Genomic DNA, 1,059,704 nt, shown 5'->3' on the forward strand with positions numbered 1-1,059,704 from the left:
AAGCAAATTTCATTCGATCCGGCGAATGAAGTGTTAGTATATGGTCTCTAGTGATAATGCAAAAATTGGTCCACATCGGTCCATAATTATATATATCGCCCATAAAGGGTGATAGGTCAAAATTTGGTCAATATAAACTTGACGTATTTCTTTCAATTTTGTATTTAAAAAACCTGAACACCCCTCCTTTTGAAGGTGTGTGTGTGTAGAATGTTGCTCCTATTTTGATTTTGGAATTCACTCTTCAGTTGTCAAAATGCCGTCCAAGCAAAAAGAGCAGCGTATCAAAATTTTGCTCGCGCATCGCGAAAATCCGAGCTACTCGCACGCAAAGCTGACAAAATCGCTATAAGTTGCCAAATCAACCGTTACAAATGTAATTAAAGTTTGTGCAACGTTTGTCGACAGCCAAGAAGTCTGGATCGGGGGAAATCGAAAACCGGAAGCCGCTGAGACGACAAAGAGAGTTGCCGGTAGTTTCAAGCGAAACCCTAACCTCTCTCTCCGAGATGCCGCAAATAAGCTGGGTGTATCGTCTACAACCGTGCATCGAGCCAAAAAAACTAGCCGGACTATCGACTTACAAGAAGGTAGTGACTCCAAATCGCGATGATAAACAAAATACGACGGCCAAAGCGCGATCCCGGAGGCTGTACACGACGATGCTGACGAAGTTTGACTGCGTGGTAATGGACGACGAAACCTACGTCAAAGCCGACTACAAGCAGCTTCCGGGACAGTTTTATACGGCAAAAGGAAGGGGAAAGGTAGCAGATATTTTCAAGCACATAAAACTGTCAAAGTTCGCAAAGAAATATCTGGTTTGGCAAGCCATTTGTACCTGTGGCTTGAAAAGCAGCATTTTCATAGCTTCCGGGACTGAAGCTATGAAAATACGTGAAAGAGTGTTTGAATAAACGTCTGCTGCCTTTCCTGAAGAAACACGGTTGTTCCGTACTGTTTTGGCCGGATTTGGCATCTTGCCATTACGGTAAAAAGGCCATGGAGTGGTACGCCGCCAACAACGTGCAGGTGGTTCGCAAGGACAAGAACCCTCCCAACACTCCAGAGCTCCGCCCAATTGAGAAATACTGGGCTATTGTCAAGCGGAACCTAAAGAAGACCAAAAAACTGCTAAGGACGAGCAGCAGTTCAAGGCAAACTGGCTTTCTGCGGCGAAGAAGGTGGACAAGGTGGCTGTACAAAATCTGATGGCAGGTGTCAAGCGTGAGGCCCGGTAATTCGGATTTGGAAAAGCGAAAGCCTAACTGAATATTTTTCCTGAATTTTATACTAATTGAACTTGAAAATGAAATTTAATTTGATTTTTTAAATAAACGATTTCACCGATTTACATGCGTTTTCCCTTGACCAAATTTTGACCGTATCACCCTTTATAAACCGATCACCAGATTTGACCTCCGGAGCCTCTTGGAAGACCAATATTCATCTGATTCAGTTGAAATTTGCTATGTGGTGTTAATATATGGCCTCAAACACCAATTCAAAAATTGGTCGCAATCGGTCCATAATTATATAGAGCCCCCATATAAACCGAGCTCTTTCGGAGAAGCAAAATTCATCCGATCTGGTTGAAATTTGGTACGTGGTGGTAGTATATGATATCTAACAACCATGCCGAAAGTGGTCCATATCAGTCCATAATCATATATAGCCCCCTTGGAGGAGCAAATTTCATCCGAGTCAGTTGAAATTTTGGTACATTGTGCTAGTATATGGCCGTTAACAACCATGCCTAAATAGGTCCATATCGGTCTATAGTTATATATAACCCTCAGTAATGCTGGTGACATTTCTGAGGGTTTCAAAGCTTCTCTAAGTGGTTTCACTACAATGTGGAACGCCGTTCGGGCTCGGATATAAAAAAGGAGATCCCTTGTCATTGAGCTTAATATGGAATCGGGCAGCACTCAGTGATAAGAGAGAAGTTCACCAATGTGGTATCACAATGGACTGAATAGTCTAAGTGAGCCTAATACATCGGGCTGCCACCTAACCTAACCTATATATAACCCTCAAATAAATCGATCCCCAATCACACAAAATTTGGTCCATATAAAGTTCATAATTGTATATAGCACACATATAAGCGACCCCCATATTTCAATTCTGGCTCTCTACGTACCACGCAAAATTCCATATCGATTCGTAATTTTTGTAGACTTACCTATACATACTTTTTTTGTCTAATATATACCACGTATGGACTAACTAACAATTTAGAAAACGATGTTAAGAAGTTTTAAGATACCACAACCCAATTAATTCGATTGTGGATTACAGTCTTTCGTAGAAAATTCTACGCAATCCATGGAGGAGGGTACATAAGATTCGGCCTGGTCGAACTTACGGCCGTATATACTTGTTGAAATTACGAACACACATATTTTTTTTAAATGTATAGAGCCTAGATTTAAAGTCAGATACACTGAAAAAAGAGTAAACCCACCAGGACGAAAAATTTTATTTAATTTTAGAAAATTTAGATTATTAGTATTACAAACGCTGGCATCACGCCCATATCACAAAATTTTAAATTTATTAGACATAATTAACTTTTTTCATGTGGTTAAGAAAATTTTGTAGTTTGAAGAAAAAAATTGTAGTTAAAAATTGCAAGTGCCATACGAAGTTCAAGATGGGCGCATTTGTAGTAAAATTTACAAATTTAAAGAAATATTGAACTATTTTGTGAGAAATACGAATTTAGTATATCTTTATGCTCCATTTGTGTATAATTTTTTCCCCATTGTTTAATTCATCTAACTACACACAAAAAAAAATTTTCTGATTCAATCACGAAATTAATTGATCCAATTAATTTTTAATTGAAATGTCTTCAATCACAGAAATGGTAGTATCAATTAAAAAATTAATTGAAGGTCAATTAAAAAATAAATTGATTCAATTAAACAATTAATTGATACTATTAATTTTCGTGATTGATTTTTGTTTTAATTAAAAAAGTTGTTGATTCAATTAAATTTTTAATTTAATATTTTTTAAAACTCAATTAAAATTTTATTGGAAAATTTTTCGTGAAATTTTTTCTGTGTAACGCACGCAAAAAATTATTAGAGTGAAGGATACTTTCTCCAAACATAATAATTCCATGAACTAAAATAAAGTTAAGTTGGCTTTAGTGAAATTGAGAGTTCACTTTTTTTGAGTGTAAACAGAATATCTTCATTACGAAGAGGCCGCACTTTTGGCTCGGAATCAATATAAAAATCTTTAAGGTAAAATTATTTTATTTCGATTCAAGTACATGGCAAAAAGTTTATTTTCTCCCTAACAAAAGTTTAGAAAATAAACTATGGTTTTTGCTGAAAGGAAGTTGATTAGGAAACATTTAAAGACTTTTTGACTTTTGCTAAAAGTTGATTTTTTACAGGGTATAAAAAGAAACTCAAATCCAACTCTTTTGAATTTTCTGACTAATTAAATCTTCCTTCATATCTATCTCAGTTTTACAGGATTTAATTAGTACTGAGCACTTTTTCTACAATACAAACAGATATTCAATTTTCAAAATTTTACTTTCGACCAGACGGAGAATCATACCATGGACCACATACACACAAACAATTTTTTTCTGATTCAATCCAGAAATTAATTGATCCAAATAATCTTTTAATTGAAATGTCTTCAATTACAGAAATGATAGTAACAAATTAATTGATCCATTAAAAAAATTAATTGATACTATTAATATTTGTGATTGATTTTTGTTTCAATTAAAAATTTGTTGAAACAATTAAATTTTTAATTGCATATCAATTAATACTTTAATTAGAAAAATTTTCGTGAAATTTTTTTCTGTGTAGTTTGTAGGCAGACACATTATCAACTGGGCCATATAGCTCTTATTACTTTTTTTCTCTTTGCATGTAAACTTTTTTGAGTGTAGGTTACATGATAAGTCAAATCCGAATCTAGCTTTGGATTTATTGAAAAAGATTTTATTTTGCTTCGAAAAGCCATCTAAAACTGCTTCGATGTTCTAGAAATTAAACCAAGAAAAATGCGAAATAAAATTTTAGCCCAACCAAGTTTTCTTTTCTTGTTAAAGTTTTTTCTCCGTAAAGGCAAATACATATTCATATATGATACCCGTTTGTCCCCAAATGAATTTTTGACCAGCAACAAATATCTTTAACAACAAATGAAAACCTCCTTGGTCTAAAATTTTGTTTCCAATAAAGGAAATTAATTTGAAGTCATAAAAAATTTTTTTAATTATTTATTTATCAAATATAACAAAATTTATTAATTCACATCGAAAACACTGAATTCGTGTCACACCTTAAGAAGTGATGCATATTCAGTACAACGGCTGTTGAAATGCTGAACATCTGTCCTATGACAAGTCCATGTTGAATTCATCGCTTCTGAGCCAATTTTGCACCACTTCCGGATCTAAACAAAACAATTTCACTACTTTTTTGGCGACACTTTTTTTTGCTGGGTACTTTTTACCGCATGCTTCATACCACAGATCCCACATAAAGAAAATTTAAATTAAGCTAACGAAAAGTTTTCATTGATATAACGAAACATTTTCATTAAGCCAATGAAAATATTAATAAATGGTCCGGGACCTAACGTTGATTTAAAGAAAATTCGGGAAAGAAAAAACAATTTTGTTTGCTTCATTAGATTAATTTTAATGATACATTTCCTTAATGTAATGAATTTTTTCTACCAGAATGGGCTTTTGCATTTGTTAGACCATAATTTTTCCATTTTAAAGGGTGATACGGTCAAAATTTGGTCAAGGGAAAACGCGTGTAAATCGGTGAAATCGTTTATTTAAAAAAATTAAATTAAATTTCTTTTTCAAGTTCAATTAGCATAAAATTCAGGAAAAATATTCAGTTAGGCTTTCGCTTTTCCAAATCCGAATTGCCGGGCCTCACGCTTGACACCTGCCATCAGATTTTGTACAGCCACCTTGTCCACCTTCTTCGCCGCAGAAAGCCAGTTTGCCTTGAACTGCTGCTCGTCCTTAACAGTTTTTTGGTCTTCTTTAGGTTCCGCTTGACAATAGCCCAGTATTTCTCAATTGGGCGGAGCTCTGGCGTGTTGGGAGGGTTCTTGTCCTTGGGAACCACCTGCACGTTGTTGGCGGCGTACCACTCCATGGCCTTTTTACCGTAATGGCAAGATGCCAAATCCGGCCAAAACAGTACGGAACAACCGTACTGAAAGGCAGCAGACGTTTATTCAAACACTCTTTCACGTAAATTTCTTGGTTGACAGTCCCGGAAGCTATGAAAATAATGCTTTTCAAGCCACAGGTACAGATGGCTTGCCAAACCAGATATTTCTTTGCGAACTTTGACAGTTTTATGTGCTTGAAAATATCTGCTACCTTTCCCCCTCCTCTTGCCGTATAAAACTCTTGTCCCGGAAGCTGCTTGTAGTCGGCTTTGACGTAGGTTTCGTCGTCAGTATCGTCGTGTACAGCCTCCGGGATCGCGCTTTGGCCGTCGTATTTTGTTTATCATCGCGATTTGGAGTCACTACCTTCTTGTAAGTCGATAGTCCGGCTCGTTTTTTGGCTCGATGCACGGTTGTAGACGATACACCCAGCTTTTTTGCGGCATCTCGGAGAGAGAGGTTAGGGTTTCGCTTGAAACTAACGGCAACTCTCTTTGTCGTCTCAGCGGCTTCCGGTTTTCGATTTCCCCCCGATCCAGACTTCCTGGCTGTCGACAAACGTTCCCCAAACACTTTAATTACATTTGTAACGGTTGATTTGCCAGCTTTGCGTGCGAGTAGCTCGGATTTTCGCGATGCGCGAGCAAAATTTTGATACGCTGCTCTTCTTGCTTGGACGGCATTTTGCCAACTGAAGAGTGAATTCCAAAATCAAAATAGGAGCAACATTCTACACACACACACCTTCAAAATGAGGGGTGTTCAGGTTTTTTAAATGCAAAATTGAAAGAAATACGTCAAGTTTATATTGACCAAATTTTGACCGTATCACCCTTTATATTATATTTTATGGCGATATCTGATAAATCGACTCACAATATCTTGCTCAGTTGCATCTTGTCCGAAATATAAAGAATTTTGGCGAATATGACTATAATATGGTCTTTAAGTAACAAGACCATATACACTAAAAAATATATTTTCTTGATATTAAAGATTACTAACCTAAATTTTAGGATACGCAATTTACAAATATTAAGGACAAATTTCTTTAAAACAATGAAATTTTAATTAAAATATTTGCTTCAAAAAATTGTTTCATTAAATTTAGGACACAAATTTTGGAAAAAGAGATCTTTATCCCAAAATTTAATTTTATTGATCCTAGATTTAAAGCCAGATAGGGCGATAAAAAATGTTTTTATTTTAAAGAAGCCGTATCTTTGGTTCGGAATCAATACCACAATCCTTAGGTTAGGTTAGGTGGCAGCCCGATGTATCAGGCTCACTTAGACTATTCAGTCCATTGTGATACCACATTGGTGAACTTCTCTCATATCACTGAGTGCTGCCCGATTCCATGTTAAGCTCAATGACAAGGGACCTCCTTTTTTATAGCCGAGGCGTTCCACATTGCAGTGAAACCACTTAGAGAAGCTTTGAAACCCTCAGAAATGTCACCAGCATTACTGAGGTGGGATAGTCCACCGCTGAAAAACTTTTTGGTGTCCGGTCGAAGCAGGAATCGAACCATTGCACCACGGTGGATCCCACCACAATCCTTAGGGAATTGTTAAAATCTTTGGATCCAAGTAAACTTTTTTTAAGTGTACAATTTCGTATACAATTCAATTTTGTTTTCATATATCTCCTGTATATTCAGTAGGATTGGATGTCATTTTCCAACTATTATGCATATTTTTTCCTGTGTTATGTTACAAGTATCCATTTAAGAAATGCTCAATCGAACTTAGTGCCCATCTAGATTTGTTTTCCTTAACGTCTCTTTAAATGTATAATGGGAAATTATTTCTCCCTCATTAATATTCACAAAACATTTCACTCCGTATGGTGTAACTAACCAAAAACAACAACAACATCATCAACAGCATTCATGACAACAAGAAAATAATAATTATTTAACTTCAATGTTAATTTTGCAATTTATTTGTTGTAGACGTCTTATCTATGGGACCATGATTGATTACAATGTCTTTAAATGATCGGTAGCATGTAGGCTTCTTTGATGGACATAGTTGACAATGTAGTTCTTTAGTTTCACTGTATGTCTCACCCTGTTTCTAGTATCTCATAGGAGATACTAAAGAGGAAATCACCAAACTATGTACTTTTTTTTTATAACTTACAAAGTTGTATTGCTCTTTTTAAGATGTTGACTTGGCCAAAAACTCATTGCTGTTGAAATCATGGATTGTACTAAAATGTGTTATTAAGAGAAACTCAAATTCTAGAGTTTTTTGTTTTGTGTATACTCTGCAGCAACTAAATGCTCTCAGTTTTATGGTCTATTAAAGACCGGTTGAGAGAGAAAACTTGTTTAGTGTCTAATGAAAAATGCCGGCTTTTGGTTATTTTCTATTAAGATAAAATGTACTAAAAAGATAAAAATTGATTAGAGAAAAGAGAGAGTAGATAAATGAGGCAAAAAAGTGAGAGAGATAAAATCGTTTTTGAAAGAGTAAAGTCAATTTGATTTAATAAACTGTTCCTATAGAAATTACTAACAAGAAGACGATATAAATTAAATAAAATAATTTTTAGCATTTTTTAATAAATAAAAAATTTTAAATAAATATCGTTTTAATAAATTTTTAATAAAATTTATTATTATTATTATTAGTTTATTTAAAATCATAATAAATTATGACAATAAATACAAAAAAATGAAGGTACTAACAACTAAGGTTTTCGACCTTTTAATAAAATTTATAAATAAAAAAAAAACAAATAAAGGGTATATCTTTTTGTAATGTTTGCATTGTAAAAGGGATATGGTTATCGTTCTTTGGGATACCAATACTCATTAAAAACTTTGGACAAAGGGATCAACTGCGAGAATACTAATTTGACAGTAGCGAGAGCTATGGGTCAGTGCGTAATCTTGGTTAATTCTTCCCTTCGCTAAATGGGGTCTTTGTTCTTCAATTACCTTTCTTCTTCGTCGCATGTTCTCAGGCTGATATTGATTATTTCGACTGGTCTTCGGTGTCTACTGGTGGATCCATGTTTCGTCAACTATCAAGAGACTTCGAAGAAACTACCTCCAAAGGCGCTCAAACAATGTCAAGGATTGTTCTGAAATAGTTTCACGGTTGGTTGCTAAACGAGCAAACGCAGCAACCATTGCCTTGCTTCTGGATGTTCCAGTATATAAAATACGCGATTTTTATACCCTCCACCATAGGATGGGGTATATTAACTTTGTCATTCCGTTTGTAACACATCGAAATATTGCTCTAAGACCGTGGTGAAATTCTGGGTCGATCTAAGCATGTCCGTCTGTTAAAATCACGCTAAATTCCGAACGAAACAACGTTCGGAATTTAGCGTGAGCCTATTGGAGGAGCAAATTTCATCCAATCCGGCTAAAATTTGGTACATGCTGTTAGTATATGGTCTCCAGCAATCATGCAAAAATTGTTCCACATTGGTCCATAATTACATATATAGCCCCCATATAAAACGATCCCCCGAATTTGGCTTGCAGAGCCTCTAAGAGAAGCAAATTTCATTCGATGCGGCTGAAGTTTGGTACATGGTGTATGTATATGGTCTCTAACAACTCTGCAAAAATTGGTCCACATCGGTCAATAATTATATATAGCCCCCATATAAACCGATCCCCCGATTTGGTTTGCGGAGCCTCTAAGAGAAGCAAATTTCATCCGATCCGGCTGAAATTTGGTATATGGTGTTAGTATATGGTTTCCAACAACCATTGGCGGAGCTAGAAATTTTCTCTGGGGGGGGGCATAGCCCCCCTCAGACACCCTTCAAAATTTTGTCGAAATTTCCGAAGCGATAAATTACGCCTATTGATAAAACTATACATCCTCAATTTTATTGCGGTGTTAAAGGCAATATGCAGCAAAATCAATCAAAAACAAAAAAACTCAATCACAAAAATTAGTTGTATCAATTAATTTTTTAATTGGCTTTGATGATTGATACTATCATTTTTTTTGATTGAATACATTTCAATTAAAAACAAGTAAGTAAAGTCTAAAGTCGGGCGGAGCCGACTATATTATACCCTTCACCACTATGTAGACAAACATTTGTGTTACCATTTCAACTACTTAAAATTTGCTGGGAGCTATATAAAGGTTTGCATTTCCAGATACAAATACTTTTAATGGAAACAATTTTTTGTACTTCTACAAAAACTCTAGAATTAAAATTTAAATCGGCTAACGCCCTGGGATGATACACAATGTTAGTAAAAAATATGGGAAATATGAAGCGAGAGAAATTTTAATGCAATTGTACAAAAGAGATTTATGATTTTTCAGGCGATACATATGTATTCGAGATATAGGACAATTAGAGTAATATTTACAATTTTTGCTACTCAGCAGTGGCGATTTTACAAGGATATTGGTTAGATCTCGCCAAGATATGTGTAGGGCGACTGGAAATTTTGGCATTGCAGTGTGTAGGATATGGCTAAGATATGGGGAAATCATCACAGAATTTTGTGTAAACTGTGAGAATTTTGGCCATATTTGTATTCTCTGTGGAAACTATCCAGTCAATTGGAGGAAAATCCCATTGAAAATGGGTCTAAAATATGAAACAGTCGACCATATTTCCCCAACTCTGGTGTACGTATATGTGGGAGCTATATACAATCTGAACCAATTTTGACTAAATTTGACATGCATAGTTAGAATAATAATTCTGCTATCTATGCGAAATTTCACGTAAATGGGAGTATAACTTTGGGCCCCCTGGTCATATGAGTGCAAATCGGACGGGAGATATATATGGGAGCCATATCTAAATCTGAATCGATTTCAACCAAATTTGGCACAATTACCTATACTACTAAACGTACTCCTTGTGCGAAATTTGAAGCAAATCACGGCAAAACCCTGGATTTTGAGGCCATATAAGTTCAAATCGGACGAAAGATATATATGGGAGCTATATCTAAATTTGAACCGATTTCAATCAAGTGTACCAAGCATTGGTAGAATGCCAATTCTACCCTCTGTGCAAAATTTCATGAAGATCGGTAGTAAACTTTGGGCTCTGTGGTCATATGAGTCTAAATCGGACGAAAGATATATATGGTAGCTATATCTAAATCTGAACCGATTTGGCTGATATTTTGCAGGATTTGCGAGATTCATTAAATATTTGGATGTACGGTATTTCAAGAAAATCGGTTGATAAACACGCTAACTATGACCACATCGTAGATAATTATATATGGCAGCTATATCTAAATCTGAACCGATTTTTTCCAAAACCAATAGCAATTGTCTCTGTCTCAAGAAACGGCCCTATGCCAAATTTGAGGACGATCGGACTTAAATTGCGAGCTGTACTTTGTGCACAAAATTACATATACAGACAGACGGACGGACAGACAGACAGACAGACGGACATCGCTAAATCGACTCAGATTTTAATTCTTACCCGATCGGTATACTAAAAGATGGGTCTATGACCACTATTTCTTGGCGTTATATACAAATGCACAAACTTATTATACCCTGTACCATAGTAGTGGTGAAGGGTATAATTAATTAGATCAATTAATTTCATGGTTGAATACAAAAAATATTTTATTGTGTGTGGGAGCCGGTTCCACGACACCGCTATAAATAATCAAATAGCAACTTACCATTATTTAATATAACAAAAAATAAAAGCATTGCTTTAAGTATGTGTTTGAAAAATATTTTATTTAAAATGTGTGTTTTAAAACAGGACTAGAAATCATAAAGCAAAACATAAACTTAACATATTCATCGTGTATAAAAAATACTAAGAATAAAAAATTAAATAAAAGGCAAAAAATAAATTGAATATTATAAAACGTCTATCTTCGATTAGTTTTTAAAAATTCTCTGAGAACAGAATACAACGAAGCAACTGTCGAGAGCAGCGGTGCCAACTCTGTGGATTTTTCGTGATTTTGACGATTTTAGATGGTAAATTGGGCATGTGACGATTTTTGATTTTAATCAACGTAGTTATAAATTGACTATTTTTGAAAATGTGCGTCTCAAGTTTCCTTTTAGTGTTTTTATTACGTGTTTTTAGTTGTAATGTAAATATCAATACTAAAAAATATGCTTAACATACTCTCTCTGCCACAATCTTAATTGGATTAAACACATCGCAAAGCTTGAATTAAAATATAAAACAACTGTAGCTTTGATTATTCTGGGGGGGGCAAGAACTATTCTGGGGGGGCATAGCCCCCCCCAGCACCCCCCTAGCTACGCCAATGCCAACAACCATGCAAAAATTGGTCCACATCGGTCAATAATTATATGTAGCCCCCATATAAACCGATCCCCCGATGTGGTTTGCGGAGCCTCTAAGAGAAGCAAATTTGATCCGATCCGACTGAAATTTGGTACATGGTTTTATTATATGGTCTCTAACAACCATGCAAAAATTGGTTCACATCGGTCCATTGTTATATATAGCCCCATATAAACCGATCCCCAGATTTGACCTCCGAAACCTCATGGATGAGCAACATTCATCCGATTCGGTTGAAATTTGGTACGTGGTGTTAGTTTATGGTCTCTAACAATCATGCAAGAATTGGTCCATATTGGTCAATAATTATATGTAGATCCCCAGATTTGACCTCCGAAGCCCCTTGGAAGAACAAAATTCACCCGATCCGGTTGATATTTGGTACGTGATGTTAGTATATGGTCTCTAACAACCATGCAAAAATTGGTCCATATCGGTCTTAATTATATATAACCAACATATAAACCGATCCCCAGATTTGACCTCCGGAGCTCTTGGAGGAGCAAAATTCATCCGATCCGGTTGAAATTTGGTACGTGGTGAAATTTGGTATATTGCGCTAGTATATGGCTGCTAACAACCATACCAAAATTGGTCCATATCGGTCTATAGTTATATATAGCCGATCCCCAAAATGAGAGCTACTTCAAATTTCTGTAGAAATAAGATTTTGCCAAAATTTACTACAGTAATAAAATTTTGACTTAATTTTCTATAGAAATAAAGTTTTGAGCAAATTTTCTTTAGAAAAAATTTTTGGCAAAATTTTTTTATAGAAATAAAAGTTTGAGGAAATTTTCTATAGAAAAAAAATTTGACAAAATTTTCTATAGAATTACGATTTTGAGAAAATTTTCCTATAGAAATAAAATTTTGGCAAACCCAGCCAACTACACTCAAATCGATGATTTGACTTTGGCAAAGGAAAAGAAATATGCTTGCAAATTTGTTTAGGCATAGCCGACTGTCAAAAACCTTTGTTCTGGAAGTTCAAGTGTAGTTCATTTTGGGTTTTGTAAATTATCCGAATTTATTCTGATAATTGGTTGATAGTTTTGCTGCAAGTAGAGGATGCTGATGAGGAATGTGGCAATTGCGAAACAGCTGTCCATCCAACCGTCTTGCAGTCTATAGGGCTTTGCCAAAATAAATTTGACAAACATACTTTTCCTATGTTGGTTAAGCTACACTTGTTGTTTAGTCAATACTTGGTTTGAAGCTGAAATTAAAAACAGCAATAATTTTGAGAAAATTTTCTATAGAAATTAAATTTTGAGAAAACTTTCTACAGAAATAAAATTTTGAGAAAATTTTTTATAGAAATAAAATTTTGACTAATTTTTTTATAGAAATAAAATTTTGACAAAAATTTTTATAGAAATAAAATTTTAACAAAATTTTTTATAGAAATAAAATTTTGACAAAATTTTCTTATTGAAATAAAATTTTGGCAAAACTTTTTATAGAAATAAAATTTTGACAAAAATAAAAAAAATTTTGACAAAGTCTTCTTATAGAATTAAAATTTTGACAAAACTTTTTATAGAAATAAAATTTTAACAAAAATTTTTATAGAAATAAAAGTTTTTCAAAATTTTCTATAAATTCTTTATATTTCTGTAGAAATAAAATTTTATCAAAAATTTCTATAGTAATAAAAATTTGACAAACCCAGCCAACTGCACTCAAATCGATGATATGCTTGCACATTTGTTTAGGCATAGCCGACTATTAAAAACCTTTGTTCTGGAGGTTCAAGTGTAGTTCATTTTGGGTTTAATGAATTAACCGAATTTATTCTGATAATTGGTTGATAGTTTTGCTGCAAGTAGAGGATGCTGATGAGGAATGTGGCAATTGCGAAACAGCTATCCATCCAACCGTCTTGCAGTCTATAGGGCTTTGCCAAAATTAATTTGAAAAGCATACTTTTCCCCTGTTGGTTAAGCTACACTTGTAGTTAGTCAATACTTGGTTTTAAGCTAAAATCAAAAACAGCAATAATTTTGAGAAAATTTTCTATAGAAATAAAATGTTGAGAAAATTTTCTATAGGAATAAGATGTTGAGAAAATGTTTTATAGAAATAAAATTTTGATAAAATTTTCTATAGAAATAAAATTTTCCTATATAAATAAATTTTGACAAAATTTTCTATAGAAATAAAATTTTGACAAAATTTTCTATAAAAATAAAACTTTGACAAAATTTCCCTATAGAAATAAAATTTTGACAAAATTTCCCTATAGAAATAAAATTTTGACAAAATTTTCCTATAGAAATAAAATTTTGAAAAAAATTTTCTATAGGAATAACATTTGAGAAAATTTTCTACAGAAATAAAATTTCGAGAAAATTTTGCTATAGTAATAGAATTTTGACAAAATTTTCTATAGAAATAAAATGTTGACAAAATGTTGTGACAACATTTTCTGTAGAACTGAAATTTTGACAAAAAAAAAATTTATTGAAATAACATTTTAACAAACAATTTTATAGAAATAAAAGTTTTCCAAAATTTTCTATAACTTCTTCATAACTTTAAAAATTTTAGTTTTCGTATTAGATCATAATATCAATATCCATTGTTTGTAAGTTCTTCATTTTTGTAGAAGAAATGCAAGCTAAAATTCTTATAACATTTAAAATTCGACACATTTATAATTCAAGAAAGAGAGATCGGAATATATATTAAATAAACTTCTAAAATACAATAATAAAACATTTCATTCGAAGAATTTTTTCACACTCACACAAAAATTATCAAAAACTTCAAACTAAGATTTTTTAAATTTGGTAGTTTTTTGGTAAAATTTTCTTTAAATTTTGGTAGATTACTTTTCGGCACGAGTGGGCGTTATACGTAAAAGTGGTCCAATATGGCCCATTTGCAATACCATCTGACCTATATCAATAACAACTACTTATGCCAAGTTTCAAGTCGATAGCTTGTTTCGTTCAGAAGTTGGCGTGATTTCAACAGATGGGCTGACGGACATGCTTAGATCGACTCAGAATTTCACCACGACCCAGAATAATATACTTTATGGGGTCTTAGAGCAATATTTCGATGTGTTACAAACGGAATGACAAAGTTAATATACCCCCATCCTGGAGGTGGAAGATATAAAAATTAATTATATCTCATAAATTTTCTTGAATTTGTCGACAATTTTTTTCTCATTTTTGTGATATGGGGTTGATGTTAGTGTTTAGTTAAAATTTTCTAAAAATATTCGAAATTTTCTAAAACTAACCACCACGGAGACACCGTGGTGCAATGGTTAGCATGCCCGCCTTGCACACACAAGGTCGTGGGTTCGATTCCTGCTTCGACCGAACACCAAAAAGTTTTTCAGCGGTGAATTATCCCACCACAGTAATGCTGGTGACATTTCTGAGGGTTTCAAAGCTTCTCTAAGTGGTTTCACTGCAATGTGGAACGCCGTTCGGACTCGGCTATAAAAAGAAGGTCCCTTGTCATTGAGCTTAACATCGAATCGGGCAGCACTCAGTGATAAGAGAGAAGTTCACCAATGTGGTATCACAATGGACTGAATAGTCTAAATGAGCCCGATACTTCGGTCTGCCACCTAACCTAACCTAACCTATGGTGGAGGGTATAAAAATTAATTATATCTAATAAATTTTCTTGAATTTGTCGAAAAAATTTTTCTCATTTTTGTTATATTGGGTTGATGTCAGCGTTTATTTAGTTAAAATTTTATAAAAAATATTCAAAAATTTCTAAAATTAACCAAAATTTTTCTTGCTAGTGGGTTCACTGTTTTTTTCAGTGTATGATCACATGATGCTCTTAATGAATGTTAAATGATTGTTATAACTATTATAACAAAAAATGTCTTTTACATTATTTTTATATTTTTTTCGATTTCATTTAATTATTCCAGATTTTAATTAAAGCGTTGTGGTCGTATACATTTTATTCTTTGCAAATTATTAACTCCATTTATTGCTTAATGACTAAGAAAGTCTTTCGCTTAACCTCAATGCTTGCAATTTGCAAATAAATATTATTTATAATCTAGGTGTAACGGTACCACTAAATATTTATAGTTTTGCAATTTATCGCTCATGTCATTGTGGTTAAGCCATAGAAAAAACACGAGTACTTCCTTAAAGTTTGTTACTTAAGTCTTTTGTTTACTCTTAATTTGCATATTAATCTTTTCGATTCCCTTTCATCATATTATTGTCTTGCCACAAGACAACCAAGCAATTGATAGCAAAAATATACAGTAAATTGAATTTATAAACTCCATTGCTCTGCATTAAGACTACTCCCAGATTTAATATATATTCCGGAAAAAGATTTACAAAACCAGCAAATAAAAGAAAATGGATCACAAACAACAAAATAATGGAATGGAAATAAAATGAAAAATCTATAACATTTTATGAATACTACAAGGTAATAGACAAAATACTAAACTGATTAAAGGCTGGCTTTATGTTTAAGATTCGCCTAAGCATAAATTATAAATTCTATGGGCGGCACGCTTATGACCCTTAAGTTCAAAAACGTGGCACAAACACAAAGCTCTAGCTGAAAACAATCATATAGGAAAATGTTAGAAAAAAAAACAAGAAATCCATAATCTCGAATGTAAATGATAATAAAAATAAAGCCAAGCCCTATGCCATGGTTAATACCTCTAAAACCGTTGGAAATGAATGGCTAGGAAAATTTCTTTTTATTTTCAATTGGGAAGGGGGGCTTTATTATTGGCCCACAAAGGCCATACCATACAATAATAAATAAATTAACAAAATTAATCATTTGTTTATATTTGTCTGAAGCCATCACATTATTCATTTTTTTAAAACAAATATTTGTAAAATTTAACGCCTCATTTTAGCCATCCATTTGATTATGCATTGAACCATCAACCCATCCGTCTATTTGCTACTACTATTTTTTGGTATTTATTTGCTAAATAAATTATTTATTTATTTATTTTAAATTTAGTTAGTTAATTCATAGTGGCAGGTTTCAATTATTCGCCAATATGTCTCTTTGCATCGCTTAAAGGGAGTAATAATACATTTAGGTGTATTTTTTTATCCCTCCGAATATTATGGATTTGCAATGACTCTGTCATTCGAGTGAAAATACAACGAGGGAAAATGCAGGTCAACGTTTTTATATAAACGAAGTTTTCCAGAGATATTGAATTGAAGAAAACACTTTTTACCTTAAATTGTCTCTTAAAATAATACAACTGTGCTGAAAACCAAACCAATTCCATAGTGTTGGTTTCGGATATTATTTAATAAGTTATGTCCAATTTTAACTTGTTCTGAAATATCGTTGTTCAAAACTTCGGCTATCAGTTTCATTAGTTTTTATTATAACACGATTTTGATAATCAAATTGCTGTATGTATATGAATTATATGCCCTTAAGAATAATACAAAAAATCTAAAATATTACAAAATGATTTATTACAATTTTTGTTTTCTAACAGGTTTTACATATCTAACTCGTGATAGAAATCACTCCAAAATTTTATATTTACTTAAAATCAAATGGTTTGTAATAGTTCATTTTGTATATAGCACAATACAAAATGAAAATCATTAACATAAAAATAATTTTTCACAAATAAATGAATGGTTTAAGATTTTTAAATGTAACATATTTATTGACCTTGTCTGTCAGATGATCATAAACATTTTGAAAAAGCAGGTGATCTTGTTAACTTGAGACGAACTACCGTAAGAATCAAATTAATGACAAGGGCTAAAGAGTACACAGAAAAAATGAATCGTTGAACTGAATCTAAATTCTACTTATTTTTATTGGAAGTAATTATTTTGTTTTAATTTATTATTTTCGAAAATGTTCACATCCCAATGAAATCTTACTTCAATTCATTCAATTATTCAATGTAAACTAAAATAGAAGAAAATGTTCATAATATTCCCAAAAACGGCATAAATAATAGCATACACTTAGAGAAGAGTTTTCTTTTCCGACGAAACGAACTACTTTATACGAAAGGGGATTTGTTTTTGTTCCGGAGGAAATAATTTTCTCTTTGAATGTATAAGTAGATACTATACAAATGACTACGCCACCGGAATTAACATTGAATAATTTTGCATAAATTCGAGTTTAATTGAAAGGGGAAGAAATGGGAAATTTGTTTGTTTAAAATTTCGTTCCGGAGGAAAGTAATTTTTCGTCGGGTGTATAAGCAAATATTATACAATTGACTAAATAATATTTCAAGCCAAAAATTTCCAAATTCAAATCAACATATTGGATATTTAACAAAATCTTAATTAAAAAATCTTATTTTAAAAATAAACTTTATCAATTCCTTTACTAAACATATTTTGGTATTTATTCCGAGACAAAAAAGCAAAAAATGCATTTAATACTAAACCAACTTTTAAATTTACGTTTTGCGTACTTAATTTATTATATTCTATCAAACACGCCTTAAAATATAAATTCCAATTTTTTAATAAAAAGAGCCTTAAAATAGGGGGTTGAAAAATGTTCCTAGTATTCCTAGCTTCTAAGCTTATTAGTTTTGAAGAACTATTACTCCAACAAAATTTTCTTTTATGTAAAGACATCCATTTTAAAGTCAGCCCCCCTAATTCTAAGGACAAAAGGCCTTCAATGACAAGTTTATCAACTTTTAGTCAATTAAATTCATGTTGTACACAGAAAAATATTTCCAATTAAAAAATTGTTTGAAGTTGAAAAATTTTTCAATTATAACATTACTTGATACAATTAACTTTTTAATCAAGATAGAAGCATTAAATTAATTAAGTCAATGATTGGAAATTCTTACATTTTTAAATAAAAAATAATTGATACAATTAACTTTTTAATCAAACTAGGAAAACTAAGTCACTTCAAAAATATTTATGGATTTTTTTTTTAATTTTTAAATAAAAATTTATTTCAAACAATCAATTTTTTACTTAAACTAAAAACAAAAAGTCAGATAAGAAAGTAATTGAAAATAGTCACGTTTTTAATTCAAGAAATTGAGTTTTGCAATCAACATCAGTTAAATTTTTAATTGTATCAAATAAAAAATTAATTGAAATTTTCAAATCGAATCAATTAATTTTTTAATTAAATATTTTTATGCCCAATTAAAACTATGATTAATACTATCATTTTCGTGATTGAAGACATCTCAATTAAAAAATGAATTGGATCTATTAATTTCGTGATTGAATCATTATGTGTATTCTACGTAAAAATGGCATTAGTATTTTAATGACATGAAATCTTTGTGACTAGGACAATATTAATTCAGTTTGGAAAAATGAACAAGAGTTACTTTCTAGATTTTCGAGACGTGTTTAATACACAAATGTCAGATTTTTTACTGTTTAGTAAATTGGTAGAATTCTTGAAGTTTTGGTAGATTTTGCAAAATGTTCTTCTACAACTAGAAGGTACTTCAAATTTTAACAAAATTCTCTATAGAAATAAAATTTTGACAAAATTTTCTAACGAAATAAATTTTTGGCAAAATTTTCTGTAGAAATAAAATTTCGACAAAACTTTTTATAGAAATAAAATTTTGACAAAATCTTTTATAGAAATAAAATTTTGACAAAATATTCCATAAAAATAAAATGTTGACAAAATTTTCTATAGAAATAAAATTTTGACAAAATTTTGTATAGAAATAAAATTTTGATAAAATTTTCTATAGAAATAAAATTTTGATAACATTTTCTATAGATATAAAATTTTGACAAAATTTTCTTTAGAAATAAAATTTTCACAAAATTTTCTTTAGAAATAAAATTTTCACAAAATTTTCAATAGAAATAAAATTTTGACTAAATTTTCTAGAGAAATAACATTTTGACAAAATTTTCTATAGAAATACAATTTTGACAAAATTTTCTATAGAAATAAAATTTTGACAAAATTTTCTATAGAAATAACATTTTGACAAAATATTCTATAGAAATTTTGACAAAATATAATATAGAAATAAAATGTTGACAAAATATTCTATAAAAATAAAATTTTGACAAAATATTCTATAGAAATAAAATTTTGACAAAATATTCTATAGAAATAAAATTTTGACAAAATATTCTATAGAAGTAAAATTTTGACAAAATATTCCATAGAAATAAAATTTTAACAAAATATTCTATAGAAATAAAATTTTGAAAAAATTTTCCGTACAAATAAAATTTTGAAAAAAAATCTATTGAAATAACATTTTGAAAAAATTTTCTATAGAAATAAAATTTTGACAAAATCTTCTATAGAAATAAAATTTTGACAAAATTTTCTATAAAAATAAAATTTTGACAAAATTTTCAGTAGAGGTAAAAATTTTGACAAAATTTTCTATAGAAATAAGATTTTAACAAAATTTTCTATACTGAAAAAAGCATACTCGGTTCCAAAGATTTTGTCTTTACTTTAAAAAATTTGGTATTGATTCCGAGCCAAAGAAGGGGAGAATACAAGTAAGGATACTTTTAAGACACAATTCTCTTTTAAATTTAGGTTTTGTGTACTTGCTTCTAGGAAGCAAATTTTAATTTTTCGCTTTCTCAGCTTTTTTCTTCATATGCTATCAAAGACCTTTAAAAACGAGTTAACGGCAACTTTATTTTCCAAATTAAGACTCGACTTCCAGTAGCAATTATGCTATGTTTGAAGTAAAAAACTTCTTTAAAATAAAGTTTTGAAAAACATGTCCTATATTTGAACGATTTTTTGCTTTGTAGTCAAGATGCAAAAAGACAACAAATTTAAAGACAATTTCATTAAATTTAAAGAATTTTTCTGAATTATTAAAGTCAAGTTGACCTTAGCCTATAAATTTTTTCTTTCATGTTAAGATACCCAGTTTTAAGTCAAATCACTTAATTATAAGGACAATACGACTTCATTGAAAAGTTTATCGACTTTTGGACAAGGAAAATAACTTTATTTTAGAGAAATGCGTCTTCTATGCTAAGCAAAATTTGTATTCGTATTTTAAAGACATGAAATCTTTGACCTCACGACAATATTTTTTTCAGTGTAGAGAAGTAAATTTTTTTTATTTTTTATATGTTTTTCTATAAAGATCGTAGTATCAAAATCCATTATGATTGAGTTCTCCTTTTGTAGAAGTAGCAATTTTTCCTTGTTGGTGAAAACTAAAATCGTTATAACATTTAAAATTCAACACCTTTGCAATACAAAGGGTTTTTAGACAGTAAATTGTCGCTTATAGAAGAGATCAAGATATATGATATTGCAAATGAAATAAACTTCAAAAATAAAATAGTAAAACATTTCTTTCGGAAAAATTTTATATACTTTATATACTATTTTCATGACATTTATGGTTCGAAACGGATTAAATTCAAAATTCGACCTATACATAGAAAAGTTGCGTATTTTTATATATTTTCCTTTGGAAGTATTTTCCACGCCCTACAATATAAAATTCTCAAATTGTTTAACCATTACTTTGCTATTCATGATCATCTCAGATTAACTTTCTCAACACAAAAATATCTCTATTCCAATTAAATTCAAAGGTCAACCAACGAATTTATGTTTTGATTTTACTTTAACACCAAACACAATTCTTAAGACATAAAAGAAAAAAAATACATCAATTATTGCGTGATGACTTATCTAAAATCTATTCTTTAGATTCTTTATTTAAAAAAAAAAGTGAAATACGTTTGTTCTTTACAGTGTTTAGATCGTAAGTGATGTAGCTTCAATTTGCGGTTAGAAAAAAATGGCATACGCTTGTTTCCTAAGTCTTTTATTTGCCAGTACAAAAGGGAAATAGTCTTGCAAGTAAAACTGGTTATCGTTGATTGTTTTTTTTTTTCAAATAAGATGAAGTTTTAATTGCTGCTGTTTCTGATATTGATCTTATAGTGTTTTTATTTGTGTTGTTTTTTTTTCACTTCGTAACAATTTTAACCATAAACTTTAAATGATCACATTTTTTATTAATTGGTGCCATTCATCTGTGTGGTAGCGGTAATGATGATTCGGCGCGAAAGCAACTTCCTAAATAAGAAATTATTTTGACGCCAGACTCGAATAGAGCGATTAAAAAGAGAATGTAACCACATCCGCCTATACTACCACAACTTCGGTTGATAGGTTAGGTTAGGTGACAGCCCGATGTATCAGGCTCACTTAGACTATTCAGTCCGTTGTGATACCACAGTGGAGAACTTCTCTCTTATCATTGAGTGCTGCCCGATACCATGTTAAGCTCAACGACAAAGGACCTCCTTTTTATAGCCGAGTCCGAACGGCTTTCCACATTGCAGTGAAACCACTTAGAGAAGCTTTGAAACACTCAGAAATGTCACCAGCATTACTGAGGTGAGATAATCCACCGCTGAAAAATTTTTTGGTGTTCGGTCGAAGCAGCAATCGAACCCACAACCTTGTGTATGCAAAGCGGGCATGCTAACCATTGTACCACGGTGTACCACGGTGGGTGATAGTTTGTATATTATAGAAAAGTGTATCCGGTTCCAAAGATTTTGTAATTGTATTGGTATTAGCGACTTCACTCGAACTTAAGTCATAATTTACTTTCAAATTGAAGTTTTGCTTATTTATTATTTATTGATCCTTTCATCATGTAAAATAAAAATTCTGAAAAAACATATTAATCGTAACCGTAAATTCCAAATTCCAATTTGACTGCAAGTATAAATAATGTCTTTTTTTGTCGCAGTTTTAAAATAGTCATAATTTAATGATTTCCATACTCGCTTGATATAAAAATCTTAATGGATCTACAAATTTAGTGAAGTAGAATTACCAGAATAACCTATTGTTCAACATATTTCAAAAGTTTTTCATTTCGGGTGCGATTCGGATAACCAAAATGAAACGGATTCCTAAGAGTTTGTCCGAGACTGGTTCATGAGGACCTGTCTATGGAGTGCTCTACTAAAGTGCCGCAGGACATGGCCTTAGGAACGAGTCCAAGATGTGTCCTAAAGTGTAAATTTACCCCGTCAATGACAAACCCATGTTAAAGTTACCGGTCCCTTCCATACGTCTTGACCAGAACTAGGATTGGTCTATACACACCAGGGTCTAGTCCTGTACCGGTCCTGTGGTTAATCCATTTCCCATAGGGAAGAAACCCATTTTAAAGTCAAATAACATAACTTCTAAGACAAAACGTGGGAAAGTAAAAAACTTTGCATCAGAGCAATGCGTCTTTTGTTCCATTTAAAAATGGCATTAGAAACTCAAAGCTTATGCGAATATCTTTTTTAGTGTAGATTATATTCGTCTGATATTTTTTTAGTGTGAATTAATTTTTCTTACATAGGCTCGGCTAAGTAAAACTGGTCACATTGGGAATTTTGGTTTGTTCAAGCAGATATTCTAATACGAACTATATTATTCCGTACACTCAAACAAAAAAGTTTACTTGAATCCAAAGATTTTGACCTACCCAAAAGGATTTTAGTATTGATTCCGAGTCAAAGATGCGGCTTCTTTAATATAAAGACATTTCTTAGCGACGTATTTGGCCTTAAATCTAGGATCAATAAAATTAAAATTAGGATACATATCTCATTTATCTAATTTTGTTTCTCTTTTCGAATTATATTAATAAAGTTATTCATTCAAATCAAAAAAGTGTTTCTTTACTTTAAGGAAAATTTTAGTTTAAAGAAATGCGACCTTAGAGGAATGTGTGTCCTAAATTTAATGAAAAAAACATTTTGAAATAAAGATTCTAAACTTTATTTTAATTAAAATTTCATTATTTTAAAGAAATTTGTCCTTAATATTTTGTAAATTGCGCAATCTTTAATATCACGTAAATATTTTTTCAGTGTAGGTTACGCACTTAACGGTCCACCGTCATACATGAGAATATCATGTGATTAACCGGAAAATAGTTCATTTTGACCACACTCAATTATAATGGCAATTTCTTATGTCTCAGCCATTTCATTTATTCTTATTTATATTTTCAAAAAGCAAAACTAAAAACACAAATAGTTAAATTACCTCATGGCTTATTTTGCTAACAAGGAAAACATAAAGATAATATAATAAGTTATAAATAAATGTCTATAATTATTTAATTAAATACTTATTATATTGCCACGTTAACGATATAACAGTGTCAACTTTCGTTACCAATCACTTTTTTATAAGGAATAGCATGTGGGTGGTTGGATGGCTATGACAACTTGCATTTCTTTCCAGTGTTTATTTCATGCGAAAAAAATCGAACTTTTGCGGATGCATTAATGTCAAAACAATAAAACGCCTTAAAAAATGTGTCAGACACCCTCATATCTCAAAAAAATAAAATTAAACAAGTAAGATTTGCATAGTAAATATTACCATTTTTATTGTAAAGATACATGCTTTACAACGGCGCACTAGAGAAATATTACATGTGGGAATTATGAAATAATATAATTTAAAAAAAAATCAATAACGTTATAGAAAGAGTTTATACCTGTTTATACCCTACACCAGGGCACAAAGCGTAATATCAAATTGAAAACCTAGTACACACAAAAAAATAATTCTTACCTCCTAAACGAAATTTTAGACAAACAAATATCGTTTCCCAATCGTTTAAAACAAGTAAGGAAAATCTAAAGTCGGGCGGGGCCGACTATATTATACCCTGCACCACTGTCTAGATCCACATTTTCGATAGCATAACCAATGTGTTGGGTGCGATATATAAAGGTTTAAATATGTTCCAATATACATATATTTAAATCTGACCAGATCTGGAAAAATTTGTCAGAGTTCTACAAAATGTATAGACTTTAAGTTTAAGTCGTCTAATACCCTGGGGTCGAATACAATGTTAGTAAATAGGGGAAACATTTAAATGTGAATCAATAGGTCGCAGAAGTTGCTTCGAAACATATATGGGAACTATATCTAAATATGAACCGATTTCAACCAATATTGGCATGCATATCCAGAACCTTAATTCTACTTCCTGTGCAAAGTTTCAAGTAAATCGGGGTCTCTGTGGTTATATGAGTCTAAATCGGACGAAAGATATATATTTGAGGCAATATCTAATCTTAAACCAAGTTTAGGCAGCATAGTTAGAATGTTAATTGTACTGCCTGCACACAAAAAAAAATTTTTCTGATTCAATCTCGAAATTAATTGATCCAATTAATTTTTTAATTGAAATGTCTTCAATCACGAAAATGAAAATATCAATCAGAGTTTTAATTGGGTATAGAAAAAATTCTTGATTAAAAAATTAATTGATTTCATTACCAAATTTCAATTAATTTTTTAATTGATTCAATTAAAAATTTAATTGATGTTGATTGCAAAACTCAATTAATTTATTAATTAAAAAAGGTAACTATTTTCAATTACATTTTGAATTGGCTTAGAATTTTTATATGGATTAACAATTGATTGTTTGAAAAAAAAAAATTAATTAAAAATTTAAAAAAATGTTCATCACTTTTTTAACTGACTTAGTCTTCCGAATTTGATTTAAAAAATAAATGTATCAATTAATTTTTTAATTAAAAATTTTAAAATTTTCAATCATTGACTTAATTAACTTAATGTTTCTATCATGATTAAAAAGTTAATTGTATCAATTAATTTATTAATTGAAAAAATTTTCAACTTCAATTAACTTTTTAATTGCAAATATTTTGCTGATAATTTTTTCTGCGTGTGCAAAGTTTCAAGTAAATCAGAGTACAGCTTTGGCCTATGTGGTCATATTAGTGCAAATCGGGCCAAAGACATATATATGGGAGCTATATCTAAATCTGAATCGATTTCAATAAAATTTAGCACACTTGACTACACTACTATTTGTACTCCTAGTGCAAAATTTCAACTAAATTGGGTTACGATTCTGGCATCGGGGGCCATATATGTCCACATCGGGTTGTCATTTAAGCCAGCTTTTACAGATTTACTTTTACTTTAACGACTAAACTCGAAAACTAGCCCTCCTTTAATTACGAGTGACCCTTTTTGCGCCACTTTTTAAAAATTCTCAATGATAACGCTGGTCACAGTAAAAATATTTACCATTAAAATAGCCAAGAAACTTTGTTGGTATACAAAAAATGGAAAAAAGCTACGTTAATTGATATAAGACCACTCCCTCATGTACCTTTGTCCCTCTGAGATTATTCTTCTTCCCAGCAAAAAAAAAAGCTTCTAAAAAAATAGTCTGAATACCCAATTTGTGATCCGGAAGTAGTGCAAACTTGGATCATCTCCAATGAATTTTATATGGACTCGATATAGGACGGAAATACTCCATTTTTTAGATCACTTGCATTGCTTTAAGGCACAACTTCGCCTTGGAAGTTAATTTCGATGAAGCAATTTAAAAAACTGAAAAACAAAATTTTTTTCCAATTTCACTTTTTATTTTTATACCCTCCATCATAGGATGGGGGTATATTAACTTTGTCATTCCGTTTCTGGGTCGTGGTGAAATTCTGAGTCGATCTAAGCATGTCCGTCCGTCTGTTGAAATCACGCTAACTTCCGAAAGAAACAAGCTATCGACTTGAAACTTGGCACAAGTAGTTGTTAGCGATGTAGGTCTAATGGTATTGAAAATGGGCCATATCGGTCCACTTTTACGTATAGCCCCCATACAAAGGGACCCTCAGATTTGGCTTGTGGAGCCTCTAACAGAAGCATATTTCATCCGATCCGGCTGAAATTTGGTATATGGTGTTGGTATATGGTCTCTAACAACCATGCAAAAATTGGTCCACATCGGTCCATAATTATATGTAGCCCCCATATAAACCGATCCCCAGATTTGGCTTGCGGAGCCTAAAAAAGAAGCAAACTTCATCCGATCCGGCTGAAATTTGGTACATGGTGTTGGTATATGGTCTCTAACAAACGTGCAAAAATTGGTTCACATAGGTCCATAATTATATATAGCCCCCATATAAACCGATCCCCAGATTTGGCTTGCGGAGCCTCAAAGAGAAGAAGATTTCATCCGATCCGGCTGAAATTTGGTACATGATGTTGGTATATGGTCTCTAACAATCATGCTAAAATTGGTCCACATCGGTCCATAATTATATATAGCCCCCATATAAACCGATCCCCAGATTTGGCTTGCGGACCCTCAAAGAGAAGCAAATTTCATCCAATCCGGTTGTAATTTGGAACGTGGTGTTAGTATATGATCTTTAACAACCGTGCCAGAATTGGTCCATATCGGTCCATAATTATATATATAATATATATAAAACGTTCTCCAGATTTGACCTCCGGAGCCTCTTGGAGGAGCAAAATTCATCCGATCCGGTTCAAATTAGGAACGTGGTGTTAGTATATGGTCGTTAACAACCATACCAAAATTGGTCTAATCACACAAAAATTGGTCCATATCGGTTCATAATCATGGTTGCCACTAGAGCCAAAAATAATCTACCAAAATTTAATTCGATAGAAAATTTTGTCAAAATTTAATTCGATAGAAAATTTTGTCAAAATTTTATTTCTAGAGAAATTTTTTTTAAATTTTATTTGGTTCATAATAAAATTTTCATCATTGTAAAAATTTTATTTCTACAGAAAATGTTGTTCAAATTTTATTCGGTTTATAATCATGGTTGCCACTCGAGCCAAAAATAATCTACCAAGATTTTATTTCTATAGAAAATTTTGTGAAAATTTTATTTCTATAGAAAATTTTGTTAAAATTTTATTTCTGTAGAAAATTTTGTCAAAATTTTATGTCTACTTTGTCAAACTGAATTATATACGTATTGGATCGATCTTTCTTGATTTAATATATACCACGTATGGACTTGCTTACAATTTAGAAGATGGTGTTAGGAGGTTTTAAGATACCTTGCCATCGGCAAGCGTTACCGCAAATTAAGTAATTCGATTGTGGATGGCAGTGTTTAGAAGAAGTTTTTACGCAATCCATGATGGAGGGTACATAAGCTTCGGCCTGGCCGAACTTACGGCCGTATATACTTGTTATCAGTAGTTTTTGTTACACTTTCATTCTCTTATTATCTAATTTTTACAAATTGAAAAACTTCTTCGCTTTCACCGGGGGTCAAACCTAGGTCTGTTGGCACCATAACAGAAGGCTTTAGCACACTTGGTCACAACCGCCATTGAACACGACGCATCAAAACGTCTATTCAAATGTTTGTGATACCACGGCATGACATTCTAACTACTTCCTGAGATGTTCTTTATTATTATAAATGAAAAAAGAACGCTGGTTCAAATCCAAATCAAATATTTTTTTATGTTCTACATCGTTTTTATTGGGATATTTTCGGCATATAATTTTGTATAAAAAAAATAGAAAAATATTTCCATAAACAATCAACACAAAAAAATTAAAAATTATCGTAATTTGCAAAACCTTCTCAAAATAGCTTCCACGGAAGTGAAAAAGTCAAACGGCACAGGTTCAGATCCCAGCGAGGATGAAATTTAATTTTTTTATAATATTTTTTTTGTATTTGTTATACCCTCTACCATAGGATGGGGGGTATATTAACTTTGTCATTCCGTTTATAACACATCGAAATATTGCTCTAAGACCCCATAAAGTATATATATCTAAGCATGTCCGTCCGTCCGTCCGTCCGTCCGTCCGTCCGTCCGTCCGTCTGTTGACATCACGCTAACTTCCGAACGAAACAAGCTATCGACCCAGATTTGGTTGCGGAGCCTCATAGAGAAGCGTATTCCATCCTATCTGGCTGAAATTTGGTACATGGTGTTAGTATATGGTCTCTAACAACCATGCACAACTTGGTCTACATCGGTCCATAATTATATATATCCCCCATATAAACCGATCCCCAGATTTGGCTTGCGGAGCCTCTAAGAGAAGCAAATTTCATCCGATCCGGCTGAAAATTGGTACATGATGTTTGTATATGGTCCCTAACAACCATCCAAAAATTGGTCCACATCGGTCCATAATTATATATAGCCCCATATAAACCGATCCCCAGATTTAGCTTGCGGAACCTCTAAGAGAAGCAAATTTCATCCGATCCGGCTGAAAATTGGTACATGATGTTTATATATGGTCCCTAACAACCATCCAAAAATTGGTCCACATCGGTCCATAATTATATATAGCCCCATATAAACCGATCCCCAGATTTAGCTTGCGGAACCTCTAAGAGAAGCAAATTTCATCCGATCCGGCTGAAACTTGGTACATGGTATTGGTGTATGGTCTCTAACATCCATGCAAAAATTGGTCCACATCGGTTCATAATTATATATAGCCCCCATATAAACCGATCCCCAGATTTAGCTTGCGGAGCCTCAAAGAAAAGCAAATTTCATCCGATTCGGTTGAAACTTAGTACGTGGTGTTAGTATATGCTCTCTTATAGCCATGCAAAAATTGGTCCATATCGGTTCATAATTATATATAGCCCCCATATAAACCCATCCCCAGATTTGACCTCCGGAGCCTCTTGAAGGAGCAAAATTCATCCGATTCTGTTGATATTTGGTACATTGCGCTGGTATATGGCCGATAACAACCATGCCAAATTTGGTCGGTATCGATCTATAGTTTTATATATAACCCCCAGATAAACCGATCCCCAATCACAGAAAAATAACGATTGCCACTCGATCCAAAAATAATCTAACAAAATTTTATTGCCATAGAAAATTTTGTCAATTTTGTATATTTCTATAGAAAATTTTGTGAAAATTTTATTTCTATAGAAAATTTTGTCAACATTTTATTTCTTTGGGAAATTTTGTCAAAATATAATTTCTATAGAAAATTTTGTCAAAATTTTATTTCTATAGAAATTTATGAAGCACCTCTTAGTTGGAGAGGAATATTTTGCAAAGTCTTCCAAAACGTCAAGAATTCTACCAATCTACAAATAGTAAAAAAACTGCCATTTTTGGTAGATTCGTGTTCATAATTGTATATAAAGCGAGCCCCATATAAAGCGAGCCCCATATTTCAATTCTGACTTTATAATCACCGCACAAAAGTTCATATCGGTTCGTAATTTCTTTTCTCTATATACCGGTCAAGAACTTAATATATACGTATTTAATCGAACTTTCTTTTGTCTAATGTATAACTCGCATGGTCTAACTTGCAATTTAGAAGAAGATGTAAAAAGTTTTAAGATGCCTTGCATTGGCTAGAACCCAAGTAATTTAATTGTGGATGACCGTCTTTAGTAGAAGTTTCTACGCAATCCATGGTGGAGGGTACATACGATTAGGCCTGGCTGTATATACTTGTTTTTATTGATCTTCTATTTTTATACCCACCACCATAGAATGGTGACGGGGGTATAATAAGTTTGTCATTCCGTTTGTAACACATCGAAATATCGATTTCCGACTATATAAAGTATATATATTCTTGATCAGGGAGAAATTCTAAGACGATATAACGATGTCCGTCTATCCGTCTGTCTGTCTGTCTGTCTGTTGTAATCACGCTACAGTCTTCAATAATGAAGCAATCGTGCTGAAATTTTGCACAAACTCGTCTTTTGTCTGCAGGCAGGTCAAGTTCGAAGATGGGCTATATCGGTCCAGGTTTTGATATAGTCCCCATATAAACCGACCTCCCGATTTGGGGTCTTGGGCTTATAGAAATCGTAGTTTTTATCCAATTTGCATGAAATTTGAAATCTAGAGGTATTTTATGACCATAAAGAGGTGTGCCACAAATGGTGAGTATCGGTCCATGTTTTGGTATAGCCCCCATATAGACCGATCTCCCGATTTTACTTCTTGGGCTTATAGAAACCGCAGTTTTTATTCAATTTACCTGAAATTGGAAATCTAGAGGTATTGTAGGACCACAAATACGTGTGCCAAAAATTGTGAGTATCGGTCCATGTTTTGGTATGGTCCCCATATAAAACGACCTCCCGATTTGGGGTCTTGGGCTTATAGAAACCGTAGTTTTTATCCAATTTGTCTGAAATTGGAAATCTAGAGGTATTTTTGGACCATAAAGAGGTGTGCCGAAAATTGTGAGTATTGGTCCATATTTTAGTATAGCCCCCATATAGACCGATCTCCCGATTTAACTTCTTGGGTTTCTAGAACACGTAGTTTTTATCTGATTTGCCTGAAATTGTAAATATTCTGGTATTTTAGGCTCACAAAGACGTGTATCGGATTAAGTTTTTATCGGTCCATTTGGTAATGCCTCCATATAGACCGAATTCACTTCAAGACATTATTTTATAATTTTCTTGCACACTTACAAGAGATGTTAATGATTCCTCTAAAACTCAAACAAAAATGGTTCTTATAAATCCAGAATCTGATATAGTCCTCACAGGTGAAAATTTATCTTCGGGAAGTGTCCTCTAGTCCTCAAGCCCTCTTGAAATTTCAAAGGAAACCCTAATATTTGGTTCATGGTGGGGGGTATTTAAGATTCGGCCCGGCCGAACTTACTGCTGTATATACTTGTTTTTTTATTTAATTGTCCAAAACTAAAATTTTCACCTAAAATAGTCTAATTGCCCACTTGCTAATACTTGTCCAAAAGGACTGCAGCGGAAGTGGAAAAAAATTGATGGGGGATATCGGGATGCGCTTTAAAAGAAAGGTTTATGGAACACCTTCCAATTTTTTTGCTGGTTTAAAATAAATTTTTATGCAAAATTGTATTTGTTCAACAATTGTTTTTAAGAAATTAATAATTGCCTGTACTATTGTATTTATATTGGTATACTTAATATAATCAATTTTATCTAATTCAGACTGGAGAGTTTTAAATCGCTAATCCCCTCCAAAATCCACTTGGTACCCTATGTAGCACTTAGCAAACAAACACAAAAAATTTAAAACATATAGACAATAAAAACACAAGGTACCTGGATCTTATTCTATTTTTTTAGTGTCATCGTTTGTGTTTTTTATATTAAAAAAATCTTAACAACAAAGACAAAAAAAAACGATTATTAAAGTGAACATGTTGGTTCTTATATATTTTTGAACTTACTAACAAGAGTTAAATAAATATTTGACAGACTTCCTGGTTGAGTAAACAACATCTTAACATAAGATTACAAACATGAAAAAAATAATAAATAAAAAAACAGAAGAATAATCATTTAAGAGTAAAATCTTGAAACAGGAAGAAAGAAAGAAGTAGAAATAAATATGATAAAGCTATAAGAAAGAATTAAGAAAGTTAAATTATTATTTTTAGGAGAATTTGTGAAACCAAAAATATGATGTATTTGTTTAGTTTTAGAAAAATAATTTGTTTGTTGGATTTTATCTTTGATTATAAAATTATCCAAATTATATTATATGTTAGTTTTTTGTCAGAAATTGAAAACTCTTTTATATTTTAGTATTTCATACTGGTCCCCTTTATCAGTCTGAATAACTAAAATAAAATTTACAACAAATGTTTTTTCGTGTCCCAAATTAATGGGCGCAAAACTTTTCAAAATGATAAATGTTTTTTTTTAATAAGACACGTGCTCAAATTTTATCAGCAATAGTTTCAGAAAAAAATTAAAGTATTCAATTTAGACATCGTACCAAGGAAACCCCCAATCTCAAGGGTGGAGAATTTTGTTCAGTAATTTATTTTAATGATTGGTTCTTTGTCGATTTAATTTATAATCCAAGGCCATCAATTGTTTACTACCGTATTTAAACCTAATCATTATTAATTTTCATGTTAACAAGATCAAAATTAATTTTTTTTGCTTCGTTTTGTTTCTCTCTTTTTTTCATTTCAAACAGTCATACTGTGAAAATAATTGCTAGCAAAAAAACGCTGACCCCTTTATGTAGTTTCTGCAAAATAAAACGATTAATCAACATAAAACGTCTGATTAACAAAAATTTTATTAATTTTTTTCAGAATAAAAAAATTAAAAACCAAAAAAAAAATGCAAACAATAATAATGAAACGGGTGACAGGAAAATAAGCATCAACTAATTAGGGAAATCGAATTAAATATACGTTTTTTGGGGACGAAATCTAAGCCAGAAGGACGAGAGTACACCCAGAGAAGGAGTATGATCAGTTCATACTTGTTTCAAGAGCATACGATACTTAAAAAGCCAGAATTGAAATATAGGGGTCACTTATGTGGGGGTTATATACAATTATGAACTTGATATGGACCAATTTTTGTGTGATTGGGGATCGATTTATCTGAGGGCTGTATATAACTATAGACCGATATGGACGACCAGATACTAGCACAATGCACCAAATTTCAACTGACTCGGATGAAATTTGCTCCTCCAAGAGGCGCCAAAACCAAATCTCGGGATCGGTTTATATGGGGGCTATATATGATTGAGGACTGATATGGACCACTTTTGACATGGTTGTTAAATATCATATATTACCACCACGTACCAAATTTCAACCAGATCGAATGAATTTTGCTTCTCCAAAAGGCACCGGAGGTCAAATCTGGGAATCGATTTATATGGGGGCTACATATACTTATGGACCGATTTCGACCAATTTTTGCATGGGTGTTTGAGGCCATATATTAACACCACGTACCAAATTTCTACTGAATCAAATGAATTGTGCTCTTCCAAGAGGCTCCGGAGGTCAAATCTGGGATCGGTTTATATGGGGGCTACATATAATTATGGACCGATATGAACCAATTCATGCATGGTTGTTAGAGACAACATACTAACACCACGTACCAAATTTCAACCGAATCGGATGAATTTGGCCCTTCCACGAGGCTCCGGAGGTCAAATCTGGGGATATGGGGACTATATATAATTATGGGCCGCTGTGGACCCATTCCTGCATGGTTGTTAGAGACAATATACTAACACCATGTACCAAATTTCAGCCGGATCGAATGAAACTTGCTTCTCTTAGAGGCTCTGCCAGCCAAATCTGCGGATAGGTTTATATGGGGGCTATATATAATTATAGACCGATGTGGACCAATTTTTGCGTGGTTGTTAGATACCATATACTAACACCATGTATCAAATTTCAGCCGGATCGGAAGAAATTTGCTTCTCTTAGAGGATCCGCAAGCCAAATCTGAACCGATATGGCCCATTTGCAATACCATCCGACCTACATCAATAACAACTACTTGTGCCAAGTTTGAAGTCGATAGCTTGTTTCGTTCGAAAGTTAGCATGATTTCAACAGACTTACGGACATGCTTAGCAGAGAATGGCTGCGATCTCCGCAACCGACCAGTGCATTTAGTAAACACCAACATTTGCAATCTTGAAACACCAATTGGTAAAAAAGAATTCAACCACCAATATCCAATGCCTCCGACGATAGTCGGTGTTTGTTAGTATGAGTGTTGGTCTCTCGAAAACTCCGTAGTAAAGCAATCACACAAATTGGTTACCCATATCTCAACAGTTTGGTATTCTCTTATTTGGTACACTCTCAATTCTCTTGAGCCAATGCCAACTGCTAGTAATTGTTGCTGTTGTTTGCAATCACACTTAAGTGCCAACCTCGTTTTTTGTTTACCGAGCGTTGTTACGATGTCGATTGGTTTAAGATTGCAAGACACTGCATACGAACATTGTTATATACTATTGGTGTTTTTATTCCCCCCTTTAGTATCAATGTAAAAGATCGCATGGTAATTGGTGTCTTACTCACTGCCACCGACATTTTGTGGGTAAGATTGCAATACGAAAAAAAGCCACCGGTTGCAGTTCTCTGATGCTTAGATCGACTCAGAATTTCACCACGACCCAGAATACTTTATGTGGTCTTAGAGCAATATTTCAATGTGTTACAAACGGAATGACAATGTTAATATACCCCCCATCCTATGGTGGAGATGTTCGGTCGGAGTAGGGATTGAACCCACGACTCTTTGCATGTAAGGCAGACATGGTAACCATTTCTCCACGTGGCCAACAAATGTATGTTTCTGTTAAATAATGTTTTGTTTGCATCAGCTCGTGGGCGCCGCAAACTATGCTATATAAATATAACTTATAACGATAATTGTGTATTGATGACAATATTTAGCAGCTCCTTAGCCCAGTGGATAGTGTGTTGACTTACAAACTGCATGGTCCTCGGTTCGATTCTCCGCCCAGGCGAAAGGTAAAATTTAAGAAATTTATAAAATTGAAATATTTCTTCAACATTACTCGTATACCTGTGGTCACAACCCATAACGGCCTAAGTCTGTTTTTTCAATATTTTCAGTACAGGAGTTTAAAGTTTTGAATCTTCACGGAAAATCAGGAGAAGGTGGAAAACTTTGCTTCAGATTCCTAGAAGAGATACAAACATGAAAAATTAGAGCAAATAAATTTAGATACTCTGAATACGATGGTCCTAACTCGAGTTAGGCTATTAAGGGTTGTGACCACAGATATGTATTACAGAAAAAGGTGCTAAGGAAAAAAAAAAGGAAAAGAGGTGCTAAGAACTAAAAACTCTCGTGGAAGTGAAAAATATGTATGGGAGAAAATTCTTCCAAGCATATAATATTTTTGGGCTCAAACTGCTTCTAAACATATTATAGGTTTACGTAAAACAAACATAATAGGATTTCGGCAATATCCAATAATATATGTGCTTCCTGCAAAATATGTTTGGAACCTATGTTAGAGAAGCGATTTTTTGAGAGTGTATATCCCTTTTTCTGTACAAGGTATGTTTAACCATATTTTTCAAAAGAACGAAGCATCAGACATAGGGTATAAGATTTAGATGTTGGTATCACACACACGAGTCTGACTTTCATCTCATGACAGCTGACATCCAGACGCTGTTGTGTGCTCTAACTCCTTCTTTGATGATACCCTTATTTCACTCATAGAGCTTCGTAAACACAAAAAATTCTTCAATAGTTGTTTCGAACTTAACTCAGCTTCTGTATCGTCTATAAGCATAGCTAGGGGGAAACATCGAAGCCATTTTAGAGATTAGCCTCCTTCCCCCTCTCAAAATTTTTAATTTGGCCATTGAAATTTTTTCCAGATGGTTCTTAACCCTTCGCCCCAAAAAGGTTCATTATTGCACAGTAAAGTCTTCTATTGCTTTCGCCGCCCTGCTGCTATCACACTGCTTGCCTAATCCCAGTGCTGGTCGGTTGCGCAGATTCCATCATCATCTGTACATACACTTTCTTGTACTTATACAGCGTCCCTGCAATCGAAAGTAGTGACTGGTCTCGGTGTATGGGTCCTTCAGCTCCCTCCTTCGATAAATACGTGTAAGAATTTTTTCCAGTTGGTATCTATGCAGAATCGTTTTTCTGGCATCTAGAACGGTTTGGTTGTATTTCGTTTTTCAGTTTATTCTCCCATCTTAAGTGCGAAGACCTCAGATGTTGCCTTGTCACCGGTTATGCCAAGGCAACATTTCTGCATATGTTTGACTTTCTTTACTCCTATGCACACCACTCCATCGACGCATAAATTAGTATTTTCATACACACAAAAAAAATTTTTTCTGGTTCAATCACGAAATTAATTGATCCAATTAATTTTTTAATTGAAATGTCTTCAATCACAGAAATGATAGTATCAATTAAAAAATTAATTGAAGGTCAATTAAAAAATTAATTGATCCAATTAAAAAATTAATTGAAACTATTAATTTTTGTGATTGATTTTTGTTTCAATTAAAAAATTTGTTGAATCAATTAAATTTTTGATTGAATATTTTTTAAAACTCAATTAAAATTTTAACTGGAAAAATTGTCGTGAAATTTTTTTCTGTGTAATTACTCATTCCAATATCCAGTGTGACATGTTCAGTGGTTTAGGGGTCATTCTGCACCTAAAATTACTTCTCTTTAGTAATTTTATGCATTTTGCTAACACTCCGATGCATCTCACTCTCACCGTTTGTAACAGTATCTTTTCTGTTACATTTCGGGCAAAAATAGTAACCATTAAAGAGTATTATCGTATCATCTAATGATTCCATTTTATTTCTATATGTTTTCGGCTTTGGTATATTTACGCATCTGACAAAGAACGTCTCCCGTCGTATGTCGGACTCGATCGATATATATCGATAATACCGGCTAAAAACCCCCGACCCTTATTGCTCCTAGAGTTTTGCTCCACCTCGGTACCGTGTCCACATTACTTCGAGGTGAACCCCCATGTAGGTGCCTGACTTTTCCTTTACCGTGTCTGCGTCCAGACCGTAGCTTTCCTATGTGCCCATCTCCTTCCGTGGCAATTCCATCTCACTCCATAGTGCGTGTAGTCCTCATATTGTTAAGGTCAATCTTCTTCCTCCTCAATATGACTTCGCAATACTTCGCTAGTTCCGATCTCTCGGTGCCCCATCTATGCACCTGAAAAACGTGTGATGTGCATCATCGATGACATTCCCCTCTTCGTAGAGATTTAGATGTTGGTATCACACACACGAGTCTGACTTTCATCTCATGACAGCTGACATCCAGACGCTGTTGTGTGCTCTAACTCCTTCTTTGATGATACCCTTATTTCACTCATAGAGCTTCGTAAACACAAAAAATTCTTCAATAGTTGTTTCGAACTTAACTCAGCTTCTGTATCGTCTATAAGCATAGCTAGGGGGAAACATCGAAGCCATTTTAGAGATTAGCCTCCTTCCCCCTCTCAAAATTTTTAATTTGGCCATTGAAATTTTTTCCAGATGGTTCTTAACCCTTCGCCCCAAAAAGGTTCATTATTGCACAGTAAAGTCTTCTATTGCTTTCGCCGCCCTGCTGCTATCACACTGCTTGCCTAATCCCAGTGCTGGTCGGTTGCGCAGATTCCATCATCATCTGTACATACACTTTCTTGTACTTATACAGCGTCCCTGCAATCGAAAGTAGTGACTGGTCTCGGTGTATGGGTCCTTCAGCTCCCTCCTTCGATAAATACGTGTAAGAATTTTTTCCAGTTGGTATCTATGCAGAATCGTTTTTCTGGCATCTAGAACGGTTTGGTTGTATTTCGTTTTTCAGTTTATTCTCCCATCTTAAGTGCGAAGACCTCAGATGTTGCCTTGTCACCGGTTATGCCAAGGCAACATTTCTGCATATGTTTGACTTTCTTTACTCCTATGCACACCACTCCATCGACGCATAAATTAGTATTTTCATACACACAAAAAAAATTTTTTCTGGTTCAATCACGAAATTAATTGATCCAATTAATTTTTTAATTGAAATGTCTTCAATCACAGAAATGATAGTATCAATTAAAAAATTAATTGAAGGTCAATTAAAAAATTAATTGATCCAATTAAAAAATTAATTGAAACTATTAATTTTTGTGATTGATTTTTGTTTCAATTAAAAAATTTGTTGAATCAATTAAATTTTTGATTGAATATTTTTTAAAACTCAATTAAAATTTTAACTGGAAAAATTGTCGTGAAATTTTTTTCTGTGTAATTACTCATTCCAATATCCAGTGTGACATGTTCAGTGGTTTAGGGGTCATTCTGCACCTAAAATTACTTCTCTTTAGTAATTTTATGCATTTTGCTAACACTCCGATGCATCTCACTCTCACCGTTTGTAACAGTATCTTTTCTGTTACATTTCGGGCAAAAATAGTAACCATTAAAGAGTATTATCGTATCATCTAATGATTCCATTTTATTTCTATATGTTTTCGGCTTTGGTATATTTACGCATCTGACAAAGAACGTCTCCCGTCGTATGTCGGACTCGATCGATATATATCGATAATACCGGCTAAAAACCCCCGACCCTTATTGCTCCTAGAGTTTTGCTCCACCTCGGTACCGTGTCCACATTACTTCGAGGTGAACCCCCATGTAGGTGCCTGACTTTTCCTTTACCGTGTCTGCGTCCAGACCGTAGCTTTCCTATGTGCCCATCTCCTTCCGTGGCAATTCCATCTCACTCCATAGTGCGTGTAGTCCTCATATTGTTAAGGTCAATCTTCTTCCTCCTCAATATGACTTCGCAATACTTCGCTAGTTCCGATCTCTCGGTGCCCCATCTATGCACCTGAAAAACGTGTGATGTGCATCATCGATGACATTCCCCTCTTCGTAGAGATTTAGATGTTGGTATCACACACACGAGTCTGACTTTCATCTCATGACAGCTGACATCCAGACGCTGTTGTGTGCTCTAACTCCTTCTTTGATGATACCCTTATTTCACTCATAGAGCTTCGTAAACACAAAAAATTCTTCAATAGTTGTTTCGAACTTAACTCAGCTTCTGTATCGTCTATAAGCATAGCTATGGGGAAACATCGAAGCCATTTTAGAGATTAGCCTCCTTCCCCCTCTCAAAATTTTTAATTTGGCCATTGAAATTTTTTCCAGATGGTTCTTAACCCTTCGCCCCAAAAAGGTTCATTATTGCACAGTAAAGTCTTCTATTGCTTTCGCCGCCCTGCTGCTATCACACTGCTTGCCTAATCCCAGTGCTGGTCGGTTGCGCAGATTCCATCATCATCTGTACATACACTTTCTTGTACTTATACAGCGTCCCTGCAATCGAAAGTAGTGACTGGTCTCGGTGTCTGGGTCCTTCAGCTCCCTCCTTCGATAAATACGTGTAAGAATTTTTTCCAGTTGGTATCTATGCAGAATCGTTTTTCTGGCATCTAGAACGGTTTGGTTGTATTTCGTTTTTCAGTTTATTCTCCCATCTTAAGTGCGAAGACCTCAGATGTTGCCTTGTCACCGGTTATGCCAAGGCAACATTTCTGCATATGTTTGACTTTCTTTACTCCTATGCACACCACTCCATCGACGCATAAATTAGTATTTTCATACACACAAAAAAAATTTTTTCTGGTTCAATCACGAAATTAATTGATCCAATTAATTTTTTAATTGAAATGTCTTCAATCACAGAAATGATAGTATCAATTAAAAAATTAATTGAAGGTCAATTAAAAAATTAATTGATCCAATTAAAAAATTAATTGAAACTATTAATTTTTGTGATTGATTTTTGTTTCAATTAAAAAATTTGTTGAATCAATTAAATTTTTGATTGAATATTTTTTAAAACTCAATTAAAATTTTAACTGGAAAAATTGTCGTGAAATTTTTTTCTGTGTAATTACTCATTCCAATATCCAGTGTGACATGTTCAGTGGTTTAGGGGTCATTCTGCACCTAAAATTACTTCTCTTTAGTAATTTTATGCATTTTGCTAACACTCCGATGCATCTCACTCTCACCGTTTGTAACAGAATCTTTTCTGTTACATTTCGGGCAAAAATAGTAACCATTAAAGAGTATTATCGTATCATCTAATGATTCCATTTTATTTCTATATGTTTTCGGCTTTGGTATATTTACGCATCTGACAAAGAACGTCTCCCGTCGTATGTCGGACTCGATCGATATATATCGATAATACCGGCTAAAAACCCCCGACCCTTATTGCTCCTAGAGTTTTGCTCCACCTCGGTACCGTGTCCACATTACTTCGAGGTGAACCCCCATGTAGGTGCCTGACTTTTCCTTTACCGTGTCTGCGTCCAGACCGTAGCTTTCCTATGTGCCCATCTCCTTCCGTGGCAATTCCATCTCACTCCATAGTGCGTGTAGTCCTCATATTGTTAAGGTCAATCTTCTTCCTCCTCAATATGACTTCGCAATACTTCGCTAGTTCCGATCTCTCGGTGCCCCATCTATGCACCTGAAAAACGTGTGATGTGCATCATCGATGACATTCCCCTCTTCGTAGAGATTTAGATGTTGGTATCACACACACGAGTCTGACTTTCATCTCATGACAGCTGACATCCAGACGCTGTTGTGTGCTCTAACTCCTTCTTTGATGATACCCTTATTTCACTCATAGAGCTTCGTAAACACAAAAAATTCTTCAATAGTTGTTTCGAACTTAACTCAGCTTCTGTATCGTCTATAAGCATAGCTAGGGGGAAACATCGAAGCCATTTTAGAGATTAGCCTCCTTCCCCCTCTCAAAATTTTTAATTTGGCCATTGAAATTTTTTCCAGATGGTTCTTAACCCTTCGCCCCAAAAAGGTTCATTATTGCACAGTAAAGTCTTCTATTGCTTTCGCCGCCCTGCTGCTATCACACTGCTTGCCTAATCCCAGTGCTGGTCGGTTGCGCAGATTCCATCATCATCTGTACATACACTTTCTTGTACTTATACAGCGTCCCTGCAATCGAAAGTAGTGACTGGTCTCGGTGTCTGGGTCCTTCAGCTCCCTCCTTCGATAAATACGTGTAAGAATTTTTTCCAGTTGGTATCTATGCAGAATCGTTTTTCTGGCATCTAGAACGGTTTGGTTGTATTTCGTTTTTCAGTTTATTCTCCCATCTTAAGTGCGAAGACCTCAGATGTTGCCTTGTCACCGGTTATGCCAAGGCAACATTTCTGCATATGTTTGACTTTCTTTACTCCTATGCACACCACTCCATCGACGCATAAATTAGTATTTTCATACACACAAAAAAAATTTTTTCTGGTTCAATCACGAAATTAATTGATCCAATTAATTTTTTAATTGAAATGTCTTCAATCACAGAAATGATAGTATCAATTAAAAAATTAATTGAAGGTCAATTAAAAAATTAATTGATCCAATTAAAAAATTAATTGAAACTATTAATTTTTGTGATTGATTTTTGTTTCAATTAAAAAATTTGTTGAATCAATTAAATTTTTGATTGAATATTTTTTAAAACTCAATTAAAATTTTAACTGGAAAAATTGTCGTGAAATTTTTTTCTGTGTAATTACTCATTCCAATATCCAGTGTGACATGTTCAGTGGTTTAGGGGTCATTCTGCACCTAAAATTACTTCTCTTTAGTAATTTTATGCATTTTGCTAACACTCCGATGCATCTCACTCTCACCGTTTGTAACAGTATCTTTTCTGTTACATTTCGGGCAAAAATAGTAACCATTAAAGAGTATTATCGTATCATCTAATGATTCCATTTTATATCTATATGTTTTCGGCTTTGGTATATTTACGCATCTGACAAAGAACGTCTCCCGTCGTATGTCGGACTCGATCGATATATATCGATAATACCGGCTAAAAACCCCCGACCCTTATTGCTCCTAGAATTTTGCTCCACCTCGGTACCGTGTCCACATTACTTCGAGGTGAACCCCCATGTAGGTGCCTGACTTTTCCTTTACCGTGTCTGCGTCCAGACCGTAGCTTTCCTATGTGCCCATCTCCTTCCGTGGCAATTCCATCTCACTCCATAGTGCGTGTAGTCCTCATATTGTTAAGGTCAATCTTCTTCCTCCTCAATATGACTTCGCAATACTTCGCTAGTTCCGATCTCTCGGTGCCCCATCTATGCACCTGAAAAACGTGTGATGTGCATCATCGATGACATTCCCCTCTTCGTAGAGATTTAGATGTTGGTATCACACACACGAGTCTGACTTTCATCTCATGACAGCTGACATCCAGACGCTGTTGTGTGCTCTAACTCCTTCTTTGATGATACCCTTATTTCACTCATAGAGCTTCGTAAACACAAAAAATTCTTCAATAGTTGTTTCGAACTTAACTCAGCTTCTGTATCGTCTATAAGCATAGCTAGGGGGAAACATCGAAGCCATTTTAGAGATTAGCCTCCTTCCCCCTCTCAAAATTTTTAATTTGGCCATTGAAATTTTTTCCAGATGGTTCTTAACCCTTCGCCCCAAAAAGGTTCATTATTGCACAGTAAAGTCTTCTATTGCTTTCGCCGCCCTGCTGCTATCACACTGCTTGCCTAATCCCAGTGCTGGTCGGTTGCGCAGATTCCATCATCATCTGTACATACACTTTCTTGTACTTATACAGCGTCCCTGCAATCGAAAGTAGTGACTGGTCTCGGTGTCTGGGTCCTTCAGCTCCCTCCTTCGATAAATACGTGTAAGAATTTTTTCCAGTTGGTATCTATGCAGAATCGTTTTTCTGGCATCTAGAACGGTTTGGTTGTATTTCGTTTTTCAGTTTATTCTCCCATCTTAAGTGCGAAGACCTCAGATGTTGCCTTGTCACCGGTTATGCCAAGGCAACATTTCTGCATATGTTTGACTTTCTTTACTCCTATGCACACCACTCCATCGACGCATAAATTAGTATTTTCATACACACAAAAAAAATTTTTTCTGGTTCAATCACGAAATTAATTGATCCAATTAATTTTTTAATTGAAATGTCTTCAATCACAGAAATGATAGTATCAATTAAAAAATTAATTGAAGGTCAATTAAAAAATTAATTGATCCAATTAAAAAATTAATTGAAACTATTAATTTTTGTGATTGATTTTTGTTTCAATTAAAAAATTTGTTGAATCAATTAAATTTTTGATTGAATATTTTTTAAAACTCAATTAAAATTTTAACTGGAAAAATTGTCGTGAAATTTTTTTCTGTGTAATTACTCATTCCAATATCCAGTGTGACATGTTCAGTGGTTTAGGGGTCATTCTGCACCTAAAATTACTTCTCTTTAGTAATTTTATGCATTTTGCTAACACTCCGATGCATCTCACTCTCACCGTTTGTAACAGTATCTTTTCTGTTACATTTCGGGCAAAAATAGTAACCATTAAAGAGTATTATCGTATCATCTAATGATTCCATTTTATTTCTATATGTTTTCGGCTTTGGTATATTTACGCATCTGACAAAGAACGTCTCCCGTCGTATGTCGGACTCGATCGATATATATCGATAATACCGGCTAAAAACCCCCGACCCTTATTGCTCCTAGAGTTTTGCTCCACCTCGGTACCGTGTCCACATTACTTCGAGGTGAACCCCCATGTAGGTGCCTGACTTTTCCTTTACCGTGTCTGCGTCCAGACCGTAGCTTTCCTATGTGCCCATCTCCTTCCGTGGCAATTCCATCTCACTCCATAGTGCGTGTAGTCCTCATATTGTTAAGGTCAATCTTCTTCCTCCTCAATATGACTTCGCAATACTTCGCTAGTTCCGATCTCTCGGTGCCCCATCTATGCACCTGAAAAACGTGTGATGTGCATCATCGATGACATTCCCCTCTTCGTAGAGGCAATATGGACTATTTTTATACCCTCCACCATAGGATGGGGGTATATTAACTTTGTCATTCCGTTTGTAACACATCGAAATATTGCTCTAAGACCCCATAAAGTATATATATTCTGGGTCGTGGTGAAATTCTGAGTCGATCTAAGCATGTCCGTCCGTCCGTCCGTCTGTCCGGCTGTCCGTCCGTCTGTGGAAATCACGCTAACTTCCGAACGAAACTAGCTATCGACTTGAAACTTGGCACAAGTAGTTGTTATTGATGTAGGTCGGATGGTATTGAAAATGGGCCATATCGGCCCACGTTTACGTATAGCCCCCATATAAACCGATCCCCAAATTTGGCTTGCGGAGCCTTCCGGAGCAGCAAAATTCATCCGATCCGGTTGAAATTTGGTACGTTGTCTAAGTATACGGTCTCTAACAACCATGCAAAAATTGGTCCATATCGGTCCATAATTATATATAGCCCCCATATAAACCGATCCCCAGATTTGACCTCCGGAGCCTCTTGGAGGGGCAAAATTCATCCGATCCGGTTGAAATTTGGTACCTGATGTTAGTATACGGTCTCTAACAACCATGCAAAAATTGGTCCATATCGGTCCATAAATATATATAGCTCCCATATAAACCGATCCCCAGATTTGACCTCCGGAGCCTCTTGGAGGAGCAAACTTCATCCTACCCGATTGAAATTTGGTACGTGGTGTTAGTATATGGTCTCTAACAACCATGCAAAAACTGGTCCATATCGGTCCATAATTATATATAGCTCCCATATAAACCGATCCCCAGATTTGACCTCCGGAGCCTCTTGGAGGAGCAAAAGTCATCCGATGCGGTTGAAATTTGGTACATTTCGTTAGTATATGGCCTCTAACAGCCATGTAAAAATTGTCAAATTTTATTACTATAGAAAGTTTTGTCAAAATTTCATTTCTATAGAAAGTTTTGTAAAAAGTTTATTTCTATAACAATGTTTGTCAACATTTTATTTCCATAGAAAATTTTGTCAAAATTTTATTTCTATAAAAAATTTTGTAAAAAATTTATTTCCGTAGAAAATTTTGTCAACATTTTATTTCTATAGACAATTTTGTCAACATTTTATTTCTATACAACATTTTGTCAACATTTTATTTCTATAGAAAACTTTGTCAACATTTTATTTCTATAGAAAATTTTGTCAAAATTTTATTGCTATAGAAAATTTTGTCAACATTTTACTTCCATAGAAAATTTTGTCAACATTTTATTTCTATAGAAAATTTTGTCAAGTTTTTATTTCTATAGAAAATTTTGTCAAACTGAATTATATACGTATTTAATCGGCCTTTTTTTTTGTTTAATATATACCCCTTATGGACTAACTTACAATTTAGAAGACAGTGTTAAAAAGTTTTACGATACCTTGCCATCGGCAAGTGTTATCGCAACCCAAGTAATTCGATTGTGGATGACAGCCTTTAGTAGAAGTTCCTACGCAATCCATGGTGGAGGGTACACAAGATTCGGCCTGGCCGAACTTAAGGCCGTATATACTTGTTTTGCCCATCTTATGCAAATACATTCGGAAGTAATCGTGTCCAGACAGTTCACACCTCCGTGACTTCTGTTTGTCCACTTTTCTATATCGGCGATAAATCTTGCTGTCCACCTGCCGTATGTATCGCAATTCCAGCGATCTTGCCACTGTTGCATAGTCTCTCGTTTTATCTCCTCTAACGTGTTGGTGTCAAGTCTGTTCCCCATCTTTAGGTCAAGAATCATTTTCCTTTCCTTAGCTTGAAGGTCTATTGGGAACATGCCGGCTTTGATCAGTACTGCCGCAGCAGATACTGTGCGATATGCGGAGGTTACACACAAATCAGCCGTTCGCTGTACTGCCCGATGGACTCGCGCCCTATTCGCATGTCTCAGCGCGCTTGCCCATATCACGCTTCCGTAGAGCAGGAATACTATTACAGACTTCCATCAGGAGCTTTCGCTTTTTTTGGTTGGGAGCCGCCTAAATTCGCCATTAGTCTGCTGAGTTGTTGTGTGATCTGTGTTGCATTCCTAGCAGCATAGTCTATTTCTGTCGAAAACTTCAGCTTTGCATCCAATCGTATTCCTGGATATTTTATAGCGTCCCTTGTACGACGTTGTCTGCCTGCATGCAGATCAGCGTTGGTACGTGTCGCCGCGTGATTAGCAACAACTCTGTCTTGTGTATCGCAAGTTCTAGTCATGCGTCCCCAACCAGGACCTTGTCCGTATCATACCCTATGTGAGTTTTCTCTGCGCCTCCTTAGTGTTTCGCGCTTGTATCACCGCTGCTATATCATCAGCGTATTCGACCAAAAAAGTGTCCACTGGCATCTCAATTCTTAAGATCTCGCCGTAGCTAATATTCCATAAATCGAGGCTCAGGATTGATCCCTGGGCAGCGATGAGATTTCCACCCTGCTCAATCCGTCGTCGGTGTCATACATTATCAGCATGAGGTACCCCGGGATTTCAAAATTGTGCGCAAACGCCTGTAAGATGTCCGCCCATCTGAGACTATTAATGGCATTTTTTACGTTACAGGTAGAACGACAGGTCTGCTATGATGGCTGCCCCTCTGGATAACTACAGTCACTTGGTATGGAATTTAAAGAGGATTTGCTTTTCAACATCTCGGTAAGGTTTGTCAGAATAACACTTCCAGGAATTTCGGTTCTCCATCCTCATTTCCATTTGCCTGTATAACATAAGACTGCTGGACCATTATTTTATTTTATCAGTTATCCAGATTGTTGTTTCATTCCGGATGGAGGCATTTGACCCATCTTATGTGGGGACTCGTTTCCTTTGCCATAAGCAGGGGCTGGCCGAGCACATAGAGGAACACCGATACAGCATAATCTAAAACTAAATGAAAATCGTTATTTTTCTGTAATACGGCTATTTGGTGACTTAGAGAATTTCTGTCTCATCCTCTTGAATGAAAATTAGAAACATTCCCTTTCCTAAAATTTCTATAAACATAGTGTTTAGCACATTGTTAACAAACATCACAATTTTGGTAATATGACAAACGTGTCTCATTTTAAACTGCAAAAAAATTTCATAAATTTAAACAAAAATCTTTCCAAAAAACAAATATGATTAATTATGCACAAAATAGAATACAAGCATAGCACACATATTCTTAACACATAAAATATAACCTCTACCTTATTTTAACGAAAAAATAAGTATATACGGCCGTAAGTTCGGCCAGGCCGAAGCTTATGTACCCTCCACCATGGATTGCGTAGAAACTTCTTCAAAACACTGCCATCCACATTCGAATTACTTGGGTTGCGGTAACGCTGGCCGATGGCAAGGTTTCTTAAAACCTTCTAACACCGTCTTCTAAATTATAAGTTAGTGCATTCGTGGTATATATTAAACTAAAAAACGCCGATTAAATGCGTATATAATTCAGTTTGACAAAATTTTTTATTGAAATAAAATTTTGACAACATTTTCTATAGAAATAAAATTAAAAAAAAAAATAAATTTTCAATAGAAATAAAATTTTGACAATATTTTTTATAGAAATAAAATTTTGACAATATTTTTTATAGAAAGAAAATATTGGCAAAATTTTCTATAGAAATAATATTTTGACAAAATTTTCTATAGAAATAAAATTTTGACACTATTTTTTATAGAAATAAAATTTTGACAAAATTTTCTATAGAAATAAAATTTTGACAAATTTTTCTATAGTAATAAAATTTTAACAAAATTTTCTATAGAAATAAAATGTTGACAAAATTTTCTATAGAAATACAATTTTAGTAGATTATTTTTGGCCCGAGAGGCAACCATGATTATGAACTGATATGGACCAATTTTTGTGTGATTGGGGATCGGCTATATAACTATAGACCGATATGGACCAATTTTGACATGGTTGTTAGCGGCCATATACTATCAACACATTCCAAATTTCAACCGCATCGAATGAATTTTGCTGCTCCAAGATGCTTCGTAGGTAAAATCTGGGAATCGGTTTATATGGGAGCCATATATATAATTAAGGACCAATTGTAAATTGTAAGTTAGTGCACTCGTGGTATATTAAACTAAAAAACGCCGATTAAATATGTATATAATTCAGTTTGACAAAATTTTCTATAGAAATAAAATTTTGACAACATTTTCTATAGAAATAAAATTTTAACAAAATTGTCTATAGAAATAAAATTTCGACAAAATTTTTAATAGAAATAAAATTTTGGCAAAATTTTCTATAGAAATAAAATTTTTACAATATTTTTTATAGAATTTTGAATTTTGCTCTTCCAAAATGCTCCGGAGGTAAAATCTGAGAATCGGTTTTTATGGGGGCCATATATATAATTAAGGACCAATTGTAAATTGTAAGTTAATGCACTCGTGGTATATATTAAACTAAAAAACGCCGATTAAATACGTATATAATTCAGTTTGACAAAATTTTCTGTAGAAATAAAATTTTAACAAAATTGTCTATAGAAATAAAATTTTGACAAAAAATTTAATAGAAATAAAATTTTGAAAAAATTTTCTATAGAAATAAAAATTTGACAAAATTTTCTATAGAAATACAATTTTAGTAGATTATTTTTGGCTCGAGAGGCAACCATGATTATGAACTGATATGGACCATTTTTTGTGTGATGGGGAACGGCTATATATAACTATAGACCGATATGGACCAATTTTGGCATGGTTGCTAGCGGCCATATACTACCATCACATTCCAAATTTCAACCGCATCGAATGAATTTTGCTCCTCCAAGATTCTTCGGAGGTAAAATCTGGGAATCGGTTTATATGGGGGCTATATATAAATATTAACTGATATGGACCAATTTTTGCATGGTTGTTAGAGACCATATACTAACACCACGTACCAGATTTCAACCAGATCGGATGAATTTTACTCCTCCAAGAGGCTCTGGAGGTCAAATCTGGGGATCGGTTTATATGGGGGCTTTATATAATTATGGGCCGATATGGACCAATTTTTGCATGGTTATTAGATACCATATACTAACACCAAGTACCAAATTTAAAACAGATCGTATGAAATTTGCTTCTCTAAGAGGCTCCGCAAACCAAATCTGGGGGTCGGTTTATATGGGGGCTATACGTAAAAGTGGTCCAATATTGCCCATTTGCAATACCATCCGACCTACATCAATAACAACTACTTATACTAAGTTTCAAGTCGATAACTTGTTTCGTACGGAAGTTAGCGTAATTTCAACAGACGGATGGACGGGCATGCTTAGATCGACCCAGAATTTCACCACGACCCAAATATATATACTTTATGGGGTCTTAGAGCAATATTTCGATGTGTTACAAACGGAATGACAAAGTTAATATCCACCATCCTATGGTGGAGGGTATAAAACAACACAAACCCACGTCTAATAGAGGATTCTAGCATAACTGTGAATTTGTTAATGGATAAAATTAGTTATACTTATTTGGTTATAAACTGAAATTAAATACTTTACACTTAATTTAAAGAGCTTTCGCCACCCGAACCCAAAAGAAGAAAGTGACACAGAGGGAGGAAGAAAGAATAAAACCCCTATTTATCGATGAATATCCCATATCCGTTTGTTTGTTTCAAAATTTTATTTTCCCCATCTCATCTATTTTTTGCTTTGATACATATTTTCTTCCCCAGCTTAAGTAATAATTGACTTTAATTGTTTAAAATTGCCTTAGGTATCATTTCGTATCTTACTGTGCAAAATTGTTAACAAAATGTTCTTAATAAAAATACATAAATCTCTAAACTCCATTTGACATGAGTACAATAGACACTATAATGAGCATTGCGATTTGAAAGTCCATAGTGGTATGTGAAACTTAATATGACAGCCAGGCATCGAGGGGTAATGGGTAATATGAATAGAAAGCTACTGTAGACAATTATTAAAATTTCTTTACTATAAAAAAATCTATCCAATAAACCCTGAGCCTCTGTCTTGGGCTATAAATAATTTATTGGGCTGTATCAGGTTTGTGTCTTAAGTCTTTTGTTTCCATTAGCATAATATTAAACTACGTTAAATTAGATCCAACTAAATTAAATCAAATTAAAAATATATTAAATTACATTGAACTATGATCATTACAAAAACAATTATATATATTTTGGTGAATTATCTCTTGCCTCAAAGCACCCACACCAGCCACAAGACTATATTGTTTCAAATTACATTCCACACTTTATTAGTTGCAAAGCAAAATCATAACACTTAATAATATTTATTAAATCAACACAATTTACCAAATTTTTTGAAAAACTAAAAAACATATACACCAACTTCGCCTATTTCAACTCAATTAACATTTTATGTGGGAAGTTTGTTATTAAGTTGGCTTTTTATTTTATTTTTGTAGCATTTTTTGTGTGTCCCCACTACCTATTAAATCTCACACGACAGACCATGGAAGCTCCTAAATAAGCAGATCTAAAATGTTAAAATAAAACACACATACATACAAAAATTGTAACAATCAAATTAGCAACTAGTGTCAAAAATCAACTGCACCAACCGAGTCACAAACTCAAAAAACTAAAACATCAAATAGGTGTTGATGTTAATATAAAAATAATTGCATAGTTGTGTATTTTTTTGTTATGGAGTTTCTATGAAAACAATAAATTATTCATGGATATTTTTCAATTTTTTTATTTTTTAATTTTATACGTACAACACATCTAACAGCAATCTAACATTTTTGCATTAGTTTAAAATATTTAATGCTAAAGTCAATCTAAAGTCAAATTGTAGATTTAAAGCGAAAAATGGTATTAGACGTCTTGGCTCCAAAAATAAATGGCTTGCATGTGTGTGTAGTTGGCTTAAATTTTTCAATATATCCATAATTATTTCTCCAGAATTTTCTCTTTTTTATACCCACCACCATAGAATGGTGACGGGGGTATAATAAGTTTGTCATTCCGTTTGTAATACATCGAAAATTTCCGACTATATAAAGTATATATATTCTTGATCAGAAGAATCAGAGAAATTCTAAGACGATATAAGCATGTCCATCTGTCCGTCTGTCCGTCTGTCCGTCTGTCTGTCAGTTGTAATCACGCTACAGCCTTCAATAATGATGCTATCGTCCTGAAATTTGGCACAGATTCGTCTTTTGTTTGCAGGCAGGTCAAGTTCGAAGATGTGCTATATCGGTCCAAGTTATGATACAGTCCCCATATAAACCGACATCCCGATTTGGGGTCTTGGGCTTATAAAAACCGTACGTTTATCCAATTTGCCTGAAATTGGAAATCTAGAGGTATTTTAGTACCATCAAAAAGTGTACCGAAAATGGTGCCTATCGGTCCATGTTTTGGTATATCCCCCATATGAACCGATTTCCGATTTTGCTTCTTGGGCGTCTAGAAAGTGTATTTTCTATCCGCTTTGGCTGAAATTGAAAATCTAGATGTATTTTAAAACCACAAATTGGTGTGTCGAAAATGGGGGTATCGATCCATGTTTTGGTATAGCTCCCATATAGACCGATCTCCCGATTTTACTTCCTGGGCTTCTAGAATCCGTAGATTTTACCCAATTTGCCTGAAATTTGAAATCTACAGGTATTCTAGGAAACTAAAGAGATGTGCCGAAAATGGGGTGTATCTGTCCACGTTTTGATATAACCCCCTTATAGACCGATCTCCCGATTTTACTTCTTGGGCTTCTAGAATCCGTAGTTTTACTCCAATTTACATGAAATTTGAAATCTAGAGGTATTCTAGGACCCTAAAGACGTGTGCCGAAAATGGTGTGTACCGGTCCATGTTTAGATATATAGACCGATCTCCCGATTTTACTTCTTGGGCTTCTAGAATCCGTAGTTTTTGTCCAATTTGCCTGAAATTTGAAATCTAGAGGTATTCTAGGACCATAAAGACGTGTGTCGAAAATGTTGAGTACTGGTTCATGTTTTGATATAGAACCCATATACATCGATCTCCCGATTTTACTTCCTGGGGTTCTATAATCCGTAGTTTTTATCCAATTTGCCTGAAATTGGAAATGTAGAGGTATTCTAGGAAAATAAAGAGATGTGCCGAAAATGGTGATTATCGGTCCATGTTTTGATATAGCCCCCATATAGACCGATCTCCCGATTTTATTTCTTGGGCTTCTAGAATCCGTAGTTTTACGCAAAATAAAGAGATGTGCCAAAAATGGTGATTATCGGGCCATGTTTCGATAGAGCACCCATATAGACCGACATCCCGATTTTGCTTCTTGGGCTTCTAGAATCCGTACTTTTTATCCAATTTGCCTGAAATTGGAAATCTAGAGGTATTCTAGGACCATAAAAAGTGTGCCGAATATATTGTGTATCGGTACAGTTTTTGATATAGCCCCCTTATAAACCGGCCCTCCGATTTGGGGTCTAGATTCTAGAACTACACTTAGATGTGCTGAATACTGTGTGTATCCTTCCATGTTTTGGTATAGCCCCCTCAAATTGAAAATATACTTTATATATACACTCGTGGAAAAAATCATGCACGGCGTGCTCATTTCAAAACGATTCGTTCATGAAACTGAATCAACACACATGTGGTGTCGAACGGAAAACAGGCGGTGTCAATCTGACAACGATAAAATGACACCATACGTTGTCGAAATAACAACCAGCGTTCACGATGTGAAAACGTTATGGTTACGAATTTATAAACAAAATTAAAAAAAAGATTTCCGCTACCGTGACTCGAACCTATGTTTTCTGCACCATACGCGTTAACAGTCGCCTTAGCACATTGCACCACCGAGGGAGTTGCTATAATAACGTCTAACGATTATTTTAAGACGTTTCATGGCCAAAGAAAAACGAATGCCGTTCATGAAATCGTGAACGCCCGTGGACGAAATTGTGAATATTCCGTTTTGATTTTTTGTGAACGTTTCCGTTTCATTTTGTCACCGTCTGTTCACGACTATGGAACGTAATTTTTTCTATTAGTGTAAATACATTTTAGACCCATAACACAGTGTATATGATTTAGTTTTATCGGTCCATTTGGTAAGGCATCCAAATAAACCGATTTCATTTATTGAGGGTATAGAAGGGGCACTGATCATGAAAATTGCTTGAAACTGAATGCAAAATTTCCAGATTTTACTTCTCGTAATAATTTAAATAATTGGGATGAAAATCTACAGATTTTAAATTTCAAATCAAGGCGTTATTTCATCATTTTCTTACACACTTACAAGAGATGTTTATGATTCCTCTAAAACTCAAACAAACATGGTTCTTATAAATCCAAAATCTGATATAGTCTTCATAGGTAAAATCTTTAAATTTATCATTGGAAAGTGTACTAGTTGAACTGCTCTGCTTGGGAGAATATCTGTCATCAAATCCCCCTGAAATTTTCAAAGGAAACTATTATATTTGATTCATGGTGGTGGGTATTTAAGATTTGCTTTAAATTTCGCACAGGGAGTAGAATTAATATTCTAGTGATGTATGCCAAATTTGGTTGAAATCGGTTCAGATTTAGATATAGCTCCCATATACATTTATCATCCGATATGCACTCATATGACAACAGATGTCGAAGTTGTAATCCGATGTACGTGAAATTTTGCACAGGGAGTAGAAATAACATTGTAATTATTAACTAATATTAATTAATATTCTAGCTATGCATACCAAATTTGGTTGAAATTGGTTCAGATTTAGATATAGCTCCCATATATATGTTTTCCTGATTTCGGCAAAATTGGCCAAAATACCCAGATTTTCCTTGTAAAAACGTCACTGATAAATCGAAAACTTGTAAAAATGACCCCATTTTTCCTATACTTCTAATACATATCTATCGACCGATAAATCATAAATACACTTTTGCAAAGTTGCCAAAAAAATTGCTTCAGATTTAAATGATTCCCATATTTTTATACCCACCACCATAGAATGGTGATGGGGGTATAATAAGTTTGTCATTCCGTTTGTAACACATCGAAATATCGATTTCCGACTATATAAAGTATATATATTCTTGATCAGGGAGAAATTCTAAGACGATATAACGATGTCCGTCTGTCCGTCTGTCTGTCTGTCTGTCTGTCTGTCTGTCTGTCTGTCTGTCTGTCTGTCTGTCTGTCTGTCTGTCTGTTGTAATCACGCTACAGTCTTCAATAATGAAGCAATCGTGCTGAAATTTTGCACAAACTCGTCTTTTGTCTGCAGGCAGGTCAAGTTCGAAGATGGGCTACATCGGTCCAGGTTTTGATATAGTCCCCATATAAACCGACCTCCCGATTTGGGGTCTTGGGCTTATAGAAATCGTAGTTTTTATCCAATTTGCCTGAAATTTGAAATCTAGAGGTATTTTATGACCATAAAGAGGTGTGCCAAAAATGGTGAGTATCGGTCCATGTTTTGGTATAGCCCCCATATAGACCGATCTCCCGATTTTACTTCTTGGGCTTATAGAAACCGCAGTTTTTATTCAATTTACTTGAAATTGGAAATTTAGAGGTATTGTAGGACCACAAATACGTCTGCCGAAAATTGTGAGTATCGGTCCATATTTTGGTATAGCCCCCATATAGACCGATCTCCCGATTTTACTTCTTGGGCTTATAGAAACCGCAGTTTTTATTCAATTTACCTGAAATTGGAAATCTAGAGGTATTGTAGGACCACAAATACGTCTGCCGAAAATTGTGAGTATCGGTCCATATTTTGGTATAGCCCCCATATAGACCGATCTCCCGATTTTACTTCTTGGGCTTATAGAAACCGCAGTTTTTATTCAATTTACCTGAAATTGGAAATCTAGAGGTATTGTAGGACCACAAATACGTGTGCCAAAAATTGTGAGTATCGGCCTATGTTTTGGTATGGTCCCCATATAAAACGACCTCCCGATTTGGGGTCTTGGGCTTATAGAAACCGTAGTTTTTATCCAATTTGTCTGAAATTGGAAATCTAGAGGTATTGTAGGACCACAAATATGTGTGCCAAAAATAGTGAGTAGCGGTCCATATTTTGGTATAGCCCCCATATAGACCGATCTCCCGATTTTACTTCTTGGGCTTATAGAAACCGCAGTTTTTATTCAATTTACCTGAAATTGGAAATCTAGAGGTATTGTAGGACCACAAATACGTGTGCCAAAAATTGTGAGTATCGGCCTATGTTTTGGTATGGTCCCCATATAAAACGACCTCCCGATTTGGAGTCTTGGGCTTATAGAAATCGTAGTTTTTATCCAATTTGTCCAAAATTAGAAATCTAGAGGTATTTTAGGACCATAAAGAGGTGTGCCGAAAATGGTGAGTATCGGTCCATATTTTGGTATAGCCCCCATATAGACCGATTTCCCGATTTTACTTCTTGGGCTTCTAGAATACGTAGTTTATATACAATTTGCCTGAAATTGGAAATTTATAGGTATTTTAGGACTATAAAGAGGTGTGCCACAAATGGTGAGTATCGGTCCATGTTTTGGTATAACCCCCATATAGACCGATATCCCGATTTTACTTCTTGGGCTTCTAGAATCTGAAGATTTTATCCAATTTGCCTGAAATTGGAAATCTAGAGGTATTTTCGGGTCATAAAGAAGTGTGCCGAAAACGGTGAGTATCGGTCCATATTTTAGTATAGCCCCCATAAGAAAGATCTCCCGATTAACTCCTTGGGTTTGTAGAAACCGTAGTTTTTATCCGATTTGCCTGAAATTGTAAATATTCTGGTATTTTAGACTCACAAAAACGTGTATCGGATTAAGTTTCTATCGGTCCATTTGGTAATGCCTCCATATAAACCGACTTCACTTCTTGAGGATGTAGAAGGCGCACTGATCATGAAAATTGCTTGAAACTCAATGTAAAATTTCCAGATTTTACTTTTAAAGATTTAAGATTTCAAATCAAGACGTTATTTTATAATTTTCTTGCACACTTATTTTCTTGTTAATGATTCCTCTAAAACTCAAGCAAAAATGGTTCTTATAAATCCAGAATCTGATATAGTCCTCATAACTGAAATCTTTAAATTTATCTTCGGGAAGTATCCCCAAGTCCTCAAGCCCTCCTGAAATTTCAAAGGAAACCCTAATATTTGGTTCATGGTGGTGGGTATTTAAGGTTCGGCCCGGCCGAACTTACTGCTGTATATACTTGTTTTTACTAACATTTTGTTCCACCCCAAGGCATTAGCCGACTTAAATTTTAAGTCTACAGAAATCTAAAAAATTTTATCCAGATCGAGTCAGATTTAAATATATGTATATGGGAACATAAACTTTATATATAGCACCCAAAATATTTGATGGATTTGATATGGTATCGAAAATTTGGATCTAAAGTCGGCCCCGCCCGACTTTAAATTTCCTTACTTGTTAATATTATTCTACTATTAATTTAAATTTAGTTTAATTTAATTTAAAGGAATTCATTTTTGCAATGATGTGTTATTACCTCGAGAATCTTAAAATTCTTTTGGTTATGAAGAAATTAATTTTAGTTAATTATTATTTTTATTTATATATTTGCTCTTTACTTTGTTTTATAAAATTTAATTTCAATAAGATTAAAATTTTATTTTATTATTAATTCAAATTTATTTTAAAGCAATTCAGATTTTCTTTAATTTATTGCATGGTCATTTCATTACCTCAAGAATCATAAACATTTTGGTGCTAGTTTACATCAAGGGCCTTGTTCAATTCGTTACGAAAATACTATACTCCTCTTACAACTTTCAGCAAAACAAAAGACTTAAGAAACAAACTTTCGTACAAATGTCTATGGTCTCTTGTATACCAGAAATAATTAAATTCTTTCAATTACAATTTGTACATCACACACTTTTATTTATTTATTTTAGTTTTCTGAATACATTTCCTACAGTCATGTAAATAAACAAAAAGTAGATAGGACGATATACCATATGTTTAAAATTGTAAATATTCATCAACAACCATACAATGTACCCATCATGAACGATGTAAGAAATAAAACGTGACTTGACACTTTAAAGTGTCAAGTTGAAGGTTTATTTGCTTATTATAATTATTTGAGTGTTTTTTTCATATTTTTGCTAAATAAACATAAACGTAAAAATCCTAAACCTGCATTAAGATCTCCTAAAAACGTAACAAACAAACGGGTTCTTGTATGGCTCAATAAAAACGACAATAAAGCGACATAAAAATGTAATGGGATGTTAACAAAACTCTACCATATGAAAATCGAAAAAATATACACACAAAGAAATTTAATATATACTATAATATTTATAATTGTACTTTCAAAGTTTATTATTCAGATCAATTAATTCTTCCAAAAGCCAATTTTTCTCTGAACCAGAGGCCTAGGAGCTGCCCGTTTTTTATCTTCTGTTACGTATTTGTTTCTATCCTAATCAGAAATATGAGTTAATGGTGAGGCGTCGCTGTTTTGCAGCGAAAAATTGTCAGTTGCTGGGCATAAATATTAGGAAATGAGGAGGCCTCGCACGATACGTTTTAGGTTTATTAAAAATAAATCACCACACGCAGAAAATGAATATGATCACCTCAAACAAGAACAAAATGTTATTTTTGTATGGTGACCATGTAACTTGTTTGTCACTAAAATGTTATTTTCGCGTCAAATATAACCTGCTTGCCGAAATCAGATACATGATTTCCGAGATAACAATAACAATGCTGCGAAAACCATGTTACATGGTCACCACCCAAAAATAACATTTTGCTCTTAAAACATGTTTGAGGTGATCATATTCCTTCTCTGGGTGCAATTTTACAACAAATATTATTTTGTGAACTTAGTGCTAATCATCATCTTTGAAAACTTAGAAATTTTCTATATAATCTGAATATTTTCCTAAAAGTGTTTTAGGGTGTATAGTAAAAATGGCATTGTAGTCTCATATCTTTGGTACAAAGAAAAAAAAAGTAAACTGTTTTAAAGCAAGAGTGAACTACCACAAAGTGTCGTTAAAACCAGGGAAATTTAATGCCCTGGTGTACTTTTTAACAGCAATTTACGAAATTACACCCTCTCATAGAAGAAAAAATTAACAAAAATTAAAAAAATCATTGGCGGCAAATCATAGCCATTTAACCACATGGTAGTTCATTCACGAAAATTTTCTTTTGCGTTTGTTCATATTGTGTGCGGTCCTGGAATTTTATACCCATGTTTAATTCATAAAATGTTTGAGACATACTTAAAGAAAGGAAATTTTCATTGAGCTGTGGAATATTTCGCAAAAAATAATAAAATTTAACTACAAGCCCGTGTTGCCAGGTTGGGGGTCCCCCCCACAAATTTAGGGGCTTTTTCACGTTTAGGGGAATTTTAGGGGTAACATTTATTTGGGGGGTTTTTGGGGGTAAAAAATATCTTATATAGTGGAGCAAATCTCAACCAAATTTGGAACAATTCTGGCATGAATTATGAAAAATAAGTAAGGAAAGTCTACAGTCGGACGGGACCGACAATATTATACCCTGCACCACTTTGTAGATCAACATTTTCGATACCATATCAAATCCATCAAATGTGTTCTACAATATTTATAGACTTTAAATTTAAGTCGGCTAACGCCCTGGGGTGGAAAAAACATATGGGAAACATTTAAATCTGAACCAATTTTGGGGCAACTTCGCAAAAGTGTATTTGTGATTTATCGGTCGATAGATATGTCTTAGAAATAAAGGAAGATTTGAGTCACTTTTACAAGTTGTCGACTTAGCAGTGGCGATTTTATAAGGAAAATGTGGGTATTCTGGCCATTTTTGCTCAAATCGGAAAAACATATATTGGAAGCTATATCGAAATCTGAACCGGTTTGAACCAAATTTTGACATGCATACTAAGTATTTTAAATCTACTCCCTGTGCCAAATTTCACATAAATCGGACTGCTACTTTGACCTCTGCTGTCATATGACGGAAAATCGGGCGAAAGATATATATGGGAGCTATAACTAAATCTGAACCGATTTCAATAAAATTTAGCACACTTTACTACACTACTAATTGTACTCCTAGTGCAAAATTTTAATCAAATTGAGCTAAAACTCTGGCTTCTGGGGCCATACAAGTTCATATCAGGCGAAATATATATGGGAGCTATATCTTAATCTGAACCGATTTCAATCAAATTTGGCACACTTGACTATAGTACTGATTGTTCTCCTTGTGCAAAATTTCAAGTAAATTAGTGTGAAACTCTGGCTTCTGGGGCCATATAAGTACATATCGGGCGAAAGATATATATGGGAGCTATATCTAAATCTAAACCGATTTCAATCAAATTTTGCACACTTATCTATACGACCAAGCGTGATGTTTGTGCAAAATTTCAAGAAAATCAGGGTAAAACTTTGGCTTCTGGGTCCATATAAGTGCATATAGGGCGAAAGATATATATGGGAGCTATATCTAAATCTGAACCGATTTTTCCAAAATCAATAGGGTTCTATTCTGACCCGAAACAGAAACTTGTGCCAAATTTGAAGTCGGACTAAAACTGCGACCTAGACTTTGATCACAAAAATGTGTTCACAGACAGACGGACATGGCTAGATCGACTCAGGGACCCACCCTGAGCATTATTGCCAAAGACACCATGTGTCTATCTCGTGTCCTTCTGGGTGTTGCAAACATATGCACTAACTTATAATACACTGTTCCACAGTGTGGCGCAGGGTATAAAAAGATGCGGGAAGTCAACCCAAGTTCCTAAATATAAGCAAATATGAAAAAGCATTATTTTCGTTATCTTTTTTAAACGCTTCTGTTGAAAGGGCATTTTTAATATTTGACACAATTAAAAACAAATTAAAATCATATTTTAACTTAGCAGCTGAAAGCATTTTAAGAGTAAATTTTAAATTAAAGAGCAAATAACTCCGAATTTGTGATTCCTTCTAATAATTTTTGTTTACTCAAAAAAAAAACTTTTTTAGCGTTAAACGAAAATTTAATTTTTTGGAAGTTTTTGAAACTTCCAATTTATGGGTTTTTTTCTTAAGATTTGGGGAGAAGAATCAAAAATCAAATGGCAACCCTGCTACAAGCAAATAATTTTTTTACATTAAAAATAAGTCAAATTTAGCGTTAATTTTATCTACGGATTTTTTTTTTTGTTTTCGGTGTATATGCTGAGAATATTAAGAAATAAATATCATGTCAGCAAAGGGGTAAGCTACCACTTGAAGATGATTTACTGGCGGTTGTGTCTTAATGACAATTATTGTGATTAAAGGGGGTATTTTCAAGAGTGAATACTAAATGAAACTTCTTGGAAAGAAGGTGTGTAAATATGTCGCCAAATATAATTTATAAGGAAAAAACTTAAATAAGGTGGGGGAAATATAAGATTTATGATAGAAAAACATAAAATATCTATTGAGATAGGTTTCAAATGGTTTGCCACCGTTATTTTTTTTTTTTTTAATAGAGTCTTTTTATAAATTTCCATTGAAGTTTATAATTCAAGGTGAGCCAATAAATCATTTTATAAACGACTACACTTTTGTTTGGGTTTTGATTCAACCACAAGACCAGCTTAAAATCAAAACTATCAACAAATACTAATCTTTCCTATAGAAATATAAATAATCTAAAATGGCACCCACCCTCTGGTTTCGAGTCAACAAAAAAATATATTGCCAAAATAAATGACTTTAAATAAAAATAAAAAAATATCCAGCGGACAGTTAGAAATCAATATTAATTGTTATCATATTATGGTGAGCTAAAAACATCAGTTATTTGTCATGTAACAAAAAAACAAAACACAAACACACACAGACACAGATACACTCATAAATAAAAACTTTCAAAGATCACCGGCAACAGATCAAAATTTTCAAGCAATAATGCCTTATGTTTTCGAAGGAAGTCTGGAAAGGAAATTCTTGTTAATAGCGGATGTCAAATTATCGCCAGATCGGACATTTTTGTTTTCAGAAATATATGTACGAGTTAAAAAAACGGAAAATTAAAAATATCGGTTGATTCTGATTTTACATCGACTATTTTTTTCTTTGTATAGAGTTTTTTCTTGCATGGCTTTCGTCAAAAATTGATTTTATGAGTTTGAATAAGGCGATAAGTCGATTTTTGATAAACCACATCTAATTGCTCCGCCAATTCATATATTTAAGAAACGACAGGCTTAACGCCACTAATTGGTTGATAGTTTTGCTGCAAATAGAGGATGCTGATGAAGAATGTGGTAATTCCGAAACAGTTGGCCCATCCAACCATTTTGCAGTCTATAGAGCTTTGCACAAATTAATTTGACAAACATTCTTATCCTCTATTGGTTAAGCTACTCTTTTTAGCTGAAATAAAAAACAACAATAATGATTAAAGAATAAACAAAAAAAAATATTTCTTAAGAAAATTTTGTCAAAATTTTATTTCTATAGAAAATTTTGTCAAAATTTTATTCCCATAGAAAATTTGTCAAAATTTTATTCCTATAGAAAATTTTGTCAAAATTTTATTTCTATAGAAAATTTTGTCAAAATTTTATTTCTTAAGAAAATTTCGTCAAAATTTTATTTCTATAGAAAATTTTGTCAAAATTTTATTTCTATAGAAAATTTTGTCAAAATTTTATTTCTATAGAAAATTTTGTCAAAATTTTATTTCTATAGAAAATTTTGTCAAAATTTTATTTCTATAGAACATTTTGTCAAAACTTTATTTCTAAAGAAAATTTTGTCAAAATTTTATTTCTATAGAAAATTTTGTCAACATTTTATTTCTATAGAAAATTTTGTCAAAATTTTATTTCTATAGAAAATTTTGTCAAAATTTTATTTCTATAGGAAATTTTGTCAAAATTTTATTTTTATAGAAAATTTGTGAAATACCTCTTAGTTGGAGATGAATAATTTGCAAAATCTACCAAAACATCAAGGATTTTACCAATCTATCAAACAGCAAAAAATCTATTAATCCACTGTCCAATACTTTGGATCAAAAGAGTCACCCAACTGGGTAAGAAAGAATTCTCATGTACCATGTTAAAGCATCGGCTCTCTCTCTTCTCACCTCTCAATGGTTTAAGTGGACTACTATTCCACTGCCCAATGCTTTGGATTCTTCTAAGTTTGTCCCTTATGACTTCTTTTTGTTTCAAAAATTAAAAAAAAAAAAACAGGTAAGGAAAGTCTAAAGTCGGGCGGGGCCGACTATATTATACCCTGCACCACTTTGTAGATCTAAATTTTCGATACCATATCACATCCGTCAAATGTGTTGGGGGCTATATATAAAGGTTTGTCCCAAATACATACATATTTAAATATCACTCGATCTGGACAGAATTTGATAGACTTCTACAAAATATGTAGACTCAAAATTTAAGTCGGCTAATGCACTAGGGTGGAACACAATGTTGGTAAAAAACCAGTAAGGAAAGTCTAAAGTCGGGCGGGGCCGACTATATTATACCCTGCACCACTTTGTAGATCTAAATTTTCGATACAATATCACATCCGTCAAATGTGTTGGGGGCTATATATAAAGGTTTGTCCCAATTACATACATTTAAATATCACTCGATCTGGAAGAATTTGATAGACTTCTACAAAATCTATAGACTCAAAATTTGAGTCGGCTAATGCACTAGGGTGGAACACAATGTTAGTAAAAAAATATGGGAAACGTTTAAATCTGAAGCAATTTTAAGGAAACTTCGAAAAAGTTTATTTATGATTTATCGCTCGATATATATGTATTAGAAGTTTAGGAAAATTAGAGTCATTTTTACAACTTTTCGACTAAGCAGTGGCGATTTTACAAGGAAAATGTTGGTATTTTGACCGTTTTTGTCGAAATCAGAAAAACATATATATGGGAGCTATATATAAATCTGAACCGATTTCAAGCAAATTTGGCACGCATAGTTACAATGCTCATTATACTCCCTGTGCAAAATTTCAACTAAATCGGAGCAAGAAATTGGCCTCTGTGGTCATATGAGTGTAAATCGGGCGAAAGCTATATATGGGAGCTATATCTAAATCTGAACCGATTTCAACCAAATTTGGCACTCCCTGTGCAAAATTTCAACTAAATCGGCCTCTGTGCGCAAATGAGTGTAAATCGGGCGAAAGCTATATATGGGAGCTATATCTAAATCTGAACCGATTTGGCTGATATTCTGCAAGTTTTTCGAGACTCATAAAATATTCGGATGTACGGAATTTGAGGAAGATCGGTTGATATACACGCCAATTATGACCAGATCGGTGAAAAATATATATGGCAGCTATATCTAAATCTGGACCGATTTTTTCCAAAATCAATAGGGATCGTCTTTGAGCCGAAACAGGACCCTATACCAAATTTTAGGATAATCGGACTAAAACTGCGAGCTGTACTTTGCACACAAAAATACATCAACAGACAGACAGACAGACGGACAGACAGACAGACAGACAGACAGACGGAAATCGCTAAATCGACTCAGAATTTAACTCTAAGACGATCGGTATACTAAACGATGGGTCTCAGACTTTTCCTTCTTGGCGTTACATACAAATGCACAAACTTATTATACCCTGTACCACAGTAGTGGTGAAGGGACAGACAGACAGACGGACATCGCTAAATCGACTCAGAATTTAATTCTAAGCCGATCCGTATACTAAAAGGTTGGTCTATGATTACTCCTTCTTGGCGTTACATACAAATGCACAAACTTATTATACCCTGTACCACAGTATTGGTGAAGGGTATAAAATAGGAAAGAAGTCTAAAAATCGCAGGGCAAATTATTGTTCTTTTTTGTAGCCTACATACTTATCTTACATACTTAGCTTCGTATAGTTATATTAATATTTTATTCTGTTATAGAGATATCTTTTTAAACACTTAATTTCAGTTCCTTTGTAACACTCGGGTAGGTAAGGCTAATATTTCTAAGGTAAATCAAAAGACTTAAGAAATAAACTTAGTATGAACAGTTCACTTCTTAATTTTTAAATCAAACTCATGGATCCCGAGTCTTCTAAATCCTCTAGTGAAGTAATTAAAACGAGACTATATTTTATATAAATCCGATATATTATATAAATCCCCATAATATTTTTGTTCAGCAAGTACTTATCACACCTCCCTCATAAACCCTTTATTATTATTTTGGCTTCTCTCAAGTATTCCTTGGTTAGGGGTTCAATGCAATAGTTTTTGATTTTTAATAAACTGTAAATGAAAATTTGCCAAAAGTAATAAATCGATTTTAACAACTTGACACCAATAACAATGCAAAATCAACCAAGAAATTGGCTTGCCATAACGAAAGCAGTTAGTCAACCAGTTAACACGCCACCAACTACTCTGTTACAGTTAGGAAGAAACCAAACGAAAAAACTCTAAACAATCTATAACAAACTGATTGGTCAATTTAAGATTTATTAGCCAAAAGGGGCCACCTTAAAAATTCAACCACATGAATTTCAAATTATTTCAATTTTCCGATTTTGTCTGTCATTTCATTTTTGCTTCGCTTTGTGTTTAACTCCTTCATAACATTACTATTTCTCGTTTCATTTCTTTATTCCTAGGATTTTTTTTTTTGGTTTTTGTGGTCAAAGTTTACATGCCATGGCCCACAGCGGTCTATTTTCTTCTAAACTTATGGAACTTTTGACCACAAACAAAAGACAAGATAAAATTTCTGGAAAAATATAACAAACAAATAGAATTTGTTTTCATGCAACAAAAAAAATTTTTGTTTTTGCTATCCTCGTTACCTCTAAAAAGGGTGACTCACATGGTATGGACAATATGCCACTATATAATTCCAAATGGTTACCATCAAAATTTAGGTCAAATGTGATTTTCTTGTCTCGTTACAGAGTCCATTGGTATAGGAAATCTTTTCAAACAAATCAAAAGACTTAAGACATAAACACCCTAGCCATAAGACATTTTTTTAGTTTATATTTCATAAGTCATGCATAACATGCTTGCAGTTTTCCCAAACCCTCCAAAAAAACTGTATTTATGAAATGTGCCAATAAAAAACAAATGATTCAAGACACGAACTTCCTACACAATTATATAAAGATAAAAGAAATCGAATTAAAAGATTTTAAAAATGAGCTGTCAATAATGGTTACATTTGTTTTCAGATTCAATTTAATTAACTAAATGAAAACTGCATACTGAACAAATACAGTGAAACCTCTGAAAAGTGACACTCACGGTCGCCTAAATGTTGTCCACCTTTGAGAGGTGTCCAGGTATGTGAGGTTTAAGTTAATGTTTGAGAGATTTCATTGTATCTTAAATTGGAAAATTTTTACATTTTTTTATAATATTAAAGGATTTTCAGAAATATAATATACACTGAAAAAAAGCATTACGGCTTACGAAGATTTTGTCTTTACAATTTTGAGTTTGGAACAGATCCCGAACCAAAGAAGCGGAGAATTGAAGTAAGCATAGATTTAAGACACAATTCTCTTTCAAATTTTTTGTACTTGATTTGCGTACTTGATTCTAGAAAATACATTTTAATATATTCTTTAATTTTAACTTTTTTCTTCATGTACTATCAAAGTCCATTAAAAACGGGTTAACGATAAATTTTTATACCCTGCGCCACACTGTGGAACAGGGTATTATAAGTTAGTGCATATGTTTGCAATACCCAGAAGGAGACGAGATAGACACATGGTGTCTTTGGCAATAATGCTCAGGTTGGGCTCCTGAGTCGATATAGCCATGTCCGTCTGTCCGTGAACACATTTTTGTAATCAAAGTTTAGGTCGCAGTTTTAGTCCAATCGACTTCAAATTTGGCACAAGTATGTGTTTTGGCTCAGAATAGAACCCTATTGATTTTGGAAGAAATCGGTTCAGATTTAGATATAGCTCCCACATATATATTTCGCCCGATATGGACTTATATGGCCCCAGAAGCCAGAGTTTTAGCCTAATTTGCTTAAAATTTTGCAAAAGAAGAACAATTAGTACTATAGTGTGCAAAATTTTATTGAAATCGGTTCAGATTTAGATATAGCTCCCATATATATCTTTCGCCCGATATGGACTAATACGGTCCCAGAAGCCAGAGTTTTCCCCAATTTGGTTGAAATTTTGCACTAGGAGTACACTAAGTAGTGTAGTCAAGTGTGTCAAATTTTATTGAAATCGGTTTAGATTTAGATATAGCTCCCATATATAGCTTTCGCCCGATTTAAACTCATATGACCACAGAGGCCAATTTTTTGCTCCGATTTAATTGACATTTTACACAGGGAGTAGAATTAGCATTGTAGCTATGAGTGCCAAATTTGGTTGAAATCGGTTCAGATTTAGATATAGCTCCCATATATATGTTTTCCTGATTTCGACAAAAATGGTCGAAATACCAAAATTTTCCTTGTAAAATCGCCACTGCTTAGTCGAAAAATTTTAAAAATTACTCTAATTTTCCTAAACTTCTAATACATATATATCGAACGATAAATCATAAATAAACTTTTGCGAAGTTTCCTTAAAATTGCTTCAGATTTAAATGTTTCCCATATTTTTTTTACTAACATTGTGTTCCACCCTAGTGCATTAGTCGACTTAAATTTTGAGTCTATAGATTTTGTAGAAGTCTATCAAATTCTGTCCAGATCGAGTGATATTTAAATGTATCTATTTGGGACAAACCTTTATATATAGCCCCCAACACGTATGACGGATGTGATATGGTATCGAAAATTTAGATCTACAAAGTGGTGCAGGGTATAATATAGTCGGCCCGACTTTAGACTTTCCTTACTTGTTTTTTTTTCTAGAATCATGTACACAGAAAAAAAAGTGTCTTGTAAATTTAAGGACCATTTTGACTTCCACATAGTTCAACAAATTTACTGTAATATAGTTCATTTTTCGTAACCACAACGAAAATTAACTTGGCTAAAGCAAAACTTATAAAAATTCAGTAAATGTTTTTTAGTTCACTAACTACGAAATGGGAAGGATTTTTCCTTAAATAAATTTCCAACACAGTAGTTAATGCATCGTTGATTCTATTATAAAAATACATGGGCAATATAAAAATCTTACTACGAAATGTGGACAATTTACTAAGACAAAATTTTGTATGGAAAAAAAATTTTGTAGTAAAAATTAACTTAACGACATTACCGATTCGTACGATGACTACCTACAGACTATTTCCCTTTTTATTATATGTTGGAGTGTTTTTACTCACATTGAAAATTCTAGTTAAAATAGAATAAAAATTAGTTAATATAATCCTTGACAGGTGTATATAATTTTTATAGATTCCTCATAGATTTGGTATATATTTTACCTTAACTTATAGATAGAATTCCTACTAATCAATAAACGTGCTACTGGAAAATGTGAGTGCATCATGCGAGGGAGTTTTTAGAGACATTTTGTGTATATCTCGTATGATTGTTTGTGTTTGTTATTGCGTCATTTATGCTGTTGTTGGTTGTTTTGATTCTAGAGACAATGGAATGTTCCTTGTGTGTTGTTGGTATCTTTTGTGGTGAGAGTTGTTTTTTTGCAATAGCAAGATCAGAAAGGGAACGTGTGTGTGTGGAGTTGTTTTTCTTTACGACAGGTATGTATCCCTTATGACTATTTGTGTCTTTCAGTTTTATTGTTGCATTCAGTTATGTTGATGCATTTATGAAGTGCACACGTGGATTTAATTTTGCAAAATTGTACGTGCGGTATTGGTGTTTATTAATGAAAATACATTTATTTCGAAACATTTTAGAAACTGAGAAGTGAATGATGTGATGTTAGAGGAATCAAAAACGCTTTTTATTGATAAAAAACAAATAACAGATTAAGGAACTGTATATTTCTGTTAATATGTTAGTTTAAAATTAGTGCGGATTTTAAATTGATTTACATAAAAAATATACAACATGAGTGGTAATAGGATGATTTATATTTATTCTACATCTGGACCACAGGTTGAGAAGCAATCATTTTTTTGAATCTATATTTTTTATGTTACAGCAATTCCTACAGGTGAGTACTAAGTTCGAGTTTAGCCGCTAAAATTAAAAATAAATCACTAAGCAAAGTATAAAATTATACGTCTTCGATACAAATTTAAATATAACTTGATGGAGAATAGCCCAAATCAAGTTTTTTATAAAGATTATTTTTTATAATGGATTATTAAAGAAAACTTATCATGGAAATTGCAATTTTAGCCGCTAAACTCGAACTTAATATCCACCTTAAATACTAAATGCCATACTGACAAGTGGAAATTATGTCTAATTTTATAATATTTTTTATTTCAATTATATTCTGAGAATAATTTCAACAACGTCCCATTTGTCCATGGATATGATTCCAATAATGTACCTACTGGATGGATTTTTCAATGTGGTAAGTTTTTCTGTAAACGGTATTTTGTCCGTTTTTAATAAAACCAAAATTTCAATTTATTAAAAATTATTTTTTTCACTTGCAGGTAGACAGGTCTCGTAATGGTAATTTTTTGAATATTCTTACTGTTTAATACTAATTAAGCTGATATCCTTATTGGCTCTAGGAAATACTCTTGAAAACTGTAAGTTAAAGATCAATATGAACGATAGAATTAATTAATTAATAATATTTTTTTATATTTTGTATAACTTCAGATGCCTCTAAGCCAAATCCGCCCAACAAAAGTTAGCCAAAATCGATGAAATTGGACAATTCAATTGAATATAGCAACTTATGCCACATATATCTTTCATATGGATAGAAAACATGGACATTTAAATTAATTAGTTTAGTCCTAATAACATAGAATATTACTCTTTTGAAGAAGCAATTACTAACTACCGACAAGTAAATGCGTCCAACGTACTAATAAAAATATTTCCTTTATTGTATATCATAAGCCATAGTTTTGTGTAATATAATAATAATTCTTTGAAATAAAATACTGGTTGTTATAGAAAATTGACTTGTTTTGTACGAAAAATTTCTTAGTTGTATACAGGCTTTTTGTACTTTTGATTCCTCAATTTACTTTTCTCTACTTTTTTGAAAATTATACCGACAAACAGTTTATTTCAAACCAATTTCTGAATACATGTTTCCCAAAAAATTGTTAATTTTTCCGGATAGCAGGAATATTTTGAATGAGTTTAACTATATTCTTCCCACAGCATAGTAATAATGAACTAAAATACGATGTAATACATGAACTAATTTATAAGAAAATCATGAACTTATCTAGATGAAAAAAATCTTTGGCGCCAAATCATGGTCATTCTTACTATGGGTTAGTTCATTTTTCATAAAAAATAGTAAACTTTTTTTTCGGTGTACGCAAATCAAGTACAAAAAATTGTAAAGAAAATTGTGTCTTGAAGGTATCCTTACTTCAATTCTCCACTTCTTTGGCTCGGAATCAATACCAAAATCATTAGTGTAAAGTTTTTTTTTTGCAGTGGAGGTGTGGACTCATTTCTTTTTAAATATAACTGATCCATTTCACTTTCAAATAGCTGGAAGTATACAGGAAATATTTTTTAATAAATAGTGGCTGACTAAATATTTACTACATCATAATAGTTTTTGTCTTCTTTCTTCAATTAATTCAATAAAAACAAAACATCTCCAGTGGAAATACCTCCTATTCTTTGGCAAAGTTTACGTGAGAAAATTACTTTGAAGCAAAAAACAATTGCACTGTCAATTCCCCCAATAGCAATAGTTTGGTCTACTTTCATCAAATGTGAAAATGATCGCAAATAGATATCAAAGTTTCCAGGGTATGTCGGTATGTAAAACGGAACATGGTGAAAATACACCAAAGCACATATTTCCTTTTCTTGTTTTCTCATAATAAATAAGCTAAAAATTATATTAACAACTCCGTTTAACACTGCATGAACAATGAAATATTTCAAATCCTTGGCTTGCAACTTTCTTAAGTTGTTGTTGATTCCAGCACAATGTTTTGCTTTTGTTACTAGTCGATTGATATTGTGGGAAAAACGAAAAAGAAAGCAATTTTTATGGAAGAGATTTAATGTGTGTTTTAATTTTACTGATGATATTTGGAGAATTTGAAAAATTTTCCCCGAGATAAACAAAAAATTCTATTAAAACGTGGAGGGTTTGCGAATGGACTACTTAATTCAACACGAGGTTATTAACAATAAGCAAATAAAATAATAAATACCCTACACCGCAATCGATGTAAAAAAACTAATCGCTTACACGATGTATTGTGATGGCGTGGGTTGAGTGTCTTTAGCGGGATTTTGTTGATAGGATAGTTCTAGGGTAGGTATATTAATAGCCTGTAGGCTCACTGAGACTTTTCAGTCCATTGTGATGCCAAAGGTGATGAACTTCTCTCTTATCATTGCCCCTTTTTACATCGAAACAAGTACATACAGCAGTAAGTTCGGCAGGGCCGAATCTTAAATACCCACCACCATAAATCAAATATAATAGTTTCCTTTGAAAACTCTTCATCGTAGTGGGTTACTTGATAATATAAAGAATTTCAGGAGGGTTTGATGACAGATATTCTCCTAAGCATATCAGTTCGGAGATAAATTTAAAGATTCTACCTATGAAGACCAGATCAGATTCTAGATTCATAACAACCGTTTCTGTTTGAGTTTTAGAGGAATCATAAACATCTCGTATAAGTGTGCAAGACAATAATGAAATAACGCCTTGATTTGAAATCTAAAATCTGTCGATTTTTACCCCCATTGTTCAAATGATTAGAAGAAGCAAAATCCGAATATTTTACTTTCAATTTCAAACTATTTTCATAATCAGTGCGCCTTCTATACACTCAAGAAGTGAAATCTGTCTATATGAAGGTCTTAGCAAATGGACCGATAAAAACTAAATCCGTTACAATTTCGGGCAAATCAGATAAAAACTACAATTTATATAAGCCCAAGGAGTTAAATCGGAAGATAAGTCTATATTGTTGCTATGCCAAAAACATGCACCGCTACCCACCAATATCAGCACATTTAAATGTGGTTCTGAAAATCCTACAGAATCTACAACCCGAATCGAAGGGGGGCTTATATATACACAATATATTCGGGACACCTAAAAACCTCTATATATACAATTTCATGCAAAATGGATAAATACTACGGATTCCAGAAGCTCAAGAAGTAAAATCGGGAGATCGGTCTATATGCGGGCTATACCAACACATGGACCGATAGGCACCATTTTCACCACACATATTTGTGGCCCTAAAATACCTCTAGAACTCCAATCCCAGGCAAATCGGATTGAATCTACGATTTTTCGAAGCCCAAGAAGTAAAATCAGGAGATCGGTCTATATGGGAGAATTTTCGGCGCACATTTTTATGGTCCTAAAATACTTATTTATTTCCAATTTCCTAAAATACCTCTAGATTTCTAATTTCAGGCAAATTGGATAAAAACTACGGTTTCTAGAAGCCCAGGAATAAAATCGGGAAATCGGTCTATATGAGGCTACATCAAAACACGTCTATGGTCATAAACGCCATTTTCGGCACACGTTTTTTTGGTCCTGAAATACCTCTAGATTTCGAATTTCAGGCAAATTTGATAAAGAAGTAAAATGGGAGCTATCCCAAAAAATCCTATTACCAGGTATAAGTACAAGTATGCCTGCGCCAAATTGGTAACAACTTCCTCGTACATGTATCAGTAGTAATACTTTTACACGGTCATGACATTGGAGGAAAGTACTTCCGTTCAAGCATACCAGCAGTCGAAAAATAAGTACTTCTTCACAAGCATACCAACTCACCAAAAATGATAGTTTTACCATAAATATACTCAAAAAGTGCGAACTCATCCCTGTTGTTTGGTAATCCAACACACTCCACTCCACGCTCCACGGCATGGATCTATTCAATGATGTTATTTTATAATATATATTATGTAATATACAACTTTAGAAAACAAGGGTATATTTTATTGGCATTATCAATTAAAATTTTTTTTCTGAAATATAATTTTGCATTACTTTTCGCTACTATTAACGGTGCCCATTGTAGAGCCGAACCCGGACCTCAAGATATGATTTTGATTACCGGTATTAATAGAAAGAATCACTTTTTGCATACCCAGGTAATACTGCAAGTAGTAACTTTTTTATTATCGGTATTACTGAAAGAATCACTAGTGCTTACCCAGTTTTTGATGGGATATCAAAACATGGACCGATACTCACCATTTTCAGCACACATATTTATGATACTAAAATACTTCTAGATTTCAAATTTCAGGCAAATTGGATAAAAGCTACGGTTTCTATAAGCCCAAGACCCCAAAAAACCCATTTTCGAACTTGACCTGCCTGCAGACAAAAGAAGAGCTTGTGTAAAATTTCAGCACGATAGCTTCATGTAGCGCGATTACAACAAACAGACAGATGGCCAGACGGGCATGGTTATATCGTCTTATAATTTCTCCCTGATCAAGAATATATATACTTTATATAATCGGAAATCGATATTTCGATGTGTTACAAATATATTATACCCCCATCACCATTCAATTGTTATTGAATTTGAAACTATTTTCAATTAAATGATTTAATTAATATTTTTATGAAACAAAAATTATCAATCAATTACATTTTTAATAGGATCAATATAGTTTTCCATTGCAGTGAATTGCTTCAATCATGGAGACAATTCCAACAATTTCACCAAAACTATTTTTCAGTAATGCTCTAAGCATATTAAATAATTAATGTTTCAATATTGTAACCATGGTTGCCGCAGTTAGTAGACTTCTACCAAAAATGGTAGTTTTTACATTCCTCTTCTCAAATAAAAAGTAATTTCAATTTTCTACAAAAATAAAATTTTGACATAATTTTGTATAGAAATAAAATGTTTAAATAAAATAAAAATAAAATTTTGAGAAATTTGTCAAAAAAATTAAAATTTTTACAAAAATTTCCATAGAAATAAATTTTGACAAAATTATAAATAAAACAAATAAAAGTTTTACAACTATTTCTATAGAAATAAAATTTTGACAATTTTTTCTATAGAAATAAATTATTTACAAAATTTTCCCTAGAAATACAATTCTGAGAAAATTGTCTACAGAAATAAATTTTGAGATAATTGTCTATAAAAATAAAATTTTTACAATCTTGGTTTAGAAATAAAATATTGACAAAATTTTTTACAGAAATAAAATTTTAACAAAATTTTCTATAGAAATAAAATTTTCTATAGAAATAAAATTTTGACAAAATTTTCTATAGAAATAAAATTTTGACAAAATTTTCTATAGAAATAAAATTTGACACAATTTTCTATAAAAATAAAATTTTGACAAAATTTTCTAAACAAATAAAATTTTGAAAAAAATTTCTATAGAAATAAAATGTTCACAAAATTGTCTATAGAAATAATTTTGACAAATTTTTCTATAGAAATAAAATTTTAACAAAATTTTCTATATAAATAAAATTTTGACAAAATTTTCTATAGAAATAAAATTTTGACAATTTTCTATAGAAATTTATTTTAACATTATTCTCTATAGAAATAAAATTTTGACAAAATTTTCTATAGAAATAAAATTTTTACAAAATTTTCTATACAAAAAAAAATTTTGAAATAAAATTTTTACAAAATTTTCCATAGAAATAAATTTTGACAAATTTTTCTATAGAAATAAAATTTTTACAAAATTTTCTATAGAAATAAAATTTTGACAATTTTTTCTATAGAAATAAAATTTTGACAATTTTTCTATAGAAATAAAATATTTACAAAATTTTCCATAGAAATACAATTCTGAGAAAATTGTCCACAGAAATAAATTTTGAGATAATTGTCTATACAAATAAAATTTTTACAATCTTTTTTTTAGAAATAAAATTTTGACAAAATTTTCTATACAAAAAAAAAATTTTGAAATAAGATTTTTACAAAATTTTCCATAGAAATAAATTTTGACAAATTTTTCTATAGAAATAAAATTTTAACAAAATTTTCTATATAAATAAAATTTTGCCAACATTTTCTATAGAAATTTATTTTAACAAAATTTTCTATAGAAATAAAATTTTGACAATTTTCTATAGAAATTTATTTTAACAATATTTTCTATAGAAATAAAATTTTGACAAAATTTTCTATATACAAAAAAAAATTTTGAAATAAAATTTTCACAAAATTGTCTATAGAAATAATTTTGACAAATTGTTCTATAGAAATAAGATTTTGACAAAATTTTCTATAGAAATAAAATTTTGAGAAAATTGTCTACAGAAATAAAATTTTGAGAAAATTGTCTATAGAAACAAAATTTAGACAAAATTTTCTATAGAAATAAAATATTGACAAAATTTTCTATAGAAATAAAATTTTGACAAAATTTTCTATAGAAATAAAATTTTGACAAAATTTCCTATGGAAATAAAATTTTGACAAAATTTCTTATGGAAATAAAATTTTGACAAAATTTTCTATAGAAATAAAATTTTGACAAAATTTTCTATAGAAATAAAATTTTGATAAAATTTTCTATACAAAAAAAAAATTAACAAAATTTTCTATAGAAATAAAATTTTGACAAAATTGTCTATAGAAATAAAATTTTGAGAAAATTGTCTACAGAAATAAAATTTTGAGAAAATTGTCTATAGAAATAAAATTTAGACAAAATTTTCTAAAGAAATAAAATTTTGACAAAATGTTCTACAGAAATAAAATTTAGACAAAGTTTTCTATAGAAATAAAATTTTTACAAAATTTTCTATAGAAAAAAATATTTGAGAAAAAACATTTTCACAAAATTGCTTTAAAAATAAAATTGTGACAAAATTTTTATAGAAATCAAATTTTTAAAAGATACATCACACAAATTGTCGCTGAAGGAGGGTCATTCATTATTTCGAAGAAAAAAAATCTTATTCATACTAACCAAAAAAAATCATAAAAACTTAAAAATAAGACTTTTTAAATTTGGTAGATTCGTGGTAAAATTTGCTGCAAAGTTTGGTAGATTGTTTTTGGCAAGAGTGGCAACCGCGATTGTAACCCACTGACCTGGAGAGCCATCCATTTTTTTATCAATATATTTAAACCATTAATTATCTCAAAAAAAATATATATTGTGCTGTAAATCCATTGAAATATAGTAACAATTATCAATTGTTGAAATATCTTCATTTTCAACATTCATTCAGTCATTATGGATTGTGAAACAAACCCCAAAAAAAAAACAAATACTTCAATGAAACGCCTTAAACTCTCATTATTACATTACATGGCTAAGAGTAATAGAAAAATAAAATTAATTAAAAATTAATGTTTGTTTTTCTCTTCTAGTTTCTTTAAATAAAGCAATAAAGACCATTATCCAATGAAACGCACAAAAGATATGCCAGAGTTTATATTTTGCAACCAACATTACCAATTTGAAATGTAATTCATTGGGTTTTCAATTGTAGGCGTTGTTGGCGCTGATAGCAGTGATGATTGCAGCAATCTTAAAATAAATCTTTCCTAATTGAGGATGTCTTGAAATGCAATGCAATGATAGTTGTCTGCTTCTATGGCTATAATGACTATGGTGTCGTTGATGTCTAGTAGAAAACTGCCAGTAAAGCTTTAGATCCATTAGAGGTGACATTACATCTCATCAACAGCTCTAACGTTAATGTACTAAGAAACAAACATGACAATAAAAAACGTCACTATTTTAGTTGCGCCAACATCAGTTTCATTTCGAGATGAATTTTTTCTACTGTTTTTATTTCACAGCAAAAATTCCAAGTGAATTTCCTTAAAAGTCCACAAACAACTTAAATAGTTGCATTTTTGCAGTGGGTAAATTTAGTGGTCTCTTCTGTTTTTGGAGAAAAATGATGATGGTGCAATGCCAGACAGTGGGAGCTTCAAGAAAATGTAAATAAAATTAATTTCGAAAGTATATGACATAAAGGGATTTTCTTCTTGTCGAATTATCTAAAATTGATAAACTTTTCAATTTCGGACTCATCTTCAAGAAGAAATTATGCTATGTTTCATGTAAAAAACGTCTTTAGAAGAATGTGTTGAAAAACATATCCTACTTTTTAACGTTTTTTGCTTTCTAGTAAAAATAGCAGAAGACAACATTTTTAAAACGTTTTCATTACTTTTAAAGATTTTTTCAGAATCATTAAAGCCAAGTTGACTATATTCAAACAAAATTTTATTTCAGGTTAAGATATCAATTTTTAAGTCGAATCACTTAATTATAAAGGCAAAACGACTTGTTTGAAAAGTTAATCGAAAACTTTATCTCAAAGAAATTCATCTTATTTGCTAAGCAAAATTCGCATTCGTATTATAAGGACATGAAATCTGTTTTTCAGTACATAATGTGACACGCCGTTTGTACTCATCCTTCACCTTTGGACAAAACAAAGTTTGTTTTATTATAATCTTTTTTAGTCTATGTAAATTTAAATTAAATTTAATTTAGATTTTGATTGTGTCAAAATAGAACTTTAATTTTATTCATTTTAATTTAATGGAATTATATAAAATATATTAATTTTTAATTTTAATCATTGATTTGAAATGATAATGGATATATTCTTTGATGTAATAAACGATTCATTTTTTGATTCTTTTATTAGTTTTATTAGCAATTTGGCATACTTGTATAACCACGGTTGCCACAATTGGTAGAATTCTACCAAAATTGGTAGATTTTTTATTGTTTGGTAGAATTCTTGATGTCTTGGTAGATTTTGCAAAATATTCCTAAGAGGTACTTTACACAATTTTTGAGAAATTTTTCTATAGAAATACAATTTTAAGAAAATTTTCGATAGAAATAAAATCAAATTTTGAGAAAAATTTCTATAGAAATAAATTTTTTGCAAAATTTTCTATAGAAACCAAATTTTGAGAAAATTTTTGGTAAATTTTCTATAGAATACAATTTTAAGAAAATTTTATCTAGGAAAAAAATTTGGAGAAAATTTTCGATTAAAAAAATTTTAAGAAAATTTTCTATAGAAATTAAATTTAATTTTGAGAAAAATGTCTAAAGAAATAAAATTTTAGCAAAATTTTCTATAGAACTAAAATTTTTAAGAAACTTTTCGAAAGAAACAAAATTTTTAGAAAAATTTCTGTAGAAATAAAATTTTTAGAAACTTTTCTATAGAAACCAAATTTCGAGAAAATTTTCGGTAAATTTTCTATAGAATACAAATTTGAAAAAATTTTCGATTAAAAATAAATTTTAAGAAAATGTTCTATAGAAATAAAATTTAATTTTGAGAAGAATTTCTAAAGAAATAAAATTTTTAGAAAATTTTCTGTAGAAACAAATTTTGAGAAAATTTTTGTAAATTTTCTATAGAATACAATTTTGAGAAAATTTTCTATAGAAAAAAATTTGGAGAAATTTTTCGATTAAAAATAAATTTTAATTTTGAGAAAAATTTCTAAAGAAATAAAATTTTTGCAAAATTTTCTATAGAACTAAAATTTTTAAGAAACTTTTCGATAGAAACAAAATTTTTAGAAAAATTTATACAGAAATAAAATTTTTAGAAACTTTTCTATAGAAACTAAATTTTGAGAAAATTTTTGGTAAATTTTCTATAGAATACAATTTTGAGAAAATTTTCGATTAAAAATAAATTTTAAGAGAATTTTCTATAGAAATAAAATTTAATTTTGAGAAAAATTTCTATAGAAATTTTTTTTTTTGTAAAATTTTCTATAGAACTAAAATTTTTAAGAAACTTTTCGATAGAAACAAAATTTTGAGAAAAATTTCTATAGAAATAAAATTTTTGCAAAATTTTCTATAGAAACCAACTTTTGAGAAAATTTTCTATAGAATACAATTTTAAGAAAATTTTCTCTAGGAAAAAAATTTGGAGAAATTTTTCGATTAAAAAAATTTTAAGAAAATTTTCTAAGAAATTAAATTTAATTTTGAGAAAAATTTCTAAAGAAATAACATTTTTGCAAAATTTTTTATAGAACTAAAATTTTTAAGAAACTTTTCGATAGAAACAAAATTTTTAGAAAAATTCCTATAGACATACAATTTTTAGAAACTTTTCTATAGAAACCAAAGTTTGAGAACATTTTCGGTAAATTTTCTATAGAATACAATTTTGAGAAAAATTTTGAGAAAATTTTCGATTGAAAAAATTTTAAGAAAATTTTCTATAGAAATAAAATTTAATTTTGAGAAAAATTTATAAAGAAATAAAATTTTTGCAAAATTTTCTATAGAACTAAAATTCTTAGAAACTTTTCGATAGAAACAAAATTTTTAGAAAATTTTTCTAAAGAAATAAAATTTTTGTTAAATTTTTTTCATTTCATTTCATTTTATTAAGTACCTACACAACAAGATTAAAATCTTATAATTACAGTGCAGGATTATAAATGTTAAAACATCTCCGACTTATAGTAAGTATATACAATAATTAAATTTTAAAGATATAAGAAAAAATAAAAATTTAAATAAATAAAATAAAAATTAATATTAATATTAAAGAAAAAAATTATGAAAATTACTTTTAATATTCAAATCCATTGCATTCTTGATGACTGAAATTGTGAGTCAATATTATATCTACAAGCAAAATTTTAATATTAAATATTCTAATCGTGAAATAAATTTTGAATACTCTTCTTAAAAGATGATGCGTTGCTGATGCATTGTATATCGGGTGGTAGAATGTTCCAGAGACGTATCGTTCCAATAAAGAACTGCCATTCGGATACAAGACTTGTCCTTCTAAAGGGTATTATATTCCTATTCCTATCAGATCTGGTAAACCGAATTCTATCATAGAGATAGCTTTTCTATAGGAAAAAAATGTTGAGAAAATTTTCTATAGGAAAACAATTTTGAGAAAATTTTCTATAGGAAAAAAATTTTGAAAAAAAATGTCTATAGAAATAAAACTTTGACAAAATGTTCTATATAAATAAAATTTTGAGAAAATTTTCTATAAGAATAAAATTGTGAGTGAATTTTCTATAAAAATAAATTCTTGAGAAAATATTCTATAGAAATAAAATTTTGACAGAATTTTCCATAGAAATAAAATTTTGCAAAATAAGATTTTTTGTTTGGTAGTTTTTTGGTAAAATTTTCTCCAAATTTTGGTAGATTATTTTTGGCAACCGTGTGTATAACCCCACTGTGCAATGTCGTCGAAAATTTTGTGTAGCACTCAACAACTATAACTCCTTTTAATACTGTCATTTTCTATTATATATAATTGTATTATTTAGCAAGTATTACTAAAACTAATTTACATTAAATTAAAGTAGGCTGTTTACGAAATTCACACATTCGTCTTTGTACCCAGAGCAATGTGTGACACACAAACATATACTATTTAAACAGAGACTCCAATACATAGCTGGCGTCACTATGTGTTTACTTCTTAAGTCTTTCGTTTCGAGAGTATAGTTAGAGCACTAGCAAGGGAAAATTTATTATTTATTAATAAAGGATATAGGATAGCATATAAAATTATATCATAATTAAAATATTAAATAATATTTATGCGATTATCTTCACAACGCTAAAACCAAATACAGAGATACAATTTTGTAAAATTAAACTAAGACTATCAAATATTTTCTTTAAAGATAGATTATTTGTTATCATTATCTAAACTATGTTAATATCTCTAATCCTTAATTTATTTGCAATTGAGACAAATATCTTATAAAGTTTAATTTATTCGTCACATATAAAAATTCCGTTTTTAATTTTTATCGTGATACATATTTTTTAATTAAACTAAGACTATCAAATATTTCCTTTAACGGTAGGCCATTTGTTATCATTATCTCAACTATATTTGTTAACATCTCTAATCCTTAATTTATTTGCAATTGAGAACATTTTTATATAAGCTGCAAATATATTATAAAGTTTAATTTATTCGTCATAAATAAGAATTGTTTTTTTTTTTTTTGTATTTCTAATAAGAGTATCACTTCGACTGTGTAGCCATATATGATCTATACCACGATGTTTTGCCCTAATTAGTCTCTCGTACTCAACAGCCCACGGGAAGATGCTCAGCAAATTTGTTACAATAATTTAAATAATAAAAACGATAAATCAATCAAATAATATAGTTGCCTTAATTGTGAAAACTACCTTATACATATATTAAGTAAGATACGTCAAATAGATAATGTGAAGCATTTTGATTAGAAGCTTATTAGGTTAAAATTGCAAATACCATTTTTTTTTCGAATCGAATTTTATTTACGTCAAGGAAATAATTAAACAATGACAGCCACAAGCAAATTTGGTACATACGAATAATAATGGTTCTAAAGTTGGCACAGTCAATGAATGGTGCCATAAGTATTTAGTCTATCAAAAAAGAACAAACTTTTTGGAAAAGATATCAGGAAAAAAAGAACTACAGTTTTTTATAGGAAAAATTAACTAACGCGTGTGAAAACCGACCCTCAGATTTGACTTCCGGAACCACTTGAAAGTGCATTCGATCAGATCAGATTCATATCGGTCCATAATATATTGATTTCCGAAGTTTGTTGGAGGGGCAAATTTCATGCGCTTTTTAACAATAATGCAAAAAATTGATACATAATTTTATATACCCCCACATAAACCAACCTTCCAAAATTTTACTCCTACACTAAAAAAAAGTGAACCCTCCATGGCACTAAAGCCAATTTGATTCTATTTTAGTTCATGGAATTATTATTTTTTTGAGAAAGTTTCCTCAGCTTTAATAATGTTTTGTATACATTACTAAAAAAGCTAGAAATTATACACAAATGAAGCATAAAGATTTACTTAATTCGTGTCTCCCACAAAATAGTTCAGAATATCTTAAAATTTTTAAATTATATCAATTATGCGCCCATCATGAACTTCATATGGTACTAAAAACATTTTTGTAATTTTTAACTCCAATTTTTGTCCTTCAAACTCCGAATTCTCCTTTAAATTTGGGATTTGCCTATTTGATTCTGGGAAACAAATTCAAAATTATTAGGGTTTTCAGTTTTTTCTTCATGTTGAAATTGAAATTCAAACTCGACTTCAAGTAGAAATTATGCTATGTATCATGTAAAAGCCGTCTTTTAAATAAAGTATTGAAATACGTTTTTATACCCTCCACCATAGGATGGAGTATATTAACTTCGTCATTCCGTTCGTAACACATCGAAATATTGCTCTAAGATCCCATAAAGTATATATATTCTGGGTCGTGGTAAAATTCTGAGTCGATCTAAACAAGTCCGTCCGTCCGTCTGTTGAAATCACGCTAACTTCCGAACGAAACAAGCTGTCGACTTGAAACTTGCCACAAATAGTTGTTATTGATGTAGGCCGGATGGTATTGCAAATGGGCCATATCGGTCCACTTTTACGTATAGCCCCATATAAACGCAGCCCCCGATTTGGCTTGCGAATCCTCTAAGGGAAGCAAATTTCATCCGATCCGGCTGAAATTTAGTACATGGTGTTAGTATATGGTATCTAACAGCCATGCAAAAATTGGTCTACATCGGTCAATAATTATATATAGCCCCCATATAAACCGATCCCAAGATTTGGCTTGCGGAGACTCTAAGAGAAGCAAATCCATCCAATCTGGCTGAAATTTGGTACATGGTGTTAGCATATGATTTCTGACAATCATGCAAAAATTGGTCTACATCGGTCCAACATTATATATAGCCCCCATATAAACCGATCTCCATAGGCTTCCGGAGCCTCTAAGAGAAGCAAATTTCATCCGATCCGGCTGAAATTTGGTACATGGTACAAGTATATAGTCTCTAATAACTATGCAAAAATTGGTCCACGTCGGTCCATAATTATATATAGCTCCCACTAAACCGATCCCCAGATTTGGTTTGCGGAGCTCTAAGAGAAGCAAATTTCATCCGATCCGGCTGAAATTTGGTACATGGTGTTAGCATATGATTTCTAACAATCATGCATAAATTGGTCCACATCGGTCCATAATTATATATAGCCCCCATATAATCCAATCCCCAGATTTGACCTCCGGAGCTCCTTAGAAGAGCAAAATTCATCCGATTCGGTTGAAATTTGGTACGTGGTGTTAATATATGGTCTCAAACACCAATGCAAAAATTGGTCGAAATCGGTCCATAATTATATATAGCCCCCATATAATCCAATCCCCAGATTTGACCTCCGGAGCCCCTTGGAAGAGCAAAATTCATCCGATTCGGTAAAAATTTGGTACGTGATGTTAGTATATGGTATCCAACAACCATCCAGGAATTGGTTCATATCAGTCCATAATTATATATAGCCCCATAATTATATATAGAGGGGTGTCCGACGAAGATTATACTTCGCTGAGCCAGGGGGAAAGGAGGTCAGACGAAGATTATACTTCGCTGAACAAGGGGGAAAGAGAGGAGTGTCAGACGAAGATTATAGTTCGCTGAACAAGGGTGAAGGAGAAGGGTGTCAGACGAAGATTATACTTCGCTGAGCAATGGAGAAAGGAGAGGAGTTCAGACGAAGATTATACTTCGTTGAGCAAGGGGGGGAGAGAGTGGGTCAGACGAAGGATATACTTCGCTGAGCAAGGGGGAGAAGAAGGGTATCAGATTATACTTCGCTTAACAAGGAGTGGGAGGAGAGGGGTGTCAGACGAAGATTATACCTCGCTGATGGAGGGGGAAAGGAGAGTATCGCTGATGGCGGGGGTGGTGTCCGACGAAGATTATACTTCGCTGATGGCGGGGGTGGTGTCAGACAATGATTATACTTCGCTGGCTGTGCTGGGTGGGCGATCCTCTTCGAGGTTTGTGTTAATTTTAATTGAAGCTAAGATTTACTCCGCATTAACTAAAATTAGGTCTTACGTCTTTGGCGACCGCCAACCAACTGTCCCGTTCTGTTTCCCAGCTACTCCTTTTATAGGCGCAGCCGGTCGCCACGCACACGACCCAGGGATGATAAATGATGTTGACGGAAAAGTACTAAAAAATGATTTAAAATGTACTTTTCGAAGCGAAAAAGTGCTAAAATTACGTGATATCAAATTTACAGGCTATTAAAAAAAAATATTATTTTCTGAAAATAATATTTTTTGGAAAAAATTTTTTCTATAGAAAATTGTGTCAAAATTTCATTTCTGCAGAAAATTTTTTAAAGGTTTTATTTCCTCGAAAATTTTGTTAAAATTTTATTTCTATAGAAATTTCTGACAAAATTTTATTTCTACAGGAAATTTTATCAAAATTTTATTTCATAGGAAATTTTATCAAAATTTTATTTCTATAGAAAATTTTTTCAAAATTTTATTTCCATAGAAGATTTTGTAAAAATTTTATTCCTATAAAAAATTTTAACAAAATTTTATTTCCTTAGAAAATTTTATCAAAATTTTATTTCTATAGAAAATTTTATTCAAATTTTATTTCTATAAGAAATGTTGTCAAAATTTTATTTCCATACAAAATTTTGTCAAAAGTTTATTTCAATAGAAAATTTATGAAGAAGAATTCTACCAATCTACAATAAAGTAAAAAATTTACCATTTTTTGTAGAATTCTACCAACTGTGGCAAGCGGCTCAGGACCGGCTCTAAGGATTATTGCCAAAGACACCATGTGTTTATGTCGTCTCCTTGTGGGCGTTTCAAATATATACACTATCTTATAATACTCTGTTCCTCAGTGTGGCGGATCACTTTTCATTTCATTTGCGGACAAATGTGGTATAGACAATATTCCTCTCAAAAATGTTGAGATCCTGTAATAAAAACTAAAATATCCTCATTTTAGAATGTGTTTATTTCTTCTTTATGGCAACAGCGGACAAGCATTTAGGCAGTCAGCTGTTGCTATAAAGAGCTGACTGCCTAAATGCTTGCTGCTTTCCAAATCTCATAGATGGCACTATCCCATCTTTTTTCCGTTAATTTCAAACATCTAACTTCAAAAAAAATGTTATTGACTTTTCTTCTAATTTAAATAAGAGAAAACAATAATTAAATAGGATAACATACTTGGATCCAAAGATTTTGACCTTCCCTTAAGGATTTTGGTATTGATTCCGAGCCGCATCTTCTTTAAAATAAATACATTTTTTACGGACCTCCCTGGCTTTAAATCTAGGATCAATAAAATTAAAATTGGATACATATCTCATTCATCGAGTTTTTATTTTCTTTTTGCAATGTATTAATAAAGGTATTTATGTACAAACAAATTCCAATTTCAAAATCCAAATTATGCCATGTACTTCAAAGTAAAAACAGTTTTCTTAATGCTAAAAAAAAAACTTTAAACCAAAGATGCAAATCTTTAATATAAGTCTTAGCCTATATTTGAAGCGTTTTTATCTTAAATTTAAAAATTCAATATGTCAATTGAGTTAAAGACGATTTTTTTTAAATAAAAATGTTTTTCTTTATTTTAAGGAAAATTTGCCTTACTTCAAAGATCTACAACTTCAGCAGAGAGACGCAAAATTTCATGATTTGTGTCCTAAATTTAATCAAAAAAATTTTTGAAGTAATGATTATAAACTTTCTTTTAATTAAAATGTCATTGTTTTAAAGAATTATGTCCTTAGCATTGCGTAAATTTTGAGTCCTAAAATTTAAGTTGCATAATCTTCCATATTAGGTTAATATTTTGTTCAGTGTACATACATTATTCTTCACTAATATTATAAACAAAGTGATAATATTAGAAAGACAATAATGACTTTTGAGGATAAAAACGAGCTAGCGACTTTTGCCTTAAAAAACTTAAAAGCACTTCAAAAAATTTAACTATGTTACATAGAAATTTATTTTAATAAAATTTTTTATAACTCTCTTTTTTCATAGTTTTAATGGGTAATTTTATTTTTTTATCAAATAGGTTAAAAACAGATTAAGAATTAATAAAATGTTACAAATTATTAAAATTTTGTAAAAAAAGACTAAATACATTCTAGAAAAATTGCGAACTATTGAAAATATTTGAGATCAAACGTTTCACACTGAAAAGAATATTGTGGTGAGAGCCAAAGATTACATGTCCTTAAAATACGAATGCAAATTTTGCTTAGCTTAGAAGACGTATTTCTCTAATATAAAGTTTTTTTCCTTGTCCAAAAGTTGATCAACCTTTCAATAAAGTCATATTGTCCTTATGATTAAGGGATTTGACTTAAAAATGTGTATCATAACATGAAAGAAAAAATTTTTGGGCTAAGGTCAACTTGACTTTAATAATTCATAAAAATTCTTTAAAATTAATGAAATTTTCTTTAAATTTGTTGTCTTTTTGCATCTTGACTTCAAAGCACAAAATCGTCAAAAATAGGACATGATTTTCAACACTTTATTTTAAATACGTTTTTACATGAAACATAGCATAATTTCTACTGGAAGTCTGTCTGAATTTGGAAAATAAAGTTTTCGTTAACTCGTTTTTAAAGGACTTTGATAGCATATGAAGAAAAAAAGCTGAAAGAACGAAAAATTAAAATTTGCTTCCAAGAAGCAAGTACTCAAATCCCAAATTTAAAAGAGAATTGTGTCTTAAAAGTATCCTTACTTGTATTCTCCGCTTTTTTGGCTCGGAATCAATACCAAAATTGTTAAAATAAAGACAAAATTCGTTGTGTTTGTTGTTGTTGGTTTCTCTTCAATCATTATTGTTGTTTTTGATCTCAGCTTAAAACCATGACTAAAATACAAGTGTAGCTTAACCAACAGAACCGGGGAACCGGGCATGCTTTTGAGTGCAGACGAATGTTAGAATGGATTAAAAATTATAAAAATGATTCAATTCCCAAACATTTTCAATTAACTCCAAAAACACTGAATTCGAATCACACCTTAAGATGTGATACAAATTCAGTGCAACGGCTGTTGAAATGGTGGGCATCCGTTCTATGACAAGCCCATGTTAAATTCATCGCTTCTGCGCCAATTTTGCACCACTTCCGGATCCAAAAAGAAATACTTTTTTGGGGACGCCTTTTTTGCTGGGTCCAACAAAATTGTCTTCCATGTACCCATATTTACGACGAATCACTTAACCAAAAGAACAAAACGGCTTCATTGATAAGTTTATCGGCTTTTGGACAAGGAAAAAAAACTTTATATCAGAAAAATGAGTCCTCTTTGCTGAGCAAAACTCAAATTGGTATTTTCAAGGCATTGAATTTTTTTTCAGTATCTAACCTACTTTCTGCTTCACGCAGTTTTATACTTTCTTAACTTATTACTCTCTCTAATTATCTTTTTTTAGGATATATGAACATTGAAAAAATAATATCACGTAGACTTTACCACAAACTTGGCGATGATGAAGAGAAACATAAAGCAACCACATCCGCATAAGCAAACTTTGAGATCTCATAGATGCTTAAAATTATTTTTCTTTATATATTAACAATGTCTCAAAAATGCAAGTAAACCAAAAAATATGCCACTCTGAAAACATCTCTGATTTTATTTCAAAGGTGCAGCCGCAAATTCCACAAAAAACAGCTACACAAAGAATAGTAAACCACGAAACAAACCTCCAATCATGCAAACTTCAAGATTTAGGCCCTCCATGACAAAGGTGTCTGCTTCTATGACAGCATACATAAGTGTCACAATGACAACAAAAAAACATAATGTAATTGTTTTAAATGAAGTGCAGATTTGAAGACTAGACAAACGAAACTAAAATCAACAACATTAGCCAGACGATATATTTTCTGCAGAGTCTCTTTGATATCGTTTCTTAGGCATTTTCCGTGATATTTAATTGCTTAATATCTTTTGGTGGGGGTTCACAAGTACTTGGTTTTCCGAAGCACTATACAACTCAAAAAGACATCCATCAGCAAACCATGGGGAGGTGATGAGTACCAATTACAATAGTATCACGTTTAACGTTGACACCAAAAATGGCAATGAAAACAAAAACAAAAACAAAACGGTGATACCAACCACCATCCATCATAAAAACACTTAAATGTGGCTTTCTTGTTCGAAGACCATATTTTACCACCAAAAACAATAGAAACACTTCTGTAAAGGCAAATAACGGTACTTGGTATTGAAAGACAATTCAAGATGATTTTAAATAAGGTTTCAATTCATATTGTGACAAAATTTCATCATCTTCCATCTAGTTCAGCTCATCAAAAGGTATTTGCAGTTGTTATAGATTGCCTATGATACGATGTTCAATATCAATAAAACTAAAATAAAGAGAATCCAAATCAAAACCATCATCCCTGCTAGGGCATTAAATGTCAGGAAATTGATTTCGAAAATGATTGTGAAATACTATTATTGCTTGGCATTGTTATTAAAATGAATAAATATTTTCGAAAAATGTCAAAGAAGTCTTCTCGAGCCCTTCCAAAAAGTCATTAGTTCTGCAAAATAGGTCATTGCTCTGACTTTTTTAGTTTAAGAGAGTAATCGATACAATACGGGGGATAGCTATGTTTGTGTCTTAAGTCTTTTGTTTTAATAACCTCCAAATCAAAACTTCCATCCCTGTTAGGGCATTAAAGGTCATGAAATTGATATCGAAAATGAATTATTGTGAAATACTTTTATTGCTTTGCATTGTTTCTAAAACGAATAATAGTAATAATTTTAGAAAAATGTCAAAAAAGAAGTTTTCTCGAGCCCTACCATAAAGGCACTAGTCCTGCAAAATATGCCATTGGTCTGAATTTCTCTAGTTTAAGGAAGTAATCGATACAATACGGGGGATAGCTAAGTTTGTGTCTTAAGTCTATTGTTCTAATATCATCTAAAAACAATCAATCACATAAATCAACAAAACTATACACTTGTTTTTTTTTAACAACTTTCTTATTTCTCTAATAAAAAATTCTAAATAAAATAACCAAAAACCAATGTTTTCTAATCAATAAAATCTACCACACAAATCCGCCTAAAAAATTATGCCCACACAAAAATAATCAAAACATCTATGATTCCAATACGGACAGAAATTATAGCAAAACTATTTCATACAATCGATCATATACGATCGATAATTAATGAAAATAATACCGTCCATTAAATATGTATTATTATTTTTTTTTTGTTAGATTTACCATCATGACATCATTTCATTGATAATTGAAATCCCTTCTCCAAAAATTTTGCAAAAATAGAATGAAATCACACAATATTGTGCTGAATTCACAATTATTACTCAACTCTATGGGCTAAGCCTATTATTGAAATCTGTGCAAAAATTTTGCACGCCACAGAAAACAACCACAAAAAAAGAAAGAATTTAGACTTGTGGCAATCAGTATCACCTAAAATTGAGGTGAATAAACTCTTTTGAAGAATACAAAAGGTATTGTTGTTTCTTTTTATTTTTTTTTTTTGCGTAATTGCAAATTCTCAACCGCACCTTTATCTCATCACCGCAATTTTTTTAAGTCACAACTTTTGGTCCATCATCTCATAATATAATGACACAGCTCATAAACAGCATATTCTACAATACATTTGGAGCAATAACAAGCACAATTGGAAAGAATGATTTGAAGACATAGAAAAGGCAGTTGTGCTGTACGTATATGGTTGATACCGACTACATAGGCATATCCTGTCGTCGTTCTAAAAATATTTCAAGAAAATTTTACGAAAATTTAAGTTTGAATCATCTTGGTTTTGAAAATGTAAAATAGAGATTTGCCTTTTATATATCGGACAAGAATTAATCTTCGAAAATCGCTTTATTTTTGTTTTGTCAAAACATACACCGAAAAAAAACCGTAGGTTAACTAGTGATTTTTTATTGAAAACAAAAATTATCTGTAGTTAAATTTTATTATTTTTTTCGAACCAACTGTCGAAGCACTTTTGCCTCTCTAATTGAGGTATTCTAAACACATTAACCGCTTCATTAGTTGTCGAACAGTCGACTCCTCTTTACTTTCCGATTCATACGCGTAAATCCATGATTTACGCGTATGAATCTTTTGAAGCACCGCGATCATATTTTAGGAGCATTTCCTTGGACCAATCGACACGATCCGTTCTTTTGAGCAAATGTCAAATTGTGTGTGATCCAAAGCGAACAATTTTTTTGACGGTCAAATGTTGAATGTATGCTGGTTTAATAATGGCTAAGATTGTTTCAATCTCATGATAGGTCACATCTTGCAATATCAATTGAAGCACAGCATCAATGGTTTCCTGAACAACAACTGATTTTGGACGACCTTCACGAAATTCTTCTTGACATGAACTGCGACGACGGTTGCTACTCCTGCCAAAAATAATCTACCGAAATTTCAAGAAAATTTTATCACAAATCTGCTAAATTAAACAAAAAATCAAAAAATCATCACATTATGTTTTTCTATTAACACTTTTGTCAAAATTTTATTTCTGTAGAACATTTTTCAAAATTTTATTTCTATAGAAAATTTTGTCAACATTTTATTTCTATAGAAAACTTTGTCAAAATTTTATTTCTTTAGAGAATTTTGTCAAAATCGTATTTCTATAATTTTGTCAAAATTTTATTGCTATAGAAAATTTTGTCAAAATTTTATTTCTATAAAAAATTTTGTCAAAATTTTATTTCTATAGAAAATTTTGCCAAAATCTAATTTTTATAGAAAATGTTGTCAAAATTTTATTTCTCTAGGAAATTTTGTCAAACTGTTATTTCTATAGAAAATTTTGTCAAAATTTTATTTTTATAGAAAATTTTGACAAAATTTTATTTCTATAGACAATTTTGTCAAAATTTTATTTCTGTAAATAATTTTGTCAAAATATAATTTCTATAAAAAAATTTTCCAAAATTTTCCAAAATTTTCTCAAAATTTTATTTCTATAGAAAATTTTGCCAAAATCCAATTTGTATAGAAAATTTTGTCAAAAGTTTATTTCTCTAGGAAATTTTGTCAAAATTTAATTTCTCTAGGTAATTTTGTCAAAATTTTATTTCTCTAGGAAATTTTGTCAAAATTTTATTTCTGTAGGTAATTTTTTCAAAATTTTATTTCTATAGAAAATTTTGCCAAAATTTTATTTCTATAGAAAATTTTGCCAAAATTTTATTACTATAGAAAATTTTATCAAAATTTTATTTCTATAGAAAATTTTGTCAAAATTTTATTTCTATAAAAAATTTTGTCAAAATTGTATTTCTATAGAAAATTTTGTCAAAATTTTATTTCTATAGAAAATTTTCTCGAAATTATTTCACGATTAAATGCTATTTTTTTGGACGGGATGAATCTTTTAACAACGCAAATAGCACTCGTATATCACAACGTTCTGAGTACGTATAACTGCCCCCTAGGGTTCGTTCCAACGCCTGGTTGCTCAAAAACTAAAATCGAGGAATGGGTATATAATTTCAAATAAAATTTAAAGAATATCAGACAAAAAATCTTTGTCACATTATGTTGACACTTTTGTCAAAATTTTATTTCTGTAGAACATTTTGTCAAAATTTTATTTCTATAGAAAATTTTACCAAAATTTTATTACTACAGAAAATTTTTGTCAAAATTTTATTTCTATAGAAAATTTTGTCAAACTGTTATTTCTATAGAAAATTTTTGTCAAAATTTTATTTCTATAGAAAATTTTGTCAAAATTTTATTTCTATAAAAAATTTTGTCAAAATTTTATTTCTATAAAAATTTTTGTCAAAATTTTATTTCTATAGACAATTTTGTGAACATTTTATTTTTCTAGGCAATTTTGTCAAAATTTTATTTCTATAGAAATTTTTTGCCCAAATTTTATTTCTATAGAAAATTTTGTCAAAATTTAATTTCTATAGAACATTTTTGTCAAAGTTTTATGGTATTTCTATAGAAAATTTTCTCGAAATTATTTCACGATTAAATTCTATTTTTTGGACGGATGAATCTTTTAATCACACAACACAGACGGATGAATCTTTTAATAACACAAATAACACTCGTATATCACAACGTTCTGAGTACGTATAACTGCTCCCTAGGGTTTGTTCCAACGCATGGTTGCTCAAAAACTAAAATCGAGGAATGGGTATATAATTTCAAATAATATTTAAAGAACATCTAACAAAAAATCTTTGTCACATTATGTTTTTCTATTGACACTTTTGTCAAAATTTTATTTCTATAGAAAATGTTGTCAAAATTTTCTTTCTATAAAAAATTTGTCAAAATTTTATTTCTACAGAAAATTTTGTCAAAATTTTATTTCTATAGAAAATTTTTTTAAAATTTTATTTCTATAGAATATTTTGCCAAAATTTTATTTATATAGAAAATTTTGCCAAAATTTTATTTCTATATAAAATTTTGCCAAAATTTTATTTCTATAGAAAATTTTGCCAAAATTTTATATCTATAGAAAATTTTGCCAAAATTTTGTCAAAATGGTTGACCTTTTTATTTTATTTTTAAGCAATACTTATCATAGTTTCGGCTATAGGTCGATTAAAAACCATAAGATTGATGTTTTTATTTAAATTTTATTTCCAATATTTCGGTTGACTTCGTCAAAACCGTTTTCAAAGATTTATTCTGTTGTGCACAGCTTCACACTCTGTTTTACACTGTAAACTGTGTAAAATGTGGCGCTGGGGCAATTTTACAAATTCCAACATCATTTTTATTTTTCTTCAAAATATAAAATGTTTTAAGTCTACTGCATAATAAACCATCATTTTTTTAGATGTCAGTTTTTTTTCAGTATATCAGTATTATTATTCGGAAATCTTCCAAAGGCAATCTTTCCAGGTAATCTGCCGTAATATAAACCATCCTATTAATACCCTCTTTCCAGTCAGCATGTACAAAAGCCGTCTATCTCATCAAAAACTTCAACATTTTCTATTCCCTTGTCTGTCAGTTCTCTGGACAAATATTCTTTCTTACCATAGAACAACTTATCTATTCTTACTTACTTTATACTCACTGACAATACAACACCAAAAGCTCTCAACCAAATTAGATCATTAATAAAAATGAAATGAAAAGAACCCGCAAACAAACTCCTTAAATCTTTCTAAGAACATTGATGTGCTCACTCATTCTTCGATGATTGTGTCCGTCCATGGTTTTTAAGGAAGTGGCGCTGTTTTTGCATTACGATTTGTGGTCTATGATGTTAACGTTTATTCAACACATAATTAATTCATCATCTATTTCAAGACAAAGGTAAGTGGCCGCTGTTTTTATTTGATTTTCTGGTGTTTTTTCGTTTTGTTTTTTTCTTTATTATTATTTTTGGCCTCAGATTGCATTACACGTACACACATTAGCCTTTTGAGTAAAGCACAGCTCTAAAAAATTTATTTCTGTCCATTGAATAAATGACCAATGGCGGTACAGCTTTTTGATCTTCATCATCCAGGTTTTTGTTGAAAATTTTCTTTGGGGGAGTCTCATTTTGTTTTGTTTTGATGATTTTGATTTATGTAGCCCGATTAGAATAAAATAATAAATGCACAATCACGTAATGTTATGATTATTATCGCAATGTTTAGTTCAATTCTACAATACCCCATAAATTGATAATATTGACTTATCGTAATAATATGATCATTGGTGAACCTCAATAGTAAGCGGACTTAAAAGTGAAGGTTTTTGTTGAAAAGTAAAATTTATTGCGTTAAATGCAGTAGCCAGTCATTATAATGCATATTAATTGATTTTGTATTTATCGGGAATCTGCCATTAGACATAGCAATGAATAATAAAGTTTGTTTCTTAAGTCTTTCGTTTCCATTAAGTCTATATGAATATGAGAGTTATACAAGAAATGGTGATATAAGTTCATACACAATAAATAGTCTGAAAAAAACACTTTTGCAAACACGAAAATGTTCATCGGAGATGGACAATGGGAGAAGCTGTTATTTCTAAATGTACTCTAGTTAGTCAGACTGCCATTGCAATAAGGATTGATTTGAACTCAATCTTGTAAATTTGAGTTTTGATACTTGTAATTTTTTAATATTTGTTAGAAAAGGGAATCCACACCTTTTCACAAAAAAACAGGATCTTGGTTTCAATCACATTTGTATACCCTCCACCATAGGACGGAGGTATATTAACTTTGTCATTCCGTTTGTAACACATCGAAATATTGCTCCAAGACCACATAAAGTATATATATTCTGGGTCGTGGTGAAATTCTGAGTCGGTCTAAGCATGTCCGTCCGTCCGTCTGTTGAAATCACGAACGGAACAAGCTATCGACTTGAAACTTGGCACAAGTAGTTGTTATTGATGTAGGTCACATGGTATTGCATATGGGCCACATCGGTCCATAATTATATATAGCCCCCATATAAACCGATCCCCAGATTTGACTTGCGGAGCCTCTAAGAGAAGCAAATTTCATCCGATTCGGTTGAAATTTGGTAATTGGCGTAAGTATATGGTATCAAACAACCATGCCAGAATTGGTATATATCGGTCCCCCATATAAATCGATCCCCAGATTTGACCTCCGGAACCTGCTGGAGGAGCGAAATACATCCGATCCAGTTGAAATTTGGAACGTGGTGTTAGTATAAGGCCGCTAACAACCATGCCAAAATTGGTCCATATCGGTCTATAGTTATAAAGGGTGGTTAAATTGTAAGGGCCGATGTTGAATGTGAACCACACCTAAACGCCAAGTTTTTTTTTTCGAATTTTATTTGACATTTCTCTATTTCAGACTTACTCAATTTGAACCATGGAGAGATACACAATCCAACAACGTGTTAAGTGGTTCCAAGAAATGGCAACAGTGGATGATCAATTTTTGAAGAAAATCATCATCAGTGATGAGGCACATTTTCACCTCAGTGGATTCGTCAATAAACAGAATTACCGCATTTGGGCGAATGAGAATCCAAGAGTGATTGTCGAAAAACCAATGCACCCACAAAGAGTGACTGTTTTGTGCGGTTTATGGGCTGGCGGCATCATCGGGCCGCATTTTTTTCCAAAATGAGGCCGGTCAGGCAGTTAATGTGAATGGTGTTCGCTATCGTGAGATGATAACGAACTTTTCATGGCCCGAATTGGAAGATGTGGATGTGGACGATATGTGGTTTCAGCAGGACGGTGCCACTTGCCACACAGCTAACGAAACAATGGCTCTTTTGCGCAACAAATTCAATGGCCGTGTTATCTCACGTAATGGCGATGTCAATTGGCCGCCAAGATCATGTGATTTGACACCGTTGGACTTTTTTCTTTGGGGTTATTTGAAAGAAAAGGTGTACGTCGATAAGCCAGCAATAATTCAAGAGCTAAAGGATGAGATAATTCGACACATTAACGGCATAGAACCTCCATTATGCCTCAGCGTCATCGAAAATTTGGACCATCGGATGGAGGTGTGCCACCGAGGTCGCGGCGCCCATTTGGCCAATATTTTGTTCCATACATACTTGAGTAATATCAATATATCATAATAAAATAAAATTACAATAATTTCCTAAATAGTTTGTGTTTTATTCAAAATCAACATCGGTTCTTGAGATTTTAACCACCCTTTATATAGCCGATCCCCAATCACACAAAAATTGGTCTATATCGGTTCATAATCATGGTTGTCACTCGAACCAAAAATAATTTGCCAAAATATTATTTCTATAGAAACTTTTGTCAAAATTTTATTTCTATAGAAAATTTTGTCAACATTTTATTTCTGTAGAAAATTTTGTAAAAATTTTATTTCTATAGAAAATTTTGTCAACATTTTAATTCTATAGAAAATGTTGTCATCTTATTTCTATAGAAAATTTTGTCAACATCTTATTTCTATAGAAAATTTTGTCAAAATTTTTACTTCTATAGAAAATTTTGTCAAAATTTTACTTCTATACAAAATTTTTTCAAAATTTTTACTTCTATAGAAAATTTTGTCAACATTTTATTTCTATAGAAAATTTTGTCAACATCTTATTTCTATAAAAAATTTTGTCAACCTTTTATTTCTATAGAAAATTTTGTCAAAATTTTTACTTCTATAGAAAATTTTGTCAAAATTTTTACTTCTATAGAAAATTTTGTCAAAATTTTATTTCGATAGAAAATTTTGTCAAAATTTTATATCTATAGAAAATTTTGTCAAAATTTTTACTTCTATAAAAAATTTTGTCACAATTTTATTTCGATAGAAAATTTTGTCAAAATTTTATATCTATAGAAAATTTTGTCAAAATTTTATATCTATAGAAAATTTTACAAAATTTTATTTCTATAGAAAATTTTGTCAAAATATTATTTCTATAGAAAATTTTGTTAAAATTTAATTTCTATAGAAAATTTTATTAACATTTAATTTCTATAGAAAATGTTGTCAACATTTTATTTCTATAGAAAATTCTGTCAAACTGAATTATATACGTATTTAATCGGCCTTTTTTAGTTTAATATATACCACATATGGACTAACTTACAATTTAGAAGACGATGTTAAGAAGTTTTAAGATACCTTGCCATCGGCAAGTGTTACCGCAACCCAGGTAATTCGATTGTGGATAACAGTCTTTAGAGGGAGTTTCTACGCAATCCATGGTGGAAGGTACATATGTTAAGCTTCGACCTGGCCGAACTTACGGCCGTATATACTTGTTTAAATTAAATTTTATTTAATTAATTGCGTCTAACACAAAAATTATAATAAAAAAAAAAATAACGACGTCAATAAAAAGAATTTACTTAATTTATTTTTTATTTTAAATCAATCAATTTTTTGATTTATTAATGTTGCAAAATTACTTTAAATTAATTAACTATCTAATTAAAACGTTACTATTTGTATGTTAATGTATATGCCATGCCAATTTTTCTACTAATATTTTTTATAGATTTTATTAAATTAATGCAATAATCTCCTATTCAGTTGCATCAAACGCACAATTGCATAAATAATTTTTTGTGTGCATGCTTTAATATTACACAAATAGCTTTTGATTCATAAAATCATACGTTTTATTGTTTTCTTGAGATTTTACTTTTTGCTACAATTTTTTGCCTCCATCCCACATTTGTGTGTAGACATATGACGTATCATCATCATCTTAGATGAGAGTTAATTAATGCCACTGTTTGCCATATCATCCATTCGAATCTCATGGGAGTGCATAGACAATACAATTATGATGACTTTAACTTGACTTTTATGCCTTGAAATAATGCAGCTTTGTTTTAGTGTTACTTCATCTGATCGTCTGTTTTTTGTGTTTCTTATTTTATTGCCTAATAAGTTATTTAACAACACGTTTAAGTAATTACACTTTAGGAGGCTGTAAAAAATATAGCAAATAGCATAATAAAGTCATAACAAAAGGGTGATTCGTAATTTATAAAGCGATTAGCAAAGCTATGTTCCAATAGCCGTCAAAAGGTGATTTTGGGCCACATCTCTAGGCCAGGAATTCAAAATTCTTGTAAAAAAAATGGCGAAAATAATTGTGATAATATGAAGTCATCTGATAAGGCCCACATAATATAACTTGCTGAAGGTATGACCTTGTGGAAGAAATTCATGGTGTACAACCACGGTTGCCACTCGAGCCAAATGTAATCTACCACAAATTTATGAAAATTAAAAAAAAAAAAAAATTCAAACAAACAAATCTTATGTTGCAAAAGTTTAAGTAGAAAATTTTGTCAAAATTTAATTGCTATAGAAAATGTTGTCAACATTTTGTTTCTATAGAAAATGTTGTAAAAATTTTATTTCTATAGAAAGTTTTTTTCAAAATTTTATTTCAATAGAAAATTTTGTCAAAATTTTATTTCTATAGAAAATTTTGTCAAAATGTATTCCTATAGAAAATTTTGTCAAAATTTTATTTCTGTAGAAAATTTTGTCAAAATTTTATTTCTATGGAAAATTTTGTCAAAATTTTACTTCTATGGAAAATTTTGTGAAAAAATATTTTGTTTTTGAAAACTTTGTCAATTTTTTTTTTTTAGAAAATGTAAAAATTTTGTTTCTATACAAAGTTTTATCAGTATTTTATTTCTATAGGAAATTTTGTCAAAATTTTATTTCTATAGAAGATTTTGTCAAAATTTTATTTCAATAGAAAATTTTGTCAAAATTTTATTTCAATAGAAAATTTTGTCAAAATTTTATTTCTATAGAAGATTTTGTCAAAATTTTATTTCAATAGAAAATTTTGTCAAAATTTTATTTCTATAGAAAATGTTGTCAAATAAATCAATAAACGATTGTTTCTATGACCTCAAGCCGAACAAAATTAATAATCAGAAAAAATATTTTGTTTTTGAAAATGTGATCAATATTTGGTTTCTATAGAAACTTGCAGAACGAACAGCATCACACGAACTCACATACAAAATCCCAGAAGATGGTTAGTGGCACTAACCGAAATATTGGAAATAAATATTAAAACAAATCAATAAACGATTGTTTCTATCACCTCAAGCCGAACAAAATTAATAATCAGAAAAAATATTTTGTTTTTGAAAATGTTGTCAATATTTTGTTTCTATAGAAAATGTTGTAAACATTTTGTTTCTATAGAAAATGTTGTAAAAATTTTGTTTCTATACAAAGTTTTATCCATATTTTATTTCTATAGGAAATTTTGTCAATATTTTATTTCTATAGAAAATTTTGTCAATATTTTATTTCTATAGAAAATTTTGTCAAAATTTTATTTCTATAGACAATTTTGTCAAAATTTTTTTCTTTAATTTTTTATTTTCTACAAAGATTTAGTTAGACATAAGCCGACTAACATAAACTTTTTTGGGAAGGTTCAAGTGTAGTTCACTTTGGGTTTAGTGAATTACCCGAATTTATTCTGATAATTGGTTGATTGGTTTGCTGCAAGTAGAGTATGCTGATGAGGAATGTGGTAATTCCGAAGCGTACGTCCATCCAACCATCTTGCAGTCTATAGGGCTTTGCCCAAATAAATTTGACAAACATTATTTTCCTCTGTCGGTTAAACTACTCTTGTAGTTTAGTCAACGCAATGTTTTTAAACTGAGCTCAAACCAACAAATAAAAGTTCATTTCCATAGAAAATTTTGTCAATATTTTATATCTATAAGAAATTTTGTTAACATTTTATTTCTATAAGAAATTTTGTCAAAATTTAATTTCTATAGAAAATTTTATAAAAATTTTATTTCCATATAAAATTTTGTCAAAATTGTATTTCTATAGTAAATTTTGTCAAAATTTTAATTCTGTATACAACAGCAACCTTGTAGAGGCAGCCCGATATTTCAGGCTCGCATAGACTATGAGTGCTGCCCTATTCTATATTTAGCTCCATGACATATTTCTTGTCTTTAAGAACATTCATACGTGACAGTTTATATTTTTTAATAATTAATACAAATTATGATTTGCTTTCAAAATAAATATTTGAATTGCCATTTTAAGCATATACCATTTTTGGCATAGTATAACCATTTTAAGTCAAAAACCAATTTCATCTACATTAACCCTAATAAATAATGATGTGAACTACATCATATCAAGAAGAAACCTAGCTTAAAATCTTATAATTAGGAAGAAACAAATTAAATTTACAAAAAATACCGTTGATTGGCAATTCCATAGCGGGTAATAAGCCAGTTCAAAGGAATCCCGCTGTTACATTGTTCAAAACCAAAACCGTTGAGATTTCTTTAGAATTTCGCTAATGTATGTAGACAACTTGTCTTGAAAGTCTCGTATAGAAATGTTGAAAATCAATCTGAATGGGTCTGGCAGTAAATGGAAAGGGAATGAAGCTGACATAGACGTCAACTAAAGTCGGAGATTTAGTTGATGCCTTTTAGTTGAGAACTAAGGACGAATCTCACCAGTTGCCCAAATATTTGAGTAACTACACCTCACAACATAAATGGATAATGTCCGGCCACTACTAGTTGTGTATTGGGTTGGTCCTCATCACTCAAGAACCATCAAAGACTTCTTATAAGGCCAGTCGTACAACTGTCCCTATTGGTAGGATGAACCATTGAGTCATAAATTACCCTAAGATTCCTAAGATCCTAATGACACGCAATTAAAGACATAACATAACTATCACTTCCAAGTCGCCTACCCGAACGAATTTGAGAACCTCTGATTTCTGCAATATTGAAACATTGCCCAATAGAGAAATTTGCAAACAAGCAACAACAACTTATACATGATATATCTCGGTGGCGAGGAGAAATTGTCAATAAAGTACCTAATATCCTAAATGAGCTGATTAAAAAATTGGTATAAGTGCAACAAACTTTGAAACCTTCACAGAAAAAAAGTCAGTTGTAAAACTGATGCTAACATTAACTTATATATTTTACAAAAGTTTATTTCGTCTTAGTTTGTATTTAAAATTTTGTAAGAAATTTTCCCAACGATTTTTTTTTTTCAAGTACATCTCAAATATTTTATGAATTTAATACGGCAATGATCTGACACCATATTAACTTTGTCATTCCGTTTGTAACACATCGAAATATTGCTCTAAGACCCCATAAAGTATTGGGATCGTCCGTCTGTTGAAATCATGCGAAGTTCCGAACGAAATAAGCTATCAACTTGAAACTTGGAACAAGTAGTTTTTAGTGATGTAAGTCGGATGGTATTGCAAATGGGTCATATCGGACCACTCTTACGTACAGCCCCCATTTAAACCGACCTCCAGATTTGGCTTACGGACCGTCTTGAAGCATAAGCGTAGGAAGGCCTCTGGGGAGGGGGCTTAGACCCCCTCCAGAAAAATGTGAGCCACCCCCCCCCCCCCTCCCCGAATTTGAAAACCCATTTACGATTTTCCATTGTTTTTATACCCACCACCATAGGATGGGGTATATTAACTTTGTCATTCCGTTTGTAACACATCGAAATATTGCTCTAAGACCCCATAAAGTATATATATTCGGGGTCGTGGTGAAATTCTGAGTCGATCTGAGCATGTCCGTCCGTCCGTCTGTTGAAATCACGCTAACTTCCGAGCGAAACAAGCTATCGACTTGAAACTTGGCACAAGTAGTTGTTATCGATGTAGGTCGGATGGTATTGAAAATGGGCCATATCGGTCCACTTTTACGTATAGGCCCCATATAAACGGACCCCCAAATTTGGCTTGCGGAGCCTCTAAGAGAAGAAAATTTCATCCGATCCGGCTGAAATTTGGTACATAGTGTTAGTATATGATCTCTAACAACTATGTAAAAATTGGTCCACATCGGTCAATAATTACATATAGCCTCCATATAAATCGATCCCCAAATTTGACTTGAGGAGCCTCTATGAGAAGTAAATTTCAACCCATCCGGCTGAAATTTCGAACATGGTGCTAGTATATGGTCTCTAATGACCATGCAAAAATTGGTCCACATCGGTGCATAATTATATATAGCCCCCTTATAAACCGATCATCAGATTTGACCTCCGGAGCCTCTTGGAAGCCCAACATTCATCTGATTCAGTTGATATTTGGTACGTGGTGTTAGTATATGGCCTCAAACACCCATGCAAACATTGGTCGAAATCGGTCCATAATTATATATAGCCCCCATATAAACCGATCCCCAGATTTGACCTCCGGAGCCCCTTGGAAGAGCAAAATTCATCCGATTCGGTTGAAATTTGGTACATGAAGTTAGTGTATGGTATCCAACAACCATGCAGGAATTGGTTCATATCAGTCCATAATTATATATAGCCCCATATAAACCGATCCCGAGATTTGGTTTTGGAGCCTCTTGGAGAAGCAAAATTCATGCGATCTGGTTGAAATTTGGTACGTGGTGTTAGTATATGATATTTAACAACCATGCCAAAAGTGGTCCATATCAGTCCATAATCATATATTGATAGCCCCCATATAAACCGATCCCGAGATTTGGTTTTGGAGGCTCTCGGAGGAGCAAATTTCATCCGAGTCAGTTGAAATTTGGAACATTGTGCTAGTATATGGCCGTTAACAACCATGCCTAACTAGGTCCATATCGGTCTATAGTTATATATAGCCCTCAGATAAATCGATCCCCAATCATAAATTGGTCCATATCAAGTTCATAATTCTATATAGCCCCCGATATTTCAATTCTGTCTCTCTACGTACCGTGCAAAAGTCCATGTCGATTCGTAATTATTTGTAGACTTACCTACACATACCTTTTTTGTCTAATATATACCACGTATGGATTAACTCACAATTTAGGAAACGATTTAAGATACCACAACCCAAGTAATTCCATTGTGGATGGCAGTCTTTAGTAGAAGTTTCTACACAATCCATGGTGGACGGTACATAAGATTCGGCATGGCCGAACTTACGGCCATATATACTTGTTTTTATTTTGTTCACGTTTTTTTCATATATTTACTAAATTATTATTTCACACAAAATACTTCATGATTTCTTGCCAAAAATTGCAAAAAATTAATTATATCTAATTTGAATTTGTCGATAAATGTTTGCACATTTATGTAATATCGTCGTTTGTAATACAGTTTAGTTAAAATTTTTAAAATTAACCTAAATAAAATTCCTTCCTGGTGGGTTCACTGTTATTTTTTAGTGTAGACAATTCAATAATTAATATTTGCTCGTTTATACAAATATTTATCTCAGCCGTTACATACAATAGAAGGCTTCTCACATTGACTCTTAACATACACTGATTTTTATTTCCACGCATTGAAACACATTCATTCAAGCATTCACATGGTAATTATTCCATTTCAATTCCTTCTCTATTTATCAATTGTTATAAATCAAGTGAAACAATAGTAAATTATCCATTTAATAATAATAACTGAACAAAAACCCCAATAATTAAATTTCCATTTATTGTAGGCGTTTGAGGAAATTGCTAATTATTGTTTGTTCTTTTTTTTTCACATATTTATTTTTATGGCAGACACACATCACATCTTCGAAAAAGTTTTTTTGTTTGTTTTATTTTCTTTTGTAATATAGTCATATCATGTTAGATGATGTATTATCTGTGGGTACATTTATTAATTATTAATTAATAATGAATATACATATATGGTGTTAATATGTTAATATTTTTTCTAATACACTAATAGGCGTTTTGTAGAAGTTTATAGATTGAAAACAAAAATTAAAAAAAAAATACATTGTATATATACCAAATATGAGAATTGTTTTATTTCACTATATACCTTAATTAAATGTAATAGGGAGTTTCTGTCTTTTGTTTACATTTAACCTATTTAGGAGAACAATAATTTTTATTATCTAAGTTGTAAACCTTCAAAACATACACAGAAAACAAAACTATCTCAAATAAATGTTTGTTACAATTTTAATTGTGTTGTAAGTATATTCAAATTAAATTTTCATTAGTTCATTTAATTTTTATTCAGTCCAAAAATATTGGAGTGAAGGGTGTTGGCTTCAGTCCAGATTGACGAATTCTACGACTACTCACAATCACAATCCTCTGTACAAAATTTCATACAAATCTGATATGAATTGACAAATCGTACACTCAAAACAAAATTTACTTGGATCCAAAGATTTTCTCTTAAGGATTTTGGAATTGATTCCGAGCCAAAGATGCGGCTTCTTTAAAATAAAGAACTTTTCTTAGCGACCTATCTGGCCTTAAATTCAGGATCAATAAAATTAAAATTAGGATTCAGATCTCATTTATCTAATTTTCATTTTCTTTTCGCGGTATATTAATAAAGCTATTCATGTAGAAACAAATGCCAGTTTAAAAATCCAAATTATAGCGGATACCTCAAAGTAAACATGTTTCTTAATTCCAAAAAAAATTTAAACCGAAGATGCTAAATCCTCAAAATAAGTCTTAGCCTATATTTGAAGCTTTTTTATCTTTAATCTAAAGATTCAATATTTCAGTTAATTTAAGGACGATTTCTTTAAATGCAAAATGTGTTTTTTTATTTTAACGAAAATTTTCCTTTGCTCAAAAGACATGTGACTTTAACGGAGGGACGCAAATTTACAAAATTGGTGTCCTAAATTTAATGAAAAAAGTTTCAGAAGTAAAGATTATAAACTTTGTTTTAATAAAATAATGACATTTTAATTTAAAGAAATTTGTCCTTAATATTTTGTAAATTGCGTATCCTAAAATTTAGGTTGCATAACCTTTAATATCACGTAAATAGTTTTTTTCAGTGTAGATGCAAAAGTGCACAAATGGCTTCCAAATACCCCACCCCGAATGACTTCAAACTACCCCACAAGACGCAGATTTACAATAGACCCACCGACGATCCAAACTACCAAATTATGTTACCAGATTATCTTGGAGCAAAATTTGACACATAATACAGTCACAGTTACCACCGTTGGTAGAATTCTACCAAAAATGGTAGATTTTTTTACTGTTTGGTAGATTGTTAGAATTATTGATGTTTTGGTAGATTTTGCAAAATCTTCCCCTTCAAATAATTTTATAAATAAAATTTGGACGAGTTTTTGACGAAATTCACTATCGAAAAAAAGTTTTGAGAATATTTTCTATATAAAAAAAATTTGACAAAATTTTCTATAGAAATAAAAATTTGACAAAATTTACTATAGAAATAAAATTTTGACAAAATTTCTTATAGAAATACAATTTTTGGCAAAATGTTTAAAAAAATAAAATTTTGTTTATAGAAATAAAATTTTACAAAATTGTTCAAACAAATAAATTTTTGACAAATTATAATTTTGACAAAATCTATATATATAAAATTCAAATTATGTTTATTTGTTTGTTTGTTTGTTTGTTTATTTGTATGTTCCGGGTTGGCGCGAAAACGGCTGAACCGATTTACTTGAAACTTTCAGAGATCGTGGGGGGCACTCATGTGCTGAAAATAGCACATGAGTGCCCCCCATATGACATATGGTCGCGGAGGGGGACCTCCCCTTTGTCGGACTTTTTGAAAATTGGACCAAAGTTGACCGATTTGCTAGAAATTTTCATTGAAGGTTGGGTTTGGCATCTAGACAAAGATCCGCAACTTTATATTTCGATATTTGGTGGCGGAGGGGGACCTCCCCTTTGTTCGACTTTTTTTTAAAGTACTGTGAAAAAACTAAAATTCTCTAAATTATCTGAGATTTACAGAGAACATGCGGTGAGGTTATGGAATTAATATGGGGTACCTGATGGTTTCATATGTGGACGGGGAGGGGGACCTCCCCCTTGCCCTACTTTTTTAAACTTGGAACAAAATTATGCGATTTGCTTGAAATTGTCATTGAATGTTGGGGTTGGCATCTAGACAAAAATCAGCTACATTATTTTTCGATATTTGGTCGGGGAGGGGGACCACCCCTTTGCCCGACTTTTTTTTTTAAAGTACAGTGAAAACAAAACTAAACTCCCCCGACTGAAATTTTACGGAAAAATTAGTGAGGTTATGATATTTATATCAGGTTCCTAATTTTTTAATAAAAATAAAAGGACATAGGGAAACATCCGCTTCTCTTAAGTAACTACATACAGAGAAACAATTAAACTTTACCGAGTTACTTGAAATTTACAGAGGACTGGGGAGAGGTTACGATATTAATAGTTGATACCTGATTTTGTGATATTTGGACGGATGAGAGGCCGCCCCTTTAGGCTTATAATTTGCTTGACATTTTCTGGGACGTTTACAAAAGATACGCTACATCACTTTTCGATATTTAGTCGGGGAGGAGGTCCTCCTCTAAAACTGCAAAAAAAACAACAACAATTCATAAGTTTTCTTGAAATTTACATAGGCAGTGGGGGAAGGTTATGAACGAAGAGGCAACCTTCCTTGCCCCACACTTGAAGGAAAGTTTCAAGAATTTTCATTTTCAGTGCTATTCACTACGGTGTTTGTCGATATTGTATCGGGGAAAGTGACGTCCCTTTAAAACAATAGAGCAAAATTTAAACATCGCCGATCTACTTGAAATTTACAGGGAACGTGGGAGGAGGTGATTAAATTTATACATGATTTTTAAATTAGTATATGATTTTTCGATATCTGGTTGGGGAAGGGGAAAATTGAAATAAACTTTGTCGATTTACTTCGATAGAATTTATAGGGACCATTGAGTAGTTGCGAAATTAATATAGGGTACGTGATAGTCCGATATCAGGTCGGAGTGGAGCGAAGGTGGGGAGAGCGTTCCCTTTTGTCCGTTTTTTTTTTTATTAAATTGAAAGTAGAGGGTTGTCCGTAAATGGGAACTCGGTACATAATTTTATGATTTTTGCACAGGCTTCTGCCAGACTTCGTTTTAGTAAAGAACTTAAATTTACATGAAATGGGCAGCCAACGTAGAGGGTGCATCATTTTGCAACATTTTAGCAAATGTTAATGTGGTAAAATTTTTTACTATTTTTGTTTTTTTCCGATTTATTGGATGGGAAACAGTAATTCTTTGTATGTTATTATAATATAGTGCTTAATTTTCAGACATGTTGAGGAGAAGGATACCTTTCCTTGACAAACCACACTTAAATTTCATAAGAAATATAGAAGAAGGTACACCCTTTCCCGCCGTATTTGTACCTATAAACGAAAAACCAAGCAGTCCGATTGTTTAAAAGAATTCAAATCTTTTCGAATTTGTTTTCAGCACGAAGGATATAGTTGACTAAATTAACGTAAAATATTCTTCCAAATATGCTTCGGAAGGCGCAGCGAAGCGGGACGGGTTACGCTAGTTTTCTATAGAAATAACATGTTGACAAAATTTTCTATAGGAATAAAATTTTGACAAAATGTTGTATAGGAATAAAATTTTGAAAATATTTTCTATAGAAATAAAATTTTGACAAAAATTTCTATAGAACAAAATCTCGAAATAAAATTTTGAAAAAATTTTCTATAGAAATAAAATGTATACAAAATTTCTTATAGAAATAAAATTTTGCAAAAATATTCTATAGAAATAAAATTTTGACAAAATTTTCTATATAAATAAAATGTTAACAAAAATGTCTATAGAATTAAATTTTTTACAAAATTTTCTATAGAAATAAAATTTTTGACAAAATTTTCTATAGAAATAAAATTTTGGACAAAATTTTCTGTAGAAATAAAATTTTGGACAAAATTTTCTGTAGAAATACAAATTTGACAAGATTTCCTATACATATAAAATGTTGACAAAATGTTCTATAGAAATAAAATGTTGACAAAATTTTCTATAGAATTAAAAATTTTGACAAAATTTTCTATAGAATTAAAAATTTTGACAAAATTTTCTATAGAATTAAAAATTTTGACAAAATTTTCTATAGAATTAAAAATTTTGACAAAATTTTCTATAGAATTAAAAATTTTGACAAAGTTTTCTATAGAAATAAAATTTTTACAAAATTTTGTATGAAATAAAATTTTGACAAAATTTCTATAGAAATGAAATTTTGACAAAATTTTCTATAGAAATAAAATTTTGACAAACATGTCTATAGAATTAAAATTTTGACAAAATGTTCTATATAAATAAAATTTTTGACAAAATATTCTATAGAAACAAAATTTTTGACAAACTTTTCTGTAGAAATACAAATTTGACAAGATACAAATACAAATAAAATGTTGACAAAATTTTCTATAGAAATAAAATGTTGACAAAAATTTCTATAGAATTAAAAATGTTGACAAAATTTTCTATAGAACTAAAAATTTGTACAAAATTTTCTATAGAATTAAAAATTTTTCTATAGAAATGAAATTTTGACAAAATTTTCTATAGAAATAATATGTTGACAAAGTTTTCTATAGAAATGAAATTTTGACAAAATTTTCTATAGAAATAAAATGTTGACAAAATTTTCTATAGAAATAAAATGTTGACAAAATTTTCTAAAGAAATAAAATTTTTACAAAATTTTCTATAGAAATGAAATTTTGACAAAATTTTCTATAGAAATAAAATATTGATATAATTTTCTATAGAAATAAAATTTTGACAAAATTTTCTACAGAAATAAAATTTTGACAAAATTTTCTACAGAAATAAAATTTTGACAAAATTTTCTACAGAAATAAAATTTTGAAAAAATTTTCTATAGAAATAAAACTTTGACAATATTTTCTATAGAAAAAAAAATTCCATAGAAATAAAATTTTGTCAAACTTTTCCATACAAAAAAATTTGACAAAAATTTATATAGAAAAAAAATTTACAACATTTTCTATAGAAAAAAAAATTTGACAACATTTTCTGTAGAAATAAAATGTTGACAAAATTATCTACAGAAATTAAATGTTGACAAAATTTTCTGTAGAAATAAAATTTTGACAAAAATTTATATAGAATTAAAATGTTGACAACATTTTTTGTAGAAATAAAATTTTGACAAAATTTTCTACAGAAATTAAATTTTCTACAGAAATAAAATTTTCTACAGATATTAAATGTTGACAAAAATGTATATAGAATTAAAATGTTGACAAAATTTTTTATAGAAATAAAATTTTGACAAAATTTTCTATAGAATAAAAAATTTTGACAAAATGTTCCATAAAAATAAAATGTTGACAAAATTTTCTATAAAAATGAAATTTTGACAAAATTTTCTGTAGAAATAAAATTTTGACAAAAATTTATATAGAATTACAATTTTGACAAAATTTTCTATAGAAATAAAGTTTTGACAAAATTTTCTATAGAAATAAAATTTTAACAAAAATTTCTATAGGGTTCAAATTTTAACAAAATTTTCAAAAAATTCGAAAAAGACACCAAATTCTATTTTTCTACTGTATGTTTCTTGTAAATGGACTTCATACAAAAACTATAGCCGATACTTTTTCCGGTTCTTTTTTGTATTAATTCTCACACTTTGCAGGATATTATAGGCCAAATAGCGTTTATTTTCGTAAGGCCATTTGGTCACAATTCAACAATCAAGTTTTCAGAATAAGCTCATATATCTCTTGAAGTAATTGAGGCACACACAAAAAAATTTCACGAAAATTTTTCCAATTAAAATTTTAACTGAGTTTTAAAAAATATTCAATTAAAAATTTAATTGATTCAACAAATTTTTTAATTGAAACAAAAATCAATCACAAAAATAATAGTATCAATTAATTTTTTAATTGGATCAATTAACTTTTTAATTGGCCTTCAATTAATTTTTTAATTGATACTATAATTTCTGTGATTGAAGACATTTCAATTAAAAATTAATTGGATCAATTAATTTCGTGATTGAATCAGAAAAAAAAATTTTGTGTGTAGGTTTTCAAAGTGGCAATTTTTGTTCTACATGCTGTTAGTACAAGTAAAAACAGAAGAAAAATTAAAGCTTTTAACATTAGGTTTATTTCGGTAGCGAAAGGGTTAAAATGTTTGACAAAATTTTCTATAGAAATAAAAATTTGACAAAATTTCTTATACAAATAAAATGTTGACAAAATTTTCTATAGAAATAAAATTTGTCAAAATTTTCAATAGAAATAAAATTTTCAATAGAAATAAAATTTTGACAAAAGTTTGTATAGAATTAAAATTTTGACAAAATTTTCTATAGAAATAAAATTTTGAAAAAATTTTCTAAAGAAATAACATGTTGACAAAAGTTTCTACAGAAAAAATGTTTGAACAAATTTTATAAGTTTTTTCAAAGGGGTAGATTTTTGGTAAAATGTACATTTGGTACCTTATTTTCGGCACTATTGGCAACTACTTTGATGTGATATTTGACACAGGTATCACTGATAGTCAATTACTCCCAGCACTATATCCAATATCATTAAGCTCTATGTAAATAGTGAGGTTTTCAACAATAAGGCGTATTTATTGATACGATTTCGGTTACCATATAGCAGGCTCCAACCAATATTTGCATTATTTTAGTTATTTTAAAACAAACTAAAATAAAATATCGATTTCAATACAACGACGATGCTGAAAACTTTAATTGAAAAACAAATCTGTTAACTCCACACACAATATTTTATATGCAAAAACATGTCATTTCTCTTGTAAAACCTCATGAATTTATTACAAGAGTTTGTCCAATATATATTTTTACACATTTCTTGTCCAAGTCATAGTATGGGTATGTAAATCAAGTAATGCGTGGGTTCTTCTGTGACTTCTCAATATATCTAAATATTCAACATATAGTATGTGTTGTTACAAATTTGTATATACATATTTTTTTCTTTTTGTATAGATACATATATATTTAGCTTTTATAAGACAAACATTAATTTTGCACGGATGCACACATATCAAAAACTCAAATGGAATACAACCAATAAAATTTTAAGATATAAGATACCTATGATAAAATGAAACATGTCAATTTGTGTATGTGGCTTTATCAACGAAATGAAACGTAGATGGGCGTAGATTAATGAGAATTTAAGTGCTGCGCAACATTTTTAACTGAATGCGAATGAGTGATCACAATTAAGTGAAGAACAAAAAAAATGACTATAAAACCAAATGTGAAATTTTTAAAGGTGCAGACATATTTTCACATGACATCATTTAATCAAATCAAAACAGACTCAATGGAGCCACAGATGCCGAAATGATGATGAGAAGGTGAAGGCTATGATCGGTAAGGAAGTTAAAGAAATTAATTAAAAATAAAATTATTGAATATGAAGAGCTAATATAGAAATGAAAATCTCCTTTGTCTTGAAGTATTTTCTTTAAAACCAAATTAACTCGAATTCATGATAAAAGTCGCAATGATTGTGTCCAACCTCTTTTGTTTGTGTTAAAAGAAAATTCTTTTGCATGAAAGGAAAACTTCGTTTGTCTAAAATTTCTTTCGTCAGAAAATTGTTATAGCCCTTTTTCAAATTAAGTCTTGGGCATTCCTCTTTGTATTCATCTATCATGCTTCTTCAAGGCGTTGAATATTACTAACCTCCATCCAGCTTTATATATTTCTTCTTCTTTTTTTAAACCCTGAGTAGTTTCAAGTGAAGTTTGTGCAATGTGTCTTTAGTTTTGCAATAGTGTAGATTTTCTCTCTATCTCTCTATATATTTTCACCTCTCATATTTTTCACATGAAGTTTGTGTCCAAAGTCTTTCGTTTTGGAATATTGTAGATCCCTGACTGAGTTTTTTTATGTATGTATTTACCGCCGTACGGACATAATACGTCTTCTTTTATAGCACCTCCTAAATGTGCCTGATACTTCTAATACAATAAAATTGATGTACAAGGTAACTGACACAATGAGTTACCAAGGTCACACTTGTATATTTGTCAAACTTAAATGACAGCTACATATTGGTTTATTCTTAAATCAACAAGAAACATTTGCGTATAAGTTTATTTAAAATGAAAGTTACTTGAGATGGAGTTCAAACTTAATAAAATCATTTATTTATACACCCAGAAAAAAGTGCCTTCGAAACTAAAGGAAAAAAATTTCATCAATATAGTTTATCCATTTTATTTCCATTAAGGTAAATTTTTGTGAAAAATAATAAAATTTACTCGTTTCAGTAAAAAAATCCTAAACTGTAAGCAGTTAGGAATAGTTCATTAACTAGAATAAGGCATGGAATTTTACTCATACTATTTTCTTCGCTGGGTATAAGAATTTACTACTGAAAAAGAAAATTTTATTCACCGATAACAAAGCATTCGTAAAAATAAACAAAAACCGAACTAAAACCAAGTTTCTTCAAAATTAGTAAAATTTCTTATAAAATGATAATTGCGACTTCCTTTATAATAGAAAGTTTTTCATACATACGAACAACACTTGGCATAGAAAAATATTTTAGTTCATTCGTACTAAGAAGTATGCAATCCTTTCAAAACTTAAGGAAACACACTTGTTAGAATATAGGAAATTTTCCTAAATTTCTATTGTCTACCTGCAATCGATACCTGTCATCGTAATCGATGTGTTTGCGCGTGGGTGTAATCGATATATTTGCGCGTCGGTTGTTTTTTTAGTTGGAATCGCGTTGTTTTGGTATACGGAGAGATTGTTAAAAAATAATATGGTAAAATAATATAATAAATAACAAATAAAATATATAAAATATTTGTTATTTTAAATTAGTGAGAAAAATTTTCGTTTTTTTAAATAAATCTATCAATGTTCGTGATAGTGTATAAAGAAAGAAAACACCAGCAGAATAACAACCCTTTCATTTGTCTTCATTTTGGAATCTTCAATTATCAGGTAATATTCAGTGACGATAACCTTTTGCAACAAAAATGTTTTATGATTTTTTATATTTGTAGGTATTGAAATTGTAAAAGGAGGACAAAATCGTTAGGCAGCAACTTATTAAAAGTGAAAAGTACAAGAAGAAGAAAAAGTGCGTTTTACAGTTGATAATACACACGGAAATAGGAAATAGTGGAATAATAAACTAATATTACAAAGAGATTCGATTCTGTTGATTCTTAATAAATATATTCAATATATTAATAAAACATGTCTTTTATTGAAGATAAAATTGCTTATAGAAATAAATAAAATTGTATTTAAAAACGAAGGTAAGCAGTTCTAATTATGAAGTAAAAGTTTTACCACAAATGTGTAAGATTTGTCGAAATGAATGAAAAAATTTCAATAAAATCATTCCATATATGAATTCAAATTAGTTAAATTTTTTCCTTCTGTAGTATAGTGGTATATAAATATAGGAAAATGTTAACTAATATATGGAATGCATTATTCCTAATTTCTACGAAAATCACATCGTTCAAACAAATAAAAATGTCTTTGGCGCTATACGAAGTTCAACTTTCTTCACAATGAGTTCATTTTAACTTAAAGAAGGGGTCACTTTTTTCTGGGTGTATTTAGCCTGCTGTTTTAGCTGAGTTCAAACACCCCAAAGTCAACAATATATTTCTATAGCGTTACAAAACGTCAAGTAGAATAAACTGCGAAAAACGCCAGAAATAATTTGATGAGTTTAGGACTGATTTCAACAAAATCTTCAATGAGAGAAGAGTTTTCTTTTCTGAGAAACGACAAACCAAGTTTTCATTAAATGCTAAATAATTTCCTTTTAAAACAAATAGAAAAAAATAGATAAACTCGTTGCATCGCTTGTCATAAATTCGCGTTTAGCTTTTAAAGAATCTACTTTATAACAAAGGGAAATATCAATCCAAATGAAATTGATAATGACTTATGGGGAACAATTTTAGAATGCAAATATTTCAACAAGAATCGGCACCGTTTATACAAAATTTATACCAGTTTAAACAAAATTTTTAACTAAATTTAAAGAGTCGCGTGAACTGCAAAAGGTTAAAAACAATAATCGATTTGAGTGCAGTTAGCTGGGTTTATTTTGAGCGTGCTGCACTCGAATCGATGATTTGACGGTGGCAAAGGAAAAGAGATATGTTTGTACGAATTTATTTCGGCATAAGCCGGCTATCATGTAAAACCTTTTTTTCGGAAGGTTCAAGTGTGGTTCACTTTTGGGTTTAGTGAACTGCCTGAATTTATTCTGATAATTGGTTGATAGTTTTGCTGCAAGTAAAGGATGCTGATGAGCAATGTTGTAATTCTGAAACGTGCGCCCATCCAACCATCTTGCAGTCTATAGGGCTTTGCCCAAATAAATTTGACAAACATTCTTTTCCTCTGATGGTTAAGCTACACTTGTAACTTAGTCAATGCATGGTTTTAAGCTGCAATCAAAATCAACAACAATGATTAAAGGCAAAAAACCAACAATAACAAAACAAAACTAAACTAAATAAAATTTTGACAAAATTTTCTATAGAAATAAAATGTTGACAAAATTTTCTATATAGACAAAATTTTGACAAATTTTTCTATATAAAAAAAATGCCAAAACTGTTCTATAGAAATAAATTTTTGCAAGAATGTTCTATAGAAATAAAAATGTGCAAAAATTTTCTACAGATATAAAGTTTTGAGAAAGTTTTCTACCGAAATAAAATTTGGACGAAATTTTCTATAGAAATAAAATTTTGACGAAATTTTCTACAGAAATAAAATTTTGTATATAAGTAAAGTTTATAGCAATAAAATTTTGACAAAATTTTCATAGAAATAAACTTTTTACAAAATTTTCTATAGAAATAAAATTTTGACCAAAAATTCTACCGAAATAAAATTTTGACAACATTTTCTATAGAAATAAAATGTTGACAAAATTATCTATAGAAATATAGTTTAGACGAAATTTTTTATAGCAATAAAATTTTCTATAGAAATTAAATTTTAACAAAATTTTCTATAGAAATAAAATGTTGACAAAATTTTCTACAGAAATGAAATTTGACAAAATTTTCTATAGAAATAATATTTTAACAAAATTTTCTATAGAAATAAAATTTTGACAAAATTATCTATAGAAGTAAAATGTTAACAAAATTTTCTATAGAAATAAAATTTTGACAAAATTTTCTATAGAAATAACATTTTGACAAAATTTTCTACCGAAATAAAATTTTGACAACATTTTCTATAGAAATAAAATTATGACAACATTTTCTATAGAAATAAAGTTTAGACAAAATGTTTTATAGCAATAAAATTTTCTATAGAAAAAAAATTTAACAAAACTTTATATAGAAATAAAATGTTGACAAAATTTTCTATAGAAATAAAATGTTGACAAAATTTTCTATAGGAATAAAATTTTGACAAAATTATCTATAGAAATAAAATTTTACAAAATTTTCTATAGAAATAAAATTTTGACAAAATTTTCTATAGAAATAAAATGTTGACGCAATTTTCTACCAAAATAAAATTTTGACAAAATTGTCTATAGAAATAAAATTTTGACAAAATTTTCTATAGGAATAAAATTTTGACAAAATTTTCTATAGGAATAAAATTTTGACAAAATTTTCTATAGAAATACAATTTTGAGAAAATTTTCTACAGAAATAAAATTTTGCAAAAATTTTCTTTATAATAAAATTTAGATACAATTTTCCATAGAAATAAAATTTTGCAACAATTTTTCATAGAACTAGAATTTTGACAAAATTTTATATAGAAATAAAATTTTGACAAAATTTTCTATAGAAATAAAATTTTGAGAAAATTTTCTATAGAAATAAAATTTTGAGAAAATTTTCTATAGACATAAAATTTTGAGAAAAATTTCTATAGAAATAAATTTTGACGAAATTTTCTATAGAAATAAAGCTATAAAATTTTGACAAAATTATCTATAGAAATAAAATTTGACAAAATTTTCTATAGGAATAAAATTTGACAAAATTCTCTATAGAAATAAAATTTTGGCAAAATTTTCTATAGAAATAAAATTTTGACAAAATTTTCTATAGAAATAAAATTTTAACGAAATTTTCTACCGAAATAAAATTTTGACAAAATTTTCTATAGAAATAAAATCTTGACAAAATAAAATAAAAGAAATAAAATATTGACAAAATTATCTATAGACATAAAATTTGGACAAAATTTTCTATATAGAAAAAATTTTGACAATTTTCTCTACAAATAAGAAAGAATGCCAAAACTGTTCTATAGAAATAAATTTTTGCTAGAATGTTCTATAGAAATAAAAATGTGCAAAAATTTTCTACAGATATAGGATTTTGAGAAAGTTTTCTACCGAAATACAATTTTGACGAAATTTTCTATAGAAATAAAATTTTGACGAAATTTTCTACAGAAATAAAATTTTGACAAAATTTCGTATAGAAATAAAGTCTATAGCAATAAAATTTTGACAAAATTATCTATAGAAGTAAAATTTTAACAAAATTGTCTATAGAAGTAAAATTTTAACAAAATTTTCTATAGAAATAACATTTTGACAAAATTTTCTACCGAAATAAAATTTTGACAAAATTATGTATAGAAATAAAGTTTAGACGAAATTTTTTATAGCAATAAAATTTTCTATAGAAATAAAATTTTAACAAAATTTTCTATAGAAATAAAATGTTGACAAAATTTTCTATAGAAATGAAATTTGACAAAATTTTCTATAGCAATAAACTTTTGACAAAATTTTCTACCGAAATAAAATTTTGACAAAATTTTCTATAGAAATAAAATTTTGACAAAATTATCTATAGAAGTAAAATTTTAACAAAATTTTCTATAGAAGTAAAATTTTAACAAAATTTTCTATAGAAATAAAATTTGACAAAATTTTCTACCCAAATAAATTTTTGTCAAAATTTTCTATAGAAGTAAAATTTTGTCAACATTTTCTATAGAAATAAAAGTTTAGACGAAATGTTTTATAGCAATAAAATTTTCTATAGAAATATAATTTTAACAAAACTTTCTATAGAAATAAAATGTTGACAAAATTTTCTATAGAAATAAAATTTTGACAAAATTTTCTAAAGGAATAAAATTTTGACAAAATTATCTAAAGAAATAAAATTTTAGAAAATTTTCTATAGAAATAAAATTTTGACAAAATTTTCTATATAAATAAATTTTGACAAAATTATCTATAGAAATAAAATTTAGACAAAATTTTCTATAGAAATAAAATTTTGACAAAATTTTCTATAGAAATAAAATATCGTCATTTTTGGCGCAAAAATCGGAAAAGCGGCATTTGCTATTTGTGAGTAAAAAATCGTCAAAATGCCGATAAATCGCCAAAAATGGCAGCCCCTGTAATATGGTTTCGTGTAGTCACCCCTGCTTCACCCTAGATTAATTATTTCTCTTTCCCCTCTCATATTCTATTTATGGGGTTTGTGTCTTAAATCTTTCGTTTTACTACATTGTACTATATCTTTGCCTAATCACTGATATCGTTAAAAACAAATGTTTCATTTTACAAGACATATATTTTGTTCTGCAAGCAAATGCATATGACTTTCAATTTGAGGCCATAAATTTAATTTGTGTTAACGATTATTTAAAATTTTGTATTTTGCAATGCTTTCAAATTAATTTATTTTGTGACATAAACAAAACAGCAGTACTAGCCATATTAAGTACTGGCTTGTGTTTGTTTGTTTGTTTTATTCTTCTTACAGTTCTTTGTTTTAAAGTCAGCCATGTAGATCGTAAGAGACTTGTGAGTAATGGGTTTCCATGCTGAAGTTCTTTTCCTTTTTTGTCGTATAAATGTTAATGAAGTCCAATTTATTTGGCCATATCTTTGTACTTGTAATCTTTGCATGTTGCCTGTCTCCCACTTGCCTCCTTATCCAGTTAATTTGCTTAATTTGTTTATTGTGACCCAAGAAGCTTTTCGAATGTTACAATTCTTTTATTTAATTTCATAGTTTTTGATTGTCGCTGTAACGTATTTATTGTTTTACCTTGACTACTGTTGCTCCAGTTTCCTTAATTTGAAAAAAGTCACAATGTCAATGTATGTTTTAATTGTCATTGCTGTAATAATGAGTTTAACATAATAGCTCATTACATCAATGCTTACAAGTATATGTGTGAAGGGAAAATGTAGTAATATGTATAGATGTCTTCAAAATACAAATGCTATTAGAAGGTGTCATTAACCACAGAGATTAATTAAGGTTACGTGAACTATAAACATTTTAAGACCCATACAATAAAAAATCTGTTAATTCATATAGAAAACAAAACTATCAAAACAACATCCTTTACCATAGGAAGGTGGAATAGAGGTATAATAAATCTACGTCAATTTTATGTCAAAAAAAGACTTCTCCGTAATAGATTTCAAATAGATCGGATATGAATTTTGACCTATGTTTTATGAACAACAAATTTGTGGACCGACGAACGGACTCTCTTCTGAGGAAACGAATTTTGGTTTTTTTTCAAAAACCTTGAAATTTGTTCTTAGTAACTACATTTAAAGTTCACTTTAATCAAAATTTCAATATTATAAATTGGCTATAACCCCCAAAAACAAAATTCGACCTTTAAATCAATATTTCATATTCTTTCAAAAAACCCTCATAATTCATACAATCCAAAACAATGAATGGACAGTGCGTGTGAAATATCAATATAAAAATAAATATAAAATTGGCAATTATGGTAGTATTGAACGATTTCATTTTTTTATGAAAATTCATACAAAAATAACATAAATTACTATCGCCATTGCCAATAAATTACTATAATTTATGAAAAAAGAGAAGAAAAATGAAAACAGAAGTAGGGGAAGAAAAAAATATATTTAAAAAAAACACACAATAAAGAAAAATCGTAAACACAATTCAATGTCTGTACTGGCAGCTACCTCTTCACTCACCAAATAAAGGTCAAGACCAGTAGTCATGGAGTGCGTAAATTATGATTAATTTATTAGTTTCGATTTCTTCTGATTTCAATTTCAATTAGTTTGTCTGGATGGTTGATTTTTTTTTCATAACACCAAGCTGTGTTTTATTTTCAATTTCAAATTGTTAATAATTTTTTACCACCTTTTTGTGTTTCTATGGTTTTCTTTAATTTAATCGTAATTTTGCCATAATTTTGCAACTTTAATCAATTTTCGATAATTGTATGATTTAGTACGTGCGGAAAACTGAATACATTAGTTTAAAAATATAATAAAAAATAATAAGTATATACAGCAGTAAGTTGGGCCGGGCCGAATAAATCGATAAAATATTAGGGTTTCCTTTGAAATTTCAAGGGTGGTTTGATGACAGATATTCTCCCAAGCAGAGCAGTTCAATCAGTACACTTCCCGAAGATAAATTTAAGAATTTTACCTATGAAGACTATATCAGATTCTGGTTTTATAAGAACCTTTTTTGTTTGAGTTTTAGAGGAATCATAAACATCGCTTGTAAGTGTGCAAGAAAATTATGAAATAACGCCTTGATTTGAAATCTAAAATCTTTAGATTTTTACCCGCATTATTTAAATGATTACGAGAAGTAAAATCTGGAAATTTTACATTCAGTTTCAAGCATTTTTCATTATCAGTACACTTTCTGTACCCTCAAATAGTGAAGGCCTCACCAAATGGACTGATAAAAACTAAATCCTATACGCGTTTTTGTGGCTCTAAAATACCAGTATATTTACAATTTCAGGCAAATCGGATAAAAATTACGGTTTCTAGAAACCCAAGGAGTTAAATCGGGATATCAGTCTTATGGGGGCTAATCCACAAAAAGGATACGGATACACATAATATTCAGCACATCTAATTGTAGATCTAGAATATTGACCTCAAATCGTAGGGCCAGTTTATAAGAGGACTATATCAAAAACTGTACCGATACACAATATATTCGGCACACCTATTTACGGTCCTAAAAACTCTAGATTTCCAATTTCAGGCAAATTGGATAAAAACTTCGGTTTCTAGGAGCCTAAGAAATAAATCTAACAAGTAAGGAAAGTCTGAAGTCGGGCGGGGCCGACTATATTATACCCTGCACCACTTTGTAGATCTAAATTTTCGATACCATATCACATCCGTTAAATGTGTTGGGTGCTATATATAAAGGTTTGTCCCAAATACATACATTTAAATATCACTCGATTTGAACAGAATTTGATAGACTTTTACAAAATCTATAGACTCAAAATTTAAGTTGGCTAATGCACTAGGGTGGAACACAGTTTTAGTAAAAAAATATGAGAAACATTTAAATCTGAAGCAATTTTAAGGAAACTTCGCAAAACTTTATTTATGATTTATCGCTCGATATATATGTATTAGAAGTTTAGGAAAATTAGAGTCATTTTTACAACTTTTCGACTAAGCAGAGGCGATTTAACAAGGAAAATGTTGGTATTTTGAAACATATATATGGGAGCTATATTTAAATCTGAACCGATTTCAATCAAATTTGGCACACATGACTATATTACTAATTGTACTCCTAGTGCAAAATTTCAACCAAATTGGCCCAAAACTCTGGCTTCTGGGGCCATATAAGTCCATATCGGGCGAAAAATATATATGGAAGCTATATCTAAATCTGAACCGATTTCAATCAAATTTGGCACACATGACTATACTACCAATTGTAATCCTTGTGCAAAATTTCAAGCTAATCGGGATAAAACTCTGGCTTCTGGGTCCATATAAATGCATATCGGGCGAAAGATATATATCTATATCTAAATCTGAATCGATTTCAACCAAATTTGGCACGCATAGCTACAATGCTAAATCTACTTCCTGTGCAAAATTTCAACCAAATTGGATCAAAACTCTGGCTTTTAGGACCATATTAGTCCAAATCGGGCGAAAGATATATATGGGAACTATATCTAAATCTGAACCGATTTCAATCAAATTTTGCACACTTGACTATACTACTAATTGTACTCCTAGTGCAAAATTTCTACCAAATTCGGCCAAAAATCTGGCTTCTGGGGCCATATAAGTCCATATCGGTCGAAAGATATATATGGGAGCTATATCTAAATCTGAACCGATTTCAATCAAATTTTGCACACTTGACTATACGACTAAGTGTTATGTTTGTACAAAATTTCAAGCAAATCGGTATAAAACTCTGGCTGCTGGGTCCATATTAGTGCATATCGGGCGAAAGATATATATGGGAGCTATATCTAAATCTGAACCGATTTCTTCCAAAATCAAAAGGGTTCTATTCTGACCCAAATTAGGAACATGTGCCAAATTTGAAGGCGATTGGACTTAAATTGCGACCTAGACTTTGATCACAAAAATGATGAGCATTATTGCCAAAGACACCATGTGTCTATCTCGTCTCCTTCTGGGTGTTACAAACATATGCACTAACTGTTCCACAGTGTGGCGCAGGGTATAAAAATAAATTTTAAGGAAACTTCGCAAAAGTTTATTTATGATTTATCGCTCGATATATATGTATTAGAAGTTTAGGAAAATTAGTGTCATTTTTACGACTTTTCGACAAAGCAGTGGCGATTTTACAAGGAAAATGTTGGTAAATATTTTGGCCATTTTTGTCGAAATCAGAAAAACATATATATGGGAGCTATATCTAAATCTGAACCGATTTCAACCAAATTTGGCACGCATAGCTACAATGCTAATTCTTCTCCCTGTGCAAAATTTCAACTAAATCGGAGTTAAAAATTGGCCTCTGTGATCATATGAGTGTAAATCGGGTTATATATGAAGCAATTTTAAGGAAACTTCGCAAAAGTTTATTTATGATTTATCGCTCGATATATATGTATTAGAAATTTAGGAAAATTAGAGTCATTTTTACAACTTTTCGACTAAGCAGTGGCGATTTTACAAGGAAAATGTTGGTATTTTGGCCATTTTTGTCGAAATCAGAAAAACATATATATGGGAGCTATATCTAAATCTGAACCGATTTCAACCAAATTTGGCACGCATAGCTACAATGCAAATTCTTCTCCCTGTGCAAAATTGCAACTACATCGGAGTTAAAAATTGGCCTCTGCGGTCATATGAGTTTAAATCGGGCGAAAGCTATATATGGGAGATATATCTAAATCTGAACCGATTTCAACCAAATTTGGCACGCATACCTACAATGCTAATTCTACTCCTTGTGCAAAATTTCAACTAAATCGGAGCAAAAGATTGGCCACTGTCGTCATATGAGTGTAAATCGGGCGAACGATATATATGGGAGCAAACATATGCACTAACTTATAATACCCTGTTCCACAGTGTGGCGCAGGGTATAAAAAGGGGCTACATCAAACCATGGCCATTCTTGCACACCTCTTTACGGTCCTAAAATACCTCTAGATTTCCAATTTCAGGCAAATTGGACAAAAACTACTGATTCTAGAAACCCAACAACTAAAATAGGGAGATTGGTCTTTATGGGGGCTATACAAAAACATGGACGGATACTCACCATTTTCGCAACAACTCTTTATGGTTCTAAAATACTTCTAGATTTCCAATTTCAGGTAAATTGAATAAAAACTGCGGATTATAGAAGCCCAAGAAGTAAAATCGGGAGATCGGTCTATATGGGGGCTATACCAAACCATGGGCCGATACTCACCATTTTTGGCACACCTCTTTATGGTCCGAAAATACCTCTAGATTTCCAATTTCAGGCAAATTGGATAAACCTACGGTTTCTATAAGCCCAAGAAGTAAAATCGGGAGATCGGTCTTTTTTTGGGACACCTCTTGTGGTCCTAAAATACCTCTAGATTTCTAATATCATGCAAATTGGGTAAAAACTACGGTTTTTATAAGCCCAAAAAGAAAAATCTGGAGCTATATCGAAACATGGACCGATACTCACCATTTTCAGCACACATCTTTATGATCCTCAAATACTTCTAGATTTCAAATTTCACGTGTTGGTCACGTTCCTTTGACCAAAAACAACAACGTGTTGATGATTCTGAGCGGTGTTTGCAGCTGTTAACTCGTTTTTCCGTCGATATGTGACAATGGAATAAACTTGGCTCCATCACTACACTCCTGAGTCCAATCGACAGTCGGCTGAGTGGACAGCGACCGGTGAACCGTCTCCGAAGCGTGGAAAGACTCAAAAGTCCGCTGGCAAAGTAATGGCCTCTGTTTTTTGGGATGCGCATGGAATAATTTTTATCGATTATCTTGAGAAGGGAAAAACCATCAACAGTGACTATTATATGGCGTTATTGGAGCTTTTGAAGGTCGAAATCGCGGCAAAACGGCCCCATATGAAGAAGAAAAAAGTTTTGTTCCACCAAGACAACGCACTGTGCCACATGTCATTGAGAAAAATGGTAAAAATTCATGAATTGGGCTTCGAATTGCTTTCCACCCACCGTATTCTCCAGATCTGGCCCTCAGCGACTTTTTCTTGTTCTCAGACCTCAAAGGATGCTCGCAGGGAAAAAATTTGGCTGCAATGAATAGGTAATCGCCGAAACTGAGGCCTATTTTGAGGCAAAACCGAAGGAGTACTACCAAAATGGTATCAAAAAATTGGAAGGTCGTTATAATCGTTGTATCGCTCTTGAAGGGAACTATGTTGAATAATAAAAACGAATTTTTGACAAAAAAAATGTGTTTTTCTTTGTTAGACAGGGGACTTTTCAGCCAACCTGTTAGATGCTCAAAAACAAAGCGCATGTAAGGTATATGGTACCATATATGATAATAATTATCAATATCCGCTATATTTGAAAAGTCGCTTTGAAAAAATTTTAAATAAATCGGTTTAAAAATATTCAATGGAAACCCTTGATTTTAATCAAATCTGAAATATAAACCGATTTAGCCCACCTTAGGGAAATTGCTTACTTTTTTCAGGCTGTAAAGTACAAGAATATATTATAAAATATTTGGTTCTAAATTTGGTTTTATCCTATCCTATCACCTTCCATGTACCTATCATTGTAATTTGGGTACAACGATCAATTTTATTTCATGCATATAAAATACACCCACAAAAGGGTGGATTCACTTTGGGTTCAAACGTAGGTTTATTTTAGAAAAATTTTAACTAAAATAGTTTTATAATTGCAACATGTTACAAATATGTTGATACTTTTGTCAAATTGAGGAAAATTTATTAAAAGTAATAATTTGTTATACCCTGCGCCACACTGTGGAACAGGGTATTATAAGTTAGTGCATATGCGTGTAACACCCAGAAGGAGACTAGATAGACACATGGTGTCTTTGGCAATAATGCTCAGGGTGTGTCCCTGAGTCGATATAACCATGTCCGTCTGTCTATCCGTCCGTCCGTCCGTCCGTCTGTCTGTGAACATTTTTGTGATCAAAGTCTAGGTCGCAATTTAAGTCCAATCGCCTTCAAATTTGGCAAATGTTCCTAATTTGGGTCAGAATAGAACCCTATTGATTTTGGAAGAAATCGGTTCAGAATTAGATATTGCTCCCATATATATCTTTCGCCCGATATGCACTAATATGGACTCAGCAGCCAGAGTTTTATACCGATTTGTTTGCAATTTTGTACAAACATAACACTAAGTCGTATAGTCAGATGTGCGAAATTTGATTGAAATCGGTTCAGATTTAGATATAGCTCCCATATATATCTATCGCCCGATATGGACTTATATGGCCCCAGAAGCCAGATTTTTGGCCGAAATTGGTTGAAATTTTGCACTAGGAGTACAATTAGTAATATAGTCAAGTGTGCAAAATTTGATTGAAATCGGTTCAGATTCAGATATAGCTCCCATATATATCTTTCGCCCGATATGGACTAATATGGTCCTAAAAGCCAGAGTTTTGGCCCAATTTGGTTGAAATTTTGCACAGGGAGTAGATTTAGCATTGTAGCTATGTGTGCCAAATTTGGTAGAAATCGATTCAGATTTAGATATAGCTCCCATATATATCTTTCGCCCGATATGCACTTATATGGACCCAGAAGCCAGAGTTTTATGCCGATTAGCTTGAAATTTTGCACAAGGAGTACAATTGGTAGTATAGTCATGTGTGCCAAATTTGATTGAAATCGGTTCAGATTTAGATATAGCTTCCAAAGATATTTTTCGCCCGATATGGACTTATATGGCCCCAGAAGCCAGAGTTTTGGCCCCAATTTGGTTGAAATTTTGCACTAGGAGTACAATTAGTAATATAGTCATGTGTGCCAAATTTGATTGAAACCGGTTCAGATTTAGATATAGCTCCCATATATATGTTTTTCTGATTTCGACAAAAATGGTCAAAATACCAACATTTTCCTTGTTAAATCGCCACTGCTTAGTCGAAAAGTTGTAAAAATGACTCTAATTTTCCTAAACTTCTAATACATATATATCGAGCGATAAATCATAAATAAACTTTTGTGAAGTTTCCTTAAAATTGCTTCAGATTTAAATGTTTCCCATATTTTTTTTACTAAAATTGTGTTCCACCCTAGTGCATTAGCCAACTTAAATTTTGAGTCAATAGATTTTGTAAAAGTCTATCAAATTCTGTCCAGATCGAGTGATATTTAAAGCTATGTATTTGGGACAAACCTTTATATATAGCCCTCAACACATTTGACGGATGTGATATGGTATCGAAAATTTAGATCTACAAAGTGGTCGACCCCGCCCGACTTTAGACGTTCCTTACTTGTTTTCTTCTTTTGTTTAAGAAAATTTTGAAGGAAAAAATTGGATTTAACAATTGCTAAAATGTCTTTAGCGCTATACGAAATTCAAGACATTTACAAGTTTAGTAAAATTTACTCATCTGCTAGACTTATGAACTCAATTTAGGCAAACTACTCCCATTTTAGGAAAATATGAAGTAAAATTGTGTACTATATTAGTATACAACTTTTTTCTTATTTTTAGTTCACGTCATTAAACTAAGCAAAAATTATTATATTATATAAACATAAACATACAATTGAACAGAAACGATGGTTACAGAAATGTTAAATAAATTATATGTGTCGCATATATTCAAATGAAATTAAGTTAGCATTAGCGCACCCTTTTTTTGGGTGTATGAGTGTATGTGATTTGTATTTTCATTAAATCAAGGACTTTGATATATTTTCTCCGTACAGTAATAATTTAAATACCAGAATTCCCTTTATACTTAATTAAATATTCACAGCAATTTATCATAAACATCCAAACCTGAAAGACCCCCACAATTGAAAAAATCACAGTTATTATCAGTTTTATTTGTATGCAAATCTGCATACAATTATATCACTTAATTTCCATATAACCAAATTAAATAATAAAAAAAAGAATACGATAGAAATTGCAATCATAGTCATCATTTAAATGGCTTTAGGCCAATATAAAATCGAAACGTGTGCCAAATGACCGATATTCTGCCATTCACTTGCAAATGGCAATTATTTCAGCATTCTTTGCAACGAATGACCAGCAGACCAAAATATTCATGAATGTATTCCAAAAGTCTGCATCACGTGTGATGTATTTCGTATCAAATACTTGCATATATGAGAGGGTAAATTTTAAAAGGTTTTATATTTTGAGGCCTTGTCGAAAATAAATAACATATTCGATGAAGTAACATACTTTAACATTCTTATCAAAATAATATTGTTACTTTTGACATTTGCATTGGGAAAAACCACACAACTTTAAGGTGTATTTGTTAGCTAGCAAAGGGTTTATCTGCGAAAAAGTCGCATCCCTACAAACATCATAGGGATGATTCTAAATCTATCAGCATACAGATTTTGGGACGTAGAGGTAATATCACTGAAAAACAAACATGCCCCATTCCATAGATTTTGTCTTTACACTAGAGGTGTGCACGTGACACGAAATTGTCGAGACTCACGCGTGAGCCGTGATATACCCTCCACCATAGGATGGGGGATATATTAACTTCGTCATTCAGTTTGTAACACATCGAAATATTGCTCTAAGACCGCATAAAGTATATATATTCTGAGTCGAGGTGAAATTTTGAGTCGATCTAAGCATGTCCGTCCGTTCGTCTGTTGAAATCACGCTAACTTCCGAACGAAATAAGCTATCGACTTAAAACGTGGCACAAGTAGTTGTTATTGATGTAGGTCGGATGGTATTGGAAATGGGTCATATCGGTTCACTTTTACGTATAGCCCCCATATAAACCAATCCCCAGATTTGGCTTGCGGAGCCACTAAGAGAAGCAAATTTCATCCGATCCGGCTGAAATTTGGTACATGATGTTGGTATATGCAAATATTGGTCCACATCGGTCCATATTTATATATAGCCCCCATATAAACCAATCCCCAGATTTGGCTTGCGGAGCCTCTAAGAGAAGCAAATTTCATCCGATCCGGTTGAAATTCAGTACGTGGTGTTAGTATATGGTCTCTAACAACCATGCAAAAATTGGCCATCACGATTGCCATTCGAGCCAAAAATAATCTCCCAAAATTTTATATTTCTATAGAAAATTTTGTCAACATTTTATGTCTTTATGAAATTTTGTCGAAATATAATTTCTACACAAAATTTTGTCAAAATTTTATTTTTATAGAAAATTTTGTCAAAATATATTTTCTATACAAAATTTTGTCAAAAATTTTGTTTCTATAGAAAATTTTGTCAAAATTTTTTTTCTATAGAAAGTTTTGTCAGAATTTTATTTGCAGAAAATTTTGTAAAAATATTATTTCTATAGAAAATTTATGAAGCATTTCATAGTTGGAGAGGAATATTTTGCAAAATCTTCCAAAACATCATGAATTCTACCAATCTACCAAACGGTAGAAAATCTGCCATTTTTGGTAGACTCGAGTTCAGAATTGTATATAACCCCCATATAAAGCGACTCCCATATTTAAATTCTGGCTCTATAATTATCGCACAAAAGTTCATATCGGTTCGTAATTATTTCTTCCCTATATATACCGCCCAAGAACTGAATATATACGTATTTAATCGACCTTTCTATTGTCTACTATATATCCCGCATGAACTAACTTACAATTTAGAAGATGATGTTAAGAAGTTTTAAGATGCCTTGCCATCGGCCGCAACCCAAGTAATTTAATTGTGGATGACCGTCTTTAGTAGAAGTTTCTACGCAATCCATGGTAGATGGTACATAAGATTTGGCCTGGCCGAACTTACGGCCGTATATACTTGTTTTGTTTTTTTTTTTTAACTGTTTTCTACTAGTAAAAATTATGATAAGTTTCATGAAAAGAAAATCTTTGAAATAAAGTAATGAAAAATATCTCTTTTTTTAAGCGCTTTTAAGCGATTTCGGAAATATTAAAGGCAAATTGATCTTAGTAAAGCGAAATTTTCTTTCATTTTAGGAAATCCAATTTCAAATCAAAATACTTAACTATAAAGACGAAACGACTTCATTGAAAAGATTATCGACTTTTGGCCAAGAAAAAAACGTTATAAGCAAAATTCGCATTCGTATTTTAAGAACATGAAATCTTTGGCCTCACGACAGTATTGTTTTTTTCAGTGCTCAGGTATGGAATTGAATAGACAGTTTTGGAGATTTTTCAATTTTTCCCGGAAAGTTGGAATAATTTCAAACATTTTTTTTATTTCTTGATTCAAAGGCCTTTTACCAAATTCTCTTTTCCCCTTTGTTTTGCACTTTGATTGAATTTGTAAGTGGATCTTATAACACTTTATATTATTTTCTGTTAATTGATGTAATTTATGTTTATTGTCATGTTATGTTAAAAGATCTGAAAAAATACCTACATACGAAGGCAACAATGTGAATCTACCATTGATGAGATATACTCGTATCGAGACTGCAATAAAACATTATGGATTAGTTCTAAGAGAAGGTAACATTAAAATAAAAAATCCCCCATTGTATTCAAACAATGATTTAAAAACATAAGATATCTCCAAATGATTTATTTTATTGATATTTGAATAAGATATTCCAACAGTAGCAAGCGATTCCTTTATTTCCATATATATTTTTCTAGATTTGTCATTTCTATAATCAGGGTATCGATTATTTAATTAAATGTGGTAAACATTGTATTAGATGTGTGTGTGTGTGCAGCGTCTGTGGTTCTGTAAAAATACACAATAATGTGATATTTAAATAAAGGTTGTCTTGTCATCAGACACAAGCCATCTAGCCAACCATTTTGTGATTTCTAGGTGATCGAAACAAAAGATTTAAGACACAAACCCATGTGCCAAGTTAGAAATGTGATATTTACCCGCAAAACAACTGAAGATATACACACTACCATGATAACACTCCTCTTTTTTAGAACATTTAGACACATTTGACATATGAACATTGTTTTTTATTGACCTATATGTAAAATAAAATACATCATTTTCTATGGAGACAAATAAGAATTGAATTCTACAAAGCGTATGTTTTATTTGATCGGGTAGAGAGTTAAACAAAATCTATTAATTTCTGGTAGATATAAATCAATATTATATAGGATATTTATCTTTATGCACAGGGTTCAAGTTATTTGAGTGGCCTGGTTTTATTGTGTTTTCTTCTCTTTTAATTAATTAGAATTGATGTATCAATTTTTCTTTTGTTATCAAATATTATGTATGCTACATGTAGCGATTAATTTTAAAACATTCTTAATTCTAAATTTTATTGAAAATCTTATGATATATCCGTTTCGAAGTACTGGGAAGAATAATATATTTAAATCATTTTTAAATTATAGCAGCTTTCACTTCTCTTAAAATCGGTCCATATGACAGCAAGATAAAAAAATAAAAACGACAACAAATTCAACAGGACAAATTTTTTTACATTCCAACATGGATGGACGTCTGAAACACTCCTGTTGAAAATGTTATTGTTTCAAAGTTCGTTATCCATGGTGAATCCACCATGGATATAAGACTGCGACAATCTTGTATACTTTCGAAACTGGGCCACATAGCATGAAAAAATAATTATTGTCTTCAATCACAAATTATTAATTATTATCAATAGTAAGCCACCCCCAGACAAATTTTCTTAACTTCAAACTTATCTATAACAATTGAAAAAACTATAAGCACGTATACTTTTATTTATCACGCCAATTTTTTTTTTTTTTTCATTTAACATTTTGGAGTCAAAAATGTCAAAGCTGTGGGGGTTTCAAAATTCTAAAATCTCTCTCTAACACATTTCAACCACGGTTGCAACTCGATCCAAAAATTCTCTACAAAGATTTGGAGAATATTTTACTACCAAATAATCAAACATTATTTTGTAAAATTTTATTTCAATGGAAAATTTTGTCATTTTTTTTTTGTATGGAAAATTTTGTCAAAATGTTGTTTCTCTAGAAACTTTTGTCAAAATTTTATTTCTATAGAAAATTTTGTCAACATTTTATTTCTGTAGAAAATATTTACAAAATTTTATTTCTATCGCAAATTTTGTCAAAATTTTATTTCTGTAGAAAACTTTGTCAACATTTTATTTCTATAAAAAATTTTGTCAATATTTTATTTCAATAGAAACTTATATTTCTATAGAAAATTTTGTCAAAATTTTATTTCCATCGGAAATTTGGTCAAAATTTTACTTCCATGGAAAATTTTGCCAAAATTTTAATTTTATAGAAAATTTTGTCAAAACTTTATTTTTATAGAAAATTTTGTCAAAATTTTATTTCTATAAAAAATTCTGTCAAAATTTTATTCCTAATTTTTTTTTTAAATTTTATTTCTATAGAAAATTTTGTCAAAATTTTATTTTAATAGAAAATTTTATAAAAATTTTATTTTAATAGAAAATGTTATTTTTATAAAAAATTTTGTCAACATTTTATTTCTATAGAGAATTTTTTTGTTTCCATAGAACATTTTATTTCTTTATTTTATTATTTTGTCAAAATTTTATTCCCATAGAAACTTTTGTCAAAATTTTATTTCTATTGAAAATTTTGTTAAAATTTTATTTCTATCGCAAATTTTGTCAAAATTTTATTTCTGTAGAAAATGTTGACAAAATTTTATTTCTGTCGCAAATTTTGTCTAAATTTTATTTCTATAGAAAATTTTGTCAAAATTTTATTTCCATAGAAAATTTTGTCAAAATTGTATTTCTGTAGAAAATTTTGTCAAAATTTTATTTCTAAAGAAAATTTTGTCAAAATTTTATGTCCATAGAAAATTTTATTTCTATAGAAAATTTTGTCAAAATTTGATTTCCATAGAAAATTTTGTCAAAATTTTAATTTTATAGAAAATTTTGTCAAAATTTTAATTTTATAGAAAATTTTGTCAAAATTTTATTTTTATAGAAAATTTTAATTCTTAAAAAATATTTTTTTAAACTTTATTTCTACATAAAATTTTGTCAAAATTTTATTCTCATAGAAAATTTTGTCAAAATTTTATTTCCATAGAAAATTTTGTCAAAATTTTATTCCTATAGAAAATTTTGTAAAAATTTTATTCTAATAGAAAATGTAATTTTTACAAAAAATTTTATCAACATTTTATTTCTATAGAAACATTTTTTATTTCCATAGAACATTTTATTTTTTTCATTTTATTATTTTTTCAAAATTTTATTTCTATAAAAAATTTTGTCAAAATTTTATTCCCATAGAAACTTTTGTCAAAATTTTATTTCCATAGAAATTTTATTTCCATAGAGAATTTAGTCAAATTTTTATTTCTGTAGAATATTTTGTCAAAATTTTATTTCCATAGAAAAGTTTGTCAAAATTGTATTTCTATAGGAAATTTTTTTCAAAATTTTATTTCTATCGAAATTTTGTCAAAAGTTTATTTCTGTAGAAAATTTTTTAAAAATTTTATTTCCATAAAAAATTTTGTCAAAATTTTATTTCCATAGAACATTTTGTCAATATTTTATTTCTATAGAAAATTTTGTCAACATTTTATTGTCATAGAAAATATTGTCAAAATTTTATTTTCATAGAAAATTTTGTCAAAATTTTATTTCCATAGAAAATTTTGTCAAAATTTTATTTCCATAGAGAATTTTGTCAAAATTTTATTCCTATAGAAAATTTTGTAAAAATTTTATTCTAATAGAAAATGTAATTTTTACAAAAAATTTTATCAACATTTTATTTCTATAGAAACATTTTTTATTTCCATAGAACATTTTTTTTTTTCATTTTATTATTTTTTCAAAATTTTATTTCTATAGAAAATTTTGTCAAAATTTTATTCCCATAGAAACTTTTGTCAAAATTTTATTTCCATAGAAATTTTATTTCCATAGAGAATTTAGTCAAATTTTTATTTCTGTAGAATATTTTGTCAAAATTTTATTTCCATAGAAAAGTTTGTCAAAATTGTATTTCTATAGGAAATTTTTTTCAAAATTTTATTTCTATCGAAATTTTGTCAAAAGTTTATTTCTGTAGAAAATTTTTTAAAAATTTTATTTCCATAAAAAATTTTGTCAAAATTTTATTTCCATAGAAAATTTTGTCAATATTTTATTTCTATAGAAAATTTTGTCAACATTTTATTGTCATAGAAAATATTGTCAAAATTTTATTTTCATAGAAAATTTTGTCAAAATTTTATTTCCATAGAAAATTTTGTCAAAATTTTATTTCCATAGAGAATTTTGTCAAAATTTTATTTCCATAGAAAATTTTGCAAAAATTTTATTTCCATAGAAAAGTTTGTCAACATTTTATTTCCATAAACATTTTATTCCAATAAACAAGTGAGTAAAATAGAAAGTTGGGCGGGGCCAACAATAAATAAGGTTTTTATGGCCAAATTTGGGAAAATCGGGCGATACATATATATGGGAGCTATATCTAAATCTGAACCGATTTCGATGAAATTTAGCAGACTTAAAGGGTGATGAACAAGTTTACTATGTGCAAAATTTGATGACGATTGGTCTGTAAAAAAGCGCAACGTGACTCCATTTGTCGAAATCGGGCAATACATATATATGGGAGCTATATCTAAATTTTATCCGATTTCTTCCAAATTCAATAGCGTTCGTCCTTGTGCTCAAAAACACCCTGTATCAAATTTCATCCAAATCGGTTAATAATTGCGAGCAGAATCATGTGAACAACAAATACATGGACAGACGGACGGACAGACACCAAGCGCTAGATCGACTCAGGAGGTGATTCTGAGGCGATCGGTATATATTTTATGGGGTGTAAAATCAATATTTCTGGTAGGCACATTTTTGGCCGATCAAAGTTATTATACCCTGACCACTAGTTTTTATGAACACAACGACACATAATAGAAAAATACACTGTCAAACAGCAAAATAAACCATTACATTGTTATATTGATTAATTGTTATTATGATAAATTTGCTAAAGGTGGTTATTGCCAAAATTGTAAAAAATAATAATAAAATACAAAATCGAGTCATATATTCAAGGAGACTTTCAAGAAAACAAAATAATAGCTTCAAACATCGTACAAGAATTATTACATTTGTTCCAGCTTCTTTCTAGCAAGCAAACAGAAACTTGGAACGATGTTGTGAACAAAATATCTCCATCATCAGTGTTAATTAAGATGCGTGGGTTGAATGTGACTATCAGCAATATAGAGATTGCGATGTAGGATATGTTCTTTATACAAATCTGCGATATGAAACAATGAAGCTCAATCAGACAGTAAAATAGCCAGCAAGAGATTTATAAAATTTTAAAATATATGACAGTGTTGCTGCCAAACTTATAAGAAATATAAATTGAATTAAAATTAATTAAATTAATTTCAATTAAATTAAATTAATGTTATTTTAATTAATTTAAATTTAATTGAATGCTATTCAATTTCCATTAAATCATATTATGTACATTAACATATAACTTCTAAGAATTAAAATGAAATAAATTAAATTAAGTCAAATTACACTTAATTAAATTAATTTTAATCAAAAAATATTTGATTTATTGCCATATAACTTCTATCAAATTATATTATGGATATTAAAATAGTTCATAAGGTTTTATAAATACATATATTAACATAAATTAAATTTAATTAAAAAATATTTAATATAATTTAATTTCCATTAAAACAAACCACACAGTCTCACATAAGTTTACATACCCTTGAGGTTTTTTACCTTATAACTAAAGATGTTTCTTGTTGTTGTTTATAATCCAGACTACAAAAATCTTCTTGAAAATCGACAAATACTTTGTTTTTCAAATTAATTTACAAAAAGCATATATATGCATATTTTATTATATTTTATTAATTAAAGAAAATACAATTTCTTAAACCGTATGTAAACTTGTGTGAGACTGTGTATGTACATTAAAATCTATTGTATAAGATTTTATAATATATAAGATCGAAACCATTTAGTTTTAAAGTGGCTTTACCCCACTGTACCCTGCCACTAAGAAGAAGACTTCATAGAGTTATATTTTGTTAGCAAAAAATCTAGTTACCTTTAAAGGAAATATCTCATTAATCCAAGTAAGAAAATTTATTATTAATTTTTGGTCAAATCTTTGTTTTGGTTAATTTTTACGCCGGACAATTCGTTCAAATTGATATGTAAGGATGTACAAAAATTTCGATAAAAAAAAGTAGTTGATGCAAATTAAGCAAATTCATTAGCATAATTGTCAAGAATTTATGTTTTTACCAGATTTTAATCATGAAATATTGAAACATTTTCTATTATGCAGTTTGTATAATTTGGTTAAAAGATATTTATCAGGAAGCTTATTTATAATTACTGGCCATTTGTAGCACGTGTGGATGGACAGATCGAGGAATACATACACGACAATACATTGATATTTGAAAACTGTTTGCTAAAATTGATTTGCGTTTTTGCTCATTCAGTTTGGCAAATTTTGTGAAGGCGTTCAATTGATTTAAAGTTAATTTAGTTTTGTTTCTAACATGAGAATATAAATGGTTTAATATTACTAATAGATTAATTTAAAAATGTGTTAATTAAGCAGGTGCTAGTCAAGTAGATTATTGTTCATCACTATTTCTACACAGGAAAAAAACCTAAAACGTTTTATGAAAAACGAACTACTTTGTATGAAAATTGAACTAAATTGTAAATAGAGAAAAAAATCTGTCCATAAAGCTCGAAAAATAATTGTATAATTAGATATAATGCATTTGGACGTCAATTGCCTGTTTCGGTATCAGGCTAACATGAAATATAAAGAAAAAAATTGTTGGCCGTAATTCAATCTTACTATTTTTTGGAATCATACGAAAATTTTCTTGTGCTACAATTTACGTTGAACCAGTGTTATTGTTGTGCTACTTTAGCTGTAAATTTGACTCTTTATTTTAACGCTGTCACTTTAATACCATACTATTTACATTTTTGTCCCACTTTTTTCTCATGTTAAGCCACTTTTTAATTAATACCTTTTTTTGATCTCGTCCCCCGAGTATACACAGTTGATAGAATTTTTACCCAAAATGGTAGATTGTTTGCTGTTTGGTAGATTGGTAGAAATCTTGACGTTTTGGTAGAATTTGCAAAATATTCCTCCCCAATTAAAGGGTGATACGGTCAAAATTTGGTCAAGGGAAAACGCGTGTAAATCGTTGAAATCGTTTAGTTCAAAAATCAAATTAAATTTATTTTTCAAGTTCAATTAGTATAAAATTCAGGAAAAATATTCAGTTAGGCTTTCGCTTTTCCAAATCTGAATTGCCGGGCCTCACGCTTGACACCTGCCATCAGATTTTGTACAGCCACCTTGTCCACCTTCTTCGCCGCAGAAAGCCAGTTTGCCTTGAACTGCTGCTCGTCCTTAGCAGTTTTTTGGTCTTCTTTAGGTTCCGCTTGACAATAGCCCAGTATTTCTCAATTGGGCGGAGCTCTGTCGTGTTGGGAGGGTTCTTGTCCTTGGGAACCACCTGCACGTTGTTGGCGGCGTACCACTCCATGGCCTTTTTACCGTAATGGCAAGATGCCAAATCCGGCCAAAACAGTACGGAACAACCGTGTTTCTTCAGGAAAGGCAGCAGACGTTTATTCAAACACTCTTTCACGTAAATTTCTTGGTTGACAGTCCCGGAAGCTATGAAAATGCTGCTTTTCAAGCCACAGGTACAGATGGCTTGCCAAACCAGATATTTCTTTGCGAACTTTGACAGTTTTATGTGCTTGAAAATATCTGCTACCTTTCCCCTTCCTTTTGCCGTATAAAACTCCTGTCCCGGAAGCTGCTTGTAGTCGGCTTTGACGTAGGTTTCGTCGTCCATTACCACGCAGTCAAACTTCGTCAGCATCGTCGTGTACAGCCTCCGGGATCGCGCTTTGGCAGTCGTATTTTGTTTATCATCGCGATTTGGAGTCACTACCTTCTTGTAAGTCGATAGTCCGGCTCGTTTTTTGGCTCGATGCACAGTTGTTGACGATACACCCAGCTTATTTGCGGCATCTCGGAGGGAGAGGTTAGGGTTTCGCTTGAAACTACCGGCAACTCTCTTTGTCGTCTCAGCGGCTTCCGGTTTTCGATTTCCTCCCGATCCAGACTTCCTGGCTGTCGACAAACGTTCCCCAAACACTTTAATTATTACATACATTTTTGACAAAATTTTCTATAGAATTAAAATTTTGACAAAATTTTCTACAGAAATAAAATGTTGAAAAAATTTTTTTTAGAAATAAAATGGTGAAAAAATGTTGTATAGAAATAAAATTTTGATGAAATTTTCTATAGAAATAAAATGTTGACAAACTTTTCTATAGAAATAAAATTTTGACAAACTTTTCTATGGAAATAAAATTTTGACAAAATTTTCTATAGAAATAAAATTTTGACAAAATTTTCTATAGAAATAAAATTTTGACAAAATTTTCTATAGAAATAATATTTTAAGAAATTTTTCTGAAGAAATAAAATTTTGATAAAATTTTTTATAAAAATAAAATTTTAGAAAAATTTTCTATAGAAATGAAATTTTGACAAAATTTTCTATAGAGTCAATATCTTTAATAATTATACCCTAAACCACATAGTGGTCAGGGTATAATAAGTTTGATCGGCCAAAAAATGTGCCTACCAGAAATATTGATTTTGGGCCCCATAAAATACATACCGATCGACTCAGAATCACCTCCTGAGTCGATCTAGCGCTTGGTGTCCGTCCGTACGTCCGTCTGTCCATGTATTTGTTGTTCACAGGATTCCGGTCGCAATTATTAACCAATTTGGATGAAATTTGGTACAGGGTGTTTTTTTGGGGCACAAGGATGAACGCTATTGAATTTGGAAGAAATCGAATCAAATTTAGATATAGCTCCCATATATATGTATCGCCCGATTTCGACAAATGGAGTCACCTGCGCTTTTTTACAAACAAATTTTGCACATAGTAAACTTTTTCATCACTCTTTAAGTCTGCAAAATTTCATCGAAATCGGATCAAATTTAGATATAGTTCCCATATATTTTATGGCCGATTTTCCCAAATTTGGCCATTAAAACCTTATTTATTAAGCGATCTTACTCAAACTTGACTTACTCTAATCTTTTATGGTAGTGACAATATGTGCCAAAAATAATCTAAATCAGTTCAGATTTAGATATAGTTCCCATATATAGGTATCGACCGATTTTGCCAAATTTGGCCGTAAGACCCTTATTTATCAACCGATCGTAACCAAGGTTGGCTAAATGTAATCTTCTACAGCACTAACTGTATGTGCAAAATTTCATCGAAATCGGTGCAAATTTAGATATAGCTCCCATATATATGTATCGCCCGATTTTGAAAAATCCATAGGGGCCTCATTTATTAACTGATCGTACTCAAATTTTACACAAAGTGACCTTCTGTGGTATCAATCATAGCTGCAAAATATACAAATTGGTTCAGATTTAGATATAGGCCCCATATATATATGCATCGCTCGATTTTGTCATATTTGGCCATAATACTCTTATTTATTAACCTATGTTATTCAAATTTCAAATTTGGATGTACTAGCTGATCGTATTTAGACTTACATGTAGCTCTTACATAAATCTATTGCCCTATTTGCAGAAATTTGAATTTATTACCCACAACTAATTGACCGATTTCCTCTTTTTTAATAATGGACTCAATATTAGTGGCATACTAACTCTTTTGGTGCAAAATAAACTAATAGCTCCTAATATTAGACATTTCTGCTCAGATTGTGACAAGACACCCATAAACATGTACCCCCCTTTATGTTCTCCACAACCTATACCAATGATACCCCACAAATGCTTATGTTTACTAATTCAGTAGAGTTGGTTTACGGTATGATATAGTCGCTTTACTTACTTGTTTTAATATTATCAAAGTCTCCCTTTTATAGAAGTAGCAACTGTCTCTTGTTGATGCATACTAAAAATATTTAAAACTTCAACATATTTACAATTCAAGCGATATTTATAAACTGAAATAAATTGTCACAATTAGGAGTAATTCAAAAACAATAAATAAACTTCTAAATTAAAATAATAAAACATTTCTTGTGAAGAAACATCTTTTTTTCATAAAACCACAAAAATTTAATCAAACACTTATTTGGTAGGTTTTTGGTAAAATTTTCTTCAAATTTTGGTAGATTACACTCACGAATATTATCGGTGCTTTAACATCGTATCGAACTAATGCGTCCTATACTATAATTTGGAGCACTTTTTCGATCCAACCACAAGGGACAAGTGTGACCCCTGATAATATGCAAAGAAAAATTTCTGTGGTAGGTAAACCGGGTTCTCCAATAAACTGTTAAGGATTAATTTTTTATGAAATATAAATATAAAATGATTATTGTGTTTATTTAGATCTAATTTGAAAAATCGTGATATATAATTTAATTCATATTTTCTCTGCATAACAAAGTAAGCCACTTTTTGTGCCACCTTCTATTACAAATGACACTTTTTGTGCCACTTATTAGAAATTCTCAACGATAACGCTGCAATGAACTTTGCACACCCAAAGAAATTTGTTAGAGGAAAAGCCTGCTGAAACAGAAAAAATCAGTTGATAACCGCGAAAAATCACACTAACTTCCGAACGAAACAACCTATCGACTTGAAACTTGGCACAAGTAGTTGTTATTGATGTAGGTCGTATAGTATTGCAAATGGGCCATATCGGTTCACTTTTACGCATAGCCCCCATATAAACGGACCCCCAGATTTGGCTTGCGGAGCCTCTAAGAGAAGCCTATTTCATCCGATCTGGCTGAAATTTGGTACATGGTGTTGGTATATGGTCACTAGCAACCATGCAGAAATTGGTCCACATCGGTCCATAATTATATATAGCCCCCATATACACCGATCCCCAGATTTGACATCCGGATCCTCTTGGAGGAGCAAAATGCATCCGATCCAGTTGATATTTGGTACGTGGTGTAAGGATATGGTCTCTAACAACCATGCAAAAATTGGTTCATATCGGTCCATAATTATATACAGCTCCCATATAAACCGATCCCCAGATTTGACCTCTTGGAGGTGCGAAATTCATCCGATTCGGTTGAAATTTGGTACATTGCGCTAGTATATGGCCGCTAATAGCCATGCAAAAATTGGTCTATATCGGCCGATTGTTATATATAGCCGATGGCCAATCACACAAAAATTGGTCCATATCGCCAAAAATAATCTACCAAAATTTTAGTTCTATAGAAAAATTTGTTAAAATTTTATTTCTATAGAAAAATTTGTCAAAATTGTATTTCTATAGAAAATTTTGTCAAAATTTTATTTCTTTAGAAAATTTTGTCAAAATGTTATTTCTATAGAAATTTTTATCAATATTTTATTTCTATAGAAAATTTTGTCAAATTTTATTTCTATAGAAAATTTAGTCAAAATTTTACTTCTATAGAAAATTTTATCAAAATTTTATTTCTATAGAAAATGTTGTCAAAATTTTATTTCTATAAAATTTTGTCAAACTGAATTATATACGTATTTAATCGGCCTTTTTTGTTTAATATATACGCCGTATGGACTAACTTACAATTTAGAAGACGGTTTTAAAAAGTTTTAAGATACCTTGCCATCGGCTAGTGTTACCGCAACACAAGTAATTCGATTGTGGATGACAGTCTTTAGTAGAAGTTTCTACGCAATCCATGGTGTAGGGTACATAAGATTCGGTCTGGCCGAACTTACGGCCGTATATACTTGTTATACTTAAAATAATCGTCATAGGCAACCTATATATTTAACACTGTGGTGAAAGTACCTTAGATAACTTATGGTCAATATGGGGTATTTTTTAACGGAAAATGGAAGGAAGTTCTGGAGATCGATCTATAGGTGAGGACACTCTGATACACCATTTTAAGGATTAAAAGGAACGACAGACTACGTATTTTGTTGAACTCCAATTAAATATACACCTTCTGGACTCGCAAGAAGACATTTGACTTCGATATATCCCGTCATTAATGAATTATAAAACCTTTTAGGGAAACGTTGATACAATGTTCTATGAAGATCTAAAAGATGACTTTATATTCTTATATATTTAGCACAAATAAATTAATCTCATTAAAATATTTCATCTAAAACATTCTTAATTTCATAAATTTTCTCGTAATCTTATAATTTTATTATCCATTGATCTATTCCCCACGATTCCTAGGCACCCACTGCAAATAGTTACTTTGAGTTGCGGCTTCATATTCCTGGGCCAAACAATCGATTACATCCCGTGAATTATCCAATTCTGTGAGATCCTCTTTGAACATATCTTCACGACGGAATTGATCCAAAAATGCTCCACGTTTCCTTAATTTATCATACTGGGCCAATGCCCGATTGAATAGAGAAGTTATGCCCGTATGATTGGCCATCATAAGACCGGAAACTTTATGATTACTCTGTACATAAGGAGATGAACGAGATAAAGCCACTTGTATACTAGCCGGTCCCCATGGAATAAATTGAGCTAGTTTTCTTTCTCGAATACGTTGCAAAGATTTATGAACTTGTGTCGGATCAACTTCACCCTAAGAGAAAAAAAAATAAAAGACATAACACATTCATTTTAGAGATTTTTATAACAAAATCTACCTGTATTATATTTAAAATTGAAATATAACAATGATGATTAGTTTTATCAGGACCCGATGAAACCATCATATTTTTTGGCTGCAATAAACGACGCATAACATCCAATACCGTGGTTTTACGCACATTAACATTGGTCTATAAGAAAAAGTAAATATGAGAAATATTAGTCATAGGACCATTTCTTTCTGGCAGAGATCATAATTATTGTTACACATCTACTTACATCATTATCAGTTGTCAATGGAGTATAGCCCGTCATTAGAAAATGCAATTGGGGTGTTGGTATTAATGGTGCCGTCAAACCAATCAAATTATTATTCATATACGAAGGGTATCTTAATGTTGTCGTACTAACAGACATTATAGTTGATACCAATGTATTGATTTGTGTAAATGTGGGATTTTCGATATGTAAACGATCCGAAGCGATACGATTCAAAGCGGTATTATCCAAAACCACAACACAATCAGCACAATTGGTCAAACGTTTTAGAGTTAGCAAAGAATTGTAAGGCTGTACCACGACATCACTTATCTCGTCTTGATTGGGAAAAACACTATAGGTTTGCAAAAGTTTTTTGGGAAAACGATCTGAGAGCCTCTCAAGCATATAAGAACCCATCCCAGAACCAGTTCCACCGGCAATAGAATGACACAATACAAAGCCTTCCAAAGAATCGCTACCATCTGCTTCTCGATCTATAATATCAAACACTTCTTCTTGTAGCTTTTCACCTTGACTGAAACCGGAAGCCCAATTGTTACCAGCACCTCCTCCATGTTTGGAGAGATAGACATTTTCCGGATTATAAAGCTAAAAATGAAAAAAATTGAACTCAGTTCATGATGCCATATGAATTATTTTGCTTATACCTTGGCGTATGTGGAAGTCATGATTGTATGGATAACTCTGGGTTCTAAGTCGAGCAAAACAGCTCTTGGTATATAATGATTATCATCGGCTTGATAGAAAAACACATCTTTACGATCGAGACCATCCGTTGTGAATTCCTCTAACATACCAGTGGGTGAAATTCCATGTTCCAGACACAGACGTTTCCAAAATTCGAAACCAACTGCAACATTTAAAAGACAATATATATTTCTTCGGTATTTTGCATATTTGAATAAACATTACTTTGATTTCCGCATTGTCCCAACTGTAGAGTAATAATTTCACTAGGCATTTTGATGTAGTTTAAGTGCGTACATAATAATGTGACAAAGTGTAATGTAGTAAACACCAATTACCGTTAGAATTCGAACTTATCACATATGACTTTGAGGCAAACAATCTGGCATCACCTCCTCACCCAATAAACGCAAACGGCTGAGAAACGCTTAATTTAAACAAACGTTTGATGAATGTTTGAATTATGTTCAAAAGCTTGTTAAATTTAAACCTCAATTTTTGAGCAAAAAGAGTACGTTTAAAATTTGTTTAGTTGTTCCTGTAAACATTTACATTGTAGAGAATTCATGAAAATTTCTTGTACGATAGATTAATATTGATTATATATCTAATTTATCCCCTTATGTATGTATTATTCGTTTTTGTTTATCCCTGGACACCGGACATGGAAGACCGATACTGGAGTGTACTAAGTTCTTGCCTAAAACAGACAAGCGATATGTGGTGATCATCCAACCATCTCCGTTTTTAGGCAATTTAACAAGATCCATAAGAATAATGTAGCTAATATAGTTAATGATTATAAGACTAACCCAGTTTTTGGAGTCGGTCTATCATCCATATTACCTAAGAAGCATGACAGTCCCAGTTAAATTTCCCTTTTTATTAGAAATATGGCCTCGCTGTTTACAATGAAAATGATAATTAATATACACTAAATAACTTTTAAAGGAATTTAGTCTAACAAGGATTTTGCAAGTGTAAATTTATGGATAGCTGGTTGATGCTCATGACTCACCGCCCAAATAATTGAAACAAAGAAATACGTTGAATGTTCGCAGTTTAATTCGAGCGAAAGTTTTATTCTGTAGTTCGTTTAAAATTTGATATTTGTAACAGTCTTGGTAGAAAAAGTTATATTAAATATAAAAATTTGGGATAGTTGAATTGTAATAATAGAACGAACATTGTAAAATTTGGAAAAACACAAATATAAAATTTATATAAAATATAAAATTAACACCATATAATTACACTATTATTAAAAAGATCATTTAAAAAATTGTTAAAAAAATGTGCGAGCATTTACAAAATTGAAATTTTAAAGTATAAATAACATGCATTAATGTATACATATGACAATGTTTTAGCATTTTCCCAATACTTTTACTTGGTCAAATGTAATTTTACGTTCTTCTGCATAAGCTAAGAAATCTAAGCCATAGTGGAGAATCAACTTGGTCAATATCTCTACATCCGATTCGGCACGATGGAGATTTTTGCAGGGTATTTTAAAGATACGTTCGTATATATTGCCCAATTGGTATTTCCCTTTGGGAGGATATTTTGATTGTGGCTGGAATGGTTTTGAAAACAATTCTCTGCGCACGTTCAGACCGTTTGTACGTTTACTTGGATTTTTACAAGGCGTCGTTTCGCAATCACGTTTTCTCTTCGCAGACTTGGCCCGATGTGGAGTTGTTTCATTGATTTTTTGCCAATCAACTGCAGCATTCTCCTCCAAAGGATCACTTACAATGGATTTATCTAGCTCTCCATTCTTTGCTAGATATTCATCTTCTTCCTTTTGATCCAATTCTATCAAGGTTTTTGCAAGATTCGCTATTTCATTTTGCTTTTCGTCCATTTCGATGAAAGCTTTCAGAGAATCCACACAGAAAATTGTTGAAGGAACTGTCTGTTAATGAACAAAAACATTTTACTCATGTAATCCAAACGCTACCTATATACCAATACTTACCATTTTAATTTTGTCAAAGACATGTCGTATCACAGGATAGTCAAAATTCAAACCATTGTGAGCAACGAAACAAAGTGGTTTCTCAAGACGTTCTAAAAAAGCTAACAAACATTTGGCCGTATTTTCATCAAATGAGGATTCCTTACAGAGCATATCATTAGATAAACCTGGGAGAAAAAGATAACTCGATTAAATGCAGTTTATATTAAAGTGTTTAAAAAAGAGGTCTCATTTTGTGTGGTTAAGTCTCCGACAACAATCCATATCACACCTGTCGACTACCTGTTATTCGTTCCGATTCTGGATGGATCATCCTTTTTGGGTTAATCATCAATGTCAATTTATGCAAAACTCGCGGTAATTCTGGGGGGCACTGGGAAAAACTTGTAATCCCATCGATTCCGGTCTTTACAATTTCCTCCTTTGTCTTATCCTCTAAACATGATGCAGAAAATGCATAGATACTGAGTTCAGTAATTGAACAAGTATTGAACTGTTCCCAAGGGAGGCCATTAGTTTCTAAATCAACAACGACAATAGTTTTAATATTTATATTTATTTCACAACTATCGCCCATAGTATTAAATATGCCAAAAAATATTGTGTCATCGAAAGGCGTTTAGTATTAAGAGGCAGCGTTGTCATTGTGAAACTCAATCAATAGAGGTCTCTGCCAGCATTGATGCGTAGATAGACTGACAAAATTAAGGTTGAGTTACATAACATGCGTTAATGCATCCGTTGATTGAAGAGTTGAATTTGAAAGCAACAGTTTTGTTAGAGTGCTTCAACCTGAAAAATATCAACCCTTGCATTAACGCACGGACTAACGCATGATATGTACCTCAACCTTTAATGCAAAAAATGGGCATAGAAATTAAAATAGAGAGTACACCCACTCTGTGAAACAAATTTTATGTGGCTTCTTGACCATATATAATAAATATAAGATTCAAATAAATATATATTTTCGATCTTTGTTCAATTATTAATGCTCAATTTCATCAGATTCAAATGACACGTATGATTTAGAATGTACTTATCGCTACAAGTTGTAGAACGAGAGTTTTAAACAAGTTTCAAGTAAAATCTGGGAAATGTTAATTATCATTTGTCTATCAGTATTCTAATCGCTGGATGTTTTAACCCATTACCGCCCTCTTTCCCATATTAGGACACCCGCATAAAGTCAAACAATGTTGAATTACACACCATGCGTCAATCCGTGCGTTGATGGAAAGGTTGATTTTTTTCTGTTTGCGGCAGACTATTCGAGCTTTTGATTTCAAAGAGAAATTTCAACTTTTCAATAATCGAACGCATTGAACGCATGGTATGTAATTCTACCTTTAAGGCCGGTATGCACCTCTAGCGAAATTTTCGGTAGCAAAAATTTATTTAAGTCTGCAACAAAAAAACAGGACTGTGTACACAAATTTTAAACCAGCTAATCGCTTTTAAAAATTGTTAATATATGTTCCAAATATTCCTCAAATAAATTGTTTATTATTTACAGACCTTTTAAAACTTTTACGCACACAATGATTGTAATAAATTAAATGTTTGCCGCCAAAATATGCTTTTGACAACCCTGTTATTTTCATTAGAGGTGCGTACCAGCTTTCGAAATTGAACGCTACCAAAAATTTCGTTAGCATAAATAGCAATGCATTTCTAATGGGAATGAAATTTTTCGCTAGAGGTGCATACCGGCCTTTATACTGCATCTGATCTATAAACAAAATCACTTGGTCGCATTTGATAAACAAGTATCATATTCTATCATATTCCTGTTATTATTCGGATAAATACTTTCAATAGTTTTATATGTTTTATGTGATCTAAAATCTATAATTCTTCGCATATAATATCTCGATTGTGTGTAGATAAAACTGTTTATTGTAATAAAAAACAAGTATATACGGCCGCAAGTTCGGCCAGGCCGAATCTTATGTACCCACCACCATGGATTGCGTAGAAACTTCTACGAAAGACTGTCATCCACAATCGAATTACTTGGGTTGTGGTATCGTAAAACTTCTTAACATCGTTTTCTAAATTGTGATTTAGTCCATACATGGTATATATTAGACAAAAAAGTTATGTATAGTTAAGTCTACAAATAATTACGAATCGATATGGACTGTTTGTACGTAGAGAGCCAGAATTTAAATATGGGGGTCGCTTATATGGGGGCTATGTACAATTATGAACTTGATATGGATCAATTTTTGTGTGATTGGGGATCGATTTATCTGAGGGTCATATATAACTATAGACCGATATGGACCTAGTTAGGCATGGTTGTTAACGACCATATACTAGCACAATGTACCAAATTTCAACTCACTCGGATGAAATTTGTTCCTCCAAGAGATTCCAAAACCAAATCTCGGGATCGGTTTATATGGGGCTATGTTCGATTATGGACTGATATGGACCACTTTTGGCATGGTTGTTAAATATCATGTACTACCACCACGTACCAATTTTCAAGCAGATCGGATGAATTTTGCTTCTCCAAAAGGCACCGGAGGTCAAATCTGGGGATCGGTTTATATGGGAGCTATATATAATTATGGACTGATAGAAACCAACTCCTGCATGGTTGCTGGATACCATATACTAACATCACGTACCAAATTTCAACCGAATGGCAAGAATTTATATAGGGTTTATATGGGGCCTATATATAATTATGGACCGATATCGACCAATTTTTGCATGGGTGTTTGAGGCCATATATTAGCATCTCGTACCAAATTTCAACTGAATCAGATGAATTTTGGTCTTCTAAGATGCTCCGGAGGTCAAATCTGGTGATCGGTTTATATGGGGGCTATATATAATTATGGACCGATATGGACCAATGTTTGCATGGTTGTTAGAGACCATATACTAACACCATGTACCAAATTTCAGCCGGATCGGATGAAATTTGCTTCTCTTAGAGGCCACGCAAGCCAAATCGGGGGATCGGTTTATATGGGGGATATATATAATTATGGACCGATGTGGACCAATTTTTGCATGGTTGTTAGAGACCATATATTAACACCATGTACCAAATTTCAGCGGGATCGGATGAAATTTGCTTCTCTTAGAGCAATCGCAAGCCAAATATGGGGGTCCGTTTATATGGGGGCTATACGTAAAAGTAGACCGATATGGACCAATTTTTGCATGGTTGTTAGAGACCATATACTAACACCATGTACCAAATTTCAGCCGGATCGGATGAAATTTGCTTCTCTTAGAGCAATCGCAAGCCAAATTTGGGGGTCCGTTTATATGGGGGCTATACGTAAAAGTGGACCGATATGGCCCATTTGCAATACCATCCGACCTACATCAATAACAACTACTTGTGCCAAGTTTCAAGTCGATAGCTTGTTTCGTTCGGAAGTTAGCGTGATTTCAACAGACGGACGGACGGAAATGCTCAGATCGACTCAGAATTTCTCCACGACCCAGAATATATATACTTTATGGGGTCTTAGAGCAATATTTCGATGTGTTACAAACGGAATGACAAAGTTAATATACCCCCCATCCTATGGTGGTGGGTATAAAAATTGTACTATGGAGATTCTTGGATAATTTCATACTTAATCTGCCCAATTTTCCACCTGGACTCACCTTTTTCTACAGTGTCAATTTTTTATTCTTTTTTTTAATATTTTTATTTAGTCGTTACTGAGTTAATAAAACTCCACAAAATCAATTTATGTTCGGCAGTTTAATTTTGGGCGTTATTGGATTAATTGTAATACCTTTGCCAACATTCCTTTTGCAAGCGGTTGATTTCAAAACTTTTTAAAAGGTAGTGTTTATTATATGGCGCCAAACGAATGCGTCGAAAACTTCGCAATCTGGATTTGTTTGCAAACCGTCAATACTCGATTTTCAACTTTTCGATTATTGATTCTTAATCAAAAATCGATTTTCGATTATTTTTAACAATCAAAGTTCGAATATTCTATTTTTCATAATCGAATTTCATAGAAATGATTCTAATAAAGGGCACCTTATACGGTCGGATAAACCCTACGACAAAACACGTTGCGGCGACAAATCCGCTAGTATAAGGCCATGTTCGCGTGTTGCGGGGACGTGTTGGCATAAAATCAAAACAACTTTGATTTTTTCCGGTTGGGAGGCACAAATATTCACGTGTAAGGGGATGTTCGTCAAACATTAGCAAAAACAAATTTATTTTCATAATTAAAACAAGCATTTCTGCAATGAAATTAATGAGGGATCGCTAATTCAGCTTGGAATTTTTATTGTTTCTTCCATTTTTACTGAAAAAATGGCTTTAAACCTAACTTTTCGTCCATCTTCATTGTTTGTGTCTATGCTTCTTCTTATTTCTTCATGTTGTTATCATAATTGTTCGTGCAGTGTGAGGGTAAAACTTGAACGAACACACAACAAATAGACAAACCTCTGTCGTAGTGTTTATCCGACCGTCTAAGGTCCGCTTAAGAAATATTCGGTTTTATGAAATCTATTTGTCTTTTTGTGAGTGTTGTCAACAATAGTTGGTAATGCGCTTTACAGACTATCAGTTTTTCCGGACGACAGTGCTCGTGTCGAACATATCCCATATATTGTGCACATTATACGTTAAGTCCGAAGGCATAATCGATACTGCTGCATGTTTATGGGATCGATAACACATTTACCGATTATTTAGTCATCGCCGACAAGTCGTATCGATCCGACACACTGTAAGATTCTTTACAAACACCGACATTCCGTCCGGAATAACTGATAGTCTGTAAAGCGCATAAGAAATGCCAAAAATTTGTGTTTCAGTCAAACTTGTTGTTATTATTTTTTTTAGTATATTTTTAAAATGTTCAAGGAAATTGAAAACACAAAATATTCATTTCCACCAATATGATACTTTATTTAATCAAATCAGAATTTTTGTTCTTAGTGGTGATAGAATTCTATAAATAAAAATTAAGAAATATGTGCTCGTTTCCTTACAACTAAGTACATTTCAATTTAATTGAAACCAATGAATAAAACATTAAAATCTATTTTTGATAGTTAAAATTAAAAATTAGTTGAAAGTCTAAAATCGACTTTGCGATAATTTTTATGTTAATAATCGATTTCGACTTTTTTTAGATTTCATGCCAAAATTCGAATATTCGGGTTTCGATTTCTAGATCCCTAGCATCTAATTTTTGGTCAATATAAGCAAAAATTAGCCGCAAAAACAACAACAACTGTAAATTGTTTTTAAAATTTTGTTGTAAGTAAGATTCCGCGGATTCTAAAAACAATTCTATTCCCCAGAAAGTGTACAAATTAAAGTTGTAGAAACCGTATAGTAGTTGTAAGGACAATGCCGAGCGAAATAATAACGTTGCAATTAGGCCAATGTGGAAACCAAAGTAAGTTTGTATTTATAGATTTTATTGGTTGATCACATCCCAAAAATTGGGAGGGGTTTATATATTAGATAAATTTGATTTGATTTATTTGCCTTTTAGTTGGTTTTGAGTTCTGGAAAAGGCTGTGTTTAGAACATGGAATATCCCCCAATGGCGTGTTAGAAGACTTTGCCACAGATGGCGTGGACCGCAAGGATGTGTTTTTCTATCAAGCTGACGACGATCATTACATCCCTCGAGCTGTGCTGCTTGATTTGGAGCCAAGAGTCATACACACAATTATGAGTTCTCCATACGCCAAGGTAGGTCAATTTCAATACCCTTTATTTTTTGCTATTTTGTGTTCTCAATGAATTGCTCATTTCTTTAGCTCTACAATCCAGAAAATGTATATCTCTCTAAGCATGGTGGTGGAGCTGGCAACAATTGGGCTTCTGGCTATAGTCAAGGAGAAAAGTTACAGGAGGAAGTTTTCGATATTATTGATCGCGAAGCAGATGGCAGCGATTCTTTGGAAGGCTTTGTATTGTGCCACTCTATTGCCGGTGGAACCGGTTCTGGAATGGGATCTTATATTATGGAGCGTTTATCCGATCGTTTTCCCAAAAAACTTATACAAACATATAGTGTATTTCCCAATCAAGATGAAATTAGCGATGTTGTAGTTCAGCCCTATAATTCCCTTTTGACTTTGCGACGCCTAACAAGTTGTGCCGATTGTGTTGTCGTTCTTGATAACACAGCATTGAATCGTATTGCCACAGATCGTTTACACATACAAAATCCCAGCTTCTCCCAAATAAATACTCTAGTGTCGACTATTATGTCAGTGAGCACCACAACACTTCGATATCCGTCATATATGAATAACAATTTGATTGGTTTAACGGCTCCTCTAATTCCAACACCCCAGCTCCATTTTTTGATGACGGGCTATACACCACTGACAACAGATAGCGATGTAAGGACAATTAGTAATTTATTGTATAATGAAAACAAATAGACCTTGAGTTATGAGATTATTTAGAGGTGGAAATGAAAACATTTTGGCTTTGAGGTCTACTTGTTTTTTTCCATAATGTTTGGAAAATAGCAGCATGCCACAAAAAAACCTATACTCAATCTATTAAATGTATTTTTAGCAAACAGTCAATGTCCGCAAAACCACTGTCCTCGATGTAATGCGTCGCCTTCTGCAGCCAAAAAATATGATGGTATCGACTGGACCTGATAAGACCAACCATCACTGCTACATATCAATTTTAAATATCATACAGGTTTATTTTCTAATTTAACAAACAAAATAGGATTTTTAAATGTATTTTTATTCTAGGGTGAAGTGGATCCTACACAAGTTCATAAATCTTTACAGCGTATTCGAGAAAGAAAACTAGCTCAATTCATTCCATGGGGTCCAGCTAGTATTCAGGTAGCTTTATCCCGTTCCTCGCCCTATGTCCAGAGCAGCCATCGTGTGTCTGGTCTTATGTTGGCCAACCATACCAGTATTTGTTCCTTATTCGAACGCGCCTTAGGGCAATATGATAAACTTAAGAAACGTGGTGCCTTCCTGGATCAATTTCGTCGGGAAGACATATTTAAAGATGATCTATCTGAGCTGGACGATTCTCGTGATGTTGTTGATTGTTTGGTGCAAGAATATGAAGCCGCCACACAGCCAAATTATTTAAATTGGTCTGCTAAAAAGGGCCAAGAAGACTAATTTTTTAACAAGTTTTAACATTTTTTTTTCAACTTTTTGTTTTTACCAGTGACGAAAAATTTAATTTATGCCATATTTTTTAAATTGATATTTGCAACACGATTTTTTAATTTATAATTTCTTTGTGTACGCATTGTACACAATTTTCATTGTATTAATGTTGTATGTTTATAAAAACTTCGTTTATATTTATGTTTATATATGCATGTAATGTATCAAATAACATCTATAGAAAAACAATATATTGCACAAATGGTTACAATAAAAAAGTTTGTTGGAAACATAAAATATTCTTTTATTAATTATACGCTTCCACAAATTGTTTTTTTTTTATAGCATCTTTGTTTCCGATTGTGCAAAACAAGAAATATATTTGGATTAATTGGTCTACCTTCTGCTAACCATAATTCATATAAACAAACTTTCTGCTCGTTAATGATTCGGTATCTTTCTAACTGAAAGTTTTAATATATATCACTTTTCCAGAAATTGTTTTTTTAACCACTAGAGGTTCGCCAAATTCTAAGGTGATGTCAATTTTGCTGACCACTTGGTGTGTGTGTCTGTGTAGGTCATTGCCGTGATAGCCAAATGAGAAGATGCAGAACTAACCGCCTACTGGAAAATGCAGAACTAACCGCCTAACAGGTTGGCTGATAAGTCCCCGGTCTAACAAAGAAAAACACATTTTTTTTGTCAAAATTCGTTTTTATTATTCAACATAGTTCCCTTCAAGAGCGATACAACGATTATAACGACCTTCCAATTTTTTGATACCATTTTGGTAGTACTCCTTCGGTTTTGCCTCAAAATAGGCCTCAGTTTCGGCGATCACCTCTTCATTGCAGCCAAATTTTTTTCCTGCGAGCATCCTTTTGAGGTCTGAGAACAAGAAAAAGTCGCTGGGGGCCAGATCTGGAGAATACGGTGGGTGGGGAAGCAATTCGAAGCCCAATTCATGAATTTTTTCCATCGTTCTCAATGACTTGTGGCACGATGCGTTGTCTTGGTGGAACAACACTTTTTTGTTCTTCATATGGGGCCTTTTTGCCACGATTTCGACCTTCAAACGCTCCAATAACGCCATATAATAGTCACTGTTGATGGTTTCTCCCTTCTCAAGATAATCGATAAAAATTATTCCATGCGCATCCCAAAAAACAGAGGCCATTACTTTGCCAGCGGACTTTTGAGTCTTTCTACGCTTCGGAGACGGTTCACCGGTCGCTGTCCACTCAGCCGACTGTCGATTGGACTCAGGAGTGTAGTGATGGAGCCATGTTTCATCCATTGTCACATATCGACAGAAAAACTCGGGTGTATTACGAGTTAACAGCTGCAAACAACGCTCAGAATCATCAACACGTTGTTGTTTTTGGTCAAATGTGAGCTCGCGCGGCACCCATTTTGCACAGAGCTGCCGCATATCCAAATATTGACGAATGATATGACCAACACGTTCCTTTGATATCTTTAAGGCCTCTGCTATCTCGATCAACTTCATTCTAGGGTCATTCAAAATCATTTTGTGGATTTTTTCCATGTTTTCTTCGGTAACCACCAGTTTCGGGCGTCCACTGCGTTCACCGTCCTCCGTGCTCATTTCTCCACGCTTGAATTTTGCATACCATTCAATTATTGTTGATTTCCCTGGGGCAGAGTCCGGAAACTCATTTTCAAGCCAAGTTTTTGCTTCCACCGTATTTTTCCCCTTCAGAAAACAGTATTTTATCAAAACACGAAATTCCTTTTTTTCCATTTTTTTCACAGTAGCAAAAGTTGCTTCACAAAAGACGCTCTATCTCACAAACTAATTGACTTACGCGCTTTACAGTTATTCCGGACGGAATGTCGGTGTTTGTAAAGAATTTTACAATATGTCGGATCGACACGACTTGTCGGCGATGACTAAATAATCGGAGAATGTGTTATCGATCCCATAAACATGCAACAGTATCGATTATGCCTTCGGACTTGACTTATAATGTGCACATTATATGGGATATGTTCGACACGAGCACTGTCGTCCAGAATAACTGATAGTCTGTAATAGCCCCTTTCACATTAGGCTCGAAATCCACTTTTTTAGTACCGAAATCTAGTTAGAAATCTCAGGTGTTCACATTAGGAAAAAAGTGGATTTCGTAGTTTTAACAGCTGAATATGTCAAATAAAAAACAATCGTATTTTTTTAAATGTAAATTAAAATGGACAGACAAAAGTATTTATCATGGAAGCTATCTATAATAAATAGCAAGCATGAGAAAAATAAAGACAAAATAAAGGCAATTATAAACAGGCGGAAGAGAGGCAAGTTGGCTGCTTGGGTGGCTCAGTTCCATATAAGTTTATTCATGTTGACCCTAAGTGGCACCAAAAAATTGTACATCCATGTAAGTTAAGTGTTGTGTTTCAACTGTTCTATAATAATCAACATAAAAGTTTTTAGCCAAGAACAAGCACTTTCTGGGAGATCGACGTTCCCAATATGACAGAAACGGTGTTTAAAGAAACCTTCAGGATGTCGCGTGAATCTTTTCTTCTATTGTGTAAATTTCTCAGAGGAATGGCTAGAACAGACAGTAGCTTCCGAAAATGGATACCACTCGAAAAAAGAGTGGCAATAGCGTTGTATGCACTTAAATCCTCTGCAGAATATCTGGCTATATCCCAGTTATTCGGAGTGGGAAAATCCACTGTTTGCTCTATCTTAATGGATTTTTGCGATGGAGTTTGGAAGGAAATGGCTCCAATATATTTAAGTTCAGATTTTGCTACGACAGACAATATTCAAAAATGCATACATGGGTTTGAGCAGTACGGACTTCCACAATGTTTTGGAGCGATAGGTTGGTTTATTAATTAAATATTACTCTAGTTATATTTCGGAAATCAATGTCTTTATTTCTTATAGATGGATGCCATATTGAGGTACATCCGCCTAAGAGTGAAGCTGTAGATTACTTCAACTACAAAGGATGGTACACAACAGATTTTATTAGCTTTTGTTAATCACAGGTATGAAAGAAAAGTACGCCTTAGTAAAACGTTAGATGAAACATGTTCTATAATTATAGATACCGCTTCACATATATTAACGTCGGAGCTCGTGGACGTTGTAATGACTCTTCCCTATTTGAAAAGAGCAATTTGTTCCGTATTCTTCAGGATGGGCGATTAAAACAAAATTCTTCACTGATAAACGGCAAACTTATACCAACTTTTATAATTGGAGATTCGTCCTTTAAACTTTCTGAGTTTTTAATGAAACAGTACCCATTTTCAACTGAAGCATCACCTTCAGAGAAGTGTTTCAACTACTGTCTTTCTAAGTGTCGTAGGGTTGTTGAAAACGCCTTTGGACACCTTAAAGCTCGTTTTAGGCGTATTGTAAAGGCGTAGACAACAATATAGCAAATGTTAAAAAATTGTAAAGGCAGCATGAGTTTTACACAATTTTTTAATTGATAGGAATGATAAAATCTACGAAATTTGGTTACGATTTTGATATCGAGGGAAGAGAAATGAGAATTGTCTTATTAAAAAGCAACACTAATACTTTATATAGTAATGTCCTTAAAAGTAAGCATTTTGTAATAACAAAAGCAATATCTAGAAATAATCAATAAATTTCGAAAATTTTAACCGTTTGTAATTTATTACTTAGCTTTGAGGCAAGTCAACAACTAAGGTCTCAAATAGATATTTTTAATTTGCTTAAAATATTAATAATTTGCTCACTTTCGTAACATCGTGTCCCAACAACTAATTATAAAAGAAAAACATAAAAAGTTAAAAAAAGGAAAATTGTATTTTTAAACATAATGAAAAAAAAAACAATTATTTAAAATGGACATGTGTTTTGAAAAAATACATTAATTGGTATGTGAAAGTAAGAACAAGGATATTTTGTATATGTTATGGACCCATATTTCTTAAAATTTCGTTCCGTTCTCGTTCAATTTCATTTTTTCTCTTTCCAATTGTTACTTCTATTGATGTTAGTTGTTGTTGTAACAGTTTTTAATGTAGTTTCATCCATTTTGTTCTATGCTTGTGTAGTTCAGCTGGTAGCCAGATCAAGGAACTCTGCGAAAAGGATGGGGTGTGTCCAGAGTGATCAGGTAGTGAGACGGGTAGGCTTAGCTGGGCAAGCAAAAAGGTGACGAGTGTCATGTGGCCCTTGATTACATATGGGACACACGTCAGCTACGCTGCTATCAATCACTGATAAGTATGAATTGAGGCGGCTGCACTTGTCTGATCTTAGTTGGGCCAAAACTACCCTTGTCTGCCGTGGGAGGTCTCTCTCCTCCGGTACTATTGGTTGGACCGTTTGTAATTACAAATCAATTTTTTTGCCAGTGCCACCGCCAACATTTTTGAAGTCCTATCCAGAGAAATCACAAATATGATTTTTTTGGTGCCGTTCTTAAGATGAAATGAAAGTACCACATGCGTTGAACTTTGTTGTATGCATTGGGAATTCACAAACAAAATTCCACTTTATACATATGTTTTTCCCCGTTTATTACCAGTTGTCTGTCCACATATTGATATAAAAAAACACACACACGTTCCATGGATAATCCCAAATTGATATTTCTATATTTTGTTTGTTTGATTTTTTTTTGTTATTAAGCATTTATCTTAAAAATTCCAATTTGGAATTTATTTTTTCTTTTTAATAATTTTATAAATAAATTGTTTTTATTTTATATAATTATATATAGTTGTTATTTATGTCGAAATTCCTAAACATAACTTAAAATATACTTTATACAGTAACTTGTAAGAATTGTGGCTTATGCAATTTTATGGGTATGAGTGTATATATATATATAAAAGACAAAGTAAAGTAATAAAAACAAAATGAAATCTATCTTATACATCTGTATACATACATATATATGCAAGTAAAAAATTAATCCATATAAACAGATGAGAGTGTATGTGAGAAAGGGTGAAGTGAGCTTATTCAATTCTAAACAAAACTAAAACCTTTAATTACATTTTGAGGATGCATTGAAAACTAAGTAAACATTCTATTTTTCGATCTCTTTTTCATTTCTTTTTTTGTTTTCAGACGATATAACATTTCATAGACACTACCAATGTATTTGTTTTATTATTTATTGGCTAGCAATTGTAGTATTAAATGTTTGCTTTCTTCTTGTATTCTCATATTAGAGAATAAGCATAATTACATACAAATTATTTTCTATGTATTTTATATGTAAGTGAATACAATAAATATGTATATGATTATAATAATAGTCCTAAAAAATTCCTGGCAAAAACAAAATGTTTGAATGTATGAGAAATTCTTTCCAAAAAAAATCTTAAAAGATTTGCCAAATTGTATCTTCCATAGTTAATGTAATGTATGCTGGTATTTTGTTTTTGTAAATGTCTAGTCTTCTTTATGTTTTGGTAAGTATTATGTTTGAGATGATGATGATGATGATGGTGGTGGTGGCGGTCTTCGATCAGCATTGTTCGTCGATGGAATAGGTGGACCCGAAGGACCAATATTTCCGCTGCCAGTTCCGGGTGGCGGTCCACCACCTCCCCGTCTATAGGAATCGGAAGGATATTCACGTGACCAATCGGCTGAATGATTATAACGAGGATCGCCGCCTCGGCCCGCTCCACTATATCCGCCATGTGGGCCTCCTCCCATACCTGGTGGTACACCCCCATTGGGAGGCATGAAATAATTAGGAGGCATATAATGATTTCCATAACCATGAGGTGGTGGGTGTGATGGTGGGTATCTGTGAAATATATGAAGGAGAAAATTACAAAACAAATAAAAAAGGGTATTTGTTTCAGACTTTGGACTTTAAGTTGTTCAGGAACCCACAAAAAGTATAACAAACATTTTGTATATATTTGGGGCATTGGGCCATTCCGACCAAAAGGACAGACTTTGTTTTTTCGACAATATATACATATCAAGCACAAGAATCGAATCGTCGGCCGATATTGCTTTTTCCCATTTTCTAATTTTACACAGTACGCGAATATTCCCACTTCCAAGCGTGGCAAGAACAAAAATATCATTCAGATATTTTTCTGAAATTTTGACAATAGCCTCTTAAGAAATTATACTACTTTTAACGACATTAAAGCATGTTTTAGAAAAATTATATATTTGGTAGCAAACACAACTCTAATTTCTAATGTATTTTTTTTCATCCAAGCTAAAGCATGCTTTTGGATAAATCGAGGCTAAAAATAGCAAATAGTGACCGCTAACATTTTTTCAACAGTTTTTTTCTGCCTTCATAAATTGATAATGATTCTTGTAATCATTATAGTTTTTCTTACGATTTTCCGCCACACTTGTACTCGATATTCCAAAGCATGGCGTTCAACACCATTTGTTTAAATGGTTTGGAGTCCCAAATCCTCTGTTCAATGACTATTTAATTTCCATTTTTTTTTTCATTTGTTTATAATTTTAACCCGGAGCAACTGCAGTTTATGGGCCCCTCACCGAATTACTTAAAATTAATATATGTTGTGTCATTCGGTGAGCTGATTCCAACAAAGTGACCCATACCCGGGGGAAGTACCCGGGCCTTGAGATATAGCCCTCCAAAGAGTCAATAAAAACTTGATATATCTCTTTTGGTTTTTGTGCAATCTGGGCAAACTTGGTATTATATGAAAGCTTATTCAACTTTTATACGCAACAAATATTTTTTTAATATTTAATTTAGTTTGGGAGATATAAATAAAAAAAGAAAATTTTTACCCTAATTTTTTGTTATTTTCGTTCGTGGAGGAGAGTAGACGGCCTTCGGCCGGGGTTTAATACTTTCTCCTATGGACAGAGTCCAAAGTGGGCTAACGCAGGCCCAAGGGGGGAAATGTAGCCGGCCGGACAGAGTCCAAAGTGGGCTAACGTGGACCCAAGGGGGGAGACTAGCCGGCCTTCGGCCGGGGTTTACGACTTTCTCCTATGGACAGAGTCCAAAGTGGGCTAACGCAAACACAAGGGGAGAAAATATTTCAGTAATAATACATTTTTTTTTGTACTCAGAATAAAAACTCCATAACTTTGCTAAAAGTGGACTTATAAAGACACATCAATCGAAAGGCCAGAATATAGGCTTTCAATCTATGTGTAAAAATGTTAGGGTATAATCGAAGACTTTTCGAGATATAACGAAGTGCATTAAATAAGCTTTCATATGATACCAAGTTTGTCTAGATTGGACAAAAAAACAAAAGAGATATATCAAGTTTTTATTGACCCTTTGGAGGGCTAAATCTCAAGACCCGGGGGAAGTATGGGTCACTTTGTTGGAATCAGCTCACCGAATGACACAACATATATTAATTTTAAGCAATTCGGTGAGGGGCCCATAAACTGCAGTTGAGCCAATTGAACACAAAACTCGTCTCCGACAAATTTAACTGCAACAAAAAGCGACTATATTGACGACGAAGAACGTCAGAGGAATACAGATCATCGTTAATAACAAACGATAGCAAAATATATCAACAAACAGAATACCAAATAGTGACGAACAAGAAAAGCGAAGGCGACTTTAGGAAAGAAAGTTTATATTTCCTAACAATTATATCCCGGCAACAAAAATAACCTTACCTCATTCACTTTATTTATTGAACAATACAGTAGTAAGCCTTCGAGGCCAATGAATATAGGTAAAAATGTAAGCTATATATTCCTTTCATATACATGTAGATTAATAACTATAGCAAAGAATCCTACCTTCTTTTGTCAAATCGTCTATCCCTGTCGCGGTCCTTGTGATCTCGATGATATCCACCTCCTTGGCGATTGTTGTAGCTGTCATACCTATCACGTTTATTGTAATCATTATTCCCTCCACCGCTGTATCTAAAATGATAAAGAAATTGACTAATTATAAAAACAAACAAAGCACAAATAAACAATCCATCGTACCGGTCTCTATTATGACCCCAACGATCACTGCCCCCACAGTTGTTATCCACATATGGTGACGAGGTGTTACCCGGTGGTATGCGTGAATTACTGGGATGCATTCGATTATTTGGCGTGGACGGTGAATTCATCGACCCACGACGGTCACCATTGCCACTGCCACGACTTGTGTTCAGGCCATCGTGGCTATTGCCGCTACCATAATAGTCATCTCGATGACGATTTTTACGATCTTCTCGATTTCTGTAAAACAAAATCAAATTCAAATTATAAGCTCGTCAACTGCGTCGCCCAACTTGATCAATTACCTTGCCGATTCATCCGTACTGATCCTTTTAAATGATAACGATTTTGTATCACCACCTCCCATACTGCTAGCACCACTCTCATTGTCTTCACGCTTGCGTTTCATTGGTGAGTTATTTAAGCCTCCTGCGGACTGCGGCCTTTTTATGGCACCACCCGGCGAATTTTGAGGTTTATTAGCATTCCCGATTTTTGTAAATCTATCAGACTTTGGTTTGTCCTTCGATTTGTCATTCTCATTTTCGTCTTCTTTTTCCTTTTCTCTTTCTTTCTTTTTCTTTTTCATGAGGGGCTTATTTTTCTCTTCTTTACCATTTGACGTAAGAGAGTCATCCTTAGGCCGTTTCTTAGGTGATACGGATGTTGATTTTTCTTTGTCGGTGGCAGGTATGTTTTTCTTTGAATTTCCCTCGGAAGTCTTTAAAGTGTGCTTATACATTTTAAAAAGCTTTTTAGCATCGAATTCTGTAAAGCAAACACATAACAATAAAATATTTGAATGAAGGTTAGGAAACTGAAAATGTTACCTGTAAATTTTGAAACAAAATACCACAGATTCGAACGCCACTCTTTCTTTTCAGAATCTTTGCTGTACGCTTCCAAACAAACATCAATTTGTTTGCCTATTGACAGCAGACATTCTCGTGTGGTTTTAATTTGCTCCTGACTTGAGAGACTGGTATCGGGACGATCTAAGGCCTTCAGGGCCTTCTTAACTGGCCGCATTTTCTCTTTACATTCATTGAAAATGTTCGGGTCTAAATCACCCAAAACCTCCAAGGATCTTGGCTCATTGTTTGCCGTGAAATGCATTGGTTTGTTCGTCGAATCACTATTGGCAGCTTTTTTCGATTTTGCGGAGGATTTCGGTGTTCCGTCCTTCTCTTTGGTAGATGTTTTACTCTTTTTCTTGGTGGTGGTGGAGGTCGAAGTATTTGAGGCATCCACATCATTCGAGATTGTCTCATCTGGTGTCTCTACTAAAGATTTATTCGAACTTTCTTTTCTTTCCTTGCGCGGCTTCTTTTCAACTGGGGCACTGCTCTCACCACATACTTGCGACGATTCATCTCCTTCCGAAATATTTCGAGATTTTCCTTCGATTGTAGCATTTTGTGCCGATGCAACTCCTCCGGCAGCCGGTGCTTTAGGTTCTTTTTGTTTTCTCGGCTTTTTCTTCTTCTTAGTATCAGTGTCCTTTTTGGACTCCAGATTTTTCTTTATAATCTTTAAGAGATATTCTGCTCTTGATTGTAAATGCTTCGCCTGTGGCTTTCGGGCATCGTTATGCAAAATTTTTTCTGTTAGGTTTAGACTAGGATCCATTTTCATTTGTTCCCATGAACCAATTCCGTATTGGTAAATTCCACACAACAACTTTGAGTCTTCATTCACACTCCACTCGACATCGAAATTGGCAGGTCTGGTCTTTAGGTCTAACGACCAGGCAAGTCTCTCATTAACTGTGGCGGGTATAACACTATTTAACGGTTTTAATTCCTCTTCGCATGTAATTAATGTTTTGGCATTAAAGGATACACCACCCAATTTTACCGAATATGTGGCACGAGTTCGCCTTTGCTTGGCAGTTGCTGTCTCATCTGCTGCGGCACCATTATCATTTGTGGCCTTTTTAGCCGCAGCCGCGGGAGGTATATCATCTTTGTGTTCCTCCAAAAATTGAACACATCGATCGTGCAACATTTGGCCAATTCGTTTCAATTCTGCTAAAGGTTTCTCCTGAAGTTCGGCATCGCAGGCAATAGCTTCTAGGCGTTCAAGTGGCGCAGGGAACTTTTTGTATGATCTTATAAAGCGTCTTATCTCGGTATCGTTAAAGCCAACAATCTTCTCTTTCACGACGGGCCTACCACGTTTCTTTGATTTGCCTTCGGCATCATTACTGCCGTCAGAGCCACCATCGTAGTCGGAATCGTTACTATCATCATCTTGACCTTTTTTGCCCTTTTTATCCTGTTGATTTGCGGCGGTTTTTCGTCTTGGCGGCAGATACAAATCTTCCATCTCCTTAGATTTCTCTTCGTTTTCAACAACCTTACGAAAATCTTCAGGTATAATATCATCCCAATCTTTTGTGTCATCCTCATCGCCTGCCTGATTATTGGAATCATTGTCCTTTGTGGCAGTATCTGGTTCCTCTTCGAAAGCTGCAATACTTGCAACTTTAAACGCAGATAGCAAATCATCTCCTGGCATTTCGGGATCTTCATTACGAGTTTCAGCTCTTCTTAATATCTCATCGATATCACACACTAACTCCTCGTCATTTTCCTGTTCGTCTTTGAACAATTCTTCGGCACCAAATTTAAGAATTGCCGAGAGATCATCCTTGTTAAATGGAGTATTATTGGAAGATCCAGAACTCCCCCTATCTAAGACCGTGCGACCCGTTGTATCCATACGTTGTATCACCAAATGATCTAGGACCATTTTCTGCTTGGCTCTTTCAACAATTTGTTCCTCCACCGATCGCGCTGTCACTAAGCGATATATATTAACTTGATTCTTTTGGCCAATACGATGGGCTCTAGCTTGAGCTTGTAAATCGTTCTGAGGATTCCAGTCAGAATCGAAAATAATAACCGTATCGGCTGTGGCCAAGTTAATGCCCAAACCACCGGCTCGGGTTGATAGTAAAAAGCAAAAATCTTGCGAACCCTCTGCATTGAAATGGTCCAAAGCCTGCCGTCTAATTTCACCCTTGATACTGCCATCTAACCGTTGAAAGGAAAAATGTCTTTTTTGTAAATAGTCAGCTAATATATCCAACATGCGGACCATTTGAGAAAATATTAGTACCCTATGGCCAGTTTCCTTGAGACGACATAGCAATTTATCCAAGAGTACCAATTTGCCAGAACCTTTCAATAGTGTCTGCAGAGCTTCATCTTGCGCCATACCCATCAGTTCGAATTCGGATGGCCGTATCAGAGCGGCGTGATTGCAACATTTCTTCAGTTCTATCACAATATTCAAAAATGTCGACGTTGAACCCTTTTTGCCCTTGCGCAATGCATCGAAATTTTTTGTTAATATCCATTTGTAGTATTGTTTCTGTAGCGATGTCATTTCAACACGCAATATCTGTTCAACCTTGGCCGGAAGGGATTTTTCAACGTCCTTCTTCACACGTCTCAATATATACGGCTCCAGTTGTTGATGCAATTTCGTATAGCCTTTGTCAGCCGCATTGCCATGTTCCAATTCAAAATCTTCCCATGTAACAAATTTTTCGGGCATTATGAAATGCAATAGGGCCCAAAGTTCTTTGAGCGAATTTTGTAGTGGTGTTCCCGTTATTAATAATCTGTGATTGGTTTCAAACTCTTTGAGCGATTTATAAAGAAGAGAATCATCATTTTTCAAACGATGAGCCTCGTCAACAAGCAATGCTGACCATTGCAAGGTACCCAGGAATAATTTGTCCTACCAAAAATTAATTAAAAAAAAAAATAATCAATATACAAATATGTTAGTGTTTATTTGAAATGTTCTGTAGAATATATTTTTGCAATAAAAATCAGAGATAAAAATTGCTCTCTGAAGTAAATTGCAAAAGATAAGATATTTTGACTGTTTTTAGACTGGAAGTAACTCTTGGGAAATACGTAGGCTTGCATAAGTTTTTTTTAAATAAAAATGCTCATTGCATGTAGTATATTCACGGCAAAAAATAAAGTCGCTTATCAAATTAAATCAAATTTATGAATTTTTAGTGAGATTTGTGTTTCGAGTTAATGTCTTTGTTTCGTACACGTAAATATTGGTTTCCTCTGAGTAACAGTGTGGGTGAGTAACAACTCACTTTCCTAAGCAACATTTTTCTAAATGAAAAAAGTACAGTCACCGACAAAAAAATAAAGTCGCTTATTAAATTATATCAAATTTATGAATTTTTAGTGAGATTTGTGTTTCGAGTCAAACTCAAGTTAACTTTGTTTCGTATACGTAAATAAGAGTTTTCGCAGAGTATCAGCGATCTCGCGATAAACTCACTTTCCTACGCTACAATTTTTACAAGGACACATACCAAGGAAAATTATGGCTAACAACAATATTTTGTTTTTTAATTTCTCCTTCAACTTACCTTCAGAACAATCTCGTATGTTGTGAGAATGCAATTAAACTTCAGTCTTTTCGAACCGTCAAATGTCCACTCATACTGACGTATCATTTCACGTGACTTAACATCACCCAAATAGGTCACGACATTCATGTCTGGTGCCCAGAGATCAAATTCTCGCTGCCACGCAGTCATTGTTGATAATGGCACCACACACAAAAACGGACCATACAGATGATGTACTTTAAATAAGGAATACAAGAAACATATGGTTTGTATAGTTTTGCCCAGACCCATCTCATCGGCCAATATCACGGAATTTTCTTTACACCAGGAATGAAGCATCCAATTAAGACCATCCATTTGATAGTCGCGCAGCATTAGACCTTCGCTAAGGTAGTCTGGTTGATTTTTTATTTTGTAAAATTTTGGACGATATTTTAAGACTTTACAATGTCGTGAGGGCGTACATTTGGAGGTTTCACGTTCATCAAAGTGTTCGATACAACGTTTCCATTTACGCATTACTAATGCTCCATCCTCCCATGTAGCCTCAGCATAGGGTAAAGATTGCCATTTACATAGGTATTCCACTAGTCCTTCTGGCTTATGATTACGCGCTATAATTCGATCTACATTGTTGTATGATTTAATCAAATCATTTTGCAATTCTTTTTGGCATTCATAGTAGTCGATGTCCTCAGGGCCCGCGTAACGCATCCAAAGCATTTGTTCCTGTTCTTTTTTAATAAAATTATCCAACTTTTTCATGCCCTTGACTTTTTGTTCTTTTAAAGTGGCCTCAGACTCCCATGTATTATGGATATAAGACCAGCCCTTCCATTTGATCAGGTATTGTACCTCTGTATTTTCCAAATCATTTTCATCAACACCTTCATTGGGATCACAGCCACTTTCTTCAATTGCATATATTGTAGTTTGATTACCAGTGCAGCCTTTTTTGCCCTGACGCTTGTATAAAATTCGTTCAATTGTCTCGCATTTTTCATCCTCTTCGGCTGCCAGCGCCGCTGCCTCGGCTTGGCTTTCATCATATTCGACTTCAAGGAGATCATCCGAATCGGTTTTATCAGTGTCTTCTTTATAGCTAACAGCTGCAGCCGCTCGACGCGTACCAAATCTAATAAAACAAAAATGCAGAAAACCAAAAAAAGAACCTTATGTCTTAGAAAAATTTCAGTTCCACAAAATAGACGAAATATTTTATTTTATTGATATTCATTTTGTCATACGCATTAGAAAAGTATATTACAAATAAAATTAATTTGTTTTTTTTTATTTTTCAATAGTTTGGGCAACATTTTATTTGTGATTTTGCATAATTTATTCAAATTTTTCCACTTACCTTTTACTATCTTCCCCACTGTCATCTGTTGTTGCATTTGACTTCTTATTCTTTTTTTGAGATTTATTTTGCTTAGAAGGAGGTTTCCGTCTAGTAGGTGGTGTTGAATCATCGCTGTCCTCATCGCTTTCATCACTTTCTTCGGAATTCCAACTGAAATATACATAGAAAAAAGATCCCATCAGCCACATTTAAAATAATTTACTATGAAGAATTGTATTTACTTTTGACTTCTTTTTTTCTTTTTTACTGGTTTCTTTGCTTTTTCCGCCGCAGGTTGAGGCTTGCGTGCTTGGCGGGCAGACCTCTTGGGTTGATAATCTTCTTCGGTATCCTCCTGCATGCGATATGATTAACAATAATCGACTAAAGCTAAACAAAAGAGCTTATGTATACACTTACGCTACTACTGCTGCTTGACTCCGTGGGGGAATGATCCGAAGAATTTGAAGATTTTGCTGATTCAGCTGAATCGGAAGCTTCTTGTTCATCACTGTTCTGTTGATCTTTTAATGCTTCAGCCGCTGTGGTCGGCGGCGTCGTCGTCGTCTCCTCTGCGACCATGGGTTGGCTTGTTTGTGTTTCTTCATTATCACTGTTGGAATCGTCCGAGTCGTTTGAGTCATTGGAATCATCTTCATCATTCGTCGTATGTGAGGTATTGTTTTCCGTTGTGGCAGATGTAATTGATGTTCCTGTGGTATTATTGGTGGTGTTATGTGATCTATGCTCCTTTTTTTGATTGCCATCACCTTCCTCTTTGCTATCGTCATGTTGAGATGCCTTTTCACCATCATCTTCATCATTTGATGAGTTGGAATCGGAGTTACTTCCGCTTTCGCTGCCGCTATCATTATCGTCTGTATAACCATTTGTATTTGTCTTTGTATCTTCTTGTGCTTCAATGGCTGAGGGTGGAAGTCCAGCTTCTGCAAATTGTTTTTGTTTCTCTTCTTCAAGACGATAATTTGATTCTTGTTGTTGGCTGTGATGTCCATCGCGGGCGTTATCATCCTCCTCGTCTCGATCTGGTGGTTCAGGCGATGAGCGTCCTCCACCACTCGAGTTTGATGATGATGATGAACTGTCTGAATCGGAGTCGGACTCTGACGAACTACCGCTACCACTTCCAGAGCCATCATTGTGTGAATTTTCACGATGTTCGTCGTTATCTTCCGATTCTATACTATTTAAGGATTCATTGTGTTCCTATATAGGATTAAAGTAATAAAGCCGGAAGTGGGTTATTTTAAGATTACAAGATTTTTTTTTTTATTGAAAAACATCTCAACAAAGGTGAAACCGGTGTACGACACTAGTGAAATCAATAAAACAATACTATGACTGCCTGAGTGAGAAATCGTCGTATAACTTTGACCAGAGCTTCCAAACCCCATTTGCTTTACGCCCCCAAAAACTTAATCGATTTCACATTATTAAGTACATCTGCACTTCGTGGTACGGATGTCCTCCATGCCATTTTGGATTGATTGTCATTGTATATTTGCAATAGAAGTATGGCATGGAGCTATATGTCAACTTCTGTTATACATCCACACTCTTTACACGAGTTAAAGGCCTGTCTTCTTCAACATGAGCTTAAACTCCTGCATTTTGTACAATATACCAATCCGACCCATATAATGCGGTGTATAAAATTCACAATGGACCCAATAAAATATTAAGTCATTAGTAGGTCATTTGAACCACTTTATAGGTTTGCCCCAAAATGTTAAGCTATCTTTCGTTTTGAGTGGGGACAAGGACGATGTATTTCCAGCGCCATTTATTGAGTATTGGTCCTAATGTCCAATATAACATTTCCATTGATAAAATTAGGTCTAGGTTAAGTTTGCCATTCAGCATTCTATATTCCGTTTAGGTTAGGTTGCAGCCTTTATTTCGGAACATTCAGTCCATTGTGATACCACATTAGTCAATGTCTATTGGGTATAGACATTTCCTGTTTTTATTACTTATCAACCTGTTTGTATGCACCCAATAAAATATTGTCATTAGTCGGTCATTTGAACCACTTTATAGGTCTGCCCCAAAATGTTAAGCTATCTTTCGTTTTGAGTGGGGACAAGGACGATGTATTTCCAGCGCCATTTATTGAGTATTGGTCCTAATGTCCAATATAACATTTCCATTGATAAAATTAGGTCTAGGTTAAGTTTGCCATTCAGCATTCTATATTCCGTTTAGGTTAGGTTGCAGCCTTTATTTCGGGACATTCAGTCCATTGTGATACCACATTAGTTAATGTCTATTGGTCATTTGAACCACTTTATTGGTCTGCCCCAAAATGTTAAACTATCTCTCGTTTTGAGTGAGGCCAAGGACGATGTATTTCCAGCGCCATTTATTGAGTATTGGTCCTAATGTCCAATATAACATTTCCATTGATAAAATTAGGTCTAGGTTAAGTTTGCCATTCAGCATTCTATATTCCGTTTAGGTTAGGTTGCAGCCTTTATTTCGGGACATTCAGTCCATTGTGATACCACATTAGTCAATGTCTATTGGATATAGACATTTCTGGCTGGGGGTATATGTAGAATCTGGAAAATTTCATCCGCATTGCAGTACCCTGCTACCTCGTTAAGAGATTTGCGGCAGTCTACGACCAGCATTTCCCCAGATTATAGATTATTCTTCAGCGCTAACGACAAAAAAATTAAAACAAAGTTAAAGTTGATTGAAGCAACTGCTCACCTATATCTTTGAGATAATTGCGACAGTCTTTGATCGGCATTATAGCTTATTGTTCAAGGACAACGAAAAACACATTTAAAATATCATATAAAGCAAAATTTTATATTTCAATCCCAAAAGATTGAAAATGTGTATATCCATGAAACATATATACAAAAATCCATAAAGAAAATTCTATAAATTTTGTAAAAATAGCAATGAAATTCAACTAAAATCCAGTAATGTAATCAATATATGCATTAAATTCCAAAGAAAATATGTCTTTTTCTAAAGATATCGGTATAGTTTGACATGGGTTTCAAAATACCTTTTATATGTGATCCAAAACAAGGTATTATCCAGGGTAAGAAAATCCGATTCCGACAAGTCTTTCTTTACCAATCTTTTAAATTTTGATTTTGTTCTTAAAACATAGACCCGTTTTCAAAAACAAACTTAAAAAATCTCCAGGCTGAATGTATAGAAGTATATACATTCCAAAATATCCTTAATAGTTCATTTTTTTTAAAGAAAATTACCTAAATCATACAAAATTTTGCCAAATCTATCAAGAAATTTGTCTAAAATGTAAATAAAATATTTAAACAATGTATATTTTTTAAAATTTAAAAATATTTCAAAGTAGAACTAGCCAAATTATTCAAAAATATATGGGATTTGTTATGAAAATCCTATAAAATTTAAAAAAATATCAAGAAATTCTATAAAAATCCAATAAAAACCTCTTTTGCAAAATTTTTCAAAAGGAAAGTGATTACGTAACGAACAATTTTTTTTTGAAAATTATGCTTTTTTAACAAAAAGGACGACCGTTTTTTGGCAATTTTTCATAGATTTGGATAGAAACGAACCAAAATATTGCATTTTAAGTTAAAATTACTAAAATGGGTCCCTAATGGATTTTCCAAATTTTTACATTTTCTGAATCCTATATTCGTCTAGAATTGAAATCCATCAAGAAAATAGTGAAACAATTGAGTTTTGATCAAAAAATTTGCGAATTTCTGAAAGCGTCTCTTAATAATACACTTAGTGTAGTTTTCCCCATAGAAGTCTCATTTGAGACTCCAAATTTTCAAACAAAATTTCAGCCACACCCATTAATCGGAACACTTGAAAATTATTAGAATTTGTAAAACAAACTTCACTTTATTGAATTTTATAAAAATATTCAAAATATTTACATTTTTAAGCGCGAAAATTTACAAAATTAAATTCACTACTACTTATAATTTCACTCACCTGGCTCATGATATTCTATACTCCGCATAGGCTTAATTATTATAGCAGACATTAAATATCAACTTTATTTGCAACAAAATTACGGATTTTTGCCAAAATTTGCACTTTTTCAATTTATTTTCATGGGTATTGAAGATTTTTTTTCTCCACGCAGCACACAAAATTTTCACGTCGTCTTCGCTTTCCATTCACAAGTCATTTGTCGAAAATCGCCATTTTGTTTTCAACAGCATTGCCAGTTTCAACTTTTCATTAATTTGGGGGTCACAGCTATGTCGGGTTTTCGAACATTACGCTCATATATGGAATTATCGCCGAATATCTTACTTGCACACACACTTGCTCAAAATTGGGAATTCAATTACTTTGATCTTAGCACCACCGTTTCGTACAATAGTTATCAGCATCGAACATCGAATAGTTATATTGTTCTGTTAAATTTGTTTTTCTTTAGCCTCTTGCCAATATTCCACATATTTTACTATTTAATTTCGGCAGCCTCTTTCACACGACTTTCAACTTTGCAGCCATTTTGTTGGATTGTGCCAGGGGACTGCCAACATCAATGTGCATATATTGAACGATACGAAAATGGCAATGACGTAATGTTATATAGATATAAGGGTGTTATCACTATAAAACTATGCACCAAACTTCTTTTTGTAAAATATGTCCATAGAGGTAAATACAAGAGAAGAAAAGCTGTTGAATTGATACTATCGCCTTTTTTATCCCTTTTTTATATATAGGGTTTGCAAAGAAAATTAATAAATGTTTTTTTCTTTTTTTGAATGAATTAGAAGCCTCTCAATATGTTTTGGATTTGGAAATACTTTTGAGACTCACCATTTTGCCAAATTTTTTTATAACTTATGCGCCGTTCAAATTATAAGGTTATACGAACGACAGTGATCGTGTCACGTGTAACGCCATATCAATTTGATAGTGAATCCCATCTTCTTCTTTGAATGAATTAGAAGCCTCTCAATATGTTTTGGATTTGGAAATACTTTTGAGACTCACCATTTTGCCAAATTTTTTCATAACTTATGCGCCGTTCAGATTATAAGGTTATACGAACGACAGTGATCGTGTCGAACAACGTGTTGTGTCGCAGCGTTTATCCGACCGTATAAGTTCCCCTTTACAATGTGTCCGAACGCTAAGAATTGTCGGAGTTAAATAAATTATCGATTATAACTTCGAGCATAACTTATAATGTGGCCAATATCTGGGATATGTGCGACACGACCAACAAACACAAGGATGAGCATTTTTCATAGGTAACGCCATATCAATTTGATAGTGACATTAAATCAAATGGCCTTGCAAATTGCTTGCTTTCAACAAATTTTCCAATAGGTTTGAAGCATTAAAATGAGATTTTGTTTGAAAAGTTGTTGCTAATATGTTGAGAAATTGTTGCTAACGTGTTGAAGTCTATTGTTGAGGGTAATGTCTGTTTTTTGTTGATAACGATTTTCTCGACATTTTCTCAATTTAAATTCTAATCTAAGTCTTTGAAAAAATGTTTGTAAGCGTATTGAATATAAGCATTTCTCAATGGGCTTTTTAGCATGAGCTGTCGTCCGGATAAATTTACAATGTGGACGGCGCAATATAAAGGTTATTTAACGCCATAATGTGAACGCCATATTAGGTATTTCATATAAACACAGATGAACAATAGTTTGACATATTTGTAATGTCTTATTATGACAGCTGTTCTCCTTTCTCCTTGTAAATAAAAATAACAATAATATCCACACTGTTAATTAAATAAGGCATTGATAGATTTGGTGAAAAATTGCTTTCAATATTTGGTTAATTACTACAATTCTGCAAACATGGCTAGCTCAATGTGGTAATGAAAATATCGCCATGCATTTTACAAGTTCGAGGCTATATATATAACTCAGATATAAAATCAAAGGTCTCTCATCTACGGCTGCCTTGAATAAATTTCATGATGTCTTTGAGCAAGGAAATAGCGGTAGTTAAATTACCGCAATCTCGTAGCGTTTGGGCCATAACTATAGCATCCTTTCTTCTTTGCTTTATCTTTTACTATTTTTATGGGGGTTTTCTAACCTTTGGCTTAATTAGTTTTGTCCTTTTGGGTAAGTAAAATCGAACATATAAAGTATGGGCCCACTTCAGGTATGCATCAATCTTTTCTAGGTATTTTTTACTATGCCCAGGACGTATTACTCTATCACCCAGATCTACCAGCAAACTCACGAATTTACATCCCCATTCCAACAATGCACAATCTACCTCATGAGACGGTAAGCATACGTACACCGGATAAAGTTACTTTACACGCATTCTGGGTAAGGCAACCGGAGGAACGTTCCAAGAATGTGCCAACGTTTGTATACCTTCATGGAAATGCGGGCAATATGGGTCATCGTATGCAAAATGTATGGGGAATATTTTACACTCTAAATTGTAATATTCTAATGGTGGAGTATAGGGGCTATGGGTTATCGACAGGCGCACCTAGTGAGCGTGGCCTTGTTACAGATGCTAGGGCAGCCATTGATTATTTATATACCCGCGACGATTTGGATCACACGCAAATTGTGGTTTTTGGTCGATCACTGGGAGGAGCGGTTGCAATAGATGTGGCTGCAGACACCATATACAGTCAACAAATAATGTGTACAATTGTCGAGAATACGTTTAGTAGTATACCGGAAATGGCAGTTGAATTAGTTCACCCTTCAGTTAAATACGTACCTCATATTTTATACAAGAATAAGGTAAATTCATTTATTGATTCGAAAAAAATATATATATTGATAGTTTTTTATTCTTTGAAGTTTGATTCGATTTCGAAAATATCGAAATGCTCAGTGCCATTTTTGTTTGTCAGCGGATTAAGTGATAATTTAGTACCACCACGTATGATGCGTGCCCTATACACCGCTTGTGGAAGTGATAGGAAACGAATTTTGGAATTCGTTGGGGGTTCTCACAACGATACATGGATTGTTGATGGGTAAGTAAAATGATCATTTGAAAGTTTCTTCTGAAAACTAAAATTTGGATAATATCTAAAGCAAAGCAGATAGTTAACAGTTATTACCTATAGTAGTTCTTAATTGTTGTATTATTTAAAGTATACATTTTAAGTTTTCAAATATAAGAGAAAATATCCTATGAATGTAACTAATTGTAGTACTTTGAAGAAATACAAAAATAATTTTCTACTTTTCAGTTACTATCAAGGACTAAAAACATTTCTAAACGAATGCCAAAATATTGTTCCACCCTTGGAGAAGCCACCAGAAAAAAGCAATGTTTGGAATGAGATACAGGATGTATAAATTCATCTAGGTTCTCTATCTTTTTTTTTATTATTTTTCCTTTACTTTATTTTTATATGTATTTTTATTATTAATTCGCTACATCCCTTTTTTTAAATTTCATTGAAAACTATTGCATTTTAAAAAGATTTTCATTGATCTTTGTAAGATAAGTTGTTTTTAATGATAATATTATATGATTATTATGATATACCATTTAAATTTTAAACTATAGAATTCAATTAAAGCAAAACCAAAAATGAAATCAATCATAAGAAAAATATTTACATATTAACGTGATAGGTTATATCCTCGAAATTCTTTTTCTTCCTATGCAATTAAATAACATCTAATATACAACTCTACATACTATATAACCAACCATTATTGTTCTAAAATGCACTATAAAGCTTCATTTGTTTCGACTGCCAAACGTTATTGTAATGACTCATAGAAACAATTCTATTGTAAAAATGAAAATAAAAAACTTTTTAACCAATGTTTGAGAGGCTGTGGGAAAAGCAGTTCTATTTAAACGACAGCTTTAAACGAATGTATATAGCTACGAATACATTTAAATATATAGGAGTATTGTTATTATTCGTTTTAATAAATTAGCATAGTAATTAAATCCTCTAAAAGCAATTATTACATAATTAATAAATCAAAATGTTATGATATTTCACTTGATACTTTTTTTCTTTGTTTACATATTTTTTTTATCAATTTTCGTGAAGCTCCTTTAGAGCAAGTTAAACTAACAAACTTCTAAACCATATTACCTGTAAAACTGCTGTATCAATGATTGGACTGTATAAATTATTAGGATCTCCGCACGTGTAAAAAGATTAAGCAAGAATGCAAATAAACAAAGAAAAAAAGCAATTCAATGGTTTTTGTTGTCAATTTAGTGGTTTGTTTACAGGTACAGTGACAATTTACAAACTATTTTCGCGCAAGCATTGAAATAAAAGGAAATCGACAACAACAAAATTTTAAACGTTGCTGTATTGGTGGTGTTTTTATAGTAATATTCGAAACAAGCTATATTGAGCAAATACAGATAAATTGCACAAATAAATTTTTTTTTGTCAAAATTCGTTTTTATTATTCAACATAGTTCCCTTCAAGAGCGATACAACGATTATAACGACCTTCCAATTTTTTGATACCATTTTGGTACTACTCCTTTGGTTTTGGCTCAAAATAAGCCTCAGTTTCGGCGATCACCTCTTCATTGCAGCCAAATTTTTTCCATGCGAGCATCCTTTTGAGGTCTGAGAACAAGAAAAAGTCGCTGGGGCCAGATCTGGAGAATACGGTGGGTGGGAAAGCAATTCGAAGCTCAATTCATGAATTTTTGCCATCGTTCTCAATGACTTGTGGCACGGTGCGTTGTCTTGGTGGAACAACACTTTTTTGTTCTTCATATGGGGCCGTTTTGCCGCGATTTCGACATTCAAACGCTCCAATAACGCCATATAATAGTCCCTGTTGATGGTTTCTCCCTTCTCAAGATAATCGATAAAAATTATTCCATGTGCATCCCAAAAAACAGAGGCCATTACTTTGCCAGCGGACTTTTGAGTCTTTCCACGCTTCGGAGACGGTTCACCGGTCGCTGTCCACTCAGCCGACTGTCGATTGGACTCAGGAGTGTAGTGATAGAGCCATGTTTCATCCATTGTCACATATCGACGGAAAAATTCGGGTGTATTACGAGTTAACAGCTGCAAACACCGCTCAGAATCATCAACACGTTGTTGTTTTTGGTCAAATGTGAGCTCGCGCGGCACCCATTTTGCACAGAGCTTTCGCATATCCAAATATTTATGAATGATATGACCAACACGTTCCTTTGATATCTTTAAGGCCTCTGTTATCTCGATCAACTTCATTTTACGGTCATTCAAAATCATTTTGTGGATTTTTTTTTTTGATGTTTTCATCGGTAACCACCTCTTTCGGGCGTCCACTGCGTTCACCGTCATCCGTGCTCATTTCACCACGCTTGCATTTTGCATACCAATCAATTATTGTTGATTTCACTGGGGCAGAGTCCGGAAACTCATTATCAAGCCAAGTTTTTGCTTCCACCGTATTTTTTCCCTTCAGAAAACAGTATTTTATCAAAACACGAAATTCCTTTTTTTCCATTTTTTCACAATAACAAAACTTGCTTCACAAAAGACGCTCTATCTCACAAATTAATTGACTCACAGACGTGAAATTTTGACACGAATCATTTGAAGGTTGGTACTATATAAAAATAATATGCATTTAATACTAGCGACGCCATCTATGTGTCAGACCGGGGACTTATCAGCCAACCTGTTAAAATTTTGATCGCTTGACCAATAAGACATTTTCAATGGTGACGACATCGTTTCCTGGTCCTGGTAAAGCAACAATCAACTTTTATATAACCTTTGGGTATACGAATAAATCTTATTTATTAATATACATATTAGAATGATATATTTACATAAAAAAATTATCTCAATACATTAATCTATAATGAAATTATAAAACATAAGTTACATGTAGGTTTTAGATTCTACAAATTCCACTACTCAAAATCACTATCTTTGCTGTCATCAGCCTCAGTGAGTTCTTCGTCGTCTGATATTATTCGAGATTTTTTATGTTTTTTACCATTTACCTCTTGCAACGATTCTGCTTCCCTTTTAAAAGATTCCGAAGATTCATCAACGCATGTTTTTGCTTCACCTTGTGAACGATGATGGAATACAAAGGATATACATTTACTTGTACGCCATGCTTCGGCCAAATGACTATCGGGTAAACCTCTATTATTTGAACAATGATACCACTGTGAAAGATGTGAAGTACAATCGCTGTTTTCTGGCGGCGCTTGAGTTTGTATATTATTAACACATCGCTTACATTTTAGTCTGAAATATTTTATAGATATTAGACATGATTAGAAATCCTGTTAAGAAAACTTAATGCGTGTTTGCCATTACTTTTTATGTGTGTCAGATACAATGTCTGGATCGTAACTGAAAAGATCCTTTAGGTCATCCCTTGTAAAGTGTTTTTCTTCACATTCATTATTGTCAATAATGGTACTCGATAAAGATTTCTTATGGGTTTGTCGTTGCAGAATTTTCTCTTCTATTGATCCAGTCTACGATGACATATTAAATATATTTAAAAAATTTGTATTAAGTATAAGTGAAATGAAAAAAAAACTGTTCCTCACCGCCACTAATCTATAAATGAAGCAGGGTTTCTTTTGACCATCTCTCCATATACGAGCCATAGCCTGCTCGTCATTTGCCGGATTCCAATCAGGATCGAACATGAATAAGCGATTAGCTCCAATCAAATTTAAACCACAACCTCCAGCCTTTGAACTCAGCATAAACAGGAAACAATCTACACCAGGATCATTAAACCGGTCAACAACTTTGCTACGTTTCTTAATTGTCATTGTACCATCCAAACGAACAAATGGATATTTTCTGCAAATGACACCAATTAGCAAAATTATACATTCATAAATTATGTAAATATGTAATACCTTTTCCTAGCCAATTGTTCAAATAAGTCCAATGTTTGTGTATAATTCGATATGAGCACAACTTTGTCATCACTATTCGTTCGTATTGTAGCCAACATAATATCCAATAACATAAATTTCCCACTCAATTCTGGATTAATTTCTCTAAAATGGAAGAATTGTCATTCTGATTGTTCCACAAAAAGATTTATATATCTTTACTTTGTATTATGATTAGCTGGAAAAATTGTATGTGCATTTTCGAAACCATTTTCACGAGCCAAAACTTTATCGTATATCAAATCTGGGTGACTACATAATTTTTTCAAGTTAGTTATATCGGCCAAGGCAGTCAGCGAAGGTGTTTTTTCATTGCAATCTATAAGAACATAATAATTCACTACCATTCTTACATTTATAGCCATTGTCAACGACGCTTTTGGCGACTAACAAATTTTTTCGTCGAAATGCTGATTTCCATTACATTACTTTTTGTTTTAATTTGTAGAAAATATAAAAATTATTCAAATTTTTGTTTATGGAAGCTTTGTAATTTATGTGTTGAAAAATTTTGACCTTCGTCGCAAGCAACATCGACTTAGAGTATAGTAAAAATTTAACCTACCTTGCAAGTTCTTCCTAACCTTGTCCGATTTTAAGAAATTACAATACAAGGACACTTGTAACGGAGTCATCTTTGCACATATCACCATTTCAAATTTGACCGGCAAATACTTTGTTAATATTTGATTGGTGCGCCTGATAATGCATTGATTTACTATGGCTATTAATTCCTGGGTTTTCTCTACGGCCCTCTGTCTCTCCTTATCGCTGGAATCAGCATTCTGGCCGCGCAATATTGCGTTTTCATAATTTCGCTTAAACTCCGCTGCAGTTCCCAACATTTCCGGATTAACAAAATTAACCAAACTAAAATACTCAGTGAGATCATTTTGAATTGGCGTTCCAGAGAGTAAAACACGACGCTTTGTTTTCAAACCCATAAGAGCCTGGTAAGTTAGATTATCACTGTTTTTTAAACGATGACCCTCATCACAGATAACCATTCCGATTTCATTTCGACACAAAATATCAGCATAGATACGAAATGACTCATAACTTATAACCAAAACAGGTGTACCACTTCGTTGACTAGTGTTGTAGGCAAATTGTTCCAAAGACCTGATATTGTCTTCTTTAGATCCGCCTTCCATAGGTAGGCAATGTAAACGCCCATGTAACCATTTATGAAATTCTTTTTCCCAATTTTTCACCAAGGAGGAGGGACAAACTATTATTACTTTCGATATGGCTGGTTTGCATTCGGGACTTTGACGCAACAATGTCCATGTTAGGGTAACACATTGTAGTGTTTTACCCAAACCCATTTCGTCGGCCATAATGCACCCATTAAAAGGTCCCCTCTTTCCTTCAACGCATTCGTACATAAAAGTTACTCCTTCTCGCTGATGAGGTCTTAGGATGTTGCTTAATACGGGATCGACAACAACATGTACCAATATTTTGGTTGGATCCAAAATTGCTCGTTCGTGTTCTGTATATGATGGAGGTGTATAGAGAACCAAAGCATTGCATGCAAAAGGGTCATGTAAAGCCTTTCGCACCGAAGATCTACGAAGGCCTAAACTGCGGTTGCTGTTATATTCCGGCACATAATCTGCAATAGGTACTTTGAATGGCTGTGACAAAACTTTTGCGATTAATTGTTCATATTCCGATTGTGGTAGAGATACAATTTGTGATTGCCTCGGAGAAAATGGGAACCTTTGGATTTGAACCTTTTGTTGTTCACTTGTTCGTTTGCGTTTGTTTATAAATGGTGTGGTGAAATTTTGATTGCTTTTTGTTGGTTGCCTTTGGCTAGGTGCTAGGCTTCGCCGCTGCAAAAAAATTTAGTTAATAGTTTTGTTCAATAAAATTCTGAGATTAAACTTGCCATTATTTTTTAAAATATCCCGCTTTACAACTTTACGAAGTAAACAAACCTTCGTGAGTTTGCGACGACCAATTTTCGATAACAAAAATATGGTTGCAATCACAGGGTAACCCAGAGATGAGAAACCTACAAAAGTCCTCTTGACTATACATTTAGGAACTTTTCTATTTACAAGCATTTTCATATCCCATATATTGTGCACATTATAAGTTAAGTCCGAAGGCATAATCGATACTGCTGCATGTATATGGGATCGATAACACATTTACCAATTATTTAGCCATCGCCGACAATTCGTATCGATTGGCCACACTGTAAGATTCTTTACAAACACAGACATTCCGTCCGGATAACTTATAATCTGGACGGCGCATAATACATAACTTGTAGTCTGGACGACGCATATGTGCATTGGAATACGATTTATTATTATTATTATATGTTTAGTGTTACCACCGAATACGATTCATGTTAATGTTTTGATGGATTGCAATGATAAATCAGCTTACTCCATGTCACTACCTTATAGCAAGGGTACCCTGTCTTTAGATGATGAGAGAGAGAGAGAACTTCCTCTTGACATTCTATTTACTGTCATTCGGAAATGGCCATCGTCGACTTCTATGCAAAAAAGAATAGAAATTGTGCGAGTAAGAAAATTAATCACTCTATGTGTAAATAAACGTTTGCTAAAATAGTTAATACGGTAATATTTCAAAAATTTTACAAAATTATTGAATTCGTGAAGGTTTCATTAAGCTAATATTGTGTAAAAATTACATAGCAAAATCCAACCCACCGAGCCAGAGAGAATCGAGATTAGCCAGTTAGAAACTGACACATTTCTTGACAAAAAAAGAAACAATGGTGTTCTGGCCATAAAACAAAAATATGAATGCAAACGGGAAGAGTGGCAAAGAATTGTTTTAATTTATAGATAACAAAGCATAACATCTGACGTGTATAGTGCAACAATCAAAGCAATGAAGCAAATTTTCCGACATTTGCTGATGTGTAAATGTATCCGAAAAAGTGTCATAAATTATAATTTGCCTTAGCATCATTCACCGTTGATCTTATTCTTCGATACGTTTATTTTGGTTGCCTCTAAGTTTTCATGAAACAGTAGTAGATCGACAACATCATCATAACTAAAGTGTAGTAGAACCATATATGAAAAATGAGTAAATTTAAGAAAAAACAAACGAAGACCTAACAAAAACAAAACTGCTTGATGTGGTGACCGAAAATGTTAACGAACCACGGCAAGATATAACAGGTTCGAAAGTGAAGGTCAATAAAACAAAAACGCCGTCTACAAAAAATAGAAGGAAATTAAGAATTAATTAATTTAGCAAAAAACGAAGACTGTTGCTACACCAGATGATAAAAGTTTAACTTTCTCCCTGTAACAAAAATGCCAAAAATCCAGAGGACTTGTCAAAACTTCCCACAGATACTAAGTGGACAAATAACTAACATATCAGCATTAAGTAAGATAAAAAATATGACCTTCTCATTATGGCTAATACTGGCTATATGCCTATCTGCTGTATTGGTGAAATGCGATTCCATTCCTACACAGAATATGTCTAACAAGGAGCGTGAAGCTTTAAGGTAATCTTATAGCACAAACATTTGAATAGTTCTGTGCAATTTCCAATTTTGTTTTCTTTGCTTTGCACCCTGTAGGGAGGAAGCTCGAGATATGTTTTATCATGCATATCATGCTTACATGGATAATGCTTATCCAGCTGATGAATTAATGCCATTATCATGTAAGGGAAGATATCGAGGAGTGACACCATCGCGAGGAGATATGGACGATATATTGGGAAAGTAAGTATATATGGAAAATAAATGTATTAAACATTGAAAAGCGCAAACGAAGACAAAATCAGGTCTACCAATTACCTATAATGACACATTAGAGGAGTATTTGGAACCTACAAATTAGGTGATCTCGAATAGTAACAAATTTGAATAGTATAAGAGCGACAACTACTAATGTTTTAATTAGATTTATTTGATTAAGTTTTATTCGCATATTCGAGCTAAAATAAGTTAAGTTAAGCGAATTGATTTTACACAAACCGATGTTTATCGTTGTCAGCATATAAAGCAAAAGTTTTTAGTCTTCTACAAAAGCTTATAAGGAATCAATATTGGCTGCTATATGAATAATAAAGCAAGCACTCATTATGATACATAATAATATACACAAAATAATAATATATACAAAACAATAATATATACAAAAACCCCAGTTTACCTTCATAATAAATTACATCTCAAAAGTACGAGTAGACGTTTTATATATCGTTGCAAGCCGTGTTCACCTTTTGCTCTTTGAATGGCAATTTTTTACTAATACGAAACGTCTTTGGAGCTCTATTCCTCTATTTCTGTTATTCAACACAGATGACTTCAATAAAGCATTACTTAATTCATTTTGGAATTTGATTTTCTTTACAATTTGAATGCAATTAATCATCATATTTATTTTAATATTTATTCTTTTTCATTGTAAATTTTTAATCAATTTATTAATATTTCATATTTTTGTTTTTCTTTAAAATTGTGAGGCAATAAATAAAAAAATCGCCAGGTTCCACAAAAAACAAGTAAGGAAAGTCTAAAGTCGGGCGGGGCCGACTATATTATACCCTGCACCACTTTGTAGATCTAAATTTTCGATATCATATCACATCCGTCAAATGTGTTGGGGGCTATGTATAAAGGTTTGTCCCAAATACATACATTTAAATATCACTCGATCTGGACAGAATTTGATAGACTTCTACAAAATCTATAGACTCAAAATTTAACTCCGCTAATGCACTAGGGTGGAACACAATGGTACTAAAAAATATGGGAAACATTTAAATCTGAAGCAATTTTAAGGAAACTTCGCAAAACTTTATTTATGATTTATCGCTCGATATATATGTAATAGAAGTTTAGGAAAATTAGAGTCATTTTTACAACGTTTCGACTAAGCAGTGGCGATTTTACAAGGAAAATGTTGGTATTTTGACCATTTTCGTCAAATTTGAAGGCGATTGGACTTATATTGCGACCTAGACTTTGATCACAAAAATGTGTTCACAGACAGACGGACGGACGGACGGACAGACGGACATGGTTATATCGACTCAGGGAACCACCCTGAGCATTATTGCCAAAGACACCATATGTCTACCTCTGGCTGTTACAAACATATGCACTAACTTATAATACCCTGTTCCACAGTGTGGCACAGGGTATAAAAATCAATAAATTAGCAAAGAACCAAACAATAAAAATGAGAAAACATGGTGTAATGATTATCTTTTATGCCTTGTATTATGAAGGTCAATTCCCAGTTCCAGATTGTTCCACAACTTTGATGACATTTCTGGGTATTTCAGCATTATTAAACTTTTCCAAAAGGGTCGTCCAACATTGTGGCTTATGCCATTTGATAAATACATAAATAAACTGGAATCGGGCAGTATTTATAAAATTTACTTTTGTATAAAAAATGTCATTGGTGAAAGCTATATAAGAAATTAGTTAATCTTATTGACATTTATTGAGCTAAGTAGTCTAGTATAACAACCCTTTTTTCAATAATTCATCTTAAAAAAAAACATTACACCCATTCAATTTTAATTTCTTCCTCACCTTTGTACTTTTTATATACGAATACGAACATGTCTACTTCATGAAAAATATAAAAAGAAATTTAGTGTTGCACTAGCCAAATATTTGGCAAAAGACATAGATATATTATTTATCCCTTAAAATTTTAGTATTCACACATGTATACTAAATCTTCTTAGTGTAGTATAGGTGGTCTTGATGTGGCCATAAGATCCATAAGATGAAGAATTGAAATCTAATCACAAAAATATTGCATATAAAATCACTTTGTTGGTTTGTGGTTTTGATAAAAGTGGGTATACGACAGCAATAAATAAAACAAAAACTGAAAGAGATCCATAAAAAAATTCAATAATAAAGCAATTGTTTTAATAATAGGCATTTTAGTTGAATTTTCGAATGAAAAATGTCTGTGTTGAACTTATTGAAATGTATGAAAATGGCTGCTTCCCAGCTGACATCTGGCATATCTGTTTTCGATTTAAGAGTTGTTCCCCTCCTTAAAAGTAGCAATAATATACACAGAAAAAAGTATCACCAATATTTTTCCAATTAAAATTTTAATTGAATTTTAACAAATATTCAATTACAAATTTAATTAGATCTAATTTTACAATTATTAATCGAGCTTTATGGACAGATTTAGATTAATTAGTTCAAACAATTTTTCAATTGAAACAAAAATCAATCACAAAAATTAATTGTATCAATTATTTTTTAATTGACTTTGGTGATTGATGTTATCATTTCTGTGATTGAAGACATTTCAATTAAAAAATAATTGCCAGTGTTGCCAGTATTTTTCTGCTTCTTGTTTCCGAATTAGGACGCTTTCGTCACCAAAAATCCCCAATTTAAAGTAAAGTTCCTCTCAAAAATCCCCAATACATTTTTGACAAATTTTTATAAAAAAAAAAAACTAAATAAAGAAATGAATTGAAAATAGGAATTGGGACACCATGTATTTATGAACAAAAATGTACTTCTAAAAACTTACGGTGAACCATCACCGTAATTTTCATATTTATGGTATATATTGTGCAAATCAGTGATGAACACTGACGAGGGGCCAATATTTAGACGCGAGTCCTCTATAAACGATTTTACAATTATAGACAAATATCTCAGCCACGCTGAGTAAAGTTATAAACGATCCCCCAAAATAAAATCCTGTGTCCGTTTTTAGCCTAAATGCTCCAGTTGCATGCCGTGGATTAAAGTGGAGCAAATTTTTTTTGTTAGTAGTGTTGATGACCTGAATGATGGATTTGTAAGTAACCAGTTAAATGTCGTGGGGGATTTTGGATCGTTTTTAACATCTTCACTTGGTGAAGCGGGATTTTCATTCAACTGTGTTACTATTGACGATGTCATCTGTGCTTTTTCGTCCGTTAAGTCTAATGCTTCTGGAAACGATGGATTTCCACTCAAATTCTACAAAATAGTAATACCACATATCGCCGACCACTTCCTTCATTTAGTCAATACCATTATCATGACTTATAAGTTCCCTCGTGAGTGGAAAACGGCAAGAGTGTGTCCGATTAAGAAAAAGTCAAGTCCGAATTGTCATGAGTATAGGCCGATAGCGCTAATGCCTGTTTTATCTAAGGTATTCGAATATATTTTGAAAAAGCAACTTAATGATTATCTAGAATTTAATAAGTTACTTTCTGATTGTCAATGTGGCTTCAGAAGTCATAGAAGCACAACAATGTTACTGCTTGGCCTAACTGATGCTATAAGGGGGAGTTTCACGCATGATAAAGTATGCGTTTTACTTTCATTAGACTTAGAAAAGGCCTTCGATCGCGTAGATCATTTCATATTGGTAAAAAAGCTTCACCAATACTTCGGCTTCGGCTTTAGTGCCTGCAAACTTATTGCTTCATACCTTACAGGTAGAAAGCAATATGTGCAGATCAATGGAGAAAGATCTAATATTTTGTCGGTAAGGAGTGGAGTCCCACAAGGCTCAATTCTTGGGCCTATGCTTTTCATACTTTTTCTTAATGATTTATTTGCGAATCTTGATATGTTTTGCTCCACTTTTTCGTACGCCGATGATGTTCAGTTGCTTTTTCGGGGGGATGTTAATAATTTAGATGTCTTACAAGCTAAGATTGATTTTGTAACTAATAGTTTATACAGTTGGATGTGTCTCAATAATCTTTCCGTCAATGGTTCTAAGACAAAAGCATTAATTTTTTCATCTCATCCTGATATTGGACTAACTCTTTCTTATAATGGGTGTGATATTGAAGTCGTCCACCATTTAAAATGTTTGGGGGTTACCATTGACGATAGACTTTCATTTGATCTACATATAGACAATGTTATTAGTCAAACGAATTTGACTCTACGCCAATTGTACAACTCTGATTTGATGCTGCCTTTTTCATTCAAAAAGAGACTTGTACATGCTTTGGCAATGCCCAATATACTATACGGCATTGAGGTTTTTTGTGGCACAAATGCTGGTAACATAAGGAAAGTTAAACTAGCAATTCATAGAATAGTCCGTTATCTACATTCATTGCGTCGATATGACCACATATCTCCTCATGTCCAGGATTTCCTGGGGTGCCCATTTTCGAGTTTTATTGACTTCAGATCACTTGTTCTTTTCCACAAAATTTTCAGTGCTCAGTCACCTCGATTTCTCGTGGACTTATTTTCATTTGGCCGATCGCGGCGAAATCAGATTGTTGTACCTCTTGCCAGAGGTCATATGGACAAGTCATTTCAGGCTAGAATCGCCAGATCTTATAACTGTCTCCCTACTAATTTAAAGGACTTCTCGATTTCTGATTCGACATATCGTAAAAGATTACTCGATCATCTTGGATCACCTGCATGAAGCTTATCCAAACTCGAGTTAGTAGTGCTGCTTTGTTGTGTTTGTTTGAGTAAATAATATTTTCTTATTTTGTCTTTTTTCAATCATAATGGGAACTAAAAATGTTTTGTCATATTTCATTTTTTTTTATATTTTTTTTATCATATTATTAATTATAATTGTCATATTATTAATTAATCTATTTTATACCTTATATATGTAATTATACTTTTTATATACTCGCATATATTTTCACATTGTCATAACTTCAATTATACTTTAGTCACGGTTAGTAGTCCATTGTAATTTACATAAATTGGCCGCCATGTGGCTTCAAATTACATAATGAAAATAAAATAAAATAAATAAATTGTTGTGCTTCTTTTTTAATAATCTTGTAGAAACAAAAATAATTTAATGCAAACCATTATTGTAAACCAGATTTATTACACTGAACCGATTTCGAAAAAATCCCCACAGAAATCCCCAAATTTATGGAAATTTCCCACCAAATCCTTAAGTCCCCAACTCAGATACTACCATGATAATATATCCCCATTTTGGGGAAAATCCCCAATACTGGCAACACTATTAATTGCATCAATTAATTTCGTGATTGAAGACAAAAAATTTTTTTTGTATGATCACACACACATAATGTATTTATTACAGAATAAATTAGAAATAAAAAATGTACTCGATTAAAAAGTTAATGCATTTGCCGGAAGAACTTTCAATTATTTTTCTAATTGGTTCAATTAAAAAATTAATTGTTTTTTTTTTTTTGAAAAATGCAATTAATTTTGTTATTCAACTTTATCACAATGGACCGAATAGTCTAAGTGAGCCTGAAAATAAATCGGGCTACAACTTTAACCTAGTTACTTTATTTATTTATAAATATTTTTTATTTAGATAATATCATTTTCTTGTTATTTTATAAGAGTTTGTACATTTCTACTAACTATTATAATTATGGTTAGATTTTCTTTAAATTTGAGTCAAACCAAATAAAATTGTCAATTATTTTTTTAATTGGAAATATTTTTATTTAATTAAAATTTTAAATCGAATAATTAATATATTAATTCAAAATGTAAAACAATTGATTTTTTCCTAATTTACCTTATTTTTAGTTTGGTAAAAAAAATCAATTGTACCTCTTAATTTCGTAATTGATTACATTATCAATTTCAATTAACTTTTTAATTGCAACTATTTTAGTGAACTTTTTTTCAGTGCCCATGTTCTAATAAAATAAGTTATTAAATTATCTTTTTAACGTTTTTTTATTCTTCAGTTTTTCAATGACTTTAGTCGATTCCTTGGATACGTTGGTCCTCCTAGGTAAATTTGCTAAATTATCATCTTACTGAAGATTTTTTTAAATTTTGAAATATTAATTATTCTAGGTGACTTTGCTGAATTTGAACATGGCGTCAAATTGGTTATACGCGATGTCCAATTCGACAGCGATATAATTGTGTCTGTTTTCGAGACTAATATTCGTATGATGGGCGGCCTATTATCGGCTCATATTCTAGCTGAATATATACGAAAAAATGCCCAAGTAATGCCCTGGTATAAGGGTGAACTATTGGAAATGGCCAGAGATTTGGGTTATAGGCTGTTACCTGCATTTAATACATCAACAGGTATACCACATGCTCGGGTAAATTTACGCTATGGTATGAAAGATGAATTATTGAAAAAATCTAGAGAGACTTGTACAGCATGTGCCGGGACAATTTTATTGGAATTCGCCGCCTTATCAAGATTAACGGGTAAGAAGAAGAGACAAATGTAATAAATTATAGGAAAATTGAAGAGAATCGTGTGATTTCTTTCAGGCGATCCCGTATTTGAAGCTCGTGCTCATGCCGCTATGGATGCCTTGTGGAAATTACGTCACCGAGGGTCCGATTTGATGGGTACTGTTTTAAATGTCCATTCTGGCGATTGGGTGCGTCGTGATTCCGGTGTCGGTGCTGGTATTGATTCCTACTATGAATATCTCTTTAAATCCTATGTTCTATTGGGCGATGATAAATATCTAGCTCGTTTCAATCGCCACTATAATGCAGTAATGAAATATGTAAGCGAGGGACCCATGCTATTGGATGTTCTTATGCATCGTCCTCATGCAAAATCACGAAATTTTATGGATGCTTTACTTGCATTTTGGCCCGGACTTCAAGTCTTATCGGGCGACTTAAAACCAGCGGTACAAACTCACGAAATGCTTTATCAAGTTATGCAAATGCATACCTTTATTCCAGAAGCATTTACCATTGACTTCCAAATACATTGGGGCCAACATCATCTACGTCCAGAATTTATTGAATCAACATACTTTTTATATCGAGCCACTGGTGATCATCATTATTTACAAGTTGGCAAAAAAGCTTTGAAAGCATTACAACAGTATGCCAAGGTCCCTTGTGGTTATGCGGCTGTGAATGATGTGCGCACTGGAAAACATGAAGATCGCATGGATTCTTTTGTACTTTCGGAGACATTTAAATATCTTTATTTATTGTTTACAGAACCACAAGATTTGATTTTGAATATAGATGAGTTTGTGTTCACTACTGAAGCTCATTTACTGCCTCTATCATTAGCCCAATTGGGTAACTCAACATATAGTAAGTGGTCGTGTGTCGGGATTATTTATATCAAGTGATTCACACTCGCCTTTTTTAGACTTCCGTCAATCAGAAGAGCATAATGTATTGGATTTTATGCGCACTTGTCCCTCATCGAATAAGCTTTTTCCTGAGAAAGTACGCAAGCCTTTACGCAACTTCATTACCGGCTCGTGTCCGAGGACTCCTACAACCAAAAGATTACGAGCCTTGGACTTTCAAGCAAGTAATGCAGATCATTTACGAGCTGTATACGACATGGGTATCACAATGGTTTCATTAGGTGATGGAAAGGTGCGACTGTTTCATAGTTTTTATAATGTGAGTTATCGTTTTCTTAATTTCTTAACTCTATTCTATGCTTTATGGATGTTGTTCTGTTGTCTTAGTTTCAGTTTTTCATTATTTTCTTATGTGTAGTAGAGTTTGTAATTTATTAGGCATACGAGTTATTTATTTCCTTATTTCTTTGTTATTTTAGGCTAAATCTCCTGAGGAGGGTGAAATGGGTTTGCAATTTATGCAAGAAATGTTGGAATTGACAAAACTACAATCCTTAAATCAACTGGCGCAACTACAGGTAAATTTATGAGCTATAATTTTAGATTTTCATGAACGAAATTATTCCATAATTTATGTGCAAAATATTTAAAATATTTTTTAGTGTTTCTAATACTTAAAGCTATTAATCCACAGAAAATTTACTTACCAATATTGACGAAGCAATATTACATACTTGAAATTTGTTTAACTGCCTGTTCGTGGAATTTTCGTTCGCCTCGAGACTAACGATTCGTCAAAAATCCCATATTGATATCAAGAAAACCGGAGTCTGTGGAATCCTAATTGTTTCGGTGTTCGATAATAAATCATAAGTTATGAGTAAAGTAATGATAAATTTCAGGATTTTCTAGCAAATGTATATAAAGTTAGTTTAGTTTCAGTCTAGACGAATGATTCGTCTCGAGTCGATTTTGTGTTTCATGAACAGGCAGTAAGTTTCCATTGAATATTTTATAAATTTTATGAAGGTTGTTTCCATTGAAGTATTGTTTGGAATTGATGATAAATCAAACACAAGATGCCTTTTTCGTTTATTGAAATTATTTGTATTTGGCAATATAATGTTTATGATTATGGAAGAAATTTCCTAATTCCTTTTAAGTTTATGCTGTCAAAATTCCATTAAAATGCTATCATTCCAGGCCGTTGCATATTCTGTTGATGACAAAGGTAACGAGTGGACAGCATTAATGGCAGGTCCATCACATTTCAGTCCTGAACTTACAGAAGTCGAATTTGTCGAAAGTGAAATTGTACTTGCCGAACCAATAAAAGCTTGTGATGATCAACTTATAAACGCAGAAAAAGTGCGTAATAAAATACTTGTAGCTGAACGGGGCGATTGTACGTTCGTTAGCAAAGCTCGTTTGGCTCAAAAATCCGGCGCATTAGCTTTAATCGTCTGTGATAATGTACCCGGATCTTCCGGTGAGACACAGCCCATGTTTGCAATGTCTGGTGATGGTATCAATGATGTTACCATACCAGTTGTATTTATGTACTCACAAGAGTTTGCCAAACTATCGACTGTGATGCAACGTAAACCCAATTTAACAGTTCGTATTATGCAAATGCTTGAGTTTAAACGATGGCAATTATCTAAAGAGGCAAAAACGAATGAGACCGAAACCGAAACGACATCTTCCTCTACATCGACAAAGCCGGCGACGAAAGCCAAACCGGAAAAAGAATTGTAGTGATAACTTTAGAATTGTTATTTTCAATAAAACAGAATTACACTCCTATTTTATACAACAATATATACACATACGCATATTTAAGGATATATTGCCTATTTCTTTTTTTTGTTTCACTTTGTAAAATAATAGCATGGACACATTGTTCCAGTTTTTTTTATATAGGATCATAAATATTGGAAAATGTTTCCATTCATTATATTTATAGCAAATTAAATTTGTATACTTTCAGTTTGACCAAAGGTGGGGCCTAAACCCCTCCGTTTTCTATATATAAACCTATTTAATTTTAATATCTTGAAAATAATGACATTTCCATATTTCAGATTCAGTTTCCAGGGATTTAATTAAAAATATGGTTACGACCATATCAAATAATACATAAAATCTTTCAAAATTGCCTTATATTGTTATGTGTTTACGGTGACGATATTTTTTTCTTGTTATTAGTTCCATCTTGATTTTCACTAGACATACATATTCAAAGTAGAAAGTATACATTTTACATCTACCTAGTTAATTTTGTTTTATGATACACTTTGTAAAAATTCCATATTTTCAATAATTAAATCCCTATATTTACACATTGAAAGGCTTCCCTGTTTCTTTGCGTTCAAGATTTTACATTGAGTACTGCAATTAGGTTAGTACTGCATTTTGTTGTACAGACTTGTAATTTCAAAATAACGGGGATGTCTTAATAAATGAAGCAAAAAAAAAAAATAAAATTGATTGAATTTAATGTATACTATAAATAGTCTGTAAATTAACATTTTAAAGGCATAGAACTGTTAGATAAATAATTTTAGGCTTATTGAAGAATACAAACGTTTTCAATAAAACGAAAAAGTAAATAAAAAAATCTTTATAAAGCATATACATATTTGTCGTTATTTGTTGAAGCGGAAGGAACTGTATGTATGCGCATTTTCGGAATGTTTCGCTGCATGTACTACGAAATACATCCATGCGTCTTGTGTTCGGGAACACTGCAAGCGTGAAATGTTGAAAAAATGAAAAAGCAACCATAGATCGAGAAAGATATATGGTTAGGTTAGGTTAAAGTGGCAGACCGATTAAGTTTCAGGCTCACTTAGACTATTCAGTCCATTGTGATACCACATTTAACTAAAAGTACCTATTACATATGAGCACTTTTTTATGACTTTTTTACTGATTTAGTTTTCACTTTAGTGAAAATTAGCGGCTAAACTCGAACTTAATACCCACCTTTACACAAAATGCAGGACACTCACACAAGGGGTGTTTAATTGATTCCATTTCCTTCACATCATGACAGCTCATACAATAGTCATTATACTTCGCACCACCCACAAGGTCGTGGGTTCGATTCCTGCTACGACCGAACACCAAAAAGTTTTTCAGCGGTGGATTATCCCACCTCAGTAATGCTGGTGACATTTCTGAGGGTTTCGAAGCTTCTCTAAGTGGTTTCACTGCAATGTGGAACGCCGTTCGGACTCGGCTATAAAAAGGAGGTCCCTTGTCATTGAGCTTAACATGGAATCGGGCAGCACTCAGTGATAAGAGAGAAGTTCACCAATGTGGTATCACAATGGACTGAATAGTCTAAGTGAGCCTGATACATCGGGCTGCCACCTAACCTAACCTAACCTAACCTACTTCGCACCAACAGTTTTTGCAAATTCGCCTATCAGGCAGCGACCCGTTATAACAGATATCAGAAGTGATTTCTGACGTCTTGAGAACACTAGCATATCTAGTGTGCGGTTCAAGTTTAAATGGGGCCATATTTGCTTGGTGTCGTTACAACCCTTGCAATTCTCCCATCGAACATTTGCTATCATGACAGCCTTCTCACGCAGTAAGAGCTTACAAGTAGCCAAAGACATACCAACAGATTCTAGTTCCCCTGGAATATGTAAGGTAGTTCCTAGCCTTGCTAACTCATCTGCTTCGAGAAAGATATATACTACTCAAGTCCATTCACAGTGCTGTAGTTTGTCTGCACAACATAGATGGCACTTTTTCGTCTTCAAATGAGTGATTTTTAATTTGTCTTTAATTTTGTTTTTTTTATACCCTGCGCCACACTGTGGAACAGGGTATTATAAGTTAGTGCATATGTTTGCAACACCCAGAAGGAGACGAGATAGACACATCTTGAGTCGATATAGCGATGTCCGTCTGTCCGTGAACACATTTTTGTAATCAAAGTCTAGGTCGCAGTGTAGGTTTAGTCCAATCGACTTCAAATTTGGCACAAGTATGTGTTTTGGCTTAAAATAGATCCCTATTGATTTTGGAAGAAATCGGTTCAGATTTAGATATAGCTCCCATATATATATTTCGCCCGATATGGACTTATATGGCCCAGAAGCCAAAGTTTTACCCTAATTTGCTTAAAATGTTACACAAGAAGAACAATTAGTACTATAGTCAAGTGTGTCAAATTTTATTGAAATCGGTTCAGATTTAGATATAGCTCCTATATATATCTTTCGCCCGATATGGACTAATACGGTCCCAGAAGCCAGAGTTTTAACCCAATTTAGTTGAAATTTTGCACAGGGAGCAGAATTAGCATTGTAGCTATGCGTTCCAAATTTGGTTGAAATCGGTTCAGATTTAGATATAGCTCCCATATATAGCTTTCGGCCGATTTACACTCATATGACCACAGAGGCCAATTTTTTGCTCCGATTTAGTTGAAATTTTGCACATGGAGTAGAATTAGCATTATAGCTATGCGTGCCGAATTTGGTTGAAATCGGTTCAGATTTAGATATATCTCCCATATATAGCTTTTGCCCGATTTTCAACCATATGACCACAGAGGCAAATTTTTAACTCCGATTTAGTTGAAATTTTGCACAGGGAGTAGAATTAGCATTGTAGCTATGCGTGCAAAATTTGGTTGAAATCGATTTAGATATAGCTCCCATATATATGTTTTTCTGATTTTGACAAAAATGGTAAAAATACCAACATTTTCCTTGTAAAATCGGCTCTGCTTAGTCGAAAAGTTGTAAAAATTACTCTAATTTTCATAAACTTCTAATACATATATATCGAGCGATAAATCATAAATAAACTTTTGCGAAGTTTCCTTAACATTGCTTCAGATTTAAATGTTTCCATATTTATACCCTGCGCCATACTGTGGAACAGGGTATTTTACTAAAATTGTGTTCCACCCTAGTGCATTAGCCGACTTAAATTTTGAGTCTATAGATTTTGTAGAAGTCTATCAAATTCTTCCAGATCGAGTGATATTTAAATGTATGTATTTGGGACAAACCTTTATATATAGCCCCCAACACATTTGACGGATGTTATATGGTATCGAAAATTTAGATCTACAAAGTGGTGCAGAGTATAATATAGTCGGCCCCGCCCGACTTTAGACATTCCTTACTTGTTTTCATTTGTTCTTTTGATAAAACACAAAATTTTGTAAGAGAATATAAAATGATGTTTATTTGCGAGGCTACGGAAAAGCGACAGACGTCAAAAAGCGAGGGCCAAAGCGAAGGCGGCAATAAGAATAAGGGTGCATGTTTTTATACCCACCACCATAGAATGGTGATGGGGGTATAATAAGTTTGTTATTCTGTCTGTAACACGCCGAAATATCGATTTCCGACTATATAAAGTATATATATTCTTGTTCAGGGAGAAATTGTAAGACGATATAAGCATGTCCGTCTGGCCGTCTGTTGGGATCACGCTACAGTCTTCAATAATGGCGCTATCGTCCTGAAATTTGGCACAGATTCATATTTTGTCTGCACGCAGGCCAAGTTCGAAGATGGGCTATATCGATCAAGGTTTTGATATGGCTCCCATATAAACCGATCCCCCGATTTGGGGTCTTGGGCTTCTAGAAACCTTAGTTTTTATTCGATTTGCCTAAAATTGGAAATCTAGAGGTATCACAAATAGGTGTGCAGAAAGTGGTGTTAATCGGTCCATGTTTTGGAATAGCCCCCTTATAGACCGATCTCCCGATTTTATCCGATTTGTCTGAAATTTGAAATCCAGAGGTATTTTAGGACCACAAATAGGTGTGTCGAAAATAGTGTGTATCGGTCCATGTTTTGGTATGCCGATCTCCCGATTTTACTTCTTGGGCTTCTAGAAACCGTACTTTTTATCCGATTTGTCTGAAATTGGAAATCTAGAGATATTTTAGGACCACAAAAAAAGGTGTCGCTAATGGTGTGTATCGGTTCATCTTTTGGTATAGCTCCCTGTCAATATTGGCGAGTAACGTACTTTGTCGTGAATTGAGTTGTAAACACTGTAATATATCAACTGTCAACTGAAGTAATGGAAGTGATCATTTGTAAGAGTAATCATTAATGTTCTCAGAAGCAGATTGTGTCTTGAGTTGGAAGGAGTGTGTTAACCGACTAAGTAAATATTCTATTTTTGTTTAAGAAATAAATGTAATGTATTTGTATTTAAAAGAGAATAAACCAAGCCTAAAGTACTTGCCGTCCACTTGTTTTTTCTTGTCGGAAAACAACTCGAAGGTGACACTCCCTTATGGACCTATCTCCTGATTTTACTTCTTGGGCTTCTAGAAACAGTAGTTTTTATTCGATTTGATTAAAATTGGAAATCTAGAGGTATTTTAGGACACAAATAGGTGTGCCGAAAATGGTGTTAATCGGTCCATGTTTTGGAATAGTCCCCTTATAGACCAATCTCCCGATTTTACTTCTTGGGTTTCTAGAAATCGTAGTTTTTATCAGATTTGTTTGAAATTGGAAATCTAGAGGTATTTTAGAACCACAGATAGGTGTATTGAAAATTGTGTGTATCAGTCCATGTTTTGGTATAGCCCCCATATAGACCGATCTCCCGATTTGCCGGAAATTCAAACTTTAGAGTTATTTTCGGTCCGTAAATAGGTGGAGCGAATATAGTGTGGACCTGTCCATGTTTTGGCTTATTAGAGCCAATTTCCATACTAATTAAAAATTTTCAAATTTTCAAATTCGCTGATGCAACTAAGGCTTGGATGGACATTATGGATCACGCAAACCAAGAATAGTTTAAAGTTGCGAATGAGAGATGTAAACCTACACACAAAGAAATTTGTTAGTAGGGACAGCAGAAAAGTCTGCTAAAACAGCAAAAAGTCTGCTGAAAAAGGGACAGCAGTCACTGTTTGCTGAAATAGCAATCATTTCCTGCTATTTTTTAAGCTCGATTACACTAAAACATGTTTTATTTTGGCTAAAACAAATAAAATTGTCAACTTAGGAGCTATCCTAACATAATTAAAATAATATTTTGTGAATATCTATAGTATTTGTCAAAAAAATCTGAATATTTATCGAATTGAGGCATAACAGCAAACAAAATGTTTGCTGATCGTATTTAGGAGCTTGTAAGTATATTACAGGGCAAAAATATACCAAAAACTACTTTTGGTTCTTAAATATGCTTTGGGGAAAAATTTATAACCAAAATTTTTTATAAATTGTTGTTCATTAGGCCCCGAAGTAAAAAATTTAACAGCAGACATCGACTGCTGTTTTTAGCAGACTTTTTTCTATGAGTGTAGTAGAGTTTTGAATAAATATAATATAAAGCATTTGTTTATCCCTTTTATCGGGGAGACGAAATTAAATTAAATTAAAAAATATTCACAATTTCTTTAATTCAATATTAGGTTTTTTACATAAGGTTTAGGACTTTTGCGACATATGTATTATGCCGTCTTAAACGTATGTCGCAAAAGTCACAGTTTGCGACAGGCAAACCCTGTTGAATAGTCTGAATGAACCTCAAATAATAGGCTATCGCTACACCCAGCATAAACCTGAATATAGCAGAATTGTCAAAATACTGTTAAAAATAAAATTATAGGCTTGTTTTTACAATTTTTATTGCATGTATCGTTCAATACAATTCCTATAAATATTTACTAATAACTTTATTTGCTTAATTTTTTGCCTTAACGCTGTGTAAGTGTAAGTCCAAAGAAGAACAAAAACGAAAATGAATCCTGGACAAAACACTCCAACTAAAGTGTCAATACCTCTTTAATTGGTTTTGATGGAATTCTATTTATTTCAAATATTTAACAAATGTAGAAGTTCTTGTATTAAATGAATTATTTTATTTCATAATGTCGATAGAAAATGACAAAGTTTGCTGCTAACATAGCAAATAAGTTTGCTAATTCAGCAGTATTTGTTTGCTATTTTAGCAGTAAACAAGTATATACGGCAGTAAGTTCGGCCAGGCCGAAGCTTATGTACCTTCCACCATGGATATCGTAGAAACTTCTGAAGACTGTCATCCACAATCTAATTACTTGGGTTGCGGTAACTTTTGCCGATGACAAGGCATCTTAAAACTTCCTAATATCGTAATATATACCACGTAGTCCATACGTGGTATATATTAAACTTAAAATGGCCGATTAAATACGTATATAATTAAGTTTGACAAAATTTTCTATAGAAATAAAATTTTGACAACATTTTCTATAGAAGTAAAATTTGGACAAAATTTTCTATAGAAATAAGATTTTAACAAAATTGTCTATAGAAATAACATTTTGACAAAATTTTCTATTGAAATAAAATTTTTACAAAATTTTCAAAAGATTTAAAATTTTGACAACATTCTCTATAGAATTAAAATTTTGACAACATTGTCTACAGAAATAAAATTTTGCCAAAATTTTCTATAGAAATAAAATTTGACAAAATTTTCTATAGGAATAAAATTTCGACAAAATTTTCTATAGAAATAAAATTTTGACAAAATTTTTTATAGAAATAAAATTTTGCTAGATTATTTTTGCTCGAGTGGCATGACTATGAACTGATATGGACCAATTTTTGTGTGATTGGGGATCGGCTATATATAACTAAAGACCGATATGGACCAATTTTGGCATGGTCATTAGCGTTCATATATTAACACCACATTGCAAATTTCATCCGGTTCGGATGAATTTTGCTCATCCAAGTGGCTCCGGAGTTCAAATCTGGGTATCAGTTTATATAGGGGCTATATATAATTATGGACTGATATGGACCAATTTTTGAATGGTTCTTAGAGACTATATATTAATACCATGTACCAAATTTCAGCCGGATCGGATGAAATTTGCTTCTCTTAGAGGATCCGCAAACCAAATCTGGGAATCGGTTTATATGGGGGCTATATGTAATTATGAACCGATATGGACCAATTGTTGCATGGTTGTTAGAGACCATATACTAACACCACGTACCAAATTTCAACCGGATCGGATGAATTTTGCTCCTCTAAGAGGCTCCGGAGTTCAAATCTGGGGATCGGTTTATATGGGGGCTATAATAATTATGGACCGATATGGACTAATTTTTGCGTGGTTGTTAGATACCATATGCTAATACCATGTACCAAATTTCAGCAGGATCGGATGAATTTTGCTCCTCTAAGAGGCTCCGGAGTTCAAATCTGGCGATCGGTTTATATGGGGGCTATACGTAAAAGTGGACCGATATGGACCAATTTTTGCACGGTTGTTAGAGACGATATACTTACACCATGTATCAAATTTCAGCCTGATCGGATGAAATTTGCTTCTTTTAGAGCAATCGCAAGCCAAATTTGGGGGTCCGTTTATATGGGGGCTATACGTAAAAGTAGACCGATATGAACCAATTTTTGCATTGTTGTTAGAGACCATATATTAACACCATGTACCAAATTTCAGCCGGATCGGATGAAATTTGCTGATGAAATTTGAAAACTGCTGTTTTAGCAAACATTTCTGCTGTTATAATAACAAAATTTTTTGGGTGTTTGATTATATGTTTCGTTAAAGGAATCATGTAGGCATTTATTTTATTTCGGGGTTGCCATAAAGTGTTACAAAATACCTCTGTTGACTCGTAAGTCGTAACCGTGGACACAAAATATTTTATACAACAATCATTTTTATTCATATTATAAAAACATACATGTATATATAGTTCACAACCTTTTTTCAACTTTCATATATGGATAATTTACTAACTTCAACGATATTGTGCCCTTTACAACTATATCTGAAGGCTTGACATTTGTAAGAACGCGGAAATTAAGAAATATTTTTGCCAAGATTATTTTTATATGCAACATGGCATATCGAAGCCCTATGCACATTCGGAGACCTTTGGTAAATGGTACGAAAGCGAAAGAATGATGCTTCTTATCCGAACCAAAGTGAAGGTCAGGATTAAAATATTTTGCCTTGGGCCCCCAAAATTTTTCATTTCGCTGCATATTAAAGATATCGAGAAGAAGTTGTGTGCCTTTTGGCACCAACAGTCCATCACGCAAATAGAAGTCCTCTGAAGCACTTCTTATAACAGCCGGAACAGTTGGATAAAGTCGCAGCGCCTCATTGATAACCATCTCGGTATATACCATTTGATCAAGTTCTTCTTTCGTAATATCATCGAGGAATAATTCGTCACCGTGTTTGGGAAATATATTGATTAGCTCATTAAATAATTTTTCCTGAAATTCAGGATACAAAGCAAGACAGAGGCACACGAAATAAACTGTTGTTGAAATTGTTTCAAATGACTGTAAGATATTTAAAATAATTTATGTGATCAAGAAATAACGTCACAATACTTACTCCTGCTATTATAGTATGAGTTTCTTCAACGATATCCTGGAAAGAGAGTTTACCATTTTCAAAATGATTTCTGACACATTCTATAAATATCTTCGATTTAGACTTCTGTATCTCATAATCATTGGAAACATTAGAGTTGATATCCGCTTGAGAATTTGATGGCTTACTATTTTGCACAGGTATTTGTCCGGGCAATAGGGCCTGTTTTAAATTCTATAATTGGAAAAGAGACATTTGGATCAGAATTTGTGTTATCAGCTATATATATTTTTAATTATTGTCAACAAGTTTGTCGAAGATCATTTATTATTAAAGGTTAGCACTAAGTTCGAGATTAGCCGCTAATGCTTAGTACTAAGTTCGTTTCTTCGAAAAACCCAGGGATGGTATCTTATTTATGCGAAATAATATACCTTCCTATTTTTTCGTGCTCAAAACAAAGATTTCGCATTTATTCCGCGCTAACGTTTTTTATATGGAGTATAACAGTTTTTCGTGCGAAAACGTGATCTTCGTACTAGGCTTAAAATAAAAATAAATATGTAAAATAGTATAAAAGTATACCTCTTTGAAACAAAATTTAATAAAGCTTGATGCGCTTTACAGACTATCAGTTATTCCGGACGACAATGCTCGTGTCGAACATATCCCATATATTGTGCACATTATACGTTAAGTCCGAAGGCATAATCGATACTGCTGCATGTTTATGGGATCGATAACACATTTACCGATTATTTAGTCATCGCCGACAAGTCGTATCGATCCGACACACTGTAAGATTCTTTACAAACACCGACATTCCGTCCGGAATAACTGATAGTCTGTAAAGCGCATGATGGGGAATTGCCCAAAACCACTTTTTATGAAGTTTATATTCTTTAAAATGAATTATTACAGAAAAGTAATTGTTTAGATTTCTAAACATGCACTATCTGCGATATGTGTAGTTAGGATATATAGGGTTTGTGGCATAATAAAATGAAAATGGATTACATGTATAGCTGTAGGTGATAACTCAGCAATGTGGTGCAAATGCGTGGCTATAAATATTATTAAGGGCTTCATGTTCTTATCTTTATTTTTTAAGAATATTTTTATTGTAGCTAGTTTAAGATTTAGTATATAAGGATGAATATTTTTTAGAATAAATTAGTGACTTACAACCACTCAATCGTGTAAGGAGTATTATTAATTTCTTTACAGTAATCGTGAAAAAATGACGATTTTAGCCGCTAAACTCGAACTTAAAGGGTGATACGGTCAAAATTTGGTCAATATAAACTTGACGTATTTCTTTCAATTTTGCATTTAAAAAACCTGTACACCCCTCATTTTGAAGGTGTGTGTGTAGAATGTTACTCCTATTTTGATTTTGGAATTCATTCTTCAGTTGTCAAAATGCCGTCCAAGCAAGAAGAACAGCGTATCAAAATTTTGCTCGCGCATCGCGAAAATCCGAGCTACTCGCACGCAAAGCTGGCAAAATCGCTAAAAGTTGCCAAATCAACCGTTACAAATGTAATTAAAGTGTTTGGGGAACGTTTGTCGACAGCCAGGAAGTCTGCATCGGGGGGAAATCGAAAACCGGAAGCCGCTGAGACGACAAAGAGAGTTGCCGGTAGTTTCAAGGGAAACCCTAACCTCTCTCTCCGAGATGCCGCAAATAAGTTGGGTGTATCGTCTACAACCGTGCATCGAGCCAAAAAACGAGCCGGACTATCGACTTACAAGAAGGTAGTGACTCCAAAGCGCGATCCCGGAGGCTGTACACGACGATGCTGACGAAGTTTGACTGCGTGGTAATGGACGACGAAACCTACGTCAAAGCCGACTACAAGCAGCTTCCGGGACAGGAGTTTTATACGGCAAAATGAAGGGGAAAGGTAGCAGATATTTTCAAGCATATAAAACTGTCAAAGTTCGCAAAGAAATATCTGGTTTGGCAAGCCATCTGTACGAATTTATGAATATTTTACGAAACATTCTGCGTTAAAGTTTCTTCATAAAGGGCGGTACTATGTTCATTCTTGCGAAAAAATTATAGAAACCATTATTTCGCACATAGAGAGCGTTGTTTATTTAGGTAACAGGGAGCGATATTGAATTAAGTTGGTGGTTGGTTGGTGGTTGCTGCTTGCTATTACAAAATTAACATTTTATTATTCCTTGGGCAATTGATTTGCTGATCCTTTGACCCTTTGTATATTTTCGGAACAAAAATATAATCCGTGTTTGCGTCATAAACCCACACAAATAGTTTTAATAAATAAATTTCTTAATTCACATTGCAAATGGCGCCATGCTATAAACGTCAGTTTTTTAACTCGAAACTCGAAAAAAGTACCGAAAATGGAAAAAATTTCACTATTTTTTCGCATTTTTTGGTTTTGTATGGAGTTTCAACGCGAAAACCGAACAGAGTACCGTCCTTAACGAAGAAGTTGCATTGAAGTTGTAAAATTTCCGTGAATTTAAAAAAGGATTCGCGCGCGCGAATTCTTTTTTAAATTCATCACATTCAGTTTGTCCTCAAGTTCTTGCATCTTTCGTTTTATTAACTTGATTTAAAAAATTAACACAGTTATACTGACATGTCGTTTGTAACCTTCGTAAATATTAATAAGAGAAAGAGAGACTGTATGCCAAATTGGCTTCCATAATAGTGGTTTGCCAAAATATCTTTTCCGGCAAACTTTCGCACATTCAGTATTCACTCATATGTTCTGATTTGGCAAATAGTGCTATGAGTTCTTGGGGGCTTTGTGGAGCGTTTTGCACCATTTTCTCCTTAATTTTCTAATAGACCACGAGATCTGCACTGTCTTTCTAGTTACGGCATTTTGAATTAAATAGCGTACGTATTTAGTTAACCAAAATTGGGGATCATTTCGGACATTTTTTGATTTGTATTCCAACATTCATTTTCCCCATAAAATATTGGGCGTTTTGACCGCCTATTTTTTGGGACATATGACCGCGATGAGGGAGGACATAAAGCCCAAACTAAAATTGGGCGATGTGACCGCCCCATCGGAGGTCATAACGCCCAAAAATCATAATTGTATTCTGTTTTTGCAGATTTAGTTTTGATTTTAGCGGCTAAAGTCGATACCCACCTTTAAAGTTGGGTATTAAGTTCGCATTATCTCTTTAACATAAAATAGTAATTTTTTCACAGTTACTTCTCTTTAGTAACGTTAATGGGAAAAAATGACTATGTTTAAGTTAAAGTTAATTAGATTTGATTTACTCGATTTTGGATTAATAGTACTTTTTTTTATATACTACTTTGTATACTACTTTGTATACTACTTTGTAGTACATCTAAGACTAAACTAAATTGATTAATGCTTTTCCTTTATTTTCGAACCTTTTTTTTCTAAGTGCAAAAAAAATAATATATTCTTAAAACATCGTCAATTTAAAAATTTTGTTTGAATGCGAAATATATATATTTCCTTACATTGCCAACAAACTCGTTAATAGTATTTATGTTTTTTTCCATCCTTTTGTAATCCGTGGTTAACGAAAATAACACATCTGGATGCTTCCATGGTTTCAGTATTCTATCAATTATTCTATCAAGAAATCTGAAAAATACAAATATGATAAGAAATTACACTTAACGAAACTTTTATTAGCAGACTTCAGAAAAATATGCCAAATGCCCAAAAGTCTGCTGAGAAAGGGAAAACAGTCCCCGTTTGCTAACCTTTAACTGTCCACGTGGTGGTAAAATTTACCCCCTTGCCAGTGTTGCCAGGTTAGGGGTTTCCCCCCAAATTGTGGGGGTTTTTGCACGTTTAGGGGGATTTTTAGAGGTAAAATTTATTTAGGGGGATGTTTGGGGGTAAAAAAATATCTTAGAGTCATAAAGTGGAGCAATTTTCAACCAAATTTGGAACAATTCCGACATGAAATTGGGGGAGAAAGATGCAGGAAATCAACCCAAGTTCCTAAATATAAGCAAGTAAGCTTTACCATTATTTTCATTATCCTTTTCAATTGCTTCTTTTTAATTTTTTAATATTTGACACAATTAAAAAAAATGGTATTTTAACTTAGCAGCTGAAAGCATTTTTAGAGTCAAATTTTCATTCAATTATGGGTCTTAGGGAGCCACCGTGGTGCAATGGTTCAGCGCTGGATTATCCCACCTCATTAATGTTAGCGACATTTCTGAGTGTTTCAAAACTTCTCTAAGTGGTTTCACTACAATGTGAACGCCGTTCGGACTCGGCTATAAAAAAGAGGTCCCTTGTCATTGAGCTTAACATGGATTTGGGCAGCACTCAGTGATAAGAGAGAAGTTCACCATTTTGGTATCACAATGGACTGAATAGTCTAAGTGAGCCTGATACATCGGGCTGCCACCTAACCTACACTGAAAAAACAGTGAACCCACCAGGAAGAAAAGATTTAGTTATTTTTAGAAATTTTTTAATATTTTTAGAAAATTTTAACTAAACAAATTCAAGAAAATTTATTAGACATAATTAGTGACATGATGGGCACATTTGTAATAAAATTTACAAATTTAAAGAAATAATTAACTATTTTGTGAGAAATACGAATTTAGTAAAACTTTTTACTTAATTTGTGTATAATTTTTTTCCCATTTTTTAGTTAATTTAACTAACGTACGCAAAAAATTATTAGAGAAAAGGAAATTTTCTCCAAACATAATAATTCCATGAACTAAAATAATGTTAAATTGGCTTTAGTGAAATAGAGAGTTAACTTTTTTTTGACGACAAACGATTTAAAATTTTAATAATGTGTATATTTACTGAATTTCGTTTAGTTTTTTACTTTGTAAACCGATTTTTTTAAATTAATTTGATTTAAAATATTTATACATTAAATTATTTTGTTTTACCTACTTTTTAAATTGATATCGTATTATTATATATTTTTATTCAATTAAATTTTTAAAATGTATCACTACAGGATTTTTTTCACGAAATTTTTTACATTCTTAAATTCTTGGGGGTTTTTGAAAAAACTCTAGACCAATTTAGGGGTTTTTTTTCTTAAGATTTGGGGGGAAGATTCAAAAATCACCTGGCAACACTGCCCCTCGCACGCATGTTTACTTGTATTACAAGATGTGTGAAATAAAGTGCATGATAATTTTTAAAAGTACATATAATGTTTCGAAATATTGTTTTATTTTTGTTAAATACAATGTGTTCTAATCAACAAGTGTAATAACGATACAAAAAATTATTTTTTTTTTATAGAAAAAATATTTATATAAAAAAGTATATACAGCAGTAAGTTTGGCCGTGCCGAATCTTAAATATCCACCACCATAAATTAAATATTATAGTTTCCTTTGAAATGTCAGGGGGGTTTGATACAGATATTCTCCCAAACAGAGCATTTCAACTATTACACTTCCGGAAGATAAATTTAAAGATTTTACCTATGAAGTCTATATCAGATTCTGGATTTACATGCAAAGAAAAAAAAAACGTTTGGAAAACGTGTACCGAAAACTTTTTTCTTTGGTTAGAGGTTTTTGAATTTCTTCGAAAATTTTAAACTTTTATCACCACAAAAATTCATTTGTTACAAAATTTTTATTTTTTTCAATAAAAAAATATTTTTGAACCAACAACACAGTCCATTTCGTTTATATCAAGCACTGTTTTTTCTGACTTTAAGTCTTTAATAAGATACATTTTACATTTTCATAGTAAAAATGTAATAAAATAGTATATAATGTTGAACGCCTTTTCGGAACATATCTAGAATATATGTAAAAAATCTTTTTGGTGTTCGGTCGAAGCTGGGATCGAACCCAGGACCCTTCGTACAGAAGGTCGGACATTGCTAGATAGACTCAGAATTTCACAATGACCCTGAATATATATACTTTAGGGGGTCTGAGATCAATATTTTGATGTGTTATAATCGGAATGACAAAGTTAGTATACCCCCCTCATCCTATGGCTGAGGACATAAAAATGAGAGGGGGAATTCCCCTTTGTCTTTGTTTTTTTTTTCTAGTAAAAGCTAAATTTCTACGATTTCGAAATATACTTTAGGGGGTCTGAGATCAATATTTTGTTATAAACGGAATGACAAAGTTAGTATACCCCCTATGGCTGAGGGCATAAAAATGAGAGGGGGAACTCCCCTTTGTTTTTGACTTTTTTCAGCAAAAGCTTAATTTTTTACGATTTACTTGATATTTACAGAGGGCATGGTGGCAGGTTAATTATTACGGGGTACCTAGTTTGTTTTATATGTGGTCGGGGGGAGGGACCACGTATTCTCGCTACTTCATGCAACATTTTTGCCATAAACATATTTTTTCTCACCAAACATATCATACTTGTCGAAATCAAAAACATAATTTATGAGGAAATTATGTTTCTGATAGCGACACATATGTTACATGTTCCCTGTGAAAATGTGACATTGAAACATGTTCGGCACGATCATACTCGTTGTCTGTGTGTATTCTTTAGATAAGTTAATTTCTAAGTACACCCAAAGAAAAAATAATTTACTTCGGAACGAAATTTTAGACAAATTCAAACAATTGTCACTGATCTTTTTTTATTTGCTTTTAAAGAAAACTTTTTAGCGTAAAAAGAAAACTTTTCCAAATTTCCTTTCCTCTTCTTCTTTCAATGTTCTACAAAAAAAAAGAATATAGGTCCATAATATCCCAGCAAAAAAAGCGTCGCCAACAAAGTAATGAAAATTTTCTTTTTGGTCCGGAAGTGGTGCAAAATTGACGCAGAAGCGATGAACTTAACATGGGCTTGTCATAGGACGGAAGTCCTCCATTTCAACGGCCGTTGTACTGAATTTGCATCACTTCTTTAGGTGTGATCCGAATTCAATGTTTTGGATGTAAATTAAAAAATTCTGTAATATTTTGTCAAATAAATAATTTTTATAATTTTTAATGGATTCTAACGCTTGTCGGAAACGTTTCACCTCAAATATTTCCAAAAATGCACAATTTTTTCAGATTGGATTTAGCACTTTTTTCGGCAAAATTTAAATGATTTGTACCATTTTATGAATTCTTACTCTGTTTTTAACCTATTTGAAACAAACAAATTAAATTTACCCATTAAAACTATGAAAAAATCAGGTCATAGAAATTGAATTAAAAGAACTTCCTGGGTAATTAAAATAAAGAACATCATTGGGAGTGCATCTTCTCGAAGTGCTTTTAAAGTTGTGACTTTAGAAGAATTTCCACATTTTTTGCTGGGATGTGTAGTAATGTCATTGTGAATAACCGTCCAATCCATGGTTGTGGGTACCTAAGAATCGGCCCGGCTGACCTTTTGCCGTATACACATAGAGAAGGAATATGATCACCTTAAACATGTTTCAAGAGCAAAATGTTATTTTTGGACGGAGAACATGTAACATGTTTGTGGCAACATAATGTGTCTGATTTCGGCAACCATGTACATTTTTGGCTAGAAAATAAAAGTTTTGCGACAAATATGTTCCATGTTCTCCGTCTAATAAAAACATTTTACCAATTAATGAATTATTGATAGAAACGAGCTCGAGGTCTGTGGTTTTTAATTTATTTTTTATTCAATATTTATTAAGTTAAGCCCGGTATGCACCTCTAGCGAAATTTTCGGTAGCAAAAATTTATTTAAGTCTACAACAAAAAAACAGGGCTGTGTACACAAATTTTAAACCAGCTAATCGCTTTTAAAAATTGTTAATATATGTTCCAAATATTCCTCAAATAAATTGTTTATTATTTACAGACCTTTTAAAACTTTTACGCACACAATGATTGTAATAAATTAAATGTTTGCTGCCAAAATATGCTTTTGACAGCCCTGTTATTTTCATTAGAGGTGCGTACCAGCTTACGAAATTGAACGCTACCGAAAATTTCGTTAGCATAAATAGCAATGCATTTCTTATGGGAATGAAATTTTTCGCTAGAGGTGCATACCGGCCTTTAGTATGACAACAGACGCTGTGTCGTTACACGGATGAAAAAGACTGTTTTTCATATGTTTGGCTATAAACATTATATGTTTGGAACACAAATTTTTAAACACAATATTTTTGAGTGCAAGCATATAATGTTCATAAACTAGCATAACATGTTTGGGACATATATGTTAATATGTTAGAACATATTATGTTTGGGACATAAAATGTTTGTAAATATAATATGCTTGGATGCAAACATATATTAATTTAGAAATAGTCTATAAACATATATGTGTTTAGTAGCTTGGAGCGCTATTTAACAGGGAGCGATATTGAATTAAGTTGGTGGTTGTTGCTTGTTATTACAAAATTTACATTTTATTTTTCCTTGGGCAATTGATCAGCTACTTCTTTGATCTTTACAAACTGTGTGGTCCGCTGTTCGAATCCCCGTCCGGCAAAAGGTAAAATTAAAATAAAAAAAAATTGAATAATTTCTTCTACAATGTTTGTATTACAGAAAAAGGTGCTAAGAACTAAAAAATGTCTTGGAAGTGAGAAAGATGTGGGGGAATATACAATTAGGCAGAAACAAAATTTTGAGTATTCAGGTCGAAAACCTATGTTGTTAGCACCTATATTACCTGTTTATTTTCATAATTCACTATGATTGTAAATATATAAATAAATAAATAAATAAAATTTTGAGCACAATATTGTTTGGGAGAATTTTTTTAAGCATATAATATTTTTGGGTGCAAAATGCTTCCAAACATATTATATGTTCACAAAATAACATATTGTTTTTTGGAAGACAACATTATTGAATTTGGATGCAAAAATACAAAATGTTTGGAACTTAGACTACCCAAACATATATTGTTTAGACCAAATGCTTTCAAACATAAAAAATGCTTTCAAACATATTATATATTGGTAGAGATCAAACATATAAATGTTTTGGCAATACCCAAGAATGTATATGCTTGAAGCAAAATATGTTTGAGAGTATATGTTACAGAAGCGATTTTTTGTGAGCGTGTAGATTCTACTCAATAGTGGGTGTACTATTTTTGTTGTTTTCAAAAATTTTCCCGAAGAAGTCTTTCAATGACCCCGAGCTCGTTTCTATCCATAATTCATTAATTGGAAAAATCAAATACAGGTCGAATACAATAAAAACAAGTTTGTAACATAATAACATTTTACTCTTGAAATATGTTTGATGTCATCATATTCCTTCTCTGCGTGTATATGTACTTGTTAAAGCTGACTGGGGCGGTGTAAAATTGCAATTTGTATACATTTATAATTGTATGAGCATATTGAATGGTATTTCACACAAGACTCTTACAACACATAATAAATTTACATCTGGTTATTTATGGTAAATAGTAGTTAGGACTGCTTTACCTTTTGAAGTTGTTATTTTAATAAAATATAGGCAGAACTACTATATGAATTACAAAAATAATGAAATATACATAAATAACGGAAATGGGAATATATTTACTCAGTATAAGCATCGGTTATTTCATCGTCTTCAAAATCCATTTTATGTCCCATTGTTGTCTCTGTGTATAGATTTGGATAAAAATAAAATAAAAAAAAATATAACATTTTCGAATATATGTATAAAAACTGTTTGCTTCCCCAAATACAGTTTGCAATTTTTTTCTTTCTTTATGAAATTTGCACTTGAAATGGTTTATGATCCAATTACAAAGATTATAAAATTTTGAAAAAACTAGGATCAGGTTTAGATAGAGAGTCGACATTGTTGGCTAAACGGAGAGAGCTTTGTATTGTTTTTTTTATACTCAAAAAAGCTTTGGCACCAATTTTTTTCTGTTTTATCTGCCACTAATTACATACAGTGTTGTCAGTTTAGGGGATTTTCCCCAAAACTGGGAATTTTTTTCTCGTGGTTGGGGATATTTTTTCACTTTGAGGATCTGGGGATTTGGCTGGGGATAACGTCATGATTTGGGAACTTTTCTGGGGATAATTCCACTTTCAATCACAATCACAGTACTAAATTTGTTATAGAAAGTGTACAAGCGAAGTACAATAACATTTATGAGCTTTGGTAGATTTTGCAAAATATTCCTCTCCAACTAAAAGGTACTTCACAAATTTTCTATAGAAATACCATTTTGACAAAATTTTCTATATAAACAACATTTTGATATTAGCTATAAAAATAAAATTTTTAAAAATTTTTTATAGAAATAAAATTTTGACAATATTTGCTATAGAAATACAATTTTGGCACGAAGTACAATAACGCTTATGGGCTTTGGTAGATTTTGCAAAATATTCCTGTCCAACTAAGAGGTACTTCACAAACTTTCTATAGAAATAACATTTTGATAAAATTTTCTATATAAACAAAATTTTAGCATTAGCTATAAAAATAAAATTTTTATAGAAGTAAAATTTTGACAACATTTTTATGTAAATAAAATTTTGACATAATTTCCTGTAGAAGTGAAATTTTGACAAAAGTTTTTATAGAAATAAAATTTTGACAAAATTTTTTAAACTAATAAAATTTTGAAAACAAATACAGAAATAGAATTTTGACAACATTTGCTATAGAAATAAAATTTTGACAAAATTGTTTATAGAAATGTAATTTTGACAACAGTTGCTGCTATAGAAATAATATTGACAACAATTTCGATAGAAGTAAAATGTTGACAAAATTTTCTATGGAAATAAAATTTTAAGAAAATTTCTATAAAACTAAAATTTTGAGAAAATTGTCTAAATAAATACAATTTTGACAAAATTTTGACAAAATATTCTATAAAGGTACAATTTCCTATAGAATTAAAATTTTGACAACATTTTCTATGGTATTAAATTTTTGACAAAACTTTCTATAGAAATAAATTTTTGAGAAAATTTTCTATGGAATTAAAATTTTGACAAAATTTTCTATAGAAATAAATTTTTGAGAAAATTTTCTAAAGAAATAAAATTTTGACAAAAATTCCTATAGAATTTTTATTACAAAACACACTTCGATTGCAACAATTGACCAGCTAACAGACTTGCCGGGAGCCACCGTGGTGCAATGGTTAGCATGCCCGTCTTGCATACACAACGTCGTGGGTTCGATTCCTGCTACGACCGAACACCACAATGGACTGAATAGTCTAAGTGAGCCTGATTCATCGGGCTGCCAGCGGTGGATTATCCCACCTCAGTAACGCTGGTGACACTTCTGAGGGTTTCAAAGCTTCTCTAAGTGGTTTCACTGCAATGTGGAACGCCGTTCGGACTCGGCTATAAAAAGGAGGTCCCTTGTCATTGAGCTTAACATGGAATCGGGCAGCACTCAATGATAAGAGAGAAGTTCACCACTGTGGTATCACAATGGAGTGAATAGTCTAAGTGAACCTGATACATCGGGCTGCCACATAACCTAACCTAACCTAACAGACTTGCTGAAGTCCTTACCGATTAAAGAATTCGATATTGTAAGATTGTTTTTATTTTTCATAGAATAAAATGTACACACATACGAGGGCGGTTCGGAAACTTCTTAGCCTATCAATTAAAGAGAATAGTTAGTTTATCAAAAATATTTTTATTTTTCAATATGATCTCCTGAAACTTCAATACACTTAGTCCAACGCTTTTCTAGCAATTCTATCCCTTGATTAAAATAGTTTTCCTCAAGGTCTTCAAAATAGTGGTTTACAACTGTAATTGCATCTTCATTTGAGGTAAAACGCTTGCCAGCAAGGAATTTTTTTTAGATTTGGGAACAAGTAAAAGTCACTGGGAGCTAAATCAGGAGAATAAGGTTGGTGGTGGTCATGCAACTCGTACTTATTTCGCTTAAAACGATCCAAACAAGCTTGAGAAATGTTCATTCTTATGCGTTTTTGATCGACTGTTAACAAATGCGGCACCCATCTTGCACAAAGCTTTTTCATCTGTAGTTCTTCATGCAAAATTAAATGGACTCGATCATTTGAGATGTCAATGATATTAGCAATTTCACGAACTTTTATTCGTCGATCATTTAATAGCATATCATGCACTTTGGCTACAATTTCTGTTGTTGTTGCCGTCCACAGCGTGGTTTATCTTCAATGCTTGTACGACCCGTTTAAATTCAGCAACCCAATTTACTGTTGCATATGAAGGAGCACTTTTACCTAACACATTCACCATATCATTATGAATTTCTTGTCCCGATAAACCTTTTTTATGTAAATATTTAATGACAGCACGCATTTCTAATTTTTCCACTGTAAAGGTGAGTATTAAAGGGTGATACGGTCAAAATTTGGTCAAGGGAAAACGCGTGTAAATCGGTGAAATCGTTTATTTAAAAAATCAAATTAAATTTCTTTTTCAAGTTCAATTAGTATAAAATTCAGGAAAAATATTCAGTTAGGCTTTCGCTTTTCCAAATCCGAATTGCCGGGCCTCACGCTTGATAACTGCCATCAGATTTTGTACAGCCACCTTGTCCACCTTCTTCGCCGCAGAAAGCCAGTTTGCCTTGAACTGCTGCTCGTCCTTAGCAGTTTTTTTGGTCTTCTTTAGGTTCCGCTTGACAATAGCCCAGTATTTCTCAATTGGGCGGAGCTCTGGCGTGTTGGGAGGGTTCTTGTCCTTGGGAACCACCTGCACGTTGTTGGCGGCGTACCACTCCATAGCCTTTTTACCGTAATAGCAAGATGCCAAATCCGGCCAAAACAGTACGGAACAACCGTGTTTCTTCAGGAAAGGCAGCAGACGTTTATTCAAACACTCTTTCACGTAAATTTCTTGGTTGACAGTCCCGGAAGCTATGAAAATGCTGCTTTTCAAGCCACAGGTACAGATGGCTTGCCAAACCAGATATTTCTTTGCGAACTTTGACAGTTTTATGTGCTTGAAAATATCTGCTACCTTTCCCCTTCCTTTTGCCGTATAGAACTCCTGTCCCGGAAGCTGCTTGTAGTCGGCTTTGACGTAGGTTTCGTCGTCCATTACCACGCAGTCAAACTTCGTCAGCATCGTCGTGTACAGCCTCCGAGATGGCTCTTTGGCCGTCGTATTTTGTTTATCATCGCGATTTGGAGTCACTACCTTCTTGTAAGTCGATAGTCCGGCTCGTTTTTTGGCTCGATGCACGGTTGTAGACGATACACCCATCTTATTTGCGGCATCTCGGAGAGAGAGGTTAGGGTTTCGCTTGAAACTACCTGCAACTCTCTTTGTCGTCTCAGCGGCTTCCGGTTTTCGATTTCCCCCCGACCCAGACTTCCTGGCTGTCGACAAACGTTCCCCAAACACTTTAATTACATTTGTAACGGTTGATTTGGCAACTTTTAGCGATTTTGCCAGCTTTGCGTGCGAGTAGCTCGGATTTTCGCGATGCGCGGGCAAAATTTTGATACGCTGCTCTTCTTGCTTGGACGGCATTTTGACAACTGAAGAATGAATTCCAAAATCAAAATAGGAGCAACATTCTACACACACACACCTTCAAAATGAGGGGTGTTCAGGTTTTTTAAATGCAAAATTGAAAGAAATACGTCAAGTTTATATTGACCAAATTTTGACCGTATCATCCTTTAAGTTCGAGTTTAGCCGCTAAAATCACTAAAGTGAAAACTAAATCAGTAAGAACAAGTATATACAGCAGTAAGTTCGGCCGGGCCGAATCTTAAATACCCACCACCATGAACCAAATATTAGGGTTTCCTTTGAAATTTCAGGAGGGCTTGAGGACTTGAGGACACAACCCGAAGATAAATTTAAAGATTTCACCTATGAGGACTATATCAGATTCTGGATTTATAAGAACCATTTTTGTTTGAGGTTTAGAGGAATCATGAACATCTCTTGTAAGTGTGCAAGAAAATTATAAAATAACGTCTTGATTTGAAATCTTAAATCTGTAGAAGTGAAATCTGGAAATTTTACATTGAGTTTCAAGCAATTTTCATGATCAGTGCGCCTTCTACACCCTCAAGAAGTGAAGTCGGTCTATATGGAGGCATTACCATATGGATCGATAAAAGCTTAATCCGATACACGTTTTTGTGAGCCTAAAATACCAGAATATTTACAATTTCAGGCAAATCAGATAAAAACTACGGTTTCTAGAAACCCAAGGAGTTAAATCGGGAGATCGTTCTTATGGGGGCTATACTAAAATATGGACCGATACTCACCGTTTTCGGCACACCTCTTTATGACCCGAAAATACCTCTAGATTTCCAATTTCAGGTAAATAGGATAAAAACTTCGGATTCTAGAAGCCCAAGAAGTAAAATCTTGAAATCGGTCTATATGGGGGCTATACCAAAATATGGACCGATACTCACAATTTTTGGCACACGTATTTGTGTTCCTACAATACCTCTAGATTTCCAATTTCAGACAAATTGGATAAAAACTACGGTTTCTATAAGCCCAAGACCCCAAATCGGGAGGTCGTTTTATATGGGGACCATACCAAAACATGGACCGATACTCACAATTTTTGGCACATGTATTTGTGGTCCTACAATACCTCTAGATTTCCAATTTCAGGTAAATTGAATAAAAACTTCGGTTTCTATAAGCCCAAGAAGTAAAATGGGGAGATCGGTCTATATGGGGGCTATACCAAAACATGGACCGATAATCACCATTTTCGGCACACCTCTTTATGGTCATAAAATACCTCTAGGTTTCAAATTTCAGGCAAATTGGATAAAAACTACGATTTCTATAAGCCCAAGACCCCAAATCGGGAGGTCGGTTTATATGGGGACTATATCAAAACCTGGACCGATATAGCCCATCTTCGAACTTGACCTGCCTGCAGACAAAATACGAGTTTGTGCAAAATTTCAGTACGATTGCTTCATTATTGAAGACTGTAGCGTGATTACAACAGACAGACAGACGGACAGACGGACATCGTTATATCGTCTTAGAATTTCTCCCTGATCAAGAATATATATACATTATATAGTCGCAAATCGATATTTCGATGTGTTACAAACGGAATGACAAACTTATTATACCCCCGTCACCATTCTATGGTGGTGGGTAGAAAAATGCATGAAATTATACGTATTTGTTGCAAATTTTATTATAACTTGATGGGGAAAAACCCAAAGCAAATGTTCACAAAGTTTGTATTCCTTAAAATGGATTATTAAAGAAAAGTAATCGTGAAAAAATGACGTTTTTAGCGGCTAAACTCGAACTTAATACCCACCTTAAGACCGAAACAAAATTTAACATGTGTTCATAACAGAGATGGAAGTTTCCAAAACACTTAACTTTTTTCTGTTTATACCGCGTTTTTTGTGGTAGGCTAAGAAGTTTCCGAACTGCAATCGTACAATAATTATATGAATTTTTCTTTGGGGATTTTCCATGGGGAAAAATATTTCAGTTGTGGATTTTTTGGGGAAATAATTTCAAGATTTTGGGGATCTCTCTCAAAAAAATATTGATATACTCGTATCGATATTCCAAGTTTTAAAATCTTTATCTTGATTTTGGAGAATGCTATAAATAGTTTATTATTAATTTACTAAATAATGAATTTGTAATTGGAAGCATAAACCAAACGTTACAAATTTTTACTTACGGCATGCTGCCCCTAATACACATCTTTTTATGATTTCATAGAGGTCGTTAGTTTCCCCATTAATTTCTGACAATTTTTTTACCAATACACTGGATTGAATGTTAAATGTTGGAATAAAAGATTCAATAACCTTACGACCAAAAGCTGGAGCTAAGAGAGCTCTGCGTTCATTCCATTTTGGTGCTTATGAGAAAAAATAAATAAAATTGATTAATATTTATTATAACAATAAATTTGATTGGTTATACTTACATTTTGAAGTAAAAAGACCAGTGCCAATTGCAGATTGCAAGAATTTATATACATTGCCTTTATTTACACAATAGGGGTTTTGTAATACTTTTTCCATAGTTTCCGGATCACTGACATAAATCAAGCATTCAGTACCAAGCCATATTACAAAAGGTGTTTTGTATTTCAATGAATATTGTTCCAAAGTTTTCAAAAATGCTAAAAATTAAAAAAAAATAATTATTTATTACCCGTGTACAAATTGATGAATCTAATTCGATAGCAGAGAAGGAATATGCTTTGCTTTTTCACGGGAAACATGTAACATGTTTGTCGAAACCATGTTATTTTCTCGGAAATTATATATCTGATTGTGGAAAGCATGTTATGTTTGTCGAGAAAAAAAATATTTTTGCGACAAAAATTTTACATAGTCGCCGTGAAAAAGTAACATGGTGCCCTTGAAACATGTTTGAGGTGATCATATTCCTTCTCTGGGTGTATGATTAGATCTCAAAATTGACTCCTTTCGATGTAGAAATAATTATATATAATTCCATTCTTACCGACATCTAACACCAGATCTAAGACATTAGATCTAGGCCAATATTGAGATCTGATAACATCTCATTTCATAGTAATTAGATATGATTGGCTTAACTTATTATTTTTTTTTTTGGTGTAGTTGAAATGTCTAAATCTCTGTACAAAATTGCAAGTAAAAATTTTACTTTATTAAAAATTGTTTCCATTTCTTATTTATTATCCCTAAAAATACCCCCCAAACGTGAAAAACCCCCTAAATCCTGGCTACATGTAAATGGGAGCTGTATCTAAAACTAAATAGGGGACGAGTCTGATAAAAAAAAACACAAATGAGTCAGACTAAAACTTCGACCAAGACTATTTCTACAAAAATGTGTCTACAGACGGACCTTGCTAAGTAAACGGTCATGAATATATTTTCCAAGGACACAATGTGTCTACCTCGTCTCCTTTTTGGGTCTTGTAAACACATATACTAGCTTATAAAGGGTGATTTGTTAAGAGCTTGATAACTTTTTTTAAAAAAAAAAACGCATAAAATTTGCAAAATCTCATCGGTTCTTTATTTGAAACGTTAGATTGGTCCATGACATTTACTTTTTGAAGATAATTTCATTTAAATGTTGACCGCGGCTGCGTCTTAGGTGGTCCATTCGGAAAGTCCAATTTTGGGCAACTTTTTCGAGCATTTCGGCCGGAATAGCCCGAATTTCTTCGGAAATGTTGTCTTCCAAAGCTGGAATAGTTGCTGGCTTATTTCTGTAGACTTTAGACTTGACGTAGCCCCACAAAAAATAGTCTAAAGGCGTCAAATCGCATGATCTTGGTGGCCAACTTACCGGTCCATTTCTTGAGATGAATTGTTCTCCGAAGTTTTCCCTCAAAATGGCCATAGAATCGCGAGCTGTGTGGCATGTAGCGCCATCTTGTTGAAACCACATGTCAACCAAGTTCAGTTCTTCCATTTTTGGCAACAAAAAGTTTGTTAGCATCGAACGATAGCGATCGCCATTCACCGTAACGTTGCGTCCAACAGCATCTTTGAAAAAATACGGTCCAATGATTCCACCAGCGTACAAACCACACCAAACAGTGCATTTTTCGGGATGCATGGGCAGTTCTTGAACGGCTTCTGGTTGCTCTTCACTCCAAATGCGGCAATTTTGCTTATTTACGTAGCCATTCAACCAGAAATGAGCCTAATCGCTGAACAAAATTTGTCGATAAAAAAGCGGATTTTCTGCCAACTTTTCTAGGGCCCATTCACTGAAAATTCGACGTTGTGGCTCGTTAGTAAGTCTATTCATGATGAAATGTCAAAGCATACTGAGCATCTTTCTCTTTGACACCATGTCTGAAATCCCACGTGATCTGTCAAATACTAATGCATGAAAATCCTAACCTCAAAAGAATCACCCTTTAATACCCTGTTAAACAGAGTGGTGTAGGACATAAAAAGTTTATGACCAATAAATGGCTTCATACACCTTTAAATTCAATTATTAATTTTATTCTAAATTTATTGCATACTTACTTGCTGCATTCATTACACGGTGCCCAACACCGATAAGTGGTAATCCCAAAGGACCTGGTAACTTTAAATACAACTTGTAAAATGTACGTCTGGACCATAACCAGTATATCCAGAACACTAAACTTAATGTTAGTAAAATCACAGATGTGAATGCCATTATGATGTGTACCTGAAATGAATATTATCTATTTAAATAAAAGTATGTATTTAAAAAATTTAAATATCAATCGCTATTAAAGAAAATGTTTTATAAATTCATACACGTCGCGAGAACCATGCTATTCATAATAGAAAAAATGTTTGCTAAATCAAATTTTGACAAAATTTTCTATAGAAATAAAATTTTGACAAAATTTTCTATAGAAATAAAATATTGACAAAATTTTCTTTCTTTTGACAAAATTTTTTATAGAAATAAAATTTTGACAAATTTTTCTATAGAAATAAAATTTTGACAAAATTTTCTATAGAAATAAAATTTTGACAAAATTTTCTATAGAAATACAATTTTGAAAAAATTTTCTACAGAAGTAAAATGTTGTATAGAAATGAAGTTTTGACAAAATTTTCAATAGAAATAAAATTTTTACAAAATTTTCTATAGAAATAAATTTTTTACAAAATTTTCTATAGCTATCAAATTTTGACAAAATTTTCTATAGAAGTAAAATTTTGACAAAATTTTCTATAGAAATAAAATCTTGATAAAATTTTCTATAGAAATAAAATTTTGACAAAATTTTCTATAGAAATAAAATATTGACAAAATTTTCTTTGGAAATAAAATTTTGACAAAATTTTCTATAGAAATAAAATTTTGACAAATTTTTCTATAGAAATAAAATATTGACAAAATTTTCTTTGGAAATAAAATTTTGACAAAATTTTCTATAGAAATAAAATTTTGACAATAATATTTGGACAAAATTTCCTATAGAAATAAAATATTGACAAAATTTTCTTTGGAAATAAAATTTTGACAAAATTTTCTATAGAAATAAAATTTTGACAAATTTTTCTATAAAAATAAAATTTTGACAACATTTGCTATAGAAAAAAGTTTGGCAAAATTTTCTATAGAAATAAAATGTTGACAAAATTTTCTATAAAAATAAAATTTTGACAAATTTTCCAATATATGTAATCCATGCTAGAGGGTAAATAAAATTTAACCTGGCCGAACTTTCGGTCGTATATACTTACTTATTTTATTTTACAGTTACCTGACGTGTGTTTTAGTAGTTTTCATGAGGCCGCGATGTAAGTACAAATATAAGCAAGGAATTGTTTAAAAAGAAATTACTTTTGTGTTGTTTTTTCTCAAATCTCCTTTTTTATAATGATCATAATATGTTAGATTGTGAATATGTTATTTTAATTGAAAAAAAAATATATATTTTCTTTTAGATCTTAACATTTTAGATCGTCATCATTTTCTTTTAACTCACACAATATTCTTTTCATCAATATCATAACATTTTAAGGTGGGTGCTATATTCGGTTTTCGAGTTGAAAATTACATTATTTTTGCGATAACATTTATTGAAAAAAAATTATAAATTATGTTATAAATTATAAATGAAAACAAACATATCCCTATAATGTCTTGCGTAAATTCAGAGGAACAAGAAACTGTGCATTAATTGAGTCAATTTACCTGCTTTATATTGAACTATTTTAATAAAGTAGCAGCGAAAATTTCAACTCGAAAAGCGAATATAGTACTTACCTTTAGATTAGAACAATGTTATTTTTTTAGCACTATGTTCACAGGGTGAACATGGTTTCGGTGAAAATGTTACATGCCCCCCAAAAAAAAACTTCAATCATATTTTTTCGCTCTTCGAATATGATCGTGACCATAACATTTTTTTTTATATATTCCCAGCAAAAACTCTCATTACCCTGTAAGCTTGTAGGTAAGCCCATTTGAAAATTAAAAATTAATAACCACTTATTAATTGACATCGCTCCGGATTACATTCTTCTTCCCAGGCATACCTTGGGCCATGAAATAAGTAGTGCTTTTAAAGCATATAATCACCTAATATATAATCACTTATTAGTAAATATACCAAAGATTGCAAATCTAGAAAATATTGACTTCTCTAGCCGATTACAATGGATCAAAATATGGCAAGTAATGCTGTAATATGAACACTACTTGAATAGAAACGTATATTGCAGAAATAAACAAATATGTAATAAATCATCTAAATAAGATTACACGCAAAATTATTTCACACTTAAAATAGAAATAAAAGTGGGTTGTTTAAGGGAGTTGGATTCGTGTTATACATTATAATAAACCTAATATATCACATTAGGTTCGAAATTTACTAAAGGTGGATTTTAACTGCCTTCTTTATAAGGCAAATGGCAGTTGAAATCTAGTTAAAGTCGATTTTGAAAGTGTAATGGGAATGAGGTATAATAAAGCATTTATTTAAAACATAATATGGTAATGTCATTAATTTAAAACACAATTATTATGAGATATTCATGAAGAATATTCCTTAACTTTTTGAGTTTTTTAAGTAAATGCTCAATTATTTGAATAATTATACCTAATGATACCATCATTAACATTAACAGCCAAATGCATTAAATGTTGAGAATAACAACTCGAAAATTACCAATAAGTATTTATTATTGTCATTACAAGTTAGTCATTATAAATCATCGCAATGTAATGCAATGTGTAATGACAGCTTTACTCCTGGTAATGCAAATTCTAATGAGATTTGGTTACCTAGTTTTCGTTAGTTATTAAGTAATTTTCTATTAATTTTTACAAATTTGAATTTGACTGAATAGCCAAAACACCGAGACCGATGGAATATGTACTACGAGTACGTGTCTCGTTAGCGCAATACGAAGTTAAATATTTTCACTGGTTAGTTAAAACTAACTCATTTACTTTACTCTGAGTGGGAACTGGAATCAGTGTTGCCAGTATTGGGGATTTTTCCCCAATTTGACGATATTTTTTCGTGAATGGGGACGAAATTTCTGAGTTGGGGATTTGGTTTGGAATGTGCTTAGATTTAATGAGTTAGGTGTATTGTTTGATTTCAGGCTTGACTTTGGTCCCCATATTGAGGGATGTGTCAATAAGGCAACTGGTGTTTTTTGGGTTTCATTAAGAGATGGTCTAAGGAATTTGTTGATCCTTATCTTACGAATAGGCTCTTTACGACTCTGGTTAGACCGATATTAGAGTATGCGTGTGCTATCTGGTCACCGAGTTATCGTTGTTCTATTGATCGTATTGAATCTGTACAGAAGCAGTTTCTTATTTTTGCTTTGAGGGGGCTTGACTGGAATAATTTATACGATTTGCCTCCATATTCTAGTCGTCTTATGTTAATTGATCTTCCATCTCTTGAACGTAGACGGTTTATGTACGGTATTGTGTTGTATTCTTAAAGACTGAATTTTGCAGACATAACTGTGAATTATTTAATACCCTTAATGTTTTGTGTAAAAACATTAATTTGGTCTATTCATTGATTTCTTTAACCGATCCGATTCCTGCCATCAAGGAAATTATTCTCAATTTTAACAACAAAGTTTCTGATCCAAGGGGAGTTGCCTTCTAAATTTCCAGATGTATTATAATTTTTTTTTTGATTCTGCTCATCCAATGGTGGCTTGTCATAGGATGGATGTCCACTATTTTATATGCCGTTGCACTGAATTTGCACCACTTCTTAAGGTGTGATACGAATTCAGTGTTTCGGATATAATTAAAAAAAAAATTGCAATAATTTGTCTAATAAATAATTTTTATAATTTTTAATGATTTTAAAGCATATTTTCAAAAATTGGCAATTTTTCTAAAATGGATTTAGCATTTTTTTCTAAAAAATGTTAATAATTTGTACCATTTTATTAATTCTTACTTGGCTTTTAACCTATGTGAAACAAAAAAAAGTGAAAATTTCCTTTCAAAAATATGAAAAAAGCGAGTTACAAAAAATTGAATTAAAAGAACTTCCTGAGTAGTTAAAATAAAGAACATCTTTGGGAGAACATTTTTCTATAGGCACAACTTTAAAAGCACTTCCAATTTTTTTTGGCTGGGTATTAAACCTTATTGAGTACCGCGGAGCCCTTACTGACTCGAGTAACTAGCTTGGGAGTCCTTTCTGACTCGCTGTGGTCCTTACTGACCTATAGGGTCCCTTAGGGCCCACTTGGAATATTGAATTATATTTAATTGAATTGAAAAGATACATTTTGTAATGGCCGCGTAAATAAATAAATTCCATAAATTTGGTGGGGATTTTTTGAAATTTTTATAAAAGAAGTTCAGTGGTTCGTAAACATTTAAAAAATAAAACTGTGCTGTTCTTTATTACATGGTATACGAAAGTGTTAAAATTGAGCATTAGATCTAGAAACGGACACAGTATTTTATTTCGGGGGCCCAAGCAGGGCTGTGGAGTCGAGCCTATTTTGCTCGACTCCGACTCCAGCATTTTTCATCAGCGCGACTCCGACTCCGAGGTCGACTCCGGGTAATATAACTAAATCCCATTTTAATACCACTAATTTGTAGTTCTATTGTGGAAGTACCGTAAGTGGATCGATATAAAGTTTCGTATTTATTTATGTGTGCAAGAAAAGGACTTAATTTCACATTAGATGTCAATTGAACTCTATACTTCAAATTTAGGGCAATGTTTAATAAATAAAATAATGATTTAAATACCCATCATAATATGAGAAGATACCAAGAGTATATGTATTTGTGGATTAAAATTATTGATACTATCTCAAATCCTTTAAATTTGTTGCGAGCTATATAAAGGTTTATATTCCCGTATGCATGGATTTGAATATGAATCGATTTAGACAAAATTGTATATACTTCTACAAAATCTAACTTGGAATTAACATGAATCTTAAAATTTAAATCTAACGTTATGGGACATAACACAATTTTAACAAAAAATAAAAATGCAAGGAAAGTCTAAATTCGGGCGGGCCGATTATAATATACTCTGCACAACTTTGTATTTAGATCTACATTTTGATAAAATCTCAAATCAGACTTCTACAAAACTCGGGCAATATTTGGGAAATATTTACAATTGTTTAGACAATTTCGCAAAAATGCATTTATGATACATTCATTGAAAAATTTGAAAATTTGAGTCATTTCTACAAGTTTTCGACTTAGCAGCAATTTTTCCAAAATTGTATGCTCACTGAATACAATTTTGGAAAAATTTTTGTCTAGTAAATAAAATTTTGCAAAATTTTATATAGAAATAAAATTTTGGAGAATTTTCTACAGAAACAAAATTTTGACTAAATTTTCTATAGAAATAAAATTTTGGCAAAATTTTCTATAGAAATAAAATTTTGGCAAAATTTTCTATAGAAATCAAATTATTTATGACCAAATATATAGAAATAAAATTTTGAATAAAAATTTTATAGAAATAAAATTTGGCAAATTTTTTTATAGAAATAAAAGTTTGAAAAAATTATCAATAGAAATACAATTACAAAAAAAAAAATTGTGTAGCAAACAAAATTTTGCAAAATTTTCTATAGAAATAAAATTTTGCAAAATATTCTATAGAAACAAAATTTGAAAATTTGAGTCATTTCTACAAGTTTTCGACTTAGCAGCAATTTTTCCAAAATTGTATGCTCACTGAATACAATTTTGGAAAAATTTTTGTCTAGTAAATAAAATTTTGCAAAATTTTACATAGAAATAAAATTTTTGGAAAATTTTCTACAGAAACAAAATTTTGACTAAATTTTCTATAGAAATAAAATTTTGGCAAAATTTTCTATAGAAATAAAATTTTGGCAAAATTTTCTATAGAAATCAAATTATTTATTACCAAATATATAGAAATAAAATTTTGAATAAAAATTTTATAGAAATAAAATTTGGCAAAATTTTTTATAGAAATAATAGTTTGAAAAAATTATCAATAGAAATACAATTACAAAAAAAAATGTGTAGCAAACAAAATTTTGCAAAATTTTCTATAGAAATAAAATTTTGCAAAATATTCTATAGAAACAAAATTTTGACTAAATTTTCTATAGAAATAAAATTTTGCAAAATATTCTATAGAAACAAAATTTTGACTAAATTTTCTATAGAAATAAAATTTTGACTAAATTTTATGTAGAAAAAATATTTCTATAGTAATAACATTTTGAATACATTTTTTATAGCAGTGAGTATCAGTGAGCATCAGTAAGCAAAACAAATTGAGAAAATTTGCTATATAAATAAAATTTGACAATTTTTTCTTATAGAAATAAAATTTTGAAAAAATTATCAATAAAAATACAATTTTAGAAAAAATTTTGTGTAGTAAATAAAATTCTGCAAAATATTCTGCAGAAACAAAAAAATATTCTACAGAAAAATGACTAAATTTTCTATAGAAATAAAATTTTGACAAAATTTTCTATAGAAATAAAATGTTGACCAAATTTTCTAATAAAAAAATCTATTACTATAAAGTTTTGTCAAAATTTTCTATAGAAATAAAATTTTGACTTAAATTTTTATAGAAATAAAATTATCAATAGAAATAAAATTTTGAAAAAATGTTTGTGTAACAAACAAAATTTTGCAAAATTTTCTATAGAAATAAAATTTTGCACAATATTCTATAGAAACAAAAATTTTGACTAAATTTTCTATAGAAAAAAATATTTCTCTAGTAATAAAATTTTGAATAAATTTTTTATAGAAATAAAATTTTCACAAAATTTGCTATAGAAATAAAATTTTGACAAATCTTTTTATAGAAATAACATTTTGACAAAATTTTCTATAAAAAAAAACAACTTTGAAAAAATTTTCTGTCAATATTCCACATATGTATATGGCCTTAAAATAAAATTAAAATAAAAATAATATCGATTGTTCGAAATATTTCAAATAAATTGATATGGGTATTAAAATGGATCCATCCAGCCCATCTGCTAGTCTAACATTCTAGGAAACATAAAAAGATAGCCGTAATTGGAAGTTGATTTTCATTTACAATCATGCTGTACATTGATCGAATGAATAACGCAATGGAAACTAATTTGCGTAAAAACTTGCTTAGTTACAAAAATGTGAAGTGTTTTAAAAAATTTAGTTGGAGTCGGAGTCGAGCAAAATTTTTACGACTCCGACTCCGACTCCGGCTCCACAACCCTGGGCCCAAGTTTCTTTTTTTAATTTTACTCAGTTTAGCTAAGATATTTTTCTACAAATGCAAAATCATTTCAGACTCGTTGCCCCGTAATCAGTGTTCATCACCGATTTGGCCAATATATTCGATAAATACAAAAATAATGAACACAATTCACCTTAATATTGATCTACCACCACCACCGTTGTCACTCGAGCCAAAAATAATCTACGAAAATTATGAGAAATTTTTACCAAAAAATTTTATTTCTATAGAAATGTCTAAATTTTATTTCTATATAGTAAATTTTGTCTAAATTTTATTTCTCTATAGAAAATTTGATCAACATTTTATTTCATTAGAAAATTCTTTAAAAAAATTTTATTTCTATAGAAAATTTATGAAGTACTTCTTTGCAAAATTTATTTATTTATTTAAGTCTATGGAAATACAACATTACTTATACACTACGTATAACTAAAAATATATTAGATCCAGAATATTAACAAATTTGGAAAATTTATCAAATATATCAATATCCTCATTGGATACGAAAACATCAAAAATTCTGCCAATCAACAACAATAAAAAATCTATCATATCTGGTAGAATTTTACCAACTGTGGTTACCGTGTCTACCACCCCATTTTAGAAGTAAATTTTCGTTCATAAATACAAGGTGACCGAACTCCCATTCTCATATCTCCAGGATTTTGAAGACGATCACCGGTCTCTTAGTGTAGAGGTTCGAAATCTTGATCATATTGCAGCTACAAGCTGATTTGACAAAATTTTATTTATTTGTTATTAAATTATTACTGATTTTCTACAGCAGAGCAAACTTCTTTTTCTTTTTTTTTCAAAAAAAAACTTGTCAAAAATATATTGTGGATTTTTGGGAGGAATTTAAATTTAAAAACCTCTTTTTGGTAAAAAATACTTTGGGCAAAATTTTAAAATCTATAAATTTCACTAGACCACGAGGTACAAAAATATAACAGCAGACACTGATTGTTGTTTTTAGTAGATTTTTTCTATGAGTCTATGCACTTTCGTCTGTGTTTGCCAAAATATTGTTCATTATTCACACTTATTTTTTTTACGAAAAATTAAATTAACAATAATCATATTTAACAGTTGATAGTCGTGTGTTTTAATTTTAATTATACAATTCAATTACCAACACTTGAACTTAGATTTTTTAATGCTTCCGAATGTTTTGAGCCAACGTCTAAACACAACAGAACGTTTTTTCCGTTTAAAGTTCTTCGTTAAACTGATCAACGAATGTTTTAAAAAAGCTATAAATGTACGCTCTGTAAAGGAACTTTGAACACTTTAATTACACTGTTAAAAAAATATGTTTTTCATATGTTCCGATATAAACAAAATGTGTTTCGGGCACAATTTTGAAACACAATATATTTAAGTGCAAACATGTAATGTTCCTAAACTAACACTAAATGTTTGGGACCTCTATGTTAATATGTTAGAATATATTATGTTTGGGGCATGAATGTTTCATAAAAATCATATGTGTGAATGCAAACATATATAAATTTACAAATTTCGACTAAACATACATATGTTGTGATATTTTATTCAAAGCGACAGAGAGAGTATAGAGAAAGAAATAGAGATGGAAACCGGGAGAGTTGACGAAAGATATCAACATAACACAGCGAAAGAATCAAAAGGCAACAATTTCTGTGAAACCGCTTGTATGTTGTTTCGGAAAACTGTTTTATGATCAGGCCAAAAATTTGATATGCTTAAGTCTACACGCAGAGAAGGAATATGATCACCTCAAACCATTAGCGTAGCTAGACAATATTCCTAGGGGGGGCTATAGCCCCCTAGCTAAAATTTATAGACTGAACTTATAGGTTCAATTAATGTTTTATTTCATAAAATTGAATAAAAAATTAGGCATCAAAATAACTCGACAAACAATTTATAATAAAGCAACTAAAAGTAGTTCCACACTTTTCCCAGCAAAAAAATTGTGAGTTGTTCTAAAGGAACAACTTTAAAAGTACTTCCAAAAATGTCCTCAATTATTTTAACTACACAGGAAGTTTTTTTACTTAATTTTTTTTTTCATATTTTAATGTGTAATTTTTTGTTTTCTTTTTTTCAAATAGTTTAAAAAAAGAGTAAGAATAAATAAATTGGTACAAATTATTCAAATTTTGCCACAAAACTGCTAAATCCATTATAGAAAAATCGATCATTTTGGAAATTATTCCAGGAAAAACGTTTCAAACAAGCGTCAGAATGCATTAAAAATCATAAAAACAATATAAAAATTATTTATTTGTGAAAAATTTTTTTAATTCACATTCAAAACACTGAATTCGGATCTCACCTTAAGAAGTGATGCAAATTCATTGCAACGGCTGTTAAAACGGTGGACATTTGTCCTATGACAAGCTCATATTACATTCATTGCTTCTCCGCCAATTTTGCACCACTTCTAGACCCAAAAAGAACATTTTCACTACTTTTTTGGCAACGCTTTTGCGCAGCATTATTAAGATATTAATTTATGAAAGAATAGTTTTAATATCAATTACTATTTTTTTTAATTAAATTGACTAAACTAAATCAATCATAAGTTCAACCACAGCTTTATTTCATAAATATCTGACTTCAAACATTGCCATAGGCAACTGCTACCACAACCCAAGTAATTCGATTGTTCATGAAAGTCTTTAGCGGAAATTTGTGCGATTGTATATACTTGTTTAATTTTTATAAAAATTAAAAAAACTATTGACATTTATTGAAAAATGGAAAATCATAAATAGAGTTTCAAATTCTGGGGGGGGCTAAAATTTTTCTGGGTGGGGTCTAAGCCCCCTCCCCAGAGGCCTTCCTACGCTTATGCCTCAAACATGTTTCAAGAGCAAAATGTTATTTTTGTATGGTGACCATGTAACATGTATGTCACTAAAATGTTATTTTCTCGTCAAATATAACCTGCTTGCCGAAATAAGATACATGATTTCAGAAAAAATAACATGGTTGCGAAAACCATGTTACATGGTCACCACCCAAAAATAACATTTTGCTCTTAAAACATGTTTGAGGTGATCATATTCCTTCTCTGGGTGTAAATATTATTTAATTTGAATTAAGAGAATAGACATTCGGAACCAAGAGAATAGACATTTGAAAAACAAACCGCATATGTTTTCGCCTTGAGAGCAGCATTTTATGTATGTGTGGACATGTGTTTTGTTTATCATTTTGGCATTATGGGCACAATTTTTTCTTGGTTCGTTAAAAGAAATCAGGGGTCTTCATAAAAATAACGAAAGGGCACTATACTCTTTTTAGAGTTGGGACAGTAAAATGAAATAAGGAGGAAATAGTGAAAAATTACACAGTAAAATGTATAAAAACAAAGGTTAGTTCCTCCTTATTAATATGTAGTCCACGAGGAGTTGACGGACACCTTCAAATATAAAAGCGGGCATTAACCCTCTAACATTGAAAATGTAATCAGCTGGCAAAAAAATTGGCGCATTAGAGGGTTATGTTCGGGTTTCGCAGCTAAAACAATTTAAAAAGTTTATTTTCTTTAAAATGAATTATTAAAGAAAAATAAAAGGCATTTTAGAACGATGGTGTTAAATGCCAATAAAAAACTGTTCACGCCTAAATAAATTTATGTTTATATTATAAAATTATTTATGTATGTTTATACTCGACTCCACGTTCTTCTTTTGTTATACCTCATTCACATTACGCTTCCAAAAACCACTTTAACTAGATTTCAACTGTCATTTGCTTTATGAAAAATGGATTTCAAATCTAATTTTAGTAGATTTCGAGACTAATGTGAATGGGGTATTAGAGTTTTTGAATTCCTTTCAACATTTTTTGTTACAAAATTGTTATTTTTGCAATAAAAAAATAATATTTTATCTAAAAATCAGTCAATTTCATTTATATCAAGCACTGTTACTGACTATAAATCTTTAATAACCCACATTTCGAAGTTTCATTATAAAAATTTAATATAGTATAAATATAAATGTGTAAATTAAAAACAAAAACAAGTATATACAGCAGTAAGTTCGGCCGGGCCGAACCTTAAATACCCACCACCATGAACCAAATATTAGGGTTTCCTTTGAAATTTCAGGAGGGCTTGAGGACTTGGGGATACTTCCCGAAGATAAATTTAAAGATTTCAGTTATGAGGACTATATCAGATTCTGGATTTATAAGAACCATTTTTGCTTGAGTTTTAGAGGAATCATTAACAAGAAAATAAGTGTGCAAGAAAATTATAAAATAACGTCTTGATTTGAAATCTTAAATCTTTAAAAGTAAAATCTGGAAATTTTACATTGAGTTTCAAGCAATTTTCATGATCAGTGCGCCTTCTACATCCTCAAGAAGTGAAGTCGGTTTATATGGAGGCAATACCAAATGGACCGATAGAAACTTAATCCGATACACGTTTTTGTGAGTCTAATATACCAGAATATTTACAATTTCAGGCAAATCGGATAAAAACTACGGTTTCTACAAACCCAAGGAGTTAATCGGGAGATCTTTCTTATGGGGGCTATACTAAAATATGGACCGATACTCACCGTTTTCGGCACACTTCTTTATGACCCGAAAATACCTCTAGATTTCCAATTTCAGGCAAATTGGATAAAATCTTCAGATTCTAGAAGCCCAAGAAGTAAAATCGGGATATCGGTCTATATGGGGGTTATACCAAAACATGGACCGATACTCACCATTTGTGGCACACCTCTTTATAGTCCTAAAATACCTATAAATTTCCAATTTCAGGCAAATTGTATATAAACTACGTATTCTAGAAGCCCAAGAAGTAAAATCGGGAAATCGGTCTATATGGGGGCTATACCAAAATATGGACCGATACTCACCATTTTCGGCACACCTCTTTATGGTCCTAAAATACCTCTAGATTTCTAATTTTGGACAAATTGGATAAAAACTACGATTTCTATAAGCCCAAGACTCCAAATCGGGAGGTCGTTTTATATGGGGACCATACCAAAACATAGGCCGATACTCACAATTTTTGGCACACGTATTTGTGGTCCTACAATACCTCTAGATTTCCAATTTCAGGTAAATTGAATAAAAACTGCGGTTTCTATAAGCCAAAGAAGTAAAATCGGGAGATCGGTCTATATGGGGGCTATACCAAAATATGGACCGCTACTCACTATTTTTGGCACACATATTTGTGGTCCTACAATACCTCTAGATTTCCAATTTCAGACAAATTGGATAAAAACTACGGTTTCTATAAGCCCAAGACCCCAAATCGGGAGGTCGTTTTATATGGGGACCATACCAAAACATAGGCCGATACTCACAATTTTTGGCACACGTATTTGTGGTCCTACAATACCTCTAGATTTCCAATTTCAGGTAAATTGAATAAAAACTGCGGTTTCTATAAGCCCAAGAAGTAAAATCGGAGATCGGTCTATATGGGGGCTATACCAAAATATGGACCGATACTCACAATTTTCGGCAGACGTATTTGTGGTCCTACAATACCTCTAGATTTCCAATTTCAGGTAAATTGAATAAAAACTGCGGTTTCTATAAGCCCAAGAAGTAAAATCGGGAGATCGGTCTATATGGGGGCTATACCAAAATATGGACCGATACTCACAATTTTCGGCAGACGTATTTGTGGTCCTACAATACCTCTAAATTTCCAATTTCAAGTAAATTGAATAAAAACTGCGGTTTCTATAAGCCCAAGAAGTAAAATCGGGAGATCGGTCTATATGGGGGCTATACCAAAACATGGACCGATACTCACCATTTTTGGCACACCTCTTTATGGTCATAAAATACCTCTAGATTTCAAATTTCAGGCAAATTGGATAAAAACTACGATTTCTATAAGCCCAAGACCCCAAATCGGGAGGTCGGTTTATATGGGGACTATATCAAAACCTGGACCGATGTAGCCCATCTTCGAACTTGACCTGCCTGCAGACAAAAGACGAGTTTGTGCAAAATTTCAGCACGATTGCTTCATTATTGAAGACTGTAGCGTGATTACAACAGACAGACAGACAGACAGACAGACAGACAGACAGACAGACGGACAGACGGACATCGTTATATCGTCTTAGAATTTCTCCCTGATCAAGAATATATATACTTTATATAGTCGGAAATCGATATTTCGATGTGTTACAAACGGAATGACAAACTTATTATACCCCCATCACCATTCTATGGTGGTGGGTATAAAAAAAGTGTTCGGTCGGAGTAGGGATTGAACCCACGACCCTTTCCATGCAAGGCAGACATGCTAACCACTGCTCCACGTGGCAAACAAATGTATGTTTCTGTTATGTTATGTTTGAATGGGCAAGTGGGCGCTGCAAACTATGCTATATAAATGTAACTTATAACGATAATTATCTACTGGTGACTATAACAGCTACGTAGCCCAGTGGATAGTGTGTTGGCTTACAAACTGTATGGTCCTCGGTTCGATTCTCCGTGCAAGCGAAAGGTAAAATTTAAAAAATTTATAAAAGTGAATAATTTCTTCAACATTATTTGTATTACAGAAAAAGGTAGCAAGAACTAAAATATTTCGTGGAAGTGAAAATTACGAGTTTGTTAGGGAATGAGCACAATCATCTTTGGGAAAATTTCTTCCAAGCATATAATATTTTTGCGCTCAAAATGCTTCCAAACATGTAATATGTTCACATAAAACAAACATATTAATGTTTCGGCAGTATCCAATAATATATGTGCTTCCTGCAAAATATGTTTGGAACATATGTTAAAGAAGCGATTTTTTTTTGAGGGTGTAGATTTTTATTAATACACATTATGTCACTACTGTGGGTTTGAGGTCTGTCAAACCCACAGTAGTGGGTCTGTCTGTGCATTTGTATGTACTGCCAAAAAGGAGCAGTCGGTTTACAATTTTGTTAGCTATCGTAGCATTAACGGAGCTAATTGAAAATGGGGGTAAGTTGATTTAACGATATTCGTCTGTGTGTTCATGTATTTTGGTATTTCAAGTACACTCAGAGAGGGAATATGATCATCCAAAACATGTTTCAAGAGCAACATGCTATTTTTGGATGGGAAACATAGATTTTGTTTTCTCGCCAAACATAAAATGCTTGCTTGCGAAGTCGAAGCAGACATTGATGAACATCGTATACAGAAGTTTCTACTACCTCTAACCAGGTCATAAGCGTAGGAAGGCCTCTGGGGAGGGGGCTTAGACCCCCCCCAGAAAAAATTTAGCCCCCCCAGAATTTGAAAACCTATTTTTTTTTATAAAAATTATGTAAAATTATTTTTATAAAAATAATTTTACATTTTTATAAAAATTAAACAGTATATACAACCTCACAAAGTTCCGCAAAAGACTTTCATGCACAATCGAATTACTTGGGTTGTGGTAGCAATTGCCGATGGCAATGTTTGAAGTCTGATATTTATGAAATAGAGCTGTGATTGAACTTATGGTTTAGTTGAATAACTAACAGCTTGTTTCTATACGTCGAACGAGTTCAACCGATCGACTGAAATGCATAGAAACAGCTGTTTTTATACCCTAAACCACATAGTGGCCAGGGTATAATAAGTTTGATCGGCCAAAAAATGTGCCTACCAGAAATATTGATTTTAGACCCTATAAAATATATACCGATCGACTCAGAATCACCTCCTGAGTCGATCTAGCGCTTGGTGTCCGTCCGTCCGTCCGTCTGTCCATGTATTTGTTGTTCACAGGATTCCGGTCGCAATTATTAACCGATTTTGATGAAATTTGGTACAGGGAGTTTTTTGGGCACAAGGACGAACGCTTTTGAATTTGGAAGAAATCGGATCAAATTTAAATATAGCTCCCATATATATGTATCGCCCGATTTCGACAAATGGGGTCACGTTGCGCGTTTTTTCAAACGGATCGTCACCAAATTTGGCAAAAGGATATCTTTTCCGTCGCCCTTCAAGTCTGCAAAATTTCATCCAAATCGGTTCAGATTTAGATATAGCTCTCATATATATGTATCGCCCGATTTTCCCAAATTTGGTCACAAAACCTTTATTTATCAACCGATCTTACTCAAAGTTGGCTAAATATAATCTTCTATAGCACTAATTATATGTGCAAAAAATCATAGAAATCGGTTCACATTTAGCTATAGCTCCCATATATATGTACCGCCCGATTTTTCTTAATTTGGCCAAAAACCCTTATTTATCAACCGATCTTACCCAAATTTGGCTAAATGTAGTCTTCTATAGCACTAACTATATGTGCAAAAAATCATCGAAATCGGTTCAGATTTAGATATAGCTCCCATATATATGTATAGCCCGATTTTCGCAAATTTGGCCATAGAACCCTTATCTATTAACCGATCTTACTAAAAGTTGGCCAGATCCAGTCCTCTATAGTACTAACTATATGTGCAAAATTTCATTGAAATCGGTTCAAATTTAGATATAGCTCCCATATATGTATCGCTCGATTTTGAAAAATTCGCAATGTTACTCATATTTCAAATTTTGATGTACTAGCCGATCGCACTTATACGTACTTGTAGCTCTTACATAAGAATATTGCTCGATTTTTACACATTTGTATTTATTACCCACACTAATTTAACGATTTTCTCTTTTTTAATAATGGGCTCAATATTAGTGGCATACTAACTCCGTAGGCGCAATATCAACACAGCCAGTGTTGCTAGAAGTAGGGGAAATTCCCTATATGTAGGGTTTTTCTAATATTTAGCGTCTTGTAGGGACGTAGGGCCACAATGTAGGACATTTTTACTCAACACAATTTGTAATAATTTGTACATTTTGGTGGCTCTAGAGGAGGAAATTAGAAGCCGGCAGGGCTTGATCTTTAACAATTTGTGGTAAACTTTATTCCTGTAGAAAATTTTGTCAACATTTTATTTTTATAGAACATTTTGTCAAAATTGTATTTCTATAGAAATTTTTTTTCAAAATATTATTTCTATAAAAAATTTTCTCAAAATTTTATTTCTGTGGAATTTTTTCTCAAAATTTTAATTCTATAGAATTTATTGTCAAAATTTTATTTCTATAGAAAAATTTCTCACAAAAATTTGTTTATAGAAACTTTTTCCAAAATTTTATTTTTATAGAGAGTTAACAAAAAAGATTACTAATTTGGGTAGAATTCTACCAACTGTGGCAACCGTGGTGGTAATACAAATTTATATTCTAAGTTATATACGTTGCATATTCATGTTTTAAGATAATAAAGTACTTAGAACCATTTTTGTTTTGTAAAATTTTTTAAATTTAACGAAAAATATAGTAGGGAAAATTGTTTGGGAATGTATGGGAAAGTAGGGAACTTTTTTTGTCCTTGTAGAGTAAACCGAACATTTTCCCTGGCAACATTGACTATTAGCTATAGTCAGATTGACACAAAGCATCCATAGACATGTACCCCTTAATTTTCTTAAATATGCAACTGCGGTTTATCTCCCAGACCTATATGTTACCCCACAAATGCTTATGATTACTAATTCTGTAATGGTGGTTTAGGGTATGATATAGTCGGCCCCGCCCGACTTTCTACTTTACTTACTTGTTTGGTTATAAATTCAGCTGTTTGTTTCCATTTTAGTCGATCCACAGAGCTCATTCGACATACAGAAACAGGCTGTAAAGCTCCTTTATTATATTGTTTAGTCTGGTTTAATTAAAAAATATTAATTGGTATTAAAACTTTTCTTTCATAAATTAATATCTTTATAATGCTGCAAAAAAAGAGTCGCCAAAAAAGTGAAAATGTTCTTTTTGGATGAGGAAGTGGTGCAAAATTGGCGGAGAAGCGATGAATGGAATAGGAACTCGTCATAGAACGAATGTCCACCGTTTCAACAGCCGTTGCAATAAATTTGCATCACTTCTTACGGTGTGATCCGAATTCAGAGTTTTGAATGTGAATTAAAAAATTGTGTGATATTTTCCCAAATAAATAATTTTTATTTATTCGTTTTTTTTTTTTTTTTTGATTTTTGGTCGACCTTTTGTTAGAATTATATAAATATTTATAAAGACCTCGAGCTTCAAGAAACATTAATTTATAATAATTTTTATATTTTTTTATGATTTTTAATGCATTTTAACGCTTGTTTGAATATTTTCAAAAATTATCGATTTTTCTATAATGGATTTAGCATTTTTGTGGCAAAATTTGAATAATTTTTACCATTTTATTTATTCTTACTCTTTTTTTAAACTACTTGAAAAAAGAAAACAAAAATTACGCATTAAAATATGAAAAAACTGAAGTAAAAAACTTCCTGTGTAGTTAATATAATTAACTTCTTTGTGAGGACATTTTTGGAAGTGCTTTTAAAGTTGTGCCTTTAAAACAAATCCCAATTTTTTTGCTGGGAAAAGTGTGGAACTACTTTTAGTTGCTTTATTATGTATTATTTTGATGTCTATTTTTGTATTCTTTTTTATGAAATAAAACAATAATTGAACCTATAATTTCAGTCTATAAATTTTTAGCTAGGGGGGCTATAGCCCCCCCCCCTAGGAAAATTGTCTAGCCACGCTAATGAACCAGGTATGGAAAATGCAGTAGTAAATTTTTCAATACCTTTTGTCAGTACCGCAGTACCCCCGCGAATGATTTAATATCTTTTGTGTAGACATTTTTGAGCCGATGTCAGATGTATCGTACAATAGTTTTGACAAAATATTTTAATATTTTGAAAAAGTCTTTAACAAACTTATTTGCTAATAGTCTTTTACAAATTTGGCAAAACAGACAAGTTCATTCGGGTGGAAAATCTCGATTTTGTAAAAGCCATATTCAAAAACACGTTTTTTTTTTTTGAATTTGAAGAATGTTTTTGTCGAAAAAAGCATGTGTTTCTATATTACGCTTCCACCCGAACACTTTCAAGATAATTTTTTTGTCAAAATTTTATTTTACTTTTTGTTAACATTTTATTTCTATAGAAAATTTTGATAGCAAATTGTATCAAAATTTTATTCCTATAGAAAATTTTGTCAACATTTTATTTTTATAGAAAATTTTGTCAAAATTTTATTTCTATAGAAAATTTTGTCAAAATTTTATTTCTATAGAAAGTTTTGTCAACATTTTATTTCTATAGAAAATTTTGTCAAAATTTTATTTCTATAGAAAATGTTGTCAAAATTTTATTTCTTTAGAAAATTTTGTCAAAAGTTTATTTCTATAGAAAATTTTGTCAAAGTTTTATTTCTTTAGAAAATTTTGTCAAAATTTTATTTCTATAGAAAATTTTGACAAAATTTTATTTCTATAGAAAATTTTGTCAAAATTTTATTTCTATAGAAAATTTTGCCAACATTGTATTTCTATAGAAAATTTTGTCAAAATTTTATTTCTATAGAAAATTTTGACAATATTTTATTTCTATAGAAAATTTTGTCAAAATTTTATTTCTATAGAAATTTTTTTCAAAATTTTATTTCTATAGAAAATTTTTTCAAAATTTTATTTCTATGGAACATTTTGGCAAAATTTTATTTTTTCAAAAGTGAATTTTTATTTATCTACAGAAAATTTATGAGGTGCAACTGTAGCTACCGTGATTACAATACGGTAGTCTTTGTAAGCGGATAAAAAACTTAAAAAAAAATTTAAAATTGAGGATTTGATAAAGAAAAATTTTATTTTTTTTTAATTCGGTTCCTTTAGACTGAATTTGACAATAATGTTCCAATGGAATTTTTGCTGAAATTTAGTGAAAAGTACTTTTTCGCTCGAAAAAAAAACCAATTTTTTGTACTTTCTTAAAAATTGTATTTCCCATCGCTGCCTCAAACCTCACCAAATCTGAATCAAGGGCTGTTGCAGAGTCACCCAGATCTGTGAAGAGGAAATTCTTGATGACTCAATAGAAGCTGCTGATGTGACGGTGGTTGAAAATGTGCATGCTTCTACGGTTCCTCCAGATAATTCTTCAACATTGTAAGGCTGCTTGTGCTGCCTCCTGATGAAAAGGAAAGTAGATTTGGTTCTTATTAAAGATCAAAATTTGTAAATTAAGAAGTCCGGGTTTGAGATATTTGCAGTATATTCGCAAGGATGTAAATCGAGCCTGTAAATCATTCCTTCTTAAGACCCTGGAGAGGCTGATAGATATTGAACGACAACTAGCTCGAAGGTCAGGCCTACTGAGACTGCATTGCATGAAGTAGTCAGATTTATTGAAAGTTCACTATCTGTCAATGAATACGAAATTGTGACTTTCCTAGACATAGAAGGGACATTCAATAACATCCATCCGAGTTCTCTAAATGTTGATCCAGGGATACTTAGGCTGTTAGACTGACTTCTAATGAAGAGACGTATATTAGGGTGTGAACAGAGACACACCCTTTAGATTACTGGCGGACCTGGAAAATTTTGACTTAATCAATCTGCTAATGTTTTTGGCACAATCAGGTTGGTTCAACAGAGGGAATAAATCGGGTGGGTTCAACGGTAAAAAAAACTAGAAGTGCCTATATGTAATAGATACTTGTAGTTAATGTGGTATCACATTGGACTGAATAGTCTAAGTGAACCTATGAACCAATAAATCGGGCTCCCACTTTGACCTAGACTAGGGTGTATAGAAATCCTTGATGTTAGCTTGCAGGAAATTATAGATGAAAATAAAAAAGTACTCAGTTAAGAAATATATTTTTGGAAATTATATTCTATATTTTTCTCTATGCTTTTCGTCGACGAAAAAGTTATTTTCCGAAAGATCATAATATTCTAGACGATTTAATTAACCCTCTAATGCCCAAGCCTTCATTTAATAAGAAAGCTTTTAGTAAAACACACCTTAAGACAACAAAAATGGGCAAAATAAAAAGAAAACTTATTTGAAACTATTCAAGAGGCTTTGATTTTTGATTTGATGCTGAATTTTACGGTATAAATTTTTCTTGCTTAGTTCTCTTGCTTTTGTGTCGTTAACATTGAAAATTTAATCAGCTGGCAAAAAAAATTGGGGCATTAGAGGGTTAAGGAAGACACCCACCAAAAACTAGGTAACTACAACTCATTACAATTTGCATTACCAGCAGTAAAACTCACATTACACGTTGCATTACATTGCGATGAATTATAATGACTAACTTATAATGACAATAATAAATACTTCTCAGTAATTTGTGATGATTATTCTCAAAATGTAATGCAAATGGCCGATAATGGCTTAATAAAATGGAATAAATTATGGCATAATTAACTATAAACATCAACAGAATTGAGCATTTACTAAAAAAATTAAAAAAAGGTAATGTAACGTTGATTCTGAAGATTTGTCCATGCATTTCATAATAATGGTGATTTAAATGAATGTAGGTAGTAATCAAGAATTTAACTCACTAGTTGTTTTAGTAAGTTTTCTAGTTTAATAATGGAATTAATTTGCGTTTAATGTTGCAATTCATTCTGAGTTATATATACATAATGCCGTTATAAACGGCATTATGCATTGTATTCTTATTATTATTTTCATAAGGTTTAACATACACTGAAAGAAAATATTGTGAGGCCAAAGTTTTTTTTTTGCGAGTTTTGCTTAGCATAGAATACGCATAACGTTATTTGCCTTGTCCAGGAGTGGATAAACTTACAGTTCATTCGACTTAAAAATGGGTATAATAACATGAGAAATAATTTTGCTGAAAAAAATCCGAAAGATTCAAATTCGTCTCCTAGTATCTCTTCAATTCTCCGTTTCTTTGGCTCGTAATCAATACCAAATTAATTAGTGTAAAGACAAAATCCTTGGAACCGGAAAAGCTTTTTTCAGCGTAGAGAACTACGTTTTATATTATTCAAAAACTATCCTTGTATGTAGGTTAGGTTAGGTTAGGTTAGGTTAGGTGGCAGCCCGATGTATCAGGCTCACTTAGACTATTCAGTCCATTGTGATACCACATTGGTGAACTTCTCTCTTATCACTGAGTGCTGCCCGATTCCATGTTAAGCTAATGACAAGGAACCTCCTTTTTATAGCCGAGTCCGAACGGCGTTTCACATTGCAGTGAAACCACTTAGAGAAGCTTTGAAACCCTCAGAAATGTCACCAGCATTACTGAGGTGGGATAATCCACCGCTGAAAAACTTTTTGGTGTTCGGTCGAAGCAGGAATCGAACCCACGACCTTGTGTATGCAAGGCGGGCATGCTAACCATTGCACCACGGTGTCTCCCTAATCCTAATCCTTGTATGTACATATGTGTATACAATGTTAATTTAATTTAATTTACTTTTTAAGTTCCTATTCAAGTAGTGTCCATCTTACATCATTGATCAATTAGAATTGGTGAGAGAAGTATTTATTTTCGAGATTTGGTTACCTGAGGAAATAAGTAGTTCTTTTACAAACTACAAACAACTGATTACATATTAGGTGATCATATGCTATTTATACACTACTTATTTCATGCCCGAATGTATGCCTGAGGTGAAGTACTTTCCTCCTAGGACATGTGCATGTAAATGTAATCCGAAGCGATGCTAATTAATAAGTGGTTATTAATTTTTAAATAGGCTTACCTACAAGATTACCGGGTAATGAGAGTTTTTGCTGGGCATATATTCTTAAAGGCCATAACATTTTAGATTGTAACATGATTACTTTAAACTGGAAGAAAAGCATTTTTGTCGATGACCATAATATATTAGATTGCAACCACGGTCTTTTAATTCGTACAAAATACTTTTCATCATGATATGATAATTCTGTCCACTGAGCGAACAGGGTCGCGTACAAGGCTGCCACAAATAAGCACCAATCCTATTATTTTGCTATTCAAATATGATCGTGAAAACCATGTTTCTTCTCAGCGTAGGTTGGGTGTATTCTAATAATATATCAATAATGATGCTTAATTGGTTATGTAATTATTAATTAATTCTTATAAGTAGTAATGCAATAATTTAATTTCAGGGGAAAATATTTGAACATCACTAAGAGAAAAATAAAACAAATTGAAATTTTATTGATTTTAGCATACCTAATAGTTTGTATTCTACACAGAAAAAACAAAAAATAAACTGGAAGAAGGAACTAACATACCTTGTGCGAAAATTGCACTAAATTGTACTCCAGAGTTTGAGATTTTAACAAAGCGTTGTAAAACAAACGGGAAAGTTGAATGTCCTGGTGTACTTTTTAACTGCAATTCACGAATTTACAACCTTTCATAAAGGGTGATATGGTCAAAATTTGGTCAATATAAACTTGACGCATTTCTTTCAATTTTGCATTTAAAAAACTTGAACACCCCTCATTTTGAAGGTGTGTGTATGTAGAATGTTGCTCCTATTTTGATTTTGGAATTCACTCTTCAGTTGTAAAAATGCCGTCCAAGCAAGAAGAGCAGCGTATCAAAATTTTGCTGGCGCATCGCGAAAATCCGAGCTACTCGCACGCAAAGCTGGCAAAATCGCTAAAAGTTGCCAAATCAACCGTTACAAATGTAATTAAAGTGTTCGGGGAACGTTTGTCGACAGCCAGGAAGTCTGGATCGGGGGGAAATCGAAAACCGGAAGCCGCTGAGACGACAAAGAGAGTTGCCGGTAGTTTCAAGCGAAACCCTAACCTCTCTGCCGCAAATAAGCTGGGTGTATCGTCTACAACCGTGCATCGAGCCAAAAAACGAGCCGGACTATCGACTTACAAGAAGGTAGTGACTCCAAATCACGATGATAAACAAAATACGACGGCCAAAGCGCGATCCCGGAGGCTGTACACGACGATGCTGACGAAGTTTGACTGCGTGGTAATGGACGACGAAACCTACGTCAAAGCCGACTACAAGCAGCTTCTGGGACAGGAGTTTTATACGGCAAAAGGAAGGGGAAAGGTAGCAGATATTTTCAAGCACATAAAACTGTCAAAGTTCGCAAGGAAATATCTGGTTTGGCAAGCCATATGTACCTGTGGCTTGAAAAGCAGCATTTTCATAGCTTCCGGGACTGTCAACCAAGAAATTTACGTGAAAGAGTGTTTGAATTAACGTCTGCTGCCTTTCCTGAAGAAACACGGTTGTTCCGTAGCTTCCAGGACTGTCAACCAAGAAATTTACGTGAAAGAGTGTTTGAATAAACGTCTGCTGCCTTTCCTGAAGAAACACGGTTGTTCCGTACTGTTTTGGCCGGATTTGGCATCTTGCCGTTGCGGTAAAAAGACCATGGAGTGGTACGCCGCCAACAACGTGCAGGTGGTTCCCAAGGACAAGAACCCTCCCAACACGCCAGAGCTCCGCCCAATTGAGAAATACTGGGCTATTGTCAAGCGGAACCTAAAGAAGACCAAAAAAACTGCTAAGGACGAGCAGCAATTCAAGGCAAACTGGCTTTCTGCGGCGAAGAAGGTGGACAAGGTGGCTGTACAAAATCTGATGGCAGGTGTCAAGCGTGAGGCCCGGCAATTCGGATTTGGAAAAGCGAAAGCCTAACTGAATATTTTTCCTGAATTTTATACTAATTGAACTTGAAAAAGAAATTTTAATTTTTTAAAAAAACGATTTCACCGATTTACACGCGTTTTCCCTTGACCAAATTTTTACCGTATCACCCTTTAGAAGAACAAGTGTATACGGCCGTAAGTTCGGCCAGGATTGCGTCGAAACTTCTACGAAAGACTGGCATCCACAATCGAATTACTTGGGTTGTGGTAATACTTACCAATGGCAAGGTATCTTAAAAATTCTTCACATCGTCTTCTAAATTGTAAGTTAGTCCATACGTGGTATATATTAGACAAAAAAGATATATATACAGTGGTGTGCAGAAATGAGTACATAATTAATTTTTTTTCAATTCTAAACGAATAAAAAAAACTGCAATAAAGAAACTCAAAATAATTTCATTTTTCCTTTATACCTTCTTCAATTCTAAATAAACAACAAAATCTCAAAACAAAAAGAAAAGAATTCAGAGAGATAAATAAACATAACAAAACAAACTCGCATGTGCTCAATTTTTTTGATGTACTGATCATAAAACCAAAATATACCGTTAGTTTTGTATTTTTGTCTTTCTTTATGAATCAGTAATAGTAAGAGTTAAAGCTTTATTCGAAGTGTACTGCAATAATATCAAGTAAAAATTAAAATGAAAAAGTTATCGCACGATGTGGATGACAATATAGTTTCCTTAACTAATAATGGGTCTTCATCGCGGAAAATAGCCAAGGAACTAAATATAAGTCAGTCTGTGGTTATTCGCGACCAAAAAAGACGAAATACTACTCCCAAAGAGCAAACCAATGGCAACCGAAAACTGTTGACCGAAGCGGACGCTCGCCTGATGATGGCAGAAATGAGGCAGAACAAGTCCGTAAAGCCGAAAAATATTACTGTTGCCAAAAATAAGCAAGTTAGTGAATGGACAGCAAGACTAGCGCTCCACAACATTGGTTATGTTTCAGCTGTACAAAAAAAAAAATAAACTTGCATTGTCCGAAAAGAATCAAAAGGCGCGAATGAAGTTTGCAAGAGAGCATAAAAATTGGACGACAGATGACTGGAAACGTGTTATCTGGTCAGATGAATCAAAATTTAACTGTTTCCAATCGGACGGTAAACAATATTGCTGGCGTCGTCCTGGTCATACCATTCAACGCCACCATGTTAAGCAAACTGTGAAGCATGATGGTGGAAGCATCATGATTTGGGACTGCTTCACTTGGTGGCACATTGGCTATCGCAGAAAATTGATGGTATAATGAAGAAGGAAGACTTTACAGACTCATCTTCCCGAGTTTGTTGACAAGAGTGCCTATCCTGAAGATGAAGTCGTATTTCCGAAGCATAGTGCAAAAATTGTGACAACAAGTAAGGAAAGTCTAAAGTCGGGCGGGGCCGACTATATTATACCCTTCACCACTTTGTAAGTCCACCTTTTCGATACCATATCAAATCCGTCCAATGTGTTGGATGCTATATGCACCCATACACATATATGATCTGTATATCTGACCAGATCTGGAACACAATGTTAGTAAAAAATATAGGAAACATTTAAATATGAACCAATTTTGAGGCAACTTCGCAAAAGTGTATTTATGATTTATCGGTCGGTAGATGTGTAATAGAGTAATAGGAAAATTTGAGTCATTTTGATTTTTCGACTTAGCAGTGGCGATTTGATAAGGAAAATGTGGGTATTTCGGCCAGTTTTGCCTACACGCAAAAAAATAATTCTTTCCTCCCAAACGAAATTTTAGACAAACAAAGTTCGTTTCTCATTTGCTTTTCGCTGTAAGGAAGTGTATTTGGAAGAAAAGTATATACTTTTTGTGATAAACGTTTATTTTTTTTCCAGGATGTAAAAACAATTTCATAAAGACTAGCTCAACAAAAAAACATTATTTTCTTGCTAATTGCATTGTCCCTCACATCTTTCTCACATCCACGAGGATTTTTTAGCTCTTAACACCTTTTCCTGTAATACCAACAATGTAGAAGAAATTATACGATTTTATAAATTTTTAAAATTTTTTTACCTTTCGCCTGGACGGAGAATCGAACCGCGGACCATGCACATTGTAAGCCAACACACTAACCACTGAGCTATGTACCTGTTATGGTCATCAATAGATAAATATCCATATAAGTTATATTTATATAGCATAGCTTGCGGCGCCCACGAACCGAATAAACAAAGTTTATTTAACGGAAACAAACATTTAGTTTGGCACCGTGGAGCAGTGGTTGCTACGTCCGACTCTCATGCCAAGGGTCGTGGGTTCGATCCCTGCTTCGACCAAAGTTTTTTTTGTTTTTTTTTTTTACATATATTCCAGATATGTTCGGAAGATTCCGACAAAATGTTCAACATTACATTGTACTGTATTAATTTTTGAACTGTAAAACGTGTCTTATTAAAGACCTAAAGTCAGAAAAGAAAAGTGTTTGATGTAAACGAAATGGACTGTGTTGTTGTTTCAAAAATAACTTTTTTTATTGAAAAAATAAAAATTTTGTAACAAACGAATTTTTTTGGTGATAAAAGTTTAAAATTTTCGAAGCAATTCAAAAAACTCTAACAAAAGAAAAACGTTTTCGGTACACGTTTTTCAAACGTTTTTTTTTCTTTGCGTGTAAATAGGAAAAACATATATATGGAATCTATATCGAAATCTGAAGCGATTTCAATCAAATATCACATGCGTAGTTACTACGTTGAATCTACTCCTTGTGCAAAATTTCACGTAAATCGGTTTACAACTTTGAGCTCTGTGGTCATATGACGGAAAATCGGGCGAATGATATATATGGGAGCTATATCTAAATCTGAACCGACTTCAACTAAATTTGGCACAATTAACGATACTATAAAACGTACTCCTTGTGCAAAATTTCAAGCAAATCAGGGCAAAACTCTGGCTTTTGGGGCCATATAAGTCAAAATCGGGCGAAAGATATATATGGGAGCTATATCTACATCTGAACCGATTTCAACTAAATTTAGCACAATTAACGAGACTATTAAACGTACTCGTTGTGCAAAATTTGAAGCAAATCAGGGCAAAACTCTGGCTTTTGGGGCCATATAAGTCCAAATCGGACGAAAGATATATATGGGAGCTATATATAAATCTGAACCGATTTAGCTGATATTTTGCAGATTTCACGGGACTGACAAAACATTCAAATGTACGAAATTTGGAGAACATCGGTTCTTAAATAATTGAATTATGATCAAATCGGTGATAAATTTATATGGCAGCTATATCTAAATCTGAACCGATTTTTTTCCAAAATCAATAGCGATTGTCTTCGACCCGAAGAAAGACGTTATGCCAAATTTGAGGACGATCGGACTTAAACTGCGACCTGTACTTTGTGCACAAAATTACATATACAGACAGACGGACGGACAGACAGACAGACGGACATCGCTAAATCGACTCAGAATTTAATTCTAAGCCGATCGGTATACTAAAAGATGGGTCTATGACAATTATTTCTTGACGTTACATACAAATGCACAAACTTATTATACCCTGTACCACAGTAGTGGTGAAGGGTATAAAAATGACTTAGGGACTGATGTGCACCAATTTTGGCATGATTGTTAAAGACCATATACTAACACCACGTCCCAAATTTCAACCGGATCGGATGAATTTTGGTTCGCCAAAGGCTCCGGAGCTCAAATCTGGGGACTATATATAATGTGCATGGTTGTTTGAGACCATAGACTAACACGACGTACCAAATTTCAACCTGATCGGATGAATTTTGCTCCTTTGAGACTCCGGAGGTCAAATCTGGGGGTCGGTTTATGTGGGGGCTATACGTACACTGAAAAAAAGCATGCACGGTTCTAAAGATTTTGTCTTTGCTTTAAAAATGTTGGTATTGATTTCGAGCCAAAGAAGCGGAGAATAGAAGTAAGGACACTTTTAAGACACAATTCTCTTTTAAATTTGGATTTTGTGTACTTGCTTCTGGGAGGCAAATTTTAATTTTTCGCTTTTTCAGCTTTTTTTCTTCATACTCTATCAAGGACCTTTAAAAACGAGTTAACGGCAACTTTATTTTCCAAACTAAGACTCGACTTCCAGTAGAAATTATGCTGTGTTTCAAGTAAAAAACGTCTTTAAAATAAAGTGTTGAAAAACATGTCCTACATTTGAACGATTTTTTACTTTGTAGTCAAGATGCAAAAAGACAACAAATTTAAAGACAATTTCATTAAATTTAAAGAATTTTGCTGAATTATTAAAGTCAAGTTGACCTTAGCCCAAACATTTTTTCTTTCATGTTATGATACCCATTTATAAGTGAAATCAAATAATTATAAGGACAATACGACTTCATTGAAAAGTTTATCGACTTTTGGACTAGGAAAAATACTTTATATTAGAGAAATGCGTCTTCTATGCTAAGCAAAATTTGCATTCGTGTTTTAAAGACATGAAATATTTGACATCACGATAATATTTTTTTCAGTGTGGAATCGGGCAGCACTCAGTGATAAGAGAGAAGTTCACCAATGTGGTACCACAATGGACTGAATAGTCTAAGTGAGCCTGATACATCGAGCAGCCACCTAACCTAACCTAACAACGGACTTTTTCTGTGTAGAAAGCAAAGAGTTTCAAAACTATGCATGTAAAATTGTCTTTCAGATACAAGGTATTTAATCCTAGGGTGAATTATTTGATGTTTTCTGGGAGTAGTAAATTTCTAAATGTTATATTAAAACTTTTGTATGACAATTCTTGTTAAATACATATCTTCCTATGTTAGGTTAGGTTAGGTTAGGTTAGGTTAGGTGGCAGCCCGATGTATCTTCCTATGTTATTGTATGCTATTTTCAATATTGAGGTATCGAAGAAATCATAATTGGAAAATATTTCACATCCGTAAAAGTGTGTAACCATAGCGATAGGTGAAATTTTAAGCTTATCGACAACAATGTTCTATTTTCTTATTATCAAGTAGTTTCACTCAAAACGAAGTTTACTTGGATCCAAAGATTTTAACCTTTCTTTAAGGATTTTGGTATTGATTCCGAGCCAAAGATGCGACTTTTTTAAAATAAAGACATTTTTCAGCGACCTATCCCGCTTTAAATTTAGAGTCAATAAAATGGAAATTATAATATAGAACTAATTTATCGAATTTTCATTCTCTTTCGCGATATATTTTTAAAGCTATTCACGTAGTAAAAAATGTTTTCTTAAATCCAAAAAAAAACTTTAAACCAAAGACGCTAAATCCTCAAAATAAGTCTTAGCCTATATTTGAAGCGTCTTTATCTTAACAGGTTGGCTGATAAATCCCCGGGCTAACAAAGAAAACCCATTTTTTGTCAAAATTCGTTTTTATTATTCAACATAGTTCTCTCCAAGTTCCAATTTTTATACCCTTCACCACTACTGTGGTACAGGGTATAATAAGTTTGTGCATTTGTATGTAACGCCAAGAAATAGTGGTCATAGACGCGTCTTTTAGTATACCGATCGGCTTAGAATTAAATTCTGAGTCGATTTAGCGATGTCCGTCTGTCTGTCTGTCTGTCCGTCCGTCTGTCTGTATATGTAATTTTGTGCACAAAGTACAGCTCGCAATTTAAGTCCGATCGTCCTCAAATTTGGCATAGGGCCGTTTCTTGGGACAGAGACAATCGCTATTGGTTTTGGAAAAAATCGGTTCAGATTTAGATATAGCTGCCATATATATTTATCCCCGATGTGGTCATAGTTAGCGTGTTTATCAACCGATTTTCTTGAAATACCGTACATACAAATATTTTATGAATCTAGAAAATCTTGAAAAATATCAGCCAAATCGGTTCAGATTTAGATATAGCTCCCATATATATCTTTCGTCCGATTTAGACTCATATGACCACAGAGGCCAAAGTTTACTACCGATCGTCGTGAAATTTTGCACAGAGGGTAGAATTGATATTCTACCAATGCTTGATAAATTTGATTTAAATCGGTTCAAATTTAGATATAGCTCCCATATATATCTTTCGTCCGATTTGAACTTATATGGCCACAAAAGCCAGAGTTTTGCCGTGATTTGCTTCAAATTTTGCACAAGGGGTACGTTTAATAGTATCGTTAAGTGTGTCAAATTTTGTTAAAATCGGTTCAGATTTAGATATAGCTCACATATATATCTTTCGCCCGATTTGGATTTATATGGTCTCAAAAGCCAGAGTTTTGCCCTGACTTACTTCAAATTTTCCACAAGCGGTACTTTTAACGATACTATTGTATGTGCCAAATATGGTCAAAATCGATTCAGATTTAGATATAGCTCCCATATATATATTTCGTCCGATTTGAACTTATATGGCCTCAAAATCCAGGGTTTTGCCGTGATTTGCTTCAAATTTCGCACAAGGAGTACGTTTAGTAGTATAGGTAATTGTGGAAAATTTGGCTGAAATCGGTTCAGATTTAGATATGGCTCCCATATATATCTCCCGTCCGATTTGCACTCATATGACCAGGGGGGCCAACGTTATACTCCCATTTACGTGAAATTTCGCATAGATAGCAGAATTATTATTCTACCCAGCAAAAACTCTCATTACCCGGTAATCTTGTAGGTAAGCCTATTTAAAAATTAATAACCACTTATTAATTGGCATCGCTTCGGATTACATTTACATACGCATGTCCTAGGAGGGAAGTACTTCTTTCCAGGCATACTTTCGGCCATAAAATAAGTAGTGCATTTAAAGCATATAATCACCTAATATGTAATGACTTATTCGTAGATACACCAAAGCTTGCAAAATAGCCACTTATTGTCTCAGGCAAACAAATCTCGAAAATATTGATTTCTATCGCCGATTACAATGGATCAAAATATGGCGAGTGGTGCTGTAATAGGAGAACTACTTGAATAGAAACGAATATTGTATAAATAAACAAAAATTCTAATAAATAATCTAAATAAGATTACACGCAAATTAATTTCACACTTAAAATAGAAATAAATGTAGGTTGTTTAAGGTAGTTGGATTCGTGAATTACGATACAATATATCCAATAGCCAATTCACATAAAGTTCGAAATCTACTAAAATTGGATTTAAGTCTCTTTTTTATAAGGCAAATGGCATTTGAAATTTAGTTTAAGCGCATTTTGGAAGTGTAATGTGAATGAGGTATAAGAAAGCATTTATTTAAAACATAATATGATAATGTCATTAAACACAATTATTATGAAATATTTGTGATAAAAATTTCTTAACGGAAAAATCTTCAGAATTACCGTTACATTACATATTCTTTTTGATTTTTTATGTAAGTGCTCGATTATGTGAATAATTATATTAACTACAACTGCCTACAAATTTGAGAATAACAATTCGAAAATTACCGAGAAGTATTTATTTTTGTCATTACAAGTTAGTCATTATAACTCGCCGCAATGTAATGCAACGTGTAATGACAGCTTTACTCCTGGTAATGTCAATTGCAATGAGATGTGGTTACCTAGTTTTTGCTGGGTAACTATGCATGTCAAATTAAGTCAAAATCGATTCAGATTACATATAGCTCTCATATATACTTACACCAGAGTTGGGAAAATATGGTAGTCTGTTTCATATTTTAGACCCATTTTTAATGGGATTTTCCTCCAATTGACTGGCTACTTTCCACAGAGAATACAAATATGGCCAAAATTCTCACACTTTACACAAAATTCTGTGATGATTTCCCCATATCTTAGCCATATCCTACACACTGCAATGCCAAAATTTCCACAGAACGGATGAGTTTTAAATAAGGCTCCACGTCGTCCGACTAGACCAAATAATATATCACAACCCACACTTGACCACATATCTTGGCGAGATCTAACCAATATCCTTGTAAAATCGCCACTGCTGAGTAATATTACTCTAATTGTAAATATTACTCTAATTGTCCTATATCTCGAATACATATGTATCGCCTGAAAAATCATAAATCTCTTTTGTACAATTGCATTAAAATATCTCTCGCTTCATATTTCCCATATTTTTAACTAACATTGTGTTTCATCCCAGGGCGTTAGCCGATTTAAATTTTAATTCTAGAGTTTTTGTAGAAGTACAAAAAATTATTTCCATTAAAAGTATTTGTATCTGGATGTGCAAACTTTTATATAGCTCCCAGCAAATTTTAAGTAGTTGAGATGGTAACACAAACGTTTGTCTACATAGTGGTGAAGGGTATAATATAGTCGGCTCCGCCCGACTTTAGACTTTACTTACTTGTTTTTACTAACATTGTGTTTCATCCCAGGACGTTAGCCGATTTAAATTTTAATTCTTGAGTTTTTGTAGAAGTACAAAAAATTATTTCCATTAAAACTATTTGTATCTGGATGTGCAAACTTTTATATAGCTCCCAGCAAATTTTAAGTAGTTGAGATGGTAACACAAACGTTTGTCTACATAGTGGTGAAGGGTATAATATAGTCGGCTCCGCCCGACTTTAGACTTTACTTACTTGTTATACCCTCCACCATAGGATGGGGGTATATTAACTTTGTCATTCCGTTTGTAACACATCGAAATATTGCTCTAAGACCCCATAAAGTATATATATTCTGGGTCGTGGTGAAATTCTGAGTCGATCTAAGCATGTCCGTCCGTCCGTCTGTCCGTCCGTCTGTGGAAATCACGCTAACTTCCGAACGAAACAAGCTATCGACTTGAAACTTGGCACAAGTAGTTGTTATTGATGTAGGTCGGATGGTATTGAAAATCGGCCATATCGGACCACGTTTACGTATAGCCCCCATATAAACCGATCCCCAAATTTGGCTTGGGGAGCCTCCCGGAGCAGCAAAATTCATCCGATCCGGTTGAAATTTGGTACCTGATGTTAGTATACGGCCTCTAACAACCATGCAAAAATTGGTCCATATCGGTCCATAATTATATATAGCTCCCATATAAACCGATCCCCAGATTTGACCTCCGGAGCCTCTTGGAGGAGCAAAATTCATCCGATCCGGTTGAAATTTAGTACGTGGTCTTAGTATACGGTCTCTAATACCCATGCAAAAATTGGTCCATGTCGGTCCATAATTATATATAGCCCCCATATAAACCGATCCCCAGATTTGACCTCCGGAGCCTCTTGGAAGGGAAAAATTCATCCGATCCGGTTGAAATGTGGTACCTGATGTTAGTATACGGTCTCTAACAACCATGCAAAAATTGGTCCATATCGGTCCATAATTATATATAGCCCCCATATAAACCGATCCCCAGATTTGACCTCCGGAGCCTCTTGGAGGGGCAAAATTCATCCGATCCTGTTGAAATTTGGTACCTGATGTTAGTATACGGCCTCTAACAACCATGCAAAAATTGGTCCATATCGGTTCATAATTATATATAGCTCCCATATAAACCGATCCCCAGATTTGAACTCCCGAGCCTCTTGGAGGAGCAAAATTCATCCGATCCAGTTGAAATTTGGTACATGGTGTTAGTATATGGTATCTAACAACCATGCAAAAATTGGTCCATATCGGTCCATAAATTTATATAGCAAAAGTCATCCGATGCGGTTGAAATTTGGTACTTTTTGTCAATATATGGCCTCTAACAGCCATGTAAAAATTGGTCAATATCGGTCTTTAGTTATATATAGCCGATGACTTATTACACAAAAATTGGTCCATATCGCCAAAAATAATCTACCAAAACTTTATTTCCATAAAAAATTTTGTCAAATTTTATTACTATAGAAAGTTGTGTCAAAATTTCATTTCTATAGAAAGTTTTGTCAAAATTTTATCTCCATAGAAAGTTTTGACAAAATTTTATTTTTATAGAAAATTTTGTAAAAAATTTATTTCTGTAGAAAATTTTGTCAACATTTTATTTCTATACAAAATTTTGTCAACATTTTACTTCCATAGAAAATTTTGTCAACATTTTATTTCTATAGAAAATTTTGTCAAGTTTTTATTTCTATAGAAAATTTTGTCAAAATTTTATTTCTATAGAAAATTTTGTCAAGTTTTCATTTCTATAGAAAATTTTGTCAAACTATATTATATACGTATTTAATCGGCCTTTTTTTGTTTAATATATACCCCGTATGGTCTAACTTACAATTTAGAAGACAGTGTTAAAAAGTTTTACGATACCTTGCCATCGGCAAGTGTTATCGCAACCCAAGTAATTCGATTGTGGATGACAGCCTTTAGTAGAAGTTCCTACGCAATCCATGGTGGAGGGTACATAAGATTCGGCCTGGAACTTACGGCCGTATATACTTACGAACTTACGGCCGTATATACTTGTTTTTACTAACATTGTGTTTCATCCCAGGACGTTAGCCGATTTAAATTTTAATTCTTGAGTTTTTGTAGAAGTACAAAAAATTATTTCCATTAAAACTATTTGTATCTGGATGTGCAAACTTTTATATAGCTCCCAGCAAATTTTAAGTGAGTTGAGATAATATAGTCGACTCTGCCCGACTTTAGACTTTACTTACTTGTTTGATACCATTTTGGTAGTACTCCTTCGGTTTTGCCTCAAAATAGGCCTCAGTTTCGGCGATCACCTCTTCATTGCAGCCAAAATTTTTCCCTGCGAGCACCCTTATGAGGTCTGAGAACAAGAAAAAGTCGCTGGGGGCCAGATCTGGTGAATACGCGGGGTGGGGAAGCAATTCGAAGCCCACGGTGTGTTGTCTTGGTGGAGCAACACTTTTTTCTTCTTCATATGGGGCCGTTTTGCCGCGATTTCGACCTTCAAACGCTCCAATAACGCCATATAATAGTCACTGTTGGTGGTTTTTCCCTTCTCAAGATAATCGATAAAAATTATTCCATGCGCATCCCAAAAAACAGAGGCCATTACTTTGCCAGCGGACTTTTGAGTCTTTCCACGCTTCGGAGACGGTTCACCGGTCGCTGTCCACTCAGCCGACTGTCGATTGGACTCAGGAGTGTAGCGATGGAGCCATCTTTCATCCATTGTCACATATCGACGGAAAAACTCGGGTGTATTACTAGTTAACAGCTGCAAACACCGCTCAGAATCACCAACACGTTGTTGTTTTTGGTCAAATGTGAGCTCGCGCGGCACCCATTTTGCACATAGCTTCCACATATCCAAATAGTGATGAATGATATGACCAACAAGTTCCTTTGATATCTTTAAGGCCTCTGCTATCTCGATCAACTTCATTTTACGGTCATTCAAAATCATTTTGTGGATTTTTTTGATGTTTTAGTCGGTAACCACCTCTTTCGGGCGTCCACTGCATTCACCGTCCTCCGTGCTCATTTCACCACGCTTGAATTTTGCATACCAATCAATTACTGAGTCCGGAAACTCATTATCAAGCCAAGTTTTTGCTTCCACCGTATTTTTTCCCTTCAGAAAACAGTATTTTATCAAAACACGAAATTCCTTTTTTCCATAACAAAATTTGCTTCACAAAAGATGCTCTATCTCACAAACTAATTGACTTACAGACGTCAAATTTTGACACGAATAATTTGAAGGTTGGTACTATATAAAAATAATATGCATTTAATACTAGCGAAGCCATCTATGTGTCAGACCGGGGACTTATCAGCCAACCTGTTAAATCTAAAGATTAAATATTTCAGTTATGCATGCAAACTTTTGTTGAAATATGTTCAGATTTATATATAGCTTCCATATATATCTTTCCCCCGATTTACACTAATATGACCACTGCGGTTTAAGTTGTAATCCGATTTACGTGTCCGCATTAGCCGACTTAAATTTAAAGTCTACAAATTGTGTAGAAATCTAACAAATTTTATTCAGATCGAGTTGAAGGCTACACCGAGGTTTTAATGGGTGTTGACATAATCAACAGCATCGATGGCGCTATAAGCAATTACACGGAAATAAATTATTGGTACCAAATCTTTGATTAATAAATCACACTTTAGTTCATTTATACTATTTGTGAGGTGTGTACTAAAATTTTTTTTGCATCAGATAGCATTCAACTTATTTGTATTGTCATTGAAACTTATACCCACGTTTAGTTTATAAAAGTTTACTGGGTTATGGAAATTTTCTTAAAATAAAATTTAAAATGAAATAAAATAAAATAAATGTTTTGAATTAAAAATTAGTAAATTTTATTTTTCTGTGTATACTAATAAATGCACCTTAATGACTTCTCATTACACTTATTTAGTAATTACCATTTAGAATCACATAATGAATATATTATAATAAAATTCCAAAGAACTTGTTTTATAATGACAAAAAATACCATATTATTATAAAAAATCACCAATCAACCGGTTAATAGGCAAGAAGTCATAGTGTAACATAGTGCACGTTTTGAATAAAAAAGCTCTTGCTCTTACACGAAGATATTAGGGGAAAAAATACATTTTTGGAGCTTGTTTTTTACTTTCTAGTAAGAGTAAAACAAAAAACCAATAAAATTTCCATACATAGGGAAACATTTCACTTCAACAAATTTTTATGAAATTAAAATAAAGATAAATTTGCATTAGAAATGTTCGTTGATTTTTGTAGGATAGACATATATTTATTTTTGCAATTCGAAATCTGAAATATGTACATGTTAATTTTCAATATTGAGGTATTGAAGAAATCATAATTGGAAAAGATTTCACATCCGTAAAAGTGTGTAAATATAACCATAGCGATAGCGAAATATTTTTGCCGCGACGACAATACAATAAGCTTGTCGACAACAATGTCCTATTTTCTTGTTACCAAGTAGTTTTGATGATGAATATAGCACCCTGCGCCACACTGTGGAACAGGGTATTATAAGTTAGTGCATATGTTTGTCACACCCAGAAGAAGACGAGATAGACACATGGTGTCTTTGGCAATATTGGTCAGGATCGGTCCCTGAGTCGATATAGCCATGTCCGCCTATCCGTCCGTCTGTCTGTGAACACATTTTTGTAATCAAAACCCTATTGATCGGTTCACATTTAGATATAGCTCCCATATATATCTTTCGCCCGATATGCACTTATAACATATGGTCCCAAAAGCAAGTGTTTTATCCGAATTTGGTTAAAATTTTGCACAACAAGTACAATTAGTACACCCGGAAAAAGTTCTTTCGAATATAAAGGAAAAAATGTTCATCAATTTAGTTTAGCCATTTTATTTCCATTAAGTTAAATTTTTGTGTGAAATAATAAAATTTACTTGATTCAGTAAAAAACAAGTAAGGAAAGTCTAAAGTCGGGCGGGGCCGACTATATTATACCCTGCACCACTTTGTAGATCTAAATTTTCGATACCATATCACATCCGTTGGGTGCTATATATAAAGGTTTGTCCCAAATACATACATTTAAATATCACTCGATCTGGACAGAATTTGATAGACTTCTACAAAATCTATAGACTCAAAATTTAAGTCGCCTAATGTACTAGGGTGTAACACAATGTTAGTAAAAAAATATGGGAAACAATTTTAAGGAAACTTTGCAAAAGTTTATTTATGATTTATCGCTCGATATATATGTATTAGAAGTTTAGGAAAATTAGAGTCATTTTTACAACTTTTCGACTAAGCAGTGGCGATTTTACAAGGAAAATGTTGGTATTTTGACCATTTTTGTCGAAATCAGAAAAACATATATATGGGAGCTATATCTAAATCTGAACCGATTTCAACCAAATTGGGCACGCATAGCTACAATGCTAATTCTACTCCCTGTGCAAAATTTCAACTAAATGGGAGTAACAAATTGGCCTTTGTGGTCATATGAGTGTAAATCGGGCGAAAGCTATATATGGGAGCTATATATAAATCTGAACCGATGTCAATCAAATTTGGCACGCATAGCAACAATGCTAAATCTAATCCCTGTGAAAAATTTCAACCAAATTGGGCAAAAACTTTGGCTATTAGAACCATATTAGTCCATATCGGGCGAAAGATATATATGGGAGCTATATCTAAATCTGAACCGATTCCAATCAAATTTTGCACACTTGTCTATACTACTAATTGTACTCTTAGTGCAAAATTTCAACCCAATTCGGCCAAAAATCTTTTGGGGCCATATTAGTGCATATCGGGCGAAAGATATATATGGGAGCTATATCTAAATCTGAACCGATTTCTTCCAAAATCAATAGGGTTCTATTCTGACCCAAATTAGGAACATGTGCAATTGGACTTAAATTGCGACCTAGACTTTGATCACAAAAATGTGTTCACAGACAGACGGACGGACGGACAGACGGACATGGCTATATCGACTCAGGGACCCACCCTAAGCATTATTGCCAAAGACACCATGTGTCTATCTCGTCTCCTTCTGGGTGTTACAAACATATGCACTAACTTATAATACCCTGTTCCACAGTGTGGCGCAGGGTATAAAAATCCTAAACTGAAAGCAGTTAGGAATAGTTCATTAACTAGAATAAGGCATGGAATTTTACTAGTACTGATTTCTTCGCGGGTTATTAACTTTGTCATTCCGTTTGTAACACATCGAAATATTGCTCTAAGACCCCATAAAGTGTATATATTCTGGGTCGTGGTGAAATTCTGAGTCGATCTGAGCATGTCCGTCCATCCGTCTGTTGAAATCACGCTAACTTCCGAACGAAACAAGCTATCGACTTGAAACTTGGCACAAGTAGTTGTTATTGATGTAGGTCGGATGGTATTGCAAATGGACCATATCGGTCTACTTTTACGTATAGCCCCCATATAAACGGACCACCAAATTTTGCTTGCCGATCCTCTAAGAGAAGCAAATTTCATCCGATCCGGCTGAAATTTTAATTATATATAGCCCCCATATAAACCGATCCCCCAATTTGGCTTTCGGAGCCTCTAAGAGAAGCAAGTTTCATCCGATCCTTCTGAAATTTTGTACATGGTGTTAGTATATGGTCTCTAACAACCGTGCAAAAATTGGTCCACATCGGTCCATAATTATATATAGCCCCCATATAAACCGATCCTCCGATTTGGCTTTCGGAGCCTCTAAGAGAAGCAAATTTCATCCGATCCGGCTGAAATTTGGTACATGGTGTTAGTATATCGTCTCTAAAAACCATACAAAATTGATCCATATCGGTCTATAATTATATATAGCCCCCATATAAACCGATCCCAGATTTGACCTCCGGAGCCCCTTGGAAGAGTACAATTCATCCGATTCGGTTGAAATTTGGTACGTTATGTTAGTATACAAAATAACATAAAGTACCAACAAATTTCATCCGAGTCAGTTGTAATTTGGTACATTGTGCTAGTATATGGCCTTTAACAACCATGCCTAACTAGGTCCATATCGGTCTATACACGCTCACAAAAAATCGCTTCTGTAACATATACTCCCAAACATATTTTGCTTCAAGCATATACATTTTTGGGTATTGCCCAAACATTTATATGTTTGATCTCTTCCAATATATAATATGTTTGAAAGCATATTGGTCTAAACAATATATGTTTGGGTAGTCTAAGTTCCAAACATTTTGTATTTTTGCATCCAAATTCAATAATGTTGTCTTCCAAAAAACAATATGTTATTATGTGAACATATAATATGTTTGGAAGCATTTTGCACCCAAAAATATTATATATGCTTAAAAAAAATTCTCCCAAACAATATTGTGCTCAAAATTTTATTTATTTATATATTTACAATCATAATGAATTATGAAAATAAACAGGTAATATAGGTGCTAACAACATAGGTTTATTTATTTATTTATATATTTACAATCATAATGAATTATGAAAATAAACAGGTAATATAGGTGCTAACAACATAGGTTTTCGACCTGAATGCTCAAAATTTCCACGAGATTTTTTAGTTCTTAGCACCTTTTTCTGTAATACAAACATTGTAGAAGAAATTATTCAATTGTATGATTTTTTTTATTTTAATTTTACCTTTTGCCGGACGGGGATTCGAACAGCGGACCACACAGTTTGTAAGGATCAAAGAAGTAGCTGATCAATTGCCCAAGGAAAATAAAATGTTAATTTTGTAATAACAAGCAACAACCACCAACTTAATTCAATATCGCTCCCTGTTAAATAGCGCTCCAAGCTACTAAACACATATATGTTTATAGGCTATTTCTAAATTAATATATGTTTACATCCAAGCATATTATATTTACAAACATTTTATGTCCCAAACATAATATGTTCTAACATATTAACATATATGTCCCAAACATGTTATGCTAGTTTATGAACATTATATGCTTGCACTCAAAAATATTGTGTTTAAAAATTTGTGTTCCAAACATATAATGTTTATAGCCAAACATATGAAAAACAGTCTTTTTCATCCGTGTAGTTATATATAGAGCCCTCAGATAAATCGATCCCCAATCACACAAAAATTGGTCCATATCAAGTTCATAATTGTATATAGCCCCCATATAAGCGACCCCCATATTTCAATTCTGGCTCCCTACGTACCGTGCAAAAGTCCATATCGATTCGTAATTATTTGTAGACTTACCTATACATACCTTTTTTGTCTAATACACGTATGGACTAACTCACAATTAAGATACCACAACCCAAATAATTCGATTGTGGATGACAGTCTTTCGTAGAAGTTTCTACGTAATCCATGGTGGAGGGTACATAAGATTCGGCCTGGCCGAACTTACGGTCATATATACTTGTTATTTCCTAACATTGTCTTCTAAATTGTATGTTAGTTTCTTTATTATAAGGTGAATTAAAAAATGTTGTGATAGAATGGATTTAGCATTTTTGCAGCAAAATTTGAAATTTTTTTTACCATTTTATAAACTTTTACTCTTTTTTAAATTATTAAAAAAAATACCCATTAAAAATACGAAAAAAATGGGTTATAAAAAATTGAATTAAAACAACTTCCTGCGAAGCTAAAATAATTAACTTCTTTGTGAAGACATTTTTGGAAGTGCCAATTTTTCTCTGGGAAAAAGTGCGGAACTACTTTTAGTTGCTTTTTGTCTAGTTATGTTGAAGTCTGATTTTTTATTCATTTTTATAAAATAAAACATTAATTTAACCTCTAACTTCAGTCAATTAATTTTTAGCTAGGGGGGGGGGGCTATAGCCCTCCTAGGAAAATTTTCTAGCTACGCTAATGGATTTCAACAGACGGACGGACGGACATGCTTAGATTGACTCAGAATTTCACCACGACCCAGAATATATATTCTTTATGGGGTCTTAGAGCAATATTTCGATGTGTTACAAACGGAATGACAAAGTTAATATACCCCCCATCCTATGGTGGAATCCTGGACAACAATCCAACTCAACTTCCAATACTTCAATAGAATTCAATTTATTTCACACATTTAATAAATGTAGAATTTATAGTATTAAATGATTTACGAGTTTCATTTCAACATATCGTTAAAAAACGACAAATTTTGTTGCTGGGACCACAAACATTTGTAGTTGTTATAGTAGTAAAAATGTTAGCTATTTCAACTAACGCAGTTTGCTACTTTAGCATCAATGTTGGTCAAAAACTTTTTGCTAATTCAGCAGCATTTGTTGTAAAAAATGTTTGCTGTTTCAACTAACGAATGTTTGCTGAAACAACTATATGTTACTGCCACCGTGGTGCAATGGTTAGCATGCCCGCCTTGCATACACAAGGTCGTGGGTTCGATTCCTGCTTCGAACGAACACCAAAAGTTTTTCAGCGGTGGATTATCCTACCACAGTAATGCTGGTGACATTTCTGAGGGTTACAAAGCTTCTCTAAGTAGTTTCACCGCAATGTGGATCGCCGTTCGGATTCGGCTATAAAAAGGAGGTCCCTTGTCATTAAGCTTAACATAGAATCGGGCAGCACTCAGTGATAAGAGAGAAGTTCACCAATGTGGTATCACAATGGACTGAATAGTCTAAGTGAGCCTGATACATCGGACTGCCATCTATCCTAACCTAACCTAACCTAACCTACTGCTGTCCCTTTTTCAGCAAACAAAAACTGCTGTTATATCAAAAATTTTTGCTATTATGAGTAACAAAATTTTTTGGGTGTAAATCAGCAGTATTTGTTTGCTATTTTAGCAGTAAAAAATGTTTGCTGTTTCAACAAACGAATGTTTGCTGAAACAACTACATGCTATTGCTTTTCATTTTTCAGCAAACAAAAACTACTGTTTTACACTGAAAAAACAGTGAACCCACCAGGAAGAAAACTTTCGGTTAATTTTAGAAAATTTTGAATATTTGTAGAAAATTTTAACTAAACAGTATTACAAACGTTGGCATCACGCCGATATCATAAAAATAAGTAAATATTTTTCGACAAATTCAAGAAAATTTATTAGACATAACTAAGTTTTTTCACTTGTTAAAGAAAATTTTGTAGTTTGAAGGTAAAACTTGGAGTTCAAAATTGCAAGAATGTCTTTAGTGACATACGAAGTTCATGGTGGACGCCTTTTTGGTAAAATTTACAAATTTAAAGAAATTCTGAACTATTTTGTGGAAGACACGAATTTAGTTAATCTTTATGCTTCATTTGAGTATAGTTTTTTCCTCGGTTTTAGTTAATTTAACTAACGTAAACAAAAAATTATTAGAGTAAAGGAAACTTTCTCCAAACATAATAATTTCATGAACTAAAATAAAGTTAAATTGGCTTTAGTGAAATAGAGAGTTCACTTTTTTTTGAGTGTAGCAAACATTCCTGCTGTTATGAATAACAAAAATGTTTGGGTGTATGGTTATATCCCAATAAACACAGGATGAGCGTTTTTCAAATGCAACAACTTTTCAGTTTGAGGGTAAATATAATTTTCAACATAAATTCAACTTGACTTGAAAGAGCTCATCTTCAATACATCTTCAAATTGTTTGCGAATTACTTCCAATTCGCCAAAATGTTGATGAAATCTTTGAAGAGGTGTTGAAGATAATATGAGAAAACTTTGACAAAACACTACCCTAAAATGCAACGAAAAACCCATGTGGTTTTCAATACTTATTTGTGCAACGAAGTTCGTGGTCAATTGGAAGAAATAAAAAAATTGGAAAATTTTAGAGAAATAACTGAATTTACTCCAAATTGTTTATAATAATAGGTAAGTGAAAATAAAAAATGATATAAAACTTTAAGGAAGTCACTAAATGTATATGTCTTTGTAGAAAACTAAAACTATGGATTCTACGTTCTTGAAAACATTAAAAAGCTGACTGCTTCAAATAGTTTATAATAAGTGGTAAGTCTATATGGAAAATTAAATCAACACTTTAGAGAAGTCACTAAATCACTAAATTTAAATCTCTTTGCAGAAAACTAATATCTTTGGATGTTACATTCTTGCTAACGTTAAGAAGCTGACAAATGAAAAATTAGTGACATTTCAAAGTGGAACCAATTAAAATTGTTAAAAACAACAAATTGTTAAAATCAATAACTTCTGGATGAAAATATGCATCACATCGTCAGTTTAATTTACATCCTATTATCAGTTTAAAATGGATATTTTGTGAATTCCTTCTGCTGGAAATCTATTCTAACACGCGGTCCAGCACGTTCTAATTTCAAATTGCCCCCATATTAATAAATTTTAATGCTGTTTTATGACACCAACAGGAAGGAAATCGAATTATCAATGTGATAGTGTTTACAAATAATGTTTACGATATTTAAAGTTTTGTTCTTATTTGTTGATATATTTAATAAGATTATTGGTATTGTAGTGTATTATGTAGTGTAGTGTATTATTATATATTTTATTTTGACAAAAATTAATAAATTATACAAAATTCATAGAATTTTGGTTTTGACTTTCAATTTGAAGTGAGAATATTATTCATACAAATTTTTGTTGAAAAGTATTTGCAACGATGTTAATTTTTAATTTGACTCGCATCGAAAATTGTTTGAGAAATTATTGAGGAGCGATGTATTTCAATTGGAGGATAACACTTGAGAAATTATTGCTAATGTGTTGAATTTTACTGTTGAGGGTAATGTCTGTTTTTTGTTGAGAATGCGATTTTCTCAACAATTTCTCAAATTGAATATTACACTAATCCTTTGAAAAAATGTTTGAGAAATTGTTGAAATTAAGCATTTTTCAAACGTTTGTGTTTATTGGGATGTTTCGTTAAAGGAATCATGTAGGCATTTATTTTATTTCGGGGTCGTCATAAAGTGTTACAAAATACCTCTGTTGACTCGTAAGTCGTAACCGTGGACACAAAACACAAAATATTTTATACAACAATCATTTTTATTTATTTTATAAAAACATACATATATATACATATATATTTCATAAACTTTTTCAACTTTGATATATGGATAATATACTAACTTCAACGATATTGTGCCCTTTTCAGCTATATCTAAAGGCTTGACATTTGTAAGAACGCGGAAATTACGAAATATTTTTGGCCAAGATTATTTTAATATGCAACATGGCATATCAAAGCCCTATGCACATATGAAGCCTTTAGTAAATGGTACGGAAGTGAAAGGATGATGTTGCTTAACCGAAACAAAGTGAAGTTCGGGATTAACCCTCTAATGCCCCAATTTTTTGCCAGCTGATTAAATTTTCAATGTTAACGACACGAAAGCAAGAGAACTAAGCAAGAAAAAATTATGCGGTAAAATTCAGCATATGCTTCAAAGCCTCTTGAATAGCTTCAAATAAGTTTTCTTTTTATTTTGCCCATTTTTGTTGTCTTAAGGTGTGTTTTACTAAAAGCTTCCTTATTATATGAAGCCCGCCTAAAGGCGGGCTTGGGCATTAGAAGGTTAAAAGAGTTTGCTTTGGCGCCCCAGACTTGTTCATTTTGCTGGACATTGAAGATTTTCATGTAACCTAACGAAACATTTTCTAAGGAAGCAATTATATTTTTTGATTCATGGTGATGAGTATTTAAGATTCGCCCCTGCCGAACTTAAGTGCGTATATACTTGTTTTAACTTAAAGAAGGGATCTAACACCCTGCTGAAAACGGAGCAGTGGAGAATACAAAGTACCATATTTTATATAACGATCATTATTATTTAAATTATATATGTAATATTTCACAACCTTTTTTCAAATTTCATATAGGGATAATTTACTAACTTTAAGGATATTGTGCCCTTCTCAATAATATCTGAAGGCTTTGCACTTGTAAGAATTCGAAAATTACGAAATATTTTCGCCACAATTATTTTCATATGCAACATGGCATATCGAAGCCCTATGCACATTCGAAGACCTTTGGTAAATGGTACGAAAGCGAAAGAATGATGCTTCTTATCCGAACCAAAGTGAAGGTCAGGATTATAATATTTTGCCTTGGGCCCCCAAAATTGTTCATTTCGCTGCATATTTAAAATATCGAGAAGAAATTGTGTGCCTTTTGGCACCAACAGTCCATCACGCAAATAGAAGTCCGCTGAAGCACTTCTTAAAACAACCGGAACAGTTGGATAAAGACGCAGCGCCTCATTGATAACCATCTCGGTATATACCATTTGATCAAGTTGTTCATTCGTTATATCATCGAGGAATAATGCCTCACCGTTTTTGGGAAATATATTGATTAGCTCATTAAATAATTTTTCCTGAAATTCAGGATACAAAGCAAGACAGAGGCACACAAAATAAACTGTTGTTGAAATTGTATCAAATGACTGTAAGATATTTAAAATTATTTATGTAATCAAGAAATAACGTCACAATACTTACTCCTGCTATTATAGTATGTGTTTCTTCAAAGATATCCTTGAAAGAGAGTTTACCACTTTCAAAATGATTTCGGACACATTCTATAAATATCTTTGATTTAGACTTCGTTATCTCATAATCATTGGAAACATTTGAGTTGTTATCCGCTTGAGAATTTGATGGCTTACTATTTTGCACAGGTATTTGTCCGGGCAATAGGGCCTTTTTTAAATTCTATAATTGGAAAAGAGACATTTAGATCAGTATTTGTGTTATCAATTATATATATTTTTAATTATTGTCAACAAGTTTGTCGAAGATCATTTATTATTAAAGGTTAGCACTAAGTTCGCGATCAGCCGCTAATGCTTAGTACTAAGTTCGTTTCTGCGAAAACCCCTTGGATGGTTCCTTAGTTATGCGAAATAATATACCTTCCTATTTTTTCGTGCGAATAATCCAGGGTTGTATAAATATGTGCTTTAAAATGCTCAAAACAAAGATTTCGCATTTATTCCGCGCTAACGTTTTTTGTATGGAGTATAACAGATTTTCGGGCGAAAACGTGATCTTAGTACTAGGCTTAAAATAAACAAGTAAGGAAAGTCTAAAATCGGGCGGGCCGACTATATTATACCCTGCACCACTTTGTATCTAAATTTTCGATACCATATCACAACCGTCAAATGTGTTGGGTGCTATATATAATGGTTTGTCCCAAATATATACATTTGAATACCACTCGATCTGGACAGAATTTGATAGACTTCTATAAAATCGATAAACTCATAATTTAAGTCGGATAATGCACTAGGGTGGAACACAATGTTAGTAAAAAAATATGGAAGACATTTAAATCTGAAGCAATTTTAAGGAAACTTCGCAAAATTTTATTTATGATTTATCGCTCGATATATATGTATTAGAAGTTTAGGAAAATTAGAGTCATTTTTACAACTTTTCGACTAAGCAGTGGCGATTTAACAAGGAAAATGTTGGTATTTTGACCATTTTTGTCGAAATCAGAAAAACATATATATGGGAGCTATATCTAAATCTGAACCGATGTCAACCAAATTTGGCACGCATAGCTACAATGCTAATTCTACTCCCTGTGCAAAATTTCAATTAAATCGGAGTAAAAGATTGGCCTCTGTGGTCATATGAGTGTAAATCGGGCGAAAGCTATATATGGGAGATATATCCAAATCTGAACCGATTTCAACCAAATTTGGCACGCATAGTTACAATGCTAATTCTATTCCCTATGCAAAATTTCAACTAAATCGGAGCAAAAAATTGGCCTCTGTGGTCATATGAGTGTAAATCGGGCGAAAGATATATATTGGAGATGTATCTAAATCTGAACCGATTTCAACCAAATTTGGCACGCATAGCTACAATTCTAATACTACTCCCTGTGCAAAATTTCAACTAAATCGGAGCAAAAAATTGGTCACTGTGGGCAAATGAGTGTAAATCGGGCGAAAGCTATATATGGGAGCTATATCTAAATCTGAACCGATTTGGCTGATATTTTGCAAATTTTTCGAGACTCATAAAATATTCGGATGTACGGAATTTTAGGAAGATCGGTTGATATACACGCCAATTATGACCAGATCGGTGAAAAATATATATGGCAGCTATATCTAAATCTGAACCGATTTTTTCCAAAATCAATAGGGATCGTCTTTGAGCCGAAACTGGACCCTATACCAAATCGGACTAAAACTGCGAGCTGTACTTTGCACACAAAAATACACCAACAGCAGACAGACAGACAGACAGACGGACAGACGGACATCGCTAAATCGACTCAGAATTTAATTCTAAGCCGATCCGTATCCTAAAAGATTGGTCTATGATTACTCCTTCTTGGCGTTACATGCACAAACTTTTTATACCCTGCACCACAGTAATGGTGAAGGGTATAAAAACTATAAAAAAAATAATAAAATTATATCTTCTTGTTGCAAGTTTGATTATAATTTGATGGAGAATGACATTTTTGGATTTATAATTGCCATTTACGAAATGCACCTTTCTCGAAAAACAAAAATGAACTAAAAAAAATAAAGAAAAAATCTTAGGACCCAGATCATTCCCATTTTAATCACGCTGTAATCCATTCTTACTATTTTTGAGAAGTGTACGAAAAACTTCTTCTGTTTTAGCTCCATTTGAACTAATTTGTATGTCATTGAAATTTTACTGCCATTTAGTTCATAAATTTTTTGAGACATACTTGGAATAAAGAAAAAATCGTTGGGCTGGGTAAAATTTCTTACAAAATTTTTAAAATAAACTAAAACAAACTAAAATTTTTGCAATAAATATTAGTTCATTTTAGCTTCAGTTTTACAACAGACTTTTTTTCTGTGTATGTATTTTAAACAAAAATTTTATCTTAAAGTTAGGTATTAAGTTCGCATTATCTCCCTAAAATAGCCATTTTTCACGCTTACTTCTCTTTAGTAACGTAAATGGAAAAAATGACTATGTTTAAGTTAATGTTAATTTGATTTACTCGATTTTGGATTAATAGTACTCATTTGAAAAACAAACTAAAATTTTTGCAATAAATATTAGTTCATTTTAGCTTCAGTTTTACAACAGACTTTTTTTCTGTGTATGTATTTTAAACAAAAATTTTATCTTAAAGTTAGGTATTAAGTGCGCATTATCTCCCTAAAATAGCCATTTTTTCACGGTTACTTCTCTTTAGTAACTTTAACAGAAAAAAATGACTATGTTTAAGTTAAAGTTAATTTGATTTACTCGATTTTGGATTAATAGTACTCATTTGTATACTACTTTGTAGTACATCTCAGACTAAGATAAATTGATTAATGTTTTTCCTTTATTTTCGAAATCCCCTTTTTCTAAGTGTAAAAAATGTTATATATTCTTAAAACATCGTCAATATAAAAATTATATTTCCTTACATTGCCAATAAAGTCGTTCATAGTATTAATGTTTTTTTGCAGCCTTTTGTAATCCGTGGTTAATGAAAATAACACATCTGGATGCTTCCATGGTTTCAGTATTCTATCAAATATTCTATCAAGAAATCTGAAAAATACAAATATGATAAGAAATTACACTTAAAGACTAAAACTTTTATTAGGACACCTCAGAAAAATATGCTAGATGCCCAAAAATCTGCTGAGAAAGGTAAAGCAGTCCCCGTTTGCTAACTGTCCATGTGGTGGTAAAATTTACCCCCTCGCACGCATGTTTACTTGTATTATAAGACGTGTGAAATAAAGTGCATGATAATTTTCGAAATATTGTTTTATTTTTGTTAAATACAATGTGTTCTAATCAACAAATGTAATAATGATAAAAAAAAATTGTGTTTTTTATAGGAAATATATTTATATAACAAGTATAGACGGCCGTAAGTTCGGCCACGCCGAATCTTATCTACCCTCCACCATGTATTGCGTAGAAACTTCTACGAAAGACTGTCATCCACAATCGAATTACTTGGGTTGTGGTATCTTAAAACTTCTTAACATCGTTTTCTAAATTGCGAGTTAGTCCATAGTATGTACCACGTATGGACTCCATACGTGGTACATATTAGACAAAATAGTTATGTATAGGTAAGTCTACAAATAATTACGAATCGACATGGAAATTGAAATATGGGGGCCGCTTATATGGGTACTATATAGAATTATGAACTTGATATGGACCAATTTTTGTGTGATTGGGGATCGATTTATCTGAGGGATATATATAACTATAGACCGATATGGACCTAGTTAGGCATGGTTGTTAACGGCCATATAACAGGTTGGCTGATAAGCCCCGGTTTGACACATAGATGGCGTCGCTAGTATTAAATGCATATTATTGATTGGTATGCAAAATTCAAGCGTGGTGAAATGAGCACGGAGGACGGTGAACGCAGTGGACGCCCGAAAGAGGTGGTTACCGACGAAAACATCAAAAAAAAAAATCCACAAAATGATTTTGAATGACCGTAAAATGAAGTTGATCGAGATAGCAGAGGCCTTAAAGATATCAAAGGAATGTGTTGGTCATCAATATTTGGATATGCGAATGCTCTGTGCAAAATGGGTGCCGCTCGAGCTCACATTTGACCAAAAACAACAACGTGTTGATGATTCTGAGCGGTGTTTGCAGCTATTACCTCGTGATACACCCGAGTTTTTCCGTCGATATGTGACAATGGATGAAACATGGCTCCATCACTACACTCCTGATTCCAATCGACAGTCGGCTGAGTGGACAGCGACCGGTGAACCGTCTCCGAAGCGTGGAAAGACTCAAAAGTCCGCTGGCAAAGTAATGGCCTCTGTTTTTTGGGATGCGCATGGAATAATTTTTATCGATTATCTTGGGAAGGGAAAACCCATCAAGAGTGACTATTATATGGCGTAATTGGAGCGTTTGAAGGTCGAAATCGCGGCAAAACGGCCCCATATGAAGAAGAAAAAAGTGTTGTTCCACCAAGACAACGCACCGTGCCACAAGTCATTGAGAACGATGGCAAAATTCATGAATTGGGCTTCGAATTGCTTCCCCACCCAGCGTATTCTCCAGATCTGGCCCCCAGCGACTTTTTCTTGTTCTCAGACCTCAAAAGGATGCTCGCAGGGAAAAATTTGGCTGCAATGAAAAGGTGATCGCCTATTTGAGGCAAAACCGAAGGAGTACTACCAAAATGGTATCAAAACATTGGAAGGTCGTTATAATCGTTGTATCGCTCTTGAAAGAAACTATGTTGAATAATAAAAACGAATTTTGACAAAAAAAATTTTGTGTTTTTCTTTGTTAGACCGGGGACTTATCAGCCAACCTGTTACTAGCACAATGTACCACATTTCAACTCGGATGAAATTTGCTCCTCCAAGAGGCTTCAAAACCAAATCTCGGGATCGGTTTATATTTGGGGGCTATATATGATTATGGACTGATATGGACCACTTTTGGCATGGTTGTTAAATATCATATACTACCACCACGTATCAACTACAACCAGATTCGGATGAATTTTGCTTCTCCAAAAGGCACAGGAGGTCAAATCTGGGGAACGGTTTATATGGGGGCTATATATAATTATGGACCGATGTGGACCAATTTTTGCATGGTCATTAGAGACCATATACCAACACCATATACCAAATTTCAGTCGGATCGGACGAAATTTGCTTCTCTTAGAGGCTCCGCAAGCCAAATCGGGGGATCGGTTTATAAGGGGCTATATATAATTATGGACCCATGTGGATCAATTTTTGCATGGTTGTTAGAGACCATATACTAACACCATGTACCAAATTTCAGCCGGATCGGATGAAATTTGCTTCTCTTAGAGGCTCCGTAAGCCAAATCGGGGGAACGGTCTATATGGGGGCTATATGTAATTATGGACCGATGTGGACCAGTTTTGCATGGTTGTTAGAGACCATATACTAACACCATGTACCAAATTTCAGCCGGATCGGATGCTTCTCTTAGAGCAATCACAAGCCAAATTTGGGGGTCCGTTTATATGGGAGCTATAAGTAAAAGTGGACCGATATGGCCCATTTGCAATACCATCCGACCTACATCAATAACAACTACTTGTGCCAAGTTTCAAGTCGATAGCTTGTTTCGTTCGGAAGTTAGCGTGATTTCAACAGACGGACGGACGGACATGCTCAGATCGACTCAGAATTTCACCACGACCCTTTATGGGGTCTTAGAGCAATATTTCGATGTGTTACAAACGGAATGACAAAGTTAATATACCCCCATCCTATGGTGGAGGGTATAAAAAAGTGGGTCAATTTTATCCCACGTCCCAAAGTTCACAAAAAATTTTCATATCACCAGTTAAAGGCTAAAATAACAAACTTTACCCATTAGTTTACCTACACTGAAAGAAGAGTTTGCTTTTCTGAGGAACGAAATTTTAGACAAACGAAGATTTCTTTTGACGCTAAACAACTTTCTTTAGAAGCAAATTAAGCAGATTAGAGACCATTGTTACAACGTTTGTCATGAATTCGGGTTTATTTGCTCCTATGGTGGTGGGCATAAAAAGGGAAGGGGAACTCCTCTGTGTCAAGTAAAAGCTAAATTTCTACGATTTACTTGAAATTTACAGAGGACGTGGTGGCAGATTATGAAATTATTATGAGGTACCTAGTTTGTTTTATATCTACAAAGTTTGTTTTATAATCACAATTTTTTTTTTAAACGATTCACCAATTGTCGCTGATCTTTTTTATTTGCTTTTAAAGAAAATTTTTTAGCCTTAAAAGAAAACTTTGTATAAATTTCCTTTCCACAGAAAAGAAAACTCTTCTTTCAATGTACTACAAAAAAAAAGAATATAGGTCCATAATATGCGAAGTAATATCATTGTGAACAACCGTCTAATCCATGGTTGTGGGTACCTAAGAATCGGCCCGTCCGTCCTTTTGCCATATACAATAAATGTTTTGCGACAAATATGTTCCATGTTCTCCGTCTAATAAAAACATTTTACCAATTAGTGAATTATTGATAGAAACGAGATCGAGGTCTGTGGTTTTTAATTTATTTTTTATTCAATATTTACTAAGTTAGTATGACAACAGACGCTGTGTCGTTAGGTTCTACTCAATAGTGGGTGTAATATTTTTGTTGTTTTCAAAAATTTTCCCGATGAAGTCTTTCAATGAAAAGACGAAATATTGAATAAAAAACAAAATTAAAAACCACAGACCTCGAGCTCGTTTCTATGATTAACCCTTTAATGCCCAAGCCCGCCTTTAGGCTTAAATAAGGGTTAAATAAGGAAGCTTTTAGTAAAACACGCCTTAAGACAACAAAAATGGGCAAAATAAAGAGAAAACTTATTTGAAACTATTCAAGAGGCTTTGCAGCATATGCTGAATTTTACCGTATAAATTTTTCTTGCTTAGTTCTCTTGCTTTTGTGTCGTTAACATTGAAAATTTTATCAGCTGGCAAAAAAATTGGGGCATTAGAGGGTTAATTGGAAAAATCACATACAGGTCGAATACAATAAAAACAAGTTTGTAACGTAATAACATTTTACTCTTGAAATATGTTTGATGTCATCATATTCCTTCTCTGCGTGTATATGTACACTGAAAAAACAGTGAACCCACCAGGAAGAAAAATTTCGGTTAATTTTAGAAAATTTTGAATATTTTCAGAAAATTTTAACTAAACAGTATAACAAACGCTGGCATCACGCCGAAGTCACAAAAAAAGTTAATATTTTTCGACAAATTCAAGAAAATTTATTAGACATAATTAAGTTTTTTCACTTGTTAAAGAAAATTTTGTAGTTTGAAGGAAAAAATTGGAGTTCAAAATTGCAAGAATGTCTTTAGTGACATACGAAGTTCATGATGAACGCATTTGTAGTAAAATTTACAACTTTAAAGAAATATTGAACTATTTTATGGAAGATATGTATTTAGTTAATCTTTATCCTTCATTTGTGTATATTTTTTCCTCGGTTTTAGTTAATTTAACTAACGTACACAAAAAATTATTAGAGTAGAGGAAACTTTCTCCAAACATAACAATTCCATGAACTAAACGAAAGGTAAATTGGCTTTAGTAAAATAGAGAGTTCACTTTTTTTTGAGTGTACTTGTTAAAGCTGACTGGGGCGGTGTAAAATTGCAATTTGTAGACATTTAAAATTGCATGAGCATGTTGAATGGTATTTCACACAAGACTCTTACAACACATAATAAATTTACAACTGGTTATTTATGGTAAATAGTAGTTAGAGACTGCTTTACCTTTCGAAGTCGATAAAAATTGTTATTTTAATAAAATATAGGCAGAACTATATGAATTACAAAAATAATGAAATATATATAAATAACGGAAATGGGAATATATTTACTCAGTATAAGCATCGATTATTTTATCGTCTTCAAAATCCATTTTATGTCCCATTGTTGTCTCTGTGTATAGATTTGGATAAAAATAAACGAATTTATTACATTTTTAAATATATGTATAAAAACTGTTTGCTTCCCAAAATACAAAATACAGTTTGCAATTTTTTTTCTTTCTTTATGAAATTTGAATTTGAAATGGTTTATGATCCAATTACAAAGATTATACAGTTTTGAAAAACTAGGATCAGATTTAGATAGAGAGTCGACATTGTTGGCTAAAAGGAGAGAGCTTTGTTATGTTTTTTATCTATATTTTGTTTTTATTTATACTCAAAATACAAAAAGCGAAAATAGCAAAATACCCTAGCTTTGGCACCCATGTTTTTCTGCATTATCTGCCACTATTTACATACAGTGTTGTCAGGTTAGGGGATTGTTCCCCAAACTGAGGATTTTTTCTAGTGGTTGGGGATTCCGTTTGTAACACATCGAAATATTGCTCTAAGACCCCATAAAGTATATATATTCTGGGTCGTGGTGAAATTCTGAGTCGATCTAAGCATGTCCGTCCGTCCGTCTGTTGAAATCACGCTAACTTCCGAACGAAACAAGCTATCGACTTGAAACTTGGCACAAGTAGTTGTTATCGATGTAGGTCGGATGGTATTGAAAATGGGCCATATCGGTCCACAACTACTTGTGCCAAGTTTCAAGTCGATAGCTTGTTTCGTTCGGAAGTTAGCGTGATTTCAACAGACGGACGGACGGACATGCTCAGATCGACTCAGAATTTCACCACGACCCAGAATATATATACTTTATGGGGTCTTAGAGCAATATTTCGATGTGTTACAAACGGAGTGACAAAGTTAATATACCCCCATCCTATGGTGGAGGGTATAATAATTATATGAATTTTTCTTTGCGGATTTTCCATGGGGAAAAATATTTCAGTTAGGAATTTTTTGGGGAAATAATTTCGAAATTTTGGGGATCTCTCTCAAAAAAATATTGATATAATCGTATCGATATTCCAAGTTTTAAAATCTTTATCTTGAGAATGCTATAAGTAGTTTATTATTAATTTACTAAATAATGAATTTGTAATTGGAAGCATAAACCAAACGTTACAAATTTTTACTTACGACATGCTGCCCCTAATACACATCTTTTTATGATTTCATAGAGGTCGTTAGTTTCCCCATTAATTTCTGATAATTTGTTTACCAATACACTGGATTGAATGTTAAATGTTGGAATAAATGATTCAATAACCTTACGACCAAAAGCTGGAGCTAAGAGAGCTCTGCGTTCATTCCATTTTGGTGCTTGTGAGAAAAAAAAATTAATTGATTAATATTTATTATAACAATAAATTTAATTGGTTATACTTACATTTTGAAGTAAAAAGACCAGTGCCAATTGCAGATTGCAAGAATTTATATACATTGCCTTTATTTGTACAACAGGGGTTTTGTAATACTTTTTCCATAGTTTCCGGATCATTGACATAAATCAAGCATTCAGTACCAAACCACATTACAAAAGGTGTTTTGTATTTCAATGAATATTGTTCCAAAGTTTTTAAAAATGCTGAAAATTAAAAAATATATATTATTTACCCGTGTAAAAATTGATGAATCTAATTAGATACATACACGCAGAGAAGGAATATGATCACCCCAACCATGTTTCAAGAGCATAATGTTGCTTTTTCACGGGAAACGTGTAACATGTTTGTCGAAACCAGCGTTGCCAATTTAGCTTTTTTCCCGCTAGATTTGGCTTTTTTGAAGACGTTTAGCGGGGAAAAAAATGCATTTAGCTTTTTTTCTGGCTTTTTTTCATGACCCTTTTAGCTATTTTTGGCTTTTTTTTATTTTCGACATGTTCCTATTGAAATATGGATAAAACTTCGTTTTTATCTAAGTTTTGCGGCCAGAATAAGGTTTTCCGCATATTTCAAAGCTCAATTGAAGCCTTAATAATTATTCCAGCCATTATGCGGGCATTTTTGCAGCAAATACACCTTGATGTAAAGTTTTTTCCTCGTATTCATAAAAGTTATCGTAAACTTTAAATCTACTATTACCATACAAATGCCTTATGTAAACTGTCAGTAAATTATTGGGAATAATAGCATTTGACTCGTTTATCCTTTTTATGTTATTTTAATACGTATTCTAAAGTTATTATGATATTACTAAATTAAAATAGTGGATGAGAATTGCTTTGTACACTGAAAAAATATTGTCATGAGGCCAAAGATTTCATGTCTTTGAAATACGAACGCGAATTTTGGTTATAATAGCATTTGTGAATTTCTCTTATATGTTATAAACTGTTTTCCTTGTCCAAAAGCCGATAAAATCGTTTTGTCCTTATAGTTAAGTGATTCAACTTAAAAATGGGTATCTTTTCATGAAAGAAGGCTAGGGTCAATTCTAAAAAATTCTTAAAATTAATTAAATAGTCTTTAAATTTGTGGAGTTTTTGTATCTTGACCACAAACCAAATAGCGTTCAAAAATAGAAGAGGTTTTTCAACATTTTATTTTAAAAACGTATACACAGAATAATTTCTACTTAAAGTCGAGTCTGAATTTGGAAATTTAAGTTGTCGTTAGCACATTTTTAAAGCACTGTGATAGCTCATGAAGAAAAAGCTGAAAAAACGAATAAATTCAAATTTGACTCTGAATCAATACCAAAATCATTAGTGTAAAAAATCTTTGGAACAGAACATAGAAATAATTAAGGAAATAAAGTTTTGAATGTGGTATTATTTTTTTAACATCAAAAAAATGCAATAAAAAATTCGTAGTGATAGGATCAAAACAAATCTGCTATTTATTAATGGAATGGATTTACATTTACGAAAATTGGACAATAGGTTTGTATGGGAAATTTTCGAATAAAAGTTATTCAGTATAAACTTGCAAGACAGTTAGAATGGGTTTTATTCTCTTGGGTAATATTAGGTGAAGTGTACACGATCACGAATTTATCATTAATTCAGTTAAAACGAAATATATTGATATTTTCTAATGCAGTTCTATGCGACATTGGACTTGTTGACGATTAACCAGCTGATAATTGCAAGTTTACCGGGAAAAAAGTTTTTTACTAGGAAATATAAATGAAGGACTTGTGATAGTAATCAAAATGTATCGAGTATGCAAACAGAGCTAATATGACATAGATTTTCTTACAGTCTCACAGAAATGGAAATAAAATGAATACAATTAAAATAATATGCATTTTAAGTGAAATAAAGCCTTTAAGTTTGTTAAATTTCAATCAAAAATGTGACTTTTGATACAAAAAAATTTAGCTTTTTTTCTAGCTATTTTTTTTTTTTTAATTTTTTAGCTTTTTTTGGCTAGTTTTTTGGACAAATCTAGCGGTTTTTGGTGAAACAATTCTGGCAACGCTGGTCGAAACCATGTTATTTTCTCGGAAATTATATATCTGACTGTGGAAAGCATGTTATGTTTTGCGACAAAAATGTTCCATAGTCGCCGTGAAAATGTAACATGGTACCCTTGAAACAGGTTTGAGGTGATATATTCCTTCTCTGGGTGTATGATTAGATCTCAAAATTGACTTCTTACCGACATCTAACTCCAGATCTAAGACATTAAGCCAATTCTAGGCCAATATTGAGATCTGATCAGATCTCATTTCATAGTAATTAGATATGATTGGCTTAACTTATTTTTATGGTGTAGTTAAAATGAACAAAATTGCAAGTAAAAATTTTACTTTATTAAAAATTATTTCCATTTCTTATTTATTAACCCTAAAAATACCTCCCAAACGTGAAAAACCCCCTAAATCCTGGCTACATGTAAATGGGAGCTGTATCTAAAACTAACGACGAGTCTGACAAAAACACAAATGAGTCTGACTAAATCTTCGACCAAGACTTTTTCTACATAAATGTGTCTACAGACGGACCTTGCTAAGTAAACGGTCATGAATATATTTTCCAAGGACACAATGTGTTTATCTCGTTTCCTTATTGGGTGTTGCAAATACATGTACACGCAAAAAAATAATTCTTTCCTCCCAAACGAAATTTTAGACAAACAAAGTTCGCTTCTCATTTGTTTTTCGTTGAAAGGAAGTGTATTTGGAAGAAAAGTATATACTTTTTGTGATAAACGTTTATTCTTTTCCAGGATGTAAAAACAATTTCATAAAGACTAACTCAAAAAAAATTTTTTTCTGGCTAATTGCATTTTCCCTCACATCTTTCTCACTTCCACGAAGTTTTTTAGTTCTTAGCACCTTTTTCTGTAATACAAACAATGTAGAAGAAATTATACGATTTTATAAATTTTAAAATTTTTTTTACCTTTCGCCTGGACGGAGAATCGAACCGCGGACCATGCAATTTGACTGAGCTATGTAGCCGTTATTGTCATCAATAGCAAATTATGCATATAAGTTATATTTATATAGCATAGCTTGCGGCGCCCACGAGCCGATTAAACAAAGTTTATTTAACAGAAAAATACATTTAGTTGGGCACCGTGGAGCAGTGGTTGCTACGTCCGACTTGCATGCCAAGGGTCGTGGGTTCGATCCCTGGTTCGACCAATGTTTTTTTTTTGTTTTTTTTTTTTACATATATTCCAGATATGGTCGGAAGATTCCGAAAAAATGTTCAACATTACAATCTACTATATTAAATTTTTACTATGAACTGTAAAATGTGTCTTATTAAAGACCTAAAGTCAGAAAAGAACAGTGTTTGATATAAACGAAATGGACTGTGTTGTTGGTTCAAAAATACCTTTTTTTAATGAAAAAATAAAAATTTTGTAACAAACGAATTTTTTTGGTGATAAATGTGTATACTTTTCGAAGCAATTCAAAAAACTCTAACAAAGGAAAAACGTTTTTGGTACACGTTTTCCAAACGTTTTTTTTTTCTTTGTGTGTACTAACTTATAATGCCCTGTTACACAGAGTGATGTAGGACATAAAAAGTTTATGACCAATAAATGGCTTCATACACCTTTAAATTCAATTATTAATTTTATTATAAATTTAGTGTATACTTACTTGCTGCATTCATTACACGGTGCCCAATACCGATAAGTGGAAATCCCAAAGGACCTGGTAACTTTGAATACAACTTGTAAAATGTACGTCTGGACCATAACCAGTATATCCAGAACACTAAACCTAATGTTACCAAAATCACAGATGTGAATGCCATTATGATGTGTACCTGAAATGAATATTATGTATTTAAATATAAGTATGTATTTAAGAAATGTAAATATCAATCACTCTTAAAGAAATGCTTTACAAATTCATATAAACTCACGTCGATAGAACCATGTTATTCATAATAGCAAAAACTGTTGCGAAATCAAATTTTGACAAAATTTTCTATAGAAAGAAAAATTTTGACAAAATTTTCTATAGAAAGAAAAATTTTGACAAAATTTTCTATAGAAAGAAAAATTTTGACAAAATTTTCCTAAGAAATAAAATTTTGACAAAATTGTCCTAAGAAATAAAATTTTGACAAAATTTTCTATAAAAATAAAATTTTTACAAGATTTTCTATAAAAATAAACTTTTTACAAGATTTTATATATTTGTTATACATGCTATATGGTAAATGAGATTTAACCTGGTCGAACTTTCGGCCGTATATAGGAATTATTTAAAAAAGAAATTACTTTTTATACCCTTCACCACTACTGTGGTACAGGGTATAATAAGTTTGTGCATTTGTATGTAACGCCAAGAAGGAGTAATCATAGACCAACCTTTTAGTATACGGATCGGCTTAGAATTAAATTCTTTTAGTATACGAATCGGCTTAGAATTAAATTCGTCTGTCTGTTGATGAATTTTTGTGTGAAAAGTACAGTTCGCAGTATTAGTCCGATTGCCCTAAAATTTGGTATAGGGTCCTGTTTCGACTCAAAGACGATCCCTATTGATTTTGGAAAAATCGGTTCAGATTTAGATATAGCTGCCATATATATTTTTCACCGATCTGGTCATAATTGGCGTGTATATCAACCGATCTTCCTCAAATTCCGTACATCCGAATATTTTATGGGTCTCGAAAAACTTGCAAAATATCAGCCAAATCGGTTCAGATTTAGATATAGCTCCCATATATAGTTTTCGCCCGATTTACACTCATTTGCCCACAGAGGCCAATTTTTTGCTCCGATTTAGTTGAAATTTTGCATAGGGAGTAGAATTAGCCTTGTAACTATGCGTGCCAAATTTGGTTGAAATCGGTTCAGATTTGGATATATCTCCCATATATAGCTTTCGCCCGATTTACACTCATATGACCACAGAGGCCAATTTTTAACTCCGGTTTAGTTGAAATTTTGCGCAGGGAGTAGAATTAGCATTGTAGCCATGCGTGCCAAATTGGGTTGAAATCGGTTCAGATTTAGATATAACTCCCATATATATGTTTTTCTGATTTCGACAAAAATGGTCAAAATACCAACATTTGCCTTGTAAAATCGCCACTGCTTAGTCCAAAAGTTGGAAATGACTCTAATTTTCCTAAACTTCTAATAAATATATATCGAGCGATAAATCATAAATAAACTTTTGCGAAGTTTCCTTAAAATTGCTTCAGATTTAAATGTTTCCCATATTTTTTTACTAACATTGTGTTCCACCCTAATGCACTAGCCGACTTAAATTTTGAGTCTATAGATTTGTAGAAGTCTATCAAATTCTATCCAGATCGAGTGATATTTAAATGTATGTATTTGGGACAAACCTTTATATATAGCCCCAACACATTTGATGGATGTGATATGGTATCGAAAATTTAGATCTACAAAGTGGTGCAGGGTATAATATAGTCGGCCCCGCCCGACTTTAGACTTTCCTTACTTGTTTTTTTTTTTCTCAAATCTCCTTTTTTTTATAAAGATCATAACATGTTAAATTGTGAATGTGAAAAAAATATTTTCTTTTAGATCATAACATTTTAGATCGTGATCATTTTCTATTCAATCATCCTCATCGCTACCACAGACTCGTAAGTAATACTACATCAATCGCCAACTGTGATTGGGGAAGCGTATCAGAAAGTACAAAATGTACATGAAGGTATTTTGCCATCACTATTTGTTACAAAAGCCATTTTATATTCTGTGAAACGCCAAGCGCAACTAGCTAATTATAATTTATTTAAATAAAAACGAAAATGAAGTGCTGAAAACATTGTTATTACGCTTAAAATTGTAAAAGGTATATTGGTGAGCATTTTTCGAATTTCGTAATGGAGTAAAGTGATAGTTTTTCACATATTTTTTCAGATACGCTGCCTCCATCGAGAAACAAACTGGCTGATAGACGCTGCAACATGTAACTTGCTGCTTGTAACTCAACATCATTCTTTTATTAATGCAAAAAAAATATGTTAAATGTGAAGTGATAGCGGTATAAATGTTATATTTAAAAGAATTTGTCAATGCTTAATCAAAAAAATAAACCTCGAAACAATCGTGTTTTACTTGACCATTGTGGTATTCTTTTACAACTATCTTAAAATGCACTTTTTCTAATAGTTTGAAGGGGCTCTTGTTGACGTCGTTTTAAATTAACTAAAAAGGCCCCTAATAATTGCACTTATTCGATGCCTTTTTGTAGTGACTTGGCGTGATACAACTTTTCAATAGTGACGGCGCTTTTCCGACGTATTTTGGATATCGTATTCGACTGTTTTCTACGTGTTGGGGATTCTCAGAAGCGCCATCAAATTAAAAAAATGTTGCACTGAAAAAAATATTGTCGTGGGGTCAAAGATTTCATGTCTTTAAAATACGAATACAAATTTTGCTTAGCATAGAAGACGCATTTCTCTAAAATAAAGATATTTTCCTTCTCCAAAAGTCGATAAACTTTTCAATGAAGTCGTATTGTCCTTATAATTAAGTGATATGACTTAAAAATGGGTATCTTAACATGAAAGAAAAAATTTATAGGCTAAGGTCAACTTGACTTTAATAATTCAGAAAAATTCTTTAAATTTAATGAAATTGTCTTTAAATTTGTTGTCTTTTTGCATCTTGACTACAAAGCAAAAAATCGTTCAAATACAGGACATGTTTTTCAAAACTTTATTTTAAAGAAGTTTTTTACTTCAAATATAGCATAATTTCTACTGGAAGTCGAGTCTTAATTTGGAAAATAAAGTTGCCGTTAACTCGTTTTTAAAGGACTTTGACAGCATATGAAAACAAAAGCTGAGAAAGCGAAAAATTAAAATTTGCTTCCTAGAAGCAAGAACACAAAACCTAAATTTAAAAGAGAATTGTGTCTTAAAAGTATCCTTACTTATATTCACCGCTTCTTTGGCTCGGAATCAATACCAAATTTTTTAAAGTAAAGACAAAATCTTTGGAACCGAGTATGCTTTTTTTTCAGTGTGGCAGGGATAATTTTAAAATGTCTTGCCGAAATTTAGAGGAACAAGAAACTGCGCATTAATTGAGTTAATTTATCTGCTTTATATTGAACCGTTTTAATAAAGTAGCAGCGAAAATTTCAACTCGTAAAGCGAACATAGTACTTACTTTTAGATTAGAACCATGGTGAAAATGTTACATCCAACATATAGTCCCCATATAAACCGACCACCCGATTTGGGGTCGTGGGCTTATAGAAATCGTAGTTTTTATCAAATTTGCCTGGAATTTGAAATCTGGAGGTATTTTATGACCATAAAGAGGTGTGCCAAAAATGGTGAGTATCGGTCCAGGTTTTGGTATAGCCCCCATATAGACCGATCTCCCGATTTTACTTCTTGGGCTTATAGAAACCGCAGTTTTTTCCAATTTAACTTAAATTGGAAATCTAGAGGTATTGTAGGACCACAAATACGTGTGCCAAAAATTGTGAGTATCGGTTCATATTTTGGTATAGCCCCCATATAGACCTATCTCCCGATTTTACTTCTTGGGCTTATAGAAACCGCAGTTTTTTTTTCAATTTACCTTAATTTGGAAATAGCGATGTACTTTAGAACCGTAAAGAGGTGTGCCAAAAATGGTAAGCATCGGTCTATGTTTTGGTATGGTCTCCATATAAACCGACCTCCCGATTTTGGGTCTTGGGCTTATAGAAACCGTAGTTTTTATCCAATTTGCCTGAAATTTAAAATCTAGAGGTACTTGAGGACCATCAAAAGGTGTGCCGAAAATGGTGCGTATCGTTCCATGTTTTGGTATAGCGCCCATATAGATCTCCCGATTTTACATCTTGGGTTTATAGAATCCGTAGTTTATATATAATTTGCCTGAAATTGGAAATTTATAGGTATTTTAGGACCATAAAGAGGTGTGCCACAAATGGTGAGCATCGGTCCATGTTTTGGTATGTCCCCTATATAGACTGATATCCCGATTTTACTTCTTGGGCTTCTAGAATCTGAAGTTTTTATCCAATTTGCCTGAAATTGGAAATCTAGAGGTATTTTCGGGCCATAAAGAGGTGTGCCGAAAACGGTGAGTATCGGTCCATATTTTAGTATAGCCCCCATAAGAACGATCTCCCGATTTAACTCCTTGGGTTCCTAGAAACCGTAGTTTTTATCCGATTTGCCTGAAATCGGATTAAGTTTTTATCGGTCCATTTGGTAATGCCTCCATATAGACCGACTTCACTTCTTGAGGGTATAGAAGGCGCACTGATCATGAAAATTGATTGAAACTCATTGTAAAATTTCCAGATTTTACTTCTCGGGTGAAAATCTACAGATTTAAGATTTCAAATCAAGACGTTATTTTATAATTTTCTTTCACAGTTACAAGAGATGTTAAAACTCAAACAAAAATGGTTCTTATAAATCCAGAATCTGATAGTCCTCATAGGTAAAATCATTGAATTTATCTTCGGGAAGTGTCCTCAAGTCCTCAAGCACTCCTGAAATTTCAAAGGAAATCTAATATTTGGTATGGCCCCTATATAGACTGATATCCCGATTTTACTTCTTGGGCTTCTAGAATCTGAAGTTTTTATCCAATTTGCCTGAAATTGGAAATCTAGAGGTATTTTCGGGCCATAAAGAGGTGTGCCGAAAACGGTGAGTATCGGTCCATATTTTAGTATAGCCCCCATAAGAACGATCTCCCGATTTAACTCCTTGGGTTTCTAGAAACCGTAGTTTTTATCCGATTTGCCTGAAATCGGATTAAGTTTTTATCGGTCCATTTGGTAATGCCTCCATATAGACCGACTTCACTTCTTGAGGGTGTAGAAGGCGCACTGATCATGAAAATTGATTGAAACTCAATGTAAAATTTCCAGATTTTACTTCTCGGGTGAAAATCTACAGATTTAAGATTCCAAATCAAGACGTTATTTTATAATTTTCTTTCACAGTTACAAGAGATGTTAAAACTCAAACAAAAATGGTTCTTATAAATCCAGAATCTGATAGTCCTCATAGGTAAGATCATTAAATTTATCTTCGGGAAGTGTCCTCAAGTCCTCAAGCACTCCTGAAATTTCAAAGGAAATCTAATATTTGGTTCATGGTGGTGGGTATTTAAGATTCGGCCAGACCGAACTTACTGCTGTATATAATTATTTAATATATTATTGTAATTTTCTTTTAATTTTTACTTTGAATAGTCAAATTTGAATTTGACTGAATGGTCAAAACAAATGACTAACCGATGGAAAAATGTACTACGAGTACGTGCCTCTTTAGCGCTATACACTGGTTAGTTAAAGCTAACTCACTCACTTTTCTCTGAATGGGGCAGGAATATACAAAACAAAAACTGTGTTTGGTTTAAAAAAAAAATACTTTGGCCAAAATTTTTAAATCTATAAATTTCACTAGATCAAGAGGTACAAAAATATAACAGTAGACATTGATTGTTGTTTTTAGTAGATTTTTTTCTATGAGCATATGCACTTTCGTCTGTGTTTGCCAAAATATCGTTCATTATTCACACTTATCATGGACCGCTTTTAATACATTCCCTTTCCGTGATTTTTTTTACGAAAAATTAAAGGAACAATAATCATATTTAGCTCGCGTATTTTAATTTTAATTATACAATTCAATTACCAACAATTGAATTTAGATTTTTTCAATGCAGCCGAATGTTTTGAGCCAACTTCTAAACACAACAGAACGTTTTTTCCGTTTAAAGTTCTTCGTTAAACTGATCAATGAATGTTTAAAAAAAAGCTATAAATTTACGGCGTATGAAGCAACTTTGAACACTTTAGATTTTCTTCGACCTTATTAATACACATTATGTCACTACTGTGGTACAGGGTTTGATAAGTCTGTGCATTTGTATGTAATGCTTAGTACTAAGTTCGTTTCTGCGAAAAACGAATATCTTCATCTATCTCCGTAAATAGGGTTTCAAACCCAGGGATGTTAACTTATTTATTCGAAATAATATGCCTGCCTATTTTTTCGTGCGAAAAATCCAGGGTTGTATAAATATGTGTTTGAAAATACTCAAAACAAATATTTCGCATTTATTCCGCGCTAACGTTTTTTGTATGGAGTATAACAGTTTTTCGCGCGAAAATGTGATCTTAGTACTAGGCTTAACGCCAAAAAAGAGCAGCCGGTTTAAAATTTTGTTACCTAATGCTTAGTACTAAGTTCGTTTCTGCGAAAAACGAATATCTTCATTTATCTCCGTAAATAGAGTCTCAAACCCAGGGATGTTAACTTATTTATGCGAAATAATATACCTGCCTATTTTTTCGTGCGAAAACGTGATCTTAGTACTAGGCTTAACGTAGCATTAACTGAGTTTTTTGAAAAGGTGGTAAGTTGATTTAACGATATTCGTCTGTGTGTTCATGTATTTTGGTATTTCAAGTACACTCAGAGGGGGAATATGATAACCTAAAACATCTTTCAAGAGCAAAATATTATTTGTGGATGGGAAGCATAGAACATTTTTACCGCAAAAATTTTGTTTTCTCACGAAACATAAAATGGTTGCTTGCGAAGTCGAAGCAGACATTGATGAACATCGTATACGGAAGTTTCTACTAACTCAAACCGGGTATGGAAAATGCAGTAACAGGTTGGCTGATAAGTTCCCGGTCTAACAAAGAAAAACACATTTTTTTGTCAAAATTCGTTTTTATTATTCAACATAGTTCCCTTCAAGAGCGATACAACGATTATAATGACCTTCCAATTTCGGTAGTACTCCTTCGGTTTTGCCTTAAAATAGGCCTCAGTTTCGGCGATCACCTCTTCATTGCAGACAAAATGTTTCCCTGCGAGCATCCTTTTGAGGTCTGAGAACAAGAAAAAGTCGCTGGGGGCCAGATCTAGAGAATACGCTGGGTGGGGAAGCAATTCGAAGCCCAATTCATGAATTTTGCCATCGTTCTCAATGACTTGTGGCACGGTGCGTTGTCTTGATGGAACAACACTTTTGTCTTCTTCATATGGGGCTGTTTTGCCGCGATTTCGACCTTCAAACGCTCCAATAACGCCATATAATAGTCACTGTGGATGGGTTTTCCCTTCTCAAGATAATCCATAAAAATTATTCCATGCGCATCCCAAAAAACACAGGCCATTACTTTGCCAGCGGACTTTTGAGTCTTTCCACGCTTCGGAGACGGTTCACGGGTCGCTGTACACTCAGCCGACTGTCGATTGGACTCAGGAGTGTAGTGATGGAGCCATGTTTCATCCATTGTCACATATCGACGGAAAAACTCGGGTGTATTACGAGTTAACAGCTGCAAACACCGCTCAGAATCATCAACACGTTGTTGTTTTTGGTCAAATGTGAGCTCGCGCGGCACCCATTTTGCACAGAGCTTCCGCATATCCAAATATTGATGAATGATATGACCAACACGTTCCTTTAAGGCCTCTACTATCTCGATCAACTTCATTTTACGGTCATTCAAAATCATTTTGTGGATTTTTTTTTGATGTTTTCGTCGGTAACCACCTCTTTCGGGCATCCACTGCGTTCAGCGTCCTCCGTGCTCATTTCACCACGCTTGAATTTTGCATAGCAATCAATTATTGTTGATTTCCCTGGGGCAGAGTCCGAAAACTCATTATCAAGCATTATCAAGTTTTTGCTTCCACCGTATTTTTTCCCTTCAGAAAACAGTATTTTATCAAAACACGAAATTCCTTTTTTTCCATTTTTTTCACAATAACAAAAGTTGCTTCACAAAAGACGCTCTATCTCACAAACTAATTGACTTACAGACGTCAAATTTTGACACGAATCATTTGAAGGTTGCTACTATATAAAAATAATATGCATAATATGCATACCAGCGACGCCATCTATGTGTCAGGCCGGGAACTTATCAGCCAACCGCTACTATAGTAAATTTTTCAATACTTTTTTCACTATCGTAGTACCTCCGCGAACGATTTAATATCTTTTGTGTAGACATTTTGGAGCCACGTCAGATTTATGGTACAATAGTTTTGACAAAATATTTAAATATTTTGAAAAAGTCTTTAACAAACTTACTTGCTAATAGTCTTTAACAAATTTGACAAAACAGTCAAGTTCATTCGGGTAAAGGGTGATACGGTCAAAATTTGGTCAAGGGAAAACGCGTGTAAATCGGTGAAATCGTTTATTTAAAAAATCAAATTAAATTTCTTTTTCAAGTTCAATTAGTATAAAATTCAGGAAAAATATTCAGTTAGGCTTTCGCTTTTCCAAATCCGAATTGCCGGGCCTCACGCTTGACACCTGCCATCAGATTTTGTACAGCCACCTTGTCCACCTTCTTCGCCGCAGAAAGCCAGTTTGCCTTGAACTGCTGCTCGTCCTTAGCAGTTTTTTTTGGCCTTCTTTAAGTTCCGCTTGACAATAGCCCAGTATTTCTCAATTGGGCGTGTTTGGAGGGTTCTTGTCCTTGAAAAGATGATTTACATTGGGAAAAAGATGATTAAATTTGGAAGAGGAACATTTCCAAATGTTTTCTCCATAAGGAGTTAGAATAAAGGGCCCAAAATTGAGTTACCTCTCCCAGCCAGATCTATACTAAAGGCTGTGGAAAGGTTCATTCGCCCGAACCGAAACATGTACAGTCCAGGCGTGTATAGATTTGTATCTGGCGTTTTCTTTTCAATGGCTCTATTAACCATGTTCCTTAATCTATATCTGTCCATAAAGCTCGAAAAATAATTGTATAATTAGATATAATGCATTTGGACGTCAATAGCCTGTTTCGGTATCAGGCTAACATGAAATATAATTTTGTCAAAATTTTATTTTTTCAAAAATGAATTTGTATTTATCTTCAAAAAATTTATGAGGTACCATGAAGTAAAACTGTAGCTACTGTGATTACAATACTACGACAATCTTTGTAAGCGGATTAAAAAAAAAAAACTTAAAAAACTATATTTAAAATTGACAAACAAAATTTTATTTTCATGAAAATTCAGTCTAAAGGAGCTGTTGACAATAATCTTCCAATGGATTTTTTGTTGAAATTTAGTAAAAAGTACTTTTTTGCAAATGCAAATGCACATAACATTATTTGGAAGAATAGGAAAGTCGCTAATAGAGTTTGTTTTGGTGGTCTACGGAGTTAAGCAGCATGAGGAAATCCTGCAAGAAGCTCTTTACGAGGACAAAGTCCACCAGAGATCCGGAGGATTGGGATGCTTACAAGATGAATCTGAGAGGATATAAGCGAGAACTGAGCGCTCAGCCCAACTCATGTAATGATTACTGTAGCAGTATTGAAAATACATTCGAGGCTTCCAGACTACCCTGGGCGTGGACATACATTTTGCCAGCGGCCATTTCCTATCGAGAAAATTGTAGAATAAATTGAATTCTAAATAGGTTCTAAAGTTTGGGTCTCTCAAATGTCCCGGACCTGATGAATTACTACGGTGTAATTACACAGAAAAACAAAGTCTGTTGGAAGCCACCGTGGCGCAATGGTTAGCATGTCCGCCTTGCATACACAAGGTCGTGGGTTCGATTCCTGCTTCGACCGAACACCAAAAAGTTTTTCAGCGGTGGATTATCCCACCTCAGTAATGCTGGTGACATTTCTGAGGGTTTCAAAGCTTCTCTAAGTGGTTTCACTGCCATGTGGAACGCCGTTCGGACTCGGCTATAAAAAGGAGGTCCCTTGTTATACCCTCCACCATAGGATGGGGGTATATTAACTTTGTCATTCCGTTTGTAACACATCGAAATATTGCTCTAAGACCCCATAAAGTATATGTATATATTCTGGGTCGTGGTGAAATTCTGAGTCGATCTGAGCATGTCCGTCCGTCCGTCTGTTGAAATCACGCTAACTTCCGAACGAAACAAGCTATCGACTTGAAACTTGGCACAAGTAGTTGATATTGATGTAGGTCGGATGGTATTGCAAATGGGCCATATCGGTCCACTTTTACGTATAGCCCCCATATAAACGGACCCCCAAAATTGGCTTGCGATTGCTCTAAGAGAAGCAAATTTCATCCGATCCGGCTGAAATTTGGTACATGGTGTTAGTATATGGTCTCTAACAACCATGCAAAAATTGGTCCATATCGGTCCACTTTTACGTATAGCCCCCATATAAACGGACCCCCAAATTTGGCTTGCGATCGCTCTAAGAGAAGCAAATTTCATCCGATCCGGCTAAAATTTGGTATATGGTGTTGGTATATGGTCTCTAACAACCGTGCAAAAATTGGTCCACATCGGTCCATAATTATATATAGCCCCCATATAAACCGATCCCCCGATTTGGCTTGCGGAGCCTCTAAGAAACGAAAATTTCATCCGATCAGGCTGAAATTTGGTACATGGTGTTGGTATATGTTCTCTAATGACCATGCAAAAATTGGTCCATATCGGTCCATAATTATATATAGCCCCCATATAAATCGATTCCCAGATTTGTCCTCCGGAGCCTCTTGGAGGAGCAAAATTCATCCGATCCGGTTGAAATTTGGAACATGGTGTTAGAATGTCATCTCTAACAAACACGCAAGAATTGGTCCATATCGGTCCATAATTATATATAGCCCCATATAAACCGTTCCCCAGATTTGACCTCCGGAGCCCCTTGGAGGAGCAAAATTCATCCGATCCGGTTGAAATTTGCAACGTGATGTTAGTATAAGGCCGCTAATATCCATGCCAAAATTGGTCCATATCGGTCTATAGTTATATATAGCCGATCCCCAATCACACAAAAATTGGTCCACATCGGTTCATATTCATGGTTGCCACTCGAGCCAAAAATAATATACCAAAATTTTATTTTTATGGAAAACATTTTCATTGTTATATCTATAGAAAATTTTGTCAAAATTTTATTTCTATAGAAAATTTTGTAAAAATTTTATTTCTATAGAAAATTTTGTAAAAATTTTATTTCTATAGAAAATTTTGTAAAAATTTTATTTCTATAGAAAATGTTGTCAAAATTTTATTTCTATAGAAACTTTAAACTTAATTATATACGTATTTAATCGGCCTTTTTTAGTTTGAAATATACTACGTATGGACTACCTCGTAATTTAGAAGACGGTGTTAGGAAGTTTTAAGATACCTTGCCATCGGCAAGTGTTACCGCAACCCAAGTAATTCGATTGTGGATGACAGTCTTCAGTAGAAGTTTCTACGCAATCCATGGTGGAGGGTACATAAGCTGCGGCCTGGCCGAACTTACGGCCGTATATACTTCTCATTGAGCTTAACATAGAATCGGGCAGCACTCCGTTATAAGAGAGAAGTTCACCAATATGGTATAACAATGGACTGAATAGTCTAAGTGAGCCTGAAACATCGGGCTGCCACCTAACCTAACCTAAAACTGATGCTGAAATGAGCTAATATTTTAATTTATTTTTAAAATTTTGTAAGATATTTTCCCCAGCTCAACGATTTTTTCTTTATTCCAAGTATGTCTCAAAAATTTTATGAACTAAATGGCAGTATAATTTCAATGACATACAAATTAGTTAAATTCTAACTAAAACAGAAGAAGTTTTTCGTACACTTCTCAAACAATAGTAAGAATGAACTACAGCGTGGTTAAAATGGGAATGATCTGGCGCCTAGGATTTTTCTTAATTTTTAGTTCATTTTTGCTTTTCGAGAAAGATACATTTCGAAAGAATATTTTTGTTAATTTAGTGAATCTCAAAATCTGGAATACAATATAGTTCAATTTTCGCAAGAAATTGTTAATTTTTTCCATAATGTAGTTTACATTTTTTTCTGTGTATAATCAGTGATTGGCAGAATTATACCGTGGTTGTCGGCAATATATAAAGGCTGTATCAAGTTAACATATTTCCAGGGAAGTGGAGGAAAACAAAGATCGTTTTAACACCTAAAGGTGTGTACACCGAAAAAAAGTGAACTGTTTGATAGGAAGAATGAACTACCACGCACGAAAATTGAACTAAATTTTACTCCACATTTTGAGATTTCCACAAAGCGTTGTTAAAACCACGAAATTTTAATGCCCTGCTATAACTGCAGTTCAAGAAATTACATCATCTCATAGAAGAAAAAATTAACTAAAAGTAAAGAAGAAAATCATTGGCGCCAAATCATGACCATTTTAACCATACAGTAGTTCATTCTTACTATTTTTGGGAATCGTACGAACATTTTCATTTGTTTTAGTTCATATTGAACTTATGTGTACGGTCATTGAACTTTATACTCACGTTTAGTTCATAAAATTTTTGAGACATACTTAAAAAAAGTAAGATTTTATTAAGACGTGGAAAATTTCTATAAAAATAATAAAATTTAACTACAAGCAAATAAGTTAAATTTAGCGTTAGTTTAACTACGGAATTTATTTTTCTGTGTACTATGTTGGGTTTTCGAGTTGAAATCACTTTATTTTTGCGATTACTTTTCCAAAATTAATCAAAATTATAAATGAAAACAGACATATTCCTGTAAAGTCTTGCCGAAATCTAGAGGAGTTATTCTATCTGCTTTATAATGAACTGTTTCAATAAAGTAACCGTGAAAATTTCAACGCAAAAAGCCAACTTAAAGCGGGAAAATCATTTCACTCGAGTGCGAAGGATTTCATTCCTTCTTAAGATCCTGGAGAGACTGATAGACATTTAACGACAACATGCTTACTCGAAGGTCAGGACTACTGAGACCGCGTTGCATGAACTAGTCAGATTTATTTAAAGTTCACTATCTTTCAATGAATACGCAATTGTGACTTTCCTAGCTAGACATAGAGTTCTCTGAATGTTGATCCAGGGATACTTAGGCTGTTAGACTGACTTCTAAGGATGAGACGTATAGTAGCCACACTCTAAAGTGTGTGAACAGAGGCACACCCTTTAGATTACGGGCGGACCTGGAAAATTTTAACTTAATCAGTCTGCTAATGTTTTTGGCACAAACAGGTTGGTTCAACAGAAGGAATTATTCGGGTGGGTTCGTCGTTAAAAAAAAACTAGAAGTGCCAATATGTAATATATACTTTTAGTTAATGTGGTATCACAATGGATTGAATATTCTAAGTGAGCCTGAAATAAATCGGGCTGCCACTGGAAATTATTTTCTATATTTTTCTCTATGCTTTTCGTCGACGAAAAAATTATTTTGTGAAAGATCATATAGGTTGAGTTACATATCATACGTTAATCCGTGCGCTGATGGAAGGGTTGATATATTTCAGCTTGAAGTACTGTTGCTTTCAAAGAGAAAATTCAAATCTTCAATCAACGGACGCATTAACGCATGGTATGTAACTCAACCTTAATATTCTAAACGATTTAATTAATGGCGTTTTCGATTCGCAAAAAATATGTTGCCTTGGTGTTACACTACTTTTTCCCTAATTGACATTTCGGCCAAATGATAGTGTAATTCTAAAGTTATTATTAATTTATAATATTGTGAGGTATAAAGTATCCAAAATATATGACCGTGTCCTTGATATCTTTCAATCAATTTCGAGAATGTTGCACCTTTTTTCCCAATCGAAATCGTCATAAGAAAGACATATATTCTTAATGGAAGAAAAACATTTTTGTCGATTACCATAATATATTAGATTGCGACAACGTTCTTTTAATTCGTACAAAATTCTTTTCATCAAGATATGATAACTCTGTCCACTGAGCGAACAGGGTCGCGTTAATAATGGTACAAGGCTGCCACAAATAAGCACCAATCCTATTATTTTGCTCTTCAAATACAGTGAAATCTCTCTTCAGCGGACACTGAAGGGACCATCGAAATGTGTCCGCCCTAGGGGGGTGTCCTTTCAAGAGACAACTGCAAAAATTAAATCAGTGCAGACTATTTCATAATGCGACTGTTGATTAAATGATTATGTTAGAATAAAAAACAAAGAATTCAAAAGTTTTATTCATTAACAGAAAAAATAAAAAAATCATGTAAAGAAATAATATTTAACAATGTTTTTAGAATACATATTTTATTTCAATAAATATTCATTCATTGTCGTGTGTTGGTTTTAACAATAACATCTTGAAAATGTAATTCAAGTGATGAGCGTATATTCATAGCCTCAATATCTCCTTTGTATTCGACAAACGCTTTAAGATCTCGTGTCTTATCCATAGATGTTGCTTCTTATTTCTTGAAGATCTATTGGTTCACATTCCTCTGCAGAGTCGTCGGAAATTTCTTGCATCTCTGCAATTGTCTCGGTCAATGAATCCAGTTGATCCAATGCTGATCTTTCAATAACTAAATCCTCGTCAATTTGGTAAAAATCATTTAAGTTGTTTTTTTCTCTATTGTACACTTCAAGCACATCTACTTTTTGTTTTAGTGTCAAAATAGACCTCTTTTTATCCATTTTCAATGTCTAGTTCGCACGAATGTATACTAACGAATGACAAATGCAATTTAAAATGTTGTTAATGCGTTTGTGGCTATATTATTTGGGGAATTCCATAAATCGCTTAAGCGAAAAACGAACTAGATGTCCGCACAATAGATTTTTTTTTGTCAAATACCTCTCAGCGTCCGTTCAAGGGAGCAGGTGTCCATACAATAGATTTTTTTTTTGTCAAATAGCTGTCCGCGTCCGTTCAAGAGAGCGTCCGCTCAAGGGAGAGTAGCTGCAATGTATTTCTTATGGAACGCTGCCGGGACCTAGCTACTGTGTCCGTCCAAAGGGGGTGCCCGCTCAAGGAAGGTGTCCGTTATGGGAGATTTCACTGTATGATCGTGAAAACCATGTTTCTTCTCCGCATAGGGTAGGGTGTATTCTAATAGTATATCGATAATGATGCTTAATTTGTTATGTAGTTATTAATTAATTCTTATAGCAGTAATGCAATAATTTAATTTCAGGGGAAATATCTGAACAGAAAAATAAAACAAGTTGAATATTTAATAATTTTATCATTCCTAATACACAGAAAAAAAATAAACTGGAAGAACGAAATGGTTGTTAGAGACCATATACCAACATCATCTACCAAATTTCAGCCGGATCGTATGAAATTTGCTTCTCTTTGAGGCTTCGCAAGCCAAATCTGGGGATCGGTTTATATGGGGCCTATATATAGTTATGGACCGATATGGACCAATTTTTGCATGGTTGTTGAAGACCATTTGCCAACACCATGTACCAAATTTCAACCGGATCGGATTTATATATAGCTCTCGTATATACCTTTCACCCGATTTAACAGGTTGGCTGATAAGTCCCTGGTCTGACACACAGATGACGTCGCTAGTATTAAATGCATATTATTTTTATATAGTACCAATATTCAAATGTTTCGTGTCAAAATTTGACGTAAGTCAATTAGTTTGTGAGATAGAGCGTCTTTTGTGAAGCAACTTTTGTTATTGTGAAAAATATGGTATACCCAAAGAAACTTGTTAGTAGGGACAGCAGAAAAGTCTGCTAAAACAGCAGAAAGTCTGCTGAAAAAGGGACAGCAGTAACTGTTTGCTGAAATAGCAAATATTTCCTGCTTAACAGCAAACAAAATGTTTGCTGATCGTATTTAGGATCTTGTAAGTATATTACAGTGCAAAAATATACCAAAAACTACTTTTGGTTCTTAAATATGCTTTGAGGAAAAATTTATGACCTAAAAATTTTAGAATTTGTTGTTCATTAGGTCCTGAAGTACAAAAATATAACAGCAGACATCGACTGCTGTTTTTAGCAGACTTTTTTCTATGCGTGTAAAAAAGAAATTTCGTGTTTTGATAAAATACTGTTTTCTGAAGGGGAAAAATACGGTGGAAGCAAAAACTTGGCTTGATAATGAGTTTCCGGACTCTGCCCCAGGGAAATTCAACAATAATTGATTGGTATGCCAAATTCAAGCGTGGTGAAATGAGCACGGAGGACGGTGAACGCAGTGGACGCCCGAAAGAGGTGGTTACCGAGGAAAACATAAAAAAAATCCACAAAATGATTTTGAATGATCGTAAAATGAAGTTGATCGAGATAGAAGAGGCCTTAAAGATATCAAAGGAACGTGTTGGTCGTATCATTCATCACTATTTGGATATGCAGAAGCTATGTGCAAAATGGGTGCTGCGCGAGCTCACATTTGACCAAAAACAACAACGTGTTGATGATTCTGAGCGGTGTTTGCAGCTGTTAACCGTAATACACCCGAGCTTTTCCGCCGATATGTGACAATGGATGAAACATGGCTCCATCACTACACTCCTGAGTCCAATCGACAGTCGGCTGAATGAACAGCGACCGGTAAAGCGTCTCCGAAGCGTGGAAAGACTCAAAAGTCCGCTGGCAAAGTAATGGCCTCTGTTCTTTGGGATGCGCATGGAATAATTTTTATCGATTATCTTGAGAAGGGAAAAACCATCAACAGTGACAATTATATGAGGTTATTGGAGCGCTTGAAGGTCGAAATCGCGGCAAAACGGCCCCATATGAAGAAGAAAAAAGTGTTGTTCCACCAAGACAACGCACCGTGCCACAAGCCATTGAGAACGATGGCAAAAATTCATGAATTGGCCTTCGAATTCCCCACCTACCGTATTCTTCAGACCTGGCCCCCAGCGACTTTTTCTTGTTCTCAGACCTCAAAAGGATGCTCGCAGGGGAAAAATTTGGCTGCAATGAAGAGGTGATCACCGAAACTGAGGCCTATTTTGAGGCAAAACTGAAGGAGTACTACCAAAATGGTATCAAAAAATTTAAAGGTCGTTATAATCGTTGTATCGCTCTTGAAGGGAACTATGTTGAATAATAAAAACGAATTTTGACAAAAAAATGTGTTTTTCTTTGTTAGACCGGGGACTTATCAGCCAACCAGTTACACTAATATGACCACCGAAGTCTAAGTTGTAATCCGATTTACGTGTCGGCATTAGCCCACATAAATTTAAAGTCTAGAAATTTTGTAGAAAATTTTGTCCAGATCGCGACCGATTTAAAAAGATGCATATGGGAACAATAACCTTTATATATAGCTCCCAACACATTTGGCGGATTTGATATGGTATCGAAAATGTGGTTCTACAAAATGGTGCAGGGTATAATACAGTAGGCCCCGCCTGTCTTTAGACTTCCCTTACTCCCATCATAGAATGGTGATGGGGGTACAAAAAGTTTGTCATTCCGTTTGTAATGCATCGAAATATCGATTTCCGACTGTATAAAGTATACATATATTCTTAATCAGGCAGAAATTGTAAGACGATATAAGCATATGTCCAACTGTCTGTCTGTTGTAATCACGCTACAGTCTTCAATAATTACGCTATCGTCCTGAAATGTGGCACAGATCCGTCTTTTGTCTGCACCAAGTTCAAAGATGGGCTATATCGGTCCAGGTTTTGATATAGCTCCCACATAAACCGATCCACCGATTTTACTTCTTGGGCTTCTAGAAACCGAAACTTCTAGAATCAGCTTCGAGTTGGAGGCTATACCGAGGTTTTAATGGGTGTTGACATAATCAATAGCATCGATGCCGCTATAAACAATTAGACGGAAATAAATTATTGGCACCAAATCGTTACCAAATCTTTGATTAATAAATCACACTTTAGTTCATTTCTACTATTTGTGAGGTGTGTACGAAAGTTTTCTTTTGCATCAGATAGCATTGGACTTATTTGTATTGTCATTGAACCGTATACCCACGTTTAGTTCATAAAAGTTTACTAGGCTATGGAAATTTTCTTAAAATAAAATTTCAAATGAAATAAAATAAAATAAATGTTTTGAATTAAAAATTTCTAAATTTTATTTTTCTGTGTATGATAATTAATAACTTCTCATTACACTTATTAAGTAATTATCATTTAGAATCACATAATCAATACGAGTATGTAATAATAAAATTCCAATAACTTGATTTATAATGAGAAAAAATTACCATATTATTATAAACAAGCATCAATCAATCGTTAATAGACAAGTAGACATAGTGTAACATAGTGCACGTTTTGAATAAAAAAGCTCTTATACGAAGATATTACACCCAAAAAAAAGTGATCCCACCGTGGAAGAAAATTTAGCTTTACTTTAGAAAATTGTAACTAAAATAGTTTTCTAATTGCAACATGTTACAAATAAGTTAATACTTTTTGTCAAATTGAAGAAAATTTATTAAAAATAATTATTTTTTTTTCTCATGTTTAAGAAAATTTCATATGTTGAAAGAAAAAATTGGATTTAAAAATTGTTACAGTGTCTTTAGCGCTATACGAAGTTCATGACAGGTACAAATTTAGTAAAATTTACTCAGAGACTTATGAATTCAATTTAACCAAACTTCTGCCATTTTAGGAAAATATGAACTATTTTATTTTTTAGTAAAATTGTGCACTATATTTGTATACAACTTTTTTCTTATTTTTAGTTCACGTCATTAAAGTTAGCAAGAAATTATTTAAATAAGGAACATTTACTCATATTGTGCAAAATTTAACTAAAATCAACTAATCTTCATGAACTAAAATAAAGTTCAGTTGAAAATTGTTAAAATGTCTTTAGCGCTATACGAAGTTCATGACAGGTACACATTTAGTAAAATTTACTCATTTGAGAGACTTATAAACTCAATTTAAGCAAACTTCTGCCATTTTAGCAAAAAATTATTCAAATAAAATTTAACTAAAATCAACTAATCTTCATGAACTAAAATAAAGTTCAGTTGGCATTAGAGCCCCCTTTTTTCTTGGTGTAGGGAATCAAAATACATTTTTGGAGCTTGTTTGTTACTTTCTAGTAAGAGTAAAACTAAAAACCAATAACATTTCCATACATAAGGAAACATTTCACTTCAACTAATTTTCATGAAATTTAAAATAAAGATAAATTTGCATTAGAAATGTTCGTTGATTTTTTCGAAATCTGAAATATGTGTTGATTTAAATTTTTATATCCTGCGCCACACTGTGGAACAGGGTATTTAAGTTAGTGCATATGTTTGCAACATCCACACGGATGAAAAATACTGTTTTTCATATGTTTGGCTATAAACATTATATGTTTGGAACACAAATTTTTGAACACAATATTTTTGAGTGCAAGCATATAATGTTCATAAACTAGCATAACATATTTGGGACATATATGTTAATATGTTAGAACATATTATGTTTGGGACATAAATTGTTTGTAAATATAATATGCTTGGATGCAAACATATATTAATTTAGAAATAGCCTATAAACATATATGTGTTTAGTAGCTTGGAGCGCTATTTAACAGGGAGCGATATTGAATTAAGTTGGTGGTTGTTTCTTGTTATTACAAAATTAACATTTTATATTTCCTTGGGCAATTGATCAGCTACTTCTTTGATCCTTACAAACTGTGTGGTCCGCTGTTCGAATCCCCGTCCGGCAAAAGGTAAAATTAAAATAAAAAAAATTGAATAATTTCTTCTACAGTGTTTGTATTACAGAAAAAGGTGCTAAGAACTAAAAAATGTCGTGGAAGTGAGAAAGATGTGGGGGAATATACAATTAGGCAGAAACAAAATTTTGAGCATTCAGGTCGAAAACCTATGTTGTTAGCACCTATATTACCTGTTTATTTTCATAATTCATTATGATTGTAAATATATAAATAAATAAAATTTTGAGCACAATATTGTTTGGGAGAATTTTTTTAAGCATATAATATTTTTGGGTGCAAAATGCTTCCAAACATATTATATGTTCACAAAATAAAATATTGTTTTTTGGAAGACAACATTATTGAATTTGGATGCAAAAATACAAAATGTTTGGAACTTAAACTACCCAAACATATATTGTTTAGACCAGGGATCCGGAGCGGGAGCGGAGCGGGAGCGGCATTTCTAAAATCCGGAGCGGAGCGGGAGCGGAGCGGTTTCCAAATGAAAAACTGCTCCGCTCCGAATAAAATATTACTTGAATGAAATGGGTAACTTTGAAATTACACTGTGTAGGTAATTTCAAATATAGCTAGTACTTAGCGTAGTGTGAGTAAACGTTTAAAATGTACGATATGTATTTTTGTACGTACGTACATTGGGGAAAACACAACGTGTTTTTTTAATAATTGTTTTCAAAAACAGCAAATGTCAAAATATATCTCTACACTGAAAAAAATATTGTCGAGAGGTCAAAGATTTCATGTCTTTAAAATACGAATGCAAATTTTGCTTAGCATAGAAGACGCATTTCTCTACTATAAAGTTTTTTTCCTTGACCAAAAGTCGATAAACTTTTCAATGAAGTCGTATTGTCCTTATAATTAAGTGATTTGATTTAAAAATGGATATCATAACATGAAAGAAAAAATGTTTGGGCTAAGGTCAACTTGACTTTAATAATTTAGAAAAATCTTTAAATTTCATGAAATTGTCTTTAAATTTGTTGTCTTTTTGCATCTTAACTGCAAAGCAAAAAATAGTTCAAATATAGGACATGTTTTTCAACACTTTATTTTAAAGACGTTTTTTACTTGAAACACAGCATAATTTCTACTAGAAGTCGAGTCTTAATTTGGAAAATAAAGTCGTCGTTAACTTGTTTTTAAAGGACTTTGATAGCATATGAAGAAAAAAAGCTGAAAAAGCGAAAAATTAAAATTTGCTTCCTAGAAGCAAGTACACCAAACTTGATTTTAAAAGAAATTGTGCCTTAAAAGTATCCTTATTTGTATTCTCCGCTTCTTTGGCTCGGAATCAATACCAAATTGTTTAAAGTAAAGACAAAATCTTTGGAACCGGGTATGCTTTTTTTCAGTGTAGTATGTGTTGTAAAAGTAACAACAGTACTTTCGATCAATTTCATCCCCTATTACTACAAAGATGTTTGTAATGAACGTCAAATAAATGCAATTAAACGATCTTATTTATATTTAATTTTTTAGTTTTCTACACTGAAAAAAATATTGTCGTGAAGTCAAAGATTTCATGTCCTTAGAATAAGAATGCAAATTTTGCTTAAAATGGAAGACGCATTTCTCTAAAATAAAGTTTTTTTCCTTGTCCAAAAGTTTTGAATGAAGTTGTAATGTCCTTATAATTAAGTGATTTTACTTAAAAATGTGTATCATAACATGAAAGATAAAATTTTTGAGGTAAGGTCAACGTGACTTTAATAATTAAGAAAAATTCTTTTTTTTTCAGTGTAAGGACATTCATATTTGCTTTACTATTGTACTATATCCTAGCATTCTCTTATTTCTGATATTAGTTCTCGAAAATTTAATTAAAATTATGGATAGTTTCAATTTTGGTTGAAAAATGTGCGAATATACATTTATTTTAATTTTTTTCTCACATTGAAAAATAATGACTTGATTTGTATTATTTCTTAAAAACGCTGTTCGAAAATGTATTTTTACAATAAAGGGAAAAAAGCGAAATTAGGTAACACTAGATCTGAGTAAGAATATTCGTAGGTATACCACGGACTGATTTCGATGGAGGTTGTTGCAAACATAAACATAAACATACACACACACATTACAAATATAACAAAACCTCTTCCCTACGTCTCCCAGTGGAGGAATCGAGAAGGACCTTACAAATTCAGGCATGTTAAATGCCTTAAATTGGAAGGAGTTGTGTTTGTGAAGTACAGACGCGTTCCTTGTTTTGTGTTTTTAAATTTGTGAAATTGTGAAAAGTTAAACTTACAGCATGGTTGTTAAAGTTATGCAGCAGGATATTTGCCTTGGGCTCTCTTTTAAAATATAGTTTTAAAATTGTTTGCATTGCTATTTAATTATAATTACAATGCATTTTCAATGCCTTTCTAAGTCAATCGCTCGTTTTATAAAATCCCACGTACAAATATAAGTAAACAAGCATCTAACATAATTGGATTGCCTTCAATTTCCCAAAAAGGGCCTTTATTTTTCTATAATTTCTTGAATTTAAATTCTTCCAGAGCTCAACAACAAATGTGGCGAAAGAAGTCCTGACTTAAAAATTTGTATATTTTTTCTTTAATTTTATATTAATTATCTATTTATTTATCTATCTTTGAACTCGAAACTTCTTATTGTAACAATAAATCTGAATTAAAACAATAACTATGTCTAATAATGATAAAGTCATTCTTTTGAGAACGTATAGGGAAGACCGCCCTGTACTACAGAACACCTTCTTGACGTAGCGCTGCAACATGCCTGTAATAAGAAGGAGCGAAGGTGTGGTTTTATTTTCAGTAATTATGTAGGAATTCTTATATACACCCCTGTAGAACTCCTTCTGTTTAGAGGGCTGGTGAACGCCCTTTTATGTAAGCTACAAAGAAGGCCTTGCCCTCCATTCTCACCCTATGTTAAATGGAAAGGAAGGTGTAATGTCCTAAGCAGGCCTCTGTAATGTCTAGACAGGCCTGGAAAAAGGCCTTCCAAGCACATGAACTACGCCGCTGGGCTGTTGCAAAACAAAAAAAAAACTTTCGGAGAGTAGTTACTTCTACTCTGTGTATAGACTTTCAATTCCAATCAGCGTTGCCGTTTTGGTCCGATCGGACTAAAATTGGTCCAAAAGATTTCTAATTTTTAAATTTGGTCCGATGGCCGGACCAAACAGAATTTGGTCCATTTTGGTCCATTTTCATAAATTTGGTTTCTATCACATATTAAATAGTAGATGGTGCACCGCAAAGAATATTGTCGGGAGGCCAAATATTTCACATGCTTAAAATACGAATACGAATTTGGCTTAGAATAGAAGACGTATTTCTCTGAAATAAAGTTTTTTCCTTGTCTAAAAGTCTCTAAACTTTTCAATGAAGTCTGTTTGTCCTTATAGCTAAGTGATTCGACATAAAAATGTGTATCCTAACATGAATGAAAATTTCGTTTTAATGAAGTCAAAATGGATTTAATATTTCTGAAAAAATCTTCAAAATTAATAAAATGTTTCAACACATTGTTTTAAAGTCATTATACCCTAAACCACATAGTGGTTAGGGTTTAATAAGTTTGATCTGCCAAAAAATGTGCCTACCAGAAATATTGATTTTAGACCCCATAAAATATATACCGAACGACTCAGAATCACCTCTTGAGTCGATCTAGCGCAGGATTCCGGTCGCAATTATTAACCGATTTTGATGAAGTTTGGTACAGGGAGTTTTTTTGGGCACAAGGACGAAAGCTATTGAATTTGGAATAAATCGGATCAAATTTAGATATAGCTCCCATATATATGTATTGCCCGATTTCGACAAATGGGGTCACGTTGCACTGTTTTACTAACCGATCGTCGTCAAATTTAGCACAAAATAATCTTCTGTATCACCCTTTAAGTCTGAAAATTTCATCGAAATCGGTTCAGATTTAGATATAGGTCCTATATATTAGGTCATAAAACCCTTAGGACATAAAACCCTTATTTATCAACCGATCTTACTCAAAGTTGGCTAAATGTAATCTTCTACAGCACTAACTATATGTGCAATAAATCATCGAAATCGGTTCAGATTTAGCTATAGCTCCCATATATGTACCGCCCGATTTTTCTAAATAAAATAAAACTCAATTGAACAAATAATACAATGTTTGTACTATAATTTTCTCGAAGAGGAGCGGAGCGATTTTTTTTTTCTCGGAGCGGAGCGTGGAGCGGTGCGGTTTTTTTTTTTCTCCGGAGCGGGAGCGGAGCGGAGCGAAAAAAATGGACCGCTCCGGATCCCTGGTTTAGACCAATATGCTTTCAAACATATTATATATTGGAAGAGATCAAACATATAAATGTTTGGTCAATACCCAAAAATGTATATGCTTGAAGCAAAATATGTTTGGGAGTATATGTTACAGAAGCGATTTTTTATGAGGGTGCAGAAGGAGACGAGATAGACACATGGTGTCTTTGGCAATATAGCTCAGGATCGGTCCCTTAATCGATATAGCCATTTCCGTCTATCCGTCCATCCGTCTGTCTGTGAACACATTTTTGTAATCAAAACCCTATTGATGTTGGAAGATCGGCTACAACAATCGCCAATTGTGATGGGGAAAGCGTATCAAAAAGTACGGAATGGACATGAAAATATTTTTCCATCACTATTGTTAAAAAAGCCATTTTATATTTTGTGAAATACCAAGCGCAACTAGCTTATTCCCTGCCAACATTTTGAATTTGACGGCGTTTCTGAGAATTCCCACTACGTCGAAAACAGTTGAATACGCACCCCCACAAAAAATCGCTTCTGTAACATATACTCCCAAACATATTTTGCTTCAAGCATATACATTTTTGGGTATTGCCCAAACATTTATATGTTTGATCTCTACCAATATATAATATGTTTGAAAGCATATTGGTCTAAACAATATATGTTTGGGTAGTCTAAGTTCCAAACATTTTGTATTTTTGCATCCAAATTCAATAATGTTGTCTTCCAAAAAACAATATGTTATTATGTGACCATATAATATGTTTGGAAGCATTTTGCACCCAAAAATATTATATGGTTAAAAAAAAATTTCCCAAACAATATTGTGCTCAAAATTTTATTTATTTATTTATATATTTACAATCATAATGAATTATGAAAATAAACAGGTAACATAGGTGCTAACAACATAGGTTTTCGACCTGAATGCTCAAAATTTGTATATTCCCCGACATCTTTCTCACTTCCACGAGATTTTTTAGTTCTTAGCACCTTTTTCTGTAATACAAACATTGTAAAAGAAATTATTCAATTTTATGATTTTTTTTATTTTAATTTTACCTTTTGCCGGGCGGGGATTCGAACAGCGGACCACACAGTTTGTAAGGATCAAAGAAGTAGCTGATCAATTGCCCAAGGAAAAATAAAATGTTAATTTTGTAATAACAAGCAACAACCACCAACTTAATTCAATATCGCTCCCTATTAAATAGCGCTCCAAGCTACTAAACAGATATATGTTTATAGGCTATTTCTAAATTAATATATGTTTGCATCCAAGCATATTATATTTACAAACATTTTATGTCCCAAACATAATATGTTCTAACATATTAACATATATGTCCCAAACATGTTATGCTAGTTTATGAGCATTATATGCTTGCACTCAAAAATATTGTGTTTAAATATTTGTGTTCCAAACATATAATGTTTATAGCCAAACATATGAAAAACAGTCTTTTTCATCCGTGCGATATCCAAAACTCCGCGCAAAAGCGCCGTCACTATTGAGAAGTTGTACCACGCCAAGTTACTACAAAAAGTATCGCACGAGTCCAATTATTAGGTGCCTGTTTAGATAAATTTAGAACGACGCCAATAAGAGCCCCTTCAAACTATCAGAAAAAGTACATTTTAAGATAGTTATAAAAGAATCATTGTGGTCAAGTAAAACGCGATTGTTTAGATGTTTATCAATTTGATTAAACATTTATAAATACTAGAGGTCTGCACAATTCCATTTGTAAATGCAGAGTACACGTGTACTTGCTAGATGAGTACATCTATTTGAGAGAGTCGCAAAAAAATGGGTACACATTTTAATGAACACCGAAAGCCAGGAGTAACTTCTTGTCGCTACTCTGATGTCATCACTACCAACAAACACATATTCCTCTTTCTCTCTTATTGAAGTGTACTCAGAGTGATCACGTCGAGTATGTTGCGAGAACAAAACTTCATAGAGTACACCATGTACCACGTGCAGTTTCAGAAATACAAGAAAACAGTTACTCTCCATAATATATGTTTTCGGATTGATATAAAGAACGGCAAACGTTAAGGTAAGTGTGTGACATATATAAATATATGAAATATGTGACATACATACATATCTATGATTAATAATAATGGAAAGTTTTGCTTCACACATAACTGAGAAATACATGTGGTACCACGTGAAGTGAAGAGAATCCATGTTCTACTTTTTCTCAAGTACTTACATTTTTATTGTTCCTTTTTTTCGGAACACATATTGTTTCGGATAAGTACTTGGTGGTATTTGACAAGCAAGTGTTCTCTTCACTTCACTACTTGCGCTCTGAGAGAAAGACAGTGTATGTACTATATTCGACAGCGAATTGCATACATGTAGTGAAAAGTTATTCGATGCAGACCTCTAATAAATACTTATAAATATAACATTTATACGACTATCACATCACATTTAATATAACTTTTTGCATTAATAAAAGAATGATGTTGAGTTATATCCCAGCAAAAAAAGCATAGCCAAAAAAGTAATGAAAATGTTCTTTTTGGATCCGGAAGTGGTGCAAAATTGACGAAGAAGCGATGAATTTAACATGGGCTTGTCATAGGACGGAAGTCCTCCATTTCAACAGCCATTGCTCTGAATTTGCATCACTTGTTTAGGTGTGGTACGAATTCAATGTTTTGGATGTAAATTAAAAAATTTTGTGATATTTTGTCAAATAAATAATTTTTATAATTTTTTATAATTTTTAATGGAATCTAGCGCTTGTCGGAAACGATTGACCTCAAATATTTTCAAAAATGCACAATTTTTTCAGATTGGATTTAGCATTTTTTTCGACGAAATTTAAATGATTTGTACCATTTTATTAATTCGTACTCTGTTTTTAACCTGTTTGTAACAAAAAAAGTTAAAATTACCCATTAAAAGTATGAAAAAACCAAGTTATAAAAAATTTAATTAAAAGAACTCCCTGGATAGTTAAAATAAAGAACATCATTGGGAGTGCATCTTCTGGAAGTGCTTTTAAAGTAGTGCCTTTGGAAGAACTTCCTATTTTTTAGCTGGGATGTAGCAAGTTACATGTTGCAGCGTCTATCTGCCAGTTTTTTTTATTCTCGATGGAGGCAGTGAGTATGGAATAAAATCTGAAAAACTATCACTTTATTCCATTTGGAATTTTTATTTATTTAAATAAAAACAAGTAAGGAAAGTCTAAAGTCGGGCGGGGCCGACTATATTATACCCTGCACCACTTTGTAGATCTAAATTTTCGATACCATATCACATCCGTCAAATGTGTTGGGTGCTATATACAAGGATTTGTCCCAAATACATACATTTAAATATCATTCGATTTGGACAGAATTTGATAGACTTTTACAAAATCTATAGACTCAAAATTTAAGTTGGCTAATGCACTAGGGTGGCACACAATTTTAGTAAAAAAAATATGGGAAACATTTAAATCTGAAGCAATTTTAAGGAAACTTCGCAAAAGTTTATTTATGATTTATCGCTCGATATATATGTATTACAAGTTTAGGAAAATTAGAGTCAGTTTTACAACTTTTCGACTAAGCAGTGGCGATTTTACAAGGAAAATGTTGGTATTTTGACCAGTTTTGTCGAAATCAGAAAAACATATATATGGGAGCTATATCTAAATCTGAACCGATTTCAACCAAATTTGGCAGGCATAGCTACAATGCTAATTCTACTCCATGTGCAAAATTTCAACTAAATCGGAGCAAAAAATTGGCCTCTGTGGTCATATGAGTGTAAATCGGGCGAAAGCTATATATGGGAGCTATACATAAACCTGAACCGATTTCAATCAAATTTGGCACGCATAGCTAGAATGCCAAATCTACTCCCTGTGCAAAATTTCAACCAAATTGGGTCAAAAATCTAGCTTTTAGGACCATATTAGTCCATATCGGGCGAAAGATATATATGGGAGCTATATCTAAATCTGAACCGATTTCAATCAAATTTTGCACACTTGACTATACTACTAATTGTACTCCTAGTGCAAAATTTCAACCAAATTCGGCCAAAAATCTGGCTTCTGGGGCCATGTAAGTCCATATCGGGCGAAAGATATATATGGGAGCTATATCTAAATCTGAACCGATTTCAATTAAATTTTGCACACTTGACTATACGACTAAGTGTTATGTTAATACAAAATTTCAAGCAAATCGGTATAAAACTCTGGCTGCTGGGTTCATATTAGTGCATATCGGGCGAAAGATATATATGGGAGCTATATCTAAATCTGAATCGATTTCTTCCAAAATCAATAGGGATCTATTCTGAGCCAAAACACATACTTGTGCCAAATTTGAAGTCGATTGGACTAAAACTGCGACCTAGACTTTGATTACAAAAATGTGTTCACGGACAGACGGACAGACGGACATCGCTATATCGACTCAGGAACCCACCCTGAGCATTTTTGCCAAAGACACCATGTGTCTATCTCGTCTCCTTCTGGGTGTTGCAAACATATGCACTAACTTATAATACCCTGTTCCACAGTGTGGAGCAGGGTATAATAAAAATTAAATAATTAAGTGCTGAGAACTTTCAAATGGAATAAAGTGATAGTTATACCCTGCGCCACACTGTGGAACAGGGTATTATAAGTTAGTGCATATGTTTGGAACACCCAGAAGGAGACGAGATAGACACATGGTGTCTTTCGCAAAAATGCTCAGGGTGGGCTCCTGAGTCGATATAACCATGTCCGTCTGTCCGTGAACACATTTTTGTAATCAAAGTCTAGGTCTCAGTTTTATTCCAATCGACTTCAAATTTGGCACAAGTATGTGTTTTGGCTCAGAATAGAACCCTATTGATTTTGGAAGAAATCGGTTCAGATTTAGATATAGCTCCCATATACATATTTCGCCCGATATGGACTTATATGGCCCCAGAAGCCAGAGTTTCACTCTAATTTGCTTAAAATTTTGCACAAGAAGAATAATTAGTACTATAGTCAAGTGTGCCAAATTTTATTGAAATCGGTTCAGATTTAGATATAGCTCCCATATATATCTTTCGCCCGATATGGACTAATACGGTCCCAGAAGCCAGAGTTTTACCCTAATTTGGTTGAATTTTTGCACTAGGAGTACAATTAGTAGTGTAGTCAAGTGTGCCAAATATTATTGAAATCGGTTCAGATTTAGATATAGCTCCCATATATTTCGTTCGCCCGAATTACACTCATATGACGACAGTGGCCATTCTTTTATTCCGATTTAATTGAAATTTTGCACAGGGAGTAGAATTAGCATTGTAGCTACGCGTGCCAAAGTTGGTTGAAATCGGTTCAGATTTAGATATATCTCCCATATAAAGCTTTCGCCCGATTTACACTCATAACAGGCTGGCTGATAAGTCCCCGGTCGCACACATAGATGGCGTCGCTAGTATTAAATGCATATTATTTTTATATAGTGCCAACCTTCAAATGATTCGTGTCTAAATTTGATGTCTGTAAGTCAATTAGTTTGTGAGATAGAGCGTCTTTTGTGAAGCAACTTTTGTTATTGTGAAAAAATGGAAAAAAAGGAATTTCGTGTTTTGATAAAATACTGTTTTCTGAAGGGAAAAAATACGGTGGAAGCAAAAACTTGGCTTGATAATGAGTTTCCGGACTCTGCCCCAGGGAAATCAACAATAATTGATTTATATGCAAAATTCAAGCGTGGTGAAATGAGCACGGAGAACGGTGAACGCAGTGGACGCCCGAAAGTGGTGGTTACCGACGAAAATATCAAAAAAAAAAACACAAAATGATTTTGAATGACCGTAAAATGAAGTTGATCGAGATAGTAGAGGCCTTAAAGATATCAAAGAAACGCGTTGGTCATATCACCAAGACAACGCACCGTGCCACAAGTCATTGAGAACGATGGCAAATATTCATGAATTGGCCTTCGAATTGCTTCCCCACCCACCGTATTCTCCAGATCTGACCCCAGCGACTTTTTCTTGTTCTCAGACCTCAAAAGGATGCTCGCAGGGAAAAAATTTGGCTGCAATAAAGAGGTGATCGCCGAAACTGAGGCCTATTTTGAGGCAAAACCGAAGGCTGATGTAAGAGAACAACATAATATATATTGTTAGTTGTCCAGAGCCGTTAAGGACTAAAAGAAAACAGAGTACTCGTTTATCCAGGACATCTCCAAAAATATGCAACACTGTCATCAGCTGTTTAAAAACAATCACAGAAAAGAAGTGAAATCTTGCATTTTGTAATGTATGAAATGCTCCAATTAGTAATAAATATTTACTACTGCGATTATTTATGACACTGTATCACTTTGAATTTCATGTTTTTCGATAAAATAGTCACAATAAATTGCTATTGTGAATCGAAGAAGTGTCACTTTATCCAAATACAATCTGGCAACATCGGCGCGACTTGCACTGATGAGATGTTCTGGATAGAACACCAGTGCAACAATGTTCTGGATAGCTCATACAAATGTTGCATCCAGTGCTAAAAGAAAACAGCCCTTATCTTAAAATTCACTTTTTCTAATAATTTGAAGGCGCTCTTATTGGCGTCGTTTTAAATGTATCTAAAAAGACATCTAATAATTGCACTCATTCGATACTTTTTTGTAGTAACTTGGCGTGGTACAACTTCTCAATAGTGACGACACTTTTGCGACGAGTTTTGGATATCGTAAGTTAAGTCCGAAGGCATAATCGATACTACTGCATGTTTATGGGATCGATAACACATTTACCGATTATTTAGTCATCGATTATTTAGTCATATTTAGTATCGATACGACACACTGTAAGATTCTTTACAAACACCGACATTCCATCCGGAATAACTGATAGTCTGTAAAGCGCATAATCTGCACGACGCATTAGCAGTGACGAAGAAAGAATTCATTGAAAATCAGCGCCATCTATCTATCTATAACCAACATTAATGATGACGAACATGTTCGGCTACCGATTTGTTGGTGGGTATAAGTGGCCTTTCATTACTTTGACATTTCGATGACGTACAATTTTCCTGCTATGAACAAGTGAATTGTACAAATTATTTTTTCCTCTATTAATAAAGTGCATTAAATTAAAAGAAAATAAATTGCAATTGAGAGAAAAGTGATAAAGAACAATAATGCCTTTGAAACTAGATATTAAACGTCGTTTAACGTCGCGTTCGGATCGTGTAAAGTGTGTCGACATACATCCAACCGAGCCATGGATGTTGTGTGCCCTATACAATGGCCACGTACACATCATGAATTATGAAAACCAACAATTGGTTAAAGATTTTGAAGTATGCGATGTGCCTGTGCGCTCTGGAAGATTTGTGGCAAGAAAGAATTGGCTAATCACTGGTTCCGATGATATGCAGATACGCGTTTTTAATTACAACACACTTGAAAAGGTTCATTCATTTGAAGCCCACTCGGACTACATCCGGTGTATTGCAGTACACCCAACACAGCCGCTAATATTGACGAGTAGCGGTGAGTACAATAATACAATACGAAAAGATAAACAAATAAATGAGTATAGTAATACTGAAGGAGGGACCATAGTTGTGATGATGGATATTTGTTGAAGTATAGACTGATAAGCGGTTGATGTTTTTTTCATCATGTTTTTAGTTGATAAAATCTATGTGTCTTGATGATGAAGATAGCTAGGGTGATAACTATTAGAATGTTTTTTTTTACTTTATTCTAGAATGAATTAAAAAATTTATTGTGTGGCAATGATAATTTTTCAACGAATTTGTATAATTAAATATTTCTCTTAGCAGCCAATGCTACTTTTCTGTTTTTATCATACATTTACTGTATGATTAATATAAACAATAAATAAATAAATAATAAATATATCTAAATGTATATTCATGTGCGAATTTACCTATTTCAATTCATTCCGTATTATCGTGTTACTTATAATCCATATTTTTATCTATGTGTTCTCTTTGGCCATAATTGCATGTGCTCCGAAATTTGTTTCTCATATTTGTAAAAAAATCACACCTATTACTATTTCAAATATTCTTCCTATTTTATCTCCTTCGATTACATTACAGTAAATATTAATTTGAATTTCCAATAGAAATCTCGACATTCCGGCCTAGTAGAATTGAATTTAAAACCGCCCATACTAAAATGTAGAGCTGTCTTCATTTGCATAATTGCTCGTTAAAAAAGTCGTCATGAAACGGTTCGCTGGAACTAAAATTAATTAATTTTTTTTTGCAGCAATGCCCTAATCTTGGCCATGAGCTTATTTGTTAATTAATATCGAACCCTGAAATAACTGTGAATCCGTAGGGCAATTCTTCCACTTTTGTGGTAGTGAGTTGAATAGAGCACGATTACCCGAGGGACACTTTTTGTCGCATGATGCATGATAATAACAGCCCCTTTAGAATTGAGCCGAATGAACAATCCTGAACAATCTTAGATGTGCCAAATTGAAAGGTTTGCCACAGAAAGTTTTATTCTCACAAAAATATGGTCAGCATGTGGAACTGGAAAACAAGATGCACCAAGAAGATGCAATTTTTTGTTTTCTAGGGGCTTGTTATTTAGCGAGGTCATCTCATAATTATTTCTTCCTAATGCCAGCCCTTTAGAATTGAGCCGACTGTCGTGAACAATCTTAGATGTGCCAAATTGAAGGGTTTGCCACAGAAAGTTTTATTTTCACAAATATATGTTCAGCATGTGGAACTGGAAAACAAGATGCTCCAAGAAGATGCATTTTTTTGTTTTCTAGGGGCTTCTTCTTAGCGAGGTCATCTCATAATTATTTCTTCCTAATGTACAAGATGCATGTGGTTGTAATAGTGTGTAGCGTTTATAGTCAATTTAATTGTTACAGTACACAGAAACAATTGCACGAAAATTTTTTCCCATTAAAGTCTTGAGTTTTAAAAAATATTTAATTAAAAATTTAGTGATTCAACAATTTTTTTAATTCAAACAAAAATAAATCACAAAAATTAATAGTATCAATTAAATTTTTAATTGACACTATCATTTCTGTGATTGAAGGAAGACATTTCAATTACTTTCATTTCATTTGTTTTTATTTATTTAATCGAGCCCAGTAGGGCCATATATGATTAACAATTAACAATTAATTTCGTGTTTATAGACAAAACATATATTTTGTGCGTATAGATTTGCTAAATTTTGTCCAGATCAAGCAACTATGTAAGATGGAATGAATTAGTTGGTTGGTTGGTTTAAGAGGACAAGTCCTTGATTACAGATAGAGCACGCACCAACTTTGCTGCTAATACGAGACATGAGGATGATCCATCCAAAGGAGTACTGGACTCCAGTCATAGTTTTGATATCAGCGTGTTGACAGTTACTGCTGTGTTAATATCTTACCACAGAAAGGATTTCGTTTACCACTTGAAAATTGTCCAGGGTAGTGCTACAGAGGCAACTGTAGGAGTTTAGAGGACAGCGTTACAGGTTCTGTATAGTTTACCACCCAACAATTAACCTATAAGTAGTGGTTTCTATGACTGCTCCGTCGTCCGCCCTCATAATTAAGGACTCAACGTAAATCCTCATTGTTACATTTGGCTTTTCATTTATAGTGTTCTATATCTATACACATATTTTGAAACCTGAATATCCTTCAATATTCCAAATAATCATATTTTTATATTTCTTTTAGATGACATGCTTATCAAGCTATGGAACTGGGAGAAAATGTGGGCATGTCAACGTGTCTTTGAAGGTCATACCCATTATGTGATGCAAATCGTATTCAATCCCAAAGATAACAATACATTTGCTTCAGCATCGTTGGATCGTACCGTTAAAGTTTGGCAATTGGGATCAAATTTTGCTAATTTTACCCTGGAAGGTCATGAGAAAGGTGTCAATTGTGTTGACTATTATCATGGTGGCGATAAACCCTATCTAATTTCTGGTGCCGACGATCGTTTTGTAAAAATCTGGGACTATCAAAATAAGACATGTGTACAAACATTGGAGGGACACGCTCAAAACATATCGGCTGTATGTTTCCATCCCGAATTACCAATAGTATTGACTGGTTCAGAAGATGGTACTGTACGTATATGGCATTCGGGTACTTACCGCTTGGAGACCTGTCTGAATTATGGTTATGAACGTGTATGGACAATTGCTTGTATGCGTGGCACAAATAATGTAGCCTTGGGTTATGATGAAGGTTCAATAATAATTAAAGTTGGCAGAGAGGAACCGGCCATGTCTATGGATGTTATTGGAAGCAAAATAATTTGGGCTAAGCATTCAGAAATGCAACAGGTAAGCATCGTATTATTCTCTTTCGAATAAATCTAAATATATTGTATTATATACGTTTTAGGTGAATTTAAAAGCTTTGGCAGATGGCACAGAAATCAAGGATGGTGAGCGTTTACCCGTTGCGGTAAAAGATATGGGAGCTTGTGAAATTTATCCACAAACAATAGCACATAATCCCAACGGTCGTTTTGTTGTCGTATGTGGAGATGGAGAGTATATAATCTATACTTCCATGGCTTTGCGTAATAAAGCTTTTGGTTCGGCACAAGAATTTGTCTGGGCTTTGGAGAGCAATGAATATGCTATTCGAGAAAGCAGTGGAACCGTTCGGTTGTTCCGCAACTTCAAAGAACGAAAGAGCTTTACTCCAGAATACGGGGCGGAAAGCATCTACGGAGGGTATTTATTTGGTGTTAAGACTTCATCAGGCTTAGCCCTGTACGATTGGGAATCATTGACACTCGTGCGCCGTATTGAAGTACAGCCTAGACATGTATTCTGGAATGAGGCCGGTACTTTAGTGTGCCTGGCCACCGAAGAATCGTTTTTCATATTATCCGTTGACACAGGAGCAATAGTTACTGCATTGGAGACAAAACAGGATTTAGAAGATGATGGCATTGAGAGTGCATTTGATGTTTTGGGTAAGTGTATTTGACCAAATTTTATGAATTTTTTTTACCATGTAATTTTGCTTCTATTTAGGTGAAATTAACGAAATTGTCAAAACTGGACTTTGGGTCGGCGATTGCTTTATTTATACCAATTCCGTAAACCGAATAAACTACTATGTGGGCGGTGAAATTGTTACAATATCCCACTTGGATCGAACTATGTATTTGTTGGGATACGTTCCCAAAGACAATCGCCTTTATTTGGGTGATAAGGAACTAAATGTTATATCTTTCCAATTGCAACTTTCCGTTTTGGAATATCAAACAGCTGTAATGCGTCGTGATTTCGAGCGAGCAGATTTGGTTCTTCCAACTATCCCCAAAGAACATCGTACACGTGTAGCTCATTTCTTAGAAAAGCAGGGTTTCAAATCCCAAGCTTTGCAAGTATCAACCGATCCAGATCATAAATTCGATTTAGCCCTACAAATTGGAGAGTTAGATATTGCCGTAAAACTGGCCCGTGAAGCAGAGAACCCCCAAAAGTGGTCTCAATTGGCTGATGTGGCCTCGAGAAAGAATAATATGGCTTTAGTTAAGGAGTGCATGCAGAAGGCCAATGACTTCAGCGGTTTATTACTTTTGGCTACTGCTTCCGGCGATGAAAAAATGCTACAGGACTTGGGAGAGAATGGATCAGCACAAGGAAGACATAATATTGCTTTCTTGTCGGCATTTTTACGCTCAGACGTTGAACGTTGCCTTGAAATATTGATAGAAACAAATCGCTTGCCAGAAGCGGCTTTCTTTGCCCGCACATACATTCCCAGTCAAATGTCACGTATTGTGGAACTTTGGCGTGAAGAATTGACCAAATTCAATGAGAAAGCTGGTCAATCATTGGCTGACCCAGCCAAATACGAAAATCTCTTTCCCGGTTTAGGCGATGCCTTGCAAGTCGAAGAATTCTTAAAACAAAAAGAAAAACAAAAGATGCCAGCTCATGCTGCATCATCTTTGCCGCTAAATATTGATCGCAACCCTTTGGAAGAAATGCATTTGGCTCAACAGAAAGGCATCTATGAGAGTAATGCCAAAGTAGGAGTTCAGGATTACAAGAAAAGCGATGATTATCCAGTATCATCGGTTTCAGGTGTAAGTGCTATCAAGAGTGCTCCAACAACGTCCTCTGCATTGCCTTCTTCAACAACAGTGCCACCTTCAACAGAAGACGATGATGATGATTTGGACTTAGAAATAGAAGGTATAACATTGGATGATAATATCGACACAACAGATGTTAATTTAGACGATGACTTCTTAAGTGATGATTAATTTTTATTTTCCCATAATAATGAAATTTCCACTCCCCCTCCATTTCCTATTTTGTCAAATAATAAGGTCTAGGACCATATTCACAGTATATATTTGTGTACGTTTACATTCTATTTTCTGGAAAACCCATCTCTTTCTGTACTATCGAACTGTTACTAAGAGACATCATATAATGTAGAGCAACACATCTCCTTTACATAGTTATTACATTTTTTAATAAGGGAGTCATGTATATTGCAAACATTCTCTAATATGTTATATTCTTCAACCATGCGAAACTATTACTATAAACGAGAAATATGTAATTATTATTTTATTATAATAAATATGTCATTAAGCAAGTATTTGGTTAAATTAATGGACAACGAAGGTGGGATTTTAGTATTGCTGACTTGATTTAATTTATTACAAAATACTTGAGATACTAAAGAAAACTGTATTATCGGCATGCAAAAAATAATAGTACTACCGACAAAATATCGTTCACAGCGTCAATGTCTACCGTATCTGTGCTATTAGAAACTTCGAAAATTTCCATGCAATGTTGTTATCGTTATTTTTTCTTTTTGCTATTGTCACGCAAACGAAATTTCTGCTGGAGGTGCAAACTGGGATATAGAGATGCATACCGGGCTTCATATTGTAAACGTTCGACAAGATCTCCTAAATGTATTTTCGGTAGCAAAAACAACATGGTATTTCTTCAATCCTACGGCGGCGGGTTCTATGTACCGGATTGACCCGATTAGCCTAAATCATCGGCCAGCAGCTGCCATATCAGTGTATTGCATGCTAAAAATGCACATATTTCTTAGGGCCGGTATGTACCGCGAAATGTCCGCTAACCATAAGAAATGCATTGTATTTTTTGTTACTGAAAATTTCGTAAGGCGTTGTTATCGATTCTTCATATTTTGCTCCCATAAGAAATATATGGCAAAACTGTGTTATTGGAATGCAATAGGAATTTTCGCAAGAGCAGCATTTCGGACTTTAAATCAGTATTTACCTCTAACGAAATTTTTGCTACCCATAAAAATGCATTGTAATTTTTGCTACCGAAAATTTCATGAGCCATTGTTATCGATTGTTTACATTTTGCTCCCATAGAAATATATGGCAAAACTGTGTTATTGGCATACAAATGAAATTTCCGATAGTTTTGCCATGTATTAAAAATATTAAATCAAATGAGAGAATTATCTCCGTATTTTTCGTAAGACTTTCTTGCAAAGTACTTTAAATTCGCAATTCTTCTCGAAAAATACATACTCCGAGGAGGCAATTTAAATGTATCCATAAGTTTTGTTCAGTGTCACGATCGGACTTAAACTGCGAGCTTACTTTGCACACAAAAATACATGAAAAGACAGACAGACGGATATTTATATCTGCGGCCCTATATCATTGGAACTACAGAATCATTTGGAACCGGAGTAAGGAACTAGAGAATCCTCTTGAACCCAAGAATTCTCTTGAAAATTGTGTCAATTTTAATATTACGTTTGAAAAATGTTTGAAAAATTGTTGAAATTTAGCATTTTTCGAATGTTTGCTTTGAGAACTATCTGTATATAGTTAACGCAGTCGGCCGCGTTCTCTTAACGTTAATCGCTGGGCAACGATAGGGATGCCCATAGACCTTATAATACATAGATGAGCCATGGGTGTCAAACTATATTTGACAGTTCCGAAGATTAAGAATAAACGAGAATTAAATTAAAGAGAATAGTGGATCATCTATGTATTATAAGGTCTATGGGGATGCCAGACATGCTCTTTTAAAGATCACATGTGCTCTTTTTTACAAAATGTGCTCTTAAAACAAGATAGGCTAAAAGAGCACGCAAAAGTGCTCTATTTTTAGTTAAGTACTCTTTTTGTGCTCTTTTTATGCATCACAACAAATATTACTCCAACGCGATTCAATGAATGGTAAAAGTAAACTGAACATACGTAAATGTCACACTACGAGATTTTCCTACGCCGTCATTTTCTAATTAAATAGTGTTTTACTTTATATATCAGAGTCGAAGAAGAGCACGTCGATGTTGCTTCTTCACTTCGTACTCTGTTCTAAATGTAAACAAACTCTTTCAATAACATTTTTCACAAAAACTCCAAAAAATGACTTACAAAGTATTGTAAGAAAATTAGCTTGAGTTGAAAGTGGGTTATTTTATGTTTATATTATGAACCTTTTTGTTATGTTTAAATGAATTATCTTTCAATAAATTGGAATTAAATGTTTTTATTTTATTTGAAAAATGTGCTCTTTTTTTCGTATGTGCTCTTTTTATAAGCTGAATGTGCTCTTTTTGCCTCTTCAAAATCTGGCATCCCTAGGCAACGAATACATATTTTTTCGTGTGTGTGCCCTGTTTATTTGAAGATAAAACTTTTTAAAAGGTAGTGTTTATAAGATACCGCCAAATCATAGCGATCTAGGCGACGAAAACGTTGCAGTCTGGATTTTTTTGCAACGCCGTCAATAAATGTTAACAATCTTTGCTTGCATCTTAACGAACATAGTCATTCTTGCGAAAAATTTTTATGGAAACCATTATTTCGCACATAGAAAGCGGCGTTTTTTTAGGTAGCTTGGAGCGCTATTTTACAGGGAGCGATATTGGATTAAGTTGGTGGTGTTGCTTGTTTTTACAAAATAACATTTTATTTTTCCTTGGGCAATTGATCTGCTATTCCTTCCCTGCCAGCATTTCAAAGTTCCATTTCATCGTCATCGTTACTACAGACTCGTAAATGTCACTTCAACCATCATGAAAAGGTACATCAAAAAGTACATGAAAGTATTTTGCCATCCCTACTACGATTTTATTTTTTGTGAAACGCCAAGCGCAACCAGCTTGTTATATTTTAATTAAATAAAAACGAAAATAAAGTTCTGAAAACATAGATTATACGCTTAAAATTGCGAAAGGTATATTGGTGAAAAATTTTTGATTTTCCAAATGGAATAAAGTGATTGTTTTTCAGATATTTTACAGACATGCTGCTTCCATCAAATAAAAACACTAGTTGATAGACGCTGCAACATGTAACTCGCTACTTGTAACTCAACATCATCATTAATGCTAAAAATTATTTAAAATGTAATGTGATAGTGGTATAAATGTTATATTTTTAAGAATTTGTAAATGTTTACACAAATTAATAAATATCTAAACAAACGTGTTTTACTCGACCACAATGATTCTTTTACAACTATCTTAAAATGCACTTTTTCTGATTGTTTGGAGGGTCCCTTATTGGCGTCGTTCTAAATTGATCTATAAAGGCACCTCATAATTGCACTCATGCGAAACCTTTTTGTAGTAACTTTTGCGTGGTACAACTTCTCAATAGTGACGGCGCTTTTCCGACGAGTTTTTGATATCGTATACGATTGTTTTCGACGTGGTGGAGATTCTCAGAAGTGTCGTCAAATTCCAAAAATGTTGGCAGGGTTTGATCCTTTGTATAGTTTCGGAACAAAAATATGGTCCGTGTTTGATTTATAAACCCGCACAAATAGTTTTTAATAAATAAATTATTTCTTAATTCACATTGCAAATGGCGCCGTGCTATAAACGTCAGTTTTTCAACACGAAAAAACAAAGTATCACAAATGGAAAAAATTTCGCAAATTTTTCGCATTTTTTGGTTTTGTATGGAGTTTCAACGCGAAAACCGAACAGAGTACCGGCCTTTAAACGGCATCAATTTTTACGATGCCGGTCCCGATATATGTCCTGAGGGCATATGATCGTCAAAGGGAGGGGGTTGTATGGCGGGTATGCAGGGGGCTTTGGAACAAATCTACTTTAGCACAAGTTGTTAAAAATAAACAAATTTTTTTTTGAGTGTAGGAGAAGGTATTTCAAATCGAATATGTAATGTAAAAAATTTGACGTAAAAGCCTAGTTTTCGAGATATCGACATTTGAAAATCGGTATTTTCCTTTATATTTTTCCCCTGCCAGCATTTCAAAGTTCCATTTCATCCTCATCGCTACCACAGACTCGTAAATGTCACCAGAACCATCGCGAACTGTGATGGGGGAAGCATATCAAAAAGTACAAAATGTACATGAAAGTATTTTGCCATCACTACTGTTAGAAGAGCCATTTTATTTTTTGTGAAACACCAAGCGCAACCAGCTTGTTATATTTTATTTAAAAAAAAAAACGAAAATAAAGTTCTGAAAACATAGATATTACGCTTAAAATTGTGAAAGGTATATGGTGAACAATTTTCGACTTCGAATAGAATAAAGTGATCGTTTTTCAAATATTTTTCCAGGCACGCTGTCTCCATCGAAAATAAACAAACTGGCTGATAGACGCTGCAATATGTAACTTGCTACTTAAAACTCAACATAATTCTTTTATTAAGGCCGGTATGCACCTCTAGCGAAATTTTCGGTAGCAAATATTTATTTAAGTCTACAACAAAAAAAAACAGGGCTGTGTACACAAATTTTAAACCAGCTAATCGCTTTTAAAAATTGTTAATATATGTTCCAAATATTCCTCAAATAAATTGTTTATTATTTACAGACCTTTTAAAACTTTTACGCACACAATGATTGTAATAAATTAGATGTTTGCTGCCAAAATATGATTTTGACAACCCTGCTATTTTCATTAGAGGTGCGTACCAGCTTACGAAATTGAACGCTACCGAAAATTTCGTTAGCATAAATAGCAATGCATTTCTTATGGGAATGAAATTTTTCGCTAGAGGTGCATACCGGCCTTTAATGCAAAAAATTATGTTAAATGTGATGAGATAAACCGAAAAATTTTATATTTATAATAACCCTGCCAACATTTTTTGAATTTGGGGGCGCTTCTGAGAATCCCCAGTACGTCGAAAACAATCATATACGATATCAAAAACTCGTCGGAAAAGCGCCGTCACTATTGAGAAGTTGTACCACGCCAAGTTACTACAAAAAGGTTTCGCATGAGTGCAATTATTAGGTGCCTTTATAGATCAATTTAGAACGACGCCAATAAGAGACCCTCCAAACAATCAGAAAAAGCACATTTTAAGATAGTGGTAAAAGAATCATTGTGGTCGAGTAAAACACGTTTGTTTAGATATTTAATAATTTGATTAATTATTTACAAATTCTTAAAAATATAACATTTATACCACTATCACATTTAACATAATTTTTTGCATTAATGATGAGGTAGAGTTACAAGTAGCGAGTTACATGTTGCAGCGTCTATCAGCCAGTGTTTTTATTCGATGGAGGCAGCGTGTCTGTAAAATATTTGAAAAACAATCACTTTATTCCATTTGGAAAATCAAAAATTGTTCACCAATATACCTTTCACAATTTTAAGCGTAAAATCTATGTTTTCAGAACTTTATTTTCGTTTTTATTTAAATAAAATATAACAAGCTGGTTGCGCTTGGCGTTTCACAAAAAATAAAATGGCTTTTGTAAAAGTAGTGATGGCAAAATATATGTATGAAGTACATTTTGTACTTTATGATATGCTGCCCCCCATCACAGTAGGATGGTTGTAGTGACATTTACGAGTCTGTGGTAGCGATGAAGATGAAATGGAACTTTGAAATGCTGGCAGGGAAATTATAAATGTTTAATCAAATCAATAAACATCTACACAATCGTGTTTTACTTGACCACAATGATTCTTCTGCAATTACCTTAAAATGCACTTTTTCTGATAGTTTGCAGGGGTTCTTATTGGCGTCCTTCGAAATTGATTTAAATAGACACCTAATAATTGCACTGATGAGAAACTTTTTCGTAGTAACTTGGCGTGGTACAACTTCTCAATAGTGACGGCGCTTTTCCGACGAGTTTTTGATGTCGTATATGATTGTTTTCGACGTAGTGGGGATTCTCAGAAGCGCCCCCAAATTCAAAAAATGTTGGCATTTTCGCTGGCCAAAAATTGGGCCAATCGGACCACTTGTACTAAAGTAGATTTAAGCCAATAATACAAATGAAGAAATATTTATTCGTTTCCTTACATCTAGGTACATTTCTTTGATAAGGTGAGTATTAAGTTCGAGTTTAGCCGCTAAAATCGCTAAAGTGAAAACTAAATCAGTAAGAAAAATTCATGAAATTATACGTATTTGTTGCAAATTTTATTATAACTTGATGGGGAAAAGCCCAAAGCAAATTTTCACAAAGTTAAAATGGATTATTAAAGAAAAGTAATCGTGAAAAAATGAAGTTTTTAGCTGCTAAACTCGAACTTAATACCCACCATAAACTAGAACTTAATACCCACCTATAAACAAAATTAAAAATCAGTTGAAAATCTAAAATCGACTGCGATTAAATTTAGGTTAATAATCGATTTCGATTCATGCCAAAATTCGAATAATCGATTTTCGATTTATAGATCCCTATACATATTTATTCACAGCTTCACAGCCTTCACAGCTAAACATTAATAATTTTGTTAAACATATCTTTATTCATTATATTCACTAAATTTGTGGTCATATTTTGTTTTTCCATAATTTTTGTGGCCACCACAGTTGATAAATCCCGTACTATCTGCATTTTATATGGTATTTGCACCTCTGTGTCACCCTGTTATTTCGGTGTTTGTTGTAATTTAAAAAGTTACCTACGTCGGTATCTTCACGCAAGTCAACGAATACATACATATTTATTCGTGTGTGCAGTTTATTTGTGCCCTGTTTATTTGAAGATAAATTTTATTAAATATAAGGTTTATTTTTAAATAAATATCGCTCTAAATCACCGTCACTTATCGGAGGTAAGTAATTCGTATATATTTTATAACTGTGCCATAGGTTATATAAAAGTATTTGCTGTATGCATTCACACCTGCTTTTATTGATTTTTTTCCGGGAGTATGACATTTTTAATTAATATATGACATTTTTCTTTGCCTTCTTCTATTTATCAGAGGCTTATATTTCTTAAAATTGAAGTGTTAACACAACAAATGGCATCTGCACCAACTAGCACCGAACCACAAGCCGGGTTTGCTCCCCGTAAAAATCCTGCCCCTGTGATGAATGGGCAAGGACAGGACACGGCGACTATATCTATGCCCACAAATCCGACTATTCTTCAGCGTCCCAAAGTTAAAAAAGAAAAAATTACTGATTTGACGGCTGCAACCAGTAAATTGGCCGTAGATGAGACTCTTAAATTGGTAGGTACATAAAATTGGTTAATTATGTATGTATGTATATTATAAGGGTTGTGAAAAGGGGGTGGACATATTACTTTTCAATTGAAGATGTTTGATTGTGATTTTTGTATATGTATGTTAGGATCGATTTTTGCATTGGCTTACGTTTAATTTAATGCTAGAGAGTTTAAAACTTAAATTTGATATATATTTGAATTTACAAAATCAAATTTTCGTTTCGGTATCATATCGATTCCTTACCAGGTATAATTTGGTACTAATTTAAGGAATATATATCTATATCAATTGAGGCATATTATGAATATTGTTCTTAGATCCTCCTTTAAGAAAGTTGTTGACTACCACAATATCTGTCTATATTACAATGCAGTTAATTGGTCCATACCACTTCCTCTACGAGTTGATTTCACGTTTTATTGTCCACCAATGACTGTTAACATAATCATTCATATAAAATATTGGAGTGGTAGTGCATATGTATCTGACGTGAAATTTTGTCTATACAAATCCCATGTCCTAACGCCTTAATATATCTTTGGGGATTGAATTCGTATAATATCGTTTAGAAAAGCTTAAAAAAGGTAAACATTTTAAAAGCCAATAACCACTGTATTACGCCATGGTTTTCCAAAACGTTTCAACAGTTTACACACAGTTGAGATGTTTTAGTTTGATAGTTACCATGGAAACTAGAAATTTCCATTTACTTGTTTTCGTTATGCTTTTATTCAGTCTGATTGTTTCAAAATACTGATCAGTTATGATGCACATTCGAGACTGTTGTTGTACGAAGTAAGGTATGTTAGGTTATGTGGCTGCCCGATGTATCAGGCTCACTTAGACTATTCAGTCCATTGTGATACCACAGTGGTGAACTTCTCTCTTATCACTGAGTGCTGCCCGATTCCATGCTAAGCACAATGACAAGGGACCTCCTTTTTATAGCCGAGTCCGAACGGAAATGTCACCAGCATTACTGAGGTGGGATAATCCACCGCTGAAAAATTTTTTGGTGTTCGGTCGTAGCAGGAATCGAACCCACGATTGATATTATGGCTCATATATATGTGAGACTATATTACTCATTATTTATTATGATGTTAGGGAAAGGCAAAAAATGTCCAAAATAATTGGGAAGACAGTTGTTTCGGATTTCCACATCCTCATCAGTTCCCTTTATTGGACGATCAAGAAAAATAGTAGAAACGTTTTTGCTTTCCAATTAACACTACTCCAATTAATTCTTTATCAATTAATTCTTTAAACAAACATTTAAAATTTTTTCATGTTCCTGGTTTGATTAAAAAAATAAAAATTTATTATATCAATTTTTTATTTGAAAAAGTTTTCAGCTTCAGTCAACTTTTAAATAGAATGATGATATTTTTTATTTTTTAAATCGCTTCAATCACGAAAATGATAGTATCAGGGCCTCTGCCGAACCGAAACCCTTTACTATGGTGAGAAAAAATGCTAGTGTGTAGTTTTCTTTGACAAATAGTTTTCTTTAGCAAATAAAACATTTTTTACTTGTTTTAAGATAATCAAAATATGCCAAGCGGTAAGTGTTAGGTTTTTATACCCACCACCATAGAATGGTGACGGGGGTATAATAAGTTTGTCATTCCGTTTGTAACACATCGAAATATATAAAGTATTCTTGATCAGGGAGAAATTCTAAGACGATATAACGATGTCCGTCTGTCTGTCTGGCTGTCTGTCTGTCTGTTGTAATCACGCTACAGTCTTCAATAATGAAGCAATCGTGCTGAAATTTTGCACAAACTCGTCTTTTGTCTGCAGGCAGGTCAAGTTCGATGGGCTATATCGGTCCACGTTTTGATATAGTCCCCATATAAACCGACTTCCGGATTTGGGGTCTTGGGCTAATAGAAATCGTAGTTTTTATCCAATTTGCCTGAAATTTGAAATCTAGAGGTATTTTCGGACCATAAAGAGGTGTACCAAAAATGGTGAGTATAGGTCTATGTTTTGGTATAGCCCCCATATAGACCGATCTCCCGATTTTACTTATTGGGCTTATAGAAACTGCAGTTTTTATTCAATTTACCTGAAATTGGAAATCTAGAGGTATTGTAGGACCACAAATACGTGTGCCAAAAATTGTGAGTATCGGTCCATGTTTTGGTATGGTCCTCATATAAAACGACCTCCCGATTTGGGGTCTTGGGCTTATAGAAACCGTAGTTTTTATCCAATTTGTCTGAAATTGGAAATCTAAAGATATTTTGGTACCATAAAGAGGTGTGCCGAAAATGGTGAGTATCGGTCCATATTTTGGTATAGCCCCCATATAGACCGATTTCCCGATTTTACTTCTTGGTTTCTAGAATTCGAAGTTTTTATCCTATTTGCCTGAAATTGTTAGTTAGTAGTCCGTTGTAATTTATATAAATTGGCCGCTAAGTGGCTTCAAATTATATGATGAAAATAAAATAAGAAAAAAATAAAATTGGAAATCTAGAGGTATTTTCGGGTCATAAAGAGGTGTGCCGAAAACGGTGAGTATCGGTCCATATTTTAGTATGGGTTTCTAGAAACCGCAGTTTTTATCTGATTTGCCTGAAATTGTAAATATTCTGGTATTTTAGGCTCACAAAAACGTGTATCGGATTAAGTTCTTATCGGTCCATTTGGTAATGCCTCCATATAGACCGACTTCACTTCTTGAGGGTGTAGAAGGCGCACTGATCATGAAAATTGATTGAAACTCAATGTAAAATTTCCAGATTTTACTTCTACAGATTTAAGATTTCAAATCAAGACGTTATTTTATAATTTTCTTGTGCACATACAAGATATGTTAATGATTCCTCTAAAACTCAAACAAAAATGGTTCTTATAAATCCAGAATCTGATATAGTCCTCATAGGTGAAATCTTTAAATTTATCTTCGGGAAGTGTCCTCAAGTTCTCAAGCCCTCCGGAAATTTCAAAGGAAACCCTAATATTTGGTTCGTGGTGGTGGGTATTTAAGATTCGGCCCGGCCGAACTTACTGCTGTATATACTTGTTTTTAATGAATTTTCCTACGATCATAGTCGATTTTGTTTTTTATTTGTTGTAAGATAATCAAAATACGCCCATCGGTAGGTATTAGGTTTTTTTATTAATGAATTTTCCTACGATCATAGTCGAATTTGTTTTTTATTTGTTTTAAGATATTTAAAATATGCCAAGCGGTAGGATTTAGGTTTTTTTATGAATTTTCCTACGATAATCATAGTTGAATTTTTCTTTGGATTATAGCTAAAATTTTATGATTCTAGTATGTATACTAAAATTAATTATTTCCGAATAAATCAATACTTTTATTTAGAACTTTTTCATAATTTATCAATTATTTAAATCTTTTTTCAACTTAGTTTATTTCCGATTTGGTTAAAAAGTTAATTGTATCAATTAAATTTATAATTGATTACATTTTTAACTTCAATGAAATTTTTAATTGGAACTATTTTGGTGATATTGTTTTCTGTGATAGTATCCCTTTAACATGCAAGATTTCACAAAAATCAATTCAGATTTAGGTATAACTCCCATATAAATGGGAGGCATGAGTCTTCTACAATAAATATTTTCACAAATATAAGAATAATCTACGATATATATGATATATGATTCTGCCTTGCAGAAACAATGTTTTTGTAAGACGCATATATAGGGTATATTAAGTTTATTCTCAGATCTTTATTTTTACTTAAAAAATATTATTTACTGTAAATAATGGCAATTTTCTTTATACTTAATTTCAGACTGATGCCAATGGCATTGCAATGAAGACTCCAGTTTCATTGTTACAAGAACTTTTGAGTCGTCGTGGTATAACTCCCAGTTATGAATTAGTTCAAATTGAAGGTGCTATCCATGAGCCCACCTTCCGCTATCGTGTTTCATTCAATGACAAAGAAATTCCATTTACGGCCATGGGAGCTGGTCGTTCCAAAAAAGAAGCAAAACACTCAGCTGCAAGGGCTTTGATTGATAAACTGACGGGTGTACAATTACCCGAAACACAAAGCACTAATACAACTTCGGTTAGTGCAGCAGGAGTTGATAGTAATGCTAATGCTACTGGAGGTGGAGAGTGAGTATTATTTTTTTTAAGGGAATATTGAACAATTCGTTTGTATACACAATAATGATAAACATTATTTATTCATTTGTAATTCCAGTGCGGCCGACAAAATTGTTGGTAATCCTATTGGCTGGCTCCAAGAAATGTGTATGTCCCGCCGCTGGCCACCACCAAATTACGAGACTGAAACCGAAGTTGGTTTACCACATGAGCGTCTATTTACCATTGCTTGTACCATATTGAATTTCCGTGAAGTTGGCAAAGGTAAAAGTAAGAAAATTGCTAAACGCACAGCAGCCCATAAGATGTGGACACGTTTGCAAGAAACCCCACTGGATAATAATCAATTAATTGAATCCATGGGCACTGACTTGGCGGGTGATGTAAGTACCTTATTTTACATTTTAATAATGAATTTTTGCATATTGCAAAGTTTAAAGTACAACGTCGTGGGTTTTTTTTGTTTATGTCGTCATACGGTAATTATTGGTTGTAGACATGGGGATGTTTTTTTTTTCGTTGGTAGGTGGTACACATACTATTTGTACGTGTCTAATATGTCGTTCCGCTATGAAAAAGGCATTTTTAGCCGCTCCATAATATTTTTCCAAGCTCATTTCCAATTTATTAATTTATTATTTACCTATAATTTGTATAATTGTAATTTTCAATACATTCAAAATTAGAAAGACTCATGCTGATACCCGTTAATTTTATTTCTTCTTACAGAAGGCCAATTATTATGGCGATTTGAAAGATATTACTGTACCAACCATTACCAGTCAGCATAGTGCTAAAGTTTCCCAATTTCATAAGACACTTAAAAATTCTACGGGTAAAAAGCTTCATAAATTGCAGGTGAGAATAATACAAATTTGTTTATTGATCAATTAAAACAAATTATTTAAATGTAAATGTATATAAATTGGGATGAATTTTGGAATATTAGAATTACAATTGAAATAATTTGGTATTAGTAGGGGGTTTTAATTAACTGCAGTATTTCTGGTGTGATAGAATATACAATTTAACACATTCAATGTGAAATATGAAGTAAGATTTTGCTTTCTTTTAACAATTCTATTTGAAAAAATAATTATTCATAATCTTTGTAATCATAAAATAGAATATTCGAAAGTATCGATTACATTAAAATGGTCACCGAGTATGTGTATACTATCATGGAAAGAACTCTGCTAATATAGTAGCAAACATCGAGTGCTGTTTCAGTAGACGTATAACTGCAATTTTAACTGTTTTTATGCAGTAATAGCAACAGTAGACGTAGACTGTTTCAGTAGACGAATTAGCGCAATTTTAACAGCTTTATGATGTAATAGCAACAGATTTTTAATTTTGTATTAGCGGACTGTACCTTGCTAAAAATAATTGCTGTGGCAAACTAAATAAAATATAGATATTCGTTTTGTATTGTATCTTCGTTTCGTTGGATCGTATTCATTTTTTGTCTTCTCTTATGGATTGTATCTAAGGCAGGTTTTTAAATTTTGTTCACAAATTAATTTATATTTTCTAGATCTACCAAAATTATTATTTTTCACAATTCAATTAACTGTTAGAAATTGCAAAGTTCAACATTTAATGGATTTGCCAAAATTTTCAACATCTCTACATGGGTTTAATTGTTATCGTTATCGGACGGATTTTGTATCTTATTTTATAATTGTTTACTTGTACTACTTGATAGATGACTTTTTTTTTAATATGTTGCATACAATTACCATTCATTTATAATGTCTTAAAGACATATGTTATTGATTAAAATGAATAAAAACAATTGAAATATAAAATTTATATACTATTTAATGTATCATTCACCCGGTATGTACCGCCAACGAAATCTCAACTTTTTATAATTTAAGCTACAGATTGACATGCATTTGGAATGATTTTAAGGGTATAAGTTTAATTAAATTGTATAAGAACAATTCAAAGTGAAAAACAAAATATTTAAGGAATCATTTACTTGAAATAAAATGAGCCAAAAATGTAGTCGAATTTTTAAATAATGATTTTCAAATAAATAAACTCACAAAATTAGTTCGATTTTTTCAATAAATAAGGACATATGTAAATGAAATTATTAAATTGAATAAGAACAATTGAAAGTGAAAACTAAAATATTTAAGGAATCATTTACTTGAGATACACATTTTAATAAGCTAAAAATGTAGTCGAAATTTTCAGCTAATTTTTAAATAATAATTTTCAAATAAATAAACTCACGGTCATTTTCATGTATCTCCGTTAGACTTTAAATCCCAGTTAACAAAAAGTAAAATCGAAATATCTTCTCTCCGGTTAACTTTAACTGAAAAATTTTTTGCAATTAATTTCCATGATGAAAGACATGTCAATAGTACCGTTTAAAAGTTCGTTTGCTAACGTAGCACTAACGGAGCTTTCTGAAAATGGGGATCACAAAATTGGTTCGATTTTTTCAATAAATTAATCATAAACTCATAGAAAACAAAGTTTACTAGAACAGCCGTCAATGAAACATTTTCTTTTATATTTTTCTACTTCTGGGCCTAGCGAACAACAAATTATAGGTAATGTAATGAGAACCAAAGAGTCGAACTTTAAAATTTTTTGATGTGTAAAGAGAAACCTCCCTTCCACCTTTGAGAGAGTGTGAATATAGCAACGTCCATTTTTTGAGAGGTGTCCAGTTTTTTTGCAAAATTTAAAATTTTTTAAATCGAATTTTATGAGGGTTTTGAGAAAATGTTTACGGTTCGAAAACAAGTATTAAAAAAAGAAAATACATAGTGAAATATTATAGGCTTTAATCTGAATTGTTGCCTTTTCTTTTTTGCCTTCAAACTATGGCGCTTAAAACAAATTCGAAAATTCGATTTTGCAATATTTTCAAAATTTTAAAATTTAAAATTTGAAAATTTTTTCACTTTTTTAAATTTTTAAAAAATCAAATTTTGCGGTTATTGAAAAGCCCAATATTAAGTTACGACTTTCGAAAAAAAGTAGTAGTAAAAGTATTAAAACAGAAGAACAATAGTTATTTATTTCAGCCTTAATTCTCAATAGTTTGGCTCTGCTTGATATTTTCTTTGAAGTAGAAACTATACCATTACTAATATGGAACAATAGAAGCTTTAACTATGGATTCAAATTATTAAGATTCACTACAAAAATCTTCATAGTCGAAAAAATCCTCTTGATTCTGGCACACGAAAGGCATAAGAGTTATTATTGGGTGGGTTCGATTCCTGCTTCGACCAAACACCAAAAAGTTTTTCAGCGGTGGATTATCCCACCTCAGTAATGCTGGTGACATTTCTGAGAGTTCCAAAACTTCTCTAAGTGGTTTCACTGCAATGTGGAACGCCGTTCGGACTCGGCTATAAAAAGGAGGTCCCTTGTCATTGAGCTTAACATGGAATCGGGCAGCACTCAGTGATAAGAGAGAAGTTCACCAATGTGGTATCACAATGGACAGAATAGTCTAAGTGAGCCTGATACTAAACTAACCTATTATTGAGAAGCCTCTATATCCTCAATGCGTTCAAGCAGGGTGATTGGACCTTACTTTTTCGAAAAGGAAGTTGGATCAACAGTTACTAGAGTGATCCAAAAAACCGGGTCGGATTTTCTCGGTTTTGAAAAACCGGACTTTTTCCAAAGCCGGAGGACGGCATTTTTTGAAACAAAAAACCGACATAACCTGATTGCACTGTCACAAAAAATTCAACCAAAATATTTTTTGGAGAATGTTTTAAAAGTTGGACAAAATTTTTGTCTTTTAAATTTAGAAGTAGTTTCTTTGCAGTTTTTTTTTCAAATACCCAGATGTATTTGCCAATATTATTTGACAATAAATTGGCAATTTTGCAATGAAAATATATAAACCAAAAGCCGCTTGAAGTTGACGGGAAAACTCAAATCAGTTTTTTAATTGATTTAATTAATTGAATCAATTTAGTTAAACTTCAATCCAATTTCCAATTAATTATTAATTTCCAATTTAATTAAAAAATGTTAATTGGAATAAAAACATTGTATCAATTATTTTTTTAATTAAAAATTTTAAAAAAAAATCAATCATTCAATCACAAAAAATTCAACCAAAATATTTTTTGGAGAATTTTTTGGACACAATTTTTGTAATTAAATTTTAGGTTGTACCGGAAGTAGTTTCATTGCAGTTTTTTTTAATGCAAATATTATTTGACAATAAATTGGCAATTTTGCAATGAAAATATAAAATCCAAAAGCCGGTTGATGTTGACGGGAAAACTCAATCAGTTTTTTAATTGATTTAATTAATTGAGTCATTTTGGTTAAACTTCAATCCAATTTCCAATTAAATTGTTAATTGGAATAAAAACATTGTATCAATTATTGTTTTAATTAAAAATTTAAAAAAAAATTTCAATCATCCAATCACAAAAAATTCAACCAAAATATTTTTTGGAGAATTTTTTAAAAGTTGGACACAATTTTTGTAATTAAATTTTAGGTTGTACCGGGAGTAGTTTCATTGCAGTTTTTAAAAATACCCAGATACCAATATTATTGGCAATTTTGCAATGAAAATATAAAAACCAAAAGCCGGTTGATGTTGACGGGAAAACTCAGTTTTTTAATTGATTCAATTAATTATTTAGTTAAACTTCAATCCAATTAAAACTTTTTAATTAAATTTTTAATTGGAATATGTTAAAAACATTGTATCAATTATTTTTTTTAATTAAAAATTTAAAACAATTTTCAATCATTGATCTTATTGACTTACGGCCATTTTCATGTAGCTCCGTTAGGCTTTAACTGCCAATTAAAAGAAAGTAAATTGCAAATATCTTTCCTTCGGTTAACTTTAACTGAAAAAAATTCAGTATATGAAATATATAGGCATGATGACATATAGGTCCATAGAACGGTTTAAAAGTTCGTTAGCTAATGTAGTACTAACGGAGGTTCATGAAAATGGGGTTTAATGTTTCCAGTTTGATTAAAAAGTTAATTGTATCAATTAATTTTTTAATTGAAAAAGTTTTCAGTTGGAAGTATTTTGGTGATTTTATGTCTGCCGGGATAATGTTATTACTTAGTTCAGAATCCATAATGCAAACTATGAGCATTATTTATTTTTTTATTAAATAGATTACAACAAGAATTTTTTCTGACAAATATATTAATATATTATTGTTGTTTTTGTTTTTTGTTTTAATGAGAATAAGAACTTGAATTTATTTATAATTTTCTCCTCTTTTTTTTACAGAAAACATGCCTTAAGAATCCCAAAATTGAGTATGTTAAACTTTTGCAAGAAATCGCAAATGAAAATCAATTCGAAGTCACCTATGTTGACATTGAAGAAAAGACATTTACGGAACAATTTCAATGTTTGGTGCAACTTTCTACATTACCAGTTGGTGTATGTCATGGCTCGGGTCCAACACCAGCTGATGCTCAGAAAATGGCAGCTCTCAATGCTTTGGAATATTTGAAAATTATGACAAAAAAATGAATGTCATAAACTGACAAAGTGAAGTTAAAGGGGTGGCAAACATATTAAATTTCCCCCTAACTTTTAATCTGTATTGCAGCTGTCGACTCAAAAGAAAAATCCCATTTGACAAGATTTCACAAAAAAAATCGGAAAATATGGTTTTGTTTTTTATGTTTAAATAATTATTTTTGATATTTTTACATTTTTTATTATTGACGCATCATAATTACAACATAATTTGTTTTCATAAAAATTATCGTCTTTATGTCTCCTTGGTGGAAACTAGTTTTGTAATTACATGTGGTGGAGGCTAAGCATATTATGAACATTATACATTTCGTAGTTCTCATTTCATTTTCATTTTTTGGATATTGCTGCCAACAGCTGCATGCATTGAATCAAATAAAAATTAAAAATAAAAAAATATATATTATTCAACTAAATACATAAATAACTAATATATAAAATATGCATTTTGCAATTATCTACTTCTATTCAAGAAAACGCAAAAAAATATAAAGAAATACAATAATAAAATGCTTAACCAAAAAAACAAAACAAAAAAAACGAAAAACAAGGCACTAAGATAAAACAAAACTTATAAAATGCAAACAAAACAAATATTAACGTAGAGCGTCGTGGAGATATCATTCCAAAGGCAAAGAAATTATGGAAAATTTATATTTTAACTTATAGTTATTTATGTAACTAGTTTAATCATAAAAAAGTATTTACATATTCCCTATGACAAGTTGGAAAGCAAGAATAAACCATAAATAATGTAAAGTAAAGAGATAATCTATCACAGAATCATGAAAAACAAAACCCAAATTTTCCAAAAATTGAAACAGGAAGAAGAATATGACAAAATGGGCAAAGCAACAAAATGGCCCAAATATAGTTTTTCAAAACAAAAGCAAAACATGCAAATAACGCCACAACGTACGCACGTACTTTACAGTTTAAAACCTTTAGTTGCTGCAAACTATAGGAATTTAAACACCTTACAAGCTATACTTTGCATGGACCTAATGAATGATAAATTTTCCACAAATAATGAAACAACAAAACAAAACAAAAATGAAGGGCATATAAAAACTAAATTTGATGCATATAATACTACAAACAAATTATCATTTGTAATGAAAGAAAATATTTCAGTTTATTGTTTTCTCATATTATTTATACACATATATAAAACATTTAAAAACAAGTATTATTACAAAAATAATAAATATTTCGGAAAATTCTTACATTATTTTAGTGCAAAGTGTAGAGGTTGTACATTTCAAAATATGCTAATAAAAAATGTATGAATGTATACATAAATTATTCCTTAAATATTACTTCTGGTTAAGGTTTCATTTTGGTATTACAAATAGTCTGTCTGAACCTTGGGAAACATTGATATTAAATAATGATCTTTGATTAGAAAATTTGAAAGTCAATAGTAACTGAATCGAAACCTTAACAATTGGTGTGTATCTAATTAAATAAATGAATTTAAATATTTATAATTCGTATTATTGTAATTTTGTTTTTGGAAGTTAATTTAATAATGTATTAAAAACCCAATAGCAAACCAAAACACCTCTTACAACATTTCATATACTTAATTTTTCATTTTTCTTTTTTTTATCGAATTTCATTACATTTTAGAAAACACAAGAATATATCCATAATTTAAATAAATTTCCATAAAACAAATCAGTACATACGCATACTAAAATATTTGTACTATTATTAAATTAATTAATAATATTTAAAATTTTCACTTTTAACAAAGAAAAATAAAAATTTGATGTGCAAAATATTTTTATGTTTGTTTTATTCATTAGAAATATTTATTTGAATTTAGTAACACAACTATATGTTACTAACAAAAGGTCAAGGTAAAGTTAGAAATTTTATACCCCTCTAACTACTTAAGAATTAATTCCAACAAATTGTGGTATCACAATGAACTGAATTGTCTAAGTAAACCTTAAAATATTATATCCATAGTTCTTTGTAGTCGTAGTAAAGGTCTTAAAGAAAAATAATGAAATATTTACTTGAATGGAACTTAAATTATTTTAGCATCTTAAAATGTTCATAGATTATAGACTTTTAGTTTATTTTATTTTCCATGCTATAAACAATTTTTACTTTAAAGGTGGGTATTAAGTTCGAGTTTAGCGGCTAAAATCGTTTTTTTACACTCATAGAAAAAAGTCTGCTAAAAACAGCAGTCGATGTCTGCTGTTATATTTTTGTACTTCAGGGCGTAATGAACAACAATTTATAAAATTTTTAGGTTATAAAATTTTCCCCAAAGCCTATTTAAGAACCAAAAGTAGTTTTTGGTATATTTTTGCACTGTAATATACTTACAAGCTCCTAAATACGATCAGCAAACATTTTGTTTGCTGTTATGCCTCAATTCGATAAATATTCAGATTTTTGGTCAAATACTATAGATATTCATAAAATATTGTGTTAATTATGTAAGGAGAGCTCCTAAGTTGACATTTTTATTTGTTTTAGCCAAAATAAAACATGTTTTAGTGTAATAGAGCTTAAAAAATAGCAGGAAATGTTTGCTGTTTCAGCAAACAGTGACTGCTGTCCCTTTTTCAGCAGAGTTTCTGCTGTTTTAGCAGACTTTTCTGCTGTCCCTACTAACAAATTTCTTTGGGTGTACTGGTGATTTAGTTTTCACTTTAGCGGCTAAACTCGAACTTAATACTTATCGTGATTTTTCACGAGTACTGTTCTTTAATACTCCATTTTAAAGAATATATTAAAATTTGCATCAAAGTGGTATAATTTTATACTTTTTTGTACTGATTTATTGTTGATTTTAAGGCCGATGCTATGTTCGGTTTACGAGTTCAAAATCACTTTATTTTCGGGATTACTTTTTCACAAACAATCAAAATTATAAATTAAAATAAATATATTCCTGTTAACTCTTGATCAAATCTAGATGTAAAAAAAGACAATGCGTTAAAGTTACATTTTCACCTTTTTATCGAATTATTTTAATAATGTAACCGCGGAAATTTCAACTCAAAAGCGAATATAGTACCGCTTTTTGGGGGCTGAACTCGAACTTAGTACGCACTTTATACGCCTTGCAGAATATAAGTTTATCCAGACGACAGTGGTCATGTCGAACATATCCCATATATTGGGCGCATTCCCTGCCAACATTTTTTGAGTTTGACGGCGCTTCTGAGAATCCCCACTACGTCGAAAACAGTCGTATACGATATCCAAAACTCCTCGCAAAAGCGCCGTCACTATTGAGAAGTTGTACCACGCCAAGTTACTACAAAAAAGAATCGCTTGAGTGCAATTATTAGGTGCCTTTTTAGATAAATTTAGAACGACGCCAATAAGAGCCCCTTAAAACTATCAGAAAAAGTGCATTTTAAGATAAGGTGGGTACTATGTTCGGTTTTCGAGTTGAAAACCACTTTATTTTCGCGATTACTGTTCCTTAAATAATCGAAATTATAAATGAAAACAAACTTATTCCTGTAAAGTATTGTCGATATCTAGACAAGAAACATCGCATCAATTGAGTTAATTTATCTGCTTTATATTGGACTGTTTTAATAAAGTAACCACGAAAATTTCAATGCGAAAAGCGAACATAGTACTTACCTATAGTTGTAAAAGAACCATTGTGGTCAGGTAAAACACGGTTGTTTAAATGTTTATTAATTTGATTAAACATTTATAAATTCTTATAAATATAACATTTATACGACTATCACATCACATTAAATATAATTTTTTGCATTAATAAAAGAATCCCTGCCAACATTGTTTGAATTTGATGGCGCTTCGGAGAATCCCCACCACGTCGAAAACAATCGTATACGACATCCAAAACTCGTCGGAAAAGCTCCGTCACTATTGAGAAGTTGTACCACGACAAATTACTACAAAAAAGTGTCGCATAAAGGCAATTATTAGGTGCCTTTTCTAATAAATTTAGAACGACGGCAATAAGAGCCCCTTCAAACAATCCGAAACAGTGAATTTTAAGATATTTGTAAAAGAATTATTGTGGTCAATTAAAACAGGATTGTTTAGATGTTTATTAATTTGATTAAACATTTATAAATATAACATTTATACCACACAACACATTTAATATTATTTTTTCATTAGTAATAGAATGATGTTGATTTACAAGTGGCAAGTTACATCCCTGCCAGCATTTCAAAGTTCCATTTCATCCTCATCGCTACCACAGACTCGTAAATGTCACCACAACCATCGCGAACTGTGATGGGGGAAGCATATCAAAAAGTACAAAATGTACATGAAAGTATTTTGCCATCACTACTGTTAGAAGAGCCATTTTATTTTTTGTGAAACGCCAAGCGCAACCAGCTTGTTATATTTTATTTAAATAAAAACGAAAATAAAGTTCTGAAAACATAGATATTACGCTTAAAATTGTGAAAGGTATATGGTGAACAATTTTCGACTTTCCAAATAGAATAAAATGATCGTTTTTCAAATATTTTTCCAAATTCAAATATTTCTCCATCGAAAATAAACAAACTGGCTGATAGACGCTGCAATATGTAACTTGCTACTTAAAACTCAACATCATTCTTTTATTAATGCAAAAAAATATGTTAAATGTGATGAGATAAACCGAAAAATTCTATATTTATAAGAAATTATAAATGTTTAATAAAATCAATAAACATCTACACAATCGTGTTTTACTTGACCACAATGATTCTTCTACAATTACCTTAAAATGCACTTTTTCTGATAGTTTGCAGGGGTTCTTATTGGCGTCCTTCGAAATTGATCTAAATAGGCACCTAATAATTGCACTGATGAGAAACTTTTTCGTAGTAACTTGGCGTGGTACAACTTCTCAATAGTGACGGCGCTTTTCCGACGAGTTTTTGATGTCGTATATGATTGTTTTCGACGTAGTGGTGATTTTCGGAAGCGCCCCCAAATTCAAAAAATGTTGGCAGGGATGTTGCAGCGTCTATCAGCCAGTGTTTTTATTCTCGATGGAGGCAGCGTGTCTGTAAAATATCTGAAAAGCAATCACTTTATTCCATTTAGAAAGTCAAAAATTGTTCACTTATACCTTTCACAATTTTAAGCGAAATAACTATGTTTTCAGTACTTCATTATCGTTTTTATTTAAATAAATTATAATAAGCTAAAATGGCTCTTGGAACAATAGTGATGGCAAAATACTTTCATGTACATTTCATAGTTTTTGATACGCTTCCCCCATCACAGTTGGCGATTGTTGTAGTGTCACGAGTCTGTGGTAGCGATAAGGATGAAACGGAACTTCGAAATGCTGGCAGGGTTATAAGTAATTCCTAAGGCATAATTTATGAGATCGATAACACATTTACCGATTATTTAGACATCAACGAATTGTCGTATCGATTGGACACACTGTAAGATTCTTTACAACCACCGACATTCCGTCCGGAAAAATTTATAGTCTGAAAGACGCATTAGGGCCGGTATGCATACTTAATGCGCTTTACAGACTATCATTTATTCCTGACGGAATATCGGTGTTACAGTGTGTCGGATCGATACGACTTGTCGGCGATGATGGGATATGTTCGACACGAGCATTGTCGTCCGGAATAACTGATAGTCTTATGGGTAGCGTGATGCGCTTTGCAGATTATCAGTTATTCCGGACGACAGTGCTCGTGTCGAACATATCCCATATATTATGTACATTATCAGTTAAGTCCGAAGGCATAATCGATATTGCTGCATGTTTATGGGATCGATAACACATTTACCTATTATTTAGTCATCGCCGACAAGTCGTATCGATCCGACACACTGTAAGATTCTTTACAAACACCAACCTTCCGTCCGGAATAACTGATACTCTGTAAAGCGCATCACGCTACCCATAACAAATTGCTGTATTTGCTAACGAAATTTCCGTGAAGCATTGTTATCGATTGTTTATATTTTGTTCCCATAAGAAATACATTGCAAAACTGTGTTATTGGCAGACAAACGAAATTTCCACTAGAGGTGCATAGCGGGCTTTACGCGACAAATCATGTTCTTGAGCGTTAAGGCCAGTATTAAGTTGGCATTATCGCGCTAAATTGGCCATTTTTACTTTTTGGCCGGTTACTTTTCTTAATTCATTCATTTCACCCAAAATAAACATGTTCAATTTTTGCTCTGGATTATTCCCCATCAAATTATAATAAAATTTGCAACAAGAAGACAAAATTTTATTCTGTTTTTGCAGATTAAATTTTGATTTTACCTTAATACAAACAAAATCATAAAATGGGTGTTGTCATAACAGCCATAACAGATTTTGATATCCACAGAACGATCTTATCGACAAATAACCGTTGCTTTGTTCGTTCGACTGCAACCCTGTCAAACCGCGTCCATTTTTTCCCAAATTCCCTCTTAATTCTTTGTTTACACAAACACACATACATAACAATACACGCTATCATTTGAATACGTTTCTGACATTTCTTTTTAACGACAAATGATCATTCTTCGTCGTCGTGTTGCCGTCGTTGAGAGTGAATTTTTAACAGTAAATTTTCTAGATTAACTCTTGTTGTACAAAACGAATTACAGTTAGTTCTAGCAATAAATTGCCATAAAATAAAAAAGAAATAATACAAGAAAATTACAAAAAAGTGTTTATAATTATAAAAATTACGAAAACTACCATAAAAAATGTTAACGGAGGTAGAAATAAAAGAAGAACCACTGGATGAAAATGAAATTCAACAGGAAATGTTCAACAAGCGTGAAGGAGAAGTGAGTTTGCCGAAACAGCAGCAGCATTTGCAAATTAATGTGAAAAGTAAGTGCGTAGATAAAGCAACGGATAAATTAACTGGACTTTTGTCAAATAAATTTTGGTGTGTAAAAAATTCTTAAAAATTTTTTGTATGATGATCAACGCACGGCTCATTGAATATGACGGTAATATTTATCAATTTTTTTTTCTCTTACGAGGAGCGTCTGCCTCGGCGTAATTAGTTAATAAAGAAGGAAGAAGAAGCATATGTGTGGAGGTAGTTAATTCTATCTTTTTGTTTTTGTATTCTTGCTCGAATTTTAGTGGTTGATCGTGCTAATGTGTTTGTTGTTGAGTATGTTGTATTTTGCCTCTTCGCCCATTTGTTTTGTTTTTCGTTTGCTTCATTCCCCTTATTCTTTTATCCACAGTTTGTAAAACAGAGCAATTCAAACTACATGTTGAAGAATTTAAAACTGTAAGAGGATTATTGCCGTTATATTTGAATGTGACTTGAAATGAAAATATCTTACTTACCAATGATTTTAAAACTTTTTGTTGATGTAAAAACTAAAACAGTATTCGTAGTAAAAATAAAAAGTTTAAAAACTCAAAAAAGTGTTAATTATGGTTTCTTTTTGGGATTATATTTTTGTATTTTATTTGTAATCAAGTGATAAGAACGTAGTCTATACACTCTATGCACTCAAATAAATTTGTTAACATAGTACAAAAATGTCTTTTGTCTTTAGGTCAGTATTACGTTGGCATTATAGCGCTAAATTGGTCAGTTTTTCACGGTTACTTTTTGTTAATAATTCATTTCACAGAAAATAAACATTTTCAATTGTTGCATTAGATAATCCCATAAATTGATAATAATATTTTTCAAGATATAATTTTATTCGGTTCTCGGAGATTTATTTTTGATTTTAGCGACTAAATTCGTACTTATTATCCACATTTAGATGTAAGTGATATTACATTTATTGGGATGCTGATAGTAATGGTTTGTAGTCCTTGAGGGTATTGATTGATTATTATTACATAAATTACAAAATGTGTTAAAAAAGCAGTCTGCTGAAAACGAAAGCAGTAAAGTTTTTGCTAATGTTATCTGATATTTTTTGGACCCGTTTTCCCTAACCCATACTTATCGACTCGAAAATTTGTAAAAGTTGTTATGTATGTTAGTCGTATGGCATTGGAAATAGGCTGTATTAGCAAAAATCGTAGAAAATTATAAGAGCAGAATGACAAAATGATGCTTTCTTTTACTACTTTTTGATCAGGTTTAATTTGACAGGTGTTTCGTTCGGTTTTCCAGCACACAAAGAAATGCGCAACGCTCGCTGTATTACACAAACAAAATTATAACCGTTCGCGTTATATTTTTATTCGTACAAAATGTTTCTTGTCACTGATAAGTAACAAATCGATAAATTAGTCATATATCACATAAACAGCTGCAGTACCGGTTATGTTGTCGAAAATATATTTTGGTGTGGCCAACATATGGGATTTTTCTCGGAAAGTTGGATAGCAATATCATAAACCAAGAAATGTATAGACGTCTCAAATATATTCACAGCACTGTAGTTTGTCTGCACACTTTGTGTGGCACTTTTTCTTCTGCATATGAGTAATTTTTAATTTGTTTACTTTCCTTTGTTCTTTTGACAAAGCACCAAATTTTGTAATAGAATATAAAATTATGTACATTTACACCTGTTTTAATGAAAATTGACTGATTTGTACGGTAATTCTTGTTCTCTAAAAAGAGTTTGAGTCACTTGACTACGCAATTGAGTCCGATGACTGCGGACTGCAAATAAACAAAGCCATTGTGAATGGACTTCAGACGTCTATACATTTCTATGGCAATATCAAACGATCACTCTAGCACGAAATCTACTTAAAGTGGATTTAGGTTGAAATTTCCACTCATTTCAGTACATTTGGAATGGAGAAACGTCAGATGGCTCGAAGTGGATTTCAACAAAATCTCATTAAAAATGTACTTACTGCCTTTTCCAATTGTAGTTTTAGAACTAAAACCTCGCTTTTCGCCAAAGCTGTGGTGATTTTCATTGTAGCTGCATTTGAACGATAAATTTCTACTCGAATTAATTTTCACAATCTGGCAATACTATACATTTGTCAAATGCAAATAGACAAAGCCATTGTGAATGGACTTCAGACGTCTATACCCTGCCAAAACTTTTTGAATTTGACGGTACTTCTGAGAATCCCTACCACGTCGAAAACTCGTCGGAAAAGCGCCGTCACTATTGAGAAGTTGTACCACGCCAAGTTACTACAAAAAAGTGTCGCATGAGTGCATGAGGTGCCTTTTTAGATAAATTTAGAACGATGCCAATAAGAGCCACTTCAAGCAATCAGAAAAAGTGCATTTTAAGATAGTTGTAAAACAATCATTGTGGTCAAGTAAAACACGATTTTTTAGATGTTTATTAATTTGATTAAACATTTATAAATTCTTATAAATATAACATTTATACCACTATCACAGCACATTTAACATAATTTTTTGCATTAATAATAGAATGATGTTGAGTTACATGTTGCAGCAGGATACATTTCTATGGCAATATGAAACGATCACTCTATGAACGAAGTCTACTCAAAGTGGATTTCGGTTGCAATTTCCACTGATTTCAGAATATTTGGAATGAATAAACGTCAGCTGGATCGAAGTGGGTTTCAACATTTTGTCCCGACTACTTTTCTCTAAAGGTGTGTACTAAGTTCGAGTTTAGTCACTAAAATGAAAATTAAGTCAGTAAAAAAAGGTATAAAATTATACATATTTATTGCAAATTTTATTATAACTTAAGGTGGGTACTATGTTCGGTTTTCGAGTTGAAAACCACTTTATTTTCGTGATTACTTTTCCTTATATAATCAAAATTATAAATGAAAATAAACATATTCCTGTAAAGTCTCGCCGAAATCTTTAGGAAAAATAAACTGCGCGTTAAGTGAGTTAATTTTTCTGATTCATATTGAACTGTTTCAATAAAGTAAATTTTATATAATAAAATTTGCAACAAGTATGTATAATTGTATGCCTTTTTTACTGATTTAGTTTTCACTTTAGTGAAAAAATAAAGATTTTAGCGACCAAACTCGAACTTAAAACCCACCTTTAGAATTAAAACCTCAATTTTCGCCAAATCTGTGGTCATTTTCATTGTAGCTACATTCGAAAGATAAATTTCTACTCAGATTAATTTTCACAATCTGGCAATACTATGCATTTGTCAACTGCTTGTCAATAACGCAACCGTTATATTTGCATTTTCAGATGATTCTAACAACTCGAACGGTGGACATTTCCACATTGTTGAAGAAAGAGACCAAGTTATTACTGTAAGTGCCGCCGACATGAAGACCAATGATGAGCTTCAATTCATTGAAAAGTTGCAAACAACCAAGGTACATAAATTGATATAATATTTTGAGATAATTTACTAGAAAACATATACATATTCTTTACAGGATCCGTCTTTGCTGTCCAACATTGTGGGAACATGTCCCAAATGCTTGAAAAAATTCTCCAATATCACGATGTTTACGGAGCATACCAGACGTAATCATTGCGTATCGAAACGAAAATGTCCTGCATGCCCCTTAACTTTTATCGATACGCCATCCTTGCAAAAACATCTGAATATGCATCGTGATAATTTATTCTTTTGTTCCCGCAATTGTGGCGAGAATTTTAAAAATCTTCCTCTATGTGAACAACATGAACGACGGGTTCATAAGTTGGTATGTATGGTTTAGATATTGTTACAGATCAATCAATTTGAAGTGAGAGAGTTTGCTAATGACATGCCGACAAAGTGGTCCACAACAAATGCCGACAAAGTGGTCCACAACAAATTGAAAAAAAAAAAAACAAAAATGGTCTTCGATTCCAGCTGCGAATGCTGACCAGCAACTATGAAACGAGGAACTGGTTTGGGATAGGGTTCAGAAAATTCCTCTAAGCATAATCCATAATTGAGGCGTTGGTTCATTGAAACGACAACTGTAAGAAACTGTGTAGTTTCTGCGATACCACAAGTGGAGAAGTTTTCTCTTATCAATGATTTAGAAGCAGATGTTTTCTTGCTACTACAAAAATATGTGAAAAATACAATTGCGTTGGGATAAGTTAATCTATGTCTGTTGTTAAGGATTATAATGAGAACCAGTAAGAGGACTTTTAGTTAAGAAGTGGATTTTCAATTTTGTATCACTGAACGAAAGGCTAAGGCGATTTTATGTTCAGAAGCCACCGTGGTGCAATGGTTAGCATGCCCGCCTTGCATACACAGAGGGTCGTGGGTTCAAACCCAGTTTCGACCAAACACCAAAAAGTTTTTCAGCGGTGGATTATCCCACCTCAGTAATGCTAGTGACATTTCTGAGTGTTTCAAAGCTTCTCAAAGTAGTTTCACTGCAATGTGGAACCACGTTCGGACTCGGTTCTTTGTCATTGAGCTTAACATAGAATCGGGCAGCACTAGTGATAAGAGAGAAGTTCACCACTGTGGTATCACAATGGACTGAATAGTCTAAGTGAGCCTGAGATATCGGTTTCGACCAAACACCAAAAAGTTTTTCAGCGGTGGATTATCCCACCTCAGTAATGCTAGTGACATTTCTGAGTGTTTCAAAGCTTCTCAAAGTAGTTTCACTGCAATGTGGAACGCCTTTCGGACTCGGTTCTTTGTCATTGAGCTTAACATAGAATCGGGCAGCTCTCCGTGATAAGAGAGAAGTTCACCACTGTGGTATCACAATGGACTGAATAGTCTAAGTGAGCCTGAGATATCGGGCTGCGACTATACCTAACCTAACTTAACCATGTTCAGACAATTAGAAGGGAGATGTCAATGCTATAGCGTAGAAAAGTTTTAAAAAACCAATGTATCACCATGGAGTAGGTAACAGACAGCAAAAAAATGTCCCCATTTCCCTAATTTCAATCGAAGGCTTTCATTCGTATTTCAAACGGTATAAATTTGATTTTGATACTTCTATTTCGAAAGGCAATTCACTTTATATTTTGTTGCCGAATAGGATTCGAACGTACACAATATGTCTCGAAAAAGTAAAAATATTTTTAAAATGTTTGGAAGTCATTGGAAGTATTCTAATATAAACGAAATAAACTTTCGTATAACTGCTTTTCATTCGAATGGGGTTTTGAACGATTTACATGACATTTGTTTTTGAAGAAACTGGGATAGATCGTTTTTGAGTTCGATTGTTTACAGATATTTTATGTGATGTAGATTTATATACCGCACCCATTGTCATCATTTTTGTATTAATTAATTTTTGTTGCTGTTTTTTGTCACGTTTTCCCATTAGCAAAATCCACCAAAAATTCGCTATAAACATTTCTGTTCATATTGTCGTGAGGGATTCAAAACAGAATTGCAATTGCATGTTCATTGGTTGCAACAGAGTATGGGATGTGGAAAGCTAATGCAAGAGGTAGTTGCTTTACTTTTCTACACAGCCTCCATCGAATCAAACAATAATAATTCGTCATCTGAGAACAAGAATGAGGATAATACTTTAGGTGCCATTAAACGTCCAATACCATCGACATTGCCTGTAACAAAATTAAGATTAAAATCAAATTTACCACCTTTGCATGCTAGCAAAAGGCCAATTGAGCCCGTAGCAAATGATATGGATATTAATCAGAAACGATCTAAAATCATGGATAATATAAAAGAAAAAATATCAATGCCTGAACAAATGCTTTTTAATGTCAACACCGATATACAAATTAAAGAAGAACCAGTAGACGAGGAAGATGTTATAAATACTACACCCTTGGTTCCGGAGGTTATTATAAAGACTGAAGAGGAAAATCAAAAATTAATTGAACCCAAAGAAGAAATGGAAACACCAACGTCTGACAAGCCAATAGAAATGAAATCGTTATTAATAAATGATAACAAAGAATTGAATCCTGAATTACAAGGAAAGATAATACCTATGATATTACAAAAAAATACTGGTAAACAGATGAAGATACAACCACCGCCCTTACAGATGATTGCCAATTGTAACAATAATTCCATTGTGACTAATAATAATGTGAAAATATTTCCTTCGAACAAACTCGAGAAATCGAACAATAGTAATATTGTGTCCAATATTATTCCGGTCCATAACATTTCCAATCAAGGTAATACAACAATAGTCTAAAAAATATAACAAATTTAAAATTTGTCCGTTTGGCTCCAACACCTGCAACCAATACCATTTTGCCACCAAATATACAAGTAATTCCCGTACAGCAACAACCACAGCCACAACAATCGCAAATGGGCTTTAAAGTTATACCAGCTCCCAAGATGTCATTACAAATAATAAAATTGGTTCCCTCCACTAATGGACAAATGATGACATTACCAAATACTCAACTGGGACAGCAACCTCAAATAATAACAAATTTTAACAACAATAATAATATACAACAACCTATGAATATTCTTAAATTGCAAAATTTTCCAACAATAATTGGGCAACCGGTTATAACGCTGCCATCTCCAAATATGCCTGCATCACTAGATCAGACTCCCAATTTACAAAATACTAGCGGTGCAAATCACAGCTCAGTGGCCCAGCCTGCCATTGTCGCCGAACAAAAACAGACTTTTTCCTTTACTTTAGATTCATCATCATTGTCGAACAATGAGTTTACAAAAATTCAAACTGAGGCATTGCAAACTGCTGAAAAACATCGTATCCAATATATATCGAAGAAAAATTTAATAGCCATAGAAAGTTTGCCAGAGAAAAAACAATTGATCGATACAATGAAACAACAAATTGCCAAAGTTGCTGTAGCCTCATCATCTGATACTAGTTTGGAAGAGACGGGAAAAGAAGCTGATTCCACACAAGAACAAGCAGTTCCACTTTTGAAAATTACAAAGGATGTTACCAGCACATTGACAACGCCAGATAGTCCACCCACATTGTATTTACCCATAATGACTTCCGTCGATGTGGAATTAGTTGAATTACGTTTTAAATATCCCAACTTTGTATATAAATGGATTTGTCCATATTGCCTGAAAGACTATGATATAAAGCGTTGCCTCAAGAGTCATTTGATGAAGTCACACAATCTAACCAACCGTGATATGGAAAAAATCAATGTTCAGGCTAAAGCATTTATCAATGAGGGTAAGTACCGTACAAATGTAAGCCAATTATATATATAGAGTAATAATCAATTTAGAAGGTAATATTGATAATATCGAAATACCTGGGGTAAAGTCAGATATCTAAAGAAAATCTAGAGCCGCTCTTTTTGACTTTAAGTATTTGTCAAAATTTAAGGAGAATTGATTTGCAAAGGTGATTTCTTCAATAAAGCATTACATATTTTGTCCATATGTCTGTTGTAATCACGCTCTTGCCTTCAATAATCTCATAAATATAAATTAAAAATACCTCAAGCTCGTTTTTATCAACAATTTTTAATTGGAAAAATTAAATTTTTATTGTAAATAGGGACTAGCTTTAATTCATTGTTATTTTACTTGCAGATGTTAAAATTGATCCTTCAACGACAGCACCAAAAACAGAGTCAACATCTATGGAAACAATTAAAACATCGCCGCCTACTCTCCAAGCAGATAATTCCTCTTCTAACTCATCGTTGGATTCGGTTAAAATGTCAGCTCTGAAGAATGTAAATCATCGTTATGTTTGTGATAAATGCGGACGAAAATGTTCCTCGAAAACCATGTTAAATGATCATATATCGGCAAATTGTAGCCGTGAGCCACAATATCCATGTAGTGAATGTCCAAAAAAGTTCTATTCTTCCAGTACGTTACAGTGTCATATGACTATACATACAGGTGAGCTCAAGATTTATGGAAATCATTGATTTGTATAATATTTTTTGTCGTTTTTTAACAGGTGAATTGCCACACAAATGTAACTATTGTGACAAACGTTTTCGAACTAGGGGCCAAGTGACAGTCCATCACCGTATTCATACGGGCGAAAAACCATTTGTTTGTCAAGTAAGTAAGAAGAAGAAGATCAAAAAGATAGGAAATATGTATATGTTAAGTATTAAGACAAAGACTCAAAGTAGGTGTTACGAGATGTGAAAACAAACAATTATTTTTTTCCAATTGGCCATAGTGGAAATATTTCTCTCGATCAGTAACTCCAACACATTTTTGTAGGCCACATATTGGAAGCCCAAAAACATTTCTCTCGAGGAGAAATTCCTACATTTTTTTGTAGGTCACGTTGATAATCATAAACACATTATGCAATATCCGTTTTTATCATCAGAAAATTTTATTAAGAATGATGAAAAAATCGAAAAATTTTTGTGGTTTTTATACTGCATTTATAGAAAATTTCTATAGTAATTTTTGCAAAATTTTATTTCTAACAAATTATTGCATAATATTATTTCTATAGAAAATTTTTGCAAAATTTTATTTTTACAGAAAAATTTTCCAAAATTTTTCCAAAATTTTATTTTATAGAAAATTTAAAAGTTTATTTCTATAGAAAATTTTTGCAAATTTAAATTTCTATAGAAAATTTTTGCACATTTAAATTTCTATAGAAGATTTTTGCAAAATTTTATTTATATAGAAAATTTTGTCAAATTTTTATTTCCATAAAATTTTATAAAATTTGCAAAATTTTATTTCTAGAAAATTTTGTCAAAATTTTATTTCTAGAAAATTTTGCCAACATTTTATTTCTGTAAAACTTTTATTTTTATACAAAATTTTATTTCTATAGAAAATTTTGTCAAAATTGTATTATTTTTTAAAACTCAATTAAGGCTCTAATTGGAAAATTTTTCGTGAACTTTTTTTGTGTATAGAAAATTTTGTTAACATTTTATTTCTATAGAAATTTTTGTCAAAGTTTTATTTCTCTAGAAAATTTGGTCAAAATTTTATTTCTATTGAAAATTTTGTCAAAATTTTATTTCTATAGAAAATTTTTGTAAAAATTGTATTTCTATAGAAAATGTGAAAACTTTATTTCTATAGAAAATTTTTTTAAAAATTGTATTTCTATAGAAAATGTGAAAACTTTATTTCTATAGAAAATTTTTGTAAAAATTGTATTTATATAGAAAATGTTGTCAAAATTTTATTTATATAGAAAATTTTGTCAAAATTTTATAGAAATAAAATTTTGTTAAAATTTTATTTCTATAGAAAATTTTGTCAAAAATTTTTTCCTATAGAAAATTTTGTCAAATTTTATTTCTATAGAAAAATTTGTAAAATTTTTTTGTCTACAGAAAATTTTGCCAAAATTTTATTTCTATAGAAAATTTTGTCAAAATTTCATTTCTATAGAAAAAATTGTCAAATACCAATTGATAAATGATAGTATCAATTAAAAAATTAATTGAAAGTCATTTAAAAAATTAATTGATCCATTTAAAAAATTAATTAATACTATTAATTAATTGATACTATTAATTAATTAATTAATAATTACTATTAATTAATACTATTATTAATTTTTGTTTCAATTAAAAAAATTGTTGAATCAATTAAGTTTTTAATTGATTATTTTTTAAAACTCAAGGCTTTAATTGGAAAATTTTTCGTCAAATTTTTTTCTGTGTATAGAAAATTTTGTTAAAATTTTATTTCTATAGAAAATTTTGTCAAATTTTTTGTCTATAGAAAATTTTGCCAAAATTTTATTTCTATAGAAAATTTTGTCAAAATTTTATTTCTATAGAAAATTTTATTTCTATAGAAAAATTTGTCAAATACCAACTGTGGCAATCGTGGTGTTTGCAAAATTTTATTTCCATAGAAAATTTTTGCAAAATTTTATTTCTATAGAGAATTTTGTCAACATTTTGTTTCTTTATAAAAATGTTTCAAAATTTTATTTTTATAAAATTTTGTCAAAATTTTATTTCTGTAGAAATTTTGTCAAAATTTTATTTCTATAGAAAATTTTGTCAAAATTTTATTTCTATAGAAAATTTTGTCAAAATTTTATTTCTATAGAAAATTTTGTCAAAATTTTATTTCTACACACAAAAAATTTTTTCTGATTCAATCACGAAATTAATTGTTCCACTTAATTTTTTTATTGGAATGTCTTCAATCACAGAAATGATAGTATCAATTAAAAAATTAGTTGAAAGTCAATTAAAAAAATTATTTTTTATTTCTATAGAAAATGTTGTCAACATTTTTTTCTGTAGAAAATTTTCTCAAAACTTTATTTCTATAGAAAATTTTTGTAAAAATTGTATTTCTATAGAAAATTTTTGTAAAAATTGTATTCCTATAGAAAATGTTGTCAAAATTTTATTTCTATATAAAATTTTGTCAAATTTTTTGTCTACAGAAAATTTTGCCAAAGATTTATTTCTATAGAAAATTTTGTCAAAATTTCATTTCTATAGAAAAATTTGTCAAATACCAACTGTGGCAACCGTAGTTTTTGCAAAATTTTATTTCCATAGAAAATTTTTGCAAAATTTTATTTCTTTATAAAAATGTTTCAAAATTTTATTTCAATAAAATTTTATTTCTGTAGAAATTTTGTCAACATGTTATTTCTGTAAAAATTTTATTTTTATACAAAATTTTATTTCTATAGAAAATTTTGTCCAAATTTTATTTCTATAGAAAATTTTGTCAAAATTTTATTTCTACACAAAAAAAAAATTTTCTGATTCAATCACAAAATTAATTATTCCAATTGATAAAGGATAGTATCAATTTAAAAGTTAATTGAAAGTCAATTAAGGAATTAATTAACAGTCAATTAAAAAATTAATTGATCCAATTAAAAAATTAATTGATACTATTAATTTTTGTTTCAATTAAAAAATTTGTTGAATCAATTAAATTTTTAATTGATTATTTTTTAAAACTCAATTAAGGCTTCAATTGGAAAATTTTTCGTAAAATTTTTTTCTGTGTATAGAAAATTTTGTTATAATTTTATTTCTATAAAAAATTTTGTCAACATTTTTTCTATAGAAAATGTCAAAATTTTATTTCTATAGAAAATTTTCTCAAAACTTTACTTCATAGAAAATTTTTGTAAAATTTGTATTTCTATAGAAAATGTTGTCAAGATTTTATTTGTATAGAAAATTTTGTCAAAATTTTATAGAAATAAAATGTTGTTAAAATTTTATTTCTACAGAAAATTTTGTCAAAAATGTTTTTCTATAGAAAATTTTTGTCCAAATAGAAAATTTTGTCAAAATTTTATTTCTATAAAAATTTTTGTCAAAATTTTATTTCTATAGAATATTTTGCCAACATTTTATTTCTATAGAAGATTTTGTCAAATACCAACTGCGGCAACAGTGATTCCATGACAATAGAAAGTTATCGTTTCCCATAAATCGTAGGAAAATCCATTCGAAAGTAAAGAAATCACTCGAATTCTAAACCATTTGGGTGCTTCTATTAATGAAAGTTCTTTTCGTTTGACTGCGTATAAATTGATTTGCAATTTTTTGGACTGAGAATTCATTCAAAAAGTGTTTACTTTTTTCTTGGCACATTTTGTATACTTTCGACTTCTACTCGATTTTAAAATATGCAGTGTCTTGTTTCTTTCATTTGTATTACAAATGAAAACTTTTGTATGAGATATGCGAAAAGGGCAGAAGTAATTAAAAAAGTCCCTTGTTCCATCTAGCCTGAAACAGTAGCTGTTTTCAATATACAGGATTTTTAGCAGCATGTTTGTTATTGAAAATTGTAGGAGTTCTGAAATGTACAAAAAAATGTCTTCTGAAAATGAGCAGTAGGTGTTATTCACTGCTTGTTTTTATGAGTGCAGTCGGTGAAATAGTCGACTATTACTTCTCTACTAGTGTATCGTAATTTGTAAATATATTAAAATTATATAGTTTTTATATTAATATATATTTTTTTTTAATTTATATATATCTCTATGTTTCTTTATTACAGGTGTGTTCTCAACGTTTCACCCATCGTGAGACTTTGATTGCTCATTTGTCACGCCATCTTGGAATGAAACGTTACAGATGTTATGGTTGTGATAAACATTTCTCATGCATCAGTGCTTTGAAAACTCACAGAGAAATTCGTCCAGATACATGTGGCAAAGTGAAATTTAATCCTAGAGCTATAGGACCACGTGTACGAGTAGTTCGTGGTAATGTGATTTTTGAAGCTCAACCAGAAATAAATCCTTATTTGCGTTCGGAGGATCCTGCCAATGTTCTAGCCGATTTACAAAATCAACCGGAGAGTGTAAAATAACATACATTACTTGCTACAATTAGTTTATCTAAGACTATTTTATTTTATTATTTCAATTTCTCTTTATAAGAAATTAGGAATTCAAAAATGTTTGCTTTTTGTATATTTTTGGTTATTTTATTTTCAATAGAATGTTTCCACTATTTTCATTTAATTTGTTATGATGTGATGATATTTCCTATTTGGCATGTATCTCCACCGTATGTAAATATAGTTTTTATAACCTCTTTGATGTTAACAATTGTTTCATAGTAATGTACAGTATTACATTAAATTTGAAGAAAAGAAATAATTTTTACTGTTGTTATAACAGGTGGTCATCATCTTAACAGCAAGAAAATGCATTAAGTAGAAAATAGTTCCACTTTTATTTCTAGCTTGCCATAATTTGACTTCTTTGTATAATATTTCTGATACCACTTTCTTTTTTGTATGTTTTAATTTGATGCTAAATAGTCTTGCATTTGAGATGATGACATATTTTTACCAATGTTGATTTTTATAAAACATTAAAATATCTAAATTTTAATGGTCTGTTTTATTTGTTTAATTGGATAGAGGTAAGATAATGTTAAAAATAAAACAAGTAAGGAAAGTCTAAAGTCGGGCGGGGCCGACTATATTATACCCTTCACCACTTTGTAAGTCTATATTTTCAATACCATATCAAATCCGTCCAATGTGTTGGATGGTATATGAATCCATACACATATATTCTGTATATCTGAGCAGATCTGTACAAAGTTCTGCAATACTTATAGATTTTACATTCAGACAGCTAATGCGCTGAGGTGGAACACAATGTTAGTAAAAATAATAGATTGGCCTCGGGGGCCATAGGAGTGTAGATCGGCAGAAAGATATGTATGGATGCTATATGTAAATCTGAACCGATTTTAACAAAATTTGTCGCACATAACAGTATCATTAAACGTAACCCTTGTGCAAAATTTTAAGCAACTCACGGCAAAACTCTTGTTTTTGGGGCCATATAAGTGCCAATCGGGCGAAAGATATATATGGGAGCTATATTTAAATCTGAACCGATTTCAACCAAATTTGGTACACTTACCTATGCTATTAAACATACTTCTTGCGCAAAATTTGAAGTAAGTCAGGGCAAAACTCTGGCTTTTGAGGCCATATAAGTGCAAATCGGACGAAATGTATATATGGCAGCTATATCTAAATCTGAACCGTTTTCAATCAAATTTACCAACCTTGGGAGAATGTAAATTCTATTCTCTGTGCAAAATTTAACGAAAATTGGTAGTAAACTTTGGGCTCTGTGGTCATATGAGTGTAAATCGGGTAAAATATATATATGGGAGCTATAGCTAAATCTGAACCGATTTGGCTGATATTTTGCAAGTTTTTCGAGACTCATAAAATATTCGGATGTACGGAATTTGAGGAAGATCGGTTGATATACACGCCAATTATGACCAGATAGGTGAAAAATATATATGGCAGCTATATCTAAATATGAACCGATTTTTTTCCAAAATCAATAGGGATCGTCTTTGAGCCGAGACAGGAGCCTATACCAAATTTTAGGACAATCGGACTAAAACTGCGAGCTGTACTTTGCCCACAAAAATAGATCAACAGACAGACGGACATCGCTAAATCGACTCAGAATTTAATTCTACCACAGTAGTGGTGAAGGGTATAAATATGGGAAACATTTAAATCTGAAGGAATTTTAAGCAAACTTCGCAAAAGTTTATTTATGATTTATCCCTCGATATATAACAGGTTGGCTTATAAGTCCCCGGTCTAACAAAGAAAAATACATGTTTTTGTCAAAATTCGTTTTTATTATTCAATATAGTTCCCTTCAAGAGCGATACAACGATTACAAGGACATTCCAATTTTTTGATACCATTTTGGTAGTACTCCTTCGGTTTTGCCTCAAAATAGGCCTCAGTTTCGGCGATCACCTCTTCATTGCAGGCAAATTTTTTCCCTGCCAGCATCCTTTTGAGGTCTGAGAACAAGAAAAAGTCGCTGGGGCCAGATCTGGAGAATACGGTGGGTGGGGAAGCAATTCGAAGTCCAATTCATGAATTTTTGCCATCGTTCTCAATGACTTGTGGCACGGTGGGTTGTCTTGGTGGAACAACACTTTTTTCTTCTTCATATGGGGCCGTTTTGCCTCGATTTCGACCTTCAAACGCTCCAATAACGCCATATAATAGTCACTGTTGATGGTTTTCCCTTCTCAAGATAATCGATAAAAATTATTCCATGCGCATCCAAAAAACAGAGGCTATTACTTTTCCAGCGGACTTTTGAGTCTTTCCATGCTTCGGAGACGGTTCACCGCAAAGATAATAAAAGAGGAAGATGGGAGATTGGCTTGCGTCATACCAAATGTTGCATTTACCAGATTAGTTTAATACATGTTTGTAATCTTTTAGTTGTTTTTCGTTTTTATTTTTTAAATGCAAAATTTAATTTTCTTAATGAAACAATGTTAAATTTTAGGCAACAACAAAAAAAAATTACATTTTCCCTTTTATGGAAATTTATTTCGTGCTCTTAATTTCTTTTTATTTGCATTTTAATGCTATGTCAATACTTGTCGTATACGCGTTTGGTTCGAGTATTAAACTAATGTGGTAAATGGTTTGATGTGCTCAGTAGCCAATCTCCCATCTTCCTCTTTTATTATCTTTGCACAAAAGACGCTCTATCTGACAAACTAGTTGACTTACAGACGTCAAATGTTGACACGAATCATTTGAAGGTTGGTACTATATAAAAATAATATGGATTTAATACTAGCGACGCCATCTATGTGTCAGACCGGGGACTTATCAGCCAACCTGTTAACTCAACATCATTCTATTATTAATGCAAAAAATTATTATTTATGATAGTGGTATAAATCTTATATTTATAAGAATTTATAAATGTTTAATCAAATTAATAAACATCTAAACAATCGAGTTTTACTTGACCACAATGATTATTTTACAACTATCTTACAATGCACACTGAAAAAAATATTTACGTGACATTAAAGATTATGCAACATAAATTTTAGGATACGAAATTTACAAAATATGAAGGACAAATTTCTTTTAAATAATCAAATTTTAATTAAAATAAAGTTTATAATCTTTGCTTCAAAATTTTTTTCATTAAATTTAGGACACAAATTTTGTAAATTTGCGTCCCTCCGTTAAAGTCCCATGTCTTTGAACTAAGGCTAATTTTCCTTAAAGTAAAGAAACACATGTTTTATTTAATTAAATCGTTCTTAAATTAACTGAAATATTGAAACTTTCGATTTAAGATAAAAACGCTTCAAATATAGGCTAAGACTTATTTTTAGCGAATTTGTTTTAATTTTTTTTATACCCTCCACCATAGGATGAGGGGTATATTAACTTTGTCATTCCGTTTGTAAAACATCGAAATATTGCTCTAAGACCCCATAAAGTATATATATTCTGGGTCGTGGTGAAATTCTGAGTCGATCTAAGCATGTCCGTCCGTCCGTCCGTCTGTTGAAATCACACTAACTTCCGAACGAAACAAGCTATCGACTTGAAACTTGGTACAAGTAGTTGTTATTGATGTAGGTCGGATGGTGTTGCAAATGGGCCATATCGGTCCACTTTTACGTATAGCCCCCATATAAACGGACCCCCAAATTTGGCTTGCAGACCCTCTAAGAGAAGCAAATTTCATCCGAACCGGCTGAAATTTGGTACATGGTATTAATATATGGTCTCTAACAACCATGCAAAAATTGGTCCACATCGGTCCATAATTATATATAGCCCCCATATAAACCGATCCCCCGATTTGGCTTTCGGAGCCTCTAAGAGAAGCAAATTTCATCCGATCCGGCTGAAATTTGGTACATTGTGTTAGTATATGGTCTTTAACAACCATGCAAAAATTGGTCCACATCGGTCCATAATTATATATAGCCCCCATATAAACCGATTCCCAGATTTGGCTTGCGGAGCCTCTAAGAGAAGCAAATTTCATCCTATCCGGCTGAAATTTGGTACATGGTGTTAATATATGGTCTCTAATGACCATGCAAAAATTGGTCCACATCGGTGCATAATTATATATAGCTCCATATAAACCGATCGCCAGATTTGACCTCCGGAGCCTCTTGGACGACCAAAATTCATCTGATTCAGTTGATATTTGGAACGTGGTGTTAATATATGGCCTCAAACACCCATGCAAAAATTGGTCGAAATCGGTCCATAATTATGTATAGCCCCCATATAAACCGATCCCCAGATTTGACCTCCGGAGCCCCTTGGAAGAGCAAAATTCATCGGATTCGGTTGAAATTTGGTACGTGATGTTAGTATATGGTATCCAACAACCATGCATGAATTGTTTCATATCAGTCCATAATTATATATAGCCCCCCATATAAACCGATCCCCGGATTTGACCTCGGGTGCCTTGTGGAGAAGCAAAATTCATCCGATCCGAACAACCATGCCAAAAGTGGTCCATATCAGTCCATAATCATATATAGCCCCCATATAAACCGATCTCGAGATTTGGTTTTGGAGCCTCTTGGAGGAGTAAATTTCCCCCGAGTCCGTTGAAATTTGGTACATTGTGCTAGTATATGGCCGTTAACAACCATGCCTAACTAGGTCCATATCGGTCTATAGTTATATATAGTCCTCAGATAAATCGATCCCCAATCACATACAAATTGGTCCATATCAAGTTCATAATTGTATATAGCCCCCATATAAGCGACCCCCATATTTCAATTCTGGCTCCCTACGTACCGTGCAAAAGTCCATATCGATTCGTAATTATTTGTAGACTTACATACCTTTTTGTCTAATATATACCACGTGTGGACTAACTTACAATTTAGAAAACGATGTTAAGAAGTTTTAAAATACCACAACCCAAGTAATTCGATTGTGTATAACAGTCTTTCGTAGAAGTTTCTTCGCAATCCATGGTGGAGGATACATAAGATTCGGCCTGGCCGAACTTACGGCCGTTTATACTTGTTTTTTGGAATTAAGAAAACATTTTTTATTTGAAGTATCCGTTATAATTTGGATTTTTAAACTGGCATTTGCCCAGCAAAAACTCCTATTACCAGGTACCCAGCAAAAACTGGGTAAGCACTAGTGATTCTTTCAGTAATACCGGTAATCAAAAAGTTACTACTTGCAGTATTACCTGGGATTTAAAAATAATAACTTACCTGTTTATGCTAAAAGTGATTATTGTTATTAATACCGGTAATCAAAATCATATCTTGAGGTCCGGGTTCGGCTCTACAGTGGGCACCGTTAATAGTAGCGATAAGTAATGCCAAATTACATTTCAGAAAAAATTGTCAATAAAATATACCTTTGTTTTCTAAAGTTGTATGGTACATAATTTATATTACAAAATAACATCACTGAATAGATCCATGCCGTGGAGCGTGGTATAGTGCGTTGGATTACAATACAACAGGGGTGCGTTCACACTTTTTGGATATCTTTATGGTAAAGATATTATTTTTGGAGAGCTGGTATGCTTGCGAAGAAGTACTTATTTTTCGACTGCTGGTATGTTTGCACGGAAGTACTTTCCTTCAATGTCATGCACGTGTAAAAGTATTACTACTGATATATGTACGAGGAAGTTGTTACCAACGCAGGCATACTTGTACTCATACCTGGTAATAGGAGTTTTTGCTGGGTATGAGTACAAGTATGCCTGCGTCAAATTGGTAACAACTTCCACGTACATATATCAGTAGTAATACATACATCAGTAGTAATACTTTTACACGTGCATGACATTGAAGGAAAGTACTTCCGTGCAAGCATACCAGCAGTCGAAAAATAAGTACTTCTTCGCAAGCATACCAGCTCTCCAAAAATAATATCTTTACCATAAAGATACTCAAAAAGTGTGAACGCACCCCTGTTGTATTGTAATCCAACGCACTATACCACGCTCCCCGGCATGGATCTATTCAGTGATGTTATTTTGTAATATAAATTATGTACCATACAACTTTAGAAAACAAAGGTATATTTTATTGGCAATTTTTTCTGAAATGTAATTTGGCATTACTTATCGCTACTATTAACGGTGCCCACTGTAGAGCCGAACCCGGACCTCAAGATATGATTTTGATTACCGGTATCAATAGAAATAATCACTTTTTGCCTAAACAGGTAAGATATGTTTTTTAAATCCCAGGTAATACTTCAAGTAGCAACTTTTTGATTACCGGTATTACTGAAAGAATCACTAGTGCTTACCCAGTTTTTGCTGGGTGTTAGTACGAGAATAGTTTATTAATATACCGAGAAAAAAGAGAATAAAAATTCGATAATTAAGATCTATACCCTAATTTTAATTTTATTGATCCTAGATTTAAAGCCAGATATGTCGCTAAAAAATTTCTTTATTTTAAAGAAGTCGCATCTTTGGCTCGGAATCAATACCAAAATCCTTAAGGGAAGGCCAAAATCTTTGGATCCAACTAAACTTTTTTTTGAGTGCACCTTTTCTGATTGTTTGGAGGGGCTCTTATTGGCGTCGTTCTAAATTTATTAAAAAATAATAATTGCACTCATGCGATACTTTTTTGTAGTAACTTGGCGTGGTACAACTTCTCAATAGTGACAGCGCTTTTCCGACGAGTTTTGGATGTCGTATATGCTTGTTTTCGACGTGGTGGGGATTCTCAGAAGCGCCGTCAAATTCAAAAAATGTTGGCAATATGGAAGCTATCTAAATCTGAACCGATTTCCACCAAATTTTGCACACTTGACTGTACTACTACACCCTCACAAAAAATCGCTTCTGTAACATATACTCCCAAACATATTTTGCTTCAAGCATATACATTTTTGGGTATTGCCCAAACATTTATATGTTTGATCTCTACCAATATATAATATGTTTGAAAGCATATTGGTCTAAACAATATATGTTTGGGTAGTCAATTTCCAAACATTTTGTATTTTTGCATCCAAATTCAATAATGTTGTCTTCCAAAAAACAATATGTTATTATGTGACCATATAATATGTTTGGAAGCATTTTGCACCCAAAAATATTATATGCTTAAAAAAATTCTCCCGAACAATATTGGGCTCAAAATTTTATTTATTTATTTATATATTTACAATCATAATGAATTATGAAAATAAACAGGTAATATAGGTGCTAACAACATAGGTTTTCGACCTGAATGCTCAAAATTTTGTTTCTGCCTAATTGTATATTCCCCGACATCTTTCTCACTTCCACGAGATTTTTTAGTTCTTAGCACCTTTTTCTGTAATACAAACATTGTAGAAGAAATTATTCAATTTTATGATTTTTTTTATTTTAATTTTACCTTTTGCCGGGCGGGGATTCGAACAGCGGACCACACAGTTTGTAAGGATCAAAGAAGTAGCTGATCAATTGCCCAAGGAAAAATAAAATGTTAAGTTTGTAATAACAAGCAACAACCACCAACTTAATTCAATATCGCTCCCTGTTAAATAGCGCTCCAAGCTACTAAACACATATATGTTTATAGGCTATTTCTAAATTAATATATGTTTGCATCCAAGCATATTATATTTACAAACATTTATGTCCCAAACATAATATGTTCTAACATATTAACATATATGTCCCAAACATGTTATGCTAGTTTATGAACATTATATGCTTGCACTCAAAAATATTGTGTTTAAAAATTTGTGTTCCAAACATATAATGTTTATAGCCAAACATATGAAAAACAGTCTTTTTCATCCGTGTAATTAGACTCCTCGTGCAAAATTTCAAGCAAATCTAAGCAAAACTTTGGCAAAATTTCCAAAAATAAAGCGATTTGGAACCACTGTGCGGCGAGGTGGACTTCAGGAATAAGGATGAATATTTACAATTTCAGCAAACAGTGACAGTTATCCATTTTCCAGCGAGTTTTTTGCTGTGTTAACAGGCTTATCTTTGGGTACATAATGTTAATTACATTTCCATTTTATTATTATTATAGTCTTTTATATTAAAACACAATTAACTTTTTTTGAAATTAATCTTTATTATATATTTCAATATTATTTTGTTGATGTTATTACTTTAGTTAAATATGCTTAGATAATATTAATTGCATTTCATATTTTTTGTTTGTTTGTTTGTTGTTTCTTTCTAAAATAATAAGGAATAGTTGTAATTGTAGTTATAATTTAGATTATTTTCGAAAGTTTCCATTTACTTTGGTATAGCTTTAAAGTTAAACATTTTTAACGTATTTGTTCATTTGGTATTATGTGCCACCACATATAAAAAAATGTCATAGTATATATATATATTGAGGAAATTTTCAAAAAGAAATTTCAAATACAGTGAACATAAAATAAAATATGTGTTAATTAGTTTTGTTTTTATAAACAATAAACATAGAACACAAAAAAAAACATCACAATAAATTCGATTTAAAAAATGTTAGAATTTTGTTAAATACTTGATGTTTTTATTTAAAGAATACTTTGTAGGAAGTATAAATTTATTAAATAAATATATATTTTTAATAATCAATAAATACATATATATTAATTAGTATACCTATAGTATTGGAAAGTTAATGAATACAAATATTAGAAACATTACATAATTTATTTTTATTTTAATGATAGGGCTTAGATTTTTCTGAAATCGGTATAAACAAAAATGTTATAATGTAAAAAAAAAAATAATGTCGGAAATTGTATATTTTTCTTTTGGATAGTTTGGACTCAAAGAATTTGTATTTAGCAATAGCAAACAACCTGCTAAAACAGATGTGGACTGTAACAAAGACAATAAACTCTACACTCATAGAAAAAAGTCTGCTAATAATATAACAGCAGTCTATGCCAGCTGTTATATATTTTTGTACTTCAGGGCCTAATGAACAACAATTTATAAAATTTTTAGATTATAAAATTTTCCCCAAAGCATATTTAAGAACCAAAAGTAGTTTTTGGTATATTTTTGCTCTGTAATATACTTACAAGCTCCTAAACACGATCAGCAAACATTTTGTTTGCTGTTATGCCTCAATTCGATAAATATTCAGATTTTTTAGGTCAAATACTATAAATATTCATAAAATTTGACATTTTTGCAAAAATAAAACATGTTTTAGTGTAATCGAGCTTAAAAATATCAGGAAATATTTGCTATTTCAGCAAACAGTGACTGCTGTCCCTTTTTCAGCAGACTTTCTGCTGTTTTAGCAGACTTTTCTGCTGTCCCTACTAACAAATTTCTTTGGGTGTAGGAAGATAGGAAATTGGCTTGCGTCATACCAAATGTTGCATTTACCATGTTAGTTCCATACATGTTTGTAAGTTTTTTTTATTAGTATTTTCGTTTTTATTTTTTAAATGAAAAACTTAATTTTCTTTATGAAACAATGTTAAATTTTAGGCAACAACAACAAAAAAAATACATTTTCCCCTTTATGGAAATTTATTTCGTGCACCTTATTTCTTTTTAATTTGCATTTTAATGCTATATCAATACTTGTCGTATACGCGTTTGGTTCGAGTATGAAACTAACACCGTAAATGGTTTGATCAAAGACAATAAACTCTAGGAAGATGGGAAATTGGCTACTGAGGAGATCAAACCATTTACGGTGTTAGTTTCATACTCGAACCAAACGCGTATACGACAAGTATTGACATAGCATTAAAATGCAAATAAACAGAAATTAAGTGCACGAAATAAATTTCCATAAAGGGGAAAATGTATTTTTTTTTTTGGTTGTTGCCTAAATTTAACATTGTTTCATAAAGAAAATTAAGTTTTTCATTTAAAAAATAAAAACGAAAATACAAATAAAAAATTACAAACATGTATGGAACTAACATGGTAAATGCAACATTTGGTATGACGCAAGCAAATTTCCTATCTTCCTAGAGTTTATTGTCTTTGGGTTTGATCTCCTCAGTAGCCAATTTCCCATCTTCCTAGAGTTTATTGTCTTTGGACTGTATTTCCCAATATTTGTTCCTGTTTAGCCGTGTGGCAACTAAAGAAAATAAAAGAGGAAGATGGGATATTGGCTACTGAGCACATCAAACCATTTACCACATTAGTTTAATACTCGAACCAAACGCGTATACGACAAGTATTGACATAGCATTAAAATGCAAATAAAAAGAAATTAAGAGCACAAAATAAATTTCCATAAAGGGGAAAATGTATTTTTTTTGTTGTTGCCTAAAATTTAACATTGTTTCATTAAGAAAATTAAATTTTGAATTTAAAAAATAAAAACGAAAAACAACTAAAAGATTACAAACATGTATTAAACTAATCTAGTAAATGCAACATTTGGTATGACGCAAGCCAATCTCACATCTTCCTCTTTTATTATCTTTGGTGGCAACTTCTATTTCTGCCAAATCAGAGAGAATAAAAACACAAGAGAACGAAACTGAAAAAAAGCATGTCCGGTTCCAAAAACTCTCTGGTAGTGCCAGAGAGAATAAAAACACTAGAGGACGAAAATTTCTCTTCTACAAAAACAAAAAATGTCAACCGTATAGATGTCGCACAATGCATGCAGCTTTGGTATTACCGACGTTGCGGTCGAAGCGCTGTTTTGATAAATTCTTTGTAAAGGCATCGGCAGTTATAATTTCAAATTGTCTGCCAAAAAATTTAATAGAATGAAAAGATTTATATAAAATAGCATTTTTTACTACAAAGTGGGTGCTAAATCCTAATGTCCTTACGTTTCGTAAAGCCGACAGAGAACTGAACTGGGTGACGCCGACGCAAACTGTATGATATTTGAGAGAAGCGCCGACAAAAACTGCATGATATTAGAGAAATTTTCGTCATGACTGCCCCCTATTGGCGCAGTTTCGCTTCACAGTTTCGTCCTCTTGTCTTTTTATTCTCTCTGATAGTGCATAATTTAAAGTTGCCAAATGTTTTAAAAAAGTATTCCAACAAAATTGGGCAATTTTCTGACAACATAGGTAAAAGTTTTTTTTTTTTTGGGAAAAAAGCGATTTCCAGGAAAACAATCATAAGCTAACAAACTTTTCGGGCCATAATCCAAATGTCTAAATATTTCATAATTTCTAAAAAAAAATATTAATAATAATATTAAAAATAAAACATGAACGGTATAAACCATAAATTTGTATCTTTATTATCGGATTGGATTTATTTTGTATGCATCTCAAAATGTTTTCAATATTTTGAAAAACATTTTTTGATATATTAAAACAATTTTTATTATTGGCTTTGATCAGATTTCTTTATAATTAAAATGAAGCCCTTTCTTGTTTTTAGTATGTATATATGTATAATTTTATATATAACATATTTTATTTTTTTTTTTATATTTTATGTTCTTCTTTTTTTTTTGTAATTTTTTGTTTGGGAAGTAGGAAATTTGAAAATTATTTTTTTTTGTAGTTGCTGCTGTTGTTGTTTTGCAATATAATTGTTTCACATATGCCAGATTGTTTTTATATATGTAAATTTGCAATTTTCTTCTTTGTAATTTGTAAGTTTTTCTTCTCGTTAGTAGTGCTTATTGTAATCTTTTTGGTTTGGATTTTATAAATCGTAAATATTTTTTTTGCTTAATATATTTGCTTGATGTTCTGGTTCTTTCTGCTATTTTTATGTTATCGTCTTTAATGTTTTTTTTTTGTTTTCTACAAACTTTGCCAGGTTTTGTTGATAATTTGTTTTCATTTATTTTTTTCTCAATTGGTTTATGTAAAAAAGTAACAAATGTTTTTCTTTTCAATTATACTTCTAGCTGTATAAATTTGCTATTGTTTTTATTTTATAATTTATTTATTTACACAATACTATTTTCTTTAGTTTGTAAATAATTATTGCCATTTGCTGTTGACGCATGATATATGGTTTTTGTTTTTTCAATACTAAACTAAAATAAATAAATACTAACTAAAAGTAAAAAGTGGGATTTTTCTTATATTTCTATTTTATCGTTGTTTAATTTATATATGCGATAGATTTTTTGTTTTTTCAATATATATATATATTCAGTTTCGATAATGAACAATTTTATAAAAATATTGGTGTGAATTTGAATAGTTTGTATTCCAATAGCACGATTCATATTAAATATGTTCACAGAAAAAAATTTCCCGAAAATGTTTCCAAATATTCAAATGTTTTAAAAATATTCAATTCAAAATTTAATTGATTCAATAAATTTTTTAATTTAAACAAAAATCAATCACAAAAATTAATAGTACCAATTAATTTTTTAATCGAATCAATTAATTAATTGACTTTCAATTAATTGATACTATCATTTCTGTGTTTGAAGACATTTCAATTAAACAATAATTGGACCAATTAATTTCGTAATTTAATCAGAAATTTTTTTTGTGTGTAGACAGAAAAAAAAATCCCGAAAACTTTTCCAATTAAATGTGTAATTGAGTTTTAAAAAATATTTAATTAAAAATTTTATTGATTCAGCAAATGTTTTAATTGAAATAATCAATCACAAAAATTAATGTTTATCATTTAGTTAGATCAATTAATTTTTTAATTGACTTTCAATTAATTTTTTAATTCATACTATCATTTCAATTAAAAATTAATTGGATCAACAAATTTCATGATTGAAGACAAACAATATTTTTTTGTGTGTACTAGAGAATAAAGCCGACCCATTTTAGAGGCGGATAACACACAAACCACCGGCGTCAGCTTGAGTACTAAGCCGGCGTAAATATGTCTACTAGGTGACCGTTTTTTATTGAGCACGTTTTCGCACGAAAAACTGTGGTAATCTATATAAAAAACGTTTGCGCGGACTAACTGCGAAATATTTGTTTTGAGCTTTTTCGAACATATATTGAGGAAACTCTGAAATTTTCGTACTGGAAAATAGACTAGCATATTATTTCGCAACATCCCTGTTTTTGGGATTCTATTCACGTTAGGGTTGCCATCGCCCCAAACTTGGTCAAAAAAATTGTTAATTGTTAAATTTGGACCAAATGGAATTTGGTTAGGTTAAAGTGGCAGCCCGATTAAGATTCAGGCTCACTTAGACTATTCAGTCCATTGTGATATGGAATTTGGTTGATTTTGAAATAAAATTTTGACAAAATCTTCTGTAGAAAAAAATTTTGACAAAATTTACTATAGAAATAAGATTTTGCCAAAACTTTGTACAGAAATAAACTTTACAAAAATGTTATACAGATACAAAATTATGCAAAAATTAGGAAGAAACATTTGTAAAAAATTTATATAGAAATAAAAGTTTCACAAATTTTCTATAGAAATAAAATTTTGGCTAAATTTTCTATAGAAATAAAATTTTGGCTAAAGTTTCTATAGAACTAAAATTTTGACAAATTTTCCTTATGAAATGAAATTTTGACAAAATTTTCTATAGAAATGAAATTTTTACAAGATTTTCAAATGAACAAAAAAATTTAATAAAATATTCTACAGAAATGAAATTTTGTTAAAATTTTCTATAGAAATTAAATTTTGACAAAATTTTCTATAGAAATAAAATATTGACAAAATTTTCTATAGAAATTAAATTTTGACAAAATTTTCTATCGAAGTAAATTTTTGGCAAAATTTTAACTTTTAAATTATATTAATTTAATTTGGAAAAATGGTCCGCTGGTACGAATTTTGGTCCAATTTTGGAAAAATGTTGGTCCAAAATAAAAATTCATTGTGGCAACGCTGATTCACGGTGACAAATGCTAATATTCGTTTTTTCACAGACACGAATTTAGTACTGGGCTTTATCCATTAAAAAAAATCATAGTAATATTATCCGAACTGATATGAAATTTACACTTATAGAAAAACATCTGCTTATAACAGCTGTCAGTGTTTGCAGATATATTTTGTAATAAAAAAACTCATAAATGTATTAGGTGTTACCCAAAGTATTTTCAAGAGCCCCAAAAAGGTTTTTTGTATATTCCTATATGGTATATGCGATCAGCAGACATATTTTTAATAACATACATATATTTAAAAAATTATTTTATTTTTATACCCTCCACCATAGGAAGGGGGTATATTAACTTAGTCATTCCGTTTGTAACACATCGAAATATTGCTCTAAGACCCCATAAAGTATATATATTGAGGGTCGTGGTGAAATTCTGAGTCGATCTAAGCATGTCCGTCCGTCCGTCTGTCCATCCGTTTGTGGAAATCACGCTAACTTCCGAACGAAACGAGCTATCGACTTGAAACTTGGCACAAGTAGTTGTTATTGATTTAAGTCGGATTGTATTGGGCCATATCGGACCACGTATGCGTATAGCCCCCATATACACCGATCCCCAGATTTGACCTCCGGAGCCTCTCGGAAGAGCAAATTTCATCCGATCCCGTTGAAATTTGGTGCGTGGTGTACTTATATGGTCTCTAACAAGCATGGACTGATCCCCAGATTTGACCTCCAGAGCCCCTTGGACCAGCAAAATTCATCCAATTCGGTTGAATTTTGGTACGTGGTGTTAGTATATGGTCTATAACAACCATGCAAAAATTGGTCCATATCGGTCCATAATTATATATAGTCCCCCATATAAACAGATCGCCAGATTATACCTCCGGTGCCTCTTGGAGGAGCAGAATTCATCCGATCCGGTTGAAATTTGGTACGTAGTGTTAGTATATGGTCTCTAACAACCATACAAAAATTGGTCCATATCGGTCCATAATTATATATAGCCCCCATATAAACCGATCGCCAGATTTGACCTCTGAAGCCCCTTGGACCAGCAAAATTCATCCGATCCGGTTGAAATTTGGTGCGTGGTATTAGTATATGGTCTCTAACAACCATGCAAAAATTGTTCCATATGGGTCCATAATTATATATAGCCCCCATATAAACCGATCGCCAGATTTGACCACCGGAGCCTCTTGGAAGAGCAAAATTCATCCGATCAAGTTGAAATTCGGTACGTGGTGTTAGTATATGGTCTCTAACAACCATGCAAAAATTGGTCCATATCGGTTCATAATTATAAATAGCCCCATATGAACTGATCCTCAGATTTGACCTCTGAAGCCGCTTGGACCAGCAAAATTCATCCAATCCGGTTGAAATTTGGTACATGGTGTTAGTATATGGCCTCTAACAACCATACAAAAATTGGTCCATATCGGTCCATAATTATATATAGCCCCCCATATAAACCGATCCCCAGATTTGACCTCCAGAGCCTCTTGGAAGAGAAAAATTCATCCCATCCGGTTGAAATTCGGTACGTGGTGTAAGCATATGGTCTCTAATAACCATGCAAAAATTGGTCCGTATCGGTCCCTAATTATATATAGACCCCATATAAACCGATCCCCAGATTTTAAGTCCTCTTGCAAGAGCAAAATTCATCCGATTCGGTTGAAATTTGATACATTGCGCTAATATATGGCCGCTAACAACCATGTCAAAATTGGTCCATATCGGTCTATAGTTATATATAGCCGATCCCCAATTACACAAAAATTGGTCCATATCGTCAAAAATAAACTACCAACATTTTATTTTTATAGAAAATTTTGTCAAAATTTTATTTCTACGGAAAATTTTGTTTCAATAGAAAAATTGTCAAAATTTTATTTTTTATAGAAAATTTTGTTAAAATTTTATTTCTATAGAAAATTTTGTCAAACTGAATTATATACGTATTTAATCGGCCTTTTTTGTTTAATAATATACCTATATAAACCTTTTTTGTCTAATATATACCATTTATGGACTAACTTGCAATTTAGAAGACGGTGTTAAGAAGTTTTAAGATACCTTGCCATCGGCAAGTGTTACCGCAACCCAAGTTATTCGATTGTGGACGATAATCTTTTGTAGAAATTTCTACGCAATTCATGGTGTAGGGTACATAAGATTCGCCTTGCCGTATGTACTTGTTTTTTCTGGGATGTAATAAAACCATTGAAATGTGACAATGGATGAAGCGTAGATCCATTATCGGCAGCGTTGCCACAATGAATTTTTATTGTGGACCAATATTTTTCCGAAATTGGACCAAAACTCGTACCAGCGGACCATTTTTCCAAATTAAAATAATATGATTTAATAGTTAAATTTTTCCAAAATTTTACTTTTTTATTTCTATATCTTTCTATAGAAATTTTTATCAAAATTTTATTTCTATAGAAAATTTTGTCAAAATGTTGTTTCTAAAAAAAAAATTGTCAAAATTTTATTTCTATAGAAAATTTTGTCAACATTTTATTTTTATATCAAATTTTTATTTCTATTTCTTTCTATGGAAAATTTTGTCAAAATTTTATTTCTATAGAAAATTTTGTCAAAATGTTGTTTCTATAAAAAATTTTGTCAAAATTTTATTTCTGTAGAAAATTTTGTCAACATTTTATTTTTAAAGAAAATTTTGTCAAAATTCTATTTCTATAGAAAAAGTTGTTAAAATTTTATTTTTATAGAAAATTTCGGGAAAATTTTATTTCTGTAGAAAATTTTGTCAAAATTTTATTTCTAAAGAAATTTTTGAAAATTTTGTTAAAATTTTATTTCTATAGAAAATTTTGTCAAGATTTTATTTCTATAGAAAATTTTGACAAAATTTTATTTCTATAGAAAATTTTGACAAAATTTTATTTCTATAGAAAATTTTGACAATTTTTTTTTTTGTCTGTAGAAAAGTTGACAAAATTTTATTTCTATAGAAAATTTTGTCACAATTTTATTTCTATACAAAGTTTTGTTAAAATTTTAGTTTTATTGAAAATTTTGTTAAAATTTTATTTTTATAGAAAATTTTTTTAAAATTTTATTTTTATAGAAAATTTTGTTAAAATTTTATTTTTATAGAAAATTTTGTCAAAATTTTATGTCTATAGAAAATTTGGTCAAAATAGTATTTCTATAGAAAATTATCGCACAATTTTATTTCTAAATAAAATTTTTACAAAATTTTCTTCTTGTAAAAAATTCTTGAATAATTTTGTATCTATACAAAATTTAAATAAAGTTTATTTCTGTACAAAATGTTGGCAACATTTTATTTCTGTACAAAATTTTGGCACAATTTTATTTCTACAGAAAATTTTGTCAAAATTTTATTTCTGTAGAAAATTTGTAAATAAAATTAACGATTTGACGAAAATGGACCAAAATCAACCAAATTTCATTTGGTCCGACCATCGGACAAAATTTAAAAATTAATAATTTTTTGGACCAATTTTGGTCCGATCGGACCAAAATGGCAACCCTGATTATCAGCCTATTATGGGTTGTTTACACTCTCTCTCTTTCACTCTCTCATAAGAAACATATGGTAAAATTGCATTTAACAGAAAATTTCGCGATAGCCCGAACCTATTATTAATAAAACCGAACCCAGACCTATTATTAATAAAATAATAGGTCTGTTTTTGATAATGTGATGTTTCCTCGATTCCCAATAGCTATTTATTGTGATTAATATGTCGATTAACATGGAATTAAATTATCATAGCAGCCCTCGCAAAAATTGAGAGATCTAATTTGATACGATTAGATATGAGTAGATCCGAAAAATGGTATGATCTAATCATATCTAATTACTATGGAAATGGATCGGATCAGATCCCATTATTGGCCTCATTGTTGGTCTTAGATATAAATAATTATTTCTATCCCTATATATAATTGGATCTGATGTTAGATCTGGTCATATATGCAATTATATACATTTATATCTAATTTTATTTCATCATATGGATATATATAATGGGGTCAATGTTAAGATCTAATCATATCTGATTAGATCCCCCAATTTTTTACACGGCAGTAAATGTTTATTACCATCCAGAGTAAAAATTGAGAGATCTAATTTAATACGATTAGATATGAGTAGATCGGAAAAATGGTAAGATATATTCATATCTAATTACTATGGAAATAGGTCTGATCATATCTAATTGCTATGGAATTAGATCTGAACAAATCACAATATTGGCCTAGATCTAATTTCTTAGATATAATTATAAAGTTGGATCTAAAGTTAGGTCTCGTCATATATGGAATTATATATGATTTTATCTAATTTAGACTCATCATATCTGGGAAAATTTGATTAGATAGCCCCCCATATAAACCGATCGCTAGATTTGACCTTGGGAGCCTCTTGGAAGAGCAAAATTCATCCGATCCGGTGAGATCTAATCGTATCTAATTAGATTCCCCAATTTTTACATGGGATGTATTAAAAATGTTAGATTTCACTTATTTTCTGTGATTGTTTCTGATATTATATGAACGGCGTATTAGGTGAATATTTCGATTATGGAGGGAAAATCCTAAATGAATATAAAAACTCGTTTTATCGACATAGCAAAATATATTATCTTGGTAATAATTGACCAAATTAAAAAAAAGTATTAATACATATTCATTAAAATTATATCGACTAATATTTTGGTTGAACATTTTTATCTATGGAAAATTATATTAAAAATTATTTAAAAAATAAATATAACAAAATATTTCTTAAAAAAAACGTGCAATATTTTATGTTTATATAATTTTGGTGTTTTCATCTATTGTTCATTATTGAAAACTGTAAACTTATTTTCTTGGGATTATTGCTATTTTAAAATTAAAAAAAATCATATAAAATATATTTGTATTTAATTAAATATTTTTGTAATATTTGTCATAAAAATTAAACGTTGTTTTGCATTTTTAACAATTCTATTATTCATTATAAACTTTGTATTTGGTTTTTTGTATGTAAATTACGATATATTATATAATATATTAGATTTTTATATTTTTCAAACTCTTACAGGCTAAAAGCGTATTTAATTACCTTACTTTATATATCTATATACTGTCGTTTGTTATAAAGTAAAATTTCCAATAATTCTGTTGTTGTTTTTGTTTATGACAAAAAATATGTTTACTATGACTATTGTGATTTCTTAAAAAAAAAAAAAAAACAAAAAAAAACAATGTAATCTTATTAACTACTTTTTCTGTTTGAAGATAGGTGGGAAATAAAATCTGATGTTTAGTGTATTTTATTTATATAAAATTCTAAATTAATTAAATAAATATAATTAAAAATATTTTTTATTTAATAATTGCTTTTTACTATAATTTTATTTAGTTTTTTTTTACGGTTGTAAAATTTTATTATAATCTGTGTAAAAAAATAAATAAATCAAAATTGATAAATTAGTCTACATTTATTGTTAACTATGAATTTATTCATATTACATTTCACATGATGTTTTGTGAAATATTTCGATTTATGATTTAATGCTTATTAGTAAACAAATCAAAAATTGAAAAAAAAATCTAATCAATTGTCAGTTAAAAAATATATGTATGTGTAAAAACGGACGCAATTTTGCATATATGTATGTATGTTTAATAATGAAATATAAATAATATTTTTTGTATTTATTTTCTAAGCTACGTGCTAAAGCTGTTTGATACATCATAAAAACTGTGATGAAGATGTGTGTGTATATACTATAATGTGTATAGACATGGCAGTTAAAATGTTTACATAACATAAAGAAATAGAATTAAAAAAAAAATAATAAAATACAACTTTTACCGTTTAATTGCCTTTCGAGTGTTTGTTGTGGGCGAAACTAAACAAGCACTTAATGAAATCTGGCAACTTTGCATTTCTTTTACCATTGCTAGGAATTTTATGATAAATTCTGATGAGGAAGGTGTTGTGTTGACCTGCAAAAGAGCTTGATCATATAAGCATATTCAAAAAACAAGGGACTACTCTTAGAGATGTTATTAGAACCTACCTTGTTTTAGCTTGAGAAAGGATAAGGTACACACAAAAAATTTTTTTTGACTGATTCAATCATGAAATTAAGTGATCCAATTAATTTTTTATTTGAAATGTCTGCAATCACAGAAATGATAGTATCAATTAATAAATTAATTGACAGTCAAAAATTAATTGATCCAATTAAAAAATTAATTGATACTATTAATTTCTGTGATTGATTTTTATTTCAATTAAAAAAATTGTTTCAATTAAATTTTTAATTGAATATTTTTAAAAACTCAATTAACATTTTAATTGGAAAAATTTTCTTTAAATTTTTTTCTGTGTAGGCGCATACCATAAAATGACATTTTTTTTTGCTTGATTCTTGATTGAGCTCAAAGGTATTAATTAAAAAAAAAAACTCAAAATTGCCGGTATCCAGTGTTGCCAGTATAGGGGATTTTCCCCAAAACGGCGATATTGTTTGTAGATGAGCACAAAATTTATGAGTTGGGTTCTTGGGAATTGGTGGGGAATTTCCAGAAATTTGTGGGGATTACCCCCAAAACGGGAATATTGTTTGTAGATGAGCACAAAATTTATGAGTTGGTTTCTTGGGGATTTTTGTGGGGAATTTCAAAAATTTGGGGATTTTTATGGGGAATTTCCAGAAATCTCTTTATCAGTACAATAAATGAAGTTATTACGGATTTTCTACAGCAGAGCCTATTTCTTTACGTCTTTTCAAAAAAATTGACAAAAACTTGTTGGGGATTTTTGTGGGGAATTTTAATTTAAATCTTTTCTTCTATATTCTTAAAAAAGGACTTGAAGAATTACAGCGAATCTTCAAAATACCACCAAGCGTTAATTTACAATTTACTCTGCTTGGCTAAGATTTTTTTTACTATTTTCAAATTATTTTGTAAATATTCTGGTCGAAGAATTTTTAATTATTATTTTTAATTTATTACAGAGCCTATTTCTTTACGTCTTTCCAAAAAATTGATAAAAACTTTTTGGGGATTGTTGTGTGGAATTTTAATTTAATTTGGGAATTTTTGGGGACAAACGCGTCCCAATTTGTCGGCAAGAGCCAGGAAATTACTGATAATACTGCCTGTTTTTTTACTATAAAACGTCGGCTTTATTTACATACATCTTAGAAATTCTTGGTAATCAAACCGTCCTTTTTGGCAAGACGAACAATGCAATCGTCGGATTCACCCATATGACGGATTTCACCACAAATAGCATAAGTCTTGGAGCCATCGGTCATGCGACCAGTTTCTGGACATCGACATCGACAATTTATCCACAAATTTCGACTTTCACTTATTGAAGTTGAGGCTTCGATTAAATAAAGACATTGAACGTAGGCCCCTTCTATGTCTAGCTTAAAGTTCAAAAATAAAATTAGAATACAGATTTATTTAATCAAATTTGCATTCTCTTTTTGAGATAAACTAACAATTTAAAATAAAAAAAATAAATTAAAATAATAAACCAAAGATGCTCAAAATAAGTCTTAGCTTAAATTTGAAGCTTTTTTATCTTTAAGGCTGACATGCACCCTTACAGATTTTCTGCAGCAGAACATATTTCTTTACCTCTTTTAAAAGAATTGTCAAAAATTAGTTGAAGATTTTTATGGGGAATTTTAATTTAATTTGGGAATTTTTGGGGACAAAAGCGTCTCATTTTGTGGACAAGAGCCAGGATAATACTGATAACACTCCCTGTATCCCAAGATTTCGACTATCACTTATTGAAGTTGAGGCTTCCATTAAATAAAGACATTGAACGTAGGCCCCTTCTATGTCTAGCTTTAAGTTCAAAAATAAAATTAGAATACAGATTTATTTAATCGAATTTGCATTCTCTTTTTGCGATAAACTGACAATTAAAAAAAAAATAAATTAAAATAATAAACCAAAAATGATCAAAATAAGTCTTAGCTTAAATTTGAAGCTTTTTTATCTTTAAGGCCGACATGCACCATTACAGATTTTCTACAGCAGAACCCATTTCTTTACGTCTTTTCAAAAAAAAAAAAAAAAAAAAAAATTGACAAAAACTTGTTGGGGATTTTTGTGTGGAATTTTAATTTAATTTGTGAATTTTTGGGAACGAAATTGTGGACAAAAGCCAGGCAAATACTGATAACACTGCTTGTATCCCAAGATTTCGACTTTCACTTATTGAAATTGAGACTTCCATTAAATAAAGACATTGAACGTAGGCCTCTTCTAGGTCTAGCTTAAAGTTCAAAAATAAAATTAGAATACAGATTTATTTAATCGAATTTGCATAAAAAAATAAATAAATAAATTTAATTTAAAATAAAAAAATAAATAAAATAAAATAAAAAAATAAATAAATAAATTAAAATAATAAACCAAAGATGCTCAAAATAAGTCTTAGCTTAAATTTTAAGATTTTTTATCTTTAAGGTCGACATGCACCCTTACAGATTTTCTACAGCAGAACCTATTTCTTTACATCTTTTCAAAAAGAATTATCAAAAATTTGTTGGAAAATTTTGTGGGGAATTTTAATTTAATTTGGGGATTTTTGGGGATAAAAGCGTCCCATTTTGTGGACAAGAGCCAGGATAATACTGATAACACTCCCTGTATCCCAAGATTTCGACTTGCACTTATTGAAGTTGAGGCTTCCATAAAATAAAGATATTGAACGTAGGCCCCTTCTATGTCTAGCTTAAAGTTCAAAAATAAAATTAGAATACAGATTTATTTAATCGAATTTGCATTCTCTTTTAGCGATAAACTAACAATTTAAATTAAAAAAATAAATAAATAAATTAAAATAATAAACCAAAGATGCTCAAAATAAGTCTTAGCTTAAATTTGAAGCTTTTTTATCTTTAAGGTCGACATGCACCCTTACAGATTTTCTACAGCAGAACCTATTTCTTTACCTCTTTTCAAAAATAATTGTCAAAAATTTGTTGGAAATTTTTGTGGGGAATTTTAATTTCATTTGGGAATTTTTGGGGACAAAAGCGTATCATTCTGTGGACAAAAGCCAGGCAAATACTGATAACACTCCCTGTATCCCAAGATTTCGACTTGCACTTATTGAAGTTGAGGCTACCATAAAATAAAGATATTGAACGTAGGCCCCTTCTATGTCTAGCTTAAAGTTGAAAAATAAAATTAGAATACAGATTTATTTTATGGAATTTACATTCTCTTTTTGCGATAAACTGACAATAAAAAAAAATAAATAAATAAAAATAATAAATCAAAAATGATCAAAATAAGTCTTAGCTTAAATTTGAAGCTTTTTTATCTTTAAGGCCGACATGCACCATTACAGATTTTCTACAGCAGAACCCATTTCTTTACTTCTTTAAAAAAAAAATTGACAAAAACTTGTTGGGGATTTTTGTGTGGAATTTTAATTTAATTTGGGAATTTTTGGGAATTTTTGGGAACGAAATTGTGGACAAAAGCCAGGCAAATACTGATAACACTGCTTGTATCCCAAGATTTCGACTTTCACTTATTGAAATTGAGACTTCCATTAAATAAAGACATTGAACGTAGGCCTCTTCTAGGTCTAGCTTAAAGTTCAAAAATAAAATTAGAATACAGATTTATTTAATCGAATTTGCATTCTCTTTTTGCGATAAACTAACAATTTAAAATAAAAAAATAAATAAATAAATTAAAATAATAAACCAAAGATGCTCAAAATAAGTCTTAGCTTAAATTTGAAGCTTTTTTATCTTTAAGGTCGACATGCACCCTTACAGATTTTCTACAGGAGAACCTATTTCTTTACCTCTTTTCAAAAATAATTGTCAAAAATTTGTTGGAAATTTTTGTGGGGAATTTTAATTTCATTTGGGAATTTTTGGGGACAAAAGCGTCCAATTTTGTGGACAAGAGCAAGGATAATACTGATAACACTCTCTGTATCCCAAGATTTCGGCATGCACTTACTGAAGTTGAGGCTTCCATAAAATAAAGTCATTGAACGTAGGCCCCTTCAAAAATAAAATTAGAATACAGATTTATTTTATGGAATTTACATTCTCTTTTTGCGATAAACTAACAATTTAAAATAAAAAAAAAATTAAAATAATAAACCAAAAATGATCAAAATTAGTCTTAGCTTAAATTTGAAGCTTTTTTATCTTTAAGGCCGACATGCACCCCTACAGATTTTCTGCAGCAGAACCGATTTCTTTATCTCTTTTAAAAAAGAATTGTCAAAAATTTGTTGGGTATTTTTGTAGGAAATTTTAATTTCATTTGGGAATTTTTGGGGACAAAAGCGTCCAATTTTGTGGACAAGAGCAAGGATAATACTGATAACACTCCCTGTATCCCAAGATTTCGGCATGCACTTACTGAAGTTGAGGCTTCCATAAAATAAAGTCATGGAACGTAGGCCCCTTCTATGTCTAGCTTAAAGTTCAAAAATAAAATTAGAATACAGATTTATTTTATCGAATTTGCATTCTCTTTTTGCGATAACAATTTAAATGCAAACAAAAAAATCAAAAAAAAAAACCAAAGGTGCTCAAAATAAGTCATAGCTTAAATTTGAAGCTTTTTTATCTTTAAGGCCGACATGCGCCTTAAAAAATTTTTTGAAGGGTGCCTGTTTCACCACACTATGTTAAAACAATGAAAAAGTGATGACCACAATTTATGAAATTACACCCTCTCAGAGAAATAAAAAATAAACCAAAAGAAAAGATCATTGGCACCAATTTATGACCATTTTTACCATACGGTTTATCATTCTAACTATTCGTATGAAATCGTAAGAAATGTTCTTCTGAAAATGTGCTTCCTATGTGTAGGGTCATTTAACCCTCTAATGCTCATTTAATAAGAAAGCTTTTAGTAAAACACACCTTAAGACAACAAAAATGGGCAAAATAAAAAGAAAACTTATTTGAAACAATTTGAGAGGCTTTGCAGCATATGCTGAATTTTACCGTATAAATTTTTCTTGCTTAGTTCTCTTGCTTTTGTGTCGTTAACATTGAAAATTTATTCAGCTGGCAAAAAAATTGGGGCATTAGAGGGTTAACTGTATACCCACGTTTAGTTCATAAAATTATTGAGACATACATTTTTGTGGAAATTTACGAAAAAAATAATATTTACAAACAAATATTTTTTTTTCAATAAAAGTAAGTTAAATTTAGCATTGGCTTAACTATAGACTTTTTTTCTATGTACACTGCTTGGTGGAGAATATCGGATAAATAATAAAATTTTACAAACAAATAATTTTTTTCTAATAAAAATAAGTTAAATATAGCATTAGCTAAAATTATTTTTTTTGTGTACACAAAAAAAAAAATTCTGATTCAATCACGAAATTAATTGATGCAAATAATTTTTTAATTGGAATGTCTTCAATCACAGAAATGATAGTATTAATTAAAAAATTAAATGATCCAATTAAAATATTAATTGATACTATTAATTTGTGTGATTGATTTTAATTTCAATTAAAGAAATTTTTGATTCAATTAATTAATTAATTGAATATTTATTAAAACTCAATTAAGATTTTAATTGGAAAAATTTTCGTGACAATTTTTTTTTTCTTGGGTACATTGCAAAAATATATTGTTGGCATGTACCAGGGATTTTCGCAAGAGCTTCATACACGGCTTAAATTCAAAATTTCAATGTCTCTGTTAATTAGAAGACCATGTATTTAAATTAAAATGTTTTTCTTTTCCTTTTAAATTTTCCTTACTTCAAAAACATATGACTTTAAAGGACAGATTCAAATTAAAGAATTTGGTTTTCTAAATTAAATGGGGAAAAATTAAAGCAAACATAATGAAATTTCTTTTAATTAAAATGTATTTAATTTGTTAATATTGTGTAAATTGCAATTGGAATTTTTATATTTATCATTGCAATTGATTCAATCTCTTAAATTTAATGTACTTCTTCCTTAATATCATGCATTTTCAATAAAATAATTTGAATTTGAGAGATTGGGTAGATTTTTATTAATTGTTTTCTAAATAATAAAATTCAGTTGCCACAATGAATTTTTATTTTGGACCAACATTTTTCTAAAATTGGACCAAAATTCGTACCAGCGGACCATTTTTCCAAATTAAATTAATATAATCTAAAAGTTAAAATTTTTCCGAAATTTTACTGCGATAGCAAATTTTGTCAAATTTTTATTTGGATAGAAAATTTTGTTAAAATTCCATTTCTTTAGGAAATTTTTGTCAAAATTCCATTTCTATAGAAAATTTTGCCAAAATTTTATTTCTATAGAAAATTTAGCCAAAATTTTATTTCTATTATTATTTCTATAGAAAAATTGTACAAAGTTTTTGCATAATTTTTTATCTATACAAATTTTTTTTAAATTTATTTCTGTACAAAATTTTGGAAAAATTTTATTTCTATAGAAAATTTTGTTAAAATTTTATTTCTACAGAAAATTGTGTCAAAATTTTATTTGTATAGAAAATTTTCTCAAAAATTTAAAAAATTTTGAAAAATCTCCGATTTGGCGAAAATGGACCAATATCAATCAAATTCCATTTGGTCCGTCCATCGGACCAAATTTAAAATTTAATAATTTTTTGGACCAATTTTGGTCCCTTTGGTCCCTGCCTGTAAACTAATATTGACCTTATATGTTATGAACGATTATGAAAATTTTAGGAAATGCTAATTACGAAATATAAACGACTAATTTCTTTAAAATAAAGAAATTTTAATTTGAAAAAAAAAAATTCATAATCGTAGCTTTAATTTTTTCCATAGATTTAAGACAAGATTCTTCGAAATTTGCATCCCTTCATTGAAGTCCTATGTTTTTAAAGTAACGCAAATTTTACTTAAAATAAAGAAAAACATTGATTTAAAGATATAATTTTTAAAATAACTGAGAAGCGAATAATTGGTTAAAGATAAAAAAGCCTAATATATAGACTAAGACTTATTTTGAGGACTTTGAATTTTTTAAATTAAATTTTAATCCTTGCTTTGAGAATTATTTTGTTTAATTTAATTTATTATTATAAAAAATCAATAAAAAATAATTCTAAAATTTATTAAAATTTTTAAAATTTATTAGTAAGGTATTTTTATATGAGTCTAATAAAATATCCAGATTTTTTCCTACATTTGGCATAAAATTTTACATTGTAAATGCAAAAAAGCGAAAACACTGAAAATAGCCAATGTAAGCAGGTAAACCGGTCCACCGGGTTTGATCACTTTACATGCAAGCGAAGTTACTGTTTAAAGCCCGGATTACAGCTCTAATGAAATTTAAAGGTTTTAGTAGATTTTGCATTACATTCCTCTTCAAATAAGAGGCACTTCGAATTTTAAGAAAATTTTGAGAAAATTTTCTATAGAAATACAATTTTGACAAATTTTTCAATAGAAATACAATTTTGAGAAAATTTTCTATGGAAATAAAAATTTGACAAAATTTTCAATAAAAATAATATTTTGACAAAATTTTCTATAGAAATAACACTTTGACAAAATTTTCTATAAAAATAACATTTTGACAAAATTTTCAATAAAAATAAAAGTTTGACAAAATATTCTATAGAAATAAAATGTTGACAAAATTTTCAATAGAAATAACATTTTGACAAAATTTTCTATAGAAATAAAATTTTGACAAAATTTCCAATAGAAATAAAAAGTTGACAAAATTTTCTATAGAAATAACATTTTGACAAAATTTTCTATAGAAATAAAATTTTGACAAAATTTCCAATAGAAATAAAAGTTTGACAAAAGAAATAAAATTTTGACAAAATGTTCTATAGAAATAAAATTTTGACAAAATTTCCAATAGAAATAAAAGTTTGACAAAATATTCTATAGAAATAAAATTTTGAGAAAATATTCTATAGAAATAAAATTTTGAGAAAATATTCTATAGAAATAAAGTTAAAAAAAATGTCTATAAAATTAAAATTTTGACAAAATTTTCTATAGAAATAAAATTTTAACAAAATTTCCAATAGAAATAAAAAGTTGACAAAATTTTCTATAGAAATAAAATTTTGACAAAATTTTCTATAGAAATAAAATGTTGACAAAATTTTCAATCGAAATAATATTTTGACAAAATTTTCTATAAAAATAAAATTTTGACAAAATTTCCAATAGAAATAAAAAGTTGGCAAAATTTTCTATAGAAATAAAATGTTGAAAACATTTTCAATAGAAATACAATTTTGACAATATTTTCCATAGAAATAATATTTTAACAAAATTTCCTATAGAAATAAAAAGTTGACAAAATTTTCTATAGAAATAAAATGTTGACAAAAGAAATAAAATTTGACAAAATTTTATATAGAAATAAAATTTTGACAAAAGAAATAAAATTTTGGCAAAATATTCAATAAAAATAACATTTTGACAAAATTTTCAATAGAAATAAAAGTTTGAGAAAATTTTCAATAAAAATAGAATTTTGACAAAATTTTCTATAGAAATAGAATGTTGACAAAATTTCAATAGCAATAAAATTTTGACAAAAGAAATAAAATTTTGACAAAATTTTCTATAGAAATAAAATTTTGACAAAATTTCCAATAGAAATAAAAGTTTGACCAAATATTCTATAGAAATACAATTTTGAGAAAATATTCTATAGAAATAAAATTTTGAGAATATATTCTATAGAAATAAAGTTAAAAAAAAAATGTCTATAAAAATAATATTTTAACAACATTTTCGATAGAAAACAATAAAAAAAATGTTGACAAAATTTTCTATAGAAATAAAATTTTGGGAAAATTTTCTATTGAAATAAAATTTTGACAAAATTTCCAAAAGAAATGAAAAGTTGACAAAATTTTCTTTAGAAACAAAATTTTGACAAAATGTTTTATAAAAATAACATTTTGACAAAATTTTTTATAAAAATAACATTTTGACAAAATTTTCTATAAAAATAAAATTTTGACAAAATTTCCAATAGAAATAAAAATTTGGCAAAATTTTCTATAGAAATAAAATGTTGAAAAAATTTTCAATAGAAATAAAATTTTGACAAAATTTCCAATAGAAATAAAAAGTTGACAATATTTTCTATAGAAATAACATTTTGACAAAATTTTCTATAGAAATAAAATTTTGACAAAATTTTCAATAGAAATAACATTTTGACAAAAGAAATAAAATTTTGACAAAATTTTCTATAGAAATAAAATTTTGACAAAATTTCCAATAGAAATAAAAGTTTGACAAAATATTCTATAGAAATAAAATTTTGAGAAAATATTCTATAGAAATAAAATTTTGAGAAAATATTCTATAGAAATAAAGTTAAAAAAAATGTCTATAAAATTAAAATTTTGACAAAATTTTCTATAGAAATAAAATTTTGACAAAATTTCCAATAGAAATAAAAAGTTGACAAAATTTTCTATAGAAATAAAATTTTGACAAAATTTTCTATAGAAATAAAATGTTGACAAAATTTTCAATCGAAATAATATTTTGACAAAATTTTCTATAAAAATAAAATTTTGACAAAATTTCCAATAGAAATAAAAAGTTGGCAAAATTTTCTATAGAAATAAAATGTTGAAAACATTTTCAATAGAAATACAATTTTGACAATATTTTCCATAGAAATAATATTTTAACAAAATTTCCTATAGAAATAAAAAGTTGACAAAATTTTCTATAGAAATAAAATGTTGACAAAAGAAATAAAATTTGACAAAATTTTATATAGAAATAAAATTTTGACAAAAGAAATAAAATTTTGGCAAAATATTCAATAAAAATAACATTTTGACAAAATTTTCAATAGAAATAAAAGTTTGAGAAAATTTTCAATAAAAATAGAATTTTGACAAAATTTTCTATAGAAATAGAATGTTGACAAAATTTCAATAGCAATAAAATTTTGACAAAAGAAATAAAATTTTGACAAAATTTTCTATAGAAATAAAATTTTGACAAAATTTCCAATAGAAATAAAAGTTTGACCAAATATTCTATAGAAATACAATTTTGAGAAAATATTCTATAGAAATAAAATTTTGAGAATATATTCTATAGAAATAAAGTTAAAAAAAAAATGTCTATAAAAATAATATTTTAACAACATTTTCGATAGAAAACAATAAAAAAAATGTTGACAAAATTTTCTATAGAAATAAAATTTTGGGAAAATTTTCTATTGAAATAAAATTTTGACAAAATTTCCAAAAGAAATGAAAAGTTGACAAAATTTTCTTTAGAAACAAAATTTTGACAAAATGTTTTATAAAAATAACATTTTGACAAAATTTTTTATAAAAATAACATTTTGACAAAATTTTTTATAAAAATAACATTTTGACAAAATTTTCTATAGAAATAATATTGTGACAAACTTTTCTATAGAAATAAAATGTTGACAAAATTTTCAATAGAAATAAAATTTTAACAAAATTTTCAATAGAACTAATATTTTGACAAACTTTTCTATAGAAATAAAAGTTTGAGAAAATATTCTATAAAAATAAAAGTTTGGGAAAATTTTCTTTTTAATTTTTTATTTTTTAATTTGGTAGATTTGTGGTAAATTTTTTTTTTCAAATTTTGTTAGAATATTTTTGGCACGTGCGGCAACCGTGGTACAAATATGGAAATCTTCGTATACCGTGCTCACCTAATAAAAATTAAATACAAGCAGGTACCGACAAAAACGTTTGGTGGCTTTGTTCTTAAAAAAGGTCCACTTATAAGCAGACTAAAATATTGGTGTCGATAATTTTATTAAATTTAAAATATTTATAATTAGGAAAATATAAATGACTCGTCACTAAATATATATTTTGATCTTAAAGACAATCGCTTATTAAAATATTGTGATTTAACAAGTAATCAACATTGTTGCCATAGGTTTAATTGATTCAAAAAAATTTTTAATTGAAATAAAAATCAATCACACAAATTAGTGGCATCAATTATTTTTTTAATTGGATCAATTAGTTATTTAATTGACTGTCAATTAATTTTTTAATTGATACTATAATTTCTGTGATTGAAGACATTTTAATTAAAAAATTAATTGGATCAATTAATTTCGTGATTGAATCAGAATTTTTTTTGTGTATATAAAAAAACAAAAACAAGATTATACTTTATTTTTTTATTTTTGTTTATTTTATTTTATTTATATGAATATAAAATTACTAACCTGTTTACCTTCATCATTTCGTTCATTCCAACCCCGACTAATCAGAATGTATAATTTTAAAAACTATTCTGTTGCCAAATTTCAGTTTCTTTTTTGTTTGGGAGGGAAATTTATTATGAAAATGAGAATGAGAATAGAGTTCTTATACATTTTTTTATTAGCTTTAGAAAACACCAATTGATAAAGAAAAAACCTTTATTGACATTTTAAAGGGGAATAGCCTAGTTCAGAGGGTGGAAAAAATAGAAGAATGTACGAAATGAGTAAAATAAAATTGAATGCGATTGTTTTGTTTTTGGTTTGTATATATCATTAAATTTTTATTAATATTATAATTGTTTTTTTTTGGTATTAAATGTTTTTTAATTTTATATTTTTTTATATATGAACTTGGACTAATTTATCAACAATTTCTTATGCAATTTTTCAACGGTTTAAAACTCTAAAACTCCATAACAATTTTTTTATTAATTATACTTATAAGTTTCATCTTTCAGTTTTTGTTTTATATATATATTTTTATTTTAGATATATAAGTTTTTTTCTTGTTGTTGTTTTTGTTCTAAATTTTTCTTGTTGTTTCTACTTAAAGCATTACCATTTTTTGTTGTTTTATTCTCTTTATTTTCATTCCTTATAGTTGGTATTTTGTTTTAATAGTAATAATAATAATAACATTTTGAAAAAAACAAAACAAAAAAAAAGGTATAGTTTTTGTTGGTTTAAAAATGGGTTGGTTTAAAAATGAAAAACATAATATGTTAACAATTTTATTCACTGTCCTTAATAATAATAAATATATATGTATACGAATTTTTAGTTTAGGTTCTTTTTGTTTTTTGGTTGTTGTTATAAATATTAACAGGAAAAATTATGTTTTGTAACTTATTTTTGTTGTTTGTTTGTTGATGTTTTGTTAATATTAAATAGTTGTTGTTAAGGTATTAATTTTCAGAAGATTTTAGAGGAGCAAAAAGGATATGTTTTAAAAATGTGTGAGTTTTTCTTTTGTTTTTTTCTTTTTTGGTTTAGTTTGTTGTTCTTGTTATATAGTAGTATATATGTAAATTGTTCAATGATTTATACTTATTTTTTTAAAAATAGGGTTTTGTTTTTGGTTGTAGTTTAGATTTAGTATGGGTTTTATTATTATAATTATTAGGTTAATGTTAAGTATGTGTGTGAACATTTTTGTTTTTGTTTTTTTTTTTTTTTAATTGTTTAGCTTTGTTCTTGTATTTGTTATTGGAAGATAATGCCTTGATGTTTGTTTTTTAGTTTTTGATTTAATGATTATTAATTAAAAATATAAGAAGACTTGAACACTTTTTTATATAGCAAGGAAGTCAAGTAATTGCTAATATGAAATTTTTGTATACGAAGATAAGAAAAAAAACACAGTATTAAGATTTTGCAGAACTTAATTGTACATTTCATAATTTTTAAGAATGGCCAGCGCAGAAAACATTTGTACATCAAAGAGAGCAAGGACAATTTTAATAGTTAAAAAAAGTATTAACCTTTAAATGATTATTACTGTTCATTACTTGGGATTAGTTGAACTTTTTTTATTAAAAAAAAAACCAGTGAGACTAATGCCTGGAGTACCTTATAATTTTGAAGTTTTAATGGAATTATAGAAATATCTAAATTTTTATTAATGATTTATATTTTAAAAAAGAAACTCTTAAATACCGTCCACACATAAATATTTTTGAATCCATTAATCTAATTAGATTACAAGAAATTACTATAAAAAAGAATTGGCATCAGATCAATTCACTTGTGGTCGAAATGGCAGGAAAAGTATAGAAGAAATGTTATGGGTAATTATGGCGCACAAATTCACAACTATGGCATATACAGATTAATTCGAAAGAAAAGTGAAATGAAGTGGAATTTTATAAGAAATTAACTTTAAGTCAAATAGTAAAGCAAAATGACCACTGAATCTCGGATATATAGGGAAACGAGGATTCTAGAGAGAGAGAGAGAGGGAGAGTTAAAAAGCGCCAATAAAATGTTATTATCAAGTTTCCGAGTTCCCAATCAATTCAAAAGATTAATCAAATGTTTTGCTTTTCAACAAATATTCTGACAACATGAAATCAGTAATAAATAGTAAATATGATACCTACCTATACGATCACGTATAGGTATCACGGTTGCCAGTCGTGCCAAACATAATATACCAAAATTTGAAAAAAAATTGAAGAAAAATCTACCAAATTTAAAAAAATTAGAAATTTATTTCTATGCAAAATTTTGTCAAAATTTTATTTCTATAGAAAATCTTGTCAAAATTTTATTTCTATAGAAAATTTTGTCCACATTTTATTTCTATATTCTATAAATTTTGAAAAAAATTTATTTCTATAGAAAATTTTGTCACTATTTTATTTCTACAGAAAAATTATGAAGTACCTCTTAGTTTATTTAATTTTATGTCTATAGAAAAATTTTATTCCTATAGTCAATTTTGTGAAAATTGTATGTCTAAAATTTGTCCACATTTTATTTCTATATTTTGAAAAAAAAATTATTTCTATAGAAAATTTTGACAAAATTTTATTTCTATAGAAAATTTTGTCAAAAATTTATTTCTATAGACAATTTTGTTAAAATTTTATTTCTATAGAAAATTTTGTCAAAATTGCATTTCTATAGAAAATTTTGTCAAATTTTATTTCTATAGAAAATTTTGTCAAAATTTTATTTCTATAGAAAATTTTGTCAAAATTTAATTTTTATAGAAAAATTTGTCAAAATTGTATTTCTATAGAAAATTTTGCCCACATTTTATTTTTATAAAAAAATTTGTCAAAATTTTATTTTTATAGGAAATTTTGTCAAAATTTTATTTCTATAGAAAAATTTGTGAAAATTTTATTTCTGTAGGAAATTTTGTGAACATTTTATTTCTGTAGGGAATTTTGTCAACACTTTATTTCAGTAGAAAATTTTGTCAAAATTGTATATCTATAGAAAATTTTGTCAAAATTTTATTTCTATAGAAAATTTCGTCCGCATTTTATTTATATAGAAAATTTTGTCAAAATTTTATTTCTATGGGAAAAGTTGTCAAAATTTTATTTCTGTAGGAAATTTTGTGAACATATTGTTTGTGTAGCGAATTTTGTCAACATTTTATTTCAGTAGAAAATTTTGTTAAAATTGTATTTCTATAGAAAATTTTGTCAACATTTTATTTCTATAGAAAATTTCGTCCACATTTTATTTCTATAAAAAATTTTGAAAAAAAAATATTTCTATAGAAAATTTTGTCAAAATTGTATTTCTATGGGAAATGTTGTCAAAATTTTATTTCTATAGAAAATTTTATGAAATTTTTATTTCTATAGAACATGTTATCACAATTTTAGTTGTATAGAAAATTTTGTCAAAATTTTATTTCTATAGAAAATTTTGTCAAAATTTTATTCTTATAGAAAAATTTGTCAAATCTTTATTTATATAGAAAATTTGTTCAAAATTTTATTTATATAGAAAATTTTGTCAAAATTACTTTTCTGTAGGAAATTTGGTCAAAATTGTATTTCTATAGAAAATTTTGTCAAAATTGTATTTCTATAGAAAATTTTATTTCTATAGAAAATTTTATGAAAATTTTATTTCTATAGAAAATTTTGTCAAAATTTTATTTTTATAGAAAATTTTGTCACTATTTTATTTCTACAGAAAAATTATGAAGTACCTCTTAGTTTATTTAATTTCATGTCTATAGAAAAATTTTATTCCTATAGACAATTTTGTGAAAATTGTATGTCTATAGAAAATTTGGTCAAATTTTTATTTATATAGAAAATGTTGTCAAAATTTATTTCTACAGAAAAATTACGAAGTACATCTTACTTTGTTTAATTTTATGTCTATAGAAAATTTTAGTTTATGAAATAATTAGTTATGAAAATAATTTTGTCAAAATTTTATTTCTATAGAAAATTGTGTCAATATTTTATTTCTATAGAAAATTTTTTCAAAATTTTATTTCTATAGAACATTTTGTCATAATTTTATTTCTATAGAAAGTTTTGTCAAAATTTTATTTCTATAGAAAATTGGGTCAATATTTTATTTCTATAGACAATTTTGTCAACATTTTATTTTTTATAGAAAATTTTTCCCACATTTTATTTTTATAAAAAAATTTGTCAAAATTTTATTTTTATAGGAAATTTTGTCAAAATTTTATTTTTATAGAAAATTTTGTGAAAATTTTATTTCTGTAGGAAATTTTGTGAACATTTTATTTCTGTAGGGAATTTTGTCAACACTTTATTTCAGTAGAAAATTTTGTCAAAATTGTATATCTATAGAAAATTTTGTCAACATTTTATTTCTATAGAAAATTTCGTCCGCATTTTATTTATATAGAAAATTTTGTCAAAATTTTATTTCTATGGGAAAAGTTGTCAAAATTTTATTTCTGTAGGAAATTTTGTGAACATATTGTTTGTGTAGCGAATTTTGTCAACATTTTATTTCAGTAGAAAATTTTGTTAAAATTGTATTTCTATAGAAAATTTTGTCAACATTTTATTTCTATAGAAAATTTCGTCCACATTTTATTTCTATAAAAAATTTTGAAAAAAAAATATTTCTATAGAAAATTTTGTCAAAATTGTATTTCTATGGGAAATGTTGTCAAAATTTTATTTCTATAGAAAATTTTATGAAATTTTTATTTCTATAGAACATGTTATCACAATTTTAGTTGTATAGAAAATTTTGTCAAAATTTTATTTCTATAGAAAATTTTGTCAAAATTTTATTCTTATAGAAAAATTTGTCAAATCTTTATTTATATAGAAAATTTGTTCAAAATTTTATTTATATAGAAAATTTTGTCAAAATTACTTTTCTGTAGGAAATTTGGTCAAAATTGTATTTCTATAGAAAATTTTGTCAAAATTGTATTTCTATAGAAAATTTTATTTCTATAGAAAATTTTATGAAAATTTTATTTCTATAGAAAATTTTGTCAAAATTTTATTTTTATAGAAAATTTTGTCACTATTTTATTTCTACAGAAAAATTATGAAGTACCTCTTAGTTTATTTAATTTCATGTCTATAGAAAAATTTTATTCCTATAGACAATTTTGTGAAAATTGTATGTCTATAGAAAATTTGGTCAAATTTTTATTTATATAGAAAATGTTGTCAAAATTTATTTCTACAGAAAAATTACGAAGTACATCTTACTTTGTTTAATTTTATGTCTATAGAAAATTTTAGTTTATGAAATAATTAGTTATGAAAATAATTTTGTCAAAATTTTATTTCTATAGAAAATTGTGTCAATATTTTATTTCTATAGAAAATTTTTTCAAAATTTTATTTCTATAGAACATTTTGTCATAATTTTATTTCTATAGAAAGTTTTGTCAAAATTTTATTTCTATAGAAAATTGGGTCAATATTTTATTTCTATAGACAATTTTGTCAACATTTTATTTTTTATAGAAAATTTTGTCAAAATTTTATTTCTATAGAAAACTTTGTCAATATTTTATTTCTACAGAAAAATTATGAAGTTTATTTAATTTTATGTTTATAGAAAATTTTTTCAAAATTTTGTTCCTATGGACAATTTTGTGAAAATTTAATGTCTATAGAAAATTTTATGCCTATATACAATTTAGTAAAAATTTTATGTCTATAAAAAATTTGGTCAAATTTTTATTTATATACAAAATGTTGTCAAAATTTATTTCTACAGAAAAAATTTGAATACCTCTTAGTTTATTTAATTTTATGTCTATAGAAACTTTTGTCAAAATTTTATTTCTATAGAAAATTTTGTCAAAATTTTATTACTATAGAACATCTTATAAACATTTTATTTCTATAGAAAATTTTGTCAAAATTTTATTTCTATAGAAAATTTTGTCAAAATTTTATTTCTATAGAAAATTGTGTCAATATTTTATTTCTATACAAAATTTTGTCAAAATTTTATTTCTATAGAAAATGTTGTCAAAATTTTATTTGTATAGAAAATTTTGTCAAACTTTTATTTCTATACAAAATTTTGTCATATAGACAATTTTGTGAAAATTTTATGTCTATAGAAAATTTGGTGAAAATTAAATTTTTTATAGAAAATTTTGTCAAAATTTTCTTTCTATAGAAAATTTTGTCAATATTTTATTTCTACAGAAAAATTATGAAGTTTATTTAATTTTACGTTTATAGAAAATTTTGTCAAATTTTTATTCCTATGGACAATTTTGTAAAAATTTAATGTCTATAGAAAATTTTGTAAAAATTTTATGCCTATATACAATTTTGTGAAAATTTTATGTCTATAAAAAATTTGGTCAAATTTTTATTTATATAGAAAATGTTGTCAACATTTATTTCTACAGAAAAATTATGAAGTACCTCTTAGTTTATTTAATTTTATGTCTATAGAAACTTTTGTCAACATTTTATTTCTATAGAAAATTTTATCAAAATTTTATTTCTATAGAAAATTTTGTCAAAATTTTATTTCTATAGAAAATTTTGTCAAAATTTTATATCTATAGAAAATTTTGTCAAAATTTTATATCTATAGAAAATTTTGTCAAAATTTTATATCTATAGAAAATTTTGCCAAAATTTTATATCTATAGAAAATTTTTTAAAAATTTTATTTCTATAGAAAATTTTTATCAAAATTTTATATCTATAGAAAATTTTGTAAAAATTTTATTTCTATAGAAAATTTTGTCAAAATCTTATTTCTATAGAAATTTTATTTCTATACAAAATTTTGTCGAAATTTTTTTTCTATAGAAATTTTTTTCAAACTTTTATTTCCATACAAATTTTTGTCAAAATGTTATTCCTATAGAAATTTTTCTAAAATTTTAGTTCTATAGAAAATTTTGTCAAAATCTTATTTCTATAGAAAATTTTGTCGAAATTTTATTTCTATAGAATTTTTTTTCAAAATTTTATTTCCATATAAATTTTTGTCAAAATTTTATTTCTATAGAAAATTTTCTAAAAATTTTAGTTCTATAGAAAATTTTGTTAAAATTTTATATCTATAGAAAATTTTCCAAAAATTTTAGTTCTATAGAAAATTTTGCCAAATTTTTATATCTACTTTTTCATATTCACTGCAATGGTATATAGCCAGCAACTCTTTTTTGTAAAATTTTAAATAGTCTTTTTATTCCTTTCTAAATATTGATGAGGTATCAATAATTTTTGATTTGTTTCTTCCCTCACAATAATATAACATTTTATATATACGTAAACATCTTGCCTTGTATTCAAAGACGAATATAAATGAATTATATTGGAAAAGTGTTTAGTCTTAAAAAAAATAAATGAATATAATAAATATAAAATATGCATATTTTTGAAATTTTTTTATGGTTATAGATAGATAGAAATAAATAAAATATACATTTTGTTTTGATTGAGGAATTTCAATAAAATGCAAATATATATATGAAAATGGTAAATATATTCAGTTTTTCTTTTTTTTTCTCAATATGTTTATGAAATTTTGTATATAGTTTGAAAAAAAATTTTGGAATTTTAGTTAGATCTTAAGTAATAATAATACGTATGTATGTTTTTTAGTTTAAAAGAATTTTATGTATGAGTGTATGTGTAGATGTTTTTATTTATTTTTTAATTTTTGTTTAATGCTTTAGTATATAGTTAGTTTAATAGGTTTGTTTTTTTTTTTTTGATGATGTTTTGTGATTTCAGTTGTTGTATGTGTGATTATTTGAAATTGATTTGATTTATATGTGTATTTAATTTATGATTGATTTATTAATTAGTTTTATTATGTAAATTTATTATTGCTTTCATATAATTCATGTGTAGGGTGTGTGTTTGTTAAATCGTATTATATTGAAGTTATTTGGTTAATTATTATGTCTCCTATATGTATTAGTTTTTTCGTTTTATAATTGGTAAATGCCTATGTTCTTCAATGTGGTTGTTAGAAATTTGTCTATTATATTAATTAATTTTCTTTTGATGCGAAAAAAATATATCTACCTCAAATGTTTCCATATAGTGAAATTTCAAAATCGTATGAAAATGTTTAAAATTTTTAAAGATTTGTTTATCCATTACGAAAAAACTAGAGGTAGACATATAAAAGATATTTTTTTTACCAATATTATTTGGCGAAAGTATTAAACAAAAATAAAATAATTTTTCTATTTGGTTTGTATTGAGTTGAGTAAAGCTTTAGGTTTTCTATATTTTCTCTTCTGTTGAAATTCAATGGCCTATTAATTCAATTTGGTATTAAAGAGTTTTTTTTTTAATTTACTTTGATGTCTTTGGATTTTGTTTTCTTTGTTTGAAACTTAGAATACTAATATATGTATAAGAATATATATATATACGTTTATATATAAGAGCAGAAATATATAGAGAGATAGAGAGAAGAAAGGGTATAATAGTATAGATTCTTTTCAAAAATAACAATGCAACTTAAATTCTAAAATATAATATATATTTTTTTTAGATAAAGCCTTTTTGGTTTTTATTACTTTGTGTTGGTTTTTATAAAAGGATATTTTTTTTTGTTTTAAATAACAAGATATCAATAAATAATAATTTACAATATGAAAAGAAAGCAGTATATATTTAATAGTCAGGGAAAATGTCTATGGATATAGGAAAAAAATCACTAGACTAATGTTATTAAAATTCCAATATTTAAAATCTGTTTAGCCGAGTAAAAATAGAGAGATCTAATTTGATACGATTAGATATGAGTAGATCCGAAAGTGGGTAAGATCTAATCATATCTAATTACTATGGAATTACATCTGATCAGATCTCAATATTGGCCTAGATCTAATGCATTAGATATGAATAGATCTATCCCTGTATATAGTTGGATCTAAAGTTAGATCTCGTCATATGTGAAATTATATATAATTATATCTAATTCTGTCTCATTAGATCTAATCATATCTAATTAGATCCCCCAATTTTTACACGGGGAGTAAAAATAGAGAGATCTAATGTGATACGATTAGATATGAATAGATCCGAAAAATGGTAAGATCTAATCATATCTAATTACTATGGAATTAGATCTGATCAGATCTCAATATTGGCCTAGATCTAATGTATTAGATATGATTATATCTATCCCTGTATATAGTTGGATCTAAAGTTAGATCTCGTCATATGTGAAATTATATATAATTATATCTAATTCTGTCTTATTATATCAAGGTGAATCTGCTTAGATCTAAAGTGGCCAATTTTGAGATCTAATCATATCTAATTAGATCCCCCAATTTTTACACGGGGAGTAAAAATAGAGATATCTAATTTGATACGATTAGATATGGGTAGATCCGAAAAATGGTAAGATCTAATCATAGCTAATTACTATGGAATTAGATCTGATCAGATCTCAATATTGGCCTAGATCTAATGTCTTAGATATGAATATATCTATCCCTATATATAATTGGATCTGGTGTTAGATCTCGCCATATATAGAATTATATATAATTACATCTAATTTCATCATATCTGGGTAAATCTGTTTAGATCTAAAGTGGCCAATTTCAAGATCTAATCATATCTAATTAGATCTCCCAATTTTTACACGGGTAGTATATAGGGAACAAGATATATCTAATTTTTATGGGAAACTATGGTGCACACATTTTCACCAATGGCATTTATTGCAAAAGACGGATATTAAGAATCTTTGTTGACTAGCAGATTTTTAAGATCAATTCGAAAGAAACATATAGTGAATGGCAATTTAATGAGCAATTAAATTCAAATCAAATAATAAAGCAGAATAGAAGCCGAACCCATATATATAATGAATTCTTTAAATAATCTTATTTTTTTCAGAATGCCAGAGGTTTCGGAAATCGTTTCTCATAATTCACAAAATATATTGCACTCACAATCAATATTTACATATTTCAAAAGATACTTTTTCAAGAAACTCTGTACAAGGTTTCAGTGTTGCCAATCAATTAATGTGATTAAATTATGATAAAAACTTGTAATTCAATTCAATTATTTTCTAAATTATGCATTGGACTATAGATAATGCATAATTGACAAAATGTGTTTGCACACATTAAATAAATTAACATATTAGGAAAGTTGAGAATTTTCAGGGAATGGTATTCATATTCTCTAGGCTCTAAGTTAATTCAAATTTTTAACTGAAAAAATTTTTGAATGGTTCAGATACCTCAAGCCCATGTGCTCTGTTTAACTCTCTTTATAAAACTGTATTATAAAATTGAGTTTTTGTTTATTGTAGAAATAATTAAATGTTAGGAATTAGTTATTATTCATTATTAAAAAAAGAAACAAAAATAAAACAAATTTAAAAAATTGATGCACACATTGAAATGATTACAATCGTAAAAAAGACCTAATTAGAGAATATTGATTTTACGATATCATATCTCTTTATCAATTCATAGATAAATAATTAAGAACATTCTAAACCACATCTAAAAATTACAATACCAATGAGTTAGAATAGAACTATGTTTTCTTTAACTAATCTGCACACATGGGATTAAAGGACACAAGTGTTTTAAAGAACTCTTCATATAATTTTTCTTGTATAGGATTATTCGATATCAATTTCTATGAATGGTATACATAAAAACTATAAAATTATAGTTTAAATTGCTGCACACATTGAAATGATTACAATCGTAAAAAAGACCTAATTAGAGAATATTGATTTCATGGTATCATATCTCTATATCAATTCATATGAATAATTAAGTACATTTTGAAATAAAAAACAATAACAATGTGTTTCATAGAACTATTTTTTTTTCAACTAATCTGCACACATGGGATTAAAGGACACAAGTGTTTTAAAGAACTCTTCATATAATTTTTCTTGTATCGGATTATTCGATATCAATTTCTATGAATGGTATACATAAAAACTATAAAATTATAGTTTATGTACAAAATTATGTGGTATTACTTCATATAATAGATATGTGAAATAAAATATTTGAGAAAACTTTAAATATTTAATTTTTAATTTTATGCCATGTGTAATTTATCTTAAATCCTTTTATTGTGACATTTTCATTAAAATGGTTTTATATAACAAAATTCTAAAAAAAAAATCTTAAAAAAATATTTGTTTGAAAAGTACATAGAATTTATTCTGTGGTACACACCCAATTAATAGATTTTTCTCAGCGACAATAACATATAGAAAAGTTTTCTTTTGTTTTTTTCTATTTGTATGGTTCCCTATCAATTAGTGATTTAGCACAAATTTATTTTTAAAAAATCGATTTTTCCTTTATATCAAGATTTTTCCCCAAATATAAATTGGGGAAAATGTGCTCTGTTTAACTCCCTTTATAAAACTGTATTATAAAATTGAATTTTTGTTTATTGTAGAAATAATTAAAAGTTAGGAATTAGTTATTATTCATTATTAAAAAAAAAAAATAAAACAAATATTCAAAAATTGCTGCACACATTGTAATGATTACAATCGTAAAAAACACCTAATTAGAGAATATTGATTTCAAGGTATCATATCTCTATATCAATTCATATGAATAATTAAAAACGTTTTGAAATATCTAAAAATTACAATACCAATGAACTGGAATATAACTATTTTTTCTTCAACTAATCTGCACACATGGGATTAAAAGACACAAGTGTATTAAATAACCCTTCATATAATTTTTCTTGTATCGGATTATTCGATATCAATTACTATGAATGGTATACATAAAAACTATAAAATTATAGTTTATATACAAAATTATGTGGAAGTATTTGAAAAATCTTTAAATATTTAATTTTTAATTTAATGCCATGTGTAATTTATCTTAAATCCTTTTATTATGACATTTTCATTAAAATGGTTTTATATACAAAATTAAAAAAAAAAAATCTTAAAAAAATATTTGTGTGAAAAGTACATAGAATTTATTCTGTGGTGCACACACCCAATTAATAGATTTTTCTCAGCGACAATAACATATAGAAAAATTTTGTTTTATTTTTTTTCTATTTGTATGGTTCCCTATCAATTAGTGATTTAGCACAAATTTATTTTTAAAAAATCTATTTTTCCTTTATATCAAGAATTTTCCCCAAATATAAATTGAAAATAATTCATAACAAAAAATAAAAAAAAAAAAATACTGTAATAATCAATTCTGATCAATATTGCAATTATTCATAAACAAAAAAAATATTAACTACCTACATACTTTCTGAAAAAAAAAACATTTATAGAGTTAAAGAGTTCAGAGAAAATATTGAAAACTAAACAATTATGATATTAAGAAAACTCAAATTATCATGTATATTTCTATGCTAAAAACATAAATCGATGATAAATAAAACATAAATAACAAAAAGCTTTCAACAATTCAAACATTTAGTTGTGGTATAAAAAATGAAATTAAAATAAAAAATAATTGTAACAAATAATTTATTTTATATATATATAAATATTTCTTTTTATTTTCTTTAAATGAGCACTTTAGCGTTGTAAATAACGCATGTTTCCGATTTTTTTTTAAATTTGGTTTAATAATATTTATTTATATATATCATTAAATAATTTATTTTATCTAAATATTTTTGTTTTGTTTGTTCATGTTGTTGCTAAAGTACAATACATTCTTTCCGATTGTTTGTGTTGGTTGTTGTTTTTTGTATTTTCTTTCCTCATTTTTTTCATTTATATATATAGTGTTATTATTATTATTATTTAACTAAGATTTAATATTTGTAGTTTGTTTTTTTTTTTTTAATAAATTTCCTTAATAAACTTACTTAAAAATTATTAACAATTTCTTAATTTCTTGTTTTGGTTTTATTTTGCTTATATATGTTGTGTTTTTTTTTGTTTTGTTTAGTTTGTATATAAAGTTGTTGTTTTGTTTTTGTTTTCATTTATGGGTTTTACCATCTTTTTCCTAATTTTTTCCCCATATTGTTTTGTTGTTATAGTATTTCTCCTGGTTGATGTTGTTGTTTTGAATTCTTGTTGTTGTTGTTGTTGTTGTCTTAGAACATTTTACACTGGACACGTTATAACATCGTATTCGAACATTAACGAAACTGCAACAAAAACAAAATATAACAAAAACATTGTAAAACCTAAACCTTTGTTCATGCGCCAACGGAAGCAGGCAATTGACATAACGACAAAGAGCAACATCATAAACAATATCGTTATGGAGCAAACCATGCCGACGGAGTTCACCTCGACAGGAGCATCATAGATGATACCATAGAGTAGCCATGGAATAGGTAAACTGTAAAGACACAAGAAAATTTACTTGATTTAATTTTATATACAAACGAAAATATTGGGGAGACAGAAAAAAATGTGTCTTAATAACGGAAACCTTAGTGGAAATAAGGCAAATAAGAATGGCAAGGCATCTTAAAACTTCTTAACATCATCTTCTAAATAGTAAGTTAGTCCATGCGGGATATATAGTAGACAAGAGAAAGGTCGATTAAATACGTATATATTCAGTTCTTGACCGGTATATATAGGGAAGAAATAATTACGAACTGATATGACCTCCAAGAGGCTCCGGAGGTCAAATCTGGGGATCGCTTTATATGGGGGCTATATAAAGGGTGATTCTTTTGAGGTTAGGATTTTCATGCATTAGTATTTGACAGATCACGTGGGATTTCAGACATGGTGTCAAAGAGAAAGATGCTCAGTATGCTTTGACATTTCATCATGAATAGACTTACTAACGAGCAACGCTTGCAAATCATTGAATTTTATTACCAAAATCAGTGTTCGGTTCGAAATGTGTTTCGCGCTTTACGTCCGATTTATGGTCTACATAATCGACCAAGTGAGCAAACAATTAATGCGATTGTGACCAAGTTTCGCACTCAGTTTACTTTATTGGACATTAAACCAACCACACGAATGCGTACAGTGCGTACAGAAGAGAATATTGCGTCTGTTTCTGAGAGTGTTGCTGAAGACCATGAAATGTCGATTCGTCGCCGTTCGCAGCAATTGGGTTTGTGTTATTCGACCACATGGAAGATTTTACGCAAAGATCTTGGTGTAAAACCGTATAAAATACAGCTCGTGCAAGAACTGAAGCCGAACGATCTGCCACAACGTCGAATTTTCAGTGAATGGGCCCTAGAAAAGTTGGCAGAAAATCCGCTTTTTTATCGACAAATTTTGTTCAGCGATGAGGCTCATTTCTGGTTGAATGGCTACGTAAATAAGCAAAATTGCCGCATTTGGAGTGAAGAGCAACCAGAAGCCGTTCAAGAACTGCCCATGCATCCCGAAAAATGCACTGTTTGGTGTGGTTTGTACGCTGGTGGAATCATTGGACCGTATTTTTTCAAAGATGCTGTTGGACGCAACGTTACGGTGAATGGCGATCGCTATCGTTCGATGCTAACAAACTTTTTGTTGCCAAAAATGGAAGAACTGAACTTGGTTGACATGTGGTTTCAACAAGATGGCGCTACATGCCACACAGCTCGCGATTCTATGGCCATTTTGAGGGAAAACTTCGGAGAACAATTCATCTCAAGAAATGGACCGGTAAGTTGGCCACCAAGATCATGCGATTTGACGCCTTTATACTATTTTTTGTGGGGCTACGTCAAGTCTAAAGTCTACAGAAATAAGCCAGCAACTATTCCAGCTTTGGAAGACAACATTTCCGAAGAAATTCGGGCTATTCCGGCCGAAATGCTCGAAAAAGTTGCCCAAAATTGGACTTTCCGAATGGACCACCTAAGACGCAGCCGCGGTCAACATTTAAATGAAATTATCTTCAAAAAGTAAATGTCATGGACCAATCTAACGTTTCAAATAAAGAACCGATGAGATTTTGCAAATTTTATGCGTTTTTTTTTTAAAAAAAGTTATCAAGCTCTTAACAAATCACCCTTTATAATTATGGACCAATTTTTGCATGGTTATTAGAGACCATATACCAACACCATGTACCAAATTTCAGCCAGATCGGATGAAATATGCTTCTCTTAGAGGCTCTGTAAGCCAAATCTGGGGGTCCGTAAAAGTGAACCGATATGGCCCATTTCCAATACCATCCGACCTACATCAATAACAAGTACTTGTGCCAAGTTTCAAGTCTATAGGTTGTTTCGTTCGGAAGTTAGCGTGATTTCAACAGACGGACACGCTTAGATCGACTCAGAATTTCACCACGACCCAGGATAAATATACTTTATGGGGTCTTAGAGCAATATTTCGATGTGTTACAAATGGAATGACAAAGTTAATATACCCCCATCCTATGGTGGAGGGTATAAAAACTTGTAATTTGTGTTCAGATTAACCTTTTGCGACTGTACTAACTTTATATATGGCTGTCATCTTATTCTGTAAAAACAGAAATACACCGTATTGTCTAGGGAACATAAGAGAGATATATGACTGGTGTGCTAAAAAAAAAAAAATTGGCGACAGAAAGCGGTTGCCACTCGAGCCAAAAATAATTTACCAATTTTTTTAGAAAATTTTACCAAAAAATGATGGCAAAATTTTATTTCTATAGATTTTTTTTAATTTTATTTGTTATAGAAACTTTTGTAAAAATTTTATTTTTATAGAAACTTTTGTAAAAATTTTATTTCAATAGAAAATTTTGTCAATATTTTATTTACTTATTTTTCTATAGAAAGAAAATTTTGTCAAGATTTTATATCTACAGACAATATTGTCAAAGTTTTATTTCTATAGAACATTTGTCAAAATTTCATTTCTATAGACAATTTTGTGAAAGTTTTTTTTAATAGAAAATTTTGTCAAAATTTTATTTCTATAGACAATTTTGTCAAAATTTTATTTCTATGGACTATTTTATCAAAACTTTATATCAAATCTGTCAAAATTTTATTTCTACAGAAAATTTTGTCAAATTTTTTTTCTATAGCATATATTGTCAAAATTTTATTTCTATAGAATATTTTGTCAAAATTTTGTTTCTATAGAAAATTTTGTCACAATTTTTTTCCAATAGGACATTTTCTCACAATTTTATTTCTATAGAAAATTTTGTCAAAATTTTATTTCTATGGAATATTTTGTCAAACTTTTAATTCTGTAGAATATTTTGTCAAAATTTTAATTCTATGGAAAATGTTGTCAATTTTTTTTCTGTAGGAAAATTTCTCACAATTTTCTATGGACAATATTTTGTCAAAATTTTATTTCTATAGAATATTTTGTTAAAATTTTATTTCTATAGACAAGTTTGTCAAAATTTTATTTCTATAGACTATTTTGCCAAAATTTTATTTCTATAGAAAATTTTGTCAAAATTTTATTTCTATAGAATATTTTGTCAAACTTTTAATTCTGTAGAATATTTTGTCAAAATTTTAATTCTGTAGAATATTTTGTCAAAATTTTAATTCTATGGAAAATGTTGTCAATTTTTTTTTTGTAGGAAATTTTCTCACAATTTTCTATGGACAATTTTGTCAAAATTTTATTACTATAGAATATTTTGTTAAAATTTTATTTGTAGAGACAATTTTTGTCAAAATTTTATTTCTATAGACTAGTTTGCCAAAATTTTATTTCTATAGAAAATTTTGTCAAAATTTTATTTCTGTAGAATATTTTGTCAAACTTTTAATTCTGTAGAATATTTTGTCAAAATTTTAATTCTATGGAAAATGTTGTCAATTTTTTTTTGTTGGAAATTTTCTCACAATTTTCTATGGACAATTTTGTCAAAATTTTATTACTATAGAATATTTTGTTAAAATTTTATTTGTAGAGACAATTTTTGTCAAAATTTTATTTCTATAGACTAGTTTGCCAAAATTTTATTTCTATAGAAAATATTGTCAAAATTTTATTTCTATAGAATATTTTGTCAAACTTTTAATTCTGTAGAATATTTTGTCAAAATTTTAATTCTATGGAAAATGTTGTAAATTTTTTTTGTAGGAAACACAATTTTCTATGGACAATTTTGTCAAAATTTTATTGCTATAGAATATTTTGTTAAAATTTTATTTGTAGAGACAATTTTTGTCAAAATTTTATTTCTATAGACTATTTTGCCAAAATTTTATTTCTATAGAAAATTTTGTCAAAATTTTATTTCTATAGAAAATTTTGTCAAAATTTTATTTCTATAGAAAATTTTGTCAAATTTTTTTTTTCTATAGCATATTTTGTCAAAATTTTATTTCTATAGAAAATTTTGTCACAATTTTTTTCCAATAGGAAATTTTCTCACAATTTTATTTCTATAGAAAATTTTGTCAAAATTTTATTTCTGTAGAAAATTTAGTCAAAATTTTATTTCTATAGAATATTTTGTCAAAATTTTAATTCTATGGCAAATGTTGTCAATTTTTTTTGTAGGAAATTTTCTCACAATTTTCTATGGACAATTTTGTCAAAATTTTATTACTAAAGAATATTTTGTTGAAATTTTATTTGTAGAGACAATTTTTGTCAAAATTTTATTTCTATAGACTATTTTGCCAAAATTTTATTTCTATAGAAAATGTTGTCAAAATTTTATTTCTATTGAATATTTTGTCAAACTTTTAATTCTGTAGAATATTTTGTCAAACTTTTAATTCTATGGAAAATGTTGTCAATTTTGTTTTTGTAGGAAATTTTCTCATAATTTTCTATGGACAATTTTGTCCAAATTTTATTACTATAGAATATTTTGTCAAAATTTTATTTCTATAGACAATTTTGTCAAAATTTTATTTCTATAGACAATTTTGTCAAAATTTTATTTCTATAGAATATTTTGTCAAAATTTTATTTGTAGAGACAATTTTTGCCGGCCCGCTTCGCTGCACCTTCCGAAGCATATTTGTAGGAACATTTTGCGTTAACTTAGTCAACCATATCCTTCGTGCTGAAAACAAATTCGAAAATATGGCGGATATGCATATGTAAAACGGTTCGTCTTAACAAATGTCGGGAGAGAGGGTGTACCCTTTTCTACAAATTTTTTAAATAATGTTCTGTATTCAAGTAGTTGGACAATCTTCTATATTTCTTGTGAATTTTAAGTGTGGTTTGCCCAGGAAAGTTATCCTTCTCATCAACATATCTGAAAATTAAGCACTATATTATAATAACATACAAAGAATTACCCATCCAATAAATCGGAAAAAGCAAAAGTGGTAAAAAATCTTACCACATTAACATTTGCTAAAATGTTGGAAAATGATGCACCCTCTACGTTGGCTGCCAATTTCATGTAAATTTAAGTTCGTTACTAAAAATAAGTCTGGCAGAAGCCTGTGCAAAAATCATAAAATTATGTACCGAGTTCCCATTTACGGACAACCCTCTACTTTCAATTTAAGAAAAAAACGGACAAAGGGGAACCCTCTCCCCACCTTCGCTCCACTCCGACCTGATATCGGACTATCAAGTACCCTATATTAATTTCACAACTACTCAATGGTCCCTATAAATTCTATCGAAGTAACTCGACAAAGTTTATTTCAATTTTCCCCTTCCCCAACCAGATATCGAAAAATCATATACTAATTTAAAAATCATGTATAAATTTAATCACCTCCTCCCACGTTCCCTGTAAATTTCAAATAGATTGGCGATGTTTAAATTTTGCTCTATTGTTTTAAAGGGACGTCACTTTCCCCGATACAATATCGACAAACACCGTAGTGAATAGCACCCCTAACCTTCCCTGAAAATTCTTGAAACTTTCCTTCAAGTGTGGGGCAAGGAAGGTTGCCTCTTCGTTCATAACCTTCCCCCACTGCCTATGTAAATTTCAAGAAAACGTAAGAATTCTTTTTTTTTTGTAGTTTTAGAGGAGGACCTCCTCCCCGACTAAATATCGAAAAGTGATGTAGCGTATCTTTTGTAAACGTCCCAGAAAATGTCAAGCAAATTATAAGCCTAAAGGGTGCGGCCTCTCTTCCGTCCAAATATCACAAAATTAGGTATCAACTATTAATATCGTAACCTCTCCCCAGTCCTCTGTAAATTTCAAGTAACTCGGTAAAAGTTTAATTGTTTCTCTGTATGTACTTAAGAGAAGCGGATGTCTCCCTATGCCCTTTTATTTTTATTAAAAAATCGAGAACCTGATATAAATTTCATAACCCATTTTTTCCGTAAAATTTCAGTCAGGGGAGTTTAGTTTTGTTTTTACTGTACTTTAAAAAAAAAAGTCGGACAAAGGGGTGGTCCCCCTCCCCGACCAAATATCGAAAAATAATGTAGCGGATTTTTGTCTAGATGCCAACCCCAACATTCAATGAAAATTTCAAGCAAATCGCATAATTTTGTTCCAAGTTTCAAAAAGTAGGGCAAGGGGGAGGTCCTTCTCCCCGTCCACATATGAAATCATCAGATACCCCATATTAATAAAATAACCTCACCGCATGTTCTCTGTAAATCTCAGATCATTTAGAGAATTTTAGTTTTTTGACTGTACTTTAAAAAAAGTCGAACAAAGGGGAGGTCCCCATCCGCCACCAAATATCGAAATATAAAGTAGCGGATCTTCGTCTAGATGCCAACCCCAAACTTCAATGAAAATTTCAAGCAAATCCGTCAACATTGGTCCAAATTTCAAAAAGTCCGCGACCAGGTGTCAAAAAATGAGGTACCCTATTTTCACCACATGAACGCCCCTACGATCTCTGAAAGTTTCAAGTAAATCGGTTCAGCCGTTTCGGAGCCAACTCGGAACATACAAACAAACAATCAAACAAACAAATAAACAACACACAAAAAATTTTCACGAAAAATTTTCCAATTAAAATTTTAATTGAATTTTAAAAAATATTCAATTAAAAATTAAATTGATTCAACAAATTTTTTAATTGAAACAAAAATCAATCACAAAAATAATAGTATCAATTAATTTTTTAATTGGATCAATTAACTTTTTAATTGACCTTCAATTAATTTTTTAATTGATACTAGCATTTCTGTGATTGAAGACATTTCAATTAGAAATTAATTGGATCAATTAATTTCGTGATTTAATCAGAAAAAAATTTTTTTGTGTGAAACATAGATTGAATTTTATATATACAGATTTTGTCAAAATCTTATTTCTATAGTATATTTTGTCAAAATTTTATTTCTATAGAATATTTTGTCAAATTTTTATATCTATAGACCATTATATCAAAATTTTTGTTTCTATAGACTATTTTGTCAACATTTTATTTGAAATTTGTCAAATTTTTATTTCTATAGAAAATTTCGTCAAAATTTTATTTCTATAGAAAATATTGTCAAATTTTATTTCTGTAGACAATTTCGTCAAAATTTTATTTCTATTGACAATTTTGTCAAAATTTTATTTATATATAAAATTTCGTCCAAATTTTATTTCTATTGACAATTTTGTCAAAATTTTATTTATATATAAAATTTGCGAAATACCTCTTAGTTGGAGAGGAATATTTTGCGAAATCTATCAAACCATAAAGAATTCTACCAATCTACCAAACAGTAAATCAATCTACCATTTTTGGTAGAATTTTAGCATTTGTGGCAACCGTGGTGACAATATATTAAGATTTTCAGATTTTAATAACTAAGGCGTATAAGCGTTCTCGAAAAATATTAAATATACGCTACAATGGACAATTTTTAAAATTAATATTACACATACGCATAGTGGCTCCAAATATTGGAGCTTATAACAAGAAAATCATTCCTCAATGCTCGCAATAATTTATTTATATGTAGTCAAAAATTTATATCTATAAAAAATTTAATCAAAATTTTATTTCTGTAGACAATTTTGTCAAAATATTATATCTATAGCAAATTGTGTCAAAATTGTATTTATTTATTTTGTCAAAATTTATATACGATTTTGTCCAAATTGTATTTCTATAGAAAATTCATAATTTTATTTATGTTACAAATTCTGATAGATACTTTAATTTCTGTGATTGAAGACATTTCATTTAAAAATTAATTGGACAAATTAATTTCGTGATTGAAGACAAAAACTATTTTTATGTATATAAATTTCAATTAAACAACTTGTCTTCTCTCTGTCCAAAAACTTAAATAACTTCTTTACTTTACTGTATGTAAAGTAATATAAAATACTAGCGTAACCCGGCCCGCTTCGCTGCGCCTTCCGAAGCGTATTTGTAGGAATATTTTGCGTTAAGTTAGTCAACCATATCCTTCGTGCTGAAAACAAATTCGTGCTTTTTCGTTTATAGATACAAATACGACGGATATGCATATGTAGAACGGTTCGTCTTAAAAAATGTCGGGGAGAGGGTTTACCCTTTCCTCCAAATTTTTTAAATAATGTTCTATATTCAAGTAGTTGGACAATCTTCTATATTTCTTGTAAATTTTAAGTGTGGTTTGTCAAGGAAAGGTATCCTTCTTCTCAACATATCTGAAAATTGAGCACTACATTATAATAACATATAAAGAATTACTGTTTCCCATCCAATAAATCGGAAAAAGCAAAAATAGTACAAAATTTTACCACATTAATATTTGCTAAAATGTTGGAAAATGATGCACCCTCTACGTTGGCTGCCAATTTCATGTAAATTTAAGTTCTTTACTAAAAAGAAGTCATGCAGAAGCCTGTGCATAAAATATGTCATAAAATTATGTATCGAGTTCCCATTTACAGAAAACCCTCTACTTTCAATTTAAGAAAAAAAAAAAAACGGACAAAAAGGAACCCTCTCCCCACCTTCGCTCTACTCCGACCTGATATCGAACTAGCACGTACCCTATATTAATTTCACAAACTATTCAATGGTCCCTATAAATTCTATCGAAGTAAATCGACAAAGTTTATTTCAATTTTCCCCTTCCCCAACCAGATATCGAAAAATCATATACCTACTAATCATCAATCATGTATACATTTAATCACCTCCTCTTACGTTCCCTGTAAATTTCAAGTAGATCGGCGATGTTTAAAATTTGCTCTATTGTTTTAAAGGGACGTCACTTTCCCCGATACAATATCGACAAACACCGTAGTGAATAGCACCCCTAACCTTCCCTGAAAATTCTTGAAAATTTCCTTCAAGTGTGGGGCAAGGAAGGTTGCCTCTTCGTTCATAACCTTCCCCCACTGCTTTTGTTAATTTCAAGAAAACTTAAGAATTTTTTTTTTGTAGCTTTAGAGGAGGACCTCCTCCCCGACCAAATATCGAAAAGTGATGTAGCGTATCTTTTGTAACCGTCCCAGAAAATGTAAAGCAAATTATAAGCCTAAAGGGGCGACCTCTCTTCCATTCAAATATCACAAAATCAGGTATCAACTATTAATATCGTAACCTCTCCCCAGTCCTCTGTAAATTTCAAGTAACTCGGTAAAGTTTAATTGTTTCTCTGTACTTAAGAGAAGCGGATGTCTCCCTATGCCCTTTTATTTTTATTAAAAAATCAGGAACCTGATATAAATTTCATAACCTCACCCATTTGTTCCGTAAAATTTCAGTCGGGGGAGTTTAGTTTTGTTTTCACTGTACTTTAAAAAAAGTCGGGCAAAGGGGTGGCGCCCCTCCCCGACCAAATATCGAAAAATAATGTAGCAGATTTTTGTCTAGATGCCAACCCCAACATTCTATGAAAATTTCAAGCAAATCGCATAATTTTCTTCCTTTTCAAAAAGTGTGGCAAGGGGGGGAACCTCCCCCGTCCACATATGAAATCATCAGGTACCCCATATTAATTCCATAACCTCACCGCATGTTCTCTGTAAATCTCAGATAATTTAGAGAATTTTAGTTTTTTCACTGTACTTTAAAAAAAGTCGAACAAAGGGGAGGTCCCCCTCCACCACCAAATATCGAAATATAAAGTAGCGGATCTTTGTCTAGATGCCAACCCCAACCTTCAATGAAAATTTCAAGCAAATCGGTCAACTTTGGTCCAATTTTCAAAAAGTCCGCCAAAGGGGAGGTCCCCCTCCGCGACCAGGTGTCAAAAAATGAGGTACCCTATTTTCACCACATGAACGCCCCCTACGATCTCTGAAAGTTTCAAGTAAATCGGATCAGCCGTTTCGGAGCCAACTCGGTACATACAAACAAACAAATAAACAAACATAGATTGAATTTTATATATATAGATAAATAAATAGTAATATAATTTATTTTTTTTTCTTTAGATTTTTATAACGTTCATATATAGAAAAACATTGTAGTCCTTCTATTTCTTCTGGTAATTACTTAGTGACGGAGTGTATATTTTAATTCGTTGATTGTCAAGAGTGAAATATTCACATTTCTTTAACCTTACTTTAGTAGTTTGACATTGAAATATATACACAAAAGAATCTCTTTACAATAAATTATATATGCATAAGATTAAAATGTACATAAAACATACGATACCATAGAAATGGCAGGACCTTTTTCCCTATTTGAAAAGATTGTTTTTTTTTTTCAAAAGAATGCGTGAAAAGCTTTTGTACAAAATGTCAAACCTTGCTCTTAGTTATCGGTTTTTGTTACGACTTCTCTCATATCACTTAGTGTATGAGCTTTTCAAAGTCAAGTTGAATAGGTTAGAGAAATTTAAGTTATATGCCTTCAGTTTAATGTCCATTCCTTATTTTGAAAGTACACTAAGTTGAAATGTAATCGGGAAATCTATTAGCTGAAGGAAATCTATTAGATGAAGATAGATTTTATAAAAATTTTGTTTGGATTGAACTAACAATTTGAGTATAAAAATTCATCAATTCATCGATATAAAAATCGATAAAAAAACCATATAATCTGCAACAAATTGTGAATTCGACAACATGCAACATGTTGATGCAACATATGTAATTGTAATTGACTATTACATTTCATTATTATTTGTACAAATCCACCAACAATTTTATAGCTTTTAAATCGTACTGATTATTATCGATAACCTTGGGCGTTAAGAGGAAAATCAAATACAATACCAAGTGAGTCGTTTGTTTGTTTGCTACCGAAGGGATGAAAAGGCTGAGAGGAATGGTGGGGAACAAAAGGGCAACGGAAAAAGAAGACCAGCCATATGGAAAAAACGAACAACAGAAAAATTATCCCTTTAATTGTTGTTTGTTTGTTATTCGCATGCTTAGCCATAAAACAATTGAGGTGAAGGTCGATGTCAGATTAAAAAAAAAACACACACACACCCATACAACAAAACAAAACCTTAAGTAAAGAGAATACCAACTCAATGCAAAACACGGTGTGGGTGGCGGCAAAATAGAATCATATGCAAATGCATTGACTGTTTATAGTTTAAGTCTGGCCTGCAAGGCAAATGACACCCACTATTCTCTTAAGTTTTGCTCTCTCTCTCTAGGCAGACACTATCGTCCAATAAAGCAACCCTACCCCCATACTCATTATTATACTTTAGGACAAATTAAAGTGAACTTTTTTTTTGTTTACAAAAAATTTCTATATGCGTGCTTTCTTTCTATCATTTTTTTGTTTTTCTGTATACATACGTAATATATACATGTATATAGAAGAAATTGTTGTATAGGTTTCAGATTGTATAGAATGGGTTTGTTGAGTGTCTGACAGAATGAATGATAGAGTGTTTGACTCTAAGGACTAACTAGCTGACAATGATAGCAACAAATGTATATGGTGGGCCCCAAGCAAAAGTCATAGTAAATGTCAACTTGAACTAGAAACTACATGGTTTACGAGCTCTAGTTATCATCAACTATCTTTTGTATACATCCTTCCGTCATCTTATATTTTGTTCCGTTTGTTGCAGAATCTTACCTTGAGAGTCTAATAAAGTACACTGAGGAAATTATTAATATACTATTACACAAAATTGTAATAAAAAAAATTTGGGAAAAGAGCCTCCTCCAAGAGGCTCCGGAGGTCAAATCTAGGGATCGGTTTATATGGGGTCTATATATAATTATCGACCGATATAGACCAATAAAGGGTGGTTAAATTATAAGGGCCGATGTTGAATGTGAACAACACCTAAACGCCAAGTTTTTTTCCGAATTTTATTTGACATTTCTCTATTTCAGACTTACTCAATTTGAACCATGGACGTCGTGAATGGGCAGAATGGTTCCAAGAAATGGCAACAGTGGAACAATATTTTGTTCCATACATAATTGGGTAATACCAATATATCATAATAAAATAAAATTACAATAATTTCCCAAATAGTTTGTGTTTTATTCAAAATCAACATCGGCCCTTCAAATTTTAACCACCCTTTATTTGTAAGGTTAGTAGGTTAGGTTAAGTTAGGTGGCAGCCCGATGTATCAGGCTCACTTAGACTATTCAGTCCATTGTGATACCACTTTGGTGAACTTCTCTCTTATCACTGAGTGCTGCCCGATTCCATGTTAAGCTCAATGACAAGGGACCTCCTTTTTATAGCAGAGTCCGAACGGCGTTCCACATTGCAGTGAAACCACTTCGAGAAGCTTTGAAACCCTCAGAAATGTCACCAGCATTACTGAGGTGGGATAATCCACCGCTGATAAACTTTTTGGTTTTCGGTCGAAGCAGGAATCGAACCCACAACCTTGTGTATGCAAGGCGGGCATGCTAACTATTGCACCACGGTGGCTCCCGTATGGTTAGTAGATACCATATATTAACAGCGCTTACCAAATTTTAACCGGATCGGATAAATTTTGCTCCTCCAAGAGGCTCCGGAGGTCAAGTCTGGGGATCGTTTTATATGGGGGCTATACGCAAAAGTGAACCGATATGGCCCATTTGCAGTATCATCCAACCTACATCAATAAGAACTACTTATGCCAAGTTTCAACAGTTTCAACGTGACGGACTGACGTGGCTAGATCGAGTCAGAATTTCACCACGACCCAGAATATATATACTTCATGGGGTCTTAGCGCATGTGTTTCAAACGGAATGACAAAATTAATATACCCCCCATCCTATGGTGGAGGGTATAAAAATGCTTGTTTATATTACAACTTTCGAAAAATCGCCAACATGTGAGTATAACTACGTTACTTTGAAAAATCGTTAATACGTTAAAAGGTAACAGTTGAGGGCAACATTTAAAAAAATGTCAACTCATAACTACATTGCCTAAAATCGTCGTCAAATCGTCACATACCAAATTTGCCATTAAAAATCGTCCAAATAACGAAAAATCTGAGTCAGAGTTGGCTCCGCTGCATACAGTTGACTGTGACTTCTATCGGGCTCATACGCGTAAATCCACGATTTGTCATCTATCACGATGTCATAGACGTGTTTCAAAGCAACGCGATCGTATGTTTGGAGCATTTCTATCGATCAATCGACACGAGCCTAGTTTTAAGCGAAAATAAAAATTTTTTGACGGTCAAATGTTCATTCAATATTGAATGGCCACTAATGCCTACGATTATCTCAATCTCTCTCCCAATCTCAGTTAGCGCACAGCATCAATGGTTTCCGGAACAACAACTAATTTTTGATGACCTTCACTAAATTCGTCTTGGAGTGAACAACGACCTCGTTTGAATTCACCATACCACCGATGACTACTAACCCTTGGCGGAGCTTCATCGCAAAAAATTCAATTAATTTCATCGATGCATCGCACGAAAATGTTCACGATTTATTTCCATTTTTTTGTGTGAGACGAATGTTTTAATTTGTTGTAAACAAATAAAAAATAGCGCTTATATGTCAAAACGTTCTGAGTACGTAAACGTGGGCAAACCTAGTGTGAAGATAGCAACACTAGGTTTGCCCAATCTCGAAATATTAAAAACGACCGTCGTACCACAGTTTTCAAATATTTGTGCCACTTTTTGTTGTGTTGTATCCGTACATGTTGATATCTTTCGTCAGCTTTTCCTATTTTTGCCGTCTTTAGCTGTGTCCCTTTACTCTTTCTCATTCTCTTTCTCCCTCTCTTTCTCCCACCGACGCTTCTAACCATAGTTATGTTTACACCTAATTTCTAAGCTAACAAATGTTTGCAAACACTTTATATTTTGACAAAATTTCCTCTAGAAATAAAATTTTGATAAAATGTTCTGTAGAAAAAAATTGATACAATTTTGAGTGATAAAATTTTGACAAATTTTTGCATAGAAATAAAATTTTGACAAAATTTTCTATCGAAATAAAATGTTGACAAAATTTTCTATAAAAATAAAATTTTAACGAAATTTTCTATAGAAATAAAATTTTGACAAAATTTTCCATATATATAAAATTTTGATAAAAATGACTATAGAAATAAAATGTTGACAACATTTTCTAATGAAATAAAATTGTGAGAACATTTCTATAGAAATAAAACTGTGAAATAAAATAAAATATATTAATTTTCTTTTTGTTCGACCTTTATCAATTTATAATGAAATGATTAATCAAGCTCGAGGTTTTTGTGTTTTTATTTATTTATTTATTTGTCGATATTTCGCCTTAATCTGTAAGGCATTTGCAAGACGACATTAACAATATGGACAAACAACACAATCAAAACTTAAAGTTTATTTATCAACCTCTTCGGTCTCCGTTTGTTTTGTCACGCGAAATATCGACAAATAAATAAATAAAAACAAATAAAAACACAAAGACCTCGAGCTTGATTAATCATTTCGTTATAAAATAAGATAAATAAAATTTTTGTAGAAATAAAATTTGGCAACTTTTTTTGTAGAAATAAAATTTTGCCAACATTTTTGTAGAAATAAAATTTGACGAGATTTTCTGTAGAAATAAAATTTTGACAAATTTTTCTATAGAAATAAAATTGTGAGAAAATTTTCATAGAAATAAAATTGTGAGAAAATTTCTATCGAAATGAAATTGTGAGAAAATTTCTATAGAAATAAAATTTTGACAAGATTTTCTATGGAAATAAAATTTTGACAAAATTTTCTATAGAAATAAAATTTTGACAAATTTTTCTATAGAAATAAAATTTTTGACAAAATTTTCCGTAGAAATAAAATTGTGAGAAAATTTCTATAGAAATAAAATTTTGACAAAATTGTTTTATAGAAATAAAATTTTGACAAAATTTTCTATAGACATAAAATTTCGACAAAATTTTCTACAAAAATAATAATTTTCTATAGAAATAAAAATTTTGACAAAATTTTCTGTAGAATTAAAATTTTGACAAAAGTTCTATAGAAATAAAATTTTGACCAATTTTTCTATAGAAATAAAATTGTGAGAAAATTTCAATAGAAATAAAATTGTGAGAATATTTCTATAGAAATAAAATTGTGAGAAAATTTCAATAGAAATAAACAAAATTTTTTATAGAAATAAAATTTTGACAAAATTTTCTATAGAAATAAAATTTTGACAAAATTTTCTGTAGAAATTAAATTTTGATAAATATGTCTATAGAAATAAAATGTTGACAAAATTTTCTATAGAAATAAAATAGAATTAAAAAATTTTAAGTAGAAATAATTTTATTCTAAGAAGAAATAAAATTTTGACAAATTTTTCTATAGAAATAAAATCTTGACAAAATTTTCCATAGAAATCAAATTGTGAGAACATTTCTACTGAAATAAAATTTTGACAAAATTTTCTATAGAAATAAAATTTTGAAAGAACAATTTTATAGAAATAAAATTTTAACAAAATTTCCTCTAGAAATAAAATTTTGACAAATTTTTCTATAGAAATAAAATTGTGAGAAAATTTCTGTAGAAATAAAATTGTGAGAAAATTTCTATAGGAATAAAATTGTGAGAAAATTTCTATAGAAAAATTTTCTATAAAAATAAAATTGTGGGACATTTTCTATGGAATTAAAATTTTGACAAAATTTTCTATAGAAATAAAATGTTGACAACATTTTTTATAGAAATAAAATTTTCTATTGAAATAAAATTTTGACAAAATATTTTATGAAAATAAAATTGTGAGAAAATTTCTATAGAAATAAAGTTTTGACAAAATTTTCTATAGAAATAAAATTTTGACAAAATTTTCTTTAGCAATAATATTTTGACATAATTTTTTTATAGAAATAACAATTTTGACAAAATTGTCTATAGATATAAAATTTTGACAAATGTTGACAAAATTTTCTATAGAAATAAAATTTTGACAAAATTTTCTATAGAATTAAAATTTTGACAAAATTTTCTAGAGAAATAAAATTGTGACAAAATTTTCTAGAGAAATAAAAATTTGACAATTTTTTTTTGGAAAAAAAATTGTGAGAAAATTTCTATAAAAATTAAATTTTGACAAAATTTTCAATATGAATAAAATTTTGACAACATTTTCCATAGAAATATAATTTTGACACAATTTTCTATAGAAATAAAATTTTGAGATAGTTTTTTAAATAGAAATATTTTTTTGTTGTATGAAATAAAAACAAACTTTTGTCAAAATTTTATATAGAAATAAAATATTGAGAAAATTTTCTATAGAATTAAAATTTTGACAAAATTGTCTAGAGAAATAAAATTTTGACAAAATTTTCTAGAGAATTAAAATTTTGACAAAATTTACTATCGAAATAAAATTGTGACAGAAGTTTCTAGAAAAATAAAACTTTGATAATTTTTTTTGAGAAATAAAATTGTGAGAAAATTTCTATGAAAATTAGATTTTGACAAAATTTTCTATATGAATAAAATTTTGACAACATTTTCCATAGAAATAAAATTGTGACAAAATTTTCTATAGAAATAAAATTTTGAGAAATGTTCTATAGAAATAAAATTTTGACAAAATTTTCTATAGAAATAAAATTTTGACAAAATTTTCTATAGATATAAAATTTTGACAATATTTTCTATTGAAGAAAAATTTTTTAAATAAGATTTTTTCTTATTTGGCAGGTTTTTTGGTAAAAGTTTCTCCAAAGTTTGATAGATTGTTCTTGGTACTAACAACGAAAAAATTGGTCAATATTGCTTCATAATTATATAGCCCCCATATAAACCGAACCCCTTATTTAACTTCTGGGTTTCTAATTACCGCACAAAAATTGGTTGGTAAAGGTTCATAATTATTTATAGAGTCCTCTATATATACCGGTCAAGAACTCAATTTTATAGGTATTTAATCCCCCTTTTTTTGTCTAACCACAAACCAAAATTCGATTGTGGATTAGTAGAAGTTTCTCCGCAATTCATGGTGGGGGTACATAAGATTCGAACTTACGGCCGTATATACACAGAAACAAATTGCACGAAAATTTTTCCAATTAAAGTCTTAATTGAGTTTTAAAAAATATTCAATTTAATTTATTCAATTTTTTAATTGAAACAAAAATCAATCGCAATAATTAATAGTATCAATTCATTTTTTAATTGCATCAGTTAATTTTTTAATTGATACTATCATTTCTGAGATTGAAGACATTTCAATTAAAAATTATTTGGATCAATTAATTTCATGATTGAAAGCAAAAAATATATTTTTTTGTGTGTGCTTGTTTTTATGTATAACATACTTTACTTTTAATTTTTTTGTAGTATACTTTTAAGGTCTAAGATTATTAAATATAAAAAAAATTCTACTCTTCTATATTCTATTGAAAATATATCTAGAGCCTATATATACCATAAAAGGAAATTCAGACAAGGTTGGATTGTCGAGATTTTAGCTTAAACCCTATTTTTCAAAAGTATAGCATATCTTAAGGCATAATTTATCCATAACAAATAATATATACAAAATCGTAAACTTTGTTATTTCCATAGCATATTTTCGAACGATGGGGTTAGTAAGAAAAAAATGAAACAAAACGCAATAGCAGAATTTCTTAGTTATGTGAAAGAATGCTTTCCATCCATTATTATCTCAAATTTTCCACAGACGTGAGTGAAGAGTTATGGCTTAGAAGAAAAAACTTTTAAGAGTTTTATCTACGCAAATCCTTAGATAATTTCATACCTTCAGAGTAGAGAAAAAGCAAAATTTATGCATTAGAGTTTAAGGAATTTTTCAAAGCTGGATTTTTTGTTAACGGTGGAGGAAGCGTTGGCATCCAAATGACATTGAAACTTTTTTCGATGAATGCAGGAGAAAACCACACAGATGTTCTGTTTATATTCAAAGCTTTTCACTCGTACTTAGTGGAATTTGGAAAGAAAAGAAAACCCCATGAAATTTGACTAGCAACAAAAAAAACTTTACGAAAAAAAAGTTTTAAATTCATTCAAATTCTCATACAAATAATCCCCAATGCAAACTCATTCACATGGTGAAATATATTCTTAAAGCTTTGTCTGTGTGATTAGACAAGAACTTTAGAATTGTGGTTTTTGTACATTTGTAGGTGAAAGTTTATCCCCGTTGAAAGGTTAAAGTTGATTACCTGAATTAAAGGAGTCTGATGTCTGCGAAATGCTTTGGAATTTCATATTTAATTAAAATATGCATTGTAAGATATTTTCTCTCCCTCCACTCAAAGTGAAAAAGAGAAGTGATAATTTTGAACTAGTGAATTCATAGGTCTTTTGCTGTAGACATAGACGGTATTTTTAATCTGCCTATAACCTTTTTTATAGAAAATATTTTTAAGCTGGCGACAATTTTTCTGTTTCTTGTCCCCAAAACTCCCCAATTTAAATTTAAATTCATCACAAAAATCCCCAATACATTTATGACAAGCTAAAAAAAGAAAAAAAAAATAAAGCAAAAGACTCTGCTGTAGAAAATCAGTAATAATTTAAAAATTAAAATTTTGTCAAATCCAGCAAGCTGCAATAAGATCAAGATTTCGAACCACAACACCAAGAGACTGGTGATCGTCTCCCAAATTCTGGAGATATGAAAATGGGAGTTCGGTCATAAATGAACGAAAATTTACTTCTAAATATTCAAGTAGCAAAATTGGGTGGTAGACACATTGCCAAAGTTGGTAGAATTCTACCACAAATGGTAGAATTTTTATTGAAGAAATAAAATGTTGACAAAATTTTCTATAGAAATAAAATTTTGACAAAATTTTCTATAGAAATAAAATTTTGGCAAAATTTTCTATAGAAATAAAATTTTGCAAAATTTTCTATAGAAATAAAATGTTGGCAAAATTTTCTATAGAAATAAAATTTTGACAAAATTTTCTATAGAAATAAAATTTTAGCAAAATTTTCTAGAGAAATAAAATTTTGGCAAAATTTTCTATGGAAATAAAATTTTGACAAAATTTTCTATAGAAATAAAATTTTGACAAAATATTCTATAGAAATAAAATTTTGTCGAAATTTTCTATAGAAATAAAATTTTGGCAAAATTTTCTATAGAAATAAAATTTTGATAAAATTTTCTATAGAAATATAATTTTGATAAAATTTTCTATAGAAATAAAATTTTGGCAAAATTTTCTATAGAAATAAAATTTTGGCAAAATTTTCTATGGAAATAAAATTTTGACAAAATTTTCTATAGAAATAAGATTATGACAACATTTTCTATAGAAATAAAATTTTGACAGAATTTTCTATAGAAATAAATTTTGACAAAATTTTCTATAGAAATAAACTTTTGGCAAAATTTTCTAGAGAAATTAAATTTTCTACAGAAGTAAAATTTTGACAAAATTTACTATAAACATAAAATTTTGATAAAATGTTCTATAGAAATAAAATTTTGGCAAATTTTCTATAGAAATAAAATTTTTGACAAAATTTTTTATAGAAATAAAATTTTGACAAAATTTTCAATAGCAATAAAATTTTCACTAAATTTTCTACGGAAATAAAATTTTGACAAAATTTTCTATAGAAATAAAATTTTGACACAATTTACTATAAAAATAAAATTTTGACAAAATTTTCTATAGAAATACAATTTTGACAAAATTTTCTATAGAAATAAAATTTTGACAAAATTTTCTATAGAAATAAAATTTTGATAAAATGTTCTATAGAAATAAAATTTTGATAAAATTTTCTAAAGATATAAAATTTTGATAAAATTTGCTATAGAAATAAAATTTTGATAAAATTTGCTATAGAAATAAAATTTTGACAGAATTTTCTATAGAAATAAAATTTTGACAAAATTTTCGAGAGAAATAAAATTTTGATAAAAATTTCTATAGAAATAAAATTTTGGCAAAATTTTCTATAGAAATAAAATTTTGATAAAAATTTCTATAGAAATAAAATTTTGGCAAAATTTTCTATAGAAATAAAATTTTGCAAAATTTTCTATAGAAATAAAATGTTGCAAAATTTTCTATAGAAATAAAATTTTGACAAAATGTTCTATAGAAATAAAATTTTGCAAAATTTTCTATAGAAATAAAATTTTGACAAAATTTTCTAGAGAAATAAAATTTTGGCAAAATTTTCTATGGAAATAAAATTTTGACAAAATTTTCTATAGAAATAAAATTTTGGCAAAATTTTCTATGGAAATAAAATTTTGTCAAAATTTTCTATAGAAATAAAATTTTGACAAAATATTCTATAGAAATAAAATTTTGATAAAATTTTCTATAGAAATATAATTTTGATAAAATTTTCTATAGAAATAAAATTTTGGCAAAATTTTCTATAGAAATAAAATTTTGGCAAAATTTTCTATGGAAATAAAATTTTGACAAAATTTTCTATAGAAATAAAATTTTGACAAAATATTCTATAGAAATAAAATTTTGTCCAAATTTTCTATAGAAATAAAATTTTGACAAAATTTTCTATAGAAATAAAATTTTGGCATAATTTTCTATAGAAATAAAATTTTGGCAAAATTTTCTATGGAAATAAAATTTTGGCAAAATTTTCTATAGAAATAAAATTTTGACAAAATGTTCTATAGAAATAAAATTTTGACAAAATGTTCTATAGAAATAACATTTTGACAAAATTTTCTATAGATATAAAATTTTGACAAAATTTACTATAAAAATAAAATTTTGATATAATTTTCTATAGAAATAAAATCTTGACAAAATTTTCTATAGAAATAAAGTTTTGATAAATTTTCTATAGAAATAAAATTTTGATAAAATTTTCTAAAGAAATAAAATTTTGACAAAATTTTTTATAGAAATAATAATAAAATTTTTGCGAAAATTTTCTATAGAAATAAAATTTTGACAAAATTTTCTATAGAAATAAAGTTTTGACAAATTTTCTAAGAAATAAAATTTTAACAAAATTTTCTATAGAAATAAAATTTTTACAAAATTTTTTATAGAAATAAAATGTTGACAGAATTTTCTATAGAAATAAAATTATGACACAATTTACTATAAAAATAAAATTTTGATAAAACTTTCTATAGAAATAACATTTTAACAAAATTTTCTATAGAAATAAAGTTTTGATAAATTTTCTACAGAAATAAAATTTTGATAAAATTTTCTAAGGAAATAAAATTTTGACAAAATTTTTTATAGAAATAAAATTTTGACAGAATTTTCTATAGAAATAAAATTTTGACACAATTTACTATAAAAATAAAATTTTGACACAATTTACTATAAAAATAAAATTTTTATAAAATTTTCTATAGAAATAAAATTTTAACAAAATTTTCTATAGAAATAAAATTTTGACAAAATTTTCTATATAAAGAAAATTTTGACAAAATTTTCTATAGAAATAAATTTATGACAAACTTTTCTATAGAAATAAAATTTTGACAAAATTTTCTATAGAAATAAAATTTTGATAAAATTTTCTAAAGAAATAAAATTTTGACAAAATTTTTTATAGAAATAAAATTTTGACAGAATTTTCTATAGAAATAAAATTTTGACACAATTTACTATAAAAATAAAATTTTGACACAATTTACTATAAAAATAAAATTTTTATAAAATTTTCAATAGAAATAAAATTTTAACAAAATTTTCTATAGAAATAAAATTTATGACAAACTTTTCTATAGAAATAAAATTTTGACAAAATTTTCTATAGAAATAAAATTTTGACAAAATTTTCTATAGAAATAAAATTTTGACAAAATTTTTTATAGGAATAAAATTTTGACAGAATTTTCTATAGAAATAAAATTTTGACAAAATTTTCTTAGAGATAAAATTTTGACAAAATTTTCTGTAGAAATAAAATTTTGGCAAAATTTTCCATAGAAATAAAATTTTGATAAAATTTTCTATAGAAATAAAATTTTAACAAAATTTTCTATAGAAATAAAATTTTGGCAAAATTTTCTATAGAAATAAAATTTTGACAAAATTTTCTATAGAAATAAAATTTTGACAAAATTTTCTATAGAGATAAAATTTTGACAAAATTTTCTGTAGAAATGAAATTTTGGCAAAATTTTCTATAGAAATAAAATTTTGATAAAATTTCCTATAGAAATACAATTTTTACAAAATTTTCTGCAGAAATAAAGTTTTGACAAAATTTCCTATAGATATAACATTTAGTAACGCTGGTGACATTTCTGAGGGTTTCAAAGCTTCTCTAAGTGGTTTCACTGCAATGTGGAACGCCGTTCGGACTCGGCTATAAAAAGGAGGTCCCTTGTCATTGAGCTTAACATGGAATCGGGCAGCACTCAGTGATAAGAGAGAAGGCCACCAATGTGGTATCACAATGGACTGAATAGTCTAAGTGAGCCTGATACATCGGGCTGCCACCTAACCTATAGGAAATTTTGTCAAAATTTTACTTCTATAGAAAAATTTATCAATATGTTCAATTGTTAATCCCATAGGAAATTTTGTCAAAATTTTATTTCTATAGGAAATTTTGTCAAAATTTTATTTCTATAGAAAATTTTATCAAAATTTTATTTCTATAGATAATTTTGTCCAATTTTTTTCTATAGGAAATTTTGTCAAAATTTTATTTCTATAGGAAATTTTGTCAAAGTTTTATTTCTATAGGAAATTTTGTCTAAATATTATATCTATAGAACATTTTTTGAAAATTTTATTTCTATAGGAAATTTTGTCAAAGTTTTATTTCTATAGAAAATTTTGTCAAATATCTATTTTTATAGAAAATTTTGTCAAAATATTATTTCTATAGAAAATTTTGTCAAAATGTTGTCCAATTTTTATTCCATAGGAAATTTTGTCAACAATTTATTTCTATAGAAAATTTTGTTAAAATTTTATTTCCATAGAAAATGTTTTCAAAATTTTATTTCTATAGGAAATTTTGTCAAAATTTTATTTCTATAGGAAATTTTGTCAAAATTTTCTTTTTGTAGGAAATTTTGTCAACAATTTATTTCTATAGGAAATTTTGTTAAAATTTTATTTCCATAGAAAATGTTGTACAATTCTTATTCCATAGGAAATTTTGACAAAATTTTATTTCAATAGGAAATTTTGTCAAAACTTTATCTCTATAGAAAATTTTGTCAAAATATTATTTCTATAGAAAACCCTCAGAAATGTCACCAGCGTTACTTAATGTTATTTCTATAGGAAATTTTGTCAAAACTTTATTTCTGCAGAAAATTTTGTAAAAATTGCATTTCTATAGGAAATTTTGTCAAAGTTTTATTTCTATAGTAAATTTTGTCAAATATTTATTTTTATAGGAAATTTTGTCAAAATTTTACTTCTATAGAAAAATTTATCAATATGTCCAATTTTTATTCCATAAGAAATTTTGTCAAAATTTTATTTCTATAGAAAATTTTATCAACAATTTATTTCTATAGATAATTTTGTCCAATTTTTTTTTCTATAGGAAATTTTGTCAAAATTTTTTTTCTATAGGAAATTTTGTCAAAATGTTATTTCTATAGAAAATTTTGTCTAAATATTATATCTATAGAACATTTTTTGAAAATTTTATTTCTATAGGAAATTTTGTCAAAGTTTTATTTCTATAGAAAATTTTGTCAAATATTTATTTTTATAGAAAATTTTGTCAAAATATTATTTCTATAGAAATTTTGTCAAAATGTTGTCCAATTTTTATTCCATAGGAAATTTTGTCAACAATTTATTTCTATAGAAAATTTTGTTAAAATTTTATTTCCATAGAAAATGTTGTCAAAATTTTATTTCTATAGGAAATTTTGTCAAAATGTTATTTCTATAGGAAATTTTGTCCAATTTTTATTCCATACGAAATTTTGTCAAAATTTGATTTCTATAGGAAATTTTGTCAACATTTTATTTCTATAGGAAATTTTGTCAAAAATTTATTTCTATAGGAAATTTTGTCAACATTTTATTTCTATAGGAAATTTTGTTAAAATATTATTTCTATAGAAAATTTTTTCAAACTTTTATTTCTATAGAACATTTTGTCCAATTTTTATTCCATACGAAATTTTGTCAAAATTTGATTTCTATAGGAAATTTTGTTAAAATTTTATTTCTGTAGAAAATTTTGTCAAAATATTATTACTATAGAAAATTTTTTCAAACTTTTATTTCTATAGAAAATTTTGTCCAATTTTTATTCCATAGGAAATTTTGTCAAAATTGAATTCTATAGGAAATTTTGTCAACATTTGATTTCTATAGGAAATTTTGTTAAGATTTTATTTCTATAGGAAATTTTGTCAAAAATTTATTTCTATAGAAAATTTTGTCAAAAATTTATTTCTATGGAAATTTTGTCAAAATTTAATTGCAATAGAAAATTTTTTAAAAATTTTATTTCTATAGTAAATTTTGTCCAATTTTTGTTCCATAGGAAAAATTTTGTTTCTATAGAAAATTTTGTCAACAATTTTTTTCTATAGGAAATTTTGTTTAAATTTCATTTCCATAGAATTTCGTAGGAAATTTTGTCAAAATTTTATTTCTATAGGAAATTTTGTCAAAATTTTATTTCTATAGAAAATTTTGTCAAAATATTATTTCTATAGAAAATTGTGTCAAAATATTATTTTTATAGAAATTTTTTTGAAAATTTTATTTCTACAGGAAATTTTGTCAAATATTTATTTTTATAGAAAATTTTGTCAAAATATTATTCCTATAGATTTTTTTTTGAAAATTTTATTTCTATAGAAAATTTGTCCAATTTTTATTCCAAGGGATATTTTTGTCAAAATTTCATTTCTATAGAAAATTTTGTCAAAATATTATTCCTATAGATTTTTTTTTGAAAATTTTATTTCTATAAAAAATTTTGTCCAATTTTTATTCCATGGGATATTTTTGTCAAGATTTTATTTCTATAGGAAAAAATTAATTCAGTGTGGCGGAAAAAAAAAATCACATTTCACGTTTCACATTTGCGGACTAATGTGGTATAGACAGTATTCCTCTCAAAAATATTGAGATCCTGTAATAAAAACTAAAATATCCTAATTTTGGTATATGTTTATTTCTTCAATGTCTGCTAGTTACAATTTTTAGAGTTGAGTTCATATCAGGACGGTAAAGCTTTTTCCACAGAATTAGAGTAATTGTGACGAAAATGTACCAAATGGCTCGTGGTCGTGCCACGGTGCTTCTAGCAGTTGAAATGTACCAAAAAAAAAATGCACAAAAGTGTCAACATTATCAACACTGTGGTGGGGACTGGATAAGGCGAACAGAAACAAAGTTGCACTCGACTGTCTGCAAAAATGTCAAAAATATGCGATTGCAAAATAACCAAAGTTAAAAATATTCCAACCTGAACAGTTTCTATAAAAAGTCAAAACAGAAGGCAAAAATTTTCGCTACGAAAATTTATCAGAAACTCAAAATTTTCTAGATGCGTAATGGCTAACTTGTCTATAATAAAATCTTTTATTTTGTATCCTTTATTTTATTTTTATTTTATTTGTAAGAAAAGAATTATGACAAGCTCCACAAATTTTATACAAGAATAATTTTAACGAAAGCTTTAATTTTTTTTTAAGAAAAAATTTTATTGCAATATTTATTGCATAGCTTTGAATTTCCTATAGAAAATATTTATCGCATTCTCAAAAAATTCTATATGAGGAAACTTTGCGATAAAGTTCTAAGAATGACTTTAAAAGTTTTTATAGCAAGCTCGACAGTTTTTATAAAGATAATTCTCCCATCTTCGTAAGTTCAAAACTTGTATCGCCAGCTCAAATTTTTCGGCCTCATTCCACAAATTTTTACAAGAAAAAAATATGTTTCTACAAGAAAGTTTTTTTTCGCATGCTTTAAATTGAATTAAAAAAAAATTCTATGCTGTATTTCCTCCCTCTTTCTTTCTCTCTCTCACTCTCAGAATATTTCTTCTTGTACATTTAATTCGCTTATAATATCTTTCAAGAGTTTTTGAAAATTTCCATGAGGTTTGAGTTGGCCCACATTGATTGTCATAAGCCACGTGTAATGTTGAGTTTCCTGGAAAACTTGAAATTGCCAAAATTCGTTTCACAAGCGTTAATGACATTTTAATGTTCTAACTTTAAAGCATTGGCGTTCAAGCCATCCGAGTGGAAATAGTAAGTAGGCTATAATTTCCTGCAAAACATGGAGGGAAGTGTTTTTATTTTTTTTTTATTTTGTCGCTTATCACCGCAAAGAATTTTAAAGTTTGGATAAATTGTTGAAAAATAAAACACATTTTGAAGGTTTTTTTTCTGGGCAAACGTGATTCAGCAAGACTGATTTTAAGATGAGGTTTTTTTTATTTGTATGAATTCATTTATACACCATGACTTAAAAAGTTTTCTTTTGAATAGATTGGCTATTGCCTGGGTTGCCCAAGGAGCCTTATAAAATTCTTCGATCTATATTTTGAATAAGATGTTCTATATAAAACGAACGACAAAGATGTATTCAGTTCGTTTTATTTATTGTAAAATTCAGCCTAGCTGAATAAGGTTCTCTTTATAAATCCACCGTTTTCATTCAGCAAAGAAACAATAAATAAATTTTTCCCTTTTTGGTAAGGTATCTATAGGAAAACAAGTATATACAGCAGTAAGTTCGGTCGAGCTGAATCTTAAATACCCAACACCATGAATCAAATATAATTGTTGCCTAATATATGGAATTTCAGGGGTTTGATAACAAATATTCTCCCAAGCAAATCAGTTCAACCAGTACGCTTGCCGAAGATAAATTTAAAGATTCTACCTATGAAGACTTGATCAAATTCTGGATTTATAAGAACCAATTTTGTTAGAGTTTTAGAGAAATCATAAACACATCGTGTAAATAGCACCTTGATTTTTAATCCTAAATCTTTTGATTTTTACCGTCATTATTTAAATGATTACGAGAAGTAAAATCTGGAAATTTTACTTTCAGTTTTAATTTTCATGATCAGTGCGCCTGTTTTAACTGAAAGAAGAGTTTTTTCTTTATCTGAGAAACGAAATTTTAGACAAGCAAAGTCTCCTTTTGGCAAAAATTTTAGAGACAATCGTTGTATCGCTTATCAAAAATTCGGATTAATTTGCTCTAAACGAAAATACTTTATGCGAAAGGGGAATTTCGTTTGTCTAAAATTTCATTCCGGAGGAAAATATTTTTTCTTTGGATTTACCCTCAGGAAGTGAAATCGGTCAAATGGATCGGTAAACATAAATGGGATACTGCACTGAAAAAACAGTGAACCCACCAGGAAGAAAATATTTAGTTATTTTTATACCCTCCACCATAGGATGGGGGTATATTAACTTTGTCATTCCGTTTGTAACACATCGAAATATTGCTCTAAGACCCCATAAAGTATATATATTCTGGGTCGTGGTGAAATTCTGAGTCGATCTAAGCATGTCCGTCCGTCTGTCCGTCTGTCCGTCCGTCTGTGGAAATCACGCTAACTTCCGAACGAAACTAGCTATCGACTTGAAACTTGGCACAAGTAGTTGTTATTGATGTAGGTCGGATGGTATTGAAAATGGGCCATATCGGCCCACGTTTACGTATAGCCCCCATATAAACCGATCCCCAAATTTGGCTTGCGGAGCCTTCCGGAGCAGCAAATCCGATCCGGTTGAAATTTGGTACGTGGTCTAAGTATACGGTCTCTAACAACCATGCAAAAATTGGTCCATATCGGTCCATAATTATATATAGCCCCCATATAAACCGATCCCCAGATTTGACCTCCGGAGCCTCTTGGAGGGGCAAAATTCATCCGATCCGGTTGAAATTTGGTACCTGATGTTAGTATACGGTCTCTAACAACCATGCAAAAATTGGTCCATATCGGTCCATAAATATATATAGCTCCCATATAAACCGATCCCCAGATTTGACCTCCGGAACCTCTTGGAGGAACAAACTTCATCCTACCCGATTGAAATTTGGTACGTGCTGTTAGTATATGGTCTCTAACAACCATGCAAAAACTGGTCCATATCGGTCCATAATTATATATAGCTCCCATATAAACCGATCCCCAGATTTGACCTCCGGAGCCTCTTGGAGGGGCAAAATTCATCCGATCCGTTTGAAATTGGGTACCTGATGTTAGTATACGGTCTCTAACAAGCATGAAAAAATTGGTCCATATCGGTCCATAATTATATATAGCTCCCATATAAACCGATCCCCAGATTTGAACTCTGGAGCCTCTTGGATGAGCAAAATTCATCCGATCCAATTGAAATTTAGTGCGTGGTGTTAGTATATGGTCTCTAACAACCATGCAAAAATTGGTCCATATCGGTCCATAATTATATATAGCTCCCATATAAACAGATCGCCAGATTTGACCTCCGGAGCCTCTTGAAGGAGCAAAAGTCATCCGATGCGGTTGAAATTTGGTACATTTCGTTAGTATATGGCCTCTAACAGCCATGTAAAAATTGTCAAATTTTATTACTATAGAAAGTTTTGTCAAAATTTCATTTCTATAGAAAGTTTTGTAAAAAGTTTATTTCTATAGCAATGTTTGTCAACATTTTATTTCCATAGAAAATTTTGTCAAAATTTTATTTCTATAGAAAATTTTGTAAAAAATTTATTTCTGTAGAAAATTTTGTCAACATTTTATTTCTATAGACAATTTTTTCAACATTTTATTTCTATAGAACATTTTGTCAACATTTTATTTCTATAGAAAATTTTATCAACATTTTATTTCTATCAAAAATTTTGTCAAAATTTTATTGCTATAGAAAATTTTGTCAACATTTTACTTCCATAGAAAATTTTGTCAACATTTTATTTCTATAGAAAATTTTGTCAAGTTTTTATTTCTATAGAAAATTTTGTCAAAATTTTATTTCTATAGAAAATTTTGTCAAACTGAATTATATACGTATTTAATCGGCCTTTTTTTTTGTTTAATATATACCCCTTATGGACTAACTTACAATTTAGAAGACAGTGTTAAAAAGTTTTACGATACCTTGCCATCGGCAAGTGTTATCGCAACCCAAGTAATTCGATTGTGGATGACAGCCTTTAGTAGAAGTTCCTACGCAATCCATGGTGGAGGGTACATAAGATTCGGCCTGTCCGAATTTACGGCCGTATATACTTGTTAGAAATTTTTTAATATTTTTAGAAAATTTTAACTAAACAGTATTACAAACGCTGACATCGCGCCGATATCATAAAAATAAGTAAATATTTTTCGACAAATTCAAGAAAAATTATTAGACATAATTAATTTTTTTCACTTGTTAAAGAAAATTTTGTAGTTTGAAAGAAAAACATGGAGTTCAAAATTGCAAGAATACGAAGTTCATGATGGGCACATTTGTAATAAAATTTACAAATTTAAAGGAATAATAAACTATTTTGTGGGAAATGCGAATTTAGTAAAACTTTTTACTTCATTTGTGTATAATTTTTTCCCGTTCTTTAGTTCATTTAACTAACGTACGCAAAAAATTAGTAGAGTAAAGAAAACTTTCTCCATATATAATAATTCCATGAACTAAAATAAAGTTAAATTGGCTTTAGTGAAATAGAGAGTTCTCTTTTTTTTGAGTGTGATTTTTGAAGGTCTAAAATACCAGACGAAAACATGGGTCGTCACCAAAGGCCTGTACAAGCCTATTCGAAGTAATCAATGTTCTAGTGAATGCAATACACTCCACGAATACTGCGAATACTTCGATTAATGAATAGAACAGAAACACTGTAAAGTGATTATGGGTCAAGCCAGTGTTGCCAGGTTAGGGGTTTTCCTTCCAAATTTAGGGGGTTTTTTCACGATTAGGGGGATTTTTAGGGGTAAAATTTATTTGCGGGGTTTTTTGGGGGTAAAAAATTATTTCAGACCTTATAAAGTGGAGCAATTCTCAAGCAAATTCGGAACAATTCTAGCATGAGTTATGAGAAAAGAGATGCGGAAAGTCAACAAGAAGATTCTAAATACAAACAAGTATCCAATAGCATTAATTTCGTTATCTTTTTTAAACTCTTCTGTTGAAAGGGCATTTTTAATATTTGACAAAATTAAAAACAATCGTATTTTAACTTAGCAGCTGAAAGCTTTTTAAGAGTAAGCCCGCTTTTTAAATTGATATACATATTGTATTATTACATCCATAGAAAAAATAATTTCCTCAGGGATGAAATTTTAAACAAACGAAAATCTCTTTTGTTTTAAAGTATAGCAAATTTTATTTTTTATTTACTTCAAACGAAAAAAATTGAGCATCAAAAGAAAACTTAGTTTTTCTAAAATTTCGTTTCTCAGGACTCAGAACTCTTCTTTCAGGATATATATTTGTGTTAAATTTAATTTGTAAAGATAACGAAATTAATGTTATTGGATACTTGTTTGTATTTAGAATCTTCTTGTTGACTTTCCGCATCTCTTTTCTCATAACTCATGCTAGAATTGTTCAGAATTTGCTTCAGAATTGCTCCACTTTATAAGGTCTGAAATAATTTTTTACCCCCAAAAATCCCACCAAATAAATTTTACCCCTAAAAATCCCCCTAAACGTGAAAAAACCCCTAAATTTGGGGGGGAAACCCCTAAGCAGGCAACACTGGTGTGTAGCATACTCTTATAGTTGAGAGAACGAAATAACTTCATCTACACAGCTATGGAAATTATAAAACGAATGGAATTGGAATTCCGATTACATTCGAATACTTCAGAACATTGTTTGGTGCTTGCTTTATTGGGTTCTATTTGTTTTGGTTCACAATGTGCAAGGTTTATTTTTTACTCGTTTGAGAAATGGACAGTGAAGTTACTACTCGAATTGTGCGGCGTGTGCTTGAAGTATTTGCTTGTGCATTCGTTGCAGAGGTTTTGTCGACCCATACCATATTCGTCTGAACTAATTGTGGTCAGCTGGATTCTAGAAGTCCTAGAAATAAATTCGGAAGGTATATATATATGGGACTATACCAAAATATGGACCGATACGGACCATTTTCGACACACGTCTTCATGGCCCAAAGATACCTCTAGATTTCTAATTTCAGGCTAATTGGATAAAAACTACAGATTCTAGAAGCCCAAGAAGTAAATTCGGGAGATCGGTCTATATGGGGGCTATACCAAAATATGGACCGATACGGACCATTTTCGACACACCTCTTCATGGTCCAAAGATACCTCTAGATTTCTAATTTCAGGCAAATTGAATAAAAACTACAGATTCTAGAAGCCCAAGAAGTAAATTCGGGAGATCGGTCTATATGGGGGCTATACCAAAACATGGACCAATACTCCTCAATTTCGGCACACCTATTTGTGGTCATAGAATACAACTAGATTTCAAATTTCATGCAAATCGGATGGTAAATACAGTTTATAGAAACAAGCTATCGACTTGAAACCTGGCACGAGTAGTTGTTATTGATGTAGGTCGGATGGTATTGCAAATGGGCCATATTGGTTCACATTTACGTATAGCCCCCATATAAACGGACCCCCAGATTTGGCTTGTGGAGTCTCTCAGAGAATCATATTTCATCCGATCCGGCTGAAATTTGGTACATGGTGTTAGTATATGGTATCTAACAACCATGCAAACATTGGTCCACATCGTTCCTTAATTATATATAGCCCCAATATAAACCGATCACCCAGATTTGGCTTGTGGAGCCTCAAAGAGAAGCAAATTTCATCCGATCCGTCTGAAATTTGGTACATGGTCTCTAGGTTAGGTTAGGTGGCAGCCCGGTGTATCAGGCTCACTTAGACTATTCAGTCCATTGTGATACCACATTGGTGAACTTCTCTCTTATCACTGAGTGCTGCCCAATTCCATGTTAAGCTCAATGACAATGGACATCCTTTTTATAGCCGAGTCCGAACGGCGTTCCACATTGTAGTGAAACCACTTAGAGAAGCTTTGAAACCCTCAGAAATGTCACCAGCATTACTGAGGTGGGATAATCCACCGCTGAAAAACTTTTTGGTGTTCGGTCGAAGCAGGAATCGAACCCACGACCTTGTGTATACAAGGCGGGCATGCTAACCATTGCACCACGGCGGCACCCATGGTCTCTAACAACTATGCAAAAATTGGTCCACATCGGTCCATAGTTATATATATAAACCGATTCCCAGATTTGCCTTGCGGAGCCTCTAAGAGACGCAACTTTCATCCGATCCGGTTGAAATTTGGTACGTGGTGTTGGTGTATAGTCTTCAACAACCATGCAAAAATTGGTTCACATCGGTTTATAATTATATATAGCCCCTATATAAACCGATCACCATCTGATTTGGCTTGCGGAGGCTCTAAGAGAACCAAATTTCATCCGATCCGGTTGAAATTTGGTGCGTGGTGTTAGTATATGGTCTCTAACAACCATGCCATAATTGGTATATATCGGTCCATAATTATATATAGCCCCCATATAAACCGATACCCAGATTTGGCTTGCGGATCCTCTAAGAGAAGCAAATTTCATCCGATCCAGCTGAAATTTGGTACATGGTTTTAGTATATGGTCTTTAATAACCATGCCAGAATTGGTCCATATCGGTCCATTATTATATATAGCCCTTATATAAACTGATCCGGTTGAAATTTGGGACATTTCGCTAGTATATGGTCGATAACAACCATGTCAAAATTGGTCCGTATCGATCTAAATCAGCCCCCAAATAAACCGATCTCCAATCACAGAAAACTCATGATTGGCACACGGGCCAAAAAAAAAACTACCAAAAATTTTATTGCCGCAGAAAATTTTGTCAAAATTTTATTTCTATAAAAAATTTTGTCAACATTTTATTTCTTTAGGAAATTTTGTCAAAATATAATTTCTATTCAAAATGTTGTCAAAAATTTATTTCTATAGAAAAATTTAAAGTTTTTGTTTTACTTGGTCTGATAGACATTTTATATTAATTGGATTGATGGAAGATTTCTAAGCTGAATAAAAATTAAAATTTTTTTAACTTAGACTAAAAGTTACAAGCTGAGTTATGATTTTCGGTAACCGTAACCGCGTAACTGCGGTAACCGTAAATTGACTTGGCTGAATAGTTTTCCAATCGGCACCAATTAAATTTTTGATTGAATCAATTCAAAAATTAATTGATTTTTGCAATCAACATCAATTAAATTTTTAATGAATCATTTAACAAGTCAATTAATTTTTTTAATGAAATATTTATTTTTGCTCAATTAAATCGGCGATTCATACTCTCATTTTTGTGATTGAAGATATTTCAATTAAAAACAATAATTGCATCAAATAAATTCGTGATTGAATCAACAAAAAAATATTTTAATTGAAATGTCTTCAAAACGAAAATGATAATATCAATCAAAGTTTTAATTGGGCATTAACAAAGTTTCACTCATATTTATACCCTGGGAGCCACCGTGGTGCAATGGTTAGCATGCCCGCCTTGCATACACAAGGTCGTGGATTCGACTCCTGCTTCGACCGAACACCAAAAATTTTTCAGCGGTGGATTATCCTACCTCAGTAATGCTGGTGACATTTCTGAGGGTTACAAAGCTTCTCTAAGTGGTTTCACTGCAATGTGGAACGCCGCACAGTGTGTCCTTCCCATACATTCGACGGCCAAAAATAGAAGGAGTTGTACGAGAGTAATGAAATTTGGCACGAGTTCCTAATATAATAGAATTAAGAAAATTTCAAAGTATCGACAAAATCGGTTCAGATTTAGATATAGCTCCCATATATATCTTTCGTCCGATATGCACTTATACGGCCCTAGAAGGTAGAGTTTTACCCCAATTTGGTTGAAATTTTGCACTAGGAGTACAATTAGTAGCATAGTCTAGTGTGCCAAATTTTATTGAAATCGGTTCAGATTTAGATATAGCTCCCATATATATCTTTCGTCCGATATGAACTTATACGGCCCTAGAAGCCAGAGTTTTACCCCAATTTGGTTGAAATTTTGCACTAGGAGTACAATGAGTAGCATAGTCTAGTGTGCCAAATTTTATTGAAATCGGTTCAGATTTAGATATAGCTCCTATATATATCTTTCGTCCGATATGAACTTATACGGCCCTAGAAGCCAGAGTTTTACCCCAATTTGGTTGAAATTTTGCACTAGGAGTACAATGAGTAGCATAGTCTAGTGTGCCAAATTTTATTGAAATCGGTTCAGATTTAGATATAGCTCCCATATATATCTTTCGTCCGATATGAACTTATACGGCCCTAGAAGCCAGAGTTTTACCCCAATTTGGTTGAAATTTTGCACTAGGAGTACAATGAGTAGCATAGTCTAGTGTGCCAAATTTTATTGAAATCGGTTCAGATTTAGATATTGCTCCCGTATATATCTTTCCCATACAAATAATATTTCAAAAATGCCATATCTTCTGTAAATTTATAACTAGAATGTTTATTTTTCGCAAAAATGCATACAGCATCTATTAAATGCTGTTTTGAAAATATGAAGAAAATCAGCCCACTGTAACACCCGTCCCCCGTACAACCCCCATACAAAAATTGTACAGTTCACTCTATTTAATTTATTAACAACATTTTCACATCTTCGTGATAATCTAATTTTTTAAGCTTCAATTTCGTTCTTAATGAATTGATATATGGGTCGGAGGATATCAACAAATGATGCATTACGTCTTCGTTAGTAGAACAGCGCCCAGTCTTGCGCGAGTTATATAGCCTATAACGTTTATAGTCTTTATTCCTCGCTTCCTGCTTCATTATGGTATGTAAAAATTTATTTAAAAAAAAATAATAACTGATATATATAGCGTTATATTTTCTAATTTTGCAAAAATAAAATGCACATCAACATAGGTTCTATTTTTAGAATGACTGCAGGACTGCTACAATTTTAAAAGATTCTACACATTGCGTGTAATAATAAGTGACGTTATTATTCATTCAATCCCAACGTCTTTAATAGCTCAGTGGATAGAGTTGGCGGCTGGTGTGCGAACATCTGGAGTTCGAGCCCAACTCATGCTCAAGTTTTCATTATGGTATGTAAAAATTTATTTAAAAAAAAAATAATAACTGATATGATTTTAATTTCAGTGTACGAGCACTTTATACACAATTATCTTACAAATATACTATTTATAGTAATAGACATGCACACAGGCAAAACAACAACAAGCTGTAACGAAAGAAAGAGTGCGCAGTTGTTGATGCACTCGTAAAATAACGCATAACTCATATTTTTTACTGTAATTTTTTGGTTTTCCATTGTTTTTTTGGCCGCGGGCAAATATGGGCACAATTTTTTTTGAATCTGTTAGCTGAGACCCTCAGCTTTAATTTGGTATAGGACTCCATGTTTCGCACTGCTTCGCACACAACTAAAAGTTTAACGGAAAATCATAAATGTTTATTTTTTGGCCCAAAATAAAAAAAAAAAAATAATTTGTTGTTTTTTTGTTTAATTTTTATTTTTTTTTTAACTTACATAATGCTTGATGCCTATTTAAAGTGAAAAAAATTTCTATAAGGTACACCCGGTGTATAGTTTATAAGTAACAATGTTTTAAATATGACATAGAAAACTAACCTATTTGAGACTTGTTCACATATGTCAACTTTGCGCTGCTCGGGACAGAAAACCAATGGAGATATTTGCATAAAATTTTACACACATGACCTTTGTAATATAGTTTAACCAACTGTGCAAAAATCATCAAAATCGGAGAGCAGGTCCAAAATGATTTATTGCCGCAGCGGACACAGTGTGCGCCGTTCGGACTCGGCTATAAAAAGGAGGTCCCTTATCATTGAGCTTAACATAGAATGGGGCAGCACTCAGTGATAAGAGAGAAGTTCACCAATGTGGTATAACAATGGACTGAATAGTCTAAGTGAGCCTCATACATCGGGCTGCCACCTAAACTAACCTAACCTACCCCTGCGCCACACTGTGGACCAGGGTATTATATGTTAGTGCATATGTTTGCAATACCCAGAAGGAGACGAGATAGACATAGGAAGTCTTTGACAATATTGCTCAAGGCCGGCCCCTGAGTCGATGTAGCCATGTACATCTGTCCGTCCGTCCGTCTGTCTGTAAAGACATTTTTGTGATCAAAGTCTGGGTCGCAATTTAAGTCCAATCGACTTCAAATTTGGCACATGTTTTGGGTCAGTATAAACCGATTTCTTCTAAAATCAATAGGGTTCAATATTGATTTTAGCAGAAATCGGTTCAGTTTTAGATATAGCTCCCATATGTTATATATCTTTCGCCCGATATCTACTAATATGGCCCTAGAAGTAAAAATTTCATCCTGATTTTAAATTTTGCACAAGGAGTGCAAGTGATAGTGTCCCAAAGTTTGCCGAATTTGCTTGAAATAGATTCAGATTTAGATATAGCTTCCATATATATCTTTCCCCCGATATGCACTAATATGGCCCCAGAAGCCAGGGTTCAGATTTAGATATAGCTCCCATATATATAAATTTTTCTGATTTCGCAAAATTGGCCAAAATACCCACATTTTCCTTGTAAAACGCCACTGCTAAGCCGAAAACTTGTAAACATGACTCCAATTTTCCTATAATTCTAATATATATCTATCCATCGAGAGATCATAAGTACACTTTTGCAAAGTTGCCTACAAATTGCTTCAGATTTAAATGTTGCCCATATTTTTATACCCTAAACCACATAGTGGTCAGGGTATAATAAGTTTGATCGGCCAAACAATGTGCCTACCAGAAATATTGATTTTAGACCCCATAAAATATATACCGATCGACTCAGAATCACCTGAGTCTCCTGAGTCGATCTAGCGCTTGGTGTCCGTCCGTCCGTCCGTCCGTCTGTCCATGTATTTGTTGTTCACAGGATTCCGGTCGCAATTATTAACCGATTTGGATGAAATTTGGTACAGGGTGTTTTTTGGGCACAAGGACGAACGCTATTGAATTTGGAAGAAATCGGATCAAATTTAGATATAGCTCCCATATATATGTATCGTCCGATTTCGACATATGGAGTCACGTTGCGCTTTTTTACACACCGATTGTCATAAAATTTTGCACATAGTAAACTTTTTCATCACCCTTTAAGTCTGCAAAATTTTATCGAAATCGGTTCAGATTTAGATATAGCTCCCATATATATGTATCGCCCGATTTCCACAAATTTGGCCATAAAAACCTTATGTTATGTTATGTTATGTTATGTTTTCTAATTCAGTAGGGGTGGTTTAGGGTATGATATAGTCGGCCCCGCCCGACGTTCTACTTTACTCACTTGTTTTTTAATTAAAAACGAAACTTTATTAATTGACTTTGTGATTAACAAATTCATTGTATCAATTATTTTTTTTTATTAAAAAATAAAAAAATCTATAATTTTTTTAACTGACTTAGTTTTCCGAGTTTGATTAGGAAGTAAATTTTGTCATTTAATTATTTAATTAAAAATGTTCAATCATTGACCTAATTGATTTAATATTTCTAGTTTGATTAAGAAGTTACTTGTATCAATTAATTTTTTAATTGAAAAAGGTTCCAGATTCAATTCACTTTTCAATTGGAAATATTTTGGTGATTTTTTTTCTGTGTATCTTGGTTGATCTTTATTTCGCCCTAGCTGAATAAGGTTATTTGAAAGACCTATTGCTTGCTTATTGAGTTGAGGTTTTATATACACCAATATTTATTCAATTGAAAACGGCTATTCAGCTAGACGTTAATTTGCTGAATTACAAGTATACTTTATATTTTGATTGCATTTTTTTCTTTCTTAATTATATTCTTTAGTTTACTTACCCGACAGTAACATCGAATATATTACTACCCACAGAACTGGAAACAGCCATATCACCAAAACCTTTACGTGCTACAATAACTGAAGTTATCAGATCAGGTATAGAGGTACCTGCCGCCAAGAAAGTCAGACCCATGACCTATATATAAATTATAAAAAAGTTCAATTATAATAAATTTTTCTTATAAGAATATTAAGCGAAGAGCAAATAATAGATCATACCTCAGGTGGTATACGAGCCGTATCACCGGCCACATTGGCCCACCATACCATCAGATATGAGAAGGCCGCTATCCACAGTATGGAGCCAATGAATGTTATAGGGAATAACTTTTTGCCTTTGGGTGTACGTGTATCGGGCAATGTCAGCCACATTGGTATCAATAATGGAGCTACCAAAATATATGTTAAACGTTTACGGGCAGTATCGGGCCATGACATATTCAAAGGTTCGGGCTCATCTTCGATCTCTTGGGTTTGCTATAAAATGTGTGAAGGAAATTAGGCGCGAATAAGAAAAACAATAAAATAATTTCGATTAGCATACTTTTGGGAGCAAACCCCTAAAGGGTAAAAGGTTTTTTTTTTTTTAAGAAAATTGTATAAAGGATTTTGAAAAATAAAGATTTTAAATACTTTACAAAAGGGTAACAAATTTCATTTGTTATCAATATTGGGAATATTTAGAAATTTGGTTTCTTTTTTTTTTTGTTAAATTTCTTTTTAAATTATTCTTATTTTCTTTTGTACATAACTTTTATTATTAGCTTTGTTTTAGATATGTATATATATAAATATATTATATATACTATATATATATTTTTTTTTAATTTATTCATTTAAATGCTTTAATGTAAGGTGAGAGCTATGATAAAAAAAAAAAATTTGAGAAAAAAAATGTGCATCAAATGTTGAAAATGACAAGAAAATAAAATGATCAAATGAGTTTTTTTTTGAAAATGCTAAGAATGCAGATAAATAAAGAAAAAAAATTTAAAGCATATTTTGAGGCTAAAAATTAAAACTAAATATTTTTTTAAATTCTATATTAATTACAATAAATAAAAATACAAACACATACAACTAACTAAGTTTACTAACATGCATAAATTTTCCCAGGTGAAATTTGAATTTTTTATTTTCTAAATTTATGTGGAATTTTCCATTTCTAGATAAACTTTAATTTAATGCCTTATATTCTTTGATTTCCTTAATTTCCCTATTTGTTAGGTTTTATTTTATGTTACCATTTATATGACGTTGTAGTTTTGCTTTCTATAAAAATCACAACGAATGCTATTTGGGGCATTGGGGCACAAGTTGTCGTTTTATTTCCTTTTGGTTTTTTTTTGTATGGTCAAGACCACTACCCAATTTTTACCGCAAATATTTTTCCGCTTGATTTTGCTGCCTCAGGATTTGTGTGTGTGTGTGTTTTTTTGTAACCATTGGACAGGGAGTGGTAAATTTTTAAAAACTATTTTCGTAGGGGTTTTTTTCGCTTCACTAAACATTAGGAATATTGATGAGTTTCTTTATGGCCGAAAATTGATCACGTTGCCATAAACAAGGTCTGACATTTGTTTTTTTTTTGTATTTTTTTGGTTTCATTTTGCCAGTTTTTTTTTCTTGTTCTAGTTTAGGCCTAACCTTAATATGGTGGTATACTATGTAATATAACTATTAGGGTTTATCACTGCTTTCTGCCATCATACATTAATGTTAGGTGGATATGGATTTTTTTTCATTCGTGACATGATTCGCATCACTTGCCTGTTTACAAGCCCTTAGGATTATTCGTGATTTATATTCATCATTTAACAAGAATATAGATTAAAAAGAACCCAATTTGTATTCCACAAATACTATGTGTGCGAGTCCATGATTTATTTTCGAAAATAGCGAAAATGAAAATTCTGATGTTAATATCACAATATTAAAATAATAATATTAAAATAAAAGTAAAATAAAAATAAAATGAATTTTATTCAGCTGACTAAGGATTTCCGAAGGTTCACAATAATACTAGCCTGATTTAAAGGAATGAATTTAATGTAATAGAAACCTGAATACAGGTTTCTATTACAAAAAATGTAAAAAAAAAAACAAGTAAGGAAAGTCTAAAGTCGGGCGGGGCCGACCACTTTGTAGATCTAAATTTCCGATACCATATCACATCCGTCCAATGTGTTGGGGGCTATATATAAAGGTTTGTCCCAAATACATACGTTTAAATATCATTCGATTTGGACAGAATTTGATAGACTTTTACAAAATCTATAGACTCAAAATTTAAGTTGGCTAATGCACTAGTGTGGAACACAATTTTAGTAAAAAAAAATATGGGAAACATTTAAATCTGAAGCAATTTTAAGGAAACTTCGCAAAAGTTTATTTATGATTTATCGCTCGATATATATGTATTAGAAGTTTAGGAAAATTAGAGTCATTTTACAACTTTTCGACTAAGCAGTGGCGATTTAACAAGGAAAATATTGGTATTTTGACCAGTTTTGTCGAAATCAGAAAAACATATATATGGGTGCAATATCTAAATCTGAACCGATTTCAATCAAATTTGTCACACATGACTATATTACTAATTGTACTCCTAGTGCAAAATTTCACCCAAATTGGTCCAAAACTCTGGCTTCTGGGGCCATATAAGTCCATATCGGGCGAAAAATATATATGGAAGCTATATCTAAATCTGAATCGATTTCAATCAAATTTGGCACACATGACTATACTACCAATTGTACTCCTTGTGCAAAATTTCAAGCTAATCGGGATAAAACTCTGGCTTCTGGGTCCATATAAGTGCATATCGGGCGAAAGATATATATGGGATCTATATCTAAATCTGAATCGATTTCAACCAAATTTGGCACGCATAGCTACAATGCTAAATCTACTCCCTGTGCAAAATTTCACCCAAATTGGGCCAAAACTCAGGCTTCTGGGGCCATATAAGTCAATATCGGGCGAAAAATATATATGGAAGCTATATCTAAATCTGAACCGATTTCAATCAAATTTGGCACACATAACTATACTACTAATTGTACTCCTTGTGCAAAATTTGAAGCTAATCGGGATAAAACTCTGGCTTCTGGGTTCATATAAGTGCATGTCTGGCGAAAGATATATATGGGAGCTATATCTAAATCTGAATCGATTTCAACCAAATTTGGCACGCATAGCTACAATGCTAAATCTACTCCCTGTGCAAAATTTTGATCAAATTGGGCCAAAACTCTGGCTTCTGGGGCCATATAAGTCCATATCGGGCGAAAGCTATATATGGGAGATATATCTAAATCTTAACCGATTTCAACCAAATTTGGCACACTTGACTATACTACTAGTTGTACTCCTAGTGCAAAATTTCACCCAAATTGGGCCAAAACTATGGCTTCTGGGGCCATATAAGTCAATATCGGGCGAAAAATATATATGGAAGCTATATCTAAATCTGAACCGATTGCAATCAAATTTGGCACACATTACTATACTACCAATTGTACTCCTTGTGCAGAATTTCAAGCTAATCGGGATAAAACTCTGGCTTCTGGGTCCATATAAGTGCATATCGGGCGAAAGATATATATGGGATCTATATCTAAATCTGAACCGATTTCAATCAAATTTGGCAAACATGACTATATTACTAATTGTACTCCTAGTGCAAATTTTCAACCAAATTGGACCAAAACTCTGGCTTCTGGGGCCATATAAGTCCATATCGGGCGAAAGCTATATATGGGAGATATATCTAAATCTTAACCGATTTCAACCAAATTTGGCACACTTGACTATACTACTAGTTGTACTCCTAGTGCAAAATTTCAATCAAATTGGGCCAAACCTCTGGCTTCTAGGACCATATTAGTCCATATCGGGCGAAAGATATATATGGGAGCTATATCTAAATCTGAACCGATTTCAATCAAATTTGGCACACATGACTATACTACTAATTGTACTCCTTGTGCAAAATTTGAAGCTAATCGGGATAAAACTCTGGCTTCTGGGTTCATATAAGTGCATGTCTGGCGAAAGATATATATGGGAGCTATATCTAAATCTGAATCGATTTCAACCAAATTTGGCACGCATAGCTACAATGCTAAATCTACTCCCTGTGCAAAATTTCAACCAAATTGGGCCGAAACTCTGGCTTCTGGGGTCATATAAGTCCATATCGGGCGAAACATATATATGGGAGCTATATCTAAATCTGAACCGATTTCAATCAAATTTGGCACACATGACTATATTACTAATTGTACTCCTAGTGCAAATTTTCAACCAAATTGGGCCAAAACTCTGGCTTTTAGGACCATATTAGTCCATATCGGGCGAAAGATATATATGGGAGCTATATCGAAATATGAACCGATTTCAATCAAATTTTGTACACTTAACTATACTACTAATTGTACTCCTAGTGCAAAATTTCAACCAAATTCGGCCAAAAATCTGGCTTCTGGGGCCATATAAGTCCATATCGGGCGAAAGATATATATGGAAGCTATATCTAAATCTGAACCGATTTCACACTTGACTATACGACTAAGTGTTATGTTTGTACAAAATTTCAAGCAAATCGGTATAAAACTCTGGCTGCTGGGTCCATATTAGTGCATATCGGGCGAATGATATATACGGGAGCTATATCTAAATCTGAAGCGATTTCTTCCAAAACCAATAGGGTTCTATTCTGACCCAAATTAGGAACATGTGCCAAATTTGAAGGCGATTGGACTTAAATTGAGACCTAGACTTTGATCACAAAAATGTGTTCACAGACAGACGGACGGATGGACGGATGGACGGACAGACGGACAGACGGACAGACGGACAGACGGACAGACGGACAGACGGACATGGTTATATCGACTCAGGGACCCACCCTGAGCATTATTGCCAAAGACACCATGTGTCTATCTCGTCTCTTTCTGGGTGTTACAAACATATGCACTAACGTATAATACCCTGTTCCACAGTGTGGCGCAGGGTATAAATATAAATTCAGCAAAGATGAGAAGGTTTGTCTGCAAGAAGACTATAGATTGACATGACAAACAGGTATTCAGCAAAGCTGAATACGGGTTTTTGTGGGAAGACTAAAATTTCATATTAGCTGAATTAGGTAGTAATGGGTAAAAAAACATATTCAGCAAAGCTGAATACGGATTTCTGTTACGAAAAATGTCAAAAAAATTGGTCATCCCATTTGTAAGAGAGACATAAACTCAGAATATGTTTTTCTGTAGGAAACCCAAATTTTAGCATGGATAAATTTTTTTTATCCAAAATATCCATCTATACATAAATTCAGCAAATATGAATAGGTTTTGCCACAGGGAAATTATAAAAATTTTGTTATCCCAATTGCTGAAAGGGCTGACTTTAACATAAATTGAGTACTGACATGTCTGTAGAAATATGCATTAATTAGAAAAACAGAAAACTTCAGCAAAGCTGAATAAGACTAATTTTGTAGGAAGACTAAAATCTAGCAATGAAAACTTAAATATTAATGGGCATTCGAAAAATTCAGCAAAGCTGACAATGATTTCAATAGAAATACCATACAACATATCATTCACATCGATTATAAAAAGCTTAGGTATATTTTAGAAAAAATATAAATTCAGCAGAGATGAGAAGGTTTGTCTGCAAGACAAACAGGTATTCAGCAAAGCTAAATACGGTTTCTTTGTAGGAAGACTAAAATTTCATATTAGCTGAATTAGGTAGTAATGGGTAAAAAACATATTCAGCAAAGCTGAATACGGATTTCTGTTACGAAAAAATGCAAAAAAATGGTCATCCCATTTGCAAGAGGGACATAAACTCAGAAAATATCCATCTATCCATAAATTCAGCAAATATGAAATTATAAAAAAAAATGTTATCCCAATTGCTGAAAGAGCTGACATTAACATAAATTCAGTTCAGACATGTCTGTAGAAATATATGCATTAATTAGAAAAACGGAAAAATTCAGCAAAGCTGAATAAGACTAATTCTCTAGGAAGACTAAAATCTAGCAATGAAAATTTAAATATTAATGAGCAAGAGAAAAATTCAGCAAAGCTGACAATGATTTCAATAGAAATACCATACAACATATCATTCACACCGATTATAAAAAGCTTTGGTAAAGAAATTGGTCATCCCATTTGTAAGAGAGACATAAATTCAGAATATGTTTTTCTGTAGGAAAACCGAATTTTGGCAAGGATAAATTTTCTATCCAAAATATCCATCTATCCATAATTTCAGCAAAGATGAATAAGTTTTGCAATAGGGAATTTATAAAAAGTTTGTTATCCCAATTGCTGAAAGAGCTGATTTTAATATAAATTCAGTTCAAACATGTCTGTAGAAATAGGCATTAATTAGAAAAACAGAAAAATTCAGCAAACCTGAATAAAACTTCTAAAGGATTTTATAAAATTATATGTAATTCTGGTTTATTTTCTTTGATTTTTTTTGGTTCTGCTAATTTTTTAATTGAAAAACTTTAACTCGGCCAGAACTATAAATTAATAAAAAATTATTTAGCCTAGTTGAATAGTTAAGTTTGCACACGTATAAATAATGGCTGAATAAGGCTGATTGGGAATTAAAGGAATTTTTCTATAATCAAATGAAATCTCTGAATATATACCTTTTCGAAAGTAAACATTTATTCAGCTAACCTAAATTATATATCCCATGCTAAAATTTTAAGTGACCCATTGAGAATTCCTTACGAAAACTCAACTTGTATTTGAATAAAACCGTTATTCGAATAAGCGGAATAGGATATTCCATAGAAATATTTTAGGTCTGATAATCTGAACAGTGATTTTTGTAGGAAATCTTTAATTCAGTCTGGCTGAATAATATTTTTGTCGGTTGATGTTTTTTCTTCTTTTTTTTGAGAAAATACAATAAAGGTAGACTAATTAATTTTTCAAATCCTGGTGAAGAATTCTGTAGGTGAGCTTTATATATAATTCAGCTAACCTGAAATAGGTGGGTAAGGGCACGAATATTTTCATTTAAGTAGAAGGAATAAGATTTCCCATATAAAAATTTAAATTTAATTTAAAGCTAAATTTAGTCAGAATAAGGCTGTCTACGTGCAGATAAAGGATTTGATTACCTTCTAGAGCGAAATGCTTCTGTTTTGGATGGGAATATGTAATATTAGGTTAAAGGTTAAAGTGGCAGCCCGATTAAGATTCAGGCTCACTTAGACTATTCAGTCCATTGTGATAATATGTAATATTACTAATCCATTTATTTTTTTAATTAAAATAAAATTCCATTGGATTTATTAACTTTGTAATTAGAATTAAACCATATTTTGTTATTTTCGTATAATAAAATGTCACATATGAATAAGATATTTTTTAATTGGAAAAAATTGGAATAAAGAATTTTTTTTTTGATATGGAACCTTTCATTCAGCATAGCACAAAAAGCGGTTTTATAAAAATACTTCTATTCAGCATAGCTGGGTAAGGATTTGGTTTAAGAAAAAATAGCATATATCTAAAACACAAATATTTGATTTTTATATGTACACACATGTAGAAAAAAATACATATTTATCTGCAACAAATTACACATAAATAAAGTTCTTTTTCAACTGTTCAAATATTTACAATTTCTGATAACCATTTTTACGGTTCTTGTTTAAATTGCTAGTTATTGGCAAAATATTTTTTTGTGTGTATATAAGAAATGTGATGAACATTTGTAACCGCCCTTTTCTAATCATGTTATGGTTGTCTGCATGGGAATTCATTAAGTTTTAATTTCTTGTCAAAACTTGGGAGTTCCTTCCGTACAGGGGTTGTCACAATAGCATGAACCCAATCAGCCCACTAAGCAGAGAGGTTGCAAGACTCACATGTGAATCATGACAATGTCATTGATGATTAAAATTTCCATTAACATTGTGGTGGCTTAAGAAGATTATCTTAACATTTTCTTTAAGATAATATCAGATGGTGTACACCAAAAACAAAAAAAAAACAGTAAGGAAAGTCTAAAGTCGGGCGGGGCCGACTATTTTATACCCTGCACCACTTTGTAGATCTAAATTTTCGATACCATATCACATCCGTCAAATGTGTTGGGGGCTATATATAAAGGTTTGTCCCAAATACATAAATTTAAATATCACTCGATCTGGAAGAATTTGATAGACTTCTACAAAATCTATAGACTCAAAATTTAAGTCGGCTAATGCACTAGGGTGGAACACAATGTTAGTAAAAAACCAGTAAGGAAAGTCTAAAGTCGGGCGGGGCCGACTATATTATACCCTGCACCACTTTGTAGATCTAAATTTTCGATACCATATCACATCCGTCAAATGTGTTGGCGGCTATATATAAAGGTTTGTCCCAAATACATACATTTAAATATCACTCGATCTGGAAGAATTTGATAGACTTCTACAAAATCTATAGACTCAAAATTTAAGTCGGATAATGCACTAGGGTGGAACACAATGTTAGTAAAAAAAAAAATATGGGAAACGTTTAAATCTGAAGCAATTTTAAGGAAACTTCGAAAAAGTTTATTTATGATTTATCGCTCGATATATATGTATTAGAAATTTAAGAAAATTAGAGTCATTTTTACAACTTTTCGACTAAGCAGTAGCGATTTTATAAGGAAAATGTTGGTATTTTGACCATTTTTGTCGAAATCAGAAAAACATACATATGGGAGCTATATCTAAATCTGAACCGATTTCAACCAAATTTGGCACGCATAGCTACAATGCTAATTCTACTCTCTGTGCGAAATTTCAACTAAATCGGAGTTAAAAATTGGCCTCTGTGGTCATATGAGTGTAAATCGGGCGAAAGCTTTATATGGGAGATATATCCAAATCTGAACCGATTTCAAGCAAATTTGGCACGCATAGTTACAACGCTAATTCTACTCTCTATGCAAAATTTCAACTAAATCGGAGCAAAAAATTGGCCTCTGTGGGCAAATGAGTGTGAATCGGGCGAAAGCTATATATGGGAGCTATATCGAAATCTGAACCGATTTTGCTGATATTTTGCAAGTTTTTCGAGACTCATAAAATATTCGGATGTACGGAATTTGAGGAAGATCGGTTGATATACACGCCAATTATGACCAGATCGGTGAAAAATATATATGGCAGCTATATCTAAATCTGAACCGATTTTTTCCAAAATCAATAGGGATCGTCTTTGAGCCGAAACAGGACCCTATACCAAATTTTAGGGCAATCGGACTAAAACTGCGAGCTGTACTTTGCACACAAAAATACATCAACAGACAGACAGACGGACAGACAGACGGACAGACAGACGGACAGACAGACGGACAGACAGACAGACAGACAGACGGACATCGCTAAATCGACTCAGAATTTAATTCTAAGCCGATCCGTATACTAAAAGGTTGGTCTATAATTACTCCTTCTTGGCGTTACATACAAATGCACAAACTTATTATACCCTGTACCACAGTAGTGGTGAAGGGTATAAAAATATTGACAAAATTTTCTATAGAAATACAATCTTGACAAAATTTTCTATAGAAATACAATTTTGACAAAATTTTCTATAGAAATAAAATGTTGACATAATTTTCTATAGGAATACATTTTTGACAAAATTTCCTGTAGAAATAAAATTTGGACAAAATTTTCTGTAGAAATAACATTTTGTTAAAATTTTCTATAGGAATAAAATTTTGACAAAATTTTCTATAGAAATAAAATTGTAAAAAAATTTTCTATGGAAATAAAATTTTGACTAATTTTTCTATAGATACAAAATTTTACAAAAGTTTCTATAGAATTAAAATTTTGTTAAAATTTTCTATAGAAATGCAATTTTGACAAAATTTTCTATAGAAATAAAATTTTGACAAAATTTTCTATAGAAATAAAATTTTGACAAAATTTTCTATAGAAATAAAATTTTCACAAATCTGAAGTGTTTTAACAACATTTTCTTTAGAAATAAAATTGTAGCAATATTTTCTATCGAAATAAATTTTTAAAAAAATTTCTATAGAAATACAATTTTGACAAAATTTTCTACAGAAATACAATTTTGACAACATTTTCTATGGAAATAAAATTTTGACATAATTTTCTATAAAAATAAAATTTTGACAAAATTTTCTATAGAAATAAAATTTGAACTAACGTTTCTATAGAAATAAAATTTGGAAAAAATTTTCTATAGATACAAAATTTTGACAGAATTTTCTATGGAAATAACATTTTGTTAAAATTTTCTATATAAATAAAATTTTGACAAAATTTTCTTAGAAATAAAAATTTGACAAAATTTTCTATAAAAAAAATTTTTGACAAAATTTTCAATAGAAATAAAATTTTGACATAATTTTCTATAGAAATAAAATATTGGCAAAATTTTCTATAAAAATAAAATTTTGACAAAATTTACTATAGAAATAAAATGTTGACAAAATTTTCTATAGAAATAAAATTGTAACAAAATTTTCTATAGAAATAAAATATTGACAAAATTTTCTATATACATAAAATTTTGAAAAAATGTTCTATAGAAATAAAATTAAAGCAAAATTTCCTATAGATATAAAATTTTGACAAAATTTTCTATAGAAATACAATTTTGACAACATTTTCTATAGAAATACAATTTTGTTCAAATTTTCTATAGAAATAAAATTTTGACAAAATTTTCTATAGAAATAAAACTGTGACAAAATTTTTTATAGAAATAAAATTTTGAGAAAATTGTCTATAGAAATAAAATTTTGACCACATTTTCTATAGAAATAAAATTTTGACAACATTTTCTATAGATATAAAATTTTTACAAAATTTTCTATAGAAATAAAATTTTGACAAAATTTTCTATAGAAATAAAATGTTGACAAAATTTTCTATAGTAATAAAATTTTGACAAAACTTTCTATAGAAATAACATTTTGACAAAATTATCTATATAAATAAAATTTTGTTAAAATTTTCTATAAAAATAAAATTTTGACAAAATTTTCTATAGAAATAAAATTTTTACAAAATTTTCTATAGAAATAAAATTTTGGCAAAATTTTCTGTAGAAATAAAATTTTGGCAAATTTTTCTATAGAAATACAAGTTTGACAAAATTTTCTATAGAAATAAAATTTTGTTAAAAGTTTCTATATAAATAAAATTTTGACAAAATTTTCAATAGAAATAAAAGTTTGACAAAAATTTCTATAGAAATAAATTTTTGACAACATTTTCTTTAGAAATAAAATTTTAGCAATATTTTCTATAAAAATAACATTTTGACAAAATTTTCTATAGAAATAAAATGTTGGCAAAATTTTCTATAGTAATAAAATTTTGACAAAACTTTCTATAGAAATAACATTTTGACAAAATTATCTATATAAATAAAATTTTGTTAAAATTTTCTAAGGAAATAAAATTTTGACAAAATTTTCTATAGAAATAAAATGTTGACAAAATTCCCTATAGAAATAAAATTTTTACAATATTGTAAATAGACATAAAATCTTCACAATATTTTCTATAGAAATAAAATTTTGACAAAATTTTCTATACGAAAATCTATACCATTAAATTCAGCCTAGCTGAATAAGGTTTCTCATGGAAAAATCATTCATTTAGCAAAACAAAAAGTTTCCTATAGGAACGCTGTAAAGCACCCAGGCTGCAGAGAAATTTTTATTCAGCAGGATGTACGGAGATGGTCCGATAAGTTCTTAGTCCCAACTCTTGATTCAAGAGCATTCAACAGGAGTGTGGTACATTTGTATATTTGTTTTTGCAGTGTGTGGAAATGTTCGTAAAGTCTCCCCTTTAGTGGAATTATTTTCTAGGCTACATACCTGAAACCACTCATTTCCAATTCTTTGCAAACTTTGCTGTAGAAAATCAATGATTGCTTGGTATAAGGGATTCTGTGAGATTTAACATATTGTCATTCTTATTTGGTTTTCGATTAGAAATATTTTTTGGATTGTATACAAAATTTTGAATTTCCTTTAAATTTAAGTCATATATATATTTTTTTTTTGAGTGTATTACGTATTTGTGGTGGGATTTCCGAAATATGTTTTCAAAACCTTAAATGCTCCTAACACACATGTGCATCATTTCTGGATTGTATTCTAAAAGCTTTTCATGATCCCCTCTTAATGATGACATACCATAGCGTTGACTGACATTCCATTTTTTGTGAATAATTTATGAAGAAAAGAATTTTCGTTTATATCAGCACAGGGGATTTGTCAATTGAATAGAATTGTGATGAGAAAACATTACATTTATGGATGAATACCCATCATATTTTTTTTGTACACAGAATGGATGACAGGGAGCTTGACATGGTTATATTTGGTTTAGTTTCATATGTTTCCTCACCATAGGTACAAAAACAAAAAAAAAAAAACAAGAAAATGGTTTTGAAGAAAATTTATCGTAAAAGATTTATGAAATACTGAAATGATAATGAAGTGCTTATAACTCATTTAGATTAAAGGGGTAAGGGTAAAAATTATAAAGTAGTTTTAATAAATAATTAATAATTCTGAAAGTCTCCTCTATTAAAGTTTTTATAAAGCCAGGTATCCCACAAGCTTTTTTTAAGTTTTATTGCTGAATAAGTGTTTTAATCGCTCAAATTAATTTTTGTTTTACAAAAACATATTCGTTCGTTTACTAAAATAAAGGGATTATATATCCACCATTAAATAAATTTTCCCTTTAAAGAAAAGACAGATAAAGAAAATCAAAGATACTCTCATTTAGGCTCGATGAAAAACGTTGTCAACAATGGCGAATTAGAATTTTCTTAGTGGGACTTTATTCAGAAGATGAGATTAAGGTCCTAGTATATCTAAGTAAAATTTTTCCAGAGGAAAATCATATTCATCAATGATGAATAAAGATTTGCCCAAGAATACATGAATCAATTTAAGGGTTTCTTTAAAAGGGGCCTATTAAGCTGAGCTGCATTAAAATTTTTAACAAGAAACATTTTTATACCCTCCATCATAGGATGGGGGTATATTAACTTTGTCATTCCGTTTGTAACACATCGAAATATTGTTCTAAGACCCCATAAAGTATATATATTCTGGGTCTTGGTGAAATTCTGAGTCGATCTAAGCATGTCCGTCCGTCTGTGGAAATCACGCTAACTTCCAAACGAAACAAGCTATCGATTTGAAACTTGGTAAAAGCAGTTGCTATTGATGTAGGTCGGATGGTATATAGCCGATCCCCAATCACACAAAAATTGGTCCATATTGCCAAAAAAAAAATCTACCAACATTTTATTCCTATAGAAAATTTTGTCAACATTTTATATCACTAGAAAATTTTGTCAAAATTTTATTTCTATAGAAAATTTTGTCAACATTTTATTTCTTTAGAAAATTTTGTCCAAATTTTATTTCTATAGAACATTGTGTCAAAATTTTATTTCTATAGAAACTTTTGTCAAAATTTTATTTCTATAGAAAATTTTGCCAAATTTTATTTCTATAGAAAATTTTGTCAAAACTTTATTTCTATACAAAATTGTGTAAAAATTTTGTTTCTATAGAAAATTTTGTCAACATTTTATTTTCATAGAAAATTTTGTCCAAATTTTATTTCTATAGAAACTTTTGTGAAAATTTTATTTCTATAGAAAATTTTGTCAACATTTTATTTCTGTAGAAAATTTTGTCAAAATTTTATTTCTATAGAAATTTTTTGCAAAATTTTATTTCTATAGAAAATGTTTCAAAATTTTATTTCTATAGAAAATTTTGTCAAAATTTTATTTCTATAGAAAATTTTGTCAAAATTTCATTTCTATAGAAAATTTTGTAAAAATTTTATTTCTATAGAAAATTTTGCCAAAATTTTATTTCTATAGAAAATTTTGTTAACATTTTATTTCTATGGAAATTTTTGTCAAAATTGTATTTCAATAGAAAATTTTGTCAAAATTTTATTTCTATAGAAAATTTTGTCAAAATTTTATTTCTATAGAAAATGTTTCAAAATTTTATTTCTATAGAAAATTGTGTCAAAATTTTATTTCTATAGAAATTTTTTTCAACATTTTATTTTTATAGAAATTTTTTTCAATATTTTATTTCTGTAGAAAATTTTTCAAAATTTTATTTCTATAGAAAATTTTGTCAAAATTTTATTTCTATAGAAAATGTTGCCAAAATTTTATTTCTATAGAAAATTTTTCAAAATTTTATTTCCATAGAAAATTTTGTCAAAATTTCATTTATATAGAAAATCTTTCAAACTTGTATTTCTATAGAAAATTTTTCAAAATGTTATTTCTATAGAAAATTTTGTTAAAATTTTATTTCAGTAGAAAATTTTGTCAAAATTTTATTTCTAAAGAAAATTTTGTTAAAATTTTATTTCTATAGAAAATTTTATCAAAATTTTATTTCTATAGAAAATTTTGTCAAAATTTTATTTCTATAGAAAATTGTGTCAAAATTTTATTTCCATAGAAAATTTTGTCAAAATTTTATTTCTATAGAAAATTTTTCAAAATTTTATTTCTATAGAAAATTTTGTCAAAATTTTATTTCTATAGAATATTTTTCAAAATTTTATTTCTGTAGAAAATTTTTCAAAATTTTATTTCTATAAAAAATTTTTCAAAACTTTATTTCTATAGAAAATTTTTCAAAATTTTATTTCTATAGAAAATTTTTCAAAATTTTATTTCTATAGAAAATTTTTCAAAATTTTATTTCTATAGAAAATTTTGTCAATATTTAATTTTCAAAATTTTATTTCTATAGAAATTTTTCCAAAATATTTTATTTCTATAGAAAATTTTGTCAAAATTGTATTTCTATAGAAAATTTTGTTAAAATTTTATTTCAGTAGAAAATTTTATCAAAATTTTATTTCTATAGAAAATTTTGTTAACATTTTATTTCTATAGAAAATTTTGTTAAAATTTTATTTCTATGGAAAATTTTGTCAAAATTTTATTTCTATAGAAAATTTTATCAAAATTTTATTTCCATAGAAAATTTTGTCAAAATTTTATTTCTATAGAAAATTTTGTCAACATTTTATTTCTATAGAACATTTTGTCAAAATTTTATTTCTATAGAAAATTTTTCAAAATTTTATTTCTATAGAAAATTTTGTCAAAATTTTATTTCTATAGAATATTTTCTTAATTCGATTGTGGATGACAGTCTGTACGCAATTCATGGTGGAGGATACATAAGATTCGGCCTGGCCGCACTTACAGCCATATACACTTCTTCTCTCTAACGGAATCAAGGATTTTTTTTTTATAAAATCACATTCAAACAATTAAAGAACTATATTCAGCTAAGCTGAATTAAAGTTTTAAGACAGAAAAAACGGTTTTCTGAAGAAGATCCTATTCAATAATACAAATTTCCCTTATAGTACACGCTCAAAAAAAAATCGCTTCTGTAACATATACTCCAAACACATTTTGCTTCAAGCATATATATATTTTCAGGATTTGTCCAAACAAAATATTGTTTGTATTGTTCAAACATATTATGTTTCACCTTAGGGCATACACTGGTAGAAAACAATTTTAATGAAATTTTCTTTGTGTGGATATATTTTTAAGGCGTCAATTGGTTACTTTCATTATTCTCTACGAGTAGGTCTCTCTTTCTAAACACATATATTTTTATAGGCTATATCTACATTAATATATGTTTGAATCTAAACATATTATATTTACAAACATTTTATGTCCCAAACATAATATGTTCTAACATATTAACATATATGTCCCAAACATGTTATGCTAGTTTATGAACATTATATGCTTGCACTTAAAAATATTGTGTTAAAAAAATTTGAGTTCCAAACATATAATTTTTACACCCAAACATAAAAAAACACTCTTTTTCGTACGTGTACATTATTCAAGTAACCTCCATTTCTGATTTCCTTTAAAAGAGTCCCATTAGGCATGGCTTAATTAAAGTTTTTGGCCTGGTTTAGTTTTTTTTTTATAAATAAATATTTTCATATATAGTTATTTTGATGTTTCTAGAAAATTTACTTTAAACAAATGGACTTTAAGGGATATATCCTCTGCTCTTCTTTATTTATAATGTCAACAAAAATATACCGGATAAACCTTTTGTCCATCTTGAACATCATTTGTTATTGTCCAACAATAAAATATTTTTAAAAGCTAAATTACTATTTACATATTTCTTTCCTTTTGTAGCTCTCGGCATTTATGTCTATTTGGCCACATTTTTATTTTATTTTATTTGTTTTTTGTTATTGGAGTGGAATTTTTTCACTCTACCCATTCATGGGATATACTCGGTGTCCTTTTGTTATGTATTTTACTTAATTTTTACATTTTTACATTTTCCATTCACATTTAAACGTACACTTGGGAATGTGGGTAGAAATATTTGCTTATATTTTTCTTCCGAATATCAATTTTGGTATATGGAATTTATTTTAATTTATGATGGATTTTATGCAGAAGAAAATAGAACTTACAAAAAAAACTATGGGAGCTATACCTAAATCTCGATCACCTCAGGGGCGGACCCTCTGCGGTCATATGAGTGTAAATCGGGCAAAAGATATATATGGGAGCTATACCTAAATATGAACCTTACAATGGTGAAGTTTTATCTGGAGGATCAGTAGAACCATCAAGATTTTCAACAACCATCACATCAGCCGTTTCGATCGAGTCATCAAGAATATCCCATTCACAGATCTCGCTGACTCTCGCAATAATCCTCGATTTAACTTTGGTGAGCTTTGAGGTAGTATAAATCTCCTCTCGCATACGGTGTCCAGCCATGTCTGCATTTTTGGTATCTCCCTCGATTTCGCGATCAACGATCAACTCAGGGGCCGACTCTCTGCGGTCATATGAGTGTAAATCGGGCGCAAGATATATATATGGGAGATATACCTAACTCTGAACCTTACAATGGTGAAGTTTTATCTGGAGAATCAGTAGAACCATCAAGATTTTCAACAACCGCCACCGTGGTGCAATGGTTAGCATGCCCACCTTGCATACACAAGGTAGTGGGTTCGATTCCTGCTTCGACCGAACACCAAAAAAGTTTTTCAGCGGTGGATTATCCCACCTCAGTAATGCTGGTGACATTTCTGAGGGTTTCAAAGCTTCTCTAAGTGGTTTCATTGCAATGTGGAACGCCGTTCGGACTCGGCTATAAAAAGGAGGTTCCTTGTCATTGAGCTTAAAATGGCATCGGGCAGCACTCAGTGATAAGAGAGATGTTCGCCAATGTGGTATCACAATGGACTGAATAGTTTAAGTGAGCCTGATACATTGGGCTGCCACATAACCTAACCTAACCTAACCTAACCTAACCTATAGTCTCTAACAACCATGCAAAAATTGGTTCACATCGGTCCATAATTATATATAGCCCCCATATAAACCGATCCCCCGATTTGGCTTGCGGAGCCTCTAAGAGAAGCAAATTTCATCCGATCCGGCTAAAATTTGGTACATGGTGTTTGTATATAGTCTCTAACAACCATGCAAAAATTGGTCCACATCGGTCCATAATTATATATAGCCCCCATATAAACCGATACCCCGATTTGGCTTGCAGAGCCTCTAAGAGAAACAAATTTCATCCGATCCGGCTGAAATTTGGTACATGGTGTTTGTATATAGTCTCTATCAACCATGCAAAAATTGGTCCATATCGGTCCATAATTATATATAGCCCCCATATAAACCGATCACCAGATTTGACCTCCGGAGCCTCTAAGAGAAGCAAACTTCATCCGATCCGATTGAAATTTGGTACGTGGTGTTAGTATATGGTCTCTAATGACCATGCAAAAATTGGTCCATATCGGTCCATAATTATATATAGGCCCCATATAAACCGATCACCAGATTTGACCTCCGGAGCCTCTTGGAAGACCAAAATTCATCTGATTCAGTTGAAATTTGGTACGTGATGTTAATATATGGCCTCAAACACCCATGCAAAAATTGGTCGATATCGGTCCATAATTATATATAGGCCCCATATAAACCGATCCCCAGATTTGACCTCCGGAGCACCTTGGAAGAGCAAAATTCTTCCCATTCGGTTGAAATTTGGTACGTGATGTTAGTATATGATATCCAACAACCATGCAGGAATTGGTTCCTATCAGTCCATAATTATATATAGCTCCCATATAAACCGATCACCAGATTTGACCTCCGGTGCCGTTTGGAGAAGCAAAATTCATATGATCTGGTTGAAATTTGGTACGTGGTGGTAGTATATGATATTTAACAACCATGCCAAAAGTGGTCCATATCAGTCCATAATCATTTATAGCCCCCATATAAACCGATCCCGAGATTTGGTTTTGGAGGAGCAAATTTCATCCGAGTGAGTTGAAATTTGTGGATGACAGTCTTTCGTAAAAGTTTCTACGCAATCCATGGTGGAGGGTACATAAGATTCGCCCTAGCCGAACTTACGGCCCTATATACTTGTTTTTCTTAAGATTTGGGGCAAAGAATCAAAAATCGCCTGGCAACACTGGAGTGGCGTCAAATCCCACGATGGCCTTTCCATAAATCGCCTCAACGACACCAAGATTTACCTCTGTGCGCTTTCTTCACATTCTTAGGGATCCAAAAGAGTGCCGTCTGGTGGTCTCAGATGGACGATTATGTGCACTATAAAATTCACGAAGTGCTCTATAGACATTTTTAATTGATCACTGTTTTTGAAAATAAATGTCCACGATTTGGAAGAGGTGTTTCGGGAGTTAAATTATTGATGATGATTTGACAAACAATACTGATTAGAGACGTCACTTTAAACTGTCAAAACAGAGTGATTCATAAAAAAACTCATAAAGAACAGCTTTAATAATTTTTGTCATTACAAATTTTAGTTTTTCCTAAAGACCCACCCTAATATCTCTGTCTTTGTGAAGCAATCTATTTTTACCCATTTTTCTTTACTTCACATATCCAAAGGATTAATGTTGGCTGTGATTGATATTGTCTCTCTAGAATTGCTACATGTCCATATGTGTTGGAATTGGTGTCCACTTAATACATTCTATCCTTCCACGAAAGAAAATTGAAATTGTATATGTGTGTGCATGTGTGCTTAATGAAAACAAATAGTTTTATTTACTTTTGACCAAGGATAACCAACTGTGAAGACCAACTTTCCATTTTCCCAATTGTCACGAATTTTATGTGGTATCTGTGGCCAAGAAGCGAAGTAGGTGAAAGTGGGGGAACAATGAATCAGTTCATTTAATTTAAAGGAAACTCGTGCTTAATCAATCGTGTCCTTTTGAACAATTAATTCACACTTGATTTATTCGAAAGCCCTTGATTTTCATGGATGGTGTCGGGAAAAAAAGCTTATAAGGGTTATTGCATTAATATTTTAATTGAATTTAGGAATACTGTTGCAAAGGAAGAGATTGATTAAAACATTGAAACGCGCTGAACATTCACACAGATTAGGTTTCGTAGAGAGCCACCGTGGTACAATGGTTAGCATGCCCGCCTTGCATATACAAGGTCGTGGGTTCGATTCCTGCTTCGACCGAACACCATAAAGGTTTTCAGTGGTGGATTATTCCACCTCAGTAATGCTGGTGACATTTATGAGGGTTTCAAAGCTTCTCTAAGTGGTTTCTCTGCAATGTGGAACGTCCGAACGGCGTTCCGGTTATAAAAAGGAGGTCCCTTGTCATTGAGCTTAATATGGAATCGGGCAGCACTCAGTGTTAAGAGAGAAGTTCACCAATGTGGTATCACAATGGACTGAATAGTTTATGTGAGCCTGATACATCGGGCTGCCACTTAACCTAACATACCGACCTAAAGCGTGCTGGCTAGGATTCGCAGTATTAAAGTGGCTCTGCACTAATTTCTTAGGAGTCTGGCTTGATTCGACATCTTGTATAAAAGAGTTCTTATTAGTTTCATTATCATCATTATGCCGTAGTACGGCATTAAACTTGGTGGTTGCGGCATTTAGAATATTTCAGAATTGATTGCCTCGGCATCTAGTTTGCTTTCGCACAAAATGCTTTGCTATTTACTTTGCTTCCGCAGTTTCTTCAGTAACAACCTTTTTCCTGCTCAAATTTTTTTCGAGATTGGGCTTATTTCTACTCTATTTGTTTCAACATCTGACCTACTTCCGCACTATGTCCTTCGATATGTTATTTGGTTCCGTATGGTTGATTCGGTAGTTTGTTAGTTGCCGCACATGTTGCTCCCGCACTCAGCTTGCTTAGGCACTATTTGCTCCTGAACCCAACATTATCCTACATAATTTGCTTCGGTATTTAGCTTGTTTTCGCACCCCTTTATTCTCTCAGATCAGCTCACGTACCGACCTAAAGCGCATTGGCTAGCATTTGCATCCATTTAATGCAACGTCCAAGTGAACAACGCATAATCAATAATCCTGAATTATTCGGTGTTGTTTACTCCGCACTAGTTTATACGGAATATCTTCCTTCTCCTTCGCCTATATGCAAAGCCATCTAGCTTCTTTCAGCAGTAGGTTAGGTTAGGTTACGTTAGGTGGCAGCCCGATCTATCAGGCTCACTTAGACTATTCAGTCCATTGTGATACCACATTGGTGAACTTCTCTCTTATAACTGAGTGCTGCCCGATTCCATGTTAAGCTAAATGACAAGGTACCTCCTTTTTATAGACGAGTCCGAACGGCGTTCCACATTGCAGTGAAACCACTTAGAGAAGCTTTGAAACCCTCAGAAATGTCACCAGCATTACTGAGGTGGGATAATCCACCGCTGAAAAACTTTTTGGTGTTCGGTCGAAGCAGGAATCGAACCCACGACCTTGTATATGCAAGGCGGGGATGCTAACCATTGCACCACGGTGGCTCCCAAAAAAATGCCAACAACACGCGGTGTTCCCAAGCGGTCCCCCATCTAAGTACTAACCGCGCCCGACGCTGCTTAATTTCGGTGATCGGACGAGAACCGATGTACTCAGCGTGGTATGGTCGTTCTTTCAGCATTAGGTGCTACGGAATTGACATTGCTTCTCCTCTAGTGACTGCGGCAACTAGGTTGCTTCTCCAGTTTTGTCGTACCTAGATTGGTTTTGCAATAACTGCTTCGGGATTAAGCTTGTTTCCACACTTGATTCTACACTAACCCCCATTTTCATGGAGCTCCTTTAGTGCTACATTAGCTAACGAACCTTTAAACCGCTCTATGAACATATATGTCATCTTCCCTATATATTCCATATGTCAGTTAGGAACTTAACTGTTGAAAATTTTTCAGTTAAAGTTAACGGGAAAGAAGATATTTGAAATTTAATTTCTGTTAACAGGCAGTTAAAGCCCAGCGGAGCTACATGAAAATGGCCGTAAAGCACATTTGTTAACAATCTTATCCGTTTAAAGTGCCGACCGAATGACGCCGATTTATTTGGTGTTGTTAACACCGCACTGTTTTTTTTCGGAATCTGGCTTGCTTCGGCATTGATCTTACTTTTCCACTAACTAGATTGACTTCCTTAAGCATTAGAAGCTACGGAATTGAAATTGGTTTCCCCCCAAAATGCCGGATTTACGTTGCTTCCGACAATTAACTTCGTCATTTAAAGGGTGATACGGTCAATATAAACTTGACGTATTTCTTTCAATTTTGCATTTAAAAAAAACTGAACACCCCTCATTTTGAAGGTGTGTGTGTGTATAATGTTGCTCCTATTTTGACTTTGGAATTCACTCTTCAGTTGTCAAAAATGCCGTCCAAGCAAGAAGAGCAGCTTATCAAAATTTTGCTCGCGCATCGCGAAAACGACGAAACCTACGTCAAAGCCGACTACAAGCAGCTTCCGGGACAGGAGTTTTATACGGCAAAAGGAAGGGGAAAGGTAGCAGATATGTTCAAGCACATAAAACTGTCAAAGTTCGCAAAGAAATATCTGGTTTGGCAAGCCATCTGTACCTGTGGCTTGAAAAGCAGCATTTTCATAGCTTCCGGGACTGTCAACCAAGAAATTTACGTGAAAGAGTGTTTGAATAAACGTCTGCTGCCTTTCCTGAAGAAACACGGTTGTTCCGTACTGTTTTGGCCGGATTTGGCATCTTGCCATTACGGTAAAAAAGTGATGGAGTGGTACGCCGCCAACAACGTGCAGGTGGTTCCCAAGGACAAGAACCCTCCCAACACGCCAGAGCTCCGCCCAATTGAGAAATACTGGGCTATTGTCAAGCGGAACCTAAAGAAGACCAAAAAACTGCTAAGGACGAGCAGCAGTTCAAGGCAAACTGGCTTTCTGCGGCGAAGAAGGTGGACAAGGTGGCTGTACAAAATCTGATGGCAGGTGTCAAGCGTGAGGCCCGGAAATTTGGATTTGGAAAAGCGAAAGCCTAACTGAATATTTTTCCTGAATTTTATACTAATTGAACTTGAAAAAGAAATTTAATTTGATTTTTAAATAAACGATTTCACCGATTTACACGCGTTTTCCCTCGACCAAATTTTGACCGTATCACCCTTTACTTTGCCTTCCCACTTTCCCAGCTTGATTTTGCTCTAATTCCTTTGGGATTGAGCTTGTTTCCGTACAATTTGTGTGGACAATTAATTGGCTTCCGAGCTATTATCTTCTATATTTTATTTCTTTCCGAATTATTGCTTCGGTGTTTTGTTAGCTATCGTACTTCTAGCTTTAGCATCTAGTTTGTTTCCGATCAATTAGCTTTTTAGATTCCTTCCGCACTTTCATTGGCTCCGAGTTAACCTCAGCACTAATTGCTCGGGATTCAGCTTTCTTCCGTTATAAAGCGCACGGGTCCATCTGAATTTTTGTTTCGGCATCTAGTTTGCTTCCCCACAATTTGTTTCCACACTTTTTTTTGGCACCAAGTTTACCTCCGCCCTAATTCCTTCGGATTCAGCCTTCTTCCCCTCTAAAACGCATGGGCCAGAAGATTGCTTCGTCCATAGTGGCTACGGCATCTAGGGTCCATCTGCGTTTGTTGCTTCGCACTTTCTTCGGCACCTAGTTTACCTCTGCAATAATTGCTTTCTTCACTTTTAAAGCACACGGGTCCATCTGAATTTTTGTTTCGGCATCTAGTTTGCTTCCCCACAATTTGTTTCCACACTTTTTTTTGGCACCAAGTTTACCTCCGCCCTAATTCCTTCGGATTCAGCCTTCTTCCCCTCTAAAACGCATGGGCCAGAAGATTGCTTCGTCCATAGTGGCTACGGCATCTAGGGTCCATCTGCGTTTGTTGCTTCGCACTTTCTTCGGCACCTAGTTTACCTCTGCAATAATTGCTTTCTTCACTTTTAAAGCACACGGGCCAGAAGGTTTCATACTTCCTAGTCGTTCCGGCATTTCGGGTATATCTTTGCTTAAGCATGGTCCAGAAGATTGCATCCACCGGTGGCTCCGGCATCTAGGGTTCATCTGAGTTTGTTGCTTCGCCATTTAGTTCGTTTCCGCATTTTATTCGGCACCTAGTTTAACTCCGCACTAATTGCTGTCTTCAGTTTTAAAGCACACGGGCCAGAAGGTTGCCTCCTTTCTAGTCGCTCCGGCATTTCGGGTGCATCTTTGATTCAGCATCTAGTTTGCTTTCGTACAATGTGCTTCGCCATTTAGTTTGCTTCCGCACTTTTTTTCAACACTATATGCCTTAATATTGAGCTTGCTTCCGCAATAGTTTTTTCACCTACTAGCTTGTTTGCGCAGTATTTGCTTGCTTTCGCCCTATTTTCTTCGAGAATTAGCTTTCTTCCATGCTATTTTCATTGGCTTTAAGTTTACTTTCCTCCATCTAAGGTCTCATTACTTACCCATGTACCGTCTTGAAAACGCACCTATAACCATCCGCACAGTCCTTTGCTGTGCGGATGCTTATAGGTGCCAATATTATCGAATGCCAATTGATTGGACTTTCTTTATTACTCTCTGGTTTCTTCAGAATCTAACTTGCTTTGTTAATGAACTTTCTTCCGCACTACTTGCGTCGGTATCTAACTTTTTTCAGGCGTCTGACGAGTCGATCTATTATATAATGCCGAATTAAAAATATCGAAAAGTTGCTCCGCGCTAATAGCTTCGGCATCTAACTTCCTACAGCATTAGGCGCTTCCATATTATGTGCTTCCGCTCTACTTGCGTCGGCCTCTAACTTCCTTCAGTCGGACGAGACGACCGATTGAGTACCGCCGAGTCAGTACTCACGAATATATGGTGTTGTTTACTCCGCACTAGTTGCTTCGGCACTTAGCTTATGTGATCTCGCTCTACTCGCGTCGGCATCTAACTTCATTCAGACGTCTGACGAGACGATCTATTAGGTAATGTCGAGTCAATAATCCCGAATAGTTGGTGTTGTTTATCCCACACTAATTGCTTCTGCATCTAACTTCTTTCAGCATTAGGTGCTTCAACATTATGTGCTTCCGCTCTACTTGCGTCCGCATCTAACTTCCTTCAGAAGTCGGACGAGACGACCGATTGAGTACTGTCGAGTCAATACTCACGAATAGATGGTGTTGTTTACTCCGCACTAGTTGCTTCGGCATCTAACTTATGTGCAAACACATGTTGCTGTCTGTACTGTAAATCAGATGTGTCCATAACAGGTAGAATTTTAGATATTGGGTGAATAGCTCAAACATCCTTGATCTAAATTATTGTTTTTCCATGTGTGTTATACTTTGTTTATAATATGTTCCTTATTTAGAGTTTAGTGCATGAAATTTCTAGAGTTCCTAATGGTGGAAGAGCTGCTAGAGACGGAAGCAGCAAGAATTTCCGGAGATAGTTACACGATTGCAAAACGGAACGGCGATCGATCACAAACCTAAATTTGCTACGTTAAACGACTTTTTGGGTGATAAAGTCTTGCTAAGAGTTTGTGGTCTACTACCGTTTTCGTCGCTGGCGTTCAACCAAAAACACCCAGTATTACTTAACAAGTCAAATTTAGCAGATAAGCAACATCAAACAAGCACATTTAGCTTCTCTTCATGACGGTATCAGAGTGGTGGAGCACACGCTGAAAAGGAATTATTGGATTGTTGGAATGAGAAATAGCAACGCGTGAATCGGTGTTGTACCAAATGCATACGATATAGACAAGACACTCTAACACAGATGATGAGAAATTTCCCCGATTATAGGGTTAACGTATCTGCACCGTTTACACATCGTGGTGTGGACTATGGGGGACCGATACTGATGAAGTGCTCAAACGGAAGAGGTCACAAGTCGTACAAAGGTTACATTGCAGTGTTCGTTTGGATGGCAACAAAAGCAGTACATTTGGAGGCGGTAAGCAGTCTGACGTCTGAAGCTTTTCTCGCTGCTTTAAAACGCATGTTTTCTAGAAGAAGTAGAAGTAGCCATATTTATTCAGACAATGACACAAGTTTTGTTGGAGCTGTTAAGAATCTAGATAAAGAGTTCAAAGACGCCATAGAAGAGAATAGTACGCTGGCTCCGATGCTAGGTTAGGTTAGGTGGCAGCCCGATGTATCAGGCTCACTTAGACTATTCAGTCCATTGTGATACCACATTGGAGAACTTCTCTCTTATCACTGAGTGCTGCCCGATTCCAGCTCAATGACAAGGGACCTCCTTTTTATAGCCGAGTCCGAACGGCGTTCCACATTGTAGTGAAACCACTTAGAGAAGCTTTGAAACCCTCAGAAATGTCACCAGCATTACTGAAGGGGGGATAATCCACCGCTGAAAAACTTTTTGGTGTTCGGTCAAAGCAGGAATCGAACCCACGACCTTGTGAATATGCAAGGCGGGCATGCTAACCATTAGTGCCACAGTGGCTCCGATGCTAGCGACAGAGGAAATGCAGTGGCATTTCATTCCCCCGGCAAGTCCTCATTTCGGAGCAATATGGGAGGCAGCGGTGAAGTCGATGAAGCATCATCTTCGAAGAGTAATTGTGAAACATTTGAGACAATGGCCACCCTGTTGTACCAGATCGAAGCTGTACTAAATTCGAGACCACTGTATAATATGGATGAAAGTACTGATGACATCGAAGTATTGACCTCTTTTATTCAACCGCACTAACTTCTTTCAGAATTCTAATGAGACGACATATTTTGTAACGCCGAGTCAGTAATTACGAATAGTTGGTGTCGTGTAACAGGTTGGCTGATAAGTCCCCGGTCTGACACATAGATGGCGTCGCTAGTAGTAAATGCATATTATTTTTATATAGTACCAACCTTCAAATGATTCGTGTCAAAATTTGACGTCTCTAAGTCAATTAGTTTTTGAGATAGAGCGTCTTTTGTGAAGCAACTTTTGTTATTGTGAAAAAAATGGAAAAAAATGAGTTTTGATAAAATACTGTTTTCTGAAGGGAAAAAATACGGTGGAAGCAAAAACTTAGCTTGATAATGAGTTTCCGGACTCTGCCCCAGGGAAATCAACAATAATTGATTGGTATGCAAAATTCAAGCGTGGTGAAATGAGCACGGAGGACGGTGAACTCAGTGGACGCCCGAAAGAGGTGGTTACCGACGAAAACATCAAAAAAATCCACAAAATGATTTTGAATGACCGTAAAATGAAGTTGATCGAGATAGAAGAGGCCTTAAAGATATCAAAGGAACGTGTTGGTAATATCATTCATCAATATTTGGATATGCGGAAGCTCTGTGCACAATGGGTGCCACGCGAGCCCACATTTGACAAAAAACAACAATGTGTTGATGATTCTGAGCGCTGTTTGCAGCTGTTAACTCGTAATACACCCGAGTTTTTCCGTCGATATGTGACAATAGATGAAACATTGCTCCATCACTACACTCCTGAGTCCAATCGACAGTCGGCTGAGTGGACAGCGACCGGTGAACCGTCTCCGAAGCGTGGAAAGACTCAAAAGTCCGCTGGCAAAGTAATGGCCTCTGCTTTTTGGGATGCACATGGAATAACTTTTATCGATTATCTTGAGAAGGGAAAAACCATCAACAGTGACTATTATATGGCGTTATTGGAGCGTTTGAAGGTCGAAATCGAGGCAAAACGGTCCCATATGAAGAAGAAAAAAGTGTTGTTCCACCAAGACAACGCACTGTGCCACAAGTCATTGAGAACGATGGCAAAAATTCATGAATTGGGCTTCGAATTGCTTCCCCACCCACCGTATTCTCCAGATCTGGCCCCCAGTGACTTTTTCTTGTTCTCAGACCTCAAAAGGATGCTCGCAGGGAAAAATTTTGGTTGCAATGAAGAGGTGATCGCCGAAACTGAGGCGTATTTTGAGGCAAAACCGAAGGAGTACTACGAAAATGGTATCAAAAAATTGGAAGTTCGTTAAAATCGTTGTATCGCTCTTGAAGGGAACTATGTTGAATAATAAAAACGAATTTTGACAAAAAAATGTGTTTTTCTTTGTTAGACCGGGGACTTATCAGCCAACCTGTTATTATTGTGTGATATTAGTACAATTATCAGTGTTGAGTTTTTAAATTTAGGGTTCTGTTTTATCTCACCCGGTTACAAAACTCCCGTTGCAATTTGTAAAAGTTTTTTCACCATGTGAATACTTAGTGTTTCCAAAGTATGTAGCAGTGGTACTAATAAAATAAATTTAATAAAGTATACTTATAGGAGTTTATAGACCAAAAAACTATTGCATACTTTTAGGATTTTTGGTTTCAATATAAATTGTTGGAAACAAGAATTTAGTTGCTTTCAGCTCTCATCATTAAATTAGGAGAAAATTGTATACATATATAGAATGCAATTTATTATACTTAGGCAGGGAAATTAAGCACATGTCTCTTCAGATGTGTCCCTCTAGCACATTCTCCACAAACAATTTTTTCCTCCTTCCTAGGGGGTTGTGAAACATATTGACATTGACTAAAATATTACCTTCGGTGGTAGTAAGCTCTAAATGGAGGCTATCCAATGAAGTGTGTCTTCTGTTCTGTGGTTCGGTTGTTTTTTTTTTTGGCAAACTATTTCAATCCAGTTTGGACAAACTATTATATGAATGGAATGGGGTTATTGTGGTAGCCAAAGATTGTGGAAAATTTATGGCATTTGTTGTTAGGCATTCTGGTGTCACTGTTTTATTGGTAGTAATTTTTGGCACATTTTCGACAAGATTTAGGTCATTTATTATATAGGAATCTTTGTTGGCCTAGCACAGAGACACATCTTTGTTTTTTTTTTTCTATTTTAAGTAAGAAATATGGGTTTGTTGAAATTGAATTGAATACTTTGGAATAACAGAAGGCTAAGGGAATTGGGAAAATATGTGTAGAAAATTTAATTTATTGATTGCTACATAGACTTCTTTTTGGCAATTGTCAATAGATTTTGTTTCCGAAAGAGATTCTTATTGTCTTTGAATGTCTATTTGAAGATATCGTTTAATTTGGGATAGAGAATAGTACAGATATGTATTGCAACCAAGGTTAGGTTAGGTATAGTGGCAGCCCGATATTTCAGGCTCACTTCTCTCTTATCCCTGAGTGCTGATAAGAGAGAAGTTCAACACTGTGGTATCACAATGGACTGAATATTGCAACCAATCATCAGTTTGTTATCATATGTTATCTAATACGCACACCTGGCAGCTGATATATTTAATCAAGTGACAGTTGATTTTATTGTTTACAAGACAACAAAAGCACTTTGATCTATTGCATTTATATTTGGCTGGAAGGATTTAGCCACTTCAATTACGTTTCCAATTTGAGCGAATTGACAGGATTTATTGCTGCGGCGTTGCTCCAATTGAAAGTTGCCAGTTACCGAATTTGGGTTTCTTTGAGGAGAAGCCATTAAAAATTGAACGGTTTTGAACCAATAATGGAGGTTCCTGAATCCACTTCTACTTTACAATGGCAAACAAAATCACCGGATCTCAATTCGTTGGACTTTCGCGTTGGGGAAATTTTGGAGAGTAACGTTGACACGTACAACTGCCAAAGTGTCTATTATCTCAAGACTATGCTTTGTTGGTAATGAGTAAAAATGCCACAGAGTCACTATATTGCCGGGTGTAATGGCTTTGTGCGCAAGGTTGACATAGTTGGTAGAATTCTACCAACCATGGTCGATTTTTTTATCGTTTGGTAAATTGGTAGAGTTCTAGATGTTTTGGTAGATTTCGTAAAACATTCCTCACCAACTGAGAGCTACTTCAATTTTCTATACAAATAAAATTTTGACAACATTTTCTATAGAAATAAAATTTTAACAAAATTTTCTATAGAAATTCAATTTTGATAAATTTTTTTATTAAAATGTTTACAAAATTGTCTATAGAAATGAAATTTTCACAAAATTTTTTTTATAGAAATGAAATTTTGACAAAATTTTCTATAGAAATAAAATTTTGACAAAATTTTCTATAGAAACGAAACTTTGACAAAATTTTCTATAGAAATGAAATTTTGACAAAATTTTCTATAGAAATGAAATTTTGACAAAATTTTCTATAGAAATTAAATTTTGACAAAATTTTTTATAGTACTAACATATTGAAAAAAAAAAATCTATAGAAATAAAATTTTTACAAAATTTTCTATAGTACTAAAATTTTGACAAAATTTTCTATAGTACTAAAGCATTGACAAAACCTTCTATAAAAATAAAATTTCGACAAAATTTTCTATAGAAATACAACTTTGACAAAATTTTCCATAAAAAAAATATTTTAACAAAATTTTCTATAGAAGTACAATTTTGACAAAATTTTTTATATAAATAAAATTTTGACAAAATTTTCTATAGTACTAAAATTTTGACAAAATTTTCGATAGAAATACAATTTTGGCAAAATTTTCTATGGAAATACAATTTTGAAAAAATTTTCTATATCACTAACATTTTGACAAAATTTTCTATAGAAATAAAATTTTGTAAAAATTTTCTATAGAAATAATATGTCGACAAAACTTTCTATAAAAATAAAATTTTGACATAATTTTCTATTGAAATAAAATTTTGACAAAATTTTCTATAGAAATACAATTTCGACAAAATTTTTTATAAAAATACAATTTTGACAAAATTTTCAATGGAAATAAAATTTTTAACAAAATTTTCTATAGTACAAAAATTTTGACAAAATTTTCTATAGAAATAAAATTTTGACAGAATTTGCTACAGAAATGAAACTTTGACAAAATTTTCTATAGAATTAAAATTTTGACAAAATTTTAATTCTATAGAAATAAAATTTTGACAAAATTTTCTATAGAAATAAAATGTTGACAAAACTTTCTTTAGAAATAAAATTTTGACATAAGTTTCTATTGAAATAAAATTTGGACACAATTTTGACAAAATTTTCTATAGAAATAAAATGTTGACAAAATTTTCTGTAGCACTAAAATGTTGACAAAACTTTCTATAGAAATAACATTTTTGACAAAATTTTCTATTGGAATAAAATGTTGACAAAATTTTTATAGAAATAAAATTTTAACAAAAAATTCTATAGAACTAAATTTTGACAAAATGTTTATAGAAATGAAATTGTGATAAAATTTTCTATAGTACAAAAATTTTGACAAAATTTTCTATAGAAATACAATGTTGACAAAATTTTCTATAGAAATAAAATTTTGACAAAATTTTCTATAGAAATTAAATTTTTGCAAATTTTTCTATAGAAATTAAATTTTGACAAAATTTTTTATAGTACTAACATTTTTACAAAATTTTCTATAGTACTAAAATTTTGACAAAATTTTCTATAGTACTAAAACATGGACAAAACCTTCTAGAAAAATAAAATTTCGACAAAATTTTCTATAGAAATACAACTTTGACAAAATTTTCTATAGAAAAAAATTTTAACAAAATTTTCTATAGAAGAACAATTTTGACAAAATTTTTTATATAAATAAAATTTTGACAAAATTTTCTATAGTACTAAAATTTTGACAAAATTTTCTATAGAAATAACATTTTTACAAAATTTTCTATAGTACTAAAATTTTGACAAAATTTTCTATAGTACTAAAACATGGACAAAACCTTCTAGAAAAATAAAATTTCGACAAAATTTTTGACAAAATTTTGACAAAATTTTTTATATAAATAAAATTTTGACAAAATTTTCTATAGTACTAAAATTTTGACAAAATTTTCGATAGAAATACAATTTTGGCAAAATTTTCTATTGAAAAAATTTTCGATATCACTAACATTTTGACAAAATTTTCTATAGAAATAAAATTTTGTAAAAATTTTCTATAGAAATAATATGTCGTCAAAACTTTCTATAGAAATAAAATTTTGACATAATTTTCTATTGAAATAAAATTTTGACAAAATTTTCTATAGAAATACAATTTCGACAAAATTTTTTATAAAAAAATTTTCGATATCACTAACATTTTGACAAAACTTTCTATAGTAAAGGGTGATTTGTTAAGAGCTTGATAACTTTTTTTTTTTAAAAAAACGCATAAAATTTGCAAAATCTCATCGGTTCTTTATTTGAAACGTTAGATTGGTCCATGACATTTACTTTTTGAAGATAATTTCATTTAAATGTTGACCGCGGCTGCGTCTTAGGTGGTCCATTCGGAAAGTCCAATTTTGGGCAACTTTTTCGAGCATTTCGGCCGGAATAGCTCGAATTTCTTCGGAAATGTTGTCTTCCAAAGCTGGAATAGTTGCTGGCTTATTTCTGTAGACTTTAGACTTGACGTAGCCCCACAAAAAATAGTCTAAAGGCGTCAAATCGCATGATCTTGGTGGCCAACTTACCGGTCCATTTCTTGAGATGAATTGTTCTCCGAAGTTTTTCCTCAAAATGGCCATAGAATTGCGAGCTGTGTGGCATGTAGCGCCATCTTGTTGAAACCACATGTCAACCAAGTTCAGTTCTTCCATTTTTGGCAACAAAAAGTTTGTTAGCATCGAACGATAGCGATCGCCATTCACCGTAACGTTGCGTCCAACAGCATCTTTGAAAAAATACGGTCCAATGATTCCACCAGCGTACAAACCACACCAAACAGTGCATTTTTTGGGATGCATGGGCAGTTCTTGAACGGCTTCTGGTTGCTCTTCACTCCAAATGCGGCAATTTTGCTTATTTACGTAGCCATTCAACCAGAAATGAGCCTCATCGCTGAACAAAATTTGTCGATAAAAAAGCGGATTTTCTGCCACTGATTTTGGTAATAAAATTCAATGATTTGCAAGCGTTGCTCGTTAGTAAGTCTATTCATGATGAAATGTCAAAGCATACTGAGCATCTTTCTCTTTGACACCATGTCTGAAATCCCACGTGATCTGTCAAATACTAATGCATGAAAATCCTAACCTCAAAAGAATCACCCTTTACTAAAATTTAAAAAAAAATATAGAAATACAATTTTGACAAAATTTTCAATGGAAATAAAATTTTTAACAAAATTTTCTATAGTACAAACATTTTGACAAAATTTTCTATAGAAATAAAATTTTGACAGAATTTGCTACAGAAATGAAACTTTGGCAAAATTTTCTATAGAATTAAAATTTTGACAAAATTTTAATTCTATAGAAATAAAATTTTGACAAAATTTTCTATAGAAATAAAATGTTGACAAAACTTTCTGTAACACTAAAATGTTGACAAAGAAAATTTTGACATAAGTTTCTATTGAAATAAAATTTGGACAAAATTTTGACAAAATTTTCTATAGAAATAAAATGTTTACAAAATTTTCTGTAGCACTAAAATGTTGACAAAACTTTCAATAGAAATAAAATTTTTGACAAAATTTTTATAGAAATAAAATTTTAACAAAAAATTCTATAGAAATAAGATTTTGACAAAATGTTTATAGAAATGAAATTGTGACAAAATTTTCTATAGTACAAAAATTTTGACAAAATTTTCTATGGAAATACAATGTTGACAAAATTTTCTATAGAAATACAATTTCAACAAAATTTTTTATAAAAATAAAATTTTGACAAAACTTTTATAGAAATGAAATTTTGATAAAATTTTTCTGTAGTTCTAAAATTTTGACAAAACTTTCGATAGAAATACAATTTCGACAAATTTTTTTTTTAAATAAATTTTGACAAAAATTTCTATGGAATAAAATTTTGACAAAATTTTTATAGAAATGAAATTTTGTTGTTGTTTTTTTTTATTTCAGCTTAAAACCATACATTGACTAAACTACAAGAGTAGCTTAACCAACAGAGGAAAAGAATGTTTGTCAAATTTATTTGGGCAAAGCCCTATAGACTGCAAGATGGTTGGATGGACGCACGTTTCGGAATTACCACATTCCTCATCAGCATCCTCTACTTGCAGCAAAACTATCAACCAATTATCAGAATAAATTCAGGCAGTTTATTAAACCCAACAAAAACCACACTTGAACCCTCCGAAAAAAGGTTTTACATTGATAGCCGGCTTATGCCGAAATAAACTCGAAACAAACATATCTCTTTTCCTATGCCACTGTCAAATCATCGATTTGAATTCACATGGCTGGGTTTATTTTGAGCGTGCCTCCTCTTCTTTTTCCATTTGTTTTGTTTTGTTATTGTTGGTTTTGTTCTTTAAGCATTGTTGTTGTTTTTTTTTATTTCAGCTTAAAACCATACATTGACTAAACTACAAGAGTAGCTTAACCAACAGAGGAAAAGAATGTTTGTCAAATTTATTTGGGCAAAGCCCTATAGACTGCAAGATGGTTGGATGGACGCACGTTTCGGAATTACCACATTCCTCATCAGCATCCTCTACTTGCAGCAAAACTATCAACCAATTATCAGAATAAATTCAGGCAGTTTATTAAACCCAACAAAAACCACACTTGAACCCCACACTTGTTGGGTTTAATAAACTGCCTGAATTTATTCTGATAATTGGTTGATAGTTTTGCTGCAAGTAGAGGATGCTGATGAGGAATGTGGTAATTCCGAAACGTGCGTCCATCCAACCATCTTGCAGTCTATAGGGCTTTGCCCAAATAAATTTGACAAACATTCTTTTCCTCTGTTGGTTAAGCTACTCTTGTAGTTTAGTCAATGTATGGTTTTAAGCTGAAATAAAAAAAAAACAACAACAATGCTTAAAGAACAAAACCAACAATAACAAAACAAAACAAATGGAAAAAGAAGAGGAGGCACGCTCAAAATAAACCCAGCCATGTGAATTCAAATCGATGATTTGACAGTGGCATAGGAAAAGAGATATGTTTGTTTCGAGTTTATTTCGGCATAAGCCGGCTATCAATGTAAAACCTTTTTTCGGAGGGTTCAAGTGTGGTTTTTGTTGGGTTTAATAAACTGCCTGAATTTATTCTGATAATTGGTTGATAGTTTTGCTGCAAGTAGAGGATGCTGATGAGGAATGTGGTAATTCCGAAACGTGCGTCCATCCAACCATCTTGCAGTCTATAGGGCTTTGCCCAAATAAATTTGACAAACATTCTTTTCCTCTGTTGGTTAAGCTACTCTTGTAGTTTAGTCAATGTATGGTTTTAAGCTGAAATAAAAAAAACAACAACAATGCTTAAAGAACAAAACCAACAATAACAAAACAAAACAAATGAAATGAAATTTTGACAAAATTTTCTATAGAAATAAAATTTTGACAAAATTTTTTATAGAAATAAAATGTTGACAAAATTTTCTATAGGAATAACGTTTTGACAAAATTTTCTACAGAAATACAATTTTGACAAAATTTTTTATCAAAATAAAATGTTGACAAAATTTTCTGTAGTACTAAAATTTTGACAAAACTTTCTATAGTACTAAAATTTTGACAAAATTTTTTTATAGAAATACAATTTTGACAAAATTTTTTATAGAAAAAAATTTTAACAAAATTTTCTCTAGAAATACAATTTCGACAAAATTTTTTATAAAAATCAAATTTTGACAAAACTTTTATAGAAATGAAATGTTGACAAAATTTTCTATAGAAATAAAATTTGGTACATATTTTCTATAGAAATGAAATGTACACAAATTTTTCTGTAGTTCTAAAATTTTGACAAAATTTTCTATAGAAAAAAATTTTGTAAAAATTTTCTATAGAAATAAAATGTTGACAAAATTTTCTGTAGTACTAAAATTTTGACAAAACTTTCTATAGAAATAAAATTTTGACAACATTTTCTATTGAAATAAAATTTTAAAAAAATTTTCTATAGAAATACAATTGTAGTTTAGTCAATGCATGGCTTTAAGCTGAGATCAAAAACAACAATAACGATTGAAGAGAAGCCAATAATAACAAACAAAACGAATGAAGATAGAGGAAGCACGCTCAAAAACAAACCCAGCCAAATACATTCAAATCGATGATTTGAGTTTGGCAAAGGAAAAGAGATATGCTGGCAAATTTGTTTAGGCAGTAGCCGACTATCAAACCCTTTTTCGGGAGGTTCAAGTGTAGTTCACTTTGGGTTGAGTGATTTACCCGAATTTATTCTGATAATTGGTTGATAGTTTTGCTGCAAGTAGAGGATGCTGATGAGGAATGTTGTAATTCCGAAACAGCTGTACATCCAACCTTCTTGCAGTCTATAGGGCTTTGCCCAAATAAATTTGAGAAGCATACTTTTTCTCTGTTGGTTAAGCTACACTTGTAGTTTAGTCAATGCATGGCTTTAAGCTGAGATCAAAAACAACAAATACAATTTCGACAAAATTTTTTATAAAAATTAAAATTTTGATAAAATTTTCTGTAGTACTAAAATTTTGACACAAATTTCTATAGAAATAAAATGTTGACAAAATTTTCTATAGAAATAAAACTTTGACAGAATTTGCTATAGAAACGAAACTTTGGCAAAATTTTCTATAGAAATACAATTTTGACAAAATTTTCTATAGAAATACAATTTTGACAAAATTTTTTATAAAATTAAAATGTTTACAAAATTTTCTGTAGTACTAAAATTTTGGCAAAACTTTCTATAGAAATACAGTTTGAATAATTTTTTTTATAAAAATAAAATGTTGACAAAATTTTCTATAGAAATAGAATTTTGACAAATTTTTTTTTTAAATAAAATTTTGACAAAATTTTCTATAGTACTAAAATTTTGACAAAATTTTCTATAGAAATAAAATTGTCTTGACTCAATTAAATTGGAAAACAGTTTGTTAATATTCCGACATATAGCCCGAATAATTCTGGAAATTTTCTATAAATAGAATAAATTATCGAAAAATATATATGTTTTATACATTTCCATGTAGTCCCCTATTTTATGAATTTGCTAATTCTATATTTATATTATATATACACCAAAAAAAAAAAATCACAAAAAATTTTCCAAACCTTAATTGAGTTTTAAAAAATATTCAATTAAAAATTTAATTGATTCAACAAATTTTTTAATTGAAACAAAAATCAATCACACAAATTAATAGTATTAATTAATTTGTGCAAACGGATCAATTAATTTTTTAATTGTTTGTCAATTAATTTGTAATTAATACTATCATTTCTGTGATTGAAGACATTTCAATAAAAAAATTAATTGGATCAATTAATTTCGTGATTGAATCAGAAAAAAAATGTTTTTGTGTGTAGTGAATAATTTTCTAAAAATTGTTTTGTTTTAAATTTTTGTCGATTAATTGATAGCCGCATTATATCAATTTTTTCCACATCGTTTCTTATTTAGAATATTTTTTATTAATATTTTGGTTATAGTTTTCTGAAATTTTTATACTAAAATAGGATTGAATAATTTATGCATATTTCTTTTAGAATGTTAGAATGTTTCATTCAATTCCATTGCGTTCCTATGTTGCTATATATCGGAAATATGCTATAATAGTAATTTTAATATAATTTTGTAACCCCATAAAAGAAACAAATATATATTTCATAATATTCCATAGCGTTCCCCTTTTAGTTTTATATATATGTTTCATAATATTCCATCGCGTACCCCTTTTAATTTTATCGATGTATAAAATTCAATAAAAACTTTGTATGAATATTTTTTAATGCGAAAAAAATATTTTATATCTTACCTGTTTTTGTTTTATATTATTCGATATCTTTATATTATTTTCATAGAATTAAATTTCACCTGGGAATTATTTATTAAACTAAGCATGCATTTATATTCTATGTACATATTTTGCTTTTAATTTTCAATTAACAAATTATAACAACATTTAAAGCCACGGCAATTACTTAGTTTTGTTTTTATGCCAATCAAATTACAAATCACAGATTTAATGCTAAAACACCATGGAAAAAATAATTCTAAAAAAGTAAGAAGAGAAATAAGTGGGATTTGTGTATGTATGTATAAAATGGCTTGTCAGTAAAAAAAATTTAAAATATATATTTAAACAGGGTTTGAAAAAAAAAACATATAAAAAATACAAGAGTATGGTATTAAGGGCTCAAATAAATCAGGTAAAAGGTTTAGCTTAAGCAAAAATGTTCAGCTAAGTTTTTGTTCTAAACATATGTTAAAATTATAATTTTAAATATTTAAATATAATAAATTTAAAAAATTATAATTCAAAATATAATATTTCATTTTCTATACAAAAAAAATATTTTTGGAGAAGTACATAGTAATTCGCTAAATCGATCTTTAAAAGGCTTTGAATTTGCTTAAATAAATGGAAAAAAATAAAAATAATATTTTTTTTGGGGAAAATTTGCAAAAACCAAAAAATTATTTAGGGAATAGAAAAAAATTTTCTTGCTGTTTTCTATTAGTTACGTTTTAATAAAAGCAGCCAAAAAGAATATTATATAAATATAATAATGGCGAAATTAAATTACGCAAAAAAATTATAGCCATAAAGTAATATACGATTTAAAAATAAATTAAAGTAATAAAGTAAATAGAAAATGTGAAACTAACTTTGATGCTAAATTTTCGCGTTTGAATTTTGACCCTTTGATCTATCCAGCTCGCACGACGACCACTTAACGATGGCTTTAAATTTGTTAATTTTTTTTTTAGAAAAATTAAACAAATTGTTTTGGTTTTGGTTTACGTTTGGTTTCATTCATTTCAGAGAAGTTGTGGTATTATTTTCAATGTGTAGAAGAAGAAAAATATTTGAATATTTTTATATTAAAATTATTAAAAAATAGTTTTTTTAGCAATAATATATTTTTTTAAACTGTCTTAAATATTATTTACTTTATATTGTTACTTAAAAAGTTTTTAATAAAAAAATTATATATTTTTTTTAAATAATTCAAAATAAAAAAAAATGGTTATTCAGTAAAATTTATATCAGACAATAGAATTGTGTAGGAAAGATAGATAGAGAACGAGAGTTTTTTTATAGAAAGACAAGAGATAGTTAGCAAAAGAGGGCGGGAGGAGTAAGGATATTGAAAGAAAAAGATTTTCAATTTTGGAAGAGTTATTGACCATATTAATTTAAGATTTTCTTTAGCGGGGGAGAAGAATAAATTTTTTGCCAGATTTTTTGTTTTTTGGTTTCAATTCAATTAGTCAGCGTAGATTTAGGCCCAACTCGGAAGCGTATTAAAAACTCCAGAATTAATATATAAAAAATATTTCATTGTCAAATTATAAAAGCGTTAAAAAAAACGAATATTTTAATTAAAACTTTTAATAAAATTTAGTGTTTGCTTTGTCAGTATTAACTAATAAAAATATTTATTCTAAATTACCTTTGCAAAAAAAAATTAACAATCAACAACATTAACTACTTGAAACAAAAAGCATTTGGTTTCGTTTTGTTTTTTTTCTTCAATAAAAGTGTTTAAAGCTTTCAATTAAATTTATATTTTTTTTTTTGAAATGTTTGATTTGCTTGTCAGACATACAAACATATACACACATACGCATTGAAAACTATTTATTTTAAAGTAAAAATTTATTTGCAAAATATTATGTTTTTTGTTTTATGGAATTTTTAAAGAAAATGATGCTTATATGATTGAGATTGAGTAGAACGATGATATTTGCGTTTGTGAGTGAAATAGATTTGTTGGATGTATTCATAAAATTGTATAAGAATATTTTGAGGCCTAAATGATGGACATTTTAAATCATTAAATTTAATAAATTAATAAATTTAATAAACCTTAATATAAAACCCATGTAATGTATTTTCTATAATATCCGATATATATGAATTTTGCAAAACAAAAACACGATTTGGATTGGTAAAAAATATGTTGTATATTTAATACCTTACCGCCATATATCGAAAATTTTTGTTCAAATTGAAAATCCAGTACAGCCTACCCAAAATGTGTACGTATAATTGACATGGTGTCAGCCATCGCAAGTACGGTTGCCACAGTTGGTAGAATTCTACCAAAAATTTTATATTTTTTACTTTTTGGTAGATTGGTAAAATTCTTTTCGTGTTGGTAGATTTTGCAAAACATACCTCTCCAACAAAGTGATACTTCAATTTTCTATAGAAATAAAATTTCGAAAAATTTTTCTATAGAAATAAAATCTTGACAAAATTTTCTATAGAAATAAAATTTAGAAAAAATTTTCTATAGAAATAAAATTTTGACAAAATTTTCAAAAGAAATAAAATGTTGACAAAATTTTCTATAGAAAAAAACTTTTGAAAAAATTTTCAATAGAAATAAAATTTTGACAAAATTTTCTATAGAAATAAAATTTTGACAAAATTTTCTATAGAAATAAAATTTTGACAAAATTTTCTATAGAAATAAAATTTTGACAAAACTTTCTATAAAATTAGAATTTCGAAAAAATTTTTTATAGAATGAAAATTTGACAAAATTTTCTATAGAAATAAAATTTTGACAAAATTTTCTATAGAAATAAAAATTTCTATAGAAATAAAATTTGGAAAAAATTTTCTATAGAAATAAAATTTTTACAAAATTTTCTATAGACATAAAATTCTGACAAAATTTTCTATAGAAATAAAATTTTGACAAAATTTTCTATAGAATAAAATTTCGAAAAAAATTTTCTATAGCAACAAAATTGTGAAAAAATTTCTATAGAAATAAAATTTTTACAAAACTTTCTATAGAAATAAAATTTTGACAAAATTTTCTATAGAAATAAAATTTTGGCAAAATTTTCTATAGAAATAAAATTTTAACAAAATTTTCAATAGAAATACAATTTTTACAAAATTATCTATAGAAATAAAATTTTGACAAAATTTTCTATAGAAATAAAATTGCGACAACATTTTCTATAGAAATAAAATTTTGTCAACATTTTCTATAGAAATAAAATTTTGACAAATTTTTCCTTAGAAATAAAATTTTGACAAAATTTTTTATAGAAATAAAAGTTTAACAAAATTTTCTATGGAAATAAAAATTTGACAAAATTTTATATAGCAATAAAAATTCTATAACAAAATTTTCTATAGAAATAAAATTTTGACAAAATTTTTTATGGCAATAAAAATTCTATAACAACATTTACTATAGCAATTAAATTGTGAAAAAACAACGAAAAGAATGTTCTATAGAAATAAAATTTTGACAAAATTTTCTATAGAAATAAAATTTTGACAAAATTTTCTATAGAAATAAAATTTCGAAAAAATTTTCTATAGAATGAAAATTTGACAAAATTTTCTATAGAAATAAAATTTTGACAAAATTTTCTATAGAAATAAAATTTGGAAAAAATTTTCTATAGAAATAAAATTTTTACAAAATCTTCTATAGACATAAAATTCTGACAAAATTTTCTATAGAAATAAAATTTTGACAAAAATTTTCTATAGAATAAAATTTCGAAAAAAATTTTCTATAGCAACAAAATTGTGAAAAAATTTCTATAGAAATAAAATTTTTACAAAACTTTCTATAGAAATGAAATTTTGAGAAAATTTTCTATAGAAATAAAATTTTGACAAAATTTTCTATAGAAATAAAATTTTAACAAAATTTTGAATAGAAATACAATTTTTACAAAATTGTCTATAGGAATAAAATTTTGACAAAATTTTCTATAGAAATAAAATTTTGACAAAATTTTCTATAGAAATAAAATTTTGACAAAATTTTCTATAGAAATAACATTTTGACAAATTTTTCCTTAGAAATAAAATTTTGACAAAATTTTTTATAGAAATAAAAGTTTAACAAAATTTTCTATGGAAATAAAAATTTGACAAAATTTTATATACCAATAAAAATTCTATAACAAAATTTTCTATAGAAATAAAATTTTGACAAAATTTTTTATGGCAATAAAAATTCTATAACAAAATTTGCTATAGCAATTAAATTGTGAAAAAAAATTTTCTATAGAAATACAATTTTGACAAAATTTTCTACAGAAGTAAATTTTCGAGAAGAATGTTCTATAGAAATAAAATTTTGACAAAATTATCTATAGAAATAAAATTTTGACAAAATTTTCTATAGAAATACAATTTTGACAAAATTTCCTACAGAAATAAAATTTCGCAAAAATATTTCTATAGCAATAAAAATTATATAACAAAATTTTCTATAGAAATAAAATTTTAACAAAATTTTCTATAGCAATAAAAATTCTATAACAAAATTTTCTATAGCAACAAAATTGTGAAAAAAAATCTATAGAAATACAATTTTGTCAAAATTTTCTACAGAAATAAAATTGCGAAAACATTTTCTATAGCAATAAAAATTCTATAACAAAATTTTCTATAGAAATAAAATTTTGACAAAATTTTTTATAGCAATAAAAATTCTTTAACAAAATTTTCTATAGCAATAAAATTGTGAAAAAATTTTCTTTAGAAATACAATTTTGACAAAATTTTCTATAGAAAAAAATTTTCCTTAGAAATAAAAATTTGAAAAAATTTTCTATAGAAATAAAATTTTCTATAGAAATAAAATTTGGAAAAAATTTTCTATAGAAATAAAATTTTTACAAAATTTTCTATAGACATAAAATTTTGACAAAATTTTCTATAGAAATAAAATTTTGACAAAATTTTCTATAGAAAAATTTCGAAAAAAATTTTCTATAGCAATAAAATTGTGAAAAAATTTCTATAGAAATAAAATTATTACAAAATTTTCTATAGAAATAAAATTTTGACAAAATTTTCTATAGAAATAAAATTTTGACAAAATTTCCTATAGAAATAAAATTTTAACAAAATTTTCAATAGAAATAAAATTTGGAAAAAATTTTCTATAGAAATAAAATTTTGACAAAATTTTCTATAGAAATAAAATTTTGACAAATTTTTCCTTAGAAATAAAATTTTGACAAAATTTTTTATAGAAATAAAAGTTTAACAAAATATTCTATGGAAATAAAAACTTGACAAAATTTTATATAGCAATAAAAATTCTATAACAAAATTTTCTATAGAAATAAAATTTTGACAAAATTTTCTGTAGAAACAAAATTTTGACAAAATTTTCTATAGAAATTAAATTTTGACAAAATTTTCTATAGAAATGAAATTTTGAATTTTGCCATGAGCAAGTGCTTCCACAACCCAACTAATTGACTGTCTTTAGTAAAACTTTCTACGCCATCCATGGTGGAGGATACAAAAGATTAGGCCTGGCCGAATTTACGGCTTATATAATTTTTTTTTTATACTCTCCACCATTCCTCATTCCGTTTGTACTCTCCACCATTTGTCATTCCGTTTGTATTACATCGAAATATTCCTCTAAAACCCCATAAAGCATATATATTCTGGGTCGTGGTGAAATTCTGAGGGATCTACCCACGTCCTTCCGTCTGTTGAAATCACGCTAACTTCTGAACGAAATAAGCTATCGTCTTGAAACTTAGCACAAGTAGTTGTTATTGTCGTAGGTCGCAAGGTGTTGCAAATGGGCCATATCGGATCACTGTTACGTATAGCCCCCATATAAACCGAACCCCAGATTTGGCTTGCTGAGCCTCTTGGAGGAGCAAATTTTATCCGATCCGCTTGAAATTTGGTACGTAATGTCAATATATGGCCTATAACTACCATGAAAACATTGGTCCATATCGGTCCGTAATTATATATAGGTTAGGTTAGGTTAGGTTAGGTGGCAGCCCGATGTATCAGGCTCACTTAGACTATTCAGTCCATTGTGATACCACATTGGTGAACTTCTCTCTTATCACTGAGTGCTGCCCGATTCCATGTTAAGCTCAATGTGACAAGGGACCTCCTTTTTATAGCCGAGTCCGAACGGCGTTCCACATTGTAGTGAAACCACTTAGAGAAGCTCAGAAATGTCACCAGCATTACTGAGGTGGGATAAAGCACCGCTGAAAAACTTTTTGGTGTTCGGTCGAATGTTCGGTGGGGGAATCGAACCCACAAGGTCGTGGGTTCGATTCCCCCATATATACCATTCCTCAGATTTGGAGGTGCAAATTTTATCTGATCCGGTTGAAATTTGGAACGTGATGTCAACATAAGGTCCTTAACAGCCGTGCAAACAATGCTGCATATCGGTCCATAATTATATATAGCCTCCATCTATAGAACATTTTGTCAACATTTTATACAAAATTTTGTCAAAATTTTTTTCTATATAAAATTTTGTAAAAATTTTATTTCTATAGAAAATTTTGTCAAAATTTTATTTCTATAGAAAATGTTGTCAAAATTTTATTCTCTACCGTTCCTACTCCGAATTCAATTTTAGATTATTTCATATTTCATAATGGATTATTTCATATTTCATAACCAAGCTGTGGTTAAAACATTAATACAGAATCAATTCCATTTTGTTCCCCTCTAAACATACAAGTTTTTATACAATTTTATGAATATTACAACATTAATTATTTCATAAATTTTATAAATGTTTTTACTTTCTTTAAGATATCAGTTAGATGACAATAAAATTAAGATTTTTAATATTTTCCAATGAAAAAAATCAACTGTTAAGTAAATTTAAATTTATTAAAGTTTGTATACTTTTGATTTTAACTCAACAAAACAGTTCGAGAGAAAAAGAGATAGAGAGCAATAGTAGACAAAGCAAATAATATACCAATTTTTACAAAATTTAAAAACATGTTATAAAATTAAAAAGAGAGCTGAATAAGAAGAAACTTGAATAAACAATCGTTCCGAATTAGGTCTATAAAAATTTTGCTTTTTTTGTTTTGATTTACGCATCTAATGAAGAATACAGATTATAGAGAAGATAGAAGATAAATAGATAAAAATAAAATTCAAAGGAAAAACAGGTGATATGGATGGTCGTGGTTGTGGTGGTAGTGGTGGGATGTTCGTTCGGTGTGAAAAAAACATTTCGAAATTGAAATAAGTGTTCACAGACAGGATGATAGTTGTGGAGTGGGGTGGAGTGAGAAGATATGATAGTAGTGAATATAGAAGTATACGATTCAAATAGCCTATATATTATTTTTTTCTTTAAATATATCTTTGAAAAACACTTAATAACGTATAATAAGAAATTAAAAAAAATGCCTTTGACAAAAACATAGAATTTTCATGGAAAATGGTTTTTATTGTCGACAAAACAAATTCTTAGAAAATATAGTCACACATAATCGTTGCATTTGAAAAAATAAAAATATTTTAGAAATAAAGTAAATGACAAGAAACGCAAATTACACTCATATATCTAAATTAAAGTTAACGATTTTTCATTCACAAGAACTCGATCACACTTATACACACATATAAGAGGGAAGAAGATAATTAAGATGAAAATTAAACAATAAATAATAAAATAAAATTTAAAAGACCCGATTTTTTGTATATAGCCCAAGGCTTTGGTCTCCTGTTGATTTTAATATGAATAAATACATTTTATTTGTTAGCTTCAATGTTTCATTAAATTTCATTTCGTTCCTTCCAATAACTGCACTTTCTGCCATCAAATGTGATATTTAATGTTTTATTTTATTATACTTTTTGCCAAGGTTTATATCATGATCTTCATATATTATTTCAATATGTTTCAATTCCAAAATATTCCACAAAAAAAAGATTATAACTTTGCATTTACTATAGAAATATATTATTATCAAATAAATAATTAATAATGAAAATAAATACTGTTTCAATTCCATTACGTTCCCCTGTTTGATTAACTAAGCGTAATTTTTATATGCAAATGTATCCTCTCATCGAAGGGAGCCACCGTGGTGCAATGGTTAGCACGCCCGCCTTGCATACACAAGGTCGTGGGTTCGATTCCTGCTTCGACCGAACACCAAAAAGTATTTCAGCGGTGTATTATCCCACCTCAGTAATGCTGGTGACATTTCTGAGTGTTTCAAAAAGCTACTCTAAGTGGTTTCACTGCAATGTGGAACGCCGTTCGGACTCGGCTATAAAAAGGAGGTCCCTTGTCATTGAGCTTAACATGGAATCGGGCAGCACTCAGTGATAAGAGAGAAGTTCACCACTACTGTGGTATCACAATGGAGCCTGATACATCGGGATGCCACCTAACCTATTCTCTCATCGAATATTTGGAATTTTTGAAATCAACCTCGCATTTTAAATCAATTCATGCTTAATTATGCAAATAGTCAATAAATATCGTTGTCCACATGCCACAATCACAAAAAAAACGATGTCAATATGCAAATAACAATTAAAGCAATTGCATTTACAAGCTGCAGTGGTTTTTGATAAAACGTAAAGTTTTCTGGTGAATGTTTGTTTGACACTACCATTCTAAATAATGAGAGGCTGTGGTTAGAGTTATCTATGGGGAAACACTAAATGCAGATATTTCAAGGTAATTTTTGTTGGTTTTGATGTTGGTCAGAAATTTTTAAAATTCTCTTTAAATATAGATTGGCATTTATCATACGCAGATTCAAAAAACAGAAATGGAAAGAAAACCACAAAAAAAGAGCTAAGAAATATATATGGGGGGTTATATCAAAACCTGAACATTTCTAAATAGAAGGATTCAAAAAGTCCATATCATTAAATAAATCAGGAAGAGAAGACTTTCTATGAAGATACAAGCGAATTAGTGCTACAGATATGACACTATTCTCCCCTTGTCTGGTATTGCAAAATAAGACATAGGCATAGGGATTGTAAACAGAATCAAAAGTCTATTTTCGATATTTTCAAAATTTTGAAAATTCGAATTTTTGAGTTTGAAACTTCTTGAGAAATTGGAAAAAAACAATTTTTTGTTAGCCCGTTAGCCCAATGATTAGGGATATTTTTCTGATCCGCGTTTTACATTACTATGAAAGCACTTATAGGAGCCTTGAACACGGTTGCCACTCGTGCCTCAAATAATCTTCTACAATTTAAAGAAAATTTTACCAAAAATCTACCACCTAAAAAACTCTTTTAAGGTTGTTGATGAAAATTTTGTGGTTAGTATAAAAACGTGTATTTATAGTAAATTTTTGTTAAAATTATATTTCTATTGAAAATTTTATCAAAACTTTATTTCTATAGAAATTTTGGGAAAATTTTATTTCTCTAGAAAATTTTTTCAACATTTTATTTCTATAGAAAATTTTATCAAAATTTTATTTCTATAAAAAATTTTGTCAAAATTTTATTTCTATAGAAAATTTTGACAAATTTTTATTCCTATAGAAAATTTTGTCGAAATTTTATTTCTATAGAAAATTTTATCAAAATTTTGTAAAAAATTTATTTCTATAGAAAATTTTTTCAAAATTTTATTTCTATAGAAAATGTTGACAAATTTTTATTTCTACAGAAAATTTTGTCAAAATATTATTTCTGTAGAAAATGTTGTCAATATTTTAGTTCTATAGAAAAATTTGTCCAAATTTTATTTATACAGAAAATTTTGTTAAAATTTTAGTTCTATAGCAAAATTTTGTCAAAATTTTATTTCTATAGAAAATTTTGTCAAAATTTTATTTCTATAGAAAATTTTGTTCAAATTTTATTTCTATAGAAAATTTTGTTCAAATTTTATTTCTATAGAAAATTTTGTGAAAGTTTTATTTCTATAGAAAATTTTGTGAAAGTTTTATTTCTATAGAAGTTTTGTCCAAATTTTATTTCTATAGGAAATTTTGTCAAAATTTTATTTCTATAGAAAATTTTGTCAAAATTTTATTTCTATAGAAAATTTTGTCAAAATTTTATTTCTATAGAAAATTTTATCAAAATTTTATTTCTATAGAAAATTTTGTCTAAATTTTATTTCTATAGAAAATTTTGTCAACATTTTATTTCTATAGAAAATATTGTCAAAATTTTATTTCCATGGGAAATTTTGTCAAAATTTTATTTCTATAGAAAATTTTGTCAACATTTTATTTCTATAGAAAATTTTGTCAAAATTTTATTTCTGCAGATAATTTTGTTAAAAGTTTATTTCTATGGAAAATTTTGTGAAAGTTTTATTTCTATAGAAAATTTTGTCAAAATTTTATTTCTAAAGAAAATTTTGCCAAAATTTTATTTCTATAGAAAATTTTATTTCTATAGAAAATTTTGTCAAAATTTTATTTCTCTAGAAAATTTTATTTCTATAGAAAATTTTGTCAAAATGTTATTTCTATATTTATTTCTAAATTTTATTTCTATATAAAATATTGTCAAAATTTTATTTCAGTAGAAAATTTTGTTAAAAGTTTATTTCTATGGAAAATTTTGTGAAAATTTTATTGCTATGGAAAATTTTGTCAAGTTTATTTCTTTTGAAAATTTGTCAAAATTTTATTTCTATAGAAAATTTTGTCAAAATTTTATTTCTATAGAAAATTTTGTCAAAATGTTATTTCTATAGTAAATTTTGTCAAAATTTTATTTCTATAGAAAATTTTGTCAAAATTTTATTTCTGTAGAAAATTTTGTTAACAATTTTTTTTGCTATGGAAAATTTTGTGAAAGTTTTATTTGTATAGAAAATTTTGTCAAAATTTTATTTTTATAGAAAATTTTGTCAACATTTTATTTCTATAGGAAATTTTGTCAAAATTTTATTTCTATAGAAAATTTTGTCCAAATTTTATTTCTATAGAAATATTTGACAAAATTTTATTTCTATGGAAAATTTTGTCAACATTTTATTTGTATAGAAAATTTTGTCAAAATTTTATTTCAGTAGAAAATTTTGTTAAAAGTTTATTTCTATGGAAAATTTTGTGAAAATTTTATTGCTATGGAAAATTTTGTCAAGGTTTATTTCTATTGAAAGTTTGTCAAAATTTTATTTGTATAGAAAATTTTGTCAAAATTTTATATCTATAGAATATTTTGTCAAAATTTTATATCTATAGAAAATTTTGCCAAAATTTTATTGCTGTAGAAAATTTAAGTTCCACTTAGTTAGAGAGGAATGTTTTGCCAAATCTACCAAAACCAAAAGAATTCTACCAATCTACCAAACAGTAAAAAAAATATACAATTTTTGGTGACACCATGTCTCTTTTTGTCAAAATTTTATTTCTATAGAAAATTTTGTCAAAATTTTTGTTCTATAGAAAACTTTGTCGAAATTTTAGTTCTGTAGAAAATTTGGTCAACATTTTATTACTATTTTTCAAAATGTTATTCTATAGAAAATTTTGTCAAAATTTTATTCTATAGAAAATTTTTGTCAAAATCTTATTTCTATAGAAAATTTTGTCAAAATTTTATTTCTATAGAAAATTGTATCAAAATTTTATTTCTATAGAAAATTTGGCAAAATTTTATTTCTGTAGAAAATTTTATTTCTATTTATTTCTACAGAAAATTTTGTAAAAAATTTTATTTCTATAGAAAATTTTGTCAACATTTTATATCTATGGAAAAATTTGTCAAGGTTTGTTTCTATAGAAAATTGTGTCAAAATTTCCAATTTATAAAAAATTGAATTAAAAGAACTTCCTGGGTAGTTACAATAACGAACATCATTGGGAGTGCATCTTCTGGAAGTATGCAAGGCGGCTTCAGGAAATAAGCTTCCAAGAAATAAGGCCCAATATCTATATGAAATAATGGCCCAACACTATATATGGGGGATGTTTTATTTCGTAATACAGAGCTTTCAAGCGAAGCTATGAATCGCCTGAAAGTATGCAAATATAAACAATTTTAGTAGTAAGAAAACTTTGTTCTACTCTAAAATATCATTTTGAAGAAATAATATTTAACAAAAAAGGGGATAACTTTTAATTGAGATCTCATTGCAAAGAAATATGTGAAACCCGATGTAATTGGGTTTAATTCGTTTTTTTTCTATGCGAAAACAGTGACTCTTTTTGTGCTACTTTTTTATAGCAAATGAGCCACTTTTTACTATTACATATACAAATTCTTAACATCAAGGATTCTTAGCTCCTATATCAATGTCAAATTTAATTGTTGTGAAATCATTAAAGTATCACCTTTTACTGGGAATGACACTTTTCGTGCAACTTTTAAGGCAATAGTGATTGACTCTTATTTTATTCTGAAATTTATTTTTGGCTATTTTTATATTGGACTGCTATCAATGCAGGCTGGTGTTTTCGTCCACAAATAATATGAAATCCCATTTAATTGGATTTAATTCGTAATTTTCCTATGCGAAAAAAATTTCACTTTTTGTGCTACTTTTTGAAAGCAAGTGAACCACTTTTTACTTTTTCATTTAAAAATTCTTAACATCAAGAATTCTTAACTCCAATTTCAATCCCAAATTTACTGATTGTCAAATCTTTGGAGTATTGAAGATATCTTGGGGCAGGACGAGGGTGTCACCTATTACTGGGAATGACATTTTTCGTGCAACTTTTAAGAAATTCTCAAGGGCAATTGTGATTGGCTCCTATTTTACTCTAAAATTTAGATCTCCTTAAAAACATATGAAATCCCATGTAATTGGGTTTAATTCATTATTTTTCTATACGGGAGATTGACACTTTTTGTGCAATTTTTTTTTAAAGCAAGTTTGCCACTTTTTATTCAGATCTCCTTAAAAACATATGAAATCCCATGTAATTGGGTTTAATTCATTATTTTTCTATACGGGAGATTGACACTTTTTGTGCTACTTTTTTAATACAAGTTTGGCACTTTTTACTGTGTGCCATTTTTTAATGGAATAAAACCTTTTGTGCAACATTTAAGATATTCTTAACGTTAAGGATTCTTAGCTCATATTAAAATCCCAAATTTAATGTTTGTCAAATCAGTATTGACGATTTCTTAAGGCAGGACGAGGGTGTTACCTTTTACTGGGAATGACACTTTTCGTGCAACTTTTAAAAAATCCTCAAGGGCAATGGTGATTGGCTCCTATTTTACTCTAAAATTCAGATCTCCTTCAAAAAATATATGAAATCCTATGTAATTGGGTTTAATTCATTATTTTTCTATACGAAAAATTTCCACTTTTTGTGCTATTTTTTTAAGCAATTTTGGCACTTTTTATTTGGAATAACATTTTTTTGTGCAATATTTAAGAAATTCTTAACGGGTATTGTGCATGTTCACCTTTTTTATTTAATATTTAACATATAACATTTCTTGTGAATGGATGTCATTGAAAAAAGAGATAATATATTTCCGGATCAATTCTGAACGAGTGAGTTTCCTCTATACTCTGCACTATACCCATTTTATGTATTTTTCTTCTTTCTACATTTTTTTTGTTGTTAATATTCAGTAAGAGTTTTTTCCTTGGCTTTATTTAAATGATGTGGAAATCATATTAAAATCAACAGCAACGACCATCAGAGACCAGGACAAAGCTTTTAATGGTGAACAAGAAAGAAAAAAAAACCGTATCCATCATCGGTGATGGTAGGTGGGTGGACCCAAAAATCATCATATAAATAAAATATAGTATAAAAAAGAAAAAAACAAAAAAGAAAAAATAGGCCATATAAAAATTAACACTCATTCTGAAACACAAATGTATCAACACAAAAAAGGACAATGTTATATATTATGGATATAGGAGGATAGAATGGGGGAAAGTTTTTTTGTTTGTTTTTGTCATCCAAAGGCTCTGAAAACACACACACAGAAATTTCACACATACATTCCGGAAATATACTTTTGCTTCAATTTGAATTCAACTTTAATACGAACAGGAGGACATTATGCTTTTGACGATGTCTTCGGTGTGTTTTTTTTTGTCTTAATGATGGGGGATATTTTAATGAAAAAATTAAAATTAATGTTACGCCTTTGTTATATTCTTTGTTTTGTTTTCAATTTTTTGTTTTTTTTTTTTGTTTTCATGTACGAGTATATTTGACATAATGAGTAAATGAAATTAATGAATGTGAGAAAGAGGTAAAGAAAAATGGTTTCATTGAAAAAATATTTTTTTGTAGAAGGCTTGTATAATTTCTAGCAATTTTATTCGGAAATATGCAAATTAATAATTAATCTTAATTAAGAAGTATAGTATTTGTCTTAAGGGCTTTAAATTTTAATGGGTTTATATTTTTTCGTAAATGATATTGAAATTTTAATTTGATATTTTAGCAGATTTTATAGCCTCAACCAAAGGTTTTAAATATACTAACTTTGTCATTCCGTTTGTAATACATCGAACTGTATGAAATTCCGCCATTTTACAAAAAGCCAATAGAGAACGTTGAGGGGAAAACATATCTTCATTGCCGTAACTATGAGAGGAGTTTTGCTCCCTCAGCACTATTTAAGCAAAAAAGCTTATTGACCGAATTTTCGGAAAAAAATCTTTTTTTTTTTTCTAACAAGTAATATTTCAGAGGTCGAGCCATAAAAGGCTGATGTAAAGTAGAGGAAATTCATCACATTCGGATGAAGTTCACTACTGTGGTTTCACAATTGACTGAATAGTCTAAGTGAGCCTGATACATCGGGCTGCTACCTAACCTATCACCTTCGGCATCACAATGGATTGAGTAGTTAAACTGAGACTGAGATAACGGGTCCATGGTGAAAAAACCCTGTTTGTTTGTCATGTGCAACCCAACACAAAAAATCCACACAACAAAGCACTTATCCCAGGCGAAAGTACTCGATGAGAGGAGAGAAATAATTTCTGGATTTTTTTTATGAACCTCTTGGTTTTTTTCTCTAAATTCGATTTAGAGCACTCTTAAGTAAGTTTCATCTATTTCTCACATGACCATAGTTCCAAAAATGCCCCGATCGCCAGGATCGGTTTATATGGTCCATTCTTCAGTCAAATTTTCTTGTTTAACTTTCCCAATTTATATCATTGGAATTTTGTGCATTTTGAGTTAGGAAAAATTTGAAGATGTTCCATATCAACCCTGTATCGTTTCAGGCCAATGTTCCGATTTTATTTCGATTTATTTCAAAATTTTATTTCTATAGAAATTTTTGTCAATTTTTTTATAGCAAATTTTGTCAAAATTTTATTTCTTTGGAAAATTTTGACAAAACTTTATTTTTATAAAGCATTTTGTCCAAATTTTATTTTTATAGAAAATTTTGTCAAATTTTATTTCTATGGACAATTTTGTCAACATTTTATTTCTATAGCAAATTTTGTCAAAATTTTATATCTATAGCAATTTTGTCCAAATTTTATGCCTATAGAAAATTTTGTCAAAATTTTATCGCTATGGAAACTTTTGTCAAAATTGTATTTCTATAGAAAATTTTGTCAAGATTTTATTCCTCTAGAATATTTTGTCAAAATTGGATTTCTGTAGACTATTTTCTCAAAATTGAATTTCTATAGAAAATTTTGTCAAAATTTTATTTCTATAGAAAATTTTGTCAAAATTTTATTACTACAGAAAATTTTATTTCTCTAGAAAATTTTGTCAAAATTTTATTTCTATAGATAATTTGTCAAAATTTTATTTCCATAGAAAATTTTCTCAAAACTTCATTTTCGTAGAAAATTTTGTCAAAATGTTATTTCCATAGAAAATTTTGTCAAATTTTTATTTCTATAGAAAATTTTATCAAAATTTTATTTTTATAGAAAATTTTTCAAAAATTTTATTTCTATAAAAAATTTTGTCAAAATTTTCTATTTCTATAGAAAAATTTTGAAGTACCTCTTACTTTATTTAATTTTATGTCTATAGAAACTTTTGGCACAATTTTAATTCTATAGAAAATTTTGTCAAAATGTTATTTCTATAGAAAATTTTTTCAAAATTATATTTGTATAAAAATTTTAGCCAAAATTTTATTTCTATAGAAAATTTTGTCAAAATTTTATTTCTATAGAAAATTTTGTCAAAATTTTATTTCTATAGAAAATTTATTCAAAATCTTATTTCTATATAAAATTTTATTTCTATAGAAAATTTTGTCAAAATTTTATTTCTAGAGAAAATTTTGTCAAAATTGTATTTCTATAGAAAATTTTGTCAAAATGTTATTTCTATAGAAAATTTTGTCAAAATTTTATTTCAGTAGAAAATTTTGTCAACATTTTATTTCTATAGAAAATTTTGTCAAAATTTTATTTCTATAGAAAATTTTGTAAAAATTTTACTTCTATAGAAAATTTTGTCACAATATTATTGCTATAGAAAATTTTGTCACAATTTTTATTTCTATAGAAAATTTTGTCCAAACTTTATTTCTGTAGACAATTTTGTCCATATTTTATTTCTATCGAAAATTTTGGGTAATTTTTATTTGGTATAGAAATTTTTCTCAAAATTTTATTTCTATAGAAAATTTTGTCAAAACTTTATTTCTGTAGAAAATTTTGTCAAAATTTTATTTCTATAGAAAATTTTGTTAAAATTTTATTTGGTATAGAAAATTTTGTCAAAATTTTATTTGGTATAGAAAATTTTGTCACAATTTTATTTCTATAGAAAATTTTGTCAAAATTTTATTTCTATAGAAAATTTTGTCAAAATTTTATTTCTATAGAAAATTTTGTCAAAATTTTATTTCTATAGAAAATTTTGTCAAAATTTTATTTCTATAGAAAATTTTGTCCATAGTTTATTTCTGTAGACAATTTTGTCCATATTTTATTTCTATAGAAAATTTTGGGTAATTTTTATTTTGTATAGAAATTTTTCTCAAAATTTTATTTCTATAGAAAATTTTGTCAAAACTTTATTTCTGTAGAAAATTTTGTCAAAATTTTATTTCTATATAAAATTTTGTCCAAAATTTATTTCTATAGAAAAGTTTGTGTAATTTTTATTTGGTATAGAAAATTTTGTCAAAAATTTTTTTTGGTATAGAAATTTTTCTCAAAATTTTATTTCTATAGAAACTTTTGTAAAAATTTTATTTCTATAGAAAATGTTATCAAAATTTTATTCCTCTAGAAATATTTGACACAATTTTATTTCTATAGAAATTTTGGTTAAAATTTTATAGGAAAATTTGTAGAAAATTTTCTCAAAATTTTATTTCTATGGAAAATTTTGTCAACATTTTATTTCTATAGAAAATTTGTCAAAATTTTATTTCTATTGAGAATTTTGTCTAAATTTTGTTTCTATAGAAAATTTTGTCAAAATTTTATTTCTATAGAAAATTTTGTCAAAAAATTTTTTTTTGAAAATATTGTCATGATTTTATTTATAAAGAATTTTTTGTCAAAATTTTATTTTTATAAAAAGTTTTGTCAAAATTTTATTTCTATAGGAAATTTTCTCAAAATTTTATTTCTATAGAAAATTTTCTCAAAATGTTATTTCTATAGAAAATTTTATTTCTATTGACGATTACGTCAAAATTTAATTTCTATAAAAAAATGTCACAATTTTATACCTATAGAACATTTTGTCAACATTTTATTTTTACAGAATATTTTTTCAAAATGTAATTTCCATAGAAAATTTTGTCAAAATTTTATTTCTATAAAAAATTTTGTCAAAGTTTTATTTCTATAGAAAAAATTGTCAAAACTTTATTTCTATAGAAATTTTTGTCACAATTTTATTTCTATAGAAAATTTGTCAAATTTTATTTTCATAGAAAATTTTGTCAAAATTTTATTTCAATAGAAAATTTTGTCAAAATTTTAATTTTATAGAAAATTTGATCAAAATTTTATTTTTATAGAAAATTTTGTCAACATTTTATTTCTATAGAAAATTTTGTCAAAATTTTATTTCTATACATAATTTTGTCAAAATTTTATTTCTATAGAAAATTTTGCCAACATTTTATTCCTATAGAAAATTTTGTCAAAATTTTATTTCTATAGAAAATTTTGTCATAATTTTATTTCTATAGAAAATTTTGTTCAAATTTTATTTCTATAGAAAATTTTGTCCAATTTTTATTTCTATAGAAAATGTTGTGAATATTTTATTTCTATAGATTTTTTTTTTAAATTTTATTATTTCTATAGAAAATTTTATCAAAAAATTTATTTCTATAGAAAATCTTGTCAAAATTTTCTCAAAATTTTATTTCTATAGAAAATTGTGTCAAAATTTGATTTCTATAGAAAGTTTTGTAAATTTTTTTTATAGTGTATCACATTTCCATAGTCTTTAGTAAGATCTGATAGGATGAGATGACTCAATTTGGGTCTTATATGTTAGGTTAGGTTAGGTGGCAGCCCGATGTATCAGGTTCATTTATACTATTCAGTCCATTGTGATGCCACATTGGTGAACTTCTCTCTTGTCACTGAGTGCTGCTCAATTCCATGTTAAGCTCAATGACAAGGGATCTACTTTTTATAGCCGAGTCTTAACGGCGTTCCACATTGCAGTGAAACCACTTAGAGAAGCTTTGAAACCCTCAAAAATGTCACCAGCATTACTGAGGTGGGATGCAAGATAGTTGGATGGACCCACGTTTCGGTTTCATATTCCTCATCAGCACCCTCTACTTGCAACAAAACCAATTATCAGAATAAATTCGGGTATTTCATTAAACCCAAAGTGAACCACACTCGAACCTGCCGAAAAAAGGTTTGTACAAAGATTTATTTAGGCAGAGGCCATCTGTCATAAACCTTCCTTTTTAAGGTTCGAGTGTGGTTCACTTTGGGTTTATTGAACTACCCGAATTTATTCTGATAATTATTCTGATTATAATTATTCTCTACTTGCCGCAAAAATATCTACCAATAATCGGGTAGTTCACTAAACCCAAAGTGAACCACACTCGAACCTTCCGAAAAAAGGTTTGAACAAAGATTTATTTAGGCGGAGGCCAACTATCATAAACTTTTTTTCGGAAGGTTCGAGTGTGGTTCTCTTTGGGTTTATAGAACTACCCGAATTTATTCTGATAATTGGTTGATAGTCTTGCCGCAAGTACAGGATGCTGATGAGGAATGTGCAGTCTATAGGGGTTTGCCCAAATAATTTTGGCAAACATTCTTTTCCTCTGTTGGTTAAGCTACTCTTGTAGTTTAGTCAACGCAATGGTTTTAAAGCTGAGATCAAAACAAGAAATATGATTGAAGTACAAACCAACAATAAAAAACAAAAAGGAAAAAAAATTATTTCTATATTACATTTTGTCAAAATTTTATTTCTATAGAAAATTTGGTCTGAATTTTATTTCCATAGAATTTTTTTTTAAGGTTTATTTCCAAAAAAAATTTTGTCAAAATTTTATTTCTATGTAAAATTTGTCAAGACTTTCATTTTATAGAAAATTTTGTCAAAATTTTATTTCATCATGAATTCTATCAATCTACCAAACAGTAAAAAATCTACCAATTTGGGTAGAATTCTACCAACTGTAGCAACCTCAATTGTGCAGCGAGGAAACGAGGAAATTTTTAATTGTCTTAATATTTTATTCTTATTTATTTGCAATGTTTATTTCATTGACAGGTCTCTGAATTTTGAATTGGATTTTTAACATCATTTGCCATTTCCTTATTTTTCAATGAAATCATTTTTGTTGAATTTTATTGCAGAAAAAATAACAATTGTTGTGAGTGATTCTGAATGAAAATTGAATTTGAAAAAAAAAAAAATTAATGACGTTATGATAAAATAAAAAAAACATCTGAATGCATTGATATTGTGTGACATTGGTTGAAATTTCGAAAAAAAAAACTTAGATCTTCAATGATACCAATTTAATTTCTGAACTTAATTCAAATCTTAAGGCTTAGAAGCATATGTTAAGGAGTAATATTTTAATAGATAAAAATTCAGAATTTTGTATATCGAATAAAATCCTGAGTTTCATTGGATACCACCATCATAGTATAGTGAAGGTGAAATCTTAGTTTGTTTAAATACAAAATGGTCCAATTTGTAAAACTTGGTTGTTGGCAAATTTTATATCACTAAGTGCGAGATTTATTCTTTCTCCGAAATTACAGAGCCTGCTTCAAGGGTTGTAAAGTCCCAAAATGTAATTGAATTTTAAAAATTACCAATATCCCGGTTTCATTTGTTATTAAAATAAATCCCTGATTTTGTTGTCTGCCTTAACATATGCTTCAGTTTCTTTTTATATATCCCTTAGAACTTATCCCTAATGGTATACTATATTTTAAGTATTTTTTTGAAAAATTGAAATCTTTCGTACTTACCGAATCTAGAGTTGTATCTATATTGCCATTTGGACGATCGGCTAGAGTGGTCTCCTTTAGGTTGATTTTCACATGATTGGCAGCCGATGTGGTGGCACCGCCCCTTTGCGGTTTAGTGGCATCCAGCAGCACCTTGAGGGAGGCGATGGCGTGTAATTGGGTTGCCTTTTCGTCCACCTTGCCTGGAACATCATCTTTGTCATTTTCATGGTTGTGTTTGTTTGATCAAGGATTTGGTTTTGGATTTTTTTTTTTAGTTTCAGTGTTTAATGGCATTTCATTTTTTTTTGACAAATTACGATACATTTTTCGGGCAAAATGTTATATTTGAGAGAATATTTTCAAAATTTAATTTTTGATTATTTAAGAAAAAACAAATATAATGGACATTGAGCAAAAGTTTTTGTTTTTCATATTAAAATTATTTTGACACACACACAAAACAAGAGAGACATTCGTTTTTGATTTTAATTGGAATTGGAATTTATTATCAAAAAAAGATATCAAATATTTTTAATTTTTTTATTAGATTTCATATGATTTTGTTTTGATTTTGGCAAACGGAAAAATCCACATTTGTTGTTTGGTTTTTTGAGATTTCAATATTTTTTTTTATATGTATATAAAATCATATATTTAAAAAATAGAAGAAGAAAAAAAGAAAAAAGAATTTTCTTTCGATTAAAAATCGAATCAATGTATTTCTTTGGTTTTGTTTTATTTTAGGGGGGGGATTTTTTGTTTTAGATTTTTAGTTTTATTTTTAAGATTTAAGTTATGGCAAACCAAAAGGAAAAAAAATCAATACATTTAAGAGATAATTAATTAAATGTTACTTATAAATATTAAATATATATATTTTTTTAAATATTTGAAAAATATAAATAATTTTTGTGTGTTTACCATCATTCAGTTATGAAGACAGATTTAGAGAAAAATTTAGAAAAAACAGGGAATTTTTAGAAAACTATAAAGCAGAAGAGAGAAAGGAAAAGAAATATAAAATCTAGAAAGGGGATTTCATGGATATTTTAAAGAAAAGCAAACTTGAAAGCTTTTTAGATTTTAGTAGCATTAGAAGTTTTTGAAAAAGAGAGAAAAAGAATCTGGTAACTAATTATTTAGCTTTCATAGGACTTATCATGGGACTATATTGGAATAAATTCTCAAAAATAATTTTAGGCTGGGTTAAGAGTTTCAATGGGTCAAACTATCTAGGATTTTCGAAGGGTAGACAGCCAAAATTTCTATAGATATATTAAATGGTTTGCTATAATTTATATTCTCTACATTTTTAATATCAGATCAATAATAAATAAAAGCTATATATATAAAGAAGCATAGTTATGATTTCATTATAATCGTAGTAAGTGAAATAGAAATTTGGTAGCAAAATTCGTCTTTTGTCGATGGCTTGTTTTTTGAGAGATCTACTAAATCTAATAAATATAAATAAAAGACACTACTTTAATAAAAAAAAAAGATTTCACTACATATATTTACCACGCCACGGCCAAACAGATATAGACTTGGAGATATTTGTATTTTTGATATGATTTGAATTGAATTGGATTAGAGTTGGTTTTTAAATTTTTTCATATTTTTTTGTTTGGAAGTGTTTTTGATTGTTGTTGCTTGTTGGTATAACACAGAGAGATAGTGAAAGTGGGATATAGAATGAGACAGAGTACGAGGAATAGCTGTAGAATATTATGTTGTAAAAGCTGTTTCTATTATTGCTTTTTTTCTTTGGTATTTTATATAGACTACTTTGAAGCTTTTATTTCGAAAAAATGTATTGCCTATTTTTAGGGGGAGTTGTGGGCTAAGTGATGGTACATTGGTGGATTTCTGTACAGCACATTTTTTACACTATTCCTACTCCTTAGTCTCTACATAGTATATAGTCAGTATATGTTATATCTTAAAAACCATTAAGACATATGGGTTATGCCTGAAGTGTTATCTATTTTACAGATCTAATGATATTAAGGAAATAGGGGAAGACAGGGTATAATGGGTAACTATGGTACATAGTGTTTTTAAAGCTGCTTTTAATTCCATTTTAGATATTTATTTTGAAGCATATTTTGCAGCGTGTTTTTTTCTTTTGGAAATCTATTGCCTATTTTTGGGGTTAGCTAAGACTAAGATGAATTAGCTCTAAGCTATAAGTTTGAAAGCTAAATCTTATTTTCCAACACATTTTTTACAATTTTACATAAACATTAGCCATTAGCGTATATGAATGTGGGGGAATTTCAAAAAGGACCTGTTTCAGTTGGTAGTATAATTATCTATTACTTTTATAAGATTTTATATTTCCTAGTGGACTACATTAATCAGAAAACAAATAGATGCCATCAATTTTGACATAAATCTAAAGCTTTGTTGGTGAGTAAACTCGTAAATACGCTCACGATTGAGAATTGCTATACACGAGCAACCAGCGTTGCCATAATGAATTTTTATTTGGACCAACATTTTTCCAAAATTCAGCGAACGAATTCGAAATTCGTACCAGCGAACCATTTTTTCAAATTAAATTATCATATAATTTAAAAGTAAATTTTTTTCAAAATTTTTACTTCCATAGAAAATTTTGTCAAACTTTTATTTCTATTCAAAATGTTTATTTCTATAGAAAATTTTGTCATAATTTTATTCTTAAATTTTGTCAAAATTTTATTTCTATAGAAAATTTTGACAACATTTTATTTCTATAGAAAATTTTCAAAGAATTTTATTTGTATAGAAAATTTTCACAAAATTTTATTTCTATACAAACATTTTCACAACATTTTATTTCAATAGAAATTTTTGTCAAAATTTTATTTCTATAAAAAACATTTTCACAAAATTTTATTTCTATAGAAAATTTTCCCATTTTTTTTTCTGTGAAGATTTTGTCAAAATTTTATTTCTATAGAATTTTTTTGTCAAAATTTTATTTCTATACATAATTTTGTTTCTATAGAAATTTTTGTCAAAATTTTATTTCTATAAAAAATTTTCACAAAATTTTATTTCTATAGAATTTTTGTCAAAATTTTATTTCTATAAAAAACATTTTCACAAAATATTATTTCTATAGAAAATTTTCACAATTTTTTTTCTATAGAAGATTTTGTCCAAATTTTATTTCTATAGAATTTTTTGTCAAAATTTTGTTTCTATAGAAAATTTTCACAAAAATTTATTTTTATAGAAGATTTTGTCAAAATTTTATTTCTATAGAAAATTTTGACAACATTTTATTTCTATAGAAAATTTTGACAACATTTTATTTCTATAGAAAATTTTCAAAGAATTTTATTTGTATAGAAAATTTTCACAAAATTTTATTTCTATACAAACATTTTCACAACATTTTATTTCAATAGAAATTTTTGTCAAAATTTTATTTCTATAAAAAACATTTTCACAAAATTTTATTTCTATAGAAAATTTTCCCATTTTTTTTCTGTGAAGATTTTGTCAAAATTTTATTTCTATAGAATTTTTTTGTCAAAATTTTATTTCTATGCATAATTTTGTCAAAATTTTGTTTCTATAGAAATTTTTGTCAAAATTTTATTTCTATAAAAAATTTTCACAAAATTTTATTTCTATAGAATTTTTGTCAAAATTTTATTTCTATAAAAAACATTTTCACAAAATATTATTTCTATAGAAAATTTTCACAATTTTTTTTCTATAGAAGATTTTGTCCAAATTTTATTTCTATAGAATTTTTTGTCAAAATTTTGTTTCTATAGAAATTTTTGTAAAATTTTATTTCTATAGAAAATTTTCACAAAAATTTATTTTTATAGAAGATTTTGTCAAAATTTTATTTCTATAGAAAATTTTGACAACATTTTATTTCTATAGAAAATTTTCAAAGAATTTTATTTGTATAGAAAATTTTCACAAAATTTTATTTCTATACAAACATTTTCACAACATTTTATTTCAATAGAAATTTTTGTCAAAATTTTATTTCTATAAAAAACATTTTCACAAAATTTTATTTCTATAGAAAATTTTCCCATTTTTTTCTGTGAAGATTTTGTCAAAATTTTATTTCTATAGAATTTTTTTGTCAAAATTTTATTTCTACACATAATTTTGTCAAAATTTTATTTCTATAAAAAAATTTTCACAAAATTTTATTTCTATAGAATTTTTGTCAAAATTTTATTTCTATAAAAAACATTTTCACAAAATATTATTTCTATAGAAAATTTTCACAATTTTTTTTCTATAGAAGATTTTGTCCAAATTTTATTTCTATAGAATTTTTTTGTCAAAATTTTGTTTCTATAGAAATTTTTGTAAAATTTTATTTCTATAGAAAATTTTCACAAAAATTTATTTTTATAGAAGGTTTTGTCAAAATTTTATTTCTATAGAAAAATTTCACAAAATTTTATTTCTATAGATGATTTTGTTAAACTTTATTTCTATAGAAAATGTTGCCAAAACTTTATTTCTATAGAATTTTTTGTCCAAATTTTATTTCTATAGAAAATTTTTTCAAAATTTCATTTCTATAGAGAATTTTATCAAAATTTTATTTCTGTAGAAAATTTTGTCGAAATTTTATTTCTATAGATAATTTTGTCAAAGTTTCATTTTTATAGAGAATTTTATCAAAATCTCATTTCTTTAGGAAATTCTGTCAAAAATTCATTTCTATAGAAAATTTTCCCAAAATTTTATTTCTATAGAAAATTTTTACAAAATTTTATTTCTAAAGAAGATTTTGTCAAAATTTTATTTCTATAGAAAATTTTTACAACATTATATAGAGAATTTTATCAAAATTTCATTTCTTAGGAAATTCTATACAAACATTTTCACAACATTTTATTTCTATAGAAATTTTTGTCAAAATTTTATTTCTTTAAAAAAAATTTTCACAAAATATTATTTCTATAGAAAATTTTCACAATTTTTTTTCTATAGAAGATTTTGTCCAAATTTTATTTCTATAGAATTTTTTTGTCAAAATTTTGTTTCTATAGAAATTTTTGTAAAATTTTATTTCTATAGAAAATTTTCACAAAATTTTATTTTTATAGAAGATTTTGTCAAAATTTTATTTCTATAGAAAAATGTCACAAAATTTTATTTCTATAGATGATTTTGTCAAAACTTTATTTCTATAGAAAATGTTGCCAAAACTTTATTTCTATAGAATTTTTTGTCCAAATTTTATTTCTATAGAAATTTTTGTCAAAATTTTATTTCTATAGAAAATTTTGTTAAAATTCTATTTCTATAGAAAATTTTCACAAACTTTTATTATTTTAGAAAATTTTTACAAAAGTTTATTTGTATCGAAAATTTTTACAAAATTTTATTTCTATAGAAAATGGTGTCAAAACTTTATTTGTATAGAAATATTTTCACAAAATTTTATTTCTATATAAGATTTTGTCAAAATTTTATTTCTAAAGAAAATTTTTACAAAATTTTATTTCTATAGAAAATTTTATCAAAATTTCATTTCTTTAGGAAATTCTGTCAAAATTTCATTTCTATAGAAAATTTTCACAAAATTTTATTTCTATAGGAAATTTTTACAAAATTTTATTTCTATAGAAGATTTTGTCAAAATTTTATTTCTATAGAAACTTTTATCAAAATTTCATTTCTAAGGAAATTCAGTCAAAATTTCGTTTCTATAGAAAATTTAGGCAAAATTTTATTTCTGTAAAAAATTTAGCCAAAATTTTATTTCTATAGAAATTTTTTCCGTATTTTTTTTCTATAGAAAATTTGTCAAACTTTTATTTCTATAGACAGTTATGGCAAAATTTCTATATAAAATTTTTTATATAAAATTTTCTTCCTGGTTTTTTCTATTTTTGCATAATTTTGTATCAATACAATTTTTTTTAGTTTATTTCTGCACAAAATTTTGGCAAAGTTCTATTACTATAGAAAATTTTGTTTGTACAGAAAATATTGTCAACATTTTGTTTTATAGAAAATATTGAAAAAAAATGATGGATTTGACGAAAATGGACCAAAATCAACCAAATTCCATTTGGTCCGATCATCGGACGAAATTTGAAAATTAATATTTTTTTGACCAATTTTGGTCCGATCAGACCAAAATGACAATTCTGCGAGCAACGTATGTGGAAAGAGCTATTATTTGTGACCACGGGAGAGAGAGAGAAAGATAGGGAGCCCGGTAATGCAATGGTTGGTATTCCTATGCCCTTGTTTTTATTTTTAAATTTTGTCAAAATTAATTTCTATAGAAAATTTTGTCAAAATTTTGTTTCTATAGAAATTTTTGTCAACATTTTTTTTCTATAAAAAATGTTCACAAAATTGTATTTCTGTAGAAAAATGTTCACAAAATTTTATTTATATAGAAGATTTTGTCAATATTTTATTTATGTAGAAAATGTTGTCAAAACTTTATTTCTCTAGAATTTTTTGTCAAAATTTTATTTCTATAGAAAATTTTGTCAAAATTTTGTTTCTATAGAAATTTTTGACAAAATTGTATTTCTATATAAAAAATTCACAAAATTTTATTTCTATAGAAAAATTTTCACAAAATTTTATTTCTACAGAAGATTTTGTCAATATTTTATTTCTATAGAAAATTTGGTCAAAATTTCATTTCTATAGAAAATTTTGTCAAAATTTCATTTCTTTAGGAAATTCTGTGAAAATTTCATTTCTATAGAGAAATTTATCAAAATCTCATTTCTATAGAAAATGTAGCCAAAATTTTATTTCTATAAAAAGTGTAGACAAAATTTCATTTCTGTAGAAAATTTTTTCAGTATTTTATTTCGTTAGAAAATTTGTCAAACTTTTATTTCTATAGACAGTTATGGCAAAATTTCTGTATAAAATTGTTACAAAATTTTCTTCCTATTTTTTCATATTTTTGCATAATTTTGTATCAATGCAATTTTTTTAAAGTTTTTTTCTGTACAAAATTTTGGCAAAGTTTTATTACTATACAAAATTTTGTTTGTTTATTCCTATAGAAAAGATTGAAAAAATGATCGATTTGACGAAAATAGACCAAAATCAACCAAATTCCATTTGGTCCGATCATCGGACGAAATTTGAAAATTAATATTTTTTTGGACAAATTTTGGTCCGATCGGACCAAAATGGCAACCCTGCGAGCAACGTATGTGGTTAGAGCTATTACTTGTGATGACGAGAGAGAGAGACAAAGGGAGAGAGAGAAAGATATGGAGCCTAGTAGTGCAATGCGTGGTATTCCCTTGGTGTTGGCTATACACGGAGAACTTTTGAAAAAAAAAATTGTAAAACTGTACTATAAGCATTTATTACAGTTATCAAAACCGGTGGAGAGGTTAATCTTTTTACACCGATTGTTAGTTTTGACGAAAACCTCTTTTGGGGTGGACCGGTTGAAGCAGTGTCGAAAAAACCCTAAATCCGGTATTTTGTGATTTTATTGTATAATTGCCAGTTTAATGGCAAATATAGGCATCAAAAAAGTTTTGGTGTGGGTTTTGTCGAAAACCCCTTTTGCGCTGGACCGGGGTGTCGAAAAAAAAACAGAAATATGGGGTTTTGTGATTTCAATGTAAAATTGCCAATTTAATGGCAAATATAGGCATTTAGAACCATTTTGGTGTTGGTTTTGTCAGAAAGGCCTTTTGCGGTGAACTGGTAGAAGCGGTGTCGGAAAACCCTTAAATCCGGTATTTTGTGATTTCAATGTAAAGTTGCCAATTTAAAGGCAAATGTAGGCATTTACAACCGTGTTGGTGTTGGTTTTGTTGAAAATCCAATTTGCGGTGAACCGGTAGAAGCGGTGTCGAAAAAAACACAGAAATATGTTGTTTTTTTTTGTGATTTCAATATAAAAATGCCAATTTAATGGAAAATATAGGCATTCCGAAACGTTTTGGTGTTGGTTTTGTTGAAAATTCCATTTGCAGTGAACCGGTAGAAGTGGCGTCGAAAAAACCCTAAATCAATGTAAAATTTCCAATTTAATGCCAAATATTGGCATTTAGAACCGTTTTGGTGTTGGCTTTGTCGAAAATCCTATTTGCGGTGGACCGTTAAAAGCGGTGTCGAAAAAAGCCAGAAATAAGGGTTTTGATGATTTCAATGTAAAATTGCCAATTTAATGGCAGATATAGGCATTGCGAAACGTTTTGGTGTTGGTTTTATCGAAAATCAATTTGCGGTGAACCGGTAGAAGCGGTGTCGAAAAAGCCAGAAATAAGGGTTTGGATGATTTCAATGTAAAATTCTCAATTTAATGGCAGATACAGGCACTCATAAACGTTTTGGTGTTGGTTTTGTCGAAAATCCCATTTGCGGTGGACCGGTAGAAGCGGTGTCGAAAAAGCCAGAAATAAGGGTTTTGATGATTTCAATGTAAAATTGTCAATTTAATGGCAGATACAGGCACACAGAAACGTTTTGGTGTTGGTTTTGTCGAAAATCCCACTTGCGGTGGACCGGTAGAAGCGGTGTTGAAAAAGCCAGAAATAAGGGTTTTGATGATTTCAATGTAAAATTGCCAATTTAATGACAGATACAGGCACACAGAAACGTTTTGGTGTTTGTTTTGTCGAAAATCCCACTTGCGGTGGACCGGTGTCGAAAATGCCAGAAATTCGGTTTTTGCGATTTCAATGTAAAATTGTACATTTAATGGCAAATATAGGCACTCAGAAACGTTTTGGTGTTGAGTTTGTCGAAAATCCCATTTGCGATGGACCGGTAGAAGCGGTGTCGAAAAAGTCAGAAATCCGGTCTTTTGCGATTTCAATGTAAATTTGCCAATTTAATAGCAAATATAGGGCGTTAGAACTGGGTATAGCAATAAAATGATAAAAAAACGACATTTCCATACCATTTGCTATTAATATATTGAAAAATCGTCTTTTCCAATATAACAATTTTTTACGATATATGGGAAAGTCTGTTAAACCGGTTGTAGGTGTTTTGATAACTCTAGCATTGAGTTTAACGGGACGCACTCTTTGATGAGAGAAAGTGGGATGGTGCCACTTTTTTATTTTTAAGGACACTGTTTGTAATACTTTTTGTAAGTTGAGATTTGTGATATTTGTTCTTGATTAAGGTAATTTTTTGTGAAGTCAAATATGTCTTACTGGAGATAGAAGATTGTGTTTTTTTTATGTAAAAGAAGAAGAATTGACATAATTCTATTCTGTAAATAATAGCAAAGTTTACATATAGTACTGAAACAGGTCAATTGCAGTTTTACAAGGATATTTCAAGGAGCGGGGTAGTGGTTGTGACATATACTAAATCTGATAAGGGGGTGTTTGTCTATGCTAAGAAAACATCTAAAAAGCTTTTCTGGTGCTTTTGTTTATATTTTGTAAAAGCTCATGATTTAGTTTGTGATCTCTAAAGCTGGTCTATTTCAGGGGTAATGGGACTTAAAGGACATAAAAAGGATTTTATTTTATTTATTTAAAATCCTTTAGAGGGTTAACTTTTAAATTTTTCGCTCTGAACTTTTAGTCCTAGATAAAGCTTTTTTTCTACATTTGTTTTCCTAAAGACTTTACACTTTCTTCAAATGATTTTTTTTTATTTTTTTTATAGATATTTAATAACAAAACAAAAATATTTCTTTTTAATGCTAAACATGTCATTTTAAGCATAAACACAACAGGACATCACAGAACAGCATGAAATAAAAAATGTAAATAAATTAACCTAAACAATTTATTGAACATAAAAATATATTGTATGTATTTATAATATAACACTGCCAACATGCCACTCAAGAAGAAGAATCATTTAACAAAACATATTCCACTACATATATATGTTCAAGTAATTTTTATATTTTTTATACATTTTATATTTACAAAATATGTATATGTATTTATATAATAGTAGAAATATGAATACATTTTATTTTTAAATACAAATAATTTCCCAATATATTGTTACATTATTTAAATTCCAATATATTATATATTAAAAAAAATATATGGAATTCAAACATTTTACCTACAGTAGGAAATCTATTTTGCTTTTAATAATATTATTACAGTGAAACCTCTCCAACATAGACATTCTGAAAACCGAATGCTTCTCAAAGTGTGCAATTTTCGTGAGACATTTGCTATATTATCACATTATAAGTAACCTTTCGTAAGTGGACACTTCCCAAATAGGGGCAAAATTTAAGTGACCTTTAGTCTCAATTTTTGTGAGGTTTCGCTGTATTTACCTAACCATTACATAACACCTTGAGTTTAAACTCAAGTCGAGTAAACTTTCAAAGACGATGTCGAAATGAAATAAGCAGTAAAAACCACACATTATATAAATGCTTGTATTCTAATATTTTTCCAATATAAAACAAATCCAGAAAAATTCCCGTTATACTAGTGACCTTCTCAAATATCTTAGAGATATGTCACAAAGAATTAAATACACTGAAAAAAACAATTGTTTACGTTTAGGGTGCACAATTTACACAATAGTAATGACAATTTTTTTAATACTGAAGTTTTAATTGAAACGAAGTTTATAATCTTTGTTTACATTTTTTTTTAGAAATTTACGTTAAAGTGATATATTTTTGAACTAAGGAAAATTTTCTTTAAAGAAAAACATTCTCGATTTAAAGAAATCGTCCTTAATTTGAGTATTTTGTCAAATTTTTTTTCTATAGAAAATTGTATAAAAATTTTATTCCTAAGAAAATTTTGTCAGAATTTAATTTTTATAGAAAATGTTGTCAAAATTTTATTTCTATAGAAAATTTTCTCAAAATTTTATTTCTGTAGAAAACTTTGTCAAAAATTTTTTTTTGTATAGAAAATTTTGTCAAAATTTTATTTCTATAGAAAATTTTGTCTAAATTTTATTTTTGTAGGAAATTAACATACATAATACACAATAGTAATGACAATTTTTTTTAATACTGAAGTTTTAATTGAAACGAATTTTATAATCTTTATTTAAAAATTTTTTAGAAATTTACATTAAAATGATATATTTTTGAACTAAGGAAAATTTTCCTTAATCAAAAACATTCTCGATTTAAAAAAAATCGTCCTTAATTTGAGTATTTTGTCAAAGTTTTATTTTTATAGAAAATTGTGTAAAAATTTTATTTTTAGGAAAATCTTGTCATAATTTTATTTCTGTAAAAATTTTATCAAAATTTTATTTCTATAGTAAATTTTCTGAAAATTTTATTTCTACAGAAAATTTTGTCCAAATTTTATTTCTATAGAAAATTTTGTCAAAATTTTATTTCTATTGAAAAATAAAAATGAAGTTTTAATTAAAATGTTTATGATATTTATATATTATTTATTTGCTTCAACAATTTTTTTTATTAAATTTAGGATACAAATTTTAGAAATTTGCGACCTGTCGTTAAAGTTGTATATTTTTGAACTCAGGCAAAATTTCCTTAAAGTAAAGAAATTAGATTTAAGGAAATCGTCCTTAAATTAGCTGAAATGTTTAATCGTTAGATTTAAAATTTTTCTCAAAATTTTATTTCTATACAGAATTTTGTTATAATTTTATTTCTATAGCGAATTTTGTCAAAATTTTATTTCTACAGAAAATTTTGTCAAAATTTTATTAGATAATTTTATCAAAAGTTTATTTCTATAGGAAATTTTGTCAAAATTTTATGTTTATAGAAAATTTTGTCAACATTTTATTCCTATAGAGAATTTTGTCAATTGTTTTGTATAGAAAATTTTGTCCAAATTTTATTTCTAAAAAAATTTTGTCAAAATTTTATTTCTATAGAAAATTAACTGAAAATTTTATTTCTATTGAAAATTTTCTCAAAATTTTATTTCTATAGATAATTTTGTCAAAATTTTATTTCTAAAGAAATTTTTGTCAAAGTTTTATTTCTATAGAAAATTTTGTCAAATTTTTATTTCTAAAGAAAATTTTGTCAAAATTTTATTTCTATAGAAAATTAACTGAAAATTTTATTTCTATTGAAAATGTTCTCAAAATTTTATTTCTATAGATAATTTTGTCAAAATTTTATTTCTACAGAAAATTTTCTCAAACTTTTTTTCTATAGAAAATTTTCTCAAAATTTAATTTCTGCAGAAAGTTTTCACAAAATTTTATTTCTATAGAAAATTTTGTCAAAATTTTATTTCTCTAGAAAATTTTCTCAAAATTTTATTTCTATAGAAAATTTTCTCAAAATTTTATTTCTATAGAAAATTTTGTCAAAAATTTATTTCTATAGATAATTTCGTAAAAAATTTATTTCTGTAGAAAATTTTGTCAACATTTTATTTCTAAAGAAAATTTTGTCAAAATTTTATTTCTATAGAAAATTTTGTCAAAATTTTATTTCTATAAAAAATTTTGTCAAAATTTTATTTCTATAGAAAATTTTGCAAAATTTCATTTCTATATAAAATTTTGTCAACATTTTATTTCTATGGAAAATTATCTGAAAATTTTATTTCTATAGATTTTTTTGCAAAATTTTATTTCTATACATAATTTTGTCAAAAATAATGAAGTTTTAATTAACAACACACATTTTAAAATTTGCGACCCGTCGTTAAAGTTTTATATCTTTGAACTCAGGCAAAATTTCCTTAAAGTAAAAAAAAAAATTGATTTAAAGAAATCGCCCTTAAATTAGCTGAAATGTTTAATCTGTAGATTTAAAATTTGTCTCAAAATTTTATTTCTATAGAAAATTTTCTCAAAATTTTATTTCTAAGAAAATGTTTTCAAACTTTTATATCTATAGAAAATTTTGTCAACATTTTATTTCTATAGAAAATTTTGTCAAAGTTTTATTTCTATAGAACATTTTGTCAAAATTTTATTTGTATAGAAAATTTTGTAAAAATTTTATTTCTACAGAAAATTTTATCAATATTTTATTTCTATAGAAAATTTTGTCAACATTTTATTTCTATAGAGAATTTTGTCAATTTTTTTTGTTTAGAAAATTAACTGAAAATTTTATTTCGTTAGAAAATTATCTCAAAATTTTATTTCTATAGATAATTTTGTCAAAATTTTATTTCTATAGAAAATTTTGTCAAAATTTTATTTCTAAAGAAAATTTTGTCAAATTTTTATTTCTATAGAAAATTTTGTCAAAATGTTATTTCTATATAAAATTTTGTGAAAATTTTTTCAAAATTTTATTTCTTAGATAATTTTGTCAAAATTTTATTTCTATAAAATAATGAAGTTTTAATTAAAAGAAAGTTTATAATATTTGCTTCAACAATTTTTTTATTAAATGTAGGACACACAATTTAAAATTTGCGACCTGTCGTTAAAGTTGTATATCTTTCACCTAAGGCAAAATTTCCTTCAAGTAAAAAAAATCGATTTAAGGAAATCGTCCTTAAATTAGCTGAAATGTTTAATCTTTAGATTTAAAATTTTTCTCAAAATTTTATTCGATAGAAAATTTTATCAAAATTTTATTTCTATAGAATATTTTGTCAAAATTTTACTTCTATAGAAAATGTTGTCAAAATTTTATTTCTATAGAAAATTTTGCCAAAATTTTATTTCTATAGAAAATTTTGTCAACATTTTATTTCTATAGATAATTTTGTCAAAATTTTTTTTCTATAGAAAATTTTGTTAAAATTTTATTTCTATAGAAAATTGTGTCAAAATTTTATTTCCATAGAAAATTTTGGCAATAAAATAATGAAGTTTTAATTAAAAGAAAAGGTTTATATTTGATTTAACAATTTTTTTATTAAATTTAGGACACACATTTTAGATATTTGCGACCCGTCGTTAAAGTTGTATATCTTTGAACTAAGGCAATATTTCCTTAAAGTAAAAAAATGCGATTTAAGGAAATCGCTGAAATATTTAATCTTTAGATTTAAAACTTTTCTCAAAATTTTATTTCTATAGAAAAAATTTGTTAAAAATTTTATTTCCATAGAAAATTTTGTCGAAATTTTATTTCTATAGAAAATTTTGTCAAAATTATATTTTTGTAGAAAATTTTGTCAAAATTTTATTTCTATGGAAAATTATCTGAAAATTTTATTTCTAAAGAATTTTTTTCAAAGTTTTATTTCTATAGATAATTTTGTTAAAAATGTTACTTCCATAGAAAATTTTGTCGAAATTTCATTTCTATAGAAAATTTTGTTAAAATTTTATTTTTGTAGAAAATTTTGTCAAAATTTTTATTTCTATAGAAAATTTTGTCAAAATTTTATTTCTGTAAAAAATTTTTGTCAAAATTTTATTTCTATAGAAAATTTTGTCAAAATTTTATTTCTATAGAAAATTGATGGTGTATTTTGCAAAATCTACTAAAACTTCAAGCCAAACAGTAAAAAAATGAATTTCCAGGTTAGCAATTATTTTTCTTGGATTTCATAATAAATTACTCCTCGAAATTGATAACTCAGTGGATTAACCTTATTTATAAATATTACAAAATTAGCTTTGCATACTTTTCGGCGGTTTAATTTAAAAAACTATGATATTTTATTTCTTTAGAAAAAAAATATTTTATTTCTTTCAAAAAAGAAAAAAATTTCTATAAAAAATTGATGGAGTGGTATATTTTGAAAAATCTACTAAAATATCAGGAATGCTAGTAATCTACTAAACAGTAATAGTAGAATTCTTCCAAGTGTAGCAACGGTGCTCACAATATCATTTACGGAGTCTGATGTTAGTGTACAGAAAAGAATAATGAATTTCCGGGTTAGCATTTAGTTTTCTTGCATTTCATAAAAAAAAATTACTCCTCGAAATAGATAACCCAGTGGATTAACCTGATTTATATACTTTAGAAAATTTTCTTTGCATACTTTTCGGCGGTGTCTGTTAAAAAGACAATTATATGAAGAGGGAAAAGTCAACATTGTTCACTTCTGAGAGGTATGATTATTCAAAGAGTCCATGTTTGAGAGATTTCATTGTCGTTCAATATTTTTTATATTTCTTAATTCATTCACCATATTTCCTAATTAATTCAACATTGACCCAAGTTTTACTTTTCTATCGTTTACTCGTTTTAAATTTTTAGGTGTTAAAATACTATAATTTTTATTTTAAGAAATTTGGTTTTTGTAGCATAATTTTAGGCGAGATAGTATTCCAATATGCATTAAAATGTTTATTAAACCCCTATTATATTCTCTGTTTCACTTTTCCCTTTCATAAAAATTTCCACCTTTTTTGATTCCCTTCCACTAAACTATTTCAACTTCAAATTTCAATCCCTAATTAATTTTACCAACATTCTTTACTTTTAATCTTTAGCATACCCTCGTGCTTAATTAATTGTCCAAGTAAACTTTCTATCAGAATTACATCTGTTTTGCCCAGTTCCTTTGAATTCAACTTCAAATTTATTTCAATGAAATAAAAAACCAAATGCATTGATTTCATTTCCAAGTGGAGATTTGTTGGATTTTTCTATGGTAGGTAACGACATGACCTTTTTGGTATGGATATCAAAAGCAGCATTGGATAAAATTGAAAACTATTCTTATAAATTGGCAATGGAATCAATATTATGCGCCAATATCACCATCAAGTTCAGTTATTAAAAATACATTTATACCATTGCCCTTGGTTGCTCTTAGTTAAGCAACATGCTGTCCCGAGTAAAACAAAATTTTATTCAATGATACTTGAAAATGCATTTGTTACTTTTGAATTTGAGCCAAATTACCAAGAAGATTTATTTCAAAGTATTTGATGAAGATAATAAGAAAATGTTTGCAAAAGTTTATTTTTATTATTTTCATGGAAATTAGCTCGTCAGTAGGGATTTGAGAGGTTTGATATTTTTTCCTATTTAATTAGAAGATATTAATGTAACGTATAAAATTATTCCCAAAATAAATCTATTTGTGGTAAATTGCCCTCGGAATTTTATTAACTTTTTTTGAATAAATTACATTAAATTCCCTTAAATGAATGCCTAAAAGGAGTTCAAATATTTCTATTGGAACATTAGAAAAGTATATCAAGCCAACAGTAAGAGTATCTGCTTGTTCACAAAAGGTCATGGTTTCAATTCCGATTGAAATTCCCTTGACATTGCCAAAAACTGAAAATTGTTTATTTAAAACTTTTAAAATTTTTAAGGCATACTTCTAGGAGGGTAAATAAATATGTACTATTACTATTGGCAAAACTATTTGCAAATCGTGGGAGCTGAAAATGTGTGGGTGGCACACTCGAAAAAAATGGCAAAAATGGTGGCAAAACGTCTAAGTTATATGGATACCTGCTTGTACACAAATGCACATGGTTTCTATTAAGAAATCGAAAAAACCTTTAAACTTAATTTAATTACGATTAAATTCTCATGGAGCTGCCAAAAAAACGAATAGTTTTTATTTAAAAATTAAAAATTAAAAAAAAAAAAAAAACAAGTACATACGGCCGTAAGTTCGGCCAGTCCGAAGCTTATGTACCCTCCACCATGGATTGCGTAGAAAGTTCTACTGAAGACTGTCATCCACAATCGAATTACTTGGGTTGCGTTAACACTTGCCGATGGCAAGGTATCTTAAAACTTCCTACCACCGTAATATATACCACATAGCCCATACGTGGTATATATTAAACTAAACAAGTATATACGGCCGTAAGTTCGGCCAGGCCGAAGCTTATGTACCCTCCATCATGGATTGCGTAGAAACTTTTTCTAAACACTGCCATCCACAATCGAATTACTTAAGTTGCGGTAACGCTTGCCGATGGCAAGGTATCTTAAAACCTCCTAACACCATCTTCTAAATTGTATGTAAGTCCATACGTGGTATATATTAAATCAAAAAAGATCGATCCAATACGGTCCAATTCAGTTTGACAAAGTAGACATAAAATTTTGACAAAATTTTCTACAGAAATAAAATTTTAACAAAATTTTCTATAGAAATAAAATTTTCTATAGAAATAAAAATTTTGACAAAATTTTCTATAGAAAGAAAATTTTGATAAAAATTTCTACAGAAATAAAATTTTAACAAAATTTTCTATAGGAATAGACTTTTGACAAAATATTCTATAGAAATAAAATCTTGGTAGATTATTTTTGGCTCGAGTGGCAACCATGATTATGAACCGAATAAAATTTGAACAAAATTTTCTATAGAAATAAAATTTTGACAATGATGAAAATTTTATTGTGAACCGAATAAAATTTTAACAAAATTTTCTCTAGAAATAAAATTTTGACAAAATTTTCTATAGAAATAAAATTTTGGTAGATTAATTTTGGCTCTAATGGCAACCATGGTTATGAACCGATATGGACCAATTTTTGAGTGATTGGACCAATTGTTGTATGGTTGTTAGCGACCATATACTAACACCACGTTCCTAATTTGAACCGGATCGGATGAATTTTGCTCCTCCAAGAGGCTCCGGAGGTCAAATCTGGAGAACGTTTTATATGGGGGCTATATATAATTATGGACCGATATGGACCAATTCTGGCACGGTTGTTAAAGATCATATACTAACACCATGTTCAAAATTACAACCGGATTGGGTGAAATTTGCTTCTCTTGGAGACTTCGCAAGCCAAATCTGGGGATCGGCTTATATGGGGGCTATATATAATTATGAACCGATGTGGACCAATTTTTGCATGGATATTAGAGACCATATAACAATACCAAGTACCAAATTTCAGCCGGATCGGATGCAATTTGCTTCTCTTTGGGGCTTCGCAAGCCAAATCTGGAGATCGGTTTATATGGGGTCCATATATAATTATGGACCGATGTGGACCAATTTTTGCATGGTTATTAGAGACCATATACCAACATCATGTACCAAATTTCAGCCGGATCGGATGAAATATGCTTCTCTTAGAGGCTCCACAAGCCAAATCTGGGGATCGGTTTATATGGGGGCTATATATAATTATGGACCGATGTGGACCAATTTTTGCACGATTGTTAGAGACCATCTACCAACACCATGTACCAAATTTCAGCCGGATCGGATGAAATATGCTTCTCTTAGAGGCTCCACAAGCCAAATCTGGGGATCGGTTTATATGGGGGCTATATATAATTATGGACCGATGTGGACCAATTTTTGCGTGGTTGTTAGAGACCATATACCAACACCATATACCAAATTTCAGCCGGATCGGATGAAATATGCTTCTGTTAGAGGCTCCAAAAGCCAAATCTAAGGGTCCCTTTATATGGGGGCTATACGTAAAAGTGGACCGATATGGCCCATTTTCAACACCATCCGACCTACATCGATAACAACTACTTGTGCCAAGTTTCAAGTCGATAGCTTGTTTCGTTCGGAAGTTAGCGTGATTTCAACAGACGGACGGACGGACGGACGGACATGCTTAGATCGACTCAGAATTTCACCACGACCCAGAATATATATACTTTATGGGGTCTTAGAGCAATATTTCGATGTGTTACAAACGGAATGACAAAGTTAATATACCCCCATCCTATGATGGAGGGTATAAAAAGGCCGATTAAATAACATACGTATATAATTAAGTTTGACAAAATTTTCTATAGAAATAAAATTTTGACAAAAGTTTCTATACAAATACAATTTTGACTAAATAAAATTTTGATAACATTTTCTATAGAAGTAAAATTTGGAAAAAAATTTCTATAGAAATAAAAGTTTAACAAATTTTTCTATAGAAATAAAATTTTGACAAAATTTTCTATAGAAATAACATTTTGGCAAAATTTTCTATAGAAATAAAGTTTTGACAACATTTTCTATAGAAATAATATTTTGACAAAATTTTCTATAGAAATAAAATGTTGGTAAATTATTTTTGGCTCGAGTAGCAACCATGATTATGAACCGATATGGACCAATTTTTGTGTTATTGGGGATCGGCTAAAAATATAACTATAGACCCATATGAACCAATTTTGGCATGGTTATTAGCGGCCATATACTAACACCACGTGGCAAATTTCAACCGGATCGGATGAATTTTGCTCCTCCAAGAGGCTCTGGATCAAATCTGGGGAACGGTTTATATGGGCACTATATATAATTATGGACCGATATGGACCAATTTTGGCATGGTTGTTAGAGACCATATAACACCATGTACCAAATTTCAACCGCATCGGATGAATTTTGCTCCTGCAAGAGGTTCTGGAGGTCAAATTTGGGGATCGATTTATATGGGGGCTATATATAATTATGGACCGAGAGGGACCAATTCGTGCGCGGTTGTTAGAGACCATATACTAACACCACGTACCAAATTTCAACCGGATCGGATGAATTTTGCTCCTGCAAGAGGCTCCGGAGGTCTAATCTGAGGATCGGTTTATATGGGGGCTATATATAATTATGGACCGATATGGATCAATTCTTGCATGGTTGTTAGAGACCATATAAAGGGTGATACGTTCAAAATTTGGTCAATATAAACTTACGTATTTCTTTCAATTTTGCATTTAAAAAACCTGAACACCCCTCATTTGGAAGGTGTGTGTGTGTGTGTAGAATGTTGCTCCTATTTTGATTTTGAAATTCACTCTTCAGTTGTCAAAATGCCGTCCTAGCAAGAAGAGCAGCGTATCAAAATTTTGCTCGCGCATCGCGAAAATCCGAGCTACTCGCACGCAAAGCTGGCAAAATCGCTAAAAGTTGCCAAATCAACCGTTACAAATGTAATTAAAGTGTTTGGGGAACGTTTGTCAACAGCCAGGAAGTCTGGATCGGGGGTAAATCGAAAACCGGAAGCCGCTGAGACGACAAAGAGAGTTGCCGGTAGTTTCAAGCGAAACCCTAACCTCTCTCTCCGAGATGCCGCAAATAAGCTGGGTGTATCGTCTACAACCGTGCATCGAGCCAAAAAACGAGCCGGACTATCGACTTACAAGAAGGTAGTGACTCCAAATCGCGATGATAAACAATATACGAAGGCAAAAGCTCGATTTATTTGAAAGAGTGTTTGAATAAACGTCTGCTGCCTTTCCGTACTGTTTTGGCCGGATTTGGCATCTTGCCATTACGGTAAAAAGGCCATGGAGTGGTACGCCGCCAACAACGTGGAGGTGGTTCCCAAAGGCAAGAACCCTCCCAACACGCCAGAGCTCCGCCCAATTGAGAAATACTGGGCTATTGTCAAGCGGAACCTAAAGAAGACCAAAAAACTGCTAAGGACGAGCAGCAGTTCAAGGCAAACTGGCTTTCTGCGGCGAAGAAGGTGGACAAGGTGGCTGTACAAAATCTGATGGCAGGTGTGAAGCGTGAGGCCCGGCAATTCGGATTTTGAAAAGCGAAAGTCTAACTGAATATTTTTCCTGAATTTTATACTAATTGAACTTGAAAAAGAAATTTAATTTGATTTTTTAAATAAACGATTTCACCAATTTACACGCGTTTTCCCTTGACCAAATTTTGACCGTATTACCCTTTATATACCACATAGCCCATACGTGGTATATATTAAACTAAAAAAGGCCGATTAAATAACATACGTATATATTAAAGTTTGACAAAATTTTCTATTTCCATATACTAACACCACGTACCAAATTTCAACCGGATCGGATGAATTTTGCTCCTCCAAGAGGATCCGGAAGTCAAATTTGGGGATCGATTTATATGGGGGCTATATATAATTATGGACCCATAGGGACCAATTCTTGCGTGTTTGTTAGAGACTATATACTAACACCACGTTTCAAATTTCAACCGCATCGGATGAATTTTGCTCCTCCAAGAGGCTCCGGAAGACAAATCTGGGGATCGGTTTATATGGGGGCTATATATAATTATAGACCGATATGGACTAATTCTTGCATGGTTGTTAGAGACCCTATACTAACACCACGTACCAAATTTCAACCGGATCGGATGAAGTTTGCTCCTCTGAGAGGCTCCGGAGGTCAAATCTGGAGATCGGTTTATAGGGGGGTTATATATAATTATGGACCGATATGGACCAATTTTTGCATGGTTTTTAGAGACCATATAGTTACACCATGTACCAAATGTCAGCCGGATCGGATGAAATATGCTACTCTTATAGGCTCCGCAAGCCAAATCTGGGGGTCCGTTTATATGGGGACTATACGTTAAAGTGAACCGATATGGCCCATTTGCAATACCATCCGACCTACATCAATAATAAGTATTTGTGCCAAGTTTCAAGCCGACAGCTTGTTTCTTTCTCAAGTTAGCGTGATTTCAACAGACGGACGGACGGACATACTTAGATCGACTCAGAATTTCACCACGACCCAGAATATATATACTTTATGAGGTCTTAGAGCAATATTTCGATGTGTTACAAACGGAGTGACAAAGTTAATATACCCACCATCCTATGGTGGATGGTATAAAAATAAAGTATACTTCAAGGAGGGTAAATAAAATATATGATATTACTAGTTGCTATGGATACCTGGATATGGAACGCGGAAAAGCCTCTAAGCTTAATATAATTACGATTAAGTTCTCATGAAGCTGACAAAAAACGGATATTTTTTATTTAAAAATTAAAAAAAATAAGACATACTTCAAGGAGGGCAAATAAAATATTTGCGATTACTAGTTACAAAACTACTTCAAAATGTATAATTTTTAATTTTAATAAAATAACAAAAATCCGTTTATTTTGAAAATTTATTTATAAAAACCTGTGTACACAAATGCTCATGGTTTCTATTAGGAACTGGAAAAAAACCTTTAAACTTAATTTCATTACGATTAAATTCTCATGGAGCTGCCAAAAAAAAAACGAATATTTTTTATTTAAAAATTACAAAAAAAATTAAGACGTACTTCAAGGAGGGTAAATAAAATATTTGCTATAACTAGTTGCAAAACTACTTCAAAATGTATAATTTGTAATTTTAATAAAATAACAAAAATCCTCTTATTGTGAAATTTTATTTATAAAAACCTGTGAAATTATTTCCACTGTTTTAATTCCCAGCCAATGTACGATATTATTTACATTTTCCTTCTTATTCTTGGGATCTTACAAAATAAAGCATATCATTGGGCGTATTCCATGCTATTACAACCATTTGCGTAATGTTGTAAATACTATGTAATCATAGAAGCTATTAATTTTCTCCAAACATTTTGCTTTGCATCACTTGTAATAAATTATGTTGGCAAAGACAGTCATACATCAGCATGACTAATAACAAAGAGGATTTGGAATTAATAAATGTCATCATTTAGGGTTTTAGATGGATTTTTAATGCTATGAAAGTAACCTATTATACAAAAATAATTGGGGGAACAAATTAGAAATTTGTGAGAAATAAGCTCATCAAATATAATTACAAGTAGTACTAAATATATTTTATGCAGCATATTTTTAGGATGATATAATTTTTGGTATTTATTTTAAGAACTTTTGCCATATTCATATTTTATCAAGCATATTTTTGGGATTAACCCATAAAAAAAGTTATGTAATTTTAGTTTATTTGTTTCAAAACTATACAAAATATGATTTCTTTTCATAAACTTCTATTTAGTGTCCCATTATGATTTGTCTTTATTGTTTTCCATATTGCCTAAATGTATGCTATACATTTCATATATCAATATAATGAGTTTTACTAATAGAATTAATTTTAATAGAAACGAATACGAATATATGAAATTAATTGTTTTTGTTAATAGAATAACATTTCGAATGGAAACAGTACATGGTACATCGAAAAAAATATCACCAAATTTTTCCAATTAAATTTTTAATTGAATTAAAAAAAAAACACAAGTAAGGAAAGTCTAAAGTCGATCTAAATTTTCGATACCATATCACATCCGTCAAATGTGTTGGGGCCTATATATAAAGGTTTGTCCCACATACATACATTTAAATATCACTCGATCTGGACAGAATTTGATAGACTTCTACAAAATCTATTGACTCAAAATTTAAGTCGGCTAATGCACTAGGGTGGAACACAATGTTAGTAAAAAAATATGGGAAACATTTAAATCTGAAGAAATTTTAAGGAAACTTCGCAAAAGTTTATTTATGATTTATCGCTCGATATATATGTATTAGAAGTTTAGAAAAATAGAGTCATTTTCCATAAAAAAAGTTATGCAATTTTAGTTTATTTGTTTCAAAACTATACAAAATATGATTTCTTTTCATAAACTTTTATTAGTGTCCCATTATGATTTGTCTTTATTGTTTTCCATATGGCCTAAATGTATGCTATACATTTCATTTATCAATATAATGAGTTTTACTAATAGAATTAATTTTAATAGAAACGAATACGAATATATGAAATTAATTATTTTTTTTTTTTAATAGAAAAACATTTCGAATGGAAAGGATAATAAAAGTGTCTTTGTAAATATTTATATGTATACAGTAAAAAATTCGCCAAAATTTTTCCAATTAAATTTTTAATTGAATTAAAAAACAAATCGACTCAGAATTTAATTCTAAGACGACCGGTATACTAAATGATGGGTCTCAGACTTTTCCTTCTTTGCGTTACATACAAATGCACAAACTTATTATACCCTGTACCACAATAGTGGTGAAGGGTATAAAAAAAAAAAACAAGTATATACGGCAGTAAGTTCGGCCAGGCCGAATCTTATGTACCCTCCACCATGGATTGAGTAGAAGCTTCTACTAAAGCCTGTAATCCACAATAAAATTACTTGTGTTGTGGTAATACCAATCGATGGCAAGGTATCTTAAACCTTCTAAACATCATCTTCTATATTGTAAGTTAGTCCATATGGGTATATTAGACAAAACAAGTATATACGGCCGTAAGTTCGGCCAAGCCGAATCTTATGTACCCTCCACCATGGATTGCGTTGAAACTTCTACGAAAGACTGTCACTGAATCAGATGAATTTTGGTCTTCCAAGAGGCTCCGGAGGTAAAATCTGGTGATCGGTTTATATGGGGACTATATATAATTATGGGCCGATGTGGACCAATTTTTGCATGGTCTTTAGAGACCATATACTAACACCATGTACCAAATTTCAGCCGGATCGGATGAAATTTGCTTCTCTTAGAGGCTCCGCAAACCAAATCGGGCGATCGGTTTATATGGGGGCTATATATATTTATTGGCCGATGTGGACCAATTTTTGCACAGTTGTTAGATACCATATACTTAGGTTAGTTTAAGTTATGTGGCAGCCCGATGTATCAGGCTCACTTAGACTATTCAGTCCATTGTGATACCACAGTGGTGAACTTCTCTCTTATCACTGAGTGCTGCCTGATTCCATGTTAAGCTCAATGACAAGGGACCTCCTTTTTATAGCCGAGTCCGAACTGCGTTCCACATTCCAGTGAAACCACTTAGAGAAGCTTTGAAACCCTCAGAAATGTCACCAGCATTACTGAGGTGGGATAATCCGCTGAAAAACTTTTTGGTGTTCGGTCGTAGCAGGAATCGAACCCACGACCTTGTGTATGCAAGGCGGGCATGCTAAGCATTGCACTACGGTGGCTCCCCGTATACTTACATCATGTACCAAATTTCAGCCGGATCGGATGAAATTTGCTTCTCTTAGAGGCTCCGCAAGCCAAATCGGGGGATCGTTTTATATGGGGCCTATATATAATTGTGGACCGATGTGGACCAATTTTTGCATGTTTGTTAAAGACCATATACTAACACCATTTACCAAATTTCAGCCGGATCGGATGAAATTAGCTTCTCTTAGATGCTCCGCAAGCCAAATCTGGGGATCGGTTTATATGGGGGTTATATATTATTATGGACCGATGCGGACCAATTTTTGCATAGTTGTGAGAGACCATATACTTACACCATGTGCCAAATTTCAGCAGGATCGGATGAAATTTGCTTCTCTTAGAGGATCCGCAAGCCAAATCTGGGGATCGGTTTATATGGGGCTATAAATAATTATGGACCGATGTGGACCAATTTTTGCATGTTTGTTAAAGACCATATACCAACATCATGTACCAAATTTCAGTCGCATCGGATGAAATGTGCTTCTCTTAGAGGCTCCGCAAACTAAATCTGGGGATCGGTTTATATGGGGGCTATATATAATTATGGACCGATATGGACCAATTTTGGCATGGATGTTAGAGGCCCTATATAAACACCACGCACCGAATTTCAACCGGATCGTAGTTGCTCCTTCAAGAGGTTCCGGAGGTCAAATCTGGGGATCGGTTTATATGGGGGCTATATATAATTATGGACCGATTTGGACCAATTTGTGCATGGTTGATGGAGACTATACACTTAGACCACGTACCAAATTTCAACCGGATCGGATGAAATTTGCTCCTTCAAGAGGATGCGTAAGCAAAATCTGGGGATCGGTTTATATGGGGACTATATCTTATAATGGACCTATATGGACCAATTTTTGCATGTTTATTAGAGACCATACACTTACACCACGTACCAAATTTCAGCCGAATCGGATGAAATTTACTCCTCCAAGAGGCTCCGGTGGTCAAATCTATGGATCGGTTTATATGGGGGCTATATATAATTATGGACCGATATGGACCAATTTTGGAATGGATGTTAATGGACCTATATAAACACCACGTACCGAATTTCAACCAGATCGGAGTAGCTCCTTCAAGAGGTTCCGGAGGTCAAATCTGGGGATCGGTTTATATGGGGGCTATATATAATTATGGACCGATTTGGATCAAGTTTTAATAAAAATCTACAATTAAATTGAATTGATTCAATAATTTTTTTTATAGTGAAACGAAAGTAAATCAGACAAAAAACACACGAAAATGTTTCCAATTAAAGTCTAACTGAGTTATAGAAATTATTCAATTAAAAATTTAATTGAATTTTTTTAAATATTTCTAGTTTCAATTAAAAAATCAAAATCACTAGTTTCAATTAATTTTGTAATTGGATCAACTATTTTTTTAATTGGTCTTCTAACTGATTTTCAATTAATTTTTTAATTGATACTATAATTTCTGTGATTGAATACATTTCAAATAAAAACTTAATTGGATCAATTAATTTCGTGATTGAAACAGAAAAAAAAGTTTGTGTGCGCAAAATAAATTGCATTAATTAATTTTTTAATTGGATCAATTAAATGGTTAATTGTCTTTGGTGATTGATACTATCACTTCCGTGATGGAAGAAATTTCAATAAAAACTAATTGGATCCTTTAATTTAGTGATATAAGTCAAGAAATATTTTTTTTTGTGTATATGAGTATTCATGTAAACCTCATCTCCTGGTCTTTGACACAAAAAAACAGGAATTGAATAAATATATAATAGTGGCATATATAAAATATATCACAACATAACAAAGACCACAAGTGGTCTCTTTCCAGTGATGATGCTAAAGCAATGGTAATGGGTCAAACAAATAGGAAGCTATTCTACATTTATATCTAGGTTAAGTCATTCTTATGAAAATAGAAAGACAGAGAGAGGGGGAGAGCGATATTGAACCATACAAACATCGATTGCACATTAATATTGCCATTACAAAGACCATGACTAAAGGTAATAAATTCTATGATTATGACCCAAAAATTACCCTCAAGGAGAAAATAAAATATCGTAATATTCCCCATTACCATTATGGCGTATGACACATAAATTAATGCCTACTTTTAGGCAAATATATATTAACTGTTTTTCTAAAGTACATATTATCAGCACGTTGTAATATAGCGTTATGCTATAGATTTTCATAAAAACCTTAATTGGCATTTCAAAATTTTTATCTTTTAGGATAGACCAGACAGATATACAATAACACAAAAAAATATTCTTTATAACTTAATTTGCCATAGATATCGATTAAAATTTAATGTCTCCAATAGGGATAAATAACATGATTTTGGGAATGAAATTTGTCAGTGGGAATAAATGGAGCTAATTGCTTGCCATTCAATTTTTAATGGTATCATGGTCTAGGTCAGAAAAAACAACATTTTTTTATGGAAATATAATCGACCAATAGTTAAAAATAAGAAAAACAATTTAAATTGAATTATAGCAATGTTGAAGTTTTGGGAGTTCACTGTCATAGTGTTCACCAGAATAGGAAGCTTACGCTGAATTGCTTTATGGAAATTTTGTGTACACATTTCATTTTAAATTTAAATAATAATTTCCTTTGGAATGTGCAAATGTTTTTTTCAATAAAGTTCCGTTACATAAAGGAGAGGAAGAAAATCGGTAAGCTTTAATATTAAAAAACGTTGCATACATATAGGAAAAATCTACATGCTTATGCATGTAGATTTTGATGAAAAACTGGAGCCTACTTATAGGCTGAAATTTCATTTCATTTTATTTAATTCATCCTATGGATATTTAAAAATCCTTACAGACTATGGCTTACATCTAAAAATATATTAAATTTAATTTCATTAGAAAACAAGTGAGTAAAGTAGAAAGTCGGGCGTTGCCGACTATATCATAACCACCCCTGCTGAATTAGTTAACTTTGTTTGTGGGGTATGAGTGGTATAGGATTGGGAGATAACCCACATTTCCATTAAGGGCTACGTAGTTATGGGAGTTTTATCACAATCTGAACAGAAATGTCTGATATTAGAAGCTATAGTTGATTCTGAACCTACAGAATTTCGTTTTTGAGACAAGCAAAATTTGTTTGGCTTAAATTGCTGTTCAAAGCAGTTTCGAGAGACCAAATTAATATCTTCTTAAAGCTTTTAAATGTTGATTAAAAAAATGATACCTACTTATAGGCTGAAATTTTCGAAGCCTATTAGAGCTTTAATCAGCAATTTGTTTAAGTCAAAGTTCGATGAAATATTTTATGGAATATAAACTTCAAAAACGCTTTTATCAAAAGAGTTGTTTATAATTTTTTAAACACAAAGTGGAGTCTACTTATAGGCTGAAATTTTGAAAATCTATCCTAATTTTTACAATTTCGTATTTGATTTAAATAATAATTTATTTCGAAACCCACACTGCAAATTCTTTTTCAACAATGTTTCGTCACACAAAAAAATCTGTACGCATTTACATTAAAAAAATTGCATACGTGTAGGCTTATTTTTTAAAAATTTTATACTTTATTCTGTTTGCCTCAAATTTCGTTTTTGAGACAAGCAAAATTTATTTCCATAAATTGCTGTTCAAAACAGTTCCAAGAGACAAAAAAATATTCTTGAAGCTTTTAAATTTTGATGAAAAAAATGGTGCCTACTTATAGGCTGAAAAATTCGAGCTTTAATCAGCAGTTTGTTTAAGTCACAGTTCGATGAAATATTTTATGGAATATAAACTTAAAAACCTCTTTTATCAAAATAGTTGTTTATAATTTTTAAAACTCGAGGTGGCTTAAATTTGGTTTCGGAAAAAATTGCCTATATCTGGGATGAGCTTCATAAAGCTATATATGAAAGTATATAGCATAGTTTGATATAATACATTTTAGTTTTAGCGTTGTGTGTGGAAAAAAAATTACAAAATTGTATTGCCTTTCTTTAGTCTTACACATACACAGATAAAAATCATTGAATTTTACTTAATTTTATTGCAAAAAAAAAATATTTTTTGTAGTTAAATTTTATTATTTTTTTCTTTAAAAATCTTCTTTAAATCTTCCTACGAATATTGTTTGGAAGATTAACTTCAAAAACGCTTTTATCAAAAGAGTTATTTCTCATTTTTTACACTCAAAGTGGAGCCTACTTATAGGCTGAAATTTAGAAAATCTATCCTAATTTTTATCAATTTCATATTTGTTTTAAATAATAATTTGTTTTGCAATACAAACTGAAAATTCTTTTTCAACAATGTTTCGTCACACAAAAAAATCTGTACGAATTTACATTAAAAAAAATTGCATACGTGTAGGCTTATTTTTTACAAACTTTGTACTTTATTCTGTTTGCCTAAAATTTCGTTTTTGAGACAAGCAAAAATTTGTTTGCTTAAATTGCTGTTCAAAACAGTTTCGAGAGACAAAAAATATCTTCTTAAAGCTTTTAAATTTTGTTGAAAAAAATGGTGCCTACTTATAGGCTTAAATTTTCGAGTTTTAATCAGCAGTTTGTGTAAGTCACAGTTCGATGAAATTTTTTATGGACTATAAACTTCAAAACCTCTTTTATCAAAATAGTTGTTTATCATTTTTTAAACTAGAGGTGGCTTAAATTTTGTTTTGGAAAAAAAATCCCAATAACTGGGATGAGCTTCATAAAGCTATATATGAAATAGATATTATAATTTGATATAATAAATTTTATTTTTAGCATTGTTTGTGGAAAAAAAAATTTAGAAAATTTTATTGCCTTTCTTTAGTCTTACACATACACAGAAAAAAATCATTGAATTTTATTTAATTTTATTGCAAAAAAAAAATTATTTGTTTGTAGTTAAATTTTATTATTTGTTTCCTAAAAATTTTCTTTAAATCTTAATATGCATATTGTTTGGAAGATCAACTTCAAAAACGCTTTTATCAAAAGAGTTATTTATCATATTTGACACTCAAAGTGGAGCCCACTTATAGGCTGAAATTTTCGCAATCTTTCCTAATTTTTATCAATTTCATATTTATTTTAAATAATAATTTATTTTGCAATACAAACTGAAAAATATTTTTCAACAATGTTTCGGTACACAAAAAAAAAAAAAAATTCTGTACACATTTATATTAAGAAAGTTGCATACTTGTAGGCTTATTTTTTTTAAAACTTTATACTTTATTCTGTTTGCCTCAAATTTCGTTTTTGAGACAAGCTAAATTTATTTGCTTAAATTGCGGTTCCGACAGTTTTGAGAGACAAAATAAATATTTTCTTAATGCTTTTAAATTTTGATGCAAAACATGGTGCCTACTTATAGGCTGAAATTTTCCAAAACCTATTAGAGCTTTAATCTGTAATTTGTTTAAGTCACAGTTCGATAAAATTTTGTATGGAATACAAACTTCAAAACCTCTTTTATCAAAAGAGTTGTTTATATTTTTTTTTAACTCGAGGTGGCTTAAATTTGGTTTCGGAAAAAAATTGCCTATATCTGGGAAGAGCTTCATAAATCTATTTATGAAAGTAGATATCATAGTTTGATATAATAAATTTTATTTTTAGTGTTATTTGTGGAGAAAAAAATTACAAAATTTTATTGCCTTTCTTAAGCCTTACACATATACAGAAAAAAGTCACTAAATTGTACTTATTTTTATTGCAAAAAATTATTTGTTTGTAGTTAAATATTATTATTTTTGTCCTAAAAATCTTCTTTAAGTCTTCCTATGAATATTGTTTGGAAGATCAACTTTAAAAACGCTTTTATCAAAAGAGTTGTATAATTTTTTTTTAACTCAAAGTGGAGCCTACTTATAGGCTGAAATTTCGAAAATCTATCCTAATTTTTACCAATTTCGTATTTGATTTAAATAATAATTTATTTTGGAATCCAAACAGCAAATTCGTTTTCAAAGATGTTTCGTCACACCAAAAAAAATCTGTACGAATTTACATTAAAAAAAATTGCATACGTGTAGGCTTATTTTTTAAGAACTTTGTACTTTATTCTGTTTGCCTAAAATTTCGTTTTTGAGACAAGCAAAAATTTGTTTGCTTAAATTGCTGTTCAAAACAGTTTCGAGAGACAAAAAATATCTTCTTAAAGCTTTTAAATTTTGATGAAAAAATGGTGTCTACTTATAGGCTTAAATTTTCGAGTTTTAATCAGCAGTTTGTGTAAGTCACAGTTCGATGAAATTTTTTATGGAATATAAACTTCAAAACCTCTTTTATCAAAATAGTTGTTTATAATTTTTAAAAAGAAAAAAATTACAAAATTGTATTGCCTTTCTTTAGTCTTACACATACACAGATAAAAATCATTGAATTTTACTTAATTTTATTGCAAAAAAAATATTTTTTTGGAGTTAAATTTTATTATTTTTTCCTAAAAATCTTCTTTAAATCTTCCAATGCATATTGTTGGGAAGATCAACTTCAAAAAGGCTTTTATCAAAAGAGTTATTTATCATTTTTGACACTCAAAGTGGAGCCTACTTATAGGCTGAAATTTTCGCAATCTATCCTAATTTTTATCAATTTCATATTTGATATAAATAATAATTCATTTGCAATACAAACTACAAATTCTTTTTCAACAATGTTTCGTCATAAAAAAAAATTCTGTACGTAATTACATTAAAAAAGTTGCATACTTGAAGGCTTAATTTTTTTAAAGTACTTTCTACTATATTCTGTATGCCTATTATTTCGGTTTTGAGGCACGCAAATTTTTTTGGCTGAAATTGCTGTTTAAAACAGTTTCGAGAATCAAAATAAATATCGTCTTAAAGCTTTTAAATTTTGATGAAAAACATGGTGCCTACTTATAGGCTGAAATTTTCCAAATCTATTAGAGCTTTAATCATCAGTTTGTTTAAGTCACAGTTCGATGAAATATTTTATGGAGGATAAACTTTTATGGAGGATGCCTCGTTCTTGAGGCACGCAAATATTTTTTGCTTAAATTGCTATTTAAAACAGTTTCGAGAATCAAAATAAATATCTTCTTAAAGCTTTTAAATTTTGATGAAAAACATGGTGCCTACTTATAGGCTGACATTTTCGAAACCTATTAGAGCTTTAATCAGCAGTTTGTTTAAGTCACAGTTCGATGAAATATTTTATGGAGGATACATTTCAAAACCTCTTTTATCAAAAGATTGGCTTAAATTTTGTTTTGGAACAAAATTCCCTATATCTGGGATGAGCTTTATAAAGCTATTTATGAAAGTAGATACCATAGTTTCATATAATAAAACTTATTTTTCGTAGAGAAAAAAAATTTAGAAAATTTTATTGCCTACCTTGTCTTACAAAATTTTAAATTTTACTTAATTTTATTACAAAAAAAAATATATGTTTGTAGTTAATTTTTTTTTTATTTTTTTTCTCTAAAAATCATCTATAAATTATTTGTTTGTAGTTAAATTTTATTATTTTTGTTCTCTAAAAATCTTCTATAAATCTTTCCATTGTTGAATTTACTTTCATCGTTAATATTTTTTGCAAATATAACTGAAATTTTATGTTTTCACTTACAACTAACGTTGAATGGATTTTTATGAAAATAAAATATTTACAAAATAACTCCTACGAAAATCATATAATCCATATAACTTAAAAAAAATATCAAAAATAAATATAAAATTGTATTGTCTAAAAAAATATATATTCAACAATTTTTCATTCCGTTGGACTATTAAAAACACACTATGGTATGTGTTTTGATTTTAAATGTATTGCCTACTTTCAGGATGATTAGTATTTATTTGAAGGGGGTATATTTGGAATCAATTCAATCGAATATATATTTCATTACAAAATATTTTAGATTGCTATGCCCTAAATTATTTTTTTCTTATGTATTACATTTCTTGATATTTTTCTGGGGGAGTAAAAAGACAAAAAGAAATCAATGTTGTCGTTTTTTTTGTTTGTATTTTATTTTCTAAAAAGAATTTCTTACGAATGTAATCAGTAAAAGGGTCTCATAAATACCACATCAACGTCAACATCTTATAGCTGGATTTTGTTTTTGTTTTGTAGCCCTACCGCTTCATAAGAAGGCATTTTCGTCATCATCAGCATCATTGGCTTGTAACTGCTGGGTTCTAAGCCATTTTTATGGCATTTATTACATTTCTCTTCTCCTTATCAACAGTTACTTGTATCTGTGGCTTAAGTCATAAAATCTATAAAATATTCCATTCAATGTCTTTGGAGGAATGATGATGACGATTATTTTGTTTTTATTAAAAAAACGAAACACACAGAAGAAAATTAGGTTTGGGGGCGAAAGTTACTCATAAATAAGGTGATAGGAAGATTTTGCGTTGAAGATATTTATTTATTTGTATAAAGTATTTCATTAAAATATTTATATATTTATTCTTTTGTTTTATATAAATATTTTTAGTTACTTGAGAGAATATAGGTAAATATAAGAGAATCTTTGGAAGAGGCTAATAATCAATTGAAATCTTTTTTTCCTTTTTCCCTATGAAGCCTAGAAATAGGCTATGATAATTTTTCATTGCTTTACAATTTTCTCTCTTTCACTCTCGTTCTAATATTCATTTGTAGTGTTTACATTTAACAGTAAATTATTGCCTTATACATTTTTTGTTTTTGCAAAATAGTTTAGTATTGCCATTGAAATTGCTCTCAAGATATTAGTGTCATTATTTGTGAATGAAGAAGAGGAAGAAGAAAATTTCATATTCGATTCGATGACAATAGCAAAAGCCTTTTTTTCTGCCCCCTCATCTGTGACCAACGTTAATTTCCTTTTCTTATCATTCATGCTAAAAGTTCAAGAAGGCATCAATTGATGCCTGATTGTGGGTGGTCCAATTTTCATCTTTGGTCTGCCTGGTTATTTATTGCGTGTGACCGACCAAATGGAAAATACTATTTGTATCCTGGGAGTCGTAAACACAAATGCTTTTCTATTTCATGATACCACAAGAAGTGGCCCATAACTACAAGTAGTTGGAGAATTTCACAAATACATGTCCCGAGAACTGGAGAAACATTTGGAAAGAACGTGCCCATGAATGAAGAAGCTATTGTGGAAATTGCTTGGCACAAATAATCCATTTGTGTATTCTCTCCTTTGTATCTCTCGTTCTGGCACTAAAAACTATATATATTTCATATACACGCTATTTCTGGTAATAATTTTAAATTATAAAGGAAATTGGTTTTCTCAACAACACTGGTAAAATGCCGTAATGCCTTAACCACACATACATATATGGGCTATGACTAAGGGAAAATATTTGTTTTGTGCCTTTATTTGAAAATTATCTCTTTGAGAAAAAAAAAAACACAATTAAAATTTTCTATTTTGTTTTAAAAATCTTCTTGATCTTTGGGGGATAATTTTTGTTTTGCATTAATTTTAACGCGAATTCATTTGGAAACATTATCATAATATATGACTTACTTTATAAAGTTTTTTACTGGTAGTATACTTTTAGGCTGAAATCACGAATTTAGGTTAAGCTCCTAAAAAGGAGTAGAGAAAAATGTTTACAGCTAAAAGCTATAAGAAATATCTTAATTGTATAAGCGTTAATAAATTAAGTGAAAATATATATGTAAGAGAATCCTTACTCCTCCGATTAGAATGAGAACATTAGAAATTACATTACAGAGAAAAATGACTTGAGCAACTTAATTAAGAGATTCAGTTTAGTGATAATCTATAAAATATTTACTTTGTGAAATACAAATATTGCATAGAAAAAAAACGAAATAAAATAATTTTATTTGAAAGATTTATATGATGGTAAGGGACTATTGCCTACTTTTAGGCTATGTCGTTTAATACGCTATAGTAGTTTAAGATTCTATATGCCCAATTATAAATATTTATACCCTGCGCCACACTGTGGAACAGGGTATTATAAGTTAGTGCATATGTTTGCAACACCCAGAAGGAGACGAGATAGACACATGGTGTCTTTGGCAAAAATGCTCAGGGTGGGCTCTTATATAGCGTCCGTCTGTCCGTGAACACATTTTTATAATCAAAGTCTAGGTCGCACTTTAAGTCCAATCGACTTCAAATTTGGCACAAGTATGTGTTTTGGCTCAGAATAGATCCCTATTGATTTTGGAAGAAATCGGTTCAGATTTAGATATAGCTCACATATATATATTTCGCCAGATATGGACTTATATGGCCCCAGAAGCCAGAGTTTTACCCTAATTTGCCTAAAGTTTTAAACAAGATGAACAATTAGTACTATAGTCAAGTGTGCAAATTTTATTGAAATCGGTTCAGATTTAGATATAGCTCCCATATATATCTATCGCCCGATATGGACTAATACGGTCCCAGAAGCCAGAGTTTTACCCCAATTTTGTTGAAATTTTGCACTAGGAGTACAATTAGTAGTGTAGTCAAGTGTGCCAAATTTTATTGAAATCGGTTCAGTTTTAGATATAGCTCCCATATATATCGTTCGCCCGATTTACACTCATATGACCACAGTGGCCTATCTTTTACTCCGATTTAATTGAAATTTTGTACAGGGAGTAGAGTTAGCATTGTAGCTATGCGTGTCAAATTTGGTTGAAATCGGTTCAGATTTATATATAGCTCCCATATATAGCTTTCGCTCGATTTACACATATATGACCACAGAGGCCAATTTTTTGCTCCGATTTAGTTGAAATTTTGCACAGGGAGTAAAATTAGCATTGTAACTATGCGTGCAAAATTTGATTGAAATCGGTTCAGATTTAGATATATCTCCCACATATAGCTTTCGACCGGTTTACACTCATATGACCACAGAGACCAATGTTTAACTTGGATTTAGTTGAAATTTTGCACAGGGAGTAAAATTAGCAATGTTGCTATGAGTGCCAAATTTGGTTGAAATCGGTTCAAATTTAGATATAGCTCCCATATATATGTTTTTCTGATTTTGACAAAAATGGTCAAAATACCAACATTTTCCTTGTAAAATCGCCACTGCTTAGTCGAAAAGTTGTAAAAATGACTCTAATTTTCCTAAACTTCTAATACATATATATCGAGCGATAAATCATAATTAAACTTTTGCGAAGTTTCCTTAAAATTGCTTCAGATTTAAATGTTTTCCATATTTTTTTCTACTAACATTGTGCTCCACCCTAGTGCATTAGCCGACTTAAATTTTGAGTCTATAGATTTTGTAGAAGTGTATCAAATTCTGTCCAGATCGAGTGATATTTTAATGTATGTATTTGAGACAAACCTTTATATATAGCGCCCAAGACATTTGACGGATGTGATATGGTATCGAAAATTTAGATCTACAAAGTGGTGCAGGGTATAATATGGTCGGCCCCGCCCGACTTTAGACTTAGACTTGTTACTTTTTCAAATAGAAATATTTCATACTAAACCAGGGATAAAATAAATTATTTTGTATTTATGGCATTTGAAATATTTATATGTTGATAAGGAACTATTGCCTACTTTTAGGCTATGTCTTTTAATACGTTATAGTAGTTTAAGATTTTCTATAATTATGGCTTTCATTCAAAGTGGCTTGGTAGAAATTTACAAAACATGACGATGAAGGTGCAGGGTTCGAAATGTTATTAGCCTGATACTGGAGGCTCACTTTGTAGTCCTTAAAATTATTTTTTTTCATTTAGAACTAATTAATAAGTAACCTAATATGGCTAATAAATTCAATTTCTAGTCATCAATTAGAGAGAATAATTTTGCTTCTTGTAAATGCTTGTCACCAATTTCTCATTCAATAAACTTTTAACTTAATATAGAATTTCTAATGGTTCCTAATGGCTTGCTGTTGGAAATTTTCAATAACTTTATAATGGTTCGAACATATTTTAGGCTACAAGACACAGAGAAATAAGTTTTCATTTATGCTAAACACTCTCCACCAACCAAATAGCTACGTTAGGCAGATGCACAGTGGTACTAATCATAAATGGGAAAAAATTGTCTAATCAGGTTTTTGGTGAGAAGGAGAAATATATCCCGCTCTATAAATGAAGACGCTGACACAAACAGGCAGCATTTGTGCCACTTAATAATTTAAAAAATCGATCAAAATCGAATTTGAATTGAACGAGGAATATGATATATCCCAATTTATATTTGAAGTTTCGTCATAAACTGGGAAGTTATGACACTGAAAAAAAAACTTTATATTATAGCAAAAGCCTAAAAACGACTTATTATAATTAGGCCGCCAAATTAATTTTTCTAAATTTGAAAAAAAGTTGGACGGCCGAAAGAATAAAGTAGTTAACTTATAAAGTTCTATATTTGTGCGCCCTCTGCTTTTCTCATATTAGAGTACTACATTTTTAATACTCTTATATGAGTTTATTAAAAATTTGCACACTTTTAGGCGGACCTTTATAGCGCCTAAAAGTATGCAAAGAAAGTGTTATACGAGATTACTCCGCTCAACTATCAATGGGAGGGTAATTGAAGTGTCTCATTATATACACGAGGCATTTTGTCAAATATTAAGTTGTGTAACACCTTCATATCATAATGCTTTCAAATATACCACCTGAAAGTATGCAATGATTTTTTTCTACTAAACTGGACTACTCCGCTGGATAATATATGTAGGATAATTGAGATCTAGGTTAACACAAAATAATTTCTCAAATCCATTTCTCAAAATGTTATAAATATGACATTTTTATGCCACTTTTTAAATATAAATGTGCCACCTTTTATTGCAAATCATTGTTGCTCTATTTTATAGAAAATTTGGATTAGTAATAAATTTCCTGCCGTAATAAATATCAAAAAGTATCACAAAAACTATTATTCGTAATAAAAAAAGCGCCAAAAAAGGCATAACAAGTGTTAATATTTCTTATAAAGAAAAAATTTCACCGATTTGGCTGACTCAAATATTCATGTAATGCTATTACTGGGTTTAACATTAAAGACACTTAACATCTTTCGCAGTTACTTCAAGCTTTTTTAAGCATTGACTCTTTTCAATTTCTTTCTTTATATTTTTATTTTCAATTTTGAATGCAATAGTTTTCAAAAACTCGAACTAGTTTTGTGAGCAGCTTTTCCTCAAACCATAGTGTTATCAAGAGGACAATTGTGACGCCTGAAAATATGCTAATAAAATTTTCTGTAGTATGTCATGAACCTTGAAATTACAAGGATTGATTTTCGATGAATTGGAGATAAAATAATTGTTGATCTTGTTTACTCGAAAGAATTTATAATTCTTTCATAATTTAATAAAAAAAATGTTGAAATTTAATGTGCCACTTTTTTTAACTAGTGTGCCACCTTTTATTGCAAGAGATAATTTTTGTGTAACTCTTTAGAAATTCTCAACGGCAATGCTGGACTATAATTTTGAGCAGTGTTATCAAGAGGACTATTGTGACGCCTGAAAATATGCTAATAAAATTTTCTTTAGTAGGAAAGGGTTCTCCCATGAACCTTGAAATTCAAGGATGGATTTTGTATGTATTGGAGATAAAATAATTGTTGATCTTGTTTACTTGAACGAATTTATAACTCGTTCATAACTTAATAAAAAAGTTGAAGTTAATTTAATTCCTATTTTTATTGTATAAAAATTGTGCCGCTTTATTTAATTAGTGTGCCACCTTTTAGTGCAAGTGACAATTTTTATGTAACTCTTTAGAAATTCTCAACGGAAACCCTGAACGATAATTTTGAGCAATTTTTTCAAACCATAGTGTTACAAAGAGGACTATTGTGACGCCTGACAATATGCTAAGAAAATTTTCTGTAGTAGGTACTAGGGGGTTCTCCCATGAACCTTGAAATTACAAGGATTGATTTTCGATGAATTGGAGATAAAATAATTGTTGATCATGTTTACTCGAACGAATTTATAATTCGTTCATAATTTAATAAAAAAAAAACGTTGAATGTTAATTCAATTCCTATTTTTCTTGTATAAAAAATGTGCCACTTTTTTAAGTAGTGAGTTACTTTTTATTGCAAGTGATAATTTTTGTGTCACTTTTTAGAAATTCTCAACGGCAACGCTGAATTATAATTTTGAGCAGTGTTATCAAAAGGACTATTGTGACGCCTGAAAATATACTAATAAAATTTTCTGTAGTATGTCATAGGGGATTCTCCCATGAACCTTGAAGTTACAAGTATTGATTTTCGATGAATTGGAGATAAAATAATTGTTGATCATGTTTACTCGAACGAATTTGAAAAAAACACGCGACTTCATAATTTTATAAAAAGTTAATTTTTTGTATAAAACAATGTGTCACTTTTTTAATTAGTTATTTTATTGTAAGTGATAATTTTTGTGTCACTTTTTAGAAATAGTCAACGGTAAAGCTGACTTCCAAAATGCCATTTCGTTACCCGATGATTTGCTATTGCAATGACAAAATTTTAGAAAAAATCTGGATATATAAAAGGAACCCCTGACATCATTTTAACAATTTTAGAATTAATTCGTGTCTACAAACTGAGAACTTGTTGTTAGAATACTGGCAACACAATTAGAGATTCTTATTGGAAGCACTGTCCACTAAGAATAAAGTATCCACACAAACTTTTTGTTTCCAATGCTAGCTATGGAGCTCATGTTTACGCCTCCCACTCTCCTCCCCATATTCCCTATATTTATAGATATTTTAGAGCTTTTAGAAAAAAAACTTAATGGTATAAGCCCTCATACTCCCTTGACACTTATTACAAAAAAAAAACCTTTGAAAGAGAAAGATACGATAAAAACATTGATGAAATTATTATGTCACAGCTAATAATCATTAAAGATTTTAGAGACAAATATAAGTTGCCTAGGTATAGTGAAGAATTCAATCTTTAAGAATTTTTCAAATGTGCTTGTTTTTCAAAGAAAATATATAGGAACAATTTATTAGAGATATTACAGATGAATTAAATTGGAATATCCTAAGTTACTTTATGTGTAGTTTGTATTTTGTCGCTTAAATCATACTGCCCCCCCAAAAGTATGCAACAATTTTCGTAAATTTAAAAGTATGCACCTAATGCACATTAGTCCATATCGGGCGAAAGATATATATGGAAGCTATATCTAAATCTGAACCGATTTCAATCAAATTTGGCACATTTGACTTATTGTACTTCTTGTGCAAAATTTTAAGCCAATTAGGGAAAAACTCTGGCTTCTGGGGTCATATAAGCCAATATCGGGCGAAATATATATATGGGAGCTATATCTAAATCTTAACCGATTTCTTCCAAAATTCAATAGGGTTCTAATCAGAGCCAAAACACATACTTGAGCCAAATTTGATAGTCGATTGGACTAAAACTGCGACCTAGACTTTGATTACAAAAATGTGTTCACGGACAGACGGACATGGTTATATCGACTCAGGAGCCCACCCTGAACATTTTTGCCAATGACACCATGTGTCTATCTCGTCTCCTTCTGGGTGTTGCAAACATATGCACTAACTTATAATACCCTGTTCCACAGTGTGGCGCAGGGTATAAAAAGGTTTGATAGTCGCTACTGCCTAAACAAATTTGCAAGCATATCCCTTTTCCTTTGCCAAACTCAAATCATCGATTTGAATGTAGTTGGCTGGGTTTGTTTTTGAGCGTGCTTCCTCTATCTTCATTCGTTTTGTTTGTTGGTTATAGTTGGTTTATTTTCTATAGAAATAAAATCTTCTCTTGGAATAAAATATTGAAAAAAATGCTATAGAAATAAAATTTTGCACAATTTCGTATAGAAATAAAAGTTTGCAAAATTTTTCTACAGAAATAAAATTTTTCAAAATTTTTCTATAGAAATAAAATTTTTCAAAATTTTTTGCAAAATTTTATTTCTATAATTTTGCAAAAATTTTCTATAGAAATAAAATTTTGCAAAAATTATCTATAGAAATAACATTGTTTAAAAATGTTGTATAAAATTTTTTTTCTATAGAAATAAAATTTCCGAAAATTTTCTATAGTAATAAAATTTTGCAAAAATTTCATATACAAACAAAATTTTGCAAAAAAATTCTATAGAAATAAAATTTTGCCAACACTTCGTATTGAAATGAAATTTTTCAGAATTTTTCTATATAAACAAAATTTTGCAAAAATTTTCTATAGAAAGAAAGTTTTGACTAAATATAGAAATAACATTTTGTAAAAATTTTCTATAGAAATAAAATTTTGCAAACATTTTCTATAGAATTAAAATTTTTCAAAAATTTTCCTTAGAAATAAAATGTTGGCTCAATTTTATTTTAATTATTTTAATTTGACAAACATTTTATGGAAAACTGCATAATGAGATTTTTTATTTGATAAAATTTTCTTCAAATTTTGCAAGATTATTTGTTTGGCTCGAGTAGTAACCGTGAATATCATACCTCTTCCCAAAAGTATGCAATTTCGTATTGAAATAAAAATTTTCAGAATTTTTCTATATAAACAAAATTTTGCAAAAATTTTCTATAGCAATAAAATTTTGATTAAATATAGAAATAACATTTTGTAAAAATTTTCTATAGAAATAAAATTTTGCAAACATTTTCTCTAGAATTAAAATTTTGCATCAATTTGCTATATAAATAAAATTTTGCAAATATTTTATATACAAACAAAATTTTGCAAAAAATTTCTATAGAAATAAAATTTTGCAAACATTTCGTATTGAAATAAAATTGTTCTATAGAAATTTTTCTATAGAATTTTCTATAGAAATAAAGTTTTGACTAAATATAGAAATAAAATTTTGCAAAAATTTCCTATAGAAATAAAATTTTACAAACATTTTCTCTAGAAATAAAATTTTACAAACATTTTCTCTAGAAATAAAATTTTGCAAAGATTTTCTCTAGAAATAAAATATTGGCTAAAGTTTATTTAATTTTTTTTTTAATTTGACAAACATTTTATGGGAAACTGCATAATGAGATTTTTTATTTGATAAAATTTTCTTCAAATTTTGGAAGATTATTTGTTTGGCTCGAGTAGTAACCGTGAATATCATACCTCTTCCCAAAAGTATGCTATTTCGTATTGAAATAAAAATTTTCAGAATTTTTCTATATAAACAAAATTTTGCAAAAATTTTCTATAGCAATAAAATTTTGATTAAATATAGAAATAACATTTTGTAAAAATTTTCTATAGAAATAAAATTTTGCAAACATTTTCTCTAGAATTAAAATTTTGCAAAAATTTTCTCTAGAAATTTTATTTTAATTTTTTTTATTTGACAAAAAACTTGATGGGAAAACTGCAAAATTAAATTGTTTATTTGATGAAATTTTCTTAAAATTTTGGAAGTTTATTTTTTTTTTGGCTCGAGTAGTAACCGTGAATATCATACCTCTTCCCAAAAGTATGCAATTTCGTATTGAAATAAAAATTTTGAGAATTTTTCTATATTAACAAAATTTTGCACAAATTTTCTATAGAAATAAAGTTTTGACTAAATATAGAAATACAATTTTACAAAAAATCCTATAGAAATAAAATTTTGCAAACATTTTCTCTAGAATTAAAATTTTGCAAAAATTTCTCTAGAAATAAAATGTTGGTTAAATTTTATTTATTTTTTTTAATTTGACAAAAATTTGATGGAAAACTGCAAAATGAGATTTTTTATTTGATAAATCTTCCTCCAAATTTGGAAGATTATTTTTTTGGCTCGAGTAGTAACCGTGAATATCATACCTCTCCCCAAAAGTATGCAATTTCGTATTGAAATAAAAATTTTCAGAATTTTTATATATTAACAAAATTTTGCACAAATTTTCTATAGAAATAAAGTTTTGACTAAATATAGAAATACAATTTTACAAAAAATCCTATAGAAATAAAGTTTTGCAAAAATTTTCTATATAGAAATTAAATTTTCCAAAGATTTTCTCTAGAAATAAAATGTTGGTTAAATTTTATTTTATTTTTTTTAATTTGACAAAAATTTGATGGAAAACTGCAAAATGCGATTTTTTATTTGATAAAACTTCCTCCAAATTTGGAAGATTATTTTTTTGTTGGTTAAATTTTATTTTATTTTTTTTAATTTGACAAAAATTTGATGGAAAACTGCAAAATGAGATTTTTTATTTGATAAAACTTCCTCCAAATTTGGAAGATTATTTTTTTGGCTCGAGTAGTAACCGTGATTATCATACCTCTTCCCGAAAGGTATGCAACAGATATTCTTTTAAATTTAAATTTTCGTTATTTTAAAGTTAGAGAATATTTATTTCCTATCAATAAATAATACTCAAGAGCTATAAAGTTGAATACGAGAAACTATTTTTTTGGAACTCTCTTATGTAAGATTGATAATTTCCAGTAGAAAATTTTTAATGTGGTTACGAAACAATTGATGTTGTTTTCTTTTAAATTGAATACCATATTACTACAATAAACAAATTATTAGATATTATAGATGAAGGTTGTCACAACCAGTCTTAATGTTAGTTTTTATATATATTTTTTAGTAAATTCATGTTTTTCAAAGCAATTACTGTGATTTATCAAACACCTCCCAAAAGTATGCAACACTACTTCTTTGTAATTAAATGTAGCATGGTTTCCCAAAGCATGTTAATTTAATTACTCAATTTTGATTTTGAAAACTGTTTTATATACATATATCCGTTAACAAGTCACATTATCTTTAAGCCATTTCTTTCCCCTCCAGAAATTATAAAACTTTGCTTTGTTTGCTAATTCCCTGGGGGGAATTATTCATGCGGTTGTGAAATAGTTATTGTTATTATCTTTCTTTCTTAAATTGTATACAATATACTATTTTTTTTTATAATCTTTTTGTTTATCCAAGTCCATTGTTTACATTTGAAAGAGAGCAAAAAAAAAAACGAGAAGTAGAAATGAATTGTATATAAAAAGCAAAGAATTTCCGTAGCTTTCTTTATGTGAGTAGCTGTTGTTTCCACCACTCCTCTTTCTAACATCAACGCTTGAAGAACAAATAATGGTCATTGTATAAATTATATGATCATAAAATGCAGGCATTCGGAATATACAATAGAATATAAACGCCTGAAAGTAGACTTATAGGGAAGTATACATACACACACTGCCATACTTTTGCAGTGAAATATGGGTCTGGGGTTGCTTAGTAAGGATGGTGGGGAGGGGGGTAATCATCAAACGAAAGTATAGCTGTAGAAATGTAGGCTTGAAACAATTTTTGTGCCTCCGTCTAAAACACGCATCATAAGGGACATTGAAGACTAATCAATAAAATTGCTTATTTAGCCTGAAAATATGCACTAATTGACATCATTTGTTCTCTCTATTGAGTGTATACATGTGCTCTATAGCACTTTACTGTAAGTGCGAACATTTGTGTGTCATCATCGATATGACTACCAGCAGCCCTATAGGTGTACAAGAGACACAAAGCATTTAGGATGTTTGCTCAAGAAACCCAATGAGGATTTTAAAGGAGACCGGTAAAGGAGACCACCGATGCAAGGAACATATATTGATTAGTCTACTGATTAAATGATGATAGAACAGCCGAGAAACCAATGACATTGTTAGACAAATTTATGCGATCCTATGGCAAATTGTTGTTTCCTGAATATATATACATGACCTGCCTATATATGTATGCCTAATGATATGCTTTAGATAAAATATCATGCTATTATGTAAAGACAATGACAAAGAGTATTGACAGCTGTTTGAAATCCGACCGTAGAGATAAAATATGGATGGCAATCTTTCTCTCTTTTGTGTTAGCATCAACTTTATTTAGATTCGCAAGCAAAGAGATTGTCTGCTAGATAATATTCTTTGAATTTATGCCACCATCTCTTTACCATCTGTTTCCTAGGAATTTTCGTCTTAAAATTAATTTTCTTCTTTGTTGTTGTAGAAGAAAATTGGAAATGTTTTCCAATTTAGTTTGTCTCTGTATGTTGTTTAGCATCTCAATTTGGCATCTCAATTTTGTGCTAATAGTAGAAATAGTCGTCTTTCTTTTCTCTTTAGCCAATCACTGGGTAAAGCCTTTGATAAATTATTTGCATACTTTTTGGGGTAGATGTTAAGTTTAAAATAGGCGATGGATGGATGTATTTGCAAATGACATTGCAAGCAAATATTTAATCAAATTCGTTCGACAAAGTTTTTGGCATAGCAATGACACAATTGTCAACTATCACAGGGAGTTCGATTATTTGGCAGAAAGAGGTTTTGTTAAATTTGTGTTGCCTATTTTTAGGTGGATGACTTTTGTAAGAAGTCTGGGTTTATGGTATTAGGTTTTAGAGGTGTCAACATTTTGAGATAAGTCAATTTTCTCTAAATATAACTCGTTTAACATTAATTACTATAAAAATGAAAAAATTAGAAATGTTGGTTACTTTTAGAAAATTTAAGATTATTTTTAGAAAATATCACAATATCACAGAAATAAGTAAATATTTTTTGACAAATTCAAAACAATGTATTAGACATAATCAAATTTTTTCACTTGTTAAAGAAAATTTTCTAGTTTGAAGGGAAATATTGGAGTTCAAAATTTCAAGAATGTCTTTAGGGCCATACGAAGTTCAAGAATTCCGCATTTGTAAAAAAAAAAAATAAAAATGTAAGGAAAAAAATTAACTATTTTGTGAGAGGTACGACTTTAGTAAATCTGCATGTGTATAATTTTTTTCCCTTTTTTATTCATAACCCCCTAAAAGTATGCAAAGAAAAAAAATATATACTGAGTTGAATTAATTAAATTTTAAGAATGATTTTCAACTAAATGGAGGTAACATTATTGTTATTTGAAAAACAAACAACATAATTTTCTATAGTACACTCAAAAAATGTTTTCATGTAAGGAAAAAAATTAACTATTTTGTCAGAGATACGACTTCAGTAAATCTTTATGTGTATAATTTTTTACGTTTTTAATTCATAACCCCCTAAAAGTATGCAAAGAAAAAAAATCTATACTGAGTTGAATTAATTAAATTTTAAGAATGATTTTCAACTAAATGGAGGCAAAATTATTGTTATTTGAAAAACAAACAACTTAATTTTCTATAGTACACTCAAAAAAATGTTTTCATGGATCCAAAAATTTTGCCCGTTCCTTAAGGATTTTGGTATTGAATCCGAGCCAAAGATGTGGCTTTTTTAAAATAAAGACATTTTTTGCGACCTATTAATCTAGGATTAATAAAATTTTAATTAGGATACAGTTCTCATTTATCGAATTTTCATTTTCTTTTGCCAAAAATTTTCCGTAGAAATAAAATTTGCAAAAATATTCAATAGAAATAAAAATTTTGCAAAAATTTTCTATAGAAATAAAATTTTGCAAAAGTTGTTCTATGATAAATAAAATTTTGACTTAATTTAATTTAATGTTTTTTTTTAACCACAAAAATTTGATGATATATAAATGATTATCATACTCCTTCCTAAAAGTATGCAACAGTTTTTCTATTAAATTTAAATTTTGTTAACCCGTATTCTCCCGAGTTATAAAATAATCATCCGATTATAATAATGTTTGATTCACAGCATGTATAGGCTACCTTAGTATATATATGAAAAAAAAAATTGTCATATCGGGTTCAGGTTTCCGGAAAATGGGTGTCGTCATATGACGACGCTATGATAATAAGTTTTTTTTTTTATTTTTTTTTCTGTCCAGCGATAACGGTACACTGGTGTATTGAGCATGCCAATGTTTCTGTCGTCATATGACGACGCTATGAGAATATGGGTTAAATTTAAAGAATATTTATTTCTTATCAATAAGAACTATAAAGTTGAATACTAAAGTTAAATTTTCATTATCTTTTAGAGATATATTAATAAAGCTATTCACGCACACACAACTGCCAGTTTAAAAAACCAAATTATAACAAATACTACAAAGTAATTCTTAATTCCATAAAAAAACCTTTAAGCCAAATATGCTAAATCTTCAAAATAAATATTAGCCTATATTTTAAGCGTTTTTGCCATAAATTTAAAGATTAGATATTTCAGTAAAATTAGGCACGATTTTTTTTTAAATCAAAGACATACACTTTAAAGAAGGAATGGAAATTTCCAAAATTTTTGTCCTAAATTTATTTCAAAAAAATGGTTTGAAGCTATGATTACAATCTTTATTTTAATTTAAATGTTATTATTTTTAAGAAATTTGTCCTTAATAAATCGTAAAATTTAATTTGTGTAATCTTTAAAATCACGTAAATATTTTTTCAGTATAGATGAAATGGGGCGGGTGACAGATTTTGTGCCACTTTTTAGAATTTTTTCGATAACTGAACGAGGATGCGGGTGATCTTCCCGTTGTCCTAATTTATAATAAATAAATCATTTGTAATTTTAAGGTATGATAAAAGGTCGCTCTCTGACAAAAATCCAGGAAATTCTTTGATTTAATTGAAATGTATTTTGTCAAAATTTTATTTTTATAGAAAATTTTGTCAAAACTTTATTTATATGGAATATTTTGTCAACATTTTATTTCTATACCAAATTTTATTTCAATAGAAAATTTTGTCGAAATTTTATTTTTATAGGAAATTTTGTCAAAATTTTATTTCGATAGAAAATTTTGTCAAAATTTTATTCCAGTAAACAATTTTGTCAAAATTTTATTTTTATAAAAACTTTTGTCAAAATTTTATTTCTATAGAAAGTATTCTCAAAATTTTATTTCTATAAAACATTTCCTCAAAATTTTATTTCTATAGAAATTGTTCTCAAAATTTTATTTTTATAGAAAATTTTGTCAAAATTGTATTTCTATAGAAATTTTTCTCAAAAATTTTTCTCAAAATTTTATTTCTATAGAAAATTTTTGTCAAAATTGTGCTTCTATAGAAAAATTTGTCAACATTTTATTTCTATAGAAAATTTTGTCAACATTTTATTCCTATAAACAATTTTGTCAAAATTTTATTTTTATAAAAACTTTTGTCAATATTTTATTTCTATAGAAAGTTTTCTCAAGATTTTACTTCTATAGAAAATTTCCTCAAAACTTTATTTCTATAGAAAATTTTGTCAAAATTTTATCTCTAAAGAAAATTTTGTCAATTTTTTTTTCTAGAGAAAATTTTGTGAAAATTTTATTTCTTTAGAACATTCAAAATTTAATTTCTACAAAAATTTTGTAAAAATTTTATTTCTACAACAAATTTGTCAAAATTTTTTCCCTTTAGAAAATTTTGTCAAAATCTTACTTCTTTAGAAAATATTGTCAAAATTTAATCTCTATAGAAAATTTTATAAAAATTTTATTTTGACAAAATTTTATTTCTATTGAAAATTTTGTCAAAATTTAATTTCTATAGAAAATGTTGTCAAAAAATTTTTTTTAGAGAATTAATTTAATTTCTATAGAAAATTTGGTCAAAAATTTATTTCTATAGAAAATTTTGTCAACATTTTATTTCTATATGAAATTTTGTCAAAACTTTATTCCTATAGAAAATTTTGCAAAATTTTATTTCTACAAAAAATTTTGTCAAAATCCTACTTCTTTAGAAAATATTGTCAAAATTTTATTTCTATAGAAAATTTTCTCAAAATTTTATTTCTATAGAATATTTTGTCAACATTTTATCTCTATAGAAAATTTTCTTAAAATTTTATTTCTATAGAAAATGTTGTCAAAATTGTATTTCTATAAAAAAATTTCTCAGAATTTTATTTCTATAGAAAATTTTATGAAGATTTTATTTCTATAGAAAATTTGTCAAATTTTTTCTTCTATCGAAAAATTTGTCAACATTTTATGTTTCTATAGAACATTTTGTCAAAATTAAATTTCTACAAAAATTTTGTCAAAATTTTACTTCTACAAAAAATTTTGTGTAAATTTTTTCCCCATAGAAAATTTTGTCAAAATCTTACTTCTTTAGAAAATATTGTCAAAATTTTATTTCTATAGAAAATTTTCTCAAAATTTTATTTCTATAGAACATTTTGTCAACATTTTATCTCTATAGAAAATTTTCTCAAAATTTTATTTTTATAGAAAATGTTGTCAAAATTGTATTTCTATAAAAAAATTCTCAGAATTTTATTTCTATAGAAAATTTTATCAAGATTTTATTTCTATAGAAAATTTGTCAAATTTTTTCTTCTATAGAAAATTTTGTCAAAATTTTATGTTTCTATAGAACATTTTGTCAAAATTTAATTTCTACAAAAATTTTTCAAAATTTTACTTCTACAAAAAATTTTGTGAAAATTTTTTCCCCATAGAAAATTTTGTCAAAATCTTATTTCTTTAGAAAATATTGTCAAAATTTTATTTCTATAGAAAATTTTCTCAAAATTTTATTTCTATAGACAATTTTCTCAAAATTTTATTCCTATAGAATACTTTGTCAAAATTTCACTCCTGTAAACAATTTTGTCAAAATTTGATTTCTATAGAAAATTTTGTCAAAATTTTATTTCTATAGAAAATTTCGGCATTATTTTATTTTTATAGAATTTTTTTTTAATTTTTATTTCTATCGAAAATTTTTTTAAAATTTTTATTTCTATGGAAAATTTTGTCAAAATTTTATTTCTATAGTAAATTTTTTCTAAATTTTATTTCTATAGAAAATTTTATCAAAATTTTATTTCTATAGAACATTTTGACAAAATTTTATTTCTATTGAAAATTTTGTCTAAATTTAATTTCTATAGAAAATTTTGTCAAAATTTTATTTCTATAGAAAATGGTGTCAAAATTTTATTACTATAGAAAATTTTGTCAAAATTGTATTTCTATAGAAAATGTTGTCAAAATTGTATATCTATAGAAAATTTTTTCAAAATTTTAATTCTACAGAACGAAAACTATTGTAGGGTTTTTTTTGGAAATGTAGGGGCAAGTAGGGAACTTTTTTGTTCTTGTATGGCAAACCGTGGCAACACGGGTTTGAAATCGGTTCAGATTTATATATAGCTCCTATATATATCTTTCTCCCGATTTAAGCTCAAATGACCACCGTGGGTCAAAATTGCACTCCAATCTACTTGAAATTTTCCACAGAGAGTAGAATAAGCGTTTTAGCATTTTGGGCGAAATTTGGAAAATGTCGGCTCCGATTCAGACAAAGCCTCCATATATATGATTTTTCCGTAAATAGCTTTATTATGATTTCTGGGTATCATAATAAAGCTATTTATAAATTCTAAGCTAATTTTAATTTTATTGATATCGCTAAGAATTTTCTTTAGTTTAAAGATGCCGCATCTTTGGCTCGGAATAAATCCCAAAATCCTTAAGGCAAGGTCAAAACTTTGGATCTAAGTATTTTTTTTTGCGTGTATGGAAACATAAAACTTTATATATAGCCTTTAAAGCACCCAACAAATTTGAAGTATTTGAGATGGTACTGAGAATGTATACTGAAAAAAATATTGACCTAATATGGAACAATATACAGCCTAAATTTTAGGAATCGAAATTTAAGCAATGTTAAGGACAAATTTCTTTAAAATAATAACGTTTTAATAAAAACAAAGTTTACAATGTTTATAACAAAAAAAATCTTTAAATTTAGGACATCAAGTAAGGAACTTGTTTTAAAATTTGATATTGAATTTTTTTTATTAAATGTCAATTTACCAAATGTTAATTTCCCCGATGGCAAAATAAAATCTATATTATAATTTTATTTGTATTCCTATCCAATTGTATATTTTTATTCGCACATTAATTAATTTGTCTATATTAAGCTGCTTGGCTACATGTATAGTCTACTTTAAGGCTTGATTTTTTTGTGTCCTTCAAACCAATTAAAAATGTAAACACCATATAACATATCTTTCACATTTTACCTCCTTTTATTGTTTCTCCTTAATTTCAAGAATTTTTAATGATATGGTATACACAACAATTGCTACAGTGTTATTAAGTAAATAACAATTAAATGAAATGTTTCACCAAACAACAGCACCTGTCTTTGCAGAAAGACCTGTAAGGTACAAGAATATCCAGCCAGACCGAATCTTATGAACCCTCCACAATGAATTGGGTAGAAACTTCTACCAAAGACTGTCATCCACAATCGAATTACTTGGGCTGCGGTAACACTTGCCGGTGGCAAGGTATCTTAAAACTTCTTAACACCGTCTTCTAAATTGCAAGTTATTCCATACGGGGTATATATTAAACACAAAACCAGGCCGATTAAATACGTATATAATTCAGTTTGACAAAATTTTCTATAGAAATAAAAATTTTGACAAAATTTTCTATAGAAATAAAATTTTGACAAAATTTTCTATAGAAATAAAATTTTGGTAGATTATTTTTGGCTTAAGTGGCAACCATGATTATGAACCGATATGGACCAAATTTTGTGTGATTGGGGATCGGCTATATATAACTATAGACCGATATGGACCATTTTTGGCATGGTTACTAGCGCAATGTACCAAATTTCAACCAAATGGGACGAATTTTGCTCCTCCAAGATGCTCCGGAGGTCAAATTTGGGGATCGGTTTATATGGGGGCTATATATAGTTATGGATCGATATGGACCAAATTTGGCATGGTTATTAGAGACCATATACTAACACCACGTACCAAGTTTTAACAGGATCGGATGAAATTTGCTCCTCCAAGATGCTCCGGAGTTCAAATCTGGGTATCGACTTATATGGGTGCTATATATAATTATGGACCAATTTTTGCATGGTTGTTAGAGACCATATACTAACATCACATATCAACTTTCAACCGGAGCCTCTTCCAAGAGGCTACGGAGGTAAAATCTGGGGGTCTGTTTATATGGGGGTTATATATACCCAGCAAAAAAATTTGGAAGTTCTTCTAAAGGCACAGCTTTAAAAGCACTTCCAAAAATGTCCTCCCGAAGATGTTCTCTATTTTAACGACGCAGGAAGTTCATTTGAGTCAATTTTGTTTCACACTGTGGAACAGGGTATTATAAGTTAGTGCATATGTTTGTAACACCCAGAAGGAGACGAGATAGACACAGGGTGTCTTTGGCAATAATGCTCAGGATGGTTCCCTGTGTCGATATAACCATGTCCGTCTGTCCGTCCGTTCGTCCGTCGGTCTGTGAACACATTTTTGTGATCAAAGTCTAGGTCGCAATTTAAGTCCAATCGCCTTCAAATTTGGCACATGTTCCTAATTTGGGTTAGAATAGAACCCTATTGATTTTGGAAGAAATCGGTTCAGATTTAGATATAGCTCCCATATATATCTTTCGCCCGATATGCACTAATATGGACCCAGCAGCCAGAGTTTTATACCGATTTGCTTGAAATTTTGTACAAACATAACACTTAGTCGTATAGTCAAGTATGCAAAATTTGATTGAAATCGGTTCAGATTTAGATATAGCTCCCATATATATCTTTCGCCCGATATGGACTAATATGGTCCTAAAAGCCAGAGTTTTGGCCCAATTTGGTTGAAATTTTGCACAGGGAGTAGCTTTAGCATGGTAGCTATGCGTGCCAAATTTAGTTGAAATCGATTCAGATTTAGATATAGCTCCCATATATATCTTTCGACCGACATGCACTTATATGGACCCAGAAGCCAGAGTTTTATCCCGATTAGCTTGAAATTTTGTAGAAACATAACACTTAGTCGTATAGACAAGTATGCAAAATGTGATTGAAATCGGTTCAGATTTAGATATAGCTCCCATATATATCTTTCGCCCGATATGGGCTTATATGGCCCAAGAAGCCAGATTTTTGGCCGAATTTGGTTGAAATTTTGCACTAGGAGTACAATTAGTAGTATAGTCAAGTGTGCCAAATTTGGTTGAAATCGAATCAGATTTAGATATAGCTCCCATATATATTTTTCGCCCGATATGGACTAATATGGTCTTAAAAGCCAGAGTTTTGGCCCAATTTGTTTGAAATTTTGCACAGGGAGTAGATTTAGCATTATAGCTATGCGTGCCAAATTTGGTTGAAATCGATTCAGATTTAGATATAGCTCCCATATATATCTTTCGCCCGATATGGACTAATATGGTCCTAAAAGCCAGAGTTTTGGCCCAATTTGGTTGAAATTTTGCACAGGGAGTAGATTTAGCATTGTAGCTATGCGTGCCAAATTTTATTGAAATCGGTTCAGATTTAGATATAGCTCCCATATATATGTTTTTCTGATTTCGACAAATATGGTCAAAATACCAACATTTTCCTTGTAAAATCGCCACTGCTTAGTCGAAAAGTTATAAAAATCGCTCTAATTTTCCTAAACTTCTAATACATATATATCGAGCGATAAATCATAAATAAACTTTTGCGAAGTTTCCTTAAAATTGCTTCAGATCGGCCCCGCCCGACTTTAGACTTTCCTTACTTGTTTATAACTCGCTTTTTTCATATTTTTAATGGGAAATTTAAAATTTTATTGTTTCAAATAAGTTAAAAACACATTAAGAATTAATAAAATAGTGCAAATTATTTAAATTTTGCCGAAAAAAATGTTAAATCCTTTCTAGGAAAATTGCGAATTTTTGAAAATATTTGATGTCAAACGTTCCAGACACGCGATATAATGGAGTAAAAATGTTAAAAAATTTTAAAAATTATTTATTCGTCAAAATATCACAAAATTTCCTAATTCACATGCAAAACACTGGATTTGCATCACACCTTAAGAAGTGATGCAAATTCAGTGCTATGGCTGTAGAAATGGTGGACATCCGTTCTATGACAAGCCCGTGTTAAATTCTGCGTCAATGTTGCACCACTTCCGGATCCAACACCGAAATTTTCACCACTTTTTTGGCGACGATTTTTTGCTGGGTAATTATGGACCGATATGAACCATTTTTTCATGGTTATTAGATACTATGTTATATACTAACACCACGTACAAAATGTCAACTGGATCGGATGAAATTTACTTCTGTAAAGGGCTCCGCAAGCCAAGTCTGAGCGTCGGTTTATATGGGGGCTATACGTAAAAGTGGTCCAATATGGCGCATTTGCAATACCATCCGATCTACATCAATAACAACTACTTATGCCAAGTTTCTAATCCATATCTTGTTTTGTTCGGAAGTTAGCGCGATTTCAACAGACGGACGGACTTTCTTAGATCGACTCAGAATTTCACCACAACCCAGAATATATATACTTTATAGGGTCTTTGAACAATATTTCGATGTGTTACAAACGGAATGACAAAGTTAATATACCCCCCATCCTATGGTGGAGCGTATAAAAATACAGTGTAATGTGGGTTTATAACAGTGGGCATTAAAAAAAAATAGCAAAATACCATGCCTTTTTGATTGGTTTTTGTGAGGGAAATTAGTTTCGTATAATTAAAAAAAAAAATAATGATTAAAATCCCAATTTGACAACCATGCCAGACAATAATAAAAAAAACTTGGTGGTTTTTATTCTGACTGTCTTAATCTATTATTTACTGTATTTTGACATAAAAAAAATCAATATTTTTAAAGCACGATATATGCGAGTCCTTAAATGAGTAAATGCCATAATTACATGTTACTCATAACGATGTGTTTCAAAGTTGTTTGTGTACATAAACAAGAGCGTCAGAAAGAGACCGAGGGAGTGAAGTATGCGTGGGTAAATAATACAATATGGTAATTAATTTATGTCACTGTAAGTGTTGACGTTTCCGCATATCCTGTGGCAGTATTGTATTCAAAATATTACCCAAGGCATTGTCTCTGCTTATGTTGCTGTTCTCGGTTTTTTAGTTTACTTTTAATTTTATTTATGAAATTTTCTTTTATTTTCCTTGTTAAACACACATTAAATGCTTTATTAGTGAGTATTATAAAAAAAAACAACAATTTGTTTAAATTGTCTCCAGACCAAAATTAATCCTTTGGCATACAAACATTTTTAGTACATACGTGGCCTACACATACATATGGTTTTTGCCTTTGCGTGTAAATACCAAATTATTTTCACTGCTCTCCACGGCCTAGTGAAAGTTTTTCACCTTTGTCACAGTGAATAGTATTTGTGCAAAGCAATGAGTATGTGTTTTTGGATAAGTCAGATACTAAATATAAGACTTTCTTTCAAATATATCTGTGGTCACAACCCTTAACAGCCTAACTCGAGTTAGGAGTTATTAGCACCATCGTATTCAGCGTATCTAAATTTATTTGCTCTAAATTTTTCATGTTTGTATCTCTTCTAGGAATCTGTAGTAAAGTTTTCCAAAAAAAGCACCTTCTCCTGATTTTCAGTGAAGATTCAAAACTTTAAATTCCTGTACTGAAAATATTGAAAAACAGACTTAGGCTGTTATGGATTGTGACCACAGATATATTACAAAATAATTTCCAAGCAAAAATAATTTTTGAATTCAATCACTTAACTTTACTTAACAATAATAGAAACTGCTTCAATCATGTAATAATTTAATTGCGCCAGCAATTTTTTTCTTAAACTTCTCGTCTGCTATGTGGAAATTATTATATTGATTGTCCCTTCAGTAAATGAGCTATACTTCGATTATCGATAGATGCTGAATCGAGAAGTGAAAGCTAAAAGAAAATTTTCCTAAAAAATTGTGGAAAACCCCCTATTATTAATAGCCCAGCAAAAAAAGCGACGCCAAAAAAGTAGTGTAAATACTCGTTTTGGTTCGGAAGTTGTGCAAATTTGGAGCAGAAGCGATGAATTTAACATGGGCTTGTCATAGGACGGATGTCCACCATTTAAACAGTCGTTGCGCCGAATACGCGTCAGTTCTTTAGATGTGATCCGAATTCAGTATATTGGACTTGAATTAAAAAAATTTGTAATATTTTGCAAAATAAATATTTTTTGTAATTTTTTAATGATTTTTAATGCATTTTAACGTTCTTGTCTGAATCGTTTGACCTCAAATATTTTCAAAAATTCGCAAATTTTCTGGACTAAGCAAATTCGAGGCAACACTTGGTACTCTTAGGTATAGAATCTTATATATGTAGAGGGTTTCCCTCCCAGCAAAAAAATTTGAAAGTAGTTCCAAAGGCACAACTTTTAAAGCACTTCCCAAAAAGTCCTCCCAAAGATGTTTTTCGTCAAAAAAAAATGCTAAATTTGTTTTTCGACAAAAAAAAAATTTAATAATTTGTACCATTTTATTAATTCGTAATCTGTTTTTAACCTATTCGAGAACTTTTAATTAATCATTAAAAATATGAAAAAACCGAGTTATAAAAAATTGAATTTAACAAAAAAAAACTTCCTGTGTAGTTAAAATAATGAACATCTTTGGGAGGGCATTTTTGCTTTAAAAGTTGTGCCTTCGGAACAACTTCCAAATTTTTTTGCTGGGAGGGAAACCCTATAGATATATAAGATTCTATACCTAAGAGTACCAAGTGTTGCCTCGAATTTGCTTAGATCCTTGTAGAGTAAGGCAAGTGTAGTGTAATTTTGAAATATTTCCCTTCATTAAAAGTTTTTCATTAGATTTTGTGTAAAAGTTTCTTTTTTTTGGCGACCATAAAACTCACTAACAAACTGGCTTGGGTGAGGTTCCAGGGGGGAAAACTCTATCGAAAGGAATAAATTTCGTAACATATGGTCACTTGCCAACAGAAATTACAAGAACGGCATAGCCTTAAGGACTTACTAACATTTCTACTCGTAAAATGTCATCTCACGCTACAGTCATTATAGACAAACGCCATGGCGCGACAATGTTGTTATACATCTAGCACGGAATGGCATAGTGATTGGAAAAGAAAAAATAAAAATGAAACCAAAAATAAAATAAGATGAATCAAAATAAAATGAAATAAAATAAAATTAAATGAAATAAAATAAAATTAAATAAAATAAAATAAAACAAATTAACATAAGATGAAATAATATAAAATTAAATGACATAAAATAAAATAAAACAGATAATATTGAATAAAATAAAAAGAAATAAGAAATTAAAATAAATAAAATACAATAAAAAAGATAATATTAAAAAGAATAAAATAAAATGAAATAAAAAATTAAAGTAAATTAAAATAATAACATAAAATAAAATAAGATAAAATGAAATAAAATAAAATAAAATAAAAAAAATAATAAAATAAAATAAAAAAAAAATAAAAAAAATAATAAAATAAAATAAAATAAAATAAAATAAAATGAAATAAAATAAAATGAAATACAATAAATTAACATAAAATGAAATAAAATAACATAAAATGAAATAATATAAAATGAAATGAAATAAAATAAAATGGAATAAAAAATTAAAGTAAGTTAAAATAATAAAATAAAAAAAAAGATTAAATGAAATAAAATAAAACAAATTAAATTAAATAAAAAAAATGAAATGAAATCAAAGAAATTAAATAAATGTAAAAAAGCAAAAAAAAATAAAATAAAATAAAATAAAATAAAATAAAATGTAATAAAATAAAAGTTTTTATAGAAAAACGCAGTGGAGCAACAATGTTGTTATACATCTACCATTAAATGGTACAGTGATTGGCAAAGAAAACATAAAACTAAAAATATTATAAAATAGAATAAAAAAATAAAATAAAATAAAATAGAAGAAAAGAAAAGAAAATAAATAAGTTTAAAATTCAGTAAAGTAAATTAAAGTAAAATAAAACAAAATGAAAAAAAAAAAATAAAATAAAAGAAAATAAAAGTCTTTAATGATAAACGTCGTGTCTGTTGTTATACATCTACCAACTAAGGACACAGTGATTGGAAAAGAAAAAATAAAACTCGCAATAACATAATTAAAAAATAAAATAAATAAAATAAAATAAAATAAAATAAAATGACATAAACTAAAATGACATAAAATAAAATGACATAAAAAAATAAAAATGAAATAAAATAAAATAAAATAAAATAAAGTAAAATAAAACAAGTATATACGAGTACAGGCTGTTCATTAAACCCAACAATGTACCACACTGGAACCTTCCGAAAAAAGGTTTTACATGATAGCCGGCTTATGCCGAAATAAAACCTTTTTTCGGAAGGTAAGTAAAATAAAACAAAATGAAAAAAAAATAAAATAAAAGAAAATAAAATAAAAGTCTTTAATGATAAACGTCGTGTCTGTTGTTATACATCTACCAACTAAGGACACAGTGATTGGAAAAGAAAAAATAAAACTCGCAATAACATAATTAAAAAATAAAATAAATAAAATATAATAAAATAAAATAAAATAAAATAAAATAAAATAAAATAAAATAAAATAAAACAAGTATATACGAGTACAGGCTGTTCATTAAACCCAACAATGTACCACACTGGAACCTTCCGAAAAAAGGTTTTACATGATAGCCGGCTTATGCCGAAATAAAACCTTTTTTCGGAAGGTTCCAGTGTGGTTCATTGTTGGCTTTAATGAACTGCCTGAATTTATTCTCCGAATTGGTTGATAGTTTTGCTGCAAGTAGAGGATGCTGATGAGGAATGTGGTAATTCCGAAACGTGCGTCCATCCAACCATCTTGCAGTCTATAGGGTTTTGCCCAAATAAATTTGACAAACATTCTTTTCCTCTGTTGGTTAAGCTACACTTGTAGTTTAGTCAATGTATGGTTTTAAGCTGAAATCAAAAAACAACAACAATAAAATAAAATAAATTAAAAGAAAATAAAATAAAAACAAAATAAAAACAAGTATATATGGCCGTAAGTTCGACCAGGCCGAATCTTATGTACCCTCCACCATGGATAGTGTAGAAAGTTCTACGAAATACTGTCATCCACAATCGAATTTCTTGGGTTGTGGTATCTTAAAACTTCTTAACATCGTATTCTAAATTGTGAGTTAGTCCATACGTGGTATATATTAAACAAAAAAGTTATGTATAGTTAAGTCTACAAATAATTACGAATCGATATGGACTTTTGCACGGTACGTAGGCAGCCAGAATTGAAATATGGGGGTCGCTTATATGGGGGCTATACACAATTATGAACTTGATATGGACCAATTTTTGTGTGATTGGGGATCGATTTATCTGAGGGCTATATATAACTATAGACCGATATGGACCTAGTTAGGCATAGTTGTTAACGGCCATATACTATCACAATGTACCAAATTTCAATTGACTCGGATGAAATTTGCTCCTCCAAGAGGCTCCAAAACCAAATCTCGGGATCGGAACTGATGTGGACCACTTTTGGCATGGTTGTTAAATATCATATACTACCACCACGTACCAAATTTCAACCTGATCGGATGAATTTTGCTTCTCCAAAAGGCACCGGAGGATAAATCTGGGGATCGGTTTATATGGGGGTTATATATAATTATGGACTGATATGAACCAATTCCTGCATGGTTGTTGGATACCATATACTAATATCACGTACCAAATTTCAACCGAATCGGACGAATTTTGCTCTTCCAAGGGCTCCGGAGGACAAATCTGGGGATCGGTTTATCTGGGGGCTATATATAATTATGGACTGATATGAACCAATTCCTGCATGGTTGTTGGATACCATATACTAATATCACGTACCAAATTTCAACCGAATCGGACGAATTTTGCTCTTCCAAGGGCTCCGGAGGACAAATCTGGGGATCGGTTTATCTGGGGGCTATATATAATTATGCACCGATGTGGACAAATTTTTGCATAGTTGTTAGAGACCATATACTAACACCATGTACCAAATTTCAGCCGGATCGGATGAAATTTTCTTCTTTTAGAGGCTCCGCATGCCAAATCTGGGGATCGGTTTATATGGGGGCTATATATAATTATCCGCCGATGAGGACCAATTTTTGTATGGTTGTTAAAGGCCATATACTAACACCATGTACCAAATTTCAGCCAGATCGGATAAAATTTGCTTCTCTTAGAGGTTCCGCAAACCAAATCGGGGGATCGGTTTATATGGGGGCTATATATAATTATGCACCGATGTGGACACTTTTTGCATGGTCATTAGATACCATATACTAACACCATGTACCAAATTTCAACCGGATTGGATGAAATTTGCTACTCTTTGAGGCTCCGCAAGCCAAATCTGGGGATCGGTTTATATGGGGGCTATATATATAATTACAAACCGATGTGGACCAATTTTTGCATGGCTGTTAGCAGGGCAGTGGAGCCGGAGTCGGAGTCTGAAAATTTTGATGGAGTCGGAGTCGTAAAAATTTTGCTCGACTCCGACTCCGGCTAAACCAAATTTTTTAAAACACTTCATATTTTTGTAACTAAGCAAGTTTTTACGCAAATTAGTTTTCATTGCGTTATTCATTCGATCAATGTACAGCATGATTGTAAATGAAAATCAACTTCCAATTACGGCTATCTTTTGACGTTTCCTAGAATGTTGGACTAGCGAATGGGCTGGATCGATCCATTTTAATAACCGAAATTATTTTTTTTTTAATTTTATTTTAAGGCCATATACGTATGTGGAATATTGGCAGAAAATTTTTTCAAAGTTGTTTTTTTATAGAAAATTTTGTCAAAATGTTATTTCTATAAAAAGTTTTGTCAAAATTTTATTTCTATAGCAAATTTTGTCAAAATTTTATTTCTATAAAAAATTTATTCAAAATTTTATTACTATAGAAATATTTTTTTCTATAGAAAATTTAGTCAAAATTTTATTTCTATAGAAAATTGAGTCAAATTTTTGTTTCTATAGAATATTTTGCAAAATTTTATTTCTATAGGAAATTTTGCAAAAGTTTGTTTGTTACACAATTTTTTTTTTTAATTTTATTTCTATTGATATTTTATTTCTATAAACATTTAAGTCAAAATTGTATTTCTATAGAAAATTTTGCCAAAATTTTATAGTAATAGGGGATCGGTTTATATGGGGGCTATATATAATTATCCGCCGATGAGGACCAATTTTTGTATGGTTGTTAAAGGCCATATACTAACACCATGTACCAAATTTCAGCCAGATCGGATAAAATTTGCTTCTCTTAGAGGTTCCGCAAACCAAATCGGGGGATCGGTTTATATGGGGGCTATATATAATTATGCACCGATGTGGACACTTTTTGCATGGTCATTAGATACCATATACTAACACCATGTACCAAATTTCAACCGGATTGGATGAAATTTGCTACTCTTTGAGGCTCCGCAAGCCAAATCTGGGGATCGGTTTATATGGGGGCTATATATATAATTACAAACCGATGTGGACCAATTTTTGCATGGCTGTTAGCAGGGCAGTGGAGCCGGAGTCGGAGTCTGAAAATTTTGATGGAGTCGGAGTCGTAAAAATTTTGCTCGACTCCGACTCCGGCTAAACCAAATTTTTTAAAACACTTCATATTTTTGTAACTAAGCAAGTTTTTACGCAAATTAGTTTTCATTGCGTTATTCATTCGATCAATGTACAGCATGATTGTAAATGAAAATCAACTTCCAATTACGGCTATCTTTTGACGTTTCCTAGAATGTTGGACTAGCGAATGGGCTGGATCGATCCATTTTAATAACCGAAATTATTTTTTTTTTAATTTTATTTTAAGGCCATATACGTATGTGGAATATTGGCAGAAAATTTTTTCAAAGTTGTTTTTTTATAGAAAATTTTGTCAAAATGTTATTTCTATAAAAAGTTTTGTCAAAATTTTATTTCTATAGCAAATTTTGTCAAAATTTTATTTCTATAAAAAATTTATTCAAAATTTTATTACTATAGAAATATTTTTTTCTATAGAAAATTTAGTCAAAATTTTATTTCTATAGAAAATTGAGTCAAATTTTTGTTTCTATAGAATATTTTGCAAAATTTTATTTCTATAGGAAATTTTGCAAAAGTTTGTTTGTTACACAATTTTTTTTTTTTAATTTTATTTCTATTGATATTTTATTTCTATAAACATTTAAGTCAAAATTGTATTTCTATAGAAAATTTTGCCAAAATTTTATAGTAATAGGGGATCGGTTTATATGGGGGCTATATATAATTATCCGCCGATGAGGACCAATTTTTGTATGGTTGTTAAAGGCCATATACTAACACCATGTACCAAATTTCAGCCAGATCGGATAAAATTTGCTTCTCTTAGAGGTTCCGCAAACCAAATCGGGGGATCGGTTTATATGGGGGCTATATATAATTATGCACCGATGTGGACACTTTTTGCATGGTCATTAGATACCATATACTAACACCATGTACCAAATTTCAACCGGATTGGATGAAATTTGCTACTCTTTGAGGCTCCGCAAGCCAAATCTGGGGATCGGTTTATATGGGGGCTATATATATAATTACAAACCGATGTGGACCAATTTTTGCATGGCTGTTAGCAGGGCAGTGGAGCCGGAGTCGGAGTCTGAAAATTTTGATGGAGTCGGAGTCGTAAAAATTTTGCTCGACTCCGACTCCGGCTAAACCAAATTTTTTAAAACACTTCATATTTTTGTAACTAAGCAAGTTTTTACGCAAATTAGTTTTCATTGCGTTATTCATTCGATCAATGTACAGCATGATTGTAAATGAAAATCAACTTCCAATTACGGCTATCTTTTGACGTTTCCTAGAATGTTGGACTAGCGAATGGGCTGGATCGATCCATTTTAATAACCGAAATTATTTTTTTTTTAATTTTATTTTAAGGCCATATACGTATGTGGAATATTGGCAGAAAATTTTTTCAAAGTTGTTTTTTTATAGAAAATTTTGTCAAAATGTTATTTCTATAAAAAGTTTTGTCAAAATTTTATTTCTATAGCAAATTTTGTCAAAATTTTATTTCTATAAAAAATTTATTCAAAATTTTATTACTATAGAAATATTTTTTTCTATAGAAAATTTAGTCAAAATTTTATTTCTATAGAAAATTGAGTCAAATTTTTGTTTCTATAGAATATTTTGCAAAATTTTATTTCTATAGGAAATTTTGCAAAAGTTTGTTTGTTACACAATTTTTTTTTTTTAATTTTATTTCTATTGATATTTTATTTCTATAAACATTTAAGTCAAAATTGTATTTCTATAGAAAATTTTGCCAAAATTTTATAGTAATAGATTTTTTATTAGAAAATTTGGTCAAAATTTTATAGTAATAAATTTTTTTATTAGAAATTTTTGTCAAAATTTAATTTCTATAGAAAATTTAGTCAAAATTTTTTTTCAGTAGAATATTTTACAGAATTTTATTTACTACACAAACATTTTTCTAAAATTGTATTTTTATTGATAATTTTTTCAAAATTTTATTTCTATAAGAAAAAATTGGCAAATTTTATTTCTATAGCAAATTTTCTCAAATTTTTTTTCTTACTGAGGCTCACTGCTATAAAAAATGTATTCGAAATTTTTTTTTATAGAAAATTTATTATTGTTTCTATAGAAAATTTAGTCAACATTTTTTTTCTATAGAATATGTTATTTTGCAAAATTTTATTTCTATAGAAAATTTTGCAAAATTTTGTTTGCTACACATTTTTTTTTATAATTGTATTTCTATTGATAACTTTTTCAAACTTTTATTTCTATACAAATTTTTGCCAAATTTTATTTCTATAAAAATTTTATTCAAAATTTTATTTCTAGATATTTGATCAAAATTTGATTTCTATAACAAATTTTGCCAAAATTTTATTTCTATAGAAAATTTAGTCAAAATTTTGTTTCTGTAGAAAATTTTGCAAAATTTTATTTACTAGACAAAAATTTTTCCAAAATTGTATGCTCACTGCTAAGTCGAAACTTGTAGAAATGACTCAAATTTTCAAATTTTTTAATGAATGAATCATAAATGCATTTTTGCGAAATTGTCTAAACAAATATAAATATTTCCCAAATATTGCCCGAGATTTTGTAGAAGTCTGATTTGAGATTTTATCAAAATGTAGATCTAAATACAAAGTTGTGCAGAGTATATTATAATCGGCCCGCCCGACTTTTGACTTTCCTTTCATTTTTATTTTTTGCTAAAATTGTGTTACGTCCCATAGCGTTAGATTTAAATTTAAAGTACATAGATTTTGTAGAAGTATATACAATTTCGTCTAAATCGATTCAGATTCAAATTCATGCATATGGGAATATAAACCTTTATATAGCTCGAAACAAATTTAAAGGATTTGAGATAGTACCAATAATTTTGGTCCACAAATACATATACTGTTGGTATCTTCCCATATTATGATGGGTATTTATAGCATTATTTTATTTATTAAACATTGCTCTAAATTTGAAACATAGAGTTTAATTGGCATCTAATGTGAAATTAAGACCTTTTTTTGCACCCATAAATAAATACGATACTTTATATCGATCCACTTACGGTACCACCACAATAGAACTACAAATTAGTGGAATTAAAATGAGATTTAGTTATATTACCCGGAGTCGACTCCGGGTAATATAACTATGTTATACCCCCCATCCTATGGTGGAGGGTGTAAAAAATTAAAATGAAATATAATAAAATAAAATAAATGAAAAATGGAGATTACATTTCTAGAACGCTCCTTTGTTTTTTTTATATTAAAAACTTAACGGGCTCCATATGTAAAGAAGACAAATCTAAATTTGTTTCAAATTTGCTAAATTAATGAAAATCAAAAAGGCCTGCCCAAAAGTATGCAACGAAATGTAACAATGAATATTATTTCCCATTTATTTGCTTTCGATTGTTTTCGATTGCAATTGATTGATATTGAAACCCCATTCTCATCATCCTCATCTGGTTATCCTCTGTGAGCATGTGACTCATGAATTTTAATATTAGTTCTTTGGTTGGATTAATCACCTTGTGTCTGAGTAAGGAACCAAACTAAAAAGTTCAGAAACCTTCATATACATCCTTATACATAAACACCATGAGGCTTTAGGACATCAAGTCCGAAATCACAAAAAACCAGTATATGTTGGTTTAACTAAGGCTCCCTGATATCATGTGAATCCATGACATTTGGAAGTTATCACAATGTTTTACTGGATTCCATAAAAAAAATCGTTCATTTTTTCTTTCTGCTTAATATTCCCCCAGTCGATGGTCGATGGTGGGTAGCATTTGATCGAGATGGAAGGACATCAACATATTGTGCCATATTCGTGTTGTTGTTGCATAGTACAAAATGTTTTATAGTGTTTTTAATATAAAATTCCTATACATTGTTCTCTTCTTGGTAACCATATCCGGGTGCTTTAACGGTCCTGTGCTGTAAGAGCCAGGTGAATATGGATGGGGATGGGTTTTGCTTTAGTAGGGAAGTGTAAAAACCATCTGCGGCCTGTAGGTGTTGCAAATGTGTTAGTGCTTTCTTGCTTTTATGTTTTTGCACAAACTGTCACATTAGAGAAATTTATTGGTCTGTCATGTTTACGAGAATGCCACCGAATCATAGTGACACACATAAGACCATACTCCAACAATGCAATGTAATAGAGAAGCTGTAACAATCGCCCAAAGCCCTGAGGCATTGGCCCACCGTATGCATTGGCCATAATCCTGACTGACAAAGAGAACTCAGTAAAGTGTTACTTTCACATTAATTGATGGGCTTATATCACTTTCGTTGACATTAACCGAATGGGACTTGTTTGGTATTGTGCTCATCTTTCAGATTTGATTTCTCTCTGTTGTTTTCTTTTTTTGTAGTTGAGGACAATCAGTCCAAAGGGCATTGCTTTCAAACTGTATGTATTCACCGTCATTCAAAGAAACTATGAAATTTTTTCATAAGGAAATATACTTTTATCTCTTTTATGTTTATGACAACAAAAAAAGGAGAAAAAAAAAACACAAACCCTACAAAAAGGTATAAAACATAAAATTTTAAGAGGGTGTAGCAAACCAGATCATTAAGTTTTCATGATAAGACCCATTTGGAAAGACAAAATACTTGTCTGCATAAAGAGTTTTTGGGTATAAATTGACAATAGAACTCTATTCAGAGCCATGAGCAAATTAATTGTATGTCTTTCACATTAAATAGGAATGAAGATTCAAGTACCAGTACCGCTTTTGAACTGAAACTTTATAATATATATGTATAGAAATAAAATTTTGACAACATTTGCTATAGAAATAAAATTTTGAGAAAATTGTCTATAGAAATAAAATTTTGACAAAATTTTTTATAGAAAAAAATTTTGACAAAATTTTCTATAGAAATAAAATTTTGACAAAATTTTCTGTAGATATACAATTTTGACCAAATTTTCTATAGAAATAAAATTTTGACAAAATTTTCTATAGAAATAAAGCTTTGACAAAATTTTCTATACAAATTAAATTTTGACAAAATTTTCTATAGAAATAAAATTTTGACAAAATTTTCTACAGAAATAAAATTTTGACAAAATTTTCGATAGAAATAAACTTTTTAACAAAATTTTCTTTAGAAATAAAATTTTGCAAAATTTTCTATAGAAATAAAATTTTGACAAATTTTTCTATAGAAATAAAGTTTTGACAAAATTTTCTATAGAAATAAAATTTTGACAAAATTTTCTATAAAAATAATATTTTGACAAAATTTTCTATAGAAATAAAATTTTGACAAAATTAAAAATAAATTTTTTACAAAATTTTCTATAGAAATAAAATTTTGACTCAATTTTCTATAAAAATAAAATTTTAACAAAATTTTCTATAGAAATAAATTTTGACAAAATTTTCTATATACATAAAATTTTCACAAAATTTTCTATAGAAATACAATCTTGACAAAATTTTCTATAGAAATTAAATGTTGACAAAATTAAAAATAAATTTTTTACAAAATTTTCTATAGAAATAAAATTTTGACTCAATTTTCTATAAAAATAATATTTTGACAAAATTTTCTATAGAAATAAATTTTGACAAAATTTTCTATAGAAATAAAATTTTGACAAATTTTTCTATAGAAATAAAGTTTTGACAAAATTTTCTATGAAGAATAAAAATTTTTGACAATATTTTCTATAGAAATAAAGCTTTGCCAAATTTTCTATAGAAATAAAATTTTCACAAAATTTTCTATACAAATTAAATTTTGACAAAATTTTCTATAGAAATAAAATTTCGACAAAATTTTCTATAGAAATAAAAATTTGACAAAATTTTCTATAGAAATAAAATTTTGACAAAATTTTCTATAGAAATAAAATTTTGACAAAATTTTCTATAGAAATAAAATTTTGACAAAATTTTCTATAGAAATAAAATTTTGACAAAATTTTCGATAGAAATAAAATTTTCTATAGAAATAAAATGTTGACATAATTAAAAATAAATTTTTTACAAAAATATGCTATAGAAATTAAATTTTGACTAAATTTTATATAGAAATAAAATTTTGACAAATTTTTCTATAGAAATAAAATTTTGACAAAATTTTCTATAGAAATAAAATTTTGACAAAATTTTCTTTAGAAATAAAATTTTGCAAAATTTTCTATAGAAATAAAATTTTGACAAATTTTTCTATGAAGAATAAAAATTTTTGACAATATTTTCTATAGAAATAAAGCTTTGCCAAATTTTCTATAGAAATAAAATTTTCACAAAATTTTCTATACAAATTAAATTTTGACAAAATTTTCCATACAAATTAAATTTTGACAAAATTTTCTATAGGAAAAAAATTTCGACAAAATTTTCTATAGAAATAAAAATTTGACAAAATTTTCTATAGAAATAAAATTTTGACAAAATTTTCTATAGAAATGAAATTTTGACAAAATTTTCTGTAGAAATTAAAATTTGACAAAATCTTCTATAGAAATAAAATTTTGACAAAATTTTTTTCAGAAATAAAATTTTGTCAAAATTTTCTATAGAAATAAAATTTTGACAAAATTTTCTATAGAAATAAAATTTTGACAAAATTTTCTATAGAAATAAAATTTTGACAAAATTGTCTATAGAAATAAAGTTTTGACAAAGTGTCTATAGAAATACAATTTTGACAAAATTTTCTATAGAAATAAAATTTTGACAAAATTTTCTATAGAAATAAAATTTTGACAAAAGTTTCTATAGAAATAAAATTTTGACAAAAGTTTCTATAGAAATAAAATTTTGACAAAATTGTCTATAGAAATAAAATTTTGACAAAATTTTCTATAGAAATAAAATTTTGACTAAATTTTCTATAAAAATAAAATTTTTACAAAATTTTCTATAGAAATAAAGCTTTGAAAAAATTTTTTACACAAATAAAATTTTGACAAAATTATTTATTGAACCAAAATTTTGACACAATTTTCTACAAAAATAAAATTTTGAAAAAATTTTCTATGGAAATGAAATTTTGACAAAATTTTCTATAGAAATACAATTTTGGTAGATTATTTTTGGCGATGTGAACCAAATTTTGTGTGATTTGGTATGGTTGTTAGCGGCCATATACTAGCGCAATGTACCACATTTCAACCGAATCGGATGAATTTTACTCCTCCAAAAGGTTCAGGAAGTCAAATGGACCAATTTTTGCATGGTGTTGCACTGAAAAAACTATTGTTGTGAGGCCAAAGATTTCGTGTCCTTAAAATATGAATGCAAATTTAGCTTAGCATGGAAGACGCATTTCTCTAATATAAGGTTTTTTCCTTGTTCCAAAGCCGATAAACTTTTCAATGAAGTCGTATTGTCCTTATAATTAAGTGATTTTATTTCAAAATCGGTATCATAACATGAAAGAAACATTTTTTGCGGTAAAGTCAACTTGACTTTAATAATTCGGAAAAATTCTTTAAAATTAATGAAATTGTCTTTAAATTTGTTGTCATTTTACATCTTGACTACAAGGCAAAAAATCGTTCAAAAATAGGACATGTTTTTCAACACTTTATTTTAAAGAATTTTTTAATTGAAACATAGCATAATTTCTAGTGGAAGTCGAGTCTGAATTTAGAAAATAAAGTTGTCGTTAACTCGTTCTTAAAGGACTTTGATAGCTTGTGCAGAAAAAAGCTGAAGAATCGAAAAATTACAATTTGCTTCCTAGAAGCAAATACACAAAACCCAAATTTAAAAGAAAATTGTGTCTTAAAAGTAGCCTTACTTGAATTCTCCGCTTCTTTGACTCGGAATCAATATCAAAGTTGTTTAAATAAAGACAAAATCTTTAGAACCGGGCATGCTTTTTTTGAGTGTAAAGACCATGTACTAACACCACGTACCAAATTTCATCCGGGGCGGGTGAATTTTGCTCCACCAATGGTTTTATATGGGGACCATATATAATTTTTGTATGATTGTTAAAGACCATAAAGGGTGATACGGTCAAAATTTGGTCAATATAAACTTGACGTATTTCTTTCAATTTGCATTTAAAAAACCTGAACACCCCTCATTTTGAAGGTGTGTGTGTGTGTAGAATGTTGCTCCTATTTTGATTTTGGAATTCATTCTTCAGCTGTCTAAGCAAGAAGAGCAGCGTATCAAAATTTTGCTCGCGCATCGCGAAAATCCGAGCTACTCGCACGCAAAGCTGGCAAAATCGTTAAAAGTTGCCAAATGAACCGTTACAAATGTAATTAAAGTGTTTGGGGAACGTTTGTCGACAGCCAGGAAGTCAGGATCGGGGGGAAATCGAAAACGGAAGCCGCTGAGACGACAAAGAGAGTTGCCGGTAGTTTCAAGCGAAACCCTAACCTCTCTCTCCGAGATGCCGCAAATAAGCTGGGTGTATCGTCTACAACCATGCATCGAGCTAAAAAACGAGCCGGACTATCGACTTACAAGAAGGTAGTGACTCCAAATCGTGATGATAAACAGAATACGACGGCCAAAGCGCGATCCCGGAGGCTGTACACGACGATGCTGACGAAGTTTGACTGCGTGGTAATGGACGACGAAACCTACGTCAAAGCCGACTACAAGCAGCTTCCGGGACAAGGAAGGGGAAAGGTAGCAGATATTTTCAAGCACATAAAACTGTCAAAGTTCGCAAAGAAATATCTGGTTTGGCAAGCCATCTTTACCTGTGGCTTGAAAAGCAGCATTTTCATAGCTTCCGGGACTGTCAACCAAGACATTTACGTGAAAGAGTGTTTGAATAAACGTCTGCTGCCTTTCCTGAAGAAACACGGTTGTTCCGTACTGTTTTGGCCGGATTTGGCATCTTGCCATTACGGTAAAAAGGCCATGGACTGGTACGCCGCCAACAACGTGCAGGTGGTTCCCAAGGACAAGAACCCTCCCAACACGCCAGAGCTCCGCCCAATTGAGAAATACTGGGCTATTGTCAAGCGGAACCTAAAGAAGACCAAAAAACTGCTAAGGACGAGCAGCAGTTCAAGGCAAACTGGCTTTCTGCGGCGAAGAAGGTGGACAAGGTGGCTGTACAAAATCTGATGGCAGGTGTCAAGCGTGAGGCCCGGCATTTCGGATTTGGAAAAGCGAAAGCCTAACTGAATATTTTTCCTGAATTTTATACTAATTGAACTTGAAAAAGAAATTTAATTTGATTTTTTAAATAAACGAGTTCACCGATTTACACGCGTTTTCCCCTGACCAAATTTTGACCGTATCACCCTTTATACTAACATCACGTACCAAATTTCAACGGGATCGAATGAAATTTGCTTTTGTAAGAGGCTCCGCAAGCCAAATCTGGGGTGTCGGTTTATATGGGGGCTATATATAAAAGTGGTCCAATATGGCCCATTCGCAATACCATCCGACCTACACCAAGTCCAAGTTTCAAGTCCATAGTTTGTTTCGTTCGAAAGATAGTGTAATTTCAACAGACGAACGGACCGACATGCTTAGATCGACTCAGAATTTCACTACGACCCAGAATATATATACTTTATACATAAAACAATATTTCGATGTGTTCCAAACGGAATGATAAAGTTAAATATACCCCTATCCTATGGTGGAGGGTACACACAAAAATTTTTTTTCTGATTCAATCACGAAATTAATTGATCCAATTAATTTTTTAATTGAAATGTCTTCAATCACGAAAATGATAGTATCAATCACAGTTTTAATTGGGCATAGAAAAAATTCTTGATTAAAAAATTAATTGATTTCATTACAAAATTTCAATTAATTTTTTAATTGATTCAATTAAAAATTTAATTGATATTGATTGCAAAACTCAATTAATTTAGTAATTAAAAAAAGGTAACTATTTTCAATTACATTCTGAATTGGCTTAGAAATTTTATTTGGATTAACAATTGATTGTTTGAAAAAAATTTTAATTAAAAATTTAAAAAAAAATGTTCATCACTTTTTTAATTGACTTAGTATTCCGAATTTGATTAAAAGTTAATTGTATCAATTAACTTTTTAATTAAAAATTTTAAAATTTTCAATCATTGGCTTAATTAACTTAATGTTTCTATCTTCATTAAAAAGTTAATTGTACCAATTAATTTATTAATTGAACAAAATTTCAACTTCAGTTAACTTTTTAATTGGAAATATTTTGGTGATATTTTTTTCTGTGTATAAAAGAGGAGGAAATTTTTAATACAAAAACCTATTTCCTATAGTTGTTGCATACTTTCAGGGAGTTCTATATTTTTTTTAAATAAACAGAATAAATATTTTTCTTAAGATTTTTTTTACGATTTTTTCTTTTTTCAATTATTGGTATACAGTTTTTAAACTGAAACTTTATAATATATATACTAGGAGGAGTTAAAAATCTCCCAAAGCCCATTTCTATACTTGTTGCATACTTTCAGGTCGTTGTATACTTTTTTTTTTTTTTTTAAATAAACGGAGTAAATATTTTTCTTAAGATTTTTTTTACGATTTATTTTAAAATTTTTAGTATGCAACGTTTTATGACTAGTGCTTTCGAAGCCCATAAAATTGCTTATGCTATGGTCACACTGGGCAAATATTTGACAGAAAACGAAAAAGAATCCGTCGCCATAGCCCAACCAAGCCATATTGAGCTCATATTGGATATAACATCACGTTATCTTTCCAAAACTCGTTAGAAAATTGTTCTGTACAAATGTTTGACAAAATATTTGCCTATTGTGACCATAGTCTTACCTTTGGGGTTCATAATTACTCTCAGTATTTCAGAAAGTCACCTTAATATAAATGCTTATAGGTTTAATTTTTTTTTAAACATTTTTACGCATCATTCGTTCTTATATGCATTTCAAAATTTCTCTACGTTTTTATCCATTTTATATTTTATGTGAATACATAGGGCTTTATATTAAACTAAAAAGTCCTTTTCGTAATGGTTTTACTAATGACATTAAAATGACTTTTTTTTTTGTTGGCCCTACTTATAATTTTTTTGTCTCTTGAATGGATATTATAGAATATTTTGGTTGAATCATTTAAAGCTCTTGTTTTTCTCTTTAAACTTTTCACAATCACATCGATCCGCCCATGACAATATAAAAACATTTCATTCACTATTTGTGTTTAAATTCAGTGATTGTATCTGTTTGCTTCTGCGGAAAATGGGGGACAATGCCATAATCAATGCCAAACCACAAGTTTGACAAAATAGTATTGATGTCCTTCTTGTTCTTCAACAACGACCATATCCCAATCCACAGTGTCATCCTAGGACAAGGATAACAATTTTCTCTTGAATGACGAGCAGTAGAATAACAATGTTGTCATTTAAAGATTTCCTTGATTGTCTTCTTCGGTTAGTTCTTTATCCCAAGCCACCCTCTCACTATCCTCTGAGATTATGTTTTTTTTTCCTTGAGCTTTACCATTAAAGACGAACGAATAACGAAGATTTACAGAAAATGATAATGGATCTTTTGGGGATTTACACAAAATTTTAAATGGTTTTACTACTTTGTGGTTGGTTCTTGTTTTATTTCCTTTTCTTTTTGTCTGTGTGTGTGTGTGAGAGGAGCGTGAGGGAAATATGTTAACTAATTGCCTGCGTAAGCATTTTGATGCTAAAGCAAAATGCTTTAAATTTTGACATTTAATTTAAAAGAGATAAAAATTATCTTCTTAGTGGGCTCATAACCTTTTTAATAAGTAGATAAATATGACTAGATTTATTTATGAAATAGGCAAACAAATTTATTTGTATAGACATTTAAGGGAGAAAAACAGCAGAATATTTTTTATAGATATGCTAGGGTTTTCCAAATAAAAAAATACACCCTAGAAGTATGCTTAAAATTAAAAAAAAAAAAAACAAAAACGATTTTGAATTTAATATTTGGTTCAAATATTCCAACATTTATTTATGAAACTGGTAAATAAATTTTATTGAGTAGAGGGTGATAAACAATAGTATATCTTTATAGACCCAGCGTAGCCAAAAATGAAATGAAAACGTTCTTTTTGGATCCGGCGGTGGCGCAAATTTGGCACAGAAGCCATGAATTTAATATAGGTGTCCTAAATTTAATATTTGTTTTGAAGCAAAGATTATACATTTTATTTTAATTAAAATTTCATTATTTTAAAAAATTTGTCCAATACCTCCAGATCTCAATCAGTTGTGCTTTTGCGCCTAAGACAATTTAGAAAGTAAGGTTCACTGAAAAAACAGTGAACCCATCAGGAAAGATAACTTTCGATTAATTTTAGAAAATTTGGAACTTTTTTAGAAAATTTTAACTAAACGGTATTACAAGCGCTGGCATCACTCCGATATGGCAAAAATAAGTAAATATTTTTCGACAAATTCAAGAAAATTTATCAGACATAACTAAATTTTTTCAGCAGTTAAAGAAAATTTTGTAGTTTTAAGAGAAATCTTGGAGTTCAAAATTGCAAGAATGTCTTTAGTGACATACGAAGTTCATGATGGACACATTTTTGGTAAAATTTACAAATTTAAAAAAATAATGAACTATTTTGTAAGAAATACGAAATTAGGAAATCTTTATGCTTTATTCGTGTATAACTTTTTCCCATTTTTTAGTTCATTTAACTAACATACGCAAAAAAATAAAGTTAATATGGCTTTAGTGAAATAGAGAGTTCACTTTTTTTTGAGTGTTGGCTCTACAAATACATTTTACCCATTCACCAGAAATGGGCCAAAATACCGCAGAACCACTTTCTAGTAGCCTGCGATATAGCCATCGCAAATATTTCTATTTTCAATAGAAATAAAATTTTGAGTAAGTTTCCTATAGAAAGAAAATTTTGACAAAATTTTCCATAGACATAAATATATTGACAAAATTTTCAATACAAATATATTTTTGAGAATACTTTCTACAGGAATTACATTTTCAGAACACTTTCTATAGAAATACAATATTGAGAACATTTTTTTGTAGAAATAAAATTTTGAGAAAATTTTCTATAGGAATAAAAGTTTCAGAACACTTTCTATAGAAATAAAATTTCGAGAAAATTTTCTATAGGAATAAAAATTTCAGAACACTCTCTATAGAAATACAATTTTGAGAAAATTTTCTGAACAAATAATATAGGAATAAAATTTTCAGAACAGTTTCTATAGAAATACAATTTTGAGAAAATTTTTTTTTGTAGAAATAAAATTTTGAGAAAATTTTCTATAGCTATAAAAATTTCAGAACACTTTCTATAGAAATAAAATTTTGAGAAAATTTTCTATAGAAATAACATTTTAAGAAAATTTTTCATAGGAATACAATTTTGAGAAAATTTTCTGTAGAAATAATGTAGGAATAAAATTTTCAGAACACTTTCTATAGAAATACAATTTTGAGAATATTTTGTAGAAATAAAATTTTAATAAAATTTCGAGAAAATTTTCTATAGGAATAAAAATTTCAGAACACTCTCTATAGATATACAATTTTGAGAAAATTTTCTGAACAAATAATATAGGAATAAAATTTTCAGAACAGTTTCTATAGAAATACAATTTTGAGAACATTTTTTTGTAGAAATAAAATTTTGAGAAAAGTTTCTATAGCTATACAAATTTCAGAACACTTTCTATAGAAATAAAATTTTGAGAAAATTTTCTATAGAAATAACATTTTAAGAAAATTTTTCATAGGAATACAATTTTGAGAAAATTTTCTGTAGAAATAATGTAGGAATAAAATTTTCAGAACACTTTCTATAGAAATACAATTTTGAGAATATTTTGTAGAAATAAAATTTTGAGAAAATTTCCTATAGGAATAAAAACTTCAGAACACTCTCTATAGAAATGAAATTTTGAGAAAATTTTCTATAGAAATAACATTTTATGAAAATTTTCTATAGAAATAAAATTTTGAGAACATTTTCTGTAGAAATAATATAGGAATAACATTTTCAGAACAATTTCAATAGAAATAAAATTTTGAGAACATTTTTTTTTGTAGAAATAAAATTTTGAGAAAATTTTCTATAGGAATAAAAATTTCAAAACACTTTCTATAGAAATAAAATTTTGAGAAAATTTTCTCTAGAAATAACATTTTTAGAAAATTTTCTGTAGAAATAATATAGGAATAAAATTTTCAGAACACTTTATATAGAAATAAAATTTTGAGAACATTGTTTTGTAGAAATAAAATTTTGAGAAAATTTTCTCTAGAAATAACATTTTAAGAAAATTTTCTATAGAAATACAATTTTGAGAAAATTTTCTGTAGAAATAATATAGGAATACAATTTTCAGAACACTTTCTATAGATAAACAATTTTGAGAACATTTTTTTGTAGAAATAAAATTTTGAGAAAATGTTCTATAGGAATAAGAATTTCAGAACACTTCCTATAGAAATAAAATTTTGAGAAAATTTTCTATAGAAATAAAATTTTGAGAAAATTTTCTATAGAAATAAAATTTTGAGAAAATTTTCTATAGAAATGAAATTTTGAGAAAATTTTCTGTAGAAATAAAATTTTGAGAAAAATTTCTATAGAAGTAAAATTTTGAGAAAATTATCTATATAAATAAAATATTGGATAAAAATTCTATAGAAACCAAATTTTGAAAACATTTTCTACAGAAATAAAATATTGAGAATTTTCTATAGAAATAAAGTTTTCTCTAAAAATAACATTTTGAGCAAATTTTTTATAGAAGTACAATTTTATAAACATTTTCTATAGAAATAAAATGTTCTACAAATACAAAATTTTTAGAAAAATCTCTATACAAAAAAAATTTTGCGAAAATTTTCTTTAGACACTAGATATAGAATTTTCTATAGAAATAAAATTTTGAGAATTTTTTTTGTGGAAATAAAATTTTGAGAAATTTTTCTATAGGAATAATAATTTCAGAACACTTCCTATAGAAATAAAATTTTGAGAAAATTTTCTATAGAAATAAAATTTTGAGAAAATTTTCTATAGAAATAGAATTTTGAAAAAAAATTTCTATTGAAATAAAATTTTGAAAAAATTTTCTATATAAATAAAATGTTGAGAAATTTTTCTTTAAAAATAAAATTTTGAGTATTTTTTTTTTTTGTAGAAATAACATTTTGACAAAATTTTCTATAGGAATAAAATTTTCAGAACACTATCTAAAGAAATAAAAATTTGGGAAATTTTCTATAGAAATAAAATTTTAGGAAATTTTTTCCATAAAAATGAAATTGTTGAGAAAATTTTCCATTAAAATAAAATTTTAAGAAAATTTTATATAGAAATAAAATTTTGACAAAATGTTCTATAGAAATAAAATTTTGAGAACATTTTCTAAAAAAAAACTTGGAGCAAAATTTCTATAGAAAAAAACAAAAAAAAAAATTGAAAAGAAAATTTTTATAGAAATAAATTTTGAGAAAACTTTCTATAGAAGTAAGATTTTGACAAAATTTTCTATAGGATTAAAATTTACAGAACACTTTCCATAGAAATAAAAATTTGAGAAATTTTCCATAGAAATGAAATTGTTGAGAAAATTTTCCATAAAAATAAAATTTTAAGAAAATTTTCTACAGAAATAAAATTTTTACTAAATGTTCTATAGAAATAAAGTGTTGAGAACATTTTCTAAAAAAAAAATTTGGAGAAAAATTTCTATAGAAATAAAATTTTGAGAAAATTTTCTATAAAATTAAATAAATTAAATTTAAATTAAATACCGTTAAAAATTTAAATTTTGTGTTGAGATCATACTATCAAAGTCCATTGTGAGAAAGTGCTCTCTTTTTCTAGACGTGGTAACTATTCCTTGTTGGTGCACGTTAAAATCGTTATAACATTTAAAATTTGACACATTTACAAATCAAATGTAATATTTTTTTTTGGTTAATATGAAAAAATATTAACCACAAAAATTTGGCAAAAACTTAAAAATAACAAACATTCTTTTCCTCTGTTGGTTAAGCTACACTTGTAGTTTAGTGAATGCATGGTTTTAAGCTGAAATCAAAAACAACAACAATGATTACAAAAAAAAATTTTTTATTTTGTTAGATTTTTGGTACATTTTTCTATAGAAATAAAATTTTAAGAAAATTGACTATAAAAATAAAATTTTGAGAACATTTTCTATAGAAATAAAATTTTGAGAAAATTTTCTATAGAAATAAAATGTTGAGGAAATTTTCTGTAGAAATACAATTTTGAGAACATTTTCTATAGAAATAGAATTTTGAAAAAATTTTCTAAAGAGGTAAAATTTTAAGAAAAATTTCTAGAGAAATAAAATTTTGAGAAAATTTTCTAGAGATGTAAAAATTTTGATGTTTTGACGTAAACATTTTTATGGTTAATATGAAATATTAATTGAAATTTGATCAAAAACCTTCAAAATGAAATTTTTTAAATTTGGTAGATTTTTGGTAAAATTTTCTTCAAATTTTGGTAGATTATTTTTGGCACGAATGGCAATCATGCACACGACCGACATAAATTGGGTTGCCATTTACTTTCTTTTGAGATGTGTTTATATTCGTTACCAAATGTAACATTAATAATTGACAACACTGATCACTAAAGTTTTAAGTACGGCATTTTCTTTACTAATACAAGCTGACAATTGTATAATAATACTACAAAATAGTCCATCATTGGTTGAAAGAGTCGAGAAGTCGAAGAAGATATGGTTTATGGTGAGAAAAGTTCACACCACTTGGTGTTGGTTCTTCATACTACAAACGCAACCAATGTATGTTCGTGATTGTCACTGTCATTTCCGTTTCCGTTTCAATATTAATAAACAAAGAAACAAACAAAAACAAGCACACTGTCACATTCTCTAGTACACTAGGACACGCACATTGTACAATATGTTAAAAATATGATTGTTTTTGCAATTTTCAACCATTCTCGTTAGAACTGATAGTCCTTGTATGATTGTATGGTTTTGTGGACCTTGTGAATGAATCTGTTTCCATCCTACATTCTTTTGACTTTCACCATCCGCTTTATGTCATATTTGCTCTTCTTGTATGGCCAACGGAATTATGTTGCAAAGGCCAAAAAGCTCCCTTCCAGTGGGTCGAGTATTGAAAGTAGTAACGTTTTTCTATGGCATAGATATCATATCATGGAAATGTGTGTGTGTGTGTGGCACATGTAAAGGACACTTGGTCCCTAGAGGAAATAAATTGGACAAGTTTTTGCAACACATTGAGATAAAGACCAAGTAGTGGACCAAGCCAATGCACTGAGTTATGGTTAATCAAGATGATGACCATGTTAACCAATACCAAACCATACCAAAAGCCAGCACGTAGAATCTGCCCAAACAGAACCAAAGCTATTAAATTCCACCCTGCCACATTAAGGCATGTAAATGAATATTCACCATTCAGTGGTTCAGTGGTAAACTCATCATCATATGTATCAAATGGTAATGTCTCTTACTCCCCTGCCTCCATTTTCTCTTCAGAGGCCCGAGAGCTATATTTACATTACTCTGAGATAAAAGCAATTTGTGTTAGTAGTAGGCGTGTGGGCTAGTTATTTTTTCATTATACCATATCTCTCAACTTAACTGTTTATCGAGAGGGTAAGATTGTGAGACTGGGAGAGAGAGAAAACGATTACATTGTTGGTACTTAACTTTTGCATGGATATGGACATAATGATGTAACAGTGTAAGTGTTAACATTTTGGGGCTATTCTTCCTGCATGAGCATAAGGGCTATTGCTATGAGGGAATGAGTGTGTGTATATGAGCAAACATGTTTAACACGTGTGTTTTCTTTGGCAGGATGTTACAGTACTGGACATTTCCGTTCTTTTTTTTTGTCCCCATATACCAGGAAACAACATAAACAGAATCTGTTTGTTGTTTTGCGGCTTGTCCTTTTGGTCGTATGTAGACCAACATTATGGGGCGTGGGTAGAGGATATACAATGGCTTTATTTCTGTGTGACCATTGTTAATTTTAATATGGAAAATAAATAAATTTTATAAAAGAGTTTTTTTTATTTGTACACATTTTGATCGTGTTACGGTTTCAAAGGAATTTGATTCAAATTTTCTAAAAATAAAATTTTCTTTATTTTATTTTTCAGTTATGGTTTCAGAGGTATTTGATTCAAATTTTACAAAACTAAAATTTCCTCTGTTATATTTTTCAGAAAAAATTCGAATTTAAATTTAATTTAAAATTTATTTAATACGAAAGATAATCTTTATAAAAGAGTTTTTTGTTTTAATTTGTAAAGATTTTGATCGTGTTCCGGTTTCAGAGGTATTTGAATCAAATTTTACAAAACTAAAATTTTCTCTTTAATATTTTTCAGAAAAAAATGAAGTTTAAATTTAATTTAAAATTTACTTAATATGGAAAATAAATAAATTTTATAAAAGGTATTTTTTTTTGGTTTAAATCATATAAAAAATTTTCACAAACATTTTTCCAATTAAAGACTTAATTGAGGTTAAAAAAATATTTTATTAAAAATTTAATTGATTCAACAATTTTTTTAATTGAAATAAAAATCAATCAGAAAAATGAATAATATCAATTAATTTTTTAATTAGATCAATTAATTTTTTAATCGACTCTCAATTAATATTTTTATTGTAACTATCATTTCTGTAATTGAAGACGTTTCAATTAAAAATTAATAGTATCAATTAATTTCGTAATTGAAGACAAAAAATATTTTTATGAGTGTTTGTAAACATTTTGATCATGTTATGGTTTCAGAAGTAGTTGATTCAACTATTATAAAAAGCAAATTTTCTGTTTTGAATTCAAATTTAAAATATACCTGAAGTCATCAACTCGTAACAACAGATTATACCCACCAAAAAAAGAAAGTGGAAGTTGTTCCACAAACACTTCATTTTAAGTGCATCCTGCACTCACAAAAAAAGTTAACTTGGATCCAAAGACTTTGACCCTTCCCTTCCCTTAAGGATTTTGGTATTGATTCCGAGCAAAAGATGCGGCTTAAAAAGAAATTTTTTAACAACCTATCGGATTTTAAATCTTGGATCTATAAAATTAAAATTAGGATACAGATCTCATTTATCGAATTTGAATTCTCTTTTCGCGGTATATTAGTAAACCTATTCACGTAGAAACAAATGTGTGAATAGCTGTTTACCTGTTACTTCTTAGTAAACCATGTTTTCTTAATTCAAAAAAACTTTAAACCAAAGATGCTAAATCCTCAAAATAAGTCTTAATCTATATTTGAAGCGTTTATATCTTAAATGTAAAAATTCACCATTTCAGTTCATTTAAGGACGATTTCTTATAATCAAAAATGTGTTTCTTTACTTTAAGGAAAATTTGCCTTAGTTCAAACACATGTGATTTTTACGGAGTGATGCAAATATACAAAACTTGTGTCCTAGAATGATTGAAAAAAATTTGAGGCAAAGATAATAAACTTTATTTTGATTAAAATTTCATTATTTTAAAGAAATTAAGCTTTGGAAACTGCTCTATTTGGGCGCTTTAAGAGCAAATTTAAATTTTGGATTATTCAAGGGAGCAAAAGGAATAGAGGACAACGTTGCCACTCGAGCCAACAATAATCTACCAAAATATTATTTCTATAAAGATTTTTGTCCAAATTTAATTTCCATAAAAAATGTTCTCAAAATAATATTTCTATAGAAAATTTTCTCAAAATTTTAATTTTATAGAAAACTTTGTCAAAATTTTATTTCTATATAAAATATTGTCAAAATTTTATTTCCATAGAAAATTTGGTCAAAATTTTATTTCTATAGAAAATTTTATCAAAATTTTATTTTTATGGAAAATTTTGTCAAAAGTTTATTTAAATAGAATTTTTTTAAAAATTTTATTTCTATAGAAAATTTTATCAAAATTTTATTTCAATAGAAAATTTTGTCAAAATTTTATTTCTGTAGAAAATTTTGTCAAAATTTTATTTCTGTAGTAAATTTGGTCAAAATTTTATTTCTATCAAAAATTTTATCAAAATTTTATTTCAATAGAAAATTTTGTCAAAATTTTATTTCTGTAGAAAATTTGGTCAAAATTTTATTTCTATAGAAAATTTGGTCAATATTTTACTTCTATAGAAAATTTTATGAAAAATTTTATTTTAATAGAAATTTTGCCAAAATTGTATTTCTATAGAAAATTGTGTCAAAATTTTATTTCTATAGAAAATTGTGTCGAAATTTTATTTCAATAGAAAATTTGGTCAAAATTTTATTTCAATAGAAAATTGTGTCAAATTTTTATTTCTATAGAAAATTGTGTCAACATTTTATTTCAATAGAAAATTGTGTAAAATATTTTATTTATTTAGAAAAATTTGTCAAAAAGTGATTTCTAAGAAAAGTTTTTCAATTTTTTTTTTTGAAAAATTTTATTTTTATAGAAAATTTGTTCAAAATTTTATTTCTATAGAAAATTTTCTCAAAATTTTATTTCTATAGAAAATTTTGGCAAAATTTTATTTCTATAGAAAATTGTGTCAAAATTTTATTTCTATAGAAAATTGTGTCAAAATTTTATTTCTATAGAAAATTTGGTCAAAGTTTTATTTCAATAGAAAATTTTGTCAAAATTTTATTTTTATAGAAAGTTTGGTCAAAATTTTATTTCTATAGAAATTTTTCTCAAAATTTTATTTCTATAGAAAATTTTGTCAAAATTTTATTTCTATAGAAAATTTCGGCAAAATTTTATTTCTATAGAAAATTGTGTCAAATTTTTATTTCTATAGAAAATTGTGTCAACATTTTATTTCAATAGAAAATTGTGTAAAATATTTTATTTATTTAGAAAAATTTGTCAAAAAGTGATTTCTAAGAAAAGTTTTTCAAAATTTTTTTTCTATAAAAATTTTTGTCAAAATTTTATTACTATCGAAAATTTTGTCAAAATTTTACTTTAATAATCAATTTTATTAAAATTTTATTTCTAAGAAAATTTTGTCAAAATTTTATTTCTATAGAAAATTTTGTCAAAATTTTATTTTTATAGAAATTTTGTCAAAATTTCTTTTCTATAGAAGTTTTTTCAAAATTTTATTTCAAAAGAAAATTTTGTAAAAAATTTTATTTCTATAGAAAATTTCTTCAATTTTTTTTTTACATTTTATCAAAATTTTATTTCAATAGAAAATTTTGTAAAAAATTGTATTTTTATAGAGAATTTCTTCAAAATTTTATTTCTATTGAAAATTTTGTCAAAATTTTATTTCTATAGAAAATTTTATCAAAATTTTATTTCAATAGAAAATTTTGTCAAAATTTTATTTCTGTAGAAAGTTTTGTAAAAATTTTATTTTTATAAAAAATTTGGTCAAAATTTTATTTCTATAGAAAATTTTGTCAAAATTGTATTTCAAGAAATTTTTATCAAAATTTTATTTCTATAGAAAATTTGGTCAACATTTTATATCTATAGAAAATTTTGTAAAAATTTTATTCGTATAGAACATTTTGTCAACATTTTACTTCTATAGAAAATTTTGTCAAAATTTTACTTCTATAGAAAATTTTGTCAAAATTTTACTTCTATAGAAAATTTTATCAAAATTTTATTTCAATAGAAAATTTTGTCAAAATTTTATTTCTATAGACAAATTTGTCAAAATTTTATTTATATCGAAAATTTCGTCAAAATTTTATTGCTATAGGAAATTTCGTCAAAATTTTATTTCAATAGAAAATTTTGTCAAAATTTTATTTCTATAGAAAATTTCTGTCAAAATTTTATTTCTATAGGAAATTTTGTCCACATTTTATTTCTATAGAACGTTTTGTCAAAATTTTATTTCTATAGAAAATTTTGTTAAAATTTTAGTTTTATAGGAAATTTTGTTAACATTTTATTTCTATAGAACATTTTGTCAATTTTTTTTATTTTATACTATTGTAATGTTTTTTCAATAAGTGATAAAAGTCTCTCCACTACGCTATCGGGTAGGGAGCCACCGTGGTGCAATGGTTAGCATGCCCGCCTTGCATACACAAGGTCGTGGGTTCGATTCCTGCTGCGACCGAACACCAAAAAGTTTTTCAGCGGTGGATTATCCCACCTCAGTAATGCTGGTGATATTTCTGAGGGTTTCAAAGCTTCTCTAAGTGGTTTCACTGCAATGTGGAACGCCGTTCTGACTCGGCCATAAAAAGGAGGTCCCTTGTCATTGAGCTTAACATGGAATCGGGCAGCACTCAGTGATAAGAGAGAAGTTCACCAATGTGGCAATGCACTGAATAGTCTACGTGAGCCTGATACATCGGGCTGCCACCTAACCTACCCTACGCTATCGAGATCAGTGAGGGTGTTTTGAAGATTGCCAGTGAAATTAAAATAAAATCTTATGTCAAATGGGCTTTATGTCGAAGCATATTCTAAGGAAAGTATTTGACTATGTTATCCTCAGAAAATAAAATGTAGACCCAAAAAGACTTTTAACTTTAACACACATCTTGGAATTAGATGTCGATGCTTCGATTCAATTTTTGTTTTGCAAGGCGAATGTCAAAAAAGTATATTCTCGGGGTGTACCGATTCGATTTTTTTTGTCGAAATTTTATGAAATTTGAAGATTTGAATTAGATAATGCCGGTTAATATCGTTGTTTTTTCAAAGCCTATTTTTAGGCAAATTAGAAAATAAAAGCATAATCCAAGAGCTGGTAGGCCTTTTAAATCTCCAATTCGATTTTTTTCTATACATTGACCTTTCCATGACATTCTTTAGAATTTCCAAGGATTGAAGGACAGAATTAGAAATCTGTTTTACTTTTATTATATTTCCTTTTGGAAGGGAAACCCATAAAATGTTACACATAACACCAGTCTTAGCCTTAAGGGGGCCATTGTGGGTGGGTAAAAGAAAAAGTTTATTTAATTTCCGAGAATTTTATGATATCTAAGAAAAAGGAGCAAAAAACCTGTAAAGTCTTTTTGTTTTCATTTTAAGAGCGGAGAAAATATGTTTCGTTTTTTTCGCATTTAAATTTATGTCATAAAATGTGACCTAAAAGTTCTTGATGTTTTTTGCACTTAACTTAAAATGGCCTTCACCAAGGCGGAAAACATTAGACAGTGTTATGCACAAATTATGGCGAATCATAAATATTTTGTTCTTCGTTTTTGTTTTTGTCTTGATTGCCAAAACAACAACGGCTTCTTGGCCAGTTTCTATGGTCTTATATTTTTTGTTTTACGTTTATACCACTTAAAAACAAAAAATACGAAGCTCAAAGATTTTTCAACCTCGAAATATTGGAATTTTTGGTAGTAGAAAACTTCTCACTTTTGAAATTGCCTCAACATCTGCCATTATCGCGAAGTACAGCCATGGAACTGTACGCTATGAACTGTAAGTCATAAGATATAAAAAAAATCTACATGGTTTTGGACAGTGGGCTCGATGAAAGAAACAAACAAATGCTCAAAAATCATAACGTGTTATTTATTAAGAATATTTAATCACTAGAAAAATATTTAATAACTAGAAATAGCTCTAGCAAATATTCCCGATATCAAAGACTGCGTTCATATTCTATTTTAATTTGAATTCAAATCCGAAGCTTGAGCTTCTCCACAATCAAATTTATTTTTATGTGTGTGCCTAAAAGTATGCAAATATTTCAATAGACATTTTGGTATGTAAACAGTAATTCTTGTTTTTGATAATTGTAAATATTTTGTATCATATTTTTCCCCCCGATTAGGGTTCATTTTCATACGGTACTTTAATTCAAAAATGAAACCCCAATTTCATTTTTGAGTCAATTTTTTCTTACTCAGATGTGACAAATTTAATTTCTGCGTTAGACCTTCATATTTTTTCCCCCCCGATTAAGGTTTATTTTCACACGGTCCTTCAATTCAAAAATTAAACCCTAATTTAATTTTTGAGTCAATTTTCATGCTTCACTTTCATTTGGTTGGGGCTCATTTTCACAGTGGCTCATATTCATTATACAGCATAGTCCCACTTTCGGGTCCCCGTTTCATTTTGCATTTGGGGCTCATCTTCATACCGCCACATACAACAAACAATTTAACAAAAATTAAACCCTAATTTAATTTTTGAGTCAATTTTCATGCTTCAATTTCATTTGGTTGGGGCTCATTTTCACAGTGGCTCATATTCATTATACAGCATAGTCCCACTTTCGGGTCTCCGTTTCATTTTGCATTTGGGGCTCATCTTCATACCGCCACATACAACAAACAGTTTAACAAAAATTAGTTTATTTTGTACTCAGAGAAATAAATGTTTTTTTCTCATCTGATGGGGTTAATTTTCACAATGTGAAAATAAGCTCTAATTATATTTGTCGTCGATTTCAGTTAATTTTTTTGCGTCTCAATTTCTTGGGGGCTCATATTCATTACGGAGCGACGCCCCACATTTGGAACCCTCTTTCATTTGTTTGTGTTTGGGCGTCATTTTCCTGGGGCCTATTTTCATACCACCAATTGTTAGATCCTACTCTTCAATCAGTTTTCACATAATTATATTGGGGCTTTTGAAAAATGAATAGGCAGCATGTAACATTGTGCAATTAAAGTATAATTTTGAAACATGTATGGAAAGTCTAAGTCGGGCGGCCGAGAATATTTTACCCAGCACCACTTTGTTGATGTACATTTTCTATATCATTTTAAATTCTTGAACTTTATTGGGAAGCTATTTCGTAAAAACCTCAATGGGATCATATTCTTACCAAAAACACATATTTGAAGATGATTGGACTAAAACTGAGGCCTAAACCTTGATCACAAAAATATGTGGAGAAAGACCGACAGATGGACAGACGGACATGGCTAGATCGACACAGGGGCAGACAACGAACAGAAAATACCAAAAGTGTAAAGAAATTTTGTTGATGACAATAAATATTTATGATTTATTGGCGCATAAATTTAAGTCGAGATGAGTCGATATATTCGGCAGCAATGTTCATTGGTAAACATTTTGATAAAATTTTCTATAGAAATAAAATTTTGACAAAATTTTGTATTGAAATAAAATTTTGAAAAAAATGTCCATAGAAATAAAATTTTGAAACCATTTTCCATAGAAATAAAATTTTGAAAAAATTTTCCATAGAAATAAAATTTCGAAAAAATTTTCCATTGAAATAAAATTTTAAAAACATTTGACAAAATTTTTAATATCAAAAAAGTTTGACAAAAATTTTTATAGAAATAAAACTTTGTCAAAATTTTATTTCTATAGAAAATTTTATATTGAAATAAAATTTTGAAAAAAATTGCATAGATATAAAATTTTGACAAAATTTTATATAGAAATAAAATTTGCACAAACTTTTATATTGAAATAAAATTTAAAAAAAATTTTCCAAAGAACTAAAATTCTGACAAAATTTTCTACATCAAAAAAGTTTAACAAAATATTTTATAGAAATAAAATTTTCACAGGATTTTCTATAGAAATAAATTGTTTAACAAAATTTTCTATAGAAATAAAATTTGGACACAATTTTATATTGAAATAAAATTTTGAAAAATGTTTCAATAGAAATAAAATTTTGACAAAATTTTCCATATCAAAAAATTTCGAAAATTTTCTATAGAAATAAAATTCTGACAGGATTTTCTATAGAAATAAATTGTTTGACAAAATTTTCTATAGATATAAAATTTGAACATAATTTTCTATAGAAAACAAATTTTGACAAAATTTCCCTACGGGAAATAGATCAACCCCAGGACCGGTACAGGGTTAGTCCCGGTACAAGGTTAGTGTATGGACCAGTCACAGTTCTGGTCCAAGCGTATGGAATGAACCGGTCACTTTAACCGCTCACTTTAAGGTTTGTCATTGGTTGGGAAAATTTACACTTTAGAACACGACTTGGACTCATCCCAAAGGACACGTCCTGGAACAACTTAGTAGGACTACCCCATAGACAACTGCTCATGAAACAGTCTGGAACAAACTTTTAGGACCCTGTTTCCATCCGTATCGCATCAGAAAGGAATATGTTGAACAATAAATAATTCTGATAGTTGTATCGTGTGGATTCAAAAAGATTTTAATACCAAGTGAGTATAAAAATCAATAAATTATATGACAATTAAAAATGCTGATAAACTAGAGCACTAGTGCCAGTCCTTTAATGGGTCCATTAGTGGCAATTTGCATTAATTTCCCGTAGGGTTTCTATAAAAAATCAAAATTTTCTCTCGTAATACAATTTTGACAAAATTTTCTACAGAAATAAAATCTTAACGCAAATTTCTATGGGAATAAAATTTTAACAACAGTTTCTATAGAAATAAAATTGTTGAAAAATTTTTATATGCATAAAACTTTTACAAAATTTTCTATAGAAATAGAATTTTGACAAAGTTTTTTAAGAAATAAAATTTTGTCAAAATTTTCTATAGAAATAAAATTTTGTCAAAATTTTCAATAGAAATAAAATTTTGACAAAATTTTCTACAGAAATAAAATTTCGAAAAAAATTTCTATAGAAATAAAATTTTAACTAAATTTTTTAAAGAAATAAAATTTTGACAAATTTTTTTATACAAATTAAATTTTTAAAAGATTTTCTATAGAAATAAATTTTTTGATAACATTTTCTATAGAAATAATAAAATTTCGACAAAATTTTCTGTAGAAATAATATTTCGACAAAATTTTCTATAGAAATAAAAGTTTGACAAAATATTCCACAGGAATAAAATTTTGAAAAAAATTTTCTATCAAAATTAACTTTTCTATGGAATTTAATGAATTTGACAAAATTTTCTATAGAAATGAAATTTTTAAAAAAATTCTATAGAAATAAATTTTTTTGATAATATTGACAAAATTTTCTTTGGAATACAATTTTAACAAAATTTTCTTTGGAAATAAAATTTTGACAAAATTTTCCAAAGAAATAAATTTTTGGCAAAATTTTCTATATCAAAAAAGTTTGACAAAATTTTCTATAAAAATAAAATTTTGACAAAATTTTCTATACAAATAAAATTTTGACAAATTTTTCTATGGAAATAAAATTTTGACAAAATTTTCTATAGAACTAAAATTCTGACAAATTTTTCTATCGTAATAAAATTTTGACAAAATTGTCTAAGAAACAAAATGTTGACAAAATTTTCTTTAGAAATAGAGTTTCGATAAAATAAAATTTTTTACTTGCTAGTTTTTTGGTGAAATCTTTTCCAAATTGTAGTAGATTATTCATGGCTCGAGTGGCGCATTTCTATAACCAACAATTATCGATTTTAAACCACTGTGTAACATATGTTAATTCCATATCACTGAGAAGCGTCTGGTGTTATAAGGTATATAAGAGCTCCCCGTAACCAAATTTAAGCCTTTAATCTGGTTATGGCTTAAAACAATAACACACAGTTTGTAGTTTTTCATTTGGAAATGTTGGCTTACGAAATTTCATCTTTGTATGACTACCATGAAGGTCTTGTTCTCATCGCTATATTCTTTTCTGGGCATATTTCTTCATAATAGGCCTTTTTGTTAGTTCTTTACCATAGTTTCAAGTAGGCTGAAAATTTATGGTACTTTGTACTCGTATATGCTTCCACACCTACAAAGTTTTGTATAAAGTCGTTTTATGTTAAATATGAGAAATTAAAAGTTCATCCAAAATTTCTGGCAATTAGCACTTGGTAGTTGTTTATAAGAAGGATACATACATACTTTGTTCCTAATTAAAAACGAAATTAATGTGAACTTGAAGATTTTTAATGAAGTTAAAGAGATAGGAGTAAGAACGGAAATACTTAAGCATGACATTTATAGTAAATTGAACTTAGTTGTGTCAGAGATAATGTTCTTCTCGAAAAATGTCTTAATCTTGGAGCCTTAATTAGAGTAAAAAGCGATTAGGGAATGGCCTAATTCTGGCGGGTATTAGCTGATTTAATTCTAAGTCTAGAGATTTTGTAGAAGTCTAATTTTTTTTCAAATCGATTCAGATTTAAATATAGGTATATGGGGCCAAAAATCTTTACATATGGCACCCAAAAAATGTTAAAGGTTTGAAATGGTTTTGAAAATATAGCTCTACAAAGTGGTGCAGGTCGACTTTAGACCTTCCTTAATTGTTATTTTTTATATTAAAGAAGTATTTACTTTTCTAGGACAAGCATACATGCAGAGGTATGTTTGCTTGTCCCTCCTCCCCAAGGAGGAGTTCTATCAACTCTTCTTTGGAACGTTGCTATAAAAAACCTTCTGGTTTCCCTAGAAAAAAATTCCCTAGAAAAAAAGTGGTGGCAAAATCACGGTTGTCATTCGAGCCAAAAATAGTGTACCAAAATTTGAAGAAAAATAAACTTATTTTGTCAAAATTTTTATTTCTATAGAAAATTTTGTCAAAATTTCATTCCTGTAGAAAATTTTGTCAAAATTTTATTTCTATAGGATTTTTTTTTCAAAATTTTTATTTCTGTAGAAAATTTTGTCAAAATTTCATTTCTATAGAAAATTTTGTCAAAATTTTATTCCTATAGAAAATTTTGTCAAAGTTTTTATTTCTGTAGAAAGTTTGGTCAAAATTTTATTTCTATAGCAAATTTTGTCAAAATTTTATTTCTATAGAAAATTTCGTTAAAATTTTATTTCTATAGAAAATTTTGTCAAAATTTTATTTCTATAGAAAATTTTGTCAAAATTTTATTTCTATGGAAAATTTTGTCAAAATTTTATTTCTATAGAAAATTTTCTCAAAATTTTATTTCTATAGAAAATTTTGTCAAAATTTTAATTCTATAGAAAATTTTGTCAAAATTTTAATTCTATAGAAAATTTTGTCAAAATTTTTATTTCTATAGAAAATTTTGTGAAATTTTTATTTCTATAGAAAATTTTGTCAACATTTTTATTTCTATGGAAAATTTTGTCAACATTTTGATTTCTATAGAAAATCTTGTCAAAATTTTTGTTTCTATAGAAAATTTTCTCAAAACTTTTATTTCTATAGGATTTTTTTTTTCAAAATTTTTATTTCTGTAGAAAATTTTGTCAAAATTTCATTTCTATAGAAATTTTGTCGAAATTCTATTTCTATAAAAATTTTTGTCAAAATTTAATTTCTTTGGAAAATTTTGTCAAATTTTTATTTCTATAGAAAATTTTGTCAAAATTATTTCTAAGAAAATTTTGTCAAAATTTCATGTCTACAGAAAATTTTCTCAAAATTTTTATTTCTATAGAAAATTTTGACAAAATTATATTTCTATAGATAATTTTGTCAAAATTCTATTTCTATAGATAATTTTGTAAAAATTTTATATCTATAGTTCTATAGAAAATTTTGTCAAAATTTTTATTCCTATAGAAAATTTTTCCAAAATTTTATTTCTATAGAAAATTTTCTCTTAATTTTATTTCTATAGAAAATTTTCTCAAAATTTTTATTTTTATAGAAAATTTTCTCAAAATTTTTATTTCAATAGAAAATTTTGTTAAAATTTTTATTTCTGTAGAAAATTTTGTTTCTATAGAAAATTTTATAAAATTTTTTATTTCTATAGAAAAATTTGCAAAATTTTAATCCTATAGAAAGTTTTGTCAAAATTTTTATTTCTGTAGAAAATTTTGTAAAATTTTTATTTCTATGGAAAATTTTATCAAAATTTTTATTTCTATAGGAAATTTTGTCAAATTTTTATTTCTATAGAAAAGTTTAACAAAACTTTATTTCTATAAAAAATTTTATCAAATTTTTATTTTTATAGAAAATTTTATCAAATTTTTATTTCTATAGAAAATTTTCTCAAAATTTTATTTCTATAGAAAATTTTGTCATACTGGCGGGTATTAGCTGATTTAATTCTAAGTCTAGAGATTTTGTAGAAGTCTAATTTTTTTTCAAATCGATTCAGATTTAAATATAGGTATATGGGGCCAAAAATCTTTACATATGGCACCCAAAAAATGTTAAAGGTTTGAAATGGTTTTGAAAATATAGCTCTACAAAGTGGTGCAGGTCGACTTTAGACCTTCCTTAATTGTTATTTTTTATATTAAAGAAGTATTTCCTTTCCTAGGACAAGCATACATGCAAAGGTATGTTTGTTTGTCCCTCCTCCCCAAGGAGGAGTTCTATACACTCTTCTTTGGAACGTTGCTATAAACAAGCTTCTAGTTTTCCTAGAAAAAAATTCCCTAGAAAAAACGTGGTGGCAAAATCACGGTTGTCATTCGAGCCAAAAATAGGGTACCAAAATTTGAAGAAAAATAAACTTATTTTGTCAAAATTTTTATTTCTATAGAAAATTTTGTCAAAATTTCATTCCTATAGAAAATTTTGTCAAAATTTTATTTCTATAAAAAATTTTGTCAAAATTCTATTTCTATAGGAAATTTTGTCAAAATTTTATTTCTATAGAAAATCTTGTCAAATTTTTATTTCTATAGAACATTTTTTCAAAATTTTTATTTTTATAGAAAAATTTCTCAAAATTTTTATTGCTATAGGAAATTTTGTAAAAACTTTTATTTCTATAGAAAATTTTGTCAAAATTTTATTTCTATAGAAAATTTTCTCAAAATTTTTATTTCTATAGAAAATTTTGTCAAAATTTAATCTCTATAGAAAATTTTGTGAAATTTTTATTTCTATAGAAAGTTTTGTCAGAATTTTATTTCTATAGAAAATTTCGTCAAAATTTTATTTCTGTAGAAAATTTTGATAAAATTTTTGTTCTATAGACAATTTTCTCAAAATTTTATTTCTATAGAAAATTTTGTCAAAATTTTATTTCTATAGGAAATTTTGTAAAATTTTATTTCTATATAAAATTTTGACAAAATTTTTATTCTATAAACAATTTTGTCAAAATTTTATTTCTTTCAAAAATTTTGTCACAATTTTGTTTCTATAGAAAATTTTGTCAAATTTTTATTTCTATAGAAAATTTCGTCAAAATTTTATTTCTGTAGAAAATTTTGTCAAAATTTTATTTCTATAGAAAATTTTGTCAAAATTTGTATTTCTATAGAAAATTTTGTAAAAATATTTATTTCTATAGAAAATTTTCTCAAAATTTTTATTTCTATAGAAAATTTTGTCAAAATTTGATTTCTACAGAAAATGTTGTCAAAATTTTATTTCTATAGAAAATTTTGTCAAAATTTTAATACTATAGGAAATTTTGTCAAACTTTTATTTCTATAGAAAATTTTGACAAAATTTTATTTCTATAGAAAATTTTCTCAAAATTTTATTTCTTTAAAAAGTTTTCTCAAAATTTTACTTCTATAGAAAATTTTCTCACAATTTTTATTTCTATAGAAAATTTTGTCAAAATTTTTATTTTTATAGAAAATTTTGTCAAAGTTTTTATTTCTATAGAAAATTTTATCAAAATTTGATTTCTATAGAAAATTTTGTAAATTTTATTTCTATAAAAAATTTTGTCAAAATTCTATTTCTATAGGAAATTTTGTCAAAATTTTATTTCTATAGAAAATTGTGTCAAATTTTTATTTCTATAGAAAATTTTCTCAAACTTTTTATTTTTATAGAAAATTTTCTCAAAATTTTTATTGCTATAGGAAATTTCTTTAACATTTTTATTGCTATTGAAAATTTTGTCAAAATTATATCCCTATAGAAAATTTTGTCAAAACTTTTATTTCTATAGAAAATTTTGTCAAACTTTTATTTCTATAGAAAATTTTCTCAAAATTTTTATTCCTATAGAAAATTTTGTCAAAATTTTTATTTCTATAGTAAATTTTGTAAAAATTTAATTTCTATAGAAAATTTTGTGAAATTTTTATTTCTATAGAAAGTTTTTATCAGAATTTTATTTCTATAGAAAATTTCGTCAAAATTTTATTTCTGTAGAAAATTTTGATAAAATTTTTGTTCTATAGACAATTTTCTCAAAATTTTATTTCTATAGAAAATTTTGTCAAAATTTTATTTCTATGGAAAATTTTGTCAAAATTTTATTTCTATAGAAAATTTTATTTCTATAGAAAATTTTGACAAAATTTTTATTCTATAAACAATTTTGTCAAAATTTTATTTCTATAGAAAATGTTGTCAAAATTGTATTCCTATAAAAAGTTTTGTCAAAATTTTTGTTTCTATAGAAAATTTTATCAAAATTTTATTTCTATAGAAAATTTTCTCAAAATTTTTATTTCTAAAGAAAATTTTGTCAAAATTTCATTTCTATAGAAAATTTTATCAAAACTTTATTTCTATAGAAAATTTTTTCAAAATTTTATTTCTATAGAAAATTTTGTCAAAATTTTATTTCTATAGAAAATTTTGTCAAAATTTCATTTCTATAGTAAATTTTGTCAAATTTTTATTTCTATAGGAAATTTTTTGAAAAATTTTTATTTCTATAGAATTTTTGTCAAAATTTTATTTCTATAGAAAATTTTGTCACAATTATATTCCTATAGAAAATTTTGTTAAAATTTTTATTTCTATAGAAAATTTGGTCAACATTTTTAGGTCTATAGAAAATTTGGTCAACATTTTTATGTCTATAAAAATTTTCGCAAAATGTTTATTTTATAAGAAAAAAATCTTATTTCTATAGGAAATTTTGTAAAAATTTTATTTCTATAGAAAATGTTGTCAAAATTTTATTCCTATAGAAAGTTTTGTCAAAATTATATTTCTATAGAAAATTTTATCAAAACTTTATTTCTATAGAACATTTTTTCAAAATTTTATTTCTATAGAAAATTTTTTCAAAATTTTATTCCTATAGAAAGTTTTGTCAAAATTTTTGTTTCTATAGAAAATTTTCTCAAAGTTTTTATTTCTAAAGAAAATTTTGTCAAAATTTCATTTCTATAGAAAATTTTATCAAAACTTTATTTCTATAGAAAATTTTTTCAAAATTTTATTTCTATAGAAAATTTTGTCAAAATTATATTTCTATAGAAAATTTTGTCAAATTTTTATTTCTATATAAAATTTTGTCAAAATTTTATTTCTATAGAAAATTTTGTCAAATTTTATTTCTATAGAAAATTTTGTCAAAATTTTATTTCTATAGAAAATTTTTTCAAATTTATATTTCTATAGAAAATTTTTTCAAATTTATATTTCTATAGAAAATTTTGTCAAAATTTTATTTCTATAGAAAATTTCTGTCAAAATTTTATTTCTATAGAAAATTTTGTCAAAATTTTATTTCTATAGAAAATTTTGTTAAAATTTTATTTCTATAGAAAATTTTTTCAAAATTTTATTTCTATAGAAAATTTCTGTCAACATTTTATTTCTATAGAAAATTTCTGTCAAAATTTTATTTCTATAGAAAATTTTGTCAAAATATTATTTCTATATAAAATTTTGTCAATATTTTATTTCTATAGAAAATTTGTTCAAATTTTATTTCTATAGAACATTTTGTCAAATTGTTTTATTTCTATAGAAAATTCTGAAGCAGCTCTTAGTTTGGGAAGATTATTTTGCAAAATCCACCAAAACATTAAGAATGCTACCAATATACCAAAGAGTAAATAATCTACCCTTGTATCAAAATGCACTGAATAGTCTAAAAGAGCCTCAATCAAATTGAGCTGTCACTTTAACCTAACCTAAACCTAACTTTGCCTTATTTCAAGATTACAAGTTTGTATGTCACTAAACTCTGATTATATAAAGAATATTTGAATTTGAAGAGCAAGAATGTGTGAATTACACTGCCTTTTTTATGTGTATGATATTTTATTTATTAATTTTTTTTAATCATTTCAACACGCCTTTAATTTTGAAATATCCTAGATTATTATTATACAAATTTTGTTTTAATGTAATTTTTATATAAATAAATTCAACAATAAATATCAAAAAGCAAATTCATAATTTAACTCCAAACTGTCAACATAACAACACAAATATTATTTATTGTATAAATATATTATAAATATTATTATTATTTGTATATATATTTTGTATGTATATGTATGCATTATTTATTTTGTAGAATATTTTTACAAACATAAAGCAATCATTTCCAATAATTCCAATTAAAACAAAAAAATAAATTATTAAACCAAAGTTATTTTAATTTAATTTAGTAAATATTTCTTTTGTATTTAAGAAAAACAATCTGAGTTTAGAGTGATATTATTGTTAGCATTGGAGAAAATCAAATTTTATCTTGGGCTTTCTTCCAAGTAAAGCCTTGTAGATTATTTTAAGTAATGTAATCGGTTATTGATAGAGTGACTAACATCTGCTAATATTAAAATTCCTCATAAAGTTTAGGATTACAAAGACGAATTTTAAAGGTTCCAATTTTTAAAAAATTATTGAAAATTCGTTTTTTTATCAATTTTTGAAAAAAAATCAAAAATTCAGTTTTTCAAAAATTCGAAAACTCGAAAAGTGACTTTTCAAATTTTTAAAAAATTCTACAGCTCGAAATTTCGATTTTGTTTTAGAATTTAAGAAACTCGATAAGTCAACTTTTCCAAAATTAAAAAAACAAACTCGAAAATTCAATTCTTTCAAATTTTTAAAAATGTCGAACATTTAAAGACTAGAAAAATGGACTATTCTAAATTGTAAAAAAATTGAAAAAACAATTCGAAATGTTTTAGAATTTAACAAACTCGATAAGTGAACTTTTCCAAAAATTAAAAATAAACTCGTAAAGTCATTTTTTTGTAATTTTTATATATTCGAATATGTCGAAAAGTTCAAAAGTCGACATTTCCAAATTTCAAAAGTATAAAAGTTTTTGAATTTAATAAACTCGTTAAGTCAACTTTTCCAAAATTAAAAAAAACTCGAAAATTCATTTCTTTCAAATTTTTAAAAATGTCGAATATTTAAAACTCGAAAAATGGACTTTTCTAAATTGTAAAAAATTCGAAAACTCGAAAAGTGGGTTTTCAAAATTTTAAAAAATTCTACAACTTGAAATTTCGATTTTGTTTTCGAATTTAACAAACTCGATAAGTGAACTTTTCCAAAAATTAAGAAAAACTCGTGAAGTCAATTTTTTTAAATTTTTAGATATTCGAATATTTCGAAAAGTTCAAAAGTCGACAATTTCAAAAAGTATAAAAGTTTTAGAGTTTAACAAACTTTTCCAAAATTAAAAAAAAATCGAAAAATCAATTCTTTCAAATTTTTAAAAATGTCGAACATTTGAAGACTAGAAAAATGGACTCTTCTAAATTGTAAAAAAATTTGAAAACTCGAAAAGTGGGTTTTCAAAATTTTAAAAAAATCTACAACTCGAAATGTTTTAGAATTTAACAAACTCAAAAAGTGAACTTTTCCGAAAATTAAGAAAAAAACTCCTAAAGTCAATTTTTTAAAATTTTTTAGATATTCGAATATGTTGAAAAGTTCAAAAGTCGAAATTTCCAAATTCAAAAAATATAAACGTTTTAGAATTTAATAAACTCGTTAAGTCAACTTTTCCAAAATTAAAAAAAACTCGAAAATTCATTTCTTTCAAATTTTTAAAAATGTCGAATATTTAAAGACTCGAAAAATGGACTTTTCTAAATTGTAAAAAATTCGAAAACTCGAAAAGTGGGGTTTCAAAATTTTAAAAAATTCTACAATCCGAAATGTTTTAGAAACTTAAAAAAACTTAAAAAACAACTCGTAAAGTCAATTTTTTTAATATTCGAAAATATGGAAATGTTCATAAGTCGACATTTCCAAATTTGAAAAAGTCCAAAAGTAGATTTTTTGATATAATTAGTACGATCGAAAGGTTTTCAGAATTCTCCAATTTTTTAAAAAGTAGAAATCGTGAAAAGTAGTTTTTTCCAAAATTCTAAGTTTTTAAAAAATTTAAAAGAAAATCGAATAATCAAAAAATGGCTATTCAAAATTTAAAAAATTCTAAATAAATTCTGAATATCGATTTTTTTAGGATTTAACAAACTCGAGAGGTCGATTTCTCCAAAATGTTACAAAAAGTCGTAAAGTAAAATTTTTCAATTTTTCGAATTTTCAAAAATTCGAAACATCAAAAAGATCAAAAGTCGACGTTTGCAAATTTCAAAAAGTGTAAAAGTCGATTTGTTTGATTTTGGAATAATTTGCACGATGGAAAAATTTAAATTTAACAAACTCAAGAGGTCGACTTCGCCAAAATGTTTAAGAAAAAACTCGAAAAGTCAAATTTTTAAATTTTTCGAATTTTCAAAAATTCGAAACCTCGAAAAGATCAAAAGTCGACGTTTCCAAATTTCAAAAAGTGTAAAAGTCGATTTTTGGAGATTTTGGAATAATTTGCACGATCGAAAAATTTAAAGGTTCCAATTAAAAAAAAAAATCTCGAAAAGTCGGCTTTTCCAATTTTTGAAAAAGACAAAATCGCGAAAAATCTATTTTTCATAACTCTAAGACACAAAAAGTAGACTTGTCCAAATTAAAAAAAAAAACTAAAACACGAAATCTTGCATTTTTAAGAATTTAACAAACTCGAGAAGTCGACTTTTCCGAACTTAAAAAAAAATCGAAAAGTCAACGTTTCCAATTTTTAAAAAATTTGAAAACTCGAAAAGTAAAAAAAAAAATCAAAGAGTCAATATTTTTCAAATATTCTAAAATTCGGGTATTCCAAACTTTAAAAAACAAAATTGGATTTATCTTCCATTTTATGATAGCGATACTATGTTTCATGAGAACCGAATGGATTATCGTCATATTTGTTTATTCTATATACCGATAGCCTCTAGTTGCTCTTGCCCGTATAAATAAGTTTACCGTAATTTGTAATTATTATAAATTAATTAATAAATAAATAATAAATAATTGTTTATTCTGATTACAATCCCGAGGTCGCAAAATCGTTTTTTTTTTTTCTGATTACAATCACCATTTGTGATTTTATTTAAAATGAAAAATTCCAAAATTCGATTTCTCCAAATTTAAAAAAAAATCGAAATATCGACTATTCGAAAGTTGAATAAGTCACAAAGTCGTTTTTGTTATTGTTGTTGTGATTACAATCCCTATTTGTGATTTTTGTTTTGTGACAGGGATACTCTGTTTCATGAGGGCTCAATTGATTATCGCCAGAGCAATATCAAGGTCTATTCAAATGGAGAAATTTACCGCCCGAAAGTATGCAACACCATTTTTCCATTGCGTTTTAAGAGCACTATACCAAGGAGTGGTCTTCTATGAAGTGGAAGTAAAATAAATGTTATATTCCATAAGATATAAAAAAACAAGAACAAATCCAAATTCATTGAATTCCCACTTTTCTTAACATGCTGTGTAACCGTTTATTGCTTGTTTTTTTTTTTTTGAATTTTCAACAATAACGCTGATTCGAGTAAAATAATATTTATGGGCCTAAAGATATGGAACAATAGGTACTAATAGGAACATTTGGAATGTAGACAAACAGGATTCTATTATGAGCTGATATGGGGTCAGCTTCAGAATACCTGTAACGTGTTTTTTAGAAGGAAGCGGCAAATTTCGCCGTCTGGTAGTCCTTAATGAAATTTTTAAACAATAACCGATTAACACTAGAGCTCAGTTGGTCACATAGACTTTGGGCTGAAAACAATCCATAGTGGTTACAAAATTCGCATTTTAATATCTATATGTTTTTCTTAAATACAAAAGAAAATAATTTTTAAATAAATAATTTTAAATTGAAATCAAAAAAATTGTGTAAATAAATTGTTATATAGTATTTTTTTTATATACAGGGTGATTTATATACGAAAGGTAATCATAAGTTATTTTTTTATTAACATCTTGGTTTGGAGTTTGTTTTTTTTTCTGTAGAATTATTAAAGTCTTTTGCTTGAATTAAATTTTGTTTATTGTTTTTGGGTAAATTAAAAACAAAATCAATTATTTATAAAAACAGGTATAGTATTTTTTTATTTTTTTTTTTTGGGTTTGATTTTAAATTTCAACGTTAAAAATTTAATTCTCAAATCAAAAAAGGAACGCACGTACAAACACTGAAACTACTAAGAGATAGAATTTTGATAGGTAGTTTGGTTTTTTTAATTATATATAAATATGATATTATTTATAGATAGATCAATAGAAAGAGAGATAGGGTTTCATTTTTGGTTTGTATTTATATAAAGGCAAGGGTGGAGTTTGTTGTTTCTTGGTGGTTGGTTATGGGTGTAGGATCTTTTGAAGGGAAGGTGTGTTTTTTTATTAGTTTACTTTCCTTGGGATAGTTAGATTAGATTTACAATAATCATTTGGATTAGATTATGAGTAGATTTTTGATTTATACAAAGAAATAAGTGTGTTTTGAAATTTTTTTACACATTGCGGTGTTTGGAGTTTTTTTTTTTTGGTGAAATTCAGAGCAATAGTTACAGAGTTAGTTGTGAAAAAAGCTTCAATTTGAATTTTTCGTATTAACATAGTGATGACACAAAGTGATGATCACTGCTAAATGGGTGTATCCAGTGAAATAGAAGTGTTATTGAGAGATTTTTTTTTTGAATACAAGTTTTGTGAGGTCTAAAAATGAAGAGCGCTTGAAAGCATAGTGAGCCAAGTGCCTTATAAATGAAAGAGTTGTATGAAAGATTTTGGGTTAGTAATTGATATTTTGTCTTTCGCGTTTTTTTGTCAATAATTTTCATTAGGTATAAAGCAGATCCATGCATTTTTGTATGCAATTTTTGTGTGTTTTGTTTTTTAATTTGTTTCAAAATTTCAAAAAAATTTTTTTGATCATTGAAAAGAGCTTAGAAATTTTGTGTGCTATTTTATTTTTAAGCTTGTAGTAAGGAAACCTTTTTTAGTTGTTAGTTTTTTAGTTTAGTATATATTTTTTTTGTATAATAGGAAAAAACAATCAAAAAGCGTTTGATAATCTAGGTTAGTCATTTGGATTGTAACACAAACATTGTGTCACTTTAATGGCCACTAAATGCCATACTGTTTAAATTTTTAAGTCGCATTTTAGTTATTGTGTCATTTTTGTTGAAACATTATGGTATACAAAAGGAAAAAAAGACCACAAGTCGGCAAAATTTTCTAAATAAATAATATTTTGACTTTTTTTTGTAGAAATAAAATTTTGCAAAAATGTTCTATAGAAATAAAATTTCGAAAAAAAATTTTTATAGAAATAAAATTTTGACAAGATTTTCTATAGAAATAAAAATTTGACAAAATTGTCTATAGAAATAAAATTTTCTATTGAAATAAAATTTTGGTAAAATTTTCTATAGAAATAGAATATTGACCAAAATTTTAATAGAAATATAATTTGGACAAAATTTTCAATCGAAATAAAATTTCGAAAAAAAAAATTTTTTATAGAAATAACATTTTGACAAGATTTTTTATAGAAATAAAAATTTGACAAAATTTTCTATAGAAATAAAATTTTCTATTTAAAAAAAATTTTGGTAAAATTTTCTATAGAAATAGAATATTGACCAAAATTTTAATAGAAATATAATTTTGACAAAATTTTTGATAGAAATAAAATTTTGACAAAATTGTCGATGGAAATAAAATTTTGACAAAATTTTCTATAGAAATAAAATTTTGACAAAATTGTCCACTAAAATTAAATTTAGCAAAAATTTTATATAGCAATAAAATTGCGAAAAAATTTTCTATATAAATAAAATTTCGGAAAAATTTTCTATATAAATAAAATTTTGACAAAATTATCTATATAAATAAAATTTTGACTAAATTTTCTATAGAAATACAATTTTGGCAAAATTTTCTTTAGAAATTAAATTTTGAAAAATTTTTCTATAGAAATAAAATTATGACAAAAATTTAAATAGAAATAGAATTTTGACAAAATTTTCTTTCGAAATAGAATTTTGACAAAATTTTCTTTCGAAATTAAATTTTGACAAAATTTTCTATCGGAATAAAATTTTGACAAACTATTCTATAGAAATAAAATTTTGACAAAATTTTCTATAGAATTAAAACTTTGACAAAATTTTTTACAGAAATAAAATTTGACAAAATGTTGTATAGAAATAAATGTTTGACCAAATCTTCTATAGAAATAAAATTTTGCAAAAATTTTCTATAGAAATAAAATTTTGACAAAATTTTCTATAGAATTAAAATTTTGACAAAATTTTCTAAAAATTTCTATAAGCATAAAACTTTGACAAAATTTTCAATAGAAATAAAATTTTGACAAAATTTTCTATAGAAATAAAATATTGACAAAATTTTCGGTAGAAATAAAATTTTGACAAGATTTTCTATATTAATAAAATGTTGTCAAACTTTAATTTCTAAAGAAAATTTTCTTTAGAAATTATATTTTGACAAAATTTTCTATAGAAATAAAGGTTTGATAAAATTTTCTATAGAAATACATTTTTGATAAAATTTTCTATAGAAATAGAATTTTGACAAATGTGCTACTAAAGTGATACAACGGTAACTCTGTCTAGGCGAGGAAATACATTACATATCAATTTGACAAACTTTCCTATAGAAATAAAAACTTGACTAAATTTTCTATAGAAATAAAATTTTCTATAGAAATAAAATTTTGGTAAAATTTTCTATAGAAATAGAATATTGACCAAAATTTTAATAGAAGTATAATTTTGACAAAATTTTCGATAGAAATAAAATTTTGACAAAATTGTCGATGGAAATAAAATTTGTCGATTGACAAAATTTTCGATAAAAAAAAATTTGACAAATTTTTCTATAGAAATAAAATTTTTATGGACATAAAATTTTGACAAAATTGTCCACAGAAATAAAATTTTACAAAAATTTTATATAGCAATAAAATTTCGAAAAAAGTTTTCTATATAAGTAAAATTTTGACAAAATGTTCTATACAAATAAAATTTTGACAGAAATTAAATTTTACAAAAATTTTATATAGCAATAAAATTTCGAAAAAAGTTTTCTATATAAATAAAATGTTGACAAAATTTTCTATACAAATAAAATTTTGACAAAATTTTCTATAGAAATAAAATTTCGGCAAAATTTTTCTATAGATATAAAATTTTGAAAAAATTTTCTATAGAAATAAAATGTTGACAAAATTTCCTATAGAATTAAAATTTTGAAAAAAAAAATTCTATAAGCATAAAACTTTGATAACATTTTCTACAGAAATAAAATTTGACAAAATGTTGTATAGAAATAAATTTTTGACCAAATTTTCTATAGAAATAAAATTTTGGCAAAATTTTCTTTAGAAATTAAATTTTGAAAATTTTTTCTATAGAAATAAAATTTTGACAAAATTTTCTATAGAATTAAACATTTGACAAAAAATTAAATAGTAATAGAATTTTGACAAATTTTTCTATCGGAATAAAATTTTTTTAAAATTTTCTATAGGAATAAAATTTTGAAAAAATTTTCTTTAGAAATTAAATATTGACAAAATTTTCTTAAGAAATTAAATTTTGAAAATTTTTTCTATAGAAATAAAATTTTGACAAAATTTTCTATAGAATTAAACATTTGACAAAAAATTAAATAGTAATAGAATTTTGACAAATTTTTCTATCGGAATAAAATTTTTTTAAAATTTTCTATAGGAATAAAATTTTGAAAAAATTTTCTTTAGAAATTAAATTTTGACATAATTTTCTATAGAAAAAAATGTTTGATAAAATTTTCTATAGAAATAAATTTTTCCATTCGTTTTGTTTTGTTATTGTTGGTTTTGTTCTTTAAGTATTGTTGTTGTTTTTTATTGCAGCTTAAAAACCATACATTGACTAAACTACAAGTGTAGCTTAACCAACAGAGGAAAAGAAATAAATTTTTGATAAAATTTTCTATAGAAATAGAATTTTGATAAATTTGCTACAACGGTAACTCTGGTTAGGCGAGGAAATACATTACATATTAAAATAATGTAAAGCGTATGGAAATTAGTGACACAATGAAAAATTATTGCAAAATATCAACATTTCACAAAAGTGGTACAAGTAAACCGAGAAACTATTTTACATATTCCAGGGGGACTCGAAATAAAATTTGGACAAAATTTTCTATAAGAATAAAATTTTGAACAAATTTTTATAGCAAAAAAAGAAATCTATAGAAATAAAATTTTGACAAAATTTTCTATAGAATTAAAATTTTGAAAAAATTTTCTATAAGCATAAAACTTTGACAAAATTTTCTACAGAAATAAAATTTGACAAAATTTTTTATAGAAATAAAATTTTGACCAAATTTTCAATAGAAATAAAAAATTGACAAAATTTTTTGTAGAAATAAAATATTGACAAAATTTTCTGTAGAAATAAAATTTTGACAAAATTTTCTATAGGAATAAAATTTTGACAAAATTTTCTTTAGAAATTAAATTTTGCAAAAATTGTCTATAGAAATAATATTTTGACAAAATTTTCTTTAGAAATTAAATTTTGACAAAATTTTCTATAGAAATAAATTTTTGATAAAATTTTCTATAGAAATAAATTTTTGATAAAATTTTCTATAGAAATAGAATTTTGACAAATTTGCTACTAAAGCGATACAACGGTAACTCTGGTTAGGCGAGGAAATACATTACATATTAAAATAATGTAAAGAGTATGGAATTTAGTGACACAATGAAAAATTATTGCAAAATATCAACATTTGAAAAAAGTGGTACAAGTGAGCCGAGAAACTATGTTACATATTCCAGCGGATCTCGAATCTATTGGTATGAACCTATACGTAATAGGTGGTTTTAGTTTATGTGGTATCGCAATCACGGTTGCCACAGTTGGTAGAATTCTATCCAAAATGCTTGATTTTTTACTGTTTGGCAGATTGGTAGAATTCTTGATGGTTTGGTGGAATTTTCCAAATATTCCTATCCAACTAAGAGTTACTTCAATGTCCTAAAGAACTAAAAAGGTTGACACAATTTTCAATAGAAATAAAATTTTGATAAAGTTTTCTATAGAAATTTAATTTTGACAAAATAGAAATAAAAGTTTGACAAAATTTTTTATATAAATAAAATTTTGACAAAAATTTAAATAGAAATAGAATTTTGACAAAATTTTCTTTCGAAATTAAAATTTGACAAAATTTTCCATAGTAATAAAATTTAGACAAAATTTTCTATGAAGATAAAATTTTGACAAAATTTTGTATAGAAAAAAAATTATGGAAAAATTTTGACAAAATTTTCTTTAGAAATTAAATTTTGACAAAATTTTCTATTGAAACAAAGTTTTGATAACATTTTTGATAGAAAGAAAATTTTGACAACATTTTCTATAGAATAAAATTTTGACAAAATTTTCTTTCGAAATTAAATTTTGACAAAATTTTCTATCGGAGTAACATTTTGACAAAATATTCTATGGAAATAAAATTTTGCAAAAATTTTCTATGGAAATAAAATTTTGACAAAATTTTCTATAGAAATAAAATTTGAAAAATTTTTCTATAGAATTAAAATTTTGAAAAAATTTTCGATAAAAATAAAATTTTGACAAAATTTTCTATAGAAATAAAATTTCGAAAAAAATCTATATAAATAAAATTTCGATAAAATTTCTACATAAATAAAATATTGACAACATTTTCTATAGAAATAAAATGCGTGAAGATAAATTTGTAAGTTGTAAATACCTAAGAGACAAACCAGAGTGATTTAGCCGCGCACCGAATGGGTTAATTGAGTTATGCTACGGCGACCACAAAAGGGTTATATATATTTTGACTACTTTTGACCAATAATAAATTATTTAAGCGACTTGATACCATAACAAGGGCCCAGGAGCGCACTTTCAGAAAATAAGGTCACATAGATTAAAAACTCAATAACGATAGAGATATTGTAGAAAAAAATCCGCACTAATGGATTCTAGATTTTTATAATACCGGGTCACTGTGCAATCCTGCCCAAGATATTTTCGTATCAGGAGAAAGGGCGTAACGTGTACTTTTGGGTAATATGGTCGTAATATTATATATAAAAATTAAATTTCGACAAAATTTTCTATAGAAATAAAATTTTGACAAAATTTTCTATAGAAATAAAATATTGACAAAATTTTCTGTAGAAATAAAATTTTGACAACATTTTCTAGAGAAATAAAATGTTGACTAAATTTTCTATAAGCATACAATTTTAATACAATTTTTGCTATAGAAAAAAATGTTGACACAATTTCCTATCCGGATACATTTTTGGCAAAAATTTCTATAGAAATAAAATTTTGACAAAATTTTCTATATAAATAGAATTATGACAAAATTTTCTATAGATATAAAATTTTGCAAAATTTTTATATAGAAATACAATTTTGACGAAATTTTCTGTAGAAATAAAATTTTGACAAAATTTTCTATATAAATAAAATTTTCACAAAATTTTCTATATAAATAAAATTTTCACAAAATTTTCTATAGATATTAAATTTTGACAAAATTTTCCATATAAATACAATTTTCACAACATTTTTTTATAGAAATAAGATTTTGTATAGAAATAAAATTTTGACAAAATTTCTATAGAAATAAAATTTTAACAAAATTTGTTATAGAAATAAAATTTTGACAAAAATTGTATATACAGAAATAAAATTTTGACAAAAATTTATATACTGAAATGAAATTTTGACAAAAATTTCTACAGAAATAAAATTTTGACAAAAATTTCTTTAAAAATAAAATTTTGACAAAATTTTCAATAGAAATAACATTTTTATAAAATTTTCTATAAAAATAAAATTTTGACAACATTTTCTATAGAAATAAAATTTTGACAAAATTTTCTATAAAAATAAAATTTTGACAAAATTTTCTATAGAAATATAATTTTGACAAAATTTGTATAGAAATAAAACTTTAACAAAATTTTCTATAAAATTAAAATTTTGACAAAATTTTCTATAGATGTAATATTTGCTAAATTTTCTACAGATATAAAATATTGCAAAAATTTTCTATAGAAATACAATTTGGACAAACTTTTCTATAGAAATAAAATTTTGACAAAATTTTCTATAGATATTAAATTATGTCAAAATTTTCCATATAAATGCAATTTTCACAACATTTTTTTGTAGAAATAAGATTTTGTATAGAAATAAAATTTTGACAAAATTTTGTATTGAACTAAAATTTTGACAAAATTTTCTATAGAAATAAAATTTTGACAAAATTTTCTATAGAAATAAGATTTTGACAAAATTTTGTATACTGAAATAAAATTTTGACAAAAATTTCTATAAAAATAAAATTTTGACAAAATTTTCAATAGAAATAAAATTTTGACAAAAATTTCTATAAAAATAAAATTTTCAATAGAAATAAAATTTTGACAGAAATTTCTATAAAAATAAAATTTTGACAAAATTGTCAATAGAAATAACACTTTTATAAAATTTTCTATAGAAATAAAATTTTGATAAAATATTCTATAAAAATAAAATTTTGACAAAATTTTCTCTAGAAATATAATTTTGACAAAATTTGTATAGAAATAAAACTTTAACAGAATTTTCTATAAAAATAAAATTTTGATAAAATTTTCTATAAAAATAAAATTTTGAAAAAATTTACTATAGAAATAAAACTTTGACAAAATTTTCTATAGATATACAATTTTGCAAAATTTTTCTATAGAACTACAATTTTGACAAAATTTTCTATAGAAATAAAATTTTGATAAAATTTTCTATATAAATAAAATTTTGACAAAATTTCTATAGATATTAAATTTTGGCAAAATTTTCCATATAAATACAATTTTTACATAATTTTTTTATAGAAATAAGATTTTGTATAGAAATAAAATTTTGACAAAATTTTCTATAGAAATAAAATTTTGACAAAATTTTCTATAGAAATAAAATTTTGAAAAAATTTTCTATAGAAATATAATTTTGACAAAATTTGTATAGAAATAAAACTGTGACAAAATTTTCTATAAAAATAAAATTTTGATAAAATTTTCTATAAAAATAAAATTTTGACAAAATTTTCCCAAACCTAACTTAATCAATTATAGTGCCCATTTAAATCGATTTTACGATGTACTTTGCTATGATTTAAAAGTCACCGTTTTTTAATAAGTTACCGACGGTCTTTGTGGGTCAATGACTTGGTAATGAAAGATCTTATTAACAAGTGAAGGGCTAGTCTCGCATTATGAGGTTTTATTAAAAAAAATTGTAATGACTCAATATATTATAGTGATTTTAGTCTTTTTTGAGTTTAAAGCTTTAAACTTTTTGAATGTTTTTTCCTTTGTGAACTAACAACCCTTAAAGTTTCCTTTTTGGTATTAGTTATAGCTTTATTTTGTTAATCACCCTATATATAAAATATAATTTTTTTGTTTTTTTTTTCGATCTTTTTTTTTGTTTTACAAAATTGAACACATTTAACAAGCAATTGTGTATAATTAGTGTTTAACTTATATATCAACTAACCAATTGTTGTTAATATTTTTGCAACGAACTCAAACTCAAAATAAAGCAAATTATAACATTTACACTAAAAGCTTCATTTAAATTTTGTATAAAGTCAAATTAATTCGATTGTAAGCATGAATTTTTATATTCGATTTGTTTTTTTTTTGTTTTGAGGTAGAAAAAGCTTAAACAAAGTTAATTTTTTGGGGTTTAGTTTTGTTTTGAAAAGCATTTAGAATAGGAGAAAAAGCTCTTTTCTTTGTTTTATTTGATTGCTAATTATATTTTAAAAAAATTACGGAATAAGATATATGAAAATTTTATATTTTCAATTGTTTTGGTTTTGAAAACAATATATGAGTTTTTGGAGTGGAATAGGATCAATTGGGGTGAGTGAGAGACTGAAGGGTTTATGGTTGAGAAAATCAAAAAAATCATAGGAGATAGTATAATAAGGAGAGAGAGGAGAGTAGAGGAGAGATTTCTTGAGTCACAAAGGTTAAGGTAGAAAATGACTTAAAATGTTTATTGGAAATGAGTTTGAGAAAGATAATGTATTGGATTGTGAATGGTGTATATGTGTGTTTGTGTAGGTGTGTCTGTGTTTTGTGAGAGGGATAGTGCAACATTAGTATGGAAACATCATGAACTCACCATCATGTAGCGGATCTATTGTGTGAATCATAAGCTGCAATAGGCCATGACGAAATTTTGCACCAGTCTGTGTAGTATTTGCATTTCCACCACTGCTATTACCTGTAGTGCCAGCACCACTACTCGAACCAGGAGGACCTGAACGAGTCTCCGATGCAGCTCTCGATGTCACCGAACCACCAGGCTGTGTGGCCATTGAGGTTTCCGAAGAATTGGCGGCATTGCCCTTTTTTAAGGGGAGACACATAGGGATAAAGAAAAAGACGGAGAGAGAGCGAGAGAGAGAGACAAAAATAGAGAGAGAGGGGAAAACGTAAAAAATGAAACACATATATGAATGTAAAAAATTATGAATATGAATTAGACATACGCACAAAGGGAGTACAACACATAACATTAATACACACACACACACACGCACACATAGACAGAGACAAATATATAAAATGAGCATGAAGCGGAGTTTTAGTGATATCGTTAAACATGAGTTTTACACAGACACAAAATGTTAGAGGATTATAAAGAGAAGGGATAAAGAGAAGAGAAGAAAGAGATGTAGGCAAAAAAGAAGAGAGAAAAAAATAGATTTTGTTATTAAATATTTAGTTCTTATTTTTTAATGATTATTCGATATTATTTGATAAGAACAAGAAACAGAAATTTTACTAAAGAAATATATTTAAAAGAATATCAAGTTTATAAAAATTTCACAAAAAAAATATGTATTTTTTTTAACAAAAATTGGACATTTTGTATATGATTTTTATAATTAAATTTAATTAATTTCATACAAAAAAAAACATAGGTTGACGAAAGTGGTGATCAGAGATTGAAGATCATTGGCGGACTTTGACGGAGTTTGAGTTAAAAATTGGAAATTTTGTATATGATTTTTATAATTAAATTCAATTGATTTTATAAAAAAAAATAGTTTGACGAAAGTGGTGATCAGAGGTTGAAGGGCATTGGCGGACTTTGACGGAGTTTGAGTTAAAAATTTTTATAAGGAATCTATAAAAGCCGAATATTATCAGTAAAACCTGTGAGTTTAATACGTTAAAACAGGTACACATATCAATTCCATCGTTTTTGGACTTTTTGTTTTAACCGATTTTCTATTATTTATGCTTTTGATGGAAATGAGTTAGATCTATTTCTATAGGTTGTATTATCACCCGATTTTTCTAAAATTTTTGAAATATATTTTTTTGTATGGTCCTAATGAAGGTATCCCACCAACTTTTTTTTTTCTAAGTTATACGAAAAATGATTCACAGAATAATTTTCGTATGTAATTTTCCTAAGAAATCAATGGTTAGCATGCCCGCCTTGCATACACAAGGTCGTGGGTGCAATTCCTGCTTCTACCGAACACCAAAAAGTTTTTCAGCGTTGAATCATGCCACCTCAGTAATGGTGGTGACATTTGTGAGGGTTTCATAGCTTCTCTAAGTTGTTGCAATACAATGTGGAAAGCCGATCCGACTCGGCTATAAAAAGGAGGTCCCTTGTAATTGAACTTAACATGGAAAAGAAAGACCTCTAGGGCAAAAAAATCTGTTGTGTTTTACTTTAAATGAAGAAAGAACGTAAAAATTGGAAAGCCTTTATTTTTAATATAGTAGGCTTTCCGACTTTTACAAAGTGAGTTTACAAAAATATTTTAGTTCAATTTTTCATTTAATTTCACTTGGTTGGCCGAGGAGGGCAGGGGATATTTCTACGCTCGACATTTTTAAAGTATCGCCCAAAATGGAATAATTGTGTTCGGGAAGGGGTCCTATCATATCTTCAAATATATGAAGAGGAACAAGTATATACGGCCTTAAGTCTGGCCAGGCCGAATCTTATGTACCCTCCACCATGGATTGCACAGAAACATTAAATTCTGTCATCCACAATCGAAATAAAATTTTGACAAAATTTTCTAGAGAAATAAAATTTTGACGAAATTTTCTAGAGAAATAAAATTTTGACAAAATTTTCTAGAGAAATAAAATTTTGACAAAATTTTCTAGAGAAATAAAATTTTGACAAAATTTTCTATAGAAATAAAATTTTGACAAAATTTTCTATAGAAATAAAATTTTTTATAGAAATAAAATTTTGACAAAATGTTCTATAGAAAAAAAATTTTGACAAAATGTTCTATAGAAATAAAATTTTGTATAGTAATAACATACAATTTTGACAAAATTTTCTATAGCAATAAAATTTTGGTAGATTATTTTTGGGGATCGGCTATATATAACTATAGACCGATATGTACCAATTTTGGCATGGTTGTTAGCGGCCATATAGTACCAAAATTCAACCGGTGAACTTTGCTCTTCCAATGGGCCACGGATGTCAAATCTGGGGATCGGTTTATATGGGGGTTATATATAATTATTGACCGATGTGGACCAATTTTTGTACTTGTTAGAGACCATATACTAACAGCCGAATCGGATGAAATTTGCTTCTCTTAGAGGCTCCGCAACAAAATCGGTTTATATGGGGGCTATATACAATTATGGACTGATGTGAACCACTTTTGGCATGGTTGTTAAATATCATATACTACCACCACGTACCAAATTTCAACCTGATCGGATGAATTTTGCTTCTCCAAAAGGCACCGGAGGTGAAATCCGGGGATCGGTTTATATGGGGTTATATATAATTATGGACTGATATGAACCAATTCCTGCATGGTTGTTGGATACCATATACTAAAACCACGTACCAAATTTCAACCGGATCGGGTAAACTTTGCTCTTGCAAGGGACTACGGAGGTCAAATCTGGTGATCGGTTTATATGGGGGCTATATATAATTATGGACTGATGTGGACCAATTTTTGCATGGTTATTAGATACCATATACTAACACCATGAACCAAATTTCAGTCGGATCGGATGAAACTTGCTTCTCTTAGAGGCTCCGCAACAAAATCGGGGGTTCGGTTTATATGGGGGCTATATACAATTATGGACTGATGTGAACCAATTTTTGCATGGTTATTATACGTCATATACTAACACCATGTACCAAATTGCTGCCGAATGGGATGAAATTTGCTTCTCTTAGAGGCTCCGCAAGCCAAATCTAGGGATCGGTTTATATGGGGGCTATATATAATTATGGGCCGATGTGAACCAATTTTTGCATGATTATTGGAGACCATATACTAACACCATGTACCAAATTTCAACCAGATCGTATGAATTTTGCTCCTCCAAGAGGCTCCGCAAGCCAAATCTGAGCGGCGGTTTATATGGGCGCTATACGTAAAAGTGGTCCGATATGGCCCATCCGACCTACATCAATAACCATCCGACCAATCAACAACCATTGCACCACGGTGGCTCCCGTATGGTTAGTAGAGACTAGAGGTCTGCATCGAATAACTTTTGACTGCATGTTTGCAATTCGCTGTCGAATATAGTACATACACTGTCTTTCTCTCAGAGCGCAAGTAGTGAAGGGAAGAGAACACTGGCTTGTCAAATACCACCAAGTACGTATCCGAAACAATATGTGGTCAGAAAAAAAGGAACAATAACAAGTATATACGGCCGTAAGTTCGGCCAGGCCGAATCTTATGTACCCTCCACCATGGATACCGGTGGCAAGGTATCCAGCATTGAAATATGGGGGTCGCTTATATGGGGCTATATACAATTATGAACTTGATATGGACCAATTTTTGTGTGACTGGGGATCGATTTATCTGAGGGCCATATATAACTATAGACCGATATGGACCTAGTTAGGCATGGTTGTTAACGACCATATACTAGCACAATGTATCAAATTTCAACTCACTCGGATGAAATTTGCTCCTCCAAAAGGCTCCAAAACCAAATCTCGGGATCGGTTTATATGGGGCTATGTATGATTATGGACTGATATGGACCACTTTTGGCATGGTTGTTAAATATCATATACTACCACCACGTACCAAATTTCAAGCAGATCGGATGAATTTTGCTTCTCCAAAAGGCATCGGAGGTCAAATCTGGGGATCGGCTTATATGGGAGCTATATATAATTATGGACTGATATGAACCAATTCCTGCATGGTTGTTGGATACCATATATTAACACCACGTACCAAATTTCAACCGAATCGGATGAAGTTTGCTCTTCCTAGGGGCTCCGGAGGTCAAATCTGGGGATCGATTCATATGGGGCCTATATATAATTATGGACCGATATCGACCAATTTTTGCATGGGAGTTTGAGGCCATATATTAACACCACGTACCAAATTTCAACTGAATCAGATGAATTTTGGTCTTCCAAGAGGCTCCGGAGGTCACATCTGGTGATCGGTTTATATGGGGGCTATATATAATTATTGACCGATGTGGACCAATTTTTGCATGGTTGTTAGAGACCATATACTAACACCATGTACCAAATTTCAGCCGGATCGGATGAAATTTGCTTCTCTTAGAGGCCTCGCAAGCCAAATCGGGGGATCGGTTTATATGGGGCCTATATATAATTATGGACCGATGTGGACCAATTTTTGCATGGTTGTTAGAGACCATATAGTAACACCATGTACCAAATTTGAGCCGGATCGGATGAAATTTGCTTCTCTTAGAGGTCTCGCAAGCCAAATCGGGGGATCGGCTTATATGGGGGCTATATATAATTATGGACCGATGTGGACCAATTTTTGCATGGTTGTTAGAGACCATATACTAACACCATGTACCAAATGTCAGCCGGATCGGATGAAATTTGCTTCTCTTAGAGGCCTCGCAAGCCAAATTTGGGGGTCCGTTTATATGGGGGCTATACGTAAAAGTGGACCGATATGGCCCATTTACAATACCATCCGACCTACATCAATAACAACTACTTGTGCCAAGTTTCAAGTCGATAGCTTGTTTCGTTCGGAAGTTAGCGTGATTTCAACAGACGGACGGACGGACGGACGGACGGACGGACATGCTCAGATCGACTCAGAATTTCACCACGACCCAGAATATATATACTTTATGGGGTCTTAGAGCAATATTTCGATGTGTTACAAACGGAATGACAAAGTTAATATACCCCCATCCTATGGTGGAGGGTATAAAAAATATATATATATTATTGAAACCTGATAATCATTAATGATCACCACAACGACCACTATTAAAAATGGGAAGCAACAATTTTCCATTTCTTTTTGTTATAAAAAATACTATTTTTTTTGTTCAAAAATATCATAAATTTTTATAAACTTGTTTCTTAGGAAACAATGAAAATTGTGTATTTGTGACTGTTAGTTAAGTGGCATTGCTATGTATTTTTTTGGCAATCCAAAATTAAAGCTTATAATCAGCCAAGCATTTTTTATTTAAATTTTTTTATAGTATACTTTTAGGCCAATACACAGTTTTCATTTTTTCCCCAATACCCTTAAGCATATTTAAATTTAAATTAAATATTACATTCGCCAATTATATTTATTAAAATGAAAAATTATTATTGTATTTTTATAAACCAAAATAATTAAAAACTTAATAAATCGATAATAATATTAAATAATAAAATATATTTACACAAAAAAAAAAAACAATATTCGAAAAAAAAAAAACTTAAATTGAATTGAGTTTGTTTTTTTGAAAGCTTTGCAGATTTGTTGTAGTAGTTTTCAGTGAGTGAACAAATAAAGCATTACATTTTGTTTTGGTTTTCTTTTTTGGAATGGGATTTTTTTTGTTGGTTTTTTTCTCGTTTAGAAGTGGTTGCAAAAATTTATTTGTAATTATGCCAAACTAGAAAACTATGCACACTGCTTGATCATTTTGCAAAGAAAAATATTTTTGTTTTTTTTTTGTGAGTATTTGTCTTTCACACAAACAAAATCGGTAACACAAAAGCATTGAGAGTGGAACTAGTTGGTGATAGTTGTATGAAAGCTTTTCCATGGTGATTGTTATGAAACCCCCAGAAACTCAGGCATATACATATAACTTTTTGCATTTCGTTTTTTCATTGAAAAATGGAAAGAACCACCACAAACCACATAACATAGAAAAAAAGGAATATGAAATATTGGGAAAGGGGGCAGGGAGAATACAAAAGACAACAAAACTTAAAAACAAAAAAACATTTCAAATAAATTCACATTTAAATTCAATTTAAAATAAAAAAAAAAAATAAAATACATTTTCTTTACAACCAAAGAAAATTATAAAAAAAAACACACATACACACATAAAAAAGCCTTTTAGAAATAACTAAAAATGGAAATATGTTTTTAGGAAAATTATAATAAACTAAAAACAATACACGTAAATATATATATTTTTTTGTTGATAGTATATATAGAGAAAATAGTTTTCATAAAAATATTTTTGTTTCTTGTTAAGATAAAAGTTTTTTTTTTTTAATATAAAAGCGCAGTGGGAAGTTTTTGTTGTATTTTTGTTTTAAAAGATTTCATTTCTTTCATTTCATCTATTTAACATTTTTGTTTTGTTTGGTATTTTGTTTATTTTTTAGGGTAGAAAATCCAAGAAAATGAAAACAAAAAAAAAATAAATAAATTTTATTTTCCTTAGGGGAGAAAAAACAAGGAAAGTTGGAAAAAACAAGAAAAATAAAAACCAACAAGCAAAATAAAATATTTCATGGTTTTTTTTTTACTAAAGATTAAAAATAAGGAAAATCTTAAATTATTTCACAATGATATTGTAAAGAAAACCAAATAGTCTCATAAAACCATACAAGCTCTAGTGAAAAATATATAGCTAGCGAGCGTACAAACGTACTTTTGCCTTCAAGCTTTTCTGTAAAGAAGAGAATTCCAGTTGTTTAGTTAGGAAAAAAGCTTTATAAATAAAGATTTTTTTTAACAGAACTTAAAGAAGCCTTTATTTTATATATTTGTATTTAAATTATAAATATAAGAACGTATTAAATATATGATTTTTTTTTAAATTTAATATTATATGAAAATGCTTTCTAGTAATTACTTTATTTATATATTACTATACATTTTTTTATTTGACATTTGTTAAAATTTATGAAATGAAAGCTATTTTATGTATGTGTTTGCAGGTGAAATGAAAAATTTTAATGATCCATATTTGGTTTTTTTTTATTTTAGAATGAATGAAATCGGGGAACGGTATACTTAAAAAGAAAAAAATATTTTTTGTTTTTAATCATGAAATTATTTGAACCAATTTGTCTTCAATTACAGAAATGTTAGTATCAATTACATAAGTTAATTAACAAAAAAAAAATTATACTAATAATGTTTTTGATTGAATTTTGTTTCAAATAAAAAAATTTTTTTGAACCAATAATATTTTTTCTGTGTTTAAACTTATGAAATGAAAACTATTTTATGTATGTGTTTGCAGGTGAAATGAAAAATTTTGGTACTGAAAAAATTATAATTTTTTTTGGTTCTTGATGTTAGAATGAATGAATTCGAGGAATGGTAAGCTTGCCCAGAAAAAATATTTTTTTTTTGTTTTCAATCATGAAATTATTTGATCCAACTAATTTTTAATGGAAATATATACAATTATAGAAATGATACTATCAATTACATAAGTCAATTAAAAAATTAATTTATATCATTAATTTTTGTGATTGAGATTTGTTTCAATTAGAAAATATGTTGAACCCATTAAATTTTCAATTGAATATATTTTTTTTAAAATTCAATTAAAATTTTAAAAAATTGGAAAAATTTGATGATATTTTTTTTGTGTACATAAAAGCGAAATTTTATTAACTTTTATCAAATATAACACAAATATATATAAGAATGTATAATTTAGATGAAATGAAAACTATATTTAGAGAGATTATTACAAAAATTATATAATTATGTATTTTTAGTAATTATTAAATAAAAAAATTAAAAAAGAAATACACAATTATATTAAATCTTCTTATAGAACTGTCTTTATTTTATATTTTTTTTTTAATTATATATGTAAGAACGTATTAGATATAAGTTTTTGTTTTTAAATTTTATATTATAAAAAAATGCTTTCTAGTAATTACTTTATTTATGTTACTATAAAAATTTGTTTTTTATATTTGTTTAAATTTATGAAATGAAAACTATTTTATGTATGTGTTTGCATGTGAAATGAAAAATTTTTATGGTACTTAATAGAGCTTTTGATTTTAAAATGAATGAAATCGAGGAACGATTGTAATAATTTCTATATATTTTTTATTTTACTTTATTTTATTAAATAATTTAAAACCATAATAAATTATGATATTAAATGAGAAGGGTACTAACAATAAAGGTTTTCGACCTACATTTTCTATTTAATCTTAATTATAAATTTTTTTATAAGTTTTTTATTAAAAGTTTTTCTGTTTTTTTTCGAGCTTGAGAAAAAACACAAAAACTTTTTTTTCAAAATGAAATACAAAAAAAATAATAATTTCTATATATTTATATTTTTTATTTAATCTTAATTATAAATTTTTATATAATTTTTTTATAATTAAAGTTTTTCTGTTTTTCGAGCTTGAGAACAAACACAAAAACTTTTATTTGAAAATATAGATCGAAAAATACCAAACAACATATATTTTTTATATATCATAAAAGTAAGTAAAATTAAAGCGAAATTTTACTAGCTTTTATGAAATATAAAAAAAAAATATGTTGTTTGGTATTTTTACGATCTTTATTTTCAAATAAAAGTTTTTCTGTTTTTTCTCAAGCTCGAAAAAACAGAAAAACTTTTAATACAAAAATATATAAAAATTTATAATTAAGACTAAATTAAAAATTTATAGAAATTATTACAAAAAAATTTATTATTAAATATTTTTAGTAAATATCAAACTAAAATGTAAAAAAGAAATACACGATTATATGAAACTTTCTTATATATACTGCCTTTATTTTATATATTTATTCAAATTATAAATTTTTTTAATTTTAATTTTATATTATATGAAAATGCTTTCTAGAAATTACTTTATTTAAATTATTATGTTTTCTTTTATATTTCTTTAAATTTATGAAATGAAAGCTATTTTATACATTTGTTTGCATATGAAATGAAAAATTTTTATGATACTTATTTGGGTTTTTGATTTTAAAATGAATGAAATCGAGGAACGATTGTAATAATTTCTATATATTTTTTATTTAATCTTAATTATAAATTTTTATATAATTTTTTTATTAAAAGTTTTTCTGTTTTTTCGAGCTAGAGAAAAAACACAAAAACTTTTATTTGAAAATAAAGATCGAAAAAACACCAAACAACATATTTTTTTTTATATTTCATAAAAGTTAGTAAAATTTCGCTTTAATTTACTTAAGCTTAAATTAAAGCGAAATTTTACTAACTTTTATGAAATATAAAAAATGATGTTGTTTAGTATTTTTTGATCTTTATTTTCAAATAAAAGTTTTTTCTCAAGCTTGAAAAAATAGAAAAACTTTTAATAAAAAAATTATATAAAAATTTATAATTAAGATTAAATAAAAAATATATAGAAATTATTACAAAAAATATATAATTATGGATTTTTAGTAAATATTAAACTAAAAGTTAAAAAGAAATACACGATTATATGAAAACTTTTTATAGAACTGCCTTTATTTTATATATTTATTTAAATTATAAATGTAAGAATGTAATTTTATTTAATTTTATATTATATGAAAATGCTTTATAGTAATTATTTTATTTAAGTTACTATATGTTTTTTATTTTTGTTAAAATGTATGAAATGAAAGCTATTTTATATATGTATTTGCATGTGAAATTAAAAATATATTTATTTGGGTTTTTGATTTTAGGATGAATGAAATCTAGGAATGATATTCTAATATAAGCGAAATTTTATAAACTTTTATATAATATTAAAAAAATTCAGATTAAATTATAAATGTATACAAAAATATATATTATTATGTATTATAAGTAATTCTTTAACCAAAAGTTAAAAAAGAAATACACGATTATATTAAACCCCTTTTTTTATAGAACTGAGTATTGTTATTATTGAGAATTTTTTTTTGAAGGGTAGCCCAAAATTGGGCATTGGCAATAAAATATTGCAAACTTATTTAGAAAAAAATATAATTGATTTATTGTTTGATTTTTTTATCAAAACTAAAACTCTATTACCTAAATTATAGAAATCAATTAAATTTTTAAAATAAAATTAAAAAAAAATAAAGTTTTTAATTGACCTGACTGATTCATTTTTAAATACTTTTAATTAAGAATTGATTGGATGAATCTACAGTGAAAGATAAGTTTTCTTTTCGGAGGAAGAAACTTTTAGCAATATTATATGTTGATGGTACAAAATGTTTGTTTTTTGTTTTTGACGGCCATTCTTATGTATCTCCGTTAGAGTTTAACTCCCAGTTAACAGAAAGTAAAATCGAAATATCTTCTCCCCGGTTAACTTTAAATGAAAATTTTTAGCAGTTAAGTTCCTAACTGGCATATGGAATATATAGACATTATGGCAGACATGTCCATAGTACGGTTTAAAAGTTCGTTAGCTAACGTAGCACTAACGGAGCTTCCTGAAAATGGGGGTGAAAGTAATAACAAAGATTAGACGACTGTTAGGTTAGGTTAGGTGGCAGCCCAATCTATCAGGCTCACTTAGACTATTCAGTCCATTGTGATACCACATTGGTGAACTTCTCTCTTATCACTGAGTGCTGCCCGATTCCATGTTAAGCTCAATGACAAGGGACCTCCTTTTTATAGCCGAGTCCGAACGGCGTTCCACATTGCAGTGAAACCACTTAGAGAAGCTTTGAAACCCTCAGAAATGTCACCAGCATTACTGAGGAGGGATAATCCACCGCTGAAAAACTTTGTTGGTGTTCGGAAGAAGCAGGAATCGAACGCACGACCTTGTTGCAAGGCGGGCATGCCAACCATTGCACCACCGTGGCTCCCAAGACGACTGTTTCAACGCATATCATAAATTTGCTCTTGAGGAAAATACTTTAAACGAAAATACCTAAAACGAAGTTTGTTTGTCAAAACTTTCGATCCAGAGGAAAGTATTTCTACCCTGTGCCATATTGTGGTAAAGGGTGTTTTAAGTTAAAGTGGCAGCCCGATTAAGTTTCAGGCTCACTTAGACTATTCGGTCCATTTTAAGTTAGTGCAAATGTTTGCAAAATTTAGAAGGAGGCGATCACGTGTCTATGATGTCTTTGGCAAAAATGGCCAGGGGCGGCTTCAGACCACAGTTGCCACTCGTGCCAAAAACAATCTACCAAAATTTAAAAAAATAAATTACCACAATCTACCACATTAAAAAAATCATTTTTACACATTTGTTTAAAGTAGAAAAAAAAAACTTATTATACAATTATTTTTCGAGCTTTATGGACAGATATAGATTAAGGAACATGGTTAATAGAGCCATTGAAAAGAAAATTAATTGTTTAATTAGATATAATGCATTTGGACGTCAATTGCCTGTTTTCGGTATCAGGCTAACAAGAAATATAAGTAGAAAAAAAAAATTTTTTTCTTCCAATAAATGAATGATCGCTTGACAATTTTGTAAATGTGTCGAATTTTTGTATATTTTAACGATTTTAGCTTGCACCAACAAGGTTACTTCTACAAAAAGGGACTACTTACACGTAAAGGACTTTGATGGTAATAAAAAATACGAAAATTAAATTTTTTTAAAGATAAAGAATTATCAAAAAATTTCCTCAAAAATTTAATTTTTATGAAATACTTCTCAAAAATTTATTTCTATATATAATTTTGTCAACATTTTATTTCTATAGAAAATTTTATCAAAATTTTACTTTTATGAAAATTTTGTCAAAATTTTATTTCTATGAAAATTTTGTTTCTATAAAAAATTTAAGGTGGAGAAAAATTGCAAAATTTACCAAAACACCAAATTTTGTCAAAATTTAGTTTCTATGTAAAATTTTGCCAAATTTTTATTTTTATTTCTATTTTAAAATAGAAATAAAAATTTTAAGAAATTTTTACAACAATCTACCAAATTAAAAAAATCTTATTTAAACGTTTGTGGTAAGTATGAAACAAAAAGTTTCTTCCAATAAATGAATAATCCCTTGACAATTTTGTAAATGTGTCGAATTTTTATACCCTTCACCACTACTGTGGTACAGGGTATAATAAGTTTGTGCATTTGTATGTAACGCCAAGAAGGAGTAATCATAGACCAACCTTTTAGTATACGGATCGGCTTAGAATTAAATTCTGAGTCGATTTAGCGATGTCCGTCTGTTGATGTATTTTTGTGTGCAAAGTACAGCTCGCAGTTTTAGTCCGATTGTCCTAAAATTTGGTATAGGGTCCTGTTTCGGCTCAAAGACGATCCCTATTGATTTTGGAAAAAATCGGTTTAGATTTAGATATAGCTGCTATATATATTTTTCACCGATCTGGTCATAATTGGCGTGTATATCAACCGATCTTCCTCAAATTCCGTACATCCGAATATTTTACGAGTCTCGAAAAACTTGCAAAATATCAGCAAAATCGGTTCAGATTTAGATATAGCTCCCATATATAGCTTTCGCCCGATTTACACTCATTTGCCCACAGAGGCCAATTTTTTGCTCCGATTTAGTTGAAATTTTGCATAGGGAGTAGAATTAGCGTTGTAACTATGCGTGCCAAATTTGCTTGAAATCGGTTCAGATTTGGATATATCTCCCATATAAAGCTTTCGCCCGATTTACACTCATATGACCACAGAGGCCAATTTTTAACTCCGATTTAGTTGAAATTTTGCACAGGGAGTAGAATTAGCATTGTAGCTATGCGTGCTAAATTTAATTGAAATCGGTTCAGATTTAGATATAGCTCCCATATATATGTTTTTCTGATTTCGACAAAAATGGTCATAATACCAACATTTTCCTTGTAAAATCGCCACTGCTTAGTCGAAAAGTTGTAAAAATGACTCTAATTTTCCTAAACTTCTAAAACATATATATCGAGCGATAAATCATAAATAAACTTTTTCGAAGTTTCCTTAAAATTGCTTCAGATTTAAACGTTTCCCATTTTTTTTACTAACATTGTGTTCCACCCTAGTGCATTAGCCGAATTAAATTTTGAGTCTATAGATTTTGTAGAAGTCTATCAAATTCTTCCAGATCGAGTGATATTTAAATGTATGTATTTGGGACAAACCTTTATATATAGCCCCCAACACATTTGACGGATGTGATATGGGATCGAAAATTTAGATCTACAAAGTGGTGCAGGGTATAATATAGTCGGCCCCGCCCGACTTTAGACTTTCCTTACTGGTTATATATTTTAACGATTTTAGCTTGCACCAACAAGGCAACTTCTACAAAAAGGGGACTACTTATACATTAAGGACTTTAATAATACGAAAATTAAAATTTGTAATCATACAGAATTATAAAAAATTTCCTCAAAATTTTAATCCTATAGAACATTTTCTCAAAATTTTATTTCTTAAGAAAAAATTGTCAATATTTTTGCTATAGAAAATTTTGTCACATTTTTTTTTATAGAAAATTTTGTCAATTTTTTTTTATAGAAAATTTTGTCGAAATTGTATCTCTATGAAAATTTTCTCAAAATTTTACATTTTCTCAAAATTTTATTTCTATGTAAAATTTTGTCAAAATTTTATTTCTATGAAAATGTTGTCAAAATTTTATTTCTATAGAAAAACTTCTCAAAATTTTATTTCTATGGAATTTTTTTCAAAATTTTATTTCTATAGAAAAATTAGTCACAATTTTATTTCTATAGGAAATTTTGTGAATTTTTTCTTTCTATGAAAATGTTGTCAAAATTTTATATCTATGTAAAATTTTTTCAAAATTTTATTTCAATAAAAAAATTTTCTCAAAATTTTATTTCTATAAAAATTTTATCAAAATTTTATTTCTATAGAAAATTTTATCAATTTTTGTTTTCTATAGAACATTTTATCAAAATTTTATTTCTATAGAAAAACTTCTCAAAATTTTATTTCTATGAAAATTATATATAAAATTTTGTCAAAATTTTATTTCTATAGAAAATTTTGTCAAAATTTTATTTCTATAGAAAATTTTGTCAAAATTTTATTTCTATAGAAAAATATGTAAGTTTTATTGCTATAGAAAATTTTGTCAAAATTTTATTTCTATAGAAATTTTTCTTCATTTTTTTTTCTATAGAAAATTTTCTTAAAATTTTTTTTTCTAGAGAAAATTTTGTCAAAATTTTATTTCTATGAAAATTTTGTCAAAATTTTGTTTCTATAGAAAAATTTACCAAAATTTTATTTCTATAGAAAATTGAAGTTGGAGAAAAATATTTTGCAAAATCTACCAAAACATAAAGAATTCTACCAATCTACCAAACAGTAAAAAATATACCATTTTTGGTAGAATGTTAATAACTGTTGCAATCGTGCTCCAGAGTCGATCTATTTCTTTCTAAAAATTTTCTCAATTTTTTTTCTATAGAAAATTTTCTCCAAATTTTTTTTCTAGAGAAAATTTTGTCAAAATTTTATTTCTATGAAAATTTTGTCAAAATGTTGTTTCTATAGACAAATTTATCGAAATATCATTTCTATAGAAAATTGAATTTGGAGATAAATGTTTTGCAAAATCTACCAAAACATCAAGAATTCTACCAATCTATCAAACAGTAAAAAATATACCAATTTTGGTAGAATGTTATAAACTGTGGCAATTGAGCTCCAGAGTCGATCTAGCCATCCGTCTGTCAGTCCGTCTGTCTGTTAACACATTTTTGTGGTTAAAGTCTAGGTCACAGTTTTAGTTTGATCGACTTCAAATTTAGTACAAGTATGTATCTTGAATCAGAATAGAACCCAAGTGATTTTGGAGGAAATCGGTTCAGATTTAGATATAGCTCAAGTGTGCTAAATTTTATTAAAATCGGTTCATATTTAGATATAGCTCCCATGTATATCCTTCGCCCCCTATGAACTTATATGTCCCCAAAAGCCAAAGTTTTAGCTCAATTTGGTTGAAATTTTACACAAGGAATACAATTAGTAGTGTAGTCAATTGTGATAAATATTATTGAAATCGGTTCAGATTTAGATATAGCTCCCATATATATCTTTTGCCCGATTTACACTCATATAACATAGAGACCAAAGCTTTACCCCGATTTACTTGAAACTTTGCAAAGGGAGTAGAATTAAAGTTCTCGATATACATGCCTATTTTGGTTGAAATCGGTTCAGATTTAGATATAGCTCCTATATATACCTTTCGCCCGATTTACCCTCATATGACCACAGAGGTTAAATTTGTACTCCGATCTACGTGAAATTTTGCCCAGGGAGTAGAATTAATATTGGATCTATGCATGTCAAATTTGGTTGAAATCGGTTCAGATTTAGATATAGCTGCCATATATATATGTTTTTTTCGGTTTGGGCAAAAATGGCTAAAATACCCACGTATTCCTTATAAAATCACCACTGCTAAGACGAAAACTTGTAAGAATGACTTAAATTTTCCTATGTTTCTAATATATCCCAACAAATAAAATTTGGAAGTTCTTCTAAAGGCACAACTTTAAAAGCACTACCAAAAATATCCTCCCAAAGATGTTCTTTATTGTAACTGCACAGGAAGTTCATTTGAATCAAGTTTCTATAACTCGCGTTTTTCATATTTTTAATGGGACATTTAAAATTTTATTATTTCAAATAGGCTAAAAACAGATTATGAATTAATAAAATAGTGCAAATTATTTAAATTTTGCAAAAAAAAAAAATGCTAGATCCTTTCTAGAAAAATTGGGAATTTTTGAAAATACTGATGCCAAACGTTCCAGGCAAGTTTTGTAGCGCATTAAAAATCATAAACAATTTTCAAAATTATTTATTCGTCAAAATATCACAAAATTTATTAATTCATATCCAAAACACTGGATCCGCATCACACCTTAAGAAGTGATGCACATTCAGTGCAACGGTTATTGAATTAGTGGACATCCGTCCTATGGCAAGCCTATGGTAAATTCATCACTTCTGCGTCAATTTTGCACCACTTCCGGATCCAAAAAAAATATGTTCACTACTTTTTTGGCGACGCTTTTTTTTTGCCAAGTTGCCTAAACTTAGCTTAAGATTTATATGTTTTCCATATTTTTCACTAACATTGTGTTCGATCCCAAGGGCATTAAACGGCTTAAATTTTAAGTATATAGATTTTGTGGAAATCTAATAAATTTTATTACGACCGGATCAGCTTTAAATAAATGTATATGGAAACACAATTCTTTATATAAAGGGTGATTTGTTAAGAGCTTGATAACTTTTTAAAAAAAAAAAAAACGCATAAAATTTGCAAAATCTCATCGGTTCTTTATTTGAAGCGTTAGATTGGTCCATGACATTTACTTTTTGAAGATAATTTCATTTAAATGTTGACCGCGGCTGCGTCTTAGGTGGTCCATTCGGAAAGTCCAATTTTGGGCAACTTTTTCGAGCATTTCGGCCGGAATAGCCCGAATTTCTTCGGAAATGTTGTCTTCCAAAGCTGGAATAGTTGCTGGCTTATTTCTGTAGACTTTAGACTTGACGTAGCCCCACAAAAAATAGTCTAAAGGCGTCAAATCGCATGATCTTGGTGGCCAACTTACCGGTCCATTTCTTGAGATGAATTGTTCTCCGAAGTTTTCCCTCAAAATGGCCATTGAATCGCGAGCTGTGTTTCATGTAGCGCCATCTTGTTGAAACCACATGTCAACCAAGTTCAGTTCTTTCATTTTTGGCAACAAAAAGTTTGTTAGCATCGAACGATAGCGATCGCCATTCACCGTAACGTTGCGTCCAACAGCATCTTTGAAAAAATACGGTCCAATGATTCCACCAGCGTACAAACCACACCAAACAGTGCATTTTTCGGGATGCATGGGCAGTTCTTGAACGGCTTCTGGTTGCTCTTCACTCCAAATGCGGCAATTTTGCTTATTTACGTAGCCATTCAACCAGAAATGAGCCTCATCGCTGAACAAAATTTGTCGATAAAAAAGCGGATTTTCTGCCAACTTTTCTAGGGCCCATTCACTGAAAATTCGACGTTGTGGCTCGTTAGTAAGTCTATTCATGATGAAATGTCAAAGCATACTGAGCATCTTTCTCTTTGACACCATGTCTGAAATCCCACGTGATCTGTCAAATACTAATGCATGAAAATCCTAACCTCAAAAGAATCACCCTTTATATAGAACCCAACGATCTACAAAGTGGTGCAGGGTATATTAAAGTCGATGCCACCCGACTTTAAAATTTCATTACTTGGTTTTCTTTGGATCCATTTAGTGATTGAGACAAAACCAAAAAATATTACCAAATTAATATTTCCAAATTAAACAGAAATATATTACAAATTACTGTAATCATTTAATTTCGTGATTAAGCCCTAAAATTTATTATTAAGGTCACAATTTACATCCTCATAAATCTGAGGAATTGCTTAAGTAGCCTTTTGATATCAAATAGCCTTTGGAAATGCTACAAATTATATTATTCTGCTAAAATATATGCTCATAGAATTCAAATAATATTAAAAAAAAAATCGGAAAAATTATGGATCTCCCAGGAATATGATTTCTTTTAATTTTGTTTGTTGAATATGCATCTCTATCTATTTTAATAATATTTTGATGATGTTGTACTACAATAATCACATTGAAGTTCCCACAAAACGCAAACTCTATAAAATCACTTTTGGGAAATATGCAATAGAACAGAAAACTAATGACAAGGGACAGACCAATTGCATTGTATGCAATAAATTTTTATGTAATTCAATATCACCAAACAATGTTAACTGTTTAGAAAGCCAATTAGTTTCACTTTACAAAAATAAGGAAAATTCGACAAATACTATTACCTTACTGGAATCAACACAAACTCACATATACATACATACAAACTCACACAGAGAGCCAATCTACTATATAGCAAGGGAAGAGCAAATAAAAATTTGAACATAAATCAATAGGTTTGACCAAGAGGATATATTAGGCAAATAGAAAGTTTAGTTTGTTTTTAAAAGGCTGAAAAACAAACAACAAAATATATATATATGAAAATTTTTCTTAAAAACTAAAAGTTTGATTTTACAAGGAATTTAAAGAAAAATGTTTAAATTTAAATCGTTTAAGTGTTCAAAATATAAAATTTCTCTTGAGTAATAATTAAGAGAGCCATTAAATAAAACTGTTTTTAACTTAATTGTAGACATATGAACTTTTGGTTAGTTTTTTTTTTTCATTTATTCCCAATTCCATGTTAAAATATAAACAACTATGCTAGGTAGTATAAAAGTCAATGCTTTTGAAACTTTATGACGCCCTAAGGTAGGCAACAGAAAAAATTCTTATGACATGCAATATGTCACAGTTTGTCATAATATTTCCATGCAGTTATATGAACTTTGTGTTTGCATTTAAGACCTCAAGCAATACACACTACATTATGCGAGGGCGTGTGTGTGTGCTTTTGTGTGGCTTTGTGTGTACATGACCGAATGTAAGCTTGATTGTATATTGAACTCAATCAATTGATGGAAACTCATGAGCCATGTCGAACATTCAGAGTAATTGTTGTAACCAAAAAAAAAAAAAAAAAAATACAAGTCGTTAGGCTATATACATATAACGACTGTCATTTATCATATGAAGTTGTCTTTTTATACCCTGCGCCACACTGTGGAACAGGGTATTATAAGTTAATGCATATGTTTGCAACACCCAGAAGGAGACGAGATAGACACATGGTGTCTTTGGCAAAAATGCTCAGAGTGGGCTCCTGAGTCGATATAACCATGTCCGTCTGTCCGTCCGTCCGTCTGTCTGTGAACACATTTTTGTGATCAAAGTCTAGGTCGCAAGTCCAATCGCCTTCAAATTTGGCACATGTTACTAATTTGGGTCAGAATAGAACCCTATTGATTTTGGAAGAAATCGGTTCAGATTTAGATATAGCTCCCATATATATCTTTCGCCCGATATGCACCTATATGGACCCAGCAGCCAGAGTTTTATACCGATATGCTCGAAATTTTGTACAAACATAACACTTAGTCGTATAGTCAAGTGTGCAAAATTTGATTGAAATCGGTTCATATTTAGATATAGCTCCCATATATATATCTTTCGCCCGATATGGACTTATATGGCCCCAGAAGCCAGAGTTTTATAGCGATTTTCTTGAAATTTTGTACAAACATAACACTCAGTCATATAGTCAAGTATGCAAAATTTGATTGAAATCGGTTCAGATTTAGATATAGCTCCCATATATATCTTTCGCCCGATATGGACTAATATGGTCCTAAAAGCCAGAGTTTTGGCCCAATTTGGTTGAAATTTTGCAAAGGCAGTAGATTTAGCGTTGTAGCTATGCGTGCCAAATTTAGTTGAAATCGATTCAGATTTAGATATAGCTCCCATATATATCTTTCGCCCGATATGCACTTATATGCACCCAGAAGCCAGAGTTTTATCCCGATGAGCTTGAAATTTTGCAGAAGGAGCACAATTGGTAGTATAGTCATGTGTGCCAAATTTGATTGCAATCGGTTCAGATTTAGATATAGCTTCCATATATATTTGTCGCCCGATATGGACTTATATGGCCCCAGAAGCCAGAGTTTTGGCCCAATTTGGTTGAAATTCGGCACTAGAAGTACAATTAGAAATATAGTCATGCGTGCCAAATTTGGTTGGAATCGATTCTGATTTAGATATAGCTCCCATATATATCGTTCGCCCGATTTACACTCATATGAACACAGTGGCCAATCTTTTACTCCGATTTAATTGAAATTTTGCACAGAGAGTAGAATTAGCATTGTAGCTATGCGTGCCAATTTTGGTTGAAATCGGTTCAGATTTAGATATAGCTCCCATATATAGCTTTCGCCCGATTTACACTCATATGACCACAGAGGCCAATTTTTAGCTCCGATTTAGTTGAAATTTTGCACAGGGAGTAGAATTAGCATTGTAGCTATGCGTGCCAAATGTGGTTGAAATCCGTTCAGGTTTAGATATACACCCTCAAAAAAAATCGCTTCTCTAACATATGTTCCAAACATATTTTGCAGGAAGCACATATATTATTGGATACTGCTGAAACATTAATATGTTTGTTTTATGTGAACATATTATATGTTTGGAAGCATTTTGAGCCCAAAAATATTATATGCTTGGAAGAATTTTCCCCAAAGAAGATTGTGCTCATTCCCTAACATAATTTTCACTTCCACGAAATTTTTAGTTCTTGGTACCTTTGTCTGTAATACAAATAATGTTGAAGAAATTATTCAATTTTAAATTTTTAAAATTTTACCTTTCGCCCGGACGGAGAATCGAACCGAGAACCATACAGTTTGTAAGCCTACACACTATCCACTGGGCTACGTAGCTGTTATAGTCACCAGTAGACAATTATTATAAAAGTTACATTTTTTATAGCATAGTTTGCAGCGCCCACGAGCACATGAAAACATAACATTATTTAAAATAAACATACATTTGTTGGCCACGTGGAGCAGTGGTTAGCTTGTCTGCCTTGCATGCAAAGGGTCGTGGGTTCAATTCCTGCTCCGACCGAACCAATCTTTTTTTTTTTGTAATTTAGACATTTATACTAAAGGGTGATTCTTTTGAGGTTAGGATTTTCATGCATTAGTATTTGACAGATCACGTGGGATTTCAGACATGGTGTCAAAGAGAAAGATGCTCAGTATGCTTTGACATTTCATCATGAATAGACGAACGATCTGCCACAACGTCGAATTTTCAGTGAATGGGCCCTAGAAAAGTTGGCAGAAAATCCGCTTGTTTATCGACAAATTTTGTTCAGCGATGAGGCTCATTTCTGGTTGAATGGCTACGTAAATAAGCAAAATTGCCGCATTTGGAGTGAAGAGCAACCAGAAGCCGTTCAAGAACTGCCCATGCATCCCGAAAAATGCACTGTTTGGTGTGGTTTGTACGCTGGTGGAATCATTGGACCGTATTTTTTCAAAGATGCTGTTGGACGCAACGTTACGGTGAATGGCGATCGCTATCGTTCGATGCTAACAAACTTTTTGTTGCCAAAAATGGAAGAACTGAACTTGGTTGACATGTGGTTTCAACAAGATGGCGCTACATGCCACACAGCTCGCGATTCTATGGCCATTTTGAGGGAAAACTTCGGAGAACAATTCATCTCAAGAAATGGACCGGTAAGTTGGCCACCAAGATCATGCGATTTGACGCCTTTAGACTATTTTTTGTGGGGCTACGTCAAGTCTAAAGTCTACAGAAATAAGCCAGCAACTATTCCAGCTTTGGAAGACAACATTTCCGAAGAAATTCGGGCTATTCCGGCCGAAATGCTCGAAAAAGTTGCCCAAAATTGGACTTTCCGAATGGACCACCTAAGACGCAGCCGCGGTCAACATTTAAATGAAATTATCTTCAAAAAGTAAATGTCATGGACCAATCTAACGTTTCAAATAAAGAACCGATGAGATTTTGCAAATTTTATGCGTTTTTTTTTAAAAAAAAGTTATCAAGCTCTTAACAAATCACCCTTTACATATATATCGAGCGATAAATCATAAATAAACTTTTGCGAAGCTTCCTTAAAATTGCTTCAGATTTAAATGTTTCCCATATTTTTTTTTACTAATATTGTGTTCCACCCTAGTGCATTAGCCGACTTAAATTTTGAGTCTATTTAATTTGGGACAAACCTTTATATATAGCCCCCAACACATTTAACGGATGTGATATTGTATCGAAAATTTAGATCTACAAAGTGGTGCAGGGTATAATATAGTCGGTCCCGCCCGACTTTACATTTTTCTTACTTGTTTTGTACGAACATTGTGTTTCACCACAGGGCATTAGCCGGCACACAGACATGGATATATCGGTTCTATTCTGAGCCAAAACACATACTTGTGCCAAATTTGAAGTCGATTGGACTAAAACTTCGATCTAGACTTTGATTACAAAAATGACTATATCGAGTCAGGAGCCCAGTCTGAGCATTTTTGCCAAAGACACTATATGTCCATCTCGTCTCCTTCTGGGTTTTGCCAAAATATGCACTAACTTAGAATAGCCTGTTCCACAGGGTAGCGCAGGGTATAAAAATTAAAAAAAAAAATAGTAAAATGCGAAATATCAATTTTTCCAATTTTCCAAAAAACTGGAAAGGCCGATAGGTCGTGTTCATTTAAAAAGGTCACAAAATCACTTTTTCTGATTTTTTAGAAAAGTTGGAAGGTCGAAAAATCAATTTTTACAATCGCTACTTGAAAAGCGATGGCTAATGATTCCAAATAACACCTCTTATGGAAAAACCTTTTAAAAAATCTATAGGACATTAGTCTATTGTTACATCTGTATTCAGTTTCTACAATATCCTTTGGCTCACACCAAACCTTTAAAAAAGTCACGAACACATTTTTTTTTGCTAACTCCATTACTAAGTAGTTGGAATTTCGAGTGGAACGTTTTCAATTACATTCATATAAAATCGTATATCTAACATTCATTTCTATGGTTCTATTTCTATCTAACATTCATTTCTATTGTTTCTTCTTGCAGGGAATATATTTGCTAGTATAACAAGGATTTCAAACTAAATGGAATTTTTCAAGTCACATAGTTGGAAAAATAAAGATGTACGTACACTTAATTCGTTAAATTTGAGGATTCGTAATAAATAAGAAAATATGGTGGTCAAATAAATTACAAAGTGGTATGTTTGTTTGGGAGAAGTTAAGTTTTGTGAAAAGAAGATGGAGAATTTTAAGAAAACGGAACGTATGGTTCATTACTAGGCGTAGTTTTTATGTATTTAAAATTAATTTGAATTCTGTTTTTCCAAATATTGACCCCTATATAGAATATCCGATATTTGTTATAAGAGAAAAAATCGATATTCTTAATTTCGCATAAATCGGAATAAAATTGATACCTTCAATTAACTGGGAAAAAGTGTGCACCTTTGTGACATTATTTTCTAAATATACGAAATCAAAGGAAATATGTAATTTTCTTCAAAGATTTTAATGAAGTAGACATTTTTACGATGTTTTAATAATACAATATTTCTATACTTTCCACCATAGGATATGCTCCCATCCTAACATACATCGAAATATTGGTTTGAAACCAGGGTTGCCATACGTGCCAAAAAAACTACCAAAATTTGAAAAAAAAAATTGTACCAAAAATCAACTAAATTAAAAAAAAAATTATTGAAGTTGCTGATCAAATTTTTGTGGTTAGTATAGAAAAATGTTGTTTTATTCGAAAGAAATGTTTCAAATTGAATTTATAGAAAATTTTGTTAGAATTTATTTTTTCTGTAGAAAATTTTGTCAAAATTTTATTTCTATAGAAAATGTTGTCAAAATTTAATTTCTTTAGAAATAAAACTTTTAATTTCTTTTTCTGTAGAAAATTTTGTTAGAATTTTTTATTTCTATAGAAGATTTTGTCAAAATTTTATTTCAATAGAAAATATATGAAATTGTATTTCTATATAGAGCTTGCAAAATTTTATTTCAGTAGGCAATTTGTCAAAATTTTATTTCTTTTGAATGTTTTTTTAAGAATTTTATTTCTATAGAAAATTTTGTTAGAATTTATTTTTTCTATAGTAAATTTTGTCAAAATTTTATTTCTATAGGAAACAACATTTTATTTCTATAGAAAATGTTGTCAAAATTTTATTTCTATGGAAAATTTTGTTAAAATTTTATTTCAATAGAAAAAATATAAAATTGTTTTTCTATAGAGAGCTTTGCAAAATTTTATTTCAATAGGAAATTTGTCAAAATTTTATTTCTTTAGAATGTTTTTTTAAGAATCTTATTTCTATAGAAAATTTTGTCAAAATTTTATTTCTATAGAAAATGTTGTCAAAATTTTATTTCAATAGAAAATGTTGTCAAAATTTTATTTCTATGGAAAATTTTGTCAAAATTTTATTTCAATAGAAAAAATAGAAAATTGTATTTCTATAGAGAGCTTTGCAAAATTTTATTTCTATAGGAAATTTGTCAAAATTTTATTTCTTTAGAATGTTTTTTTTAAGAATTTTATTTCTCTAGAAAATTTTGTCATAATTTTATTTCTATAGAAAATGTTGTCAAAATTTTATGTCTATAGAAAATATTGTCAAAATTTTATTTCTATAATGTTTTATTTCCAAAATGTTGTCAAAATTTTATTTCTATAGAGACCTTTGCTAAAAAATGTTATTTCTATAGGAAATTTGCCAAAATGTTCTTTTCATAGCAAATTTTGTCAAAATTTTATTTCTATAGAAAATGTATTGCTAAATTTTATTTCTATAGAAAACTTTGCCAAAGTTTTATTTCTATAGAAAACTTTGTCAAAATTTTATTTCTTAAGAAAATTTTGTAAAATTTGTTTTTTCCATACACAATTTTGTCAAAATTTTATTTCTATAGAAAATTTTGTCAAAATGTGTTTTCTATAGAAAATGTTGTCAAAATTTTATTTCTATAAAATGTTGTCAAAATTTTAGTTTTTTTAGAAAATTTTGTAAAAATTTTATTTCTGTAGAAAATTTTGTAAAAATTTTATTTCTGTAGAAAATTTTGTCAAAATTTTATTTCTATAGAAAATTTTTTCAAAATTTTATTTCTATTTTCTATAGGAAATTTGTGAAAATTTTATTTCTATAGAAAATTTTGTCAAAATTTTATTTCTATAAAATATTGTCAAAATTTTAGTTTTTTAGAAAATTTTTTCAAAATTTTATTTCTTAAGAAAATTTTGTCAAAATTTCATTTCTTACGAAAATTTTGTAAATTTTTTTTCTACACACAATTTTGTCAAGATTTTATTTTTATAGAAAATTTTTGCAAAATTTAATTTCTATAGAAAATTTTGTCAAAATTTTATTTTTTTAGAAAATTTTGTAAAAATTTTATTTCTATAGAAAATTTTGTCAAAATTTTATTTCTATAGAAAATATTGTCAAAATTTTATTTCTATAGAAAATTTTTGCAAAATTTTATTTCTATAGAAAATATTGTCTACATGTTATTTCTATAGAAAATTTTGTCAAAATTGTTTTCTATAAAAAATTTTGTCATAATTTTATTTCTTGAAAAAATTTTGTAAAAATTGTATTTCTATCGAAATTTTTGTCAAAATTTTATTTCTTAAGAAAATTTTGTAAATTTTTTTCTACACACAACTTTGTCAAGATTTTATTTTTATAGAAAATTTTGTCAAAATTTTATTTCTATTGAAAACTTTGTAAATTTTTTTTTTCTATACACAATTTTGTCAAAATTGTATTTCTATAGAAAATTTTGTCATAATTGTGTATAGAAAAAAAAAATTGTATACATTTTTTTATACACAATTTTGTCAAAATTTTATTGCTTAAGTAAATTTTTTAAAAATTTTATTTCTATAGAAAATTTTGTCAAAATTTTATTTCTATAGAAAACTTTGTCATAATTGTGTATAGAAAAAAAAATTGTATACATTTTTTTATACACAATTTTGTCAAAATTTTATTGCTTAAGTAAATTTTTTAAAAATTTTATTTCTATAGAAAATTTTGTAAAAATTTTATTTCTATTGAAAACTTTGTAAATTTTTTTTTTCTATACACAATTTTGTCAAAATTGTATTTCTATAGAAAATTTTGTCAAAATTGTATTTCTTAAGAAAATTTTGTCAAAATTGTATTTCTATAGAAATTTTTGTCAAAATTGTATTTCTTAAGAAAATTTTGTAAAAATTTTATTTCTTAAGAAAATTTTGTCAAAATTGTATTTCTATAGAAAATTTTGTCAAAATGTTATTTCTTACGAAAATTTTGTCAAAATTTTATTTTTATAGAAAGTTTTTGCAAAATTTAATTTCTATAGAAAATTTTGTCAAAATTTTATTTTTTTTAGAAAATTTTGTAAAAATTTTATTTCTATAGAAAACTTTGTCAAAATTTTATTTTTTTAGAAAATTTTGTAAAAATTTTGAGACCCCATAGTATATATACCAGTATTTTCTTCCGAGACTGTCTGGCTTTGTCTGTCTGTTGAACTCACTCTAACTTCCGAATGAAACACGCTATCAATTTCGAACTTGGCACAAGTAGTTGTTATTGATGTAGGTCGAATAGTATTGCAAATGGGCCATATCGGACCACTTTTATGTATAGCCTCCATATAGTGCTAATATAAAATTAATTAATATAGCATACTTTATGGCATCGAAATAAAATTGTTCATTATATTTTGCTTAATACTATAATATTTCATTATGGCTTTTTAATTACCAATTAATCACACATTTAACAATTTATTTATTTATTAAGTCTATGGATTAAAATCCTTACAGACTAGCAGAATTAAAAGTAAATTAAATCTAAAGTAGAGTTTAACTTATTTAAGGACCTTACAAAGTCCAAATTATGCAAGCTACTCAATTTATTAAACTCTTTAAGTGCTCTCAAGATTGGTTCATGGCTTCAACACGATCAGTTTATACTTTGTAGATTGGATTCCAAATCAAACCAAACCAAAGCAGTATATAGAGGCTTTCTGGTGTTCGGATTAAAAAACTCTTTGCTATTACACCTAAATCAAGTTTTCTATCCACCTTTTCCAAAATTAGACTATCTATAGAATAATAAAAGCTTAAAATGGATGATCTTTTAGAAAAAGTTAAATGGACACATTTTGATATATTGAGGGGTAAATGGTTCAATTTACACCAATTCAAAATTCTATTTAAAACAGATTGAAATAAAAGTGAATCATGCTGATTTGTAATACTAGAAAAAAATTTCGTATCATCAGCATATAATAGAAAATTGGAGAAAGAGCAACACATTGAAATGTCATTCAGAAAAAGTACAAAGAGCAGAGGATCCAAAATACTACCTTGAGGCACTCCGGAAGTAGCTGAATACGCATAGGACTTGGTATCATTATTCATCAATTTTCCAACTTGGATAATAAAATTTTGTGAAAAAAGTTGCCCTTTAATGTGGGTATTAAATTCGAGTTTAGCCGCTAGAAAACAAATCAGTATAAAAATATGCCTTTTTGTTGCAAATTTTATTAAAATTTAAATTGAAGTAGAAAATTTTCCGTGTTATTTTTTAATGTATCATATTTTTTCCATAAATTTCTTTTAAATATTTTTCTATAAAATATTCCTGAACGATAATGTTAAATCTACTAAATTGCCTATGGTATGTATATATAAATGTACATTTAAATTGTCATAGAATTATTAGAATATACCCCCACATATTTTAATGGCACTTTTAGCTTGGGGGGAGTTTACTATTTTAGCCTTCAAATAGCAATTGACCACCCTCACATGCATACTCCACACGACCATTAAAAGCTTCAATGCTCTCCACCACAAACAAACTCACCAATTTAATAGATCTATGAGAACTTGGTGTGTATGTCTCCAAGTGTGTTTGCTTAGAAAACACTGAGCGAGAGCAAGCTGTTGGATATTTGGCTAAAGTATGTATCTGTGTGAGGGAGAGATATGTGGAGAGTGCTATTCTCGCTATTCAGAGTGGTATATAAACAAACATATCAACTCAGTTTGAATACACAACAAACGCAAAATGTCACACCCACTCTCATTTACAAATAAACTTCAATTGCTTCTCGTCCTCCTCCTCATTCACCTTTCAACTGTATTCGGTCAATATACCAGCTAGTTTTCCCCACACACACACATTATTGTAAGCTTTAGTGTTTGGTCATTCATACAATCTTGTACAAATGACGACTGTGTGATTTAGAACTCAGGATGACTACACATTTTACCTTGCATTAATAGTGAATTAAACGAATACAAATATCCTCTTTTACTCACTTTATATGAGGGTGATTGTCGAGGTCAGATATTTTGAAATGACCACGAATTTATGCACAGTGGTTTCATTTACTTTTAATAATTTAGAATTGTTGTAGACAAGACAAAATGAATGGTAATGTTAGTGATTACCTCGTCCTTCTCATTCGACTTATACTCAGTACTCACACAGAAGGCAAAAAAAAAAAACATGACCGGTTTCAAAGATTGTGACTTTACACAAATGATTTTGATATTGATTCCGTGCCAAAGAAATGGAGAATTGAAGTAAGGATACAGTTTTAGAAACAGTTGTCTTTTAGATTTGAGTTTGGGGTACTAGATTCTGGAAAACAAAATTTTATATATTCGTTTTTTTAGTTTTTCCAAAGTTGTTATGACAACTTAAAGTTTCAATTTCAAACTACACAAAAAAAAAATTTTCCAATTAAAATTTTAATTGAATTTTAAAAAATATTCAATTAAAAATTTAATTGATTCAACAAATTTTTTAATTGAAACAAAAATCAATCACAAAAATAATAGTATCAATTAATTTTTGGTTTTTGGATCAATTAACTTTTTAATTGACCTTCAATTAATTTTTTAATTGATACTATCATTTCTGTGATTGGAGACATTTCAAGTAAAAATTAATTGGATCAAATCATTTCGTGATTGAATCAGAATTTTTTTTTGTGTGTACTTAAAAAAGAGTAAAACAATCTTGTATGTTTAATTAATTGATCCAATTAATTTTTAATTAATTTTTAATTGAAATGTCTTCAATCACAGAAATAATAGTATCAACTAAAAAAATAATTGAAGGTCAATTAAAAAGTTAATTGATCCAATTAAAAAATTAATTGATGCTATTATTTTTGTGATTGATTTTTGTTTCAATTTAATAATTTGTTGAATCAATTAAATTTTTATTTGAATATTTTTTAAAACTCAATTAAAATTTTAATTGGAAAAATTTTCGTGAAATTTTTTTGTGTGTAGTATGAGATAAGGTTTTCACATTAAAAAATTCGAATTTTTGGGTATTTGGGTGGAATTTTGTATTTTCTATGGGTGATCATGAATTAAGGTCCTTTTCGCTCTAGGACCACGGTTACCACTTGGGCTAAAAATAATCTAACAAAATTTGGAAACAAACTTGCCAAAAAAGTACCAAATAAAAGAAATCTTATTTCGTTAAAATTTTATATCCATAGAAAGTGTTGTCAAAATTTTATTTCTTAAGAAAATTTTGTCAAAATTTTATTTGTTAAGAAAATTTTGTCAAAATTTTATTTCTGTAGAAAATTTTGTCAAAATTTTATTCCTATAGAAAATTTTGTCAAAATTTGATTCCTATTTTTGATATCAAATTCGTTACAAAATTTTGGGAAATTTTTATTTCTTTAGGAAATTTTGTCAAAATTTTATTATTTCTATAGACATTTTGTCAAAATTTTATTTCTTTAGAAAATTTTGTCACAATTTTATTATTTCTATAGATATTTTGTCAAAATTTTATTTCTTTGGAAAATATTGTCAAAACTTTTATGTCTAAAGGGTGATACGGTCAAAATTTGGTCAATATAAACTTGACGTATTTCATTCAATTTTGCATTTAAACACCCCTCATTTTGAAGGTGTGTGTGTAGAATGTTGCTCCTATTTTGATTTTGGAATTCACTCTTCAGTTGTCAAAATGCCGTCCAAGCAAGAAGAGCAGCGTATCAAAATTTTGCTCGCGCATCGCGAAAATCCGAGCTACTCGCACGCAAAGCTGGCAAAATCGCTAAAAGTTGCCAAATCAACCGTTACAAATGTAATTAAAGTGTTTGGGGAACGTTTGTCGACAGCCAAGAAGTCTGGTTCGGGGGGAAATCGAAAACCGGAAGCCGCTGAGACGACAAAGAGAGTTGCCGGTAGTTTCGAGCGAAACCCTAACCTCTCTCTCCGAGATGCCGCAAATAAGCTGGACTATCGACTTACAAGAAGGTAGTGACGAGCCGGACTATCGACTTACAGGAAGGTAGTAACTCCAAATCGCGATGATAAACAAAATACGACGGCTAAAGCGCTATCCCGGAGGATGTACACGACGATGCTGACGAAGTTTGACTGCGTGGTAATGGACGACGAAACCTACGTCAAAGCCGACTACAAGCAGCTTCCGGGACAGAAGTTTTATTCGGCAAAAGGAAGGGGAAAGGTAGCAGATATTTTCAAGCACATAAAACTGTCAAAGTTCGCAAAGAAATATCTGGTTTGGCAAGCCATCTGTACCTGTGGCTTGAAAAGCAGCATTTTCATAGCTTCCGGGACTGTCAACCAAGAAATTTACGTGAAAGAGTGTTTGAATAAACGTCTGCTGCCTTTCCTGAAGAAACACGGTTGTTCCGTACTGTTTTGGCCGGATTTGTCATCTAGCCATTACGGTAAAAAGGCCATGGAGTGGTACGCCGCCAACAACGTGCAGGTGGTTCCCAAGGACAAGAACCCTCCCAACACGCCAGAGCTCCGCCCAATTGAGAAATACTGGGCTATTGTCAAGCGGAACCTAAAGAAGACCAAAAAACTGCTAAGGACGAGCAGCAGTTCAAGGCAAACTGGCTTTCTGCGGCGAAGAAGGTGGACAATGTGGCTGTACAAAATCTGATGACAGGTGTCAAGCGTGAGGCCCGGCAATTCGGATTTGGAAAAGCGAAAGCCTAACTGAATATTTTTTCTGAATTTTATACTAATTGAACTTGAAAAAGAAATTTAATTTGATTTTTTTAATAAACGATTTCACCGATTTACACGCGTTTTCCCTTGACCAAATTTTGACCGTATCACCCTTTATAGAAAATTTTGTCACAATTTTATTTCTATAGAAAATTTTGTCACAATTTTATTTCTATAGTAAATTTTGTCGAAATTTTACTTCTATAGAAAATTTTGTCGAAATTTTATTTCTTTAGAAAATTTTGAGAAAATTTTATTTCTTTGGAAAATTTTTATTTCTTTGGAAAATATTAGTAAAATTTTATGTCTATAGAAAATTTTGGGAAAATTTTATTCCTATAGAAAATTTTCTCAAAATTTTATTCCGATAGAAAATTTTGTCGATATTTTACTTCTACAGACAATTTTGTCGAAATTTTATTTCTTTAGAAAATTTTGAGAAAATTTTATTTCTTTGGAAAATTTTTATTTCTGTAGAAAATATTGTCAAATTTTTATTTCTTTGGAAAATATTGTCAACATTTTATTTCTATAGAAAATATTGAAAAAATTATTTATTTTAATTTCTGTAGTACATTTGTTTAAAATTTTATTCCTATAGAAAATTCTGTCAAAATTTAATTTCTTTAGAAAATTTTTGGGAAATTTTTGTTTCGTTAGAAAATATTGTCAAAACTGTATTCCTATAGAAAATTTTGTCAAAATTTTATTTCTTTAGAAAACTTTGGGAAATTTTTGTTTCTATAGAAAATTTTGGGAAATTTTTATTTCTTTAGAAAATTTTGGGAAATTTTTTATTTGTTTAGAAAATTTTATCAATTTTTTTATTTCTTAAGAAAATTTTGTCAAAATTTTATTTCTTAAGAAAATTTTTTCAAATTTTTTTTTATTGTTGTTGTTTTTGATTTCAGCTTGAAACCATGCATTGACTAAACTACAAGTGTAGCTTAACCAACAGAGGAAAAGAATGTTTGTCAAATTTATTTGGGCATAGCCCTATAAACTGCAAGATGGTTGGATGGACGCACGTTTCGGAATTACCACATTCCTCATCAGCATCCTATACTTGTAGCAAAACTATCAACTAATTATCAGAATAAATTCAGCAGTTCACTAAACCCCAAAGTACGACCGAACACCAAAAAGTTTTTCAGCGGTGGATTATCCCACCTCAGTAATGCTGGCGACATTCTGAGGGTATCAAAGCTTCTCTAAGTGGTTTCACTGCAATGTGGAAAGCCGTTCGGACTCGGCTATAAAAAGGAGGTCCCTTGTCATTGAGCTTAACATGGAATCGGGCAGCACTCAGTGATAAGAGAGAAGTTCACCAATGTGGTATCACAATGGACTGAATAGTCTAAGTGACCCCGAGACATCGGGCTGCCACCTAACCTAACCTAACTAACCTAACCTAAACCCCAAAGTAAACCACACTTGAACCTTCCGAAAAAAGGTTTTATATGATAGCCGGCTTATGCCGAAATAAATTCTTGTTAAAATTTTAATTATATAGAAAATATTGGGAAAATTTTATTTCTTAGAAAATTTTGTCAGTTAGTCTCTTTAGAACATTTTGTCAAATTTTTATTTCTATAGACAATATTATCTAATTTTTTTCTGAAGAAAATTTTGTCAAAATTTTATTTCTATAGAAAATTTTGTCAAAATGTTAATTCTATAGAAGATTTTGTCAATTTTTTTCTTTCTCTGGAATCTGTTGTCAAAATTTTATTTTTTAGAAATTTTTAGAAAATTTTATTTTTTATAAAATTTTGGGAAAATTTTATTTCTTTTGAAAATATAGTCACACTTTTATTTCTTTAGAAAATTTTGGTAAATTTTTATTTCTTTAGAAAATATTGTAAAATTTTATTTTCTATAGAAAATTTTTAGAAATTTTTATTTCTTTAGAAAATTTTGTCAAAATTTTATTTCTATAGAACATTTTGTTAAAATTTTATTTCTTTAGAAAATTTTGTCAAAATTTAATTTCTTTAAACAATTTTGTCAAATTTTTATTTCTATAGAAATTTTTGCGAAATTCTTTTTCTATAGAAAATTTTGTCAAAATTTAATTTCTTTAGAAAATTTTGGGAAAATTTTATTTCTTTAGTAAATAGTGTCAACATTTTATTTCTATAGCAAATTTTGGAAACATATTATTTCTCTGAAAATCTACCATAGTTGGTAGAATTCTACCACCTATGGTAACAGTGTCGAGGACGCAAGTTTAGGAGATATGACCAAAATAAATTTTTCATATAAAAATTTTGAATTTTTTAGGATTTGGGTGGAATTTTGGATTTTCTATCGTTATTTTTATTTTTATTTCTATCGTTATTTTTATTTTTATTTCTTAGAAAATTTTGTCAGTTAGTCTCTTCAGAACATTTTGTCAAATTTTTATTTCTATAGACAATATTATCTAATTTTTTTCTGAAGAAAATTTTGTCAAAATTTTATTTCTATAGAAAATTTTGTCAAAATGTTAATTCTATAGAAGATTTTGTAAATTTTTTTCTTTCTCTGGAATCTGTTGTCAAAATTTTATTTTTTAGAAATTTTTAGAAAATTTTATTTTTTATAAAATTTTGGGAAAATTTTATTTCTTTTGAAAATATAGTCACACTTTTATTTCTTTAGAAAATTTTGGTAAATTTTTATTTCTTTAGAAAATATTGTAAAATTTTATTTTCTATAGAAAATTTTTAGAAATTTTTATTTCTTTAGAAAATTTTGTCAAAATTTTATTTCTATAGAACATTTTGTTAAAATTTTATTTCTTTAGAAAATTTTGTCAAAATTTAATTTCTTTAAACAATTTTGTCAAATTTTTATTTCTATAGAAATTTTTGCGAAATTATTGTTCTATAGAAAATTTTGTCAAAATTTAATTTCTTTAGAAAATTTTGGGAAAATTTTATTTCTTTAGAAAATATTGTCAACATTTTATTTCTATAGCAAATTTTGGAAACATATTATTTCTCTGAAAATCTACCATAGTTGGTAGATTTCTACCACCTATGGTAACCGTGTCTAGGACGCGAGTTTAGGAGATATGACCAAAATAAATTTTTCATATAAAAATTTTGAATTTTTCAGGATTTAGGTGGAATTTTGGATTTTTTATCGTTAGTAATGAATTAAGGTCCTTTTCACTCTAGAACGCACATAGTTTAAGAGATATGAGAAAAATAGAATTTGGATATAAAAAATTCAATTTTTTCAGTATTTGTGTGGGATTTTGGATTTTCTAGGGGTGGTTACCTATTAAGGTCCTTTTCGGTCAAGAACGCAAATTTAGGAGATATGAACAAAAGAGATTTTTCATATAATTTTGGAATTTTGGATTTTTACGCAAAGTTTAGGAAATTTGTTTTTGATATAAAAATTTTGAATTTTTCAGGATTTCGGTGGAATTTTGGATTTTCTATGGGTAGTTACGTAGAACGCACATAGTTTAAGAGATATTAGCAAAATAAAATTTGGACATACAAATTTTGAATTTTTCAGGATTTGGGTGGAATTTTGGATTTTCTAGGGGTGGTTACGTATTAAGGTCATTTTCGGTCTAGGACGCATAGTTTAGGAGATATGAACAAAAGAAATTTTTCATATAATTTTGGAATTTTGGATTTTTACGCAAAGTTTAGGAAATTTGTTTTTGATATAAAAATTTCGAGTTTTTCGGAATTTGGGTGGAATTTTGGATTTTCTATGGGTAATTACGAATTAAGGTCCCTTTCACTTTAGAACGCACATAGTTTAAGAGATATGAGCAAAATAAAATTTGGATATAAAAATTTTGAATTTTTCAGGATTTGGGTGGAATTTTGGATTTTCTAGGGGTGGTTACCTATTAAGGTCCTTTTCGGTCAAGAACGCAAGTTTAGGAAATATGAAATAAAGAGATTTTTCATATAATTTTGGAATTTTAGATTTTTACGCAAAGTTTAGGAAATTTGTTTTTGATATAAAAATTTTGAATTTTTCAGGATTTCGGTGGAATTTTGGATTTTCTATGGGTACTTACGAATTGAGGTCCTTTTCGCTCTAGAACTCACATAGTTTAAGAGATATGAGCAAAATAAAATTTGGATATAAAAATTTTGAATTTTTCAGGATTTGCGTGGAATTTTGGATTTTCTAGGGGTGGTTTAAGAGAGATGAGCAAAATAAAATTTGGATATAAAAATTTAAAATTTTTCAGGATTTGGGTGGAATTTTGGATTTTCTAGGGGTGGTTACCTATTAAGGTCCTTTTCGGTCAAGAACGCAAATTTAGGAGATATGAACAAAATAGATTTTTCATAGAATTTTTTCAGGATTTGTGTGGAATTTTGGATTTTCTAGGGGTGGTTACGTATTAAGGTCATTTTCGGTCTAGGACGCATAGTTTAGGAAATATCAGTAAAAGAAGTTTTTCATATAAAAATTTCAAATTTTTCATGATTTAGGTGGATTTTTTGGATTTTCTAGGGGTGATGAGAATGACACCTTGTGAATCCTAGACAGCGGTCGTTCTCGAATCAACTTGGCCAGATTTTGTTTACTGTTTCAGGAGACGAAACAGAAAGTATCTTGCCCTATGTCAAACACTCTTTTCCTTCTTATGGAAATGTTTCTCATACCACAGTTCTTTACCGTGATACTGGCATTGTTGTATACCCAAAAAGTGGACGAAAATCCGATATTGATGGTATGAAAACATTTAATTATTTCCCATCAATACAAAATATACTGTAATGTCCAAATGCACTCTCATTCATTTTATTAGAATAAATAAATGCAAAAGTTTTCTGTTCAACATTAATGTTCATTGTCAAGTCTCACAAGGTCCTTTAGTGGTGGCTATGACGTCGTACTAATGACTGTTTGTGTGGTTCATGGAAGTGCCACATCGTAGATATTGTAATTACGGATAATAGACAATCGATATATTTGCCTTGATTATAGTATGATGTGAATATATGTGTGTGTGTGTGTATGCACACACCTATACAATTTCCCATAAATGTCACCAAAAACCATTTTCCCTTAGGGGCCATTTAAATTTGGGTGGTTTTCCCCGCTTGCATGGAGGCCAGTCAGCAACCATTAAATCAAGAAAATGTTTGAAGGTTTGGGATTTCCCCAAAATCAAGGTTAGAACAATCAATTTATATTGAAGCATTACAATGCAATGGAAATTCATCGATATTCTCAGAATTTCAAGGTTATTTTGTAAAGAAAAAGAGGCTAAAGTTCATTGTCTGTATTACGAACGAGTTCATTTCAATAGGGATGATAGGTAAATTGGTAGTTTTTGATTTTGTATCTATTTTAAAATATTCAGTTATTTAAGTACAAGTAAATTTATATTACTGGAGGTCTGATGACAACATTAGATCCCTACTCCTCCACCTATTATTAATAATTAAATATTCCATAATCATAATTTATAAAATCTTAATTAATAAATATATATATTATGGTTTTATGGCAAAATGTGGATACTATAAATTATTCAGCGAACTAAAAAATGCCTTTATTTAAATATATTTAAAAAGTTGGAAAATTGTTTAATGTATGATTAATTGGTAATAAGAAAAAGCCCATAAGGAAATATTGTTGTATTACCTGTTTAAATTGCACCTGAGAAAAATATTATGGACAATTTTATTGTGGTGCCATAAAGTATGCCATATTAATTAATTTTATATAAGGTTAAAAAAATGAGGATTTTTAGTTTCACCAAACAAGTTGAAAAAAAGAAAATTATATTGTGATGCCATAACGTATGCTACATTAATTAATTTTAACTTAGCACGGTTTAAGAAATGAGAATTTTAGTTCTCACTAAATAAAGTGAAAATAATTTACTATGAACATAAAAAAAACGATTTTTCTGATAGTTGCTAAAATAAATATTGAGTTTGTCTAAGAGTTACAGAGGAACGTAGAGCTCACTATAAAATAAAAAGAAATCTATGGAATATTTTTTCGAGACACTTAGGATAGCTTATATTCAGCAAAGTGGCAGCCTGTTTTTCCAGGCTCACTTAGACTTTTCAATTCATTGTCATACGAGAAATTCTCTGTTATCATAGTGTGCTTTCCAGATTTCAAAATTAGCTCAATGAAAAAGGAGAAAGCCTAAAAATATGTTATATTTCATAATTTTAGTGACGTTTAGTCAATATTTTATTTCAATAGAAAATTTTTCTAAACATTTTAATTCTTAAGAAAATTTTTGCCAATAGTTTATTCCGAAAATTTTGTGAAAAATTTATTTATATAGAAAATTTTGCGAAAATTAAATTTCTATAGAAAATTTTGTCAAAATTTTATTTCTATAGAAAATTTTGTCAAAATTTTATTTCTATAGAAAATTTTGTCAACATTTCATTTCCATAAAAAATTTTGACAAAATTTGATTTTTTAAGAAACTTTTGTCAAATTTCTATTTCTACAAATTATTTTTTCAAATTTTTATTTCTATAGAAAAATTTGTCACATTTTTTTAAGAAAATTTTGTAAATTTTTATGGACAATTTTCTTATAATTTTATTTCTATTGAAAATATTTTATTTCTATAGAAAATGTTAGCAAAATTTTATTTCTGTAGAAAATTTTGTTAAAATTTTATTTCTATAAAAAATTTTGCCAAATTTTATTTCTATACAAAATTTAGTGAAACTTTTATTTTTTAGAAAATTTTGTGAAAATTAAATTTCTATAGAAAATTTTGTCAACATTTTATTTCCACAAAAAGTTTTGTCAACATTTTATTTCCATAATATTTTTTTTTTAAATTTTATTTCTATAGAAAATTTTGCGAAAATTTTATTTCTTAAGAAACTTTTGTCAAATTTCTACAAAATATTTTTTCAAAATTTTATTTCTATAGAAAATTTTGCCAAACTTTTGTTTCTTAGAAAGTTGTGTCAAAATTTAATTTCTACAGAAAAATTTGTCAAATTTTTATTTTTATATAAAATTTTGTCCAATTTTTATTTCCATAGAAAAATTTGAAAAAATTGTATTTCTTAAGAAATGTTTGTCAAATTTCTATTTCTATAGAATATTTGTTTTTTTTCAAAATTTTATTTCTATAGAAAATTTTGTCAAAATTTTATTTCTATAGAAAATTTTGCCAAATTTTATTTCCATACAAAATTTTGAGAAAATTTTATTTCTATAGAAAATCTTGTGAAAATTAAATTTTTATAGAAAAGTTTGTGAAAATTAAATTTCTATAGAAAATATTGTCAACATTTTATTTCCATAAAAAATGTTGGCAAAATTTTATTTCTATAGAAAATTATGTAAAATTTTACTTCCATAGAAAATATTGCCAACATTTTTTAAAATTTTATTTCTATAGAAAATTTTGCCAAACTTTTATTTCTAAGAAAATTTTGTCAAAAATTAATTTCTACTGAAAATTTTGTCAAACTCAAAAAATTTTTTTCTGATTCAATCACGAAATTAATTGATCCAAGTAATTTTTAATTGAAATGTCTTCAATCACAGAAATGATAGTATCAATTAAAAAATTATTTGAAGGTCAATTAAAAAGTTAATTGATCCAATTAAAAAATTAATTGATACTATTATTTTTGTGATTGATTTCAATTAAAAAATTTGTTGAATCAATTAAATTTTTAATTGAATATTATTTAAAACTCAATTTTCGTGAAATATTTTGTGTGCATTTTTATTTTTATAGAAAATTTTGTCAATTTTTCATTCCAATAGAAAAATTTGACAAAATTTTATTTCTTAAGAAACGTTTGTCAAATTTCTATTTCTAAGAAATATTTTTTCAAAATTTTATTTCTATAGAAAAATTTGTCAAAGCTTTATTTCTACGAAAATTTTTTAGATTTTTTTATGGACAATTTTGTTATAATTTTATTTCTATAGAAAATATTTTATTCCTATAGAAATTTTTTCAAAATTATATTTCTATGGAAAATGTTGGCAAAATTTTATTTTTATAGAAAATTTTGTCAACATTTTATTTCTATAGAAAATTTTGTTAAAATTTTATTTCTATGGAAAATTTTGTCAATATAATTTCTATAGAAAATTTTGTGAAATTTTATTTCAATAGAAAATTTTGTGAAAACTAAATTTCTATACAAAATATTTTTAACATTTTATTTCCATAAAAAATTTTGGCAAAATTTAATTGTACAGAAATTTTTGTAAAATTTTATTTCCACAGAAAATTTTGCCAACATTTTTTTAAATTTTATTTCTATAGAAAATTTTTCCAAACTTTCTAAGAAAATTTTGTCAAAAAATAATTTCTACAGAAAATTTTGTCAAATTTTTATTTTTATAGAAAATTTTGTCAAATTTTCATTTCCATAGAAAATTTTGACAAAATTGTATTTCTTAAGAAACGTTTGTCGATTTCTATTTCTAATAAATATTTTTTGAAAAATTTATTTCTATAGAAAAATTTGTCAAAGCTTTATTTCTAAGAAAATTTTGTTGATTTTTATGGACAATTTTGTTATAATTTTATTTCGATAGAAAATATTTTATTCCTATAGAAATTTTTTCAAAATTTTATTTCTATAGAAAATGTTGGCAAAATTTTATTTCTGTAGAAAATTTTGTTAAAATTTTATTTCTATGGAAAATTTTGTCAAAATTTTATTTCTATACAAAATGTTGTCAAAATTTTATTTTTATAGACAATTTTGTCAAAATTTTATTTCTATAGAAAATTTTGTCAATATATAATTTCTATAGAACATTTTGTCAAAATTTTATTTCTATAGACAATTTTGTCAATATTTTATTTCGATACAAAATTTTTCATATTTTTATTTGTATAGAAACTGTTGGCAAAATTTTATTTCCATAGAAAATGTTGTCAACATTTTATTTCTATAGAAAATTGTGTCAAAATTGTATTTCTATAGAAAATTTTGTCAAAAATGTAATTCTATACAAAATTTTGTAAAAATTTTATATTTATGGAAAATTTTGTCAGAAATTTAATTCTATAGAAAATTTTGTAAAAATTTTATATTTATGGAAAATTTTGTCAGAAATTTATTTCTATAGAAAATAATGTAAAAATTTTATTTTTACGGAAAATGTTGCCAATTTTTTCATGGAAAAGTTTGTCAAAATTTTATTTCTATAGAAAAATTTATGAAAATTTTATTCCTATAAAAAATGTTGCCAACATTTTTTTCCATAGAAAATGTTGTAAACATTTCATTTCTATAGAAAATTTTGTCATATTTTTATTTGTATAGAAAAATTTGTTAATATTTTATTTATATACAAAATTTTGTCATATTTTTATTTGTATAGGAAAATTTGTCAAAATTGTATTCCTATAGAAAATGTTGCCAACAGTTTGTTTCCATAGAAAATTGTGATTTCATTTCTATAGAAAATTTTGTCAACATTTTATTTCTATAGAAAATTTTGTCAATATTTTATTTCGATACAAAATTTTTCATATTTTTATTTGTATAGAAACTGTTGGCAAAATTTTATTTCCATAGAAAATTTTGTTAACATTTTTTTCTATAGAAAATTTTGTCAAAATTTTATTTCTATAGAAAATTTTGTCAATATTTTTTTTCTATAGAAAATGTTGTCAAGAATTTAAGTATATAGAAAATATTGTCAAAATTTTATTTGTATAGAAAAATTTGTCAAAATTTTATTTCTATATAAGAATTTGTCAAAATTTTATTCCTATAGAAAATTCTGTCAAAATTTTATATGTATAGAAATTTTTTTCAATATTTCATTTCTATAGAAAATTTTGTCAAAATTTTATTTGTATGGAGAATTTTTTCAATATTTAATTTCTATAGAAAATTTTGATAAAATTTTACTTCCGTAGAAAATTTTGTTAAAATTTTATTTCTATAGGAAATTTTATTTCCATAGAAAATTTTGTCATAATTTTATTTCTATAGAAAAATGTTCTCAAAATTTTATTTGTATTTGTCAAAATTTTAGCTGGAGGGATTTATTTTGCAGAATCTACCAAGGCATCAAGAATTCTGCCAACTACCACATAGTAAGAGATTTACCAATTTTGGCAGAATTCTACTAACTGTAGACTCTCTAGTTAAAAAATCAAATTGATCCATTTATAGTGCAATAACTACATGTGTAGCCTAAAAAATATGCATTATAGTTATAACAATAATCCTTTTTTGGTTTCAGCCCCAATGCCCTTTAATGTTATAGGTATGAAAAGTACAAATTTTTTCTTGCAATGATACTTTTGTGTCATTTTTCGTTTCTGCCATACTTTTGACATTTTCGTGTCTCATTTTTAATTATTTGTATATTCTTCTTCCATTTTTGTGTAGATTTTGATAGAATTTGTTTAGTTTTCTACCCTATTGTTTAGTTGTTATAATTTTTGACAATTTTAGAGTTTAAGTAATAAAGGGTGATTTGGTCAATATAAATATGACGTATTTCTTTCAATTTTGCATTTAAAAAACCTTAACACCCCTCATTTTGAAGGTGTGTGTGTGTAGAATGTTGCTCCTATTTTGATTTTGGAATTCACTCTTCAGTTGTCACAATGCCGTCCAAGCAAGAAGAGCAGCGTATCAAAATTTTGCTCGCGCATTGCCAAAATCCGAGCTACTCGCACGCAAAGCTGGCAAAATCGCTAAAAGTTGCCAAATCAACCGTTACAAATGTAATTAAAGTGTTTGGGGAATCGTCTACAACCGTGCATCGAGCCAAAAAACGAGCCGGACTATAGACTTACAATAAGGTAGTGACTCCAAATCGCGATGATAAACAAAATACGACGGCTAAAGCGCGATCCCGGAGGCTGTACACGACGATGCTGACGAAGTTTGACTGCGTGGTAATGGACGACGAAACCTACGTTAAAGCCGACTACAAGCAGCTTCCGGGACAGGAGTTTTATACGGCAAAAGGAAGGGGAAAGGTAGCAGATATTTTCAAGCACATAAAACTGTCAAAGTTCGCAAAGAAATATCTGGTTTGACAAGCCATCTGTACCTGTGGCTTGAAAAGCAGCATTTTCATAGCTTCCGGGACTGTCAACCAAGAAATTTACGTGAAAGAGTGTTTGATTAAACGTCTGCTGCCTTTCCTGAAGAAACACGGTTGTTCCGTACTGTTATGGCCGGATTTGGCATCTTGCCATTACGGTAAAAAGGCCATGGAGTGGTACGCCGCCAACAACGTGCCGGTGGTTCCCAAGGACAAGAACCCTCCCAAAACGCCAGAGCTCCGCCCAATTGAGAAATACTGGGCTATTGTCAAGCGGAACCTAAAAGAAGACCAAAAAAACTGCTAAGGACGAGCAGCAGTTCAAGGCAAACTGGCTTTCTGCGGCGAAGAAAGTGGACAAGGTGGCTGTACAAAATCTGATCGCAGGTGTCAAACGTGAGGCCTGGCAATTCGGATTTGGAAAAGCGAAAGCCTAACTGAATATTTTTCCTGAATTTTATACTAATTGAACTTGAAAAAGAAATTTAATTTGATTTTTTAAATAAACGATTTCACCGATTTACACGCGTTTTCCCTTGACCAAATTTTGACCGTATCACCCTTTATAGCTCCCTAAAAGTATGCTACAGTTTCTTCATAGCATTAAATTAAATTAATGTTTGGACATTTGTGTTAGTTTTTTTCTCTCAATTATATGTTTTATATAATTTGTCACAATTGTTATTGTAATTATAGATATGTTTGTTGAGTCTGTTTTTTCATAAATGATGCTGTTAAATTTTAACAAACAATTCTTAAGATTATGTAATAGAGCTCCCTAAAAGTATGTCAGATTTTCTTCAAAGTATGAAACTAAATGAATGTTGGCACATTTGTATTAGTTTGTTCTCAATTATATTCTTTTCTCAATTATAAATGTCTGCATACAGGTCAATTAAAACCTGTGAAATATAGCCCATCTTCGAGGCTATATTTCACAGGGATTTTTTGAGGATCTTGGAGATCTACTTTAATCCAATTTTTATTAAAATTCGATATCTAATAAGCTTTTAAAAAAAATTATTCGTTATTTAATAGAGGTCTCCTGCATACCGATTGTACTTATTGACCATGAAAAATATCCATGTCGTCATATGATTTGCATGAAATTCTACAATCAGGGTTTGTATAGGTTTTACCTCTTAACGAGGACCACTGCGAATGAATATAATATAATTTTATTTGTCCAAATAATTTTCATCAACATTCCATTAGGTAGATAGGAGGAAATTCTCTCATATGAATGAGTGCAGCCTGCTCACATTTAATCCCAATGATGAAGAGCCTCCCTCTAATTGTCCAGTTGGAACATAAACGAGAAATTTGAAACTTTTATCAACATTTGTGATTATGCCTAAAAGTATGCATATGTAAATTTTTAACACACAATAATTTCTCATATTACTATAGAACTTTCACAAAAATAATTTTGCTGACGTGTCCATTTTAGTGTAGTTTCACATTTAACGAGAAAAATCTCACAATGGCAAATTTGTGGTATCTTACATAGGACCCATTAGACCGAAAAAAACAACTTTTTAATTCACTTTTTTTTATCAATAAGAGATCTACACAAAAGTTTTTAATGAACATAATTTAAGTTTGCCCATATAACAATTTTATAAACTAAAAGTTTGTTATAGTAGTTATATAAATATAACGTAAATAAATTTAATATATATAGGAATATGACTAATGAGGACTGTTTTCAAAGGGAACAACAAAAAATAATTTTGTTTAGTCAATCAATTAAATCTCTAAATCGATTTTTACGATTTCTCGTGATATGCACTTAAAATATATGCGAATGCCCATGAATATTTTAGCTAAAGCATGAAATTTCCAGCTGAATTAAAATTTAACAACAACAAAAAAATGCAAAAAAACTATATTTTAATGGAATATAAAATTGACTGTCAATATTTGTATATTCATTTGCCAACAGCTTTGCCATGGAAAAAAATGATGTGCAAACAGTTAAAGCTTTTAGCACTGACTGGTTGAGTGATTTCAATTTATTTTCAACAGCATTCAATTTTCCTTGTTTCATAATTTGAATGCATCAGTAGAGAAATATTTTTCACAAAAATCATATAGGAAATGAAAAAAATAAGAGCATATTTTAGGGGGCTGTTTAAAATCTGTGTGTGTGGTTTTTTTAATAAAATCTGGTTCTTTTATTTCAAAGCATTTTAATAGTGGTATTAAGACTTTATCTAATTTTGCCTATAATATGGTGGAAAAATTTTTAGTAACCTTCCAAATATGTTCCCTCTTTTCCTTTTCCGTTTTGTTTTTAAAGCTAAAACGCTAAGACATTTCTACATCGTTATTTGAAAATTATGAATTCATGAACTTTGTTAGTAACCAAAAAAAAATACATATTTTATGGAGCTGTTTTTTTAACAAAAATCTAGTTCTTCTATACATATTTTTGTTAATGTGTCTTTGAATTATGATTTCGAAACTGAAGTTTTAGTTTTAAAGATCGATAAAATTTATTCAATTTTTGGTGTATAATAATTTTTGCCTGTAATATTTCGTTATTTTTTTATTATTTTCCCAGTTTTCGAGGCTAAAATGCAAGAAATCCCAGCAAAAACTCTCATTATCCGGTAATCTTGTAGGTAAGCCTATTTAAAAATTAATAACCACTTATTAATTGGCATCGCTTCGGATTACATTTACATACGCATGTCCTAGGAGGAAAGTACTTCTCCCCAGGCATACTTTCGGCCATAAAATAAGTAGTGCTTTTAAAGTGGATTTTAAGTCTCTTTTTTATAAGGCAAATGGCATTTGAAATTTATTTTAAGCGCATTTTGGAAGTGTAATGTCAATGAGGTATAAGAAAGCATTTATTTAAAGCATAATATGATAATGTCATTAAACACAATTATTATGAAATATTTGTGATAAAAAATTCGTAACGGAAAAATCTTCAGAATTACAGTTACATTACATATTCTTTTTGATTTTTTATGTAAGTGCTTGATTATGTGAATAATTATATTAACTACAACTGCCTAAAAATTTGAGAATAACAATTCGAAAATTACCGAGAAGTATTTATTTTTGTCATTACAAGTTAGTCATTATAACTCGCCGCAATGTAATGCAACGTGTAATGACAGCTTTACTCTTGGTAATGTCAATTGTAATGAGATGTGGTTACCTAGTTTTTGCTGGGATGTTTACAGCATTACGACAGAGTTGCCACAGTTGTTAGAATTCTACAAAAAAATAGTAGATTTATTAATGTTTGGAAGATTGTTAGAATTGTTTATATTTTGCTAGATTTTGGCAAATATTCCCCTCCAACTAAGAGCTACTTCACAAGTTTTCTATAGAAATAAAATTTTCATAAAATTTTCTATAGAAATAAAATTTTCACAAAATTTTCTATAAAAATAAAATTTTGACACCATATTCTATAGAAATAATATTTTGACAACATTTTCTATAGAAATAAAATTTTGACATAATATTCTGTAGAAATAAAATTTTGACAAAATATTCTATAGAAAAGAAAATTTGACAAAATTTTCTATAAAAATAAAATTTTGACACCATATTCTATAGAAATAATATTTTGACAAAATCTTCTATAGGAATAAAATTTTGACAACATTTTCTACAGAAATAAAAATTTGAAAAAAAAATTATAAAAATAAAATGTTGACTAAATTTTCCATAAACATAAAATATTGACAACATATTGTATAGAAATATAAATTAATAAAATTTCCTATAGAAATAAATTTTTGGAAAAATATTCTATAGAAATACAATTTTGACACAATTTTCTATAGAAATAAAATTTTGACAAAATTCTCTATAGAAATAAAATTTTGACAAAATTCTCTATAGAAACACAATTTTGACAACATTTTCTTCAGAATCAAAATTTTTACAACATTTTTATAGAAAAAAATTTGAAAGATTTTTGTATAGAAATAAAACTTTGACAAAATATTCTATAGAAATGAAACACGAACTCGCGTTAGTTATTTTCAATAAATTATATCTCAAATAATATTTGTGATTTGTGAACATTAAATTTAATTTAATTTTTGTATTTTATGTAGATACAAAATCCCAAAAGATGGTTAGTGGCACTAACCGAAATATTGGAAATAAACAAATCAATAATAGATTGTTTCTATGACCTCAAGCCGAACAAAATTAATAATCAGAATAAACATAAAATAGGTCAACAACACTCAAAAATACGTAGAAATGAAATTTTGACAAAATTCTCTATAGAAATAAAATTTTAACACAATTTTCTATAGAAAAGAAATAAAATTTTTACAAAATTTTCTATAGAAAAGAAATAAAATTTTTACAAAATTTTCTATAAAGATAAAATGTAGACAACATTTTTTCTATAGAAATAAAATTTTGACAACATTTTCTACAGAAATAAAATTTTGACACCAAATTCTTTAGAAATAAAATTTTGACAAAATATTTTTAGAAATAAAATTTTGAAAAATTTTTGAAAAAATATTCTATAGAATTGAAATTTTGATAAAATCTACTATAGAAATAAAATTTTGACAAAATTGTCTATAGAAATAAAATTTTGGCAAAATTTTATATTGATATAAAAATTTTACAGCATGTTGAAATGGAAATAAAATTTTTGGCGAAATATTCTAAAGAAATTAAATTTTGACTATAAAAATAAAATTGTGAAATAATTTTCTATAGAAAAAATTTTTTGACAAAATATTTTGAATTTTGAGAAAATTTTCTATGCAAATAAAATTTTAAGAAAATTTTTTATACAAATAAAATTTTTAGAAAATTTTCTATAAAAATAAAATTTTGAGAAAATTTTCTATAAAAATACATTTGGGACAAAATTTTTCTATAAAAATACAATGTTCACGAAATCTTTTATAGAAACAAAATTTTGATCAAATTTGCTGTAGGCACACAATTTTGACAAAATATTCTGTTGAAATAAAATTTTGACAACATTTTCTATAAAAGTGAAATGTTGACCAAATTTTGTGTAGAAATAAAATTCTGACAACATTTTCAATTGAAATAACGTTTTGACAGAATTTTGTATATAAAGAAAATTTTGACAAAATTTTCTATAAAAATAAGAAAGTGGACAAAATTTTTGTAGAAATAAAATTTTGACAAAATTTTCTACAGAAATAAAATTTTGACAAAATTTTCTATTGAAATAAAAATTTTACAACATGTTGAAATGGAAATAAAATTTTGACAAAGTCTTTTATAGAAATAAAATTTTGACAAAATTTTCTATAGAAATAAAATTTTGACCAAATATCCAGAGAAATAAGATTTCAAGAATCTTTTTTATAAAAATAAAATTGTGAAATTATTTTCTATAGAAATAAAATATGCACACAATTTTTCTATAGAAATAAATTTGTGACAAAATTTTCTATGGAAATAAAATTGGGACAAAATTTTCTAAAGAGATAAAATTTGAACAAATTTTTTCTATAGACATACATTGTTCACGAAATCTTCTATAGGAGCAAAATTTTGATCAAATTTTCCATAGGCATACTATTTTGACAAAATATTCTGTTGAAATAAAATTTTGACAACATTTTCTATAGAAATACAATTTTGACAAGATTTTCTATTGAAATAAAAATTTCACAACATAATGAAATGGAAATAAAATGTTGACCAAATTTTGTGTAGAAATAAAATTCTGACAACATTTTCAATTGAAATAACGTTTTGACAGAATTTTGTATATAAAGAAAATTTTGACAAAATTTTCTATAAAAATAAAAAGTGGACAAAATTTTCTGTAGAAATAACATTTTGACAAAATTTCCTATAGAAATACAATTTTGACAAAATTTTCCGTAGAAATAAAATTTTGACAAAATTTTTTACAGAAATAAAATTTTGACAAAATTTTCTATTGAAATAAAAATTTCACAACATATTGAAATGGAAATAAAATTTTGACAGAGTTTTCTATAGAAATACACTTTTGACAAAATTTTCTATAGAAATAAAATTTTTGGCAAAATTTTCTACAGAAATAAAATTTTGACAAAAGTTTCAATAGAAATAACGTTTTTACAGAATTTGGTATATAAAGAAAATTTTTACAACATTTTCTATAAAAATAAGAAAGTGGACAAAATTTTTGTAGAAATAAAATTTTGACAAAATTTTCTACAGAAATAAAATTTTGACAAAATTTTCTATTGAAATAAAAATTTTACAACATGTTGAAATGGAAATAACATTTTGACAAAGTCTTTTATAGAAATAAAATTTTGACAAAATTTTCTATAGAAACAAAATTTTGACAAAATATTCCATAGAAATAAGATTTCAAGAATCTTTTCTATAAAAATAAAATTATGAAATTATTTTCTATAGAAATAAAATATGAACACAATTTTTCTATAGAAATAAATTTGTGACAAAATTTTCTATGGAAATAAAATTGGGACAAAATTTTCTAAAATTTGAACAAATTTTTTCTATAGAAATACATTGTTCACGAAAACTTCTATAGGAGCAAAATTTTGATCAAATTTTCCATAGGCATACTGTTTTGACAAAATATTCTGTTGAAATAAAATTTTGACAACATTTTCTATAGAAATAAAATTTTGACAAAATTTTCTATTGAAATAAAAATTTCACAACATATTGAAATGGAAATAAAATGTTGACCAAATTTTGTGTAGAAATAAAATTCTGACAACATTTTCAATTGAAATAACGTTTTGACAGAATTTTGTTTATAAAGAAAATTTTGACAAAATTTTCTATAAAAATAAAAAGTGGACAAAATTTTCTGTAGAAATAACATTTTGACAAAATTTCCTATAGAAATACAATTTTAACAAAATTTTCCGTAGAAATAAAAGTTTGACAAAATTTTCTACAGAAATAAAATTTTGACAAAATTTTCTATTGAAATAAAAATTTCACAACATATTGAAATGGAAATAAAATTTTGACAAAGTTTTCTATAGAAATAAAATTTTGGCAAAATTTTCTACAGAAATAAAATTTTGACAAAATTTTCTACAGAAATGAACTTTTGACAAAATTTTCTATAGAAATGAAATTTTGACAAAATCCTCTATAGAAATAAAATTTTGACACAAGTGTTTTTCCCGGGAATTGCTGGGAATGTGCTATTTTTTCGCTCCCGCTTTCCCGGGAATGAAGTGCGTGAATTCTCGGGAAATTTTCTTTACAATATTTTATCTATAATAGAGAGTTCTGTATGACAGTTGAAATCTAGTGTAAGTGAATTTTGGAAGTGTAATGTGAACGACTATGGTACCGAGTAGTTGTAGTTGCCTTGTAGGATATATAAAGTCGTGGTTTCTAGCCCAGATTCTAACGGGCTCCCAATTGTTAGAAAGAAGATTGCACTTCCTAATTTATAATTGTCATATTTCTGTAAACCGACATTCCGATAGATGTGTAGACTGAGTAAAGCTTTAAAAACAACGGGACATTTTACCTATGTAACCCACGTTTGCAATTGTATAATTTCAAAATTTCATAATTATTGCAAGAATATTTTATGAAATATGAAAATTCCAACCTTTATTAAAATAGTTAGGTTAGGTTAGGTTAGGTGGCAGCCCGATGTATCAGGCTCACTTAGAATATTCAGTCCATTGTGATGCCACATAAAGTAACTAAAATAGTTACTTTAATTTCAAATTTATACATCATATACATTAGGCTCGAAATTGATTACAAGTGGGTTTTAAATCTCTTATTTATAAGGCAAATGACAGCTGAAATCTAGTTTAAGTGGATTTTGGTAGTGTCATCGGAATGAGGTATTACATCATAGTGTTTCCCTGTTTGGAATATTGGCCGATAATAAGAAATAAGTTTCTTTCATCTCCAAATAGTTTTTTTAATGTATCGAAAAATCCCACTTTATTAATAGTATTATTCCAAAAACTATACCGAAACAGACTGTTACTGTAAAAATTTTTGTATTACAAAATTTTTCGTATTTTAGTATGACTTATGGCTGATGTAAGAGATCAACACAATATATATTGTTAGTTGTCCAGACAGCGCCTTATAGCCGAAGCTTTAGGCGATTTCTAATTTAGTCAAATGTCTAAATGTACGCACATCAAAGCAGGTTTCCCTTTGACCGGGATCCCGGGAAATTCGAAAAAAATTCTCGGGAATGGAAAAATTCGGGGAAAAAGAAAACCCTATATAGAAATAAATTGCTGAGAAAATTTTCTATAGAACTGAAATTTTGACAAAAAATTTATAGAAATAAAATGTTGACAAAATTTTCCATTAAAATATTTTTGACAACATTTTCTATAAAAGTAAAATGTTGACAAAATTTTCTATAGAAATAATATTTTGACAAAATTTTTAAAAAGAAATAAAATTTTGACAAAATTTTTAAAAAGAAATAAAATGTTGACAAAATTTTTAAAAAGAAATAAAATGTTGTCAAAATTTTCTATAGAAATAAAATGTTGACAAAATTTTTGTAAAGAAATAAACAAAATTTTCTATAGAAATTAAATGTTGAGAAAATTTGCTATAGAACTGAAATTTTGACAAAAATTTCTTTAGAAATAAAATGTTGACAAAATTTTCCATTAAAAATTTTTGACAACATTTTCTACACTGAAAAAAATAATGTCGTGAGGTCAAAGATTTCATGTCTTTAAAATACGAATACAAATTTTGCTTAGCATAGAAGACGCATTTCTCTAAAATAAAGTTATTTTCCTTGTCCAAAAGTCGATAAACTTTTCAATAAAGTCGTATTGTCCTTATAATTAAGTGATTTGACTTAAAAATGGGTATCTTAACATGAAAGAAAACATTTATAGGCTAAGGTCAACTTGACTTTAATAATTCAGAAAAATTCTTTAAATTTAATGAAATTGTCTTTAAATTTGTTGTCTTTTTGCATCTTGACTACAAAGCAAAAAATCGTTCAAATATAGGACATGTTTTTCAAAACTTTATTTTAAAGAAGTTTTTTACTTCAAACATAGCATAATTTCTACTGGAAGTCGAGACCTAATTTGGGAAATAAAGTTGCCGTTAACTCGTTTTTAAAGGACTTTGATAGCATATGAAGAAAAAAGCTGAGAAAGCGAAAAATCAAAATTTGCTTCCTAGAAGCAAGTACACATAACCTAAATTTAAAAGAGAATTGTGTCTTAAAAGTATCCTTACTTGTATTCTCCGCTTCTTTGGCTCGGAATCAATACCAAATTTTTTAAAGTAAAGACAAAATCTTTGGAACCGAGTATGCTTTTTTTTCAGTGTATGGAAGTAAAATGTTGACAAAATTTTCTATAGAAATAAAATGTTGACAAAATTTTCTATAGAAATAAAATTTTGACAAAATTTTCTATAGAAATAAAATGTTTTTATATATGTTAAAATGGAATCCTCATAAAGTATGCTGCATTTTGTATGTTTCATTTTCCAATCGCATAATAAATGGTAGGTATTATTAAATATCCCGAATCTATGATGTGGGAGTAAAAAATATTTTTGCACATATATTTAAATCTTAAAGTTTTATTCCAAATTTATTGTTTCGCAACATAATAAAATGTAATTTTCTTTAAAAAGTTCTTAAAAATTTTGTAACTTTGAAAAATATTTTCTAAGAATATTTTCTGAAATTTATCAAAATTAAATTAAAAAAAAATGATTTTAGGGTCTATGTATTTTGTACTGAATTTTAAATTTTACAATTTTAAGTTATATTATAGACTATTAAATTGGAAATTGAAAATGTATATAAAATAACTTTCTCCTTAAGGTATGCAATATTCTAGAGACGTCTTAAAATACTAAATTTGACCGGGATCCCGGGAAATTCGAAAAAAATTCCCGCTTTACCGGGAATGGAAAAATTCGGGGAAAAAGAAAATCCTATATAGAAATAAATTGCTGAGAAAACTTTCTATAGAACTGAAATTTTGACAAGAAATTTATAGAAATAAAATGTTGACAAAATTTTCCATTAAAATATTTTTGACAACATTTTTTATAAAAGTAAAATGTTAACAAAATTTTCTATAGAAATAATATTTTGACAAAATTTTTAAAAAGAAATAAAATTTTGACAAAATTTTTAAAAAGAAATAAAATGTTGACAAAATTTTTAAAAAGAAATAAAATGTTGTCAAAATATTCTATAGAAATTAAATGTTGAGAAAATTTGCTATAGAACTGAAATTTTGACAAAATTTTCTATAGAAATAAAATGTTGACAAAATTTTCCATTAAAAATTTTTGACAACATTTTCTATGGAAGTAAAATGTTGACAAAATTTTCTATAGAAATAAAATGTTGACAAAATTTTCTATAGAAATAAAATTTTGACAAAATTTTCTATAGAAATAAAATGTTTTTATAAATGCTAAAATGGAATCCCCATAAAGTATGCTGCATTTTGTATGTTTCATTTTCCAATCGCATAATAAATGGTTGGTATTATTAAATATCCCGAATCTATGATGTGGGAGTAAAAAATATTTTTGCACATATATTTAAATCTTAAAGTTTTATTCCAAATTTATTGTTTCGCAACATAATAAAATGTAATTTTCTTTAAAAAGTTCTTACAAATTTTGTAACTTTGAAAAATATTTTCTAAGAATATTTTCTGAAATTTATCAAAATTAAATTAAAAAAAAATGATTTTAGGGTCCATGTATTTTGTACTGAATTTTAAATTTTACAATTTTAAGTTATATTATAGACTATTAAATTGGAAATTGAAAATGTATATAAAATAACTTTCTCCTTAAGGTATGCAATATTCTAGAGACGTCTTAAAATACTAAATTGAGTAGGTCCTCAGTTTCCAAACTGAAAACTTTTTAACAAACTTCATAAATGCATTATGAAAATTTACTTTTTGGTTTTACGTTTGTTTTATGCGCTATCGCCATAAAATTTGCAGTATACTGCATTAACGCTGCATAAACCCTATGGAATAGTAGACAAATTTAATACTTTTTCGTTCTTCAAACAATATAATGTCAATTAGTGAACTTTATGGCCTATAGACATCATCTCAAAGTTTGTTTAACTTTTTCTTAGTTTCCATGGGAAAAACAAAAGTATCAAAGTTCCACACAAGTCCACGGAGAAAAAAATTCTCTGGTCCATAGGAAAATTTTCTATATAAAGTAAACAGTTTTTCGTAGGTCTAACATAGAGACTCTTCTATGTCGCCACCTTATATTTTTTTGCCTTAAAAATGCATCCTTCTGCTGCTCTTCTTAAGGGTTAAGAGCATATATATTTTTCACCATTTGTTTGATTTTTTGATGACGACAATGTATAGGCCTACTACCCTTGTCTACCTATTGCTACTATTTTGTGAATTTTCATTGAATAGGACGGGGATATTTATAGAGGTATATAAACAAACGGTCATATTTGGTCTCTTTTGGCTCATAGTAGCCTTAAGCATAATTCACTTTGATTCGTTGGCGGAAATATGTAGGCATACTTTTAGGAGCACAAAAATACAACATACAAAAACTTTTGAATACTAGGGAGAAAAAAATTATATGAATGAAGGAAATACTACCTGATTGCAAAGGCCCAGATTATTCAACATTTCAGCTTGCATTTTTCTTGCTCGCCATGACATTCAAGGTAAACACAATTTTACGTCTGACTGAATTTTTCATACTTAACGAAAGTCCTACGTTTTCCTTTTAGATGCTTCAACAAGAGAAGAACAAAAAATGAATGCCTTCATCCGCATCAGCATCCTTTTATACTAGAGTGTTGGATGAGTTTTTTTTAGGTTGACGTTTTTTTTTTGTATGATTTCGAATGCATTTGATTTTGCTATCCTCCTTTAGATGGGTTTCTATACAAACCTTGTATATGCACACACATTTACTGGCTAAAATTTTGTTTTTCTTTTTTTTTACTTTGTTGTTGTTGTTGTATAACGAGCAGATATTGTCATAAATATCCTTGACTTATCATTTTAGTGTTATTTATTCAAGATGCTTGAGAAAGAAAACAACAAGAAGGACATTGAAAGTAAAGCTTAGAAGCCATGAAAGTTATAAACTCTGAAATATTTTAAATTGTAATTTTATTAATGTCTTCAAATAAGTGCCAAATATTTCAGATTAAATCAGCTTATCTGGTATAGAAAATAGAAATTATATGCAGTATAATGCATATTTTTAGGAGTTTTTTTTTTTGAAAACTTCCATGATTTTTATACCCTCCACCATTGGATGGGGGTATATTAACTTTGTCATTCCATTTGTAACACATCGAAATATTGATCCAAGACCCCATAAAGTATATATATTATGGGTCGTGGTGAAATTCTGAGTCGATCTCAGCATGTCCGTCCGTCCGTCCGTCTGTTGAAATCACGCTAACTTCCGAACGAAACAAGCTATCGACTTGAAACTTGGCACAAGTAGTTGTTATTGATGTAGGTAAGATGGTATTGCAAATGGGTCATATCGGTCCACTTTTACGTATAGCCCCCATATAAACAGACCCCCAAATTTGGCTTGCGATTGCTCTAAGAGAAGCAAATTTCATCCGATCCGGCTGAAATTTGGTACATGGTGTTAGTATATGGCCTCTAACAACCATGCAAAAATTGGTCCACATCGGTCCATAATTATATATAGCACCCATATAAACCGATCCCCCGATTTGGTTGCGTGGCCTCTAAGAGAAGCAAATTTCATCCGATCCGGCTGAAATTTGGTACATGGTGTTTGTATTTGGTGTCTAACAACCACGCAAAAATTGGTCCACATCGGTTCATAATTATATATAGCCCCCATATAAACCGATCCCCCGATTTGGCTTGCGGAGCCTGTAAGAGAAGCAAATTTCATCCGATCCGGCTGAAATTTGGTACATGGTGTAAGTATATGATCTCTAATGACCATGCAAAAATTGGTACACATTGGTCCATAATTATATATAGCCCCCATATAAACCGATCCACGATTTGACCTCCGGAACCCCTAGGAAGAGCAAACTTCATCCGATTCGGTTGAAATTTGGTACGTGATTTTAGTATATGGTATCCAACAACCATGGAGGAATTGGTTCATATCAGTCCATAATTATATATAGCCCCCATATAAACCGATCCCCCGATTTGACCTCTGGTGCCTTTTGGAGAAGCAAAATTCATCCGATCTGGTTGAAATTTGGTACGTGGTGGTAGTATATGATATTTAACAACCATGCCAAAAGTGATCCATATCAGTCCATAATCATATATAGCCCCCATATAAACCGATCCCGAGATTTGGTTTTGGAGCCTCTTGGAGGAGCAAATTTCATCCGAGTGAGTTGAAATTTGGTACATTGTGCTAGTATATGGCCGTTAACAACCATACCTAACTAGGTCCATATCGGTCTATAGTTATATATAGCCCACAGATAAATCAATCACACAAAAATTATTTGTAGACTTACCTATACATAACTTTTTTGTCTAATATATATACCACGAATGGACTAACTCACAATTTAGAAAACGATGTTAAGAAGTTTTAAGATACCACAACCCAAGTAATTCGATTGTGGATGACAGTCTTTCGTAGAAGTTTCTACACAATCCATGGTGGAGGGTACATAAGATTCGGCCTGGCCGAACTTACGGCCGTATATACTTGTTTTTTGTTAAAACCAATATAATTTTCTATTCTCATACATTTTAAAGATTTTAAAAAATAAAGGCATTTTTAATTATCTCTATTGTTATAGGTCACTATAGGTAGTGGAAAATCATTGTTTCAAAAATTTCTAGTATCTTTTCAAAACTTATGGCAAGTGGTTAGTTCCAAATGTAGCCAAGACTTTGTTGTCTTTTTTCCTTTGCATAGTTTCCTAGTCATGCCTGCAGTAGGTCTAAAAACATAAAATAAATTGGATTTTGTTTTTCGGCATAAAGAGTTGGATATAGTCAGCCTTCTTGCTTAGCATTATTATTTTTTGTGTTTTCCTTAATTCCAACTTTACTCGAGGCAAAAAGTTAGAAAATTTCCTTAAGGTAAATTGCTGTTCATATTTATTTAATATGAAATGGTTAAGGATTTTGTATATCTTTTGTGTAGTTTAGAAAAATATATACAAACAAAATATGTTCTGGCTAAAGATATAATAGTTTCAATGTGTTGCCTTTTGCCTTCTTCTTATAGGTATTAAAAAATGTTCCAGTTTTTTGTTGTAGATATGAAGATAAGAGGATTTTTTTATGGCAATATGCAATAGAAAAATTAAATTAAAATCATATTTGGTACTAAAAAAAAAACGGGCATAAAGAACAATATGTAATCTCAAAAAATGTTGCCTACTTTAAGGCCCATAAAATGATTATATTCAAATGATATACTATTAAGTTAAAGTTTTTTTTTTGATGATTATAAGAAAATATCATATTTTTTGTAAATGTTATTTATAATGTTAAAGTATATTTTTATTTGAAAAATTTCATTTGATTATTAGATGAAAATTACCTATTTATTACAGTAACAAGATCCTACTGTTAAGTCTTTTTTTCTGATTATTATAAAAAATATCCTATTTTATTTTAAACGTTATTTAACGTGTTAAAATGTATTTTTTTGTGAAAAATTCAATTTGATTATTAAAACGAATTTCCTATAGAAGGTGTTTAAGTTTGTAGATTAATGTAAACTAGAATGTTATTCGAATATTGTTTTTCATAGTTGAAAGTGATTATTAACATCTATCTATTTCAATCGGTTACAACCTTGTAATAAAACGTCATATTTTAATGACAAGCTTGTATTGTCAAGAGTCAAACGCCCCCACCTTTCTCCATATTGGCTTTTTTACTCGTTTTCGATCTCTCGCATAGAAAATTTCTATAGAATAAATTTTATTTCTATAGAAAATTTTGTCAACATTTTATTTCTATAGAATTTTTTTTTTCAAAATTTTATTTCTATAGAAAATTTTGTCAAAATTGTATCTATAAAAAATTTTGTCAAAAATTTATTTCTATAATTTTGTCAAAATTTTATTTCTATAGAATATTTTGTCAACATTTTTAGCTAGAGAAAATTTTGTCAAAATGTTATTTCTAGAGAAAATTTTGTCAACATTTTATTTCTATAAAAACTTTTATCAAAATTGTATTTCTATAGAAAATTTTGTCAAAATTTTATTTCTATAGAAAATTTTGTCAAAATTTCCTTTCTAGAGAAAATTTTGTCAAAATTTTACTTCTATAGAAAATTTTGTCAAAATTTTATTTCGATAGAAAATGTTGGCAACATTTTATTTCTATAGAAAATTTTATCAAAATTTTATTCCTGGAGATGATTTTTTCAAAATATTTTTCCTACAGAAACTTTTGTCAAAAGTAGTGAAAATTTCGTCAACATTTTATTCCTAGAGAAAAGTTTGTCAAATTTTTATTCGCGGAGATAAGATTGTCAACAATTTTTTCCTAGCGAATATTTTGTCAAAATTTTATTTCTATAATTTTGTCAAAATTTTATTTCTATAGAAAATTTTGTCAACATTTTTAGCTAGAGAAAATTTTGTCAAAATGTTATTTCTAGAGAAAATTTTGTCAACATTTTATTTCTATAAAAACTTTTATCAAAATTGTATTTCTATAGAAAATTTTGTCAAAATTTAATTTCTATAGAAAATTTTGTCAAAATTTTATTTCTATAGAAAATTTTGTCAAAATTTCCTTTCTAGAGAAAATTTTGTCAAAATTTTACTTCTATAGAAAATTTTGTCAAAATTTTATTTCGATAGAAAATGTTGGCAACATTTTATTTCTATAGAAAATTTTATCAAAATTTTATTCCTGGAGATAATTTTTTCAAAATTCTTTTCCTAGAGAAACTTTTGTCAAAAGTAGTGAAAATTTCGTCAAAATTTTATTCCTAGAGAAAAGTTTGTCAAATTTTTATTCGTGGAGATAAGATTGTCAACAATTTTTTCCTAGCGAATATTTTGTCAAAATTTTATTTCTATAATTTTGTCAAAATTTTATTTCTATAGAAAATTTTGTCAACATTTTTAGCTAGAGAAAATTTTGTCAAAATTTTATTACTAGAGAAAATTTTGTCAACATTTTATTTCTATAAAAACTTTTATCAAATTTGTATTTCTATAGAAAATTTTGTCAAAATTTTATTTCTATAGAAAATTTTGTCAAAATTTCCTTTCTAGAGAAATTTTGTCAAAATTTTACTTCTATAGAAGATTTTGTCAAAATTTTATTCCTGAAGATAATTTTTCAATATTTTTTATCTAGAGAAAATTTTGTCAAAATTTTATTTCTATAGAAAATGTTGGCAACATTTTATTTCTATAGAAAATTTTATCAAAATTTTATTCCTGGAGATAATTTTTTCAACATTTTTTTCCTAGAGAAAATTTTGTCAAAAGTAGTGAAAATTTCGTCAAAATTTTATTCCTAGAGAAAAGTTTGTCAAATTTTTATTCGAGGAGATAAGATTGTCAACATTTTTTTCCTAGTTAATATTTTGTAAAAATTTTATTTTTATAGATTTTTTCCGTTTTTTGTTTTCTAGAAAAAAATTTTGTTAAAATTTTATTTCTATAGAAAATATTATCAAAATTTTATTTCTATAACAAATTTTGTCAAAATGTTATTTCTATAATTTTGTCAAAATTTTATTTCTACAGAAAATTTTGTCAAAATTTTATTTCTAGAGAAAATTTTGTCAATATTTTATTTCTATAAAAACTTTTATCAAAATTGTATTTCTATAGAAAATTTTGTCAAAATTTTATTTCTATAGAAAATGTTGTCAAAATTTCCTTTCTAGAGAAAATTTTGTCAAAATTTTACTTCTATAGAAAATTTTGTCAAAATTTTATTCCTGGAGATAATTTTTCAACATTTTTTATCTAGAGAAAATTTTGTCAAAATTTTATTTCTATAGAAAATTTTGGCAACATTTTATTTTTATAGAAAATTTTATCAAAATGTTATTCCTTGTTGTTGTTTTTTTGATTTCAGTTTAAAACCATACATTGACTAAACTACAAGTGTAGCTTAACCAACAGCGGAAAAGAATGTTTGTCAAATTTATTTGGGCAAAGCCCTATAGACTGCAAGATGGTTGGATGTTCAAATTTTATTCCTGGAGATAATTTTTCAACATTTTTTTCCTAGAGAAAATTTTGTCAAAAATAGTGAAAATTTCGTCAAAATTTTATTCCTAGAGAAATTTTTATTCGTGGAGATAAGATTGTCAACATTTTTTTCCTAGCGAATATTTTGTCAAAATTTTATTTTTATGGAATTTTTTTCGTTTTTTGTTTTCTAGAGAAATTTATGTTAACATTTTATTTCTATAGAAAATATTGTCAAAATTTTATTTCCGTAGAAAATTTTGTCAAAATTGTATTTCTGTAGAAAATTTTGTCAAAATTTAATTCTTGTCAAAATTTTATTTGTATAGAAAATTTTGTTAAATTTTATTTCTATAGAAAATATTGTCAAAATTTTACTTTTATAGAAAATTTTGTCAAAATGTTATTTCTATAGAAAATGTTGTCAAAATTTTATTTCTATAGAAAAAATTGTCCAAATTTCCTTTCTAGGGAAAATTTTGGCAAAATGTTATTCCTCTAGAATTTTTATTTCTATAGAAAATTTTGTCAACAATTGTCAAAATTTTATTTCTATAGAAAATTTTGTTAAAATTCTATTCCTAATTTTGTCGACATTTTATATCGTCAAAATTGTATTCCTGAAGACAATTTTTATCAAAATTTTATTTCGATAAAAAATATTGTAAAAATTTTAGTTCTATAGAAAATGTTGACAAAATTTTTTTCCTAAAGATAAAATTTTCAAAATTTTTTTACCTAGATACAATTTTGTCAAAATTTTATTTCTATAGAAAAGTTTGTCAAAATTTCCTTTGTAGGGAAAATTTTGGCAAAATGTTATTCCTCTAGAATTTTTATTTCTGGAGAAAATTTTGTCAACAATTGTCATAATTTTATTTCTATAGAAAATTTGGTTAAAATTCTATTTCTAATTTTGTCGACATTTTATTTCGTCAAATTTGTATTCCTGAAGACAATTTTTATCAAAATTATATTTCGATAAAAAATATTGTAAAAATTTTAGTTCTATAGAAAATTTTCTCAAAATTGTATTCCTAGAGATAACATTTTAAACATTTTTTTTTTACCTAGATACAATTTTGTCAAAGTTTTATTTCTATAGAAAATGTTGTCAAAATTTTATTTCTATAGAAAATTTTGTTAAAATTTAAAAGAAATTATCTCTTAGGTGGAGTTGAAAATGTGTACCCACTTAAAGCGTGACAATTTAGTGCCACCTTTTAGTTTGGCTCTAAATTTCTTATATTTAAAACTTTTGTGCCAACTTTTTATCATCTTGTGCCAATATTTAATTAATTCGTTTTTGGTGCAATAGCTTTTATAAATTTTTATATCTATAAAAGTTCCGATACCATCGGTGTCTTAACATAAAAGTGAACTTGTGTCCAATGCTATAATTTTGATCAGTTTTCCCTTCTCATACCATAGTGTTTGCTACGAGACAATTGTGTCGCCTAAAAATATGCAAAGAAAAGTTTTGTATAATAGGAAAATCGGCTTCTCCTCCTAATGAATAAATTTTGATTACTGGGGATTGATTTTTAATGAAACGCGGATACAATTTTACGTCCAAAAACTTTTATAATAATATAAAAATAAAAATTAATTCGTACTTTTTCTTTATAGAAAAAGTTCCAAATTTCTTCAATTTGTGTGCCACTTTTTGTACCATTCGTTAGAAATTCTCAACAGTATTGTTGTTTATGTGACGTTTTTTTATAATATTAAAATTGATTTCTCACAAGTCGGTACCTTCAAAATGTGGACAAAATTTAGGCCACCGTGGTTCTTCACTTCGAAAAACTTCCACTGTATAGTCATTTATTTTTTCGCACAAATCATTGCCTACCTTAAGGCTACTTTTGCAAAAACCCATTGCCTGCCGTAAAACTCCTTTTAAATTTTTGACGAACGTACATCTAGTCACAAAAACTTAAAAACACCGAAAACTTCTAACTCCAAAAGCCATCGAATAAACTTTCCATGTGGAATAATATAAGCTATTCCAAGCAACACCACAAACCCAACAATGCCACCAATGATGTTGACTATGCTAGTGGGATTCTGCTTCTGCAGATAATAATGATAATGCAGAGAATGGATTTTGGTAGTGTTGCTAAATCATGGCTGGCTTTAGGTAAGGCTAGTATAAATAGAATGGAAAGAAGATATAACCTTGTTTCGCAACTTTTCTATGGTATTCCCCCATGTATTCTACATTGTCTTTCCCTTTTTGGCTCTCAGCAAACGTTGCCACAACGATATTTTATTTTACTACTAAAATTTGTTTCCAGAATTTAACCTAAATTCCTTAACTTATATAAATTTTTCAATTTCAAATAAAAAATTAAATTTTATAAATTAATTTTTGGCTGTACTGTAATTTTGAGCAAATTGTTAACAAGCGGATGATTATAACGCATCGCTAAGTGGAGATAAAATGAATGTTGGCATAATTCAAAAATCATTTCATTTGTGTGGTGATGCTGCCACTAATTTTAAAATAGTGTCATAAAAGTCCCTTGGAAACAAGTGGCATATAGTTTTTTTTTTTTTGGTTAATTTAAACATGTAACGTACATATATATACTTGATCAGGGAGAAATTCTAAGACGATATAACCATGTCCATCTGTCTGGCTGTCTGTCCGTCTGTTGTAATCACGCTACAGTCTTCAATAATGAAGCAATCGCGCTGAAACTTTGCACAAGTAAACCGACCTCCCGATTTGTGGTCTTGAGCTTATAGAAACCGTAGTTTTTATCCAATTCTCCTGAAATTGGTATTTTAGGACCATAGAGAAGTGTGCAAAAAATCGTGAGTATCGGTCCATATTTTGGTATAGCCCCCATATACACCGATCTGCCGATTTTATTTCTTGGGCTTATAGAAACCGAAGTTTTTATCCAATTTGCCTGCAATTAAAAACCTAGAGGTACTATAGAACCACAAAGAGCTGTGCCGAAAATGGTGAGTATCGCTCCATGTTTTGATATAGCCCCAATATAGACCGATCTCCAGATTTTACTTCTTGGGCTTATAGAAACCGTAGCTTTTATCCACTTTGCCTGAAATTGGAACTCTAAAGGTATTGTAGGACCATAAAGAGGCTAGCCGAAAATCGTGAATATCGGTAGTTGTTATCCAATTTGCATCAAATTGAAAATCTAGAAGTATTTTATGACAATAAAAAGGTGAGCCGAAAATGGTGAGTATCGGTCCATGTTTTGGTATAACCCCCATATAGCCCGATATCCCGATTTTACTTTTTGATAATAATATTTGATTCATGGTGGTGGATATTTAAGATTCGGCCCGGCCGAACTTACTGCTGTATATACTTCATAGAAAGTTTTGCCAAAATTCTATTTGTTTAGAAATTTTATTTCTTTAGCAACTTTAATTTATTTTTAAATAAAATTTTGTCAAAACTTTATTTCTTAAGAAAATTTTGTCAAAATTTTATTTCAAAAGAAAATTTTGTCACAATTTTATTTATAAAATTTATTAATAGAAAATTTTGTTAAAATTTTATTTCTATAGAAAATTTTGTTAAAATTTTATTTCTATAGAAAATTTTGTCAAAATTTTATTTCTATAGAAAATTGTGTCAAAATTTTATTTCTATAGAAAATCTTGTCAAAACTTTATTTCTATAAAAAATTTTGTCAAAACTTTATTTCTATAGAAAATTTTGTCAAAACTTTATTTCAATAGAACATTTTATAAAAATTCTATTTCTATAGATAATTTTGTCAAAATTTTATTTCTATAGAAAATTTTATCAAACTTTTATTTCTATGCAATTTTGTCAATATTTTATTTTTATAGAAAATTTTGTCGAAATTTTATTTCTATAGGAAATTTTGTCAATATTTTATTTCTATAAGAAATTTGGGAGCCACCGTGGTGCAATGATTAGCATGCCCGCCTTGCAGGCACAAGGTCGTGGGTTCGATTCCTGCTACGACCGAACACCAAAAAGTTTTTCAGCGGTGGATTATCCCACCTCAGTAATGCTGGTGACATTTCTGAGGGTTTCAAAGCTTCTCTAAGTGATTTCACTGGAATGTGGAACGCCGTTCGGACTCGGCTATAAAAAGGAGGTCCCTTGTCATTGAGCTTAACATGGAATCGGGCAGCACTCAGTGATAAGAGAGAAGTTCACCACTGTGGTATCACAATGGACTGAATAGTCTAAGTGAGCCTGATACATCGAGCTGCCACATAACCTAACCTAACCTTCTATAAGAAATTTTTATCAAAATTTTATTTCTATAGAAAATTTTGTGAAAACTTTATTTCTATAGAAAATTTTATAAGAATTTTATTTCTATAGAAAATTTTGTCAAAATTTTATTTCTATAGAAAATTTTATCAAAACTTTGTTTTTATAGAAAATGTTGTGAAAACTTTATTTCTATAGAACATTTTATAAAAAGTCTATTTCTATAGAAAATTTTGTCAAAATTTTATCTCTATAGAAAATTTTGTCGAAATTTTATTTCTATAGGACATTTAGTCAATATTTTATTTCTATAAGAAATTTTGTAAAAATTTTATTTCTATAGAAAATTTTGTCAAAATTTTACTTCTGTAGAACATTTTGTCAACATTTTAGTTCTATAGAAAATTTTGTCAAAATTTTTTTGTCGAAATTTTATTTCTATAGGAAATTTTGTCAAAATTTTATTTCTAAAGAAAATTTTGTGAAAACTTTATTTTTATAGAAAATTTTATAAAAATTTAATTTCTATAGAAAATTTTGTCAAAACTTTGTTTCTATAGAAAATGTTGTGAAAAATTTATTTCTATAGAACATTTTATAAAAAGTCTATTTCTATAGAAAATTTTGTCAAAACTTTATTTCTATAGAAAATTTTATAAAAATTCTATTTCTATAGAAAATTTTTGTAAAAATTTTATCTCTATAGAAAATTTTGTCGAAATTTTATTTCTATAGGAAATTTAGTCAATATTTTATTTCTATAAGAAATTTTGAAAAATTTTATTTCTATAGAAAATTTTTTCAAAATTTTATTTCTATAGAAAATTTTGTCAATATTTTATTTCTATAGAAAATTTTGTCAAAATTTTATATCTATAGAAAATTTTGTCAATATTTTATTTTTATAGAAAATTTTGTCGACATTTTATTTCTATAGGAAATTTTGTCAATATTTTATTTCTATAAGAAATTTTGTCAAAATTTTATTTTTATAGGAAATTTTATAAAAATTTTATTTCTATAGAAAATTTTATAAAAATTTTATTTCTATAGAAAATTTTATCAAAATTTTATTTCTATAGGAAATTTTGTCAATATTTTATTTTTATAGAAAATTTTGTCGAAATTTTATTTCTATAGGAAATATTGTCAATATTTTATTTCTATAAGAAATTTGGGAGCCACCGTGGTGCAATGGTTAGCATGCCCGCCTTGCATACACAAGGTCGTGGGTTCGATTCCTGCTACGACCGAACACCAAAAAGTTTTTCAGCGGTGGATTATCCCAACTCAGTAATGCTGGTGACATTTCTGAGGGTTTCAAAGCTTCTCCAAGTGGTTTCACTGGAATGTGGAACGCCGTTCGGACTCGGCTATAAAAAGGAGGTCCCTTGTCATTGAGCTTAACATGGAATCGGGCAGCACTCAGTGATAAGAGAGAAGTTCACCACTGTGGTATCACAATGGACTGAATAGTCTAAGTGAGCCTGATACATCGAGCTGCCACATAACCTAACCTAACCTTCTATAAGAAATTTTTATCAAAATTTTATTTCTATAGAAAATTTTGTGAAAACTTTATTTCTATAGAAAATTTTGTCAAAATTTTATTTCTATAGAAAATTTTGTCAAAACTTTGTTTTTATAGCAAATGTTGTGAAAACTTTATTTCTATAGAACATTTTATAAAAAGTCTATTTCTATAGAAAATTTTGTCAAAATTTTATCTCTATAGAAAATTTTGTCGAAATTTTATTTCTATAGAAAATTTTGTCAACATTCTAGTTCTATAGAAAATTTTGTCAAAATTTTATTTCTATAGAAAATTTTGTCAATGTTTTATTTTTATAGAAAATTTTGTCGAAATTTTATTTCTATAGGAAATTTTGTCAATATTTTATTTCATTAAGAAATTTTGTAAAAATTTTATTTCTATAGAAAATTTTGTCAAAATTTTACTTCTATAGAAAATTTTGTCAACATTCTAGTTCTATAGAAAATTTTGTCAAAATTTTATTTCTATAGAAAATTTTGTCAATATTTTATTTTTATAGAAAATTTTGTCGAAATTTTATTTCTCTAGGAAATTTTGTCAATATTTTATTTCTATAAGAAATTTTGTCACAATTTTATTTCTAAAGAAAATTTTGTCAAAACTTTGTTTCTATAGAAAATGTTGTGAAAAATTTATTTTTATAGAACATTTTATAAAAAGTCTATTTCTATAGAAAATTTTGTCAAAACTTTATTTCTATAGAAAATTTTATAAAAATTCTATTTCTATAGAAAATTTTTGTCAAAATTTTATCTCTATAGAAAATTTTGTCGAAATTTTATTTCTATAGGAAATTTAGTCAATATTTTATTTCTAAAAGAAATTTTGTAAAAATTTTATTTCTATAGAAAATTTTTTCAAAATTTTATTTCTATAGAAAATTTTGTCAATATTTTATTTCTATAGAAAATTTTGTCAAAATTTTATATCTATAGAAAATTTTGTCAATATTTTATTTCTATAAGAAATTTTGTCAAAATTTTATTTTTATAGGAAATTTTATAAAAATTTTATTTCTATAGAAAATTTTGTCAAAATTTTATTTCAATAGAAAATTTTGTCAAAACTTTGTTTCTATAGAAAATGTTGTGAAAACTTTATTTCTATAGAACATTTTATAAAAAGTCTATTTCTATAGAAAATTTTGTCAAGACTTTATATCTATAGAAAATTTTATAAACATTCTATTTCTACAGAAAATTTTGTCAAAATTTTATCTCTAAATAAAATTTTGTCGAAATTTTATTTCTATAGGAAATTTAGTCAATATTTTATTTCTATAAGAAATTTTGTAAAAATTTTATTTTTATAGAAAATTTTATAAAAAATCTATTTCTACAGAAAATTTTGTCAAAATTTTATTTCTATAGAAAATTTTGGCGAAATTTTATCTCTATAGAAAATTTTATAAAAATTCTAATTCAATAGAAAATTTTGTCAAAATTTTATTTCTATAGGAAATGTGGTCAATATTTTATTTCTATACGAAATTTTCTCAAAATTTTATTTCTATAAGAAATTTTCTCAAAATTTTATTTCCATAGAAAATTTTGTCAAAATTTTATTTCTATAAAAAATTTTGTCAACATTTTATTTCTATAGAAAATTTTGACAAAATTTTATTTCTATTGAAAATAAACCCAGCCAACTGAATTCAAATCGATGATTTGACAGTGGCATAGGAAAAGAGATATGTTTGTTTTGAATTTATTTCGGCATAAGCCGGCTATCGTACAAAATCTTTTTTCGGAATGTTCAAGTGTGGTTCATTGTTGGGTTTAATGAACTGCCTGAATTTATTCTGATAATTGGTTGATAGTTTTGCTGCAAGTAGAAGATGCTGATGAGGAATGTGGTAATTCCGAAACGTGCGTCCATCCAACCATCTTGCAGTCTATAGGGCTTTGCCCAAATAAATTTGACAAACATTCTTTTCCTCTGTTGGTTAAGTTACACTTGTAGTTTAGTCAATGTATGGTTTTAAGCTGCAATAAAAAACAACAACAAATTTTATTTCTATAGAAAATTTTGTCGAAATTTTATTTCTATAGGAAATTTTGTCAATATTTTATTTCTATAAGAAATTTTGTCAAAATTTTATTTCTATAGAAAATTTATATTGAAAATTTTGTGAAAACTTTATTTCTATAGAAAATTTTATAGAAATTCTATTTCTATAGAAAATTTTGTCAAAATTTTTTTTCTATTGAAAATTTTTTTTTCTATAGAAAATTTTGTCAATATTTTATTTCTATAAGAAATTTTGTCAAAATTTTTATTCTATAGAAAATTTTGTCAAAATTTTATTTCTATAGAAAATGTTGTCAAAATTGTATTTCTATAGAAAATTTTTTTTTAAATATTATTTCTATAGAAAATTTTGTCAAAAATTTTCAAAATTTTATTCCTATAGAAACATTTTGTCAAAATTTTATTCTATACAAAATTTTTTCAAAATTTTATTCTATACAAAATTTTTTCATTTTTTTTTTGTCGAATTTAAATGTAATTTCATTCCTTTTTTAGTTATACAAATGCGTGCCACTTTTTCAAAATACTTTGCCATCTTTTATTGCGAGGGAAATTTTTTGTCTCTTTTTGGAAATTCTTAACGGTAACTTATTTTAAACTAGTGTCCCAAAAGTCGCTTAAAAAGAAGTGGCAAATTTCAAAATTGGCACAGTTTCCAATGTGCCACTTAGATGGTAATTAAACGAATATATCTCAGAATTTATTTCGGCATAAGCCGGCTATCATGCAAAACCTTTTTTCGGAAGGTTGAAGTCTGGTTCATTGTTGGGTTTAATGAACTGCCTGAATTTATTCTGATAACTGGTTGATAGTTTTGACATCAAGGCCTAGATCGACTCAGGTAGTGATTCTGAGTCGATCGGTATATATTTATGGTAGGCACATTTTTTTGGAAATCAAAATTATTATACCCTGACAACTAAGTTCTTTAGATTATAAAACAAAAATCGTTTGAACCTACATGGCAACGCTGCTCCCAGTTAAGCCAGTTTGCGGTTTCTTTTGTTAGATTTTCAACTTTAACGAAGAGGTCAAACCAAACTGAAAGGGGACTTTTGGGATATAAAGACCTTATATGTATGCGTTTTGTGTAGCCTTTGTAAACTGTCTAAAACTTTTGAAAAAAATTTTGACCAAATTGTTGGTGTTGTTGTTTCTGGCACAAAACATGTTTACTTGTAGTCCTTGTATAAATTGTCATAACACATATGTATGGACTTCCAAAAGATAATTTTAATTAAAAACAACAAAAATTATCATTATATAAGAAATGAATGAATAAATGTGTATTAGCATTCGTATGTTAATCACCAGAAAGGTCTGTGTCTTTGTGTCAGTACTAGCATTCGCATTCACCAGTAAGGTCAATGGTGATTCTAAAATATCAGAGTTCGAAATACAAACAAACAAAAAATATGGGCTTTTGTTCTTGTCTTCAATTAATCCAAGTAATAAAAGAGGACAAAATGATTCATTATCGTTTCTATGAAGACAAGAGTTAGCGATCACTGTGGTTTTGGTGAGAAAATGTTTTCAAATTATATAATTAAATATTTTTAAATTTATAAATTTTGTATTTATTTCCAAGTTATTGGTAATTTTTCCCTTGTGTATTCAGCATAGACAGCATATACTTTTGTTTGAAATTACTTTTTCATATAATAAAGATCTTTTCCTAACAGAACATTGAGCAATGGGATGCAATCAAGGTTAAGCTATTTTCAAGAGCATACTTGTAGGCTGATTAATAAAGCCGTATATTTACTATGAATTATCTTATATACACAAAAAAAAATCTTTCTGACTCTATCAAGAATTTAATTAAACCAATTAATTTTTTATTGAAATGTCTTCAATCACAGAAATGATAGTATCAATTAAAAAATTGATTGTAAGTAAATTAAAAAATTAATTGATACTATTAATTTGTGTTTCAATTAAAAAGAAATCTTGAATCAATTAAATTTTTAATTGAATATTTTTTAAAAATCAAATAAGACTTTAATTGAAAATATGTTCTTGATTTTTTTTCTGTGTACAGTTAAAGTTATGTTTGTAATTAACTTATAATATGGTGGCAAATACAACTGACCCTCTTAGAATAATTAATTTCAAATCATTTTCTTTCGATTATTGTTTTAAACAAGAACGAGAGGCAGTGTAATTAAAATGAAAAAAAAAAAAAACATTTTGAAGAGCATATTTTTAGGCTGATTAATAAAAAACCTATAAGGCAGCAAAAAATCAGTATATTTTCCAATAGATTTTGATATGTTTTTTGATATGTATACTTTTTATATAAATCCGACAGCCTTACCCTTAACCATTTCCCAAAAAGTGGCACACAAAATAATCGCTGGCACTCTATTGTTAACAAAAGTGTCATATATTTTTTATTTTGCAAAAAATGTGAACTAACCGAATTTTTATAGTTTTTTCCTTTACATTTTGAAGTCTCTCCATTCAAATTAGAAACCAAAAATTTGTGAAATATCTGGTAAACCATTTTCTTTGCATATCTTCAGGCATCAAAATTGTCCATTTGATAACGTTATGGTATGAGATGGAAGAAGGGTTCAAAATTCTAGTACTGGACATATACATTTGATTTTATAGTTATATCAAGTTCATGTTTCACGCAGGGGTAAATAACTTAAATTTAAGACTATAAATATTGTAAAAGTCGTACAAATTTTTGGCCAGATTTAAATTTGTGTATATGAGAACATAAACCTCTATATGTAACACCCAGAAATTGAAACTTTTCTCAAAATTTTATTTCTGTAGAAAATTTTGTCAAAATATTATTTCTATAGGAAATTTTGTCAATTTTTTTTTTCTATAGAATTTTTTTTTTCTCAGACAATTTTTCTACAGACAATTTTGTCAATTTTTTTTTCTATAGAAATTTTTTTTCATAGACAATTTTTCTACAGACAATTTTGTCAAAATTTTATTTCTATAGAAAATTTTGTCAAAATTTATTTCTACAGAAACTTTTGTCAAAAATTTATTTCTATAGAAAATTTTGTCAACATTTTATTTCTAATGAAAATTTAGTCAACAAAATTTTTTCTACAGAAAATTTAGTCAAATTTTTACTTCTATCGAAAATTTTGTCTACATTTGATTTCTATAGAAAATTTTTTTCATAGACAATTTTTTTATAGCCATTTTTTCAAAATTTTATTTCTATAGAAAATTTTGTCAAAATTTACTTCTACAGATTATGTCAACAACATTTTGTCTACAGAAAATTTTGTCAAAATTTTATTTCTATAGAAAATTTTGTCAACAACATTTTGTCTACCGAAAATTTTGTCAAATTTTATTTCAATAGAAAATTTTGTCAAAATTTTATTTCAGTAGAAAATTTTGTCAACAACTTTTTGTCTACAGAAAATTTTGTCAAATTTTATTTCAATTTGTCAAAATTTTATTTCTATAGAAAATTTTGTCAACATTTTATTTCTAATGAAAATGTTGTAAAAACTTTATTTTTAAAAGAAATTTTTTCAAAATTGTATTTCTATAGAAAAATTTTTTGATAGACAATTTTTCTATAGAGAATTTTGTCAACATTTTGTTTCTATAGAAAACTTTGTCAAAATTATATTTCTATAGAAAATTTTGTCAACATTTTATTTCTAATGAAAATTTTGTCAAAATTTTTTTTCTATGTAAATTTTGTCAAAAATTTATTTCTAAAGAAAATTTTGTCAACATTTTATTTCTAAAGAAAATTTTGTCAAAATTTTATTTTGTTAGGAGATTTTGTCAAAATTTTATTTCTATAGAAAATTGTTTCAAAATTTTATTTCTATATAAAATTCTGTCAACATTTTATTTCTATAGAAATTTTGTCAACATTTTAGTTCTGAAGAAAATTTTGTCAAAAATTTATTTCTAAAGAAAATTTTGTCAACATTTTAGTTCTGAAGAAAATTTTGTCAAAATTTTATTTCTATAGAAAATTTAGTCAACAACAGTTTGTCTACAGAAAAATTTGTCAAAATTTTATTTCGTTAGAAAATTTTGTCAAAAATTTATTTCTATAGAAAATTTTATCAAATATTATTTCAATATAAAATTTTGTCAAAATTTTATTTCTATAGAAAATTTTGTCAAAATTTTATTTCTATAGAAAATTTTGTCAACAACAGTTTGACTACAGAAAATGTTGTCAAAATTTTATTTCGTTAGCAAATTTTGTCAAAACTTTATTTCTATAGAGAATTTGGTCAAAATTTTATTTCCATATAAAATTTTGTCAAAATTTTATTTCTAAAGAAAATTTTGTCAACAACATTTTGTCTACAGATAATTTTGTCAAATTTTATTTCACTATAAAATTTTGTCAACATTTTATTTCTAATGAAAATGTTGTAAAAACTTTATTTCTAAAGGACATTTTGTCAAAATTTCTATAGAAAATTTTTTTCATAGACAATTTTTCTATAGACAATTTTGTCAACATTTTATTTCTAAAGAAAATTTTGTCAAAATTATATATCTATAGAAAATTTTGTCAACATTTTATTTCTAATGAAAATTTTGTCAAAAATTTATTTCTAAAGAAAATTTTGTCAACATTTTATTTCTAAAGAAAATTTTGTCAAAATTTTATTTCTATAGAAAATTTTGTCAAAATTTTATTTCTATAGAAAATTTTGTTCAAGTTTTATTTCTATAGAAAAATTTTTTCATAGACAATTTTTCTATAGACAATTTTGTCAAAATTTTATTTCTATAGAATTTTTTTTTTTATTTCTATAGAAAATTTTGTCAAAATTTTATTTCTACGAGTATAGAACATTTTGTCAAAATTTTATTTGTATAGAATTTAAAATGATGCATACCACTGTGTGGATGATATCATCTCATCTTGTTGTTTTCTCTTATAAAACTTTTACGATTTTTCCTAAATAGTCATACTAAGGATTTATTAGAACATTTAAAACAAAGAAATAAATTTCTGATTGTTTAAAGTTTTCACAAATCATCAACTATAGAATCAGTTAATTTCGAAGTTTCTTAAGGAGGACAACGCATATCGCTTGATAATCCGAATCTTTACAATACTCGCAGCACCACAATTATTCATAGACAAAATCCTAACGATTTTGGAAATCTCTCCGGAAAATGTTTATGCAAACCTGTTGCCTTTTTTTACTCTTCACCATCTATTGGCTTTGCTTGGTGCCTTTTATTTTCTGCCTTATCATACGGCATGAATATTTAAAACCACAAAATGTTGATCAATTTATCATACAATATGGTGGAATATTTTTAATACTCTCTGTGGTTTATATTATTTTGAGACGTTTACTGCAAAATTGCTATACAAAATATGAGATAAGACGTCGCCTGAAGAAGATTTCTGTACAACAGAAATTGCAGCGCTTGGAACGCGGAGAATTAGTTGAACGAGCTTATGGAACATTAGAGTGGTTGGATAGAATTCAGAATTTGGAACATTTAGTTGATGTTAATTTCAAAGAAATGCAACAAATGAAATCACAATTGAGTTTATCAAAGGGAAGAGATTAATTAAAAAAGTGGTATTCAATATAATATGTTTAAAATATAAATAATATATATTTATTACTATAATTTTTGCTACAATAATTGTTTGTTTGTGCTACTACTACTGTTGCCACAGTTTGTAGAATTCTATCAAAAATGATAGATTTTTTACTGTTCAGTAGAGGGGTAGAATTATTAATGTTTTGATAGATTTTGCAAAATATTCCCAACTAAGGGCACTTTTTACAAAATTTTTCGTAGAAATAAAATTTTGACAAAATTTTCTATAGAAATAAAATTTTGACAAAATTTTCTATGGAAATAAAATTTGGACAAAATTTTCTATAGGAATAAAATTTGGACAAAATTTTCCATGGAAATGAAATTTTGACAAAATTCTGTATAGAAATAAAATGTTGACAAAATTTTGTATAGAAATAAAGTTTGGAGAAAATTTTCTATAGAAATAAAATTTTGACAAATTTTCTATAGAAATAAAATTTGGACAAAATTTTATAAAGAAATAAAATTTTTATAAAATTTTATATAGAAATAAAATGTTGACAAAATTTTCTATAGAAATACAATTGTGACAAAAATCTCGATAGAAATGAATTGTTGACAAAATTTTCTATAGAAATAGAACTTTGACAAATTTTTCTATAGAAACAAAATTTTGACAAAATGTTCTATCAAAATAAATTTTGTTTCTGTAGAAGTAAAATATTGACAAAATGTTCTATAGAAATAAACTTTTGCAAAAATTTTCCATAGAAATAAAATTTTGACAAAATTTTCTATAGTAAGAAAATGTTGACAAAATTTTCTATAGAAATAAAGTGTTAGCAAATTTTTCTATAGTAATAAAATTTTGAAAAATTTTTTTAGAAATAAAATTTGGACAAAATTTGCCATCGAAATAAAATTTTCGTTAGAAATAAAATTCTAAAGAAATAAAATTTCGACAAAATTTTCTATAGAAATAAAATGTAGACAAAATTTTCTATAGAAATAAAATTTTGAAAAATTTTCGTAAGAAATAACGTCTTGACATAATTTATTATAAAAATAAATTTTTCAAATTTTTTTTAGAAATAAAATTTTCACAAATTTTTTTTAGAAATAAAATTTTGACAAAAATTTTTTTAGAAATAAAATTTTGACAAAATTTTCCATAGAAATAAAACTTTGACAAAATTTTCTTTTGAAATAAATTTTGACAAAATTTCCCATATAAATTAGAATTTTCTATAGAAATAAAATTTTAACAAAATTTTCTATAAAAATAAAATTTTTACAAAATTTTCCATAGAAATAAAATTTTTACAAAAATTTCTATTGAAATAAAATTTCGGCAAAGTTTTGACGAAATTTTCTATAGAAATAATATTTTCACAAAATTTTCTATAGAAAAAAATGTTGACAAAATTTTCTATAGAAATAAAATTTTGACAAAATGTTCTATCAAAATAAATTTTGTTTCTGTGGAAGTAAAATATTGACAAAATTTTCTATAGAAATAAAACTTTTGCAAAAATTTTCTATAGAAATAAAATTTTGACAAAATTTTCTATAGAGAGAAAATGTTGACAAAATTTTCTATAGAAATAAAATGTTGGCAAATTTTTCTATAGTAATAAAATTTTGAAAAATTTTTTTAGAAATAAAATTTGGACAAAACTTGCCATCGAAATAAAATTTTCGTTAGAAATAAAATTTTGAAAAAATTTTCCATAGAAATATCATTTTGGAAAATTTTCCATAGAAATAAAATTTTGACAAAATTTTCTAAAGAAATAAAATTTCGACAAAATTTTCTGTAGAAATAAAATGTTTACAAAATTTTCTATAGAAATAACATTTTGAAAAATTTTCGTTAGAAATAACGTCTTGACATAATTTATTATAAAAAAAAAATTGTGAAAATTTTTTTTCTAGAAATAAAATTTTGACAAATTTTTTTTAGAAATAAAATTTTGACAAAATTTTCCATCGAAATAAAATTTTCTATAGAAATAAAATTTTTTACTAAATATTCTATAGAAATACAATTTGGAAAAAAATTTTCTATAGAAATAAAATTTTGACAAAATTTTCCATCGAAATAAAATTTTCTTTAGAAATAAAATTTTGACAAAATTTTCCATAGAAATAACATTTTGACAAAATTTTCTTTAGAAATAAATTTTGACAAAATTTTCCATAGAAATTAAGATTTTCTATAGAAAAACAATTCTCGACAGAAATGAAATGTTGACTAAATTTTCTGTAGAAAAAAATTTTGACAAAATTTTCTATGGAAATAAGATTTTGACAAAATGTTCTGTAGAAATAACATTTTGTCAAAATTTTCTATTTTGGCAAATTTATCTAAACATATAAAATTTTGAAAAAAAAATCGGTAGAAAAATATTTGTTTTCGTTAAAAATATTTTTTTGACAAAATTTTTTATAGAAATAAATTTTGACAAAATTTATTTCTATAGACATAGAAATAAAATTAAAAAAAAAAAATCTATAAAAATAAAATTTTAACAAAATTTTCTACAGAAATAAAATTTTTCCAAAATTTTCCATAAAATTCTGACAAAATTTTATATTGGAATAAATTTTTGACAACATTTTCTAAAGAAATAAAATTTTGACGAGATTTGTTTTTCGAAATAAAATTTTAACAAAATTTTCTGTAGAAATATAATTTTGACAAAATTTTCTATAGAAATAAAATTTTGACAAAAATGTCTATAGAAATGAAATTTTGATAAAAAATTCTATTGAAATAAAATTTTGAAAAATATATTTTTTTTTTGTTTGGTTGTTTTTTGGTACAATTTTCTCCAAATTTTTGTAAGTTATTTTTGGCTCGAGTGGCAACCGCGGCTTCTGAAAGTTGTCCTCGTTACAGAGGTGTCCAGTTTTCAGAATGTCCAAGTTTTAGGGTTTTCACTGTAAAATATTTGTGTTTGTCTCATTTCAATGATTTATTCATCTATAAATATCGCCAATGGAAACCACAATCAGAATCTTATATCTTTATCTAAATTTACTGCAAAAACATCCCTCCATAAAGTGATATCAGTCGTGTTGTTAAAATCCAACGCATAGGATTATAGAATATTCCTAAGAAATCAATGTGACTTCAAAAAACCAAAAAAAAAAAAACGAAGAAAAAACGGAAACTAGCCAAATTTTCGATATTCTCATGAGCCAATTCTTCATCCGAAATGATTAAAAAAATTGTACAAATTTTCATATTTTGTGCCTATTGGCTTTGTTTGGTACCGTCGTTGGTGTATTTTCTGTGGCAACAAAATATTTTGCGTCCAAATGCCGCTATGGAATATTTTACCCATTATACAGTGCTCTTATTTGTATTGATCCTTGTCTACTGGTTGATTCATCATATTTTCGATACTTGTTATTTGAAACATGAAATTCGTAAAAAGGTACGAAAAATTACCATCAAAAGGCAATTAGATCGTTTGGAAAAAGGTGAACTTTCTTTGGAAGAAGCTCAAAATTTCAAAACTTTCACAAGGCCGAAATCGCCGCAGGGTAAAAGAAAACACGGTGAACAACCACCAAATAAACATGGTAGTGGTAAGAGATCAGCTCCTGGTACACCCACAGGATCGCTGACACGTAATAAAGGACGTTTACATGCTGTCGCCGAAATGGATACACCTCAAGGTAGCCGTCAGGGGACACCAAGAAGAGAGAGAAAATTATTGAAACCTCATCCGCCAATAGCACCACCTCCATATCAAGAAAGTGTCAATAGTGATGGTGAATGTACTCTACCCTAGGATGAGTAATTACTCAGCGAATAAACAATGTAGAAATTAAGACGAAAATATTAAAATTAATATCCATTGAATGCGTGGCATAAAAGTAGAAAAGAAATAAAAAGGCACTGGTTTAGAAGTTGAACCAAAATATTTGGGCTTTATTTAATCAATTATTGTTCGTCAAACAATATTTACCTTCGTAGAAGCGAGAGAGTCTCAAAAGAGAATGTCAAAAAGCTTGGATGCCGAAAGGCGGGGGTTGATGACATTTGACGTTAGAAAATGTCCTTATTTTCGTACCGAAAGGCAGAGAAGGTGTAGACAAATCCTAACGGCGGGATTACACTTAAAAACGATTATATGATTGAACCAAACTAATAAAACGGCATTTGAACTTAAACATTGCCGCCCGCCTTGCAACATCCAGCCATGTTGCAAAATTTAAGAATAAGTTAAATAATATTTACATATTCAATAAGGAAATAGTGAAAGTATACAGAATGTACATTTCAGTTAACAAAAATGAGCATTTTATTTTAGTTCAATTCTTTTTTTTCTCTTGTTATGGTTTCCAATTCATGTTTCATTTTTTCCAAAACATATTATTATTTACAAATGTGCTCGTTAAGCACGCGATCGTAAATGGACTCGTCAAGCCCGATCGTTGTTATTAAAATTTTAAAAAATTTGACTCGGAAGGGCCGGGTGTCGAGGACTCGTAAAGTCAGAAGGCAGTTGAAGACTACCTTACACCCAAGTGTGATATGGGGTGGCGAAGCCACAAACAATTCTCCTGGAGGAACCCCAGAAGCCGTCGTCAAAGGTTTTTTATTGGTTGCTGTTGCAACATTGTCGGCCAGAATGGCAGAATCAGTAGTCGTACTGATGGTATGTTCATCGGCAAGGGGTGCGATGCTAGAATTAATCTCCCGTTCCTCATCCAACATGGGGACGTCGTCCTCAGACTCTGGAAGGGTAGCAGCCATCTTTGCTATGTTTTCTATCTATGAAAATATAGAAAGATTTCGGAACGGAAAACCAAATTAACATAATGGTCAGGGTGACCAGAACCCGTAGGTCGCCTTACAACTTGTAGTCCGATCTATTGCGATTCGAACGCGGCCATCAACCCAAAGATTTTTCACGTAACAAAAACTAGGGAGGACGCGAGCATAACGCGACAGATAGACCTATGTTAACTCCCTAAAAGACAAGGATGTAATCCATTTGAACAAACGACGACCGTTAGTACCCGGATGAACATCGCGAAGACGACATAATTTCCACGTAGTGGGGAGTAATAGTTCTCGTCGAGAATGTCGTGGACAAATCAAAGGTAGCATGTAAAGTTACCGCTTTCGTAAAAAGCAGACAGTTTTGTAAATATAACCGTGGGTTATCATCAAGGCGTGACCTGTAAAGCATTCCACATAATCCCATTGTTAAAACCAGTAGTGGTAAAATAGCGTCGCGCTCTATGTGAGAAGACAGCTCAGAATTATGGTGTATATTGCCCCTTGAACCAGACGCATTACTCAAATTATGGTACCCCGTCAATACGTCGTCAACGTACATGCACTTCCGTAGGACTTGTACATAAAGAGGAAACCCATTCTCCGTGTCGTCAGCCAAATTCAAAAGTTGTCCAAGTCACTGTCTGTAACTAAAAGTTCCGGATAATATTTTGCAGAGAATATCTTAACTGTATTCAATGCAGAAATGTCTAGGACGGGTCAACATATATATGGCGATACATCAGTGTGATATCGCAATTGTACACAAATTTATACAACTTCCACCTCAAAACGAGGAGAAACAAGTCTGATTGTTGAGTCGGACCGACGTGTAAAAATGTCATTCAAGGCAGTGAAAACCAATCGAAGTCAAATTGTCTTTTTATCGGTGGATGACCGGCGATAAGGCAGATAACACATTTTCATTTGTAGGCGTAACCTAAACTGGCCTCATATGGTATAACTGTATATACCCGCGGACAAAGTCGTGGTGAATCGTCTTAATTCATGGTTTTCACAAGAGGGATGCCTAATTTCGAAGAAATTGTGTCAGCCAGGCCGTCCTTGGTTTCCGATTTGTCCGAAGAAATAAGTTTCAAGAGGAAGAGTATCTTCACTCAGAATACCGTCGGGATGTCGTTTTATAATTTTCCTCGCAAAACTTATCTAAATCAGATAAGAGAGGACGTCGGGGAAGCTCTTCTAGTTCCCAAAGTGCGGTGAAGTGTCTCGTGAAGACCATTTTCCTTGGAGAGGTCCACAGTAGTCGTGTAGACAGAAATATTCGAAGAAGGGATAGGACCCGTGACAACCCAGCCGAAGACTGTGTTTTGCGCTAGTAATGATCCCAAAATATTCGTTCTCGTACCGTCCAACAAAATTTTCGGATAAAGATCCGCGCCCAACAGAAGGTCAACAGGACGACAAACAAATAAATTGGGGTCAGCCAAACGTAGATTTGGCATGCTAGACACAATGTCACGATTTAGAGAAAAAGATGGCAGGTTGCCGGAAATGTTCGGAAGAACGTACGCTGTAGTCTCCAGTAGGAGCGACTCGTCTAGTGGGGTACCAATGCAAAGTGAACAAAGTTCTCTCGACGTGATCGAAACACTTTGATTCACACCAGAAATTGTAGCCGAAGTCGAAGACGTACTCAGTCCAAGTCGGTTCCGCAATCCTTCCGTAATAAAGGATGATTCCGAAGCGGGATCTATTAAGGCCCTAGCAGGATACGTGATACCCTGGTGAACGATATTCACCATTGCAGTCCCTAATAATACATTTCCAGTACGTGAAGTATGGAATACCTATCTACTCGACGACCCAGAAACAATGCCAGTCGACGTAGAAGGTTGATCGGCATCCGGTGATGCCACTTCGGTATTTCGCGTAGCCGGTGCGGAAACGACCGGAGTAGTCCTAGGGCTATTCGACATATCACTATGCAAAAGAGTGTGGTGTCTTCTACCACATCTACCGCAATCATATGCGCTGGGACAATCATTTGTCACATGTCTGCGTGACAGACAATTCATACAACACTGATGGCGCTTAATCACATTCATCCTCTCAGGAACTGAAAGATTATGAAACCTAGAGCATGTTCTGAGGTGATGCTGTCGTCGACAGAGAACGCATAATCTGTCAGGAGAGGACTGGGAGGAACGAGGCGTACTTGTTGGGGAACGAGGTGCTTTCGCCTTCGTGAAATGCGAACGAACTCTTTTGTTGGCCGGAGGCCTGGCGTCAATGTCGCGGATATCCCGAAGACATGTCAATGTCTGGATTCTTTCCGTGAGAAAGAAGTCCAAATCTGACCAAGAAGACAAAGCAGACTTTTCCTTAATACTCTGTTCCCAAAGTGTGACAGTACATTTCGGCAATCTTTGAAGGCATAAAAAGACGAGGATGGGATCCCAATCGTCAGTAGCCACATCGTAGATGGACATTGTCGAAATGCATGTCGAGATACCACGTTGTAACTTCTTCAGTCCTGAACTGGTCTCAGACTCCAAGACTGGCAAATCAAATAATAATTTGAGTTGGTGGTTCACCAAGAGGCGGGTATTATCATAAGTACCCTTTAGCGCCTTCCACGCAAGAGCGAAGCTTCTATGCGTGAGCGGAAATTTCGAAACCACATCGCGAGCTTCACCACTGGTTTTCTTGAGTAAATGACACAATTTTTCAATATCGCTAAGTCGGCTATTGTTAATATATACCGCTGTGAAGAAATCTCTAAATGTTGGCCAATTGAGAAAATCGCCGTCAAAAACATCTATATCACAAGGCGGTAGATTGAGACTATGGGAGGAACTATTGTCTCCCCTAGAGCTAACGGAAGAACTGTGTGAGTCATCGGACCTATGAGAAACATTCAAAAGAGATGTTTGGTCCTCCAACCGAGGCGATTTAGCAGAATGCTTAGATGGTGCACGTAGTGCATCCAATTTACCTTGAATAGACTCCATGACATTCAAGTAACAATTATAAGCCACATCATATTTGCCGTCAGCAGCAGCGGCTGCCTCGGTGGCGTTGCTCTGTGTGGAAACAAAGTCAAGACATTCGTCGAATAAGCCCTTAACCTTTTCCCACAATGACTTAGCCTCGGAACCATGACATTCTAGTCTATAGGCGGTGAGATCATTGTCTCGCAAACTGTGAAACTTCGCTTCAAATCGGACTATTGCGTCAGTTGCTCTTGTGAAGGCAGTAAGTGGTGTAGTAGTCATTATGAAAAAGTACTGGAAAATTTAAAGGGCGAAAAAATTGACACGTGATGTCCAAAACTCTTGAAAAGAGTATAAATCGGTTCAAAAAGCTACTTCGATTTGTCGTCGAACAAATGAAAACGCAGTTATTCCTCTCAGTGTATGCGAAAGTTGTATCGTCAACACACAATATTTTTCGCAGTGTACCGAAAGTACTAAAAATGTGAGTAAGGTAACGTGATTACCACAACAACACAAAAAATGAGATCAGAAAATTTCTCACAGTGTACGGAGTACAACCAATTTTTTACAGTGTATCGTCGATACACCAATTTCCTCACAGTGTATTGGAAATACCAGCTAAAATTAGCTCTGCAAGGTAAATTATAAGTATTTCAACTTTTTGTAAAAATTGGCGAAAAATTTCTCCAAGTGTATGAAAACACGTAAAGTTTCTTCCGGTGTATCGTAAATACACGAAACCCTTTTTCGCGTGGCGAAATATATGCAAAATCTTTATTTGGAAAATATTACAATATTCTTCCAGTGTACCCTGTGTTCCAAAAGATTTTTGCAAGTGTATCGTGAATACAAAAAATATTTTCAGTGTATCGTAGAATACAAAGAATAATTTTTGCGTGGCGAATTATCGAAAAAATTGAAAACTTTATATATTACGAGAGAGTTTCTCTCAGTGTATATATTATCCAAAATTTCTCCCAGTGTACGTAGATACACAAAATTTGTGCAAGTGTATCGTGAATATCACTTGCCAAATGGAAAAATTACAAGACAATGAAAAGTCGTGAACTTTAAATTGTAAAATGTCAACTTGACCGATTGTAGGGTGCACGGACTGTAAGATGCACACTACGAAACAGTAAGGTCCAACAACAACAATAATATAAAAAATAAAAAAGTTTCGTGGAAACTCAAATATGTCAGTATTACGATAATATAATATATAATAAATACTGTTATTTTATTGTTTATATCGACCGACCGTAGGGTACACTACCACGTAACACGAACGATAATAGTAAACGAGCGATATCCGTAGGAATCAACAATATATACTTTTCTCAATTGAACTTGCAAAAAATTATTTTTTAATTTCGCGCCGTAAGCGACCCACGCTAATAAACCAACGTGTATGCCGTTCGAACGTATGTTGGATGTAACACCTGTGTGCGTACGTGTGTATAGCAAGTTGAACGGCAACTGTATAACACTTTACTATTGATGCCTATTGGCAAACCAATGCTTACAACCAATGCAATTGTTTTTGTTTTTTCTATGCAGATCGAAGATCAAAAAACCAAAAGAAAAACACAACAATGTATACGCAAACAAATGACAAAATACAGCGAAAATTAAATGCAACTTTGACGTTGAATATTTGGATGAAAACAAAGTGGAATTAAACGCACTTTTCAACACTTTAATGAGAATGTAACCGGGTATTAAAGACCGACGGATAATTTAATTTTGTTCTCGTAGAGATTTAATGTACAACCGATATAAAATACGAGTTGTAAAGCGACCGTAGGCGAGTGTTTATTTCTGTTTTTATTTATATTCACAGCGAAGGATATGCTCACTTTTTAATTATCACTGAAAGTACATACCTTGGTTGTTGATAATATAATTATATTTATGTGCAATAAATTGAAAATGCCTCGTAGAGGATGGTGATCGTCGATCGTTTGTTGTTGTTGTTGATTGGCGTAGCCTTTGCCTTCGAAGAAGAAATAAAAAACACCGAATTAATACTTTCCAATAATTATTCGGCTCGAATGGACCAATGAATGCGTGGCATAAAAGTAGAAAAGAAATAAAAAGGCACTGGTTTAGAAGTTGAACCAAAATATTTGGGCTTTATTTAATCAATTATTGTTCGTCAAACAATATTTACCTTCGTAGAAGCGAGAGAGTCTCAAAAGAGAATGTCAAAAAGCTTGGATGCCGAAAGGCGGGGGTTGATGACATTTGACGTTAGAAAATGTCCTTATTTTCGTACCGAAAGGCAGAGAAGGTGTAGACAAATCCTAACGGCGGGATTACACTTAAAAACGATTATATGATTGAACCAAACTAATAAAACGGCATTTGAACTTAAACATCCATATTGTTTTTTAGTACAATAAAAAATAAATCTAAAAAAAATAAACACACACATTTTCAAAGCGTTTATAGTAAATATAAGAGAAAAGGCTTGTTCGACGAGTCTTCGACCAAATCAAACTACGAATACTGAAACTTAACCTAATTAAATATTGGCTTGTATATATTAGTAAGTTGATGGGTTGTCGATTACCCTATTTTACCTCCCACCAATTTGAAAGTCTTCACTTTGTTCCGATTTATTGGACTATTGTGGATAGACACCGATAGATGTAACAACAGTTTAAAACAGTCTAACAGCTGTAATATGATTTTATTTTAGGCAGAGAGAGAGAGAGAGAGAAAGTGATCCACCAATTATTCAATGCTCAAGTGAACACAGAACTTAAAGTTTTTAGGTTTTTTTTTTGTCATCAACTTGATCGCTACGATTTCGGACCATATTTCAAACTCTAGGAATTCAGTTAACATATCAAATATTGTGTATTAAGTCTGAAATTCAACAACTGAGATTTTAGTCTACTTTTCAACCATGGAAATATAGGCATACTCGTCAGTGCGAATTCGGTGAGCAGTTCGACCACTGCAACTTCCGTTACCTGTTTCAGAAGTGAGGCTTCTGTATATTTATATTTTAAGTTATTCCAAAGAATTCCATCAACCACTAGAAATAAAGATTGACAAAATTTTCTATAGAAATAAAATTTTGACAAAACTTTTGATAGAAATAAAAAATTGACAAAATTTTCTATAGAAATCAAATTTCGACACAATTTGCTATAGCAAAAAGTTTTGACAAAATTTTCGTTGGATATAAAATACTGACAAAATTTTTTATAGAAATAAAATTTTGACAAAATTTTCTATAGAAGTAAAAAATTGACTAAATTTTCTATCGAAATAAAATTTTGACTAAATTTTCTATAGAAATAAAATGTAGACAAAATTTTCTATAGAAATAACATTTTGGCAAAATTTTCTATTGAAATAAAATTTTAACAAAATTTTCTATAGAAATAAAATTTTTGACAAAATTTTCTATACAAATAAAATTTTGACTAAATTTTCTATAGAAATAAAATTTTGACAAGAATTTCTTACTATAGAAAATTTTTAAAGAAATAAAATTTTGACAAAATTTTCTATAGAAACAAAATTTTCTTAAAGCATTGTTGTTGTTTTTTGATTTCAACTTAAAACCATGCATTGACTAAACTACAAGTGTAGCTTAACCAACAGAGGAAAAGAATGTTTGAAAATTTATTTTGGCAAAGTCCTATAGACTGAAAGATGGTTGGATGGACGCACGTTTCGGAATTACCACATTCCTCATCAGCATCCTCTACTTGCAGCAAAACTATCAACCAATTATCAGAATAAAGAAAGGCAGTTCATTAAACCCAAAGGTAACATTCCTCACCAGCGTCCTCTACTTGCAGCAAAATTATCAACAAATTATCAGACCCAACAATGAATCACACTTTAAATTTCTATAGAAATTAAATTTTGACAACATTTTCTATAGAAATGGCAAAGGAAAAGAGATATGCTGGCAAATTTGTTTAGGCAGTAGCCGACTATCAAACCCTTTTTCGGGAGGTTCAAGTGTAGTTCACGTTGGGTTGAGTGAATTACCCGAATTTATTCTGATAATTGGTTGATAGTTTTGCTGCAAGTAGAGGATGCTGATGAGGAATGTGGTAATTCCGAAACAGCTGTACATCCAACCATCTTGCAGTCTATAGGGCTTTGCCCAAATAAATTTGACAAGCATACTTTTCCTCTGTTGGTTAAGCTACACTTGTAGTTTAGTCAATGCATGGCTTTAAGCTGAGATCAAAAAACAAAAAAACAACAATAACGAAATGAAATTTTGACAAAATTTTCTATAGAAATAAAATTTAGAGAAAATTTTCCATAGAAATAAAGATTGACAAAATGTTCTAAGAAATTAAATTTTGACTATTAAGAAATTAAATTTTGGCTATTCCTATAGTAAGGAATAAAATTTTGACAAAATTTTTTCTAGAAATAAAAATTTGACAACATTTTTTAAAGAAATAAAATTTTGACACAATTTTCTATAAAAAAAAAAGTTTGGACAAAATTTTCTATAGAAAACAAATTGTGACAAAATTTTCTACAGAAATAAAATTTTGACAAAATTTTCTACAGAAATAAAATTTTGACAAAATTTTCTATTGAAATAAAATTTCACAAAATTTTCTATAGAAATAAAATTTTGACACAATTTACTATAGAAATAAAATTTTGACAAAATTTTTTCTAGCAATAAAAATTTGACAACATTTTTTAAAGAAATAAAATTTTGGCACAATTTTCTATAAAAAAAAGTTTTGACAAAATTTTCTATAGAAATCAAATTTTGACAAAATTTTCTACAGAAATAAAATTTTGACAAAATTTTCTATAGAAATAAAATTTCACAAAATTTTCTATAGAAATAAAATTTTGACACAATTTGTTATAGAAATAAATATTTGACAAAATTTTCTATAGAAAAAAAAATTCACAAAATTTTCTATAGAAATAAAATTTTGACACAATTTGTTATAGAAATAAATATTTGACAAATTTTTCTATAGAAATAAAATTTTGACTAAAGTTTCTATAGAAATAAAGATTGACAAAATTTTCTATAGAAATAAAATTTTGACAAAATCTTCTATAGAAATAAAATTTTTGACACAATTTTCTATAGAAATAAAATTTTGATAAAATTTTCTATAGAAATAAAATTTTTGACAAAATTTTCTATAGAAATAAAATTTTGACTAAATTTTCTATAGAAATAAAATGTTGACACAATTGAATTGAAATAAAATTTTGACAAAATTTTCTATAGAAATAAAATTTCTTACTATAGAAATTTTCCATAGAAATAAAATTTTGACTAAATTTTCTATAGAAATTAAATTTTGACAAGATTTGCTATAGAAATTTTGATACAATTTGCTATAGAAATAAAATGTTGACAAAATTTTCTATAGAAATAAAATGTTGATAAAATTTTCTATAGAAATAAAGATTGACAAAATTTTCTATAGAAATAAAATTTTGACAAGATTTTCCATAGCAATAAAATTTTGACAAGATTCTCTATAGAAATAAATTTTTGACATAATCTTATATAGAAATAAAATTTTGACAAGAATTTCGTACTATAGAAATTTTTATAGAAATAAAATTTTGACAAATTTTTCTATAGAAATAAAATTTTGACAAATCTTTTCTAGAAACAAAAATTTGACAAAATTGTCTATAGATATTAAATTTTGACACAATTAAAAAATGTTTAACAAAATTTTCTATAGAAATCAAATTTTGACAAAATTTTCTACAGAAATAAAATTTTGACAAATTTTTCTATAGAAATAAAATTTTGGAAAATTTTTCTATAGAAATGAAATTTTGACTAAATTTTCTATAGAAATCAAATTTTGACACAATTTGCTATAAAAATAAAATGTTGACACAATTTGTTATAGAAATAAATATTTGACAAAATTTTCTATAGAACTAAAATTTCACAAAATTTTCCATAGAAATAAAATTTTGACACAATTTGTTATAGAAATAAATATTTGACAAAATTTTCTATAGAAATAAAATTTTGACTAAAGTTTCTATAGAAATAAAATTTTGGCTAAATTTCCTATAGACATAAAATTTGGACAAAATTTTCTATAGAAATAAAATTTTTTTAGAAATAAAATTTTGACACAATTTGTTAAGAAATAAATATTTGACAAAATTTTCTATAGAAATAAAATTTTGACTAAAGTTTCTATAGAAATAAAATTTTGGCTAATTTTCCTATAGACATAAAATTTGGACAAAATTTTCTATAGAAATAAAATTTTTGACACAATTTTTTATAGAAATAAAATTTTGATAAAATTTTCTATAGAAATAAAATTTTGACTAAATTTTCTATAGAAATAAAATGTTGACACAATTGAATTGAAATAAAATTTTGACAAAATGTTCTATAGAAATAAAATTTCTTACTATAGAAATTTTCCCTAGAAATAAAATTTTGACTAAATTTTCTATCGAAATAACATTTTGACAAAATTTTCTACAGAAATAAAATTTTGACAAATTTTTCTATAGAAATAAAATGTTGGCAAATTTTTCTATAGAAATGAAATTTTGATTAAATTTTCTATAGAAATAAAATTTTGACAACCTTTTAGAAAATTTTTCAAAATAAAATTTTTGGATAAATTTTTCTCCGAAACTTGGGAGATTATTTTGGGCTCGAGTGACAACCGTGTTTGCAGTTAAAACATTGAGTCATTTGTATAGGATTCCGACACTCAACGTTTCATCAACAGTAATTTCACCAAGGAGACTTCGTTTTGAAGTTCATCTTTTGAAGTCATGTGTCTGCAATTAAATCCCTCAGACTTCGGTTTATAGTCGACCACTGAGCCTTTGGTCAACAGTTGAATACATGCGATTTTTCGTTAACAATTCAGCATTAAAATCACTAGCAGATATTGATCGCCCCTCAGATTTTACCGAGACTTTGGTTTTCACTAAAACTAATGTCTCTATTTCCACCAAGGAGACGTCGATTTAAGGTTCAACTCGCAGCTGAGGATTCTGTCGACACTTGTATAACTGAGACTTTGATTCACAAATCAGCATTCCACTGATATTGGTGGCCCCCTCCGATGTGAGCGGTTTAATTATGGAGACTTTAGTTTTGAGTTTGACTTCAACTTGAAGTGCAGTCATAGACACTTTAGTTCAACTACTGAGATTTCAGATAGTGATATTTAGACTACAAATCCTACCTAAGACTTCAGACTGCAAACTACTGAGACTTCAGACTGCAATTCAATTTCTGAAACTTAGATCAATCACTGAAACTTTAGTCTAGAGTTTAAATACTGGAATATAGTTTCTGTTGGATCTTTGAAGATGATTAGACCGCAGTTCAATTTCTGAAATTTGAATCTCCGATTCAAGGTTAAATTTACTGTGTTTTATATGCTCAATCACTGAATCTTTAGTCTAGAGTTTAAATACTGGAATATAGTTTCTGTTGGATCTTTGAAGATGATTATCCGAATCGTGTAAATATAAGAAAATAAGTACACACAAAAATATGGTTTGTCTTCAATCACGAAATTAATTGATCCAATTAATTTTTAATTGAAATGTCTTCAATCACAGAAATGATAATATCAGTTAAAAAATTAATGGAAAGTCTTTTATTCGACTTGATACAATTAAAATTTTAATTTATACTATTATTTTTTTTTTCAATAAAAAAAATTTGTTGAATCAATTAAATTTTTAGTTGAATATTGTTTAAAACTCAATTAAGACTTTAAATGGAAAATTTTTCGTAAATTTTTTTTCAGTGTATGCTAATGACCATTGTGAGCATAACATGTTTTTTTTTTTGTTGCAATGGCAATAATAAATAAGATTTGTTAGTTTTTTTTCTCATGTAGGGTAATGTGGGCTCGTTTCTCATGTAGAGTGATGTGGGCTCGTTTTTTCCTCTTTCATTTGTCAACTATTTGTGTCATTATTCATATGATTTTTTTTTATACACATTTATATTACATTCCTTAGATTTTTTATTTAAATAAATAAACCGCAATGATGACAATTTATCTTAGATTTTTAATTTCATTAAACACTATGCCCATGAAATAGACATTAGTTGTGTTTCTATCATCCTAATCTAAAGATGGTATATTTTTGAATTTTAATTAAAGCACTAGCTCATATTGTGATCTATATAAAACAGAAAGATCAAAAAAAAATGATTAAGAAAATTATACAATTTTTCATATTTTGCGGATATTGGCTTTGCCTAGTACCATCACTGGTGTATTTCCTATGGGCACACAATATTGTACATCCAAATGAGGCCATGGACTATTTTGCCCATTATACATTTTTATTCTTTATATTCATCTTGGTCTACTGTCTAATTAATTATATATTCGAAGAATATTATATTAGATATAAAATTCGAAATAAAGTTCGACAAATTTCTATACGAAATAAATTGGCCATGTTGGAGAATGGTGAAATTACAGTTGATGAAGCTATGGATTTTAATAGTTTAAAAAGAATTGAATCACAAAAAACCAAGAGAAAATGTAGTAATAGATCACTTCAAGGTACTCATTTACCCAGACGCAAATCAAAAACGGATAATGATCTAAAAACTCAAAGCCTGACGAGAAATTCACAAAGAACTCCAAAACGGGATAGAAAGTTATTGAAGCACCATGAATTGATTTCTCCACCACCATATTTGGAGATTGTGGAGAATGAACGAAAATGTACTTCTCCAAAAGAAGAGAAAGAATAATTTATTTAATTCTTAAATATTCTCAAGAAAAATAGTGATTCCATTACATTCTTTTACGTTTTATTCTATTAATTGAAAAATCAAATCTGCAGTTTGTTAGTAATGATGACAAAAATTTGAATTTTTGAATTTTATAAAAAATAAAATAATTTAATATTTTCCAAACAAGCGTACGAGTTTTACGAGCCGCTCACTGTATTTACCAAAAAAAAAAAGTAAGTATGCATTGGTCAGCTCCACCGAATACTAGAATAATCATCTATTTCCTTGGATTAATTTTAATGAAAACAGATTTTTTTTGAGGCTAAATATTTCTTCTCTGAGTATCTTTTTCTTTGTTCCTTCTTTAGTATAATGGGAAATTGAATTTGTATCGTATAAATTTTATATATACCCATAGCTAATATTCTGGCATATTTACACGCAGTACCATAAACGATTTAATTGGCCTTTCAAATAAAACTATAAACAAAAAATTACAATTACAAGTGAACCTATAAGTCAAGGACAAATGTTGAATGATTGTGGCAGCAAGAGTCATAAAAACCTTTCATTAGCATTAAATATAATGGTTAGCACTTAATATTACTTCGTTTTGAATAAACTCTGAATAAATAACATGAATAGGAAACGGAAGCAATATAAAGTAGGAAAGCATATGAGACATTCCATGAACAATGGAAGGAAAGTTAATGTTAATCTACAATCAAAGTTCACACACATTAAATTTAAAAAAAAAAACAAAACAAAATATTCTTGTTACGAAAATTTCATAAAAAAATATTCCAGCTATGAAAATACATTTCCTAAGAAATTAGATACTGTAAACAAATATTTATTTTTATGTGAATATTTTGTCACAATTTTATATCTATAAAACAAATTTTGTCAAAATTTTATTTCTATAGAAAATTCTGTCAAAATTTTATTTCTATAGAAAATTTTGTCAAAATTTTATTTCTATAGAAAATTTTGTCAAAATTTTATTTCTATAGAAAATTTTGTCAAAATTTTATTTCCATAGAAAATTTTGTCAAAACCTTTTTTCTATACAAATTGTTCAAAATTTTAATTTTATAGAAAATTTTGTTAAAATTTTATTACTGTAAAAAATTTTATCAACATTTTATTTCTATAGAAAATCTTGTCAACATTTTATTTCTATAGCAAATTTTGTCAAAATTTTATTTCTATAGAATCTTTTAATTTTGATAGAAAATTTTGTCAAAATTTTTATTTCTATAGATGATTTTATGAAAGTTTTATTCCTATAGACTATTTTATCAACATTTTATTTCTATAGAAAATTTTGTCAAAACCTTTTTTCTATACAAATTGTTCAAAATTTTAATTTTATAGAAAATTTTGTTAAAATTTTATTACTGTCAAAAATTTTATCAACATTTTATTTCTATAGAAAATCTTGTCAACATTTTATTTCTATAGCAAATTTTGTCAAATTTTTATTTCTATAGAATGTTTTAATTTCGATAGAAAATTTTGTCAAAATTTTTATTTCTATAGACTATTTTATGAAAGTTTTATCCCTTACGACTATTTTATCAACATTTTATTTCTATAGAAAATTTTGTCAAAGCCTTTTTTCTATAGAAATTGTTCAAAATTTTATTTTTATAGAAAATTTTTTTAAAATTTTATTCCTGTAAAAAAAAAATTATCAACATTTTATTTCTATAGAAAATCTTGTCAATAGCAAATTTTGTCAAAATTTTATTTCTATAGAAAGTTTTATTTCGATAGAAAATTTTGTCAAAATTTTATTTCTATAGATGATTTTATGAAAGTTTTATTCCTACAGAATATTTTGTCAAAATTTTATTTCTATAGAAAATTTTGTCAAAGCCGTTTTTCTATAGAAATTTTTCAAAATTTTATTTCTATAGAAAATTTTGTTAAAATTTTATTACTATAAAAAATTTTATCAAAATTTTATTTCTATAGAAAATCTTGTCAACATTTTATTTCTATTGCCAATCTTGTCAAAATTTTATTGCTATAGAAAGTTTTATTTCGATAGAAAATTTTGTCAAAATTTTTATTTCATACCTGATTTTATGAAAGTTTTATTCCTATAGAATATTTTATCAAAATTTTATTTCTATAGAAAATTTTGTCAAAACCCTTTTTCTATAAAAATTGTTCAAAATTTTATTTTTATAGGAAATTTTGTTAAAATTTTATTACTGTAAAAAATTTTATCAAAATTTTATTTCTATAGAAAATCTGGTCAACATTTTATTTCTATAGTAAATCTTGTCAAAATTTTATTTCTATAGAAAGTTTTATTTCGATAGAAAATTTTGTAAACATTTTTATACCCTGCGCCACACTGTGGAACAGAGTATTATAAGTTAGTGCATATGTTTGCAACACCCAGAAAGAGACGAGATAGACACATGGTGTCTTTGGCAAAAATGCTCAGGGTGGGCTCTTGAGTCGATATAGCCATGTCCGTCTGTCCGTGAACACATTTTTGTAATCAAAGTCTAGGTCGCAGTTTTAGTACAATCGACTTCAAATTTGGGATTAGCATTGTAGCTATGCGTGCCAAATTTGGTTGAAATCGGTTCAGATTTAGATATAGCTCCCATATATAGCTTTTGCCAAATTTGGTTGAAATCGGTTCAGATTTAGATATAGCTCCCATATATAGCTTTCGTCCGATTTACACTCATATGACCACAGAGGCCAATTTTTAACTCCGATTTAGTTGAAATTTTGCACAGGGAGTAGAATTAGCATTGTTGCTACGCGTGCCAAATTAAAATCGGTTCAGATTTAGATATAGCTCCCATATATGTATTTTTCTGATTTCGACAAAAATGGTCAAAATACCAACATTTTCCTTGTAAAATCGCCACTGCTTAGTCGAAAAGTTGTAAAAATGACTCTAATTTTCCTAAACTTCTAATACATATATATCGAGCGATAAATCATAAATAAACTTTTGCGAAGTTTCCTTAAAATTGCTTCAGATTTAAATGTTTCCCTTATTATTTTTTATTAACATTGTGTTCCACCCTAGTGCATTAGCCGACTTAAATTTTGAGTCTATAGATTTTGTAGAAGTCTATCAAATTCTGTCCACATCGAGTGATATTTAAATGTATGTATTTTGGATAAACCTTTATATATAGCCCCCAACACATTTGACGGATGTGATATGGTATCGAAAATTTAGATCTACAAAGTGGTGAAGGGTATAATATAGTCGGCCCCGCCCGACTTTAGACTTTCCTTATTGATATTTCTATAGATGATTTTATAAAGTTTATTTTATTTCTATAGAAAATTTTGTTAACATGTTATTTCCGTAGAATTTTTTTTTCAAAATTTTATTTTTTTAGAAAATTTTGTCAAAATTTTATTTCTTTAGAAAATCTTGTTAAAATTTTATTTCTATAAACAATTTTGTCAAAATCTTTTTTCTCTAGAAATTTTTGTCAAAATTTTATTTCTATAGAAAATGTTGTCAACATTTAATTTCTATGGAAAATTTTGTCAAAATTTTATTTCCAAAGAAAAAATTGTCAAAATTTTATTTCTATAGAAAATTTTGTCAAAATCTTATTTCTATACAAAATTTTGTTAAGGTTTTATCTCTATAGAAAATTTTGTCAAAATTTTATTTCCATACAAAATTTTGTCAAAGTTTTATCTCTATAGAAAATGTTGTCAAAATTATATTTCTAAGAAAATTTTGTCAAAATTTTATTTCTAAGAAAATTTTGCCAAAACTTTATTTATGTAGAAAGTTTTGTCAAAAGTTTATCTCTATAGAAAATTTCGTCAAAATTTTGTTTGCATAGAAAATTTTGTCAAAATTTTATTTCTATAAGAAATTTTGTCAAAATTTTATTTCTATAGGAAATTTTGTCAACATTTTATTTCTATAGGAAATTTTGTCAAACGCTTATCTCTAAGGAAAATTTTGTCAAAATTTTATTTCTATAGAGAAATTTGTCAATTTTTTTTTCTAAAGAAAATTTTTTCAAAAGTTTATTTCTATAGAAATTTTGGTCAAAGTTTTATTTCTATAGAAAATTTTGTCATATTTTTTTTCATATTTCTATATGGAATTTTGGCAAAATTTCACTTTCTATAGCAAAAAATTTTCAAATTTTTATTTCTGTAGAAAATTTTGTCAAAATTTTATTTCTATAAAAAGAAATTTTGTAAAATTTTATTTCTATAGAAAATTTTGTCAACATTTTATTTCTATAGAAACTTTTCTCAAAATTGTATTTCTATAGGAAACTTTGTCAAATATTTTTCTATAGAAAGTTTTGTCAACATTGTATTTCAATAGAATATTTTGTAAAAAATATATTGCTATACAAAATGTTGTCAACATTTTATTTCTGTAGGAAATTTGTTCAAAATTTTATTTCGATAGAAAATTTTGTCAAAATTTTATTTCTATAGAAAATATTGTCAAAATCTTATTTCTATAGAAAATTTTTGTAAAAATCTTATTTCTATAGAATATTTTGTCAAAATTTTATTTCTATAGAAAATTTTGTAAACTTTTTATTTCTATTGATGATTTTATCAAAGTTTTACTCCTAGAGAAAATTTTGTTACAATGTTATTTCTATAGAAAATGTCAAAATTTTTTTTTCTATAGAAAGAAATTTTGTCAAAATTTCATTTCTATAGAATTTTTTTCCAAAATTTTATATAGAAATAAAGTTTTGGCAAAATTTCGTTCCATTGAAAAAATTTAATGCTACAGAAATTTTATGAAAATTTTATTTCTATAAAAAATTTTGTCAAAATTTTTTTCTATAGAATTTTTTATCGAAATATTATTTCTATAGAAAACTTTGTCAATAGTTTATTTCTATAGAAAGAAATGTTGTCAAAATTGTAGTTCTATAGAAGATTTTGTCCAAATTTTATTTCTATTGGATTTTTTTCAAAATTTTATTGCTATAGAAAATTTGGCAAAATTTTAGTTATATAGAAAATTTTGTAAATATTTTATTTCTACAGATTTCTTAGTTGGAGAGGAATAATTTTGGAAAATCAATCAAAACATCAAGTAGATACCAATCTTCCAAACAGTAATCTACCATTTTGGGTAGAATTCTACAAACTTTGGCAACCGTGATGATAGTACATCGAAGAACGCCATTGAAAGTCGCTCTCTCTTTTCTGTCTCCTCTTTCATGTTGAATTGGAATTAACCATATACAATAACTTGAATTGTATACTTCAATGAACATGAATATACACACACACACTCTAAATAACATGGTCATGCACACATATATTTTGTTTTCTGCTCTCCCCCATTTAAATAGGAGTCCTACAACAAAAGCACATAACATTGGTAAGCCAATGTATGAATAATTTGTCGTTGAAAAACTATTTGTAAAGAGTTTGAGGGAAAAACGGAAATATAAAAGAAAACTTAAAGAATCAAGGATGTTAAGGGAAACCCTGATGAAACCCTTCATTAACACCATAACCATTTTTGTATGTTTGAACTTTAATGGAATACAATTTCAAGCAAATAAAATAACACCTGACCTTCATCTTTTCCATTACATTGGGGATGATTGTGATGATGTAGGTGGTGTAGCCACCCACTCCTCCATTGCCTTCAAGGATTCTGCTTAAGATGCCTTGACATTAAAATCGAAAGTACTCACGCATTATTGCATGCATTTGTAACGTAGAAATCAATGCGCAAGCGTTTGAAAATTCATGCATAGTCAAGCGCATATTTACTTTCTTCACATTCAAAGAGTTTGCTGTGAAGGTGATGTGGGGGTCGCTATTGGTGATACGATTAAATGATTTGAACTTCGAAAAAAATCTTTTGTATTTAAAATATGGAAAAAATCTTTTGTATTTAAAATATAGTACTATAAATTTTCAATCTTTTAAGTATTGTATTAAGGATTGAGTCAAATGAAGAGTTGTCATTTTTGTCTATGTTGCCAGAAAGAGGGGAAAAAAGCTACAAATGGACAAGAATTCTATTGCTCAGCGTTTTACAATCTTTCCAGAAAATATCAAATAACTATTGATTTTTAAGTCTTTGTCGGTGTCTAGAGTTCAACCTATGAACTTCTGTCCGTGAGACAAATACCAAAATTTGGATGCTATTTTACAAAAATACTAGCAAACAACAATTTTATTTTGCAAACTTTTATTTCCTTCTATAGATTTTTTTTCAACATTTTTGTGCTATTGAAAATTTTTTCACAGTTTTTTTGCTATAGAAAATTTTTTGAAACTTTTATTTCTATAGAAAATTTTGTACATATATTTATTCTATACAAGATTTTGTCAAAATTTTAAGTCTATAGAAAATTTTGTTTCTATAGAAGATTTTGTCAAAATTGTATACCTATAGAAAACGTTGTCAAACTTTTATGTCTACAGAAAATTTTATCAAAATTTATTTCTATAGAAAATGTTGTGAAAATTTTAATTTTATAGAAAATTTTGTCAAAATTTTATTTCTATAGAAAATTTTGCCAAACCTTTATTTCTATAGAAAATTTTATCAATTTTTTTTATTTCTATAGAAAATTTTGGCCATATATTATTTCTATACAAAATTTTAGGTTTATAGAAAATTTTGTTTCTATAGAGAATTTTGTCAAAATTTTATGCCTATAGAAAATGTTTGGAAATTTTGTGAAAATTTAATTTCTATAGAAATTTGGTCAAACCATATATTTCTATAGAAGGTTTAACCAAAATTTTATTTCTATAGACAATTTTATCAACATTTGATTTTTATAGAAAATTTTGTCAAAATGTTAATTCTGTAGAAAATTTTTGAAAATTTTTTGAAAATTATATATCTTTAGGAAACTTTGCCCAAATTTGACTTCTATAGGAAATTTTTTTGTAAGGCATTTTTGTAAAATTTTATATCTATTTTCTATTGTGCAAATATTTTTATTTCTTTAGAAAATTTTGTTAAAATTATATTTCTATAGAAAATTTTATCAAAATTTTATTTTTTTTGGAAATCTTGTAAAAATTTTATTTCTATATAAAATCTGTCAAAATTTTATTTCCATAGAAAATTTTGTTTCTATAAAAATTTTGCCAAAATGTCTTTTCTATAACAATTTAATCAAAATTGTATTTCTATAGAAAATTTTACATAAATTTTATTTCTATAGAAAATTTTGTCATAATTTTATTTCTATAAACAATTTTGTCTAAATTGTATTTCTATAGAAAATTTTTCAAAATTTTATTTCTATAGGTAATTTTGTACAAATCTTGTTTCTATAAAAAATCTGTCAATTTTCTTTTATAGAAAATTTCATCAAAATTTTATTTCTGTAGAAAGTTTTAATAAAATTTTATCTCTATAGAACATTTTGTCAAAATATAATTTCTGTAGAAATTTTGGAAAAATTGTATTTTTATAGAAAATTTTGCCGAATCGTGATTTCTATAGGAAATTTTCTGAATATTTTACTTGCAATATTATTTCTAAAATTTTCCCACTATTATTTCTATGGACAATGTTGTCCATATATTATTTCTGTAGAAAATTTTATCAAAATTTTATTTCTATTGAAAATTTTGTTAAAGTTTTATTTCAATAGAATATTTTATAAACATTTTATTTCTATTAAAATGTTGTCAAAATATTTTTTCTATAGAAAATTTTGTCAAAATTTTATTTCTATAGAACGTTTTATCAAAATTTTATTTCTATAGAAAATGTTGTCCAAATATTAATTCTATACAAAGTTTTGTAAGTGAAAAATATTTGGACAATTTTCTGGAAATTTTATTTCTATAGAACATTTTATCATAATTTTATTTCTATAGAAAATCTTGTCCAAATATTAATTCTATAGAAAGTTTTGTCTGTAAAAAATATTTGGAAAATTTTGTGAAAATTTTATTTCTGTAAGGAATTATATTTCTATAGAAAATTTTGGCAAAATTTTATTTCTATACAAAATTTTGTCAAAATTTTATTTTTGTAGAAAATTTTGTGAAAAATTTATTTCTATAGGAAATTTTGTCGAAATTTGATTTCTATAGAAAATTTAATCAAAATTTTATTTCTATAGAAAATTTTGTCCAAATATTATTTCTATAGAAAATTTTGTCAAAATTTTATTTCTATAGTTATTTTATCAAAATAGAAAATTTTGACTACATTTTATTTCTGTATAAAATTTTTGAAAATTTTATTTCTATATAAAATCTGTCAAAATTGTATTTCAATACAAAATTTTGTTAACAGTTAAGTCTATAGAAAATTTTGTCAAAATTATATTTCAATAGAAAATGTTATCAAAATTGTATTTCTATAGAAAAATTTTGTCAAATTTTTATTTTTTGGAAATTTTGTGAAAATGTTTTTTCTATAGGAAATTTATCAAACTTTTATTTCTATAGAAAATGTTGCCCAAATATTATTTCTCTAGAAAACTTTGACAACATTTCATTTCTATAGAATATTTTACCAAAACTTTTTGTCTATAAAAATTTTTGTCAAAATTTTAATTCTATTGAATTTTTTGTCAAAATTTTGTTTCTATAGAAAATTTTGTCAAAATTTTATTTCTATAGAAAATTTTGTCAAAATTTTATTGTTTGGAAATTTTGTCAAAATTTTATTGTTTGGAAATTTTTTCAAAATGTTATTGTTTGGAAATTTTGTGAAAATTTTATTTCTATAGGAAATTTGTCAAAATATCTACCATTTTTGGTAGATTTCTACCTACTGTGGCAATCGTGGTTGCATCCCAATGTGTCACAATTTAGAGGCTTTTCATTGTCATAATTTTATGTCGTCTGGCCTTTCTTGCATCTTGCATTTGCATCCATTTGCTTAAACTAATTCCAACATTTTTTTTGTTTGATTTTTAAATAATTCAAATTTACATTAATACTGTGGAGTTATCGCGACTAAAATACATTTCAACATTATTATTTATTTCTTTCAAATGTAAACCAAATATAAAAATGAACCTCTCAATGCACTGAATTCTTTAGCATGAAATAGGCGTTATCACAATTACAAATTTAGCGTCAAGGGTAAATACAACAAAATCGGATAATTGTAGTTTATATCAGACGGGGGTAGAGGGGTATATATATATGGTAACCGCATCACATCGTCATATAAAATAAATGTGTGCACAATACCACAGCCAAAGCTTGGGCAAATGCAAAGAATTTCTTTGGTTTTTTCCTTATCCAAATTAGTTTTGATACATTTGGCATTTGAGAAACACTTAAAAAGTAGCATAAAATTATATGGAGAATCTCTAGAAGAAAACAATTAAAATTAATTGCGTCATCAGTAGTAAATCGTAAACGAAATGGCTCGCTTCTCTGGCTACCAATTGACACAATTTTTGGTCTTTTGTTTATTTTGGTTTTGTCTATTTCCCTTTGTATGGTTTGTCCTGCATCCGGATTTGTTTGCCAGTAACATTTATTTGACAGTGCTCTTTGCCCTTGTGTTATTGACAATTTATTATATGATATATCGTCTTATTAAATGTTGCTGCTATAAAGAGCCACGTGAACAGAAACCAAAAAATAAATCTCAAAATAAAAAAGATCGTGGAAAACGGAATGGTGCTAATGAAACAGCAGAGGGTATTGAAAATAGAGTATATTGTCCTACTACCTATGATATATCCAACAGTAGTACTCCTAATCTTGGACGTAGTATTTCCGAATTACCATCGCTTGCTGAACCAAGATCTTCAAAAATTCCCGATATTGCTTTGTATGAAAGAGTTCCTCTGTATCCGAAACTAAAACAGCCAGAGGATGAATTGATACCAAAGGATAGTGAAGCACCAACATGTCCAAATGTACGTTTTGTTACAAGTTGTTCACTATACTATGATGGAAAAGGTCGTTTTTATGATTACAAAGTGTAAAATTAAATCTAAAAATGTGATTCCATGGCGGTTTTGGGAGAGAATTTTTGTGCTGTTTTGCCAGCAGAAATAATGGAGACTTCGAAACAAGTTCAAGGTTATTGTGGTGGTCTTATTGACTTTACTAGTGATAAGAATAGCTAAGAAAATTAATTCATAAATATTTTCAGAAGAATTTGATTTTATTTTCGAAATTAATAAATTACATTTTAAATAAAATAATTTAATATAGATATGAAAGGAATTTTTGTTTATATTAATCTGGAAATGCAGTGGTAAGTAAAAGCTAAAAAATTTCAACCAAGAGTTAAACGCAATAAAAATACATGGAGGAGGGAATGCACACATAGAAAGGATTGCATTTTTAGAGAAGAATATATCCATGTGTAATATACGGTGTTAACTGGTGTTTGTTATCAATTCTCCCTATAGAGAATTTTCCCTTATTAAAAAAACTGTATAAATAAATAAACTGTCAAAATAAATTCGTTGTATTCCACTTTTTTCCCTAATAAAAGGCGCACACATGAAGCTACGTATTATCTCGGGTTAGTATGGGATAACCCAATAGCCTATTAATTAAAAGTTTTTTAAAATCAATTTTCTTTTCTTTGCAGGTTTCAGTTGATCATACAAGATTTGATGAAATAAATAAACTGAATAAATAAATTCGTTGTATTCCCCTTTTTCCATAATAAAAAGCGCACACATGAAGCAACGTATTATCTCGAGTTAGTATGCGATAACTCAATAGCCTATTGATTACATTTTTTTTTACAATCAATTTTCTTTTTTTACAGGTTTCAGTTGATCATACAAGATTTGATTCGTAAACTTGCCTCAGATAAAAAGATGCACACATGTAAGAATTTTTTATCTAATGCAAGTATTTAGTGACACAAACGACTACTTTGAGGCTTTTTTTTAATATCAATTTTACAATATTTTATATAGTGGGAAAATATAATAGTCTTCCAAAAATAAATTTTTGGTTAGTTAAATTTGCAGTACAGCGGTAAGTAATAATAATTATACAATTTCAACCCAGAGCTAAGCGTATTAATCATAAATGCAATACAAACACATGAAGGAAGGAGTGCACACATGAAAAGGATTCAACCTTTAGAGAAGGATACATCCATATGACGTATATGGTGGTAACAGTTTTTTCTTACCAGTTCGCCCCATAGAGAATTTTCGCTTATTAACCAAAAAAAATGTATAAATAAATTCGTTTTATTTCCCTTTTTCCCTAACAATAGGACGCACACATGAAGCTAACTATTATCTTAGGTTAGTATAAAATAACTCAGTAGTCTTTTAGTTAAAAGTTTTTTATAATCAATTTTCTTTTCTTTACAGGTCTCAGTTGATCATACAAGATTTGCTTCTCATCTAAACCTACTCCAAATTATTAGATAAAAAGATGCACACATGTATAAATCTTTTATCTTATGCAAGTATTCAGTAACACAAAAAACTACTTGGTGGACATTTTTCAATATCAATTTTAAAAAGTTTTTAATTCATCATATAATGGAATAACATAATAGCCTTTCTAGATAAGGTTTGGTTAGCTATACTAGCAGCCTAATATTTCACGTTCACGAAGATTATTCAGTTCATTGTGATATCACAGGTGGTGATTTTCTCTCTCGAATATTGAGTGTTGCTCGATTCTATGTTAAGCTTATTGCGTCTCATCAAAAACTACCACAAATTATTTGATAAAAGATGCACACATGAAAGAAACATTTATCGTATGAAAGTATTCAGTAATACTAAACACTGCTGGGTGTAAATTTTTAAATATCAATTTTTCTATAGATTTTATTTGATCACACAAGGAAATAACATGAAGCCAAAGATTTCATGTCCTTAAAATATGAATGCGAATTTTTCTTAGCATTGAAGACACATTTCACGAATATAAACTGTTTACCTTGTTCAAAAGTCTATAAACTCTTCAATGAAGTCGTTTTGTTCTTAGAGTTAAGTAACTTGACTTTAAAATGGGTATATTTACATGAAAGAAGATGTTGGTTCGGAATCAATACCAATAGCCTTAGTGTAAAGACAAAATCTTTGGAAGCGGGCAATTTTTGTTTTCAGTGTAGGTTAGATATATTGGCAATCTGATGACGTAGACTATCAGTTCATTGTGATATCACAGGTGGTGATTTTTCTCTCTACATTAATGAGTACTGCTCAATTCTATGTTAAGCTCATTGTCCTTTGTCAACGAGGTTCTTCTTATGGCCGAGAGGAAAAGTTTTGATACACTTAGAAATGTTACCATAGGAGATAAAACTCCACTTAAAAATGTTTGTTAATCGGTCGAAACTGGGATGGAAGTCAAGACCCTTTGTATTCAAGGCAGCTATGTCAGTCATTGCACCGCGGTAGCATACTCATTGAAATTTCAAAATTAAAACTACCACTAATGCTCTTATAGTCATTGCACATTTTTGTTTACTGAAATAGGCAATATGAAAAATGTTCACTTAGTGACAGTTTTTTAATATCAATTTTGGTTTCTTTACAGATTTCCATTTATCATACAATGCGAGATAGGTAAAATTACTTTTCACCTAAATCTATGTATAATGCTCCAATAAATGTGCGAAAAGGTAAGTAATTTTTTTCATATGAATGTATAGGGTAGTGGTAACTGTCACTGAGTACTGGCTTCTCTTATAATAGGTACACATATGAAATATAATTTTATTTTATTTAACTGTAGAATAACAGAATAACCAACTATTATCCGATTCTCGGATAATGGATGCACACACAAAAAAGCCTTTTGTCTTGGTCAAGTTTGAAGTAACAGAATTGCCTACTAGCAATAGCTTTTCTAAATCACTTCTTTTTCAAAAATTAGTAATCAACTTTTTATACCCGATTCTCGGATAATGGATGCACTCACAAAAAAGCCTTTTGTCTTGGTCAAGTATGAAGTAACAGAATTGCCTACTAGCAATAGCTTTTCTATATCAGTTCTTTTTTCCTTTCATGTTTCAATTTATCATATAATGTGCGATCTGTAAACATAAAATCTTTTTCAAAAATTAATTATTAACTTTTTATGCCCGATTCTAGGATAATGGATGCATACATAAAAAAGCCTTTTGTCTTGGTCAAGTATGAAGTAACAGAATTGCCTACTAGCAATAGCTTTTCTATATCAGTTCTTTTTTCCTTTCAGGTTCCAATTCATTATATAATGTGTGATCTGTAAACATAAAATCTTTTTCAAAAATTAATTATCAAAAAAAAAAAGGAAAAATCAATCTATCAACCCGATTCTTGGTTAATGGATGCACACACCAAAAAGCCTTTTGTCTTGGGCAAGTATCGATTAACAGAATTGTCTACTAGCAATAACTTTTCTATATCAGTTCTTTTTTCCTTTCAGGTTCCAATTCATCATATAATATGTGATCTGTAAACATAAAATCTTTTTCAAAAATTAATTATCAACGTTTTATACCCGATTCTCGGATAATGGATGCACACACAAAAAAAGCTTTTTGTCTTGGTCAAGTATGAAGTAACAGAATTGCCTACAAGGTATAATTTTTCTATATCAGTTCTTTTTTCCTTTCAGGTTCCAATTCATCATATAATGTGTGATCTGTAAACATAAAATCTTTTTCAAAAATTAATTATCAAAAAAAAAGGAAAAATCAATCTATCAACCCGATTCTTGGATAATGGATGCACACACCTAAAAGCCGTTTGCCTTGGTCAAGTATGGATTAACAGAATTGCCTACTTGCAATAAATTTTCTATATCAGTTCTTTTTTTTTTCAGGTTCCAATTTATCATATAATGTGTGATCTGTAAACATTAAATCTTTTTCAAAAATTTATTATAAAACAAAAACAAAAAAATCAATCTATCAATCCGATTCTTGAATAATGGATGCACACACAAAAAAGCCTTTTGTCTTGGTCAAGTATGAAGTAACAGAATTGCCTACCAGCAATAGGTTTTCTATATCAGTTCCTTTTTCCTTTCAGGTTCCAATTGATCATATAATGTGTGATCTGTAAACATAAAATCTTTTTCAAAAATTCATTATAAAAAAAAAACAAACAAATCAATCTATCAACCCGATTCTTGGTTAGTGGATGCACACACCAAAAAGCCTTTTGTCTTGGTCAAGTATCGATTAACAGAATTTGCTACTAGCAATAGGTTTTCTATATCAGTTCCTTTTCCCTTTCAGGTTCCAATTGATCATATAATGTGTGATCTGTAAACATAAAATCTTTTTCAAAAAATTTTTTATAAAAAACAAAAAAAATTTAATTTAATTTATCAATTCTTACAATTTATCAATTGCACTAACTAAAGAAGCTACTTAGTGATAGGTCTTTTAATATAGATTTCGTATCCATCCTTTTGATGATACAACGCTAAATTTTTTTTAGAAACTGCCTTCAATGATCCGATAATATATGCACACATGAAATAATCTTTTGTCTTGTTCAAGTGTGGAGTAAGAGAATAGCCTGCTTAGCTACAGATTTTTGATATCAATTCCGTACTCCTTTCAGGTGCAAATTCATTACTGATATTAAGACTTAGCTTTGAGATGTTCGTGAGAAATATTTGGGACAAATTAAAGGATGGAGTCTTAAGGTATTGAGATATCAAGTGAAATTTATGATTGCTATTGCACTGAAAAAAAGGATACCCGGTTCCAAAGATTTTGTTTTTACTTTAAAAATGTTGGTATTGTTCTTACACAATTCTCTTTTAAATTTGGGTTTTGTGTACTTGCTTCTAGAAAGCAAGTTTAAATTTTTCGTTTTTTAAATTTTTTTTCTTCATAAGCTATCAAAGTCCTTTAGAAGCGAGTTAATGACAACTTTATTTTCCAAATTCAGGCTCGACTTCCAGTAGAAATTATGCTATGTTTCAAGTTAGAAACGTCTTTAAAGTAAAGTGTTGAAAAACATGTTCTGTATTTGAACGATTTTTTGCTCTGTAGCCAAGATGCAAAAAGACAACAAATTTAAAGACAATTTTATTAGTTTTAAAGAATTTTCCTGAAATATTAAATTCAAGTTGACCTTAGCCCAAAAATTTTTTCTTTCATGTTATGATACCCATTTTTAAGTCAAATCACTTAATTATAAAGACAATACGACTTAATTGAAAAGTTTATCGACTTTTGAACAAGGAAAAAAACTTTATGCTAGAGAAATGCATCTTCTATGCTAAGCAAAATTTGCATTCGTATTTTAAAGGCATGAAAACTTTGACCTCACAACAATATTTTTTTCAGTGTGGTTTTCATTCGTTTTATACTTTAAAATTTGGCAATTGGGTTAAAACTCATAGAAAAGAACCTTTCTAGTACCAGGATATGAGATGCTCGGATGCTATAAAAAATCTAGTATTTGAGGCTGATCTCTCTCTGTTTAAAATAAAATAGAAAAAAATAAATTAAAATTAAAATAGAAATAGAAATCCTATATTTAAAAAAAGAAATTAAATTTTTTTTCAAAGCCATTTTTCAATTTTATCTAAGTTTTTGGCAAATGTCCTTAAATTGACCTTTTTTATGCAAAAAAACAAAAACTCTCTCTTAAAGCATTTCCCATTTTTCTGTTAGGCATAAAACCAGCCTCCCCTCCCCTTCACTTAAAGTGTCATAAACATAGTCCATATTCTTTCTTTATGTAATGTTGTTTGTCGTTTTTTTTTTCATTTCATTTCATAAAAATATGACACCCAAGTGTTCTCTTAACATATTTATATTCTGGTGACAAAACCACCAAAACCACAGGAGTAGCATTGAAAACCTTTTGTGATGTCATAAATTCAAATAAGAACTTTTTTTACCCGTTTTACCCAGTGGGGTGTTTATATGTGCGTTGGTGTTTTTTTTTGTTCTTTTGCAAACATTAATATGTCATTTATAAATAAAACATTAAGCATCCATAAATATGAGAAAGAGAGCAAAGATAAATAAAGCATTATCATGCCTTAAAGTAGGCAATAAAATCATTAATAAAATAAATTGTTAGAGAAACAGTGTTGTCATATATATTATTTTATATAATAAACTATGTTATCTAAAATACATATAGCAAATGGTAGGGCGAAATTTTAAATAGTATTACAAAATATTTTATTGGTGAAAAAAGAGACACATTTAATTTTTTTTTTAATATAAAAAGGTTCATTGGTTTATATTGCAAAAAAAAAATGAATTATTGGAATTGACATTATCTTTTTGGTCTATTATTATTCTATTGAAGTTTGTATTTTATTTTGCTAAGACTAATACCTTCGCTCACATCATTTTGCTTGAATTTTGTATGTAATGAAAAAGTGATTTTTCTATTCTGTTTACAAGAATTAAATTTAAAATTGTTTCATACTTTCAGGCGCAATTATTTAGTATGTCGTTTGGCAAAACACTGATACAGCTCATGAAATCGCGGCTTTTATTTGCGGATCTAATCATAGCACCAATCATATGTGATATCTCTATACAAAGAGACTAGTTAGAAAGTGGCATAAATTGGCTAGTATGTGACAATTTTTTTTAACTCAACAAAGAAGTGATACGAAATATTTCGTTATTTCCTCTGGGAAAAAAATCCTAGTCAATAGACAATATACGAGTATATGTAATTTTACTTTTATAGCAAAAAATATTTTTTTCTTTAATCACAAAATATAATAGAGCTAATAGTTTTCAGCTAAAATTTCTCCAATAACCGAAATGATAATAGTCAGTCGCCAATGTTAATTATAAAATTAAATGATTCAATTAAAAAATTAATTAACACAATTAAAAAATTAATTGACACAATTAATTTTTGTGCTTGATTTTTAAAAATTAAAATTGAATCAATTGAATTTTGTTTTTTTTTTCTTTTTATTAAAAATAAATTTTTATTGGAAATATTTTGGTGATATATTTTTTTGTGTAAAACCTGAAAACTAATTCTATCCATACTCTTATTCAATGTGTTTTTTTTTGGGAATTTTAACTAGAACTCTGCAATATATACTGTGGCAATATAAAATCTTAGTTGAATCAATTAAATTTTTAATTAAAATATTAAATTAAATTAAAGTAAAATTGTAAAAGGAAAAATTTTGGTGATATTTCAATCACGAAATATAATCGACTCATTAGGTTTTAACTAAAATTTCTCCAATAACCGAAATGATTGTAGTCAGTCGCCAATGTCAATTATAAAATTAATTGATTTAATTAAAATTTACTTAATTAAATTAAAAAATTTATTAACACAATTAATTCTTATGCTTGTTTTTTTTTATACCCTCCACCATAGGATGGGCGGTATATTAACTTTGTCATTCCGTTTGTAACACATCGAAATATTGCTCTAAGACCCCATAAAATATATATATTCTGGGTCGTGATGCATTTCTGAGTCGATCAAGCTATCGACTTGAAACTTGGCACAAGTAGTTGTTATTGATGTAGGTAGGATGGTATTGCAAATGGGCCCTATCGGTCCACTTTTACGTATAGCCCCCATATAAACGGACCCCCAAATTTGGCTTGCGATTGCTCTAAGAGAAGAAAATTTTATCCGATCCGGCTGAAATTTGGTACATGGTGTTAGTATATGGTCTCTAACAACCATGAAAAAATTGGTCCACATCGGTCAATAATTATATATAGCCCCCATATAAACCGATCTCCCGATTTGGCTTGCGGAGCCTCTAAGAGAAGCAAATTTCATCCGATCCGGTTGAAATTGTTTACATGGTGTTAGTATATCTCTAACAACCATGCAAAAATTGGTCCACATCGGTCCATAATTATATATAGCCCCCATATAACCCGATTTTGCTTGCGGAGGCTCTAAGAGAAGCAAATTTCATCCGATCCGGCTGAAATTTGGTACATGGTGTAAGTATATAGTCTCTAATGACAATGCAAAAATTGGTCCACATCAGTCCATAATTATATATACATATATAATTATATATATATATATATATGACGCCCGGAGCCTCTTGGAAGACCAAAATTCATCTGATTCAGTTGAAATTTGGTACATGGTGTTAATATATGGCCTCAAACACCCATGCAAAAATTGATCGAAATCGGTCAATAATTATATATAGGCCCCATATAAACCGATCCCCAGATTTGGCTTCCGGAGCCCCTTGGAAGAGCAAAATTCATCCGATTCGGTTGAAATTTGGTACGTGATGTTAGTATATGGTATCCAACAACCATGCAGGAATTGGTTCATATCAGTCCATAATTATATATAGCCCCCATATAAACCGATCCCCAGATTTGATCTCCGGTGCCTTTTGGAGAAGCAAAATTCATCCGATCTGGTTGAAATTTGGTACGTGATGGTAGTATATGATATTTAACAGCCATGCCAAAAGTGGTCCATATCAGTCCATAATCATATATAGCCCCCATATAAACCGATCCCGAGATTTGGTTTTGGAGGCTCTTGGAGGAGCAAATTTCATCCGAGTCAGTTCGTACATTGTGCTAGTATGTGGCCGTTAACAACCATGCCTAATTAGGTCCATATCGGTCTATAGTCATATATAGCCCTCAGATAAATCGATCTCCAATCACACAAAAATTGGTCCAAATCAAGTTAATAATTGTATATAGCCTCCATATAAGCGACCCATATATTTCAATTCTGGCTCTCTACCACGTATGAGAAGTTTTAAGATACCACAACCCAAGTAGTTCGATTGTGGATGACAGTTTTTAGTACAAGTTTCTATGCAATCCATGGTGGAGGGAACATAAGATTCGGCCTGGCCGAACTTACGGCCGTAAATACTTGTTTTAGTTAAAATTGAATCAAATGATTTTTTTTATTTAATTTAAAATAATCCTTTTTAAATTAAAAATGAAATTTTTGTGATATGTTTTTCTGTGTAAAATTAGAATATTCACAAAATTTCATTTTTTTAGGATTTGGGTTGATTTTTAAATTTTTGGAGGGTGGTCACGAATTAGTGTCCTTTACGCTTAGTTTAGGTGATATGGCCATAAGAAGTTTTTCATATAAAAATTTAAATTTTTTAGGATATGGATGGATTTTTCAATTTTTCGAGGGTGGTCACGAATTATCGTCCTTTTCGCTCTAGGACGCATATTTAAGGAGATATGGCCAAAACAAGTTTTTCATATAAAAATTTCAATTTTTTTAGGATTTGGGTGGATTTTCCAATTTTTTGAGGGTGGTCACGAATTATCGTCCTTTCCGCTCTCGGCCGCATATTTAAGGAGATATGGCCAAAACAAGTTTTTCATATAAGAATTTAAATTTTTTTTTAGGATTTGGGTGAATTTTTCAATTTTTTGATGATGGTCACGAATTATCGTCCTTTTCGCTCTAGAAAGCATATTTAAGAAGCTTTGGCAAAAAAAAAGTTTTTCATATAAACATTTAAATTTTTAGGATTTGGATGGATTTTTCAATATTTTTGAGGGTGGTCACGAATTATAGTCCTTTTCGCTCTAGGACGCATATTTAAGGAGATATGGCCAAAAGAATTTTTTCATATTAAAATTGTAATTTTTTGTAGGATTTGTGTGGATTTTTCAATTTTCGAGGGTGGTCACGAATTATCGTCCTTTTCGCTCTAGAAAGCATATTTAAGGAGCTTTGGCCAAGACAAGTTTTTCATATAAAAATTTAAATTTTTTTAGGATTTGGATGGATTTTTCAATTTTTTGAGGGTGGTCACGAATTATCGTCCTTTTCGCTCTAGGACTCATATTTAAGGAGATATGGCCAAAACAAGTTTTTCATATAAAAATTTAAATTTTTTTAGGATTTGGGTGGATTTTCCAATTTTTTGAGGGTGGTCACAAATTATCGTACTTTTCGCTCTAGAAAGCATATTTAAGGAGCTTTGGCAAAAAAAAGTTTTTCATATAAACATTTAAATTTTTAGGATTTGGATGGATTTTTAAAATTTTTGAGGGTGGTCACGAATTATCGTCCTTTCCGCTCTAGGACGCATATTTAAGGAGATATGGCCAAAACAAGTTTTTCATATAAGAATTTCAATTTTTTTTTAGTATTTGGGTGGATTTTTCAATTTTTTGAGGGTGGTCACGAATTATCGTCGTTTCCGCTCTAAGAGCATATTTAAGGAGATATGGCCAAAACAAGTTTTTCATATAAGAATTTAATTTTTTTTTTTAGGATTTGGGTGAATTTTTCAATTTTTTGAGGATGGTCACGAATTATCATCCTTTTCGCTCTAGAAAGCATATTTAAGGAGCTTTGGCAAAACAAGCTTTTCATATAAAAATTTAATTTTTTTTTTATGATTTGGCTGGATTTTTAAATTTTTGAGGGAGGTCACGAATTATCGTCCTTTGCGCTCTAGAACGCATATTTAAGAAGCTTTGGCCAAAACAAGTTTTTCATATAAAAACTTTAATTTTTTTTACGATTTGGGTGGATTTTTCAATATTTTTGAGGGTGGTCACGAATTATAGTCCTTTGCGCTCTAGAACGCATATTTAAGAAGCTTTGGCCAAAACAAGTTTTTCATATAAAAACTTTAATTTTTTTTTAGGATTTGGGTGGATTTTTCAATATTTTTGAGGGTGGTCACGAATTATAGTCCTTTTCGCTCTAGGACGCATATTTAATGAGATATGGCCAAAACAAGTTTTTCATATTAAAATTTTAATTTTTTTTAGGATATGGGTGGATTTTTAAATTTTTTGAGGGTGGTCACGAATTATAGTCCTTTTCGCTCTAGGACGCATATTTAAGGAGATATGGCCATAAGAAGTTTTTCATATAAAAATTTAAATTTTATTTATAATTTGGATGGATTTTTAAATTTTTGGAGGGTGGTCAAGAATTATCGTCCTTTTCGCTCTAGAAAGCATATTTAAGGAGCTTTGGCCAAGACAAGTTTTTCATATAAAAATTTAAATTTTTTTAGGATTTGGATGGATTTTTCAATTTTTTGAGGGTGGTCACGAATTATCGCCCTTTTCGCTCTAGGACTCATATTTAAGGAGATATGGCCAAAACAAGTTTTTCATATAAAAATTTAATTTTTTTTTAGAATTTGAGTGGATTTTTCAATTTTTGGAGGGTGATCACAATTTTAATCTAGAGCTCTGGAATGTATACTTTGGCAAAATAAAATCTTAGTTGAATCAATAAAATTTGTTTATTTTAAAATTAAAGTAAAATTTTAATGGAAACAATTTTTGTGATATTTTTGTTTGTATATAATTTGAAAAATAATTCTATCAATAATCTTATCCAATGTAATTTTTTCTGGGCTCTAAAACGAATGTATACTTTGGCAAGGACGAAGATTTTTAGAAACATTTTTTAATATTTTATAATCTTTTTAAAATTTAATTAAATTGAAAAAATAAAAAAAAACTGTCGTTTTTGTTAATAGCTTATGTTTTCAGTTAATTCTTGTGATTGTTTTTTTTTTTTAGTATGCTCTATTTTGCTTTATTTTAATCATTTTTGTAATTGACCTTTCTAAAAATATACATTATTCTCCTAAGTCCTAGAAGTAGGCGCCATTTTTCTTCATTTATTAAATCGCACATAACTTTTTTGTGTAAGCATGTGAGGCTTAATTTTGTGGTCTTGCTTTGTGTGAATTGTTTTAACAGCAATTATTTTTAAACAAAATTAAAAGACCACAAAAAATGCTGCCTAATAACTTAAATGTCACACATCCAAAACTTTTTCATCATATTTTAGATATTCCACCATATACACATACAGTCAAACCACTTAGAACTGATCAACCATGGTCGCCTAAATTATGTCCACATTTGGGAGATGTCCAGTTAAGTGGTGTTAATTGTAATCTGCAGGTATAGCAAATGTCTCATGAATATTGTCCACTTTTGAGTGGTGTTCTCATTTCAGAATTTCATAGCATGAGAAGTTTCACTGTACATACAAATGAAAAGGAATTTGTTTTAGTCGAATATATTGTCCTAAAAGTATGCACCATTTTTTGCTGTTTACATTCACGTTGTTCTCAAAAGTCTGGTTTTGATTTGTCCGGCATGTAGTATATGTTGAGACATACCTACTTGTACATATATAGAGCGTAAATATGGGTTCCTCTTTATGTATATTCCAGGAGTTCTTCGGTTTATTTCGTTTGTGTGTGTGTGTGTGGGAAAATGTATAGGAGGATAAATACAAACTAGAGCAAGGCAACCACTGAATTTTAATGGCTTTTATATGGTATTTTATTGTCATACTTGAAAAAATGCCAAAATTGTTAAACTTCTATGATGTGAGGGAATTCGTTTGTATGTTGTTAAGGATTCTACAAAACTGTTCTCCTCTTAATCATGTTTTGTTTTTTTCATGCTAAGATATTATTTGCCTTCCAAAAAAAAATGGTATTTTCATAGAAAATATGAGAGTATGTTGTCCATTTCAGGGGTTTTTAATTCGATGAAATATTATAAATAAAATATTTCTTAAAATATTTATATTGTACGCTCAAGGAATATTGTTAGCTTTAATCTTATTAAAAATCTTCATAGCGACGATATTATTCTTATGACTCAGATTGTATCTTGCAGTACTCAGAAAAACCGACTTAGAAATACTGAATTTTGGCCATTTATCTATGTTTTAAATGTTCATTTAATAGAGATCGACAATGGTATTGATCCCATAGTAAATCAGGTTCCCCCATGAACTGTTGAAAATTTTGAAAAAAGTGTTCCACTTTTCAAAAGAGTGTGCCATTTTTTTTATTGCAAGTGAAACCTTTTGTACCACATACAATCGACCTAATGTGTCCGATATTATAATTTTGAGCAGTTTTTCTTCTCAAACCATGGAGTTACAATTGTTGCGCCTGAAAATATGCAAAAAAAAATATGTTCTAACTAAATCGGGGTTTCCCATTAACTGTTAACTTCAACGATTGATTTTTCGATGAAGTGGAGATAAAAATAATTGGTGGCTTTATTTGGATCTTATTTGGAAAAATGTGTGCCATTTTTTTAATGCCAGTGAAACTTTTTTTACCACTTTATAGAATATCACAATAAAATTGTGGATGTGAGTGGTACCTTAACCTACAATTGAACTAATGTGTCCGATATTATACTTTGTAGCAATTTTTCCTTCTCAAGCCGTAGTTGTAAAATTGTAAAGCCTGAAAATATGCAAAAAAATATGTACTAACTAAATCGGGTTTTACCAATAACTGTTAACTTCAGCTATTCATTTTTTCGATGAAGTGTGCCACTTTTTGGGCCACTTTTCAAAGGAGTGTGCCATTTTTTTTTATTGCAAGTGAAACCTTTTGTACCACATACAATCGACCTAATGTGTCCGATATTATAATTTTGAGCAGTTTTTCTTCTCAAACCATGGAGTTACAATTGTTGCGCCTGAAAATATGCAAAAAAAATATGTTCTAACTAAATCGGGGTTTCCCATTAACTGTTAACTTCAACGATTGATTTTTCGATGAAGTGGAGATAAAAATAATTGTTGGCTTTATTTAGATCTTATTTGGAAAAATGTGTGCCACTTTTCAAAAGAGTGTGCCATTTTTTTAATGCCAGTGAAACTTTTTTTTACCACTTTGTAGAATATCACAATAAAATTGTGGATGTGATTGGTACCTTTACCTACAATTGAACTAATGTGTCCGATATTATACTTTTTAGCAATTTTTCCTTCTCAAACCATAGTGTTAAAATTGTAGAGCCTGAAAATATGCAAAAAACAAATGTACTAACTAAATCGGGTTTTGCCAATGACTGTTAACTTCATCGATTCATTTTTCGATCAAGTGTGCCACTTTTTGGGCCACTTTTCAAAGGAGTGTGCTATTTATACCCTTCACCACTACTGTGGTACAGGGTATAATAAGTTTGTGCATTTGTATGTAACGCCAAGAAGGAAAAGTCTGAGACCCATCGTTTAGTATACCGATCGTCTTAGAATTGAATTCTGAGTCGATTTAGCGATGTCCGTCTGTCTGTCTGTCTGTCTGTCTGTCCGCCTGTCAGTCTGTCTGTTGATGTATTTTTGTGTGCAAAGTACAGCTCGCAAAGTACAGCCTGTTTCGGCTCAAAGACGATCCCTATTGATTTTGGAAAAAAATCGGTTCAGATTTAGATATAGCTGTCATATATATTTCTCACCGATTTGGTCATAATTGGCGTGTATATCAACCGATCTTCCTCAAATTCCGTACATCCGAATATTTTATGGGTCTAAAAAAACTTGCAAAATATCAACCAAATCGGTTCAGATTTAGATATAGCTCCCATATATAGCTTTCGCCCGATTTACACTCATTTGCCCACAGAGGCCAATTTTTAACTCCGATTTAGTTGAAATTTTGCACAGCGAGTAGAATTAGCATTGTAACTATGCTTGCCAAATTTGGTTGAAATCGGATCAGATTTGGATATATCTCCCATATATAGCTTTCGCCCGATTTACACTCATATGACCACAGGGGCCAATTTTTAACTCCGATTTAGTTGAAATTTTGCACAGGGAGTAGAAGTAGCATTGTAACTATGCGTGCCAAATTTGGTTGAAATCGGTTCAGATTTGGATATATCTCAAATATATAGCTTTCGCCCGATTTACACTCATATGACCACAGAGGCCAATTTTTAACTCTGATTTAGTTGAAATTTTGCACAGGGAGTAGAATTAGCATTGTAGCTACGCGTGCCAAATTTGGTTGAAATCGGTTCAGATTTAGATATATCTCCCATATATAGCTTTCGCCCGATTTACACTCATATGACCACAGAGGTCAATTTTTAACTCCGATTTAGTTGAAATTTTGCACAGAGAGTAGAATTAGCATTGTTGCTATGTGTGCCAAATTTGGTTGAAATCGGTTCAGATTTAGATATAGCTCCCAAATATATGTTTTTCTGATTTCGACCAACATTTTCCTTGTAAAATCGCCAATGCTTAGTCGAGAAGTTGTAGAAATGACTCTAATTTTCCTAAACTTGTAATATATATATATATATATATATATATATATATATATATATATATATATATATATATATATATATATATATATATATATATATATATATATATATATATATATATATATATATATATATATATATATATATATATATATATACGTATATATATATATATATATATATATATATATATATATATATATATATATATATATATATATATATATATATATATATATATATATATATATATATATATATATATATATATATATATATATCGAGCGATAAATCATCAATAAACTTTTGCGAAGTTTCCTTAAAATTGCTTCCGATTTAAATGTTTCCCATATTTTTTTTTTACTAAAATTGTGTTCCACCCTAGTGCATTAGCCAACTTAAATTTTGAGTCTATAGATTTTGTAGAAGTCTATCAAACTCTGTCCAAATCGAGTGATATTTAAATGTATGTATTTGGGACAAACCTTTATATATAGCCCCCAACACATTTGACGGATGTGATATGGTATCGAAAATTTAGATCTACAAAGTGGTGCAGGGTATAATATAGTCGGCCCCGCCCGACTTTAGACTTTCCTTACTTGTTTTTTATTGCAAGTGACACCATCTGTGCAATATCTGTGCAATTTTTTTGAAAATTTCAATCAAGTTGCGGATGTGATTGGTGCCTTAAGTTACAGTCGAACTAAAAATATATTTTTGGCCAAATTGTAACGCCTGAGAATATGCAAAGAAATTTGTTTGCACTACGTTAACCGGGTTCTCCTAAAAACAGTTTATGTAAAAGATTGATTTCTCCACAAAAAAGAGAGATAAAATAATTGTTGGCTTTAGTTAGATCTAATTTGGAAAAAAGTGTGCCACTTTTCAAAAGAGTGTGTCATTTTTTGATGCAAGTGAAACTTTTTTGCCACTTTTTAGAAAATTTCAATAAAATTGTGGATTTGATTGGTGCCTTAAACTACAATCGAACTAATGTGTCCAATACTGTAACACTGAGCAATTTTTCCTTCTCAATTGTGGCGCCTGAAAATATGCAAACAAATTTATTTTATAACTAAATCGGGTTTTCCCATTAACTGTTGACTGCAACGATTTATTTTTCGATGAAGTGGAGATAAAATAATTGTTGGGTTTATTTAGATCTAATTTGAAAAAAATTGTGCCACTTTTGTGTCACTTTTCAAAGGAGTGTGCCATTTTTTTATTGCAAGTGACACTGTTTATGACACTCTTTCGAAAACTTCAATAACATTGCGAATGTGATTGGTGCCTTAACTTACAGTCGAACTAATAATATAATTTTGAGCAAATTTTCCTTCTCGAACCATACACACAATTGTTAATTCGATGCAATTTTGGCGCCTGAAAATATGCAAACAATTTCTATAGTAAGTAAATCGGGTTTTCCCATAAACTATTCACTTCAACGATTGACTTTCGATGCAGTTGGAGATAAAATGATGTTTGGGAGCCACCGTGATACAATGGTTAATATGCCCGCCTTTCATATAAAGGTTCTTGGGTTCAAATTCTGTTTCGACCGAACATCCGAAAGTTTTTCAGTGGTGTCCTATCCTCGGTCAGTAACGATGGTGACATTTCTGCGTGTCTCAAAGCTTCTCTAAGAGGTTTCTCCGCACCGTATCACAATGGACTGAACAGTCTAAGTGAGTCTGAAATAAAGGGCTGCCGCTATACCTAAGCCAAATTAACACGGTTTGGTTTATTTAGATCAAATTTGAAAAAGTGTGATACTTTTCAAAATCATCATTTATTGCCACTTTTATTTGTGCCACTTTTTATAAACTCTCAATCTGGCGGTTGCCACAGTTGATTGAAATTCTACTAAAAATGGTAGAATTTTTGCTGTTTGGTACATTGGTAGAATTTTTAATATTTTGGTAGATTTCGCAAAATATTCATCTTCATAAATTTTGTATAGAAATAAAATTTTGACAAAAGTTTCTATAGAAATACAATTTCGACAAAATTTTCTATAGAAATACAATTTTGACAAAATTTTCATAGAAATAAAATTTGGACAAAATTTTCTATAAAAATAAAATTTTGACAAAATTTTCTATAGAAATAAAATTTTGACAAAATTTTCTATAGAAATAAAATTTGGACAAAATTTTCTATAAAAATTAAATTTTGACAAATTTTTCCATTTTTTATAGAAATAAAGTATTGACAAAATTTTCTATAGAAATAAAATTTGGACAAAATTTTAATTTTCTATAGAAATAAAATTTTGACAAAATTTTCTATAGAAACAAAAATTTTGACAAAATTTTCTATAGAAATACAATTTTGACAAAATTTTCTATAAAAATTAAATTTTGACAAAATTTTCTATAGAAACAAAAAATTTTGACAAAATTTTCTATAAAAATACAATTTTGACAAAATTTTCTATAGAAACAAAATTATGACAAAATTTTCTATAGAAATAAAAAATTTGACAAAGTTTTCTATAAAAATTAAATTTTGACAAAATTTTCTATAGAAACAAAAATGTTTACAACATTTTCTATAAAAATAAAATTTTGACAAAAGTTTCTATAGAAATATAATTTCGACAAAATTTTCTACAGAAATACAATTTTGACAAAATTTTCATAGAAATAAAATTTGGACAAAATTTTCTATAAAAATAAAATTTTGACAAAGTTTTCATAGAAATAAAATGTTGACAAAATTTTCTATAGAAATAAAATTTGGACAAAATTTTCTATAAAAATTAAATTTTGACAAATTTTTCCATTTTTTATAGAAATAAAGTATTGACAAAATTTTCTATAGAAATAAAATTTACTATAGAAATAAAATTTTTACAAAATTTTCTATAGAAGCAAAAATTTTGACAAAATTTTCTATAGAAACAAGAATTTTGACAAAATTTTCTATAGAAATATAGTTTTGACAAAATTTTCAATAGAAATAAAATTTTGACAAAATTTTCTATGGAAATAAAATTTTGACAAACTTTCCTATAAAAATACAATTTTGACAAAATTTTCTATAGAAACAAAATTATGACAAAATTTTCTAACGAAATAAAAAATTTGACAAAGTTTTCTATAAAAATTAAATTTTGACAAAATTTTCTATAGAAACAAAAATGTTTACAACATTTTCTATAAAAATAAAATTTTGACATAAATTTCTATAGAAATAAATTGTAGACAAAATTTTCTATAGAAATACAATTTTGACAAAATTTTCATAGAAATAAAATTTGGACAAAATTTTCTATAAAAATAAAATTTTGACAAAATTTTCATAGAAATAAAATGTTGACAAAATTTTCTATAGAAATAAAATTTGGACAAAATTTTCTATAAAAATTAAATTTTGACAAATTTTTCCATTTTTTATAGAAATAAAGTATTGACAAAATTTTCTATAGAAATAAAATTTTGACAAAATTTTAATTTTCTATAGAAATAAAATTTTGACAAAATTTTAATTTTCTATAGAAATAAAATTTTGACAAAATATTCTATAGAAACAAAAATTTTGACAAAATTTTCTATAGAAACAAGAATTTTGACAAAATTTTCTATAGAAATAAAGTTTTGACAAAATTTTCAATAGAAATAAAATTTTGACAAAATTTTCTATAGAAATAAAATTTTGACAGACTTTCCTATAAAAATACAATTTTGACAAAATTTTTTATAGAAACAAAATTATGACAAAATTTTCTAAAGAAATAAAAAATTTGACAAAGTTTTCTATAAAAATTAAATTTTGACAAAATTTTCTATAGAAACAAAAATGTTTACAACATTTTCTATAAAAATAAAATTTTGACATAAATTTCTATAGAAATAAATTGTAGACAAAATTTTCTATAGAAATAAAATCTGGACAAAATTTTCTATAGACATACAATTTTGACAAAATTTTCTATAGAAAAAAATTTTTACAAAATTTTACAAAATACAATTTTGACAAAATTTTCTATAGAAATAAAATTTTGACAAAATTTTCTATAGAAATAAAAATTTTGACATAATTTTCTATAAAAATTAGTTTTGACAACATTTTCTATAGACATAAAATATTGACAAAATTTTCCATTTTTTATAGAAATAAAATTTTGACAAAATTATAAATAGAAATAAAATTATCTATAGAAATAAAATTTTGACAAAATTTTCTATGAAAATAAAATTTTGGCAAAATTTTCTATAGAAATAAAATTTTGACAGAATTTTCTATAGAAATAAAATTTTGACAACATTTTCTATAAAAATTAAAATTTGACAAAATATTCTATAGAAATAAAATCTTGACAAAAGTTTCCAATCAAATACAATTTTGACAAAGTTTTCTATAGAAATAAAATTTTGAGACAATTTTCTATAGAAATAAAATTTTGATACAATTTTCTATAGAAATAAAATTTTGACAAAATTTTCTATAGAAACAAAAATTTTGACAAAATTTTCTATAAAAATAATATTTTGACAAAATTGTTTATAGAATTTAATATTTGCAAAATAATTTTTGTTTGTTTTTGCCAAATGTTGGTAGTATATATTTGGCTCGAGTGGCAACCGGTCGCTTAGAAAAATATATCATCAATTTTTTTTTAATTTTATTTGATTTTGAAATTTTGTTTTAAATAAAAACAAAAATCAGTCACACAAATTATATCAATTAAATTTTTTCATTTAATAAATTAATTTTTTATTGATTTATTAACATTTGTGGTTGATACTGTCATTGATTGAAATTCGATCAATTATTTTCGTGATTGATGGTAAAAAACATTCTGTACAGTCCAAAGGAAAGAGAAGTCAATAAAAAATTTAAATTTCTTAAAAAATTTTATTTAGAATTTTGTTTCAGTAAATTGTTATCTTGGAAGTCATGCCCACTCGAACAAAATTGACCTTCTTGGAATGGGAGATTTAAAACAGCTCGATACCAAAATATTTTAATTCGACCTATGTATGCCAGAGTTTTGAAACATTTTCAATTGTAATTTTATTTTGTAATAGTTTTCTAGCTAGCGTTTGAAATAAAAATTTTCGATTTTTATATTACTCTTCATATATTTTTATGATAATCCAGAGGTGAAATTGTTATAGAAAATCTTCCTAATTATCTACACCTTTTCTTAAGAATATCTTTTTTGTTTATGTGTTTATTGTACCACTGTAATTACATAGTAAGTGAAATATTTTTATAAATTAATAGTCTATGTCAAATACTTGCAAAATACTCCAAATATATGATTTATGATATATAAAACAATAAGTTTACCTATAAATCAATGATTTATATACAATATAATATATTATATTGCATACTTTTAGGATATTTCTCTTATATACACAAATTTCTAGAATATCTGTAAAAAAAAAAATAAAAAAATAAAGATATTGTGCAAGTAACATAAATCCTCAAACAAATACTAATGAAATACATACAAGCTGTTAGCAAATTATATTAAAAGAATGTGTCACAAATGATAAATTTATGGTCACAGTAGGAAAAACACCAAACCATCAACTATTTTGGGTATTAATGAAAAATTCCTTAGATATCACCTCGCTCGAATGTCAAGAAAAGTTGACATGGACATTAATAAGACCCTGACCAAAATAAGGGTCTACATAATTGTCAGCTAACCCACACACACAGGGAGACACGCATATATACACAGAAAATTTCCATAGATAATTTACAAAAAGCCACAATCTCTTGAATATAAATATTTTTTTCTTGTAGTAATTCTTGGTGTTATAATTTGTCATTGTTAGGTTTTTTTGTGACCATTAGATGATTTTGGGTCATTTTAAGTTTGCTTATTAAAGCCATGATTAATTTTGTGGCTGTTATTTCTTTTTTGTGGTATTTCTAAATTTCTAGAGAGTATTTTTTATATTGGCAAATGAATTTCAATAGATTTGAGTCTGATTTGAAGAAGCAAAGAAAAGGGAGAAGAAGAAAGAAATACTTGCTCAACGGCATTTGCCTTATTAAAAATTTTCTCAGGTAATTTAAAGTGATTTTTTTATGTTCGCTTATTAAATCCATTATTAATTTTTTGGTTATGGATCTGCTTTTATTTAAATTTTCATATCTAAATTGCCAAAATTTATTTTTATACCCTTCACCACCACTGCGGTACAGGGTATAATAAGTTTGTGCATTTGTATGTAACGCCAAGAAGGAAAAGTCAGAGACCCATCTTTTAGGTGGGGAACCCCCTCCTTCGCTTCTCCATGACCAGATATCGTAAATTCACGTACCCTATATTCATTTCACAAACTACCCAACTTCATTATTGCCATTTCCCAACCAGGCATTGAAGAATCATGTACCCTGTATAAATTTAATAATTTTCTCCCAATTTCAAGTAAATCCGGGAAGGTTAGATTTTGTTCTATTGTTATACCCTCCACCATGGGATGGGGGTATATTAACTTTGTCATTCCGTTTGTAACACATCGAAATATTGCTCTAACACCCCATAAAGTATATATATTCTGGGTCGTGGTGAAATTCTAAGTCGATGTAAGCATGTCCGTCCGTCCGTCCGTCTGTTGAAATCACGAACGAAACAAGCTATCGACTTGAAACTTGGCACAAAGAGTTGTTATTGATGTAGGTCGGATGGTATTGAAAATGGGTCATATCGGTCCACTTTTACTTATAGCCCCCATATAAAGGGACCCTCAGATTTGGCTTGCGGAGCCTCAAAGAGAAGCAAATTTGATCCGATCCGGCTGAAATTTGGTACATGATGTTGGTATATGGTCTCTAACAACCATGCAAAAATTGGTCCACATCGGTCAATAATTATATATAACCCCCATATAAACCGATTCCCAGATTTGGCTTGTGGAGCCTTAACAGAAGCATATTTCAACCGATCTGGCTGAAATTTTGTACATGATGTTGGTATATGGTCTCTAACAATCATGCAAAAATTGGTCCACATCGGACCATAATTATATATAGCCCCCATATAAACCGATCCCCAGATTTGGCTTGCGAAGTCTCCAAGAGAAGCAAATTTCATCCAATCCGGTTGTAATTTGGAACATGGTGTTAGTATATGATCTTTAACAACCATGCCAGAATTGGTCCATATCGGTCCATAATTATATATAGCCCCCATATAAAAAGTTCTCCAGATTTGACCTCCGGAGCCTCTTGGAGGAGCAAAATTCATCCGATCCGGTTCAAATTTGGTGTTAGTATCTGGCCGCTAACAACCATACCACTCGAGCCAAAAATAATCTACCAAAATTTTATTTCTATAGAAAATTTTGTCAAAATTTTATTTCTATAGAAAATTCTGTCAATATTTTATTTCTATAGAAAATTTTGTTAACATTTTATTCGGTTCATAATCAAATTTTCATCATTGTCAAAATTTTATTTATATAGAAAAATTTGTTCAAATTTTATTCGGTTCATAATTATGGTTGCCACTCGAGCCAAAAATAATCTACCAAGATTTTATTTCTATAGAAAATTTTGTCAAAATTGTATTTCTATAGAACATTTTGTTACAATTTTATTTCTGTAGAAATTTTTGTCAAATTTTTTTTCTATTGTAAATTTTGTCAAAATTTTTATTTTTATAGAAAATTTTGTGAACATTTTATTTCTATAGAAAATTTTGTTAAAATTTTATTTTTGTAGAAAATTTTTTCAAAATTGTATGTCTATTTTGTCAAACTGAATTACATACGTATTTGATCGATCTGTTTTGATTTAATATATACAACGTATGGACTTACATACAATTTAGAAGATGGTGTTAGGAGGTTTTAAGATACCTTGCCATCGGCAAGCGTTACCGCAACTTAAGTAATTCGATTGTGGATGGCAGTGTTTTGAAGAAGTTTCTACACAATCCATGGTGGAGGATATATAAGCTTCGGCCTGGCCGAACTTACGGCCGTATATACTTGTTTTTTTTTTTTTTTTTTGAATGCACTTCACTTTCTCTGCAAATTCCAAGAAAATCTGTAAACTTTCCTTCATGTTTCATCGTGAGTGACAAGGAGAAGGTTCCCGTCCAAATACCCAAAAATCAAGTACACCATATTGATTTCATAATCTTCCCCTACGGCCTTTGTAAATTTCAAGTAACCTTGAGGATTCTAGTTTTTTTCCACTTTAGAGGAGGTCTCCCTCCCTGTCCCAATATCGAAAAATCATATAGCATATATTGTGAAGACGTACCAGTAAATCTCAAGCAAATTATAAGCCCAATTTTTAAACAGCAGGGCAAGGGGGTGGCCCCTCTTCCCATCCGAATATCACAAAATCTACCCCACATCCACTGTAGATTTCAAGTAAATTGGAAAAGTTTAATTGTTTCACGGTATGTACTTGAGGAGAAATGAAGTCTCCCTGTGCCCTTTTATTTTTTTAATATTAAAAAATCATATACCTCACATAAATTTCATAATCTCCTCTAAGTTCTCCGTAAAATCTCAGTAAGTCGACAAATTTTAGTTTTTTCACTGTCCTTAAAACAAAAATTCGGACAAAGGGGGGACCCCTCTCCACGACTAAATATCGAAAAATAAAGTAGCAGTTCTTTGCCTAGACGCCCCCTTCATCCTTCCCTGAAAATTTCAAAGAAATCGGATAGTTTTGTTCCAATTTTCAAAAAGTCGGGCAATGGGACTTTTTGATATTTGGACCCCCTTCCGATCCAAATATTAAAAAATCAGCTACCCCATAATAAATGCATAACCTCACGTTGTGTTCTCTGTAAATCTCAAGTAAATCAGAGAATTTTTGTTTTTACTTTAAACAAAAATCGTTTAAAGGAGTGGTCCACCTCCGCGACCAAATATCGAAAAATAAAGTAGCGGGTCCCCTAAACTTCCTTGGAATTTTCACCCAAATCGTAGAACTTTGGCCCAATTTTGACAAAGCTGGGCAAAGGGGATGTCCCCCTCCCCCACCAGATATCAAAAATGAGGTACCCTATTTGCAGCACATGATTACCCTCTACGTTCTCCGAACATTTTTCATGTGAAAAAAATAAAATTATTTTATAACAAAAGCAACTGCGATGAATTTTTGTGCACTGTATGTAAAAAAAAATTTTCCCGCTTTTCCGTTGAAACTTTTGTTGAATTTTCTTTGCTATAAACCTCACAGAGCCCGAGACATTTCCAACGATTGCAAAACCGTGGAAATCGGTTCGTGCGTTCTGGAGTTGCATCAGAGATGGCGCGGTATATAAAAAAAGATTTTCTCGCTTTTCCGTTGATACGGAACCCGAGGCCTTTCCAACGAATGCAAACCCGTGGAAATCGGTTCGTGGAAATCTGTTCGTGTGTTCAGTTTTTTTTTTAATAAAGTTACTTTTGTTTTTGATTTTTTATTTACTTAAAAATTTTAGTTTAGTGATATTTATGTTAATATTGATATATTGATTTTTTTTAAATAAATAAAAAAATATTCCATTTATGGTAAAATAAAAAATTTTTGAAGTTTATTTAGTGCAGTTTATTTTTTGAGGATTTATTTATTTATGTTAATAATATTTCAAATGAAATGTATCATGGAATTTATGTTCAATAAAGAAAAAAAAATATTTTACTATTAAACAAAACTATTTGCTAAAAAAAAATTAAAAATTAATTTATTTTATTTTAATTTTATTAATTTTATTTAATTTATTTTAATTTTATTAAAAACTTTTTATTAAAATTTATGTTATTTTTAAAGTTACCAAATCTATCTCAAACATGGCTTTTTCATATAGTTATTTTTGTTTTTGATTTTTTATATTTACTTAAATTAGATAGACAGTGCTATTTATGTTAATATTTGAATTTATTTTACCATAAAAGTAATCAATTCTTTCGGTTTTTTATTTCAAAAATTCTTTAGGTTTAATTTGTTTTATTGCATTTAGCTTAAGGGTAGTTTCATTTATTTATGCAGATATTTAAAATTTTATTTTACTATTAAAATAAGAAAATTGTTTTTTGTTTATTTATTAAACCAAAATTAAATTAATTTTTTATATTTAGTTTAGTTTAGTTTTATTTTTGTTAATATTTAAAAATTTTTTTACAATTAAAGAACCCAATCTTTTTTAATTTTTTTATTTATTAGAAAAATTTAATTAATTAATTTTAATTAAATTTTTTATATATAATTTATTTAATATTGATGTTTTTATAATATTTAAATTTTATTTTATAATTAAAGTCCCAAAACTATATGCCGAAAATAGCTTTAAATGTACTTTAGTTTAATTTTATTTTGGTTAAAATTTTAATTTATTTTAATTTAAATTAACCAAAATGTTTAATTAGTGCTTATTTATGTTTAAATTAATTTGGTTTGGTTAAATTTATATATGCTACTATTTAAATTTATACTTCCAAATTTACAATTTTGTCTTTTTGTTTTTTTTTTTTATTTATTACATAAAAATAAAATAAATTATTTTAGTTTATTTTTATTTTTATGAATATTCTAATTTATTTTACTATTAAAATATTTAATTTATTTTTATTAAAGTAAATTAAGTTGCCCAGCACAAAACTTGAAAGTTCTTTCCAAGTCTTGACCTTTAATGTACTTCTAATGAATCCCCCAGCAGAGATGCGTCTGTATTTCATTTCCCAAGAAGTTCGTTTGAGGTGATATATAAAAACGCAATAGTTTTAAGCTATTTAATTTACCTTGATTTCATATAATAATTAAACTGTTTTTATTTTTTTTTTAATTTAATTACACAACAACAAAAAATTTGGGAATTTTTTCAAGTCATTATTTTCCAAAGTTTTTGTGACTTCACCATTGAAAATTTCTGTCAGCAACAAACAAACTCAAAGTTTACCGAATCATTTATTCCTCTCACTGATGACACAACAAAAAGATTACTCCCCTTAAATACTCTTAAGGACTATGATATATAACTGCATTTTAAAATCTTTTAACGTTATATAGAATTTCCTTTTTGTCAACAAAATGCATGAAAGAAACCCCAAAACTACTGCAATGCCATATTTCACAAAATAACCGAAGTCCTTGCAAAAAGGATAACAGTCACGCTTTACTATATTACTCGTTATACGAAAAGATTCTTTGGGAATAATGCATGGGAATACAAGAGAATCATACATAAAGCATGACCAAACTATCCAACCATGCAAAAAAAAAGAAACGCAAAGCGCATACACAAAAGTATAGCAGGATGGCAAAATGAAAGAATACAGGAATTATGGTAGCAGTTTCAAGATGTGGGGAAACGACAGCAGGCCAAAAGGCGGACAGTTTCCTTTTCCGGTTAGAAAAATTGGCCCGAAAACCAAACTGTATCACGTACCATCAGCAGCCGCAATACGTGTGTGTGAATATACTACGAACAAAATGATGTTCTATAAAAGTCAGCGTATGAGAGAAATATATAAGAGGGTATTTATTGAATATTTTACCGCTGATTATTATGATAATATGATACACAGAATTAAAAAATATATAAAAATATGGATATTTGAATCGCACTAAAACAAAAAAAAAAAATCTAGAAAATTTTGTCAAAATTTTATTTCTATAGAAAATTTTGTCAAAATTTTATTTCTATAGAAAATTTTGTCAAAATTTCATTTCTATAGAAAATTTCGTCAAAATTTTATTTCCATAGAAAATTTTGTCAAAATTTTATTTCTATAGAAAATTTTGTCAAAATTGTATTTCTATAGACAATTTTTGTCAAAATTTTAGTTCTATAGAAAATTTTGTCAAAATTTTATTTCTAAGGAAAATTTTGTCAAAATTTTATTTCTATAGAAAATTTTGTCAAAATTTTATTTCTATAGAAAATTTTGTTAAAATTTTATTTCTACAGACAATTCTTGTCAAAATTTTATTTTTATAGGAAATTTTGTCAAAATTTTATTGTAATAGAATTTTTTTTGAAAGTTTAATTTCTATAGAAAAAAATTATCAAAATTTTAATTCTATAGAAATTTTTTCAAAATGATATTTCTATTATTTCTATATTTTTATTATTTTGTCAAAATTTTATTTCTATAGAAGATTTTGTCAAAAATTTAGTTCAAATTTATTTCTAGCCTATTTTGTCAAAATTTTATTTCTATAGAAAATTTTGTCAACATTTTATTTCCATAGAAAATTTTGTCAAAATTTTAGTACTATATAAAGTTTTTTTTTGTCAAAATTTCTTTTCTACAGAAAATTTTGACAAAATTTTTTTCTATAGAAAATTTTGACAAAATTTCACTCTATAGAAATAAAATTTTGTCAAAATTTTATTTCTCTAGAAATTTTTGTCAAAATTTTATTTCTTTAAAAAATTTGTCAAAATTTTATTTCTCTAGAAATTTTTGTCAAAATTTTATTTCTTTAAAAAATTTGTCAAAATTTTATTTCTATAGAAAATTTTGTCGAAATTTTATTTCTATAGAAAATTTTGTCAAAATATTATTTCTATAGCAAATATTATCAAAATTTTATTTCTATAGAAAATTTTTGTCAATATTTTATTTCTAAAGAAATTTTTTGTCAAAATTTTATTTTTATAGGAAATTTTGTCAAAATTTTATTTCTATAGAAAATTTTGTCAAAATTTTATTTCTATAGAAAATTTTGTCCAAATTTTATTTCTATAGACAATTATTGTCAAAATTTTATTTTGATAGGAAATTTTCTCAATTTTATTGCAATAGAATTTTTTTTGAAGTTTAATTTCTATAGAAAAAATTTATCAAAATGTTAATTCTATATAATTTTTTTCAAAATGATATTTCTATTATTTCTATATTTTTATTATTTTGTCAAAATTTTATTTCTATAGAAAATTTTGTCAAAACTTTATTTCAATAGAAAATTTTGTCAACATTTGATTTCTATAGAAAATTTTGTCAACATTTTATTTCCATAGAAAATTTTGTCAAAATTTTACTACTATATAAAGTTTTTTTTGTCAAAATTTCTTTTATTTCTATAGATTTTTTTTTTAAATTATATTTCTATAGAAAATTTTGCCAAAATTTTATTTCTATAGGGAAAATTTATCAAAATTTTATTTCTATAGAAAATTTTGTCAACATTTTTTATAGAAGTTTTTTAAAAATTTTATTTCTGTAGAAATTTTTGTCAAAATTTTATTACTATAGAAAGTTTTTTTTGTCAAATTTTATTTTCTATAGAAAATTTTGTCAAAATTTTATTTCTATAGTAAATTTTGACAAAATTTCACTCTAGAAAATTTTGACAAAATTTTATTTCTTTAAAAAATTTGTCAAAATTTTATTTCTATATAATATTTTGTCGAAATTTTATTTCTATAGAAAATTTTGTCAAAATGTTATTTCTATAGAAAATTTTGTCAAAATGTTATTTCTATAGAAAATTTTGTCGAAATTATATTTCTATAGAAAATTTTGTCAAAATTTTATTTCTATAGGAAAAATTGATCAAAATTTTATTTCTATAGAAAATTTTGTCAAAATTTTATTTCTATAGAAAATTTTGTCAACATTTTATTTTTATAGAATTTTTTTCAAAATTTTATTTCTGTAGAAATTTTTGTCAAAATTTTATTACTATAGAAAGTTTTTTTTTCAAATTTTCTTTTCTATAGAAAATTTTGTCAAAATTTTATTTCTATAGTAAATTTTATCAAAATTTTATCTGTATAGAAAATTTTGTCGAAATTTTATTTCTATAGAAAATTTTGTCAAAATTTTATTTCTATAGAAAATTTTGTCAAAATTTTATTTCTATAGTAAATTTTATCAAAATTTTATTTCTATAGAAAATTTTGTCCAAATTTTATTTCTATAGAAAATTTTGTCAACATATTATTTCTATAGATTTTTTTTTTTTAGAAATTTTTGTCAAAATTTTATTACTATAGAAAGTTTTTTTTTGTCAAATTTTCTTTTCTATAGAAAATTTTGTCAAAATTTTATTTCTATAGTAAATTTTATCAAAATTTTATCTGTATAGAAATTTTGTCGAAATTTTATTTCTATAGAAAATTTTGTCAAAATTTTATTTCTATAGAAAATTTTGTCAAAATTTTATTTCTATAGTAAATTTTATCAAAATTTTATTTCTATAGAAAATTTTGTCCAAATTTTATTTCTATAGAAAATTTTGTCAACATATTATTTCTATAGAAAATTATTGTCAAAATTTTATTTTTATAAAAAAATTTGTCAAAATTTATTTTTTATTGGAAATTTTGTCAAAATTTTATTTCAATAGAAAATTTTATCAAAATTTTATTTCTATAGGAAAAATTTATCAAAATTTTATTTCTATAGGAAATTTTGTCCTCATTTTATATCTATAGAAAATATTTTATAGAAATTTTATCACAATTATATTTCTGTGAAAATTTTTATCAAAATTTTATTTTTTTTTTCAAAATTTTATTTCTATAGTTTTTTTTTCAAAATTTTATTTCTATAGAACTTTTTTTTTCAAAATTTTATTTGTGTAGAAAATTTTACCAAAATTTTATTTCTATAGAAAATTTTGTCAAAATTGTATTTCTATAGAAAATGTTGTCAACATTTTATTTTTATAGAAATTTTGTCAACATTTTATTTTTATAGAAATTTTGTCAAAATTTTATTTCTGTAAAAAATTTTTGCAACATTTTATTTTTATAGAAGTTTTGTCAAAATTTTATTACTGTAGAAAGTTTTTTTTTTTCAAAATTGTATTTCAATAGAAAATTTTGACAAAATTTTACTCTACAGAAAGAAAATTTTGACAAAATTGTAAATTTTGTCAAAATTATTTTGCTATGAAAATTTGTCAAAATTTAATTTCTATAGAAAATTTTGTCAAAACTTTATTTATATAGAAAATTTTGACAAATTTTCATTTCTATAGTTTTATAGCCAAAGTTTTATTTTTATAAAATTTTTTTCAAAATTTTATTTCAATAAAAAATAGTTTTGAAAATTTTATTTGTATATCAAATTTTTATTTCTATAGCACATTTTGTCATACTTTATTTCAATAGAAATTTTTGTCATTTTTTTTTTTGTTCCCATAGGAAATTTCTTCAGAAGTTTGTTTCTGTAGAGAATTTTGTAGAAATTTTTTGTCCTATAAAATATTTTCTCAAAATTTTGTTTCTATTGAAAATTTCGTCGAAATCTTGTTTCTATTGATAATTTCTTCAAAGTTTAGGTTTTGTCGAAAATTGCCTCAAAATGTAGGTTTGTTTCGAAAACTTCCGCAAAATTTAGTTTCTCAAAAAATTTTCGTCCAAATTTGGTTTCTAGAGAAAATTTTTATAGAAATTTCCCAAAAATGTTGTTTCTCTAGAAAAGTTTTTAAAACATACGGCCATCAAATATCATTGCATGGCATTCAATGCCCAGTAAATCAGCACATACTGGACGGCAACATACTGGAGAGAAGTTCACCAATGTGGTATCACAATGGACTGAATAGTCTAAGTGAGCCTGATACATCGGGCTGCCACCTAACCTAACCTACTGGAGTGGTGTAGTTGGAAGGTGAAAATGTTTTCTACTGTATTTCTTTTTTTTTTGGATATGTTGGATTTGTTCAAGCTCTTTCTTTGCAATTAAAGAATGACTTACCAACATAGTCTAACAATTGAGATCAGTAGATCGTCCTATAAAGGGAACTGATGAGGATGTGGAAATCCGACACAGCTGTCTTCCCAACCATTTTGGACAACATTTTCACGTTTCAATACACCATAAAATTGACCAGTAATGATAGGCTAATAAAAACGCCATTATATCATTACATGTACTACGGTACACTATGTGTACTTCGTACAGACAATCAGTCTAAATGCGCATCACAGATGATAATTGCATTTAACTTTTGCTTCTTCAGAAAATTTCCTCAAAATTTTATTCCTATAAAAATTTTTCTCAAAATTTTGTTTTTATAGAAAATTTGTTCAATAATTTCCAAAGTTGGTCTTGCATCCTTATAGGTAAAAATTTCCCTGATACTAATTGATATGCTGATCGCATGAAAATGTTGAAGTTGACTTGCAAGTACGAACTTTTAGTATGAACTTTAACTGCAATTGCATAGCTGTGTTTACTATTCGATCCCACTTCTTCGCCACATAAGTGCTTTCGAAAATAGAGACAATGTTTTTTTACAATCGTTCGCATTGTTTCCGGGCTATTTTTATTTGTGTATGATAATATACCATAAACCTGTACCATTGTGTTTGGTAAATTGAGTAAATAATGTCCTCATAAAGAATAAGAAATTGGATTTATATGGAAGAGCAAGGAAAGGAAGGAAACAAAAAGAGAAATAAGTCTACATGTATACGATTCATGACACATTTAAGTCTCTTTAAAAAAATGAACTAATAGCAACAGAAATTATGTGGAAACATGAAATGCTTCAGCATGATAAAAATACAAATACTGGAGCTTCTTGGAAAGACAAACCTTCACGAAAAAAAATTCTTGGTAAAACCAAGTACGATGCAATGACATGAAAAAATAATCCTTAAGTATATTTAAATGAATAACGAGGAATAAGAAACTGCATAACAGTTGGGCTTGTACAGCGTTGCGTATAATTTATATGAAGTAAGTACCAATAAATATTACGTATACGCCATTGCTTACCAAAGAAAGTGATATTATTGAAGGAATTTGCAAATGAACATGATTTCTACGAAATCTTATTTTATAATTGAGGAAATCATTATTGGACCGATATGCATTTTTAGAAACAAAAAGAGGATGTGAAGAGTAATAATTTGGTAATAAATTTAACCAAAAAATTACCAAACACAAAGTTTTATTTTGTCAAAATTTTATTCATATAGAAAATTTTGTCAAAATTTTATTCATATAAAAAATTTTGTCAAAATTTTATTCATACAGAAAATTTTGTCAAAATTTTATTCATATAGAAAATAAATTGGTAACAATTTAATTTCGATAGAAAGTTTTATCAAAATTTTATTTCTATTTTGTCAAAATTTTATTTTTATAGAAAATTTTCTCAAAATTTTATTTCTATCTAAAGTTTTGTAAAAATGTTATTTCTATAGAAAATGTTGTCAAAATATTATTTCTATAGGAAATTTTGTCAAAATTTTATTTCTATAGACAATTTTGTCAAAAGTGTATTTCTATAGAAAATTTTGTCAAAATTTTATTTCTATAGACAATTTTGTCATAAGTGTATTTCTTTAGAAAATTTTCTAAAAAATTTAATTCTATAGAAAATTGTTGTCAAAATTTAATTTCTATAGAAAATTTTGTCAAAATTTTATTTCTATAGAAAATTTTGTCAACATTTTATTTCTATAGAAAATGTTGTCAAAAGTTTATTTTTATAGAAAATTTTCTCAAAATTTTATTCCTATAGAAAATTGTTGTCAAAATTTTATTTCTATAGAAAATGCTGTCAAAATTTTATTTCTATAGAAAATTTTGTCAAAATTGTATTTCTATAGAAAATTTTTTCAAAATTTTATCTCTATAGACAAGTTTGTCAAAATATTATTTCTATAGAAAATTTTGTCAAAATTTTATTTCTATAGACAAGTTTGTCAAAAGTGTATTTCTATAGAAAATTTTGTCAAAATTTTTTTTATTTAGAAATTTTTCTCAAAATGTAATTTCTATCTAAAGTTTTGTCAAACTTTTATTTCTATAGAAAATGTTGACAAAATTTTACTTCTATAGAAAATTTTGTCAAAATTGTATTTCTATAGAAAATTTTTTCAAAATTTTATTCCAATAGAAAATTTTTTCAAAATTTTACTTCTATAGACAAGTTTGTCAACCTTTTATTTCTATAGAAAATTTTGTCAAAAGTGTATTTCTATAGAAAATTTTGTTAATTTTTTTTTTTATTTAGAAATTTCTGTCAAAACTTTATTTCTATGAAAAATTTTTTAGAAATTTTATTTCTATAGAAAATTTTGTCAAAATTGTATTTCTATAGAAAATTTTGTCAAAATTTTAGTTCTTTTGAACGGATTGTCGAAAATGTATTTCTATATAAAAAAAATTGGTAACAATTTAATTTCTATAGAAAGTTTTATCAAAATTTTGTTGCTTTAAAAAATTTTGTCACAAAATATCAAACAAATTTAAAACAGCATTACCATCAATAGCCACATCCCATCTCTAAACTATTATCCACAAAATAATATAATCACTTCCACAGAACAAAATAATATTTTTGTGAGCAAATGGCCAACGTATTGAAATACCGAGCCATTGGTTGTGAATACATTATGGGATGGAAATGAAGCGAGGAGCTTGTTCATGCAATACTGCCAGTACCACGGTAACTAGTAATGGTACGAGAAACAAAAGATTCATTTACATTTTAATGCTGGAGGACTCTAACGATAGCCACATATAAATCAATCATAATATTACACTTGAATTCCATCCATAGTTGCCACTGTTGGTAGAATCCTACCAAGAATGATAGATTTTTTTCCTGTTTGGTAGATTGGTAGAATTCTGGATATTTTGGTAGATTTCGAGAAACATTCCTCTCCATCTAAGAGGTATTTTAATTCTCTATAGAAATAAAATTTTGGAAAAATTTTCTATAGAATTTTAACAGAAGTTTCTATAGAAATAAATTTTTGACAAAATTTTCTATACAAATAAAATTTTGACAATAGTTTGCTATATAAATAAAATTTTGTCAAGATTTTCTATCGAAATAAAATTTTGATAAAATCTTCTAAAGAAACAAAATTTTGACAAAATTTTCTAAAGAAATAAAATTTTGAAAATGAAATTTTTACAATATTTTCTATAGAAATAAAATTATGACAAAAATTTTTATGGAAATAAAATTTTGAAATTTTTTGTAAGAATAAAATGTTGAAAAAATGTTCTATGAAAATATAATTTTGATAAATTTTTTTATGGAAATAAAAATTTAACAACATTTTTTATGGAAATAAAATAATTAAAATAATTTACAAAATTCTCTATAAATTTTTGACTACATTTTCTTTATAAATTTTGACAACATTTTCTATAGAAGTAAAATTTTGCCAAAAATAAATTTTACCAAATTTTCTATAGAAATAAAATTTTCTATAAAATTGAATTTTTTTTAATTTTCTGTAGAAATAAATATTTGACAAGATTTTCTGTAGAAATAAAATTATTAAAAAATTGTCTATGAAAATAAAATTTTGACAATATTTTCGACAAAAGTAAAATTTTGAAAAAATTTTGACAGAAACAAAATTTTGACAAAATTTTTCGTAGAAATAAAAATTTGACCAAAATTTTTCATAGATATACAATTTTAACAAAACTTTCTACATAAATAACATTTTGACAAAATTTTCTATATAAATAACGTTTTGACAAAATTTTCTATAGCAATGAAAAAAATTTGACAACATTTTCCATACCAATAAATTTTGACAACATTTTCTATAGAAATAAAATTCTCTTTATAAAATTGTTCTATAGAAATTATTTTTTTTTTTAATTTTCTGTAAAAATAACATTTTGACAAAATTTCCTATAGAAATAAAATTTTCTTTAGAATTTTTTTTTTATAGAAATTAATTTTTTTTTTAATTTTATATGGAAATAAAATTTTAACAAAATTTTCTGTAGAAATACAATTTTTAAAAAATTGTCTGTGAAAATAAAATTTTGACAATATTTTCTACAGAAGTAAAATTTTGATAGAAACAAAGTTTTGACAAAATTTTTCATAGACATAAAATTTTAACAAAACTTTCTATATAAATAACATTATGACAAAATTTTCTATTGAAATAAAATTTTGACAAAATTTTCTATTGCAATAAAATTAAAAAAAAAAAATTCTATAGAAATTTTGACAAAATTTTGTATAGAAATAAAATTTTGCCAAAATTTTCTATAGCAATGAAAAAATTTTGACAAAATTTTCCATACAAATAAATTTTGACAAAATTTTCTATAAAAATAAAATTTTCTTTAGAAAATTTTTCTATAGAAATTAATTTTTTTTTTAATTTTCTGTAGAAATAACATTTTGGCAAAATTTTCTATAGAAATAAAATTTTTAAAAAAATGTCTATGAAAATAAAATTTTGACAATACAGAAGTAAAATTTTGAAAAAAATTTTAATAGAAACAAAATTTTGACAAAATTTTTCACAGAAATAAAATTTTGACCAAAATTTTTCATAAACATTAAATTTTAACAAAACTTTCTATATAAATAACATTTTGACAAAATTTTCTATAGAAATAAAGTTTTGACAAAATTTTCTATAGAAATAAATTTTTGACAAAATTTTCTATAGAAATTTTGACAAAATTTTCTATAGAAATAAATTTTTGACAAAATTTTCTATACATATCAAATATTGACAAAATTTTCTATAGCAATGACAAAATATTGACAAAGTTTTCCATACAAATAAAATGTGATAAAATTTTTTCTTTAGAAAATTTTTCTATAGAAATTAATTTTTTTTTAATTTTCTGTAGAAATAACATTTTGACAAAATTTTCTATTGCAATAAAATTTTGACAAAATTTTCTATACAAATCAAATATTGACAAAATTTTCTATAGCAATAAAATTTTAACAAAATTTTCTATAGTAATACAACTTTGACAATATTTTCAATAGAAATAAAATGTTGGCAAAATTTTTGTATGGAAATAAAGTTTTGACAAAAATGTTTATGGAAATAGAATCTCCATTTGTTTTGTTTTGTTATTGTTGGTTTTGTTCTTTAAGCATTGTTGTTGTTTTTTTATTGCAGCTTAAAACCATACATTGACTAAACTAACAGAGGAAAAGAATGTTTGTCAAATTTATTTGGGCAAAGCCCTATAGACTGCAAGATGGTTGGATGGACGCACGTGTCGGAATTACCACATTCCTCATCAGCATCCTCTACTTGCAGCAAAACTATCAACCAATTATCAGAATAAATTCAGGCAGTTTATTAAACCCAACAAAAACCACACTTGAACCCTCCGAAAAAAGGTTTTACATTGATTGCCGGCTTATGCCGAAATAAATTCGAAACAAACATATCTCTTTTCCTATGCCACTGTCAAATCATCGATTTGAATTCACATGGCTGGGTTTATTTTGAGCGTGCCTCCTCTTCTTGTCTTGACAAAAATTTTTATGGAAATAAAATCATAAAAATAATTGACAATATTCTATAAATGAATTTTTGTCAAAATTTTCTATGGAAATAAAGTTTTGACAAAATATGCAATAGAAAAAAAATTTTGACAAAATTTTGTATACAAATCAAATATTGACAAAATTTTCTATTGCAATAAAATTTTAACCAAATTATCTATAGAAATACAACTTTGACAATATTTTCTAATAATTTGAAATAAAATTTTGGCAAAATTTTTGTATGGAAATAGAATTTTGACAAAATTTTTTATGGAAATAGAATTTTGACAAAAATTTTTATGGATATAAAATCATAAATATAATTGACAAAATTCTCTTAATGAATTGTTTTTGTTTTAAATTTATATAGAAATAAAAGTTTGACAATATCTTCAGTAGAAATAAACTTTTGATACCATTGTCTATAGAAATAAAATTTTGACAAAAAATTCTATAGAAATAAAATTTTGACACAATTTTCTATAGAAATAAAATTTTGACAAAATTTTCTATAGAAATAAAATTTTGAAACAAAATTTTTTATCGAAATAAAATTTTGACAAAATTTTCAATCAAAATTAAAATGTTAATAAAATTTTCTATAGAAATAAAATTTTGATAAAATTTTCTAAAGAAATAAAATTTTTTATGGAAATAAAGTTATGACAAAATTTTCTATATAAATAAAATTTTACAAAATTTTACCTCTGTTGGTTAAGCTACTGTTGTAGTTTAGACAACGCATGGTTTTATGCTAAAATCAACTGTTATATTTATGGTAAAAGTTTCTTCAAATGTTGGTAGATTATGTTTGGTACAATTGACAACCCTGATTCCGTTACATATAATTTGTTGTCTGCATGCAATAGATCAAAATGCCTTAGCAAGCGTGTGAAATGAATAGTCAGTGGTATAGGTTAGGATAGGTTAGGTGGCAGCCCAATGTATCAGGCTCACTTAGACCATTGTGATACCACATTGGCGAACTTCTCTCTTATCACTGAGTGCTACCCGATTCAATTGCAGTGAAACCACTTAGAGAAGCTTTGTAACCCTCAGAAATGTCACCAGCATTACTGAGGTAGGATAATCCACCGCTGAAAAACTTTTGGTGTTCGGTCGAGGCATGAATCGAACCCACGACCTTGTGTATGCAAGGCGGGCATGCTAACCATTGCACCACGGTGGCTCCCTAGTCAGTGGTATAAATCGGTCAGATGTCAGTTTAGATAAAATATATTACGAAAATATATTTGCCACCCTTTAATTTCGATCCCAGATAAGTAGAAAACAAATCATTGATCATTGATATGTTGCTATCAATTAAGGAAGAGCAAAACATTTTAAGTTTTTTCCTTAAAGCAAGTAAATAATTTTCTATGGAAATTAATAGAGAGAAGTTTTATTTATAATAAACAAGATGGGTTAAAGTTACCAAATCCTCATACCACATCATTCTCCCACATTCTTTAGTTTAATAAGAGAGAAGAGTGACAATAACTGAGAAGAGTGACAAGAGCAACCCACAAACACACACATACACAATTAAATAAACCCATAACGATGACAAAACTATGGAAAAGTTAGAAAACAAAAGAGGCAAGAACGAGCTATTTGAATCTTATTAAACTATTTTAAATAGTTTGCTATGGCCTTGTAGAAGAAAATATATTTACCCTTACCCAACTCAGTATATATGTAATTTCTTATTAAGAAAAAATATACAATTGTCACAAAAGAAAAGAAATGCATTGTATGTATGACAGAGTTTGAGTATGTGAGAGAAGGAGAGAGACAGACAGAGACACAATGAATTATTTCCCTCCCCGTAGTATTTTGCAATTTTCTCAAGATTTCTATCAAAGTCATAAAATGTTAAGTTGAAAATTTGTCATATTTTGTGAGACAAATAAAACTTAAATATCTCAAATATGACTAATGAAGGTGTTATGAATAAAGTGAATATGTTTTTGAAGAGCTGCGTTAGTATATAACGAACTAGTAAGGAACCAAAATGGTAGAGTTTTTACTGTTTGGTAGATTAGTAGAATTCTCGCTTTTTTTGATAGATTTCATTCCTCTCCATCTACGAGGTACTCTCATTATCTATAGTAATAAAATTTTGACAAAATTTTCTAGAGAAATAAAATTTTGACAAAATTTTCTATAGAACTAAAAATTTGACAAAATTTTCTATAGAAATAAAATTTTGACAAAATTTTCTATAGAAATAAAATTTTGACAAAATTTTCTATGGAAATATAATTTTGACGAAATTTTCTATAGAAATGAAATTTTGACGAAATTTTCTACAGAAATGAAATTTTGACAAAATTTTCTATAGAAATATAATATTGAAAACATTTTCTATAGAAATAAAATTTTGACAAAATTTTCTATAGAAATAAAATTTTGACAAAATTTTCTATGGAAATAAAATTTTGACAAAATTTTCTATAGAAATGAAATTTTGACGAAATTTTCTACAGAAATGAAATTTTGACAAAATTTTCTATAGAAATATAATATTGAAAACATTTTCTATAGAAATAAAATTTTGAAAAAATTTTCTAGAGAAATAAAATTTTGACAAAATTTTCTAGAGAAATAAAATTTTGAAAAAATTTTCTAGAGAAATAAAATTTTGACAAAATTTTCTAGAGAAATAAAATTTTGACAAAATTTTCTAGAGAAATAAAATTTTGACAAAATTTTCTAGAGAAATAAAATTTTGACAAAATTTTCTATAGAAATAAAATTTTGACAAAATTTTCTATAGAAATAAACTTTTGACAAAATTTTCCAGAGAAATAAAATTTTGACAAAATTTTCTAGAGAAATAAAATTTTGACAAAATTTTCTAGAGAAATAAAATTTTGACAAAATTTTCTAGAGAAATAAAATTTTGACAAAATTTTCTAGAGAAATAAAATTTTGACAAAATTTTCTATAGAAATAAAACTTTGACAAAATTTTCAATAGAAATAAAATTTTGACAAAATTTTCTATGGAAATAAAATTTTGACAAAATTTTTTATAGAAATGAAATTTGACAAAATTTTCTATACAAATAAAATTTTGACACAATTTTCTATAGAAATAAACTTTTGACAAAAATTTCTATAGAAATAAAATTTTGAAAAAATTTTCTATAGAAATGAAATTTTCACAAAATTTTCTATAGAAATAAAATTTTGCCGAAATATTCTATTTTTCCAAATTTTGTAGAAGTCGTAGTCGTAAAATACCTACTTTAAATTCTCTCTTACTAATTCATATCTTCATGGATTAAATTTATATGTCCTGTATATGTCAGGGTTGCTGATTTTTGTTGGGATGTTTTTGTGTGTATTCTCTTTTTCACATTTTGTATTTAATTAGACCAAATAATTGCATGTTCTGTTCAGTTAATTTTGTTTTATTACGGAATGTTTTTCTTTTTCCCTTTTTGTTTTCCAAAGTACATCCTTCTCTTTTGAAAGTTCTTTTTGGCTTTCCACTTAAGCACTTGTATTGTTTTTAGTTTGCATTTTTATCTAATTATTGTAATTATCATATTGTAGTTGTAGTTTTATTTTGAGTGAATGTGCGGAAACACTAAAATCTGCATGAAAAAGTTTTAGCAAAACGAAAAGAAAAAAACTGAAAATTTTCTACAAACTATTTCAATTTCTTTTAAATGAAAAAGTTGTATAATGTATTTAAGAAAAAAAAAACAAATTGTTTTTCTTTTTGCTTATCTATGGGCTATAATTAAAATTGGTTTTGTGTTAGGACCACGGCTGCCACTCGAACCAAAAATAATCTATCAAAATATGGAGAATTTTTTACCAAACACAAAATCTTATCTTGCAAAGTTTCATTTCTGTAGAAAATATTGCAAAAATGTCATTTCTATAGAAAATTTTTTTAATAATTTTATTTCTATAGAAAATTTTTTCAAAATTTTATTTCTATAGAAAATTTTAATTCTATCGAAAATATTGTCAAAATTTCATTTCTATTGAAAATTTTTTTAATAAATTTATTTCTATAGAAAATTTTGTCAAAATTTTATTTCTATTGAAACTTTTGTCAATATTTTATTTCTTCAGAAAATTTTGTCAAAATTTTATTTATATAGAAAATTTTACCCAAATTTTTTTTTACTAAATTTTTTAATAATTTCATTTCTATAAAAAATTTTTTCAAAATTTTATTTCTATTGAAAATTTTGTGAAAATTTCATTTCTATAGAAAATTTTATCAAAATTTTATTTCTATAAAAAAATTTATCAAAATTTTATTTCAATAGAAAATAGAAATTTTGTCAAAATTTCTTTTCTATAGAAAATTTATGAAGTACCTCTTAGTTGGAGACTAATATTTTGCAAAATCAACCAAAACAACAAGAATTCTACCAATTTACCAAAAAGTAAAAAATTTCATGGTCTTGATCATGACTCATTATCTTTTGCATGCAAGACGAACATGGACTAAGGCAGTAATTTCATATCCTACAATAAATGGTAGAGAAAAAAATCGGGAGACATATCGAACACTGAATCCATATGGGATGTCTTTGAGACATGACCTACGAGACATTTCGAATAATTGCCTTTTTAAATAAGCTTATTTAAAAAGCTTAATTGCGAACAATTAGCTGTCAATGGAACAAATAAACGTAACTGTAATTTCAAATTTGACAGATATATCAGTGGTCACACTCCAAAGAAGTTGCATTGTTATATCGGTCCGATATAGTCCATCGACGGACTAGACTCAGTGCAGATAAAATACAATTTAGTGCGAGTGATTAAAAAATACTCATACCAATGAGTATTTCTGAATAAAACATACTCATAGCAATAAGTATTTATGATTAAAAAATACTCACACCAATGAGTATTTATGATTAAAAATACTCACACCAATGAGTATTTATGAATAAAAAAATAACCATACAAATGAGTATTTATGAATAAACAAGTATATACGGCCGTAAGTTCGGCCAGGCCGAATCTTATGTACCCTCCACCATGGATTGCGTAGGAACTTCTACTAAAGGCTGTCATCCACAATCGAATTACTTGGGTTGCGATAACACTTGCCGATGGCAAGGTATCGTAAAACTTTTTAACACTGTCTTCTAAATTGTAAGTTAGCCCATACGGGGTATATATTAAACAAAAAAAGGCCGATTAAATACGTATATAATCTAGTTTGACAAAATTTTCTATAGAAATAAAATTTTGACAAAATTTTCTATAGAAATGAAACCTTGACAAAATTTTCTATAGAAATAAAATTTTGACAACATTTTCTATAGAAATAAAAATTTGACAAAATTTTCTATAGAAATAAAAACTTGACAAAATTTTCTATAGAAATAAAATGTTGACAAAATTTTCTATGGATGTAAAATGTTGACAAAATTTTCTATAGCAATACAATTTTGACAAAAATTTTTATAGAAATAAAATGTTGACAAAATTTTGTATAGAAATAAAATTTTGACAAAATTTTGTATAGAAATAAAATGTTGACAAAATTTTCTACAGAAATAAATTTTTTACAAAAAACATTTCTATAGAAATAAACTTTTGACAAAACTTTCTATAGAAATGAAATTTTAACAAAACTTTCTATAGTAATAAAATTTGACAAAATTTTCTATGGAAATAAAGTTTTGGTAGATTATTTTTGGCGATATGGACCAATTTTTGTGTAATAAGTCATCGGCTATATAGTTATATAGCCGATGACTTATGGACCAATTTTTACATGGCTGTTAGAGGCCATATATTGACAAAATGTACCAAATTTCAACCGTATCGGATGACTTTTGCTCCTCCAAGAGGTTCCGGACGTTAAATCTGGGGACGGCTTATATGGGAACTATATATAATTATGGACCGATATGGACCAATTTTTGCATGGTTGTTAGAGACCATATACTAACACCATGTACCAAATTTCAACTGGATCGGATGAATTTTGCCCCTCCAAGAGGCTCCGGAGGTCAAATCTGGGGATCGGTTTATATGGGGGCTATATATAATTATGGACCGATATGGACCAATTTTTGCATGGTTGTTAAAAACCGTATACTAAGACCACGTACTAAATTTCAACCGAATCGGATGAATTTTGCTCCTCCAAGAGGCTCCGGTGGTCAAATCTGGGGATCGGTTTATATGGGAGCTATATATAATTATGGACCGATATGGACCAATTTTTGCATGGTTGTTAGAGGCCGTATACTAACATCAGGTACCAAATTTCAACCGGATCGGATGAATTTTGCCCCTCCAAAAGTCTCCGGAGGTCAAATCTGGGGATCGGTTTATATGGGGGCTATATATAATTATGGACCGATATGGACCAATTTTTGCATGGTTGTTAGAGACTATATACTAACATCAGATACCAAATTTCAATCGGATCGGATGAATTTTGCCCCTCCAAGAGGCTCCGGAGGTCAAATCTGGGGATCGGTTTATATGGGGGCTATATATAATTATGGACCGATGTTTACCAATTCTTGCATGGTTGTTAGAGACCATATACTAAGACCACGTACCAAATTTCAACCGGATCGGATGAATTTTGCTGCTCCGGGAGGTTCCCCAAGCCAAATTTGGGGATCGGTTTATATGGGGGCTATACGTAAACGTGGTCCGATATGGCCCATTTTCAATACCATCCGACCTACATCAATAACAACTACTTGTGCCAAGTTTCAAGTCGATAGCTTGTTTCGTTCGGAAGTTAGCGTGATTTCCACAGACGGACGGACAGCCGGACAGACGGACAGACGGACGGACGGACAGACGGACAGACGGACGGACGGACGGACATGCTTAGATCGACTCAGAATTTCACCACGACCCAGAATATATATACTTTATGGGGTCTTAGAGCAATATTTCGATGTGTTACAAACGGAATGACAAAGTTAATATACCCCCATCCTATGGTGGAGGGTATAAAAATACTCATAGCAATTTATGATTAAAAAATACTCACACTAGTAAGTGTTTTTTTATAGGTCCATAATCACTCTTACGAATTAGTATTTTTAATTCGTAAATACTTGTGAATAATAGGAATATGGTGGTCATATGAGCATTTATGGGATCACCACGCTTGTTTTTAAGATGGTCTAATTTACAGCACAACATTTTTGCCATTTGTATAAGTAATTTTCAACTTTTGTGTATTTTTTGAGTCACAAACATTGTAATCAAAAATAATTTTTCCATCATACAGAAATAAAACTCTAATGGAATTAAATGTTTATCATATGAGTATTTATGTGTCATAAATACTCATAAAAATGAAGTTTTTTTTAATGTCATGTCACGAGTATCTAAATATGAGTCATAAACAAATACTCACATTAATGAGTATTTTTTATTTGTAAATACTCATACAAATGAGTATTATTAAGTTATAATTACCCCTGAGTACTAATATAATGATTGTGTTTAAATATGTTCTGGTTTAACATTTATGATTCGCAAAGTTATTTAAAGTTTGACAGATATGAAATGGTCCAATATAATCCATCTACGGACTACGGAATTTCATTTGTTAAGATGTACGGATACTCGTATCAACGAGTATTTAAAAACTACTTATACCAATGAGTATTTACGAATAAAAAATACTCACACTAGTAAGTATTTTTGTTTTGTTCCATAATCTATCATACAAATAAGAAGTTTTAAGTCGTAAATATCTCTGAGTAATAGAAATGTGGTGGTCACATGAGTATTTATGTGACTGATGTGTTGAAGATGGTCTGGTTTATCTTTCCTTTTCAGATACGAATTTCTAATTCGCACAACACAACATTTTCGACATTTGTATAAGTAATTTGCAACTTGTCAGTATTTCTGGAGCCACAAATATTGTGATCGAAACCAGTTTTTATTTCATACAGAAGTAAAAGTCTATTCGACTTAAATATGAGAACGTATGAGCCATCAATATTCATACCAATGAGTGTTTTAACTCATAAATGAGTATGTCATGGTTATTACCGAGTATCCATGAGTCATCAATACTCATACCAATGAGTATTTTTGTTTTTCTGTACTGTAATGAGAATACCAAAGTCGACTCTTCAATTTTTAAATTTTAATAAGTCGACTGGTTGGCTTTTTGTAGAAGTTGACTTTTTCCAAATGTAAGAAAATTAACTTATCGAGGTTTCGGCTATTTTAATTTTGGAAAAGTCGGCTTGTGACCACGGTTGCCACAATGGGTAGAATTTACCAAAAATGAAAGATTTTTTACTGTTTGTTAGATTGGTAGAATTCTTGATGTTTTTGTATATTTTGCAGAATAATCCTCTGCAACTAAAAGGTACTTTATAAATAAATGAAATTTTGACAGCATTTTTCTATAGAAATAACATTTTGACAAAATTTTCAATAGAAATAAAATTTTGACAAAATTTTCTATAGAAATAAAATGTTGGCAAAATTTTCTATAGAATAAAAATTTTTACAAAATTTTCTATAGAAATAAAATTTTTCAAAATTTTCTATAGAAATAAAATTTTTCAAAATTTTCAATAGAAATAAAATTTTACAAAATTTTCACTAGAAATAAAATTTTGACAAAATTTTTGTAGAAATACAATTATGACAAAATTTTCTATAAAAACCAAATTTTGACAAAATTTCCTATAGAAATAAAATTTTTACAAAATTTTCTATAGAAAGAAAATTTTAACAAAATTTTTTATAGAAATAATGTTTTGTCAAAATTTTTTATAGAAATACAATTTTGACAAAATTTTCTATAAAAATAGTATTTTTAACAAAATTTTCTATAGAAATAAAATTTTGACAAAATTTTCTATATAAAAAAAATTGACAAAATTTTCCGTAGAAATAAAATTTTGAAACAAAATTTTCAATAGAAATAATATTTTGAAAAAATTTTCTATGGAAATAAAATTTTAACAAAATTTTCTATGGAAATAACATTTAGACAAAATGTTCTATAGAAATAAAATGTTGGCAAAATTTTCTATAGAAATAAAATTTTTACAAAATTTTTTATAGAATTAAAATTTTCACATAATTTTCTATAGAAATAAAATGTTGGCAAAATTTTCTATAGAAATAAAAATCTGACAAAATTTTCTATAGATATAAAAATTTGACCGAATTTTCTATAGAAATAACATTTATGACAAAATTTTCTATAGAAATAGTTTTTACAAAATGCTCGATAGAAATAAAATGTTGTCAAATAAATAGAAATACTATTTTGTCAAATAAATAGAAATACTATTTTGTCAAAAAAAAGAAATAAAATTTTTACAAAATCTTCTACAGAAATAAAATTTTGACAAAATATTCTATGGAAATAAAATTTTGACAAAATATTCTATGGAAATAAAATTTTGACAAAATTTTCTATAGAAATAAATGGTGGCAAAATTTTCTATAGAATAACAATTTTGACAAAATTATATATAGAAATAACATTTTTGACAAAATTTTCTATACAAATAAAATTTTACAAAATTTTCAATAGAAATAAATTTTACAAAATGTGAATAGAAATAAAATTTTGACAAAATTTTCTATAAAAATAAAATTTTGACAAAATTTTCTATAGAAATAAAAATTTGACAAAATTTTCTATAGAAATAAAGTTTTGACAAAATTTTCTATAGAAATAAAATTTTGACAAAATTTTCTATAGAAATAAAATTTTGACAAAATTTTCTATAGAAATAAAATTTTCTATAGAAATAAAATTTTGACAAAATGTTATATAGAAATAAAATTTTGACAAAATTTTCTATAGAAATAAAATTTTAACAAAATCTTCTATAGAAATAAAATTTAGACAGATTTTTTTATAGAAATAAAATTTGACATAATTTTCTATAGAAATAAAATGGTTGACCAAATTTTCTACAGAAATAAAATTTTGACAAAATTTTCTACATAAATAAAATTTTGACAAAATATTCTTTAGAATAAAATGTTGCAAAATATTTTTTTTCGAAATTTTGTATTAAAGCTTCTTAAAATTTTGGTAGATTATTTTTGGCTCAAATAGCAACTGTGCTTGATACTCTTTACCAAAATGTGCTTTTGAAGTTATGACATTTCACTCTGTGATTTGTAACTTTCTCATTTTATTTCAAAAGCGATTTTTCGATTTCTGCGTAGATGTTGGTCGGTTAGGAGGATTAGCCAAAAATAAAATTAGATTGGTCGATTTTATATATAAAAAATGTATTAGTCGAGTTTGAGGCGACTTCGACATCTCTTGAAATATAGTCGATTTCAATTTTTGTTGTCCTAATTCCCAATAAAATATTTAAGGATTAAATGTATCAAAAAAATGCATTATTAAATTAAACAATTGGCTTATTGGATTATTCCTCCAACAAGATTATTCCTCTAACAAAACAAGCTTTAGGAATAAGTGTCCTAGAAACACCACCCATTTGCGTTTATCCCAAAACTGGATTATTTTTATTATTTTTGTTTATACTAGAAATATATTTTTATTATTTATTATTATGATCAAATTAAAATCCATATCTAATCCCTTATCCCAATATTGAAAAACTAATTATTTTAATGTTATAAAAAATTCGTGTTTGTTTTTTCTCTAAAGAAAATCTATGGCAGTACTTGATAAAACTTAATTGAGAGAAATGGGGGAAAAAAAACAATTTTAATATAATAAAGAGAGTATAATAACACTAAAATAAATGGCATATGAATATTTAAATACGTTCTTTAAGTTTTTTACGAATCGAAAAAAATGGCAAATAAAAATAGACAATTTGTTTTACATTTAAACACTAAAACATGCATTTGGCAAGAAGTGCAGTTTGTTAAAAAATAGAACTCAAAAAATTTGATATAAATCAAAAATTAATAGAAAGTAATTTTAAAAATATTAGAAAATAAAAACAAATTAAACAAAATTAAAATCATATAAAACCCAATTGTAATGGCCAAATATTTAATGAAAATTTTAAAAAATAAATTTAACTAAAACAAATCTTTTCCTCTTTTTAATGAAAAATGTTATAACATCATTTTACTAAATTTTATATTTTTTTAAAAGGAAAAGTTTTTATTATTATATTTTTAAAATTTAATAATATTTTGCCTTTAAATTAATAATTAACCAAAGAAAAAGTGACAACGGTTTTTTTCGTACTATGAACAAAATACAGCATCATTCAAGTGATGTTTTTTTTTGTTGTTTTGCTTCAATTCAATAAATTGTTGTTGTTTTATGTTTTTAATTCTAAATTCAAATTTTTGAATTGGATTTTTGTTTGCAATTTGTTTATTTTTTTTTGCTTGCTTGCTCATTTTAATCAAAAAAACTTCCCAACTACTTACTGCTGGCATAAGCTGATCTGTACTTCTGACGCGAGTCACCTTATTTTTCGTTATCAGCTTCTTTACACAGGATTCCACTTGAACGTTCCATTTCATGAAGCCCACATAGGCAATGTAAATGCTAAACAGGATAAGCGCCTCCCACCACCAGATGCGGTTGTCGCGAAAAAAGTAAATCAGCACCAGCAAACTTACACTGTAGAATGTGCAATCGCGAAACAGGGGCCACCAGGTTAGCGATAACACTGTTCGCGAAAACAGCGCACACATACCGATGACGAAGAGTATGTTGAAGACAGCCGAGCCGACAATTGTACCGATACCAACATCGTCGAAGGACACAAAAACGCCAATAACGCTGGTGAATAATTCAGGCGCACTACCGCCGGCCGCCATAAATGTGGCACCGGCCACATCATCGGTAATGCCAAGTTTTTCGATGATCACATCCAGGGAAGGCACAAAGAATTCATCGCAAACGATGGCCAAGGCTACGAACATGTATATCACACCGATAATATGGCATATAACGGCACCATTCTCCAGTTGTTCTTTGGTGAAGAGATCCGTGGGGAAGAGCGGTGTTTTTATTGTTTCGTTCTTGTGGGTTCCTGCAAAGAGAAGAGAGAAAAAATGAATTTTGTGGTTAATAAAAATATAAACTACAAAAATGAAAATTAAAAAGAATTATTTTTTTGTTAATAATTAAGAATTTTTTTTCTTAAGCATATTTGGGAGTTTTCCTTCCTTTTAAAAATTAAAAAAAAAAATGAAGACTGACAAAAATTCTGGCTTACATTTTGTGGGATTTACTTACTGTGTATAAAACACAGCAAGGACAAATAAAATATTAGACATTTCCAAAAAAAAAAAATATTTGAAAAAAGTACCGACTTAGATTTTGCTAGAAAATATCGCCTAATATTATTGAAAACATCTCTACGTATACGTAGAGAAGGAATATGATCACCTCAAACATGTTTCAAGAGCAAAATGTTATTTTTGTATGGTGGCCAGTAGGCGGATGAATATGTAGTCAAGGGCAGCGTTGTCACAATAAATTTTTATTTTGGTCCAACATTTTTCCAAAATTGGACCAAAATTTTATTTCTATAGAAAATTTTGTCACAATTTTATTTCTATAGAAAATTTTGTCAAAATTTTATTTCTGTGGAAAATGTTGTCAAATTTTATTCCTAAAGAAAATTTTGCCAAAATTTTATTTCTATAGAAAATTTTGTCCAAATTGTACTTCTATAGAAAATTTTGTCAAAATTTTATTTCTATAGAAAATTTTGTTAAAATGTTATTTCTATAGAAAATTTTTTCAAAATTTTATTTCTATAGAAAAGTTTGTCAAAATTTTATTTCTATAGGAAATTTTTGCTAAAATTTTACTTCTATAGAAAATGTTGTCAAAATTTTATTTCCATAGAAAATTGTGTCAAAACTTTATTTCTATAGAAAATTTTGTTAAAATTTTATTTCTATAGAAAATTTTGTCAAATTTTTATTTCTATAGAAAATTTTTTCAAAATTTTATTTCTGTAGAAAATTTTGTCAAATTTTATTTCTAAAGAAAATTTTGTCAAAATTTTATTTCCATAGAAAATTTTGTCAAAATTTTATTTCTATAGAAAATTTTGTCAACATTTTATTTTTATAGAAAATTTTGTCAAATTTTACTTCTATAGAAAATTTTGTTAAAATTTTATTTCTAAAGAAAATTGTGTCAAAATTTTATTTCTATAGAAAATTTTGTCAAATTTTATTTCTATAGAAAATTGTGTCAACATTTTATTTTTATAGAAAATTTTGTCAAATTTTATTTCTATGGAAAATTTTGTCAAATTTTATTTCCATAGAAAATTTTGTCAAAATTGTATTTCCATAGAAAATTTTGTCAACATTTTATTTCTATAGAAAATTTTGTCAACATTTTATTTTTATAGAAAATTTTGTCAAATTTTATTTCTATAGAAAATTTTGTTAAAATTTTATTTCTATAGAAAATTTTGTCAAAATTTTATTTCTATAGAAAATTTTGTTAAAATTTTATTTCTATAGAAAATTTTGTCAAAATTTTATTTCTATTGAAAATTTTTTTAAAATTTTATTTCTGTAGAAAATTTTGTCAAATTTTATTTCTAAAGAAAATTTTGTCAACATTTTATTTCCATAGAAAATGTTGTCAACATTTTATTTCTCTAGAAAATTTTGTCAACATTTTCTTTTTATAGAAAATTTTGTCAAATTTTATTTCTATAGAAAATTTTGTCAAATTTTATTTCTATAGAAAATTGTGTCAACATTTTATTTTTATAGAAAATTGTGTCAAAATTTTATTTCTATGGAAAATTTTGTCAAATTTTATTTCCATAGAAAATTTTGTCAAAATTGTATTTCCATAGAAAATTTTGTCAACATTTTATTTCTATAGAAAATTTTGTCAACATTTTATTTTTATAGAAAATTTTGTCAAATTTTATTTCTATAGAAAATTTTGTTAAAATTTTATTTCTATAGAAAATTTTGTCAAAATTTTATTTCTATAGAAAATTTTGTTAAAATTTTATTTCTATAGAAAATTTTGTCAAAATTTTATTTCTATTGAAAATTTTTTTAAAATTTTATTTCTGTAGAAAATTTTGTCAAATTTTATTTCTAAAGAAAATTTTGTCAACATTTTATTTCCATAGAAAATGTTGTCAACATTTTATTTCTCTAGAAAATTTTGTCAACATTTTCTTTTTATAGAAAATTTTGTCAAATTTTATTTCTATAGAAAATTTTGTCGAAAATGTTATTTCTAAAGAACATTTTCTGAAAAATGTCATTTCTATTGAAAATTTTGTCAACATTTTATTTTTATAGAAATTTTTGTCAAAAATTTTATTTCTATCGAAAATTTTGTTAAAATTTTATTTCTATAAAAAATTTTGTCAAAAATGTTATTTCTATATAAAATTTTATCGAAAATGTTATTTCTAAAGACCATTTTGTGAAAAATGTCATTTTTATAGAAAATTTTGTCAACATTTTATTTTTATAGAAAATTTTGTCAAAATTTTATTTCTATAGAAAATTTTTGCTAAAATTTTATTTCTATAGAAAATTTTGTCAATTTTTTTTTGTACAGAAAAATTTTCAAAATTTTATTTCTATAGAAAATTTTGTCAAAATTTTATTTCCATAGAAAATTGTGTCAAAATTTTATTTCCATAGAAAATTTTGTTACAATTTTATTTCCATAGAAAATTTTGTCAAGAATGTTATTTCTGTAGAAACTTTTGTCAAAATTTTATTTCTATAGAAAATGTTGTCAATTTTTTTTTGTACAGAAAAATTTTCAAAATTTTATTTGTATCGAAAATTTTGTCAAAATTTTATTTCCATAGAAAATTGTGTCAAAATTTTATTTCCATAGAAAATTTTGTTAAAATTTTATTTCTATAGAAAATTTTGTCAAAACTGTTATTTCTTTAGAACATTTTGTCAAAAATGTTATTTCTATAGAAAATTTTGTCAAACATGTTCTTTCTATCGAAAATTTCGTCAAAAATGTTATTTCTATAGAAGATTTTGTCATAAATGTTATTTCTGCAGAAAATTTTGTCAACATTTTATTTTTATAGAAAAAAATTTACTTCTATAGAAAATTTTGTCAAAATTTTATTTTTATACAAAATTTTATTTCCATAGAAAATGTTGTTAACACCTTGGTGAAATGGTTATCACGCCCGTCTAGCATACACAAGGTCGTGGGTTCGATTCCTGCTTCGATCCCACCTCAGTAATGCTGGTGACATTTCTGAGGGTTTCAAAGCTTCTCTAAGTAGTTTCACTGCAATGTGGAACGCCGTTCGGACTCGGCTATAAAAAGGAGGTCCCTTGTCATTGAGCTTCACATGGAATCGGGCAGCACTCACTGATAAGAGAGAAGTTCACCAATGTGGTATCACAATGGACTGAATAGTCTAAGTGAGCCTGATACATCGGGCTGCCACCTAACCTAACCTAACCTAACATTTTATTTCCATAGAAAATTTTGTCAAAAATGTTATTTCTATAGAAAATTTTGTCAAAATTTTATTTCTATAGAAGATTTTGTCAATATTTTATTTTTTTAGAAAAGTTTCTCAAAATTTTACTTCTATAGAAAATTTTGTCAAAATTTTATTTCTATAGAAAATTTCATTTCCATAGAAAATTTTGTTAAAATTTTATTTCCATAGAAAATTTTGTCAAAAATGTTATTTCTATAGAAAATTTTGTCAAAATTTTATTTCTATAGAAAATTTTGTCAATATTTTATTTTTATAGAAAAGTTTCTCAAAATTTTACTTCTACACGGATGAAAAAGACTGTTTTTCATATGTTTGGCTATAAACATTATATGTTTGGAACACAATATTTTTGAGTGCAAGCATATAATATTCATAAACTAGCATAACATGTTTGGGACATATATGTTAATATGTTAGAACATATTATGTTTGGGACATAAAATTTTTGTAAATATAATATGCTTGGATGCAAACATATATTTATTTAGAAATAGCCTATAAACATATATGTGTTTAGTAGCTTGGAGCGCTATTTAACAGGGAGCGATATTGAATTAAGTTGGTGGTTGTTGCTTGTTATTACAAAATTAACATTTTATTTTCCCTTGGGCAATTGATCAGCTACTTCTTTGATCCTTACAAACTGTGTGGTCCGCTGTTCGAATCCCCGTCCGGCAAAAGGTAAAATTAAAATAAAAAAAAATCATAAAATTGAATAATTTCTTCTACAATGTTTGTATTACAGAAAAAGGTGCTAAGAACTAAAAAATCTCGTGGAAGTGAGAAAGATGTGAGGGAATATACAATTAGGCAGAAACAAAATTTTGAGCATTCAGGTCGAAAACCTATGTTGTTAGCACCTATATTACCTGTTTATTTTCATAACTCATTACGATTGTAAATATATAAATAAATAAAATTTTGAGCACAATATTGTTTGGGAGATTTTTTTTAAGCATATAATATTTTTGGGTGCAAAATGCTTCCAAACATATTATATGTTCACATAATAACATATTGTTTTTTGGAAGACAACATTATTGAATTTGGATGCAAAAATACAAAATGTTTGGAACTTAGACTATCCAAACATATATTGTTTAGACCAATATGCTTTCAAACATATTATATATTGGAAGAGATCAAACATATAAATGTTTGGGCAATACCCAAAAATGTATATGCTTGAAGCAAAATATGTTTGGGAGTATATGTTACAGAAGCGATTTTTTGTGAGGGTGTATAGAAAATTTTGTCAAAATTTTATTTCTATAGAAAATTTCATTTCCATAGAAAATTTTGTCAAATTTCTATTTTATAGAAAATGTTAAAATTTTATTTCTATAGAAAATTTAGTCGAAATTCTAAAAAAAATCAAAATTCTTTTTAAAGAAAATGTTGTTAAAATTTTATTTCTATAGAAAATTATCGCAACATTTTACTTATATATAAAATTTTTAAAAATGTTTCTTCCTATACAAAATTTTTGCATGTCTAATAAATTTTTCTTAAGTTTACTTCTGTACAAAATTTTGACAAAATTTTATTTCAATAGAAAGTTTTGTTAAAATTTTATTTCCATAGAAATTATTGTCCAAATTTTATTTCTGCAGAAAATTTTGTCAAAATTTTATTCTTGTAGAAAATTAAAAAAAAAACCGATTTGACAAAAAAAAATGGACCAAAATCAACCAAATTCCATGGACCAAAATCAACCATCGGACCAAATTAAAAATGAATAATTTTTTTAGTATATTCAAAACTAAAATTAGAATATTTCTAGCAATGACAAAAATTATGACATAATTTTTTTGTAATCACTCAATTATCAAATAATATCCAGTATTCTGGAGTGACGTTATCAACATAAAAATTTCAGTTACAAATTGACTGAATGAAATTCAAATTTCATTATTCATCAACCTCGAACTATCTCAGAACAATAATAAATTGCTGTTTCATAGAACTTTTGTTTTTATTTCGCTTTTAAAAATATGACTAATATGTTTTATCCCTGGATAACATTATAATATTCTCAAACGAATGCATGTGATTTATTTCGAACAGAAAAAAAAAAACAGAACCATACAGTATAAAAAGAAAATCAAAAGATAAAAACGCATGTCGAACAGATAAGATGTATAGTGTTGAGGTTTTGTGGTATTAGAAATTAGCAGTAAATTATTTTTATTTTTCTAACTTAAGGAAAATAATTAGAAACAGAACAATACTTGTGTTAAATTTGAAGTCGATTGAACTAAAATTGCGACCTAGACTTTGATTACAAAAATGTAATCACAGACAGACGGACGGACGGACATATCTAGATGGAGTCAGGGGCCGGCCTCGAGCAATATTGCCAAAGAGACCAAATGTCTATCTCGTCTCTTTCTGGATGTTGTACACGCAAAGAAAAAAAAACGTTTTTCTTTTGTTAGAGTTTTTTGAATTGCTTCGAAAATTTTAAACTTTTATCACCAAAAAAAATCGTTTGTTACACAATTTTTATCTGTTCAATAAAAAAAGTTATTTTTGAAACAACAACACAGTCCATTTCGTTTATATCAAACACTGTTCTTTTCTGACTTTAGGTCTTTAATAACACACATTTTACATTTCAAAATTTAATATACTACAATGTAATGTTGAACATTTTTTTCGGAATCTTCCGAACATATCTGGAATATATGTAAAAAAAAAAAAACTTTGGTCGAAGCAGGGATCGAACCCACGATCCTTGGCATGCAAGTCGGACGTAGCAACCACTGCTCCACGGTGCCAAACTAAATGTTTGTTTCTGTTAAATAAACTTTGTTTATTCGGTTCGTGGGCGCCGCAAGCTATGCTATATAAATATAACTTATATGGATATTTATCTATTGATGACCATAACAGGTACATAGCTCAGTGGTTAGTGTGTTGGCTTACAAAGTGCATGGTCCGCGGTTCGATTCTCCGTCCAGGCGAAAGGTAAAAAAATTTTAAAAATTTATAAAATCGTATAATTTCTTCTACATTGTTGGTATTACAGGAAAAGATGTTAAGAACTAAAAAACCTCGTGGATATGAGAAAGATGTGAGGGAAAATGCAATTAGCAAGAAAACAATGTTTTTTTTTTGAGTTTGTCTTTATGGAATTGGTTTTACATCCTGGAAAAGAATAAACGTTTATCACAAAATGTATATACTTTTCTTCCAAATACACTTCCTTACAGCGAAAAGCAAATGAGAAACGAACTTTGTTTGTCTAAAATTTCGTTTGGGAGGAAAGAATTATTTTTTTGCGTGTAAATATATGAACTAACTTATAATACCCTGTTCCACAGTGTGACGCAGGTCAATAGTTTTTTAACTGACTTCTTCTGAGTTTGATTAAAATGTTACATATAAAAAATCATTTTTTAATTAATAATTTAAACGTTATCAATCATTGGCCTAATTGACTTAATGTTTCTAGTTTGATAAAAAACAGTAATTGTATCAATTAATTTTTAAATTAAAAATTAAAAAATTGTCAATCAATTGCTAATTGGATCAATGGATTAATGTTTCGAGTTTTATCAATCGATTTAATTTTTTAAATGAAATAATTTTCAATTTCAAATAACTTTTTAATTAGAAATATTTTTTTCTGTGTATGTAATTTTAAATTTAATAAATATAAATCATGATAATAAATAAAACTATTAAACCCTCATAAATTTTAATTTATTATAAATTAAACTAAGTTCCAAGGTGTGGAACTTAGTTCACATTTTATTTTATTTTATTTGTTTTTTTTTTATAGATTTATTATTTGTTGGTAAACAAATATACATCTTTTTGGAAACTTTAAACAAAAATTTACAACTGATTAAATGTCATATAAACACATCAAAATATGTTTGCCCACAATGTGGGTGAAAACTGATAAGGTCAACAACAAAATCAGTGTTTGCCTAATTATGGAAATAATAACATGCGTTATCAGCGTTTTTGCACTAATTTATTTATATTTAAATATTTTTGTTTGTTTTTACATATGATATAGTCCCATGACTAATCGTCAGCAAATAATGTGTTGCAAATCGGTGATGTTTTAAAAACAAACCGGTTAACCTTTGTTGTTTTTGTTTTTTGTTGCTTTCGAAAATGAGAGTCATTCACTTCACAGATATGTGAGTCATAAGCCAGTGTTAGTTAGACAAGTGAGGGTTAATGAGACCCAACACAATGTTTTTGGGTAGCATTGAACTTCAAAATTCAATGGCAACTCTAATAGAAATATCTCAGTGCATTGGATAAATATGTGTGTGTGTGTGTGTGTGTGTGCATGTTTGTTTATCCATAAAGAGAAAACCAGAGGTTTTAATATTCAAGTCACCAATGTAGAAGAGGAAGAGTTATTTATTGCTATAAAAGGTGTTAAGAACTCTTAAGCTATGCGAGTATGTAGCAAGAGAATCTTTGATTGGCAAATGTTAAATTTTCAATATAATTTTGTAAAATCGAACAAAGGTAAAAAAAACAAGTAAGTAAAGTCTAAAGTCGGGCGGGGCCGACTATATTATACCCTTCACTATGTAGTACCAAAATTTGTGTTACCATCTCAACTACTTCACATTTGCAGGAAGCTATAAAAAGGAGACAATTTTTTACTTCTACAAAATCTCTAGAATTAAAATTTAAATCGGCTAACGCTATCCAGTTAATTGGAGGAAACTTCCATTGAAAATTGGTCTAAAATGTGTAACAGTCTACCATATTTCCCCCACTCTGTAGCACGTATATATGGGAGCTATATATAATTTGAACCGATTTTGACTAAATTTGATATGTATAGTTAGAATAATAATTCTGCTATCTATGCGAAATTTCACGTAAATGGGAGTATAACTTTGGCCCCCGTGGCCATATGAGTGCAAATCGGACGGAAGATATATATGGGAGCCATATCTAAATCTGAACCGATTTCAACCAAATTTGGCACAATTACCGATATTACTAAACGTACTCCTTGTGCGAAATTTGAAGCAAATCACGGCAAAACTCTGGCTTTTGAAGCCATATAAGCCAAAATCGGACGAAAGATATATAGGGGAGCTATATCTAAATCTGAACCGATTTCAACTAAATTTGGCACAATTAACGATACTATTAAACGTACTCGTTGTGCAAAATTTGAAGCAAATCAGGGCAAAACTCTCGCTTTTGGGGCCATATAAGTCAAAATCGGACGAAAGATATATATGGGAGCTATATCTAAATCTGAATCGATTTTGAACATATTTGGCACATATAATAGTATCGTTAAAAGTACCGCTTGTGCACAATTTGAAGTAAGTAAGGAATAAAAATTTTGACAAAAATTTCTATAGAAATAAAATTTGAACAAAATTTTCTATAGAAATAAAATTTTGACAAAATTTTCTATAGAAATAAAATTTTGACAAAATTTTCTATAGAAATAAAATTTTGACAAAATTTTCTATAGAAATAAAATTTTGACAAAATTTTCTATATAAATAAATAGAAATAAATAAAGATATGGACCAATTTTTGTGTGATAGGATTTTGCTCCTCCAAGAGGCTCCGGAGGTCAAATCTGGAGAACGTTTTATATGGGGGCTATATATAATTATGGACCGATAATGGCACGGTTGTTAAAGATCATATACTAACACCATGTTCCAAATTACAACCGGATCGGATGCAATTTGCTTCTCTTTGAGGCTTCGCAAGCCAAATCTGGAGATCGGTTTATATGGGGTCTATATATAATTATGGACCGACGTGGACCAATTTTTGCATGGTTGTTAGAGACCATATACCAACATCATGTACCAAAATTCAGCCGGATCGGATGGAATTTGCTTCTCTTTGAGGCTCCTCAAGCCAAATCTGGGGATCGGTTTATATGGGGGCTATATATAATTATGGACCGATGTGGACCAATTTTTGCATGATTCTTAGATACCATATACCAACATCATGTACCAAATTTCAGCCGGATCGGATGAAATTTGCTTCTCTTAGAGGCTCCGCAAGCCAAATCTGGGGATCGGTTTATATGGGGGCTATATATAATTATGGACCGATGTGGACCAATTTTTGCATGGTTGCTAGAGACCATATACCAACATCATATACCAAATTTCAGCCGGATCGGATGAAATATGCTTCTGTTAGAGGCTCCACAAGCCAAATATGAGGGTCCCTTTATATGGGGGCTATACGTAAAAGTGGACCGATATGGCCCATTTTCAATACCATCCGACCTACATCGATAGCAACTACTTGTGCCAAGTTTCAAGTCGAGAGCTTGTTTCGTTCGGAAGTTAGCGTGATTTCAACAGACGGACGGACGGACATGCTTAGATCGACTCAGAATTTCACCACGATCCAGAATATATATACTTTATGGGGTCTTAGAGCAATATTTCGATGTGTTACAAACGGAATTACAAAGTTAATATACCCCCATCCTATGATGGAGGGTAAAAGAAAAACAATATTTAAATACCTTGACTTTTAAAAACTATTTCGTAGAATTGTACAATGGTAAAAATTATAGTAATGTTTGTTGTTGCTATTTTTTTTTTAATTTTCAAATATTTTACATTATGATTAAGAATATTACCGCACACCATTCGTTTGTAAAGTTGAGTTAAAGGTACGTGTTAAAAATTTAAATTTAATATTTGTTAAGTTTTGGGTGTACCAATAATTATGGAAGCTCTGCGTAACGTGACATTCATGTTGATATCGTATAAAACACTAGCATACAATTGTTATACTCTAAAATAATTCGATAAAAATATATTTTATTTTTTTTATATCTTCCGTCCAATACTGAAAAACTATTTATCTATGAGGGACTATGCAACCTAAATTTTAAAACATGTAATATATTAAAAAAAATTGTATACTCTAAACCATATTGTACACAGAAAAAAATTTTACGAAATGTTTTCCAATTGAAATCTTAATTGAGTAATAAAAAATGAAATGAAATTAATTGATCCAATTAATTTTTTAATTGAAATATCTTCAATCACAGAAATAATAGTATCAATTAAAAATTTTATTGAAAAATTTTTAAAATTTTTAATTGAAACAAAAATCAATCACAACAATTAATAGTATCGAATAAGTTTTTAATTGACTTTCAATTAATTTTTAAATTGATACTGTTAAAATTCAGGGGGAGAATCGGAACGAAAGCTGCAAAATGCTTGGTGGTTAGGAGTTGCTTTGACCGATGTCTTGAGGGGAAGTGGACTGTAGTTGGTCGAAGACGGCGAAGATCTTCAATGAAAAAAAGAGAGGATCAATGCTGGAAACCCTTGCCGGCATAATATCTCACGCAAAGATATTATGGGCAAATAAGTAGGAAATAAAAGAGAGTGAGAGTTAGGTAAATAAGTGGGAAATAAAAGAGAATGAGAGTTAGGTTTTATGTTTGGTTTATTGGGATGATTTGTGTGCTCACCTAAGTAAGTCTTTGAAGTAAGTGTCAGTTAAAAGTTCATGTACCATCCACGAAACATCTTATAAATAATTTAATAATTCACAATAGAGAACAGTGTTTTTACAACTATAAAATTCATGATAATTATTCAATTCAGTATCGTACAAAATATCTACAGCAAATAGTTTTTAAGTCTAAACTATTGTGTTAAGACAGATACTATTATTTCCGTGATTGAAGATATTTCAATTAAAAAATTTATTGGATCAATTAATTTCATGATTGAATCTGGGTTTTTTTATTTGGATCTTGGATCTGCAAAAAGAAATACTGAATTTAGACCCCATAAAATATATTCGGATAGACTAAGCCCTTGGTTTCCGTCTGTCCGTCTTGTATATTATCAATCTTCTTTGGTATTTATCAATAGCATATGGTATATCAGGGAGCAGAATTTAGGTAGCTCCCATAACTATGTGTCTCCAAATTACAAAAAAAAAATTGAACAATATGCGAATTTTTTAACCGATATTGTTCAAGTTTATGAAGGGAACACCTCTTGGATTTGAAAAATACCAGGCAATATGTATTTTAATTTCTTAATAGAATAAAGAATTGCCAAGCAAGGAGTCAGATCAGCTTCTTTTCCAACGATATTTTAATAAAACCCCCCAAAATGCTTAGGTTTATTATATAAGTAGGGGGTGATTTAGGGTAGAGTCTACTTTATTCACTTGTTTTAATTTTAAAATTAATTTTATTTAATTTATATTTAGTTGTAGTTTAAATTTAATTTGTATTACATTTACAGTTTTAATCAACTTTTTAATTGAAAATATTTTGGTCATATTTTTTGTTGTGTTATTTTATTTGGTTAACTGATTTTTGTTTAACGTTTAACGAACAGATAGAAAAAATTAAATTTTTACTTAAAAAAATTTCACATAAATTTAAAATTTTAATTGAAAAATTTGGTGATAGTTTTGTGTTAAAAATAATTTTAAAAAGTTGTAAAGTTAATAATTTTTATGATTGTGTTTTATTAAAATTTTAAAAATACTTTTTTCATCTTTATTTTGATGGTTCATGTTTTTCAATTTAGAAAAATCGATTGATATTATAAAAAAGTAAAAATTTAATTTAAATATAAGTTTTGATTTATTTTTTTTATTTGGGTATTTGATTTTTGTTATGTTTTACGAACAAATAGAATCAATTAAACTTGTATTTTAAAGAATTTCACATAAATTAAAAATTTCAATTGAAAAATTTGGTGATATTTTTGTTTCAAAAATAATTTAAAACATTTTAAAATAAATATAAAACAAGTATATACGGCCGTAAGTTCGGGTAGGCCGAATCTTATGTACCCTCCACCATGGATGGCGTAGAAACTTCTACGAAAGACTGTCATCCACAAATTTCAACTCACTCGGATGAAATTTGCTCCTCCAAGAGGCTCCAAAACCAAATCTCGGGATCGGTTTATATGGGGGCTATAAATGATTATGGACTGATATGGACCACTTTTGGCATGGTTGTTAAATATCATATACTACCACCACGTACCAAATTTCAACCAGATCAGATGAATTTTGCTTCTCCAAAAGGCACCGGAGGTCAAATCTGGCGATCGGTTTATATGGGAGCTATATATAAATATGGACTAATAAGAACCAATTCCTGCATGGTTGTTGGATACTATATACTACCATCACGTACCAAATTTCAACCGAATGGGAGGAATTTTGCTCTTCCAAGATGCTCCGGAGGTCAAATCTGGGGATCGGTTTATATGGGGCCTACATATAATTATGGACCGATTTCGACCAATTTTTGCATAGGTATTTGAGGACATATATTAACATCACGTACCAAATTTCAACTGAATCAGATGAATTTTGGTCTTCCAAGAGGCTCCGGAGGTCAAATCTGGTGATCGGTTTATATGGGGGCTATATATAATTATGGACCGATATGCACCAATTTTTTCATGGTCATTAGAGAGCATATACTAACATCATGTACCAAATTTCAGCCGGATCGGATGAAATTTGTTTCTCTTAGAGGCTCTGCAAACCAAATCTGGTGATCGGTTTATATGGGGGCTATATATAATTATGGACCGATGTGGACCAATTTTTGCATGGCTATTAGAGACTATATACTAACACCATGTACCAAATTTCAGCCGGATCGGAAAAATTTTGCTTCTCTTAGAGGCTCTGCAAGCCAAATCGGGGGATCGGTTTATATGGGGGCTATATATAATTATGGACCGATATGGACCAATTTTTGCATGGTTGTTAGAGACCATATACTAACACCATGTACCAAATTTCAGCCGGATCGGATGAAATTTGCTTCTCTTAGAGGCTCTGCAAGCCAAATCGGGGGATCGGTTTATATGGGGGCTATATATAATTATGAACCGATGTGGACCAATTTTTGCATGGTTGTTAGAGACCATATACTTACACCATGTACTAAATTTCAGCCGGATCGGATGAAATTTGCTTCTCTTAGAGGCTCTGCAAGCCAAATCGGGGGATCGGTTTATATGGGGGCTATATATAATTATGAACCGATGTGGACCAATTTTTGCATGGTTGTTAGAGAGCATATACTTACACCACGTACTAAATTTCAACTGAATCAGATGAATTTTGGTCTTCCAAGAGGCTCCGGAGGTCAAATCTGGTGATCGGTTTATATGGGGGCTATATATAATTATGGACCGATGTGGACCAATTTTGGCATGGTTGTTAGAGACCATATACTAACACCATGTACCAAATTTCAGCCGGATCGGATGAAATTTGCTTCTCTTAGAGGCTCTGCAAGCCAAATCGGGGGATCGGTTTATATGGGGGCTATATATAATTATTGACCGATGTGGACCAATTTTTGCATGGTTGTTAGAGACCACATACTAACACCATGTACCAAATTTCAGCCGGATCGGATGAAATTTGCTTCTCTTAGAGGCCTCGCAAGCCAAATTTGGGGGTCCGTTTATATGGGGACTATACGTAAAAGTGGACCGATATTGGCCGATTTGCAATACCATCCGACCTACATCAATAACAACTACTTGTGCCAAGTTTCATGTTGAAAGCTTGTTTCGTTCGGAAGTTAGCGTGATTTCAACAGACGGACGGACGGACGGACATGCTCAGATCGACTCAGAATTTCACCACGTCCCAGAATATATATACTTTAGATCAATATTTCGATGTGTTACAAACGGAATGACAATGTTAATATACCCCCCATCCTATGGTGGAAGGTATAAAAATTTATAATTTTTGTACTTTTTGGTCTTCTAGAATCCGTAAATTTTACCCAATTTGCCTCAAATCGTAAATCTAAAGGTATTCTAGGACCATGAAGAGGTGTGCCGAAAATGGGGTGTATCGGTCCATGTTTTGATATATCCCCCGTATAGACCGATATCCCGATTTTACTTCTTGGGCTTCTAGAATCCGTAATTTTAATCCAATTTACATGAAATTTGAAATCTAGAGGTACTCTGGGACCCTAAAGACGTGTGCCCAAAATGGTGAGTACCGGTCCATGTTTTGATATAGCCACCATATAGACCGATCTTCCGATTTTATTTCGTGGTCTTCTAGAATCCGTGAATTTTACCCAATTTGCCTCAAATCGTAAATCTAGAGGTATTCTTGGACCATAAAGAGGTGTGCCGAAAATGGTGAGTATCGGTCCATGTTTTGATATAGACCCCTTATATAGCTCGATCTTCTGATTTTACTTCTTGGGCTTCTAGAATACGTAGTTTTTATCCAATTTGCCTGAAATTGGAAATCTAGAGGCAATCTATGGCCATAAAGAGGTGTGCCGAAAATGGTGAGTATCGGTTTTTGGCATAGCCCCCATTAGACCGATCTCCCGATTTAACTCCTAAGGTTTCTACAAATTGTAATTTGTATCCGATGTGCCACAAATTGAAAATACACTGGCATTTTAGACCCACACAAAAGCGTATATGATTTAATTTTTATCAGTCCATTTGGTAAGGCCTCCATATAGAACAATTCCAGATCTTGAGGCTACAGGTCAAGAAAATTGCGGGAAACTGAATGTAAAGTTTGCAGATTTTACTTCTCGTACTCATTTAAATAATTGAGGTAAAAATTTACAGATTTTAGATTTCAAATCAAGGCGTTATTTCATTTCGTTATTTCAAAGTAACTAGTATATTTGATTCAAATACCCACCATGAGTATTTAAGATTCGGCCCGGCCGAACTTACTGCTCTATATACTTATTTCATTTTATATATGTAGCTTTAATTTAATTATTATTAATTTTAATTTATTTTATATAAAAAAAAATTCAATTTAATTTTCTTTATTTAACGGGATTTGAAGTTTAATTAATTAATTTATATTTTAGTTAATTCATATAATTTATCTTGTTATTATATTTTATGTATATAAATTTTTATATTTAATCAAAATAAATTTTCATATATTGTTTGGTTTATTTATCATGTAATAGAATTCAACTTATTTGTATTTCATTTTATATAAAAAAAATCAATTTAATTTTCTTTATTTAACGTGATTTGAAGTTTAACTAATTAATTTATATTTTATTTAATTCATATAATTTATTTTGTTATTATATTATATATATATATATATATATATATATATATATATATATATATATATATATATATATATATATATATATATATATATATATATATATATATACACAGTCTCACATAAGTTTACATACCCTTGAGGTTTTTACCTTATAACTAAACATGTTTCTTGTTGTTGTTTATAGTCCAGACTAAAAACATCTTCTTGAAAATGGACAAATACTTTGTTTTTCAAATTAATTTACAAAATCTAAAGCATATATATGCATATTTTATTATATTTTAATAATTAAAGAAAATACAATTTCTTAAACCGTATGTAAACTTGTGTAAGACTGTGTATATATATATATATATATATATATATATATATATATATATATATATATATATATATATATATATATATATATATATATATATATATATATATATATATATATATATATATATATATATATATATATATATATATATATATATATATATATATATATATATATATATATATATATATATATATATATATATATATATATATGTAATATAATTCAACTTATTTGTATTTTTAAATACAAACAAATCGTAGTTTTTCTTGTGAGTCTTTGCTTTTATTTTGTCCATTACTAACTAGCTGACTGGTATCTTTTTCTTTATCACCAATCTCCCAAGTAAAAGTAAATGTTTACTCATTCGTCATTTTTATGAATAGAGAAACAAATGAATTGGAATCAAAACAAAACGAAAAATGTCATAAATTCTTAAAACAAAAAACAAAAAATAATAAAAATAAAGCAAATAGTAACTCAAACTCAGTCATACACTCTGCTAAGTACAACAACGGGTACGCAAGTATATCCATAATCACCCATCATATAAATGTCCGTCCAAGCTTCAAAATATGACTAAGACAATATAACTCCCGCAACAGAATGATGACAACGTTTTGTGGGGGTAAAGACAAGCGTATGAATGTCGGCGCATAATAAACGAAGATTTTATATGAAAGCAATATTTTTTTTTGTTTTTGCATGAAACAAAAATTCCATGACTTTAAAATCAGTTGCAAAATAAACGCGTTCGAGAATAAACGGTTGAAATAATTATGTTAAAAAGAGAGAAAAAATAAAGAAATATTAAAAAAAACATTTGACAAATACTTGAAAAATTAATAAATATTAAAAAAAATTGTGCCATAAATATATTGTATTCCTAAAACTGTTTAAAAGCCATAACAACAACAAAAATATATATCTTTGGGTCTCTGATATATTGTGAAAATAATAATAAATTTGTGCCATATCAATTTCACAAAAAAACCTTTAATCTCAAATTATTACTATGTCTTTGTCTTCGGCTCCAGCTGTTACCATGTATCCCGAAGAACCCCAAATTTTTACTTCCACATTTTCAATAAAATTAAAACCCTCAACGGGCCACTGTATAAAAATCAATGAAAATACAATTTTCGAATGGCATACAAATGTTCTAACTCCACCTAATAGTCCTTCTGCCACACAACAGTCTGCCAGTGAAGATGAAATGATTAAAAAACTGAGTCATGCTGAGCATCAACAAGCGGCAAAACCCAGCATACCTGCCTTCACCTACAACGAAGAGGATGATCTGAAAACCAGCCTAGATAAATTCATGTCCTGCGAGCGATATCACAGTCAACATCAAAAGATGTATCAACAGGGTACCCAATTGTAGAACAAAATCCACAACAAGAAGACTAATCACAAGCGAAATTAATTTTAAATAAATTTAATTCAAATGAAATTTTACAATATTATTTTGTTTTTTTTTTTTTTTTTTTTTTTGGAAAACGTATTTTTTTCGAAGGGCAAGCCGAGATACATATTACCATGATGTCCATAATACTGGGTTATTTTTCGTTTTGAAGGAAAATATTTTATAGATAATGTTTTTTAATAAATAATTAATTAGTCGGGTGGTGTTTAAGTCTTAAAGGTACACAGAAAAAATATTTTGAGACCTTTAATCACAAAATTATTCAATTATAAAATATTTTTAGGCCTTTAATCACAAAATGATTCAATTATTATTGAATCAATTACTCTTTTTATTTCTTAATTAAAATTTCAAAAACGATCATCAGAAAAAAAGGAGCTACAGAAATAAAATTTTGACAACATTTCAATAGCAATATAATTTGGACAATATTTTCTCTAGAAATAAAAATTTTGAGAAAATTTTCTATAGATTAAATTTTGAGAAATCGTTCTATAGAAATAAAATTTTCTATAGAAATAAAATTTTGATAAAATCTTATAGAGAAATTAAATTTTGACAAAATTTTCTATAGAAATAAAATTTTGACAAAATTTTCTATAGAAATAAAATTTTGACAAAATTTTCTATACAAAAAAATTTGACAAAATTTTATATAGAAATAAAATTTTGACAAAATTTTATGGAGAAATTAAATGTAGACAAAATTTTCTATAGCAATAAAATTTTGACAACATTTTCTATAGAAATAAAAATTTTGAGAAAATTTTCTTTAGAAATAAAATTTTGAGAAAATGTTCTATGGAATTAAATTTTGAGAAATCGTTCTATAGAAATAAAATTTTGACAAAATTTTCTATAGAAATAAAATTTTGACAAAATTTTCTATAGAAATAAAATTTTGACAAAATTTTCTATAGAAATAAAATTTTGACAAAATTTTCTATAGAAATAAAATATTGACAAAATTTTATAGAGAAATTAAATGTAGACAAAATTTTCTATAGAAATAAAATTTTGAGATAATTTTCTATAGAAACAAAATTTGGACAAAATTATTCAATTATTATTGAATCAATTAATTTTTTAATTGAGCTTACAAAAGCGATCTTCAGAAAAAGAGAAGCCATTTACAATACTATTTTAAAAAAATTAAAAATGTAGGAAAAGCAAAATAAAAATATAAAATTATAATATTATTAAAATATATTAACAAATGTAATAATATAAGAAATTTCAAATTTAAGTAAAATTTGCTTATCGAAAAGGAGCTTCAGAAATAAAATTTTAACAACATTTTCAATAGCAGTAAAATTTTGGCAACATTTTCTATAGAAATAAAATTTTGACAAAATTTTCTATAGAAATAAAATTTTGACAAAATTTTCTATAGAAATAAAATTTTGACAAAATTTTCTATAGAAATAAAATTTTGACAAAATTTTCTATAGAAATAAAATATTGACAAAATTTTATTGCTATTGAAAATGTTGTCAAAATTTTATTTCTGTAGCTCCTTTTCGATAAGCAAATTTTACTTAAATTTGAAATTTATTATATTATTACTTTTGTTAATATATTTTAATAATATTATAATTTTATATTTTTATTTTGCTTTTCCTACATAAAATAAAAATTTTGAGAAAATTTTCTTTAGAAATAAAAATTTTGAGAAAATGTTCTATGGAATTAAATTTTGAGAAATCGTTCTATAGAAATTTTATTTCTATAGAAAATTTTGACAAAATAAATAAAATAAATAAAATTTTGACAAAATTTCCTATAGAAATAAAATTTTGATAAAATTTTCTATAGAAATAAAATATTGACAAAATTTTATAGAGAAATTAAATGTTGACAAAATTTTCTATAGAAATAAAATTTTGAGATAATTTTCTATAGAAACAAAATTTGGACAAAATTATTCAATTATTATTGAATCAATTAATTTTTTAATTGAGCTTACAAAAGCGATCTTCAGAAAAAGAGAAGCCATTTACAATACTATTTAAAAAAAATTAAAAATGTATGAAAAGCAAAATAAAAATATAAAATTATAATATTATTAAAATATATTAACAAAAGTAATAATATAAGAAATTTCAAATTTAAGTAAAATTTGGTTACAAACTAAATTTCAATAAATTTCAAATTTAATTAAAATTTAGTTAAACAATTAAAAAAGAAATACTTTATTCTTCATTGTTAGGAGATTTTTTTTTTAATTTTATTAAAAAATAAAGAAAAAATTATTCACAACAAAACAAATATTTTTTTATAAAAAAAAAACACATAAACTCAATTTTCTTTTAATTTAAAAAATATTTGTTTAACTTTTTTTAACTTTATTTGGATGCTTGGTGTTTTTTGTTTAGCAACCATATTGAATCAATAACAATTTTAATATAAAAATTTCCACATACATTTTAAAATTTAATTAATTTTTTTTTGATATTTTTGTGTTTAAAAAAATATTTTCAAAATTTTTAAAGAAAATTATTATTCAAATTATCTCATGCAAACATTGTCTACACCGTTAGCTTGAAATGGAAAAAACCCCATGAAAATATACAGTGCCTAACCCCCTATTTTATAATTAAGTATATTTAAACAACAGTATCTGTTATTTTTTTTAATAATAAACAAATAATTTATATGTATATGAACAGCACAATATCAAATGAAAATAAAAGCAAAAGTATTTCTTTATGTCTGTAAGAATGCGATAACCAATACACTGAGGGGCATTTCAATTTGACACAATGATTAATTTCTCTGTGATTGCTTTAAATATAAAAACAAAACGAAAGAAGGTAGAATTATTTGTAGAGCATTATCGGGCACAAATTTAAGCAAATATTTCATCATGTATTTATATTTAATGTAAACATCCGCTCGTAACGACTTCCGTGTAATATTGACAAAGTGTTTAAATATTTAAACATTAAATTTGACCAAATAGGTGCGGATTTCAAATGTCATATTTTAAAGCTATTATTGTATAAGCATTGTGATATATGATTCATAATAGCGGGAACTGTAGTTAATCTGAAATCAATTAAATGTCAATAAGATCTATAGAAATAAAATTTTGAAAAAAATTTCTACAGAAATAAAATTTTGATAAATTTTTCTATAGAAATAAAAATTATGACAACATTTTCTATAGAAATAAAAAAATTAAGAAAATTTTCTATAGAAATAAAATTTTCACAAAATTTTCCACAGCAACAAAATGTTGATAGGATTTTCCACAGCAAAAAAATTTTGACAACATTTTCTATAGAAATAAAATTTTGATAAATTTTTCTATAGAAAATTTTTCTAAAATTTTTTTTCTATAGAAATAAAAATGTTGACAAAATTTTCTATAGAAATAAAATTTTGAGAAAATTTTCTATAGAAGCAAAATTTTGTCAAAATTTTCTATAGAAATAACATTTTGACAAAATTTTCCATAGAAGTAAAAATTATGACAAAATTTCCTATAGAAATAAAAATTTGAGAAAATTTTCTATAGAAACAAAATTTTAATAAAATTTTTAATAAAAATAAAATTTAGACAAACATTTTTATAGAATTAAAATTTGACAAAATTTTCAATAGAAATAAATTTTTGACAAAATTTTCTACAGAAATAATTTTTTTTCAAAATTTTCTATAGAAATAAAATTTTGACAACAAAAAAAAAAATGACAAAATTTTCTATAGAAATAAAATTTTGAGAAAATTTTCTATACAAACAAAATTTTGACAAAATTTTCTATAAGAATAAAATTTAGACTAAAATTTTTATAGAATTAAAATTTGACAAAATTTTCTATAGAAATAATTTTTTGACAAAATTTTCTATACAAATAAAATTTCGAGAAAATTTTCTATAGAAATAAAATTTTGACAAAATTTTCTAAAAAAGCAAAATTTTTACAAAATTTTCTATAAGAATAAAATTTAGACTAAAATTTTTATAGAATTAAAATTTTGACAAAATTTTCTGTAGAAATAAAATTTTGACAAAATTTTCCATAGCAAAAAAAAAGTTGACAAAATTTTCAATAGAAATAAAATTTTGAGATCTATAGAAATAAAATTTTGAAAAAAATTTCTACAGAAATAAAATTTTGATAAATTTTTCTATAGAAATAAAAATTATGACAACATTTTCTATAGAAATAAAAAAATTAAGAAAATTTTCTATAGAAATAAAATTTTGACAAAATTTTCCACAGCAACAAAATGTTGATAGGATTTTCCACAGCAAAAAAATTTTGACAGAATAAAATTTTGACAACATTTTCTATAGAAATAAAATTTTGATAAATTTTTCTAAAATTTTTTTTTCTACAGAAATAAAAATGTTGACAAAATTTTCTATAGAAATAAAATTTTGAGAAAATTTTCTATAGAAGCAAAATTTTGTCAAAATTTTCTATAGAAATAAAATTTTGAGAAAATTTTCTATAGAAACAAAATTTTAATAAAATTTTCTATAACAATAAAATTTAGACAAAATTTTTTATAGAATTAAAATTTGACAAAATTTTCTATAGAAATAAATTTTTGACAAAATTTTCTATAAAAAATAAAATTTTGTCAAAATTTTTTATAGAAATAAAATTTTGACAACAAAAAAAAGTTGACAAAATTTTCTATAGAAATAAAATGTTGAGAAAATTTTCTATACAAACAAAATTTTGACAAAATTTTCTATAAGAATAAAATTTAGACTAAAATTTTTATAGAATTAAAATTTGACAAAATTTTCTATAGAAATAAATTTTTGACAAAATTTTCTATACAAATAAAATTTTGAGAAAATTTTCTATAGAAATAAAATTTTGACAAAATTTCCTACAGAAATAAAATTTTGAGAAAGTTTTCTATAAAAAAAAAATTAAAAAATTTCCTATAGAAATAAAATTTTGACAAAATTTTCTATAGAAATACAATTTCAACAAAATTTTCTATGGGAATAAAATTTTGACAAAATTTCTGTAAACATAAAATTTGACAAAATTTTCCATAGAAATAAAGTTTTGTCAATATTCTCTATAGAAATAAAATTTTAACAAAATTATCTATAGAAATAAAATTATGACAGAATTTTGTATAGAAGTTAAATGTTGACAAAATATTCTATAGAAATAAAAATTTTACATAATATTCTTTTGACAAAATTTCCTATAGAAATAAAATATTGACAAAAATTTCTATAGAAATACTATTTCAAAAAAATTTTCTATGGGAATACAATTTTGACAAAATTTTCTGTAGAAATAAAATTTGATAAAATTTTCTATAGAAATAAATTTTGACAAAATTTTCTATGGAAATAAATTTATGACAAGATTTCAATGGAAATAAAATATTAACAAAATTATCTATAAAAATAAAATTACGACAAAATTTTGTATGGAAATAAAATGTTGACAAAATATTCTATAGAAATAAAAATTTTACATAATGTTCTATTAAAATAAAATTTTGACAAAATTTCCTATAGAAATAAAGTATTGACATAATTTTCTATTGAAATAAAATTTTGACAAAATTTTTCCATAGCAAAAAAATTTTCTATAGAAATAAAATTTTGACAAAATTTTTCATGAAAATAAAATTTTGACAAAATTTTCTATAGAGATAAAATTATGGAAAAATTTTCCATAGAAATAAAATTTTGACAAAATTTTCTATACAAATAAAATTTTGTCAAAATTTTCTATAGAAACAAAATTTTGACAAACTTTTCTATAGAAATAAATTTTTAACAAAATTTTTCATGAAAATAAAATTTTGACAAAATTTTCTATACAAATAAAATTTTGACAAATTTTCTATGGAAATAAAATTTTGACAAAATTTTCTATAGAAATTCGTTGTACTAATTGTACTAATTTTCTCAAAATTTTGGTAGATTGTTTTGCGTTCGAGTGGCAACATTGCTTGCGTATCCTCGTGAAAGAGCAAATTACAATTGAAATTTGGCCCTATAACTATCATGCTAAAACTGGTTCATATGTTCTCATTATTATTTACAGACTTATGACAAGGTATATTTTTAACTGTTACCACACCCCAAGTAATTCGATGGTAGTTTAGGTTTGGTATAGTGGCAGCCTGATATTTCGGGCTCACTTATACTGTTCAGTCCATTGTGATACCACAGTGGTGCACTTCTCTCTTATCACTGATTGTTGCCCGATTCCATGTTTACCTCAACGACAAGAGACCTCCTTTTTTATAGCCGAGTTCGAACGGCGTTTTACATTGTAGTGAAACCACTTAAGGAAGCTTTGAAACACACTTCACTAACATTACTGAGACGAGATAATCTACCGCAACAAAAAAATTGGTGTTCGGTCCAAGTAGGGATTGAACTCCTGACATTTTGGAAGCAAGGCGGGAATTCTAACCATGGCACCACAGTGGCTCGATTGTAGATGACAATCCTTGTTTGAACTTCCATGGTGGAGGATACATAAGACTCGGCCTGGTCGATAAATGGGGTTAGATTGCGCTCCTTTACTAACTGATCGACGTCAAATTTGGCAGAACGTAATCTAGTTCGTCACCCTTCAATTTCATCAAAATCGGTTCAGATTTAGATATAGCTCCCGTATAGTATGTATCGATCGATATTCCTAAATGTGGTCATAATAGTCTTATTATACCCTCCACCATAGGATGGGGGTATATTAACTTTGTCATTCCGTTTGTAACACATCGAAATATTGCTCTAAGACCCCATAAAGTATATATATTCTGGGTCGTGGTGAAATTCAGAGTTGATCTGAGCATGTCCGTCCGTCTGTTGAAATCACGCTAACTTCCGAACGAAACAAGCTATCGACTTGAAACTTGGCACAAGTAGTTGTTATTGATGTAGGTCGGATGGTATTGCAAATTGGCCATATCGGTCCACTTTTACGTATAGCCCCCATATAAACGGACCCCCAAATTTGGCTTGCCGATCCCTAAGAAAAGCAAATTTCATCCGATTCGGCTGAAATTTGGTACATGGTGTTAGTATATGGTCTCTAATGACAATGCAAAAATTGGTCCACATCGGTCAATAATTATATATAGCCCTCATATAAACCGATCACCAGATTTGACCTCCGGAGCCTCTTGGAAGACCAAAATTCATCTGATTCAGTTGATATTTGGTACGTGGTGTTAATATATGGCCTCAAACAACAATGCAAAAAATTGGTCCGCATCGGTCCATAATTATATATAGCCCCCATATAAACCGATCCCCAGATTTGGTTTGCGGAGCCTTTAAGAGAAGCAAATTTCATCCGATCCGGCGGAAATTTGGTATATGGTGTTAGTATATGGTCTCTAATGACCATGCAAAAATTGGTCGAAATCGGTTAATAATTATATATAGACCCCATATAAACCCATCCCCGATTTGGCTTGCGGAGCTTCCAAGAGAAGCAAATTTCATCCGATCCGGCTGAAATTTGGTATATGGTGTTAGTATATGGTCTCTAATGACAATGCAAAAATTGGTCCACATCGGTCCATAAGTATATATAGCCCTCATATAAACCGATCACCAGATTTGACCTCCGGAGAATCTTGGAAGACCAAAATTCATCTGATTCAGTTGATATTTGGAACGTGGTGTTAATATATGGCCTCAAACAACCATGCAAAAAATTGGTCCACATCGGTCCATAATTATTTATTTGAAATTTGGTACGTAGTGTTAATATATGGCCTCAAACTCACACGCAAAAATTGGTCGAAATCGGTCAATAATTATATATAAATCCATCCCCAGATTTGACCTCAGGAGCCCCTTGGAAGAGCAAAATTCATCCGATACGGTTGAAATTTGGTACGTAATGTTAGCATATGGTATCCACCAACCATGCAGGAATTGGTTCATAGCAGTCCATAATTATATATAGCCCCCATATAAACCGATCCCCAGATTTGACCTCCGGAGCCCCTTGGAGGAGCAAATTCATCCGATGGCCGATAACAACAATGCCAAAATTGGTCCGTATCGATCTATGGTTATATATAGCCCCCATATAAACCGATGCCCAATCACAGAAAAATCACGAGTGCCACTCGAGCCAAAAATAATCTACCAAAATTTTATTTCTATAGAAAATGTTGTCAAAATTTTATATTTCTATAGAGAATTTTGTCTGAATTTAATTTTTTTCTATAGAAAATTTTGTCAAAATTTTATACTTCTATAGACAATTTTGTCAGAATTTTATTTCTTTAGGAAATTTAGTCAAAATATAATTTGTATAGAAAATTTTGTCAGATTTTTATTTCTGTAGAAAATTTTGTCAAAGCGTTATTTCTATCGACAATTTATGAAGCACCTCTTAGTTGGAGAGGAATATTTTGCAAAATCTTCTAAAATATCAAGAATTCTACCAATCTACCAAAAAGTAAAAAAAAAATCTGTCATGTTTGGTAGACTCGTGTTTATAATTGTATATAGCCCCCATATAAAGCGACCCCCCATATTTCAATTCTGGCTCTATAATTACCGCATAAAAGTTGATATCGGTTCGTAATTATGTTTTTGCTATATATACCGGTCAAGACACGCAGAGAAGGAATATGATCACCTCAAACATGTTTCAAGAGCAAAATGTTATTTTTGTATGGTGACCATGTAACATGTTTGTCACTAAAATATTATTTTCTCGTCAAATAAAACCTGCTTGCCGAAATCAGATACATGATTTCCGAGAAAATAACATGGTTGCGAAAACCATGGTACATGGTCACCACCCAAAAATAACATTTTGCTCTTAAAACATGTTTGAGGTGATCATATTCCTTCTCTGGGTGGAACTGAATATATACGTATTTAATCAACCTTTCTTTTGTCTAACATATATCCCGCATGGACTAACTTACAATTTAGAAAATTATCTTAAGAAGCTTTAAGATGCCTTGACATCGGCCGCAACCCAAGTAATTCAATTGTGGATGACTGTCTTTAGTAGAAGTTTCTACGCAATCCATGGTGGAGGGTACATAAGATTCGGCCTCCCCGAATTTATGGCCGTATATACTTGTTGTTACTAACATTGTGCTCAGCCCAGGGCATTAGCCAATTTAATTTTCAAGTGTAAAGATTTTCTTGGAAGTATAAAATATTTTGTGCAAATCAGTTTGGATTTAATGTATGTATATGGGAAAATAAACATTTATATATGCATCCAACACATTTGAAGGATTTGATATGGTATCGAAAATTTGGATCTACAAAGTAATGCAGGGTATAATATAATCGGCCCCGCCCAACTTTAGACTTTCCTTACTTGTTGTTTTTTTTTTTTTTTTTTTTTGTAATCTGGAGTATTATTCTTTACAATTCTATAACATTCATATACTCGATTTTTTATATGTATATTCCACATATCATATGGCTAGATTCAAAGGTAAAGTGTGTTAACACAATTCTCCCTTTTGGCAAAATCCTCTCATTATAGGCACCTGTGGATGTTGCCTTGGTTGAATAATAAATGTAAAAGAAATTCACTAATGAAACCCTTAGGCAAAGAACATTTTTCAAAGCAACCAACCAACCCACTATTCTGGATAAGCTTCACGATAAGTATTGGTTTGAAATATATATGAGGGAAATATTACCATTTTTTACCTTTATTAGAAAAAAAGGGTTTGCATTTTTTTGCTCTTTGCAAAATCACTTACTAACAAGTGGATAACACACTCACACGCATATTCTAGTATTCGAGGCTTATGCATGGCCACTCGAGCACTTTAATGTATTGGTTGGTATTCCCCATACCACCTACTTCTACACATTCTCGCATCCACATGAATAGAGCATTTTCAGGGTTTCACCTTCTCCCTCTCTCTGTCACACACATACACTTTACTCTCTTTAACTTTCTCTGGTGTTTAGAGTTGGTTTGCTAACATTGTTATAACACACATTTATGAAGCTTGTTAAGATAAATGACAGGAAAATAAGTTTTTGGTTTAGACCACTATAGGTAGAAAGGTAGAAATACGAAACAACTAACAATCAATGTGGTGTGGTTTACCTCCCCCATTTCGTCTTTATCTTCACCCAGCCTGGAGAGTAACGAAGTGAAAGTGACCTTAGCAAAATTTATACTACTCATATCCTTCAGTACCCAATTTTCTTTAATCACACCAAGCCCGTCTCTCCACCACCCCCACTATTTCTAGCTATTTGGACTCTCCATGTAAAACAGCAATGTCTGTGCATAAATAATGTGCGTAAGGAAAACCCCGGAAAACTAGAGAAACAGGAAATCGTGTGAAAATGAATTTATAACCTTCTGGTGGTACTTTTAGAATTTCTTGTAAATATGAGTGGATAAAATTGTATTAAAATATGGAGAACTAACCCAACTGTATTACAAATTGGGGGAGGTGAGAAAATTGTGATTATTTTGCACAAATTGAATATGCAAGAGAATGTGTGTGCTTGGTGAATAGTAGGAAAATATGAAAGGATTTCACATAGGGATGGAGTGGGGGGGGAATTTTTTGTTCAATTCCTTAACGAATGAGCGAAAATGCGTAGTAAGAAGTAAAATACGTATCCATATGGGAAAAATGCTGCATTGAAAATGAATAGAAAAATTCGTTAGCAAATATGCGTTAGTAGAAAATTTTGGGTTATAACCAGAATTAACCTCTAAACTGTGAATATTAGAATATTAGAAAAATTACAGAAATTACAAAATGCCTGGTACACTCAAAAGAATTGAAAATTGAAACCATCAGTAAAGAAAATGTATGTTAATTTTAACTTTAATTTAAATTTATAAAAATAAGCCGATATGCCAAAAATAATCTAACAACTTTTCGACAAATTCAAAAAACAAAAAAACAAGTATAAACGGCCGTAAGTTCGGCCAGGCCGAATATTATGTTCCCTCCGCCATGGATTGCGTAGAAACTTCTACTAAAGACTGTCATCCACAATCGAATTACTTGGGTTGTGGTATCTTAAATCGTTTTCTAAATTGTAAATTAGTCCATACGTGGTATATATTAGACAAAAAGGTATGTGTAGGTAAGTCTACAAATAATTACAAATCGATATGGACTTTTGCACGATACGTAGGGAGCCAGAATTGAAATATGGGGGTCGCTTATATGGGGGCTATATACAATTATTGATATGGACCAATTTTTGTGTGATTGGGGATCGATTTATCTGAGGGCTATATATAACTATAGACCGATACGGACCTAGTTAGGCATGGTTGTTAACGGTCATATACTAGCACAATGTACCAAATTTCAACTGACTCGGATGAAATATGCTCCTCCAAGAGGCTCCAAAACCAAATCTTGGGATCGGTTTATATGGGGGCTATATATGATTATGGACTGATATGGACCACTTTTGGCATGGTTGTTAAATACCATATACTACCACCACGTACAAAATTTCAACCAGATCGGATGAATTTTGCTTCTCCAAAAGGCACCGGAGGTCAAATCTGGGGATCGGTTTATATGGGTGCTATATATAATTATGGACTGATATGAACCAATTCCTGCATGGTTGTTGGATACCATATACCAAATTTCAACCGAATCGGATGAATTTTGCTCTTCCAAGGGGCTCCGGAGGTCAAATCTGGGGATCGGTTTATATGGGGGCTATATATAATTATGGACCGATGTGGACCAATTTTTGCATGGAAGTTTGAGGCCATATATTAACACCACGTACCAAATTTTAACTGAATCAGGTGAATTTTGGTCTTCCAAGAGGCTCCGGAGGACAAATCTGGTGATCGGTTTATATGGGGGCTATATATAATTATGAACCGATGTGGACCAATTTTTGTATGGTTGTTAGTGACCATATACTAACACCATATACCAAATTTTAGCCGGATCGGATGAAATTTGCTTCTCTTAGAGGCCTCGCAAGCCAAATCGGGGGATCGGTTTATATGGGGGCTATATATAATTATGGACCGATGTGGACCAATTTTTGCATGGTTGTTAGAGACCATATACTAATACCATGCACCAAATTTCAGCCGGATCGGATGAAATTTGCTTCTCTTAGAGGCCTCGCAGCCAAATTTGAGGGTCCGTTTATATGGGGGCTATACGTAAAAGTGGACCGAAATTGCCCATTTGCAATACCATCCGACTTACATCAATAACAACTACTTGTGCCAAGTTTCAAGTCGATAGCTTGTTTCGTTCGGAAGTTAGCGTGATTTCAACAGACGGACGGACGGACGGACATGCTCAGATCGACTCAGAATTTCACCACGACCCATAATATATATACTTTATGGGGTCTTAGAGCAATATTTCGATGTGTTACAAACGGAATGACAAAGTTAATATACCCCCCCATCCCATGGTGGAGGGTATAAAAATATTAGACATGTTCTGGTTGTAGGAGCAATAGCACTCTTTTTCACTTTATTGCTTAAAAATAATTTTTACTTGTTAAATAATAATATTTCAAATTGAGTTACCGTAGACCTTAGAGCCACCGTTGTGCAATGGTTAGCATGCCCGCCTTGCATACACAAGGTCGTGGTTCGATTTCTGTTCGACCGAACACCAAAAAAGTTTTCCAGCGGTGGATTATCCCGACTCAGTAATGCTGGTGACATTTCTAAGGGTTTCAAGTCTTCTGTAAGTGGTTTCACTGAGAGGTTCAACGCCGTTCGGACTCGGCTATAAAAAGGAGGTCACTTGTCATTGAGCTTAACATGGAATCGGACAGCACTCTGTGATAAGAGAGAAGTTCACCAATGTGGTATCACAATGGACTGAAGAGTCTAAGTGAGCCTGATACATCGGGCTGCCACATAACCTAACCTGACCTAACCTACCTTAGACTTTCTATGCTGATATATAGAAAATGAAAAATCTGAATATTTGTCATTCGAAGATTTTTTATTTGAAAGGGTGGTCAGAGAGTATTAAGAAAACAAAAAATTTCCGCCTGACTGCCACCTACTGTCGCAGTTTCGCTTGACAATTTCGTTCTCTTGTTTTCTTAATACTCTCTGAGGTAGTTGTAAACAGTGTTGCCATTATTTTTCTGGCTCTTGTCCCCACATTATGACAATTTCATACCCAAAAATCCCCATTTCAAATTTAAATTCCTCACAAAAATCCCCAATACATTTTTGATAATTTTTTTATAAAGAAAAACAAAATGGCTCTGCTGTAGAAAATTTGTAATAATTTAAAAATTAAAAATTTTGTCAAACCAGCTTGTAAGCTTCAATAAGATCTAAATTTCGAACCCCAACACCAAGAGACCGGTGATAGTCTTCCAAATGCTTGAAATATGGAAATTGGAGTTCGGTCACCATCTATTTATGAACGAAAATTTACTTCTATTATATTCAAATATCAAATGAATTATCTTCATTATTTCTGTATTTATCGGATATATTGTCAAAATCAGTGAATGAACACAGATTACAGAAGCAACGAGTCTGAAATGATTTTGCAATTGCAGAAAAATATCTTAGCAAACTGGGTAAAATTAAAAAAAAAACGAGTTTGGCCTCCCGAAGTAAAATCCTGTGGCGGTGTTTAGTTCAAATGCTCCAATTACACCCTTTCGTATGTCGTGGAATCAAGAGCAGCATAGTTTTCATTTTGAAAATGTTGACGAACCTCTGGACTTTTCTTGTAACAATGTAGAAAATTGATGTTAATTTATTATGCTAAACGGATTTCGAAACAATCCCCACAAAAATCACCAAATTTATGGAAGTGCCCCACCATACCCCAAGTCCCCAACTCAGGAATGTCGTCCCCATTCACGAAATAGTATCCCCCATTTGGGGGGAAATCCCCAATACTGACAACACTGGCTGCAAAATAAAATATTAAATACCTTAAAACATTACCTGTGCAAAAATTCAAAACAACTGGAGTGAAATTTTGACTTCGGAGGTCATACGAGCTCAATCGCGCGAAAAATATATATGGGACCTCTATCTAAATCTGAACCGATTTCAACCAAATTTTGCACACATAGTAAAAATATTATTTCTACTCCCTATTCAAAATTAAGTCGGAGTCGTAAGTCGGAGTAAAACTTTGGCCTCTGTGGTCATATGAATGTAAACCGGGCGAATGGTATATATGGGAGCTATATCTAAATCTGAATCGATTTTTACCAAATTTGGCACGCATAGTAAGAATATTAATTCTACTCCCTGTGCAAAATTTCACGTGAATCAGTGTAAAACTTTTGCCTCTGGGGTCATATGAGTGTAAATCGGGCAAAAGACATATATGGGAGCTATATATAAATCTGAACCGATTTCTTCCAAAATCAATAGGATTATATTCTGATCCAAAACACATACTTGTGCTAAATGTGACCTAGACTTTGATCCCAAAAATGTGTTCACAGACAGACGGACATGGCTAGACCCTCTCAGGCCACGGTTGCCAATCGAGACAAAAATAATCTATCAAAATTTGGAGACAATTTTACCAAATAACTACCAAACAAAAAAATATATATTGTGCAAAATTTTAATTCTATAGAAAATTTTGTCAAAATTTCTATAACAATTTTTTGCAAAATTTTATTGCTATTGAAAATTTTTGCAAAATTTTATTGCTCTAGAAAATGTTTGTAAAATTGTATTGCTATAGAAACTTATTGCAAAATTTTATTTCTATAGAAAATTTTTGCAAAATTTTATTTCTATAGAAAATGTTTGCAAAATTTTATTTCTATCGAAAATTTTTGAAAAATTTTGTTTCTACAGAAAATTTTTGAAAAATTTTGTTTCTACAGAAAATTTTTGGAAAAATTTAAGTACTTTTGTAAAATTTTATTGCTATAGAAAATTTTTGCAAAATTGTATTTCTATAGAAAATTTTTGCAAAATTGTATTTCTATAGAAAATTTTTGCAAAATTTTATTTCTATGGAAAATTTTTGGAAAAATTTAAATTCTATAGAAAATTTTTGGAAAAATTAAGTTCTGTAGAAGATTTTTGCAAAATTGTATTGCTATAGAAAATTTTTGCATTAATTTAAGTTTTATAGATTTTTTTTGAAAAATTTTATTTCTATAGAAAATTTTGATAAAATTTTATTTCTATAGATAATTTTGTCAATATTTGATTTTTTTAGATAATTTTTGCAAAATGTTATTTCTATAGAAAATTTTTGCATAAATTTAAGTTCTAAAGATTTTTTTTTGCAAAAATTTATTTCTATAGAAAATGTTTGCAAAATTTTAATTCTATAGCAAATTTTGACAAAATTTCATTTCTATGGAAAATTTTTGCAAAATTTTATTTCTATAGAAAATTTTGACAAAATTTCATTTCTATAGAAAATTTTTGCAAAATTTTATTTCTAGAGAAAATTTTGACAAAATTTCATTTTTATAGAAAATTTTTGGAAAAATTTAAGTTCTATAGAAAATTTTATTTCTATAGAAAATTTATGCAAAATTTCATTTCTATAGAAAATTTTTGGAAAATTGTATTTCTATAAAAAATGTTGTCAAAATTTTATTTCTATAGAAAATTGTGACAAAATTTCATTTCTATAAAAATTTTTGTATTTCTATAGAAAATTTTTGCAAAATTGTATGTCTATAGAAAATTTTGCCAAAAGTTTATATCTATAGAAAATTTTTGCAAAATTTAATTTCTATAGAAAATTATTGCAAAATTTTATTTCTTTGGAAAACTTTTCAAAATTTTATTTCTAAACAATTTTTTTTTTTCAAAATTTTATTTCTATAGAAAATTTTTGCAAAATTTTATTTCTATAGAAAACTTTTGTAAATTTTATTTCTTTAGAAAAGTTATGCCAAATTTCATTTCTATAGAAAATTTTTGCAAAATTTTATTTCTATAGAAAATTTTGTCAAAATTTTATTTCTATAGAAAATTTTTGCAAAATTTTATTTCTATAGAAAATTTTTGCAAATTGGTATGTCTATAGAAAATTTTGCCAAAATTTTATATCTATAGAAAATTTTTGCAACATTTAATGTCTATAGAAAATTATTGCCAAATTGTATTTCTATAAAAAATTTTTGTAAAATTTTATTTCTATAAAAATTTTTTTCAAAATTTTATTTCTATAGAAATTTTTTTCAAAATTTGATTTTTATCGATAATTTTAGCAAAATTGTATTTCTATAGAAAATTTTTGTAAAATTTTATTTCTATAGAAAATTTTTGAAAAATTTTATTTGTATAAAAAAATTTTTGTAAAATTTTATTTCTATAGAAAAATTTTGGAAAATTGTATTTCTATAGAAAATTTTTGCAAAATTGTATTTCTATAGAAAAGTTTTGCAAAATTGTATTTCTATAGAAAATTTTTGCAAAATTGTATTTCTATAGAAAATTTTGTCAAAATTTTATTTCTATAGATAATTTTGTCAATATTTGATTTTTATTGATAATTTCTGCAAAATGTTATTTCTATAGAAAATTTTTGCAAAATTTTATTTCTATAGAAAATTTTTGAAAGATTGTATTTCTATAGAAAATTTTTGCATTAATTTAAGTTCAAAATTTTTTTTTCAAAATTTTATTTCTACAGAAAATGTTAGCAAAATTTTAATTCTATAGAAAATGTTTGCAAAATTTTAATTCTATAGAAAATTTTGACAAAATTTCATTTCTATAGAAAATGTTTGTAAATTTTATTTCTATAGAAAATTTTTGAAAAATTTAATTTCTTTAGAAAATTTATGAAAAATTTCATTTCTATAGAAAATTTTTGAAAAATTGTATTTCTATAAAAAATTTTTGCAAAATTTTATTTCTACAGAAAAGTTTTCCAAAATTTTATTTCTATAGAAAATTATTGCAAAAATTTATTTCGTAATTTTATTTCTATAAAAAATTTTGTCAGAATTTTATTTCTAAATAAAATGTTGTCAGAATTTTATTCTATAGAAAATTTTGTCAAAATTTTAATTCTTTAGAAAATTTTGGCAACATTTTTTTCTATAGAGAATTTTTGCAAAATTTTATATATATAGATTTTTTTTCAAAATTTTATTTCTACAGAATATTTTTGCAAATTTTATTTCTATAGAAAAATTTTGCAAAATTTTATATCCATAAAAAATTTTTGCAAAAACTTTATTTCTATAGAAAAATATTGGAAAATTGTGTTTCTATAGAAAATTTTTGCAAAATTTTAATTCTATAGAAAAATTATTGCAAAATTGCCCTGAGCATTATTGCCAAAAACACTGTCTATCTGTTCTCTTTCTGGGTGTTGCAAGCATATGTACTAACTTATAATACCCTGTTCCACAGTGTGGCACAGGTTATAAAAAGAACCAAAAACCAATCATTTTAGAAATTTCGTTACCCTTTTTCTCAAAAAACACAATCCCAACTACTCCCTTATATTTCAAAACTTGAAATATATTGGCATGCAAAGCTTAGTTGAAAAAAAAAACTACACTCCCATTCTCTCATATACATCAATGTCTATTTTCTTCTTTCAATTTTCATTTTTTTCTTATTTTTTTTTTTTTTTTGAAGAAGAAGAAGGATAAATGGAAAAAGTTCAGGAAGTTGAAAACTTATAACCATAGACGGAAATGAAATGTTACGGAAATTGTGCAGTGGTTTTGCTTACTTCAAAGTGTTTGAGAACACGAATCCTATGACAGCTCCCCAGAACGCAAGAGAATGATGAGGTTACCATCATGGCAATGATGGAAGTAAAGTAAAATTCTCCAACCAATCCAAGTTCTGCAAACAAGAATGTGATAGATGAACTGGAAGTATTTGAAAGTAATTTAAAACTGAAAGGGGAGAATTTGGATCATTGAGTAGGTCAAAAATTTGCATAAAAAGAAAATAATTCAGTTGAGGCCGAAGTTGTCAAGTTTTTCATTTTTTGTTTTCTATCGGTGGCATGTGGAAGCAATTTTTTTATCCAATACTTGATTAAAGGGTAGAGACGTTAAGGTATTTGACAAATTTTCAAAAGATAAAAAATAAAAATACAAAATTTTTGTATTTGCAAGACGTATGCGACTTTTTTTTAAAGGTATAGTTAAAATATTTATTTGTACACTCAACAAAAAAAAAGATAACTTGTATCCAAAGATGTTGACCTTTCCTTAAAGATTTTGGTACTTTGGTCTATAAATATTTGATTTTTTTTATTTCATCCAAAAATTCAATATCTCAGTTAGTTTAAAAAATATTTCTTGAAATCGAAATCGTTTTTTTTTTCTTTAAGGAAAATTTGCATATAGACATATGCCCATATACAAAACAATTTATTGAGACTTTATGGAAGGAATTTATACGGGGAAATATTTTAAAAATTCCATGAATAGTAGCCTAAATTTATTGCAACACACTTGTCTTAAATAAGATTAAATTTTCAGTCCCTTCACCACTACTGTGGTACAGGTTATAATAAGTTTGTGCATTCGCATCCCAGCAAAAAAAGTGTCTCCAAAACAAAAAAATAGTGAAAATTTTCAAAAAAAAAAAAAAAACAAGTAAGGAAAGTCTAAAGTCGGGCGGGGCCGACTATATTATACCCTGCACCACTTTATAGATCCAAATTTTCGATACAATATCACATCCGTCAAATGTGTTGGGGGCTATATATATAAAGGTTTGTCCCAAATACATACATTTAAATATCACTCGATCTGGACAGAATTTGATAGACTTCTACAAAATCTACAGACTCAAAATTTAAGTCGGCTAATGCACTAGGGTGGAACACAATGTTAGTAAAACAAAATATGGGAAACATTTAAATCTGAAGCAATTTTAAGGAAACTTCGCAAAAGTTTATTTATGATTTATCGCTCGATATATATGTATTAGAAGTTTAGGAAAATTATATTCATTTTTACAACTTTTCGACTAAGCAGTGGCAATTTTACAAGGAAAATGTTGGTATTTTGACCATTTTTGTCGATATCAGAAAAACATATATATGGGAGATATATCTAAATCTGAACCGATTTCAACCAAATTTGGCTCGCATAGCAACAATGCTAATTCTACTCCCTGTGCAAAATTTCAACTAAATCGGAGCAAAAAATTGGCCTCTGTGGTCATATGAGTGTAAATCGGGCGAAAGCTATATATGGGAGCTATATCTAAATCTGAACCGATTTCAACCAAATTAGGCACGCATAGCTACAATGCTAATTCTACTCCCTGTGCAAAATTTAAACTAAATCGGAGTTAAAAATTTGCCTCTGTGGTCATATGAGTGTAAATCGGGCGAAAGCTATATATGGGAGCTTTATCTAAATCTGAACCGATTTCAACCAAATTTGGCACGCATATCCACAATGCTAATTCTACTCCCTATGCAAAATTTCAACTAAATCGGAGCAAAAAAATGGCCTCTGAGGTCATATGAGTGTAAATCGGGCGAAAGCTATATATGGGAGATATATCTAAATCTGAACCGATTTCAACCAAATTTGGCACGCATAGCTACAATGCTAATTCTACTCCCAGTGCAAAATTTCAACTAAACCGGAACTAAAGATTGGCCTCTGTGGTCATATGAGTGTAAATCGGGCGAACGATATATATGGGAGCTATATCTAAATCTGAACCGATTTCAATAAAATTTTGCACACTTGACTACACTGCTAATTCTACTCTCTGTGCAAAATTTCAACCTAATTGAGGTAAAACTCTGGCTTCTGGGACCGTATTAGTGCATATCGGGCGAAAGATATATACGGGAGCTATATCTAAATTTGAATCGATTTCAATGAAATTTGGCACACTTGACTATAGTACTAATTGTTCATCTTGTGCAAAATTTTAAGCCAATTAGGGTAAAAATCTGGCTTCTGGGGCCATATAAGTCCATATCGGGCGAAATATATATATGGGAGCTATATCTAAATCTGAACCGATTTCTTCCAAAACCAATAGGGATCTATTCTGAGCAAAAACACATACTTGTGCCAAATTTGAAGTCGATTGGACTAAAACTGCGACCTAGACTTTGATTACAAAATGTGTTCACGGACAGACGGACATGGCTATATCGACTCAGGAGCCCACCCTGACCATTTTTGCCAAAGACACCATGTGTCTATCTCGTCTCCTTCTGGGTGTTGCAAACATATGCACTAACTTATAATACCCTGTTCCACAGCGTGGAGCAGGGTATAAAAATAGTGAAATGAAATTGGCACAGAAGCGATGACTTTAACATGGGCTTGTCATAGGACGGATGGCCATCATTTCAATAGCCGTTGTACTGAATTTGTATCGTTTCTTAAGATGTGAGCCGAATTCAGTGTTTCGGATGTGAACTAAAAAATTTTGTGATATTTTGCCAAACATTTGTATACCCTTAGTTTGAATAATTATCATCTATTTAATACAAAAAAAAAGATCGAATAAAATCTAATAAATTAAAATATTTTTAATTTAAACTAAATTTAAATGCATTTTGAATATTTAAAATAACGAATTTTCTAAATTAACATCATAAAATATCTTAATTTAATTTTAATTTTATTTTAATTTTAGTTTTAATTATTATTTTATTTTTAATTTTATATTATTTAATGTTATTTTAATTTAATTTTAAAGTTATTTTAATTTATTTTGTTTTAATTTAATTTTATTTTAATTTTAATTTTAATTTTAATTTTAATTTTAATTTTAATTTTAATTTTAATTTTAATTTTAATTTTAATTTTAATTTTAATTTTAATTTTAATTTTAATTTTAATTTTAATTTTAATTTTAATTTTAATTTTAATTTTAATTTTAATTTTATTTTATTTTAATTTAATTTTAATTATACCCTGCGCCATATGTTTGCAACACCCAGAAGGAGACGAGATAGACACATGGTGTCTTTGGCAGTATTGCTCAGAGTCGACCCCTGAGTCGATCTAGCCATGTCCGTCTGTCTGTCTATGAACACATTAATTGTAATTATACCCTGCGCCACACTGTGGAAGAGGGTATTATAAGTCAGTGCATATGTTTGCAACGCCCAGAAGGAGACGAGATAAACATATGGTGTCTTTGGCAATATTGCTCAGGGTCGACCCCTGAGTCGATCTAGCCATGTCCGTCCGTCCGTCTGTCTGTGAACACATTTGTGTAATCAAAGTCTATGTCGCAATTTTAGTCCAATCAACTTCAAATTTGGCACAAGTATGTATTTTGGATCAGAATAGAACTCTATTGATTTTGGAAGAAATCGGTTCAGTTTTAGATATAGCTGCCCCATTATATATCTTTCGCCCAAAATCTACTAATATGGCCCCAGAAGCCAGAATTTAAGTCTGATTTATTTTAAATTTTGCACAACGAGTGCAATTGACAGTTTTGTGAAGTGTGCCAAATTTGGTTGAAATCGGTTCAGATTTCGATATAGCTTCCATATATATCTTTCGGCCGATATGGACTTATATGGCCCCAAAAGCCAAAGTTTTACCCCAAATTGGTTGAAATTTCCCACAAAGAGAATAATTAGTAGTATAGTTAAGTGTGCCAAATTTGATTGAAAACTTTTCAGAATTCTATATAACTCCTATATATATCTTTCGTCCGATTTAGACTCATATAACCACAGATACCAAAGTTTTACGCCGATTTACTTGAAACTTTGCAGTGGGAGTAGAATAAAGGTTCTGGATATGCATGCCAAATTTGGTTGAAATCAGTTTAGATTTAGATATAGTTCCTATAAATATCTTTCGGCCGATATAGAGTTATATGGCCCCATAAGCCAGATTTTTACCCTAATTTGATTGAAATTTTGCACCAGAAGTACAGTTAGTAATGTAGTCAAGTGTACTAAATTTTATTGAAATCGCTTCAGATTTCGATATAGCTCCCATATATATCTTTCGCTCGATATGGGCTTATATGGCCCCAGAAGCCACACTTTTACCCCAAATTGGTTGAAATTTCGCACAAAGAGAACAATTAGTAGTATAGTCAAGTGTGCCAAATTTGATTGAAATCGGTTCAGATTTAGATAGAGCTCCCATATATATCTTTCGTCCGATTTAGACTCATATAACCACAGAGACCAAAGTTTTACCCCGATTTACTTGAAACTTTGCACAGGGAGTAGAATTAAGGTTCTGGATATACATGCCAATTTTGATTGAAATCGGTTCAGATTTAGATATAGTTCCCATATATATCTTTCGCGCGATTTTCCATCATATGACCACAGAGGTCAAAGTTGTAGTCCGATTTACGTGAAATTTTGCACAGGTAGAGGAATTAACATACCCAGCAAAAAAATTTTGAAGTTCTTCTCAAGGCACGACTTTAAAAGAACTTCGAAAAATGCTCTCCCAAAAATGTTCTTTATTTTAACTGCACAGGAAGTTCATTTGAGTCAATTTTTTTATAACATATTAAGAATTAAAAAATGATACAAATGATTTAAATTTAGCCGAAAAAAAATGTTAAATCTTTTCTAGAAAAATTGCGAATTTTTTCATGACAAACATTCCAGACAAGCGTTACAATGCATTAAAAATCATAAAAAAATAAAATTACTTATTTGTCAAAATATCACAAAAATTCTTTATTGGCATCGAAAAACACTGAATTCACCTCACACCTTAAGAAGTGAAGCAATTTCAGTGAAACGGCTGTTGAAATGTTGGACATCCGCCCTATGACAAGCCCATGTTAAATTCATCGCTTCTGCGTCAATTTGGCATCACTTCCGGATCCAAAAAGAACCTTTTCACTACTTTTTTGGCGACGCTTTTTTTGCTGGGTAGTTTCTACGCATGTCAAATTTGGTTGAAATCGGTTCAGATTTTGATATAGCTTCCATATATATGTTTTTTTCCGATTTGGGCAAAAATGGTCAAAATACCAAAATACCAAAATTCCTTCATTTTCCTTATAAAATCGCTAAGTCGAAAACTTGTAAAAATTACTCCAATTTGTCTATACTTCTAATACTTATCTATCGACCGATAAATCATAAATTTAGGCACGAAGTTGCCTAGAAATTGGTTCAGTTCTAAATGTTTCCCATATTTTTTACTAACATTAAATATAAAATCTATAAATTTTGTTGAACTCCGAAACAAAAATATCCCCACCTAAAATAATCAATATAAGTGGTGGAGGAAGCAAAATCGTGTAACAATATTTTAATGACAATTTAAGTGTGATTTTCTTTTTCATCACCACCACCCACATTGGTATCCCTAAAATGTATGGACCACCTAAAACTATACCCAAAAAAAAAAAATTCACCAACTAAAAATAACGAGGAAAAACATTTTCTCTGTAACAATCACTTGTTTTTCTTTACACAACTTTCAAGAAAAGAAAACTTACAATGTTTTCATTGGAAAATCGTCACCTTTATCAAAAACCTAAAATCTGATACCAGCTATTATAACAATATTCTACCATGTCAGAGTATATACGTTATATCCACCAACCAACCAGCCTAATTATGTGCTATAAATCTCACATACAAAGTGCAAACTTTACCGTAAGCCAGTGTGAAGAATACAGGAGAGAAACAATAGCAACAACAACAACAACGAAAATAAAAGAAAACCGTCTCTAGAATGGAGTAAAGTTTTTTTCCCTCCATGCAACTTTGACCCTCTAGTCCTTGATTAAGCTTAAGCAGCAAATAATATATATCAGGTAATAAATCACAATAAAATATAAGTGCAAAGACGTTGATAATGACAAGCCCAGAGGAGGACTACAAAAGAGAAATGAAGATAAAAAAATCAAGAAGAAGAAACTTAAAAGGGAAACAACAGAAAAAATACATACACAGTCACATGTATACACACACACACACCTTTCCACAAAACAGAATTAAATTCTCTATGAAGGTGTCAGTAAACCGGAAACATCAGAACTTGATAAACTAACATGACAAACCAACGAACTAAGCAGCTGGTAGAAAATTAACTAAGAGCACTAGCAACGAAACAAAAAAAAAAAAAACAATAATAAAAAATCCATAGCATGTTTATAGGCTGTTAAAGAAAGTTCGTGAGCTGGATAGAAGCAAATGTTTTATTTATTAAATGAAATACAAAATCATACAAATAGAAGCATACATACAGGGGCGCTGGTAAACCTATACATAGACTGCTCGGGGGACTTTTCCCATTTTCCTCTAATACACAGACGCACACACACACACAAAGGCAAAATAGTTGGAAAATACCAATCTCTAAAGTTATTACAATGGAAAGGTAAAATCTTCTATACAACTACATCAGATGTTAGGTATGGCAGCTCTCTTTTGAAAGAAAAATATTTGTGTGTGGTTTAGGCAAATGGATAAAAAAGGTGCCATGATTGTTTGCAGCCATAGTGTCTAATATCAATTTCAAATATTTGCTAATCAAAATAAATTTAATTAAAATCCTTTTGTGACTAGGGTGTTTTGGCTGAACAATTAAAGTTTTGTAGGGTAGACTACAAAAACAAAACTATAATTGAAAAAGTAAGTAAGTAAAAAGATATTCCAATTAAAAAGTTGATTGAAGTTGAAAAATGTTCCAATGTTAATAAATTAATTGATACAATTAACTTTTCAATCAAACTCGCAAGACTAAGTCAGTTAAAAAAAATTATTTCAAATAATCAATCTTTTAATAAAATTAAAAACACTAAGTCAGTTAAGAAAGTACTTGAAAATAGTTACGTTTTTAATTAAATTAATTAAAAAAGTTTTTTGGAAATTCTATGGAAACAAAATTTTTATCAAAATTTTATTTCTATAGTAAATTTTGTCAAATTTTGTATTTCTATAGTAAGTTTTGTGACTAGGGGGTTTTGTCTGAACAATTAAAGTTTTGTAGGGTAAACTACAAAAACAAAACTATAATTATAAAAGTAAGTAAGTAAAAAATATTCCAATTAAAAAGTTGATTGAAGTTGAAAAATGTTCCAATGTTAATAAATTAATTGATACAATTAACTTTTCAACCAAACTCGCAAGACTAAGTCAGTTAAAAAAAAAATATTTCAAATAATCAATCTTTTAATAAAATTAAAAACTCTAACGGCCATTTTCTTGTAGCTCCGTTAGGCTTTAACTGCCAGTTAATAGAAATTAAATTGCAAATATCTTCTCTCCGGTTAACTTTAACTGAAAATTTTTCAGCAGTTAAATTTCTAACTGGCATGTGGAATATATACGCAAGATGACAGATATATCCATGGTACGGTTTAAAAGATCGTTAACTAACGGAGCACTAACGGAGTTTCATGAAAATGGGGGTAAGTCAGTTAAGAAAGTACTTGAAAATAGTTACGTTTTTAATTAAATTAATTAAAAAAGTTTTTTGGAAGTTCTATGGAAACAAAATTTTTATCAAAATTTTATTTCTATAGAAAATTTTGTCAACATTTTATTTCTAAAGAAAATTTTGTCAAAATTTTATTTCTATAGTAAATTTTGTCAAAATTTTATTTCTAAAGAAAATTTTGTCAACATTTTATTTCTATAGAAAATTTTGTATAAATGTTATTTCTATTGAAAATTTTGTTCAGATTTTATGTCTATAGAAAATTTTGTCAGAATTGACTACGATTGAAAATTTTGCCAACATTTTATTTCTGTAAAAAATTTTGTCAAAATGTTGTTTCTACAGAAAATTTTCTCAAATTTTTATTTCTAGCTAAAAATTTTATAAAAATTTTATTTCTGTAGAAAATTTTTTTCCATAGAAAATTTTGTCAAAATTTTATTTCTATAGAAAATTTTGTGTAAATTTTTTATCTATAGAAAGTTTTGTCAAAAATTTATTTCTAAAAACAAATTTTGTAAAAATTTTATTTCTAAAGAATTTTATTTCTATACGATTGAAAATTTTGCCAAAATTTTATTCCTGTAGAAAATTTTGTCAAAATGTTGTTTCTACAGAAAATTTTCTCAAATTTTTATTTCTAGATAAAAATTTTATAAAAATTTTATTTCTGTAGAAAATTGTTTTTCTATAGCAAATTTTGTCAAAATTTTATTTCTATAGAAAATTTTGTCAAAATTTTATTTCTATAGAAAATTTTGTGAAAATTTTTTATCTATAGAAAGTTTTGTCAAAATTTTATTTCTAAAAAAAAATTGTAACAATTTTATTTCTATAGAAAATTTTGTTCAAATTTTATTTCTATAGAAAATTTTCTCAAAATTTTCTTTATATAGAAAATTTTGTCCAAATTTTATTTCTAAAGAAAATTTTGTCAACATTTTATTTCTATAGAAAATTTTGTCAAAATTTTATTTCTATTAAATTTTTTTTTCAGATTTTATGTCTTTAGAAAATTTTGTCAGAATTTATTTCGATTGAAAATTTTGCCAAAATTTTGTCAAAATGTTGTTTCTACAGAAAATTTTATTTCTAGATAAAAATTTTATAAAAATTTTATTTTTGTAGAAAATTTTATTTCTATAGAAAATTTTGTCAAAATTGTATTTCTATAGAAAGTTTTGTCAAAATTTTATTTCTATAGAAAATGTTGTCAAAATTTTATTTCTACAGAAAATTTTGTCAAAATTTTAATTCTATAGAAAATTTTGTCAAAATTTTATTTCTATAGAAATTTTTGTAAAAATTTTATTGCTATAAGAAATTTTGTCAAAAATTTATTTCTATAGAATATTTTCTCAAAATTTTATTTCTATAAAAATTTTGTCAAAATTTTATTCTATAGAAAATTTTGTCAAAATTTTATTTCTATGGAAAATTTTGTCAAAATTTTATTCCTATAGAAAATTGTTGTCAAAATTTTATTTCTATAAAAAATTTTGTCAAAATTTTATTTCTATAGAAAATTTTGTCAAAATTTTATTTCTATAGAAAATTTTGTCAAAAGTTTATTTCTATAGAAAATGTTGTCAAAATTTTATTTCTAAAGAAAATTTTGTCAAAATTTTATTTCTATAAAAATTTTGTCAAAATTTTATTTCCATAGAAATTTTTTTTCAAAATTTTATTTCTATATAAATTTTTTTTCAAAATTTTATTTCTACAGAAAATGTTGTCAACATTTTATTTCTAAAGAAAATTTTCTCTATCGAAAATTGTTTTCAAAATTTTATTTTTTAAAAAAATATTCTCAAGGTTTTATTTCTATTAAAATTTTTGTTAAAATTTTATTTTCATAGAAAATTTTGTCAAAATTTTATTTCTATAGAAAATTTTATCAAAATTTTATTTCTATAGAAAATTTTGTAAAAATTTTATATCTAAAGAAAATGTTCTCAAAATTTTATATCTATAGAAAATTTTGTCAAAATTTTATTTCTATAGAAAATTTTGTCAAAAGTTTATTTCTATAGAAAATTTAGTCAAAATTTTGTTTTTTTAAGAAAATTTTGTCAAAATTTTATTTCTATAGAAAATTTTGTCAATATTTTATTTCTATAGCAAATTTTGTCAAAATTTTATTTCTATAGCAAATTTTGTCAAAATTTTATTTCTATAGAAAATTTTGTCAAAAGTTTATTTCTATAGAAAATGTTGTCAAAATTTTATTTCTAAAGAAAATTTTGTCACAATTTTATTTCTATAGAAAATTTTGTCAAAATTTTATTTCTATAGAAAATTTTGTCGAAATTTTATTTCTAAAGAAAATTTTGTTTCTATAGAAACTTTTATCAAAATATATAGCATAGCATAAGATTAACATAAATTTATCCCTAAACAAGTAGGGAAAGTCTAAAGTTCGGCGGGACCGACTATATTATACCCTGCCCCACATTGTAGATCCACATTTTTCGATACCAAATCAAATTCGTCAAATGTGTTGTGTGCTGTATATAAAGTTTTATGTTCCCATATACATACACAGAAAAATTTCTCGAAAAATGTTCCAATTAAAATTTTAATTGAGTCTAAAAAAAAATTCAATTAAATTTTTAATTGATTCAGCAAATTTTTTAATTGAAACAAAAATCAGACACACAAATTAATGTTATCAATTAATTTTTTAATTGATCCAATTAATCTTTTAATTGATATTCAATTTATTTTTTAATTGATACTATCATTTCTGTAATTGAAGACATTTCAATTAAAAAATTAATTGGTTCAATCAATTTCGTGATTGAATCAGATTTTTTGTACATTTAAATCTGAACTTGACAATATATTTACGGCTTCTTAGTGGGCAAAGATATTTAAGACCCCTTAGAAAATCTATTGACTTAAAATTTTAGTTGGTCAATGTCGTGGGGTGGAACACAATGTTAGTCAAAAACAAGTAAGGAAAGTCTAAAGTCGGGCGGGGCCGACTATATTATACCCTGCACCACTTTGTAGATCTAAATTTTCGATACCATATCACATCCGTCAATGTGTTGGTGGCTATATATAAATGTTTGTCCTAAATACATACATTTAAATATCACTCGATTTGGACAGAATTTGATAGACTTTTACAACATCTATAGACTCAAAATTTAAGTCGGCTAATGCACTAGGGTGGAACACAATGTTAGTAAAAAAATATGGGAAACATTTAAATCTGAAGCAATTTTAAGGAAACTTCGCAAAAGTTTTTTTATGATTTATCGCTCGATATATATGTATTAGAAGTTTAGGAAAATTAGATTCATTTTTACAACTTTTCGACTAAGCAATGGCGATTTTACAAGAAAAATTTTGGTATTTTGACCATTTTTGTCGAAATCAGAAAAACATATATATGGGAGCTATATCTAAATCTGAACCGATGTCAACCAAATTTGGCACGCACAGCTACAATGCTAATTCTACTCCCTGTGCAAAATTTCAACTAAATCGGAGCAAAAAATTGGTCTCTGTGGTCATATGAGTGTAAATCGGGCGAAAGCTATATATGTGAGCTATATATAAATCTGAACCGTTTTGAATCAAATTTGGCACACATAGCTACAATGCTAAATCTACTCTCTGTGCAAAATTTCAACCAAATTGGGCCAAGACTCTGGCTATTAGAACCATATTAGTCCATATCGGGCGAAAGATATATATGGGAGCTATATCTAAATCTGACCCGATTTCAATCAAATTTTGCACACTTAACTGAACTACTAATTGTACTCCTAGTGCAAAATTTCAAACATATTGGGCCAAAACTCTGACTTCTAGGACCATATTAGTCCATATCGGGCGAAAGATATATATGGGAGCTATATCTAAATCTAAATCTAAATCTGAAACCAAATTTGGCACGCATAGCTACAACGCTAAATCTACTCCCTGTGCAAAATTTCAACCAAATTGGGCCAAAAATCTGGCTTCTCGGGCCATTTAAGTCCATATCGTTCGAAAGATATATGGGAGCTATATCTAAATCTGAACCGATTTCAATCAAATTTTGCACACTTGACTATCCCCATAGAAAAATAATTACAAATTTTATTTATATATAAAAGTTTGTCAAAATTTTATTTATATATAAAATTTTGTCAAAATTTTATTTCTTAAGAAAATTCTTTCTACATTTTATTTCTATAAAAAAATGTTTCAAAATTTTATTTCTATAGAAAATTATGTCAATATTTTATTTATATAGAAAATTTTGTCAAAATTTTATTTCTATAGAAAATTTTGTCAAAATTTTATTTCTATAGAAAATTTTGTCAAGATTTTATTTCTATAGAAAATTTTATTTCTATGGAAATTTTTGTAAAAATTTTATTTATATAAAAAATGTTGTCAAAATTTTATTTGTGTAGAAAATTTTGTCAAAATTTTATTTTGATAGAAAATTTTGTCAAAATTTTATTTCGATAGAAAATTTTGTCAAAATTTGCCAAAATTTTATATCTATAGAAAAATTTGCCACAATTTTATATCTATAGAAAAATTTGCCAAAATTTTATATCTATAGAAAATTTTGTCAAAATTTTATTTCTAAAGAAAATATTGTCAGTATTTAACTTCTAGAGAATATTTTGTTAAAATTTAATTTAAGATAATATTACCATAGATAATTTTGTCCAAATTTTTATTTCCATAGAAAAATTTGTCCAAGTTATTATATTATATTTTATTTTATTATATTATATTTTTTTAGAAAATGTTGTCAACATTTTTATTTCTATAAAAAATTTTGTCAATTTTTTTTTTAAGAAAATTTTCTCAAAATTTTATTGTATAGAAAATTTTGTCAAAGTCTTAGTTCTATAGAAAATTTTGTCAAAATTTAATTTCTATAAAAAATCTTGTCCAAATTTTATTTCTATAGAAAGAAATTTTGTTGAAATTTTATTTCAATAAAAAATGTAGTTAAAATTTTACTCCTATAGAAAATTTCATCAATTTTTTTTTCTATGGAAAATTTTGTCAAAATTTTATTTCTATAGCAAATCATGTCAAAATTTTATTTCTATAGAAAATTTGGTTAAAAAATAATTTGTATAGAAAATTTTGTAAAAATTTTATTTCTACAGACAATTTTGTACAAATTTTCTTTCCATAGACAATTTTGCCAAAATTTTAGTTCTATAGAAAATTTTATCAAAATTTAATTTCTATAGAAAATTTTATCAAAATTTAATTTCTATAGAAAATTTTATCAAAATTTAATTTCTATAGAAAATTTTATCAAAATATAATTTCTATAGAAAATTTTGTCCAAATCTTATTTCTATAGAAGATTTTTATCAAAAACTTTTTTCTACAGAAGTTTTTGTCAAAATTTTATTTCTATTTATTTGCGAACCTCCGTTTATTTTGGCCGGTTCGAACTTACGGCCGTATTTACTTGTTTTTGACATGTATTGAAAATTTTGTCAAAATTTTATTGTTTAGAAAATATTGTCAAAGTCTTATTTCTATAGAAAATTTTGTGAAAATTTTATTTATGTAGAAAATTTTGTCAAGATTTTATTTCTATAAAAAAAATTTTTCTTTCTAAAAATTTTTTTTCTAAAAAATTTTTTTTTCTAAAAAATTTTTTTTTCTATAGAAAGAAATATTGTTTAAATTTTATTTCAATAAAATATTTAGTTAAAATTTTACTCCTATAGAAAATTTTACCAATTTTTTTTTCTACTGAAAATTTTGTCAAAATTTTATTTCTATAGAAAATCATGACAAAATTTTATTTCTCTAGCAAATTTGGCTAAAAAATAATTTGTATAGAAAATTTTGTCAACATTTTATTTCTATAGAAAATTTTGTCAAAATTTTATTTCTACACACAATTTTGTACAAATTTCCGTCAGTCTTTCTTGATAGGCCAAAATTTAATTTCTATAGAAATTTTTATCAAAATTTAATTTCTATGGAAAAGTTTGTCCAATCTTTATTTCTATAGAAGATTTTTGTCAAAATCTTTTTTCTACAGGAGTTTTTTGTCTTTTTTACTCCGAACCTCTTTTTATTTCCGAACCTCCTTTTATTTTGGTCGAACTTTTGGCCTTATTTACTTGTTTTTGACATGTATTGACCTTTTGTTTTGTTTTGTGGAAAATCTAGCGGATTTTATTGATACAATTCTGTTAAATATATAATAACACCCCTTATTGTGTTTCAGCTATAGAAATTTTATGCCGTAGAGTAGGCTTTGGAAATTTTTAATAAACTCTCCGCTTATGTGGTGTGTAAATTGATTTAACTTTTTGTTGATATATTTGCTTTACTGTAAAGCATTAAGCAAATTGTTAATGGTATTAACACCTATAGAAGCTTTTCACAATTGCTTTCCCCTTCAATTTGTTCACATATGCCATGGGAAAAATGCATAAAAAAGCCTAATCGAATAATACATTTGTCCATGCAAGAATTAATTGGCAAAAACTTTTATTCGTACAAATATTGCGTTTGTTGGTTTACTCTCAATTTGTTGGCAGTCTTTCTTGATTGGTTAGTTTGTTGTGTTCTAGTTAGTTTTTATGTGTGTGTGTGTTTTTTATACTCTTGGTCGTTTAGGGTTTTTTTCGATTTATTTAAATGCAAGGGCATACTTTTAGGAGGTATATTATTTAACACCCAAGCTTTGAAAACACAAACAACAAATTTTTCCTGAATTTGCTGAATGCACAACAATTGGTTTTGCATAAAATACAAAAAGAGGTAACAATATATTTTTTTATTTTAATTTATAAAATGTTGAGATTAATATTTAATTTTCAACTCGAGGGAATTTTAAAATGTTTAAACAAATTTCAGTTAATTAAATATGGGTATTTAATTATATTTTCTGGTGATATTACATACTAAGTAACACGGAGACGAGATAGACACATGGAGTCTTTGGTAATAATGCTCAGAATCCTTGACTCAATCAAGTCATGTCTGTCAATGTGTTTCTGAACTCACCAGCCTTAGTTTGTTAATGGAATTTTGTATGCCTCTGCAAATGCAATTGTTTTGTTCCATTTAATTTATTCAAAATCGGCTCAAAATTAAACAAAGCCTCCATAAGTATGCTTTTCTGATTTGGGTCTAATATGATCACATTATCTACATTGTAAAATCGCCACTGCTAAGTGGAAAATTTTTAAAAATTACGCAAATTTTCCAATGTCTATAAATCATAAATTCACTTTTGCTAAATTTTTGAAAAAGTCGAAAAATCACCTTTTCCAAAAGCCAAAAGTAGACTTTTTCAATTGTTAATAAAAACAAAAAGTCATCTCCTTGATTTTCATTGCATTTTATTTTTTAGAAAATTTTGTCAAAATTTTATTTCTATAGAAAATTTTGTCAAAATTTTATTTCTTAACAAATTTTGTCAAAATTTTATTTCTATAGAAAATTTTGTCAAAATTTTTTTTCTTGACAACTTTTGTCAAAATTTAATTTCTTAACAAATTTTGTCAAAACTTTATTTCTATAAACAATTTTGTCATCTTTTTATAGAAAATTTTGTCAAAATTTTAGTTCTATTGAAAATTTTGTTCAGATTTTATTTCTATAGAAAATTTTGTCAAAATTTTATTTCATAGAAAATTTTGTCAAAATTGTATTTCTATAGAAAATTTTATCAAAATTTTATTTCTATAGAAAATTGTGTCAAAATTTTATTTCTACAGAAAATTTTGTCAAAATTTTATTTCTATAGAAAATGTTATTTCTTAGAAAATTTTGTCAAAATTTTATTTCTTAAAAAATTTTCTCAAAATTTTATTTCTTAAAAATTTTGTCAAAATTTTATTTCTTAGAAAATTTTGTCAAAATTTCATTTCTATAGAAAATTTTGTCAAAATATTATTTCTTAGAAAATTTTGTCAAAATTTTATTTCTATAGAAAATTTTGTCAAAATTTTATTTCTTAAAAATTTTTGTCAAAATTTAATTTCTTAGAACATTTTGTCAAAATTTAATTTCTTAGAAAAATTTGTAAAAACTTTATTTCTATAAATATTTTGTAATTTTTTTTTATACAAAATTTTGTCAAAATTTTATTTCTATAGAAAACTTTGTTAAAATTTTATTTCTGTAGATAGTTCTGTGAAAATTTTATTTCTGTAGAAAATTTTGTCAAAATTTTATTTCGATAGAAAATTTTGTAAAAGTTTTATTTCTATAGAAAATTTTGTCAAAATGTATAGCATATCATAGTATTGACATAAATTCACCCTTAAAAAATGGAAACAATTATTCAAAATTGTTGGAATTAATCTGACATTTTTAAACTTCTATAAGCAAGACTCTGAATATATATTTTGTTCATCACTAAACGGCCTTTCTCATATAAGTATATTAACCTATTTACCCCCATATGCCCATTTCATAACAAAGTACCATTTAATACCAAATAAATTAATTTTATTGGCTACTTGACCAAAATCTCGTGGGTCTTTTGGGATATCCTTAACACCATCAATCACCGAAAATGCCCAATCAGTTAAAGCCATCACATGGCATTACATAAAACTACCACTACTGCGAGATTTCAGTTTTGATATACCCTGCACTTTTGGCCAAAAAGTTTTTGCGGCTTTTTCATTTTACATTAAAAGCCATAGGTAATCTCAGGCATTTAATGGAAACAGGTCATTAAAAGGTGGCATTGGAAGAGGGAAATAAAATTTTGACAAAATTTTTTAAGAAATAAAATTTTGACAAAATTTTTTAAGAAATAAAATTTTGACAAAATTTTCTAAGAAATAACATTTGCTATAGAAATAAAATTTTGACACAATTTTCTATAGAAATAAAATTTTGATAAAATTTTCTATAGAAATACAATTTTGACAAAATTTTCTAAGAAATAAATTTTGACAAAATTTTCTATAGAAATAAAATCTGAACAAAATTTTCAATAGAACTAAAATTTTGACAAAATTTTCTATAAAAAAATGACAAAATTGTTTATAGAAATAAAGTTTTGACAAAATTTTTTAAGAAATTAAATTTTGACAAAAGTTTTCAAGAAAAAAAATTTTGACAAAATTTTCTATAGAAATAAAATTTTGACAAAATTTTCTATAGAAATAAAATTTTGACAAAATTTTTTAAGAAATAAAATTTTGACAAAATTTTCTATAGAAATAAAATTTTGACAAAATTTTCTAAAAAATAAAATTTTGACAGAATTATCTACAGAAATAAAATTTTAACAAAGTTTTCTATAGAAATAAAATTTTGACAAAGTTTTCTATAGAAATAAAATTTTGACAAAATTTTCTATAGAGCTAAAATTTTGACAAAGTTTTCTATAGAAAAAAAAAATTTGCTGACAAAATTTTCTATAGAAATAAAATTTTGACAAAATTTTCTAAGAATTAAAATGTTGACAAAATTTTTTAAGAAAAAAAAACTTTGACAAAATCTTCTATAGAAATAATATTTTCTATAGAACTAAAATTTTGAAAAAGTTTTCTATAGAAAAAAACAATGTTTGACAAAATTTTCTATAGAAATAAAATTTTGACAAAATTTTCTAAGAATTAAAATGTTGACAAAAATTTTTTAAGAAAAAAAATTTTGACAACATCTTCTATAGAAATAATATTTTGACAAAATTTTCTATAGAAATAAAATTTTGACAAAATTTTTTAAAAAGTAAAATTTTGACAAAATTTTCTATAGAAATAAAATTTTGACAAAATTTTCTATAGAAATAAAATTATGACACAATTTTCTATAGAAATACAATTTTGATAAAATTGTCTACAGATTTACTTAAAATTTTGTACAAGGAGTGCAATTGATAGTGTCGTAAAGTGTGCCGAATTTGGTTGAAATCGGTTTAGATTTAGATATAGCTCCCATATATATCCTTCGCCAAATTAAGACTCATATAACCTCAGAGGCCAAAGTTGTACTCTGATTTACGTGAAACTTTGCATAGGGAGTAGACTTAACATTCTCAATATACATGTCAACTTTGGTTGAAAATGCTTCAGATTTAGATATAGCTCCAATATATATCGTTCCGCCGATTTTCACTCATATGACCATAGAGGACAAAGTTGTTATCCGATTTACGTGAAATTTTGCACAGAGAGTAGAATTAATATCGTTACTATGCATGTCAAGTCGTTTCAGAGTTATGTTAGATATAGCTCCCATACATATTTATACCCTGTGCCACACTGTAATTTCAATTAATTTTACATTATTTAATTTTATTTTAATGTTATTTTAATTTATTTTGATTTAATTTTATTTTATTTTAATTTAATTTTAATTATACCCTGCGCCATATGTTTGCAACACCCAGAAGGAGACGAGATAGATATATGGTGTCTTTGACAATATTGTTCAAGGCCGGCCCCTGAGTCGATCTAGCCATGGCCGTGTGTCCGTCCGTCTGTCTGTCTATGAACACATTAATTGTAATTATACCCTGCGCCACACAGTGGAACAGTGTATTATAAGTTAGTGCATATGTTTGCAAACACCCAGAAGGGGACGGGATAGACACATGGTGTCTTTGGCAAAAATGCTCAGGGTAGACTCCTGAGTCGATATAGCCGTCCGTCCGTCTGTCGGTGAACACATTTTTGTGATCAAAGTCTAGGTCGCAGTTTTAGTCCAATCAACTTCAAATTTGGCACCCTATTGATTTTGGATGAAATCGGTTCAGATTTAGATATAGCTCCCATATATAGCTTTCGCCCGATTTACACTCATATGACCACAGTGGCCAATCATTTACTCCGATTTACTTGAAATTCTGCAGGGGAAGTAGAATTAGAATTCTGACTGTCCGTACCACATTTGGTTGAAATCGGTTAAGATTTAGATATAGTTCCCATATATAGCTTTCGCCCGATTTACACTCATATGAACATAGAGACCAATTTTCTACTCCGATTTAGTTGAAAATTTGCACAGGGAGTAGAATTAGCTTTGTTGCTATGCGTGCCAAATTTGGTTGAAATCGGTTAAGATTTAGATTTCGACAAATATGGTAAAATTACCAATATTTTCCTTGTAAAATCGCCAAGTTGTAAAAATGACTCCAATATTTGTATACTTCTAATACATATCTATCGACCGATAAATCATAAATACACTTTTGCAAAGTTGCCTCAAAATTGGTTCATATTTAAAGGTTTCTCATTATACCCACCACCATAGAATTGTGACGGGGGTATAATAAGTTTGTCATTCAGTTTGTAACACATCGAAATATCGATTTCCGTCTATATAAAGTATATATATGTTCTTGATCAGGGAGAAATTCTAAGACGATATAAGAATGCCCGTCTGTCTGTCTGTTGTAATCACGCGTTAGCCTTCAATAATGGCGCTATCGTCCTGAAATTTGGCACACATTCGTCTTTTGTTTGCAGGCAGGTCAAGTTCGAAGATGGGCTAAAGGTTGATACGGTCAAAATTTGGTCAATATAAACTTGACGTATTTCTTTCAATTTTGCATTTAAAAAACCTGAACACCCCTCATTTTGAAGGTGTGTGTGTAGAATGTTGCTCCTATTTTGATGTTGGAATTCACTCTTCAGTTGTCAAAATTCCGTCCAGGCAAGAAGAGCAGCATATCAAAATTTTGCTCGCGCATCGCGAAAATCCGAGCTACTCGCACGCAAAGCTGGCAAAATCGCTAAAAGTTGCCAAATCAACCGTTACAAATGTAATTAAAGTGTTTGGGGAACGTTTGTCGACAGCCAGGAAGTCTGGATCGGGGGGAAATCGAAAACCGGAAGCCGCTGAGACGACAAAGAGAGTTGCCGGTAGTTTCAAGCGAAACCCTAACCACTCTCACCGAGATGCCGCAAATAAGCTGGGTGTATGGTCTACAACCGTGCATCGAGCCAAAAAACGAGCCGGACTATCGACTTACAAGAAGGTAGTGACTCCAAATCGCGATGATAAACTAAATACGACGACCAAAGCGCGATCCCGACGATGATGACGAAGTTTGACTGCGTGGTAATGGACGACGAAACCTACGTCAAAGCCGACTACAAGCAGCTTCCGGGACAGGAGTTTTATACGGCAAAAGGAAGGGGAAAGGTAGCAGATATTTTCAAGCACATAAAACTGTCAAAGTTCGCAAAGAAATATCTGGTTTGGCAAGCCATATGTACCTGTGGCTTGAAAAGCAGCATTTTCATAGCTTCCGGGACTGTCAACCAAGAAATTTACGTGAAAGAGTGTTTGAATAAACGTCTACTGCCTTTCCTGAAGAAACACGGTTGTTCCGTACTGTTTTGGCCGGATTTGGCATCTTGCCATTACGGTAAAAAGGCCAGTGAGTGGTACGCCGCCAACAACGTGCAGGTGGTTCCCAAGGACAAGAACCCTCCCAACACGCCAGAGCTCCGCCTAATTGAGAAATACTGGGCTATTGTCAAGCGGAACCTAAAGAGGACCAAAAAAACGAGCAGCAGTTCAAAGCAAACTGGCTTTCTGCGGCGAAGAAGGTGGACAAGGTGGCTGTACAAACTCTGATGGCAGGTGTCAAGCATGAGGCCCGGCAATTTGGATTTGGAAAAGCGAAAGCCTAACTGAATATTTTTCCTGAATTTTATACTAATTGAACTTGAAAAAGAAATTTTGATTTTTTAAATTTTTGATTTTTTAAATAAACGATTTCATCGATTTACACGCGTTTTCCCTTTTCCCAAATTTTGACCGTATCACCCTTTATATCGGTCCACGTTTTGATTTACTCCCCATATAAACCGACCTCCCGATTTGGGGTCTTGGGCTTATAAAAACTGTAGTTTTTATCCAATTTGCCTGAAATTATAAATCTAGAGGTATTTTAGGACCATCAAAAAGTGTACCGAAAATGATGCCTATCGGTCCATGTTTTTGTATAGCCCCCATATGAACCGATTTCCGGATTTTGCTTCTTGGGCGTTTAGAAAGTGTATTTGCTATCCGATTTGCCTGAAATTGGAAATCTAGAGGTATTCTAGAACCATAATGGGAATAAAATTTTGACAAAATTTTCTTCAGAAATTAAATTTTGACAAACTTTTCTATAGAAATAAATTTTTTACAAAATTTTCTATAGAATTAATCTTTTCGAGAAATAAAATTTTTACAAACTTGTTTATAGTTTTTTTTTTTTTTTTTTTGCAAAATCTTCTATTGAAATAAAACTTTGACAAAATTTTCTATAGAAATTAAATTTTGAACAAATTTTTTAAAGAAATAAAATATGGACAAAATTTTTTACATAAATAAAATTTGGACAAAATTTTCTATAGAAATTAAATTTTGGCAAAATATTTTATAGAAATAAAATTTTGATAAAATTTTCTATAGAAATTAAATTTTGACAAAATGTTCTATAGAAATTAAATTTTGACAAAATTTTTTACATAAATATTATAATTAAATTTTGGCAAAATATTTTATAGAAATAAAATTTTGATAAAATTTTCTATAGAAATAAAATTTTGACAAAATTTTCTATAGAAATAAAGTTTTGACAAAATTTTCTATAGAAATAAAATTTTGACAAAATTTTCTGTAAAAATAAAATTTTAATCAAAGTTTTATAGAAATAAAATTTTGACAAAATTTTCTATAGAAATAAAATTTAGACAAAATTTTCTTTAGAAATAAATTTTTTACAAATTTTAGTTTTAATTTTGCCGCCTTTGTACCACTTTTAAACTAATTCTATTTTACTTCATTTTATTTATTATAATGGCAAATTTTATTAAACCAAATATGTATTGTTTTGCTACCGAAACGACACATATCCTTCTTTCCTTCTTTGTTTTGTATTAAATAAATAATAAAATTTTCATAATAAATGGAATTTTTCTTTCAAGAATAAGCTATACGTTTATATTGAATAATTGCCGATAAATAAAATAAATGTTTTTTATATTTAACACATGGTTTCTCTCAAATATTTGTATATCTATTAATCAATTGTTGAATTGATTGGAGATACGACGATACTGAATCCCTTTAAAGACAAAAAAAACCAAATAAACACTTCAACGATACCCTTCCCATTATCGGGTTTTCGTTTTGCACGGTGCAGTGTTCAATCTCTAAAGATGGCTATGATTAATAACAGGCTCAATAAAAACAGAACGACTCCAAGATAAAGTGGATCATATTTTATTTTTATTGCTCATTACAAACGTATAAAAACAAAGAGGATGTACTACACTGTTGAAATAAATAACATTTTATTGACATATATAAGAGAAGGGATAACAGAGTGTGTGTGTGTGCTATAGAATTAAACATTCGATGACACAATACTCATTTGGAAAAAATATGAAAAACAATATCGTTTTAATCTTGCAAATACACTTGGCAATGTTTTTCCTTAGTTATTTATAATTTCACCTTTTTTGTTGGAGAAGATGAAATCATATAAAAGAAATTCTTTGACGTATATGGACCATGTGACGTATGAATAATATTAATATTTAAATTCTTAGAAGTTATCAATAAATTGATAAAATGAAATTTAGTTTAGAGTTTTGTGAGAAAATTTTCCAAATGTCTGTTATTTATAAAATGCAGATTTTCCAAATTTATTATAAATTGCGATCGAATTATAGAAACCATTTAATTAATTTTATATTTGTTTCATGTATTCATATAGGTTTTGGGTTATATTTAGTTCATAGCGAAACAAATATGTATGAATCTATAAGAGTAAATTTCAATCAAATATTTATTTATTTATTTATTAATTATTTTTTTTTTTTTTTTTTTTTTGAAAAAGAATAAATCAATGGTTTTATTTCTTGGGACCATGTAGCGTATGAATGATATTAATATAGAATTATTTTTAAAAGACCCAATTAAATTATCATTCTTTGGTTAAATCTCACCCTATTTGATGTCATATTATGTTCAAAGCAAGTTCGCATATCAGCTAATCTATAGTAGTAAAATTCTCTTTCTATTATTTAATTAATTATTATTGACATACTAACACAAGAAGATCAGTTCAAATGATATGATCCGAGCATTTCAAGCTCTTACTGCATGAGAAGGCTGATATGGTGGCAAATGTTCGATGGGAGAATTGCAAGGTTTGTAATGACACCAAGCAAATATGACCCCGTTTAAACTTAAACCGCACACAAGATATGCTAGTGTTCTCGAGACGCCAGATATCACTCCTGATATCTGCTATAATGGGTCGCTGCCTGATAGGAAATTTTGCAAAAACTATTGGCGTGAAGTATAATGACTATTGTATGAGCTGTCATGATGCGGAGGAAAAGGAATCAATTAAACACCTCTTGTGTGAGTGTCCTGCATTTTTCGAAAGGCGTAAGCAAATTTTAGGGACATATAGCTTTAGATTACTGGCGGGCCAGGAAAACGTTAACTTAAGCAGTCTGCTAATGTTTTTGGAACAATCTGGTTGGTTCAACAAAAGAAAATAATAGAGAATGTTGAATGGTTAAACTAGAGATGCCCATATCGATGGCCTCATTCCAGAGTACGCTATGTCGACTGAGCATGTTTTGATGGAGTTCGTTGTTTTTTATTCGGATTGATGTGAATTGGATCCTGTCAAAATTTGGAATTTTATGGACCCTTCTATCAAAAGTTATGGTTAATATTGTACTTAGCCTGTGATTAAAAATTTAAAAAATGTCCAATCAAAAAAGGGCAAAAAGCTTTGTTCGGTCTAAGTCATTTTTAACCATGTTCTATTATCACTATTTTAAGTTCATACATGCTAAAAAAAAATTTATAAAAAATAGGATCTACAGACCGAAAATAAGGGAATTTCTATCTTAAACGGGTTTTGAGAAATTAAAAAAAAACAAAACTTTGAACTTGTTTCCTGTAAAATTCACATTTTAGACTTAGCGTACTTTGGAATGTAGACATCGATATGTAATAGGTACTTTTAGTTAATGTGGTATCACAATGGACTGAATAGTCTAAGTGAGCCTGAAACTTAATCGGGCTGCCGCTTTAACATAACCTAAAGTTTAGATGTGTGGAGACAAATTCTGTAGAATAAGTACGAAAAGTAAAATGTTAAAATTTTACTTTTAGTTTAGAGCAATTCGAATGACGAGTGCATCTTCTACCCTCGATTACCACAGTTGGTAGAATCCTACCAAAAATTACAAATTTTTACTTTTCGGTAGATTGGTAGAATTCCTCTTGTTCTGGTAGATTTTGCACAATATTCCCAACTAAGAGGTACTTTACGAATTCGCCAACTATTCCTCTTCAACTAAGATTTACTTCACAAATTTTCTATACACTGAAAAAAATATTGACCTTATATGGAATATTATGCAACTTAAGTTTTAGGAATCGAAATTTACCCAAAGTTAAGGACAAAATTCTTTAAAATAATGACATTTTAATTAAATGAAAGTTTATAATCCTTGCTTCAAAATTTTTTTTCATTAAATTTAGGACAAAAATCTTGTAATTTTCCGTCTCTCTGCTGAAGTTGAAGATCTTTGAAGTAAGGCAAATTTTCCTTAAAATAAAGAAAAACATTTTTAATGTAAAGAAATCGTATAAAATCGCACCTTTGGTTTAAAGTTTTTTTTTTAACCATAAAAAAATTGTTTTTACTTTGAAGTACCTGTCATAATTTGGATTTTAAATTGGAATTTGTTTGTACATAAATACTTTTATTAATATATCGCAAAAAGAGGATAAACATTCGATGAATGAGATCTATATCTAATTTTAATTTTATTTGTCCTAGATTTAAAGTCAGGGAGGTCCGTCAAAGATGTCTTTATTTTAAAGAAGCCGCATCTTTGGCTCGGAATCAATACCAAAATCCTTAAGGGAAGGTCAAAATCTTTGGATCCAAGTAAACTTTTTTTTGAGTGTAGGAATAAAATTTTGACAACATATTCTACAGAAAATGTTGCAAAAATTTCCTATAGAAATAAAATTTTGGAAAAAAACATTCTACGAGTATAGAAACAAATTTTGACAAATTATCCTATGAAAACTAAATTTTGACAGCATGTTCTATAGAACAAAATTTCGACAAAATTTCTTATAGACATAAAATTTTGACAAAATTTTCTGTAGAAATAAAAGTTTGACAAAATTTCTATAAAAATAAAAAATTTAACAAAATATTCTATAGGAATAAAATTTTGACAAAATTTTCTATTGAAATAAAATTTTGACAAAATTTTCTATAGAAATTAAATTTTGATGAAATTTTCTATAGAAATTAAATCTTGGCAAAATCTTCTATAGAAATTAAATTTTGACGAAATTTTCTATAGTAAATAAAGTAAATGCCACACCTTTTAATTTGTTGTGCCACTTTTGTAGCACTTTTAAACGAATTCCCTTTATTCTGTAGTATTTCTTAAAAAATTTCATCTCTAGCTCTGTTAATATTACCGATATAATGGGTGCTTAAATAAGGGGACTAAAATATTTTATATATTATGGAAATAATTTTTTTTTTTTTTGAAATAAAATTTTGACAAAATATCCTATAGAAAAAAATACAATTGTGACAAAATTTTCTACAGATATAAAATTTTGACAATCTTTTTTATAGATATAAAATTTTGAGAAAATTTTCAATAGAAATAAAATTTTAACAAAATTTTCTATAGAAGGAAATTTTGACAAAATTTTCTATAGAAAAAAATTTGAAAAAAAAATTCTAAATTTTTTTTTGACAAAGTTTTTTATAGAAATATAATTTTGACAAAAATTTCTATTGAAACAAAATGTTGATAAAAATGTCTATAAAAAGAAATTTTGACAAAATAATATAGAAAACAATTTTGACAAAAATTTCTATTGAAATAAAATGTTGACAAAAATTTCTCTTGAAAAAAATTCTTTAACATTTTTTTTTACAAATTTTTCCGTAGAAATACAATTTTGACAAACTTTTCACAGAAATAAATTTTTGACAAAATTTCCTATAGAAATAAAGATTGACAAAATCTATATGTATAAAATTCAATTTATGTTTGTTTATTTGTTTGTTTGTTTGTTTGTATGTACCGAGTTGGCTCCGAAACGGCTGAACCGATTTACTTGAAACTTTCAGAGATCGTAGGGGGCGTTCATGTGGTGAAAATAGAGTACCTCATTTTTTGACACCTGGTCGCGGAGGGGGACCTCCCCTTTGTCGGACTTTTTGAAAATTGGACCAAAGTTGACCGATTTGGTTGAAATTTTCGTTGAAGATTGGGGTTGGCATCTAGACAAAGATCCGCTACTTTTTATTTCGATAGTTGGTGGCGGAGGGGGGCCTCTCCTTTGTTCGACTTTTTTTAAAGTACAGTGAAAAAACTAAAATTCTCTAAATTATCTGAGATTTACAGAGAACATGTGGTGAGGTTATAGAATTAATATGGGGTACCCGATGATTTCATATGTGGATGGGGAGGGGGACCTCCCCCTTGCCCTACTTTTTGAAACTTGGAACAAAATTATGCGATTTGAAATTTTCATTGAATATTGGGGTTGGCATCTAGACAAAAATCCGCTACATTATTTTTCGATATTTGGTCGGGGAGGGGGCCACCCCTTTGCCCGACTTTTTTTTAAAGTACAGTGAAAACAAAACTAAACTCCCCCGACTGAAATTTTACGGAAAAATGAGTGAGGTTATGATATTTATATCAGGTTCCTACTTTTTTAATAAAAATAAAATGTCATAGGGAGACATCGGCTTCTCTTAAGTAACTACATACAGAGAAACAATTAAACTTTACCGAGTTACTTGAAATTTACAGAGGACTGGGGAGAGGTTACGATATTAATAGTTGATACCTGATTTTGTGATCTTTAGACGGAAGAGAGGCCGCCCCTTTAGGCTTATAATTTGCTTGACATTTTCTGGGACGTTTACAAAAGATACGCTACATCACTTTTCGATATTTGGTCGAGGAGTAGGTCCTCCTCTAAAATTGCAAAAAAAAAAGAAAAATTCTTAAGTTTTCTTGAAATTTACAAAGGCAGTGGAGGAAGGTTATGAACGAAGGGAAGTTTCAAGAATTTTCAGGGAAGGTTAGGGGTGCTATTCACTACGGTGTTTGTCGATATTGTATCGGGGAAAGTGACGTCCCTTTAAAACAATAAGCAAAATTTAAACATCTCCGATCTACTTGAAATTTACAGGGAACGTGGGAAGAGGTGATTAAATGTATACATGATTTTTAAATTAGTATATGATTTTTCGATATCTGCTTGGAGAAGGGGAAAATTGAAATAAACTTTGTCGATTTACTTCGATTGAATTTATAGGGACCATTAAGTAGTTATGAAATTATGCTAATATATTGTACCTTTTGTCCGTTTTTTTTTTTCTTAAATTGAAAGTAGAGGGTTGTCCGTAAATGGGAATTTTATGATTTTTGCACTGGCTTCTGCCAGTCTTCTTTTTAGTAAAGAACTTAAATTTACATGAAATTGGCAGAGGGTGCATCATTTTCCAACATTTTAGCAAATGTTAATGTGGTAAAATTGTTTACTACTTCTGCTTTTTCCGATTTATTAGATGGGAAACAGTAATTCTTTGTATGTTATTATAATATAGTGCTTAATTTTCAGATATGTTGAGGAGAAGGATACCTTTCATTGACATACCACACTTAAAATTCACAAGAAATGTAGAAGTTTGTCCACCTACTTGAATACAGAAAATTTTTTAAGACGAACCATTTTACATATGCATATCCGCCGTATTTGCCGTATAAACGAAAGAGCAAGTAGTCCGATTTGTTTGAAAGAATTCAAATCTTTTCGAATTTGTTTTCAGCACGAAGAATATGGTTGACTAAGTTAACGCAAAATGTTCCTACAAATACGCTTCGGAAGGCGCATCGAAGCGGGCCGGGTTACGCTAATTATGTATAGAAATAAAATTTTGAGAAAATTTTCTATAGAAATAAAATTTTGACAACATTTTCTACAGAAATAAAATTGTGAAAAAAATTTTTATTGATAGAAAATTTTGACAAAATTTTCTATAAAAATAAAATTTTGACACAATTTACTATAGAAATAAAATTTTGACAAAATTTTCTATTGAAATAAAATTTTGACAAAAATTTCTATGGAAAGAAATTTTAAAAAAAATTTTCTATTGAAAAAAAAATATTCTATAAAATTTTGTTTGACAAATTTTTCCTTAGAAATAAAATTTTGAAAAATTTTCCCATAGAAATAAAATTATGCTAAAATTTCCTATAGAAATAAAGATTTGACAAACTTTCCTATAGAAATAAAATTTTGAAAAATAAGTGTTTTTGTTTGATAGTTCTTGTGTAACATTTTCTCCAAATTGTGGTAGATTATTTGTGGCTCAAGTAGCAACCGTTTTCCACCCCCTCAAGAAAGGATATAGGTCCATATGGAGGCTTTACCGAAAAGTGGTTTAAAATACCTCTAAATTTTCAATTTCAGGCAAGTCGGATAAGAACTACGGTTTCTAGAAGCCCAAGACCTCAAATCGAGTGGTCGGTTTATGTGGGGGCTATATCAGAATCTCGACCGCTATAGCCCATCTTCGAACTGGAGCTGTCTGCAAACAAAAAACGAATCTGTGCCAAATGATAACGCCATTGGAAGATGCTGCGTGATTACCACAGACAGACGGACATTGTTATATAGTCTTAGAGTTTCTGCCTGATCAAGAATATGTATATACTTTATATAATCGGAAATCGATATTTCAATATGTTACGAACAGAATGAAAAATTTCCCATTACCATTCTATGGTTGTTGGTATAAATCGATGTCTCCATTCCAAAGTACGCTAAGTCTAAAAAGTGTATTTTACAAGTTCAAAGTTTTTTTTGGAATTTCTCAAAAACCGTATAAGATATAAATTCACTCAAATCATGTTTATTGTAAATTGTTTTATTATGTACGAATTCAAAATAGTGATAATAGAACATGGTTAGACCGAACAAGGCTTTTTGCCCTTTCTGGATTGGAAATTTTTAAAACTTTAGTCACAGGCTACGTACAATATTAACCATAACTTTTGATAGAAGTGTCCAATAAATTCGAACTTTTGACAGGATGCAATTCACATCAATACGAATAAAAAGCAACGAACTCCATAAAAAATGCTAAGTCGACTTAGCGTACTCTGGAATGAGGGCATCGAAATATGAACAGAAAATTAATTTTCAAAAATGTTCTTTATAAATTATTTATTCTAGTAAACACTTATTATTCATGTATGTTTGAACAAATGTCAATTTATTTTAATCAAAAAGAAAAAAAAAATAAATAAACATAATCGCTGAAAATCCCCCAACATATTCTTATAATTTATTTTTAAGTAAAACATTGCATACTTTTAGGATCAATATTTCAATTGATAAAAATTTACATATACCACCCCATGCACACGTTTCATCTACATTCGTTATTGCTTTTGGCATTTGTAGTTGTTGTTGTTTTTGTTGATGTTGTCTTTATTTTCCTGATACACTTCATATTAATTTATTGCAAATAATATAATTTCCTAAAGTTTTTTCACGCTCCATTATTTGCAAAAATTAGAAATACCATCGCTCGACATGAAACGATGATGATACGCTAAATGTTTTCCTTACAACAACAGCTAAACGAAGGACACACAAACAATTATTAATGGAAGTCAAGTAGATCGTAAATAAAGCTATATAAAATACGAAACAACAGCAACAACACCAACAATATACCAAAACCATCTATGTGTATATCTATCTACCTACAGTCTTGATGGAGAGCCCTTTACCACCTTTATCCCATGTAACATTAATGGTAATCGTGAGTAGGGAATTCTGTTGGGTGTGAGTATGAACATACTCACCAACATAGGCATAGCTGTATTTACGTATATGTCAATGCAAACACTTTTAAGAGGAGTTTAGGTTTGAAAGAGAGAGGGAGAGAGAGCGATAGAGCTTGGGTAAGAGATTCAAGTACATACACAAATTTTAGTTAAGGAAACAATTGGTTTTGTAATTTTTATTGTACCCTGCACTACAATATTGGAATATACACTGAAAAAAATATTTGCGTGATATTAAATATAACGCAAAATTTTATTTCTACAGAAAATTTTGTCAAAATTTTATTCCTATAGAAAATTTTGTCAAAAATTTTATTTCTATAGAAAATTTTGTCAAAATTTTATTTCCACAGAAAATTTTGTCAAAATTTTATTTCTATAGAACATTCTTTCAAAATTTTTTTTTCTATAGAAAATCTTGTCAAAATTTTATTTCTATAGAAAATTTTGTCAACATTTTATTTATTATAATTTTTTTTCAAAATTGTATTTTTATAGAAAATTTTGAGTGATAGAGCTTGGGTAAGAGATTCAAGTACATACACAAATTTTAGTTATGGAAGCAATTGGTTTTGTAATTTTTATTGTACCCTGCACTACAATATTGGAATATACACTGAAAAAAATATTTTCGTGATATTAAATATAACGCAAAATTTTATTTCTATAGAACATTTTGTCAAAATTTTATTTGTATAGAAAAAAAATTTTGACAACATTTTCTATAGAAATAAATTTTGTCAAAATTTTATTTCTTTAGACAATTGTGTAAAATTTAAGTTCCACAGAAAACTTTGCCAAGAGTTTATTTCTATAGAAAATGTTGTCAAAGTTTTATTTCTATAGAAAATTTTGTTAACATTTTATTTCTATAGAAAATTTTGTCAAAATTTTATTTCAATAGAAAATTTTGTCAAATTTTATTTCTAAAGAAAATTTTCTCAAAATTTTATTTCCATAGAAAATTTTGTCAACATTGTATTTCTATAGATAACTTTGTAAAAATTGTGTTTCTATAGAAAATTTTGTCAAAATTTTATTTCTATAGAAAATTTTTTAAAAACTTTATTTCTATAGAAAAATTTGTCAAAATTTTATTTCTATGGAAAATTTTGTCAAAATTTTATTTCTATAGAAAACTTTGTAAAAATTGTGTTTCTATAGCAAATTTTGTCAAAATTTTGTTTCTATAGACAATTTTGTCACAATTTTATTTCTATAGACAATTTTATCTATAGAAAATTTTCTCAAAATTTTATTTCTATGGAAAATTTTGTAAAAATTTTATTTCTATAGAAAATTTTGTCTACTCTTGTAGTTTAGTCAATGTATGGTTTTAAGCTGAAATCAAAAACAACAACAATGCTTAAAGAACAAAACCAACAATAACAAAACAAAACAAATGGAAAAAGAAGAGGAGGCACGCTCAAAATAAACCCAGCCATGTGAATTCAAATCGATGATTTGACTGTGGCATAGGAAAAGAGATATGTTTGTTTCGAATTTATTTCGGCATAAGCCGGCTATCAATGTAAAACCTTTTTTCGGAGGGTTCAAGTGTGGTTTTTGTTGGGTTTAATAAACTGCCTGAATTTATTCTGATAATTGGTTGATAGTTTTGCTGCAAGTAGAGGATGCTGATGAGGAATGTGGTAATTCCGAAACGTGCGTCCATCCAACCATCTTGCAGTCTATAGGGCTTTGCCCAAATAAATTTGACAAACATTCGTTTCCTCTGTTGGTTAAGCTACTCTTGTAGTTTAGTCAATGTATGGTTTTAAGCTGAAATAAAAAACAACAAAATTTTATTTCTATACAAAATATTGTTAACATTTGATTTCTATAGAAAATGTTGTCAAAATTTTATTGCTATGGAAAATTTTGTCAAAATTTTATTTCTATAGACAATTTTGTCAAAATTTTATTTCTATAGAAAATTTTTTCAAAATTTTATTTCTATAGACAATTTTGTCACAATTTTATTTCTATAGACAATTTTGTCACAAATTTATTTCTATAAACAATTTTGTCAAAATTTTATTTCTATAGACAATTTTATCACAATTTTGTCTAAGTTTTATTGCTTTGGAAAATTTTGTCAAAATTTTATTTCTATAGAAAATTTTGTCAAAATTTTATTTCTATAGAAAATTTTTTCAAAATTTTATTTCTATAGAAAATTTTGTCAAAACTTTATTTCTATGGAAAATTTTGTCAAAATTGTGTTTCTATAGAAAATTTAGTAAAAATTGTGTTTCTATAGAAAATTTTGTCAGAATTGTGTTTCTATAGAAAATTTTGTCAAAATTTTATTTCTATAGAAAATTTTTTCAAAATTGTGTTTCTATAGAAAATGTTGTCAATTTTATTTCTATAGACAATTTTGTCACAATTTTATTTGTATTGACAATTTTGTCAAAATTTTATTTGTATTGAAAATTTTGTCAAAATTTTATTTCTATAGAAAATTTTGTAAAAATTTTATTTCTATGGAATATTTTGTCAAAATTTTATTTCTATACAAAATTTTGTTAAAATTTTGTTTCTATAGAAAATTTTGTCAACATTTTATTTCTATAGAAAATGTTGTCAAAATTGTGTTTCTATTGAAAATTTTGTCAAAATTTAATTTCTATAGAAAACTTTGTCAAAATTCTATTTCCATAGAAAATTTTGTCAAATTTTTATTTCTATAGAAATGTTCGTCACAATTTTATTTCTATAGATAATTTTCTTAAAATTTTGTTTATATAGAAAATTTTTGTCAAAATATTATATCTATAGAAAATTTTGTCAAAATTTTATTTCTATAGAAAATTTTCTCAAAATTTTATTTCTATACAAAATTTTCTCAAAATTTTATTTCTATAGCAAATTTTGTCAAAATTTTTTTCTATAGAAAATTTTATCAAAAAAATTTTTTTTATAGAAAATTTTATCAAAATTTTATTTCTATGGAAAATTTTGTCAAAATTTTATTTCTATAGAAAATTTTGTCAAAATTTTATTTCTATAGACAATTTTGTCACAATTTTTTTCTATAGAAAATATTGTCACAATTTTATTTCTATAGAAAATTTTGTCAAAATTTTATTTCTCAATATTTCAGAAATATTTTGCAAAATCTACCAAAACATCAAGAATTCTGGTAATCTACCAAACAGTAAAAAATATGCCAGCTTTGGTAGAAATCTACGTACTGTGGCAATCGAGCCTACGGAGCCTCTTAGGTTAGGTTAGGTGGCAGCCCGATGCATCAGTCCATTGTGATACTACATTGGTGAACTTCTCTCTTATCACTGAGTGCTTCCCGATTCCATGTTAAGCTCAAGGACAAGGACCCTCCTTTTTATAGCCGAGTCCGATCGGCGTTTCACATTGCAGTGAAACCACTTGGAGAACTTTGAAACCCTCAGAAATATCACCAGCATTACTGAGGTAGGATAATCCACTTTTTGGTGTCCGGTCGAAGCAGGAATCGAACCCACGACCTTGTGTATGCAAGGCGGGCATGATAACCAGCGGTGGCTCCGTAACCTCTTGGGGGAGCAAATTTCTTTTAATCCTGCTAAATTTTGGTACTAATAACGTAAAACTGAGCCCATAGTGAGATATTGGGAACGGTTTGTATTGGGGCTATAATATATAATTAAAAACCATTGCCAATATCTCACTACTGGCTCTCTAATTACTGCCCAAATATTGGTTCATATCGGTTTGTAATTATTTATAGACTTTCCTATATATATATTGGTTAAGAAATGAATTATCTACGTATTTAATCTGCCTTTTTGGTCTAACATAGACACCATATGGATTACAGCCTTCTACGTAATCCATGCACGCAAAGAAAAAAAAACGTTTGGAAAACGTGTACCGAAAACGTTTTTCTTTTGTTAGAGTTTTTTGAATTGCTTCGAAAATTTTAAACTTTTATCACCAAAAAAATTCGTTTGTTACAAAATTTTTATTTTTTTCAATAAAAAAGTTAGTTTTGAAATAACGACACAGTCCATTTCGTTTATATCAAACACTGTTCTTTTCTGACTTTAGGTCTTTAATAAGACACATTCAAAATTTAATATAGTTCAAAATTTAATATAGTACAATGTAATGTTGAACATTTTTTCGGAATCTTCCGAATATATGTAAAAAAAAAAACAAAAGCAAAAAAAAAAAACTTTGGCCGAAGCAGGGATCGAACCCACGACCCTTGGCATGAGAGTCGGACGTAGCTACCACTACTCCACGGTGCCAAACTAAATGTTTGTTTCTGTTAAATAAACTTTGTTTATTCGGTTCGTGGGCGCCGCAAGCTATGCTATATAAATATAACTTATATGGATATTTATCTATTGATGACCATAACAGGTACATAGCTCAGTGGTTAGTGTTTTGGCTTACAATGTGCATGGTCCGCGGTTCGATTCTCCGTCCAGGCGAAAGGTAAAAAAATTTTAAAAATTTATAAAATCGTATAATTTCTTCTACATTGTTGTTATTACAGGTGTTAAGAACTAAAAATCCTCGTGGATGTGAGAAAGATGTGAGGGACAATGCAATTAGCAAGAAAATAATGTGTTTTTTTGAGCTAGTCTTTATGAAATTGTTTTTACATCCTGGAAAAGAATAAACGTTTATCAGAAAAAGTATATACTTTTCTTCCAAATACACTTCCTTACAGCGAAAAGCAAATGAGAAACGAACTTTGTTTGTCTAAAATTTCGTTTGGGAGGAAAGAATTATTTTTTTGCGTGTGGTGGAGAGTACATAAGATTCGGCTTGGCTGGATTATGAGGCCGTATATGCTAGTTTTACTCTAATACCGAAACATAAAAGGTAAACCTTGTACCAGTGAAAATCTAAGAGAATCTAAAGATATCCGTCTGTAGGTCTTACAAATATTTTTGATCTACAGTTTTTAATAATGGAATGAACGTGGCACACCTTTAAAGACCAAAAATGAGTAGAAAATATATTCCCAAGCATCTCAAATAGCTAGGCCTTTTAAAACTAATTGCCGATCATTATATTTTATCATACTAGGCATTTATTCTATATATCCTGAAACTTATATCATTTGTTTCGGGTTTTTTTTATGCAGAAATATTGTGATCAGCCATAAAGTATGGTATAAAGTACAAGTAATCACAAAGAAAACTATGTTCCCTTAACCAAGTAAATGAAAATAAATGCCAGAATATTTATGGCCACCTAAAAACCAATATATCGATGAGATAAAATACAAACAAAAAACATCTTCTATATATTTCTCATATAGCATAAACTCCACATTAATGAGAAACAAGAAATACATTGACAAAATATCATATTGAATTATATTCAGTATATCCTGACCATCATCGACAACAACAGACATACTTCTTGTCTACCACCTTGCTAGGCGTAGTCCCACCCAAAAATAACGGAGAAGGGCAAAAGAAATTTTCCTACAACATAACACAAAGTAATATCACCAATTCTATTTGCATATTTTTAGGGGCGTCGATAAGAACCATGGTATGAAGTGGGAGAGAGCGTATTAAATGTATACGTCAATGTACATAAAATAAAAAACAAACAATGACACCAATTTCTCCTTCCCTATTACAAACAGAAGAAAATGACAGCGAAATTTATAGAACCTCCTCTCTTTCATTTCCCCGCATCACAGCATCATAATATTTTGAAGAAAAGGGACATGCAAATGATCTAAGATATTTTCTTTTCTGTGAAAGCAAAAGAAAACTTTGTTATTACAGATACAATGACATGTAAAATATGCACGTGCGTTTTATAGCTGTATGACAAAAAAAAGTTTGTAGCTGTTACCAAAAATATGAGGAATTTCAACAAAAGACTTTTCGCAAAAAAAGCGACAAAAATCGTTATCTCAGCATAAATCGGCATCACCACCTACATTCATATTGAAGGAGAAGAAAGCACAAAAAACACCAATGACATCATTTAAATGTAACACGATTCCTTAACGCTTGCTTAACAGCACATGTACCTCTAAACAAACAAAAAAAAAAAAACGCACAACCCAGCAACGATAGCCTAAATGAAGCGCTTCCTGATGATGACACTGACGATGAACAACAATACAAAAAAACAAAGGATGCTACAACAAATGAGGATTATCCTCATCATTTGACATCAGTTGCTTCTGACACATAACCGATATCTGCCAAAAGAATGCAATCATCATTGCCATCGTCAGTCATCAGCATTAACGGCGTCACTAAAGTTGATGTCATTGTCTTCAGGTTTAGATTTAGATAACTCGACAACCAACGGCATTGTGAAGCCTAGTGATATTATTTAATTTACAAGAGTATCAGGATGTATCTCATGGCTGTATTAAGAGAAACTCATTTACCCGAACCAAGTGTTGCATATATTTCGGAGGTTTAATACCAAAAAAGGATGTATTACATATTTTTAGGATGACATACTTTAAACAAAAAGCAGTTGTTTTGGGAAATTATTTAATATACAGACGTATCTGTAAAATCATGGGTGTATGAAAGAAAGTTTATATACCAAGTGATGCATACTTTTCGGAGTTTTATTTAAAGGAGCACAATAATGTAGAACTTGCTATTTCTCAAAAAAAAAAAAAAAACAAAAATTGGAGAAAATTGTACGAAAAAACTATCAGCAAAAAAAATCATATTTTATTTCTATAGAAAAATTTTTCAAATTTTTATTTCTATAGACAATTTTGTCAAAATTGTACTTCTATAGACAATTTTGTCAAAACTTTATTTCTATAGAAAATTTTATCAAAATTTTATTTCTATAGAAAATTTTGTCAAAATTTTATTTCAATAGAAAATTTTATCAAAATTTAATTTCTATAGAAAAAATTGTCAAAATTTTTTTTCTAGTGAAAAATTTTTCAAAATTTTATTTCTATGGAAAATTTTATCGAAATTTTATTTCTATTGAAAATTTGAACCAAATTATATTTCTATACAAAATTTTGTCAAAATTTTATTTCTATAGGAAATTTTGTAAAAATTGTATTTCTATAGAAAATTTTGTAAAAATTTTATTTCTACAGAAACTTTTGTCAAAATATTATTTCTATAGAACATTTTATCAAAATGTTATTTCTACAGAAAATTTTATAAAAAATTTTATTTCCCTAATTTTATTTTTAATTTTCATTTCGATTGCAAATTTTATCATAATTTTATTTCCATAGATAATTTTGTCAAAATTTCATTTCTATAGAAAATTTTGTCAAAATTTTATTTATTTTTATTGAAAATTTGATCAAAATGTTATTTCTATAAAAAAAAAGTTTTGTCTTTATTTTAGTTCAATAGAAAATTTTATCAAAATTTTATTTTTATTGAAAATTTGATCAAAATTTTATTTCTGTAAAAAAATTTTGTCAAAATTTTATTTCTGTAAAACATTTTGTCAAAATTGTATTTCTATAGAAAATTTTTTCAAAATTTTATTTATTTTTATTGAAAATTTGATCAAAATTTTATTTCTATAAAAAAAAAGTTTTGTCTTTATTTTAGTTCAATAGAAAATTTTATCAAAATTTTACTTTTACTGAAAATTTGATCAAAATTTTATTTCTATAAAAAAATTTTGTCAAAATTCTATTTCTGTAAAACATTTTGTCAAAATTGTATTTCTATAGAAAATTTTGTCAAAAGTTTATTTCTATGGAAAATTTTGTAAAAATTTTATTTCTATAGAAAATGTTGTTACAATTTTATTTCTATAGAAAATTTTGTCAAAATTTTAGTTCTTTAGAAAAATTTGAAAAAATTTTATTTTTTAGAAAATTTTATAAATTTTGTCAAAATTTTATTTCTATACAGAATTTTATCAACAATTCTATTTTTATAGAAAATTTTGTCAAAATTTTATTTATTTTTATTGAAAATTTGATCAAAATTTTATTGCTATAAAAAAAAAAGTTTTGTCTTTATTTTAGTTCAATAGAAAATTTTATCAAAATTTTATTTTTATTGTTTGTTTATGATTTGATCAAAATTTTATTTCTACAAAAAAATTTTGTCAAAATTTTATTTCTGTAAAACACTTTGTCAAAATTGTATTTCTATACAAAATTTTGTCAAAATGTTATTGCTTTAGAAAATTTTGTCAACATTTTATTTCTATAGAAAATTTTGTCAGGAGTTTATTTTTAAAGAAAATTTTGTCAAAATTTTATTTCTACAAAATTATTTTTAAAAATTTAATTTCTATAGAAAATTTTATCCAAATTTTATTTCTATAGAAAATTTTGTCAAAATTTTATTATTATTTATTAATAGATTTTTCAAGTGTTGTAACAAAATTATTCAATATACACTATTTGTAATCTATAGTTGGTGTAGCAGAAAAATTTTAATATTTATTAGTACATACATTTTATAGTGCATATATTTAATACAAATGTAAAAGTGGCTAGCTATTTAACTAAATTCATTTACGATTATCCTTCTATATATGAGAATTTTAAATACCAATATAGGCTTATGTAATTCGTGCCGTTTAATATTTGCCGTACTTCAAATTTATTTAATATGCTTTTTGCAAAGTGTATTATTCTTGAATCTCGATACATAGGACAGACACCAATAAAGTGTAATGTGTTTTCCGATTCAGCTAGATTACATACCGTACAAATACCATCACTGTTATTCCTAAAACTCCTCGCGTATAGATCTAGAAGACCCCCTCTAACTCTTATAATTAAACCAATATTATTGTAAGCCTCTCAATAACCTCCTTCGAGAACATGCATACCGGTTGGACAGTTATATTGAATATAGTCGCACAAATTATTCCATTCTCCTTCCCAGTACTTGGCATATCCCAAGACTTGTCCTGCATAAAACATCTACAGATCTACAGCAAAATTTTATTTCTAAAGAGAATTTTATCAACATTTCTATTTCTATAAAAAAATTTGTCAAACTTTTATTTCTATAAAAATGTTGATAAAATTTTACTTCTATAGAAAATTTTGTGAAAATTTTATTTCTATAGTAAATTTTGTCAAACTTTTATTTCTATAGAAAATTATGTCAAAATTTTCGATAGAAAGTTCTGTCAAAATTTTCGATAGAAAGTTTTGTCAAAATTTTATTTCTGCAGAAAATTTTGTCAAAATTGTATTTCTATAGAAAATTTTATCAAAATTTTATTTCTATAGAAAATTTTGTAAAAATGTTATTTCTACAGAAAATTTTGTCAAAATTTAATTTCTATAGGAAATTTTGTGAAAATTTTATTTCTACAGAAAATTTTGTCAAAATATTATTTCTATAGAATATTTTATCAAAATGTTATTTCTACAGAAAATTTAGTAAACATTTTATTTCCATAATTTTATTTTTAATTTTCATTTCCATTGCAAATTTTATCAAAATTTTATATCTATAGAAAATTTTGTCAAAATTTTATTTCTATAGAAAATTTTGTCAAAATTTTATTTCTACAGAAAATTTTGTCAAAATTGTACTTCTGTAGAAAATTTTATTAACATTTCTATTTATATAGAAACTTTTGTCAAAATTTTATTTCTATAGAAAATTTTTTCAAAATTTTATTTCTACAAATTTTTTTTCAAAATTTTATTTCTATAGAGAATTTTATAAGCATTTCTATTTCTATAGAAAATTTTGGCAAAATTTTATTTCTATGGAAAATTTTGTCAAAATTTTATTTCTATGGAAAATTTTGTCAAAATTTTATTTCTATGGAAAATTTTGTCAAAATTTTATTTCTATAGAAAATTTTGCTAAAATTCTATTTCCATAGATATGTTTGTCAAAATTTCATATCTACAGAGAATTTTGTCAAAATTTTATTTCTATAGGAAAATTTTTAAAATGTTTTTTTTTTATAAAAAATTTTGTCAAAATTTTATTTCTATAAACAATTTTGCCAAAGTGTTATTTCTGTAGAAAATTTTGTCAAAATATAATTTCTATAGGAAATTTTGTAAAAATTTTATTTCTATAGAAAATTTTGTCAAAAATTTACTTCTATAGAAAAAAGCACTTGCTATAATTTCTCAAAAACTAATTAAAAAAGATCTTTTTTTTTTGGAAATGATGTCATTATTAATTGTATCACAAGAATCATGGATGTATTATAATAGCAAAGGTATATTTTTTTCTATTTTAACCAAATGTAATCAATTTTTTACGATTTTTAAAATGTTTTACATTTTATCGTTATAAAAATTTAGTCTCCTATACATTGTTTGCCATTCAGTATATTATATGCCTTTAGGAAAAAATTAGATCTTCAAAAAAATTTACATTTTCATACAACTGTAAGTGGAATATTGGTTTGAAAAAATTAAATTATATAAAGGGTGATTTGTTAAGAGCTTGATAACTTTTTTTTTAAAAAAAAACGCATAAAATTTGCAAAATCTCATCGGTTCTTTATTTGAAACGTTAGATTGGTCCATGACATTTACTTTTTGAAGATAATTTCATTTAAATGTTGACCGCGGCTGCGTCTTAGGTGGTCCATTCGGAAAGTCCAATTTTGGGCAACTTTTTCGAGCATTTCGGCCGGAATAGCCCGAATTTCTTCGGAAATGTTGTCTTCCAAAGCTGGAATAGTTGCTGGCTTATTTCTGTAGACTTTAGACTTGACGTAGCCCCACAAAAAATAGTCTAAAGGCGTCAAATCGCATGATCTTGGTGGCCAACTTACCGGTCCATTTCTTGAGATGAATTGTTCTCCGAAGTTTTCCCTCAAAATGGCCATAGAATCGCGAGCTGTGTGGCATGTAGCGCCATCTTGTTGAAACCACATGTCAACCAAGTTCAGTTCTTCCATTTTTGGCAACAAAAAGTTTGTTAGCATCGAACGATAGCGATCGCCATTCACCGTAACGTTGCGTCCAACAGCATCTTTGAAAAAATACGGTCCAATGATTCCACCAGCGTACAAACCACACCAAACAGTGCATTTTTCGGGATGCATGGGCAGTTCTTGAACGGCTTCTGGTTGCTCTTCACTCCAAATGCGGCAATTTTGCTTATTTACGTAGCCATTCAACCAGAAATGAGCCTCATCGCTGAACAAAATTTGTCGATAAAAAAGCGGATTTTCTGCCAACTTTTCTAGGGCCCATTCACTGAAAATTCGACGTTGTGGCTCGTTAGTAAGTCTATTCATGATGAAATGTCAAAGCATACTGAGCATCTTTCTCTTTGACACCATGTCTGAAATCCCACGTGATCTGTCAAATACTAATGCATGAAAATCCTAACCTCAAAAGAATCACCCTTTATATGGTAAAAAAGATTTAATTCCAGACTCTGGCCAAAATTTTATGATTTTTTTTAAAATTTTTTTTTTGTTTACTTAAAACGTTTACTTAAAACATTTGCGACGACATGATATTATTTAAGGATTTCTACTTAATATTTGATAATCTTTATTTCTAACAAACTATTGTACAAATAAATTTTAGTTTAATTCTAAAAACAATAATATTCTTACTTACTCATTGCTTAATTATATTAGTTATAAACACACTTAATTAAAATACGTATATTTACCTAGAAAGAGAAAAATACAAAAACATATATTAGCAAATGTATAAAAGGCTGTTTATGTCTAGTTCATTAAACATTTATTTTATTTCAGTAGAAATTATTTAGGTATTGTACTGTCAAAAATTTTTAAGACTCATATAAAAAAATTTAAAAACTCATATACAGTGAAACCTCTCATATACAGTGACAACCGTGGGTGTTCACGGTTGTCAAAATTTTATTTCTGTAAAAAAATTATCAAAATTTTATTTCTATAGAAAATGTTGTCAAAATTTTATTTTCTAATTAGGTGAATTTTTTCCATATTTTTATTATTAATTTTTATGTCAATAGAAATTTTTGTCAAAATTTTTTTTTTCTATAGAAAATTTTGTCAAATTTTTATTAAAAACAAAATTTGCCAAATTTTTGTTTCTATAGAAAATTTTGTCAAAATATTAGTTCTTTAATTTTTTTCTATAGAAAGTGTTGTCAAAATTTTATTTCTATAGAAAATGTTAACAGAATTTTACTTTTTTAAGAAAATTTTGTCCACATTTAATTTCAATAGAAAATTTAGTCAAAATTTTATTTCTATAGACAATTTTGTTAAAAATTTTGGTTTTATAGACAATTTTGTCAAAATTTTATTTCTGTAGAAAATTGTGTCAAAATTTTATTTCCATAGAAAATTTCTCAAAATTTTATTTCTTTACAAAGTTTTCTCAAACTTTTATTTCTATAGAAAAATCTTTTTATATTTTATTTCTATAGAAAATTTTGTAAAAATTGTATTTTATTTCTACAGAAAGTTTTGTCAAAATTTTATTTCTATAGAAAATTTTGTCAACATTTTATTTCTATGGAAAATTTTGTCAAAATTTTATTTCGATAGAACATTTTGTCAAAATTTTATTTCTTTAGACAATTTTGTCAAAATTTTATTTCTTTAGACAATTTTGGCAAAATTTTGGTTTTATAGAAAATTTTGTCAAAATTTTATTTCTGTAGAAAATTGTGTCAAAATTTTCTTTCTATATAAACTGTTCTCAACTTTTTATTTCTATAGAAAATTTTTTTAATATTTTATTTCTATAGAAAATTGTGGCAAAATTTTATTTCTATAGAAAATTTTGTCAAAGTTTTATTTCTATAGAAAATTTTGTCATAATTTTATTTCTATAGAAAATTTTGTAATAAGTTTATTTCTATAGAAAGTTTTGACATCATTTTTTTCTATAGAACATTTTGTCAAAATTTTATTTCTAACGAAAATTATGTTAAAATTTTATTTCTATAGAAATTTTTGTCAAAATTTTATTTCTATAAAAAATTTTCTCAAAATTTTATTTCTATAGAAAATTTTCTCAAAATTTTATTTCTATACAAATTTTTGTCAAACTTTTAATTCTTAATATTTTATTTCTATATATATTTGTCCACATTTAATTTCAATAGAAAATTTAGTCAAAATGTTATTGCTTTAGACAATTCTGTCAAAAATATCGGTTTTATAGAAAATTTTGTCAAAATTTTATTTCTGTAGAAAATTGTGTCAAAATTTTATTTCTATACAAATTTTTGTCAACTTTTTATTTCTATAGAATTTTTTTTTTACATTTTATTTCTATAGAAAATTTTGTAAAAATTTTATTTTATTTCTATAGAAAGTTTTGTCAAAATTTTATTTCTATAGAAAATTTTATTTCTATAGAAAATTTTATTTCGATACAACATTTTGTCAAAATTTTATTTCTATAGAAAATTTTGTCATAATTTTATTTCTAGGGAAATTATGTCAAAATTTTATTTCTATAGAAATTTTGTCAAAATTTTATTTCTATAGAAAATTTTCTCAAAATTTTATTTCTATAGAAAATTTTCTCAAAATTTTATTTCTAACGAAAATTATATCAAAATTTTATTTCTATAGAAATTTGTCATAATTTTTTTTCTATAGAAAATTTTCTCAAAATTTTATTTCTGTACAAATTGTTGTTAAACTTTTATTTCTTAATATTTTAATTCTATAGAAAATTTTGTCAAGATTTTATTTCCATGGAAAAAAATGTCAAAATTTTATTTCTATAGACAATTATGTCAAAATTTTATTTTCTATAGAAAATTTTCTCAACTTTTTTTTCGATACAAATTTTTGTCAAACTTTTATTTCTATATAATTTTTTTTTAATATTTTATTTCTATAGAAAATTTAATGTTTTTTTTATTTCTAATGAAAGTTTTGTCAACATTTTAGTTCGATAGAAAGTTTTGTCAAATTTTATTTCTATAGACAATTATGTCAAAATTTTATTTCTAAAGAAAATTTTGTCAAAATTTTATTGCTACAAAAAATTTTTGTCAAAATTTTATTTCTATAGAGAATTTTATCAACATTTCTATTTCTATAGAAAATTTTGTCAAAATTTTATTTCTAGTGAAAAATTTGCTGAAATTGTAGTTCTTTAAAAAATCCTATAGAAAATTTTGTCCTAGTTTTCCTTTGAAAGGTAGACAAGCCTTTGGAAAATCCGCCATTCCACTGGACCTCTTACATCTGCTAGGACAATATGTTAGCAACAAAACGCACTTTTTCACATAAAAATGTGACATGATATTTTTTTAATACTGAGTATAAGTTTTAGAAAATATTCTACATTCTCAACTATTAACACCATGTAACAATTATTGGGACCAAAATAGCCATGTGGGGGTTACAACCTCAATGGGCCTTGGATGATGGGATAACGTTGTAGTGGACAATTAGTTAAACCTCATAAATGTTTATATGTTGGTGGACTAGAAAGGCCTACAACAAGCTATTTACCAACATAGGAAAATAAATTTTCCGTAACCATACTACGATACTATTCATTCACACACAAACTAACTTAAACCTCTAAAATAACAAAACACTAAGATCTCCTTACATTTCCCACCAACAAAAAGAAAATATTTATGAAGGTATACTATTCCAGGGTGGTTGTTGGTTGGGTTTTTAATGGCTGAAAAAGACTTATACAGCTTCCGTTTATATGGCTCCAACAAACTTCTCCGACTCTTTGAAGAACATAAGGATACATTGGCCTTAAACAAGCCCATGGGGTTATATTCTTAAAGCTCCATGGCTAATGTTATTTCATGGTATTGTTTTACCCCATAATTTTGTAATTAGAGCATTTTTGCCTAAAAATAGGCAATAGTTAGTTGGGTATGGCCTATTTGCTTGACTCGCCTACCAAGGTAGGTGTTGGCGTTTCACATAGTGTCTGCTTTGGATTATTGTGGGAAAAATATTAAAGAATGTTGCTATGTGTGTGTGTGTGTGTGCGTCTGTAGGTATACACTTATGGGCCCAAGGCATTTTGTAGGAGTATTGTTATTGTGTACTTTTATGATTATGGTGTTTGTAAGCAAGGATTTTGCTTTGCTTGCTAATATCTACTGCTCCGTAATGCCTACAGGCCTATATAAAATGTAACGAACCAAATGTTTATATTCATTTAAAATAAATGTTTCTATTTTGTATACTCTCCATCCCTCTCTCCCTCTATTTCTTTTTGTTTCTGTTTTCAGTCCACAGGCTTAAAAATGTGTTGCCTATTTTTAGGCGAAGTTTTAATTAGAACTTCTCCTGTATTCAAGCCTAATATCCAACACCGGGAGGTTGTTGTTCTGTCATGAAAAGTAACATAGAAAGGACATTAAATATAGAAATTACTTTTATTACACAAGGGGATTTAGTTTTGAGAAATGCTGATGAGCTGAACACAACGAACACAACCAAGTAACCAGCAGCAGTCATCATTTCCCACTAAGCAACGTAGTTAATTGAAAGGTATATACTAAGGTTATAGCCATTATAAACAGATGTTTTTTTTGTACCTCATTTTAGTGATTTGAAATGTGATTTATAGCCTAAGATTGTAACGTGGGATAATTGCATCATCAAGTGAATGAAAACATCAATACAAGGCTCCTTCGCCCACTTAATTCAGGATATGAGTACGTTTTTAATGCAAAGTTGGTATTTAATGTATGCCTTAATTACGAAACAAACTTTGGGTTTAATGAAAGGACCTTGCAGAATATAAGGTATGAGGAACATAAGATATGATGACTTTAAGATTAAAATCGTATTTCTATATATATTTTTTTGAGAAAAAAAAGAAGAACCGGTGACCCACAAAAAACCTTCCCCAAAATAGGAAAATTCTAGAAGATTATTGGGTTACGAATATATTTCTTTCCAAATTTTATTTCTATAGAAAATTTAGTCAAAAGTTTATTTCTATAGAAAATTTTGTCAACATTTGTTTCCTATAGAAAATTTTGTCAACATTTTATTTGTATAGAAAATTTTGTCAACATTTTATTTCTATGGACAATTTTGTCAACATTTTATTTCTATATAAAATTTTGTAACAATTTTATTTCTATAGAAAATTTTATCAACATTTTGCTTCAATAGAAAAATTTATTAAAATTCTACTTCTATAGAAATGTTGTCAAAATTTTATTCCTACATAAAATATTGTCAAAATTTTATTTCTGTACCAAAACTTTTCAACATTTTATATCTATATCTATTTTATATCTATAAAAACTTTATTCCTATAGAAATATTGTCAAATTTTTTTCTATAGAAAATTTAGTCAAAATTTTATTTCTATAGAAAAAATTTTCAAACTTTTATTTCTATAGAAAATTCTGCTGAAATATTATTTCTGTAGAAATCTTGCCAAATTTTGTTCCTACATAAAATTTTGTCAACATTTTATTTCTATACCAAAACTTTTCAACATTTTATATCTATAGAACATTTTGTCGAAATGTTATACCAAGTTTTGTCAAAACTGTATTCCTATAGAAATTTTGTCAACTTTTTTTCTATAGAAAATTTATTCAAAATTTTATTTCTATAGAAGATTTTGTCAAAATTTTATTTGTATAGAAAATTTTGTAAAAAAAATTATATCTATAGAAAATTTTGTCCAAATTTTATATCTATAGCAAGTTTTTTTTTTAAACTTTAATCCTATTGAAATTTTGTCAAAATTTTTTTCTATAGAAAATTTAGTCAAAATTTTATTTGTATAGAAGATTTTGTCAAAATTTTATTTGTATAGAAAATTTAGCCAAAATTTTATTTTTATAGAAGATTTTGTCAAAATTTTATTTGTATAGAAAATATTGTCCAAATTTTATATCTATAGAAAGTTTTGTCAAAATTTTATAGCTATAGAAAATTTTGTCAAAATTTTATACCTATAGAAAATTTTGTCAAAATTTTATACCTATAGAAAATTTTATTTATATAGATTTTTGCCAACATTTTATTTCCAACCAAAAAAATTTCTAGAATTTTTTTCTATAGAAAATGTTGTCAAAATTTTATTTCTATAGAAAATTTTGTCAAAATTTTATTTCTATAGAAAATTTTGTCAAAATTTTATTTCTATAGAAAATTTTGTCAAAATTTTATTTCTATAGAAAATTTTGTCAAAATTTTATTTCTATAGAAAATTTTGTCAAAATTTTATTTCTATAGAAAATGTTGTCAATATTTTATTTCTATAGAAAATTTTGTCAAAATCTTATTTCTATAGAAAATTTTGTCAAAATCTTATTTCTATAGAAAATTTTGTTAAAATTGTATTTTTATAGAAATTTTTGTCACAATTCTATTTCTATAGAAAATTTTGTCAACATTTTATTTCTATAGAAAATTTTGTCAAAATTTTATTTCTATAGAAAATTTTGTCAAAATTTTATTTCTATAGAAAATTTTGTCAAATTTTTATTTTTATAGAAAATTTTGTCAAAATCTTATTTCTATAGAAAATTTTGTCAAAATTTTATTACTACAGAAAATTTTGTCACAATTCTATTTCTATAGAAAATTTTGTCAGCATTTTATTTCTATAGAAAATTTTGTCAAATTTTTTTTTTCTACAGAAAATTTTGTCAAAATTTTCTTTCTATAGAAAACTCGTTCAAATTTTATTTTATATAGAAAACTTTGTCAAAATTTTATTTCTATAGCAAATTTTGTCAAAATTTTATTTCTATAGAAAGTTTTGTCACAATTCTATTTCTATAGAAAATTTTGTCAACATTTTATTTCTATAGAAAATTTTGTCAAATTTTTTTTCTACAGAAAATTTTGTCAAAATTTTATATCTAAAGAAAATTTTTTTAAAATTGTATATCTATAGAAATTTTTGCTGAAATTGTATTTATATAGAAATTTTACATTTTATTTCCAACAAAAAAAAATTGCTAGAATTTTATTTCTATTAAAAATTTTGTCAATTTTTTTCCTATAGCAAAGTTTGTAAATCTTTTATTTCTATAGAAATTTTTTTAATATATTTCTATAGAAAACTTTGTCAAAATTTTGTTTCTATAGAAAATTTTTTCAATTTTTTTTTCTATAGAAAATTCGATCAAACTTTTATTTTATATAGAAAACTTTGTCAAAATTTTATTTCTATAGACAATTTTGTCAAAATTTTATTTTTATAGAAAATTTTATTAAAATTTTATTTCTCTAGAAAGTTTCTGCATTTCAATAGAAAATTTTGTCAACATTTTATTTCTATAGAAAATTTTGTCAATTTTTTTTTCAATAGAAAATTTTGTCAACATTTTATTTTTATAGAAAATTTTGTCAATTTTTTTTTTTACAGAAAACTTTGTCAACATTTTATTTCTATTAAAATTTTTGTTAAAATTTAATTTCTATAGAAAATTTAGTTTAAAGTTAATTTCTATAGAAAATTTTGTCAAAATTTCATTTCAATAGAAAAATTTGTTCAAATTTTACTTTCCTAAAAATTTTGTCAAAATTGTATTCCTGCAAAAAATTTTGTCAAAATTTTATTTCTATATCAAAACTTTTCAACATTTTATATCTATAGAACATTTTGTCAAAATTTTATATCTATAGCAAGTTTTGTTAAAACTTTAATCCTATAGAAATTTTGTCAATTTTTTTTTTATAAAAAATTTTGTCAACATTTTATTTGTATAGAAGATTTTGTGAAAATTTTATATCTATAGAAAATTTTGTCAAAATTATATATGTATAGAAAATTTTGCAAATTTTTTATTTATATAAAAGTTTGTCAACTTTTTATTTCCAACAAAAAAAAATTGCAAAAATTTTATTTCTATAGAAAACGTGGTCAATTTTTTTCCTATAGCAAAGTTTATAAAGCTTTTATTTCTATAGAAATTTTTGTCAAAATTTATTTCTATAGAAAATTTTGTCAAAATTTTCTATCTATAGAAAATTTCATTAAAATTCTATTTCTCTAGAAAGTTTCTGAATTTTTTTATAGGAAATATTGTCAAAATGTTATTGTTATAGGAAATTTTGTCAAAATTTTATTTCTTTAGAAAATTTTGACACGATTATATTTCTATAGACAATTTGCCAAAATTTTTTTAATCTCTAGAAAATTTTATCAAAAATTTATTTCTGTAGAAAATTTTAAAAAAATTTTATTTCTACGATATAGAAAATTTTATCAAAATTTTATTTCTACGATATAGAAAATTTTATCAAAATTTTATTTCTTTAGGAAATTTTATCAAAATTTTATTTCTTAGAAAATTTTATCAAAAATTTATTTCTATAAAAAAATTGTCATCAGCAAAAAATGTCAGCTTATTATACCTTTTGCAAGTTTTGTTAAAATTTTATTTCTATAGAAAATTTTGTCAAAAATTCATTTTATAGAAAATTTTGTTACAATTTTACTTCTATAGAAAATTGTGTTAAAATTTTATTTCTATAGAAAGTTTTATCAAAATTTTATTGCTTTAGAAAATTTTGTCCAACTTTTGTTTCTATAGAATATTTTGTCAAAATTTTATTTCTATAGAAAAATTTGTTTAAATTGTATTTCTACAGAAAATTTTGCCAAAATTTTATTTCTACAGAAAATTTTGCCAAAATTTTATTTGTATAGAAAATTTTGCTGAAATTTTATTTTTATAGAAAATGTTGTCAATTTTGTGAGAAGGATATCTTTCGAAACCTACCAAACCATCAACTCCAATTCCATCAATCTACCAAACCGTAATATCCATCAACAAAGCCATCACACGTTGCACGAAAGTGGCATCCCCATATGTTGGTTCATTCCCGACGAAGTTCCATTTTGAGATGATCGACACTTTTTATACCCACCACCATAAAATGGTGACGGGGGTATAATAAGTTTGTCATTCCGTTTGTAACACATCGAAATATCGATTTCCGACTTATAAAGTATATATATTCTTGATCAGGGAGAAATTCCTATACGATATAAGAATGTCCGTCTGTCCGTCTGTCTGTCTGTTGTAATCACATTACAGCCTTCAATAATAGGGCTATCGTCCTGAAATTTGGCACATATTCGTCTTTTGTTTGCAGGCAGGTCAAGTTCGAAGATGGGCTATATCGGACCAAGTTTTGATAAAGGGTGATACGGTCAAAATTTGGTCAATATAAACTTGACGTATTTCTTTCAATTTTGCATTTAAAAAACCTGAACACCCCTCATTTTGAAGGTGTGTGTGTGTAGAATGTTGCTCCTATTTTGATTTTGGAATTCACTCTTCAGTTGTCAAAATGCCGTCCAAGCAAGAAGAGCAGCGTATCAAAACTTTGCTCGCGCATCGCGAAAATCCGAGCTACTCGCACGCAAAGCTGGCAAAATCGCTAAAAGTTGCCAAATCAACCGTTACAAATGTAATTAAAGTGTTTGGGGAACGTTTATCGACAGCCAGGAAGTCTGGATCGGGGGGAAATCGAAAACCGGAAGCCGCTGAGACGACAAAGAGAGTTGCCGGTAATTTCAAGCGAAACCCTAACCTCTCTCTCCGAGATGCCGCAAATAAGCTGGGTGCATCGAGCCAAACCGTGCATCGAGCCAAAAAACGAGCCGGACTATCGACTTACAAGAAGGTAGTGACTCCAAATCGCGATAATAAACAAAATACGACGGCCAAAGCGCGATCCCGGAGGCGGTACACGACGATGCTAACGAAGTTTGACTTCGTGGTAATGGACGACGAAACCTACGTCAAAGCCGACTACAAGCAGCTTCCGGGACAGGAGTTTTATACGGCAAAAGGAAGGGCAAAGGTAGCAGATATTTTCAAGCACATAAAACTGTCAAAGTTCGCAAAGAAATATCTGGTTTGGCAAGCCATCTGTACCTGTGGCTTGAAAAGCAGCATTTTCATAGCTTCCGGGACTGTCAACCGAGAAATTTACGTGAAAGAGTGTTTGAATAAACGTCTGCTGCCTTTCCTGAAGAAACACGGTTGTTCCGTACTGTTTTGGCCGGATTTGGCATCTTGCCATTACGGTAAAAAGGCCATGGGGTGGTACGCCACCAACAACGTGCAGGTGGTTCCCAAGGACAAGCCGACAACCCGATTTGGGTCCTGGGCTTATAAAAATTGTAGTTTTTATCCAATTTGCCTGAAATTCGAAATCTTGAGGTATTCTAGGACCATAAAGGTGTACCGAAAATGGTGCCTATCGGTCCATGTTGTGGTATAGCCCCCATATGGACCGATTTCTAGATTTTGCTTCTTGGGCGTCTAGAAAGCGTATTTTCTATCCGATTTGCATGAAATTAGAAATCTAGAGGTATCTTTGGACCATAAAAAGGTGTGCCGAAAATGATGCCTATCGGTCCATGTTTTGGTATAGATCAGTCTATAGATCTCTTTTATTTCTTGGTCTTCTAGAATCCGTAATTTTTACCCAATTTGCCTCACATCGGTAATCTAGAGGTATGCCGAAAATGGTGAGTATCGGTCGATGTTTTTATATAGCCCCCATATAGACCGATCTCCCGATTTTACTTCTTGGGCTTCTAGAATCTGTAGTTGTTATCCAATTTGCCTGAAATTGGAAATCTAGAGGTATTCTAGGACCCTAAAGACGTGTGCCGAAAATGTTGAGTACCGGTCCATGTTTTGATATAAACCGATGTCCCGATTTTACTTCTTGGGCTTCTAGAATCCTTAGCTTTTTCCCAATTTGCCTGAAATTGGAAATCTAGAAATATTCTAGGACCTTAAGGAGGTTGCCGAAAATGGTGACTATCGGAGCATGTTTTGATATAGCCCCCCATATAGACAGATCACCCGATTTTACTTCTTGGGCTTCTAGAATCCGTAGTTTTTATCCAATTTGCCTGAAATTGGAAATCTAGAGGTATTCTAGGACCATAAAGACGTGTGTCGAAAATGGTGAGTATAGGTCCATGTTTTGATATAGCCCCCATATAAATCGATCTCCCGATTTTACTTCTTCGGCGTCTAGAAAATGTATTTTCTATCCGATTTGCCTGAAATTGGAAATCTAGAGGTATTCTAGGACCATAAAGGGGTGAGTCGAAAATGGTGAGTACCGGTCCATGTTTTGATATAGCCCCCATATAGACAGATCACCCGATTTTACTTCTTGGGCTTCTAGAATCCGTAGTTTTTATCCAATTTGCCTGAAATTGGAAATCTAGAGGTATTCTAGGACCATAAAGACGTGTGTCGAAAATGGTGAGTATAGGTCCATGTTTTGATATAGCCCGCGTATAGACCGATCTCCAGATTTACTTCTTGAGCTTCTAGAATCCAGATTTACTTCTTGAGCATTATCCAATTTGCCTGAAATTGGAAATCTAGAGGTATTCTAGGACCATAAAGAGTGTGCCGAAAATGGGGTGTATCGGTCGATGTTTTGATATAGCCCCCATATAGACCGATCTCCCGATTTTACTTCTTGGGCTTCTAGAATCCGTAGTGTTTATCCAATTTGCTTGAAATTTGAAATCTAGAGGTATTCTTGGACCATAAAGACGTGTGTCGAAAATGTTGAGTACCGGTCCATGTTTTGATATAGCCTCCTTATAGACCGATCTCCAGATTTACTTCTTGGGCTTCTAGAATCCGTAGTTTTTATCCAATTTGCCTGAAATTGGAAATCTAGAGGTATTCTAGGACCATAAAGAGGTGTGCCGAAAATGGTGAGTATCAGTCCATGTTTTGATATAGCCCCCATATAGACCGATCTCCCGATTTTACTTCTTCGGCTTCTAGAATCAGTAGTGTTTATCCAATTTGCTTGAAATTTGAAATCTAGAGGTATTCTTGGACCATAAAGACGTGTGTCGGAAATGTTGAGTATCGGTCCATGTTTTGATATAGCCCGCTTATAGACCGATCTCCAGATTTACTTCTTGGGCTTCTAGAATCCGTAGTTTTTATCCAATTTGCCTGAAATTGGAAATCTAGAGGTATTCTAGGACCATAAAGAAGTGTGCCGAAAATGGGGTGTATCGGTCCATGTTTTGATATAGCCCACATATAGACCGATCTCCCGATTTTAATTCTTGGGCTTCTAGAATCCGTAGTGTTTATCCAATTGGCTTGACATTTGAAATCTAGAGGTATTCTTGGACCATAAAGACGTGTGTCGAAAATGTTGAGTATCGGTCCATGTTTTGATATAGTCCGCGTATAGACCGATCTCCCGATTTTACTTCTTGGGCTTCTAGAATCCGTAGTTTTTATCCAATTTGCCTGAAATTGGAAATCTAGAGGTATTCTTGGACCATAAAGAGGTATGCCGAATATATTGTGTATCGGTAAAGTTTTTGATATAGCCCCCTTATAAACCGACCCTCCGATTTGGGGTCTAGATTCTAGAACTACAAGTAAATGTGCTGAATACTGTGTGTATCCTTCCATGTTTTGGTATAGCCCCCATTACACCGAATTCCCGATTTAACTCCTAGGGTTTCTAGAAATTGTAGTTTTTATCCGATTTGCCACAAATTGTAAATATACTGGTATTTTAGAACCGCAACAAAGAGTATATGATTTAGTTTTATCGGTCCATTTGGTAAGGCCTCCATATAGACCGATTTCACTTATTGAGGGTATAGAAGGCGCACTGATCATGAAAATTGCTTGACACTGAATGCAAAATTTCCAGCTTTTACTTCTCGTAGTCATTTAAATAATTGGGATGAACATCCACAGATTATAGATTTCAAATCAAGGTGTTATTTCATCATTTTCTAAAAAGAGATGTTTATGATTCCTCTAAAACTCAAACAAAAAATGGTTCTTATAAATTCAGAATCTGATCCAGTCTTCATAGGTAAAATCTTTACATTTATCTGTGGGAAGCGTACTGGTTGAACTGATCTGCTTGGGAAAATATCTGTCATCAAACCCAACTGAAATTTTCAAAGGAAACTATTATATTTGATTCATTTATTTAAGATTCGGCCCGGCCGAACTTACTGCTGTATATACTAGTTGGTTATCTCTCTGGCTGATCTCTTTTGCAAGCATTGGAATGGCTTCTCATCGACCATTATAAAAACGTAATGATTCCATAAACTAAAATAGAATTAAAATCGCTTTAGTGATATATAGGCCCTTGGTGTAAAAATTCTGCCCTCAGAATTTTTGGACGTGCCCATGGTCTAAAAATTTTGCCCTCAGAATTTTTAGAGAAAACGTGTGAACGGTTTGATTGTCATTAAATGACCCATTTCCATAATTCATCTTCTTTCTTCATTTCTCCATTTATCATTTTGCGTTAGCTTGAGTCTATGTATGAGTTATTTTTAATTAAACGCAAAATGTGTAGCCTATCTTAAGGCTTGCATGAGATCAACATAATTATTGTCACAATAACCAACGTCTAAGTCTCTTTCTATGGCATGTGTCTAATTGTTTGTGGGCAAAGCAAAAGTAGAAGACACACAAGAAGAGAGCCTGAGCATATACTTATAATAATTTTATATTTTTATAAATTCTTGTTATGAAACGTGCTGACACACTCTCTTCTATGTGGTGTGATTTTAAGCCTTGTTTCTCTATGTATGTGTCATATAAGTTTATGTATATATGTGTATTTATTTTTTTTTTCGTTTTTGTTTTAAAGAAAAATCTCTTGTATAAAAATAAACTGTTATGACAATTTTTTTTTCTCATACTTTGTATTGTCTTTTAACCATAAAATTGAAGATTTAAAATATACACACGTACACATACACATAAGCAACATAATCCTGATGGAAAATATGCTCATCTTAAAGTACCTGTGAATATGGATTTAAGGAGGATTATGCCTGTTACCTACATTCATTTGTATATATTCCCTAGGCTTACAAAGCTTCAAAGCCTTCATTTTCATTTAAGACGAATGAAATGAAAAATAAGAAATAAAATGTGGGTCGTCAAGTGAAAGTAGGTATGCGTACGTGTATCTGTTTGGTTAACCACCAATGAAGAGGTTTATAATGGTGATGGTGCTGGTACTGGGGTCTTTGAGTGGTGCTAAGAGATTTGTAAAATTAAATTGATTAACTATACTAATGGGAATAGTTAAGAGTTGTCAACATTTAGTGCATAATTTTAGGCGCAATATTTCTAATAATTTAGTGCACTAAAACAAGTTTATTTGGTCTTGAAAGATTTTGACATTCCCTTAAGGAAACCGGTATTGATTCTTAGGCAATGATGTGCGTGTTTTTAAATAAAGGCTTTTTTAAAATAATTTACGAATGCTATATAGTTTTAAATCTAGGCGGCATACAATTAAAAGTAGTTTACAGACAATTAAATTGATTAACTATACTAATGGGAATAGTTAAGAGTTGTCAACATTTAGTGCATAATTTTAGGCGCAATATTAAAATTTGTTATACTACAACAAATTTACTTGGATTTGAAAGATTTTGACCTTCCCTTAAGGAAATCGGTATTAGTTCTTAGACAAGGCGTCCTTAAAATAATTTTAGAAACCTATCTAGCTTTAAATCTAGGCGCCATAAAATCAAAATTAGGTTACAGATCTCATTTATAGAATTAGTTTTATATTTTTTGTCATATTTTAATAAGGCTATTAACATACCAATAAATATTAAATTTTAAAAATCCAATCTATAACAGACACTTCTCAATATATTTTTTTTTTAATTTCATGAAAGCTTTAAATCAAAGAGAAATTTTCAATATAAGTCGCAGTCTATTTTTAATCCAAAGTTTCAATATCTCATTTAATTTGAAGATTATTTCGTTAAATCAAAAAGAGTTATCGTCAAGAATCAAAAGTCTTGATATCGTAACAATGTCGATTTGTTTCCATAACTTATATATTTTACTTTGTATTTGTGTTTGCAACAACTAAATGTAATTATATTTCTTCAACTAAATAATATCCTTTGAGAAAGTTGGAAATAAACCAACGAAACGTCAGGATGAAAAAATTAACTAAAACTTGTATTTTAATTGTTTAAAAAGAAGACCAAAAAAGCCAACGAAAAACCAAATATAAAAAGATTATAAAAATTGGTCAAAAGACAAAACAAATCTCAAAATGGAAAATATTTGTTTACTTCAAAGCCATACGAATTTAACTGAGGGAAGCAACAAACTTCAAAGTTCTTGTTTTAAATTTAATGAAATAAAAAAAAAATCTTCAACCAAAGGAACAAAAACACATACTTTAATTTTTTTATTTTATTTATTTATTTTTTTTTTTCCTATGTAACTAAGCCTTACAAAGGCCTTATACAGTTACTTAAAACAACATACTTGTGCCAAATTAGAAGTCGATTGGACTAAAATTGTGATCTAGAGAGTGATTACAAAAATGTGTTCACAGACAGAGGGACATGGCTAGATCGACTCAGGGACACGTTTAGTAGACTTGTAGAATTCTTGATGTTTAAGTAGATTTTGCCAAATATTTCTCTCCAACTAAGAGGTATCCCACAAATTTTCCACAGAAATAAATTTTTGAGAAAATTTTCTATAGAAATAAAATGTTGAAAAATTTTGTATAGTATTAAACTATTGACAAAATTTTCTATAGAAACAACATTTTGACAAAATTTTCTATAGAAATGAAATTTTGAAAAAAAAAAATTATAGAAATAAAATTTTACAAAATTTTTTATAGCAAAAAATTTTCTATAGAAATAAAATTTAAAAAAAAATTCTATAGAAATACAATTTTGACAAAATTTTCAATTGAAATAAATTTTTGACAAATTTTTCTATAGAAATAAAATTTTGACAAATTTTTCTATAGAAATAAAATTTTGACAAAATTTTCTATAAAAATAAAATTGGGACAATATTTTCTATAGAAATAAAATTGGGACACAATTTTCTATAAAAATAAAATTTTGACAAAAATTTTCAACAAAAATAAAATCTTGACAAAATTTTCAGTAGAAATACAATTTTGACAATATATTTTATTGATATAAAATTTTGACAAAATTTTCTATAGAAATAAAATATTGGCAAAATTTTCCATAGAAAAAAATTTTAAGAAAATTTTCAAAAGAAATAAAATTTTGAGAAAAATATCTTCAGAAATAAAATTTTGAGAAAGTTTTCTATAGAAATAAAATTTTGACAAAATTTTTTATAGAAATAGAATTTTCCAAAATTTTCTATAGAAATAAAATTTTGACAAAATTTTTTATAGAAAAATTTGACAAAATTTTTTATAGCAAAAATTTAAAAAACAAAATCTATAGAAATACAATTAAAAAAAATTCTATAGAAATAAAATTTTGATAAAATTTTCTATAGATATAAAATATTGACAAAATTATCCATGGAAATAGAATTTCAGCAAAATTTTCTATAGAAATAAAATTTTGAGAAAATTTTCAATAGAAATAAAATTTTGAGAAAAATATCTATATAAATAAAATTTTGAGAAATTTTTCTATAGAAGTAAAATTTTGACAAAAATTTTCTAAAAAAAAATAAAATTTTGACAAAATTTTCTATAGAAATAAAATATTGGCGAAATTTTCCATAAAAATAAAATTTTGAAAAAAATTTACTATAGAAATAAAATTTTGAGAAAATTTTCAATAGAAACAAAATGTTGAGAAAAATATATATAGAAATAAAATTTTGAGAAAATTTTCTATAGAAATACAATTTTGACAATATGTTTTATTGATATATAATTTTGACTAAATTTCCTATAGAAATAGAATTTTGACAAAATTTTCCACAGAAATAAAATATTCCAAAATTTTCTATAGAAATAAAATTTTGACAAAATTTTTTATAGAAATAAAATTTGACAAAAATTTTTATAGCAAAAAATTAAAAAAAAAAAAATTTATAGAAATAAAATTTAAAAAAAAATCTATAGATATCAAATTTTTCTATAGAAATAGAATTTTGATAAAATTTTCTATAGACATAAAATTATGACAGCATTTTCTATAGAAATAAAGTTTTGACAAAATTTTCTACAGAAATAATATTTTGGCAAAATTTTTTATAGAAATAAAATGTTGACAAAATTTTTTATAAAAAAAATTTTAAAAAATTTCCTATAGAAATAAAATTTTGACAAAATTCTCTGTAGATATGAAAATTTGACAAACATATATATGGAACTAGAATTTCAGCAAAATTTTCTATAGAAATAAAATTTTGACAACATTTTTTATAGCAAAAAAATTTTGACAAAATATTCCAGAAATAGAATTTTGACAAAATTTTCCAGAAATAGAATTTTGACAAAATTTTCTCTAGAAATAAAATTTTGAGAAAATTTTCTATAGAAATACAATTTTGACAATATGTTTTATTGATATAAAATTTTGACAAAATTTTCTATAGAAATAGAATTTTGATAAAATTTTCTATAGAAATAAAATTTTGACAGCATTTTCTATAGAAATAAAATTTTGAGAAAATGTTCTATAGAAATAAAATTTTGACCATATTTCCTAAAGAAATAAAATTTTGACAAAATTCTCTATAGAAATAAATTTTTGACAAAAACCTTTCCTATAGAAATGAAATTTGACAAAATTTTCTACAGAAATAACATTTTGGCAAAAATTTACCATAGAAATAAAATTCTGAAAAAAATTTTCTATAGAAATAAAATTCTGACAAAAACTTTTTCTATAGAAATAAAATTTAGAGAAAATGTTCTATAGAAATAAAATTTTGACCAAATTTCCTATAGAAATGAAATTTGGAGAAAATTTTTTATAGAAATAAAATTTTGACAAAATTTTCTATAGAAATAAAATTTTGACAAAATTTTCTATAGAAATAAAATTTTGACAAAAACCTTTCCTATAGAAATGAAATTTGACAAAATTTTCTACAGAAATAACATTATGGAAAAAATTTACCATAGAAATAAAATTCTGACATAAATTTTCTATAGAAATAAAATTCTGACAAAAACCTTTCCTATAGAAATGAAATTTGACAAAATTTTCTACAGAAATAACATTTTGGCAAAAATTTATCATAGAAATAAAATTCTGAAAAAAAAATTTCTATAGAAATATAATTCTGACAAAATCTTTTTATATAGAAATAAAATTTTGAGAAAATGTTTTTAGAAATAAAATTTTGACAAAATTTCCTATAGAATCGAAATTTTCAGAAAATTTTCTATAGAAAAAAAATTTTGACAAAATTTTCTATAGAAATAAAATTTTGGCAAAGTTTTCTATAGAAATAAAATTTTGACAAAATTTTCTACAGAAATAACATTTTGGCAAAAATTTACCATAGAAATAAAATTCTGAAAAAAATTTTCTATAGAAATAAAACTCTGACAACAACTTTTTCTATAGAAATAACATTTTGACAAAATTTTCTACAGAAATAACATTTTGACAAAAATTTTCTATACAAATAAAATTTTGACAAAATTTTTTTAAATTTTCTATAGAAATAATATTTAAAAAATTTTCTATAGAAATCAAATTTTGACAAAATTTCCTAATGAAATGAAATTTTGGTTGTTCGACGGAAAGTCTTCTTTGGCGACCTAACTATTTTGACGGTAATAAGAAGAATTGAAAAAATTTCGTGTCGACCAAAAAAAACTATATCTTGAGTTAATGCCAACGAAATTGATTTATGAAATCAAATTACCGAAAATGGACAAAATAAAGATAACAAAAATCTCCCACTCCCTCTTCCCCTACTATATACTGGAAACACCTTCAAAAGGCATTGTTAAAAAGCCATTATTCTTTGATATATTGTTACACTCGATAGAGCAATTTTCATATATAGTTAGGTTAGTTCTTATGAGCAATCAAACGATGAATATATGGAAAACTTTCCAAAAGAATTATGATCTCATACTATAGCACAAAAAAAACGAAATATCCAAGAAAAACAGTAGAAACCATATCGGGTGAAACAAACTTATAAACCACTACCACAAAACTTCAATATTTGTATGAGAGAGTGTGTGTGGGTGTGTATTTGTGTACACATTATTTTATGTGAAATAAAAAGCAAACTTTACGCAAGTATTGTTTTCTAATACTAGGTTTTGTGGTTTCTCTGAAAGACTTTCTAGGAGCAAAGTAAAAGAAAACTAAAAGCATACTTTTTGGCGCATAACTGCTCGACGACGACGACGACAACGACAACGAGGAGACATAGCTAAAGTTTATGGCGACGCAAATTCTATGAAAACTTTTCAAAATAAATATTAAGTAAACAATAAGTTAACCCGGAGTTGGATATTAAAAACAGAAAAATGTTGGTCAATATGTTACATGAGCTGCATAGTGGAATGATATCAAGAAAATATTTTTTATCTTAATAAAATTGTGGTTGTTTCAAATTATTAATATTGGGTATCGAGAATTCTAATCTTGTTTATTCTATTTCTGTAAGAAATAACTAAATTAAAACAAAAATTAAAAACCCGTTTCTTGAATTCTGCTAACCATGAAGATGTTGCTATTCTACGGCAACGAATTACCAAAAAACTTTTTTTTTGAACAATTTTATTTCTATTGAAAATTTTATTTCTATTGAAATTTTGTGAAAATTTCATTTCTATTGAAATTTTGTGAAAATTTCATTTCTATAGAAATTTTTTTCAATTTTTTTGTTTCTATAGAAAAATTTGTCATAATTTTATTTCTACAGAAAATTTTGTGAAAATTTTGTCAAAATTGTTTTTCTATAAAAAATTTGCCAGAATTTTATTTCTACACAAAATTTTGTCAAAATATTTCTATAGAAAATTTTGTCTAAAATTTTTGCTTAAATTTTATTTTTATAGAAAATTTTGTAATTTTTTTTTCTACAGAAAATTTTGTCAAATTTTTTTTCTTTGGAAAATTTGGTCAAAATTTTATTTCTACAGAAAATTTTGTCAAAATGTTATTTCTACAGAAAATTTTGTCAAAATTTTATTTCTACAGAAAATTTTGCCAGAATTTTATTTCTACAGAAAATTTTGTCAAAATATTATTCATATTGCCAATTTCCTCAACAAGTTATTTCTATAGAACATTTTGCCAAAATTTTATTTCCATAGAAAATTTTGTCAAAATTTTTTTTTCTATAGAAAATTTTGCTTAAATTTTGTTTCTATAGAAAATTTCGTCAAAATTTTATTCTGCTTACCATGAAGATGTTTCTAATTCACGGCAACGAATTACCAAAAAAAAATCTTTTTTTGAACAATTTTATTTCTATTGAAAATTTTATTTCTATTGAAATTTTTGTGAAAATTTCATTTCTATAGAAAAATTTTTCAATTTTTTTTTGTTTCTGTAGAAAATTTTATAAAAACTTTATTTGTATAGAAAATTTTGTCAAAATTTTGTTTCTATAGAAAATTTTGTCAAAATTTTATTTCTATAGAAAATTTTGTCAAAATTTTATTTCTATAGAAAATTTTGTCAAAATTTTATTTCTATAGAAAATTTTGTCAAAATTTTATTTCTATAGAAAATTTTGTCAAAATTTTATTTCTATATAAAATTTTGTCAAAATTTTAGTTCTATGCAAAATTTTATTTCTATGGAAAATTATGTCAAAATTTTATTTCTGTAGAAAATTTTGTCAAAAATTTATTTCTATAGAAAATTTTGTCAAAATTTTATTTCTGCAGAAAATTTTGTCAAAATTTTATTTCAATTATTTCTCTATTGAAAATTTTGTGAAAATTTCATTTCTATAGAAAATTTTTTCAATTTTTTTTTGTTTCTATAGAAAAATTTATCATAATTTTATTTCTATAATAAAAATTTTACTTCTACATAAAATTTTGTCAAAATTTTTTTTCTATAGAAAATTTTGTCAAGATTTTATTTCTGTAGAAAATTTTGTCAAAATTTTATTTCTATAGAAAATTTTGTCAAAATTTTATTTCTATGAAAAATTTTGTCAAAATTTTATTTCTGTAGAAACTTTTGCTGCAATTTGATTTATATAGAAAATTTTATCAAAATTTGTATGGAAAATTTTGTCAAAATATTATTCATATAGAAATATCATACACATGTTATTTCTATAGAAAATTTTGTCTAAAATTTTTGCTTGAATATTATTTTTATAGAAAATTTTGTTAATTTTTTTTATAGAAAATTTTGTCAACATTTTATTCTTAGAGAAAATGTTGTCAAAATTTTATTTCTATAGAAAATTTTATCAATATTTTATTTTTATAGAAAGTCTTATCAACATTTTATTCCTAGAAATAATTTTTATCAAAATATTATTCCTAGGGATAATTTTTTCAAATTTTTTTTCCTAGAGAAAATTTGGTCAAAAATAGTAAAAATTTTGTCAAATTTGTATTCCTAGATAAAAGTTTGTCAAAATTTTATTCCTGGAGATAATTTTATCAGCATTTTTTCTCCTACAGAATATTTTTTCAAAATTTTATTTCTATAGAAAATTTTGTCAAAATTTTATTTCTATAGAAAATTTTGTCAAAATTTTTTTTCTATAGAAAATTTTGTCAAAATTTTATCAATATAGACAATTTTGTCAAAATTTTATTTATATAAAAAATTTTGTTAAATTTTATTTCTATAAAAAATATTGTCAAAATTTTATTTCTATAGAAAATTGTGTCAAATTTTATTTCTATAGAAAATTTTGTCAAAATTTCATGCTTAGAGAAAATATTTTTATATTTTATTTGTATAGAAAATTTTGTCAATTTTTTTTTCTATAGAAGTTTTTATCAAAATTTTATTTCTATAGAAAAATTTCATAGAAAATGTTGTCAAAATTGTTTTTCTATAGAAAATTTTGTCAAAATTTTATTAAAATTTTATTTCTATGTAATTTTATTTCTACAAACAATTTTGTCAAAAATTTATTTCTATAGAAAATTTTGTCAAAATTTTATTTCTTTAGAAAATTTTGTTGCGAATTTATTTCTATAGCAAATTTTGTCAAAATTTTATTTCAATAGAAAATTTGTCAAAATTGTTTTTCTATAGAAAATTTGCAAGAATTTTATTTCTACAGAAAATTTTGTCAAAATATTATTTATATTGCCAATTTCCTCAATATGTTATTTCTATAGAAAATTTTGCCAACATTTGATTTCCATTGAAGATTTTATAAACATTTTATTTCTATAGAAAATTTTGCTTAAATTTTATTTCTATTGACAATTTCGTCAAAATTTTATTTCTGTAGAAAAGTTTGTCATAATATTAATAAAAAATGTTGTCAAAATTTTTTTCGGTAGAAGATTTTATAACATATAGAAAATTTTGCTGAAATTTTGCTTCTATAGTAGATTTTGTCAAAATTTTATTTCTATAGAAAATTTTGCTGAAATTTTATTTTATAGACAATTTTCTAAACATTCTATTTCTATAGAAAATTTTGCTGGAATTTTATTTCTATTGAAAATTTGGTCAAAATTTTATTTCTATAGAAAATGTTGTCAAAATTTTATTTCTCTGGAAAATTTTCTCAACATTTTATTTCTATAGAAAATTTTATCAAAATTTTATTTCTATAGAAAATTTTACCTAAATTTTATGTCTATGGAAAATTTTGTCAAAATTTTATTTCTATAGAAAATTTTATCAAAATTGTATTTCTATAATTTACAGAAATATAATTTTGTCAATTTTTTTTTCTACAGAAAATTTTGTCAAAATTTTTTTTTCTATAGAAGTTTTTTTCAAATTTTTATTTTTATAGAAAAAGTTGTCCAAATTTTATTTCTATAGAAAATTTTGGAAAAATTTTATTTCTATAAAAATCGAATTCTTTATTCTGACTACAATTTCAAATCGATAGAATTTTTCTTCTTTCGTTTAGTCATCGAAAAAAAATTTGCTCTGGACTCCATACTTTTTCATTTGCTTCAGCAGTATTCGGAAGAGTTTTAAACTATCATATTTGAATAAAGATTAATAAAGCTCATTACTTTTACTATTACTTAGTGTGACGTTTGTTATAGCAATTATCAACGGCAACGCTGGTTGTAAGTCCTGCAGATAAAAATACTGCATACTTTTTGGCATATTTAATATTGTATTGCGAATGAGTTTATAGACACCTTTATTGAAATGGATGTCATTTGGGCATTTTTATTTATTAGAAATTTTGCCACTTTTAATGCTACTATTTTATTGAAGAAGAGCGATCGTTTAAAACGAATGCTAATTTGGTCATAATTTAGAAGTTGCCATTAGCAACAATGGTTAAAAATCCTATAAAATTTTTCTTTTAGACATATAAATTATGCATATTTTTGAGGCATTTATTTTTTTGTTGATTGCGAATGTAATGATTTTCAAAATGCTTAATAATAATCAGTGGGTTGAATGCCACATTTGTGTGTGTTTCAAACTTTATGAAAATATTTAAAAATGTTGCATACTTTTGGGAATATCCAATTGAGTACTCGATAAAGTGAGTTTTCATTAAATTTCTCAAACGAATTTCTGTCACTCATAATGCCTATTAATATAATCAAATATCATACAACAGTTAACTTTCTTCCCCCACCCTCGTCCTTCAGTCGTTTATATTTTGTTTTACAGATTTCCGCTTTTGCCAACTATTCGTTTTGAAATATAAGCTAAAGGTCAAAGTTGATTTGAGTAGGTATTAAAACGAAAATATAGCTGAGTATTTGTGCGTACATATATGTATGTATAAGAAACAGAGACAGAGAGGAAAAATGCAGGGACTGAGAGAATAAGAGAGGAAGAGCGAAAAGAGAGTGAAAGAAGAAATGAAGAGATATGAAATTGAAAACTCAGAATATATGTCAATGTTATGCGCTAAGAACCAATGAAATCTACAACAACAAAAATATAAAACGAAACGGAAAAGGAAGTGAAATAGAAAACAAAAAAAAATCCATCCATGTAGCAAAATAATAGAAAACGATGTGTATGCAATCAGAGGATAGGAAACTAAATGGAACAGATATTTATCAAAATATCAACTGAAGCTTTTACAAAAATTTATTTTTGCACAGACATTGATGGTATTCAAAGGACTCCAAAGAATTCCCACATAACGGCCATCAAATGGAAGTTAAAAACCGTTTCATACCACATAAATGCCAAGCTCTTTGCCATACCATAGAGGAAGTACTAACCACAAACTAGAGTAATACAGAGAAGAGTGCCAAAGCAGAGGGGAGGAAGAAGCAAGCAGACAATAATACCCCTTGAAAGGAAATGGAATAAAAAATAAATGGAACTCTGTATCAGAGCTCAGTCAAGCGGAAATATCATTAGTCACTAGCAACAAACGCCCGAGTGACTTGTCAGAAGAAATGTTACAAGACCAGCGAAAAGACAAAACCCAGCCTCACTTATCCCTAGTAGAAATTCAAACCATTCTTCTAGCATTCATCCATCCATTATGGACAAAAAAAAAACACACCACAAAATATAAATGGCCAGACCTTGAAATGTATCTTTTATTTTCAAAATAAAATAAATTGCAAATGTTAGTGTCTGTTTTGTTTTCATATTTCGGACCCTGCCATAATAAAACGACCCAAAATGACATTTTAAGCTGTCTATTAAACACAATTTGAATCCCATCCACGGTTGCCACAGTTGGTAGAATTATACCAAAAAATTGTTTACTGTTTTGTAGATTGGTATAAGTCTTTATGTTTTGGTAGATTTTGCAAAGAAGAGAAAGAAGAGAAATTTTCTAAAGAAATAAAATTTTGACAAAATTTTCTATAGATATAAAATTTTGACAAAATTGTCTATGGTAACAAAATTTTGACAAAATTTTCTATGGAAATAAAATTAGGACAAAATTTTCTATGGAAATAAAATTTTAACAAAATTTTCTATAGAAATAAAATTTTGACAACAATTTCTATAGAAATAAAATTTTGGCAAAATTTTCTATAGAAATAAAATTTTGACAAAATTTTCTATAGAAATAAAATTTTGACAAAATATTCAATAGAAATAAAATTTTGACAAAATTTTCTATAGAAATAAAATTTTGTCAGAATTTTATTTATAGAAATAAAATGTTGATAAAATTTTCTATAAAAATAAAATTTTGACAACATTTTTATATATAAATAAAATTTTGACTAAATTTTCTCTAGAACTAAAATTTTGACAAAATTTTCTATAGAAATAAAATTTTGACAAAATTTTCTATAGAAATAAAATTTTGGCAAATTTTTTTATAGATATAAACTTTTGATAAAATTTTCTATAGAAATAAAATTTTGATAAAATTTTCTATAGAAACAAAATTTTGATAAAATTTTCTATAGAAATAAACTTTTTACAAAATTTTCTATAGAAATAATTTTTTGACAAAATTTTCTATGGAAATAAAATTTGGACAAAATTTTCAAAAGAAATAAAATTTTAACAAAATTGCCTATAGAAATAAAATTTTGACAAAATTTTCAATAGAAATAAAATTTTGACAAAATTTTCTATAGAAATAAAATTTTGCCAGAATTTTATTTATAGAAATACAATTTTGATAAAATTTTCTATAAAAATAAAATTTTGACAAAATTTTTCTTTATAAATAAAATTTTGACTAAATTTTCTATAGAAATAAAATTTTGACAAAATTTTCTATAGAAATAAAATTTTGACAAAATTTTCTATAGAAATAAAATTTTGGCAAATTTTTTTATAGATATAAACTTTTGATAAAATTTTCTATAGAAATAAAATTTTGATAAAATTTTCTATAGAAACAAAATCTTGATAAAATTTTCTATAGAAATAAATTTTTGACAAAATTTTCTATAGAAATAACATTTTCACAAAAATCTCTATATATATAAACTTTTTGACAAAATTGTCCATGGAAATGAATATTTGACAAAATTTTCTAAAGAAATAAAATTTTGACAATATTTTCTATTGAAACAAAATTTTGACAAAATTTTCTATTGAAATAAAATATTGACAAAATTTTCTATAGAATTAAAATTTTGACAACAATTTCTATAGAAATAAAATTTTGACAAAAATATTTCTATAGAATTAAAATTTTGACAACAATTTCTATAGAAATAAAATTTTGACAAATTTTTCTAGAGAAATAAAATGTTGAAAAAATTTTCTATGGAAATAAAATTTTGACAAAATTTTCTATAGAAATAAAATTTTTACAAAATTTTCTATAGAAATAAAATTTTGACAAAATTTTCTATAGAAATAAAATTTTTACAAAATTTTCTATAGAAATAAAATTTTGACAAAATTTTCTATAGAAATAAAGTTTTGATTAAATTGTCTATAGGAATAAAATTTTGACAAAGTTTTCTATAGAAACAAAATTTTGACAAAATCTTCTATGGAAATAAAATTTGGACAAAATTTTCTATGCAAAAGAGAAAATTAAAAAAAAAAATTCTATAGAAATAAAATTTTGACATAATTTTCTATAGAAATAAAATGTTGACAAAATTTTCTATAGAAATAAAATTTTACCAAAATTTTATACAGAAATAAAGTTTTGACAACATTTTCTATGAAAATAAAATTTTGAGAAAATTTTCTAGGAAATCAAATTTTGACAAAATTTTCTATTGAAATAAAATGTTGACAAAATTTTCTATAGAAAAACAAATTTGACAAATTTTCCTATAGAAATAAAATTTTGACAAAAATTTCTATAGAAATAAAATTTTTACACAATTTTCTATAGAAATAAAATTTTGACAAAATTTTTTATAGATATAAACTTTTGATAAAATTTTCTATAGGAATAAAATGTTGACAAAATTTTCTATAGAAATAAAATTTTGAAAAAATTTTTCTATATAAATAAAATTTTGACAAAATATTCAATAGAAATAAAATTTTGACAAAATTTTCTATAGAAATAAAATTTTGTCAGAATTTTATTTATAGAAATAAAATGTTGATAAAATTTTCTATAAAAATAAAATTTTGACAACATTTTTATATATAAATAAAATTTTGACTAAATTTTCTCTAGAACTAAAATTTTGACAAAATTTTCTATAGAAATAAAATTTTGACAAAATTTTCTATAGAAATAAAATTTTGGCAAATTTTTTTATAGATATAAACTTTTGATAAAATTTTCTATAGAAATAAAATTTTGATAAAATTTTCTATAGAAACAAAATTTTGATAAAATTTTCTATAGAAATAAACTTTTTACAAAATTTTCTATAGAAATAATTTTTTGACAAAATTTTCTATGGAAATAAAATTTGGACAAAATTTTCAAAAGAAATAAAATTTTAACAAAATTGCCTATAGAAATAAAATTTTGACAAAATTTTCAATAGAAATAAAATTTTGACAAAATTTTCTATAGAAATAAAATTTTGCCAGAATTTTATTTATAGAAATACAATTTTGATAAAATTTTCTATAAAAATAAAATTTTGACAAAATTTTTCTTTATAAATAAAATTTTGACTAAATTTTCTATAGAAATAAAATTTTGACAAAATTTTCTATAGAAATAAAATTTTGACAAAATTTTCTATAGAAATAAAATTTTGGCAAATTTTTTTATAGATATAAACTTTTGATAAAATTTTCTATAGAAATAAAATTTTGATAAAATTTTCTATAGAAACAAAATCTTGATAAAATTTTCTATAGAAATAAATTTTTGACAAAATTTTCTATAGAAATAACATTTTCACAAAAATCTCTATATATATAAACTTTTTGACAAAATTGTCCATGGAAATGAATATTTGACAAAATTTTCTAAAGAAATAAAATTTTGACAATATTTTCTATTGAAACAAAATTTTGACAAAATTTTCTATTGAAATAAAATATTGACAAAATTTTCTATAGAATTAAAATTTTGACAACAATTTCTATAGAAATAAAATTTTGACAAAAATATTTCTATAGAATTAAAATTTTGACAACAATTTCTATAGAAATAAAATTTTGACAAATTTTTCTAGAGAAATAAAATGTTGAAAAAATTTTCTATGGAAATAAAATTTTGACAAAATTTTCTATAGAAATAAAATTTTTACAAAATTTTCTATAGAAATAAAATTTTGACAAAATTTTCTATAGAAATAAAATTTTTACAAAATTTTCTATAGAAATAAAATTTTGACAAAATTTTCTATAGAAATAAAGTTTTGATTAAATTGTCTATAGGAATAAAATTTTGACAAAGTTTTCTATAGAAACAAAATTTTGACAAAATCTTCTATGGAAATAAAATTTGGACAAAATTTTCTATGCAAAAGAGAAAATTAAAAAAAAAAATTCTATAGAAATAAAATTTTGACATAATTTTCTATAGAAATAAAATGTTGACAAAATTTTCTATAGAAATAAAATTTTACCAAAATTTTATACAGAAATAAAGTTTTGACAACATTTTCTATGAAAATAAAATTTTGAGAAAATTTTCTAGGAAATCAAATTTTGACAAAATTTTCTATTGAAATAAAATGTTGACAAAATTTTCTATAGAAAAACAAATTTGACAAATTTTCCTATAGAAATAAAATTTTGACAAAAATTTCTATAGAAATAAAATTTTTACACAATTTTCTATAGAAATAAAATTTTGACAAAATTTTTTATAGATATAAACTTTTGATAAAATTTTCTATAGGAATAAAATGTTGACAAAATTTTCTATAGAAATAAAATTTTGAAAAAATTTTTCTATATAAATAAAATTTTGACTAAATTTTCTATAAAACTAATATTTTGACAAAATTTTCTATAGAAATAAAATTTTGACAAAATTTTCTATAGAAATAAAATTTTGGCAAATTTTTTTATAGATATAAACTTTTGATAAAATTTTCTATAGAAATAAACATTTTAGAAAATTTTCTATAGAAATAAAAATTTTACAAAATTTTCTATAGAAATAAATTTTTGACAAAATTTTCTATAGAAATAACATTTTGACAAAATTTTCTAAAGAAATAAAATTTTGACAATATTTTCTATTGAAATAAAATGTTGAAAAAAATTTCTAGGAAATCAAATTTTGACAAAATTTTCTATTGAAATAAAATTTTGACAAAATTTTCTATGGAAATAAAATTTTGACAAAATTTTCTAGGAAATCAAATTTTGACAAAATTTTCTATTGAAATAAAATTTTACCAAAATTTTATACAGAAATAAAATTTTGACAACAATTTCTATAGAAATAAAATTTTGACAAATTTTTCTATAGAAATAAAATTTTGACAAATTTTTTTAGAGAAATAAAATGTTGACAAAATTTTCTATGGAAATAAAATTTTGACAAAATTTTCTGTAGAAAAAAATTTGACAATATTTTCTGTAGAAATAAAGTTTTGATAAAATTTTCTATAAGAATAAAATGTTGACAAAATTTTTCATAGAATTAAAATTTTGACAAAATTGTCTATAGAAATAAAATATGGACAAAATTTTCTATGCAAAAAAAATTGACAAATTTTTCTATAGAAATAAAATATTGACAACAATTTCTATAGAAATAAAATTTTGACAAAGTTTTCTATAGAAATAAAATTTTGAAAAAATCTTCTATGGAAATAAAATTTGACAAAATTTTCTATGGAAAAACAAATTAAACAAAATTTTCTATAGAAATAAAATTTTGACAACAATTTCTGTAGAAATAAAATTTTACCAAAATTTTATACAGAAATAAAATTTTGACAAAATTTTCTATGAAAATGAAATTTTGACAAAATTTTCTAGGAAATAAAATTTTGACAAAATTTTCTATTGAAATAAAATATTGACAAAATTTTCTATAGATATAAACTTTTTTCTATAGATATAAACTTTTGACAAAATTTTCTATAGATATAAAATTTTGACAAAATTTTCTATAGAAATTGAATTTTGACAACATTTTCTATAGATATAAAATTTTGACAAAATAGAAATTAAATTTTGAAAAAATTTTCTATAGAAATAATATTATGACAAAATTTTGTATAGAAATAAAATTTGATAACATTTTCGATAGAAATAAAATTTTGACAAAAGTTTCTATGTAACTAACATTTTGACAAATTTTCTATTGAAAAAATCTTTTGACAAAATTTTCTATAGAAATAAAATTTTGACAAAATTTTAGATAGCAATAAAATTTTGCAAAATAAGATTTTTTGTTTGGTAAAATTTGCCCCCAATTTTGTTAGATTATTTTTAGCTCGAGTGGCAACCATAATCCCATTCACTAAGGCACTTTTCATGTTCTAGTGGCAAAATTTTAATTTTGGTTTGTAATTAATATTCTGTAATTACTGCCATGACACATACACACACACAATTTTCGTATACTATATCAAAATACAATGCTGGTTTTGGTTTCGTTTGGTCACATTATGTCCTATATCTTTATACGGGAAACTTTGGATTGTTTTTGTTTGTGGGGAATTTCAATCGACGTTTTGTGTAATTAAGTTTTTATCGTTTACAATCTCAACATAAATGTGTATGATGGCCATGGTATAGACGTGAACAATTTGCGTTTATTTATTTTTTTTTTTGTATAATAGCGGAGCCTAAAAGTATACCACAAAATCTATGTTTGGCGTTTTTTTGTCATTAGCCTCCCAAAAGTATGCAATATGAATTTTAATGAAGCTAAGAAATTTACACTGAATTGTTACAGGGCATATAAGTGAACGAATGATACAACAAAACCAAAAAGAAATTATGTTAAATATCCAAGAGATAAGATATATGATATGGTTGGATATCCAAAGGGGAAATTTTAATTTAAAACAGAAATTATTAGAGATAAGAAATTATTATAAATAATACATACTTTCTGAGTTTAAATCTGTTTTTTTTTATGTTGTCATAAATATTTCACTTAATTAAATGTTACATGAATTTAAGGCATCTTACACAGTTTAATGCTAAAATTTTAAAACTCAAAAAAGTGAACTCTATATGTCACTTAAGCCAATTAATTTATATTTTATTTAATGGAATAATTACGTTGTGAAAATGTTTTCCTGTCTTTTATAATGCTTTGCGTATGTTTGTTAAATTATATAAAAAAGGGGAAAAATTATGCACAAATGAAATATAAATATTTACTAAATTAATGTCTTCCACTAAATAGTTCAAATATTCTTAAAATGTGTAAATTTTACCAGTAATGAACCCATCATAAACTTCGTATGTCACTAAAGGCATTTTTGGAATTTTTAGCTCCAATTTTTTTCTCATACTATGCATTTTTTTTACAAGTGAAAAAAAAAGTTATTATGTCTAGTAAATTTACTTGAATTTGTAGAAAAAAGATATTCTTTATTTTAACTACACACGAATTTCTTTTAATCTATGTTTGCACTAATTTCGGATCACAAATTTGGGGACCGAACCATTTTTTTCGATGCTCTTGTTTTGCTGCGTAATAACAAGCCACGGTCAAAATTTGTTTTCTACATTTATGGTAAATCCCAAAAGTATGCTTTAAAATTCTATTTTTTAAACTTACTTTGAAAAAAGTAGTTTTGAGCCATCATCAAATAGAAAAATTTAATTTATTTTTATCATTTGAGTTTGCATACTATTCGATTATTTCTATATCTGTAGCAAATCCTAAAAAATATGCTAAAACATTTTAATATTTAGATTATAACATTCTAGACAAAATAATTTATGAAATAATTAATAAAAATAAGTCTGTAATAAATTTAAATTACTTGTCTTGAGAAAGGAATATTCCAAAGCCCAATTTATTTTATGGTCAATTATGTTATGGTTAATTCAAAAAAGTATACTTCAGAATTTTGATATTTAAAAAACTACTTAGAAAAAAGGTATTTTAGGCAAAATGACATACAAAAAATTTGCTTTATTTGTATCATTTGATTCTGCATACACATTGTTTATAGCAAACCCTGAAATTATGCATCAAAATTTTAATATCTTCGTTATGACATTCTAGATTACATAAATTATGACGATAACTAATAATAAACTTGCAATAAATTTAAATTATTGATCTTGATATAGAAATACGCCATAGTTCCAATTATTTTTTCTATGTTTATGGTAAATCGCGAAAGTGTACTTCAGAATTTTGATATTTTTGATGTAATATTTAGAAACCTACTTAGAAAACAGTATTTCTAAAGCCAAATGATATAAAAACTTTCCTTTATTTGTATTATTTTATTTTGCATATTGCGATCTTTTCTACGTTTGTAGATGGCCCTAAAAGTATGCTTCAAATATGTTTGTTATGACATTCTAGATAACATAATTTATGAATTTATTATAACTATTAACAAAAGTGAAAAAAATTTAAATTATTGGTCTTGAGATAGAAATATTCCATGGTCCAAATTATTCTTTTATTATATATAATGAATCCTAAAAGCATGTTTCAAAGTTTTAATACTTTGAAATCTACTTAGAAAAACAAGAAAAAAAAACATCTGAAGCAAACTCAAATACAAAAATTTAATTCATTTGTATCAATTGATTTTGGATATTTCATTATTTCTATACTTATTAATCTAAAAATATGCTACAAATTTTTAATATTTACATTATGACATTCTAGACAAAAAAATTTATTAAATAATTAATAATAACAATAAATAAATTAATAATTAATAATAACAAGTAATAAATTTAAATTATTTGTCTGGTGAAAGAAATATTCTACGTTTATGGTAAATCCCAAAAGTATACTATATCTATAGTGAACCCTAAAAGTATGCTTCAAAAATTTAATATGTACCTTACGAAATTATAGATAACACAGTTTATGACACTGAATAATAACAAGCCTAAAATAAACTTAAATTATTGATCTTGAGTTAGGCATACTCCATGGTTCATATTATTTTTATTTTCTACATTTATGGTAAATCCTAAAAGTATACTTTAGAATTTTGATTTTTAAAAAACTACTTAGAAAAAAGGTTATTTTAAAGCCAACTGAATTACAAAAAATTTGCTTTATTTGTCTCATTTGATTTTGCATCCACATTATTTCTATATTTATTGCAAACCCTAAAAGCATGCTTCAAAATTTAAATATTTTCGTTGACATTCTAATGACATAAATTATGATAACTAATAACAAGATTACAATAAATTTAAATTATTGATCTTGAGATAGGAATACTCCATGGTCCAAATTATTATACCCTCCACCATAGGATGGGGGTATATTAACTTTGTCATTCTGTTTGTAACACATCGAAATATTGCTCTAAGACCATATAAAGTATATATATTCTGCGTCGTGGTAAAATTCTGAGTTGATCTAAGCATGTCCGTCCGTCCGCTAGACAGTTGATATCACGCTAACTTCCGAATGAAACAAGCTATCGACTTGAAACTTGGCACAAGTAGTTGTTATTGATGTAGGTCGTGAACATGTTACATGGTCACCATACAAAAATAACATTTTGCCCTTGAAACATGTTTGAGGTGATCATATTCCTTCTCTGCGTGTGCAAATGGGCCATATCGGACTTTGGCTTGTGGATCCTCTTGGAGGAGCAAAATTCATCCGATCCGGTTGAAATTTGGTACATGGTGTTAGTAGTCTCTAACAACCATTAAAAAATTAGTCCATATCGGTTCATAATTATATATAGCTCCCATATAAACCGATCCCCAGATTTGGTTTGCGGAGCCTCTACGAGAAGCAAATTTCACCCAATCCGGCCGAAATTTTGTACATGGTTTTAGTATAAGGTCTCTAACAACTATGCAAAAATTGGTCCACATCGGTCCATAATTATATATAGCCAACATATAAACCGATCCCCCGATTTTACCTCCGGAGCCCCATGAATGAGCAAAATTCATCCGATTCGGTTGAATTTTGGTACGTCGTGTTGGGATATCTTCTCTAACAACCATTCAAAAATTGGTCCATATCTGTCCATAATTATATGTAGCCCCCATTTAAACCAATCCCCAGATTTGACCCCCGGAGCTGTTGGAGGAGAAAAATTCATCCGACCCGATTGAAATTTGGTACGTGGTTAAATTTGGTACATTGCGCTAGTATATGGCCGATAACAACCATGCCAAAATTAGACCATATCGGTCTATAGTTATACATAGCCGATCCCCAAAAATGATCTACCAAATTTTATTTCTACAGAAAATTTTGTCAAAATTTTATTACTATACAAAATTTTGTCAAGATTTTATTTATATAGAAAATATTGTCAAAATTTTATTTCTATAGAAAATTGTGTCAAAAATTTTTTTCTGTAGAAACTTTTGTCAAAATTTTATTTCTATACGAAAATTTGTCGAAATTTTATTACTATAGAAAATTTTATCAAAATTAAGTGCTCTAGAAAGTTTTATCAAAATTTATTTCTATAGAAAATTTTGTCAAAATTGTATTTCTATAGAAAATTTTATCAAAATTTTATTTCGATAGAAAATTTTGTCAAAATTGTATTTGTATAAAAATTTTATTTCTATAGAAAATTTTGTCAAAATTTTATTTCTATAGAAGATTTTCTCAAACTGAATTATATACGTATTTAATCGGCCTTTTTGTTTTTGTTTTATATATACCCCGTATGGACTAACTTACAATTGAGTAGACGGTGTTAATAAGTTTTAAGATACCTTGCCATCGGGAAGTGTTACCTCAACCCAAGTAATTCGATTGTGGATGATGGTCTTTAGTACAAGTTTCTATGCAATCCATGGTGAAGGGTACATAAGATTCGGCCTGGCCGAACTTACGGCCGTATATACTTGTTTTTTATTTACGTTTATGGTAAATCCCAAAAGTATACTTCAAAATTTTGATTTTTGGAAAACTACTTAGAAAAAAAGTTGTGATGTTTAGAAAACTACTTAGAAAAAATTATTTTAAAGCATACACATTGTTTTTATATTTATAGCAAACCCTAACAGTATGCTTCAAAACTTAATATTTTTGTTAAGACATTCAGATGACATAAATTATGATAACTAATAATAAACTTGAAATAAATTTAAATTATTGATCTTGAGATAGGAATACTCCATGGTCCAAATTAATTTGTTTTTTTACGTTTATGATAAATCCCAAAATTATGCTTCAAAATATTGATATTTTGAAAACTACTTAGAAAAAAAAAGTTATTTTAAAGCATAATGAAATACAAAAAATTTGTATCATTTGATTTTGCATACACATTGTTTCTATATTTATAGCAAACCCTAAAAGTATGCTTCTAAATTTTAATATGTACGTTATGACATTCAGTTGACATATACAGTCGACTCCGCTTTAGCGCAATGCGCTTTACTGAAAAACCTCGGATAACTGAAATCGATCGCATTCCCCAGTTGTTTTTTCTGTCCATTGGATTTAAATTACTCCGCTTTAGTGAAACTCCGCTTAACTGAAAAAATCGGATTTCTGAAAAGTTTTTTGTGTTCAAATGAGTTTCGTCACATTAGTATGACTTCGCTTTACTGAAAATGCCACATTCTCGCTATTGAGAGAGAGTACATTTTCTTCTCCGTATTGAGAACGCTTTATTTCAAGTGAAGATGGCACTTTCAAAACAGTTTAAATCACTCTGTAAATAAAATCAACTGAAAGGTAAAATTGTAGATGGCACACACACGGAATCAAACACCTTGTTTTTATTATTTTATGTACATAGCATTGGTCATAAGTTCGGTTAACTGAAATTGAGTGGATTTTTTTCCAGTTATACGGAGTCCGCTTTACTGAAACTTTTTCAGTTATCCGAAGTTCGCATTACTGGAAGTTTTTTTCAGTTATCCGTAGTCCGCTTTAGCAAAAACTTCGGATAACTGAAATTAAATGGCTGCATTTTTAACGTTTCAGTAAAGCGGAGTCGACTGTATTATGATAACTAATAATAAGCTTGCATTAATTTTAAATTATTGCTGTTGAGATAGGAATACTCCATGGTCCAAATTAATTTGTTTTTTACGTTTATGATAAATCCCAAAATTATGCTTCAAAATGTTGATATTTAGAAAACTACTTAGAAAAAAAGTTATTTTAAAGAATAATGAAATACAAAAAATTTGCTTTATTTGTATCATTTGATTTTGCATACACATTGTTTCTATATTTATAGCAAACCCCAAAAGTATGTTTCAAAATTTTAATATGTACGTTATGACATTCAGATGGAATAAATTATGATAACTAATAATAAGCTTGCATTAATTTTAAATTATATCTCTTGAGATAGGAATACGTCATGGTCCCAATTAGTTTTTCTATGTTTATGGTAAATCCCAAAATTATGCTTCAAAATTTTGATATTTAGAAAACTACTTAGAAAAAAGTTATTTTAAAGCATAATGAAATACAAAAAAATTATATCATTTGATTTTGCATACACATTGTTTCTATATTTATAGCAAACCTTAAAAGTATGCTTCAAAATTTTAATATGTACGTTGTGACATTCAGTTGACTTATATCATTAATTTGTTTTTTACGTTTATGGTAAATCCCAAAATTATGCTTCAAAAATAGCTTTTAAAGTTCAGAAATTACTTTAAAAAAATGATTAGATATTATTGTTATATCTATAGAGAAAGTTTTATTTAATTTCTTTTGCTTTTTAATTTTAGTCTTTTATTTATCTAATTATTATTTATCTACCAAACAAAAATGCAACAAATTATTATAAAATTTTACCAACAAATGGTGCAATGATATGAATCACGTCATCGCCAAGGCATTAGCTAAAAGGTAATGCATTTTTGTTTTTGTTGTTTTTTCTTTTTTTGTTTTTTGTATACTGGCCTTCCTACGTTTCATAACAAGAAATTGACAACCTTCATTTTGCATCAATTTGAAGCAAGTGTATATGCATTTGTTATATTCTCGTCAGTTTTCTGTGTTTTTTTTTTGTTTTGTTGCTTTTGTTTTACCAACAGTGTCTACTTTTAAGCTGATGTCATTGTTAAGACTACAACCACAAATTAGTTATATCCGCAAGTGAAAAAGAATTGCAATTTTAAGAAGCATTTTGCTAACGAAGCTTAAGAATGAGATAACAAAATAAAAATGGGAAGGTCAATTAAACTAAATGGGTGAAAAAAAACTAAGCACGGGTATACACAAAATATATTTATAGAGACGTAAAAATTGTTAAGCAAACCGTATTGCATAGTTTCAGGCTACATCAGCAATTTTTTAGAGAGACATAATATGGTATTTTGCTATTTTTTTGTACTAAAATACTATGCGACCAGGGTTATTATTTTTTTTTGTCATAAAATGAAGTTTCCAGCAGCCTCAGAATCTTTGACTAGCTTGATTTAGATTTTTCTCTCAATGTGTTGGTCTTCTTATTGTAGATTGACAAAAGTGTTGCATAGTTTTAGGCCTTATAAGCAATTTCTTCAAATTTCATTGGGCATAACGAAATGTTTACCATCAACAACTAATAGAGGGAGACGGGGTATTATAACTATCATATACCTAAAAATGTTATTTTCAAGCAATATATCTGAGTTTTACTCTAAAATACTACGTGGCCAGAAATATATTATCATAAAATGGGTCTTTCGGCAGACTCAGAATCTTTGCCTAGGTTGATTTCGATTTTTCTCCCAGTGTGTTTGTCCACTTATTGTAGATGGACAAAAGTGTTGCATAGTTTTAGGCCTTTTTAGTGATTTAACAATGCATACTTTTAGGCAACTTTAAAATATTCTATGCGGCGACTTTACAAGTCAGTACAACTTACATGGCACTAGCGTTCTTGAGTAAAATCAAAAGTCATCCTAGACATGAAGAATTCGTAACCCTGGAGTGCTGAATATTGCATGGATTTTTCTTTAAATAGACAAAATTATTGCATACTTTTGGGCAAAATTAAAATTTTATATTGAATTTTTTTTTTTTTAATAACACAAAATTAATATTCGTTATCAAATATGAATTTCTCAAATGGCAATTCTGGTGAAAATTTGGTCCAACAGACTCAGAATCTTTGCCTATCTTGATTTCGATTTTCGTCTCAGTGTGTTCGTCCACTTATTATACACACAAAAAAATTTCACGAAAATTTTTCCAATTAAAATTTTAATTGAGTTTTAAAAAATATTCAATTAAAAATTTAATTGATTCAACAAGTTTTTTTAATTGAGTCAGTCACAAAAATAATAGTATCAATAAATTTTAGAATTGGATCAATTAACTTTTTAATTGACCTTCAATTAATTTTTTAATTGATACTATCATTTCTGTGATTGAAGACATTTCAATTAAAAATTAATTGGATCAATTAATTTTGTGATTGAATCAGAAAAATTTTTTATGTGTGTAGATGGGCAAAAGTGTTGCATAGTTTTAGGCCAATTTAGTGATTTAACAATGCATACTTTTAGGCAACTTTAAAATATTCTATGCGGCGACTTTCATATATTTTTTTTATTATTTTAGGAAATTTCAAGGCTGAAATTTAAATTAAAACAAGACCCCTCCCCAAATACCCTCAACTCTATGTCCTACCATTGGATGAAAATTTATCATAAATATTTCGAAAATTTCTCTACAAAATTTAAAATCCCCATGCAAGTTCCCGAAATGTTTATTATATCAAAGTATGCACAACAATGACATCATTTGCTGCATTTTAGATATATTTTAGCAAACTTTTGCTAAAACGAACTTTTCAAAAAGCAACACACCAAAATGTATGCCAAAAATTTATCCTCCTTCATTCGTATGTGAGTGTGTGTTTATGTGAATTTTTTTCTTCTTCCTTCAACCAAATACTTAGAAAAAAATGCCAGAAACGAAAAGAAAACAACAGCAGTACTTAGAACGTGCTCCTAGAAATGTATGCCAACGAGTTGCACCACACAGAAGTCTAAAATCAAATAAAGCACGAAAAGAATTAAAAGTTTTTTTCTTTTGCTTTCACGAAAGCAAAACCTAGCAAACATGGCATAAGAGTTCTTGAGTAAAATCAAACATCATCATAGACGTGGAAAACGTGTAACCCTGGAGTGCTGAACATTGGATGGGTTTTTTCTTTAAATAGAAAAAATATTGCATACTTTTAGGCAGATTTAAAACTAGATTTTCTAGAAAATGACATAAAATGTATATTCTTGTGGCCATATGCAAATCAATTTATTGACAGTTTATCGAATGAATTTATATGGTAAAAGTAGGACTGAATTTATCTATAACTTTTTTGCATAACGAATATCGAAAATAACAATTCTAGCAAAAATTTTGTTCGAAAAAGTTTTTTCTTAAAAAATGGCAGACATTTGATAATTTTAAGAAAAAACACATTAATCGCCACAAACCAAGCACAAGTCAGTACAACTTTCAATTTTTCGGTATTCGAAAATGGCAATTTGAACCTCTTTCACGAAAGCAAAACCTAACAAACATGACATAAGCGTCCTTGTGTAAAATCAAACGCCATCGTAGACATGAAGAATGCGTAACCCTATAGCATGGAATTTTCTTTAAGTAGAAAAAATATTGCATACTTTTGGGCAAAATTAAAATTTTATACAGATTTTGTTTTTTTTTTTTTATTTTTGAAAATACTACAAATGGCAATAGTGGCGAAAATTTGGTGGGAATAGTTTTTTTCCAAATATCATTTGATAATTTCAAGAAAAAACAAGTATATACAGCACTAAGTATATACAGCACTAATATTAGGGTTTCCTTTGAAATTTCAGGAGGGCTTGAGGACTTGAGGACACTTTCCGAAGATAAATTTAAAGATTTCACCTATGAGGACTATATCAAATTCTGGATTTATAAGAACCATTTTTGTTTGAGTTTTAGAGGAATCATTAATATCTCTTGTAAGTGTGCAAGAAAATTATAAAATAACCTCTTGATTTGAAATCTTAAATTTGTAGAAATAAAATCTGGAAATTTTACATTGAGTTTCAAGCAATTTTCATGATCAGTGCGCCTTCTACACCGTCACGAAGTGAAGTCGATCTATATGGAGGCATTACCAAATGGACCGATAAAAACTTAATCCGATACACGTTTTTGTGAGCCTAAAATACCAGAATATTTACAATTTCAGACAAATCAGATAAAAACTACGGTTTCTAGAAACCCAAGGAGTTAAATCGGGAGATCGTTCTTATGAGGGCTATACTAAAATATGGACCGATACTCACTGTTTTCGGCACACCTCTTTATGACCCGAAAAACCTCTAGATTTCCAATTTTAGGCAAATAGGATAAAAACTTCGGATTCTAGAAGCCCAAGAAGTAAAATCGAGAAATCAGTCTATATGGGGGCTATACCAAAATATGGACCGATACTCACCATTTTCGGCACACCTCTTTATGGTCCTAAAATACCTCTAGATTTCCACTTTCAGACAAATTGGATAAAAACTACGGTTTCTATAAGCCCAAGACCCCAAATCGGGAGGTCGTTTTATATGGGGACCATACCAAAACATGGACCGATACTCACAATTTTTGGCACACGTATTTGTAATCCTACAATACCTCTAGATTTCCACTTTCAGGTAAATTGAATAAAAACTGCGGTTTCTATAAGCCCAAGAAGTAAAATTGGGAGATCGGTCTATATGGGGGCTATACCAAAACATGGACCGATATTCACCATTTTTGGCACACCACTTTATGGTCATAATATACCTCTAGATTTCAAATTTGAGGCAAGTTGGATAAAAACTGCGGTTTCTATAAGCCCAAGAAGTAAAATTGGGAGATCGGTCTATATGGGGGCTATACCAAAACATGGACCGATATTCACCATTTTTGGCACACCACTTTATGGTCATAAAATACCTCTAGATTTCAAATTTGAGGCAAGTTGGATAAAAACTACGGTTTCTATAAGCCAAAGACCTCAAATCGGGAGGTCGGTTTATATGGGGACTATATCAAAACCTGGACCGATATAGCCCATCTTCGAACTTGACCTGCCTGCAGACAAAAGACGAGTTTGTGCAAAATTTCAGCGCGATTGCTTCATTATTGAAGACTGTAGCGTGATTACAACAGACGGACATCGTTATATCGTCTTAAAATTTCTCCCTGATCATAAATATATATACCTTATATAGTCGGAAATCGATATTTCGATGTGTTACAAACAGAATGACAAACTTATTATACCACCGTCACCATTCTATGCAGGCAGTAAAAAGAGAGTACTTAAGCATCATCATAAACATTAGGATTATGATGAATTTCGCAAATGATAGTTTTGGCGAAAATTTGTTTCCAAAAAGTTTTTTTCAAAATATCTCAGTCATTTGATAATTTTAGGAAAAAATATAGCACAACTTTAAAATTTTCGCATTCCGAGAATTTTGGATTTTTTTACCCTAAAGGCTAGCTTTTGGAAATGCAAAACTATTGCATAATTTTGGGAGAAAACAAAAATATAATTTTTTGGATACTTATTAAATCAATCTTAAGACTATAATTCACTATCGGAAGTTCTTTAAATATGCACATATATTGCATGCCCTTTGGAGTTTTAATTCATTTCTTACATGAATTTTTAAAATAATTGATTTGAATATGAAAGAAGATTGTATGAATGAAGAATTGAAAAAATGTTCTATAAAAATAAAATTTTGACAACATTTTCTAAAGAAATAAAATTTTGTATAGAAATAAAATGACACAATTTTCTATAGAATTAAAAATTTGACCAAATGTTCTATTGAATAAAACCTTGACGTATTTTTGTATAGAAAAAAATTGACAAAATTTTCTATAGAAAAACAAAATTAGAGAAAATTTTCTCTTGGAATAAAATTTTGACAAAATTCTCTATGGAAATAAAATTTTTACAAAATGTTCTATAGAAATAACATGCTGACAAAATTTTCTATAAAAATAAAGTTTTTACAAAATTTTCTATAGAAATTAGCATACCCGCCTTGCACACACAAGGTCGTGGGTTCGATTCCTGCTTCGACCGAACACCAAAAAGTTTTTCAGCGGTGGATTATCCCACCTCAGTAATGCTGGTGACATTTCTGAGGGTTTCAAAGCTTCTCTAAGTGGTTTCACTGCAATGTGGAACACCGCTCGGACTCGGCTATAAAAATGAGGTCCCTTGTCATTGAGATTAACATCGAATCGGGCAGCACTCAGTGATAAGAGAGAAGTTCACCAATGTGGTATCACAATGGACTGAATAGTCTAAGTGAGCCTGATACTTCGGGCTGCCACCTAACATAACCATTATTGTTGTTTTTGATTTCAGCTTAGAACCATACATTGACTAAACTACAAGTGTAGCTTAACCAACAGAGGAAAACTATGCTTGTCAATGGCAAAATTTTCATAGAAAAAAAATTTTGACAAAATTTTCTATAGAAAAAAAATTTACAAAATTCTCTATAGAAATAAAATTTTGGCAAAATTTTCTGTAGAAATAAAATTTTGACAATATTTTCTATAGAAATAAAATTTTGGCAAAATTTCTTATAGAAATAAAATTTTGACAAAATTTTCTATAGAAATAAAATTTTGACAAAATTTTCTATAGAAATAAAATTTTGACAAAATTTTGTATAGAAATAAAATTTTGAAAAAAAAATCTATAGAAATAAAATCTTAACAAAATTTTCTATAGAAATAAAATTTTCAGAACATTTCTATAGAAATAAAATTTTGACAAAATTCTACAGAAATAAAATTTGACAAAATTCTACAGAAATAAAATTTTGACAAAATTCTACAGAAATAAAATTTTGACAAAATTTTCTATAGAAATAAAATTTTGAAAAAAAGAATCTATAGAAATAAAATCTTAACAAAATTTTCTATAGAAATAAAATTTTCAGAACATTTCTATAGAAACAAACAAACAAAAGAAATGTTCTATAAAAAAATAAATAAATACAATTTTGACAACATATTAAATAGAAATATACTTTTGACAACATATTCTATAGAAATGAAATTTTGACAAAATTTTCTATTGAAATAAATTTTGACAAAATTTTTCATTGAAATAAATTTTTAACAAAATTAGAAAATTTTGATTTTATTCGATTTATTATTAATCAAGCTTGAGATCGTTCCTAAGTTGGATTAATTATTTTCTATTTTGACAAAATTTTATAAAAAAATAAAATTTTGACAAAATCTTCTATAAAAATAAAGGTTTGACAAATTATTCTTTAAAATAAAAACCAAATAAAGACCAAATTTTCTATAGAATAAAATTTTCTATCGAAATAAAATTTTATTTATTTCTTAGCTGATAGCTTAGGTTAGGTTAGTTTAGGTGGCAGCCCGATGTATCAGGCTCACTTAGACTATTCAGTCCATTGTAATACCACATTGGTGAACTTCTCTCTTATCACTGAGTGCTGCCCGATTCCATGTTAAGCTCAATGACAAGGGACCTCCTTTTTATAGCCGAGTCCGAACGGCGTTCCACATTGCAGTGATACCACTTAGAGAAGCTTTGAAACCCTCAGAAATGTCACCAGCATTACTGAGGTGGGATAATCCACCGCTGAAAAACTTTTTGGTGTTCGGTCAAAGCAGGAATCGAACCCACGACGGGCATGCTAACCATTGTACCACGGTGGCTCTCTACGAAACCTAATCTGTGTGAATGTTCAGCGTTTTTCAATGTTTTAATCACTCTCTTCCTTTGCAACAGTATTCCTAAGTAGCTAATGCTAGATTTTTCTCTATTATTCTTATATTTACTATAAGTTTAAGAAATAAATAAATCAATAAATAAATAGAAAATTTCTTCAAAGTTTTATGCTAAAGAACATTTTGTCAACCTTTTTTTTCTAGAGAAAATTTTATCAAAATTTTATTTCTATAGAAATATTATTTTTCTATAGAAATAAAATTTTTTCTATTGATATAAAATTTTGAAAAAATTTCCTATACAAATAAAATTTTGAAAAAATTTCCTATAGAAATAAAATGTTCACAGAATTTTTTTACATAAATTATATAGAAACTAAAATTTTAACAAAATTTTTTATAAATTCAATATAAAACATTTCTATCGTTTTGTACTAACCACAAAAATTTTGACAAAAATCTCTATAGAAATAAAATTTTTACAAAATTTTCTATAGCATTAAAGTTTTTACAAAATATGCTATAGAAATAAAATTTTGACGAAATTTTCTAAAGAAATAAAATTTTATTCTGATTATTAATTTTGTTCGGCTTGAGGTCATAGAAACAATCGATTATTGATGTGTTTTAATATTTATTGCCAATATACCGGTTAGTGCCACTAACCATCTTCTGCGATTTTGTATCTACATAAAATACAAAAATTAAATTACATTTAATGTTCACAAAAATTACAATATTATTTTAAGATATAATTTATTGAAAATAACTAACTTGAGTTCGTGTGCTGCTGTTCGTTTCGCAAGTCACCGTACACTAGGTTAGGTTAGGTTATGTGGCAGCCCGATGTATCAGGCTCACTTAGACTATTCAGTCCATTGTGATATCACAGTGGTGAACTTCTCTCTTATCACTGAGTGCTGCCCGCTTCCATGTTAAGCTCAATGACAAGGGACCTCCTTTTTATAGCCGAGTCCGAACGGCGTTCCACATTCCAGTGAAACCACTTAGAGAAGCTTTGAAACCCTCAGAAATGTCACCAGCATTACTGAGGTGGGATAATCCACCGCTGAAAAACTTTTTGGTGTTCGGTCGTAGCAGGAATCGAACCCACGACCTTGTGTATGCAAGGCGGGCATGATAACCATTGTACCACGGTGGCTCCCTAAGCTTTCTTTGTGTCGATGCTTGTTGATGATATGTCATTTTTATGATATTATTTTGACAAAATTTTCTATAGAAATAAAATTTTTAAAACATTTTGTATAGAATAAAACCGTAACTATAGAAACAAAATGTTGACAAAATTTTCTATAGAAATAATATTTAGACAAAATTTTCTATAGAATAAAATTTTCTATAGAAATCAATTTTTTTCTATTGATATAAAATTTTGAAAAAATTTCCTACAGGAATACAATTTTGAAAAAAATTTCCTATAGAAATAAAATTTTCACAGAATTTTCTATAGAAATAAATTTTTCATAGAATTTTCTAGAAACTAAAATTGAATTTATAAATGTTTTTATAAATTCAATATAAAACATTGCTTTCGTTTTGTTCTAACCACAAAAAATTTGCTCAATAGCAAAATTTGATTTTAAGTGTAGAGAATTTGTAAAAGTCGAAAAGTTTTAATTTCCAAATCGGTTCAGATTTAAATACGAGTATATGGTAGCATAGAACTTTAGATATTGCATTCAAAAAATTTGAGATGGTATCGAAATTGTAAACCTACAGAGTGGTATAGAGTTTAATATAGTTGGGCCCGCCAGACTTTAGACTTTACTTACTTGTTTTTCTTACATTTTCATTTAAAAAACAACGATTGTAGAAACACAAAATTGGTCTATTAACATGACTACCGAAGACATAGGCTTCAATTTTCTTGCAGCTTCCCTTTTTAAGATTTGGCCCGTTGAGATTGTAAGTCTATGTCAAATGCACTTTACAAACTCAAACATCTTGAAAATCATTTCGTAGTGTCTGTGTAAATGCGGTTAACATCCATACACACACACACAAACAAATACATATTTTTTGTGTTCAAATGCTATGTCCACTTAGACATGCCTCGAATGTCAGTAATCTGTTTTTATTTATATTTGAAAACGGTTAAATTAAATCCAAACATAAAGAAAGGGGTGCAGTGGGTTTTGTAAAAGTATACACACTATCTAATATCCTAAAGACAACCACACCCCCATCCCTCGCCCAAAAAGCCAGTCCTGAGGAGCTAAAGAAATATATTAACTGAAAATGGAAAGATGGAAATAGGACAGAAAAAAACACACACACACCAAAAAATTAAGATTTATGTGTATTTTAGGTTTGGCGCAAACAAAATAATAACGTCATCATTGCCACTAAAATTTGGTCATCGGATTATTGTGTGCGAGAATGAGCGCCAGCAAGAGAAAAGACCGCCAGTCTGGCAGCCTGGCAGCCAATTCCATGGAAACCAGAACTCGTTTTTATGAGGTATTTATTAAACCAAGGAGGGATTTAATATAGCCAAAAACTTTAAGATGATCTAGGGAGGAGTAATAAATTATTAAGTTTCCTTTTTTGACAAGGGCAAAATGAGGGAAATATTGTTTATGAGGTTCTTTCTATGGGGGTTTTCGGTTGTTTTTTTTTCCTTTATGGCTTCATGTTTTTTTTTTGTGTATATATGTGATTAAGTTTTTTTTTGCTTGTTTGTATTCTTTATGACCATGTGGTTTTTTTCTAAAAGAGGAAAGGAATAAATCCTAGTTTTCTAATTAATATAATCTAAAAATACACAGAAACAAATTTAGTAAAAGTTTTTATTTTTGTTTGTTTTTTCTTTAGGACTCTAAAAAACTGTGTGGAAATAAACTTCAATTATAGATTAAAATTTGTTTATATATTTGGTCAACAATTAAATATATAATTATTCATTAAACATAGTGATAAGGAAAACCTAAAGTCGGGCGGGGCCTATATTATACCCTGAACCATACTGTAAATCTATATTTTCGATACCATCTCAAATCTTTCAAGCTTGATGGGTTTTATATTATGCTCCCACAAAGGTTAGGTTAGGTTAGGTGGCAGCCCGATGTATCAGGCTCACTTAGACTATTCAGTCCATTGTGATACCACATTGGTGAACATCTCTCTTATCACTGAGTGCTACCCGATTTCATGTTAAGCTCAATGACAAGGGACCTCCTTTTTATAGTCGAGTCCGAACGGCGTTCCACATTGTGTTGAAACCACTTAGAGAAGCTTTGAAACCCTCAGAAATGTCACCAGCATTACTGAGGTGGGATAATCCACCGCTGAAAAACTTTTTGGTGTTCGGTCGAAGCAGGAATCGAACCCACGACCTTGGGTATGCAAGGCGGGCATGCTAACCAATGCACCACGGTGGCTCCCAACAACAATAATACAATTTTATTTCTATAGAACATTTTGTCAAAATTTTACTTCTATAGAAAATTTTGTCAATATTGTATTCTTATAAAAAAAATTGTAAAACTTTTTTGTATAGAAAAGTTTGCAAAATTTTATTTCTATAGAAAATTTTGTAAAAGTTCTATTTCTATAGAAAATTTTGTCAAATCAAATTATGTTAAAAAAACAATTCTATAGAAAATTTTGTCAAAATTTCATTTCTAACGAAAATTTTTTCAAAATTTTATTTATAGATGATGAAGATTTTTTTAGCAATGTATTTCTATAGGAAATTTTGTCAAGATTTTATTTCTATAGAAAATTTGGTTAAAATTTTATTTCTACAGAATTTTTTTTTTAAATTATATTTTTATAGAAAATTTTTTCAGAATTATATTTCTTTAGAAAAATTTTTCAAAATTTTATTTGTATAGAACATTTTTTCAAAATTTTATTTGTATAGACAATTTTGTCAAATTTGATATCTACAGAAAATTTTGTCAAAATTTTATATCTAACGAAAATTTTTTAAAAACTTTACTTATATAGAAGATTTTGTCAACATTTTATTTCTATAAAAAAATGTTGTCAAAATTTTATTTCTATAAAAAACTTTTGTCAAAATTTTATTTTTGTAAAAAAATGTTGTCAAAATTTTATTTCTGTAAAAAAATGTTGTTAAAAATTTTATTTCTGTAGAATATTTTTTCAAAATTTTACTTCTTTAGAATTTTTTTTTAAATTTTATTTCTATAGAAAATTTTGTCAATATAATATTCTTATAAAAAATTTTTTAATTTTTTTTATTTTATTTATATAGAAGATTTTTTTAACATTTTATTTCTATAGGAAATTTTGTCACAATTTTATTACTATAAAACATTTTGTCAACATTTTATTTCTATAGAAAAGTTTGTCAATATTGTATTCTTATAAAAAATGTTGTAAATTTTGTTTTTCTATAGAAAATTTTGCCAAAACTTTAATTCTATATAAAATTTCGTCAAAATTTCATTTCAAACGAAATTTTTCCAAAATTTTATTTATATAGATGATGAAGATTTTTTAAACAATTTATTTCTATAGGAAATTTTGTCAAAATTTTATTGGTATTGAAAATTTGGTTAAAATTTTATTTCTAAAGAAAAGTTTCAAAATTTCAAAATTATATTCCTATAAATATTTTTTCAGAATTATATTTGTATGGAAAATTTTGTCAACATTTTATTTCTATAGAAAATTTTGTCAATATTATATTCTTATAAAAAATTTTTAATTTTTTTTTTTTTATTTATATAAAAGATTTTGTCAACATTTTATTTCTATAGGAAATTTTGTCCAAATTTCATTTCTAAAAAAAAATTTTGTAAAACTTTTACTTCTTTAGAAATTTTTGTCAAAATATTACTTTTATAGAAAATGTTGTCAAAATTTTACTTCCATAGAAAATTTTGTCAAAATTTTATTTCTATAGAAGATTTTTTCAACATTTCATTTCTAGAGGAAACTTGGCAAAATTTTATTTCTATAAAAAACTTTTGTCAAAATTTTATTTCTATAAAAAAAGTTTGTCAAAATTTTATTTCTGTAGAATATTTTTTCAAAACTTTACTTCTTTAGAAATTTTTTTTTTAAATTTTATTTCTATCAAAAACTTTGTAATTTTTTTATTTTATTTATATAGACATTTTATTTCTATAGTTAATTTTGTCAAAATTTTATTTCTATAAAGAATTTTGTCAACATTTTATTTCTATAGAAAATTTTGTCAATATTGCATTCTTATAAAAGAAATTTGTAATTTTGTTTTGCTATAGAAAATTTTGCCAAAATTTTGTTTCTATAGAAAATTTTGTCAATATTGTATTCTTGTAAAAAATTTTGTAAATTTTTTTTCTATAAAAAATTTTGCCAAAACTTTATTTTTATAGAAAATTTTGTCAACATTTTCACAGTTTTATTTATATAGGTGACGAAGATTTTTTAAACAATTTATTTCTATAGGAAATTTTGTCAAAATTTTATTTCTATTGAAAATTTGGTTAACATTTTTTTCTAAAGAAAAGTTTTTCAGAATTATATTTCTATAGAAAATTTTTTTTCAGAATTATATATGTATAGAAAATTTTGTCAAGATTTTATATCTATAGACCAATTTGTCAAACTTTTATATCTATAGAAAATTTGGTCAAAATTTTATATCTAACGAATATTTTTTTCAAAATTTTATTTATATAGAAGATTTTGTCAACATTTTATTTCTATAAGAAATTTTGTCAAAATTTTATTTCTATAGAAAATTTTGTTAAATTTTTATTTCCATACAAAATTTTGTCAAAATTTTAATTATATAGAAGATCTTGTCAATATTTTATTTTTTATAAAAAATTTTGTCAAAGTTTTATTTCTATAAAAAAAAGGTTAGTCAAAATATTTTTCTTAGAACATTTTTTCAAAATTTTACTTCTTTACAACATTTTTTTAAATTTTTTTCTATAAATTTTTTTTTTCAAGATTTTATTACTGCAGAAAATATAATAGAAAAAGACAACTTTGTCAAAATTTTATTTCTATAGAAAATTTTGTCAATATTGTATCGACTTTTCCAAATTTTGTATAATTCGAAAAGTGAAGATTTTGATTCTGAGTACCATCCCTAAAGCAGTGTGGCCACGGTTGCCACAGTTGTTAGAATTCCATTACAAATGGTAGATTTGTTGCTGTTTGTGGGATTGATAGAATTCTTGATTTTTGATTTTGTAACATATTCCTCTTCAACTAAGTGGTATTTAATTTTCTACATTAATACAATTCTGATCAAATTTTCTACAGAAATAAAATTTTGACAAAATTTTCCATAGAATTAAAATTTTGACCAAATTTTCTATAGAAATTAAATTTTGACCAAATTTTCTATAGAAATAAAATTTTGACAAAATTTTCCATGGAAGTAAAATTTTGACCAAATTTTCTATAGAAATAAAATTTGCACAAAATTTTCTCTAGAAATAAAATTTTGTCAAAATGTTCTATAGAAATAAAATTTTGACAAAATTTTGTCAAAATTTTCTATAGAAATAAAATTTTGACAAAATTTTCTATATAAAATAAAATTTTGACAAAATATTCCATTGAAATAATTTTTTTTAAATTTTCTATAGAAAAAAACCGAATTTTTTGTGGAAAGAAAATTTAGGCCACATTTTTTACGGAAGAAATTTTCAATAGGAATAAAATTTTAGCAAAATTTTCCAAAATTTTGTCAAAATTTCCTATAGAAATAAAATTTTGACAAAATTTTCTATATAAAATAATTTTTTTTATATAAAATAATATTTTTTTTTATATAAAATATATTTTTATTTTTTATACAATTTTATATAAAATATATTTTTAAATAAAAAAATTTTTTTTTAAATTTTCTATAGAAAAAAAAACCGTATTTTTTGTAGAAAGAAAATTTAGGCCACATTTTTTCAATAGGAAACAAAAATTAACAAAATTTTCCATAGAAATAAAATTTTTACAAAATTTTCTATACAAATAAAATTTTGACCTAATTTTTCTATTGAAATAAAATTTTAACCAAATTTTCCATAGAAATAAAATGTTTACACAATTTTCTATACAAATAAAATTTTAACCAAATCTTCTGTAGAAATAAAATTTGGACCAAATTTTCTATAGAAATAAAATTTTGACCAAATTTTTCTATCTAAATAAAATTTTAACAAAATTTTCTATAGAAATAAAATTTTGAAAAAATTTTCCCCAGAAATAAATTGTTGACAAAATTTTCCATAGAAATAAAATTTTGACAAAATTTTCCATAGAAATAAAATTTTGACAAAATTTTCCATAGAAATAAAATGTTGACAAAATTTTCTATAAAAATAAAATTTTTTATAGAAATACAATTTTGACTAAATTTTCTATAAAATAAACTTTTGACAAAATTTTCTATAGAAATGAAATTTAGACTAAATTTTTTATAAAAAAGGTAATTTTGGCAAAATTTCCTGTTCAAATAAAATTTTGACAAAATAAAATTTCGACAAAATTTTCGATAGAAATAAAATTTTGACCAAAGTTCCTATAGAAATAAAATTAAGAAAAAATGTATATAGAAATAAAATTGTGGTATTTTTTCTAAGAATGTTGACCAGGAATAAAATTTTAATAAAAATAAAATGTTTACTATACATAATTATGAAAACTTATCAAATATCGATGACCTGAAAATATTCTTTTTTTTAATTATTCGATCTTTACAAAACTACACAGAAAAAAATTTTACGAAAATTTTTCCAGTTAAAATTTTAATTGAATTTTAAAAAAATATTCAATTAAAAGTTGAACTGGTTTAGCAAATTTTATAATTGAAACACAAATCAATCACACAAATAAATAGTATCAATTAATTTTTTAATTGGATCAATTAATTTTTTAATTGATACTATCATTTCTGTGACATTTCAAGACATTTCAATTAAAAAATTAATTGGATCAATTAATTTCGTGATTGAATCAGAAAAAAAATGTTTTTTGTGTGTACGGAATTAGACATTGGAATTTATAATATGATTTCGCGAATAAAATTATTAAGCCTTTGGTTTGGTATTTGAAACGTATAGTCATATATATTTGTATATATTCAAATGGGAAAATTTTTATAAAAATAAATGATTTAGATATGCGCCTACCCATAGGCAACAATTTTCGCAAACTTTTAAAGAGTACCAATTTTAAATGTACCATATAGATTAGGTTAGGTTAGGTGGTAGCCCGATGTATCAGGCTCACTTAGACTATTCAGTCCATTGTGATACCACATTGGTGAAATGTAACATACCATATATCATTGTGGCTTATTATATGAATTTTGAACATAGAAATCGTAACCTAGGCAAACATAAATATATAAATCAAAACATAGTTTTAAGCGAATATACATATATCCAAGCTTATACTTCAGTTTTCACTTAAAAACCTAAAACGTACTTTGGAATTTTACACATCCATATATACATATTAGAAGGACAAAATGACCTCATCTAGTTTTCTTATTCCTTCTACGAGAGAAAATTGAATTGTTGGACATTCGAATGCAAACACAATGACCAAGAATAAAGAATAAACAGTGAATGGCTTGAGATTTTGTGAGAAAATCAAATAAAAACCAAAAGTTTATGGATTGTTTTTTTATGACAAACAAAAACGAAAAGATTACCTCACACAATAGTCGCCAGTGCTTACGTGGCTGGAGAAATGGGTAAGGATGGCAAAAAAAAAATCAAATTTTAAAACTACAAGGTCCTGAAATAAACTTAAAAAAAATTAAACAAATAAAAGTTTCATTGTCCATTTAAAAGTGGACACAATTTCCTCAAATGTTTTAATATAAACCCCCTCCCCATGCACCCAATGGTATACTATAGCTTTTAATTCAATTTTTTATACAACTTTTTATTACAATTGGTCATTGCAATGACCATGTACGAATATGAAAATAGGCAGAAATTTTTGGATTGTTCTCTGATTTTTAAACATTTTCATAAAATATGTTTTTATTGTCATAACATTTCAATCAGCACAATGACAATGTACCATTAAAAACATAAAATTTTGTTTGTGATTGCATAGGAGTATAACATCAAGAATCTAAATAAAATTTTCCTTTTTTGTTTAGAAAAAGAAACTAAAACGCAAAATTGAATGCATACTTTTAGTCTGAATTTGGTACAATAAAGTTATATTACCTTTAATTTGAAATGTTTTAAGTCACAATTTTCCACAACTTTCAAATTTTCGAAAATCGAAAATGGCAATTCTAATTTCTTGGACATCGTAAATTCTTCTTGGAAATAAGAAGATTATTCCGTACCATCACATAGTGATATTTTTAAAATGGAAGCAAACTTTTAGGCTGAATTTCGTATACAAAAAGAGTTCCTTTTACTTTTGAATGTTTTCAGTTCTAAGAACTGAATGAATTAATGAATGATATTACTAATAGATGAGCTTCCTAAATATTAATAGATGAGCTTTTTAAATATTGTCAGTCGTTGTTTCTTCTAAGAAACATTTTATGTCTATAGAAATTTTGTCACAATTTTATTTCTATAGAAAATTTTGTCAAAATTGTATTTCTATAGAAATTTTGTCGAAATTTTATTTCTATAGAAAATTTTGTCAAAATTTTATTTCTATAGGAAATTTTGTCAACATTTTATTTCTTTAGAAAATTTTGTCAAAAATTTATTTCAATAGGAAATTTTGTCAAAATTTTATTTCTATAGAAAATTTTGTCAAAATTTAATTTCTATAGAAAATTTTGTCAAAATTTTATTTCTACAGAAAATGTTGTCAACTTTTTATTTCTATAAAAAAATTTGTCTACATATTTTTTCTTTAGCAAATTTTACCAATATATTAGAAATAGAAAATTTTGTCTAAAAATTTTCTTTAAATAGAAAATATTCTCTAAAATTTATTTCTATAGAAAATTTTGTCAAAATTTTAATTTTACAAAAAATTTTGTCAAAATTTTCTTTGTATAGAAAATTTTGCCAACATTTATTTCTTTAGAAAATTTTATTTAATTCGACAAAACTCTCTAAAATGTATTTCTATAATAGAAATAGAAAATTTTGTCAAAATTTTACTTCTATAGAAATTGTTGTAAAAACTTTGTTTCTACACAAAAGTTTGTCAATACGTTATTTCTTTACAAAATTTTGTAAAAAATTTAATTCTATAGAAAATTTTGTAAATATAATAGAAACAGAAAATTTTGTCAAAATTTTATTTCTATAGAAAATTTTGTCAAAAATTTATTTCAATAGCAAATTTTGTCAAAATTTTATTTCTATAGAAAATTTTGTCAAAATTTTATTTCTATAGAAAATTTTGTCAAAAGTTTATTTCTACAGAAAATGTTGTCAACTTTTTATTTCTATAGAAAAATTTGTCAACATATTTTTTCTTTAGCAAATTTTACCAATATATTAGAAATAGAAAATTTTGTCTAAAAATTTTCTTTAAATAGAAAATATTCTCTAAAATTTATTTCTATAGAAAATTTTGTCAAAATTTTAATTTTACAGAAAATTTTGTCAAAATTTTCTTTGTATAGAAAATTTTGCCAACATTTTATTTCTTTAGAAAATTTTATTTAATTCGACAAAACTCTCTAAAATGTATTTCTATAATAGAAATAGAAAATTTTGTCAAAATTTTACTTCTATAGAAATTGTTGTAAAAACTTTGTTTCTACACAAAAGTTTGTCAATACGTTATTTCTTTACAAAATTTTGTAAAAAATTTAATTCTATAGAAAATTTTGTAAATATAATAGAAACAGAAAATTTTGTCAAAATTTTATTTCTATAGAAAATTTTGTCAAAAATTTATTTCAATAGCAAATTTTGTCAAAATTTTATTTCTATAGAAAATTTTGTCAAAATTTTATTTCTATAGAAAATTTTGTCAAAATTTTATTTCTACAGAAAATGTTGTCAACTTTTTATTTCTATAGAAAAATTTGTCAACATATTTTTTCTTTAGAAAATTTTACCAATATATTAGAAATAGAAAATTTTGTCTAAAAATTTTCTTTAAATAGAAAATATTCTCTTAAATTTATTTCTATAGAAAATTTTGTCAAAATTTTAATTTTACAGAAAATGTTGTCAAAATTTTATTTCTATAGAAAATTTTGGAAATACAATAGAAATAGAAAATTTTGTCAAAATTTTACTTTTATAGAAAATTTAGTCAAAAGTTTACTTCTATAGAAAATTTTCTCAAAATTTTATTTATATAGAAATCTTTGTGAAAATTTTACTTCTATAGAAAATTATGTTAAAATTTTATTTCTATAGAAAATGTTGTCAACATTTTATTTCTATAGAAAATTTTGTAAACATATTTTTTCATTAGAAAATTTTACCAATATATTAGAAATAGAAAATTTTGTCTAAAAATTTTATTTAAGTAGAAAATATTCTCTAAAATGTATTTCTATAGAAAATTTTGTCAAAATTTTATTTCTATATAAAGTTTTGTAAATATAATAAAAATAGAAAATCTTGTCAAAATTTTACTTTTATAGAAAATTTATTCAAAATTTTACTTTTATAGAAAATTTTCTCAAAATTTTATTTATATAGAAAAGTTTGTAAACATTTTACTTCTATAGAAAATTCTGTAAAAATTTTAGTCCTATAGAAAATTTTATTTCCATGAAAATATTTTATTTCTATAGAAAATGTTGTCAAAATTTTATTTCTATAGAAAATTTTGTCAAAATTTTAATTCTACAGAAAATGTTGTCAAAATTTTATTTCTATAGAAAATTTTGTAAATATAAAAGAAATAGAAAATTTTGTCAAAATTTTACTTCTATAGAAAATTTTCTCAAAATTTTATTTATATAGAAATACTAGCGTAACCCGGCCCGCTTCGCTGCGCCTTCCGAAGCGTATTTGGAGGAACATTTTGCGTCAACTTAGTCAACTATATCCTTCGTGCTGAAAACAAATTCGAAAAGATTTCAATTCTTTTAAACAAAACGGACTACTTGATTTTTCGTTTATAGGTACAAATACGGCGGGAGAGGGTGTGCCCTTTCCTCCAAATTTTTTTAATAATGTTCTGTATTCAAGTAGTTGGACAATCTTGTATATTTCTTGTGAATTTTAAGTGTGGTTTGTCAAGGAAAGGTATCCTTCTCCTCAACATATCTGAAAATTAAGCACTCTATTATATCTTACAAAGAATTACTGTGTCCCATCCAATAAATCGGAAAAAGCAAAAGTAGTAAAAAATTTTACCACATTAACATTTGCTAAAATGTTGGAAAATGATGCACCCTATATGTTGGCTGCCAATTTCATGTAAATTTAAGTTCTTTACTAAAAAGAAGTTTGGCAGAAGCCTGTGCAAAAATCATAAAAGTATGTACCGAGTTCCCATTTACGGACAACCCTCTACTTTCAACTTAAGAAAAAAAAAAAAAAACGCACAAAAGGGAACCCACTCTTTACTAAAAAGAAGTCTGGCAGAAGCCTGTGCAAAAATCAAAAATTACGTACCGAGTTCCCATTTTCGGACAACCCTCTACTTTCAATTTAAGAAAAAAAAAAACGGACAAAAGGGAACCCTCCACCCACCTTCGCTCCACTCCGACCTGATATCGGACTATCACGTACCCTATATTAATTTCGCATCTACTCAATGGTTCCTATAAATTCTATCGAAGTAAATCGACAAAGTTTATTTCAATTTTCCCCTTCCCTAACCAGATATCGAAAAATCATATACTAATTTAAAAATCATGTATAAATTTAATCACCTCCTCCCACGTTCCCTGTAAATTTCAAGTAAATCGGCGATGTTTAAATTTTGCTCTATTGTTTTAAAGGGACGTCACTTTCCCCGATACAATATCGACAAACACCGTAGTGAATAGCACCCCTAACCTTCCCTGAAAATTCTTGAAACTTTCCTTCAAGTGTGGGGCAAGGAAGGTTGCCTCTTCGTTCATAACCTTCCCCCACTGCTTTTGTAAATTTCAAGAAAACTTAAATTTTTTTTTGCAGTTTTAGAGGAGGGCCTCCTCCCCGACCAAATGTCGAAAAGCGTATCTTTTGTAAACGTCCCAGAAAATGTCAAGCAAATTATAAGCCTAAAGGGGCGGCCTCTCTTCCGTCCAAATATCACAAAATCAGGTATCAACTATTACGGTTGACGGAGGTTACGATCTCTCCAAAGTGTTCTGTAAATTTCAAGTAACTCGGTAAAGTTTAATTGTTTCTCTGCATGTACTTAAGAGAAGCGGATGTCTCCCTATGCCCTTTTATTTTTATTAAAAAATCAGGAACCTGATATAAATTTCATAACCTCACCCATTTTTTCCGTAAAATTTCAGTCGGGGGAGTTTAGTTTTGTTTTCACTGTACTTTAAAAAAAAAGTCGGGCAAAGGGGTGGTCCCCCTCCCCGACCAAATATCGAAAAATAATGTAGCGGATTTTTGTCTAGATGCCAACCCCAACATTCAATGAAAATTTCAAGCAAATCGCATAATTTTGTTCCAAGTTTCAAAAAGTAGGGCAAGGGGGAGGTCCTCCTCCCCATCCACATATGAAATCATCGCGTACCCCATATTAATTCCATAACCTCATCACATGTTCTCTGTAAATCTCAGATAATTTAGAGAATTTTAGTTTTTTCACTGTACTTTAAAAAAAGTCAAACAAAGGGGAGGCCCCCCTCCGCCACCAAATATCGAAATATAAAGTAGCGGATCTTTGTCTAGATGCCAACCCCAACCTTCAATGAAAATTTCAAGGAAATCGGTCAACTTTGGTCCAAATTTCTAAAAGTCCGACAAAGGGGAGGTCCCCCTCCGCGACCAGGTGTCAAAAAATGAGGTACCCTATTTTCACCACATGAACGCCCCCTACGATCTCTGAAAGTTTCAAGTAAATCGGTTCAGCCGTTTCGTAGCCAACTCGGACCACACAAACAAACAAAAAGTCGCTTAAGGGGAGGTACCCCCTCCCGATCAAATTTCGAAAAAAAAATTGCGAATCTTTGTCTAGGGATCACCCCCTACTATCCCTGAAAACTTCGTGCAAATCGGTCAAGTTTGGTTTAATTTTCAAAAAGTCGGACAAAGGGGAGGTTCCTCTCCGCGACCATATGTCAAAAAATGAGGTACCCTATTTTCAGCACATGAGTGCCCCCCACGATCTCTGAAAGTTTCAAGTAAATCGGTTCAGCCGTTTTCGCGCCAACCCGGAACATACAAATAAACAAACAAACAAACAAATAAACAAACATAATTTGAATTTTATATATATATAGATTTGTAAAAATTTTACTTCATGGAAATAAAATTTTTAGAACATTTTATTTCCATGAAAATTTTGTCAATATTTTTTTCTATAGCAAAATTTTATTTCTATAGCAAATTTTGTCAAAACTTTATTTCTTTACAAAATTTTGTAAAAATTTTAATTCCATAGAAAATTTTGGAAATATAATAGAAACAGAAAATTTTGTCAAAAATTTATTTCTATAGAAATTATTGTCCACGTTTTAGTTCTATAGAAAATTTTATCAATATAATAGGAATATAAAATTTTGTCAAAATTTTATATCTATAGAAAATTTTGTCAAAATTTTATTTCTATAGAAAATGTTGTCAACATTTTATTTCTATAGAAAATTTTGTCAACATATTTTTCCATTAGAAAATTTTACCAATATATTAGAAATAGAAAATTTTGACTAAAAATGTTATTTAAGTAGAAAATATTCTCTAAAATGTATTTCTATAGAAAATTTTGTCAAAATTTTATTTCTATGTAAAGTTTTGTAAATATAATAAAAATAGAAAATTTTGTCAAAATTTTACTTTTATAGAAAATTTTGTCAAAATTTTACTTTTATAGAAAATTTTCTCAAAATTTTATTTATATAGAAAAGTTTGTAAACATTTTACTTCTATAGAAAATTCTGTAAAAATTTTAGTTCTATAGAGAATTTTATTTCCATCAAAATATTTTATTTCTATAGAAAATGTTGTCAAAATTTTATTTCTATAGAAAATTTTGTCAAAATGTCATTTCTATAGAAAATGTTGTCAACATTTTATTTCTGTAGAAATTTTACCAATATATTAGAAATAGAAAATTTTGTCTAAAAATTTTAGTTAAATAGAAAATCTTCTCTAAAATTTATTTCTATAGAAAATTTTGTCAAAATTTTAATTCTACAGAAAATTTTGTCAAAATTTTATTTCTATAGAAAATTTTGTAAATATAATAGAAATAGAAAATTTTGTCAAAATTTTACTTTTATAGAAAATTTATTCAAAATTTTACTTCTATAGAAAATTTTCTCAAAATTTTATTTATATAGAAAAGTTGGTAAAAATTTTACTTCTATAGAAAATTCTGTAAAAATTTTATTTCTATAGAAAATTTTATTTCCATGAAAATTTTGTCAATATTTTATTTCTATAGAAAATGTTGTCAAAATTTTATTTCTTTACAAAATTTTGTAAAAATGTTGATTCTATAGAAAATTTTGTAAATATAATAGAAACAGAAAATTTTGTCAAAATTTAATTTCTATAGAAAATTGTATCAAAGAAAATTTTGTCAAAATTGTATTTCCATAGAAAATTTTGTCAAAATTGTATTTCTATAGAAAATTTTGTCAAAATTTTATTTCTATAGAAAATTTTGTCAAAATTTTATTTCTATAGAAAATTTTGTCAAAATTTAATTTATATAGAAAATTTTGTCAAAATTTTATTTGTATAGAAAATTTTGTCAAAATTTTATTTCTATAGAGAATTTTGTCAAAATTTTATTCGTATAGAGAAATTTGTCAAAATTGTATTTCTATCGAAAAATTTGTCAAATTTTTTTTCTAAGGAAAATTTGTGAAGTTCCTCTTAGTTGGAGAGAAACTTCCTACGAAAATTCGTATTTTTTAAGCTCTAGGACCAGAGAATTTCAAAAGGGATGAGAAAAGTGCACCCCTGAAAAATATTTATCAATTTTATGCATTGATATCTTCAAATAGCCTTTTGCTATATTTGCAAGTAAAAAAAATTATGCAAAAAAGGAAAACACTCTAGAGCAAGTAATCTTTTCGGGAATGTGAATGGAATGTTGCTCTAAAGAGACGATCCCATAATGAAAGGACCTATTTTAGTCACTCTTCGCTAAAACAATATTGTTGTGAGACCAAAGACTTCATGTCTTTAAAATACGATTCCGTATTTTGCTAAGCATAACAGACGCATTTCCCTGATACAATGTTTTATTCCTTGTCTAAAAGTCGATAGACTTTTCAATGAAGTCGGTTTGCCCTTATAGTTAAGTGATTCGACTTTAAATTGGGTATCCTAAAATTAAAGAAAGTTTTCTTTGACTAAAGACAATTTGGCTTTAATAATTCTGAAAAAAATCATCAAAATTATTAAGATTGTTTTTAAAGTTTTTGTCTCTTTTTGCAAAAAAACGTTTAAAAATAGTATTTTCATTTGTCCTTACTTCAATTTTCCACCGAGACTGCGTGTGTATGTATGGAGCCCACGCAAACGGGATACCATAAGCTTGACTTGGGGATCGGATCTTCTTCGCCATATAGAAAAGTCATTTTTTGACGATTTGTGGGATCGTCGGTTCCTCTTCGTCCAATGACAAAATATTTATATGGGAGCAACAACAGAGGATATGTCTCAACACGCAGGGAAGGGACATGACTACCCCAAACTTGTCTAACGAGCAAAATGTTATTCTTGAACGGACAAAAATGTCGCAGTTTATTTTTTAAAGACATAAAATTTTGAGAAAAATTTGCTATAGAAATAAAATTTTAGCAACATTTTCTATAAATATACCATTTTGAAAAAAATTCTTGTAGAAATAAAACATTGACAAAATTTCCTATGTAAATAAAATTTTGAGAGAATTTTTTATAGAAAAAAACTTTTGAGAAAATTTTGACAAAACTTTCTATAGAAATATAATTTTTACCAAATTTTCTATAGAAAAAAATTTTAAGAAATTTTCTATAGAAATAAAATTTTGGCAAAATTTTTTATAGATATAATATTTTGACAAAATTTTCTATACATATATCATTTTGACAAAATTTGTTATAGAAATAAATTTTTGACATAATTTCCTATACAAATAAAATTTTGAGAAAATTTTCTATAGAAATAAAATTATTAGAAAATTTTCCATAGAAACAAAATTTTGACAAAATTTTCTATAGGATTAAAATTTTGAAAGAAAAATTGAGAAATTTTCTGTGGAAATAAAATTGTGACAACATTTTCTATGGAAATAAAATTTTGACAAAGTTTCCTATAGAAATAAAATTATGAGAAAATTTTCTATAGAGACAAAATTTTCTTAGAAATAAAAATTTGACAAAATTTCCTATAGAAATAAAAATTTGAGAAAATTTTTTATAGAAATAAAATTTTGACCAAATTTTCTATAGATGTAAAATTTAGAGAAAATTTCTATAGAAATGAAATTTTGCGCCAATTTTCTATAGAAATAAATTGTTGTATCATTCATTCAGTCAAAGAATCAGTCAGAATCAGTCAAAAATCGTAGGTTGGGTTTTTTTAAATTTTGCCAAAGCGAAAATCTACCTTTTATCGAAGGCCATGTTTTCGAATATTAATAAAATCGATAAATCGACTTTTTCAAATTTTGAAACGTCGACAACTCGAGTTTTTTATTTCTACTATCATTTAACGACAAAAATCGAAATGTTGTCATAAAATCGAAGAAAGGATGTGTCGAAAATCGCAATTGCAAAATTCGAATTTTAAATAATTACAGAAGTCAAAAATTGACTTTTTAAACATTTTTAAAAATTGAAAACTGAAATTGCCCAAAATTTTTGATATAGTCCAGAGTCGCCATTTAAACATTTTGATAAAGTTGAAAATCGACTTTTACAAAAGTTGTCTACTCGAAAACGGACTTTTAGAAATTTTTAAAAATCGAAAAGTCGAACTTTCCAATTTTGAAAATCGACTTTTGCTAATGTCCTTTTATCGAAAGCCAACATTTGAAATTCGAATTTTAAATAATTACTGAAGTCAAAAATTGTTTTTCTATACATTTTTAAAAGTTGAAATATGAAATTGCCCAAAACTTGATAAAGTCGAAAGGCGACATTTCGAAATTTTGATAAAGTTGATAAAGTAGAACATCGACTTTTACAAAAGTGGTATAGTCGAAACTGACTTTTTTATAAATCGAAAAGTCAAACTTTCCAATTTTGAATATCGACTTTTGCTAATGTCCTTTTATCGAAAGAAAACATTTCTAATATTGATAATGTCGAAAAATCAACTTTTCCAACTTTTTAAATGTCGACAAATTTTTAACAACAAAACTCGAAATGTTCACATTAAATCGAGGTAGGAAAGGGTCGAAAATCGCAATTGTAAAATTCGAATTTTAAATAATTACAGAAGTAAAAAAATGTCCTTTTAAACATTTTTAAAAGTTGAAATATGAAATTCTCCAAAACTTGATAAAGTCGAAAGGCGACATTTCGAAATTTTGATCAAGTAGAAAAAGTAGAACATCGACTTTTACAAAAGTTGTATAGTCGAAACTGACTTTTTTATAAATCGAAAAGTCGAACTTTCCAATTTTGAAAATCGACTTTTGCTAATGTCCTTATATCGAAAGCCAACATTTCTAAGATTGATAAAGTCGAAAAATCAACTTTGTTAAATTTTTAAATGTCGACAAATTTTTGACGACAAAACTCGAAATGTCCACATTAAATCGAGGTAGGAATATGTCGAAAATCGCAATTGTAAAATTCGAATTTTAAATAATTACAGAAGTAACAACTTGTCTTTTTAAACATTTTTAAAAGTTCAAAATTGAAATTGTTCAAAACTTGATAAAGTCGAAAGGCGACATTTCGAAATTTTGATAAAGTAGAAAAAGTAGAACATCGACTTTTACAAACTTGTGTAGTCGAATTTTAAAAATTTTTAAAATTCGAAAAGTCAAACTTCCAATTTTGAAAATCGCCTTTAGAAAAAGTTGAAAGTCGTGGTTTCGAAATTTTAAAAAAGCTAAAATCCACCTTTTATCGAAAGCTAACTTTTCACATTCGATTTTTTGATTTCGACTAACTTTTAACGATAATAATCGAAAAGTCCACATTAAATTGAGGTAGGAAAGTGTCGAAAATCGCAATTGTAAAACTCGAATTTTAAATAATTACAGAAGTAAAAAATTGTCTTTTTAAACATTTTTAAAAGTTTAAAATTGAAATTGTTCAAAACATGATAAAGTCGAAAGGCGACATTTTGATAAAGTTGAACATCGACTTTTACAAATGTCGTGTAGTCGAATTTTTAAAATTTTTAAAAATCTTTCCAATTAATGAATTGTTGATTGAAACGAGCTCGAAGTCTGTATTTTTTAATTTATTTTTTTATTCAATATTTCGTCTTTTCATTGAAAGACTTCATCGAAAAAATTATTGAAAACAACAAAAATATTACACCCACTATTGAGTAGAACCTAACGACACAGCGTCTGTTGTCATACATCGAAAAGTCAAACTCGAATCGAAAAGTCAAACTTCCAATTTTGAAAATCGCCTTTAAAAAAAGTTGAAAGTCGGGGTTTCGAAATTTTAAAAAAGCTAAAATCCACCTTTTATCGAAAGCTAACTTTTCACATTCGACTTTTCGATTTAGACTAACTTTTAACGATAATAATCGAAAAGTCCACATTAAATTGAGACGTCAAAAATTGACTTTTTAATAATTTTTAAAATTTGAAAACTCAAATTGTCCAAATCTTTAATAAAGTCAAAAGTCGACATTTGATAAATTTTGATAAAGCTGAACATCGACTTTCTCAAAATTTGTATAGTCGAAAATTGTCTTTTTAAATTGAGACATCAAAAATTTACTTTTTAATAATTTTTAAAATTTGAAAACTCAAATTGTCCAAATCTTTAATAAAGTCAAAAGTCGACATTTGATAAATTGTGATAAAGCTGAACATCGACTTTCTCAAAATTTGTATAGTCGAAAATCGTCTTTTTAAAATTTTTAAAAATCGAAAAGTAAATTTATTCAATTATGAAAATCGACTTTAGCAAAAGTCGGAAATAGGTAAGTCGTCTTTTGATCGAAAATAAATTTTCAAAATATTGGTAAAGTCGTAAAATTCACTTTTTCAAATTTTGAAATGTCGATAAAACGACTTTTTCGACTAGAATTTCATCCTTAAACTTAAACATAATTTTGTTTAGCTTTAATTTATAACGACATTTCGAAATTTTGATAAAGCTGAAAATTGAACATGGATTTTTAAAAATCGACGATTTCGATTGGAGACGTCAAAAATTGACTAGTAAACATGGAAAAGTGAAATTATTCAAAACATTGATAAATTCAAAAATCGACATTTCCATATTTTGATAATATTGAAAAGTTGAAAATCGACTTTTTGAAATTTTCAGCTTTTAATAAAGTCAAAAATTTACTTTAGCAAAAAACGAGTTTTACAAATTTTGATAAGGCAAAATTTGACTTTTTGTTGAAAGTCCACTTTTCAAATATTGATAAAATCGAAAAAAAAAATCAAATATTCTAAATTTTTATATAACGAAAAAATAATTTTTTGGTACCTGTTGTCTCATCCTTAAACACAGAAAAAAAATTCACGAGAATTTTCCCAATTAAATTCTTAATTGAATTTTAAAAAATATTCAATTAAAAATTTAATTCAACAATTTTTTTAATTGAAAAAAAAATCAATCACAAAAATTAATTAATTAAAATTAATTAATTTTTTATTAAAATTAATTAATTTTTAAATTGACTTTCAATTAATAATTTAATTAATACTATCATTTCTATGATTGAAGACGCTTCAATTAATTTCGTGATTGAATCAGAAAAAAAAAATTTGTGTGAATGTTAACATAAATTTGTTTTTCGCTTTCACTTACCATTTCCCTCTTTCTCATAAGAGCCACGATCCATATCTTCCTCATCGTCGCCTTCTTCCTCAACTATATTCATATTTTGTTTTTCATCATCGAAAAGTTGCTCCTCGGAATCGGTTAGATATTCGGTTTCATCCTCTTTCGATGTTTGCGATGATACACCCGGATAGGAGGGTGGTGTCAATACCATACCCTCAACCTCATCAATATGGACATTATCGGCCCCAGCAGCATATACCACATTGGGTTTATGATGATGTTGTTCCTGTTGCTGCTGCTGTTGTTGTTGTTGATGTAATTGTGTTGCCGATTTTGGTTTGGCAGCCGATACCATATGATGATCATTAGAGGGTATTATCAAGAGAATCGAAACAAATAGAAATGCATAGAGGAGACGCATGCTAATTAAATTTGAACTAATCGATGTGGATAACGATATAGAGGAAAACAAAGACGAAGAAGATAGCCATGATGAGGACGCCGATGACAATGAAGATGAAGAGGATTTTGTTCTCCAGGGTTTTCCAGATTTCTGGCTTGCCACCAATTTATGGGAGTTTTCTTGAAAATTTCGTTTATTTGCTGACGACGACGATGATGACGACGCTGATGTTAATAACCATGAAAATAATGGTAATTCTAGTTTTTCTTTTGGTATTTTATTTACAAAAGTAATGAGGCTTAGAAACGATAACAACAATGTTAACAAAAGATTTCTTAATTGTTTAGCAACAATGTTGAGATACACAAATGTTGCTGGCACATATGATCGAGCTGCTGCCAAGGTCATTTCTTCCGTCTGCCGATCACTAAAATATGCTGACACAGTTTCGTTGTCCTCCTCGGTAGCCTCTGTAGACCTTAGACGGCCTCTTCGACGACGACTATTAAAATCTAAGGATTCCTTTATGGGTTTGAATATCGCCTTAATATTGGACTTCCCCTGGGGATCTTGCTGTTGCCCAAAGGGGAAATAATGCATAGGCAAGGGCAACATTTTATTTGTTGGCATTTCTTGTTTTTGCCCTGGCTCGATATCATTTAAGAGAGAAGGATTGTTTCGTTTAAAGATTTGTGCCTTCATTTTTTCTAATAGAGTTGGGAAATCGGTTTTCACATTAGCCTCATTTTGGGCCTTGACAAGTGCCGCCGCCTTAATGGTTGAAAAGCCCTGTGGTGTGGTTTGTGCATTTGGCCCATACCCTTGGCAAAAGGGTAAAATTTTCCTCGCTAAAGCTGCAAATGCTGGTAGCATTTTTTCATCAACTATTTTAGCCACATAATTGCTTTGTGATTGTTGACGTTGATGGTGATGATGACGACGATGGTGATGGCCTAGTATATCCTTTTTAATACCTTTAGGGCTATTTTCATAAGGGCTTAATGTTATCCTTTGAAAATCGTGCAGGTTTTGTGATATCTGATTAGGGGTTTTAAAGATTTCATTGTGTTTTTCCAAAGAAATATCTAAGTTTTTTGCTAATATTTGCGGTTTTATTGGCTGGAAACATGTTGCCTTAGGTTGCTGCAACATTGGACCCCAAGAATTAGGATGAGAGCAAAGAAAATGTCTCCTTTATTACAATTTTGTGCAATTTTTTTATTTTTGAATTTTTTCGAAAAGCTTTATTTTTGGGGGATATTCGGGGTTTTGCTTAATGTTGAGGTTTTTCTGTTTTTGATTTATTTACAATTTTAGTATTTTTTTTTTCTTTAATTACTTATTTTTTTTTTTGGTAATCAAAAACCGTTTGTTATCGTTGTCGTTGCTTGGTAAGGTAATTTTTTTTAAGTATTTTCTAAAGGATATTATTTTGGGGGAAATTTGTTTGTTTTTTTTTGTTTCTTTTAGGCTTAAGAATATTTTTTTTTCTTTTGTTTTAAATGTAGTTGATAATATTTGTTTATATTATTTTTTGCTATACTTTGACGATTATAAAGGTGCTTGTATTTCTTTTTTATTATAATAATTAATAGTGGAGACTAAGAATAAGTTAAGCTTTCCGGCTTTATTTAAAGATAACAAGATAATGGTTTCTGCTATTTTTTTTTAAAGAAGACTTTTTTTGTTTGTTAAACTAGAATTTCCATATTTTTTTAAATTTTTTTAATTTTGTTTAACACTGAAATTGTTTTGCCCGAAATTTTTTTATATTTTTGTGGTATATATATATTTTTTTTCTTGTATACATAGAAGTTTTAAATTTATTTATTTTTTAATTTTAAATTGCCATAACAATTTTTGTTGTTGTTTTGATATTTCTTAATTTATCACATATTTTTTTTGGGGTAAAGCCTATTGTTTGCCTTGTTTGTATTTTTTCTTTTCTTTTCTTTGGGGTTTCTTTTCCCATAAGCTTTGGCTATACCTCCCGTATTGTAAAATGCCATGTATATCTAGGTATATAAGGTTAGCGTTTCATGCGTAATTGTGTAGGCGCTTATTTTCCTCACTAAAACAGAAACAGAAATTATTTTTTTTACATTTTCTTTTCGTGGAGAAGATGAGGGCCGTTTTGGTGGAGAAGGGAAAAAGTTTTTTATATCAACCGCCACTTTACATTTTCTGGGGGAAAATGTATTAGATAAACACTCCAAATAATATATAAAACCGCCTTGATAAATAATATTTTTGCTTTGAAACAATTTTTAACACTAAAGCCTAAAAGTAGGCTTGAAAATTTTGGTTAAAGAATTTTTTTAATAGGGTTTTCAATGATTTTTTAACACTGAAGCCTTAAATTAGGCTTGAAAATTTTGGTTAAACAATTTTTTTAAAGGTTTTTTTCTTAATGACCACTTTACTTTTTTTTATTTATCTATGCCTTTAGCCTTTGGCAAAGGCTAAAATTTGAGGTTTTTCCATAACACTTTTCGATTTTTATATTTTTTCCAAAAATTTTTTCTTCCTTTACTCTCTATTAACTAAAAAAAAACACAAAAGGAAAATTGTTTTTTTTCAACTCCTTGGCCGCTTTGGCAGTCTGCAGCAGTATTTTTTTGGTTCATATACACAGGTTCGTTTGTATGTATTTTCAATTTTTTGTAATTTTCGAGTTCAGCAGCCAGCGATGTTGTGTTCCATTCGCGTATTCTTAACGTTATGATAACTCGTTTATTTTTCTAGTTTTCGTTAAGCTATTTTGCACATTGTTATAGCATGTCTTCTAGGCGCACACGCTTTTTTTTGGGGGGGTGCAAACGAAACCCAAAAAGAAACAAACACACACCGTACCGACGACTCGTTTCTTGTTGTTTTTTTGTTTCATTTAATCATAATAGCATAGAATGAGTGTAATAAGCTTTTGTAAAATACGGTAGAGAGAGAGCATGAGAGATCATTTGTTTTGTTAAGAGACTAAACTTAGGTATAAGCTTTCGTTGTGTTTGCTATTTGCTTTGACCATCGTTGAAGGCGGGCTGGAATTTTGTTGGCGTTTTGTATTTGTCTCTGGCTGTGTGTGTGCGTTCTCAGCACTCAGTAGTGGTGGTATTTGAGTGCTGAAAATGAGTACTTTGCTCTAGCACTCCTGCCGTAAGGTCTCTGCAAAGAGAAAGATATAAACAAATTCTTATAAAATTGAGTTTTTAAAGGAAATTAAGAGATAAATATAAAATTAAAAAATTTTTGTAAATAACAAAAATTTAAAATTTAGAAAAAATGTGCTAAGAGATTTATGGTAATTGCGTTCAAATAGATTCACAATTAATTTTTATTGGCAATATTATTTATTTATTATTAAAAAAAATGAAAAATATCGCAGATTTTAAGCCTTGGCTTATGCTATTGAAAATTATCAATAAGGTAAATAACTGGCAAAAATGTCAGATTCCCTTTGTGATTATAAAAGAGACCCCCTTAATTCACACATACATTTTTTCTGATTTAATTACGAAATTAGTTGGACCAATTTTTTTTTTTTTATTGTCTTCAATTACGAAAAGTATAGTATCAATCACAGTTTCAATTGGAAATTAAAAAAAAAATCATTAACAAATTTAAATAAAATTTTTATTTGATTTAATTGAAAATTTAATTGATCTCAAATAATTTGTTCATTAAAAATGTAACTATTTTCAATTACTTTCCTAACTGACTTAGTTTTTTTAGTTTGATTAAAAAATTGAATTTTTAGTTAAAAATAAAAAAAAACTACCGCCACATTTTTTTTAATTGAAATACATATTTGAAATAAATTTTTAGTTAAAAATTAAAAAAAAAATCATCACTACAAAAAACTTTGTCTCTGCAGAAAATTGTATCAAAATTTTATTACTATAGAAAATTTTGTCAAAATTTTATTTCCAAATAAAAAAAAATTTGTTAAAAGTTTATTTTTATAGAAAATGTTGTCAAAATTTAATTTCTATAGAAAATTTTGTAAAAATTTTATTTCTTTAGAAAATTTTGTCAAACTTTCATTACTATAGAAGATTTTTTCAATATTTTATTTCTATAGAAAATTTTGTCAAAATTTTATTTCTATAGAAAATTTTGTCAAAATTTTATTTCTATAGAAAATTTTGTCAAAATTTTAATTCAGTAGAAAATTTTGTCAAACTTTCATTACTATAGAAGATTTTTTCAATATTTTATTTCTATAGAAAATTTTGTCAAAATTTTATTTCTATAGAAAATTTTGTCAAAATTTTAATTCAGTAGAAAATTTTGTCAAACTTTCATTACTATAGAAGATTTTGTCAATATTTTATTTCTATAGCAAATTTTTTTTAAATTTTATTTTTATAGAAAATTTTGTCAAAATTTTATTTCTATAGAAAATTTTGTCAAAATTTCATTTCTAATAAATTTTTTTTTCAAAATTTTATTTCTAGCGAAAATTTTGTCGAAGATTTATTTCTAATGAAAATTTTTTCAACATTTTATTTCTATAGAACATTTTGTCAAAATTTTATTTCTATACACAGAAAAAATATCACCAAAATATTCCCAATTAAAAAGTTGATTGAAGTTGAAAAATTCTTCAATTAAAAAATTAATTGATACTATTAACCTTTTAATCAAACTAGACACATTAAGTCAATGATTGGAATTTTTAAATTTTCAATTAACAAATTAATTGGTACAATTAACATTTTAATCAAAATCGGTAGAGTAAGACAGTTAAACAATTATGGGAGTTTTTTTTTAATTCTTCATTATTTTTTTTTTTTTTTTTGTAACTATAAATTATGGAATCAAACTAAAAAGGATTAGAATTGGTTATAGAAATTGGTTGTAGCAATTAAAAATAGTGTCGTTTTTAATTAAAAATTAATTGAATTTGGCAATCAACATCAATTAAAAATTTAATTGAATCAATTAAAAAATTAATTGAAATTTGCTAATGAAATCAATGCATTTTTAATAAAGTATTTTTTTATGCTCAATTAAAACAGTGATTGATACTATCAATTTCGTGATTGAAAACATTTCAATTACAAAATTAATTGGATCAATTAATTTTGTGATTGAATCTGAAACAAAATTTTTTGTGTGTAGAACATTTTGTCAAAATGTTATTTCTATAAAAAAAATTTTTGTCAAATTTTTATTTCTATAGAAAATTTTGTCAAATCGGGGGAAAGATATATATGTGTATAGCACACACATCTAAATCTGAACCAATTTAAACCAAAATTGGAATGCATATCCAGAACGTTATTTCTACGCCCTGTACAATTTAAAGCAAATCAGGGAACAACTCTAGCTTCTGGGCCCATATTAGTTCATATCTGGCGAAAGATATATATGGGTACTATATCTAAATCTTAACCGATTTCAATCAAAACCGGCACACTTTACGACACCATCAATTGCACTTCTTGTGCAAAATTTAAAGCAAATTAGGGTAAACCTCTGGCTTCTGGGCCCATATAAGTGCATATCGGGCGAAAGATTTATATGGTAGCTATATCTAAATATGAACCGATTTCTTCCAAAATCAATGGGGTTCTATTTTGAACTAATACAGACACTGCAACCTAGACATTGATCACAAAAATGATTTCACAGACAGACAATCGGACGGACGGACATGGCTAGATCGACTCAGGAACCCACCCTGAACATTATTGTCAACGACACCCTGTATCTATCTCGTCTCCTTCTGGGTGTTGCAAATATATGTACTAACTTATAATACCCTGTTCCACAGTGTGGGGCAGGGTATAAAAATTGCGAAATTTAATACTAAAATTGCACAACTGCATGGGGTTAAGGCGAATTTCTAGGACAACATCAGGGCAGCAACCGCTAGCTACAGAACCGTTGGTCGAATTCCCTATACAAGGCTCATTTTCTTAGCAGAAGAAAATGGAATAGAAGACTCCAGATGAAGGAAATTTAATAAGTGAGTTGAGAAATTCAAAACCGAGCGTATGTTTACAGCAATTCAAGCAGCATTGCCTTTGTGGCACTTAAGTGATAAATTTGCCTATACCATATGCAATATTTTTATTTTTTGTGCCACCTTTTTTGTTAGATTGTGTCATTTTTTCTTTAATTCCTTTTATGCTGTAATAGTTTTTGCAGAGTTTAATCCTTTGACTACCGATGCCCACTTTTATTTTGCTGTTACTATTTTTTCTGACACTTTTTTACAATTTATTGCGAATGGCACCTTTTGTGCCACTTTTTAAAAATTTCACAATAGTAAGGCTGATCTCAAACAATCTCTGTGAAAGACATGTCGATCACCGGCAAAATGTCTAACCGAAATTCATTAGAAGACTGATTATTTGGCCATTTAATCTGTAGACAATAAGTGCATCATGACATTCAGGGAACCCATACCTGTCATAATATGTGCAACTGAGATAAAATATAAACAAATTGCACAATTTTAGTAATTCTTACTGTGTTTTTAAACTTTTTTAAAACAAAAAAACAAGTATATACAGCCGTAAGTTCGGCCTGGCCGAATCTTATGTACCCTCCACCAAGGATTGCATAGAAACTTCTACTAAAGACTGTCATCCACAACCGAATTACTTGAGGTATCTTAAAACTTCCTAACACCGTCTTCTTAATTGTTAGTAAGTCAATACGTGGTATATATTAAACGAAAAAAGGCAGATTAAATACGTTTTTAATTCAGTTCGACAAAATGTTCTATAGAAATAAAATTTTGACAAAATTTTCTACAGAAATATAATTTTGACAAAGTTTTCTATAGAAATAAACTTTTGACAAAAATTTTTTATAGAAATAAAATTTTAACAAAATCTTCTATAGAAATAAAACTTTGACAAACTTTTCTGTAAAAATAAAATTTTGGTAGATTATTTTTAGCTCGAGTGGCAACCATGATTATGAACCGATATGGACAAAAAATTTCTTAAAAAATAAATTTTTAACATTGTCTATAGAAATTTTGACAAAATTTTCTATGCAAATTAAATTTTGCAAAATTTTCTATAGAAATAAAATGTTGACAGAATTTTCTGTAAAAATAAAATTTTGGTATGGTTCTTAGCGGCCCTATACTAACACCACGTAACATACTAAGTTTCAACCGGATCGGATGAATTGCGCTCCTTCAAGAGGCTCCGGAATAATTATAGACCGATATGGACAAATTCCTGCATGGTTGTTAGGGACCACCACGTACCAAATTTCAACCGAATCGGATGAATTTTGCTCATCCATGAGGCTCCGGAGGTCAAATCTGGGGACCGGTTTATATGGGGGCTATATATAATTATGGACCGATGTGAACCACTTCTTGCGTGGTTGTTAGAGACCATATACTAACACCATGTACCAAATTTCAGCCGGATCGGATGAAATTTGCTTCTCTTAGAGGCTCCACAAGCCAAATCGGGGGATCGGTTTATATGGGGGCTATATATAATTATGGACCGATGTGAACCACTTCTTGCGTGGTTGTTAGAGACCATATACTAACACCATGTACCAAATTTCAAGCGGATCGGATGAAATTTGCTTCTCTTATAGCAATCGCAAGCCAAATCGGGGATCGGTTTATATGGGGGCTATACGTAAAAGTGGACCGATATGGACCAATTTTTGCATGGTTGTTAGAGACCATATACTAACACCATGTACCAAATTTCGGATGAAATTTGCTTCTCTTATAGCAATCGCAAACCAAATTTAGGGGTCCGTTTATATGGGGGCTATACGTAAAAGTGGACCGATATGGACCAATTTTTGCATGGTTGTTAGAGACCATATACTAACGCCATGTACAAAATTTCAGCCGGATCGGATGAAATTTGCTTCTCTTAGAGCAATCGCAAACCAAATTTGGGGGTCTGTTTATATGGGGGCTATACGTAAAAGTGGACCGATATGACCCATTTGCAATACCGTCCGACCTACATCAATAACAACTACTTGTACCAAGTTTCAAGTCGATAGCTTGTTTCGTTCGGAAGTTAGCGTGATTTCAACAGACGGACGGACGGACATGCTCAGATCGACTCAGAATTTCTCCACGACCCAGAATATATATACTTTATGGGGTCTTAGAGCAATATTTCGATGTGTTACAAACGGAATGACAAAGTTAATATACCCCCATCCTATGGTGGAGGGTATAAAAAAACATGTTATAAAAATTTGAATTAAAAGAATTTCCTGTGTAGTTAAAATATACAACATCTTGGGGAGGACATTTTTGCAAGTGCTTTTAAAGTTCTGCCATTAGAGCAACATCCAATGTTTTTTTGCTGGGAAGGAATAAGTATCAAATTATTGGATGTAAATTAGACAATTATTATGACTCTCAATATTTAGATTTTACATTGGAATATTTCACACCAATTCTCTGAGTATATTTTGAGTTAAAATTTCTTTTTATCTCAGCATTAGCTTTAAAACCAATCCACACTCCACAATGAATGAGAAAGAATTGTATGAATGAATAAATTTTGGGAAATTTCACTACTATAAAACAACATACTCATTTCTTCAACTACAGCCCAACTCTCTCTTTTATTCTTACGCTCAATGAAACTCGCATTGTCACCTCTCTATGGCTGGATGTGTTCTCATTCCCAGAAAAAGCTATTTGTTTGCTACTTTACTTATTTTCCATTTGCCACACAGCTGATTTTTGTGTGACACACACACACTCACAGACATCATTACCACTGCGACTCCCAAAAGTATGCTTTGGAAAAGTGCACAAATTAAGCAACCAACTACAAAATATATGCCGCATACAATGGCACATGATTTGTAGAAATCTCCCATTTATATTAACACACTCTCTTTCTCTCTCTCATTCTGCTTGCTTCTCACTCTCATTTTTTTGAGAGGAGGACGGGAAATAGACTCCCTACTGCTAGAAAACATTGTAATATTTGACACTACTAACACCGATACCCAGTTTTACCACATCCTTATTTGCTCCACTTTTATTTTTATACTCTTTTGTGTATGTGTGCGTGTGCATGGTGTGTATATAGTTCATGTGTGTGTGTGTTGTTTTTTTTTTGTGTTTTTGGTTTCGTTCACATACTTTCGTTAATATTTGCAGCCGTCAACAAAGTTGGAGTGCTTCTCTGTGTAAATTCGTAGTAAAGTCTACGAATAATTTTGCTGTTTGTGTGTAGCTGTGTGGGATTTGTTATTTTTTCTTGGGTATTATTTGGATGTTGGTACGTGTGTGTATGAGGGGTTTTATTTTTGTGGAATAAAACATGTTGTTGAGCTTTAACTATTTTCACATTTCATTTAAGCTTGTATTCTTATCTCCGTCTTCAATAAATATTCTGGCATCATAACACCATTTACTCAGAATACTCTCTTGCTATGATGGCTGCCCCACACACAAACACACCGGGGGTGTCCTATGAACACATCACAAAAAAACAACACCACGGTGGCATCGCTGGCAAATAAAAGTGAACATTAAAAGATTGAACAAGTAAGGATGGTCTAAAGTCGGGCGGGGACGACTATAATATACTCTGCATAACTTTGTAGCTCTACAATTTCAAAATCATCTTCGAAATTCTTCAAATTTGTTGGAAGTTATACAATAAAATGTTAACTAAACTTTCTATAGAAATAAAATTTTGACAAAATTTTATATAGAAATAAAATTTTAATAAAAATTATTTATAGAAATAATTCTATGGAAATAAAATTTTGACATAGAGTTTTTTTTATAAAAATCACATCGCAGCGAAAAGTTCTTCTAAAAGCACAACTTTAAAAGCACTTCCAAACATGTCCTTTCTTTAGTTATTGTTGGTTTATTCTTCAATCATTTTATTGTTTTTGATTTCAGCTTAAAACCATGAATTGACTAAACTACAAGTGTAGCTTAACCAACAGAGGAAAAGATTGGTTGTCAAATTTATTTAGAAGGTTCAAGTGTGGTTCACTTTTGGGTTTGGGCCTGCATTTATTCTGATAATTGGTTGATAGTTTTGCTGCAAGTAGAGGATACTAATGAGGAATGTAGTAATTCCGAAACAAGCGTCCATCCAACCATCTTGCAGTATATATAGGCTTTGCCCAAATAAATTTGACAAACATTATTTTCCTCTGTTGATTAAGCTACACTTGTAGTTTAGTCAATTCATGGTTTTAAGCTGAAATCAAAAAACAACAAAATGATTGAAGAATAAACCAACAATAACAAAACAAAACGAAACGAAAAATCGTTTATATAAAGAAATTTTCCATTGAAATAACATTTTGACGAAATTTTCCATAGAAATAAAATTTTGACGAAATTTTTCATAGAAATAAAATTTTGTTGTTGTTTTTTATTTCAGCTTAAAACCATACATTGACTAAACTACAAGAGTAGCTTAACCAACAGAGGAAAAGAATGTTTGTCAAATTTATTTGGGCAAAGCCCTATAGACTGCAAGATGGTTGGATGGACGCACGTTTCGGAATTACCACATTCCTCATCAGCATCCTCTACTTGCAGCAAAACTATCAACCAATTATCAGAATAAATTCAGGCAGTTTATTAAACCCAACACAAAGCTTGGTTAAGCTACTCTTGTAGTTTAGTCAATGTATGGTTTTAAGCTGAAATAAAAAACAACAACAATGCTTAAAGAACAAAACCAACAATAACAAAACAAAACAAATGGAAAAAGAAGAGGAGGCACGCTCAAAATAAACCCAGCCATGTGAATTCAAATCGATGATTTGACAGTGGCATAGGAAAAGAGATATGTTTGTTTCGAGTTTATTTCGGCATAAGCCGGCTATCAATGTAAAACCTTTTTTCGGAGGGTTCAAGTGTGGTTTTTGTTGGGTTTAATAAACTGCCTGAATTTATTCTGATAATTGGTTGATAGTTTTGCTGCAAGTAGAGGATGCTGATGAGGAATGTGGTAATTCCGAAACGTGCGTCCATCCAACCATCTTGCAGTCTATAGGGCTTTGCCCAAATAAATTTGACAAACATTCTTTTCCTCTGTTGGTTAAGCTACTCTTGTAGTTTAGTCAATGTATGGTTTTAAGCTGAAATAAAAAACAACAACAATGCTTAAAGAACAAAACCAACAATAACAAAACAAAACAAATGAAATAAAATTTTGACAAAATTTTCTATAGAAATAAAATTTTTACAAAATTTTCCATAGAAATAAAATTTTTACAAAATTTTCTATAAAAAAAAATTGTTTATAAAAATAAAATTTTGACAAAATTTTCTATAGCAAAAAAAAGTTACGAAATTTCCTATAGAAATAAAATTGTGACAACATTTTCTTAGAAAAAAATTTGGACAACATTTTCTTAGAAATAAAATTTTGACAAAATTTTCTATAGAAATAAATTTCTTACAAAATTTTCTATAAAAATAAAATTTTGAGAAAATTGTTTATAAAAAAAAATTTTGACAAAAAAAGCAAAATAAAAATTACAAAATTTTCTATAGAAATAAAATGTGACAACATTTTCTTAGAAATAAAATTTTGACAAAATTTTTGATAGAAATAAAATTTTCTATAGAAAAAATTTGACAAAATTTTTTATAAAAATAAAATTTTGAGAAAATTGCTATAAAAATAAAATTTTGACAAAATTTTCTATAGCAAAAAAAAAAAAATACAAAATTTTCTATAGAAATAAAATTGTGACAACATTTTCTTAGAAATAAAATTTTTGACAAAATTTTCTTAGAAATAAAATTTTGACAAAATTTTCTATAAAAATAAAATTTTGACAAAATTTTTGAACGAAATAAAATTTTCACAAATTTTTCTATAGAAAAAAATTTGACAAAATTTTCGACAGACATAACATTTCGACAAAATATTCTATAGAAATAAAATTTTAATAAAATAACAAAAAACATATTGACAAATTTTCTATAGAAATAAAATATCCGCAAAATTTCCATAAAAATAAAATATTGACAAAATTTTCTATAGAAATAAAATTTCTACAAAATTTTCTATAGAAATAAAATTTTTACAAAATTTTCTATAGAAATAAAATTTTTACAAAATTTTCTATAGAAATAAAATTTTTACAAAATTTTCTATAAAAATAAAATTTTGGGAAAATTGTTTATAAAAATAAAATTTTGACAAAATTTTCTAGCAAAAAAATTACAAAATTTTCTATAGAAATAAAATTAGGACAACATTTTCTTAGAAATAAAATTTTGACAAATTTTCCTAGAAATAAATTTTTGAAAAATTTTGTTAGAAATAAAATTTTGACAAAATTTTCTACAGAAATAAAATTTTAACAAAATTTGTGATAAAAATAAAATTTTCACAAAATTTTGTATAGAAAAAATTTGAAAAAGTTTTCTATAGACATAAAATTTTGACAAAATATTCCTAGAAATAAAATTTTATTAAAATTTTCTATAGCAATAACATATTGACAAATTTTCTATAGAAATAAAAGTTTCGCAAAATTTTCCATAAAAATAATATATTGGCAAAATTTTCTATAGCAAAAAAAAAATACAAAATTTTCTATAGAAATAAAATTATGACAACATTTTCTTAGAAATAAAATTTTTGACAAAATTTTCTATAAAAATAAAATTTTGACAAAATTTTTGAAAGAAATAAAATTTTCACAAATTTTTCTATAGAAAAAATTTGACAAAATTTTCGATAGACATAACATTTCGACAAAATATTCTATAGAAATAAAATTTTAATAAAATAAAAAAATAACATATTGACAAATTTTCTATAGAAATAAAAGATCCGCAAAATTTTCCATAAAAATAAAATATTGACAAAATTTTCTAAAGAAATAAAATTTTTACAAAATTTTCTATAGGAATAAAATTTTTACAAAATTTTCTATAGAAATAAAATTTTTACAAAATTTTCTATAAAAATAAAATTTTGGGAAAATTGTTTATAAAAATAAAATTTTGACAAAATTATCTAGCAAAAAAATTACAAAATTTTCTATAGAAATAAAATTAGGACAACATTTTCTTGGAAATAAAATTTTGACAAATTTTCTTAGAAATAAATTTTTGAAAAATTTTGTTAGAAATAAAATTTTGACAAAATTTTCTATAGAAATAAAATTTTGACAAAATTTGTGATAAAAATAAAATTTTCACAAAATTTTGTATAGAAAAAATTTGAAAAAGTTTTCTATAGACATAAAATTTTGACAAAATATTCCTGGAAATAAAATTTTATTAAAATTTTCTATAGTAATGACATATTGACAAATTTTCTATAGAAATAAAAGTTTCGCAAAATTTTCCATAAAAATAATATATTGACAAAATTTTCTATAGAAATAACATTTTTACAAAATTTCCTATAGAAATAAAATTTTGAGAAAAATATTTATAGAAATAAAATTTTGACAAAATTTTCTATAGCAAAAACAAAAAATACAAAATGTTCTATAGAAATAAGGTTGTGACAAATTTTTTTTTAGAAATAAAATTTTGACAATTTTTTAATAGAAAAACAATTTTAGCAAAATTTTCTATAGAAATAAAATTTTGACAAAATTTTTGATAGAAATAAAATTTTTTATAGAAAAAATTTGACAAAATTTTCTATAGAAATAAAATTTTGACAAAATATTCTATAGAAATAAAATTTTAATAAAATTTTCTATACCAATAACATATTGACAAATTTTCTATAGAAATAATAAAAACTTTCGCAAAATTGTCCATAAAAATAAAATATTGACAAAATTTTATTTCTATTTTGTCAAAATTTTTGTTTTTTTTATGGAAAAGCTTGTTAAAATTTTACTTCTATTGAAAATTTTGTAAAAATCTTATTTCTATAGAAAATTTTATAAATTTTTATTTCAAAACAAAAGTATGTCAATTTTTTTTTTCTGTAAAAAAATTTCTCAAAATTTTATTTCTATGGAAAATTTTGACAAAATTGTATTTTTGTAGAAAAATTCTATGAAAATTTTTGTCAAAATTTTATTTCTATGGAAAATTTCGTTATAATTTTGTTTCTATAGAAAATTGTGTCTATATTTTATTCTATGGGAAATTTTTCAAAATTTTATTTCTATGGGAAATGTTGTCAAAATTGTATGTCTATAGAAAATTTTGTCAAATTTTTTCTATAGAAAATTTTGTGAAAATTTTATTTCTATAAAAAATTTTGTCAAAATTTTATTTCTATAGATAATTTTGCTAAAATTGTTTTTCTATTAAATATTTGTCAGAATTTTAATTCTATAGAAAAATTTTGTTAAAATTTTCAATAGAAATAAATTTTTCTGTAGAAATAAAATTTTGACATAATTTTCTATAAAAATACAATTTTAAAATTTTCTATAGAAGTAAAATTTTGACGAAATTTTTAATAGAAATAAAATATTGATTTGTTTTTAATTTGGTAGATTTTTGGTAAATTTTTCTTCCAACTTTGGTAGATTATTTTTGGTACGACTGACAACCGTAAAATGATATCCCCTACCCGTCTTACAAATTCTTATATAAGATAGCGAATTAAAGCTAGTCGTTGTCCTATTTTGTCAAATATTTATACAAAAATATCTCCAGAAGTTTATCCCACATATTAAGGATAATTTCCACCTCCCAATAACGCTCATCATTATTTTTCAACCATAGTTTCTTGGGGTTTTCTTAGTTTCCTAATATCAATATTTTTGACACCCACTGTACCTAAGCTCAGTGTAAAAATTCTACTGTAGTATCTCTCTATCCTCTGACATATTCACATTCATTTGCTTGTAGTATTTTTTTTTCTAGGGTAGAAATATAGTTTATCTTGCTTTTGAATTTGGGTCTGCTCTCTGTTCTCGATATTTTACTTCCTTCATTTCGTTACAGATTAGAGACCCTATGTGAGTGGATATATGACTGAGTGTGTGTGAGTGTCGGTATTTGAGTTTTTTGGCACTAATTTTTCATGTACCTATTTTTTTTTGTGGGGGGTCATCTCCTTGCCCTTGTTTGAGTTTGTGTCGGTACATCTGAAGTTGCTCATTGTAATGAACGTGAAAGGTTTTCCGTTATCCCTAAGGCTATTATGGTTTTTGTTGGTGTTGTCGTTGTTCTTGTGATGGCTGTTATTTCTAGTTTAGTGGGCAATTGAAATGAACAAAAGAAGTAGAAGAAGAAGACTTAATAGAAGAAACTTGAAAACGTGGATCACCAGGGTCTAAGGCTGGAATAGAGTAAGAGCTTCAAAAAAAAAAACGAAATTGTAGCAACCAACAAAATTCAGCACAAATTCAGCTTATTACACTGGTGGCCTGCAACTTGTGCGCACACACACACATGCATACATACACAGACATATATTGTGCTAGATATCACAAGACCTCCTAAAGGTATGCAACGGACGTATTCGATAAACATTACGAATTACCAACGACCGCCGAATTCATTGTTGGCAATATGTTTTCCTGTTTTTATTGCTACTGCTGCTAAGGGTTGCCATTTTGGTCTGATCGCACCAAAATTGGTCCAAAAAAAGTACTAATTTTTAAATTTGGTCCGATGGTCGTCTGTCTGTCTGTTGTAATCACGCTACAGTCTTCAATAATGAATCAATCGTGCTGAAATTTTGCACAAACTCGTCTTTTGTATGCAGGCAGGTCAAGTGCGAAGATGGGCTATATCGGTCCAGGTTTTGATATAGTCCCCATATAAACTGACCTCCCGATTTTGGGTCTTGGGCTTATAAAAACCTTAGTTTCTATCCAATTTGCCTGAAATTGGAAATCCAGAGGTATTTTATGAACACAAAGAGGTGTGCCAAAAATGGTGAGTATCGGTCCATGTTTTGGTATAGCCCCCATATAGACCGATCTCCCGATTTTACTTCTTGGGCTTCTAGAAACTTTATTTACTATCCAATTTGGCTGAAATTGGAAATCTAGAGGTATTTTCAGACCATAAAGAGGTGTGACAAAAATTGTGAGTATCGGTCCATGTTTTGGTATAGCCCCCATATAGACCGATCTCCCGATTTTACTTCTTGGACATATAGAAACCGTTGCTTTAATCCAATTTGCCTGAAATTGGAAATCTAGAGGTAACTTAGGACTACAAAGGAATGTGCCGAAAATGATGAGTATCCATGTTTTGGTATAGCCCCCATATAGACCGATCTCCCGATAAGCCAGCAACTATTCCAGCTTTGGAAGACAACATTTCCGAAGAAATTCGGGCTATTCCGGCCGAAATGCTCGAAAAAGTTGCCCAAAATTGGACTTTCCGAATGAACCACATAAGACGCAGCCGCGGTCAACATTTAAATGAAATTATCTTCAAAAAGTAAATGTCATGGACCAATCTAACGTTTCAAATAAAGAACCGATGAGATTTTGCAAATTTTATGCGTTTTTTTTAAAAAAAAAGTTATCAAGCTCTTAACAAATCACCCTTTACTTCTTGGGCTTATAAAAATCGTAGTATTTTTTTTCAATTTGCCTCAAACTGAATACCTAGGGGTATTTAAGGACCATAAAAAGGTGTGCCGGAAATGATGAATATAGGTCCATAGGTATAGCCCCCCCATATAGACCGATCTCTAGATTTTACTACTTGGGCTTATAGTAACCGCAGCTTTTATCCAATTTGCCTGAAATTGGAAATCTAGAGGTATTATATGACTATAAAGAGGCGCGCCGAAAATGGAGAGTATCGGTCAATATTTTAGTATAGCCCGATCGCCCGATTTTACTTTTTGGGCTTATGGAATCCGCAGTTTTTATCTGATTTGCCTGATTGTAAATTGTAAATATACTGAAATTTTAGAATTAAAAAAACGTGTATCGGATTTAGTTTTTATCGGTCCATTTGGTAAGGCCTCACTATAGGCCGATTTCACTTCTTGAGGGTACAGAAGGCGCACTGATCATGAAAATTGCTTGAAACTGAATGTAAAATTTCCAGATTTTACTTCTCGTATTCATTTAAATAATGGGGATGAATCTACAGATTTTAGATTTCAAATCAAGGCGCAATTTCATCATTATCTTGCACACTTACAAGAAATGTTTATGATTTCTCTAAAACTCAAACAAAAGTGGTTCTTATAAATCCAGAATCTTGTATAGTCTTTATAGGTAAAATCTTTAAATTTATCTTCGGGAAGTGTACTGGTTGAACTGCTCTGCTTGGGTGATATCTGTCATCAAACCCCCCTGAATTTTAAAAGGAAATTAAAGGGTGATTTGTTAAGAGCTTGATAACTTTAAAAAAAAAAAACGCCTAAAATTTGCAAAATCTCATCGGTTCTTTATTTGAAACGTTAGATTGGTCCATGACATTTACTTTTTGAAGATAATTTCATTTAAATGTTGACCGCGGCTGCGTCTTAGGTGGTCCATTCGGAAAGTCCAATTTTGGGCAACTTTTTCGAGCATTTCGGCCGGAATAGCCCGAATTTCTTCGGAAATGTTGTCTTCCAAAGCTGGAATAGTTGCTGGCTTATTTCTGTAGACTTTAGACTTGACGTAGCCCCACAAAAAATAGTCTAAAGGCGTCAAATCGCATGATCTTGGTGGCCAACTTACCGGTCCATTTCTTGAGATGAATTGTTCTCCGAAGTTTTCCCTCAAAATGGCCATAGAATCGCGAGCTGTGTGGCATGTAGCGCCATCTTGTTGAAACCACATGTCAACCAAGTTCAGTTCTTCCATTTTTGGCAACAAAAAGTTTGTTAGCATCGAACGATAGCGATCGCCATTCACCGTAACGTTGCGTCCAACAGCATCTTTGAAAAAATACGGTCCAATGATTCCACCAGCGTACAAACCACACCAAACAGTGCATTTTTCGGGATGCATGGGCAGTTCTTGAACGGCTTCCGGTTGCTCTTCACTCCAAATGCGGCAATTTTGCTTATTTACGTAGCCATTCAACCAGAAATGAGCCTCATCGCTGAACAAAATTTGTCGATAAAAAAGCGGATTTTCTGCCAACTTTTCTAGGGCCCATTCACTGAAAATTCGACGTTGTGGCTCGTTAGTAAGTCTATTCATGATGAAATGTCAAAGCATACTGAGCATCTTTCTCTTTGACACCATGTCTGAAATCCCACGTGATCTGTCAAATACTAATGCATGAAAATCCTAACCTCAAAAGAATCACCCTTTATAATATTTGATTCATTGTGGTGGGTATTTAAGATTCGGCCCGGCCGAACTTACTGCTTTTTTTTAATTTTCTATAGAAATAAAATTTTGCCAAAAATTTATATAGAAATAAAATTTTAACAAAATTTTCAATTAAAATGCAATTTTGTCAAAATTTTCTACAGAAATAAAATTTTGCCAAAATGTTTTACAGAAATAAGTTTAAAAATAAAAAATTGTATAGATACAAAATTATACAAAAATATTGTATAGATACAAAATTATGCAAAATTTTGTATAGGAAGAAAATTTTGAGGACATTTTCTATTGAAGTAAAATTATGACAAAAATTTTCTATAGAAATAAAATTTTCATAAAATCTTTAAATTTATCTTCGGGAAGTGTACTGGTTGAACTGCTCTGCTTGGGTGATATCTGTCATCAAACCCCTTGAAATTTCAAAGGAAACTATAATATTTGGTTCATGGTGGTGGGTATTTAAGATTCGGCCCGGCCGAACTTACTGCTTTATAAACTTGATTTTTTTTTTAATTTTCTATACAAATAAAATTTTGACAAAATTTTCTATAGAAATAAAATTTTGACAAAATTTTCTATAGAAATAAAATGTTGACAAAATTTTCTATAGAAATAAAACTTAAACAAAATTTCGTATAGAAATAAAATTTTGACAAAATTTTTTATAAAAGTAAAATTTTAACAATATTTTCTATAGAAATAAAATTTTGACAAAATTTTCAATAGAAATAGACTTTTGAAAATATTTCCAAAAAAAAAAAATGTTGACAAAATTTTCTATAGAAATAAAATTTTGGCAAAATTTTCTATATAACTAAAATGTTGACAAATTTGTCTATATAAATAATATTTTGACAAATTTTCTATAGAAGTAGAATTTTGACAAAATTTTCTAAAGAAATAAAATTTTGAGAAAATTTTCTATAAAAAAATTTTTGACAAAATTTTCTAAAGAAATAAAATTTTGACAAAATTTTCTAAAGAAATAAAATTTTGACAAAATTTTCTAAAGAAATAAAATTTTGACAAAATTTTCTAAAGAAATAAAATTTTGACAAAATTTTCTAAAGAAATAAAATTTTGACAAAATTTTCTATAGAAATAAAACTTTCACAAAATTTCGTATAGAAATAAAACTTTGACAAAATTTTTTATAAAAGTAAAATTTTAACAATATTTTCTATAGAAATAAAATTTTGACCAAATTTTCAATAGAAATAGACTTTTGAAAATATTTCCAAAGGAAAAAAAATGTTGACAAAATTTTCTATAGAAATAAAATTTTGGCAAAATTTTCTATATAACTAAAATGTTGACAAATTTGTCTATATAAATAATATTTTGACAAATTTTCTATAGAAGTAGAATTTTGACAAAATTTTCTAAAGAAATAAAATTTTGAGAAAATTTTCTATAAAAAAAATTTTTGACAAAATTTTCTAAAGAAATAAAATTTTGACAAAATTGTCTAAAGAAATAAAATTTTGACAAAATTTTCTAAAGAAATAAAATTTTGACAAAATTTTCTAAAGAAATAAAATTTTGACAAAATTTTCTAAAGAAATAAAATTTTGACAAAATTTTCTATAGAAATAAAACTTTCACAAAATTTCGTATAGAAATAAAACTTTGACAAAATTTTTTATAAAAGTAAAATTTTAACAACATTTTCTATAGAAATAAAATTTTGACCAAATTTTCTATAGAAATAGAATTTTGACAAAATTTTCTATAGAAATAAAATTTTGACAAAATTTTCTATAGAAATAAAATTTGGCAAAATTTCCTATATAAATAAAATAGTGGTATATAGACAAATTATAAATAACATCTTGACAAATTTTCTACAGAAATAGAATTTTGACAAAATTTTCTAAAGAAATAAAATTTTGACAAAATTTTCTATAGAAATTAAAAATTGGCAAAATTTTCTATATAAATAAAATAGTGGTATATAGACAAATTATAAATAACATTTTGACAAATTTTCTATAGAAATAGAATTTTGACAAAATTTTCTAAAGAAATAAAATTTTGCCGAAATTTTCTATTGAAATTAAATTTTGACTAAATTTTCTATTGAAATTAAATTTTGACTAAATATTCTATAGAAATAGAATTTTGACAAAATTTTCTAAAAAATAGAATTTTGACGAAATTTTCTATAGAAATAAAATTTTGACAAATTTTTCTATTGAAATAGAATTTTGACAGATTTTCTAAAGAAATAAAATTTTGGTAAAATTTTCTATAGAAATAGAATTTTGAAAAATTTTCTAAAGAATAAAATTTTGACAAAATTCCCTATAGAAATAAAATTTTGACAAATTTTTTTATATAAATAAAATTTTGACAAAATTTTCTATAGAAATAGAATTTTGACAAAATTTTCTATAAAAGTAAATTTTTAACAACATTTTCTATAGAAATAAAATTTTAACAAAATTTTTTATAGAAATAGAATTTTGACAAATATTCTAAAGAAATAAAATTTTGGTAAAATTTTCTATAGAAATAAAATTTTGACTAAATTTTCTATAGAAATAAAATTTTGACAAATTTTTCTATATAAATAAAATTTTGACAAATTTTTCTATTGAAATAGAATTTTGACAAAATTTTCTATAAAAGTAAATTTTTAACAACATTTTCTATAGAAATAAAATTTTAACAAAATTTTTTATAGAAATAGAATTTTGACAAATTTTCTAAAGAAATAAAATTTTGGTAAAATTTTCTATAGAAATAGAATTTTGACAAATTTTCTAAAGAAATAAAATTTTGGTAAAATTTTCTATAGAAATAGAATTTTGACAAATTTTCTAAAGAATAAATTTTTGACAAAATTTCCTATAGAAATAAAATTTTGACAAATTTTTCTATATAAATAAAATTTTGACAAAATTTTCTATAGAAATAGAATTTTGACAAAATTTTCTATAAAAGTAATATTTAAACAACATTTTCTATAGAAATAAAATTTTAACAAAATTTTTTATAGAAACAGAATTTTGACAAATATTCTAAAGAAATAAAATTTTGGCAAAATTTTCTATAGAAATAAATTTTTGACAAAATTTTCTATAGAAATAAAATTTTGACAAAATTTTTTATAGAAATAAAATTTTGACAACATTTTCTATAGAAATAAAATGTTGACAAAGTTTTCTATAGAAATAAAATTTTGACAAAATTTTCTATAGATACAAAATTTTTTATAGAAATAGAATTTTGACAAAATTTTCTATAGAAATAAAATTTTCACAAAATTAAATAGAAATAAAAATTTGACAATTTTCTATCCAAGTAAAATTTTGGAAAAATTTTAACTACTAATTAAATTAATTTGGCAAAATTGTCCGCTGGCATGAATTTTGATCCAATTGTGAAAAAATGTTGGTCCAAACTAAAACTTCATTGTGGCAACGCTGGTGGTTGGTTTGTGCGTTGTTGATACTACAGTGCTAGCTAGCTAGCGTTTGAGTATCCTTTGAATTTTTTTGTCTTTTTCTAAATTTCATATAGTTCGCCTTAGGGATAAAACTGTGATTATTTGTAAAGACTGTGTTTTCCCCCTTGTTTTCATTTCCTATGACCATTATGGTTATTGTTGTTTTTCTTATTTGTGTATCCATTTGTAAGAATGAGTGTAAGCGTATGCAAATTTCTTTTTTTTTTTTTTTTTTTGATATTTGTCTACGCAATTATGGTGAGTTATTGTTAAACGTTTGGTTTCTTTTAGACTACTCGTTATTGGTCTACTAATCCTTAGGTATTAATTCAATTAAAGAATATGGTAGTCTCATAAAATTTTACGAAAATCATGATTTCCTCAGTGAAAGAAAAATATCCATCACAATGGAAGAAGGTACAAAATGTTATCATCAAATTCTGTTGCAAATGAAATTTTGGGCTAATGTATATCGTTTGGAAATTTAATTTAAACCAATGATGCTAAATCCTCAAGATAACTGTTAGCCTATATTTTAAGCGTGTTTATCCTAACTCTAAAGATTGTTGAATCTTTCAGTAAATTTAATGACTATTTCTTTAAATCTAAAATGTGTTTCTTTACTTTATGTTAAGGAAGCAAACGACAATATTCATGTCCTAAATGTAATAAAAACAAGTAACTAAAAATCTAAAGTCGAGCGTGGCCGACTATATTATACCTGGCACCACTACACAGAAAAAAAATTCCGTAGTTAAACTAAAGCAAAATTTATTTTATTTTTGTTGAAAAAAAATTATTTTCTAATAATTAAATTTTATTACTTTTCGAAATGTTACACAGCTTAATGAAATCTTACTTTTGTTAAGTATGCCTCAAACATTTTACAAACTAAACCTAGGTATAAAGTTCAATGACCGTACACATAAGTTCAATATGAACTAACAGCAAAAGAACATTTTCGTACGATTCCCAAAAATAGTGAAAATGAACTATGGTTAAAATGGTCATAATATGAAGCCAGTAATTTTCTTCTTTACTTTTAGCTCATTTTTTCTGAGAGGATGTAATTTCGTGAACTGTGAGTAAAAAGTACAAGAGGCCATACAATTTTCTTGATTTTAACAACGCTTTGTGGAAATCTCAAAATGTCTAATACAATTTAGTTCTATTTTTGCGCGAAGTAGTTCATCCTTACTATAAAACAATTAACTTTTTTCGGTGTATGTATAGCAAAATTTTTGATATTTTAACTATTTGAAATATTTAGACCATATATGAACCGATTTGGACAAAATTTTGTAGACATTTACAAAAATATCCAGACTCAAAACTTAAATCGGCTAATGGCCGGGACGGAGCACAATGTTAGTAAAAACAAGTATATACAGCAGTAAATTCGGCCGGGCCGAATTTTAAATACCCACCACCATGAATCAAGTATAATAGTTTACTATAAAAACTCTTCGTCGTAGTGGGTTACTTGATAATATATAGAATTGTAGGGGGTTTGATGACAAATCTTCCCCAAACGAGCCAGCTCCCGAAGACAAACTTTAAAGATTCTATCTATGAAGACCAGATAAGATTCTGGATTTATGAGAACCAATTTTGTTTGAGTTTTAGAAAAAACTCAAACAAAATGTTGAAATTACGCCTTGTTGAAATTACGCCTTGATTTAAAATCTTAAATCTGTAGATTTTTCCGCATTTATTTAAATACGATGAGTAAAATCTGGAACTTTTACTTTCAGTTTGAAGCAATTTTCATGATCAGTGCGCCTGCTATACCCTGAAAGAAGTGTTTTCTTTTGACACAAATTTTAGAGACAATCGTTGAATAAACGAAAACGCTTTATAAAAAAAAAAGAAATTTCGTTTGTCTAAATTTTTATTATAGATTACTAATTTCCAGCAAATCGGATAAAAACTACGGATTCTAGAAGCCCAAGAAATAAAGCCGGGAGATCGGTGTATATGGGGGCTATACCAAAACATGGACCGATAGGCACCATTTGCTACTCACATATTTGTGATCTTAAAATACCTCCAGATTTTCAATTTCAAACAAATCGGCCAGAAAATATAGTCTCTAGACGCCCAAGAAGTAAAAATCGAGAGATCAGTCTATATGGGGGTTATACCAAAACATGGACCGATATACCTCAATTTCGGCACTCTTATTTGTGGTCTAAAAATACCTCTAGTTTTCGAATTTCAGGCAAATCATGTAATAAATACAGTTTATTGTAGTTCAAGAATTTCAGGCAAAGCGGATGGTAAATATAGTTTCTAGAAGGCCAAGAAGCAAAATGGGAGATCGGTCTATATGGGGGCTATACCAAAAAATAGACCGATGGGCACCATTTTCGGCACAACTTTTTATGGTCCCAAAAGAACTCTAGATTTTCAACTTCAAGAAAATCGGATAGAAAATATAGTTTCTAGAAGCCAAAGAAGCAAAATCGGGAAATCAGTCTCTATGGGGCTATTTCAAAACATGGACCGATGAGCACCATTTTCGGCACACCTTTTGATGGTCCTAAAATAGCTCTAGATTTGCAATTTCACGCAAATCGGATGGTAAATATAGTTTCTAGAAGCACTAAAAGCAAAATCGGGATATCGGTCTATATGGGGGCTATACCAAAACATGGACCGATGAGCACCATTTTCGGCACACCTTTTTATGGTCCTCAAATACCTCTATATTTCCAATTTCAGGCAAATTGGATAAAAACTACGGTTTTTATAGGCCCAAGACTCCAAATCGGGAGATTGATTTATATGGGGGCTATATCAAAACATGGACCGATGCGGACCATTTTCGACACACCTCTTTATGGTCCCAAAATACCTTTAGATTTTCAATTTCATACAAATCGGATAGAAAATACTGTTTCTAGACGCGTAAGAAGCAAAATCGGGAGATCGGTCTATATTGGGGCTATACCAAAACATGGACCAATATGGATGATTTTCGACACACCTCTTTACAGTCCCACAATACCTCTAGATTTCCAATTTCAGGCAAATCGGATGGTAAATATAGTTTCTAGACGCCCAAGAAGCAAAATCGGGAGATCGGTCTATATGGGGGCTATATCAAAACATGGACCGATACGAACGATTTTCGACACACCTCTTTATGGTCCCAAAATACCTCTAGATTTCCAATTTCAGGCAAATCTGATAAAAAACTACGGTTTTTATAGGCCCAAGACCCCAAATCGGGAGGTCGGTTTATATGGGGACTATATCAAAACTTGGACCGATATAGCCCATCTTCGAACTTGACCTGCCTGCAAACATAAAACTAATCTGTGCCAAATTTAGGGATGATAGCGCCATTATTGAAGGCTGTAGCGTAATTACAACAGACAGACAGACAGACAGACAGACAGACAGACAGACAGATGGACATGCTTATATCGTCTTAGAATTTCTCCCTGATCAAGAATATATATACTTTATATAGTCGGACATCGATATTTCGATGTGTTACAAACGGAATGACAAACTTATTATACCCCCGTCACCATTTCATGGTGGTGGGTATAAAAATATTGGAAATGTTTAAATTTAAAGTCATTGCAAAAAATTTCGCAAATCTGGAATGATCATTTATCGGTCGATACATACGAAATATAGTATAGGTAAATTTGAAACGGAAGAAGATATATATGGTGGCTTTGTTTAAATCTGAGCCAATTTTGACTAAATTTCGCACACATTGCTAAAATTTTAATTGCACTCTCTGTGCAAAATTTCAAAATTTTGGGAATGAATTTTGGGCCTCCGTGGCCCTATGAATCTAAATCCGACGATATTTATTCTAAAATTTGGGTTGCGTAATATTTGATGTCACGTAAGTAGTTGTTTCTCAGTGCTTGTCTAGCTCTAATCCCCTAATCGGTATGCTTTAGTTCCTAAGAATCATCAATTTGAGCAAAAATTTTCTGATGGAAATTTACAAAATTCTCTGATGGGAATATACAAAATTTTATTGAAAACATGTAAATATGGCCAGAATTTCTGTCAGGTCAAATCTAAGTTATAATCCAGCTTGAATTGCGAAGAAAGTTCTACTATAGACTGTCGAATCACTTGGGTTGTGGTAACACCTGTCGATGACAAGGTCTTACATTGTCTTACTCCATATGGAGGCAAATGAAATACCTATATAAGCCAATTCAGTTCCTAATCGGTTTATATAGAGAATAAAATTTGTTGCTCCATGCAACTCAAAATCCAATTTGGGGATCGGTTTTTATGGGGGCTATCTGTAAATATGAAAGATTGCGACCGAAATCCTGCGAACAACAAATACATGGACAGAGGGACGGACACCAAGGGCTAGATCGATTCAAGAGGTGAAATTGAGTCGGCCGGTATATATTTTTTGTGGAGTCTAAAACCAATTTTTCTCGCAGATACATTTTTTGGCAGATCAAAGTTATTATTCTCTGACCACAAGTCAAAATTTGATTTTCTATAGAAAATTTTCTCAACATTTTCTTGCTATAGGAAATTCTGACAAAATTTTATTTCCATATAGAAAATTTTGTCAAAATTTTATATCTATAGAAAACTTTGTCAAAATTTTATACCTATAGAAAATTTTGTCAACATTTTATTTCTATAGAAAATTTTGTCAAAATTTCATTTCTATAGAAAATTTTGACATAATTTTATTTCTGTAGAAAATTTTGTTAATATTTTATTTCTATAGAAAATTTTGTCAAAATATTAATTCTATAGAGTAATTTTATTTTGTCAAAATTTTATTGATATATATAAAATTTTGACAAAATTTTATTCCTATAGAAAATTTTCTCAAAATTTTGTTTCTATAGAAAATTTTTCCAAAATTTTATTTCTATAGAAATTTTTTCAAAATTTTGTTTCTATAGAAAATGTTGTCAACATTTTATTACTATAGAAAATTTTAACAAAATGTTATTTCTGTAGAAAATTTTCACAAAATTTTATTTCTATAGAAAATTTTGTCAAAATTTTATTTCTATAGAAAATTTTGTCAAAATTTTATTTCTATAGAAAATTTTGACAAAATTTTATTTCTATAGAAAATTTTGTCAACATTTTATTTCTACAGAAAATTTTAACAAAATGTTATTTCTATAGAAAATGTTCACAAAACTTTATTTCTACAGGAAGTTTTGTTAAAATTTTATTTATATATAGAAAATTTTGACAAAGTTTTATTTCTGTAGCAAGTTTTGCTAAAAATTTATTTCTATAGAAAATTTTTACATAATTTTACTTCTATTGAAAATTTTATTAAAAGTTTATTTCTATTGATTTCATTTCTATAGAAAAGTTTGACATAATTTTATTTATATTGAAAATTTTGTTAATTGTTTTTTCTATTTAAAATTTTGTTAACATTTTATTTCTATAGAAAATTTTGTAAAAATTTCATTTCTATAGAAAATGTTGTCAACATTTCATTTCTATAGAAAATTCTGACAAAATTTTGTTTCTATAAAAATTTTTGCCAAAATTTTATTCCTATAGACAATGTTGTCAACATTTAATTTTTATAGAAAATGTTGTCAACATTTAAATTCTATAGCGAGTTTTTCCAAAATTTTGTTTTTATTGAAAATTTTGTTAAAATTTAATTTCTATTGCAAGTTTTGTTAAAATTTTGTTTCTATTGAAATTTTTGTCAAAATTTTATTTCTATAGAAAATTTTGTCAAAATTTTATTTCCATAGAAAATTTTGTCAAAATTTTAAATCTATAGAAAATTTTGTCAACATTTTATTGTTTTTATTTCTATTAAAAATTTTGTCAAAACTTTATTTCCATAGAAAATTTTAACAAAATTTTATTTCTATAGAAAATTTTGTCAAAATTTTATTTCTATAGAAAATTTTGTTAAAATTTTATTTCTATAGAAAATTTTGTCAAAATTTGATTTCTATAGAAAATTTTGACATAATTTTAGTTCTGCAGAAAATTTTGTCAAACTTTTATTTCTATAGAAAATGTTCACAAAATTTTATTTCTATAGAAAATTTTGTAAAAATTGTATTGATATATAACATTTTAACAAAATTTTGTTTCTATAGAAAATTTTATCAAAATTTTATTTCTATGTAAAATTTTGTCAAAATTTCATTTCAATAGAACATTTTATTAAAATTTTATTTCTATGTAAAATGTTGACATAATTTGTTTCTATTGAAATTTTTGTCAAAATTTTATTTCTATAGAAAATTTTGTCAAAATTTTATTTCCATAGAAAATTTTGTCAAAATTTTATATCTATAGAAAATTTTGTCAACATTTTATTGTTTTTATTTCTATTAAAAATTTTGTCAACACTTTATTTCCATAGAAAATTTTAACAAAATTTTATTTCTATAGAAAATTTTGTCAAAATTTTATTTCTATAGAAAATTTTGTTAAAATTTGATTTCTATAGAAAATTTTGACATAATTTTAGTTCTGCAGAAAATTTTGTCAAACTTTTATTTCTATAGAAAATGTTCACAAAATTTTATTTCTATAGAAAATTTTGTAAAAATTGTATTTATATATAGAACATTTTAACAAAATTTTGTTTCTATAGAAAATTTTATCAAAATTTTATTTCTATGTAAAATTTTGTCAAAATTTCATTTCAATATAACATTTTATTAAAATCTTATTTCTATGTAAAATGTTGACATAATTTGTTTCTATAGAAAATTTTGTCAAAATTTTATTTATATATAGAAAATGTTGACAAAATTTTTTTCTATAGAAAATGTAGACACAATTTTTTACTATAGAAAATTTTAACAAAATTTTATTTCTATAGAAATTTTTTTCAAAATTTTATTTCGAAAATGTTGTCAATATTTCATTGCTATAGAAAATTTTGACAACATTTTGTTTCTATAGAAAATTTTGCAAAAATTTTATTCTTATAGACAATGTTGTCAACATTTAGTTTTTTAGAAAATGTTGTCAACATTTAATTTCTATAGCAAGTTTTGTTAAAATTTTGTTAAAATTTAATTTCTATAGCAAGTTTTGTTAAAATTTTGTAAAATTTTATTTCTATAGAAAATTTTGTCAAAATTTTATTGTTTTTATTCCTATTAAAAATTTTGTCAACATTTTATTTCCATAGAAAATTTTCACAAAATTTTATTTCTATAGAAAATTTTGTCAAAATTTTATTTCAATAGAAAATTTCCACAAAATTTTATTTCTATAGAAAATTTTGTCCAAATTTTATTTCTATAGAAAATTTTGTCAAAATTTCATTTCCATAGAAAATTTTGACATAATTTTAGTTCTGCAGAAAGTTTTGTCAAACTTTTATTTCTGTAGAAAATTTTGTAAAAATTTTATTTCTATAGAAAATTTTGTCAACATTTTATTTCTATAGGAAATTTTGTCAACATTTAATTTCTATAGCAAGTTTTGTTAAAATTTTGTTTCCATTGAAAGTTTTGTTAAAATTTAATTTCTATAGCAAGTTTTGTTAAAATTTTCTCAAACTTTTATTTCTATAGAAAATTTTCACAAAATTTTATTTCTATAGAACATTTAATTAAAATTTCATTTCTATAGAAAATTTTGTCAAAATTTTATTTCTATAGAAAATTTTATCAAAATTTTATTTCTATAGAAAATGTTGACAAAATTTTGTTACTATTGAAAATTTTAACAAAATTTTATTTCTATTGAAAATTCTAACAAAATTTTATTTCTATAGAAAATGTTGATAAAATTTTATTTCGAATTTTATAATTAGCGATTCCTATGGCATGGTTAAAAAAATCATACCAGCCATTTGGATTTGCAAAAGATACGACTATGATAAAATATAAAATTCTAGAATTTCCCACATTTATTACCACATCGGTGACAGTTGCCTAGCAAAACTCAATTTCAATTAAAATGAATTGTTCTAATTTTTAAAATAAAAATTGTTTCCAATTACCAGCAAAAACATATCTCGACCTTTAACTACCGCATTTTTTTTTTTTGCGAAGAATACATTTTGCTTACCACCAGTTTCGCATAGGAAAGAAGTTACAGCAGCCATTTTATAAACCAATTTTGTGTTTGACATTCCTGGTATTAGAAATTGCGTTATGTGCTTCCATCTGTCCGTCCGTCCATCCGTGCGTACGTATGGATGTTAACACTTCCTGGCTGCTGCTACTTTGGAAATGGGAATTTCAAATGAACTGTTTGCCTATATGTCAGAGACAGAGGTGCTTGGCATATTCATTTTTAAAACAAAGCAGACAGATATCTACCAGTGTAAAAGTGTTTGTTCAAGGCATTAGACCACCCTCGGATAGGATTTTCTTTGCTTTGGCCATCACATAAGTCCTCACATCATTGGCAAAAAAAAAAAGAGAACAGCGGCGATACTTTTGCATGTGAAATCGCATAATCCTCTTGCCGTTTCCGTTGCCATTTTTGTTTTTGTTTTTCTGTGTGTTTCGGAAATGTCAGCTACAGATTACTAAGGGATACGCATAAGAAATCTTAACAAGCCAATTGCAGAAGGTAAGATTCTTAGCCCATGGTCTGGTATAAGTTTTGTTACAGACTTTATCGAGACTCGCCTACATACAAACGTAACCAGAACTCAACCATATGAGACTGAGAGTGCACACAATTTTACAAATATAACCATTGCCATATTCCTTAGCAAAGGGATCCCCTTTGGTTTATTGGCGAGAAGGGAAGGGGGGCTATCCAATATTATGGCCAAGCAGACTATTAAACGCCCACCTGTGCATACGTGCCAAAGTGTTATTAGACCATTTATTTTTGGGTCCTATATTCATGTTGCTATAGCTGTTGTTGTCAGTGTTGCCAGTATTGGGGATTTTTTTTTCCAAATTGGGTATACTTTTTTTGGTGGAAATTTTGAGCTGGGGTTTTTGTGGGACATTTCCACAAATTTGGCTATTTCTGTCGGGATTTGCGTATATTTTTCCAATTTTTTAATTATTACGGTTTTCTAGAGCAGAACCCATTTACTTACTTTTTTGAAAAAAAATTGCCAGAAATTCATTGGGAATTTTTGTGGGCAATTTTAAATTAAATTGGGAATATTTGGTAATGAAACATCCCTATTTTGGGGACAAGAGTACGGCAAATAATGGCAACACTGGTCGTAGTCATTGCGTTTGTGTCCATATAGCTTTTGATGATGATTTTTGTTGTTGTAAACGCTTAAACCAAATGGAAACATTAACTGGCATATGATAGTATGTGTGGGGGTGTATGTGTCTGTGTGTGTGTGTGTGACCATCTCTTTCTTCTCTCTTGTTGTTTTGCTACTTAATGGCAAGTAAATTTTAAATCTTCCTAAATGTTTCAAGACCATGGAGAATTTATAAAATTAAATGTTTTGGGAGCTTCCATCATCAATTTATGTCGTACATGCCAATTGCCGTCCGCTCCGCTTACAATGACCTTCACCTAAATATGTAAACGTATGTATGATAATATTATAATGCTATAATAACATCTATATTACTTTTCAGGGTTAATTTTAATAATTTATTGCAACTTTTATTAGTATTAGCCATTATTGAAATGTAGCCAGGGGATTTGAATTTAATCATATTTTGTAGTGCATACTTGTAGGAGTGAATTATATGTTGAAATACAATTTTCAAGGAAAACGAACAAACATTTTAAGGAAATTGCTAATCCCTTGGGGGTGAACAAATGATTCCATTCTTTTGTAATGGGGCAATTAAGGAATTCGAATAGTGATACATTTATAGAGTACTTGATTTCTTTTATTTCTGTAGAACATTTTGACAAAATTTTATTTTTATAGAAAATTTTAACAAAATTTAATTTCTATAGAAAACTTTGTCAAAGTTATATTTCTATCAAAAATTTTGTCAAAATTGTATATTTCTTTAGAAAATTTCAATATTTTATTTTTATAGAAACTTTTAACAATATTTTATTTCTATAGAAGATTTTAACATTTTTTTCTATAGAAAATTTTGTGAACATTTTATTTTTATAGAAAATATTGTCCAAATTTTATTTCTTTTTTGTCAACATTTTATTTCTAGAGAAAATTTTGTGAAAATTTAATTTTTAGAGAAAATTTTGTTTAAATTTTATTTCTATTGAAAATTTTCTCAAAATTTGTATTTCTATAGAAAATTTTGTCAAAATTTTATTTGTACACAAAATTTTAACAAAATTTTATTTATATAGAAAATTTTATAAAATTTTACTTCTATAGAAAGTTTTAACAAAATTTTAATTCTATAGAAAACTTTGTCAAAATTTTATTTCTATAGAAAATTTTGTCAAAATTGTAAATTTCTTTAGAAAATTTCATTATTTTATTTTTATAGAACATTTTTTCAAATTTGTATTTCTATAGAAAATTTTTTAAAATTTGGTCAAAATTCTATTTTTATAGAAAATTTTAACAATATTTTATTTCTATAGAAGATTTTAACATTTCTTTCTATAGAAAGTTTTGTCAAAATTTTATTTTATAGAAAATTTTGTGAACATTTTATTCCTATAGACAATTTTGTCAAAATTTTATTTCTATAGAAAGTTTTGTCAACATCTTATTTCTAGAGAAAGTTTTGTGAAAATTTTATTTTTATAAACAATTTTGTCAAAATTTTATTTCTATTGAAAATTTTCTTAAAATTTTTGTCAGAATTGTATATTTCTTTAAAAAATTTCAAAATTTTATTTTTATAGAAAATGTCGTCAAATTTGTATATATATAAAATTTTTTTTAAATTTTATTTCTATAAAAATTTGGTCAAAATTTTATTTTTATAGAAAATTTTAACTAGGTTTTAACATTTTTTTCTATAGAAAATTTTGCAAAATTTTATTTCTATAGAAAATTTTGTAAAAAATTTTATTTCTATAGAAAATTTTGCAAAATTTTATTTCTATAGAAAATTTTGTAAAAAATTTTATTTCTATAGAAAATTTTGTCAAAATTTTATTTCTATAGAAAATTTTGTCAAAATTTTATTTCTATAGAAAATGTCCTCAAAATTTTATGTCTATAGAAAATGTCCTCAAAATTTTATGTCTATAGAAAGTTTTGTCAAAATTTTATTTCTAAATAAATTTTTGTCAACATTTTAAGTCCATAAAACATTTTGTCAAAATTTTACTTCTAACGAAAATTTTGTCAAAAATTTATTTCTATAGAAAGATTTGCCAAAATTTTATTTCGATTAAAAATTTTGCCAAAATTTGTTTGACAGAAAATTTTCTACAAATTTTATTTCAATAGAAAAATTTAACAAAATTTGTATTTCTATAGAAAATTTTATTTCTATAGGAAATTTTAACAAATTTCATTTCTACAGAAAGTTTTGTCAAAATTTTATTTCTATAGAAAATTTTGTCAAAATTTTATTTCTATAGAAAATTTTGTTAAAATGTTATTTCTATAGAAAATTTTGTACATGTTGTTAGTATATGGTCTCTAACAACTATGCAAAAATTGGTCCACATCGGTCAATAATTATATATAGCCCCCATATAAACCGATCCCCAGATTTGGCTTGCAAAGCCTCTAAGAGAAGAAAGTTTCGTACTATCCGGCTAAAATTTCGTACATGGTGTTAGTATACGGTCTCTAATGGCCATGCAAAAATTGGTCGAAATCGGTCCTTAATTATATATAGCCCCCATATACACCGATCCCCAGATTTGACCTCCGGAGCCCCTTCGAAGAGCAAAATTCATCCGATTCGATTGAAATTTGGTACGTGATGTTAGTATATGGTATCCAGCAACCATGTAGGAATTGGTTCATATCAGTCCATAATTATATATAGCCCCATATAAACCGATCCCCAGATTTGACCTCCGATGCCTTTTGGGGAAGCAAAATTCATCCGATCTGGTTGAAACTTGGTACGTCGTGGTAGTATATGATATTTAACAGCCATGCCAAAAGTGGTCCATATCAGTCCATAATCAAATATAGCCCCCATATAAACCGATCCCGAGATTTGGTTTTGGAGCCTCTTGGAGGAGCAAATTTCATCCGAGTCAGTTGAAATTTGGTACATTGTGCTAGTATATGGCCGTTAACAAACATGCCTAACTAGGTCCATATCGGTCTATAGTTATATATAGCCCTCAGATAAATCGATCCCCAATCACACAAAAATTGGTCCATATCAAGTTCATAGTTGTATATAGCCCCCATATAAGCGATCCCATACTTCAATTCTGGCTCTCTACCACGTATGGACTAACTCCCAATTTAGAAAACGATGTTAAGAGTTTTAAGATACCACAACCCAAGTAATTTGATTGTGGATGACAGTCTTTCGTAGAAGTTTCTATGCAATCCATGGTGGAGGGTACATAAGATTCGGCGTGGCTGAACTTACGGCAGTATATACTTGTTTTTTTTTTTTTTTTTGGTTTTAACAACAATTTCTTTCTTTTCTTCCGACGTTTTTGGAGTTCTCCGGTTTCTGTTTATTTTTTATTTTTGCAGGACAAAGAACCAAAATAGCTTTAAAGCAGCAATAGGAAACAGCATCTGCATAGCAAATGCATTACACATTTGCACGTATCACATAAACATAAATGCTAGAATACATTTCACTGTACAATACAAATAAGCCAAACTCAATATTCGGAGAAATATATGAGGTTGATATATTAGGGGACGTTAAAGAGGAGGGGAACAGAGGTCGATACACTGCAACAAAAAAAGCATAACCGGTTTCAAAGCTTTTACTTTTACACTGACGATTTTGGTATAGATTCGAGCCAAAGAAGCGGAGAATTGAAATGAGGATATTTTAAGGACACAATTCTCTCTTAACTTTAAGTTTTGAGTACTTGACGCCAGGACAAAAAAAAACAATTTTAAGTCATTAGTTGTTTCACCATTTTTTCTTCATTTGCTATTAACGTCTTTTAAAAACTAGTTAACGGCAACTTAAATTTCCATATTCAAACTCGACTTCAAGTAGAGATTATGCCATGTTTTATGGCCCGCCGATTTGAACAAGACGTCTGATCTTATAGATTTTGCCATAACTAAGACATTAAGACGCAATAAGATATCAGTAATTCAATATTGCGATCTATCTTCTGACCATTCCTCTACCATTTTGACATTGCTAAACTCAAAGGGAATGAATTCGTATCCTTGCCAACCATCCGGATGAAAAGAAATATGTCAGCATTAAGGTTGCCAGTAGAATTCTACCAAAAATGGTAGAGTTTTTACTATTTGGTAGACTTTGCGAGATACTTAAATTTATAATAGTAATAAAAATTGGACAAAATTTTCTATAGAAATAAAATTTAGACAAAATTTTCTATGTACATAAAATTTTCACAAAATTTCTATAGAAATAAAATTTTGACAAAATTTTCTATAGAAATGAAATTTTGACAAAATCTATATATATAAAATTCAATCTATGTTTGTTTATTTGTTTGTTTGTTTGTTTGTTTGTATGAACCGAGTTGGCTCCGAAACGGCTGAACCGATTTACTTGAAACTTTCAGAGATCATAGGGGACGTTCATGTGGTAAAAATAGGGTACCTCATTTTTTGACACCTGGTCGCGGAGGGGGACCTCCCCTATGTCGGACTTTTTGAAAATTGGACCAAAGTTGACCGATTTGCTTGAAATTTTCATTGAAGGTTGGATTTGGCATCTAGACAAAGATCCGCTACTTTATATTTCGATATTTTGTGGCGGAGGGGGACATCCCCTTCGTTCGACTTTTTTTAAAGTACAGCGAAAAAACTAAAATTCTCTAAATTATCTGAGATTTAAAGAGAACATGCGGTAAGGTTATGGAATTAATATGGGGTACCTGATGATTTCATATGCGGACGGGTAGGGGGACCTCCCCCTTGCCTTACTTTTTGAAACTTGGAACAAAATTATGCGATTTGCATGAAATTTTCATTGAATGTTGGGGTTGGCATCTAGACAAAAATCCGCTACATTATTTTTCGATATTTGGTCGGGGAGGGGGGCCACCCCTTTGTCCGACTTTTTTTAAAGTACAGTGAAAACAAAACTAAACTTCCTCGACTGAAATTTTACGGAGAAATGGGTGAGGTTATGAAATTTATATCAGGTTCCTGATTTTTTAATAAAAATAAAAGGGCAAGGGAGACATCCGCTTCTCTTAAGTACATACAGAGAAAAAACTAAACTTTACCGAGTTACTTGAAATTTACAGAGGACTAGGGAGAGATCGTAACCTCTGTCAACTGTAATAGTTGATACCTGATTTTGTGATTTTTGGACGGAAGAGAGGTCGCCCCTTTAGGCTTGTAATTTGCTTGACATTTTCTGGGACGTTTACAAAAGACACGCTTTTCGACATTTGGTCGGGGAGGAGGTCCTCTTCTAAAATTGCAAAAAAAAATGGCTCTATTAACCATGTTCCTTAATCTATATCTGTCCATAAAGCTCGAAAAATAATTGTATAATTAGATATAATGCATTTGAACGTCAATTGCCTGTTTCGGTATCAGGCTAACATGAAATATAAAAAAATTTAAGTTTTCTTGAAATTTACAAAGGAAGCGGGGGAAAAGGTTATAAATGAAGAGGCAACCTTCATTGCCCCACACTTGAAGGAAAGTTTCAAGAATTTTCAGGGAAGGTTAGGGTTGCTATTCACTACGGTGTTTGTCGATATTGTATCGGGGAAAGTGACGTCCCTTTAAAACAATAGAGCAAAAATTAAACATCTCCGATCTACTTGAAATTTACAGGGAACGTGGGAGGAGGTGATGAAATTTATACATGATTTTTAAATTAATATATGATTTTTCGATATCTGGTTGGGGAAGGGGAAAATTGAAATAAACTCTGCCGATTTACTTCGATAGAATTTATAGGGACCATTGAGTAGTTGCGAAATTAATATAGGGTATAGGAAGGTGGGGAGAGAGTTCCCCTTTGTCGTTTTTTTCTCTTAAATTGAAAGTGGAGGGTTGTCCGTAAATGGGAACTAGGTATATAATTTTATGATTTTTGCACAGGCTTCTTTCTTCCAGACTTCTTATTAGTAAAGAAAGGGTTCCCTTTTGTCCGTTTTTTTTTTTTTAGAGGGTTGTCCGTAAATGGGAACTCGGTACATAATTTTATGATTTTTGCACAGGCTTCTGCCAGACTTCTTTTTAGTAAAGAACTTAAATTTACATGAAATTGGCAGCCAACGTAGAGGGTGCATTATTTTCCAACATTTAGCAAATGTTAATGTGGTAAAATTTTTTACTACTTTTGCCTTTTCCGATTTATTGGATGGGAAACAGTAATTCTTTGTATGTTATTATAATATAGTGCTTAATTTTCAGATATGTTGAGGAGAAGGATACCTTTCCTTGACAAACCACATTTAAAATTCACAAAAAATATAGAAGAAGGTACACCCTCTCCCGCCGTATTTGTACCTATAAACGAAAAATCAAGTAGTCCGATTTGTTTAAAAGAATTCAAATCTTTTCGAATTTGTTTTCAGCACGATATAGTTGACTAAGTTAACGCAAAATGTTCCTCCAAATACGCTTCGGAAGGCGCAGCGAAGCGGGCCGGGTTACGACAGTTTTCTATAAAAATAAAATGTTGACAAAATTTTCTATAGAAATAAAATTTTGACAAAATTTTCTATAGAAATAAAATTTTGACAAAATTTTCTATAGCAACAAAATTTTGACAAAATTTTCTATGGCAACAAAATTTTGACAAAATTTTCTATGGCAACAAAATTTTGACAAAATTTTCTATGGCAACAAAATTTTGACAAAATTTTCTATGGCAACAAAATTTTGACAAAATTTTCTATAGAAATAAAATTCTGACAAAATTTTCTATAAAATTTTGAAAAAATTTTCTATATACATAAAAGTTTTACAAATTTTTCTATAGCAACAAAATTTCGACAAAATTTTCTATAGAAATAAAGTTTTGACAAAATTTTTCTTCAGAAATAAAATTTTGACAAAATTTTCTATAGCACCAAAATTTTGACAAAATTTTCTATAGCAACAAAATTTTGACAAAATTTTCTATGGCAACAAAATTTTGACAAAATTTTCTATAGAAATAAAATTTTGACAAAATTTTCTATAGAAATAAAATTCTGACAAAATTTTCTATTGAAATAAAATTTTGACAACATTTTCTTTAGAAATAAACTGTTGACAAAATTTTCTATAGAAATAAAATTTTGAAAAAATTTTCTATATACATAAAATTTTTACAAAATTTTCTATAGCAACAAAATTTTGACAAAATTTTCGATGGCAACAAAATTTTGACAAAATTTTCTATAGAAAACAAATTTTGACAAAATTTTCTATAGAAATGAAATATTGATAAAATTTTCTATAGAAATAAAATATTGACAAAATTTTCTATAGAAACAAAATTTTGACAAAATTTTCTACAGAAATAAAATCTTGACAAAATTTTCTATAGATATAAAATTTTGAAATAATTTTCTATAGAAATAAAATTTCACAAACATGTTCTATGGAAATAAAATGTTTACACAATTTTCTATGCAAATAACATTTTGACACAATTTTCTATGGAAATAAAATTCTGACACAATTTTCTATAGAAATATAATTTTGACTAAAGTTTCTTTAGAAATAAAATTTTGACAAGATTTTCTATAGCAACAATATTTTGGAAAAATTTTCTATAGAACTAAAATTTTGACAAAATTATCTATAGAAATAAAATTTTGACAAAATTTTACATAAAAATAAAATATTGACAAAATTTTCAATAGAAATACAATTATGACAAAATTTTCTTTATACATGAAATTTTAAAAAATTTTTCTATAGCAACAAAATTTTGAGAAAATTTTCTATGGCAACAAAATTTTGACAAAATTTTCCATAGAAAAAAAATTTTGACAAAATTTTATATAGAAATAAAATATTGACAAAATTTTCTATAGAAATAAAATTTTGACAAAATTTTCTATATATATAAAATTTTGACAAAATTTTCTATATACATAAAATTTTCACAAAATTTTCTATAGAAATACAATTTTGACAAAATTTTCTTAATACATGAAATTTTTCTATAGCAAAAAAATTTTGACAAAATGTTCTATGGTAACAAAATTTTGACAAAATTTTCTATAGAAATAAAATTTTGACAAAATTTTCTTTAGAAATAAAATTTTTTTCAAAATTTTCTATAGAAATACAATTTGGACAAAATTTTCTATAGAAATAAAATATTGACAAAATTTTCTATAGAAATAAAATTTTGACAAATTTTCTATACACATAAAATTTTTACAAATTTTTCTTAGCAACAAAATTTTGACAAAATTTTCTATGGCAACAAAATGTTGACAACAGTTTCTATAGAAATAAAATTTTGACATAATTTTCTATAGCAATAAAATTTTGACAAAATTTTCTACAGAAATAAAATTTTGACAAAATTTTCTATAGATATAAAATTTTGAAAAAATTTTCTATAGAAATACAATTTTGACAAAATTTTCTATAGAAATAAAATTTTCTATAGCAACAAAATTTTGACAAAATTTTCTATATAAATAAAATATTACAAAAATGTTCTATGGAAATAAAATTCTGACAAAATTTTCGATAGTAATATAATTTTGACAAAATTTTCTTTAGAAATAAAATTTTCTATAGCAACAATATTTTGACAAAATTTTCTATAAAAATAAAATTTTGTCACAATTTTCTATAGAACTAAAATATTGTCACAATTTTCTATAGAAATAAAATTCTGACAAAATTTTCTATAGAAATAAAATTTTGAAAAAAAAATTCTTTAGAAATAAAATTTTCACAAATTGTTCTGTATATATAAAATTTTCACAATTTTCTATAGCAACAAAATTTTGACAACATTTTCTATAGAAATAAAGTTTTGACAAAATTTTCTATATATATATATAAAATTTTGACAAAATTTTCTATAGCAAAAAACAAAATTTTCTATAGAAATAAAATTTTGTCACAATTTTCTATAGAAATAAAATTTTGTCAGAATTTTCTGTAAAAATAAAGTTTTGTCACAATTTTCTATAGAACTAAAATTTTGTCACAATTTTCTATAGAAATAAAATTCTGACAAAATTTTCTAAAGCAACGATATTTTGACAAAATTTTCTATAGAAATAAAATTTTGCAAAATTTTCTATAAAAATAAAATTTTGCAAAAATGTTCTATAGAAATAAAATTTTGACAAAATTTTCTATAGAAATAAAATTTTAACAAAATTTTCTATGGAAATAAAATTTTGACACAATTTTGTATCAAAATAAAATGTTGACAAAATTTTCTATAGAAATAAAATTTTGACAAAGTTTTCTAATTAAACAAGAATTTGAAAAGTTTTCTATAGAAATAAAATTTTGAAAAATTTTTCTATGGAAATAAAATTTTGCAAGATTTTCTATAAAAATAAAATTTTGACAAAATTTTTTATAGAAAGAAAATTTTGATAAAATTTTCTATAGAAATAAAATTTTGCAAAAAGTTTCTATAGAAATAAAATTTTGACAAAGTTTTCTAATTAAACAAAAATTTGATCAAGTTTTCTATAGAAATAAAATTTTGACAACATTTTCTATAAAAATAAAATTTTTACAAAATTTTCTATAAAAATAAAATTTTGACAAAATTTTCTATAGAAAAAAAAATTGGCAAAAAGTTTCTATAGAAATAAAATTTTGACACAATTTTCTATGGAAATAAAACATGCATCGACTATTTTAACCTCTTATTTTTAAAAGCTGTTTTACTTTGTAGTCAAGATACAAAAAGTCAACAAAGTTAAAATCGATTTAATTAATTTTGAAGAAATTTTTAAATATAGTGTTAAATCTATTCTCTGTGTAAAATGTCAAGTCAAGTGGAGTAAAAAGACATTAAAAATGGAATATTAACCTTAAATTTAATAATGAATTGCGTATTACATAAGGTTTTAGTGCAATTTTTCTCATCTGAAAAACAAAATCTTTGTAATCCCCAATTTACAATTTCATGCCACGGATATGGTCCTTTAAGCATGGTCTTGGTAGTCATTTGGCTGATATTACTTTTCAGCATGCTTCTCTCTGTATTATAAATTAAATATTCGACAATTTTTTTCTCAAACAAAGAATGGATTTTACTTCAAATATAAAGGTGTTAAATTATTTATTCGCAGTCTCCTCTACCTTCGATGTTATGAAAAACGAGACTCAAGGTCTTTTGGAGAAAACTTTTGCAAAAATAATTCTTCCTTGTCTGGGAAAATCTATTTGAACTTACATATTTTCGAATTATTCTCGAGTTTATAATCATCGTGAAAGTTCTGATTTTCATGTAGTGAGTTGGTTCCCCCCCACCCTTTCCGCTCAACTTTAATCAACTCCAAAAATATTCCGCAAATAGCTTTGGTTGTTTATTTTTTTGTTGGCTCACATATTTTTAGATTTCTTCTTCCTAAAAGGAAAAACCAAATATACAACTCAAGGCAATGACATGTTATTTGATTGTCGACCTACTTTGTGGTTTATTTTTTTTTTCTTCTATGAAGTAGGAATTTCCTTCCAACAGATGGTAATAAAAAAAATTTTCTTCAATTAATTTGCCTTCATCAAAACGAAAAAAAAACAAGCAAAATAAAATACAATTATTTAGAACATAGCGAAAATACATTTCATTACAACTTCTAGTGCAAGGATATCATTGGACCTCAAAATTTCATTTCTTTTGGCATACACAGAAAAAAACAAAGAAAGCGTTCAATTTTCCGTTAAATTTTAATACTTTCTACTTCACACTAGTTATATAAACTAAAAAAAGAAAAAAAAAACAATAAGAAACGTCTATAATTTTATTTGCATAGAAAAATTTATTTCTAAAGAAAATTTTTCTGGAAATTTTATTTCTATAGAAAAATTTGTGAAAATTTTATTTGTATAGAAAAGTTTGTCAAAATTTAATTTCTATAGAAAAAATTTTTAAAATTTTATTTCTATAGAAAATTTTGTGAAAATTTTATTTGTATAGAAAATTTTGTCAACATTTTATTTCTATAGAACATTTTGTGAAAATTTTATTTCCATAGAAAATTGTGTCAAAATTTTATTTCCACAGAAAATTATGTAAAAATTTTACTTCCATAGAACATTTTTGTAAAATTTTATTTCTATAGAAAATTGTGTCAATATTTTATTTGTATAGAAAAGTTTGTCAAAATTTAATTTCTATAGAAAAAATTTTTAAAATTTTATTTCTATTGGAAATTTTGTCAAAATTTTATTTCTATATTATATTATATATTTCTATATTATATTATATATTTTATTTCTATAGAAAATTTTGCGAAAATTTTATTTCTATAGAAAATTTTGTGAAAATTTTATTTGTATAGAAAATTTTGTCAAAATTTTATTTCTATAGAACATTTTGTGAAAATTTTATTTTCATAGAAAGTTGCGTCAAAATTTTATTTCCACAGAAAATTGTGTAAAAATTTTACTTCCATAGAACATTTTTGTAAAATTTTATTTCTATAGAAAATTGTGTCAATATTTTATTTCTATAGAAAATTTTGTCAAAATTTTATTTCTATAGAAAATGTTGTCAAAATGTTATTTCTATAGAAAATTTTGTCAAAATTTTATTTCTATAGAAAATTTTGTCAAAATTTTTGTTCTTTCATTCGTTTTGTTTTGATATTGTTGGTTTTTGTTCTTTAATCATGTTGTTGTTTTTTGATTTCAGCTTAAAACCATACATTGACTAAACTACAAGTGTAGCTTAACCAACAGAGGAAAAGAATGTTTGTCAAATTTATTTGGGCAAAGCCCTATAGACTGCAAGATGGTTGGATGGACGCACGTTTCGGAATTATCACATTCCTCATCAGCATCCTCTACTTGTAGCAAAACTATCAACCAATTATCAGAATAAATTCAGGCAGTTCATTAAACCCAACAATACACCACACTTGAACCGTCCGAAAAAAAAGGCTTTACATTGATAGCCGGCTTATGCCGAAAAAAAAACAAGAACCAAATCTTATTTCTATAGAAAATTTTGTAAAAATTTGGTTGCCATAGAAAATTTTGTTGCTATAGAAAAATTTGTAAAAATTTCATGTATATAGAAAATTTTGTCAAAATTTTATTTCTATAGAAAATTTTGTCAATATTTTATTTCTATAGAAAATTTTGTCAAAATTTTGTTGCCATAGAAAAATTTGTAAAAATTTTATGTATATAGAAAATTTTAACAAGATTGTATTTCTATAGAAAATTTTGTCAAAATTTTATTTCTATAGAAAATTTTATTTCTATAGAAAATTTCGTCAAAATTTTATTTCTATAGAAAATTTTGTCAATGTTTTATTTCTATAGAAAATTTTGTCAAAATTTTATTTCTATAGAAATTTTTGTCTAAATGTTATTTCTATAGAAAATGTTCTCAAAATTTTATTTTTATAGAAAATTTTCCCAAAATTTTATTTCTGTAGAAAATTTTGTCAAAATTTTATTTCTATAGAATATTTTGTCTAAATATTATTTCTATAGAAAATGTTCTCAAAATCTTATTTCTGTAGAGAATTTTCTCAAAATTTTATTTAATTCAAAATTTGATTTCTATAGAAAATTTTGTCAACAGTTTATTTCTATATAAACTTTTGTCAAAATTTTATTTCTATAGAAAATTTTCTTAAAATGTTATTTCTACAGAAACTTTTGTCAAAATATGATTTCTATAGAAAAGTTTGTCAAAAATTTATCTCTATAAAAAATTTTGTCCAAAATTTATTTCTATAAAAAATTTTGGGAAAATTTTATTTGTATAGAAAATTTAATTCAAAATTTGATTTCTATAGAAAATTTTGTCAACAGTTTATTTCTATATAAACTTTTGTCAACATTTTATTTCTATAGAAAATTTTGTCAAAATTTTATTTCTATAGAAAGTTTTGTCAATATTTTATTTCTATAGAAAATTTTGTCTAAATTTTATTTCTATAGAAAATTTTATCAAAAATTTATTTCGATAGAAAATTTTCTTAAAATATTATTTCTACAGAAAATTTTGTCGAAATATGATTTCTCTAAAAAATTTTGTCCAAAATTTATTTCTATAAAATATTTTGTCCAAAATTTATTTTTATAAAAAATTTTGTGAAAATTTTATTTGTGTAGAAAATTTTGTCAAAATGTTATTGCTATAGAAAATTTTCTCAAAATGTTATTTCTATAGAAAATTTCATTTTTATAGGAAATTTTTTTAAATGTTATTTCTATAGAAATGTTTGTTAAAATTTTATTTCTATAGAAAATTGTTGCAAAATTTTATTTTATATAGAAAGTTTTTTGTAAAATTGTATTTCTATAGAAACTTTTGCGATAATTTTATTTCTATAGAAAATTTTTCCAAAATTTTATTTCTACAGAAAATGTTCTCTAAATTTTATTTCTTTAGGAAATTTTCTCTAAATTTAATTTCTATAGAAATTTTTCTCAAATTGTTATTTCTATAGGAAAATTGTTTTTTATAGGAAATTTTCTCAAATGTTATTTCTATAGAAATAAAATAGAAAATTTTGTCAAAATTTTATTTCTGTAGAAAATTTTCTATAAATTTTATTTCTATAGAATATTTTGTAAAAATTTTATTTCTATAGAAATTTTTGTCTAAATGTTATTTCTGTAGAAAATTTTGTCAAAATTTTATACCAATAGAAATCTATAGAAATTTTATTTCTTCAGAAAATTTTTTCAAAATTTTATTTTTATAGGAAATTTTCTAAAAATTTTATTTCTATAGAAATTTTGGTCAAAATTTTATTTAATTTTTATTGTTGGTTTGTACTTCAATCATATTTGTTGTTGCGATCTCAGCTTTAAAACCATTGTGTTGACTAAACTACAAGAGTAGCTTAACCAACAGAGGAAAATAATGTTTGTCAAATTTATTCGGGCAAAGCCCAATATACTGCAAGATGGTTGGATGGACGCACGTTTCGGAATTACCACATTCCTCATCAGCATACTCTACTTGCAGCAAAACTATCATCCAATTATCAGAATAAATTCAAGTAGTTCATTAAACCCAACAATGAACCACACTTGAACCTTCCGAAAAAAGGTTTTGCATGATAGCCCGCTTATGCCGAAATAAATTCGTACAAACATATCTCTTTTCCTTTCACTTTTGGGTTTAGTGAACTGCCTGAATTTATTCTGATAATTGGTTGATAGTTTTGCTGCAAGTAGGGGATGCTGATGAGGAATATGGTAATTCCGAAGCGTCCGTCCATCCTACCATCTTGTAGTCTATAGGGCTTTGCCCAAATAAGTTTGACAAACATTCTTTTCCTCTGTTGGTTAAGCTACTCTTGTAGTTTAGTCAACACAATGGTTTTAAAGCTGAGATCAAAACAACAAATTAAATTTTATTTCTATAGAAAATTTTCTCAAAATATTATTTCTATAGCAATTTTTTTTTTTTTTAATTTTATTTCTATAGATTTTTTTATATAGGATATTTTCTCAAATGGTATTTCTATTGAAAAATTTCTCAAAATTTTATTTCTATTGAAATTTTTTTCAAAATTTTATCTCTATAGAAAATTTTGTCAAAATTTTATTTCCATAGAAAATTTTGTCAAAATTTTATTTCTATAGAAAATTTTGTAAAAATTTTATTTCTATAGAAAATTTTGTAAAAAATTTATTTCTACTAAATTCCTAAATACATTTTCCTAATTTCGCAAATTCTAACTCCCTATTTTTTCTTCGTAGTACGAAATTGTCTAAAAATTTTTAAATAATAAAACTAAAATTTATTCTGTCTAAAACTTTGTTTTTGCATTTGTCAGAGTTTTTGTTTTTTTTTTGTGTTAGTGTAGCCACAATATTATACCTCACCAGTTAACAAAGTACTTGCAAGGTAAAGCTTTCATGCCATATATACAACCAAAATAAACTTCGCAAAGTAATTGGAGAACAATATTCGTTATCCTTTGAAGCAATGAACCTTAATTGGAATTTAAATTTAATTGACAGAAACAAATGTAAGAATTGCGGTAAACACAGAGAAAATGACTTGTAATCCGAATCAAAAATTTTAAAAATTTTTTAAAAGGTGAATTTTGAAGGCATTCTTTCAAATATAGAAAATGTGAACTACAATTTGCACACTCTCTGCAAATGTCCAAATTTGCTTGCATTTGGAAAATTTAGAATTTTTTTGTAAACCTTTGTTTATAAAATTACATTATACACACAAAAAAATATCAATTAATTTGATTGTCAATACAATTAAATTTTTTTTTTTTAAATTTGAGCTAACAACGTAGTTTGTAAATACAATTACGATTTTAGTCACTTTAGCAACCAATTTTGTTATATCAACAAACATTTTGTTATATCAACAAACATTTTGTTGAACTTAAAAATTTTCTATAACAACAATTTATTGTTAACTCAAAAATTATAATATTATTTTCTGTGTATAAATTTTTATTATATGGTCTATGTATCCACATAATAGTGTAACTAAATATCTATGTACTATAAACATAGCTTTATTTGGATCCCTTGTCTATATTGATAACGAGCCAAAAATGCGGCTTTAAAATAAAGACATTTTTTAGGAAGGCATCTAGCTTCAAATCTACACTAACAAAAATATTGAGCTAATACGGAGGATTAAACAACTTAAATTTTAGGCACATACTTTAGTTTAAAGACATGTTTTTTAATAAAAAGGTTTTTTTTTTTATTTAAAAGAAAGTTAAGAAAGCAAATGTCAAAGTTTCGTGTCGTACATATAATAAGAAACATTTGTAAAGAAACGACATTTAATATCTTCGTCATAGTAGCAAATAAATTGATATTCTTATTCCTTATTCATGTCATTTACACTTGAAAAAAAAATTTGCTATAAAAATCGTTTTTATTTTTTATGTTAACTCGATATTAAGGATCTTAAAAGTGCTAACATTCATGTCACAAATGCTTAACTTTAATTTGGCCATTCACAAACTTGACTGGTGAAAATGACTTCGTATCATAGTTTTGCTTCCTTCCGTTTTGAACTCCAGAAAGTCAGAAATTTGGTTGCTCGAAAAAAAAAAACTTTCAAACAGTGCTAGAATAATGGTTTAACAGAATTTCTTCATTAAGGAGCTGCATGTGGGTAGAAGGAGAAGAAAAGGAGGAATAACACAGCAAAGCACCTTAACATATAATACCCCTCTTGCTTAATGGCTGACTTGTATGTGTGAAACAACAACAAGAAAGTTTGTTAATGGATGGTCTGTTAATAGTGCTCTCTCGCACACCACTACATATCACTCCATACAATTTCAAATTGAGTCTAAGTATATGAGCCACATATGTAGAATTAAGCTAAGCGATAGTGATAATTTTTAGTCTTTTATTATTTCTATAGAAAATTGTGTAAAAATTTTATTTCTATAGAAAATTGTGTAAAAATTTTATTTCTATAGAAAATTTTGTCAAAATTTTATTTCTATAGAAAATTTTCTCAGAATTTTATTTCTACATCGAAAAAAATTGTATTATAGGAAGAATAAACTAACTCGTACGAAAATTGAACTAAATTTTGCTACACATTTTGAGATTTCCCCAAAGCGTTGTTAAAACCAGAAAAATTTAATGCCCTGTTGTACTTTTTAACTACAGTTCACGAAATTACACCCTCTAATAGACGAAAATATTAACTAAAAGTTAAGAAGAAAATCATTGGCGCCAAATCATGACCATTTTAGCTATACAGTAGTTCATTCTTACTATTTTTGGGAATCGTACGAAAATTTTCATTTGCTTTGAACTATTTTATGAACGTTTAGTTCATAAAATATTTGAGACATACTTAAAAAAACGAAAATTTCATTGAGCTTTGGAAAATTTCGCAAAAAGTAATAAAATTTAACTACCAACAAATAATTTTTTTACAATAAAAACAAGTAATGAAAGTCTAAAGTTAGGCGGGGCTGACTATATTATACCCTGCACTACTTTGTAGATCTACATTTTCGATACCATATCACATCCGTCAAATGTGTTGGGGGCTATATATAAAGGTTTGTCCCAAATACATACATTTAAATATCACTCGATCTGGACCGAATTAGATATACTTCTACAAAATCTATAGACTCAAAATTTAAGTTGGCTAATGCACTAGGGAGGAACACAATTTTAGTAAAAAATATGGGGAAACACTTAAATCTGAAGCAATTTTAAGGAAACTTCGCAAAAGTTTATTTATGATTTATCGCTCGATATATATGTATTAGAAATTTAGGAAAAGAGTCATTTTTATAACTTTTAGACTAAGCAGTGGCGATTTTACAAGGAAAATGTTGGTCGAAATCAGAAAAACATATATATGGGAGCTAAATCTAAATCTGAACCGATGTCAACCAAATTTGGCACGCATAGCTACAGTGCTAATTCTACTCCCTGTGCAAAATTTCAACTAAATCGGAGTTAAAAATTGGCCAATGTGGTCATATGAGTGTAAATCGGGCAAAAGCTATATATGGGAGATATATCTAAATCTGAACTGATTTTAACCAAATTTGGCACGCATAGTTACAATGCTAATTCTACTCCCTGTGCAAAATTTCAACTAAATCGGAGTTAAAAATTTGCCTCTGTTGTCATATGAGTGTAAATCGGGCGAAAGCTATATATGGGAGATATATCCAAATCTGAACTGATTTTAACCAAATTTGGCACGCATAGTTACAATGCAAAATTTCAACTAAATCGGAGTTAAAAATTTGCCTCTGTGGTCATATGAGTGTAAATCGGGCGAAAGCTATATATGGGAGATATATCCAAATCTAAACCGATTTCACCCAAATTTGGCACGCATAGCTACAATGCTAATTCTACTCCCTGTGCAAAATTTCAACTAAATCGGAGTTAAAAATTGGCCTCTGTGGTCATATGAGTGTAAATCGGGCGAAAGCTATATATGGGAGATATATCAAAATCTGAACCGATTTCAACCAAATTTGGCACGCATAGTTACAATGCTAATTCTACTCCCTGTGCAAAATTTCAACTAAATCGGAGTTAAAAATTTGCCTCTGTTGTCATATGAGTGTAAATCGGGCGAAAGCTATATATGGAAGATATATCCAAATCTGAACTGATTTTAACCAAATTTGGCACGCATAGTTACAATGCAAAATTTCAACTAAATCGGAGTTAAAAATTTGCCTCTGTGGTCATATGAGTGTAAATCGGGCGAAAGCTATATATGGGAGATATATCCAAATCTAAACCGATTTCACCCAAATTTGGCACGCATAGTTACAATGCTAATTCTACTCCCTGTGCAAAATTTCAACTAAATCGGAGTTAAAAATTGGCCTCTGTGGGCAAATGAGTGTAAATCGGGCGAAAACTATATATGGGAGCTATATCTAAATCTGAACCGATTTCAACCAAATTTGGCACGCATAGTTACAATGCTAATTCTACTCCCTGTGCAAAATTTCAACTAAATCGGAGTTAAAAATTGGCCTCTGTGGGCAAATGAGTGTAAATCGGGCGAAAGCTATATATGGGAGCTATATCTAAATCTGAACAGAATTGACTGATATTTTGCAAGTTTTTCGAGACACATAAAATATTCGGATGTACGGAATTTGAGGAAGATCGGTTGATATACACGCCAAGTATGACCAGATCGGTGAAAAATATATATGGCAGCTATATCTAAATCTGAACCGATTTTTTCCAAAATCACTAGGGATCGTCTATGAGCCGAAACAGGACCCTATACCAAATTTTAGGACAATCGGAATAAAACTGCGAGCTGTACTTTGCACACAAAAATACATCAACAGACAGACAGACAGACAGACAGACGGACAGACAGACAGACAGACAGACAGACAGACAGACGGACATCGCTAAATCGACTCAGAATTTAATTCTAAGCCGATCCGTATACTAAAAGGTTGGTCTATGATTACTCCTTCTTGGCGTTACATACAAATGCACAAACTTATTATACCCTGTACCACAGTAGTGGTGAAGGGTATAATAAGTTAAATTTAGCGTTAATTTAACTACAAAAATTTTTTTATGTGTATAGAAAATTTTCTCAACATTTTATTTCTATTAAAAATTTTCTCAAAATTTCATTTCCATAGAAAATTTTGGCAAAAATGTTTTTCTATAAAAATTGTATTTCTATTAAAATTTTTCTCAAAATTTCATTTCTATAGAAAATTTTGTTAAAACGTTAGTTCAATAAAAAATTTCATCAAAATTTAATTCCATAGAAAATTTTCTCAAAATTTTATTTCTATTAAAAATTTTCTCAAAATATCATTTCTATAGAAAATTTTTGTCAAATATTTATTTCTTTAGAAAATATTGTCAAAATTTTATTTCTATAGAAAATTTGGTCAAAACTATATTTCTATAGAAAATTTTGTAAAAATGTTAGTTCTATAAAAATTTTTATCAAACTTTTATTTCTATAGAAATGTGTATGAATTTTATTCCTATAGAAAATTTTCTCCAAATTGTGTTTCTATTAAAATTTTTCTCAAAATCTTATTTCTATAGAAAATTTTGTCAAAATTTTATTTCTATTCACCATTTTCTCAAAATTTCATTGTCAAAATTTATTGCTATAAAAATGTTTGTAAATTTTGTGTTTTCTATAGAAATTTTTATCAAAATTTTACTTCTATAGAGGATTTTGTGAAAATATTATTGCAATTTATTTCTATAGAAAATTTTCTCAATATTTTATTTCTATAGAAAATTTTCCCAAAATTTTATTTCTATAGAAAATCTTGTCAAACTGCTATTTCTATAGAAAATTTTGTCGAAATATTAGTTCTATAAAAAATTTTGTAAAAATTTTATTTCTATAAAAATTTTCTGAACATTTTATTTCTATAGAAAATGTTGCCAAATTTTATTCCTACAGAAAACTTTGTCAAAACTTTATTTTTATAGAAATTTTGTCAAAATTTTATTTCTATAGAAAATTATCTCAACATTGTATTTCTATAGAAATTTTTATTTATAAACATTTGATTTCTATTTAAAATTTTATTTCTATAGAAAACGTTTTCAAAATTTTATTTTTATAGCAAATTTTCTCAATTTTTTTTTTGAAATTTGTTTAAACACTTTATTTCTACAGAAAATATTGTCAACATTTTATTCCAATGGAAAATTTTGTCAAAATTTGATTTCGCTAAAAAGTTGCGATGTACATACCTCTTAGTTGGAGAGAAAATTTTGCTAAATCTACAAAAACATCAAAAATTCTACCAATCTACCAAACAATAAAACATTTACCATTTCTAGTAGAATTCTACCAATTGTAGCAACCGTGCTCCTGAAGCAATCTAGCCATGACCGTCTGTCTGTGAACACGATCTCAAGCTTGAAGAATTACGAAATGAAATTTTGAGAAAATTGTCTATAGAAATAAAATTTTCTTTAGAAACAACATTTTGCGAAAATTTTCTATAGAAATAAAATTTTGAGAAAATTTCTACAAAAATAAAATTTCTCAAAATTTTTCTATAGAAATAAAATTTTGAACAAATTTTCTATAAGAACAAAATTTTCTATAGAAATACAATTTTTGAAAAAATTTTCTTAAGAACTGAAATTTTGCGAAAATTGTCTATAAAAATTAAATTTTCTATAGAAACAACATTTTGAGAAAATTTTCTATAGAAATAAAATTTGGAGAAAATTTTCTACGGAAATAAAATTTTTACAAAATTTTGTAGGGAAATGAAATTTTGAGAAATTTTTCTATAGAAATAAAATTTTGAGAGATTTTTCCATAAAACCAAAAACTTGAGAAAATTTTCTACAGAAATAAAAATTGAGAAAATTTTCTATAGAAATAACATTTTGAGAAATTTTTTTATACAAATAAAATTTTGAAAAAAAAAAATCTATAGAAATAAAATGTTGAGAAAATGTTCTATCGAAATAAAATTTTGAGAATTTTTTTTCATAGAAATAAAATTTTTACAAAATTTTCTATAGAAATAACATTTTCTATCAAAATAATATTTTGAGAAAATTCCTATAGAAACAAAATTTCTATAGAAATAAAATTCTCTACAGAAATAAAATTATGGCAAAATTTTTCATGGAAATACAATTTTGACAAAATTTTTTATAGAAATAAAATTTTGACAAAATTTTCTATAGAAATAAAATTTCGACAAAATTTTCTATAGAAATAAAATTTCTACAAAATTTTCTATAGAAATAAAATTTTGACAAAATTTTCTATAGAGATAAAATTTTGACAAAATTTTCTGTGAAACTAAAATTTTGAGAAAATTTTCTATTGATATAAAATCTTTAGAAAATTTTGCAAAATAAGATTTGTTTGTTGGTTGGTTTTTTGGTAAAATTTCCCTCAAATTTTGGTAGATTATTGTTGGCTCGATTGGCACGCGTGTTTTGAGAGATTTTTCCATAAAAACAAAAACTTGAGGAAAGAAATAAAATGTTGAGAAAATTTTCTATCGAAATAAAATTTTGAGAATTTTTTTCATAGAAATAAAATTTCGACAAAATTTTCTATAGAAATAAAATTTTGATAAAAATTTTCGCTAGAGATAAAATTTTGACAAAATTTTCTGTTAAAACAAAATTTTGAGAAAATTTTCAATTGATATAAAATCTTTGGAAAATTTTGCAAAATAATATGTGTTTGTTGGTTGGTTTTTTGGTAAAAATTTTCCTCAAATTTTGGTAGATTATCTTTGGCTCGATTGGCATGCGTGTTCAGGTGCCGGTCCTGAGCATTACTGCCAAAGACACCATATGTCTATTGCATCTCCTTCTAGATATTGCAAACATACGCACTAACTTATAATACCCTGTTCCTCATTGTGGCGATGAAATTTTCTTAAAACCAGGGTTACAACATAAACGAAATCGCCTTTATACTTATACTTCGAAAAAATTATTACAAATTTCAAAGAATTTTTTTATACTTCTTGATTTTAAGGGAATTTAATTTGGAATTTTTCCTTCAATTTTTATATTTTTATTTTAATTTGTAATCACAAATCTGTACCTGTAATGATCCATAATTCCCCATTGAATGTTTACCATTAAACGCTTCGTTCCTCCCCATGTTACATTGGTTTATGTTACACTTTTATTTGGCTGATTTCTACACGCACAGCCATAAAATATATGAGACACGCATACCAAGCAAAAATTAAAAGAACACGCGCGCTCATTTAAATTTATACAGGCACTCATACATACACTTACCGCTTAAGATATCGATGCTTTATCATAGATACGAACAAGCTTATACGACGAATAACACTTGTGTTTTGGTCGAAATGTGAAATGAGAAGAAAAAAAAAATAAAATAAAACGAACGAAAACAATGGCAACGGACCAAAGGACAAAAGGAAAGGACATTTTCCAAAAGGAAGAAACCAACAATCGGCGGTGAATACTTAAAGAGATATACAAAAGGCAAATATTTTCATTTGCTTTGGTTCCTTTATTCCATCATGAATGTGTTTGCTATTTTGTTTTTGCCATAGGGTAGGGTTTTTCCTCGATTTTTTGTTTCTTCTATTTTTCCCAAATTTCCCACTCGTTTTGTATGCCTGTAACAGAACACACACGCACACACATTCACACAAATACTCATTCATCATATAAGCCAATATAAATACTCATATAAATGGAGAGAGTAAAACAAAGAGAATGAGGTAAGGCTTAGACTACACTGATAAGTACTCCAATATTTTCTAGCATACACATACTCCAAGACTCTCTAGCATTCACACACACACTCACACACATAGTCAATCTGATAATCAACCCATACTCTAAAATGCCATTTCTACTCGTCGAACACTAACAAAAACAATCGAAATTTGTGCTGTATTCTTTGTGTATTCGATGACGACGAGGACAACGACAATGTCGTTTGTCTATGAAACGAAGCGAAGTATAAATTGTCCAAAGAGGGGGGAGAGGGGTGTTTGATCTTTGTTGTTGTTTTTATTACTTGATTATATAAAAAAACGATGTTTTTTATGGGGCAAATTAAAGATTTTAATTAATTAACGAATATTTCTAATTAATAGGCAAAGTGTTTTATATTTATTTTAATTTAACAAACCATAAAATTTAGTATCTTACATTTATTTTCTTAAGATTTTCATATTGATTTTTTGTTGGTTTTTTGTACAGCTATTATTCCACACATTTTTGATATAAGCTTATATTTTGCTTTTAAATGAATATTTTATTTATTTATGTTAAAGTAATTATATTAGATTTTTTGTTTGTAACATTTTTTTTTTTGTAATACTATAATTTTTTGTTTTAATTCTCCACTTTGTAAAACTAGTTCACATTGTTCACAATGAGTGGATAATATTTTATGTCATTTTTTTCCATTTGCAAAAATGTTCTGTTTTGTCATGGACTAAAAACGTGCGCGTTTACAACCAAACTGTTACCGCAACGTATGTTAACGTTATAAAGCTTCATCAAACATTTGGCCAAAAGCAAAGGTCCTTTCGTGAAATTCCTTTACAAAAAGAAAAACCGAAATGTAAAAAAACAAAGCAAGCAAAAGCTTTGTGCTACGCCTCACACTCACCCGAACAAGAAAAGCTTAACGAAATCTCTTTTACCCCCTAAGGAGAGGGAGAGTGTGGGAGAGAGAGACACACAAACAAGAGCTTAACCGTGAGTTGATACAGGAAAATATTACAACCATAAAATTGAGTTAATATACCGCTTGCCAAAATACCGACAAAGATATATGGAAATACGCACGCAGAAATACACTCAAAAAAAACTATCACACACTTGCGAGAGTAAGAGAGTGATTGAGATTACCAATACATTAGGAGAGAAACAGAACAATTGAGATTGGTTATTGAAAAACATATAAGGAAAGCCTAAAGTCGGACGGGGCCGACTATAATATATCCTGCACCACCTTGTAGATCTACATTTACGATACAATCGGAAATCTTCCAAATTTGTTACCATTTTAACATTTTCAAATTTGTTGGGAGCTATATACAGTTTTATATTGTCGTATAAAAATATTTAAATAAGAACCGGTTTGGACGACATGTTTTTGGACTTTTACAAAATCTCCAGACACAAAATTTAAATCGGTTAACGACCAGGATGGAGCACAATGAAAGTACAAAATAATACCATTTTCCATAGTGTGGCGCAGGGTATAAATATGGAAAATATTTAAATCTAAAGTCATTGCATAAAATTTCGCAAATCTGCATTTATGATTTATCGGTGGATACATACGAATTAGAGTACAGGCAAATTTGAATCAATTTTGTGCGTTTTCGTTTTAGTAGTGGCGATTTTACAAGGAAAATGTGGGTATTTTTGTCATATTTGTCCAAATCGCAAGTACATATATATGAGAGCTTAGTCTAAATGTGATCCGATATTGACTAAATTTGGCAAACATTGATACAATTTTAATTGTACTCTCTGTGCAAAATTTCAAAATTTTCGGAATGACACTTTGGCATATGTGGTCATATATCAATTTTTACCAAATTTTCCAAGTATAGCAAGAATTTTACTTCTACTCTCAGTACAAAACCTCAAGTAAACCGTAGTTAAATTTTGGCCTCTGGGGCCATATAAGCGTATATCGGTCGAAAGATATATATGACAGCTATATCTAAATCGGAATCCAATCCAATTTCAAATAAATTTGCCATGCATAGTAAAAATATGAATTCCATTCCCTTTGCGCAATTTCAAATAAATCGGAGTGAAAAGTTTGAACTACGGTGGTCATATGAGTCTAAATCAAACGAAAAATATGTGCGGCAGCTATATATCAATCCGAACCGATTTCAACCAAATTCAGTATGCATATTTGTAGTGTTAATTCTACTTTGTTTGAAAAATTTCACGTAAATCGGAATGAAACATTGGCATCTTAGGCCAAAGGAGTGTCAGTCGGGCGAAAGCTATATATGGGAGTCTGAACCGGCAGTTATAAGTAAATTTGAACCGATTTATTCACAAAATCAATAGTATTAAATTCTGACGCAAAACACATACTTACGCCAAATTTGTCACTTCCACCAAACATTGCGACCTAGACTGTCATCACAAAAACGTGTTCAGAGTACGGTTGTCACAGTTCATAGAATTCTAACAAAAAATGTAGATTTTTTACTGTTTGTTATATTGGTAGAATTCATGAAGTTATTGTAGATTTTGCAAAATATTCCTCTACAACTACGAGGTACTTTACAAATTTTTATAGCTATAAAATTTTTTAACATAATAGACATAAAATTTTGAGAAAAATGTCTATAGAAATACAATTTTGACAAAATTGTCTATAGAAATAAAATTTTGAGAACATTTTCCATAGAACTACAATATTGTCGAAATTTTCTAAAATTTTGACAAATTTTCTATAGAAATAAAATTTTGACGGGAGCCACCGTGGTGCAATGGTTAGCATGCCCGCCTTGCATACACAAGGTCGTGGGTTCGATTCCTGCTTCGACCGAACACCAAAAAGTTTTTCAGCGGTGGATTATCCCACCTCAGTAATGCTGGTGACATTTCTGAGGGTTTCAAAGCTTCTCTAAGTGGTTTCACTGCAATGTGGAACGCCGTTCGGACTCGGCTATAAAAAGGAGGTCCCTTGTCATTGAGCTTAACATGGAATCGGGCAGCACTCAGTGATAAGAGAGAAGTTCACCAATGTGGTATCACAATGGACTGAATAGTCTAAGTGAGCCTGATACATCGGGCTGCCACCTAACCTAACCTAACCTAACCTAAAATTTTGACAAAATTTTCTATATAAAAATAAAAAAATATATTCTATATAAAAATAAAAAATATATTCTATATAAAAATAAAAATATATAAAAACTCTATATAAAAATAAAAATATATAAAAATAAAATATCTGAAATAAAATTTTCTATAGTAATAAAATTTTATAAAAATTTTCTATAGAAGTAAAATTTTGACAACATTTTCTATAGAAATAAAGTGTTGACAAAATTTTCTATATAGAAATAATATTTTGGGAAAATTATCTATATAAAAAAAATTTTGACAAAATTTTCTATAGAAATAAAATTTTGACATTTATAATCCTGCACTGTAATTATAAGATTTTAATCTTGTTGTGTAGGTACTCAATAAAAATTAAATGAAATAAAATTTTGAGAAAGTTTTCTATAGAAATAAAATCTTGAGAAAATTTTCTATAGAAATAAAATTTCCATTTTTTTGTTTTGTTATTGTTGGTTTTGTTCTTTAAGCATTGTTGTTGTTTTTTATTGCAGCTTAAAACCATACATTGACTAAACTACAAGTGTAGCTTAACCAACAGAGGAGAAGAATGTTTGTCAAATTTATTTGGGCAAAGCCCTATAGACTGCAAGATGGTTGGATGGACGCACGTTTCGGAATTACCACATTCCTCATTAGCATTCTCTACTTGCAGCAAAACTATCAACCAATTATCGGAATAAATTCAGGCAGTTCATTAAACCCAACAATTAACCACACTTGAACCCTCCGAAAAAAGGTTTTGTATGATAGCCGGCTTATGCCGAAATAAATTCAAAACAAACATATCTCTTTTCCTATGAAATTTTGACAAAATTTTCTATAAAAATAAAATTGAAAAAAATATATAGAAATAAAATTTTAAAAATATATTCTATAAAAATAAAATTAAAAAAATGTCTATAGATATAAAATTAAAAAAAAAAATCTATAGAAATAAAATTAAAAAAAATATATATAGAAATAAAATTTTGACAAAATTTTCTTTACCAATAAAATTTTAACAAAACTTTCTATAGAAATAAAATTTTGACAAAATTTTCTTTAGCATTAAAATTTTGTCAAAAATTTCTATAGAAATAAAATTTTGACAAAAGTTTCTATAAAAATAAAATGTTGACAAAATTTTCTATAGGAATAAAATTTTGACAAAATTTTCTATAGGAATAAAATTTTGACAAAATTTTCTATAGAAATAAAATTTTGACAAAAGTTTCTATAAAAATAAAATGTTGACAAAATTTTCTATAGGAATAAAATATTCACAAAATTTTATATAGAAATAAAATTTTGACAACATTTTCTATAGAAATAAAATTTTGACAAAAATTTTTTTAGCATTAAATTTTAGCAAAATTGTCTATAGAAATAAAATTTTGAGAAATTTTTCTATAGAAATAAAATTTTGACAAAATTTCCCATAGAAATAAACTTTTTACGAAATTTTCTGTAGTAATAAACTTTCATTTTCTATAGAAATAAAATTTTGAAAAAAAAAATTCTATAGAAATAAAATTTTGACAAAATTTTCTATAGAAATTAAATATTGTTAAAATTTTCCGCAAATTCAATATGTTTAAAATTTTTAATATTCGTATCGAATTCAAGGGATTTTTATACAATTGTCGCTAATATGTTTATGATATTACAAATACTGAAATCGTTATTGTTGGTTTTGTTCTTTAAGCATTGTTGTTGTTTTTTATTGCAGCTTAAAACCATACATTGACTAAACTACAAGTGTAGCTTAACCAACAGAGGAGAAGAATGTTTGTCAAATTTATTTGGGCAAAGCCCTATAGACTGCAAGATGGTTGGATGGACGCACGCTTTGGAATTACCACATGCCTCATTAGCATTCTCTACTTGCAGCAAAACTATCAACCAATTATCGGAATAAATTCAGGCAGTTCATTAAACCCAACAATGAACCACACTTGAACCCTCCGAAAAAAGGTTTTGTATGATAGCCGAAATAAATTCAAAACAAACATATCTCTTTTGCTATGAAATTTTGACAAAATTTTCTATAAAAATAAAATTGAAAAAAATATATAGAAATAAAATTTTAAAAATATATTCTATAAAAATAAAATTAAAAAAATGTCTATAGATATAAAATTAAAAAAAAATCTATAGAAATAAAATTAAAAAAAAAAATATATATATAGAAATAAAATTTTGACAAAATTTTCTTTACCAATAAAATTTTAACAAAACTTTCTATAGAAATAAAATTTTGACAAAATTTTCTATAGGAATAAAATTTTGACAAAATTTTCTATAGGAATAAAATTTTGACAAAATTTTCTATAGGAATAAAATTTTGACAAAATTTTCTATAGAAATAAAATATTCACAAAATTTTATATAGAAATAAAATTTTGACAACATTTTCTATAGAAATAAAATTTTGACAACATTTTTTTAGCATTAAATTTTAGCAAAATTGTCTATAGAAATAAAATTTTGAGAAATTTTTCTATAGAAATAAAATTTTGACAAAATTTCCCATAGAAATAAAATTTTTACGAAATTTTCTGTAGTTATAAAATTTCATTTTCTATAGAAATAAAATTTTGAAAAAAAAATTCTATAGAAATAAAATTTTGACAAAATTTTCTATAGAAATAAAATATTGTTAAAATTTTCCGCAAATTCAATATGTTTAAAATTTTTAATATTCGTATCGAATTCAAGGGATTTTTATACAATTGTCGCTAATATGTTTATGATATTACAAATACTGAAATAAACTTTTAAAATAAAATAGTAAAATATTTCTTTCGAAGAAGAACATTTTTTCATACTAACCACAAAATTTTTATAAAAATCTTAATTTTTTTTTTAATTTGGAAGATTTTTATTTGAGTTCTCAAAACATTTTTGTAGGGTGAACTTTGGTTATTATCTCAATAGCTAACCTAAAACACTCAAAATTTCCACTCAAATTAAGCTACAAAATTCTCAAACAAATTTACCCAAAAAATACGTGTTTAAAAACAGCTCCAAGAAAATGCTCCAGTTGTAAATGTGGTCACAATAAAGAAAATACCAAATAATCTAGTTTATACAAAAATAAAACAAAAACAAACATAAAAAAAAAACTCAGGAGAATTAAAAAAAAAGAAATAAAAAAATAAATATTTTAATACTTTATATTTCTTACAAAAAAAATAACGAATATTCCATAGCAAACATATACATAAATCCCATAACCTAGAAAATTCACAATAAAATACGCAGTGAAATGACGACTTATCTGCTACCAAACAATGATGAAGTGAATGTGAAAATGTCACCTGAGCAATATAGGCGTGTGAGTCCATGAACTCAAAATCACAAGAAATTCACCCACCAAAGCATAGAGAGTTTTTGTTTTCGCCGAAATACTAGCAAAATCACTGAGAGAGCAAAACAGCAAAAAAAAAACAGAAGACAACAAAGGATTAAGCTCACTTAGGCATTGACATTTCCGCCAACAAAGTCATTGTGAACTTTACCTAAAAAATACAACAACAACAAAAAAGACAGACACACTCACAAACACTTGGCCACACATATTCTATAAATCGTAAAAGTGAGAAAATGTTAACTCATATTTCCAGTGGTAGTTATTGAATATAACAAAAGAGCCAGTGGGAGAGAAAGAGAGTGCAATTAATAGTGAATCACAGAGAGCAAAAAAAAAAACAAACAAATTAATTGCCTTGCCCATACAAATACTTTGCAAAGAAAATATACTGAGATGTCTATAACCAAAGCTTTGAGAGACAAAAAATGAGAGGATGAGGATAAAGAAAAGAAAATGTTGAGACCATACAAAACTAAACATAGTGTGTCATTTGTATTCCTCTTCAATAGAATGGACTCCAGGAGCTACTGGAGAGAATAAAAAAAACATTGAGCTTTCTTTCTCATTACAAGAGGAAAAAATGACTCAAAAATATTTGAACCAAATGACTCAATTTCATATGGAATCGAATGTTAAATGCCAACAAATAAACCTCCGCAGAAGAATTGTATGAGACTTGCACAGCACATGGGAGAAACTCCAAAACCAAAAATTGTCAATGAAGTTATAGAGGTAAGTTGCATTTCCAAACCTTATTTTCGTTTTCCATTTAGGGAAAATTTTAAATAATCTCATCGCTTTTGGGGGAAATTAATTTTTTTTTTACTTTTATTTACGAGAGTTTCCTACACTGTTAGAAAAATATGTTTTTCATATGTTCCGATATAAACAAAATGTGTTTCGGGCACGATTTTAAACCACAATATATTTAAGTGCGAACATGTAATGTTCCTAAACTAACACTAAATGTTTGGGACATCTATGTTAATATGTTAGAATATATTATGTTTGGGGCATCAATGTTTCATAAAAATCATATGTGTGAATACAAACATATATAAATTTACAAATTTCGACTAAACATACATATGTTGTGATATTTTATTCAAAGCGACAGAGAGAGTATAGAGAGAAATAGAGATGGAAACCGGGAGAGTTGACGAAAGATATCAATATAACACAGCAAAAGAGTCAAAAGAGAACAATTTCTGTGAAACCGCTTGTATGTTGTTTCGGAAAACTGTTTTATGATAAGGCCAAAAATTTGATATGTTTAAGTCTAAATATTATTTAATTTGAATAAAGAGAATATACATTCTGAACCAAGAGAATAGACATTTGAAAAACAAACAGCTTATGTTTTCGCCTTGAGAGCAGCATTTTATGTATGTGTGGACATGTGTTTTGTTTATCATTTTGGCATTATGGACACAATTTTTTTCTTTGTTCGTTAAAAGAAATGAGGGGTCTTCATAAAAATAACGAAAGGGCACTATACTCTTTTTAGTTCCTCTTTATTAAAAAGTAGTCCACGAGGAGTTGACGGACACCATCAAATATAAAAGCGGGCATTAAGTTCGAGTTTTACAGCTAAAACAATTTAAAAAGTTTATTTTCTTTAAAATGAATTATTAAAGAAAAATAAAAGGAATTTTAGAGCGATGGTGTTAAATGCTAGTAAAAAACTGTTCACTCCTAAATAAATTTATGTTTATATTATAAAATTATGTATGTATGTTTATACTCGACTCCACGTTCTTCTTTTGTTAGTTTTTGAATTCCTTCCAAATTTTAAAGTTTTGTACAAAAACAGTTTTTTATTACAAGATTGTTATTTTTGCAATAAAAAATAATATTTTATCCAAAAATCAGTCAATTTCGTTTATATCAAGCACTGTTACTGACTATAAATCTTTAATAACACACTTTTCGAAGTTTCATTTAAAAAAATTAATATAGTATAAATATAAATGTGTAAATTAAAAAAAAAAAAAAAAACAACAAAAAAAATGTTCGGTCGGAGCAGGGATTGAACCCACGACCCTTTGCATGCAAGGCAGACATGCTAACCACTGCTCCACGTGGCAAACAAATGTATGTTTCTGTTAAATAATGTTATGTTTGCATGGGCTCGTGGGCGCTGTAAACTATGCTATATAAATGTAACTTAAAACGATAATTATCTACTGGTGACTATAACAGCTACGTAGCCCAGTGGATAGTGTGTTGGCTTACAAACTGTATGGTCCTCGGTTCGATTCTCCGTGCAGGCGAAAGGTAAAATTTAAAAAATTTATAAAAGTGAATAATTTCTTCAACATTATTTGTATTACAGAGAAAGGTTCCAATAACTAAAAAAATTCGTGGAAGTGAAAATTACGAGTATGTTAGGGAATGAGCACAATCGTGTTTGGGAAAAATTCTTCCAAGCATATAATATTTTTGGCTCAAAATGCTTCCAAACATATAATATGTTCACATAAAACAAACATATTAATGTTTCGGCAGTATGCAATAATATATGTGCTTCCTGCAAAATATGTTTGGAACATATGTTAAAGAAGCGATTTTTTTTGAGCGTGTACTTTTTTCGGGATTAAAGAACAAATCAAAATAATAATCAATGAAAACCGCTTTATTGTTTTTCAAAATTAAAGTCTATATACGATTTTTTTTCACGGTTTTATTTCTATTGAAAATTTTCTCAAGATTTTATTTCTATAGAAAATTTTGAACAAAGAAAATTTACTCAACACTTTTATTTCTCTAGAAAATATTGTCAAATTTTATTTCTGTAGAAAATTTTATAACAATTTTATTTCTATTGATAGTTTTTTTTTTAATTTAATTTCTATAGAAAATTTGCTCAAAACTTTATTTCTATAATAATTTTTCTCAAAATTTTATTTTTATAAAACACTAGCGTAACCCGGCCCGCTTCGCTGCGCTGTGTATTTGGAGGAACATTTTGCGTTAACTTAGTCAACTATATCCTTCGTGCTGAAAACAAATTCGAAAAGATTTGAATTATTTTAAACAAATCGGACTACTTGATTTTTCGTTTATAGGTACAAATACGCGGGAGAGGGTGTACCCTTTCCTCCAACTTTTTTTAATAATGTTCTGTAATCAAGTTGTTGGACAATCTTCTATATTTCTTGTGAATTTTAAGTGTGGTTTGTCAAGGAAAGGTATCCTTTTCCTCAACATATCTGAAAATTAAACACTACACACAAAAAAATAACTGCAAATAAATATTAACAACTTTATTTGTATGTAAAATCTGCTGATGCTCAACAAATTTGTCTATTGAATATGAGGCATTTGTTGTTGAAATGTGTTTGTAGAAGCTTGACAGAGGAAATAATAGAAATATTCTGAATTTTCAACAAATTGTTTTGTTGCGAAAATAGTTGACTGCTATCGATATGAAAACAAAAACAAAAATACAAGACTGGTTACGCTGAGAATATGTACGAATGCTAAAAGAAGTATGCGAAGAACACCGTTAGAACAAAATGAGGATGAGCACATGCACGTGTATGATAGCAAGCAAAGAGCTCACTCATCAGAGAATACAGAAAAGCATTTATAAACGTCTGTGAAAAATTTTTATTTTTCAATTTGGTAGTTGCTTAAATGTGTTTGTTGTATGAGATAATTATACAAAAACCATATTAATATCGGGATTAGAGTTATTACAATTCTAATTAACTAGAATATATAACACTGGGCAAAAAGTTGTCAAAATGCTTGCTAGACCATGGACTACTCAAATTTAAAATCGTCATACATTTACAAAACTGAGTATAGGATTTTCGACCCAAATATGTTTCCCCGACCAAAAATAACATTTTGGTCATATTCCTTCTTTGTGTGTACTTAACAAAATATCTCCAAAATTGTTCCGGCAATTTTGCAATTACTGTGCAATTCATAGCATAATTCTGTCAATTTTAATTTAATTTAATTTTTTGTCAATACACCAATAAATTTTACAGGTCATTGAACAAACCACATACAAATTTTCTCGTTCAAATTCAAAAATATTTGGTGAGGATTAAGCATAACGTTCAACAACAAATATTTTGTAGTGCTGGATGCTCAACAAATTACTTACAAATTATGTTATTGAGAATACAAATTATTTGTTGCCTTCTGAATGCAACAACTTTCTTGTAATAATGGTTATTAAAAGTACAAATTAGTTTGTTGCAGGAAAATTAAAAAATTTTGTTATTAGTTTTCCAACAAAAGTTATTGGTTCTCAAACTTATTTTTATCTGTGTAGAGCTTGTCTGAAACGTTTTCCCTCGAATATTTTCAAAACTTATCGATTTTTCTAGACTGGATTTAGCATTTTTGCAGCAAAATTAGTACCATTTTATTAATTCTTACTCTTTTTTAAACTATTTGAAAAAAAACGGAAACAAAGAATTACCCATTAAACTATTAAAAAACCGAATTAAAAAGCTTCTGCGTAATTAAAATAACTTTGTGAGGACATTTTTGGAAGTGCTTTCAAAGTTGTGCTTTTAGCTGCTTTATTATAAATTAATTGTCTAGTTATTTTTATAAAATAAAATATTAATTGAATCTATAAGTTCAGTCTATAAATTTTTAGCTATAGACCCCCTAGGAAAATTGTCTAGCTACGCTAATGAAGAAAATGTAATGTCCCAAACATAATATGTTCAAAAACTACTCATTGTCGGATAATTGTAAAACCAGAATACCATTATGTCGCTGAAACCCATGCGATGTAATTTGTACAGTAGAAGTTTACTTTATCATATGATTTACTAAAATCAGTATAAATTACATCAGTCTGAATACGATCTCTAAAGCATTAATTAATCATTTTAATCAATTCCTAGACATTTGTAATGGTTGAACTTACTTTCATTATATGGAAAATGTAACTTTATTTGTATGTAAAATCTGCTGATGCTCAACAAATTTGTCTATTGAATATGAGGCATTTGTTGTTGAAATGTGTTTGTAGAAGCTTGACAAATAATAAAAATATTCTGAATTTTCAACATATTGTTTTGTTGCGAAAATAGTTGACTGTTATCGATATGAAAACAAAAATACAAGACTGGTTACCAGAGAATGAAGCCGCCGAGTCGCGCAACCGATTTTAGCCGCCGCCGACCAGTTTTTTCCAGCCGAAGCCGCCGCCGAATACATCGACTCATCTGGACTCATAATTAGCCGTCAAGTGATCAAAAATATTGATTTAAATCAGAAAAACTTATTAATAATTGTTGTATTTTTTGTTAAAATGTTTAACTTTCCACACAAAATCCATCAGTATCATGTTTCTATAATAACTTTGCAACCATTTAGCTCAGAAAATGTAAATGAAATGTAAATTTGATTGTAAGTTTGGTTGTACAACTAATCTCATTACCATTCGGATTACTTCAAATCGATTTTATAATGGATAATTGTCCGCCGCCGACAATTATCCATTATAAAATCATTCTCTGCTGATTACGCGCACATCGCTGAGAACATGTACGAAAGCTAAAAGAAGTATGCGAAGAATACCGTTAGAACAAAATGAGTTTGAGCACATGCACGTGTATGATAGCAAGCACAGAGCTCATTCATCAGAGAATACAGAAAAGCATTTATAAATGCTGTGAAAAATTTATATTTTTTAAATTTGGTAGTTTCTTAAATGTGTTTGTTGTATGAGATAATTAATAAAACCGTATTAATATCGGGATTAGAGTTATTACAATTCTAATTAACTAGAATATATATCACTGGGCAAAAAGTTTTCAAAATGCTTGCTAGACCCTGGACTACTCAAATTTAAAATCGTCATACATTTACAAAACTGAGTATAGGATTTTCGATACAAAAATGTTACATGTTCCCCGTCCAAAAATAGCATTTTGTCATATTCCTTCTCTGTGTGTACTTAACAAAATATCTCCAAAAATGTTCCGGCGATTTTGCCATTTTGGTGCAATAATTCTGTCAATTTCAATTTAATTTTTTGTCAACACACCAATAAATTTGTTACAGGTCATTGATAGACTTCAATAAACCACATACAAATTTTTTCGTTCAAATTCAAAAATATTTGTTGAGGATTAAACATAACGTTCAACAACAAATATTTTGTACTGTTGGATGCTCAACAAATTACTTACAAATTATGTTATTGAGAACACAAATTATTTGTTGCCTTCTGATGGTAACGAATGCTAACAACTTTTTTGTAGTAATGGTTATTAAAAGTACAAATTAGTTTGTTGCAGGAAAATTAACAAATTTTGTTATTGGTTTCCCAACAAAAGTTATTGGTTCTCAAACTTATTTTTATCTGTGTATATTATCCAATAAATCGGAAAAAGCAAAAGTAGTAAAAAATTTTACCACATTAACATTTGCTAAAATGTAGGAAAATGATGCACCCTCTACGTTGGCTACCAATTTCATGTAAATTTAAGTTCTTTACTAAAAAGAAGTCTGGCAGAAGCCTGTGCAAAAATCATAAAATTATGTACCGAGTTCCCATTTACGGACAACCCTCTACTTTCAATTTAAGAAAAAACAAGTAAGGAAAGTCTAAAGTCGGGCGGGGCCGACTATATTATACCCTTCACCATTTTGTAAGTCCACATTTTCGATACCATATCGAATCCGTCCAATGTGTTGGATTCTATATGAATCCATACACATATATTCTGTATATCTGAGCAGATCTGTACAGAGTTCTGCAATACTTATAGATTTTACATTTAAGTCGGCTATTGCGCTAAGGTGGAAAACAATGTTAGTAAAAAAATATAGGAAACGTTTAAATATAAACCAATTTTGAGGCAACTTCGCAAAAGTGTATTTATGATTTATCGGTCGATAGATGTGTAATAGAGTAATAGGAAAATTTGAGTCATTTTGATAAGTTTTCGACTTAGCAGTGGCGATTTGATAAGGAAAATGTAGGTATTTGGGCCAGTTTTGCCTAAATAGGAAACACATATATATGGAATCTATATCGAAATCTGAACCGATTGCAATCGAATTTCACACGCATAGTTACTATGTTGAATCTACTCCATGTGCAAAATTTCACGTAAATCGGATAACAACTTTGACCTCTGTGGTCATATGACGGAAAATCGGGCGAATGATATATATGGGAGCTATATCAAAATCTGAACCGATTTCAACCAAAATAAACACACATATGCAGAACATTAATTCTACTGTCTGTGCACAGTTTCAAGTTCAATTCTACTCCCTCTGCAAAATTTCACGTAAATCAGAGTAACACTTTTGCCTCTGTGGGCATATTAGTACAAATCGGGCGAATGATATATATGGGAGCTATATCTAAATCTGAACAGACTGCAACTAAATTTTGCACAATTAACGATACTATAAAACGTACTCCTTGTGCAAAATTTCAAGCAACTCAGGGCAAAACTCTGGCTTTTGAAGCCATATAAGTCAAAATCGGACGAAAGATATATATGGGAGCTATATCTAAATCGGAAACGATTTTAACCAAATTAAGCACACTTAACGATACTATTAAACGTACTTGTTGTGCAAAATTTGAACCAAATCAAGGCAAAACTCTGGCTTTTGGGGCCATATAAATCCAAATCGGACGAAAGATATATATGGGAGCTATATCTAAATCTGAACCGATTTCAACTAAATTTGGCACAATTAACGATACTATTAAACGTACTCCTTGTACAAAATTTTAATCAAATCAGGGCAAAACTCTGGCTTTTGAAGCCATATAAGCCAAAATCGGACGAAAGATATATAGGGGAGCTATATCTAAATCTGAACCGATTTCAACTAAATTTGGCACAATTAACCATACTATTAAACGTACTCGTTGTGCAAAATTTGAAGCAAATCAGGGCAAAACACTCGCTTTTGGGGCCATATAAGTCAAAATCGGACGAAAGATATATATGGGAGCTATATATAAATTTGAACCGATTTAGCTGATATTTGGTAGTTTTTACGGGACTGACAAAACATTCAGATGTACAAAATTTGAAGAACGTCGGTTCATAAATACGTGAATTATGATCAAATCGGTGATAACTATATATGGCAGCTATATATAAATTTGGACCGTTTTTTTCCAAAATCAATAGCGATTGTCTTCTACCCGAAGAAAGACGTTATGTCAAATTTGAGGACGATCGGACTTAAACTGCGACCTGTACTTTGTGCACAAAATTACATATACAGACAGACGGACGGACAGACAGACAGACGGACATCGCTAAATCGACTCAGAATTTAATTCTAAGCCGATCGGTATACTAAAAGATGGGTCTATGACCACTATTTCTTGGCGTTACATACAAACTCACAAACTTATTATACCCTGTACCACAGTAGTGGTGAAGGGTATAAAAACGGACAAAAGGGAACCCTCTCCCTACCTTCGCACCACTCCGACCTGATATCGGACTATCACGTACCCTATATTAATTTCGCAACTACTCAATGGTCCCTATAAATTCTATCGAAGTAAATCGACAAAGTTTATTTCAATTTTCCCCTTCTCCAACCAGATATCGAAAAATCATATACTCATTTAAAAATCATGTATAAATTTAATCACCTCCTCCCACGTTCCCTGTAAATTTCAAGTAGATCGAAGATGTTTAAATTTTGCTCTATTGTTTTAAAGGGACGTCACTTTCCCCGATACAATATCGACAAACACCGTAGTGAATAGCACCCCTAACCTTCCCTGAAAATTCTTAAAACTTTCCTTCAAGTGTGGGGCAAGGAAGGTTGCCTCTTCGTTCATAACCTTCCCCCACTGCTTTTGTAAATTTCAAGAAAACTTAAATTTTTTTTTGCAGTTTTAGAGGAGGACCTCCTCCCCGACCAAATATCGAAAAGTGATGTAGCGTATCTTTTGTAAACGTCCCAGAAAATGTCAAGCAAATTATAAGCCTAACGGGGCGACCTCTCTTCCGTCCAAATATCACAAAATCAGGTATCAACTATTAATATCGTAACCTCTGCCCAGTCCTCAAGTAACTCGGTAAAGTTTAATTGTTTCTCTGTATGTACTTAAGAAAAGCGGATGTCTCCCTATGCCCTTTTATTTTTATTAAAAAATCAGGAACCTGATATAAATTTCATAGCCTCACCTATTTTTCCGTAAAATTTCTGTCGGTAGTTTAGTTTTGTTTTCACTGTATTTTAAAAATAAAGCCGGTCAAAGGGGTGGTCCCCCTCCCCGACCAAATATCGAAAAATAATGTAGCGGATTTTTTTCTAGATGCCAACCCCAACATTCAATGAAAATTTTAAGCAAATCGCATAATTTTGTTCCAAGTTTCAAAAAGTAAGGCAAGGGGGAGGTCCCCCTCTCCGTCCACATATGAAATCATCAGGTACCCCATATTAATTCCATAACCTCACCGAATGTTCTCTGTATATCTCGAATAATGTAGAGAATTTTAGTTACTTCACTGTACTTTAAAAAAAGTCGAACAAAGGAGAGGTCCCCCTCCGCTACCAAATATCGAAGTATAAAGTAGCGGATCTTTGTGTAGATGCCAACCCAACCTTCAATGAAAATTTCAAGCAAATCGGTCAGCTTTGGTCCAATTATCAAAAAGTCCGACAAAGGGAGGTCCCCCTCCGCGACCAGGTGTCAAAAAATGAGGTACCCTACTTTCACCACATGAACGCCCCCTACGATCTCTGAAAGTTTCAAGTAAATCGGTTCAACCGTTTCGGAGCCAACTCGGAACATACAAACAAACAAATAAACAAACATAGATTGAATTTTATTTTTTGTCAAAATGTTATTTCTATAGAAAATTTTGTCAAAATGTTATTTCTATAAAAAGTTTGTTGAAAATTTTATTTCCATAGAAAATGTTGTCAAAATTGTATTTCTATAGAAAATTTTGCCAAAATTTTATTTCTATAGAAAATTTTGTCAAAATTTTATTTCTATACTAAATTTTGTCAACATCTTATTTCTATGGAAAATTTGGTTAAAATTTTTACTTCTATAGAAAATTGTATGAACATTTTATTTCTATAGAAAATTTTGTCAACATTGTTTTTTTTTTTTGATAATTGTTGTTTTGATATCAGCTTAAAACCATTGCGTTGACTAAATTACAAGAGTACGTTAACCAACTGCGGAAAAATATATTTGTCAAATTTATTTGGGCACAGCCCTATAGACTCCCAGATGGATGTATGGACAGCCGTTTCGGAATTACCACATTTCTCATCAACATCCACTACTGGCAGAAAAGCTATCAACCCATTATAAGAATAAATTCGAGTAGTTCACTAAACCCATTGTAAATTACACTCGAACCTCCCAAAAAAGGTTTGCAATAGTCGACTTTTCCTAAATAAATTTTGCCCAAATATTGAAAAAACAAAATTTTGTTTCAATAGAAAATTTTGTCAAAATTTTATTTCCATAGAAAATTTTGTCAAAATTTTATTTCTATAGAAAATTTTTGCAAAATTTTATTTCTATAGAAAATTTTATCAAAATTTTATTTCTGTAGAAAATTTTGTCAAAATTTATTTCTATAGAAAATTTTTTCAAAATTTTATTTCTATAGAAAATTTTTTCAAAATTTTATTTCTATAGAAAATTTTGTCAAAATTTTATTTCTATAGAAAAATTTTCTCAAATTTTATTTCTATAGAAAATTAGATCAAAATTTTTGTCTATAGAAAATTTTATCAAAAATTTATTTCTATAGTAAATTTTGTCAACATTTTGTTTCTTTAGCCTTTAGCCGTTTCGGAATTACCACATTTCTCATGAACATCAACTACTTGCAGCGAAACTAGCAATCCATTACTCGTATCGTAAATTCTGGTAATTCTTTAAATTCATTGTAAATAACACTCGAACCTACCCAAACAAAAAAAAAAAAAAATTTTGATAGTCGACTTTGCCTAAATAACTATGCTCAAATTTTCAAAAAAAAAAAAAAAACAAAACAAAATTTTGTTTCCAATGAAAATTTTTTCAAAATTTTAATTTTACTTCTATGGAAAATTTTGTCAACATTTTGTTTCTATAGAAAATTTTGTCGAAATTTTATTTCTGTAGAAAATTTTGTCGAAATTTTATGGCTATAGAAAATTTTGTTTCAATAGAAAATTTGTCACAAGTTTACTTCTATAGTAAAATTTGTTAAAATTTTGTGTCTATATAAATATTTGCAAAATTTTATTCCTATAGAAATTTTTATCAACATTTTATTTCCATAGAAAATTTTGTCAAAATTATGTTTGTGTCTATAGAAAATTTTGTTTCTAGAGAATTTTTTGTCAAAATTTTATTTGTATAGAAAATTTTGTCAACATTTTATTTCTATTGAAAATTTTGTCAAAATTTTATTTCTATTGAAAATTTTGTAAAAATTTTATTTTTATAGACAATTTTGTCAAAATTTTATTTTTATAGACAATTTTGTCAAAATTTTATTTCTATAGAAAATTTTGTCAAAATTTTATTTTTATAGAAAATGTTGTCCAAATTTTATTTCTATAGAAAATTTCATCAAAATTTTATTTTTATAGAATCTTTTGTCAAAATTTTATTTCTATAGAAAATTTTTCTCAAAATTTTATTTCCATAGAAAATTTTGTCAAAACTTTTTGTCTATAGAAAATTTTGTCAAAAATGTATTTCTATACTAAATTTTGTCAACATTTTGTTTCTATAGAAAATTTTGTCAACATTTTGTTTCTATTAGAAACTGTATAAAAATTTAATTTATAGAAAATGTTGTTAAAATTTAATTTCTATAGAAAATTTGGTCAAAATCTTATTTCAATAGAAAATTTTGTGAACATTTTATTTCTATAGAAAATTTTGTCAAAATTTTATTTCTATCGAACATTTTGTCAAAATTTTATTTCTATAGAAAATTTTGTCAACATTTTGTTTCCATAGAAAATTTCGTAAAAATTTTATTTTTATAAAAAATTTTGTCAAAATTTTACTTCTATGGAAAATTTTGTCAAAATTTTATTTCTATACTAAATTTTTGTCAACATCTTATTTCTATAGAAAATTTGGTCAAAATTTTATTTCTATAGAAAATTTTGTCAAAATTTTATTTCTATAGAAAATTTTGTCAAAATTTTATTTCTATAGAAAATTTTCTCAAAATGTTATTTCTATAGAGAATTTTGGCAAAATTTTATTTCTATAGAAAATTTTGGCAAAATTTTATTTCTAAAGAATTCTACCAATTGTGGTGACCGGGATTACTGGACCAAGTATCGAATTATAGTGAAAATGTGTTAGAAAATAAAATGTTATCATTTTAAAATATTTGTTTTGTTTTATAGATTTATAATCTACTAGCGTAACCCGGCCCGCTTCGCTGCGCCTTCCAAAGCGTATTTGTAGGAATATTTTGAGTTAACTTAGTCAACCATATCCTTTGTGCTGAAAACAAATTCGAAAAGATTTGAATTCTTTCAGACAAATCCGACTACGTGCTTTTCGTTCATAGATACAAATACGACGGATATGCATATGTAAAACGGTTCATGTTAAAAAAATGTCGGGGAGAGGGTGTACCCTTTCCTTGTTTTAAATAATGTTCTGTATGCAAGTAGTTGGACAATCTTCTATATTTCTTGTGAATTTTAAGTGTGGTTTGTCAAGGAAAGGTATCCTTCTCCTCAACATATCTGAAAATTAAGCACTATATTATAAAAACATACAAAGAATTACTTTTTCCCATCCAATAAATCGGAAAAACCAAAAGTAGTAAAAAATTTTTACACAACTATTAATATCTCCCCAACTATTAATATCTCCCCAGTCCTCTGTAAATTTCAAGTAACTCGGTTAAAGTTTAATTGTTTCTCTGTATGTACTTAAGAGAAGCGGATGTCTGCCTATGCCCTTTTATTTTTATTAAAAAATCAAGAACCTGATATAAATTTCATAACCTCACCCATTTTTTCCGTAAAATTTCAGTCGGGGGAGTTTAGTTTTGTTTTCACTGTACTTTAAAAAAAGTCTTGCAAAGGGGTGGTTCCCCTCCCCGACCAAATATCGAAAAATAATGTAGCGGATTTTTGTCTTGATGCCAACCCCAATTTTAATGAAAATTTCAAGCAAACCGCATAATTTTGTTCCAAGTTTCAAAAAGTTTGGCAAGGGGAGGTCCCCCTCCCCGTCCATATATGAAATCATCAGGTACCCCATATTAATTCCATAACCTCACCGCATGTTCTCTGTAAATCTCAGATAATTTAGAGAATTTTAGTTTTTTCACTGTACTTTAAAAAAGTCGAACAAAGGGGAGGTCCCCCTCCGCCACCAAATATCGAAATATAAAGTAGCGGATCTTTGTCTAGATGCCAACCCCAACATTCAATGAAAATTTCAAGCAAATCGGTCAACTTTGGTCCAATTTTCAAAAAGTCCGACAAAGGAGAGGTCCCCCTCCGCGACCAGGTGTCAAAAAATGAGGTACCCTATTTTCACCACATAAACGCCCCCTAAGATCTCTGAAAGTTTCAAGTAAATCGGTTCAGCCGTTTCGGAGCCAACTCGGAACATACAAACAAACAAACAAATAAACAAACATAGATTGAATTATATATATATAAATGTGTAATTATATTAATAGTTTTCTAGAGGAATTGGAATAAATCTCCTGTAGCAATAAATTGTTGCTATTTCTCTCTTTCATTTCTATTTCAAATAATCGCTTTATGGCCTTTGAATATTTTAGCTATTTAGAAGATGTGGTGAAACGTTAGTTTTTGCAATAGCAATACAAATTCCCACACAGAACGACAACACCTACATCATCATCACCATCGACACCATTGACGTTGGCATCCTCTTCGTCATTGAGACAAAGGTAATGCCTTCTGTAATGATGGCTAATGGAATACCAGGCTTGATAAAATATTTAAGTTATTTAAACAATGAACATTTAACGCCAGAACCCTTTACTTTTTTTTGTGGCCCTACTTTCTCTTTGACATGGTGATGATTATTTATGCATGAGCCCAGGGTACGTATGAGTGATGAAGACTTAATTGGGCAACACTCATACGCCGCATGGGTCTGTTTTTGATAATGAACAAAAAGGGTTCGACCTGATGATTTCTTACGATAGTTAAAAGTAAAGGCATACAGAGAGAGAGAGAGGGAGAGAGCGAGAATGTGTTTAATAAGTAGAGATGGAGAGAAAGAGGCATTTTACAGTTTTGTTTAATGTGTGCTTAATATGCCGAAATTGAAATTAGGGAGAATTTTTAATTCAATTTCGTTGTATATGTGGGAGTGACTATACTGAGTATAGTCTTCTGATATGAGTGTGGAGACTACTTATTGTTGTGATTATTGAGTAAGGTGATGGTCATACTAAAAAGCTAAAAAGAAATGATGGTCATGAAAAGCTCTTGAATCGGAGACAAAACCCATTTAAACGTTTAATACACATTCGGTATGAACCAAGACGGATATCGGTAAAGGTAACTACCCAGCAAAAACTAGGTAATCACATCTCATTACAATTTACATTACCAGGAGTAAGCTGTAATTACACAGTGCATTACATTGCGGTGAGTTATAATGACTATCTTGTAATGACAATAATAAATAAATAATAAATAAATACTAATTTTCGAATTGATATTCTCAAAAGGTAATGCATTTAGCGGTCAATGACTTAATAAACTTGAAACAAGTATATACGGCCGTAAGTTCGGCCAGGCCGAATCTTATGTACCCTCCACCATGGATTGCGTAGGAACTTCTACTAAAGGCTGTCATCCACAATCGAATTACTTGGGTTGCGATAACACTTGCCGATGGCAAGGTATCGTAAAACTTTTTAACACTGTCTTCTAAATTGTAAGTTAGCCCATACGGGGTATATATTAAACAAAAAAAGGCCGATTAAATACGTATATAATCTAGTTTGACAAAATTTTCTATAGAAATAAAATTTTGACAAAATTTTCTATGGAAATAAAATTTTGACAAACATTTGTATAGAAATAAACTTTTGACAAAACTTTCTATAGAAATGAAATTTTGACAAAACTTTCTATAGTAATAAAATTTGACAAAATTTTCTATGGAAATAAAGTTTTGGTAGATTATTTTTGGCGATATAGACCAATTTTTGTGTAATAAGTCATCGGCTATATATAACTAAAGACCGATATGGACCAATTTTTACATGGCTGTTAGAGGCCATATATTGACAAAATGTACCAAATTTCAACCGTATCGGATGACTTTTGCTCCTCCAAGAGGTTCCGGACGTCAAATCTGGGGACGGCTTATATGGGAACTATATATAATTATGGACCGATATGGACCAATTTTTGCATGGTTGTTAGAGACCATATACTAACACCATGTACCAAATTTCAACTGGATCGGATGAATTTTGCCCCTCCAAGAGGCTCCGGAGGTCATATCTGGGGATCGGTTTATATGGGGGCTATATATAATTATGGACCGATATGGACCAATTTTTGCATGGTTGTTAAAAACCGTATACTAAGACCACGTACTAAATTTCAACTGGATCGGATGAATTTTGCTCCTCCAAGAGGCTCCGGTGGTCAAATCTGGGGATCGTTTTATATGGGGGCTATATATAATTATGGACCGATATGGACCAATTTTTGCATGGTTGTTAAAAACCGTATACTAAGACCACGTACTAAATTTCAACTGGATCGGATGAATTTTGCTCCTCCAAGAGGCTCCGGTGGTCAAATCTGGGGATCGGTTTATATGGGAGCTATATATAATTATGGACCGATATGGACCAATTTTTGCATGGTTGTTAAAAACCGTATACTAAGACCACGTACTAAATTTCAACTGGATCGGATGAATTTTGCTCCTCCAAGAGGCTCCGGTGGTCAAATCTGGGGATCGGTTTATATGGGAGCTATATATAATTATGGACCGATATGGATCAATTTTTGCATGGTTGTTAGAGGCCGTATACTAACATCAGGTACCAAATTTCAACCGGATCGGATGAATTTTGCCCCTCCAAGAGGCTCCGGAGGTCAAATATGGGGATCGGTTTATATGGGGGCTATATATAATTATGGACCGATATGGACCAATTTTTGCATGGTTGTTAAAAACCGTATACTAACATCAGGTACCAAATTTCAACCGGATCGGATGAATTTTGCCCCTCCAAAAGTCTCCGGAGGTCAAATCTGGTGATCGGTTTATATGGGGGCTATATATAATTATGGACCGATATGGACCAATTTTTGCATGGTTGTTAGAGACCATATACTAACATCAGGTACCAAATTTCAATCGGATCGGATGAATTTTGCCCCTCCAAGAGGCTCCGGAGGTCAAATCTGGGGATCGGTTTATATGGGGGCTATATATAATTATGGACCGATATGGACCAATTTTTGCATGGTTGTTAGAGACCGTATACTAAGACCACGTACCAAATTTCAACCGGATCGGATGAATTTTGCTGCTCCGGGAGGCTCCCCAAGCCAAATTTGGGTATCGGTTTATATGGGGGCTATACGTAAACGTGGTCCGATATGGCCCATTTTCAATACCATCTGACCTACATCAATAACAACTACTTGTGCCAAGTTTCAAGTCGATAGCTTGTTTCGTTCGGAAGTTAGCGTGATTTCCACAGACGGACGGACAGCCGGACAGACGGACAGACGGACGGACATGCTTAGATCGACTCAGAATTTCACCACGACCCAGAATATATATACTTTATGGGGTCTTAGAGCAATATTTCGATGTGTTACAAACGGAATGACAAAGTTAATATACCCCCATCCTATGGTGGAGGGTATAAAAATTATGGTACCATTAGGTATAAGTATTCACATAATTGAGCAGTTACTCGAAAAAAAACACACACAAAAATAATATTTTATGTAACGGTAATTCTGAAGATTTTTCCGTTAAGGCATATTCTTCACGAATATTTCATAATAATTGTGTTTTAAATTGATGACATTACCATATTATGTTTTAAATAAATGCTATTATAACTCATTCACATTACACTTTCAAAATCGACTTCACTAGATTTCACTAGATGGCTTATACACAGAGAATACAGATTGGTTGTGACAATCGAATTTATTGCCAACCTCCTTTTGGCAGTTGTAGCAACTACCAGTTGGCAGTTGTGACACCCAACAAATTCGGTCGACTCTATCGAATGATGGGAAACCCAACAAATACTATATACGGAGTTGGTTGTGTCAGACGATGAAATTGGTCGTTGCTCCCTTCTTCATTTAGTTGTATCTCTCAACTTTAAAGCACCATGACCGAATTGAATAACAAAAACCCACAAAATACTGAATTTTATTTATATTTTTTAGACGATAGGAAGATACATATACTTAAATACAATATATTAATACATTATAAAAAATGTTCACCCTTAAAAGTATACCCTCCAGCATGAATAGGTTGGGGAATCGACAGATAATGGAGCTAAATCTTTGGTACTCTTCGCATATTAGTATTTATAGATGGTGTCCGAACTGTCTATAGCATGTCTAAAACACACAATAAATTAAGTAAAGAAATTAGTGTGGAGTTTTATAAACGATATACGAACCTATCCCTGATGGTCACTTTCTTGGGGGTTTCATATATAGAGATGGATATTTTCAGAGCCGCCAATGAAATTATTCCATATTGAGGATGCGCACCGTAGCAGTAAGTACCCTGAAGCTATTTGTTTTTGCCAATATTGCTGTGTATTATTTTCGTTTCACAGCCAATATAGTGTATTAAGGCCAGTTTCGCACGGCGCGAGTTGTTCACGACAATATTTTATAGGCTGTCCACGGATGAGAAACTTCGAAACGAATAAGAAATATTCCGTTTTCAGTTCTAGTTATTTGATATTAAAAAACACACTATACTTCAACGTTGATGGTAATAATTTTATTGACATTTCAAAAATATATTCAAAGGAATTCGGCTGTGAGTACCAAAGGAAAGTGCTGACTACTAAATGACAGTTACAAAGGTTTTATAAGGTTGGTTGTGCCTATCGAATTCGATCAAATTTTTTCAAAAAAGAGGCATTTAGTTTAGACACCTAATTGTATTGTATTACAAACAACAAATGGTAGAAGGAACGAAATAACGATTGTAAATAAAGTAAAATGAATGACACAACTGTGATTTGATTGTAAATGTAGAATTTTCGTTACAATAATCGATTTTCAACCTATCTGTTTTCTGTGTGTAAAAAGGGATATATAAAATCCACTTTTAGTAGATTTTGAACATAATGTGAATGGGCTATTAGATATATTATAACGTAATTCCGACTCCCTTAAACAACAACTCCCTATTTTAAATGTGAAATTAATTTGCGTGTAATCTTATTTAGACGATTTGTTACATTTTTCTTTATTTCTACAATATTCGTTTCTATTCAAGTAATGTTCATATTACAGCATTACTCGCCATATTTTGTAATCGGCTAGATTTGGTTGCCTGATACAATAAGTGGCTATTTTGGAAACTTTGGTACATCCACGAATAAGTGATTACATATTAGGTGATTATATGCTTTAAAAGCACTACTTATTTCATGGCCAAAGGTATGCCTGGGGAGAATTACTTTCCTCCTAGGACATGCGTATGTAAATGTAATCCGTAACGATGCCAATTAATAAGTGGTTATTAATTTTTAAACAGGTTTACCTACAAGATTACCGGGTAATGAGAGTTTTTGCTGGGTACGTAAAAAATTAGAGAAATCGAATTATAATAACAACTTTTAGAACAAGCTTCAGCTCATCTCAAATTTCACCAACAGCGAAATTAATGAAAAATCCTTTAAAAAAATCAAAAAATGGCAGAATTGATATGTTTAGATGTTTTAACAAACACAAAGTGAACCCTCTGTGACACTATAGCCAATTTAACTCAATTTTAGTTCATGGAAGTATTATTTTTTGAAAAACTTTTATTCAATTTCTTTAATTTTTTACGTACGTTAATTAATTAAAATAAACAAGAGGAAAAAATATATACAAATAAAGCATAAAGACTTGAAAAACTAATTATGTCTAAACAAATCTTCTCAAATTTCTCCGCACGATATCGGCATTTGTAATACACTTGAGCTGAATTTTTCTGGAATTAATATAAATGTTCTAAAATTAAACAAAAAATCGACTTCCTCGTTGGTTCACTGTTTTATGAGTATACTTTGAACCATTACCTTTTCACCTCATAATAAAATAAGCCAAAATATATCATTTTCATCTGCTTTTATTGATTCATTTTTGTTTTTAACGTCTAAACACGAACTTAATACCCACTTTTAGGGAAAAATACTGTCCATCGCATCCGGCTTACACAAAATTTTCTATAGAAATATAATTTTGACAAAATTTTCTATACAAATCTAATTTTGACAAATTTTCTATGGAAATAAAATTTTGACTAAATTTTCTACAGAAATAAAATGTTGACAAAATTTTCTAAAGAAATGAAATTTTGACATATTTTTGTATAGAAATAAAATTTTGACAAAATTTTCTATACAATAAAATTTTTGAAAAAATTTTCTATAGAAATAAAAGTTTGGCAAAATTTTCTATGGAAATAAAATTTTGACACAATTTTCTATAGAAATAAAAATTTGACGAAATTATCTGTAGAAATACAATTTTGACAAAATTTTCTATAGAAATGAATTTTTGGCATAATTTTCTATGAAAAAAAAATAAAATGTTGACAAAATTTTCTACAGAAATGAAATTTTGGCATAAATTTTTATACAAATAAAATTTTGACAAAATTTTCTATAGACATAAAATTTCGACAAAATTTTCTATAGGAATAACATTTTCACAAAATTTCCTATACAAATAAAATTTTGACAAAATTTTTTATGGAAATCAAGTTTTGACAAAATTGTCTATGGCAATAAAATTTTGACAAAATTTCCTACACAAATAAAATTTTGACAAAATTTTTTATGGAAATAAAATTTTCTATAGAAATATTTTTTTTTTATTTCAGCTTAAAACCATACATTGACTAAACTACAAGTGTAGCTTAACCACCAGCTGAAATAAAAAAAAAACAACAAAAAAAAACAACTACAATGCTTAAAGAACAAAACCAACAATAAAAAAACAATGGCAAAAGAAGAGGAAGCACGCTCAAAATAAACCCAGCCAATTACACTCAAATCGATGATTTGACATTGGCATAGGAAAAGAGATATGTTTGTTTTGAATTTATTTCGGCATAAGCCGACTATCATACAAAACCTTTTTTCGGAAGGTAAAAGTGTGGTTCATTGTTGGGTTTAATGAACTGCCTGAATTTATTCTGATAATTGGTTGATAGAGGATTCTGATGAGGAATGTGGTAATTCCGAAACGTGCGTCCATCCAACCAGCTTGCAGTCAATAGAGCTTTGCCCAAATAAATTTGACAAACATTCTTTTCCTCTGTTGGTTAAGCTATACTTGTAGTTTAGTCAATATATGGTTTTAAGCTGAAATAAAAAAAAAAAAAACAAACAAAAAACAACTACAATGCTTAAAGAACAAAACCAACAATAACAAATCAAAACGAAATAAAACTTTGACAAAATTTTCTATAGAAATAAAATTTTCACAAAATTTTCTATACAAATAAAATTTAGACAACATTTTCTATAGAAATAAAATTTTGACAAAAAATTCTATAGAAATAAAGTTTTGACAAAATTGTCTATGGCAATAAAATTTTGACAAAATTTTCTATACAAATAAAATTTTGACAAAATTGTCTATGGCAATAAATTTTTTACAAAATTTTCTATAGAAATAAAATTTTGACAACATTTTCTATGGAAATAAAATTTTGACAAAATTTTTTATAGATATAAAATTTTGAGAAAAATTTTCTATAGGAAAAAAATTTTGACAAAATTTTCTATGGAAATAAAATTTTGACAAAATTGTCTATGGCAATAAAATTTTGAAAAATGTTCTATACAAATAAAATTTTGACAAAATTTTCTATGGAAATAAAATTTTGACAAAATTTTCTATAGAAATAAAATATTGACAAAATTTTCTATACAAATAAAATTTTGACACAATTTTCTATAGAAATAACATTTTGACAACATTTTCTATAGCAGTAAAATTGTGACAAAATTTTCTATAGAAATAAAATTTCGACGAAATTTTCTATAGACATAAAATTTCGACAAAATTTTCTATAGAAATGAAATTTCGACAAAATTTTTTAAAGAAATGAAATTTTGACATAATTTTTTATAGAAATAAAATTTTAACAAAATTTTCTTTAGAAATAAAACTTTGACAACATATTCTATAGAAATAAAATTTTGACAAAATTTTCTATAGAACGGAAATTTTGGCATAATTTTCTATAGAAATTAAATATTGACAAAAAATTCTATAGAAATAAAGTTTTGACAAAATTGTCTATGGCAATAAAATTTTGACAAAATTTTCTATAGAAATAAAATTTTCACAAAAGTTTCTATAGAAATAAAATTTTCACAAAATTTTCTATACAAATAAATTTTTGACAAAATTTTCTATATGAATAAAATTGTGAAAAAAAAATTGTATAGAAACAAAATTTTCTATAGACACAACATTTTTTATAGAAATAAAATTTTCTATAGACACAAAATTTTTTATAGAAATAAAATTTCGACGAAATTTTCTATAGAAACATAATTTTGACAAAATTTTCTATGGAAATAAAATCTTGACAAAATTTTCTATAGGAATAAATTATTGACAAATTTTTCTATAGAAGTAAACTTGTGACAAAATTTTCTATAGAAATAAAATTTTGACAAAATTTTCTATAGAAATAAAATTGTGACAAAATTGCCTACGGCAATAAAATGTTGGAAAATTTTTCTATAGAAATAAAATTTTGACAAAATTTTCGTTAGAAATACAATTTTGACAAATTTTCCTATAGAAGTAAAATTGTGACAAAATTTTCTATAGAAACATAATTTTGACAAAATTTTCTACAAAAATAAAATTTTCACAAAATTTTCTATACAAATAAAATTTGACAAAAAATTCTATAGAAACAAAATTTTCTAAAGACACAAAATTTTTTATAGAAATAAAATTTTCTATAGACACAAAATTTTTTATAGAAATAAAATTTTCTATGGGAATAAAATTTTTACAAAATTTTCTATAGGAATAAAATTTTGACAAAATATTCTAACGAAACAAAATTTTGACAAATTTTCCTATGGAAGTAAAATTTTGACAAAATTTTCGTTAGAAATAAAATTTTGACAAATTTTCCTATAGAAGTAAAATTGTGACAAAATTTTCTATAGAAATAAAATTTCGACGAAATTTTCTATAGAAAATTTTGACAAAATTTTCTACAGAAATAAAATTTTTTATACAAATAAAATTTGACAAAATTTTCTATCGAAATAAAATTTTGACAAAAAATTCTATAGAAACAAAATTTTCTATAGACACAAAATTTTTTATAGAAATAAAATTTCGACGAGATATTCTATAGAAACATATTTTTGACAAAATTTATGGAAATAAAATTTTTACAAAATTTTCTATAGGAATAAAATTTTGACAAAATATTCTAACGAAACAAAATTTTTACAAATTTTCCGATAGAAGTAAAATTGTGACAAAATTTTCTATAGAAATAAAATTTCGACGAGATTTTCTATTGAAACATAATTTTGACAAAATTTTCTATGGAAGTGAAATTTTTACGAAATTTTCTATAGAAATAAAATTTTGACAAAATTTTGTATCGAAATAAAATTTTTTACAAAAATTTCTGTAGAAATAAAATTTTGGCAAATTTTTCTATAGAAATAACATTTTGACAAATTTTTCTATAGAAATAAAAATGTTACACAATTTTCTATAAATTGATTTTGGTATTTATTCGACCTTTTTAATTGTCCAATGTAGGCTATGTTAGATTAAAGTGGCAGACCGATTAAGTTCCAGGCTCACTTAGACTATTCAGTCCATTTCGATACCACATTAACTAAAAGTACCTATTACTTATGGGCACTTCTAGTTTTAACTGCTGAACCTTCTCGATTAGTTTCTTCAGTTGAACCAACCAGATTTTTCCAAATTCATTAGCAGACTGCTTAAGTTAACGTTTTCCAGGTGCGCCAGTAATCTAAAGCTATAAGCCCCCTAAAATTGGCTTACGCCTCACACAAAATGCTGGACACTCACACAGAAGGTGTTTAATTGATTCTTTTTCCTCTGCATCATGACAGTTCATACAATAGTTATTATAATTCGCACCAATAGTTTTTGCAAAATCGTCTATCAGGCAGCCACCCGTTATAGCAGATATCTGGTGTGATATCTGACGCCTTGAGAACACTAGCATATCTTGTGTGCGGTTTAATTTTAAATGGGGCCATATTTGCTTGGTGTCGTTACAACCCATGCAATTCCCCCATTGAACATTTGCCATCATAACAGCCTTCTCCCGCAGTAAGAGCTTGCAGGTAGCCAGAGGCATACTAACAGATTCTAGTTCCCCTGGAATATGTAAGGTGGTCCCTAGCCTTGATAACTCATCCGCTTCGCAGTTCCCCGGTATGTTCCTATGGCCAGGCACCCATATCAGGTGAATATTGCGCTGCTCAGCCATCTCATTGAGAGATTTGCGTCAGCCGATGACCATTTTCGAGTTAAGGAACACAGAGTCCAAGGATTTTATTGCAGGTTTACAGTCTGAATATATATTAATGCAAACATTTTTTGGAACATCAATTCTCAGCCAATTCGCCACCTCTCTTATTGCTAATATTTCAGCCTGAAAAACAATACAGTGATTAGGAAATCTTTTCGCTATTCGAAGTTCCGAATATACTGCGAAACCTACTTGTCCATCCAATTTGGAGCCTGCAGTGTAGAAATCTATATATTGTTTATTCCCCAGGGCATGTGTGAACCACGCCCCACTGTTGGGAATTAGAGTTTCAAACTTTTTGTCGAAAAGTGGTCTCGCCAAAGTGAAGACCGAATTGTCCAATGTAAATCAGTAACTAATCAAGCTCAAGCTCTATCTCGTTTCCTTCTGGTTGTTGCAATCATATGGACTAATTTGTAATACCCTGTTCCACGGTATGATGCGGGTTATAAGTATATGTTTTTGATGCTTATAGAAGTCCTTTAAATGATGTCAAAAAAACAACTATATCTTGCCATTCTCTCTTAAGGTCAAACTGTAAAATTGAAGCCCTCACAAATCCATCAATCAATGAAATTAATTTCACTAATACGCCCCCAGGGCCAAATCAATTGAAATCACTCATACGCACTTGTATACCCAATACAATGAGAAGCTTAGCGAAACGATGTTATAATGGCCATGTTTTTTTTTTTCAACAAGTCATACAATTTTAATTTTACTAAGATAATTATTTATTTCATTCAATGAAAATATTTTCAAGGACTTGTTTCATTGAATCCCATCATATTAAGAACTGTGGAGGAAAACGTAAAACGTTTCTTTGGGATATAAAATTATTCTTAAAGTAGTTTATGAATTTATTTCAATTTGCATTGCATACCACATTTGTTAGCTATCTTCTTCTCATCATGCATGTGGCCTTCATTCTGATATCAAAAAATTAAAAAAAAAACAACATAATCCTTTTGCTGTATTTAAATATTAGAGCATTATCATTCCAGCGCTTTTTTTGTACGTTTAATGGTATGGACAAATGAATGGCTAGTGGATTTTATGCCTTCGTTATGTGCGGATAACTGGGTGTCGGGCTCATTTGTAAACCAGTTATGGACCTTCAAGTAAATTACTCTCATGTGTTAATAATCTCCGCTTTACAGAGAATGTTTGTTCAAAGCGCCATAACCATCGGATGTGTTAATACTCTGTCACCAAGGGAGTGTAAGTGTAAGGGCCGTAGCCTTTATGGTGTTTGGCGCTTTGGTGTTGGCATGAGATTATGCAGTTCCGGGTAAAGCGGTTTTCCCTGTTCAAATAATATCTTACATTTCCGTTTTTCATATGTATTTATGAATTCGTGGTGATTCGTGCTTGAGTGCATATGGAAAATCTAAAAGTAATTAACATTGTATGAAATTACGGTTTTTTCCTGGTAGGGGATTGTGTTTTGCTCCGGTCATGTGGTCTAGAAAAAGCAAACAAAAAAAAATTAACTAGGAATTCAGAGAAGACGGAAAACTTTGAAAAAGTCATCTTTTTCCAATCAAGGCAAAAAAAAATCTACCAAAATTTTGTAGAAAATTTTGCCAAATAAAAAAAATATTTTTGATAAAATGTTTGTGGTTATTATGAAAAAAATGTTTCTTCGAAAGAAATGGTTCATTGTTTTATTTAAGAATTTTTAATTATTATTTTATGATCACTTCTTATAGGGAAAATTTATTTGGGCGTATAAATATCCCTTGTATTTTAAATATTTTTAGCTTGCAGCAACAAGAGAAAATTGCTACTCCCAAAAAAAGACCATTATGAGAACTTACCCATAATGGACTTTAATGTATGTTCTAAGTATGATCTGAAACGAGAAATAAATTTTTTAAAGATGTTGAAAATGAAAAATTCTATTTCGATAGAAAATTTTGTCAACATTTTATTTGTAAAGAAAATTTTCGCGAAAATTTTATATCTATAGAAAATTTTATCAAAATTTTATTTCTTGAAACAAATCTTCAAAATTTTATTTTCAAGAATTTATTTCTCTTAAATTCTTATTTCTATAGAAAATTTTGTCAAAATTTAATTTCTATTGAAAATTTTGTTAAAATTTTATTTCGATAGGAAATTTTGTTAAAATTTTATTTCTATAGAAAATTTTATCAAAATTTTATTTCTTGAAAAAAATTTTCAAAATTTTATTTTCAAGAATTTATTTTTCTTAAATTCTTATTTCTATAGAAAATTTTGTCAAAATTTAATTTCTATTGAAAATTTTGTTAAAATTTTTTTTCGATAAGAAATTTTGTTAAAATTTTATTTCATTAGAAAATGTTATTTCTTGAAGAAAATCTTCAAAATTTTATTTCCAAGAATTTATTTTTCTTAAATTCTTATTTCTATAGAAAATTTTGTCAAAATTTAATTTCTATTGAGAATTTTGTTAAAATTTTATTTCTATAGGAAATTTTGTTAAAATTTCATTTCTAAAGAAAATTTCATCACAATTTTATTTCTTGAAAAAAATCTTCAAAATTTTATTTCCAAGAATTAATTTTTCTTAAATTCTTATTTCTTTAGAAAATTTTGTCAAAATTTAATTTCTATTGAGAATTTTGTTAAAATTTTATTTCTATAGGAAATTTTGTTAAAATTTTATTTCTATAGAAAATTTTATTTCTTGAACAAAATCTTCAAAATTTTATTTTCAAGAATTTATTTTTCTTTAATTTTTATTTCTATAGAAATTTTTGTCAAAATTTAATTTCTATTGGCAATTTTGTTAAAATTTTATTTCTATAGAAAATTTTATTTCTTGAACAAAATCTTCAAAATTTTATTTTCAAGAATTTATTTTTCTTAAATGTTTATTTCTATAGAAAATTTTGTCAAAATTTAATTTCTATTGAAAATTTTGTTAAAATTTTATTTCGATAGGAAATTTTGTTCAAATTTATTTCTAGAGAAAATTATGTAAAATTTTTATTTCTATAGAAAACTTTGACAAAATATTATTTCTATAGAAAATTTTGTCCGAATTTTATTTCTATTGAAAATTTTGTCAAAATGTTATTTCTATAGAAAATTTTGTCAAAATTTAATTTCTATTGAAAATTTTGTTAAACTTTTATTTCGATTAGAAATTTTGTTAAAATTTTATTTCTATAGAAAAATTATGTAAAAATTTTATTTCTATAGAAAATTTTGTCAAAATTCTTATTTCTATTGTTCGCATTTTATTTCGATAAGAAATTTTGTTAAAATTTTATTTCTGTAGAAAATTTTGTAAAAATTTTATTTCTCTAGAAAATTTTCATAAAATTTTTTACTATTCAATTTCTGTAAAAATTTCTTTCAAATGGCTTCGAATTATTTCATACTACTTATGTCCATTGGAGTAAGTTCCTACTTTTTGTAGAAGTATAAGGAGTTTAGAAATAACATTTCGACAAAATTTTCGTTAGAAAAAAAATTTTCTATAGAAATAAAATTTTGCCCAAAATTTCTACAGAAATAAAATTTTGACGGAATCTACTATAGAAATAAAATTTTGACAAAAATTTCTATAGAAATAACATTTTGACAAAATTTTCTATAGAAATAAAATTTTGGCCAAATTTTCTATAGAAATAAAATTTTGACAAAATGTTCTATAGAAATAGAATTTTGACACAATTTTCTATAGAAATAAAGTTTTGACAAAATTTTCTTTACAAATAACATTTGGACAAATTTTTCTTTAGAAATAACATTTGGACAAAATTTTCAATAGAAATAAAATCCTGACAAAATTTTCTATAGAAATAATATTTTGTCAAAGTTTTCTATAGAAATAAAATTTTTACATAATTTTCTATACAAATAAAATTTTACAAAATTTCCTATCGAAATAAAATTTTAACATAATTTTCTATAGAAATAAAATTTTGGCAAAAATTTTCTATAGCAATAAAATGTTTGACAAAAATTTTTATAGAAAAAAGAATAACGCAATTTGTTAATGTTGAAATAAAATTTTGAAAAAATTACGTATAAAAATACAATTTTGACAAATTAAATTTTGACAAAATTTTCTATAGAAATAAGATTTTAAGAAAAATAAATTCTTGAAAATAAAATTTTGAAGATTTTTTTCAAGACATAAAATTTTAACATAATTTTCTATAGAAATAAAATTTTACAAAATTTCCTATCGAAATAAAATTTTAACATAATTTTCTATAGAAATAAAATTTTGACAAAAATTTTCTATAGCAATAAAATGTTGACAACATTTTTTATAGAAAAAAGAATAACGCAATTTGTTAATGTTGAAATAAAATTTTGAAAAAATTGTCTATAAAAATACAATTTTGACACAATCTAATTATACAATTATTTTTCGAGCTTTATGGACAGATATAGATTAAGGAACATGGTTAATAGAGCCATTGAAAAGAAAACGCCAGATACCAATCTATACACGCCTGGACTGTACATGTTTCGGTTCGGGCGAATGAACCTTTCCACAGCCTTTAGTATAGATCTGGCTGGGAGAGATAACTCAATTTTGGGCCCTTTATGCTAACTCCTTATGGACAAAACATTTGGGAAATTTCCTCTTACAAATTGAATCATCTTTTCTCCCACTGTACATCATTTTTTCATATAACTTACAAGTCCCTTAATCTTATTTTTATTTCGTTTTGTTGCATAGTAATGCAACAACATGAAATTTATTTTTAGAAAGCTAATTTGTTAGAATTCACCTAAGTGGTGAACAGTCGAACAATGCTTATTGTTTCTACAGTCAACTACAACATATGACGATTAACAGAAACTGGTTTCCAGGATACAACAACAATTCTAACGCGTACATTAGTAGGGAAAAAACACGACTAATGTACGCGTTAGAATTGTTGTTGTATCCTGGAAACCAGTTTCTGTTAATCGTCATATGTTGTAGTTGACTGTAGAAACAATAAGCATTGTTCGACTGTTCACCACTTAGGTGAATTCTAACAAATTAGCTTTCTAAAAATAAATTTCGTGTTGTTGCATTACTATGCAACAAAACGAAATAAAAATAAGATTAAGGGACTTGTGAGTTATATGAAAAGATGATGTACAGTGGGAGAAAAGATGATTCAATTTGTAAGAGGAAATTTCCCAAATGTTTTCTCCATAAGGAGTTAGCATAAAGGGCCCAAAATTGAGTTATCTCTCCCAGCCAGATCTATACTAAAGGCTGTGGAAAGGTTCATTCGCCCGAACCGAAACATGTACAGTCCAGGCGTGTATAGATTGGTATCTGGCGTTTTCTTTTCAATGGCTCTATTAACCATGTTCCTTAATCTATATCTGTCCATAAAGCTCGAAAAATAATTGTATAATTAGATATAATGCATTTGGACGTCAATTGCCTGTTTCGTTATCAGGCTAACATGAAATATAATTTTGACACAATTTTCTATAGAAACAAAATTTTCTTTATAAATAAAATTTGACAAAATTTTCAATAGAAATAAAATTTTGACCAAATTTTTTATATAAATCAATTTTTGACAAAATTTTCTATAAAAATATAATCTTGACAAAATTTTCTTCGGAAATATAATCTTGACAAAATTTTCTTCGGAAATAAAATTTTGACAAAATTTTCTACGGAAATAAAATTTTGTCAAAATTTGCTATCAAAATAAAATTTTTACTTTATTTTCTATAGAAATAAAATTTTACAAAATTTCCCATTGAAATGCAATTTTGACTAAATTCTCTATAGAAGTAAAATTTTGATAAAAATTTCTATAGAAACAAAGTTGTGACAATATTTTCTACATAAATCAAATTTTGAGAAAATATTGTATAGAAATTAGAATAACAAAATTTTATATTGAAATAAAATTTTAGAAAATTTTCTATAGAAATAAAATTTTTACAAAATATTATATATCAAAATAAGAATAACAAAATTTTATATTGAAATAAAATTTTGACAAAATTTTCTATAGAAATAAAATTTGACAAAATCTATATATATAAAATTCAATCTATGTTTGTTTATTTGTTTGTTTGTTTGTTTGTTTGTTTGTTTGTTTGTATGTTCCGAGTTGGCTCCGAAACGGCTGAACCGATTAACTTGAAACTTTCAGAGATCGTAGGGGGCATTCATGTGGTGAAAATAGGGTACCTCATTTTTTGACTCCTGGTCGCGGAGGGGGACCCCCCCTTTGTCGGACTTTTTGAAAATTGGACCAAAGTTGACCGATTTGCTTGAAATTTTCATTGGGTTTGGTATCTAGACAAAGATCCGCTACTTTATATTTCGATGTTTGGTGGCGGAGAGGGACCTCCCCTTTGTTCGACCCCCCCTTTGTCGGACTTTTTGAAAATTGGACCAAAGTTGACCGATTTGCTTGAAATTTTCATTGGGTTTGGTATCTAGACAAAGATCCGCTACTTTATATTTCGATGTTTGGTGGCGGAGGGGGACCTCCCCTTTGTTCGACTTTTTTTAAAGTACAGTGAAAAAACTAAAATTCTCTACATTATCTGAGATTTACAGAGAACGTGCGGTGAGGTTATGGAATTAGTATGGGGTACCTGATGGTTTCATATGTGGACGGGGAGGGGGACCTCCCCCTTGCCCTACTTTTTTAAACTTGGAACAAAATTATGCGATTTGCTTGAAATTTTCATTGAATGTTGGGGTTGGCATCTAGACAAAAATCCGCTACATTATTTTTCGATATTTGGTCGGGGAGGGAGACCACCCATTTGCCCGACTTTTTTTTTAAGTACAGTGAAAACAAAACTAAACTCCCCCGAATGAAATTTTACGGAAAAATGAGTGAGGTTATGATATTTATATCAGGTTCCTAATTTTTTAATAAAAATAAAAGGACATAGGGAGACATCCGCTTATCTTAAGTAACTACAATTAAACTTTACCGACTTACTTGAAATTTACAGAGGACTGGGGAGAGGTTACAATATTAATAGTTGATTTTGTGATATTTGGACGGAAGAGAGGCCACCCCTTTATGCTTATAATTTGCTTGACATTTTCTGGGACATTTACAAAAGATACGCTACATCACTTTTGGATATTTGGTCGGGGAGTAGGTCCTCCTCTAAAAATGCAAAAAAAAAACAAAAATTCTTAAGTTTTCTTGAAATTTACAAAGACAGTGGAGGAAGGTTATGAACGAAGGGAAGTTTCAAGAATTTTCAGGGAAGGTTAGGTTTGTACCTATAAATGAAAAATCAAGTAGTCCGATTTTTTGAAAGAATTCAAATTTTTTCGAATTTGTTTTCAGCACGAAGGATATGGTCGAAAAAATTTTACAAAATTTCCCACAGAAATGCACTTTTGACTAAATTTTCTATAAAAAATAAATTTTACAAAATTTCCCATAGAAATGCAATTTTGACTAAATTTTCTATAGAAGTAAAATTTTGATAAAAATTTCTATCGAAACAAAGTTGTGACAACATTTTATATTGAAATAAAATTTTAGAAAATTTTCTATAGAAATAAAATTTTTACAAAATATTATATATAAAAATAAGAATAACAAAATTTTATATTGAAATAAAATTTTGACAAAATTTTGTATAGAAATAAAATTTGACACAATTTTCTATAAAAATAAAATTTTGACAAAATTTTCAATAGAAATAAAATTTTGATATAATTATTTATAGAAATAAAATTTTGACAAAATTTCCTATAGAAATAAAATTGTGAAAAAATTTTCTATAGAAATAAAATTTTGACAAAATTTTTATAGATATAACATTTTGAGAAAAATTTTCTGTAGAAATAAAATGTTGACAAAATTTTCTATGGAAATAAGTATTCGACAAAATTTTCTATAAAAATATAATCTTGACAAAATTTTCTTCGGAAATGAAATTTTCACAAAATTTTCTACGGAAATAAAATTTTAACAAAATTTTCCATAGAAATAAAATGTTGACCAAATTTTTTATAGAAATAAAATTTTGTCAACATTTTCTATAAAAATAAAATTTTTATTCTTTATAATTCTTTATAGAAATAAAATTTTGTCAAAATTTTCTATAGAAATTAAATTTTGTCAAAATTTTCTATAAAAATAAAATTTTTACATTATTTTCTATAGAAATAAAATTTTACAAAATTTCCCATAGAAATGCAGTTTTGACTAAATTTTCTATAAAAAATAAATTTTACAAAATTTCCCACAGAAATGCAATTTTGACTAAATTTTCTATAGAAGTAAAATTTTGATAAAAATTTCTATCGAAACAAAGTTGTGACAACATTTTATATTGAAATACAATTTTAGAAAATTTTCTATAGAAATAAAATTTTGACAAAATATTATATATAAAAATAAGAATAACAAAATTTTATATTGAAATAAAATTTTAGAAAATTTTCTATAGAAATAAAATCTTGACAAAATATTATATATAAAAATAAGAATAACAAAATTTTATATTGAAATAAAATTTTGACAAAATTTTCTATAGAAATAAAATTTGACAAAATTTTCTATAAAAATAAAATTTTGACAAAATTTTCAATAGATATAAATTTTTGATATAATTATTTATTGGAATAAAATTTTGACAAAATTTCCTATAGAAATAAAATTGTGACAAAATTTTCTATAGAAATAAAATTTTGACAAAATTTTCTATGGATATAAAATTTTGACAAAATTTTCTATAGAAATAAAATTTTGAGAAAATCTTCTATAGAAATAAAATTTTGACAAAATTTTCTGTAAATATAAAATTTTCACAAAATTTCTATAAAAATAAAATTTTGACAAAATTTTCTATAGAAATATAATTTTGACAAAATTTTCTATAGAAATAAAATTTTGACAAAAATCATTATTTTTTTTTAATTGGACACATTTACAAATCAAGGGATATTTATACAGCCAAAAAATTGTCTCTATCAGTCGAAGAAAAGACTTTTTTTCATGCTAGGTTAAGTGGCAGCCCGATGTATCAGGCTCACTTAGACTATTCAGTCCTCTGTGATACCACGTTGGTGTCAAATGTCACCACCATTACTGAGGTGGGATAATCCACCGCTGAAAAACTTTTTGGTGTTCGGTCCAAGCTGGAATCGAACCCACGACCTTGTGTATGCAAGCGGGCATGCTAACCATTGCACCACGGTGGCACCCATAACTAACCACACAAATTTGATCGAAAACTTCAAAATTGGATTTTTGTTAAATTGGTAGATTTGGTGGTAAAATTTTCTTCAAAATTTGGTAGATTATTTATGGCACAAGTGACAACTGTGCTCGCGAAAATGATTCAATGATTTTCTTATACTTTAATTCGTATGTGTCGAGCGATAAACCATAAATGCAGATTTGTGAAATTTTATGCAAGGGCTTTAGATATAAATATTTTCCATATTTATACCCTGCGCCACACTGTGAAAGGGGGTGTTATTTTGTACTAACATAGTGCTTCGTCCCGGTCATTAGATGATTTAAATTTTGAGTCTAGAGATTTTATCTAAAAATGTTGTCCAAATTGTTTCAGATTTAAATATAAGTATATGGTATGGATTTGAGATGGTATCGAAATTGTAAACCTAAAAAATGGTCTAGGGTGTAATATAGACGACCGCATCCTACTTTATATTTTCCTTGGTTGTTTTTTTAATATAAAAGTTTTTATTGACTTTTGAAGGCATATTTAATAAATCTTTTAGGGAAACCTCAAATGTCTGCCCTAAGAATCCCTTTACTAAGCCAACAATATCTGTGATAAATAGCTTGACAATATTAAGAAAATTAATAATCCGATATTTTTTGTGGATCAATCATCTGCTTTTTGAATTCTTTCTTTTTGGGGCAATGAAAAGAAATAATGGTTTCTTATCTTGGTGTCTGTTTTCTCCTCCCAACTAACCAATCAAAACTCCTCGGCACCTTAGCCAACAAAATTATTCTAGAGAGAAGGTGAGAGAGAGAGGGAAATAGAGGGAACGAAAAAGAAATGCTGAATCAAAATATGCCATCAAACTAAAAAAGGGTGTCAAAATGATATACCGTCTAATTCATAGATTTTAGGAATGAAAAGGCAAAAAGTTCCAAAAATGAAACAAAAGCAACCATGGTGGCATTAGCCATTCATAGAGTCAACGAAGAAAATCTAAGAAATTATAATCACCAAGAGAAATAGAAAAGAAACCGACAAACCGCTTTGATTAATTATTTCCGAGCGATTATAGGCTTACAACTATAGAAGTTAGCTAACCATGGCTACATCCTTTTCGATTATTCCAATGGAAGTTTATTCGTTCATCTAATAATACACCATAAACTCAATTATTATTACCGAGACGTTAAAACCAAAACACAACCACACACACACACACCAAACACATATATCTAGGTGAAATGTATACAGTTAGACATTTATAAGCTACTCGTTAAGACAATAGCTAGGGCAAGAGCTATGGAAGAGAGAGAGAGTAGAAAGTCAACCACAAACATACTCACACCTACACAACACCACTCCCATACACATTTCTGCACAATATTCGTTCGGTGTATTGTAATAATCAACGACGAAATCCTTAAAATCTTTCCCAGCTATTTATTTGCTTGTTTAGTTTGGTTACAGTGGTTTTCCAAAAATAAATGCAAGGCTGTAGCTATGGGGCGTATATGTATTGGAAGTTCTTTGATTTGAAAATTCATGTTGATTATACGCACCCAAGAACGATTCTTAAAGAAAATATTATTTGAAATCATTCAATATTACTCCGAAAGGATTATTCCATTTACGAGTGTTGCCTTATATATTTCAGCAATGGAAAAAACAAAAACAAATATTAACAATTGAAAATTAATTAACTAGGGAGCCACCGTAGTGCAATGGTTAGCATGCCCGCCTTGTGGTCGTGGGTTCGATTCCTGCTTCGACCGAACACCAAAAACTTTTTCAGCGGTAGATTATCCCACCTCAGTAATGCTGGTGACATTTCTGAGGGTTTCAAAGCTTCTCTAAGTGGTTTCACTGCAATGTGGAACACCGTTCGGACTTGGCTATTAACAGGAGGTCCCTTGTCATTGAGCTTAACATGGAATCGGGCAGCACTCAGTGATAACAGAGAAGTTCACCAATGTGGTATCACAGTGGACTGAATAGTCTACGTGAGCCTGATACATCGGGCTGCCACCTAACCTACTTCTGGTAAAACCACAATTCATTGTAGATTGTTTACTGGTTGGTAGAAATCAAATTGTGACAAAATTTCTATAGAAATAAAATTTTCTATATAAACAAAATTTTCCTATAGATATAAAATTTTGACAAAATTTTCTATAGAAATAAAATTCTGGCAAAGTTTTCTATAGCACGAAAATCTTTGCAAAATTTTTTATAGAAATAAAATTTTGACAAAATTTTCTATATTCTACATAAAATTTTAAAAAATTCTCTATAGAAATAAAACTTTGACAACATTTTCTATAGAAATAAAATTTTGAGAAAATTTTCTATAGAAATAAAATCTTGAGAAAATTTTCTATAGAAATAAAATTTTGAGAAAATTTTCTATAGAAATAAAATCTTGAGAAAATTTCAGATAGAATTTAAATTTTGACAAAATTTTATACAGAAATAAAATTTTGACAAAATTTTCTATATATATATTATTTGAAAAAATATTCTGTAGAAATAAAATTTTGACAAAATTTTATACAGAAATAAAATTTTGACAAAATTTTCTATAGATATATTATTTGAAAAAATATTCTGTAGAAATAAAATTTTGACAAAATTTTCTCTGGAAAAAAATTTTGAACATATTTCCTATAAGAAATAAAATTTTGACAAAATTTTCTATAGAAATAAAATTTTGACAAAATTTTCTATAGAAATAAAATTTTGACAAAATTTTCTATAGAAATAAAATTTTGACAAAATTTTCTATAGCACTAAAATCTTTGAAATTTTCTTATAAAAATACAATTTTGACAAAATTTTCTATATTCTATATAAACTTTTACAAATTTCTCTGTAGAAATAAAATTTTAACAAAATTTTCTTTAGAAATAAAATTTTGACAAAATTTTCACCGGCAATAAAATTTTTACAAAATTTTCTATAGAAATAAAATTTTGAGAAAATTTTAAAAAAATTGAGAAAATTTTCTATAGAAATAAAATTTTAAGAAAATTATTTAAAGATAAATAAGTAAGGAAAGTCTAAAGTCGGGCGGTGCCGACTATATTATACCCTGCACCACTTTGTAGATCTAAATTTTCGAGACCATATCACATCCGTCAAATGTGTGGGGGGCTATATATAAAGGTTTGTCCCAAATACATACATTTAAATATCACTCGATCTGGACCGAATTAGATAGACTTCTACAAAATCTATAGACTCAAAATTTAAGTAGGCTAATGCACTAGGGTGGAACACAATGTTAGTAAAAAAATATGGGAAACGTTTAAATCTGAAGCAATTTTAAGGAATCTTCGAAAAAGTTTATTTATGATTTATCGCTCGATATATGTGTATTAGAAGTTTAGGAAAATTAGAGTTATTTTTACAACATTTCGACTAAGCAGTGGCGATTTTACAAGGAAAATGTTGGTATTTTGTCGAAATCAGAAAAACATATATATGGGAGCTATATCTAAATCTGAACCGATTTCAACCAAATTTTGCACGCATAGCTACAATGATAATTCTACTCCCTGTGCAAAATTTCAACTAAATCGGAGTTAAAAATTAGCCTCTGTGGTCATATGAGTGTAAATCGGGCGAAAGCTATATATGGGAGCTATATCTAAATCTGAACCGATTTCAACCAAATTTGGCACGCATAGTAACAATGCTAATTCTACTCCCTGTGCAAAATTTCAAATAAATCGGAGCAAAAAATTGGCCTCTGTGGGCAAATGAGTGTAAATCGGGCGAAAGCTATATATGGGAGCTATATCTAAATCTGAACCGATTTGACTGATATTTTGCAAGTTTTTCGAGACCCATATAATATTCGGATTTACGGAATTTGAGGAAGATCGGTTGATATACACGCCAATTATGACCAGATCGGTGAAAAATATATATGGCAGCTATATCTAAATCTGAACCGATTTTTTCCAAAATCAATAGGAATCGTCTTTGAGCCGAAACAGGACCCTATACCAAATTTTAGGACAATCGGACTAAAACTGCGAGCTGTACCTTGCACACAAAAATACATCAACAGACAAACAGACGGACAGACAGACAGACTGACTGACGGACATCGCTAAATCGACTCAGAGTTTAATTCTAAGCCGATCCGTATACTAAAAGGTTGGTCTATGATTACTCCCTCTTGGCGTTACATACAAATGCACAAACTTATTATACCCTGTACCACAGTAGTGGTGAAGGGTATAAAAAATGTGACAAAAATGTTCTACAGAAATTAAATTTTGACAAAATTTTCTATAGAAATAAAATTTTGACAAAATTTTCTATAGAAACAAAATTTTGACAAAATTTTCTATAGAAAAAAAATTTAGAAAAAAATTTCTTTGTAAATAAAGTTTGACAAATTTATCTATAGAAATAAACGTTTCACAAAATTATCTATGAAAATAAAATTTTCTGCAGAAATAAAATTTTGAGAAAATTTTGTATAAGAAATAAAATTTTGAGAAAATTCTCTATAGAAATAAAATTTTGGACAAAATTTTCTATAGCACTAAAATTCTGGCAAAATTTTCTATAGCACTAAAATTCTGGCAATATTTTCTATAGCAATAAACTTTTGAACAATTTTCTACAATCTATATAAAATTTTACAAATTTCTCTATAGAAATAAAATTATAACAAAATCTACTATATAAAAAGAAGTCGGACTTTCCTTCCTGACGCAATAACTCCAACGGTTTTGCATTCGGGCTTTCTGAGGTTTATAGCGAAGAAAATTCAAGAAGAGTTTCAAAGGAAATGCGGGAAAATCATTTTTTACATACAGCGCTATCTCTGATGCAACTCGAGGACGCACGAACCGATTTCCACGGTTTTGTATTCGTTGGAAAGGCCTCGGTCGCCGTGAGGTTTATAAATATCGAATATCCAAGAAAAGTTTCAACGGAAAAGAGAGAAATGTTTTTAACAACAGCGCACATTACAAAAAAATTATAATTTGAATTCATCGCAGCTGCTTTTGTTATAAAATAATTTTATTTTTTCACATGAAAAATGTTCTATAGGAATAACATTTTTAAAAAATTTTCTACATATCCAAAATTTTAACAAAATTTTATAGAGAAATGAAATGTTGACAGCATTTTCTGTAGAAAAAAAATGTTGATGAAATTTTTTTACAGAAATAAAATCTTGACAAAATTTCCCAGCAAAAAGATTTGGAAGTTCTTCCAAAGGCACAACTTTAAAAGCACTTGCAGAAGATGCACTGCCAATGATGTTCTTTATTTTAACTTCCCAAGAAGTTCTTCTTATTAAAATTTTTATAACTTGTTTTTTTCATAATTTTAATGGGTAGTTTTAACTTTTTTGTTTCAACAGAGTAGAATTCATAAAATGGTACAAATCATTTCAATTTTGTTGAAAAAAAAATGTTTGAGGTCAAACGTTTCAGACAAGCGTTAGAATCCATTAAAAATTATAAAAAATATTTATTTGACAAAATATCACAGAATGTTTTAATGAACATCCAAAACATTGAATTGGGATCACACCTAAAGAAGTGATGCACATTCAGTGCAACGGCTGCTGAAATGGAGGGTTTCCGTCCTATGACAAGCCAATGTTAGATTCATCGCTTCTGCGTCAACTTTGCACCACTTTCGGATTCAAAAAGAACTTTTTCATTAAATTTTTTGCGATGCTTTTTTTGCTGGGTTTCTATAGAAATAAAATTTTGACAAAATTTCCTATACACATAAAATTTTGACAGCACTTTCTGTAGTAATAAAATTTAAACAAAATTTTCTATAGCAATAAAAATTTTATTGAAATTTTCTATAGAGATAAAAAACTTGACAAAAATTACTATACACATAAAAAATTTCCAATACACATTAAATTTTTACAAAATTTTCTATAGTAATAAAATGTAAACAAAATGTTCTATAGTAAACAAATTCTGACAAAATTTTCTATTGAAATAAAATTTTGACATAATTTTCTATAGAAATAAAATTTTGAAACAATTTTCTAGAGTAGTAAAATTTTGACAAAATTTTCTATAGACATAAAATATTGACAAAATTTTCTATAGAAATACAATTTTGCGAAGATTGTTGTAGAAATAAAATTTTGATAACATTTTCTACAGAAATAAAATCTTTAGAAAATTTTTTATAGGAATAAAATTTTGAAAAAGTTTTCAATAGAAACAAAATTTTGAGAAAATTTTCTATAGAAATAAAATTTTGAGAACATTTTCTATAGAAATAAAATTTTGAGAAAATTTTCTTTATAAAAAAAATTTGAGAAAATTTTCTATAGAAATAAAATTTTTGACAAATTTTTCTCTGGAAATAAAATTTTATATAGAAATAAAATTTTCTTTAGAAATATAATTGTTGACAAAATTTTCTTTGGAAATAAAATTTTTGACAAAATTTTCTACAGAAAAAAAAATTGACAAAATTTTCTACAAAAATAAAATTTTTGACAAAATTTTCTCTGGAAATAACATTTTGGCAAAATATTCTATAGAAATAACATTTTGGCAAAATATTCTATAGAAATAAAAATGTTGACAAAAATTTCTTTGGAAATAAATTTTGCAAAAATTATTTATAGAAATAAACGTTTCACAAAATTTTCTATAGAAATAAAATTTTGACAAAATTTTCTATAGAAATAAAATTTTGACAAAATTTTCTACAGAAATACAATTTTTGACAAAATTTTCTATAGAAATAAAATGTTGACAAAATTTTCTATAGAAATAAAATGTTGACAAAATTTTCTATATAAATAACAATTTGACAAAATTTTCTATAGAAATAAAATTTTGACAAAATTTTTAATAGAAAAAAAATGTTGAGAAAATTTTCTATAGAAATAAAATTTTGAGACAATTTTCTTTATAAAAAAAAATTGAGAAAATTTTCTATAGAAATAAAATTTTTGACAAATTTTTCTCTGGAAATAAAATTTTGTATAGAAATAACATTTTCTTTAGAAATAAAATTTTTGACAAATTTTTCTCTGGAAATAAAATTTTGTATAGAAATAAAATTTTCTTTAGAAATAAAATTTTTGACAAAATTTTCTCTGGAAATAACATTTTGACAAAATTTTCTATAGAAATAAAATTTTGACAAAATTTTCTATATAAATAAAAATTTGACAAAATTTTCTATAGAAATAAAATTTTGACAAAATTTTTAATAGAAAAAAATGTTGAGAAAATTTTCTATAGAAATAAAATTTTGACAAAATTTTATATAGAAATAAAATTTTGACAAAATTTTCTATAGAAATAAAATTTTGACAAAATTTTCTATAGAAATAAAATTTTAAAAAAATTTTTAATAGAAAAAAAATTTGAGAAAATTTTCTATAGAAAAAAAAAATTGAGAAAATTTTCTACAGAAATAAAATTTTTGACAAAATTTTCTCTGGAAATAACATTTTGACAAAATTTTCTATAGAAATAAAATTTTGACAAAATTTTCTTAAAAATAAAATTTTGACAAAATTTTCTATAGAAATTAAATTTGTCAAAATTTTCTATAGAAATAAATATTTGACAATATTTTCTATAGAAATAAAAATGTCGATAAAATTTTCTATAGAAATAAAATGTTGACAAAAATTTCTATAAAAACAAAAATATGACAAAATTTTCTATAGAAATAAAATTTTGTGCAAAATTGCTATAAAATATAAAAAATTTTGACATAAAATTGATCAACAACTTGAAAAAATTAAATTTTTTAATTTGGTAGATTTTTTTGGCAACCGTGATGCTAATCCTTAGGGTTGTCTTAATTTCACGATAGGTCACATGACGATCGTGCGATATCAGTTGCGAACAGTATCAATGGTTTCCGGAACTACAACTGATTTTGGATGATCTTCACGAAATACATCTTGGAGTGAACTACGAACTCGTTTGTATTCACAGGAAGTAGAAGCTTCGTTTTGAAATTCTTTAAAGATTTCTTGTTGGGTAGCCAAGTTCGAAGAACGTTGATAAGTCCTAGTCCTAGGGAACCACCGTGGTGCAATGGTTAGCATGCCCGCCTTGCATACACAAGGTCGTGTGTTCGATTCCTGCTTCGACCGAACACCAAAAAAGTTTTTCAGCGGTGGATTATCCCACCTCAGTAATGCTGGTGACATTTCTGAGGGGTTCAAAGCTTCTCTAAGTGGTTTCACTGCGATGTGTAACGCCGTTCGGACTCGGCTATAAAATGGAGATCCCTTGTCATTGAGCTTAACATTGAATCGGGCAGCACTCAGTGATAAGAGAGAAGTTCACCAATGTGGTATCACAATGGACTGAATAGTCTAAGTGAGCCTGATACATAGGGCTGCCACCTAACCTAAACTTACCTAAGTCCTAGTCCTAGAATCCGAAGGGATTGAGCGCGGACCACCCGGGCTTACTATGACTGTTGCCAGATATGACGATGTAGGAAATTGCAGAATCCATTCCATTAAAAATCACTGTGCAAAATTTGGTTTTGATTGTGTTCTCCTTGACATAAATTAACCGCTACCATTGTTCATGATAGTCATTGTTGTAATGTAAAATGTTAAACCCATAATCTTACATGAATGCACAAACAAACATTTATTTAATACTACTTCACACACACGCACAAAAACACACATTTAAATCAATGGCAAACATATGTATTGTGAAATGTACATGAATAGAAATATATTTATAATTTACCACATATAAATACAAGGACAAATCAAAATTATAAACAATAAATACCAAAAACCTAAATTAATAAATTTTTGGTTTTTGCTATACCCATCATGCTAGGGTGTTAAATTTGCCGTTCGAAATATCAATATTTGAAATAATATATTTTTGGCCTTATAAAGACTTTTTATTCTCGATCAAGGAAAATTTTGAATTGTATGTCTGTCCGTCTGTCTATCTAGCAGTCTGTCGGTTGTAATTGCCCTACATCCTAATGCAGCCATCGTGCTGCGAAAAATTTCCTCTAGAAATAAAATTGACAAAATTTCTATAGAAATAAAATTTTGCCAAATTTTCTATACAAATAAAATCTTAACAAAATTTTCTATAGCAATACAGTTGTGACAAAATTTTTTATAAAATAAAATTTTGACATAATTTTCTATAGAAATAAAATTTGTGAAAATTTTTTATAGAAATAAAATGTTGACAATAAATTCTATAGAATTAAAACTTTGACAAAATTTTGTATAGGAAAAATTGCGACAACATTTTCTATAGGAATAAAATTTTGACAAAATTTTCTATAGCAACACAATTTTGACAAAAATGTTTATAGAAATAATATTGTGACAAAATTTTCTTTAGCAATAAAATTTCGACCAAATTTTCTATAGCATTCAAATTTTTATAGAAGACTTACTATTCTCGATAAGGGAAAAATTCTAAGACGATCTACAAAATTTCCGTCTGTCCATCCGTCTATCTAGCAGTCTGTCTGTTGTAATTACCCTACATCCTAATGCAGCCATCGTATTGCGAAAAAGTTGCTCTAGAAATAAAATTTTGACAAAATTTCTGTAGAAATAAAATTTTAACAAAATTTTCTATAGCCATAAAATTTTGACAAAATTTTCTATTAAATAAAATTTTGACATAATTTTCTATAGACATGAAATGTTGACACAACTTTATATAGAAATAAAATGTTGACAAAATTTTCTATAGAAGTAAAACCTTGACAAAATGTTGTATAAGAAAAATTGCGACAAAATTATCTATACAAATAAAATATAGACAAGTTTTTCTATAGGAATAAAATTTTGACAAAATTTTCCATTGAACAAAATTTTTGACAATTTTTTCTGTAGAAATAAAACATTGACAAAATTTTCTATAGAAATAAAACCTTGACAAAATTTTGTATAGGAATAAAATTTTGACAAAATTTTCTATAGGAACAAAATTTTCACAAAATTTTTTATAGAAATAAAATTTTGACAAAAATTTTTATAGAAATAAAATTGTGACAAAATTTTCTTGGGCAATAAAATTGCGACCAAATTTTCTATAGCAATTAAATTTTTATAGAAGACTTTTTATTCTCGATAAGGAAAAAATTTTAAGACGATCTAGAAATTTTCCTCTGTACGTCCGTCTATCTAGCAGTCTGTCTGTTGTAATTACCCTACATCCTAATGCAGCCATCGTGCTGCGAAAAATTTCCTCTAGAAATAAAATTTTGACAAAATATCTGTAGAAATAAAATGTTGCCAAATTTCTATAAAAATAAAATCTTAACAAAATTTTCTATAGCAATACAATTTTGACAAAATTTCCTATAAAATAAAATTTTGACATAATTTCATATAGAAATAAAATATTGACAAAATTTTCTATAGAAATGAAACCTTGACAAAATTTTGTATAGGAATAAAATTTTGACAAAATTTCCTCTAGAAATAAAATTTTGACAAAATTTCTGTTGAAATAAAATCTTAAGAAAATTTTCTATAGCAATACAATTGTGACAACATTTTCAATAAAATAAAATTTTGACATAATTTTCTATAGAAATAAAATATAGACAAATTTTTGTATATGAATAAAATTTTGACAAAATTTTCCATTGAAAAAAATTGTTGACAATTTTTTCTGTAGAAATAAAATGATGACAAAATTTTCTATAGAAGTCAAATTTTGACAAAAATTGTCTTTAGATATCAAAAATGGTCTATAAAAAAAACTGCAGAAATTTTCTATAGAAATAAAAATTTGACAACATTTTCTATTAAAATAAACTTTTGACAAAAATTCCTATGGAAATAAAAATTGACAAAATTTTCTATTGAAATAAAATTTTCGTTTGGTTTTGTTTTTGTTGGTTTATTCTTCAATCATTATTGTTGTTTTTGATTTCAGCTTAAAACCCTACATTGACTAAACTACAAGTGTAGCTTAACCAACAGAGGAAAAGAATATTTGTCAAATTTATTTGGACAAAGTCCTATAGACTGCAAGATGGACGCACGTTTCGGAATTACTACATTCCTCATCAGCATCATCTACTTGCAGCAAAACTTTCAACCAATTATCAGAATATATTCAGGCAATTCACTAACCCAATGTGAACTCAACACTAGAACCTGCCGAAAAAAGGTTTACGATAGCCGGCTTATGCCGAAATAAATTCAAAAAGACATATCTCTTTTTCTTTGCCACAGTCAAATCATCGATTTGAGTGCCATTGGCTGGGTTTATTTTGACAGAATTTTCTATAGAAATAAAACCTTGATAAAATTTTATATAGGAAAAAATTGCGACAAAATTTTCTATAGAAATAAAGTTTTGACAAAATCTTCTATAGAAATAAAATTTTGACAAAATTTTCTATAAAACAAAATTTTGACAAAATTTTCTATAGAAATAAAATGTTGACACAATTTTCTATGGATTTTCTACCTTGACAAAATTTTGCATAGGACAAATTGCGTCAAAATTTTCTATAAAAATAAAATATAGACAAATTTTTCAGTAGGAATAAAATTTTGACAAAATTTTCCATAGAAAAAAATTTTTGACAATTTTTTCCGCAGAAATAAAATTTTGACAAAATTTTCTATAGAAATAAAATTTTGAAAAAATTTTCTATTGGAGTAATATTTTGACAAAATTTTCTAAGAAATAAAAATTTGACAAAAATTTCCAAAGACATAAAATTTGGAAAAAATGTTCTATAGAAATTTTCTCTAGAAATAAAAATTTGACAAAATTTTCTATTAAATTAAACTTTTGACAAAAATTTGTATGGAAATAAAATTTTGACAAAATTTTCTATCAGAATAAAATTTTGACAGAATTTTCTATAGAACTAAAACCTTGATAAAATTTTGTATAGGAAAAAAATTGCGACAAAATTTTCTATAGAAATAAAATTTTGAAATTTTTTGTTTATAGGAATAACATTTTGACAAAATATTCTATAGAAATAAAATTTGGACAACATTTTTTATAGAAATAAAATTGCGACAAAATTTTCTTGGCAATAAAGTTGCGACCAACTTTCTATAAAAATACAATTTTGATATATTTTTCTATAGAAATAAAATTTTGATAAAATTTTCTATAGAAATAAAATGTTGACAAAATTTTCTATAGAAATAAAATGTTGACAAAATTTTCTAGAGAAATATTTTTACAAAAATAAATAGAAATAAAATTGTAAGAGAAATTTCTAGAGAAATAAGACATTGACAAAATTTTGTATAGAAAACAATTGCATTAAAATTTTCTATAGAAAAAAAATTGACAAAATTTTCTGTAGAAATAAAATTTTGACAACATTTTCTATAGAAATAAAATTTCGACAACATTTTCTATAGAAATAAAATTTTGACAAAATTTTCTACAGAAATAAAATTGTGACAAAATTTTCTGGAAAAATATTTTGACAAAATTTTCCATATAAATAAAATTTTGAGAAAATTTTCTATAGAAATAAATTTTCTATATAAATAAAATTTTGAAAAAAGTTTACGGAAATAAAATTTTGACAAAATTTTCTATAGAAATACATTTTTCAAAAAAAAATTACGGAAATAAAATTTTGACAAAATTTTCTTTGGAAATACATTTTTCACAAAATTTTCTACAGAAATAAAATTTTGACTAAATTTTCTATAGAAATAAAATTGTGACAAAATTTTCTGGAAAAATATTTTGACAAAATTTTCCATATAAATAAAATTTTGAGAAAATTTTCTATATAAATAAAATTTTGAGAAAAATTATGGAAATAAAATTTTTACAAAATTTTCTATAGAAATAAAATTTTGACAAAATTTTCTATAGAAATAAAATTTTGACAAAATTTTCTGTAGAAGTAAAATTTTGACAAAATTTTCTATAGAAATAAAATTGTGACAAAATTTTCTGGAAAAATAAAATCTTGAGAACATTTTCTATATAAATAAAATTTTGAAAAAAAAAAGTTATAGAACAACAAATTTTGCCAAAATTTTCTATAGAAATACATTTTCACAAAAATGTCTATAGAAATAAAATTTTGTCAAAATTTTCTATAAAAATAAAATTTTGACAAAATTTTCTATAGAAATAAAATTTTGACAAAATTTTCTATAGAAAAAAAATTGACAAAATTTTCTATCGAAATAAAATTTTGACAAAATTTTCTATAGAAATATAATTTTGACAAAATTTTCTATAGAAATATAATTTTGACAACCTTTTTTATAAAAATATATTTGCGAAAAAATTTTCCATAGAAATAAAATTGTGACAAAAATTTCAATAGAAATAAAATTTTGACAAAATTTTGACAATTTTTTCTGTAGAAATAAAATTTTGACAAAATTTTCTATGGAAATAAAATTTTGACAAAATTTTCTACGGAAACAAAATGTTGACAAAATTTTTATAGAAGTAAAATTTTGACATAATTTTCTATAGAAAACAATTTTTTCTGTAGAAATAACATTTTGACAAAATCTATATAAATAAAATTCAATCTATGTTTGTTTATTTGTTTGTTTGTTTGTTTGTATGTTCCGAGTTGGCTCCGAAACGGCTGAACCGATTTACTTGAAACTTTCAGAGATCGTAAGGGGTGTTCATGTGGTGAAAAAAGGGTACCTCATTTTTTGACACCTGTTCGCGGAGGGGGACCTCCCCTTCGTCGGACTTTTTGAAAATTGGACCAAAGTTGACAGCTTTGCTTGAAATTTTCATTGAAGATTGGGGTTAGCATCTAGACAAAGATCCGCTACTTTTTATTTCGATATTTGTGGGCGGAGGGGGGCCTCCCCTTTGTTCGACTTTTTTTTAAGTACAGTGAAAAAACTAAAATCCTCTAAATTATCTGAGATTTACAGAGAACATGTGGCGAGGTTATGGAAATAATATGGGGTACACGATGATTTCATATGTGGATGGTGAGGGGGACCTCCCCCTTGATCTACTTTTTGAAACTTGGAACAAAATTATGCGATTTGCTTGAAATTTTCATTGAATGTTAGGGTTGGCATCTAGACAAAAATCCGCTACATTATTTTTCGATATTTGGTCGGGGAGTGATCCCCCTCCCTTTGCCCTATTTGCTCGATTTTTTAATAAAAATAAAAGGGCATAGGGAGGCATCCGCTTCTCTTAAGTACATAAAGAGAAACAATTAAACTTTACAGAGTTACTTGAAATTTACAGAGGACTGGGGAGAAGCTACGATGTTAATAGTTGATACCTGATTTTGTAAGATTTGGACGGAAGAGAGGCCGCCCTTTTAGGCTTATAATTTGCTTGACATTTTCTGGGACGTTTACAAAAGATACGCTACATCACTTTTCGATATTTAGTCGGGAAGGAGGTCCTCCTCTAAAACTGCAAAAAAACAACAATTCTTAAGTTTTCTTGAAATTTACATAGGCAGTGGGGGAAGGTTATGAACGAAGAGACAACCTTCCTTGCCCCACACTTGAAGGAAAGTTTCAACAATTCTAAGGGAAGGTTAGAGGTGCTATTCACTACGGTGTTTGTCGATATTGTATCGGGGAAAGTGACGTCCCTTTAAAACAATAGAGCAAAATTTAAACATCGCCGATCTACTTGAAATTTACAGGGAACGTGGGAGGAGGTGTTTAAATTTATATATGATTTTTAAATTAGTATATTGATTTTCGATATCTGGTTGGGGAAGGGGAAAATTGAAATAAACTTTGTCGATTTACTTCGATAGAATTTATAGGGACCATTAAGTAGTTGCGAAGTTAATATAGGGTACGTGATAGTCCGATACCAGACTTCATTTTAGTAAAGAACTTAAATTTACATGAAATTGGCAGCCAACGTAGAGGGTGCATCATTTTCCAACATTTTAGCAAACGCTAATGTGGTAAAATTTTTTACTATTTTTGCTTTTTCCGATTTATTGGATGGGAAACAGTAATTCTTTGTATGTTATTATAATAAGTGCTTAATTTTCAGATATGTTAAGGAGAAGGATACCTTTCCTTGACAAACCACACTTAAAATTCACCAGAAATATAGAAGAAGGTACACCCTCTCCCGCCGTATTTGTACCTATAAACGAAAAATCAAGTAATCCGATTTGTTTAAAAGAATTCAAATCTTTTCGAATTTGTTTTCAGCACGAAGGATATAGTTGACTAAGTTAAAGCAAAATATTCCTCCAAATATGCTTCGAAAGGCGCAGCGAAGCGGGCCGGGCTACGCTAGTGTTCTATATAAATAAAATTTTGAAAAAAAATTTATGGAAATAAAATTTTGACAAAATTTTCTATAGAAATAAAATTTTGACAAAATTTTCTATAGAAGTAAAATTTTGACAAAATTTTCTATAGAAATAAAATTGTGACAAAATTTTCTGGAAAAATATTTTGACAAAATTTTCCATATAATAAAATTTTGACAAAATTTTCTATAGAAATATAATTTTGACAACATTTTTTAGAGAAATATAATGGCGACAATATTTTCCATAGAAATAAAATTGTCACAAAAATTTCAATAAAAATAAAATTTTGACAAAATTTTGACAATTTTTTCTGTAGAAATAAAATTTTGACAAAATTTTCTATGGAAATAAAATTTTGATAAAATTTTCTACGGAAACAAAATTTTGACAAAATTTTTATAGAAGTAAAATTTTGACATAATTGTCTATAGAAAAAAATTTTGACAATTTTTTCTGTAGAAATAACATTTTGACAAAAGTTTCTATAGAAATAAAATTTTGACAAAATTTTCTATAGAAATAAAATCTTGACAAAATTTTCTATAGAAATAAAATTTTTACAAAATTTTCTATAGAAATAAAATGTTGACAAAATGTTCTATAGAAATAAAATTTAGACAAACTTTTCTTTAAAAGTAACTTTGTAACGTACGTGGCCAGTTTAGGATATTGTGTGGGCAAATGCAGACCTCCACCCCACGACACGAACAATTCGTCAATTCTGAAGGAATTTATATGCCAGCATGGCTCAGTCTGTCCGTCCATTTCTATGTTGATATATGTTTCCAGAATTGATTATTGATTAATTGGTGACAAAATTATAACTAAATTAATTAAAAATCTAATTGTACAAAAATTCGACTTCAAAATTAAAAAAAAAAAATAATAACCCGTATTTCGTATTCTTTCAAATCAAAATATTAAAGGGTTCCATCATTTTAAATAAACATTTTACAAAATTGTGAAAAACTCCAAATATTCGAATAAACATTTTTAAATTTTATGAATGTCACTATACAATGAAATGAAAATGCACGAAATAATCTATAAAGTATTTAGAACATAGAAAAATGTAAAACAGAATTTGAAAAAAAAATTAACTTTGGTATTTCGATTATATCGAAAAATCAAAAGTCCACACAAAAAAATTGCATATATTGATGTCGTGTCTATCAATTCAAATATTTTTTTTTTTGGTTAACATCATTCCATTATGGCTAATAAAACTGACAATCAAATTGGCAATTGTGTGTTGAAACAAACGCTTTTTAATTAAAAATCAAATTGCAAAATAATTTATTCATATATGCCAATTGTTTTTTTTTTTCAAATCTGGCATTTCATCATAGATTTCGGTTGAGTGCAAACGACAAAAGGAATTTAATTACACATAATACATGAGGAGGAGGGGTAAAGTGTGGTCTCAGACCATGCAAAGATAAACAATATATGCAGTCATTGTAGGATAGGAAAACATTTCAGTTCTTTGCTTTGTAGTCAAGATACAAAAAGTCAACAAATTAAAAAAAAATCATTAATAGTGAAGAATTTTTCAGAATTGTTGTAGCCAAGTGGCCCTAGACAAACAAACTGTTCTTTCACTTTAGGATACCCAATTTTAAGTCAAATCACTTAACCATAAGGACAAAGTGATTTTATTGAAATGTTTATCGACTTTTAAACAAAGAAATTTATTTTATATCAGGGAAGTGCGTCTTCTATGCTAGGCAAAATTCGTATTCGTATTTGAATGGGCATGAAATCTTTGGCCTAATGTCAAAATTTGCTATAGCCATCAAAAAATTTTCTATAGAAATAAAAATGTGTATAAAAATGAAATTTTCTATAAAAAAAATATTGACAAAATTTTCTACAGAAATAAAATTTTTATAAAATTGTCTATAGAAACAAAATTTTAAAAAAATTTACTATAAAAATAAAGTTTTGACAAAATTTTTTATAGAAATAAAAGTTTGACGAAAATTTATACAAAAATAAAATTTTGACAAAATTTTCTAAAGAAATTTAATTTTGACAAAATTTTCTATACAGATAGATTCCAAGCCGCAACTTCGGCTTGGAATCAATACGGAAACCTTTAAGGGAGGGTCAAAATCTTTGGTTCCAAATTATTATAATTTTTTTTTTTTTTTGAGTGTACATCAATTGCAATAACGTCAATTTTTGTAAGGCTCTTTATATTTGTTTCATTTTTTTTTTTTTGCACATAGCTGTCCCCTTTAAAGTTCAAGTAAATTTGAAGACGTCAAATGTTGCTTTTTTAAACTGGGCCAGGATTATGATGTTCTCACTACAAATGTATTTTCTTTACAATCCTGGAATTTTTATGAAAATTTAGCATTCATATTCTCATAAAATATTCACACGAAAATGTCTCGAAAAACCTTGTACCGAGGACATTAGTGTGAAGAAAACAAATTGTAAGGTATCATTTTTTTTTCATAGCTCCGCATAAAATCCCATAAAGGCCATTTGCATATGCATACGGATTTCAACGTTGGCAATATGCAACATCGTTGGTACACATAAAATAAACACAAATTGCCAAAATGAGGCAATGAATGGTATATTTGGGTAGACCAACAGCATAGGAAGTAACGATAAAAAGAATAATAATAAAAAACAACTAAGAGAGAGAGAGACTAATATAAGACAAAGTTAGATAGAAATACCAGCAAAAAATGTTGGCTACACTTTGAAAATGTTTTTTTAGGATCGACAAGAAATAAAATCACAAGATCACAGCCTATATCATAGCTTCAAAACCACAGTGGCCGCAGTTTGGTAGAATTATACCAAAAATTGTAGTTTTTACTGTTTGTTTTTGCAAAATACACCTCTCCATGTTCTTAAATTTTCCATAGAAATAAAATTTTAATAAAATTTTCTATAGAAATACAATTTTGACTAAATTTTCTATCAAAATAAAATTTTAACAAAATTGTCTATAGAAATAAAATGTTGACAACATTTTCTACAGAAATAAAATTTTGACAAAATTTTCAAAAAAAAAACACAATTTGACAAGAAATTACATTCTGACAAAAATCTCAATATCATCATCACAAAATGTTGACAAAATTTTCTATAGAAATAAAATTTTGATAAAACTTTCAATAGAAATAAAATTTTGACAAAATTTTCTATAGAAATAAAATTTTCACAAATTTTTTTTATAGAAATAAAATTATGACAAAATTTCTAAAAATCAAAATTTGACAAAAAATAACATTTTGACAAATATCTCCATAGAAATAACATTTAAAAAAATGGTTCTATAGAAATAGAATTGTGAAAAAAATTTCTGAAGGAATACAATTTTCTATAGAAACAAAATTTTGCAAAATTTGCTATAGAAATAAAAATTTACAAAATTTGCTATAGAAATACATTTTTAACAAAATTTTCTATAGAAATAAAATCTTGACAACATTTTCTATAAAAATACAATTTTGACAAAACTATCTATAAAAAAATTTCTAAAGAAATACAATTTTGACAAAATTTTCTATAGAAATAAAATTTTGCAAAATTTTCTATAGAAATAACATTTTGACAAAATTTCCTATAGCAATAAAATTCAGACAAAATTTTCTATACAAATAAAATTCTGACAAAATTTTCTATAAAAATAAAATGTTAAAAGAATTTTCCACAAAAATAAAATTTTGACAAAATTTTCTATAGAAATAAAATTTTCTATAAAATAAAATATTGACAAAATTTCTATAGAAACAAAATTTTGACAAAATTTTCAATAGAAATAAAATTTTGACAACATTTTCAATAGAAATAAAATGTTACCAACATTTTCTATAGAATTAAAATTTGGATAAAACTTTCTATACAAATAAACTTTTGCCACAATTTTCTATATAAAATTTTGTCAACATTTTATTTCCAAAATTTGCCAAAATTTTCTGTATAAAATTTTGTCAAAATATTATTTCTATAGAAAATTGAATAAAAATTTTATTTCTATAGAAAAGTTTGTGAAAATTTTATTTTATAGAAAATTTGTATCAAAATTTTATTTCTATAGAAAATTTTGTCAAGATTTTATTTTATACAAAAATTTTACTTCTATAGAAAATTTTGTCAAAATTTTATTTCTATAGAAAATTTTTCCAAATTCTATTTCAATAGAAAATTTTGTCAAAATGTTATTTTGATAGATAATTTTGTCAAAATTTTATTTTTATAAAAAATTTTGTCAAAATTTTATTTATATAGAAAATTTTGCTAAATTTTATTTCTATAGAAAATTTCGTCAAAATTTTATTTCTTTAGAATTTTTATATAAAAAATTCTTGATAAAAATTTCTATAAAAATAAAATTTTAACAAAATTTTCTATAGAAATAAAATTTTGAGAAAATTTTCTATAAAAATAATATTTTTATAGAATTTTTTATAGATATATAACTTTAAAAAAATTTTCTATAGAAATAAAATTTTGACAAAATTTTCTATAAAAATAAAATTGTGAAAAAAAAATTCAAAAGAAATAAAATTTTGACAACATTTTCTATAGAAATAAAATTTTGCAACATTTTCTATAGAAATAAAATTTTGACAAAATTGTCTATAAAAATAAAATTTTGACAAAATTATCTATAAAAACAAGTAAGGAAAGTCTAAAGTCGGGCGGGGCCAACTATATTATACCCTTCACCACTTTGTAAGTCCCCATTTTCGATACCATATCAAATCCGACCAATGTGTTGGATGGTATATGAATCCATACACATATATTCTGTATATCTGAGCAGATCTGTACAGAGTTCTGCAATACTTAGAGATTTTACATTTAAGTCGGCTAATGCGCTGAGGTGGAACAATATATCCACCGGATCCGGTTTTTCACCGATCCGGTGGAAAACCGGATCGGTGAAAAATATATATGGCAGCAATATCTAAATCTGAACCGATTTTTTCCAAAATCAATAAGGATCGTCTTTGAGCCGAAACAGGGCCCTATACCAAATTTAAGGACAATCGGACTACAACTGCGAGCTGTACTTTGCACACAAAAATACATCAACAGACAGACAGACGGACATCGCTAAATCAACTCAGAATTTAATTCTAAGCCGATCCGTATACTAAAAGGTTGGTCTATGATTACTCCTTCTTGGCGTTACATACAAATGCACAAACTTATTATACCCTGTACCACAGTAGTGGTGAAGGGTATAATAAAATGTTGACAAATTATCTATAGAAATAAAATTTTGACAAAATTTTCTATAGAAGTAAAATTTTGACAAAATTTTCCATAGAAATAAAATTTTCTATAAAATAAAATCTTGACAAAATTTTCTATAGAAATAAAATTTTGACAAAATTTTCTACAGAAATAAAATTGTGACAAAAAATTCTAAAGAAATAAAATTCTGACAAAATTTTCAATAGAAATAAAATTTTGAAAATTTTTCTATAGAAATTAAATTTTGACAAACTTTTCTATAGAAATAAAATTGTTATACAATTTTCTATAGAAATAAAATATTGACAAAATTTTGCTATAGATATAAAATTGTGAAACAAATTCTGACGAAATAAAGTTTTGCAAAATTTTCTATAGAAATAAAATTTTGCAAAATTTTCTATAGAAAAAAAATTTTGACAAAATTTTCTATAGAAACAAAATTTTGACAAAATTTTCTATAAAATAAAATCTGGACAAAATTTTCTATAGAAACAAAATTTTGACAAAATTTTCTATAAAATAAAATCTGGACAAAATTTTCTATAGAAACAAAATTTTGACAAAATTTTCCATAGAAATAAAATTTTGCAAAATTTTCAATAGAAATACAATTTTGACAACATTTTCTATAGAAATAAAATGTTACCAAAAATTTCTATAGAATTAAAATTTTGATAAAACTTTCTATACAAAAAAAATTTGCCAAAATTTTCTAAATAAAATTTTGTCAAAATTTTATTTCTATAGAAAATTGTATAAAAATTTTATTTCTATAAAAAATTTTGTCAAGATTTTATTTTACAGAAAATTTTATTTCTATAGAAAATTTGTCAAAATTTTAATTCTATAGAAAATTTTTCAATAATTTAGTTTTATAGATAATTTTGTCAAAATTTTATTTTTATAGAAAATTTTGTCAAAATTTTATTTCTATAGAACATTTAACAAAATTTTATTTCTATAGAAAATTTTTTCAAAATTGTATTTCTTTAAAATTTTCTTTTCTTTAGAATTTCTATAGAGATAAAATTTTGAGAAAATTTTCTATAAAAATAATATTTTTATACAATTTTCTATAGAAATATAGGTTAGGTTGTGTGGCATCCCGATGTATCAGGCTCACTTAGACTATTCAGTCCATTGTGATACCACAGTGGTGAACTTCTCTCTTATCACTGAATGCTGCCCGATTCCATGTTAAGCTCAATGACAAGGACCTCCTTTTTATAGCCGAGTCCGAACGGCGTTCCACATTTCAGTGAAACCACATAGAGAAGCTTTGAAACCCTCAGAAATGTCACCAGCATTACTGAGGTGGGAGAATCCACCGTTGAAAAACTTTTTGGTGTTCGGTCGTAGCAGGAATCGAACCCACGACATTGTGTATGCAAGGCGGGCATGCTAACCATTGCACCACGGTGGCGTCCAAAATATATATAAAGAAATATAACTTTGACAAAATTTTCTATAGAAATAAAATTTTGACAAAATTTTCTATAAATTGTGAAAAAAATCTAAAGAAATAGAATTTTGACAAAATTTTCTATAGAAATAAAGTTTTGCAAAATCTTCTATAGAAATAAAATTGTGACAAAATTGTCTATAAACATAAAATTTAGAAAAAATTATCTCTAAAAATAAAATGTTGAAAAATTTTCTATAGAAATAAAATTTTGACAAAATTTTCTATTGAAACAGAATTTTGACAAAATTTTCTATACAAGTAAAATGTTGACACAATTTTCTATAGTAATAAAATATTCTATAAAATAAAATAAAATATGAAATAAAATTTTGACAAAATTGTCTATAAAAATAAAATTTTGACAAAATTTTCTATAAAATAAAATTGTGACAAAATTTTCTATAGAAATAAAATTTTGATACAAATTTTCTATAAAATAAAATTTTTACAAACTTTTCTATAGAAATAAAATTTTTATACAATTTTCAATAGAAATAAAATTTTTATACAATTTTCAATAGAAATAAAATTTTTATACAATTTTCTATAGAAATAAAATTTTGATAAAATTTTTTTCAGAGAAAAAAAAATTTTGACAAAATTAAAATCAATTATATTTTTAATTTTCGTATTGGGTCATCCTAAAGTCTATTGTAAGTTCTCCCTTTTGATACAAGTAGTAACGTGCCCTTGCGGTGCAAGCTAAATCGATAAAACCTATAAAATTCGACACATATACAGTTTACAAAAAGTTGTCGTTACTAGGAGAGATGTATAATATTGCAAATATTGGAATTAACTTCTAAAATAAAATATTAAAAATAAACAAAGAAACTAAACATTTCTTCAATACTAACTATAAAAATTTGATCAAAAAGTTTAAAATAAGATCATTTTAAATTTGTTATATTTTGTTTAAATTTTCCTTAACTTTTGGTAGATTATTTTTGGCACAAGTGGCAACCGTATTCCCAACCCAATTTTATTTCCGCCCTCCCAAAATCTTTATCGATATCCATCCATATATAGTATCGAAAATCGATATTTTGATGTATTACAAACTTATTATAGGCCCATCACCATTTTACCTTAGTAAGGATTGAAAAGGATATTCAAAAATTAATAAATTTCAAATTTCAATTGACACTTTACTTCTCCCATGCGGAGGTAAAATAAAGGGTGCATCGTCCATATCCAAGCAATGCTTTTCCACTATATACAGTGATGTACTTAGTATTAGTTAACAAATAATTGAATGTTGACAAATTTTCCATTTAAAAACTATATATAAATGTCATTCATTAACAGGACACTGTTTTCACAATTAGTCTCACTTATATGAGAAAAACCAACAAAAAAATTCAATGCCATCATATGATTTAGTCCATAGACAGAGCGTGAGAGAGTGTGTATCCTTGTGAATGTAAAACATAAAACTAGTGAGGTAGTAAGTCTTCTATTGTATTGTGGTTGTTGTTTACGATGGTGATGATTTTTTTTGTATGTAATTGTAACACTTAAAAATACGTGTGAATGAAAATTTTCATCATAATTGAAGTGACTTTTATGAATGTCACATACAAATCAAGTCTTGTATTGCTGCATTTTGTTTTCTTACTCATGAAAACTTGATTGCTTATATTCTCCAGCCACCCATATGGTCCAAGATTCGAAAAGAGCACACGGGCCCGAAATAAACAAATTAACTAACAAAGAGATAAATAGGGAGACAGAGAGAGCGGCAGAGACATTGACTATGATAAAAGATCTCTTGTTATTACAGGTATATTCGTTTGCTTTACCAAGCTCTGGACACTTAGGCACCCACATTAAATGAATAGTAGCCTACACAGCAGTCAAAGTTCGTAATTTATGTAGTGGAAAAACTCAGAATTGACTTTTATATGATAGTTTGAGCAACAGTTTGTGGTGTTTCTGTGTGTGACATATTTGGCTTCTCTTATGCTGCCTTAGAGAAAAATGGTTTGAGAGTCATTGCAAAATCATTGATTGTGAGCATGGGATTGAGTTAGAGTAACATCAGTGGAATGAATGTACTTTGTGTATGTGAACGAAGTAAACGGCACTACTTTAGGTGACTGCTGCTTCACTGAAAATAAGTCCGTAGTTCAAAAAAATTATTTGTTTGTGTTAAATTTTTTTATTATTATTGTTTATTTATTTATTTTTTTTTTTGAAATTGTCCTTTTTTAAATATGTCTCAAATATTTTATGAACTAAATGTAGGTATTAAGTTCGGTGATTGTACATATAAGTTCAATATGAACCCAAAGAAGAAGCAAATGTTGTTCTATGAGAGGATGTAATTTCGTGTCACTTTGTGGTGTTTGGTAGTAACTTTGATTGAACCCATGACACTTTGTATGCAAGGCGGGCATACTAACCATTGCACCATGGTTACTCCCTTTTCGCTCCATAGCATCACGTCCAAAAGGTGGACGAGAAAATGTAACAATATCAGAAATTATACGAAAAGTGAGCTTGCTCGTGAGCTAAACATATCGAGAGATGCAAGGCATATTGCAAGCGCACAAAAAATTTTTTTCTGATTCAATCACGAAATTAATTGATCCAATTAATTTTTTAATTGAAATGTCTTCAATCACGAAAATGATAGTATCAATCACCGTCTTAATTGGGCATCAAAAATATTTGATTAAACAATTAATTGATTTGATTTGAAAATTTCAATTAATTTTTTAATTGATTCAATTAAAAATTTAATTGATATTGATTACAAAACTCGATTAATTTCTTGAATTAAAAATTACTTTCTTATCTGACTTTGTGTTTTTAGTTTGATTAGAAAATTGATTGTTTGAAATAAATTTTTATTTAAAAATTGAAAAAAAAGTCCTTCACTTTTTAAGTGACTTAGTCCTTCGAGTTAAACAGTTTATATCAATTAATTTTTTAATTAAAAATTTAAAAATTTTTAATCTTTGACTTAATTAAATTAATTTAATTGATAAAAAAGTTAATTTATTAATTTAAAAACTTTTCAACTTCAATCAACTTTTTAATTGGAAATATTTTGGTGATATTTTTTCCGGTGAAATGAGCTTGGACTAAAAAGTACAAAAGCTAACCGATGCGCAAACAAAATTCAACTGGAAAAAGCCTAGCGGTTGATTCGCTTACACGAAAGTGGGCATTTACCGAACTTGGGTTTTCCGGTGAAAAATTGATTCGATAACGAGCAGTTTGTGAACAAACAAAAACTTACTTTCCAAATAGGTAAGCTAAAAATGTACACTTTCGATTAGCCACCAGAACCCAAGCGCCGCCTTATTTAAGGGAAATGCTGTGGTCGCCGTCGTATCCATTGATTGTGGGGCCCAAATAAATGCCGAATATTATCAGGAAAATATCTCAAAGGAAGTATTGAAACCCTGTACAGATAAACATTTCGGCCGCAGACTACGGACTCAGAACGCGTCAACCAACAATGGCTTAAAAAGGAAGTACCTCGCTTCCTCCACAATTTCATTTCTATAGAAAATTTTATCACAATTTTATTTCTATAAAAAATTTTGTCAAAATTTTATTGCTATAGCAAATTTTATTTCTATAGAAAATTTGGTCAAAATTTTATATCTATAAAAAGTTCTGCCAACATTTTATTTCTATACAAAATTTTATCAAAAATTTATTTCTATAGAAAATTTTGTCAAAATTATAGAGAACTTTGTCAAAATTTTATTTCTATAGACAGTTTTGTCAAAATTTTATTTCTATAGACAGTTTTGTCAAAATTTTATTTCTATAGACAATTTTGTCACAATTTTATTTGTATAGAAAATTTTGTCAAAATTTTATTTCTATAGTAAATTTTGTCAAAATTTTATTTCTATAGAAAATTTTGTAAATTTTGTCAAATTTATATTTCTATAGAAAATTTTGCGAAAAAAATTTTCTATACAAAAGTTTGCAAATTTTAATTCTATAGAAAATTTTGTGAAAATTTTGTTTCTATAAAAAATTTTGTCAAAATTTTTATCTATAGAAAGTTTTGTCATGTGTAATTTCTCTAGAAAATTTTGTCAAAATGTCATTTCCATGGAAAAGTTTGTCAAAATTGTATTTATACAGAAAATTTTGTCAACATTTTAATTCTATAGAAAATTTGGTCAAAATTTTATTTCTATAGAGCATTTTGACAAATTTTACTTCTATAGAAAATTTTGTTTCGATAGAAAATTGTTGCAAAATTTTATTTCTATAGACAATTTTGTAAAGATTTTATTTCTTCAGAAAATTTTGTCAAAATTATATTTCTATAGAAATATTTACGAAATTTTATTTCTATACAAAAGTTTGAAAAATTTTATTTCTATAGAAAATTTTGTGAACATTTTGTTTCTATAGAAAATTTTGTCAAAATTTTTATCTATAGAAAATTTTGTCAAAATCTTATAAAAAAATTGTATTTATACAGATATTGTTGTCAACATTTTATTTCTATAGAAATTTGGTCAAAATTTTATTTCCATAGAAAATTTTGTTTCGATAGAAAATTGTTGCAAAATTTTATTTTGTCAAGATTTGATTTCTTTAGAAAATTTTGTCAAAATTTCATTTCCATGGCAAATTTTGTCAAAATTGTATTTATACAGAAAATTTTGTCAAAATTTTATTTCTATAGAAAATTTGGTCAACATTTTATTTCTATAGAAAATTTTGTCAAAACTTTATTTCTATAGAAAATTTTGTCAAAAACTTATTTCTATAGAAAATTTTGGCAAAATTTTATTTCTATAGAAAAATTTTGTAACAATTTTATTTCTATAGAAAATTTTGTCAAAATTGTATTTCTATAGAAAATTGTGCGAAAAAAAATTTTCTATACAAAAGTTTGCCAAATTTTATTTCTATAGAAAATTTTGTACAAATTTTTGGCTATAGAAAATGTTGTCAAAATATTATTTCTATAGAAAATTTTATCAAAATTTCATTTCCATGGAAAATTTTGTCAAAATTGTATTTATACAGAAAATTTTGTGAACATTTTATTTCTATAGAAAATTTGGTCAAAATTTTATTTCTATAGAACATTTTGTCAAAATTTTATTTCTATAGAAAATTTTGCCAAAATTTTGTTTCTATAGAAAATTTTTGCAAAATTTTTTTTCTATAGACAATTTTGTCAAAATTTTATTTCTATAGAAAATTTTGTCAAAATATTATTTCTATAGACAGTTTTGCCAAAATTTTATTTCTATAGACAATTTTGTCAACATTTGTCAACATGTTGTCAAAATTTTATTTCTATAGTAAATTTTGTCAAAATTTTATTTCTATAGTAAATTTTGTCAAAATTTTATTTCTATAGACAATTTTGTCAAAATTTTATTTCTATAAAAAATTTTGTAATAATTTTATTTCTATAGAAAACTTGGACAAAATTTTATTTCTATAGAAAAGTTTGTGAAATTTTTTTCTACAGCAAATGTTGTCAAAATTTCATTTCTATAGAAAATGTTGTCAAAATTTTACTTCTATAGAAAATTTTGTTTCGATAGAAAATTTTTGCAAAATTTTATTTCTATAGACAATTTTGCCAAAATTTTATTTCTATAGAAAATTTTGTCAAAATTTTATTCCTATAGACAATTTTGTTAAAATTTTATTTCTATAGAAAATTTGGTCAAAATATTATATCAATAGAAAATTTTGTCAAAATTTTATTTCTATGGAAAATTTTGTCAAAATTGTATTTCTATAGAAAATTTTGTCAACATTTTTTTCTATAAAAAATTTTGTCACAATTTCATTTCTATAGAAATAAAAGTGTGTAAGTCGAAAACCTTTGCAACCAAAGCAACCGATCTACCAAACAGTAAAAAATCTACCATTTTCGACTATTGAAACTATCACAACAATGTAACTATTTAAAAAAATCAATGTCAATCAAAAATCATCCAGATTAATTTATTTTTCTAAATTTTATTACATTTCTAAATTTTCTTAAAAGAAATAATAATTATAATCGCAAAAGTAATATTTTGATCAGGCTTTAGCAAGAATATACGGCGATATGATCATTTTAACACCTACAACATCCGACTCCCCACTGCCCCATAATAATATACACAAACTATAATTCTATTACTTCTATTGCTTTAACCTACTCTCTTGCTCATAATCAATGCTCTCCTAATGACTATCTAATGGTTTTCTCTATGTCATCATAAAAAAAAAACAAAAACAATAATACGCAACAAACGAAAAAACACAGCTATTCAAATTAACACAATTAATATAGAGTAACTTAGCTTTCTAAATTTTATAACATTTATAATTTTCTTAAAACAAATAAGTTTAATTTTGCAAAAGTAATATTTTCATCGGCTTTGGCAATATTACACATATACAAAGTACATATTACTCTTATTACTTTAACCCACTCTCTTGTTCTCCATCAATGATCTGCTAATGATACACACCACTGACCAAACAACAGCTATTCAAAGTAACAAAACAAAGACAATATTTTTTTTTTTTTTTAAATTAAGTTTTCTCCATTTCAACAAATTGGCCATGTGGGTTATTATAGCCAATTCTTGCCTGTATTTGGCTACAACAAATTTTTCGTGTACACGAATACAAGATCACAATGTTAGAGAGTCTAATGGAAAATTCATATTCTTCTTCTTCTATCTCTAAGAATTCAATGCTTAATGAGTGTTGTCGCGTGTATGCCACTATTTCTGACTTGAGTTTTAGCTGAGTGAATCTCAGCTATTTGCTCATATAAATGACATAGCGCGCGTATGTGTGTGTGTGTGCGTTTAATGCATACCATTCCTTTTAAAGATTTTCAAGGTTACTGCGAGTGTAGTTTGCCCTACTTGCATGTGAATTGTCATTCTGGAAAGTAAGGGGTAGTTATATGTGCTCACATACTCTCATACAAATATAGGTGAATATTTTCTGTATAGATTCATCTTTACAAAACACTACCCTTCAAACATTTTATATAGTAAATATATATAAGCAAGTTTCGCCTTTTGAAGAAAAAGGCGAAATCATTTCCTTCTCAAGTTATTATAGAATAAATTGTCATCGGGATAAATCTATCAGCTATCAGACGAATCATTTGGAAATGAAATTGTGTGCAATATATAACAGCCACTGTAAAGATTAGCTATGTCGATTGAAGAAATGTATATCTAGATTGCCAGAAAACTTCACGGCAATTAAGTAGAATTTAAGTGGAAACGTTTGCAGGGTGATCGCTTATATGATTGTCCTCCATGCATTTATGCTTTATGTATGCATGTTGTGTGTGAGTGAGTATGAAATCTTGTTTATACACGCGTTTCTCATAGTCAACGAAAATCTACATACGTATATAACTACAAATCCCTTACAAATGAGAGGGAAGAGATTTCCATGGATTTTGTGGGAGGAAAGTAAGTTCATCATTAAGTTCGGGTAATTTTAAAACAATCGTAAGATTTCTCCTTTCATTGCCCCTCCTCTGCCTAGTTTACCGGGCGTTTTTTTTTTTTTTTTCTATCCACACTTCCTTCTTTACAAAATTTATTTTATGTATTTTTTATAAATGTATATCGCCTGTATGCATGAATGTCAACCAATATCTTTGAGAATGCACAAAGCTGTGTAATTATGGTTGTCGCTCTCTCTCTCATTTTCTCCGTGGTTTTTGTTTTTATTACTCAAGGAGTTGGGTTTCAGTTACTAATTAAAATGCACGCAATGCATAGACAAAGCAAACAAGCACATAATAACCAAGAAAAATGTTATCAGTAATAAAGGGGTGGAACGATCATCTTTAAATGTAAATACAATCTAATTTAGTTTAATTAAGTTAAATATTTATAAATTACATGTTATATAAAAAGTGGGAGTCATTGTAGTGCAATCATGGTTGCTACAGTTAGTAGAATTCTACTAAAAATGGTAAATTTTTTACTGTTTGGTAGACTGGTAGAATGGTTGTCCTCTTCAACTAAGAGGAACTTCAATTTTTTATAGAATTAAAATTTAGACAAAATGTTCTACAGAAATAAAATTTTGAGAAAATTTTCTATAGAAATAAAATTTTAGCAAAATTTTCTATAGAAATAAAATTTTGAGAAAAATTTCTAACGAAATAAAATTTTGAGAAAAATTTCTAACGAAATACAATTATGACGAAAATGTCTAGAGAAATAAAGTTTTGGCGAAATCTTCTATCGAAATAAAACTTTGGTAAAATGTTATATTGAAATAAAATTTTCCATAGAAATAAAATTTTGAAAAAAATTTTGAAAATAGATATTTGAGAAAATTTTCTATGGAAACAGAATTCTGCGAAAATTTTCTATAAAAATATAATTTTGGAAAAATTATAGTTATAGAAATAAAATTTTCTATAGAAATAAAATTTTGACAAAAAATTTTATAGAAATACAATTTTGACCAAATTTTCTATAGAAATAAAATTTTGACAAAATTTTCTACAGAAATAAAATTTAGTCAAACTTTTTATAGAAATAAAATTTTGACAAAATTTTCTATAGAAATAAAATTTTGCCAAATTTTCTATAGAAATAAAATTTTGCCAATTTTTCAATAGAAATAAAATTTTGACAAAAATTTCTATAGAAATAAAATTTTGACAAAATTCTCAATAGAAATGAAATTAAGAGAAAATTTGCTATTTAAATAAAAATTTGCCACAATTTTCTATAGAAATAAAATTTTGTCAATGTTTTCTATAGAAATAAAATGTTGGAAAGCTTTTTTATAAGAATAAATTTTTGGCAAAATTTTGTATAGAAATAAAATTTTGGCAAAGTATAGAACTAAAATTTGGCAAAGAAATAAAAATTTCGGCAAAATTATAATTATAGAAATAAAATTTTCTATAGAAATCAAATTTTGACAAAATTTTCTATAGAAATAAAAATCTGACACAATTTTCTATAGAAATGAAATTAAGAGAAAATTTGCTATTTAAATAAAAATTTGCCACAATTTTCTATAGAAATAAAATTTTGTCAAAGTTTTCTATAGAAATAATATGTTGGAAAACTTTTTTATATGAATAAATTTTTGGCAAAATTTTGTATAGAAATAAAATTTTGGCAAAGTAAAGAAATAAAATTTGGCAAAGAAATAAAAATTTCGGCAAAATTATAATTATAGAAATAAAATTTTCCATGGAAATAAAATTTTGACAAAATTTTCTATACACAGAAAAAAATATCACCAAAATATTTCCAATTAAAAAGTTAATTGAAGTTGAAAATTTTTTCAATTAATAAATTAATTGATACAATTAACTTTTTAATCATGATAGAAACATTGAGTTAATTAAGTCAATGATTGAAATTTTTAAAATGTTTAATTAAAAAATTAATTGATACAATTAACTTTTTAATCAAATTCGGAAGACTAATTCAGTTAAAAAAAGTGCTGATTTTTTTTACTTTTTTAATTAAAAATGTATTTCAAACAATCATTTGTTAATCCAAATAAAAACTCTAAGCCAATCTAACTAAGTAATTAAAAATAGTTACCTTTTTTTAATTAATAAATTAATTGCGTTTTGCAATCAACATCAATTAAATTTTTAATTGAATCAATTAAAAAATTAATTGAATTTTGCTGAAAAAATCAATTAATTTTTTAATCAAGAATTTTTTCTATGCCCAATTAAAACTGTGATTGATACTATCATTTTCGTGATTGAAGACATTTCAATTAAAAAATTAATTGGATCAATTAATTTGGTGATTGAATCAGAGAAAAAATTTTTTGTGTGTAGAAATAAAATTTTGACAAAATTGTCTATAGAAGTAAAATTTTGACAAAATTTTCTACAGAAATAAAATTTTGACAAAATTTGCTATAGAAATAAACCCAGCCAACTGCACTCAAATCGATGATTTGACGTTGGCAAAGGAAAAGAGATATGTTTGTACGAATTTATTTCGGCAAAGGCCGGCTATTATAAACCTTTTTTCAGAAGATTCAGGTGTGGTTCACTTTGGGTTTAGTGAATTCCCTGAATTTATTCTGATAATTGGTTGATAGTTTTGCTGCAAGTAGAGGATGCCGATGAGGAATGTAGTAATTCCGAAACGTGCGTCCACCCAACCATCTTGCAATCTATAGGGCTTTGCCCAAATAAATTTGACAAACATTCTTTTCCTCTGTTGGTTATGCTACACTTGTAGTTTAGTCAATGCATGGTTTTAAGATGAAATCAAAAACAACAAAATGAAATAAAATTTCGGCAAATTTTTTTATATAAATAAAATTTTGGCAACATTATAATTATAGAAATAAAATTTTCAATAGAAATAAAATTTTAACATAAATGTTTTTATGTTAGCCTGATATCAATGCAGGCTGGTTCAATGTCCAAATCATTTTAAACTAGAAATTATTACAATATTTATTCGAGCTTATTGGACAGGAAGATTAAGGGAATTGACATCATTAAGTTACTGAAAAGAAAATGCCAGATACCCATCTCGCAAGCCTGACTAATCTTCCTGTCCAATAAGCTCGAATAAATATTGTAGAAATTAAATGTTGACAAAATTTTCTATAGAAATAAAATTTAGAGAAAATTTGCTATAGAAATTAAATGTTGGCAGGTTTTCGGTAGTCGGCTTTGCCTAAATAAATTTGTGTAGAAATATCACACGCGTCCTTTGCCAAAGTCAAATCATCGATTTGAGTGCAGTATTGACAAATATACTTTTCCACTTTCGATTAAGCTACACAGAAAAAAATATTACCAAAATATATGTTTTTTCAGTTGATAAATTAATTGATACAATGAACTTTTTAATCAAGATAGAAACATTAAGTTAATTAAGTCAATGATTGAAAATTTTAAAATTTTTAATTAAAAATTTAATTGATACAATTAACTTTTTAATCAAATTCAGAAGACTAAGTCAGTTAAAAAAAGTGATGAACATTTCTTAATCCAAATAAAAACTCTAAGCCAATTCAGAATGTAATTGAAAATAGTTACCTTTTTAAATAAAACAAGTATATACAGCACTAAGTTCGGCCGGGCCGAATCTTAAATACCCACCACCATGAACCAAATATTAGGGTTTCCTTTGAAATTTCAGGAGGGCTTGAGGACTTGAGGACACTACCCGAAGATAAATTTAAAAATTTCACCTATGAGGACTATATCAGATTTTGGGTTTATACGAACCATTTTTGTTTGAGTTTTAGAGGAATCATTAACATCTCTTGTAAGTGTGCAAGAAAATTATAAAATAACGTCTTGATTTGAAATCTTAAATCTGTAGAAGTAAAATCTGGAAATTTTACATTGAGTTTCAAGCAATTTCTACACCCTCCAGAAGTGAAGTCGGTCTATATGGAGGCATTATCAAATGGACCGATAAAAACTTAATCCGATACGCGTTTTTGTGAGCCTAAAATACCAGAATACAATTTCAGGCAAATCAGATAAAAACTACGGTTTCTAGAAACCCAAGGAGTTAAATCGGGAGATCGTTCTTATGGGGGCTATACTAAAATATGGACCGATACTCACCGTTTTCGGCACACCTCTTTATGACCCGAAAATACATCTAGATTACCAATTTCAGGCAAATAAGATAAAAACTTCGGATTCTAGAAGCCCAAGAAGTAAAATCGGGAAATCGGTCTATATGGGGGCTATACCAAAATATGGACCGATACTCACCATTTTCGGCACACCTCTTTATGGTAAAAAAAAAATACCTCTAGATTTCAAATTTCAGGCAAATTGGATAAAAACTACGATTTCTATAAGCCCAAGACCCCAAATCGGGAGGTCGGTTTATATGGGGACTATATCAAAACCTGGACCGATATAGTCCATCTTCGAACTTGACCTGCCTGCAGACAAAAGACGAGCTTGAGCAAAATTTCAGCATGATTGCTTCATTATTGAAGACTGTAGCGTGATTACAACAGACAGACAGACGGACAGACGGACAGACGGACATCGTTATATTGTCTTAGAATTTCTCCCTGATCAAGAATATATATACTTTATATAGTCGGAAATCGATATTTCGATGTGTTACAAACGGAATGACAAACTTATTATACCCCCGTCACCATTCTATGGTGGTGGGTATAAAAATTAATTGGGGTTTGCATTCAAAATCAATTAAATTTTTAATTGAATCAATTAAAAAATTAATTGAAAATTGCTAATGACATCAATTAATTTTTTAATCAAGAATTTTTTCTATGCCCAATTAAAACTGTGATTGATACTATCATTTTCGTGATTGAAGACATTTCAATTAAAAAATTAATTGGATCAATTAATTTCGTGATTGAATCAGAAAAAATTTTTTTTGTGTGTACTATTGTATTTTAGTTAACAAAATTGGCAACATTTTCCATAGAAATAAAATTTTGACAAAATTTTCTATGGAAATAAAATTTGACAACATTTTCTATAGAACTAAAATTTTAGATAATTTTTTCTATAAAAATAAAAGTTCTTCTATAGAAACAAAATTTTAAAAAAATTGTCTATAGAAATACAATTTTTATAGAAATAATATTTCGACAAAAATTTCTATAGAAATAAAATTTTGGATAAATTTTTATAGACATAAAATATTTGCAAAATTTTCTATAGAAATAAAATATTGACAAAATATTCTATAGAAAAAATTTTTGGCAAACTGTTCTATAGAAATAAAATGTTGGCAAAATTTTCTATAGAAATTAAAATTTCTACAACTATACAAATTTGGGAACATTTTCTATAGAAATAAAATTTTGTTGTTGTTTTTGATTTCAGCTTAAAACCATGCATTGTCTAAACTACAAGTGTAATTTAACCAACAGAGGAAAAGAATGTTTGTCAATTTTATTTTTTATAGAAATAAAATATTATTTGTTTTGTTTTGTTATTGTTGGTTTTTGTTCTTTAAGCATAGTTGTTGTTTTTTGATTTCAGCTTAAAACCATGCATTGACTAAACTACATGTGTAGCTTAACCAACACCTGTTTGTCAAATTTATATGGACAAAGCCCTATAGACTGCAAGATGGTTGGATGGACGCACGTTTCGGAATTACCACATTCTTCATCAGCATCCTCCACTTGCAATAAAACTATCAACCAATTATCAGAATAAATTCAGACAGTTCATTAAACCCAACAATGAACCACACTTGAACCTTCCGAAAAAAAGTTTTGCGTGATAGCCGGCTTATGCCGAAATAAATTCGTATATGTTTGTACGGGGATGCTGATGAGGAATGTGGTAATTCCGAAACAATCTTACAGTCTATATAGGGCTTTGCCCAAATAAATTTAACAAACTTTCTTTTCCTCTGTTGGTTAAGCTACACTTGTAGTTTAGTCAATGCATGGTTTTAAGCTGAAATCAAAAAACAACAACAATGAAATAAAATTTTGGCAAAATTATAATTATAGAATAAATATTTTCTATAGAAATAAAATTTTCACAAAATTTTCTATAGAAATAAAATTTTCTCAAAATTTTCTATAGAAATAATATTTTGACAAAATTTTTTATACAAATAAAATTCTGATAAAATTTTCTATAGAAAAAAAATTTGACACAATTTTCGATAGAAATAAAATGTTGGCAAAATTTTCTGTTAATAATAATTTGATGGCAAAATTTTGTATAGAAAGAAAATTTTGGCAAAATTTTCTATAGAAACAAAATTTTGAAAAAATTTCTATAGAAATAAAATTGCGACAAAATTTCTGTAGAAATAATATTTAAGCAAAATTTTGTGTAGAAATAAAATTGTATTTGATGTTTTGATTTCAGCTTAAAACCACTGAGTTGACTAAATTACAGAGGAAAAATAGTTTTGTCAAATTTATTTGGGCACAGCTCTATAGAGTGCAAGACGGTTGGACGGACAGCCGTTTCGGAATTACCACAGTCCTCAGCAGCATCCTCTACTTGCAGAAAAATTATCAACCAATTATCAGAATAAATTCGGGTAATTCGCTAAACTCGAAAACAGGTTTTATTGAGGCTTTGCCTCAATAAATTTGTGTACAAATATAACACGTGTCCTTTGCCAAAGTCAAATCATCGATTTGAGTGCCGTATTGACAAATATACTTTTCGTCTTTTGATTAAGCTCTTGTAGTTTAGTTTAAAAAAATGTTTTGAAGAAAAAATTGGCAAAATTTTCCATAGAAATAAAATTTTGGCAAAATTTTCTATGGATAAAAATTTTGCCTAAATTTTCTATAGAAATAAAATTTTGAAAAAAAATTCTATATAAATAAAATTTGGTTAAGCTAGTTTAGTTAAAAAAATGTTTGGAAAAAAAAATTGGCAAAATTTTCCATAGAAATAAAATTTTGACAAAATTTTCTATGGAGATAAAATTTGACAAAATTTTCTATAGAACTAAAATTTTGGATAAATTTTTCTATATAAATAAAATTTGGAAAAAATGTTCTAGGGAAATAAAATTTTGGCAAAATTTTCTATAGAAATACAATTTTTATAGAAATAAAATTTCGAAAAAAATTTCTATAGAAATAAATTGTTGTATAATTTTTTTATAGACATAAAATATTTGCAAAATTTTCTATAGAAAGAAAATATTGACAAAATATTCTATAGAAATACAATATTGGCAAAATTTTCTATAGAAATAAAATTTTGGCAAAATTTTGTATAGAAATTAAAATGTCTATGGAAATAAAATTTTGTCAAAATTTTCTATTGAAATAAAATTTTGTCAAAATTTTCTATTGAAATAAAATGACAAATAAGTTTAGAAAATTTTGACAAAATTTTCTATAAAAATTTTTTCGGCACAATTTTCTATAGAAATAAAATTTTGAAAAAGTTTTCCAAAATTTTCCAAGAGATTTTTTTTATGGTCAAATTTTCATGCTATATTGAATGTATTATGGTCCCACTATTCCCACAGCATCCAGAAGCTTATAGATTTGAATCTATTTAAAACACGATTAATTTATTTTTATACCCTCCACCATAGGATGGGGGTATATTAACTTTGTCATTCCGTTTGTAACACATCGAAATATTGCTCTAAGACCCCCTAAAGTATATATATTCTGGGTCGTGGTTGTGAGTCGATCTGAGCATGTCCGTCCGTCCGTCCATCCGTCTGTTGAAATCACGCTTACTTCCGAACGAAACAAGCTATCGCCTTGAAACTTGGCACAAGTAGTTGTTATTGATGTAGGTCGTATGGTATTGCAAATGGGCCATATCGGTCCACTTTTACGTATAGCCCCCATATAAACCGATCCCCGATTTGGCTTTCGGAGCCTCTAAGAGAAGCAAATTTCATCCGACCCGGCTGAAATTTGGTACATGGTGTTAGTATATGGTCTTTAACAACCATGCAAGAATTGATCCACATCGGTTCATAATTATATATAGCCCCCATATAAACCGATCACCCGATTTGGTTTTCGGAGCCTCTAAGAGTAGCAATGTTCATCCGATCCGGCTGAAATTTGGTACATGGTGTTAGTATATGGTCTCTAACAGCCGTGCAAAAATTGGTTCACATCGGTCCATAATCACATATAGCCCCCATATAAACCGATACCCCGATTTGACTTTCGGAGCCTCTAAGAGAAGCAAATTTCATCCGATCCGGCTGAAATTTGGTACATGGTGGTAGTATATGGTCTTTAACAACCATGCAAGAATTGGCCTACATCGGTTCATAATTATATATAGCCCCCATATAAACCGATCCCCAGATTTGGCTTGCGGAGCCTCTAATAGAAGCAAAATTCATCTGATCCGGCTGAAATGTGGTACATTGTGTTAGTATTTGGCCTCAAACACCCATGCAAAAATTGCTCGAAATAGGTCCATAATTATATATAGCCCCCATATAAACCGATCACCAGATATGACCTCCAGTGCCCCTTGGAAGAGCAAAATTCATCTGATTCAGTTGATATTTGGTACGTGGTGTTAATATATGGTATCCAACAACCATGCAGGAATTGGTTCATATCAGTCCATAATTGTATATAACCCCCAAATAAACCGATCCCCAGATTTGACTTCCGGTGCCTTTTGGAGAAGCAAAATTCATCCGATCTGGTTGAAATTTGGTACGTGGTGGTAGTATATGATATTTAACAACCATGCCAAAAGTGGTTCATATTAGTCCATAATCATATATAGGTCCCATATAAACCGATCCCGATATTTGGTTTTGGAGCCTCTTGCAGGCCCTTAACAACCATGCCTAACTAGTTCCATATCGGTCTATAGTTATATATAGCCCTCGGATAAATCGATCCCCAATCACACAAAAATTGGTCCATATCATAATTCTATATAGCCCCCATATAAGCGACACCCATATTTCAATTTCCATGTCGATTCGTAATTATTTGTAGATTTGCCTACACATACCTTTTTCGTCTAATATATACCACGTATGGACTAACTCCCAATTTAGAAAACGATGTTAAGAAGTTTTAAGATACCACAACCCAAGTAATTCGATTGTGGATGAGAATCTTCCGTAGAAGTTTCTACGCAATCCATGGTGGAGAGTACATAAGATTCGGCCTGGCCGAACTTACGGCCGTATATACTTCTTATTATTGTCAAAATTTTCATTTAATTTTAAATTTACAAGACCTCATTTGAGTAAACCCATACTACTGCTTTCAAAAGTTACGACCCACCCTAACACATTTTTCCCTTTAACACACAACTATAAATTTCGCATTCAGTGGAAACAAATGAAAGCTCTAAAGGATAATGTCATCGTCGTCGTCGTCGTCAATGCACTTGCAATGTTTGTTCATGTTGTTGACTAACAAAATGGATGGATGGATGGATGGATGGCCGCTAGTGCTGCTACTTATGTGTGACTGTAACTATCGAGGATACGGATGTGAATGCCAACACACCACTGGCTTTTGTAGTGTGACAGTTGTAGTAGTAGTAGTAGTAGTCATAGTTATGGCTTCTGTAGTATAGTAGTAGGAGAGATGTTAGCGTAGTGGGTTAACATTTTGTGGTTATCACCATATCATTGCAACTACGAATGGAATATTGTCCCTGGTTACTTTGGTTTGGTTGTTTCACTGGGTTAGTAGTGGTATGTTGTCATCATTGCTAGAATTTATGTTAAACTTTTGGATGATTTACTTTTTATGTTGTTGTTGGATTTATTTATTTCTTCATTAAATGATTATTCTATCCATAGGCTTGCCATATACTAATAACAATTAATTCGATTTATTAATAGAACTTTAACAACAATTTATCCAGAAAGACTTTGAATGAATTTGTTTGGTAATATTTTCGATGGAAAAAAACATGGTTTTTAAATGAGATGACGGCTGAAAGAAATACTATTGTTTAGAGGGAATTTCTTGTAAAAAGAGCATGGGTAGATCACATAACAGATTGGCTGATAACTCCCCGGTCTAACAAAGAAAAAGTATATACGGCCGTAAGTTCGGCCAGGCCGAAGCTTATGTACCCTCCATCATGGATTGCGTAGAAACTTCTTCTAAACACTGCCACCCACAATCGAATTACTTAAGTTGCGGTAACGCTTGCCGATGACAAGGTATCTTAAAACCTCCTAACACCATCTTCTAAATTGTATGTAAGTCCATACGTGGTATATATTAAATCAAAAAAGATCGATCCAATACGTATATAATTCAGTTTGACAAAGTAGACATAAAATTTTGACAAAATTTTCTACAGAAATAAAATTTTAACAAATTTTTCTATAGAAATAAAATTTTCACAAAATTTTCTATAGAAATAAAAATTTTCACAAAATTTTCTATAGAAAGAAAATTTTGACAAAAATGCCTACAGATATAAAATTTTAACAAAATTTTCTATAGAAATAAACTTTTGACAAAATTTTCTATAGAAATAAAATCTTGGTAGATTATTTTTGGCTCGAGTGACAACCATGATTATGAACCGAATAAAATTTGAACAAAATTTTCTATAGAAATAACACTTTGACAATGATGAACATTTTATTATGAACCGAATAAAATTTTAACAAAATTTTCTCTGGAAATAAAATTGTGACAAAATTTTCTATAGAAATAAAATTTTGGTAGATTATTTTTGGCTCTAGTGGCAACCATGATTATGAACCGATATGGAGCAATTTTTGTGTAATTGGACCAATTTTGGTATGGTTGTTAGCGACCATATACTAACACCACGTTCCTAATTTGAACCGGATCGGATGAATTTTGCTCCTCCAAGAGGCTCCGGAGGTCAAATCTGGAGAACGTTTTATATGGGGGCTATATATAATTAAGGACCGATATGGACCAATTTTTGCATGGTTGTTAGAGACCTTATACCAAAACCATGTACCAAATTTCAGCCGGATCGGATGAAATATGCTTCTCTTAGAGGCTCCACAAACCAAATCTGGGGATCGGTTTATATGGGGGCTATATATAATTATGGACCGATGTGGACCAATTTTTGCATGGTTGTTAGAGACCATATACCAACATCCTGTACCAAATTTCAGCCGGATCGGATGAAATATGCTTCTCTTAGAGGCTCCACAAGCCAAATCTGGGGATCGGTTTATATGGGGGGCTATATATAATTATGGACCGATATGGACCAATTTTTGCATGGTTGTTAGAGATCATATACCAACACCATGTACCAAATTTCAGCCGGATCGGATGAAATATGCTTCAGTTAGAGGCTCCACAATCCAAATCTGAGGGTCCCTTTATATGGGGGCTATACGTAAAATTGGACCGATATGGCCCATTTTCAATACCATCCGACCTACATCGATAACAACTACTTGTGCCAAGTTTCAAGTCGGTTGCTTGTTTCGTTCGGAAGTTAGCGTGATTTCAACAGACGGACGGACGGACGGACAAGCTTAGATCGACTCAGAATTTCACTACGACCCAGAATATATATACTTTATGGGGTCTTAGAGCAATATTTCGATGTGTTACAAACGGAATGACAAAGTTAATATACCCCCATCCTATGATGGAGGGTATAAAAACACATTTTTTTGTCAAAATTCGTTTTTATTATTCAACATAGTTCCCTTCAAGAGCGAAACAACGATTATAACGACCTTCCAATTTTTTGACACCATTTTGGTAGTTCTCCTTTGTTTTGCCTCAAAATAGGCCTCAGTTTCAGCGATCACCTCTTCATTGCAGCCTAATTTTTTTCCCTGCGAACATCCTTTTGAGGTCTGAGAACAAGAAAAAGTCGCTTGGGCCAGATCTGTGGAATACGGTGGGTGGGGAAACAATTCGAAGCCCAATTCATGAATTTTTGCCATCGTTCTCAATGACTTGTGGCACAGTGCGCTGTCTTGGTGGAACAACACTTTTCTCTTCTTCATATGGGGCCGTTTTGCCGCGATTTCGACCTTCAAACGCTCTAATAACGCCATATAATAGTCACTGTTGATGGTTTTTCCCTTCTCAAGATAATCGATAAAAATTATTCCATGCGCATCCCAAAAACAGAGGCCATTACTTTGCCAGCGAACTTTTGGGTCTTTCCACGCTTCGGAGACGCTTCAGCGGTCGATCGATTGGACTCAGGAGTGTAGTGATGGAGCCATGTTTCATCCACTGTCTCATATCGCCGGAAAAACTCGGGTGTATTACGAGTTAACAGCTGCAAACACCGCTCAGAATCATCAACACGTTGTTGTTTTTGGTCAAAAGTGAGCTTGCGCGGCACCCATTTTGCACAGAGCTTCCGCATATCCAAATATTGATGAATGATATGACCAACACGTTCCTTTGATATCTTTAAGTCCTCTTCTATCTCGATCAACTTCATTTTACGGTCATTCAAAATCATTTGGTGAATTTTTTTGATGTTTTCGTCGGTAACCACCTCTTTCGGGCGTCCACTGCGTTCACCTTCTTCGTGCTCATTTCACCACGCTTGAATTTTGCATACCAATCAATTATTGTTGATTTCTCTGGGACAGAGTTCGGAAACTCATTATCAAGCCAAGTTTTTGCTTCCACCGTATTTTTCCCTTCAGAAAACAGTATTTTATCAAAACACGAAATTCCTTTTTTCCATTTTTTCACAATAACAAAAGTTGCTTCACAAAAGACGCTCTATCTCACAAACTAATTGACTTACAGACGTCAAATTTTGACACGAATCATTTGAAGGTTGGTACTACATAAAAATAGTATGCATAGTATAAAAAAAAAATAGTATGCATATAGTATAAAAATAGTATGCATTTAATACTAGCAACGTCATCTATGTGTCAGACCGGGGACTTATCAGCCAACCTTATGTGTGGCTCGAAGTTTTCATAAAATATTGTAACCCGAATATGTGGATCTACAAAGTGGTGCAGGATATAATATAGTCAGCCTCTCTCGATTTTAGACTTTCCTTACTTGTTTTTTTTTTTTTTTAATGAAACTTATTATGTGATTGATAAACCTGGACATAGATGACTCCAAGGACATCTAGGGACCAAAAAAAAAAACTTTTTCGCCCACAAAATGTACCGGTTCAGTGCCATAAAGAATACCACTATATGTTTTTTAATCAAATCAAATTAAGCTTACGATTCAGCCTATATGGAATTTATTTAACATTAAATTAACAATAAAAAAAATATCTTAATTAAATTACTTGCTGCCTAATATATTCTTTTAATAAACACAAAACTAAAATTTTTTCCTATAAAAACCAGAACACTTGCTTAACTTCATAGTACAACGGAAGTATATGACAGACAATTTTTCATGTTAACAGGACCATAACGAAATGTCTGACACAATAAAAGTTCATGAACTGTCAGTGGGTAAAGACATAATCGCAATAGTGGATCTTACAAAAGGCATAACATTACCCAAGTGGGATGGGGGAATATAAGAATAAATGTTTAACCATCATAGGATGGGAGAAATACAAATCTTACCATTCTGATTTTAAAGCACCAAAATATTGGTCTCTCTATTTGCTATAACATTTTGACAAAATTTTCTATAGAAATCAAATTTTGGCCCAATTTTCTATAAAAATAAAATTTTCTACAAAAATAAAATTTTGAAAAAATTTTCTACAAAAATAAAATTTTGAAAAAATTTTCTATAGAAATAAAATATTGACAAAATTTTCTATAAGAATTAAAATTTTGACAAAAATTTCTATAAAAATAAAATTTCGACAAAATTTTCTATAGAAAACAAAAATAAAGTCTAAAGTCGGGCGGAGCCGACTATATTATACCCTTCACCATTATGTAGACCACAATTTGTGTTACCATCTCAACTCCTTCAAATTTGTTGGGAGTTATTATCAAGGTTTATATTCCCAAAAAAAAAAATATTTATATCTGAAACGATTTGGAGAAAATTTGTTGTACTTCTACAAAATCGCTGGGATGAAACACAATGTTAGTAAAAAAAACAAGTAAGTAAAGTCTAAAGTCGGGCGGGGCCGACTATATTATACCCTTCACCCCTATGCAGGCCAAAATTTGTGTTACCATCTCAACTACTTCACATTTGCTGGAAGCTATATAAAGGAGGCAATTTTTTTACTTCTACACAATCTCTAGAATTAAAATTTAAATCGGCTAACGCTATCCAGTTAATTGGAGGAAACTTCCATTGAAAATGGGTCTAAAATGTATAACAGTCTACCTTATTTCCCCATCTCTGGTGTACGTATATATAATCTGAACCGATTTTGACTAAATTTGACATGTATAGTTAGAATAATAATTCTGCAATCTATGCGAAATTTCACGTAAATGGGAGAATCATTTTGGCCTCCGTGGTCATATGGTTGTAAATCGGGCGAAAGATATATATGGGAGCTATATCTAAATCTGAACCGATTTCAACAAAATTTGACACGCTTAACGATACTATTAAACGTACTCCTTGTGCGAAATTTGAAGCAAATCAGGGCAAACCTCTGGCTTTTGAGGCTATATGAGTCTAAATCGGGCGAAAGATATATATATATATATATATATGGGAGCTATATCTCAAACTGAACTGAACAAACTTACTATAGAAATAAAATATTGACAATTTTTTGTTTTTTTTAATAAAATTTTGACAAAATTTTCTATAGAAATAAAATTTTGACAAAATTTTCTATAGAAATAAAATTTTGACAAAATTTACTATAGAAATAAAATTTTGACAACATTTTCTATAGAAATAAAATTTTGACAAAATTTTCTATAGAAATAAAATGTTGACAAAATTTTCTATAGAAATAAAATTTTGACACAATTTTCTACAGAAATAAAATTTTGATAAAATTTCCTTTAGAAATAAAATTTTGACAAAATTTTCTATAGAAATGAAATTTTGACAAAATTTTCTATAGAATTAAAATTTTGACAAAGTTTTCTATAGAAATAAAATTTTGACAAAATTTTCTATAGAAATAAAAAGTTAACAGAATTTTCTATAGAAATAAAATTTTTACAAAATTTTCTATAGAAATAAAATTTTGCCACAATAATTTTGACAAAATTTTCTTTAGAAATAAAATTTTGGCAAATTTTTCACTAGAAATAAAATTTTGACAAAATTTTCTATAGAAATAAAATGTAGACAAAACTTTCTATAGAAATAAAATTTTGACAAAATTTTCTTTAGAAATAAAATTTTGACAAAATTTTCTATAGAAATAAAATTTTGACATAATTTTCTACTGAAATAAAATTTTGAGAAAATTTTTTATAAAAATAAAATTTCGACATAATTTTCTACTGAAATAAAATTTTGAGAAAATTTTTTATAAAAATAAAATTTCGACAAAATTTTCTATAGAAGTATAATTAATAAAGTTTTCTATAGAAATAAAATCTTAACAAAATTTTCTATAGAAATAAAATTTTGGCTGTATTGTCTATAGACATACAGTTTTGACAATATTTTCTTAAGAAATCAAATTTTGGCCCAATTTTCTATAAAAATAAAATTTTCTACAAAAATAAAATTTTGAAAAAATTTTCTATAGAAATAAAATATTGACAAAATTTTCTATAAGAATTAAAATTTTGACAAAAATTTCTATAAAAATAAAATTTCGACAAAATTTTCTATAGAAAACAAAAATAAAGTCTAAAGTCGGGCGCAGCCGACTATATTATACCCTTCACCATTATGTAGACCACAATTTGTGTTACCATCTCAACTCCTTCAAATTTGTTGGGAGTTATTATCAAGGTTTATATTCCCAAAAAAAAAAAAAAATATTTATATCTGAAACGATTTGGAGAAAATTTGTTGTACTTCTACAAAATCGCTAGAATTAAAAATTAAATGGGCTAACACCCTGGGATGAAACACAATGTTAGTAAAAAAAACAAGTAAGTAAAGTCTAAAGTCGGGCGGGGCCGACTATATTATACCCTTCACCCCTATGTAGGCCAAAATTTGTGTTACCATCTCAACTACTTCACATTTGCTGGAAGCTATATAAAGGAGACAATTTTTTTACTTCTACAAAATCTCTAGAATTAAAATTTAAATCGGCTAACGCTATCCAGTTAATTGGAGGAAACTTCCATTGAAAATGGGTCTAAATGTATACAGTCTACCATATTTCCCCAACTCTGGTGTACGTACATATGGGAGCTATATATAATCTGAACCGATTTTGACTAAATTTGACATGTACAGTTAGAAAAATAATTCTATGCGAAATTTCACGTAAATGGGAGAATAATTTTGGCCTCCGTGGTCATATGGTTGTAAATCGGGCGAAAGATATATATGGGAGCTATTTCTAAATCTGAACCGATTTCAACAAAATTTGACACGCTTAACGATACTATTAAACGTACTCCTTGTGCGAAATTTGAAGCAAATCAGGGCAAACCTCTGGCTTTTGAGGCTATATGAGTCTAAATCGGGCGAAAGATATATATGGGAGCTATATCTAAATCTGAACTGATTTCAACCAAATTTAGCACACTGAATGATACTCTTAAACATACTCCTTGTGCAAAATTTTAAGCAAATCAGGGAAAAACTCTGGCTTTTGCGGTAATATTACTCGAAATCGGACGAAAGATATATATGGGAGTTATATCTAAATCTGAACCGATATCAACCAAATTTAGCACAATAAACAATACAATTAAACGTGCTCCTTGTGCAAAATTTGAAGCAAATCACGACAAAACTCTGTTTTTTTTAATAAAATTTTAACAGAATTTTCTATTGAAATAAAATTTTGACAAAATTTTCTATAAAAATAAAATTTTGACAAAATTTTCTATAGAAATAAAATTTTGACAACATTTTCTATTGAAATAAAATTTTTACAACATTTTCTATTGAAATAAAATTTTGACAACATTTTCTATTGAAATAAAATTTTGACAACATTTTCTATAGAAATAAAATTTTGACAAAAATTTCAATAGAGACAAAATTTTCTATAGAATTGGAAATTAGAGGGATCCTCTTCGTTAAGGCACTCGTAGGTCTATTTCCCTCAGGGTGTTATGGGGCTGTCAGTAACTTTGCTTTATTTCTAAATAAAAAGAAGTTAAATGATTTTCTATAGAAATAACATGTTGAAAATTTTTCAATAGAAATAAAAGTTTGACAAAATTTTCTATAGAAATAAAATTTTTACAACATTTTCTATAGAAATAAAATGTTGACAAAATTTTCTATAGAAATAAAATTTTAACAAAATTTTTTATAGAAATAACATTTTTACAAAATTTTCTATAGAAGTAAAATTTTCTATAGAAATAAAATTTTAACAAAATTTTCTATAGAAATAAAATTTTGACAAAATTTTCTAGAGAAATAAAATTTTGCCACAATTTTCTATAGAAATAAAATTTTGACAAAATTTTTACTATAGAAATAAAATATTGATTGACAATTTTTTGTTTTAATAAAATTTTGACTAAATTTTCTATAGAAATAAAATTTTGACAAAATTTTCTATAGAAATAAAATTTTGACAAAATTTACTATAGAAATAAAATTTTGACAACATTTTCTATAGAAATAAAATTTTGACACAATTTTCTATAGAAATAAAATGTTGACAAAATTTTCAATAGAAATAAAATTTTGACACAATTTTCTACAGAAACAAAATTTTGATAAAATTTCCTTTAGAAATAAAATTTTGACAAAATTTTCTATAGAAATGAAATTTTGACAAAATTTTCTATAGAATAAAAATTTTGACAAAGTTTTCTATAGAAATAAAATTTTGACAAAATTTTCTATAGAAATAAAAAGTTAACAGAATTTTCTATAGAAATAAAATTTTTACAAAATTTTCTATAGAAATAAAATTTTGCCACAATAATTTTGACAAAATTTTGTTTAGAAATAAAATTTTGGCAAATTTTTCACTAGAAATAAAATTTTGACAAAATTTTCTATAGAAATAAAATGTAGACAAAATTTTCTATAGAAATAAAATGTAGACAAAATTTTCTTTAGAAATAAAATTTTGACAAAATTTTCTATAGAAATAAAATGTTGACACAATTTTCTATAGAAATAAAAATTTGACAAAATTTTCTATAGAAATAAAATTTTGACAAAATTTTCTACTGAAATAAAATTTTGAGAAAATTTTTTATAAAAATAAAATTTCGACAAAATTTTCTATAGAAGTATAATTAATAAAGTTTTCTATAGAAATAAAATCTTAACAAAATTTTCTATAGAAATAAAATTTTAGCTGTATTGTCTATAGGCATACAGTTTTGACAATATTTTCTTAAGAAATAAAATTTTCACCAAATTTTCTATAGAAATAAAATTTTGACAAAATTTTCTATAGAAAAAAATTTTTGACAAAATTTTCTATAGAAATAAAATTTTGACAAAATTTACTATAGAAATAAAATTTTGACAAAATTTTGTATAGAAATAAAATTTGACAAAATTTTCTATAGACATAAAATTTTGACAAAATTTACTATAGAAATAAAATTTTGACAAAATTTTCTATAGAAATAAAATTTTGACAAAATTTTTTATAAAAGTACAATTTGACAAAATTTTCTATCGAAATAAATTTGATAAAATTTTCTTTAGAAATAAAATTTTGACAATCTTTTCTATAGAAATAAAATTTTGACAAAATTTTCTACAGACATAAAATTTTGACAAAATTTACTATAGAAATAAAATTTTGACAAAATTTTCTACAGAAATAAAATTTGATAAAATTTCCTTTAGAAATAAAAAGTTAACAGAATTTTCTATAGAAATAAAATTTTTACAAAATTTTCTATAGTAATAAAATTTTGCCACAATAATTTTGACAAAATTTTCTTTAGAAATAAAATTTTGACAAAATTTTTACTAGAAATAAAATTTTGACAAAATTTTCTATAGAAATAAAATGTAGACAAAATTTTCTATAGAAATAAAATTTTGACAAAAATTTCTTTAGAAATAAAATTTTGACAAAATTTTCTATAGAAATAAAATTTTGACAAAATTTTCTATAGAAAAAAATTTTGACACAATTTTCTATAGAAATAAAAATTTAACAAAATTTTCTTTAGAAATAAAATTTTGACAAAATTTTCTACTGAAATAAAATTTTTGAGAAAATTTTTTATAAAAATAAAATTTCGACAAAATTTTCTATAGAAGTATAATTAATAAAGTTTTCTATAGAAATAAAATCTTAACAAAATTTTCTATAGAAATAAAATTTTGACAAAAATTTCTATAAAAATAAAATTTTCGACAAAATTTTCTATAGAAAAAAATTCCGACAAAATTTTCTATAGAAATATAATTTTGACACAATTTTCTACAGAAATAAAATTTTGACAAAATTTTCTATAGAAATAAAATTTGACAAAATTTTCTATAGAAATAAAATTTTGACAAAATTTACTATAGAAATAAAATTTTGACAAAATTTTGTACAGAAATAATATTTGACAAAATTTTCTATAGACATAAAATTTTGACAAAATTTTCTACTGAAAATAAAATTTTTGAGAAAATTTTTTATAAAAATAAAATTTCGACAAAATTTTCTATAGAAGTATAATTAATAAAGTTTTCTATAGAAATAAAATCTTAACAAAATTTTCTATAGAAATAAAATTTTGACAAAAATTTCTATAAAAATAAAATTTCGACAAAATTTTCTATGGAAAAAAAATTCCGACAAAATTTTCTATAGAAATATAATTTTGACACAATTTTCTATAGAAATAAAATTTTGACAAAATTTTCTATAGAAATAAAATTTTGACAAAATTTTCTATAGAAATAAAATTTTGACAAAATTTACTATAGAAATAAAATTTTGACAAAATTTTGTATAGAAATAATATTTTGACAAAATTTTCTATAGACATAAAATTTTGACAAAATTTACTATAGAAATAAAATTTTGACAAAATTTTCTATAGAAATAAAATTTTGAAAAATTTTTATAAAAGTACAATTTTGACAAAATTTTCTATCGAAATAAAATTTTGATAAAATTTTCTTTAGAAATAAAATTTTGACCGAATTTTCTATAGAAATAAAATTTTGACAAACTTTTCTATAGAAATAAAATTTTGACAAAATTTTCTATAGAAATAAAATTTTTACAAAATTTTTCTTCAGGAATAAAATTTTTACAAAATTTTCTATAAAAATAAAATTTTGATAAAATTTTCTTTAGAAATAAAATTTTGACCGAATTTTCTATAGAAATAAAATTTTGACAAAATTTTCGATAGAACTAAAATTTTGACAAAATTTTCTAATAAAATAAAAAAAAAAACAAAAAATATTTTTAAAAATTATAATGTACTTATGATATTTATTTTTTGGTTGTAATTTTTATAAAATATATATCCGCAGGCCGGCCAATACACCAGGGTATTTTCCATAAAATAATAAGTTAACAAATTTTGCATTGCCCCTTCTGCTATCTTAAACAAGGAACAATACATTTTATAGATGTTTAGCAAGTAAAAAAAACCAAAACTATTTCAAAACAGGAAACTACAACAAAACAGCCATATACTTATGTTTAAAAAGTTATCATCAAATCTAACCTTTTTACATAACTCAGCATTTTGCATTGCCTACAGACAAAAACAACAAAATTTGGTTGTTTATAGCCTAAATGCTATAAACACCCAAGAAACAACAACAACGACAATATCGCTAACGCTAACAATAGAAAATCCCCCATAGAATTGGTATAAAAGATCTTTCGACAATGGTTATACTCATCCTGGGCAGCCATGGGCTAAAAATTTTAGTTCTTCCTATTTTTGTTTTTTTATTTTTTTTTTTTTTTGCAAAAACCAAGAAGCGACCTAAACAAGCCTTCAAGTCAAGGAAGTAGGCAAAGATTTAAAAAAAGGCAAAATAAAAAACAAAACGAACCAACAATGACGGTGACGGCTACAATAACAACAACAACAGAATAAATGAAGAAAACAAACAACACCAAAATAAAAAAACAACAATGCTTGCATGGAATAAAAGTACCCAAATCAAATTTAAGTGTTTGATTTTAAGCATAATTTATTAGGTCATGTTCGTTGTAACAATGTAACAGTGTATTGGGTATAAGGGTAAAAGTGTTTGTAGCTGTGTATATGTACAAGTTTGTTGATAGGTTTAACACAAAACGTAAATCACACACACACCTAAAAACCCTGAAATTGTATACTTCCATTTAAATTGATACATGTATACATTTAACGCGATAAAAAATTCGTATACCCTTCATTATGAAAATAGTATTAAATCAGTTTCGAAAAATTTTCTAAGGTAAAATGTGTGTGTTTTTTATCAATAACTATATTCTCTCTTAAACATAATATCCTCTACCTCTTTCTCTCTCTCTCTCTCTCTCTCTCTCTCTCTCTTCTTGCATCAAGATTATAAGTTAGGTAATGGGGAGATCGCTCACCCCACTGATACAAGAAACAAACAGAATGACAAGCATATCATACTTAGCATAGCATACTTTCACTGAAGAGAAACTATTATAACATATACATACAATATTAAGAGAATATAGAGGAAGTATACACAAGAGAAGTGAAGAGTTGAACATGACTACAAAAGGCTTCAGAGAAACTGGTATTTGTGGTATATCACAGTGAGAGTATAATTCTTGCGTGTGTGTATGTGTGCGTTTGTGTTCATTTAACTTCTTTTTATTTAGAAATAAAGCAAAGTCACTGACAGTCCCATAAACCCCTGAGGGAAATAGGCCTACGAGTGCCTTAACAAAGAGGATCCCTCTAATTTCCCCCAGCAAAATCACAAACCGTAAAGATACCATTTCGCAAATCATTTTTTTAGGCGTGGGAAATTTGGTTTTTTTTCTGTGTTTTGGGACAAAAAAACCAAGTGTCAGCAATAAATTTTAGAGACAAAACAAAAACAACCAAAATGAGGTGGTGCTTAAGAAATTGCAAAGTTTTTTTTTGGTTTTTAATTTAAATGTTTCCACCATGAAGTTAAGGTTCCAGCATCTAATGAAATAAATGGTAGCTTAATTAAAATAGGGAAATTTTCATATCTGCTAGTATTGTACTTTTTTATTTATTTGTAATTATAATAAATAATTAAATCTAAAATGAGAAAATATTTTTTTTAACAAGTGTAATTGTGATAAAAAATGTAAAGGACTAAAGAAATGTTTACCAATCATCAGAGAAGGAGTTCTTTACGAAGACGAGGTGGGTAATGCATCAAAGTAAACCGCTATATTTTCGCATTATTGTTCTAAAGCAAAACAAAACGCCAGTTTGTTTGATCACAAACTGCTTAATTTGGAATGGCACTTCATCGAAGAAAACCAAACTCAAAATTTTGTCAAAATTTTATTTTTTTAGAAAATTTTGTCAAAAATTTATTTCTATAGAAAATTTTGTCAAAATTTTGTTTCTACAGAAAATTTTGTCAAAAAGTTATTTCTATAGAACATTTTGTCAAAATTTTACTTCTATAGAAAATGTCAAAATGTTATTTCTATAGAACATTTTGTCAAAATTTTATTTTTATATCCTGCGCCACACTGTGGAACAGGGTATTATAAGTTAGTGCATATGTTTGTAACACCCAGAAGGAGACGAGATAGACACAGGGTGTCTTTGGCAATAATGCTCAGGGTGGGTCCTTGAGTCGATATAACCATGTCCGTCTGTCCGTCCGTCCGACCGTCCGTCCGTCTGTCTGTGAACACATTTTTGTGATCAAAGTCTAGATCTCAATTTAAGTCCAATCGCCTTCAAATTTGGCACATGTTCCTAATTTGGGTCAGAATAGAACCCTATTGAAATCGGTTCAGATTTAGATATAGCTCCCATATATATCTTTCGCCCGATATGCACTAATATGGTCCTAAAAGCCAGAGTTTTGGTCCAATTTGGTTGAAATTTTGCACAGGGAGTAGCTTTAGCATTGTAGCTATGCGTGCTAAATTTGGTTGAAATCGATTCAGATTTAGATATAGCTCCCATATATATCTTTCGACCGACATGCACTTATATCGACCCAGAAGCCAGAGTTTTATCCCGATTAGCTTGAAATTTTGTAGAAACATAACACTTAGTCGTATAGTCAAGTGTGCAAAATTTGATTGAAATCGGTTCAGATTTAGATATAGTTCCCATATATATCTTTCGCCCGATATGGACTTATATGGCCCCAGAAGCCAGATTTTTGGCCGAATTTGGTTGAAATTTTGCGCTAGGAGTACAATTAGTAGTATAGTCAAGTGTGCAAAATTTGATTGAAATCGGTTCAGATTTAGATATAGCTCCCATATATATCTTTCGCCCGATATGGACTAATATGGTCCTAAAAGCCAGAGTTTTGGCCCAATTTGGTTGAAATTTTGCACAGGGAGTAGATTTAGCATTATAGCTATGCGTGCCAAATTTGGTTGAAATCGATTCAGATTTAGATATAGCTCCCATATATATCTTTCGACCGACATGCACTTATATGGACCCAGAAGCCAGAGTTTTATCCCGATTATCTTGAAATTTTGTAGAAACATAACACTTAGTCGTATAATCAAGTGTGCAAAATTTGATTGAAATCGGTTCAGATTTAGATATAGCTTCCATATATAGCCTTCGCCCGATATGGACTTATATGGCCCCAGAAGCCAAAGTTTTGGCCCCATTTGGTAGAAATTTTGCAGAGGGAGTAGAATTAGCATTGTAGCTATGCGTGCCAAATTTGGATCTACATAGTGGTGCAGGGTATAGTATAGTCGGCCCCGCCCGACTTTAGACTTTCCTTACTTGTTTTTATAGAAAATTTTGTCAAAATTTTATTTCTATAGAACATTTTGTCGAAATTGTATTTTTATAGAAAATTTTGTCAAAATGTTAATTCTATTAAAAATTTTGTCAACATTTTATTTCTTTAGAAAATTATGTCAAAATTTTATTTCTATATAAAATTCTGTCAAAATTTTATTTCTATCGAAATTTTTGTTAAAATTTTATTTCTATAGAAAGTTTTGTCAAAATTTTATTTCTATAGAAAATGTTGTCAAAATTTTATTTCTATAGAAAATTTTGTCAAAATTTTTGTTTCTGCAGAAATGTTTGTGAAAATTTTATCTCAATAGAAAATGTTGTCAAAATTTTATTGCTATAGAAAATTGTGCCAAATTTTATTTCTATAGCAAATTTTGTCAAAATTTTATTTCTATAGAATGTTGTCAAAACTTTATTTCTATAGAAAATTTTACCAAATTTTATTTCTATAGAAAATTTTGTCATAAATTTATTTCTATTCACAATTTTATTTTTATAGAAAATTCTGCCAAAATTTTATTTTTATGGAAAATTCTGTCAAAATTTTATTTCTATAGAAATTTTTGTTAAAATGTTATTTCTATAGAAAGTTTTGTCAAAATTTTATTTCTATAGAAAATGTTGTCAAAATTTTATTTCTATAGAAAATTTTGTCAAAATTTTATTTCTATAGAAAATTTTGTCATAAATTTATTTCTATTCAAAATTTTATTTTTATAGAAAATTCTGCCAAAATGTTATTTTTATAGAAAATTCTGTCAAAATTTTATTTCTATTGAAATTTTTTTCAAAATTTTATTTCTATAGAAAATGTTATGTCTATCCAAAATTTTGTCAAAATTTTATTTCTATAGAAAATTTTGCCAAAGTTTTAATTCCATTGAAAATTTTCATTCCAATGTATTGAAATCCGGAGATTTTCGGGTTCATTTTGAGGTAGAACTAAACATTTCTAAATTACTTACAAATCTATATAACAACGATGGCTTGATATATTTGCAAAAAAAAAATTAATGTTTTTTTTTTCAATTAAATGGTAAAATGTTTAATATTGTAAACTAACCCACACTGGGATTTTTTTTTAATGTACCTTATGTCATATAAAAAATCCGGAAGGGCTTAAAAATCTAACAAATATACATTTTGGTATATTTTTGACAATTTTTTTTTTATTAAAACAAAATTTATATTCAATTAAACTTTCAAACAATTTTATTTAATTAATTTTTAATTTGTATTATTACAGCAATAAATATTAAAAATTTAATTGCGCTTACCTAAAATTTATAAGTTTGCTAGATTTTGGGCATTTAAATGCATTCCCTTCACCCATTGGAGCAACTGTACGTATGATTTATATTAATTACAAATATCATGGACGTATGAGCTATGTTCATTATACGCTCCATTGGTTTCTTTCTACAACGACATTATCATTATTCTTATGATTATCATCACTGGGCCATTGTGAGGTAGAACTGAACATTTCTAAATTATTTACAATTCTATATCACAACGACAATTTTTTTATTTTTATTATTTTATGAATAAAATGGTGAAATGTTTAAAATTGTAAACTAACCTAAACTGAATTTTTTTTTTGAAATGCACCTTGTATACAAATTTTGCATTTTAAATAGAGGTCACCAGCAGGGAAAGTAATCAATAATCCACAAAAACGATGAAATTTTGTTAAATTTCCGGAACAGAAGAAACAAAATGGTATTCTCAAGAAGTTTCTGAGCAATTTTAGCTTAAAATTGCTTATTAATTTCGGCAACGAAGTCCCAAAAGTATGCTGAAATTAATTAATATTATGATCGATGGACACTCAAGACTACGTCGAGTCAGAAGGTTATTCCAAGCAGATATTGTTCTATGCATAGATCATTCGATTTGTGAAAAAATAGTGCTATTGATTATAAGGATAAACAGAAACGGGATGGAGCTCATATTTTAATGATAATTTTACTTTGAAAATATACGATACATTTTTCATTTTTTTATTAAAAAATTATTTAAAAAATATTATGAAAGTATTATGAAGTATTAAAAAAGGCTTTAGCTTTATCAACGCCCTCTCTCTCCCAATACATATAATACGATCTTAAGCTATTAAAATGACTTCTCAAAGAGAGACTCTAAATGCCTACCATTATTAATAGAGGAAATTCTCCTAGTGTTTCTCTTGATATAAAGGGTGATTTGTTAAGAGCTTGATAACTTTTTTTTTTAAAAAAACGCATAAAATTTGCAAAATCTCATCGGTTCTTTATTTGAAACGTTAGATTGGTCCATGACATTTACTTTTTGAAGATAATTTCATTTAAATGTTGACCGCGGCTGCGTCTTAGGTGGTCCATTCGGAAAGTCCAATTTTGGGCAACTTTTTCGAGCATTTCGGCCGGAATAGCCCGAATTTCTTCGGAAATGTTGTCTTCCAAAGCTGGAATAGTTGCTGGCTTATTTCTGTAGACTTTAGACTTGACGTAGCCCCACAAAAAATAGTCTAAAGGCGTCAAATCGCATGATCTTGGTGGCCAACTTACCGGACCATTTCTTGAGATCAATTGTTCTCCGAAGTTTTCCCTCAAAATGGCCATAGAATCGCGAGCTGTGTGGCATGTAGCGCCATCTTGTTGAAACCACATGTCAACCAAGTTCAGTTCTTCCATTTTTGGCAACAAAAAGTTTGTTAGCATCGAACGATAGCGATCGCCATTCACCGTAACGTTGCGTCCAACAGCATCTTTGAAAAAATACGGTCCAATGATTCCACCAGCGTACAAACCACACCAAACAGTGCATTTTTCGGGATGCATGGGCAGTTCTTGAACGGCTTCTGGTTGCTCTTCACTCCAAATGCGGCAATTTTGCTTATTTACGTAGCCATTCAACCAGAAATGAGCCTCATCGCTGAACAAAATTTGTCGATAAAAAAGCGGATTTTCTGCCAACTTTTCTAGGGCCCATTCACTGAAAATTCGACGTTGTGGCAGATCGTAAGTCTATTCATGATGAAATGTCAAAGCATACTGAGCATCTTTCTCTTTGACACCATGTCTGAAATCCCACGTGATCTGTCAAATACTAATGCATGAAAATCCTAACCTCAAAAGAATCACCCTTTACATGCACCAGTGTGTGTGTATGTGTGTATTTCCCATACAAAATACGTATTTAACCTTAGTTTAGTGGTACAACTAAACGCCCTCTTCCTTCCAAGACAACAAAAACATTCTTCTTCTATTATTAGCAACAACTAAAACCTCTAACAAATACCAAAGAATAGATGTATGTACATTATGCTATTTGTATTCCTTCTCTTCCACTCACTCTTTCTCGCTCTGTGTCTCTTCCGCTCACCTATATAGGTAAATTCTCATATTCTTGTATAAAATATTCGTCTTGTCTCTTGTATGCATATACATTACGTACTTAAATCAAGGCATATGCTTTTTTTTCTTAGTATTATATAAATCCCCTCACTCCCTGTCTTCAACATATCTCTCTCATACAGGTATGCTTTTACACATTGGGGTTTTATGTTAACTATCTCCTTCAATATGTTCGTATCAGGCAATGCACTATAGGAGAAAAAATATCAAAACAAAAACATCTATTTCGATAGAATGAATATTTGTTTATAATTTTTAAATTATTTATAATTATTAATAACTGATTGTTTTTCAAAGTTTATGGTCGAAAGAATTATTTAATATTAATTTTTAAGCACTTTTAAAAACAAATAAAAAGAATTAAGGAATTTCAACAGAAAAGTTAAAAATCCATTTTCGACTTATCGACTTTTTATCCAAAAATTTAATAAATCGACTTTTTATAAACTTCAACAAATCGATATTTGATTTTTTCAAAATCGACTAATCGACTTTCGGTGTTGACTAAAATCATTATGGATACAAATATCGAAAATCGACTTTTCGACTTCTGTAGTATCAGGCAATGTACAATAGAATGTATATAAAAATTTAAAAATTTATTTATTTATAATATTTATAACCATAATAAATTATGAATATAAATCATGACAGAAGGTAGGGTACTAACTAAAAATCTAAAAAATACACATTTCGTTGAAAATATTTATTAATGATTTTAAAATTGTTTAAAATCATTTTTTATTCATTTATTTTTTATTTTATTTCTTTTTTAAAAAAATACACATTTCGTTGAAAATATTTATTAATGATTTTAAAATTGTTTAAAATAATTTTTTATTCATTTATTTTTTATTTTATTTTTTTTTTTACTAATTTTTATTGAGCAAGATCTAGCACATTAGGTGGAGAATCGATTTTTCGACTTATCGACTTTTTACCCAAAAAAGTCAAAACTTGTATAATCTTCAAATTCGACTAATTGACTTTTGATTCTTCTCAAAATTTACAAATCGACTTTTGATGTTGACCAAAATTAACAAAATCGATATCACTAGAGATACAAATGCCAAAAACCCACTTATCGACATCTGTGGTATTACGCAATGTACCATAGGGCTTAAAAAAATCTAAAAAAAAATACTCAATATTTATTTATAATTTTTAAATAAATTAAAATTCTTTTTTTTACAATTTTTTAATTAAAAAGAAATTGGTAAACTAAATTTTTAATTTTCCTTACGACGTAAGCTATACAAAAGCCAAACATCAACTTACCAACTTTTTACCCAAAAAGTCAAAGTCGATTATCTGCAATCTAAAAATATACACATTTCGATTAAAATATTTATTTATAATTTTTAAATATTTTTTTTATGGATTTTTATTTATTAATTATTTTTATTTATTAATTTTTATTTATTAATAGAAGTTCGAATTTTCAAAGTCTAATTTTTATAATCTTCAAATTCAACTAATCCACTTTATTTATTTTATTTTTTTTAAATCGACCAATAGACTTTTGATGTTGACCAACATCTACCACATTAGGGATGCCCACGCCGAGAATCGATTTTTCAACTTTTTTACCCAAAAAATCGAAGTAGATTTTTTTATATTAGGGGAATATAAATAGAAGTTCGAATTTTCAAAGTCTAATTTTTATAATCTTCAAATTCAACTAATCCACTTTATTTATTTTTTTTTTTTTTAAATCGACCAATAGACTTTTGATGTGGACCAACATCAACCACATTAGGGATGCCCACGTCAAGAATCAATTTTTCGATTTTTTTACCCAAAAAGTCGAAGTCGCACATTAGGGATGCCCACATCGAGAATCGATTTTTCAACTTTTTTACCCAAAAAATCGAAGTAGATTTTTTTATATTAGGGGAATATAAATAGAAGTTCGAATTTTCAAAGTCTAATTTTTATAATCTTCAAATTCAACTAATCCACTTTATTTATTTTATTTTTTTTTTTAAATCGACCAATAGATTTTTGATGTGGACCAACATCTACCACACGTCAAGAATCGATTTTTCGAATTTTTTACCCAAAAAGTCGAAGTCGACTTTTTTGTAATCTTCAAATTCGACTTATGTACTTTTAAGTTTTTGAAAATTTATTTATAAATTTTTATTTTTTTTTATACAATTTTAAAATTAAAAACAAACTTCTTTGTGCTTACGCTTTTAAACAATTTTATTTAGTTTATATTAATTTAAATTTAATATTATATTAATTTAAATTTAAGTTTGCTAGATATTGGGCATTTAATTGCATTCTCTAATGAAACCACTGTAAGTATGCTTTATATTAATAACCAATATCATTGACGTATTAGCTATGTTCATCACTCGCTCCAATAAAAAAGTAGTTAAAATGTTATTTTTGGATTCGGACTTGGTGCAAAATTAGCTCAGAAACGATAAATTTAACATAGGCTTGTCATAGGATGGATATCCACCATTTCAACAGCCGTTGCACTGAATATTCTTCACTTCTAATGGTGTGATCGGGATTCAGTGTTTTGGTTGTCGTTTGGTGAAATTAAAAATTTTGTGTGGTATTTTTCCAAATAAATATTTTTTTAAATTTTTTATGATTTCATTCTAACGCTTGTCTGAAACGTTTGACCTCAAAATTTCCAAAAAAATCGAAAACTCGAAAATTTTACTTGTTCTAAATATTTATAAACTTAAAATTTTTGTCCGAAAAAATACCCCATTGTGCAACAGCTCCGTCATCTCTTTTCTTCATATGAAATATTCAACGCTCGTCTATATCATTGTTAGTGTCAATCAATTTAAGCGCCTTGGGGTATGTGTGTGATGGTTTTTTTTTCAGCTCCTTTGGCCTGCCTTTTTCTTGTGTGGCATCCTATTTTCTAACGTTACGCACATGGTTATTTATCTTCTTACATGTGTATGCGGGTAATGGATGGGTATTTATTTTGGACAGCTTAACATACCAGTGTTGCATAGGAAAGCAGTAAAAAATTAAAAGTATTTAAATAAAATTAAAGAAGAAAAAAATAAACATAAACAATCTTTTTGGATTTAATAATTACAGATAGTATAATTTAAAAAAATATATAAAATTATAAATTAAAAATGTATTTCTTCTACATAAAATTTAGATAATTAATTCCGGTTGTCCGTCCGTCTATCTGTCTTTGAATTCATTTTTGTGATCAAAGTCTACGTCGCAGTTTTAGTCCGACAAAATTTTCTATAGAAATAAAATTTCAACGACATTTTCTATAGAAATAAAATTTTAACAAAATTTTCTATAGAAATAAAATTTTGACAAAATTTTTTAGAAATAAAATTTTGACAACATTTTCTATAGAAATAAAATTTCGACAACATTTTCTATAGAAATAAAATGTTGACAAAATTTTCTATAGAAATAAAATTTTAACAAAATTTCCTATAGAAATAAAATTTTAACAAAATTTTCTATAGAAATAAAATTTTGTATAGAAATAAAACTGCGACAAAATTTTCTATAGAAATAAAATTGTTGTAAAGAAGTAAAAATGTTGACAAAATTTTCTTTAGAAACAAAATTTTGACATAATTTTCTACAGAAATAAAATTTTCTATGGAAATAAAATTTTCACGAAATTCCCTATAGAAATAAAATTTTGGTAAATTTTTCTACAGAACTAAAATTTTGACAAAATGTCCTGTAGATATAACATAAAATTTATCTTAGAAACAAAATGTTGACATAATTTTTCATAGAAATAAAATTTTGACAAAAGAGATAAGTCGGGTTTTCCTTCCTGACGCAATAACTCCAGAACGCACGAACCGATTTCTACGGTTTTGCATTCGTTGGAAGGCTCTCAGGCTCTGGGGGAAAATCTTTTTTATATACCGCGCCATCTCTGATGCAACTCCAGAATGCACGAACCGATTTCCACGGTTTTGCATTCATTGGAAAGGTCTCGGTCTGTGGTTTATAGCAAAGAAAATTCACGAAAAGTTTCAACGGAAAAGCGGTTTAATCTGTTTTTACATGCTGCGCACATTACAAAAATGTATAATTTGAATTCATCGCAGTTGCTTTTGTTATAAAATAATTTTATTTTTTCACATGAAAAATGTTCGGAGAACGTAGAGGGTAATCATGAGGGTATCTCATTTTTTTATATCTGGTGGGGGAGGGGACATCCCCCTTGACCGACTTTTTCACAATTGGGCCAAAGTTCTTCGATTTGGGTGAAATTTCCAAGGAAGGTTAGGGGTGATGTCTAGACAAGGACCCGCTACTTTACTTTTCGATATTTGGTGGCGGCGGAGGACCACCCCTTTATAGGATTTTTGTTTAAAGTAAAAACAAAAATTCTCAGGTTTACTTGAGATTTACAGAGAACACGCCGTGAGGTTATGAATTTATTATGGAGTACCTGGTTTTTTAATATTAGGACGGGAAACGGGATCTCCCCATTTTCAGGGAAGGTTGAAAGGGGCGTCTAGGCAGCTACTATATTTTTCGATATTTGGTCGTGGAGAGGGGCCTCCTCTTTGTCCAACTTTTTTTAAGTACAGTGAAAAAACTAAAATTTGTCGACTTACTGAAATTTTACGGAGAACTTCGGAGAGAGATTATGAAATATATATGAGGTATATAATTTTTTAATATTTGGTCGGAGAAAAATAAAAGACCTCCTTTCTCCTCAAGTACATACTGTGAAACAATTAAACTTTTCCAATTTACTTGAAATTTACAGAGGATGTGGGTAATATTATTATAATGGATATTTGATTTTGTGATATTCGTAAGGGGCCTCCCCCTGCCCTGCTCTTTAAAAATTGGGCTTATAATTTGCTAGAGATTTTCTGGGACGTCTACACAATATACGCTATATCATTTTTCAATAGTGGGACGGGGAAGGAGACCTTCTCTTTACAACTGAAAAAAACTAGAATTCTTAAGTTTACTTAAAATTTATAAAGGTCGTAGGGGAAGGTTATGAAATCAATATGGTGTAGTTGATTTTTTGGTATTTGGACGGGAAACTTCTCCTTGCCCCACACTATGCACGTTGAAGGAAAGTTTACAGATTTTCTTGGAATTTGCAGAGAAAGTGACGTCCCTCTACAAAAAATAGAGCAAAATCTAACCTTCTATGATTTACTTCAAATTGGGAGAAGATGATTAAATTTATACAGAGTACCGATTTTACATAGATATATAAATATATTATATACATACATTTTGTGTAAGGCGTAAGCAAATTTTAGTGGCATATAGCGTTAGATTACTGGCGGACCTGGAAAACGTTAATTTAAGCAGTCTGCTAATATTTTTGGAACAATCTGGTTGGTTCAACAGAAGAAAATAATCGAAAAGGTTCTGTGGTTAAAACTAGAAGTACCCATATGTAATAGGTACCTTTAGTTAATGTGGTATCACAATCGACTGAATAGTCTAGGTGAGCCTGAAACTTAATCCGGCTGCCTACAGATATAAAATTTTGACAAACCTACAGATATACAATTTTGACCTACAGATTTAAAATGTTGACAAAATTTTCCATAGAAATAAAATTGAGACAAAATTTTCTATCGAAATAAAATTTTGACAAAAGTTTCTACCGAAATAAAATTTTGACAAAATTTTGTATCGAAATAAAATTTTGGCAAATTTTTCTATAGAAAAAAAATTTTGACAAAATATTCTAAAGTTTTTACCGAAATAAAATTTTGACAAAATTTTGTATCGAAATAAAATTTTGACAAAATTTTCTATAGATATAAAATTTTGACAAAATATTCTAAAGAAATAAAATTTTGACAAAATGTCCTGTAGAAATAAAATTTGGGCAAAATTTTCTATAGAAATGAAATTTTAACAAAATTTCCTATAGAAATAAAATTTTAACAAAATTTTCTATAGAAATAAAATTTTAACAACATTTTCTATTGAAATAAAATTTTAACAAAATTTTCTATAGAAATAAAATTTTAACAAAATTTTCCAAAGAAATAAAATTGCAAAAAAAATGTTGTAAAGAAGTACAAATTTTGACAAAATTTTCTTTAGCAAAAAAATTTTGACATAATTTTCTATAGAAATAAAATTCTCATAAAATTTTCCATAGAAATAAAATTTTTAGAACAAAAATTTTTACAAAATGTCCTGTAGAAATGAAATTTTGACAAAATTTTCTTTAGAAATAAAATTTTGACAAAATTTTCTAAAGAAATAAAGTTTTGACAAAATTTTCTATAAAAATAACATTTTAACAAAATTTCCTACAGAAATAATATATTAACAAAATTTCCATAAGCAACAAAATGTTGACATAATTTTTCATAGAAATAAAATTTTTACAAAATTTTGACAAAATTTTCTATAGAAATAATATTTTGACAAAATTTTCTGTAGAAAAAAAAATTATCTATAAAATAGAAGTTTGCAAAAATTTTCTATTGAAATAAAATTTGGCAAAATTTCCTATAGAAATAAAATTTTTACAAAATTTTCTACAGAAATAAAATGTTGACAAATTTTTCTATGGAAATAAAATTTTAACAAAATTTTCTATAGAAGTAAAATTTCAAAAAAATTTCTATAGAAATACAATTTTGACAAAATTTTCTATAGAAATAAGATTTTGACAAAATTTTCTAAAGAAAAAAAAATTTTGACAAAATTTTCCATAGAAATTTTCTATATAAATAAAATTTTTGACAAAATTTTATATAGCAATAAAAATTCAACAAAATTTTCTATAGAAATAAAATTTTGACATAATTTTCTATAGAAATAAAATTTGAACAAAATTTCTATAGAAATAAATTTCTTGTAAAATTTCGATAGTTAATTCCGTTTGTCCGTCCGTCCATCTGTCTTTGAATTCATTTCTGTGATCGAAGTCTACGTCGCAGTTTTAGTCCGACAAAATTTTCTATAGAAATAAAATTTTGACAAAATTTTCTAAAAAAATAAAATTTTGACAAAATTTTCTAAAAAAATAAAATTTTAACAAAATTTTCTATTGAAACAAAATTTTGACAAAATTTTTTAGAAATAAAATTTTGACAAAATTTTCTATAGAAATAAAATTTTGACCAAATTTTTTTTATAGAAAATAAAATGTTGACAAAATTTTCTTTGGCAACAAAATTTTGACATAATTTTCTACATAAATAAAATTTTTGACAAAATTTTCTTTAGAAATAAAATCTTGACATAATTTCCTATAGAAATAAAATTTGAACAAAATTTCTATAGAAATAAATTTCTTGTAAAATTTTCTATAGAAATAAAAATTTGCTAAAACTTTCTATAGAAGTAAAATTTTGAAAAAATGTAAAATATAAAAATTAAAAATTTTCTATAGAAATAAAATTTTGACAAAATTTTCTATAGAAATAAAATTTTAACAAAATTTTCTATAGAAATGAAATTTTGACAAAATTTTTTAGAAATAAAATTGTGACAAAATTTATTATAGAAGTACACACAATGGACTGGATAGTCTAAGTGAGCCTGAAATTTAATAGGGCTGCCACTTTAACCTAACCATTTTCTATAGAAATAAAATTTCGACAAAATTTTCTATAGAAATAAAATTTTGACAAAATTATCTATAGAAATAAAATTTTAACAACATTTTCTATAGAAATAAAATTTTAACAAACTTTTGTATAGAAATAAAATTGCAACAAAATTTATTAAAAAAAATAAAATTGCGACCAAAATGTTCTAAAGAAGTAAAAATTTTGGCAAAATTTTCTTTAGCAACAAAATTTTGACAAATTTTCTATAGAAATAAAATTCTTATAAAATTTTGTATAGAAATAAAATTTTCTATAGAACAAAAATTTTGACAAAATGTCCTGTAGAAATAAAACGTTGACAAAATGTCCAGTAGAAATAAAATTTTGAAAAAAAAATTCTATAGAAATAAAATTTTAACAAAATTTTCTATACAAATAAATTTTTTACAAAATTTTCTACAGAGAAGAAATTTTAACAAAATTTCCTATAGAAATAAAATTTTGACAAAATTTTCTATAGAAATGATATTTTTATAAAATTGACCATAGAAATAAAATTTTGCGTAGATATAAAATTTTGACGAAATTCCCTAAAGAAATAAAAATTTGGCAAAATTTTCTATAGAAATAAAATTTTGACAAAATGTCCTGTAGAAATAAAATTTGGACAAAATTTTCTATATAAATAAATTTTTTACAAAATTTCCTATAGAAATAAAATTTTAACAAAATTTTCTATAGGAACAAAATTTTGACAAAATTTTCTATAGAAATAAAATTGTTATAAAATTTTCTATAGAAATAAAATTTTGCATGGAAATAAAATTTTGACGAAATTCCCTAAAGAAATAAAATTTTGGCAAAATTTTCTATAGAACTAAAATTTTTACAAAATGTCGTGTAGAAATAAAATTTGTACAAAATTTTCTATAGAAATAAAATTATAACAAAATTTTCTATAGAAATAAAACTTTAACAAATGTTTCTATGGAAATAAAATTTTGACAAAATTTTCTATAGAAATAAAACTGCGATAAAAATGTTCTAAAGAAGTAAAAATTTTGACAAAATTTTCTTTGGCAACAAAATTTTGACATTATTTTCTATAGAAATAAAATTTTCATCAAATTTTGGCAAAATTTTCTACGGAACAAAAATTTTGACAAAATGTCCTGTGGAAATAAAAGTTTGACAAAATATCCTGTAGAAATAAAATTTGGACAAAATTTTCTATAGAAATAAAATTTTAACAAAATTTTCTATCGAAGTAAAATTTTGACAAATTTTAAAATATAAAAATTAAAAATTCTATAGATAGAGATTTCTTAATTTATTTTAAAGATTATTTCTTTAAATTAAAGGAAAATTTTCCTCAACTTAAAGACATACGACTTTAAGGAAGGGATGCAAATTTCCAATTTAAAAAGAAATCAAAAATTATGAACTATCCTTTAATTAAAATTTCCTTATTTTAAATAAATTTGTCCTTAATATTTATGATGCATAATCTTATATACTAGGTTAATGTTTTCTGCAGTGTATATTCCTCCAATTTGGGCACAATATGGCCCAAATTCCCACATTTTCCTTGTAAAATTGTCACTGCATGTAAGAAAGCTAATAAAAATTACTACAATTTTCTTTTAACTCTAAGACATACCAATTTGGGCAAAATATGGCCAAAATATCCACATTTTCCTTGTAAAATTGTAAATAATAAAGTTACTAAAAATTACTAAAATTTTTTTTTACCTTTTTACTTTTGCGAAATTTGAAAAAAAAAATGACTTTAGATTTCAATATTTCCCATATTTGTTTACTAACATTGTGCTCCGGCCCAGGGCATTAGGTTTAGTTGATATACACAAATATGTAGGAGTCCAACATATCTTAGTGTATGTACTTATACATCTTTAAACTTCCAAAAAAATTATCATCATCAAATGTTAGTGTGACATAGCAATTCAATCAATATGTGCTATATGAGTAGCCACTAGTGTGCATCAATACTTACATCTATGCCAACGAAATGTGAACATTTCAAAAGAATCCATTGCCAATGTCGGTGATGACAATGATGATGCTGTCGCATACTTAAATTCAAAAGACAATGGTACGCTGACATTTGAATGATGTGAGTGATCAAAGTAATGATAAAATGCTGCAGTCGAAATTGAATGGAACAAGTATTTTAATGTCATCACAGCATCGCTACGGTATTGCTACTCCCCCCTAAAAATAGACAACAAATCTGCAGAGCTATCCAGAAATCAATGAGGAAAACGGAAAATTCCACAAAAACCACCATCATCTGTTCAAACGACACTATCAACATTACCCACCATACACCATCGAACCTCTTCAGGCAACAACACAGCAATAACCCAACTACAACAACAACAAAAACTGTCACAGAAACTAGAACTAGACTCGAAACCACTGAAACCCACAGAAAACACACAAAAAATGTCAGTGACATAGAATATTTGTGTAGATGGATGGATGCGTAACCACCCATAAAGAAGGATGAGTGATTGTTTGTTTCGTGGCTTGTTTGTTTCATATTGCCTCACTGGCTTTTCCCTAGCTCTCTCCTCTCTACTTTCTCTCTTTTATATAGGCTTTATATATAATGATGGGTATACTTTTGTTGATGCTGGTCTTCTATGGTAATGTTTTGCTATAAATGAGCCTGCATTTAATGGTTCTCGCTTAACAATACCATTTGGGCACGAAATACAAAGAGAGAGAGAGAAAAAAACTGTCAATGAAAAAAATACACAAATGGTATATAAAGTAAAAAAAAATTGATCACTATATATACATATATCATGCGCCACACTGTCGAACTGGGTATTCTAAGTTAGTGCATATGTTTGCCACATCATGAAGGAGGCAAAACAGACACATGGTATATTTAGGAATAATGCTCAGAGCCGGCTTCTAAGCACGGTTTTCACAGTTGGTAGAATTCTATCAACAATGGTAAGACGATATAACCATGTTTGTATGTCTGTTGTAATCACGCTACAGCTTTCACTAATGGAGATATCGTCCTGCAATTTGGCACAGATTCGTTTTTTGTTTGCAGGCAGGTCAAATTCGAAGATGGGCTATATCGGTCCAGGTTTTGATATAGCCCCCATATAGACCGATCTCCCGATTTTACTTCTTGGGCTTCTAGAATCCGTAGTTTTTATCCAATTTGCCCGAAATTGGAAATCTAAAGGTATCCTAGGACCATAAGGAAGTGTGCCGAATGTATTGTGTATCGGTTCAGTTTTTGATATAGCCCCCTTATAAACCGGCCCTACGATTTAGGGTCTGGATTCTAGAACTACAATTAGATGTGCTAAATACTGAGTGTGTATCCCTCCATGTATTTGGCATAGCCCCCACAAATTGTAAATTTGATCCTATTTGACACAAATTGAGAATAGACTGGCATTTTATACCCACAAAAAGTGTATATGATTTAATTTTTATTAGTCCATTTGGTAAGGCCTCCAGATAGACCGATTTCAGATCTTGAGGGTACAGAAGGTGCACTGGTCATGAAAATTGCGGGAAATTTAATGTAAAATTTCCAGATCTTACTTCTCGTAATCATTCATTTAAATAAACAATTTACAGATTTTAGATTTCAAATCAAGACGTTATTTTATCATTTTCTTGCACACTTACAAATACAAGATGATTCTTATAAATGCAGAAACTGATCTAGTCTTCATAGGTAAAATCTTTACATTTATCTTCGGGAAGCGTAGTGGTTGAATTGATCTACTTGGGAAAATATCTTTCATCAAACCTCCCTGAAATTTTCAAAGGAAACTATTATATTTGATTCAAGGGGGTGGCCCAGCCGAACTTACCACTGTATATACTTGTTTTATAAATAAACAAAATAAAATTTTGTTTCTATAGAAAATTTTGTCAAAATTTTATTTCTATAGAAAATTTTTTCAAAATTTTATTTCTATAGAATATTTTGTCAAAATTTTATTTCTATAGAATATTTTGTCAAATTCTTATTTCTATAGAAAATTTTTGCAAAATTTTATTTCTATAGAAAATGTTGTCAAAATTTTATTACTATAGAAAATTTTGTCAAATTTTTACTTCTATAGAAAATTTTTGCAAAATTATATTTCTATAGAAAATTTTGCCAAAATTTTATTACTACAGAAAATTTTGTCATATTGTTATTTCTTCAAAAAATTTTTGCAAAATTTTATTTCTATTGAAAATTTTGTCAATTTTTTATTTCTATAGAAAATTTTGTCAACATTTTATTCCTATAGAAAATTTTGTCAGATTTTTATTACTATAGAAAATTTTGTCAATTTTTTATTTCTATTGAAAATTTAGTCAACATTTTATTTCTATAGAAAATGTTGTCAAAATTTTATTTCTATAGAAAATATTGTCAAAATTTTATTTCTATAGAAAATTTTGTCAAAATTTTGTTTCTATAGAAAATTTTGTCAAAATTTTATTTCTATAGAAATTTTTTTCAAAATTTTATTTCTATAGAATATTTTGTCAAATTTTTATTTCTATAGAATATTTTGTTAAATTCTTATTTCTATAGAAAATTTTTGCAAAATTTTATTTCTATAGAAAATGTTGTCAAAATTTTATTACTATAGAAAATTTTGTCAAATTTTTACTTCTATAGAAAATTTTTGCAAAATTATATTTCTATAGAAAATTTTGTCAAAATTTTATTACTACAGAAAATTTTGTCATATTGTTATTTCTTCAAAAAATTTTTGCAAAATTTTATTTCTATTGAAAATTTTGTCAATTTTTTATTTCTATAGAAAATTTTGTCAACATTTTATTCCTATAGAAAATTTTGTCAGATTTTTATTACTATAGAAAATTTTGCCAATTTTTTATTTCTATTGAAAATTTAGTCAACATTTTATTTCTATAGAAAATGTTGTCAACATTTTATTTCTATAGAAAATATTGTCAAAATTTTATTTCTATAGAAAATTTTGTCAAAATTTTATTTCTGTAGAAAATTTTGTCAAAATTTTATTTCTATAGAAAATTTTTTCAAAATTTTATTTCTATAGAATATTTTGTCAAATTTTTATTTCTATAGAATATTTTGTCAAATTCTTATTTCTATAGAAAATTTTTGCAAAATTTTATTTCTATAGAAAATGTTGTCAAAATTTTATTACTATAGAAAATTTTGTCAAATTGTTACTTCTATAGAAAATTTTTGCAAAATTATATTTCTATAGAAAATTTTGTCAAAATTTTATTACTACAGAAAATTTTGACATATTGTTATTTCTTCAAAAAATTTTTGCTAAATTTTATTTCTATTGAAAATTTTGTCAATTTTTTATTTCTATAGACAATTTTGTCAACATTTTATTCCTATAGAAAATTTTGTCAGATTTTTATTACTATAGAAAATTTTGTCAATTTTTTATTTCTATTGAAAATTTAGTCAACATTTTATTTCTATAGAAAATGTTGTCAAAATTTTATTTCTATAGAAAATATTGTCAAAATTTTATTTCTATAGAAAATTTTGTCAAAATTTTATTTCTGTAGAAAATTTTGTCAAAATTTTATTTCTATAGAAAAATTTGTCAATTTTTTATTTCTATAGAAAATTATGACAACATTTTATTTCTATAGAAAATTTTGTCAAAATTTTATTTCTATTGAAAATTTATCAAAATTTTATTTCTGTAGACACTTTTATCAAAAATTTTTTTTTTTCTATAGAAAATGTCAAAATTTTATTCTATAGAAAATTTTGTCAAAATTTTATTTCTATAGAAAATGTCAAAATTTTATTCTATAGAAAATTTTGTCAAAATTTTATTTCTATAGAAAATTTTGTCAAAATTTTATTTCTATAAAAAATTTTGTCAAAATTTTATTCTATAGAAAATTTTATCAATTTTTTATTTCTTTAGAAAATTTTTGCAAAATTTTATTTCTATAGAAAATTTTGTCAAAATTTTATTTCTATAGAAAATTTCGTCAAAATCTCTTTAGTTTCGTTTGGATAATACGCCTTCTAGGTAGTTGATTCTGGCCTGCACACAGACAATTAAAGGGTGATACGGTCAAAATTTGGTCAATATAAACTTGACGTATTTCTTTCAATTTTGCATTTAAAAAACCTGAACACCCCTCATTTTGAAGGTGTGTGTGTGTAGAATGTTGCTCCTATTTTGATTTTGGAATTCACTCTTCAGTTGTCAAAATGCCGACCAAGCAAGAAGAGCAGCGTATCAAAAATTTGCTCGCGCATCGCGAAAATCCGAGCTACTCGCACGCAAAGCTGGAAAAATCGCTAAAAGTTGCCAAATCAACCATTACAAATGTAATTAAAGTGCCAGGAAGTCTGGATCGGGGGGAAATCGAAAACCGGAAGCCGCTGAGACGACAAAGAGAGTTGCCGGTAGTTTCAAGCGAAACCCTAACCTCTCTCTCCGAGATGCCGCAAATAAGCTGGGTGTATCGTCTACAACCGTGCATCGAGCCAAAAAAACGAGCCGGACTATCGACTTACAAGAAGGTAGTGACTCCAAATCGCGATGATAAACAAAATACGACGGCCAAAGCGCGATCCCGGAGGCTGTACACGACGATGCTGACGAAGTTTGACTGCGTGGTAATGGACGACGAAACCTACGTCAAAGCCGACTACAAGCAGCTTCCGGGACAGGTGTTTTATACGGCAAAAGGAAGGGGAAAGGTAGCAGATATTTTCAAGCACATAAAACTGTCAAAGTTCGCAAAGAAATATCTGGTTTGGCAAGCCATCTGTACCTGTGGCTTGAAAAGCAGCATTTTCATAGCTTCCGGGACTGTCAACCAAGAAATTTACGTGAAAGAGTGTTTGAATAAACGTCTGCTGCCTTTCCTGAAGAAACACGGTTGTTCCGTACTGTTTTGGCCGGATTTGGCACCTTGCCATTACGGTAAAAAGGCCATGGAGTGGTACTCCGCCAACAACGTGCAGGTGGTTCCCAAGGACAAGAACCCTCCCAACACGCCAGAGCTCCGCCCAATTGAGAAATACTGGGCTATTGTCAAGCGGAACCTAAAGAAGACCAAAAAACTGCTAAGGACGAGCAGCAGTTCAAGGCAAACTGGCTTTCTGCGGCGAAGAAGGTGGACAAGGTGGCTGTACAAAATCTGATGGCAGGTGTCAAGCGTGAGGCCCGGCAATTCGGATTTGGAAAAGCGAAAGCCTAACTGAGTATTTGTCCTGAATTGTATACTAATTGAACTTGAAAAAGAAATTTAATTTGATTTTTTAAATAAACGATTTCACCGATTTACACGCGTTTTCCCTTGACCAAATTTTGACCGTATCAACCTTTAGAAAATTTTGTCAAAGTTTTGTTTGCAATAATGAAATTCAGTACTATAGAAAATTTTGTCAACATTTCATTTCTATAGAAAATTTTATCAAAATTTTATTTCTATAGAAAATTTTCTCAAAATTTTATTTCTATAGAAAATTTTGTTATATTTTTATTCCTATAGAAAATTTTCTCAAAATTTTATTTCTATAGAAAATTTTGTCAAAATTTTATTACTATAGAAAATTTTGTAATTTTTTTATTTCTATAGAAATTTTTGATAAAAATTTATTACTATAGAAAATTTTGTAATTTTTTTATTTCTATAGAAAATTTTGATAAAATTTTATTACCATAGAAATTTTTGTCAAAAAGTTTATTTCTATAGAAAATTTTGTAAATTTTTTATTTCTATAGAAAATTTTGTCAAAATTTTATTTCTATAGAAAATGGTGTTAAAATTTTATAACTATAGAAAATTTTGCCAAATTTTTATTTCTTTAGAAAATTTTTGCAAAATTTTATTTTTATAGAAAAATTTGTCAAAATTTTATTTCTATAGAAAATTTTATTACTATAGAAAATTTTGTCGAAATTTTATTTCCTTAGAAAGTTTTGTTAAAATTTTAATACTATAGAAAATTTTGTCAAATTTTTATTTCTTTAGAACATTTTTGGAAAATTTTATTACTGTAAAAAATTTTATCAAGTTTTTATTTCTATAGAAGTTTTGTCAAAATTTTATTACTATAGAAAATTTTTGCAAAATTTTATTACTATACAAAATTTTGTCAATTTTTTATTTCTAAAGAAAATTTTGTCAAAATTTTATTTCTATAGAAATTTTGTCGAAAGTTTATTACTATAGAAAATTTTGTCAAATTTTTATTTCTTTAGAAAATTTTTGCAAAATATCATTTCTTTAGAAAATTTTTGCAAAATTTTATTTCTATAAAAAATTTGGTCAACATTTTTTTTCTATAGAAATTTTTGTCAAAATTTTTTTTCTATAGAAAATTTGTCAAAATTTTATTTCTATAGACAATTTTATCAAAAAAAAAATTTTTTTCTATAAAAAATTTTGCCAAATTTTATTTCTATAGAAAATTTTGTCAAAATTTTATTTTCTATAACATATTTTATCAATATTTTATTCTATAGAAAATTTTGTCAAATTTGTATTCCCTTAGAAAATTTTTGCAAAATTTTATTTCGATAAAAAATTTGACCAAATTTTTATTTCTATAGAAAATTTCGTCAAAATTTTATTTCAAAAGAAAAGTTGTCAAAATTTTATTTCTATAGACAATTTAATCAAAAAAATTTTTTTCTATAAAAAATTTTGTCAAAATTTTATTTCTATTGGATATTTTATCAAAATTTTATTTTTATAGAGAATTTTGTCAAAATTTTATTTCTATAGAAAATTTTGTCAAAATCTCTTTAGTTTCGTTTGGATAATACGCCTTCTAAGTAGTTGATTCTGGCCTGCATACAGACAATTATGATACCTATTATTCCAGTTTAGCATTCTATAACTCAAAAACAGTTTTGATAACTCACAAATCATAAATTTATTATTACAATATAACTATGCATAAACTATACGTAACATATGTTTCATTAATTATATGATTTCTGTTTGTTTGTTTTTTTTTGTTTTGTTTTAATTATTATTATTGCTATTATTTATGGCCCACTAAACGTATAATTTATATTAATAGGAAATTTCATTTAATATAAATCATACGCTATGATGGTCAAATAATTTAAATGACCAAAAATACAAATAATAATTGTGAAATGTTTGAAACTCTCAGCAATAGGATTTTCGATAAAAAGAAATAGAAAAAAACATACTGGAATAAAAGATTTACAGCCTGTGTGTGAAACCTCCACCCGTTAAAATTCACTCACTACTAACTCGATTACAAATTTGCCATTTAAAGTTCTTTTGGATTTCGATACTAAAACACTCTGGATGATTTCACAATAAAATATGGAGCATTTCAACAAAAATGCCTTAAGTGATTTTAGTTTCATTCCTAAGAAATGAATAAATCTTGAGTCGATTTAGAGTTTCATGGCCAGGCAGTTATTAGGACTGTGTAAATTGTTTTCTATGTCACCCTCATAAAATTATTAAAGGACCACGTTTTCTTTTCTGTTTGCAATTCAAACAAAAAGTATTGGATTTGCCATCAAACCACCCTGATTTTTATCAGAATTTATGATTTTTGTTCCTTTGTTTGTAAAATTGTAACCTATTTCATAGACAAACTCGCTTATCTATAAAAGAATGAGAAGAGGAAATAGCAAATATTGGTGGATGTAAAATCAAAAAATAATCAAAAAGTCTAAAGACAATGCATAGAAATCATTAATCAACTCCAAAAGGGAATGCATACCAAATGTCAAAATGATTAATAATGTGTGTTGGAAAAAAAAAACGATTTCAAATTAACCCAAGGTACTTTGTTTTAGTCTATAACTATGACCTCAAAAAGTAATAGTTAAATAAAAATAAAATGAAAAAAAACTAATTTTATATAATTAAATAACGTATTCTCCTAATGGTATGCCCAAAAAGGAGAACAATTGTAAATCATTTGTATGGTAATTAGCTTTAGAACAAAGTTTTCAATAGAAAAAGACAAATAATTACGACATTTTATTTACTTTACAAATAGATATTCTAATCAAAAGTTTTTTTTTATAAATACTCTCTATTCCTTAACTTCGTTTGAAAACTAAACGTATGATTTATACATATTTTCGTCATGTGATAAGTCATCCATTAGTCATCCTATACTATTACGTTTTATTCAATATTATAACTCATACGCATTGAAGTTCGCCAAATTAATATAACTCATACGCAATGTAGTCACGGTTGCCAAAGTTGACTGAATTCTACCAAAAATGGTAGATTTTTTACAATTTGGTAGGTTGGCAGAATTCTTAATGTTTTGGTAGATTTGGTAAATTATTCCTCTCCAACTAAGAGGTACTTCACAAATTTTCTATAGAAATACAATTTTGACAAAATTTTCTATAAGAAATAAAATTTTCACAAAATTTTCTATAAAAAAATAAAATTTTTACCAAATTTTCTATAGAAAAATGTTGACAAAATTTTCTATATAAATAAAATGTTGACAAAGTTTTGACAAAATTTTCCATCGAAATAAAATTTTGTGAAAATTTTCTATAGTATTAAAATTTTGAGAAAATTTTCTATAGAAATAAAATTTTAACAATATTTTTCATAGAAATAAAATGTTGACAAAATTTTCTATATAAGTAAAATTTTGACAAAATTTTCTACAGGAATAAAATTTTGACAAAATTTTCTATAGGAATAAAATTTTGACAAAATTTTCTACAGAAATAAAATCTTGACAAAATTTTCTATAGAAATAAAATTTTGCAAAAATTTATTTAAAAATATAATTTTGACAAAGTTTTCTATACAAGACAAAATTTTAACAAAAATTGCTTTAGAAATAAAATATTGACAAAATTTTGTATAAAAATAAAATTTTGACAAAAATTGAAAAAAAAAATTTAGAAAAATTTTCTATAAAAAAATTGACAAAATTTTCTATAGAAATAATATTTTGCAAAATTTTCTATAGAAATAAAATTTTGGCAAAATTTTCTTTAGAAATAAAATTTTAACAATATTTTCCATAGAAATAAAATTTGAACAAAATTTTCTATAGACATAAAACTTTGCCACAATTTTCTATAAGAAATAAAATGTTGACAAAATTTTCTATAAGATATAAAATTTTGCACAAATTTTCTATAAGAAATAAAACTTTGCCAAAATTTTCTTTAAGAAATAAAATTTTGACAAAATTTTCTATAGAAATAAAATTTTGCAAAATTTTTTGTAGAAATAGATGTTTGACAAAGTTTTCTATACAAAACAAAATTTTGACAAAAATTGCTTTAGAAATAAAATATTGACAAAATTTTGAATAAAAATAAAAATTTGACGAAAATAGACAAAAACAAGTATATACGGCCGTAAGTTCGGCCAGGCCGAAGCTTATGTACCCTCCACCATGGATTGCGTAGAAACTTGTACTGAAGACTGTCATCCACAATCGAATTACTTGGGTTGCGGTAACTTTTGCCGATGCCGATCTTAAAACTTCCTAATACCGTAATATCTATCACGTAGTCCATACGTGGTATATATTAAACTTAAAATGGCCGATTAAATACGTATATAATTAAGTTTGTCAAAATTTTCTATAGAAACAAAATTTTGACAAAATAAAATTTTGACAACATTTTTTATAGAAGTAAAATTTGGACAAAATTTTCTATAAAAATACGATTTTAACAAAATTTCCGATAGAAATAACATTTTGACAAAATTTTCTATAGAAATAAAATTTTTACAAAATTTTCAAAAGATTTAAAATTTTGACAACATTCTCTATAGAATTAAAATTTTGACAACATTTTCTACAGAAATAAAATTTTGCCAAAATGTTCTATAGAAATAAAATTTGACAAAATTTTCTATAGGAATAAAATTTCGACAAAATTTTCTATAGAAATACAATTTTGCTAGATAATCTAGCAAGCATGATTATGAATCGATATGGACCAATTTTTGTGTGATTGGGGATCGGCTATATATACCTATAGACCGATATGGACCAATTTTGGCATGGTTATTAGCGGCCATGCAAATTTCAACCGGATCGGATGAATTTTGCTCGTCCAAGTGGCTCCGGAGTTCAAATCTGGGGATCGGTTTATATAGGGGCTATATATAATTATGGACTGAGATGGACCAATTTTTGCATGGTTATTAGAGACCATATATTAACACCATGTACCAAATTTCAATCGGATCGGATGAAATTTGCTTCTCTTAGAGCAATCGCAAGCCAAATTGGGGGGTCCGTTTATATGGGGGCTATACGTAAAAAAGGACCGATATGGACCAATTTACGCATGGTTGTTAGAGACCATATACTAACACCATGTACCAAATTTCAGCCGGATCGGATGAAATTTTCTTCTCTTAGAGCAATCGCACGCCAAATTTGGGGGTCCGTTTATATGGGGGCTATACGTAAAAGTGGACCGATATGGCCCATTTGCAATACCATCCGACCTACATGAATAACAACTACTTGTGCCAAGTTTCAAGTCGATAGCTTGTTTCGTTCGGAAGTTAGCGTGATTTCAACAGACGGACGGATATGCTCACATCGACTCAGAATTTCACCACGACCCAGAATCTATATATACTTTATGGGGTCTTAGAGCAATATTTCGATGTGTTACAAACGGAATGACAAAGTTAGTATACCCCCATCCTATGGTGGAGGGTATAATTAGAAAAACTTTCTATAAAAAAATAAAATTTTGCAAAATTTTCTATAGAAATAAAATTTTGACAAAATTTTCTATAGAAATAAAATTTTTTGACAAAATTTTCTATAGACATAAAACTTTGCCAAAAATTTCTATAAGAAATACAATTTTGACAAAATTTTCTATAGAAATAAAATTATGCAAAAAATTTTTTTTAGAAATAAAATTTTGATAAAGTTTTCTATACGAAACAAAATTTTGACAAAAATTGCTTTAGAAATAAAATATTGACAAAATTTTGTATAAAAATAAAATTTTGACAAAAATAGATATAAAATTTAGAAACATTTTCGTTAGAAATAAAATTCTAACAATATTTTCTATAGAAATAAAATTTGAACAAAATTTTCTATAGACATAAAACTTTGCCAAAATTTTCTATAAGAAATAAACTTTTGACAAAATTTTCTATAAGATATAAAATTTTGCACAAATTTTCTATAAGAAATAAAATTTTGCACAAATTTTCTATAGAAATAAAATTTTGACAATATTGTCTACAGAAATAACATTCTGACAAAATTTTCCATAGAAATAAAATTTTGACAAAATTTTCTATAGAAATAAAATTTTGACAAAATTTTCTATAGAAATAAAATTTTAACAAAATTTTCTATTGAATTAAAATCTTGATAAATTTTTCTATAGAAATAAAATTTTGACAAAATTTTCTATAGAAATAAAATCTTAATAAATTTTTCTATAGAAATAAAATCTTGACAAAATTTTCGTTAGAAATAAAATCTTAACAAAATTTTGTATAAAAATAAAATAAAATTTTGCAAAATTTTTCTTTAGTACTAGGATTTTGACAAAATTTTCTATACAAAACAAAATTTTGACAAAAATTGCCTTAGAAATAAAATCTTGACAAAATGTTGTATAAATAAAAAATTTTGAAAAAAAATTTTATAGAAATAAAATTTAGAAAAATTTTGAAAAATTTTCTATAAAACAATTTCTGACAAAATTTTCTACAGAAATAAAATTTTGCAAAATTTTCTATAGAAATAAAATTTTGACAAAGTTTTCTATAGAAATAAAATTTTGAAAAATTTTCTATAGAAATAAAATTTTGGCAAAATTTTCTTTAGAAATAAAATTTTGAGAAAATGTTTCTATACAATTAAAGTTTTGACAAAATTTTCTATAGAAATAAAATCTTGACAAAATTTTCTATACAAATGAAATTTTGCAAAATTTTTCTTTAGAAATAGAATTTTGACAAAATTTTCTATACAAAACAAAATTTTGACACAAAAATTGCCTTAGAAATAAAATCTTGACAAAATTTTGCATAAAAATAAAATTTTGACAAAATTTTTTATAGAAATAAAATTTTGAAAAATTTTCTATAAAAAAAAAAAATTCGACAAAATTTTCTTCATAAATAAAATTTTATCAACATTTGCTATAGAAATAAAGTTTTGCACAAATTTTCTATAAGAAATAAAATTGCGCACAAATTTTCTATAGTAATAAAATTTTATTTTTATGTTAGCCTGATATCAAAGCAGGCTGGTTAAATGTCCAAATCATTTAAACTAGAAATTATTTCAATATTTATTCGAGGGATTGTAAAGTTATACGAAAAGATGATGCACAGTGCGGGTGAAAAATGGTTAAATTTGGGAAGAATAATTCTCGTATGTAAATTTCATAAGAAAGATCTCGCTAAAGACTATGGAAATATGTAGTGGCCAACACTCAGGCTTGCGAGATGGGTATCTGGCATTTTCTTTTCAGTAATTTTATCATGTCAATTCCCTTAATCTTCCTGTCCAATAAGATCGAATAAATATTGTAATAATTTCTAGTAATAAAATTTGGACAAAATTGTCCACAAAAATAACATTTCGACAAAATTTTCTATAGAAATAAATTTCGACAAAATTTTTCAAAAGAAATAAAATTGTTACAAAATTTTCTAAAGAAATAAAATTTTGACAAAATTTTCTATAAGAAATAAAATGTTGACAAAATTTTCTATATAAATAAAATTTTGACAAAATTTTCTATAAAAAAATAAAGTTTTGCACAAATTTTCTATAAGAAATAAAATTGTGCACAAATTTTCTATAGTAATAAAATTTTGACAAAATTGTCCACAAAAATAACATTTCGACAAATTTTCTATAGAAATAAAATTCGACAAAATTTTCTAAAAGAAATAAAATTGTTACAAAATTTTCGAAAGAAATAAAATTTTGACAACATTTTCTATAAGAAATAAAATTTTGACAAAATTTCCTATAGAAATAAATACTTGTTTTACAGTAGTAAGTAGTAAGTTCGGGTGTACATTCGATGTGTTACAAACGGAATGACAAACTTATTATATCCCCATCAACGTTCAAATTTTGACAAATTTTTCCATAGAAATTAAATTTTTACAAAATTTTCCATAGAAATAAAATTTTGATAAAATTTTCTATTAGAAATAAAATTTTGACAAAAATTTCTATTGAAATAAAAATTTGACAAAATTTTCTATAGAAATAAAATTTTTGACAAAATTTTCTATAGAAATAAAATTTTGACAAAATTTTCTATAGAAATAAAATTTTGACAAAATTTTCTATAGAAATAAAATTTTGACAAAATTTTCTATTAGAAATGAAAAAAAGAAAACAAATTCGACAAAATTTTTTATAAGAAATAAAATTGTTACAAAATTTCCTAACCAAATAAAATTTTGACAACATTTTCTATAAGAAATAATATTTTGATAAAATTTTCTATTAGAAATAAAATGTTGACAAAATTTTCTATAGAAATAAAATTTTAACAAAATTTTCTAAAGAAATAAAATTTTGACAAAAATTTCTATTGAAATAAAAATTTTACAAAATTTTGCCAAAATTTTCTAATAAAAATAGAAATAAAATTTTGACAAAATTTTCTATTAGAAATAAAATGTTGACAAAGTTTTCTATAAGAAATAAAATTTTAATAAAATTTTCTATTAGTAATAAAAATAGAAATAAAAAACATATACTGAAATAAAATTTGGACCAAATTTTCTATAGAAATAAAATGTTTGACAAAATTTTCTATAGAAACAAAATTTTTTACAAAATTTTCTACAAGAATTAAAATTATGATAAAATTTTCTATAGAAATAAAAGTTTGCAAAATTTTCTATAGAAATAAAATTTTAACAAAATTTTCTATTGAAATAAAATTTTGACAAAAATTTCTATTCAAATAAAAATTTGACAAAAGTTTCTAAAGAAATAAAATTTTGACACAATTTTCTAAAAAAAAAATTGACAAAATTTTCTATAGAAATAAAATTTTGACCAAAATTTCTATTAGAAATAAAATTTTGACAAAATTTTCTATAGAAAACAAATTCGACAAAATTTTCTATAAGAAATAAAATTGTGACAAAATTTTCTATAGAAATAAAATTTTGACAAAACTTTCCTATAAAAATAACATTTTGACAAAATTTTCTATAAGAAATAAAATTTTGACAAAATGTTCTACAGAAATAAAAATTTTGGCAAAATTTTATTTCTATAGACGTTATGACAAATATCGCAGAAACTGGCAGATGGCCGAAAAAGATAGAAACGAATCTATGTTTTAACAAGTGAGTTCATTTAGAGGTTGTTTAGTTAGAGGATTTAAGAAAACTTCTATGAAACTTTTCAAGAAATTATTTGCATTTATCATCACATAACCAACTAACCTAAGAGAGACATTTTAAAGTTTTTTTTTTTTGATTGCGGAATATTATAGTTGCCTTCAATTTGCTTAGAACAGCATTTCGTTGCGAGCAAAAAAAACAAACTAAAAACTTTTGTGTCTTTCGCTGATTTTGGTGGAAAGTTCAAGTCCATATGGTTGTGCTGTGTTGTTGTTTTTTTTTTTTGCTTCTTCTAACTCTTTTGTTGGACTTTATATTTTGACAGTCTGTTTGTGTTTGGTTTTTTTATCTCTTACTATTTGCCATGGCTTGGAAAGAGGGTTCAATGCTGTGGGGCTGTTGTTTGTGTCAGTTGTACTGATTTCCCCTCTCCCCACAAAAAAAGGAAAGAATTCTATTGCTTGGTTGTCCTCGTCACTCTTAGTTCTATTACCTAATGCTGCACTTGGTAATTGGTAATGGCTGGCTGCATGCCTTGCTAGTGGGTTGCTGATGATGTTGTTCCATTGCAATTGCTGTTGGTGGTTGATAGTAGTGACGGTGGTCTTGTCAAAAAATAAGAAAACTAGTTCATTGCCAGACTCTTTACCATTGGCAAAGGGCTATGCCACGCTAGTTTGGTTTGGGCGCAGTGTAGGTTTTCTTGCTTTATTTTTGCCAATGTGAACGATGAAGAGTATCACAATCAGGGTTGCCACTCGTGCCAAAAATAATCTGCAAAAATGTAAAGAAAATTTTACCAAAAATCTACCAACTTTAAAAAAATTTTATCGAAAACTTCGAAATGTCTTCTAACAAAATTTTGCCAAATTTTATTTCCTAAGAAAACTTTACCAAAATCTTTATTTAATTCTCTAGAAAATTTTGTCAATTTTTTTTTTTAGAAAATTTTGTTTCTCTAGAAAATTTTTATAAAATTTCATTTCTATAGAAAATTTTTGCAAAATTTTATTTCTATAGAAAATTTTTGCAAAATTTTATTTCTTGGTCTTGTCAAAAAATAAGAAGACTAGTTCATTGCCATACTCTTTACCATTGACAGAGGGCAATGCCACGCTAGTTGGTTTGGGCGCAGTGTAGGTTTTCTCCTTTATTTTGCCCATGTGAACGGTGAAGAGTATCATAATCATGGTTTCCACTGGTGCCAAAAATAATCTACAAAAATTTCAAGAAAATTTTACCACAAATCTTCTAAATTACAAAAAAGAATATTGTGAAATTTTCGATCAAAAATTTGCCAAAATTTTATTTCCTTAGAAATTTTTACCAAAATCTTATTTTTGTCAAAATTTTGTTTCTTTAGAAAATTTTGTCAAAATTTTATTTCTCTAGAAATTGTTGTCAAAATTTAATTTTTCTAGAAAATTTTGTCAAAATTTTATTTCTTAGAAAATTTTGTCAAAATTTAATTTTTTGGAAAATTTTTGCAAAATTTTATTTCTATAGAAAATGTTTGGCAAAATTTTATTTCTATAGAATTTTTTTACATAATTTTATTTCTTTAGAAAATTTTTGCAAAATTTTATTTCTATAGAAAATTTTATAAACATTTTATTTCCTTATAAAACTTTACCAAAATCTTATTTCTTTAGACAATTTTCTAAAAATTTTATTTCTATAGAAAATTTTTGCAAAATTTTATTTCTATAGAAAATTTTTGGCAAAATTTTATTTCTATAGAAATTTTTTGGCAAAATTTTATTCTTATAGATTTTTTTATTCCTATTTTATTTCTATAGAAAATCTTATATCAATGTTATTTCCTTAGAAAACTTTACCAAAATCTTATTTCTTTATAAAATGTTCTCAAAATGTTATTTCTATAGAAAATTTTGTCAAAATTTCATTTCTACAGAAAATTTTGACAAAATTTTATTTCTATAGAAAATCTTATCAAAATTTTATTCCTATAGCAAATTTTTGCAAAATTTTATTTCTATAGAAAATTTTTGCAAAATGTCAAAATTGAATTTTTTGGAAAATTTTATTTCTATAGAAAATTTTTGGCAAAATTTTATTTCTATAGAAATTTTTTTGCAAAATTTTATTTCTATAGAAAATTTTGTCAACATTATATTTCTATAGAAAATTTTGTCAAAATTTCATTTCTATAGAAAATTTTGTCAAAATTTTATTTCTATCTTATCAAAATTTTATTCCTATAGCAAATTTTTGCAAAATTTTATTTCTATAGAAAATTTTTGGCAAAATTTTATTTCTATAGAAAATTTTTGCAAAATTTTATTTCTATAGAAAATTTTTGCAAAATTTTATTTATATAGAATATTTTGTAAAAATTTTATGTCTATAGAAAATTTTGTCAACATTTTATTTCTTTGGAAAATGTTGTCAAAATTTTATTTCTCCATAAATTCTGTCAACATTTTATTTCTCTAGAAAATTTTTGCAAAATTTTATTTCTATAGCAAATGTTGTCATATGTTTTTTCTATAGCAAATTTTGTCAAAATTTTTTGTATATAGAACATTTTCTCACAATTCTATTTCTATAGAAAAATTTCTCAGAACTTTTTCTAGAGAAAACTAGCGCAACCCAGCCCGCTTCGCTGCGCCTTCCGAAGCATATTTGTAGAAACATTTTGCGTTAAATTAGTCAGGCATATCCTTCGAGCTGAAAACAAATTCGAAAAATTTTAATTATTTTCAACAAATCGGACAATTTGTTTTTTCGTTTATATACAGAAATACCGTGAATATGCAGATGTAAAATTGTCCGTTTTAACAAACGTCGGGGAGAGGATGTTCCCTTTCCACCAAATGTTTTAAATTATGTTTTATCGAAAAATAAAGTAGCCGTTCATTGTCTAGACGCCCCTTTCAACCTCACCTGAAATCTCAAGCAAATCGGATGATTTGTACCAAAGTCATGCCAGGGGGAGGCCCCCTCCCCGTCCAAATATAAATGAAATTCACCGCACGTTCTCTGTAAATCTCACGTAAATCAGAGTATTTTAGTTTATTCGCTGTACTTTAAAAAAGTCGTACCAAGGGGAGGTCCCCCTCCGCGACCAAATATCGAAAAATAAAGAAGCGGATCTTTGTCTAGATGCCAACGCCAACCTTCACTGACAATTTCAAACAAATCGGTCAACTTTGGTCCAATTATCAAAAAGTCCGACAAAGGGGAGGTATCCCTCCGCGACCAGGTATCAAAAAATGAGGTACCCTATTTTCACCACATGAGCGCCCCCTACGATCTCTTAAAATTTCAAATAAATCCATTCAGCCGTTTCAAAATAAACAAACATACTTTGAATTTTATATCTATATAGATTTTCTCAAAATTTTATTTCTATGGAAACTTTTGCAAAATTTTATTCCTATAGAATATTTTATAAAAATTTCATTTCTTCAGAAAAATTTGTCAATTGTCAATTTGTCAAGAAAAATTTGTCTATAGCAAATGTTGTCATATGTTTTTCCTATAGAAAATTTTGTCAAAATTTTTTTTCTTTAAAACATTTTCTCACAATTCTATTTCTATAGAAAAAATTATCAGATTTTTTTTCTATAGCAAATTTTTCCAAAATTTCATTTCGATAGAAAATATTTTCAAAATTTTATTTCTATAGAAAATTTTATAAAAATTTTATTTCTATAGAAAATTTTGTCAAAATTTTATTTCTTTGGAAAACGTTGTCTACATTTTTTGTCTATAGAACATTTTCTCATTTATTTTATTATTTCTATAAAAAATTCTTGCAAAATTTCATTTCTAGAGAACATTTTTGCAAAATTTTATTTCTACAGCAAATTTTTTCAAAATTTTATTTCTATAGGAAAATTTATAAAAATTTTATTTCTAGAGAAAATTTTTTGAAAATTTTATTTCTTTGGAAAACGTTGTCAAAATTTTTTGTCCATAGAACATTTTCTCATTTATTTTATTATTTCTATAAAAAATTCTTGCAAAATTCATTTCTATAGAAAATTTTTGCAAAATTTCATTTCTATAGAAAATTTTTGCAAAATCTTATTTCTCTAGAAAATTTTGTCAAAATTTTATTTCTATAGAAAATTTTTGCAAAATTTTATTTCTGTAAAATATTAAAATTAAAATAAAAATGTCATTTCTACAGAAAATTTTTGCAAAATTTTTTTTCTATAGAAAATTTTTGCAAAATTTTATTTCTATAGAAAATGTTTGCAAAATTGTATTTCTTTGGAAAACGTTGTCAACATTTTTTGTCTATAGAACATTTTCTCATTTATTTTATTATTTCTATAAGAAATTCTTGCAAAATTTCATTTCTATAGAAAATTTTTGCAAAATTTAATTTCTATAGAAAATGTTTGCAAAATTTTATTTTGCAGCAATTTTTTTCAAAATTTTATTTCTATAGGAAATTTTATAAAAATTTTATTTCTATAGAAAATTTTTGTAAAATTTCATTTCTATAGAAAATTTTTGCAAAATTTCATTTCTATAGAACATTTTTGCAAAATTTTATTTCTACAGCAAATTTTTCAAAAATTTATTCTATAGGAAAATTTTATAAAAATTTTATTTCTTAGAAATTTTTTTCAAAATTTTATTTCTTTGGAAACGTTGTCAAAATTTTTTGTCTATAGAACATTTTCTCATTTATTTTATTATTTCTATAAAAAATTCTTGCAAAATTCATTTCTATAGAAAATTTTTGCAACTTTTATTTCTATAGAAATTTTGCAAAATTTTATATCTATAGAATATTTTGTAAAATTTCATTTCTATAGAAAATTTTGTCAAAATATTATTTCTTTGGAAAATTTTGTTAAAATTTGTTGTCTATAGAACATTTTCCCACAATTCTATTTCTATAGAAAATTTGCTAAGAATGTTTTCTTTTATAGAAAATTTTCTCAAAATTTTATTTCTATAAAAAATCTTTGCAAAATTTTATTTCTATAGAAAATTTTTGCAAAATTTTATTTCTATAAAAAATGTTTGCAAAATTTTATTTTCTATAGAAAATTTTGTCAACATTTTATTTCTTTGGATAACGTTGTCAACATTTTTTGTCTATAGAACATTTTCTCATTTTTTTATTATTTCTATAAAAAATTCTTGCAAAATTTCATTTCTATAGAAAATTTTTCAAAATTTCATTTCTATAGAAAATTTTATTTCTATAGAAAACTTTTGCAAAATTTTATTTCTACAGCAAATTTTTTTTTTAAATTTTATTTCTATTAGAAATTTTATAAAAATTTTATTTCTATAGAAAATTTTTGTAAAATTTAATTTCTATAGAAAATTTTTGCAAAATTTCATTTCTATAGAAAATTTTTGCAAATTATTATTTCTCTAGAAAACTTTTGCAAAATCTTATTTCTATAGAAAATTTTGTCAAAATTTTATTTCTATAGAAAACTTTATTTCTATAGAACATTTTTGCAAAATTTTATTTCTCAAAATTGTATCTCTATAGAAAATCTTATAAAAATTTTATTTCCTTAGAAAACTTTACCAAAATCTTATTTCGTTAGAAAACTTTCTCAAAATCTTATTTCGTTAGAAAATTTTCTCAAAATTTTATTTCTATAGAAATTTTTTTGCAAAATTTTATTTCTATAGAATATTTTGTAAAAATGTCATTTCAATAGAAAAATTATGCAAAATTTTATTTCTATAGAATATTTTGTAAAAATTTCATTTCTATAGAAAATTTAGTCAAAATAATATTTCTTTGGAAAATTTTGTCAAAATTTTTTGTCTATAGAACATTTTCCCACAATTCTATTTCTAGAAAAATTTCTAAGAATGTTTTGTTTTATAGAAAATTTTCTCAAAATTTTATTTCTATAGAAAATCTTTGCAAAATTTTATTTCTATAGAAAATTTTTGCAAAATTTTATTTCTTTGGATAACGTTGTCAACATTTTTTGTCTATAGAACATTTTCTCATTTTTTTTATTATTTCTATAAAAAATTCTTGCAAAATTTCATTTCTATAGAAAATTTTTGCAAAATTTCATTTCTATAGAAAATTTTATTTCTTTAAAAAACTTTTGCAAAATTTTATTTCTACAGCAAATTTTTTCAAAATTTTATTTCTATAAGAAATTTTATAAAAATTTTATTTCTATAGAAAATTTTTGTAAAATTTAATTTCTATAGAAAATTTTTGCAAAATTTCATTTCTATAGAAAATTTTTGCAAATTATTATTTCTCTAGAAAACTTTTGCAAAATCTTATTTCTATAGAAAATTTTGTCAAAATTTTATTTCTATAGAAAACTTTATTTCTATAGAACATTTTTGCAAAATTTTATTTCTCAAAATTGTATCTCTATAGAAAATCTTATAAAAATTGTATTTCCTTAGAAAACTTTACCAAAATCTTATTTCGTTAGAAAACTTTCTCAAAATCTTATTTCGTTAGAAAATTTTCTCAAAATTTTATTTCTATAGAAATTTTTTTGCAAAATTTTATTTCTATAGAATATTTTGTAAAAATGTCATTTCAATAGAAAAATTATGCAAAATTTTATTTCTATAGAATATTTTGTAAAAATTTCATTTCTATAGAAAATTTTGTCAAAATAATATTTCTTTGGAAAATTTTGTCAAAATTTTTTGTCTATAGAACATTTCTCCACAATTCTATTTCTATAGAAAAATTTCTGTTTTGATTTATAGAAAATTTTCTCAAAATTTTATTTCTATAAAAAATGTTTGCAAAATTTTATTTCTATAGAAAATTTTTGCAAAATTTTATATCTATAGAAAATTTTGTCAACATTTTATTTCTATAGAAAATTGTTGCAACATTTTATGTCTACAGAAAATTTTATCAACATTTTATTTCTATAGAAATTTTTGTCAACAGTTTATTTCTATAGAGAATATCGTCAAAATTTTTTTTCTTTAGAAAATTTTATCAACATTTTATTTCTATAGAAAATTTTTGCAAAATTTTATTTCTATAGAAAACATTTTTTTACATCTTAGTTCAAGAGGAATATTTGCACAAAAACCGCCAAAATATCAAGAATTCTACCGATCTACTAAACAGTAAAAAATCTACCATTTTTGGTAGAATTCTGGCAACCGTGATCACAACTACCGACGACTTTGTGAAATTACGATGACATTCGCTGTGTTAGTAGGTCTTACGATGGATTCTTGCTTGTTTTTGTAATCATAAACAGTCCTTACAAACGGATCCAAAGAAACATTGCTTTTACTACTATGGCACTGTGGATGTTTTTAGTTCCTTTTTTGATAAAAAAAAATAATGCAAGCTCATGGAGTGCAATAGCCATTAGGATGGTTGTCATGGCAATAACATTCAAGCTTTTAATAACACCAAAAAATATTACAAACTCCACGAAACTACAAAATTTGCTATATGTCAAAGGTAGAATATGATCATTATCAAACATTTAGTTGGCAATTCAAATACCCTGCAATAGTCCAGTATTGTGTGGAGGATACAAGTTCCGCCTAGAGATATGCAACGAAAATTGTCTATAGTAAATAAACCGGTCGATGTTGCTGCTGTGCCATTTTTTCAGCAAATTTGCCAAATTTTTAGGTTAGATTTTTGGTGATGCTATCATAGTTCGTGTTTGTGCCACTTTTTAATTAATTCGATGAAAATAAAAATCGGTTATGTTAGGTAGTGCCATGGCGTTTGTGCTCCTTTTTGTCAAGTTGTTCCACTTTTTATACCCCCCACCATACGATGATGGGTACATTAACTTTGTCATTCTATTTATAAGACATCGAAATATTAGTCTCAGGCCCCATAAAGTATACATATTTTGGATCGTGATGATATTCTGAGTCGATCTAGTGATGTCTGTCCGTCCGTACGTCTGCTGAAATCACGCTAACTAATTGAGCGAAACAAACTATCGACTTGAAATTTGGCACAAGTAGTTGTTATTAATGTAGGTTGAATGGTATTGCAAATGGGTCATATCGGTTCGCTTTATAGCCCCCATATAAACCAACCCCCATATTTAGCTTGCTGATCCTCTTGGAGGAGCTAACTTCTATGCTAAGCAAAATTCGCATTCGTATTTTAAAGGCATACAGCCTTTGACATCATGACAATATTCCGGTTTTGAAATGCAGAGTTTATTAAATCTCATTAGGATTACGGAGATCGATGCATTAAAATAAATACAATTCAATATATATATATACAGCTGCGCTCACAATAATAGTAGTAGCAAACAAATTAAAGCACCATCGTGATTTACAGTTTTTGTCGTAAAATTGGTACTGTACTCAGTGTTTTTAGGTTGCCGAACATATAGACGGGATCCTCTTCAATCATAAAGCACCATTTTTGACTCATCCATCCAATGTTCCTCCATTTCTGTACTGACCAATGGAAATCCTCTTGGGCATACTTTATTCTTTTCGATTCATGTTTTTTTTGAAAGGAGAGTGACTTTTCTTGGACTATGGACAGCTAAATTATTTTCGTCTTTTAATTGTTTGTAAGCTAGCTTATAAGCCTTTTATTTGTTTTGGAGCTTGCAAAGGGATTCTTCTTATGTCGATTTTTTTACAACAACAATAGCATCAGAAGTTAAACCAACGGTATTTTTTTATTATGCACACTCCAAACAATGATATAGTAAAAAACAAAGATAAAATAAACCTTTAGTGGAAGGAATAGAAGAAATAGAAAAAAAAATCAGCACAGCACTACTATTATTTTGAGCACAATTGTATATATATATATATATATATATATATATATATATATATATATATATATATATATATATATATATATATATATATATATATATATATATATATATATATATATATATATATATATATATATATATATATATATATATATATATATATATATATATATATATATATATATATATATATATATATGTATATATATATATATATATATATATATATATATACAATTGTGCTCAAAATAATAGTAGATTGTGCTCAAAAAATATAGATAATAGTAGATAAGATAAAGATAAAATAAACCTTTAGTGGAAGGAATAGAAGAAGCAGAAAAAAAAATTCAGCACATGCACTACTATTATTTTGAGCACAATTGTATATATACATATATATATATATATATATATATATATATATATATATATATATATATATATATAAATATATATATATATATAATATATATATATATATAT

At 28.8% G+C, this 1,059,704-nt stretch overlaps 18 protein-coding genes, 2 long non-coding RNA genes and 1 pseudogene across 35 annotated transcripts; 12 read left to right on the forward strand and 9 right to left on the reverse strand.

The window, feature by feature from the left end:
• Positions 1–138,240: 138,240 nt before the first annotated feature.
• LOC142223751 (tubulin gamma-1 chain-like) lies at positions 138,241–140,043 on the reverse strand. The gene is made up of 5 exons (XM_075293590.1): positions 139,948–140,043; positions 139,683–139,885; positions 139,033–139,623; positions 138,810–138,944; positions 138,241–138,745 (listed from the first exon to the last, which is right to left on the reverse strand). Exons 1-5 carry the CDS (start codon positions 139,994–139,996, stop codon positions 138,359–138,361), a joined length of 1,365 nt encoding a protein of 454 aa, XP_075149705.1. The 5' UTR covers positions 139,997–140,043; the 3' UTR covers positions 138,241–138,358.
• Positions 140,044–140,765: 722 nt separating this feature from the next.
• Positions 140,766–142,322, reverse strand: LOC142223752 (uncharacterized). The gene is made up of 3 exons (XM_075293592.1): positions 141,986–142,322; positions 141,704–141,870; positions 140,766–141,640 (listed from the first exon to the last, which is right to left on the reverse strand). Exons 1-3 carry the CDS (start codon positions 142,278–142,280, stop codon positions 141,089–141,091), a joined length of 1,014 nt encoding a protein of 337 aa, XP_075149707.1. The 5' UTR covers positions 142,281–142,322; the 3' UTR covers positions 140,766–141,088.
• Positions 142,323–146,868: 4,546 nt separating this feature from the next.
• LOC142223753 (tubulin gamma-1 chain) lies at positions 146,869–149,125 on the forward strand. The gene is made up of 5 exons (XM_075293593.1): positions 146,869–147,114; positions 147,214–147,416; positions 147,485–148,075; positions 148,257–148,391; positions 148,448–149,125. Exons 1-5 carry the CDS (start codon positions 147,066–147,068, stop codon positions 148,835–148,837), a joined length of 1,368 nt encoding a protein of 455 aa, XP_075149708.1. The 5' UTR covers positions 146,869–147,065; the 3' UTR covers positions 148,838–149,125.
• A 1,731-nt stretch (positions 149,126–150,856) lies between these two features.
• On the forward strand, positions 150,857–152,482 carry LOC142223755 (uncharacterized). 2 transcript variants are annotated; one of them, XM_075293595.1, is made up of 4 exons: positions 150,857–151,230; positions 151,287–151,686; positions 151,752–151,855; positions 151,915–152,482. In XM_075293595.1, the coding sequence occupies exons 1-3, from the start codon at positions 151,045–151,047 to the stop codon at positions 151,847–151,849; spliced, it is 684 nt and encodes a 227-aa protein (XP_075149710.1). In that variant the 5' UTR covers positions 150,857–151,044; the 3' UTR covers positions 151,850–151,855; positions 151,915–152,482. The 2 variants fall into 2 exon arrangements, with proteins under 2 accessions (XP_075149710.1, XP_075149711.1); XM_075293596.1 differs by having other exon boundaries at positions 151,141–151,230; positions 151,280–151,686.
• LOC142224499 (uncharacterized) lies at positions 151,858–152,239 on the forward strand. The gene is made up of 2 exons (XM_075294277.1): positions 151,858–151,868; positions 151,915–152,239. Exons 1-2 carry the CDS (start codon positions 151,858–151,860, stop codon positions 152,237–152,239), a joined length of 336 nt encoding a protein of 111 aa, XP_075150392.1.
• A 1,655-nt stretch (positions 152,483–154,137) lies between the features above and the next one.
• On the reverse strand, positions 154,138–167,033 carry Chd1 (chromodomain-helicase-DNA-binding protein 1). Its single transcript, XM_075293594.1, has 10 exons — positions 166,496–167,033; positions 162,938–163,744; positions 162,760–162,872; positions 162,536–162,688; positions 161,194–162,310; positions 157,613–160,532; positions 157,088–157,550; positions 156,780–157,022; positions 156,585–156,713; positions 154,138–154,614 (listed from the first exon to the last, which is right to left on the reverse strand). The coding sequence occupies exons 1-10, from the start codon at positions 166,502–166,504 to the stop codon at positions 154,278–154,280; spliced, it is 6,291 nt and encodes a 2,096-aa protein (XP_075149709.1). The 5' UTR covers positions 166,505–167,033; the 3' UTR covers positions 154,138–154,277.
• A 1,286-nt stretch (positions 167,034–168,319) lies between these two features.
• Bem46 (abhydrolase domain containing 13-like protein Bem46) lies at positions 168,320–170,403 on the forward strand. Its single transcript, XM_075293597.1, has 4 exons — positions 168,320–168,615; positions 168,677–169,260; positions 169,321–169,499; positions 169,719–170,403. Exons 1-4 carry the CDS (start codon positions 168,462–168,464, stop codon positions 169,825–169,827), a joined length of 1,026 nt encoding a protein of 341 aa, XP_075149712.1. The 5' UTR covers positions 168,320–168,461; the 3' UTR covers positions 169,828–170,403.
• Positions 170,404–172,234: 1,831 nt separating this feature from the next.
• okr (DNA repair and recombination protein RAD54-like okr) lies at positions 172,235–175,426 on the reverse strand. Its single transcript, XM_075293598.1, has 7 exons — positions 175,290–175,426; positions 173,958–175,233; positions 173,555–173,711; positions 173,354–173,497; positions 173,033–173,294; positions 172,794–172,957; positions 172,235–172,721 (listed from the first exon to the last, which is right to left on the reverse strand). Exons 1-7 carry the CDS (start codon positions 175,290–175,292, stop codon positions 172,376–172,378), a joined length of 2,352 nt encoding a protein of 783 aa, XP_075149713.1. The 5' UTR covers positions 175,293–175,426; the 3' UTR covers positions 172,235–172,375.
• A 449-nt stretch (positions 175,427–175,875) lies between these two features.
• On the forward strand, positions 175,876–187,055 carry Edem2 (ER degradation enhancer, mannosidase alpha-like 2). 3 transcript variants are annotated; one of them, XM_075293601.1, is made up of 9 exons: positions 175,876–175,995; positions 176,074–176,906; positions 176,982–177,128; positions 183,074–183,120; positions 183,186–183,557; positions 183,624–184,418; positions 184,477–184,739; positions 184,900–184,998; positions 185,624–187,055. In XM_075293601.1, exons 2-9 carry the CDS (start codon positions 176,707–176,709, stop codon positions 186,176–186,178), a joined length of 2,478 nt encoding a protein of 825 aa, XP_075149716.1. In that variant the 5' UTR covers positions 175,876–175,995; positions 176,074–176,706; the 3' UTR covers positions 186,179–187,055. The 3 variants fall into 3 exon arrangements, with proteins under 3 accessions (XP_075149716.1, XP_075149717.1, XP_075149715.1); XM_075293602.1 differs by having other exon boundaries at positions 175,880–176,906; positions 184,477–184,712; XM_075293600.1 differs by having other exon boundaries at positions 175,881–176,906.
• A 7,042-nt stretch (positions 187,056–194,097) lies between these two features.
• Positions 194,098–247,162, reverse strand: LOC142223760 (putative cytochrome P450 313b1). The gene is made up of 8 exons (XM_075293603.1): positions 246,884–247,162; positions 212,660–212,828; positions 210,601–210,798; positions 210,349–210,531; positions 204,259–204,319; positions 198,271–198,397; positions 194,805–195,017; positions 194,098–194,749 (listed from the first exon to the last, which is right to left on the reverse strand). Exons 2-8 carry the CDS (start codon positions 212,814–212,816, stop codon positions 194,153–194,155), a joined length of 1,536 nt encoding a protein of 511 aa, XP_075149718.1. The 5' UTR covers positions 212,817–212,828; positions 246,884–247,162; the 3' UTR covers positions 194,098–194,152.
• Positions 247,163–256,607: 9,445 nt separating this feature from the next.
• LOC142223761 (putative cytochrome P450 313b1) lies at positions 256,608–277,196 on the reverse strand. 3 transcript variants are annotated; one of them, XM_075293604.1, is made up of 8 exons: positions 277,043–277,196; positions 271,027–271,195; positions 267,350–267,547; positions 267,100–267,282; positions 265,957–266,017; positions 261,012–261,138; positions 258,085–258,297; positions 256,608–258,029 (listed from the first exon to the last, which is right to left on the reverse strand). In XM_075293604.1, exons 2-8 carry the CDS (start codon positions 271,181–271,183, stop codon positions 257,433–257,435), a joined length of 1,536 nt encoding a protein of 511 aa, XP_075149719.1. In that variant the 5' UTR covers positions 271,184–271,195; positions 277,043–277,196; the 3' UTR covers positions 256,608–257,432. The 3 variants fall into 3 exon arrangements, with proteins under 3 accessions (XP_075149719.1, XP_075149721.1, XP_075149720.1); XM_075293606.1 differs by having other exon boundaries at positions 277,047–277,158; XM_075293605.1 differs by lacking the exon at positions 277,043–277,196 and adding an exon at positions 276,713–277,035.
• A 24,890-nt stretch (positions 277,197–302,086) lies between these two features.
• On the forward strand, positions 302,087–307,659 carry beta'COP (coatomer subunit beta'). The gene is made up of 4 exons (XM_075293607.1): positions 302,087–302,561; positions 304,750–305,369; positions 305,431–306,013; positions 306,075–307,659. Exons 1-4 carry the CDS (start codon positions 302,207–302,209, stop codon positions 307,316–307,318), a joined length of 2,802 nt encoding a protein of 933 aa, XP_075149722.1. The 5' UTR covers positions 302,087–302,206; the 3' UTR covers positions 307,319–307,659.
• A 2,260-nt stretch (positions 307,660–309,919) lies between these two features.
• Positions 309,920–310,529, forward strand: LOC142227560 (uncharacterized). Its single transcript, XR_012719903.1, has 2 exons — positions 309,920–310,259; positions 310,316–310,529. It is a non-coding gene; the product is annotated as an uncharacterized LOC142227560 (long non-coding RNA).
• A 1,885-nt stretch (positions 310,530–312,414) lies between these two features.
• Positions 312,415–312,796, reverse strand: LOC142227497 (uncharacterized). Its single transcript, XR_012719864.1, has 2 exons — positions 312,660–312,796; positions 312,415–312,592 (listed from the first exon to the last, which is right to left on the reverse strand). It is a non-coding gene; the product is annotated as an uncharacterized LOC142227497 (long non-coding RNA).
• Positions 312,797–313,937: 1,141 nt separating this feature from the next.
• On the forward strand, positions 313,938–325,176 carry loqs (double-stranded RNA-binding domain-containing protein loquacious). 4 transcript variants are annotated; one of them, XM_075293609.1, is made up of 6 exons: positions 313,938–314,097; positions 314,251–314,502; positions 318,279–318,610; positions 318,699–318,984; positions 319,331–319,459; positions 323,865–325,176. In XM_075293609.1, the coding sequence occupies exons 2-6, from the start codon at positions 314,290–314,292 to the stop codon at positions 324,111–324,113; spliced, it is 1,209 nt and encodes a 402-aa protein (XP_075149724.1). In that variant the 5' UTR covers positions 313,938–314,097; positions 314,251–314,289; the 3' UTR covers positions 324,114–325,176. The 4 variants fall into 4 exon arrangements, with proteins under 4 accessions (XP_075149724.1, XP_075149723.1, XP_075149726.1 ...); XM_075293608.1 differs by having other exon boundaries at positions 313,939–314,097; positions 314,244–314,502; XM_075293611.1 differs by lacking the exon at positions 323,865–325,176 and adding an exon at positions 320,139–320,412 and having other exon boundaries at positions 313,939–314,097; positions 314,244–314,502.
• Positions 325,177–330,612: 5,436 nt separating this feature from the next.
• LOC142223765 (uncharacterized) lies at positions 330,613–337,248 on the forward strand. Its single transcript, XM_075293613.1, has 4 exons — positions 330,613–330,951; positions 334,217–334,347; positions 334,411–334,683; positions 336,277–337,248. Exons 1-4 carry the CDS (start codon positions 330,822–330,824, stop codon positions 337,126–337,128), a joined length of 1,386 nt encoding a protein of 461 aa, XP_075149728.1. The 5' UTR covers positions 330,613–330,821; the 3' UTR covers positions 337,129–337,248.
• On the forward strand, positions 337,121–343,734 carry LOC142223764 (uncharacterized). Its single transcript, XM_075293612.1, has 4 exons — positions 337,121–338,115; positions 338,481–338,798; positions 338,860–338,966; positions 342,891–343,734. The coding sequence occupies exons 1-4, from the start codon at positions 337,248–337,250 to the stop codon at positions 343,203–343,205; spliced, it is 1,608 nt and encodes a 535-aa protein (XP_075149727.1). The 5' UTR covers positions 337,121–337,247; the 3' UTR covers positions 343,206–343,734.
• A 42,976-nt stretch (positions 343,735–386,710) lies between these two features.
• Nckx30C (solute carrier family 24 member Nckx30C) lies at positions 386,711–931,312 on the reverse strand. Of its 8 annotated transcripts, XM_075293614.1 has the most exons (10): positions 930,979–931,312; positions 879,526–880,264; positions 876,724–879,173; positions 736,296–736,906; positions 590,196–590,421; positions 482,530–482,723; positions 463,055–463,129; positions 425,358–425,615; positions 425,138–425,274; positions 386,711–387,486 (listed from the first exon to the last, which is right to left on the reverse strand). In XM_075293614.1, exons 3-10 carry the CDS (start codon positions 878,252–878,254, stop codon positions 387,246–387,248), a joined length of 3,273 nt encoding a protein of 1,090 aa, XP_075149729.1. In that variant the 5' UTR covers positions 878,255–879,173; positions 879,526–880,264; positions 930,979–931,312; the 3' UTR covers positions 386,711–387,245. The 8 variants fall into 8 exon arrangements, with proteins under 8 accessions (XP_075149729.1, XP_075149730.1, XP_075149734.1 ...); XM_075293615.1 differs by lacking the exons at positions 879,526–880,264; positions 930,979–931,312 and adding an exon at positions 879,282–879,519; XM_075293619.1 differs by lacking the exons at positions 879,526–880,264; positions 930,979–931,312 and having other exon boundaries at positions 590,196–590,379; positions 736,335–736,906; positions 876,724–879,519.
• Positions 418,003–422,735, forward strand: LOC142227557 (uncharacterized). Its single transcript, XM_075298072.1, has 3 exons — positions 418,003–418,115; positions 422,224–422,364; positions 422,420–422,735. The coding sequence occupies exons 1-3, from the start codon at positions 418,003–418,005 to the stop codon at positions 422,505–422,507; spliced, it is 342 nt and encodes a 113-aa protein (XP_075154187.1). The 3' UTR covers positions 422,508–422,735.
• LOC142227696 (5S ribosomal RNA) lies at positions 446,098–446,216 on the reverse strand (annotated as a pseudogene).
• LOC142223770 (uncharacterized) lies at positions 665,384–672,497 on the forward strand. The gene is made up of 2 exons (XM_075293622.1): positions 665,384–666,175; positions 672,449–672,497. The coding sequence occupies exon 1, from the start codon at positions 665,533–665,535 to the stop codon at positions 666,112–666,114; it is 582 nt and encodes a 193-aa protein (XP_075149737.1). The 5' UTR covers positions 665,384–665,532; the 3' UTR covers positions 666,115–666,175; positions 672,449–672,497.
• Positions 931,313–1,059,704: the final 128,392 nt, after the last annotated feature.

Source organism: Haematobia irritans, chromosome 2, assembly GCF_050003625.1.
Source record: "Haematobia irritans isolate KBUSLIRL chromosome 2, ASM5000362v1, whole genome shotgun sequence".
NCBI lineage: Eukaryota > Metazoa > Arthropoda > Insecta > Diptera > Muscidae > Haematobia > Haematobia irritans.

Coding starts and splice junctions, on each gene's coding strand:
- LOC142223751 (XM_075293590.1), bottom strand. CDS start 139,996: ATGCCTAGTGAAATTATTACTCTACAGTTGGGACAATGCGGAAATCAA. Junction 139,886..139,947: donor GGGACAATGCGGAAATCAAA/GTAATGTTTATT, acceptor TAAATGTTGCAG/TTGGTTTCGAATTTTGGAAA. Junction 139,624..139,682: donor TGACTTCCACATACGCCAAG/GTATAAGCAAAA, acceptor TTTCATTTTTAG/CTTTATAATCCGGAAAATGT.
- LOC142223752 (XM_075293592.1), bottom strand. CDS start 142,280: ATGGGCGATAGTTGTGAAATAAATATAAATATTAAAACTATTGTCGTT. Junction 141,871..141,985: donor AGAATCGGAACGAATAACAG/GTAGTCGACAGG, acceptor TTTTTCTCCCAG/GTTTATCTAATGATATGCTC. Junction 141,641..141,703: donor TCTTTGACAAAATTAAAATG/GTAAGTATTGGT, acceptor GTTCATTAACAG/ACAGTTCCTTCAACAATTTT.
- LOC142223753 (XM_075293593.1), top strand. CDS start 147,066: ATGCCGAGCGAAATAATAACGTTGCAATTAGGCCAATGTGGAAACCAA. Junction 147,417..147,484: donor TGAGTTCTCCATACGCCAAG/GTAGGTCAATTT, acceptor TCATTTCTTTAG/CTCTACAATCCAGAAAATGT. Junction 148,076..148,256: donor CACTGACAACAGATAGCGAT/GTAAGGACAATT, acceptor ATGTATTTTTAG/CAAACAGTCAATGTCCGCAA.
- LOC142223755 (XM_075293595.1), top strand. CDS start 151,045: ATGGACAGACAAAAGTATTTATCATGGAAGCTATCTATAATAAATAGC. Junction 151,231..151,286: donor CCAAAAAATTGTACATCCAT/GTAAGTTAAGTG, acceptor AAAAGTTTTTAG/CCAAGAACAAGCACTTTCTG. Junction 151,687..151,751: donor ACAATGTTTTGGAGCGATAG/GTTGGTTTATTA, acceptor TATTTCTTATAG/ATGGATGCCATATTGAGGTA.
- Chd1 (XM_075293594.1), bottom strand. Junction 162,873..162,937: donor AGTCAAGCAGCAGTAGTAGC/GTAAGTGTATAC, acceptor TATCGCATGCAG/GAGGATACCGAAGAAGATTA. Junction 160,533..161,193: donor CATACGAGATTGTTCTGAAG/GTAAGTTGAAGG, acceptor AATTTTTGGTAG/GACAAATTATTCCTGGGTAC.
- Bem46 (XM_075293597.1), top strand. CDS start 168,462: ATGATGTCTTTGAGCAAGGAAATAGCGGTAGTTAAATTACCGCAATCT. Junction 168,616..168,676: donor AATTAGTTTTGTCCTTTTGG/GTAAGTAAAATC, acceptor AATCTTTTCTAG/GTATTTTTTACTATGCCCAG. Junction 169,261..169,320: donor ATATTTTATACAAGAATAAG/GTAAATTCATTT, acceptor TATTCTTTGAAG/TTTGATTCGATTTCGAAAAT.
- okr (XM_075293598.1), bottom strand. Junction 173,295..173,353: donor GAACAATTGGCTAGGAAAAG/GTATTACATATT, acceptor TGTCATTTGCAG/AAAATATCCATTTGTTCGTT. Junction 172,722..172,793: donor GTATCTGACACACATAAAAA/GTAATGGCAAAC, acceptor AAAATATTTCAG/ACTAAAATGTAAGCGATGTG.
- Edem2 (XM_075293601.1), top strand. CDS start 176,707: ATGCCAAAAATCCAGAGGACTTGTCAAAACTTCCCACAGATACTAAGT. Junction 177,129..183,073: donor ATGGACGATATATTGGGAAA/GTAAGTATATAT, acceptor TTTATTCTTCAG/TTTTTCAATGACTTTAGTCG. Junction 183,558..183,623: donor CGCCTTATCAAGATTAACGG/GTAAGAAGAAGA, acceptor GATTTCTTTCAG/GCGATCCCGTATTTGAAGCT.
- LOC142223760 (XM_075293603.1), bottom strand. CDS start 212,816: ATGGCATTCACATCTGTGATTTTACTAACATTAAGTTTAGTGTTCTGG. Junction 204,320..210,348: donor TGTATTAGGGGCAGCATGCC/GTAAGTAAAAAT, acceptor ATCTATACACAG/AGACAACAATGGGACATAAA. Junction 195,018..198,270: donor TTAACGAGTTTGTTGGCAAT/GTAAGGAAATAT, acceptor TTCCAATTATAG/AATTTAAAACAGGCCCTATT.
- LOC142223761 (XM_075293604.1), bottom strand. CDS start 271,183: ATGGCATTCACATCTGTGATTTTGGTAACATTAGGTTTAGTGTTCTGG. Junction 266,018..267,099: donor TGTATTAGGGGCAGCATGTC/GTAAGTAAAAAT, acceptor ATCTATACACAG/AGACAACAATGGGACATAAA. Junction 258,030..258,084: donor CACATACTATAATAGCAGGA/GTAAGTATTGTG, acceptor AATATCTTACAG/TCATTTGATACAATTTCAAC.
- beta'COP (XM_075293607.1), top strand. CDS start 302,207: ATGCCTTTGAAACTAGATATTAAACGTCGTTTAACGTCGCGTTCGGAT. Junction 305,370..305,430: donor AGCATTCAGAAATGCAACAG/GTAAGCATCGTA, acceptor TATACGTTTTAG/GTGAATTTAAAAGCTTTGGC. Junction 306,014..306,074: donor GAGTGCATTTGATGTTTTGG/GTAAGTGTATTT, acceptor GCTTCTATTTAG/GTGAAATTAACGAAATTGTC.
- loqs (XM_075293609.1), top strand. CDS start 314,290: ATGGCATCTGCACCAACTAGCACCGAACCACAAGCCGGGTTTGCTCCC. Junction 318,611..318,698: donor AATGCTACTGGAGGTGGAGA/GTGAGTATTATT, acceptor TTGTAATTCCAG/TGCGGCCGACAAAATTGTTG. Junction 318,985..319,330: donor GCACTGACTTGGCGGGTGAT/GTAAGTACCTTA, acceptor TTCTTCTTACAG/AAGGCCAATTATTATGGCGA.
- LOC142223765 (XM_075293613.1), top strand. CDS start 330,822: ATGTTAACGGAGGTAGAAATAAAAGAAGAACCACTGGATGAAAATGAA. Junction 330,952..334,216: donor TTTGCAAATTAATGTGAAAA/GTAAGTGCGTAG, acceptor TTGCATTTTCAG/ATGATTCTAACAACTCGAAC. Junction 334,348..334,410: donor AAAAGTTGCAAACAACCAAG/GTACATAAATTG, acceptor TATTCTTTACAG/GATCCGTCTTTGCTGTCCAA.
- LOC142223764 (XM_075293612.1), top strand. CDS start 337,248: ATGGGCTTTAAAGTTATACCAGCTCCCAAGATGTCATTACAAATAATA. Junction 338,799..338,859: donor TCATATGACTATACATACAG/GTGAGCTCAAGA, acceptor GTTTTTTAACAG/GTGAATTGCCACACAAATGT. Junction 338,967..342,890: donor AAAAACCATTTGTTTGTCAA/GTAAGTAAGAAG, acceptor TCTTTATTACAG/GTGTGTTCTCAACGTTTCAC.
- LOC142227557 (XM_075298072.1), top strand. CDS start 418,003: ATGGAAATTATAAAACGAATGGAATTGGAATTCCGATTACATTCGAAT. Junction 418,116..422,223: donor TTTGGTTCACAATGTGCAAG/GTTTATTTTTTA, acceptor CAATTTTAAAAG/ATTCTACACATTGCGTGTAA. Junction 422,365..422,419: donor ATGCTCAAGTTTTCATTATG/GTATGTAAAAAT, acceptor TTTTAATTTCAG/TGTACGAGCACTTTATACAC.
- LOC142223770 (XM_075293622.1), top strand. CDS start 665,533: ATGATTAAAAAAATTGTACAAATTTTCATATTTTGTGCCTATTGGCTT.
- Nckx30C (XM_075293614.1), bottom strand. CDS start 878,254: ATGTTGCAGCAACCTAAGGCAACATGTTTCCAGCCAATAAAACCGCAA. Junction 463,130..482,529: donor TAGATACAACTCTAGATTCG/GTAAGTACGAAA, acceptor ACAAATTTAAAG/CCATCGTTAAGTGGTCGTCG. Junction 387,487..425,137: donor ATATTCGATGTTACTGTCGG/GTAAGTAAACTA, acceptor GTGTCTTTACAG/TTTACCTATTCCATGGCTAC.